We start from the raw sequence: 1007985 nt of genomic DNA, 5'->3' as shown, positions 1-1007985 counted from the left end.
TCTGCCAATTGTTTAGTTATTTTTAAGCAGTTTGCTTGCTCACCACGCACTGAGGTGATGCTGAGTAATCTGAGCAGTTTTGTTGGGTTTTTGGTTGAGTGGCAAATATGTTTTTTTTTCTTCCTGTGACAGATGGATGACTTAGTCTGTAAATAGAGGAAGCTGTCACAGAGGAATTACACATATAGACCTAATTTACATTTTTAAAGTACAAGCTATATAGGTACAATTTATCTTTTCAGCTCTTGGAAGGGGCTTGACTTTTTAGTCTTGACTCAGTTTTTTGCAGAAACTTTTTATGCTCAGCAGCTAAATGAACAATTATCAGAAGCCCCTAAGAAATTGCTCCAGCGTTGACCCCATTGTTTATTACTTTACTGGAAAAGTGTGGACTGCAAGAGCAAGCTGATCCAAGATGCCAGATAAAGATCATCTCCAGGTTGAAACTAAAATTTGATAACAAAAACTTGCACCATCATGAGCCAAGGTCAGTATAATTGTGTTACTCTACTGTTTTAGCAGCTGAAGATTCCACCTGATTAACCTATTTATAGCTTTGTATTAATTCAGTAGCACTTATTCCAGCAGCTCCATGGAATTTCATAAACACAGCCAAGGAGACACCAATCCCAAGTGCATTATGGAATGAGTTGGCTTTCATTAAGTTAACTCCTGATATTGGGCTGATCTGTGTACCTGCAGCTCCCTACCTTGGGCAATGTATTAGCAGAGTCTGAGTTGGATGGGAAACAAATGGGAAACTTCAGAATAGCACAGCAATGCAGCCATGTAACCCTTTTGTGTTGTATTGCCATTGCTACTAACAGGCCACAGATTTTGCAATGAATTTGCAAGGCCTCAGGGCTGAGCTGTGACAGCCCTGCTTGGTCTGAACTTTATTGACCTGCCTGCAGCTTTGTTTTAATTTGAATTATCTGCAACAGCATTTTTTCTTCTGACCAGGTGGTTATGGCTAAATTCTTTTACTTTGCTTGTCGTTGTAATGGTGCTGCTGTAGTTCTACAGTTTAATGACACATCTGGGGCTGGTAGGATGGCTGAGGGCTGGAGAGCATCACAGCAGAGGAATACTGGCATGGGGAAAAGAGATGGGGCACAGGCTTCACACCCACGGTGAGCTCAAGAAACACAGACCTGTAGGTGGACAAAGCTGGGTTTGGGGGTAACAAAGAAATAGTATCTAACAGATTTAAAAGGTGCTGTACATAGAAAATGCAGATAGGATGTGGAGGTGCAGAACAATGAAGGAAGAGGAAAGGTATAAATGTGTTAGCAACCATATTAAAATGAGTAAGACAAAACTATCAACATGAACAACCATAATCTTCCTGGGGAAAGACTCCAGAAACCAATGACCTGCTGCATCACAACCACCACCACCAGAATGACGGCATGGACTACAGACCCTGAGGAGTAGGGGAAGGGACCATCAGGAAACAGAGCAGGACATAGGAGGAGCACTTTTAACAGGTTTATTATTAGCATTGAATGTTTTTGTGCCTAGACAAAGCTGCTTTCTGTAATAATTACATCTGAGCTGATGGTGACTGTTGGAACATACTGCAAGTATAGGAAGTAAGAGGATCAAACACACCAGAAGTTCAGTCTCCTGCTGCCAGGGAGAAGACTCTGACAAAGCAGGGACAGATACTTCTATATTCTGATGGAAAATGTCATCTGTTGTGCTGTTGATTTTGATCCTGATGCCCTCCATGCTGTGGAAAAGCTGCTTGTGGGCTTTTCCTGTATGAGAACAGTGACATTTGATCTGAAATCTGTCTGGAACCGAGACTGGGGATATGCATAAGGCTGTTGGTAAATACCATTCTTCAACATTTAAATGGTGCTGTAGCTCCAATTTGGAGACTTTAGCCGAGTGCAGCCACACCACCCCTATTAAAGAAACAAGGGAACACCTGAGTCCTGCCTCCAACCAAGCATCTTATAACAAAAGCTCTTTTTCTTTCGTTTGAATCTAGACATATCTACTCAAGTCATATTCAACTCTGCTACTGCCTCCAGGTTTAACCAGAATAAAAAATGACTACTGTGACAGTCAGTATGACCAGACTGCTAAAATAGAAACACAGAATTTCATTCGGATGCTCATCATTATTTAATCCAGCAAATATTAAAATTTCATTTTACCAGAACATATTTTGCTTTGGATTGGGTCCCAAATAATTTCATTCTCTGGTTATTGCATTGTTTCAGTGACAACATAACCACAATTATTCTTAGGGGGATCAATGTGCATATGGGAAACAAAGCACTCATCAGTGGGTACCATTCTTAGTATCCATTTGTCTCTTGGTTCCCTGAATCACTGTTATGAAGCATTTCCAGGGAGCTGATACTTATGTTTTAAACCATTATGTTTTCTACCATCTATAAGCATGTCTGAGCCAGAAATCATTCCGTGGCTGTTGCTGCTGCATCCTTCAGGGACAAAATGTTCTAAAGAGCTAATGTTGCTCTTTCATTAAGAAACCTATTCGGAACCACAGAGAGTGATTTTGACAGTGCAATTGGTAGTTGCTCTAGGGCAGGAGCTTGACAGGAGTCCTATTTTAAGCTAAATGAATGTATTCTGTTTATTTAAAGAAGCAGAGTCAGTTATAGATTTTGGTGTGCATGCACAAATATATACCTGTGTATCTTGTGCACTCTGCCTCTCCAGATTGCACAAAATAATTCTGCCTTGATACATAAAAAAAAATAAATTGTTGTTTCTGGACAGCCCTGGCATGGAGAGTAAGAAAGAAATAGGAAAGGAAAAAGGAAAAGAAAATGGAAAAGAGAAAGATGGAAAGAGAAGAGGAGAAAAAGATAAAAATAGAAATTAAAAAGAAAATAAAAGATTCCTACAAACCTCAGATCAGTCATTTTACTCTGTCTTGTGCTTTTCTAGCATAAACATATTTTGCTTTTTCATACAGAATCATAGAATCATTTAGGTTGCAAAGTACCTCTAAGATCATTGAGTCCAACCATTAACCCAAGCCCATCACTAAACCATGTCCCCAAGTCCCACATCTCCATGTCTTTTAAATCCCTTCAGGGATGGTGACTCCAGCACTACCCTGGGCAACCTGTTTCAATGCCAGACCACCCTCTTGGTGAGGAAATTTTTCCTAATATCCAATCTTGAGGCTGTTTCCTCTTGTCACCTGGGAGAAGTGACCAACCCCCACCCATATGTTTTGTTGGGTTTAAGTGTGGGTGCAGGCAGAAGGACATTTAGTGAATAAGGGAAGTTAAAGTGACGGACGTTAAGGTTCAAAGTGACAGAAGAGATTAACTGCTTGCAAAAATGAACAAGGCTATAGTTTCACGTCAGGGTTCTTCTGGTGGCAGAGCTGGTTTCAAAAAATTCCTATCAGCTGCTGGGCATTGTGTTATATAAACAACATTACACTGATCATTGCACCACAGCCCAAAAGTTCAACCAGCACAGCCAAAGGTTATAAACTGCTGCATGAAAGTGGAAACATGAACTGGGGGGGAACGAGCAGCACATTTCTATTTGTCTTCTTGAAGCAGAACTGGAAAGAGCAGCAGTCTCTGAGAAGGAAGGATGCTTGTGTGTCTGAACTGAGGTCTGGGGAGCCGGAAGAAGCTGGTGTCTGTTCCTGACCTCTGTCACTATAGCATGGGAGAAATATTACTGGAAGTATTTTCAGAAGGATGTAATCCTGTCTCATTAATGCAAGTGTAATGGAAGATGGCATAAAAACACAGCATTGTTATCAGTCCCTCTCATCTTTATAAGTGTCACTGCACAGGTAATTGCAGCCTTTCAAAATTTGATCTCCTGGTAGTGCTACCACACACTTACACTTGTGTCTTAGCAAAATGTTCTTTGCAAGGGCTTTGGAGATCAAAGAAAGTCAGTACTTGATTGGAAACCAATTATCTACTGCTCTGTGGACCTTTGAAAAATAACAGGATTTTTATTTCCTTTATCTTTTGATCCCCAAAATGAGCAATATAAAGATAAGGAAAATCAGAACAAAAGAACAGGTGTACCAAGCAAAGAGTGGAAAGGGAAAGCAAGAATGTGTGTATAGGTTAGTTGAATAAATTTAAGAAAAATTCTTAAAAATCAGGTTTCTGGATTAGAAAACCCCAACAAGCTACAGGCATAAGTAATATATCTTTCAACTCAGTATCTTTGTAACTCAGAAAAACATCTAAACATGGAGCTGCAGTATGGATTACCCATGGATATCCATAGGAAAGACATTTTTTTGCTCCATATGCAAATTACAGAATTACTTGTGCAGTTGGTGCTACTCAAAGTACCATTTCTCCAGCAGTACATTGATGTACCTTGGATCTTGTTGCCTAATTTCTTTAGCCTTTCTCCTACTCTTTTCCTTGTTTGGCTTCATTTTCCAGGAAGAATCTAATGCCTAGAAGTGTTTATTACCACTCCCTCTCTACCTTGTCATTTGCAGTGCTGTCTGCAGCCTGTGGGCCAAGGAAAGCAGATGCAGATCCATCCGATCCTGTAGCATTTCACCCACTTCTGTGGCCCTGTTACTTTAATTTTAGTTTTGCTGTCTGGGGTCAGTCCTTGTACAGAGACAATTAACACTGAGCATCTGAAATCTGATAGGGATTTAAAGCAGTGGGTGAGTGGTTGCCACCTGGTGAGCGGAGGAGGAAGGAGGGGGAGGATGAATGAGCTGGCCCTTTTCCTTTCCCATCCGGCGCACATTAGTGGATCAATGACTGAAATGGATGAGGGTGCTGCTGAAGTGTCACGGCAGTGTAATGATGTAGCTGCTATTAATGGCTAGAGCTCCAGCTCGGAAATTATAGATGAAGAAATGGAAAAAAATATTTCTGTGGGCTCTGAATTGGTGATTTGAGGACTGTAATTTAGTGCTTGCTATCATATTTCATAAAATGGCTAGTGTGCACATTTTCAGAAGTTCACTTGTTAGTTAAGGAAGGAATAAAGTCAATAAAGTGTGTTTGATCACAATTCTTCCATTTCCCATCTAAGATACAACACACAATCAGCAATGGTGTCTTTCCTTTAAATCAAGGTTCATGCTTTTCAGCTGATCTGTTTGCAGTGGGGCAATGTACCTTCAGCCCTCTGGCTGTCTGGATTTAGAGCAGATATGCAAAATATGGTAGTTTATATAGCCTGTGAACTCAGCATATTTCAAGGTCAAATTCCTATTTCACTAAAATCACTGGCAAACCCATGGTTATCTTCAGGCAGCCTGGATCTAGACATAGTAAAAAACCCCACAACTGATCAAAGCAACCCAAAAATCCCACAGCATAAGCACCTCGTCTTGCAAAATTGTTGAAAAGGACAAATCTGCTATTCTCAGCTAAGTCTGTGACCCAAGGGAAGCTGTACCCTTCTACCAGCAGTTTGACCAATACCAGGATCCAAAAGGGTTTTATCCATATTGACTTTCTTTGGGCTGCCCTTCTTCTACAGCAATTAGACAGGTCAGAGGGGAGAGAGCATGAAGGGAGGGAGTTCAGCTCCCTCTTCACTGGAAATGATGCAAAGAAACGTCCTCTGCTTCTGAGCCACTAAAAAGTGAATATACAGAATTCTATAAGAAAGATGTTTGTAAGAGCACTCTTTCCACCCACATCTTTCAGGCTAACCTACTTTCTGCTGCTTGCTCTGAGGCTTTTCACTTTGTCCCTGCTGCGGGTGGCTGCTGTAGTTGCTACTGAGGCTGTGGCTGCCCTTTCTGCAAGCAGGGAAGGGGAAAGCATCCAGCATGGATTGGGTGAAACAACTGACCAGATCACTTAGTGGTTAATAGCTGGGACTGAAAAACAGTTCCTACCTAAAATCCACAGCAGTCAGACCCGCTGAGATGGGGGGAACTCTGCCCTTCACATGCTGAGGCACCCTCTGGTCCCCACTCCCAGCCCTTTCTGCCTGACAATTAATTCTCCACAGCTCTCTTAGTGGAAGCTTCAATGTGTGTCAAAAAGGTTTTTCTCTAATTTCAGCCTCCTAACTTTTAATCTGTGCTTCCTAAATAGCTAAGGCTGTCTGACAAGGCAGCCTGGGTTGAGCAAGGAGAGGAGGCCATGAGATAAACAACAACGGGTGATTGGGCATAAATATTTCAGAAAAATGTGTCATCGTAAAAGGCATGGCTGCAGCTATTCCTCCTCGGGGATCAGGTTGCAAAAGCCTGTTCGTCACTCCCCCAGCATCTGCCTCCCTGGCTCCGAGGTGTGGACACATGCAAGTGCGTAATAAATTTCCAGGATGGGCAAAGCAGGAAAGCAAGTATTTACTTTGCGCTGGTAAAACAGTGATTATAATTCTGCCTTGTGGCTGGCTAATTAAAGCTCACACAGCCAGTTCATCTCCAGTCAAAGGCTGCGAGCCCTGATCATCACCGGGCCGTTCTGCCCCCGTCAGACCCATCCCGATGCGTACCCGAGTGTTTCACTGTAACTGAGCCGCTCTGTGTGCGCCGCGTCGCGCTCGGCTGCGCCGGCACCCAGCCCTGGGTGAGAATGGGAATTGGCACATCAGCGTTTGACCCTTTTCTCACAGACTGTTTAATAGAAAACGCTTCGCTGCAACTGGTATTTATCTCAAAATGCGCATTACAGAAGAAAATCTGTAGCACCCTCCCCGAAGGATCCGACACACAGATTCAGTGCACCCTGGGGGTTTCTGCTGCGCTGCTTCAGAAGGCTGCTCTCCCCCCACTGCCCACGGCTTATCTGTCCCCAGAGCAGGGGCAGCAGAAGGGCATGATGCATCTGCTCCTGACCTCCCCTGCTTCCCAGGCCAGCTACTGCCCTAAATACATCTGGTATATCCTGGAGAACTGTAGCACAGCTGTGTTGCGCTGCAGGACAGCCAACCTCAGCTTTCAGCTTTGCTGAGAAGATGGGAACATCTTTCCTCTGCTTCATTTTGGTGGGAGCTGGAATCCGAATCCTCTTATGCAGCCTGTTAGTGCAAAATATCATATATTAAAGACTGATGAAGAACTGGGGAAATTCCTAAAGGCTGTGGGCTGTACCATGCAGTATGTACACCCTGAAAGTCACACTGGGCCCAAATATTATGTCCACAGAAGCGTCTTTAAAAAACTCAAGTTGTGCGAATTAGAGTACATGTCAGCTTGAGAACTCCTTATGGATGGATTCAAGCAGTGGGACTGCTCTGTAAATAAGAAGGTTGTTCACTGTCCAACTTCATCTAACATTTATGTTTTCTTTCCTAGAGGAAAGGAAATGCAGCAACCTCTCGAGTTCTGGGTTCATCTGAGGGCTCACAGGTTCCTCTTGAGCCCTTCAGAGCTCAGCCAGCCTCGGTGCATTGTAGCCCTGCAGTCACAAGGCAAAACATCCTCGCTGTGCTCCCAGAAGGAAAAATGCTGCCAGAGACTTGAGGTTCAAAGGCCTTGCTGGTGGAGTATAGGGCATTTTAGAAAAGCTAGGCGGTAGTCCACTACTACTAATTGGTAGTAGTGTAAGACTTTGGAGATCAGGAAACATCCAGCGGGTGCTGTGACCAAAATTTGAGTCAATATACAATCAACTCAGCAAACTACTGCCCTTCTCTTAAAGAGCTTGGGTTCATTGATTGACCAGCGTCTCCGAGACAGGTCTGATATTGAACACTACTAAGCCCTGTCTCGGGTTACACCATTTTTTTAACCACTGGAAAGCGCTGGTTAGATTGCCTTGCTCATTGATAATTTTTCCTCTGGTTCTCATTATGGAGAATGATACTGCTAAACAGAACATTAGAAAGTCAATCAAATATTGCAAAAGATACAATAAAGGCCTATTATAAAAATATTTCTTTATTTCTAATTTTTTCCTCTGTCTATCTCTGTAAACTCACCTGACTATATTTACGTTCAAGATAGATAATCAACATAATTTTAATCTCCTTTGTGGGAGGGAGATAGTTACTTTATGAACTAGATGTATTTTGAGAAAATACAGCCAGAATGTGGATTTTCCTTGTCAAACCAACTACTTGGAGATAAATGATTCATCTTTGTTTTAACATGTAATTTATTAATTTTTAATTAATAGTACAGACAACACTGGACAATTATTGTTACTTCTTTTGGCCTTTTCCAGTTATCACGGAAACCAGAAAAATAAAGCTTAGCATATTCAAAAAGATTCAACAAAATGTTAGTTCTGACCCTGTGTAACTCTCAGGGTCATTTCACATAGAAAATAAAGTAAATCTAATATGTATTATTTGAAAGTGTAAGGGCAGAAGCACAGAACCAACACAGTGGTCCCAGCTTCTTGTCCTCTAAAGGTCAGCTGTGAGGATGTGACACTGTTAAATTACCAGGGCAAAAGAAGCTGAAATGCAAAAGTATAGAAATACAAAAGAAAGAAAAAGAAGACTTAAATAATTCCAGGTCACTCTATTGTGGTCCTCAGAGCATCCAACTGCTCTGTAAATGCTGCTTAATTAGTTGAGTTTAGATTGACAGCAATATTTAATTCCAATTGCATTAGAACAGAATCACTACCTGATGATGATGATGATGATGATTGTTATTAACTAATTCCAAATACTGCAGCAGAAGCAAACTAGGGGTAGATCTGAATTTACGTCCTGATCAAGAATTTATGGTGCAGGTCCAAAAGCATCAAGTCAAAGGACAATATTAATTTGTTACAAGGTCATACAGACCTCCACCTCCTTGATTCATGTTCTCTGCTCCCAGCTTTACAGAAGACCTGTGTAAAGGTCAGCTGCTTAGTCTGAATGTCTTGAAGAAGAATGAAGCAAATATGGTCATGCCTTCAAGTTTTAGCTTCCTAGAGAAAATCTGGTAGTAAATCAAACAGATATTTATCTTGGATGCATGGGGAGTGCATGCATTTTGGTGCATGGGGCAATGGCTGAATGGGAAACCTGACATGACTACAAAAAATGGACTTATGATCTGTAGCAAATGAAGGTCTGTCAGTCAGACAAAATGTGAGACTCTGCTAAACCAAATGGGCTTGTTTATCACTGTAATTATATAGCCTTACAATGATAAGGTATTACATCTACATGTCTTACTCTGTGCCAGGAACTGTTCTGCAGCAACCCAGTAAATTTAATTACTAGAGGTAGAAAAAAATTCCTTTATTTCATGATCTATCCACCTCTGCAATGATTACTCTAGGGAAATTCTCAGTGAAGCCAAGCAGATGGTTCCTACCTTGTTGTACACCCAGCTTATTTTCTTTTAAGCTATGAAGTGGTTTACAATGCCATTTTTCTCTGGAGCTGCCTTGCATTTGGCAGAGTTCTGACTGTGGATGAATTCCTTTTTATTGTATATGTGAATAAATTGCTTGGTTTCTTTTTTAACCCAGATAACAAATCCCATTTTGGATTTATATAAATAAGGACATGAATCAGACAAGTATCTAGTCCAAACACACTTTAAACAAGATGACTCCCACTGACTTTGTTACAAGGGAGTCAGATTTAATGTCACTGTCTCTGGTGCATTTCCACAAACATCCGAATTGAGCTCTTAAACACTTGTCTGTGGACCAATCTTGTGTATTTCTGCTTCTGACCAATCCCTTGTTCCCATTTTACACAGATATGTACATTTGCAGCAAACCTGAACAGATGTTGGTTTGGTGAGGGAGCTGCCTGCTTTCCTTGTGCTGCTGGTAACCAACATTGATCCTAAGGGCAGGATGAAATATGCCTGTAATACTCTCCAAGGTAAACTTTGTCCTTTTGTCAGAAGTCAGCTCAAGCCCTACACACTGTTCAAGGGATTTACCAAGGACAGAGGTGTGGTATTGAATTGTTCTCAGCAGAAAGGTAAAATTCTGCTATTTCTCCTTTCTTCTTATAACCATTTCAGGCTAGCAGGGCTCTCAGAAGAAATATCATACAGGTTTTGGAAAAGTGATGAACACTGATGATATATCTCAGGAAACTTTTCTTTAAGTCAAATCTTTGTAAAACTAGAACTGCCCAGATTAAAGGCTAAACCCAAATTGGCAGGTGCCTGATTGAGGAATAGTATATACTTTATCTGATTTGAGACTATGTAGCTCCAAGGAATTCTTTAAAGAGAGATAAATCATTAATCCCCACAATCAGTTCAGAGCAGCCAGAATAGAAGATAAAGTTCCCATGTCTTTGTGCCACATATACCTCCAGGCATCTTCTAACAGATTTCTCTGTGGTTTGAATTCAGCTCTCTACTTCAGAGTCAGAGACACAGAGGGAAGCTATGTTTGAAAGCAAAGAAAATAGCTGAAAACTCTCAAGAGATATAATTTAAAATGGATGGGGAGGGGGGGAAATTTATTTGCAAGCATTATGGAATATTTTTCTCTGATACCCATTAAGGGCATACACAATACCTGGATGACTTAACCTGTGACCATTATTTATTGTAACCTACTTTTTCCCCCGAGTGAATGCCTGACTTCGAATCTTCCATTAATCGCTAAGTGCACTTCTGGGAAGGGTAAATACAACAGCAAAGGCCTGGATCCTCAGGCAAGAAGCACACAGCAATCAAAACCAGAAAGTAGAAAAGTGGTTTTAAGTGTCCTCTTTGCTCCCTGAGCCTGGTCAGGCTGTATAAGGCTGGCCCCAATGGAAATGAGAAGACCCTGCAGCTCGCTCATTCTTCTGAGAGTTTGCTTCAATCCTTCCCTTTTTACTGTGGAATAAAGAACCTATTTTCAGGCTTAGGGGAGAAAAACATCCACCCAGGAATGGCTCCAGCACAGTGATTTGTGTGGAGCAGTGATTTGCCACACAGTATCTTTGATGCAGAATTACTGTGATGATCAAAGCAAGTTTAATCAGCTCAGTGGTTTGTAAGTGTTTGCAGCCCCTTCTGCCTGCCTGCAAGTGGCCAGGATGTCTCCTTCACTTTGGACAGCAATGATGCAGGGAAAACCAGTAATAGCTCCGTGGCAAGCCTTCCCTCAGGCATGTTTTCACCCTCATCCTTCAATGGGAGGACAGATGGAAATATGAATTACGAGTGGGAGACATTGCCAACTCTACCCATTGAGGGAACAGCTTCTGAGGGAAGGTCATCCTTTCTATCTGTTCCCTGCCCCATGAAACCTCTCAAACAAGCTCAGAAGGTTTTCAGAAATGTTTGGAAGTGTGTGCCTATGAACTGAAGCTTGGCCTTCCAGCATCATATAAGGCTGTTGTTTCAGCTGTTGACCCCAAGCACAAAGCACAGCTAATTTTGGAGACATGATAGTGATTCTCTGACACACAAACACCTTCCTGGAGCATCTCATCTGGCTTCTCTGTCGTTTTTATGCTGGTCAGACAACATGGAGCTTCCTGGGGAAAAAGCAACTGTACTGTGTTGCTGAATCTCACAAACCCCCTGGTTTTCAGTGTTGAAACAGTTGGACTTTGAAGCTAAATCCGGATGAATGCTTCTGAAGAGGAAAGCAGATCCTTTTAGTGTCTGAACCATTAAGCTGTACTTAAAAGAATGAGGAAAAGGTCTCACAAGTCTTGTTTAATACAAACTGCTATTCTAGGCTTCATTCCTCCCCCAGCTGGTATTTCCTGCTCTGCAAGACATAGGGGAAGGCTAAGGCATTATTTAATGGGATTTCTCTGAAAGAGAAATCTTTAAACTCTGCTATGGCACAAGAAACACAGGTGGTTGGGGGAGCTGCATGGCTGGTACCTGCCCAGGAGCGTGTGCTGTGCAGACAGTCCTGGTGAGTGAAGGGCAGAGAGGCTGCTATTCCACAGATCTGCCTCTGCAATGTCCAAGACAAATCTAATATAAGCTTTATTTTTGAGGATTTAAGTGGGGAAAAGCCTTGTCCTTCTTTCCTGCACAAGAGGTAAGCTCCCAGCAGCTGGAGCTGCTGGCCATGGAGCAGCTACAACAACTGTTCCACTGTTGCTGAAAAGTAACTTATTAATTTGACTGTCAAATCACAGATTTCTTTGAGTCCCTCTCTTCCATTGCCAGTACTGAATGGGCAGGTTCCCATATTAACTTTCTGAGTTGCTGTCATTTGCAGCAATTCATCTATTCCAACTGTTTCCCCCTTAAGCTCTTTTGGACTGGAACAACTGTAAGCTCTTTGCAGTTCATTCATGGGGGCTCTCACTTTGGCAGAGTATCAGACTGAGCCAGGACAGCCACGGCCATGGGATTTTTTTAAGGACATTTAGTTCCTGCCATCTGTCTGTTGGCTCAACTCTAAGAAATTTAGATTCCGCTGCCTTCCCAACGTTTTTTTTCCCCCTTGGCCTGCTGTCAGGATATGCAATCTGTCTCTGTGAGTCTTCCAGTGAGACAGCACTTGAGATGCAATAAAATTCCTCCAACTCTTACATGTGTTACTGTATTTCTTAAGAACAGGTGACGATAAAGACACAGTACCACACACATCACTTGAAAGGCAAAAAGAACAAAGAGGTTCCAAACTTTTAATGTGGACTTCCTGTATTTTAGGAACAGTGTAACAACACTTTCTCTGCTATTTCCTCATTTTGGCCTTTTAGAGCAGGTTGTTTGGTCAAGCTGAGGTGTGAGATGAGTGACTAGTTTTTGTGCTGCCACTAATCCAGTCTGGAGGCAGCCACAGTGGGGCCATTTCATGCAGCAGTGCAGGCATTGAGGAAAAAGTGGGGCTAGTGCACTGCTCCAGGGATCCTCCTGCTTGCACATAACATAGTTACACCCCACCTCATTTTTCATATCTATTTTCCTCTGAGATGTTTTGAAGGAGGTGGTATTTCACTGATGCTCTGGTACCCCTCCCCTTGAGCCTGGGTTTGCCCATGATGTCTGACAGCCCACTAGACCATAATAGCACTGAGAGACCTCAGAGCCAGTGCCCTGAGCACCTGATCCATTTTGATGCTAGGTTTATGTACATAATGCATTGAAGGTTTAAACTTTGAAGTGGTTTATGAATGATTCCCATGAGAACAGAAAGTCTCTAGTAGAAGATGGGATCGGAGGACACAAGTCTCCTTAAGTGAGCTGTTCTGCTTTTGTGAAAGTTGGGATACATATTTTGCAATCGGGTTTTCATATATGACTTCTAAGAATGGGACATTCCCAGTGATAAATCTGAAGGTGTGACAGATTCTGTCTGTTTTGGTAAATATCTTATGAGGCCATCAACATTTACATTATAATTTTAGATTCTGCTTGAGGGACCAGCTAGGCTTAGATTAGACCTTTTACCTTACAAGGTTTATTTATTTTAAAGACACTAAAAATATTACATTGATAGTATGTTTCTGGATCTAACCCATACAAAAGAGACATTTAATTTATAGAATGAAACAATAAAAATCTAAAAATGTGGGAGTGCAGCTGGTTAATATGTGTGTTCTTGTCTAATTGACAGTTTTTAAAAAATACTGTCTTAGCTAGAAAATAAAATCACTGCTTTTAACAAAACACATCTTCACAATCTTACTTGATTGCTGGGCTCACATTTTATATATATAGCTGAGGTCCAACTAAATGATCTTTGTTTTTAGCTGAGTGCAGTGCTTCTGCAGAGAATGATGATAAATCTTCAAGTGACAAAAACTAGATGTTTTCAGTTTCAATAAAAATTAGTTATTTTTTAAAGTGAGAATAATAACAAAGAGGCACAAATTAGACAATGTAGGATTTAGATAAATTTAGGGTTATGACAGCTCGCTTGCCCTCAGCCAGTATAATGAATAATTTAGAGCCAAATTTAGGGGCACTCCAGGACTAAAGTATTACATTATCTAATTTCTGTTGTTACTCTGAAGTGTAAGCAGCAAGCTTATTAAATATGAATGGAGTAATCAGACAAATTCTATGACTCTGTGTGTGAGCTTCTCATTAATGATTCACAGTGAGACATCATGAAAGACTAAACAGACTGCACTGGATTTAAAGGTAATAAACGTACTGCAGAAACAAAGTAATTTAATGACCTTGCTATGAACGACAGGGCTTAAAGCAAAAGGATACTCAAGCAGAGTATCCTTATTGAAGCACTAACTCAAGTAGATCATCTTAGATCATCTGTGGCACATCTCTGGTCACCTCTTGAATATCAGCCTTGCCATGGTACGCCTGTTTAATGCCTCTTTCCACGCTACGTTTATAGCCCGGTAGCCTCAGCCACCACAGCACCAGGATTCCATCACTGCACGGAATGATTACTGGAAACTGGATTCTTAGTAGGACACAGCACGTACCTTCAAGCCAAGTTAGCAATTAGGGCATGATTTTGAGCATCCTTTACCTCTCACTGACTTCAACAGATAGCACTCCTGGGATCAAGCTCTTCAGCTGTGTAAGTGAATACTGCTTCAAAGGGAAATTTTGAGCTAAAAGAAAAAAATACTTTGGCCTTTTTTCAGCTTTCCAGGAAGCAGTTTTCAATATCTAACAGAGAAAAAGATTCCTTAGTTTATTTTTTATGTTTAAGATTGGGTGCACTGATGTTTCTTTCAGCAGTGGAATGTGAATCAGGATATTGAATATGAACAGCAATTCTTTCCCTCATCAAACAGTTGAAACAGAGATTCAAATTAAACAAAAACAGTTTAAATTTACTTTCTAGGTGTTATCAGATTCACAGTTCTAGCTAATAGGGTTTTTTTTCCAAGCAAAAATATTTTAAATAAACTTCTCATTACTATTTCCCCATAGTGATTACTACTAAACCCAAATGTTCTCTTTGTCCAGCTGTCTAGACAATATCCTTACAAATCCTGCAAGATAAAATAGCCAATGAAGGAATGATAAAAATACATGAAAACCTGGAAGAGATGTCAAAAAACTGACAAATACTCAACTCCATTTTACTTTCTCATTTCAAAGAAAAGTACAGGTCTTCAGACATGACAGGAAAAATACAGTCTCAGGGTCACTTGTTGTCCATGATCAAGATATGAGATGGGATAACCCAGACTGAGTGGAATATTGATCTAGGTATATGTGTTGGCCAAAATATTTATTACTTTGTTCACACAGACGTGGTAAATATAGAATGTAATTTTAATGATTGCAACTCAGAATAAAAAATCAGAACTCATCAACTTTTTGATCTCCTTGTTTTTAACAAGGTACCTCTAAAATCAGTCTTTTTTGTCTCTGCAATGTTAAGTCCATCTTCATGAAAACAAAAAGCAGGCATTATTAGCTTAATCTTACAATTGGCAAACAGCATCTTTACAGACTCCAAAAACTAAACAATTAAAAGTTGAATAATTTACGGCAAATGGAACAATTCCTGTCAACAGTATTATAACATGCATTTGAAATATACTTTTCTGCCTGGAGCTGCCTGATGATTGATTCTGGAGTGCTTATTAGTGATGCAGCTGGAGCCCCCGCCCGTGGGCAATGGCTACTTTTGTTTATCTGCACTTCTGAATTAATTGGAACTAATTCACGGTTACTTGAGCTCATTGAGAGTGAGAATGTGCCAATGAAAGAGGATGGAGGAAGTGTGCTACGGTTGTCTTCATGCCAGCAGGTCCTGTTCCAGCCAAAACGTGCCAGAATGGCCACTGACTCCTCTGGCCAGGGAACACAGCAGGCGCTGCCTCAGCTCCAATTTCCTTCTAGGGACAATGGACAGCAAGTTCACAGCTTTGACTTTCTTATCATAGGTAGGTGATGGTGATGTTTACAAGCCTCTCACAGCAAAACAGGTGTTTAGCTGGACAGATATTAGAGAGCAGCTACAAGGGGTGAATGATCAGGTAGAGGAATATGGGGACTGTCTTTCTTTGAAACAGTTAAGAGCCAAAAAGATTGAATATTTCTAGGGAATAAAAGCACCAACAAGGTGGCTTGGAGAAAACTGCCAGGTTAAAATGAGGTTGAGAAAGGCCAGTTTCTGCCAACACGTGGGGGATGTCTCCACTTAGAGGAGAGATTTGTTGATTGAGGTCAGGTCTGGGGAGTAGTCATTTACTTAACGATCCTGCTCTTGGTAGGAAGAATCTGAGATGCTTAACCATCGCCCTTTGTGGGGTTTCTGGACAGATCTTCCCCTTCAGTGTGAGGAGAGATATTTCTTTCTTCTTATGAGCATATGGCAAACCAGAGCTTTTAGGCAATTTTTACATTTTGAGCTGTAACTCCATGACCCTCATGTGGAGTGAACCTTCATCTCTAAGCTTCTTCTAACTGCCTTTTGCAGAAGTGCTTTTCAGCTGGCTCTTCACTTTCCGGTGAGTCACCCAGGGCAGGCCATTCTTGGGAAGGGTGTGAAGGCTTGTCAGACTGGGAGGAAAGACATAAGCAAATAATGACATGTGCTATCCTATGTCTGCAGAGAATTATTCTTTCCCCCAATAACTGGTGTGTTTGTCCCTCTAAAAGCATCCATGCAATGGAAGATGGAGGATGCAGGGAGAAAGAGAACAGCTCTCAGGAGCGAGGCAGCTTCCCTTGCAACACATGAAGTGTCAGTCAGGGAGTGTGGTGAGGGCCTGGGACACCTGCTACCATCTATCCCCTGCTCTGTTAATGATGCTACATAATCTCACAGGTGCAGAAAGAGGCTCTACAGCTGCGCCCAGAAGGTCAAGCTTTGCACCTCATAAAGAGGTCAAAAAAATAAATTGGGTGTTAAGAAGTTTAGGAAGGAACATAAAGCATAACAGAAGGTCTTGTCATGCCGTGCTGTAAAACCAGAGCATGGCCAGATTTTAACTGCTTAGTAAAATACTGGTGATCCCATACCAAGAAGGATGTTGTAAAATCCAAAAATAGATGGAGAGAATAGAATCATAATGATGATTATAAGCCAACAAATAGCCTCTGTCAAAGGAGCTACAAAATAGAGAGCTTCAGAAAGAATTAATAGGATTCTTCACATTGAGAAGAGACAAATAGAGAAGAGCAAGATATGATTTAAGGCCTTTCAAATCATGAGAGAAATGCAGGAAGTAAATGTGTGAATTCTTCATTTTTCATTGTACGGGAATTGAGAAGTACTTAGTGCAAGTCAAGGTAGCTGGGAGTAAAGGACAAAATAAAAAGGACTCCTTCATATAGCCTCCAACTAACTTGAGAAAATCACTGCCACAGATTAAAAGCTGAATGTACATATCGTTTCAAACAATTAGGCAGATTAGACAACAGCCAGAAGATCCATGGATAAGGGGTAAATATAATAGTCTACTTTCCAGCTTTGGCTAAAAATACCTCCAATTGCTGACCACGAGAAGCCGAGAAGAAGGAAACTCCTTGGAGTTTTTATTCTTATGCTTTCCCCAAGGATTTGCTCAGGCTCCCATCAGTGGCCTTGAGACCTGGGCTTTTGGGTTGTTCGTGCAGTTACAGCACATTAAATCTGGAAGTGCAAAAGTGTTTCAGAAGAGGAGCTCACATAAGAAAATTACACAACATTTATTTAACTTTGATATGAGTTTAATGGTAGATGTTGAAGGCAGCTTTTTTCTAGAGGTACAGTCTCTTCCTTCACTTGAATGAACAGCTGAGGAAAAGAGGTCATCTGAGGAGCTCAGGTATGCGCTTTTCTGCACATTCATCATAAACCATTAATCAGTCTATATGTGCGCTCACAAGATGAGAAAGAGTTGCCAAAGGACAGATAATTAACCTGTTTATTTATCTGAGTGCTGAAATTGTACAAAGCCAATTGAGAAAACAGGTATAAATTCGAACTACTAGTGAAGATACAGCTCTATGTATTTCCTTGTCTCCCACTATCTCCAAATCAAGACTGAATGTTTTCCAAGAAACACTCCAGGTCAATCATTGCTGAATTTATTTTCTAGCTGTGGTATTTAGCAGCTTCTCAGATTTAATTGTGTTTAGGTCCTTTTGACCTTATACTCTGAATCTAGAGAGGGGCAGGTTGGACTTAAATTGTCCATATAAACAATCCTTTATGTGATGCTTTCTTCCACATATACATCTAGTGAGTTCTTCATCATTCCTAATTACAATAAAGGTAGTTGGAAAATTACTTCTTTGAAAGAAACTGTAATAAGAAACTGTAAATTTAAGCAAAACCTGAGAATCCCACTGACATTTTCTTAGCAACAAAATCAAAGATTTTCAAAATGTATTTTCTTTTTTTTTTCCCTCAGCATCACTGAATCTTCTGACTGCTTACTATGCTTAGTCCTCTGTCATTATAGACAGACCTGGGCATGTATCAGAGATTAAAAGTTTTTCCAGATCTGTCATCACTAATGCAGTATGTTTATAAAGGGTCCATAAGGAGGAATTGAAATCACATCTGTATCATATTTTTCTGTAGCTCTGCATCTACCAGTGGTGAGGAAAAATTGCTGTGTTCTTGTTTATCTAGCTGCCAAAACTGCATTTCACAGGAAGATGGAATAGCTAAAAACATTTGGATTCTACTGTAGTCTGTCCAACTCAAATTGACACTATAAATGTGCATTAAATCAGCTCACCAAAACCTCCCCTTATCTCAACTATTCGCAATTAAAAAGAATCCCTCTAATATCAAAGAACCCAGAATAAAAATCTAAAGAAAATATTCCTATAAATAAATAAGTCTAGACTTAAAATCCAGATTGGTGTAAACGTTAACTACTGATCCTCTTCTGACCAAAATGCAAAAAATCTGCTCATGAAATACTTGCAGTTTAGACATCTTTTTTCACAGGGAGAATGACTAACAATATTTGCCAAACCTAGATGAGTGTATGCCGTGGGTAGTTCTATCTTTCCCTTGCATGAAGTAACTGATATTCCTTTTTTTCAAAACTGCTGCAGTTCAACAAGATACTGAAGAATTTACCTTTGTTCAGAAGAACCACGCACATGATGAGTTATGTGCTTCATGCCTCTTTGAACGGGACCAAATGAACTAACAAGTTGATGTTATTTATCTACACCTTATTATCCAAACAGATGGAACAATTAGAGGGGAAAAAAAATCTATGTATTTCAGACTTTGATAGTTCCTACTACAGACAAAATCCCTCTTGCTGACAAGGGAGCTGTTTACATGACTGTGACCTGAACTTTCAAACAGCTGCAACTCTTCGTTTTACAGGAAGACCATGAGCTGTGATTGACCTCCTTGCCATTGTTTGCTCTGATTTTGCTACAGATGATAAAGCTGGAATATGAAGTGAGCACAAATACAGGAATGGCCTGTTGCTGCTGAATCTACTTCAAAAGCTGTACTGCAGCACCATTTTCCTCTGCATTGTGGTCTGTGAACATTACCTCATACAAAGCCAGGCTGAAAGCACTCAGAGCAGTGAGCATTTGCTGGAGGAGGTAGAAGAAAGTGTTGCATCTGTTCTGCACAAGCAAGTCAGGGATTTCTCCTCCTCTGCAATAGCACTCATCTGCTGTTTGCATGTACAACAGCTACTATCCATTATCTCTTCTGTATAAAGCGTAATTGCACCAGATCCTTGAGGCATTACTCTCTGTAATTCCAGATACATAAGTGGAGGATTTGGCCTGCCTCTAGTAGACCTGTCATGTTCCATGCATAAAGCAACATTGTCCTTTCAGCCATTTACTGAGCCCCTTTATTAAGGCTGCAAATAAAGTCAGTAACTCTAATCATACTTCTGGTTGTTGTGAATCCTGGCTTGGCTAGGAATCGTTGGAGATAAACATCTCATTTCAAATCAGCCACTGAGCAGATGGTAATGACTTCTAATCACAAGCAACACAAGGAAAATCTGAAATAAAGCCCTTGAGATGAACACTTTTGTGCATCATTCCCACCATTTTGAATGCTGAATACCCTTGTCCCACAAAGAGAGCCATGTGTGATTTATGTACATATACACTTCCAGCTAACTAAAATACTGACAGTCATTAATTGTTTTTCACAATTCTAACTTTGGGCCCTTGTCCAATGCCCACTGAAGTCAAAGCAAACATCTTTCTAAGCCTTCAAAGACTCCATCTGCTGCAAAAACAAAGTGTGTGTTTTAATTGCGGATGCAGAAGTTTGGGGGACCTACAAGAACTTCTTGCTCAATACTAAAAATGAGATTGGGGGCAGTTTCTTTAGACACCTTTCCCCTCCCCCCCCAAAAAAAGAAAAGCAAAGCTTTTTGCCATTTGTGGAAACAGTGCTGGGGGTCAGACACTACCTTTCAGCTCATGGTCTGTGCCTGTGTCAGGTTAATGACGTAATTTTAGACTATTCTTAGCTTAGGTCAGTCCTGACAAGGCAGTACAGGGAGCTTTTTCACAGAACCTGTCTGCCACTGCATTATTTGAAAGTTGAGGTGCTTTTTGTATTAAGGATGATTTTATGCCAAGAGTGAAGCTCTCATTTCTGTATAATCTCCCTCCAATCCTTTGTGATGTGTCCAGAACAGTCTACTAACCCAATGATATTGCTGGTCATGACAGAGTGACAGGTTTGCATTTCAGTCCTTGGGCTGCAATCTTCCTGCTTGGAAGCTCACTAACACTATTTCTTAATAGTCATGTTTGAATAGTTTTGCTTGTTCCCACATACAGAACAATCTGTGTTTAAGCTCTTTTTAGCAGGGAATTGGTGAGAATAGTTTTCAAACAACCTGATTAAACCATGTCTGCAACAAAAATTCCATCACACTTTACAACATGCCTTCCACAACTCTGCTTAAATTCTAACTTCATGTAAATCAGCGGTAATTTTCCTGCTGACCTTTCACCCGAGTGTGGCTTTGCCATTTTATCTTCTGGAGAAGGACTCTGACACCTCACTTCATGTCCTGCAATGACAGCCACATGTACCACTCATCACCACCCTCGCAGTTTATGGTAATAGCCAGATTACAGCCCTGTAGATGAGATCTAAGCAAATAAAGTACCTAGTTAACAATACACACAAGAAGTGTGCAGGGGAGGCTGCTCAGCTTTGCTGGGGGCAGGAAGCCATTTCCCGTCTCATGGATGCAGTGGTGGCAGCTCCAGCTGGAAGCTCCGTGCCCCGTGCAGCTGCTGGGGAAGGTGTGAGCAGGCATGGAGTGAGCCACTGACTCCAGCATGGGCTGAAAACCCACACAGGGACCTTGATCCTGCTCTGCACAGAGATAGCCATTGACTTCAGCAGGAAGATTTGCTTCTCTCAAGCTCTGGGAAGGTCTGGGAATACGCAGAGCCCTTAGCTAGCCATGTATTTTTTTCACTGTAACAGTGTCTCTTCACGATTTCATCTGCAGGCTCTTACAAATGAATAAATCAAATCCATGAATGAAACATCTAAGCTCTCAGTGCCTTGCTGGAGCATAGCTTGCTCAAATGCCTTGGGAATGTTGTCAGAGAAATGAGTCTGTACAAATCAGTCCTGAAGAGGAAATCCCACACACTCTACTTATGTATGGAAGTGAGAGATCCAGAAGAAGCCTTCCCAGCATTCTCTTACATGACACATAAGAAGGCAGGAAGATTAATGGACACAGCAACTAGTCAGCAGATTATCACAGAATCAGCTGTGTTGGAAAAGACCTCTGAGATCATTGAGTCCAACCTATGACCCAGCACCACCATGTCAAGCAGACCATGGCACTAAGTTTCACATCCAGTCTTTCCGAAAACACCTCCAGGGATGGTCACTTCACAACCTCCCTGGGCAGCCCATTCCAATGTCTAAACACTCTTTCTGTGAAGAAATTCTTCCTAATGTCTAACCTGAACCTCTCCTGGTGCAGACTGAGGCTACCTCCTCTTATCCTCTCTAATATAATTCTTTCAAGTTGGGCAATGAATGTACCACGACACACTGGTCAGTGGACTCTCCCCAGCAATACCTGCAATACCCTCTGTGTCTGGTGGAGCCACAGTGGGAAGGATCCCATAGCAGACAGCCCACCAGCCAGCCGCTCTCTCCGGCTGCTGGGCTGTGTTGGGGGAGCTCTCCCTGCCACCCAGCAGATCCCTGTGGTGGCGCCTCTTTCCAACCCCAACATCTCTCCCCAAAGGCCACACATGCTTATTAGGTCTCAGCCTTGACAAACAGCACCTGGGCTAAGCTTCTCTTGAGCTTATCAGAAACGTGGTCTGTTCCCAGGAACTTGTACTGTCTAACGAGCTCCTGTTTTTAATGAACAGCCTTGGAAACTTATTTTTCTTGCCTGAATAACAAGCTAAGTAGAATGATATTTTTGTTATCAAACTTTCAAAGAAAGTTACTGAGCTGAATTGCAGCCAGGATGGAAAATCACTACAACTAAAGCCCAGTCTTTTGTAACCCTATAAACAGCAGTACTAAGAGAGACCCTTTGAGCTCTCCTGGACCACACTGGGCTGTGACCAGCACCTCCCTCTGAGTGGGGCCTCTCAGAGCCCCCATGTGAGTCAGTGAATTCTCACGTTTGCTGTACTTTGAGGACCATCACCAAATGCTGATGGAGCCCGGGCTGATACCCCCATTCCTCGAGGCTCAATCCTTCATCTGTTGAGAAGATGCAAAGGCATCTGACATGAGCACTTTCACAGGTACAATACCTTGTACAGACTCCTTTAGGAGTCTGTATGTGCAAGTGTGAATATGCTATAGCCAATGTACCATGAATGCTGCTCTCTTAGATTGTTAAGTACTTTAGATTTGTAAGTTATGCCTGTGAGTTAATGTAGAGCTTATAATAAATTCTATATGAATTCTTTGTTAAATTGTTTAACTTAAGCTATTGATTACAAGTGCAGTAAGAGCAGTTAAACCTTTAGGGGTAAACTGTTGGTGAATTTCGGGGGCTCAGTTTGTCAAGGGGGTCCACTCTGAACCTTGTCATCAACGGGAGGGTCTCCCTTATTCCTCTTAATCCTTACCCTTTCTTATCCTTACCCTTTCCCCCCCCCCGCCCCTCCAGCCTGCACATGATATTTTTTGGAGTTGATTTCAGTTTCAGATTGATTGACTTTACAGATTTCAGTTCGCTTTTTCTCTGCGTGCATTAACCCCCTAGTAAGCAGCAGCGCGAACCTTGCCCACGAGCAAGGTTCGTGCTTTCGCTTTTGCGTTAAACCCTCTTTTGCCGAGACCTTTGCCGGTGATTCTTTAAAGCGACCTTAAAGGCCGCTGTTCTCGCCGCCCGGACTCCATGTCCCAGCGGGCGCTCCGGGCGCGGCGCCGGGCGCGGGGCGGGCCGAGGGCAGCATGGCCGCCAGGGAGGCGGGCGGCGCGGTGCTGGGCACGGCGGCCGAGAGGCTCTTCTCGCTCAGCGGGCTCTTCGCCGTCTACAAGCCCAAGGGACCCACCTCGGCCGGCGTGCTCAACCTGCTCAAGGAGAGGCTGCTGGCAGGTGAGGGTGAGGAGAGGCGGCCGGGCCGGCAGCGGCACAAGGCGCAGGGATGCCCAGCCCGGCGTGGCTGCGGGGTGGGTGCCATGTGCGTGCGTTCCTTGGGCATGCTGGAATCACAGTCCCTGACAAGCCCCCGCACCCTCTTTCTCTACAGTCTGCAAACCGAAGGAGAACTGGGGTTTGGTTTGGATTTTTGTTGCTGTTGTTGTTTCTTGGGGGGCTTTTTTTTCTTTGTTTGGTGGTAGTTCACAGCCATGGCATGGCCCACTCGGGAATGCATCCCTTCCTGGATGCGTCCTGGCTCGCTGCACCAGGGGAGGTTCAGGTTGGACATTTGGGAGGGATTTCGTCACACAAAGGGTGATTATACATTGGAACGGGCTGCCCAGGGAGGTGGTGGAGTCGCCGTCCCTGGAGGTGCTTTAGGAAAGGCTGTCCCAGCGAGACTCCCTGTGTTGGTCCCACTGCACGCGGAGCCGAGACCACATTCACCGCTCTGTCCTGGGGGCGGGCACCGCTATCGGCTCAGGTACAGCAGGATGTGAACCGTCATTTTGGATGGGGATGAGATCTGCCCCAGCAGAAAGCTGCAGTCCTGCACAGTGCAGGGCATCCCAGCTTGCTTGGAGAGCTGTCCTGAGCCAGGCACAGCGTGTACCTGTCTGCCGGAATGGGTGTCAGCAGCATCTCTGCAGTGCAGTGCTGGCAGAGTGTTCTGCTGCAGTCCCACTGCCTTATTGCCTCTGAAAAAATATCACCAAACGTGTAAAAACCACAGTGTGCCAAGGAGTTTGAAAGTCCTGGACGCAATCTGCAGAAACTGCTTTTTCAGAGTACGGGGAAACCTGGATGTCAGATATTAGGGAATAACATTGCAAAGGTGTGAGAGCCTATGGCCTAGATCTTTTATATAATAAGGGGACTTAATTTATTATGGGGACTTGATCATCTAATCTGGGCTTTTGGGCACTTACTGATGAAGTGAGAGCATACTTTGAGACCAGTGAGTGCTTAGTGATTTACTCTGTAGTGAACTGTAGTGTAGGCACAGACTTCAATCCAGTTTTATATGGAAAAATCTGATTCCCTGAAGTGAAAGGCATAATGGAAAGATAATAGATATAAATAAGGGAGCTTAGGCCATTTTGTCATATTTGTCTGGGACATTGGAGTCCCCAGAATTCCTGGAGTCATCAGCTGCTTAGGAAGTTTGGTGGGTTGAGACACTGACAGCTTGAAAGCAGCAGTGAGCAAGTTCAGTTCACTGCAGAGCTTCCATAGGGCTGCAGGCATGCAAATAAACATGTCCCAGTACAAGGCAGTAAATACATCAAGAATTGCTCAGATTATGTAGCATAAAAATTTTGTATAATAGATGATTTGGGAACTCAGCTGCTGGTTCTTACACTCCTTGTAATGAAATTTCACAGGTTCGCTACGAGTATTTTCTGAACATCTGTTTGTGAGAGTATGTGAGACTTCATTAGAACCTATGTGGAAATAACTTGCAAGTTGTTTGAGGTTGGGAGTAGATATAAATGAATCACTGGTCTTCTGCAGTACAGTAATTTCTGCACTACTAATTAATAGTTTAAATATTTGATTTTTATTTCCTTTAGCAGTCTGAAAATATGTGCTATTTTTTCTGTGTTCTGAGGTTATCCTATAATGCTTCCTTTCAATTTCTATTTGCAGAAGCTGGTGTGCAAACAAATGAGAACAAAAGAAATCAGGTTTTGAAAATTGGACATGGAGGAACTTTGGACAGTGCAGCAGCAGGAGTTCTGGGTAATAAAAAACATAATTACAGTCATCAAAAGATGATTTCAGGAAACATTTTCATGCCTATTAAAATCAGAGGTGGAGGAACATTTTGGGATACACGTGGCAGGTTTTGGGGAAAGGACAAATTACTGTGGAAGAGTGGTCTGGATTAAATTTCCTCTGTATGTACTTTTACATGCATGTAACATGGTTCTTAACAGAAGTCTATATTCTCCCTTCCTGCCTCCCCCTCCCAAATCCTGAAATAACTTGTGGGTTATTACAAGAAAATATAGGCTCTTGTGTAATGAATTGTAAATTATCTCAGAAATTGATGGCTTTTTAAACTTAAGCTGGGGATTTATAGTCAACATAATTTGTTGAAGTATTTTGTCTCAAAGTAATGCTTTCCTGGGATTTTGAGGGAGCCTTTAGGGCTGTAATACTTGCCAAATGAAAGATGTATAAGAGCAATTCAGCTGCTGCTTTCCTTGAGGCTCAGTACAGAAACAGTTTTTGCTTCCTGTCCTGTCTTGCTTCATAAAGAAGAGTCACCAAAGATATTTTCTTTTAATTTTGATATCAATCCCTTTATTGCGTTCCTTTGTTTTATTAAAGAACAGGATGTGTCAATTTGCTGGTGTTTAAAAACTCAGCTGTGGGTGTGTTATTCCCACATCATACTTTGTCACCAACGGTTTTATTGATAAGTAACATGCAAACTACAACTTGCTTAAATCATAGCCTTTTAGCTCTGCTTGGCTTGAAGAAATAACAGCAGTACATTTTTGCTGTTGAAAATCAACAGGTACAGCTCTGAGCATACACTGAAAGTAAATGCACTGAGTTGTGATGTATGATTTCTCCCCAAAACAATTCAGCTTCAAGGAGAGGTTGGTTTGCTGTGATTGTTGCTGGTAGAGGCCTGTAGGCTGGTAATTGTCTCTGTCAGTTGTGAATACTGCAAAATCTAACCTTGTTGGGCTAGAAATCATAGCTTGTTTTGTTCCAATTTCCTATAGTGTGTGGCCACTCACAGGAGAATTCTGTGTGCATTGCTGAAGCAGACATTTTCCTTTTACACAGATGTTGCCTTTGAGCATACTACTTCTTGTTGTGCAAAGTCAACAGCATTGATCCATAGGAAAAGAAAAATCACTTGTGCTTCTTAATTGCTTCTCCTGCTGTTCTCTGATACCCAGTAGTCTCCAAAGCCTGCTTCTGTGGCATGACAAAAAGGGCTTGGGCTTGATGTGCTTGGTAAAGACAAGAGAAAGCATCACCTTAATATGCTACGGATCGATTGAAAAAAGACATAGGATCTTTCATTCCACTGCCATACAAAACATACAGGGAAAATCAATGGTAGCTAGATTGGAAAGGACAAAACGGGAGAGGAGTGGGAAAGGGAATGTGCCCAGATTTCTTGTGGTAAGGTAGTGAGGAGAGAGGGAAGGACACAACGGAAACAAGTCATTGAGAATATGTGTGCTGCTTTTCAGGATGGGCTGGTGGAGCAGAAAGCTTGCTTTCTTCATGGATGGTAGCATAATAGAAGTATTTATTTTCTGAAACCTTTCTTAATCTGTACTGCTGTTTCCCACATTTTATGTTCTGCATGTTTATAACTGTGTTCATGGGAGTTAGTTGATACTTGCTTAGTGTGCCAAGTGTACTCCAATAACTGAGCACTGCTTTTCATCAAAAATATACTTTTATATTTCTTTTCTTACTGACAGCAAATGTAGATGAGGAAGGACCTTGGAGATAGAGGTCAGTGATCTATGATGTGACAGAAAGGCAAGGTCAGGTCTTAGAATGAATATCTCATTCTAGAGCTGTGGTTTCAGTTTGGTGTTTGCTGTTGTACAATGGGAACTGCATTTGACTTGTTTTTGTATGGCAGTAGTGAATTATGCTTCCACAGTAGAAGAAAAAATGAAAAAGTATAAAAAATAAAAATAAAAATTCAGTTAAACCTTGTTACGTTCAGTGCAGTCTGGCAAGTTTAGTTTATGTCACCATTTAATAATACATGTGTTGCTGGTGATTAATGAGAAAAAGTGCATCTTGTTCACAAAAGCATTCAATGTCTCTTTAAAATTATTCTATTGAATGTCTTGACACTCTTCAGCGAACTTCAGCTCAGCTGTTGAAGTGTCAGTGATGTCATTGTGTTGCAAGAGAAGTACTTGGTTATAAAGTTTTATCTGTGTGCTTATCTCCTTTTGTCAGCCTTCTTGCAGCTCTTTCCTATCTGGCAAATGACAGGAATGGGCTGAACTGAAGGTACACAGAAGCACAAGCACAAGGACATGTGTGACTAAAACCCCTCAGGAATAAGAGGAGAAATAATTGAGAATAGAAAGAATCTAATGAGTTTCAGAGTGAAAAGATGGAGAAGCATTAGAGCACAAGTAAAATATTTGGGCTTTAAAAAAAAAAAAAAAGTTAATTTTCAATTTGATGTTTGTGGTCCTGGCCCCTGGCTAACACAAAGCTAATTTCCAGAAAGCTCCCTTAACTCCTGTAATTTTATTAAAATCAAGTATATAAACTGATACCTCTTCCAAGAGTTGTACACAAAATTAATTTCCTTCTAAAATTTTCTTTGTATTGCTGTATGTGGAAAAAATCAATAGGAAAGCATTTTAAACAAAAGCACCTTGTAAAATGCTTTAAAGTAAAATATAAACTAGAGCACTTTTTCTGTCCCTTCCATTTCTGAAAAGCTGACTGCTGTTTTTTAGAATAGTGGTGTAAGATTGAAATGGCAGTAGCCTGTACATGCACAGTTATAGGAAGGTTTGATTATAAAAGATTTTTTGACTGAGGCAGTTGGACCTTTTGATTATTTTCTTGCTGTAAACCTGATAAACAATTTCATTATGCTGTCTTGGCTGTATTACTCTTGGTCACTATCAACCTTTAAAAGGCCTGTTTGCTAGCAGCAAAGGCTACATTCATATTAGTGAACCATAGCCTTCATCAAACCAGAGAGTGTTAATTGCATTATTCATTTCTTTGGTGATTAGAAGATAAATCTAGGGATTGAATTAAAGTATTTTAACAATAGATGAAGGTTATTTATCTCCTGCTTTAGACTTTTTTTCCTTTCACTAGTCCCATGTTGTCAAAAGTGTTGACTCTCTTCATATGCTAACAGAGCATGTTTCTGACCAGCATAATGTTTAGCAGTGAATGGTGTTGAGTAAGGGAACTGCAGGGCTGGTTTTCAAGTAGCATTTCTTTTTCTGCCTTTGCAGTGGTCGGTATTGGAAAAGGAACAAAACTGCTGAGAACTATGCTGGCAGGTTCCAAGGTAAGGAATGCTAAATGACTTGTATTAGTGGGGTTTTTTGTTTGTCAGTTTTTTTTTTTAATTCCAGTGAAGAGCTGAATCAACATACAAATATGTCAGCCATCCTGCACACTTGGTTTAAATGTGTACTTCAGTTCCTTTTTGCATTTAGTTAGAAATTTGATACCAAGACTTTTATGTCCAGATTGGTTATTTAAAAAACTTTACTTGTCTTAGTTTTCTACAAACTGTTAGTAAATACCAAACTCCTATTTTGGAGGAAGATTTCTATACTATTTAGTGTATTTAAAAAAAAAGAAAAAAAAGAGAGAAGAACTGTAATGAAGAAGGCACTGAAAATTATGTTTTTGGGATGTAGTTGTATACGACAGTTCAATTTTTGGTAATTTTCCTTGTATGTAGATAACTTAGTTGTTGTTTAACTTGCAGTGACAGATGGTCTTTGTTTCTTTTCTGTCTTCTTAAATACCATGAGGCCTTAAGAGGCACCTTTTGGAATTAAGAGTGCTTTGCGTTTGTGATAGTAGCTATCGTTGCACATTGCAGCTGCTGCAGATGGGTGGTCCACAAACACATCAATAGGCACGTGTGAGAAGACAAAGGCAGCAAAACCCTGTGGCTGCATGAGATAATCCAGACCAGAGCCTTGACAGATAGAAATCTTGTTCAGTGCTGGTTTTGATTAGTTGTACTGTGTCTTTGGTGAGTGCACTCCAGATAGTAGGTGTAACATACACAAAAAAGTGCAGGTACTCCCAAGAGTAATCTACCAGTGTTGATTCCTTATTCACAAGTTAGATTCTGTGATTTTAGCCATTGTTTTTACATGACAAGTCTAGGTAAGAATGACAGGCACAGAAATCAATTAAGTCTTCCAAATTTCATCCTGTTCTCAGGGCAAGTCAGTAGTGGGCTTGTGTAAATTGACAGCCTTTATAATACATTTTATTCTTCTGTTTTTCCCATTCTCTTCTGGTCTGAACACTTAGGCTCTTTACAGCTGCTGAACTGATAGCTTAAAGGTAGAACTTTATTGACAATCTTCAGTTCAACTCAAAGGCAAAGAATTTGACAGAAGAGAATGCAACAGGGTAAAAGGACATAGCTGTAGAGTCTGATCCAAAACTCACTGTCATCAGTATCAGTCTCTGCACTGACTCTAATGGTTTTGGATTTTGTTTATGTGACCAGTTTTCAGAGGCATCTGTGTTTTGAAACATGCAGGAAGCAGCTGGATTTACAGTGGAAACGTAAGCAGTTACCACCTGACAGTTCCTTTCAAAGAACTTTAAAGTAAAAGAAGTCATAGAGTTACTTCTGCTAAATGAAGTCATCATAGCTAATTGTCTGAAAAATGATGACTCAAAAACACATAAAGCAATTCAAGTATCTCTTAAGCTGATGTTCACAGTGGAAGCAGCTGTGATGGCAGAATTATGCACAGTGTTCCTTGATGACTTCACTATAAAGTCCTGTAGCAAGTAGCAATGTTATCCAGCCAAACCTTGTCCTCAGATTGCTCAGAGTGGTTTAGAGCTGCTGCTGAGGGGCAAGGAAAGAGAAAATGGGCAGGTGGGGCAGTCCAGTGAGCTACACCAGCCAGATCCATCAGCCCTCACCTGGCCTTAGGTTGGTGTGGGCTGTGGGCAGTTGATTCAGTGAGGCAAAGGTACATCCTTACAGAGATCAGCAGCTCTTCCACTGCACTTGTTGGTGTGTTCTGATGTGGCACAGAGTGTGGGGTAGCTGACGTCCATGCCAGGTGGCACAGAGTGGCAAGCATTTATTTGGAGCTTTTCCTGTGTCTACCTTCCTGTTTTCTATTTATGCTTCAATAAATTAGACACTCAATAAATGGGGAGGCTTAAGGAAGTTGAAGGATCTCCTACAGATGTCTGCCTATTTGTTTTTTTGACCACACTGACAACAACATCTCATAATGTATCAAGAGATAATTCCATGACTGTCTAAATAGGTTTGAGTATCTTTTTGCATCCTGTGCCATGTGCTTGGAGTTTAATCTTATTTTTTTTTTTTTACCATTTTGCATGCTAAAGTGTTTGTTGAAATGTGATGTTTTTCTTTTGTTCCTTTTATTACTATGAAGTTCTGATGAACTGTCCGACCCTCTCTGGACAGGATTTACTGTTTGCTTATAGGAATGTGTCTTGTAAAGAAATAATTCAGTCTATCATTGTTGGCAGCAGAGTTATGCTGAGTGGCCAAAACGTATGTTACTGCAGTAAACTCCATATGGTGACTCTGCCAGAGATTGGACTATTTCTCATTTTTTCCCAAACGTTGTGTGAAACTTTCCTGACTCTGTGTGGCAGCTCTGAGCATCATCACTTGATGTGCAGCTCATACACATTCTACAAGGAGTGTTACTTTTTTCAGTGTAAGCCGAGTTCTTCATTGTTTTGACCTCCTTATGCATTAACTCAAACCAAATAGAAATGTGCAGCCAAGGGCAATACCTACTTAGTGTTCTATATCTCTCATTGAATTCTTAATATTTATCCAGAAATAAATATATGTACAATCTGGCTTTGTTTGTTTGTTTGCTTTAATTTGTTTCAAATGTTCCAAGTGAGAGGGAGAAGCTGAATGCTCTTTGGTCTCGAATTTAAATACTGAGCATTTAATACATGTTCCGTAGGAGAATCACTTTTTCTTCTGGTTTGCTGAGACTTGGACTTGGTCTTGCTTGGACTTTTTGCACCGCAATATTTTGAGAGAATTTTTTTTTATCATGTTGGCAAAATAAAGACAGTAGAGTGAGAAAATATTTCCCGCTTCAGCAGTAAAACAAGTACGATGGGAGTGGACCAATTTTTGCTATAATAAAATGTTTCTGAACAACTCAGTCTTATGGATGACTAGTCTGTCTCAAACACAGTGTAGAAGTGTGTTTTTTAGGGGGGAGAATGGGTTCAAAAATGGTACCTTTGGCGCAGTTTCCAAAGTGGTAGTCCTGTTTTAAAACCTCTCATCTACCAGAATGTGCTGCTACATAGAAACAATGAGAGAAATGATCAGGTACTCATCAGAGAAGAAAAAAAAGGAAGAGCAATGAGCCATGAAATTCTGCATTATTCTAGTACTTTCCATAGGGAGGAGATGTCTCCCAAAATGTACAGCCTTTATTTTTAGATGAGATAAAACAGGAGAATTGAAACTTTCAGACTCAAGTTCTGTGCTTAATTTGCATTTTTTTTTCAGTTAGATAAGACCTGGGTTCACCCTAAGAGAATTTTAGTCATACTAGTATAAACAAAGCCAGAACTTGGCCATCCATCAAACTGTTCTTGAAATCACTGCCTCTCAATGAGCAGAAAACATGGTTTTATTGGTTTTATCTGAGCATGCAACTTCTACTTATGGTCCACATACAGTCTGAATGCCGAAGTGCTCAAGTGATGTGAGGGAAATTGCCCGAGTACTTTGCACTGGTTACACAAGCTTGGGCAATGACTAATTAAAATAGAAAATTCCATCTCAAATTTTGTGGCTTTTTCAGAATGGAACTATCAAAAAAACCCCAAACCACTGGATAGAGTAAATCCCAAATTCCAAGTGTTCATAAAGTCTAGAAGGAGAAAAAGAGATTATAGGCGGAATGAAGATGCATCAGTGACTACTTTCGTTTATTATAATAAACTTTCATTTATTATAATTGTTAAAATTTGAGTTCTTATGAATCCTGGATAGAAAATGAGTGCTAGTACAGTGATTAGGTCTAAAATCTTGCCAGTCACACTTGTATTGTAAGAGAAAGGACTTGTCTGAGCAGCATGTGGTTCAACTCACCTTAACAGAATTTCTGAGACATGTGAGTTACTTTTTGCAGTGGGATTCTGGGATTAGAGTTTGTGTATGGCAAAATTGTTTCTCTAGAAGGATGGCATCAGATGCCAACAAAGTGTCCATAAAGAATGTTGTTTCTTTAACTCCCATGATTACCTTACTGTCCTAAAAATTAGGCGTTAATTTGTATCCCTTAACTTCTCAAATATAAAGCTTGCAAGCTTTCTCCATGAATTAATTTTTTTTAATTAAGTCCTTAGGTTCCATCTTTTGGCAATGAGTTCAGTGAATTAATAACGCATTAAAAAGCACATCTAGTGGTTCTATAAGGAGCAAAACTAATGAAGCCTTTACTTGTGACTGTGTTTACAGCTCGTTAGGCACCAAAGCCCCATGTGGACTTTCTGGTATCCAGTAGTTCAGTGGGGCTCCCTCTGGACCCTTCTTAGCAGAAGCTGCAATAGATTTATTTCCTCTATCTGTCTGTTTTCAGGAGGCTTGTAAGAACTCGGCATCTCTGAGACCTCTATTCTTCTGCCAGCATTTGTGTGTTTGCACATTGACATGCACACCATGATGGTGTAAGTGCTATTTCTTTAGAAATCCTAATTTCTTTTTGAAGAGCCTCACCGTGTTGGGTTGTTTGTTTGTTTTTTTTTTTCTCAGTGTGTGTTAAAAGCAGTTTGTGCTTCAGTTCATATATTTGAGTTATGAGTGCAAGAAAATTGAGTTGGCTTTCCTTTTGAACGATCCTCTTGATGGTGTGTGCTCTTACTTTTAATCTTAAAAATTTCTCTAGGGCCGAGCTTCGTAGTGCTTTCTTTTGGAGTTAGTAAAACAAAAGCAATTATAAATACAGTGCACAGCAATGTGTTCTGTTTTCTTTTTCAGATTCTGGTATTTTTAACATTGTCTTGAAAGGGCAAGATTTATGGGCACTTGTAATAATTTTATTAGACTGATAGGTGTAATATGGAAAACCAGGTGTTTGGATATGCAAGCCCTCTCTCAGATCTAAAATAGAAGCTGTGGACTTTAAAACTAAATTTTAGTTTTGTTTAGAGTTTAGTGAAGTAGGTATCTTTTAGACCATTTCTAAAAAAAAAATATTGTTAATGCTTGTGAGTGTGGTATGAACAATGCTGTGAGGGCAAGCAGTTGTATAGGTAATACCCCCAAGACTGTTCCACAAAGATAGGCTACTTTTTATTACCTGCTTTAATAAAATAGGTTCAGAAAGCAGTTTATCTCCTGAATGGGGTAGCAAGAATTTGTGCACAAGGGATCAGCCAAGCTCCCAGGCACAAGGTGAGGGGGACTGTTATTGCTTGTTTGATGATTCTGCAGATCCCATCTTGCTTGTGTTCATCTGTGATTTTAGTTGGGCTTTTCCTTCCGAATTGCAGTGTTATCGTATCCAACTGTCCCTACTTGTCTTGGAGAAATCCAAGTAAAAGTGGTTTGTTTGCTCTTTAGCCTTTTCCCTCGGATATTTTTCATCTGCAGCACCTTCTCATTTTTCACTCCGTGGTTTATGCCCTCTTACATTCTCACATCTCTTTGTTTATGGTATCCCATCCAGCATAACCAAGGGTCAGACCGAATTTCTTTTTGTATTGAGATGGGAGAGCTGAGAAAAAAAAAAGAGTGCAGTATGTGACCTGCCCATTTAAACAAAAGGTGTTGTAGCTACACAAAATGTCATTATTTTGCCTGTGTTCAAGCCCAAAGAAATTATTATTTCCTTACAAGGGAGGTAGAAGGGAAAGGTTATCTCCTAGGGGAAAGAGAGAGCCTGGTAGATTATATGTTGTGGCATGTGAAGGGGTTACTGTGAGGTAACATTATAGCGTGCCAGGAATCCAATATCTCTGTTGAGCCCATGGTTTTTTCAGAACCCAGTGGAGTTATGAATTTTAGTTCCCAGGCTTATTTTGAAAGATGTTTTGTAGGTTTCCCTTGAGGAACAGGACTGGCAGATTGGAGGTGGAGTGATTGTTTTATGGGAGATGTTAACCCATGGGTGGATGGATGTGTTTTAGCCCTTGTAGGCTGGCTGGGTGAATTCTTCCTGACATGTACTGGTTGCTTAATTTCATCCATTTAATTACCATTTTGGGCATTAGATGAAGTATATTATGTTCCTTAAATATAGGTATAGGACTGAGAAGTCTTGACATTTCTGTTACATGGTATTTCCTACATTATTGTGCAAATATTCAAGGAATACTTCTTCGTGTGTTTGCATAATACAGTGCAAAGATGTCTATTAATAAAACTTGTCCTATTTAATGTCTGTAGCCTGCAACAGCTACATCCAGGTGCTGCTATAACAGTTTGGTGGGGGGTTTTTAACCACTACTGGCACCTGAGAAAGTTTTTGCAGAACCAGATTCCTTGACCTCTTCCTAGAGGAGGGGAGATTGGTTTGGAGACCCATTGTTGTGTATGCAAAGTTAGCTCTAGTTTCTATCTTCTGTGTGTTACTTTACAATGAATTTCATGTTCCCTGAATGCCTCAATATATTAACTAGAGATCAGTGTCAGTTTATGAAAGTGTGGTTGTCCTCCTTATTTTGTCACAAGGAAAATGCCTACATGAAAAGAAGGCTGGGAAAATGCATGAATGAGGTTGGTTTTGATGTGTTTTGAGAATGTGTAGAAGGTGTTAGCAAAACTTGAAGTGGTGTCTGTACAAAGCAAGATGCCCTGAGGGGATGTTAAACTCTCACAGTGGAGGATGCGGAAATCGGGAAGGGCTGAAATGTTAAGTGGATGAAATGGCCTTACACACTGTCAACATCTTTAATTACCTGTTACTGCAAAACATAAGATACATTTTTTAACCTGCCTTTTTTTTTGGTAACAAATTGTAACAAGAGAAGAGGCTGATTTGAATATGTGGTCTTTTCTGCCTTGCCTGATATCCCCAAAACAAAGTTGTAGAAGAAGAAGCAGCTGTTCAATAGTATAGATATGTACTGTACTGCAGTGTTACTGTTAGTAAGCTGGCTTAACATACTGTATATTGCTCAAGTTTCTTTTATGCTCACCCCAGAGGCCTAAACTATTAATAGCTCAGCTTCATGCTCTATTAATATTCACACTCTTTTTTTAAATTGTTGGGAATCTTGAAGAGACTGCACCTATTGTGCTGCTCTTCCCTCAAAAATGCCAAATATTTTACGAGCATACTCTAGTGTGATTTTTCTGCTGTTCCATTCAGGAGGTCAGTGGCACTTTCTTCCCTCTTGACCTTTCTATAATTGTGCATATGGCTGTGCTGCATGCACAGTTCTTGCTTGGATTCATTAAAAAATTAAGGCTACAACTTGGCAAGGCTTTTTTCTCATTCTTAATAAAAATAACAGAAAATAAAAAGAATGGTAGCTGATTTTAAACTGGCCATTCTCCATTGTTTTCCCTAGTGTTCATTTCTAGTAATTTGGAGGTGCTCTAAAAGGTGCCTTTTAGAATTTGCTGTATCTTGGCTTTAGCAATGCCTTTGAATTCAGGCTTTCATGCACAGTTGTATCTGTATGTAGCTATCAAGTCTAACCTCTCTGGAAGGACTTATATTTCTGGGCAGAGAATTATGTATTTCCTTAAAACTCTGTTTCCCAGATAGAATTTGGAGGTTGTCTTTGTTTATTTTGTTTCATCTGTGATGTGGGTGCTAGAGGACAGAATAAGGAAACGGGTACTTAAACTGAGGATGAAATTTAAGAGCCAGCCTGAGACATTTTGGTGAGTGAGAGAGGTTTCCACAGAGCACAAGTGCCAGAAGGGTTTGCAGCCACTTTTGCACATTGATCTGCATCCCCTCTTGGATGTTGTGAGCCTTTTGTTTACAAATGACATGTGGCCTGGTGCTACCTCAGGTGATTTAGTGTTCCTGTTACTGTTGGGATTGTTCTCCCACCTGCCCCCTTTCCTGTACTTTCTCTGACACCAGAATTCAAACTTGCTGCAGTTTTTAGCTGACACCTTAAAGTTTCTTTGATCTACAAGTAAAGTATCTTCTGTGGGTTCCCCTATTACAGCTGGTTCTAATCCTTCACATGAAAAATCTGGTCACATGTTTGAACATTGTGCAGAACTTTGTAAGTAAGCTGACATAAGAGGTCAGAAAATCCTGTTTAGTCCACAAGTAAAGATCAGGTAGTTCTTCAGCAATGACAGTACAATTACAGCATCTAGCAGTAAATAAAATGTAGTGCAGGCTTAGCACAAAGTCAGCTTTTTCTTTTAGGAGAAAAAAATTAATGGTAGAGAAGTTGTAATGTTTATGTATATCAAGAGGACATGTTTGGTGTTTGATAATTTTGGATTTGCTCTATCATGAAACATGCGACTCCTCCCTCACCCTGCAGTCTGTATTTTGCCCTCTGTGCAACCTGCTTTTAAGAGATTAGGACTCTGTGCTTTTAATATATTGGAATCTGCTTAGTGAGAGTGCTTTGTTTTGGAAAATAATTGAAACTATGGCAACCCTTGGGTTTTTTCCCAGCTTATTTGTCTACCTCATGTACTTCTCTGTTTTGGTGGATGATTAGCACACTGGAAACCACTGGTAGCTGCTTATGTTATACAAACAGCAAAATAAGTTATGTAAATATTAAATCCAGAACATGTTATTTGTGCTTTAGGAATCATTAAACACAAACTGAACGTCACTGTAAAACTGAGAGTTTAAGGCCTCTTCATTATCTCAGTGGCCTAAGTCTGCAAAGCTGTAAGTGCAGATGGAATGGGTTTGGCAGAGGAGCATCAATTCTGATCAGTGCTTGCCTGCTGTGTGCTCACTCTGATTTCTGTCAAGTTCTCTAGAGCACTTGTTTTTTGTTTGTTTGTTTTATGTTCCCTCAAACTTGTTAGCCACATGCAGACATCAGTTTACATAAATTGACTTTCTTTTTCTATCCAATATGGCTTTTCATTCCCAGCTTTGAGTCTCTAGCACAGGGGACCGTAGCCTTTTTTTATTTATTTTCCTTTTACACTTCTGTGTTCAGTTGCTGCTGTGACTAGAAAATGGGTCATCCTTGGATGAACTCTTATGAACTGCCTCTTCCAGAGAGCTTGCTTGCCTGGGAAATTCTTGTAGTGGGAGCCATCTTAAAATCTTCCTGACAGCTACTAGTGACCTTGTTTCATAATTACTTGTGTTTCTGTCTAGCTCTTCTAAAGTGTTGCTTCTCCATGTTTGAAAAAGCTTTTAAAACATGTTATAATTTAAGATTTCAACTCTCTGGCTTCTTTCCAAATAAAACCTTGATACATTAACAGTTAAAACTGAGAAGCTCTGTTCCATGGTCTGTCTGGCATTTGCACTGATAAGTGGGGCAGACATGCCTGGCAGTCAGCCCAGGGGCTTTAGCCTCCCGGAGGGCCCCCCCCCTTCCCCAGTGGGCTGTGCAGCTAAAAGCTCTGCTGGCTGTACTGCCCTGGAATGGGAGGGGATTCTTCTTCCTTCTCCTCCTCTTCCTCCTTTCACTGTTAAATATGTATACTGATAAAGTCTTACCTTTTTCCTCTCTCTTTTTATGACCATTCTTTTCCTTTCTATGTTAGTCTAAAGATTTTTCTGGATATGAAATAAAAAAACCAAATTATAGCTATTCTCTTACTAAAAAAAATATTGTAAACATATGGTTTATTATTTATGAAAATGTTGACTGTGCCCTGTGGTTGTGACTCTAAAACAGAATTCCTGTTCCCAAGATCTGTGAGATTTATTAGAGTTTTTGTAATTTGTGTCTTATGGGTTCCTGTAATCCTGTTTTTAGTCCAGTGCTGTTTTTTTGTGGCATGTTTCTTCCTGGTCATGGGTATGGTAGCAAATGCACACGGCCCAAGCATTTCATTGTCTGTCTGGTCTTGCTGAGGTTTTATCCAGCACATCCCCCAGGCCGTGTGACAGAGTTTGTGCATTATCATTGACAGAGTGCAGTGGTTTGGCACTGTAAAGTATCTTCTTAAGGCTATCTCCTCCCTAGTGTGAGTAGAGGAGCTGCTTATGCTCAGGGGCTTCTGATCACTTTGCTGCCCTTTGTTTTGGTTGCCATAATGTCAAGAAAATGTTTTTCTGAAGAGCTGAGAGGCACAACCATTCCCTGATGCTGGAGAGTTTTGGGATGGTCTGTACGTGCTCAGGGTGCTGTTGTACAATTGTGAGGCTCTGCTTTGGGACCATGCAGACCACCACAATAAGCTGGAATTAATGCACAATGCTGCAGCACTTGAGAGTTGTGACTGGGAATGCTTGATCTTGGCTTTTAATGTGCTACCCTTGTGGAATCCCATAGTGAAGTTGAGGTGCTGCTTTTAATCTTTAAATGGTTTGGGTCCTGGTCTCTTGAGATGAGTAGAGGGCAAGGATGTAGGGGCTGTTGATTGGCAGAATGTTCTGTGAGGAGCTGCCAGTAGAGGGATGTTTTCTGCACTTGCCAGGCTTTTCCACTCCTGCAACACCTACTACCTTCTTTTTTTGTTTCAGATTGAGTGGGTTGAAGGCAGCGTGGTTGTGAGCAGTTGCTGTCTGTGTTCCTGCAGTGATTTGTAATTTGAGAGTACAGGAAGAATGCTCCTAGATGTATTTTAGAAAACTGGAAGAAATAAATGATTGCCAACAGAGGTGAGAAAAGGTCACCCAAGACTTAAGTGAGTCAGAATCCATTGGGTGCTTCTGAGGACAGTGTGAGTGAGAGTCTAGAGAGAGTCAATGCTGAATTTTGGCACAAAGTAAGAGGAACAATAGATTAAGTCTGGACTCTCATATTATCTTCTACAAGCTCCAGGTCCTGCACTCTAGCAAAGGAAAAGTAAACTTTATTAAGGCTAGTAAGAATTATGATATATAATTGTAGATACCCAAGGGTATTCCAGAGACTGATCATAAACCAACTGTAATTCTTAATTTCCTGACCTGTTGTAGCCTTTTTTGTGGATTATTGCATTGATGTCTTGAGTATTTTGTGACTCTATAAAGGCTCCTCTAAGGAGTGGGAACTTTTAAGGATGTTCTTTTTATAAATTGCATACTCTTTTGCCTTTGTTGCAGAGATTAAGTGATGAGATTTGGATTGTATTGTTCATACAGTTATTATCTCTTTATTGCTGGGAGGTCAGCTATAACATGTTATTGTAACAGACAGCCTGAAGCAAGACAGCCAAGACCAGAATTAAGAGGAAGAAAGTAATTTGAACTGAAGTAGTATGAGTATTTTGATTTGGAAACATCTGAAGATGGAGTGTGAGGTTTTAATTTTTCAGATTTAAAGTTTTACTGAAGTGCTAAGATCATTCATCATGCTGTTATAATGATGATCTGCTCACATGTTTTTATTAACCTCTAGAATAATTGCTGAATAGCGTCTCTTTCTAGCTATGCTATTAAATGTTCAGAACCAGATCATTAAATGTCTTGGAAAGCAGGCAATTTTATGGTCCTGAAAGCACATAATATGCTTGCAAGTTAATTTAAATATTTGTTGTGGAGCAGCCTTCATCCATTCTTCCTTTTGTTTCTTTTTCATGCATTCCAAAAGTGTGTAAACTTCAAGAATTTTATTTTAAAATACCTGCCTTTGCAGAGGTATCAGGGGATTCATACATCTGCAATATTTAGGGAAAAAGTAGCCCTGATGTGGTGTTTAATGTGGTTTAACCTGGCACGCAGCTAAACACCATACAGCTGTTTGCTCACTCCCCTCTGAGTGGGATGGAGGAGACAATCAAAAAAAAGATAAAACCCGTGGGTTGAGTTTAAGGCAGTTCAGTAAGGAATGCAAAGCCATGCACACAAGCAAAGCAAACCAAGGAGTTAATTTCCCACTTCCTTGGGCAAGAAGGTGTTCAGCCATCCCCAGGAAAGCCAGGCTCTGTCAAGTGTATTGGTGCCTTTGGCAGACAAACACTAATCACTCCCGACATACCCCCCTTCCTTCATCTTCCCCCCACTTTATAGTTTAGCATGGCACCATATGGTCTGGAATATCCCTAGGGACATTTGGGGTCAGCTGTCCTGGATGTGTCCCCTCACAACTCCTTGTGCACTCCCAGCCTGCTCACTGGTGGGATGAGGAGCAGAAAAGGCCTTGACTCTGTGTAGGCACGGCTCAGCAGTAACAAAAACATCTCTGTGTTATCAACACTGTTTTCAGCATAAATCCAAAGCATAGTCTCATACTAGATACTTTGAAGAAAATTTTCTCTATCCCAGCCAAAACCAGCACATGAAGTAAGCAAAGAATACAGTTATTTTTATATTAAAGTCTGCACTCTGCTGCCTTTTGTCTGACTGTTTCTGCTGCTGCCATTTTGTGGCAGTTGCTTGAAGAAATACACAGAAGTGGCAGGTTGTCACATGGAACAAAATCAAGGCATGTCTTAGTAGTCCAATATTGTGGGTGTGATTTATATGCCTACACTGTTATTACTTGAGCTTGTTTGTACTTTGCAAGTACATGAAAAAGGATGCATTGCATCAAAGAGTAGAATGTTGGTGCTTATGCTTGTTTGGATGTGTTCCAGTCGAATTTGGTCAACCAGTTTCTGAAAGATACATCCTTTTATGACTTGGTTCAAATTTGTATTAACTCAGCTGGGGGTGAAGTTAATTGAAATGTTACTGGGATGTAGGCGTGTTGAACACTTTGATTTTTTTCTCTGAGGCTTTATTTTGAAGGCCTCTGGATTTAACATAGGAAGCTGAGGGAAATGGAGTGGCATAGGCAGTGGATCAAACCACAGATCTTAATCCCTGATGGTATCTGCAAACTTGACCTAAACTCACGTTAGAGAGTGAGTCTTCAGGTGTTGGTAGCCTTGTGACAAGACATGGAGCAACTGGTTCCTGGGGAGCCTTGTCAGCTCCAGGAGATTGTGCCCTATGCCCACAGCATGGCACTTCTTAGGGTGAAAACATGAAAAAGGGGGGCAGCAGGTGAAATGCAATAAGAACAAGAGCTACTGTCCTGGGAACAGGTCAGTTCCTTCTTGCAAACTACAGACACGTATGCTGAACAGTTTTTTAGAGAAGAACCCTGATAAACCCTGAAACAGAAATATTCAGAGAACTCATGACAAGCAGAGGTGTTGCTGAGTGGCCTTGCACTCCTTGTGCTGGTCACAAGGTCCTTAGCAGATTCCAGGTGATCAAAACTCCAGCTCCAGGCTATTGCATATCACTGCATTTCCTGGCAGAACTGTTGCAATGCTTTGCCTTGGAAATGGTTGTTTTGTTTTCACAAGTAAAGGTCTTTGTATGTTTTTTTTTTAATGTGCAAAGGAACAGAAAAATTGTCTGTGAAAGGTACTCTATGTGCCTTGCTTCAACAATGACATATGACACCCCACAGAGACTTTGATTTTACCATCCTATTATTTTCTTTATGGTATTGATGTATTTATAGTAAAAATTGGATTCCATGTTGCTTCTTGCTTGGGTTTCTAAAACCAAAATCACAGGGCCGTGTAACAGGATTTACTTTCGTTTAGTTCCATGTCTTTCCCTCTTGACTTTTGCTTACCCAAAGTTGCTGGATTGACTACTCAGGTAGTATCCTTCTTGTTCTGATTTGAAGTAATTGGTAGTTGCAGTCTTTATATCAAAAAAAAAGGAAAAAGAAGAGAAGAAACAACCTTGAAGACCTGACTCACTAATCTCTCCATCTCTCTTCTTCCTTCCCAGAAGTACACTGCCATTGGAATGCTGGGCAAAGCTACTGATACATTAGATGCTACAGGAAAAGTAACTGAAGAAAAACCTTATGGTAAGCATAAATTATCTATACACTTGATGTAATTTGAAGGCATAAATGGTCTCTGTCATAGAAAAGCGGAAGAGATGTTTGGGACTCTGAATTAAGTTTAAATGTGAAATTAAACTAAGATTATTTCATCTTCAACTTAAGTGCTCATGTAATTCAAACCAGCTTCATGCAATTATGTCCAACGCAAGTGTTCATTTCTGTTGGAAAAAAAGCAAACCAGGCATTAGATTAGGAGGGAGAAAATAGAATTGGGCAGGACTGTGTCATTTTAAATCTTTGACAGGCTGACAAATGACGTGCTGTGTCCAGTAACATTTTCCTCTCTCCGTGTATAGTCCCATGAGTGCTCTTTTAGTAAAACCCTTCAAGACCAGTGGAGGAATAAAGTACCTGGATCTTCCCTTTAACTACAGACTGCTCAGCACAGAATGAGAATGGCATAAACCACATTCTTCATATGGTCACCTACCAAATCTTGCTCTTGCTTGCAGCCTGTGTTGTAACATCTTTAATAAATGAATTTTTCTGCCCCATAGAGCACAGTGCAAGAGTTTAAGGCTTCAGAACTCATCCTGATTGTGGCTTTGCTGAAGTGGACATTCCACAATACCCAGGGCATTTTAGAAACAATGTAGAACTAACCAGGGACACAGTAAATGTATTTGCCATTACTTCTTTCACAGCCCGGGGGTAAAAAAGAAAAACAAAAAAAGGTAACTGGTTGCTTAGCAACTCTACAGGCTCTACACTGTTTGTGGTACCTGGTAATAGGTACATGAAGTAAATTATCTTTTTTTTTTAATAGCTTGATGAAAAAGGTAGCCTGGATTTCACTTCTCACCCCCAGTCTCCTTTCTTTTGCAGTTTTAATTTTTGTATGAGACAGGCAAGCATGAGTTTCTTGTCCACATTAACATGATGGATCATTCTAAATAGTATTATTTACTAGGTAGTGTTATTCAGAGATGTTGGATCATTTGCTTCTTCTTCAGGATCAAGTTTTAAATCTCTCTGAGCTTCTGAAGAATTGGGCTGAGCATGCACATGGTGTTAAGAGTTGCCAATGCTTCATGATGGTTGGAAAGGACACTTTCTTGGTTCATTCAAGGTGGAACGTTGTGGTTCTGCTGCACTAATTGGTATTCATTGCAGATACTTGCTCATATGTAAGCTGTGAAATACCATTTTAAGTAGATGCAAATCGCATAGTTAAATTAAAAAAAAAAGTGTTTCTTGTGACTCTGGTTTTACTTTTCTTATTTTGTATTGTTTGCTGCAGATAGAATTTAGTGTTGTTTTCAAGTGCATTTCTCTCACTGGCTCTACTGTTACAGTAGTTCCCACCTCTGCACCACCTCCTCTGTTATGGTGGTTTAGCTTTTCTGTTAGACTGTGTGCTTGGAGAACTTACTTGGGTTAAAAATACCCCCTTTTTTGGGTTGCTAATCATTTTAAACTGAGATCAGTTGCATTTGCAGTTCTTCAAGTGGTCTCATGAAGAGCAGTATTTCTCTTCTACTGAGACTGAGAGCAGAAAGAAAACGCTCATGAAATTGGTCTCAGTTGCTTTCCATGTTGGTGTAAATCAGTCAGATTTGATTTCTTCGGAAAGAAAAGGAGGGAACATGCATATTCCTTTTTTGTTTTCCATGGTACCTACATGTTTTGTATTTCCTTCCTTCCTCCCATTCTAATAAGACAGATATTTCTCGTCTTCTCCCAGTCAGCTTGGTTTTCTGCAGGGTACTCTGGGTGGCCCAACATCCCTAATCTCTGACCCTTTACAGGTACTACAAAACCAGATATTTGAGCTGAATTGCAGTTTTCCTTTGATACCTGCAAGGATCTTGGGAGAAGCAGAGCGTCTGCTAGGGAATATAATCCTGCTGTGCCAGGATTGGGCCTTATTGCAGAGAAAGGGCACTAAAACAGTTTCAAGTTATATAAAACTCTTCTTGAATGACTCCATTGGACCACAAGAGGAAAGCGCCTGCAGAAAGGTGCCAGCTATCTTAACTATAAGAAGTGTTACATTTTAGTCCTCAAAGTGTCCCTAGACAGCAGCTGAGGAAGCAAACTGTACAGTTAGTCACAATGAAAGGATGTACTGAAAAGAGTTCCTTGGTTTTAACTCCTCCTGAACTTCTCATAGTTTTTTGATTGTTTCTTACCAGACGAGTTTGCATTTCTGCCTGAAATGGTTTCATACTGCTACCAGGCTACCAGATGCTGGCTTTGGAAGCACCTAGCATTTAGAGTTCTTCTGATGCCTTTTTGAGCACATTAATGTTTGTAGCCCATTTTTAATATTTGTAACTATGCATAGGGATTTGCATTCTGAAACCCACTTCCTCCCAGCTGCCTACAGGCCATATCCAGATATGGAGAACAGAATTAATGAGGATTTTCTGCAGGTCTCTGCTGATTATGCTGAAATATATGTTTAACAGAGCTACCTGAATAATTTGGAAAATGTAGTAATTTCAGCATTCTACTTGTCTGTTTTCAAATAATTTGTACCAGGCCAGGAGGAATTGAGATCATCTGCTGTACTTTTGTTAGACTGTCATGGATAATTCTTGAGTTCTGTTTAGGTGTTGTTTGTTAACAAGCCTTCAGTGGAGGCTTCTTGAGATTGTGGCACCTTATGGTTTGGTAACTATTTTCCTTCCTTTATAGCAGGAAAAAAAATCAACAGTCACCAGTGTTCAGAAGCACACAACTGTTCTTTGGAATTTTTGTTGTTAGAAGCTAATAGCCTTATATTAAATGTTTTTAGAAGCATTGGAGGCCAGAAGTTCTGGGTACTTTGGGGTGCTGGTAGATTCATAAGGAATGATCCACTGGAAGATGTGGAGCCTGTGCAGAAACCATGTAACTACAATGCCAGTCTAAGGGTTTAGGAGGAAATTTAGAAAAGAGTCTTGAATGGAATGTGTTCCAAGTAGTGTCCTCAGAGCAGGTACAGCCTTTTTGCTCTGAGTTAAGGTTTTCATTATTCCTGGTGACTGGATGAAATTATCCCGTGAGCTAAACCTTGAAAGTCCTTACTGAAATCATTGTGAATCAGGGGGGCAGCCTCCACACCCCTCCCTGGAGGGACATAGAGGTGCAGTTTTGAGGCCAGCTTCCAGCTAAGACTCATGGTCTGCAATACAGCAGATTGAGGATATTTGGTATTTGGAATGAGGACCTTGGGAGGAATAGGTTACTCTCTTTAGCAAGGGCAGTGACAGAGGTGTCCTGCAGAAATATCTCTCAACCCTTTACTCTCAGGGAGTGGAGAAGAAAGTCAAATAGCACGTTTTGGGACATTTCATGCTAATTTGCCTTTATGGATGTGTTCATATTCAAATTGATGGAGGGCTGAGTCCAAATGCTGCCCTCAACTTGCTGACCAGACAAGCTGTTAACATAAACCCAAGCCCACAGCTGTGTGAGGAAGACCTGTGGCCAGAGTCCTGAAGGGAAAGAGTTCTGGGCAGCAGGACCATATTCCCCTCTGCCTGTGCTGTGGGTGTAATGACTGGGAGCTGAAAGATGGTTCAGAGAGCCCTGCAGAACCACGGGTCCAAACTGGTGCTTGGAACAAATACAGAGTTTAGACATAGTTAAACTGTTTGGGAGAAGACTAATAAAACATTCTGGAGTGCTGGAAAAAGCTCCACCAGCTTGTATGTTGTTCTAGGAGAGGACAAGAATCCAGTACAATCCATTAACACAAAGGCAGTGTTGCCTGTTTACACGAACAACAAACCACATGGGCTTAGGTTTTCAGAACGTAATACTGGCCAGCTTGTGCCACGATGTATTGCAGAAGACAAATATGATTTATTCTAGATCTTAGCAAACTCATCTGTAAATATTTACTTTGATTACACACCACACAACGTTTGTTTGTTAATGGCTTAATGCATCATTCCTCACGTGGGGATTTTTTGTTTATCTCCTGAGACAGGGGTTGCCTATGTTACGAGTGACTTCCTCAGAGGCTGCATGTAACCTCTCAATTGGGGAATATGAGATCAGAGCCAGAACTGAACTCAGGCCTCTCATTAAATGCCTTTGTCACAAATGCGGTTCATGGGATGAAAATTGGAAAGAGAACCCCCAGGGACACTTATGCTTAGGTCTCAAATACTGAATTCTAACGTGAAGCAACTGGGGGTTCACAAGAAGGAGGCTGACAGGATCATTGTCATAGAAGTGGCTCATGCTAACTTTCCGCTGTGTAGTTTTGTTGTGATATAGAAATTTGCTAAATAGAAACAAAAGATTGAAATAACAATGTAAGAAATTCTTCAGAAGATTCAGACTTACTATACAATTGATTTTGTTGTTCCAAGTCCGTATTCTGATGTAAATTGGTCTTTCTCAGCATCCCTAACTGAATTTTGTGCCTCTTGCCAAGGTCTTCCAACCCTGCTGTTAATAACACTTCTTGGGACAGCTGCTTGGGCCTAGGGACATCCCTTCTCTTGAGGCTGCAAAGTGTGCTTAGCAAGACTGAGGTACCACAATACCATCTCCTAAAGCTGCTGTGAAAAGAAATCTCATCTTACTTACTTACAGCATGAAGTACATCTGTTTTGTAAGGCTTGCAATTAAAGATCTGTTCCAAAATATAATGAAGGCTCAATAAATAAATTTACTTGGTTTCTGTTCCAGAACCCTGTTGACTTAGCAGGGTGACACTAATTGAATATAACTTATAAGAAACAGGACTAGTGAAGCCCTAGACAGTCAAAATGCACTGAAGTGCATTGTGATCACAGATCTTGTGTTTGCACTCTCTAAACAAATTAGGGATGAATGTCATATCTCTTGAATAGAGCTTCAAAGGACCAGTGCAATCAGCTACTTAGGTTATAGCCTTTTAATAAAAGTGGGACAGATGTGTATGTGTACTCTTAAAATGGATTGCCTAAAACAGCTGTCTTTCTTTTACAGGATTTCTTTAGTAAAATTACCTTACTTAGTATGTAACTATACCCTGGTGTGCATTTGCAAGTTTGACAGGGAAATTTGATGTGTTGTTCCAGATACAATCTTCTTCTCTAAAAAAAAACAAAACCACAAACAAACAACCCACAAAACCCAATGGTTTTGTTCTCTAATTATCTGTTGTGTTTTCACCAGCAGTTAGGTACTTTTAAAGAGAAGTTCCCAAGGTTAGATGAGCATTTTATTCTTTTTGGTGCTTTAACAAAAATTAGAATGTGCCAAATGTTGTAGTTTTGGTCTAGTTCCCAAGAAAGATAGATTTGCAGCCTCAGGTGAGGGAAATTGCAAAAGAAAATTGTGTATATGAGAATTTCTGCCCTTCTGAAAGTGTCCAGACTGTCTTAATCACCTTGGACAGTTTGTTCCACTCTTTTTGTGATAATTCACACTCCTACCTACATTCTGTTTTTTCTCTTTTCTTCGGTGTTTTTCACTCAAGCTAAATTCACATGAGAGGGAACTCTGATTTGTATCTGTTTGCGGAACGTGATTGATGCCATTAGTGCCATGTGAATAATCAGTACTAACATACTGACTGTTTTCTTTCTACAGACCAGGTAACAAAAGGAGATCTTGAAAATGTGCTGCAAAAGTTCACGGGGCACATCATGCAAGTCCCTCCACTGTAAGTTCCACAATATTCAGACAATCTTGACAGTTGTGTTCAGCTGTCAGGACTTGCCAACAGAAGTCAGTTCTACCAGAAGTATTGAGACACGTTTTGGCAAGAGGATAGAGACAAGGCAGTCAGGAGTTTAACATTTGCAAGTGCAGGTCATGCTCATTTGAAGATCGAGTGCAAATGGTGACCTGGAGTCTGTGGGTGTTTTGGGTAAATGTCAAGTAGCAAAAGTCTTGAACAGGGCTTGATGGCTTCTGTCTTGCCTTCCAATCTTCCTGACATCTCTGTGGAAGTGCCTTAAATGACTTTGAATTAGTTTTCTGCAACCTTAGAGTGTGAATGAGTGATGAATGACTGAGCAAATTTCTTCTGGTCAGGTGAGCCACAGTAGCTGGCAGTGTGCAAGCACTTGGCTTGTGACAGATGGCTTTTATGGTGATTTCAGCTAACATGCTTTCCTTTGCATTTGCCATATGTCACTTACCGTGGTTCCAATGTAAGCCCTGTAAGGTCTGGAACTCTGTACATGTTCTGCTTCATGTGACCTGTTTCAAATTGCTCTCTATTAATTTGAACAAGACCTTTTTTTGATTTTTCTGTGGTCATCTTGCTGTCATGACCGAAGTTGGGGCTTTGGGTAAAGTTCCATATAATCAGTGAAATCAATTTCTTTGGTTCCGTAATGGTTCCCTAAACACCCTAGAACATGGGTACATAACTTGGCAGTTGCTGTTCAGGAAAGACCCTGGTGTGAGACAAGGAAAGGTGCAATGCAGAACTACAGGAGTTGTCTGAGCGACTCCCAGTGCTCAGCTCAACATAATGCTAGAACAGAGCATGCCCTGCAGACTTCTGAGAGACAGGATGTTAGAGGCAGATGCAAGTGTTGTAACCCTGATAGAAACCCTTTTATTTCATAAAGTGCAAATTGAGTGATGAAACACTTTTAAATCTGTACAGCAAGAGACAAATATAGGACCATCTCCTCTTTTCCAGTTTATAGAGCTGCTGTCAAATGAGATGATTCTGTGTCCAAGAGATTTTGTGGGGTTTTTGTGAGTACTTGGAGAGGAATAAAATACTACTCCAGTCCAATATTAACAGGATCTAGAGAATGGGAAGCTTGTTCTGTTACAACCGTATAACACACATTTTCATGCTCTGTCTGATCAGCTATTCTGCTTTGAAGAAGGATGGAGAAAGGCTTTCAACTCTGATGAAGAGGGGAGAAGCAGTTGAAGCAAAGCCTGCTCGACCAGTGAGAGTGTACAGCCTTTCTCTCCAGCAGTTCCAGCCACCACTGTTCACGCTGGGTAAAGGTCAAAGTTTATTACATAGAGCAATGCTCCCAGCTTGTTAGTGTTTATTTACACTCACAATGGGACTAAGATAGTGAAATGGGTTTCATTTCACTCAACTGCTTATTTTGGTGTCAGCCCGTGTGCAGAGACTTTCACTTTGCATTAAAAGCACCATGTTTTGGGTTTAAGTTAAGCTGATTATATGTAATCTTTCAGTGAGGGAAAATTCTGAGAGACTGGTCAGGGGATTATTTGCATCTGTCCATGATTTTGCAACCTCCAGCTCATTCCTGTCTCAGGTCTGCTTACTCCACTTTGCCCATTCTTTTACACAGATGCCCAGCCCTGCTGGCATCTCTCCCAGGGCGCAGCAGGGACCAGTATCAGTTACTGTCAGACCTCTTTCTTCATTGAGGAGGCAGGATCTCATCCTTCCTTCTGTCATACATCAAGAAACTTGGATAGTACATTAAGAAGCACATTAATAAATAAACCAAAAAGAACTGTTGTAAATGTTTGATGCTCCTGTAAGGTCAAGATAATGTCTTGCATTGATCTGCCTGCCTAGTTGACCTGTGGTCCTCTGGTGGACCAGATGATGGGCAGGTATGAGTGACAGAGCTCAGTGCTGTGTTACTTCAGCTCTTACTTTTTGGTTGAGTGACTAGTAGCTGATCACTGGCAGAGGGGGAAGGGAAGACCCGAGATAGCAGGGAAAGTTAAAGGTGAATTTTAAAATTTTATGCAGCTGCCTGCCTGCAGTATCTTAAAAGCATTGGTAGTCAGTTTAGGCAGTACTTGAAATAACTTGCCTTCATCATTAGAAATGAATCAACCTTCTGAAATGCTTAAAATGAATAGGATTGAAGCATTTGTTCACATACCACAGCAAGTACTTAAATTCCAGTGAGTTAGTTCAGTTGCCATTTTATTTGCTTTCCCTCCTGTCTGGCTTAGCAATCTCACCCGCACATATGTTACAGGATGAATAATTGATGGTGCATCCTATAAATATTTTATCACTGGGTTGTTTGCTTAGCTCATTTTTACATTTGTGGGGGGGCATGGTTTCTATGTAAAGTAGATTTCACATTGCACTGGCAATTTACTATGTCACTTTTAACATTCCAGATGTTGAATGTGGTGGTGGCTTTTATGTCAGGAGCCTGGTCAGTGACATTGGCAAAGGTAGGCATGAAAAAAAACCAGGACAATTTAAGGAGTGAGTGTGTGTTTATGGAAAAATTCTGTCATTTTACCTGTCTCCAGGAACTAGACCTATGTGTTATTTTGCAGAATTGTAGTGCTATCACTTGTTTTTATATACTAAGGTAATTTTCTTGGGAGCATGGGGGGAATGAAGGCTGAATAATTGCCAGGGGACCTTGGGGGCTGGGGGATAAAAGTGGAGCAGGCAATAGCACTCAGCAAGATAATGCAGGGCAAGGTGGGGATGTTTTTTATTTCCTCCTCCATGTGTTAAAGCTAACTCAGATTAAGGATAAGAAGAAGAAAAAAGACACTGTCTTTTTAAACATTTAAACATTATTCATCACATTTTGAAAAGAGATTGAACAGAACATTACCATGCACATAATAAACCCTATCTGCTGGAAAGACTTCTACATTGGTGATGATTTTTCTAGTGTTTTCTTTCTGCTTTGCCTTAACTGTGAATAGTTTTGCTTTCCCACAGGGTTATTTGTTTTGTGCTCTATATCTATCAAACTGCATGATGGAGAATAGATAATCCATTTCCAATTTTTTTTTTAAATTATACATTTGCAGTTCAAGAAGGCAAGTAATGTTGGATAACCCTATGAATTTCAATGTTGTTATTTGTGCTTAGGCAAGTCAAAGTTTCTGTTACTGCCTTCTGATCATACTGGCTTATGTTTAGCCTTTTAATGATAAACCAAGATAAAGTCTGTCTGAAACTGGTTTCTTTTAAAAAATTGAAAATGCAGTGAAAATCTTCCTACATCAGAAAGGATGGGAGAAATTATTTTAGTGTACCTGTGCACTTACAAGTCAGCTCTGGTTGCTGGTATGTTTTGTCCCCCTCGTTATGTAATTATGTCCTGCTGGTATTTATTTAACACAGCAGAGCATTTGTATTATTTTTTTATTTTTCCTTATCTTAGTTTATATTATCCTGATAGGCAGCACAGGATAAAAATGTCAAAAATTATTCTTGAAGGCGAGAAGTGCTAACACCTCAAAATCTGTGGAGAAATAGTTCATGGTCACTTGTGAATGCAGAATCTTCTGTTTACATCTTATGATATTATTTCCTCTCTTTTCATTCTGATCTAAATCTGGGAAAATTTTTGACAACTTTCTGTCAGATTCTGAACTCTTTACTACTCTGGAGATTTACTGAAATCAAGGGACTTCCTGGGCTTGCATTTAAGAAGATATAAATGAGTGATAAATCTTCGTCAACTTCCTCTCAGGCAAAGCAGAATAATGTAGAAGGCTACATATAAAAATACATTTTAAGTGAGCCGCAAATGGTTAAGCTTTTAAAGTTTATCCATGGACTTTTCCCAATTCCTCTTTTTCTTCCTGCAGAGCTCTCTACCTGTGCCACTATGCAGGAGCTGACCCGCACCAAGCAGGGGCCGTTCACGCTGGAGGAACACGCCCTTCACGAAGACAAATGGACAATTGATGAAATTGCCCGGTCCTTAGAGCACTGCACAGCTCTGCTCCCCAGAGAGCCATCTCGTAAAAAATTGAAGACAGAGCATCCTGGTGAAACCGCTGTGATCTGTGAAGATAAGTGATAAGTTGGGTCAAGGAAAAAGACTGAATGATTGAGATATTTTAAGATTGGATTGGTGCTGTCCCGCCTCCTGTGTAAATCTACAAGTCTGTACTGGGAGGGTGACAAACTGCAACACAAGAAAAATGGCTCTTTTGTTTTCTGGGGCTGGAACGTGCACTGAAAATATTCAGTGCTTGCTGTGTCCTGATTGTTTATTTTCCTTTTTGCACAGTGTAAATGGGTCTGCCACTGATGCCAAATCTTCATAAACTTTTAAAGAACTTTCAGGCTGCAAGATACCTGTTATTGCTAATTCCTCAATAAAAAAAATTATAAACATTGTCTGATAAGTGTACTCAAAAAAAAACATAATCTTTTTTTCTTTAATGCTGGTAACCAAATCCTGAAATACCACAATGACAAGACCGTCACTTGAAGGATACAATGATGTGGTGTGACAATTTGCTTTCTTTAAGTCCATTTCAGGATATATCCATTTTAGCTTAGTTTTTCCTTTGCTTGTTCTTTCAGTCAAATGCTTGCAGAATACGGTAAGTGCAGGTGCTAATATTTTAAGTTCAATCTGAAATGTCAGCATAAATGAATAGTTTTAAGTATAAACAATCCCTGAAGATAACTGTTTGCTAACAATGCTCTGAAGTGGGCAGTCATGATTACAGGTGTACATATCTTATTCTAGTCCAATGTCCCAGTTGGTGGCCATCCATAATTTAAAGTACAGTTAACTGTTGTGCCCATCATAGGGCTTATAAAGTTAATTTTTGCCATCTGTATATTGCTTGATGGATTCTACCATGGATTGAGTAGAAGGCTGATGTGCTTCCAGGCTCTGACTGATTTGATCCTGACTAGTTGTGTGGGCAACAGAGGGACCCTTCCATCAAAGATCCTTGTTGAAACCATTTTATTTCACTCGGGGCAGTGGGAGCCTGTTCCACAGTTCATGTGGTCAACAGAACTTCATTGCATGGGTTTTATCACCACTGCTTCCCTTGGGATTTTCAAAATTACTAAAAGGCAGTGGTTTGAGAATGGTATAATGCACCCTACTTTGTTTCCATGACTCTAACTAATCCTGTTATTCCCATACAAGTTAGTAGTGGGTCTGTTTTCCTCTTGTCATAGTGAGGAACATGAGGAGTGGTTGAAACAACTGCTCTTGAAACTGTCACTGCAATGTCACCAAGGAGGAATGGACTGACAGCTGACACCGTTTCGTGCTGCTGGTCACCAGGTCTCTGTTGCTTTGTGCAACTCCTGCACCTTTGGACTTTGGTTCTGGAGTACAGGGGGTTGACTGAGGGACTGAATGCTGTAGAGTCAAGAGTTTGTGCTGATATTAGGGTGTATCTTTTAGCTAGAGACATGAAAATTTGATTTAATGACTCTGTGTTAGTAGTCTTGCTACTTCCCATGGTAAGTTATCTTGGTATCTGATTACCTCTACTGCTTAAAAGAACCTGTGTTTTATTCCTGACTTGAATTCAATCTCCACATGCTGTATTTTATGTCTGTGTCTGCACCTTACTAAAAGGTATTATATGAAAGGGTCGAGTCCCAATCTTACCTTCAACCTAAGAAATTAAATAAATATCCTGAAGTTTCTCATTGCAGGATACCTTTCCAGACATCTGTAGTAATTTTTTTGTTTTCTATGCAATAAGAAATGGAAGTCTGTGCAAGAATAATGAAGATTTTGTTTAGAGGGAAGATAGAGGGTTTTTTATTGTTTTATTGTTCAGTAAACAGACAGTTTTTATTTGTGTATTCTTACAAAGAAATTAAAGAAATGTTGAAAATACCACAAGCAAATGGAAATGTTAGAGCACTGTAGCAGCATATATAATATACACTATGGATGAAGTAACTGATATAAGAAATTTTGATTTCAGAGCTGGGAGAAAAGCTTGTGTTCAGTAAGGGAACAGTGGGAGACTTTAGTTGTGTCTTTTTAGGGTGGGTTTTCTGGTACTTTGAGTAGAAACAGAGAAGAAATAGATTATTTCCTAAAGAAATCAAATAAAGCAGAAAATTTCATTTTCCAGTATACTTATCTTGAATGATCAAAGGCTTTAATTGAAACACAGCTTCTCTTATTGTCCAAATCTGTATTTTCCCAAGAACCTAATTTATGTTATCCCAGTGGTTTTCTAGATTAAGTTCTAATTTTATTTATCTTTCTCATTTTTAAAAAATAGCACAGTAGATATAATTGTATTAGTCTACTTCTTTTGTCTTCAGGGATTTGTTTCTTTAAAAATTAGTGCAATTGAAAAATCTCTGTATTAATAGGGTACATTTGTATGAAGTGTTATAAGTGTCTAACACATTTTTTATCTCATCTGTTTGTTTAATGCTTACCAAGACTTTCTTGCTATTCCATGTAAGAGCCCTTGATATTTTTAATTTCAAAAGGAGAATTCTGTTTTCATCAACTTTTTGGTTAACTTGCAACTAGTCTGTTGTAATTATTGCTAAAAAATCTGTGATCCTGAGAAGACAGAATCTGTTCCATAGTCTAGTCACTCAAGAGAAATGAAGTAGCAATCAAAAGAAAGCCTCTTGTGGACATCAAGTTCTGGTTTAGGCTGCAAGTCCTAATGCATATGGAAAGCATAGGGAGAGAATGCAGTTGTACACAGTCAGGAATCTACATGCAGTGTGTGGATAGTGTTTCTAAAGACTGGAGACGTATCAATTTATGAATGCAACTTCCCTCTATGCTTTTATTCTTCTGTAGCAAGTAGAGAATCATGGAATCATTCAGGCTGGACCATCAAATCTGACCATTAACCCAGCACTGCCAAGTCCAACACTTACTTCACCAGCTTTAGCTAGATCTTTTTTCCTGGAATTCCTCTCATCTTCCCCAGTGCATCAGAAATAAAGTCAGAATTTCTTTATCTCAAATTGATGACAAACTTCTCCCCACGTGGCTTGTGTTGAACTACAGAAGGTTTTTCACTTAGAAGCTGGGTATGTGTGGTTGGAGTTGTAAGTGGCTGGACAGCAAACCCATGGCAGGCAGCACTGGGTGTTCTTAGAAAACAGTGTAAAGAGTGCATAAATAACCACTGATGAGTGTCACTCCATTCCTTTCCTAAACAGTTGAGCTATCTTTTCAAACATTCAAACTCCTCTGCCTACTTCCCAGTGTTTTTCCTACGTCCTTGGCCTCACTAGCATGCTGTTTCCTAAATTCCCCTGTGCTTTAATGGTTCTCTACCCCTTGAGCCATTAGTTCCAACGAACAGTAATTGGGAAGCCACAGAAAAATCTAGGAATAACTTTTTTAGATATGTTTTATTAAGTGTTTAACCCAGTAGCTTGAAACTATCCAGATCTGGAAGTAAGTGGTGGTGTTCCCATGGGAACCTAGGGAAATACTGATTTTAACTTTCATGTTCTTATTAACATACACATCCCAGGGATACCAGGCTTCAGAATTGTGCTGTATCCACAGAAAAACGTATTTTTTTAGAAGAAAATATCCCATGATCTTGGATCTCGATTACTGATGGTCATTGATAGTGCAACAGTAAGTCTATTTAGGGAGAGAGAAGTGTGTATACCATATTTCTGAGAGTAGTAGAAGAGTTAGTACCAAGTTCCCAGCTGAAGCAAATGGTAGTTAATAGGAATTATATGGTAATTTGGCTAGAAAATATGCTTGTCTGTGATTTACCATTTAAAATATACCCTTGACACAGATTGAACATTTTAATGAGCATTGTTCATGGGGAAAGTCCTGGTACATAAGCATGTCCTACTTTTTGGGCTGAATATGGTCTCTCTTGACTTTGGACTTGCTGTCTTTAATCCACAGCAGTGTGGTCCCATAGCCTGGCTCTGACAGCTCCAGTGCTGCTGCTGCTTCAGTGGGGTTGACAAGGGTTTCATAATTTGTCTCCCTCCAGCCTCTGCCTGGCTGGCTCTATTTCTTCGTTATTTAAAGGGTAGTTTTCACTTTATAATATATTTCTCCTGCCAGTGTGTTCAGCACTTTTTAAATGTTTTTTTAAGCAAAATTACTAGGATTTTTTTTAATATTCATCAAGTCTGAGCCATTAGTAAAATATTCTAGGAATGCCTTCATCAATAACTAAGCATTTAGCATCTTACCCTGTGGTTCTGTTTTTGATGTTTATTAGAAGAAAATAAAACTTTGAATAACTGCCCAAATTTTGGGATACCTTAGGATTTTATTTTTTATTGTAATAGATGGTGAATTTACTATTCTGGGCATGAATGGCTCTACAATTTAATGAGTAGGGTCATGGTGTTTGCTTGGCAGAGTCAAGGAGTGAGTTTGCAATAGTATTAATTTTATTAAAAAGGCCTTACAGAAACAAAGCTAAAGTGCCTGTATGTGAGAGTTTGACTACAATGTACAACCAGAGGGAAATCACAGAGACAGTGAATGGATTCAGCCAGCCTGGGCAAAGTTATTGTCTCTATTAAAAAGCAGTCATTGTTTCTAATAGCTATGGGTTTAATTTGCTTCTTTGTGAGACCTGATTAAGTAAATCACCAATAGTTAAAAGCATGTCAAGCAAACAGGTTTATCGTCTGGATGCTGATGTCTGCTCTGGGTGATGAGATGCTGTGTCTTCTCTTGCTGTCTCTGGAATCAATTGCTGAGATCATACAGGTATTAAAACAGGCAAAGCAAGAAGCTGGTAAATGGGGGTGGATGGTTGCAGTGCTCAAGTAAAAAATGGACTATATTGCAAGAAGAAAACTATATTTTTTCCCAGTTCTGTTTCTGTGAAAGTGTTGGAGACATTGCCAAGGCTCAGAGAAAGTCTTAACGTGGCTACCTGAGAAACACCTAACGTTTTTGTTATGGATGTGAGTGTCTGGGACTTTTTTCCTCTTCCCTTCTCACTCCTAGGTTAAAGAAGTGGGTTAAGTCAAAGCTGCAGCCTCTCCCTGACATTTCCATGTCACATTGCTCTGTGTGTTGTGGATGCTGAAACAATCCTGTGCTCAAACTCTGGGCTGTAAGAGGGATTGTGGGTCTTGCCCCAGAAGTTAGGAGTAACAGGATGAGGAGGACAAGAAATGAGGCAATGGAAATTGTAGTATAAGCACAAAGTGGCCGCCTTCTTACAAGGCATGTTCATCTTAGGTTACAGCTCTGTGCCTGGCCTTTCCACTTTGCATGCCATTACCGTATCTACTGTTTGAGACAGTTCGTTTTAAAACTCTCTTAGCCTCTTTCCAGGTTTATGTGAGCCTTGGGATAGTGTGGAGCAAAGATGCTGTGTAGCTTCTGTGAGGACAGGGAAGCTGGTACAAAGTAGAACTGAAAAGGATGAGGAGTGTTTGGTCTGTTTCTTACTGTGACCCTTTCCTGATGAAAACAGAGTTCTGGATGCTTTAGCGCCATTTCTCTGGGACTTTGGATTATTTTAGGTATTTCAGAATTAAGTACTCCAAAGTCAAATCTGCAGCTGAGTGCATGCATTAGAAACAAAATGCATCATTTCACAGATGTCATATTACTCTTAGTGGCTTCAGAACATGATTTTACAGCTTAAATTGGAGGGGGATAGAAAAAGAATGACAAGAGGTAAATACATATTTCGGTTGTTACATTTTTAAAGTAGATAAGCTTATTTTAGGTAATTATGTAGGAAAATGCACCAAGTGTTCTAATGGAGGAAAGGTAAAGAGAAAGAACAAAATTTTTCCTACCTTTTCTGTTTCTTTTAGCAGATAAAACAATTACCTTAAATACACCATTTCAAAGCTTAAGAAGCTTTTATGTGGAAATGCATGAGAGGTTGTTACTGATGTGAAAAAAGGCATCTATTTTTATTTCAAAGTTGAAAAGATAGTCTTCCGTGATGCCCTTCAAAAAGCAGTGTTTTGCTTTGCTTATATTGAATTGCTGTAAATCCTTAGCGTAACTTATTTTGTGAGTGGTGTTGTCATAGTAAATCATTTCCTGCAGCTGGCTGTCCAAGGGATCAACAAAACTATTTCAAGTTCTGCAGGTACACAGTACCTATTCCCAGTGTAAATGGAACATTGTGTACAAACACTAAATGTATTTAGAAAACAAGATTAATTCTCAGTAATCTTTGCTATGCAGATTGCTCTTGCAGTAAAATATTATCCAAGAGGCTGCTGCTTTGCTGCATTGCTTTGTACACAGTTTCTTCTTACTTTATACTCTAATTTGACCGAGAACACTGGCAGACTCTGTTGATTTCTTGTCCAGGTGATTCATTTCACCCAGCTGCTGTGCACACAGAGACATTACTGGTTTTAATCTCTGCATTTACTAGTTATGATTTCCAAGGACTGCACTCTGTGGCACTGGCTGAAGCAATTGTTGTTCACCTCATCTGTCCCAGTCAGAGACTGGAGTGTTTATTTCCTGGTGAAGATAAACTGGACTCTTAGGAGAAGATCATATGTCTCATTCTGTTGCTCTGAAAACCCCCAGCAGAAGGCAGAGGGAGCAACAGAGGTTCCAGTAATCCTCCCTCCAAGTGAGAATTGGTTGGAAATGTTAGCAAGGTGTGTGGGTACAGAGCTAACTTAAAGTGTGTGATTATTTCTTTTGACCTCAGTGACAGGACTCCTGCCCTCTTGTACTAAATTATGTAAGTTATTACTCACTGAATTAAGGCCTTTTGTGTTTCATTTTCACCTATCATGTTTTTGTTCTTTTTTTCTTTCTATTTTAGTAATGTGAACTGATGGTTTGAAAAATTGTATTACTTTTTTACAGGAGAAAAAAAAAGACAGTAAAATAAATATTAATGGTGTGGCACAACACTTAGAGTTGTTCCATGTCTAATGAATATGTAACAGTTCTATTTTCTACTCAAACACACCAAAATTGTCAGAATATAATTAGTGTTATTTTTAAAAAATGTGTTTATCTAGGAAGTTAATTTCTCTGGGGAGCGCTGTTAAAGGCTGTGCAGAGTGGGGTAAACCTACTTGATCTGTTTCTAGACTTAGGAACTTGTAGTTTTTATTGAATTGTATACCATATCCCTGCACAAGTTTTTTCTGTCTTTCTTTGCTGTACAGCAGATATTTATTACTGGAAAGACCGTAGTCATACAATCCAAGCTGGTATTCATCCATTCCTTTCTATCAGTGGAAATAGGGAGCACACATCCCCACTCTGCTCCCCTGCATTAAATCCAAAGCTGGTCTGTCAGAATTTTATAGAAGTGAGCCAGAAGTAAGCCATTGTGCCACAGAGAAGGTGGGGTATGATTAGGTTGTCAGGAGATGAAATTTTTCTGGAAGCAAAGCATGTTTCGTAGTTGCAAAGAAACACGAAGAAAACTCAGCAGGATAGCCTTTTCTGTGAATCTGCAATCTAATCCTGAACATGCCACACCAGAGAGATTTTCCAAGAAGGGCGTCTTTTAGAAGGACATCCAGCTGTTGGATCACAGGAGTAAAGCTCCCACCATTTTTCTGTGCATCAAAATAATTGGTTGAACTCTCCACCTCTCCTTTGCTAAAGGACGTCTCTGAGTCTGTTTCGCTCTCACATTCCAAGGCTGTTTTTCAAGCCCTTCAGTGAGCTCTTGACATTCCCGCAGTTTTCCATGACTGCATACACACCAGATGTGGTTCAGAGAGTATCTCTGACACTCCCTTTTCATTTTCTTAGCTTGTATAAGACAGAATGCCTGGCAGCATCTCCTCTGTTACTGGCATGGACTTTCTGCTTTGTGCCTGTTGTGTGAGGTGAATCTGGCAATAGGAGAGGGCATTCCATGGTTTAATCTCTCCCTGTGTAAGAAAAACACACCTTTCTCCTGTCACTTTTGTAACATGTGCGTGCTTGTTTTTTTGGAGTTGGACAGCTTCTCCCAACTCTTCTGCTCCTTGGTACCCAAGAATCATCTCTCACTGCAACAATCCACTGGTTTCAGAACTGGCCCAAGGCTATAAAGCAAAGTTACAGTCCAGGGATGTTGCTGACTGTGGAATGGAAGAGAGGAAAAAAAATTGGCCAGGAGCAAGTAATTGTTGAGTGGCAGAAACAACTGAGAGCTCTTGGTAAATCAAGAAAAATGGCTGGTGTCTGAAAACAACGGCGTGGTACAAGGCTGGAAAAAAAATGTGCTTCGGCTTTCTAAGGTATTTTTATAGCACTTAGCTTTGTTCTTTCTCGACAATCTAACAATCTCAGAAAAGTGGTTTTATTGGTATCCAGTCAAACATGGTTGCAGGTTTTGGGAAGCTCAGTTGACACAGAATTTGTTTCTTTTCTCTCAAGTTTTTATGTATATGTAAATCCTTAAGTAAAATGTAATAGGTAGTCAGCAAAGCTGAAATTCAAACTTACACATGCACGTTTTCCAGTGCAATTCCCAAGGACCTCAGCTCTGAGAGGACTGAGGACCCTGCGGGTGTTCTGTGGCTCTGTTCTGTGGGGTGCTGAGTAGTTGCTCAGGAGGGCATGGGCATTTTAAGGGAAGAGGGTGGCTGTGAAGAAAATCTTCAGCCTCCATGTTAGTATATTTAATCCTTCAGTTAGAAAAATGGCTTTCAGTGTTTGGAGGTAAGGTCAACCAGTGACTCTTTTATTATATAGAAACCAAGCCACAGACTTTATCTTCCTTTGTGAAGATTTATTTGACTCAGAGAGACCAGTGAGGAACTGTAGCCAAGGGAAGAAAACACTGTTTCTTAAAACTGCTAAAATACCAGATGTGTGCCCACAGTGGAAGAAATTTTAGGCTACAATTACCTGAATTAATTTGCATAAAGGAATAAGAAACTTTCTGACATGTTGACTTACTTCATTTCCCAGGATGTTCTCTCACTATGGGGGATTGCTTTGTTGCAATAATTATAACTTAACCCTATTGCTGTTTGTATCCCAGTGGATGGCTTGGTTCTTGCCTCTCAAATGTACTGTCTGTACTGACTCCAGCATAAGCATCTGACCTGAGGAACTGAATGGTAAATACAGAACTTCAACCAAGCACTGCTACTCTTGTTATTTTGGAAAATATTAGTTATTTTGGTAAATATTAATATCCTGTAAAAGAAAGTGAGTATCAAGAATTTTTGAAAGAGGAAAAAATATTTGCATTTTGAAATATTTTCTTTGGAAAACAAATCTGCCAGTAATCACTCAGGGTTAGGAGGGAACTTTTCCAAAGCATGGATTAATGTCTGTTTAGAGAGGAGAATCCTTAGACAAGCTGTTGAATATTTTGGTCAGTGGGTTCAATGAGCTCTGGGCCTTGGGCCTGACTACCAGCTCAGGGGTTGTTCCTAACGGGGTCCTGATAAGTCACCAGTATTTAATTCAAGTTCATGTTTCTGTCATGCCAGGTTGCTCACAGTGTTGGCTGCTCTGTCAAAGTTACAGCCTGATACATCAAATCTTGAAAGCTGCCACATAGCTGGCTGAGTCCAAGTGATCAAAATTAACTATGTAGGAAAGATGCATCTTATCAAAGAGCACAAGATGGACTAGGCATAGGGTATGCAGGGAAAAAAGTGTGAGGAGAAGGAAACATTTTTTTTTGCTTTAAAAATCTATTTTATTAAAATTTATTTGGCTTTGGTTGTTCAACTTTAACACTGGTCTATGCAGTCTATTGCAGGCTGAAAGTAGAATGAAAAGAAACTGCAAATTCACAGAAATTCTCCAGGTCAAAACTGTTACTGCTAATTGCAGAACTGTCAGTGTCACAAGGTTGCATCATGTAAAGGCACTTTTGAGTATTACTTAATACTTTTATGCTTGTCTTTCACATCTGAAAAATCTTCATCTGCTAAGGTGTGCATCATAAAGGGCAAACCAAGAAAATGAAGATATTATTATGCTTTAATTTTAGAAGCGAATAGTAGAATCAGGACTGTTGAATCCTGGTCACAAGGATGTCAAGCAGGGCTTTAAGGCAATTACTGAGGCTTTTAGTTCTCTTAGAATAGGATCTGGCTTGTGAATGTGAGGCAGCATTAATGTGAAACATTAGTGTTCCTTCCCAGACATTGTGTGTATCACGGCAGACAATGTTTTACCTCTCCATATGTTTCCCAGTTTAAATAGAAAGCCAGGCAAATCATGAGGGGAGGAAATAAACATCCATGTTTATGGATGTGAACTCTTAACAGCAATTAAGCTCAACAGATCTCTTAGTCTGAGATTAGCAGTTACCTGGATCATGACTCTTCTCACCAAACTGAAATTCTGCTCACAATATAATTTACAATTCATATATATATATATGGCTAATGGAAATATGAGCTGGTATATTAGTGCAGGAAATGCATAAAATGTTTAAAACATAAAAAAAAATTAAAATATTTTGGGGAGTAGTTTTATGTGCCTTAAAACCTCCAGCTTGCATGTGATAAAGGCAAATTTGATCAAAACAACATGCTTTTCAGAGTGTGCAACTGGCTATGTTCCCCTCGCTCCTTAACTAATTGTAAAATATCTGCTTGTCCTGTCTCGTAATTGGATCAGTTTTAACCAGGTCTGCCCAAAATTGTCTGTGAAATGGCCAAATATTTCCTTTGACTTTACTGACATTATTCCGAATTTACGTTGGTGTGATGTAGAGCAGAAATATGCCCTGGAGAATGTGGAACCCCAAAGGCATTCACTAAAGCCATTTTTTAATAATAATAATAAAAAAGGTGTTGAATGTCATTTGTCACTGTCTCCCATTTGCTTGTACCAAGAGGAATGCAAGAAAGCTCTCCCATTAGCTGCTAGTTCAAAACTAGTTCAAAAAGAAGGCCCAGTGCCTCCAGGAATTTCTTTCCAGCAGTTGGCTGATCTCTGCAGGTCGCTGTTCACAGTTACTTTAAATCAGTCTGTCCTTTGGCTTTTCTGGTTGCCAGAACTTGTTATCTGCAATCCTGTTTAACTGGCAACTTTAAAATGTATTTGAGGATGTTATTTTCAAAGCACAGTGCTTTCTGAGAAGGGTTTTGCACTTTAACAAGTTGTCTTCTGATGCGGTGAACACTGACCTTCATCCTGTTTTCGGTAAAGGTAAAGCTAACATGGAAAGGCTCTGGCATTCTTTAAATGTTCAGCTAAATATCCTTTTATGTTTCTATGGTCAGAAATGCAGATGACATTTCAAAGTCGGTCTTTTATTGTTTTCTTCAAAGGGATTTGCTAAGGAGCAAATTATTCTCTAAGCAATTCCTTTTTCTCTGCACTTCTAAAGAGGTTCAGACATAAGGGCTGTTCTTTTGTGATGTCACATATTTGTATAGCACCTCTTGGGGATATAAAAATAATTCACAAATGTTAATTAAGGGTTCCACCCCAGTCAAGTGGTAAGGCATAAACACATTTTCTCTGTGAATAAGTGAGTTAGGTGGCAGGTGAGCAGTACAGGGTCCTGGCAATAAGGCAGGTTATCTTTTTACTGACTTAACCTCACCTGACTGCTCTGTGTCTTTGCCCTCCCTTTACCTGCCTCTTTGGTCTGAAGTGATTTATGGCAAAAGTAGCTTCCCAATGTGGACAAAAAAGCCCCTGTTTCATTTTGGAGTTTAGGTACACCGTAACATAAATGGATTTATGCTTGTGGATTCACTGTGGTGTAGCTGCTGGTGGATCTGTGAGAAGCAGCATCTCTTGGGCTGGCAAAGCTCAGGCTGAGCTTTATGTCACATTTACTGTGCAAAGACTGTGGGTGTGATGGTGCTGTGCCTTCCCTCCCTCTCTGCTCTGCTGTGGTGTTAGGTTCCTGTTAGGTTCCTTTGGAGCCTGCACAGCCTTCTTTCCACTTTTGAAGGTGAGCTGTGTGTCAGGCCAGCAGTGAGGACACCTTTGTTGTGAGCAGCTGGGGTGAGGTGCCCTCAGCTCTGCATCTGAGGAGGGTCTTCCTTCAGCTGGCTGCAAACTCCTCAGCCGCAGTCCCACCTCTGGTTTGTGTCCTGGCAAGGTGCTTGGTTGTTATCGTGTCTAATTAGCACTTAAAAATGGCCCACTTACACTGCTCTGTTTTTCAGCAGACTAAGGAAAAGCTTATAATCAGCCCGTAATTAGCCGGTAGTAAATTTTGCTGAGCAATGAGGAAGGATAGTGAAGGACTGTGTTATTTCAAAGAAAGGTCTCTCGTACCTGCACATAGCAGCTCTGCAGCATGGGCTGCCTTAGCAGAGGCTGTAGATGGGGGAAACCCAAAGCTGCAGGTTCCTGAGATGTCAGGATGGGAAGACATTGAGCAGTTCCCATCTCTGAAGAGGAAACAGGGATGAGCTCTGTGACCCAGCCCTTGCTTTTGCTGGCTTGCTACCCTGACAGAGTGGCTTGCCCACAGCCCTGTCATCACTTGCATTGTGTGAAATGTGGAAGAAGACCCATAGGAACTGTGATGCCCTGGAGCATTAGGCTTGGTAAGAAAAGGTTGAGAAATTCTGGAAGTGTGCTGGTGATGAAGGGTGAACCTTAGAGCTGTTCCATCAGCAGCTGCAGCTATCAATCATCAGAACATGAAGCAGAAACTTCATGGCTGGAAACTTGTTCCTTGATCCTGATCCTCCTCATGGATGGTTTCTGCTGGGATTTGACCTGGACACCATGATGACCTTCTCCTGCCTTCTCCCTACCACAGACCTGGAACGCTTGGAACAAGTGCTATGTATTATCCTGGGGGAAAAGCCAAAATTCCTTCTAGGTTCACTGCCAGGTTGCAGGATTGTATCTTCTTTTAGGAAGATTTAATTTAGACTCTACAGATGATATCTGCAAGCAGGGTTTAAAGGTCAGTCTAACTTGGATCTCTCTTAGTTCAGGTCCTAACCTGCGGCTGCCTTGGCCCGCTGTGGAATGCTGGGGCTGGTTGCTGTTGCAAGGTTACCCTTAGTTTTAGACCAGTGCAGGAGGAAGGAGGGAGTCCAATAACCTAGGAATTGCAGAAAATAACACTTGGATTTTTCACATGCTCATGAGCATGGTTCTGATTTTGCAAACATGTGAGTTGTATCATATGATGTTCAGGTGATGAGTCTCAATTTTCTGGAGATAAATTGTTTGGTTTTCATTTTATGCAATATCGGAATACAGATGGGCTGATGGTTTTTGTGCCTCTTCATAGATATTCCGAAAGTGGAGATGCTGACCCATCAATTGTACCTAACAGTACCATTACAGGAAAATCTCTTCTGTCAGTAACTACTATATACTGGCCTAGTTTCCTCCCAGCAGCTGCACAGCATGGCACCAGCAGTGTAATTCAAGTCTAAATTTATGAATGTCTGCTAAAGTGTGAGTTGCACTCCTATGCACTGCTTGTTCTCAAACATGTTAAAGCAGTTAGAAAATAAAGGAGTGAATGGAAGGAAGGCGCAGAACTGTAATAATAATTGTGGAAAGCACATTTTCCCCTTCTAATTGTCTAAGAAAAAAATGTGTTAAAAGATTCTGAAAGAACGCTGAAAGCATGCGGCTGTAGTACAGGGCTCAGAAATTTTAGAGGGGGAATGTTAATCTGTGAAGATGTTGCCTGCTTCTCACTCAGAAGGGCTGGTGGGCTCAGCTACAGCAGCAAAAGATAATAATTTCTGTGCTCCTTCTGTATTTGGAAGTGTAGTTGAAACCATCAATAACGTGGGATACAAAGACAATGAAGGGCTTCAAGTGGTAGAGAACAAAAAGCTTTCTGGATACTTTTGAAAATCACAGACATTAGCATCACAATTCCTTTACTGTCTATTCCCATGCACTAATTATTGCTAACATGCTTTGACAGGAACAATCTTTGACCCTTTCTGGGTGAATTCTGTCCCAGGGATCCCCCTGAACATATTTCCTAGTGACCTCTGTAGTTGCAGTGTTAGTTCCCTAGCTCAGCATTTTCTGTTTATAATGGTTTATGGCTCTCTGGTCTCTCCTTCACCCCACTCTGCTGTTTCTATACACATTCTTTCTTTTTTTTTTTTTTTTTCCTGTCCTTGCTTGGCTCTGTGGCTTGCCTCAGTTTTGGGGTTTTTTGTTGTTGTTTTTACTGCAGTAGGAGCCCAAACAACTGGTTTTCTCCTTTCCTTTATCTCATTGTATTGCCTACTTTTCCTTACACCTTAATGAGCACCACACTCCCTAGATTTTCCTGTACAATGTAGGGTAATCAACAGGGATTCTCCAGTCTTTTCTTAAATTATACTGCCCTTAACTGTACTGCTTACTGCTTTTTCCTTCTCTTTATCATGGGCTCAAAAAACAGAAACAAGACTTCTGTTGTGATAAGCAAATAGAGAGAGATTCTATGTCAAAGAAGCTGAACATTGGCTGATGAAGGATGGGAGGAAAGATGGGGCCCAGAGTGGTGGTGCTTAGGAAATTTCCTTTTAACACCATATGCTGAATCACAGCACTCTAGTCCCCGAGGAGTTACAATAAAAGTAATAATATGTGTTGAGGATGAAAATATATTCTTAGAAGTGTCTTCCAATATACAGTCATGTACCTGGGAAAATGAGAGGATGAAAACAAGGCAATATTCTTTATTCAAAGTGATTTTTTTCCCCCCCTGGTTCTCTACTAATGTCTCTTAGTATTCATTCTTCTCTTTGTCTCACCCTTGCCTATGATCATATAATGGTAAGTGCCCGCTGTAGAAGAAAATGCCAAAGTATTCGATGCTGGATAAGCTCAGACCAAAGGTGCAGTTTCTGCCCCAGAGGACTCACAGGGCCATGCCAACTGCTGGACAATAGGCAGGGGCAGAGGAACAGGATGAGCCTTTGGGATGAGCAGGAGTGGGAAAAGCTCACAGTAGTAAGGTCACAGAAAGGATCTAGATGAGCATGGGAGTACTGTTTCTTAAAAGTATTACTTGTAAAATAACTTGCAATATATGGATGTGGTCTGGGTGACTGTAACACCCACCAAAAGGAGAGCAACTGACTCATGGTCATGAATGGCTACCAGGAAGGCAGTGGTGGGCACTGGGAAGAGGACAGGAACTTGTGGGAAGGGGCTGTGATTGGGAAATGCTGAACTCTGGTTAGTTAGAAGGAATTGCTCGATATCTGTGATGCACTGTTGGGCTGCAATGTTGCTTGAATAAGGGAGACAGATTCCCCTCTCTGGTTTAGACCTGAGTCATCAACAGAAACGGCTGAAGATGACCCAGAGATAAAGCATTGGGGGACATAGGGGGCATCAATAGCATCTCACAGTGACTCTCTTTTCACTTTGCCTCCCTTGCAGGCCTGGAGAGGAAGATGAGCATCCTCCAGAAAATGTGCTGAAGGAGCAATTAAAGAAATACTATTTCTCCTTTTCTCACAGTTTTTTTCATGTCTGTAAATTCTTTTTTTTTCAGTTCTCTCTTGCAAACTTGATACTTTTCAGGTGGTCCTGTTGCCTTGTAAATGCTGTTGTTTCTGAGTTTTTCCTTGTATCTCTTACCTGTTCTCTCTCCAGCATCTACCTCTCTCCAATCTCACTTTTCCATCTTTGAATCACTTCCTGAGAGTTTTATCTGTGTCTTTTCCCCACCTGCAGACTGGGGTAGGTGGAGGCAGTTTTCTTTCAGTGAGAGAAATGTCTGTGAGCATGTACCTTAACTCTCTGAAAAGCAGAAGAAATTGAATTGTCGTTTGTGAGGTTCCTTAGCTCAACTGATGCAAGGCAGTTTGCCATGTAAGGGTGTTACAGAGAGCTGTAGTCTTAGATTTTGAGTTAGAGATGTCAGCAGTGGTTACCAGGGAAACTTCTAAAATTACGCTGGCAATGTCTCTGCTCAAATACTGTATCAGATCTTGGGGAAATGGCATCAAGTGATAGATAGATTGGGGAAGTGTGTAAGACTCAGGGATGCTTTACCTACAAGTCAAAAAAAAATCCTTTAAGCTTCATGATGATGCAGGGTCTCTAATTCTTCAGTCCTGAACCAGGAAAATAGCAGAAATGAAGTAAAAGCTGTGTTTCTGTTAAAATTTCATAGAGACAATAGCTTTAACAGGTTTATATTTGTTAACCTCCATTTTGGGTTTTGTTTTTCAATGTTAGGAAAAGAAGAGTTGCTTCTGACAGGTAATTAATGAAATTTTTAATTTATTACTAGGAATTATCGGGAGAAGATACCCTGCACTCTGCCACCCCTGGACCCCCAAACAAGATAAGAGTATAGACATGTATTCATGAATATTTAAATACATGCAAATCAGAAAGAACATTTGGGATTAAAGTAAATGTCAGAAACCCATAAAAGGCAAAGTTCCAATTGCACTTCAACAGTTCTTTACCCGAATACTGTAATACCTTCTCTGGCTGAGTAGGTCTGAGCCTAAAGCTACTGGAGATTGGGACAATATTTTAATCACTACCTGTTTTCCCTGTCCTGGTTTTCGTTTTTGGTTACTCATTGAAGGATGGTCATTTACTGGGCTCAGTGGTCTTGGGTCTGACCTGACACGGCTGGGCTTATGTCCAAACATCTGTCCTTCCTGGAGCTGTCAGTCCATTGCTCCTTGTTATCCTGTGCTTGTGCACCTACTGGGCTAAGGGGAATTTTTCTGTGGCTGGACTTGAGGTACAAATAGTATTTCCCACATACTAAATGTCTAAGTTGTACACAGTTGATTTTTGTCTTCACGCATATGAGTCTCTGCTTTAAAATATTTCATATTATTATCTAAAATAGATATTTGTGTATATAAGGAAACTTTGTTTTCAAAACACATTGTCTGGTCAGGTAAGCCACCTATTTATTATTTGATAACAAATGTTGTTGGATCACTCTCTTGATTCAGTAACATTTGTGATAAGTACAGTTACATTTCAATACATGTTAAAAATTCCCCTGGTTGTATTCATTCTTCTCTTTGTCTCACCCTTGCCTATATACCATATATAGGTATCATATAATGGCAAGAGCCCACTGTAGAAGAAAATGCCAAAGTATTTGATGCTGGATAAGCTCAGACTAAAGGTGCAGTTTCTGCCCTGGAAGATGCAGGGCCATGCCAACTGCTGGACAATAGGCAGGGGCAGAGGAACAGGATGCAGTGTTGATGTATTAACAGGCTGACTTTTGCCACTTCCATGCAAGTGCTCTAAGAGCAGAACCTAAACACATGAGGAATGTACAGAGGAATATGGTACATACACATCTAGTGACAGATAATAGCCCAGCTTCAGAACTTGGGAACATGCTGCTGTGAGAAGCTGATTGCTATGCTGAATTCAAACCATAATGAGTGCAAGTAATTAATCACCGTATGATTAATCAAAAGCTTATCGTGCTCTGGATGTTATACATGAAACAAAAACTGCCTTAAGTAGCAAATTCTCTTGGGCTTGTAAGGAAGTTATTCTAGCTGCCACAGCATGAAGAGCAGTGGTGCTGCTGCTGAGAAGAGGTGGATGGCTGCCCTGCCTGACAATGCTGCTGTAGGAGAAGGTGGTATTTTTCTTAATGTGGATGCCCTGGTATAGAAGAGTGACTTTTCTTTTAACACTTACCAATATTTGAAGATAATATCCATTTAAAATATTAATAAAAGATCAAGCTCTATTTTAATTTCACCTGCACAAAATTTTTGCATTTTAGGGGTTTTAGCATGCCAGGATTTGCAGGCAGAGAATGTTCATGCAAGTCTGGTCCTGTGGAGCTGGCAGGAGGGCAGCTTTGAAGGTGAATGGTGAGGTACAGTGAAAGCAGCTAGTTGTTGTAGGAGTAACTTCAGAAGTATGTGTTGACCTCCTGATACCATTTCTTTATGCTTCCTATTGTTTCACCAGGAATAAATTTTTTATTCTTGATGTGAGAAGACAGTGTCCTGAAAACTTCAGCATTTTGAGTCACGGCTGCGCTGAAGGGGAGTTACAGCCTTTTTTTTCTTTTTGTAGCAGAAAGCTACTAATGATGCAGCAGCTCCCTTCCTGAGGAGCAGAGCTGACGCACAGATCAGCAATTCTGAGAAGCTGTGGGAACATTTAATGAGATGTACAGCAGCTGAAGCAACTGCAACCTGCCTAGCTGACAGCCTGTGGGGAAGGGGCAGCCCATCGAGCCTCTCGGGGTTGCTGGTGGTTTACTAGGTGGGAGTAGGAAGAGTTGCCCATCACTGTGTGACTTCACTCCATACTTTCTTGGCCCACCATGAAGTCTCCTTGCTTAGGTGTGGAGCAAAGACAGTGAAAGTGAACGGTCCTTTTCCTCTGAGAAGCAAAACTGCACTTCAGAAAGAGAAGAGAAGAGTTTTTTCCAGCTCCCCAAAAACCCCGAAGGAGGCATAGGGGTGTTCAGCATCATGGGCATTTTTTTCTCACTCATAAACTATATTTTAGGTACTCATGACCTACATTTCTGGTATACTTATTTGCAGTACTCTAGCGTAGACAATAAACACACAAAGCTATTTTATGAAACCTTGGAGCTCTTAATTTAAATCCTACTTTCGTTCTTTAATCTCCAGAAAAATATGGAGAAAAGCTGAAAAAAAAAATGTGTGTGAGAATGTTATAAGATATTCCTGTTCCTTTAGGGTGATGCTTAATGATCAGTCAGTGACTGAGTTTACATACATTAAATATTTATTTTTCTTCTGTAGAGCTGAATGGGGAAATGTGCTCACATTCCTGCCAGATCGCTAATTGGGTAACTGCGGCTGCTCAGGGTGTTTCTGAAGCAGCAGTTCTAGCTGTGGTACTTGTCTCATTAAGGGTTTTACTGTTTGTATTCCAGAAGCCATGATTTCTCCAACTGGGGTTGGGGCTTTAATAAATTGTCATTTCGTATGCTTGAGATGTAACTTTATTGTCTCTGAGTAATAAAAATTGTCAGTTTGCATTTTTTTTTAACATTTTTACAGCAAAAATTTCTATTCATTTTCAGTGTTTGCAAAATCTTGATTTAGGTGAAATCAGTGGGTTTCTACCAGTTGATCTGACTGCAGAAACAAGGCTATACACACGTGGGATGTGTGTGATTACTTGCTGCTCCTCTATTTCTTTAATTTCTGTGCTCAGATTTCTGCTGTGAGGCTTTTTTTAGACCTCTGGTTGTTGTACTCAAATCAGGACCACTCTTCTGGCAGGCACAAAGTTGCCTTGGCTTTTCTTCAGGGGAACAACACACAGGTGGGGACTGGCAGCCACGGGAATGAATCCTTTCTACCTCTTGTTCCAGAGGGATCTGATGCCAGCACCAATCCCATTTTATGTCTCACCCATCCCTGATGTATTTCTGGGGAGTCCTTGTCTGTGCTGGGTTGAATTGTGCCCCAGACACCATCTCCTCCACCGCTGAGGGCAGCAGGATCAGCATTTGTTAGGGAAGATGGATTGAGGCTGTAGTAGCTGATCCTATTGAAGCTGTATTTTAGGTCATCCCATGTACTGTCTGGGCTTTGTTTTTTCCCCCCATAGGACAAGGATTCCCTTCCAAGCTACTTCCTTATGTATGCCCTAGGCCCAGTTGTGATGCTGGAAGTTTTATTTGTTTTGCTGTCCCCTGCTTTCCACATTCTCTCATTTATTTTTTGCCAGGAAAGCCCTCCTCAGGAACTCTCTGCTTTGTCAGAGCTGAGCTGCACCATCAGTGTAGCCCAGCAGAAAGGAGCTGAGCTTGCAGGAGGTGTGCAGGGAAGGATCCTGCTGCCCAGGAGGATTTGGGCTCAGCTAATGAGTCACACGTTTCTCTTCTCAGGAGACCCATCTTATCTACTGTTTATTTTATGTTCTGCCTCAGCTACATTTTAAGAGTCTAAAAAATACTTTAACTCTTTCATCAGCTTTCAGTTGGAAAATAATATTCAAGTAGTATATGGGTGCTAAATCTCCCACTTGTTTGCAAAAAGCCCCAAGATACTGAAATATGCACTCTTCAGAGAAGAATATTTATTTATACTCTGTCACCCCTTAAGTTGGCACCATTTGCTGCTCTGAATGTTATTGCCTAGCCTAAATATTACCTTAAAAATGAAGCTAATGTTGACTCTTTAAAATTCCATTAGGGAAAAATCTTTTGAACATAGATAACTGAACACATAACACACAAAGTCTTTTTCTGATTGTTATTGTTGTGGTTTGGTTAATCTTAATTGTTTGCTTAGTTATGACTGGCTTATTCTCCTGTCACATTAACAATATTTATACACAAAGCACCCTAAGGAGGCATCATAGCCAAAATATTTGCTGTTGCAAAGGGTCAAAGCTGAAATTCTAAGAGCTCAGTTTAGAGTTATGTTAATGAAATCCACAGTTGATCATTTCTAAGGTCACATTGTGCAGGTTTATTATCTCTCTGTAGCCATGAGCAGTCTATTTAATGACTGTTGCTTTGGTATGGAAGAAAAAAAAATTCAACACAGTTTCTTTGGCACTTTCATCTTTAAAAATATTTGATATTTATGCTATCAAAGTCAAAACTTCCTTAAGGTAATGACTACTGAAATAATTCACAATATGCCTGCAAGAGGTAAGCTGTCAGACTGGTGGCCTGCTTTGGCATATTGCTTCTCCCTAACCTGCCCATCCCCCTGCTTCTTTCTTGATTTATCTGCCTTGAAGTTTTATCTCATATGAATCTCTCTCCTGCCTGTAAGGTTTTATATAAAATTTTCTTTATGAAACAAACATTGTTTGTAGGCTGGGTTTTTTTGCTGCAGCTAAAAAATTATGATTTATCTGAGCCAATGAAGCACTCCACTGCTATAGTGTCAGCCTTGAGAGCAAGATTTTCCTTTATAACTACATAACTACACAGAAACACTGTAGTGTATGCTCTTCCACTATTGTATTCATTTATGAAATATTGCAATATAGGAGGCTCAAGCCTCTAAATAAAGTAAACAATATGTTGGTGCTTTGATTAGTTCGTTAGATGATTTTCAGTATGTTAAGATCCAAATGAAGGAGATCCAGTCTCAGTGTGTTCCGTTTCAGAATAACCTACTGAATCAATAGTTTCTATAAATAGCTTTAAAGCTAAAGTACACATTCACGGATCTACTGTCATTAGCCAGAGGGTTTCAATGCCTAAATTATGAAATGCATGTCACTTAAAGTGATTTTTTTGAGTAGAGACTGATCTCAATGCAGGTGCCTACAGAAAAGTTGTGAGCTGTTTGTGCAAAGATTTCTTTTTTTTCTCTTCAGATATTAAATACATTCTCTGAGCTTGAGTAGTTGATTTATTTTGGTGGAATCTGGTGATTTTATGCTGATTTCTGTATTTAAATTTAATGTTAACTGATGGAACAGAAAGATTTACCATTGCTTTATACCCATAGATTAATAGATACAGACATGTACAATAAAATGAACAAATAATGGATTAACACAATGTTGCATACTGAAAAATTATACATAAAACCCTGGAAGCCCCAAAACAAAACACTGAAGGGCAGAGATCAAAGTGGTCCTTGTCTCTGCCATGGTGTCCAGGTGCCAACAAGGCCAGTTTTACAGTAGCTAAGACAGTAACACCACTGTAAACCAGTACAAGGTGCAATGAGATTGTTTTTACTGTTTGAATGAATCAGAGAAACACTAGTTTCAATGGGCTTTGTTTTAACTTCTGAATTTTTTTTTGTTTGGTTTTTTTTAGGATTTTCAATCCTTTATTTGATAAAGCCAACGGATATCATGCACAACTTCAGCAGGCATTACAGAAACTGTTTGTCAAGAGAGTGGAGTTAACACAAAATGTGGGTTGTAGCGTGTTTATAAAATCTGGGCAGTAAGTGATATTTCAGCCCCTGTAGCAGCATTGCCAGTAGGGAGAGGTACCATTTATTGAGAGTTTAGACCAGCAGATACAGACATAGAGGAGATCTATGTCTCCTTCCCTCTCTTCCCTGGAAGAAGCCAGTCTTCTTCCCTTTATCAGCTTGACTATCACTCATCTATAAAATTTCACACTGAAGAAAAAGCAAAAACTGCAGAACCCCACCACGTCTTGTATTTGAGCAATGTGCATTTGGACAACAGTTCACAGGAAGTTCTGACAGTTTTGTCAGCCATAAGTAGGTGGTTCCTATGCAGAAGGCTGGAAACCTGAGTGCAGAATGGGGCCCTATCTCTTCAGCAAATTAGGTGTACATGTTAACTAATGCCTGAGAGATAAGATGTACTGATTCTACTCTGCAAAGAGATAATGAAATGTATATTATAAAATCTATGAATTCTGCTATTTCTAGAAAACCCTACATTTTGCCTAGTTCTACCATCATAACCTGCATCCTAAAGCATTCTAAACCTTTCCCAAATGGAATAACTTTCCTTTCTTTTTCCTAGAAATATTTACTACTTAAGATGCTTGTTATTTTGGGGGAAAAGTGTTGTTTTATTGTGCTTGGCTTTCAGAAAAGGTAATACTTACAGTAGATTAAATCCGCTTTTTCCTCCTTTTGTTATTTTAAAGCTTCATCAGGAAATGTTAACGCTTAATGGTTTTGCCTGTTTCTTCAGAGGTCAGAAGGAAATGTATTTCCTTCTGCTCTATTTTTAGAACTTATTTTTGTGTCCCCTGTGTATTATCTCAAATTATGGCATATAATTTTCATTCTGTTTTTGGCTGTAAGCAATGTTCTGTACTGCACGTTGTTCTGTAATCTTCTTAAGTCATCATTTCACTTGTACTGTAAATAGAAATCCATTTCTGTAATTAATGATTTTGTTATTCCAGGAACATTTTTTTCTCTTTAATTGAATTTCTCTTATGCTTAGCTGTCAAACATGCCATCTTTAGCTCAGAGCTATCCAGCATAGTGTGTTTAGGGGCCTGTTCCTTATTGAAGACAAAGTCGAGGCTTTTAGGTAAGAAGCTAGATTTCTGACCTCATAATTATGAGAAAGACAGCTGAGCAACAGTGTTTGCTCAAGTCAATGTCTCTGAACGAGCATGAGCTTCCCAGTCTCATTATGTCCACTTAGGAGTCAATCCCAAATCTAACATATGGACCAGCAATCTATTAAGTCTCTTTTTAAAAGCATAGGAAAGTGTTGAGATGCAAAGCTCACAAAGGAAGGGAAGGGTGCAGAGGGAATCAGTGACTGCCTCGTGAAAGAGAAGATGTGGAAGACACTGCAGGAAACAAACAGTAATGATAGCAGTGATCCCAAAAAGAAGTTGATCTCAAAAAAATAAAATTGATTATGCTGAATGGAAGAACACAACAATGGAAAACTCATACCTTCAGGATATGCTCAAAATTAAGAGAGTATCTCTGAAGGGTTGTTTATATTTGTCTTTCAGTCTTCATGTCAGTCTTCTCCTAGCAAGAGAGTGTTTTTTGCTGCTGACACTGTAGCATCCTCAGTTCTTACTGTGGTGCATGGACTTTCACCAAACATAGAATTTTTGATAGAATAACCTAGCTGCACTGTTTAATAAGAGGAAACAAGCACAGTCTCTACCTCAAGCTTTTTTCTACTTTAGCCATAGCTAAAGCAATCCAGAATATCCCTAAATTAAGGTGGGAAAAGATGAAAGTAATTCCAGCTTTAGTCTAGAACTATTCATTGATAGACTTTCATTTCCAGCAAGATGGGAAAGCTTTTCTTACTCCTTTTTAAACAGGAAAGTGGTTTCAGGAAATACAATTTTGAATTCTCTGCTGGCTGTAAGGAAAACGGATCTGTGGTTTTCTCTTGTGCTGGTCCCAGAACTGATTGAAATGCATGCATTTGTCAGCGCATTGATATTTAATTTCTTTAGAGTCCCCTTACCTGAATTTAATATTTTGTATTAAAAAGGAATTACCCCCAACCCTTCATTATAATGAAAAACCAGAAACTGAGAGATGTCAGACGCTGAGGTAACCATATTCTTTTATGACCCTGTCTTGCCCTTTACAAAAGCCAGCTTAAGATGGTTAGAACTGCCTGTGATTGCTCATCTTTTCTAGTCATTACTTCCTGCATACACATAGCAGAAGAAAAGTCTTATGCCAAAGAAGATTAATGAAAATCTACATTACACTTCATTCAAAGCATCTGCCTGCTTTGGAAGTCATGCACTGGCACACATACTAATTAGAGCAGAACAAAATGTGCCTTTTTTTCTTCTTTTGGGGAAGAAATTGAAAACCAAGAATCTATTTTCTTCCTAATTTTTTTAAATGGTCACACCAGCTGTGCACATTAAATATCTCATATTCAATGTGCATTTTGTAACTGAGACTGCTGCAGGGGTTAAATTAATAATTCCACTTTCTCGGAAAAAGCACAACATAAAATCATCCTTGAAAAGGAAGAAATCTGCTTTTCCACAAATGAAAAAGTCAAAATGTTCACTAAAAATGTATCTGCACCCTGGAATCCACTGATGCTCTTGTGTGTAGTGCTATAATACTGGCTGCTGACTAAGGGGGAAAACAGATGGTATATTATGACTAATTTTTATAGTGGGAATAAAGCACAGGTAATAGTATGCCTATTAACAGAGAGGACTGTTGAGGAATTTCCTGAAATTGTGGAATGAAGTGTGCAGTAATTCGTGCTCATTCTAACCAGATTTTCCTGCCTTGTGGCTGGGAGGCAACATATGAAGAGGAAGGTAGCTGGATCGAGGAGAAAGCAAAGGTGTTCTATCAGTGCAGGAGTTGCACTGGGACAAACATTCCTGGTCCCTTTGCTTGCCTGTTGGTAGCACAGTCATCTCAGAGACAGGGTGAATCCAGTATCTCAACCCTACATGTCTTCCTGGGCATGGCCTTGCCTTTGGCCCTGGGAAATCTTTTGCTAAGGGACCAGGATCCAGGAGGTCCAAGTGAGTTGTTGTAATGGAGCATTCCCAAGGGGAAGTCAGCAGAGTCCCTTTGAATTTAGGATATCACCCAAGTATCCTGTCAGGTAGGAATTGTCAAGGGTCATCAAGGAAAGCATTGCATGTGATAGAGAAGAAAGAGCTGATTCTAGGCAGTCAACATTCAGGAGAAGATTTTGGAAAAAATAATTGACCATCAAATGTATATATTAAAATTAAAAATAAAACTAATAAAAAACCCATCAAAGAAGTAACATTATTTTACTCCCAGATATCAACTTCCAGAAGATGGATGCGTTTGAAAGAAAAAGCTTTACAGATCTCTTCATCTAGCTTGCTACATGACAGAATAACATCCTTCAGTCTGTCAAGTTTTTGCCATCAAAAGGCTATGAAATTCAAAGAAATGTGTTCTTTATACATTATTCAGTGTAGCTTTCCAGTTGCATACTTTGTAAATAGTATTTTTAGGGGTTTTGAAATGACGAGAAGACAGAAACTGGCCAGTTTTCATTTGATTAGCTTACAATTTTTAGCAGAACACAAAATTCTCCAGCACTATAGAAAATAGGATAATGCATGAGGAACACTATCACCCATTTTGCCTAAGTGTTTGGCTATAGAAAAAGACCCTTCTGTCAGTGAAATGTAGTTCGAGTGAAAAATCAGACTACATTAGCTATGTGGCTCCAATTTTGTATGTAAATTGGCTTCCCACACCCTCTCTGTATTAGTGCTTTGGTGACAAGCAAAGAATGTAATTCTGTTTTGAGCTTTTTATCTGATGATAAGTCTCTGTTCTCACTGCTCCCTAACTTGTCACCACTGTGGTGAGATCAATTGCATCTGAAGTGATTCAAGTCATAAGATATTTAACATATTATCATTAAAATTCCTTATTTTCCTCCATTAATATTTTTAAAGTAACTCCCTAAGGTTTTGAGTTCCCCCTTGGTGTTAAAGCTCATTTTCGAGGACTTGTTTCAATAAATTGTTAGAAATATTTGCTTAACATTAATTTTTTTGTCCAAAGGAGACTGCTGCTCTTCTCCAATATTATTGAAATTGCACGCTCAAGGAGATCCAGCAGACAGTGTTACACTGCAGTAAATTGGCCTGCAAGATTTTACATTGAAAAGCTGGAATTGATTCCACCTCAAAAATTTATGACATAGATATCTGTCTTCAGCTTAGAAAACCTGTACCCAGAAAATAAAAACTGGAGAGCTTGGTTTGTCCATCTTAGTGCAGTCAAGTCAGAGAAAAGTTAATATTGATAGCCATGAAGGAACTGTGGGGAAGAGGAGTAAATGCTAGGAATGTCAGAAGGTATTTGAGGTAGAATAAATCATAACAGTGGCTCGAGTGCTGATAAATAGCCACTTGCCTCAAGGATGGAAATTAGGCATTTTTAATGATTAAAACACTTTGCTTTGCAAATGTATTTATAATGGCAGCAGCAAGAGCAAACTATCCTGACAGATGTCAGACTGGTTGATAGTGAATTGACATTGAGAATGTTAGAGCTTTTCTCCTGCAGTTGCAGGCAGCTTAGGCTCAGGGATCCAAGAGCTCTACTTAGTCCTCAGTTTCCAGAAGCTTTGGATCTCATGTAACTGTCAAAAATCAGCTTTGTGCTGGAGGAGGCAGATTCTGAATTTTGGTAGTGTGGTATTTACGGAGTTAAGGTTCTGTCACAGACTGTCTGCTGTCTTACAGAATGAAGGAGAAAAGAAGGAAAAAAGGTTTGTTTGTTTGTAACTGCCAACAAGAATTTTAAAATGATACTAAAATAATTTATAACTTCCTTCAGCATATCTTCATTTCCTCAGCTGCCATTTCCCTCCAATACAAATAAATTGCCCCAATAACCCTGCTGGTAACCAGCACCGTGGCGATGCATGATCAAAATATATTTAAGTGTAAGAAGAGAGACGCCTGACTGGTACCTGTTCAGGTGCAAGTTCAGTGTTTCTTTTAATGGTGCTCAAGCATTTGAAGAAAGAAACTGCACTGAAAGGATGGCTTTACAACAGCATCTTTGACTGCTGTATTGCTTGCATGGGCTTGCAGGCAGCCATTCTCTCAGGATGAAAAATTTTATTTTATTGTGTTTAGAAAGAGACACTTATAAGGCTCTTTAGGGTGAGGTGAGGAATTAACCTCTCTCCTTTCCCCCTAAATGTTGTCATGTCATGAGACACAGTGAAGTTTATGAATAAAGAAGTTCAGTATCAAATTGAAAACCACTGCATAGTCCAAAGAGAGAGCAAAGCAGGAGTTTCTTGATCAGGATCAGTCATGAGGTCTAGGAATCTAAGAATGCATTTTTATCAATGTGCACTATTTATAATTGTAATGAGTAAAGAAGTTCTGGGAATGGGCTGACAAAGAGTCTTCCTTCAGAACTGGAAACCAGCATCCTGTCACAGCAGGTGCAGGATGAGAGTGAGTGTAGCAGGGCTTTGAACACCAATATTGTCTTCTATATTAAACTCTCACGTTGCAGTGGGGAAAGGAACACAAGGAATACCACAGAAGGGCCTGATAGTAAGTGAGCAGAGAAACCATTTAGCAGAACTAAGACTGGCATAGACTGTAGATAATGCTAATAATGTGCATTAGGTTGTGCTCTCATGTCTATCCTCTTTTTATTTTGATCGTTATAAACAAATTCCTAAAATTCCTATCACTTCATTGCCTCTTACACTAAATCTGTTATTAAACTGCTCTCATACACCCTTGATTCTTTCTGATATATTAAGATGGCTTGGCATACTGTTATATTCAAATTTTGAGATACTGGAGATATAAAAAAATTACTTCCTTTCTAAGAGGTGAGGTGGTTTTTTGTCATATTTTTGTTGTTGTTGTTGGTTTTGGTTTTGCTTGTTAGGTGGTTGTTGTTTACTTTTCTCTTTCACTTGCTCGTGGTTCTGGGGATGCGAGCAGCCAGAGGCCAAGCTGTAGGTGCAACAGGACACATTTCTCAATTCATGTTTCAAATTCCATATCAAAGAGCAACTGAGGTGTGGACCCTATGGGTTCCTTAGCATTGCCCAGAATGAGCAGCGTTCAAGCCATGCACTTGATTTCAGAACAGGCTGAAATTACTGCAACAACTCAGAAAACAAGTGCATTTCCTAAAACCTGCTCCAGTGTGTCAGGGAAAGACAGCCTAGAATTAGACAAATCTGAAGAATTTAGGCCTGTAAACCTGCAGGAGGCTGCTTAGGATAACAAGTAAATCCAGATTTAAATATTTAAACTTTTAAGTATCAAAAAATTAATGCATCCTTTTGAAGCCCTGTAAATCTGTTTGTCAGCCTGTGTGTAATGTAAGGTCAGGTAAGTTGTATCATCCCATTTCCTCTGCACTTTCACTGCAGTATTTCACTTCTGTCAAAATCAATTGCTGAACCTTTGTGAAGTGTTTATTTAATTGTCTCAGTTACTGATGAAAATTCATATAAAATTCCTCTCCTCACTAGAAAGGCAATCTGGGAGAAAAGCAAGGGTGCTCTTAGTTTGTACATGTTGATGCACAATGATGATGAAAAGAGAAAAGTCTGTAGGAACTATTAAAAGATATGGTTTTAAACTGTGAAATAACAGGAATATGTCAAACTTGACATCGAAGAAATGCTGGGAGTGTAACTGTGGAAGTATTACCATAGATGTATCTCTGTGTTTCATATATAGACAGTTGTCTTGGGAGAAAACAAGTTCTGATAGAGCTCTTCACTCGAAACACCATGTTTGGATGAATCACTGTATTTTCTGGTGTCCTTTCTTGTAAGGACTTAAATAAAAATGTGCTGATCTGGCTTTGTTTAAGAGCAGGAGAGTGGTCAGAAATGTAATTCTACTCCAGAAATGGACATTGCCCTTCAGCTTCAAGTTTGGCCTCAAATTGTCACATTTATTAGTGTGTGAGTAAGTGGGCAGTGCAGGCTTAAACTATTATTTATCGGTTTATTGGGTTTTTTTGTTTGTTTGTTTTATATAAATAATGGTCTAAATGCTACTGCAAGGCTTAAATCAGAGAAACAATTTGTCACCTCCTAGTGCAGTCAAATAATGCAATGACTGGGAGAGCCTAGTCCCTTTTGATTTAATAAAATAATGCTATATCTGGAAGAAGGTGTAAAATTAGTTCCTATTTATCCACACCCCTGCTGAGACTAAAATTAACCTAAAGAGGTGCTTAATGGCACCCACTAAGCCATCATATTAATTAAACAGCTTTATAACATTTACTTTCTGGGAAAGCACATTTTCTTTTATTTTTCATTAGTTCTTTTATTTGACACTGTAGAAATTATATGTACCAATAACTCTTATGTCACTAGCGACTTTCAACATTTTTTTTGGGAAACAGCTCCCACACTGTTCTTGTCTGTATATATATCTATATATCTATATCTATCTATATATCTATGTATCTTTTCATGAAAGTGGTGCTGGCAAAACATCTCCTGCCATCACAGGCACTGACAGCTGAGGCAGCCTGGAAATGTCAGTTTATTTGGCCATTACAAATTTTATACTAAATTTTGTCTCCTTTTTAGTGGAGTTTCAGGGATAAACTGAAAGAGAGGAAAAGGCTGGCTGGTAGAGGACATGATAAGAGTCTGCTCATAATAAATCAAACATGGAAAAAGAATCCAACAAAATATGGTGATAAAATATGCTGAAGATGATTGGTGGCAGCTAATATTAAGTCTGTGCTTATGTTTTAGGTTCTTTCAGTATGACATTGTCTGAAGATTTCACAGGTACCAAGGAGTACAGCCTCCTTGCAGCCTGAGAGGCAGAGAGGCACCAGAGGAGCAGAGGATAATAACCAAGTCTCTTGCTTCATAGTCCCATATTTGCATTAACAATCTCCTTCTTTTTCTTCTTGTGTGCCATAGTGACACCAGTGCTGCTCTAAATGCATGAGAAAAAATGAGATTTGTGACAGGGAGGTAAAGCTAAGCAGAGGATTGTACCAACATGGAAAGAATCTGCACAGGTACAGGAACATTTTCAGGGATCAGGTTCCACATTTTTAGCATTAGATTTTAAATGGAATGGACAAACTTGGCTGTGTAAATGTTTCAATTTACTTTCTCTCTCTTCATATATATACTTGAAAATTGATGGTTTTTGTCCTGAGTAAAGATGCTATACATATTCATGTTTCCAGATTTTCTGGTACAAATCCCCTTGTGCTTCCTTTGAGCCATTTCAGCAACGCTCACAGTTGTGGATATGCCTTTGACAGAAGCCTGACACCTTTTCCTTACATGGCCACATCTTTCCTAGTAACTTTTATCTTTTTTTCCCTGCTTTACTTCCTACAAGTAATTAAAAAGTAATTTCTTTTTTTTATTTTTTTAACTTTGTTGCTCACAATTAGCCCATTATTTTTTACACTCAGTTCTTAAACCTACCACAATTTTATTTGAAAGTGTAATTTACCTAAGGGATGGACTCCATACTTTCATGCCCCTATGCAATGAAATGGCAGCCTACTCCTATCAAAGGGTGTAAGAGGCTCATGCTGTCAGACTGGATTCAGGGAAAATGTCCAGGTCAGCCTAAGAAACACAGAGCTGGGCAGTGAGAAGGAACGTGGCTGTCCATCCACCAGGGCACAAAGGGATGATTCTGAGTCAGTACATGATTACAAGAGGAAAACTTTACTCAAAACAGTAATCTTCAGGTTCTTGCTAGTGCCAGCACTAGGAATCCCTTTCAGAAACAATTCTATGCATTCCTAGAGGTAGCACAACCATCTGTGTACATTCTTGGAATTCAGTCCCTGGAGTATGGCTGAAGCCTTCTGCATAAAGGAAATAGAAAGTCTGATTTAGGAAAGAAATCAGAAGAAATAGCTACTGATAAGTAGTTATTGAAAGCAAAAGCCAGGATCCCATGCCAGTTGGCATGCTGAATTATTGACCAGATTTTCATCAAAAGGATTTGGATCATTTTGGAAAGCAATGCAGGAACACCTACTTGAGTTGAGTTAACTAATGGTCTAAATCTTTGTATTAAAAAACTACTCAGCTGCAGTTACTGAGTCACTCCTGCCCACCCTAAACCCCTTTCCTTAGCTTGGGTCCCCACAACTGGAGCATTGTAAACTTGGCAAAAAATACCACATCTCTCCATGTATGTTAAAAAAAACCAACAAAACCTACTTTTCAGAAATGATGAATGGTTGAATTCACACTAATTGTCTGTTACATCATAACTTGCATTTACAGATTCCCACTGTGACACAAAAGCTGAAAGTATTTTTCCTTCAGCTGGTTAATGTATTCAGAGTCTTTTAACTATGGCTGAAAGTGATGAAAACATGTCATTTTTCTGACATATATTCTCAACCAAGAACTCTTTACTTGTCTTTTGCAAGTACAATAGACCGTCTATAATAATATCTTAGCTCTAGCTGTGGTATTTTTGAAGCAGATGCTCATGTTAGTCATCAACTCTTGCACATATTAATATGCCTTACATACACCGATATATCATTGAAGGCAATGAGAGTTTTCATGGCATAGGTACACTCAGACATGAGCTACAGCTGCATTATCCAGCCCCTTGTGTTGAGATCTGTGCCCAAGGCAGAATGTAAAATACTACCAGCAAATGTAGCAAAAGGAAATTGCAAAATTTATCTAAAGCATATTTGTAGTAGCATTCATGGTGCATTTGGGACTGACTTCCATATGAACTCCAGTTTCTCCAGACTGGGAAATTCGTTCTGAGGAATTAACATTTTTAATTTTTTTTTTTCTTTTGTGGACAGAAATTAGCTTTTACCTTCTTTTGTTTTGTTTAATTAGAAACAAACAGCAAAAGAAGGACTTAGCAGAAATTGTTATTTTGTGTGTGATTTCAAAACCCTTACATTACAATTTTATATCTATTCATAAGGTCAGCTGGAGCACTTACATATTATAAAATTATGTCTTATTTGGGGCACTGTACTGGCATTGAGAATGAGCAAAATATAAAGATAAATAGCAATGGATTTTTACACTAGCATACAACTTGTATGATGCATAGAAGCAAAACACTTGTAATACCACATCTCCCTCCTTTAAGCTTGACAGCCCACACTTGTGCTCCACTGGGCTGCTCCCACCCTTTACAGATGCTGATGGATTCCAGCTGCCCTGTGACCTTGTTCTTCAAATGCTGCCCAGTGCTCAGTGCTGAGCTCCCTGGGCCACGTCAGCACAATCTTTCATTGAAACTTGGAGCACAACCTCTATGCACCAATTTAAAACCCCCCAGGTACTGGGGGTGCATACTGAGGTGATGTTGGTGTAACACTGGGAATTGCCTCAAAAGAAAGTTTATCATTGCAACAGAGACAATTGCTTTTGGAGCATTTTTCTGGCCCACGTAGCTTCAGGTCAGTTGTGGTTATGGGTGGCCAAACCTGTGTATTTTCAATTCTTTGCCTCAGAAATAGTGCTGCATATGATGTACATGGAAGGGAATTAGTTTAGTCCCTGTACGGTAAAATGATTACTTCAGGTATTGTCTTTTATCTTTCTCCTGTGAGCATGGATTTACATATCTACAGAAAGAGCAGTAGAGAATTATTATTTCTAGAAATGTTCACCTTCGAGCTGAAACCGCAGTGAAATGATTAAATTCATCTTAAAATAGGTTTTTTTCAGAGAGTAAGCTGACAGAATGGAAAGGGTTGACTACAGGGCTACAGAAATGATTCAAGGTTTGGAAAACTTACCATGTATTTAGAGGCTTGATTAGCTTACTCTTCTTTAAGAGAAAATTACCAAGTGATATGATCAGCCTACAAATACTTATTTTGTCATTCCTAGTGACGGCTCCTTTCTCTCTTACACAAAAGCATAACAATATCCAGCCAAACTACTCAATGCTTAAAAATAAGAAACAATATTTCTAATTAGATAAGTAGATGGATAACTGACCATAAGCAGAATGGATACTTGAAATCTTTAATTCAAGACCATTGATTTCCTAGAAGGAGGAATTCGGCTCAACCACAGTTTGATCAGGGCTAAAGGACATTCACCACCAAGGATATCCAAAAGATCAGTCTGCAGGAGGAGGCTTGATGACAACAACTCTCTCTGCCCTTGTAATCTGTGACTGTGTATAAGGGAGATAGATAGGTAGTAGAGAACTGAGCTTATTTGGAATAGACACTATTTTACAGCCTACTGAAGACTTCAAGGCCAAAGTGAATACCATAATAATGGCAATTAAGGTAGAGCTGGCTATCTTTCCAGCTTAGGCTTTTGAGTTAATCATGCAAAGGTCATTATTAATGCCACTCAAGCACAGCAGAAGCTGAAAAACCACCTCTAACCCACCTCTGACAAAAATGGGTTGCAAGTCTTATCTTTCTCCCTAGTCAATTATAAAGGTATTCTATATATCTGGTTTTGTAAGCTGCACAGTTTTTTTTTTTCCAAAGAATGGCTGCTTTAGAAAATAAGACCCATTCCCAGAGATCTAAAATATTTTACTGAAGTTTCAGGTGTACAAATAGAATTTACTTGAAATTGTATCAATTAAAAAAATATGGTATAACAAGTTCATTTAACTTTTACTTCAGAAAAGTAAATAAATACTGAAGTGAGATAAATAAATACAGCCCGAGTAGGCAGGAAGACAGAGAAAGAAAGAGAATAATTTTGGAAGTATATTGCATAGAATGAATAGATAAAACATGAAATATAGCATAAAATATGACTGTTTAAAAAAGGAAGCCAATTATACTTCTGTTTTGAAATACAAATCTTGCAATCTGATTCACAGATTTGCTGCCCTCTGTTCAATGCAGATGCAAATTCTTGATGAAAAGAAATATTTTCTTCATCCCTTATAGAGAAGCTCTTTCTATTCAAATACACAGCAAAAGATCTAATTATTAAACCTTTCTCCTCTTAGTTTGTGCTCCCGTTGCATAATTTTCTGTCCCTCAATAGCCCTTCACCTCTTCTCCATAATTAGGAAGCAGACACTGTTTGAATTTGTTGGCAGAGCAGGACCTGCATTGTCAGGGGTTGAGTCTTTTGCAGAGGATGAGATCTCTGCTGTGCCTCCGCAAGGAACACGCTGCCAATTATTTCTAGAGAAGAGCCAACTTAGAGTAAACATCTTTCTTTTAATTGTGACAGACTTAGTTGGGAGAGTGAAATAATCAATCTTACAGAAAGAGGGAGCTGACCAAATTATTGAAGGAGAAATCATTCCTGCCAGGTGCTAAGAAATTTGGTGACAATGCAAAAATCTCCAAACCCTGGAAGGTTTTATGCATCTCTTGAATACCAGTATTTTGCATTTTTAGAGCATTTCATGTCTTCAAGTTGCAGAACAGATGTTTCTTAATTCTCCTAATGGTTCTGTGAAGCAGGTCAGCATTATCTCAGCTTTACAGATGGGCAGGGAGTACAGAGAGGTTGAATGATTTGTCTCGGTCCAGGGTGTGAATCAATGTCAGAACCAGGAATAGGTTTCAGAAGTGCTTGGGAGTACATGCACATGCTGAAACCACTCAACCACACTGTACTCATCATAAGAAATGGAAATTAAATTTTAATATTCCCGTTTCTAAAGTGAGATTTTGGATTTCAGAAAAATTAAATATTTATTTCATTATGTATGACTTCATAGCCCTATAATTTATACCAGATAGATTTAGTGGCTTTATTTCTCCATGATAATTATATAGTCCTTGTTGATCTAGTGGGTTTGTGATTTTTAGTAATGTATCCATCTGCCCAAAGAAACAGCATTCCTTGCCTCTTATGAACTTAGGAACAGACTTGAGTGATGTGCACATAAAAATCCCACAGAGCTACAATATTAAAACGAAGGGGTTATCCTTCAGGTAAATATATAAAAAAATGTAGGTTAAATATGCTAAATTAATTTGCAACTACTTCAGTTTTCTAAGCAAATTTAATCCTCTCATATTTATCAGGCTGGCAGCATCACAGTCCTCTATTTACTTAAAATATTGAGTATTTAAACTGCTGATATGTAGTAATGACACCAGCAGATTGCAAAGAGTTTGCAAACATTAATCACTTTGCCTTTAGGAAGAAAAAAACCCACCCAATGCCTCTGGCTGGGTGGTCATTCAGACTTATGTGCAGGATAGTGACTGACACTGACTGGGAGAGAGAACACTCAGGACTGACACAACTACTTAAGAAAGGTTTTCCCTTAATCCCAGCAATCTCCTTTTGCTTCAGAACCTCATGAATTACTTTACTGCTGTTACTATGGCTCTGAAACCTCTGCAGCCCTGGCATCACCACAAACATAAGTTTAAAATTCTAGTCCTTCTGCCTGGTGAACCTCAAAATTAATTTCTTTCCATAACTCATGGGTTTTTTTAAATCAAAAGTATCCCTTTCCAGAGCCACATGGCCCCTACTTTCCCTGCGTAGAAACAAGTCTCAGTGTCCTTGCCCAACAAGTCAGAGACTCCTCTTGTTTCATAGGCCAGTCTTGGGCCCTCAACACTTTTTCCCTAGGTGAAAAGCAGATTAAACTGCATCTTTGTCTGTGTGACTAGTATATAGGAAACTGTGAAATCTGTGGCCTTGAACATAGAAAGCCGAAACAGTAGCCTGACCTTTTCCACAAATGAACATTGCATTTTTAGCTGAAGTGAAAAAAAACCAAATTAAGCATTATTATATTTTTCATTCCTGCATTATTATGTTCACGATAAATCTGGGGAATCTTATGGGTGCATTCAGCCAGAAAGTCAAAAAGAGGGTTTTGCTGAGTATTTTTTAATAAATGTGTCCTTTAAAGGTTAAGTATGAAGGAAAGGAGGTAACATTTTTGTTCAATTACACTAATGTTTTAAAGACAGCATTACTGTCTTATGGTTCAAGCCAAATAACATCTTAGGAAAGAGAAGGATGGAGGGAGGGGGAGGAATCTAGACTCTATATAAATATAGGAAAAAAGACAACAGCAGAAAGAGTGAATGGACTAAACTGTGAATGGATTTATTGGTTGTGGTCCTGCTTTTGCTTCTTCTTTCTCTCTCAGTCCCAAATTAGACTTTGTCCATCTGGGAGCACACTCATTCCCCTTCCCTGCTTGCCAAATTTCTGCTTCTCATTGCAAGGATCAGAACTAATTACCGAAGCAAGACATTCTCATCTGTTTTCCTCCCTTGACCTCCCGTTGGTGCTCTGTTCCTCTCCAGACAGCCTAAGCACACACACAAGCAAGGATTTGGCCAGCAATGCTGCCAAAAGGAGAAGAGTTTAAAAGGGAGAAAAGCAATGCAGATGGCTAAGAACCACCTGTCAAGGATTCCCTGGGTGCAAACAGATTAGTGATGCTATTTACGGTTGCAGTAGATGCAACTCTGTTCTCCACAGTGCTCCATGTGAGCAAGATACTGCTCCAGGGGGGAGTGGTAAGAAAGGTAGTTCCCCTTTTCCTTCATCTATTAGATGGCAGATACGGGGAGACATTTGAAGCCAAAAGGCTGGAAAAATCAAGCTCTTTATGAGAGTCAATATTTTAGTCACTTCACATGAACATCTATTTCTCTTATGTTAGATGTAATTATTTCCTTTGTCTTGTAGTATGGATTAAAGACCATCCTATTGTAGCTGTTTTGACAGTCATATCTTTCTTGTTTATAGCACAATTTGACTGACAATAAGCCAGGGAACTGTGATTTGAACTGCTCATTGTAACTGGCCTGACAATAATCTTTTCCTCACTTATAGTGTAGATTGATTGACAATAATTCAGGGGATTGGCAGCTGGTTAGGTTTTTTTTCCTTTGAATTCATATTTCTATCTAAGACAAGACATCTATTCCTAAATAGCTTGGCAGATAATTTGTACAGAATTCTAGAAGGGTGGTATTCCTCAGCATCCTTCTTAAAATAATATTGTTCTTTGGCTTTGTACCAACTTCAATTTTAAGATGATGGTTTTCTTTTTTTCTCCTCTGCCAGTTGTGTCTCTATTTTTCATCAGTGTTACTAAAGCATTGTAGAACTACAGTTTATATGTTAGTAACTGTTATATGTGCTCTTGACAATTTTTCTTCTTAACAAGTACGAGAAAAGCTATTATCTGCTTTGCAAAAACAGCGTACATGTACTATAATTGGGAGATTTGGGGAATTCTTTTCAGTGGTTGCTGCTTGTGTATTGTTAACTGTAGTTTGTCACTTTCAGGGTATTTTCTTTATTTTTATAGAGAAGGAATTCTGACACTCACTGTGTTGTTGATAAGTATCATCTCTAAAGAAATACACTTTCTCTGACACTTGGCACACTACTGCCTTCCACTAGTGAGTCTCAAAGCCAAAGCCAGCACAGTTTGTGGTGATATAATAGCAAAGGGGTAGTTTGCAGTGACCTTCTTCAAAACTTGGCCAGGAATCAATGTCAAAATGGTCCATGAAACATACCCTGTGCAGTAGAATAACAACCTGTCAGGATGCCTAATGCATCTGTACCTTCCCTGCAATGTCCAAAGGCAGAGGAAAGTGAGAGTATGGAAAACATATATACTAAAAAGCATTTTTATTTAGAAAACAAAACAAAACAAAAAACCCAACCCAAACCAACAAATACATATTTGCATATTTCTGCTGCTGTGCAGTTTCAGTCTGATCTTTAGGTGCTCTCAATTGGATATACTTCATGAGAGCAGCCACTGTGGAGGAAGGGCAAGGGAGAGGGTTCATGGGCAGGAAATCAATAGTGGTGCAATTCCCAGGGTGAGGCAGCAGATTCTGCAGCCACTTATAAGTCCATTATTCACATCAGTTTTGGTGTCCGTGGTTATAAAGGACATATTCTTCATACCCCCTACACACCCACACAAGATGTGTTTAATACAACTACAGAGAAAGACTAGTTTATACTTTTGTAGAGCACCCATGAATATTTTAACTGGAGGGATATGATCTTTCATAGTTTAAATGTCCCACTTTCACATGCAAATATTTTGTACACAAATATTGGAAGGATTTTCTCTAGTCACTAGGTAAATATTCTGCTCAGAAATAGTTTCAGAGTTCTTCATAAAGAATCCAGTCAGTTCCTAATTTAAATATGCTTGAGGGACTGAAGATTGAACAAGCAAAAGCATAAATTGCTCTTGAACTACTGGGGAACAAAAAAGTAGAACAGGTATGTTTATGTCTATGCTTGTTACTAAAGGATGAAAGGCTGAAGAAAAACTTTAAATTGGTACTGGAAAGACATTAGATTGCAGCATTCTGATGCAAAAAAATTCAGTAGAACCAGAAGCCTGAAATGAGAGCTAAAGGCATTAAGCCAGAGGATTGAAATGTAAAGTTTGTTCACAGTGGAGAGAAAAATATTTATTCCTTATTTTCTATTCCAAATAAATTTCTTCCTCATGCTGTAATCTCATGCTGCTGTTTATCTCAACCTGTGACTTTGCTTATTCCCTCTTCTCTTCTAAAAATCATGAAGCCAGTCGTGCATTTAATCAGCCTCTTTCCTAGCTGATGCCAAATAGGGAGCATATTCCCATCAAACACTTAAGCTGGTGAATTCCCCCAGTTAAATACCACCATTTTGAACAGGGAAGATTAACACAATAAAAAAATCAAAGGGAACAGAATTAAATTTCAAAGATACTCCAGGCTAAGGTAGCACAGTGCTGAGCTCTGTACTCACACAGAGAGCTGCTGGCCTCGGGCAGGCTAAATGAAACGTGTTTTACATCTGGATCAGAGTTACAAAAATCTTCATACTGCTATCCTTGCTTGGGTTTTTTTTCCTGAACAAATGGCAAAGAATATAGCAGCCACTGTTGCTGTAGTTTGGATTTCATAAAATAGAATGGCTGTGCTTTCTCACTCCTATTCACTTACACAACTATTTGGCATTCAGATAGTGATATTCACTATCATATTCTTCAGTTAGCTACTGGTGGGCTGTTTGGGGCACAATAGTAGCTAGTTATGGGGCAGAAGAAGACAAAGTTATTCCTCTTTCCAGATCCATTAAAAGTGCTTCCTATTCCATCACTAGGGGATAAAACAGCTATTTCTGTGAGCTGAAAAACAGAAGTATCTTTGAACTCTGTCTTTTTTTCTTTCAGGTGGTGCCCTAAGCTATGCTTTCAGTAGTAGGTAAATTTCAAAAATATTGTTAATTATGGATCCCCCCATTAAAAAATGGAAAAATAGACCATTTTGTTCTCTGATGAACTGTAATGGAAGATTGCATTGCAGGCAAGAAAGATACAAGACCAGAATTGGAAGGCCTTAATTTTTGAATGATGAACTCTCTCCAAGGTGACTGTACGAAAAGGGAAAAGAAAAATAACAGCTGTGGACAGGCAGCAAAAGGAAGACATGGAAACCCAGATTCCCTGCTCAGTAGACTATTCCTAGGGAACACTGCTTAAAGTAAATATCCAAAGACATCAGCAAAATTTACTGTTTTTATTGTCACCTCTCTAAGGAACTGCCAAGAAATCAGCTTCTTCTGATTTATTACATTTATTAACATTTAACCATTAAAGAGTATCACAAATAGCAGTTATTTCCCCCCCCATACTTCCAATTATCATATCCTAGTTATATGTTCATAGTTTCAAATAATAAGGAATTTCTTATCTATGTGAAAAGCTTAATCTTGTGTTACCTCAAATACAGGTTCTTGCCTGCTTGTATTTTGTCTCATATAATGCAGCCCAGATAGTACAATCATTGGAAGATGGATTTGTGTGTGTGTGTGTGTGTGTGTTTAATTGGTCACTACCATTTTTTATATTGATTTCACTTTTAAGGAGGAAAAGAATGTAGCTTGGCAGAAGAGAAAATTTTCACTCTTTCCACCACTGCTGGTAAAACATATGTTATATGATTGAGAGAACTGACTTTCAGCTCTGAGAGGTTATAAATAGAAGGCATTGTCATTGTCTAGCAGTTCTCCTGCAAAGGAGAGCTAACTGAGTAGATTAATAAAATATTGGCATTAAAAAACCATTTTCAGTTAAATCTTAAAGTAGCTGATGAAATATTTCTATCGCAGTTCTGTCAGCTCATGCTCGAAGTAGGAACCCCTCCTGCTTGGTTTTATTTTTTATTATTTTTTGTGGGTTTTTTTTGAGTTTTTTGTTGTTGTTGCTTTTGTTTATTATTTTTTGGGGTTTTTTGTTTGTTTGTTTGATTGGTTGGTTTGGTTTTTTTAAGCAAAAAAAAACCTACCCCAAAACCAAAATACCTGAGCCTGGGGAGAGTGTGAGAATGTTCCGTGCTCAGAGTTATAGATTATAGAATGGTTTGGGTTAGAAAGGACCTTTAAAGGCCATCTAGTCCACCCCTCCTGCAATGAGCAGGGACATCTTTAGTAGATCAGGTTGCTCAGAGCTGTATGCAACCTGTCCTTTAATGTTTCCAGGGATGGGGCATCCACCATCTCTCTGGGCAACTTGTGCCAGTGTTTCATCACTCACATCGAAAAAAACCCTAATTTCCTTGTGTCTAGTCTTGAATCTACCTTCTTTTATTTTAAAACCGTTACCCCTTGTCCTGTCCTTACAGGCCCTGCTAGTCTGTCCCCAGAGACTTTTTCAAGTAACCTGAGATGGAGACTTCTCCAGACCTGCCAGGATCTCACAGAGGTCCTGTTGAGCTGCTTTGCTCTTTAGTGTCCATTTGCAGTCTCAGGTACCCAAACACCAGATATGGTATGGAAGCAGCAAGGGAGTGGGCCTGGGAGATGGTTTGTGCAAAATGGTCCAGATCTGTGGCTGTGTTGTAGGTTGAGGCTCCCTGAGGTAGGTGAGCTCACTTCTCTTCTGTGCAGAAAGAGGTGAGTGAAATGTAGGAGTTTGTAAATACCCTTAATGAGGCATTAGCTTTATTTTATATAAAGTGCAACGTGTGTCATATAAGGCCTTGTATTTCAGGGATAGATAATTTAAAATCTAACAGTAATTTACCAGTCTAGCATCAGCCAAACCATCTCTGTTTGGATTTTAATTCTTCTCCAGCTAAGGGATGACAGCAATGAAGATTAAAGATTTTTTTACTTCTCCTTAAGATCTCAGCAAACTGCAGATTTGAAACACAGAAAAGAGATTGACCTTCATATTAACCTGAATTTCTTTTCCTGTTTCTTCTTGAACATATTTTATTCTCTTTATGCACAGTAGGGCTCTTTTTTCATGTGCTTCGCTGTTGAATGAAATGCCAAAAAGATGGAGTGTGCACTTTTACATCAAAGAAATGATGAGACCATAAAAACTCATTTCCCTTGTGACTTCCTAAATTGTTGCTAAGGAATTGAATGAGTCTCTTTGAAACAATGTGTCCCTTTAAATTCTGTTTTCTTATTTGTCTTAAAACAGAATGCCACCATTTAATGTAGATCATGATACAAAGGCCACTAAGGTCAAGAAAAGATCTTTAGTTACTGCAGTAAGTGTTAGGACAGATTTTTCAAGTATTTCATTATGTAAAACACAGGGTAGACAGTTTTAAAAAGAACTAGTTATCTAAGGGGGAAAAAATGCCTGGTGTATTTTGTTTATTCAGCTAGAAAAATTTTGCCTTCACATGGGCAAGGAAGAATTAAGTGAATTCCCTTCTTACTGCACAGAATGGATCTGACAAGGACAAGAAAGGTCAAGTGGTAGTTAAATTCAGAGATCCAAACCAGCAAAAATATTGATTTACTTCAGTTTTTCTCATACATAAAGGTGATGTGAGGTAGAAACAAACAGTAACAAAACCCACAATATAAACTCTACTGGAGGGAAACCTTCTTCAATTCTACATGACAGTTTTGGATAATCCCTCAGTGCTGGGATGAATGATTCGTTACTGCTTCAGTCCAGGAAGTTGCTAGAAATGGTCTTGATTGGAATGAAAAGGTATTGTAAAGCAATTAAGTTCTGACCATTAACAAAGCTCCCACAGGGTGCATTAATTTTTAAAAGTAGACAAAGACTGCATTTAGTAGCTGTATAACTGTGGCTATACTGAAATATGGGAAAATGCTGCAGCAAGTCAACACTGTTGTAAATATTCCTTATCAGTTTCCAGAAAAAGATTGTGAAGTTCTAATTGAGAAAAGCATTTAAGCATATGATGAACTTTCTTTTGTTTTAACTGAATATAAATTAAACAAACAGCTAAGCCCTTTGCTTAATAAGGAGAAATTTAAATGTCTGCTTATAGCCCAGGTTCAGTTTTCATTGAAGTTTCCATTCCTCTGAATTGGAGCCTTAATCCCCTGAATTTTTATATTTTTTTGATCTAGAATCCAGAAAATTCCACTTTTCTCACAGACACAAAGCAACCTTCTTAAAGATATCCATGGTATTCCTTTCCAAAGGTCCAGTCCTCTGCTCTCTTTAATTTACAGTTTATTTCTCATTCCCAAGGCATGTAGTAACTTAAGCAGGCAATTTTACAACTTCTCACAATAGTGATTGCTTACTCTACCACTTAAAAAAATTCCAGTGCTGGAGAAGATACTAAACCTTCTCTGTGCAGGTCTCTGCCTCTGAAGGCGTCCAGCTGCTGACACTCACCCTCTTCCCCTGCTCTGTACTCACACCCAGTTCCTGGTTGGTCAGTCTCTAGAAATGCCTAGGAAGAGACTGTCTCTGTTATGGTTCCGTGCTGGGATAGCACAACAATGGAAAAACATTGCTACCAGTAAAATATGTTTAACTGTTTTCCAAATGCTGGAGCGAGCCAACAGTCCGTATCAAAGCCTTTGCGAAGGCATCGAGCCAGTTTCTCAGATTCCATTGTTTACAATCTCACTTAGGTTATTTCCCAACAACTTGGAAAATGCTGGTTTTGTATCTGAAATGAGTGTGTCCAGTGCCAAAGTGAGAATATGGGATACTTACAAAACAAGGCTATCTAGCATGACTGGCAGTCTTTAGGACTGAGTAACTAAATGGTTCTAGCAATTCCATTACTGAAGATACTTCAACCATCTTGTGATTTACATACTGGGTTTGGTTTAAGTTTTTTGAGTTGGTTTTTTTTTTTTCTTTTTTCTGACAACATGGTTCTGAGCCAAGGGATTGAGCCAGGTTTTGTTCCACACTACTGGTTCCAAACTGTCAATGCAGCAGATGCAGGAATACAGGTTGAGAGAATCACAAAGGGATAAGTGGGCAAATTTCTCAATGCTGCTGGTTGCAGAGTTTCTTGTGCTAAGCAGTTATTCTCTGGTACATAGAAAGGAGAAGCACAACTGTACAGGTAATTTTTTAAAAAGGCTTTCTTGTAAACTACACTGAAAATGGGTATTTTATACTATCACTTAAAAGTCTGAACATCATAACTTTGGTTTCAAATCCAAAGAAAGCAGGTACCCATTTCCAAATCTTACACATAATATGCTGCCATGTTAGATAATGCAGCCCTGATTCTAGAGGATGGAAGGTCACTAGCTTCAGTGTGCTTGGAAACAGAAGAAAAGCAGTTTTTAAAGGAAAAAGAAACCTTCAGAAGATCCAGTATTTATTTTTAAACCAGTAGGTTGCATTTAATATGCTACCTTGGTATTTTTTTTGACATCAGAAACAAGTATGTATATAGCAAGTTCATATCTCTTAGTCTAAGAAAGATTGACAGCCCCTACATTTGGGAAACCTGCTATGCAAACAGCTGAACTGTTCAGATTAATTTCATTATAGGGGTTCTTCTGAGATACTTTTTTGTAATGTGTAATAAAATAATCACTACCATTGGGTTTGCTACCCAGTTTTCATCATGACTAATTTTTGTGGGTGAAATATTTCAATAAATATGGGTTGGGGGTTTTTTTCAGGCTAAAAAATTACTTTGAAGAAGAGGGAAAAGATGGACTTTCTGCACTGATATTGGAAAAAAATTGTTCTCCTATTTGCAGAGTGCACCAATGCCTTTTGATTAAAACTAAGAGTGAAAAATCTGACTCTAGTTTGAGAGCCTTAGGGGTAAAATTCCTTCAGTGAGCCAGGGAATGAAAAGAGAGTCAGGTAGCACTGTGAATTTCCACACAGTCTCAAAAATGTGCTGCTCTGGAAGAAGTTTCCAGCATTTGCCTGCAAACATTCCGTATGCCCTGCCCAGCTACTTAACTGACCTTTTATCTTTTGTGTTCTTTTCCTACAAACTGATGTCCAGCACAAATTACACTGAATTCTAAATTCAGTGGCCAATTAACTAATAACTGCTAAAAATCTGTCTTGAAACTGTACCATGGAACAGAGGTTAACTCTATGTGCAGTTACCAGGCTGACGAGACGATGATAAAAAGCAGAATGAAATGTTGTGCTGTCTTTTTAGAAGGCAGAACCCCTGTTTTCTTTACTTCTGCCCCCAGAATGTCATTGGCTTTTGAAAATATACTAGTAAAGTCCTTCTGTTACTGCTGTGATGCAGTGTGAGGGATTCTCAATGCCTCTGCCTGTACTTTGTTGCACTCTAATATATCTTTGCACTCTAATATATCTTTCTCTTGAGAACGTTTGTACTTGTAAAGAACTGAGTCTGTGGTAATGCAGCAGAGCTAGAAAAGACAAGAATGTTACTGATCTCGACCTAGACTTGCAATAAGCTTGGTGAAGTAATTAATGTTATCACCTTGCCACCTGTTTTCATTCCAAATGAGCGCTAGAATGTGGAGTTGCACAGTTTGTATTTTCAGAACTTGCCTATAAGACAATAAAGGAACAGCACAACTGAGATAATGAGTGATGGTGAGAATGGCAAGACAATAATTAATCATAGCTTTAAACTGAAAAGGGACAGGTTTAGATAAGATATTAGAAAGAAATTGTTCACTGTGAGGGTAGAGAGGCCCTGGAACAATTGCCCAGGGAAGCCATGGATGCCCCAACCAGGCAGTGTCAAGGCCAGGTTGGATGGGACTTTGAGTGACCTGGCCTAGTGGGAGGTGTCCCTGCCCGTGGTAGGGGGGTTGGAAGGAGATGATTTTTAAGGTTCTTTCCAACCCAAACCATTCTATGAATCTCTAACTCCTACTGAGACCTTCAGTAACATTTATTTCTTTCATACCTACTTAGCCATGCAGTTAAAAATAAGACCAATCCTTACTTTGCAGGGCTGAAGATTTTGATATTCACTAAAAAAAAAAAAAGTCTATAGAGTAACTATGTCCTGAATATCTTCATAAAAGGAGTATTTTCAAGAACATTTCAAGATGACATTCTAAAAAATGCAACATCAGAAAGAAGTAGAAAGCATTTGCATAGAAATGATCACAGTCATTCATGGTGGCCTAATTTGTGCCTATGTTTTATTTTTAGACTGTTTATGAAAATTCCAGGGCTGATTACTATATTCATTTCATGAAAATAGTAGAAATGTACTGATTCAGTGCATTACTCTCTTCAACCAGTCATAAGAAAGGATTTATCTCAGTTATCCAGGGTAAAAATTATATTGCTCAATTTCTTCATCTTTAGCGCATGTGATAACACAGAAAAAAACACTTTACAAAGTGCTTTCTATCAAGGGAATTCCAGTCCACATTAAAGGAGGGCACTTTGAAGTAATGAAAAACATCATTTGGGGCTATTCACAAAAGAAACACTTAGTGTGTTTATGAATGTTTAAGTCTGTTATTCAGTTATGTGCTAGTAAATTATGCTGATGTATAAAAAGAGAGCATGCTCAACACTGAGGAAGAAGTTATGACACTAAGGACATGTTATAACTGGAAAAGAATCTTTACCATGGTTGCAATTACCATCAAAGAAATAAAAAAAAAAAAGTAAAGTTAAATAATAAAATTAATTTTGCTTTAGAATCAGTTCCCTTTCAGAATAAAGGAATAACTGTCAAAGGGGCTTTTGGAACAGAGTTGTGAGAGATTTTATAGACCAGTCAGAGGTCTAGGAAATGTGATCTCTGAAGAAAGACTGTGAACTGGGACTCTTTTAGATTAAAAAAGGGAAAGCTAGGGCTAGGTGACCTCCCTTCCAGCTTTACATTTCTATGGAAATAAAAGGAACTGAAGGAGGGTCACTGCATCCAAAGACATAATCCTACCTTTCAGGAGATAAAAATTAGTTCTGTATAAAAGTTGAACTGTCACCTAACCCTTTCAGTCACCTATCCTACAAGACTTATATAAAGACATAAGGGGACATTAGTGTCTTTTTATTTCCAGTATAAGCAGGAAAGCAACTTGCATGGTACAACAAGATTTCATTTATATACAGAAGAGTGGGGTGTTGAATAAATTCTTGCTAGAGTGCTCTTTGTCTATTGTTTCCTTGTTTTGTTAATATTTACTATATAAATATTTAGCTAATAGATCAGATGATACTTGGAACTTTGTTGTATTAACACAATAAATAACTAACTGTTTTTTAACTGTTGGTGGTAAATATGTTTACAAATACCGTCACAAAGAGCACCTGGCCACCTCAGCAGGTCCTGACAACCTAACTTTCTAGCAAGACTGCTCATCAATTATATACATGAAGTATACACCATATGGCCATATGCTTTTCACTGGGATAATGGATGGTGTTTTGGTTTATGAAAATCATCTTTATAAAATGGAAATGACTCTTGCAAACCATCATATAAAAGGTGGACGAAAGTGACCCCATTCAAAACTTGTATAAACTAATTGGGAAATTCTCTATTCACTGTTCTCCAAATAGTCTGTGATAACATTCACAGGTCCTTTGTTTGCTTTGCTTATAGGAGTGTACAGAAATGCCTTTTTTGGGGGGGGGGGGGGTGGCAGGGCGTTTTGCATATTATGTGTGAGAACAGGTAGGCAGAGGTGGGAGAAGATGAGTAGAAGAAAGGGTGCATTGCAAAGGCTGTTTTAAATTTTGAAATTAAAGGCAGATAAATGGAATTCTGTGACCTGACCATATAGAAAATCAGTGGTAGAATCAAGGTGAGGAATCAAATCTGTTGTTTAGTATTTCTGCCATGGTTGTTCAAAACTAATCCTGTTTATCATCCTTGACTGTGCTTGTGTATGTAGGTTGCTACTCTCCCTCTGTGCTTTCAATCTGTCCAATGCAATGAAGAGTTAGCAGTATAGAAGGTTTTAAATAGATGCTTTTTCACATTATGTTTGCTTTTAGCTTATTCTTTTTGATACAGCAAGAACACTGAACATGTGAAATTGTTAATATTTTCAGCTGTTTAGATGAAGAAACATCCCAAATGTTGCAGGTTCTATTTCTGAGAAATTCTAGCAATGTGCTTCATCTTTCAGACAGTTGCTGCAGAGACTTGTATAAATCTGGCATATTTGTTCTTGTATTAGGTTTTTTTTTTTTTTTCATTTCATTCTTGAGATTCTGCCTGGGAAGGAGTTGTTTTAAAAATTCATTATTATTTGATTGCAAGTTGGATGTCAGCCAACTAAATTTTTGGATTTGAAAGAAAATGCAGCATCAGCTTCTCTGGCACTATAATGGAATGAAACCCTCCAAGCACTCATTAAAAGGGCTTCTGCCGTCTAGCAAAATTAGATGAGGTGTAAATCACTGAACTACCATATGTGGTTTGAAATGGAATATTTAATTCTATAGAATCCAAACCCAAGGCTAAAGGGAAATTTAACTACATAAGCACAATATTTTGATGATGGAAGAAGTAATACCATTTTAGAGGTTTTATGTTTGATGTTTGAATTTAAAAAATGTCTATTGAGGGAACCTTCATTGATATCCACATTGTTATCTGGCACATAGGCAAATGCTTGAGGAGTAATAATAAAGTACAGTAATGACTTTCCCCACCAAAGAGTTTCTAAGTGCTGTAAAAATATTACTGGAAAATTTTGATTGTAGAGGCATGATCATAATAATTATTTCTTCCCTTAGCTTCATCTTCATAATTTTGTGCCCTTTCATACAGTTCATATCAGGGTAAGTTTGCTATTGCTCCTCAGTTGCTGAAGGATGGAACTGGTTCCACTCCAGGATGTAGAAGGGATAAGGAGCTATGAAACAGTCCTGCCTTTGATTTTGCTTGTACTCAAAATGAAGATGAAAAGCTATAGCTTTTTTCCAATAACAATAACAGTAGAAACAAAAGTAAATATTTCTATTAATTTTCTATTCATTGACACTTGTTGGGACTGGGGCTTCATTACGTTGATGCCACGAAAGTTTCAAAGAAAAAATGCCTGACCTGAAGTCTTTGTAAACAGACATAAGGAAAGGGATGTGGGTGCATTACCTGAATAAATAAATACACAGCAGAATGTTTCTCACTTTGTTATACATGAAGTAATTTGATTTTGACCCCTTGTGGCTCTATTTGAATTACAGTTTTATGAGATTATATGGGGGTTTTATAAGTTTTTACAGTAATTTAAGTTATCAGGCTTTAAGTTATCAACCTTTAAATCCACTTTTGAGAATAACGGTGAGATGGTGTTGTTTTATCATTACTATTTTCTAAATACCTCTATGAGAGCAGGTAAGGATTAATTTCATGTGCTGCAAAAGTATAACTGCACCAACATGAAAACAAGTTTAAACAGAAAAACACTTTTTATTTCTTGTTTATACTGCACATGGGAATGGAACACTTCTGTAGGAAATGTGCTTCCCTGTTATGGCATGGATGAATAGATTCTAGGAACTATTTCTTTGTCTCTTCAAGCCAGACAAGGTGGGACTCATGAACTGCATTTTAAGAGGAATCACTTTGAAGACAACGGAGAGATCATGTGAGAAAACTGGCATTTGAGGAAATCTTCTGCATAGTTTCAAATTTAAGAATAAAGACATCCTTCAGAAAAGGAATGAGCTTTAAAAGACTCAGAATGCGCAGCACTGTGCTGAGAATAAGCAATAGATTTGGTTCCTTCACATTGTTCTCTGGAGTGGGGAAGCGGAGCAGTGGGAGTGTATTGGGATCAAAGGATGGTTGGTAATTTATTTTGTGTCCTTTTCTACAGCTACTTTGATATCCAGTATAAGCTGAAATGAATAATGTTCATTTCTTGAGGAAAATATGGTGCATTTGAAAACCAGTGTTCAAATGAGCAATAATCCAGTCTGGCTTCCTTTGTGTTATCCAAAGCAGTAGCGTCTTCAGCTTCAGAGATAAGGGTAGGAAGACTGCTTAATTTCAAAGGTTTTCACTTTTATCTTAGACTGGGAAATCTGAATACTTTAATGGGTTTAGGTTTTTAATTTAATTCCAGGTTGCTCATCATTTCACCTTTCAGCTGGGCTACAGAGATAATTCAATCATATTTCCCTTGACAAGTCATCTGAATTATGCTTATATTTCTCTGCAGATGTGAAAATCAGCTGCCATAATAAAGAGTGTGACAGACACTTTTGCCTTCCCTCCCTCTTTCTCCCTTAATTTAGGTACTGTTCTGGTCTTGCTTCATAATGCAGATACAGGCACACAAAAGATAGCCCTTGTATAAAATGTAATGTGGTATTTTTGCATAGACACAATGTCAAAAGTTTTGGCAGGAAGGCCAGAGAGCAGTCATTAGGCAAGAAAAGCATCAAATATGCAAAACAAGCATATTCTGGAGGTTTGGGGAATGTGTGCTCTATTTTTGCCCAGAGTTCAAACACTGTACTCATCTGTTTACATACTTCTTCCCTTCCATAATTGTTTTTCAAAAAGACTCCTCCTAATTTTTTTCCAGGGCTATCCTTGCTATCCAGCATATAATCAGATCTTAACTTCTGATGCAAACACTTGAACATGGAGGAGGGTTCTCTGCTCTGATTCTTGATCCCAAATGGGTGATCAAGACACAAAGACAAGGTAGTAATTTCTTAAATTAATGTTTTTACTCTTAGACTTTACAAAGTAATTTAGTATGTGAAATGTCTTCTCTTGAAGGTACCCCAAACAAGCTCAAGCATTTCACAGATTTGAGTGAATGCATGCTAAAGCCAATGTCACAACATTTCCATGCTCAGGTAAGGTCTGTCTTTTTAACATTCATCTTCTTTTTGAGGTCATTAAATATGAAGATTTTTTTTTATCTCCAACATTGTTTTTGTCACCTCTGTTTTTTATGCTACCTCTGAAGGTCAAGACAGCCCCAGCTGCTCAGCTGTTAAGCAGTGCCACATGGGGCTTTGCTGGATTTAGAACTCCTCAGGTGTGAACTGTCACCATCATTCCTCAGAGGTGTTTCTGCATTCTTTCCCATAGGCAGCTGACTGTACTAACAGCGTTTTCTTCTAGTTAAGAGGCAAACAGGCACATTAAATACTTTTCCCTTGAGGCCCAGACTGTAATTCCTGAGTTTATTCTCTTTAATTGTAGACCATGCAAACTTGTGAAAGCTCAGTGTCTAAACCTACCCTTCAAGTGATGTGCTGTTGTTCTGCAGCTGTAATTTTCTGATACTCTTCAGAGAGAAATGGGCATTCGTTTTTGCCCAAAATACTCACAGGAAACATCCATACTGTCTGCTGTTTATAAAATTGGCATTCATTTTATATTTGGCAGGTGTTCACACACAAACCCGGACATCTAACAGCCTTTTTATTCGAGGCATTATTGGTGCCTTGCTAACAGTAGTCCCTTTCAGCAGGGGAAGTAACACCCAGAACTTTCTACTTCATAAAGGCAGATTCTGGAATAAGGTGTGTATACAGGTGAGGGTATGTGAACTAAAAAAACCCAAAAAAGCCTAGAACAATTACAAAATTTTAGAAGTGTGTTACTGTGTGTGTGTGCGCGCACACATTCATGTTCATGTGTGTGCACATCTATGTTAACACTTGAACATTAGGTTAAAACTTTATAACTTGCCTTACATTATGGTAGCTTTTCAGCCAGTAAATTATATAGACAAAGTTTATTATGAAATATTTCTGCTGGTGTAATTAGACTTTTGAATTATTTAAATGGATGGAAAGAAACTCAGACCAAATTATGATTTTTCTCATTTTGGTTTTTTTTTGGTAAACAACAAAGCAATCCTCCTCTAGGTAGAAAAATGGAGGAAAGGAGAAAAATACAGAAGCACAAAATACAGTAAACTTACTTATACTGCTGTATAAAATACTACTCTGAAATAAGGATATTTTCCAAAAAAATTTTTTCCATGAGATTTTATTACACCTTCCTTTTCTCAGGCTTTCATATAGCCTGAAGCTATTTTTCTTCATGGCATAACAACACTATTTGTAGTTAGAGGCATAACCCATCCAGAGTGTTACCTTTCAGTATGTGGTTCTCCTGATACTGATGCACAGGCAATAATATTTTTTTTAGCAATGATGAAGCCACAGATAAGCTCCATGAGACACAGTTGAAAATCATATTTCCTAATCTTGTTTTGAACATCACTTTAATATTTAATATGACCACGTGCAGCTCTGGCAGAAGTACACTGTGATACATGGAATTAATTTCAGGAGGCCAGATGCACATCTCATCTTGTAATGATAGTGGACAGTCAAAGTCAATGTGACTGGGGAAGGCACCTGAAAAAAATGAAACTCCACCATCTGTCTTTGCTTCAAGCATTTGAAATTGCTTTTAAAGGAGTTCAAGAGGTACAGCATCAGTATGAGATGGAGAATTTGGAGAGGAAAATGGGTCGAAAACAACTGACAAGCCATTGTAATGTGGTGTAATCTTTGTGGAAAACAGCAGTCTTTGATACAAAGAAATATAGAAGCTACTACTATTTCAAGCACAGAACTCTCCCATTTGAACTGAATATGAATATCATCATGCCACTTTTGACCTGTTCTGTGCTTCAGCATTTTCTCATTTTAATCTGGCTTGCTTGGTCTATTTCTTTATATTTATCATAAGATATGTGTCATTTCTTCCCATATTTTATGATTTTTTTTTAGATTTTCAGATTGTTAAAAAATTCCTGATGCAATCGTGTTAATTTTTGATGTAATTCTAATCTTTCCTCCATATTAGGATAATTTGCTGTTCTGTCCTTATCTCTTACATTCCTTTTTTCCTTATCACTTCTCAGATACTTGCATTCCCCAGAGCTACTTGAAGTCCATTACCCTTATTTTGTTAGTCACAATTTAAAAGAAGAATGGAAAACTTATGATTTTTATGATCTTCTTCACTTGAATTAACTTCCAACTTAAGATTCTCAACCACTTCCTCCTAAAGAAAGAAATTCTAGACAAAAGGGGTGATTAGACATTGGAATTGGCTCCCTAGGGAGGTGGTGGAGTCACTGTCCCTGGAAGTGTTCCAGGAAAGACTGGATGTGGCACTCAGTGCCATGGTCTGGTAGACAAGGTGGTGTTCAGTTATAGGTTGGACTCAACAATCTCAGAGGTCTTTTCCAACCCAATTGGTTCCACGATTCTGTTTGTGGATCTGTACTTCAGGTGTTCGATGGCTCACTTTGCATTCTCCCTTCCTTGCAAACTTTCCCATTCTCTCCTCTCTCTCCTCTCCTCCTTGGCTTTGGCCATGCACTTTCTGAACCCGTAACCTGAAAAGAGAGGGTAGTAAAGCCTGCAGATTTTTTTCACCTTTTAAAACTAGTCTGAAGCCCTGCTCATGCAGAGCCATTTGCCAGGCTGGTGAGAAGGTTTTCCTCAGCAGTGAGCCTCACAGACAGCTCTCCTGCATGCCCTCCCGTGCACCACCTGTGCAGCCAGACCTCCCCATGGCACAGCCTGAGCCTTTATCCATGGCTGAGGGCGTGCATAAGGTCAGCTTATCTCTACTTGTAGCTTCTCTAGCCTCATGCCTGCAGAAACACCAGTGCACAAGTGTACAAACAAGAGATGCCACATGCATCCGTTTGCTTTTTGTGGCAATAAACCTTGTCACTTCATAGAAATGAAGTAATCCTTAATAATTATTATTCCTACCATTTTCTGAAAATATGGAAATTAATGTGTTAAGCTAATTAAATAACTGCTTCTGTGCTTGAAAAAGTATTATATTTATACAAGAGAGTTATTTCTTCAAATTACTGAAAATAGTTGCATTGAATGAATACAATATGCCAATTATATTCCTGGCATATAATACCTGTTTCGACATGAATACTGAGGGAAAATTTAATCTACTCAATTCTTTTTTGACATCTAGTAGAGAAGACAGAGATCAATGCATGCATAGCCTCTCATTTTTGCCAATTTTATGCAAATCAAATGGCAAAAAAGAGCATAATTTTATTGCATTATTCCATTATGCCTAGTACAATTATTGCTTTACTATCCTTGTTGCAGTCTATTTGATGTACATGTTTTTCCATTTTTTTGCAAGTATCACTTTCCAAAGTTTAATAGTACAACTACTCAAGTATTAACTGAAAAAAGGAGGAAGTAATTTTAAAAAAAATACATATAAGGAAAACCCAGGAAAATTTAGTAGAAACTGGAAAGGAAAATATGACTTTAGGAAAAGCAAATTATTTCATTACAGTTAAAAAATATTGAAAAAATAAGTATTAAAAGGTTAGCAAGGTAGCCATTATTAAAAGTTCTTTTAAAAGAAAAGTAAAAAATCTGCATGAGGTTATATTGAAGTAGAATCACTAAGACTAGGCAATATCACCCCTAAGGAGCCAAACCACGACATAAAGATAAAAACTGTATTAATCAAAATACTGATTATAGTGCTGATTTAACATTTACCAAACATTTTATTTGATACTCTTTGAAGAAATTGGTGTAGGACTTACAAAGCTCTTGGGTAAAGTATAATGTGTTGAGGAAGAACCAGTAAGCCATCAATAATAAATTCATTCTTCCTAAGCCTTGCAAAGAAAAAATAGTGGATAGGAGAAAATTGGAGCATATGGTTTATTTTTATTTTCAAAATCTTTTAGTAAGGTTTTTTTTCAATATCATTCAGCAAACGAGCCAGAAAAAATGTGGAAGCCTCTGCTAAATTCTGAAGAAGAGATTTAAATCCCAGTAAGGTCAATGGAATTTCATTATCCTATAATAATTTTTTCAGCATTTTGTTGAAACTTATGAATAAAAAGAATAAATACAGAAACCAATGCAAAAGAAGAATCTCAAAGATCATTTCCTGATTTAAAAAAGAATGAGAGAAAATAAAGTAAATGCTTTCTAAGCAAGAAAAAAGTCTAATAATGGTGTCCCTTTGGGTTCATTAAAAGGGTATTGGATAAATTCAGTATACCTACTAATGATGTGTAAGGAAGGTTGAATTGTGAGGCTGAGCTTTGCTGACAAGGCAAAAATGCCCTAGCTTAAGCAAGATTAAGCAGGATTGTGAAAAACTCCAGAAGGAATAGCAGGGAAAATGAAAGGCAGGAGAATGGATGCAGAAAAATATGCAGCAGAAGGGACATTTGCCTTGGGAAATGTCAGTGCAGGATGCATCAAGGTTTCAGCAATGGCATAAAATTACATATCTATTCATTAGAAAGACTTCTAAAAACTTAGTATTCTAAAAATAAAAGATTCATACTAAGAGTCAAGATCAATGTTGGCTGATTTGTTCAATCATAAATGGAAGTGCTCAGATAGGCTACTTAATTTTTAGCATGTGTACAGAAAGTATATAGAAAAACATAGTATGATTTTATTTCCTGGTTTAGTAGACTTTTATTTGAAAGCAAACAGGTGTTTCAAATAATGACAATGTCATTATCAATGCTGGTATTGTCTGATCTCTGTTTTTCTGAAATCTCTTTCACCTTTAAATGGACCTGAAAACAACTTGTAATTTACCACATCATTCTTCACCCACAGTCCACAACTTAAAAATAAGAATGTAAAAATGTCATTATTTTTTTCTTCATGAAAAAATTCTGCAAATGGACAAATATTTCAGTAAAACTCCAGCCTCTTTCTTTGTAGAATAGATTTTACACCTCAGCTTATGCACATGCATAAAAAATACAGAACTGACTGTATTTTCTTCAGATACGGATTTTTGAGAAAATTAAATAAATATTAATTTTCCCCTCCTTTGTTTTGTAGACCTTTCTGAGTTTGGTAAGCTTCCTACAGCACCTACAGTCTTTATTTTATGGCAATTTGCTTCTTGGAGATGATAATTCATGTCGACTTACTGCCATAGCAAAATACATGCAGAGGTGTTAAGAGAGGTAAGACTTTCTATCAAGGTTTCAAGATTTCACTTTAAAAGTATATCAGTGAATTTTCTGAAAAGTTTATGTCTTTCTAAATTTAGAAAAAAAATGAGTAGGCAAGGGAAGGCTTATATTTTTAATCTTATAAAATTCATAGCTCCCAAGAGTTGACTTACTGGATAGGACAATATGAACAGAAAATTGTAACACACATTATTCTGCTAGCATTAGAATCTGATAAATGGGGACACATTTTTTTTTACCTCATGGAAGAGACTGATAGTTCTCATAATATCAGAAAGGGTTTTATGGAATGGCTCAGGTGACTCAATGTTGCTCAATGAAAATTGAGCATGAAATTTACAAAAAAAAAAAAAAAAAAAAGCCTTTTGTTGTCCTTCATACAAAGTGTTGGGTGTATATTTGGAAAGAAAAGGGAAAGCTTACACTCAAGTTATCCTTGTAAGGCTCAGTAAGAAGCCTGTACACTGTTCTGGTGTGCTCAGCTCTTCAATCACTCTGTAGCTGTTCCCTCCATTACAGCCATCTACACATTAGTTTTACCAATGTGTCATAAGGCCAACTCAGATCTATATTTCCCTGTCCAGAAGCAGTGCAGAGCTCGGCCCCTTTTACTTAATGAGTCCAATACTATCTGTCCCAAGGAGAAAGGAAAGGGCATAGAAAACATTTGCTTCTCTCAATATCCTTGCGAAGAGGTCAACCCAAATGATAATCATTTTTCTCCCTCTTCTCTTCAGCTGCTTATATTGTTCTTCTCAACATTACTGCAAAAACACATCTGCACTGGATACTGTAAATAGGATTAAGCATCCTTAAGAGAAGAGGATGTCTGAAGCAAGGCTTCATCGGTATCAGCCTGTAGGGGAGGGCCAGCAGAGCAGGGAGGGGTGCATGTGTGTGTGCATGGGGGCCAGGGAGGAGAGGATGGTTCCTGCTATATTCTTGTCCTCAGAATCTTGCAGAAATTCTGAACAGCTGAAGAAGTCTGTGTTTGAGGGCTGTTTTGCTTTATCTGTTCCGCCCTGTCTCATAACAGCAATCATTGAGAATTTAAATATACTTTAAGCTGTTTTAGTGAATGAACATGAATGTATCGGCATTTTCCCTTGTATATTAGTGCTTAGGTTTTGATAGTAACAGCCTGGAAGCCTTTATATTTGGTTGAGGTTTTTTTGCTTCCCTGCTACAATGGATATATTCTTGGAAGGCTTTGTTCACATCACCTTCTACATCGCTGCTCTAGTTTGTAATCTCGTTATCTATTTTTATCCACTCATTTAAAACTTTTGAGAAGTTGTTCAAATGCTTTTAAGTTCTAAATCTACCCAAGATGGTTCAGTACATTAGTTCTTTAAAAGTGTAAATGATTTCTGTGTCAAGAACTGAAAGGATGAAAGGTGTAAAATGTTACACTTGCAAGAAAAGTGGAACTTACAGATATGCATGTAAAAATGAAAGGATTGACAGATCTGACTGACTCCTCAGAGCCAGATTTGTTAACTTCATCTGACACCAAAAAAATCCCATCAAATCAGCACAGAAGAGAACCAGTATTGGCATTCGTACATCATTCATTTCCTGGAATTATGAAATATCTACTGCATTGCTGTGACATACAGCAGACAAAAGGTTTGCATTCCTTTATTTTCACAGTGTGTTACTTTTTATTCAGGAGACAGCGGTGCGATGTTTCTTCCTTGATGTTCTAAATCTAGAAACCTTTCTAGTTGTGTTTAATTTTTTTTATGATTGTTTATGCAGTAAAAGCACTATCATGCTTTTACTATCTGCACCTCTTATAACCACTCTAGTACTTATCTGTTGGCCTATTTGTGTTGTTTGTTTTTTTTCTCAAGCCTCACACAATTACTAAAAAGCTGTTTAAGTTTGCTCAACATAACTTTGTACTTTTTCTGTTGTTGTTTTGGGTTTGGTTTCGTGCTTTTGAATAGATCTCTTGCCTGGTAAAGGGTTGTTGAAATCCTAGCTTTGCTGTGAGTGATATTTGAATGTTAATTTCAAACATTTTCAAAAATTTGGCTGACTTCTTTAGATCTGAAACAATCAATCTCAGAAAAAGATGGTTCCAGCTTTAGAACTTTTTTGGTTGGTTTAAAGGAATTGAGAAAGTGGAGGAGGAATGTATAACATTACCCTGTCATGGTAAGCAAAACTATGCTTAAAGAATATTTTTGAACTGACATTGTATCTTGGACTGGGATCTCCTTTTAACTGCATTTCTGGTCCCATAATGGTGTTAACAGAGGACAGTTGTTCAGCAGCTTTAATCACATGTGATATTGTATAATTAGCAGACTGTTCAACAAAGGCTTCAGCCTCAGCTTTTTATCATAAAATATAAAGCAGCAACACAATTTCCATTTCCCCTCCTTGCATGAACTCACCAAGTCATTACCAAACACATACAAAGAGATGCCTTATAGCTATTAAATGTGTCTGATGCAGGACAATGAAATGATCTATCTGAGCTGTTAGGAAGACAATGTACAATGTACTCCTGGACTGAGAGCGGCTTTTGGACCTCCTGACATCTTCTGGAAATATTACTTTTCACCTCTGTTTTCCCCACACACTAGCAGGTGTTCCCTCCATCAAGACTGTAAGCTCTGTAAGGCACAGACTCTTTTTCTGTGATGTTTACTGTGTTTGGCTTTGACATCCTGATCTGGGTTGGCCTCTTTTTTTCACACAAAGCACAAATAGATACCCCTTACAGTAGTACTGATTGACTTTGATTTTTTGGGAATTCAGGTTAAGATTTAATGGTGTGCCTAGGAAAACAGGTTAAACCAAACCCCAAACAATTCCTATGTGCCCCAAGGGTAAGAACTTCAGAATCTGGAGAGTGGTCAATTTGGATCTGATTCCAGACACTAAAAGTGGTCACTTTGGACTTACCTATTTTGAGATGGTACCAGGAGATGAAATTAAATACCCTTTCTTCATCTGCTTGGAACAGAGACATCATGTCATAAATTCCCAATTTCAGTGTTAGGAGAAAGTTTCAGAGGGTTTGACTGACTGTAAAATGAAACAGGTTATAGTAAAGTTGGAAGAGATGGACTGTGTATGGAACACGTTTCACGAAAAAAAAGAAAGGGACATTTTAGACAACTTTATTACGAGAACTACTTTTGCACAAGAACTTTTGTGACTGCTCATGTTATAAGCAGGAGGTAAGGTCTTGATCTGAACCGTAAAACGGGAAGATGGAGTAAACCTTAGGAAGGTGAGGTTTCCAAAACAAGCTGTAACATCTCTTCCAGTACTGACCGGGGCGAGTTCAAAGCAAACCGCCTCTGAACTTTGCAGGACCCGAGGAACACACCGGAGCAGCCCGGCCCGGCGAAGAGAAGCCAAGGTAGCGGACCGGGGGACACCAGAACCTTCGGTGGAGCGGGTCGGGGGTCTCCGGGGGCTACCGGGGCCGCTCCCCCGCTCCCGAGCGCCGGGCGGGGCCGCCCCCGCGGGGCCTCCGAGGTGCGGGCGGTGTCCGCACAAAGCCACGGGCGCTTCGCGCCCCGTGGGGCTCCATCTCCCCATCCCCTTGTTTTCCATAGCGTGGGCGGCAGAGTGTGCTGGGAGCGCGGGGGAAGGAGCGGGCGCGGCGTGCGGGAGCGGCCGGTGCGCGGTTCCGGACCCCCCTTCCCACCCAGGGACGGACCCAAGCGGACCGAGGGGCGGGAGGCGGCTCCGAGCGGAGATGACAATTAGCCTTTAAAAATGGCTGCTTGGAAGCTGTCAGCTGGGACGCGGAGGGGCTGTTAACCCTCCTCTCCCCGCCGCACGCCTCCCTTCTCCGCAGGGCTAATAGCGGAGCGGGGGATAAGAGCTCTCCAGCCCTTTCCCCGCCCCGCCGGAGCTCGATGCCGTAGCGGCTCCGGGGCCCGGCCGCCCTCACTTCCCAGCTGGCTGCCTGGCGAAGGGACGGCGTTCCCCGCCTCCCTCCCCGCGCTGCCGCTGCGTGTGAGCCGCGGGCACCGGGACCACAAAGGAGGAGGGGGAGCCGCGGGATACATGGTCCAGGGTGGCGTGTGCGCGCCGGCGGGGGGCATCTCTGGCGAGGAGGAAACACAAGGTCAAGAGGCGGCTCTTCTCCTCCTCCTCCTCCTCCTCCATGGAAGAAGACGGGAGCGATGAGCCCTGAGGAGGACGGCGAAGAGAAGGGGCGGATGGCTGAGCGCTGCCGGGCTTCCCCTCGGGATTGACGCGGGCGCGGAGAGCTGAAGGGGCCGGAGGAGGCAGCGCTGGGGTCGGGAGGGAGGGAGGGAGGAGAGGAAGGCGAGGAGGAAGCGGGGGGTTTGAATCTCCCTGGCTGGATTATCTCCCTTCAGGGGAAGCTGCCATCGCCGCCCGGCCTCGGCCCGCGGCCCCTGCGGCCAAGATGGACCTGGGCAGCGCCGCCCGGAGAGCGGGAGCTGCCCCCGCAACCCCGGCCGCCTGGAGACCTTTCCCCTCCGCCTGCTGCTGCTGCTTCGCCTCGCTCCTGGATGTGAACAGCTGGCTGCTCTTCTACGGCTTCCTCTACCTGGCTCTCTATGCCCAGGTGTCCCAGTCCAAGTCCTGCGACAAAATCTCCTGCTTTTCGGGTCATTGTGTCAACTCCACCTGTGTCTGCGACCAGGGCTGGGTGGGAGACCAGTGCCAACACTGCCAGGGCAGGTTCAAGTAAGTCTCTGCTTATTACCATTTACTTCTTTTCACCTCTACACCCTTTCCCTCTCATTTCACTTGCCTGTTTTTCGTTTTGACTGTGTCTGCTGCGATTCTGTTCATGTGTGGTGGAAGTATATGGCAGAAGTTAAGGCTGAAATAGGCTCCTCCACCTCTTAAGAGCACAGGACACAGTCTTGCGAAGGAAAATAGTACCTGCTGACTTACTGCTGAAAATAGGCTGCTCCACTTCATGGGAACCGAGAGACAGAAATCGACCTGAAGCTGTGTCGCTGCTGTCCCTTCTGGAAGGGTCATGGAAATGACATGTGCACTCATAGGGCTGCCCAGGGAGCAAAAACTAGTAGTGGATTTTAATGACTTTTTCCATCTGAAGAGTGAAAGTGTTTAGCTCATTCCAGCCTTCCTTTCTTTCAGGTGTTCTAGTTAAGTGGGTATTGCTCAGTTCATTCAGCACAACGTGAGTGCAGCTGAGTGAAATGTACATCCCTAAGGACAAGGTTTGCAGGAGAGAGTGGAAAACGTAAACCCCTAACATGTTTTTGCTCAGTAGAGCTCAAACTACCTTCTCATTCTTAAAAGCGAATGTGATACCAAGTCATTGATCAGTATGAAAGAAGCACACCCAGACATTTGCTTTTTTATATGTAGTGGGAAAGAAGACTTAATTTATAGGGCTGTCACTTTCCTCCCGCCCCCTTTGCTATCAGACTGGATGTGAAGAATACTGCTCGCTGTTATTTTGCGATATAATCTTGGGCAGGACATCTCATTTCATTCCCTTGTAAAACACCCCTTAAAAGCAGGAACTCTATTTATTAAGTATGATGACATGTATAGCTAGAAAGTGTTCTAATATCTGATTAATACTGAGACATTGGTGAACTTAAGTCTTAGAGAATTCAAATCCTGGCTTTGAAAAATTACTTTTTATAGGTTAACTATCAATAATTGTTTTTAAAAAATTTAATTTAAAAATTGTTTTTAAGTTCAGTTTTTTCTCTGGAGTACTGAAATTAAGCTATATAATTTACATCTCTTTTAAACGTTTAACACACAGTCACTCATTCTTAAATAAATTAAAAGGTAAATCCACTAACTTGTTAGCTTGGGAAGGAGTAGCTGAAGTCAGACGTGTTGGCTGAAGTAATGTACACACTGCTGAGAAAGTAACAATTCGCTGATAATATTTGGATAATATCCCATCAGTACTATTATAACTCAGGTATAAAGGTAATGCAAGAACAAATATAATACATCTTTTCTGCATATGAATTGATAATAAGGTTTCAAAGCTGGTCATTTGTTGCCTGTATGTACTGGGGGTTTGGGGTTTGTCCTGCTCTTTGCAGTGGAACAATGGGCTAATTGCTGAGGGATTGAGAGTGAGGAGAGGCGGCCCAGGTGAATCTTCTTTGTGTGTGTGGATCTGCAGAGCTATAATTTCCTTGCTTTAAAGAGATTACTTGTATCCTTTGTCTTGGTGCCACTCGCAGCAGACCCTGATAATGCAAGGACCAGAGCAAACTGTAATTTCAGTTTCAAAGCTTGTTATGACTTAGTATATTCTCTGAATTGTTACTGGAGCCTCTATCCTGTCCTTACAGGTATTATCTTGCTTATCTGTTGAAACATTTATATTTCTTGACATTGGTTGTGTTTGTCAAGTGAGGAAGCACGGTGGTTATATTTTCCTTCTGGTAGAAAGTTAATAATCCATCCCCACCTAGAGGAAGTTCTGCCTGAATGTTGGAAGGGCACCTCTTCTGAGCTGAGCTAACAGAGTGGTTAATCGATGTGCTGTTAGAAGTTTTGATTTCTCATTAACTCCTCTGTATTCTTTCATGCTTAGCTTTAGAAGTGATAGTGATACTTGCATTGTGATTTTGATCACGGAAATAAACTGTTGGAGACCTATTTTTTACTGAGGACACTTTCATAGCAGTATCTCTAATAGCTCATCTTTAATCTTTATTCTTGGAAGCAAAGTATACTTTGCAATGAAAATAAGCAGCCTATGATTTAAAGCTTTTCAAGCCCTGTGAGTTGGGGATGGAGTGAAATATGTTAAACGTTTCTTACAATGCAAGCAGCAGCTTGGAGTGGTTGTATTTTGAATCCTGAAAATTCAGATAGGTGTTGAATGGGTGATGAGTCAAGCTCCATGTATTTCCATCTGAAGAGCTGGAAAGAGAACGTTAGTCTGCCTGATGTGTAGGTGATTGAAGACCTTTCTGACCTCTCTGGGAGTTGATGGTTTGCCTTATTGTGGTGGAACATTTGCTTATTGTTTCTGTTTTTCTGTGAAGCTGAGCTTTATCCTTAAATAGCCGTGGTTGAACTTTTGCTGCAGTTTGACAAGTTCTGTTTAATGTACATCACTGCTGCAGCAGTTACTTCTGTTAATAAGAATTATTATGCAGATTGTTTCAGAATGACAAAAATTGCAAAGTGTGTTTGTGTTACGGTTGGCGGGTTGTAGATACGATATACAAATGTTAATAGAACCTTTTTTTATTACTCTAAACATTTACATTGTTTCAAAGTTGCAGCTGTTTGAAGTGCCTGCGTGTGTCTCTGTTACCCAAGATTTTAATTGAACTTTTAATAGCCTAAATTGGACATGTGTAAAACCTGTCTCTACGTTATTTGAAGAAACAGATTTTCAAGGATAGGCTTAAAACAGTTGAAAATAAGTGTCTTTCTTTTTCTTCATCTCAGTGGAGTATGGTTATTTTTGCTCTCTGTAAATGAGTGACTTGCATTAGCAAGCACCTGAAACGTTATTTTAAGAGGAGAAATACTCTGCCTAAGGGTAACTTGGGACCATTAATTCTTTGGTGAGAGATGTGGAGTATTTTTTACTTTGCTTTATTTCTTTTCTTGATTGAGAAATAATAACATAGCAGAGATATATCAGAAATAATTGATCAATCTTTGTAAGCAGGTGTCAATTGACAGTATTATGGTAACCTTGCCTTTTCCCTGTAGGAGAACTACCGAGTAAGTGGACTGCTTATCAAATGTTGCTCTGAGCTGGATGAAAGAAGGATGGATGGGTGATAAAATGAGCAGAAAGATTGTCTAGCACCATTTTACCATTTTCTTACTCTTATTTGCCAACTTTATTTACCCTTTGTATTGTGAAACATGTGGTAACTCATTACAGAAACTGAGATGTTGCTATTCTTACTGCAGTGCATTCACATCTGTGTTACTCACTTTTCAGAATGATCTAGGCCTCATCTCTGGCTGGTGGTAAAGTATTTCACTCTGTCCAGACTGGATATCTGAATGGAATTCTGACTTTGTGATTTCTTAAAACCTTTTTTTTCTTCCATTCCTTCCTCTCTGCTCTAAAAGAATACAAAACCTTTTTTTTTTTTTTTTTTTAACCAAAATAAAAAAGAGAAAATTATTTATGGAAAGAAAGGGAAAAGGAATTCTGCCAGGTGAAAGATAAGAAAACCAGTGGGTGATCAAGTTCTGTTTTTATAGCAGGGAGTTTCAAGAAGTGCAGTTCCCAAGATGTAAACAACCACAAGCATGAAAGGACAGTGCACAACTTTGTTTTGCTAGGTTGATTTATCAAGGAAGCGAAGCATCTGATGCTACATCTGCCACTCATTCTTCCCCTGTCCTATCTATATCTTTGAATTTGTTGGTCATTTGCAGTTTTCATGATGATATGAGTTTTGGCAGAAGGGAGGGGGAAGGGCTGCCTAGTTGTGTTATGAGACTCCAGGAAATTAAGGGACACAAACATTATGAATGGCCAAACTACAGGAAAAGTGCTGTCACAGCTTCTGTGACACTTCTAAATACACTTCTGTGTATTTAGATGTCCAAGTCAAGAGTCTTGAGATGCAGCAGTACAGGAAAACAGGTTTCCTTAGTTTTGCTACTCACAGAATGACTTCTGAGAAGAAAAAACAATCCCCCAGGTCAGAGCAAAAAGTTTCCCTTTCTCTAGCTCTGCTTTGGACACTGGCATGTAGAAGAGCATTAGATAAAAATTTGCTCATGAAATTGTTCTTCCTCCTAAGGTTTTGAGTACCTGAATGACTAAAAACATCCATTCTTCTAAAATTCTGCCTTTGAAAAATTAGGTTGTGTCTTCAGAGGCTTATTGTTGTTTATTTGATAACTGTGAGTCCCAATTGGCAGATGTGATGAAGCAGATTGTACAGGATAGGTGAGCACCTTTAAGGACCTATGCCTCAGTTAATCTGCTTTACCTAGTCCTAGATATCTAGTTGTTATGGAGAGAGTAAGAACAAATGGATCTATGTGATTATTAAACCTTGTCTCCAGATGTCCTTCTTGCAATTTTAAATTACCTTCTGCATATTCTTAATTTCTAGAGCTCCTATAAAAGATTTTGTGTTCTTCAAGGACAAAACAATTTCCAAGTACAATCACACTCACAACTTAAATGTTAGAAGGGTATAAAATTTTGTTATTCCAGGCAAAATCCTTATTTTTATCTAAAACTCTGAATTCTGTTGTCTGCAGAATGACTCATGCAAGGAAAGTGTCCTTAAATTGCAGATTTTAAATGAATGATAATGTTGTGTAAGAAGAGATCTTTAGAAAAAACTTAGCTTTAGCTGCAGCCTGTTGAAGCCAGTTCATGCTACTGTGAAAAGGGGTGACTTTATCCTTTATGCTTCTCTTTGATTACATCTTTCTGCTTCTTGTGTAAGCATTAATATTCCTGCTGAGATTTGAAAAGTATCAACAGGAACATATCTCCCCACCTCCCAGCCAACTTTTTTTTAAGCTAGCTCAGTTTGCTCAAGTTACTTCACTTGCATAAGCCTCCTGCTGATCCAAAGGAGTTGGCAGCATGAGCAGGTGTAGAGAGGAAAAGAAAATTGTTACTTCTAGAACTGGTACAGACTTAGTTTTCCATAACTTTAATGTAAAACAACATCACCATTAAACTGGTGCAACTTTCATTATAGGATGACTCAGGATTTCACCCTGTATAATTTCAAAACTGCCTTTGTCATCGGCATGACCTGTATCTGATCCAAGACATAATTATTCTTATTGACATCAGTGGAATTGCATGTAAGATTTTGCACCTGCAAATTACCTTTTTATAACTCAACGTGTGAATGCTAATAAAATTAAACCAGTGGAAAAACATCAGTGATTATGATTTTATCCTTATAAAACGTGATCTTTATTTTGAGTTGACTTTAGTGGTGATGCTCTGAAAAATCTTTCTTTCAATGTGAGTTACTCTCTCTGTATTAAAATTTTAAACCACAACTACAGTTTGTATAATCAAGAGACTTTGAATTTTTAAAGAATATTTTTTTTATTAAAATCGTGTTTTGAATTGTAGAAGTATAAGCCATATGGCTACACTAAACTCCCCCTACAAACTAAACAATCTGCACTGAAAAGTGTTTTTTGAAAGGAAAGCAGTCTTTTTGCAAATCTTAAATTAATTTTATTATAGTGTATTTTTGTTAACGCTTAATACTTCCTTCATGGAAAAGACCTTTAAAAGCAAATAGTCCAACCACTGTCCTAACGCTACTGAGCCCACCACTAAACCATTTTAATGTTTTTTTTTTTACGGATTTTTGTAAACAAGACCAGAAATTACCTGTTTACCTGTTACTCTATAGCCTGCATAAGGCAAGTGGTAAGAACAGGTAATCAGAGGTAACTCTTAATTCCCGTTTGAGTTGAGCATGTGCTTTAGAAAGCATTTCATCAAGTCTGAAAACACTTCCATCGACTCAAAGCCAATTATAGGCTTTCAAAATTCTTCTGTTAGTTAGTTATCATCAGTGTTTTATGTAACCAGCAACAACAAATGCAGAATCCCCCTAATCCACAAATCTTCCCTACCTAATTTTTTTCTCTTTTAGTTTTCTCAGTTTTCTCATGCTCTGAGTCAGGCCTTTATTGCAGAACCTTTAGTAAGTGAAGTCTGTTCCCTGTGTAGGTGTAGATATGGTCTCCTTTTCCTCACTGAGAATGGAGAGCAATGTTCCTTGAGTCATCTCAACATAAAACAGGCTTTTCCATCCTTGATTGCTCTCTTGGTTTATTGCCTCCCCTATTTTATCAGTGTTCTTGAGCTGTGAGTGCCAGAACTAGATGCTTGTCTTTTGGTAGTGGATGTACTGGCGAAACATAGACACAGAGTGACTTCTCCCCTGCTGCTTGGAGTCCTGCTGTGTGCAGCTGCAGAGAGTGCTGCTCAGCTTAGCACCGTGCTGGCAGCTCACACCATTATTTTCTGCTTCACAAGTCTTCTTGGTGTTGCTGTCTCCTCAGTACCAAGGCCCTGCTTTTCTCAAAGTAGTCTGAGAACTGAACACAGCCTCTCCTCTTTGGGGGGATATTTAATGGTGGAGCTCGCAACATGTATGGGATGTCCTTTTAAAAACACTCCTCTTTCCCCATCAAGCAGTAGATAATTAACAACATACTGTGTCCCTTCCTGTGTGTATCTGAGACTATCTGTAGGAGTGAATCTGAATGCAAGTTAGGCAAAGGGCTGTGGATTCTGGAGTCTGGTTTGTTTGCAGGCTAAGTGGTTTGATACTTGGGCAAATAAGTGTGGGAACAGATGGCTGATGGCCCTGCCAGCCCTTCAGACAGCAGCAAAGGCTGGTTGCCATTGCTTTGGGTGTGTAAAAAGCTCAGTTGTATCCATGTCTGCTTGTCTACCTGTAAATGATACATAAATGCCTGTACAGGTTTAGCATTTAATATTTATCATGTTTTAAATTTATTTGGCAAATAAATAGTCTCGTGCTGTGTTTCTCTTACTTCCTTTAATCAAAAAGAAGGCCTGATGATCATATTTTGGGAGGCATTACCATAGTTCATGTCATCTTTTTAAGATGAGTATGAGTAGTTTTTGAGATATCAGTCTATCACACTGCACTGGAAATTGATTTAATTGTATCAAAATGTGGGCATAAAAGGTAGGAGGTAATATGAGATACTACAGGAATATCCTTGGGATATTCTTGCACATACTTACAAATACTGATGAAAAAAGACCTTACTTTAAAACACTGTTACATAGACAATAAGAATACCTTGGAAAACTCATGCAATATTGAAGAATAATTATCTGTCAGTGTCTACAAAATTTATTAGCTCTACGGTCTAGACTTAGAAAACATGCTGTAAAGTTCATGTAAGGAGGAATAAATAATGATGATGCCTGAAAACATGGGCACTTCAGTGAATGGCAGCTGTTAACAGTAATAAAGGAAAAATAGTGAACTACGGGCAAAGTAGATGTTTTCATGTGAGGTGGATGAGCAGTGGGAATTTTCAAAGTAATATTAGAGGGTGCCATTTATATTCTTAAAAACCTAATGAGTGGACTAAGAGTTGCATTGATTTTAGAGCTACATGTGGATCAAAACCCTATTGAGAAATGATGGAACTAAGCTCAGTATGGTTGGTTACTTAGTGTTCATTCACAAGGTGCAAGAACTGTGTTTGGCTTTAAAGTTTCCTCCGGACAGAAAACCCTAAAGCTTTTAGACCGCTAAAAAGTAATTTAGTCACCAACTATTCCAGGGTAAACATCCTAAATTATCTGTTAATGCAACAGCATTTTTCAAAAAATTAATTCTGCTATAAAACCTCTCCCAAAATTTAGAGCTTATGTTATTCATCTGTAAGAAATGGTTTCTAGGATCTGTTTCAATCAGTATTTTTACATTTCTTAGCTAAGGATGGAAATGTGCTACTACCATGATCTGATGGCAAAATATCTAGTCTGTTCATGCTAGTAATGTTTAGAAACAAGCTAGATGTAGAATATTTCCAAGTTTTAAGCAGCACATATCTGATAACCATGATTGGGGTAGGGAGTTTTGAATCCAGGATATTCTAGGATTACCTGGCAGTGGAACAAGTGCTGAATTACTTAAAGATTGGATGCACACACATAAAATGACACTCAATATCTACATTTCCTTATGGATTTCTTCCATAATTTATGTGCTTCAGTGTCTCATCTGTAAAAAGGACATAATGCTTCCTGTTTAAAGACTTGAGGTGACCTATGACTGTAATCATGAGGCACAACTAATAAGGTAGATCAAATTCTAGAGATTGCATTTCTTCCTAGAAGATGATAAATACTATGGCATGAAGTACTGTTGTCCAAACTATACTGTGTATCTCAAACAGATAAGTAAAATCACTTCCTCATTAGGTCAGATGAACCAAAAGCTTGCAGTCTGTACCAGTGCAGGATAATATTATCTTATTTAAGAGACTCCTTAGAAAAAATTGTGCATTGGCTGTCACTGATTAACATTTTTTTCAGAAGAAAGACCCCTAAAGACCTAACCCTCAAACTTGGATTAAATCCTACAAACAAAATATTGTGATATGTTGTAGTACTTAATGGATATTTTGAAGAGTTACTACTCTGCTTGTGGGAATAGAGTGTTCTATATTAGTCATTAAATTCCTATGCCGGTATCAAAGAATCATGAATTCCTAATTTGTAGGTTGATTGCATTAATATTATTACAGAATTATGAATCTGGATTCATAGTCTTTAAATGTAGATTTTTTTATTTATAAATGTGCACTTTTATGCACAGATTTATGTTTGTTACCATGTGTATGAGTTTTTATCTAGTTCTCTGTTATCTTGAAGGCTAATAACTTGCCTTCAATGAAAAAATGGATCATGTTGAGTATGTTATGAAATGAAGAACAATCAGAAGTGTCCCAAAAGGACAAGTTTTTAGCTATGTATGTTACCAGTTGTGGCAGTAAAATGTGAGCAGCAGTGATTTTGGTCATAAGCCTGGGAGGAGAACTGGGGTTAGTAATATCTTTAAATATTCTGGTGAGCTTTACAGAAACTTTGTTCAAGTAAACCATGAGTGTCTCACTGTGGAACAAGAAGACAAATGGGCTTCATTGATTGCCACCCACAATCCGAGGACAGAGATAAATTGGTCAGAAAAACATCTTGCTAGTCATGCTGCGGTTTGAAATACTTTCCTTTTAGTAATGGACAGAAGCGACTAAAATATGGCAAGCTTACTTTTCTTGTTAAGGCATCTCAGCTTTCAAAACTCAAGAAAACGTTGATAAATTCTGACTTATGCAAATATAGCCAAATACTTTGGTAGTTCCAACTTTATTAGTAAAACTGAAATGCTGATTAATCCAACTGTAGGATCATTTGCACCCTTAGTGTTTGGGTTTTTTTTGTTTTTTTTTTTTAATCTATAGAATAAGAGTGTGCATATGTTGAATATGTATTTCTAATAAGGAAAATCCAAACCAAACACAAAATAGCTCTCAATCGTGTTTGTGTGTGCAAACCCAGTTGATGAAGACCCTTTGGAGGATGCTTGGTAATCAAACTTGTGTGTGGTATACGCAAGTACCAAAGCAGTTATGGGGTAGAGGAAAATGAACTGTGTGCATAGGAAGTGTCACAGAGCTGCTTTAATGAAGCTGCTTTTGTAATTCCCTCGGTATCAGCAGATCTGTTTTGTTTGCTTCCTAAGTCAGCTGAGGCTTTTCCAATAGGTAATTTAAAACTAAACCTTGAACAGGAGCTGGAAGGTGGTCCTGAAAAATGAAAAGTACTGGACAAACAAATGGCTGCTTTTGAAAACACACAGATTTGCACTTGTGTGCACAGCTGTAATATCACGTTAAGACAGTTTTGTTAGAAAATATTTTTGCAGATGTTTTCTAAAATCTAATGCTGATATAAGTATTAAATTCAGAATGTGTGTATTAAAATCCATTCCCGCCATCCCCCAGTATTTGTAGTAGCGTAGCACTTGGTAGGGGCATCTATTTTAAACTAAAAGGGGCACAATTTTTTGAGAGGTTTTAATTTTCAAACAGCTTGTTCTATTTTAACTTTCACAGGGCAAAATACACTCAATCTGTATTCAAGGAAGTACTTACCTCTACTCATCTGTATAGCACTCTGTATCTGGATATCTTATTTAAGCACTAGGTAGCCAGGTGTCACAATGGCCTTGAGAAACACATTTATTTTTTGAACTGTTTTACATGTAGGAAACCTGAAATCGTGTGGTTGTCTAAGGTAACATAACAAATAAGTGACTGAATTGAAATGGAAGCTTGAGAGTAAATACAATGTTCTGTAATTCTGTCTCAGTCCTCATTTTGGAAAGACTGAGCTGTCTTCAATTTGTATGTTCTTTTTCTGCAAATACACAGTATAGTTTGAAGTTCTTTGTTTTCTCAGGTACCTTTACTGTGTCACATAATTGGATGCAGGAGAAGATATGAAGTTAATATGTCTATTATTCAGGTATGGATATATAGCTGGGGAGTTTTGCAATATTTTATACTGACGGTTTGAAACACATTCTGCATGTCATTCAGTGAGTACGTGGGAGACCTCTGTTAATGCAGGTATAAATAGCAATATAGGTTAGAGGTTGATGAATACTTAGAGAATTGATCTTGAAAGGTGGACCCAGCACATGAAAGCTGGACTGAGTTTGTAGTTAATCTATTGTCTGCGTTCGTTTTGTTTTTTGTTTTTTAAGGAGGGTGGGTGTGGTAGTGGAGGCAAGGAACAAGGAAACCACAGCACAGGATATTGAGTTCACAAAAGGTGTTCATTAACAGGAATATTGCTGGATTATTTTATTTTCAATTTTATATTCATCCTTGAAGTGTACCTATAGCATTTGGGGTTTGTATGCATTCAGAAATCTGTTCTCTAACATAGAACTCTGAAGTGACAGACAGCTGAATATTCCTTTGAAGTTAGACTTGGGTTTTCTAATTTAGATTGACTGTGTTTCTAAGTAGCAGTTGGACTGGAAAGCAGAGACAGTGTCTCTTAGCTTCTCTTGGAATGATGAATGCTTGCAATGTTACCCTGAAATGGAATTTGAGAACATCTTACTCTGAATTTTTCCTTTGAGTTGTCTTGGTAGTTTTGAGGTCACACTCAATAAAGATCTTATAAAGACCTATCTGTTATTAATAAAACAACCCTGTGGTGGAAGTTCTTACCTTCTAAGGGGCATTCTTTTTAAAGAGTCTTATCAGTTCTTTTTAACACTTCACCTGTAGCTCTTCAGAGTTGCTGTTTTTTATATCATCCTGATAAATGTGTGTTTTTATTTCCATCTTCTCATGAAAACCAAAGCAGATGAAGGACAACATCAAGACACTTGATCTTAGTCCTTACTTGTAAATACAGGAATTGAGATTTAGTCTGTTTTTTTTCTGTAATGATCAAGGAGGGCATTGTGTGTAATCTAGTTGATGTTGTAACTTTGCAATCTACAGATTTCCTTATTGTCTTAATGTAATTCCCAGGGTACGGTGGTAAATTATTGTGCTTCAAGGCTGGGAGAAACAAAACTAAAATATGCTAATTTTGTTGGATATGGACTTAGTTGCATGTGTTCTTTAATGGAAGAAATATTCTTTTTTGTTCTCATAGTTATGCCGTTGCAGGCTTAGAGTTCAGTGTATCATATCTCTTATTCTCTTATACTTGAAGGCATCCTTTTGAATAAAACAACATTATTTGGTGAAGGAGATTCTCAGGCATCCTATGTTTAGAAATCTACAATTTTTTTTAGGAAGCAGCGCCTTTTGGGTTTTTCATCCCTATTGAGAACTTTTTTCCTTTTCTGTTTGTTTTATTGATTTTGTTGTTAACACACCAGATGTATTTAGGAGGCTGACTGAGTTGATGTCAAACTATAAGATAACAAGTTATGGAAACTTATCCTCAGTATATCATGTTTTTAGCAAGTATATGTCTTCTGATGTAGTTTAAATGTCCTCATTTTGTGTGTTTCTGTTTTTAAGGACACTTGATCACCCTTGTTGAATTCTCCATTCTTTGCATGTTACATTGTTCTTGGTAAGATGTACTTGTCTAATGGTTAAGATTATTGTAGTCTAAAAGATTTTGTCATTGCTTCCATAGAAAAGTGGAAAATGGAAAATGCTGTGAAAAATCTGTAAGGAAATGTCTGTGAGCCTGCAAACTATGGCTCTGAAGGGAATTATGGAACTGAGGTCAGCAGGTTTGTGTATAAGGCTGTTACTGTGCAAAAAAAGCTGCATATTCTGGTCAACACCAGACATTATATGTTTCTTTTTTGTTCATGTGCTCAACAGCATATACTGGTGGTGTTCAAGACATCTCTGTACTAGATTTCAGTGGTAACTTGGGTTCTAGACTACATAAATCTGAGCTTCTTGCTGCTGTGAATCTTAAGGGTGGATTTTTTCATAATAGGGATGAGAATTTTGAAGGATATTCATAGGGTCATAGAACAGTTTGGGTTGGAAGGGACCTTAAGGATCATCCAGCTACAACTCCCTGGCATGGCAGGGACACCTTCCACTAGACCAGGTTACTCAGAGCCCCATCTAGCCTAGTCTTGAACACAGAGATGGGAGGTCACAACCTCTCTGGGCAACAATTGTCTGTGCTTAAGACTATAAGAAGGATTTTTAGTTTTGTTTTTTTTTTCTCCCCAATGTTGAATTGTGTTTAGTCCGGATTTGCTTGTGCAGTTCTTCAGGGGTTTGTGTACGTGTCTTTTTGACTCTTAAATTATTCACTTGAGCAGCAAAGAGAAAATTGCATGCCTGTGTGTGTATGCATGATGTCTGCAGATCGGAAATACTATATGTATTTGCTCATCTAATTAATCATGTTGAGTTTTTGGGAGGGGGAAGTAGACTTCTTCAGAAAGTAATTTTCAGGAGCTGTGTGGATAATGAACTCAGTTCAGAGGTTCCACGTACTTGCAGAAGTATTTGCCTGAGGCAGGGTTTGAAAGAAACTCTCTAAGGAGGTCACTCTGTGCAAGGTAAGGAGTGTTGTAGAAATAGATGAAATTTGAGGACCTCCACAAAATAAGATTCGGGGCTTGTAATTGACTAAGGATGGAAAACATCTCTTGGTTTTGGAGGTGGGTTAACTTTTATGAAGGCATACACCATTGTAGATGTAGCGACAGCTGTAGGATAAAAAATTAATGTAAATATTTTATTAATAACTTAATTATTAATAAAACATTTAACATTAATTTATAAAGAAATAAAATAAAATTTATATGTTTTCTGCTAAATTAGTATTTATGGTATAACAAGGAATAATAAGGCCGTTCGTAATTTTGCACTTGCAAGTAGACTGCAGGCCTATTGCAGACTCTCAGTTGCTACAGTCTTATGATGTTGTAATTAATCTCTTTCACCTAATGAACTGTTGGGACGGTATTTATCTTCCCAGTACTTTTAGAATCAAGCTGTTAAGGTGTTGTCTCATGCTAAGAATGTCTTCATTATACAAATAGTCCTTCAAGCTATGAATTTAATTACATTAGTGTGGCACTTGGAAGGGAAAATAATTATTAACTTTCTGCTTTTAGTTAGGGTTGTGGTTTGAAATATTTTCCTTGAATTAGAGATGTCCAAGGCAATGTTCTCTTTAGGCATGTTTTATGCATGGGAAGAAAGGGAAATGCTTTTGTTCAAGTAGAATTCCCTATCCTCTCTTAAAATATTTTTAACTTATTCTTGTCAGAGGCTTCTTGAGAAAAAGAAGAGTTGTTATTATAAAATCTGTGGGTCTCTGGATGCAGAACAAATTAGAATTTTACTATGGAACAAAATGGGAACTTGAAAAATAAAACAATAAATGGACTAGAGTTTGTGACTATTATTTTGGAGTAGTTAGGTTTTGAATTTGTGCTAAAGATCACAGAAGGAAAAATGTTCAGGATGAATGTTAGTTTTTGATGTACAGTCATGTGCTGAAGGGTAAGAGAAAAGAAATTGAGTAAGTGTGGGGTTTTTTTTGTACAATTAGTATAAAATGTGAATATTTGATTCTGTATCTCTTTAAACCTGTTTCTGTTGCTTCATTGAACTAATGCAGCATTTTATCAATTGTCTTTGTTTTCAGTAAAAACCCAGTGTCCACATTACTCAGTGGTTGTATCTGTGTTTGTCAGGAATGTCTGAAGTTACTGCTCTCATGGGAGACACTTATTTCTCAACTCGTATTTTCTGTTATTGGTACTAGATATAACTCGATGTTCTAGGAATTGAGCAACAGTCTTTTGTAGGTGTTCAAAAATGTTATCAAAGTGCATTTGTCATCTGATTTAGAGATGCCAGGACCATATCTGAAGCAGAATTCTGCTGTTTGTGTCATCTGGACTGAATTGGCAGGATTGTATGGGTAGAAAGACCTTTTGTATTTGATAATTTGGCAAATGCATCTGACCAACAAGTACCAGCAGTTAAAGCATCAAACCAGGAAGTTTTTAATTATACATAGAGGACCATTTCTGGTTGAAATGTGTGGTCACTAAATGTCTTCCAAGGATTTCAAGTTTTTCTGCATTGCGGGGAAAAACAAGAAACAAAGAGGTAGAAAAGTGATGTTTATGAATACCAACAGATTTGATCATCTTTCTTTTTTTTATGTATAAATTTATACTCTGGGTTCTGCTATCTGTACTCTGGAAGTGCCATTTTTAGCAGGAGTCTCCACGGTAAGTGGTCTCATTATGTTGGAAGAATTCCATTGAGGGGGTGTTTCTCTATCCGGCTCAAAGACTGAGGGAAGGTCTTGCAAGAGTCTGTGACTTTCTAGTGCTTCAGTCAGCCTTTCAGAGTGATAGACTTTTCCCGTCTGTGCCCTCAGAAGCAGCTGGACTTTATTTTATTATGAGCAAAAAGCCTCAGGCAGGGCTTTACATATGGTAGTTTTGTATTTTTCCCATATGCAGCTGTATTATACTTTAGACATCATACAGACCAGCTTGCAGTGGATAACACTCAATTGTGAACCTGCATTAAATCCCTGGTCTCAGTTATTATTCTTAGAAGAATAGCTTTTAGTCTGTGTAACCTTCAGGTGATTTACACATAGAGCTTTATTTGCTTGTCTAATGCTCCTGGGGATAAATGCTGAATTTCTCACAAAACCTGAGAAGCTTGCCTGTTTTCAAGTAGCTTTTCGTATAGCTTTTCCTGTTTGTTTGACTGGATGCACAAAGGAATATCAAACTACTGTGAACTGTTAATAGTTGGATTGTATTATAATCAAATTGTTCTAAGTGGAACCTGAGAGAGTGGGGTGATCTGGATGAATTAAATCTCAGTATTTGATGCTACAGTCTGTTTTTGTTTCTTCCTGAGATATCAAATCTTAGGGAAAAGCAATTTTAAAGCAAATAAGTGCCCAACAATCAATAAATATAAGATCGTCATGGAATTTTGAGGGGAAAGAAGTTTTTAAAACAACTGATCAAAAAAATTCTCTTTCAAAATAGTAATCAAATTGTTGTCTTTTTTTTAAAGCTCTGAAGTGAGTATTTAGTGATCGTCCCTATTTAAAAACTTCCATGTGACAGTGAGTTTGAGAACTTCATTTCTATGAAAAATATCTTAGAGGTTTTCTTACTGCCTTTACAATAAATTATATGCTCTCTTTTCCTATATCTTTTACTGCTGTATAAATCAGCAGAGAAGTTATGAATTTGTTTTGTATTGCTGTGTTGCAGATTTGTTGATGAAACAACTTATTATATAATAAATAGATTTAATTGCATAATCTAATGGGAGAGGGGAGGTGGACTGAAGAAGAGGAAGAAACATCAATAACACCAGAAATTAAAAGATAAAAGGAGGCAAAGTTTTTTGTTGCTAAGCCATAGAAGCAATTCAGTTCTTAGGAAATGCAGAAAGAAAGTTTTTTTTATTTTTCCTCTAACTTAAATAGTAATGGTAAATGACAATTTATATGTAAGGAAAAAACCGTATAAATTATAGAAGACTTGGTAGCACCCTTCATAGCATAGCTAAAACTTTACTGATCTTCAAGAGCATTTCTTGGTCCAACTACTGCAGTTTTGTGTTTTGAGATGTCTCCAGTGTGTGTAAGTGCAGAAGTAAAATGCTTTGCTTTGTTTATGACTTATATTTCTATCAACCACTTGTGAATCTCATATGGGGACTCCTGCTCACCTCACTTCTCTCCTAAATGGGAGGAAAAGATACTATGCAGCCTCACATGCATTCTGTTTTAATTTCAGTTCCTCACAATTTAGGAGACTGACAATGTCTACAGGTCTTGTGTGTGTTGGTTGGGATGTTTATTTATTTATTTACTGATTGACTGAATGAATGAAGTTCTGTGATACTGGAATGTGCTCACTCTGGATACAAGTTTACAAGTATGAAACACCAGTGCACTGACGACGGGCTTTCACCACCAGTGCACAGTCATCTGAGCAAAATGATATGTTTAAGCAATGACTGAACTATTACTGTAGGTTTAAGATAAAACTAATTGCTTAAATTATTAATAGGAGAAAATACGTAGGGTTTCTAAAGTATGTTTCCAATTCATAATACTCCATTTTTTAACAAAGTTCTGTTAATTTTTTGTCAAAATTTGTTTTCAAAATTTCTTTTCTTCTCTGGATGAACATTGTAGTTGTCTGAAACTGCTATGAAGTCATAATCTTGAATAATGGGGAAAAGAGGTAACTCTGAGTCTTATGGGGGAGGGAGCAGGGAGTTCTAATTTACCAAAAAAAGAAAAAAAAACAAACCCAAAAACCAACATAGAGAGTGAAAATTAGATACTAGACTGTGAAGTTTGAATGAACATAAATGTTGAAATTTCTTTTATTATTTCTATTATGGTTCAGCCTTCCTAGGACATTATTTGGCATTGTATTAGGAACTGCAAATAGCAATTATTGTCTATTTGTTGTTGGATAAATGAAAATTATTGGGTCTTGTGCTATGTTAATTTATAGTTGTCAGTTGTAGATTTTTGTAATTTTCGGTTATTTAAATGTGAACTTTTAAAATTGCTATGTTCTTTTGCCTCAACTTTTGAATTTTTTAACACGAAACTTCTTGATGGTGTTCCTGAAGTATTGTATATTTTTGTATTTCTTTTTCTTTTTTTCCTTTTCAAGTGCTTTGATTTTTTTTTTTTCTACTGACTTGCCTGCCTGCTTACCATTCTGGCAAATTGGGATTAATTAAGAAGGCAGGCAAGTTGGGATTAATTAAAAAGGCATGCCTGTAAAGCAGCAGGGATTTGTATGAGTTGAAAGGTGAAGCCTTGCATATAAAAGCAAAATATTTCTGAACCAGATAGATCTGTATATGTGTGTGAGTGTATGTATCTACTTGTATATCTATGTATGCATATAAAAATATACTTGAAAATAGAATTTTCTAGAGTGTACAAGGACGTACAGATTCCATGCTGTTGGTCCTTTGACTTGAAGCAGCTACACGAGTACTGGAAACCTTCTCTCTTATCTGGGTTTAGTACCCCTAATCATTGCTGCTGAATGACAGTGGGAATGAGAAGAGTTTCATCATCTTCTTATTTGCTTGTGTTGTCATACCAATTCCCTGCCCAGCATTTCTGTGAGCTGTGTTCCCAGGCTGCCTATCAAGATCTCTGAGGAGTTAGGTGGGGAGATTCATATGTCTGCGCAGACATGACATTTGACTTCATCCAACCAATTGCACCCTTTTATGGATGCCTGGAAGCACAGCTGCTGAAGAGTTCACAGCTGCAATGTGGGAAAAAATAAGATAGCTGTGAAGAATAGCTGTCTGCAGGATTGGACAGCAAGGCTAAGCATTTTGTGTTGCAATTTAGGCTTGAATACTTCTGTCCTACTTCAGTTTACAAGCTGTTCTCATCTTCATTTCCCTTCATTTTTTTGTCTGATGTTACCAACCAGAGTGATTAAAACTGTTGGCTGGTGACATCTCTGCAAGGGGTTTATCTTTCTTATTTTTTTCTTCTCTGTTCCCCAACCCTTGAAGGACTAGTAGTCCATGTATGATATTTTTGGGACAAAGACATAAATTGTTTGCAGGGACCTAAAAAACTGTGTGAAAACATAGTATAATGCTTTTGGGTTTTTTAATTATTGAGTTAAATTAAGTTCTTGGCTACCTATGTGTGGCAAACGCAAGGTTCCCCGTTATTATACTGGGGGACATTCTTATGGGGAGGGGGTATTATGTGTTTAAAAAAAAGAAATGGACAAAATCCCCCCCCAAACCCTTCCAATCACCTCTATCTGAAACTTGAGCATGTATTTATTAAAAGCATATCTTTGTATACAAGATATAAATAAAAGAATATTTATCAGTCTTTATGCCATACTCCCAAACTCTGTGGAGTGAAATGGCAGTATTTTTAACTAAATATGCCATAAACATGTTCAAAGCTTCTTGAATCTTATATTTCTGACTGTCTGAATTTAGACGGTTAGTCTTAATTTTTTCATGCAATCTCTCTGATCCATGTCTATTTTTGTGTGCGTAGTCACTTAGTGAGAGAAGCTGTTTTCCCTCCATTTCCTTTTCCTTTTGTCCTGTTTTTACATACAGAAAGTATGTAAAGTCATATTTTTGCCTTTGACTTCATTATGCAAGGATAAGCAAGTGTTTTCTTACTAGGCTCTTATTCCTTCTGGTCCTTCAAGTAGTGTTCCATGTTCATGTTCCAGTTTAATCTTTCCTATTCTGTTTCCTGGATATGGCTTTGCCTTGTCTCCTGTGCTGTGATACTGTTTCTGCCTCTCTGCTTCTGGAAATCCCACATCTGGATCACTGCCTGATCTCTGGAAATCCCACACTGTAGGATCATTTCTCTCTCTTTCTGCAAGTGTTCCATTGGTGGCATGTAGTCATTCTACAGTCATTCTGGTGCTGTTTTAATTATTATTATCCTTCTCCAGTGGACTAGTTAAAATTATTCCCCTGACTTCTAAGTGCATGACTTTACAGACTAAATTACTAAATTTATTCTCTGTTTTGTTAGTCCAGCATTCACGTCACCTGGTTCTTTGTGTGGGATATGGTAATCTCTAAAAGCATGAACAACTTCATGCCATTATAAATTGCACTAGCACATTTGTGTTATCATTGTTAAGTATATTTTTAAGGGCAATTTTTGACTACATCTACCGTCCGGTTGTATTTCCCATATTGGGTTAGATTTTTTTTTTCTGTTAGACAACCTCTTGGTCCTGTTTCTATCTGACTTTTTTTTCTATCTGACTTCCATTATGGTTCTCATATTAACTTGGTCTCCAGATATTACTAATTGCACAAGTTATTATTGAGCCTTCTTATAATGGGAATTTTCTTTATAGTTGCTTTATCAAAGATAGTGTGTGATGTTAAGAAATTTATGATGCATTTTATTCTGCTTTCCCCTCACATCCATATTTTTATATTAAATTATGAATATGGAATAATGAGAAGCTAAACTAATAGGTTCTATTAATTCTGAGTAATTCTTTCCTTTTTTTTACATTAAATTTCAGTATAATATTTGCTGGAATATGACAAATGCTATAATTTAATATATTTAATAAAGTGCCTATTGCTTAACTTACAAGTTAATGTATTGGTTCTTTTGTTTCCCAGGGCTCTTGTGTAGAGATTCTTTTCTCTGTTCTGGTAGAACAATAAGTTCTTTGAATTTTGTTACTACTAAAAATGTGATATTATCCAATTCTACACACTTCATTCCATGAGCTATCTTACTTTCACTAAGTGATGCTTTACATCATCATCCTGAGTGAAAACCATCAAACATTTTCTTTATTTTGTGTTATCTTTAATTTCTATTGCCTCATGATTCCTGATGTTTTTGTAATTTATTTGACAAGTTTGTAGTCCTATATATATATATATGTATATATATGCACTCATACAAACACACGATCTAACAAATTTCTTTAGCTGAGAACATTATTATTTTCTAAAAATTTGCACATGAACTGGTTGCTCTAGAATTATTAGGGTTTATACATTACAGCTCAGATGTTTTGGTTTTGTGGCTGATTGCCTTGTCATGTATACATTCCTTAAAATTAGAACAAGAGGTAGTACTGACCAAGTTACAGATTATAATCACATTATCTCAATTTTTATTTTGAGTCATAATTAGATATTAAGTAATCTTAGGATTATGTAGAGTTCTTGGTTATTTTAGACTCACTGGGAGTTTGGGCAGTATTTTAATTTTGACTTGTATTTCCTCATAAAGCAAGTTTCATGTTGGCTCTAAGGTAAATAGCACTAGATTCCTCTTCATTGCTTCTTAAAGTTCAACAATTTAGAAAATTAATTCTGCTGAATAGTACTAGAAATGCACATGTTCTATATCGCTTCACTATTTACTTTCTATGAATTATCTTAATTATTAATTGTGTAAACGAAACCATTAAGTATTTTGTAGTTTCTATGATTACTGGGTGTCACTGAGAGAGCACATTCTAACTGGCAATAACAAAGAAATAATATCTCATAACAAGTTTATGATCCCATGGAATGTATTCTGCAAAGTAGTTTGCAAAGATAAATTATTTCGGTGCTTGTCTAGTTATTAAAGGTAACAATTTAATCAATGGCTAATCACTTCAGATTACAGCTGGATTGCTAATGAGTATGTACAGCTGCTTTGGCTTTTCTATTATGTGCATATGGATACTCAAATTGATACTAGTACATAATGCATGGACATAATAGTCTTCCGTCTTCTCTGTTCTTTGTTCCCTGTAGTAGAAATGTAGTAGTCACTGATGAAAAATTTAAATGGAAGTGTCTAAGACTTAAGGATCATACATCCAGGGTTAAAATGTGCTAATTAGCTGCTCTTGCTATTTAAAGTAATTATGCAATTTGCCCAATATAAGAAGCCTTGGTGCTCTTATATGCTCCAGTAATGGCCTTATTGTTAAATACTTAATGCACCTGGTACATCTAATTTAGTATCTCTGGTTGATACAGTGTCAAAATAAGTATATTTACTGGAACTGTGTGGTGGGGAAGAGATTTATAATGAATTATATGACTTTTACCTCCCTGAGCACCAATACTGTTTATACAGGAGAAGGTATTATATTGTATATGTATCCAACAGTACTGTTCACATGTGCCTGATTTTCATGAACATCACTCTCTTGAAAATATATGAATGAAACAAAACCAAACCTGCATAATCCACCCATATCTAATTTTCTTATGGTAAATTCTAAGAAAGTTTTTAAAGAGAGGTTCTTTTGTTTTTACTTACAAATCATTTAAAAAACTCCAACTAAGCAGTGTACCCTGTAATCCAAAGAAAATGGAAGTTTGTCACTGTGCATCTGAAATATAAACTAGCTTATCACTTCTTTTGTGTGTTTCTGTTGGTTTCAATCTTTATTTCTTGGCAAAAGCAGAGAGATGCAATTTACTACAAAAGAAACCCTCCATCTACACTTCTAATAAGGAAATAAATCAGTGTTGGAGGGTTTTTAAAATTTGCTGTTGAGATATTTTACATGCTTATTAACTGTAATGCTAAGATCAGTGGATTAATGGAATTTCATGGCTTTTTTTTTCTTTTGTGAGATTGAGTAAGTTGTGTGTTGTTTAGGGCAGTAAGTAATAGGAAACTTTCTGGATGATGATGACTTGTGTGTGTTTGGTTCACCAGCAATGTCGTTCTGAGTCCTAAGATGTCTGTGATCCTGATATGTTTATCTCGCTTTTAAAGGGGGGGGAAATACCCAAGCAATATAAAGAAGACCAAGATATTGTGGTGTTTGTCTCTTTGTGAAAGTTGACTACTTTTACTGGCTGCATAGGACAGGGAATAAGCTATTCCTGATAAGTATGAAATAAGTACAGCAGCTGGGCATCCTCTGGGAACATAAAATTTTGAGCCTCGACAATTTTTGAATAGAGGGCTGTCTGAAAACAGCTGGATTTATTCTCATCAACTCTCTGATTTGATAAAGTAACACCTCATGATCAGTTTATTGAAATATTAGCATAAAAACATTCTGCCATGATGATTTTTTTTTTTTAATCATTAGTATGTGATTGAAACAACAGTACAGTATTTGCACCTTCTTTGTAATAACAGGTAACTCTTGCAGATTTATACCAAAGCAACCGAGACAAGGCCTAAATCCATTTTTAAGCTTAGTAAAATTTTTAGATCCCTTCAAGTTTTTATGATAGCACAGGGTGTGTATTGAAATTCAAAAAATATGAGTAAATACTTCCTTAAAACTCACTTATCAACTGAAAGCTTTTTAAAGCAGCCCTGTCAGTTTAAATTCCCTAAAAGTATCGTATGTAAAATGATACACATATGCTGTATAATCCTATCGTTAGTAAATGGATTTGCAGCCCAAGAACTTCTATGAATTGGAACACTTGGATCCTTAGGCTTATTCAAGAAAAAGCATTTTAAAATGTAAAGGGATTAAAAAATTGTATTCCTAGTGATTTTGCAGGCAAAGATTTAGCTTATTTTCTAACTAAATGCAAAAGCTGACATTGGGCTGGCAATTCCCAAACTCCAGGCTGAGGAAGCCACCTCAGTCTTGTATATTCAGATGACTTTTAGACTTGAGATTTAAAAAGCAGCTATTTTATTAAGCTAGTTATTTAGGGGTTACATTTCCTAATTGTATAATTTGAGGTGCTTAAAATATGTCTTGGAGTAATTTTTGTCTCTTTGGAATTTCTGTGGCTATTTTTCTTTTTGATAAAGTGCATACAACCATAGAGGTGTGGTTTAGCTTTTTGCAGTTTTGAATAAAAGTTTATTTTTGGGATGATCCAACAAGTCCTTTGGCTCCTTTTAGGCTGATGATAAATAAATTCCTTACTGAAAAGCAAGCCATGCTAGAATTAGTCTGAGTTTTGCTTTAATGATAATATGTTGCAGTTTAATGACCTACTAACAGCCTTGTGCACAATGCTGTCCTCAGAGAGCTGAGGTCAGGAATGATGAAACCCAGATGAGTGATTTAAGAGCACCTTCTGGTGACTAATCAAAGGCCAAAAAAAAATAAGAAGCTTGTTTTGGCTTTGGGGTGAATGTTTAGAAATGTATCCAGAAGTATGTAATGAGATTTGATATGTTTTACAGCTTAATATACTGAAATATTAGCCTTTCTGCTCTTGAACCTTCCCCTCCCCCAGCTCTTAATCTCTTCTGTGTTTTCAAGCATTGCTGAACAGATGCTTATGCTAGATAAGATCTAACAAAAGAGTACCAATAATCAGAAACTCTGTCAGAAACTGAGGTTCAGCTGTGGTTTAGTTAATGTAGATTTTTTTTCCTGAAACAGCATTGAATGTTCTTTTGTCCATAACTCTACTTGAACTTGTTTTGATTTGTAACATCTTTGATTCTGGCGAGACCTTGGTTTGGAAATAGTCACATGTTGAAGGAAGACCGTGTTATATATTGCAACAGTGTTGAAAGCATTTAAGGTCAACTGAAAGTTTAAGGAAAGTTGTTTCCTTCCCTGTGACTTGCTGCTGGTATTAAGCTTTTAAGCTTTGGAATTATTTTCTTCACCAGAGGAATTTTTTTGCATTGATAAGCAAATCAGTTCAATCATCTAATATTGATGCAATGGACACTTTAGTCACAAGTTATCTGAGATAATGGCACAAATACCAAGTTCTAGTCCACAAACCATGAACTGAATAAAGGTGATATTAAGACTTTTTTTGTTGTGAGGGGTTTCTTTTGATCTGATTCTGAACCAGTTTTGGCATTCTTGATGAATACTGCTTTCAGACCATGTCAGTAACACAGAATCTTGCTGATATAGACAGTACTGCTTAAGTCAGTGCATGCCTGTTGTTTGGAATAGTGGACTGGAAAGGTACTAAAGAAACCATCTAGTAGAGCAGTTAAGGTCATGTAGGCAAGGAAAGTAAATTTTATTTAAATTAAATTTGTTTTAATTATCATCCTTGCTGCAATAATAATCTTCTTTCAGCTGAATAAATTCCCTCAGATGTCTAAATCCCTTTCAAGTTGTCTTTCAGATGTGCAAACCAGTGTACGTTTTCTGAATTTACTATGTATTCCTGTTTTGTTTAGGCCAATCATACAAAGCAATAGTTACTCTATATTTGTTGTATCTTCCAAGGGCCTTTTCATAGGAATCCATTGCCAGGAAATTTATTCTGCATTGACTGTTAAATGGCTTGTTGAATGAGGTGATACTTGATGGCATGTTTATAAACTGGCATATTAAACAAGAAAAGTATCTCTTTTGAACAATTCTGTTTTAGTCTACAGTTGCTGAGAGGAGGGGAAGCTTTTCACACAGTAGGACCCATAGATTTCTTTGGCATAGGATTCATGACATTTGGGAGAAGGGGCAGCATCAACCCATCCTTCTCATTCTCCCTAACCATTCAGCTGCGTTGAAACAATTCTCTGCTCTAGTGGATTTAGCTACCTGAGTCATCACTTCTTCTCTAAGCCTTAGGGTCACTGCTTTTTCCTGACCCTATTTCAGAGTGATTGCTTGCCTTCTCATTTCTTTTCCTCTTCTTGTTTTCAGCAGCCTAATTTACTGACTTGAGACTTCAGTGTATGACTTTGTTGATTCCTGCTGGCTGTTGAACACTAAGCTGTGTGTCAGTAGCTCCTCTCTGTGTACAGGTATAATTTGTTTATGCTGTCTTGATGAAGAGTGAATCCTTGTTTCTAATCCATTCTGCTTTGTGTTTGAACTGAGCGGGAATAGATCAGTAGCAGCTCTGAGAGCTTTTTATAGCAGGAGTTAAATGGTCAGCCTCTGACAACCTGTTACCTTAGGAGCAATCATAAGAATTTCTGCTCATGAATGATGGTCCTACACTTTCTATAGCCTCTCATTGATAAGACATGTTGGCTGTGTGTCCCACATGCCTTGCTGTATCACTGTAAGGATAACATGAACAGACCTGTAAGAGTTCTGGTCTTGTAGGTGTGTGTTTTATTGTTGTAATCTGTGAAAGGTAAAGTGGGCATTCCAAGCAACATTTGCCTGACCTCTGTTCTCCTTTCATGGGAGATGAGGGACAACAGTCCCAGGATAAATTTTTGTATATTCTCTTTCCCTGTTCTTAGCTCCATCTATGTCTTTTGAACAACTGGCTGATACTGATGAGTGCCTTGGCAAGATAGAACACAGAAGGGTTTTGGAAATCTCAGCAGAAACTTTTATGTCTTTGTTCAGTGTTCTTATCAAGTCAGGATGTGAAGGAAACAAGTTTTCTGTTGTAATTTTTATGCCTAGCAGAAAGAAATTCTAAAAAGTAATTTTTTTGTTCAATGCCTATGTGGTGAATAAACCCATGCAGTGTTAAATTGACTCTTACTTCAGAGTCATTCCTTTCCGAATTATACTAATATGATGCCTCATTTAAATCCTAAACCCATATAAGCCTCTGTAAATGGAATAACGTGCAGTATCAGATGAGTTTTCTCATTAGAAGTACAGGAATGCAAATACATGTGTCAGCTTGCAGGATGCAACCTCTTAATTTTCCTGAATGTGTCTTTTTTTTGGTGTAAAGCTTTAAAAACGTGTATGCCACTTTCCAAAGATTCCCATTAGTGTTGTGTTGTATATTTATAGTCTCTCACTAGTTTGTGCTTCATTGCAAATAAAAAAAAAGTGAGGTAAGAGAAAATACTGGAAAAATGAAGTTATCACCATTTAAATAGCACGATTAATTTTTGTCTTATAATCTTTTGTGTTTCTGCAGACAGTAAAAACAACACTACATTCTCCTACAACCCCCCCAAAATTGCTCTGCCCTGTGGTGCGGACTAAGACTTACTTCAGAAGGGTCTCAGATCATACAGTTTTGAGGCTGTTAGAATATTTCACAACACCAGCTTTAGAGGTGCAAAATCATTGCATTAGCAGGTCTTCTGTTAATAATTCAGTAAATGGGAAGTTTTGTTTAGCTCAGTAACTGATGGACATAACATACAGCAGTTCTGTGTGTGCTCTGTCTTCTAATATTTCTCATCACTATCTGCAAATTGTTCTTGGTGTTTTATTCCAGTTAAGAGCATATGAGCTCAAAGTTAATATTGCTAAGAAATTCTGTTTTTCATTTTAAACTAGACTTGAGTATTTCCTTGATTCTGGTTGTGCATTTAAATACAAATTACAGGCTAGAGATGCCCTCCCCTTGCCTCCAAACAAAAAAACCTACCCACACAAACAAAAAAACCCCAAACCCCTCTACCAATATATGAAATGTTTGATTCTGTGAAACTGGCAACTGGAATAATTAGTACTCAAAATATTATATTCCTTTGTTCTTATACCTCTTCATCCACTTCTAGAGGCAGCATTGGAAGTTGCCAACAGCGTTATGACTTACCCATGAATTATAAAGTCAAGCAGAAAATGAGTGGCACGACACCTGGCATAGAGTGAAATGTGTTCTAAAATTATGCTTTCTTATTACTAATAGGAATCTCTCATATTCCCAAACAAGAATGCTTTGTAATAAGCTAGAGACATGAATACCATTATTTCATGTCTTTACAGCAAACAAAGGGATGTGCTTTGTATTTAAGGTGAATGTGTAATGTCCTGATAATTGCTATAGCCAGAGGAGTCCGAAGTAAGTGATTATCTCTGTAATCTTCTGAAAGACAGTACTTGAAACCTAGTCAGTAACCAGCCCTTTGAATTTATTAATCAATTACGTTTTTAAAAGCACTATTATCTCTTCTTATCTCAACATTTGTACTGAGGTTGTGTTGAGAGATGGGAGCTTCTTATGAAGCAACATGTGTGCTGATGGGAAGTGTGAGAGAGGAAGAAGGAATTGGTGTTTTTATATATGTATATGTGTGTGTGTGTGTGTGAAATGAAAATACGGAATTTTAAAAAGTGTTGAAAACAAAACAAATCATAAATAATATAAAATAAAAGAAAATTCTGTTATTGTATCCTTAGAGAGGGATGCTAAGAGATAATGATATTTTTGTTTTTCTTTGGAAAGTGTGTGTGTGTCAAAGTTTACTGTGTTTGGATAATTCCAGAACTAATATTGTTAGTGGGAGCTGGTGCTTGCAGCATTCTGGTATGAGGTAGTTTCCTGCCATGGGAATTCTGTCCTTAACAAATGTAAAATCTGATGGTTAGGTAGTAATCAATCTAAATGACTGAAAGACAGGAATAGGTGCTTCTTGGTGAGCATAGGTTTTTATCAGAAATTTGATTTAAATACTCAAGGAGAAATTTAGGAGTAGGTGGCACACTGGATTTAGAGCATTTGGCTGTTACCTCAGGAAGCTTAAGTTAAAGCCCTGAACTAGGTCACAAGTGAAAATGAGATTTATGGTGATGTACAGTGAAAAATTGGCACAGTGCTCCTTGTTGCCAAGCACCTCAGTCTGCATTGTCTGTATACTTAATGCTCCAGATTTTAAGATCCTGTAGCATGTTTGATCAATTACAGAAGTCTTATAAATACTTATATATGGCTTGGAATGTAAATATATACGTGCATATATTTTAAGTATATACAAATATGTAAAAAACTATAATAACTTTATTCTTCACTCGTGTTAACCTTGTGACTAGATCGAAACCTGTAGACAATCTTACTTTAATGTAGAAACTACTTGGTTTGAAATCTATTTAAAGGAAAGGGAAGTAGATAGCACAAGAGACCCCTTTAGCTTAACTGCGAGTGTCTGAATCTGCTGAAAACCAAAAGAGAAGCATCCCAGAGATGGAAAAGCAGACAAATACCTGTTGAGAACTACAAGGGCATTTCCAGGGTGTGCAGAGGTGCAGTTAGAAAAGCAAAAGCTCAGCTTGAATTGAAATTGGCCAGAGGTATCAAAAACCACAAGAAAGAGGTTCTTAAGGTACATAAACAAGCAGAAACAGAACAGAAACAATTGCCTGCTGTTAAACAGGAGAGGTGGATTAGTCACCAACACTGTGGAAAGGCAAAGGATCTCAACACTGTTCAATTCTGTCTTTACTGGCACTGTTGGGCCCCAGTCCCTGGGAACAAAAACTCATGTTTGTGTAAACACAGACCCACTGTCAGCAAAGGAAGAATTGGTACCTGAACTATTACAGAGCTTGGCCCCTACAAATCAATGGGCCCTGGCAGTATCCACCTGAAGGTGTTAAGAGAGCTGGTTGATGTTGTTGTGGGGCCACTCTCCATAATATTTGAGAAGTTGTAGAGATGGGGGACCTTCCAGAAGACTGGAAAAAAGCTAGTGTTAAATAAATCTACAGGAAGGGCTTAAAGGAGGATCCAGGAAGTGAAATTATAGACACATCAGTATTGCTTCTGTCTCTGGGAAAGTCATGGAATGAATTCTCCTGGGGGCTATCCCAAGTAAGATGAAGGACAAAAGTGGGAAAAGGCAGCACAGATTCACCAAGGGCAAATTGTGCTTGACAAACTTGATTGCCTTCTATGGTGAAGTAACCTGCTTGGTTGATGTGGGGTGAATGGTGGACAATGTCCACCTGAATTTCTCCAAGGCTTTCAGTATGGTTTCCCATGCTTACTGGTACAGAATGGGTCTGTTGTGGTCTAGACAAGTGATCTGTGGACTGGCTAAGTGGCTGCATGTGAGCAGCTCCTTTTCAAAGTGATAAGCACAAGTGGTCTCCCCAGGGATCAATACTGGGGACAGCATTTTCTTCAGGAGTGAACTGGAAGATGGGATCAAGTGTACCCTGATGGACTTCAGAGATGAACAAAATAATGTTAGAACATACACTTAACTATGTTACTTTTGGAAATGGAGGGCTGCCTTATAGAAAACAAAGCCTAGAAAAAAGAGCTAGAGCTATTAAAGAAGCCTAAACTATAATTTTTGTTTGTTTGTTTTGAACACAAGGAATAACATCAGGATAATGTGTTACTCTGGGTGATCGTAAAGTAACATAATCTATGAAGGTACAGAACTTTTCTAAATGAAATAATGACAGTATTAATGTGGCAGGAAAAAAGAAAGTAATAGAACCACTTCAGTCTGGTGGAGTATGGTTTATGGAGTATTTTTTTTTTTTTAATTTCTTAATTATCTTTGCAACGTTTGGCCATAAAAATAACTCTTGGCTGAAGCGAGCGATGTAAAATGTTAGAGCAATGGGGTGTCTCCTTGCTTCCTGGCAGATTTTTTGCTAATTCCTATTTGCTTCTAATAGTAGCTATCTGGATGGATACTTGAGAAAACTTTGGGACTATTGTTAATATTTGTGTGAATCAAGACTGAATTGTCAGAATTTTGAATATTTCAAACCTTACTCTTTTTTCTGAGAAAATGAGTAACCATGATGTGAAACCTTGAGTGCAGGAAGTTCAGTCAGTGAATCAGGTAGATGTTTGTATAAGTTTGTAGGGTTTTATACAGCTTTTTGACCTTTTGGATTTTATATCTAAAGTAGCATACTCAAATGAGATACAGGGAAATATGATGTCTTGTGCTTGTATCAAATGCCAAGTTGATTTTCTATCAATTCTCAATTTTAAGTATTGTGGCAGGCCTATTTATAGACAGAATTTTAGATGCCATCTATGAACTAGCCTGGGTATTTCTAATAGAGTACATACTTGTCTCATATGATTTTGTCCAACCATGATATTAAAATAGTAAATATCAAATGTCTGTAGTATTCCAGATAAGAGAGGTGAAGCTACATTTCTTTCACTTCACTTCTTTTCACTAAGTTTTTTCCAGGTCAGTGGAGGATATCATCTACTTGTAGTATCTTTTAAAAGGCACTGATTTCCAAGTTGATTTCCATGGAGAACCATGGCCACCTGGAAAATATTGGCAAGATTTGAACTGTTAATTGGTGTAGCAATTCTCTAGAAAATGTAGAGTTCACTGTTGAACTCTGTAGATTGACTCAACTCCACTCAATTTTATAGAAACTTCTCATAAATATTACATGTAAATCCATCTGTGTAAAACTAGGTAGCATAATTTTTTAGTTGTTGATAACTTCTAAATGTTTGGGGGTGATACAGTACTTAGTAGTTTGGGTTTCTTAAAATGTAACAAAACAGCTCTCCTCCTTCTTCCCAAAAAAGAAGGTTTTTAATTAGGAAGTACTTTTTGGGTTCAGGCTAAACCTCAGGAAAAGAGGTCAACCATTTTTCAGTAAAATATATATACTTGCATACCTGTAGGTCCTTCAAAAAAATGACACCTTGTTGTGAATTGCTTGAATGACTTGAATTATAATACACGAAATTAATGCAACTGTCATGATAGGATCGTATGTGCGCTTGACTTTTAATTTTTACTAACACTGACTTCATGTTAGTGCTTTTTAAGGTGAATGAATAATGAATACGAATAATATTCAGAAACTGTTGACATAGTTGAGTAATAGAAAAGTGGCTGTTAGGGAAAATATGGGAGTTTTTTTGAAGGACTTTATCACAAATACACACAAATGGAATTTCTGCTCTTCTTGTGAAGTTCATTGATTTTTAAGTAGAGTTTCTCACTAGGCAGTGTGGCCAGAAGCTACTGTCTTTTTAAGTGAATGCTTATATCACAAAACAAAAATAGATTTTCCTACTGAAAAAATGATAATAAATGAAACTTTCCATGCAGCAAGTTCCAGCTCATGCAAGCTGCATTGATCCCATATAATACTGCCTGAAAAAAGTCATGCTGACAGAATTGTATTCGAATTTCTACACTTGAGTAGATATAATTAACCTCAGTAGGATGAACCAGAGTAATACCATTTTGTCCTTCTGAGGAAGTCAACAGTCTCAGGGAATTGCAGGTTATATACAAAGCAGCATAAAGGCATCTCTTCTGCTACTTACATTCAGGATATTATGGATATTAAATAATTATTTGGTTGCTATGCTGGTCAGACTACAGCTGGAGTAGTAGGTACCATTCTGAGATGCAGATGAATTGGAAAAGTTCTAGAGAAGGAAAGTCTAGAAAATGACACCTGAGGAATGCTGGATTAAATTGCCTTTTTTCAGAGAAGAAAAGCCTGAAGGTGGATGTTTGTAAAAGATAAGCAGAAAGAGGAAGAATATTACCCAATGTACAGGTCTGTGTTCAGGAAATAACATGGTTAAGTAAGAAAAAAGGGGAGTTTGACATCTAGAAAAACATTCTAATAGTAAGGATAAGTCAGTACTAAAATAGATTGCCTAAGAAGATTGTAGACTTCTTTCATTGGAATTATTAAAATCAGATTAGACAAATAACTGTGAAGAAAGATTTCAGTGTGGTTGGGGTAGGTGTTACAGCACGTTGTAACTGAATGCAATTTAGGGGGTTTTGGATAAAAAAAAGTCAAGCTCCACTTTGTGAGGAGGTAGAAGAAAATCTTCAAGTACTCTCATACAGTTTTTTGACATCTATTTCTACACAGCATCCTTTCAGTTGTTTTGGGGACTTTTAAAAAAATTTGCTATAGAATAACAACCTTTGTCAGAAACAGTAAATGAGGAACATTTACAGCTGTTGGAGCAAACTTTAAATTAATGTTTTGCACCAATCAAATTTTATGTCTCAGATAACTTAGTTTCATTTTTAAAATAAAAGATACATTTGTGCCACACAAGTGTTAACCTTCTTGAAATACAGGATTTATTCTTATGGGAAAAAATGTTTTTGTATTCTAGTCTTCATTTTACTTTTCTGGGATTTTTGAATTGTTTTGGAGCACAGTTTTGTTTAAAATAAATTAGAAGGATGAACTCAATACTTGAATCAGTAGAGACACTTTAGAAAGGAAACTGAATAAAGTCAGACCTATTTCAGAGCATGTCTGTGATTAGTTGGCATGTGAGAAGTTGTCATAAATGTCCTTAATGTGTTTCTAAATATACGTTAATCTATCAATGCAAAGCAGTATGTAACAAGTATAGGAGTGTGATTAGCATATGCAAATATTTTCCTAATGTATTAAATATTTTCTCTTCTTGATTAGTCATTGAAGAAAAATTAGAACTACAGTATGTTCAGTATATTCTGGTTTTGTATGTGAATTTTTGTCAGGTGTTTGTCAATATTTCATACCTGGAAAATAAAAGTCTGCTTTGTGGGGTTTTTCAGAACATGTTTTTCAGAACATGTTTTTCAGATCTTCCTTTGAAAATAATACTAGAAAACCTTCTTAGTCTATCACATAATGGTATGGTATGAGAAATGGCCTCTTGATCAATTCTGCCTTTCTTTCTGATATCACAGGTCTCTTACAACCTGATATCACAGTGCTCACTGAGTCAGGTTTGTGCTGTCAGGTGGTCTAAATTTTTTTTCCTTCTTGCTTAATATGTTCAGCTGCTCACATCTCAGATATGTGCAGTCTCTTTCCCTGCTGTAAATGTTAGGCACAAGAGCTTTAGCTAGAAAGGTTGCCAGTACTTCTATTTAAGAAGAATTCAATCTTATAACTTTGAAGCACAGTTATTGATTTTTATTTTTTTTAATAAAACATATTTTCAAAAAAGATGAAAAACAGATGGAGCAAAATTTTTCAGCGATGGAGAGAATAGCTCTCTGGCACACAAATACTGACATTGAGATGAATCCATATAGCAAAATATGCTCTATATCTTATATTCAGATATATCTGAAGTAGGAATTGCAAAGTAATCCAGCATTTCATAAAATTCTCAGTAGAAATGTGACACTAAGTAATATAGAGATAAGTGAATGTCTTCATAACCCTTTATTTTATTTAATAGTGAATATTTATAATATTATGAATGTGCTTTATGCTTTGTTGCTTTTAATGTACCTCTATTATAAATCACACCTCTGTCCATCTATCAGCAGTTTTGTGGATCTTCATGTTCTGCTGATGACAGAAAATATCCAATGACTTCTTTGGTTTAAATTAGTGCCCCTCTCAGGAAGATTTGATGATACTATTTTTTACAGGAATATGTAGGAGATGACAAGACTGTGTTTTTCACAGATCTATAAATATTACAGGAAGGAAGGGACATTTTAATAATCTACTCTGACATCTTATGTGTTGTGGAGCATAGATTTCATCTGACTACTCCTTCATTTTGGACCAATAATTTCTGACTGAACTAGAACATGCTTTTCTCTTTTCCTGAAATGCATCAGTCTTGATTGAAAGTCTTTGCAGTGGTAAATACAAATGTTCCCATTGTATATTTTAACTCAATTATATTTGCCGTTATTTTATAACAGTGGTAATATTCCAGGGGAATATTGCACTTTTTGTTTGCCCTGTGTTGGCTTTAGCCCTTTCATTTCTGGGATATCTGTCTGCTGTATGAAACACCCTGTAGTGCCATGTGTTTGTCACATAAGCTATTACTGACTGATTAGCTTGGTGAGTAACTGAACTGTCATTGATGCTTCTGGATGCCTTTAACTCTGCTATGCAGCATCCTGACTTTTTCCTGTTATTTGGTAGATCTGTTTTACAGTACACAGAGATGGGAAATGTTCTCTTGGCATGCTCCCTCTAATTCTTTATAGGTTTTGATTATAACCTTGCCAACTAAAAACAATATTGTTGTGTTTATGAAAGCTGGTGTGCAATTTAAAATGACAATATACAACATCAGCTACTCCCTAAGCATTCTGTTTAGAAAGCTGGAGTCTTGGTGTTATAAACTTGTGATGCCTAAGCAGGCCACACAAATTGTTCTGGCTTCCTCTCATCACTAAGGCTTTCTCAGCAGTCAGCAAGGATGGGGGTGCAGCATCCAGGCATCGTTCTGGCTATTCTGCTTCTGTGACTAAAAAGTGTATAGTCATGTTGACTCCTCTGGGTTTTGGGTTATTTGACAGAATCACTGCTAGTCACAGAGGAAAACTCTGCCCACAAATACCTGGCTTTATATGAAAGAGAATATTGACCTTGATTTGGTAAGAGGTTACAGGAAAGTAGTTATGCTTAGCTTTGTTATTTGTGGGATTTGGTATTTGATAACATTTGGAACAAAAAATAACACAGAAAAGTTCTTGATATGACTCGAGAAACTGAAAAGGATTCCCATCTGTCTTGCTATGTATTTATTTTAAATAGAACAACCCCTTATCTTACCATTTTCCACAACCATTATTGCAAACTTGTGCTCTTAGTTATTTACTTTTTCCAGCAAAGTGCAATAGCTGCTTCAAAGGCTATCTGCTCTTCCAAAAGAAACTATTTATCAAAAAATTATCAGCTTAGGAGACAAGGGAAATTGTTTGTACTTTACTGGTGCCAAAGGGCTGATCTAATAGAAACAACTCTTGTAAGTCACCTCCATCGCATTATACAGCTACTAAGAAGGCAATGGTCATGACTGCAAATGAATACTAGTGATATTTCACTCTTCTTCCAGGAAAATAAATGTTCTGTGGCTTGCTAAATAGGACTTTGCTTCTGTATATAAATTATATGCCAGCACTACAATTACTTTTATTGAAATCTTATGCCTTTTATTAAAAAAAAAAGAAAGAAAAAATACTTCAGTCTAGCACACACTTAAACATAGGATCTACTCCTGTGATCAGCTTCCCTAAGGTTCTGCCAGAGGCCAAGCATCAATATAAGCTTGATTTCAAAATCAGTGACCTGAAGCTTAGACCTCCAAAGTATAGGTTGGTGTTAATTTCAGCATTGTCCAAACAATGTCATTATTATGTAAAGAAGCCAGAAATAACTCTGAAAAACCTGTTTGCCATGTGTAGAAGCACTGATGTATACTTTTAGATAAAGTTGATATTTCTCAACAAGAAGAAATGTTATAAACTTAAACTGTGTGTGTCTTTTTGCTTTCTGCAAGCAAAAATGTTCTGTGGCCAGACACTGATTCTAAGGAGAGCACCTGGCAGGAGCGTGGTTAACCTTTCCCTGGCCATCTCTGCAGCTCCTCCAGGCTGCTGGGAGGGAGGAGGGGCAGTTACCAGCCACACCTCGCTAATTCATGCTTTGCCTATGGGCTACACCAGCATTTGTGTAGCACTTACGAGGATACAGTACTTTTGGGAAGTGGTGTGCTGCAGCTTTCAGACCAGCTCCATGTATTGGGTTTTACGGGGGAAATTTTCTCTCAGCTGTCAGCTGACTGGAGTATATGGTGGGTTTTTTGTTTTTATTTTTTTCCCCTCCCAGTCTGTTGCTCATGCTACCAACTGTTTACTTGCTTTTCTTGTTTTGATTCAGAAACATAAACTTTTTTTTTTTATTCAGAAACATACTTTTATGCCTTCAAAATCTTTTGAGTACAGTTATTTGGCCAGTTCCCACATTAGACAGCTTTGTCCCAAAAGGAAAGTGTGTGTAATTCAAACCACCAGTGATGGGAACAATGTGCCCAACAAACTGATGCTGGTTCTTGCAGGAAAGGTGAAGGAACTTGTTTAAAAACGTGAGTTTGCACAGACCATGTCTCATAAATTATTCTTTCTTGCTCCCTTGTTTTAATTTCATTTCCACGTTTATAATTTTATGTTTGGTTCTCTGTTAATAAGTATGCAATTAGTGTTTGATATGAGTTCCAGTGTAAATAATTTGCGGTAGATGTGGTAATGAATATTTTTAAAATTAGTGCATATATAGTAGGATAGCAGATATTGAATTCCTGTTCAGCTAGACTCCTGATGAGAAAATTTAGCTGTGACTTGGTCATCTTGTTCAGCATTGCCTCTGGATTTAGATCTAGTCTATTGATTTATTTAAAGTAGTGAAATAAAACAGAAAAAAACCTCTGGTTTTTTTTATTCAGTGATACTTATTCTTAATGATGATCTTTCAACACTATAGTGAAAAAAATGAGCTTTTTTGAGTATGTATTTATATTCATTATTATTGTTGTAACATTTTAAAAAGTAGGATGGTCAGTTTTCCCAGAGGAGTAAGGCCACTAGAGATGTCAAGACCTGAACTATAGAACATAATCTTAAAGGATGCAGAAAATGAGGTGGATTAGTGAAGTTACAGTGGGCTGAAGATAATAAGCTCTTTCAGAAAGCTTTTATGTTAATAGATTATTGAATTTCATCTGCTATTTTATCACTGCATAGATTAATGCAAAGTAATATATATGAACAGATGAAAAAGGTTCTCTTTCTACATTAAATGAATTCTATATGTGAATATTGAGCTATCTATTATCACTCAGAAAAAAAGTTATAGCAGCTATTCTGTTTAAAATATCAGAATAGTAGTTGTTGAAAGAGCAAATAAAATCTTAAATGGGAATAGAGAATAAAATGGAAATAATATTGCTACTGTACAGATTCATGGTTCACTTGCATCTTGAATACAATATGCTGCTCTTTGTGTTGCAGCTCAGATGGCTCTAGGAAAATAGAAAAGACACATTAAAGGCAGAGAGCAAGGATTTTTTAGGTTGGAAAAGGCTCAGTGGGGGAAAGGAAGGAAACAACACAGACCATTACATTTGGGGTGGGGTCAAGCATGTGAATAGGGTACAATTGTTCATCCCTTCATCCAATACCAGACCTAAGGACATAGATGAAACCAAGAGGTAGGCTCAGGACAAAAACAGTTGAGATGTCTTGTGTATGTGTGGAAATCATTCCTTCAGCATCTTCTAGATGCTGCAAGTTTATGTGAGTTTATGTGTGGTAACTCCTGGGACAAACATGAACCCAAAGGCACAACCTCTGACTAAGAGTGTCCCTGAGATGCAAGTCACTGAGGGTGGTGTAAAGCTGTGTGGAGTATCTGTAGGGATTTAAATTCTTTCCTGCACATCCACTGTAGGCCACTGTGAAGAGACAGGGTACTGACTAGGAATGAGAGAGGAAGAGGCTTACAGATAAACTTATTTAAATTTATGCCTCAATTTTTCTTGATCTAGAACACTTTTCTGATGTCTAATTTCAGAAGTATGTTTCAAGACAATGGCAAAGTAAACAAGCAAGTCAAACCAAAATAATACTTTTAAACAAAACCCCTTTACATTGGCTTGGATACATTTTGTGTGAAGGATAATATAAATTATTTGCTACTGAATTAGAAAAAAATAGAAATCCTGTGATTGCCTGGGGGAAGAAAGCAAATCAATGATATAGAATAGTCAGAATTTAAGTTTTTTTATGAATACAAACAATGTGACAAGAAATGTGAAAATAGACTTTACTGTTTTCCCTACCTCTAATTTTCTTTCCATCCAGAAAGATTCTGTTGGCATGTCTATGATGCATGTTCTGATGTGTTGTCTCCAGTTTATTACAGCACTGTTTTTTCCTCTTGTAGGTTAACAGAACCTTCTGGATATTTAACAGATGGACCCATAAATTATAAATATAAAACTAAATGTACATGGTTAATTGAAGGATAGTAAGTATTTATTTATATAATTTAGATTTTCTGACAATTTGGTACTGTGTATTCTAGAGTTTGAAAGAACTCTTGAAGTAGAAACTGCATGTGGATACAATATAAACAGTTTTGGTCTTTAGTTTGTTTGTTTTGTTCTTGTTTAAATGTTATAAAGAATTAAAAAAAAAAATAAAAGAAGTAGGATTTTCAGGATTCCTCAGAGTTGGCCAAATTCCATTCCCATTCAAATTGCTGGCAAAAGTTAGGCTGACGTTGGAATTTGGCCAGTGCTGCAAGCTCTCAAAGCCCAATGATAAATTTGTTGCATGTTTGATTACCTTTACATAAGTTCTACATGTAGTTACAGAATCCCATTATTTCACTCATTATCTTACTAATCTTATTTAACTCATATCAGTGATAAATCAGGAATGGTCTCAAGTACAGAACGCTTATTCAGTTACATGTTGCTCAAAAGTTAGTGCTTCTATAAAGTATTTTCTTTGGCATTCTAGTATTCCTCATGTACTTAATTTCAAAACAATTTCGTGCCCACAGTTTAGATGTCTCATCTGTTTCTAGTTTTTCAGTTTGTGCAGCACAGAAACACACAGACATGCCCAAAGAAATAATGAGACACATGCATTAGTACGGCTAACTGTTAAAAGCACAAACTGGTTGCATCTCAGTGGGACTCTTCCCCCTCTGGATATGGATCAGGATTTTGCTGACTCTAGTTCTGAGTTCTGCTAACATTCTGGAAGAAAATTAACCTCTTCTGTATTTCTGTGTTGTCATAATCTCAATTACCATAGATATCTGCTCTGTAGCAGATATCTAAGGTAAAAGTAAAGTAAAAAACAAAGGTAAAAGTTCAGTAAAGGTATCAGAAAAGGTAAAAGTATAGTATCTGATCTAATTTTGTTCTGCTCATATGCAGATAATAATTTAAACACAGTGAAGTTATGGATAATTTGCAAAATTATTTAAATAGAAGCTTCAATATCTAGGTGACCAGGCTGTAGCTGAATATCTTTCTGCCCTAGCTAGACTTCTCTTTTTACCCAAGCTGGCTCAGGAATGTTTGCACTGCACTGCACTGTGCTAAAGTGGAAACCTGCCTCAGGAGCACAGGCAAACTCTGCTTTGGAGCTGGTCTTCACTCCGTTCCTCCTCTTCACCAGAGATGGAGTGGGCAGCTGGAGGACACCATGTGTTGCACAATATGTGAGAGAGTAAAGCAACCCAGAACACAGTGCAAAATGTCAACATACAAGGAAGTCACATAAATAAAATACTCCGTCTTAAAAAATGAACAGAGAGTTCTCTCAAAGGACCTGTCACAAAAACCCCACGTTTTCCAAACTGACAAATTGCACTCAAGCCTGTCAGAAGCGGGGAGACATAAAAGAAAATAATCATTATGTTTCATGGAATATGTATCGGTAATTTTGCAATACATGAGAAGTCTCCTTTCAGAAAGTTTACAGATCTGTCTGCATCTCGGCCAAAAATTAGTGAAATTTGACTCCCAGGTGTTGGGAGAGGGTGGGGGCAGGCACTTGCACTAATATTGCTTGCTATTTTAGATTTGTGTTTTAAGATTTTCAATAACTAGTAGAATACTGGAATGAGGATGTGTAGGTGATTTTTTTTTTTCTTGAAAGATTCTTTAAACTTCATAGTCCTGACATTGTAAACTAAAACAAGTATATTAAAATAAGATATTTTGATTGCTCTAAATTTGTGGTTCTGAATACTAATAAAATCTGATAAATTTTAGTCTCTTATTAACTTTAGGGATTATTAGACTTGGACTGAATATGTTATTTTTGTTGTTTTTTTTTTTTTTTTTAAGATAAAGTGAAATATTTGCTTACTTTGACTTTTGTTATTTGACACCTTGAAATGTTTGGTTATTATTATTAATCAAAATGTTTTAATAGAGTTATGCTGGCATGATCAATTTTACTGTAAGTTCTTTATCTTATGAACTCAATAATTCTGTAAATAATGTTTTACATGGATGTTCTATTTTTTTTCAGCCCAAATGCGATACTAAGATTAAGATTTAATCACTTTGCCACAGAATGTAGTTGGGACCACATGTATGTATATGATGGAGATTCGATATATGCACCTTTAATAGCTGTATTTAGGTGAGTGTATTTATGAATCTTTTAGTCCAAGTATGAAGATTTTTAGTTACTGGGGAAAAATAACATTAGAGGCTTTAATATGTTAACTAACTTGCTTTCTTTTATTAATAATATGGGAATATGTATGTAAAGTTATCTTAGGATGAATTCCAAAGCCTTACATCTTTGGTTAGGTGATCAGAGCATAAATCCATTTTGTGACTTGTACTTACTGCTAACATTGGAGAGTTAATGCTTAAACACTGGCATTTTTCCTGGAAACCCCTACCTTACCATGGACAAGTTTTATACACATTTTATGATTTGTTTTTTTAAAAAGAAGTTCTCAAATTATATGTAGGCACCATCTTGCTTATATAGTTAACCACCAGAATAGCTAATTCCCTCCTTCCTTCTTGCCCCCCCCTTCTCTCCCAAGGATTACTTATAAGCATTTTTCCCATTTTCTTTTCCAGTGGTCTAATAGTCCCTGAAGTGCGTGGAAATGAAACTGTTCCTGAAGTAGTTACTACATCTGGCTATGCATTGCTCCACTTTTTTAGTGATGCTGCTTATAACCTAACGGGATTTAACATTTTTTATTCGTAAGTATTTTTTTAATATGTAATGACTTTTGTTTTTTTCAATGGCATAATGGTTATACTTAGTGGTGTGTTCCTAAAACCAGGGAGCCAGGGTTGTAGTAAGTTATTAAGGTACAAGTTAGGGGGAAAAAAATCTCAGAGATAGAGTATATTGTTTTGAGTGAAGCCACATGGCCATTCCAAGAGTATGTTTTTCTTATGCCATATGGAACTAAAATGTATCTCTTCCAGTGTTTATCCAACACATGTAGTTGTCATATGGAATAGAAGGGAGATTATATCTGCTGTCGTGTCAATTCCCTTCTCTTGAACTAGGATCGGGATTTTTCTTGCTGAATATACTTCTGTGGCTTATGAAACCTCTACTGAAATTCTACTTTGGCTTTTGTGCCAGCCACAAAGATTTTATTCCATTTCTTCTCTACTTATCAGGTACTTTCCCTTCCTATTTTCTATCTCAGTTTGCATTCTGCCTTCACAGTTCTTATCTGCTCTGTCTGTCTTTTAGTTCCTCTGATGGCAGAGTCTAATCTGATATAACTGTGCTTTATTCCGGTCTCCTTTTCTGTGTCAGCAGTTCTGAAGATGCATCCAATGGATCTGAGCCTCTTCCTTCTTTATGTACCCGCTGTTGATCTCAATTGCTGTCTCATCTGGGACATGCTTGTGACACATAATGCAACACTCTTCATACTGGATGCTTTAGGTCAAGAGGGGATTGTTTGGTCCTCTTGGACCAAGTGATAGTTCTTTATGTGATAGTTTTTCCATGATTCCATTGATTCCTGTTCCTTTCTCTCAATTCTTTCGGATTCTGAAATACCAGTTACTGGGATGTGGTGGCCAGCACTGCATTTCTTATGTGGAAGTACATGTACTATTTTTTTCATATTCTTTATTAATTTAAAATTCCTATTTGTGCTTCTGACCATAGCTTTGCTCTTGGCAGAGGTACTTAAATTGTCTATGGAAAGATTGTTCCTGTAATTTGCAGCTTGCCTACCTTTGACCAGATAATAAATGGCTATTCAGAGTTTAGGAAACCTCACTAAATATATTGCATTGGAAATGGCAGTCTAGAAGACTGAGTATTTTTAATTTTTGTCTGTTGACATCAGTAAAATGCAATCACCTGGCAGACTTCTCTACTGTAATTAGATACATTTTTCAGTTATCCCTGAAGCTTTTATTGCACTTTTTTTTATTTGTCTTGGGAGCAAATGGCAATATGACATGGCATTCTTAAGGAATGAGAGTATGTGCTCTGCATTCTTTCATTACTTGGTAATGTGGTGCATGCTGCATATCATTGCCTAATTTTTTGGGAAGATTTAAAATAAATGAAAAAACCTGCCAGTTTTTAATTCCATTACATATATAACTCATGAAATTTTATGTACTCTGATCTTGTGTTTCTTCTATTGCAATGGATACTTTTAAAATATATATTTTTTAATAAGCCAACAGTAATGATTTTTATGATAAAGAAGTACCTACAATTACTTTTTATGGCTGCATTAATTTTGTTTCTGTTACTGATCTATTGCACTCTGCTTCTGTTACCCTTTTCCTTCGTTGATTTTCCACTTCATCTTGATGGACTACTCGTATTCCTTTATTTTGGGAAAGACAGAAGCACAAAATCTGTGATTTAAAGTGCCATGCCAGTTGCAAACAACAGTAGTTACTCCAGAACAGCCTGAGTAAATTTTGTGTTCCTTGGAGTCAGGCGTCTTGCTTCCAATTCTGCTGATCCAGTTTTTCTCATTTCATTTGAATCCTTAATGAACCTCTTGGAGTGGGAATTTGTCTACTTTCAGAGTGCTGGAAAAACTGAACTATTCATCTCCCTGCAGAACAGTTTCCCTGTGAAGTGGGGGGAGAGGTTCCTCACAGCTGTAATGTGCAGGAGTTAATGCCATAAATGGCTTTAATGCCACGTGTGTTACCAGGCAAAAGCCCAGGATGTTTGCAGTTCAGATGTGGGATTTTCTATTTTAGAAGTGTAACAGAGTCAGTCTTTTGAGATATGAGTGTCTAGAAAACAAAAACATATCTGCTGACAGTCCTACCACAACTATATTTTGTCAAAGACCAACCTCAAACAATTGTTTGCTAACTTTTCACAGTCCTTTCTTCATTCAGAAAGAGCAAGGAAGGCTATGACCAGTATCCATCTCACATCTACAGGGAGTTCTTTGTGTTATCATCAGCAGTTTTTATGCAATAACAATTTATTCTGAGTTTCAACCCAACCCTTTGCTATGAGTCATCAAAAAAGGTTTCAAATCCTTTTTGGACTTCAGCAGGCACATACCACCTGGGACTCTGTTCATGGAATCTCTTGGACCCACATACTTCCAACATCCTCCATCTCCCCTCATCTCCAAGGAGTTACTTGCATTTCTGGAACTACTTTGCTTAATTTTGCAGTCCGATCGCCTGTGATCTCAGTGTTTGGTAGGGTGTATCACAGAAACACTAATTCCCATAATAGTCACAGACTTCTTTCAGCCTAAGCTTTCTTGGTTTTGCAACTCTGACTGCAGAGTTAAGGAGGCAGAGTTAAGGTGGCTCTATTATTAATGCTTCAAAGCATGAAGTGCAACCTGTAGGTAATTTTGGGATATTAACCTTGCATCTTGTATTTTTCCTTACATTGTTTTTCCTGTTTTATTCCCCTCAGATGTTAGACATCTGTTTTATAGTATGGAACAAAGCTACTCAGAAAAACCCTTTAAATGTAAGCCTGTGGTGGAGAGTTTAAGCTCAGTCACTTTCAGTGGGCTTGTTCCTAGAGATAATAAGCATTTGAAAGGACTGATTAGAGTGCTGATACTGGAACAGAGGAAAAAAATAGGTAGTGATCTGCCCAGGCAGGGCCTGTCTTCCTGCTTAATGTCAATACTTGTTACAGTGCAAGATATTTGTGACCCTGGCTGCATCACAGACTCTGTATGTAAGCCTGGATAAACACTTTTGAACTCATTTGCCTGTAAAATCACCATTAGACTTGTGTTTTATCAGAAAATAGAAATTTTTCATGGTAAAAAGTACTTTATCTAGCAAATGTTGTTGGAGTACTGTCAGATAAAACCACTGTCATCTCGACTTGTCATTCCTTTTATTTTACTTTTTCTTTTTTTCTCCCCAGAATTAATTCCTGTCCTAATAACTGCTCAGAACATGGGAAGTGTACAACCAGTGTGTCTGTACCAAGCCGGGTATACTGTGAGTGTGACAAGTATTGGAAAGGAGAAGCCTGTGATATTCCATACTGTAAAGCCAACTGTGGCAGTCCAGATCATGGGTACTGTGATTTGACAGGAGAGAAACTGTGTGTTTGCAATGATAGCTGGCAAGGTAAGGTTTTCTTATGTGGAATCAAGTCAATCTATTAAAAAAATCTGCTTTTAATGCATCCTACGTAGCATACACATTGGCCTCTCTAAAGAATGAACACAGATGAAATACTAGTTTCTGGAATAAATTTTCGTGTGGATATAGGTATGGGTAATTTAATGCCATAAAAGGCTCACAGCTTTGATATTTTCTGTCTGAAGGTACAGCAGAAATATGTGACCTGGACTTTCTTGCATTGGGCATTTTTCTTTTTGGATCATTAATTTGAAAAAAATAATGACAGTAATTACTGGAGAGTTGTGAGCACTTCTGAAGACTAAATTCCTCCACAGCCTAATTTTCTATTCTGTTTTTAAATGTTTAGATAGGTTTGATTTTATTCCTCCATCTTTTAATGTCATATCATCTCATCACATTTTTAGTGCTTCCTGAAGTGAGTATCCACTGTCTGGTTTTTGGTTGGGTATTATTTGTATGAGTCTCTCAATGAAAAAGGAGGGTAAACTGCTTTTTTATGACAGTACAAGAGTTATGTGTGGACATGTACTGTGGACTAATGGATGTACTTTAAGCATATGCTGTAGTTTACTCCCAGTTCCATAAATAATTTTTTCTCATTACAGATAAATAATTTAAGATCCTAAATGTTTAATTCACTGACTATAATTATGCTAGATGTTTGTGAATTTTGTTTTTATCCTTTACCACTTCTCTTACAAGTCTCAATCGGATTAGCTTCCTATGAATTGAAATTGCCATTCTTCTCTTAACAGAAACACTAAAATACCTCCAGATTACTTATCTGATATGCCTTCTTCCTATGACTTCCTGCCTCTACTTCTGTTTTATTGCTGTTTCTTTTTGCCTGTCAAAGGAAATGACTTTTTTACTACTATTAGCTGTCACACCTATTACTCCAAAGACACGATAAGATTTAATACATTTTTCTTCTTAATAATTAATGAGTTGTTCATTAAAAGGCAGTCAGTGCACCCACAGAAGGGAAGTGGTTTAGCTATATGGTCACTGAATGGAAATAGTGTAGACTTGTTACTGAGTCCTTTAGAACGCACCAGGATTGTAATGCACAGAAAGATCCTGAAAGCTTGATCTCTGTAAGGAAGTTCTGAATAGAATTTGTAGCAAGAATATCATCCTTTTAACTGTGCATGGATTCCTTGCAATTTCAGATCCCTGTGTTCAAAATGGGGAAATGTCACAAATCTTTGAAATTATTTTTAGTCTATGCCTTCAGTTACAGTGCTAAAACTTCCTTAGAAGCTTTGAGCACTAAATAAAATTAAAAGTCTAACTTCCTCTGTTAGTACCTTCCTTTCACTTAGCATTTCTGTACATACTGGCTTCCCAATCTTTCCTACAGTGCACAGGATGATATAATTTCCTTCATTGTTCCTTGGATTTTCACTGAACCTATATAGACTTAAATTATTTTTCTTTTTTATTCTGTCACAGGTGAACCGGCTTGGCTACATAATTGTATTTCCTTACTAAATAAAAAATAATATCAGACTTTCCTTGAGCTCTCTGGGAGACTACTTGCTTCTCAAGTCTATTTCTTTATTTATTTGCATTTACATTTTCTATAGTTTCTACACTGATAGTATCTTCTGTGTAAGTCGTTTGCACTGCTGGAATCATAAATTTCTCTACTTATTTTAATGGTCTTGCTGTCTGACAAGTTTTTCCTTGTTTAGTAATTCAAACTCAGTGACAAGAGGGTCTTGTTGTCTCTGATTTTGAAAACAGTTTTATGTTTTGTTTTTTATTCTCATTTTTTGGTTGAATACGTTTAGTGCCTATATTATATAGCAACAAATCATTGAACTGAATTGATTGGGAAGTATAATAATTAAAATCTATGGTTCAGAACATAAACTGGAATTTCCTTTTACAACATGGGGTTTCTTTCTTTTACAATGGTGACATCTTGTGGATATTGTGGAAGGAGCAGCTCTGAAGAACGTTTCATGTTTAAAACAAGTATTCTGAGAAAAGAAAACACTGTATTTTGGGGGATAGAAAAATTATTTGAGTGAAAAGTAGGATCCTCTGATTATAAGATGAATTTCGTGGAATGTAATACAAGGATCTTGTAGATACTTGCAGCAGTTAGTCATACCAATATAGAATAAAGCCATGACAATAATAACTTTTAGATTTGGAAAGCAAATAATTTATGTAATTTTTTTTTATTTTTATCAGGCATTGCATTTAGCAAAAAATGTACTTGTTAAATGTAGTGGGTCTTTTTAAATGAAAGCAGTTTTTAAATAATACTAGTAATGTTAAATGTTTCTGAGATGTTTGGTCTCATATAGGAAGAAAATTTAATATTTATGTGAAATCTGGTTAATTTAAACTATTCAGGCAATGTAAGGGAGGCTGAAGTTTTTGCTAAAGAGTGATTCCTTTATGATTATTACATCTTATTACACTGTCCCATTACTGGCTAATTTATCTGTATTATATAGCAGAATGTGTTGATGCCTGCAGTTACAGGCTTGGATGTAATTCAGGGAGGAAAAAAACATGCCTTTTAACTGCTCGCTTGATCTCTTTTTCTTTGCTAGGTGCAGGTAAAAGAGAAATGAGGACTCCACTGAGACAAAAGTGGTGGCTCTTGCACTAGTTGACCTATTTAAGAAGTTTATAGAACGATGCTTCTGCTGAATGTATTCACAGCCAGCAAATTCTCTTTGATACTGGGAATGCTGTGTCTTAGATTGTCTAGGCTGTAAAGGAGCACAGAGGTTTCCAAACAGTTAAAACTTCTGTAACAGGTGTAAAAATTTGGAATAACTGAAAGGGTTGTGAACAGTTCCACATTTTTTAGAGAGTTAAATGGACTATCTTTGAACATGCTGAAAATGTTACCAACTACTGGGTGTAAAAAGGAAAGAAAATAGAGTTCAAAGCTCTCTTAAATTTAAGAGAAACTTTCTTGATACTTTGATCACTGAACATCAGTACTGCAAGAAAAAGGGGAGTCTGCTTTGGAGGAGTTACAGGGTGTGTTTACAGAGCATGAGTAGGGTACCTTCAAAGCAAATCTGATCCTTTTTGTGTATTGTGTGTTGGATTGCATTGTGAGATTGCTTGAAAACAGAGGAACTGCCTTCCTTTTAGAAGAAACTGCACCAGAAGACGAGCTCTAGGGTTGCACAGAATGCACACCACCCACAAATGGTCATTCGGCCCTACTGCAAAGTTAAAACACCAATAACAATTCTGGAACACGTATAGTTAGTTGATTCTCCCTACAGATCTGCTCCTAGCAGATAGAGATGTAGCAGACCAGATTCTGAAATTAAACTAATTAACTTTGAAATAAGTCCATTAGCAATTCAGGCAACTTGAGTTTTATAACATCTCTCTGGGGAAAAATGAGCCTTTATGTAAGGAGAAGAGTAAACAATGAAAGTATAAAAGGAGCTATGACTACTGCAGTGTAAAATCAGTATTTTACCTTGCTTTTTACTGTAGCATTTATTCTAACAACATTTGAGTATAGCCGGAATTGCTATGTCAATGTGTGTCAATGTACAACTTAGGTTATCCTGAAAGGACTAACTAGAGTTGTTTGTTCCCCTTGCATCAGTGGAAAACTTTGAAGTCATACTCCCTTGTTTGGCCTGCCTTATTCCTCAATGCCAAGGTTTAGCAAAGCTGTGCTTCTGTGGTGCTGGTTTATCTGATTTATTGAAACCAATGGAGAAGGTTTGAGATGGGAGCTCAGGCAGCTGCAGTTGAAATGTAGCACTGGAAAGAGCTTGTGCCAAATGCTTAGAGGTCTGAAATCTGAGGTTTTGACCTGTTGTACCTGGATATTCTTGACCAGAAAGCAAACAAGTGTCTAGTTTCAGAGAAGAGGACCTATGGTGTAACGTTTGCTTCAGACAGACCTGTTTTTGGAAGGAAAAAGACAGTAGAGGCAGGTGTCTGATAACTGTTCTGCCCCATGGTAATGCCCTCTTTGTCTCAGTTTTACTTTTCAGGATGTCTCTTGGCCAACTACCAATTCAGTGAAGAGAAACTGCAGTTTTACAGTCTGGGAGATACCCTCATATATATGTGCATCTATACTATACATGCATAAAAGCACAAACCCAAGGAGTCCTTTCCTCCCACAATTTTAAGTTAAAATCCAATTTATGCACTCCATATTTGTAGACTTTTTTTATGTTTATCACAGAAATGAGAGTTGTCTAAGGAGATTTTGCATATATAGAACTGGTAGGAAGGAATAGTCTTATAATGCATGATTATTTTGTATGTACTAGAAACGTTCTTCTGTTTTATTTTCATATGGAATTTAACAATTTGTAAAGCATCCTTGAGGACTGTGCAATTTGTAAACAAAATATAGCTATCATAATTAGAAATTTAGTGTCTGAGAATTATGTGTGAGAAAAATCAAGTATCCTTATTGCAAGAGAATGAACGTCACAGGTAAACGAAAAGCTAACTTCAGTTTTAAATACCTTTATGTTGTCATTTGACAATTAGTGAAAGCAAGTTTAGCAGAACTTATCTGTTTCATTTCAATAAATGGCTGCATTAAAGTGGTTGATAATGCTCTGTATGTCTAATTATTCTGAGATTTAGGAAGGGATTCCCCTGCTATTTGTGAGTTTTAATGAAAAATATAATCCATTAAATCTATGAGCTTCTAAATATTTATTTAAAATGCATACACTTAAATGTAGTAAGATAGAACATGCAAACACTTGATTAAATTAATGATTGCATGCAGTACTTTGTTCTGAACACAAGAAGGAGATAGATAGTGCTGATTTCCCTGATAAGGGGCAATACTAAATTTCGTTCATGATCTGTAGCACCTTCATTTAAGACAAGGAAGAAAGTGATTCAGACAGCTAAAAACTTGTAAGCTTGATTTCAGAAGTGTCTAAAGTTCTAGATTATAACTTAAGAAAGGAAACAATTATGCTGTGATTGAATAGTGAAACAGTTGAATTGTGATTTATCAATGTAGTTTATGCTAAAATAGTCTGTAAGTAAAGGGACAAGAAATTGCAATAGATTTTCTGAACCTCAGCATCTGATGACAGGAAATCATTGAAACTGAAGAAGGCATGCAATATATAAGGAAACAGTAAAAGGAACTCAGCTTCTTAATCATGAAATGTGAGTGTGCTGAACAAGTAACTTAGGATGGAAAGATATCAGTACTGCTTAAGATCTGATCTTGGGACTGATATTGTTACATACTTATAAGACTGCTAAAGAAATCTGGTAATACAAAGGTGGAAGTTACTTTAAGTTTGAAGGAGGACCAGAATATCTTATGAAAAAGCTTTGAGTAATGTGTAATTACTTCAGTATAATTGTAAATTAATACATTTAGAGACTAAGAGCATTAAGAAATTGCTTTATAATCTTGGATTGAAGTGTGGAAGGTGACATGGGAGAAAACTTGCCTTTCTATCTCAATTAGAACATGAACTAATGAATATTATTAATTTTATATACTCTACAAACTATAGGCTGTAAAGTGTCAAGTGCACTAGTAGGAAACTTGAGTTAAAGATATGAAAGCATTACTAGTATACTTCGTTTTATTACTACAATTCTATGAATACAAATAGACTTGGAGAACCATTAGGATAGCCAAGGCTATGGAAGGTACTAACAGAGCATACTTTGCTTAAACTAGTAAAATGAAGGCTAGGAGGGAGGAGTGTTGCTGTTTATAAACATTTGTGGGGTGTATAGACAGACCAGCTCTTTGAGTTCAGTGATATCAACACTGGTAGAAGAGAAATTGGGATAAACTAGCCATCAGAACGTAATTGGAAAACTGGAAGGAGGCTTTTGACTTAGAACTCTGAAGTTTTCTAGAAGTTAGCAGAGATATTAGAGCTAGATATCCTGCTACCATTAGCATGGAGTCTCAAAATGTCTAGTCCAATGGGTATTGTCAACTACTGCTAATCTGAAAAGCTCTGCTTCTTTTAGAGAGTAAGAAGCAAAGCACATTTTTGTTTACGATGACAAATCTCATGCAAAGTCTATCAAAGAACATACTTGTTCTCAGTCATGAAAGACCAGGAAAGCTTTCTGTGCAGTGTGCTGTTAGTAAACACTGCCGTGACATCAGGCCTTATTCTTCTGTACCTGCCTTGTTGATCTTGAAGGGCACCCTTGAGCAGTACACACTGGTGGCAGCAGTGCAGCCTCTTTGGCTTGACTGCTCAGACTGACTCTGGATTCCCTGTGGCCAGATCTCTCTTGGATGATCCACCTTCCTGGCTGAGGAAACAAATGGGACTGACTAAGAAACCAGATGGCATTTTAAGAACTGCATCAGCTTGTGAGCATTTGGATTTCTGTTTCATTCATGGAGGAGGCCGAGTCCTGGCACAACTAGCTGGAGACCTAGCCAGGATCTCTCTGCCTACCATTGAGTCTCCTTTGAAACAAGACTATTTGCAGGATGGGATAAATAATTACATCCCGTGTGGATGTTGCGGAGCTATGCAGTGGCAGCATAGAGATACAGAGATACACCTCCCATCAGGATGCCTGTGAGCCATTCCAGAACAACATTTTATTCTCATTTTAAATACTAGCTACATGAAAATACAAAGTTGATACCACTTTTCTTTAAGAAAGGTGATTTACCTGTTGGGGAATTTATCTGGCTCCAGTCACAGCAGTGAGTCTCTGGTGCTGGGAGTGTGACTGACAGTCTTGTAAATGGTCAGACTGGAAAGTTCCCTTAAAATACTGCTTGGTAAAACTTCTTATAATATTTTTATTGAAAGTATATTAATATATATTCTCTTATCTAAAAAAAAGTTTTTTTTTTCATAATCTCAAATTCATTATCATGCAAAGATTTTATTGGGTACTGGAGAAAAGTGGTATTGGGTTTGTATTTGCCGTTGAAAAGTTATGTTGAAGCAATGATTCTCAACTCGTGATCAAACATCAAACAAATACAGAATGAACAACAAATACTTTATTTAATTGCTTTGATTAGATTGTACGAAAAAGAGGACTGTGAAATTTATATTCGACACATCAATGCTTTTGGGATTTTCTTCCTATGATCCTAAAGGAAAAGATTAGGTTTGAAGACAGTAGATGATGTTTAGTCATTAGGTGGAAATTGATCTTATGACTTAAGCTACTGGAATAGATTGTTACTTTGGCTTTTCATGAAACTTCTCAATAAATAGAAATTAGATTCTTTCTCATGCTTTGTGTGGATAAATCACTTTTTTAAACCTATAGAATTTTTTCCTACCTTAGAGGATAACATAATTGACTTCCAATTCAGGTTTATAAAGTTGTTTGCTGTTTTTAAATCTTTTTTTTTTCTCCCAGTGGTTTGACTGACACACTAGGAAGATAAGAAAGAAATTCAATTTTAAGTAAATGGAGAGAAATCATATTTGCATGGAATATAACAAAACATATTTTTCATTATCTTTGTTCTGCAGCTGTAGTGCTCTCTGTTGCTCAAAAAGCACGTATTTAGTGAATGGGATGTTTCTGAAGAGAAAATGTATTTATGCTGAAATAATGGTATATGTATTCAAGTAGGAAAATCTATAAGTGATATTTAAGAGTCCTACATTTACCTTGCTTTTATAAAGCAGTGGCCACACAAAAACATTTACTTTTTAAATGATGTTTTGTTAAAGCCAGTATGATTCTATTGTTTTGCATTTTTGCAACTACATATTCCATTTTTGTACTGATTGATATGTAATAGGGTCGTCTTTGCCTAAGTCAGGGACTTGGAACTAGAGGATCTTTTAAGGTTCCTTCCAACCCAGGCCTTTCTATGATTCTATGATACATAGTTTCTCCTTTCTATCTCACCTTTCCTGTCGTTCAGTGTTGACCAGCAAGGAAGCCCTGAGGTTGGAAGAGAGTTGTCTGTGACATTCTTTCGTCGCTGATCTCGTTCGCAGTGTTGAGATTTTTGCGCGGCTAACTTAGTATAGATAGGTTTTGCTTGTCTTCACTTATTACAGTCAGTGCCATCTCGCTATAATTGGATTTGCCGTACGGATTTTTGCCGCTCCCTGTCTCCAGAAGTGAAAATTCCGGTCGCTTGGCGTGCGAGGAGTTGCGCTGCTTTACTCGTTGTTGGCCACCGGGGGACACTGTTGGCCGCGACATCTCTGTGCGGGGTCGCGATAGCAACAGGCGCGAACGCGGCTTCACTTCCTGACTGGGGGCACCGTTTTCGTCATTTTTAAGCTCTTCCCACATCAAAGAATACTTAATCAATTGTTTATTTTAAAGCTCTTTTAGATTCAAATTAAGTGTTTTCTCCAGTGGTTTACCAAATTGCAGTTTTGCTGAGGTTACAACTCTATTGCAGTATTAATTATTAATGCTTAAGAAATAATATACTGAATTGTTCATACTCTCATTAGACCTCATTCAAATGCCATTAATCTTTTCTGAGTAGAAGGTATAATGAACTGTGGGAATTGAGTGTCTCCATCATTTAGTGAGTGGAAGGTAATTTGGATACAAGTGGACATCATTCTTCTCAGTGAACTAGGAAAAGCTGACAGCTGGTTAGGTACAGATTGGATGCCTGGTTTTTGTGTATAAGTAACTGTAACAAGTTGCCCCAGAAATTATAATAAACATTGGAAAATGTAATCTCCCTTTACTTCCACTCCCACCCCCTCCAAGATAATATGTTTTAGAAATATGAACTTGATGTACATTACTTATTTAGCTTGTTTAGTAAACTTCGGCAGCTCTCTCTTCTAAATGTGTGTCTAGTCTCTCCTTGACACAGTATAAATCTTTGCATTCAGAGCATCCTTTGCCAGGGGAGCATCCTTGCCAAGGAAATCTGATACTTTTTGCATGAAGAACTGTCTCCTCTTCCTTTGTTTTGAACATGGCTTCTTCAAGCTGCATTTGATGAATCTTGGTTCTTTATATTCAGAGAGACTATGGACTCTTCATATCCACCCTCCCTTTGTCACTTATTTTCTTTTTTCTCCAAGTGAAAAAGTCAGTAGTTCGAAGGAATGTGATGACTTCTGTAATTGGAACATCCTTGTTACTCTGCTGTAAACAGTCTCCAGCTCTAATCTCTCTTTCAGTAGGACAGACAGTTTTCTAAGGGTACACAAACCCCAGATTTATGCAGTAAGGTAACAGTATTCTCTATTCCGACACGACTTATTATTTTGGCCCTTGCTGAGTGGTGATGTAACACTTTCATGAACTATCCTAAGATGATCCTGAAATGTAGCTTTCTTAGTTTTCAATTTAACTATGTAGAATTGTTCTGTGGTTCTTCAAAGGCTGATCTGATTCTCTGTGCCCTCCAGTAATTGCCTTTAGCAGCAATTTTTCTTCATTGTTCATTCTCTTTCAGGATCATAAATGTTGTACAACACTAGTATGCCATCACTGATGGCAAAACTCTCAATTCCATGATTGATAATGCATAAAGTAGAGCACACTGGTGTCCTAAAAATTCAGTGTTCCCCATCTAGAAATAAAGCCAAGACAAGAGACAAATAGTGCATGTGTTGCCTTTATTTTTTTTTTCTTTTGGTAGCAAAATTCTGTATATATTCAGGTTTTAAATAACAAGATCTAGAGCATAAACTAATGATGAAAAGATCAGAACAAATAAAAAAAAAACTTTACTCTTAATTATTTTAATTGTCCTGTAACTAAAAACCTACCATACATTTTTCTGGCTTTTCCTTATTTAACAAAAAATGATTGGTTGAAATATATTTGAAAATAACATATAGCTATGTGTTTGGTGGCTTTGTAGAATGATCTATAAAATGTTATAAAATCTAAATATTCAAATACTTCTTTTGATAAAGTGCTTTATAGTGTGTTTTCCACTTGAGAAACAAGGCAGAATGGCATTGGCAAAGGGCAAATTTTTACTTCTGAGATTTAATACAATGTATATTGTAACTTAATTTATTATGTTATTTGCTTTGATATAAGCTTAGTCTGGTTCAAATACAGTATAGTTTTTCTCCAGAGGTAACATACAGTGTATATTGTGCTACAAGTTTTAGACCTCAGTTATAAGTCATCTAAAAATGTGATGTATTGCGCCTTTCTTTCCATTTTTGACTCATACAATATGTTTTCTTAGAAGGGCACAGAAATGGGTTGTTATTATTTGAGCTAATCTAATGCTTTCAAATTGACTGACATCCCATGTTGTCAATTTATTCCTTGAGCATCTGTTAAACATAAAAGTCTATACCATATTTTATCAGAATGAGCAATCCTGACATCTGTAATTAAGCCTCCCCTGTTTCTGCTTTGTTGCCTTTAATGTTCCTGTGTAACAGATTGTACAAATTGCGCATTTGTTTACAAAACAGGTCCAGATTGTTCTCTGAATGTCCCTTCCACTGAGTCCTACTGGATTCTCCCAAACGTGAAGCCATTCAGCCCTTCCGTGGGCCGCGCTTCCCACAAGGCCGTCCTACACGGGAAGTTTATGTGGGTGATTGGTGGATACACTTTCAACTACAGTTCCTTCCAAATGGTGTTGAAGTAAGTGATTTCTCCTTTGTAACATCCTTTCTGATGTGGCTCAGGGAAAACAGATCTTACCAGGGAGACAGCTTCTATCTTGTAATTTAATGGAAAGATTAATATGTTTTTAGATTCTTGTTTAATGGTCTTATTTTCTGCTTGTAGTTTTCTTATGATTAAGGAAAATGAAAATATGGGCAACATCAAACTGTATGTGATACTAATGTGTAATTTCTTCAGTTTTGTGAAAAACTACCAAACATATAAATGTTTGTGGTGGTAGAACAGTGAGAGAAATCCACGTGCTGATGTTTTCAAACAGTACATCTCGAATGTTATCTGCATTATTCAAGTTAATTTATGATTATAGGAGGCCTGTATTTAGTGCATGCACTTAGTCAGTTGATGACATGCTAGTTGGGTTAGGCAGGTCAACTGTATTTCACTTCTTTATATGTATGATAGTTTGTATGTATGTGTATCTGACCCCATTTTGAAAATAAAGTTGAAGCAACTGTAAATATTGTGTAGCTGATTTTCATGGTAACTTGTATACATGTAGAGGCTGTAAATGGGATAAATACAAGTGTTAGGATACGCTCATTGGTATGTTTACTTCTGGTTTTGTCTACCTCTTATTTTCTTCCATACATTTGCAATCGTCTAAAACAAATCCCAACTTCTGTGGTGTTTTTCTTTTCTACTTCTGTCATTTATTTTTTTACCTCTCTTCCATCTTGTTGTGTGTTAGTGCATTAAGGGATTAATTTTAATTGTTAATTAAAATGTAATGGAAATTAACCATATAGCTAAGAGGATGCTCAGCAGTAAATCTTCAAAGTAGTGTGAAAATACATGGCATGAGCAGTTTAGTGGGGTGTGTTTTTTATGCATCTGATATCAGTGGGCTTAGCAGCCCAGTGTCATAGCTTTCTTATAAATCTGGTGATTTTTATTACACTCCCATTTTCTGAGACTATTGATGGGTCCCTTAAAGAGCTACTCCTGTTTTGCTTGATGAACACGTGGTACAATATCACAAGTTAGTGCACTGTTAAAAGTGGTCATGTTACTGCTGCAAACAAACTGCCATGTCAGAGACACAGTGACTGATCAAGTCTGCCAAACAGAAGTTAGTCTGAACATACAAACCCCTCTATTTCTCTGCAGGTGCAAAATGTTTTCTCTTCTATTTCTCTTCTAGCTACAATTTGGAAAGCAGTATATGGAATGTAGTACCTGTATCCAAAGGGCCACTCCAGAGATACGGGCACACTCTTGCTTTGTATCAGGTATGGACTCTTCAGCATTCTATATAATGAATTTCTTTGTGTGTGCTGTCAGTGATCTTAAAATGACTCCCCGTGAATTTTTGAGGACAATTTAATTTCTAGTCCATAAATATTTTGTGTTAGTGTCTTCTTCAGTACTTAGATGTATTGCACTTTTTTTGGACAGAGGTTGTGCAATAGATCTAAGTCACTTGTTTGACCACGATCCTCAGAGCTAAACTGCCAATAAAAAGCAGATGTGTGTGTGTGATATAACTGGAGTTGTGGGCAATGCTCTTGCTGACCAGGCACCATCCCCAGGGTCTGAACCAAGTGCTGGTAACAGGGTCCTTTGGCAGCCCCAAGATGTGGCAAGGGATGACCCGGGTCCAGGAACTCTTCAGTCAGGAGCACAAGGAGACAGGACTGGAGAGAAGGCTACAACATATGCCTGAGGTATCCATCAGGGAGACAAGCTACAGATGATGACAAACTTGTTAACTGTGACAGAGAACTACAGAACTTGTATCACAAACTTTAACTTGTTTGCATAAGACACCTCCAGCAGGGAAGGACAAAAAGGATTGTATCAGGTCAGACCAGAGTGTTCATCTCACCTGGTAACATGTCTTGAACAATGGGTAACAGCAAATGCCTAGGGAAGAATATAAGGACAAATGACAGGATCGTATACAAGCTTCCTCAGAATACTGTCCTATTTTGCACCTGGGATTTCCTAAAATAAGGTAGTATTTTAGTGAAAAAAATATGAATAAATTTATTTTTTTCCAAATGTTTGGACCATATATTTATTTTAGCATTGATATCATCCAGTGCCTAAGAATTCCAGTGTATTTTTTCAAGAAATACCACCTTTTGAGTACTGATACTAGATGGTTTAATTTTGATAATCCCCACTTTTTAATCTCCATTTTATTTTCTCTGTACTACTCATGATTTTCTGTAAGTTCATCACATCCTCTCTCTATCATTTCTTTTTCAAACTGATAATTTCTTGTATTTTTAATAATCTTCTATAGGGAAGATATTTCATGCCTTGGATAACATTGTGTCATTGCCTCTACCTCTTCTAATTCTGTTATATCCCTTCTGAGATAGGAGAAATCACAGTCTTTAGTGTATTCTTACCTCAGAGATTGACATCAATGAATTAGTTAATTTGTTCTGTTAATTCTTTAGGGTATTTTAGCTTTCTGAAAATCTGCTGTTGGCTTTAAACTGGTATTTTCAGAGAACTGTCAGTTATTACCTCAAGATCTCATTCTAGTCAATTCAAAACCCATCCCTGACCCATCCCCTGTAAAGACTTAAAATTGTTTTTTTCACATATGCATATTTTCATGCTTACGTACATGAACATTAATTTACCATTTTTTTTGTTCTTGTGCTGCACATTCAGTATTAGGAGATTCTTCTGCAGTTCCTTGCTTTTGACCATTGCCTCAGCTATTTTGAGTAACACAGTATTGTCAAAAAGCATTGCCATTTTTCCTCTCATACCTCTGCCAACTTGTTTTTCAGTATATTGAACAAATAAATCCCAATTGTAGATCTCTGTGGGACACCACTAATGACCTTTATTCATTTAAGCAGTAACTACTTTTTCCCTCCCAAACTTTATTGACTTATTTAGCCTGGTGTTATCTGCCTTGCTTGTCCCAGGGCATCTTAGTTTCTTTAGGGCATGAGGAATGTTATGAAATTTTAGATAAATGTGTCAAGTAGACCTTTGATTCCTTCAGGAAAAGCCAATGATTTGCAAGATATAGCTTCCCTTTTCAGAAGTTGATAGCATTTTCCTCAATTTGCTTGCTTTATTCACTGAATTCTGGCCTTTCTGCCTCTTCCTTATCAGTCTTCTGGTATGGACCCATTTTTAAGCAGGAATTTACATGCTACAGACAGGGGTCAGCTGTTTCATTCTTAAATTCCTTCAGAACTAATCCTGGTGACTTTTTTGCCATTTTTTCCCCCACTACTTTAACCTTGTGTTTTTGATTTTTGCTATGGAAATACCTGTGAAGTCTGCCATGAAGGACTCACGTGGAAAAGTTAACCTCACTTTATTGCTATGGCTTTATCTTCTCAGAATACTCCTTCAGACTGTCTGTTGGCACCACAAAGTATCTAGTTGGTTGTATTGCTAATGCATTTGAAAAATGATATATTAGTACTTTAGATATAAATTTTGCAGGTAGCTCATTAAGCTGTTTCATGCCTTGCCTTTGTGTGTCTCTGTTTTAGTCTGCTGGAGCTTTGAACCTTTATTTTGAAAAGTCTTTATTTCTTCTAAGTCTCCATTATCCTTCTGCTAAGTTGAGCTTTATTTTGTTATTTGTAATGGGAAATTTTGTGGGTTTTTCTTTAAATAGGAAGCATTCATGTGATCTGAGCAGATGTCCTCGAAATGTCTTCATATTGTCATTAAAGATTTAACCCTTTTAGTTGTACATTTTAGTTTCTTTTTATGTTTGGGTCTTCTTTTTGTATAGTGCTTTCTGTGAAGTCAAGCAGAATAGAAGGCGTGGGTGGATATTTTGTTTTGTTTTCCTGGCATCTGTTGTTCTTCCAGATGTTGAATCTGTACATGGCATGTTTAATATTGTAGAGGTGTTTTCAGTAGCAATATGAACTAGATTTTGTGGATGCCCCAACATCAACTCAAAAATTGCTTTTCTTCTCATCTGTTCCCTGATTCATTACTAATGCATTATCTATTCTTTGAAAGCTCAGATCTTTCTGACTGGTATATTTGGTTATCTACACTTCTTGTAGAATGTGGACCTTTTAGTTCAGAAACATGTGAGTAATGTATCATTTAGCAGATCAGAAGAAAGGCTTAAAATATCATTTCACCTTTTTATTTGACAGGGCTAATATTTTCTTGAGACATTCCAGACTAAAGGGTAACCATTACAGAAATACTTTTACCAGAAAATATTAAATATAATAGACCTGTGTTAATTCAGAAATCTCTTTGGATCTCAGTGAGGAAATGCAACTCTTGTCAATAATAATGAAAGCTACAAGCAAGTGTGTAGCGAAGAAGATGTTGCTTGTTGTTGAAGACAGATGTTAATTAGCAATCAGTATTCACTAATAAAGAACTTATGTGAAATAATTAACTAATATGCTGATTTTAGTGATTATGTCAAATATCAAAACTTACATCGGCCAAAAGAAACTGACCATGCAAGTAGAAGAAATATATCCTCCTGCAAGAAGTTCTTAAATTAGTTTACTAGGATAAACTTTTGATGTTTTTCCTTTTAGATCTTCAGTCTCTTGAAAAAACAGAAAAATAGTTTACAATGAAGAGTAGTAGAACATAATACCTAAAGATGGCAGCTTTGAGCTGTGTTTTGAGCTGCATATTAGTAATTGTGTAATGTTTCCTTTATGGTTGAGAGAAAAAAATATCCACAGAGAAGAATTAGATTAAGTTTTTGACTTGAGCTCCTGAGATTTCAAAGCCTAGTGCTAGACTGGAGTGAGAGTGCAGAGCTAGCATTGCCTGATTGTGGTGCAAGGTAAAAACTGAAACCACGTGATTGACTCTGTGGAGAATGAAATAAGTTCCTGTGCCTATTTCTCTCAGAAAGCTTCTTTAGTTAAAATTGAAGTACCGTTCTTCTTTATTCTGAAGAAAAAAGATCAGAAGACTTCTACTGATGTATAGTTATTAATAAGTGACTAAGACTTTTTATGCATTTGTAGAGGAGAGAGCTTTGAGACCAACTAAACTCAGTATTACCTTCGGTGCCTCTTTAGTCTGGTTATTGGAAAGGTGCTATTTATTTGTTAGCAATTGGTTCTGCTGTATCTCAGAAATTGTATATAGGTCCAGGCATCTTGGTACTGAAAATATCAACGTACTTCAAAATAATTTATGTAAGAAATAGGACTGTAAAGATACTGAAGGAAATGTGAGGTTTTTAAAGTAGGCACATACAGCTTTGCTAAACAGTGACTAGGTAGGGAGTTAGAGAGTAAATTGCAAAATCACTGGAATCGAGTAGAAAGGGAGTTCCCTACAAGGTGTGTATATGGTCACTGCTGGGAATTTACTCAGTAGTGAGTTTGTGGTTTTATCACAGAAGTTGGTCTCGTAATTAAACTTTTCCTAATAGCCCCAAGACAACGGAAGGATGACTGGGCACTGAGATTTGTTTCCTTTGAGACTGGCAATAGAAATGAAGCAGACAGGCTGATGTAGTAGTAATAATAAAGATATTTTACAGTATACAAGCCATTTTATATGTAGTTGAATTAAATTAAACTCATTAGAGTTTGACTGTTACTTCCACTTTTAAAACTTTCTTTAAAAAGGGTATTATTTTGATTCCTTTTCCAAATAATTGGTATTGATGTTGAGTCTATGTATCTTGGGATATTTTTTATTAGTCTTATCAAAAGCTAGCATTAACAAAGCAAAAAAGAGCAAAAACTTTTCCTCCTTTAATATGAGTGAGATAAAATCTTTCACCAATTGTTTTATTGTTATTCTTTTAATGCCTATTTTTGTTGGCTATTGTAGTATAATTTGAGCAGCACTAGGAATTTAAAAGTGTTTTCTGCCTGTTTTATTAGTAGGTATTTGTACCACTGATTTACCTAGTTTTATTGTTTCAATACTTTTAATTACATCTTATGCACAACTTGCTTTCTAGTTCTGATTTGCAGAGCTCAAAAGTATGAGAAATAGGTAAGATGAGCTGTCATACACTTTTGCATGTAGTCTGGACAAAAGCCTATTCAGTGTTCCCTTTGATTAACCAGACCTAATTCATCAAGTGATTGGTTCTTTATGTAGAAGTGCAATATTTTTCATTTGTTGTTTCAAGATTTTATTCCAATTGGTTTGAAAGTGAAATCCAAGTATCATCAGCTCAATTAATACCTTTAAATATATCCAGCAACCATGTGGAAAACTGCAAATAATGAAGACATAATGTGGCAGCATTCTCGATTAAGGTAACGTCCTGACATACAAATTGCTGCAGTATGTACTGTCTTGAACTTGAATTTGGTCCTGCTGGGAACTTAGGTTATAATATGCTTCTCATGTAACTTAATCAGTTTCTTATTCAGCGAAGATATAGTTTCACAATAAGCTAAGAATAATAAATCAGGCTGCAGGAGGAAGAGTTAAGTGAAGACTGTCCTCCAGTCTGTCAGTCCTGATCTAATGGGAGGATTATTGGATTGAGTAGAAATGTAATTAATCTTTTTCTTTTGATATAATGGATAGAATGTTCTTGATATTGTTACTATATTCAAGGAGCTAACAGTTTGGGGAAAGGCAGAGGTATTAGACAGTCCTAACGAGGTGACACATGTTGGATGAAGAAAAGAGGATTGTGATGGATGAATTATTGCCAGATGACATTTTTTGTGACTTATATTTTACTTGGGAAAAAGAATTGAGACATTTCTTAATGATGTAAAGATTTGACTAAACTTTTAGTAATTCCAGGTGAAAGTATAGAGAACAAGTTCTGATGAATTTTAGAGTCCTGTTAATTTGTATAAAATTAGTTTATATAGTAATGCATGGATACAGTCTATGGGAGAAAAAAGATTGATAATTTTGTTTCAAGAAAAGAGAGAATGACTGTTCATGTGGTTTGTGAGTAGCATTTCTTTGGTCAATTCCTCAAGAACAGGTTGGATTTATATAAGAATTACGGCAGAAAACTAATTTCCGTGTAACCATGATACAGTTAAGAAATACAAAATGAAAATGATGTGGTTATTTTAACATGATTGACTTGCTTCCAATTCATTAGAAATGGATTATAAATTACCCTTTTGTTGCATTTTCTTTATACTTTTTTTCTTCCAGTGGTAACTACCAGATAAGGTTCTTTTGGAATGCAGGCAGAATTTGCATAACAGTGTGTAATTCCCAGGTACAGTCAGAGCAGTTGATAAGTATTGTTCTTTTAGGAAAAGTGAAAAATTGTGAAGTCTAAGGAATAAAAATATAAGAAGTTTTAGAAGTCTTGAATTACTGCATTTATATGGAATATAAAATCAATATTAACACTGAAATATGGTGTAGGGAAGACAACCTGCCCAAGGTCAAAGAAAGTAATGATTTTGGCCGTCTGTTCAGGCTTCAGCATGAAGGATATAGAAGAGTTACTGTGGTCTGCTGGATAGTCTGTTGTCTGGGACAGATGAGTGAGTGCTCTTACTTGCTCTTTTGGTGGTCTTTTTGACTATCCTCCTTACCCTGTTTCATTTTTTTTCTGAATGTAAAATGAGAAAAAATATCTCTCAAGGGATTTGAAGACTTGTTAAAGCTATTTTGCAAAAGCTGAGTGATAGTGTTTGGGCATGATTGTTTCAGCAGTTGCAAGTACATGGCCTTAGAAGTCAGGAACGTGAAACATACTGGATCACAGGTCATTTTTGCAAATTTTTAAATTTTTACCTCTATTAAAAATAAATATCCATTTACCTATTTTGTGGAAATTCTGGGGGAGTTACTTTTTCAGTTTTTATGAAATTTCAAATGCAAAAATTGCCATATTAATTAATGGTTACTCATTTAAAGGGAGATTTATTTTTGGATTTGAAAGATCTATTAATTTACAGAAATCAGTGCTTTCATGTAGAACCTCAATTTCTTCATTGCTGTAACTAAGGAGAAATGCACACTGTTAGATTTTTTTTTTTCTCTCCTGGACTTCTAAAAGAGTTTTTCCCTCAAATTATAGAGTTCAGGCTGCTAAACTGATTACCATTTTACCAGATTTACCAGAACTCTATAATTTTTCCTGTGTCATCTGTTTAGTTGCACTAGGTAAGAAACTTTTCAATGTGGGGTTTTGTGGTTTTTTTTGTTTGCTTGGTTGGTGGGTTTGGTTTGTTTTTTTTGTTTTGGGGGTTTTTGTTTGTGGGGTTTTTTGTGTGTTTTGTTATTGGTTGTAACAGAAAATTAAGTAGGGAAGAGGCTTTTTAGAGGTGGACCTGTATTAGAAATTTGTTTTTCACAAACTCACAAGGATTAGTTGAGATTGGAAAGAACCTCTGGAGACCATCTTAACCAACCTCTCTGCTCAAAGCAGGGTCAACTACAGCAGGTTGTTCCAGACATGCTCCAGTTGGGTTTTGAATATCTCCAAGGGCATTCAATTCCACAGGATCTCAGAGCAAGCAGTTCCAATCTTGACCATCCTCACTGAAAAAAAGAGAAATGTTTATTCTTACATGTAAATTGAATTTCTTGTAATCCAAATTGTGCCTATCACCTCTTGTCAGTTTACTGGAAAACACTCTGAAGAGGCTGGCTTCCTCTTTTTTACCTTCTCCCACCAGGCATTTAATTTTATTTTAATTATTTGGTTATTTAACAAAAAAGATAAGGGTATCAGTAAGATGAAGAAGGTAGGAGGAATTTCACTGCTGTAAATTGTATTGATTCCTCCGGCAGGATTCAAATTGTGACAGTTTACTTTTTATCCTGTATTTGAGTTATTCTCTTGGTCTTTGGCTGGTCAAAATGTATATGTCAATCATTACCCTGTAAGAAAAATACTAGATCAAATGAATATTTTCTTCTCTTGGGAAATGTGATTTAACTATTTTGTTGAAATCCTGCCTTTTATCTTATCATTCCTGCCTTCAGCTGCCATCCTCTCTGCCCACAATGCACAGTCAAATATTTACAGATCATATACCTTTTGTCATCTTTCTCTATCACTATAGTTCATCAAAACTTTCCACTGAAGTAGTTTTCTTGGGGGAAAAACATGATTTGAGAAAATGGAAACATTTATTGGAAAATTTTGGTTGCATTGAAGCTGACAGGAGCTACACTGCTGGTTTTGTTGGCTTGCACCTGAACAGTTACCAAGAAACCAACTGAAGTGATCTGTAGGTCGGAATTTCATGATTGAGGGAGGTGTCTGCCTGCTCAGTTTACAGGAAGATATTTGTCATTTTTGCTGGAATTCCCTACTGAGCAGGAACTCTCAACTGTAATTTTGTATACTTTGATTTACATATGGTAAAATTTATATGAGATTTTCATTTTAAACCCACATTGTCTTTAAAGGTTTTTGTCATTTCTTAGATAATTTTATTTATGTGAAGTAATATGTCTAAAATGACCAAGGTTAATTTATTGAGTAAATGCTAAACTTTGCTATCTGCCACTGTGATTGAAGGTGTTGCTTCTGACACATGGTGTCAAAAATTTAAAATATGAATGTGTTGGAGGCCTTGTATCTTCTTGGTGCTTATCTGCCTAGTGTTTTGTTATCTCTTCCTTGGCCAAGTCTGCCTTTTGATCTTCTCTCTCCTCCAGGCTGAGGAGTACAATTTTTAAGACCTTTCCTCTGGACCAGATTCCTCACACTTCTCCTGCACTAATTTCACAAAGACTCTCAATTCTATTTTTGTTCTTGCTTTTATTTTACTTTGTAGTCCTGTTGTGATGTGGTATTTTAATATAAACAAATGTCTACTACACTTAATTAATTTAAAGGTCAGGAGTGTTTGTGTACTAGCACTCTTTAAACTCTGTATCTTGTGAATTGTGTCTTCCTGAAAGCCTCATCTTTATTGTATACCTTGATTTATACCTAGTTTTTATGTAATTTATAAAGATAGTGTAAGTTTATAAGGGAATTTCTTTTCTACCACAATCTTTAGGCCGCTTAGGACCGTTTGCACTTGTATTCTTTCTACCGTTCCTTCTTGATTATGCTTTCCAAATAAACACCTATCTTTATGTGCCTGTGATATTGGGTGTTATCCTGCCTATGCTTGTAACATTTTTTAATTTTACTTCAGTATTTCTTCTATTGACTTCAATCCCTCAGTCTATTTTTTAATGTTCAGCTGATCATCACTAACTTTTAAAGTGTTTTTCTGCAGCATTAGGAGCTTAATTTCATAAATAGCCTTTAGCAAAGCTTAGTTAAATGTTTTTGTGGTTGATAAAGCAGTTGTCTCTTTCACTGTGAATAATGCTGTGTATGGGACCTACTGTCTGACTTACAAAGATTCTCCTCACAGAAGTGTTCTTTTATCTGAACTTTGAATTGTTTAAGCAGAACTGTGAGGAGGAATTTCTTATTGTCAGCAGTCCGAGTAATTGTTTCAAAGTTTATGCAGCTCTTTAGATCACCTTTTTTTTTTTTTTTGGTAAGTGTCTTTCCTCAGTGTCAGAAATACTTTTTTTTTTTCAAATACTATTATACAGTACCAGGAACTCCTTAATTAGCTCCCTCTTTTGGCTGTAGTTAGTTATCTCCGTTTAAAAATAAGTAGTCTATTATTTTAGTAATACTGATTTGAGTTTTGAGATCTATGTGGAAGTGTAATGAATGAGTCGTAGAGGATCCTTTCAGAAGAATATTTGTTCAAGCCATTCCTTTGGATTCCTGTGGAAAATCACATTTTAATTCTATGAATGGTTCCTTAAGAAAACAATATAATAACCTTTCTGTTTAGCTTTTTTCAAAATAGAGTGCTGCAGTTTGAATTAGAAGAGGCATGTAATTAAAGGTTTTCTGGTTGAAGTAATCTGTTTGAGATTCATTTTGGTGTCATTTTCATGACTGGGTTTATTTTTCAGAGAAATGGACTCCTTATCATTGTTGGCTTAGTTTAAATATCATTGTTTGGGATTAGTGTCTGATATCGAGCTGGTTAATGTAAGATTAAATGTGAAGATTTAAATCAGATAGCTCAGTTATGAAATATTGCACAGCACAGGAGTATGCAGTTCAGATGTTATCTTTCTGTAATCCATTATGTGCTTTCTCCTCTCTCCCTTCCAATTTTTACAGGAAGACATCTACATGTATGGAGGCAAAATTGAAACAAATAATGGCAATGTTACTGATGAACTGTGGATTTTCAACATACACAGTCAAACATGGAGCTCCAGAACTCCTGCAGTACTTGTACATGGCCAGCAATATGCTGTGGAAGGTCATTCAGCACACATAGTAGAGCTGGACAGCAGAGATGTGGTTATGATTATAATTTTTGGATATTCTTCCATATATGGTTACACAAGCATTGTGCAAGAATACTACATCAGTAAGTCAAATAATTTTTATCATATACTGATAAAAAAGTACTATTTTTCAAGTCAATATCAGTCCTATTTTCAGAAAGAAAAGTATGTATTTTGCAAAATAAATAAAACCTCATCTTTTTTTCCTTCAAATCATGTAGAGCAGATTTCTTGTTCAGCAATAGCATTTCATACATGTTTGGAGCACCATGACTTTTTCTATGTATTATTGTGTACACGGTCGTGGTACTCCAAAGGGGATAAAAATTGAAACCAGAAATTCCATGCAGTGGTTATTTTTGTGATCTTTTTAAACACAGACTTACTGTTTTTACCCTAGAGTAGCAGAGCAAAACCAACAATAATGTAGTTATTTTGGAGGCTCTTTAAGGTTGCTCTATTTTCATTCTGATTTTTTTTTTTTAAATATCACAACTTAGTTCATCATCGTATAAAGGGTTCTCTCCGAAGTATATACACATTGCTGTTAGAGGAAATAATTGCAAAGGAACACTAGTTTTCTGCAAACCACAAGCTGTTCCTAGGGGTGATTTTAAATGCTAGAATTAAATAAACCAAGAGAAATCTTTTTATCATATATATGATACATCTAATGTATTATTTCAATGGAATAACTTTTCAAGTTATTCAGAATTTCAGAGTAATACTTAAAAACAATTATAATGCTTTAAAATATAGTTGTTTCATTTAACTTTTTTTTTATGTGTGCATATGTATATAGACACTGTTTAAGCAGATTTATAGGTTGACAAAGTCCCTTCAGAACTGATAAGGTTCTTATTCTCCCTGGCATTATTTCTGATGGCAGTGTTGAAATTTTATAACAATGTTGAAAAATGCTAAAAGTGAATGGTAATAAGAGGAAGAGCACCATGATGTGCTTTATCCACACTGAAAAATTTTGATTTAACTGCATAAAAACTACTATAAAACTCTGGTCTTAGAATGATGTTCTCAACAGTATTCTAAGATTTTAAAGACAATTTTTTGAAACTAAAAATAATTAAAAGACCATCAAAGACCATTTTTTGGAAAACCTTAATTTCAGAGAGTTGGTTTTTTAACCTACCAAAGATGTTTTTTTTTTTCCTCTTGAAGAGAACAATGTGTTCTAGTTTTCTGCAAGCTCATACACTGTAATGTCTGTTGGAACTTAAAATTATTTACTTCATCAACTGCTGCTTATTTAGTATGGAGTAGAAGTACCAATTTTATTCTCATTTATTACTGTGGTTAGTTTAACTATGAAGAAGGGAACATGATTTGTAGTATAAAGTTTTCTGCCTGGGTGATTTTATTGATGGCCTTATGGTTGAAATGGACAACTTGTTCCTATTTTAATTTTTTTTAATGTTACAACTCTGTTTGTGGAGGATTTATTAAACAGACAGTAACTAAGCATATATAACACAAAGAATAACCCCCCAAACCTTTCCTACCGTGGTGACAAGCTTTGAGTAAGAGAAAGCACTTCTCTCTGTTATTATGGTTCTCAGTTATTCTCAAATTTTTGTGTCTCCTTTTTGAGATTGTTTTCACCATATACTAGTGAGAAATTTAGTTAGTTAGTGTGATTCACTTACATCAAATATAAAGGGAACTTGTAACAATATAGGGTATTAATGTGGAAACCCATTGATTTCAGTGAATCTACTCATCTGATGAAGGATGGATTATTGGGGCATGCAGGGCTTTGCAGATCACGGTCTGTGTGCTGTAACTGAACCACTTCTGCTGTGGATAATTCTCGTGTTTCATTTTACCTCATTGCATCTTCCTCCTTTCCCTCCTGTCTAAGTTAAATGAATATTTTGGTAAATTTTCCTGAATTCTGTATTGACTGTAGTATTTATCTACAGTTTTGCAGGTGTAGGAATATTTTTAACCATAAAATTCCAGATGGTGGTTTTGAACCAAAACTGACTATTTTCCGGGGAGACTTCAGCAGTTCTGAATCCAAACTTAAAAGACATAAGAAGTGATAGAAGTATTGCTGTGAACTCACCTGAATAGGAAAAAAAAATGATATAAATAAGGGCTTGTGACGTTATAGAAATAAAAATAAGAACCCAATGTTCTCTTTCTCTGCTTGCTTTAAAAACATATGATACCTTAAATTTCAAATTGCAGTGCTCTATTCTTTCTAAATGTTAACAGTTATGGCATTTAGTCCTAATGAAGGCTATTGTCAAGCATTTACCAAATGCCTACTGAAAGAAAGAGTGACACAGAAAGAGGCGTCTTAGCTTTTGGTTCGTATGAACTAAAACCTCTAGTGATCCAGTTCTTTTGATGAACTTGATACATGGAATTTACGTGGAATTCTAGTGCTAAAGCCTACTTTAGTTACTGTGACTCTGACTTTCATGGAGTCTGGGTTAAGAAACATCTAAAGAAGTTGCAAAGTGTTTGTAGATTCCCAGGCTTCTCACGTAGGTACGTTGTTCTTGTTAACAAAACGTGTCAATCGAAGGTGTACATGGTCTGAAAATTTCTCTGACGTTGTCTGATTAGGAAAGAAAGTAATTCCTATCAAAGTGAAGTAAATTCTGGAGTAAACTGGATGTGATTTGTAGCCAGATTTTCACCATGCAAAAGCATGTGAATTTATTTCTGCTCTGAATGTATGGTGGATGCTGCAGGAACAAAAGGGCTTCCTGTTGTCCTTTCTTGCTATACCTGGACTTATGATTTTCGAGAAACCAATAAATCCTGGTATGGCAATTATATGAATGATTTTACTAACTTGAACCATAAAGCTTTTCCGGGTTACTCCCCAGGAGAATTTATTTCCCTTTAGGTTTGCAATACCTCATAAACCTTCTAAGAGTCTCAATGTGAGTCTCAAGGTGAATATAATAACAGTGTTTTGCTTTAGCAGAGATTTATAAAAGCTCCTTATGTATTAAGAAACTTCTGAATAAGTCTTCTGTGATTTTATTTTGTTTCTTTACAAGACAGAGATTTCTTTGGATTAGCAGAATATAACTTTCTTTTTTAGACTGATTTTTTTAATGACTTCAGAAGTAGATTATAGACTGCTTTGGATTATAATTGTTTATTTGAAATAATGTAAAAAAAATGGCCCTGTGATGTAACGTGTCCTCTTTTTTGTAAGTTAGCTTAAATTTCATGGTTGCTTGAAAAAATTTAAAATTTGTCAATGCAATGAAATGAAGATGGCACACTACGGTGCTTCTTGGATATTTTGTGCTTTCTACCTGATCTATTTGAAGATTGTATTGTGGTAAGGACAGATCAGGCCGGTGTATCTACCTTTCCTTGGATTTTTACAGGGTTTATTACTGCATATAATTTTTTTCAACCTTTTTTTTTTAAGAAATAACTTTATCTCAAAATGTGATTTCAGTGTTTCTGTTTTAAATTATAAAATTACTATTGCTCAAATATGGAGCTTCCTTGATTTGGCAATCCTAAACTGTTTCATACAAAGAAATGAATTGGGGGAAAAAAAAAGCCTTTATTTCTTATTTCATTTGTTTTGCATTCTTTGATGATAGAATGGTGTTACACCTTTGGATTTGATTAACTTCTTGCAAGCACAATGTCATTGGAAAATTGGTTATAATTTTAGGGACTAGGCATATTCTACTTCATAGCCCACCTGTATCAGTGACATGTTTTATATTCACTTGTTTAATGTAAGCAGCTCATCTCCCTGGAATTGTCTTTGAATTATATTTATAGATACAAATCCTCCCTTCTGCAAGTCTAATTAAGGCAACCTCATCTATTCCACTGTCATTCTAATAGTTCTCTGTACCTTTTCCACAAGGAGTTCATCTCTCTTGAACATGGATGATTAGAAAAACCTGTGAGATATTCTAGGTGAGATTTTGCTAGTGCCTAATTCTACATTATTAGGAATACCTTAGTTGGTATATAGTAAAATGACATTTGTACTGCATCCTTGAGAAAGTCATTGCTGGCTCATAGACTTTCTCTGATGAAGCAGTGCTCCTACTTATTCTTGTCGGTCATTATCAGTTGATGAGCTTCCAATTTATAGAAGTTCATGTTGCTAATCCCAGTGTGTAATACTTTTAAGATATTGTGGAATTTTGATCCTTCTTTTTCTGGTAGCCAAGATCTTACAGTTCATTCTGCATATTTTTCTGCTACTTCTGTGTATCAATAGAGTCTAAATTTATGCAGTTAGTGCTCCTTAAATTTCTGTCAGTGTCATACAATGCACCAATTCTGTTCCTTAAGAAGTCTGCCTGGTGCTAAGTCTCAGCACTTCCCAACGTAGTTCATTGCTGTTTGTTGTTCAGTGGCCAAATCCCAGATACAGAGAACACCTACCCTTCCTTCTCTTGGTAATTTTTTTAGCTAAAGGTGGTGTAAATGGTTTGGCACATTTACATTGTCCAGTGAAAGTTTCCCACTATTTCAACATTTTTTATTTATCCTTTTAAAAAGCAGAACAAAATCAAACCCTTTGTTCTAAACCTTTGTGTATTATCGAGGTGAGATTAAGGTCTGTAATAGTTTAGATCTTGCCTCTCCTCCCTCTAGTCTTCAGCACTACGATTGCTGTTCTTTGGCAATATCTAACCAGCTTTGTTAAAAATGTTTGCTACTGGGCCAGGAGTTACACTTGCTGTGTCTGTCAGAATTTTGGAACAGTGTCTTACCCCCAGCTTCAGTTCATTCAATCAATGAGTTTACCTTCTCTCTCAGAGCTGCACTTCCTTTTTCTGTTTACATGTTTTTGTAGATGCCTGTTTTCTCTTTTTCTGTCAGTTGATCAGTCTTCTGGAAAGGGTCATGTTAAAGGTGGACTTGAAGTTTGGGATTCTGTTGGACAAAGTGACCAGAGTATTGTAGCCTGTAGCTCTTGTCTAGTGGTTTGGTATCTGAGATCTAATTATCTGAAGTTATCATAGTGATTTTCCTAAGCACTTAAATAGAAACTTTATGTGGTAGAATTCTCTGGAAAATTGCTCAGATATTGATGAAAAATGTCAAATTACAAATGAAAAGGAGAGTCTTGTATTCTATTATGTAGTACTTCTGCATACCCGTATTATTTTTATGATTATTTTAAAAATTAATTTGACCTTATTTTTACACTCTTAGACTTAAAATTTAAATCTGGAAAGAAAAAATAATGGAGTCCTTTGTGATCTCCTCTTTCCTTATTTCTGGCTTATTCATTCATGGAGGTCTTTCTGTGCTTGACTTTTTAAACTGTTGAAATCGCAGTTTCACATGACTGATTTGATCACTCAGGTACTTCTTATGGTATAATGATAGAAAGAGTGGGATGTCTTTGAGTATGATAAGGGCTATGTAAATGCTTTCAATAAAAATTGAATTTTTGTTTATAAAATAAGGTGAAGATTCATATCAATAAGTTTCATAAAAAAAGAGATCATATGCATAATAATGTCTTTAAATAGAGACAGAAGTGTATTTTTGTCTGAATGATGCAATTTTCAAGATGCTGAAGAAGTGTGAAAGATCAAAACTGTAGGTATACATTTCAGCATTTGAAATTCAGGCAACTCAACTAAATTTTAGAATGGGAAATTGAGGGAGAAACTGTAATACTGGTTTTAACTTTTATTTCAGAGAGATGATGCTGAACCTCTTCTCTCAAACTTAGGTAGTTTTTATTTTGCAAGAAGGAACAGCTCTTCATATTTCTGTGCAAGTCATATAAAGTTATGCAATGTGAATATTACTGTTGTAGTGTTCTAAATGCTACATAGAATCATAGACTCATTTAGGATGGAAAAGACCTCTAATATCATCAAGCCTGACCATTACTACATAAACTATAATGCTACATAAATGTACAAAACAGTCAGATATAAATGCAAAATATTTTATTATGCATATTATCAACATCATTGTGTAAATTTATGTGGGGAAATAGTTCTTTTTCCTGAAAAGCATATATGCCAATCTTTAGGACTGATCATTATTTAAATAAATACATTGAGATGGTGTTGGTAATAGAGGGTGTATCTGCAGGTTGACTCCTCACCAACCCTCTTACATAAATTGTATCAAATAAATTTCTTTGTTATCAAAGTAATATGTATGAAAAATACAGTCTTATTGGTACAAATTTAATATTTGTGTTCAGAGTTGCACTTCTTAATAGATTGATAATATCCAGTTCAGAGATTGGAATAAAATACTAGTTACATTATACTACACATAAATATACTGTGTCAGATATAAATAGTGTATTACACAAATATCAGCATTCATACACACAAAAATCAGCACAATTCTTCCATATAATCTATACTTTATAACTTTCTATAAGCATTTGTTACTGAAGAAAATGTAACTTATAGAGGCAGCGCCTGGAAATCGTTTAATGAAAGGACAGTAGCATCAGTAATTGAAAAACATGAGTCTCTTCACTGAACAGAAGAATCCAGAGGAAAAAGAGTTAATGTAAACTACCTACATAATATCAGATAGAAATTGAAATGGAAAACTAACTTTCAGATGCAGCAAGGTGTATGGTGTTGTGTGCTAGCCTTGGATAAATAACTTTATAATGGTGGCCAATATAGGCTAAGAGTTAGGAGACTGCTCAATTTTGGATGTCCTTGTCCATACTTGCTGTTCTTCTGACATAATCTTAAAAGGCTTTAAGTGAATTATTTCTTCCATTTCACATCCATGGAACTTGCTCCTAATCATCATAGACTCTTTTGTATAGGCTGCCTTCTACAGGAAATACTTCCTGGCTTGCTGTTTTTGTGACTTATGTTGTCATATGGGAAGATGAAGGGGGGAAAAAAGGACATTTCTGGGCTACAGGCAGCAAGAACTCACTTAACATCTCTGTCTTTTTTTTGCTAGGGTAAAATATTTTCCAGTTGTGTTTTATTCTTCAGTCATAATAGCTATCGTGTATGGGTTTATTTGGTGTCTCTTTGCAGTTATTAGAGATGTAATGTAAAATGTGGATTTAAATGCCAGTTTAATGAGCTGCTATCAGATTATTCTGTGAGTTATCAGCAACTGAATAGGTATATTTGCAGTTAAATAACTAAGAAACAGTATTTGGGAACTGGATTTTAGCTCAATAACTTTGTAGTTACTACCAAATTGTTTGCCTACCCCCATGCATACTTGGAGCTACCTTATGTTACGTGCTTCTCATGGCTCACAGCAGTTCAGTGCCTGTCAGGCTTCTCCAGATTCCCCATGACTGAGCACAGGTGTTCCGAATGCATCTGAAGTAGCTGGAGCACTGAATTCTCATCAGCCATCTCTGGTGAGAATTAATCATAACTCCTAATTTCATATTTTCAGAAAAGTTCAGGCTTTTTGTTTGTTTTGTGTGAGTGCGGAAGTCGCACGTGAGAGAGTATGAGATACTGCCTGGCAGCTGTAACAACACTGTATTTGTGGTTTAATTAAGAATAGCAGATAGTAGTCATTAACAGCATTATCCAATTGCAGATATTTTGATACATTGGTATAAAATTACTTCTTAAAACAAGTCCCTAGTTATGAATGTATTTTAGAATTATAGTGGAAATTACTTTATATACTTAAAACTCCCAGTATTGTGTGTTAGCAGTAGTAAACCTTAAACCTGTGTTTTTTGTCTATCTGTTTCAGGGTCTAATTCTTGGCTTGTACCAGAAACAAAAGGAGCAATTGTGCAAGGTGGATACGGCCATACAAGTGTCTATGATGAACTGACTAAATCTATTTATGTCCATGGTGGATACAAAGCATTACCTGGCAATAAATATGGATTGGTGGATGACCTTTACAGATATGAAGTTAATACGCGGACATGGTAAGTTGGATTTATAATATAGGAAACTTAAGTTATAGGTTACTGAAAGAGAAAACACAGTCATAGAGCAGGTTAGGGTAAGGTTCTAGTAAAGTCATGTAGGTGCCTCCATATCCTTTGCGTGTTGCAGAACAGCTCATACTCTGCAACAAAGTGGAAGAATTGTGGTAAGGGACTAGACTTTAGTCAATGGATTAATGGAGCGATACATGGAAAGAATGGCAGGGAGGAAGCTTTGTGCATGTTCTACAAAGTGAGAAAAGGTTCTCCTATCCAGACATAACCACTAAGCAGAAACACTACACGAGTACTGTTTTCTTATGGTATGAATAAACTGCTAATGTACGGCTGTTATATAAGTAAATGGAAAACCTTAAGAAGTGTGGAAGGTTATTTTTCACAAAACTACCAGAAATAAGAGAAAGAACTTCCAGTATTGTGTAGGAATCCTTAGTTATTAATGTTCTTGATGCTTCTATTTTTATCAGTTCCTTGTCCCTCAAGTTTATTGTAACTTATGAAGGCTGCTTATATGTTTTGTATAGAAAGGGACCTTAAATGTTTTTTCTTACCCTAGAGGACATTTGAGATCAAGAGCTGTTTCTCAGAACATTTTTTTCTTGCGATTTAATATTTGTGTTGAGCACTAATGGCTTAACTTTAAGCACACAAGGCTTGCTCTCAGATGTTGGAAACATGTGGGTTTGATTTCACTGAGGCTCTTGATTTTGAATATCATTAACTCATGGCACATGGAAACATTATTACAAGAATTTTTTGTGCCTTTTAATGTATTTTTAAATCACTGGAATTTTAATGCTTTCTTATACTCTATTTTTGGAACAAAGTGATATTGTATCCTTTGATGGTCTTTTCAACAATATATTAATAATAATTGGAATATTTTTATGTATTATTCGTGTAAGAACTAATAACAAATGTTTCGATCTACTCTGTCCTAATGTGGCACTCTCTGCAGCTTGTAGAGAACTTAAGTCTTTTATTAGTTTCATGAGCATTACACTGGAAGTGAATTGTACTATGGGATGGAAAACTGACTCAAGAGGATGGGGTAATAATACATAGTAATAAAATCTTTAAGCCTTTGTTTACTGTATCTGTGACATCTTATGATCAGTATTCAAATCCCTCAGAGAGGTAACTGAGACTGAATGTGCCACTGGGGAGGTGCAGTATGAGAAGAGTTGAAACTAAGGCATTCTCATGTCCATGTACATGGAATTTCTCAAACTTGCATTTGCTTGTCCTCACTGTTTTTCTCTTGCACTCATTCTGTTCTCTGGCAGAGGTTCATTTGCTTCACTAAGTTTTGTTATACAGAGCTGTTTTCTTGTTTTATTCAGTGGCACATAGGTTTCCATTTCTTAATATCAATTTAACAAGCTTTATGTTTCTTGGAATGCGAGGTGGCAATATTTTAATTCCGAGTGTGAATTGTGTTTCTAATACATGATGGGGAATTACAGTGTTTCTAATACCTTCATTGCTTTGCATTACTTGCCTGCTGCTGCAGCTGGCAATTGGGGGACAACGTGGACTTAGATAATGGCCTGAAACAGTGGAAGCACCTGCTGGCTCCTGGGTGTTTCCATTACCATTATGGAATCATGCTGGTGTGTGCAACGCTTGGCATTGGCACAGTTAATGTGGACTGATGTTTGCAGATACACGTAGATGTGCATAAATAATGAACTCAGCCTGCTGAGACCTCACAGAATTTGCATGAGGCTGATAGGTGTTGGAGAGTTCTCAAGATTGCCTTCATTAGTGATGCTAATGAATAGTGAAAATCATGGCCAAATTAACAAACTTCCAGTTCTGCTGATTCTGGAGGAAAAGTTGCTGTTACCAAGAGGGATGAAACTTAGCAAACAATATGCAAAAATTAGGAGACATCCTGCCCCACGCACACCTTATGCAATGTAGGGACCAGGACTGGGGCAATGTAGTTGGGTCACACACAGAAAAGCGAGTAGCCCTCGAAAAATCCTATGGAGATTGGTGATATATGCAGTGCAGGGAGGAGAGTCTTCAGTTTTCCCCAGAACAGTCTATGTCTCTTTAGGCCTTTAGTGATCAAAACAACTATTTGTAGACAGCTGCAAGGCAGGATAATCAAGGCAGAGCCTAGTGTATAGCAATTAGTGTAAATTAGTCAATAGGGCTTGTAAAAAACTGGTAAAGCGCAAGACAGAAAGGAATTCTTAATCTGAATGGATAAGGTAACATGTTCTTAGTATATTATAATTCTTTCAAGTTGTAGCAGCAGTATTCCTCCATTACCAGTAGAAAATAACTTAAAAATAATATCTTGTTCTATTTCCTTGTAATTCCAAATATTCTGTGTTACTAACTGATGAGTAGAACCCAAATATCACATATTTGGGTAGGTACCGTAAGTATTCTCTATCAAGCTGATTCCTGGTTAGAAAAACACACTTATGGGGTGCTCTGTTTTCAAAGTATGTTAATCAGAGATACACAAGAAAGATGCAAGTTGTTCAGTAGAACAAAAATAAGAAGGACTAAAACCAGAAGCACATGGGTGAATATGCTAGTGGCTTGAAGGAATTGTCACATTTTTAAGTAATAAGAAAGCTCATTTATTTTCATTTAGTCTTTGACATTTCTTTTGATGTTACTTTCCAGAGCTGGGGGGGGAATTTATTTAAATAACAATATGAGAATTTAGGTTTAATACCTTCTTTTCAACTTGTTCAAACATACAATCTTTTATCACTTAAAAATATTTCAATTTTATTATTATTATTATTTATGTATTATATCAAAACAATGAGGTGTACTTTAAACACTCTCTCCTAAACATGACGATGATGTAAAAATATTGAAAAAATATTATGGATGTGATTCAAGAGGACAGCATTATTTAATCAGAAGGAAAGAGTGTTGAGTCAGTTTGTTACCGGAAACAAATGACAAAACAGTTTAATTGTAGATGTGAGCAGTGTGCAGTAGCATAAATGAAAGTGAGAGTCTAAACTTGAAATCTTAGATTATTGAGACAAGTGAAACGTTATTAGGAGAATGTAAGAAATGTTTTTTACGGGTGATCTAATCAGTTCTTCACAAACATGTCTGCAGCTGGTTTTCTTAACTGGCAGAACCCACAAATGGTTACTTTCTTCCTTGGTAAGATTTATTTGCTGTGATTGAATCAAGTTTATGTTCTGTTCTTTCTACTAACCCCACATCTGCCACTTTTAAACTGTAGCATTGATAGCTCTTGGCTACTGCTGGGACCATGTTATTGCTGTGGCACAAAGCAGACCACACAGACGCAGGCTAAAGTGAATGAAGAGACATCAAAGGCTCAATGTGTGTGGACTACTTTTTTTTCAGTGCAGAAATTTTGTATGTTTGAGTTTACCACCCTGAATAAGTTTGTGAAGCAGTGCAAATGTTTTTTATCATACCTAGAATGACTTCTACCATTTCTTTTCCAGGTCTGAGTGTTCAAATAATTAAAAAAAAGTTTATCTTTTACTATGCTTAGGATAGTCTAAAGATTCCTTTAGCCTTTTAAGGAATTCTTTATTGCAGTTCTTGGGCAAAAGGACAACATGACTAAGGGTATATACGAGTAGGAATTAATAATATGAATGAGTGTTCATTCACTTTTTACTAAAGTTTACCATATCATTAATCATGTCTGAAGAATGTAAACATGATAAAATTTATTTCAGACACATTATTCAAAAACCTGTTTTTTAATTAAAAAAGCAGGACATTTTAAATGAATGATAAATGTATTTGTTGTACCATGAGAAAATTCACAATCCTAGAAAGAGTATGAATAAATTTCATCATGTTTACTGAACAATAGCTTTAGTTCAGTATTTTCCTTGTGTTTTGTATTTTTTTATCTATAAATTTTCTTGATGTTCATGTACAATTTTTCACATGTTAATATGTATTAATTTGTTCTTATATTTTGTAGGACTATTTTGAAAGAGAGTGGTTTTGCAAGATACCTTCATTCAGCTGTCTTAATCAATGGAGCTATGCTCATTTTTGGTGGAAACACTCATAATGATACTTCACTGAGCAATGGTGCGAAGTGTTTTTCTGCTGACTTTCTTGCATATGATATAGGTATGTATTGTATTGTATTCTTCTCATCTGAGTTCTAAATACCACAACGTTTCTTTCAAGTCCAGATAATATGAATTTTTGATCTCAAACACCTTCAAGTTACTTATAAATTATACAGGCTTTTGTTCCGTAATTGTCTAAAGTTTTTGGTTTGTGGGGCAAAGCATAGTAGCTAAAATGATCAATTTTAAAATATGTGCCTAATCCTATTTTATATTATGAATAGCAAATATACTGCTAAATGAATTACAAGGGTTGGTGCATTTTGGTATTACAAAAGTGAGTTGAACACAGACCCTAGCGTTATTACCTCTGAGTGTTTACATATTTTTCATAGATAATATCTACATAGGACTAATAAAATGTGTTGCTGGAATTAAACATAACTAAAAACAACCCTCAAACAAACAAAACCCCTCAAACAAACAACAGCCCCCCCCAAAACCAAAACATTTCCCCACAAGTAACACTTTAGGTTCCTAAAAAGGTCTGGAGTTGATGATGCTTTGGAAAATACACTGCCTCCACAATGAGTCTGAATCGAAAATCAGGGAGTGGAGAAGCCAAGGTAGTTGGAGCTCTGAAAGACTGGGGTAGTCAAATGGTGATGCTCAGGCAACTGCAAAAGGGAGAGTTGCCACAAGCTAAAAAGCAATTTGGAAACACAGGAAGTTCACACCACAGAAGCAGAGTGTCGAGAAACAGCCTCTTGGGAGATGGATTGTGGCAGATTAATACACACAGGTTGGGGCCGTGATAGCTGAGTTGTGTGGATTTTTGCTGGATATCTTCTTCTGACAAGTTGCCCCCCCCCCCCTTCCTGCCTCTTCCTAAGCACTTCCCATCAGAGTATATATTAAAAGCTTCCTGTCTTTGAGACTACATTAATGGTTTGATCAGAATAACTGCATCAGTATTTGCTTGTTTCACGTGGAGAAATACCCTACCCACAGTCTAGCATGAGCAGTCTTGCTGAGTGGGAGGAAAATCCTGGGGGATATAGATCTCTCGTTTAGATTAATTGAATAACTACATTAAATGAATCCTGGCAATAGAAGGATATGGAATACTTCTGCATCGTGTTATGGATAAACTGTGTTTTGATAGACAACAGTGCAGTGAAAATGTCCCAGCTCTTTGTTCTTGGTTTTGTGGGATGGAAGGCAGTCTTAGTGCGATGGTGCTAAAAAAGGTTTACTTCTGAAGCACCAGAACCTGCTAGTATGCAGTGCGAGTGTCAAAATACAAAAATCATTCCCAGTTACCCAAATTCAAAAGTAGAAGCGAGGAGTAACAAAAGAACACCACAAAACTTTGCCAATAACAGGTGGGGAAGAGGCTGGACTGTCATTCGGGAGAATGAGATGATTGGGAATGACAGTTGTCATGAGATAACGTTTAACGGAACAAGGTGCAAGTTCTACACTGAGGAAATGATAGGAATTTTCTCCTTCAAATTGAAGGAAATGACAGTGGTTTGTGTGTGAGTCAGGAGTGACGTGTGGATGTAGAAATGGCTTATACAGTCCTAATGAAAAGAAGGAAGAAACATTGGTGTCATTCTCGAAGCCCTGGATATTTTTGTCGTATTTTGGCAACGCACATTTCAGGAAGACAAACTCAAAGAACACTCTGCATGGCAAGTGGTATTAAGGCTGACTGAAGCCTGAGGAGACTTTTGGAGATAATAAAAGGATGTGGTATATTTAATATCTCAAGAGAGTGACTGAGAGCAGAAAAGATTGTTGTTTATAAATATATGATAAGAATACAGTTTGGAGGTAAAGTGTTTAAGATAAGACAAGATGGGTGTCAACTTTCAGTCTGTAGAATGGTTCCAACCATTTGAGTTGTGCACTTATGGAAAAACCTCCCTATAGGATTGTGAAGGCTATAAATCTAAGGGAATTTAATGAATCCATAGTCTGTTTCTTATCTTGTTTGTTGCTACTGCTGTTTTTACCACAAGTAGTTTTTCCCCTTCCCTGATTTTCACATCCATATTTTATGCATAGGCTTTAAATACAAACATACAGCTCATGTTTGGGCCAAAAAGCACAGTCACTTGTCCTGGGAGCTAAAAAATGGGAAATGGAGCAGTCTGGGAAATGGACTCGTGCATGATCCTGGTGAGAATAGCCTGTGGATATTGCCTGTATCTATTTTTGGCAGGCATTTATCAGCTGCCTACAGTGGTAGAAGAGGCTGAGACATGATCCTTTTTATAGGGTTAGTTAATGGCTCTTTATTGCATTCCATATAGATATCAATGCAATGTGTTTGCTTTAATACAAAAATAATGAGTAAATTAAGTACGTGGAACATATATGGGTTATTTGCTGCAGGTTTCATCGAGTGTATGAATAAAACCTTTGCAGAACAGTTGAATTTTTTTACTCTATCCCTGTATTATGTATTCCATAGCTTCTGGTAGGCATCTGATGATGTGAGCTATTGATTTTGTTCTCACTTCAGTTTACATTTGGTTTTAATTTTTAATGAAACAGAGCTCCCTCCTCATTTTGGAGGATAATATTACTTATTTGTCTACATTTATTTGTAGAATGTGCACTTGCGAATCAAGAGTGTGAGTCTCAGAATCTAAATGTAACTTCCTGACTTTCACATATCACTACTTTTTTATCCTCCTTTTTGAAAGTGTTTTATGCTGGTGTTTTGCTTTTTTTTTTTTAAGTGGAACAATATTTTGATTTGTCCAGTCCATTATGCTGTTTTAATATGGTATTTGTACTTTCTTGCAAGTCACATTCTCTGTGTGTTATCAAATTGATGAAGTACAAAAGAAATGGCTGTAGTAATTACTCTTTGGATGTAGTAATTACTCTTGAAAAAATGAAATCTATGAAGATTGATTTGATTCCAACTTAATCTTCTGTATTATTCATTTCACCAAATTAAAAACACAATTTCACAGACATACTTTTTCAAAAAACATTAAATATTTTACTAAGAATTAAATAATTATGTAATGGGTAGATTTCAGAATTTTATTTATTTTGTATCTTGAGTTTTTGAACAATACTTGGAAGAAAAAATATATGATGCTATCAGCATCATGTTTCCTAGATACCTCTCAAGTGATGGCGTGTTATGCCCTGTCTAGTAAAAAAATGGGTGCTGTCTAGAAACCAGCTGAATCCTGGAGATAGAGTCTGTACTATTTATGTTCAAGTTGGGCTATAGAGTACATTTGATTATCTCTCTTACTATATGACATAGTGTTATGGATAGATTGCTTCAGCTTTTTATTATCCATGAAAACATTGTTTTTCATATTAATGTGAAATAACTTTGAGTAGCTTCATCTCAGTTAAGTTAAACTTTCTAAATTGTTTGTTGCTAATGCAGTTTGGTAATCCACACTCCTCCTCTAGTCAAGGGAGGGAGGAGATAAGTATCTCCCAGAGAGCAATTAATTTTACCAAGCTTAGAAAAGATTTGCCTTCCCCCCCCCCCCTTTTCTGGATCAGTCATTGCTCTCTAAGTTCTGATCTTAGTCTATACATGTAAGTTTTTGACATTTAAGTGTGTCATGAGCCAAGAGCTCAATTCAGTCATTAGAAATCCTTACAGCATATTTGTTAAAGCTGAAGACTCAGAGATGTGGAGATGTTATAAAAACTATTACGATACCATAACTTTCATCATTTAATATTGTTTGATATAGTTACTTAAATATCAGTTAAAATTTGATGAGAAGACTACTGTGTAACTGAGCTTTAGAAATCTGGCTTTGGTATGCTTTTGTCCTCCTATGATATTTAACCACCACAATTTCCCCCCAGTTGCTCTGGCAGCTCCTGAAAGATTCACAAATGGTGATTCTTGTAGAGGTGTGAGGTATTTTCCAGCTGTGCTGTTATTGCTTACATTATTCTGAAATCAGAGCAACCTTGGTAATGAGGACAGGGCTGCCACTGGGACCAGTCTCGAATGCTGTGGTTGACCTTTGGTTTCTAACTGATGTAGGTTTTGGCTTTTCTTTATCCAGCGAACTATTGTCCAACGGAGAGCCATAGTTACACATTTGGTGCATTAAAAAAGCAGCTGAAGGGCCTCAGCTGCTGAGATCCTGCCCCTTACAGAGGTGGCATCAGTGCTCAATCCAGGATGTTTATTCACTTCTTCCATGATAGCATTTTGAAAGGTACTTACAGCAGTTTCCTCATTTAGAAAAGGAATTACCATAGGTATGTATAGAAAAATTATGTCTGCACTGCTTGTGAAAGTCTGTGCTCTGTGATAGCTCTTTGGGACTCAGGAAGTTACACATGCAAGGGACAGTTTGTGTATAGTCATCATACATAGTAATGACAGTTAATACCCACTGGGATATGCATGTCTGGAAATCTGGCTGCATACTTGTAATTAATAATAGGGATTTATTCTTTCAAAATACTATGATATCTTTTTCTTTAGTCTTTGCTGTGTAATTGAGAAACTATTTATTATGACTGGTACCCTGCGTTCTCCCAACTCCTCAGCACTGCTTGGTAATACATAAAAAATGCATACATTTGGGAGACTGAGATTTGGTAAAGTAGAAAAGTAGACGCTCAACACTGACTTCAAATTCTGTTAAGTGCTTAGGTCCCACAGAGGTTAGTTTAAATAAACATGCAGGACTACACAGGACTAGACTGGAAGTGTGAAGTGTCAGAATTGATGTTTTGCTTATCTTTTCTGTTTGGTACAAAGTTAAGTCTGTTTTTCGGGGTTTTTTTTGTTTGTTTGTTTGTTTGTTTTCCGTTACTGTTGGCCTCAAGTTCACCACTGTGTTTTCTGCCTATGTAGTGGCAGAGTGGTTCAACTAGGCCCGTGTGCTGGGGAGTTTTTTCTGAATACTTGGTTAATTTAATTCTATTCATTGTATAAGGAATAGGAAACACTTTGGAGAGATACCATGCTTATCTGTCTACAATACAAAGTTCTAGTCCAACTCCTGCTACAAAGTGCTATTGTTTTGCTGAAATTGGCCTAATGAATAACTGGGCTGAATTCTGTGAAAGGTTTAGGGTAGTGAAATAAACAAAGTAGTTCTTAGTTTTTTTTAAAACACATGTAAACAAGGTAAAATCACTTCATGAAGACATCTCATTCTTTAATCACAAGAAAGGATTATTTGATGCAAGTTAGGAAAATTTGAGAATGCTTTATACATACATTTACATGAATTTGGGCAAAAATAGAACCTGGATCATCTCTCATATGGCTTCCAGTGTAACTGAAATGAATTAAAGAATATTATGGATTCTTCTTGCTGCTATTGTCCTTTTGGTATTGCAGCAGTCATAGTAAGCCCTCCCAGACAAAAGTCTCTGATAATGTCCTGAAAAATAGCAGAAGTTACGCTATGATTATTCAGTCACACTCCATCTATGCTAACAACCAACTTTTTGGAACCAGATTATGTCTTGTAACCAGATTTGGAGAAAGAATCCTATCATCATCTGTTCTCTCCTCTAGTCTTGGGAAGAAAGGAGGGGTTCAGCATTGCAGCTTTATTTCTTCACTTTTGTCCTCAATCTTTCACAGAATCACAGAATACGCTGAGTTGGGAGGGCCGTAGAAGGATCATCAAGTCCAACTCTTAGCCCTGCACAGGACTTTGTATCTGGTGGAAAGGTTGAGAAACCATATCATGTGTCTTTCTTCCTTATCCTGCCCTATAATTAATACTGCAGTGCTGATAAATGTATTGTATAAATCTGATTTATAATTTGTAGGATATTAGCATTATTGGAAAGCTTTTCTCTCTCTAAATGTGTAGATGGGTAGTTGGAAGGCTCTGTCCTCTGTGGGTTTTAATTTTCTGAACAACAGCTCAATTTTCGCACCGGGGATCCTGTTGAAGTAATACTTGAAAATAATTAAACTTCTCCTGAAATCCACCACCACCACACTATATATTTATATAAATATGTTACATGCATACAAATATGTATGCATACACAAATGTTGCTAATGTTGCTTATGTGCATGTAGAAGAACTTGTTTTATGCCATCTTCAGATAAAAATTTTGGAGCTGTACTCTAAACCTTGAGGGATAGGTATGTGAAGTATTAGTTGCTTTGGTTGTTTTTTTTTTTTTAACTGTAGAACTGTGATACAGGAGCCACCATGTGCTTAAAACTTGCATTTCTATTTCAATCAGGGCTTAGAAAAGTAATTTAGGTTATATTTTATGAGTATTCAGATGCAAAATTTGCAAATAAAAATAGATTATTAGAAACACAGAATCAGAGTTTAAAACGGATTCTAACTATTGAAACTAGTATTAAAATATGTATGTATAATCAAATAGATGCTTTTTTTAAAGATTAAGGATATTTATTTTAGTTCCTGGCCAAATGATACTGTTAGTAAGCATATATCTCTATGCCTAAGTTCCTTAAGTTTCAGTTTATGAAGTATTTAGTCTGTCCTTTTGTTCCACATATGCCAATGCTAAGGTATCTGGATACCCTAGAAATGTATAGAGAAATACTGACAGGGAATCTCTATAAAAGCCAAAAACTGAAGTCATTGGAACATGGCAGCTGTTTCTATGTTCTCTCCTAACGGTTGTTGTATTTCAGCATTGTTTGTATCTATGGCAGAAGTGCAATAACACGTATATTTACACCAATAATACACTCCACAATGTTTCTTTTGTAATATGCAAATTCAATTGCTTATGAAAGACAATATTACATGTGAAATATTAAGTTTATTCCAGGGTATTCAAACAAAGCTTAAAAGCATTTTCCTTTTTTGGAAAAAAAATTCAAAATTATCTCAGGAGATTGACTTTAGTTCCACTTGTAATCAAACCTATTGCTTGTATTTTGTAATAAAATGAATTGTTTATTCATAAATTGTTTACTTGTAAAAGAAGTTGTTTCACTTCTAGTCTTTGTCATCGACAAAATGAGCAAGTTTAAACGTCTGTAAATTTATTTTTTTCCAATGTAAACCCATTTATTTTTGCAATTTTCCCTCCTTCTGGAGTTACAAATGGATTGTCAATGTGCCATCACAAAGAAAATGTAAAGCAGCCGCTGTGAAAGATTAAGTTTTATGTGTTCCTGAGCACTTAAGTCATAAATGTAGTTCTGGTGCAGTCTGTAATAGCAATTACCTCCATATCGCTGTGCTATTAGAAGAGCAAAGCCATAATAATGTAATGCACTAATTGCTCCATTTAATAGTAAAGCTTAAGGTTGTTGGTTTCTTTATATTGCTTAGGGAGTCACTGTTCTGTGTGTAGATGCTGTTGTAGATGTTAGTTCTATAGTTTAAATTCAATTCATGCTGTTCTGAACATACTTGTCTTCGTGTTTTCCTAAGAGCAAGGAGATTTTTATTATCTTATTAAAGAAAAATATTTATGCAGTGTGGAAAGAATCAGAAAGTAACTTTTTTGTTAGTAACTAACTTTCATGATGTTTTTAGTTGTTTGTGTTTAGTCTTTAGTTGTCTAGAGTCACGAAAAAGAACTAGACAGAAGTATAATGGTGTCCATACTTTGTGAACCAATATTACTTCTTTTACCAGAGAAAAACTGACTGAGTAATTATTGAAAATACATGAAGAGAAAATAGAAGCATAAGCTGCCACTGGATTCTGTGTAGAACATGAGGCTGCACTGCCAGTGTTACAGATTGTGATTAAGCAGAATAAATACATCGGGATTTCAAATCTATTTAAATTGTTTGTAATTGAGAAATTATTTGATAATGTAAACATAAAGTATGTAGTTTCATATACCTTCCCTTAAAACTTATCTCCAAGTGTAGTAAGAGTTTGTCACTAAATCAGGCTGCCAGTGCAGAAATACCAATTTGATTTTAGAGGTAAAGCATGGAACATTGGTTGCCACTTTTTTAGAGACTTAAGAACTTCCTATTTCTAGCAATATTAATTTTTTCTATATTTTTTTTATCTGTTCAGTGGAACAGCATTAACTTGGAGTAGTGAAAAGTCACCTCACTAGAACAGTGAGGGTACTTTTGCTCAGAGATGAAAACTTTAGGTTTAAATCCCACCAGGTAGGAAATGAACCTTTTTCTCCTACATCTTGGATCATTACTCTAACTACTACTATACTATATAAAGAAAGTCTTTTTCCTTTTATCATGTTTTGGAAGTATGAACTCTTTCCATTATTTAAAGTGTACTGTTAGAGTATCACTTTGAGATGGCCATGGTGCTTCTGTTCAGGCTTGAGTGCAGAATTGGGCATTGTGGGGTGGGGGATGAAGATGAGTTGTAAATAAGCTTCTTTTCAATGCCTACAGTTTTTCAGCTGAGTTTCTATGGTTTTTCCTGCAAGGGGACTTTTTCAGTTCCTTGATTTTTCTCTTATTCTTTAGAAAATATTGTAGATTTGGAAGTGAGTTGTCAAGATTTTCGGGGTTATTCTCATAGTTTCTTTAGTTATTGAAAATAATTAAGATGTCCTTAATGCACTTAATAAATCAGATGAAGAAATGGGAGAGCAATCACCTTTGAAACAGCTTGTAGATATGCAGCTCTCTTAGATTTTTCTCTATAAAAATTTAAATTTGAGATAGTTGGGTACTCATCTTTTATGATTTTCAGAACTGCTTTATTAACTTAATTCAGACATGAATTGAATGGAGCTTTGTTAACTTGATTCTGCACCAGTTCTGCCCTAGTGTTTAAGTAATACATTGTTCAAAATCAGATATGACTGGCAAGCTCAAACTTTAGACTGCCCTCCACTACTAGACAGGTTTTTAATATTATGTTCAGCTGTGTGTCTGAGGAGCAAAAAACATTCATAAAAAGACTCGCACGACTAACCGGATGAGCTAGTATGCTGTATTTGTCCCATTTTTCCTCCAGTCACATCTTGGTAAATTTGGTCTTAGTTAGATTTTTAAAAACAAATCCATGTTTTACTGATATGACAATGTTGATTAGAAATGTGTTAGGTTTTTTGTTTTCCCCCCATAAAATGATAGTGGGAAAGCTTCTAGTAACAAATGTATACTGTTGCAGCACTGAGAGTTTTTCTATGAAATATCTTGGTCCTCTCTGATATCAGTAATGCAATATTGACAGTAGGCTGTACATGAGACGTGTTGAGGCCTGACCTGTTGGAGTGTGGACCCTGGAGTGCATTACCCTGTGCAAAGTTCAGTTGGGGTTTTTCTCTGCCAGCATCAGCTGGATTGCTTTAAATCTAGTGCCTTTCTATGGTGTGTTTCATCACATAACAAATTTGTGTGACTGGCAGCTCACTCTGAGAGCCACTTATGTGTCATCTGGTAACCATTTAATCTACACTGGGGGGCAAAATGAACCTCTGTCTTTTAATGATATAACGTGGTACTGCTTGTTCTTGAAGTAGAAGCCCTAGTAACAGAGAGAAAAACCCCAGTATTTCTCCTTGTACTTTTCAGTGACTAAAAATTCTGCAAATCAGTTTGGAATGAATAGTATCGTTCCTTCATCTGCTTAGTTCTATTAAAAGCAGTATGTGCTTTCATATGCTTTATATTGTACTTGGTTACATACAGAGACAATGGTAAATACAATTAATACCATATCTTCCTTCTCCTTATTATCTGTATAATACCTTAAGAGTGCATAACATTTTATCGAGGAAAGTATTTTATTCTTTGTTCCATAGAGTTAACCATCATTATTAGACTTAATACAAAATGCTGTAATATTGATAAATAATGTTGTAATTCATGCTACATTCACTGTTTGGCACTTTCTTCTTGGAGCAGTCCAGTGAAGTCTGGAAATTTGGGTACTTAGGGATGTTTAAAACAAGTTTGAAGATGATGAACAGGAATGAATTCTGTTTGATTCTTTACCAAAACCTACGAGGAATCCATTGGCTAAATACATTGGTATTTAATATTTCGTATTAATCTGCTTTGTGTTACTAATTCTGATTCTGCAGTTTCTATATGCATGTGCTCTATCCACTTACCCACTTATCCACTTCTCTGTATTAGGAAGAGTATGCTGACCAAATAGGTATTCTTTTTTCTGCATGTCCAAGTTGATAGCTTTGCCACTGGTTTAGAATAAAGTATGTCTCTCTGTATATAAATAAAGCCATGCTTTTATTTGGATTAAATTGGAGAGGTCTCTCTCCCTTTAACTTGTTTTCAGTTTTGGATTTAATCCCTATCTTTGTGCGTATAGCAGATTTTTTTTTTTAATGAAAAAACTGTAGCCCTCTGCCTGATCTGAAAGGTTTCCTGAAAGTTTACCCTCCAAAATCTGTTATGACATATTCTGGAAATGTTTTGCTTGCTCTGTAGAAAAGTACTTTCTTTGCTCCATTTTAAAGATATTTCTTTGAAGTTTCAATCTGCAGGTGCTCCTTATTTCTATTGTTGTGGGATTTGAATTTTTGAAGTCTGTAAAGTTCAAGCAGGAAATAATGAAGAAGGAACTAATTGTTCTAAAGAACTAATATTCCAGTCAGGAAAGAAAGATGAAACTACACCAGAACCATATTTGTAAATGTTCCTACAGCAGTACTAAAAGAAATATGCTTGAATGGTTAATTTGACATGGAAATACAGCATTCATCTCAAATATGTGGTGAAAGGAAAGTAAATACTAGCATCCTTAAACCAAGCTATCCAAAGTAAGACAATAATGTGTTGGGTTGCACAGCTGAAGGTGTGGTAGTTTGTCTTAAAATTCTTATGAAAAGAACTAATTTCACTGTCATAGATGTTCCTTGAAAGTGTATGAATTGAAATCCTGTGGCTGATTTGAGAGTGTGTAAATATTAGGGCACTGTTACTGATCACTTGATAAAAATGATGGCAGTGCTTGTTGCTTTGGATGTTGAAACTGGCTGTGAAGGCAGAGAACTCTGTGTAATAAAGCAACCCTTCCATGAGTGTCCTGTGGCCTTGATAAATGTCAGGATAGATCAGTGTTGCTCACAGGTTCTTGGAGCACCTAGTCAACAAAAGGAGTACATGTCGATTTATTCTTGAGCAATTAAAGTATAGTTTGCATATATTCTGCTGAAAACTTTTCAGATTATTTGATATATGTTTTCATATGTTTTTGTTGTGTCTTTCAGCTTGTGACGAATGGAAGGTTTTACCAAAACCTAATCTGCATCGAGATGTGAACAGATTTGGTCACACTGCTGTTGTCAGTAATGGGTAAATGAAGTGTCTTTTAAATCTTCCTCACCACTTTTCTGAATGAAAAAAAAAACCAAAAACCCCGTAGCAGAAATTAGACTTTTTTGAAGTATGGTTCAATGACATAGAACTGATCTAAGTTATTAAAGGGAAAAGTAGTGCTTGTCAGAGTCTTTACTTGTCTTAGGTAATCAGTCCAGCTAATCATCATCATAAACTGCCATGCTGTGGAATCTGTTTAATGGCATTTTAAGTTAACCTTCTAGTGTACTGAGGCATTTCCTCAGTATTGTGAGCTACAGTGAATTTGATATTTGGTACCAACTACAACCTTCACCTAGTAGTAGTGGGAGAAATGTTTTTTTCTTTGCAGCATGCTATAATTTCTTGTTCTTCTAAAATCATAAAGTAACCATGTAACTAAAATTTGTTTGGAAAAAGGCAATATTTGGATGATACTGATATAGTTATCATCTTTAACCACTTGCAGAAGGAAAAACCTGCCAGCGTCTAGACAATAATAAGTATGTTACTTATCCTCTAGAAAATGTAGCATTCTTTCATGTCATTTCATGTTGAGTAGAGAAGAACAGTAAAGCTTCATCATCTAGAAAAGCAGGTAGAGTGGATCTGGAGTTTTCTGGATTGGGTGGCTGAGCTCTGCTTCTTTTACCCCAATCCCTAAAGTTAAAATTGTAGGACAAATGTCTCCTTTTTTACTGGAAAAGTTGTGGAAAACAGAGTTCAGGTTTAAAGGAATCTGTAGTGGTTCCTTGTGCCAGTTTTACTTTTGCAGGTTGCCAACTGACCTGATATCTGATAGTTGCAGTGCTCTAGGTCATTGTACCTCTTCTACATTATTCATCATACTAATAAACTCAGTATTAAGTATATGTGGGCCACTTAACAGATCCTCTGCCTAGGGATATTGTATAGGTCAGAAATAACAGAAGTAATAAGTAACACTACAAATAAGAGTGTGACTGCATTTAACAAAAATAGCACTAGGTTGTAAGTCTGTACACAGAGCACTTGACATTAATCAATGAACAGATTTATTCATTAAGAGAAAATTGCTTGGAATTAATGAATTCAGCAAGTGATAGTTTTTCATTCTGATTTGTGCCTTTTATGACGTCCCAGCTATGTCTGATACTTCAAGAACTGTCACTCTGAATGAATTATACTCAAGGTGAAAATTCCTTTTTTTTCTTTTTATGTACGAAAAAGTGCAATGCAAGATACTTTCCAAATTTCTGCTATTGGTAACTCTATGATTAATTCTGTTATAAGATTATGTGATACAAGAGACACACAGGTTTTCTATTACTATCTTTTACCCAAGATTGTTTGTAATTTTAAATGAGAAGATTAAGTACTCAAGGTCTTGGTTTTGATGTCAGCAGCTACTACACCAGAAATATTACCAAAAAAAATATCCATCTTGCCAATTTTTGCTGGCTGTCTTTGAAATCTTTGTGAAGAAAAATGTTCTTGTATTTCTTGCTCTGTTCTCATTACTGAGCTGCAAAAATGAAAAGTTTCTTCCAAAGCTCTTCGTTGTTCTTTCCAAAAATTTGGTGTATGCCACTTCTTAATACATACATCACAGTGAGCTTCCAGCAATTTTTTTTGTTATTCTAAACTTCTATGGAGAAATAAATTGAAAAACTAATAATTAAAGGAACCACTGACAGAGTGTTTATTAGCAAAAGATGAAGAAAGTTTTTTATAATATTATGTGGGGTTTTAAATTGTATATCAAGACAGATAAATCAATACAATATGCCTACAGTAACAGTTATATTTAACTGATTTTTCCTAATAGGTCCATGTATATATTTGGGGGTTTTTCAAGTGTTCTATTGAATGACATCCTCGTGTACAAGCCTCCAAACTGTGAGGCATTCAGAGATGAAGAGCTGTGTAAAAATGCTCGTCCAGGAATAAGATGCCTGTGGAATAAAAAACACTGTGAATCTTGGGAATCTGGACATGCTAATAACATCCTTAGAGCAAAATGTCCTAAGAAAACAGGTAAGTGAATTCCAGTCTTTTAGTGTCAGATTTGCACTGTGATGTAGGAGGTGGGGGGTGGGAAGTGGTGGTGGACAACCCCCCAACGACTCCCAAAAAATGTAACCACGTGGAACCAGTGACTGGAATGTTAAGACTGTTCCTCTCTGGAAATACCCAGTGTAAGAGATTTATAGACGATTTTTTTTTTTAAATCATTCAGTTCTGGAATCTTTTTGTATTTTAAATACAGGGAAGTAGGTGCAAAAGAGCACAAGTTTAAGGTGCTGAGGGAAAGCATAACAGCAGTCAGAGCACAAATGGTCACTGCAGGTGATCCCTGGCGTTACAGGCACATGAAACTCTCATACCTGTATGTGTCAATAAGTGAAAAGGAAAGCAAGGCTGCTTCAAATAGATTGTCTATCAAACAGTAGCATTCGTACAGAAGAATATAGCGCAGTCTCAGCTGGAAAAAAACTTGAGACAAACAATCCCTTTGTTGCAGTATGTCAGAATGGGTTCAAGTTTGTCATATGAATTTCTATCCTGTATTGTTTGAAAGAGCAATTTAGTGTTGTGAATAACTGTACAACTTATTCCTAAAGCATTTTGGCTTGTCATAAATAAATTGCTTGTGAAAGTGTTGTTCTTATGCGTCACACGAACAGAATATTTATTGCTGCTACATGAACCTACTACTTTTCTGTGCATCTTTCCTTTCAACACAGTGTAAAATTGCTTTTGGCTGTGTGCTGTATGTACAAACTGCCATACAATTAAACTGACAGTCTATGTTAATGCTTATTGAAGAGTTATTAGCACTGCTATTAATCAACACTTCAAGACAGTTTATTTTCCTGTTAGCTTTTGCTAAGTTAATTTCTGGACTATCTATAAAGTTGCAAACTCATAAAATAAAAGGTGCATGATATAACAAAAATGTTATCCAGGTCAAGTTCTCTGGAAAACTACTTCTGTACATTTTCATAACATTTAAAGATCTAAAGCGTAATGAGTTTCATATATATATAAAAAATAAAAGTCTTGAGGCATTAAATTCAATACAGATGAAAGTGGATCTTATAAAAAGCTGATCATATCAACAGGTGCTTAAAAAACCCTGAAACAAAGCAAGGCACAGACAGAAAGGCTGAAGGAAAATAAAAAAGTTAGAGCAGTTTCTAAAGTACAGCTGCTGCAGTGGCAATAAACTACAACTCAACTTGCAAGACATGAGGTCTGTAGAATTCCGGTTCCAAAGAAGTTGTGTGAACAGCACTGCTTCAATGCTGTCAAATTCTTCTGGTTTCAGGTGGTAATTTTTTGCCAAAAGCCAATTTTTCTTATATTATTTTACATCACTTGGCTCAATTTTTACCTGGTTGAGAATATCATCTGAGAAACTGCTGATGGTCAATATTAAAGGATAAGCAGAAATTTTAGTGAGTTTTCAAAAGATCGATTCTTGGATGGAAAGGCTTGCCTGGCAAGAGAATCTCTTAAACCTGCATGACCCTGAGACTAAAGGAGCCAAACTAAACAGGAGTTAAACACAATAATCAGGGTAGGAAATGGTACAAATTCTCCTATTTTGGGTCATGGTGATGTTTCAGATTTTTATCTCCTTTAAACAGAAGTAACAATTTGTGTCCCAAACTATTTTAAATAATCTGAATTTTAGTCCAAATATTAGGAATTTAACATGAAGTCTTTCTCAAACATGTTTTGTAGAGAAGGATAGAACTCTAACTTACCATAAAATGTCCATGTGTTGCTAATATCTGTCTTAGATTTTTTTTATTTACTATTTTTGTCTTCTTATCTTCTTGCATAGCCATCTAATATTTTTATCAGAAACCTGTGTCTTAAGAGAATCTTTCTTCTGTGTTAAAGAAGTGAAGAAAGAATAGTTGAAAAACTTCTTCCTACTCCTAATTTATGCATTGTGCTACGAGAGCTTGTATGTTGTATATCTGAATATTCCTTCAGTTGATATGAAACTTGTGAGCCTTCAGATAGAGTTGTTACTAAAGGAATTTTTAAAGGAGTAAATCTTATTAACTGAATAGAATTAATTTCCTGCAGTAACTTAAACCTTTAAGAATGGCTAGAATTCAAATGGAGGATGTAATGGGAAAAGCTCTAGGCAAGTGTTTAAAAGGTGGTATTATTCTCCTTTTGTGGGACCTTTCTTTTTGACTGTCACTTGTGTTCCAGCTGCTGCAGACGACAGATGTTACCGGTACGCGGACTGCGCGAGCTGCACTGCCAACACAAACGGGTGCCAATGGTGTGATGACAAGAAGTGCATTTCAGCAAATAGTAACTGCAGCATGGTGAGTCTTTGCAAATCTTTGAGCATCTTATCAGTACTGTTCCTTTTCTAGGTATTGTGGAATAATACTTGCTTGTTTTGAGCACAAGCATCAACATGTTTGTCAGGCTTTTGCAGTAAAAATATTGCAGAAGGCAAAAAAATCTAGGTCAGGGTAAACAAAATTATTCTTTAGGGTTGTGTTTAGCCCATTGTATATTTCTCAGGAAAATATCGTTATCTCCTAATTAATGACATTTGAAAGGTCACAGAGTCCATTATTAACTTGTGTTTTTGCATATGTGGGGTACAGTACACAGGCAGAAACTGTGGAAACCCGTGAAGGGTGGCTGTTTGTTTTTTTCCTTTCATACAGAACTGGGTCAGTCTCATTAGTCTTGGTATTCTGATCATTGGTCATAGTAGAAATTTTTTTCTTTAAGTCATGGACTTACTTGTCATCTCGTTAAAGGAATATGAGCCTCTGTAACCACGAGAGTAACTGGCTTGTGATGATTTGGTGAGATTGTTCTGATGTTTTTTAAGGACAAGCGATCAGATCCCATAGATTCAAGCAAGTTTATAGTTTTCTCTTTTTAATATTGCTTAGTTTTATACTTCATGTTGTTGTTGACCGGCTGCTGCATCTCTTGTGTGTTCATTTGATTTTTGACAAGCTTGTAATAGCATTTTAGCTTTATAAATTTTGCGTCCTTATACTTTTCAGGTAGCTGCAGACACATGGCTGTACTTGAGTTCAAAATCCTTTCTTTACACACTTCCATTAGTAAAAGTAGCTTGCTCTCTGGCTTGAACCTGTTGCAAATCAATCTTGTTCTCCAGACAGACAAATTAGGGTGTGAATTGGATTGACTCTGACGCAAATCTTGCCCATTTAGAGTGAGCACAGCCAGTTCTAATCACTGGCATTTGTAGCTAGTCACTACTAATAAAAGCAATGCAGACACAAATTCATCAGTGGCCACGTTATAAGTCTGTCAGAGGGATTTCACATTCCAGGCACTAATGGTTAGTTTCCTTTGTGATCTTCAAGGGCTCTTCTTTTCCTGACACATTGTACTATATTAGGTACTAATTTTCTAACGGTGGTTTTCAACTCCTGAGCAAGGAACAGTTGCTAAGGAGCAGACCATCTTCGTCCCGTAATAAATATGAAGCACTCGGTATTTTAGCACAAGTTTCTCAGTTCAGTGTCCTTCTCTGACAACCTTTCATGACTAAGATTGTCAGCTTAATTAGCAACTGATGCACTGGTTTTCTCTATATCATTTCCTGTCTTTTATTCAGGCTTTGAAGTGGATAGGAGAGGCTGTTAGTGCAGTTACTGAAGAATGGGATAGTGAAGATTCATCAAAATGGTTTCTTAAAAGAGGCACCCTCACAAATTGGAGGTGGCTGTTGCAAAATTAGTCTATTGGCCATGAGATGATGGAGGAAGGATTTTGCATCTTCGATATACACCCACCAAAATAGCATAAACAGAATGACTCCGTGTGAAGAAACAGAATGGATCAGGCTGATTATCCATTTTCATAGACTGCTACTTCTGCACTAGGCCCACAAAATGAAAATGTTGTGACAGCACTGTGATAATATGGGATAACAAGCTGTAGACTCAGAAATATCACAAGGAGAAAGCCCCATTTTTGCAGCTGTACTAGGGCCTTGATTTATGACTTAGATCATAGAACTCCAGATGAGACAGACAATAACATTTTAGAATCTGCTGCTTTCACCCTGTGGAAACTGGCCAGTGTACTAAAGATATACTGTCAACCAGTTTGGCATTGGCATCATGGTCACAGATTTTTTGAAAAACAATGATTGCTCTGCTGTTTGGAAGGCCTGTAAAATATGAAAATTTCCCTGAAATAATTCTATTTGGACAGATGGACTTCATAAGCAGTGATAATATGCATTGATGATGCACATATACCTGCCTATATTCACCACCTGATGTGAGTCAGAATGTTAACAGGACACTATAGTCCTCTACTGTGCACACTTACGGATCATCGAGGTATATGTCATACTCATATCTGATGTAATTGCTAGCAGAGGCTTGCAATGCCAGGTTGTTCTGGAGGTCTGACTCATTTCAGCACTGGAAAGCTGCTTTGTTTTTCTCTCAGTAAAACTCACAGAAGTGGGATACTTCTGCATACTATGTTGGCCCTGTCATGTCTGATGCAAATGTTGAGGGGTGAATGATCTCTTGCCCCACTGGGAAATAGTTTAAAGAAGCAGAGTGGTTTAAGACAGTACTGAAATTTGAATAGTGAGTAGATTGGAGAGCAACCTAGCAGTAGTGCCTTGTTGGCTGTTTTTGACCATTAATTAGAGGGTTTTTTCTGTTGTAAAAAGGATTTTGAAGATTGCCTTGAGAAATTACACCAGACTGCTTACAGTGGCTTTATATAATACACTGAAGTTAAACCGAGAACAAAAAGTTATTTAATTTTTATCTTTGAGATTGATGGAGCTAAAAATTACCTATTCTCCCTTTTTTCAAAAATGTGCAAATACAGATACTTTTTTGCCATAGGGGCAAAAGCAACTATAATACTGTCATTAATAGTGTCTCTTGCCAAGTACAGTCTTCCTGAAATATCACATACTGATATCTTTATCGTTTCCTCTTTCAAGTTCTCTCAGGGAGCCTCTTGCATCTAACCCAGGGTCATTTTCAGCTTTAAAACATAGAACATTGTAGAAGACTTTGTCACAAAGAAGGAACTGATGATCAGTGTACTTATTCTTTTTCTCCCACTCATTGCCTGTCTATATCAGGAATGGAAATTTAAACAGGAATATTTTGATTGACTTGTAAAACCTAATATTTCTGCACAGGTGTCCCTCTAAGCACTACCCACCACTCTGTCTTCTTCTAAAACTGGGAGAAACAGCTTTCTGTCATGCTCATATCTGCTTTTTTTTCTCAGATTCTTTGTCTCACATCTTCCTTCCTTTTTTTTTTCCTCCAAAATTCTGTGTCCTGCTTGTGATATATTTCTGATTTTTGTGGAGTAGATTATGCTTTTACAAGCAGTTCACTGTCCTTAAGTCTGTTGCATTGATTTTGCATTTTGACACTTTCATTTGTACTCTATAATATCCTAAGTGTCTTCCTGGTCCTCACTAGTTCTGAAGCATTTTGCCTATTTCTTTATATAGACAAAAATCTCCAGATCTGAATCTGCTTAATATGTTTATGAAACTGTATTCACTTTGTATGTCTGCATATGTCTCACATCTTGTGAGAATGATACTCCCTTACTGATTATGTTGTGCAGAAACTTGACTATACTTATAATTTGTAATGGAAATATTCTCAGAAGTCCTTACCAAAAAAATAAAAGAAAAAAAGAAAAAGCTTTGGGGAGAGATCAATTTCATTTTAGATTGCTGCACCTTTACAAGGTGTCATTTTTCTTGAGATAGTAGCATGGAAAAATAAACAAAGAATTGATCTGCTCCTCAGGGAGGAGCTGCCCCATGATAGCAAAATCTTTTTGTACCTTATGAGAAATAAAATGGTAAATGACTGAAGAGGGCTGACCAATTGCAACAAAATGCAAAGTTTCCTTTACTAAGGAAGACCTGAGAAAGCTTGAATATTAGAGTAAAGAATTTGCTTTATCCTTTTTTTTTTTTTTCCTCTTCAGAAATGGAACCAAGTAGTAGTTGATAAAGTGGCAGAGAGCCCCAATATGTTGAGTAGTTTTTTTTTAAGGATAGCAATATATTAAGTCCACATTCTGGCCATAAAGCTGTTTTGTTTTTTTCAGGCATATGTAGGCACTTTTGAAAATTGTGATTGCATTGAAATCCTGAAAGTACAGGAGTGCTTTTTGCATGCCAGCCTTCCTTAAACTGTGCTTATGCAAGAGATGGTGAGCTGGGTTTGGCCGTGTACCATGCCACTTATAGTTCCAATTGGCTCAAGTGCTGATAGACTTATAGGCTGAAAAATGAAAAAATACTTACCTTGTGCACATGTAAGTTGTTACTGGATGATATCTTGACTTCTTTTTGATATTTATGATGTGAAAGAATTTTAAAGGTTTTGTCTTTATTGTCTTTTATTTTACCTTTTTTTTTTTTTTTAATTTCCCTAACCCACTTCTTTGTCTCCTTCCTCACCCTTTTCTTTGGGAAACAACTGGAAATGCTTGCACTAGTTACTAAAAGAAATTGATTTTGATTCTTTATACCCTCAAAATAACTCTTCCTATTTCTACACCAAACTCCAGATGCAAACAGCAATCCTGAGGGGTGCACTTCAGGAACTAATAAAGAATGTCTTCCTTCTCCCATTGTCTTACTCCTCTACAGTAAAAACTGAAGTAATCAGTGGAGATGGGGTAGCTATAACAATGTGCTTCATTGGTTGTCTACATTTTTAGCCTATAATCCTTCAGTTTATAGGAATATTAACTGCCACACTAAAAGATTGCAAATAAAGTAACTTGTCCCCTTAATTACTTAAGGAAAGTATTCTGCAGGCTTGAACTTCAGCAGTAATATAATACTAAACTTTACTTGGAAAGTAGTGTTTTCCTTTCAAAACCATAGAATTGCTTGCAAATAAATTGAAAAACCCCACTTATAAAATTTCAACTCTTATTCTGACTCTTCAAATTAAGCTTGTTATAAAATCTACTCTTTTACTGTCACAAACATAGGGGAGGGCAGAGTAAAAGGAGAACACTTACTCAAATGTGATCAAGAACACTTGGCAATAGCATGTGAACATAATATTTTTTTGGTCAGAGTATGGTCTGTGATGTGTCTTTTCAAGTGAAGTACATGTGATTTTTCCTGTTTGAAGAGACTGTGATGGGAAGAGGCACAGCTGAAGTGTTTCTGCATCCACCCTGTATTACATTTTTGAAAGGGGACATGTTTCTTCTCTGAGACCAACCACACTCTTACCCTCAGTAGCAGTCTCTGAATTTCATTGTCTTGGTCTCCACACATAAACTAAGCATCGTTGAACCCATGAAGGGTATGATAAAGAACATCCTCTTTAGGGATATGGGATCCTGGAGGATGCTTCAAAGAGAACTATAGTCCTACATTGTTAAATGTTTTTATACAGTGCCTTAAAGACAAGAATAATTTTCTTTTTGTAATGCTCACATTGCTTCCAAAAAGTTATTACCCTCTTTCATGATGGGAGTCCTTGGGTGATACACTAATACAAATAATAAAAATTACAGCAATCTGCCGACATTTGAGGAATTCAAAGAATAGTCAAGAGGAGATGTATAAAGTAGTAGAAGGAAATATGAATAGAATCAAATTTATTACTAAGGAGTATCCAGTGGCAAGTTTTGGGAGTAGTTTCAGAGAAATAATACCAATCTACAAGTTAATAATTTACAGTTGGACTAGACAAACTAGACAAGGTGTACTGTTAACCTGAAAAGTCCAGGGGGAGGAAAGGGATACATAATTGAATAGCAATTTCTGAAATTCTAAGATAAACTCCTGTAGTATTTTCATTCTACAGTAAATATTCAGAAAAATCACTGTAGTCCATAAGTCTGTCTATATATCACCGTATCAGGGTCAGTACTTAAAAGATCTAAGTAAATCAGACGTAAGAAGGAAGCTTTATACAGAACATGATTTACTCATATTTTGGTGTGTAAACATTATAAATATCTTAGAGCAATATAGCACTTCTGTAACAGATGGGCTGTCATCTTTTTAAATTTCATTGAGTTTGGTAGCTTAAGTTATAACCTTAATATTGTGTTAATATGAGTTACCTATTGGATTCACATCTACATTGAACTAATGAGATTTTCAGGCAAGCAATGTTTAAATTGGATTTAAGGGAAATAAGTACTGGGAATAAGGGAATACAAGAAGGAACATTATTATAGAATAGTCACTACTACTTTGAATTTTATTTTAAACATTAAATAACCAGCACATAACAAGCTTCATGATTAGAAAGTAAAAGAACAAATATCTTGGTTTAGTTGGAAAATTGTAATCTGTGTGTAATACCACTGAAGAGCATGTAATTTAAAAAAAAATCTGAATGTTAAGGATATGTCAACATGAAGTGTTAAAGGTGAGTATTAGTTGAGATATTGTAGGGGAGCAGATGATGGTTACTTAGGCTCTAAAATTCACTTCAAAGCATCTCTCAGGAGTTTTGTGAGTGTGCTTCACGATGGAGTGGAACTGAGTGTGGGTTTGTACCAAAGGTTTTTGTGCTTTACTGTCTGTATGCATTTATTGGCCTAGATAGACATTCTGTTACTTGATGGCATCGTCTTTGGCTCTGTTTCGTACTGTGGTGTTGATGCTTCCTACTAGAACTGCTTCTCTGGTTCTTTTTGCCTCACAGTAGCCATTTTTATAGGACAAAAAAATAGCGAGTACCTTTTATAATAAGCTTACTGGTGAGCATCTGATCCAATAAAAGCAAAAAATTAAAATACAATAAGGTCCCTAAACAGCAGTGTTCTTCACCAGGAATGAAGCTGGTTCTGTGTGAGATTGAGAATTCATTATAACAATTGCATCATTTCAGGACTTTGAAAAAAAAATAAAAATAAAAGGAGACTTTTTACCTCCCCCCCTTCCCTATCAGTGTCCATATTCCAGTACCAGCAACTGTGTAGCTTACTGTCATACTGTCCCTTAATATGTCATTTAATCATACTCCAGGAGACTATTAGAATGGAAAGCAACCAAAATTTTCAGTAAATCATGCACTTGCAATCCAAGTGCAATCCATTTTTGCTGCTATGCATTAATTTAATCTTTTGTTATTAGAGAGAGACAAGAGTTGTGAGGGTTTGACAAGAAGGACTTGCAGAGGTCCCTTCCAATCTCAACCACTCTGTGGTTCTGTGAGTATAAAGCTGTCTTGCATTAGGACTTACTTCTAATTATTACTGTGAAATTAAGTTGCTAGAGACAGCCTTATGGATGAGCTGATGCACTGGCTGAGATTTAGAGCAGTTCATTAAGTACAATATCAATATCATGTCTTAATTAAAAGTACTATGCACAGGGAAGAAAGATTTGTGTCCAAAATGCTGAACTTGGAAAGGGAGACTTCAGTTTTCAGGAAAAAAAGAAAAAAAACCCACCAAACCCACCAAACCCCTCAAGTAATAATTCCTTCAGTGTTACTGCTTTGCTTGTATACTGAGGTAACAGAGATATAATGTTATCCCTGGTTTTATGTCATGTGTAGAGCATATTCTTGCAGCTTTGGTGAATGATATGTAATTATTTTGTACCTTGTGCATTTTTAAGTTCTGTTTGACTATTATGCTTTCTTTAACCTGCATAGGATGAAATAATTTAGTGAGAGTGTAATTATCTTAGAAACAGAGATTTAGTTTAGTTGTTTAAGCTCTTCCTGGTACGGGGAATTGACCTCTTCAAAGTACTGTTTGACACTCATAGTTGTGTAGAACAGATGGGGTGATTTGTGCTCTAGAGATGCATTTTTTACTTTGAGCAACTGCTAAAGGAATCTGGACAAAGAGCTTAAATTCAGCCTGGCTTTTAGGTGGCCATGATTTTCTGGGAGGGATCCACCTGCTCTGTATTTCAGTTTTGACTTCTGTCTTTTTAATAGTTTTACTTATGCTTGAGATCCTGTTTTGTCCGTTTTGTCTTTATAGTCAGTTAAAAACTACACCAAATGTCACGTGAGAAATGAACAGATCTGCAATAAACTGACCAGCTGCAAGAGCTGCTCCCTGCACCTGAACTGCCAGTGGGACCAGAGGCAGCAGGAGTGCCAGGCACTACCTGGTAAGGGCTGTGGGGTGGCCATGCTGCTTTTCAGAGTTGATTTCAAAACTTGAATAAACCTTGTTTGCTGTTGCCAAAGCATATTGATTCAATGAGTAGACCTGGATATGTTTTATTTGTTCTGACTGACCTTGTCTGTCTGTGCCTGTACAGGTGAACACAGATGTAATTACACCACTGTTTGGGGTATCAATGCTACCTTTAATCTGGTTAGGAGGGATAATAACATTAGCCAAGGCATAATGGCATGTGCCTCTGTAAAAGCCAGTGACAAGCTCCAGCCTGTGGGGACCACTGAGTGCAGAGCTGAATTGCCATACTGAGCATTTTACTGTTACATATGTACTGACATTGTTACTTTTGCTAGCTGGTTTTACTTTATAAATTGTAATTCAATTATACTTCAATTTTCCTGTGCAGATAAGGCCCAAGATCTAGTTTCTTGATTGTCTAATGTTGATACTACTTGAAAGCAGTGAATATTAAAATGCTAATATGCAATATTCTCAGAAGGTGACTGTTAAGATTCTGAAATAATATTTATTCTGTAATTTATATTCATAACTACGTATATGCAGTTAGATGTCAGAACCTTTTCCGTTTGATCATTATGTCCAGATGAAATTAATGAACACGTTTTTTTTACAGAGATTATTCATTAAATAATTTCAATCAGTTTATTCTGTGCAGTTTAAAACTGAATATGTGCATTCTTTGTAAAGGTTGACTATAACAGTTGCTCTGAATTACTTACTTTTCTTTTAATACTTACCTGAGTGTGAATAAAGCTGTAAAATGTTGAAGAGGAAATGTTCTCAAGATATTATCAGAATTTCCTATCATTCTAATTGCATTTAGGCAAATATAAATGCGGAGATAGGATGATAAAGGTGGGGTAAAGTAGTGATCTCTTAATTCTACATAAAACTGAAGTAAAGGGATGGGTTAAAACACTATTATTTATGTACATAATCTAATCTTAATGTTGTGCTCAATTCTGAGCAGGGAAGAAATATTGACAAAAGAATATTGTTATGATGAAACTTAGCGTATATCTTTTAAAAACGTAAAAAATAATTATAAGTTTCTTTCCATAAAAATACACTAATTCGTATGATGCTACTTGGTATTTCAGAATTTATGTGACATGAAAAGGAAAATTGAGTGTGGGATGTATTTGATTTATGATCTTGGGAAGTTAAAATTCAGACTCCCTTGGGTTTTTTAGAAGTTTTTTCAGATCAGCTTTAATCATATGCTTTTTGCACTAGCTCATCTGTGCGGAGAAAGATGGAGTCATATTGGAGATGCCTGCCTCCACATAAATTCTAGTCGTGAAAGCTATGACAATGCTAAGCTGTATTGCTACAACTTAAGTGGAAATCTTGCCTCATTAACAACCTCAAAAGAAGTGGAATTTGTTCTGGATGAAATACAGAAGTATACACTTCAGGTAACTTGAGCAACTGTAATTGATGCTTATGTGAAATAAATTTTCTTGGAGAAATCTGTTTTAGGCTTTTGTCCAAAGACAGGAAAGTTTATGTCTTCAAAGAAGTGTAACATGGTGTTAAAGACTGGTATCAGTGATGTGTAGGTATTAAGCAAATCTCATGTTTAATGCTAATGACACAGCAGTTCTCAAGTGTTTCTCCTTACCTGATTTAAATGTTAAGTTACTGTTTACCTGTGAGAGAATATTTGCTCAAGAGAATGAGTGGATCACTTCGGTGTCCTAGTTTCAACTGTGATAGAGTTAATTTTCTTTTTGGTGGCTGGTACAGTGCTGTGTGTTGGATTTAGTACGAGAATAATGCTGTTCAGGAGAGGTGCTTGAGGACTGAGAAAAGGTGATATTTTCACCTTGGTCTTCAGAAAGGGCAAGAAAGAGAACCCAGGGAACTACCAGTCAGTCAGTCTCACCTTAATCCCTGGAAAGGTGATGGCAATGCTTCGCTCTGGAGGCCATCAATATCTGCATGGATGACAAGTAGGTGATCAGGAGTAGCCAGCATGGATTCAGTAAAGGTAAATCATGGTTGACAAACCTGATTGCCTTGTACGATGGAACAATACCTCGATGGCTGAGGGGAGAGCAGTGGATATTGTCTTCCTGGTCTCCAGCAAGGCTTTTGACACTGTCTCTCACAACATCCCCATGGGCAAACTCAGGAAGTGTTTCGCTGAGGTTTTATCCCTCTCTCATTTTCACTACTATTATTATAATAATATTTTGGTTTAGTTATTAGACAGTTCTTATCTCAACCCATGAGACTTACTTTTTCTTTCCAGTTCTCCTCTGTGACAGAGTTGGGGGAGGTCAGCAAGAGGCTGAGTGGTACTTAGTTACCTGCTGTGGTTTTACCATGAATTGTCGGAAATCCCAGCCCTAAATATACTGTGACAAGAGGAATCAAAATACTCTTCACTAACAGAGAAAACCTGACTTTTCACACCAGTGTCCATAAAAGTGCTCAAAGGATTGGTTTTGGGTGGTGAATAGCTAGGCTGCAAGCCGTCGAGGACAGTGAGGCACTAAAGATGTAAACTTCTCCAGAAAAGCCTAGCTTCCTGCAGAACTGGCATTTGGGATCAAAGGGTCACAGAGAAGCTGTGCTAGTATGTGAAATGTAGAAATTCTCTGCATAGCAGCAGTGGAATTAGCAGGAGCTAATTAACTTTCTCTGATGATGGTGAAGGAGAGAGAGGGCTGAAAACTCTTCCGTGTCTCTGGCAAATACAGCAAGCTACCATCAAAATATTCCTTAGAAAAGTGATCCATATTAATGTTATTAACTGTGGGACAAGAGAAGAGAAGATTAATTACCTGTTCCTGGGTGGTCAGGTTCAGTGTTTTAGCAGTTTAATATTCAAATTCTTATTACCGTTTTTAAACGTAATTGGTGCAAGTATATGAAATATAAGTATGCTCAAAAATGTCAAACCCAGCAGTGTACTCTCAGATGGGATGTCTTAGCAGAGTAAGATTCCATTACAAGCAAATCAGTTTTTCTTAGCAAATGGCATTTTTAGAAGTGTGTATTTTGTTTTGTAAAAGACGCAGCATTTCTTCGTCTGTATAAAAACCTCAGATTTTAAAGCAGCTTAGGATTTTACAGTTACAGGACAATGAAACATAATTGTGAATGATAATTAAAGCTTATATCAAACTGAGGACCCCTGGTGGTCTAGTGGTTAGGGTGCAGCACTCTCACTGCCGTGGCCTGGATTCGATTCCCGGTCAGGGAACTCCCCCGGGCAGATGGAGCTCGTCAGCCCTGTAAGGCCATCCATCTAAGAGAAGGTCACTCTAAAGAAACCTATGTCCTGAGGACCTCGCTGCCACTGTCCAAGCTTGCTCGGCCCCGGCAGATGAACCTCAGGATTAAAGGGTGGGCTCAGCTCAGCGCACACTGTGTCTCACCTAAAAAATCCACTGCGCAGGCTCAAAGGGTAAAGACCTTTCCCAAATCTTTGTTCGCGAAGACTGGCCTTGAGTGAGATGAGGTAGCAAACTAGTATGTGATTTACAAGGTTTTTATGCTGTAGATGAATTGAAGAAGCACATGAAGGAAATAACAATTAAGGGTCGCCTTACTGAATCTGAAAGCAAAGGTTTAGGGACATATATTGTGAAACAAAATATTCTTTAATTATCCTTTTTAGCATTCCATTTTGAAAAGGAGATACAAACATTGGTTAAGTACTTGATGTTTTTACAGAGCAGATTTTTTTTAAATGGAAAGATATTTATTTTTTATTATTTGTTAATAGAGGAGAGAGAGAAAAGTAATTCTATGTCAAAAGTTCTTCCTTGATATTGTACTTAGTGCAGCCCTTGAAACACATTCTGTCTGTCCACTCTTTGATACAAGTTAACATTGAAAATGTAGTTGAAACTAAAGCAACAAAACCTTGTTAGCAACATGATTGCTATAATTATTTAGTTTGCTGCTTTTTTTTTTTTTCTTTTCTCTCCCCGAATTCCTATTAAAATACTGCACAGGACGCCTTCAAATCTAATAATGTGTGATAGATATTTATATGACTGATATTGCCTGGCTGGCTTGAGGTGTAGATGAGAAGTAGCTTTTTTTACTGTTTGGAAGCAAGATTTTTCTTACATTTCAGAGCTTAGAACTTCTACAAGGTGACATCCTACTGAGTGTATCTTTATTTAAATGAAGTATGTCATGAGCCAATGTGGTGATGTAAATTTGAGATACCTCAAATACAGTTTATGCAACTGTAGAGAAATGTATACACTTTAAAAGTATATCTTGGGTTAAACAATCATTTAGCTATCAGAATCTCTAATGAAATGCTACCATGACTTATTCTGGTGTTTTCAGTGGCAGTCAGGAAAAAAACCTCAATTTTTTTCATTCATATCTGTCCACCCAGTTGCATTTGTTCAGTGTGTGACAGCCTAAATGTGTTATCAGGTGTGACAGAGGCTCCCTGAAACTTCTTGATTTTCTTTTGTCTGCCTTTTCCTCTCAAACTGCAATCATAATGATTTAAGGAGTGAGATTTCATTTTAGATGTCTTATTTCTGTAACAGGTGGTGGTGTGGAAGTTCACAAATGTAGTCAGAGCATCTGTAAGGTGAACATCATGTCTTAAATCTCTCTTATCTGTAGTGGAGTTTGACCTGTGTAGTTAATATCAAAGACTTTAAAACCTTTAGCCTGAAAAAAGAAAGGTTTCACAAGTTTTCAGGATTAATGAATTTGTCAGAGCAACATTTGGAAATAAGAATATGATTCTGATTTTATATCTATGTTATTTGGTATTCTTATATTGAGAAAATAAAAGCAACTGTTGTTTATTTAACAAACTGTTAAAATAGTAAATACTCCAGTCTGGAAGGACTTCAGAGTTCTTTATTGTTCATAGAAACAGTGTGTGACTTTGTTTCCTAATACACAAAGTCCTTGTTCTGGCACAAATTTAGGACAATTTCTTTATCATGTTTGGAATAATACATTGATGCTTTGGAAAGATTCAGCAGGAGGAGGCTGCCATTGTCTCCACACCCTGTCCAGACCTCACTGTGTATAAATAATTTCTCCTAATCCCTATACTGAATTGGAAATCCATAGGTTGCCTCCTTTTAAAGCGTAGGGAGAAAGTTCTTTTGGTACTAAAGAAAGGGAAAAGACAAAGATCTTTGTGGTATGAAGTCAAAACACTGTTGATTTTGCAGATGTATTCTGAACCTACCACAGGTAGTTTTAAAGTCTAGTTTGTATTTTTCATTAAAAATAAATTAAATTCTTTAAGAGAACACCAAAGTAAACATAGTGGATAGACTGCAGATTACCACACTAAAGCAAAATGACACTTGATATTTTTTCTTATATGCTTTTTTTGACCTAGTAAGCAAAACATTTTGAAAGAGAAGATTTGAAGTTTTCTGCAAAGTAGATTAAACAGCAATATGAGGTTAATTAACTGTTCCTGCTAATATTCAAATGTTGTATATTCATTTAAAAGTGCAATTAGCACTCTTGGGAGTTTGCTTGCAACTGTGGGATTTAACTAAAAATAATAATTTTCTTATTAGCATGCCATAAATTCTGAGAAGATGTAGTTTTGGTGTAGTAAGCATAAACAAAGAAGAAAACAGTTTTACACAATGCTTTTCATTATGTAAACTGTTTGCAACTTTTCCTTTGACTCACTGCTCACAAGGCTAAGCATCTTTTTATAAATTACACTTGAGTTCAGGTTGCAGTTAATTAGTGAGCTTTGCCTAGCAATGTTATTCCTTGTTAGTTCAAAGTATTCTCAGAGGGCTGTATGTTTTTGTGGTTTTATCATATGTGTGGTTGTGGTGAAGCTGACATCTACTTTTTTTTTTCTGAATTACTCTCTTTATTACAATTTCTAGCAGTCCCACTTTCCTATTGTGGTTTTGGAAGTCTAATAAATTATTTCAGCACTTTATCTCCATATAAGAGTCATTACATTGAGTGTCCATTAGCTCACCACTGTCTTCCTATGTTCAGGAAGAGAAGCTCAACTCACTTTGGATGCCTGAGAAGAGAACCAAAATTTTAAAAAAAAATTGTCCCCTGTAAATAAGAAAACCCAAGAAGAAACCGAAGTTCCACTGGAATATCAGCTATAATCTTTGTAGATGGAAATTGGGAAGTTCTATTTTTTTTCAGTTTGCTAGATTGTACATTTTTTTTTTTTAACCAATGACGCTACAGAACTTTTTAAAAAAAGTAGGAGAGTTAAGTGTTCTCATGACGTAATGTGTGACCACCTACTACTAATTGCATCTGGATTTCATCATATGTGTCTAATAGATACTGAAACCCTTAAAAATCAGGAAATTTGTTCCCACTGCTTAAAATGTGTCATTCACTGGGTAAATATTTACAAGATACGAAAAGTGCCAGAATTGGTGCATAGTTCAAGAATGGGAACCAAGCAATGTGACTGTACATGGGATGCATGGTTTCTCTTTGTATAGTTGCTATTTGCAGGAAGCAGGTTTTTTTGTTCATAATGATGCACAAGAGAGGCAAATTATCTGCGAGCCCTTCTCCAGTCTGTGAATTTTGTGGAAATATCAGTACCAAGAGGCCACTGTATTTTAACAAAGTTGAATTTTGTGTTTCATCCTAGAATAACTATGTAACTAGAAATCAAGGAGTTTGAACAATTCTTGACAAGTTTATTGTGTTAATAATGTGTTGTGAGGCACATAATAGAAAATGAGACAGAATTGTGTCGTTCACTTCCAGGACAATTTAAGATCCAAAATAAAAGGAATTAAAGTAAAGGTGGAGATAAATTTTTGAAAGAGATATGAAATTCCTAAGTAATTTGCATAATTAAGAAACAAAGGAGGTTTTTGAACCTCAGTGGTAATTGGCTATTCAGTAAAGGTAGACTTGCTCACTTCACTCATCTGCAAATTATTCAGCCCTCATTAGATTAGTGCTGAAGCAGCTGTAGTACCTGAAAAAATGTGTCATGACTACAAATGATTCCATTCACTGTAGATCTCAAGGCAACTTAATCTGATTTAAATTCTCTGAGTAAACAGTAGATTTAACATGAAATATCAGCTTTCTAGTAAAGATTACACATTTTTCCTTTCTAACATAGTTCCATAATTACTATTTAAAAGAAAATTACAATTATGTGATTTAGAATAAGAGAAGAGCATATTTTTGAAGTTATTGGTCATCAGTATTTAACCAATTCCTGTGATGACTAAAAGCTGGCCTTATGTTCAGTTCAGTAAGACTGTAGAGGAGAATACAGGATGATGTTCTATTGGTATGCATTGTATGATTGCAATTTTGTTCCTCTGTCAGATGAAAATAAAGCCTTGCCCAAAAATTTTTCTCAGAATTAAATAATTCTGAAATCTTTCTTAATGTAAAGGTTTATTTCTCACTTTAAAAAGTTTTTCACCAACTTGTTATAGATGTTATAAAAAATTGTTTTATGAAAACTGTGACTAGCTGTATTTCAAACACAAATATATAGCTTCCAAGATGGGCTGTGGCTTCTAAAAAATAGCCGAGAAAGATATGGATGGGAGGACAAACATATTCTAGTGATGATTCTGAATTTTAAATAGTGTAGTGGGATAAAGCTATGAAATATGTCTCAAGATATATTTGATTATATTCTCCATTGCAACATTAGTAAGGTGCATTACAACTTTTCCCAAGATGGATTTGATCACCTGCTATGTATTGCATTGCTTTCTTTCACTGTAAAATTTTACTGTAGTAACTTCTCTGTGTTTTCCCTTTGTCCTCTTTTTCTTTCTTTTTGTTTTTTTAATGATAACTTTTTTTTTTGAGTAAGTTTGGTTGTGGTTGTTGTTGCTTTAACATGAATTGTACATTATGTATAAAGGGAGTTTTTATAAATGTACCTAGATAGAAAGAAAGAAAGAAGTCTTCAATCTCTCTGAGGAGTGGCTTTCTTGTTGAGTAAAGATTGTTGAGTAAAGATTGCCTGAACTTCCAGTAAAGCTGGTATACTTGAGAAGAAAAAAATAGGCACATTTGGGGCTGATTTTCTGTCTGCAAGTGTTTTTCTGAAACATTGATTTTTAGTGTACTTTTCACCCACCTGGTTTGATAGCAAATATTTTTCAAGAGGCCTGTGACCTAGAATCCTGCATCAGCAACTTCTGGGTACAGAGAACTGGCAATCTCATTTCCTTCCTGTCTGATCCCCTTCAGAAGCATCTTTGGCAATATATCAAAGTAAAGGAATCAGTTTCCTACATTCATTTTGCATTAAATGAAACAACCACACAGTTCAAGTAAAGGATGTTCAACTCTCATTATTTCTTACTCCTGAAGAAGAAACTGGATTGGCATTCACATTTAACACATTTGAAGTCCCTCAGTTGCTTCAGGTACTTTGAGACTCCCAGCTATTATGACTGAACCTTTCCTCAGTTTGAGAGATAATTTATAGTAGATTGATGCTTTTCTTTTTGGAAGAAATTAGTTTGATAGTCACAGAGCCCTGGCAGCTTCAGGTGTCATATGTGCAACTTCCTGAATTCTCTCTTCACAGTTGGATTTTTCCTGTGTGCTTTTGCACAGTGGAGCAGCAGTCATTTTTGCTGCTACACTTTGATACCAACAATCTCTGCTGTTGCCATCAATCTTCACCTGTGGCCCACCACATCATGGAATTGATGCCACATAATTGAATATGCACATTTGGTACATCATTGGGGCATCTGGGTGGCCTTACTTAGATAATCTATCTTTGGCATTCCCAGAGCAGCATAAGCGAGCCTGCAAGGTCAGAGCTTTGGCATGTATTTGATAGCACACTCATCAGCGTTCAGGTCTGTATTTTGATGTCCTGTACTAACAAAGAGCCAAAGATGGTACATATGGAATTTGAGATGCCTGACATGATGACTATAAGCTGTCCAGGGAGTACAGTTATTAAGAATGATTATGACTATGGTATGTGTTGCTTTGATAGCAATCTTTCATTTCAGGGATGCTGCTTTTATCTCCTGTGGCTGCTTTGGCTTTCATGATTCTCTCTGGGACTTCATCATCATTAAAGGGGTTCCAGGACAATCTCTTACTCAAACAGAAGAATTTATCTCCAATGTCACTGCTGCAGTGTCAGTTTTCATTTTTGGCCTAACATGCTTTTCACCATAGCTGGAATAGGATCTCTTGTTTTTTATATACTGATGCTGAGGCCAAATTATTTGGCAGTGCAACTGAAGCAGTCAGTAATATGTTGAAGGTTCTCTTGGCTGGAATCCCTTGATCCCAAAGTAGGCATGTGTTTGTCAGCAGTTCACCCTGCCTAAGACCCTGACATTTTTTTATACATGCTTAGTGTGCACACTCAGCATTCTACAGAGAGATGTCTAGAGATGTGCACAGATATCTAAAGTTTTCTGAGGCACATGGACTATGTATATGGACAGCAATCTAGGCAACAAATAAGACAACAGATGTATTGTCTACCATTTTCCAGATGCCCAAGTTGCACTTTGACTATTTGCATCATGTTCTTTCTGGTATCCAGAATATGGGAGCTCTTACAGACACCTGGAAAGTTGGTCACCTGGGGTAGCAATCAAGTTACGAAGTAAATACAGAAGACACAAGAATGGGCAGTGGCATATTTGCTGGATGTCCTTGTTGCTGTTCAAGAGAAGAGTGCATCACTGCTTATGGAATGGAACATTTCTTAGTAATTTTCTGATTTATTTAAGTTTTTTTTTCTCTTAGGGTTTTTGTGGCAATTTTTGTTTGATTGTGATCTCAGCTGATAGTACAGAAGAAGAAGAGAGCACAGGGAGTACATTTTAGGAAGGTCAGGAATATTGATTACCTATCTACTGAATTTCTAAAAAGATATTTACACACTAGTATTTTTGAAGCAAAATTAATAATCCTTCACATTTCAATTTGGTCTAACAAGGCAGAGGGGAAAGAAAATCAGAGAAATCAGAGCATTCCTCTGACTGGATGTAGAATTAAGAGTGCTGAAAGATTTTTATTTTTTTTTTCAGACATGGGTTAAACCTGAGTGGCCAAAGAAAGATGTGAGATCAAAGATGAAAGATCAGTCTGACAGAGAATGGCAGTAACTCTTGGTTCACTTGTGAAATAGCACATAGATCTTGAATCCTGGCAGGTCCCCTTTTGGTATATTATAGTGTTTTACTTACCTTGGCCTGTAAATTAAATCAGTGAAGAACCTAATTCACAATCAGATCAATATATCTGCTCTGGAGCTGACAACATCTGTTCTCTGCCTGGTGCAGACAGCTGTGTTTTGGCATTCCGGTATTTACCTGCCACCACATCCCTGTGACAGCCCCATTGTCTCTCCGTATCTCACTTCCCTGTGTTTAAACTGGGGTTAATAAAAACTGCCAGCACAGAGATTACTGGTGGAAACATGTTTGATTTTGGTGTCTTGAGATTTTTACAATGATGGGGGCAAGTAATTTATGTAAATTTGTCCTGGAACAAGCAAAGGTCCTTATTCCTTAAAATCTCTTCTTTGTCTTTGTAATTGTATAAAGATGAAATTATAAAAATTAGTGGAATTTGTGATGTAATTTTACTGATACATCGTAAATATTTTTTTTTTTTAGAATTAATACTTTTAATGTTTTCTAGACTATTTTCTCTAACTTGTAATTTAATAATGAAAGTGTATTCAACGTGTATTTAATGGCACTGGAGTTGTAAATGCACCACTTTCATCTCTGTCTCTGAATTGCCTAATCAGTATTAGCAATATAGACTTTAGAAGATGGAATATTATCTATCCTTTTCCTGAACTTTGATTTTTCAGAGTTGATGTTAACTTATGTGTATTTTATTATCCACATTGGCCTAGCAATTAGTAATCAGTGTAGTTGCCACTGGAAAATAACCAAACAGTTTCATTATGACCATTTGACCCGTATCAAATAATAGTAATCAGAATTTGAAAGAACACAGATTTTTAGTAGAAGAAAAGCATATAGTAGGTGGAGTTTTTGTTGGGGTTGTGTTAGGGGGCGGAGGGAGATGTTCAGCAACATAGAACAATTAAGATAAAAACTGTATGGATGTGATGATAAAGTGAGATAAGAACATGATGAATTCTGAAAATGTGAAGTTGTTGCTGTTGAACTGTTCTTTGAAATGTTTTAAATCAACAAAACAAAAGGCATTTTAAATAATTATCTCTCATTTGTTTCATTCTCATTCATAGAAAATTTCACCTTGGGTAGGTTTACGCAAGATCAACATCTCCTACTGGGGCTGGGATGACATGTCTCCTTTTACAAATACAACCCTGCAGTGGCTTCCTGGAGAGCCAAATGACTCCGGCTTCTGTGCCTATCTGGAGAGAGCAGAGGTGGCAGGTCTCAAAGCAAATCCCTGCACTGCAATGGCAGATGGCCTTGTGTGTGAAAAACCTGTTGGTAAGCAATCTCTTACACCCTGTTGCTGATACTCTCATCAGTAGCAAGCAGTTTGAGGTTTCATTTGTCTAAGAGGGATTTTTGGACAATTTGGATTAAATAATTACTTTTTTTATTTTTTGAAAAATATGGAGCTGTAATCTAGAAAAAAAATAAAGTTCCTAAAGCAGCAAATATTTATTTGTGAATTGGTTTGTATGGCTTATTTTGTGTTCCACCAGAAACCTTATGTTTTGCCTCTAAATCATTAATAGTCAGTGCTAACAATAATTGTAATATGAAAGTGTCTGTGAAGGTGTTAAAAAATTCTGAGTTTTCTTTTCTGCATCTCACTGAATATTAGTAAATATCTTAATAGTCTAAAAGACTGACAAAATCAAAATTCTTGGTTTGATCTTTTAGGTTTGTTTGTGCCTATAGTTCACTGTCACAAATAGTCACTTGACTGTTCAAATTAGCATTTTCATTCTCCAATTGGCCTCTGTTTCTCTTCATAGCTGTGAGGTTGAGCATAAGAAGTTCTTTAAATTTTGCCTTCAGATTTATTTTGTGCGTTGCTGTAGTGGGTTGACCCTGGCTGGATGTCAGGGACCCACTAAAGCTGCTCTCTCATTCCCCCCTGCAACTGGACAGAGGAGAGAAAAAAAACCCCTGAAGGCTTCATGGGTTGAGAGCTGGAAGAGGTCATGTACTGATCACCATCACGGGCAGAACAGACTCAAAGTGGGGATATTACTTGAATTTATTACTGACAGGATCAGAGCAAAAGAGTGAGAAGTAAAATAATCTTAAACCACCTTCCCTCCACCCCTCTTTCCTTCCATGTTTTCCCTCCTCCGCAGGGGACAGGGAATGAGGGTTGTGGTCAGTTGTTTCTGCAGCTGCTCAGAGACAGGAGTCCTTCCCCTGCTCCTGTGGGGTCCCTCCCACTGGAGACAGTCCTGGATGGACCTCTCCAGCGTGAGTCCATCCCTCAGGCAACAGCTCTTTCCAATCTGCTGTCCCGTGGGTCACTCCTCCATGGGGTGCAGTCCTTCAGGAATGAGCTGTATTAATGTGGGTTCCCTACAGGGGCCACAAGTCCTACCTGGGAAAAAAACCTGCTCCAGCGTGGGCTTCCCTCTCCATGGGCTGCAGAGGGGTCTCTGCACCCTGATGGTCCCCCATGGGCTGCAGGGGCACCGCTGCCCCACCCTGCTCTGCACCACAGGCCACAGGGGCCTCAGCTCCAGCACCTGGAGCACCTGCTCCCCCTCCTTCTGCACTGACCTTCGTGTCCACCTTGCTGTTCCCATGTTCTCACTCCGCTCTTCCCTGGCTGGAATTCTGCACAACAATCTGCTGTTCTTAATGTTATCACAGAGGCATTACTGTCACTCCTGATTGGCTCGACCTTGGCCAGCAGCAGGAAGCCCATCCTGGAGCTGGTATTGACTCCATGGGACTCAGCTGGTTATAGATGTCTGAGACGTATTTTATGTCATGTAATGTACGTACAAGTAGCTAAGCTGGTATTTCCAGGCAATGAATATTAAATATTTTGTTTTAATATAGAGATAAAATTGCTGTGAATTTTTTAAATGGCCTTTTAGAACTATAGTGTGACTTATGCTGAGTATTACTTGATATTTTTATAAAATATGATTATATACAGCAGCATAAATTTGGATGAAATTATCTATAGCTAATTAAGGAGGCAGTCACTTCAATAGAGATTCTTCTAATGGAACATATGATTAAAGAAAAGGGGATTGAACTTGTGTTCATAGTTATAAATGTTTGTGGTCCTTTTCCAGTCAGTCCCAACCAGAATGCCAGACCCTGCAAAAAGCCGTGCTCCCTGCGAACAACGTGTTCTAACTGCACAAGCAATGGTATGGAATGTATGTGGTGCAGCAGCACCAAGAGATGTGTTGACTCCAATGCCTATATTATCTCCTTCCCCTATGGACAGTGCCTGGAATGGCAAACTGCCACATGCTCCCGTGAGTATCTAAAGGAATGTCCATCTTATTAATTATACTTGTTATATTTTTTTTCACTCCGAAGTATGAATAGGATTCAGCACATTCACTAAAGATGAAAAGAATTTCAAATGAATGACCTTATATAGCCACTAATGTGAGAAGTCAATACAGAGTATGTGTTTTCTAGATCCAGGTAAAATACTGGCAATTCTTTTATGATAAAATATATTTAGGCTTTTGAAACAGTAAAAGGTATATATTGTTTTCATATAAAGAAAAATTATCATGACTGGTTGCATGACCAGTATTAGTGTGCCAAATAATGGCCATGAGCCATTATTTAACAGCACGCTGTTAAAATTAGGTAAACAATATGTAGAACTTATATTTATACAACATCAATTTATTAAGAAAAGAAAGTGTGCTGAGTCTTAAGGTTCTGATTTTCAGGTTCTGATTTATTTTGTCATAAGGAATACCATTTTCCTAACATGCAAATATAAAAGCAAAATTATAATAATTAGAGTGATAGTCTTGAGAATATTGTAACACAAATGCAAACCAAATGATCTTAGTGTTCCTTAGATTCTTTTCCCTTGGAAATGCTGATTATTAACCCTTGCAGATTGTTTCTCTCTATGGAAGCAGAAGGAATTCTGTTAGGCCATCAGACAGGTAAAGGAGGTACAGAAAACTTTTGTCTTGTGTGATCAGACTGGACCAGGCTGCATTAATATTCAGAGTCGCTCATTTCATCCTTTGGGGATAAAAGGCAAGTGATTTGTTTGTCAAGGAGCAAAGTTATGCCCTGGATATCCCCTTTGGAAGTACATTTCATCAGAAGTTGACACAATGCCTCTCTAGGAGAATTAAAAACCTACTCGATGTACCTTTCAGTGTTTATTTCAGCTGAAGTTACTTCTTCCCAATTCTGTAGTGACTGGACCTCATTAAGTTTGACACCATGCAGTTCCAATGTATATCCATGCCATAATTCCTGTAGGTGCTGGAGCAAGCTGCCTGGTGCCTTAGATTCTTGTCTTAGTTGAGGTTTGTTTAGAACAATTCCTCAGTCACCATCCAGAAGACTGCTTCTTAGTAATTAATCTGTCCTTCAAGATTTGATTAAAATATTTTCTGTCTGTAAAGGACTTCAATCTAGTGTCACCCAAACGTTATATATAGGACTTCTGAAGTGTACCATTGAATTGTCCATATTGCTCTGCTCTGAGAGAGTTTTTCAGTTACTTCTTACTTCCTTTCCCTCTCCATAAGGGTCTTTTGATAACAACCTCTGGAACATGTTATTTCTAGATATCTTGTGACAGAATTGATGATCTTGACAGCAAGAAGCAACTTGCTTTCAGCATCATAATTAGATCATGATTCTGATTGATTATGGATACAAATTAAAAAAAGCCCCAAAACAAAACACAAAAGGCAATTACTTGCTTGCACCTAAGCCTGAGGAAAAATATTAAGTAAGCTCTTGGCGTGTCTGTAATAGGAACCATTGATATATTCTAATCTTAGGAGAGAAAAATGGCAATATGTACCAGGCTGCTACAGGGTGGTTAGGAATATAAGGCATTGGAAAGCTTTTCTTTCAGGCTAAACTGGTCAAGAGCCCATATTCCTCTTAATTGAGATTCCTTCTTCATCCTTAATAATCACAGACTGTCATGAAACAATAGCATGTTGAGCTGTTCTGGTAAACCGTTGGCTTAGTTTGTAAATTTTAGATATTAATCCAGGTTCTAGTGCCCAGGTCTAGTGGGGACTAGTAGTAGGGTTTACATGTTCCTTGGGACCATCAATCAGTCTATGTTTGGGATAGGAATAAACAAATAATAGGAACACTTAATCTCTTGTCCATATATTTGGAATAATAATGCAGTAATTATATAAAGGTTTCTCTCTTGTGACCATTCACTGAATTTTTTTTTTTCCTCTCCTGTAAGGAATCAATTTGTAACCTATAAAATATTGATAATGAGTTGTGGCAGAACATAAAGAGATAGAAAATTTGAAGATAAAATTGACAGAACACCACATGAATGATACTTAGGTTTTTCAACTAACAGATATTATGTCTGCCTGAGCTTTCAATTCAGTTTGTGTGTTTGTGTAGTATTTGCACATCATTCAATCTGTTTGAGGAACACAAAAATATTATTCTTAATTTGATTGTACTTTTTGTCAGATCTGTAGAAGTTTATATTAAATAAGGCAAACAGGATTTGCTATATACCAGTTCATCATTATGTAAAGGCAATTTTGTATAAAAATGTATTTTCTGTTCAACAAATTAGAGAAAAACAAGATTGTGTCTGTAAGCAGTTTTCCCAGAGTTTTCTAGCATCAGACATTTTGCGTTTAAAAAAGAAAATGTATGTCTAAATGAAGCATGATTCAGACATTGTTTTAGTGTAAATGACTTAAAAATTTTGTTAGGTAGGTATATCATTATTGCTGCTAAAGTATTAAGTTCATTCCCTTATCAAGAGCTAGTGTTCCTATTTAACTTGGAGTGGACTGTAACTGTACGTTTTCAAAAAGATCATTCTTGGTTTTAAAATTCTATTATTATTTAAAATGACTAATTTCTGAGCTTTTGGGTGTTTTTCTCTGAATGAAAGAAATTCAGACAAGCATGTGTGATTTAAAATAAAAAAATATAACAACTGAGAACTTCACATTTATTTCCACAGCTTGGGTTTAAAATGCAGAATGCTGTTTTATTGGTGACATTTTGTCATTTTAATACCTCCTTGCCAAAAACTTTCATTTCCACTCTTCTCTACATCTTCCATCCATTATGACTTTTGATTGAATAGCTGACAGTGGAACAATCTTGGACCATCTTTAGAATTTCAAGGAAAATAAAATTTCTGCAATAGCTTCTCAGTTAGCTCTCTTCAGCTAAATGCCACCACAGAGAATATTTGAGGATTTTCACTTTTGATTCTGTTTTATCATCCTGAAGATACTGCAGCTGATACTTCAGAGCTTTATAAATAGCAACATGAGTATAAATAGCAGCACGAGATTTGTTTGGATCATTTACAGTGCATCTCTAAAAGGGCAAGTCAGCTGGTACAGAGTGATGGCCTTTATTTTTCTGCTGATCTTCTAATGTATTCAAACCCCCAAATTTGTATCATTCAGCTTCAGTTCTGATGGTTTAAAACTGATTTGTCATGTGCTTGACAATTTTCAACAACAGCTGAGCTTCTCCTGTCCCGCCTCTTTTCCCATATTTGGGAAAATTGAAACATTTCCTCCTATTTGGATTGTTCCAAGTCTAATGATGCGAGAGCTCATGCTCCAGCTTCCTGCTCTATTAAAGTGCTTTTGAGATTCACTCAGAACCTTAACTGGCTATTTTCTTGATATCTCCATGTATCTTTAGACTACAGAGTATTTTTTCCTCTTGTAGTTTCCACTACTTTTAAACTATTTTAATGGTTGCTGAAGTCAGAGAAGTTAGCTTTATTCTGCTCTCAATTTATTAAATTAGTAATAAATCATTCTGCTTAGTATACCCTTTATAGCATGGATTAAAGTATTCCCTTTGTGGACTAGAGTGGTCCATGTAGCTGAGAATATTAGTTGGATGTACTGGCGCAGCTGAGCCAAATTAAGATGTTACACTCATGTAGAAGCTGTTTGAGTGTCCTGCAAAAAACCTCCATGAACCTTTAAACTACTTTCTTCTTTTTAAGAAGAAACTTAGATAATTTTGGCTTCCTGGCAGGATCTTTCTTACATTCATGTATGCTTTTAAAATTTAATTTTTGAATGCCCATAAAGTTAATGTGAAAAGAGACAGGGACCCATAGTGATCCATGTTCAAATGATTCTGATATTAATTTAATTCAGTGTTAAAGCATTAATTAAAAAAATTAGGATGTAGCAGAAAAAGCTCAAAGAAGCCTGGTAATTTTAATGGTGTTCCTGAAGATACTAAAATGTTAATTTCTTATTAATAAGAAATGACAGTAGCTTCAGCATGGGAATTTTATTTGGTTCTAAACAGATTTAAAATATGAGGAAGACCAGTTAATTATTCTAAAGGAATAGAGTATAAAAGATCTAGAAGGAGATTTGAGTTTAAGCATGCAATTTAAAAAAGGAAACCTGATTAACTGATGAGAATCTTAAGATATAATTCAATTAAAGGGGATTGAGTTATGACTTGTAACTTAAAGTGTGTAGTATGCTAGCTTGTTTCAAAAGTTCTATATAAGGAGACTGAGTCATATTCATAGATGAATACTCAGGTGAGATCCAGAGGTACTTTATATCCAAATAAATTTTTGGTTTGAGTTTGAATTATACTGGTTTCATTTTTTGTTTGTTTGTTTTGGAATAATATTATCACTCTTATTTGGATTACTGACCTTGTATTGAATTCTAGAGTTTTCCTGTTAGAAGGGCTGTTTATGTCAGTAAAATTAGTAATATGTGCATTATATATTAATAATAAGGAAAGGATATATATTTTTTGTGGGATTTAATGAAGATGTGTAATATTATTTTTCTGCTTCATTATCTTCGTTTATTTGTAATCTTTATTGTTGCATTGTGGTGTAAAAAACACCTGCTGTGTATTTTGTGTGGAAGTACAACTTTTAAAGAAAACTGAGATATTCTTACTATTGTTACTGATTTTTTTTTTTAATTTGCACAAGGAAATAGAGGTTGTTGTTTCTTCATCAACTGTTGTAAAATGCTAGCATCTTACTAAAAAATACAAACAAAAACCCCCACCCAAACCCCCAAACAAACAAACCCCATTGCATTAATATTGTATTCCATGTAATAAAGCTCAAAACTGCTCTGGACTGAGGACCTGTGGACAGTGTTTGGAACAGCCTGGGTGTGGATGGTGCAATGATCCCAGTAACACTGGTAAAGGACAATGTTTGGAAGGATCATCACGAGGTCCAATGAAGCCTGTTGGTAATGAAATGGTGCTTGATGCTGGTCTTTGCCCAAAAGAGAAAAATTATGAGTGGTCTTTTATCCAGTGTCCAGGTAAGGTCTGCTTCCATTCTTTCTTATGTATGAAATAAGACACATTTCTCTGTTTAAGCACACCAAAATAACATAGTTGTTTGAAGTAACACAAATAACATTTGCATGAGAGATTTCTTTTTCCAACATATTTTTTAAATTTATGGTTTGTTAGTCTCTGTCTATTGAACACAAATGTGCTTCCTATCATGTAGGTTCACATGTGAAATGTAACACAAGTAGTTTAATCAAAACTGCCATTTATTTGTAAATAAGTTTTCACTCACCTTATCCTTCCAATTTTTAAAATCCAACTATACGAATTTGCTTCAGCTCTTGCTTTCTTTTTGCTTCTATATCCATAAAAGAAGAAGTTATCCATAGGCAACTGCTGATGGGCAGAAGCTTCCCTGCTCCTCATGCCCAAGTACAACTGGCTGTGAGAATGGGGGGCTGCCAAATACCTGAACCTCCAGTCTCACCCTTTGAGACATTTGGAGTAAAAGAACATATGCTTATGTAATCTTAAAGAAAATCTCTACATTTAATCCATATCACTCTGATTACAGAATTTTAATTTTTATGTTAATTGGAAAAGTAAGGAAGGCACTTGGTGCTTTAGGATGGTGGAAGCTGAGCTGGTGCAGCCTCCTGTGTGGAAATACTCCAACCTTGAAAGCAGCAGTGTAGTACTGCAGGCAAATGTAAAGCACACTGTGGAGTTTGACAGTCCTCCAGTAGTAATTTACAATAAATAATACAGCTTAAAAGACAGCTTGGAAACTTTTTTTTGGAATAAATAGTGTACTTGTGCTAAAGGGTTTTTTTCCCAGCAAATGTTCTACTGCTGATAATTTTGGAAACAGGAGCTTCTCAAGCATCAAAACTTTTATGGCTACATGAAACTATGCTTTCCTGGCTGCTTTTTTTATCAGCATGTTCTCTGTGTGTGTGTGCATATATATGTGCATGTTTATAAATAGAGAGAGAGTAAGTTTTTTTTTTTGAAGTTTTAGGATAATGAAATGTAAAACCAAGTGAACACTGTTGAATATTTTGAGTTAAAAGAAAAAAAATCCTTCAAATCATCTAATGCCATTTGCTGAACAAAGAAGCCTTATTTGGAAACAATTTCCATTCTATTGTATGAAAACTTCAATACTTAGTCTGTATGTTAAAATAAGCGTACATTGATAAGTGCACTGTTAGCCTTTCAGTGCAATGCACAGTTTCTACCACTAGTGAAATTATAAGGGTTAAATATGTTGCTTGTCTAAACTCTGAGTTAGAAGATTTCATTACTGTGTTTAATGTTTTATTCTTCATGGATAAAATTTTGTATTCATTGCATATCCTGGTCAAGAATTCACTGAAATTCCAAATGCTTAATTCCAGTATTCTCTAACTAGTGGGTAATTGATATATAATTTTTCTGGTCTTCCTAATGCTTAGTTTTGTATGTCTTAATTTTTGTGTTATTTGAAGGATGATGAAAACAACCTTAACTGTAAATTTTAATTTGCTGCAAGTGATAATATTATCTGGTCATATATGACAGTTCTGAATTCTTACATTTTGTTAAGTCAAAGAAAATGGAAGAGATTTTTAGATCAATTTCAAAAAATTATATGCACAATAAGAACCAATGCAATCCTCAGCTGACATGACACACCATTGAAAAAATGACATTTCATAATTGCTGATTTGCTTAAAAATATGTATCTCATTGAGAAAAGTGAAAAGTCAGAAGAATTGCACAGTTCAATAAATCTTGAAGTTGTTTCAGTGCAATCAAACTTAAGACATCAGTATTAAATATTTAAAATAGTTATTAAAATAATGAGACCCTGTGATGATCATTTAAATAAGAATTAGGAGTTCAGTTTTAAAAAGTTATTTTTTCTTTAAATCCTTTTAATGTGCATCACTGGCAGCAATAAATTCTCCCCACACACAAAATTTGCTTTAGCTGAATCTTCAGTGAGGCTGCCCTGGAGACAAGCAATTTTATGTTTAATTTGCTTTTGACCTCTGTGTTGCAATGGTTGGTGATGCTGACAATTGTTGGTAATTATAATTTTAAGAAAACACTAAAACTAGGAAAATATAGAAAAAGGATGTATGCGTTACAATCTTGATCTAATGTAAAGATACTTCATCTAGTTTTAAACGAACTAGTTAGAATCCATTCACACTGCTTTTCAGAGGAGAAATTTAGACTTTAAAGAGAATCTTGGGCTTGCGTTCTACCTAAACTGCTCTTCTCATGGGAGGAGATGTCAACAATGTTTTTCTTTTCATGTATGGTATTTGCAATTTTATTTATAATAATATTCAGTTAAAATAAGAATGTGATAAAATTCTATTCATATTAAAAAAATACTATGACAGCTTCTTTGAGGACTATTGATTTCAAAGTGACCAGTCACAAAAATAAATATTTTTTTATACTACCTGCTGAATACTAATTTTAAAGATTTGAACAGACAGAAAAGGAGAATGAATTTAAAATATTTATCACCAACACAATTGCCCAGAGGCACTATAAAGAGGATGGATATGGACTACAAGGAAAACTAAATGCATGTATGAATGAACATGAATGGTTTAGCCAACCATTCATCAGTATGGCAGAATAATCTTCAAACTGTAGGATATAAACTATTTATTTTCATCCAAACCACAAACTGTTCAATAGGCTTACACAGACTTAGTCTTTTTTTAATCTTGTTTCAAGTATGGCAAATGATTGTTGTGCTTAGAATAAAATATGTTGGTATAATTCATTACAGACAATATTCTATGGAAATACCAATAAAAATGAAATTTTGCATCAAGTGAAATTTTAATTCTGTGGCTTCTGTAGTATTTTTCCCTTTGCCACATAAAACTAGTGAGTTTCAAACTAAATAAAGCATTTTTTCTAGACTATGATACAGTCTTAATTAGGCAATCTTACTTTAATAGAACAACTATTTAATGTACTCTGGTTTTACTTTTGGTCTTCTGGGCTGTATTTTTTTTTTAACATTTCCTTTAAGTAATTTTATGTGTAAGACATTTACACAAAAGCCAAAATGGAGCTGCAGGTCATGGTACTTTTGTGTAGCATTTCCTGAGAATGGTAACAAACTGCAGAAGGGGAACCCTCCTGGAGGAGAACACCACAAATGTGTTTGAGAATTAAGTCAAAATAGCGAGAAAACTTAATAGTACAGAAACATTTGATACTTGTTTGCAATATTCTCTGAGCACAGTTACAAAGGAAGGAAGAGACTGTCAACTGGGGAGGTTTAATGGTTTATGAGCCAAGCCTGGCAATGACTGTAAATATATTAAGTTACTAAATTATAAAACTGATCTAAAAACTTTTAAATCATGCAGTGAGAATCTTTTTTTTTTCTCCTAGCCAAGACACGAATCATTTTGACATTTAGATTAAAAATCCAAATTTTAAAAAAATACAGTCTTACTGAGATAAGAGTGCTCTGCTGAGTCTTACACCCAGGTTTGCCATGGTCTGACATTTGACAGGCTGCTGTAATTGACAGTTTACTAATCTGCTGAGCATGATGAACTCTGAGGTCCCATTCTATAGAGAGGTCATCCTTCAAAACCTGGCAGCAGGATCAATGATTCTGGCAGGATTCACGTTGTGATTTTGCTGCAATAGTGATCAGTGCTTTCTGAGTTTTCCCAAAACATGAATCTCTGGAGTGGAGCTATGGTGCAAGATCAGTGGTTTATAGTGCTGTTATTTTACAAAAAGCAATTTTATGCTTTCAAGGTCAGGTATAAAAAAAACCCCAAAACATATGTCAATAGAGTCCAGTTTTTTTCCTTTCACTGAAATAAACTGTAGTGAGGAGGGTCTGGAGCTGTTTGATGTGGTCCTGATGTCCTTAAAATTGTTTTGTATGCTAAAGCTAAAGAGGTTCAGAACTGTTAAAAATAAGATGATATTTTGTTACTTTATTTTGAAAGTTCTGTCTCCCCAGTAGATAAAAATTTGGCTGTGAGTTGTTCACGTTCTCCATCACAGTAGCCTTTCAAATGTTTAACTATGGATTATAGGTATTGGGGTTTTCATGTAGTCTCAGTTTGTGACTTACTACCTCTTAAAAGATTTCTTAAGTGACTGGGTAGCATTTTAAAACTATAAGAACTGGATGGCAGAAAAAAATGGCAAAAAACCACTTTCTTACACACTTCAAATTCACATGTGACTAAAAAGTCAGCTTTTGTGGTCTTTTGTGTGGATTGATGTTGCAATGCTATTTTAAAGAGGTTCTGTGTCAAAGTACAAACATATGCTGGTTATTAGTCAGGACTAAACTACTCGGAATTACATTGTACTGCAATTTTGTAATCACATAGGCATGATTTTGTTCCAAAGAGCTATTAAGTAATGTAGCTTTTAAAATGTTATATTCTAGCTTGCCAGTGTAATGGCCACAGCACCTGCATCAACAGCAATGTCTGTGATCAATGTAAAAACCTCACAACAGGAAAACAGTGTGAGACGTGCATGCCAGGATATTATGGGGATCCCACAAATGGTGGACAGTGCACAGGTAAGTCCTTCTCCTGGGAGGAAAGAGAAAAATACCAAAATGATGTTCCTGTTCAATGTTTACTTTTTCCATTGCTGAACTGGAGGATTCTCCTTGAAGTGAAAGAGAGAATGAAGTCCAGTAACCCAGATAGGTTTTGTATATTGCTGTAGGGCTGCTTTTCTGCTTCCATGGATGGTTTTAAAGTTGACAGTAACTCCTTCCCATAGAAATAAATGGCAGAAGTAGGAATATATTCAATATGAAAATTCACTAAGGTAGTTGACTTTGAATCTAGGAGGGTGCTAGAAAGTTTAGTCCCGTTCTCCATTACTGATGTTTCTTTAACAGAACCTTTACTTCTTAAGGTGTATTTATTCATTTAAAGGGTTTGTTTGTTCCTCAGCACTCAGTAGGTAATGCATAAAGCTTCCCATCTGGTAAACTCAGGCACAATATGTAAAAATTGTGTTCAAGGGGATGGAAAGATTAATGTCTACCCCTATTGACAATCGAATGTTTTGCTGGTGCTTTATGATGCTTTAAATAATTCTTAATAGTTCTCTTTTTTTCCTGAAGTTGACAAAATGTTCTTTTGCTGTCTGTATCACCTTTATGGCAAAATGATGTATTCATACAGCTTTTATTCTTCAGGGATACATTAGCTATCAACTGAATAAGCATTCCATCACCTTTAGTGAAATATGCATGGTGCAATAATGACTAAAATCAATTTATAAGACCAGTAACATTATAAATTTTACAACTTATTTTTTCAAACCTAGTCTGTAAGAGCGCATATTTTTATTGGTAGACATGATTTTAACAGGAGCTATTTTGACTAAGGAATGGTTTAAAAAATAAAAATGATAATTATTTTGAGGCTTTATCTGCATGGGTATAATGTATTCTGCAGTATAAAGCCCATAATAAATATGTTTATATCTTCAGGATATTTTGAAAAATCGAGTCATTGTGAACTGTTAGATTTTCTTCAGTATCATGATTACTGTCATAGAGGTGCCCAAATTGTGGGCCAGAGATTTCTGCAGGAAAAAATAGCAGTGATCCATAGATAAGTCACATCAATGTTACTGGAATAGAAGTGGAGTTTGTGAATATAGTTGGGATCGGGCACTGTACAAACATAAAGAAAGAAAGTGATGTTTCTGGTTTGTTCTGCTTTTCCTCCTTTAATCTGGTAATGCTTTTGGTAAGACAGAAAAAAAATTCTGCATGGTTGCAAATTAAAATAGAAGCTTATGGAAAAAAATATAAGTGGAAGAAAGGACAATCCAGCTAGGAGCTGAGCTTATGTGTGACTGAAATAAAGAGAAAATAAGACAGGAAATTATATGAAATAGCCAATCAAAGGACAAAAAAAATCACGAAGCCAGTCATCCTTATTGTTCTACCTTGTGTCACTTTGCTGTTGCCAACTGAGTTTCTGGCTGGACCTTTCTAACTTTTCTTTTATACTAAGACTAAGCCTTCTGTATGGGGTCTGCCTGAGCATGTGGTGCATTTTTTCCTCAGAGCTCCTGAGTAATTTCTGTGCGGATCCATATTGAAAACTTTTTAAAGGAATGACAAGATAATGAGTATAACTCTTAAAGTACATCTCTAATACTGTAATATTCTTCATATATCAAGTTGCTATAGTTACAAGGGCATAACTTGGTTATGAATTGGAGAGCAGTCAAAGCTGGGAAAAGAGGTTGTACTTGATCTCTGCAGTGGAGAGGTAAAGTGGTGTACATTGGGAGAAAAACTAATAATTACTTTCCTAAAATTCTTATGACATAGAATATTCTTTTCAGAGTGTCCTGACAAAAGTAATTATGTATTCAGTGCACATATTATGTTTTCTGCTGTCATGATATATGTACTTATATGTAAAATATGACCTCCAACTTATTGTGACTGTCAGTGATGCAGATTAAATGATTTGCAAGAAAACCTGCCTTTTCTTTTATAGGCTGGATTAGCCTGTGTTGTTCCTTATATCCCTGATGATCTTGAAAGGAAGGAGAAGGAGATGCATAGCAAGCCTTGTAGTCCTTGGAAAACTTTTTTTTCCCCCTTAACTATGTTAATAGTTTCCTAAATCCTTTCTGTTTACAATTGTAGGAGGTCATTCAAAAAACTGTGAAAGAAGCTGACTCTCCACCTCTGAGTGACCAATTCTGTTCTGACCTTTGTCCAGGGACGGAAAAATTCTGTACTAATATAATTTATTTTTTTTTCCTACTTTGGTAATAATGATGGCTTTATAACTGTTGTCAAATAACTGATACATTAGTAGTGGTATTGCATCGTGTTATGCTATCGAATTACTATGGAATGAGTAACAGTTGTTATAGGAGAAAGATATAATTCATGTTTCAAAAGGTTTTGAATAGTTGTGATTAAAGAATGGATAAAAAAATTGACTTTTCTGTATTTTCGCTCACTATAATTGCTGACATTTCAATCGCTTTGAAACAGATTTAAGGACTTGCTTTGCATCCTGATATGATGCAGGCTTAATAAGTGTGACAAACCTCAAAGAAGGAAAAAGAAAAGATGGAGGCAAAATAACAAGCTTCAAATGCATGAAGGGAAGCTGAAAAGGGAGAATGATGATAAGATGCCTTCCCCCCCTTTCCCATTTTGGTTGAGGAGGAAGTAATGGTGTTAGACTGCAACAAGAAAGATTAAGGTGGAATACAAGCAAAATTTTCTGCTGGCTAAACTGTAAAATAGATTGCCTAAAGATGTTAAGAAATCTGCATTATCACATTATATTTTTGAAATTTTCAAACATCTCTACCTTTGGAAATGGGCAGTGGTGTAGCTGATTCCACGTGTCTTTCTCCAGTCCTAATTTTCAATAGGGTTTTGGGAGTCTGAGATCTAGAAAGCAGGGATTTACTGGGTGAAGATAAAGTATTCCAATTATATAAGAAAATGATCTATATGTAGCCAAATGGCTATGGATATTTGCCATACTATGAGTCCTGAATGTTACCAAGATGTTACCAAGTTTCATACTACTTATTTTTAAATCTGTAGCATTTTTGTTATTGTGGAGTTAAAAAACTTTGCATCTAATGAAGGTTTACTCTGTAACTGGCACTCTGGTTTATTTTTGTGTCAGAAGGGTGTATGTTGGTTGCTGATGGGCAATAATTTGACAATGATCATATTTTTTATAAATGATTATTATTCTTTTTCTTCTTAAAATAATCATTCCTAAAACCAGTTACTCATTTAAATTCTGTTAGTTGAAGTCTCTTTTCAATACAGACAATGAGAGTTAGAGTTTGTATTCTGGGTGTAAAAATGAACTTTATATTCAGTAGGCCTAAGATGTGCCTTGCAGTAAAGATGTATGTGCTCCTTCAATTCTTTGACATTTCATTGTACTAATATATAGTTTGAATTATTTTATATTTGATGCATTGCTGTGTTCTATACAAAAATCAGTAATAAATTACAGAAGTGTTTTAGGAAGTTAAAGGAAGTTCTGTGACTATAATTTATTACAGTTTTCTGTTCTTATACTAATTAAAAATGGTTTCAAGTAGTCTGTAATTTCAAAAAGGTAGCCATAATAGAAAACGAATTTAATTTCTTACCCTTAAATTATGAAATAATTTTAGTTGTTCAAAATACCTTGCATTTCTTCTTGGAAATAAATGATAGTGCACAATCATTTGTGGAAGTCCAGACCCTGTACACATGCTTAAGACTTGTAATCTAAGACCCCTGTATGGCAAAGAAAACTGTGAAGCGATAGTACCACACAAAGTTAAAGCATCCTTTTTAGGAGTTACCTAAATGTGCAAGAAAATAAGAGGGAAGGCAGAGGTGAGTTCTGAACATGAGGGAGTGCTCTAGCAAGAGGCAGGTTTGGGGTTCCAGACCAAACAAACCCATGAGCAGCCCTTGGACTTTTAAATGCAGTGCTGTCAGTCTGTGACAGAAATATTTAAGGACTCAAATCCTCCAGTGAGCAGAATAAGGCACATTCACACTCTGTTGTGGTGTAGCTTAGACAAGAGATGCACAGCTCAGCCTTGTGTGTTTCTGAGCAGGAGAAGCTGTTGAGATATGGGACACCTGGGAAGCCTTTTAACTTGAAGTGTTGAAGACTTTGAAGACAGATATTCCAAATCACTTTGATTAATTTTTTTCTAAATTTTGGTCGAGTCCCATTTGAGGTACAGTTTGGAAGGCATGAATATCAAAATTCAGTAATAGAAAATGCATCATTAAATATTAATTTATTTTGGAAACAAACCAGCTTTGACTGTAGATGGGAACAGGTCCTGGCTTGCTGTCCTGGTGGCTTCTCTTAGTGTTTTGTTTTCTTCAAGGTCATATTCTGTTATGTACTGCATGTCCGGGAAATATACAGTTTTTTAATAGAAATTCTATAGAAATTCTGATAGAAAAAAATAGAGTTATATATGTACTACAGACCGCAGTATAAAACAGTTATGGGAAGATTGCTTGGAACAATTTTGTGTCATTTTAGCAACATTTTTTAGCATTGATTTCAAACTTATTAATCATCTACTTGTTGTCAGTGTTAAAAAAAAAATTGCTCTAGCTGCTTATCATCTTGTCATTTTCTTTATGCATGGTATTTTCAAAAAAATTATTCTTAAAATTTATGAGATACCAGGAAAAAATTCTTTACAGTAACTTTTGATACACACAAGGAATGTATAATACATTTAATAATAATATAACATAAGCATTTTGCTGTATTGCCATTTTTTTTCATAAAATGATAGCATCCCAAATAATGTTCAGTTTTCCCATAATTGTACTGCCAGTGCTGTTGCTTTTGCAGTCGGAGGAAAACTGTGAGTACCAGCACAGCAGGAACATTGTGTTTTAACTTGCACTGATTGTTCTCTGAGCAACCTTAAAGGCTCAGTGTCTAAGACAGTGATGACCATCCTGTAAAAGCCTCTGACCAGACAACCTGTTGGGGTGGAGTTTCTTTAAGCAAGTCTGCAGCGTTTCTATTGCCTCCAGAGATCTGTCGCCTTCTCTGCTATCTCACATTGGACATTTCTAATGCTTCCCCCCAAATTTGGTTTGTAATGATCTTGTTTGACAATGTGAAGTTAATTTTTTACTGGAAACATTAAATTTTTTTTACCAGAACTTCAAATTATTGTTAAAAGTGAACCTGTTAGCAGTGAGTATAAACTATGTGTGCATCAGCCAGTAGCACCCACAGCAGCCAGGTGAGAGGTGAGTTTTTTTCCTCCAGTACGTAGAGAGTAGGACAGAATAAATTTGATCTTTTTTTCTTTTAAAGTGTCTATCTCTGTAAAAGCATTTCTTCTGTGGTGTCTTTGTGTAACTTGGTACTTTTCACCTATATTTTTATACATGTGTTCATCTGTATTTTTATGTATTTGTGTACATACATCTATGTCTTCCACATAAACTTTGACATCTACGCATTAGCCATCCAACTTACATATGCCTCAAGAGATTAAAAAGAAATGAGATGGGTATATTTGTTATTTTTGTGTTGCTTAAGAAAATAAAAAAATAACACTTACTAGTGACTTGTTGACACCTAAGTTGTATTTGAAGTAACAGGAGGGTAGTCCATGGTGTTCAAATCTTGCTGCTTAGAAAATGTGATTATTCTGCTGAGTAACTGACAGCTGAGATGTGGGGGTTTGAGAGAAGAGGCCAAGGATGGCACAAGTCATTACTTCTTTTGTCTACAAAAGAGAGATGTGAGAAAGATGTTAAACTCATCATGGCAACAAATTGAAAATGGTCTCCTTGGATTTAGGTTCTGTCTAGCTTTGAAAGATGCCTAATTGGTAACTTTACAGTTTGTTTTCTCTGGCACTATTTCTGTCTACCTATTAAGCTGTAGCAACCTTTATAACATTTTTTTTTTTTTGTCATGATACTCCATGGAGGAGCTGATACTGATTTTCTTCCTTTCTTGTCTCTCCAAAACAAATACTGTTCAAAGACAACAAGAGGAAATGGCCTCAAATTGCACCAGGGGAGGTTTAGATTGGATATTGGGAAAATTATTTTTTATTGAAAGACTTGTCAAGCACTGGAACAGGCTGCCCAGGGAAGTGGTGTGGTCACCATCTCTGTAGGTGTCCAGAAACCACGTGGATATGGCACTTGAGGATACAGATTATTGATGATTGTGGTGGTGGTGTTGGGTTGATGATTGAACTTGATCTTAAAGGTCTTTTCCAACCTTGATGATTGTATTATTCTATGAAAGATTTTAAAAATATAGCTAATTTAACTAGTGTACTCATTTCTTTATTTGAGTTAACATTTTCTGCTTCTACAGAAAGTGATGTTTTTCTAGCCTGTATTAATAGTTGTTTTTAATAGCACAAAAGCAGCTGTTCCCATCTATTAATCTTCAGTGAGCAATGACCTGATGCTTTGTTCATATCACGTATTATTTAGAAACAAAAGATGGATGTTCACAATCCAAATTAATATAACATAATGCATTTCTATGTAAAATGATTATATGAAGAAAACAGAAAAAATAGAATATCTAAATTTTGGCTCTCAAGCAATTAATCTTTCCTCCTACTGAGGCTGGCAGCCATATAAAATTACTCACTGAAGTCAGGTAAATTAAAAACAAGCTGGATTACCACATTTAGTTTTTTTAATAAATAGTGTATGGAGAATAGAAAACCACTAAGATAACTTAAACCCCCACAATTTTCTGCCTTTTTTGAAAGGATTCCTCTCTTGTAAATTTTCAAAAATGGGGAATGATGTATTCAGCTGCATGAATCTGCTGCTACTAGAAGTCTTTAGCACAAGCAGGATGCTATGAGATAGAAAGTTCTGATGGGAATCACCTCCATTACTCAGAAGGCAATTTCCACCCCTGTTTGCAATGATATTTTTCTCTTCAAGATGTTTGTTCCAGTACATTTAATCCAGATTCCACCTGTGCCAGAATGCTCTTCTCCTGTGTTGACCGTAGAGTTCAGCACCCTCACTTCTGTGAAACTAATGAGAAGGACAAAAACCAAACTCTATCACTATGTAGAGTTTTGTTGATTAGTTTTTAACAGAAAATATTAGAGTGGTATTCAGTGCTTAACTTGATATCAGAATAGAGGTAAGTGGATAAATTCTGCTAAGGTTGTAGACAGCAGCAAATTTGGTCTTTTATCTTCTACAATACACTTCTGTTTCAAAAAGGTTTCTGGTCCACAAACCTGTATTGTTGGGCAATGAGTCCTATGTAAGGGTAAGACTAAGAATGAGGACAAAAAGCTTTTAATGTCATCTGCCAGAAAAACTTAACAGAAATGTGGGAACACAATATCCTCAACTACAAGTATAAGTAGCATTTTCTTCTGCATCTTCCTAAAGTAGAATTAGGAATGAGTATGGATTGATGGGAGTTTTGACTCTCTTAGAGAATGAAATGGCAGCTTGGGATAGAGTTTTTATATAGTTTTTCTGTTTAGCTGTTTTAAGGTCTGGCATGTAGAGAATTGCATTTATGGAATTCACCAATGCAGGATCATGCATTTGCCATTCCAGTATTAGATGCCTAAAATTTAAAGGAAATTTTATATTAGGTTAAATATTGTGTTGTGGAAGCCCTCTTTTCACAGTGACTAAGTCTATGTAGTTAAAAAGTCAAAAGCATCTCTTAGTCTCAGCACTTTGTGGTTATTCACAGAACAAAAAGGTTGTTTAGTGGATTGGAGGCCTATGGCACAAACCACAGGAGTCTATGTGAATACAGACATTTTATATAAAAATAGCTAAACGTTTATGATAGGTGAAAAAAAAATAAGAGTATGGTATTTGTACTGTCTTCAGGTACTATAATATGGAACTGAATTAAGAAAAAAAAATCCACTTCTACTGTTTGCTTGTATTTTGGTTTCTAAGAAACAGTGGGTCACAAGTTCATAGCAAAACTGTGATAAGAAACTGTAATTTAAGATTATTCAGACAAATAAAAAGGTCTCATGTGCTAAAATCCAAAAGAAAATGTGATTCTGTTTATGCTATACAAAGTGAACAAAGGTTTACTTTTTTGAATGAGGAGACTGTCAAGAAATCCCATTTTGCAGTGGTAGTGGTGTTTTGTTTTCTTTAATTTTTTTTCTTTTAAGAATTGAATACAGATGACACAATTTTTTGTGGTTTTTTTTTTTTTTTTTATAAAATACCTTATTATAGAATCAAAACACTTACTGTTAACTAAAATGCTGGAATTTTGTTTTAGTAGTAGGTAAGATCATAGCACAGTAAGCTATTCAAGAAAAGCTTCATACTGCTTTTTCAAGAGATTGTTAGAATACTCAGAATAAACACACTTTTAAGAAGACTTTTTCCCCCAAAAGTGATTTGCAAATTTATTTTCCTTTGTTTAATGAACACTGTTTATTGAACAGTGTTCAAAATAGTCTGACCACTGAGTAAATAAAATTTGCCTGTACTTGGGCTTAGGTATGAACTTAGATTAAGTTCACTTGAAATAGAATATATTTGAAATAAGTCCTGTGCTACTAAACCAGAAGTGGATTGCCACAGGAAAAATTTAATTGAGGAACTTGGCAAAAACCATATTTGAAAACATATTTAAAAATTACTGTTCCAGTTATTTTTTGACTGCCAAGCAAGATGTGCTTCTCAATATGCTGTTAATTGTTGTGCATACATATATTTTTTTTTTCTTTTTTTGTAGATTAGACCTGTATTACAAAGGAGGATTTCTAGAACAAGTAACTGTAAATTAAAACAAAAACCTTGAACTAAAATTAGGAACCTTTTTATAGATATATTTGTATTTCATAACCTGCTTATACTCAGAATAATCTTAGGTGAAGGACTCGCAGTTACACTTCAAGGAAAGTGTCAAGTGTCAGTAGACATTTAGATGTCTATAATTTTATGAGAGAAAAAAAAAAGAAGAAACTGTTTAATGTAACATGATTAACCCCCAGAGAGACATTATTTGGGTGGCTGTGGGATTTCATAAGGTTTTGACAGGATATCTGTTCAGCATATTTAACATTTCTGATGTTTTTAAATGACTGCATAGAGAAGACTTTTATAGTAAGTTAAGTTCTACCCAATCTTAAAATTCCTGACCATTAAAACTCTTTTTATCCTTAGCAGTGATTAAAATATATTAGTCAAATTGTCTTTTTTATGAGAGATTTTTTTCTTGCCTAACAAAGTTTTCTTTCCATCCTGCACGACCACTGTGTAGTCAAATCTGTAGTAACCAGTTTTATTAATTGCTGTTTTGTTCCCTAAGCCTCATGGTTACACTATGTTGCTTTGCCTAAGTGTAACTTCACTATCCAGCAAAATTAATCCTAATTTGCTCAAGTGGAGTGAAAGCAAAGTAGCTTTTTTAAAATGAAAGATAAAAAGACAAGGCTTTCTGTGAGGTTTTACAAATGTACAAAGAGTTCTGCATATTTAATAAACTTAATCTAAACTCTTCTTTAGATCTACTATGCAACAAAAATATCTGAACTAGTATAAAGAGTAGGGACAACTTGTGGTATCTTAATCTGTTTAAATAGCAGGCATTTTGTGCTTGTTCAGCATCTTTTCCTGAGAACTTGGAATTCAGGCATCATTTAATTGATCACCTTATTACTTTTACAGATATTGAAGAGAGACAGCACTTTGATTTATACTATATTCCTTTATCTCTGTGCTTATTTTATCTATTTGCAAGGATTAATGACAATTCTGTTGCTTTCACTGATCTTGGTGATCAAGTCCTCCTGCATGCTCCCGTGTAACATAGTTTTTGACAATGATGGAGTTGCTCTGCATTCTTATTTTTGTGAGGTTTTTTCAGGTTCACATGCTATAAATTTATTTTATGGTGTAAGGAATATTTATAAAATTTATTTCTGATGTGCTGTCTGAACTTTATATCAGTATGTTCACCTTCATGATGAAATGTGTAAAACCATTGGTTTCCAAAAGATGTTCCTAGAGAAGATAGGCACAGCATGATTAAGGAACTATCAGCTGTCCAGAAATATACTGATTTTGTCAGGCCCTTATAAACAAACCTATTTCACCTTGTATTGAAAGACATGCCAAGAGTTCGTGTAGCTCCTGTGTCTAGCTCAGAAAACACTAACCTGCAACTGAGGGCAGGCAGGTGTGAGTTGGAGATGACATTTTCTTATATCAGTGTTACTTGATCCTCAGATAAGCATTTGACTACAGCCAGTCTTCTTGTCCCAAATGCAACAGAAAAAGCAGGCATTTTGTTTGTTTGTAATTTCTTCCCTTTGAAATGGTCATCCCTTTTCCTAAAAGGGTCTTGGAAAAAACCCCTTCTGCCTATTGAGAAAAGAGATTTTGAGGCATCATGGAATTCATTTCTCAATTGACTGAAGATTCTCAAAAAAACTTGTAATGGCGTTTCTTTTTGATTGCAGTTGATTCTGTCTTCATTTTCTGAGTGCTAAATGCAAGACATTACAATGCCAGACCACGTTAGTTATTTAAGGAGAAAAAAAGCTTGGCTTGCAGTTGAATACATTAAAAAATCAGTCCCATTTTGTACCTCCTAATGGCTAAGAGAGGGAAATGATTTGATGACTTCTTTACATTTTATGGCTTTTTTGTCTGATAAATTGTGGAAATCATTTCTTTTCTTTGGGCTTTTACTCTGAATGACCAAATAGACACAAATAGTTGCAATCACCAGTTGTTGACTTCAGATGTTTTTCACCTTAGATTGGAATGTTTTTTTTACATTTAAAGCTGCTATGAATAACTTCTGAACGGTTTTAAATTGTTTTGCTTTCCATACTGCCTTATAATAATTTTTTGTTATAATTTAGCAAGTAATATATTCTCCTGGGGGGGGGAGGGGGCAGGAGGGGGAGTAGCATCCTTTTGATGAAAGGAGGTTTTGGGCCAAATTTCCAAGATAGTCAGTAGAGAAACTGCTGTCTTTCTCAAGAAAAATTTAAAAAGACACAGTTGAATTGAAAAAAAAAGTACTAAGCCTTTTAGTGTCTAAAAAAATCTTAAACACTTCTTAGTTTGGATATGCAAAGATGAAGGCATCCAATATCATCATTTTGTGTTTTTGCTTTGAAAATAACTAAACATCAAAACCCACTCTTTTAGTTTTTTTACTAAACCTAATAAAAGATTTAGTCTGTCAGATCTGAAATTACTTATTTTTAATTAATTCTAATTTTCTCTTATGTTTTCATGTGAGAAATCTCTTCATCTGAGAAAACTAAGAGTAATTTAAGGAATAATATTTTACATCTTGTACGCTTGTGAAAGAAAGATCTCTTTAAATGCTTAGATGCTTAAAGAACTATCCTATACATCTGATAAAGAGTTCAGTTTTTGAGTTGGACTCTCAAAATCTGCAGCTTTACCCACTGTAAAATTTGTAGGCTATTTATTTCTTAGTAATGTATTATAGTTAGAAATGAAAAGAATAAATGAATGAAAAGGAAACTGATAAGTATGACACGTTATCTTCTCTCCAAATAAAGTGCTCCTATTAATGTTTTCACTGGAATTTTTTAAATTTAGTTAGTATAGAAGTTTCAGTTTTTCACGCAGATTACATGGAGAAAATGAAATTGGTGCTACTGTATTTCATGAGTTTACATGGAAATACTTTGGTTCAGCATGTTTTTTTGACAGAAAATACTCTCCACTGTGCACATTATTTCTGACTGATTCCAAAAGCAGGCTATAAAAATTCTGTACTATGGTTCAGTATTGGCATGAAAGATTCAGGCACAGCAAGACTCTTGTTAGTTGTTTAAGATTCTACTCAGTTCCTAATGAGAAAAAATATCCTGTCTTTCAGTGTTGATCTTCTGTGTTGCATTTTCATTATCTGCTTGTATAAAACAGAATAATGGTTTTCCAAGCTGTCGCTATGCTGTTAGTTCCTGATGATTAAAGACAGCTTTAGTATGATTGTTTGAGAGGTATTTATTACAAATAAACAAAAAAAAATCAGTTCACTTTTCTGGATGAGTGCTTTAAAGTCAAGGAATAATGAAATACAAGCACTGTAGAGCTATTCTACCACAGTAAAAATGGCTAAAGAACAAATACAAGCCTTTAAATTGTTGAGGTTGCCATAGGATTTGTGTTGGTGTAGCCAAACTAAATTTTGTTTTCTGCATCAGAAAATCAACCTGTTTACTGTTTCCCAGATTTTTTTTTTTTTGAGGGGGGGTGGTTATTAGGATAAATGTCCTACTTCTGGCATGGATGTGTCAATCCAGAAGGCTAAGGAAATGACACTTGGGATTTCCAGGTTGTTTGTCTGTGTGACACGGTGTTGCTTTTCAGGAAAAAGTAACTATCTGATTAGCAGTCACCTGATCTCAGACTTAGTTCACGGTTGAGTGAAATTCTCTGTGTTTTGCTATGACTATAAATTCCAGAAAAAAAGATAAAATCACATTTAGGCTTTGGTGAATTGCTTTTTTTGAATGGGAAGTGGCTGAGAAGAGCATTTCTGTAATACCAGGTTAATGCCTTAGAGGCCAGGTTAAGCCTCTAAAATGCCAAGGAAGAACTGAGGGCAGGCTGTGGTCTGGGACAACTGCTCCAAAAATTGTGTCTAGTTTTACAGAAATGTCTGCCAGGGTGATTTGGCATACCTGTCTTTTCCAGAACAAATTTATATCCAGTATTGGTCTGATAAAATGCTTATCTATCTTGATTTAAATGGTACATACGTGATACAGGCTTATATATGCAATTTAGGTGGTTGGTGGTCGATTCCTGCATATTTTGCCTATGCAAATTTCATATCTTGGTGACATAAATCCTGAAAGTATGTCTTTTCTGTTCACCTTTTTTGTATGTCTCACAGTCCTTAGTACTGTGTTAATACACATGGTTTTTTCTATGGTTTTTTCTTTTCTGTGCTATTACGGTACTATAAAAAATAAATTGGTTTGGAGACCAAAGAAAGATAAATTGTAAGATAAACTAAGAGGGATGAAAATAAAATCAGTGGTACATATATGTGCAAATTGGTCCAATGAGACTGATTTATTATGAAGGTTAATTGTGTTACTATACAATGACAGTTCCATTTTTGCATGTCCTTTCTAATAGCATTTTTTTCCCTTTTTTTTTTTCATACTTTTATTTTTATTGCTCATGGCTTCACAGAAGTTCTTTAGCTTAATTTTAATGCTACTCAATTAGTGATATTGCAAAAGTGTTATTGGGCACATCTGTCTGCTTTTACATTGCCTGTCTCAAAGGTTGAATGTGTGTATTTCCTATAAAAGTAATTGTTGAAAGCTCAAAGTGTATCAGGGGCTTCTAGCTAAATACACATTTCTAGAAAATTAAGTGACTAGACAGTTTTGCAATATTACTAATGTAGAAAATAGTCTCTGTAGGGCAGTTCTCACATGAGTAGACTAATGGATAATATAGGTGAACATTTACAGTGAAATTGAGCATTAAAGTGTTGGATTTAGTATAAGTTTATACTTGGTATTTCTTACTTAGCCTAGTTGCATGAACAAGACTATATCTCTTTTTTTTTTTTGATGGAACTTATGCCTTGCATGTTACCAAAATTAACAAAGTAGTACACCTCAGTATTTAATGCCATTGTTACAGCTTCCTTTTGAAAACATTAGCAAGGTGTCTTAAAGTAATTATCCATGTGCAGCTACTGGTTTAGCAATCTTTCATGTAAGCAAACATATTAAAGTACGATTTGTAGTGAGATCTGTTTGAGAGAAAAATTATGCTTGCAGCTTTTTGTTGGAGACGGGGGCTAAGCAATAAGTATTTTTAAATTCAATTGTTTAAAATGCATGCTTCATGGAAATAGTGGTGGGTATTCTTTTGTTGTCAGCATCAGCAAGAACATTCATATGCTGAGCTAGCATCTCAGAATCAATCATACTGTGGATTTATTATTAAATAAATTCTGTAGTGTTGTGATTTTCGGTATGGATTTACTCCACTGGATTGTATTTTTTCATATAATATTTCTGTTCCACTTAGAATCTGCATGTTGTACAAAAGAGTATCGTAAGCTGCTCTTTCCCTAAAATTAGAGTAGATATTGCCAGGTTGGGTTTTTTCTTGTTGTTTTCAAAGCTCTAATGACATCATTTCATTTAATATGTAAAAAAACCCGCAAAATACATTTAAATTCTATATTTTAGTGATGTTTTTTATTGTAAGCAAAAGAGTATTTATTTATTTAAAATATGTAATTATTGATAACAAGTTTGCATGGTAATTAAGTGTTTAAAATAACTGTTTAAACAAAGGCATGTGTGCATAATACAAACCCATGTTGGAGATGAATGTACACAGTAGTATGAGAAGACTCTTGAAGTTGGGCTGAACTCACTGTTTCTATCCAAAGGTTCAGCACAGAGTATGCGGAATCATGGAATCATTTAGGCTGGAAAAGACCTCTTAAGATGATCGAGTCCACCATTAACCCAGCACTGCCAAACCCTACACTAAACCATGTCCCCAAATGGCACATCTACCCATCTTTTAAATCCCTCCAGGGGTAGTGACTCCATCGCTTCCCTGGGCAGCCTGTTGCAATACTTGAGAACCCTTTCAGTGAAGAAATTGAAGTGTGGGACCTCAAAAAATGTAGAAAATATGAATTGCATCTCTTGTGCTGAGTTCTGCCAGCTGATAGTGATTGGTACAAAATATGCTTTTAAAACTAATTCCAAGACTTGGCATATTTCTACTGGCATTAGGCTGTGAGAGATACTACCTTAGCTACAGTTTTAACTGTTGACTTACAGTACTATCAGAAGATAAACCATTCACTAAGAGTAGTTAAACAGAGAAAACCAAGTAGAAAATATTGAAGAAAATAAATAAAAAGGAGTATGGAAATATCAAAGTAAAGAAAGAATGTAAATCTTTTTTTATTGTGAAATCAAATGCAGCTTTAAGTTAATATTTATTAATTAATAAATATACTTCATATTCAGAACTTTTAATTTCTTTTTTGTTATTCAGAACTAGACCAATGGAAAAAAAACCTGCAGTGAGACAAAAAAGATTAATATTAATATTTTTTCCACTGAATGTACTACAGTATCGTCCTGCTTCTGCTACTGCATTTGTTTGATCACATGTATTCACATTTGCTTCAGTAACAGCAATGATAGTTTATATGTTTGGGGTTTTCTTTGGTTGCTCTCCACATAGAGAGCCACAGATAGGTAGGAATCCATTTTTCATTACAGACTTGTAAGCCTGAGATTAATTAAAATATGCTTTCATTGCTGTGAAACAAAAATTGTCCGGATGAGATTTTAAAAATGTAAGTACAAAGGTGTTGTCCTTTTTCAAGGTGTTATCCAGGGAACAGTTAAATCACTAGGAAATTTCTCAATGAGAGTAATTTATCTTCATCCTTTAATAGAAGAAAATTAGCTGCTGGGCTTGTCAGAGCTAGCTGTTTCATTGACAAAGAATCCAGAAAACAAATATCTGAGACTTCTGAACTCCTCCTTTCTTCTACTCTTCTATCCATACTGACCTTAGCACTAGAGAAACTTCATATGTGTCATGAAAATGCAGGTGAGGTAGAGCAGCCATGTTGGTGTCTTTGGTGATGTGAATCTATCCTTTCAGTGAGAGAGACCAAATTATGCATGTATCTGTTATTTGTGGGGGCTGTAAATACAGACAGGTCAGAATGTAGACAGGGGTCTATGGGAAAATTAATTTTTTCAGATTTTTGTGTTAGGTAATGACACTCCAGAATCCTGGAAATTCCGAAGACAAAGTGTAAAACACGATGCAGTTTAAATGGAAGGAGTCTCCTGGATGGTTCAGCTGTGAATTGCTGTGTGAGTGAGCACATAGAACACTAAAGGGCCCCGTATAGGTGCTGATTTGATTTAGATGTCCCTGGCGACAAGTACTGCTGAAAAGTTTGATTTATCCATCATTTCATGGACTGGGTATACAAGTCATGTCTGAACTGACAAAGGAAGTGGTTTTCCACAAAGTCTCATATAGCTACATCTGTTACTTTTACTGTATAATCCATTTTTACTTCTTTTTTTTTTTTTTTTCCTCAAGAAGGTGATAAAGATGCACGGTGTCCAAACGCTTTTATAGCTTTGAGCTTAAATAATTTTACTAAAAAAGCTACTCAAGTGAAGGAAGTTTCACATTTGTGATTTACTTCCTATTAAGTGAGCAATAATTGTGGGAGTAACCAATTAAGGTTAGGTGGCAATAGCTTCTGTATTTGTCAATATATTGACACTTTTTGGAATATGATTTGGAATTCACCCTATTAGTTCCTTTATAACTTTTGTGCTGTCTTATAATGATCCATTGTCATTAAGAGCAATTAACCATAATCAGAATAAGCTGTTAAGAATATATTCTTTATTTTTCACTGAAAGTGTAGCAAAGATTTACACAATTAAAATTAGCTTTTGTGAAGAGACTTTTCCAGCTTAAAGTGCCTAAATAATCATTCCATAAGTGTAGAGTGGAAAACATGAATGGATTTAGGAAAACATAACTGATTATATAGTAGCAACACTTCAGTGAACACTTACTGTAGATTGTCAAGATGACAGCAAAATTGCAAAATGTAGGACTGTGTGGTAACTGTAGGTATTTCTCAGGAGTGTTGTGTTATGAAAGAGAGAAAAACATCACACATCACTATGTGCTGCGTAGAAATTTCTAGTATGTGTTTCTTGCAGACACTTTGAATACCTAACCCCTCCTTAGTAAGAATTGCTCCTTCAGCTTCAGCTGGCTATTTAATAAGCTCTGAGGGCAGAACAAACCATTGAAGTCCTGACATTGACATATTCTGTCAATACTATCTTACATTTAATTGTGGTTCTATTCTGTCTATTACCTTTTTCTCTAGTTGTCTTAGGCTGTGGCAGACGGGTGAAAGTGTGTATGTGATGGGACACTCACAGAAGGATTCATTGTGTGTTATTCCCTACCAGTAGAATAAGAACATTAAAACTCAATCTCTCTGCTAGCAATTCAATATTAGATTAGAAAGTTGAGAATAAAGTTTTATCTTATACAAGGTCACCACTTAGTATCGTATCTGTTCCCAAGCAGGACCCTATATATTAAATCTTTTATCTTAGTCATAATGAAAACTTCAATGAAAGCATAATATGATCATCAAGGTAGGTTCAGAGTTACTTTGTAATAAAGAAAGACTTTGAGTGTACTGTGAATGTTTGCATTCTGGTATGATGAGGAGATGTACTGACACATTTCCCAGAGAGACATTATTAAGTTTTGAATGCTTGGGTGGGAAAAAAAGATGGCTGCCCAAACAGGGTAATAAATCAAATAAACATGGGAAGAAAAAGCAAAAAGAAAGCTCAAGGACTGGGAGTGTGAAGGTTTGTTTTGAGGTGAGAATCTCTGAGGCAGCAAGAGTGGCAGTGAGCAGACCACTGTGGAGAGAACTACTTCAGCCACTGAGCTTAACATGGAATACAGTAATGATGATGTTCCTGTGATTCTCCTTCTGTTCAAATTTCTGGAGCTTGTAAAGTTGCCTGTTTCTTGCTTCTATGACATTCTTGTTGTAGACTAGTAGTATTAACCCTGTTTAAATGGTTTCAAAGTTCTCTTTTTGTTCACTTTTGTCAAAAGGAAGAATTCAAGTTATATTAGATGTTTTACCAAACATGTGCAATAATACTTTAGGCATTTAAAACTAAATGAATTTCGTCATTGGTTAGGATTTCACCCTGACCAGAAAATACCTATTATTGATAATTTTTTCTCTTGCACATTGAAACAGTAGATTTTAATGGCTATTCTCAGACTGCTGTTATTTATGGTGTGGAGGAGAGCCCTTAATGACACAGGAATAATTGTTAACTCTGCAGAAAATAAACTAAATGATGTGCTAGTGAAATTTCCTGAAAAAACCCTTATAACTGACATAGTAATAGATATATATTTTAAGGCAGCTTGCAGAAAATATGTTTAGGATGAAGTATTAAAATCTATGAAACTTCCTTTAGTTCTAAAGTATGATATGGGTGAAGAAATCTCACTTTTCCATTTTGATTTTACAGCTTGCACATGCAGCGGACATGCAAATATATGTCACATGCAAACAGGAAAATGCTTCTGCACAACTAAGGGAATCAAAGGAGATCAGTGTCAACTGTGAGTACAGTTAAATTTAGCCCAAAGATATTGCAATTCATGACTGGTGTATAATCACTTTTTCCCCTGGTTTTGGTTTTTGTTTTGTTTTGGTTTTATTTTGTGTTTGACCTGACAAATGGTCAAACAGTGGTGAATCTAGTGTTCCTTACATTTCTTAGGAAATTTCAGTATTACTTAGACTTTTGTTAAGAATTACATCACAAATACTGTAATGTTTTGCAGATACTACAGACTTAAAAAAAATAAGTAACGAGAAACTGGATAGCTATCTGTAGTTGTCTTTTTTTTTTTCTTAGGCTTTTAAAAAAATATATTAAGTAAAAAATGTATGTGAAATAGGTAATTATAGTCAGTACATAATAGTCATACACTAAAAGTGTACAGTGTTTCAGACATTTCCCCACATCTTTAAAGCTAGACCAGAGGAATGTGTAGACCTGTCATGGAAAGTACAATTAATATATCTTGTTTTGTACTGGAATAGCTTATTGTGCTTAAAGGAAGAGTTAAAATAGATAAGTAGAGCATAAAACATAGAGTACTAAGAACAATAACGTACTGAAGTGGAGCAACTTGTCAAATAGGAGAAATAACACATTGAAGTTAATTATGAACAGCTTTAAAGATGTTTCTTTCAGTCCATTCTATCCTGTTATTCCATAGGAACCTTATTCCTTTCACAATTGTGGTTATTTTAATAGTATCTGGCAAAAAAGTTATCTTAGCAATGTTGGTTAGAACTGGGGAAAAAGCATATAAATACAACTTATTCCTTTCCAGCAGGGAGAGGGGCCAGAAGGTTGTGTTCTGCCTGCCACAAGGCATCTGCTTTGACCAGATTTGTGAATTTGTCTTTGATACACTTAATGAACTGACTTCAATCCTACCCTTAATGCTTTCCTTGATAAATAGGCAAGAAACAAGAATTTCTGGTGCAGGGGCTGTGTGTATGTTCGTGAGAAAGCTGTCTTGGCAGGTGTACTGTTTCTGTGCCACCTCTGGGACTTTCTGTCCAGACAATTGAAGAGTCTTGGGATGAGACAGGAAATCAAGATTAGGACTAAGCGATGCATTTTTATAATGACAAAAGCTGGAGTGATAATATCTTTAAACTCTGAATTAAGTCTTCACTAAGTTTTTTTTCCCTCTTTTTGTGTCTAAACAGTCAGTTCTAAATGCTAATGAGTGGTTTGATTACCAGCATGCTGTGGACTTATATCAATGCCATTCTACCTCTTTACAAAGAATGGGGAGAAAAAACCTAGCAACTACTCCTCAACCTGAACCATAAAACCCAGTTTGTTTGCTCATAACTCCATTTCTCTATCAACATCCACTTAAGGCATTTTTATAGACCTTTTCCCTAGTCTGTATTTCATGTACCTATGTCTTGCGTCCATTTCATCATTGGTTTTTCCACTCTCATATGGAATTTTGACTCATATGCTTTAGTTGTGCTGCTCAGCTGTATCAGTCTGCTGTCCTGAGTTTGTCTGTTGTACAAAGATTCATTTACTGAACTAGAAAAGGTTTTCCTAGTTATGAATTTTCCTGGTAAGCAATTACAGCAAATCCACAAGACGGAAGAAATGGAAATTTGAATTTTGACTTTTCAAGGGTGAACTTAAAATTGCAATTGCAGACTGAAAATCCCTTGTTATTTTTACACTGAAAATCCCTGGTTTTGTCACATCTGATACAATCCCCTTCTAGATTCATACATAGATAAAAGTCTTATCTGAGGCAAGCTGTGATGTTAAAGCATTTGATATTCCAAATGTTGAGAATGTTGATATGAGGTATTTTTTACTTATTCGTGATGAACCCAGTCTTTGAGTTTTCAGTTTTTTGTTAAACTTTGGTGTGCCGTTTACTCCATTACCTGGGATGTTTCAAGGGGAATTCCAGCAAAATCTGTAGATCTTGGTGGATTTAGCCACTGCCTCTTATGTAACTGCCTGAAAATTTTAGCTTGCTTCTATAAGGACAGGTTACAGCCCTCAGCTAGTTCTCAAAGTGCTGGATCATTAGGTTTTTAAGGAGAACAATAAAATAAAACTCCCACTTCAACATTAAATATATGTTGTAAATGTACTAATTTTCTGCTCTACATGTAGTAGTTATTGCCAGATCTATCAAGGATTTGAGATACTTTTTTTTCTGTAATTCATGTTTCTGGCATCAGTCATTTTTACTTAAATTGCAGCTTTCATTTAAACAATATGTCTAATATCAAAGCTTCAGGACATGACCCAAATGCAGTCTAATGGCTTAAACTCTCAGAAGGCACTTGAAACATTTGAGATCTAAAATTTGAAGAAAAATAAAATGTGGGGGTTGGTAGTATTGTATGTCAATCTCAGCCTTTTTGTTGATTTTTTTTTTCTTTTTTTTTCTTCTTTCTTTTTTTCTGCAGTAGGCTCTCTTTCTCTGCTTTCTCTGCTTTGGTATATTCAGTATATGATATGTAAAGTTCATGAGGCTCTCTGGGATCTTTCAGAGTTGCAGGCTCTCTGTAAATGAAACTACATTTTTTGTAATGATTGTTACTTCCAAACATTACATTTTATTCAGGAAATTGCCCAACTTTGTGAAGATAGAGAAGAACTAGAGTCTAAATGTCCTGTATCATTCCTAGAAGGTAGTGTTCTTAGGAAAGAAAGGAGAATGAGGTAGTGGCTAAGGGAGCAGCTGCAAGCAACTTACAGAGACATTTTGGTACTTTATTGTGGGTCAGTTTTGAACGTGTGAGATCTGGAGGACACTGCAATATTGGTATTGCAATGTAAAACTGGCTATGTTAGCAAGATATCTCTTGCCAGAAGCTGCATTAAAAATGATACCTGTGATTTTCTTAGGTGTTCTGTTCCCATGAAATATGCCTTTTGTCTTTTTGAGTTCAGTACTAATTATCGGGAAAACAGGAAGTGGTTTGGGCATGAGGGTTTGTCTTTCATGAGAATTAAGTAATTTTACTCTTGGTTTCTAACTTAGGATCTTCCATAATTGACTAAATATGTCTTTTGATTTGGCAAGCTCAACAGAACCAGAATTCTCTCAGCACCGGGATTCAGTTTTTTTCTAAGGGTTTTCATAGTTGTTACTTCCTCTTCAGGCTACTTCCAAAAATGCAAAGTGCAGAGCAAAACTGATCATTGTTACAACTTTTCAGACATTCTTGGCTGTAAAATAGGAATGTAAGCAATGTCCCTGTCTCTTCTGCCCAACTGGTTTATGTTATTATGCATGCTGGATATAGATTTAATTAAGTTATATCTGCTTGGTTTCCTATTTGAAAAATATACTGTGCTGGATTTTCTTTCAAAATAAGTGAATCAAAATACCTTGTTTATAAAAATTGTTCCTCCAGTGCCATGGCCATGCCATTCAGTGATTGGCATTTGAATAATTTGTTTTTCTTGGTGCACGTTATATCAGTGAAGCAGTGGAACAGGGCAGGCTGCCCAAGTCTTTTACAAATGACATGCCAGTGAGACCCATTTTGAATTCCACTGCTCAGGATGCATTTGTTATAAAATGCTAGTAATTTTTGGTGCCGAGTGTTGCTATAGTTGCAGTTGTGTAGGGATGTACAGGTAAGGTAATGCTTCTATGTGCTATTTTTATTACAGTAAAGTAACATAGCTGAAAAGAATAGATAAGTTTGCAAGTTTTTAAGGTCTGAAATAGATCCATAAAGATTTGAAGCTAAATATAAGCTACAGACAATCATACTGTCCTCAGTTAGATATTGAGTCTGGACTGAGATGAATTTAGGAGTGGGAGTGATGCTAATGTTTACCTGTACAGGAAAAAGAGAAACAGGCATAGACTGTGTCCCATTGGAGAGTTACTGGGAAGAAGAGAGGAAGGGAGGTCATGACTACCATAAAATTGCTTTATTGTTGAGCCTGATTTTCTGTTATCCAGCAAAGTTATAACCTGAGTTTCTATGCTTGTTTTTAGAAAGAAGGAGGGGACAAAAGACCTTGTTGGTTAGGCTGACTTTACATCTTGCCCAGGGCTACCTTTAAAGCAGAATTGCACGTATCTGCATAGCATAATGTTTTACCATAGTCTCAGACAGTGTCAGAATAGGTTGCAAAGACTTACAGTTTAAGGAATTTCCCCTCACTTCCAGTTTAAGCTGTTGAAAATGATGGGGCTGTGCTGCATTGCATCCTTCAGGATGTGCAGTGAAGACAGCTGGGAATACTCCTCTGTGTCCAGGACTAGAACTGCAGTTAAGAGTTAGTGAGGCTGAGTAATATCAATCACATAAACCAGAAATCAGTATGAACAACTCTTCTTATAAAGCACCAGCCCAATGGGAGAGGTGCTTGCAGTTGCACCATCCCTTGGTATTGCTTGAGAAAATGTAAAGAGACTGGAGAATTTCTTGTAAGATAGTGCTGTTCAAATTCCAGAAAAAACTTCTAGGAGGTTGCTGACAGTGGAGAGCAAGTTCTTTGCAACATATGGTTCTACCAGCCATTTGTCTCTCCTAATCTGCATAAACATAATACCCCCGTAGTCAATTCTTTGTGTCCATATAAAATGCTGGGGTCTCCAAAAATCATGAATACATTTAGTTTGATTATCATTGTCACTAACTTGGCTAACTCTCTTAACCACGGATATAATTATTCTGTTCTTTTCATGCTGCTGGGTTGGATTATAAACTGTTGTTATTCATGGGAGCCATTATTAACCTCACAAATCATAAATTGCCATGTATAGGATAGCATTTGTGAATCACTCTAGCAGAGTACTTTTTACAGTTCCTTATTAATGAACTGCTGTGATAAAACCAGGCCCTGTGTACCTGATCTAACCATTTTACATCTTCAGTATTCACTCTTACTTGCTGTCGGATTCCAGGTATTTTTCAGATAATAACAGCTTGTCCAATTGTTGTCTTGTATGTCTCACACCTGCCCAGTGAATATTCTGATCCAGCCATTTCTGGCCAGAGAAAGTGTTTACACAGTCAGTCCAATAAATGGCTTTGGTCTGTAACTCCCTGGTCATACAAAACACATCTTGGTGACAGTACAAGTGGCTTAGAAGGTCTCCAACAGTGTCGTCCCATGCCACTTAACTGCAACCTGTGTGCTGTATGGGCAGCTCTGGGAGTTGTTCTGGATTTGGGAATTCTGCGTTGAGCAACTGGGCATCAAACAATTTGGTGGTGGATAAACATCACAGCTCCTGTGTCTCTTTGTGGATTTGGTCTCTGATCCACTCAGTTTTGATGCTTTTCTTGTTCCATTGCATCCTCCTCTTAAGGAGACAGTGAAGTCAGAGTCTTCTCCATGGGCAGTTGTCCCTCTTTGAAGTCTGTTAAATCTTTGTTTACAGACTTTACACCATAAAACTAGCTCTTGAAGGTTGGGTTTTTTTTAAGAATTAGAAAGCTTATTTTTTTCCTAAATCTCAAAGGCGACAATACTTAATCCTCCATCACCTCCTAACCCAAACCCCCACTTCAATTTTTGAAAGTTGGAATATTTGCTGCAGGCAGGGGGGAAAAATAACACCTATTTCCAGTGGCGAATGAAGTTAGTTGGCCCTTCCTACTGCTTTTGTTAAAGATAAGTGGTTCTCTTTATAGAATGAAAAGAAAGTAATCAATGGCTTTTCTGGCTACTCATCCTGCTGTCATCAGAAAAAAACCCTTCTGCTGAGTTGTGACTAAAAAACCCAGATGTTTCAGGGACTTCTTTTTAAAAATTCTGCGATGTACTACTCTATTGTAACTGATTAAATTCAGTGTATGCTGTGTTACAGTAACAACCCTCTACCTCACTATTATTATTGCTGACTACAGCTACTGTATTGAGCTTTGGACAATTAACTATGGAACCTTAGGAGGAAAGTGATATTTCCTTTGTGGAAGGGGAATATTTAAAGGATTTAAAAAAAAAATAAGAATAAACACTCCTACAAAACTTTATGGATGACAAAACATATTCAAAGTGAGAAAAAATGTTACTAGTACAGTTTTTCATGGACTCTGTATTAAACCAAAGGATTTGACATATATTATTCTTTTTGCCTTCATGAAACACAAACACAATGTATATGTACACATTTGAGAAATCAGTGGTATCAGAGTGATTTTAATTTTTTGGTCTTCCTAAGGAGATCTTGGCTGCTGTATGATCCATACCATGAGGTATGGATCAACCTTAAAAATGATTATCAAAATGTTAGGTATCATTATTGGTCCTTTGTGCTGGAAAAGGGCAGGGAAAGAAAGCCAAAGAGTTTCCTGACATGGCCCCATCCTTGCTGATCATAGTCTGTATCAGCACCTTAGACAGAGGCAGCTTTTCAGTTCTAGGGACAGGGAAGAAGGGAGAGAAGTGAAAAGTAGTATTGCTGTCTCCTTAATCAAAAATTTTTTCCTTAAATTAGTTTTGGCTATGTAAAACCATCAATTTTCAGTTGTTTCACAAACAAGCAGGTTCTTTTTATTAGTTTTCAGTTTAGGTATGATGAATCAATCAAAATTTTCAAAGTTGTGACTGAAGGCAAATAAGAAGTCAAGCAGGAGACAAGACTGAATGTCCTTCAGATTCCAGGAACCATGCATCCCTTGACTTCCCTGGACTCCCACTTCTGAGGTGTCTTCTGGGTGTATAGCTCCATCCCAAGGTGTCTTGCTGTTGTTGCCTTGTCTTGCTCCCGCCACAAGCCCTCTGGATTAACCAACTGTTTCTTCCCCTGGTGCAGTGCAGCTGCTCATTGCTTAGAAATGAGCACAAAGTGAGATGTTAAGTAGCAGATGCTGATAGAGTATTCTGGTTGCTACACCTGGAGATATATTACTTGTTTATTAACTTCTTTGTACAGCTTCACCTTTCTCCTGTGGCTTTTACCAGGGATGAAATAGATAATATTTTCTGGTAGAAGCACTTAAATATATTCTAGTAAAAATCCTCAATGAAATTCTTTCCCTGAATCATTCATGGTATTACCATATTGAGGACCTAGCAAGATTATTTTACAGTATTTTATTAGAGAGAAAGGAGAACTGGTTCATTTTCCTTAAATGATTATCGGCACAAATGAGGTTTGGTTGGCTGAACTTTAAAGAGAGTAGAGTTCTATTGTAAAGAGCATTATGATTTAGTTACAGACATTGATTTCAACACACTGAAGTGGTATTTCATTATGTACTGTTAGAATGAAATACTCTGTAGTGGAAACTCCAGTTGTAACCAAAACAAGCAAGAATTGTTGTGGGCCACAGATATATTGATACAGGTATTGTGGTTTCTTCTCATTTGAAACTGATCTGTAAAAATGAGATCATTTCAAAGGAGCCCCAGCTGTTTCTGCACAGAGTAAGTTTTGCATGTTCATGTAAATTCTGACCTTTTTTTGATGTTTGTGGCAGTGGACTTCATGGTGAGCTTATTATATTGGATTATTATTGGATGTCCCTCAAAACCCACCAACCCACCTTCTCTATTTTTGTTGGTTTTGCTTTTTTTTTTTTTTTTTTTTTTTTAAATAAGACAGTATCTTCCTGAAATGACAGCATTCACTGAGGCACAAAGCATTGATTCTCAGTAAATGATGAGCAGCACTTGTTAGGACTTTTGCTTTTTAAATGACTGAAAATATTTTTTTCCATTTTAATTTAAAGAAAAATCCATTTAAATTGAAATGACTAAGGGATTATTTGACCTGTTCTATATTTAGTATGTTTTTATATTACTAATAGCCATCATTTTCTGTCTGAGATAGTTGATTAAATATACTCTGAACTTTGTTAAAATGTTTTTTTTTTAAAACTATAAAATTGTATTTAAATCCAGTAGGAAATATATACAGGAATCACTTAAGTAAATTTGTCTCTTGAACTATCAGGGCATTATACAAATAAAATAAAGCATTAGGATATTCCTGTCAAAATAACTATTTCCCTTACTACTTCAGTATGTGGAAAATTCAAAATATGTGCTTAATGGGAGGTGAGTTGGAATTTAACCATCACAACATATATTCCTTTACTAAATGTAACTGATGTAATACACTCCTCTTACACACTCCAAGTTTTCCTTTTTAAACTGGACATAGCAAGTGTTCAATGAGAATTTACAATGAAAGTAATGTTTTTCAATAGAATCTCTTTTAAAGTTGTCATTTAAAAGAAAATCAGATCAAATGATTTGAAGATGATCCTGATTTTATAATTGACAGTTAACTGAAAATATTAGCTGTTATAGAGTGGTTTTCTGTTGAAAACCAGGTTTGTAATACTACAGTAAGTATTTGGTAGCTTTAAAATGGTTGTCTTGCTGATGCTGCTTAATCCAGCCAATTGATCACATAATTTTGACAAGGACTGAGCAAAGGCTGAAGGGACTGTCTTTGTATGTCTGTTGTCAGGACTTGTGCTACCCAAGTCAATACATTTCAGTGGATATACTTTTTATTTCAAGGGAAAACAGTTTTCTAAGGTAGATCCATCCTGAACATCCCCATTTTCCTTATTTTCAGAGCACAAGTTCAATGTGTGTAGTGATCCAAACATTTTATTCTTTTTAATGAAATAAATCATGAATTTGACAACACAGGTTTTGTGTGTCAGGTTCTCAGTAGATCTACAGTGCTTGTGACTTTTCAAAGCTGTTGAAAATTCCTTCATTATTCTCAGATCTTAAGCTGCTGATAAAATAGTATCCATCGTGCAGTGTAGAACAGAGCTTATAGTTTACATCTGATAGACCATTAGTATGGTAATTAGTAATTGGGACAAGAGTTGTTAGAGTTCAAATAGACATCTGGTTTAATCAATTTGTCATTAAGCTAGTGCAAGTATATAGGAAGCAAGGGGAAAAGAAAATACCATTGTGAGAGCTCACAGCTCTCTTACAAGCTATCAACACATAGCTAAGTTTGAAATTGAAATAGTGCCTCTTTATCTTGCTTGATATGGGTTGCTCAGTACTCAACTTTCACAAAATACCATGCCCTGTTTTTATTTTAAAATCTATTTTCAAAACCTTACAAATAAGTAAAACAAATGAAGCTACACTGTGATGAAAACCGTGGTGATAGATATATCTATCAGCTTCAGCTTGTGATATTTATTCATTTTGTATGCTAACAAAGGGAAGAAAAGCAGGTTTTATACAACAATAAGGAAAGGCTAGGTCAGGTGGATACTGCAGACACTACTTGTTAGAAATCTCCTGGTGATGGAAAGATAACTTTTCTTCTCCCCTTATGGTCTCTAATAGAAGTAATATGCATCTCCCTACTGCTGCTTTCATCTTCTGTTGTCTCTTTCAGTCGATTGTATACCTTTACATATAGATGAAAATTTAGCTGCAATAGTTATATTTCTGGTTTTAAAGTTAGAACATTTTGTTTCACATTGTTGGCAGCTATTAGTTTTATATTGCTTCAGTAGTTGCTGAGAGTGTTAAAAGAATGCACATAAAAGATTAAAACTATACATAGACAGAACTAAGAAATGTGTTTTGGTATCAAGGCATGGCAGTGAGAAATGTCTTACTTCTCATTTCTTTTTCCATGAAGTTTCTGATAATTATATAGGCTGAGCACATCAATTATACAGTGTTAAATCCTGCTTAAAGAGCCCGCAATTTGAGGAGCCTGCAAGTTACAACAGACTTGCATTCTACTGCAGTTGTATGTGCAGACATCTAGAAGTCATGCAGGTTGTCTTATGTGTTGAGTCTTCTTTCCATTTGTTTTTTCCATCTCAACTCTATGTCTGCACTTGTTGCAGAAGAGCCCATGTTCTCACACTTACCCTGTCCCGAGTACAGACAGTGCCAGAAAAAAGTTACCTAGAAAATCGTAGATATTTGAATGGTACTTTAACAATTAACATAAGGAAAAATAGGAGGCTATAAAATCTATATTGCTTGAAGTCCTCAGCAACTATGTTGTGGCTGAAGTCCTGTTGTTTAGTTGATCACTGAAATCTAATGTGACTACCCATACTGTTATTCCTCCTTACTGCAGTTTTGTGTATTTAAGAGGGACATTTGTTACATTCTTGTTTAAAAATCTGGAGATAGACAATCTGGGATAATGGATTCTGCAGGCTGAACATATGTAAACATATATGCTTACATAAATGTTCTTTCTTTTCTTCTTTGTCTTCATTCTTAGCCTGCATTATCATGTGAAAGACATAAAATAATCAAAACTTGAAAAGACAGTAAGTTAAAATAAACATTATTACTGAAAATAGTAGTATCTGTAGTATTTTACCTTTTTTAATATAAACTCAAAACCTCTGAAACCAAAAGTAAATTCTGTCTCATATGCAAGGTATTTTCAGGGAATGGTAACTGATAAGGCAACAACAAGTAGCATAAGACCAATTCTATCGGTACTCACCAGATGAAAGATGATAATGTTTAAATATTAGAAATGTTTAAATATTAGAAATGTTTAAATATTAGAAATGTTTAAATATTAGAAATGTTTAAATATTAGAAATGTTTAAATATTAGAAATGTTTAAATATTAGAAATGGTCCCTTACTCTTTTCTTCTTTTGTACCGAACAATCACCATCAGAAAGTATAAAATATAAATTAAGCTGCGTAACCTTTGCATGCTATTTTTTTTTCTTGTGGATGTATTGAAAAGTAAGTGGTATTCTTTATCTAGCTTACTAGATAATGGGGCTGGGGAGCTTGATTACAAGGACATCAATCCAAGAACCCTGATGATATCCTAAACTTCAGCAGTGAAGCCTGACTGCTTTATTAGATTACCACTTCAAAAGGATTGACAGATTTAGTTCTCCATCTCCATCTATTATTTTTATATTACAAGGAAAGAAATTTTTCAGCAATTTAAGAAAAGAACAAAGTACCAGAAGACACAGTAAATACTTAGCTAGGAAAAGTGTTTTAAATAGTGTCAGGAGTCTGATTTAGAATCAAAGCAAACTTATAATGACATCTGAAAATTTGATCTGCCACAACACTTTTCTTTCAGTGTTGCACAGAGCAATGATAAACTTAGGAATACTGAATTACAGCAGAAGGCCAAAGGGAGAGCAGTGGGAATGGCAAAACAACATAAGAAATCTGTCCGAAAGGGCTCGCTGTCCTGGAAGAAAAGACTTTTGGGCTGCTCACAGAGAAGTGATAAGAATTAAAGGGTAAAGGAACAGTCAGATGTGCTGAAAGAGATTTAATAAATCAGATTTCATAAAGAAGGTTTAACTTAAAAAAAAAATATTTGCCCTGGAAATGAGTTCTTACAAGATCTGTAGGGAGATAAGGGCAGCAATTACTTTCTAACAGATGCTGCAAAATGACTTTCTAATCCTGTTCTCCTTTAGGCCATTTTATCCTCTCTTACGTGTAGTGTTGATTTAATCACAGATTTGGGCCCTGATTCAGATAAATATTGTAATACATGATAACACCTTGTTCCTTAAGTTTAAGAGGAAATATTTCCCTGATTTGGTGAGAACTGGGGAACATATGATTTACTTTTACTTTCCCCTGCTCTTGGGAGGCTGGTTGTTAATTGCCGTGTATGGAAGAGCAACAAGAGTTTGACAAAACAAGTTCACAAAGTCCTTTCCACTCCTGATACTTTGCTTCTCTTCATTCATTCATTTTCCTTCTCTTTATTATTTTTTGTTGGTTTTTTGTACTTGGTAAAGATAAGGGTTTTTTTTGAGAAAAGGTCTTGTTGAAGGTGACAAATTATGATTGTAAGAAGAAAAACATAAATCAAGAAAAAAAATATAAATCAATCTTTCATGTTGAACAAAAAGATTGCCTCCTCTGTATTTATGAATAAAAGAAGAGGTAATAGCACATTTGAACAGATGAACAACGTCACTGCAGTTCAGTGCCAACCACGTATAAGTTAAATAACTCTAAGATTCAGAAGTGGGAATTATGTAAATGCAGTATTTGTGATAGATATGCGTTATTTTAATTTTTTTAAAAAAGAAAATGCTTTTATTGTTCAGTTGTACTTTAGTTTTTTTTTCTCCTTTTTTTCTCATGTATTTATGCCACCCTGATGTGTATAAAATCAAATGCATTTTCCAACCCTGCTTTTAGTGTAGAAAAAGGCTAAAACTTCACGACGTTTTTGTTGTCTTAATGCTCTTGTCTTTTTGTCATTGACCTTTATGAAACCTTTCCTGTGCCATTACTTTATTGCTTTTGCTCTTGCGTTTTTGGAAAATAGTTAACTGTGTGATTTAATAAATCATTTCACATTTGCCCTTCAGAAGCTTTGGTTAGAGCTTTCCCTATCCTCAGTTTTTTAGAATTACTTTTTGTTTTTCATTGTCTAGTCAATGTTCTTAAGTATTTCTACATGGTTAAAGTTATGATAATATTACAGGTTGCTTTTAGACTTAATCGTTATGCCACAGGATGTCGATGGCCTTAATTGAAGTATTTGAACCTGTGCATACTCTCTGCCTGTCCTCAACCTTTGACACGTAATTTCTTCAACCCAAGAATCTCTTGATTCTTTTATCTGTTATGTTTGCATCAGATAAACTTTTCTGCAACAGAAGTAATTTAAGTACTGACCTTAAAATAAATAATGATGAATATTCAGCAAACAGTAGTTCTTTCATTGGGAAAAAGAGAATGAAAGAAATTATGACTAATGTCACTTTGTTATAAACATGGTAGAAGTTAAAATTGAATTATTTCGGTTAAATGCAGACCTAGAAGCAAAAAAGAACCATTGAGTAGTACAACCCAAATGTTATTCTGATACATCTTCTTCCTCCATAGTGGATATATTAAACTATACTCCAGATATATCCAGATTTATGTGTTTCTAAATGGTATATTGTACCTGAAATTTTCTTCTGTTATGGCAGTGGGTTTTATGGTGCACATTTTGTTTTTAAAACAGAATATAGTTGTGAGATATTTCTGTCGCTTTGATATTTTGTCTTTTGAATGTGTGCTCATTTTTATTCCTAATATGAATATTAGGAATAAGCAAATCCAAGATTGCTTGTAAAACCTTTTGCCATTCCAAAGTCACTCTTGAAGTAGAGCTTTGAAATTAGAGGGTCATTTCAGTTATATTTTGTTTAAAAATAAAATTTAGAAAGGAAACATAATATAATCATAGAGTGAATTATTTGGATTTTTTTTTCCACTCTGATGTTCCCAAAAGAGCATTTGCCTCAGAGTGCATCTCTCCACTGGGCTCTCAGTTGATTTCTCTCTCTTGTTTACATAAAGTGTAAGAAGTACTTTGTTTTTCTGGCATGAGGGACCATTTCAGTCACCAGAATTGTGTTTCAATTGACATTAAAATATTTTGCATTTCTAAATTATGGATAATGTTACAAATTATAGCGTTGATTCTGCATAAATTAGAAACCCAATCAGAAAACAAGTGAGAAAAAAGACCTTGGGAATGCAAAGACAACTGAGGATATGGTTGTATTTTAAATATTCTTAAAATCATGTATATTACTGACAAATATTGTAACTGAATTTTTCCTCTTAAATACTAACTTTGATATTATCTCTCAGTTAAAAAAACATTTCACAATATTAAAACCATTGACTAAATTATTGGACTGAGGGGGTTTATTATTCTTTGACTTAAGCAAAATGACTTGGGACAGATTTTCATGCTGGCTAGCAGAACAAATTTAATTCAAACTGAGATGAAAGGCGGTTAATGTAATTGTAGCCTATTATCCTATGCAGGCTTGAGTTAAGAAGCAAACCAACAGACAGCCAGAAAATGATGGATAGAAAATAGAAACGCTCAAGGCTGGTGAAATAGAGACTTGTGAGGGGATTATGCCGTAACTGTTCCCACACAATCTCTGCATTGGTAATATCCCACCTCTACCGTATGTCTGGATTACTCAAAAGGATTTTTGTATGCCTCCTGGGTCCTCTTTATTTCTCTCTGACGTCAAAAAAAGGTCCGAGTTTAGTAAATTTCAGTACTTTGTAATCATGATTTTTTTTTTTCCCTTAATCTACCCTCTTCATCAGTCCTAGGGATGCCATAAAGCATTCTGTTTTCTCTTCCTTCTAAACACCTTTTTCTTTGTTATCACACAGAGTGATGGCAAAGTGGTTGGCCACATAAATAGTTAAAGTGTTTGATCCTAAGCTCTTCTTTGGGGCTCACTGCTAGCAAAAAGATATTATTTTTAGCAGAATATTTGGTTAAAAAGTAGTAAATAATAATCAGCTCTCAGGTTTTTCAACTGTAAGAGTGGCTGGTTTTTTTAACCACATCCTTTGGATAGGATATTTCAGATGATCAGATGGCTTTTTTTAGGACTACATTCTGACAGTTTACCTATTTCTTGTTATTCCATTTATTTTTTGTTTGTTGTTTTTTTTTTTTTTTAATATATATCAAATTTTGCACTGCAAGCTTTTAGAAATCAAAAATACATGTCTTGGTCTCCTCAGAATATCTATAGAAAGGCGCTGAATTTTACAGGAATGTTTCAATAGCTTTGTTGCCATTGGCATAGCCAAGGAAGCAGAGAAAGCACATTCTTTCCTGTAAAATAACTGATCATACCTAGTGCAATACATACATCTCAGGAAACTCTAGCAATATCTCATGTGATGCTTATGAAATACAGGAGATCAATTGCTGCTCAGAAGTCCAGCTAAAGCAGCTGTCTCATAGCCTCTTTGTAGAGAGATTGAGTCTTTGAGATATATGGGCTGGAATGATAAAATAGCTTTTAAAGGAGTCTAGGAGTTAGATTTCCCAGTCATTCCCAGCTGGAATGCAAGAATTTTCTCATCCATTGCGAGTTCTATCACCAGAGCTCTTATAGTACCTAAATAATTTATTTTCTTTTTTCCTTCTGACATTGTTTAGGATGAGATTTTGTGCATTTGAAAAATACTTTATTCTGTGAACTGCCCTTTGGGAAGTCGTTGGGATTACTTAAAGGCTCTGTTCTGTGCTGTACTCACACAGGAGCAAGCACTGCTTTCCATGGCAGTACTCTGCAGCTTGCCTATCAAACCCAATATAAACATTGTTTGAACTGATCAAAACTGACAGAGCAAAACTCCTGTTATGAATTATTTTACAGTACCTTGCTGTGAGGATCTAGTGTCATTTTAGCCAACTTTCTTTACCTTTGTTCCAACCATTCCTTTTAAGTTTCTTCTTAAAGGGCAGATAACTTTTCAAAGAGGGTCGGCCAAGACTGGAAGTGTTGACAGATATAGTATTGTTGTTGCAACATAGTAATATTTATTTCCACTTATCTGGCACTTCATAAAGAAGTATCAGTATCATCTCTGCTCCAGGAAATTCATGAGATTATGTGCTATAATGGACTGGTGGAGATTTGGGCTCTTCATAGGAAAGGGGGCAGGGAAAAGTGGATGTTTGTATTTACTTTGATACTTTCTCCAGCCACCCAAACACTTTTCTGTGTTCTATTCTTAATAGATATTTCTGTATCTCTAGGATTGATATCTTTTTTAATAAAGTCAAATAAAAGATGGTGCATGTTAGATGAGGTCGATATCCTAGATATTACAAAGGACTTAAAAAGAGTCCAGACATGCTTGTAATGGAACAGTGGTAGGCAATAAGGCGTAAATTTTAGAGAGTTCACCATGCAGGGGTGGGGTAAAAAAAGTTCCCTCAGCCAGAAGGAGAACTACCAGAACAATATATTGGATAGATTTTATAGATATTGATATGATCTGATGGATGAAAATGTGGTATTAAAGACCAGCAGGACAAGAAGGAAGCTAGGAATCTGGAAAGTGCCATGCCTCCATGTTTGGTTTCCTAATGATGCTCTCCTAGTTCCCTTGTGGTAATTTTTTGGAGGCTCACCATTAATTGTTGTTCAAGAAGGAAGTATGATTCTCTGGCAATTTCTGTCAATGCCATAGGAAACAGGTATGGTTAGTAAATATCCTCGACGTGCTATCTGAATATCTAGTCAGAAACTCTTAAGTCATCTAGGAATATTGAAAGTTACTTGAAAACGTCATGTAAGAGCTAGAGTTTTTGCTTCCTAAAAGAATGATAGCTTGTGACTTGCAGTATATATTGTACTTAAACCTCTGTGATATTTATGCTTTGTGTTTGTATTATAACATGTCATTAGCACTTTAGAAGTTGTTGTTGCAGGTGGAGCAATAATTCAGATAACATGACTATTTTCTAAAATTCCTTAATGCTGTATAGCTGATGTCCTAGAGGAAACCATGACATTTTGATTTATTCATACCTTTGTCTTCATTTTGCATTTAGCATTCTTGAATGTCCACGTATAAACAGTATTTGGCCATTGCTAAGCTGCAATCTCCACTCCAAAATGTGCTTTGCTTCTGAATCGTCATTTTTGTCTTGGCTTAGTCAGAATTTCTCATATTTTTTTAAACATTAATTGCCATATTTTGATAAATTGTAGCCTTAAATTACGAGACAATGATCAAAGTAACCATACATAATTTGAAGTAGAAAGAGGAGTAACTTGCCTGTCTTTGTACTATCTTCTGAAAATTATAGTGTCTGTATGGCATCCTCAAATACATATTTTTGAAATTGCCTTTTCCTTAAATTGCCTCAAAATTATAGCCTTATATAAATAGCGATTTTGTTAAAAAAACACCAATGCATCAAAAACAAACCCCACCCCAGAATCTTGAGAACAAAGTAAAATGAATGCAATGAACATCAAAGGTAAACAGATGAGAGCTCTATAGCACTCTATAATGCTATAGCACTGAACTTTCTCCAAGATTGTAATTGAGTAGTTCTTTGCAATAATTGCCCTCAGAAACTCACCATAGATTAAATTCAACAATAATAAAGTAGTCATATTAAAATGCACATTTTTTAAAAACAAGATATAAACTGTTTAATAGTTAAACATACTTTCTACAAATAGACTTAGTAGTGGTAAAATTTTACGATTCAGTAATGACTAACGAAAGTGCAGTAAACCACTTGGGACTTAGTGTGTGTATATATATTTTTTTTTATCCGGTCTACTTGATGAAACCATTTACAATACATTTACTCTGACTGTCAGGGCCTGTTAAAATATTTAATGTTGCTGAAGTGCTACCTCTCCTGCTCTTTTTGAGAAATGGTTTCTAAATAACAATATTCAAACATCCTTGGAAACTGCCAGAACATCAAGAGCAGTGAATTGCTGATCACAGAATAGCAGAAACTGTCAGGTTGGAAGGGCCCACATTGGGTCACCTGTCCAACCTCCTCAAGGCAGGGTCATCACAGAGCACATGGCCCATGATTGCATCCAGGCTGTTCTGGAATTTCTCCAGTGAGGAAGACTCCACAGCCTCTCTGGGCAGTCTGTTCCAGTGCACAGTGACTCGCATATATTTATTTTGGATGGTCTTTAAGGTCCCTTCCAACCCAAACCATTCTGTGATTCTCTGAGTGCTCTATTGTTGATATCAAGTTAACATTTAACACGTTTCAGCATTATATACCTTTTAAAAGAATGAAATATATAAATTTTGTGAAGTGACTTTTGCAAAGTAAAAACTTAGGAGGAGCTGCATTTCAGTTTAAGCAGTGATAAGTATTCATAAACTGTGGATGGTTAATTTTCTGTTTCTTCTATCTAATTCTTCTTTATAAAGGGAAAGAAATAGTTGAGAAAACTATGCTAATATTTTTTGGAGATGTGATTCTGTTCAGTTTAAACATAGCCTCTTATTTTGAGCTATGGGATATTCTAACATTTACTTTCTAAGGGCTGGAGCAACATCTGAAATGTCTGATATAGGTCAAAATGTGAGAGAAGAAATGTGTGTATTTCTCCTCCCTGTCTTTGAAAGAACAGTGACTGATAAGAGGGAAGTCTGCTTTACCAAGTTCACCTTTTTACATATATAAAAGTTTATACATCATTGCCAAAAATATGGTCATTTGTAGATAAAGGAGAGTGCCAGAGGTAAAGGGTAAAGCCATGGATATGAGATTTTTCTTGTTCAGAGTAAGTGGCATCAAATCATTCATATGTGAAATCCATTGATTCACGTGTCTGATTCATGAAGATTAACAAAGATAACTTTTTGTCCAGCCAGTTCCAAATGATGGCTATAGGTTACTTAATTCTCATGTAGAAGAGATGCAAATAGAATCTAGAGTTTATTAGAAAACTTAACTTTTTTCTCTTAATTATATAATTATGTGATAAGTGACATCTGTTTGAATGCTTATTTTCTCCTACATTGCAATGGATATTGTTATTTGAAACATCATTCATTCAAAGAGTATATAAGAACTCCATAATAGTAATTATTCTGGATCTTTCAGGGAAGAAGGATTTGCAAAGCATGGAGGGGTCTGGAAGTTGAAAGCTTGCTTATGAAGGATATTTTACTTTTTTCTTTTGATGAGATCAGCCTAGATCTAAAAAAAAAAAAAAAAGACATTGCTGGCCTAGGACTTTTTCATGAATTATATGAGGAGGAGACTAATTAATCTGCAGGAAAAACATTGTCTCAAGACATAGTTATATGCACTTACAAGAAAAAACAAATAAATCATTTCCCCACATTATTAAAAAGTCCTAACTGGAAACATAAATCCTAGTACCTTTTACCCATTTAGGTTATCATTATCTTAAAAGGTAGGCTGATAATTCTTTGTATCTGAAGTTACTCATGACTGGAAGGATCTTGGCAGTGTGAGAAGTGGAAATGTCCAATTTTTACTTTAGAACCAAAGATACGTTATTGTAACTCAAAAAACCTGAGAGATCTCTGACTGACTGACATGACAGTGGATAGCATTGGGACAATATAGTACATAGTACAATGTCAATGCAGTTAGGAAGTAGACCCTTAACTATCAGAGGGATATATTTGCATTTATAGATTATTATTTCGTGTATTTCATGTATTTCACTTCAGCAAAATAAATATTATATCACAGGATAAAAATCCAATAATAATTAGCAATTAAACCTATTCTCTGCAAAACACTAATCAGTCATTAACATTGCTGATGTTAAATATGGCATCTGAACTCAATTATTGCATCTGAATCTTAGCACTTCTGTGGAAGAATGATGCTGCTTCTGAATCTTTTAAACATTCTTGAACTCGCAGTATATGGCACAGGCTGATGTAGCTTAACTGCTGGTTGTGAGGTCACTAACTTTCATTGCTGTTGACCATGTCTGTTGTTGAGGGTTAGATGATGTGGTTGTGCTTTGGTAGTTCTGTGTAAAAGGTATTGAAGCCAAGCAGGCCTAAGGCAAGACCTGAGTCTTGACCACACATAAGTGTGAATCAGGGCATCAGGTATTGGTCACTCCTTGTTCTGGACTAGTTACCAACCTCAGCTGTTCTTGGGTTATTGCTTTCATCCATGAGTAACCACTCTTGAGCTGAAAATCTGCAGTTTCTGTGGGATCACTTCCAAAATGTTATGAATTACAGCCAGTTATTGACTGTAGTTAAGCATATACCTCAGCTTATATTCTCATTGCTGGAAAGGTACTTTGAGAATAGGAAATTTTCAAGAAGGGGTAATCAAGAAGCAGCGTAAATACCCATACTAAGCTCAGTGTTACTACATTATTATTAATAAAGGTGCATTAGCTATCTCATAAGTATCTGCAAAAGCTGCAGTCACATCACCATGGGCATGCTTTAATGCTCAGGATGCAGTAATATATAGCAGTATGCAGTAATTCTTCATAGTCCTTTTATGATGTCACAGGCATGTGACAGAGAAGTCTTAGGTTTAGCCTTACAAACACTGTTTGAACCTCAGTTGCAAGGTGCCTCAAATAACCAAATTTTATATGTTAGATAGTATTCCTCTATTCAACCCCACTCCCTTATAACATCATACCACTGCAGTTCTAGGAAAGTATAAGTACTTTCAATAAAGTATAAATAAACCAGAAGCCTGTTGTGCAAGATCAGTAATTGGGGCAAGGAGATCAGAGGCAGAACTCAGTGATGGAGAACAGCAGCAGCAAGACCACTGGTTAGATTGGGAACAGCCTGAGAAGTTAAGGCTGGGACAGAGTTTAGCAGTAGTCCTAGAAGATATTCTTACTCATCTAAAAGCTGGGATAAGTCACCAGTCAGGGGCCACGGATCCTCTGCTAAAGCAGTCCATTGGTCTGAATTTATCAGGAACCTCTTGTAGATAAAACACTGAGAACCTGGGCAAAAATCCCAGGCCTGTTTATGACCACCTATAGATCAGAAAGGTGACAGCTCTTCTCCAGACACTATGAAAGTTGTCTGTTAATTTGCAAGGGCAAAATATGAGGTAAGGGTCATAAATATCTGTATTATCTAATATACTATAACTTTGTATAGTTGACAAACCTTAGTATGGGCCAGAACAAGAGAAAACTGTCTCAGTAGGGAACCAGTTGAATAAAATAATATTGTCTGTTAGAGTGGTCTGACATACATTTTTGCCTTCCCTGAAAGTTTGGCATTAAAAACAAACTCAGTTAGAGGAAAGTCCATCTGTACTTAGGTTACTTTTCCCCATTCCTCTATTTTTGCTTCACTTTTAATTGAAAGGATTTACCAATTAGTGATGGCAGCAGAAATGCAGAAAGTCCTGCCTTCACTGTCAAAGGTTAGATGAATTGTTATAAGAAGGTTTTCACATGTTCAAATCACTCATCTAGAAAGCCATGGATCCAGGCTGGTGTTATACTGACTGTTTTCTTCAGGTGAGAAGCCTGAAGGTATACCCTTCCTTCAGGGACATACTAGTAAGCACAATAAAATTAAAGATATATATGTTCCCCTGCTGCCAGTTCCTTAGCTTTCTTAAGTTTGCGAGATACAGATACAGTGCACAAGATGATACACATTGCTAAGCTTCAACAGAAGTTTATTTGTAAACTCCATCTTACAAAGAGCGTTTCATTCACTAAAAAAATCCAAATCTGGAAATCTTACTGTAAACATGTACTCATTTACTTACATTTATTGTATTGAAAGAGAAAGCAAGAAATTATCACTCACTTGGTTGTAGACATGAGAAAAATTATTTTTTAATGCATTTGTCAATAACTTTTATTTTGAACTTCCAGAAAATGTGGGGAGAAAAAAAGAGAGTGGAAGAAAATGGTTCAGTTTTTAAAGGAAAATTGAGAGAGAGGTTGGGGAATAAGTGTTAATAGCAGGCCATCCAAAGGTCATTGAGCCTGATGAATTGAATACTTTTATATTGGAACAAACCATAGGACTTGTAGGCGATCTAGTAGGAACCTTCCTCCATTTGTCCTTGTAAATGGGAGCTGTGTCTTTGGAGTCATGCCAGAATGGAACTGCTCATTCATTATTACCACTTAAGGCAAATGGTCATAGCCCTGTGGCACATAAAATAATGAGTGTAGCTCCCATTTCCCAGATATGATGCATATATTATGCTTCACATATGGTCAAATGTGTGCTGGTTTTAGGAGAAGGTACAAAAATTACTACAATGAGTAAAGCTCTTAAGGAAGCAATTCAGCGAATAGGAAATTTTGTAATTGGAACCATAATCAGTGACTAATGCAGAGCAATAGGCATGTTAATAAAATAGGATAGAATTAAAAGACAAAACTAAATTTAATCAGAACCCAACATACCTGCTCATGTGAATAGTTTCAGATATATTCTTAATCCTATTAGTTTCATCTTTTCCCTCCACTGAAAACTGAGTGTTTAAATAGTATCTTCCATTTGAATTGAAACAGGCTTCCCTAACTAGTAAGAACTTCACCTCATGTTATTCCTGATATACATTATGAAAGTGTTCTGCATGAAAGGTCTGGCAACAAATGGCATAATAACCAGCTGTTTTAATAAGATGGCATAAAAAGAATACCGATAGCAGGTGAATTTTATGCTGCTTCAGGTACTGTGTGCATGCAGCACTGGATGGACCCAGCATGGATTTTCCACCAGTGTGCTGTACAGATTCTGTCCAGAGAGAGGGGCCTCCTCCCTCCCATATCTCATGATGCCTTTTCTCTTGGGTGCAAACACAGCCATGTATCTTTTCCTGACAAGCTGGAAGGTTCTCTTGGATAACACCAGCACACAGCACAGGCTGGCATCGGGCCTTCCAGGACCAGTAGGTCAGACATACCTTACCCAAGATCACCACCTCCTTGAGTGCTGTTACTTCCATGAGGCTCCCAACACAGAGAATATAATATATATGATAATATATCAAAATAATTTGCTGTGGTTTAATTCACTGTTCTTTTTTATTATGCATATTTTATCATTTCATCATACATTATGCTGAAACAACTGAAATGCCTGACTCTAAAATTACATTGCCATTTTATTTTCAAGATATTTGAAGGTCACTTCTATAATTGTCAGGGAATTAGTAATTATTTGGATTTGAATGAATACTTATGAATACTTGTAGATTACAAAATATTTTGTACCTAGTAATTTTTGTATTAACCATTCTTTTGTGTGTTCTTGTAAATTGTGAAACCTGTGATGCATTAGATGGAATTTACAGATATTTTTATTTTATGTATTCATGCTTGGGGTTTTTTGCTGTGATATAAATAGAAATAAAAATACCAAAAAGGTATATGTGATTTGGGAAATCCCTGGGTTCTGGTGATTATTGATCCACAGCAGGTGGTTTCATCTGATTAGAAGTGCAGCTGAATGGGGAAGGGAAGCTATATGGAAACAGGTGTCTTTTTTTCATAAAGATTTTCAAGATTTAAAAAAAAAAAAAAAAAATCATTTAGTCCCTGGGTCAAATCATCACAGGTGAGCGGTGTAGCTGGCCAAGAGTTCTCGGTGGAATTTATTTAGTTTCTCCCTATGGAAAGTTGTGCAGCTTATTGTTACTGAGAGTTGGGTATTGCTCTTCCATAGATCAGTGCCGTTAGCACTGAGCAGTAGGGTAAGTTTCTTGCCTTCATCCTCAGACTCTAAATGCAGTTATTTTTAATTCATTTTTTTTTTGTCTTCAGGTGTAAAACCCAAACATATTCTGAATTCTGCCTGCATTTAACGTTCTACTTTGCCTCTGAAACAATTCAGAAAAAAATATTCCTCTTACGTTCCTTTCTATCATGTTGTTGTAATTTACTATGTAATATAGTGTCTCATTTATGTGACAATCTTACATACAAGAAAAGGAAATTCTTTTAAGCTCTTCATTCGAAAATGGTCCTTTTCCCTTAGCTGTCTTTCAGAATTCCAAACCTTAAAGACACTTTCAGACATTAAACTATTTTTAGAAACCTAATCTATTTGAGTAGCAAGCTGTTCTCTGAAGAATTTTGTTAGTGTTTTGTGATGTTTAGAAAAAACCTATGTCAAGAAGACCAATATTATTACTTGAGATGATTTTCTCCTTTCCAAGTACATGCAAGAGACTTCCTTTGGGATCAGACCCTCTTCTAAATTCTGTGGAAAGGATTGTAGGGCTGGAGTGTCTTTATGAACAAGACCATAAGTTGTATGCTGCAGTTACACTTGAAGCACAGGGTTGTTTCTATTTCTTGGAGATTTATTATTAAAATAATTATATTCAAAAAGTGTTGTATTTTTTTATAGTTGACCCTGCAAAGAATTCTCATGCTTGTGTGAGATCAGGAGTGGGCAAGGTCAGAATCTAGAACATCTGTTTTTCCACTTTTCCATTTTAGTGCTACTGTTGATTATTTTCTTTATGGCATTGTAACAAAGGGTCTAGGAGATTATGTGCTTATTAATAAAAATCAGCACGTTAAGAATCACCAGTTGGAAGCTATTGAGGAGACCAGCAGAAATGCAAACATTACAGTACATTCTGCAACTTGTTAAATTATATGACATCCAATTTGGAAGGTATTTTTAATATTACTCACAAATAAAATAACGTTAAAAAACCCTTGCAAATTAAGTTTCTTAGAATAAAGTAATGAAAAGGTAGTCCAAGATATTAAATGATTCAGATTTCCTCTGGGAAAATATTTATATGAAATTTAATAGGCAGGGATTAGCTTTCTCTTTGTTTAATGAATCATTCTGTATATTTAATAGAAAACTATAATCTTGCTGGAGACTTCTGTGAAATAGCCAAGAAAACCAAAAGCAGGTTAATCATTTTCTATTGAGATACTTGGTGTTTTTAGAGTAATATTATATGACTGAATTTGACCACTCTGAATTTGTGTAGGATATTTCATCTCTCTGAAAAGATCTATATATCTTATCAATAAGAAACCTATTTCTTCAGCTTTTATTATGTGTACATCTTGTCAGCAGCATCAGTGTATTGTATTCAATTTAAATTTCACCTGGTACCCTGAGTGGTTGATGAAGGGGAGCAATTGTTTCTGAAGTTCATCGAGCTGAGTAGCTGAGACAGTGCTGTACTTGTGTGCCATAGTCCTGGCTACAATTCCTGGCCCCAGAGCCCGGTTCCATGGTCTAGTTACAGTTGCATAATTTAGGAGCAGCCTCTCTAGAAAAGACAGCATAGCTCTGGATCCCCCCAGGTCCTCTGTGGTGCTATGGAAATATATTAAATATTTTATGCTATGGGGATACTTTGGGTTGGTTTGTTGTTGTTGTTTTTTCTCTGTTATTATGGTGTTATTTTTGTTTTTGTTTGAAGAGTTAGTAGTGTATGTTGGAGGGGGACATATTTGGGAACACTTTCTGCAAGTCAGTGATCCTTGTGGTGGATGCTCAGCTGTTATCTTGGGGAGGGCCAGATCAAAACCAGATGAGGGAGGAAACTATCACTGAGGTTACAGGGATAAAGAGATTCAGTGCTTGGATCCAGCTGCCTGGCTCTCCTTTGTTCATACATGCCTGTGCTAGGTTCTACCATAGGCACTGACTTAAGGCATACGACTGGAGTTCCTTATTCAAGAGCCTGGTCACTCTCGTGTCTCCAGGAAGTAGCACATCCTAATTAACAACTATATAAAATAATTTCTATTTGCATGTATTTGTGCTACTAGTAATGAAACCCATGCTATTTGAATAAATATTTTAGGTACGTTTTTATTAAAGTTATACAATGTTTAATGGGAACGTTTGATTTTGTTTTTTTTTCCCCCTGCAGCTGTGACTCTGAAAATAGGTATCTTGGAAATCCACTTAGGGGAACATGCTACTGTGAGTACTTGTATTTTTAATGTTACATACTAAAATGTTGGTTACAAATTGTGTGATAATTTTATTTCGTTGGAAGACCAAAATATTTTTCTTGAGATATTCTGAAGTTGAGCACATTGATATTTTGACTGGAAAATGAAATGCCCCATTTGGCTTCTCTTGCTTTGTCCACAGGAATATAAACTGAAGTCTTCTAAAAGTTGATTCCTTACAGCTGGTTTAGAGGGACTGACCAAGGCATGGGGTTATTCTCTGTATCTCAGCATATGTGAATGAAAGGAATAGAAATTGTGTCCTTGATTAAAAGACAGAATCTGTGGTAGGGAAATGCAAATAGGCTAAACAGCACTATTCCCTGGGGACATTATGAATGGTTTAACCAGTCTGCCTCCCAGGGACAGGATACACAGCTGCTCTCCACAGTATCATAAAATGATACTGTGTGTTGTCTCCATGTTCCTAATGTTGTGGAAAAGGTGCCTCTGGCACATTTACTTTAAAGCATTACAGTTTTGATAGTCATAGGGAAAGACCTGAAGGGATGAGAGTGGTTATTACCCATGTGCAGAAATCCCTTAGTGAGCTGTGCCAATTTTACTGTGCCAATATCAATGTTAAATAGTAATTTTAATCATCATAAAAACAGATGGGATGTTGGAGAACACTATTTTACCTTTTGTGACTTTTGCACATCCCATCTTAATGTCAGAAAATTGGATCCATTTGTCTATTGTTTCTGACATCATTCCTACTTCAAACTTGAATTTATACATAAAGACATATCACTGAACATATTTATAACATCTGTTCTGATTTTTGGCCTTGCTTTTTAACATTTCTTTTTAGAACATGCACAAAAGCTTTTCTTTAGAATATCTCTAAGGCATCATTTACCTAATAAAGTAATGTTTCTTGTCTTGACTAATCTATCTTTCTCACCCTAAATGCTTTGCATCTGCAAGGTACATTTTACAGAATAAAATAGACACATACTATCTTATGGATGCTGACCTATCTCTAGGCCTAAAACATTTATTCCTCTTGCCAGCTATTAAAGAAATTTGGTGTGGGTTGTTTTGATTTTTTTTTTCTCTCAGACAAGTTAAATTCAAATGTAATACTTTTAACTAGAACATGAATTTTAAATGTTGTAGACTAAGTTGAAAATTCTCCCTGGAGCTGTGTCCTAAAGATACTGTTGATCAATAAAATCGGTTCCGTTTGTTGTTTTTTTTTTCTTTTGATAAGAAATGCTTCTTATTTCAAAACAGAAATTTCAGTATTTAGACGAATAAATTTTTGTATTTATATAATATTTTTTCTATGTTTAAAGCAATATAATGAGTACATGAGAAGTTTGTGCTCTGATGATACTGCTGTTTTGGATATGTGTGTCAATGTTTATTTGTCCTTTAAAAATAAATGTTATTAAATTTAAGAGATGGAAAAGAAATGACAGTAATGAGATTTGTAGACCTGAGGCACCTCAATGAAAAACTGTACTTTTTTTGCTATCATGTTTCAGACTGGGTCTATAAATCATGTTGGAGACAAATTGTACTATATTCAAGATGCCCCTTCACCTTTAACTCACTACTAGTATTTGTCTTCTGTCAGATTTCAAAATATTTTAAAGATCTTCTTGTTTTGAAATAATAAATTTTCATTTAATACTTTCAACCACTTAAGTACCACATATAAACAGTTTTCAGAGTGATTTTATCTGGAGGTAATAGGGAGCATGTGCTAATTAATAATAATGGAATTCTACATTTCTTATATTTAGTGAATGGTGCATCATAGTAAGAAATAATCTGTTAATTTATGGATAACTGACTGACCTAAGATCTCAGTGACAATTGCTTAACAGCACGGTCTATTACCTGCTAAATCATATATTAAAAAAATATTTACATCATAAAGAGATGCTCCAATTTCTTATCTATATAAGTATTTTAAAATATGACATTACAGTGTTTCAGTTTTGTACAAGGCAGATGTTTGGATGATATTTTTTCTGTGCTTATTTCACTACTTATTAGAAACTTTTTCTTTAGACACTTATATTGTTTCTTCACTTCTTGAAGTGAAGAATATTCTTATTTTTTACAACACAGGAATAGTTGTTGCTCAAAAGGAAGGAAAATACTGGGGAAAAATAAATTGTATATACTTATGAGCAGCATAAGATTATGAGAATTAAAAATTCTAGGCACTTATGTTTCTACTACTTAGAATCAAAATCAGTGAATTTGATTAGGAATTCAGATAGTGATACTGATTCCAAAATAGGAATACAGATAGTGATTTGCTCTGTGGTTAGGATCTTCTGCAGGAAAGTTTTTAGTCCCATGCTTGAGTTTAGCCATTTTCAAGATGACCAGTTTTAAGCATTTAAATTTTCTTTTTTTTTTTTTTACTTGTGTAAATACTGCCCCAAATTGGAATGGCCTTCTAAGCAAAACCTTAGAATTCCTTACAATCCTGAGTGTATGGATAATTTCTGTGTGATACTGGATGACCTTGATTTCTCTTTAACGGCAGAATGTGGATTGAGTGATGCTTGTTGTCTCAGAGGAACTTGATGCAACTTGTGATACTGTGAATATCCACTGCCCTAGAAAAGTTCAACTGTTTTCGTATCTTCCATCTCTGCCCAGCTTACCTAGTCCTCTCCTCCCTCTTGCCTGTCAGTGCCATCCTCAAGCCTAGGAAGTGGGAACAGACAGATGTTGGTGTAGGTACTGGTGTTGACATCACTGGACTATTTAACATAGTAGATAAAAATACAGTTCACCAGTGGGGGAGCACAGATTGTTTTAGTTTCTTCCTTACTTGTTTCCTTTCATAGTGATGTAGAAGAGTAAGCAGAATATTTGTGCTGTACATGGATTGTGTTGTGATCAAAGAAGTGATCTGAACACGAACAAAAACACAGGAAAATTACAGATGGGTCTAGCATAGTCAGAAAGAATGAGATTTATGTAGGAGGGAACTTGCTGAAACATTGCAGGGACTTAACCTACCATGCCAAAAGGATCTACAGAGAGAGCAGCAACACCATCAAATCCTAGAGATAAGAGGAACAGTTTGATAAACATGAGATTTCATTCTCATATAGCATTTCAAAACATGGCAGAACTGTACACGAGTCATTCTTCTACTTTAAATTATCAAAACCTAATAGAAATAGGGTAGGAAATGCATCATAGGCAGGGCTTGCAGTAGTGCATTATCCAGATTGTGTGAAAATCGTTGTTCATGGCTTCTGTAAAATTGTTTTTATTTCATTCTTCATGACTTCACTGTATTACTGAAAATGCACAACAGAGAGAACAAACTTCTCTGAGAGTAAGAGAATGAGAATGAGCCTCGTAGATACAAAAATTAGAAAAATACTGCATGTATAAGAATATGTGAGCAGCTGCATGATGATCTATAGATTCTAGTACCCTGTTGTCAGAGGTGGCTGAACATGAATGCCAGGGGAAGAGTATAGCAAATGGACAAACATAGTAATTCTCTCTTCACATCCAACAATTTGCAGCTCAGAAACTTTGTGAGAGGAAGGACTTCTTGAGCTAAAAGTGTTCAGTGTGCCATTGTTTAGGAATATCAGAGGAAATCTTATGAAAGCTTTCTTATACATAATAAAAAGAATATGAATGCAAAAGAAAGCTTCGTGATTTAAGAAACTACGGGTTTTTTTGTCCATATAAATATTCTTGCAGGTTGAGTATGTCTGCTTCTGGACTGTATCTCTCTGTATTTCTGGTAGGGAGGCTCTGTATCCGTAGGCCTTTCTGTTGGAAGCCAATCTTGCTGTGAATGGTCGGAAGCTGATTCATTCCATATAAATGAATTCTGAGTGGAGGCCAGAGATGGTTGTGCAGCTGACTTATGCATGTACACAGACCATAAATATACCATTTTGTTGTGATGCATTTGTATTTGCTGCTGTTATTGTTCTTTGGTATCTCAGACACTGTGATGTATGACAGCGACACCGAGATAGCAAAGTGTGCATCCAAATGGCCGGATTAGTTCCTCTCACGTCAGCGTTGGAAATACATTGCTGTCGAAATCAGAGCTCCTGGGTGCAAGGGAACATGCAGCAAAAGCAGATGGTTTTAGACAGATTGGGAGGAATCACTGGGACAAATGCCACTTCTGTGATTTTGACTTGGTTTGTATACCGACACAAAGCTTTAAATCATAAATGGAGATATAGTTAAACCGATGTTCTAGAGAAAATGAGAGTTTAAATTTACAATTCATGATTTCTTGCTATACAGAGGTTGATTTATAAGCTTGCTAACAATCACTTATTTTGAAAGGATATGATACTTCCCACAACAAACTTCTCTTAGATAGCTGTATTTCTAGGGTCAAAAGCTTTCCAAAATGTCTGGTTTGTGTACATTATTTTGAGTGTCACCATTACAACACTACATATCAAACAAGAAGTACAACTGATTCTAGTACTGCTGCATGCAGAACCATAAAAGCTTACGACAAATCAGTCCTATGAGTGTTAATCGTATTGTTTACCTGCATAGATAGATTTTCCATATGAGCTGAGCACTCAAGATTTGCCCATTCTACTAAGAAAATTCCTAGCTAACACAATGAAGTTTAAAAAATGCACATGGATTTACATAACTTAGTTTCTTATTCCCTTTTATCCTTAAAAAAGTGTTTAGAAGCATTTTTTTGCTTATTTCTGAGTACCACCATTAACAGTGAAGAGAGGGAACAAAGAGCTTCTCCATTTGGTCCTGCAGACTGGTTTTTCTTTTAAAATAGGCAGCAGTAGTGAGTTACAGGGCAGCACATTTTTAGGGCTTTCAGGCATTTGAGAAGATTTTCTCAGCAATGCACAGACAGAACGTTTTCAGAATGCAATAAAATTGCAATAAATTAAGAATTTTAATTAATCTAGTGCTCATCTTTGGGCTGGATGGACAGCATAGTGGGACTGGGACTATCTGTGAACTCAAGGAGAAATCAGGTGCCGCTTGTCTTTTGCATTCAGAAGTGCATTATATATCCAGGGTAACACTATAAAGTTTTCCATGCTGCAGTGCAAGCCCAACCCACTCTTAGGGATTAGAACCTGACCTTTGAGAAGGATTTGAGAATCCAGAAATTAATAGAGGTCAGGAGGGATGGGTCATTTGAGAAGAGATTTAAAACAGGCAGGGACTGAATGATTTGTAGCTTTTTATAGAGTTAAAACCTATTTATTGATCATATGCCTCTGATGCAGATATTTGCTGGATTTACAGGCTTTAAAAAAGAGGAGTCTGAATATCTGTACCTAAAAAGGCTGGAAGAATGTACAAATTTTATTGTAATTGTTTTCTTAGTTTCAAGACGTTTCCTTCCACAACTCTTTCTAATTTTTCTCTTAACTCAGTGTTTTATGAAATGTCATTTGTGGATGGCTTCACACAATGATTCATCAGCCACTCTTTCGAATGTTTTTCTGGGATGAAGCAAGCAAAGGGAGAAGATGGAAGGTCTATCTGCAGAAGCTTTAAGGGTCAGGTGTACCACAGCACACAGGCACCACTGAGCTTTTCTAGTCAATCTCATGGACACACAGGGAGGAAATAGAAAGCCAGAGAACACATTTCGAAGCTTAGTTTATATATAAAACTGTCCAACATAATTACTAGTGGGAAAAAATATTCATAAGGTTTTTTTTCAAATTTTCATTGGATAAATTTTAGTAACTGCTCTTCTTCTACTTAAAGGAAACCACAGGAAAAATATGTGTTCTACTAAATATTTTGCAACAACTTTTTGGGATTGACCCGAATAATTGGTTTATGGCTTTACCATGCCATTCTAAACACTGAGCCATAAAATCATATTGCTATCCTGTCTGTATTTATACCAAGGAAAAAAGTAATGGCATTATGAGCTACAAAGAAATTCCCTCAGTATGTCAGCAACTCACAAAGATGAAGAATGATACTTTCATGTGCAAAATTGGTGAAGAAGTATGAAATGTACATTCAGTAAAAACTCTCAAGATAATATCTGGTATCTGTGCAGGAAGCTGGGGATAAAGAAGGAAATTTTGCTTCTGGCTGAAGAGCCTCATAAGGATTCTAGTCCAGTCCTGAAGCTGTATTAGCCCCACTACTGCTGACACACCAGGATTTCAAAAAGAGAAAAGCAAAGGAAACTGCTAGTCCTTATTTATAGTCCTTACCATTTCTTAAAGTAAATTTGTATTGTAATTGAAAACTTTTAAATTATGTTGTTAGGCAATGTATGTGGTGCCTGAAAAAAAAAACACCAAACACTGGTTTCTCTTCTATCTACTTTATTTAAAATTTATCTTCCTTGCTAAAAATTAGGAAAAGAAGTCTAGTTACTTTTTGATATCTGGGCTTTGGACTAAAAGCTGTGTTACTCCTTTAGAGGTGTTATTATTTTTTTATCTTTCTGGCCATTTTTTTTCAGTAGAAGTAACTAAAAGATGATTTGATAGAGGACAGATCATTAAATGATAATTTATGAAAACTTCTAGTGACTTTTTAGAAATATCATCTCAATACTTTCTCAGAGCAAAAGGATCAGATTATGCAGACTTATTTATGTTGTCAAAATACAGTTTAGGCTTAATCTGACCTACTGACATGATCTGATAGTTCATCTCACCAGTTTTCCTTATTATTGGAACTTTTTTTTTCTTTCCTGGGCTTCTTCATAGTCAAAGTTTTAGTATAATCCAATTTTTAGTAGTACTTATGTTACGAATGTTATAATTTACTTAAAAAGGAGAATCAAAACTGTTAAAAGAAATCTCTATAATTACTATGCCAAGTTTTATTTTGTGGTCTAGCTGCCTTGCAATAATCTGGCAAAATGAAGGAGCAGAAATCTTGGTCAGCCTTTTCACAGTAGAGTGGACATAAGCAAACATGAGGAACCTCTGTGAAGGGAACTGTTCTTGGGGCAGATGGGTACTTAAACTGGAATGAATCTTGGCTCTGGTTGCAGTCAGTTTGTGAGTGGCACACTGGGATCTACCATAAATCACTTTTTGGGCTGTTCCAGCCCTACTGCTTGGAAATTTATTTTTGTGAATGGTATCTTTATGCTTCCTTTTCCCCATCATTCTCCAGCTTTTGTGTCCCATGTAGGATACCCTGCTGAAGAGTTGTTGCTCCTGGATCCCAGGCAGGTGATCTCAGCAGCATTTAGCTCAGAGCCCATTCCAAGGTGGAATGTCCTCAGTGCTGTAACAGGACTCCCCACCAAGGAGACTGTTTAGAGCTCCATAGGGTCAAAGCTGCAATGGCTTCCCTAATATTTTTCATACTAAACTGACATGATACGTGTTTGGGGTTTTTTTGCTCTTTAAATAATTTGCAGGTTTTTCCTTTTACAACCTCTGTGAGACTTTCAGATCTTACAGCCGAGGAACAGAGTTACAAGATGATTGTGTGTTAGTCGGGAAGTACAAAAATGGACTAATAACTGTTGAAACATGTAATGCAACCTGTCAGCAAGAAGATACAATGTGATTTTTGAGCATGCTGAGTATGTGTAGGCAAACGTGCATCTGTGTATATGCATTCAAGGACATGAGATATTTCATCAAAAAATGGTAAAAAATTATCCAGTAAAATATGTACTAGAGGTACCATAAAGCACTAGGTGGCAGACTTGTTATACTTAGGGAAAAATGAAACTCAAGAACATTCCAAGGAGAGTGTTTCAGAAGATAAATAGCAAGTAGCACTATAAGTAAAACTGTTAGCAGGGATTTTCCAGATATTTAAAAATTATGTTGAAACTTAAGGGGCATAAACAATAAATCTTATCTATTGAAAGGGTGTTTGTTTTAGCTGAGTTGTGAGATGTGTACCAGCAGTTAGATGCTTCACTACTGATTTGAAGAATTCATGTTTCCTTTTGGGACAGTAGTAATTTAAACTAAATACATATTGTAATTGTAAAACTGTCATGCTTGATTTAAAATAATGAGTTCCACCAATTATATCTAACACTGATTGACTTTGATACAGACTGAAACAGTCTGTGTTATTTATAAATACTGTAGCAATAATGACTCACATTGTCTTTTGACATATGGGCTTATACAAAAAGAAATTATTTAAAAAAGAATTCTTCTTAGTGTTTAAAGAGTCTAGTGGAACAGATTATAGTTTAAATCAGAAAATTCTAGGATGGTTTGAGAAAAGATTAGCCTCAGCAAACCTACCAACTCAGAACTTATAAAGAGCAACAGACAAACAGAGTCTTTGCCCCGAGCTAAAATAACTGCACAAACCAACTGTCGCCTTCCAGAGAATTAAAACAAAAACAACACCAAGAATCTGAAGCTCCTAATAAAGTATTATGCTCTCACCCCAGGCTCTGTGTACTCATTTGCCAAATGCTAGGTTGGCTTGAAGCTTTGTTGGGCAGGCTAAAGAAACAGATTTGCTGCCAATCATTATCAGATTTTACTGGGAATTGGAGAATCTTTCCGTGTATGTATTTACTTCTCTCTCTTTTTTCATATATATATGGGATTTTCTTTGCTTAAAAACCCATACTTTTATTTGGAATGAAGATTATTTGCTTTCTCTGATAGCTTTTGCTCATATATCAGTGAATTTACTGATTGGCATCCCCTTACAGATACTACTTAATACCTTTTGCCAAAGTCGACAGTCAATTCAGTGACTATTTATTTAAATATGCTACCCTGTCTCAAAAGAAGATGGGCACTACCCTAGGCAGACTAGCTTTCTAACTGCTAAAGAAAAAAAATGCATATATTATAATGTATGCGGATAAATGTCTGAATGAGAGACCTGTTTCATAGGTTCCATAATAATTTTTATATTATTCTTTTTCTTGCAAAGTAAAATGTACTATTGCAGTATAATACCTATTAGTATAAAATATGACTATTTATAGAACTACAAATTTTGAAAAAGCTTGATGAGGCAAGAGCGAGAGAGACTCGATGGCTTGGAGACCTCCTCCAGAAGACATACTAGGGGACTCCAGGCCATGTGTGAAGCAGTGTTTTAAATGAGAAGGAAATGATGCAAGTATTTGCATATATACAACATTTTATTTTTGAGCTGGGGTTCATAGGGATGAATACTTTTTGAATCCTCATTCTGTCTATTCAATGTGCTCTGTGTGTGTGGTTCCCAAACATGTCCAAAAAGACAGGACCTGTCACTCCTCAAACACCTGGGAGGCCTTAGAGGTCTCCAAGACTGGAGTTGTGAGAATCAAACAGCATAGGAAAGGATCCATCAGTGTCCCTTTGCCTTCTGACAGTGAAGGGAAAATATTTGTGGTGGTTTTACAGTTGCATTGCTTCCCATGCTGACTTCCCAGGGAAAGACAATTCTTGATCAGTGGGAAACAGCTACAGTGAAATCTTGAACCAACTGAAACAGGGAAAAAACACACTCTGACTTCCATAAGTAAGTGGTTTATGATATGTGGGGGAATTTGTGTTGGTTCCTTGGACTGGGAGTTCTTGGTCAAACTGTTCCATCTCAGCTGGGGTGCTTTTCTCCACTGGCAAATACGAAGCACTTGAGGATAGTTTGGCCACTTGCATTATTACAGGCAGAACACCTGATGCAGAGGTCCAGTTAGTGTCAGACACACTGTTCAGGTGTCTGGTGTCCTGAACCACCTCGCGCTGACACCATATTTGTAAAAGTCAAGAGATAAGTCAGTCATGTTCTCAGCTTTAGAATTAGTGTTGTGGAGCCCTTACAGAGTATTTGAGGGACTCTTGTAGGATCATTTAAATAAATTGAGGGTCATTTCTATCTCAAGATGATGACAAAACCTTGGATTATATAAACTTTAAGAAAACTTATACTAGGTTATATGTGGACATTGTCAAATTCAACTCTCTGACTGGATAACTCAACTTCATTTCAATATATGGTAAAGTAACCTATGAGTCCTTGATATTAATTTATTGTCACTTTTTCTTAGCTTGAATTGTGAATATTGTTTTAAAAGATGTTCCAGAAATATAACCCATTGGCAGCAAAGTGTAGTTTGGTAGTCACTTAATACAAAGGGTAATGCCAACATGAAATGGAAAAGCAAACTGTGTAAGGTCAAAAAGCAGTGGTGTACAAGAGCAAAATAGATACAATAGCAAACTAGACATTAAGGGAAAGTTGAAAAATGCATCTGTCAAAGAGTATGAAGATACACTGGTAAAGAAGTAATATGTATGTATTTGATTTGTCTTTTTATGTTATAGGGAAATAAATATACTTTACTGTGTTAGCCCTTAAGAAAATGCCACGGCCATCAGAATAATTTTGTAAAAATGACAAGCTATGCAAAATGTGGAAAGAAAAGTCTTAAAAGGGCAATAATATCACTTTTTTTTTTCATCAATGAAATGAGTATTTTAGAATTCTACTCTTGTTGAATAGAAATAGGTACTGCTTCTGTAAGTGTTTCTGAAAATATGGCTAGACCGACTTTAAAGTATTAGAGGCTTTCATGGTGATTTCAATGGGTAATGAAAGAGAAGATGGAGAGGTCATTATTAGAATGAACAACAGACTAAATGGAGGAAAGAGAAAAATGAAAATATTCTAAGGAAGACAATGTATGACTACATCACACAAACATGTCACTTCATGTTTATAGGCAAGGATTGCATACCACCATCTATAGCCTGTGAAGGTCAGTTGTAGATGATATGAACAATCAGTGCTTTTGAAATACTAAGAACAAACAGACTGTCAGTATTCACTACTGCTTGCTGTTCCTTTTTACATGCTAATTCAGTTTCTAGAAAAGCTGTGTCAAAACGTTCCTGCCTGATACCTATCAAAAAGTAGTGGCATATCTCAATTAGTCTGTATTAAGCTAATCATCTGGAAAAAAAAAAACCTAACAAACTCAAAACAATAAAAGAGGAATAGATTTATTCTATTTGCACTTTTAAGTTAGCAGTACTTTCTCTACATGGCCAAAAAAGTCATGAATTAATGAAAACACAGCTGTATCTAGTTCCCACTTTAGAGAAAATAGTGCTAGGAAAATATAATATTTCTTTTATTGTCTGGCAGCTGTTTGAGTTGGAAATTGAGTTTTCCAAGTCACTTTCAGAAAGGTGTCAGCGAGCCCTGCTGTAGTGGCCAGTGTGTTCCCTCTCTGAGCCAAATAATAAATCTCTGAAGAATGGGTGACTACACTGGAGTTGAGGAGAACAGCCTTTGAGGCTCCATTTTTCCTTCCTCACTTATTTGCTTATTTTAACCGATCTGCTTATTACTTTATGTGCCTGACTGCCAGTCCTAAGAGCCGAATTCGTAGGAAGTGGGGGAAGGTTTCTTTTTTCTCGTTTGTCACTCTATATTTTATTCCATACTAAGGGTTGAGGTATTTCCTCCTATCTGTTTTAAAGGCTGTAAACTGGATTGGGAAATATTACAGATATGCAATCTCATTTGTGAAAGTTTACAATTTTAATATTCTATCAGTATTTTTTGCTGAATTGGCACTCAGTTCTTAGCCTGATCAATGTAATTAATGAGTGTAAATGTTATTGAAATCAAGAGATTTTACTTTACGCAACCCTGATGGTGTTTGAAAAGACAAAGTGCTTGTATTATATCTTCTTTTCAAAGTTGTAATGCAAAGGTACAGAGATTTAGCATGTTATATTTTTTATAGTACAATTACCAGTTGCAATTTGCAACTTTAAAGTGGAGGATACTGCTCAGTGAAGTATACAACATTATTTCTGTCCAGTATGAAGTGCAATTCTCCTCAAAGGGTTCTGGATTTATTTGCTATAAGAGATTTTAGTTCTCAGAACTAACATGTTAATGTGGTTTGAGAAACAGCAAAAAATATCAGCAAAGTTGAAACATCTCAACTTCAAGTTATATTGTGTAGTTCATACAGGCCACTTGGAGTCAAGCAACATGAGGTATGTTCTGGCATTCGGGCTGCAGATTTAAGGTTTCTTAAACAAAGTTCAGCTAAATAATAAGAAAAAGGGTGGAAGAGAATTTTGAAAATGTTGAAATATTACAGGAGCACCTTATTTGTGTATATTTATAGTCAATTTACAAAGTGAATGTTCTGTCTCCTTTTAAGGCCTGATTAACCAGAAGTCGCTTATTTAATTGTGGATATCTGTGTTCAGTTATTTGAGCATCAGAATAAAAGCTCTGCTAATAATCCACATAGAAGTTATTGTGGGGCTTACTTCTGGCTATTCTGAATTTATAGCAAATACATGGTATTTATACTTTTGCCATGCCCATATTATGGGCATTGATCCATGTATAAATGAAATTTTTTAATAAATTTATTTATGAAAGAGAATGAAGTACATTTTTTTAGGGATTATACAATAAACTGAGCATTATAAGAGCAAGATTTAAAATAACATGAAGATCTGACTGCTCTCATTTACTGTATGACAAGAAACATCTCTTTTTGGCAATAATACATGAACTCAAACAATAATTTAATGTTGTTGTTTCTTAGATGTGCCACTTCTGTTGTCAGAACAAAGAGATCAGAGATCTCTTCAGTGCGTATAGACTATATAAACTAAAGAAAAAATTAGAATCAGGTTAGTGAATATTGATGCTAGTTTATTGAAAAATGATATTGCATGGTAGAGTTGTAATATTAATGAGTGTTATAAAGGTGGTGATGCATTTAGATCACTCTGAAGAAATTTGAATTTCTTCCGTAATAATTTTAATGAGATTTGGTCTTCTTGGTTTTGTTTTGTTTGCATTTTTCTCCCACTTTTCTAACACTTCAAGAATATTACAAGAGTTAAGGTATTACAAAGATTGTCCCTTGTGACAAAAGTACCTTTAATGAGCATTCCTTACTATCAAGTAATAGCAGTTATACTTTTGATGAATAATAGTGGCTGTGCCATGAGTTTTGAAATGCTCCATCATTGGAGACATCTCGACTTTTTCCTAAACTTGATGTTTAAGTTGGTGCACTCACTTTGCTTTGTTGTTGCTTCTTATACAAGTATTTTGCTCATAATATTCCAGTCACTATTTTCCAGACTTTGTTTACAGAGCAGGGTCTTGAGCAGAGCTTGAAAAGGGCCTGTAGCTTTTCAAAGAAACCTCATCAGTTGTTCCAATGTTTTCAGTTAAGAGTTTGATGTAATATCTAGGGGAAAAAAAAGAGAGATCTGGCTGTAGTCTGTGATTTAAAAACTTTAGGAACATCATCTTGAGACCGCATGCTTAAAACACCTCAGGTTATTATATATGTACCTCAGTTTTTAGATCTCAGCAACTAGTCTACCCTTGACTATCATAACATTTTCATACCTACATACTTGCTTCTGTGACAGTTATAGTGAGATACATCCTGCTTAACTAGCTTTTCAACACTTACATGTCCAAACTTAATTAACTTCTATATTCATTAAAGAGAATCAAGAGTTACTCTTCTGAACACAGTGCATACCTGTCTTAGATGTCACTCATCTTCTGAAAATTTTAGTCAATATAGAGTAAAAATAGACAACTAGCAAAATTTAGCTGAATAAAATTCTAGTACAGGTCATATTTTTCTGTATCTGGCCCTCCCTTGGGATCAAAACTGACAACTTATTAGACTTTTCTAAATAGCAGTTGAAAATTTCATAAGATAAAAGATTTCTGTTTAAAATAAAATTTAGTTACCCAATTTGCTGATAATGACACTAATCCCTTTGTCTTTCTGTGGGCTTTTTGGCCTAGTACATTTTTCTAGGGTGCAGTAAAAGAAGCAATGAATTCCTGTTGCTTATGTTTTTAAAGATTTTGAACTTAAGCGAAATTCATTCTCACATGCTCTTTCTTTAAATGGAAAAAAGGCATATAAATAATAAGTACTGGGGTATTTTGAAGCTCATTGAGCTCGGATTACATTTAGAAAAATGAAAGTTTTTAGTAAAGACTTCATAGTAAATGACTTTTTGTTTTATCACAATGAATAAGTAATGTCAGACACCAACATATTCAATATAACAATGGAAATGAGGCAGTGGATACAGAAGACAGGAATGAATCAGACAACTGCTCTGAAAGTTCAAAATAATTATACTGACTCAAAATAGGTCCGATGGTAACCCCCTGACTTTGGTGTAATACAAGCAGAATTTCTTTTGGTCACAAATGAATATGACTTATAGCATTTGATAATGGAGCTTGTTTTCAAAAGCAGCATTTGTTCTGATAGAGAGGAATATGAATAGTTCTGTTCTCAACAGACTCTTGCTGCATATACAGAACAATCACTAGAAAGAGTAGGAGAGAGACAAACTGCCTGTGCAATGAAGAGGTGAGAGTATGAGTTTTAGAATCAGCATGAATAGACAGATCCTTTAATAGAAAACTGTGGGAAGATTGACTGTGATGAGTCTGAAGTTGCAATCATGAGGGAGGTTCTTACAACTTTAAGTGATTTCAAGAAGTAGAAATAGAACAGCACTAGATTTTGAGGTTTCTATTCACAAAATAGATCTTATTAGTTATCAGAAAAAAAAAGTGAAAAAATCCCACTTTAGTCACCGATTGGGTAAAGATCATGTGATTCTCACCTAACATTTATAAAATATGAATATTAGATTGTAACTGGGATTGAGACTATGTCGTGGGTTGTTCTGGTTTCATGCTCTGTTTGTATGGCTGGCTGGCATACATTGCACTACTTTTGACTAAGAATTTTTGCTGAACTTTAAATTTGGAACTAAAATGAATAGATATAGTTCTCAGAAATTCTATGTACGTATGAAAATCTTTTCTCATTTTGTTCAGTTTTAGAAATGTGTTTTAAGAAACTACATGACAGGAGCCATGGGAGAATGGCCAGTGACCAAAGCTAGAAAAGCCATGACTGTGCCCAATTATGTATGTGCTTGCTCTCTTTCTGGGAACCCAGGATCATTCTTCCCTCTTTCTGAGAGATGATGTGAACTGGGATGATTTCTTGGAATGATTTGGTCAAAGGCAAAAGCTAACTCAGAAGTAAAATGGTTCTCTAGAATTTACTCCAGCCTGATTCTTAAATTACTTAATAGACCCCCTTTGTTGAAATATACTATATAGTCAGTGAGTGCAGGAAAGTGGAAGAATTAAGGTTACTGTCACAATAATTTTTTATTTGCTTCTTTACTAGGCCATGATTGTACAGATTTTAATAGCATGGGTGAATACTAGATCCCAAGGAACTTTTCCTCTACAATGCACTGAATGAATTTTTTAGGAAATTAATCAGGGATAATGTAATGGAAAGATGAATGTATGTTCCTTTCCTGTTTGTTGTGGAAAGAATTACAATGAATGATGGAAGGAACTGTAAAATAACAATGTTCATGTGTAGCATTATATAATTCAAAGTAGTAAGAAAAATCAAACTCCAAGTATTTCAAATTGGCTGCTCGTGTTTAATGGATGGTTTTGTCCTTGGTCTCTTTGTTTCATTTTCTGTCCTGTAGATACTAATAATACCTTCTCATCTACAGTAATGTTGTAACAAATTCATTAACTTTTCTGAAGAACTTAGAAAATGATAGTGATGAATACTGTAGAAAACCACATTAGAAATTAATTCCATCTTTGGAAAAGGGCTTGTGTAGCATGTAGTAAATGAGGCATGGACCCAACACTGGGTACTGAACATAGAACAAAATGTTGAATAGCTACCCATTAGGTGAGCACTCACCCAAAAATAATTCAAGGCACCCTTGATTGTAGTGGTTCATTTTACAGTCTTAATACTCCTTGTAACATACCTTTTCATATATAACTTTATTACAAATTTATACTAAGCATATTCAATTTAATTTTTTTTTTTTAATAATTATCAGTGTAATTATATATTCTCACAGAGTTCTAGTGGCACTCAGAAATACTGAAGTGCTTCTTTCTGACCTTTGTTCTTTTGGGAATATTCTGACATTTTTAAAATCACAGTTTTCTTCCAATACAAAAGTTTGAGTATGGGAATCGGTCTGATCCTTGCTGGATGTGAGTATAAAACTTCCACATTAAACCATCTTAACCATATCAAAAGTCATGGACCTTCATTAAAGAAACAGAGTGGTTTCTTGAAAATTAACAGCAATACTAGGGTTAAAGGATTACTTTGAAATTTATTTTCTTTTTTTAATTAATCATCTTTCTTCACCTAATTATTGTTCACATGCCTTCATTACTGGTGTTTTGAATTGATTTTAATGACTCTTTTTGACTGTGAAACCAGTGAAGGGTTTTTAAGAAATCAAAATAGAGATGTGAAAAAACTCAATAACCCTAAGTCCTTGTTATATTTGACCAATGATGATGTCAGGATGGCATTGTGTTCTTATCTTCTGACATTCTTTTTATACTTTACCCAATGATTTCTTAGACAAAATGAAACAACATGCCTGGAAACAGAAATTAAACTGTAAGACACCCCCCTCCTCACTGTAATTTGACTTCCAAGAGTCTCTCTCTCTCTGTGTCAATTGAATCTCTTTTCCCTGCTGCTTCTCCCTTGCCTACACAAAGGTGATGGGGCACACACCCTACCAGGCAAAAGTAGGAGGAGTTGAGTTCATTATTAACAAAAAGAAGGCAGCCTACAATACATTTTCCCAGTGAGAACTCTGAAAAGAAGGCTCTGCTGCAGGGACACGGTGACTGATGTTTGGCAGTGGGAAGGAAAGCTGTTCTGCCTGCTGCAGTCTGTGGAAGGTGAAGCCTTCTGGAGGAGAGGGAGGTGATATTTCCCTGAGAGCTGCTGAATACATGTGGGGGAAGAGTCTCCTAAGATATAGAATGAAACAGATGGGCAGAGTGAGAAAGGATAGTGAGACAGACAGCAGCAGGATCCAATGGGTCTTCTTTACAATCCCTTTTCATTTGTACTCTCACTTTGCATTTCCCCTTAAATTAGTTCTACTAATTTGTGTTCTAATAAAATCTAACTTTAGAGACTTCCAGAAATTTGGGAACTTAAGAATAGGTTCAGACAAATATTTCCTAAAGTTTTGACCAACCAGAACATATCCTGTGTATGAAAGTGAACATTTTCTCCAAGCTATGAAAGTTCTTCAGCATACTTTTGCAGTCCTCAGAAAGATGGGAAGGAATGCTTACTCTGTGTGTTCTTTCATTTGCACCTGACTTAATTTGCACTGTTGAATCACATAACTGCATTGAGGCAGTGCTGTCTGCTTCATTCAAGTCATACACACTTTAGGTATCTTCCCTGAATTAGAATTGTCTATGGAGAGATGTGTTTCTGCTTTGCAGCATCCAGTCTATGGTCAGAGATTTAATGGGTTGTCCTATGGCAGGTCTCTGTGCAATTAAAGGCCATAATTTATGTTTGTTAGTGCTTCTGAATAGTTTAGTGAAGATCTCTTTTCAGTTTTTAGGGCTGGCTTAGTGTAAATTGGGATATTGTGGGTATAAAAGGCTCTAAAAACCCTTACTGTTTTTTCACAATTTACTCTTTCAAGTGTACTGTAGGTAAAAATGCAGTAAAAGAAAAGTGTAAGTATTTTACTTATTTGTTACAGATAGTAAATTTATGAGAGACCGTGTGTGGTTTAACATCTTTTATCAATGTAAGGACTTTTCCTGCATTCCTTGAAAAATAAGTTCATATTTTCTTGGCTGTTATCAAGTAAAACATAAATTTAAAATAATGAGAACAAACAATAACAAAACCCAGAAAAAAAAGATTCCTAATGTTTTAAAAGTAAATGACCAAATTTTTTTAAAACTTGTATGCAAAAGAGCTGTTCATTCATATTACAAGGAGGCAAGAGTCCTATGTCTATTCCGAATTTGGGGTTTTGATGGGACCTTAACTATATATATCTGGTGGTTTTTTGATTGATACTCTGCATCTCTGAGAGGACACAATCTGGGCTTAGAAGGCTTTAGTATATTTAAATGGTAATTTGCCATGTCTTGTGAGAAGATCGTTGATACTTTGTCCAGTAGGCTTGTCTATGCTGCTTCTTGCATCTTGTAGCCCTTAATGTAGCCAGAATTTCTGTAGGAGTGCATTCTATGGTGCTGGTCAACCATACCTTTACAAAAAATCTGCAAAGAATCATGCTAAAGCAGTCATCTGTATTTTGCGAGACTCCAAGCTGACAGCATCAGGAGATTTAGTGTATCTGTACATTATCCCCAGCCTTTTGGCCTTGCTGCTTGTGATTATTAAAGGATTATTAATCCATTAAATAGGGGTCAATTTCTACTTGCCATCTTTTCCTGTCCTGTTACCTTCAAATGTGTTCTGGTGCAATAGTAATCTTATTGTTAAACATGTAGATATGGCACAGTAGAGTCAATGAGACTTATTCATTCAATTTCCACAGCCAGATTTGCATAACTTTTCACCTTTGAAGGTCATGGTAATTCCTTTCATGTAACTCATTTGTGGGTCCCTTCCAACACAAGATATTTTATGATTCTATGAACCTTTATTTTCTACTTTTCCTTCCACACAAAACAAAACAAAAAAACCCAAACCAAACCAAACCCATTTTCTTTAACTATTAAGACAATAGTATGGACTGTGTTTGTGCTTCATTGACCAAAAGGTTTTTTCTCTTTCTATGTCAGCCTTCCCACGAGATACAAGAGTGGGTTTTTTTCAGATGATGTGTTGCTGCAGGAAAGGTGATTGTCAGCAGTAAGGAAACTATTGAGTCCAGCAAAAGGCTGACACAGCTTTTTTTTCTGCTTTGGCTTAATCTTTCACTCTCTTTGTATTTACTGATTTTGTTTTTATGATCACATAGTTTTTCTTTCTAACGTACTGCTTGTGTGGTGGTGGTGACTAGCAGAATGCCATCAAGACAGGGATCAAAACAGAACTTCAAAATGATTCATTAGGATGTAGCATCAAAGATGAATTGCCACACTTTAACCATATTTTAACATGTATAAAATAATAATCTAATCATGTACACTTACAATTCATCTCCTTATTTCCTGTGACAGAGGTTAAAAATAATCTTTTGATCCCTGTAGAACTGTAATGGTCAAAGATTTAGAAGATTTATTCTGTTAGAGCTGAAGATATCTGCCCGTGTAACAGAGCATTCAAGATCCATCCACCACACCCACCTATGATTCACAACTGTTGAACAAGAACCATTTATCTGTTAACACAGTTTGCATCTCTGGGGGTTCTGCTGATTCCCAACTGTCTGACTGTACTGAACATTTGTTACTGGGATTCTACATGGCTCCCTCTATGAATTGCAGCATTTCTTGTGACTGTTTTTTTTACTTACATTATGAAGGTGCTGGAAACCCGATTCATCCTCATGAGTCTGCTTCTACCCCTTCCCCCTGCAGAAAAGTCCCTTTTCCGTCATTCCTTGAGCAATGACCCAAGTAAGGGTTAATCTCGTTCCTCCAGCTTCAGGAACCCAACAGGATAACTCAAAACTCACCTCTTCTGCCTTGTCCCAATGTTTTTTGCTCCTTTCAGGAAGGAGCATGATTTGGACCATCTGAAGATGACTGTTTCTCTCATCTGCACCTATGCAGCTCTAGGGTGTTGTTAGTGTGCAGTGATGGAAACAGAATGCATGGAGCTGCCTGGCAGACTTTGTTCCATTCACAGGTTGAAAGAAAAATGTGTAGAATAAATGCCAGTTGGGAGTCAAATATAGTCTTTTTGAGGAATACTGAACAATCACTTGTTTCTTGTGGATGAAACATTTATATCACTTGCCAGTTACAAAATCTTTTAAAATTTAGAAAGGAAACACTTGATGATCACGTAATTTTTCTTAAAAGTTCCATTGTACCATTAAATTATTAGCAATCCTATTTACTGTAATATCATGCCTTCATGCTATATAATATTAGTGTAGATGCAACTTTTTCCCCCAAATTTTTAAACCTAGTAATTCTAAAGTTGTGTTATAGTGATGGAGCAGTGTAAACTATTTATATAACACAGTAAAGCACATGACTATAATAAAGAAATAAATATTTAAGTGCATTTTGAACAGAATATTTGAATAATTATTTCAGAATAAAATTAAGGAACTAATAACGCTCTAACAACACTTGATACTGTATTTTGGAATAATCACAATGAATGGCTATTTCAAGTTATGCGTAATTTAGTTATTTAGTTATTTTTTCTTGATTTTATTTTTTTGGTTACTGCTTCACTTAATTTTATTTTTTAATTGCTTCAAGACATTATAGTGCAAATACTTAAGCAGTGAAATGTGTGTGAGTAGTTCTGACTTGTAGATTACTCCATGAATTTTAAAATAAATGTAAATGGTAAATTTTATGTGCTTGCATAATATATAATAATATGTATACACTTTATTATTTTTAATTTTTTTTTTCCCCCACAGACAGCCTTTTGATTGACTACCAGTTTACCTTCAGCTTATTACAAGAGGATGACCGCCATCACACTGCCATAAACTTTATAGCAAATCCAGAACAGGTAACAAAATGTTAATAACTTCAATCAAGTTTTGAAGAGTCATGATTGAGATTTCCATTGTATTTGACATTGATTACAGGTTTCCCAAGTGTCTACAAAGCTTTAGAGATAGTTCAAATCTTTTTGAGAACTGAAAAATTATTCATGCATGCACTGAGGAAACTTCTTAAATGGTAGATGTACTTTGGCTCTATCAATACTCTGAAAAATTATCAGTTGGTTTATTTTATTGTTGCTCCCATCAATAAGTTTTAGTATCTTCATGAGATGAAATAAAGGGGTGTATCTTTCAGTTAAGAAATCTTTTTTTAGATGAGAAAAATAATTTTTGGCTTGTGATTAAAATGTAGGCGTTTGCCATCTGGTTTTTTTCTTTCGTTTCATAAAGAAAATGATTGTTATTGTTCGCAAAATCTAAAAAGCTAAGTGGTGTAGTTATATGTTTCCTTGTTCCATGTTCTTATGAAGCAAAAGAGAGAATTGCCTTTGGCAATTACCATTTCTATTTATGTTTAAAATTAAAACCGTAAGATAATTAAAAGGTATATTCAGTTATGTGTAATAGAGCTACATGTGCATAGAATTACATGCAATACATTCTGATAGGTTTTTTAACTTTTTCTCTTTTTTTTTTTAATTTAGTCAAATAAAAATTTGGACATATCAATTAATGCATCAAACAACTTCAACCTCAATATTACATGGTCTATTGGTTCTACAGGTGAGAGTGAGTTTTGGTATGATGTTTTTTTCCCATACGATTTCATGATCCTCTAAGTTATTTTAACGTGATTGTCTCTTTGTTGCTAATTTTGATAATAAAACTTTACCAAATGTGTTCTTTTGCCATTATCATTATGCTGTTATTAATTATATTATTTAAACCTCAGATGATAATTTGCAATCTGAATAAAGCTTCATTAATATGTTGACTTTCTCTCCTATTCAATTAAAATTGCTTTGGTGGGAAAAGCTTGTAGCCTATTTAAATTTTTGGAATGACTGTGTTATGAAATGCTGTGATTTTAATTAAGATAAATTGCTTCCTTAACTACTGCAGAGACTGAGATTTTATTTCTTTGTTTCAGTGTTCAAGCTAAAAATTTAATTATTAACCTTAACATTGATATCCAACAATAAAGTTCTTCTGTGTATGCTGATAAAAGCAGCTGCTTATCTATTTTTTTTCCAACTTTGAACCCCATTACTCTTCTTTGTTTTAAGAAGAGGGAAGAGAAGCTTTATTTAGATGGTTTTTCTGAACTGGTTCTATTGACTTTCTGAAAACACATCCAAGGAGAAGTATGATGCTTAAAATGAAATCAGACAAAAAAAAATCTTGTTAAAGAAGGTTCGGAGTTTGTCTTAAACTCATGAAATTCTTCATCAATGAAATTCTGAAGTATTTTAGCATACCCTGGTTAGTAAATTTTATTTATTCCTTTATTATAATTTAGCAGAATCATCCATGTATTTGCAAAACATGATAAATATTTATTAGTAGTTATGTTATTAACGCTTTCATGAACAATTAAAAACTCTACAGCAACCATGTAAGATGTAGACAAATTCACTTTCAGGTTCTAATGAGCTATGAGTTTTTACTGTAAGAAAAAGTAAATTATAGAGGAAAGCTTATTATCTGTTCGGCTGACTATAACAACTTTCTTCTAAAATTCACGTAACTTCTGCCGCTTTTATGATTCATATATAATCTTTTGAAACCAAAGTAACAATTTCTGTGAATTCGCTGTATGTATATGGAATATACCTAACGTGCCATGTAAACTATAATAAGGGGATGTTAAGTTTTAGAGTGAAGACAACAAAAATAATTAAGAATTGAAGTTTCTTGTACAAATTTACTTTGGCACCTCTAATGATGATTTGTCATAATATCTACATCTGGGTTTTTTAAATATTTTTTTAAGCTGGAACAATATCTGGAGAAGAGATTCCTGTTGTTTCTAAGGCTAATATTAAGGAATACAGAGACAGCTTCTCCTGTGAAAAATTTAACTTTCGAAGCAACCCAAACATCACCTTCTATGTCTATGTCAGCAATTTCTCCTGGCCAATCAAAATACAGGTTAGTGTCTGTTTTGTACTTATAGAGATGTTATTTTAGCTTTACATTGAATTTCAGGCTTTTGCTCATACAGAAGTTATGCAAATAGTATTATTTGCATGCTTTATTTCTGTGTATAAGAGTTATATTGTGATGACAATTATTATCATGATTTTAAAGCCAGGCAGGATGGGGCCTTGAGCAACATGGTCTAGTGGAAGGTGCTGGGCCCATGGCAACGGGGTGGAAACTAGAAGGTCTTTAAGGTCTGTTCCAACTCAAACCATTAAATAATTCTATGCTTTTGTTTTTAGTAGTGAATCAGATTTCAGGCTGTTGCTTTTAAAATCTGAAGTTAAAATTATTGAACATATATGTTTATTTGTAATATAACTTCAGCATAGGGTATACAAATACGTATGTACCTAGATATTTGAATGTAATCTTTTGGTAATGATTAGCTTTCTTAGCCTCTGATTTTTTTAAATGTGGAATGACTGTATCAGATTGCAATACTGCAAACTTCAGTTAAGACTAAGTATGTTTGATTAGAATTTATGTTCTTCTTTGGCTTCACTGAAAGCAATTTCATTCAGTATTTTCTGGAGTACTGAGACACTGTGTAGTGGCAGACTCAAAAAAATCAATGCAATCATGATTCCTCCCTGGCCTCTAAAGCTACAACAATATTTATATTTGCCATTACTAGAGCTGCATTTGTATCCCCTGCATCAATGAAGGAGCTTGTTATGTGGATAAGGAGTTTTTGACTATAACTCCCTTACAGAATTAATTCTTTAAAATTAAATTTTTAAAATGATAATAAAATTTCATAAGTCCTAGTGATCTGCTCAGGAAACCGAAACAAGCTCAAAATACTTGCCAGTTAACCAGAAATACAAATATTCTACAGATTTCCATTTTGGTGGGAAAAAGCACCCCATGTTTTTCGAAAATATGGAACCTGATTTATGTGTATATGTATATATATATTTTTTTATATATATATATATATATGAGATAAAGTCTTGGATTAAAGCAGTCATTTTCTGAGTAATTGTCAGAGAAATGTTATTACTGTGTTAAGCAAAGCTAGAGTTTGCTTAATCATACAATGAATGTTCACTGTGTTACACAGTGTCAAAGGACAAATTTGTGCAGCTTTTTAACATTTATGTATATACTAGTTTATACAAAAAACACCTGAAGGCTAACTCTTTTACTCCTCCTACTAGGGGTATTTTTTACACTCTGTCCCACTTTCTAAGGATAGAACAAGTTCAGTGGTCAAATAGCCTTCTTAAACAAACCCGTGAAGCAATTTAAGCTGTAAATGCATCACACGCTCCTTTCACCTTTACCATTGGAACGTGCCTGTATCCTCACTGTAAGACATTGTTAAGGTGGTGTATTCCTAAGATGTGCAGCTCTTTGTCAGATGTTGGCAGATTGCAGCTCCTAGTGCTGTTTCCACTGCAGCATAACACCTTTATGGTAATATGTTTTAATGCGTGATGAAGGGAATCCCTGATCATTGGTTACATCCTTTCTTTTTTTTTTTTTCCCCTTCCCTGTTCTGCTATTGTTGCACAGATTTTTTTGTATTTCTTTTTGAAGTACATTGAAATTCATCAGTCTAGACAGTTCTGCCTCAGAGGTGGTGGTGCTTGACTATTGCATTCCTTTCCTCTCCTACTAACTTTTCATAAAAAGATTCTTCCATCTAGAAATTAAGTCACTCAAATTTATTCAACAGAAAAGGAATGCTAAGGTCCAAATGGGGAAACTGTTTTAGGATGTTAATATTGTCCTCTGTTTTCCTAAATGGACAAGATTATTATTTAACTCTCAACCTTTTTTATGCTGTTATTTGTTCTTTTCCAAGGAAATATCTGAAGTTCATATTACCCATATATATATTTCTTTTGTTTGGTGCTCTAGCAGTGGATAACATCTTCTAGTGATAAATGGAGTAGGGAGCTTTTCAGAGAAAACAAGTTTCATTTTATGTTAATTTTATGATTCTGCACATAACAGAAATTTTAAAAATATATGGATCTTCCTATGACTTAGGGTTAAGAGAGGGAAGCCATCACAGTCCAGAGGTTGAAGTTTCCAAGGCCAGTACTAAATGGGCTCATGGTTATTTTTTTTATGTTCTTCTACATCTACGTCTTTTAGCATACTAGATTTCACCTTCAAAATATTCAAGTGGTTGATGTTAGTCTATTACTTTCTTAGTATCCATTTAAGGATGATAATACTTAAAAAAATTATCTTAACTGTTATACTGAAGAAAAGATTTTTTGAGAGTCAAGATACTGCTGATGGATTTGAGTTCTGGATTGTAATGGAGAACTATTTTGGATGATCTCTGAGTTAATTTTCAAATTGTTTAGAAAGCAGTTTCCTCAATTAGCCAACTTTGCCTTTTCATGGTGATTAGAGAGTTGGCTGTGTGTTCTGTTGCAGAGTTTTGGATGCCGCAGGAGCTGGCCTATGTGTAAGAGGCCTTAGACACTGAACTATTTGCACTGTAGTCCTTTTCATTAAAATGGTCACAAGCATGAGTCATATCATACTGGGTATAAATGTAGTGATATTTTATATCAACACAGTACTGAAGGCTGTATTTAATCCTGTAGTTTCCGTGAGAGGTATTCTTTTCACTGGAATAAGTAAGATAGCACTATGAAATTTGGCACATGCTTTTTCTCAAAACTTTTGTAGAGAACTAAGTCCTCCAGCACATCTAACGTTTTTCAAATACAGTCTGAGTACTAGTCTTCCATATTTCCATTATTCATCACAACTTGTCGAGAACACATTTTATAAAGAATGAGTTCCTAAGGAAGCAGAAGTAGTGACCTTACTTCCTTTGTAACTGGTGTTTGAAGTTGTCTTATTGATATGCATTTCACCACTCTCCTTTGGTGCCTCCTGTTATGCTGGCACTGGAGCTAAGATTACTTGGGTCTTCCATTGGGAAGGTTTGAGTTTTGGAGTTACTGCTCTTACCATTTCATTTTCTAAAGGAGAAGGAGCAGCCCTCCTCATTATACAAGACAGTTTCATTTTCTGTCAAAGTCACCTATATTATCTCTATTTTAGCATTCATTTCTCATCAAGATTTTCATGACTATGAGGAAAAACTATAAATCCCAGCAGGTGATTGTTTATTTGAATCAATGCCTCACAGTTGCTTCCTCAAGTAGTGTTATTATTCGTGTTACCGATTCAGCAAGCTTGGATTTTTTTTTTCCAAAATGTTGATCCCTGGTGATTCTAACACAAAATATCTTCTTTTGAGATACAATTTCTTGGCTTTGAAAAAAGTGTATGTGGTGATTGTGTCAATAAAAATAGTTCCTTAAGTGTGCTGATCTGTGATAACTCCACTAGCAACAACCCAGTGACCCATTTTATTGTTGTCACTGGTGATCCTAATCACCTCAGAATACAAGTTCTTCAGCACTGGATAGCAGTGAATTACTTGCCAAACATAGAGACTGTGTAGGAAATTCTCAGTTTCACATGTACTGCTTCTCTCTTTATAAAAATGTACTCTAGGTTCCCATTAGTCCACACCCTTGTGTCTGTGATGGCTGCGGGCACACAGCAGGGTGCTCAGGCAGGGAGAGAGCTCTGCAACCCTGGAGGGAAAACACTGCATTTAAATTTCCTGATGCTAAAAGCATTTTATTTAGCTATAAAATATCTTTTTCCTTCAAGAAAGGAGAAGCAGAAATGTGACATAGCTGCATGAGGGGTCGTTAGAAAGATGGTGATATAGGACATCTTCAGCTTAGAGCTGTTTCCACAAATAGACCTGGGTGTAATATGGGCCGGTACCAGTTTTTTCTCAGAAGTATGTAGTAGTTATATATTGGCACACAAAGGTTGGATATTTTCTGTTGAATTACTGGAACAGTTTATACCACACTTTTTCTTCATTTTCTGTAAGTAAGAGTTGACTGGAAAGTAAGGATGGATAAAGACCCTCAAGCTTAACTGGCCAGGCTTTCTTGAGCACCAGTAGTTTATGCATCTTTTCAGAGGAAGTCTGTATAAAGTTCAAATGTCCAAGTAAGATGACATGATTTATCATCCAGACTTACCATCTCTACTGCCTTTGACAGTCCCAACCCTTTAAGTGTACCATGTCTTATATATCGGTTAAAGAAGACTCCATGAGAAAATGCTTTTGCCTTACACAGACCAGATTTCTAAACAGAATATGTGACAAAGCCACATAACTTGTTTCTGCTCATTTTTATTTTATTTTGAGAGTAGATGTAATTCAGATTCCACTGTTAATGGAATTTGAAGGCTGTAACATTTCTTGAAAAGCAATAACAGACTGTAGTAGCCAGCACCTCAATAATGGTCAGTAGTCCCTGAAGTAGTAAGCAGTCATGAAGCTTGGGCTTCTGACAGCTATGCAAATATTACTAACAGCAGTCACAATGTGTTCTTCAGTCTCAGGAAACTAATTTTATGGCAAGGGATTTTTGTCATTGAAGATGGTAACAGATGTATTTTATTTTTTTCCTCATTTGCTCTCATATTCTGAGAAGTACTGACTGAATGTGGAAGAAGTAAATACCTTTAAAAAGCTGTCCTGGCTATTTGGCTGATCACTGTCCCTAAAGACAGCAATAGCATTCCTGCTTCTGGATCAGCTGCTTTTGTGCACCTCTATCTCTTTATAACTGTCAAACTTGTAAAGCTGATCTCAACTTGTGCCTGAGCAGCAAAATTTTCTACCAGTTTTAAAGCTGCATCTGGAGATAATAATAACAACTTTTCTACTAGTTATCTCCTTTCCTCCCTAAAGTGTAAATGGAAGATTCACAAGCGTCTGAATTTTAATTGGGAGGGTCATTTTAAATTATAAGTTCAACCTCAGCAGCAAAGCACTCCCTGGCAAAATTAGGTTTGCATTTAATGAAAAAAAATAAATCTTATTATACATTTTTGAACATAGCATAGTTAATCTAACATGTTTCCACAGCATAGAACAACTATTGTAACAGTGAAGGTAGACATGATGTTACTGTACATGGAGAATCCCCAAATGTGTTGGAAAAAGAAATGTAATATTCTTAAACAAGGCTAGTGCAAGTTTTAGTAGCATATTTTTGAGTCCTATCTTTTTTGCACAGTTGTTTCTGATGAAAACTGTCTTTGGCAGTCTGTATTAGTTTGTATACCAGAACAGAATAATGAATTATGGTGAAGATTTACATTGTATTTGTATGTAGCACAACAAATAATCAAAACTACTTCATATATAAATTTTCAAGTGATTTTTTTTTTAAGCTGAAACTAGTGTTCTTTCAGTTTACTGGCTCCTGTTTCAGAATTGATTTTCTTTCCACCCTTAATAGCCTGCCTGTAGCAACTGAAGAAGGAGTGTAATGTAAATCAAGAAGCATATCTACCCTTGTAATAGAATATACTGTGTAGCATAATTTATTTCAGCTTCTTTTGTTTTGTTTTGGAGTTCATTTGAGTTTTTAACATTCATGAATGACTTATGGGTTGTAAAAGCTCCAAGAAGTAAAACATGTCAGTCACTGCCATTAGAATTTACAACAGTAGCACAGCCTAATTACTAAATTAACAAATGAAGATCAGAGCATTTTTTTTTTTGACTTTTAAGACCTTTCTGTATTTTGCTAAGGTCATGATTCTGGACACTTTTCTTGGAAAATATGTATTTCTCCACATATTGTGTTTGTACAGAACCTCTTCCCACGAGTGATTGCATACCTAAATTTAATCCCTATGATTTATGGTGAACAATTCAATTTCTAAGTGCCTTAATGGCTTTCATAGAGTCTGCTGAGTAACTGCATATAGCAATGTGTGAAGACACTATAATTCCTGAAACACTAAACAGGTACTGATGATGAAGTGGATACATTAACTTCCAAAACAACTTTGATGTTTTCTTACAGTAAATATAAAATCCCTATTTAAAAAAGGTTTGAAAGCATTATACCACGAACAAAGACTGGGGAAATCCATTGAACTACCATTTAGTGACAATTCAGTGAGGAGCATGAAATTCTTTAGGAATAGAAAAATACCAGGAATAGAGGGCAAACTCTATTCAACAGGGTGGGTTCGTTTATAGATGACTGAGGTATAGCCTAAAATGGACATATATACAAAAACAGACCACCTGGCTGCTGATAATACATTTGTGCTTCAATACTTTGTCATAGTGGCTCATCTAATCACTTTTCTGGCACTTTGCTTAGCAAAAAAAAAGAATGGTCTGGAGATTCGGATTTATATCATGCCTAGGATTATTTTTATATACGATTAAAATATGTTAAATAGAATTTTTTCTCTACAGTTATTTCTGGAAAAAAACAACTGCTCTAAGTGAAAAAATTAAAAATTATTTTAAAATTGAAATCAGTAGGACAGCAGCATTGAAAGTAAAGTGTCATTTTTTGTATTGCTAGTTTCTAAAACTAAATTCCATTCTACTCTTCAACACATTAAATACCATTGTTAAAAATTCTTGTCATAGTTACATTATTACAGGTATATCTGTTACATGTATAATTATTGCATTTTATAAAGTAGTTGAAAATTACTACTCAAATGTGGACTGTTACAGTAGTTATGGTTACCTTTTTTCTTTCTGGGGTAATCAAATGTAACACCAGAGACCTACTGGTTCTTGTCTTGGAAAATGGACTATCTGTAATATCTATAATTTATTTTCTTGTAGTTGCAAGGTCAGTTGTATGGAGAATAAATCACAAGACTGTATAATATTCCCAAAAAGCTTGATGTGCCCAAATCCAATATAGCATTTTCCAAAATACTTCTCATGAATCCTAAGGTATTGCTAAAATGAGGAGGTGTTTTCTGATTATTAGATTATACTTCTTTTACTTCAAAAAATAATGGTAGAACAGTTAACATTTGTCTTAAAATATACCAGAATAAGGTGACCAACCATATTGTGCCAATTCTACACCACTCCAATAAATGTAAATGTTAATTTCATTATTCTCCCGGGTACATTTCTTTTTCCAATCACCTTAGAAAAGGTTTAATATGAGCCACCAGAATATCTGTAAATATTTAACATAGTTGATATATTTCTCAGAAAGCAGAAGCCCTGTTAATAGTTCAGCTGATGATTTAAGGGAACCAAAATACCTAATTAAGAGATAATTAGTCCTCAGTGATGCATAGTTTTAATTGGTGTGTAATTTGAATGTCTGAGATAAGAACTCCTTTAACTGATGTGCCAGTTGTATGGAGCTTTCTTTTCCAGGCAGACCAAGGCACCATCTACTAGTAGCTATATAACACAATAGAGATGTATAGATATGGTTATTTGCTAATAAAAATTATCTTTATGATGTTTAGCAAGTAGATATTGAGATTTTTCTTGTAATTTCCATTTTACTTATATACTTAATTAAGTAAAATGTTGTTAGAACATTCAGAATTAAATAAAAAAATGTTACTTAAAGGTAGCTTATATTTATTCAGGACTTATGATTAGCCATAGAAAAATAAATCACTTATTCCTCTTGGGATTTGGGAGGGAACCTATGATGGGATATAGAAACTATTTTTTAATAACAAGAAAAAAAACTTTCAAATATTAAGATTCTCCCTGAAGGAAACATCTATGCCTTGTTAAACTGCAGAAGCCTTTAAAGGTCATACTCAGTGGCTTCAGAATTATTTGAAAGTAAATGTTTGGCTCATAGGGAATCAGAATGGAAATAGGAAGCTGCTAGTGGTAGAGAATAGATATTTTCAACCCATTTATCATGACTGTCAGTTCTAGAAACCTTAGTTGCCCCCTCTGATCAGGAATGTGTAGATAAATGTGGACAACGTGCAGGATTTCTGTTTCTTATATTTTTGTTTAAATTTGGATTTCTGCCAAATCAATGTTTTTCAACATTTCTTAGTAAACAAAATGTCAGCGGCCCCAAATCAGGTTAAAAATTTCTCTGCAGGGTGTTTGTGAAGTAGATGTCTCAAGAACCCCACATCTGCTGAGCAGGGATGACAGTCTTGTTGGCCTTACCAACATGATTGTGGTCCTGAGATGGACAAGAGTTTCAGGGTTAGGAAAAGTACCTTTTGGGTTTCCTAAGCTCCTCTGGGTACAGGTGGTTTTGCTGATCAGGCTGCTCTGAACTGTCACTCAGAGCTACAAGGTGCCTGGACTAACTGAATCCTTGGTCTAAAAACACAAACCAGAGCTCATGTGCATCATGGGATTGCCCTTCAACTTGTGCCATGAACAGAGGGCTCTAAATCTGACCTCTGAGCACTGAACCAACAAGGTATGTCATGCTGAACTGTCTCTGAGACAGTGAAACTGGAAAAAGTGGTTTTTAGCACAAGGTAACCTTGACAGCATAGACTGGAAATAGAGCTCTGGAGTTTTCCTTAGAGCTTCAGAGCTTAATTGCTCAGGCCATGGCAAACTAGCTAAAAACTGGTAGGGGTTCTTACAGCTTAGTTTGCAGGGGTCTCTAAATCCCAGCATTCCAAAAGCACTGAAGCTTCAAAAGTTGAGACTATTTTATCTGCAGGAACGTTCTCAGGAGTGAGCTAAGATGCCATCAGCATCCTTAGAGTAAGGAGTTCTACCTTAGAGTAAGCAGACATTCATGCTTAAGATTGTTTTATTTCAGTGAACCAGTATTTTTAATGGCACTCTAATTTGTAGGAGCTACTGCACTCACAGATGCAAGGAATTTGCTACTAGAAGACAATCCTTGAGAATGAAAAATAGTTGCCATATGTTGGTCTTTAGGATCTCTTTAAGGTATTTTTGATGGGAAAAGATATTTCATGTAGACCTCTTTTTTGAAAAGCTTGGTTAATCTTTTAACCATTCAATCAATATATTAATTTCTGTGACAAAATAACAAAATGAAAGTATTATATTACTCACCGAGAGACTCCAGGATTTAAAAATCCAAAGCCATTCTGTGGTTCTTCGTGGATTAACTAATGCATATATGGTTTGAGCTGAGCTAACCAGTGTGAGGATGTGGGGAAGTCAAAAGTCCACGAATGCCTTTCCTGAGAAACTCAGAAGGAATAGCACAAAGTGGAGTAGAATCACAAGCTTTTTGTTTAGCAAGAAGACAAACTCAGACCTGCAAACTCGACTGTTAGTTGGACAGATAGTGGGGAGCTGCTGTGCTCTTTGTTGGATTATAGCTCACTTCTTTAGGCTGTGGAAAACAATATTAGGGTCATGATTCTGTTTGTATTTGTTATGAAATACAGATTGTTGGTTTTTATTTTGAAATGCTTTAAGGACCTTTAAATTGTGATAATGATGTCATTTTAAAAATCTCTTGAATTCTTTATTATCAAAAAAGCTAATTGAATGTATTTTAAAGAAACCAAAAGAGAACCCATCAACTGCTTAGTCTATATTAGGGAAACATATTCTGTGCCTTCAGGGAGACAATACAAACAATTATCAGACATAGATAGCCAGATAAGCATATTAAGGAAGAGGGTGGAAAGCTTGCAGGTCATCTGCTTTTTTTAAAATCTGACTTTAAGTACATTAGTTACTTGTCATTACTTTTTCATGTAAGCGCTTGATTTCATTGCTACCTAGGTGTTATATCTCATAGATGATAAATCCAGAAGGGGCTGCTTTGGTCACATAATCTGACATGAGACATAAACTAAAGCATAGGCTTTCACAAATTAATTGCTGTTTGAACTAGACCATATATTAAAAAAAAAAATCCACTCTTGGCTTAAATATTTCTAAAAATGGGATGTGCATCTGACTGCTACGAAATGGTTCTGTCAATTGTTGCCACTGTTTAAAAACATTTGATTCATGTAGCTTTCCATGGGCTAGTCTTTAAATATAATTTTATTCTAGAAAGAAGATCTTCCTCTTATAAAGGATGTGATGTTGTTGTAAATAGCATGTTTTCTATCACCTTTTTTTAGCTTTTCTTCAGACTTACTGTCATTCTTCTAGCTTTCCTCTGAACTCTCCAATATTTCAGTATCCCTTGGGAATTGTGGAAGCCAGAACTGGCATACTTTTATGAGTGTGATTGCATCTGTTTTGGATACAAATGTAATGATGTACTTGAGGGGGCAGAAAAAGGGTGCTTTTCAGCAGCATGGGCACACTGTGCTGCCTAAGGAACTGGAGCAACCGTAGCTCCGTCTTTTTTGCTCTTTATTCTTGTGACTCCAATCCATACTTTTTGCAACATTCAATATTTTCCTCTATACACCCAGGAGGAAAATAACTCTTTCATCACAGCATTGGGAATGTAATGACTATCTACCATAGCCCAAATGTTTTTCAATGTCACTAAGTCCAGAATAGCATCCTTGAGAATGATCTTCGTTCTTTGATTCCACATTTATTCTATCAAATGCAGTTTTTACTTCTCTTACCTTCCCATTATCCTCCCATACACTTGGTGAGTGACTATTATTTTCACTTTCTTACCTCAGCATGACAAATAAAAAATATTAATAATGATATTATTTTCTTGCTAGTTATTGACAAAAACTTTAAATAACACTAGAAAACTAAGATCCAAGAATCTTGCTTTGCCTTGCATTAGAAACACATTTGTACAAATACAAATCTCTATTTGCAATTACATTTTGCATTAGTTAAAAATTTAATATGTACCATGTTGAATTTTTATTCTAGTTTATCAAAGTGAGCGTTTTGCCAGAAGGACTAATACAATTTCTTTGCATGTAGAAACAGGAAAATATCCAGAAACAATGTAAGTTCTGTTACTCATATTGCTACGTATGTTGTTGGGAATAGGTTAGGAGATCTAGACGTGGATTGGAGCGTAGTGATCTGTGAAAATGTGTAAGAACTGCTGGTTGTAGAATACTTGTTTTTAACATATTCTTAAAGCTTATAAGATGAATTTTTTGACCAATGTGCTCTACAGATTTTTCTATTCCAGTCCAACATTATTGTTTATCTTACTTGAAGTTTATTCATTGTTCCAGTCTTTCATTGTTAGTCCTTGATTAATATACCTTACATAAACTGGGGGAAGATGAATCTTGTGCCTTTCTTTCCTTCCTCTTCTTTTTGTTTCATGATGTCCTCATTTTACTTTCTTGTCTTTTCCTTTTATTATTATTCCTTACAGTGACAAGAAAAATACACAAGACTGACATTGTTACAGATTGCAGTCTTGTTTAAATTGCCGTATTAACTATCAGGCCAGGTAGTGAAAAACCATTCAAGCTGTTAGATATTCTCAAATGAGTGAAATAAAAGCTGTTTGTATGTGTATAGAATCATCATTACTCCTTTGTCTCCTAATACCATCTTTGTGCAGGCTTTGAATTGTTTTCATTTAAGGTAATTTTAGTTTTGCTTTATTCTCAGTGGTAGTGTCTTAGAAATTGTCTGCTGTGTACATATAAGAGATTTACAAAATGACTAATTTTCACTGATAATGAAGTTTTTCTATTAGTTATCTCTAATGGAAGTGTCAGAAGTTCTGGGTCTGGGAAACAGAGAATAGTTTGTGTGAGACAAACCTCTGAAGGTCTCCAGTCCAATTCCGTGCTCAGATCAGGACCAACTTCAAAGTAAGATCTGATTGATCAGATCCTTGTCTAGTCAGTTTTTCTTTCCTTGTATCTGTTGCAGTTTATGTTCATTGTATCTAATCCTCTTTCTGTACACCTCTGAGAAAACTCTGACTCCATTTTCTCTGCAACCTACTGATTAAGTAGTAGGAGACAGCAGTGAGATCCCTTTTTTTGCCATCTCTTTAAGAAACTCAAAGTTAGTGACTTACTACTATGTGGTAAAATGTGAGTTCAATGAGTTTACAGAGGACATTAAGATCAATATGAAGAATTCAATGCAATTTACTACATTCTCCTTGAAAGTCCCTCCAACCCCAAGGTTTTGAAAATAATGAAACTAGTTAAAATTTGAGGTCATTATTTTAAATAGTAAGTTGTATAATATAAGTACAAGACAGTTTCTTTTGATGTTTATCCAGTTAGGCCTTTTGAACCAAATATTTATATCTGCCTTCATAAGGAACAAAATATTACTTAAATGTTACTTAATAAAATGTTACTTAAATGTTATATCGGAATAGTCTCTCTCCTCCCCCCCGCTTTTGGCATTATTATTTTATATATACATTCCTTTATTGAAAATTTGACAGTGCTTGTGTGTATACACAAGAGATTGGAAAGATCAAGGATGGAGTACATCTCTTAACAGTTTGCCTCAATGATTTTAGAGGTGTTTTCCAACCTAAATGATTCTATGATCCTTTGGTAGCAGCAAGGATGAAAGGGGGGAATAGTGTAAAACTGCATTTAAACTGAAATATAAGGGTGGAAGATTTACAATTTTTTTTATTGTTACTGTTAGACTTTGCAGAGTAGGAGGTGAGATGTCAGTGGAAAAAGGATCCATAAAATGTACATTCAAAAGTTTAACAGTAACTTTTTGGCTCTACTTTCTCGTTGGGGATGTATTATTGGAATACTCCTCAACATAAGCCTTGGTGTAACTCTATCACTGCATTCATCCCAAACACAAGACATTCATGACATTCTGAAGTGCTTATGTCAGCTCTTCACTGAGGATGTAACAAAAGATGTGTATTCTGCCCTAGGTAACACTCTTGTAGTTAAGACCCATATGCACCAGCAAGAATAGACTTTTCCTTAGCTGTTGCCTTATCTTTAGGCATTACAAAAAGTAAAAAGCTATTTAATTCACATCATACCTATATTAGCTACTGTAAGTTTATAATGCTTTTTTTTGTAAAATGATAACACTCTTGGATTGTTTGGGTTTTTTTAAACTAATAACGCCTCTTTTATATTCTATGGGCATTAACCACAGAAGTTGATTTGTTCTGAAAACCTTTTTTAGCTATATTCATCTGTGGTGTAGTGGTAGAAAAAAAAAATCAATTGCAGCTGTGTTATTTGCAGTGTAATCAATTTTCTTCTCCGTTCTAACTAGAAGAGGCATCCTGAGGAGTTGGGAATATTACACTAATCTGGTATATTTTAATCTTGTCTTTGTTTCATTGTAAAGACTGATACTCATCTCCTTACATCCACTTCCTTTGAATTTATTTAGAGTTCATATAAATAAGAGCTACTTGAAAATGTCGTGAATATGGATACAATCACCGTATTCTTTTGACAGTCCTTTGTCTTATATGGTATTATTTTACCTCTTCTTTGGTTCCTCTTCTGTATTAATTATTTGGACCTGAACAATGTCTAAAACTGTGTGTTTAAAGTAATTTCTGGATATGTAACGGGATATGTTACCTGGCAAACGTTTTCATAAGCTCTGTCTTTAAAAGCAGATTCCCTCATGATTTGAACTTAAAATAGTTTCACAATTTCCTTTATCTCCATAAATATAGTCATTCTTTTTAGACATATTTGCTATTGTGCAGCCATTTTCTATGACATCAGTAGCTCTTCATTCTTCCTGGTGTTTATCCCCTTTTTTGTATTTATGCATGGCAATCCTATTCCCTGTCAGCCTTTTACACGCCTAAGCAAGCTCTATTCTTTGCATTTAAGATTCATTTCCTGTTCCCCTCCTGGCCACCCTAATGGTTCTTCACCTTCAGTTTGAATCTTTGAATAGAATAACAGTGCAGTGTACAGTTATTAGTCTGTCAAAACATCATTTTGCAGTTAGAAGATTAAATTGCTCAGTACCATTGTTATCGCTACAATTTCGGTTACTCCATTAAGACGCCTCACATTCCATTTGTATTTTTCTTTATGCTTGGCTGGTGTACTTTGGAGAAGTTGCTTTAGTGCTGCTTATTCTACACCTGTTGTAGCAGCCAGATGGAAGAGGGCAAGGACTTCTGATTAAAAAACAAACAAACACCCTACCCCCCCCAAACAACAATAACAAAAATTCACATAACAATTCAACAGGAAATAAACTGATTTCATTTGAGGTGACAAACTCAAATTCTGTTCTATATAATAGAATTAAATCTGTTAAGGCAACCAGTGAAATCTGTGTGCATAATGGCAATGCATAGCTGCTTTATCATGACAGGACCAATGTGAATTTATACTCCTGATTTTACAAATACTCTGTACGATCATTAAATGGAGTTTCATTTGTGAGATGCTTTCTCATGGTTTATCATTCACAGTGATAAACCGAATGATACCATGGTGTTAAACCATCACCAGGTCCACTTACATGCTGTCTCCATTAGCATGAATACTGACTTACTGGAGTTGCATTCACTTTGTGTAACATACTTTGTGTGTGGGTTTTTATATTTGTGAAATAACCTCCTGCTTAAATGCTTGATCATATTTTTAAAACTGATTTTCATGATGTTTAAATGTTACCTTTGTTTAGCCTCAGTCAGTGTGGTGAAATAAAGGAAATTGTGGAGGAAGGAATTTTTTTATTTCAGTATTTTTAATTTAAACTGATAAATATGGAAGATTCAGTAGCGACAATTTGCTAACAATATGATAGCAGATGTCCTAAGGTTAATTGTGTTTTCTATGAGAAGGGACTTAATGGTAAATGCTGCATCATTACAATAATATTTCTAGGGTTTGTAGAGGGAAAGATTCAATTGTTATTAATTATATATAATACTAATAAGGTTTTTAAAGGCTTTTTAAAGTACAGTGTCACAAAAGCAAGTTGTTATTTAAATGATCATACTAATATTATACTTTAAAATTCTATGGCTAAGCTGGTGCTTCTTGTGTTAATATTGTTCAAACAGTAACTCAGGATACAAAGAGAACAAAATGAAAAGTAATACAAAGACATAAAACAAGATTAGTTGCCTTGAAGAACAGTGTTTTAAATGAGATTTTTAGAGCGGTCCTTTTGCTCTACTTGGGTTTTTTGGTTTCAACATAAGAGTTCAAAGAATAGTAAAAGTTGCAAAGAGGTTTAGAAAAAATGACTTGAGACAATACTGAAATGGGTTCACTTGTTAATCTCATGAAGAAAAGATTTAAAGGGTGATACCACAGCTAAAGTTGTCCGATTGATGGTGGGGGAAGGAGACGGAGAGAGAGAACTAGAAGAAGAAATGGGACTAAATATCAGTAGGAGATATTTAGTTTAGACATGCTGAAAGGAAAGGTGACACAGGCAGTTTCTAAAATCTCTAAAATTAGAGGTTTTAAAAAAGAGGGTACCTAACCATCTATCTGGACAGGTTTAATTCTCCTTTAGGGAAGCAGGTATGTCCCGTCTACTGTAATTGCTGTGCTTTCATTATGTTTTCAGTGATATAATTTTTTTCAGTAATCCATAGGGTTTTTTTCCTTTTTGATGTGAACAATTTGTAGCAACAAAAGTGAGGTGAATCCATTGGTTTCATCTTACTAAATGAATGAAATCATCCTTCTCAGGGTATGACAGGCAGGTGTCCTACTACTCATTCTGTAGAGGGAAAACAGTAGTGAGGATCAGAAGTATTTACAATTGTCTCTGAAGTTGTTATGAAGGAGCAATAATTCATAATTGAAAACAAAAGCTTCATAGAACTAAGGAGTGATTACTAGAAAGCAGTTAATGGGTTTTAGAAGAAGTGGATTAAACTGGTCCATTTTCAGCTTCCTGAGTTTCATGTGAACATTTTAAAAACAAATTAAATTGGTCTTTTACCAATTGGCTCTTCTGTCACTGCCAGTATGTTGACAATTTGAACCCTTTGCTCCACAAGGAGCGATAATACAATTGGTCTAGTACATACTCTTTAATTGAATGGACTGTTTTGCCCTTCTGCTCAGGGAGTTGATAAATTGCTGCAACCTTCTATTCTGAATGTTTGTGGGGTTTTTGTCTTTTATTTTAGGAATAGAAAGAAAGTATGAAAGAATAGCATTCAGAACTGATTAAAGACATCACTGACTTTGTTTTGACTAATTGTATCATTGCAGTCTTAGTTCTGTGAAATATTTTGGAAATTAATTAGTAATTTCTGTTTCTGATTTAATCATATAGATAAAATAAACTTTCATATTCAATATGCAACTAGTGGTAGAATATAACTGAGTTTTTTGAACTTTCAATAGCAAAGTTATTTCTCTGATATGAAAACATTGTTAAGGAGAATCTTTCTCTTAACTACATAATGCAAACATAAATATTGTTTCTGTAAATGGCAATTGACCTGCAGACACAATATAAATGACATTTTATTATCAAGCAGATTAATTGAAATTCTCAAAGTTATTATTTAATCAAGAAAGTATGAAAGGAATCATATTTTTTTCCAACCAAATTGATATTTTTGTTGATAATTACTAGTGTCTTGCCCCCTTCTTTACAAATATATTTACTTCTCAAATTCTGTAAGTTGCAGATCATTACTATGTAGCATTTTTAGGTCATCTGGATGTTTGGATGCTCATTTTCAGAAGAGATTGGGCATCTGGGTACTGTTGATGACTTTTGTGATATCAACCATTATTTATCTTTGATTTTATTTCATATCCTTTTATGAATAGGTTCTTTACAGGTATTAGGAATGGAGAAAATTCATACATTGGGGAAATGCAAAGGGACCACCTTCCTTTGCTTCACAGAATCATCATATGAATTTTGGAGAACTCTGTGAGTCTATGTGTCCTCCGCAGCTGAATCTATGGCTGGGTATGTTGGAGGATTTAGTGTTACACTGTAGTGTAACAAACCTACCTATATGATTTTTTTCTCCACTTCAATCTCGATATGAAATTAATTTTTTGGTTATTAGTCAAAACCCTGTACAAGCATGAAATCAGCATGAAATATGATTTAATAAGTGATGGAAAGAAGTCTTTTTTGAAAGAAGAGAAGCTATGTTATGGTGCTGAAAATTAAGAAATAGCTTTAATTCATTTTCTCAGTTTCTTCTGGTATTCTTAGTTTTGGTAGTGTGGGTTTTTTTTCCCCCCAATTATGATGACTGTGTAAGTAGACTTTAATTAATCTTTGCATGAAATAAACATGTTTTCAGTAAATTTTAAAATAGGTATTTAGTCTAAGGAAAAGAGTTGTCCTGCCCTTGTGCTTTTATAAGGCACCAGATATTTTTGGGAATTACCTACCGAATCTCCCATTGCTGCAAGAGATAATATTTGATTAACCCCTGACCAAAGATAACTCTGTCCATCAGGATATACAGAAGCTGAGTTAAACTATTTCATCATGCCTTGAAAATCTTTGCTGCACTGGGCTACTACTGTACTCTGAGAAGATAAGAATGGTGTTGAAAGTGTTTCAGAACTACATACTAGAGCTCAAAAGAGAAATAAAAACTCTTCAAGGTTAGAGCTAAGAGGTTTCAAGAGGAGAATTGGAGTAGAGTCTCCTTCAGGTCACAGGCTGAGATTGCTGTTGTGCTTGAAGTAACTAATGGAAGAAAAGGAAAGACATGGAAATATATTAAAAGATATTATAAGGGTTGATAGGAAGTATTATGTTTTTATTGATTGCAGTTTATGAATTGAAATATGTTACAAATCAATTTCATTTTAACTATTAAACTGAGATAATGCTGGAATTCAGTTTTGAGGTTAGTAAAAGTGCAGCTATGAAGAAAGTGCTTGATAAGCAAAAGAGCATGGTGTTTCTACCAAATGTGACTTTTAAATAAAATTTTCCTCTTCTTATGTCCTTGTTTACTTTGTTTTTCATGTATGATGACAGTTTTGCTGCCTGACAGTGTAAACTACTGCTCTGTTTCATCCCCCTTTCTCTGAAGATAGCTTATATGAAATGCATATAAAATACGCTGTGAAGAGCCTTGAACTGACCCAGAATTCTTTGAGATCAAGAACATAGATAATACTATTTTTTATATAAATGAGGGTGATACATTAAAAATTTATATTAGGATTTTAAGTCCTAGTAGGGCTGTAATTTTATTTTTGTTTCGGTTTCAGATATTCCAAGTGTAAAACATTTGTACCATTGAGTTCCATCTTGCAAAGTAGTCAGAATGATTTATTCGTACATCACAGTCATCAAGGAAGTTTTCAAAGCAAAGTTTAAGCAATTAAAATTCTATGTTCCAATTCCAGATTTCTGTAATAGTATAGTCCCATATTTCTGTGCACTTTATTTCCCTCAGTGAAGCATTCCATTATTCAGAAACAGAAAAAAACCAAAAGAATTTTCTGTCTTCATCAGTCATCTTGCCTTCCGAAATGAAGGTCTCTTTAATCCTCTGGGTAGGAGGTATAGATGTTTAGTGTAAAAAGTATTCTTTTTGATTATTTTGTTTTCTTTTGAATCATCCCTTGTCTCCACAAACAGAATACTGGTAATTGCTCTGGTTTAAGCATCATTGAGCAGCATGTAGTTACATAGCTACTTTTTCTGATCTGAAGTTATATGCTAAGGTCTTCTGAAGAAAAAAAAAAGTAGTGTTTATGTGTGTGCTAAAGGGTAGGCTTTTTTCTGTTTCTCATGTCTGTGGTCTGAATCTATTTTATCATATAGCATCTGTCTTTTTTGTTTTCCTGCTGTCAAATAAGCCTTTTTCTCTTCCCATTCCGTTGTCTCACTTTCTACCCATTTTCTTTAAAAAATTCCCCTTTCACACAAGCAGAGGGGGTTAAACACGGGCATTTATTAGTATTATTCTGTTGATAAGAATAATTGTGATTTTCTACCTGCCCTGGATCAAAACTGTAAACAGACAAGAAACGGAAATTATTTCCTCATTCTCATCTATCTTCTATGTTAGGAATCCAAAATGCCTTTCACCATCACATCGGCACCATCACTCTTCCTGGTGGTAGGAAGCACCACTGACAGTAGCTGTGCAACAACATCCGCTGTTCTGGCTTCTGCTGAAGTGTCATTGGAACCCCGAGTTTTCTATTTCTCCTCCTTAGCTTTGGAAGATCTATTTTACTTATACTCTTTTAAGCTGTGTAGAAATGCCTTCATTTGAGAAATGTGTAATGGAAACCTTCTAAATGAGTTTTTTTAAAGTGTTGCTGTAAGCTCAGTTTTTGTAGAAAATTTAGTTTTACAATTAGTCAGATTAGGGTAATTTTTTCATGTCTGAGGTTCCTTATTTTCAAACCCCTATCATTAACTCAGTATTCATGTCTCAATGAAAACAAATTCTTCCTGTGGTTGGGGGCTGTGATGAATAGCCTGAATATTGAATGTTGATTGCTCACGAATCGCTTTATATATGAACTCCTTATTTTTGCTTTGTATGCTAGAGAAGATATATTGTCTTTTATAAAGGATTGAGTGTAGTAAATAGAAAACAGGGTATAAGGAATTACTTTCCCTTTTATTCTCGCAGGAAAAAAGGCAGTGTTTTTTAGTGTTTGTTTAATTAGGGAAAGCTAAGCTGTATGGACTTATGAAGCTCATAGGACATTCTGAGACATTTTCAAAAGATACTTTTTTACTGACCTTGTATGAGACGTGTCTGCCAGAAAAGTTAGATTCATATGATATTAAAAGTTAGTTTCAGATTTAAAGCTACTTTTCCTCACCACGCAACCATAGCAGTTTGCTGCAAAGCAGCATCAGTTTTGTGCAATAGAAATATACTAAACCTTCTTTCACCAGAAACAGATTTCATTTAGTTACAGAACAGATTTAAGTATAAGCCTGGAAATTTTCATAAGGACTGCATCAGTATTCAAATAAACTTGTTCAACAATATTAACTCTGTTTTATTTAATACCTTCCCCTTGCCTATTCTATTGTACTAGAAATAAAATATGTCAGGAAATTGGTGATAGGCATAAGAATATAATAAATGGAGAAGAGATAAACTGAATGGGAGATATCTAAATCTGAATGTGGCCTGGTGGGTACATTTTACTGATGCCATTTACTTTTCACTTATATATGTGTGTATATACACACATATATAAAAGAAGTATATATATATGTTCCTTGATGTAATTATTTTCTGTACATTTCCATATTCACTTCCATATACAAGTCAGAATTACTTCAATGTCAGAGCAGTATATTGTTGCAGTTCTATTTGTCCTGAGTTTAAATTAAATCTGTCCATTTGGGTTGTTCTTATGGAACACTTTGTTAGTGAAATCATCATTTGTGGAATAATGTCATGGAGCTCAATATATTCATCTGGACCATGGAGCAGCAAGGCTTTTATTGACACAAAACTGGGAGGAGTGGCTGAAATGCCAGGGGGTTGTGCTGTCATCTAGTAGGACATGGAGAGGCTGGAGAGATGGGCTGACAGGAACCTCATCAGGTTCAACAAAGGGAAGTGCAATGTCCTGCAGCTGGGGAGAAAAAAATCCCACGCACCAGTTCAGGAGAGGAGGCTGCCAGGCTGAAAAGCAGCTTTGCAGAAAAGGCTCCAGGGGTTCTGTCGGGCACAAGCTGCCCATGAACCAGGAACTTGCTCTTGTGACAAAGAAGGTGAATGGTATCCTGAGCGGAATTAGGCAGTGTTGCCAGCAGGTCATGGGAGATGATCCCGGGAGCAAACTGCTTTCAATGTATCTTGAGTGTTATCATGGCAGTTTTCAATTTTTTAGTGACTATTGCAAAATAAAATTTTAACTAAGCTACCAGATTAATTATTTTAATTGTCCTTTATAGCTTTAGCATAAACGCAGCCATGTAATTAGAAAATGACAGTCTGATAGCTTTTTCTTGATTTTTAGCATTCTTTCATTTGTGAAAATGTGTTACATACACATTGTCATAGCTTAGCTTTTTAGTGAACTTCACCTGTCTTGAAGACAGGTAAGTACAACATAGTTTTGGGAAAAAACAGCTAGCATTTTGGCATATGTCTGCACTGTTCTTACAGTGTTCTTTCGTTGTACTTTCACTCAGTAGTACTGGAATACAGAAAGATCACAGAATTCTGTAAGGTCACTGAGTGATAATCACATGATAAAGAAATCTAAATTTCAAACATAAGTATATAGCATTTTTGAGGAGCAGTGGTTGTAGCTGTATCTTTCACATAAGACACTGTCAGCGTGGCCTGTTGTATAAATTATAGAGTGAATTTGTAGCTTGGTTTGGTTGCAAAAGGGGAATTTTTTTCTGCATTCTAGAAAATTATGATGTAGAGTTAATTGGCACAGATTCCAGATCTAATTTTGTTAACATTTGTTTGTATCATTCCTAATACTGTTATAATTATATCTTTGGAAATAAAAATAAAACCAAAAAAAGAGAAATCTACTGTAGCTTAAATAGTAGTAACTTAAGTAACTGAAATACTTATATTCTTATGCAATAGTCTACTAATCAGCATTTATATATCGCAGCTAAAATTGAATTAAATTAGATTGAAATTAAATTACAAGGTCCTGAGTAAATTGGATTTGGTAATTTACTATTGAGTCAATCTGCAACTGATGTCATAATTTAGATTTTCTTCTTATGTGAGAATGATGCCAAGAATTATTCCTCCCTTTGCAGTTTCAATTTGTGAGCATGAAGAGGAATGGTCATGCTTGGAGTACAAAACTAGAAACTGGCCAGATGTTAATAATGAATATGTAAAGGTGCCATTACAGGTCTTTCACTTTGTCTTTTTTTGAACTTGAGAAATAAAGTTGAGACTCAATGACTCTCAAGAATTCTCAAAGTAAGAGGGGTGTTATAGTACATGTATATAAAACAGACAAGATTCAAGATGTAGGAGAAATGTTGCAGATGTCTTATTTAGCTGTATTTATAATCCCTGATTTTATGTGCATTGAATGCTGTCTTGAGAGCTTTAAGGAGTTTTTAGTTTTTGACCACTGACCTGTTTATGGTTTATCACCCTAAATTCTGACAGTTGGCTTACTCCCAGAAAGTGTGGGAAATAATTTTTATAACAGCTATTTGAGGATGAGGTCCATATAAACCTTTTTTTCCATTTTAGTTAGCTTTCAAACTGTATATTTCATTTTTGAATCTTAGAAAGGGCTGATTTGACATGATTTCCTACTCTCAGATATAAATCAGGAGGCTGTTTTATTAGATAATAGTGTGGCTTGCATAAATGCACTCCATTTATGAAACCTCTTACATATTTAGGGAAATTTCATAATATGCCATATTACTGTGAGTTGTTCTTCCCAGCTAGAACAACGGCCTTGGGCATGAAGCCACACAGTTGGGCAAAATAATGGCATCATTTTATAGCTTGATAATGGCACCATTAGCACAAGATATTATCATATCACCTTTTTATGGATACTTATATTTTAAACCAAGCTCTGCTATATGACATAAGTGCAGCATTGGAACAGACTTCAAAAAATAAAGGTGTAATTTTTCTTTCAGCAAGTTAAATATTGTAACATTTATGTAGCTATTATCTTTATTCTTTATAAAACAGTGAGCTTCTCCTTCAGATGCTTGATAGAAAAATGTATATAAACCCAGCAATTTTGCATCTGAAATAGGTACTCAGGTATAAGGTGCTTCTTGACCCATCAAGTGTGACTTTTACTCCCAAACAGATGGATGAAAGCTCTGCTCTTGGCCAAATTGATCTGCTTCTCATTCTTCCAGTCCGATAGAGCTGCTGGTGCTTTGGAGATTACACAAAGGACAGATTCAAAAAGTTAATTTTTGACTATTCTGGAACTCAATTTTTTAATTCTAGCCTCAGTTTGTACTTGCTGATCTGCTTACAGACTTCAGCCTGACCTTTGAACTCAGGTTTTGCTTCTTGTAGCACATCTCCAGTTGCAATTAAAATATGGAAGACCTACTCTCTCAGACAAACAGCTTTTTTATGACTGTCCAATCTACAGTAGCAAAGGTTTCTGAGAGATTTTCGGTTCTTTAGTACATCAGTTTTGTCTGTGAATGCACTACAAATACTTTGATGTCTACAGACAAACATGTGCTTGTACCGTAGAACCTAAGCCCTTGGCTCCCTTTAGCGCTCTAGAAATTTTTTGATAAATCATTTTAGCACCATAGCTTGTCCTTTCTAAGTATGGAATCATGTCTTCTGGTTCTCATCTGCTGAAGCTCCCAGAACATTTCACTCTCATCAAGTTGCCAACAACTCCCTAAACTGTTTGTTTGGGTTTTTTCTGCCTCCTACCTGCTGATTATTCTCTCTCCTGTTGAAAGTGCAGTGAGAATGTAGTAGTTCACTCCCAACTCAGACAACTAATTGGAATTTGGAGGTTCATATAAAGACACAGGTTAACAGCAATTGATCTCAATCTGCACCTGAGTATCAGGTTTTACCAATTCAAAATATAACATAAAATAATATAACATAAGCTCAGTACCCTATTTTAGCAAGGTAGAAATATGAAACTGGGAATGTCACTTAGCACATTAGATAACACATTAGGTTTTGGTTTTTTTAACAGGTGTATTGTGCAATTTTATTACCATTGCTTTGAATAAAATTTAAGATCATCTTCTTATCTGTTCAAAGTTACCTAGCCCAAAGAATAGATTAATTCTTGCTTGAATTATTAGGCGGCTTGAGTTTAAAATAAAGAACATATTTATACTAAATTGTGCTGAAAGAATTATGGGAAATTATTAAGATTTTTCTTTGATTTGAGAGCTCTAATTTTCTTTTCACTTTAATCAGAATTCTTACATTCCAAACCCAACATCTTCAACAGGTGTGTCAGAAGGAATATTGGTGTAATGACTTCACCTAGGAAGAAGATCAAAACCTATCAATGTTCAATAAAGAAGGAGTTGACCTGAAATTGCACTTGAGTTCTGGTATCTTTGATTTCTGTCAGGATTCTAAGTTGTAGCACAACAAATATTTGGAGACCTTGAAGAGTCACTAAAATCTATAGATAGAATTTTAGTAGATAAGTTGCAAAGGGAAATAAGATGGAATTCTTCATTTAATAGGAAAAAGGCATCAGAAATATTTATGGTAGAGATTTGATTGAATATTGAGATATTCATCCCCGACACTAAGATTTTTTTTCACGATAAAGAAAAAGTTAATAAATATGCAAAAATAAACAAGATAAGAACATAAATACTTCAACAGAGGAGCAGTTTGTATTTTATATAATTCTGACTGAAAAGATATACAAAGGTTTTTTGATAATACATCCATTAATCTTCAATTTCAGAACACTTAAAATCTCTCATTTGAGTTTGTTAATTTTGGAAGGATATTAAGCAGATTTGAATAATTATGGGAATTTTTTTAAGACTAAGATTGGAAATGTATCAATTAAGAATGAATAAACTTCTTTTTTTTAAGATCATTTTAAAGCTTTAATGACTGTGGCTATTACTGTATTATCTAAGAATCACTCAGTGTTTGAGGTTGGAAGGGGCCTCTGGAACTCACCTTGTCCAACTCCTGTGCTCAGTCAGGGTCAGCTAGTACAGATTGCCCAGGGCCATGTCCAGATGGATTTTTAATTTCTCCAACGTTATTAATCAGGTGTCTCCCCTCCCTCCATATGTCCCTTTCTCTCCTTTTTGCCTTCCCTCCTTAATTGCTGGGTGTTTTTATTCCCATATAAGATTTTATTTTGAATACTAGCAAATGCATCTTGTATCTGAGCTGCAGCATGAGTCTTCAGTGTTCTGTAGGCCTTGGTAATCTATCCATCATGATGGAATGCCTTTCACTGCAGGGCACAAGATTTTATCACCCTTTCTTGTTCTCCACATTCCTATTTTTCTAAGTCACATAAATTTCAATTTTCTCTGTAGAAAATTCAACCTGCCATAACTTTCACCTAATCAGTGTAAAAAAGGGTTCAAATGGATGCCATCAGATTTGTAGGCTCAATTAATTGTCATAAAATGTGATCAGCTTTCCAGTTTGTCTGTTAGGAAAAACAATTTTAACTCTCTAGGTAATTTAAAATTAAATTAATTGTATTGTACAGAGATTGAGTCATTGAGTAGATATCACTTCACAGCGAAATTCTTTAGACCACCTATAAAAAGGCAGAGAAGTACTCTTCACAAAGTATAAGCATTAGATTGGTGCTTCTGCAACAGTGTGTTGCAGCAAATATATGTATTAAATTACATAATTGTGTTAAGTATTTGTCATCATTACCAGAATAAGGGCATTTCTTTCAGGAACTTTTGATCTAGCAAACTTTGAATGACAGTTTCTGTCAAAATATCACTTGATACTTTTTTTTTCTTGTGATATAACTAGACATTTGCAAGATGTTCCCATATTTTATGCTTTGAATTAACAAAAAGCATAGCTTTCTTTGGTAAATCTATGGGAAAAGTTAAGTTTCATTTGAACTAGATAGTATTTATTGTTTCATGTAAGCACTTTTAATGTGTACATCTCTGCACTTGTCAGTTTTGGAGGAATAGAGAGAAAATTAAAATTCTCAGAAATCTTTTTTCTGTCTTGTCTCTTGTTACTGACACAGTAACATAGTAATTAGTAATAACCTACACTAACAACCTGTGAGAAGGGAAATAATCATGCTTATTCATAGAATCACAGAATTATTGGAGTTGGAAAGGACCACCTGGAGATTGTCTGACCCCTCAAGGCAGGGTCAGCTAAACCAAGTTGTCTGGGGCTTTGTTGAGTCGGGTTTTGAATATCTCCAAGGATATTCACCTGTCTGAGCAGCCTGTTCCAGTCTTCGATCATTCTTGCAGTCAAACAAATTTCTTAGTTTTAAATGAAATTTCCTATATTTCAATTTCATTGAATTTAGGTTCAAGTTTAAAAAGGCAATTGGTATATAAAACACTTTTAACTTACCATTTTAAAGAAAAAAAATATTATTGAGAATGTATTTGTACTGAATGAATTTTGCAATATAGAACATCTCATTTGTGAAAATCCCTTGTAAGCTTTAAATATGATCACGTGGTTTCGTTATACTGTTTCCCAACAGGATAAGTCAAGATTTTAGTAAACAACATAAATCAGCATTAAGCCTTCTACAGATGCATAAAATAATTGCAAAAACCCCTCACTTGCAGCTAGAAACCAATTAAGCGTTTGTTCTCAGAAACAGTAAATATACAAAATCTCTGTTTTCTTATAAGTATGTTCTTGTCTCAGTGAAAACCGTGAGTATTTGGAGTTCTCATTTGGACAAAAGGGTGCAGAGTAAATTGGAATGATCTGTAATTTCTATAATCAATGAGGAAAAAAACCAAACCTTCTTTTTGACCGTAGTCAATGCAGTTGGTGGAAGATATCTTTCTGCTGGATTTTTGTCCCAGAAAACGTATTAAATATCTTTTCTGAAATACTCTGAGGATACTTCTTACATATGACTCTTGGCAAAATAGATACCTTTAAAATCTATACATGAGAAAGTTCACCCTGCAGGGAGTAAACAGTATGTTTATAATTTCTTAACTTCATTTCTTCAACACTTATCTGTGCTTTAAGACAGATAGTCTGTATTAGTCTCTTTGGGGATGGTATTGTTAATATTTGTGTCCTCCTCCATAGCTCTCTTAAAAAAGCCTTCTCAGGGGTGAAATTATTGGAGTTTGTCAAATATGATGATTTTGTGGAAAAATTTTTTGAGAAGATTGTGTTTTTTTTTTTTTTTTAATTTCTGTAACTTTCCAGAAAAATATTTCAGGGTTAAACCAAGTTTTCACTTCATTTTTTTTTTAAAGCCAAACCTTTTTCCATTTGCACACTTTATAAAAGTAGTTTTTCGTTATAAAGGCTCTTTAAAAGTGTTTTATGGTTTTTTTGGGACAGCTCAGCCACTTTTTGAAAGCTAGTTGCTATGGGAGTGACCAGAAACTAGTAGCTGTGGGAGCAAAGAGCAACCTTGAATTTCCTAGGTTTCTGCAGAAAACCCCATACTTTGTGCTGATATTTTGTCTAAAATTAATGTAAATAATTTATGCTTTTATTAGTATTTTCTTCCATTTACTTCTGTGATGTCTGATACCATGCACTTGTGTAAGTATCTTTCCTTCAGCTGGTACATTTAAGGTCATCTCTCTTGTTCTCTCATTAGAAATCTTGTAGGCACTTATTTTTTAAAATCAATCTTTGAGCCCACAGCTGTTCATGGAGGACACACAGAGCTACATTCTGTAGCTTTGATTTTTAAGAAACAAAGCTTCATTGGAGGATTTCCTAGAATTTACCAAATTCCACTTTAGAAGCATTTTCCTAATTAAAAGTAGAAATCATTTTGCTGAGGGATAGAGGAAGGCTAGAAGATACCTAATCTTTATTTGGCTAACTCTTCCAAATAGATGTCTTACTTATTGCCCAACTTTTCTATCACATAGTTTCAGTACAGCATATGAGGTGGTTTAGAACTCTAAAGTAAACGTCTGTGTAACAGAAACGGAATTTTTTATCTTTCTGAATTTTTTTCATGCAGGATCTTTGCCCTGACTCATGTACTTGTTTTGTTGGAAGATGTTATTCACTATTTTGAGATCAAATTTTGCTCTGCAGACACCCTCTCTATTCCTACTCAAATGAAAAGAATCTAGATAGCTGAACAAGTATTCCCAAAAGCAGATCCTACTATTTCTGCCTTTAGCTGGTATGAAGTATTCAACATGAGAAAGAAAAATGCACAGCCTATGTCTCGACAGAGTTCAGGCATTCAGCATTATAATTATGTAGGGCTCTTGAAAAGTATTTTCATTTGCTCTCTGAAAGCATGAAGTGCTCTAGCTGCAAAAATGTGTTTATTTTCTTTAGATTTTGATTCTGTTAAGGCTGTTCAACAGACAAATGATTACTGTTCATTTGCACATGCCTAATTAAACAATTACAACTTCTGGGAATATATTGGGAAATACAGTTTTTAAAAAGTGAAAATAAAAAGTACTCTCTGTGCTGACAAGTTTGAATACTTGTTTTCTTCTGAACAACTAAGGCCTTAAGGAACTAAAATAAATCTGACTTAAGTTCCTTGCTGTTTGTCCATGAGCCCATTCTGAGCTTTGCGAGCCGCCTCCCAGATCACAGTTCTAGGTGATATGTTTCCTATATTACAGTGCCATTTCGATATTTCAGTGATAAAACTTTTGTTACAAACACTGTAGTTCCATGGGAATGACTGTTGCCAGTTCCTGTCCATGTAGTTCATGTGTCATTGCCAAAATGACATGGCTAATCTTGTTTATTGGAGATCAGCTTCAACTGAGCAGGCCTTGCTCTTTGGTTTTGTGTTGTTCTGAGTCTTCCTGAAACCCAGTTACTCATCCACCTTTCCCCACCTAATTTCTTCAATTTTTTTAAAAAATACCATGTCAAAGGTTCCTGCTTGCTACCATTACACATTTCTCTGCATTTTTTACACTTCTCTGAATCTGACAGCATAGCAGTCAATGATATGATATATCAGTGATATATCACCCTGACTCTACAGAATGCATTACAAGGCTGAGTACAGTCTAGAGCTGACAGTTGTCTCTACTTTTTTTCAAATTTATTACAGCTTGCAATATAATGGGAGTTTCAAATGAGGGATAAAAGTTAAATTAAAGAGAGTAAAATTAACATAACAAAATTGAATCACAATGTGTTCTGTTAATCTTTATAATTTAATTTTAATTTTATTTTGTAAAAGTCTCAGTTGTCACTTTCTGGATTTTGATTACCTCTTCAAGGAAGAACATTAAATTCATTTTCTTCTTTACATGTTACATATTCTCTTTCTTGGTATGCTGGGTGTTTTTTTTAGGTTAGTCAACCACTTCCACTTTATTTGAAGCAATTAAGATTTTCACGTTTGTGGGATTTGATGTTCTTTCAGCAGAAATTCTGTTAGAATAGTGCTGTCCCCTGTATAGATAACAGGACATCATTCCTTACATACAAACCTCTATACTGTTCCTTTGGTGGAATAAATATGCAATACAGATAACTTAATCAGTTTGGATTTTTCCTCATATATTTTTATGTTGGATCTTCTAAATTATATAGGTTACTATGTCTCCCCTTTTCTTCACTCTCACATACCCATATAAACGACTCCCATACCCCTCTTCGTGTACCTCAGTTTCTTTTACTACAAGATGTGGATCTTCAGTAAAAGATTGAAATAATAATAAAGCTGATGAACATTTTCTCTGTACAGTTTAATGAGATTTCTATATCTCCCTTTGTCATCATTTCACAATGATGATAAAAAAGTTTCACTTGGGTACACACAGTCTTGAGAAAGCCTACCTGACTTATCTTTTGGCTAGTTAAAGTCTTTCATGAGAGGCAGGAAGGACTAAGCATTTCAATTTCTGTCCTTACCATTCTACTCTGAAATCCTGGTATTTCTGAAGCCAAAAGGAAGCTGGTAGATATTTACCACTAATAGTAAAGGTAGTCATCACTAACCTGTGATGAACAGGTTAGGAGAACCTGTTCTTCAGGTTCTTCTCCCTTAGAAGAAGGGAGACTATCCTTTTAATTTCATGTGTATTCTATGATAGTTATGTTCATAGGATGAACAAAATTCAAGTGTTTGTACTGTGAATGGCTGCTGCAATGCAGATTCCTTCCTCTTTTCAGAAGTTTAATTGCATCAAATACCCTCACAATGACTTCTCTCACTGTAGCAGTGCTATGTACATCAAGGAATTAGAGCCTCTGTGTTTCATGGTCTTATCAAAAGGTGAGGAGGAGAACAAGAAAAATACATCAATGAATTTCTCTGCTGACTGAGAATGCTGCTTTTTGGTTGTTTTACACATTAGAGAGGGGAATCACCAAGCACTGCGCAAAAGATCAGAAACTGTAATTTCTACAAAGTGGTATTATGTACATAAATCTTCTGAAAGACAGATACCTTTGGGATATCACAGGCTATAGACTTCTGTGTAATCCATTACCCATGCTGATATAAACCTTTGATTTGTGGGTTTAAACCTGAGGCGGAGTAACCTCATAAATATGCTAATCCACAGTAATCAAGAAAAGTGCTATTGCAAATACAAAATTTTTATTCTGCAACTCCAACAGCTTTATAGCATGGTCTACATTTATAACAATAAACTTTGGGAAATTACTCTCTTCATGTTTAAGAAAATGCTTTGCCCTTTTCTTGTCATCTCACAATGGGTTTACACACATTATTTTGAATGGCATGATCTTTATGCAAAATTCAGGGCATGTTTTGCCTTTTCTAACCAAGTATTTGATTTCTAAAATGAACACAACATTGCATAAATTTTAAAAATTCAGCTTTTATAACCTTATAAAAATTTTATTATCAGTTTTATTAGGCTGGAGGCCAAGCGGTAGGTTAACTGCTGATTGTCGAGGAACACCAGCTCTACTGTATATGTAAAAAGATAAAGACTAGGAGAATTTTGAAAAACAAATCTTATCCTTTTTAGTAGCACATTTCCCATGTCTATTATGTGTATTTCTACACATGCAAATAGGCATGAATGTTGTGTAATGCTATGACCATCATATGAAATTCTACAGTTATTCAAACAACTGTAATACAAATACAGTGTAAATTTATTTATTTAAGAAACATGAAAAGTATCTTCCATGTAGGAAAGAAAATAGGACATTTTTCCTGTTTATAAACTTCAGAATACAAGACTTCTACTTTTCTTTGGGGGTGCAATTTCTGTGTACTAAAAAAATCCTCCTTGAATGCTATACATGAAAAAACAGTTTTGGTTAAAAATCAATCTTTTCAAGATATAAACAGAAGTTTTCTTCAGTTGATATTTCAGTTTTGCAACAATAATATTTACTTGATAGATTTTAGCTAATCTTATTTCTAATCCTTGTCTAAGAAAAATTGAGTTGCTTTTAAAATGGAGGGAGAAATAACCAGTCAGTTCTGCAATAATTTATTTATTTAGTTCTTATGAAATACTTGTCAAAACTGATTACTTTATAGTTTCTGTGATCAGTAATTATGATTTTATTAGGTACCTGAAAGATTGAAATGTAAACACTGCTAATCTGAGCAATATAGTGTTTTCCAGAGTGTTAGGTTTGTACTTGCCAGATAACTGTGTAATGCAGATGTATATCCTTGCATATATGTCTGATTTTTTTATTAATATAAATTCAGGGTTCATTTTTTTGGTGACCTGACACAAAAACAACTAATTCACTCTTCACAAAATGAGATTATATTTTGGTTTTAGGTTTAAATGTGACATTTTGTAAAAACAAGGCTGCTGTTAGCCTCTTTGAAAACAGGGTGTAGTTCAATACATATTTGCTTTAAAATCCCTCGGATGTTTTAACATGAATCTCAGATATTCTTTTAAGTACATTTGGTTTGGTTCAGTACCACCGATTAGATTTCTGGGCATGCACTTTCCACAGGTTGCTCCTGCCTGACCATAAACATTTCCATTCAAAAAATGTAGATGAATTGCTTTGATGCCAGCTTTCATGGACTGTACAAACTAAGGAACACAGCAGCCTATCTTTGTAGAATTTTGGGTCCTTATGTGGTGCCTGGCAGGACGGTGGTGGGTGCACATGATGCTGCAGAAGGATTCCCTGAGTCAGGGGTGAGTGAAAGGTGGTTCCATGTTGGTGTGTCGAGTGTAGGTGAGGTGGCTCAGTGCAAATCAGGCATTGCAGGGATTTTTTTTTTAGCTGCCCTAACAGGAGCTTCTGTTCAACTTGAGTCAATACAGCTTGGTGGCTTTTTTATCTGTGCCTGCAGTGCTCTGCCCAAGGTTCACTAGAGAGAGCTGAGGTCTTGCAGTGCTGAGTGGTGTGTACTGGAAATTTGTATTTCTGGAATTTCAGAGATTTTGTTTTTAACTCTTCCTGTAGGAAGAGTTCTGAGCCACTCTCTGTACTTTACAATAAGTACTGTGAAGTGACCCTTTTGCCTCAGTGAGATGTTCTCAGATTCATCAGACAACTCTATGAAGTTAAATATGCCCTGTCAAAGTAACATTAACTCTTTGAGTCCAATTTCATCCTCCAGGAAATTTTTTGTTTAATAATCTGTGTGGATTCTTTAAAATATATAATTCAAATACACATCCCATCCCACCAATAATTTTAGAAATGTAACTTAAAAATTGGCTGTTTAGTGGTAATGGCTAGGCATTTTCCTGGATGTAAGAACTCTGGAACAAATCCAATTTGCATAATCAACTGCAACCACAGTTTGACAGAGCAATATGATAGTACTGTGCCAGCACCAGCAGATTTAAACTTGCCCTGCTAATTCAATTTTGACATTTATGAAAACATCATATGGGTCTTTGGAATTTGAGGATGTGTCCTTTAGACTCCAGTTTTTTGTGTCCCAGTTTAGAAAGGGTATTAGAGAAGGTATAGAGAAGCTGAGAGGGTCCAGTAGAAATGCCACAGAGATTTTTAGGGGCCTAAAGCATACAAGCTGGATTGAAGCTGTGGAGTTTGGTCTTGTTTAGTCTGGCAAAGAGACTCCAGTGGTAGGCTACAATTCCTTGTGGAGTAGTTACAGAGGTGGTGAAACCAAGTTCTTCTCACTGTAGTTGCAGGCAGTAGAACAAGGGGGAGTGTAATCTGCACCTTGGGGGATACAGACTGAACATTAGAAAAAATTCATTGTATTAGCAATGCTGCATTGAAGCAAGTTTCCTGGAGTGGCTGTGGAGTATTCGCTCTTGGAGGTTTTCAAAACTTACCTGGAAAAAGACACTGTTGACCTGATCTGATGTTGACAGTAGCCTGGCTTTGAGTGGGAGGTTGAACAACATGAACTTGTGATGCTTCTTCCAGTCCAGAGTTCTGTGACTCTGTGATGATAACATGTAAGAGCACATTCCGTAACAGGTGCAGCTTTCCTAATGCAAAACTCCTTAATTCATCAAGTCGTAATAAGATGTCAGAGGAAGTCATAACAAGAAAGCTGAAACCTGGTGTTGAAAGGAAAATTCAATTCTAGCAAGTGATAGAAATGGCTTTTCCTTAATGTAGTTTGACGAACAAAACCATATCGTCATGCAATGCTTCTCTTTGTAGTAGAATTTAATCATTCAACTCTGCCTGACAAATTCTCTCACTTCACTCCCTTCACTTCTGTATCTTATTTTCCTGCCTGTCCATTTAATCTAGCCAGGCTTTTAAAAACTAGAGTTTTGGAAGATGTTGTCTAGAAATCTGCTATTACATGCAGTTTTAGGAGATCTCAATCCTGGAAAGATTTATGCCTAAAATAACTTCCCAGTACTATAGGTCTTTGTGTCAATTACTTTTAATCTTTTTATTTATTTATTTAATTTTGAAACATGTCATTTCTCTCTCATCTACGGATTTTAATTTTCTTTCATTCTTTCATTGACTTTAATATTCAATATTTTGATTTCTTAATAATGTCCACATTAATCATTATAAAAATGTAAATTTTTTTGCATATTGAATAAAACTTTAAGTTAGATAATGGTTCCCCTCCCCCAGATTTTCTCCTTCCCTTCTTGGAGGTTATTAGCTGAGGATTTCTCTGTGTGGTATGTATTTGTTCGTATGTGTGCGCAAACACAAAATTAAATAAAGAAGTGAAATAGTGGTGTGTGCATATTGAATTTCATAGGCAGAGTGCCTATTAGGTAGGAAAAAAACATCTGCTGTTATAACCTTCCTTAGGAATGTCTTTCATCTCACTTGAATACAAAACTAGATTGTCTTTCAGCCTCTCGTGACTCCGAATAGTGGAAATAATATCCTGTAATTATTACATTGTTTGAGAAATGAAGGGGTGGATATTTGGATAATCTAGTGGATGCCACCATGAGAGACAGGACTTCAGCATGCAGAGATAATTTGTGAAAGCTGTTTATCAAATCTGGATGTGAAGGCTGTGATTCTGAGTCTGACTTTGTTATCTTTCATTTTCTATTTATGTTATCAGTATGAATGTTTTGTTATCACTAAATCTTATCATCTGGGAGGACTGTTTGTCAACATCAAACTAAATTCTTTGCAGGCATCAACACAGTAGAAAGCAGTAGGATTCTGCTAGCAGGCACTTAGCTCCATATTGCTTCTCAGATCATTTAATTCCAATAAGATGAAATGTTTCTTTTTCCTATTTTATCATTATGTTGTTTTACAGAAATACCCAATCAGTACTTTCAAACCATGGGAGAAATTTATTTCACCTAACATTATTTATATTCTAAGTTTGACATTAGGTCTATAGTCTAACCTAATCACAGACTCCCTGTGTTGTTAGCAGAGAGAAATGGCAGCTCCATAGGGTAATTCCTTACAAGTTATGAGAGTCCCACATCTATTTTAGAATCACTTACCTATGAAGTGCCTTCCCATCTCTGATGATTTCTATAAACTAGCTGACTAATTTTGACTAGGGTCATGCATTTGACTAGATTTGACATATTCCACATGAAAAATTTAGATAAATTTTCTTCAAAATTTCTTTTTCAAGTTTTAGGAAAGCTAATATATAAAATAAATGTGTGTCATTTTTAGCCTCCATTTGTTTAATGTCTCCCTTAGTTAGGCAGAGGTCATTTGTTGGTAATTTGTCCTTTTCTTATCATGTTTTCTTGGAATTTCTGTTTCCCAAAGGTAAAGAAATGCATTTTGTGCTTTACCTGTTAAATATTTCTTTTGGGAAACTGACACAGTTTCCTATTATCTATCTTTTCCTCGTACAGGTCACTCTTCATAGTTAAAACCTTATTTGAAAGAAGAGTCAGTACTATTTTTTACTCTCTCTAAAAATACCCTAATATAATAGTATTTATGATTGCACTTATATTTAAACAAAAAATCAGAGTAACTTACCTTTTCCTTTGTAAGTATTGATTATTCAGTAATCATGAATTTAGAGATATCCTTAGGTCCCACCAGGCCCTAACAAATTTATGTAGTACATAATAATGTCTTTAAAATAGCTTATGCTTAGATCTCTGCAGTCATATTTCTAAACTTCACTTCATGCAACAAAAGGTAAGTGTGAAAATTTATTATATATTTAAATTTTCTAACATCCCATTTCCAAATTAGCATAGCATTTGATCTTTAATGTTTTCCTTGTAGAACAGATATACAAAAATTGTTCCCATCTACACAAATATTTTTCCACAAATATTTTCCTCAGCTGATTTCTGTATTTGTTGTCTAATGTGGCCTCAGTCAAAAAGTGTTCCCCAAGAAAATATAAATGATAGACAATAAAATATGTTAGCCTTTATGTTCAGTCAATATCCATTTCTTCTGATTCAGTACATACATAGTACCAGTGTGGGAGTGTATAATAGTTTTATCCAAGAAGAAATTAAATTACGGTTTTGACGATACTGAAGGAAGTAATAATTCTGCAGGGTTTAAGTCTGCATGATCAACACAGTCCAGGCAGTTTAGTTTGGGTTATGTCTGACCTTATTGCATTATGTTTCCAGGTTTAATAATTAGGCCTTCTACTAGAGTTTTACCATGTATTTATTTTAGTTTCTCTTATTTGTTCATTCTTAATTTATTAACAGTGGAAGATGAAAGAATTTTATACGGAAGTATTCATTCATTGTTTGTGAGCCTGAGCAGATAGAACTTCAGTGGGTAATGTCGTGAAATGGAGCATAGATTAAAATTGCTTTTTGTGTACATTGTTTGAATATATAAAACTTTTCCTGGATTAGGTTCCTGTTTCCTGCAAATGTGGAATTTTGATTTAGTGAACTCCACTTGTGCTTAGTTTTCCCTTTCTTTTTCCTTTTGCATGATTGGTTTCGTTAGAATTGCAAACACGGCTTCTTGACAGCTATACTTTTAAACTAAAACACAAAATTCTGAGGGCAGACTTACTATTTCCATATGAAAGATGTCCCTGAGTTAGACTTCCAAGATTATCTCATTTTTGTGGTGGAACAGATCTTGACCTATTGTTCTGTAGGACTCTATTATTGCCACATGTGATAGTCAAGGTGAACGTGAACTGGAGCAATGGTAAAAAGATGAATCTATCCCTGCAGACATTAACTTTTGAAGTTGGAAAAATCTCAGTGTTCAAAAGTTGTTCCTGTTTCAACTGATCTATTCCATCCACCATTATTCAGTATAAAGTGTATTTCCCATGTCATGCACGTAACTAAAACATGAAAAATTAAGGAATAGCATGCATTGAAATATTGGTTGCAATGAATCCTTGTGTGCAGTGCTCTCTGGCATATCCTGCTGGCTGTCTGACTTTTGAATCCTTAACTGGTGTAAAAGATTTGCCAGCAGTCACAGCGCCTTGTCTTCCTATTAGATCACGTCATGTGAAGAATGTTTGTTTGTTTGTTTTTTCAAAAACATACTTTTTGAAGACTTAAACATGACAGAGAAAAAAAGATGGGAATATCTTTTGCTTGTTGGAAAAATCCCTACTGTTCATTTGTCACTCATCAGCTTTTTCTTCATATACCTTTCTATCTCTTAAGACTGTGAGCTGGAACCTATACATAACACATTTGGCTTTGGAATCTTTTCATTCTGTCTCTGAGTTTCTATGACTCTGGCTTTTAGAGTCTATATTTAATCTGTATATTGGTGTTACTTTGATCTGAAGGAATACAAGCATAGTTCACTATAAGACTGTACATGAAAATTAAATTTTAATATTTAATAAAACAACAAAACAACAATAGTAATAGTTCATAATAATTTTCAGATCACCCAGATAAAAATCCAAGCAGAAATGTTGATAGAAAAACCACCACTGACAACACTTCCTAAAAGTTAAAATAGTGAAATGGTTTTTGTAGACTGAAGTTTGTATCTTTTATTAAGGCAGGTGGATACCTGGAAAAGTTAAGCTTTCAGACACACAAGCTCTTCATGTCTGATACAGAAGCATCAGACTTTAAAGCTAAATCCAAGTTGAAAGCAATTGCTCAAAGTTTAATTATAGAGCATTTTTCATAAAACACTGCAGTTCTTACCTCTAGGTAAGAACTAGGCTCTTCACAACTCCTGTACAAGATGAACTTTGAGTCTAAGATACAAAAGTCTTGGCTTTAGCAGAAATATTAGCTCTGTGTCACATTATAATTTCCATGCACATGCTTATCCCTTCATGTTTCACAAGTTATAAACTACCTATCACTCTTTCTTGTTACAACTTGCTTACCTTATCAACTCATCTTCCTCCCTCACCCTTCCACTCTACTTCACACAAGAAAATCACACAAGAAAGATCTGATATATGATCTAATATACTAAAATAAGCAATCATCCCAACTTCTTTTTTGGTCTGAATTCCTCTGTTCCAAGCATAAAAAGAGCTTGCATGCTCAAGAGGTTGGCTGATTCTGATCTTGTGGAAAAAATATTGATGCATGCAACTCATTCTTATTATCATAGATACTCATAGCTGGAGTTTCACCACTGTTAGAATATTCCAAACTACCCCACAAAAATTCCTCTTGTCAGTTGCTCAAGGTAGAGATCCTCAAATCATAGGACAGCTTTCATTCTTGATGAAGGGGACTCACAAATGAAGGAAAAGCTCAAACGACTTCTAGGGTTTTTTCTGTGAACCAGGTGTTGAGATTAGACTTTGCCCTGCTGGAGTACAAAGCTGGAATTTCTAAGTCCTTTGATGTTTTTGTTTCAGCAAATTCACTATAGCCTGATACTCTAATAATCATGCTCTTGTTTTTTTAGCAGCAAGTGACATAACTTGAGGCCAACTATAAATCAACTGGCATTGGTTTTATTCAAGAGACACCCAAATATTGTAACCAATTTATAAGGAAAAGAAAATTAAACCATGTTATGAAATCATACTAAAGGTTTTTTTGCATATCTTGTAGGCTCAGAATATTATTCCTTTTTTTGGGAGATACAGTTTTGGATGACATTATTGTGAAAATTATAACTTCTGATTCACCTTAATATTTATAGTTAATTTATTTTTCTTTGCTTTCAATAGCAGAGTATTTAAGAAAAATAAATATCCATTTTGTAGATTTCTGCAAAACCTGTCATTATTTGTGCTTTAAAACAACAATTTTTCTGTCCCAGTATTGGATCATAAAGTCAATGAAAGCTTTGACCTATAGACAAACAGGGAAAAGAACTTCAACTGTTGTAGTTGATGAGAAGTTTTCTAGTGGTTCCTGTAAAGGTGAGAAAATTGTTTGAAAATATTTATGGTAAATGGCTGTCTATTATCTTGGCTTTGAACAAAAAAAGAGATCGTGGGAGGTTACTGAGATATCTCTGCACCTCTACCCATATCTGTAGCTGCCACATTAATGTCTCTCCTAACTTTTCTTTTAGAGATCTGATGCTAATGAACGAAAGAATTAGAATCTGCACCTGAAACTGTATTTCAAATAATGTTTTACAGTAATATAAGTAATCCTACTTCCATTTTTCAGTGTTAAAGCAGAAATGTTGTTCCTCTTTCTTCAAGAGAAATAGGTTTATGCTGGAAATTCTGTGTTAACTCGTAGGGGTTATCCTTTGCCATAAAAAATTATATTCCACATGGCACTTGATTCTATTCTATAGGAAATGATGGAAAGGATATTTATCTTCATCTTCATTTATAAGAGAAGATAGAGATAATATTTGTGGGATCCACAAGCTTTTTAGATATTTTGAGGAAACTGAAGGCTATTTAGGCATGATAAAAATTAACAAAGGAGATATTTGTCTTCAGTATCTCTTAAGTCCAAAGTGAAAACCTGGAGCTGAAAGAATTTTCCCTGTCTTGTCCCTTATCTATGTAGGCACAAGCAAAAAGACAGTAACATTCATATCTATATGAAAACCTCATGGAAATAAATCTTTTTAATTGTATTCTGTTTCTTTGTATCAGTCTTAAGTTCCTGATATTTGCTTACTTCTTTGTGATCTACTTATAATTAAAATATATATTCTTTTTGTTAATATTCTGTGTTGAAATTAGTCTAAGATGCATGTACCGTTTCTTTAGAAAATGCTGTAGTTCATCTTTTGAACATAAACTGTAATGCATTTATTAGAAGGTGTCTGATTAAAACTGGAAATTACTTCTGGGATGGAACTTTATGTTTAACCATGTTTTTACTTTAAAATAGGAGTACTTTCAAGAAAATCCCATACAACCATACAAACAAGTTTTACAGACAGGTGTTCTTCCATAGGTTTTGCAAACATGAACTCCAGCAAAAGATCATTGCAATTATCTTGAGTAGATGATTAGATTAACAGAAGATGGAAATTGTAAAATCATTCCTTCTGTGTCCATTTTTGTGCAAAAATGATTCATCCCATCTTGAGTTTGGGAATATTCGAATCATTTAATCATTAATAGGTATATAAAATCAATATTTGCTGTGTGTTGAAAAAGGGAAATTAAGGCACTATAGTTTCTTAGAAGAATTTGAGGTAAAACTTTCCTGATATGACTGTGATTGGGTTGCAGGTTTTGATTGCAAACTTTCCCTTGACTGTAGTTGTTTCCAGACTCACAGATGCTGTTATGGAACTCTGACACTTTGAATGAAAATAATCCAAGTAATGCAAAATCTAAATGGTCCTTTTTAAGAGCTTTTTAAGGGGTCACAAAAGGCAAACTCTGTGAACATGGGCATGTTTTTTTCTCCTTGTGTTAGTTCATTATCTGAAGTATGGTACTTTTAAAAAGCATTCTGGAAATACCAGCAGTTAAGTTGAACACCACACAGTATTTGAAGGAAAGCCATCCTGCATTTAAAACAAAAAATTGAATTTGGAAAGCCTTTGTTTTTTATATAAGGTATACTTAAACAATTGCTTATGTATTATATGTGTTTTATATTGGGCCAAAGAAATCTTCTGTTCTTTTCTCAGATGCTATCTTTTCTGCATAAAATAAAAGTTATGTTACCATTAACAAATATTTTGACAATTTTGCTCACTCTGTAATTTCTCTTCAACTTTTTCAGATTTTTACTCCCTAATTTCTCTTCATTTGGTACAGTATGCATCATGAGAGTAACCTAAGTTAAAGTTTCTGAAAATTAAAAATTTCTGCTTATATTGGACAAATATGAAAACATTTGTTGATTTAACTCAAGTACTGAGTCAGATTTTTTTTCTCTCTCCTGCTTAATTCCTAAATGGTACTCAGCTTCTTGTCTTTCCACAGGATCCCAGACCAGAATGCAGATTTTACTCTTATTCAAGCATAGCAATCTACTTAACCTATGTACATCTAGGAACATATCCTCTCTAGAGAGGAGGAAGATGATAGCACTCTAGAAGTTTAATACACTAAATAATATTCTGATTCCTTTATGAAGTGTCTTTCATGATATTTTGGGCTGAGAAATTTGAAATATCCACTTCCTGTACTGCATTCCAGAGCTCCAAAAATTTTTTTCATTGCTTGGAATTGTGGAATTACAAAGAGAAAGGGGAAATTACATTTCAGAGATGTATTTTTGTGATGGTGCTCCCTATGCTTATTTCTGAAATGATGCTGTTTACATACTGTTCCCTCCTTAAGCTTTTAAGTAATCTGATTTATGTTTAACTGTGTTTGGCTGGCACAAGACACTGTAACACCATTATAATACTGAAGTTCACATTTCAGCTTTGCTCTAAAATAAAAAGAGAGAAAAAAAGTAGCTTTTTGAGTATCATGAGGTATCATTTCAGAAGTTCACGTCAGTTGTGAAAGGGAATCAGAGTAATTTGGTGTAATTACTAGTCAAGATCAGATCTTAAATGCACAAAGATCTCTAAAAACAACCATTACTTGAACAGACTGTACAATTCAAAGTAGAAGGTTCTGTATGTCTTCATTTTGATAATTATAGACTGAAAAACTGAGCAAGGCAGGGACTTATGGATATTTGTAGATATTACTTAAATATTAAGTGCTGTTCTTAGTTATAATAGTAATTATAGGCTGTATTGCATGCAAGTGTGAATGTCTGCTTGTATATGCTCTCTTAGAGATAATTCTTAAATCTTCATGAAAAATTACAGCAAGGAGCTGAACTAATGCATGCTCTGGTGAGGCTCTAAGAATGTAGCCCAAAAGAATATTTATTACTTTGTCTTTAAAGTAATTTGCTTTGAAACTGTTTTTTTATGCACCAAATTTATCATTTTTTATAAAGTTAACACATGCATTAATTTTAATATTATGCAATTATTAATTTTAAGCATTATATGTTGTTTGTCTTCTCTAAAACCTTGTTTCAGTGTTGTTATTAAAGTGGAAAATGGTGATAGTCAAAACAGTTGACTAAAAAGAACTCAATTTATAAAAATATGATTTCTTAATATTTTGCATCTTGGTTTTATATGTTTTAATATTCTTTTTATTGTTTATTAAGCAGATATTTCTATTAACTTTACTTCAGTAAAAAAACTATATTCCACTCTTTGCATTTTGACACCAGCAGAGATATAGGGATTAGTTGCTCATCTCACTTTATGATAAATGCAGGTGTGTGCATGCTAGACTGAAATTACACTTGAAACTAATCACCCACAGAGCCATAAAACCCTGGCCTAAAAAGAGCTGTTGAGTCTGAAAATGTTGTAATTTACTTGTATTTTTTTGCAGATTGCCTTCTCACAGCACAATACTATCATGGATCTGGTGCAGTTCTTTGTCACCTTCTTCAGGTAAATTGCTTTTTCTATCTTCTGACTGAAATTGTGATGATTCTTGACCATTGAACCTGTGTCTTAACCAGGCAGCTGCTGGAATCTTTCATGCATTTCATATTCAGTGGTTCAGTCTTCACACTTCATAAAGATTTGTGCTATATATCACAGTGATTAAGAGAAGCCAGCTAAACTCAAACAAGTCATTTATGTGTGTGATTCTTTTATAAACACTTTAAAAGAATTATTGAAAATGATGGCTCTGTTGTTTTTAATAAAGCACACCAAATCACTACTAATGCTGTCATGTGTTAGAGATTAATTGTGAAAGGCAGTAGGTGATGCCTGAGATTTGGTTGTGGCAGCAATGTAGGAATGGGTTTCAACTGCAAATGGACAACTATTCTGGGATCTGAACAAAACTCCACTAAAAGACTTCTTGAAAGTTCCACTGTCTTATAAAATGTCACAAACTTGAATATACATGGATTAGTTACAGTGCTTTGAAATCTTGCTGTGAAGATATTCCCCAATAACCGTGAAGCGTACACGAAGTATGAACAGTGACAAATACATTCATCAGACTTTCTGTATTTCTAGAACCGCCATGCCTTTATTTCACAAGTTCACAGTACACCTTTTCTGTTTACTTCAATCACTGTGCTCTGAGGAACTGTACCTGATGAATCAGACTCTTAAATACTGTGAACAGACCAATCTGTTTATTGCTGTCACCAAAATGCAAACAGAAATGAGCAGAGCCTGAAGTTTTCTGTGCCAAATATATTGGCTAATGGAGAGGGGTTTAGTAGCTGATGTGAAATACCCCATTTTTCCTCAATCACCGAAAACGGAGCAATAAAATGCTCATTGCCTAAAGATCAGTCTAGTAGTGTTTGGGATTTTAAGTGTTTGGTTGTTGGGGTTTTTCGTGTTTGGGGGTTTTTCCTCTTTTTTTTCTGGGAGGCCATCAAGATCTAAAAAATTATGCAAACCTTAAGATTACAAACTCATCTAGAAGAAAGCAAAGTCTGTCCAAGTATGACAGAACAGAGGGACCCAATCACAAATAGCAGAGGTAGACTAAAAGCAGTTTGTTTGTGCTCTATGCCCTAATGCAGCCTTAGAAAAGGTAAACTATAGGCTCTTTGATGGTGAAGCCATCTCTATGGATACAGTGCATTACCTCTCCTGGTGTGATTGTCTGTCTCATGTAGCTTGTTCTGTGTGAATGCAAACTCATCATGATCCTGGTGAAAGAAGAAATCTGTCTGCCTGAACAGTAAGCTAATTGGAAACCAAGGCAAACGTAATCCCCCTTAGAGAGAGAAAGACTGTAGGATAGCTGTCAGCTACCCTACCACTGCCTTTGGCTCACCTTCAGTCTAATTACCTAACCAAGGCTTGCAGCTGGCACTCAGTTCAATAGGGCCTTGCAGTGTAACATTAATAGTCCACCTTTGGAACCTAGTTGCAGAAATATGTAAAGGAATCAGGAAATGCTGTGAGTAGAGCATTGCCATGATCCAAGCAAGGTACAAACCTTAATGACAGGGAACCCTCCAAAAACATACAAATCAGGCTAAGGTTTCATGGTGATAATGAGAAATAGAGTGACCAAAAAAAAAAAAATTAAAATATTGATGTAAGGTTGTATTGTACCCTTCTACATTTGAGTTGGTATGAAGGTGTCTGTAGCGATAGGTAGGATGTCTAGGAACTGGAGCTCTCATACTGTGTTTCTAAAAAAAACATAGAGGCAAAAAGAATAGCACAATTTTCAAAGCAGGACCTGAGAGGGGAAGAGAAGGGAGAGGAGAATTTGAGTTGGTTCTGAATTAAATGACTGCATGAAAAAGTTATTAATTGTGTTGCATTCCCAAGATTAACTCAGGCCTATGGCTTGGCTAACTGGCTCTTTCCAAGACATGAACCAGTACCTTCTGTGTATCTTTCTTTCAGTGTTATGCCCATGGACATGGGGTTTTGACAGGTGTTAAAGTGCATTGATTCTCTTATCACAGAACCAAACCAATCATGGGTAATATCCCAGTGACACTCCCAATGCATAACAACTGTGAGCATGGGATCCTCACTGACAGCAGAGCTAGCAGTCAGTCAGTCCATGTAGATGATCCAAAGAAGCAACTATTGTCACTGGATTATTAGTTGCAATGTGTTGTAAGTAAATGTAGGGAAAGTACTTAGTGTGCCCTTTACAGAAAACCAGAATGAAACGTTTCCAGTCTAGACACCATTAAAACTTTCAGTAGCTATTAAATTGGATGTCATTTCTACAGGATCACCATTCTGAACAACCTGAAGAATATTTATTACTGCAAATCATAGCAATAACTGATTTATATTTTTTTCACACTAGTGGACAAAGTTGTACCCAAAGGACAAACCCGTGGGATTGTCTTTGCTCAGGGACCAGGGTGTACCTGGTGGGTAATGAGGGAAGATGGGGAGACCCGGTGTCTGCCTCAAGGAGATTTTACCTTGGGGGAAAGGTGATCTGTGTTTGGAGTTGTATGTTGCAGGAAGTAAAGTCGCAGGACAATGAAGAGCGAATTTTGCAAGGACCCCATGGGAGCAGGGGAAGGACTCCAACTCCTCTCCCTGAGCAGCTGCAGAAACAACAACTGACCATAACCCCCATTCCTCGTCCCCCTGCACCACTGGGGGGGAGGAGGGAGAACATGGAAGGAAGGAGGGGTGGGGGGGAAGGTGTTTTTAAGACTGTTTTATTTCTCACTCTTTGGTTCTTATCCTGTTAGTAATAAATATAAATACTATCCCCACTTTGAGTCTTGTTTTGCCTGTGAAGGTAATCAGTCACAGATGTCTCCCAGCTCTTATCTCTACTCATGAATTCTTGGCTGGTTTTTTTCTCTCTCCTCTGTCCAGTTGCAGAGGGAGAGTGAGAGAGCAGCTTTAGTGGGTACCTGGTATCTGGCCAGGGTCAACCCACTACATTTCCATATTGGTTGATAGTGTTTGAGCCCTTATCTGAAAATTTTGTTTCAAAGATTTGTAGTCTAAAAGAATTATTTTAATAAGAGTTTGTTTCTTTCTTTCTTTTTTGTGTGTTTTTAGTTTTGTTTGTTTGTGGGAATTTGTTTTCCTTTGTTTACTGAGTAGGAATGTGGTATATTATGACTGTGGCAAATTATGTTGGTAACAGTAATAACCCAGGTCATATTTACTAGGATTATTGATTGAGAAAATAATTGTGTTTAAAGATAATTTGAATGTGGTTGACAACAAAACGTATTTCAACACGCTTTGATAAACGTACATTTGCATTTCTCCCCTCTAATATCGTATTTCTCATGTTTCTGAAGATGTGACATAATGCTATTCACCCTGGCTGCTTAACCAAAGCAGCAAATAGGTTAATTTGACAGGAACAGCTTTTCAATAACCATTCAAAAGTACAGTTTAAAACTGTGTGTTCCAAACTAAAAGAAGAAATGAACATTTTACTGCTTGAATCAGAGACATCAAAATAACAAGCATTTTTAGAACTGTCCTGATGTATCAAGGTGAACTCTTTTAAAACTATTGTTCTGTAAGAACTTTATTTAAAACTATACATAACAGCAAAAACTCTATGATTAGCTCTGCAATTAATGCTTGGTCTACCAAGATACTGATATTCTATACCCTAGAACAAAAAAGTTATAGAAATAAAAGTTATTTTGAAAAAATAAGCAGAATATTTTTGAAGCTGTAGTTCTCCAGACCATGATATGAATAGTTAAAAACCCTACCTTATTTAATTTCATTATCTTTCTCCTGGAAGGTTTCATTGTATCTACTGATTCAATGACCTTTTCTCTAGAGTAAAAATGCAATCAGTTATGTAAGAGTAGGAACAGGTTACTAACTGTCTTAAAGAGAGTTTGGCATCTGTGTTGCTTTACTCAGTGCCTTGAAGACTTTTAGCTGTCACACAAATGGAGAAGTGTCTGACTTTTTTTTCCACTTGCTTTGAAGAAGCACAGATCTCATTAGGAAATTTCACAGGCAGCAAATGTGAATGATTATTCTTCTTACACTGAAGAAATACAGTACCCACAGTTAAAGAAAGTCTGTTCCTGTATTACCCTGACCAGTAAAACACTTAATACGCTAAAGTTTGGAGCTATTTTCCTTAAACTATAAGTGATAAAAACATTTTTAATGTTTTCAAGTCTTACATGAATATATGGTTTTTATATGGTAGGTGCCAGAACACTTTTTGGCATTGCATAATTGTATAAGAAGTAGCTTTATTTTCTGAGAACATTATTTATTTTTTTTTTAGATCATGTTTTATCATGCATAAATATTGACTGTTCAATAATTGTTGTTTTTATTATATATGATTTGAGTAAATCCAGAATTGAGAGCCAATAAACACTTGATTTCTTAATATGCTTTTAAATAAAATTTTAACAGTATAACAGAATTTAAAATAATACTCATGCATTTCTTGGAAAATTATTTGTATTAATAATCTTAAGCAGGAGTTTTGGTAAGAAATGTGTTTTTAGCTCATAATCAGAAACCAGGCAAGCATGAAATCAGTGCAGATAACAAAGGTTAGCTGTTAATATACTTGTGATAGGAAATGATATGCATCTGCTACTGTCATAACTACTTTTTTAAAGCCTGCTTCAAATACATGGTACCAACTACTAACCAATCAGCACTTTCTCTAAGCACACATCCTTATGCTCCCAGAACTATTCCTTCTGTTGTCTCTGGCACTTTGGGTGGAGCTGACAACAGTGGATTTTATATCTGAATGGAGTACTATACTTTAGTCACTTTTATAACATATCTCCTTACTATTATGAATTAAAGAATTTTAAATTTTTAATAAGTAGAGCACTGTTAAATAATATGGATAGTTTGATAGTTTGTTTTCTGTGTGCTTTTAGAAATTCCATAAAAAATTATGGTCATTTAGGATCAGGAGTACATTCTTTCTGATAAATCTTTCTGTAAGCAGTATAAGTGAGAGAAAACAATATTCAAAATATACCTAGTGTTTATTGCAGGAGGAGAAGATGGGCATTAAGGTAAGGACAAGCATGAGCTACAATAGGACTTTCAGCAGATACTGAAGAACCAGGTTTATTAACCCCATGTGTACGACTGTGTGCCAAAATCTCTGAACAGTCCCTTCAGTTGTGCTTCCTGCAGTGGGACTGGTGGCTGCATTTCAGGGGGTTGTGTCAGAGCTCCTGGGAGCTGCAGAGCTTGAATCTGCTGTCCTGGGTGTAAATTTGCAATGGGAGAATTCCTTCTCCCTACCAGCATTCTTTGCTCTGTATGGCTGGCTTCATGTTTTGTTTTTGTTAAAATGAAGGATGATAAATTAGTGCTAGATTTTGGCATGCTTATCTTCATGAGATGACATATTGATCTCCATAAGAAAGACAAAACAGTATGTCAGGATCAGATCTCATCCACCATGGCTGTGCCCTCGGAAAATGTAGAAGCCTTATAAATCTAAATTAGAATATTTTATGGTAACATGAAAATCAAGTCATCTTAGCAAAATGGATTTTACATTTGGGGCTAGAATAAAATTGATTTTTACTCAGTGATGCGTTAAACAGTTTTCACCTCACTTAGAAGCAAATAGTTGTTTGACTTCCACTGGGACAAGCCTGTCTATACTGTGGTAGACAATCTTGAGTTGGGTTTCCTTTTTTTAAATGTTTGTTTTGAAATTTTGACTGTAGATTTATGTCTTCCACTCTCTGAATCGCACTGAATCTTTGTCATTACTGTAGACTTATTTGATAAATTCATATTTCCTGAGAAGGCAGCCACTGTTATTGGCCTGCAGGCAAAGGAGATTCCCCTGTACCACTGGATCAGTTGCTCTTCAAAACAACGGATGAGTAATTTAATCCACCAGTGAACAGAAATGTATTCCATTATTTTGTTCTTTTTCTTCTTTCTATGTTTTTCCTTTGAGTCATTTGGAGGGCATTTGAGTGTACTCAATGCCATATTTTGATTTCAACAGACACTGTTCCTCGAAATAGGAAACAGTTGCTCAGATATCTGAAGGTGGCCTATGTACTTGCTTGATGTAAAACAGGTGTGGCTTTTTCCTTCTTTCAAGTAGGTTTATTGAAATTTTTGAATACTCACTTCCTTTATGTATCAAATACATTAAGTGAGAGCTGTTTGTTGTGCCTCCTGAAGTGCTCAATCCCAATTTCTCCTCAGTTCATAATAACTAAAAATAAGTTCTGGAATTGCTTAAGTGCAGAGTGTAGTTGTAGGGTGAAGTAAAAGGATTTGAAAGAATTTTTTCCCCCTAGTCTTTTTTAGAGAGAGAAAAAAGAGAAAATCTTAAATTGCAATCTTCATCATGTGTGATGCTGTAGCCTAGCACTCCAAAAACCATCTTGTCACCACTTCTTCTTTTATAAAATCTCATTGGAACCAAAGCTGCCACTTCTATGGTAGTATTCACCACAGAGGTCTCTGAAGGTGGCACCTGAAACACACTTCTCAAGACCCTGAAGAAAACATGTATTTTTTTTTAAGACTCAGTGCTTTGTGGACTCTCTTACTCTGAGGCAGCTCTGGCATATTCTCCTTACAAGGATATGTCTTTTTACAACTGCATTATATTTTTTATCCTAAGAAGCATCGTAGATAATTCACGCTGTGTTTGTTTTGGTTTCCTACATTTTGTGCTGTATTTTCTTAAATCCGATTAGTCAATTGTTTTCTTACACTAAAAGAACATTGGTGCTCGCAGCTATTTTTCTTCTAGACTCCTTAATCCTGGTCACATTTTTTTATGAAACTCCAGTCCACCATGCTTTAAACAAAAGAACTAGAACAGGTTTTCATCTGTGATAAATGGGCTTGAAATTTTGCTTTTGTCATTTAAATTCGAAAGAGAAGGAATTCGTTTTTCTTATGACATTTACCAGTTAACTTCAGAAGTTTATTTCCAGATATAAGTATACAGTGAAGTGAGGTGCAAGCTGATGAAGGAAAATAATAACCAAAAATAAAGGAAGTACAAAATATTAGTGTTTTCCTTCAGGCAATAATGTCATTGACCATTACAGCAAGTGACAAGCAGCTTTGTCAAGCACGGTGCCAGCCTGTCTCTGCAGACGTGGTCGGTGTGGCATGTTGTGGAGTGAGTGACATCGAAAAAATGAGCAATCTGTTTATGGCAGTAGAGAAGTATTCAGGGTTCCTGTGTTCACTTGTAATATATCACAGAAAGAGAGAAAAGAGAGCGCTAGACTCTGTGTTATGCTGTGATTTTTATAGGTGCTAAAGTATTACATCTAATTATTAATTTTGAGAAGAGACATCTGAATTCAAAGGAATTAATCTAATAAAATTTATTTACTGAGATACTAATAAAAAACATTCCAGTAAATTTTCCTGGTACCAAATGAAGCACTTCGTGTGGAAGACTTTGTGGATTTTTTTGATTTATCTCTTGGGATTCAAGGTGGGGATGCTATGTCTTGTCAATAAGAAGCAAAATTATGGAAATTCTGCCGTGGACTCCAAAATCTGCACTAAGAATAACACAGTAAAAAGCAATTAGGTAATCTATTTAAGTTTTTAATCTGAATTTAATCTGCATATGTGGCCCAATTGTATTCTATGTCATAGTTGGTTTTCAAAGTTTTCTCTAATTTTTTGTGCTATTTTAGGAAAACGCATGAAAGTTTCTAAATTATATTTCTTTTTTAATATATTTTGAGTTTTTTCAATTGAAATTCTAAATATCAGGTTGAGGAGAATTGGGTTTTGTACTCTTTATCCAGTACGATTACAGAATTTTTAGTGTTCTTGAATGATGCTTCTTTGGCCTGGACACCTAAAAATCTCCATCTGTTCTTCAGAAAAATTCCATGTTAATAGAGCTTTAATAACGAATGTTATGACTTTTTTACACCTACCCCTTCAACTATATTAGCCTCTTTGGAAAAAGTATTGAAAATCTTACATAATGAAGGGAAAAGTTCTTTAGTAATGTGTAAATCTATTGATTATATTTGAGTCTATTATGCTAAACAATGCTGACATGGTGTGTGACTTTCTAAATGCATTTTATGTTTCTGTGATTTATTATCAGAGAATAACAGCTTTACTAGAGAGTGCAGTGAAAGATAAGAATCGGGGAAAACATAAAAAAAACCCCTGAAATAATGTGAATCTTTTGATTTGGAAGGTTGCTGAAATTTGGCATTGGTGACAGTTCTTCTTCCTCAAATTCACTAATTGACAGTAATTAGAATAAAAGAGTAATTTTTCCCCCATTAAGTATTAATTCTGAATTAGTAGAAATCAGCAAAACCATTGCAAAAAAAGCAGAACTGAAAGCACAACCATTTTGAAATAGAAACAATATGTTCAATTTCTAATGGTTCTGGAAACCTACTGCAGAAAATATTGAATTCTATATTTCATGATTTGCCCACAGATTCAATGGTCATAAATTATTTTTATTTTCTTTTTAGATCTGGGTTGTTTTTTTTTACATACAACATCACTTGTTGAGAGAAATATAGAGTATTTCACCCATGAAGGGCAAACCCATAAAATTATATGAAATATGAAAGTCTTTTCCATGAGTAAAAGAAACATAATCACACTTTATGGATGTGATGTTCTATTTATTCTTTGGAGATTAATTTCAGTTTACGTGAGATTAAACCCCTTTGATTGTAAATCTTTTTTATTTGCTTCTTCAAAGAGGTGAAAGGAAGAACTACTGAGAGTTAAAGTTCACATCTAGAGCTTTATTGCCTAATATATTTCAGAGCCCTTTTACATGGTTCACTTTAGTCTGATATTGTATTGGCAGAATTAAATGGGAATATTGGTCTTCTGGATAGCATCTTGATGTATACTGTATCCATTTTCCCTTTTTAGTTGTATACAGGCTGTTTGTATAACTGAACATTCATTCATACTTTAGTAGCTTTTGGTATGGTTTGTGGTATATTTAAGATGAAAACACAAGTTTATGTATATATTACATGAATTATGTATGTAGGAAAATAGAAATATAAAATATGTATGTGTGCATTTCTATAGTTACCTTTTAATAATTATTTTCTTTAATAAGGTTATTTAATATCCCCCTCCATTCTCTACAAGATTTTGGTACATGTACTTAATGGAAAAAGATCAATACTTTTTTTCATAGTAATTTTTCCTGTAAATTACAAGTTCCCCATTCAAACATTTCTTTCTTCCTTACTTTCCAGAGGATGTTTCATTGCACAGGAAAAACCAATAAACTCAGGTTTTACCCAGACAGTTGTCAGAGATGATTTGAAGCTATGATAGGAGTTTATGACTCAGGAGTGGAAGGATTAAGTTGCTTTTCTGGATTCAATATATATTAGTAAATTATTTTTCATGAACATAGTAGCTGTTCTTAGTAATAAACCAGTATGTATTATATTGATATTTCATTGCCACTACGTACTTTAAAACATAATTTATATAAAATGCAGTTGACATCATTGATGCTTCAGTCTCTCTGTTTTCTGTTATGCATTCAGAGCTTAAATTGGGAAGCTTTATTAATACCATTATTGATGTTTTAGTTTATCATTTTATTTAATTTACTCGTATTCCTCTTATGTTTCTAATAGCCATTATAAAGTGCTGCTCTAGAGACTTAGAGCATGCTTTTGGAAGCGTCTTGGTTTTTAAGGCTCATTTCCCTTTCATATATTTCTTTTAACTGATGTATAGCAGTCCATAAGTCCTGGGCTATATCAGCAGCAGTGGTCCTCTGGAAACCAGTCAGAAAGCTCCGTGGCACGGGGGTACTACTTTCCTCTACCCATGACCATCATTCTGTTTCCAGTGCAGTGTTACAGATCTCCACTGCCAAAACCAGTCTCAAAACAGAAAGGCTGCTCCCATCACAAACATTTACCACAGCCCCTGGGGCACTGAAAGGCAACAAGCATCTTTTACTACAATACATCTTCATTACTTCCCAAACAAGTTACACTTCACATGCAAAAGAACTGGAGAACTTCAGCCTGGGGATCTAAACCTTTGTTTACACTTTATTGTATACACAGGCAATGCATTGTGCTGCAAAGTGTGGGTGCTTGGGTGAATCCATGATTGCCTACCATGAATACCCTGCTGCCCCACAGGGTATAGGTGTTTTTGGTACAAGTACTTGAGTAGAGGCAGCTCATAGACTTGTCTTTGATTTTTGTTGTTATTTATTTTACTACTTTTTTAAGTACTAAAATGATCATATTGTAAAAGTCCCGTTCTTCTCCCACAATACATACATTATTTTATTATGTTTTATTTTTATATGTATCAAATGTATACTCACATATATTTCACACAGGTATACTGGAAGTTTTTTTGAGTGGAATCGAAGTGTACATACATAAATGGTCCAGGCTTCAGTGATGCAAACTTCTTGGATATTTTAGAAAATAGTATAATTGGGATAATTCAGACTTACCTTGTGGATGTAATACTGAGCTTGGATCACACGTGTCCTTCCTTACTTTTCGGTTGTTGTTTGGCTGGGCAGTTTTTGATGACCTAATGGTTGGTTAATGAGAATTGCTCAAAAAAGAAAATAGTACAAACTGTGCAACAGAATTCAGCTGCAACAGGTTGATGGTATCATCTCATGATCACAGCCAGGTTAGAGTTGTTCAGGAAGTACCTAAAAGCTAGTGCTACCTTTGTGAAGTTGGAATAAATTGTTTGATTTGGTATTTGAAAAGATATATGAGATGATTTCTTAAAGGGGCTTTACTTTTAATGTTTTATAAAATATAGCTGTAACACAGGTCATACGCTATGAGAAATGATGTTTGGGTCAGATACTGCTGGAGGATATAAAATTCCACACCCTCCGGAGTATTACTGATTCAAAAAATGTTATTGCAAGTTCTGAGATTTAGGCACTATCTATCACTTTTAAAAGACATCCCTTAAGAATTTTTGCTCATGTTTGAGTGTGCCATTCAGTGGCCAGCGTCATGATGCAGCTGTGTGATCTGTAAAGATCAATGGTCTGAGATTTTAGTAGGTTTCTTTACTTTAACATAAGTTAAAACAACCCTATGTTTTCCAGGTAATTTTCTTCATAAGACCAGGAAATGAGCTACTTTCTGAGGAATTCCTGTACAGTCTTCCTGCCATAGTCAATAATAGTCCTCCAAGATAGAAGTAAATTTTCATCTTCATATCCATCTACTGTGTGGAAGATGAAATTCTGTAGAAAGGTCTGTTATGCTGGTCTGCCAAACTGCTTTCCTTCACAAAAACATTTGGTTCTAATGCACAGAAAATCAGGGATTTATTACACAAGAGTAAGGTTCCCCCTAACCCATTGTCTAGGAAAATATTTTATTTTTAAAGCTTGGGATCATCAATGATCAATATCTCATCTGCTGGGGAAAGAGAATGTGTTGTCTTACTTTCTGAACTGAATTTTTACTCAGCAGCCCAAGCAGTCTGTCCGTGGCTCCAACTCAGCCTTTCTTCTTTCTATTTTATTCTGAGAACAGGTACCAGTTACATCTGTTTCCAGACAGAAGTATTCAGTCTGTGTGTGATTCTAAGAGACAGATGCAGTATTTTCCTAAACCAGGAATAGGAAATTCTTTAGCTGTGTCCTCCTGCTCTCCTCAGTTAAAGGAACTGTTCTGATTCTGGGTGGAAATCTTCACAAATGTTTGATGTTTCCTTGGGGTTTAGCAAATTGTCTGTAGTGATGAGATTTGACAGGTGTTAGGCTGGCCTTGAAGAGCACTGTTTTGAAAAGCAGGTATCTAAAATCATTAAAACCTATTCTTTTGCATTTTTTTTTTTAACTAATACAGCCTTTTCTCACCTTAGAATAACTGTATGTTAGTGTTTTCTATAGCTGCAGAGATGTTCATGGCAATTCCTTTGCTGTGTGAACTGCAAAAAAGGGCAAACAGATCAGTTTTGCATATATTAAAGAAAAATGTTTTCAGTTGACTCTCCATATATTAATAGAGAGTTTTAATCCATGAGCTAAGATATTTCCATTACAGTCTTGTAATGTTTGTAAATCTTTAACTTAAAACCTTGGTCAGTAATTTTATGAACTGTGTCTTCGTGCAGATGCTGTTCCTGGTTAATCAACCATGACACAGTAAAACAAACCTAACATGGATATCCTTTTCCTTGCATTCTTACCAAACATAGTGTTCTACTTGAAAGACTAGATTAGTAGAAGGCCATATATTTTTCTTTTTAACTATTAAACTGTTTTTTTATAAGGTTGGTAGTTGTGGACATGTGAGAAGGGGATTTTAAAGGCAGTTGTGTGACTTTCATGAGACACTTCATGCAAGAATTATTTACAGGAATATATGGATTTTCAGGACTGCATCCAAAAATAACATTTTAATCAGTCATCTGGATAAGAAGAATTATCCATGTAATTAGTTTCAAATGAACTTGAAAGGTGTTACTTAACTGGTGTGAATTCCATTTGAGACACAAATAAATAAATACAAATTTGCATTTAAATTATTTTTGGTAATACTTGAAGATTTAAATACCATTGTAGGTAATATACTTCATATTCAGACATTTATTTCAATTTGCAATTTGGAAAGCAAGAGCTGGGTGCTCAAACCCTTTGTATGGCTTTTGGATTATAAGGTTCACATTTGAATTAAATTTCCCTTGGATTCTTTTACCTCATAAAGAAACTGCAGGGGAAAAGTTGAAACTCGAGAACTGTTACTTTGTTAAAACAAGAGAGGCAGGGAAAATCTCAGAATAGAACATAGATCCAGGCTGATGGGAAAAGCCCTGCCATATTTAAGGATGTGCAGCAATGAAATATTTGTAGCTGAAGAGGGAAAGATTGGGGCTGTGAGCTGATCATTCCAGAAAATGGAGTGTGGGAGCCAGTGCATGGAGCTGCTGATGCCAGTAGTATTTCTCCTGATTAGCAAGAATAAGGGAAGGACATTCCTGAATCACCTCAATGGCAATGCTGGCTTAGTCAGCTGTGCCTTTCCCTGGCTGTGCCAGCCAGCCAGAGCTCTCTTAGACCAGGAATTCAGCACTACTGGCTGATATGTCTTGGCTCTGCAGCCAAGATTGGTTTCCCTGACCCCACACAGTGCATTGCCATGAACTGGAAGATGCACTTCCTACTTCTTTGCTAGCCAAGACTACTTTCCTCTAAGTCTTTACACAATTTATAATTATAACACTCAATTCCCAGAATCGTTCGGAATTGCTAATCACTGAAACAGTCCTACTTATAATGATGTTTAAAAAACTTTATGATTTAGAGCAATTTAATCATTAAAAAAATTTTTAAAAATTTGTACTGCTGTCATACGTATCAGACTCCTAATATTATGTTTACAGTGCTTTGTGCTTCAGATAATCCTGTTGAAATCTTTGGAGCTGCTTGCCTTGTGTGTAGTAGTTAACACAAGGATGGTTGAACCCAGCACATCATAATCATAAACACAATGTTCTTGTCAAATTCAATGAGAGAAATCAATTGCTGTGACAATAATTGCTATTTAAAGTCATGGTGTTAGAAAAATAATTGTTCAATTATTTTTATTTTAGCATTGTGCTTGCTTTGTAACGTATCAATTAAAATGTTCTCTATTTGCCAATAAAAAGATAGTAAATAACAGAAAAGCAGTTCTTAGAAAAACAGTTAATGTGATCTGTTAGAAAACTTTTACAGTGTTAGTTTAAAAACATTAACGTAGGTATGAGACTTTTTTCTTTGCATGTGTCTACATTAAAAAGATTTATCATAAGTTTGTTTTATTGAATATAATTAATTGTTGCTCATGTTTAAAAATACCATATTTTAAAGGAGAAACATTAATACAGTGTAGGGCCACTGTTTAGACTGCTGATTAAGGAACTGTACATTTCTGTGCTCTTGTAAAATAAAGTGATGTCAGTGGGCAAGAGGTTTGTGGATCTAGAGGCATATTTAACTATTGTGTCTGCACAGCAAGATTCAAGTAATGAAGCAATAGTTGCCTTGATGACCAAACTCCTGTCTTCATAAAAAGACTCGGAGCTTTTAAAATATGTCTAAATATACACATCTGGGCAGTACATGAGTCTGCTATGCACCTAAATAACTTTTGTGAAAGTACTTTTGGGTGCTTATGTTTCTGTTAGTGAGCAGTGTGGATAAATAGATAACCTGCTGAGTAAAATGGTGCTGAGGACCTGACTCCCACACAGTGCATCGTGTGGGGGTTTTTTGCTTTGGTTTTTTTTGTTGTTGTTGTTTGTTTGTTTGTTTGTTTGTTTTTTGTTGTTTTTTTTTTTTGCATTGAACTACCTCTAGTTTAGCTTCATGGACTGAAAGGCCATGGGTCTGGAGTGCACGTCTTCCACTTGAGCTTCTGCATCATGTCTGCATCACCAAGACAGTCTGACGGGGCAATCAGGGGTTTGTTTAAAAGTCCACTCCAGATCCATGCTAAACCAGCCATGCAGGCACTTCCCTACAAAAGGACATGTCTGTCACACGTTTGAGCACTCTGACAGTTGAACAGCTGGTAGAATAATCTTGACAAACTGTGCTGGCCCAAATGTGCTGCTCCCAGGGTGGGCTTAACCAGGGGTAGCTTAGGGATGCTGCCTCACACTCAGCTGTGTGCTGATGCTGTGTCTTGTCCTCTGTCATGAGATGAGTAAACGTGATGGGTGCTTAAAGTAGAGTCTTTCATAATTTTTTATTTTTGTTTAAAGTATACTAGACTGAGTATACTTTACTCAGAAAAGAGTTTACTTTCATTCAATGTGGAAATTTATATTGAACTATTATGCAAATGAGTGGCTTAAGTAAAATCATAGGAACAACAATCATTCTTACATGAATGTTTACAAACTTTTTTCCCTTAGATTTTAATTTCTCTTTGCGTGTTAAATAATAAAAGAATGAGACAAGAAATAGCAAAGGGTGGCAGATTTTGTTTTGTTCTGTTTACCTCCCGTTTACAATATTGGTCCCTAAAATATTTATATTTAGTTCAGAAAACAGCTCCTTTTACATCACTGCAAAAATACGTAAATTATTTCACTTGAACACAATTGCTATTTTCATACAGTAAGTAACTTATAGGCATTAATATATAATGAAAATATGGAATTCTATAGTGTATTTATAATGCATTCATAGAGCTTAAGGCACAAATGCGTCATTAATTCATCTAGTCTAAACATGCTGACCGTTACATTTCACAGCTTTTCCCCTCTATTTATTCTTGTAATTTGAGTTTCTTTAAAGACCCACAGATTTTATTTAGATTTGCACATACCAAGCAGCAACATATCCTCTAATTTCCTTTACAGTTTTCGGTTTGCCTCCTAAACACACACACAGAAACTCATTTCTCGGCTATGGAAAACACTGTTCTCTCCTCAGCCAGTTCTGTGAACAGCATTAAGTATACCTAAATGTCACTTCTGTAAGTTAAAAACTTACTCTCTATCTTGCAAAAATAGTTATGCAGACAGTAATTATTCCTTGCAGTTTTCTTTTCTGTGTTCTATTAAATCAGCATTTCTCTTTTTGTACTACCTAGAGCCATTCTGGAAAGAGCATCTGCCTAGTCTGGACCTCCCTGCTAGGCCCTGTTGGATTCTTGCAGCCCTTTCTTGACCACTTTCCTCTGCTGTATTGGGCATAAAATATGTTCAAGGCATCTTCCTCTTCAGTTCATCTGTTCTCTAATTGCTTATTGTCTCCAAACTAATAGTAAGATGATAACTTTCATTCAGCCTGTAATACAGGCCACCAGTGATAAGTTTCTCATTTTCAAACATGCTTTTTTAGTGTTTCCTTCTATTTTCTTCCACATGGTCTGAAGGGGGAACTGTGCAAGGCTATGTCATTTTCTTCTGGGGGGTTCATTTCTTTGTTCTAGAGACTACAAAATCCTGATAATGCTTGGGCTGCTGTGATTTTAAGTGTTTCTTAGCATGACAACTCTCTTACTGGGAAGATTTACATTGATAAATGTAGAAAGTCATTCACTCTGTACTCTGGGTCAGCATTTCATAAACCATCTGCATTGCAAAGGCATTTATACATCTCTGGATATCACTGAGAGTCTCCACTAGAGAGTCAGAAATGGTGGACAAAATCTATGACTATTTAAATTTTGTATTCTCTATTTACCATTGATCCATTTTCTATATCTTAAATTATCTAGTCATTGCAGCATAGTAAAGTCTTCTTTTTTTTCAGTATATGTTTACATTATTTTAGGATACAGAAACATTTATGTGCTGCATAAAGGAGAGTCTTGGTATTTTCTCCCCATGGAAACTCATACACACTGTAGGCAATTTGCCACTTGATCTTTTTGAAAAGTGAAACGATTAGGTTTAAGTGCCTGTTAGTAAAAGATTTTCTCCAGCATTTGAATATTTATTGTGATTCTTCTCTTGATTCTCACCATGTTTTCCAATCTCCTTTAAGAAATGCAAATACCAGAACTTTAAGAACAAATCTGATAGTATCTGTTGTGACAATACCTTGTAGAGTGATAAACTCATCTCCCAAGTACTGCTTACTACTGTGCACCTGAGAAAGGTTGTTTTAACCCTTTTTGTTTCAGATCCCAGTAGTAATTCATACTGAGTTGGTCATTCACACTGGTCTCTAAATTGTTTTGGGAATTGCTTCATTCCAAGAGGAAAGTAAATCATTTGCAATGTAAATGAGGCCTGGATTCCTTGTTCTCCTAAGTATAACTTAGCAGTGATTGTATATAAAAAAAAATAAGTAAAAAATTGACCATTGTACAATCTCTTTATCCTCTGTGCCATTAACCATTATTAACCATTTTCTTTTCAGTCTTTGGGTCATGCATAGACCTCTCAGCTCTAATATATTTGTCCTATCAAACTTAGTGCATCTGATACTCTGGGAACCTTGCAAGCACATCTGGAAATTTCCTTTTCTGGTGTTGGTCCCCTTCTAAAAATTCCTATTTTAGCCAATTTTTAATTCATTTATTTTGCACTGCACTTTATTTTATTTTTATCTGTGTCACAAGAAGGAGCTAAGAAATATACTGGAGGGCATCCATCTATACCACTCCTACCATTACATTTTTTGTGATGTTAATGTCTCCATCATGGCTCACTTCAACTCCCTGTTGTTTTAAAGCTGAAAAGAACTTATTTCTACTACCATTTCATTCCCCAACCATGTTGACTGTATTCCTTTATACCTTTTAAGTTAGCTTAGTTTTTTTTGAGATGAGGCAATGGTTGCTTCAAGATACAGACATACTATAGATTTATGCACTGGCATCACAAGGCTTTCTGGTTTGTTCTTTATTCCTTTTCTAATCTCTTTTTACATCCTATTTTCTGTTTTGACTGCCACTAAACATTCAGTTGATATGTTCAAAGAACTATCTGCAATGACTTCAAGACCATTTTCTTGAGTGGTAATTGCTAATTTAGAACCTATCATTGTGTATTTGTAGCTAGTTGTTGATTTTTTTTTTCTTGTGCACATTGCCTTGGCAATTCATTGGCACTGAATTTCATTCTCTTATTTTATTGCCAAGTCACTTGATATTGTGAGATCCTTTGCAGTCAGCTTTAATTTTTATTGCCCTAAATAAACCAATGCTATTATCTCACCACAGCCTGGAATCAGGTTAGTTTGACAAAATCTGTTTTCCATGTCTTTTTTCTCTTCATTAACATGAATTTTGTTTTTTTTTTTTTTCCTTCTGACTATTTATATTTAAAAAAAACCAAACAAAACAAAACCCTTAGAAGAAAGTAAAATATTTACTTGCAGGGAAGAGATTATACAAAAGTCACATTATCAATGCTGTAATTTCCAATGATTCATAGTATTTTATGGTTGTGTCTTTGAGACACTCATCTCTGATTTTGATGTTGCATATAAACTAATTGACGTTTTGACTGATTACAAGAAAATTCAGTGTGTGGCCCAGATCCATTGATGTATAAAGCCCAGAATCAATTTGTCTGAACACTTTCAGCCACAACCATGAATATTTTTTATTCTACTAACTTAAGAGAACTGCAAGAAATTAATAAATGTGTAGGGCAAAATTTTCTGAGGGTAGAGATCCAGTTCCTAGCCATAATAAAGCAGTCACACTGTGCAAGGAACATTTTGTTTCTCCTGTCCAGCTGTCTTGAATGTATTAACCTTTTCCAAAATGCTGGAGCACTGAGTTCATAATTTCAGAGTCGCTGTTGTTTCCCTAGTTAGAGGGTTTTGGAAGGGTGGTGGAGGAGGAGAAGATAAGGTAAAGTGGCCTACCCTTACTTCATGCTGAGAATCCTAGTTTGTAGCATCATGTCAGTATGCTGATGTTGCCCCTAAGCATCTGTTGCAGTAACTACCTAGACAGTACAGTATATAGTACAACTTTCTACAACTTTTCTTTAAAAACGTTTCTGGGAAATAGTATTTGTGAGTAGTACTTGATTTAAAAAGCTTAAAAGATGTTGCTACAGAACTGGATTTGTTCTAGTGGTCAGTGGAGATTTTTTGTTCTGGACACCAAATATAAATTCACAGTCAACTCGTACTTGTTTTCAAAGGGGACTGGAGAGAGGGAGACATTGGTGTTATTTTGCACTTATGCACAGTACTCCTCTGAACTGTACTACTTCAGGAAATCTTGGTGTTTCCCATATTAAAGAGTAAATTTTGAAGCTTTTTGCAGAACAAAAAAGTTGTGGATACCTAGCATAATTCAATAGTTAAAGGGTTGTATTAATTGAAACCAGCATGTACAGCAGAGGTGCCAATATGACTGAAAGTTCTTCATGCAACTATTAAATCCAGATAATTTTATAAAAGAAGCTGTCTAAAATGTTAAAAGATCATCTGAGTGCTTACATTCGGTATCAGCTTTAGAAACCTTTTGTCGGTATCCAGAAATTCACTAAAAGAGCTTGAATTCAATGATCTTTCTACCAAAATACTTCATGGGTTAAATGTTACAATACAAAAACATTGAAGCCAGAGGGAAGGCATATGCTTTGATTGTGAATTGCAGGTGTTTAATAATTTTATTTTTTTTTTTAACTTCTTCTGTTGTGTCTTTGTGGCTGTAATATGGTGATGTCCTTGGAGATGTTTTCCCTGGGGAATTAGCAATAGAAATTCTCACTATAATAAAACAGGCCTATTTTCATGTGCAAACCCAGTTCCTCAAACTAATTATATTCCCTGCGTAGCTATTGTTCCTGCATCTCAGGAAATTATTCAGAATTTACAAAGTGAGAGAAATATAAATCGGTATAATTTTTTAGTATACTTCCTCCTCTTTTCCCATCTACTAAATGTGGAACTTGCATTACATGTTTGTTGAGACTGTTGTGGGTATGTGTTCAGTTGTAATGGAGCTTATACTGTGCTGATGGAGACACTAATAACATTTCCAGGAGACAATTACAGCATTAGAGTTGTGCATTTGCTTTTGACTTTGAACATGAGTGGTTGACTTGTTTGTCATCCTGGTAGAGTTTAGTGTTCCTCTATTTATTTGTTTTGTTACAATTTGTTACAATTATTTTTTTTCTTTTGTAATTGCAGTTGTTTCTTATCCTTACTGCTGGTAGCTGCTGTCGTTTGGAAAATCAAACAAACCTGTTGGGCTTCTCGACGGAGAGAGGTATCAAAAACTTTATTGTAGTAGCTTTATCTTTCAGAATAAATTGAGAACTTTGATGAACTATCACACCTCCACTTTCTCCTGTATATGCAATTTAAATATCCTTTTTATACCCTTGACTTTTTATACTGAAGAAGAAAACTATTTCTTTCATCTGTCAAGAATTAGATAAATTGCAGCACTAGGCTGAAGAAAGCTAAATTTTCTTTATGGTGGCATATTTAGAATGGAATAGAATATTTCAGTTGAAAGGGAACTACAAGGATAATCCAGCCTGACCACTTCAGAGCTGACCAAAGATTAAAGCATGAGCATTGTCCAAATAACAATATCTTTAATACTGACAGGCTTGGGACACTGACCACCTCTCTAAGAAGCCTGTTCCAGTGTTTGACCATTGCTCTGTAAATAGATGTTTCTTAATGTCCAGTCAAATGCAGCTTTGAAGCATTCTCATGCATCCTATCTCTGGATCCCAGGGAGAAGAGATCAGCAGCTCCCTCTCCCTGTCCCCTCATCAGGAAGCTGTAGAGAGCAATGAGATTGCTTCTCAGGCTTCTTTTTTCCAAACTAGACAACTCCAGGTTTCTTAGCAGCTCCTCATAGGACATTCTTTCCAGCCCTGTCTCCAGCTTTGTTGCCCTCCTCTGGATGCACTCGAGTACCTTCACATCCCTCTTAAATTGTTGGGCTGCATACAGCACTCAAGGTGAGGCTGCACCAATGCTGAAACACATTTTTTGACTGGTTGGTTTTGCTGTTCTCTCAATAATCTCAAAATAGTAGTGCAGAAACATTGGCAAGCTGAATGAATAGAGGATCATAGTGTAGCATTTCAGGCTTCCAGTAATTTATTTAATGTTGTGACGCTGTGTTTTTATCAACAGTCATTGGAACACCGAGTAGGAGAAAACTCTCTTGCAAAGAGTTTATACTGTCTTCTTTTTTATTATCTCTTTTTTCTTGTAAAATTTTTTTAATTTCTGAGAAAAATTCTCTCTCTATGAATATCAGTATTTCCGTCACTAAAACTGTGATACAATTGAAGCCCTTCAATAAACACTCATGCATTAAATCACCTTATTCTGTTGTCTAAATTCTTACAGCTGTGTTCAAAAATTTGGATCAAATATTTGTTCTTATCTTTTTAACAAATCATTACACTTAGATGTGATCAAAGTTTGGTTATGTATGCTACTGCATGTATATAGCATGATTTTATACTGATAGTAGTTGTATTTCATTTTGTTCTCATAAATAAGATCTATAATTTTTAGACAGTGATTTTTCACGCCCTTGAAGTTTCTAATCTGGATTTTTGGAAAAAGCACTTGTTTAATGAACTGTAATCTTGATTTTCTTTTTTTTTTTTTTTAAAGGACAATCTTTTGTCTATTTAATTATTTCTTCTTAATATACAGGCACTATGAATGTTTGAATAACATTTTTTTACTGTATATCTACAGTGAATTTGTATATGCTTTAAAAGTGCCAGGTAACTAGCACTTATAATTTTCCTTCACTGAAATTATAGTTACTAACACCAAGAGTTAGCTTAAACTGGTGCTACAAAGAAAAATGTATATTATCAGTACTTATTTCCTTCAGGTATTTTTTTAATTCATATGAATATTGTTAAGCATTTTCAACCTCTAAGGGCAAATGCTCATCTATTTGTTATTACTTGAAAAATACAGATAAAAGTTACTTTAAGCTACAGTATTCTGTTCAACTTATTTCATTCAAATTTGTCTCAATACTTAATAGTTCTGTGCAAAATTGTATTGTGATGGAATGTAGTAATTTATTGATTTAATCTCTCATGTTAATAACATACCCATTTACAGATCTAGGGGGTCTAGTCTGTTTTCTATGGTTGCTTGCCTATATTTCTGAAATATTTTTTTAATGCTGTCTCGAGGCATCATCTGATAAAGAACACATTCTTGTATAAAAATTTCTTGAAGTTTTCCAAGATTTATTCTCTTAATGTCACCAAAAAGCATTTCTAAGATTATATGAAAGTTCATATAAGCTGGTTGATAAATGCAACATTACCATAAATCAGCTTAGTCAGAAGAGCAAAACAGAAAGACATACTTGGCAAGGGGATTAAAAGTCTCAGAAGTTCATGCTTTCCTTGAATATAACTAGAGAAACTTTGTTTTCTCACATAACTAGAGTGTGGTAGCATCATGAATCAATTGTAAATGTTCAAGAAATTCTCTATTTTCATTCTGATGTTGCACATCAACTGCAGTACATGTCAAGTACAAGTTTTTGATAATAGTTTCCTTTAATGTAGCTCAGAAAACTTATTTTTATATGGAGCCATATTTATAAGGTTTTCAATTAAGTGATACAGATAAATTGTATGAATAACATTACAGGAGAGGCAACCTATTGTTGAAAAGATTTCTGAAGTATCTACTTTTAAAGCCCATGACCTGGCAGATGAGCTTTTCGTCTTTTTCATCATTCATGAAACACAGGACTGTTTGACTCTTTAGATGTTATCCTCAATAAGGACAGAAACTACAGTAAGAAGTGAAATATAACAAGAACACAAACCAATATAAAAAAGCATGCTGTTAATAGCTATGCATCCATTTATTGTTCCTCTCAGTCTGTTTTCCCCTAAAGGAGGAGGAACATTACTATCCAGTTCTTGTGATCTTTTGGTAATTCATTTTATCAGGCTGTTGAGGTGAGCCAATAATTTTTTGAAGATTTGTAGAATCATATGTGCAGCTGAAAATTCAGAACCTTGTGCTGTTTTACCCTCTGACTAATGCTTGGCTACATTACTGATTCCAAATTGAATGTAGCATGACCCCAATCCAATACAAAGCAAGAGCAAGTTGTTTGCATTGTGCAGTGGGAATGTCTCAATTTTCCCAGTAATTTAGAAATTTTGTCTCCAGTTTCTTTCCTCATTCATTGTTCATTCAACACATATTTGCAGAGCACTGCCCAAATCTTACTGAGCAATTCTAATTTAGGCTCTATTATATATATGTAAGAAACTGTTATGTGTATATACATATATGTATATGCATATATATATAAATCTCTGAAAATAAATATATAGGTAGAGTCTTCCAAATACTTTAATTGATGTTTATCAATACTGGATTTAACTCCCGTTTCTCCATAGCTATTGGTCTTTTAATTTATTTAATTATAATAATTTTCCCCTAAGTCAAGTCCTTGAGTTTTGGTAATTTTTTTTTTTTTACTCTTAAAAAAATTTTGGTTCTAATTTTTTTCTTGCCTACATTGCTTTCTCTTAAGACATACTTTACTTAAGGCTTTTTGAACCTCTATATTTATACTTTAACTCCTGAATGAGCTTCTCTTCTTCTCTCCTGCCTTCTGAGAGGGCAAGAGACAGCAGATAGACTCTGTCTTACCTTATACCATCAAAGTTATTCACCTTTTACATTGAGGGAAAATGGAAAGTATCATTCTTTTATTTTATACCTCCAAAAAGATCAATGAAACTTTGAGCAGGAGAACATGAGCAGCCTCCTGCCTGCCATCCCTTGACACCTTCCCCCACTCATCCCTCCCATGGGTCTGTGTCATTTTAAAAAAGGTTTTTAAGAAGGGCTGAAGTAAGATAGTGGAATATTGCTCTTTGAGAGAGCTTGATCCTCGAAAGAAATAATACAGAATATGATGATTTCCAAAGCATAATTCTTATGGCACTATCTTTCTTGAGAAAAACAAACAAACAAACGAAAAACAAAACAGAAGAAACTTGGAACATTCATAACAGAGCACGATAAAATTTACAGATAAGCATGGAAATTCATACAGGAGTAGAAAAAGGGCAAGATATATCTGTTTGTCAAAAAAGTTAAAGGAGTTCCTAAGTATTGCAAAGTTTAAGAATAGCAAAACATTTTTCAGTAGAGTCCTACACTATGTTAGAAGATCAGATATGTTCTCTAGGTTATAATCTCCCACCCTTCTTTTTCCTCCAGAGACTCACAAATCTTTCTAGTAGTACGTTTCTCAGTAAAATTTGAGTTATTAGTTCACTGGATGAAAAACCAAGAGCTGTCATCTTCTCCCAAATGATTTGTTAAGCCTCTTGCATTTTATACCCTGAATTCACCCAAGAGCCCATCCATGAAGCTTCAATCTGACTCTGGTTTCCTCCTTTATACAAGAAAAGATATATCACCCAGATTTGCCAAATCAGAAAATTGAAGAGAATATTATTTGTTTTCCCTGCACGTTTCATACCTAAAGTATTCATTCAATATTCTGTTGAGAATGGGTACAAGACAATCTGTTCTTAGATCATTTTCCTGAAAAGCTTGATAGGTTGCTTGCCAGATTTGTAGTGGCTCAAAAGTTTTGTCTCATGAGCTTCTGATTTAAAGATACCACACTGCAGATAAAATTTGCATCCAAATGATTTCTTTTTTGATAGTGTGTTGAGGTTTTTTTTTTGCTGGATTACACTGAGGCCACTAACAAACTCATGGATTATAAACCACACTGCCTCTAGTTCAGGTATTTTTGTAAAGCATTTGTCCTTCAAACAGTTGCTGCTCAGATACCCTTTGTGCTATTCGTTCGAACAGATGTTTTCAAAATACATACATGTGCCAATGTGTTGGGTGTCCTTATATAGAATCTTAGAGCCACGGAATTGTTTCAGTTGAAAGGATCTTTAAAGGCCATCTAGTACAATCCTCCTGCAATGATCAACTTCAACTAGATCAGGTTGCTCAGAGCCCCATCTCACCTAATCATGAATGTTCCCAGGGATGGGGCATCCACTACCTCTCTGGACAACCTATTGCTGTGATTCACCACCCACACTGTAAAAAATATTTTCCTTATATCTGGTCTGAAATATATATTTGTGTATATTGGATCAGTCAATTAGTTAAAACACAGTTTTACTTTTTTTTTTCATTGAAAATAGCTTTTTTACACGTTATTATAGTTACACGCTACAAAAAGATTACATATCAAAAAGGTTACTTAAATTTGTATTTCCTCATATAATAGCTTAGAAGTCTCTTCAGTGATGAGGAGGTAATGCATGATTGCACATTTAGGTAAAAATGTTTGAAAGCATGGTGTTGTGTGTGTAAAGTGCTTGCCTAACTTTAAAGGTTAATATCATTCCTTTATTGGAATTTTCATATTTATATAAAGCATTTCATTGTACAGTCAGCTGTGCACCATTTGCCTGTCTGAAAGAATAGCATATGCAAACATAAAAACATGGAATTATAGCAAATGCTTGCTTTATATAGTGTGTGGGTGCCACGCGACTTATTGCTTCATTTTATTAATTAGGCTTATGTTTGTTTAAAAAAACCCCACTTTTCTAGCCTTAATTTTAATATCAAGGTAGTTTTATTCTTTTAAATATTCAAAGATTCTTAAAATTACACAAATGAAACTGAAGTAGACTACTTCTTAATAGCAGTAACAGTTCATGTAATAGCTTTAAGCTCATTTCTATGGTAACCCTAATAGAACAAGAAAGTTCACTTATGTTGATAGTACTAATGAATGTAGACAATATGTGAATTTCAGCTAGAGCTTTTTTGCTTTCTATTTGAATGGCAATATTTTAAAGTATTCCTTTTAGAAAAGACAATAATGGCTTTTCGCGTATACAATATTGTTTAGGGAATGCAACATATTTACTTCAGCAATATTAATGCACACAGAATATAGTGTATTCTTGAACAACAACCAAAAGGAATACTTTGTTTCATCTGTATGTTTTAGTGTGAGGAAGGAACCAACAACAGCAGGTGCAAGGAAACCAAGAAATATTAATATGTGTAATTAAAGTGCTCCAATTGTAATTTTATTCATGTGTGTAGGATTATACATTTTATGTTTAAAAGTTGTTAACCTCAGAGATAATTTTTCTGTTTTGGTATCTTCTTCTTGTCTGTTGCTTAGCAAATATCTTAAACATCTGTATGTACTTACTCATAGGCTGTGTGAGTAATCCTACTGAAGTCAAAGGAGCTATTCATAGGACCAGAATCTCAACTTGTTATATTGCTCAAGCTCTTCTGAAATCAATAGAGCTATGACTGTGTATTTCAACTGTAGATCTAGTTTTATTGAGGGTAACCAGGGCATTTATTTTAGGCTGACGTTTTCTGCATTTTCTCCAACCTAAAATTTAGGTTCCTCTCTGAATGAACCTTTCAAGCAACATGCCTAGATAGTTGACACTAGATATTGTCTCAGGACTCCCTCTGCAGTCAGTATAAAACACACTTCCAAATGACAGCTTATCCCACCCAGTTTTCACAGTGTTCACTTTGATACTTGTGTTAACGATATAAATAACCCAATGAGTCAAATCACCTATACTGAGAGTTAATCCTTGCTTTAATTTTATAAAATAAAAGTTGTACTTATAATACTGTCACCTTACAAAAAAAAGGATCTGATTAATTCTTATTTTAGTACTGCTTGCATCATCCTTGTTCATTGTAAAGAGAAGTATTAAATGCTGACAGTGACAGACTCAATATTATATTGGAAAAATTTATTTTGGGAGGTGAGTTAAAGCTGATCTAAAGCAAATATCTTAAAACATCATATGGTGTATAGAGGTTTATATGAACAATTATCATAAGAGTAGGGGTATGAGACTGAGGAGCCCATCACCATTATTTATGCCTGTGTATCTCCTGTGAGAGGCATTTATCCTAGGAAGTAATCCTAGCTGTCTTGTTTCAACTCTGTTTATGAATTGGCAGCTTGAGTAGGAATTCGACATGAATTCACCTGACTGAGTAGTTAAACCAAGTTTAACCTGTTCTAAAGCCCTGCATCTTTTGGGGGATTGCATGGCCTGTGGGGGCAGAGATTTGTTGGAATAGTGTAAAGGTAGTATGTAGACTGAAGGAAATTAACTATTCTAAGAAAATCACGTGGAGATGGAGAAAAAGTAGAAGCCAAATTGTACAATAAGTGAAACGATTCCTTTGAAAACCCTACAGGTAGACAATAGAAATCTTGAAGCATGGCATGTATTTGTAATCTGGTTTCCTTTGCAGGCCTTCCCTTCCACAAGTTTAATAGTCACCTTAAAATCATCCTGTCCAAGGGAGAATTGAAGAAGATTATATTATACTATATTTAATCTTGTCTCTTGAAGGTGATCTTCTTTAGAACTCATATAGGTATATAATTTTCTTATATATTGTACTACAATATTCTTTACCAGGATAACCAGCAGAATATTTTTTTTTTTTAATGTTGAAAATTAATCTGTTGGTTGGAAGTAGCGAGTTGACTTTTGACTTTAGCTTTTCTGGTGATCAGTTTCGAAAGAGAAACAAATAAAGTCAAATCAGACATTCAAGGATGTACACCTGAACTAGGAAAATTTGTTCCTACCTCTAGGACTTCTAATCCTTTTTTTTCTTAAATTAAGTACATGTGAACATGTTTTTTGAAACAAGTACATATAAAGCACACTGGAAATCAGTGTGTGTGCATATAAAACACCCAGCTTTGGGCAACACAAGGTATGTGTTAGCTAAGGTATGAAAGTTTGCTAACAGATCTCTTTCTTCATTCCGTGAAAATTCGGAAGGTAAAGAAGAAAATAGATGACAATAGATTTTAAAACAAAAATTATGATCTACTGCTCTTTATTAAAAAAATAAATTAGAGAAAGGAAACTAAGTAGGTGCTTTAATTATATCTACTTATGACCAGAAGAAAAAAATTGTTCACTTTTCTTAACATAATAACCAAAATTCCTTCTTACATTTGCATAGTGCAGTTAGCCTGAAGATTCCCAAAAGGCAATAATCAAAACAAATTAGTTTCATTATATGTGATTCCTGGGATATGTGTAGAAGGAAGCTTGGGTGTAGTTATTACTGCTGATAACAGTATTTTAAAATTAATAGTGGTATTCTGTTCAGTAGAATTTATTATCAAAGTTAAGCTTTCTAAATATTAATATAAAATACTTCTGGAGATAATACTAATGTTATAATGGACTGTATTATTTCCTGCTGTCTGCTTAACTCTGGCAAGTGTACTGGGTTAAGTTTTAAAGCTAAAAGGAAGGTAAAAACAAGGTTATTTAAGAGAAAGAGGGAACTGACCCAAATGAAAAAGGCTGCCTGAGGCAACTGACCACTTGGCAGAGCCTGAGGATGCTTTAAGCTACATGGTTGGAGAGTTTTCCATGAGACTAGTTGTAAAAATAAAAACATTAGGAGCATTTTTAGCTAACTACCTGTCAGCAAAAAGCTGCAGAAAATGAGGAAGGCAATCCTTAGTGGGGCCCTGGGAAGGAGCCAGATAACTTCTTTTGAATTTCTGAGATAAAAAAGTCATTTGGATTTTTTAACGGTGTTAAAGAAATGAGAATGGTGGATGTGTTCTTTGTAAATAAAGAGGATTGCACCAAAATAGATGATTTATTTTTGTCTCTTAACAAAAACAAAAGACCAGGTGTTGAATATTGGCCCAAAGTGGTAATACTCTTTACATTTCTATTTCCTTTGTGTTTGCAGTGTAGTGTCAGTTTTTGTCTGCTATTAAAACACAAAGAAACCACCCTTTCTCAAAGCTCTGGAAGAAAGGAGTGGATTTAGATGCAAACAACACAAATGTTACAAGAACTCTGCTATGAAGGGAGTGTGAAATGTTTGACAGTTTACAGAAAGAGCTCTTTGAGAGAAAAATGCACTTACTCCTCTGGAGATCATCCATAACTTTTCTCAGAGTTTGGAGGGATTTTAGTTGCACTAGGTAGGCAACTTCAGTCCAGATGTGTCACCTGAAACAGGGGAAGCATAAAGGAAACTCAATATGAATTGTCCTTCCTCCAAAGAGCAGGGAAGTAACTCAAAGTCCAAGCCTAAAAGGCACACATAGCTCCTCTCTATTATTCTGCTCTTCCTTTCTACTTAACATTCTGTTTATTTACATTTGAATGCTAATAATGTATTCTAAAAATTATATTAAATCATGCAAACAATCATTTTGATTGCTTATAACATATGGAACATTTGCTATTGCTTCAACAAACATCCAGCATTTTCTTGCAATTATATGAATTTATTTTTTTCCCAGAGCTGGTTTTTAGGTACATTTCTGTAAGTGTGCAACTGATTCACAGTAAGGAGGGATTAATATCATGCCTGAATCTATTTCGAAGTGTTTGCATTTCACTTTACCCATTATGGATAGTATGTACCTTCTAAAATAAGCACATTGACCCTTTTATCTCTTAAAATTAGTGTTGATAATATACAGATTTATTCTTTCTTTAAAAAAAAAATTGAAGATACTGACATTTCTTACATGTGGATGGCTACCTGCTAAAGTCAGAGCTTTAATAATCAATGCAAAGCAAATGCAATGATCAATGCAACTGGAAATTACATAACTTCACCAGCTTGTTTTTTCAGTTCATGCACTATTAATTGGTTTATTCTCTCAGCAGAATGTGTTCAGTGCCATGAATATCAGTATTATTGCTATCAATGAGCTCTGGGGGGAAATTCTTCACTTTCTGTAGATATTAGTATGTCCAGACATTCCTTGGGGTCATCCCTCTGAGCAAACATTCACTGTGAAGTTCCTCTGGGCACCTTCCAGGCTTCTTCTCGTTCTCTGGATAGAAGGAAATAATAGTAGGTTGATGGTGACAAAATTTGCACAGGTATGCTTATTTCTTGGGGAACCTGCCAACACAAAATAGCAGTGGAACCTTAGGTTGGAAAATAAAGCCAACAAAAATTAAAAAACCAAAAATAACTTTAAAAGAAAACATGGTTGTATGACAGTCTACAAAAAGGTAGAGCCGTTATTCTTTCTCAAGGATATAATGATGCAATGTTTATCCTTCCTGGAGCTATATTTTTCTATTGCCCCAGCAGTTCACAAACAATAGTTGAGAGTTAGTGTGACCTGATATAAACTAAGCTCATTACATTAATTTTCAACAGATAATTAATAATTAACATATAACCTTTGGCTTTCCTTTAATCTTCAAGTATTGACAGAAGTTGCATAAAAACATACTATGTGTGGAAAAAATGCTTTGAAATGCAAAATTTAATTAAAATTAATGTAATGTTATTTCAGTACAGTTCTATAGTAGCAAAAGTACCATAGGGAATATGAATATTTGAACAGACCATTATTTTTATCCATGCTGCTCAAAACTTAAACAAATAATTTCTGGAAAACAATATCATTTGATCATTGGGATTTATTGCATTGAGTATACCATGGTGGTTACATTGTGACATCAGTAAATTAGCCTAGACTGCTTTGATGGTCAGTTGACCTATATGTAATTAACAAAACTAAAATTACCATGAATCCTGTGGACTGAGTGTTTTTGGGTTTTGTACTTCACATACATTTTGAAAATCACAGTTAATTAGACTTATTATATCTACATAGCTGTTTTTTCTTAGTTTTTTATATTTGTGCAGCCATGACAAGAAGTACTAAGGCAGGCAGAGAATAGAATATCCCAGTTAGGAGAAGTTTGGGTTTGGAAGACAATAATTTGGTTACTGTTGTTATGGGTGCCCTTCTGCAAATTGCTTCACTGCCTGGGCCATCAGTTCCCCATCTGTAGAATGGAATCAGTTGTACAGGTCATCTTTGTATGCTTTTCATTAGAAATACTGTTGCTGTTATTTGGGGGTGCCTGTTCTGATGACTGCTCTGTTTTATTCCCCAATAGTCCTCCTTGTCTCTAGCCAATTTATTGAGGCAGGAAAGATGAGTGAAATGGACACTGAATTGCTCTCTTAATTTTTTCTATGTGTAGAGATATAAACATATTGTGAAATACGGTTTATTGTTTTAATGTGTTGTATTTTGTATATGTTTCAATATTTGCTAAAACACATTAGGAAGGTATGAATTATCTCATATGCATTTCATTTTTGGGTTAATTAAAACCAATCACCCATTTCTTTGGGTTTTATGCTTTCTGAATATGTTAATGATGTACAATACTGATTCTACACTACTTTTGCCTACCATAATAATTTATGCCTTCACAAAGTTATTTCCAGAATAATAGGAGCATGCATATTACAAAAATACCATACCCATGTGTATGTGACCCACATGCAAGTATCAGACACACCACATTTTGACTTCATACCTTAATATTCTTCATTAGTAATATTCCTGAACTTGTCTACTTCCCCCTTCACGTGGAAAGCGGGTCCACATTGTTAATGTTGTTAATGACTAAATCAACCATGCATGAAATGTCCAAGCTTCACCTCTGATTAGAACATCAAGCGTGCTCTAAGCTCACAGGAAACAATGAACATAAATCATTTTAGTAGAAAGGGAGGAAAAGAGGAGCCAGTGAATTACAGTCAGAAAGTTCCCAAAAACATCAGTCAACAAAAACTAAGCTGTTTGTAAGCACCTGTAAAAAAAAAGATTAAAAGCCCTGATGTTTCTTTCATGAACCTAATCACATGAAAAGAACGCACTTTTCTTCCAAGGTAGGACAAAAATCCTCTTGAATGGAGGGAAAAATATCTGATGCTTCTTCAGTTGGACATTATAAAGGCTGTAAAAAGTCTATCACATGATACTTTATTAGGTAAGGCAAGGAAGCATTATCGTGATTACATAGCTGTGGAGTAGGTACAGAACTGGTCAAAACCCCATTTCATTATCAGTGAAATGAGGTATTAACTATGTGTGCACTGTAGTTACCTGCAGTAGCCTGCATTAGCCTGCATTAGCCACAGGTGAACTCTAAAGTTTTGGCCAAGCTTAGAACCCAACACCGTTTCTATTAATGAGCTAAGTTATGCAGTTGGAGATTACATCTATTAAATCTGCATATTAGGAGCTGGGTAACAAGTGTGTTGCAAGCAGGTTTAGATGTCAAAACGATTCAGAAATTGAAGGCAATATCTGCATTGGTGAATGCAAGTTTTTACATGGTAGAAATCATCATCTTTGCAGAAACAGCATGAGGAAAAAGCTGACTGGGCTGCAATTCTTCAGAACTTATCGATGGCTTAGAAAGGTTTGCAAGCTGCATGTAAGTCAATAGCAATCTAGTTACAAAAAAGAATATATTATTGACTTGCATAGGTGGAAGCAGTAACTCTAAGACATCTAATTCTTGTGTTCTACTGAGTATGGCCTGAACTGGAGTACTGTGGCCAGTTTAGACATTAGAGTTCAAAAAGGGAAATTTGGAAATGTTCAGAGGAAAGAAATTGGCAAGTATGTCTGTTAATAGTTGCATACTGTAAAAGATCATGGAGAAATGTGGTAACAACCTTGAAGATAGGGAATGGGTAATGCATTTATCTGTATCTGTCATAGAAAGGACAAGAAGTGAAGTGCCCGTGTTATGGCAAAGAACATTCAGGTGACACAATGAAAAATAATAAATTACGATGATTAGTAGTGATGTAGTTCTGTAGATTATCTTAGAAATTCCAGGTATGTTGTCATTGAAAGCCTTTGAGAGTGGGGTGGGCCAATATAGGACAGAAATTAAAAGACATGGATATATCTCTGCAGGGTGGTGAATAGTCTTTGTAGGTCTCTTTTAACTGTATGATCTTATGTTTAAAAAAAACAATGGTCAGAGAGAGTATTTTGTACAAACCAGTAGCATTTTTATTTGTCATAGAACCACAAAAGGGTTTGGGTTGGAATGGATGTTTAAAGGTCATCTAGTTCAACTCCTGCTGGGACTCCAGCATGGGCAGGGACACCTTCCACTAAACCAGGTTGCTTAAAGCTCTGTCCAACCTGGCCTTGAGTGTTTTCAGGGATGGGGCATCCACAACTTCTCTTAGACTGACTGCTGCTAGATGATATGACATTACAGCAGCATATATCTGTAACAGTGCTGCTATAGTACCTGCACTTCCTCATTAAAGACTATTTTAAAATCTACATTAATTTGATATTTATTCTTTCATTGCAAAACTATGTCCCAAATGATGAGAAAGGCAAGTAATTATTCAGAAGTTCAGTTGTTTTTTTGCATTAAAAAGGCTTTTAAGTAGCAGCTTTCTTCTTTCTCATATGCATAAATGCAGCCTTTGATGTTACTGATGTCATGTACCGTGGTTAAAACTTACGAATTCTCAGATACTTGAAAATTAGGGTCAAAACTAGCCCCTTACCTTTTATGCCATTTCCATGATGCCCATCCAATGGGCGGATTGAGCTGCTCCGTGATATTTTTGCTTTAACTACTATTTGTATTTTTCGATTTCATTATTTGAGCTGGATTATTAGTTCTGTACCTGACATTGTGTAATTCTGGTGATTTCTGTGTAAGAGTGAGTGGCAAGCAAGGCAAGACAGCTTATTTGAGTTTAAAATTGAAAACCACACGCAAATCAGAAATTGAGCAAGTTTTGTGTGGTTTTGCTTGGCGTTTTTGTTTTTTTTTTCTGTAATATGTATTATTCTGCTTCTCCTTTAACTGAACCAGCCTCACCAGTATTTTAAAACACACATTTTTGCAACAACACTGTTTAGCACATAAATAGAATTCTTATAAGAGGTAGAATGCTTTATCTTTGTGAGTCATTCTTCTTGCTTTCCTCTGTCTTATGGCAGATGATTTACCTATCCTACAGATGGACAATACATTATTTTTTTGCTACTTTCAGAATGACTGTTGTTTTCTGACCTGAAGCTAACATAATTTAAGTATGCTTTTTTCCTTTATATAATTACTAATTTACATATAACCTTTGGCTTTTATCATTGTTGGAAATTGCATAGAATCATGCAATTTGAGCAAAAATTCTCTCAAATGCAAATTGTAATTAAAATTAATATTGTGTTAATTTAGAACATTTGTGTTCTTGAAATATAGCGTCTGGGATATCACCAGTATTTGAATATGCCTTTAGTTTTTCCATGTTGCTTGTTGGTTTGGGGTAAAAAATTAAGATTGAGCACAGTGTGACACAAAAGCTTTATTTAATTGCTTTAAATTGTTTTATCAATTGAAATGCTTGCAAATAAAAAATAAAACACCTAAAATTTGCTTTCTATTTTATTTTTATATCTACTTACAAGACTGTTAGTAATTGGAAATAATGCTATCGTATAAAAGCTATTACCAAACATTTTTTTGGCAAAAATATTTTTCTACAGGTTGAAAATCTCACTTTTAGTGGAAGGTAAGCATCTTCATTTAGATTAATTTTTTTTTTTGATGGGAGAAGCAAGTAAATGTATATTTCTAACATAAAGAAATAAGGTGATTTAGCTGGATTGCAAGCAAAATAGGACATGAAGAAGTATAGTCTATCATCTCAGCAGTTAATAGGTTTTTCTAGTAGTTGATACAGTCAAAATTTCCCTTTCAACCCATATAAAATTCTCATTCATAGCTAAGAGGAGAGTTTATATCCCTCTATTTTGCTCACATTCCGTTCAGGTCAGACTGACATCATGGTTTTGAAAAGTTTCTACTATCTTTGGAAGATCATTCTCTAATCCATGTATTTTGCAGGATGCTATTTCTGTTACCAGTTTGAGCATTGTATTCACTTTTTCATTGCATCCCAATTCTTAAGCTCTGTAAGTGCCCATTTACTGCTCAATCCTACAGCATTCCAGTACAGATATTCATAGTTTATGAGACTTCTCACTCCAAGACAAAGGAAGTATTTTCTATTTGTGAGTTTGGGGTTTTTTTCCATTTGTTTCTTCTCCTCTTTGATTCTTAACAACATGAGCTGCAGGATATATCTGTCTAAAAATACTGGCTTTGTTTTTCTCCCCATAATGGAGGGAGGCCTCAGGCAACCAGCTGTCATGCAGCACTTTCATGCTATTTGACTCAGTGTCCTCCAGGTGGGAAAATAGTGTAAGTGTTTACAAGCGTTCCTCTGATCAAATTCAGCTTCTTCTAGACTTAGTCCCTCAATGGGACTTGGCCCTCTGTTATCAGTTTTGGATGCAGTGAATTCCAAAAGCAGTATTTACTGGGCTGCTATGCACCAGTTGAAGAAGCTACTTCTTCACTGAAGTCTGTCAAAGACATGTTAGTGGTATTTGTAGGAAATCAATTGCTTTTTTATATTTCATATGAAAAACATTGATTTGGTTCACAAATTTGTATCTGTATGAAAAATCTTGCCTAATTTACTCAGGGCAGTGTTTTCCCCAGAGCGAGCTTTACCTACTCATTGGTGCTCACACGACTATCAGAAAAAAAATCAGATACAATAAAGATTTTCAAAATACAGGTAAACAGTCTTCTGAATAAAGTATTAGTTACTACCAGTTAGTCCTGCCTTGTGGGATGAAGGAGCCTGTAATATCACAAACCACAGAGCATATACTTTTCTCTAGTTTACTGTACACCATGGCACTAGTGGGTAACAAGCAAATGAGGGATATACAAGCATAACTCCACCTACATTTGGTGCTTTTTCTACATGTCCTAAGAGGCAGACTAAAATTTTAAACAGATAAAATTGCTAGAAGGGAAATCCTATGGAAGCTATTATTGGATTTCCTATTGATTTAGTAGGGTTAAAGCTTTGCCCTTTAAAATTATTTGATTTGCTCTGATCTAGATAGTTTTATGCTCCATCAGTAAATTGCATATAAGGCTTCTAGCAGCTGAAAAAAGTTGAGAAACACAGGTGACGCAGTGCATGGTGACTTCATATTGAACCCACCTCTGCTGTTACCTCCACATCAGGTGGATTCAATTGCTTTGAAGAATCCAACACAATTTGTAGTTCACACCATTCACAAATATTAATTTTATTTTAAGTAGGGAAAAAAAAACATATTCTAAAAATAATTTTTTTCTTTTTGGAGGGCATAAAGCTATTTTTTTAATCATCATTTTTTATGATTGTCTTTGATTTTCACACCTCAAAGTGTCATAAAATTAGCTTTTGATCTTCATACATTCTTAAAACAATCTAGTAATTAAGTGAACAAAGAGAAAAGGTAAGAAAGTAAAATTGTTTATGAAAGATAGTGAATCAAATGATAAGTAGGTCTTTTTTGTCTGATTAAATTAGAGTAATTTTTTTGGATTAAAAAATTACACTGTGACACCTCCCCACCATACTCAGATAAAAGTTTGTCAAGTGGTGCTTATGTGCTTTTGATTATAATGAACAAAGTTCTGAAGTTCTGGAGAGTTTCATTCTCATTTTAGCTGTTGAGCATATTTATTATGTCTCATTAACGTACTTGTACAGTTTCTTCTTCAAGATAAATGTTTGCTGAATCCTGACTGAAGGTGCCTTTGATGTTGAATGGCTGCTGTGTGTGATAACAAGGGAGTAACTTGTGCAAATTCAAGTACAATCATGTCTTGTGGCAGGTCATTGTTTTGCATGTGTGAGGCCAGCATACTTAGTATGAGTCTCTAAAGAGATAATGTAGCTACAGACATTGGGACCCACTGGAAAAATAAGAACAAATACATTTTCCAGATGTCTTATGGAATTTATAATCATAATTGTATTCAAAATGGAAACTCATCCTTGACAGAGTGGTGTTCTCTTTGTTTTTTCCTCTTTTAATGGGAAGAATATAATACTAAAAAACCCCAGTTTTTAAAAAATGCCAAGTCTTTCCATGATATTGGTATGAAATGTCATTGTCCCAGAAGGAAAAAACTGTGTTACTGGCTTGAAGTTTGTTTGTAAATCTACACCACTTTGTGTGAATAAAAGGATGTGCTGTACTGCTCAGCTGCTGGAAAGCATGGACAGTCTTTGGCATATACAATCTCTCTTGAAACATAAGTGGCAGCATAGAAGGTAAAAAAAGGCTGAGAGGTCGCTCAGAGTTTTGCATGGACAATCAGTCAGATATTAAAGGGAAAAGGGAAAAGGTTAGAGGTATCTGGGGACATTTATTATAGTGTTGGTGATGTTTACACCTGTATGTTATTGTGACACTTTCTGTTCACTGTCCCCCTCAGGAGCAGGGGAGCTGGGGGTGACCCCAGCATGAGCAGTGCCCTCACCCATGTGATACCTTCTCTCAGGGGCAGAGAAGGATGGTGGAAATTGGGTACACCAACAGCCCCAGCAAGGAGCCAAATCCAAGCACCATTCAAGGTGTCCAGACAGGTGAAAAATGGTGCAGGGCCAGATACGGGGCTGGAGACAAAGCTAAGATACGGTCTCCAAATCCATCCAGTTACAAGGGTCATGGCAATTAAGACCTCTTAGTGCCCTCAGAGTCCTGACATTTACCTAACCTTGTTACTATGATTTAGACAAGCAGAATAGTATACATTTTCAACTAGATAGTTTTGTGGTTTTGTTTTGGTTTTCTTTTTTTTTTCCAAAATCACGTTAGCTTTCTCTAGAAATATTGCTTTATTTGTATCATGATGCTGTAAGAATACTACTTTTGTGTTTAGCTGTAATTCAGTTATGCCTGAATATCTGCTATATATCCTGAATATATTATTCAGAGAGCTTTCAGAAGAAAAGATTAGCTATGGCAAAGCTTTTTGACAAGACGTCTCTCTAAGTAAATGACAAACTTGTACAGCTATATCCATTTTCTTATAATGTCAGTCTCTGCCAGAAAATATGGGAAGAGGTTCTAATAAGCATATTTAATTCATCTTGTATCTTTCTTTCCTTGTCCTCCTGGTTTTGATTATATAGCTGTTATCTTTGATTTTCCCCCTGTTCTCATTCCCTCTCCCATCACATACATCTATTTCTCCTTTCTGTTATTCATCGTTAGTTGTCTTTTCTATTTTGCTGGTACTTGAATATGCTCTTATGAAACACATCTCAACTGTGTTGTGTTTTTGTTAAAATTGGCACTTCTAAAAGGTTAGGTCTCTGCCTTTTGGCTGTTACACTTGAACTCAATTGTCAAAATGATTTCTCTAGATTGATGACTCTTTAGAGAAAGCAGTGCTTTTGCCTGAGTGCATTGCTGGTACATAATAATCATTAAAGATTAAACTACTTCTTGACTGTCAAAATCACCATACAAAAAGGTTTAAGAGGACAAAAGGGACAGTGCAACTTGGTGTAATGAAAAAGAGAGGATGCAGAAGTGTAACATTTTCATCCTGTGCTAGGAGAGCACTTGTCTCATTACTCAGGACCAGTGCAGGAAAGGAAAATGGGAAACTAAGGACTCTTGACTTTCCTAAATTTGGACATGAGCATTTAGGGCTCTCATTCTTGACAGGAATCAACCTAAGGTTGAGTATGACCACAAGGAAAGGTATTTCCAAGTTCCATTTATGCTACACAGTTGTACAAACCATGGTTTATTACCCACTCAAAGGGAGACCATAGAAGGAAGTACAAGGAAGTTCCAATAGGAAGAGATTTACACTGGGTATGGCTTAAAAGTATATACTATCAAAAGGCATCAGATACCAATGTAGTACAACCATAAAATATCTGTCAGTATGTTGGTAGGTGCCTTTAATTCTCCAGAAATAGTTTATTTGCTGGAAGTTTTCAAAATAAAAGAAATGACTATTCGAATCCCCAGATGCTTATTTACGTTTGACATTTTTTAAATTCAAAGATATCTACAAGCTGCATTTTATTAATGCTTTTAATTCAAAAAATTGTTTTCTCATTAGTGGTACATATACAGAGTAATGTGAAGCAATGGAGAAACTGAAAAAGAAAACTGTAATACATGGCTTACATAGGAAAAAACAAGTTGCAATTTATTAAAATGAATTTCGGTCGCAACTAGAAAGATTGTTGCTTTCAGTTCAGTGCATTTTGTGGAGGAACACAGGTAAAGAGGAAAATAGAGAAAGCTCTCATCCCATCATTTTGTTTGATGTTAGGGATGAATTTATAGGTTGTTACCAACGTATTTTTCCCACAATTATTTGCTTCTGCAGCTTAAGCCACTTGAATGTATACATGTATCTGCTATTGCTGTCTCAGTGACTGTCCTACACGTAGAAGGTGTGCATTTGCAAAAGTAAAGGGCCAGCTGTGACTGGCAGGAGACTTGCATTCCCCTCTGGAGTAGCATGACTTTGCACTGAGGCCTGAAACTTGATTTAGATACCTAAAAATTACCCTGTATTGTAGAAAGTTTACATAAACTGAGAGCAATATGTGATGCAAGTTTCTCATCATAACTGCTTACCCTTGAATCTCTGTCTATATATACACTTGTATATTTATATATTTTTAATTTATGGGTATTCCATACCTTAAAAGAACACCCAGACAACCCCCCCTCCTCCAAATAAACTCCTCACCTCGCAAAAAGACACCATAGGAGTGGACTGAAGGGCTGAAAAAATACCAGTAAACACTTGTATGACCTTCAACTTGGGTTTCTGTGGGAGAACCTACTGAAGCTTTGATTCTTGGAGAAATTACTTGGCTCTGTTAGACAACATGGTAAATGGGGAACTGCAATGTTCACTCTTTTACACCCTCACCCTTAGAACTTCTCCTGTTCCATAGGCTCATCTGCTCTCCTTGGAAAAGATTATTAATATCTCAACCTAGGTTGTATTTTGAATTTAATATCAAGTTTGATTCCATTTCACTGTATAGTGTATCCAATAAATGTTCAATAGCTTGGGAGAGAGTCAGATCCCCCTTGAAATTAGATTTTCAAGTTGTTATTTGCTACTTTAACTTTATTAATATTTTTTTTAATATTTTGTGTGTTTTCTCATCCTTTTTAAAATGAATTTTGGGAACACAAGTCTGAAACACAACTTTGTGTCAGGGGAGTAAGATCTGTGGCAAGTTCTTCCACTGTTAAAATAATTTCATTCAACAGTATAACTAAAATATCTGAATACTCTTCATAGGTTAATAGTTTCATTTTACAACTGTAACAATATATGCTCTGTATATTTTATTTAATTGGCATGATTCAGTCTTTATATGTTAAATTTCACTGTAGATTACACAAAGAAATGAACACTGATCTTGCTTTAAGTAGAGAACATTTTTGTATCTTTGAGAACTTTTATCTGGTGATGCAGAAGTTCAGAATGTTTCTACAATGAACCTTGGAGATCTATTTTTGTTTTTTCATAGCATGACTATTTTTAAAGAGTGTAGCAGGCATTTTAATACCTGAAGCAATATTTTGTGCTTTTCTGAATTGCTTTTGGCATGTGTTTGCTCTGATTTTAAAACTTTAGAACAGAAATTATGCATATTTGTCAGATATTTTGAAACTTGCAGATAATTTGAGGTACTTAATATTCTATGCTTAGTATTAATTGGTATTTTTCTTTTAGTACAGAGAAATAGACTTAACCAGTGTCACATAATATTTTGGGTTGTATCTCTTAGAAATTAATAGATTTGGATACACAATCTTTAAACATTCAAAAATTGACATTGCTGAAAACTAAACAGTTGTTTACCCTTAAAATGTGATGTATCAAGGGCAGCAGCCACAGTCTCCAGTGAATTTGCTTTGCACTCAGTGTTCATGTCCCTTAGTTCAGTTTCTCTTATCAATTGCCCACAATTGTACCAAGTTTATTTGAGTTTTTTTTTGTAGCACAGAGAATTATGTACAGTACTTTTGGCTCAAAATGATTCGATTCTGGTGATTTCAGGGAGAGTTAAATGCTGCCCGATTATCTGGACTGATGTCATCACCTTCGACATCCATACCACACATACTTTAGGTGGCAACACTGTAAAAACAACACATCAACATAATTGCAAAGACTGTGTTATTCATTGTTAGGCAAGATGATACCTGTTACAGTACTCTACATACCTTTATTGAAGTGGAATGAAATGTCATCATGAGTTTCATAAAACCTACCTTAGTAAGAAGTATATGAATAACAGCAATTCCACCCAACAAATGAGCACTGATATAAAAATAGCTCATGGATTTTGGGGTTGGGATGTGGTGGTGGGGTTTTTTTCGGGTGATTAGAAAGACAAAAGTGCTTTGTGCCCTTGCTACAAAGTTAACAAAGCATTATATTGCCACCTGGCCATCTGTTGGGATAAAATGGTTGTTATTTTCAGTGATGTTATGTCGATATTTTTTTCTCTCCCAACTTGTGATTCACACTGCAAATATTATACAAAGGGGCATTTTTTTCCAATGTACTTTAGTTGAAAAGGTGTTGTTCAGTTTTTTATGCTTGTAGCTAGATAGCCACTTTAACTGTTTGCTGATGGATGGTGACGGATATATTTTATACGCTATTTGAATTCTTATAGAAACAGCTGCCATTTTTTTTTGCTCAGAGTTATGTAAAGCAAACCCACAGAGTTATTTTTTCCCTGAATCAGATTATGTGTGCCTGCAGCCAAGATGCCTTGCCAATTCTTTCAGGTGCACTCTCACCTTTCCTCAGTCCCTCTCCAACTGGCATATGCTCATGTGGCTGTGCCTGCACTGTGCTTTTAGTGGCAGCAGCATAACTCAGGTGACCTTACTTGCACCGGAATGACTCTGCAATTTATTTTTAATTAATATCGCCATAAACATAAATAATTGCTGTTCAGTTATGTATAGCACATTTCACATGTTTTGAGACAGAACAGCTTGCAGTACCTCATGTTTTTAGAGACAGATACGCAGCATAGAGATTTTAGGTAAACATTATGTCAGTTTATCCCTTAATATAATTCCATTGTTTCAGGTCAAGAAAACCCGACGATGAACATATGACTGCACATCTGTATATATTGTGCTGGGTATATTGCTTTTTCTATTTTCTGTAGTTGTGGTGATCAAAAACATGCTTTAAACATACAGAAAGTACAAGATTATGATTAAGATTTTACCGAAGATTATCAAAATTCTGTAAGCAAAGCCAGTGTTTCCTTCTACAACCCACAAAGAGGAAATACTGCAAATGGTCTATGCAAGAATTACATTCACTTTGTTTGCAGATCTGAGCTCCTTTGTTTTTTGAGGATTATACAAAGTGAACATATGTGGAATAGTGCTACCAGCTTGCATTCTTTGATAAATCCAGACAGGCAGAAGAACGCTGGTGGCAGAAAAGTGTGGAATAATGGTGTTTCTTATGGTTAAAATAAAATCTGGAAATCCTAGTCCTTTTGAAGAACAAATGTCAGTGAGATTAGATCACAAATTATTGGATGAATGTGTTAAATATCAAATGTTAATACAAAACATACTTGTCAATAAATTAAAGGTTTCCATTCTGTGATTTCTATAGATCTTCTGTAGTACACACATGTAGCAGAGATAGAAGCAGACAGATTTTCACCGATAATTAGGGCCAAATAGTGGAGGGTTTATCACAAAACATCTGATTTGCATTGAAAGACTTTTATTATGTCAGCAGATTGCTCCAGCTGTGCTGTAGCTTCCTGCAGCACAGCGGTGGCAGGGGTCAGGGTCTGCCAGTTCAGACCTTTGCTGTTCTGCAGACGTGAGCTGGTATCATTACACAGGCTGTCGGTGCCAGTCTCAAACTTCATGGGGTTTCCTGTCACTCTGAGTGACCAGCTCTGGAATATCACTGCTGAGCTGAGAGAGGAGCTATGAGTACTTCAATGAATGTTGTCTAATATATGACTTCAGAGAACATTTCTCAAAAATTTTTGACTAGGGAAATAGAGTGATTTTTCTCTGTCCTCTACATCCTCCCAACACTTTTAATCCACTGATCAGTGTCACAATTACTGCACAAAAAAAAGGCTGAAATAGCAAAGATAATTAACTTCAACAGATGTCAGAAAATAAGTGGATGTTTAGAGGACAGAGACCAATCCCATTCTCTCACTGAGGGAGGGACCAGAACACCTGTGCATGTTTGTTTGTCAGTAACCAACAAACCACTCTGTGCATAGATACAGTAAGTGCATCAGGACTCACGAAGAGAACCCAAGGGAATCTGATACCCTTATGAGTGAAAGAAGATGAAGTGTCAGGAGACAAACCCCACAAATCAAAAGGAATCAAAATTTCATTAAATCTGCTTTAATGGAATTTATGTATTACAGCTCTTATTTTGTCCAAGTAGCAGGATCTTAATCATATGGATATTGTGGCTTTTGATAGAATAGATATTCCTGAAAGTGGAATAACAGACCTTGTTTACAGATTTTTAAGGTCCACCTTACAACATGCATGACAATGACTAAAGTGTTTGTAGGTTTTAATCTTCCAGTAAGTAGGACTTGGAATGGGATAGAATCTTATGGTTTTTAACAGAAGTACTTTCCATTTGTATGAGCAAAAATTTTTGATCTGTTTTTAATGGAAATGCATGCTAATAATTTAATTTTGTCATAATAGAGACATTATAATCTGGTTTACTTTGGGGCTACCCATGCTGTGAATTGGTCCTAGCCTGCATTTCCTTGGTGATCTGGATAGTCCTTTGCTGAAAGGCATTGTCAGCATCAAAGCCATTGCAGATAGTTTGTCTTTCTACTGTGATTTCTTTGCATATATCAAGGTTCTAGGACATCCTCTTGCTTATTCATTTGGGATATCCCTTCTTTCTCTGAAAGATCAGAAGGAATCTGGAATTAAATCAAACTGCTGAGTAAACTGGCATAATATATTTTGGAAACCTTTAAGTTGCTATGTAAATTCATCAGGATCCATTATCAAAATATTGTACAGAACTTGTCATTATTTTCACCTTTTTTCTTACTAGTAATATGATTTAACAGCTTTGTATTTTCTATTAAACTTTTTTGACTATACGTTCTGTAGAATTTTGCTTCCATAAAACATGTTAGCAATGATTCTTTAGATCCATTTTCTTTTCTAGCTGGAACACATTTTAACCTGCACAAGAAAATATTTGAGAGATCTAAAATTATATATAAGCTTTGAAAATAATACGTATTTTTGTAATATGAAGTATGTAAACATAAAATTATGCCACATTCAACTCAATGTTCCCTTCAGGAATAAATACTTCTGGGAAAACATCCAATCTTAACTTACCTAACTTTCCGTGTCACTACCAAAATACCATAGGAAAAACCCCACAGTATTCAAATTTGTATTAGCAAATATTATTTGCTAAAAAGAGAATGGTAACAACCTTCAGCCCAAAGTAGAGCTGAACATCAAAGCATGAGCGTACTCTTGCAATTGTTATCTGACGTCTGCGGCTTAGTGTTGCTGACATCTGGAATATTTCTCAATGTGTTTGTATAATGTGTTTCTCTCTCTATTATTGATCATGCATCCATTTGCCATGCAGTCAGATTTTCCTAAATGTTTGGAGCCTCAGTTTTATTCTCTCTTCCTCTCTCACTGCAGCTATTTTACATTTGTTGAAATTTTCCACAACAAATAGTGGAAAAGGGTGAAAAGTTCAAGAACAGGCAACTACCAAATGGAACTGTTGCACATGGAAAATGTATCCATGGAGGTTCATTTGGATTAAGAGAATTAATTAGTTTGTGTTACTTCTCTCTGACCAGATCTTTAAAATAACAATTGAGCAACATTGGCACAGGTTAACAAATATGCTTCATATCTGCCTATGCAAGTGGGGTAGAAGGTAAAGAAGTTCAGTCCAGTAGAGGCAGACAAAGGAAGAGTAGATATTAAATGAACCATTTCTATCTTTCTGTTGTGTTGGAATATTGACCTCTTTCACTGAGGAATCCTTTGATCGACTTCTATGGTTATAGATTGTCTTGGGTTTCCTTTGAGGTCAGTGTTATGAGAGACACACATCTGCCACTGTTTATTTTTTGTTAAAGAGATTGTGTATCAGTTTAGAAAATTCTATCCCTTTGAAACATTAATGAAAATTTACATTCTATTAACATACTCCTTTAAATTAGTAGCAACATTTACCTGCATATCCTAATTATCTGTATCGTAGTATCCACAATGAGTATACAAAAGAGTGTTTAAACACTTGGAGTAATATAGATTTTTATTTATAGTTTCTTTTATTCCTGTTAGGAAATATTCTCTGTTCTAACAGCAAGTATAATTTACCTTGTATCTTGCAAGCATGCAAAGTAGTCTCCTTAAATAAAAATTTACAAGGTTTTAGTTTGTTTCACTATGATTACTTTTAAGTTTCTTTGAAAGTCTGAGGTAGATTTTGCTAACTCAGCTACTTACTTTCTTTCACATCCTGTTGCTGAAATCTCATGGGCCAGTCTACAAAAGCCCAGCAGCATAGCTACTGTGATAATAAACACTTAGATTCCCTAGTCAGATTTTATTTTAAGTTACTGTGACACTCTCTGCTCTTGAATAAATGTTTTTATTTAAACTGTGTAATTTATACTGAAGTCTTTTATAAATGAATCACTGAATAACCAGAAGACAAGGCCCTGAACTAGCAATAGAAAGGTCAAGAGAACGTGGTCAATAATTATGTGATCATGTTGGGACTTCAGGCAGCAGGCTTTCTGTGTTGCCACAGTTTATCAGGCTTTTTTATGCAATGGGCAGGATTGGAGCTAACAGCCTGTGTGTTAGATCTCTGTCAGGAAACTTTAACAGAGAAACACAATCCAATAATACAAAATATAGCACCTAGGAAGGAGTCAAAACAAATGAGTTCAGTTTGACCATTGTTGGGTTGGAAGTGTGGACTGCAGCAGCCTCAAGAACAGATCTGACTTGCAAAGAGTCTAATTGTTAAAAGATTGCAATTTGCTGCCATAGGCTATAAAAATTAAAAAGGTCTAAGTGTTTCTTTCAGACAGAGATGCAGAGACTAATTTTACATGAATGCATATCCTAACAAGATTAGCTGGCTTATTCAGGCGTATGAATTGCACTTCTGTTCTTTGTGTTAAACAAGCTTGTATCATCAGAGCCACTCGGAACTTATCATGGTCTCAATCAGGCCTGTCCTTTCACTCCATGTTTTCTCTTCATTTCACTATTCTACAACCAGATCTCTGAGGTTATGCCCATTTTCATGCTATTTGTCCTCATTTTCAATTTTTCATTCTGTATCCTTATATTTCTTTATTTTTAACATATTGTTCTCCTAACAATTCTGTGTATGATGCAAAATGATGTCATAGTTCAGAAACACTGTGCTAATGAAAGAATGGAAATGATTGATCTTTAACAGCATTTTCTTTATTGCAGTGCATGGTATATTGCTACAACCTCTGTGGTGCTATTAAGATAGCTGCTGTTTCTGTAGCAACTATGCAAGCAACTAAGAATTCTTTTCCTGTCATGGAATTATAGATTGATTTTATGTGTTAGCTGATGGTGAAACATTAAAAATTACTAGATTATTGCAAATATAAAAAAATCAATTCTTCTGAAATTTCTTCAGCTTCTAGGATCAAACACAATGTGCTTCTTTATGTTTTATGAAACAGTCTGGCTGAAAAAAACATTAAAAGCATTAATACCATGGTAATTTTAGATGGATTAAAAATTCTGTAATATATTATGGATCAATATTTTTTTAAAGGGCCAAACAGAATGTTATTTTGGACAAATCTGGTTTTCTTTTTTCCTCAGTTTTTACTTTTGCAGTTTATACCTCATCTTTCAATTCAGGATTAATACATGGCATGCATCACCTCACTTGCGTTAGAAAGGTCATATTTTTTCATGTATCTTGAAAACACCCATCCATTTAATAAGTCAATTTTTAAAAAAAAACTAGACCAGAAAGTACATGGGTAACTAGCATTTTCGACATTTTTTCTTTGTCACTTTGTATCCTTACTACCTTGCATATACTTAGTTTTAGTAGTAGCAATACGTGTCATGAATGTGAACTTTAATATCTAGAACCTAAGCAAGGTTTCTGTGTAATAGTTGCTTTACACAGGGAATGTAAACCACTTGTGTGAACCTGTGTGTATGGATTTATGTGTGGCCACATGTGCATTTTCTTACTGTTATAATATTGTCTGGCTGCTAAATGATTTCTCATTTCCTTTCCACATTTTTCTAGAAAAATTACAAATAATTTGCTTATGTTATTTGAAATTTTATGGAGTTTAGATACAAAGGGAAGAATAATAAAACTTACTAACCCGCATATTTATAAAAAAGTTCATAGGTGACAAGGTTTTTATGTTACATGTAGATAACAGTTATTAATAATGTTTCTAATATAATATTAATTTTGCATGAGTTTCTTCTGATTGCATTTAATTATATTCCTTTGAATACAAGTTGAATTCTTAAATACCTTGGAAACCTCCTGGTTTTTTGCCCTGTTTTTATTATTACTCTTGATACAGTTCCTCTGTCATTTGGCCAGACTTTGAAAGTTTAAATGTAGATCTTGTGCCTTAAAAGAAACTTAAAGGAAGAAGCAAGCTGACAAGATAGTGCAAGAAAACATATAGAGATAAATAAGTTAGGTAAAAAGTCATACATGAGTATTGAATACAGTATTAAAAATAGTAATAGAAAAGAACACACAACATTGAATCATAAAACTGTTTAGGTTGGAAAGGACCTCTAAGACCAACTCTTAACCTGGCACTTCCAAGTCCACCACTAAACCACAGCACCCAACAGTCAACAGAAAAAAATTGTTTGGTTTTGAGATGAGGTGCTATCTCCATAATAGGTAACAGGTGAGATTAAGTTCACACTTTTGTGCCTTGCTTTATGTTTGTTGTTTGGGTTTTTTTTTAATCCATGATCGACAAAGCATATTTTTTTTACTGACTTTATCACTGAGGTTTTCATATGCAAGTATCAGCATATCCAAGCAATAAAACTTGTCTCTTGTGAAGAGATAGATAGCTAGTAAAACAGACTCAGGAGTAGCTCCAAATCCCCATTAGCCATAGCAGCACTTCAGTCTCAGTATCACAAAGCCACATGCCAGGGCTATGGATGTTTGAACTCAGTTATTCAAATTTCAGACTAGGTAAGAATCCAGGCCCCTTATAATACTCTTGCCTTTAGAAAGGGGAGTAATTTTCTGCATAGTTGAATGGGGCTTCAAATAGGGTTTCAGGGACAAAGTGATTGCAGGAATCTGTTCCTACCTTGACTAGAATGAAGATGCTCTTTGTCCTTGTACTATGGGAGGAGGATTGGAACATGTGGAAGAATAGGTGACAGTGCAAGCCAAATGTTAAGCATATGAAGAAAAATAAATGTAAGGGCAGGTTTAAAACTCTACTTGCCTCAAGTTCCTCTATATTATATTGATTGACATCCTATATACTATTTGTCCTGTGTAAAAGTATATGGGCACATAAGTGACTGAAGATAGAACCTCCAAGGGTCAATCAAAGCCAGCCTGGAATAGCCCTTGGCCATGTTGCTGCAGTTTGATGCACCTGGTGTCAGAGCTTGGGTCAGTTACAATTATTCAAGAGCTGCAAGAACAGAAATACTATCCTAACAGCTCTTAGGATTGTCTTTTTTTCCTTCTTATTGTATGCCTGCTTGCTCCCTGGAAACTTCCTCATCCACTTGGGATTTTCCAAGAGGGAAGGAAAAAAAAAAGTTCTTTATTATTCAGAGCTGGCAGTAAATGAGTTATCATGAAAGCTGGATATCACACAGCTGCAATAATCTTAGGATGGCTTGGGTTGGAAGGGACCTTAATTTAGTTCCAATCCCCCTGCCCTGGCCAGGGATGCCTATCACTAGACCAAGTTGCTTAGAGCTCCATCCAATCTGGTCTTGAACATTTCCAGAGATGAGGCAATAATAGGAGACACATTTTACTAATTTTTTTATAACCCTCTGCTGACAGGAGTCTACTGATTTGAGACTGAACTGTTTTCTTTTCATGAAGTTGCACTGTACTATAAACATGTCTTGCAGAATAAAATATGTTTCTGAATATTTTTCCAGGTTTTAGTAAATGCCTTATTACAACATTTGAAAGAAATTAAACATTTTGTTCCCTTATGTTGCCTGTTGTGACACATTTAGATGGCCATCTGAAAGCCACATTTTCAACAAACGAATATGTTAAAAGGGTACAGAAATATTTAGACATTTTATGAAAGAGGTATCACAAAGAAGGTCTGTTAAGGAGAGTGGTATCCAACTGTATGGATATAATTTTTGTTTAGAAGAACAATAGCATTTGCTAATTAACTGCTGGAAATTCCCTTTACATTCTATTTATTTGCTTTGTAACATAAAGGCAACCATATTCAAAGTTCTGAATAGCCAGCTGGCTGCTTTTCAAATGTACAACCTTTGAGATTGATTTGAAACTCTTTTGTGCAGTAAAACAAATATAAATGGTTGATGTACTGATGACACTGCACAAACTACATTTTTGTGAAAGAGCAGAATCAATTATTTTTCCTTTCACAAAATGAATCACCAGGATGTAAACCTAAGCAGGATCTTTTCTGGCTGAGTAGAAACCTCAGATTAGCCAGTGGTTTTTTCCAGAGGTGACATTTATGATTCACGTCTTCTGAGAGCTGATTCATCTTGTTTCTCATACGTTGAATTATATCAACAATTTAGTGATGGATTTCTAATTCTTATAATTAATGTAGTACACAGTTATCTTGAAGTATATTGCTTGTCTTGAGAAATGCTTGAGAGGATGTTGAACTGTCTCTGTTTTGGAAGCTTTGAATACATGTATGTGCATGATGTGGAAGTTCAGTGAAGTGATTAAGGACTGTCCTCTGTGGCCGGCTAAGACCATGTTTTCTTACTGTTACATGTAGAAAAGTTTTAGCATGAGTTAGTCAGTAGTTCATTAAACTGTTGGACTTTATATAATTATTCTTCTGTCCCGAGGTTATATCATTAGACATGAGCTACCATTTTTCTGGTTCTGACACTAAAAGTTATTAATAAGTTAGAAAATGGGAGTGAAGTCTTCCTTTGTGCAGAGTGTTGTTATAGCCTTGTCTTTTTCTTTTTCCTCTTTAAATCCTGTGCAAAGTAGTTTTGGTATGCTAAGTTAGATGAGTTAATCCAAGTCTTCAAGCTGCAGAGTTGCTACCTCATGATGTTCATTAAGGATAGCTCCAAAATATTTACCTAAATATCAGCTAGCTACTTCAGCTCACTTAGTTTCCATAGTGCTGACCTATAGTGTTATGAAAATCTTGATTAACTTCAAAGCTAACTGAGGTATGTCTGTAGTACTTGGATGAGCTGTACCCTCAGTTATTTCAAGCTATTCTTTAGTGGTTTCATAGGTGATTTACACATCTTCATTTCTAATGTATGTCTAATGAAGTCATGTGTGACGAGGTGTAATACCAGTTTTTATTTATGGGGGTTTTTTCTATATGCATCCCTTTAGGCTTATAGGAAAAGATGAATACTGAGAAGAGCAAAATATTTTCCTTTTAAAAAATTACCTAATGGGCTAGCGAACATGTATTAATAGGACTGTTTGTCACAGGCATGGTATGTTTTTGATGAGTCTTATTTTAAAATTGTGATCTATAAAATGAAATATTTGGAAGATTTAGAAAGCTAAAAAATTTTTTTAGAAATTTACTCTAAACATCTCTAATGTAGAGATCTGTATCTGAGCTAGCAATCAGCTGCTTGACAGAATTCCTGCTGCTTATTGTACCTGTTCAGAGCCATGGGAAGCCTAGGAGTACCTGCTGCCAAGTGAAGGGGTGAGGGTATATGAGGCAACCATCAATACCACCAGATCCTGCTCCAGTGGCAGTAATTTTGAGTCTCTGAGGACACTTTCAGCTCTCCATCCCAGTACAGTGTCTGTCTCTGTCTTTTAAAGGACAGGATAGTGAGAGACTAATTTGACATTGACCTCATCCTTAGAGTGACAAAATGTATTTCTTCTTACCATGCTCAGATTTGGCAACGAGATCATGCAGATGATGTTTTACTTAAACTCAAACCTGTAAAGCTTTTGAACATGCAGCAATATTGTATATGAAATGTGAGGCATCATTTTTAAGGTACCTCCAGCTGACATGTATTACAACCATACTGCCTAATGCAAATGGTGATAGAACAAATTCCCTCCAAGGTGCAGTACATCAGGCAGTCAAACAGATCTTGGCTCTCAGAATCACTGAACTCTCAGCAGTATCACTGTTGGCTTCAGCACTAATACTTTATGGCATGTGAAGGACAGGAATAATCTTTCTCAGTAACTCTAGTGCACGCATAGGCTTTATTAGAACTTCAGCATGCAAATAAAAGTATGGATACGCTTTGGTGGACTGGGAACGCAGAAGAGGAGGAGAAACTGTTTTAGCTCGTTCTGTGTTCTCCTTCAGCTGATTGAAATGAGTTAAGAAAGCCTTGCAGTCCTGGCTGTCACTCAGGTGGGTAAATGAGAAAGAATTCACTTTCTCTCTGACTGCTGGAAATCTGGAGGACACAGAGGAAGATCTTCTGAGAGATCTCCTGATCTTACAGTGCTGTATGTCTTCTTTTGTCTCTCCTCATTTATTTAGACACATTTCTGTCATGTACATCCTAGGAAAAGATATATAGAGCTGAGGAGGCTTGAAGTATTATTTTTGTTAACTATCACTCATAAAAACAGCAGATATCTTGACCTCACTGGACTAGGCCTGATAGTCTCTTATCATGTATAAATACATAGCTGAGAAACACTTTTTGATTCCAAGTGTGTTTAAGGTCAACTTGGAAAGGAAGAAAGGTTGGAAGAGAGAAAGTAGAAGTTTGTTTAGCATAAGCCTCCCGCTATTTATTTACATACCATATGCTTCCTCATGCACATTTGCACCAGATGATTTTATTTGGATAGACAACTGAAACATCAAAAAAGTAACAACAGTTTTTGCACAGTGTGAGGCTTCTATTACAGCAGCTTGCCATCCACTGCGAAGTTCACTTCTCAGCTGAGCAGTTTTGAATGCAATACAAAGAGGGAAAGCTGGCATTTAGTTTCATTGTCACAATATTGAAAATCACCACAATTCATAACCGTGCTCATTTTTCTTCCTTTAAAACAGTTCCATAGCTTCCAATATTACATTTTAGCTTAGTGGACTGAAAAATACACTTGTGCAAATACTCTGTCTGCTGACTGTCAGTAATTGTTTCGGGACCCAGTTGCCTCCTGCAACTACATTACTTAGATATGGTGCCTAAAAGTTCACCATTTCTGCCAAGAGGTAAGAACTTATTCTACCCCATAGAGGAAGGGAGCTCAGATTTGTGAGGGCAAAGCCAAGAGAGCTGAGCATTAACTGTTCTGCACCCTAACCAGCCCTCTGGCTGGGGACACGTATTACCCAAACCATCAGCATCACATGCCACAACCACACACTGCTGCAATGGTGAGGAACACAGGAGGGAGGAGAAGGGGTTATCTGAGGAGTTATTAGAAGTATAGAATGAAGGTGAGAGTTATGTGGGGCCTTTTCTGGGGGGAGGTGGGTAAGGATTTTACAAGGCCTGTGAATTTGAGGAAGGCTTATGAGTGATGAAGCTGTAGGGCTTATGGAATAATTGAGAAAAAAAAAATATTAGTGTATCTTTCCTCTCTCCTGCTTCTGCTTCTGCTTCTCTTTCTCTGTGAACTGCAAGCAAGAGATGTTTTTGTATCTGAGCCTAAGAATGGTGGGACTTTATGATACAGGAATAGAGGCATTTGAACCCAAAACCTTTGTGATGTACCTAAAAGCAATTAGATTTGAATTTGTTATATATTTGTTATTTGACCACCACAATATGTTTATTAAGAAAGAAGTATTTAAAAAGAACTGTAGGTTAGTTGGGGTATTTCTTTGTGTGAAAAAGGACAAGTTAGAGGGATGCAATGAAGTGAAAGGGAAAGAAGCAAAGCTTTATGCAGTAACATAATTAACCATTAACAGATTTTGCTGAGTTCTAAGTGGATAGGTTATTAATTTCATCTTCCTGAAGTGGGACTCAGGTCTTCGAAAGTTGTCAAAGCAGAGCTTTGATACCCATTAAACCTACATAAAGAGATATTGCTTTGCAAATGTTTGCCACTCCAATTTTCAATGCTGCTTGTCAGCTGAAAATTAGCAACATGCACAAAAGCACTTGCTAACTCAGCATCCCTGGGACTTCCTAAATTCACATCTAAGTGAACAACCTGAATTTTATTTTTTCCCCTATATATTAATATGCTTTTCCTTGCATCACGTAGGCTCTGACTAGTACAAAAGAGAACTTTCTGTGCTGTGATCTAAGTGCCTTCAGTTCAATTTTATAAATGAGGAATGTTTGTTCTGAGTGGCTAAATGAATAAAACTTGGAACTGCTGTACTGAAAATTGAGTTTGTAATCCTAGCGTTGCCAGAAGTGAACAATGTGCAACCCGAACTTTCTGCTTTGTAGGGTAAGAGAAATGAGATCTCTTCAACATGAAGGGCTCTGTGTGGACAGAGCAATCAATACCAGTCAGTGGCAATGCTGAGAGGAGAATTCTTGTCCTCCCACTGGAGGACTCCCATCCTCCAAGCCACAGAGATGACAGTATTAGCTACTGTTACTGTTTCCAGAGATGTTGTTCTGGGTCTCCGATGAAAAACCTATTTAGCAGAGGCTTGGAGCATTCTCAGGCTTCAATTCAATGAAATATTGACAAATATATTTTAGACATCATTCTGCAACAAAGCATAAAAAAGGAATCTCTGTGTCCCACTGAAATGTATGTTCAGAGGGCCAGTAACTCTACCACCTTAGGGAGCACCATATTCTATCTGATTCAAATAAACACTCTTTGCAATAACAATAATAATTATGGATACCTTAATTAGCTGATTACATTGGTTGAACTCTACACATGCCATTAATGTGCACATTTGCACTATGTGACTCAAAAGATCAGGATGTTTCATAAGTATATCTTATTGAGACACTTTAAAAATATTATACTTTCCATTACAATATAGAGATTTACAGTAATTTGAGTCAAATTACCTGTTATGCAACAATGCCTGGTTTCATTTCCCAGGACGTTAGAGTGCTTTTGAGACATTTGCATCCATGTGGTAAGATTGGCATTCTGAGAAATGATTTATGAATGATTTAATGGTGGTGATAAAATTAAGGGATTTTTAAATATTTATTTGGGAAGGTTAAGATATTTTTTCTTCTGACAAGAACCAGCAGTATTGATTTATTCTGCTTTCCCATACTGTCCATTCCTACCATGCACAGTTTAGTTTTTTCCAAAAGAGTAGTTGCAGGTAGCTCAGGACACTTGCAGACCCATTGGGATTGTAGCATTTATGGTGCACATAGGAAAGGGTGGTTTCCTCCAAAGATAATTTAGTGCATGAAGACTTCTCTGTGAACACAGCCAAAGGCAGAATGAGGGGATTACAGGGGATTAACTCCAAAACCACACTGCTGTGTTGACCAAAATGCTAATGGAACATCCTGTGGACCCCTCTTTCTGCCTTGCCTTTCTGTCCTGTAGAGTTGTGCAACACTTCCATACAAGATGTTTATTCAGAATTGGACCTACGTTAAAAAGCCTTCGACTTGATCTCTGTGTTCCTTTTGATATAGAAATTATTTATGAGATAAACTCTATTTCTTTTGTGGTTTTCACCGCCGCTGTAACATTTAATTAAACAGTAATAAGAAAGATCAATACATACCAAGTTCTTTGTAGTGAAAATGTTGTTTCTTTTTTTTATTCTGCAGTGTCATTTTTCATATTAAAAATCATTTCACTGTGAAAAAAATTGCTACAGATAGGTGTCAACAAAATTCTTTTCAATCTTTGCTTTTAGATAAGAGCACAAAAGGAAGTCTTTTTTAAAAATCTGTTTTATAGGAGGTTTGAGCATGTGCCTAATAAAATTCTTTCTGGACTGCTCTCTTATGTGCTTAGCTTCCAATTTCAAAGCATTCTGAAGTTATAAACCCTCTGAAACAGGGAAATAAAAGAATGTCTAACAGACCATTAAGTAGGGGTAGTATCAGGCGTAGCTATAATGTCATAGAGATCTCACCTTTTAGAAAGTTTCAGTACACAGTGATGTGAATTCTAAGTGTGGTAGTCAAGTATTTGCAACACATTTATGGTCAGACTTAAACAAAAGAAAAATCTTTTTGTTTTTTTCCACTTATTTTGAGTGAAATACAATTTTAAATGCAAGAAATAGACCTTGAAAATTAGCATTATATATTTAATCAGTGTAAAAGCTAAAAACTGAAATAAAGAAATTATCAGGAAGCTACTGTTAAGTATTTAAATTAAGATGTCAAATTTTTGAGAGACCTCCATAAAAGAATGCTAAATTCATTTAGGATCCATAATCCTCTCTGAAGACCTCTTATGTGGAAGAAGTGCTCAGAAGTAAAAACTAAGAACACCCAATACTAAGTGCAGATTTCCAGTGAACCTCAGATCACTTGTCATCTCTGTCAAACTCCATTTTCCACTGCACTAAAGTGAATAAAAGAAGTGGTCACCATAAAAATGCCTTTAATATGGCAGTTTCAACTATCATTAACCTCTGTTCCATCTGCTTAAAGAGAATGTAGCCATCTAATTGCGAAGAATGTTGTTACACGCCAAGCAGCCAAGCATGTAGATTTATCATATAGTAGAGAGTCTGAAAACAATCAACTCTCACGATGTTCTACTGCTGTTTGTTGAATTTGTATGAATTAACAAGTTTGTAAGTTCCTCATTTACTGTTTAATCCATATAGAGAAGATAAATAAGCAATTGAAAATCAGAGGGTTTAACTATTTGGTATATAGTTCATTGTCTCTTGTTGACTCAGTGATTAACTTTTCTTCAGGAACTTTTAAACCCTAGGACTCAAAGCACTTTGAGCTTAAGGTAGGGAGGTATCATATTTTTTTAAGCAGTAGGTACGTGTCATACTTTTTTACAGATGAAGACAGTAATAAATCATAGATGAAATAACATGAAATACAATAAGTTTGAGTAAAGGCCTGAGTGTTATCTACTTGTTGTTTCCTTGTCTCTGTACACACATTTTTACTTCCTATCCTTCTCCACACTTTTACTGTTCTGTCCTTCACTTCTCTTTCACTTTACCTCTGTTTGTTCAAGTTGATGGATCCCGAACACTTTTGAAAAGCCTTTGTTAGAAATTTTAAGTTTAGCATTAACAACTTAAAGAAAAGGAAAGATCTTGTAAAAGTTTCAAGATTGACTTTGTCAGCTGCCTCTACTGTACACTTGATTTATTTGTCTCTTTGTTACTTTATTATTACCTCCCTCCCTACTCAATTTGCTAAGGAATAAGAAAGGCTTACTGGAAAAAAGGAAAAGGAAGGAAAAATGCATGAAATTAAATGGATGTTCAGGAAACTTGAAATGAAGTGTTCCTAATAAATATGTCTTTAGACATCCCTTTTGCCAAGGACATAAAATGGACTATCCCATTTCTTTTCCTTCATCCAGATCAGAATTTTAAATATTTATAAGTAAAAGTAGCACATGCCCCAAGTAGTATGAAATGTGCTGTCAACATATTCTGGTGTGCTGGCTGGAAATGTTCATAAGTTAATAAAATTGAACTGATTTTCTTCAAATGTGAGATGTTTTGCCATTTTTGGCAAGGTCAGTAAGTCAGATTTGAGTTTGAAATTTTTAGCTTCAAGTTCTTTGAGTAAAGAGAGAGCCAAAAAGCAGAATTAGAACATTCAGGAAATGTATCTCCTTTTAAATACATAAGGAATGACTGAAGCAGTTATAGCCTTGTTCCTTTCCCTCCCTGCTCCCCCCCTTCCACCCCCACATTTCATAAAATATGAGGAAAGCAATCCCAAAAGAATTTTTTTTGAGAAAGTTTCTGAACTGAAAGTTCAGTTTATTAACTGAATTAAGCATCTTTGGCAAAATGTTTAGTATAATATAAATTACAGAAAAACTTTTTAGGTAAGAAGGAAAAGAAGTAATATAATAGAATTAACTGATACTATTAAACCAAGCTGTTTCTGATGCTGCAAAAGTTAGCTAAAACAGAGACATACCCATAATTACTGTAACTTCGGAATAATTTGTTTATAACTGTATCTCCATACAAACAGAAATTATTTTACTGAAAAAAACCCTCTAAAAAGCATAAATAGAAGCCTTTTGAGTGCTCATTTCTCACTTTGTAATGAATAAAAATTTGGTTTGTTCCAGCATGCTAGTTTATTGTACAGCTGCATTAAAAACTTTTTTTTCCTGAATTAAATTGTGGTTTTATAATCCTTTTTAGAAAGAATATTCTTATTTATGAGGGAAAATCTCTATATTTCATCATGCAAGTAAAGCAGCAGCTTTTAAGAGAACATTGAATTCAACACATGTAGGTAGCACATACCTGGTTAGCTGTAAGGAAAGTTATTATGACTGAGATTTTCATGTTTTGGCAAAAGATTAAAATATTTCTTTGGTTACCATGGCTGAACTGTCCTTCTTCTAGACTATAGAAGAGTAGGTATCTGTACATCTCAAAGCATTTATATTTGAACAGGGTGATTGAATTTACAACACAGTATGCTTTGAATTAAATGCACACTCATCAAAATAATTAAAGAGGAATTGTAAGCTGAAGTTAGCACTGGTGAGAAGATGCAGTTCTTCTTTGTGTACTTGTCATTCATCTATATGAGATGCAGCACTTGAATGTAATTTTCTGATTTTGAAATGAATATTTAATTAAATTACTTTAGAAATACTTATGGTTAATGGGAAAATGCAATTTACAGAAAGTGTACCCTTGGAATACTTTTGTGACATTCCAAGCTTGGATCTTCATATGTAAGTATTATGCAAACATTACTGCTTTGGCAAGTGACCTTTACTATGAGTTGTTTTATAACTGATCAAGGTTATTGAAGTCTGTCGATTTTTAGGCTTTTTTTATTTGTTTGTTTTTTTTAGCAGTGGCTTCTGTGACAATGTTATACATAAGACATGAAGACTATATGCTGACAGTAAAAGCATCTGCAATTGTAACTCATGCTTTTCTGCATTTTAAAATGTCAGGAAATGAAACATTTAAAAATCTTTAAAATTTGCTAGTGCTTCCTGAAATATGTTTGCTATGGATGGCAGCTCATCTTTTCCAGTAAATGTGAGAACTGTGATTGTGTCCAGCTTTTCTTTTCCAGCTGTCACTAGCAGAGTGTCATAATATTTAGAGATACACTCTATACCTGTCAGAGTTTGTTACAGTTCAGTGATGCATGATGAAGTGTGAGGGACATAGTCTTCCTACTCTACTAACAGTATAAGTGCAGTGATGATACTTCACAATGACTCCTTGTTCAAGGTCAGTACAAAGAAACTCATCTGTAGTGCTCAGCAACTCACTAATTGTGTTCTAGAATGCAAGGCCAGTTTCTTTAATATGTCTATAATTTTATGGAAAGATTCCTATGTATTTATGAGAAATGCAACAAACTTCTGTAACAAGTGCAATTTTTCCATACAGATTCTTTCAAAATTAACTGATTTAATCATCTGAAATTATTTCCTTGTTCAAATCCTTTGAAATGAAATACGATAGCATTAAGCTTTTGCTATTTTACCTGGGGATTAGTCCTGCTGGTATGTGAAGATATAACTGAAATAGTACCTCTGACTAATACTTATTCTGGTAATTTTTATAACACCTTGGAAAAAAAATTAAAACTTGCTAGCTAAGGGATTATTATAAGCATATAAGAATAATATACACTCAACTCATTAGCCTTATTCTTCTGTTTTGCTAAAATATGCAGTTTTAAGGCTTTAACACCTCAGGTGCTCTTGGCTTATTTTGTGAATGCCATTTAAATGCCTGCTAGTGGGAGTTATTCCATTAGAATATTTGCATGTGCTACTTTTCCAGTTGCTAATTATCCAATAAAAATACTTGCTAATTTACAGATGTTCTGTTATTGCACTATTGTCCTGAAAGCTTTTTTTCTCCTACACTGTTCCCTTGAAATCATAGGGCCATAAAGGAGGAATGACTAATTGCATTATTAATGGCATTTTGAGGTGTTTAGATCCTTTGAAAGGCTTCTTTTTAGTTATTTTTTTCTTCTAAACAAATACATAAAAAAATATTTCAATTTTCTATTAAAGATCTACACTCAGCAAACTTGAGCAACATTTTATTTTTAAAAAAATGTTTTTTAGGAGAAAGTTGTTATTAAAAAATATCTTTAAATGACAATAACTATGAAAAAGCTTTGTGTATTTCCTGTAGAGTATACATCTTCAACAAGCTCTGATGAAATCATCTCAGGGGGTTGTGCCTCCTAATAGAGCAGCAGTAGCAGCATTCACCAAGTTCCTCTGTAACACCTCTCCAAACCTGCAAATGAAGACACCGTGGTGCAGCTGGGGCTGAGATGGATTAGATCCTCTGTGTAGACAGTCTACTATTGTGCATCCTTCTCACTTCCAAGTCTTACTTCCAAGTGTAAAAATTCATAGAATTTCTTGGGGCAGTCAGGGGGTTTGACTCTCCTGATGTCTTTATTCATCATCTGACTTCTGTCTTGTATTGCAGGATTTGAGAGGAAGACATCATTTTTTCTTGCTTTGTTTTGGGGTGGGGGGTTTTTTGTTGGTTTGTGAGTTTTTTTGGTTGGTTGTTGTTGCTTGTTGTTCTTTTTAACTGTACTGAGTATAAAAGAGGAAGAGAAGTGGGGCCACACTGACACAATGTATAGTCTAGTACATCTGCTAGTTTACAAAGGACTTACCTGAGACTCTTAAAGCCAGCAGCCAGCTGGGTCAATTGGTTTCCTGGGCACTCACATGGGACAGGAACAGGGAAATGTGCCCCTACTTGATACAGGTTTTGACTCCTCTTAACTACCAGGGCAAGTAGGAGATCAGAACTTCAACTTCCAATAAAGGCTTCCTTTGCAGATTTGAGTGAAAAAAATAGAACCTATTTCTTGTTTACGTAGCAGAAGGAAGCATGGAGGCCCATTAAGAGCCGAAGAGATAGTGAGACAGAGTGATTTTGGTGTTCTTTTGGTTTGAGGTTAGTTGACCTACACATCAATTAATGTTGACGTCGTAAGTTTCTGAGTAACTTAAAAATATGCTACAGAGATTATAAAAATTAGTTTAAGGTGAAATTTTGCTGAAGAACTAAACTGCTTTAAGCCCTTAAAACTTTACGCTTATCCTCAGCATTTGTCTTGCTTACTGAAAAGCAACCCAATGTCTATTATGTATTTTGCTATTTGACATTAAAAACAGAAAACTCTAAAGAGCCAGTTCATATAAAGGTATGAACTGAAGGTGTGTAAAATTAGGCCTGAAACTTAAAGTCCTAACCCTAAAGCTTACAATAATTTAGAGAATATATCCATAGCACATGTTCTTAAAAATTATTTTTATTATAATCCATTAATCACTTCACCATTTTTTCTCCTTTCCTTAAATATTTATCTGAAATATCTCTGCCTGGATAATTGTAAAGGGATCAACAGAAGAGAGACAAGAATTTGTCTGAGGTTTGGAAAAACGCTTATACAGAGGCTGAAGGTCTCAATGTAGTTGGCAGAATGAAGGTTAAGAGGTGATTTGATTAAAGTTTATCTCCTCTTTAGGGAGAAAATTGCTAGCTTTAAGGTGAGTTCTTTAATTTAGCAGGAAACGATTTAGCAGGATCCTATAAATTGAAATGGAATTTCTCAGAGGTTTCTGGGATTCTATCACTAAATAAATGTTGTATGGTTGATGCATAAACTACTGGGGACAATTCTTTAAAGTATGTTACGGATCAAGTCAGACTAGATCGTCGTTATGGCTCCTTGGTGGGCCATTGGTCTGGTCCTAATGTAGGCATTAGAATGTCACCTTCTTCAAAAGTATGCATCATTCTTCTTTTATGCACATACTGGTCTATTCTTGCATTTTCTTAGTTTATGAGATCTGGTGTGTCTGATCATGAGGTAGGACAGCAGCTGATAGGTCTCTATTATAGTTGTCATAGCTTACGTGAAGATAATTGCGAGTGGCAGATAACTACAATCAGTTTGTATGACTTCTATTATGTTTATAATCAATACCAGCAAGTGTTTTTGCTGGGTTTCTGCCTTATTGTACTGAATTAACACCTATTTTTCTTTAAACATCACAACCTTTTGCAGTCACATAGCTAAGGAAAATATTGGAATATGTTAACAGTAGATTGTCATTAGTTTTAGTTGGTCTCCTTTCATGAGTGAACTATGTATTGGCTGCCAGGTTATGTGTGGAACAATTTCATTTTCACTGGTGTAGCATAAACCCTGTCATGCAATGACAATTACTGAGACCTATATCCCATAAAATGTACTTTAATTTTTTCTCCCTCTGCAGTGTTTAGCAACAACTTGGACCTCTTGTGCACTTGGAGATTTACACTGAAAATATTGCCACCAAATTGTTTTTTTAAGCATAGATTGCAAATCTTTTAAAGCATTTATTTGAATTTATGTCATGTGCTGCAATTAACTTGCCATTACTTGCAGCTGCCCTTTCCACTGAAAAGTTAGGAAGATAGGAATTTATAATCAGGGAACCTCAACACAGCTGTCAGAAAAGACTTGGGATCAGTACAAGTAGTCTCAAGGGACAACTTGAAAGGCAGATTTGAACTGTGAACTTCTATGTCAGAATCTTGATTGCCAAGGACCCTTCTAGGTCACACAACAAGGATAATGAGTGCTACAGACTTAAATGCTCTTGGACAAAAGTTTATTATAACTGCACAGCGAAATAGCCCAAATATGTCACAGTAGATTCATGGTTATTACTGAAACAATGCATTAATGTTGGCAGTCACTTGAAATATGGTATGTATATAATAGTTTCATTTAGTATCACTTAAAGGTCTCTACTGCAAAAAAGGCATGACCTGTCACTGATGTGTGTTGCTATAACAAAATATGAGTTTTCTCTTTCCTTTGAAAAATTTTCAGATCACTCATCTACTATACAAAATGAGAGGAATGTAGGATAAGTTGAAAAGAATTTAATTTGGCACTTTTCTGTGTGTCTCTCATTATAGAAATTCAGGTGATTGGCCTCAAAATAAGGAACATTAGAAGATTAGGTATAGTTTTTATTTTAATTTAAAAAAGGAACCATTTACCTATAATGAAAAGAGAAAGTAGCTTTAAAGCTTCTTGGGTTTTAAATTATTTTTTTTGTGATGACCAAAGGTATTTCATATGAAATAACATTCTCAGATATATATGTAGTTCCTTCTCAGATTCATAATTCTGAAAAGAAATGTTATATGCCAGAATAAACATATAATAAGAAAGCATCTGTATCTGCCATAGAACTGACAAAAACTAAAAGAAATTATTGTTTTTCTGAAGGAAAGTAAAAGTTGTCTTCTCTAGTCTCTGTCTGCTGTTACCTTTGGAAAGAATCAATGTTTATGTTGCTGTCGAGACATTATGATATGGTTTTCAGACTGACTTGCATGTCATGCCATGATGACTGGGAAGACACTGAATGTCGCCAGTTTTCAATACAAATATGGAAAACAAGATTAGTGCCTCACAAATTGCAGTAAATAACTTTGTCATTGCAGCCGATGCTTGGAAGATTGTGAGTTTGTATCTTACCATAAACCCTGATAGCTCTGAAGTGACAGCAATGATTTTAAGATCTCTGTTGCTGCAATTTCTGAATCACTGCAGAAATGAAATAAGGAAAGACTGTGGAAGTTCTTGGAAAAAAACCCAAACCCTACAGCTTTTGTTTTATATTTAAGAGCAGATGCAGTTTATTCTGATAGTGAAATCTATGAAGTTTGAGTTTTTACTACAAAAAAGTGCAGCCCTGTTGAGGAGACCATACTGACTGTTTAATTCAGGATGCAACAAAACAATGAAAGAAGAGTTTAATAAGGTGGAACTGATTGGGTTGGACATTTGTATACCTCTGTGAGTACTGCTTAATTGTCCATGAGATTGGGTTGTTAAATAAGCAGACTAATACAAACTGAGTAACACAAGAAAGTGAACTAATAAGAAATCACAAAATTAATTTTTTTCTAATATATAGTTCTTAATTATAGTGTTCTACACTCAGTGCTGCATGCTTGAAAGCTTACAGTTCATGTCTCTGTTGAAGGAATCAAAATAAATGTTATTTACCAGTACTGAAATTTCTCTCAGGTTCATACAAAACGTGCTTGAATTTTATGACATGGAGGAATTCTGAGATTACTTGAAATGCTGGTTGACACTGTAGGTGTGCCTGGAAGGTGTAATAAAGGAAAATTTAGGTTGCGTTTTTCATCTTAGTTCACAAATATACAGAATGAGTGGCTGACTGACAATTAGATGTCCTCTTTGCAAGCCCAGGTAATTGTGATTGAATTGGGCCAAGAGAGCCCTGGCAATCCATTCAGCACAACTGAGAGCATGGTAACCTCCAGGAGACAGCAATGAGGAGCAGCTGGAGTTAGAAACATGGGATGTCTGCTATAAGAGTGACTTATTTCATGTGAGTTAACACTCACGGGTTTCTTCACAAGTGGTCCTTTGTAGACTGACATACATGATAAGTAATTTGATTTCTGTTAATCATGAAAACAGCTGTTTCATCAAATCATCATATTTTAAGTCTACCAACATTAACAAGCATAATGCAATGAAAATGTTTTCCAAGTAGAAACTCTGCAGGATTCTAAATTAACAGAAAGACATCTATGGTTTGCACCAAGTAGGATCTGATTCGCTCTCATTAGCATTTTACTGATGCACTATAAAAGAGAAATTGATTCTTCATAGTGCTAACAGAGAACGCAAAATGATTTAATGTGTTGGCGCTGATGTTTGTGGGAATCAAGAGTCAGAATGAGATGGATTTAAATATCTGTGGTGCACTAGCTGAACTAATCACATGAGTTTACTTTGAAAAAATGTGAGATGATGGGGAAACATTCTACTATAAGGAGTTAGTTCTGTTTGCCCTTTTTGAGACTGTTGGATATGATGGCCTGTACTGTAACTCACTGAAACCTCAGGATATCTTTGAATTGTATTATATGGCAAAGCTATAAAATCAAATTCATTACATTAAAAATAATTATTTAAAGTACGTTTCAAAAAAAGAAATGTAGAACTTCAAGGACCAACTTTTAGTGTTACTTTTTATATGCCTTTATAACAGGCAAACACAAACAAGCCAAAAATCAGAACTAGTTCTTCATCATAACAGGACTCAAGCAGTGTCACTAGGATTCAGTAAAGTCAAATTAAATGACAGCAGCTCTGCAGCTATTAGAATAAGTTCATTAACTTGTCAAACTCAACCATATGTATTTTGCATAAATCAGATAAAATTGTGAATTCATAAACATTAATATAATTTTTTTTGACAGAAAGGTATTATAGAGTATAAATAATTAGATTCATAATAAAATGTGGTATTTGGGAAAGCCTCAGATGGGACAGATTCTTTTCCCTGCTTTCCAGCCTTAGACACTGTCACAAGTGCTCTAAGCAGGTGTTACAGTACCTGCTCTGAGTTGAGTCTGGCTCTGGCTGCGGAGGGCAAAGTAGTCTGCATACTCCAGGAGAGTGAGTTATAAACTGCACTGAATTTACTCTGCAAGAGAATACTCCCTTTGTATTTTTCTTGCCAACCATTAATAGACACACTTTAAAGTACTGCCAGGGCTCCAGAGGATCCTTGTGTACCAATCTTATCTGAGGGAAACATCCGCTACCCTGGTCTTGATCTTCCTCAAGTATTGTGCACTCCAGAATAGCAAATTTCACTCTGCCTAGTGACATGTAGTTTTAATACAAGCAGAGAAAATCAAAATCTCTTGCTAACAGAATATTAGAGCAATATAGTAAAGTCAACTGGGATATGCATTAAGATTTCTGTAAGATTATATATTATACCGAGTATAGAGATTTGAGTCTTTTGGCACACCTGTCTGGAAAGAAAGTTGTGTGAAAGAGAAAAGAATGTAGTATTTGTAACAGGCAAGCAAAGTAGTCACTATTTGGTTTTGTGAAATAATATCCAATTGGAGAGGAATCATCATGACGTTCAAGACTCACAGCACTCTGCTAAACACAGGGGCTAGAAAGCAAGAGTTTAATATAGACCCATACGTTGTAAGACCTCAAAAGATTCAAAGAACGTTCTTCCAAAGCTAAGAAATCCTGAATGTGGGTTGCTCAAGCTCCTGCATAAATCATGTCCTTTATATTTTTGTTAAAATAATCTTTTTTATCTCATCACAGATTTTGACTTTTTTGCTCGGGAAAAATGCAAAAGTCATAATATTAATACCCACTTTGCCAAATTTCAAGTTTATTTCTGAAGTATTAGAGTACAACATTCACTTTGACTGTAAAAAATAGTCAGATTGTTTCTAATGCATGGGGAAAATGTGTATTTGTAATTCTAAGGAAAAAAGGGTACATTGCATCTGAAATTTATGGACTCTTGAAAAAAAATCACTTTGAAGTGTTAAATGTTGACATTATTTAGCTTAACAGTTAAATTTTGTGAAATTGTGAGGAATATAAATATATTTCCTTGTGGTAAGAAATACTGAGTGATCGTGCATACATGAGAAGCTCAGGAAAAGTAGTTAGGTACTGTTACTGAAAACAGAGATCAGATAAGATTACAGTTCTTTATGTTATATATGAAAATGGGTGAGTGCTTACTTTTTAATTTCTTTTTAACTTTCATTTGTGATTTAACTTACTAAAATTCCACCATTAACTAAATTTTTTTTTACAGAGTTACTTACCTTTACTAACAGTGACTCTCCCCATTACTTTAATCAACTACACCTACAGCTGTTAGTCTTCTTGGTAATTTTTCTACAAAAAATAACAAAAATATCTTGTACTTCCAGTTTATAAAACAATTTTTGTTTATGTGTTATGAGATTAGACAATATCAAATTCTGATGCAGACAAATACTGTAAGAAAGCTGAATTGCATTTGTGGAGGTTGTGATACAATTACTCCATCTTAATACATATAAACTCATACAATTTTAAGGGCTGAACCCTTTTCGGGCTGACACTTGAAAATCAACATAAAGAATTAGAATAATTTCCCAATAGGAAATGAGGGGATGTGGACATGAATTTTGCTCCTACTCTTCTCTCAAAAGTTTCACAAAGGGGATAATGTGAAGACTGAAATTTTAGGGTGGTTTATTGACTTGCAGATTTCTCTCAGTACAGAATTCTTTGTAAACTGCCATACCGTCTATGTACCTTCATTAATGTGAGAAAGCCCATCAGCTCTTCCAGACAGAAGGAATATTCTTGCCAAATTACCTTGCAAAGATCCTGCAGTAGGCTTTCTGGTAATGTGCCAACTATTAATTTTTCTTGCTGAATAGTAATTTTATTTCATTTTTTTTTTCAACACCATATAGAATAACTTACAGAGCACTTTTAAGAAGTTTAGTTTGAACACAAGCATTCTGTTAGGACTCAGAAGTAAAAAGGGCTAAACTCAAGATATTCAAAGATCTCAGGAAACTGGAACTTCATCAAGAATGGATTCCATTCAAGTTAGTGCACTGACAGAGGACATACCAGAGAGGGATCATGGCATCTTCACATGATAACCATGAAAGTGGTTTCTTTGTCTCTTTCTCTTGCTGCTGTTGCTATAGTTTTGGTAGCTACAGTTTTGGTCTCCCTAGGAAAAGACAAAACTAGTGACCATTTGTAAGATTGTGTATGTGTAGGTGTTATCCCAGCTATACTGCTGTGACCAATATTTACCAAATTACATATTCATTTTGAAGTGAAGTCTGTAATGAATGCCTGCCTGTGGCAGAAGAATATATTTCCCTGGTGTCCACAAGGTATGTTCTTGTTAATTGTCAAAGCAGTTAAGTTAATACAGTGTCTGTGGGCAAGGAACATTTTACTGACTGTCACTGAAATAGAGAAGCATAATGTTTCTGGCCAGAAGAATCCTGCACCTTTTGTGAAAACACAAGGCAGTAAGAAGGAGCAGATTCTTCCCTCTGTGATCAAAACCAGTTGTGATGGACTGTATGGCTGTATGAGGGACTACCTGGAATCCCAGCTGACCCTCTAAATTAGGCCACAGTATCTACCTGTTGAAAGCAATGTAGCTCTTGTGGTACTACTTCTAGTAGAATTTTCCTTAGTGTTGACTGTTTGTTGTAAATGTAAAAAGGCATAATATAATTATACAACATTTAGGAATTGTACCCCAGCCAAAGTGGCTTACATTCATTTGAAACTTCATCTGTCTCAGTAATTAGAATACTTACAGTTAACAGGGACCTGGCCCAAGCTATTTGTTTTTGGACCGTATTCTGTTTAAGCATCTGCCCTTGAGTTAACTTTTTAAAATTTCTCAGTATGTTCTAGCTGTGGTCTTCATATTTAATTCCTCTTGGATATTTTTATACCATTAGTGGATGCATGATCATTTCAAACTAAAACAATCTTGATATTTTGTGTGTGCATAGAACATAGAACTATATTATTTTCCATTACGAGCAAGTTTTTTTCGTTTATTTTTTTTCCACAAAATTTGTATTTCTAAAAAAGTTTTAAGACTTTTGGGATGTAAGTGAAAGAATCCCATTTTCACACTGGTGACTTTCTAGGTTTAAAAAAAAAAATCATTAAAAAAGGGAAATTATGTGACACTATGAGCAATAAATATTATGCTAGAGTAGTATGTAATTATATGACTTTTGTTATCTTGAAGTACAACCATTTCAGTTCTGTTACAGTATTTTAAAAGTAAATTTTGGGACTAGTTGGATATATGTGCCTAATGTTATTCTGCGAGTTACTTTACTGATAGTTCCATTTGACTTGTTACTGAAGAAGAGATTCAGAAATCTTGTTTTATAATATTAAAATATTTAAGAACATTGAAATAGTTGTCATTTGAGAGATTTTTCTGGACATCAGTCTCTCAAAATCAAATTAATATGGAATATTAATATAATATTTACAGAATTTTAATTCTGGAAAGTTAAAAAACCAAAATTTTAAATATTAATTAGTAAATGGAGGGAAAAAGTCCAGTACCTTTTGATTTCATTTTGGATTTCCTTTCATTCTTCATGGATAAGAAGGAAAGGGAAAATATGCTTAAAAATAGAGGCTTGTTGATGTAGGTTGAGGAACTCTGACAGAAGCAGTAGAGGCAAAAACTGGGTCAAAAATTGACATAAGACTCTTCATCTTGTACCATATATAATTGTAATGACACCATAGTGTGCATGTCTATATCTATGTGTATATATTTGTCATACAAAATTCTTATCATACAATTGTCTTGTCATACAATTCTTTTTTCCAAAGAAAGTTGTAAGATCATATAGAGATGAAGGAAAATAAGAATTTTGTACTCCTCACTTTTCAATCAAGTATCTCAAACTACTACACAAAAATGAGAACTATCATTCCAGTTACAACTGGAGAAAATTAGGTTTGGGGTGCTAAATACCACACTCCAGTTCACAGGTTGAATCTGGGCAGAGATGGGAGAACGCTGCTTCTCTTACTTCCAAGTTACTGTCAGCTCTGGCAAATGCCATTTAATGTATTCTTGATACCAGATCATTGTTAATGACATCTGAAATGTAGATGTTAAGTGAAAGTGTGAAAAATGCTTAATAGTTGTTTTGTCAGGAAAAAGTTATACATAAAACCACTTTGTACTTTTTATTGAAACAATTCAGCTGTTAAAGCATATTTAACAATTCCAATTTTTTGATGCGTGGTATGCCATAATTACCATCAATTTTTATTATCTTTGGCAAATGACTATTGCTGTACTCTGAATGACTTCACCTAGACAGAATTTTCCATTTCATGCAACACAAAAAGCAGTTTGTTAGCTGCTATAGCAGTGCTTATGTTCAGTCCACCATATTAAGCAATGACCTATTAACAGGATGGTTCAAAAGCTTAGCAATACGTGTGTTAGGATTTAGGTTGACTTCCTCTGTCCTAGAAGTTTAAACTCAGTCATTTACAGCTCCTAGAAATCATCTTGGAACAGTGACTTTAGTTTGCCACTGGTTAGTAAGAAAAAAGTATGTAGAAAATCTGTATAATTGAGTATTCTTGAACCCAACACAGTTACTGTTCCCATACTTAGGAATCCTTAGCCATATCATGTTTTAGTTCCAGTCATCCAGCTTTGGTTTTCCAGTTCATATTCTTCTAACAGAACTGAGTGACTATTGTGAAATGCTTATGTTAACATTTTGACAAACCATCATCTTTTGCATGAGAAACCTTAATTTAAGTATATTTTAATTTTGTTGGTGTCATGTTTGACCACTTCATTCCCTTTGCCTCCCTTATATAGTGATGACAGCAGAGAAAGAAATTTTAGAGTAAATTAGTACACTTCCAGGCTACTTAAAAATGTTATAGTTCATCTTCCTGATCAAACTGAAGATGAAAATTGGTTTCGTAAATTATGCTTGATATTTAGTTGGGACTGTAGTAAGAAATTTTTGTGGTGCCTTTGATTTACATTACATATTCACTGCAATTATATTGACAATACACTGTAAATTGTTTAGTTTTGTGTAGTGTTTCCCTGCTGTGCTATTGTTTTAGAAGTCCATGGTTTCCTATTGGGCTTATTTAATTTCAATAGATGCCAAATTGTCTGTTGTTGATGTAGAGGATTTACTTTCTCATTCATTGAAAAGATAACTCTACAATCTTCCCAGAGTGAGGGATGAGAGGAAATGGCCTCCACTTGTGCCAGGGGAGGTTTAGATCAGGAAAAATTTCTTCACAGAAAGGGTTGTCAGGTGTTGGAACAGACTGCCCAGGGTAGTGTGGAGTCATCAACCCTGGAAGAGTTCAAAAAACATGTGGATGTGGTACTTGAGGACGTGGTTTAGTGGTGAACATGGTGGTGGTGCTGGGTTGATGCTTGGATTTGATGATCATAGAGTTCTTTTCCAACCTTAATGATTCTGTGATTCTAAGGAGTGTTCTGCTGCTCTTAGAAATGTTGTAGAGTCACAAGGAAGTGACTCTACAGTGACTGGAAGTTTTTCTCTAGAACCTTAGTTGTGCTGATATTTGGTGTGAGGTGAGGACATGATTCTACACACTGGTTATCATCTCTTATAGCAATTTTGTTCAATTTTGCTTGTAGAGAATTATGGCTTCATTTGTCTGTGTTTTCTTTGTCTTTTTCAGACATAACCAAATGATGTGTTTACAAAAAATATTTGTTTTGAATATTTTACACGGCTCAAAATTTGATAAGTTTTAGTTGTGCTATAAAAATAAACACACCTCCCTTCCCCAATACAATTATAAAGTTAATATGAGTGGGTTTTTATACTGGTAAGATTCTTTTTTAAGTTTCTGTTTTCATAATTGTGTGTTTTAAAGGAAGAAAGATAAATGTGCAACATACAACTTAGAAGTGTCAATAACTTCTGTTTTGTGAAGGAGAAAAAAGTAGTTTGATGTCATTTTCCCTGTAACTCACATTCATCATCATGAAAACCATAAGTCGTTGACTTAGAGTAGGAAGGAAGAGAAAGAGAAGGAGAAACTGAACATGTAAAATAGTGGCTCTGGAGACTAGAAGATAGAAAAAGAAATCTTAGAAATTTTCTTTCAGTGAAATCTTACAGTTTACTTTGTTTACTTCCAGTGTTGTCTTGATATGTGTGGCCAAAGGTGTTCTGACACAACCCTTTCTTTTGTGAGTCTGAAAATATAAATTACTAATAGTGAAATTTTTTTAATAGGTTTTCTTAGAAAAGTTTCCTAAGGGAACTTTTATTCTGTTCTATTTTTCTGCCTTTTCTTAGCTTTAATTGGAGAGCAGAGCTCTCCAAGCTTTAAGCTGAATCTTCTACAGAACTATTATGCCTGCTAATGATGGATACTCAAGCTGTTTATCTTGTTTAGGCCAGAGAGTTTTGAAAAGCAACTGTAAAAATCTTTATTTCACATAAAACAAAGTACAGTCTTGTTAAACTATCACTTCTAAGGAAATAATATATGCTCTTTTTGTGCCTTTGGCAAATCTCTCTGAAAGAGTCAGAAGCTTCAAGAGGAGTCAGCATTACCCTTTACACATTTCTTCCTAGAAAGGGATCTTTCTACCTCTTTTATTAGGAGAGCCACAAAAATACCAAAACACATTCGCTGAAATCAGAAAAGGCTCTTTTCATCCTTTTACAAATATATTTCGTACAAACATTACTGTATGTTTCATAAAACCTAGTAAGATTTACAGTTGAAATAATGCTATCACAAATTCACCAGAAGCATGCCTTGTGCCTCTGCAATAGTACCTCACATAGAGAGGTTTTTGTTTTTCTTGGTAAGGGGTACATAACAGTTAGGGCCATGCAGACTATCTGATGGAATTCCATTCTCTGTCACATTCCATACTCTCCCCTCAGATAGGTAAGAGTGACATCATTGAGGCACTTCTTGCATTCCTGTCCTCTAAGGCTATCTTCTGGGAAGAGAAGGTTTTTTGAATGTGATATTCTTTTGCAAGTTCTTTGCGAGTCCCCTGCTCCCAGAAGGCTGCAGCATCATATTTTATTACTTTTTGATGCAGAGCAGACTTTGTCAGGTCAGTCCTGTTTAGTGTTTCTGCAGACTGAAATTCCACCATCCACAAAGACAGCTTCAGTAATGTATGTGGAATATGGAAAAGAGGAGGAATGGTTAGATGTCTCTGAAGCAACTGCTATTCAGGATGCAGTGCAGCCACCTGTGTACCATTTTTTTGAGGCATACATGTGTTTGGTGTGCTTGAGTTAGAGCATTTGTTTGCAGAGCTCTTGGGAACTGCTGAGGGGACATTAGCCTTGATTGTTATTGCAGTCTCAGCTAATGGCATTGGAGAATATGGCTGACTCAATTTTCATGTGGTTCTGAAGAAATTAAGTACTGTGGAGGCTACCCAGGAGATGCAAGGACTAAAGACAATGAGAATAATGAAAAAATATTTATTGTTACATTGTGCCATCCTGCATGGTTTTTCTTTTGTTATTTTCAGTTTTTCCTAATGTAACTTCAGCTTTTTGTTGGAAAATAAGTACTTTTCTTTCATAAGCCTATTATCATACTCATAACTCTTCATCTACTCACCCATAGAAAAAACAACACCGCAGCCACCTACCTAAAAATGCAGGGCCAGGAACTAGGAATGGAGCACCAGTCTCTCTCTGTCCTTTGCTTGATCTTGAAACTTGGACTCTTTCAGGTCATTACACAGACTCTCAAACCATCTGCCTTCCTCCATACACTGCAGAATCACAGTGTCTGAAGCATCCTAACTAGAGATGCACTTCTACAGCTATCACGGGGAGGGCATCAGAGAACTCTGGAGATCTCTATGGTAACCAGGTAGTCTCCCTCACAGAGAAATAGCTCCACTTTCTGGATCTGTGTTCCCTGTCTCATTAGAAGCTTGTTCCCAACTCACTAACCTGCAACCGGTTTATGGCTTATGCTGGTATTGAGTCTAAACCTCCTCCTTTTATCTTAAAGTTATTACCATCTGCCCCACGGCCTTTCACCTTTCTTTTGTTCAATAGTAACTTCTACCATCTGTCCCTTAGGTAATGGCAAGCACTGCCTGCCTATCCCCTTTGCATTCTTAGACCCTTCTTTCTCCTGTTTGCCCAAAGAGAGAGCTTTCTTCCTTCCTTTCAGTACTTTTCCTTATAGATGGATATTGTCCAGTTGTGTTTTCTCTCAGCAAAGTTAATTATCAGCTGTTGTTAATTTGTCTCTCTCATATCCCACTGCCATAATATGGCCAGTAAAATAAGGACAACCATTTCTCTATGTGTTTTGGTTTTTTGTACTTTTTTCCATTCTTACAATGTGGGCCCAAGTTTTGCAGTAATTTAATTAATTTTGGACAGCATAACACAGGTTTTACTAGTAACTGACCTCCTAAAATGTGCACTGGTGAACTCACATGATATTTTATCCCATCATAATTTCTCAGTCTAAAAACCAACATCATCTCGTGTTAGCCACATAGCTGTGACCCTAATAAAGTTTTTGGGGCTAAGCTTTCTTTAAGAAAGATAAAAGAGAAAACCTGAAATTCAGTACTTCAGTATCACCATTAGAATGTCACTTAACTCTTTGCACTCTGTGGTGTGAACAACACGCTGTGTTAGGCACAAGTCAATAGTGGAAGCACCAATATATCAGCAAAAATTCATCCAGCTTTCCTTGGCCTTGGATGCTAATGGGGACTCCTGTAGTTCTTTTGTTAGTAATGGATCTTCATAAGTGGATCTGATCTTCAGATTCTCTAAGGATTATTTTATCCCCTGTGCCTGCTTATCCAGATGATGCCTGAGACTTTCAGGAGCTTTGTCATTGTCTGGCTTTTAAGTAAAGGACGTGCTACTGGCTGTGGTCCAAGATAATCCATTCAGTTGCTTGACGTCCTGTAGCCTGGTGACAAAGAGAAGGTGACTCCACCAAATAATGAAGACTCTGGTCTTACTGGCTGGATGGCAATTCTGTACAATAATAAAAATAAAATAATTAATGTATCTTAATTATAGTCCTCTCTAAAATCCTTTGCCTTATCATATTTTTCCAATAATGTGCAACTAAGAGAACAAACTCAGAAAATATACAGATGTACCTTTGTTAATAATTCATACATGTATTTTAAATGCAGCTGGAAAAGGTACAGAAACACAGGAAGTACTGAGTGCTTTTTTTTTTCCTTTTCTTTTGAACAACCTGGTTATATTTTCAAGAACTCTTCTCCTCATCGTATTGGTTTGAGGATCATCACTACATATCTGCAGATTATGTTGAAATATGTTAATTTCTTTAAATTACAACTAACTGAAGATCATCATTAAAAGTAGCAAAGATTTTGAAATATACGAGAAGATATCTTCCCTGAGTTTGTTATGCATATTTCTGTACAGAAGAAATTTTAAGAAGCCTTATTATTTGGCATTTCATTTGATTTCATAGATCAGAAAGCAAGTAATTGTAGACTTCCATTCTTTTTCTTCCAAAACTGAGAAAACTAGTGTAAATGATTTAAAAGCAATTAGTTGCATGCATATTGTCCGGGCAAATCATTCTATTCCTTTCCTATGTAAATTTTGAGGCAAGCATCATTCATCTCTCTCATTGATGTGAAACAGGGGAAAACCAAGGCTGCCATACTAAACTGATGTAGGTTATTTTCCATTTTAATTTTATTGTTATAGAAAAATAAGACAATTTCAAAAGCAGTTTGAGTCAATAACAGAGTAATAGCATCCTAAAATGATATTATTATTTATTCATGCTTAGTAAAATATAACTGTAACATGAAATAAATGATTATCTGTTTTGGGTATAATTTCATAATAAGGCCTTTGAAGGTCATTTGGACTACTGCAGTAATTAATGTTTTATTTCCAGCCTTCCTTAATTATTCTTGCCAGATGGTCCTTTATTTATGTTATTGCTTGGAGTTTCCAGCTGAGGTTGTTTGATTGTTGAAGAAAAATATGTGATGGCACCATAAGATAACTGTAATTGAATTGTTAGGTATGTTAGAACATTCAAGCCTTCTGTCCCTGCTTTAGCCACATCTGGGAAATAAGTTTGTTAACAAAGTGCTTTGGCACCTCATTGAATACTTGATGTGATATATGAAAATGTTTAGAGCAAACTCAATTAGCATAAAAGCCTTTAGAAATAGGACTCTGGTAGCTTCTCATTCATTTATGAATTACGAAATCTTCTGGGTAAAATGCACAAATGGGTAAATTACCAGGTGGTTGGTTTTGTTTAGGCTTTTGTTTGGTGTTGTTTGTTAGCATCTGACTCACTTTTCTCATATCTACACAATATTGCTTTTGGGTTTATAAGAAGGTATCTTTCCGATAGAAAAAATGTGATGAAAGCATAGTAATACTCATAATACTTGGAAATTAGGTAGCTAACTTTGGTAAATAACATCTCAAAAGTGCTTGTTTCTGAAAGGGTTAAGTTCAACACTGGGAGATACCAAATTTGGGACCAAGAATATAAAGGCAGCATTTACAAAAAACTGTTTTGTTTTAATCAATCATCAACATTGTTTGCATTATGCTAGTATATAAGTATCACACTTATTCTTTGAAAGTTCCATCGTATCAGGTTCTCTATAGCAACAAGTAAACATGCATGTTCTAGAAAAGAAGGATAAATAAGTGGAAAAATGGTGTATAGTAGTACACAAATGCATAAGTTTGTTCCAACAGTGTAAATAAAATATTTATCTCTTCTCTCTCCCTTCCAATAGTTTTCAGCCTTTTTCTATAATCATTGCAAGGAGCAGTTTTGGGAAATGGAGATGAGTTTACAGCCCTGAAACCAACAAGGAAAAGACATTGAATGTGTTTTACAGATATGTGTGTCAGGGGTAGCTGGGAAGAAAGAACTCTGATGTTTGTGTAGAAAAGTGGTTAATGGATGCATTATTGACACAAAGGTTCAAGATCAGAAAAAAAACATTGCCCCCTCTGGAAAGTGAAAAGTGAGATGTATCTTTGGCTCATTCATAGCTGTGTACTGCAAGAGACTTAGGTAAAATGTTCCATTAAAAAGAGGTGAATCAACTACAAATCAGAAATTATAAGAAAAAGCTTACCTTAACATAAGAGGTTGTTGAATAAGAACTGGGTTAGAAAAGATTACTTTTCTCTGTTTTCCTTGTGTTTTGTTTTTATTAGAACAATAGAAAATGTTATGGAAGAAAACTATCACTCCAGTTGGGGAAATTAGCTCCCAGTTTTGAAAATATGAGTGTGCTATATAAAGTTTCACCAATCTATCACAGCCTTTAGAAATATTGGTAAATTTTTGTGCTGTCTTTTTCTATTAGAGTACGTGTTTAGCAGGCCAATATATTTCCTTGGCAAATCCTCCTTAATATGCCACATACAATTTTCCTTAGCAGCAGATAGTCTGGGTACTCAGAGAAATACCCTCATCCTCAGCCGGTATCAGAGATGTGGGTTCTTGGCTTGTGAGTGCTCTGAACGTAAAACTCTCTTCAGATGTTATGGAAGATGGGAAGCAGCTGCTGTCTTTCAGAGCACAAATGTAGGGCTTTCAGTGCAGGCTCTGTCTGCCGTGGAGCAGGATGGAGCCCAAACAATGGAGCCCATCACACAGTACAGATGCATCAAATTAAGGCTCTACCCGATTGGTTTTTGCTACTTCCTCTGTAATTCAAGCGTTTTGTGCTTTGTTAACTCGTTCGGCTGTAAAAATGTTATAAATATGCATTTTCTGAATTGCTGCTCTGAAAAATGGGACCCTGGAGTTGGTGGTAACATCTCTACAGCAGTGTGGAATGAGTGGGCACTTCTGTCAGCTGCAGGCGATCTGCCCATTCATATTTAAATCCAGTCCTTGTGCCAAAACAGAAGTGCAGACTGCTCACATGCTCATCTACGGTGTTAAGCATGCATGTCTCTGAACCACCATCTAAAGAAACACGTGAATTTCTTTAACGACCACTTAAACTGCCCAGAAACTGCTTTTAGCTGCTGGTTGCCCAAATAAGCAAAATAGGGAAAAGAAACGAGTACCAAGGGGATTTCACCTTAGTAATTTTAAAACTCTTTTCAGTTTTAGCTTTTTTTTTTTCTTTTTATCATTTCATCACTTCCCTGCCTTCCCCCCCTTACTATACAAACCAAATTTCCCCAACAATACTGCGTGGTAATTTTAAATAAAAGTTTTAAGACTATATTGGAACTTCTTTCACTCCTCTTCCCTCTTTTTATCTAGTGTTGCAAAATAATAAATCAAGGCCAATGTGCCCAACTTCCATCACTGCCTTGTCATTCATGGACTGAATTCTGCAGCTTTATAGACAGTGTCTTTTCCAAAGTCTCACAAGAGGTTCTGATTTTGCTGTTTCCCCTTGGCACAGCAGGAAGGAGGGTGGCCAGCTGGGAAGAGAGACAAACCATAACAGAACTGAGCTGACCTCTGACTTCCATATCTGTGTGAATGGGAGATTGGTCCCAGACAGTCTCTTACTGCAGCAGAATATTCCAGTGTGAAATGCCAGCATGAAATTACTAATTATCATGCTTTTTAACTTCAGGATATGCTGCTAACTGTGTATATTCGTAAAGTCACCATCGTACTACAGAGATAGGTGCACAAAGAGGTATTATCTTGCATTGTGACATTAAATTGTATCAGACTAATTTAACAGTGTTTTGTAACACTTATTTTAATGCCCCTGCCTTTTATAGGGATTTAAAAAAATGCTGTGCAGAAAAAAAAGAGTCCCCGAGCAATTGATTAAGGGTTTTTTTTGACCTTACTGTGTAAACCTCTAAATTCTTTGGCATTACATATGGTTTTTCACAGTGTAGAAGATCAATATTAGTGTTTCTTGCCCACAATGCAAGATGTATTACTCAAGGTACATGACATACTACCTCACCAAAGTACCCACTGAGATTTGTAGGTGGTGTTGGGTTACAACTGTTTTTTCCTGGAGGCTAAAATTGCCTAAATCTTGGCTCTCACTGTGCTGGGTTTTTTCCCTCATTATATATTTAAGAGGGTCAAATCATTCATCATTCTCAATTACTGGGATATAATTCACTGCATGCAATGTGAGCTACAGACCAGATGCCTGGAAATTCCTGCACTGACCAATAATCTTAGGTCCCAGTACACATTCTGTTTTTAATACAACAGTAACATGTTTGTTTCCTATTGAATTATTTGCAGAAGATGCATCCCCAATCAAAGCTTTATCAGGCAGGTGGTTATCAGAATGGGACACAATCAGGGAGACTCAGAGCAATATAAACATTCTGAGCTCTGTTCCTTTTAACAGCCTATAAAATGCCAATAACATTTAAAAGGAATAACTTGATTTTATTAAAGGGCAGGATCTGTCATAGGAACTTGCGGCTGCAAGACGTTTAAATGAATGTCTCTTAGTGGACTAGAAGTCCTGCCCTCTGGTACTGCAGGTACTAGAAAATAAGTTATTTCATTTTCTAAGTGTTTCAGCTTGTCTATATTCTCCTCTACTATTGTTGCATAAAATAATTTATTCTTCATGGTGTCATGCAATAAATTCATTGGGCTAAGGTACAGACATCACACAAAGTTCAAAATAATCTCTGTGTGAACAACATGTTCTAGTTTTGAATGGTTTAATTTGCTGCAGTGTACCAACCTTCATATATTTTGTGTCAATTCTTGAATCACAGCACATGGATTGGCACTTGGGGATGTGGTTTAGGGGTGGTCATGGCAGTGCTGGGTTGACGGATGGACCAGATGATCTTGAAGGTCTCTTCCAACCTTGATGATTCTGTGATGAGACTGTAATGGTGTGGAAATCCATACTCACATTCAGCTCAGCACACCAGTGACTCGGTTTAGCCCAGTTTTCTGCAACTGTAGTGTCAGAGATATATTTTAAGGATTGATGGGAAGGTTTACAGTATTTTTTTGGGTAGCCTAAGGGGTAGTGTAGGGGGAGGTACAAATGGTCTTCTAATTTCAGAAAGCAGCATTACTGATTCAGTACCCATTATGAGAGCACATGAGAAGTGCCAAAGAGGAGAGAATAAATTGCAAGGGGTTTTGAAATCGAAGACAAGTGAAAGGTATTTGATATGGTAGGGAGAGCAAGGAGCCAGTGAAAGGATGTTAAACAAAGGGTGATATGATCAAAGTGATGACAAGATAATGATCTCTCTAGAAATGCTGTGAATAGATGTAAGTGGGCCAGGATTGCATTTGTCAAGGCGAGTGAGAGGCTGCAGTGGTTGAGTTAAAAGCTGATGACCACATTACTGAGAAACAGAATTGTGAAATATGCTCACACAATTCTTTGTTTGCATTTAATCTATTTTGTTGGTATTTGCAAAGCCAGAACTCAAATGAACTAATCCTTCCAGTCCTTTTTAATTACCATTTTGTGAAATACTGAAATTGTCAATTCTGTCGTTGTTCATTGACATTCCTAGAAATGGAGAAGAAATTTATTTGGGTCAGCCCATGTGTTTTGTTTTTTTCTTGGATTCTCACTTTTATATAATATCAGGGGAAATTAAATGCCACTTTTAAGATGACATGTATTTTTAATAAAAGCAAAGAAAACTTGGAAATGAAAAAGAATCTCACACTTCAATGCCATTCACAATCTAGAAGAGGAGTAGTTTTCATTTAAGTTACATGCCTTGTTTAATTTTTAAGACTCTTATGCATGTGTAAGATAGAAAACCACAATTAAAATTATTCCTTTGTCTTATCTGGAGCAGCATGCCCTGACTGCTAAATTAGTCCATTCTGGAGCATCACACCCTCTGAACTTGTCTTATTATCAGTTCTAACTGGGGATAAATATAATTGGATCAAGTAACAGGAAATGATGACTAGTGCCCTCATCAGCAGGCAGAGATGCAAGGTTCCTTTTTTTTTATGCTGAAGAATAATTTAATTATAGATATGAATTTGAATGGCTTAAAGAGGAGAGACAGGGAAATCTCAGGCTAGCCGATATATAAACAAGAAAAAATTTAAAATAGTAACTGGGAAAAGAAGGGGTGATTGTATTAGCAGTTTTCTTTGTGTTGGGTTTTGCTTTTAAATTTTACATTTGGTGATGACCAAGAGGCTCCTCTAGAAGTTCATTCAGAAGGAGCTGGGTTCAGGTGTTTTGGCTTGCCCTGTAGAGAAATTTGCCTTTTTCTGCAGAATACAAAGGAAACAGCATTAGATGTTCAAAGCTACGTGGTACCAGTGCCTACATTTCCCATTCTTACACTGAATCAGCTGTAAGTGGCTCTCCAGTTCTTTCTGCCCTGTTTTGTTCCTGACTTCCTCAAGCACATAATCAATACAAATTTTCTCAACCTGCCTCTTTTACACTGAAACTATACGAGAGAAATGAGCCCAGAATTTCTTACAGAAAATCCCATGTTAACTCAGATGGGTCTTCTTTATTTCTCTGACAGTAATATAGGGCTGACATTTTCCAGGACTGCAGATATTCTCTTAACCAGGATGGTCACTGGGCACCTAAAAACAGTGTTTCAGGATATATGTAAATATAATTACAAAGAAATGGAAATTTTTGTATATTTGAAATACACACATTTTTAAAGAACGTTCTATTTTAAGTTCATGAAATGAATGACCCTGATGTAGTTAGCTGCCATATGTGAGGAAAATTCAATTAAACAGAAATTGAAGAACTTGAGTTACTTTTGAACATGACAGTATGTCATGTGACATTTTGGCTCAATATCTAGTTTCCAGTTGTCACATAAAGATGATTATGTGCAGACAGGCCTTGTTCCCTCTGGCCTGTATCATTTCTGTCACGTGAGTGTGGTGCTTTGACTGTATTTACTTTAAGTAAGCACTGTATGGAACAGCACAGCCTTTCCCCTGTCCTCATGCTGTAGACTCTGCACGTTTTTCTGTCTCACCTAAACTAGAACTTAGTGTCTTTCCAAATATCTACAGGAAATGTGATGATGTAAATGCTATCAGAACTGAATGGTGATGATTTAGGAAAAATGAAGTCATATTCAATTCAAATAATGAAGCATGATATTTAAAAACCCAAACTCTCAGTTTTTGGTTAGTCCCTGCCTTTCCCAACAGTCAGTCTACCTCAGTGACAGATCATGTGGTTTATAAAAAGCATGAATTCTTTTATAGTAGCTGTTTGTGTTCAAGTAGAAATCAAAACCCTGAGATTGCAGTGGGCTTCACTGGGAGATTTACAAGACTAATGATTAATCAAAATAGAATAAGGTCTTCAGGTTTTCTTTGGGAAGTTCATCTGTGGGGTTTTTTTTCTAAATAGCGTATAAGGAAAATCAATCTGGTTTGTGTTAATATCTGTAATACTGAAATGAACTTTGAAGATTATCCTGATGTAATGTTTAGGCAAACTGTTCCATTTAACCCGAGATCTGATTGAGTGAAAAAAGAAGTATTAAAGCAAATGTAAATTCAGTTTCCAAACCTCTCCTAGTCTTCAGCATCAGGGTTTTCTGATTGATCTTAAATGCCAGTGGAAGTGCTGTCCCTTGACTAAAATATCTTCATATCATATATAAAATACTTCTGCACTATTATTTCTAAGTCTTGACAACATGCATTAAGAACACTTGTAAAAATAATTTCCTTTAAAAGAGAATAAGTTTTCCATTTAAACAAGAATGAGGGATGATACAATTACATTTGCAATGAATAAAAAAAGAGTTTTGTTTCTCAATTTGAAAATGAATTATGTAGATTTTAATGTTAGTTATATTTGTTTTAAACCTTATGAGGAAATTTATGATGATAACTCTAATAATGAATAATCACTTTATATAAATATATATATGAAAGTATTGTAATTAAGCATTTAAAGATACACAGTTTTGACTCATCTCCTGTATATCACATAGATAGAGGAATTCATGAATAAGGAACTTGATAATTGAATCATGTGATCCTTATCTGAACCTTTTACATTCTCTTCTTAAAGCAATGAAGTATATACTATTGTGCTGTGAGCCAGCCTTGCCATCCATTTTTTTGAGGCTTAATTTTCACATGATCATTTGTGTGTGGGGGGGTGTGTGTGTATATATATATATATATTTCATCTTTGTTTATGCTGATTCTCTCTCTTTTATTACCCATTCAGGGAGTTTAGTGAGTAGAAGAAAGCACTGTCCTCCTCAAGGGCTACACACTTGTCAGGAACAAATAGGAATTAGATAGGGTGCTTGTGCTGTATTTCATGAACCAATTATGAGTTTCAAATGAGTGTTTTTGGTTTTTCTTTTTTTTAGTCAAGGATTGTGGAGTATTGTAACATAATTATGGCAAAACATAGTCTAATGTTCTGACGTTTACTTGATTCTTGGGTTCAGGTCTGAATATAACCTTATTTATATTTGGTTGAGTATAAGGGTTGTTTTTAGGAACTTAGATGTTGGCAATTTTTTATATTCTTGTCTCTATTGCTTAACTTAGATGTAAAGATGTAAAATGTATTTTCCTTACTATATTAAGTGAACAGTTCATAATATTAAACGGTTCTAACCTCAAAAACCTTTTGCAAATTCTGCTGTATGTGGTTTATTGATGGAAAACTGAGATCTGGGAAGACTAAAGTCCTCAAAAGTGTTTAAGTACTCACCTTCTCCTAAAGTAGGGAGGTGAGTATGTCCTACTGGACCAATGATCAGCTTTAACTTTTCATCTTCTATAACAAGTTGGGATGTGGTTGATATGGAGGAATCAGTAGATATGGAACATATTCTCTTCAGGAAACTTAGAGAAAGCTGAAGGAGACAGCAGCTACATTGCAAAAGAGGATTATAGTCTTGGAAAACTGGAGAAATATATATTGATGCCTAAGTGTAGTGAATATCAAACTGACCATGATTCAAAAGTTAAGTTAGGGGGACACGAAAAACAAGTTCTATATTGACAAATAAGATCTGTAAAAGGCATGAAGCATTTTTTCCACTCTGCTTGATTTGGGCCATATTTCATTGGACTCATGTGTTAACATCTGAGCCCTGCAATTCAGAATGCAGTCTGGCTTTAGAGAATCTAGAGAACAGTATTACATGAAATGTCTTCCACTGTATTTTTTTATCATCCCTGACTGTATATCAGATGTCCTTAGAAAAACAGGGTCATGAATCCAGATCTTGCTGTTCTGAAGCAGTGACCCATACAGGAGACATAACCATAATATTCATTCTTCCTATTATCTAGCCATGGTCCAGACTGGGTTACATTGTTTTCTTTAAATAGACATCCTTACGTTCTCTTTGAGATTTTAAGGGTAATTTTGAAAGGATTTTTTCCAGTCCAAAGATTGATTTTTTTTCCAAGGGTCCAGTGGGAATTATCATACACAAAACATTATGTCACCAGTAGAGAGAGCATACAGTGTAGACTCTACTGTCATCAGTGTGCTGATGACCTGGGGCTCTGTGATTTATTTTCATTAAACTTTATCAGTGAAAGGTCTCCTTTCTCTCCGCCTTCACAGAGTGTCTGTGAAATTGGATTTGGATGTCAATGAACTAGCTGATACTCTAACTAGGAAAAGCAGTCACTACTCATTTGGGAACTTGAGATCCATTCTTATCTGTAGGGAGCTTCACGAAAGATTCAGTTTGTTCACTGAGATCTGGTAGGTTTGGTGGACAAAAATGGAGTTTTGACACACTTTTGGGTATTTGTCTAGAAGTTTTTACACTGAAATTTGTACTTTGCCACACTAATACAACTACTAGTTTATATAACCTAGTAGTTATATAAATATAACCTAGTTTATATAACTACTAGGTGATTACTGTGGTGACCTTACTTGTTTTTCCTGAAGCCAGAGAGAGCACCCTGTTATTGCTGCAAAGGCAAAGTGTAGCTATGTGGCTGTCAGGCAGGTGAAGGGTATTGTTTGACATTGAGTCTTTAGGCAGTCCCTTGGGTTTTCAGGGTTTTTTTTATGCAAATACTGGGGCCACAGTTGATCCTTAACAATCTTACATGATTTTGGTCCTGTTACCTACACAGATCTTTGTAACCTGCTGATCTCACTGGCTGTACTTTAAGTGTCTTTTTTGTGGCAAAGGGAATGTTCTCAGTGTGAGAACGATGATCTTCTAAGACATAAATGATAATCTGTCTCTTCTCTCATGAAGATAAGGCCAGCTCTTTCCCTTTGACTCCTACATAAAAGTATAAGGCTGTTCTTTTTAAAATATTTTGTGTTTATCCCCTCAGGAAAAAGATTTGTAGCAAACCTGGATGTCATGAGTTTTCTGTAGTTAGGTTGTTTTGTTGTGTTTTCTAAAGGGTCTTTTTTGTCTTTTATTTTACTGCAATAATTTTTTTAATAAAGGTTTAAGATACCTTTTTCTTGCTTTGCCTTTTCAGCAGAATAGCTGGGAGGCATCCAGATTTACATCTTGTAGTTCTAGCCAATACCTCATAGAAAGGGCATCCAAAACTATACAGGTGATCTGTGCTATCACTTTTAGTACTGTTCTGAATTTACATGAAATAAACATTTCCCAACTGGAAATCACAACCTTTTTTTTTTTTTCCTGTAAAGCATAATCTGTTTGAAGGAGCAGAATACCTCTAGATATATGCTTTAGTTACAATAGCACCAGGCCCAAATCTGCTCACATAGTAGAGGCCAAATGACTCATTTTACAAAGTCAGCCTTGAGAGCACGTAACTGGGTCATATGATGTTATTTTTTTCTCCAGTTAGTGTCTTGGGCTCTTCCTTTCCATGATCCACCTGAGCTGTAGGTGGCTGGTTGCCACTATTAAGAATATATTTTTTTTAAATTTTATTTTACTTTTAAAGTACAGGTCTCAGTTCAGGATGATGATATCATCAAACACAGAAGATTAAGTTTCAGGCTTACAGTGCATATAACTTAAATTTGCATGGACCTAAAGACTTCAAGTTCTTTCCTGCATTGATGATGTGCTCTACAGCATGGAAGCAAGTTACTATGAGGATAATCATTTGCATTCCCAGTTCCTGCAAACCTGTGGTTACATCATGCACATATGGGGCAAATAGAAAGCAAGAAGACAGTAGACAAGCTATTTATTTTAGCAGCTACCACCCAGTTCCTACCTTCTTTGTATAATATACAGATATTGGAAGAAATATTTGAAGTACCAGTATATGTTGTTTTATTTTAAGGTTATGGAATCTTCAGCTCATGGAATTTGTCAGAAAGGGGAAGATCTGTTTGGCTCCAATCCACACTGTATTAGGCACTATAAAGAATGTATACAAAATATAGATTGATCTGTAGACAAATATTTGTCTTCTTTCACTACGATGAAAGAGACAGCTTTAAGATAGACAAACATAATGTTAAGAAGATCTATGAGTGAACTATCATCCTGTAATTTAATTTAGTGTAGTCAAATATTAACTGTTGAATGAAAACTGACACAGCACAGATTTAGCAGGTCAGGCAGCAAAGTGCATCAAAAATTACTTCTTTGAAGCTAATGGAATTTTCTTCATGTATACTTTTGTAGTAAAGTCTTTAATTTTAAGTAACCTACATTTCTGTACTGGTCTTGCTGTTCAGCCACCTGGTTTGCAAGATATCATTAACATTTTCTTTAGAATTAGTCAATAATTAGTTTTGTCAAAGTAAATATATACAAAATATTTACTTTATAAAAATCAATAAATTTTATTTTCAAATAAATATGCATGATTTTAATATTTATTTTAATGCTTAGTTTTGTAAATTGTTTTGTAGACACGTAACAATATTATTCGATAAAAAGACACAATAGTGCCTTAATATCACTACAACACATCAATATTTGTTCTGCTACTTGCTGGTTTGGCATACTGTGAGATAACATACTTTTAGAAATAAGTTTTAAACTTGTGTTCATGTTAACTACAATTTTTTTTCTGTTTTAGTTTTAAAATCTTTAATGTTGTTTGCAATTATCTCAGGGCCAGCCCTGTAGTACCTTGACTTCTGCCTAAATGAGGCAACATGGCATCACAGATAATGTGCCAACCTCTAACAGCATGATGCCAATTTTCTGAAGTTAGGCACCAAACCTTCTCATGCAACTAATCTGAGAGATTAATATGTGTGCCGCGAGTAGATGAATAGGAAGTAAGATTTAACTGTGATTAGAGGTAGCCAAAAGGGAGTGCTATGCAGAGTTTAATCCTATTACTGCCACACCTGTTTACCAGCCAATTTTATAAGAGTTCTAAAATACAAGCTGCAGTAAAAGTATTTTTAAAATACTATAGAAATAATTTCTTTAATAAACAGAATTATTTTATTCGAAATAATTTCTCCCTAGCAACCATTAATTACAGAAGTCTTTGTGATTTTATACAAATATGGGAATATAGTTTAAAATTAGTCCTTAAAATATCTGATCTGACCTTAAAGTTTCTTTTTTCATTAAAATTACTTCCATTTAAATCATGCCTTTGAGAAATGCCTCTACAAGGTTTCTAGCTTAATGAACTAGTTGAGAAAATATCTGGGTGTTTATTTTGGAAGAGGTAGAATGTGCATTTTTATTTAATCACTCTGCAACTAGGACAAGAAATTATGCAGACGGGCCAAATTTCTGGAATATTACCAGCACGGTACCTACTGATACAAAGACTGAAAGGGAAGTTTCTGTCAGTTTTCACAGCCTGATTTTTAACAAAATCCTACCTTATTTTTTACCCATCAGTGAGGTGTGTTTTGTTTTTGTAAGGCAGTGAAGCTAACAGCCTAATGGCTGATATTACACATTCGTCTGTGAAAAAGAAATTTAACATACACATTCTGCCTATACATAACATAGTATAAAAAGATGATTTTAAAGTGCAAAGATGTAGACAGATATTTTTCTTCACTGTTGTGTATACCCATAAACATGCTAAGTGTTAGTTAGACTTGCTGGTTTAAATTGTTATTCTGTGTATGTGTAAGTCTGGGGACTGATCAGTGGCACTTAGATTCAAGCAAAAAGCAGGAAATTTTGAGTAGAGTAAGAATTCCCTATATACGTACATTTATTGTGTTTTCATAGTCTCTACAATTATCGTACTGTAAGAAAAAGGAGAAGGAATTTCTGCTGAACAACTCCAGATTATACTTTACATATACTTTTTTGCTACACTTTGATGCTTTCGTGACTCAATTCTGGTAACTCTGCCAACCTACCGTCCATTTACCAATTGTAATGTTTGATCCTGTGATATTCACCTGTTTTCTTTGATTTATACCTATTTTGGGAGCTCTTTGAGGCATGACTCGCTTTTTACTTTTGTGTCTGTAAGACACTTAGTGTTGAGGAAAGGAAATTGGGGCTTGTAAATGGTACTTAAAGGTGCTACCATTACCTAGGTGCTGTCATTACAATACTGTGCCTCACTAGGGATATTTTAGTTTGTGAACATTTGATATTCAGAATTGCATTCCAACTGGTCTGTTTCCATTTTTTTTCACTCATAAAATAATTCCTATAATTTTGGCTTGCTAGTCAGACAGTCATAATTTTGTAACAATTGTCCTGAAACACTGCCAAGAAAAACATCATCTGTATATTCATTGGATCACAAGCCCTCATTCTTTTGATTAAACTGGTAGTAATTTTATGTGCTCGTGTTTGAACACCTTTTCTTGATCCTTGATACAACTTTGTTTTTACATTTTCCTCATGTATTCTAAAGCATTCTGTATGGATGTGAGTGTGCTTTGGGTAGGAGTGTTCATTTGTAAATGTGATCAGCTATGTTCCTCGAGAAAAGAAAAATCAAACGAAAAAATTTACAACCATGAGTAGGATGCTGAACCTTAAGGTTCAATACTGCAAAATGCAGAATGTCTGTAATGCACCTGAAGTGAATGACGGTTTTGGAATGGGAGAGTACTACATATTTGAAAATCAGGAATTAGTTGTAGCAAGAGAACATAGAACTGTTGAATACTTTTGTGAAGTAAAAGCTAAATTTGTTCTCTAATTCCCACATACTATAGAGAATTTGATTTCCTAGCTCTTTGTTCATACACCTTTGACTCTGAAAGGCAAAGCATTGTTTGAAATAATTCTAGGATAAAACAACTATAAGTAATTTCTATATTTAATCAAAGTAAATTAACTATCTAGTTTAGGAATGTCCTTAAAATGAGACCTGCTTGATTTTTTTTTATGATTGAAATTTTATTCTTGACTATGAAATGTGAATACCTTTTTATATTTTAATTGAACAGAAGGTGGGACAAAATACTTGAAATAAGTCATCCTGATACTTTTCCTGCAAAAATGTTTGACTGCTGTATATAACCAGATACACATTTGGGTAGTGAATGCAACTGTCAGATATTTTGTGGGAGTTCTGAAAGAATGGGCTATTTCAGTCTTTCTTCTTAACACTATTCACATACAGCAGTGTCATTGGCAGCCATAACATTTTTGTAATTCCATGAACTTGATCTCTTCAGAGAGAATGAGTTAGCCCTAGCACACAGTACTCATTTGTTTTCCTTGTCTTAACTCTACCCAGTGGTCTGACCAGCTAGCTGATGATCAACCGAGACAGTAAAATATTTTGCATTTTTGTATGATCACTCTGTGTATTTCAAAGGAAAGCATCTGGCCCACAATGGTCTTCTACCTCATTCAAGTGAGAAAAGCTACTGCATGTGATTCTTAGTAACTGAGGATAACATAATACTGCCTTGTTCAGGGTAAGAACAAGTAAGCTCATGTAAATGCATAAACCAAACCATGAAAGCTAATTGTTAACAAGACTTAATCATACAGAAAGTATTATATGACTCCAAAATACATCACAGACATTCATCTACATGGCATTTTTCACCTTAACTCATGATTGTCGAATATATATAAAACTGTTTCTTGCTTTCAACAGACTTTCATTTGCTTCAGAAAGAAATATAATAGTCTGCTGTCCCACTGGGGCATGGAAGCCCATACTGTAGCTTCTTCTGAACTTAAGGATGGATTTTCTTAAAATTAATTTATTATAATAAAATATTAGAAAATTATTGTCGGGTACATACAGTTGCAGATGGCAAACAAAACCAAGACACGTGGTAGAAAAGGAAGTTATTAATTGTCAAAAAGACTTTTTTCTTTCATTTTTTTATTCCAGGTGAAGCCTGACAGACAATCAATTCAGAAGTCCATGGAATATTTTCACCAGAGGTCATAGGTTACCTCTGATTATATATCCTTGCACTGTTCTTCTCATCCCATAAATATCTCTTACTGAACAGAATCCAAAGAATTACTGGTTGACTATACATTGTTTTAGAACTAGAACCCTTAAGTTGTGACTAGTGTTGTTTTAAGTAGAAGAGCTGAAGCAAGTTACAAATACTGCTTTTGTAGCTGCATTTCACCTGTTGTCATGTTATATTTTAAAGCTGGGATTTTTAAAAATAATTAGTTTTTTAAATCTACCACATGCCTTTGTTGGAAAAGATACCTTTTTTTCTATGCAGATTTTGGCTTCACGTTGCTGTGAGTCTTCAGATAAGATCATGTAAAAGTTTTGTAATCTGAGGGCTTATAGGAGTACGAATATGATTTAAAAAGTCTTTATGCTAGGGAAGACATTTTACATTTCCTTAATTGAAATATTAGAAAACCTGCAGGGTTTTTATCAATATGGAACTTTTCCAAATCTGTACATGGTAATGAAGAGTCATGACATACCTTTTCAGGGATGTTTTGGATTGTTTTTTGTTAAATAAATTGTAGCATCCCTCAGTATCAGAATTTCATATAGTAATTCAACATATAAGTAAAAATTAATTTTTCTACCACAGAAGTGAAATATTAAAATAATTATATAGATACATGCATGTATGTATTTAATAATGTCTGCCATTTATGATGTTCTATGTCTCGTAAAGTAAATCCTGTGCATAGTTGTGTTTCATTCTTCTTGTAGTTTTATTTCATTCATTTTTCATTAAATCATCAAGGCATTCATGTTTTCCTAAAAGCTGGTTGCTATAGCACTATTTATATAGTCCTGTAGTGTTATTTTAGCTCACTAAATAACTTCCCCTCAGGCAAGTATGATCAAAGTTCTTTGTGCCTTTAGTTATCATCAGTAACCAGGACAGTTGTTATTTGAGTCTTTGGTAAGCTATGATTTATGATGTTTTGCTGGAAGTCACACAGGATATCTTTGTCTCTTGAGACGTGGGGAACTCCCTCATCACTTAAGACAATTTCTAAGTATCACACTTTATTAGCATCTTCATGTATTCACTCTATATCAGTATCTGGAGTTAAGTATCATGATGAAAGCTCTTTGTGATTTTCTATTTTCCCCTAATTGTTTGTTCTAATAAACTAACTTTTGGTGTATAAAATGAACAAGATTCAGAAGTTAATGAGTCTAAAGAAACATCTGTTAGAAGGACCTTCATTACCATACATTTCCAGGGAAATCAGAACATAAGGCAAGACAGAAACTGATGAAGAGCCTGTTTGGCTTAAGCAAATGAATAATGTGGCCCAGGACAGAGGATGAGCTTTTCAGCTAATATGCATTGCATTGTTTTTGGCAGTTAACCCCAGATGTTAATCCAGCATTAACTGCATTGTTCTGCCTTTTTTTCATGCCAGTGTAACGTGTTCATTTTGGCAGGATCCATTTTTCCCATCATTTTTTCAAGGAACTAAACCCAATACATTTTACCCAGTGGGCTTAAAATATACCTGTCCCTCCTTTAGAATGTAAAATGATTGCCAGTCTAAAATTGAATTCTTAAATCAACTTTATACCATGCTGTAGAATCCAGTGAATGAGGGAAGAAACAGTGGTCTCTTCTGTAGTAAAAAAAAGAAATCGCAAGGGGTTTTGCATAATGTATCTTTTTATTTCTCTCTTTTTCCCTTTATGAAACTGTGGTTGTTAAAAATATGTCTTGTACAAGTGGTTCTAGACACACAAAACAAGCTTTCACACAACAGACACTCAGATGAAAAAGCAATTGCAACAATACTTTTCAAACGGTGAAATTTAAAGCACATTTATTAACCACGCTGTCCCAGATTTACTGTTCTGCAGCTAGTACTTTTATTCTGACATGCCAAACAATATATAATGAAATAAAATTATGTCTCTAGACAGTTCTGGTATTTATAATGAAGAGACAAGAGTCACTCCTGAAGTTCTCATTGATGCTAGTTCTCCATTATAGCACTGATTGACTTAAACAACTCTTTATTACCCCAGAGACACTGAGCTTCTGAAAATTGGTGAAGTACTTCTTTTTTATCACAGACTAGATGTTTCATGAGAAGTTTGATTAAACCAATACAAAGAAGTTTAAAACTTGAGTGCTCAGAGGGGAGGTGGTAGTGTATTTTTAAATCAGTCTGACCCTGGGAGAGGTGAGGAGTAATGGTATCTACAAAATTAGAGCTGAGAAATACAAATATTTTTTTTGCCATAGCTTGGACTAAGGAGACACTTGAAACTTTTTCTTGGAAAGTTCATAGGATGTTTTCGAGAACATTAAAATAAAACCTGTGTATGTGTAAATTGACTTTCCATCTTTTGACTAGCTGATTTTATAAGGTGGAAAGTTGACTGGTGGTAGAGAAAAACGTGCTGAAGAAGGGGATACTAGAAAAGATTCATCTGTGTATAGCAACATATTGTTACCTTTAATCACACCTGTGTTTTAGAAAGTGACAGAATACTGATCCTTTCTATATAAACCAAAAGCCTTCAGCGTCTTCTCACATTCCTTGCTGTGTCCCCTAAATCTCAGTTGTCCTGATGTACTCCAACCTTGAATTCCATCCTCGAACAACTTCCCCATATCTTGCTCCTAAGCCTAAATATTCTTTTACTGCTAAACAAGCCTATGTGAGATATTTCTTTTGTTGTTATTTGAAATAATACAATTGTTCCCATTTGTTTTGAAGTTGGTTTAGCATACCCTGACAGGGCTTAGAATTTCTTTATGATCAACCTGATCCATTTTGCTTCATTTTCAGAATTGGATATGTTCCTTAATATTAAAGGCATCAAACTTGCTTTCCAGAGCTGTGCAGAGCAATTAAAATGAGAGTTTTCAGGACAATTATTTCTTGATATTTCTCTTCTCTGCTGAATAATAGACTGAGATGATATCACCCAGTGGTGGTGTTATCACAGCACTCTGCAAGTTCATTTTCACTTACATATAATTATTAAGTCTTAAAGTAATTTTAAAGATGAATCTCAAAGCTATTGCATGCAAATGATGAAAAAATGATTGGTTTATTATTAAAATAATATTTTTTGTATTACATCCAATTCTATCATCCATAGTTTTAAAAGTTGCTATTACTTTTTTAATTTCTGAAGATATGTCTTCCTCTTTTGCTCAAAGGCTTTATTTAATGGGAATAGTGATGACCTAAGCCCTTTACTCATCCTACAATGCATCTTGAGAATACATTTTAATGAGTTTAAAGAAATGTTGCTATTTGTCATGAGGGAGCAGAATCAGACCAGTAACATTTTCATTTAATAGTGGAGTTACTTTTAAAATTCAGATTCAGTTTCAAAAATATTTCATCAATATTTGAAATTTTTACAATCTCACCAGTCACAAGGTTTCTGTAGTGGTTGCAATTCCCCTTCCTGCAGTAGTTATTCGCTTGGGAATCTGATTATTGACTTGTAAGAGAGTTCAATTCTAGTATTATATTTAAAATTAAATATTGATGACTACTTGTTTAGCTATATCATCACAATAAATATCTATCATGTTCTACATTTTAATGTAAGATGTCTTCCTCATGTTTTCAGTGTTTTCAAGAAATTATATAAATGTAGTGTGTCAGGATATAGAACTTGAGATGATGTATTTTACCTGATTATGTGTTTAGTAACTTAATTTATTGTGTTTTGAATTTAGAGATGTCCTTTAAAGGCAGCAAGCAAGAATCTTGGGAGCACAAATGGACATGATTCAGTATTTCTACTCTTAGAAAAGCACAGTAAACACCACCAGATTTCTCTTTTACCAACCTAGAACCTTCAGGGAGACCTTGGGTCCAGAAAATAGCAGTTGAGTAGTAATGGTAATTACTACTTCTGTTTTAGTTTGAAATAAAATTAGTTTTGCAGTTATAGGAAAAAACATTCTTTTAATGGGTGTTAGTAATTTACAGTCTGTCGTCTCCATGTGCGAGTTTTGGTTGGCTCTATTTTTTTTCCTTCTGCCACTTTTTTCTGATAGTGGGTCAAAATTCTCTTATAAATAGGCATTATTCCATTGAGGAATAATTCCATTAGTAGCAGTTTAGGCATTTACACCTGAAGAGAATTTTATCCTCTTTTCTGTCAGTTTATAGCAATGTTCAGTGTATCTGGTAATAGTGTTTTCCGAACACAGACTGAGAATTTTAATAGGAGCTGCATTATGTAGCTAAATGCTTTTTTTTTTAAATGCCTGAACAACTCATTCAGATTATCATCAAAAATTAAAAATTGTAATATAAACTCTCTGGACCATAAACCCCCTCTTTTCTTTGTTTGCACAGCAGCTAATGCAGAGAAGTCCTGGCTCATGGCTTTTAAGCAATATACTGTGTATAAAAATAATAATATAATTAAATTCAACTTTAAAGTGAATAGATTATGTGCAGTCAACATCCGTGACGAGGGACTTTGCCTCTGTTAGCAGACATGTTGGGTGAATTGGTAGTTACTTTCATTTTATTAGAAGAATTGCATTTCTCTTGCCTTCACATGTTGCTTCCCATTCTGCTACTGCTGTTGAGGCAAAGCTAATGAAAAAGAACAAATGATAATATACAGTGGAGATCAACAGAAATTGTAATCATTCGGCTTTGCCAAAATAAAAAGTATTGGACTATTATTGGAGTCTTAGTCTACTCCTTTTTCTGCTGCCTGCCACTGTGTTAGTACTCTAACTTTTCAAAAACAGGAGGCCTTGATGCTGATTTTCATGCTAGTTTCATAAATATTCACTTTTTTTTTATTTGCAAATATGTGAGTGAGGAATGCCTCTGTGAATTGTTAATTGTCCTTTACTGGTTCTGATTTCTTTCGAATTACTGTATTTAACACAAATTACTCTAGAGTCTGCTTAAATAAATACTGATTGTCCCACAAAATGGATGGTACAAGGGCACACCATCCATGTTACTTTTGTTAAAGTTCTTCAAACAACACCATAATGTGAATTTAATTCCACTATTTCTCCCTTTTCAACTTATTCCTCATTAACATGGGGGCATCCACACCTTCTTTGTGCCCGAGTTCATGCACATTCCCAAAGTGAAGGCAGATACAAATTAATCTTTTTCTCAGTCAGGGGTTTAGCCAGTCCCCTGCTTTTGTGTAACACATGCCAAAACAAGGAGGCATGCAATTTGATTGCATCTCTTTTGCCTAGTAATATTTGATGTAGCAGAGTCCCTTGATAAGCACACGTGCACTGAGTTTAATTCTGTGTCTGAAAGCACTGTTGGATATTAGCAGATTCTTATTTCTTTGTTGCATATAAAACCAAAGTCATTTTTCCATCCCTGCAAGCAGTGAATTCTGACATAAAAGCTTTCATTTGTTGTGTTGTTGTAGCAACCTTGGTCTTACTAAAAACATGCAGGATGCTGTTAGAAGGTGGGATCATATACTGAGACCTTTCTCCATTAGGAATTTGCTGGTGATAATGTACAGGATGGAAAAACTCAGATTCTGAATCACTGGCTCAGAGATAATCAGCAGGCATATCAAAAACCTGAAGAATGAACTGGAGAACAGCAGCAGTATTCTGAGCTGTTATCAAAAGCCACAAACCCTGAATAAATGTTTCACAGGATAATGTCAGAGGCAACTATCATGTCACGTTTAAGAACATGTCCCAGTTCGTTTCTGTGTACCATAAGTGCTGGATTTTAAATGCTTGTAGTTTTTTAAAGCATTACACCATAAAAATTGGTGAGTAGATTTTTACTCATCCCATGATATTATGTTTGCCTTTTATTGAACATATGTAGGGAAAATAAGACTAGCTTGTCTTCCTTATTTGCATAGGAATTCTTCTGTGCTTGTGCTAGTTGTAGGCTTGTATCAGTGGCAGTAAATTAATACTTGAAATCCTTGTTCTTTGGCTAAATTGCTTTTTATCCCCTTTTTTGGCTTTACATTTTATGTGCTACTTTAATATAGAGACATCTACCTGTACATATATTTATTGTAGTCTTAATTTATCTCAGCATTATATTAAAATCCACATAGTTTCTGTCCCACAGCTAAGAAGAAACCAGATTAAATTTTCTAAAGCATTATTTTCTTTGGAGAATTACTGCTCTGTGTGTGTATCTGTATGCACTGAGCAATATTTACTGCTGTATGTGGATCCTGGGAAAAGCTTGTCATTCCAGAAATCTCTGTATATTTGCAGTGTATTTATTTTCTATTTGAGCACTATCCATGAAGAGGAAAATATTATTCTGAATTTATTATGGTTTTTATAATTATTTTCTCACAATATTTGTAGTAGAAAAATGGGAAATTTTAGCTTTTCTCTTTTTGCTAGTCAAACCATTCTTATGAAGGTGACTAAATCTCCTATTTTTTGTTTTGTTCTGAGTAAACTACCAGCATGGTCCAACAGGTCCAAGGGGGATCCAACAAAGGATGCTCTTCTTGTTGTCTCTTTTCCTAAGCTGAGGGAATAGTTGCTGAACCAACCCAAATAGTGTACCACCACCAGGTGCACAGATTGATTTCCTTGTACCATCCTTAATGGCATGAAGTTGTTTCAGAGAATGTTTGGGTTGGATATTAGGAAAACATTCTTCACCCAGAGGGTGGTTGGGCACTGAACAGGCTCCCCAGGGCAGTGGTCACAGCCCCAAACCTGCCAGAGCTCGAAAGTTTGGACAATGCTCTCAGGCACATGGTGTGACTCTTGGGGCTGTCCTGTGCAGGGCCAGGAACTGGACTTGATGATCCTTGTGGGTCTCTTCCAACTCAAAGGATATTCTGTGTTTCTGCCTTGTGAGGGTGCCATCAAGGAGGTGGAGGTGTGAAGGAGAGCAGAAAGTGGTGTTCCTACACCTGTTCTTGTCTGTCAAAAACTGGGAGGTCATAGGACAAAGAAAGCCTGCCCTGAGCAGGGTCTGCTGTTTCTGAAGGGAAGAGCAAAACCATCACAAACCTGCCCTTTCTGAGGGCAAGAAGAGAAAGAGAGGGGGCATCATGGCAGAAAAGCAAGGTACTGTTTTATCTGCATATGACAGAGGACAGGAGGGACAGCTTGAGTTCCTGAGGGGATGCGTGGATCAAGGGTTGGACTTGATGATAGAGGTCCTTTCCAACCCAGTTCATTCAATGATTCTATGATTCTATGGCTGCAGCACTGAACTTGGGCTGCACCAGGCTGGAAATGGCTCCTTCCTAGAATCTGCTCTGTAAGGGTGATTAGTTGAGAGCCATGTTGCTACCTAAGAATTCAGTTACATACAATATTAAATACATTTTAAATTGGGTGTAGGAGAACTGGGCAGCTGAGAAAGAATCTTGTAAAAATTTTCTGTTCATTTCTTATTTGTTATTGCTTTTGTTTTGCTGAGACATTCTTGTGTTATAATCTCTGTCTTGGTGGCTGATTTTTTTTTAGTTTTTCTATAATCTTTCTTCTTCATAGCATTCCACAATGATTGTATTTACAGTAGTGTGTTGTGATAAAAAAATGAACAGTCTTGTACAGATCAGTATGTGCTGGTTTTATTGACAATAACAATGAATGAATAATTCTTCTATTACTCTAGCTCCCTAGATTAAAAATAATTTTAAGTATTTTAAGTATGTGTTTTTCTTTTGTATAGATTGTAAATATTTTTAATATAGCATGAAATACTTCCATACCATATTCAGACATTTTCTAGTTTAATATTAAAATGGAAATAATAATAAGCCTCACAGAACCATACAAGAGAACTGAGTTAAATCTCCAAAGTCAGCATGATCAGACAGAAGGGTGAAATACCAGATCTGGTGTAACCCATTTCATTATGCCTCATTTTCACAGTACTCACACAACAGTGGATGATCTTAAACATCATAATTGAATAATTATGACTCAGGATGTTTTGCCTTAGGGCATAGTTTCAGCCTTTCCTGATGTGGCAAATAATGTACCATGTCATTCTGCATTAAGAAACACGGCAGCAAGGCTCTGAATTGTGCACTAGTAGTTTTAGGCTAACAGCACACAAGTGTTTGCAGTATCAAACTAAAACACAGCCCTCCAAAACCACCTCTGTGGAAATCCAGATACTGAAGAAGACTTTCACATATCCTAAGTCTGATTGATGTCTGCAAACCCTTGCACCAGAGCCTTGTGGGTTTTTTAGCAGAAATAGCAATATGCCCACAAATACTGCCCAGTTATTGGAAGAACTTGTGACAACTTGGTATGAAGGTTGCTTTCTTAATGTGGCTAAATAATTGGACATTTTATTAGAAATTGTATGAAACTGTTGAAAAAGCATTCTATATTGAGCCACATATATATATATATATATAGTTCCATCACTGATGGCATTTCTTTTAAACAAGTAAATTTACTTTAACAAATGCAGCTGACACCACAGCTGGCCCACATTAAGGTTAAGGATAGAGATTTACTCTTTGAAAAGTAAATGTAATTTATGTCCAGGTGGTGTTAGAAGTCCTTTTTGCATATAGTAAACTGTAGGTCCAGTCTCTGTTTTTCTTTCATGGCACATCACAGCTTGATTCTTCTGCACTGCTGTTGAATTTGCCAGTGGCAGCTGAGGTGACATTAAATGAGTTTGCTTCTGGAGAAGAGGTGCCCCAGGAGAGGAAAATATGAGATCTGTTTTGTACAGCTGAGTCACAGCTACCAGTCTGCAGTTTGTATGTTAAAGGGCCAAAACATTGTCTGGAAATACAAGATTAGCAAAAAAATCCCAGAGTAAATTCAGTAAACTGGGTGTAATCTCTCATCTTGGCTATGTCTTACTCCACACTGGTCAGTTCTGTTTATTTTTTGCATAACAATTCATGTAATTCTTTGATGCAAATTAGGATCAGAAACATTTCTCAATGACTCCAAACTGTGTATAGAATGAGTAAAATCCTTGAAATAATGGCAGTGATCCCTACACTTAATGTTTCTCATTATTTGTTACTAAAGCTAAATAGAATATTTTTATTTTCAAAAATATTACTTTATCTAAATGTCAGCTTTGAATGAGAAATGACATATATCAGGGAAAATTTCCAATGAGTGGATGAAAAATTGAATTATTTTGGTTTGGGCCAGGTAAACATTGATCTCTGAAATGTTCAGGAGGCTGCTATACCTTCTGAAACTTGTAATTCCAGGCAGCATGAAGTATTGTTCTTTATCATCTGTGTCCAGCTCCAGAGCTGGGTTGCATGTTGGTACAGTATCTTGCTTTGGATCAGATGCCACAGTTCTGTACTGTGTACAGCAAATGTGATTGATTCCCTCCATCCAAAAGAGTGCATTTCTCTCTGTCACACTCTGGCTGACTGGAGAGCTTGGCATTACTGCCCACTGTTATGCACAACATGAGAATGTGTTCTGTGGTTTAGCCTGAGCTTTCCCCCATTTTTGCTCTCCATTGTGTATTTTGACTCTTCTTTTTGCAGAAGAGGAAACTGGCCTACAGGTGTCTTGGGTTGTCTAGCAGACTGTATCCAACATGATTCTTCAGTTGACTTTCTAGCTGTATTACAAAGTCCTGTTCACTCAGCAGTGAAAGCCTAATATGCATTGGAATTAAATAGAATACATGAAATTTTGGACACCTATATCTATGTAAATTGTTTGCATTCATTCTGTGTAAGCCACACTTTGACTTACTGAAAAAGAGTCATGTGGTATATTTTAGGCATAACTCAGTGTTTGAAACAACTGTATACTGTGGGAAAGAATAATGCCAATATCCTGCCATCCTTTCCTACTTGTAGTTGCAGTAAGTGCTGCTATAATGCGTGCTGGTGTGGCCACTAAAACAACTGTATTCAATGTATGTTTTACATTAGATTGAATACATTTTTTAAAAATGTTCTAATTATTCCAAATAAAAACTACCTAGATGCACAATATATGTAGTGGATGAAAACACAATGGCAACATTTTTATTCCATGGGATTTAACTGTGTTTTATGTACTTCTAAACATCTGAGAAAAAGAAATGGGATATTTTTGCAGTTTGTGCTGACTGTTTTCCTTTATTCTGCTTTTCCTCATTAACTCTATTTCTGGTGTACTTGATTCTGGTTTAGCATATCTTGGACCATGTCAGTCTGAGTGACACTAACTCTCACTGTCAGTCTGGTTCCCAGTGTATGTTTTGTGTTTTCTGAAAATTGGGCAGAACCTGATTAGGGAAGGACCTGATCTCTCCTGTGTGCATTCAGAATTCAGGGACTTGAAAAAAATAATAATAATGGAGATACTCAGCTGCAGTAAGCCCTGACTCATTGAATATAAATGAAGAAAAGAGGAGTAAGCAGCTGAAGTATTTAGTGTACATGAATTTGTGCTCCAGCATCTGTGAATTCCAATGACTTTTTTTCCTCTGGACTAATTCAGATACAAACCATTAATTTCTGAGTTGACTACTAAATCATATAAACTGTACTTTTGTAATCAAAGAAGACAGAATTTTTAAAATAAAACCATATTTTTAAATCCATGCCGGAGCATATGTAAGCTGATTGTCAGAAATATGGGGTGCTCAATAAGGGACCTATTTTATTTTCAGGGCAGGAAGAGATGCTACAGATAATAAGACAATTTAAGGTATATATTTTAGAAATTTTTATATTTCTCAGGAAAAAAAAACATGAGGACTCTGATACCAACTGATGTAATATAGAAAAACAGATATACTCTGAAATTGTTTTAATCAGTATAGTCACAGTGTGTCTGTATTGGTACAGTCAAATGAAAGATTATGCGATGTGACTGGTTTCACTTGTGAAGAAAATAATTTTATATACCTGAATTTTAATTTATTTATTTTTATTGGATCCCGGTTTATTGCACTTGCATTTAAAAAACCATGTTTAAAAATTGTTGACATCTTTTGCCTTTAAAGAGTTAGAAAATTAGGTCAAAATTTCCCTCCATCGAAGACTGAGAAACTCAGAAATGACTTTTGCCTCTAGGACAGGAATGAAAGCACGTTATTTTAAAGGCCAGTGAAATATAACTGCAAGCAAATCTTTACTGTTGAAATCATAAGATTCATTCATCAGAATTCAAACGGAAGGGAATCAAAATGCTGATAAATTAGAAAGCAAGGCAAATATTCAAATCCTTTCCCCAAATTATTGGTTTTTCTTTTCTAATAAGGCTGTAGTCTTACAATCCATGGTTTGTAGGAGCAAGGGTATCCCTGTATAGAACCAAATTTACTAGTGTTTTTTGCCCACCTTTCATGTTGGAACATAGACAAAGCAGTAAATGTCAAACAGCCATTTTGGAGTATTTATATAGAGTGGACTTTTGTATTTGAATCATGGATATTTCTAATTATAACTTCATGCTAAATATATATAGTCAGAAAACAAATATTAAAACTTTTCCTACTTTACCTGAGCATTCATAAAATGTTAAAGAAATACCCTGTGGGAATAATATGATTCTTTGCATTTTGAGCCATGTAGCAGTTTGAAAAATTATTGTTATCAATTGCCAAAAATAACCGAATTATTTGTAGGGACCTCTTTAGAACTTCTTACCAGGTAAAAGCAGCTCCTATGAAATGACTCTCAAAAATGGCCATATGGGACATAAAGAACATAATATGATTAGAGTAACCTGTGATTGTGTAGGTTCTTGAAATAATCCATTTTGTGTGACTGTTCAGTCTCCCTTTGCCTGTCAGGAAGGTGTCTTTCTTTGCTGTTAGATTTTCATGTTGCCTTCTCCTAACACAAACTTTAAGGTTGCATATAAGAAAAATCACAGCTAATGCTCATCTTTCAGACCCATAGCCCAGCAATGCCAAGCTGCCTGTCTCTGATAGCAAACTGGGTCGTCCACATTAGTGTGCACTTTGGGCACAAGGAATAGTTATATTGAGCAACCAAAGCAGGACTTCCTACTGGATGAGAAGTTGCAAACCCCTCTTAACGTGATGAGGAAAAATATCTTGCTCTTCTGATGGCATTAGCCGAGTCCATTGGGACCTATTAGCAATGTACTCCATTCCCAGTTTGTCTTAAGCACTGTCAAAAGCATTGGACACTGATGGAGAAAGTTCTCCACCAGTGCAGGGAAACTGCAATGGAGATATTATCCAGAAGTTTTTCCTGTAGTACCTTTAATGACTTCTATAGTCCATCTCTATTTAGGTGTGGCAGAAAAGGATCAGAGAATCCTTTCAGGTCATCACACCCCACCACTGCTCTTGTACTTCACACCTTGTGGTTATTCAGCTCACCTTTACAAATAGGAGTCTGATCTCTGCTTCACACAAAGGAACTGCCGCCTCTGCAGTGTATGGGGCTTACCAGCTGTCATTGAACCTGTTCTAGAGCTAATGCTGAGAGTGATTCTTATCCAGATGAAAATATGGGAAGTTTGCTGGTCCCCAGTTAGATGGGAAAGAGGATGTAAATGTATCCCTGCAGAGGTGAATATCATCTTTAATTCATATGTGTTTTTAAAATGCATCTATTTAAATGACAAAGTTCGTGTAATCAAGAAATATCTTTTTCCATGTTAATAATCAAGCAACCACCACAGCCCCAAGTAAGAAAATCAAAACTTATATTGAAGGGTTTGAGCATTACATTTTAGAATATTTCCCTCAACTCCAAATAAGTAGGGAAAATTAATTAGCCAGATCATAGTTGTCATGCTCTTTTTAAGAAGCCCCGAGGGCAAGTCCTTGCTTTGCATGCACTGTGATAAATATAGGTCTGTTGAAGAAAATCATTGAGATGTGTGGCACCTTTGACTCATAGATAATATCTTTGTTTTCTTTTGTCTCCCAATTAAGGATGTTATTGCATTTTTTCTTGGTAAATAAATTTCAGTTAATGAAATTCCAGCTGTCTCACACATTATAGTGGCATAGATTTGAAAGCATTTAGGAGATGCCCATACAAAAAACCATTAACACATGGCAGGTTCCCTGACATTTTAAACCAATATGTCTCCAGCTGGAACAAATAACAGAAAACAAGTCCACATTCTTGAAAAAATTAGGGCTCTCTCTAATGCAGGTAAAAGATTCCTATGCAGAAAGGGGCATATTTTGTCGAAGAATATTAAAATGTCTAATGTTTTCAGTTTTGCAAGAGGAAAGTCATGAGTACTTTGTGTTGTATTCAATTGCTCTTTATGCAAACTGTATAAGACTGCATATAAAAAGGAGCCAATTAAGATTCCAGGTAAAAGATAATACTGTCTCTAAGTTTTCGCTCGAACTAATCGCTCCTAATATCACGTGAGGGCCTCTAAAAACTCGCAGTCAGGAATTCTGATAATTTACTTGTCCCTAAGCATTTTAATCTGATACAATTATTTTAAGAAAAAACCTTTAAGACTACCATAAAAATCCTATTAGTAGTTCACTACTTTAAATCCTACCAGTAAAGTCAAACTTGTGGAGAAAGTAAAGGAATGGGAAAGATGACCTTGACTTGCCTAAAACTTGCAGTATTTGATTTGGAAACGGGCCATATTAGATGAAAGCGGGTAAAAATGATATGCATGTAATGCAAGTAGGAACAGAAACTTTGATGGAAGAGTATGGAAATATACTTTTGGAAGTCCCTTCTCATTCTGGTGAAGTAATCATTGCAATATGTGTATTTTAAAATTACTATTTTCACTTGCCTGTATTAAAAAAAAATCAAAGGGTTTTATGAGAAGAGGGAAACCGGATGCTCTGTGGAAAACTTTTTATTCTTTTTGTCTCTTTCTTAGTATTTACTGTGGATAGAAACAGTAAAGCTGACTTTTCATCCTTGTGCAAATTCCCCACTATGCAGAAGGCCCAGTTTCCATTTCAATCCATCTAAGCCTCTAAACTGCAATTTAAATGATACACAGTGTGATCACATCCATAGCAAAGGGATGAATTCTTAATATAAAATGTTTTGTAAAGTTATATCTGTGTAAGGTTTTTCAATGCTTTCGTGTGTTTCACTGTGATTTAAGTTATTGCACTGTCAATGTCTTCAAATAACCATAGCAAATTCAAATTTAAATTCTGTCAGTTGGAAGGAAAATTCCAAAAATTTACTGATAGTAATTTTACTTTAAGATAGCTAACCTATGTCCTAACCACATACAGTTACAATAGCATTCTACTAGTGTACTCATCTATTTTAAGGATTTAACTGCAAGGGTAAATCACTGTGTAAGGCAGATATATAGAGAACAGTGTAGAAAGGCAGTAACTGCAGAACTGCTAAAAATATGTTTAGCACATTGCTTCCTTAAATGAAGGTGAGGGTTGTTGGATCAAAGCAAATGAAAGAAACTACAAGTGGCTGGAGTATTTGACCCAGCCAAAGTGGCTGTCCAGAAAAGCCTTCCATTCCTGCCACACAAAAGTGCTGTGCTTCCCTCTGACTGTGTCATTGCCACAATCCTGTACTTGGCTGTCCTTTCTGTTGTAAATTAGAATAGATGAAAGCTGTCGAGCCAAGCCAGTGATGGAGGCTAATTTGATGTGATATAATTGATGAACTCTAAATCGTCCCACTTCTCCCTCTTGAAACAGTCTGACTGGAGCTCAAAATGCCAGAGTACTTTGATTTACACTCTGTCACTTTTCTGTCGAAAGTCTCAGTGTGGCAGCAGTGAGGGATTAACTTCTTCACAGTATTTCTTTCTAATCTGTGGAGTATTCACACACACAGATTGGTGCAACCCCTTGTAGGAACACTACTGGGAAAGTCAGGTTTCCTTGTTTGCAGTAGGTTTGTGCACAAAATTATTATGAAGATGAATAGAATAGCAACCTGACTGCTGCTACTACAGATATTGCCAAGGTAGTCTCTTGGAATTAGTGTTGTGCTTCTTACTTCAGAAGTGAATTTTAAACTGTAGGATTAGGGTATTTAATGCTTGAAAACCCTCTATTTCTGAAATTCTGATGTAGCTTAAATATTTTAGGAGATTAGAATGGTTCTAGTCCCCTCAGTATCTGTAGCTTACTAGGTAGGAATTCAACTCTTAAAATAATTCTCCATTAAAATGTTACAAGCTTCAGACTTTCTTATATCAGCAGTTCCTTGGTTTTCATACTTTCCTGTTCAAGAAATTTTAACTCAGAGCTAACTGTTTTGGTTCCTTGGTTCCTTTCAAAGGTAAGGGATGGACAATGGCCTTGCTTTCTCAGTTCTATAGCAGGAGTGGAAAGCTTTACCATCAACTTATTGTTCAAGAATTCTTGAGCAACCACCACTAAAAGTGTAACATCTCACATCTGCTAAGTCTGTTGTTTCAAACTTAGACACAACATGAACAAAGGAGAGCTGCTTTAGTGCACATTATTACTCTGATCAGACAGCAGAACTGCATCTGTTTCAGAGCCATTCACTCCCCTGCACAAAATGAGCTGTGGCCACATGCCATTCTCACTAGCAGTGTGTGCCAAATTCTTGCTGACCTGAATGGGCTACGTATGGTGAGCAAATCTGTGAAGTTTGGAATATTTTTTTGGACAAGATTTCAGTATCCTAGTTTTATGTTGCTTAACTAAACCCCTTCTTGCTGAAAATGCCGGGATTCGTTACAAAGATTTTCTGTACATTCTGAACGACCAGAGGTTTTTTTTTTCACATTTTCTGATCCTGGCTATGTCTTAAAACTATGTCTTTACTAATGATTCATAATTGCATGGTTGATGTGAAAATTACTGGGTATTAACTCTGCTCCTGGATGTGGCAGTTGAGCTAAAAAAGCTATCAGTGGCAGGATGAGTCTCATTTTTTAATGAAAAGGGTGTTGATAACCTAGTAACACAGAGTCAAATTTTGTAAGGATTGTGAGGAAGACCTTTACTCATCCAACATGGTACTGTGGCATGCCCATTCAGCTTGTAATAGCAAGGCTATTCAGCTCCTTACAGTGAGGATTCATGGGGATTAGGACATTTCCATCCTGAGACAGGCAGGAATACTGGTAAGTGCACCTCTTTTTGGTCCCCTTTGGAAGACAGTGAAAAGGAAGATTATTTTGCTTAATACTCTAAGAATTAAAGCTTGAAAGCATTTAAAGACATCAGTCAGTCATGGTACATCACCAGTTTACCTTCCTTAATGGTAACATCGTTTGTGTTTTAAGTAGGTTCTGAAGGACCACTTTAGAATAGTTGTATAATTGGCAGTGATGCTGCACTTAAAACGTTTCATTTACATTATCACTTCATCAGTGTACCAGTAATAGATAGTTTTAAAGAACTAGAGGTAATAAAAAAAAGCAAACTCCACCTTTGTTGAAGTACAGCCCAGATTTTCTGCTAATTATTATTTATCTTCTTTCGTAATTTTCGTACATGTAAAAATTTAATTTTAAAAAATAGAGAATAAATAAATATATGCCTTGGATTCCAAGTCATCTGAAAAAAGATGTGAAGACTTTGATTGCCTGAAGTCACTATGTGGTCTAGGGTCTAGGTATATTTCAGAAACTTCAGCTTTTTGTAAATTGGCATTGCTTCAATTCAGTCATTATAATTCGTACTGCAAATTTCCACATCAGTTCACATAAAAGACAAATCCGGTGCCTACCCTTTTTGTTGTCTTGTAGGTTAAAAAATGCATTGACATTATTTGCAAACTAAAATGTACTCATCCTGAACTTGAACTTCTCTTTAAAGTAATAGTACATACACCCATTCTTTCTGACTATCTCTGTGCTAGGAAAGAGTCTGTTTTAGAAAGTGCTTTAGTTAAAGCCTCTTTAAAAGTTTGTAACCACCTACAATGAAAAACTGATACAATATCAAGCAGTAAAGTAGAAAGATGGGTAGGAGAGTACTTGCTAAGTATTTTCAAATTGCAAAACCTGATTAAATATATTTTAGAATGTTTGGAGAATTGTCGAAGCACAATGTGATCCCAGAGCTGACAGTTCTGAGACTTCAGGTAGGACAAATGAGGTTCAAGCCAGGGAGGATTTTAATTCCTATCCTAGAAAAGAAGAGATAAAAGGAAGGACTGGGCGATTAGAAATCAGCCAATTTATCCTTAATTCTTAGCGAAGTACTGGGATAAACAATTTTTACATGCTGTATAGGAATGTAGAAAAAAGTGAAGATATGAGAGACATTTAATGTTGGGGTTTTTTTCTAGCACAAATTGTGTCAAGCCAAACTAATTTCTTGATACAACAGACTAGCAGACCCTTTAGATAAATAGGAAGTGAATGTAAAAGTGTATTCTTGGAGTGTTTAGTTTTAAGTTGCTGATTGTGAAAAGGGAAAGGTGCATTAAGTGGGCTTCTGCTGGGATCTGATTCTGATGTTGATTTAAGAGATAGAGGGAAGCACTGAAAATGGGAGGAGGAGTATTGAGGAAACATTTATATACCCACATTTGTTTACAGTTGAGAAGGTTAAAGGAAAACTTCAGATTTATAAAGAGCTCCTGTAAAGGACAAGAGAGTTTTGGTGGAGATTTCTTCTCACTTGTAGACAGAGAATGGTCTCCACTGCAGACAGTACAGGAAGCAATTGGCTTAAACGTCAGCATGGAAATTTAATTTAGATTTTTAAAAGATCTTTCCATCATGGGGATCACCGGGTGCTCTGGACTTCTGGGGTGACTGTGGAACCTCCACCACTGCAGCCTTTTTAAGAAACATACATCTGCTGGAAGAATCATAATCACACTGCAACCTGCCTTTGTGTAGGAACAGCAAACAGAGGTAGACAAGGTGATCTCATGGGGTACCACTTATATCCAGTTTCTTTTATTAGACCATATTTGCTGTCTTTAAAGCAATTTGAATCACTTTAGGAAGAGCTGGGAATTATCATCTTGACACCTGTTGTCTAAGATCTAAGTAACTAAAGCTGGTTTTAAACAGTTGTGATAATAATGGGTAATATTCATGGTGCCTCATATCAAAAGCAGCAGCTTAATAATGTTGATAGGATGGACTGAGATTTTGTCAATATAAGGAACTTTCATGCTGTGTCTATTCTATTTCCCTTTTAAAGGTGGCACTTATGGTTTTAAGACTACACTGTCAGTGTTCATAATTCTTTAGAAGACATTTTGAAAGGATTATTTATGTGGCACCATTGTAAATGACTGAGTTCCAAGGAGTAGTTTGCATAATATGATATTTGAATCACTCTTTCATATTCTAAAATAATTAATTTTTAAGACATATTATATTATATTCACTTATAAATAACTGTCCTTGGGCAAATATGATAGAATGTCTTGTGTGGAAAGATTTCAACATCTATAACTAGTGGATCTGGCTCTCTTTTTCTGTGTACACAGAATGACTTTGCAGAACAAGCATTTTTAGAAATTTTCTGTCAACTGAAAATGTGTCTGCTAGCTTACAGCAAAACATTCAACAATTGGCTGAAAGGATAACCCACTTGATTAGGAATAAGAGTACAATTCTTGGGTTAGCAAGGCCTACAGAGAGACTTAAGTACCTCTTTACAGAACTGTGTAGATGTGCAACATGGATTCACAGTGATCTAAGTGAAAGAGATAATAGGATTTGGTCTTATATAGCGCTTCTTAAATTTTAAAGCAGTGAATTGAATTTTGAGCTTATTATTGATTCTTAGCACCCAAAAAATCCTCCTATGCTAAATTAATCTTTAGGGAAAAATATGAAGGATCAATCACAACTTTAGTGTAACATGACCCCCCGTAAATTACTGGTAAATAAGCATCACCCCCAGGGTACCATTTCCCTTGTAATAACAGCAGCTTGTCATAAGCAGCTTTTCATACTTGGAGTATTAGAGATGGGAATTCTATTCCAGAATCAAAAAGTTCCAAAACCTGAAGTCACCGTAGATTCATATTTTGTTCTTTTCTTGCTAATGTGCAATACATTAAATATCTGTTCCATGGATCTAGCAGCGAAATGACCTTTTCAGGGCTCACCTTTTTTTCTCATTTTTGATTTGTTCAAGGGAAATTGCAGACGACTGGTATTTGGTTTCCAAAAAGGATACATAAAAACTTGACCTTTTGGAACTGTTATTTTTGGGGGGATGTGTACACTATATTTTAAGTATGTCTTAGCTGTTGTTTGCTGGGCTATGTCTAGTTTAAATAACCCTTCATTTTATTCAGTATAAAGCTAGGACAAGAAGTATAACTCCTCTCATTTTTTCCCATGACAGACCTTTGCACATGCCTGAGCGCACTTTTTCTTCAGGCAATTTTCAAAGAAAGTGACATGGAATAGGCCCTGATATCTTAGGAAGTTTCCACAGATTGTTTTGCAGTGCAAATAGCACGTTATACTATGTCCATCATTGTAATATCTCATTGCCTACCTGAATGCACACTTGTGTCGGGGCACTTTCCACTTAACAGAGTGGGAAATGAGGCAGAGGGAAATGATTATTTAGGAAGTTCATGACGGAGAGGATGAATGAGTCCAGATTGTCAGACTACTCTCATAACTATGGCTATTCCTGCTGCTTGGTTTCCTATGCCAACTTTTATTCATCTCTTAAAACCACTGTATCTCCTGCAATCATGGAATGGTGAGCTTATATCACCTAAAATCCATCAAAATAGTTTAATGACTATGATATGCCTTTCCAGTGAAAGCAGCTGATTTGGGAATTAACCAAGTCAAATAGGTTATTCAACATGTAAATGAGAAATTGCTCTCCTTTCCAGCTATGTAAATAGACAATTTAATCTGAAGATATTTGTAACACCAAGAGTTACAGTAAGAAAAGTTACAGAGAAGGCAAGCTTTGTCTTCTGCAAATTAAAGTGAATAATCAGAGCTTCATAGAAATATCACTATGTATAATTGAGTTTGAAAATGAGAATTGAATATTTTTGAAGGGAATTAAATTGTGTTTCTAATTAAAATGCCTGTGATCCACTCAGATCTGTGTAGTCATATAAGCCCATATAAGTTACTTCTGTTGATTTGATATGGCAGTAAGAACCCTCAAGAATATGCAATGAGTGGCTAAATTGCATTTCCTACGGAGGCTCTGGTTTTGCAGGGCTGCCCACTTACATACATTTTTGATTTTTTTAAGTTTTGGAGCTTGTCAAATACAGTGTGATCAGAAATTAGTCAACACCATGAGGTTTTGACATTTTTTCTCATTGCAATACTTTTCCTCTAAAACTCAGATTTAGTGCATGGTGTTGTTAATGCTTCTCTTGTAACCTTTTGATGTTACTCACATCAGCAGGTGACAGCACAGAAACAGGAAAGGAGGAGACCAACTTGCAACTGCAGAAAATTCAGAACTCAGGGATGATTAAGCAGAATAGGAATTTCAAATGAGACATTTGGAAAATCTTTGTCACAAGGAGGGTCATGCAACACTGGACTAGACGGCAGTTTCCAGAGAGATGCAGAATTGCTATCCTTCGTGGTTTTGAATACTCACCTTGACAAATGCATGGATGTGTCCTGGTACATTATTAATAGTGATCTGATCTAGGGAAAAACCAAACATATCTAAGATGGGAAGGAAGAAAAGCTAGGAAACCTAGGCAGTTGTTGCTCTTATTAAAATAACAGGCACCTCTCGACTGCCATATCATTTCTTATTTCTGGGATAATGTATTGAGACTGCCTGGCTCTGAAAAGCCAAAAGGAAAACTCTTCTTTTTGGCAGTCAGAAGTCTCCTGAACATTTTTACTGGTGTTTACCACTTCTTATCCCCACCCTAGTCGTTGAGCTCCCTATGAACTTGGACATACACTCTTGTCTGTGCATCCTTCATGGCACACTTCAGCATGTACCTTGCTTGCCAGTGGGCTAAAGTAGCCCATTAGAGGTGCCAAACAGCAACAGAAAGATCTTTGAAAGGATTTTTCTGTTCGTCCTATTATGGCACTAAAATGGCCTCATCCTTTTCAGCTATCCCAATCTATCAGTCTCTCAAGAATGTCTGTTACTGTATAACAAAGAGAAAGTATACCTGTCTAGTTCCTAATGTCTCTTGCACTTTATTGGATTTTTCCAATTAGGGCTTTTCCAGGGCAGTTCCACTGGAAGGTGAAGAGAATAGCATAGAAAAAGCAGTGCTAGTCAGAAGAACAGTACTGAATTCAATTTGAGAGACCAAGTCTTAAAAAAAAAAAAAAAGAAAGAAAGAAAAGGGAAGAGAAGGAAAGAAAAGGGAAGAGAAGAAAAGGGAAGAGAAGGAAAGGAAAGGGAAGGAGAAGGGGAAGGAGAAGGGAAGGGGAAGAAGAAGAAAAATTCCCAAAATACAAAACATTTGAAACACATCAGCCCAAGATTTCTGGAATATTGTATTCTGTTAATGTTAAATAACTGTAATATATATTTTACATTGAGTGTTTTATTGTATATTAATACAATGCGAGCATTAAAATATTTTGAAAGCAAGTCTGAATGTTATCAACCAAAAGAAACAAAATCGAAACATTTCTACTTAAATAAGAACATTTCCTTATAGAAGCTTATACAAAATACTATGGAACATTTTCATTTACTCCAAATTGCATTGAGGAGTATTATCCCTCATGAGAATATTTTTGATCAATAGTAAAATTGAATTGCATACCTAGGCAAAAACTTTCTTGTGATCTACTTCTAGGTGGGAAAGCAGGTCCTATTTCAAAGGTACTTATTTGACTAGCTCACCAAAACTCAAAATTACCATAATCTAAGATGTCTACATGTGCATAGAGAAACAGGTGAAATATATATTTCCATGATATGGAACTAGTTATGCCAAAATTGTTGGGTTTTAAGAATTTTTCAAGTTATATGGGTGTTGAGTGAGAAATTGACCTAATTTATAGTATCCTAACATCTTACTGTTCTTCACTGATGACAGCTAGAATTCTACACTTTGAAAGAAAAACTCTTTAATAGGATAGAAATTAATACCTTGAAATTGCTGCAAAATAATAGAGATGCTTAAAAAATTAATCTTTTCAATAATCTTCTACTTAATGAGATTTAAAATTATGGTAGAACTTGAAATCAGTTGTCTGCTCACTCAAATAAATGCTTATTTAATTTCTCGGTCCTGGCGCTGTGAAACTCCCTGCACTGAAAAAATAATGTTTATAATTTTCCATACCTTTAAGTGAATATTTAGATGCATGCCTGCATTCTGAATGTTACAAATTAAATTTGGGACAAAATATTCAAATATTATATATTAATAATATCTATCTATATTATGTCTCCAAGCAAATATCCCTAATTCCTGAAAAAGTATGTATTTATTTTTTGTTTGTATGATTTTTAAATGCAGTCATTTTTTTGGACATGAGTGTAGAAGTAACAGCATTATAGTTCCACTTTCCATTTTGGGGTTTTTTTTTATCTCTTTGCTGAAAAGGCAAGGAAGAGCTTTTTCACTCTTTTCATAGTACCCATGTTCAGAGAATTTTCATGTTTCTTGGCCTATGGGTGAATTATAGGAATTCCCCATGACCATATGGGCTACATGAAAACAGCACATAAGTGGAGCACATGATGTCACACCTGAATGACACCCACCATGCAATAATCTGTCTCAGAACGTGTTCTGTAACTGGAATTTGTCTTTTCCCAGTCTTGATATACAGACAGTTGCAGATGGTGGGAGGTAGTGACCTTTTCCAGACACAAAACTGATTTTAAGCATCATAATAGCTTCCTGTATTTCTCTTCATTGCGTCTCAATTTTCCTGTTCTGCACCTTACAGGGAGTTTTAAAATTCTGAACAGAAAGCAGCTTTATTTTGAACAGAGCACTTATCTTTGATGTGAAAGTGCTCAGCTGCCAAACTCAGCAGCGCTTTATGGGCAGCTGAACATTTTAAAGTTTTCATTCTTGTTTACTGAGCTAATTAAGAATCTTTGTGGTACTCTTCTCAAATGACAAAGCATCAAAATTACAGTGACTGTCTTGTGAATGAAAAGGTTTTACTGGATGCCTGACCAGGAGCAGAGTTGAAGAAACCTACTAGCCTTAAAAAACAGCAAACATATCAAATGTACGTATCTTTATGATTCACATTAAGTAAACCTTTTAAATAATGGTTTGCACATTTGGGTCGTAGGTTATTCTGTTCATTTAAGTACTTTCCTCAAGCAATTCTATTTGTTTAAAACAGTGTTTGGTTTCCCATTAAAGAGTAAGCACTTGCCAATAGCTCTGCAGACTTACAATACTCTAATGAGTTCCATGTGACACGACTGCTCTAATAACACTGTTTTCTTTAATTTTTGTTATTTTAGGAAGAAAAGGAGCTAGATATAGTAATTTTAGCATGTAGTGACTCAGTATTTTTTGGGCTGTAAAATCTATTAGTATATTGTATTGATAAAAATCAGTGTTGATGTAAATCCTAGACAGAGACCACCGTTTTCATTTTAAAGTGAAGGGATAAAAACATAATTCTTAACCATCTAGGTATTCATTCTGGGCTTTTATTTATTCCCAATATAAAACATGCAGTTTCACCCACAGACATATTGATTATCCTCTTGGTATGATATACTGGGGGCCCATTTGTGCAGGTGCTTGCTGACAAACACACTACCTGGTTATAAAAACCAGGCCTTAGGAATGTACTGGGTATGCACTGAGAGACCACTGTACTGGTTTGATTTTAACGTTATGAGTGCGTCTTTAGATTACTATAGACAATCTTAAAAAGCAAGTCAGGGCAAAATGCATGAGAAGTATTACAAAACCAGTTTGTTGCTTTGTAACAGGCCTTAAATCAAGGGTGTTTATTAGTAAGCTGCCAGCAAATATTTGCTTGCATATCTTTTATTCTTTCAAAGGCTTTTATGAACAGTATGTCACAGTGATAGTGTCATTTACATTCAAATACCACTTTCTAATGTTTTAAGCTTCCCAGAGATATAAAAGGGAGAAAAACACTAAGAAAATGAAACTTAGATCTTTCCTAATAAAACATTTTTGCAATCATTTTGTCTTTTTAAGATGCTGTGACATCCTGTTCAGCTGAAGGAACACACGACTTGAATTGCACGACTCATTCATCTTAAATATTTAATAATGCTTTTATTAGTTGCACTGAAACAGTGAAGTAAGATCTGTAATATCTAGTGCTGGTCATCATTTTTATACATCGTGCTTTAATAAGCATTATAATTACAGATTGAGGAAGAAATATGAGTTAACTTTGTGGTTTTGCTAGGGAATTCTGTGCGCACTGGTATGATTGGAAGGGATTATACAAGCTCTCTGAGCATAGCTGAGCTTATTCTTAATACACCGATGCAGCCTTCCCAATCCTGACATGTTATTCCTTATATAAAAGTAGCTGCAGAAAAGATACTGTGTGAAATTGAGTCCTGACACTATTAACTCCATCTGGCTTAGTTGTGAAATATGAAAATTTGAAGGCCAAGTGGACTTGTTCTTGGCAGGTGTTCTAATGCTTGCATTATCATTGGAATTAGATTTCAACTATTTTTACCAACCATTTCCCATATTTGCTTGCCACTTGCACGAATAGCAAAGTTGTTTAGAGAGAACAGTCAGTTAGGGAAGCTTTCATTTGGAGATTTTGTCAGAGTTCAAGCTGAAATACCATTTGTAGCCATCATAGCCTTCTGTGCTCCGTTCTCAAGTAAATATAGATGATGATGATGATTTAGTATAACTTCCTCACTTTGATGTTACAAATATGACTATTTGCATGCTATTTCCATTCTTATGTTTTAATGGGAAATATAGTAGGGCAGACTAATATCTGGTGCGTTTTTTAATGTTTTGTTAAAACATCATTTTTTCCTCATCAGCAACTTATGCGGGAGCGACAGCAGATGGCCAGCCGCCCCTTTGCTTCTGTCGATGTAGCACTGGAAGTAGGAGCTGAGCAAACAGACTTTCTACGAGGGCCATTAGAGGTAGGAACAGTGGTGCTGACAAGGGACCATTGTGATTTGCATATTTATATTGCCAGTCTCATCTGCATCTGCTTCTGAAACCAAGCAGCATCTGATTACCTGGAGCTGACAAGTCTCAGCTACGTATGTTATGTCATTTTCAAGGCACAGAGTTTTAATAGCATGACATGAGCTGTAACAAAAGCCACTGGAGAATCTATTAGCCTGGTCTGGAGTGACAGTCAGCTCACCTGGCAGTCCTTTCCTGATGGATGTGAGCTGAAGGAATGCAAGATGCAGGCATTAAGGAGGGAAAAAGTGTCACGCTCAGCCCTTCAAGCACACAGTGCCACCTAGTTAGCATCTATCTTAATTAACAGACATTACAGCAAACAAACAAATAAATAAATAAAGCAGCTGTGAGTTGAATTTCAATGTTGTGTTTTATATGCACAGGTTTAAAGCATACAGAATATACCACATAGTTTTGTTTGTAGGTAATGGCTACATTACTGCAATCTTTTATTGCAATTGCAGTACATTGGAAAAGAAATAATAATATGCAAAGCAATATGATATTGGAATGGTGTAATAATGCATGAAATGGATTCTGGAAGTTTACCTGCAAATAGAGGGAAAATTACAATTTGTGGATAATAATGGATATCTAATCTAGGCTGGGCTTTTGGTAGATCAGAATCCTCTATTCCTTTACTTTTATTTACCAGATTGTGTTTACAGTTATTACTTTACCCCACTTATGGTCGGACCTGGGAATGAGGTGTGATAGCTCTGAAATCTTTCAAGATTGTACTCTTCATTGCTGCCAATTCTTCTTAAATTCAAAGTTTCTCTTGCTTTTCTCAATAGCCTATCTCAGTGGAAGATTAAATACAGTTTATCAAATCTCTAAGGTTCATGGAGAAGAAAGCAATGTGAAAAACAGATTCATACCAGAAAGAAAGAATCAGATCCTGACTACTTGTCAAACTGATATGCTCTGTCCTGCTACTGTGCAGGAAACAATCACAATTGTTCTTACTGTCATAATTTCAATATTTGGAATAGCTAGTGAATAAAAATAACATATCTCTTTGAAGAAGGTTTCTTATTTTCTGACCAAATACTAGAACTCTCACATTCTTCATCAATATGACCATACTTCTCTCTCCTCTTGAAAGAGAAGACCTCTCCAGCTCCCCAGGCTGAGGGCACATTACACAGCAGTTAAAAGTTAACTTTATTAAAATTTGATTTCATTGTTTCTACAAACTAGTATCTGGGAACATTTTCTCTGTTGTCTTTTCAAAGGGAGGCAGTGAGTGGAAGCTGAGGCATCCAAACTCTAATTCTGTACGTACTGATTATTTAATTAAACTTTAGAAGTAAACATCACAATTTAATTGCCATATTTTCTTTCTCATGTCTTTTACTTAGCACTAAAAGAGGTAGATGCTAAAATATTTTAATTATATTTTACAGTTTTTATTAGCTTTTTCTTCCTAGCCTAGCATTTTCCAGTAATTGTTTAGAATTCAGCATCCATAGTGGTTTTTTCCTAATTAATATGTAGTTATACACAGAATGAAGTCCATTCAAAGTTTCCTCAGAATTATAATATACTGATCTATATCCAAACAAAGCATTGTGCTGAGGATTCAGAGTATTGATTGTCCTTTAGTATATATTCTATGAAAAAAAGGAACTATATTAAGCTTCTGGTCCCAGTCTATTGGCAATTTGTGAAAGGACACTAAAAGTTGTAGTTGCCATTCTGTTCTTCATATTCTGCTCTTTTGGACTGAGGGGAATGTAGGTCACACATGTATTTCCAGGATGCAGTGCTTAAGGAATAGAATAGTATCAAATAGCTGTAAACCTCATTTTGTTGTATTAAGTTAAAATAATTTTAATGCTATCATATCTGATACCCTTTGGGAGGTTTAAAGTTAGAGATATTTTGGTAAAAATGAGAATATACAGTAAATCTCTTCAAAATGGTCTGCTGGCATTGCGCAGATCTTGCACTGATATACCAGGGTCTCCAATTTTAGCCATGGTGCATTGCATTCCCTCACCTCACACTTTTATTGACATCATGTGTTACTCACTGGTACTTTGGACAGTGTTGTTATACTTTTATTGACATCGTAATAACTCCAACACTTCCAGTGACATTGTATTGATCCGTGGGTCCTTTAGGCACAGTGTAATGTCATTGAACTCTTCCAGACATTACTGCAAGTCTCCCATTCAGCTGCACAATAAGGCTGCTGTTCATTAATGTCATCTGACTTGCATGATGGCGGTTTTGTACAGCTGGTGTTCTGCATTAATACTGATGTGGTCTGGTACATGGCAGTATTCCTGAGTGGTAATTCCAGTATGCTGTTTGGTTAACTTTTATTTTATATTTTGCATTTATTTGTAAATAGTCATAGCAGCTCTTTCACTGGAGAGATTTAGTTTGCAGTTATAAGGCACTTTTTACCTGTTGTTCAGAAAACATAAAAAAACCCCGAGAGTATGCATACTGTACTTAGAATGGTTGCCTAATTTAGATACTTACAATACAACTGATAATATTTGGGCTATTTCCAGTTAGCAGCAATTTGCAACTGATTAAAATAAAATCCTGAAAACACTACAGAAGAGAATTGAATTTTGGAGTCTCTATCAGCCAGTCTATCTTTCTTAATGTTTTGCCAACAAAATGACAGTATCTTAACACCTTTAAAAAAAACTTTAATCAGCATAATATTGCTCCTGTTTCCTGCTGTCTGAGTAGGATTTTAGGCATTCTCAATAGCCTTTGTTTTACTGATTTAAACAATAACATTCATCAGTCTTTACCTCCTCAGGCCACCTTTCTGACATTAACAAGTCTCATCTTGTCATCCATTCTGTCGTGCTGTCTTTACAACAACTATTAAATGTCTTATTGTCAGTTTAAACTTAACAGAGAAGAAATCAAACTTGGTTCTTCCTTTGCCCACCTTCTCTCCTGGTATCACATCAACCACTACCTTGCCAATGATATTGACACCGTGTTGGTATCTTAATTCTAAATCTACCAAGCAATACCCACTCCCGCTGTGTCATGATATTCATGAGGTTAATCTTGTGCAAATTATCATATTTAACCCATGCTAGCCCTGATTTGCATCTTCATCTGTTTCCAATATGATTGCCATTTCCCAAGTTAGAAGTGATGAAATCCGTGTGAGCTCTTACAATGCAAGGTGAGGCTGGAGTCAGGCCACCCCTCAGTCTTCCTCCTCCCTCTTGGCAAGAATAAGAACAGTCTAAAGATCCTCTGCTGGAGGAGGGTAAGGGAATTCTGGAAGCCAGTGACCCTCTAGATCCCAAGAGGGGAACAGTCAAGCACAGCTATAGTGAAGTTTCCAGTGTCCCAGGGGAAGATAAAAGAGAAAGAATTCCTGAGATTCCCTTGTTAGCAGTTGCACAGAGCATATAGACTGTTAAGGGCAGAACAAGAAAACAGCAGAAACACCCTGTCCAGAGGGTCTGAGAATATTTGCTGTTTTGTAATACCACCATAATTTTTTTCAGTAACAGAATCATAAAAAATCAAAATAGCATCATAGATCAATAGATACTCATTGCTGAGCTTCTTGACCCTCAGTGCTCTCAGTGTTAAAATGTTTTTTATTCCTTCCATTTCTTTTTTCCAGACATCCAAGCCATTTTTCAGACATGGTTGCTTTTTACTTTTCAGTATATACCAAAAGCTAAATCATTTAGGCTATCTTCATATTTTAAGCCTCCTTTAGGCAAAATTTTTTTCTCTTCAAAATGTAAATCACTTTTGAAGAGTTCCTTCTACTGTGCTGCTGACAGTCATTCTAGTTAATCTATATGTTAAGTGAAAAGTAATACAAATGTTTTTTCTGTCCTCTTTGCATAATTTTCTGGGTATTTTTCTGTTCATTCAGAGCCCATGGGCTTTTTTTTTTTTTTAAACAGGGACAGATTATTTCTTTAGGCCTGCAAGATAAGGTAGGCACTGCTGTAAACTCTAATGTATGTCATGCTGAGTCTCTGGACAGCAGCATCTACTGTTCTACATCTGTTGAGTGAAGACGGATGTGTCATTGCCTACATAAGAATGAAGAACCAAATGCAGATTTACTTTATGATGATCATCCATTTGATATCTTTACAGTATTACTTGAATATCTTTTTTTTTTTTTTTACAAATCAATGTTCTTTCATAATTAGTTCTGCAGAAAAGCACACAGTAAATCTTCCAATAATTTTCACATCAAGTTACTGCGTTTCCCCTAGAATTGTTACAGTTATTAGATTTTTCTCTGCTTCTGACAAGGTAAGATGATGTCAAGTTTTTTGAATTTCAAAAAAATCTAGGTTTGTTTCTCTAGCAAGTAATATTCTTTAGTAAGTAATATTTATGATACATTAAATAAGTTTTGAATTTCAGGCACTTTTGATATGTATGAAGCAAAGATCAGCCATTATTTTTCATTTATTTGAGTAAAAAAATTGGAAGCTGTGCATTGACACCAGCAGCTATCATTATACAAAGAATGGCTGTTGGAAATCCGAGTGACTTACCAAAACACATTAAAATCCTGTACTAGAAGTTTGTGGAGTTTAAGTAATTGAAGTATATATTAAACTGTGTTGCTGGCTTCTTCTGCCAATAAAGGGACTTTTTAGCTTGGTTCACAAATAAAACCAGTTAAGGTGGGTTTGTTTTCTTGAATAATTTGAATAAACCGAAGTGAATAATTTTTGAAAATGCAATCTAAGCATACTTCATTATTTTGTGCAAAAAGAAACTATTTATATATTTCATCAGGATTGCACCTGCATTATATTGATGACATAATGTCTCATGTCAAGGAACAGACTCTTTCCAACTCTTTGGTACAGGTCATCAGATTGCCCCATGATATTCTCAGTTCCTAATTTTAGTCTCAGTATCAGAGGATAACTTCTCTCCTCTTGTAAAAAAGTAATAATTTATTTAAGATAATGATGCAATTGTCCCTAGAATGGTCAGCTTGTTTCCAGTGACCATAAAAGCAATATGTATTTATCAATAGGAACAATCAAAGACCATTATACTTTCATGTCTTGCTTACTTAAAAGTCATGCTAGAGCCTTGAGCTATATGCTGTAGCTCAAGAAGGACCAGAGGAGAGAGAATCTAGATGAGAACAATGTGAGCAATCAGACTTAGAAAATAGAACTACAACGAAAAGTCAAGAAAATTGGAGTAGACTATTGAAAGGAGTCAGAATAATAACTCCCAAATATGCAAAAGGTTGGTGGCAATCAGGAGGGCAACAATCTCTTTGGCGTACACTGCAGGCATCAAAGGTGTAATGGACTTAAATTGTAGTAGGGAAGGTTTAGGAAGGTATCAGGGAAAGCTTCTCATACTAAAGCTGAATCACTGAAAGCAATTGCCTGGGGAGGTGATGGAATTTCTTTTATTGGAAGCTTTTTAGAACAGTATGGACAAACATTTCTCAGGTACCATGTACCATAGCTGCATTAGCTATCTCCTTTCAGCTCTGTCTTTATTACTATTCTGATTGCTACCTAGTTCTTCCTTCTTCATATTCTCTGAAAACATTCCATTTCTGTTGTTTGAACACTTTAATTACCTTCATTGCAGTGTTAGTTTTCTGTTATTGAATATTTATGACCCTTCTTTTCACTTTTGCTGTTATATTCGTTGACTTATGTCCTCAGTTTTCTTGCAAGATCAGAAACTGTTAAGTCATCTCTGACCCCAGTCTCTCCCTGACTGTAGGCCTGCCAAACATGATCTCCATCCATTCTGGAATATCTTCAATATTCTTCTTGAAGTCTGTATTAATGATGTAATTATTTTTGTCTTAACCAGTGCATTACCATTTTTATAACCTTTCAAAATCCGTGCATCCTAGACTACTAGATCTCAGAAAATTGTAGTTAGATGATACACCTGACATGAGGAGAAGAATCTATATTGGATCACATTTTCTGCTTTTCTGTATTACTCAAAGATCATGTTAAATTTGCTGTCCACTGCCTCAAGAACTCCATTATCTTGTGCTTCACTTCGACCTTGATGGCTCACTGCCTTCTCTGCCCACTCCTTCAGTCCTGTTCATCTTGAAAACTTTCTCCTAAACTATTGAGTCACTGTATTTTAAATCCTACTTTCAAATAGTCTTTCCAATTGATTGATTCATCTTGGGTATTCTTTTGTGATACCATGTGCAAGGGATGTTATACCGTATTCAAAATTCACATTTGGTGGTTATTCCACTAGGGAAAAACATTTGCCCCAAAGCAGCATTGTTTGGTTTGCATTACCTCCTTCTTTATATGAACTGTTTTTCACGAAATAAGAATTTTAGATTTCATACTATTTCATTCCTCATTCAGTGGTTACTTACAACAGTGTAGCTCTGCCCAGTTAAGCATCTTTACATTTGCATGAGATTTTTGTTGCTTCTCTTTAAATTTATGTCTAGCAATGTGTGAATGTTCTGAGCCTGTGATTCAGAACAAATTCAGAAAAAACACGGAACAAATAACATAGCTGGTCATCCATATGGGTCACAGCTATGATTTTTTATGTGTTGTGTATACTAACTCAATGTAAAGTGTATCGATGTTCAATTCCTTGCACAGAATCACATTAACAGTATTTTAAGATTCCTAAGTAATATTTTTCTTCTCTGGCATATGGGTAATCTAAAAATAGTCTGAGAAATGTTGCCTGGAATAAGCTGCATGTTTTTTTCATATAGACCAATTTTGTGTGTGTGTTATTGCTAAGATATACACTAACACCTTAAAACCTGCTGATGTTTTGCATGAGTCCTTAACTTAAAGAAAGTATTTTAAAATTCTAGATCAGTTCTGGAATATATTCACTCTCTAAATTTGCAGGAAAAATATTTTCAATCCCTGTATTCTCTGGTTTGCTTGTTTATTTCTGTTGAGTCAATCTACCTTCATGGGCAAACAGACATTGTAAGAATACTTGAAACGTGATGTATAGGATATTTGTCTAGATGGAGTTTGATGTCCTAATATTTCATCCTAACAGGAGAGTAAAGCCTTTGCTTATTAGCGTATGAGCAGTAGGATCTGTCTATTCACAATTAGTCTGGAAAACCTGATTTTGTTCAAGTTTTTTGATAAAATCTATCTTTCCAATTCACAAAATTTATTTGGCACATGTATTGCATAATCAGATGACTACAGAAATTGTGTTGAATAAAATTGCCAAGAAATTTCGTGCTCAATTGGAACAATTAGTAGGAATTTTTGCTTGCCAGCTAAGTGTAGGTGTTTCAGTCATATTGGCATGCTGTGAATACAAGTATTAAATTGTTGAATGATGCAGAATTGCAAATTCAAAGTATCAAAATAATTATTCTGATTGTTTTCAAGCAGAAGTGTTTATATATGTCTGTTATAAATAATGACACTCTACCTTTAATAAATTCAATTTTTGAAAGTGTTATTTCATAAAGTAGATGGATACAACATTCAGTGAACACAAAAGCAAAATGTATGTATATAAGTATCTGTAGGATTGTCTTTGAACAAGGCTTGCTCATGGGAATCTTGCCTTTGGATAGCAAATCCATGACAAAGAGGTATTTCCAGAACTATTTAAACTGAACATAACAAAGCATGGAAATAATTGTGCTATCTGTATAACTAAAAAGCACACAGATGGAATTTTTTCTTTGTTTAATTGACTGGACCTTTCTGTTAACCTGATTTGTGCATGCCATTCTCTGACTTGCTGCTCTTTCTAGTTACATATATTTTCTTAGCATTTTTCTTGGGTTTAGATCAGAAGGTTTTTCTCACCTTTAAAGTAGGACATTTCTCTCTTAAAAAGGAAAGGAGAAGAAGTAGATACAGAAAGTATAATATTTCATCAGCTATCTCCCATGTTTCCAGGTGGAAATGGGTACTGTAGAGTGCTGTTTGTATTTAGCCACTTGTAGTCCTTAGCCTTGCTTCAGAGACTTTACATTCATGCTGCTTTCTAGCTCTATAGTCAAGATCTACGTGCTAACAATACATATTGAAACTGCAGTAGACAGAAGTGCACTGCCTTTGCTTTTCTTCACAAAATTTGACAATCTGCATGTACTGTTAGGTAATCATATAGGTTATGCCGATTTTCAATGAAGTTTTATCATTCTATTGCATCTATCAAACTGAATTTGTGTCTGAAGTGAATATCAATTCACTGTGTAGAAGGCAATACCCCTGCCCAGGACAGCAGATGACTAAACCTTCGCCTAAACTTCGGGCAGCCGTCCAATTTCCTTTCTTTGCATGACTATTCAACCGAGCAGGCACTTTCCTACTTGTTCAACAGACTAAGCTTTCAGAGTTATTAGCTAAGCTTTACCTAAGTCCATGGAAAAGACTGAAATATTATCTCTGGTCAGGATTACAGTGAAACTGATTTTGAAGATGGGAACCTTTTACACAATAATATAGTGAGAATAGCATTTGTCCATGAGGTGGGAAAGCACTGAGCCTGAGGGGTACTATACCTGTATAACCCCAGGCATTCTGTGGGAGCACGCTCTTAATTTTACACCTAGAAGGATTAATCAGATGGTGAAAGCAGAACAGATTAGGGGGAGTCTGACTGCCTGGATTACCTGGCCAGTCCTCTAGAAGGGGGCAGATGTAAAATGTTCCCTGTGGGCAGGATCCAGAGCTGCAGAGTATTCTCTTTCCATCTCAGTGCCCAAGTTTGGTTCTGCCTACTGTGCATTAGACATCGTGACTCTTGAATTTCTGTTTGTGTGGTGGTTCAATGTCAAGAAGAAGGATAGAGCTTGTTCCTGTTTAGGTAGAGCATGAACCCCCACTGTTCTGCTGTCTCTCGCTTATGGGCCCTATTAAAAATTTGTCCACATGGTTCTTATAAGCTCTCTTAAAGATCTCTTGAGAGCCATCACTTCTCTAGGCTGAACAACCACAACTCTCTCAGCCTTTCTTCATAGGATAGGTGTGCTGTCTCTCTTATAATTTTTGTGGCCCTTCAGAGGTCCCACTCTAACAGGTCCATGTACTTCCCGTGCTGAGGAAGAGGAGAAGTCCTATTTCTTCCCCTGCACATTGTGAAAGACAGTTTCCAGATTTACACCAATTGTTCAGGAAGGTGTGGGAGTACTTACAGGCAGACTAGATCACTTTGGTGTGAGTAACTCAAATTTTAAAAGACGCTAGGAGGAGGCTGATTATGTAAGTTATGGGGCATGGATTCCATTCACTGACTTTAGCAAAGCAGAGGTAGAAACATTGTGTAAGGTGTTATTTTCAGTAATTATCTCATGAATTTTCATAACAGAAAATAGCAAAATATTAGATTTTGAAAAGTAAGTAGGTTTAATCAGGATTTTAGGCCCAATTGTATGGTTCTTTAATGATCCTGAAAGGAACCTTCTCCTTGTACAATTTCTTTTGGAAATCAAAAGAGTATGAATGGCATACTGCAGTAAACTAGACACTGAAGTAAAGTAGAAGTTAAAAAGCCAGTAAGACTGCAGTGAAATTGGAAAGATCAGTAGGTTTGTATCAGGGCTATCTCCTTTAAAAATTGGGCAGTATTTTTGATATGTGATCTCTTCCAGCTATAAATGTAGTGTACTTTACAAATCTATTAGAGCTTACTATAACAAAGCCTGTAAAACATTATTGTTCATTAGTGTGGAGCAGTAAAGTTTTTAAGAGATACCTAAGAAATAAAACTTTCTTTTTTTTTGTCTTTGGTATATATATTCATCTTATTGGAATTTTATTGAAAGTAGAGTTTTGCCTTTCCAAATGCTATTCTTTGTACTATATCCTTGGCGAGATGACCTTTTTCTTATCTTTATTATCCAGCTTTCAGTAAGAAACTGGGAAGTTTATAGAGACACTTGCTGTCAGCTTCTTGTCTCAACTGTTTAGGCCTTTAAAAAAGATGTATAAGCAAGACAGAGTTAATAAATAAAATTATTCTTTTCTACAAACAACTTAATGGTTATTAAAGGAAAAGTCACTGGGCTATTAGAAAAGTAGGCCAGCAATCTATTTTATATTGAGAATATTTTCAAGTTATAGGAGTCAGAAGGAATCAAATACCCTTCTGAGCACATTTAAATATCATTTTATGAGCAGAAAAGAGCATTATCCAATGACTCACAAACATAATTTATGTTTTGCAACACCAAACACACAAGTGTAGGACACACTTTAAGATCAGCACTAAATATACCAAGAGTCACTGACATGACTTTGGCAATGAAATCCAGTGAGATCATCTCCTTCTGGGCATATGGATGCTGTAAAATGTGTCTTTCTTTTCTATTTATTTTTCATAAAAAATATATATTAAAAAAAGAGAAAATATTAGCATTTTGTTATTAAAAAAGTCAAAAAAACATAAAAAATAATCTCCAGAACTTACTGCCATGTACTTCTATGTACTTTCAGGGATCAGTCATGAATGTTATTTGAATTACATTCTACCATCACTCACTTGTTGAACTCAAGAAAGGTAGAGTTACACCAGGCCCAAATGCAGCACAACATATATTTGCCAATATACCATTAAAATGAGAGTAGTGAAATACCATACTTACTCTGATGGATTTGTTGAGAAACAATGGATGTATGGTTAAATGCAGAGTAATTGCAGAAATATATTTTTTAAAATGAGAAAATATTTTAGTTTTCACATTTCCCAATATAATTAAGTGATAGAAGTACTGCAATCTGAATATTAATTTTTCTTTTTCTCCAGAATAGTTACAGCCTTTGTTTCTATTCTATTAGGACACTTTATTGGACAATATTCAATGAAATGAGAGCAAAGTACAGTGTGTCTTCATCTAGCAACAGTTTATAACCAGTTTGCCACTATTTTGCAAAATAAATAGCTAAAGAAGTATTTAAATAAACTAACCCAGATGTCTGTCTTATTGGTGATTTTTATTCTATGAAAATGTAACGGCTCAAGGTGAAAAGGGAGTAAGAAAAGAACTGGAAGGGGTACTCAAACAGTACAGGGTCCAGAAGGAAAGCCATAATTAGGGTGGGGTAATACAAGAGCATAGTTTAATGCTTTGTGAGCAACAATTATCTGTACATTAAAATGCACAAAACATACACCCATGAAATGACACAAGACTGCTTCTATATCTCTCCCAACATGACCTCTTCGCTAGGTAACATGTTGATAAAATTTAAATGCAACCCAAACCATATTTTCTGAAGCCTTGATATAGTGCTAAAATGTGCGTGTGCATTTCATGTAGCCATTAATATTCACAACTGGAAATGGCATAAAACCAGTGCATTTAGTGTGTGATGTCATGCTTTGGGGTTTTTTGATGTATTCGTTTATGTTTGCATTTATATGAGAGAGGGCAAAGTCAGAGAAACCTGCGTAGGATTTGGGGTAAAGGATAGGGAAGTTTGTGAAAGTATGAAGACCAGGTAATATTTCAGTAACATAAGTGACCTAATCCAAAGGACCTTACATCTCTTGTAATACTTGGAATTGGTTTTGTTCCGAAAAGTTCCATTGTGCAAGATGAGAAAAAAAAAAGAAAAAGAAAAAGAGAAAGGTTTGATTACAGACTTCAGGCAGTGTTTTAGATGTGCCGTCTCAGCCACTGAGTATCTTGAGGATAAGGTCTGAAACCCTGAATTTATATTCTTTAGAAAGCCAGCACAGGAAGCAAAGGGTATAGCCAATGTTTTTACAGCAATTGCTGTAATAGCCTTTGTTGCCGAGGTATACTGTGTTACTCTATTTCAGATACTTTTTCAAAGGGCTTAAAAAGTCCAAATATATCATAAAACTGAAGTCACCCTAAGAGGTGAAAATAGTGCAATGAACTCATTATCTTCCAGAATGTGGGGCAACAATTTTAAATCAACTGGGAAAGGCAGAAAGCATTATTCAGAAATGCTGCTTAATGAGAGCTGGGACTGAAAGAGAAATTCAAAAGCTTTTCTGTACAATGGGTTATAATTGATCATTGCTTGGTACATTTTCTCTGTAATTATAGGGTCTTCCATATGCTTCCCCCTCCTCACCTGTCTCGTCCATTTTTAACTAGCCAGCTTTTCTCTTGTATGCAAATCTTCTCCAAACACCGTTCTGTTCTAAGATTATGATAACTAGGTTTGTTACATGGTGAGCACTTCTGACAAACAAATGGAGCTATTTCTTAGCTGAGTATTTACAGAACTAGAGATCTCATCTTCTCATCAGCTGTTTTAGAGTCTTTACATTAATAGGACCAAGAAACTGATCCTTGTTTGGAGAGTCCATGTTAAGCTGAAATTCAATATTTTCACTTACTGAATTTGAATTAGGTGGTAAATCTAATCTTTCAAAAATAGCATTCATCATGCACAATGGAATCATAGATAATTTAGGTTGGAAGGAAGCTGCTGTAGTCATGCATCAGTCAAGGAGACTGGGGATGAGCCAAATCCCAGAGCAAAGTCAAGCCACCTTTGGTGAGATTGTTTAGGGCCCTGCTTGATGGTGTTTTGAATATTATTAAGGAATATAATTCTGCAAACTCACTGTTCCTGTTCAAATGTTTAACTTCTGTCACTGTGAAAAGCCTTTTCCTAATATTTCATCAGAATCTCCTTTCTTGAAACTTCTTTCTACTGCCCATTGTCTTATCCCTGCCAGAAAAGGATGGCATTATCAGAATCAGCAATAAGATCCCAACTTAGGCTTCTCCTTTTAACACTGAACAAATCCTGTGCTGCCAGACTTTTCTTCTAATGCCTAGGCTACCTATAACTAGCAATAGAAGACTTTGAGAGTCTTGCTGAAGTCAAGATTAACACCATGCACTGCTGACTTGCACTGAGCCTGTCATACCATTACCAAAATTAACTAGGTTAGTGAGGCAAACTTTGTCTTTCATAGATCCATGATGACTATTCCTATTAAAATTCTTGTCCTTTGCCTGCTCAGACAGGGCTTTTAGGGGAATTTCCTTCATAGTCTTTCTGACAATGGTGGGAAGCAGGTTAAGTTGAGCAGTCTGAATTTTCCCAGATCTTCCTTCTTAAAGATATGTGTAACCTTTGCCTTTATATAGAGATCAGGAATATCAGGTGATCACCACAACTAGTCAAAGATGGTAGCATTTTCTCAATTAAATCAGTCATTTCCCAGTATCCCATCTGGTCCTGTGGAGTTGTCTAAATCCAATTGGCTTAAGTGGTTCCCCAACTCATTATCTCTCTCCTGTGGGTACTGTATGTTCTCTCTACTGACTCAACCAGATGTAAAACATAGCAAAAGCCAAAATCTATATTTCTCGGGATTTCAGGCTTTTTTGTATGTTTGGAAAAAACTTGGGTATAAAGTTCTTGCATCAACTAGAAAAGCTTTGATGTTAGTGTAATCAAAGAACTGCTGTAAAGTCACTTCCTTCAGTAGGTTCATGTAAGACTGGTCAGTGTTTTTCTGCTGGTATTTCTTGGTAAGACATATTTTCTGAGCTTTTCTTCTTATGCCACCCCTACATTCCTTTCTTCTTTTCCTGATCTTATATTTTAGTAGTTGCAACGTGTACCTCTGTACACTATCCCCAGTGTTTTTTAAAGGATATCTTTAGATTTTGGCAGTGCATGTGCAGTTACAAAACACCATTATGAGTTTGTGGCTCCTGTATGGTCAGATGAGCTTGGGCTGGGTTTTTAATGTTTTTTGGTCTAGAGGCTTTGTGATAAACTAGACATAGTTCACAGGGTACCGACCCAGAAAGGACTGCTGAAGATCCCACTCACAGGCCCTTATGTATCCTCAGCTGTGGCCAATTATAGAGCTGTAAAAGCTTAGAGCCCTATAAACACCATATTTGCAGGCTCTCCTGAGAAAGGCTGGTACCAGTTTTGCTGGTAGATGCTCCAGGAAGAACTTTGTGTGAACAGCAATAGTTTACCATGGAAAGCAGCCTGGAAATGAGGTGAGCTGTAGGAGGAAAAGTTTCTTTTCTTTCTCTTTTTAATGCAGGATGCCTTGGTTGGAGTTCAATTTAAAGTTAAGAGGAACTATATCAAAGCTGCTTTCTATACTGTGCAAATTGGTAATGCTATTTTAAAGAAAAAACAATAGAGAAAGTAGTGCTTTTAGTAAATGAGAAAGATTTTTTTTTTTTGTCTCTCTATGTCTGATTTTGTTTGCTTGATTTTTCTTTTTTTTTTTTTTTTTTTTTTTTGTAACATGTGAATCATAGTTTTCTTATTTGTGTTTGCCAGCTGCACTGTAAGAGAGCCTACTGTTAAGAATCATCTCTTTTTAGGGCATGTGACTATTTTTTGCTGAAGCCTCTCTGGAATAGGCTAGCCATTCTTCTTTATTTTAATAAAGTTTTACTTAAATAGACGGTACCTCCTTTTTGGAATAGGTGTGTTCATTTGACTAATTAAAGAGTCTCAGCCCCATCACAAAGGCATCATCTTCTTTCAGTGATTTATTGACATATTTCAGTCCTTAAGAATGTAGACTGTGTATTTTAAGTCAACAGGTGTGTTAACAAATATAATTGATACATACAAACATCTGAATAACATAAACTGTATCTTAGTAATGGCTCTGGTTATCAACCAGGCATGATGGAATTGTGTACTCTTAGGTATTGTAAAGTCATTTGAAATACCTTTCTCCTAAGCATGATAGATCACTAAACCATATGAACAAAAGAGTCAGTGTGTTAAAAATAAGCTATAAGTGCTTTCACAACAGAGCTGGTTATAGAGCCTGAGCTCTTTTTTAGTAGTATCCTTCAAATCTGTCTTTTAACTGCCATCTCTTCTTTTTCATCTCTTTCAACAGATAAGCCATATTTAGTGACAATATTTGCTATGTGTTAACTTGTAGCTGTAGATAATGTAATGCATATCCTAATCTTCCGAACATATTCACGTGAAGTCCTGTCCTTTAGAAAATAGTCCATCTGACTTAAAAGAAAGTAGGCAGCTGCGGTTACGGATATGCATTAAATTCAGAAGGAACAATTTTATAGTAGGTTGCACTGTGATAGAATTTACAAACAGAACTACTTGTGTGATTATTGTATCTCTGTCTTGGGAGCAAACTCTTGAGTATATGATATAAAATAGCTTTTGAAATAGAAAAGTGGTTATCTTGGAAAGTGAATCTACAGAGTTGTATACAAAAATATTAAGGAAAAGTAATGATTTAAGGTACAAATTGAGAAACTGTCCTTTGTCTATGACCTGAAGTTACTAATGCAAACACCGATGTGCTTCTATAGATATTTTAATCTGCAATGAATGTGAAAATGAATCTATTTAGTTTTAGTATTGACACCCTTTTCCTTAGTTGGAAATGTCAGTTAAGACAGTGTATTAATAATTATGAGGTACATAGTGAATCTTCTAAAATTTGTATTCAGAAATTCACTGTCACTAATTTAAAGCAATCATAAGCAACTTGAAGTCAATGTGACACGAGAAATGATACTCAAATGTCTCATCTCTAATGAATGACAGTAATTAGCCATATTTCAAGCAAAAGATAATATATCACAGATAAGGAAGTTCATATTTCATAAAGTGCCCATTATCAGAGATGTAGGGCCAAATGAACTCTTATGTTACGCTCCTATATAAGCTCTTCTGTCACAGAATATAGTATGAAAATGATGCTTGTAAAGTAAGTTTTAAGATGGAGGAAACTTCTGAAAATTGATTGCTTTAGTGAACCTTCAGCAGTAGTATTTATAAGGACTAATGGAATATTCATGGAATTAAAGAAAGCCTATGCATCCTTGTTGACTCGTCTTCCCCACTGCTAATAATGGCAGTTTGGTTCACCTCTGGTTGTTTTCTCAGTGATTCAGACAGTACCAGCTTTGTCTTTTTAAAAGGGCTACAAATGAAACCATTGTTCTCAAGTATCTAAAAGTTCTTTGCTGCTTATAAAGCCTTGTATGTATCACTGACCTTGTGATATGTGGGCCTTGGAAATGATCTATGAAATGGGAATGAGGCTTCCCACACTGGGTGGAGACCCAGATCTTTCCCTTCCAAAGTTACAGTGGTCTGAGGTTCATTATCAAACAGCTGATTAATACCAGAAGGTAAATTATCTCAGTCTCTAAAACCAGTGGATATGTGGAGTATCTTGTGAATAAAATTGATTCAATTTACCCACTATAAATAAAAGGGTGGAGAGTTGTAATTAAGAGCTGTGACCTGCAATAAGTGTGATCACAAAATGTATGTAACGCAGGTGAGTGAGAAAGATGTTGCATTTTGGAGGGGGATGGGTCATAGGAAGGCTGTGGAGAAGCTATTGTTACAGTCCTGGGAACCTGCACACAGGTAGGTACAGTATGGATGCAGTCCATTGCTACAAAGGGACATCAGCTTGAAATATGTGAACAGAAACCAGTTTATGCTGCTTTGTGCAGGAGTGAGGCATCCTCTCTGATGTTAAAAGACAGAATGTAGGCATATTATAAGAAAACCATGGTGCAATCCTGTTTAATTTCTTGTGTGAAAAGGTAACTCTCAGTTTATGACTCTGTGTTCAATTTCTAGAAACTCTAGATTAAAACACAGAATTACTGCATACATGGCTATGTTCAGTAGCATCTTAGTGAAAACAGTCAGTTGTGCCTATGATTTTTGAATGTGACTCTTTAACAATTGTTTTCTAGGAATCTCACACTTGAATAGAGTAAAGGGAGAACAATATCAATATTTCTAGCGTTCTGAAATCTCTTAAAATTCATTAGACTTTGTTACTAACTTTGAGGAGAAAACCCAAGTAACTTCTTTTTTTTTTTTTAGTAAAGTATTTTTCAATCTCTTTGCATAAAGATAAATTGTATAGTCCTTTTCAGGATTAAAGATTTTGTATTAAAATAAATGCATGAAATTTAGTAGTTTCCTCATAAATTGCCATACTGTTTAAACAGGTGTATTTGAGAAGACGTAACTTCTCTTCAGCAGTACTTGCAATGGAGTCATAGGTATTTCTACATGTGATGGATTCAGATTAAGAGTAGTGATTTCAAAGGAATAAAAGGTATTCTTTGTAGCAGAACAAATATTCCTGTTGTATGAACATGACCTGAAGTCTCCCATTGCTGTGTTTGCACGTTCAGAGAAAATTAACACTTATATTTCATGTTTCATTCCTTATAATGTGAAGCTGAGTTACTACTGTGCTAATAGTGTGGCTCCAAAGTTTCTGAAATGCTGGCAATGCTCCAGATTATCTTAAGTGTCACAACTAACAAGATGAATTTACTCCAGTATTATCTAAGAGTCATTTTAATAAGTTGAGTTAGTGTTTGGGGTACAGAGTCAGGCTTCCTGAAATGTGAATGTCCTTTTGCTGATTTATAATTTTGCATTATTTAAGTAGCAAAATCTGAGCAATGCAGATGAGAACCCTTGAAGGAAAGCAAATATTATAGTATTTCAATAACCTTGTAGCTATTTGAAACAGTCTATTAGTAAATGGTGCTTATTTTCATGTTTAAATTTAGAAATACTTCTTATATATTAGTAGATATCCATCCCACTCTACACGCAGAAAAACTGACAGAGAAAAATTGGAAGCAAGCCCAGGTTTTTTTGTTCCCCGTCTAGTGACCTACTCATAAATGGATTTATATTGGTCCTTTCCATCTTCAGTCTAGATATGGCTTTCAGCATAACAGAGGTCATAAAATATAACCCAGTAATTACTACAGGTTTTCCTAAAAATACAAGGCTTAACTAGAACTCATTCAGAAATATGTTGTCAATTTAAAAACACAGAATGAAATGTTGGGATAAATTTCTCCCAGAAGATTTTGCTATTGTAGTACCTATTGCTGTAGTAATCCATTTTTAGATGCTTGACTCAGAACTGAATCCAGAGCCGTGTGTGGAGCAAAGCCAACAGGGAATACTGAAAAGGGATGCCTCTTCAAAAGTACCTAAAACAGGCTGCAGAAATCTACTTCTGTCAAGTCAGGATTTACATCTAAAAATGGTCTCCTGAAGTTAGGTGCTTGTGCTTCTGCTCTCAAAGAACAGATAGAGGGTTGCTGTGTTTGTACTTTGTACAGTAGTTCATTGCCTCAAACAGTCACTGAAAATAGAGGAGATGGGTGTTCCAGGCCATCATCAGCCAGCAGTCAGAGAATGATTTCTATGACCTGAATGTAAGACTGTGGGCTGCTCTCGTCATTTGGTGTCATAGCTGTGGCTCTGCTATTGTAGAGAAAAGGTTTCTTGATCTCAACAAATTTGGTGCAAAAATGACCCCATGACCTCAGCTGCTGTCCTGGGAGACAGAAAATGGGGATGGCTTTTCTAATCTCTGCACTGAGTGATGTCCAAGCCTTTAATCCAGTTGTACTGTTGTAATGTGTAGTTCACAAATTGCCCTTCAAGTTAGAATAAAAAATTTTGTCTCTCGCCCTAGAAACATAATAAAAATAGGTTACAAAATTTTACTTTGTTTAGGTGTAATTAGTCCTGAAATTTTCACTGTTCTATAAGAAACTTTAGCAGAAGAATGTTTACTTCTGTATTCATGCACGTATTTATGTAAGACATAAACACTGAAGCCATTAACTCTGTTTAGACTGCAGTAAATTTTGCACGTGTAAAAGTTTCTTGGTGTATCAACAGGAATTTATTTGGTTTTGGACTTAGGTGTCAGTAAAAAGCAGTTATTTGCTGGTTTGTTTTTATTTTTTTGAGGGGGTGGGTGGCTGGGAGAAACAAGTATCAATAGTTTTCTCATTTCTAGACAATTCTCATTTCTAGACTACTTCAGTAACAACTGAACTTTTGGATATGGATCTGGAGTCTTCCAATGGTTAATCCTTTTCACCTAGTCTTATGAATCTGTTAAAAATAATGCATCAACTTGAGCTGTGATAAATTTAAGAGCCACTTAAGGTTGTTTTGTCTTTGTCTATTAAAGTGGTCTCAGAGTCTTGTACTTTTATCAGTACTTGTAGATTTTGATTTATAGTCTTTTAGAAGTTGTTCAGTAAAGCAAATAGAGCTGTCATCACTGCAAAGCATGTTTCCCAGACCACAATTTGTTCTGGAACTCTTCGCTGAATGCAGTGTAGTTCTCCATTTTTTGTCTCCCTTGTGTGGACTAGGACTGGTGCCAAAGGATGAAATCTGAGAGTTGATCAGAAACTGGTGTGCTTTTGTTAATGCTTCATGCTTGGTAGGGTTCTGGTTAAAAATGAACGTAATCTTAAAAATGCTGTATGAAAACATCCCTGCACTCCCTTTCCCAGTTCCCCCTTAAGGATGAATGGCATCCTCTCTTTAGGTAGGACCTTGCATTCAGCTGTGATGAATTGTGATGCATATATCTTCCTTAAAGTTGTCTTGCTACACAGTACCCATCAATGGTAAATAACAATTTCGTATAGATCAATGTTATTTATAATCTGAAAGCTCTATTAGAAAGACTTTATTCCCGTGTAATGATTAAAGTAATGGATTGTATGGACTCAGGTATCAGTTATTATAGGATGCCAATAGAATTACTAGTTGATACTTCATCATAAATACAATTTATTATAACCTGCCTGTATTTTAATGTATACTATTAGTTGGATCAGTCAATTCTGGTGCTGAACTGAAAGTAAGGTCTGCTCATGGGTTTTCGGTCATGTGCTGATGTCTTGCAACCTTGGAATACAACCTTTTTTTGTTCTGATGTAATTGCAAATTCTTGTAGTTCTAATTTTGTGGGAATTTAACTAATGAAGCATGACCATGTTTCTTTACAGAAAATTTCTTCCAAAAAATTTCAAAACTGAAGCATTAAGTGGTTTTTTCTAAGTTCGCTACATACTGAGGAATGGGGGAGTGCATTTTAAGTCTACTAAACTATTATCTTGATTTAGTGAATATAGATAATCTTCCTTTAATGTTTTAAGTGTGGTTATAATAAATATATAAACTCCTAATTTATCCTCCCTCCTAAAAGGAAAATGTCAAGTGCCCTATTTCCCCTTGCCTTTCAGCAATCAAACACTTGCTGACAGGTAGGATTTGATTCCTGACAGCATACCTATAATGTGTGAGGTGTTGGCTTAGGTAATGATATTAAATTAGAAGTTCCCATCTCTGATCACCTCCTCATTTTTGTTAGTGTACTGTGGATCCGTACAGCAAAACACTGAAACAATTTTGTTCAGGAGTAACCCTCCAAGAAAAAGGATTATTTCTTTTCTTACCAAAGGCTCCTTGAACATGGTCAAAATAACTCTGACAGGCTTTTTGAATTGAAGTTTTAGAGGTTTCAGTTGTATGTCTGCAAAGTTAAAGTGATAAGGCACACCTGTCCTGCAATGGTCTGCTTCTGAAATGGGCTGCTGTAATCTGTCCTTGCTCTGCTGTACACTGACAGCAGTGTAGGGTGTTCCAAAGCAGTCATGGAAAGAACAGAGTGGCTCCCTGAAACTGGTTATCCTAAGCTGTTCCTGGAACACTAAGAGCAAGACTATCTCAGAAAATCTATTTAATGTTCTTGGGGAAGGAAATGTGAGTCTTGGAGAAACAAAGAATTTTGAGTTGAGGTAAAATGTTCTGGTATTAGTCTGACTTGAAGCTAAGGCTAAAATACTTCCTCACTTAGGAAGAAGTTTTGAGTGGCATGTAATAAATAGTGATGCTAGTGTAGTGCTGGTTATCTGCTGTTAAATTTTTAACTAGGTTGGCCAACATCTATGTTCAGCCTGCAGCATCTTCCCAGTGGAAGCTCAGTCTGTTAGCTCTAGGATAGGCTTAGTCAATGAATTCCTTTTTGCTAACAGATATGATTTATGAAAGCTCCCATAAGGAGAAAAGTCATGAGGCAAAACCCAGACACCCTTTCATGCTGTAAAAAAGAAGATAGGAAGTAAAAGTCTGACCTATTTTTTTGAGGTGACATTTCAAAGCCTTTGCTGTTGGATTTTCTTTTTTTAATTATTATTATAACAATTCATGTTACTAAAGTTGAAAAGGCTTTCAAAACCTTTTAGTTTATTGCTGCTTGTTTTCAACTATGGTTGATCTTACTTGAAGTCACAGATTACAGGAGAGTATTAATGCTATAGTTATTTTGAAATATAAAGCAACTAACGAGTATCCTACATACTAGCGTGAGGTAGCTGCAGTAAATCAATGGAACTGGCAGTAACCTTTATGCTCACTAGTATTTGACAAGCATGAGTACAATTTGGAGTACTCTGTCAGATACCTGTTGCAAGTGTACTGGAACATTGATTGGTTTCAATGCCTTGTTTGCAAAGTAAAGAAAAAAGGCTGATAGTATATTGATTTCCAGAAAATGTAAACTGCTGCAAGAACATATATGTACAGTTGTAGGCATGGACTGACACGGTTCCTAGATGTAAAGCTTTATGCAAATTAATAAACTCAAATAATTATGCCATCTTAATTTGATTTCATAATGGAACTGCATATTTTGACTTGGGCATTGCTAACTGAAGTTCAGTGACTGTTGGAAATCTGGAAAGGGGGAGGTCTTTCCATAAGAGTATTAAATTGTTTCTAGCTGACTGCTTCCTCGGAGCCTTTAAGAAACTGATGTTTTGCATAATTTTTCAAAGGCTCCAAGTAGACTGGTTTTTTTCTTAACTTTCCTTGCTCTCAATTGCCATCAAGTAACCTAAAAGACTTCAGAAATAGGATGGAGAAAGCATAGGATGAATGGAACCCCTCACTTGCCCCAAACAAGAGGAACTTTTTGTCCATTCACTCTGCTGTGAACCTTCTCTGCATTTTCTTCTTCAGCATCTGGACATCAAATTGTCCAGATATGCTGAAATTAAGTGTATTAAATGCCCCCACATATATCTGCTAACATGCATGACCTAAGTGAACCCATAAAGTGTTTTGGCTGAGTCAGCCAGAAGCAACTTTGGACACTGCATCCATCCTAGTGTTATTGAAAGCACAGACTCAAGTCTAAAACTGCAGCAGTAGGCAAGCACTTGTGATGAAACATGCTGCCAGTGGGAGGAATGGTGGTGTCAGGATGTTGAATACAATTGCTAAATATTTTCTAAGTAATCAATGACAAAACTGAGTTACAGTCTGCTTTAAATTATTTACAGAAGAATTTAAATTTGCAGACTTAGTACAACAAGCTGCTGCTTTTAACAACACTTAAGTTCTTGAAAATTCAATGCTAAAATGAGTTATTACAAGTGAGTTAGCTGTCTGAAATTAAATTAGGTGATAAACAATTCATTTCTCTGTGGTACATTGGCATTCATGACAACTAGTTCTAGTATGTACCTGAACCCATTATTTTTGGCACTTCATAAAGTGGCAATTGATAGCAATTTGTATTGACAGACTCTTATTGAATATAATTCTCAACATAAACTAGCTAATCAATTAATTAATCATAGTGTTACTCAAGTTTGTTTTTATGTTGCTCCATCATTCAGAAAATTAACTGTTAACATTGCTTACAATTAATATAACTTAAACATTTTAGTTTTCATTGGCTGAATTACCAAGCTTAGACTAATTAAGCATTAAAGCTTTCTGAATTACTAGCAAAACTGAAAATTATGTATGCTAAATTGAAAAACACACAACAAAACCCGATTTTATAATACATATCATTTTGCAGTATTTCAAAACAGAATGTTTAGTCTTACATTTCCTCTTAAAAGCTGCTTGAGTGCATGTGGAAAGTCCTAGCTGCTTCTGAAGAGACTTGAGGGAGTGATCATCAGCAGTATTATGATAAAAAGCACCATCAAATCATGTTTTCTAAGGCTATCTAATAAATATTTGCATCTTCCCTGGCATTTAAATAAGGCTTTCTTAAAATTCAGAATTGCAAAGGAGCGACTCTGTCCTCCTGGCAGGTCATTGTGGACAGATGCTCTAAGTACAAGACTGAAGTGGCTGTGCAGAGAATGCCAAGATTCATCAGTCTGGGTCAAAAAGGCTTCCTTGGAGAGCAAGGGTCTGCTTGTCTGCCTCTGACTGCAGGAACAGAGCCTACCTTAAGTACTTTGATTTGTGTTGACAAAAAATTTAATTACATAATATTAAAACCTAAAATTCCATTAAATGAACTCTTGTCTCAGTAAACACGAGTCCTGGCCCAGAGCCCTACTTTGCCCATGTAAACGCAGCATTTCTCTGGCAAATTAGGAGAATGACCTTGATCATCTTTATTTGAATAAATTGTGGGAATGCTGGATGTAGAATATACAAAATGCCAAGTAATCTGTTATATACTGGCAAACTTGTTTGCCAACTCATATACTCAGGAAAATATTTTGAAGTGCATATTTAGATTATATTTTACTTGTACATTGAAAAACTTGTCTTTCATTTTCTAGCGCAACTTGGTAGAATAAAACCAGCTAGTCATTCTGTGTCTTGGATTTTGTTTGCCAAGTGATAGTTTTCATAGAATAAGGATAAATTAACCTTCCATTGATACATTAGTATATCAAGGAAGTATCATTACTGCTTTGAAAAGATATTAAAAGTTTTTTGATTGAGGTCTTTTTCTTTTTTTCTTCAAATAGTTGAGAAAATATTGAATATTATGAGCAAAGACAATCCCTTCATGAGTCTATTCCCAGAGACAGATGTGATAGGAGACCTTTGGCATGGATTGAATCAGTAGCAATGGCCATCTTCTAAAAGAATGAATTCTCTGTTTTCCTCTATGTGCATCTTTTTCTTCGGGATTCTCATTGTCATTGGATATATTTTGGATTACTTTTTTTCCTTGAGGGTTGACCTGAAGCTGAAAATAAGAAATAAGAAATTAATTTCTGAGTCTTCTATGGATCAAAGTCACTAAAATGTAGAAGTGGTTTTTTCTGGGTTCTCAGGAACCCAAAACCAATAATGACAAAAAGCATCAGAAGCAAATTAATCTGAATTGAATGCGTTTTGTCTTCCTTTCTCTGTGTGCCATCTGACTTAAGTTCAGATAGCTTTTTCCTTTTGTCAGGTATCTTAACAATATTAAGGCTATGTGCCTGACCACTACTGTCAAAAGCCCCTCTTTACTAACTGTAAATTTCCAAGACACAAGGCATATCTAAGCATCCCCTCCTGGTAATCTGAACAGCTTTATTAAAAATAACCTCTTAACATGCCCAGGAAAATAATTGGAGATATTAATTAATTGTATCAACACAATAATAAATAATCCAAAGAAAAAGTTTAAAGTAATGGACATTTTCTTTTTTAAAAGGTCACTATAAATATTTTTACAGTGAAAACAAACTAATCTTACAGTTGGAAAACTCATGCAGAAATTAACAGGAGAGAAGGGAAACAGGACTAATGGAGTGGTGGAGTTCAATCCCCTCGTGTTACCCCCTGTTCTAATGACTCAATGGAGCAGAGCATCAAGGAGCCTAGAGGAGTGTGCTGCACTGATGGATTTTGTAGCTGCTGGTGTTTGGTTGGTCCACGGCTGGCAGAGATTCATGGACAAAGCTGGGTGTCAGGCAGGTTACCCTGGGTGTTGCAGTGCAGTAAGCAATGACTTGCCTGAAGTCTGTGGGTTCAGTTGAAATTGTTCTCATTGTTGGGGGGCAGAGTGATAATGAAATTCATGGCAATGTGTCCTCTCAAAGTGGGCCATGATCTAGTTGATATTGACAACTTTTGGGAAGATAAAGGTTATTAACTCTCTGTCAGAAGCAGCTGAATCTGCATGTCCAGTTTCTGTGAATCTTGAGGCAAATAGGCTGTATATAAGGATGTTCTGATCCCCCCCTCCATTTCACATGTTTTTTGGAAGGGAAAGATTTGTGTGTCTCTCTGAAAGAGCCTGAGTCTGAAAGCGTAACAGTGATTGACACTGAAAGCATCTCCTTAATTCTTTGGTAGAATGAATGCTGTGGAACTAATTTTGCACCTCAACATACATTTGCATGGGTAGGCATGGGGTGTTCCCTGTCAGATGACAGATGACTTTGTTTGTGGAACTTACTGTTTCTGAGAGAGCTCTAGGATTAAAAGATAATACTGGGGTTGTCTAGGTGGCAGTCAGGAGGGTTGTATGTTATAATTAGGTCCACGAGTAACATTTGAGTACAATCCTGGTTACCTCTGGTTTTCTTCATCAGTTTGTACTGAGTGTCTGTATTTGAAAGCTTTTTCAAATATTACGATATATGATGTGTGGAGGGTACCTCTTTATTTGGTCACTAAATAACTGAGTACAATACAAGAATGTTAAGTTAAATAAGATAATTTTGGTCTTATGAGTCACAGTTTCAAGGAAGTGTAAGGTACACAGAAGTCATCCAAATGCCTGCTTTTTTCTCATAGAACTGGCTGGAGGAGAAGCTGGAAGGAAGACTGGGGCTCTGGCTATGTGTCTGAGCAAGAGGTGGTGTGGTAGTTGAGCTATCTCAGAAGGAACACCCCAAATACTTTTTTCTTTGTTGCTTCCTTACCTTAAAAACAGTCAAGGATTCTCTCAAAATCACTTCCACTGTCTACTAATTACTATCTACTATCTACTAATTACTGTCTACTAGATAAAGCATCAGAGATGTTGGACATGTCTCACTGATATATTAATATAACATTAAGGTGGAGGTCTTTTACTTTTCTAGTAGATAATATAATTTAAGTTGGAATCTGACCTCTGGGGATAGAGGAGGGCTAACGTGAAATGCTACTACAAAATTTCTGGTGCATACTTTTTTCAGACTTCTTTTAACAGAGGAAAGCTAGGATGTGATAAATCAGTTTAGATACCAAAGAACTTGATTGGGATGCTCAATTTTACTATAATAGCCTAATCTAAAACACTCAGTCCTTTTCAGCTCTTCTATACTCTTTTGAAATTGTTCCCAACAAGAACAATCTCTAAAAATGGGGCATTTGAGACAAGTTAATGATGCTATAGCTACTCAAGATAACCAGTGCCTAAGAGTAGCGTTTGCTGCCTAAGCAAAAGGCTGGGTACACTGAATAGTATCAAAGGTGTTCTCTAGCAACTTGGAGAGACTTGAAAAGAAAGATGTATTTGCTATTTGAAATGCCGTGCAGTTAAAAAAAAAAACCACAGGTTTAAAAAATCCACTACTTCAATGAAAAAAAAAATGCAAAGTGAAAGAGAGGTTAACCCAGTTTTCAAGTTCACTTCTGCTTAGATTTTGTATCAAGTTAAAATCCAGGAATTGGGAGTTTCCTTATTCTGCTTAATTTCACTTTCAACATTAATTCTTTGATATTTTTATCAATGCTTATTCCACTAAGTTTGTTCAAAGACAATCTCATTACATCTCTTCCCTCAATCTCTGTCAAAACTTTTCATGCAATGTAAATGCTTGCCTTTCAGTTACTAACTGTGATGGTATAGTGCTGTATTGAAATATGTATCCTGCATAACTTAACTTGCTGTGAAAGTTTGACTTACCCTGTTGATAAATTATATTTAAGTGCTCAGTGTGACCATTAGCAATCTCTCTGTAATTGTGAAAAGTTAAAACAATATGAGAAAGGAGGCTATTTAGTATTTCAAGAGAGGTTTGTGTGTGAAAGGGAACTGCTGAAAACAAGATTTCTCTATGGAACTGAAAAGGAAAATTAAAATATTTTTCCCCCGGTCCATTTCTGTTCTTTGCTAACACTGTAATCACTTCAATATTTAACTCAATCTTGTATTCTTTTTGGAAGGGAAGAGAAATGTGTCTGCATATGAGACAAACTGGTTGGGTTTTGTTGGTTTGGTTTTTTTTCTTCTTTTTGTTTTTATTGTTGTTTGAGAAGAACAAGACCCCAAACTTTCTAGCCTGAACTTGAGAAGGCAAATGCTGTCAACTTAGACCATTATATTCCTCCTCCAGTAGGTTACCTAACCCAATTCCAGCCTGCCAATGAGAAGGTACATCCCTGAGATGTTCTCTGGCACAATTTTGCCCATCTTTACCCATTGCCAAGTCTAAATTCTACTATGAGAGAGGAAGCAGCAGTATTGGAATATCTTTGCAAGTCTCTTTCATTCTGGCAAAGAGACACAGTTGACTCCATTAGTGATAAACATTAGAACACAGAGTGCTTTTTACTTCAGAAGCTCTTGGCCTTCAAGGTTACATATGTATTTCTAATCAATTTAGAAAAATTGAAAGAATCAGGAAAAACCATATATATTGCATGCAGAGATGACATCATAAGCTATTGTGTCTTTTATTTATTAGGGTATTTGAAATTCTATTTCAAAGCCACAAAACTTGCTGCCGTTTTTCATTCACTAGCAAATTAGTCTGTGCAAATAAAGCAGCTGGGGGAAAGCAACTTGGTGGGCAGGGAAGAATCTAACTAAAAGTGACTTCTTTTGGAAAAAAATACTATTTACTGGTAACAAAGCTGAATTTTTATTTTTTTTTTCTTAATTTTTGGTCAAGATTTGTGAGGCACACAGTCTACTTTCAGAGTGTTGGCACTGGGAGCAGTCAGACTGGTGACTGGGAGGAGGCAATGAATAAAAATAACATTGAGAGCAGTAGATTATCTTAATGAAAACATATGCAGTGATAAGAAAATTTAGGCCTTCTACTTTAAATTATACTACTGCTGGCAAGCTGTTACTGACCCCCTACTAAGTGAAAATGTTGCTGCCTGGTGTTATATACCCCTTCCTGAGCAGACCTGCCTGTTCAGGATGAAAGGATAGGCAGTCACAATAAAGTTTGCAACACCTTCTTTATTTCCATCACCTTGTTTTATTTCATGTTCTTAAGTCCGATCAGAATCTGACCACAATTTTCACGTGATTTGAATGAGGGATGGTTTCCCTCCCACTCCAAGAGTGCTATATAAGCACAAACATTTTCAAGCAGTAATATTATCTATAGTGTAGGACTACCTTCTTCTTCCTTTATATTGCGTGACCTTTCATTGCCATGCCAATTTAATTAATGTTGCATAATTGCATCCCACTACTGATAAAAAGCTGCAGAGCTGCAGTGTTGTTTTCTTTTGTTAGTCAGGGCCAATTATCTGTGAAGTCACCTTTTTTGATTTTCTCCAATCAATCATCACCAATGTACATTTAAAAAAAAAAAAGCTATTTCATCAACATGTGGATTTCCCTCACCCCACAGTTGTGTGCATAAATACAGCAGTGTCCTTTCTGTCATTATTTTTTCCCCTTAAGTAAGCAATGACTGACAAAGACTCGCTGGAGCTGGATATCAAGATTCCTGGATAAACTTTACAAATTAGAAATTTGAAATTTATCATTAGGTTAGTTCCTTCGTATAATTAAGATATTTCTCAATGGGGAAAAGCATGCAAGTAGTGCTTTAGTGCATGGGTTGCATGTGCTGTGCTGCTACCTGAAGGTTAGAAGGGACCCCCTGAAGGTCAGGAGCATGGGGAAAGCTAAGCAATTGCTGGCTACTCACACAAACCTATGGTGACTGCCTGTCCCTGTATGCATGTACTGAGTCTAATTTTTGATGGAAATGTAAATTTCTTCTGAATGTCAAGATGTGACTTTACAGTAATATACATCAAACCTGTCTAATCAAGACACACCTAACACTTTCTATTCTAAAAAGCTTGATGTAATATGAGGAAAAAGTATTTCTTTTTTTGCATACTATTCCTTTTATACCAGAGTCTCTTGTAAACAGTTATTCTTAGCAGATCATCTTGTCTTTCTGAGTTGGTTTCATTTACACTCAATTTAAAAAAAAAAACCAAAATTTTATATATGTTGGTAGATAATTGTAACTCTAATGTTGTTGACATCCTTCCTAACTGTACATCTGTATAAGATTTGGCAGGTTTTTTTCCTTTTAAAACAACATTTCTCTTTAGTCATTTCAGTGTTGTCTGGTTGAAGATAAAGAGCTGAAAAGAAAAAGCTGCAGATAAAGAAAAACTTGGACTTTATAAAAAGTTGGGCATTACTGGAGGTGGATGCTATGTTGTAAGAGGTATTTTAAAAATAATTCTGTATGTGTAGTTTGTGCAGGCCAAAATGTAGAATGCCTTAAAGTACAGCTTCAGAAATGCTAGATCTTGATGAAAGTGCTGGAAAGACTTCTACAGTCACTGTCAGTCAGGCTGTGACCCGCTCAGATTCTAAGCAGAGCAATGATCACAAGTAAGCATTCATCCTTGAGATGAATACAGTAAATTCAGGAGGGAGATGTGATCTAGTGAGGAAATGTGGTGCTTTGCTCTTCTCAAATAAAACTGAGCAATATAATCTGACTATAAGTAAGATCTATACCCCCTAGCAGAAGAGCACATCAAAGCTTTTTATGGCTACTACAGTTAATTGGACTATTCTAAAGATCTGTATATCAATCAACAGGCAAGAGTCTCCTTTAACTATGTAATAAGCAGTGAAAAGCATAAGTTCAGGTATCTAATCCTCTGTAAAACATTTGTAGGCTCCTCAACTAGTGAAAAAATCTTAATAGAGGTTCATTTAACCAACAGAGCACTGGAATGTTTAAATTACTCATCACATGGGAGCAGTAAGAGGACTCCCATTATCAGCCTGGTTGAAAAGCCAGCTTGCATGCTTTCCTTCATTTCCTCTTCCTATACCTTTCTAACACTTGGATTGATATTGCATAGCACGTGCACTTGTGAGTCATGTTATGAGTGCAGAGACCAGAGTAGTGTCTGGCAGTTCAGTAACACAAACTGTGCAAATAATGTCACTTTGTGGTGCTGTGACATCTTGTGAAAGAGTAATCAAAGCCTCTTCCTCCTGCTGCTCTTAAATATGACAATAGGCAAATGTCCCAATGCTGAAAATGCTCGAGTCAAAGCAGGGCCTTATAACAGGTCAATTATTTCAATTATCTGGAATTCATGATGAAAAACAGCAACAGCTTTCAGGAAATATGCACGAGTCTGGCAACTGTTTGATCAGTTATGACACTCACTGCCAAATAACATGTCCCATCAGGTTTTGCAAGGGGAAAGCTTGAAACAGGTGGAATATTTTAGTTACCTATGCTCCATGACAGCCCAGTTCTCAAGAGATCTAACAGGCTGCCAATTGCTTGATTAAGTATGACATCACTGGCAAATATCACAAGGTAGTAACTAACGACAGTATAGGCAGAAAGCAGTACATAGAGCAGATGGATTGCTTCAATTATTTGGGACCCTTGATGAATAAGAACTTCAACTGCCATCAGCAGATCCTGTGGCAGGCGAGTAATAACTGCACTGCTATGACATCACTTTAAAATCTGGTGTGGCTTAAGTGTTTCAACAGCTGGAAAGCTCAGATTTGTCTTAGCACTGGCTTGACCTACAGCTGGCTTTAGTGCTGAGAGGGGAACGCTGAGAAAATTGTTTGTGAGTGCTTCCAAGCACTTCATGGCATTTCACAGTTTGTTTTCACACTGCAAGGAGAACATTGACCCAGCCCCAAGCTTGCTGTTGGCACCTTTGGATTTTTTTTTTTTTTTTTGTACTGCATTTTCCAGGAGTCAGCTGGGGAAAACTGAGAACTACTTACTGTCAGTGCCAGGACAGAAAGCAACAGCTTAGATCTGTTTATAAATAAATTTAGGAAGGCCTCAGCATCCAGAAAATGATCCTTAATTGCGTAATATACTAGGTCTAATATCCGATAGGCCTGAAATTTGTTGGGGGAAAAATGACATAAAAGCATGCACCCTCATTTTGTCTTTGGTCTTCTTCTAGCCTGCTGGTCACACAATTATCTTTAATTTCTCTTTTACACTTGTCTTGATGTTAAAACAAGCTTATGATTTTTGCTTTTACGAGAAGATACACTGTACCTTATATCACTATCCCCTTTCAGATAAAAGTTATTTATTGACTCTGATGCACAGAAAACTAGATTACACATGAAAATCTAAAGAACAAAGGACACTAAAGAATTAATGAACTTGAGACAACTAGAGTTGTTGTTTTCTACAAACCAAATCCCATCAGAGTTTTACCAGATTTAAAATCTGATATCTGCTTTGTTCAGGCCTTGAAGGCAGAATAGAGAGGGAATAGGAAGCTTCTGTTTGAGCTAATACAAATTGTTATCATCTTTCAAAAAGTTAATGTCATAAAGTACTTGATTTCTGAACCTTTCAGTGTCTTTAAATTCACCTCAGCACAGAATTGATAGAGAAGTATTTTTGTAAGTAATTAGCCCAGTTATGTAAACATAGCATAATGGGTATCGTTTATGTTAGAAGATGGATTTCAAAGAATTTATAATCAAAATTTTAATCCTTTCTATTCTTACACTGAAAAAGTAGATAGAACCATAAAAGAAGAATCCTGAGGGCAACTTAACTGTATTAGTTCCGGAACGATATAAAACAAAACAATTAAAGGTTTTGTGGAGGCTGAGGGGGGAAAAAAAAAAAAGAAAAAGCAACTTCTTTTTCTTCCCCCTCATCTTTCTTTGAGATAATTAGTGAGGGGTATTAATTACATTCCATTCAAGGAAAAAGTAATCCTCATTAATATCCTATATCTGACCTGTTCATTTCCCATTGCAGGGGAAATGGTTTCTAATTTGAGATCAAGAAATGACTTTTGATAGGAACAAATATCACAAACTGATGCAGAAATTTGAGCTCTTTCTCCATTTACTACTGGTTTGAAATCTGCAAAGTACCAAACACTTGTCACTGTTGGTCATTTCCATTCAAAATTGAATAAAAGTTATGAGATAATCTTCTTGTCTGCTTTTACAACTTTAGTGTAATGACTGACATTTTAATGGCATTCATGTGGTCACTGCTTGAGATCAGCTTTCGGTTTTTTTTCTTCCTTTCCTTTAATATTCTGACCATACATTATGTACTGTTAACTCAAAATAGTTCAAACTCAGGTATGGATTTAAGTTGTTACACAGTCTGCTCTTCTATTCACATCAGGTTTATGTCTGCCCTGTGAGTCAGAATGCTAATAGTTATACACCTAGCTTAAAAATCAAAGACTTTAAAATATTAGGGTTGAATTATACCCTTTCTCACTTGTGATTCACTTAGCTAAGACAGGAACATGTTTTATGCTTTTCTTGTAACCATCAAAACTTAAAATTTGCTTTAGAGTGAGTTTTTTTAAAGAATGTCCTTCAAATGCTGCAGATATACTAGTAGTAAAATTAATTATTTCAGTTATTGTAATAAAATAATGAAAATTGACAGCACTGCTTTTAAGGAGAAGGGTTTTTTGGGTTTTGTGGTTTAGTTTCATTTGGTTTTTTTAACTCCAATTTAGTCTTTTCATACTATTAAGACAAGACAGAAACAGTTTGTGTTCTAGAAACAGTTTGTGACCCAGTTGTTTGGTAGGGTCTTGCAATAGCAGAAGCTTGGTAACATAAAAAAAAAATAAATTGAAATTACATTTGCTTTGGGTGAAAGAAGAATATGAAGAGAAGAAAAGAATAAAAAAATATTAAAAGCAAAGAACTCAAGGTGATTGTGGGGCAGTAGGCTGAAAAGGGGCAGGAGATCCAGAATGGGTAGAGAGATTCTGGAGGCTAAAACTGTTGTGAATGATGCAGAGGGAGAAAGGCCAAGATGAAAATCATAAAGGTGCTCGTGGAATAAAAAGAAGGGTAGCAGGGAGAGGCTACCTGTAGAGAAAAGCTAAAGAAGATATTTGGACAGAAGGAAGAAAGGAAGAGATTAATAGATGGCTCAGGGAAAATATAAAAAAAGTAAAAAGGAAAGAAAGGATTGGAAAACTTCACATATATTAAAAAAAAAGGAGAGGGAGAAATTTAAGTGAGCTAGATGATGTGTAATAACAATGGACAGGTTAAAGAACGGGATTTCTTTGAAATCCAGATTAGCTGACACATTGGGGGTTTTTAAGGCAATCACAAGTTACAATTGCAGGGTTTTTGTGTTTTGTGTTCTATAGCATTATTGCGCACCATTAAGTAACTGTCTTGTTTCCATACAGAGGAAACTTTGCTTCTCCCTACTCCAGTAAAGCAATTTAAGTGGATACAGAACTCTTCATATTCTAGAGCCTTGTATTCAAAGTACTGTGTAGTAGTGCAATACACAGATAGGATCTTAAATCACAATTTTTATCACTTTAGAAATGTTTTCCCAGGAAAGCTAACAGGCAGTCTTCTAGGCAGCTGTCAGCACAGGAGAAAAATATTGTATTTATATGTGTGGTTTTCCAGAAAGCCTATTTCACCTTGGAAACCTTTATCTATGGAGTTGACCAAAACTAGAACGTCAAAAACTATAGGAAAGCTGTTTCAATGTGCTGTGGTTTTAATTGAAATATCTCTGAATCCATTTTGCACCTTTGACACAATGCTGTCATACAGTGGTCCTAGGGATAAAACCATTGAAGATTGTATTTGAAGGAATGAAGATAGTTTTTATTGGTGTTCTTTTAGGATCGGCCACAAGGACTGAATAATGCTCCCAAAGAAATACGTTTGGATGAAGATGACTGAACATGCAGATCCAAAGGCCTTTTAGGATATGGTGAACCTTTGGCCTTGGATGAAGAATGTTCTTGGATGAAAGAACTCCAGCTGAAAGACTTTGTCTTTGCCTTTTGCCTTGAGAAATGCAAAGATATGAAAGACATAAAGGAAACAAAGATTTGCAGCTGAATTCTTGCAGGGTGCAGTGACAGTGGCTGACACGCAGCCAGCCTGCCTCAGTATTATGGAATGTCACATGCTTGTATGCCTCACCAGTCTCCTATGGCTCCCCAAAAGCCTCACACACATTTTTATGTTTTTCTGCTTTCTATTTGCAAATTAGATTAGCAAATTTTAATTGCATAGTTTCTGCAGTGATGTTAGCACCTCTGGGATTTATGTGTGTCGTGTTCAGTTCAAAAGGTAAATGCAGAAAATACTTATTATGCTTCGTTCATCAGATTACAATACCATGCTGGTACCTGCAGCTGAATAGGCAGCTAAGTAATAATCTTAGCTTTTCTTCGTGGTTAATGATTTGCCTAAGTTTAAAATGGCAAGAGTTCCCTAACTGAGTAAAGGAACTGACATTCACAGTATGGTCAGCCGTGGCTGCCTGGGCATTCAAACATTTCTTACTCAAATGTGTTTAACTATGTTAAGTCAATAGGAGGATATCTAGTGACTTTGTACATTTCCTTACTAAATATTCAAGATACTTGAACCTTGATTATACATTTAATTATTTCACTTCTTGAAGTGTCCTTATTTTCACTTTTAACAAGTCATAGCTCTGCTAGACCAATTATGTTTAATATCTTAGAATGACTTGAACCACAGAGTGCTAAGGTTGACCTTCAAAATGTGTCTGTATACAGACATATCACCTAACCATGTTAGTTACCTGAGTAATTCTGCTAATGTGTTGAAAAACAATTACTACATACAGAGAAATACTGTACCAAAGTTAAAGGGCTTGCTTTGCCTTTGTCTGTCCTTGAATCAATCCACATGGAGAGAGGTTTAGTGATTTTCACTGTCTTGGGTAGAATTATTGATTCTCCTGTTTCCATACCAACTCCCATGCCATAGTACCTTTTGTGCCAACTGGGCTTGCTTAGTAGGTCTGCAAGAATTTACAGTGTCTCTGATCTAAAATGTGACCCCTAGCCTATGTAGTCACCATATGTCTCAAAGGACATCCTCCTCCAGGGTAGCTTAGGTGAGCCAAGATGAGGACATATTAATTTAATTCTCTAAAATGCCCTCTGCAAATTAAAGTCTTTCTTCACCAGCTCTGTTTTTTCTTGCCCTCCCACCTGGTCTAGCTTTACAAATACAGTTCTAGAAGCTGTTTTGAGCCAAGAAGTAGACTTGATAATAGGGACACTGCCTCTTAACAAGCCTTAGCTTTTGACCTGAAGGACTGGGAGACATGAACCTATCATCAATTATTGGTTTTACTTGCTTGTCTTTTGCATCTCTCTGTATCTCTTCCTCTCCCCCTGTTTTCTGGCCTTAACTATTCATAAAAATTGTGCATGACTATTGGAAATGTCAGCTACTGCAGGATCTCTTTTCCAGCCTGATTAATATGAAATAATTCTTATTGAGGTATATATGTGTGTGTTCATGTGTGCAAGTTGTTAATATAAGCTGCTACCAACTTGTAAAAATGCATTGAGACCATTGGAATGTGTGTATACATAAAGCAAACTACAACGTAAGATTTCTAGATGCTGGACAGTTAAACTCCTTTGTTTATCACTGATTCTTAATGTACTGATGCTGTTTTGTTACTGAACTAATAAAAAAAACCTTTACCAATGTTTTGCTATTGAGTAGTGTGTATGGCAAAGAGGTCCAGAGTGTTTCTCAAATAGAACACAAAATACCAGAAGATATGTCTGGCTTGACCAAAGCAACATGTTTTTACAGTAATTATGGCTCAAAACCAGGTAAAGTCAGTTATAGGTTAACTTAAATATCTATATAACTTAACTTTTCCTCTCTATTGGCCACCATTATAATTGAACAGCACTTCTGATGTTACAAATTTCTTCCTTTCAGACAATGTTTTTGTGTGGCTGTGAGCTTCTCCTAAGATTGAGTCTATTTCTGTGCCAGCAGGGGAATATTTACTTCTTTTATGGAGTTATTTTCCATGTGATTGTTCTAAAGAACTTGCTGAAGATAACAAACCAGAAAACTTTGCTGGTTGGATATGTGACTTTCAGTTCACGTTACTGCTTTTTATTTCTGATGCTAGAGCTACCATGTTCTTTACAGATCTGTTGCTGGTCCCGAGAGGTGAATAATAGTCAGATTAGACCACAAGATGTTTCCTTTTTCATATGTTTTCTAGATGTTCCCCTTATCCACTTTTTTTCCACGTTGCTTTAAGCATCAGTAGTATGGTGGTGTGGCAAAATCTGGTGTGCATTCGTCTCCTAAGTCACTTGTGTAGCTTCCTCTCCCTTTGATAGAAGTTCCCATGCTTATTTACCAATACTCTACCTAATTCAAAGCACTATAAATCCATGATATAATTTAAAAGGAACGTTACAGGGAGAATTTTTAAATAATCCTGTGTGTGAGGATTTCTCATATATTACCTGTTTGGGCACATGCTGAGAAGTTCCTTACTTCAATCAACTCTGATAGGTCTATCTTCACATAGAAAGGATATGGGAAAAAAACTTGTATTTGGTGTTCTTCTTGTCTTCTTTCTTTTTCCTTTTCTTTTTCTTTTTTTTCTTTTCTTTTTTTATCTTTTTGTTTCGGGATAATAATCCCTTGTGACTTCCATTGTATCTGAACTTCTGTGTTTGACTCTTGATTAGGAGGTAGAAAAATCCTACTTTGTATGCAAGATGAGACTCAGCTTTTGTTTAGAAACACTGAGCCAACCTTAAGCAAATTTATATGGCGGCTTTCTTTTTGCTCCTGGTTTCTCCTGTTTGCTTTTGTTTGTCAAAGAAAAGCATAAGAGGTGACATATCTACTCCACACAGTGTAGATGCTTGGTATTGGGGATTCATTTATCATGAAGACATAACATAACAAGATCCTGAGGCTGAGCCTGAAAGTCAGAGAATTTGATCAGGAAAGATGATGCACATTTTCAGAAGCCAAAGTATTTTATTATTGGAATGCATCATTCTGGGAATATGATAGATTTTCCATTAGTGGAAGTCTTTGATCAAAACTGCATATCTTTCTAAAAGAGGAGCCATCTCAAGAGCAAGCAGCTAAGTCTGATACAAAAATTACTGAATGAGGGAAGTTTGCCCTTTTCTTTATGCAGGATGAGTCAGATATGAGTACCATAATACCACAGTAGTATTGCAGAACAGTGAGATTTGACTTTTGCTACAGAAGTGGCACTTGAAAATTATTAAAATAGAGCCTAAAGCAACTACATTACATGCTGCTGGCATCAGAGAATGTGTGTGAGAAATGTTATAGTTAACTTTGTTAAGAGTAACCTTGTGTCCATGCAATCTCAGTAATGTCTGATGAGGCAGACAGATGCCTTTGTGTAGGCAGAAGACTTGAAAAAAAAGAATTGTAACTGCTTTTAGCTTCACAGGTCAGAACTATATGTGTACAGGGATGATGTTACTGTGGAATTTCTTCTTTGGTGGCTTACCAAGAAAGACTTGGGGTTTTAGGTCCTTTTCAGTCTGAAATGTTTAACCCTAACTGTCAGAAGAGGGACACAGCTATCATGGAAATAAGTATGTTGTATGGGTTTTATTATTTGGTGGAGTGGATGGTGCTCCTCAGGCTAGTGCCTGTGCAGTGCTTTTTCTGAAGTGACAGCTGAGGCCTAAAGCAGTGACACCCCTGCTCCAAAAAAGGCTAAATTGCCTGGATTTCAATTGGATGTGTCCACAGGATTCCCACTAAGTAGAACTCTGCTATCACATGATGCATGTTATGGTATTAAGTCATAGACTCATCTTTACCACTGCTAGATTACAAACACACTATAACCTTGGCCCTGCATAAGCTTAATGCCTGACAGAAAAACTCCCTTTGGAAATGATGGAGATTTTGTTTTAAATTAGCCAAATTAGACAATTAATTTTGCAAACTGAGGCGTCTTGTGAGTGTTTATGTACTATCATAGTCTTCCCATTATAGTATCTTATTCTTCATAGTTCTTGTTATTGATGTGGTTAATTAAAATCTTTAATAAATAATCTTAATATAAGTAATATTGCCTTTGTCAGAAATTAGGCTATTTTCAAATTTTTATGTTTTTCACAGGCATCCTCATATAATTTCTGGTTGTTTTCCCAATTTCAGAGATATTCTAGAGGTGGTTTTCTTTTTCATTCCTGGACCTCTGTGATGGTCACTCATCTCCCAGATCTTACTGATCTTGCTTTTTTTTTTTTATATGTGTGTCTGATTTGTGCAGAGACTACTGGAACTGGAAAGATTCTGCAATGCTCAATGCAGTTTTGTCTTTCTGGGACAGAAAGCCTTTCAAGGCTTCAGAGGTGAAGTTAGTATGTTATAGGCCTTTCCTTTGCATGGTTTTGACCTCTTTTAATGAATATCTGTGGATTGGTCTTTTAAGCAGTGCTGTTACTTGCCTTTCATCTCTTCGGCTTCACTTTTGCAGCCTTAGTTTTTAGTAGGAGATATCAGAGAAATGACCAGGTGATAACTTTGTTTATGGTAATCTTTTCTCCTACTACACCTCTCTTCCTGGAAAAGTTGGAACTTTTTATTTACCTTGTGTATCATTTTATTGTGGAAGTCTGTTACTGTAAATGTGGTCACATTATTAACTTTTATTGATAAATGTCCAATATTCCTCCTTCTGATAGGAGCCACTCTGCTTTCATGAGATGCTATTGCTACGTGATGTGGGAGGAAGGAGAGAGAGGGAGAGAGCAAAAATAATGTGCAGGGAATAATTTTCCTTTGGGAGTCATGGAATGATTTTCCTTCATTGCAGTAACAGTTTTTTGAGAGCCTGAAAGAGACAATTTGCTCCTAGATACTTTCTGCAGGCAAAGCATGAACCGTAAAACGATCTTGACCCCGGTATGAAATGCAGCAACTCTGCTGGTCTCGTTGTCCCTTTCTTCTGTTGTCCCACATATGCACATCGTGTCACGGGCAGCTTTCAAGACAAAGTCTTTTAGGGTGTATGAGACTAGGCTGCAGTTCTGAAATAAGTCTGTAATTCTTCTTCTTTGTGTGTTGAGCTTTGTAACAAGCCTAGCTACCTCCTTTTTATTAGATATGTCACGTTTTAACATTTCCTCCTTTGTACAAACTTCTGTGTTCTGTTGCTCTTCAACAGTGCTTCAAAAACCTCCAAGGTCTATTCCAACCCCTTAACATTCTATGATAAGTTCTTAACTATGATAAAAAAAGGTGTGTACTTCAGAGCCCAACACCTGAGTTATATCATGTTGCTGCTTCCAAGCAAGAAGGGTAAAATAGAGCTTTTAAAACAGTAGATCTCAGACTTGAATATTGTGATTTATTTTTTTTTGTAAGTACAGTTACTATTATCTGGAAGCTTTGTATGGGGTCTTGGAGGGCACTCTGAAGTTAGTGTACAGATTTGGGGAAAGAATGTGTCCACATAAATTCTATCCCATCTTTTCCATGGAAGTTTCTACCAAATTTTTAGGTATTGCTCTGCCAATTTCGGCATTATTTTTGAATATTCTGAGGTGGGATGGCAGAGGAGGACCTTGTGCCGTTTTATTATTTAGCTTATATCTAGTTCTAGATTTTTATAGATGTGAATATCACAATAAGATATGAAGTGTTTTAATGACCATGAATTAGTAGATTTTTTCCCCTCTCAAGAAAAACATCTTCAAAAATCATTGTTCAGACTGAGATACAAGCACTTTTGTAAACCTTATTTTTTCCTATTTTTGTTCTTTATCCACTCACCCCCACCTCACCTCTCAAGATATCATTGCCTTCTCACAAGAATATTTACTGTGCGAAAAAATATCCACAAGGAGAGAGGCTAGAAGTGGAGTGAAGTGATAGGCTTCATTTTGTACCAAGTCATACACAATTTAGTTTTCAGATAACACAAAAAACCCAAACAAACCCAAAATGCAATATAAGTTGTCAAAAAGCTGACACTCTAAATACCAGAAAATATTAACATCTATTGTCAACAAAAATACAAAGTATGAATCATTCCATCTCCATGACACATTTCTGAACTGCTGTACACAGCACAAACTATAGTGTTTGATGGTATCAGGGATAACAGTACTTGAGTTCCTCTCTGAGCACCTACCATTGATGCTAAAATGGTTCAATTGTCTTGGCTTACACTATAGAGCTGCAGAAAAAAAAATTATTAAGATTCTGAGGTCATCTTTGCTAAAAATGAAAGCTGATAAAGAATTCTTAATAACTTCAATCAAAGGGAGTTTCATATTTTTAATTACATTCTAATTTAAAAAAAAAATTACATCTCTATGTAAAATTTTGATTTATTTTCTTAGTGTCTTGCAGAATATTTCCAGTGTGGCATACCCTTTTTTACCAGTTCAGTTATGCCCTACTCAATCCTGTATTTTAATTCCTTCTGTTGTCAGGTTCCTGATAGGCACATCAGGAATGCTTCCTGTGCTAAGCATCCATGTAGGTCCTAAACAGAGGAGTCAGAAATATGTCAAGAAAGGCTAAAATATAAAAATCTTGCCTGTCTGAAAAGATTATGAGGAATTGTCCTCCTTTAGGAAGACCATCACCTTCTATTTTTCTTCCATTGCCTCTAGCTGGTGGGTCTCCTGTGCTTTGAGGAGAGGGAGGAACAGCTTCAGAGAGAACTGTAGGAGGTGAAAGTCTTTCTCTAAGTTAGCCTCTTGTTTCAGTTCCAGGGAGAGCACTGAGAGATGCTAAGTATCCAGAGTGGTTCCTCATGTATATTCTGGAACAGAACAGTATTATTTGGCAATACTGAAGGAAAAAAAAATTTAATTGTAAAGACTTGTGTGGGGAAATCACTGTCACTTTCAGAGAACAGTATTCAAAAGAGAAACAGGCACAATACTGGAAGATTTTAAACTATACAGGGGTGGGGGGAGGAGATTTGTTTTATTTAACTCATTCAAAAAATAAATCCTCATTTTGGTGAGTGTTCCATGGGATTTTTTATGTGGAGCTTGGTGTTTGTGGTGAGTTTTTCTGTTTTCTTAGTAGGCTTTTGGTGGGTTTTCTTGAGGGGTGGGTAGTTGGGGGTTTTTTTAGAGGAAATAATCGCAATTCACTCTGGGGAAATTCAAACATAGTAGTAGGAAAGGTACTGTGATATTAATCACGTATTTTTTTATTTATTATTAATATATAAGAAAAAAAATTAATTTCTGCTTTGAATGCTGACTTTTACCCTAACTGCAGGTGTACAGTTTCTGCCTCTGTAATGAAAAGTTAGATGGAAAAATCTCTGGGAAGGGTGGTTGCAAAATCCCTGTGGTTACTGAATGTTGAAATGGAGCAGATAGCAAGCAGGAGAAGAGGGTATAGAACATCATAAGGTCTGTTATAAATAGATTAACTTACCTGGAAAGAAAACAAATTAATTGTAAATCAGAAGAGAGAACACTGATACTTACATAGATTGCCTGGCATACGGTGTGCATTCTTTGAGGATGAAAAGGTCATTGTAAAAGCATTTTCAAAATAGAAAGGCATGTTTTGTGTGTCTCTGGGGTTAACTGCAGTATTAAAAAATACAACAAAAAAGTTTTTTTAATTATGTTCTGTTTAGGTTGTCTTCATTATTACGATGTCCCAATTGCCTCCAGCAGTTCATTAAGGAATGCAAATAGTATGCAACTTGTAGTCTGTTCTTTTGACCCTGCACATATAAAGCATCTGAAAAGGATGGCAAGTAGCTGATTCTGTTCAGTTTTGCATTTTCACCAACAGGACTGCATCCCTTTTATCTGATCCCTGGTGCCTATACAGAATTCTAGGAGTCAAGGGACCTCCAAGGGCCATTAGAGACTGAATTACAAAGAGCCCAGCTGAGTGTGCAATTACTACAAAGCCTTTCTTCTTAAACTAGTTAACTGGAAGACATTTGGTGTGGATATAATTAAAGTAGAATGGGAGGCAATACAAATTGTTTGTTTGTTTGTTTTAAAAAGTGAGGTCTGAGGAGAGATTACTTTTGCCCAGTAAGATCTACTTTAGTTCTCTTCCTCTGTGAAAGAACGGAGGATGGTGCTACAATTAAATCCAAAGTCACTGAAAGTGCAAATCACACTTTTTTTAGGAGGAAAGGTGCATATTGGATATGATGGTACAATACAGTAAAATAACTTCCCAACACAATTAATGTAAGTACTGCTGCTGGAAAAAGGTGAATGATGTAGGTTGAAAATTATGGTTAAAAATATGTAGTGTGGAGCAAGACAGTGTTGAAAGAACATTAAAGTGGCCTGTCTATACAGTTTCTACCGTGACTTCATGTTACTTTTAAAACTTCTTTTTGGCATAAAACAAGATTGTGCAAACTGATGGTGATATAAGCAGCATGTTGGATGATACAGCCTGAAAATGAATACACTAAGAAATCTTCAAATCAAATGCAGTTGTGTCCAGGAGGAAACAATTTGCATTAGAAATGTTGCTGTAGCTTGCTGCACAGCCTTGGCAGCCCACACTCCCTCTGCTCTGTGTTATCTCATTAACATTATTATTTGGGAACCAGAATCAAACACTTGTGCTGGGTAATAGTTATGACTACTTGACACAATGTCAGTAAAATGCTTTTTTTTAATACAATTAGAATTTTGACAGGAAAGAGAGGAAGAGGCAGAAAATGAGAAATTAGTTGTTTCCTGTACCTCTGTCATTGCACACATTAAGCTTCACTGGTGCATTTTGCATGATCTCATGGCAGCCTGATCACTGTCAAATTTAAAGGCAGGATGAGCAAAACAAGAGGTGATGAATTAGAAATGTTGCTGGTTAAAGCAGTAGACCATTTAGATTTTCTAAATCACAGGGGGTCTGAGACAGAATACTGTAACTCTGATCCTGCTGGGGATCTGGGTTTATGAAAATAAAAATCTGAATTTTCAGATACAAATTTTTACTCATTAGCCTGGACCCTCTATAGAATGACACTGAAACTTTTTATTATCAAAAGGAAGTCAGTGGAAGTAAATTCTAATGAGGATTTAGGGTCACAATAAAATAAAGTGTTGTTTGCTTTTGGTTTTGGGTTTTTTTCTTTCAGAAAAAAAAGAGGGGTGATTTTTTCACTTAAAAAAAAAAAAAAAAAAAAAACCAAAAACAAAAGAGTCATCCTCAAGGTCTTTAATATGGAGCTCAGATTTCAGAGGTCAATGATCTCTGCATACAGACAGACATCTGCTACCAGACCTCCATCTGGGACAGATACTGGTGAGGCTAATGTCACTAGGATTAAAAAAAAAAGAAAAATCTAGTTTTTCCTGTGTCATTTTAGAAGAAGGCATTCATTAAGAACTGATGTGTCTGCTTATAATAATCACATAATAAATAAGATTTTCAACAAAATGCATTTATTCAGCACTTCTCAGGGCACTATTCAAATCTTCTCCTTTGGTTTTAAAAGTCAGATAAATTTATTTTTTTTCTCTTGCTGCTCTTTCATATCTTTTTGTTGCATAATTTGGTGAACTGTTATGCTTTATTTGGGTTATTATACAATTGTGAAATTAGAATTCCCAATGAATTACATATAGTGCAAGTGTGTGGTAAGACATATTTATTTTATAGTTGAAAAGAATGGGCAAGGAAATGGAAACAGAGAGAGGTGAAGTTACTTAAGGAGGGTCACAGAACAATAAATGTGGCAGAGCAGAGATTTTTTTTCCAGCAAGATTTCCTGAGACTGATCCAATCAGGTGAATTGAACTCAGCAATGTGGAGTTTCTCCCTCTGCTTTAGGTAGAGATCTAAAAAAATAAAATAAGTTTGCACAGAACAAAACACTGATTCATATGAAGTAAATAATAGTGAATTCCCTCTCCTGATTCCTCTGTTCCCTCATTTTTCTTTTTCTTTGTAAGATTCACATATTGCTTCCATACATAAAATTGCTCCATTCATATTTAAAGTTACAAAGCAATTATGGTAGGTTGCTTCTAATTCTTGACTGTCACCTCCTGAAATTTTAAGTAATTAGTTATAGCCTTATGATAGCACTACCACCGTATTTTTCTTTTAAGATGAGTGCAATATAAAAGTATATAAGAAAGTATAAAAATCTACCTTGTTCTTTTCTCCAGTGCTTTTGGAAAAACTCATCCCAAACTACAAGAAATATTATAACGCATTTCTTTGTGTGCTCCTCCTCCAAGATTGACACTGACAAAAAAAAAACCAAAAATAAACACAATTCATTTGTTTATTTCACTGAAAGCTGAAACTGAATTTTGACAGCTAGTAATGTGGTCAATATTGCAGCTTGCTAATGATTTATGGGTTTAAGTGTGTGTTTTGCTCTTCGGGCTAATGCTGCAATCAATATGTGTGAACTTGTCCATTGTCTGTTTGTACTTATTATTCAAACTTAAATGCTGGGTTCTATCAGATAATCTAAACAGAATTCAGTAACTCTGCAGTATTCATTAATCTCCTTTTCTTAACTCATGTCACTCTTTTAATCAGACAGTCTGATTCACCATCTTCCTCTGACATTTCAAATCTCTGACAGCATGCTATGTTTAGACAGTGTCATGGCACTTTCTGCGGATGACGATAGAAACGTGGGGTTTTTGGTGTCTCACGTTAGCAGATGTGTATGGCTAGATAGTGATCAGGTTAATTAAAATGAAGTGAAATAAATCTCAGCTTGAAAGGATCATATCCCGTTGGAACTGCTGCTGTAGCAGATACAGCAGGTGAAGCTTGAGTTGAAAAGTCCCTGTAAACATAGTTGTGCTGCCCAAAAGCATTTCATCTCTCAACTAACAGGAGCCCAGGCTTCAATCTACAAAACCAAACTGCTTTCCTGGTTAGTCATAGCATTTCATACATTGGGAAAAACATAATGATTATGCTTGAAGTGAATCAATGCATACAGTTTTTGGAATTGCCCCTTCCTGTACTAATTTCTCCTAACACATTGATTGGGTCACTCTAAATCCATCAAACCTTAATAAAGTATGAATGTAACTATTCAGGTGATGACTACAGATTTCTCCTAATTAAGAAAGTAATGCAATATTCAAATGACAGTATTCCCTGAATTCTCATACCCTATTCTTCCATAATGATGTTTCAACAAAATGTGGAAAAAAATGAGGTTCAATAAATGTTATGTTTCTTTCCTAAAACTAGCTAAAAATTGTCCTTATCAGAGTCACCTGTTAAAAGATCAAGCCTATACCAATGAAAAAAAATGGGAAAAATAATTCAGTTTTATTTTTTCTATATTCTTGCAAAATTTACCAGTAACATTTATCTTGTTTATTATATTAATTGTGGGAAATATATAGGGAAAGGAATAAAATTAAGAAATTTTCACATTTTAAAAAAGTACAAATAAATAAAATGAACTGGGTTGGATATTTGATGAAACATCAAGCATATGGTGACAATTTCTGCCATTGATTATTCTATAAATAATCAACGTAGAGAACTGTAGAAGAAACTGTAGAGAAGGATCCATTATCACAGCTTTCAAACAGAGGGACTGTGTATATCTTCTGATGCTCTTGTGTTGGAACAGCACTCTCAGAAGGGTCTCATTGGTACTCCTAAAAGTACTCGATGGAAATTTTTTGATAGATTTCACTTTTCGCACCAAGAACCATGGATTTTAGGCAACTGGACTCTCCTGTGGGTGTGAAGGTTATGGAACAATTTTGTGCAATCTCTGTAAGGTGTGAAATATTTATCTATATACACTCTGTTCACATGAGACTGTACTGTGAAAGAAACAGTAGCTAATGCTCAAGTTAATGGCTACTTATTTTTATAGGTGTTGCTTGAGGTAGTTATGTATGTGTGTGGATGGTAAAGCGAAATATATATTGTGGCTGAAAATGACCATCTCCTGCACCACTGTTATCAAGGGATCTGGAAACCTCTCTGATTTCTGTTACAAAGCTCCATCTTTTTTCCTGTGCATTATGTGTTGGGGTTTATGGGGTTTTTTTGTTGTGTTTTTTTGGTTTTGGTTTGTTTTGTTTTTTTTTAATTTAATGCAGTGCTTTTGGTTAGAAAGTGAAGCAAATTAGCAGGTATTTGCACTGTAGGTAGAACAAAGCATCTGCACAGCTCTATGGAAACCCACAAAAAATTACTGAAACTTCATAGCATCGTACTAACATAAGTACATGATCCAACAGACATAACTGACAGCTCTATAATTTTAGTTTCCAACATAGTATTCTTGGAATCTCATAAAAATGCAAAATGAATTCTTGCTAGCAAATCCACAATGTTATATATGCAGTTATATTCTCCTCAGTTACCAATGAGAATTTTTTTTCAAGGAGGATTTAAAAGTGGATGAAAAGAGGGTCAAATAACATTTAGTCTTGATAAATGTCACAAAAAAATAGGAAAATTGTCGTTATAAATTGGATAGATACATTTCAAGTTGTGCTTTGAAAGTCTATTTTTCAGGATCAGTGATATGCAAGTCACTGGAAAATGGGTTGGGGAGTGATTCTTACTCTGATAAAAGTATATTGAAATCTACTAATATTTCATAACAGTGGCACAAGGGGAAATAATTGACTGTATCTTGTCATATGGGAATACCTTATAATCTAACCAGAAATCAAACACAATCCTATTAATCTATATGAGATGTTTATAAGATGGCAGAAATGAAGTCATAGGACAATAATACTAGTTCATAGATCAGTAAATGAGATCAGATAAATAAAATGGTGAGATTTTGTAAGTGTACATGGAGTGCTCTTGTTCTCTTTCTTGGCTTGCATGCTCTTTTTTTTTTTTTTAATCCGCTTTTGGAATTTTTCTCTATTGGCTGAATGTTTAGAAGGAGGAATATATTAAATGTAGAATTTATGAGAGCTTCTGACATTTATGGTATTTTTGATTAACAGTTTTATTAGTCTTGTCTGAAAAATAATTCATTATTTTAGCTTTCTTTTGTAGTTCTCTCAAAAGCTGCCATGATCATCAAATAGATCAGGGCATGTAATAAAAACTGTACTGCCAGTAGTAGAACATACTGTCATATAACCATTAAGACTGTTCTAAGAGCCAAAATGTTGAAACTGAAAGTATTTTTAATGACTTGAAATAGCTTGAAGTGCTTTCTGAGAGCTGAAGGGTGTTGATTTATTTATCTAGTGTACTTACCTAAATTAATTTGGATAGAGCTACTTTGGGTTTAATCCTCTTACAAGTGAAATTTATGGTAGAATTTTTTAAATGGCATATAATATAATGTCTGATGGAAAGAGTTAAATAATACTGGGCTGAGTATTGTCATTAAATAAAAAAAACGTGAACAAACTGGCCAGAAAAGCATTAAGCAGTGCATCTTACCTGGATTATAGTAATAATTTTTAGAAGTGACTTTGCAGGAAATGCTAAATGTCAATACTATCTTCTCTCTATCTACTTTTAATTAGTGTTTTAGCACAGCAACAGTCAGTAACTCAAGTACGTAAGCAGCTGTTTTACTAATTTCGTATCATATCTATATGAATGAATTTATTGTAACATCTTTCTTTTCCTTTAGCACGCTGACAGGAAGATTTTATGATTTCAGAAGCCTCGCGGAAAGTGATATCTTTTCATTTCTGCATTTTCTGTTCTGGCATGTCCCAGGCCAATAAAAACTTTCAGTTATTGTGTCACTCATAAGTGAAGGTTATTATGGCAGGATGTGCCTAATTTATTTTCAAATGTGTCAGCATTATGCAATGATTGCCAAAACAGCAGTACCTGGGAACTGAGTTCTAAATGCAGAAAAGTGAGAATTGCCACAGAGCTCTGGAAGCACATAGTGCTTTCACCTTGCTGTGAGCAAGGAGTGAGAGCAGTTACTTTTACATTCTGGTTTTCTTCACTGGTAAAGTTAAGGGGGTTTTTAGATCAAGGAAGATAAGGAGCTGATATATTAAAAAGCGTCTCCCTGGGAGGGAAGTAGTGGCCATTTTTCCTGCAATAGACCTGATCTTCTAGAAAAAACTGAGACAAGATGGTTAAGAGGTTGAAGATATATATCCTGCTTACATAAAATTTAACTCACCAGCCTGTTAATCACATACTCAGTAGGAAAAGAAAGATTTCCCAGAAAAGCCATATATTTTTTTAAACTAACTAATGTATTTCTGAAATAAAAAACAGGCCTGCTTTCAGGCAAAAGTCTGAAAAAAGCAATTACAGACTTCCAGTCAAATACAGGTTGTAAAAAATTGGACTAAGTTTGATTAGTATAATAACATAAATAGCTGGTTTGAGAGAAACTAGCTCCTGTAAGCAAAGAGACAGGCTAGCTAAAGAATGTGTAGTTTGATGTTCTCGGCTAGTTAGCGGCACTACTGACTCACAATATTTTCAGTCCCTGCATCAAGCCTCTATCATTTGTACCTTTCACATGTACACTTTCACTTGTGCCCCCCAATATGCTTGAACAATGATTCTATGAAATGAATGAAGGAATTATTGTACTCTTAAAAAATACCTCAATTTGTCTTTATTTGTCTGGGTTATTTTTAAGGTAGATCATTGCAGCTGTCCAACTTTCAGGGTACTACTACATGAATAGTTGTGCTGGGAAATCCAGCACAGTGTGCTGTGATGCAGAGATGAGAAAGGTAACACCAATTCCCAACTCAAGAACTGAGCAGTTAGTGCACATGAAATTTTAAAGGAGTTACTGTGATTTAAAACCTGTGTCCTAAATCTGTTTTCTTTCATATGAAATAATTTACAGTAATTTTTACACTGAAGTACCACCAGCAGACATGGGATGACACAGCAGATAGGAATATATCCTTCAGATTTCAAACTAGGATTTCAACACTGTCATTTAAAAGATTTTCAAAAGTATCCAAAGTCCCTTAAGGCCTGAATATGTTTAGCAGGAAAGAAGGTAACTGGAGCTCAGGTGCAGTAGACCAAAAGCATTTGTAAGGTATGAAAAAAATTGAAATTAATTTGGGTTAATGGCCATAGTCCATACTATTTGAGGTAATCAGTGTATCTGCAGCTCAGTATAAGAGCCTTTCCATGGAAGTAAACAAGTTAAAAGGCCTCATAATTGCTGTGTACTCTTTACCATAGGTCCCAATATAAATTATTGTAAGGTTTACAGATGCACAACAAGTTTACATCCATTTGAGCGGAAGAAAAAAAGGAGGCCTAAATCTCCTAATACAAGAAAAGCAACAGCAAATCTGAAAAGCAGTCCTCCAGTACTCATCAGTTTTCATAAACTCACTTGTGTTACATGAAACCAAGGTGATGGAATAAATTTTAAACCTCTACAAAAAACCTGTAATACTTTCTGTTCCTTTAGTTTTATATTTAATGATTTAGAAATTGTTGAGGTTTGCGGTTGGGGTTTTTTTGGTTGTTTTTTCTGTTGGGGTTTTTTTTCCGTTTAATAGTTAACAAAACTTTGATGTTGGCTATTGTGTAACTTCTGTGCTTTATTGATATGAGTGATCTTTAATTCCCCCCTTTTTTGTTTTTTCGTCTTGCTATAAACACTGGTCTGTAAGGCTGGCAGCAGCCCGGGCTGGCAACCAAACACTTTGTTGTTACAGACACTGGCAGATGGAGGTGCTAATTGCCGGAGACAGGGCTGGAGACGGGGTTCTGCTTCCTTCGTACAAAAAGCCCTCAAAGCCCTCTAGCTGAAGATGGGGAGCACAAGCTGGCAGCTCTTTTTGAGCAGGAGAAGTGCCAGCGCTGCCCAGGATGCTCCTGTGCCTTCTGTGGCAAGTGCAGGGGGTTTGCCTCGCATCTGCCTTGCTGTCCCTTGCCAGTAATTCTGTTTCTCTTTGTTCCCAGGAGGAATATATTATAAGCATCTCCCCTTTCCTCTTCCCAAGGTGTAAGCTGTGATAATGAGGGCACAGTTCAGCCTCTGAAGACAGGTCGCAGCAATCACTTACTGTTTAACTTTGAACAAACACAGCAAACTCCTCTCATGACACAAGTATTAGATATGAGAGTAAAATAATCTAATTTACTACTTAATCAAAGGTGAATGCCAGTCCATCTATAATAAGCAATTTCATTTAATCTGTCATAAAATCATGGCTTTTGTGGCATTTCTCTTTCCTTGGCATTGCTTTCCAGTTAGAGGCTCCCATCCATTAGTTTGCCTAAGGGAAGAGGGGACTCAATTCTTCCATGAGATAAATACTGATTTGTTTTGTTTTCAAGTATTCTTTGTAAGATCCATATTCACAGATCAAATTTATCAGTATTTCTTACTTCCACTAGTCTTTATAGCATCAGTTGTTTCCAACCTTAAAACTTGCAATTATTTTTTTATATGTTTAGCTCCATTCAGAATTTAAAAGATATTTGACATAGTTGCTGAACCCGTTATTGTCCTCAATTCTAAAAAATCACTTTAATAATAGTCTGTTCAATTTTAAGAAAAGGTTCACCATTAAGGAATAGACTTGTTATAACCTGAGCTTAAGTGTATTTTTCTCAGCATGCTACCTACTGACTTAACATTCAATACCAAATGCAACTGTAAATTATCCTGTAAGAACTTCAGGTATCAGGAACACTTAAAAGTTTCTCAAATTAGTGAATTTTAAGCTTTAGTAACTACTATATATTGTCAATGAAATCAGAAGTGCACCTTCTTGTTTTATTAATTGCAGGGTAATAATCTGCATATAGGAGTAAAGGAGAATTATATAGCCAGTGGCTCTTACATGACAGTAACATAACTTACTTTGATGGTTCACTATTCATACACAACTCCTTCAAAAGAAATGCTCAGGAGCCCTTTTTTTTTTAACTCTGAGGTTTTGTGAAAAATTTCTTAAAGGAAAGATATAGACCTTAATGCATAAATTTTGTAGAATGACTGACAAAGTTGAAACTTCATTTCAAAAAGCACTGGGCTTTGTTTAACTCTGTATTTTTAGTATCCAGAGTTACTGAACCAGACTTTACTTAATTAATAACTATAGGATGTGAGGCAGTTCCAGTGCTGCTTTTTCTATTAACTTGCAATTTCCTTTAGGAAATTAATAAACTGAGGAGGGGGTAGGGAGGCATGGCTGCTGAGAATAAATGTGGTAGCACTGTACATGGCCAAATTCATTTGAATGAGTTAAAAAAATATGGTTTATAAATTAAGTAACTTTAAATCTGTAACTCATGCAACACATTTTTGTAGGAAGAATGAAATCAGAATTTTTGAGATGAATAAGGACCGAGATTAGAAAAGCCAAGAGATTATTTCCAAATGTTCATTAAAAGGCTATTCTAGTATTAAAATTCACTTGCTAGTTTATCACTATCAAAGCCACGTGTACATACAATGTTGAGACATATTTCAAATATAATTCAGTTTTTTCAGTGTAAACTGTTGTTTGCATTGAATTTGTGTTTTGCCACTGAAAGCAGCATTTGGAATGCTCCAGCCGATAACAATTTTGTGAGGCTTGGACTAGACAAGAGTTACCTTTGTTTGAGACTGAAAATCTACCCTTGAAGTGTAAACGCTGAAGCCTGTGGCTATTTGCTGAAATCTGTGTTAGAGCTAGGAAGACTGCATCTTTCCAAATATTTGCCACATGAGTAAAGAAGAGCAATCCTTATATTTGGTGCTATTTAATGAATAACTTAGTCATAGTTGTACCCGTTAAATTCAGGATACTTATATTTTCAAGCTGTGTTTTAAATGCTCTAGTTTCAGGAGGCTATCACTTATTTATAGGGAGGTTTTGTAGTTAAGTCATTGAATTAATTGTAGAACTCTTAATTGAAATATCTTGTTTTCGATTGTTATCCATTAAGAATATCACTGAAGCAGCAATGTTATGTGTTGGTAGACACACTGTAAAATTTTCTGTTTTCTCAAATTAAATATTGTAGGACATATATTTATTCCCAATATTGATATTTGTAGGTATATTTGAATAGGAAAGAACCCTACATAAATGCCCATTGAATGTATAGAGTGAGTTTTCCACAAATACTACTTATTGTCTATGTTTATAGTGCACATTCAGTAAATATGATTATTGAAACCAAAGGATTTACAGTTAGGGAGCTATCAGAAATAAAACTTAGGAACATACTGATCTCACCTTTGCTGCAGTAGTTAATTGAATGTTAGTGCATTTCTCATCTGAAAAACCCCACCCACATAAGAGTTTTTATTACCTACATGTAAACATAGGGCAATAAGCTCCGAATCCATAGTATCTTCTCTGGGGTAAACTACACAATGAGTCTCAATGTAGTTTGTCATTTAATTTGTGCTCATTAAGGAGTCATCTCTGCTTCACGTTTTGGGTTATTAGACACCTATGGTCACTGCCTGTGTTTATAGTCTTTAATATCATAGATTCATCATTCATGTGGGTACCAGTTTAAAACACTTAATTTTTGTTTAATTTAAGCTGTGTATAAGCACCTAGTCAGGTACCTGAAATTATTCCTTGTTCTTGATTAACATGTGCTCGTGAGTTCATCTGAGTGTGTCTTGTTATTAAGCTTCTTTAATAAAGTCACCTTTTAATTTCCTGAGTTAATTAAAGATTTCTGTTATTTTTGCAATCTCCCTGCTTGTGTGATGGCAAGTGTAGTATGTTGTACTCATTTGGTTTCTTGTAATTTATGATGCTGTCAGCTTGAACTTTTACTTCATATTTAGGTATTAGCAATGAGTGACTGAAACAAATGATGTTATAATAGCTAACATATATTTTTAAATTATATTAAAGTACTATCTCTACTTCATGTGGAACATGGGCATTGAAAGAAAAGCAACATTCTATCATTTTGGTCTTTGTCAAGGATGCAGTATAATAGTGTTGGTTTAAATTTAATTTTGCTTGGTTCTAAAGGCCTAACTGTATTTTTTTACATATACTCTTTGATTTTGTGTTCTGCATTTAATCTGGACTAGTGGAAGAACAACCTTTCCTCCCAAAGTTTTGGGCCATGTAATACAACTTCTTAAAATTTTGGATATTTTAAATTTTTAGAGTAATTGTAGTGACCAACTATAGACAAAGAAAGTCATACAACCTTTTAGCCTTAATTCTTCAAAATTTAGAAAACCTGATCATGTAAAGATCTTCCCCTAATCATTATGTGCTGTGGAGTTGTTGATGGTGAAGGCATTGGATGCCTGTGCATACTGAAAATTGTAGAACCTTGGTACCATCAGGAAAAAGGACATGCTATTAGAAATCCCTCTTATTTATCAAATGCAACCCAGACAGTAAAATGGTTCCTGTTAGATGAAATTATAAACTATAAGAATTTTACCATTTTCTATATTTCAGCACAATCCTGTGGAATGTGCTCTGGGATGACCCTGATTGAGCAGGGAGGTTGGACCAGATGACCCACTGTGGTCCCTTCCAACCTTACCCATTCTGTGATTATGCACTTGAATTAACAGAAACTAAGCCACTGTCTTTAGATCCAGAGATTAAAAAAAACTTGTCTGAGAGGAAAGAGGAAACATTTCACATTTCTAAATTACTTCTTCTTCTAAAATGTATAATGTACTTAGAGTGCGTAATTTTGTGCTGTCAGTTAGTGTTATGTTTTCTTCAGCATGACTTGCATAAGCTGTGACATTCAGGAATAATGTGGCCTTCCTAAAGTGATATTTATTGAATGTTTTCATCTTTTGTATGTGTGTGAGCGAGAGTTTGGGAGGACTGCATTACTCATAAATGAGCAATATATGAGTTATAGATCACACCAAACAACCATCAATAAAAGCTCTGTAGATCACATTCCCATACATTATGCATAAGCCACATGTTTCACAGCAGAAAAAACAGAAATTAAAAACTGTAGTATGGGTTTAGTTCTCATATCGTTAGATTATAGAGGTAATTCCTTCATTTGTATCAGTCTAAATATGAAGACTCAAAGCAGGGGCTGTGTATCTCAGTGGAATGCTGTGAATCTCCCAATTCAGGCTATCCAACCCTTTAATTCCCAGCTCCTCGGATCTTTAGTTAGCAGGCCCAAAAGTGCTCACTGGTGCTCAGTGAAATATCAAGCACGTAGATCATGAGCTTTTAGATAAATTCCAGAAAAGTGCCTTGGCATTTAGATCTAGGAAAAGCTGTTACAAAATGTATTAGGTATTTTTAAAATAAGACTGTCTCCCAAAGAGGTTTTTTTTTGTCTCTTAAGTATGGAACAGGTGAACAGAGGTGTGCAATGTATTATATCTGACACAACAGCTGTGATAATGGTCTGTGTGGGATACAGGAGAACATTCATTTGATAATTTGCATGTACATGGTAATGGGAAGGAAAGACAGTGATAGATGCCATATTGAAGCCCTGGTAACAAGTTTTTAGATGATTTGATGAGTTTACTTTCAGAAGAATCTGGAAAATGCAAAGACAAGATGTCTCATGTTATACAATCTGTTGCAATCAATATGAAATGGATGTGCTGTAACAAAACTGGATCTTGAAGGAAATCACTGAGTCAGAGAAAAGTAGAACTGCAGAAGAAACTTAGATCTCTGATTTGTGACTCTGCTTTCTCCCTTCATAGATTTCTTTTTCAAACTTTGGTGATTAGCAAGTTCATTTTGCGTCTTTATTTTATTTTATTTTATTTTCAACTCCTAATGATCCTGCTCAACTCCTAAAGACTATATAGTAGGATCTAATTACATACAAGTGCTGTCCAGAAAACAGTTCTAACAACTGGAGAACTAAAGACAAAATAAAGTGTTTTGAACATGAGTGACAATGATCCATTGCTGATATACTGGTGGAGAGCATAGAATAGTACCACCAAAATATTAGTACTAAAATCAAAATGAGTATCTGCCTTTAAAATCAGGTTATGTGGATTCTGTCATGCTTTTTGCTCACATGACATGCTATTGAAAAGCAATCACTTCCACATACGTATTTTGTGCAGGTGGTCCAGTATGGTCATCACAGAAAATCTTTTTAGGTGTGGATTAACAGGAATGTAAGTAATACCTGTAATTTTCAATAGTTGTGGTACAGTACTGAACAGAAGAGGGAAGAATGAGAAATAGATATGATGGCAGAACTGGAAGTGCCTCACAGTAGCTGTAATCCCTTCCACGTGATTGAGTGGCACCCTTGATCTGCTTCTCTGTGGTAAAAATGAATAATGCCTACTGACACATGTCAGTAAATTATCTGTTTGTAAGAACAGAGAAGATGGTTTCCTTCTGTGCTAGAAATTGCTCTTAAGCATGGACAATAGCAGTGTCTGTCTCTGTCATGGCTGTGAGCAGCCCATAACAAAAGAGCTAGAGGGTGTACATCAAGTTTTACTGAGCCTACGTGGTCCATAACAGCATGCTGGGAATGGGACACATATATAAATATAGAGTGCCTTAGTATATAATGCCACGTATGCTGTAAAAAAAAGATACCCTTGTTGCATTGGCATGCTGAAATGAGCATTCTCCCCAAGAGGGGGTGAGAGACCAGGTTTATTAGGGAGGTTAGTTACCCTTCCTGAAGCTGTTGAGAAACTCCTGTGGTCACTGTAGAGTGTACAAAGTGCTACAGTATAGAATCAGGTTGTAAACAATGTTAAAGGAAACTAACTAATAAACTTATTGATTAAAAATCAAAAACATGAAAGAATTTTCTAGTGGGAGACCACTGGTGTTCTGGAAGACCAGAATATATGCAAATTCACAAAATAATCTGACTTTTTGGGGGGGGGAGAGGGGGAACTTATCTTTTTTATCTGTGGAAGTTTATTTTTAAAGACTGGCTCTCTATTACTTTCATCATAGGAATGTATGTCTTCACTATCCTTGCTTCATATAGCCATGGAATACACAACTCTTAGTGTTGCTGAAGCACCTGGCACCTCATGGAAGCACCTGCAATTTTTAAAGCTTTCTCATAACAATGACTCGATTAGAGAGAATCCAGTGATCCACAATCTAGACTGTGAGTCACTTTGTCTGATTACTTTCTGTATATTGAGTGAAGTCAAATATTTACAGCAGATCAGAGTGGTAGCATGAGGCCCTTACCAGCCTTTGTTACCTCACAACAAATGCCTGTGACCTGTTACTGAACAAGGGTTTGTTTACAGACGGTTAATTAGGGACCTAACTGAATCTTTTAGAAGGACAGATGCAAATTGATTAATATCTATATCATCTACATGAGTAGCCTTTAATAAGAAGCTCTTACAAGAAAAAATAAAGTGATATATCTAATTAAAATCTCTGGCTTGCTCAGCAGTTCACTGAAAATTAGGAAATTCTAATGATCAAAACCAGGCAAACTACAGGCAAATGACAACTATACAAAGAGGCCTTTAATGTGGACATAAAAAAATTGTAAATAAAAAAAATTTAAATATGTAAAGAAAATGTAAAAATAAACCTCAATGACATAAAGATTAAATGGGTGAAATATTAATGATCCAAAATAAGTTTGTCTTTATGTATGTGTTCAGATCCTTCCTGCAACTGAAGATTACGGAAAGATAAATTTTTTCTTAAATTAAGAGAAATATTCATCCATGTTTTAAGTTACATTACTTATGTTAAATTCATAGAAGTTTGAATAAGGACAAAACCAGTTGGAATGTGAAGGGCAAAGATTGCTTGAGTAAAGAGCGTTAGCTGATAAACAGACCAAAAAAGACAGTGTTTGGAATTGCAAATTTCTACACTAGGTGATTCTGCAAAAACAAGGACTTTATGGCAATCAGAACTGGAAGTCATCCAGAAGTGTCACAGCAGAAGAATCAGGGACAAGGGAACTGGAGAGAGTAGAAACCATTTTGGCAATTTATGATCAAAGAGAACTAAAAGACGTCTATTAAATTCTTAAATATATTGATGGCTCTAGAACCTTTTAGTGCAATTCATTTCAATAGACATTTGGGGAATTATGAGAAATTACTGTGTCTGGGGATGAGGAAGTTTCAAGAAGATTTCTCTTTCAAGATCTTTGATGTAGCTTTTATTATACTTTAATTTTTGCTCCAACATAATATTCCAGAGATTGCTCATAGCGCAATTAGAAACAATGACATGGTTTTTGTGTTTGTAGTCTATCTGCATATATGTATAATTGCATAATTATTTTTCTTTACATTATGTCTTATGATTTTAAGCTCTGCCAGGGGAGGTTTAGGTTAGATATTAGGAAGAAATTCTTTACAGAGAGGGTAATAAGGCATTGGAATGGGCTGCCCAGGGAAGTGGTGGATTCTCCATTCCTGGAGGTTTTTAAGATGAGACTGGATGTGCCATCAGTGCCATGGTCTGGTAACCACGGTGGTAGTGGATCAAGGGTTGGACTTGATGATTTCAGAGGTCCAACCCGACTGATTCTATGATTCTATGTGTCCTCTCTACATGGAATATAGCAAGAAAAAGCTAAGAAAAATTTTTAAAAAACAAACTAAACAAAAAAACATTAGAAAAGCTAAGTTGCAGCTGCTGAAAGTCACCTTAAATCAACGTGGCTTTAAATGGAACTTGTTCAGTTAAACTGGGAAGTAGGAGACAGTTGGATTTCTTACTAGCTGGTGTAATCCCTGGAGTGCCCCCATCCAGTGGATTTGCCATGCTTTGACCAGGTTAGGCCCAGCTATCTGTAACTACTCCTCCATGGAGAAAGCATGACCTACTTCACAGACACACCAAATCTGTTAAGATGTTTTGAGTATCCATAGATACTCAATTTAAATTTTACTCAAAGATAATTTTACTCGTAGATACTCAAATTAATACCTGTGCCATTTAAAACACAGGTTGTGTGTTGTCTGGACCCTTAACTCTCCTGTAACTACTGTGTTTAACCACAGCACTTTCCTCTGGACATTGGTCCACCAGGACATGTGCCATGATTTAATTGCATTCTCTGTATTCAGTCCCACACAATCACTTCCAAATTGTAGCTCTATCTTCATAAAACATACCTGCTTTGTCTGTTACCTTTTTCTAGAATATCTTATGCCACACATTTCTCACACTTAAAATCTTTTATAGATACTTTAAATTTATTATTATATTCAGCATACCATTGCAGAGAGCACAAATCACCACAACTAAAACTTTTAACTGACTCTTTAGTTGCACTCTTTTGCTTAATGCTTTCCTCACTGTGGTGGTATTGTGTGTTATAATAGATGGCAGTGGCACATGCAGTTCCATACTTCTGTATATTCTTATGGAAATCTGATTGTGCTCTGATTACATCGCTGTATTTTGAAACAGATTTGTTTTACAATAATGAAAGGCAGGAATCCTTAATGTTACCTGAGTCGAGGCCAAGTTTTAAATAAAATTGTAAGCCCTGGATGGAACTGGTATTAGGAAAAAATTGTAATTTTCCCACATCCCAAAGATAGCTGAGAAGTTTCTAAAAGATTTGAGAAAAATTGCCCTATTTGAACAGAAAGACAGTATAAAAAGTTAAAGATTATGAGAACATGACAGTAAGTTAAGAATGAAAAGAGCTTTGGAATTTTAATTGTAATAATCAGAAGTTGTGAGCATAGGTGTCTTGAACATAACTATATTTTAAAATATTAGTATAATTTTATCCTTTAGGAGGACTTCTCTATAAACTGAGACAGAAAGCCTCAGACAAAGAATATCTCCAGTAATCACACGGTGCATTCATTCTGTAATAAAATTCCTTCTAATTTCCTTAAATAGCCTTAAATAAAATTTTCTTTTCCATATGTTAAAACAAGCCAGCTGTCACTTGCTTAACTTCTGTTTGAAGTTTTCCCTGTTACCTGTCTATGGGTAGTTTAATTGTAGCAAGAGGGAGGGTTGGTTAAAATCCCAGGCACAGGTTGAGCTAACAGGACTTTACCTGCTCCTTCCCACTGGCACAGACCGTGGTGCTACCCAGTCACCCAGCAGTGATGGCTGTGACCTGCTCCAGCCCTCTGCCCTGGGGGTGCACTCAGGCTCAGGGATCCTGCACTGCTGAAGTCCCATCATCTTCACTGGAACTGGGATTCAAATTTTTACTCTTCTAGTATGATTAACAAAGAAAGCAGCAAGTCTGAAACTTCTGGTTAGGATATGACAGGCCACTGAAAGATGCTTTCTGAGTGACGCATGGGCTTCACAAAGTCTACTAAGAATGAAGAATGGTTTAATTGCTAAAGAGGCTGGGGCTGGCATTTAGTAACCACTGCTGGTTTTGTGCTGATGATCTAACCACAGGAATTAGCGGTGGGTTCCTGTTTTTCACTGTTGCTGAACAGGGAAACACTGATTTGAGTGGCTGCCCACAGGAGGGGGGAAATGAAACAGCCAGGAGTTTAGCGCTGAATGAGTACAGTGTGTGTCATTTTATGGATGGCTGGTACTGTGATACAGTCTCTTCCAAGACCTATAGAAATCCTGCCTTGTAGTTACTATTGAAAGCAAATAACCAGAAAGAAAATGTACACAGTTGATAACTTACCGTGGGAGGCAGTGTTAATGCGGAGCGCTGTAGTTACAGCCCAGGGTAATAAAGAAGTGTTTGTTTGGAATATTTTACAAAGCTTGGTTTCTATAGTAACAATCATCACAAATACTTTCAGCTTCAGAAATAACATCTGCTTGGTGACTGATCTCAAATCTCAACCCTTGTTGAAGTAAATAAGATCCTGCTCCTTCTGCTTATTGTGTCAGTCAGTGGCGCTTGATACAGGGCATTTATTTCCATAGAAAGAGCGCCCCAAGACTGGGAAAGATGTTGGGAAGGGATGGAAAAGGGAAGAGGAATCAGAAAATAATGGTAAAATGTGTTATTTGATGCTTTAGTCTTTAGTCACGAAAATAAATTGGAGTTTACAAATAGTGCAAAAGTAAATGTGTTATACCATTCTGTTGACTGAAGCACAGGACAAACATGACTCTGCTTTAATCTTTATGCATAAAATCAGAGGAAGAGAAATCATTTGGTTAGATATCAAAAATATATGAGATGGAGTAGAAATCTTTATGGAATGCAGGGATTTGAATCAAACTCCAATGAAAAGTTCACAAATCTGTGATTTTCAAGGAAACTTTAAAAAATGCGGTCAGTCTACTGTGAAAATGGTATGTCTCTCAAAAGATGTTAAAAGTGTCATCACTGCTGCTAAATTTTATAATGTAAAATTTAAAGTGAGAACATTTCCTGAAGCAAAATCACAAGTACTTTCATGCAATAAGGATGGGAATTGTAGAATTCAATGTGAATAATGATTTTTGGTGGTGATGACTGAGTACTATCTTACTGAAGAGAATAATAAAAATATGACATAATTAGAAGTTCTGCTATGCCATAGGAAATACATGTGGAACAGAAGTGTAGGCTGAGCTGGACTAGGTTTCTGTACCACTCATTTTTCAGTGAGCAATGCTCAAGAGGCTAAGCAAGCTCATATATATAGTTCTAAAAAAAATAAATAACACTTACTTTCCATGTAAGTGGGGCTCAGCAAATACTTTATTCTGTAGATCTATGCTGATTTAATAAAAATGATGCAGGTTTTGTAATATTTTAAAAGAACAGGGGTTTTCCATTTTTTTTAATTTAAAAACCTGTCTCTAAAACAAAATATTCCATCAGATATGTTTAGCTAACATGAGTAACAAGAATAAATAGTTTCATTCATGCAAGTAATCCTGTTTGCTTTAATGCAAAGTTTCTCCAAGCACTAATTCTCATGTGTCTAATTATTTGTCAGATTAGATCCTGTAACTTCCATTTTTTGTGGATTTTCAGTGATGTTCCTAATATAAGCACTGTTAGTACTAACAGTCTTAATGGGGAGCATCTTAGAAAGCAACATTAAGTGATAATACTTGAGCTTGAGTTTATTTGCGGAATTTTTCAAGGACACTATTAAGAAATTAATAATATAGTGTCAGATTTGGAGCTGGTATAAATCAACATAGTTCTGCTGCTACTCAGGTGCTGATTTAAGCAGATGATATTTAAGATTTGAATTAATTCTTAAGATTCAAGTGAAAAACTGTACTCAATTACGCTTTCAAATTGGTGAATGGGCAGAGTAGGTGATGGAGGTCCTCAAGAGAGTGTGAGGCATGTCTTGCAACACCCAAAAAAGGTCTGGTTTGTGCTTTCACAGGCCTGCCAACCTGCCCTCTCCCTTTCCACCTCGTTGGCAGCAACTGCTGCCAAAACAGTTTAACACATGTTGCTGCTACCACTATATAACACAGCAAAACTAGGTCCCCTTTTGCTGCCGTCTCATACCTTTTCCTTAGGTAAGAGAAGTCTTTTATTATTTCCTCCTGCTACTGGAGCAGCTATGATCTGAGCCACAATACTCACACACTGAGATAAAAACTTCTATATATTTGCAAATCTTAAATGAGGGATCATTTGTTTCAGAATGTTTTTGGCTCTGGTGTACACACTTTACAGCTCTCCTTGGGCCATGGCAAGGACAATGAAAATAAAAGTTATGTCATGCTTTCAGATGCATTTAGTGTCCTCCCTACATTCAGCAGGCTGTGATCTGTCTAAGGTGTCATGATAGAAAGTAATTTGTTATTCTGGTGCCATTAACGTTTTTTCCTGCATTAAGAATATTGCCAAGTTTGCACTTTAATCCCTTCTGCTGACAGCTAGTTTTCACAATGTGTCTTGATTTAGTTCTCTTTTTATTATTACAATTCCAAATATAAATGTTTTAATATATCATTCACTAGCATCTTGCATGTGGCCAAGAGGTTAAAAAAGAACTTGAAAAGGCATTGCTGAAGAAAAGTTCACTAAAAGTGTATTTTGGATGACATATGGTGTACTATATTTTCTTTCCAATTTTGCAAGAAATGCAAAATGCAGCATAATAATTTCAGGACACTTGCCTCTCATAACCCTCAAGTCTGGCATAGATCTCCTAAACGATGAACAAACTTTACCTTTTATGACCCTAGGGTGCTGCAGAGCTACAGGAATGAGATCTTGGGGTCACAAAAGGTAACTGTTAGTGAGAACTTCTGAGTTTCATTGTCGCAATGACAGATTGAAACTGTGTGGTCCACCTCAAGTGAAGGGCAGCCTCATGGAAATTTCAAGTCTGCAGCTGACTCAGTTTGCTTGTGAAAACAAACTGCAGTGAAAACAAACTTACAGTGAAAACAAACTGCACTGTGCACACCCTTACCTCAGCATTACTCTGCCTGCCACCATGGCCACATTGTTAGCTGGTAAGTGAGGCAGGATTTAAACTGTGCCTTGTGCTTCAACTTTTCTAACCCTGGAAAATTAGTAGTGGCTCTGGAGGGACCATGTCCTCTTCTGTCAGGCAGGTGGGGGAAAAGTTAACTTACTGTGATATATGGGAGTGATCATCTGGTCTTAAGTGATCAGCCCAAGCTCAAACTGTGATGGACTGTCAGTCATTTGACCCCAGTGAAATACGAGTTTTCATAGATAAGCCATTACAGTTAAATTGTGAAGGAATAACAGAATTTTCTACTTCTTGTTTCTAAAGCTTGGAGATCCAACAGATATACCCATCTGGGAAAAAAATGCCCATTAGCATCACTTCACTGCACAGCACCACTTTGACTAATAGAATGGTAGTCGGAAGAATTTACAGGAAAGTACCTGGGGATACATGATGCTTGGTAAATGCCACAGACACAGAGTCTCAGGTGCTTTTCCCAACAGGACCTACCTAGCTGCTGCCAAAATAAATTTCCTTTCACAAACTGGACACTGGCATTGCCAGCCTTTAATCAGACTCCTGCAGCTTAATAGGGGAATACTCTGAAGGCTCTAGGGGATATCTCTGGCAGTAATCCAGTACAACTGCTACACACACCGTCCACTGTAAGTTGCGTTCAATATTTTTGCTATTAACCTGAAATTACCCTCATTAGTAAGCAAGAGGTAATAGTAAAGTAAAACCAAGTTTATTTAACAGTATGAAGAGATAGGAAACTGCATACATGGACACACAAAGAAAGAAATGTAATGTGCCTTGCAGCCACCTAATGTTTTGACTTAACTTCAGTGTCTTGTGGTCTGTTCAGCCAATGTGAAAAATCAGGAAAATCAGTGGTTCACACTGATGTCACAGTTCAGAAAAAGCAGCCTCTAGGGAGGAGGATAAAAGCTGAATAGGAAACCTGAATAGGAGTTCCTTCTGGAAACTCCACTGAAAATAAATGCATTTGCAGTTGTTTCTCATAACTTTGTCTTAATAAATCAGTTTTAATCAAAATGTCAATTCATAACCTACTTGCTAATGAAATGCTCTATGACATAGTATTAGGTTTTGAAATGAAGTTGCTTACTAGATTAACTGAGAGTAACTCTGTTGCAAATAAATATAGTTCTTATAGTAAAAATATCACTCTTCTGAGCATAAACACTTTAAGAGTAATACATAAATTTAACATAAGTACAAAACTAACAACCACATTCTACTCAGAAAAGACTGCTAAAAAGAATGCCTCCTATTGTTATAGCTGCTATAGAGAAGCAAGACAATAAATGGAAGGATAACAATGTGGTTTGTGCACTGGGGCCATAATCACAGCTTGGTAATCATAATGTATTCTATTTATTGTTCATTTCCACTGTTTTTCTTATGAAAAATACTGTTCTAATATATTGTAAGATTTTCATTTCCATTTTGAAACAAGGAAATTAATGATTTATATTATGCAAAAACAATGGGGCAGAAGAACAATGGAAAGATAATTCATTGTTAAAAAACTATCTAATAAGAACTGCTAGTATAATTTTGGTCGAGTTGCATTTTATTATCAATAACCCTGTTGATCTCAGCTCAATTAGACATGATAGAAAACTTCCAGGAAAACTTATTCATTGTTAAATAGAGTTGGTAGAGTCCTCCAGGTAAATCGGCACAGCTGGATGTCCTGGTCACAGAAGCAAGGCAGTTACATCAAGTCTCTTTCGGTATAGTTGAAAAATTAAGAGATATGCCTCAATGTTCACCAGCTTTTACTGCTGTAGGTGATGTAGTTGTGTACCTCACACAGGTTAATGGGACCTCATTAACCAAAGTTAGAAATCACTGAGAAATCCTCAGGCAAAAGAAGGTGCAGTATAGAAACCCTGTAGAAACTGCTGAGCACCATTTTTTGCAGGTTTAAATGAGGTGAAGCTTTCCTCTCACTAATTGCAAGAGAGGAACTTTATGGGATGTATTAAATGAAAATCTTCAGTAGATGCTTAGAATTTCAGTAAAACCCTAGGGTCATATGAAGAACTTGTGTTTCCTATGCCAGCCACAAAGCAATGTTCAGTAGTCCAGCCTTGCTTATTTATTCTGTTGCAGTGTTTCCTGTATTGTATTTCTCCTGGCACACAAAAGATGTTTTGAGAAAGGTTTTTTTTTTCATGTTGCAGTCATTAAGACTCATTACTCATTGAATAAATCTATGGAGAAAATTGTCAAAACTTCTGGGTGGGTGGGAAGCTCATACTCAAAAGTATGTTAATGAGCATTAATTCATTAGTTCACCCAACCCTAAGAATAGTAAAGCACCGATAGTCTATGAAAACAGCAGTACTGATGGCAGTCTTTGTTTCTGTCTGAGGCTTTGCCTTAGTTTCAGCACACTGGAAGTTCCAGGTTCTCCTTAGGGCAGCAGCAGGTGCTGGGAAGGGCAGACAGCATTTCTTCTTTCCTCTAATGTTACTGCTGTGTTTGACTCTGTCGGCAAATGACCATGGGAAAAATCTGAAAATGGTCAGAGCAATCACAACATTTGACCCTTCATCTGTAATTAAAGGTCAGAATATTGCACCACAGACACACATTTAGTAAAAGCAGAATAGGACAACAAGGATTTGTCCTCTTACCACAGAGAACAAAGTTAATCTCTGCTTTCAACTGTGTTTTAAAAGAAAGTGGCCACAACTGTATTGTAAAAACCTAATTTGATAAGGATGTTTTGAAAACAACATCCTAACTACCTAGACTGAGCTCTACCTCCGGGGCAGCTGCCAGTGAATCCTGAGTGGATGTAGGAGAGATCAGGATGTGCCTGGCAGATAAAGGAGACCTTCACCTGTTGGGAAGTTTTTAGTACTGATAGTAAGATTAACAAGGTTTTGAGGCTTTTGAGTTTGCATCTGGAGATGCAAGACAGAGGCATCTATATTTGACCAAAATCCAGCTTAGATACTCAAGGTGTGAATACTTGTAATATAACAGTCTAAATTTTATGTTTCCTTCTTTTCTGTATCTCTTACGTCTTCAGAGGCCACAGTCTTGTTTCTTTTCCTTTTTCCTCCCTCTGAAGTGTTGCACATTGAACTCCAGAAAGCAGCTGTTTACATTCTGAGTCTTGTACTAATCCTGGCACAACAACAGATTTGATTGTTTATTTGCCAAGTCATCTAGCTTAGTATATGTGGAATTCATGAGATTAATGCTGTTTTAATAACACAATTAAAAACCAAGTTTAAATAGACATGATTTATTATTAAAACAAAAAAGTATAAGTTGAGCTGTTTTTTTAAGAAGAAGAGATGCAGTTTTATTTATAATGAATTCTTGTAAGTAGTACTAAGACCATTTTAGTTAGGAAACATTACAGTGATTAATGCATAGTTATTTGCATTTTAATACTTGATTTATGTATCAGATCTATATTTGTGCACACTGTCAAACTTTATTCTGTTCCTGTCAAAATACTTATTACTTCTGACAGGTGTAACATGCTCACATTAATCCTTAATTCCTCAATTCAATTTTCTAATTGCTTTTTTGGCATGAGTTTGGAGCCATTGAGTCTTACGTGAACTATTTGTCTTACAGTATAATAATGCACTTTTAAAAATTGGATGCACCTAACTTAGAATGTTGAAAAAAATATATACAGGGATATTACTTAGTACTGAAAATCAGAAGTTTTATAGCACTTCTGAGAGACACTACTTCTTGGAATACAGATAGAGCCAAAACACTTTACACTTTTCATCTTCCCGTATTCACAGTATGAAATATTTTCATAGATACAAATTGATGCTAAAGATTCAGTGCATTTTGCCCAAGGAGATGCTGAACACTTACAGCAGCTCCATGAATATCTCCTGAGTCATTGTTGTGTTCTGCTGCTCTTCTCACCTCTTCAGACCACTGCTTTCTGTTGCCTGTCCTACCTGCCAAGGGCAACAGAATTCTCAGCTTCTTCTTGATCTACACTCTTAAGCTGCTCAATTCTGTTATTTATAAACAGCCAAATACAATAATGCAAGATTTGCTGGGGGTTTATGATACAGGTATGAATGTGGCATACACTGTAATGTGTTTTTATGCCAGTAATGGTAATGTTGTCATCTGTCCTTTGTGTAGGGAAAAAATAGACCAAATTTGTTTCTTATAGACACAGATCCAAAGGATTCTTCCCAAAGCTCAGTATTTCCTCATAAAATCACCTAACTGGGCTTTGTCTGGGTCTTTTCAGGATTTTCAGAAAAAGATTTGAAGAATGTAGAGCCTTTTTGCTAATAAAAATCTAGGACCCCAGGAAGATTACTCCTGACACTTATTTTCTGCAAAGTAATGCATGACTACACACTTAAACTGTGAATAAAACCTATTCTCTTTCTTTTTTAATTATTCTCTGTTTTAATCCCTACCCTCTCCATTTATTTCTTCTTTCTATATCCACTGAGTTACTCTTATTTTCTCACTATCAACACTAATATATGTTCTTTCATCCTTTTATTCCGTCATAGTTTTCTTCCAGTCTTTTTCACCTTCCCAACTGACATACTTCTTTCTGTAAGAAAGGGAATATAAGAATAAAAGTTTGTGATTGTCATTTGAGCTTCTTGGCAAAACACATAAGTCACTTTCTGTACAAGGGGAAAAAAAAGATAATTCTAGCAAGTAAATCATGGTAGCTTAGTGCTTTGGGCAAACAAACTTGTGCCTTATCTCTTCCAAAAAACCCGTGGAAAATGCATGATAAATGGCACATTTCAGAGAACATGTTATGTCACTGTGAAATAACTTTGATTCATGATTATGTATTTATCTTTAAACAACTGACAAACCTCAGGGTATCTAAATTATTATCATGTGCTCTATGCTATTGTGGTTTTCTGCTAGTAAACCTGAATGATGTGAGGTAAGATAAGACATTTGCTTTTTCAGTCATAATGTTCTATAAAGAACAAATAAGCACAATATTGTTACTGTATTTTATAGTTGGATGAAGTCCTCTGAAAAATATTTATCAGAAATCATTTCCTCCAATTGTGTTTTGAAAAGCATTAAAATAAACTTCAAACAGAAAAGGACAGGGCTTGTTAATCAAAGGTTTTATATTACACAGCAAAAGAAAATATCATCATTTGGATTTATAATAAAGTAATTATTCACAAAATTAAAAGGCATAATGGTAAATTTGTTCCTTTCAGTTGTGTGTTTGCATAAATTCTCTTCTGAATTACATTTTAAAATGAAGATTTCATTTTCTCTGCCCTTTCAAATAGAAAGAAATCATGTTATTTGATTTTCTGTTGTGACAAATCAGGAAAGATGACTTAAATGCTCTATTGCTTGCATTAGTAATACCAACTATTTTAATTGTAAATGCTGTATAAGGATTCAGATGTGTATAGTGGAAGAGGGCTTTTCTTTTCCAATAATGCACTGGTACTACTTTCGTGCATGTGAAATCAATGCTGCTAATATTAGTAAGGTTCTTAACCTGTTTCCTCCCATTTCTGCATTGCTTTTAGAATCATATCATCCAGCAGTGCCTGTCTAGATGTTTTGCTGATAATAAGTCTGTGGAAGTCAAAAGATATATATAACAGCTTACACAAGTTCAGAATCTGTTCTCTATGTCTGTTCCTTTGGCTTACATTGAGCCAATAAGTTACAAAAAAAGTTGTCATTAAATGGTACAAATACAGTACACTCAGTTTACAACATATTCCTTATGTTGATTTTTTAAAAACTGGGTTGGGTTTTTTCAGCTGAAGCTTTTGGGGTTTTACTTTTCCATTTCATCATTTGGTAAAGGTCTTAGTGAATGTAAGTTGTCAGTCATTATGTCATGGCAATTCTAAATTAGATGATATTCCTCACCCAAGTTATTTTAATGCTATGACCTCAAATCAATCTATAGAAATGCCTTTTAAATATGACCATGAAGTAAAAAAAATTCATATATTTGTCTATTTTTCCATTTATTCTCTGTTTCCTTATCTTCACTGAGCAGTAATAAATGTTGGTTACTTGGAGGTAGAAAAACAGAAAATGATAATCGCTTTACATGATGGAAGTGTCTTTGTTTTCCTTATATCTAGTACTTTGCAGTGTATTTAGCTTGGCTAAGCTATCATTTTTTTCTTAGAAAACTTGCATCTGTTGACATTTATGTATACATTGCATTTTGTATGTAAATAGAAAGTTTTATGGCTTTGAATTTTGAATCAAAACGTCAAACTCCTATTTTGCCTTGGTGCATGACAGACATTTAAAACATTTACAAACAAAAAAAAGAAAGAAATACTTATACTGATTTTGACGCAATGTTTTTAGAAATATCTTTAGTGCTTGACTAAACATTTAAGCTCTCAAAAGTGAAATGCCTATCTCTTAATGAGCACAAAAGATGGAAGCATGTAAATATGGAAACATTGTAAATGGTCATATTAGAAATTTATTATTCTATAGCTTTGTAGACTGCTTTGTTTCTTTTTCAGTTTCTACTATCCTCAGTCTTGGTAAATGGAGAACAATATGGCAGAACCCATTCAGTTGAAAGCTATCTGCAAATTAAACGATCTATATAGTTAATGAGAGTTGGGAAACAGCACAAACCCCCTGCCAGCAACAGACTACTATCATAGCTTTATATGAGATAAAATAAGGTGATAATCACACAGGCAACATTTTCAGAGAGTTTATATGTAAATATAGTAACACTGCACCTATTTTCTACATATGCAAAAAAAAAACAAAAACAGGAAGGTCCCGCCTTCAAGAAATCATTTCTTTACCGGGACGGGCAGAGAGAAGGCAGAATTACTGGTCTGGGAATCTCAAGAGGTATTGGCTATGTCTAGCTATCAGTATATAACATAGATTTGCTCTCATTTTATAGTTTTGGTATTAGGCAGTAATGGATGCTGTTGAAGCAGAATTCTTTCACATGGATACTTCTTAACAGAACAGGGGAAACTGTGCTCCTCTCAGATATCAAAAGGTTTTGCTGTTTTCTAAACTTTAAGTTGATATTACTACATTTAGCGAACTATAAAAATCAGTATAATTTTGTTGTCTTTATGATCTTTTAATTTTTTTCTGTTTGCTTAGGTCTGCAGCGTGGGCTGTTAAAGCCCATTTTTAAGTCAATTAGCAGGGTTAGGACAATCTGTTTAAATGCAACAAACTAATTGGGAAAAATATCTTCCTACTGTTACAGTGAAACTTAAAATAAATTAAAGATGTACAAGTAAAAATGGAATGGAAATCTCAGATGTTACAGAAGTATGTTCCTTTTTCAGGGTGCTCCTAAACCGATTGCCATTGAGCCATGTTCCGGAAACAGAGCCGCAGTCCTGACGGTGTTTTTGTGTCTTCCCAGAGGACCATCAGGAGTCCCCCCGCCTGGTCAGTCAGGTAAGACTTGTTTGGGTGAGTGTTGTGTCCAAAATAATGGCACAGTGGATGGATACAAGGAGCTACTCAGGCAAGCTGACGTTAAGTGTAGCGCCGATGTTTAAGGTAGGAATTTTGGTTTGGAATTTGTTGTTGCATCGCAATAAAAAGGCCGTTGATTAAACCAGGCTGGTGTACAGTTGAACATCTCATTAGGACTTCAGAAACAAATACCTGTGCATGTCGATATGCTCCAACATTGTCTTTCAGGGCAAAGAAATTTCCTTTGTTGCCCCTTCTATAGCTTCAATTCAAGTTATAAATGAGGTTGTATAGGGAATATCAGTGAGTATTCCCAGTTCAGGCTGATATTTAGTGCAGTCTAGTTTTCACAATGAATCCCAACACTTTGCTGTCGAGGGCACAATTAGAATATTAGTATTTCCCAGAATGCCTGTCAGATAAAACCTGGAATTGTGTGAGTGAATGCTTCATTAGGGAGGTGTTCACTTTGGAAATGATCCCACCTCATTTTAAGGCACCACTTGCATTATCTGAAAGCACTTCTTGTGGTAACTTACGTTATATGATCTATTCTAGATCATTGTACAAAAACATTCTCATAAAATACTTCTCAAACAGAAGGTACCTAAATACACTTTTTAAATCCTTTAAATAACTGCCTGCAAGGACATGATACAAAGCAGCCATGACAAAAAAGTGTAGACAGTGATGTGACACTGCACATGTGACCAGTTTACTATTTCAGAATTCACTGGAGCTGTTGTTGAAATGAACAACTTTGTAAGGAATAGTAAACTGCATGGTATGTGCCCAAAATGCTCCTATAAACCAGAAAATATGCTTTCAGGCTAACTTTTATCATTAAGAGCCAAAAAGATATCCTTTTAACCTTCAAAAATCCATTTAAGAGATTAAAAAGTATTGAGTAATGATGAGGGCAAACTCAGTTGACTTGTGTTGGAAATAAGCTCAGCTGGGTGTTCTTCTTCTTTTGGCCTGATCACTATCTGTTATTTATTTGGGGGGTTTAGTTCATTTTTTTGAGGGGGAAGGGTGTTATATATTTTTTTCCCCTGAGTTCTAAGATGAGGACTTAGTTCTTAAAAGGCTGTTTATGGCTTGGAGTATCATTTTTGGAAGTGCTATGAAAATAAAAGTGTTACTGATGCTTTGTCAAATACATTTCCTGGAAGAAATATATAAATATAAGTGCTCTGAAGAGAGCAATGAGAGAGGGAGGATATTTAGCGTATTCCCTCTTCATGTTTTAAGGAAATGAAGGTGTTTATAGTCTTGCAACAAGAAAAAATGTTATGAAAGGAAATTAAAAGTAATTGTTGAAATTGGAGATTAAAATGGTTTGGGAGGGGTTTTTTTGTTGTTTTCAAATTTACCTATGATGTGCATCTTGGTAGTAAAAATGTATTTATCTGGTTTCTTCATAATCATCTTCTATTTACCATATAAAGGAGTTCTTTAAAAGTGATTGCTATTCTTTGCTGTCTGTAAGTCATTTAAGGAATAGGCTTTTTTAAACAGGACTTTGGTTCAACAACACATCAGATGTGTAATTCTGAATGTTTCTCCATGTATGAAAGAACATACCTATTTTTTACATGTGTTATGTTCTCCTGTTCTGCTCTGTCTTCCATCAGCATTTCAGGCATATGTTTGGAATGCTGTTCCTCCACTTGTTATTATGGTATTTGTCAGCTATTTAGTGTTTAAAAATATATAAATGTTTTAGTGCCACAACTTTCCCTTTGTTCAGGGTCAAAAACAAATAGAAATGCTTGAGGTGTGCAGCCATGCTGATTCAACCATTAGAGTGTATTAGATTATATTGCTATAATCATTTTTATCTGGCAGTAATGAATTTTGGTACTTGTGGACTGCTTTATCTATGTGTAACCATGCGTAGACTAGGCAGAAGCTATTATGCAAGTTTGTTGGCATACCTGTAGCTAATTCACTTCATTCCTGTCCTGCAGCACTACCTGCTGCTTCTTTCCTGGGCTTCCTGGGAGCAGATGCTGTGAACACTGCCAAGTTTTTGGAAATGATGTGGAAACTTTGTGCTGCGCACACGTTTGCTATGCAGTTGGTTTCCCCTACGACCTAAGCTAGATGAAAACAATGATATTTAGGTGGATAAAGTAGTGTGTTCCATAATTATGTTGTGCCAAGTAATATTAGAATCCTCTATTACTTGCATATAACCATTTTCAAGCTCATTGGGATCATTCAAGGATAAAGCTGACAGTGTGTCAAGCATTTTTGTTTAAATGATATGTCAATGGTACTGATTCTCAGTTCACAGTGAGAGACTGTGGATTTCATTTCTTCCATGCAAATCTCTGAAATATAAGAAGGGAATGCCTGTAGTGTTACTGTTTTTCATCCCATTTTTTCCAGAATCAAGGAAGCAAATTCTTTACACAAATAACTAATCTATGCGCCACTGGAGCTGTTAGTTGTATCCCTAATTTTTCAAGTTCTGAATTTGAGTTTTATTTTTCCAAGTTTTATATCAACAAACATTTTGTTAAAAAGCGTCTTTGAATATTAAAAAAGAAAACAACCAAACTAAAAACCCCCAAAGAAAAAAAAACAAACCCTAATGTAAAGGTTGCTCTTTCTGCGGCATATGTTCTATACTTCACCTTTATCAGCAGCTGGAAGAAAAGTTGAAGCTACAGATGGTGGGCTTTGGCCAAAGGCTATGCACAGCAAAAACTTCTCTAGCAGAGACCATATGTCCCAGTGGAAATCTATGTGTTCCCCACTTCCTGCAGAAAATACTCAGAACTTTACAGACTTTCAACAGCATTGTTTAGCTCTAAGTGCTAACTCTGTAAGTATACAAGTAATAGCTTGGTTGACACAGTTAAACTGCTTAAAATTAATCTGTGATTTTAGATAGATTTTATATAGATTGGTCACACAGTTTTAGTCAAAATATTGATAAAAATGAGTTTATTGCAAAAGAGGAAAACTATTCATTGTGACTCATGTTTTTAAAAGGGACTTTTTCAATGAAGGAATGACTTGTAGAATTAAACATCCTGAAAATCTGGAAAGTCATTGTAGTAGGTATTGAACAGCAGACCTTACGTTTTCTTTTAGGTATAAGCTAAGAATTCAGTTATACTTCTCTGGAGTACCAACTGGTTTTAAATGAAATTTTGCTTGGATTAAGGCAAAAATTAGAACCAAAGTATAAATTAGAATGATCAATGAAAAACATTAAGGAAGTTAAATTTCTCAGGTTTGGACCGAGTGATAGAACATGTGATTTCTTCATTCTTCAGTTGTCTCATTGACAGCACGGTACCTTTGTAGTCAGATCAAAAATAAAAGGTTCAAAAACATAGCAATTGTCTGTACAATTCCTGTGTGTATCAATATGAATGCATCAGTGTAGTACACATATGACAAGCTTTATGATACATTTGAAGCTAGAGATCATCATTTATTGCTGTAGTGTCTGACCCCATGCTTTAAATAGCTTATACTCTTCTTAATATCAAAGCAGATCTAATAACGAGAGCAATTGCAACCAGATCTCTAGAAAGAACTAAATTATACATTGCACAGGGTATTGCACAAAGCAGGTTAGACTGAAACAAAACTATAATATATAAAGTAATGCAGAAAAAGGTACCGATGAGCTACCAGCAGTGGAAGGGCCAAGAATAACTCCTTCAAGGTTTTCATAGAGTTTTGGTGATATATTGGGCAATACAGAAAGAATAGTTTGGTAATTTTCTATTAAAAGAACTGTGATCATGTCATCGTTACTACTAAAGCCAACTAAATCCCATGCTTTGAGGTATTGAGTTATTGTACAATAAGTTTACAAAATAACATTTTTATCATTCTTGGATAAGGCCACTAAATGCCATAAAGCACAAACAGAAATGAGAATATTAAAGCCTTTCAAAATAATTCAGAATCAAGGAGTGTAATTTCTGAATTATTTGCAGGTTATGTTACTTTCACACGGCAAGATTTCCTTATCTATAAAGAAGGTAAAAATGGTAGAACACCCAGTAAAGGAGCTTCCCTATTAAAGCAGTGAGCTGAATGGTCTCTGCAGGTCTGCATATGTGTCTCTCTATTAAACCTTAATGGATATCTAACATCTATATGGCCATGACTAGGTGAGGTGAATCTAACTTAATAGGTAAAATAACACTTGGAAATTAAATGGAAATTAAAATAGAAGACTACGTGCAGTATTCTGTTGCTATAAGTATAAATTAAGATGGCAAAATCTAGTGTTCCCCAGGCCTCTCCAACAGTGCTATCTGAAACATCCTGTCTGATATCCTTGACTCAAAATAGAATTTCATGTAATTCTGGCCACACTAACTGTGGCGTTCAATCCTACTTAATCAGCAAGCTACAGTAGGATCACAGAATCAATAAAACTACCATGCCATCTGCCTTCCCTGTGCTCACCATCATAATGAATAACGACTCATTAAGTGTTCTACAAGACAATTAGCTCTGGATGAAAACAGTAACAAGGCCTTCTTGATTCTATTTATAATTTTCTCTGATTAAAATATAGAAAAGCTAATGCATATCTTAAGAGGCACATTAATAAATATGAATTAACTGCTAGTTTTTATAGACTATTTTATTTACTTATATTGCTCAATTTTTATGACCTTTGGAAGTAAAACCATAGGTTATATTTTTCATATGTAGAGTGGGTTCATATGTGTACCTATCTCAGTATGCAGTGAACTGATTGCAGATATACACTGGGGCATGTAAGTCCTATGAATTTCTACCTGCTACAAACACATTCCTCGCTCAGTCCTTTCATACGTGCAAAATAACTTAATAAAATCAGTAGTGTTACAAAGGTGAGTAGAGATTTTGTTCTAGAAAAATATAAGTAAAAGAGATTGATGAAAATATACTGTAATTAAGACATACAGAATGTGGTTGGATCTCTTATGGTCTTTTTTTTCATGTTGGAGAATTACAGAATATTAAAAGTGTGAAAATACAGGAAAAATGTATGAAAAAGTAACAGAATACAAAGTGAATTGTACAGTGTGATATACAGAGTACACATTATTAGGGGGCTGTGTATACATGTTGAGGGTTCTAGCATTTCTCATGTACTCAAAGAAAAAGACAAGGTAAACATCTGAATCTGATTCTGCACTAACAAGTACATCCATATGCAGACTGAAAAGCTCCTGCTTCACAGAAGTCGATGGGATGAAGAGTCAAGGGTGAACTTCAGAGCCTCGAGGTCTTTTCCCACCGGCTTGATTCTATGATACTATGATTTGCTAAGGACCACTCAAAAAAAAAAAATCTCGAAAATCTCAGTTCTGTTAATTTTCTCTGAAGTGCCAACATGTATCTGGAAATAAATCAAACCATATATCACACAAGACCAGTGGGGATGTCTAGTACTTGTGTTAAAATGCAGGGGTGAGTCAGGCATTTTAGTTATTATGCAAAGGTGCACAGTCATATTCATTAGACCAGAAGCTCTACACATAAGGTGGATTATTTTAAAAGACTCAGTGAGGAACAGAAATTTTTGAGTTTACCTTTACTGTTTAGACTGTGTGAAGACTGCGTTTAATCTTTCTCTCTAACCTAAGGCATGACTAGAACATTTTGTATAGAAATGTAATTTTAGTGATTGAGGGATACTCCATATTAGTTACCAACAGGCTGCCAGTTAAATGCTCAAAAAATAGAAAAAGTTAACATCAAAATGGTCTTCGTAAGAGTTTTAATGACTATAACTAAAACTAAATTCCTAATTTGTATATTAAGCAGTAACTTCAACTTATTGACACTGAGAGACTGGCTTGTCAATTGCCATGGTCTCACAAGATGTAAAATCTGGAGTTTTTTTCAGTTAACTTAACAAAATAGCTCTAACACTTGATGTAAACTGAAATAATCTATTCTGAAGATTATTCTGAAGGAGTTGCTTTCTTTTAAGTAGTAAGGTCTATTTTCAGAGTGACTATTTTCTGCTTAATTCCATCCTTCTGCACAGCATCAGATGAGGGAGCAGACTGTGTTTATAGTATTGACTTTGTGAAAAAAACACAGTGGTAAGTGGCAGATGGTGCCAATGATTACTTAAAAAATATTTATGGCAATAGCAAAAACAAAGTAGATAATAGGATCCAGTAGTCACCACTACCCCTTCTCCAACCCAAATCCAAAGCAATTACTTTTGGAACCTGCAGGGTAAAATCTACCTGAAAAGCACTAAGGTTCTTAACACAAGAAACCTTGTAAGTTATGAAGAATGAGGTAGGTATTGATTTTGCCTGGTCTTTTGCACAATTCTAGGTAGTTGTGTAAAGAATTAGTTTTTACATTATTCTAGCCATAGAACCTTGATTTCTTTAAATTCTGAAGAATTTACTTGAGAACAACATAAATGCTTTAATATGAAAAACAGGCAGTATAATATTAGCAATGTGTCTTCCACACAGTTTGGCAAAAGTAGCTTATTGTTTGGACAGTAAACTGCACACTGTGGAGCTATCAGCTAAAAAAAAAAGAAAAAAAAGAGAGCAGGAGACTAGAGGAGGTAGAGATGGTTGATTTACAACTTTATCATTGGACTTCCTGCTGAAGAGGGACTCAATAAAATGAGGCATATTAATAAAAACTGTTAAGCACTGCGAACAGTTCTTTGACAACTAGTTATTCATTAATCAAAACAAAACTGTCACTGTTTCTCCAGAGTATTAGAAATATCTTTTCTTTTTCTTTTGGGGGTTTTTGCAGCTTTAGTTGCATAAAGGGAACTGAAAGAATATCTGAAGAGGGTATTAAATTCTGAACACTGGGAAGTGTAAGTACAATCATGTCTATCTCTTCCACTGTTTGTGGAGGTTGTCTGAGCTATTTTCAGGTTGCATCCCTATGACAGTTTGGTGATTTATTCTCCCCTGTTGTCATGGGGAATAGAGAAGCAGTGATGAATGCTCATGATCCTAAGCTTCTGGACAAGAACAGACACATTAGAACCCAAACTTTCAAATCAAAGGCTCTAACCTGGAAGGAAACACCATCTCTCAACCATACCTGCCTGCTCACCATGAGCTGAAGTACTTGGGGTTATGCTGTTTTCATCCATCATCCGCAATGTTTTAACACAGCAATCATATCTCCTCTCCACCTTCATTTTGCCAAGGCAAATAAGGTCTGCTTTAAACAGACCTTCAGTCTTCTGAGCACCTCTGTAGCATTGTCCCAGTTTCAGCTTCAGTTCATCACTTTTTACCTTGCATGACCAGGTTGTGCTCAGAGTGCCATGTGAAGTCCCATCTGGCATTGCCCTGTGGCGTTAACATTTTGTTGCTTTTAACATTTACTTTTTTAAAACAATTTACTCCCCTTCCAACTTGGTATTTCTGTGGCCAACTTCTTATGTCTCTGCCCTTATTTTCTTCCTCAGGCAGTAAACTTTTAGAGTGTAGGTTTCTACTTGTTCCCAAAATACATGACTTTGAATTTGCTGTTGAATCTGAGTGCAGGTACATTCCTCAAGTTCTTTAGGTCATGCATCTCTTTCTAGATTATATTCTATGCCTTCTCGGTATTGATGATACATAGAAATGTTTGTCAGGATTGAATTTCAGCAGCTTACTCCTACTTTAATACCAAGCTCTTTAATAAAAACAAAAATGACTGGTAAAAACATTCATTCTTGTTTCTGTGCTCTACCTTCAGCAGCCTTCTTTCTCTTCAAAACTACTCTTTGTCTTCTCTCCTTCATGCCATTAGCTATTCTCCATAGCTCCTTTATTAAACTCTCATTTTGATAATTTATCTGTTGGTAATTTCTTACAGTAAAAGATTTCAGAAATCTAGAAAATATTCTCCATGTTCTTACCCAGAAAATCAGTTAATTTATTGTATAAAACTATCGGGTGGTTCTGGCACAAACTTTGATGAAATGTTGGTGCATTTTGATGAAATGTTGGTGCATTTTGACCTGTTTTCCATTTACCTGCCTTTAATTATTCTTTCTTCCAAAGTATCACATAGCTGAGTCTGATTAATAGAGCAGTAAACAACTAAATATTTTTTTCCTTGAATCTACACAATATTTAGTTTGAAATAAACAGCAGTTACTGTTCTCAATTTTTATGCATTTGACATGACAGATTATTAAATTTCCCTGTTACCAGCCTTTGTTTTCTTGTATTCTTACAGAATTAGTGTTCTGATTACCCTAATGTCATTGCATAAAACTTCTGTTTCTTCTGTTTCCATATCCTCATTCCATTATCCATATTGATGGTACAGTCTTTGATAAACATTACGTCCTTCCTTGAAAACCATCAAATAATTCATTCCTGGGACAATCTCTAGAAAATACCTGATCTCTACTTCATTCTTTCTACATAACGACTCTTTCCTTTTTTGGTCTCTTAGTCATATACAGTGAAAATCCTGAGATGCTTGTTTTACTGAACCTTTGAAAAGTCTAACTTATCTTGACTTTTGACAATTCTCACTTGGCTCTTATATTTCTTTGCCTCTAAAACACACCCTCCTTTGTTTCTTGATGCTTTTTAGCCATTTTCATAGGCTTTCTGAATTTAAAAATATGCATAGGCTCCTTTCTTTAGAAGTTCTTTGGCTTCCATATAGCATGGTTATAATGGAATTTTTGGAAGCCAGGGAAGAGTCAAGAATTTTTCTTGATGAATGTACTGCAGAATGTTTATGTTCATCATCATCAACTTGCTGTTGATGTAGAAAGGCATAGATTTCTAGCAGTGATTTGTCCTTTGGAGGGTCTGGGCAAGATTTATGGTAGCCAGGACTTTTTGTTCCCTGCCTTGCCAAATGGCAGGGACAGCCTTAGGATCCTTCAATGGTCTCCCTGTGGAAGGGTGGGGAACTGCTGTTCCTTTATATTTTTGCCTCTTACTACTCAGAGCTCTAGTATCCTCACCATAATCACTTCCTCTAAACAACGTGGTAGTTTACAGAACTTGGTCTTATTTCCTTTCCTAGGTCTTGTATTAGTGGATGTGTTTTTTCTTTTTTTCTTTTTGCCTATTCTATGATAAAGAAGCCAGAGGATTAGTAGGCTTTGGAAAGTCAGAGCAAAATTGATAGGATGTAGAAAAATAATTCATAAATAGGAAGAAGAAAATGTTCTGTAAACTTAGGTCTTCAAATTTCATTGTCTTCCAGGCAGAGCCTTAGGCACTTTGCAAGGCTAAGCTTTCCCTATTTGGAAGAAATCATAGAGTGCTTTTCTTCTTTTGACATGAATGATAGAGATGTCAACAAAGGAAAGAAAAATAAATTAAAAAATTATAAAGGCAACTAACAAACATGAAGTTGTCACTCGAGAGTTTTGCTGAGAATGGTCATACAATACTTATGTTTTTTAATAGAAATCTCATGAAAAAATCTTTCAGTAGTATGATTTATTTTATACAAATGGAAACTTGATGATCAGATAATGCTATAAAGCAGCATTTTGTTCTACTGCTCTTGATATTAACACAAAGACCCAGTGTTTCTTACTGAAAGGCAATAATAGGGCCTGTCTTCTCTGTATTCAGCCCATGTGAATGTACACCTTAACCTAACAGAGCATCTTTTTTAATTTTGTGCTGTTAAACCTTGAGGATTCAACAGATGTCTAGTTAGAGCTGAAAAATTAGGTAAAGTGAACAAATCCCCGTGTAAGTGACACACTGGATGATAAGTGTCCTTCCTATGTGAAAATTGGTGGTCTGGTTTTATATTCAGTCAACACGTACTATGTGGAGCAGATGGCTTACAGCTAAATTAGAATCATAAACCTTTCAAAGTTAAAGTTATATATGATTTAAATCTTTCAGCAAGGGTCCCATCACCTATTTATCCTTCCTCTAACTTTGAATTCCTTGAAAAACATCTTTTTTTCTTTAATCAACAGAAGTCAATCTGAGACTCAAAAGAGTGACGTTGAGATCTGTCCTGGTTTGTAGTCCTGCCATCATGGAAAGTTTCATTCGTTACAGGAACAATGCAATTGCCAATAATCTACCTTCCAGCATTTATTTTAGCAAGCACACTCCTGGGGTAAGGTGCTTGTACTGTCTATTTTTGGGACAAAGCTGCCCAAAATTATACAGAGACCAATCAGATTTATCATTCTGTGGCATTTGATGGCATCCATCTGTTTATTTACAAAACTGCTAAAGACTTATTGAGTTACTAGACTACAGAGAAAATAAATTGAGTTATCATCTATAGTTAAATTCAGTCCTTACATCTGCTGTCTTTCCAGCCTGCATGGTGTTTTCTGAAATTACACTGGCTTGCAGACCCAGGCTTCAGGAATACATTTGCTTCACAGCCTTTTTTTATGCCATTTCAAGTGAATTTCTAATGCATGAGCAATTTGTGGTTCAGGAAAATGTTGACAGAAGGATGTCAGGGCTTTCAGTTGTTAGCAGTTTAAAAGCATGATAGGGACGGTTCTTGCTTAAAAGTAGCTCTTAAAAGTTTGGAGCTGCTCGATTTCTAGAATCATTTGATCTAACCCCTTTCAGTCAATATTGTATAGCTATTGTAGAAGGCTAGGTTTAAAGCTTATGGACACAAATGAACTAATGTTATTAGTAATAAAACACTTTTAAGATGAGGGATGGGAAATGAACTCTCTCTGTGCTCTATATATTCAATTACTGTTGTAAGCAGAAAAGAGAAGACGTAAGGTTTAAAGTTCAAAATTTTCTGTTAGTAAAACTGAATAGCAAACTGAGGAAATATATCTTAATGGGGCACTTTCTTTCTTGTGGTAAGAGTGAATTTGTAACAGTGAACTCAGTTATTGCCTACATCCTTTCTGATTGTGGACTAACTGTCCCATAACAGTGAAATCACTAGAAATGTCCTTCTGAAGAAACTGGTTTGGCCCAGGAAAGATATTAACTCAGGGCACCCACAGATAGCTGAGAAGTCTAGGTTTGTGTTAATTAGGTCATGGTTGTTAGAGAAGGGATGTTGCTTGTTATGATAAATCTTCCTTTACCATGACAAATTCTCAACTTCTCTTATTTGTATGCCTTGTGTAGTTCTACTTCATAATTTTGGAATGAGAGGTATAAGGAATATAGTTCAGAGACATCTCCACGTCAGCTCATGTCCTGTAGGGAAATAGTAGATCCAGGTCAGTACTGTCTGTACAAGACCAGGGCTCAGTTCTGCATCTCTCTGCACTATCCCTTTGCCATCTAGGTCTGACACTACATGTAGGAGCAGCTAAATAGTGCAATCAGATGACTAAGTCTTTGTGGAACATGAAAAGGGGAACAGTGTAGAAACCATCAAATGCTGGTTTTGGAATGAGTTTGAGACTAGCAAGGCTGTCAGAACTTGTACAGCCTAGTGAATCATACCTGACTGCAGAGCTGCTCAAGAATTTCTGCAGGATGCACCACTGTGTTCTACTTGTACTAGAGGGGCAGGTTTCTCTGGTATCAAGGCTACTCCTGCTGGCAATTTCCCAGGTTAAAAAATAATATAACCAAAAAAAAAAAAAAGGTTGGAAGGTGATTTTTATGCTCTTCCTTAAAACATAGAGCAAATATAAAGGTTTGCAGAAACAATGAAAAGGAATAAGTTTAGACAGACAGAAATAGCAGTTTTCATATAACGAAACCTGTTTTAAAAAGTATTTAAAAAAAAATTCCAAACTAAAAATCCAAGAAGTGGTTAAATATATAAAACAATGAAGATAAGGGAAATATAAAATGAGATGAAGCTGGGCTCCTATGAATGTTACTGGACCTGGCAAGTAAGCCACACACTAAACTGCATATATTTTTCATAATGGAGAAGATGAGCTTGAAAATGACAGAGAGGTACTTAATATGGAAAAATGGCAGACAAAATAATACATCCAAAAGAGGGACATTTTAAACTGGTAGCTGTATGTGAATCACTTCTAAAAGAATCCCTTTTTATAAACCTGATCTTTCTAAAATGTTTGGATTTGAGAAATGTTAGTATTAAGTGAATTTTCCAAATTGCTAAGCAGGAAGTATGAACCTGAACAGTAGCCAAAAAAGACCCCTCTTGTCACTTGAAGTTTTTCATTTCAATAAAGTTGTCATGAGTGCTCAAAACATGCTAGGGTGTAAGTGAAAGATTACAAAGAAAATTACAATGACAAACTATATTTAGGGTTAAGAGTGACTCAGCATGACACGAACATGAAAAGTTTAGAATGACAATGTATCTATCCTTTTCACCCATTCTCTGCTTAATCTATACTATTTATATATATATATATTTCTTACTTATAATTCACGATTCAATGATACACAGTCTGAAGTATCTTCTATTAAGTACTCGGTGTCCTCAACTTCTTTTGAATGCATCTGAATGCAAGTGGGACATAAAATATCTGGTGCCTTGCATAGGGAAAACCCTGTAAGGCAGTAGACTGGATTGCAGTGATCAAAGGGTAACCTGCCTTATCCTTGTCCTCTGCCAGTGATATACCAGCATGATACCCATAACTGCTGTTCAAGGCTTTCAAACTTGTCCGTGGTTGTCATTCAGACACTTTTCCAGGAACAGAACTGCTTCAGGCTTGTGTTTTTTCCCTGTCAATCCTTCCCCTTCCTATGCATTTGCAGCTGCATCTGCCTCTCGCTCCTTAGGCTCAAATTCACACAACAGTGGGTTCACCAGTATTTACTCTGTAGTGAAATGGTTTCACTAACTAGAGGTAAGCATGGAAGTTTTAGGTGGCTGATTGTAGTTAATCATATCAGAAAGGAAGAAAATTCTTGCGAGGACTTGCACTTACTGGAATTTGTACCCAGAGTAAATGCTAGCCCTTGCTCTGTTACCAGATCCACATGTGTTTGTGGATGCATGGTGTTTCTCTATGCTCTCTGTAAAACTGAAATGCTACTTTGTGAGGATGTAGCAGGAATAAATGTTTGAGATGTTCTCAGATTCATTGTTGTAAGTGTAATAGAAAAAAAAAGTAATAATTCATAGCATGGTTGAGTGCATAACATCATTCATTAATTTCCAGATCCCTACGTTGCCTCAGCAGAAAAGTTCAAGTCAAGGATAAGGACTCTTCTTCACTATTTGTTGTTGAAATTTCAGATCAGTATCTCAATATATAAGATACGCTGTTGTTCCTTTTTGTTGGCTTTTTTTTTTTTCCCAGAGTGCAGATTAATCTGTTATTCCTCCTGCAGATAAATGATTCCTGTCAAATATACTCATGCAGGAACCTTTGTCCACAATAGAGAAATACTGATTAGTCATCATGAGGGAAAATAGATAAAGAATCTTTGATAGCATATTGCAGCTGGGAGTGCACAATGAAGTTTTTTGTAGAGATATTTTGATTACCTGAAAATGTATCAATATGCAAAAAGCATAACAAGTTACAGTACAAACTATTAGAGCATAACACATTAAATTCAAGAAGAGACTGCATCTTTTCCTGGGGAAGCAGCAAAGGAATGCTGCTCATAAAATACAAAATAACCTAAGTATAAATGTGAACTTCAGATGGAATTTTCTTTACAATTTCTGGAGACTGAAATTGTTAAATTTTAAATGCCAGTACTGAAGAAATAACCTTTGAATAATTTTTATTTGCGTTTTTATGTGTAGAGGATGAAAATAATATGGGGTTGTTTTTAGAAACCAGCAAACCATGGCTGGCAGCACAATGAGCCACATCCTGAGCTGAGTCACAGAATTGTTCAGACTGACACAGGAGAAGAGTTACATGTAGCTTTAAATGATGTCTTAGATTGAAATTAAAATATATCATTTGATTTACTGTTTTCTGATAATTTAAGAGTATTTGCTCGGAAACGTATTTAGAGTAGAGAAAGCTCTAATTTCTGTGAAATGATGCATTACAATCAATTACTCATCCACCTAAGAAACATCAGCCACACATCAGCTTCAATTCAGAACAGAATCTGAGGAATGGGCTGAAAGAGGCATCAGATTTCTTCTGCTTTTTAAAGAGCTTGGCAATGCCAGATACTGAGTGTGACAAATGCAGTTAGGTATAAATTACCACCTTTCTTGCAGCCACTGGAGCTCGAGGTCCCACTTCCTTCCACTGAAAGACACAGTTCCACCTTGGTTTGTACTGGAGGAAATCTGGAATGCCATTACAGAACACTCTGCAAACTCCCATTATTTTCAATAGGAGTGATGCCAAGCTCCTTTCAAAGTTGATTACAGAATCATAAAAAAATAAGGCTGGAAAGGACTTTTAGAGATCATTTACTCCCATCTCCCCTGTTCAAGGCGATATCAGCTGCATGTAAACAATTTCTGGCAGATGTTTGTCTAACCTGTTCATAAAAGCATACAAAAATGGACTTCGTGCTTCTTACCTAGGAAATTTTTTTTCCCCATGCATTGCTGTGATGTTAAAAAATCTTTCCTAATGGTTAACCTAAATTTCCTCTGTTATGGTTTAAGCCCATTACTTTTTATCATGCCCAAAATGAGCATGGAAAAAAGATTATTTCCTTCCCTCCTTTTCTCTGCAGTATTTTATATTTGTCTGTTTACATTCTATCACCTTTCTCTATATCAAAATAATCCCAGTTCCTCCAAGCTAGTCAAGGTCATGTTTTCTATACCTGATTGTTTTGTGTTAGCCCCCTATATGATACCTCCTATGCAAAGACAGGTGCAGCAGGAGCATAGAATACTCAGGAATGGAGGAGTAAAACAAATATTTTAAAATAAATTCTTACTAAAATGATTCCAAGCATTCAGAAGCTTTCCGTTTTGTTTTGTTTTGTTTTGTTTTGTTTTGTGTATACCACTTTATCTTTCAGTCTCTTCTGCAGTGTGCCCTTTATGTGCACAATATCCATCCTTCCTACACTGTTAATTACTAATGTTTGACATAGGTCAAAGGCTGGCATACCTAAAATGAGAGTTATGTGATATGTAGCATTGTAATTCTGAATTTGGGAAATATGCAGGATTTATAGAGTAACAGGAAAATCAAGGCTGTGGTTGATTCATATTTTCTACTTCCAAAATCTTAATTTTACTAAGTGTCTTGACACAGAAACCAGAAAGCTAACTCCATGCTTCTTCCTAAGTTTGGCTATTTTTAGGATTTCCTGCAGAGATCTTGGCCCTGAGGTTTAATTCCTTCTTCCCACACACATGCCCATCTTTTCCCATACACAGTGGAGTCAGTGATTCATGTCTGGTAAAGTCAGCCAGCAGGGATCAGTTATTTCTCCATGCAGGGTTGTGGCACTTTGTAGCAAGGTGCAATAAAAAGTCCATTTAATGAAGAGAAATTTGTCTTAGGAAACAAGTGTGGCTTAGTTCCCAGCAGAAGTGAAGGGTGGCAATTTTAGAACTGTGATGTACATTTTGCTTACAAGGATGCATAATTCATTCACAGGGGAATTTTTAAATTATTCAAGTAATCCTTACCTGTGGGATAAATATTGGCCCCTAAGAATCTAATATAGCTTCATAATCCGATAATTTATTCCATCAGGATAGTATTAAGAAATTCTGTAATAAACTTTCACTGTTTGTTATTGGGCAACTAGAACTTTATTCAAATGCCATTTCCCTGATATTATACTTTCTCTCATTTTTCTCCATTGATCAATAGTGATATGAAAAAAAGATTTTTAGAAAGCACCATTTTTCTGCATTTCTTATCATAAATTACTGAGTTGTTTCTTCAATGGTAGGCACATAAAAACATTCCAGGTAGTCAACTGAACAATCAGAAACCATGTCAAGCATTTAAGATAGTTTTTTTCATTAAATAGAATTTAGTTTTGCCAACTTCAGCATAGATAATATTTCTACACTTATAGGAAGCCACTTTGCACTTCTTCCCTGCTGTGACAGTCCCCTATGAAAAATTCAAGACATGTTGGATTTTGTATCCCAAACCAGACGAATCCCTACGGCAGGACTAGAATGTGAACATTGTAATAATTGACAAACATGACCACAGACACAGGCTGTCCCACCCAGGCAGTATAGCCCAACTATCAAAGAGAGTTTACATCAGCCAATGGCAGGTGAAATCCTGACACTGTGCTGCACAGAGTTCAAGGAAGATGCAGCACCATTCTTTCTACTGGAGCAATTACCCTGTCAAATCTTACTCAACAGCTCTGGGGCTGCTGAACAGCCATTCCCTCATTAGATCCTATCCAAAATGTTCAAACGTGGAAGTGCTAGCAAATGCTAGCATGGAAATGCTAATCTGGAGTGTCTGACTGATGACTACACAAGGCCTGTAGCTGTCACTTGGCCATCAAGTTGGAAACTGATACAAGGACAGGTACAGTCAAGAGAAAGTATTTCACTTCATCAAGTTCCCTGCTCTGTGTCATCATATTGCATGTATTCTACACTTTTATATCCTCAAATATTCCAAGTGCATCTATTTCTATAGATACATATAGATGCCAATAAAACACCACAGTGCAGCAGAGTGAACTTTAAATCCATGAAGGACAGAAATTGCTATCTACCAGTAAAATAATATATTTTACAGAATTCTAGTTCTCAGTCCTGAATTATAGTAATGTGAATCTATCCAAATGAAAAGGGTAGTTTCCATATCAAAGCAATGCTTTCACTGAATGAAAGATATCTAGATACCTGAAAATTATGAAATTAGTTCCCAAGCTCATCTTCTAAACATATTTTATGGGTATACTTGTGAGGGTTTTTTTCTGGCCTATTTCAGGTGTTCTAATGAAAGTTGATGTCCCTCCAGTCATATTTCCTATAGTTAAGAGACAGAACATGGTTATAATTGCACTAAAATTTTTGTTCATTTACACACTCACCAATGATACAAAAATAGCGTAAATGAAAGCTGAGCATGGACACTCCCAATAAATTAACAAAGCAATTAGATTTGAAAATATTAATTCCAATCAAAATGTGTATGTTTGCCAATCTCAGTGCAGCCTGGTGCAAATACACCATATACTGAGATAAATCATTAGATTTCTCCTTCAAAAATAAGATATGCCACTGTGGCCACACTTGTATCTGTGGATACATCTCCATAACCTATTCCACCTGAGGGATTGTATCACTATGGTGATACAAATGCCATTAAACCAGAAAAATCTTAGAGAGGTCACAAGAAACTTCATAAAACAAATAATTTCTGCCTGTTCCTTTTGGTATTTGTTCTTTGTTTTGACTACATCCATTTTAGCCCAGTACCTGGTCTACCTTTTTTAGCTTGTGTGGTGTTGCTTAGTTATTTCTGATAAAAGTAGTTGTTACCTTGTCCTCTTGCAATTTCCCTACCTAATTGCAATAGCTACTGTCTGAATTTTCTTTTGGAAAGCAGAAGTTGAGACACTTTACTTCCCCAAATTATTTTCCTTTTGATATCAAGTTGCATACTTGAATTTTAGTGTTGCATTTCTTGCTCTGGGAGCTGAAACTTTTGTTTATTCAGCTGAGCACTGGCAGCACTGGTGGTTTTCTCAGCAGGGCTCATCAATGTGTCTGCTCCCTTACTTTGAAGGAAACTGTTTCCACTTATTCCTTAATTCTCCTAGAGAAAATGCCAGCAAATATGAAAGTTGGTAGGGGATACTCAGGTTCTTGTAATAATTTTTCTAGTAGAATGAAATGAAAAAAATACCACATTCATGTTAGAGATCACCAAATAATAATCAGATGGTAATAATCTGTAACTGAAGAAGAGGTCCATGTCCAAGTACTTAACTTGCTTTGTATTCATGAGATTGAACTGAGCATAATTTGAATTTATGAGCTCTTAACTGTTGATTGATTTTGTTTGCTTTTTGGTATTATTTATATCTTTTGGATTGTAATACAAAGGGCCTATTGAAAAGTTAGTTATGAATAAGAGACTCAACTTCAAATAAGTAGTTCTAAGCACTCTCCAAAGTATATGAAGAGAAGGAAATATTGGTTTCTTAAGAAATCATCTATTATGAAATGAAAAACTTAAAGAAGTGGGTTGTGTTACCTTATTGGCAGTGCTTCAAAAAGTGCATTCTGTTCTTTGCTTTTGGATGCCACTTATACCATATTCCTACCAAACTGGAATGATGTTCTGCCAGACCTTGAAAAGGAAGCTTTTTTTCTGTTCAAAACATTTGCAGCATTTCAAGCTGAACAATTTATGTAGAGGAATAGATCTCTATTTAAAGAAAAGGGAGCAGACTACTCATTATCTGGAATCTTACTTTAACATGTTCTTTGTTTTGGAAGCAAGGCTATGAATTGTGCTCATTTTATGACCTGACCAGTCATGAATGAAAGAGCTGGCTGATTTTGTCTCCATAGTTATGTACCTTTCTTGTAAACCCTGAGTATGCTGTAATAATATTTTCTTGTCCCAGACTGGTAAGGTTGAAATGTGAAGAAACAAACCTGATTGAACTTGCAGGTCTACTTGTAGTTTGATTCATTCTAGATACAGTTTGAACCAATTTTATGTCCTATTAGTCAAGAATAAAAAAATGATCCAGTATCACATACACTGACTCCACAGACAGATATGCTGTGGTTTGATTTCCTGGATCTCTCCTTGACTCAATGAGAAGGCATTGTTAGACAAGGCTGTAAAGACAAATACCCCTTTTTAAGTTGAAATGCCAAAACAGGATCAAATTAGAGCAGACAACTTTTCTAACTGTGATGTTTCACAATAGTGTAGCAATGCAGTAAAAAGTATTAGGTTGTTCTGGTTTTTTTTCAAATTCAACGTGATGACCATATTGAAAAATATTTAATTGGGAAGAAACTTCTGATGCTGTCCTGCACCCACAGATATCTTTCAAGCTAATGCCTTCTCCTATTTCTTAACAACAAACAGAAGTATAAATGGAAAATTAAGTCAACCCTAGCAATACATACCATTCCTTCATGGGCAAATTTGATTATTCATTGTCTGCATATAGAGTGGTGTGTTGATATCACAACACAAAATATTCTGACATCTTCCAGACTTTTAGGACACTTCACGGTGTGATTATGGAAAGTAACATTCAAGAGATTGAGCAAGTTATGTATGACATATTACTTGAACATGACAAGAAAATGACTACTTTGCTGAGGAGGTAGATGTTGCTGCATGTAAGCATCTCTACGCGGAAGAGAAAATGCAATTTACTACATTTTTCTTGTGGAAGTGATTATTTTTCTTATTTTAATGGAAAGACAAGAGTCTTACAATTTTATTTGGTAATAGTAACTTAGCTCTTCTTTCCACGTATTCAGCTTTCTTTTCCATATACCTGCAATGCATTTTTTGAAGAACATGATAGAAAGTGTGGCCCTAAATATAAAGGATTTCTGTCAAAAAAATGAGTTACAAAGTTCTAAGTGCCTTTCTGCAATTAAAAAATTATTTCCGTAGCATTGTGCCATTCGTTCTATGCATTTTGCCACCACCGAAAATAATTTGAAATAATTTGTAATGTTTTAGAAATGTCGAGACATTTGAGTGTATTTTTAAATCTCTTTCTATGTGCATGTGTGATCATAGATTAAAAAATTGATAAAATTTTATGGGTTTTAGTCAGCTGAATCCTAACATGCCTGGGAACCCTCTCTTTAGAAAGCTCAAATCTGAAGAAGGGGTCCTGTTTAAAAAAGTCTGTGTTTTTCCAACTCTATCAAGTGGTCAATACCATCTGTCTATACAAATCCTACCCCAATGTCATTCAGTGATGTATCACTGTGATGCCTGATTAAATATTGAACATTGATTATGTAACTGCTGCAGTATTTAGTTTTGTTCACTGTACATAGAGACTCGTGAAACTTGGCCATTAAGTTCCTGTGAAGAAAGGACAGAGGCCCTTTGTGATGCTGGTCTTTTAAACAAAAGTTGTGTAGAAATGAAGAAGTTGGAGGTATAGTTTGCAGATCTTGAGAGAGCTGCTGAAAATATGTGATCAGAAGCACCTCAGTTCTCTGAACTTTGCTGATATGAACTAGCTGTGGGAATTAACCCTGTTATTTAAAATATATGATTTTACTTATGTATGCTTAAATTCTGATTCCGTAGACACTAAGCAGACATTTACTACAACTTAAGGTTGTCTGTGTCTGCAGCTAGCTATTTGAAGCAATTAACAAGTTTAAATGCAACTGCTGTCACAGAGGTGCCCATTTCATCATGTTTATAAGCTTGTTTGTGAAGTGTTTGTGTAGTTATATACAAAATATACAAACTTAGGTCTATCTGCTAAGTTTCCCAACATAGTGGAATGAAAGATTTTTGCAGAAAAATATGTTTACTTTCAAAGGAAATTTCTAGCACTTCTGTTGTTCACAGCAGACTTTTAGATGCTACCAGAGCTGCTGTGTCAGCAGAGGCTGCACTGTGAAGTGTTTGAGCTGCTGGAGCAGTGGGGAGAAAGGAGAGGGCACAGTCAAGGCTCTCTGCTCCTCAGCCACACCTCTCCAGACCTGCCATGGAGTTTTATCACTTTGCTGCAACTGGGAGGTCATAGGAAAGGCTATTTTCACCCATGGGGTTATTGTTGACAATTCATATATTTGGTCCTGAACATAAAGCTGAAAAACTGAATGATGCAGCTGATATGTCCAGTATCAAGTACCAGAGCACTGGGGAGAGCATGACAGTTAAGCTAGAAAACTTTTAAAGCCTAATCATTCAGCAAACAGCAAAAGTTGTGGGGAAAAAAATGCTTCAAGGGTTATTTTAAAAAGAAATAAATGAAACTGGAAAGCCAAGTTCTTAGAAGTAACTGTTTGCTAGATTTGGCTGTGCAGCCCTTATTCCCTTCCCCTGGGTGAGTACCTTGTGATACAGCTTTCAATAGTGTAGTATTTGTTCTATGTTTCTGAAGAACACCTGCAACATTTACTGCTTAGATTGGACCATAAGAAAGGACAAAATTATTTTTGTACAAACAGCTGTGATGTTTGAATGTTTGGTGATGCCACTTACATATATCTTAACATATTCTTCTGAATGTGGATGCTGTTGGATGTACATTTAAGGGTGGGGGAATGTGTGTACATACACATGCATGTACACCTGTAATTGAGGAAATGAGGAGCTTTCTTTTGCTGCACAAAAAGAACTATCAATTTCTCAGCAGAAGAATGCTGTAGGGCCAGCTTAAACATTTTAGTGCTGTAGATGTACGACTTTAAGCCCCAGGTAAAAGCCGACTGAATATGTCATAGACATGATTTGTCTTTCAATGATAGCAGCATCTCTCATAAAGCACTCCACTCAATCTGTGGAATGATATTAGTAGTGAATGTGGAGAATGCTCTTTTCCAGTAGCTTGAGGTGTACTTATATGAAGCTAGCTGGTGAGTGACATGGTAAATAAAATCCAGAGGAAAAATGATGTACAGTTAAAGATGTATTTTAGTCACAGGCAGTGTAGCAGCAAAGGCAAACAGAAATAGAGCCCTGTAGTAGGTATGCAAAAATAAGAACAAACAAATGCCTTTAAGAACTAATGGTCCCTTGCATCTTTTGTCTGTTATCCCAAATTAGACTGGGAAAGATCTATTTGATGAAAAAAATTCTACTTCATCTTTTACTAAATCTTGTATTTCCCCTCGGTACTCAAACTTATGAAATGCATATTAGGAATAGAATTGTTCCATTTGGAGAAAAATATATCCCACACATATTAACAGTGTGGAGGTCTGTATGGGTACATTATTTTACCATCTAGATAGTTTAAACCCCATTTTTTCATGTCTTTCTGACACTAATTCTAGCACCAGAATCACATTAGTCCCCACAGTGGATCTCCATTTCTGACAGTAGATTTCTCAGCAAATGAAAAATCATCCAGTCATTTCTCTCTAATTATGTGTGTCTCTAAATACCTAATTATCATTGGGAAGAAATTGCACGCTACAAAGATAATATTATGGAGAGCTGTTAATCTGTTAAGATGCTGCTTTCGAGTTTTGAACGGTTGATGCAGCTGTTAAAACAGAATTTTTGCCACCTGGACATATCATTACCATTTTATTTTAAAATTCAGAAGCAAAGGATGAGAAGCCAGCATACAGGACTTAGCTTCTTTGGGCATTCTGCTTGTCAGATAAAGGAATGTATCCTTATGTCCTTCATAATCTACTCTTTTCCATATTATAACCTACCCTGGCATTCTTAGAAGCTGAGTCTGTGTCAGCAATAACTATTAAATGTTCTTTCAGGGTTATTTGGTTTGTTAATAGTTTGGTTTGCATTGTCCATGTAAACGTGGCAACACAGAATAACACAGCCAAATACAATCTGCATAGAAATTACTTGTTTCTGTAGAATACTTGACAATTATGCTTAGGTGGCTTAACTGTAATTAATGTGTAATGTGCACTTTGGCTAGAAAAGAGAAATTACCAGGTACTTACCTCGTGATTATTTCAGCATGCACTGCACAGTTAAGCTTTGTGGTCATAGTAGTACAGACTGCTGAACATCCTCAGCTTCTATTGAAGTGTATTGGTGCTGAATATGTCCAGAACCTCCTAGATAAGGTCCTGAATCCCTGAGAAATATATAGTGACTGAAAGTAAAGCATAATATACAGCTGAGTCCTGCATACAAGTAATGCCACTGTTTGTTAATCATATCATCAAAAATTTTCAGCTCAAGGACATTCCTGATCACTAGAGTTATAATACTTTATTTGTAGTAAAACCTCCCTTTAGAGCTGAACTTTTGTGTTTCCTTATATTCCTTTTTTTCATAGGAATTCTTCAGGCTAAAAGATTCTAAAGGAGACATGTATGAACTAGTGCGATTCATTTTTAGAGGTAAACACAGGTGTTTACCTCTAAAACACATCTATTTGTATTGATCTGTTAATATGAAACCCATAAAAAGGTGGACTGCTAATAAGTTGAGAGTTCAGTTCTAATTAGCAGTCATCATGCTGCCACCTCTTCTATGTAATCAAATCAGCAAAAATACTGGCAATATGAAGGAGAGGTGCTTGAAGAAATCTAAGTTAGCAATCTCACAGGAATACAGCTAAAATTTATGCCCTATTTTACTTTCATGAAAAAGTTAATTAAAGTAATAAGCACTTTAGGAACCACAAGAGAAATACTGTCCCAAATTCTAGTCATCTGTATACAGACAGTCTTGAAATGGGAATGAGGATATAACTATGCTATGTTCCTTGCCAGAATCTGCAGGGGCCTGTGAGGGCAGCAGTAGGTGCTGTGACCTTCCCCAGTTGTGTGTTCAGTCACAGTGGACTCAGATTCTGCCTCCATGGAGCTTTGGAGATGTTATAGGATTCATCATTTGCTGCATCCAGAGACACATGTGGTGTTTTGTTTTCCTCTGGGGTCTGGTCACACTGGTTTCTTAATCCTTATGTCCTTTCTCAGTAGGGTTTTGACTTGGCTGACTGTGAGTATTCCTTGCACTGTTGTGGGGATCTAGGTGGAACAGCCTGAGGAACTAGGCTTTGGAATCCAAGCTGTCCAGGGGCAGACAGAAACCAACACATGAGCTGGTGAGAGAAGCAACAGAGAGATCAGAACTCTAGGCAAGACTGAGACTCTTCCTTAATCTCTTCTTGAAAAGTGTATGAGTCAAGGCATGGTAAAACACACCAGAAGGCTGTGATGCCTTAAACCAGTGAAGAGTGAACATTTCTTTACATCCAAGTTGGCTTCAGGGCAGCTGGCTTCAAACCCCAACTTTTTCTGGTAAAAAGAGAAAGGGAGACTCTGAGTCTGCATACTTTAGAAAAGCCAAGACATAGGAAGCAGAGCCCTGGTACCTAAAGCCCACAATGCAATACTTTGGCAAGTTTTATTCAGAGAAGACATTATTTAGCTAAAAGCCACAACTGTTAGCTGGATTGAAAAGCAAGAGAGACATGAAGGCTATTTTTCAGTGATGACCAAATGGACCAATATTGCCAAGTAATTTAGTTTTGGTGGAATTTGATTCCTCCATGTTGTGGTGTCTGTGAGGCAGCGTCTGTTTCTGGCACTCCAGCTGGGTTATTTGTGAGAATGTTTGCTTTTTTGTGTTTTTTTTTTTCTAGTTCTGGGAAGCCCTAATCACTGGTCAAGCCTGCATTGTTTTAGGCACTAAATGAACTCGGAACAAAGAGGCAGTTCCGCTGCCATGGAGTTTATAATCTAAGTATGAAACAAGAGACAGCAGATGGGTCTAGACAGACGGGGGACCATAAGGAAACAATGTGACAGTGCTGGGCAGCCAAAAAGTCAGTGTTCAGAGGAGAGCAGCAGGCCAGCTATGAGTTTTCTATAAGCAACATATCAAAGACAGGATCTGAAATGACATAATTAAGAGAGTTTTGCAGACAGCTGTAGGGAACTCCTTCTAAGGATGAGGCAGTTTAATGGGGAAGGGCTTTGGAAGTAAAGCCAAACATCTTGTGTTGTAGGGCATAGAAAGTGGGAAATAATGTAGAAAACACTCAGATAGTGGCAATATCACCACGTTTTTTTAGATAAATGTACTTTTTTTTGCAGTGTCATTCTGTATAGGTTGAAGTAGCTAAAGCTGCATGCCTTTGATCTACTTTGTAAGTGAAGAAGAATGTTAAGAATACTCCTTCTTCTCATCCTCACTGAAGAATTTACTCCTCCATTGTATCAGCAGTCACTTCTTGGTCTCAGAAAGTTTGATGAGATTCACTTTTGAGCATATGAACGACTTTATTTGGCCATAGAAGCTACAGAATACTTTTGTACTCCCAGAATTCAAAGACTACTGAAACAAAAGCCTGGATTTGGAAGTCAGATATATTTTTTTCCTCAAACAGAAAAGGAAAATAATCACAAGACCATGTTTGATCGTATTGGACAGTTGGTAAACAACTTGACAGCAATTTTGCCATACGGTTACATTAGCTATTATTTTATATGGCAGTTGTATTTGGCAAATTACAGTTTCTCTTTGAAAATGATCCTTGGAAAATAATACATGACATTTTAAAGTGCCATAATCCATATATACAAACTAATAAATGCAAGATAACTGCATACAGCTTGATGGTGTTAACTGAGTTGAAAGAGCCTTTACTCTCAGATCTCTCATTTTAGTATTTCTGTGTCCCATTGCTTTATTAATATAGTTTTTTGGTATTTAAACTAAAAATTGCTTGCAAAAATATATAAGCTTTATGTTTGCTTTGAATTTCTGGGATATACATAAAGAAGACAAGAGCATTGAGTATCAACAAAATGAAATCCCTCCATATGGCACCCTTCTCCCATTAAGATCTATAATATGAACTCAAAAAGTATCTTTTAAAATAGTTTTATTGCTGAAATGGGACTTTAGTTTAGCTTAATTTGTGAATTGCCAGAAGCAAGAATTATCTTTAATGCTGTCTGTATAAGGCTTCTCCCACAGCTGTTCTTAAGCAATTCTATATCAAAATAACCAGGAGCTGTCTCACATTCATCCAAAAGTTAGGTTTCTAATCTAAATTAATCTAAGTTTCCTTGATAGTCAACAGAAAGAATGAAGCACTTGGACAGGACATTTTGTCCTATTCTGTTACATGATCTCGAAATAAAATTATCTCACTCTTGAGGTGTCTCTGTTCCTCTGATGTCTACAGAGGGAGCTTAGATGATTAGTTTAGTCTAGTCACCTCACTCTAGGCAGCTGGAGTTGGATGAGATTAAAAACAACCTTTGAAACTCAGCTGAACTGCCTTTTATTTCAGCCTATCAAATCTAGTATGGTGATGCAGTTAGCAGACATGTCTTTCATCAGCAGGTTTTGGAAGAATGAAAGGAGAGTCTGCATAGAGCCAGGACAGAATAGTTGTATCAGTTAACCTGGGAATTTCACATTTTGAAGGCTGGCCAGGCTTAGCAGTGACTAGTAGTTTTAACAATAAATCACCTTGAGAAGCTCTAATGTTTGATGTGATGTAACACCTATGTCACATATTGAGTGCTATGTAGATAATTAATAGTCTCACACACAATGGTTCTTACATTAAGAAGGGGCTTTACTTAAAAAAGCAGTATGTTTTTTCATAACTGGACTGTTCTTGTATCACCCTCATTCCTGCAGCTGTGAGGTCCTCACCTCTCCAAGCACTCAGAACATCTTCTGTGTGCTCAGTTGCTGCTGACACCGTAGTGTGGCAGCTTCTATTGTGCTACAGAGATTGGATCTGTTGAATGCAAATTGAGAACTTGCACGACTCTTTTGTCAGCTGTAACATACTCAGTTCTTTGAGCTATTTACTAGATGCAGATACATTTGACTGAGTGCAGGATTCTGTCTTACCTGCTTTCAACTGAAACCTGTTTTATAACTTCCTGTGTTAAAAGTTCTGGTAGGTTTGCTGTTTGAAGGACTTTTATATAGTTCTCAGAGCCTGTAAAAGAAGCCTTTTCCATAAATCATATTTTTTTTATTTTAAGTGCTGCTCCAAGTGATTTGACATTTTTTCAAAAGTAAGATAAAAGTTTATGTGCTTGGAAATTATGTCCATAAGAAGTATGCGCTTTATATTTTATTTATTTTGATAGCTTATGTTATGATACATTTGATAGATCCTGAAAGACACTGTCAGTTTTAAAGATACAGCCAATAAACTTTTGTTAGTGATGAAAATGCACCCCATAATGATCAGATGCCTCTGTCTATGCAGAGGTTGTATCAGCCTGATGATATTTTCTATTTTCAAACATTTTTGTTGCATGGTTTTGACCTGTGTTGCATAATATATTTGAGAAAAAGAATATTTGACAAACAATGGAAAGAAAGTGAAAAAGCTGAGGAGCACAAATTCTCTGAGATGATAATCCTTTAAAAAAGAGGTAAAAGAGAGTAAGTTTGGTCTTAAAAATTGCAGAAATAAATCAATATATATGTGTATATGTAGTTCTAATACCTACATACTGCAAATAACATCAATTAGGGCTTAAGTAGTTTGCTAGCTAGGCAGAAGGAGAACCAGAACCCCAGCTAGCCAAATTTTCAATTAACCCATTGTCTGTAGTAGAGAGCATCCATTAAAACCAGCTGAAGATATGACACACAGCTCTTCTGAAGGCTTCAACATTATCTTTCATAATAAAATATGTTTCTCATAATGGAGCAAATTTGAAGGGCAGTATGGAAATTCAGTGTGTTGAAAATATGAATTAATCACTAATGCTATTTAGAATAACTTTCCTCACAAAAAACCAACCAACCAACAAAAACAAAACCTCCAAAAACCAACCAACAAAACACAAACCAAACCAAAATAAAAAAAAACCCAAACAAACAAAAAAACCCTCAATGAGATTAAATTTTAAGCTACAAAAAATTGACGTGCAATTACCAGGTGGAAAAGTTTAAACAGATATATTAGCTTCTGGCATCCTTCAACCAGTTTAATTGTGGATTACAAGGTGAGAGCAAGACCAACACAAGTCTTGTGCATGTACTGAGGTGCAGTACAAGTGAAAGTACAGTGTAGAGATAAGAGACTACTTAAACTCCTGCCAAGCAGTTCTTCTGGTTTTGCTCTATTTACACTGATTTGGAGTCAGTGCATGGAAGGATTTTTCTTTGTCTAGCGAAGGACCAATAATTCTGAAATTTCATGAGAGTAATACTGTGGGTTTTACTGAAGAAGGAATCCCCTCAGTGCAGCTTTTGCAGGGAGTCAGAGTACAAGCAGTTGTTACTGTCATTGTTTCACAGAATGATATAAAGTTCTTGTTTGCAGGCATATTTTTAAACTGAGAAGAGATTTGAGTGTTTTATAGCTGTAGAAATGTTTGCAATTCTGCCAGAGTTTGTCTACATGTGCAATGCCTCACTAACATCTCCTTTTCACATCCATTCTGTATCACAAATCTCTCTCCTCCCCTTCCTACCGAATGTCACAAAACATTTACTATGTCTGTACCCACTTTATAATAAAAACAATAGCAAATTTGAGGGGGTTGTCCGGGAATATCGTTTAATTACCTTTAATGGTAATTTTTGGGGGATAAATATTCCTTACAATGGTATTTGATTTTTAACACCTTTTCTAGGAGTCTTACTCTCAAAGAAAGCTTCAAGACCAACCCAGTGGAAAGTTGCTGCCATGTGGATAAGAATTATTGCATTTATTTTTTCTTGAGATGGTGGATAATGTACCATGGTGAATTTATGGTCTACCACAGTGTGCAGTCAAGAAGCATCTCATTTTGATTTTGAAATGAACCATCTACAGATCTGTGAGTTTAAGGCAGGCAATCACAGGAACCTTGTCCTTTGCAAAGACTTCCACTTGGAAACCCCTGTGCCAGAAGACCCACCCTAGTGCAGTCTTGCAGTGAGAGGGAAGTTGCTGATCTCTGCTCAGAGCCCTCCATGGGCAGATACTGTTTTGGAATGACCTAAAGTTTGGACTTCCCTATTACTGCCACAATATAAAGGTTTCTCCCTGGCAACTAATGAATTACTTATTTGCATTTAGCCATACCCATTATATTATACTAATATACTATGATAGAATTCTCTTATTTGTAGAGAGATCCCTACTTTTCCTTCTGTTTTGTTTGGATGTCCTTTTACAGTGATTTGTATTCTAGTTTATTTATGCTCTGAAATAAAGTGTGGCAAAACAGTATACATGAAATTATCTTAACTCTAAAAGCTGAAGTGTTTATAGTTGGCAAACCTAAGTATACTGTATAATTAAAACAATTATTCCATCAAAAGATGCTTTTTAAAATTATTTTGCAATTAGTGCCATTGAAATAATTCTATTGTTTTACGTGCATTTAATTTCTGTTTTGGTCTCTCCAAAGCACATTTTTTGTAGAAGGCAAAACAATTTTATATTTATAATTATAGTTTGAATAGTTAGGGGTATGCATGATCAGATTAAAGACTAAAGTAAACCTTACCATAATGGAACCAAATCACAGAAGAATATATTGTGGTGGATAACTCTGTTTAAGGTTGTGAGCATATGGGTTTGTTTACAATATTTTCCAGTTTCAGGGATATTGTGTCACTGTATATTCCCAGCAAGTTGAAAAAAGGATTTCCCACTGCTGACACATACTTTGCAAGTGTTTGCTAAGTAGCACAGTACTGTTTTATATATTGTAACAGTAATGGATCCCTCGTTATGGGTATGTTTGTAATATTGATTTCCTGTCAGTCCGGTTTTCTAAAGAGCTTCAGATCCTTGTTGTGCATCTCTGATCTAGATGCTACAGGTGTTAGCCTCAGAATGTGAAAGAGATTTGCAAAGAGAATGTTTTGTGGCACAGTTGCAGGGCCATTCTGCAGTTCTGATGTGAAGTGTCCTGAAACCTGCGGGTAGATCTTTTCTTTCCATAAATATTTTTGTGGCAGACAACTGTAGGGAAGGAAAAAAAATCACATGAATCTCCTGAGAGTGTTACTAGATCCTTGCATTAAGGGATATAGAGCCATCCCCATTGACAAGATGGGTGTCTGTAAGGTTCTGGTCAAGACACCTGCGTGGAAGTTTAAGTATGTGGTGGATGCACTGATATGAGGGGAAGCACATGTGTACATAGCTCCAGGAAGAGCTCAACCTTATGAGGAATATTTTATAAATCAAGAGGAACACGTTGTGAGTCAAAGTTCAACAGGAAATCTACGCAGATCTGTCCTCTCCTTCAGCACTGAGAACCCAATTCTGTTCCGTGTTTGATGTGGCAGACAGGGGGGCAGCTGTTGTTCTGGGACAGCACCAGCTCCCCTCAAAGCTGGTGAGCCCAGTATGGAGGTTCTTTGTAACTATCACGTCTCCAAAGGAAGACTAGGAGTGATCTAATAAGGATGAGTGTAAACAGTGGAAGTTGTGCACCGAAGTCCAGCGATCCTTCTGTACCAGAGACAGCAGAACCACAAAGAGAAGGCCTTGTGCATCCATAATTAAACATTCTCTGAAAAGCTTCAAAATGCAATCAAGAGAGATTAGTCATGCAGAAAATGTCTAAAACATAATTTCATTATCTCAGTAAGAACCACAGTGTCCGACTATATGTTTGCTGTCTGGTTCCTGTACAGGGTTTGTACATTCCTGGCATGGAGAACAGGGATTTTTTAAAAGCAGAACACGCAATAAGGTAAAGTATTTCTGAAGGGCTGCAGACCAATTTCTTTTTTCTTTCAAACAAGAATTGCAACTTTTTTTTACATCTTTTGATGCATATAAGCTTTTGTCCATAATTCCAAATCTAGGAAGACCTTTCTGTAGGGCAGTACATTTTCTGCTTCCTTTTGCCCTCTTCATACTTAAGTTTCAAACATTGGGTTTGTTTCTATTAAGGAACAAGGCTCATCAGGCCTAATTGCATACAGCTTTCAGCACATCACTAGGAGTATTAGAAACCATAGTTACAGTGGGAATATGCAACTGAGTTGCTTTGAAGTTTTTGTGACTGAAATGCAAGTAGATGGTGATGTGAAAAAATATGATATTTGCAGCTTAATTTCATATAAGATTTGTGTTCGTTGTTTACAGATTGACAAACCTAAAATGTAATGACAGTTTGATGATTTCAATTTTGTTTTTCTCATCTAGAGGCTTATTTCACTAGTTTGTTTTCATTTGCTAAAATTATTTTATTTACTAGACAGTGAAGAAATCCATATTTTCAAATAATTTGTTTCTTCCTGAAAATACTGAAATATTGTTTCTTCTTCTTTAGTTGCTGATGTTGACAGAATAAATTTTGAGGACTTTATTAGTGAAATATGTTCAATTGGAAAAACTCTGTATGTGTATATATATACTTGTATATATAAACTGATTTTAATAAGGTGTTTTAGCATTTTTGTAGTTACTCCCACCTACGTACGTTCCTTTCAGTGCCTTTCTCTCATGTGGGCCCTTCTGGTGATCTGCCTCCAAGTCTGTTGACCTTCCAGGTTATCTGCTTGATTCCTTTTTTTTAAGAGAGTTTAAATGTGAATCATTGACTTACTTACTCTGATGATTTGTTTATCGAAGTTCCTTTAAGTTCACCTCCTTTAAGCTTCGTGAGTTCAGGGTTTAAACCTGTGTGTTAAATCTGTCTTCCTGAAAGGGTGAAAGAACCTTTGTAGCTTCCAAAATGTAATCAAATCCCTTCCTCTTCCCTGACTTATGAATTGGAGAGCCTTTCTGAAGCCATTGCTCTGGTTTTGGTATATCCCATATTATTGTCCCAGATATGTAACTTTATAATTTTTTGCTACAAATGCCATCCTCACCACTGCTGACTGTTCTGTTGTGCCCACCTCTGTCATTGCCACATTTTCCCACAAAAGGCAAGACTGAAGAGCATGGGACCTGTTTGGGGGCATTGTAAGGAAAAAACCATTCAATAGCAATTCCCGTGACACCTGGTTTTCCAGATATTTTTGTTTGGTTTTCCCTGCTTTAATCTCTTTTATAGTAGTTCCATATAATCCAAAGGTTTCACATCATCTGTGCATACTATTTCAGATGTGTTAGTAATGTGATTGCTTACATTTCTTTCTTAACACTTCTGTCAAAGGGCATTTCAGCCCACCTAGAGTCTTGATTCCTCTTTGGACATGAATCTCTGCTGATTTTTCAAATCTGACAGGATAGCTTCCAGATTTGGATATCTCAGATAAGTGCCTAAAGGCAGATGGGATGAATATGAGATCTTTGTCCCCATTACAAAAACCCAATCTACCTTGATCTGATGGATTTCTCTAATGTAAGCAATCTGTTCCCGCACATGTAATGTACTTCTCTCAATCTTTGCTTCTTAATGTTCTCTCTCTGTCTTTCACAGTTCTGTCTCTGCAATTTATCTCATTTCAGACTATTTCCCAGTTGCCCCATGCTCAGCTTAACTCCACCACTGCCCCTTTTTTCCCTGCCCTATTAGCTTCATCTCTCCCTGCTATGCCCATTTCATCTCTGTTCCCCTGAATATGTTGTTTATCCATTTAGGAGAAAGCATATTCTTTCTGTGTTTTAAACGTCCTGTAAAAACTGATATATCTGTATATATTTTTATAATTATCACGTCACAGTTTCAAATAATATTATGCCTAATTCTCCTATTGTTATTCAGATTATTTCTATTTAACTAATGCTGTAGAGCAGTATGTTGGGCAGAAAGTTTTGTGCTATAATTGGGTAACAAATTATTATTTTCTTCTCATGTGTTCAGTGAACTGGTTTTGCAGATCTTTCATCTCAATTCATTATGATCAAATGGAGAAGCATTTGTTTCAATAAGATTTTAATCTCTAGGACTATCTTTTGCATCAGTGACTTTTCATTGTTAATTGCTTTCTTGTCCCCCATTAAGGTGTTCTTGCAACTACTTCATCCAAACTAAGCTCCTTTTCTACACACACAATTTTAAAAGACTCTTTTTGGGTGAAATAACCAGTGTTGCCTTCTTAATCTATCACTATGGCTTTTGTGTATTACCCTCCCTTGATTTTGACAAAAAGTGTAGAAAATCACCTCTCAGAAGAAATTTTAGAAATGTCCTGAATTTCCCCCCATGTACACCAGAATGTAAAAAATCATTTTATTATTTCATAGCACCAATTAAGATCACCAGGGCACCTAGTCTGTGCTGGATGTTTGTGAGTGAATTACCATTAATATTAATGATGCAGTGACTGGAGTATACCCCTGGTGTCTCATAGTCATTCTACTGAGAATGATTTTTAATTACAACTTCTCTGAACCTGTTGCTATTTTAAACTCCATAAAGGGCATAGAAAGCAAAGACTTCAAACTACAATTTTAAATATGTAAAAAAAAAATTACATGCTGAAATAATGAAATTAGAGATGAGTTCAAGCAGTTCTCTCCCTTTGCAAAAAACAATTAGTTGTGAATTTATTATTTTAACACAGCTGACAGAACATACAGAATGAATTCAGTAATGAAAAGCATTTGGGGGCTTTGACAGGTCTTGGCTGAAATGAAGTCCTTTGAGACCAGCATTTGGAGGCAGAGGTGAAAGTAGAAATTGGTTTACCTGAAGATCTCTGTAAATGGAATCTAAATTTTCAAGGGAGACTGCCTGCCAGCATCAGGGCTTATCTTTTGACACATCCAGCCTGAAATCTATCAAAATCTGGAAACTTCTTTTGGTTGTAATATCTGTACATGTGATTTTCTACACAAAAGTTTGTTTGCGTGTGTCCTAAAAGTTTCCTGGAAAATTTGTGCTAGTTCAAGTAATTGAATTTTGTGACTTATTCATATACTAGTTTTCAGAATAATTTAACCCAGTTCTCTCTCAAAAAAAACCCCAAAGTTGATTAATGCAGTCCTATTGCTTCGTAGATTTATGAAGCATTTATATTGACAGTTTTTGATATAAAACAGTATTTTTGTTGCTTGTGTTAGAACTGCAAGACCAATGTAGATAGGCAGGAGTAAGGTAGATTTTGTTCTTTCTTATACATCATTAATAGAGCTATTCACAAAGGGCTACTTGAAAGTAGCCGTGTAACAGGATGTCAGAAATATCATCTGAAGCCTCTGAACTACACAGTGTAACTGAGAGCCAGTAGTGATTTGCAGAACTTTTATTGCTTGGTAGGCTATTACATAAAAGAAAAGTCCAGCTAAATTTTCATGTTCAGCCTGAATTTAAAAGCCTGTGGGTTAAGGAGGTCTGAAAGTATGTTTCTATTAACATGAACATTTAAGGGAAGTGAAAAGTTGTTTAAAACTCTTTGCTGCAGTGCTCACATATTACACACAACACAGTGGATATTTTATCCCTGATGGGGGCTGATGGAGGTTACAGGGAGATGGCTGAGTAACAGTAATAGCAATTGCACTCCAAAAGAAAATGAAAACCAGTCATGCTATTCTGAAGAGCCATTCTATCCATGCATGCTGTAAGATGTAACATACATAGAATACATTTCTGTGTGATTTTAAATACTATTCTTAAGTGCATCCAACCTAGGAATTGAAATCTGTGCAATAAAATTGGCTGCGCTCTAGGAATTTTTGCTCAGCACTCAGAGCATGCACAGAATTATACCATTTAAAAATAATCCTTTCTGGGGGGTCACGCTCATATATCTTTGGAAATCAGATTACTAGTTATACATTTATTTACACATTCAGTATTTACTGTCTAAAAAAATTCAGCCCTGTGTACTTAGGGCACCAAAGGCAGAGCCAAGCCCTGAAGCTCTCAAAGCTGAGTCACATTAGATGGCACAGTCATGCACCATATTCATCCTGAATTGCCCAGACCAGGAGGTATTGTTTGCATTTGAAAATGTTGGCAACAGAGTATGTTAACTCTCATGTGATCACTGGAAGGCTCTGTGCTAGCCTTTGAAAACATAAAATGTTAGAAAAATATGAAAATATGAAAAAGTCCATAACTCCTATCAGACATTGCAATTGCTTGAGTGTTCATCAGGAGTTAAAGGTGGATAAAAAGTAAATGGTATAATCCACAGCAAGGAGTAGCAGATGAGCTGCATTCAAGACTAATAGATTCTTCATGAAAATGCTGTGACATTTATTTTCTGTATTAAAAATTCAAATGCAACTGTTTAATATGTCTCATACACATCAGCTCTTTCTGTAATTCTGGGACTGGCACAGTTTTGCCCTCAGTCATTTGGGGATTGCTTTTCCATCCACTTTGATCACATTGTGCTTCTGCAATATTCCCAACAGTTATCCTAAGAACTCTGATAACCGAATCTTGTTTCATCTGCCCTAGAAAATAAAATATCGTGAAGGAGACTCTCAAATAAAACTGTGGAAGAGGAATAAACACCAAGCAACACGCCTCCCCCACCCCAAATGCTTATTAGCACCTTTAATACAAACATTGGTATTAATGAGAATTTAACCAAACATCTCAAAAACTTGTGGCATGAATATATGTGTAATGAACAGCCAGTGTCTTTCTTTCCTACACAAAGGAAAGCATTTATCATTGTGGTGACACAAGGGACAGAAAACAATGCCAATTCACAAATAAAATCTCTCATGACTTAATATTGTTGGTGTGTCCCCTGCGATCCTAGAATGATAAATATTTTACCTCCTTTTGTCAGTATCAGAAGCATTTTCATATGTGGAATAAAGGTTCATTCATTATAACTGCTTTTTTTCCAGATTACTTTTTCCAAGCTGGTTCAGTATACATCATGCCAATGATATTGTACCAACTTCCTTGTGGTCATTTCAAAACTCCACTAGTACCTGTGATGCTACCAGTTTGATTTCTATTTATGACTGGAGTTTTTTTATTATTACTTATATTCTCAAGGCTTTCAGAGTCCTCATTATGTCAGAGACTTCATTACACTGAGAGGTGTACAAATATGTACATAACTTAGCCTGTGAGCACTGGAACTGGACATGCCAGTTGAGTGTCCATGGAATGTGATCTTCTGGGAAACCCACAGGCAATGTCTCTTTGGTCTGTCACATTTTTCCTCAAAGGAGGATGGAGGCTGTGGACAGTTCTGGGGAGGGGGCAGAATTTTCCACTAACTCAAGTACTTTCTGTGCTATTTCCCCCTGAGAAGTTGCTGTGAGGGGTCAACGCCCATGAAGTTTATGCAGAACACAGTAGTCGTTCTAGGTGAAATGTCTGTAGCTTCATTCTCATCCACCTGCCCCAAACCAATCCATTCTGGTTTTGCTTAATATTGCAATATTTCAGTAACTCAAAACATACCTTGATTTCAAAATATGTCTTCTGCAAATAATGTCAGTACTCTAAATAGTCTTACATTATTTTCAATGAGGAATACACAAGTGTTAAGCACATTATGTTCTAAGGAGAACTGTCCTGGCTACAGTGTGATGCAAGCCCATCTCTCATTCAATGATGGCATTAGGAAACATAGTCATTGCACTAGACCTAGGCAAACTAGCTAAACACTATATTAGCATGCATTAGTTAATTTGTTTGTAGCAATTTGGAGATAACAAGCTCAGGATTTTAATACAATTTTTGTTCCCTGGACACATCTCTTGTCTTCATATTTAAACCAGTATGAAAAGGTCAGTAAACATTGAATTTGTAAATGAAAGCTCTAAAATAGGACTTGAAAGAGCTAGTCTTTTGAGAGGGGGGGAAAGTGTGAAAAATCAGCTTGTTAAAATCAGACCTTCAATTTTGATCTCTTAACAGGCTCATATATGATTAAGGATTTTTTTCCCACTAAAAAAATCTCATGTCTGGATCTAAATCTCATTTAGTTTAAAACCATTACCCCTTGTCCTATCACTATCTGCCCATGTAAAATGTTGGTCTCCTGTGACTGAAGCCGCATGAAAATGTGAAGACTCCATCATGACTTCATCCCAGGGGAAGCACCTAGTTTTGGGAATTGCTGAGCATATGCAGCTTCGGCGGAGAACAGCACAGACATACCTCACCCTAAAAGCTGTTTGTTCTTGCCAGAGCCTCCTGGCCCTACTTCCCTCCCTTTGAAATCCACCCCAGTGGATGTGGAGAGGACTTAAACCCCACTGCCTCAGCCTCTGTGGACATTAAGCAGCTTCATGCACAGTTTTCACTGTCCCAAAGGATAGCTGTATCCTTGAGGCCATCCCAGTGAGAAAAACACATTTTTGTCCCTTTTGCAGCAGGAGTATTGAAAGCACTGTTAAACACATCAAAGATGAAAAGTTGCATGAAAAATGTGCACTAGTTAGCACACGGCTTTTAAAATCTCAAATGGAAATATTGTTCTTAAGGCACATGTGGGAATCAAATGATGAAATAAAGCTGGCTGTATTTAGATTGTTCACAATCTATTTCATTCCTCTTAAAGAAATAGTTAGGTCATAGTTCAAGTGTTGAACAGTTATTTTTATCTCTCTTTGTAATAGTGGATGTGTGTATTTTTCCTGGAAAAGAATTGCTCACTGAAATGCAAAATCAGGAGAAGGACAAATATATAAATGATTATTAAGATGTTTGCAGCCTTTAAAACCTACCACACCATCATCTTCTCACACTAATACAATCCAAAATGATGAAAGACAGTAGAAGTAGCTTAGTAACTAACATCAGATTCACAAAGAGAATTCCTGATTAATGGAAGTCTATGTACTACGTACTTTATAAAGGCAATTAAATAATGTGGTGGCTGAAGCTTAACAGAAGAAGAAGGAGCAAAAATAAAAATGGAAAATGAAAGGCTATATGGAAGGAAGACATTGGAAAGTAGTGTAGGAAAGAGGCAGGAATCCTATATATTCCACTGTCATTATATTGAATGCTTGTCCAGACAAGATAGAACAAACAAAAATCAACTCACAGTGTCACACATCTGGACACAGGCCTTACAGAGGTTTATATCAATCCCTCTTGTCTCTAATTCTTCCCCTTTTGGGGCATAATACCTTATATTCCTGAACTTTAAGCATTGCCAAGTCCAATTTTTCCCCCTACATTTTAAGATAAATGTCATAAAATGTGGTGTCCCACCTTTCAGAAACGAGGTGTAGTTTGCCACTGTTTTCCTGCTTTTTTCATTTTTTGCACCTAAAATTGCAGCAAGGAACTATGCTTTTCATTATCACATTCTTTTCTATTCTTTATGAAAATCAATGTTTGCTTATGGCAGCTTCAGAGTCTCAAGTGTATGGTGTCTAATGATATTGCTTTAAAGTTTTATATTATATCTTTATAACTTAGGATAATTATTTATAGTTGCAAATCATAATGTAGCAGCATTATAGGAAACAGAATGCTGGATTGCATTTGAAAGGGAGAGCAGATTCAGGGTTTATTATATTATTATATTATTATGCTATTATATTAGAGAAGGCACTTCAGGGGCTACAGAAGAAAGCAACTCAAATTGTAGCAGTTCTCAGAAGCTGGGATAGTACAAAACAGATTTCATTCATAGCACTCTTGTATCATTATCACTGTATATATAGCCATTAAAGTATAATTGAAATATAGAAAATCAGGAAATAAGGGAAGTGAAGCTAAGTTTTTCACATGTGATCAAAAAGCATATGGGAAAAAAATAGGGGGGGTGAAGGCCAGCAGTTAAATAGAAAATAGAAGACTCCATGCAATTTCTGCTTTTAAAAAACAGACAGGAGATTTAGCAAAATTGCAGTGAGGGAGTTCTAATGTCCTACTGAAGGTTTGTTTCTCCTTCATCACGTAATAAAAGCTTTTTGAAAATGCATAAATGAAAACTACCTCCTAATCACATCCTGGAATACAAAGACACTGAGATGCTTTATATGGCACATCAGGTTTTAATGAAAATTTCGGTAAGAACAATGCACAGAATTGCTCTGAATTTTGTCCGTTGTCTCAAAGAACCATCCTGACACTGGGAAACTCCAAGCAATATATATCTCTTAACACATCTTCTCCCTGGTTTCATTCCTGCCATTTCTTACTTGCATGACTGGTGCTGAGGATGCACTGCTGCAGTAACTATTCAGTATCTGATGATGTATTTTCATTGAGTGCCTCTTCAGGGAGCTCACATTGTTGAGAAATGGACTTTGTGAGATTTTCTGGACTGTATCTTTCACTTGATTTCTACCTTTATTTTTCACATCCATTTAGTAGCATGAGTCCTGTTTGACAGGCTATGAGTTAGAGATCTTATTTTGGTGTATTAAGAGGAGATGTGCAAATCAGGCTGAGATTTATGCCAAATTTGATCTCAAGAGAGGAATATTTTGTGGCTCCTGTATCCCTGGTGAATGTTGTTTCTAAAAGGAGAAACACGGAACCTGAATTTGGTGTGTCAGGAGAATCTTTCTCAGGTTTTTCCAGGGGCACTTAGACAAATGTTTTAAATGGCAGAAGTTATAGTTTGGTAATCTTTTTACCAGAATAGAGTTTTTTGTTGGATTGGTTTTGGTTCTGTTTTTTTGGTTTTTGGGGTTTTTTTCAAAAATTTTAATTTATTTAATGGGTGAATGGGACAGTGAGTGCTACTTGTTGATTTTGAGTACACACAGAGCTAGCTAGCAAGCTCTGACTATGTACTGTCAGTTTTCTAATTCTTCCTCTCCAAACTAGGACACATGCTTAAGGCATGTAATATATTTACAGTGATACCAGTCATTGTATTACTATCTCACAGTTTCAGGCATTTGCTCTACCTGCATATGTCACACAAACAGAAATGGTGCTCTTCTGCTATAATTTTGCTGATATTTATCTGTATTGACTGTTCAGGACCAAGTAAGTGTATGTAATCAATTAGGAATAGTCAATGTTTAAAATGGAATCCTATTTCCATACAATTTAACAGGTAAAAGTCTGTCATTGTGCCTGTTATAGTCATAACATAATGTTTTCAGTGTAAAATAGAAGATTCAGTAAAGAATAAATGAGTAGCTGGGTAGTTTACCTGGATTCCCATTCAAAATTATTCTCCTTCAATGCTGACCATAATTCTGGTAGGGCAATTTGTATAAAATCTTTCAGGCTTTAAATGTTTTTTTTATGGTGACAACTTCTCAGCATTTTCCAAGATTTTCTGCTGGAATTAATAAAAATCAATGTTCTGTATAAGCTGATGCTGGCTCTGCTGACAGAGCCACCCTAATATTGACAGCAGGGAATTTGTGTATTTTTCTTTTTTTTTTCTTTTTCCTTTTCTTTTCTTTTTCATTGGTCTCAGACATTAATTGATACTACAAATACCCTTATGTCAGAGATTCTGAGGACCCTAAAGTTGTCACTTTAGTGATATGGTTCAAAATTCTTGGCACGCTTTCTGTCCTGTTGGCTTAATTCTGTGTTACACTCCCAAGATAGTTTGTTTTGTCAGAGTGACTGCTGGCTATGTAGCTGGGGATGTTCTGAATCTCTAATTGTGGAAATCAGCAGCATACTGAAAACTGGCATTTTTATTTGGCAAGAAACAAATTAGCAGCAAAACAGTGGTTAGAGTGACAATATATTGCACCAGTATGGTAAAAGTGGACAAATCAACCTTCAAAAGCAATACTTTTAAATGAGAATTCAATATCATGCCTACTACTGGTTAACCTGCAACCCTACTGAATTTCTGGTGAATAATTTCTTTATATGAACATCTTCAATACTTTCTGGTTTAAAAAAAAATTTTGACAGTGAAAAAAAAAAAAAGCTGGCACCTGCAAATAAAGGTGCAAGAGAGAGAAAAAGGATCTTTGAGGGCTATTGTTCTAATCTTCTTCCTTAAAAGTAAATGATAATGTAAGTAGTCTTCTTTTATCTCCATCATGGGCAGAATTGGCCCCTTTCAGGCCCTTAAACCTATTGTCTTTAAGGTGGTGTGTTTTGTCTTGAGGAGGAGAGTAGTAAAGCTGCAAATCTGTTATCACCCAGATGGAACATCAGGGAGGTATTCATAAAAACTAAATTTCACCTGGTGAGGTTTATCACCCCAGATTTCCTCTACAGACAGAAAGAGGTCTGCTTTAAATCACCCCTTGCAAGTAAGGCCCCTCTGGAGGGAAGCAAACTCCAGTGAAAACTGCTTCCTTTTCTCCTTCTAACTGTTCTCCTGATTGCTCAGTTGTGTTCCAACGTGTTCTCATTTTCCCATATATAGACAGATTTGCACACAAACACACACACACATGTGCAGATATTCTGATTACTTAATTACATGAAATATAGTTCAGCAGTGCAATAATGGTCAATCAGGCTCTGTTTATACAGACGATAAATCTCTGTCCCACAGGTGTTCAACCTACTCATGATGTGTAGTAAGGCTTTAGCTTTCATCACAGTGGTTAAAGCAGCCAATTGCATGAATGGATTTAAATAAAAAGCTTTAAAAATGCTGTAACTCAAGCTCACAAATTTTTTACAGCTTTCATATCTTCATTTTTTCTCTGATTTGCACCCACAGTCCAAATAAAAAGAGATTGAGACAGAGTAAAATAATGTTATACCAGTAACCTCGAGTGGGCCAGGCTGAGTAGACTTCCGCAATCCAAATGTGTCTAATTACTACAGAGAGGTTCATAAACTAACCTCCAATGGGTCACAACTCTGATACTGACTTCTAAACAAAACCCATTAAAATTTTGTTTGTATTAAATCAGGTATTGCTGAAAGTAAGTGAAAATAGAGCTTCTGCACTACTCCAAGTAGGCTTTTTTTCTCTTCTAAAGAAATAGGTTTAGAAGACCAAATTAGATTCTGGCATGATTAATGCATCTCACCAAATTCTTGCAGAGTAGCAAATTAGTTTATAGTGATTTTCTTGAAAACAAATTAAACGGCTGCACAACATCACAAGAATAGAGATGTTCTTCATAACATATGGATAAATGATTCAATTGAAAGGAGATGTAATCAAACTGAAAATGTAATCCAAATGTTTCAAATATTACTGTCCATTATAGAAAAATGTGTAATTACTTGCATTTTAACACATGATGTTTAATCTGCAGTGGCAGAGCAGCGAGGAATTAATCTGCATAAGGTTTGCACATATTCTAATTACAATATTCCTTTTTAAGTGTTTTTAATATCATTCATTCAGTTAAAAACAAAATTCTAATTTTACTAATAACATATATTTTGTGAACTATAGCTGATTCGTCATTCATGCACTTGATTGATGTTTCTGAAAATATTATATAACCTCTAAACTTGCTTTTCCCCCCTCCTAAAAATGTAAACATTTTTACACCTGTTTGAGTCTCCACAACTTATATTCAAAAATGCAGAGTAGAGAAAGTCTCATGGGATGCAATTATTCATACAAAAATCTGCCATTATTTTGTATAAAATTAGATGTGTTGAGAAAGATAATGGAATATTTAGGGGTAATCTCAGATTTCTGTAATGACCACATGTGGTCCAAGGGCCAAAAATTACAGTAATGGAATAAAATAAGAGTTTAACAATAGATCATTTGTAACAAGGTAAATCTTCATAGATAAAAACATGAAATGCTTTAATTCTCTTAGCTCTGCTATTGTGTGAGAAAGCTTATTTCCTGACTAAATGTGATGACTGCTTTATTAATTGAAATTTAGTTCTGACAAGTATTGCAGCTTTAGGAACTCTTACTAAACTAGTCTAACTGTAACCATTTTCCAAGACAATTGTAATATCTAAAGTGAGTCAAATAAGAGCTTTTGAAAAGAAAGTTTTATCTTCAGACTTGGTAGTCAACTACAAATCTCTTTCTTTATTTCTCCTTTTTTAGTCTTTAGTCTGTCATATTATCACTGGACTAGTCTGTGACAAGTTTAACCAGAAAGCCCCAATGTATTTGGGTCCAAGAAATAAATAATATACCTAGTAATGTTGTTTAAGCATTATAGATTAAGGTATTCTTTACTCTTCCAATTTAAAGATTTTTTTTGTCAATGTAAGGTGTCAGAGATCTTGGGAAAGTATCTGCAGTTCAATTTCTCCCTTTATTTATAGAAAGTGCATTGACTTCCTTTCACGTAGAAATCATTTGTCTGTAGTGGAAGTCTTAATAGTGGAATCCATACACCTGGATTTGGGTTACCCTTCACCAACAGGCTAGGTTAAAGACCAGTTTTATGTAGTCATTTTTCATTCCCACAGCATTTTACATTTCTTCCTATTAATTTGTATTCCAGTGTTTTCCCTTGATTCATGACACTACTGCCCCTCCCTGTTCCTCCAGTCTTGCCTAAGTATTCTTTGACTGTCATTCCTTGTGTTCCTCACCACCAAAGTGCATTTTGCTGATTTCCATTGCTGAAGCTTCTCCAAAACACCGTCTTCCCTCTGCATCTCAAAACAAAAGCCCTCGCCCTGCTTCTCTGCAGCTTGCTTTTCCATTACTGCCACGTTGAACTAATACTGTTTTAGTCAGGTTTATTTCATATCTTTCTCTAATTTATTTATTTTTAATCAAGAAATAATTTCTAGTAGGTCCATTGAAACCCTTTTTCCCTTGCCTCAAATATAATCATTCATCATCAAGACCCGCCATGACTTGCTGTTCCCTGCCTATCATCTCTTACGCAGTTTCAGATGAGAGGTCCTCTCCCAATTCGGGTCAGACACGATCTCAATCTTCCTCTACCCCTTCTTAGAGTAAGTGCATTTCTACTTCCATCTGTGCTGCCTTCCCTGGGCAAGGAGCACAGGTTGGATTGGAGTACAGGTCTGACAATTCAGTCCAGCTAAATGCAACAGTCTCACATTAGCTCCTTTTAAAATTAATCAGTGAAGGAGCAGCTGAGGGAACTGGGGGTGTTTAGTCTGGACAAAAGGAAGCTCAGGGGGGACCTTATTGCTCTACAACTAACTGAAAGGAGGGTGTAGCAAGATTGGGTCTTCTCCTAAGTAGCAAACAATATGACAAGAGGAACTGGCCTCGAGTTGCACCAGGGGAGGTTTAGAGTGACTATCAGGAAAAACTTCTTCACCAAAAACGTTGTCAGGATTTGGAAGAGGCTGCACAGGGAAGTGGTGAAATTACCAATCCTGGAGGTATTTAATACTTATTCATATATGTAGCACTTAGGGACATGGTTTATGGTCGACTTGGCAGTGTTAGGCTAATGCTTGGACTCGATGATCTTAAGGATCTTTTCCAATCTAAACAATTTTATTATTCTATGATTTTTGTGTTTCAGGAGGGCTCGAGATGAGAAAAGAGAGTGGGAGAAAAAAATCTTCAGTTAATCAATATTAGATTGCCCCAATCCCACTACCACAGTGTCTCCAGCTCCTCCCTAGGTCCAGTTCATCAGGACTCTATTTGAGGTATCCCAAAGTGCATTGTCAAACCCTGCACATCCATATTCAGACATGCCAAAAAGCTCGTGCTGTCTCTTAACCACTGGCAGGCTGGATAGTTTAAAGGCACCAGATGTTGTACAGACCTGGATTACAGACTAAACTACAGATATCTCACTCTGAAAGGGAAGGAGAACTGCCTAAATGCACACTAAAAAAAATTTGCTACTGGCCCCTTGGAACACAAGTATTTAGCACAAATATGTAGGGCCATTTCCTTTTCAAAATGAGAAAGTTTGGGAAAGGCTGAACTTTCTTAAAAGGCACTTTATTCTATAGTCTGTATTTCCCACAAACTGGCAGCAAGTAATTTATAAGTCTATTCTGGGAATAAGAATTTCTTAGTCCCTTATAAATAGCTCTTATTACTAAATAGCAAAGGTATAATAAAAGGGAGCATGACATCTTCCCTCTACTAGTGTGTGGCTATTTAATTCCACACAATTGTTATTTAGTTTATTGTTGTTATGGTCTAAGCTCTGTCTCATATTTTACTTATTTAATTAAGTTATATGCGTAAGGAAAGAAAAACATACCTCCTGGCCTCTTGGCTGTCTTCCCATCTAGCAAAAATTATCACTGAAAAAAAATGATGGGGTTACTTCCCCAAAGTAATATCCTAGTTAGTTTAGTTTGTTTAATATATCTTTCTTATAGTAAGAGTGGTGTCAACTTAAAATACACATTCATGCACCAAACAGGAAGAGAAGCCCATAAAAAGGCTGTGATTTTGAGGTGCTGTCAGCTTGTCCTTTAAAAATAATCTAATTCAAATACAAAAACATTCAATATGACAGGTTATGAAGATACTTATTCTTCTTGGCAGTTGCTTATGATTATTTTTCTCTGTGACTAAGTCTGCGATCTCTGGATACTGTCTAGGCACACCTGCCAGATCAGGAAACTTGGATACACATGACGGATTTTACTGTTTTCTGACTCTGAAATGAACTTAGATCTGTTGTGTTCCTCTAGCCATGTACAGTCTTGAACTTCAGATGACTCTTAATTTGTCTCCTGGAAAGTAGGCACTTCAGTATCAGGTTTGTACTTGCTTAGCAGGAGGTTTTGTGGATCATGCTTTTGAATACCAAGTTTTACTCTGGTTCCATTTTATGTACCTTTTGGATATCTCCCAACATGACTTGACTATAGCAAAGCAGTATGTAGCACAAATGACATGTTGCCCTTTTCAGTCATGAAAATTAAGCATAAGTTGGTCTGCTTGGAGACAGTTTGGTTGAGAACACAGGAAAAGTACAGGAAGAACCAGAAAATCTTGAAAATATTACCAAACTAAATTGAATAAGATTATTTCTAGCACAATGTCTTATAGAAACTAAGAGAATTTTTTCAGTGCATATTCAGAAACACTTGCCTAGTAACAATCATCTAGAATTTTATGTTCCTCCACTATTATACACATCATAATTAACATATTTAGTTTCTATGAAGAATAAATGTGTGCAGTCCTAGTATGCATTCATAAAAGTTGTGGTGAATGTGATCTACTTCATCAAATTAAGAAATAGATAATACAAAACTTCATTATTAACTGAGGGGGTTGTATACAAAGGTCAGTTGTGCATATATAATACACATTGTGTATTTATAAAACAGTATTTTTATAGACTTGAAATATTGATAAATTATAGAATTCATTAAAATTCCCCGCATAATAACTGGTAGTTTTATTGATGAGCAAGAAATTATCTTCATTGGCTTTACTGTGTGCTATGGTCACCTTCATGAGGCATCACAGACCGTAATTCTTATCACTTAGTATATCTGCAAACAGCTCAGATTCATTTCTACAGATATCCATGGGCATTACATCTTCTACAATGGAAAGATTTTGAATAATAGATCCTTTATGATAAAAGGACTCTGTCCACTGTGAGGTGAGCATGTACAGTAACATGTCTTTAAAGAATAAACAAATGGAAGTAACACAAAGACTTCTGGGCACTGAAGGGTGAAGCCATGACTTTAATAGTGTAGCATTTACCCAGTCTTTTCTGTTTAAGTCTCTGTATGGCAGCTGGCATTTTATTTTCATTGCTTAAAGTCACCTTAAGCAGTGACTATAATTTTGGTTAAAATGTCAAACAAATCTAATTGATCTACCTGACTCATTTTATTGTCTTCAGGTTTCTGAATGTTCTGATTCTGCATAACAATGGCATGTGTAGAAATTTAATCAAATGAAGACATCTATCCAAATGTTATGTCTGAATAATACATATTCAATTGAGAAAAACATTTCTAGTTACCTGCCTAACCATGAATCTGAGGTCATTCTTTGTTCCCTCACTTTTAACAAAGGGGATAGTAAGAACTCAATGCATTTCTCATTAAAATGAACAATAGAGGAGGAAAAAAGGTTTTAAATATGCACACCAGCATGTAAGACTAACTTTTTCAATGTAAGGGGTGGTTTTTTGTAGCTGTATACAATCAGAGGAAAAATGTTTAAACATCCCAGCATGGGTATTTCCATTTAAATCTGATTACAGTGAAATAAAACTGTAGCTATTAAAGGTTTAGAAGAACTACAAATACAAGCAGTAAAAGAAGACAGTTAGTAAATGAGGTAGTAAAACATTTCAGCAGGGCAAACAGTTTATAGCACTCAGCCTTCCTCTAGCAGACTGTGCTATTCACCACAGACCCGTGCACTGCTCCCCGAACTGCACTTAAACCTGCAATTAACCTTTCACGCCTAATGAAGCTGTTTTGCTGCAAAATTAAAATATATAGTGCTGCCTGTTTTTACAGAGACTAGGAGGAGAGGATCTCAAAATGAATGACTTTTTCAGATGTTTTTGTTCAAATGCAGAATTAAAGTGCTGTTTGTATATAAATTGGGAATGCGCTTTTTGAGGTAATCTCATTTGATATGCTGTATTTTATTCCTCTACTTATTAATGGTTCTGCATTATTGTAAAAAAAAAAAGAGAAACAATTCACACACCAGTAATTTTATGATTAGATGCTTCCTGAGAATAAACTGTTACCATTTAACTTCCATTAGGAAAGACAATAGTTCTGCTAAAGATATTGCTTTCTCTGGTATTTTTCTCACTGTGGATGCAATTACCTCTTACAAAAATATACTTTCCACTTATGTATTTGACTGGGATCACTTCTTAATGATCTATGCATATATATCCTTAAAACAAGCTAGAGATAGTTTCATCTGCATAGAACTAGGTCAGGTTATTTCTATAACATTTAGTAGAAAAACAAACTAAATTTAAAAATAGGTCTGGTTCTGCAGCTAGGCTTGGATTTCAAGAAATTAGCCTAGTGAAGGCGACCTGTTGATTTTCCATGTAGGATACATACTGATTCCATTGTTCCTTTCCTCCACATTACTCAAGAGTCAGAAGCAACCAGAGATCATGTACTGATTTGGAAAATACCAGTTTGGATATTAGGTAAGATATTTAAATAGCAGCCCTCAGAGAAGGCAGGTAAATGTAATAACTTTGGAATTGAGGTAACACATATAAATCACTTTGCGATTTACAGTTCCAACTTCAATGACTATAAATGTATTCACATTTGTTATTTAGATAAAAAACCTGTAAAATCAAGGGAATGTTTTGTTTTGTTTTTTTTTCTTTTATTGAATATTAAAGTCACAGCAATTTTTTCTGTTATATTTTGATGTAAATTCTGCTTGCTTGAAGTGTCTTTGCATATGCTTGACTTGGTAAATTCCTTTAGACTGCCACTCTGAAATAATGAATTGTTCCCCCAGTTAATTGTATTGCTTTGATAACAAGGAACTATGCTGGGGTGTAGAGAACATAATAAATTAATTTCATCAGATGATTTGTGTGACATTTGAAAAATTATCTTCTGGAGTGACTCAATTTTAATGGAACTCCATAAACATGCCAGTATATCCCAGTATGTAGTGTTAGATTTGAAAGAAATAGTTCTTCCATTTTGTTAATTGTCATGTCAAGGGAAGTTAGTCTAAAAACTTCAAATATATTCTAAAATATCTTACAAAAGGTAGAAAATCTTTACTAATAATTGTCCTTCTGTTTAGCATGCTCCCTAAGCCTAGATGTTAAAGATGGGATTACACAGAAGCAATCATTAAAACGTTATTTAGGTTTTATCCCTGAATTTGCTAATACCAGATACTGCTAATACTTTAAAGGTGCCTCAATGATTTCAAAAATTTAATTTGTCAAAAGTCCAATTTAAAGCATCACTAGCTCATGCCAGGAAATATCTGTATATGTGAGAAAAAATGACTTGATTAATCTTGGCTCTTACTTATCTAGAAAAGTATCAATGATAATTGTACTTAGCATTTTACAGTGCCATGCATTTTTGAAAAGCTGTATGCACATTAATTAATTCTTGCAACTTTTTTGTGAGTTAAGAAAGGTGGTGTTACAGATGCAATAGCATAGATTTTTTTCAGGATACTGGAAACCTGAACCAAATCTGACTGTATAGCATATACTAAGAAAGAAAACTGTAGCAACACTTGTAAGTGAAAAACAATTTTTGCACAGTTTCTTAGTAGAAAAGTACCGTGACAAGAGACTGCATGAAAAATATTGCAAAATTGGATTCTGTGTAATACATAAATTGAGTTTGATATTGGCTTGAGAATAACAACCTATTAGACATGGTGAAAAATATTTTCAAATATTTCCTTGTAGAGTAGTTGGAAATCGAGATGTATTGGGCAGCATCACCTACATTATGAGTATATGTAGATGTCATGATTTTGTTGCAGTACAACATTTGAATAACATGAATACTCCTAATTCATTTGATTGCAATATCAGCTGCGTGAACTTAAAAACTCAGAACTGCCATGTATTAAGCACGTTCTAATCACAGGATATCTGCAGAAGTCAGTAATTTCTAGAAAGGCTGAAGTAACAAGCAAATGGAAGAATAAATTCTCAACCTACTAATTTCTTAGGTATAAAGGGGAAGCCAAACAAGGAGCAGCTGAGGTCACTTGGTCTGTTCAGTCTGGAGAAGAGACATTGCAGTTACTACTTCCTTGTGAGGAGAAGAGGAGGGGCAGGCATTGATCTGTTCTCTCTGGTGACCAGTTACAGGACCTGAGGGAATGGCCTGAAGTTGTGTCAGGGGCGGTTTAGGTTAGAGATTAGGAAAAGGTTAGGGTGGTTGGGCACTGAAACAGGCTCCCCAAGGAAGTGGTCACAGCACCAAGGATGCCAGAGATCAAGAAGCATCTGGACAACGCACACGGTGTGATTCTTGGGGTTGTCCTGTTCAGGGCCAGGAGTTGGACTTAGTGATCCTCGTGGGTCCCTTTCAACAGGATATTCTATGATTCCTAAGCATGCCTGTCCATGCCCTTGGTAATACCCTATTAGGATAATAAAAGGTCATGACATATCAACAAATTAACCAGAATCTGAAAAAGAAGAGTTTTGGTGAGTTGACAACATATAGAATTTACCCAGGCCAACATCATCATGTTTCACTGCCTTTTCAGTAATCTGTGCTTTCTGGAAAGATATATTCTTTTTCTTTTGTTCATGGTATATACTAACCTCTGAATATTCCCCAATTAGGGAGGCATATATATTGCACAGGCAAATATTCAAGGATACAATTTTGTTCTAACTGCAGTCTCAATTTCTCTCTTACTTTTGGATAGTTTTATCCATTCCTAAATGCAATGCACAAACATTTAGTAAGAGAAAATCTTTGTCAGAGAACCGCTGGTCCATATAACAAAGAAAATGGTGATAAAGAGAGGTCATGCTAAGATCACACAGCAAATCAATAACAGACTGAAATAGAAGTCAGTTCTCCTGATTTCCAGTCTGGTGTCTTAACTGCACTCTTTTCCTTCCACTGTTTCTTCACCAGGTAGCCTTTCAGAAAGTGAGAACTTCTTATCAAACTCTGAAATAAAACTGATCACTTCTGGGAAAGTACAAAAACTTGGCATGAAAGGAACCATCACACTGCTCTGGGATTCTTCTCAGGAAAGCTGAGCATTAAATTTTGTTTTTCCTTTATTTATCTTACAGGTCTTGCAATTGCAAGTGCACTGATAGACATTTCACAACAGAAGCCTGCGGACTGTAAAGATAAGAATTCAGGAGTCAGAAATCGAAAACATCACCTTTCAACACGTCAAGGAACTTGTGTCTGAGATTCAAAAACTACAATTGTATATTCTGTAATGTTTTCTTTTTAAATGGCTTCCATTGAAAGCTCTACTACAGCCTCAGTTTTTTATGGAGGCAAATCTATGAATGAACATATGAGGTACTGTGCTCTGTTCTAGTCACACAGCCTGCTATACCCCAAAGCAGAACAAACTTGTGGAAGGTGTGAGTATGTTTGATGAGCTTTAATAAAAGGAGTGGATCCTGGTATCAACAAAATACTAAATAAAATACCTAGTATTCTTAATCCTGAACATATCAGAGCAGAGAAAATCCTTGAACACAACTACGAAAAACTTTACATTGTTTTGTAATGTAGAAGCAAATTGTATAATTGAAAACTGAGCAAATTCCAGAAAACTAAAGGAAATTTTTGTATAGCTTAATGTAACAATGAGAATTGTACAGTTCCTTCCTTGTAATCAGCATGAAAATTTCTTTCCAGCAAGCAGGAACTAAAAAGGATCATTTGGATTTAGTTGTTCTTTTATCATTGCCTGAAATAGATAGGCAGCTTTTGAACTTAGCATAGGTGTAACCCAAGAACACCACATGTTACTATTTGAAAGATAATTCCATTAAAATAGAATAATTTGAGCATTTCATGATTGTTTTTCTTTACACTGAAAACACCTCATATACATAATCTGTGCTGCAGCAGAGTGATGGGGGGCTTTCATGTCTCTGTACCTAAGGGTTTGTCCTGAATTCAGAATGATATATTTTACAAAGAGGGTCCTTTATGCCAGCTAACTGATTAGCAAAATTAATTGAGCATGGAAAAGCTTTTTCTGCAGTAAAATTTCCTTTTTTTTTTATGAGGCAGTCTCCAAGATTGCAAATCTAAGGAGAGTTGAACTTGCTGTTATTCAACCTGCTTCCATTTCAATATTGAAATTTGCTGGTATCTACATATTGTCCTGACCTCTAAGCAGGAGAAATGAATCCCAGTCAGCACTTTGGCCTTTGTTTTTATAATGTAGTATGGATTTTTTTTCCCCCCAGATGCAGAATTTCATCTCCTTCTCACTTTCATACCCATTACATAAATTAATTAATTAAATAAATACTTAGAAATCCAAGTTGCTTCCAACAGTGGTTCTCAAATCCAACATCCAGTATGGAACCTCACACAGTCAGTACTCAACAACAAGAAGCAGATGAAAGAGTTTCCTTTCCAAAGGACATTAGTCTTTTGGGGGCTCAGTAACCACAACAGATAACCCAGCGAACAGCTTTAATGGCCCTCAGTCTTTTTATTTACTCAAAATTCATGAATATGTATAAAAGAGCAAGAGAATGTTAAGGGGTAAGTAGCAGATGTGTCATATTCTCATTTACACATTACACATTGACAGCAGTATAATATGAAACTAGTAGTTTTGTACAAGGTCGTTGAAAGTATAGTTTCTCAACTCCAAATTTGCCACCATACTAGTACAGGAGAGTGATACAGAGGTATAAATGTCTCATGTCATGATAGACTTTTGGTAAATATGAAAGATATAAAATGATAATTGATGTTTACTATTATATCTGTATTTTTTATGTTCTTTTTATTTCAGGAAGATGATGACATTTTACTGTTTATAGTTGACTACATAGTTACTTGCATGCCATGGTGGTGCAGTAGCAGTAATAAAGCTCTGTTGTGAGTTGTGTTTATTTCCTAAAGCCATTCATACATCAAAGTACTCAGCTTAATTTGGATGAGGACTAAATGTAAAAAGAATTATAAAAAAGGAACGATTGTACAGTATGTAGTTATATCTTATACAGGAATATTAGGTTGCATCTAACCATCTCTATTGTTTTGATAAATTATGCACTGATGAATTATGGTATAATTAATTCTTATACTGGCATGATTGTTTCAGTATTTTCATATCTTAAAATAAGATTATTATCTTAAAATAATGCCATCACAATCTTGTGACTTTTATTGCCTATTCTGACCTCATATAACTTGAAACTTTAAAAATTTCTTTTTAAAACTTCTATTGGGTACTTTCAACAAGTGCTACTTATAATAGGAAAAAAATCATCATTGGAAGACAACTTTCTACCAGTTTTAAAGTTAATCTGTTCAAATGATTATAAACTGATGGAACTGGTTTATATGATGCATACACTTATGAAAAGGAAAGAACCACTTGTCTGGAATATATTACTAACCCTGTATTATCCTCAACCTAAACATTTCACATGAGAAATATACAGTGTGTGTTTTGTGTATATACTGGAAACTCCATCCACAGAAGGACCATATGGTCCTGTAGAACAGTTTTGCCTGTACTCACTCATAAAGGATTACATTCCTCTGTATCTCAACCAGAGTTTAAAATATACTTGAAAAGCAGGTGTGAGTTTTAAAGGGATTGAAATATTTTATTGCAACACTGAAGATGGGTGAATAACGATCAGCCATTTTACTGTGTTTTCAGGTAAAAATGTTATTTTATTGTACAAGAAAAGCATGTTTGTCATGGGATCATTCAGCATTTCCCTTCACTCTGAGAATTTTTTTCTAAAGTATCTTTCTTCTCCCAGGATCCCTGATTGCATGCAAATCAGTAAACTCATATAATAATTAAATAAATAAAAATACTTATATAATGGCCACACTTAAATACAAGAAGTTTGCAAACACATCTCAAACCAAAGTTTCAGAATAACTCTTACAGCCTTCTTTTTGAAAGGTATGAGTAGCCTAAAATGTCTGATAACTACATTTTGTTAGTTGTTGGCAAGTGCAAACTTTTTAGTAATGACCACTGTATGTCAGATGAGATGTTTTATGAACTGTCACATTATGATTACTTCATGAAAAGGCCATTTTTTTAAAACTCTTTTCTCTGATTTAACTTTGGAACCCTTTTCTAGAGTTAGAAAATGTTGAATGGCCTGTTTTAATGTGATTTATATCGGATGAAAAATAAATAAGTGCTGTTCTGGTAAGTAAGCCCCAGTGAAGTTCTGACTGTCAGGATTCAACCTCCACCCCCTCAGTCCATGGATTCTGCTGAGGGAAGTTCAGCAGCTATGAATTACTATTCCAAATATGAGATAGACTGTCCATGGTAGCATAGGTTTACTGCTTCAGTTCCTCACTTTACTTGTATATTTATATAAAATCCTGAAACTACTTAAATCAAATTTGTGCACACATAAATAACACTTTGGAATATTTGCTTCCATTCATTGCATTCCTATGAAATGTAATGAAATGTTTGTTCACCTATTAAAAAAAAGGTTATCCGTACGTTGCCACTCTTAAAATGATTTATTAAAAAAATGTCAAATTCTAGATATGTTAAGGCATGAATATACCATTAATAGGGAGCATTCAGATTCATCTGATTTGAGAATTTTCATAGCTGACTGCTCTCTTTATAGATAGAGTTTCCTCTTATTTTCCAAAATCAAAACCATTTCAAGAAGTTCATATTGGGACATCGAAATTGTTATGTGAAAAATCTGAAGTAATAATTATTTTCTAAATAATCTAATGTAGAGGCTGGAATCCTGATGGTAAGAATTTTAGTTTGGGATCGCTTTAACAGATGTTCAATCTTTATGCATAATAACTTTCATAGTATTCACATAAATTATAAAATCATTATGTACCTAATTTCATTACCAATTTTTTAAAAAGCATCTGGAAATTTTCTTGACAATAAAGGAAAATTCTCTATTAAAGGTAATTAACAATCCCTCTTTTTTATAAACAAAGAGTTCCTCTTAAGAATGCTTGACATTACTGGGGAAAATTAAATAAATTAATGATTTTTTTCAGTCTCTGAAGTGCAGCATTACCTGAAAAACTGTAGTTTGCTGATATTTATTTCAGATTATCTCTAGAATAAAGTATGGAATATCTAAGGCTATTTTAGGTGCTTATAACAAATAATAGCAAGCCCACTTTGTCTGCAGGTGGCCAGAATTTCCCATGTTGTCTTCAGCCGTACTTGCTCATTAAATACTAAATAAGAAGAATAAAGGTGGGACAAACAGGCCTTGCAGAATCTGGACTTGTATAACTCAGGGCCATATGTTATTTCAGCTTTTCCAATTTGATGCTACTTCACTTTCAGAATGAATGATTTTATTTCTATTTGACTGCCTATATGGCCACATGTGGCCATTGCTATGGCTACAGGTATTTCTGATGTAAAAATTCATCATCTCTTATATATAGTTGAAATTCTAGTGATTCTCTGAAATTTCTTGTGAGGCTGAAAGGGGTCTATTATTTCCCTAGGCTTGGTCATGTATGTTGGGGCTCGTTCATGTCTTGGTGCAAATCATCACCTTGCCCCTCTTGATATGTTAATGGGTAGCAATGATGGAAAAACCAAACAACCATTTTTAAAGCACACAGAAGGCACCTGTGTTTATGTGTGTGTGTGTGCGTGTGTGCATATATAAATGTATATATATATGATTATGTAATTGGTTTCACAGCTGATCTAAATTAGAACATTTTCTCAGTTTCCTCACATATTCTCACATGTTATATTGAATAGTATGAAGACTTTAACTGAATCAGTGACTGTTTATGCCTATAATAACAGCCATTTCAACAGAAATAAAATCTTAAATGTATTTGTCCTTCTCAGTGAGGATATAGAATTTTGCTTGAAATACTGTAAAGAAAATGTTATCTATTATCAATTGTTATTATTGATTTGGTATAAGTATTTTCAGCATGACCAAGACTGAGTGTAGGAAGAGAGGCAAGTGTCTCCCATTCTTTTGTATTTTTTCTTTTCTAATATATTTCCCTGTAACAGTTTTTACATGCTATGGCCAGAGTTAATAATATAGAAGGAATATGAATGTTGACAGAACTGCTACTCAACAATAACTGTTTATCTTTTTGTGATATCATCAAAGCAATGCTTGGCTATATTATTTTCCAATTTTACCAAATGCCATTTTCTAAAAGACCTTTCATTAAACAAGAAGCAAGAAAAAGTAAGATGGAGCTCTTCAAGACCTAGAAGATATCACAAGCATCTTATTCTACTGAAGGTCTGAGTCTTTTTAGCATTTATTCTCAGATCAGTAATTATCAAAAGTTATTGTTATTATATGATTTTAGGGATTAACATGAAGCACAACTTATTTTTTCATGCGAAGTCCTGAAGTTCTTTTATGACATTCAGTTATAAAATATACTTTAGAAAAAAGAAACACAACTTTGAACATAATGTTTAAGATAACCAGTATGGATGTTCTTATGAAAGAACTGTACACAAATTGTCTGTGCTGTAATGCTTTCTCTCAGACATGAAATCTGTTAATACTCCTGCAAGTCTCCTCTTCCCCACCTTCCCAAAGCACAAATGGTCAGGGATAAAAATCTTTTAAATGTATTAATACAGGTGATTTTTGTTTTCTGATTCTAAATAGATGGTTAGAATATGGCAAAAAAGTTTTCTAACTGAGTACTTAGGAATGATAAAATTAACCTTACTAATGACATGGGAATATTTAAGATTAATTAATTAATGTTTAGAGAGTACTCAGAGCTCTTTACTGATCTAAAAATAACAGTCACTGTAAGAGTGTGTATTTTAGTTATCAGGTTATTTAGTATCAGATTCATTTCATAGTGCTAGATGTTAGTTTTTTAAACCACAACTTGAGACATAATTAAAAAAAAATATTTTCTGGCAGATATTCATACTCTGTGGCTCTTCACACAATAGCGGTCACAGAATTTGCTCTTGATTTTTCTTATCAGTGTAATTTTCCTATTGTTGGTAAATATTTTACTAATCTGTTCCATTTATTGATATTTTTGATTAATCAGGCTTCTTAGATGTCAGATTTTATATTATTTCTTCTTTGTTTTTCTTCTTCAAATACCCATTTCTGTACAATAACTTCTGCTTCATTCCCAGTTGCTCAGACCATAGGATCCCAAAGGTGCTCCACTATTTTCTTCACTGTAGTCTGAAAATGTCAGTGATTGCATCATTTTAACCATGTCGAAGAATATCAGGGATGATTCATTTCCATGCCTTAATCCCTCATTTGTATTAAATGGGACAGAGATTTTACACCTTCTTCATGCTTTATCTTCTTCATTGCAAATTGTGACTATGCTTGTTAAAAAATGTTTTATGGAGTTATAAGTTCCTCCAGTGTATCTCAAAGGCCACGATACAGCATTGTAAGATTTCTTAGTCTAGAAGTCTGTGTATTCATTCCAATTATAGTATTATATCTCATTAAATATATCATGAAAATATTTAATATTTGGTAGAACTCTTTTCCAGAATCTCCACTGACATTATTGAAATGTTCCTGCTTTATAAAAAATAAACAAATAAAACAAGCAAACTATAAACAAACAAACCCAAGAAAAACCACAAACAAACCAACAACATAAACAACCCCCCCCCCAAAAAATGTAAAGCCTTCTGAGAAAGCTTTCTAGACTTTCAGAAAAAAAGACAGTCACTCACTGTACTGTCTTTTACACTGCATTTTTGAAAATCACCTTCCCTTGCTCTTAAAATTTTTCCTATATCAGAAGTCAACAGAATTACTCTGTACAGCCTTTGGCTTCCTTTACCTCTTTCTGCTTTTAATAATTTAATGGCAACCCTGTCAACACATGGTGCCAATTTCTTCCCGAAGGGTTGTAATTGACTTTTGGATCTCTTCAGAGCTGAGCTCCACAAACAACTCAGATCAATCCCTCTGTAACTTCCTTCTTTAAGAACAAAGTATTTTCATTGTTCAGCAGATTACCAAAGAATTATATTCTTTCCTCCAGGTGAAGATTCTGCTTTCTTCTCAGGCATTAACGTTCCTCCTCTGCCCCATCCTCTCCACTGTGCCCTTTAAATATTGTCTTTTGTAGTGGCTTTCTCTCCTGGCATTTTCTTTTGGTTCAATCTCATCATGATCCCGACCCAGGGTCTGAAGGCACACGCGTCCTTGCCACATGCTGATCCTGAATCCTTTCAGATTCTGTTATCTTTCCTCTTGGAACTATGCTGTTGGTTCCTTCAGCAGTTCTCCTGCGATATATCCAGTCATCTTACACTTAGTATCAGCATCATCTGCACACTTCAAATAGAAATATTCCCAAGGTTCAAACCTGTCCTTAGTTGTTGCTCAGCGTTACTTTATGTCTCAGAATTTATGAGTTTTATTTGTAGCATATATGTTTAATTTGTCTCTGCTGGGACAAGGCTATTTCCTGGACAGGCCTTTAAAGTCTTAACATCCAACCCACTCCCCTGCACAGCATTTTGGCTTCTCTTGTACCATATGCACTCAAAACATTCCATGACCTCAGGATCCACCCTTTCCTTAGACCTCCGTAGTTTTATCTGCTTTCCCAAAATTTATTCAAAGTGTTTTCTAAGAATTTATGCTTCTTTGTGAAGAAAAGGCCTTCAATGTAATATTGCTTCAATATGACCCGACTCCTTTAGCCTGCCCAGGTTTTTACAGTCAGCAGAGCTTTCACAGTTGTGTATCCAAGATATTGTGTTATGTCAAGGTCCAAGAAACTCTAGCTAGAGCTGGGGTGCCAAACCATTGCCTAATTTCTGTGGTGCAGTAGATCTGCGGGTTGTTTTGTGCAATATTTGGAGGGCAAGAGGGAAATGCTTGAGAAATTTAAATATTTTAATTGAATAAATCATATTGCTGTAAAGGTGTTCTTGTTTTACTTAACCAGATTACCATTTCATAGGAGTTGCCTCCCACTGTGCTTCTTCTGGTCCCATCAAAAGGAAAACATTCGGTTCTGTTCTATTCACCACTGAGCCACCGACATTGCTAATGGTAGAATATGTTATCATTTGGTTTGTTCAGTAAACTAATCCTTTTTTTCAAAAGGGGCCCTTAAAATTGTACAGCTCAAAACTGAAACATTCAGAACTTGCCATTTACCCTGTCTTTGTTCAACCTTCTGTTAGAACAAACTGCTTTTGTTATAGAAATTACCAACCCAAAAGGAGTGCTTTGAAGCTTAGTTGGCTTTTGCCTACTTTGCAAAACCTTGCTTTGATGGCAAACAACACAGAATTGCAAAGGTTTCTTTATTTGTGTTCCTGTGACAGTGCAATGTGCAAGCAATAGTTTTGCTGTCTAGGAATATCAACTTGTTCAATTTATAGGCTCTAAAAATGAAGGCCAACAGAAAGGACGTCAGTAGCTATACCCATTAAGATTATGATTTCAACAATGAAACACTGGTTCACTAAATTCTAAATAAGTAAAACTTAAACAAGTGAACAACATTTAGCCTTCTCATTTCTTGCTTCATTGTTAAGAGTGTGATATACAAGTGGAGTTCTGTTTCACAGGAGGAGAGATAAAATAAAGTGCTAATCTAACTCATATTTACTTCTAATGGTACATCTATGCTCACACACACACATAAATATATATACATGGATCTCAACTATAAAAGTACTAGTTTGGCTCAAGGTCAGTGATCTTGCTTGCAAATATATAAGATAACTTTCTGCATAAAGAGTGCAGTGTCTTCTAGATGCTTCAGGAGTTTTCCAACTTTCTAGTTTTACATAGACTAGATAAAAGGCAGTTTTTCTTTATGAGTGGATACCATCCTTACTAATCAGGGAGAAGAATGAGCCCCGATGAAATCTTTGAAATCTTCAGGATTCCAGTTAAACAGACATTCATGGCTATGGACTGAAAAGAGATCAAGCAAGGTGGTTTAACATAAGTGGCTGGATGGGCTGCTCCTGCAGCTCAGGTGCAAGAGTACTAAGGCCAGGATGTGATATTTAGTTCAAGTTCTTTAACAGATCAGAGAATCATCATTCTGAGGTGTGTCAGCAAAAATTCCTTAATGACAGAGTAATGGCACAGGTTTATAGGAACTGGGAGCAAGCCCAAAGCTTTCCTGTGCTGTAGGGACTCTTTTTAAAATTTATTACTGTGGTGTTTATATTTATTGGGATAATCTTGTTATTTCAACTGCAACCATTGTATTACATTGCATCGGGGTTTTGTTTCCCAAGGATTGTAAGGACACACTTATATAGTGTAATCTAGTATGGTGCAAATCTCTCCAGCTAATTCTGGGTGAGTTAGTCTGAGTAGCAGAAGGGCATAGCTGCATCAGCACTGTCCTGCACCCCTGCTAATAGCTTACTGCTCTGCCGAGCTAATTAACTCCATGAGACACCACAGGATATTGGCACTGGGACAAGCCAGCTTGTTCCCAGCGAGCTCAGGTAGCTCTGCACAGCATTTAATTTTGCTGTCCAGTTTTGCAGTTAGTAACACTTGCTGGATTAGCCTGAATGCCAAAGAAATGTAAACAACAGCCCCACTCCAGAAATGCCCTCAGTACTATTGAGTGACATTTTCCCGCAGGATTTATTCTATGAGCTGGTGAAGCAAAAGAAATGTTAAAATATTCATATTAGTAAGTATATTGTGCCCTTAAAAAAGTCAGTTACTCCTCCTGTGAAGGCTGGCACTAGCTGATCTGAGTCATAGCTTGAAAAAAAGTCAGGAGAACTGTGTACCAAAGAACAAGCAACCAAGAAATAGCAAATAATCCTTGGATTCCTTTTGAGCCAGGTTTTATGAAATGTGTTTTGCCTTTCTTCTGCGATTTCAAGGTGCACGGTTACTCTCTCTACCTACGTCTGACATTTTGTTGGGTGCTTCTGAGTAAAACACTCCAGCTCCAAAATTACTTCAATTTGTATCAATAACGAACAGCTTTCATTCTTTCTCAGTCAATGTTGGTATATGCAAAGCAAATTGAAAGCTATGGTCAACATAATAAACTGAAACATCTATCTCTTCCAGTCAGCCATTGCCTTGCCTTTTTTTTTTCACTTTAGATAAACAATCTACAATGTGTTTACTGAGGCTTGTACTGATATCCCTCAACAGTACAGGCAAGTCTACTTTTATTCCAGCAGACACAGAGAATAAACCCACGGTGCACAGTGCGTGCAAACCCCTTTGAAACCCAAGATTATTTGTTCTCTGACTGTTCTAAGGTAATTAAGGAGCATTGCATGTTTCTCAATTAATGATTCCTCATTCAGCTGGGGATCTTTGATGCTAATTTGTTTTAATCAGGACAGAGACTGCTAAAAAACTAAACAATTCAGTGAAGAGGAACTAGGAATTTTTAATCAAGTGGAAAAGATCTACATGCTATGAGGGACACATCCATCATAAGTTTTCACTTCTTGTTCATTTAACTTTGTTCTTTCAGGTCTCATAAAATGTTGCGTTAATCAGTGCAAGAAAGTTTGTTAGGATGAAGAACATGTGGTGGTTTTTCCTCCATCTGATGTGAATATTTGTGCAAAAATGAGAAGCTGGAAAAAGAGCTATGGTATTAAAAAGAATTCACCACTGGTTTTTAGTTATGCACTAAAGTTATAGTTTTGTGTTTTGTCAAATATCATATAGGACGTTGTCAATTATTGTGGTCTTAAAAGGCTGGGGAGTTACTGGAAAAAAATAGTGGTTTTGTGGGGATTGGAAGCTCTCCATTTAAATGTTAATTTTTTAATTATTTTGGTATCACACTACATGCATACATTGGGCAAAATTACCTTCTGCAATCTTCTGTACATGGAATTAGTATTTCAAATGCTGCAAGCCATGCTACATGAAATCACATGGTTTCTGAGTAGACCATGTATATGCTTGATAAACTAATGTTTTATTCCTAAGTACGTTTATTTATAGCCCTGAAGCAAAAGCACTTCACAGTTCTGTCTCTTCCAGCTGCTTTACCACGACAGACTTCATGTCTTCCATCATGCAAATAGTACCAATGTGTATGTTCTACTCCCATAGTTTTAACATTGAGGGGGGTGCTCCCAAGCCTTGACTTCCAGGGATCTTTAGCTGTGTGACAAAGTTAAAGCAATGAAGGACACCTAAGTCTAAAAAGTAAATCTTCCTGAATAAGCAGTAATTTAGCACCTGTTCAATTAAAGGCAAATTGTAGATGATAAGGAATTTCCATATCAGGAGAGGCATTTTATGGCTTTGAGGTTTTTAGTGTTAGGAAACATTTTCAGATGACTAATTCTCATGTGACCTCCAGCACCTTCCCTTTTACTGGTTTTAATGCATGAATCCTGTTTTGGACTTATACCTACAGAAACTACTGTTCTGAATCAGTCCCTGGTGAAGTGCTGTGTACTAAGCTCCAAACAACACCAAAAATATGCAGAGAGCCAAGAAATCTAAATGGCTTCCTGCCACCTTGCCCTTCTTTCTTTATGGTTGTGAACCACTGTGTTTATTTTGGAGTTTGGGAGTCCAAATGATCAGAAAAACCCTGCTGATAAATTCCTAACGACCTACCTTACGGATGAACTTTAAACAGTTTAATACCAACTGGGTTGTGGTTTTGGAAGGTTTTTTTGTTTGGTTTTTTTTTTTAGTTTTTTTTGTAAAAAGCTTAAATAGATTACAGTCAAAAGCAGAATTCTATGTTAAATGCTTCCCATAAAAATGGAAGCACAGCTACCTAAGAGTTTTCTACAGAAGATCGCTTTTTTCACCAAAAGCTGTCCATACACTGTGAAACACTACTCGTATGTTTGAACTTATGCTAATTGAAAGATCAACATTTTTCCTTCCTCAGTGAATACTCTGCTCTTTTAGTCTTCGAGATGGCTCTCCCATGTGCAAAAAATGAGCTGTAATTATGCCCAGCTCAAGGCAATCTCAGGATCTAAAATATCCTGCCAACCAGCGTGTTCTCAATCTGCCTTGTTAGTTCACAAAATTGTGCATGTGCCTTTGCTACAGTCTCAAACCTGATAATGTCACATCATTGGGACAGGAAGCATCCTCTGATTTTATCTGAAGTGACACTTGCAATTTCAAGTTCTAGCTTGATGAGATCACGTTGTCAGGGCTCCACGTAAGTGTGATCTTTCCTGATTTGCAATTGTATCTGTTTTGAACGGTCTTTACACTGTGCAAGCAAAAGCATATGATAATGTATTTTGTCAGATGCAAGGATAATAAAAGGGTGCTTTTGTGTTTCCACTTTTAGGAAATCCAGTTCATGTGACTAAAATCACTTGGTTTTCTTAACAGTTCCACCCCATCTGTCTAATTCTGTTTGCACCTGGAAACTCTAGTACCTGCAAAATGTGAGTATGTCAAGGTAGTTCACTCCCTCCATAAAATAGATGAGACTTATTGCCTTCAAACCTCTACTACTTCCATGAAGCTCTGAGCTATAAAATGGTTCACACATGCTAGAGTTGTTAAAACATATATTATGCCTTTAGCAAAAATATTTAACATAGTAAAATCTTGTAAAGTTGAAGAATATTTAAATACCTACATTGTGTTATTGGCAATAAGAAATTCTGTAATATTTAAAACCAGGAGACTTTCAAGTCACATTTCAAATGTTTTTATTCATTATATTAATTTTCTTTAGATTTACATTATAAGGGAAGGAAAGAGCTGTTACGAATGTTATATTTCCCTTTTTATCGTATAGGTTACTGACTGAATCCTGTAACACCAAGTAAAAATATAAGAGAGGAGAAATATTGCCTATGTCTAATCTATTAAGACTTCAGGACTCCCTGAACAAAACTGTGGTGGTAAGGTACAAAGGCTTAGATCTTCAATCCCCATTTAATATGCATAATGACAGAGTGTATATCAATGCAGATGACTAAGAAAAAGAGCGAGTTTTGACCTCTCTTGTAACAACACCCTGATAGCATATTGATTTGTCTGGATTGTGGCATGTGCATCATAGTAACAAGCAAGACAGACCACAGCTATTTGACTAAATTACTGCAAAGCCAAAAAGTAAAATAGTATTTGTCCGTTTACAGTGGTGAAAATAGAAGGCAATAAGAATCCAGAGTACTTAACTTTTCTTGGATAATAAGACGAGACTGGAGTCTTGGACCTGAAAGATTGGAGAAGTGGAAATAAAGGAATTTCATGGCAAGCAGTTCTGAAATCCATACAAAACCTTTGGCAATTATTTTTTTTCAGCTGGTTATTATTCCTAAACAGTCATGTTCAAGCCAGAGGAAATACAATTTCTAGTTTGTAAGAGTTATTCCCATATTGCAATAATTGTATCCCTCCTACTTCAAGTTTAGATAAATATACAGTTCTGTTGTATATCACGTACTGATTTATGACCCAGATAAATCACTAAAAATTAAACCTAAACTGTTGCATTTGGACTGACTAATCCTAGACAAATACTATTTCTTTAATAATGAAAGCAAGCCCAAAATGCATTGTATTGTATTGTAAGGGAAGTGACAGTTCTGCCAAAACCCTGCATAACTTGCAAGATGCAGGCTCATGTGAGATTACTGCATACTGTGCTGACTAAGAAAAAGAAAGGACAGAATCAGGTTATTGTGATGCTACCATATATGTTAGGCCATTCCTGAGATGAGAGATGCATATGTAGTGCTGCCTCTGTGCATCCCTTCCGGAGTCAAAGCACTCTCCAAGTTTTCCTTGTATTTTGGGGTCAAAGTAGAGAGAGGCCTCTCTCTATACAATGAATAGGATATTGAAAGGTTTTTGACTGAATATTATCATGGCACATTTATCACAAAGCTACTCAAATTAATGCATTTGAAGGAGAAAGCTGTCTTGCATTTTTTCTAAGGGACTGGATTTCTCCTAGTTGCACAATGTGGTTTTGTATTTATTCCCATGATGATGTTTAGACTTTATGGCTGGATAGTCTAAAATATTATTAGATGGCAATAATAGCTTCCAATCTATTGCCTGGTCAGCTAGATTTTTATTGTTTAAAACAGCTTAACCTTTCCCTACCATTTTATAGTGTATATAGAGCTTATTCCAACCATTTTATGTTTTGGCTGAAAGACATATTTAGTAGGTAGATTTCAAAAGCACTGTGATTGAAAATTTGTATCCTATGGAGACATTTGCAGTAATCTGTTCTTAGCCTAATGCTAGTTATTCTTTAGCAATGATCTCAAAGAAAATACAAAATCTCTGCTAGTAAATATTGAAGGTGACATAAAAATTAGTGGAGTGGTAAATAACGACAGGACAGATCATTTCTGTGTTCTGGATTTGCATCACTTCATAAGCTGAGCTCATCTGAGCAATATGCATTTTAATGCAGTCAAATACAAAGTCATATGCCTGGGAACAAAGAATTCCAGTCACATGTACAGAATAGCAGAAAAGTACCCTTGAAATACAGTGATATTGATGAAAATTTAGAGTTTGTGATAAGTAGTGTCTGAATATGAGCTCCCTGTTCAATGTAATGGCCAAGAGAAAAACATTAGCTTTGAATGGGTAAGCAGTGAATGTCAAGCAGGAGGGAGATGAGTTCATTGCATGACTGAGATAATTGCTAGCATTCTTTGTCCAGATCTTGTTTTCAGACATTAAGAAAAAATCTGAAAAAAAAGTTAAAAGGTTCAGAGAGGAACAAAGGAATTATTCTGAACGTGGGGAAGAGGAGTTCCAATAACATATGATTTAAGAAAATTAATCTATCCAATTTATCTAAGGGTAGGTTATTAGGTGAGTTGTTACCAGTCTTCAATATCTACATAAAATATCTGTTTTACAATTCTGAATATCTGTGAGTACAGCATTAAAAAGGGTAACATTATCTAGTGGATGGAAGCTGGAGTTAAACAAAGATGGACTTAAAGAAAACCACGCAGTGGTTTAAAACTGAAGGTAATTGATTACCAGAACAATTTATCCAGTATCAGAATATATTTTCCCCCTCTGAATATCTTTTTGAAAAATGTACTATTGTTTAAACAGAAGTTAATTTAAAATAGATTATCGTAATGATCCCTTTGGTTTTACAATCCATTAAAGAGATATTACAAATCTCCAAATATGACCCAGAATGCAGATTTTTGTTTGAAGAAAATGTTTACAAAATGAAAGACCTATAGGAATATGTGCTTCATTCATTTTAAATCTTCAAGAAAAGTGTTTAAAAGAACTAAGAGACCTCTAGTGATAGCTGCAATGCAAATATTATGTATCAGAATTTAAAAGGGAATCTAGAAGAGCAGTGACAGGAGTTTCTGCTAACTGTCTAAGGTGTCCTAAAATGCTGAAGTAAAATAGCAAACTGGGCAGGCATGGCAGTAAGAACTGAAGGCAGTAGTAGCATAATTATTGGCATATTGCTTATAATAAGTCTTGATTATTGCCCTTTTTAACTTGCCACTGGCTTTCTCTTTTTACCCCTGAATGTAGCCAAGATTGTGAAATAAAACTATAGCCTTTAGATGAAAGAGTTTTGCTGAGACATTTTTTGAAATATTGGTACCACTGCTCTATATTTCTGTGGCTTGTCATGTGAAAGAAATGAAGAAAAATATTAGTGAGCCATTAGAAAATGTTTGACTCTCTAGTGCTGCTCTGTAGTGTCATGCAAAAGAACTGCTTCTGTTGCTGAAGACATACAAGGTAAAAGATATTAGTATGGTAATGACACCAGAAAGGGTCAAAGGATGAAGGAGTAATGAGAACAGACATGTCAGAAGGATGAATAGGTGTGATCATTAATTTCACTTGAAGAGGCAAGATGTAGATTCTGGCAAGATTTAGGGGACAAGTAGAGGCTGAATATGATGCAATAGCTATAGGACAGACAAGAGGTGAACACATTTGGATAAGGCAAGAGACAAGAGAAACACTCTTCCTGCATGTAGCATTTATTCTTTTTTACAGGGTAACACCTCATACTGCTGCAGGGTGAGCTCAGGGACAGAAAAGGAAAGAAGGCTGCCAAAAGGCAGACTGCTTTTGTCTGCCAGGTGTAGCTTTTCAAAAACTGCTCACCTCAGTTGATTCAGGGTAGCTCCTGTTTCAGAGCACACGATGCTAAATGCCATGACTGAACGACTTGTGAAAGAAAGTACCTAAGTACAGAAACTCATGAAAGATAAATTTCCTGGACTCAAGAACAGGAGCAACAACAAGAGAGTGTTCATCATTTCATACCTCTCCTTTGCTTCAGAGCCATTATTAACGCTGCTCGGTAACGAGAATGTGTATAAATCAGGGGCAAGGACCTCAGCAGGGTCCCATCACAACAGCCCTGGAACCCTAGTGAGTGCATATGTTGGTTTTATAGTATTCTTAAGCATGATACCTAATCACTTTCCTTGCTGGCTACCTACAGGAATGGAGTAATCCTAGAAACACAGTGAAGATGAGAGGATATGTATATATGTTTTAGTGGCAAGGTCATGAGCACTGATGTAATAGCAATAATTATCCAAACAACTTTGACATTCTGATCAAAGACGCCCAAAAGCAAAGAGTTCAGTTACTTAGTTTAAGCTCCCGCATTTCAATTAACGTTCAAAGAAATCCTTCCTTCTAGGCTGAACAGAAATGAGTTATTGATGTAATTATACCAGTGAGGAGAAAAAACTTTAAATACTAGTTTTACCAACTGATACTAGGAAACTATTTCTTTTCAATATCCCATTAAATGCTTTTTCTTGTTCTATTTGCCAGGGCCTCAGTTCAGCAAAACACTTAAATGTTTGAGGTAACTTACTCTATTCAATGAAACACAGTTTCATACTTACCCATATGTCCCATTGACATTAAGCACATACTTAAAGTTAAGCACACAATTAAAGGCTTAGCTGAACTGGAGACTAAGCTCTTTATAAAAGAAGTTAGTTCACAAAGAGAAAATGAGCAAGGGCTCATTTCTTCTTACTTGTGTTTTACAGCTAGATCTGTGTTTAAAGAGAACAGTGTCTAGAAAGAAATATTTAATCCTAATTCCTCTCGCAGGAGTCTCCATACAGAGCCAGCTGCAAAGGAAGACTGATTGGAAAATTAGGATTTTAGACTAGCACATTGAGGGACATCTATTCTAGTCACCCCATTACTGCAGACAACAAAGTTGCCTAGCCCTTGTTAGCTTTTCCTTGGGTATAGTGTCCACATAGATACAGAACTGAGGAACCATTGCCAGCTGCCTGCCTAGTTACCTGGACCAAAACTAATATAGAAGCTTGTATTACTGGAAAAGATGTCACACTCTTGTAAAATAAGGAAGGTGAAACAATGCAATATGCATCCCTTCAAATAATCTTTAAATAACAGCCATCTTGTACTGCTCTCTCATTTCTCAGAGTTCTTAGATTTAGATGTGCTACAGACCCATCACCATGATATGACAGTGAAGTTCATAATTTACAGCATTAAGGTCTTGTTGCAGTTCTTCAAAAGTGTTTGAAAGAGATGATAATTTTCCTTTTTGAACTGTCAGGAACTTTTCTCCCAAATTCCCTAAACCATGGATTGATATCTAAGTGTATGCCTGTGTTATCTTTATACCTCACAACCTACTCATAACTATTTCTGATTACTGATATTAATTTTTGTCATATATCACAGTTTGAGTTTCACATCGCCTACAAGTCCTTTTCTTGCAATAAACAACATTACTTACGTATGCTTATCTCATTCGATAAACAAAAGATTCCAAGAGAATCTTTATGCTGCAGTTGGATTCAGATAAATAGTCTTTTCAGCACTGCTATGAGTACAAGTGACATTTTTGAACCAAAACTTAATAGAGAGCGACTGGAATAGCTGACTCCTGATTTTTTGTGAAGATAAAATGAAACTTCAGTCTTCAGACAGTCCTATCATTGATTTTAGTCTTTTATCTCCCATGAAAACATCCCCCTCAAAAATCATTTAGCTGTGGATTTAGCAAAAACAGAAAGCAGATTTTGTCTGTTTTCAAGCTACCCCAGTAATACAGTTATCTGACTTTATTAGGGCATACAGATGCTAGCTGGAGAACAAACCCACTTCTAAGCTGACTTAACCCATTTCTTACCCTGGCAGGAAGAAATATATTTAGAATGTATCCTTGGCAAGTCACATAGAAAGATCTCAGTGCTGGGAAAAAAAAGAGATGGCAAAAAATAATGAATGGAATAATAAGTGGAATAAGGTGTGTGCCAACCTACAGATCAAGGTTCTGCATTCCCAGCAACTCCTTGTGTGTCATCATATCCTTGTGGCTGACTATGTAGTGCAGTTCTTCCCTTCCTCTACCACCCATCCTCCTTGACTGTCATGTTTACTTGAGCATATCTGGTATTGCAAGCTGCAGAGAAGCATTTAATCATCTGTTTTTCACAGCCTGCCAAGCCTCATCAAGTCCTGGGCTAGGCCCGTGTATGGTGGAGATGTGGTCCCACTCCTAGTGCATGGGACCACCTACAACTAGGAAGGAAGAGCCAGGAGGTGAATACTGCAAACTCTCATCAGAAATGCTATTGTGCTCTTTCGCCTGCTGACTATGGCCAAAAGCCCTGTCCTCACCAAGGGCCTGTCAGCGTTTCTCTAGAGATGCTGTGTTTTTCCTGGCACACAGATCTGACTGGCCTGTGTTCCCTGCACCATGACCTCTGGGACCCAGCTATTGTCGTGTCAGACCACTTCACCCACATTCTTGTCCTCTGTGCTGCTCCTCGTGAGTACATTGTTGATAACCCTCAGGCTGTGCACACTTAAGGCAAGGCCACGGAGCAAGACTGTCTATTCTCTGAGTCCAACACCAAGCTCTGCTTGGCAGGACAAGTATAGCAGTGTGTAAGCTACTCATGCTCTCTAGCCCCTACACGTGCTCAAAAGTACCACTTGTGACACTGTGGTCTAGTAGCACACCTTGTCTTTATCACTGTGGACAGTGACTGTGCCTTTGTGAAGCTTGCACCTGACTCTGTGGGTACTCTGTGAGAAGAGCCTGTGCTCTGCTTGTGCCACGGAGTACATGGCTACCATTGTGTGCTTTGACTCTGCAGCCCTTATTAATCAGCCTTGTCAATATATGATAGTAGATACCAGACATGAAAGCCTTGGAGTATGGAACATGCAGATTTCACATGCAATTATCCTGGCCAGGTCATCCTCTTCTCTACCAGGGACACACAGGCCAGAGTGCTTCCCAAAAACCTTCAGAGTACAGTTGAAAAAGAGTATGGAAAGTCAGAGATTTCAGCTGCACAAATGGGAGCACTACAGCAGGATGATGTGCACAATGCCAGGGAGCCTCTGTATTGCTGCATGAACTTGTTGTTCTGCTCCCAAATTCCTCTACCTGCAGTATTGGACCTTCAAGGCTCAGAATTTGCAGGTGCCTTATTTCAGGAATGTGAGGAAATTCAAGCAGTGGAATGAATTTAGGGATGCTCGGCATGATAACAAGGTAACAGGAAAAAACTTCTCTCTAGTTCAAGACAAACACAGAAGGGAAGGAGGGAGGAAACGAAATTTGCTTATGAATGCATAGTGAAGCCTGAAGTAAGTGTACTGGATGAAGAAGCAGAGAATTTATTTGCATTGCTTAGCTGTTTGTGGTTACATTTGTCTAGTAATTGGGCAACTAAAACCTTTGGGATGTCTTTCCCTAAGAGCAAGTTAAATGAAAGGCAGCAGCTACAGATTGAATGTGTGCAGAGGTGTGAAGAGGAGGACAAGGAGGGTAGAGGTTGGGTTTGTCAGTGTTCTGTGGAGTGTTCAGTGTTCTGAGGTGGGAAACTGCTGCTCTTTGTTTAAATGTCTGATCCCACAGTGGAAATTCTTACTGCTATTAAAAATGCAGTAGGGACTGAATTTAATTGCCTAGCTACTGAAGGGGAGAAAATGGTTACTCTATTAGAAACAATGGTAATAAGGTGATAGCTCAGGATCTTTCTTTTCTATGTTAAGGTCCTGATTCTCAAAGCTACTGAGTGCTTAGCCAATTTATACAGCAGGATCCGTATGAAAACAGATTGGAAGAGGTCAAGTATTTCATGGTGACCTTTGCTGTCACCACAATTAGCTGGTGCCTTTGTATCACCCAGTATGTCTCAGTGTGTACATCTCACTCACTGTTTTCCCAGAGCTGCACCAGAGCAAGCAGCTAGAGTTGGCATATTTGCCTGTTTGCTAAAGGTAAAATGTTAAGGAAGCCAACTTTTGCTTTCATTTTGATAAAAGTTTGATTATACATCCTGTGCTAGTTGTAACACTGTTCTTTTGCTGTCTGTCTCTACGCATGCATCTCTTGCAATCCACTGCTTACTGCAATGCTCTTCACAGTCCCTAGCAGCTGGTGCTGTGAACAAAGAGACTTATTGAGCACTACTTGATGCTAGGCACTGTTCTGGTAGCTGGAGCTGAGAGAACCACAAGATGATTCAGTGTTTGTTGGTCCCACACGCACACACCCCCTCCCACAACATGTGCTCGACACTGTCCTGAGCATGAACCCCGGTTTTCAGAGCTGCAGTTCAGCTACCCCATAGAAAGCACCAAGACAACTGCTGGTTGTTCCTTTGAACTGTTACAGCACCATGGGCTCAGGGTAGCAGTCAAAAATAACCCATGTATGATTCCTGTGTCCCCATGGGGACATATATACCCATATTTTTCATCTCTCCCCTTACCTACAGAGTGCGAGGACAGGGACCAGTAAGAGCTGGGAGCACAGCTCCTTCTTCCCTCTTTGCAGAGCACAGGCTCTGCTCTGGTTTCCCCATGCCATTTTGTTTCATTTAGGTTTGTTTTCCCCTCATATAGCCCCTTACAAAAAAGTTATTGAAGAGCTCTAAATCATAGGACAGGCCATCCTTCTCAGTGTTTTGTTGCAGCCCATGTTTACCTGGTGCAGAAAAGTCTGTGTGCAGCCTGAGCTGTGTACAGTACATAACAGATCTCAGAGCTGTACAGTGCTGAGATCATCCTGGAGGTGCAAAAATAACAGTCAGGCAGTGAAGATCTCTGACAGTCAATACATAACACCAAAACTGGTAGAGGGAGAATGTATGTGAAAGAAAATCATATGCAAAATTTAACGTGAGGCACTGTTTGTTTGTGGGATTTTTTTAAGATAGATATGCAGTTTCCATGGACACTCATTTTTATCTTAGAGTATATTTCCTTTTATTAAATATGCATAACCAGACTTGCTCAGGATGTGAAGTCTGGTGTTTTATTTTCTTTACATTGTCTCTAGGGAATCACTAATAGGCAAGCAGATTTCTGAAGACATTTAGGACAGTTTTACTATCCACCTATCAAAGATGTTTTAAGCCTTAGGAAGCCAGCCAGATATAAGGACAAAGAATACAGAGAAGGTAAACTGCTGTATACAGTATGAAAAGCTCATCTCCCCCTGGCATGGCTCATTTTTCTAGTAGATAGATCTTTTCTTTCAACAGTTTTTCCTACTGTCTAGTCCTTCTCTTGTTTTGCCTTTTTTCTTAGCCTTAGTAGCAGCAAATAGTTATTACTGATAAAATCTGATTGTGATGGGACGTGTTGGCCATGTGACTTGAGAACTGCATGGGGAACAGGTGTGTGATGCAAAAAGGCCAAGTGTTTAAGAGGGGAGGAATTGGGAGGGGTTTTTTGTTTGTTTTATTTCACATATATCTTGCTTTAGAAGAAGAACGTTTCAAAAGAGAAAAGGCCTCATCTGCCTTTTAGGACAGCCTGGGAGGCATGGTGGCGTCTTTCTAAGGTGTCATACTTTAGAAAGCCTAAGCACTGAGTTACACTGAACTTAACACAGTGTATAACCAAAGAGAAAAAGTAGGTGTGTAGGGGGGTGGGGTGGATCCTATTTTTTAATTATTTTAAATTTTAGGGCACAACAATTTTTTATGGCTTGCTGATAAGAAGGAATTAGAGGTGACAGATTCTTTTCTGAAGTTTTCCTTCTGTTTCCCACTTAGCACACAGGCTCAGAGTTCATGACCATGTCCTCTTTTTAAAAAAAACAAAACCCAAACCAAACCAAAAGCAGCAGACAACTTCTTTAAATTAATTTATTCTTTCACTTTTAGGAAAAAGAACTGGTGCCAAATTCAGCAAGTGTATTAAAAGCTATTGATACCACATTGTTTTATGTTCAGGTCCCCACCTGGTCATATGGCCCAGGTTCATACCAATTTTTACGTTATTGCAGCCTTCTGGAATCAGGGAACATACATTTCTCTGTCAGGTTAAATGGTGAGAACATTGTCACTGTCTCACTGATGTGCCATTTAGAAAGGAGAAGGTGAAAAATTCAGAATTATTCTATCAACATCACTTCACTTTTTCCATTAAAAAGGTAGAGTGTAGGGCAAGTTCCCCACAAATGTCATCACTTATATCTGCTTATACTGCAGTCTTCTATCTGAAGGCTCTCATAGTGTTTTTATCCATTAGCCTCTTCTTTATCATGTCCATTTTATATTATCTTGGACACTGTATCAAGCAGCAAACTATGAAAACTAAGAGACGAGCAAAGGGCAAGTGGCATAGAGGTTGATGCAGGAGGTGACTCATTTGGCATTTCATCCTGATCAGATTACTGCATTTAATTTGGACATTGGAATCTGACGTCTTCTGACACTTCTCATGGCAGGAGGAAAGGTGGATGGCAGCAGAAAATTTTGTACAAAGATCTGAAATTCAGCGGGGCAAGAAAGATTTGTTGCCATTCTTTTGTATTGTTACACAGTGGCAAATACAAAATAATTGCATTCTAGCACAAGTATAGAATTTCTTGGCTGTGAGTAGGAGGCAGGTTACACTGAGTTTGGTGCATGACCTTTCTGGCAGTGGAGATCAGGCCTGAAAATGCATCTACAGATTGTATAACTCTGTCTTCATGACAGGCATGGACAAAGCGACCGAGTTATATGAGCCCCCAGTGGCCTCAGTTCCTTCTCTCTTATACAGCAAGTACAGGAACCTGGTGAAACTCTGTGGTCCAAACAAGTGTATGACCACATGCCTTCATGTCCTGTTATTAATCACTGTTGCTTTATATCCTGAATGTGAGTCAGGTAGTTCTTCAATAAGGCAGAAATGGATTCTGCCTTGTGAAACCTTGCATTCCTAATCTCAGTGCTGGGATTTCGCAGAATGGGGAAAAAAAATCTAAAAAGGCATAGTTTTTTGCCTTTATCCATGTCTAGGTAAATACACACATCTGTTGCTCACCTGCCTCAGGGAACTCTGTGCATCCTCCTCTTACCATCACTGCCCCGCTGTCTTGCAGCAGGCAGGGAATCACAATTAGCAATTAACATTGTTTCACTGAAGTGCCTTTAGAAGAGATTTTTTTAGCCGAAGCCTCTCAAGTGATAATGATTTCCAGCAGGGCTGACTGCCCAGCAGGGCTGGAGATAAACTGCTTCGATCAGTGCAGCTCGCTGAAGTACATTAAATTTGCACTTAGTGTGGACACAGTTTTGAGTTACTTTTCACACCAATCTCCTTTGGCATGGAAGGGCAGCAGTGAGCTGCATTGCTTAAGGCATACAGACATGATAATACCTGTTTTCATGACAAACAAGGATTTATATCGAAGACCCTACTCTAAGAAGGTGGTCTGTGCTCTACAGCTGCCAGTTCTGAGTGTGATTAGTCAGCCCTGATGCTGAGCTATTAATGTGTTCCTCTTCTCTCATTATATCCCTTCTCCATGAGGCAGTCTATCTCTTGCATCAGTAATGACCAGCTGCAGAGCCTCAGGGTTTTCTCTAGCTACTTTTAACTGATCTAGCACTTCTTATTTTTTCCATGCTCTGCCCTTTCCTTGATTGGTAAATTCCCCAATGTCTTTAATCAAGCTGTGTTGAGCCTAGCAGCTCTGGCAAGTTTTCTTTTGTTTTAATAAAAGGTGAGCTTGTTCCCCAGGCAGGGTCTGCCAGCTCAATTTCAACTATTGCACATTTGTCTTAAAAAAGGGGCCTCCCATCCCACAACCACAGGCAATACAATATCCTAGGTGAACTCCTGCAGCCTGCCCTTTCCCCTTCAGAGGAAAAAGGGACTTTTCCCTCCCACTTCACTGAGGTCAGTGTTTTTGCTGAGTGCATTCTTCGTTCACAGCTTCAGGCTAATGGACACAACGGGTTTAGTTGTGTGACTGCTGTTCAGCCCAGCCTTAGATCTCAGATGGCCATTTGGGCTCTCCAGAAATGTCCTTACTTAATATTCTGACACTGATAATGTTCAAACCTGTAAAGCCAAAGTTAGACATTTTTCGAGATCTCCATGCCTGTCTCGGTTTTCAGTCTCTCCATTTTTTAAGTAATTGATCAAAGCTGGGAGCAATGTTTCAGGTAATCAGACTCTGGAAAATTTCACCTGAAAGGGAGAAATAAACTTCTTATGATTTTGGTCAGTATAGGTGAGTGGAATTGGTTAGCAGAATTGTTTTTTATTATTATTATTTCAAACTCTTCTTGAAATGTTAATTTTGCAGCCCCTCTTAATATTTACAAGCAGGTACACTTGTTATAGAACTGGAGGACAGGTGAGAGGAATCCAAGATAATTCATGAAGACTGAGAAGCCTACAACTTGTCCTGGCATTCCCTCTAAGATGTGATGTTCCTTCTGTCAAGACTCTTGTCAAAACCGTTCTTGGAATTTATATGTGTGGGGGGGTTAAATTTCCAGCCATCAATAAGGCCAAAAAATTCAAAGGGAAGGCTAATTATCAGAATTATTTATTTAGACACTAAAAGCGTGAAAATTGCTATTAAAAGCATCTCTGTAATTCATCTAGCCCTGTATAAATTGAAGTGATAAGTCAAGATGAGTGCAATGTAGGGCTGTTTCAGGCAGAAAAAAATCAAAATTGAAATACTGAACGAAATGATGTGAGTAATCATCAAAATTTACAAAATGCAGTAATTTATTTAGTTCCATGCAACATAAACCAAAATCTGTCACTCTTTAAACACTGATTACAGAAAGCAGGTGATGACTAATTAACAAAGGTAGGAGGGATTTAGAAACCATCCTCCTGTCACTCAGTAGGTAATCAATTAGAATTAGTCACCACAATCAGGAGAACTAGAAGCTACTTTCCCTTCCTGATGGACATAGAAACCACCTCCCCACCTTCCAGGAGGAGAAGCTGCTGGATGCTATGGCGGAGCCTGTCCTGCCTGTGTGAAACATTTCAGCACTCCTCGGAATAGTGAGGAAGGAAGGGTGAGCATGTGAACCCATATAAGGGTTGGTATTTTCAGCTGTGATGTGGAACTGCCTCCCAGGTCTTGCTCCAATTAACATTTGCTCATAGTGTCAGAGGAGAAACTACTGCATGTCCCAAGAGGGATGTATGAACCCTTAAATCCAGGATGGGCTGGATCAGATCCTGTGTAGGTTTCCCTTAGGCATCACTGCAGTTACAGATATGTGGTTCAAACAAGACACCTCAAATTTCTCATTGCTCACCATTCTCTAATGTCTTGCTAGGCAGGAAGGCAGGGAAATGAGGGAACCCTTGCAATGGTCCATCTTGGCTGAAAGTACAACATCCAAATCCTGACAGGGTGGGAGATGGCATATTGCTTTCTGCTGAGATGAAGTGGACCTCAGTAAAAATTAATAGAGTGGGTCTGCATGAAATTCTTGGATCAAAGGCAACAAAACCATCTACCAGCTCTTCTAAGAGTCTTGGCTCAATGTTTTTTTCTCAGATGGAACAATTAGGAAATTTGACCTGAATTCAGGAATAGTTTCTGGACAAGAGAAAATGCGTTTTCTGGTGACTTTATTATTGACTGAAGAAAATATGTTTACTTAGTACCACAGCAATATAAATAGCTTTTTTCTCCATTACAAACAGACCTATTTTATCTATCAATGATGTACTTTAAATCCTGTATTTCCTTTACAAAAAGGTTTGTTTTACCAGTGACTTACTTTAAATCTTATAGTACAGTTCTGCCAACCCTAATTTTCTTTATGACCAGATGCAGAACAAAGAAAAATAGGTGCTATATACTCCACATTCACAATCAGGAAAGCGGTGGGCTCCGCAAGCTTTCCTTCTCTGTTCAGACTTCTGTCTGCACAGAACAGAAGGAGAGGGAGATACTGGGGCAATTGCTGAGGCTCTCTAGCCATGGAGGAGGGAGAACTGAAGTCAGCTGGTTAAGCGGGGAAGCCTTGCAAATAGTGAGTGAGGCAGAGAGGAGCTCATGCCTAAGCCACTGTACAGGGCTCCAACAACTCTGGTGCTTCCTCTGCATTGGCCACCAATTATACAAATGTCATTAGCTTTAGGACTCTGTTTGTCTGCATAAATAAACCTCCCTGGCCCAGATCAGGAAATTATTGTTTTTGCTTTCTGAACAGAACAAAGCTTAGTGTGGTGATGAAGCTACACACTTAGCATTGAAGACGTGAATGTATGAAGTCAATTATAAAAGGAAAGCTCTGTGGTGCGCAAATAATTGGTACAAGTACAGTGGTTTTTCTGCATGGAATATATCCTTGGTGTATTGCTGCAGCCTTCCAACACAGCCAAAGAAAAGTAACAGATTAGAAGGAATAAACTCATCTTAAAAAGTAAGTTTGAATGGAACAAAGATGGGAAGTTAGAGGTTAGCAGTGGGGTACCTATTAATTAATATTTTAAAAGCCCCAACTATGAATTTCCATAATTGGAGATATTTGAGGTTCTTTTAAGTACAACCAGAAGTCAGAATTCTCTGAATCATTAATTGCTGTGGTGATCATTAGTGCTGGGCACCCAGTGAGTGTTAGAAACAAATAAGGACAGTTTATATTCAGAAGTATTTACAATCTGAACTGAAATAGAGCACAGTGAGTGGAAATTATGACTGAATAAAATACAAGAGAGGGGTTGTTAAGTCAGTTTTGGTAGTACTGCAATGCTTCAGTGAGACTATTTTAGGTGTGCAGGTTGCTGTGGTATTGCTGCACCACCCCTCTGAGAGGTGTGCTCTTCACTCAGTTAAAACCTGTCTGGAAGGCCAGGCCCAGAGAGTGGTGGTGACTGGTGCTACACCCAGTTGACAGCCAGTCACTAGGGGTGTTCCCTAGGGCTCAGTATTGGGGCCAGTCCTCTTTAATATCTTTTTAATATCTGGACAAGGGGATCAGTGCACTCTCAATAAGTTCACAGATGATGCTAGATAGGGTGGGAGTGTTGATCTGCTGGAGGGCGGAAAAGCTCTGTGCAGGGATCTGGGCAGGCTGGATCAATGGGCCAAGGCCAGTTGTTATGAGGTTCAACCGGGCCAAGTGCTGGGTCTTGCACTTGGGTCACAACAACCCCATGCAGCACTACACCCTGAGGGATGAGTGGTTGGAAAGCTGAACAGTGGAAAAGGAACAGTGGAAAAGGACCTAGGGGTGCTGGTCAACAGCAGCTGAACATGAGCCAATCTGTGTGCCCAAGTGGCCAAGAAGGCCTGTATCAGAAATAGTATGGCCAGCAGGACTAGGGAAGTGATTCACCCCCTGTACTGGGCACTGGTAAGGCCACACTTTGACTGCTGTGTCCAGTTCTGGGCCTCTCAGTTCAGGGAGGACATTGAGGTCCTGGAGCAAGTCCAGAAAAGGGTCTGGAGTGCAAGTCCTGTGAGGAGAAGCTGATGGAGCTGGGGTTGTTTAGTCTGAAGAAAAAGAGGCTCCGAGGGGATCTTATCACTCTCTACAACTCCCTGACAGGAGGCTGTAGCCAGGTGGGGGTTGGTCTCTTCTCTCAGGCAACCCACGACAGGACAAGAGGACATAGCCTCAAACTGCACTAGAGGAGGTTCAGGCGGGACATCAGGAAGAATTTCTTCACTGGAAGGGTAGGTAAGCATTGGAATGGGCTGCCCAGGGAGGTAGTGGAGTCACCGTCCATGGAAGTTTTTAAGAAATGACTGGACATGGCACTTAGTGCTATGGTTTAGTTGATATGGTGGTGTTTGGCCAAAGGTTAGACTTGACAATCTTGGAGGTTTTTTCCAACTTCGATGATTCTGTGATTCTCTAATTTTATTATTCTATCTCTGCTCCACAACGCAGCTTTGCAAAAAGTAGGATCCAAGATTTCACCTCATAAAATTTCAAGGGTATGAAGTATAGGAAAAGTCACATAAACCATAAGAGCACCATGCCCTGAAATCCTTGAGTTGGCTGATCTAATTTAGGCCACAGTGATATCAGTGATATCACACTCTGTCAGAGGACAAGTTGCTTCAAAAGCTCTTACCAGTTTGATTCACATCAATAACTCTTCTGGCAGCTCAGGGAGTCCAATCCACCCTCTTCATCCTTTCGTATGTCTCTTGAGTGCTTGATTTCCCTCTCATTGGACACCAAGGTAAGAGGGCTGCAGATAAGCAGGTTCTTGAGGGTGCTTCAGATGACTGAAATCTTCCTGGTGGGAATGCCTGGCGGACAGCACCAGAGCTGGCCATGAGAGTGCTCCAGCTCCTCTTGGGAGCCACTGTACTGGATGTGACCCTCTGCAGAATTACCTATGGGCTAAAGAGGAGAAGCCCATATTGCCTCCACTAAACTGGGTGCTCCCCTGGTGTATCATTCATGAGGTTCCACATTTGGAATGGAAGATTTCAATAGCTAGATGAGATTTTGGGGAAATCTCAGTGCTAAACAGAGCAGTGCTTGATCCCAGCTATATCCAGACAGTGTAAGTACTACATCCCATGCCTCATCCGTTATGTGTCACAATAACAGGATAAGTTTAAAACCGTTTAAACCCCAAAAAGACTCACATTAGCTCTTGCTTCAAACAGCAGAGGAACACAAGAAGTAGTTAAACACCATTCATAATCCAGTATTAAACTCAATTTAAATAGGGTTCTTTGTCTAAATGCTAGACAGCCTTTTCCATGGCCATTTAGGATAGGAATGGGGCTAGCTTAATGCAGACAAGAAATTAAGCCAATATTAAAAAAGATTCAAATGACATTTCAAAGAAACTCTAGCTGCACACATAGTCGCTTGCACAGTGGATGCTCCATCTGGCAAGTCATTAGAAGTCTAGAGAAAGAGGGAAATGGGCACTGAATGACAAGATAGTACACATTTTTTAGACATGGTGAATTACCAGTCCGTTACTGGTCCATTATCTGACTGTGTTTCCCTCTCTTTCCCTCCTTGTTTCTAAGATTTATAATTTTGTCCACTGAGGGGAATTTGTGGAGTCTTTGCCACTCTCCTTATTTCATTTAATGATGAAAGGGGGAGTTTCTGTCCTATTTGGGCTAGAAGGAGGTGCTGGAGCTTGAGTGGCTGAAGTGACATGTAATGTGTTGACCACCTCCTTTTGGATGGAGGATGGTGACCATGGAGGAACCCCCAGGTTAGTTGCTATCACAGATGATTATTTCTCTTCAGGAGCAGAACCTGGACAGGCTGTGGGGCTCCGGCAAAGTCTCCTGGCTCACAGGTAGCACAACAGGATTTCGCCCACTTGTGTCTTCCTCTAGTGTTTCTGCTATATAAGAAACACCCTACCCTGAGCTGCCCTGAATTTGTGCAGGTGAGAAGAGGTTACAAACAGAAGTCTTAATTCTCTGCACAGCATGGAAGTAATATTCATCATCTAGTTGCCAAGGAACAAAGTTCCTCCTAAGGAATAATGAACAGTGGAGAAGCCAAAAATACTATTAGAATCTATTTGGCAATATACCATATTTTTACTTTGTCTCAAGCCTTAATCTTATGATTGCCTTGATAGAGGTCTAGAGCACAAACTAAAATGATGGAATAGGCAAGGAGCATATATCATTTTTTTCCTGTTCTATGTCACTGCTTTGCAGAGAGGATGTTCCTGCTAGGGGACATGTACATCATTTTTCAAGTTCTGTGTCAGTCTTCTAAAGAAGATATCTGTTGATCATGCTCAAATTTATCTAGGGAGTATATCTATCTCAGCAGAGAGAAAAATAATTCATTCTTTAGATCTGCCAGTCAGAACAAACATCTGTCCTTACAGTGAGGGGAAATGATAGGATCCATATCCATATCCTCTGTGACAAGCTATTCCCAAGGAAGGCATGAGTGTCACTGTTAACATGATCTGCAGGAGAAACAGTGGTATGCAGCAGCAGCAAGAATCACCTTCCTAAACCAAAGAGTGTTTATCCCTAAAATTTCTGATTTACACTCTGCCTCACTGCTGGGAGAATTTTACACCATTCCCAGAAAACCTTAAACCCTTTTTTGTCTGCATTACTGTTCAGGTTTAAATAAATTGTTTCCCAATGAGAGCTGTCTCACAGACTGCAAGGAGACACTTTATATCTTTGAATTTCAGCCACAGGCTTTGGGCTTTGCAAACTTTTGAAGATGTTTAGGATAACAGAGTGTCTTTAAAAAGTAAAACAGGCCTTGAAGTATGAGAACAAAGCCGATCATGTCAAGTGGCAAAACACAGGGGTAAGGGAATAGAGGCTTAGGGATAGCAGAAGGGGAAAAATAAAATGATCATCAAGTTGTCAGATTTACAGTTTTACGATCTGTACAAGCTTAATAGTGTTTAATAGAGTGGAAAAACCATACCTTTGAAGCTGCTGTTGGAATGCATATTTCCTGATGGGGTTAATTGAGGAAGGGCCAGAATTCTGCCAAATATTAATAGTGCCATTTAAGTGGGTTAAATATGTGTTCATTGTTATGTTGACAAAATAAAACTATTAAAGCAGTAGCTCATGGCTGTACTCACATACTATTTGCTGCATATTATCTTATGGAACTTTAGTGTGTTTTCTTTTCCCTCCCTGTACACTGGTTCTGTCAAACCATGCCCCTTCCACCTTCCTTGTCCCTTTTGTAACTTAGGCACTGTTTTTCTCTCCTTGCCCTTTCTCTACCCTCAGCACTGCATTCTGCTCCCCTCTGCCTTTACCATAGACTGTAGAGTGTGTTAGGTTTTGGAGCCCTGGTTGCAAGACAGTAGAGAGACAAGCAGCAACACTAGCTGTGAAAAGCCCTTTGCAATTGGGATGTCATATTGGATGTCATTGTTGGCTTTGAAAGTTTATACCAACTTGAGAGTGAGCTATTGAGAGCCTTTATTACAGGAGGAAATTTTAAACTTAAGAAACATGGGAACAAGTAGCTGTACTATTTTTGAGAGGACGGAGGAAGGTTTAGTTGCTTTTCTCAGCTGGCGGTTTCAGTTTTGACTTGTTTTCTCTTTACTGGGCCCATTCTGTTAATGCTTCCCTAGGATATACCTGTAAAAATATAGTTCTCAGGGCTCACTAGCTATGTAGTCATATTTAGACTTTTGAAAACAAGCAACACATCCTTAAGGGCTCTTAAGTACACTAGTGATAATGATAACTGAAACAGTGGGTGATCTTTCCTTTCTTGGCAAAAATATTTCTGCAGGACAGTGCCACTGCCTTGGCTACAGTCCACCAGTCTCATCTTCCCTGGCTCACTGTCACGGCTTGCTTGTCTGGAATAAAGCTCTCAGATATGTTGCAAGAAATAAAAAAATCTTATAGAGAAAGGGAGTTAATGACCACAGTCAGAATTATTAACATTAACCAAAGCCGAGTTAAAGGGACATGTGGCAGATCTTTGCACTGGGCTCCCTTTGTGACTCTTTGATCCTGCGCTGCTGCAGAACAATTCAGAATAGTAACACCTGCTGTAAAACAGCTCAGTGACTGTGCTAATTGCTAAACTGAGAGAAAACAGCATTAAATAACACAAGGGTGACCAACCACACTGTTTCTGCCTTCAATCACTCAACAAGAGATCAAACACCAAACTCCGCTGCTGAAACGCAGTGAGAAGGAACAGGAGACCTGGCACTTGTGCTGTACTTAGAGCCTAAGTCTCATCTGATACCCTCAGGGGAAGAAGTTAAACATAACTTTAAAGCATTTTGGGTGTTCAGGGCCATCTTTCCTGTTTTTCTCTCAGTGCAGAATAGGTGCATATTCTGATGAATGTGTTTGAGGGCTGGAAGGTAGCAAGTGTCTGCAAAACCGTAAATGCACATGACTCCACCCCAGGTTTCTTAGGAAGGAGAGTCAGTAAGGAGCCATGAAATCAGCTTTTTACAGATGGGACAGAACTTCTGACCAGAAGGAGTTTTCTGGGTAACAGTTATTGCCCTGCTGTAAGAAGCCTTTTGGCAAAGAGACCTGTAAAGATTTTACTCTGAGAAATGGAAAGGTAGGTGCTGAACTGAACTACATTGAAAAATGTAGTGGACACCTATCATGGATATGGATAGTTATTATTCAAAATACACGGCAATTTTTATTATGAAATTAAGGTAGATTTGATCTATAGGAGTGGGATATTATCTTACGTGCTTTTCCCCCTTGCAATACATGTTGTACTATTTGCTGTTTGCAGATCTGAAGCAGACCTTTGTCAACCTCAGTCACTGGGTGACTGTAAAGTTCTGGGGGATGCAACAAGATGGAGACTAATTTGCCGGTCTTACCTAAAATAGCCCAGTCCACGTATTTTAGAGCATTCCTTCCAGTGTAAGACAGTGATAAATTAGAAATCCCTGCCCCAGTAAAGCTTGTTAGTAAATCTGATACACAGTTAGCTGACAACTCTGATGCATAGAGTTTCAAACCTGCTCTTTGGAAACCCTGCCTTCTGCCCACCTCCCACCTCATTGTGAGAAAATGTATATCCATCAAATTTTCCATGGGATAGCTCATATTGCTATCTGGATGACAGAAGCAACATTTTCTGCATTAGCAACTCCCTATTGATAATGTCTTGAGGATTGAGAAAGGGAGATTAAGTCTGAATAAATATCCTGTGTTATTCATATTTAATCATTTTACTTAGAGACTGTCTAATCAGTCAAAGCAACAACTGTTGCTGACATATAGGTTTCATAAAAATATATACTAAACTGAAGCAATAAGCCTTGTCCCTTTATATTCACCTTGAACCTGTAAGCAGATCCCAGACAGAACAAACTGACTTCAAAATAGAAACTGATGGCTGTAATGAAAGAGCCATGTTACCAAGGAATGAATGACAGAAAGTTTGGACACATCTACACTGCTGGAGGAAGGGGGAAGGAGAAATTGTCCTTTGGACAGCTTGGTCTGGTAAATAGTATACCTTTGTAACCCTATTAACTTCTGTGTTTGGGACAGATTAAAGGTGTGAAATACATGTACCCAAGTATATGTATTTTAATATCACCAGCTTAGAGTCGTTTTCCCCTCTTCATAAATGCCAATAGGATGGGAGGAAAGGAGAAAGCAGCAGGGGAAGAGGGGATGGTTTTAGAGAGACTAAATTGTTTCTGTTTCTCTGAGGACAGACCTATAATACTTGGCAAAAGGCTAGGAAGCAGCATTTGGGGGAAGGAAGAAAGAAACAGTGAAGATGAGCTGAGAGAGGGACAGAGATGGTGATTTAAAAATTTCTGGAAGAGGTGGAGCAGATATATTGCTGATGTGCTGTAAGTAAAGTGCACCATAACCAGTTTGGCTGAGGTGAGCTGGCATATGCTTTCACAATGAAATTTGGCTCCTCCATCACATGAAATATTCCCTGGTTGCTGCCCCATCATTTACCTGCATGGCATTCTACTTAGGACAAAGCAAGCTGTTCTCTACCTTTAGAGACAGTGAGTACGTGTCACTATGTCTTGAATGTTTCCACTGTAGCACAGAATAGAAAGCTTCTCCACTGCAAGCATTAGCAATGCAATTTCATAACTATCTGTTCAGACAGTGCACAGGAGCTTGAAAAACAGCTTGAGACACTTTATTCCCTCCAGGAAATGCCATCCGAGAATATGTTAATCTGACAAATATGCGAAAGGCTGTCCCCTATTGGTGAACCATGAAGAATACCACCTCCTTTTTTTAATGTGCTTGTGAGATTTGCTCTTCCCTGCTGAGAGGGGAGCAGTCCTTACCCTCTCATCAAACCAGACAGCTGAAAAGTATAGAGACATTGTTCTGCCTCCTTTGCCTTACAACATGAATTTGATATTATCTGTACCACCTTTGACAATGCACTTGAAATTAATCAGAGGAGAAATGTCTTATTTGATTATATTTAACCATGAACATTGATCAGTTGCATGCAATTTTAACTTCAGAGCTGCATGTCCAAAGTCCTTTCTAAAAAGGGCAAAATGTTACCCAGAGATATATGGGAGCTTGTATAATCTGAGTCTCTGAAAAGACACACTCGGGGAAAATGAGTGTACGTCTGGGAAATTAAGAATAATTTTCTATGAAACTCTCTGTGAGAGATGGACAGTATTAGAAGAAAGATCCCTAAGACATTAATTCTTGCCCATTCCGTATTTTCACTGCAGTTGTGTTAACCCATCTTACTTTCAGATTCCTGCACTAATTTCTGGCAGACTAGAAATTCAGTCAAGCCTCTGAGGAGACCATAGCAAGACCCACAGTTCCTCAGCATTTCAAGTGGCACAGGAAGCATCTGACTTCCCTGCCTGAAATCTGAAAAAAAGACCCATTGAAACGATGTAGTTCTTTAGTCCTTTTTCAGGCTTCCTCTCTGCTACAGGAGACTTGCTGTGGCCTTGGTTACACTAATAATTTGGCATCCTTAGGGCAGATCAGTCAGAGGATCTATCAAGCAGACTCAGACAGAGGCAGGTAAGCCGAGACCTCTAAACCTACACAGTATGCAACTTGAAGGCTTTGCTTTGGATGTTGTCTGTACAGTTCCCTAAATTGGAATTCCCCACCAGGAATGTTGTTAAAAGCTCTCCAAGGCCAGGTTACTAATGCAAACAGTCACATCCTCATCAGTGATGAGCACACATTTGGTCCACGCCTGGACCAGAGCTTCAGGCTTAGCTGCCTCCAAAAGCTCCCAAGTTTATCATGCATCAAAACTGCTCCACAGGCTGAACCAGCACAGAACTGCCCTGCTTCACTTTGTAAGATGGTACCAGAAAACTTTCCACTTTTTTTTGCTTGTATCTTAAATAGGTAGAGACCATCCCTTGTCAGTTCTGGCCCTTCTTCCCCCCTGTTTCTTGGGGTAGGGTAGATCTCCCAAATTTTGTCTGTTCCATGATGGTCAGATAGTCCAACACTTTTTACCAGTGAAAATAATTTCAGTTAGGGTGAAAAAAAAATAAAGAAAAGCAGAGAAGAGAGACTTATTGTGGTATGTAGTAGGACAGTAGTCTGATGGTCAAAAGATGTCTGCTACAGTTCCTAGTCTAGAGATTGCGATAACTTATACTCCTCAGCTGCACAGAATATGTGAACTCAAACAGGCACACATGCTCAGGCAAGCTCCTCTTCTCCTAAAAGAGAGTTAGGATTGTCATACTTCTCACACCTTTCTCAGAGACAAGGGACTTCAGTGTGCTGAGGTAGATTCACATGTCCTAACAGGACCTTTCTTGACTATCTCTCAGACTCATCATTCCTTCATAAAGGGCAACAACTTTTCCTATCTCTCACCCTGTAGCCTTCCTGCTCTTGAGAAACCCTAAGGGTCTTTGATGGCATTTCATGGAGGGAGTAAAGTGTCTCAAGCTGTTTTTCAATAGTTGAGTTCATTGGGGGTTTTTTGGAACCTGAGAAGGATTTAATATCTCACAAAAGTGACTGGGCGGGTGGAGGAGGAAGCCTGAACACAAAATCCACTTGTTGATTGGGATTCTGGGGTGGAAGGAAAGGAGGAAAGCATTGCAGGGAGTGTTTTCAAGTTCTTAAGAACGTTTTTTTCCAAGTGCTGTTCTTAAGCATAAGACTGCTAATAATAAGAGCACAGTAGGGTAATATACATGACACAAAAGGCACTCCCTCATTGCGAAGCTGAACAGTTTGTGATTTAGTAGATTTTTATGATAAAAGAGACAAAAGGAATAAAAGCTTTTTCCTTCTCAAAAGCTACCATGCTTAGTAACATCCCTTGCTAATACAAAAAACTCAGCCTCCACCCCCTCCTGAGATATGTTCTCACCCAATAAAGTCCTCCTGCAGGTCTGTAGGCCTATTGACAACTTGTTCCATGTCACTAAACTTGGTTTGCTGCCCTGCTACCGAAATAACAATGCAGTGCCTCCTAATGGTCGTAGTGTCAATAAGTGGCAGAAGATATGGAGTTTTGCAGACTGCCAGCATCCTACCTTGAATCTTCATTCTGTCATTTGTCTTTCTCTTTGTTTTCACTTCCATCTTGTTTTCAGCAGCAGGGCTTACATACCTGCAGGAAGAGATTCGGTTTTCTTTTTTATTGTAGCAAAACAACTGTTGTTGTTGTTTGCCTTTTTTCTTTTTGCCAGTTTGCCATCGGCAGGCTGGAGATGAGAAGCTCTGAAGTGAACAAATTTGCCACAAAGTTACACAGAGGATGGTATTTGTGAGCACATGGAGAGGACAAAGAATCTGTGGGAAAGAGTAACCAGTATCCTTTAACACGAAATGGGTGTGTAAAATCTTGATAGAAAAAAGGCAACCTTTTTCTGTGCACAATACTAGGAGCCTGATTCTAGTCCAAATTATGAAATCCTCTCAAAGTAGACCTGTAGATAAGCTGCACAAGCAGTGTTAATGCCAACTATCATTTCAGCTGGAGCCCACCAGCTGGTGCAGTTTGTAAATCTGAGTATGCTGCTGAAAGCAAGGCAGTGTTCTCCCATTAGCAGTTCAGTCACCTTCTCATATGTATGGAATCCAGATAAAACTGACTTCGTGCCTTTTCCGACAGAAAGTGTCACAAGTTCAAAATACTGAATTGTTCAGTTGTGTCCTTCTCAAAAGTTCTCTAGCTGGCAAAATCTAAGGATTAAACCCCACAGCTTTAAGGAGAATATATGAACCTAATCCTACAAGAGGGCTTTGTAGTCATTGCCCATCTCTTACAGACTGTGTGAAAGGCTTGGATGAGTATCTGATACAGTTTCTGTGAGTCACTGAGGTATGTAACTCACTCTGCAGCACGAGAGAAAATACCTAATACAGTATTACCTTGGTCTTTGTTTCATTTTTCTGATTAAAAACAAACCTTTGTCTCCTCCACTGGATGCATTTGTTATCATTAGTTCATTGCCTAGTGCATATACAGATTTTTTTAGCCTCCATTTAAAATGCAGTGAGTTTAAGTATTATGTGTAGAATGCAGCAGGATAAATAAAGACATACTTGAGCAAACATACATTTAGTAATTTATTTTTCTACCAGCAGTTTTAGAGAGCTGTGGGGTTGGTGGTTTTTTTTTTTAAATCTAATCCATTCAGTCAGCGGTCTCAAGAGTAAAAGCCTCTGCCTCAGCTTGGTGTTGATGCTTGGTTGAGTCTTAAAGCTTCATGGTTTTTTGACACTGCACTAAGTCTGAAGCTTTGATGTCTGAGACTGCTGCCCGCACAGAGTAAATCATATTTTAAGGTTTATCAGTACAAAGAATGTGGCTTTTCTCAGACATACACATATGCATTCACACACAGCATCTTTCCACTTATTTTAGCCATACAAGTTTCTGTAGGATTAAATGATTCTTTCACTTACTTTTCCCACATGGATGTTTCCATCTTTAATTGAAAGCTCACAGTATTTGTGGGCTAAGGTACTACACACTTGTGCTTATCAATGCCAATTGAGGGGCAAAAGAGAAATGAAAATGTTTTTCCCACTCCAGTACTGTAGTTGCTGTACCTGGTCAACTTTGGCTATGTATCTCCATGTAAAAGCTGTTGCTGAAACCAGTGGAACTAAAGTGAAGGCCAGATCTGTGCATCTGTAAACCTGCAGCTGTAAAAGAGGCCAACAGTGACTTTTGGTGTGCAGATACAAACCAGACCATCTTCCATGGTCCTCCAAGGAGCTTGCTCCAGGGGTTGGCACAGTGGCTGTGTAGCTCCTTTGGCTGCTTCCCTTTTGGCTGGGTCTGGGGAAATGTGTGAGCCACCTCTCCGAAGCTTAGAGTGCCACTAGTTGTGGAAGTTCAAGTCTGCTTTTTACAGGCTAATGGAGCACACCAGGGCATGGGATTAGCAGGATTAGTGGGATCAGTGTCTGAGTTGTAGCTGTTCAAAACTTTCTTCAGTGTACAGATGACTGCCAGCAGGAAAGGCAAGACACTGACTGAGCAGTCATTTCTGTTGCAACCATTCTCTGTTCCCAAATCTGCTTTACACAAGGAGCAAATACTCTAGTTTGCACGTGTGCCTTTGTGCCAGATGTAAACTTTTTACCAAGTTATTCAAACCAGTGGCACTTGTGATTGCCTTCGTATATCTCCTGGTTTCTGTCCACACAAGTGAGAGCAAGCAAAGAGATTGTGCAAGCTAAAACTCATGCTGAATTTGTTTACACAAAGTTGTAAATCAAAAAGCAGTGCCCACCACAATTCAGTGTATTGAGCACCGAGGGCTAAATATGTTGTTATTCAGTTCAGCATCTTTTGAGGAGACAGTGGAGAGCCAGTAGAATCAGTATCAGAGAGACTACAGAGGAAGGTTGGAAGTGTAATTTTCTGCTGAGAGTACAGTTCAAGTCACAGCAACCCCATGCCTGAGAACCCTTAGAAACATGAGGCCAGGACTCTGAAGAGATGAGAGAACTTAGTTCCCATCACAAGTAAAAAAACCTCTTAGTGTAATAAAAATTTAAACCTAATCCAATATCCCTTGCAGTTATGAAGGATAATGCACAAAATCTGCTGTTCCAGGTGCTAATTGTGGTGTGGCATTTCAGACAAACCTAAGGAATGTAATATTGGTCAGTTGGATTTATGCTCTTAAATCCCATCAGTGCTTTAAAAATAATCCTCATTGACTCCCTAACCATTGTAGTTACCATTGCCAAAGTCTCCTGGAGTGTTTTGCACCTGCTGGGGAATGCCTGGAAGTTCTCAGGGAAAGAAATAAAGCAGAGGGTCTTTCTTCTCCTGTTATTTTTAACAAAACTCTTTATCAGTCATTTTTTAAAGAGCTGGGATACTCTCTCACTCTTCAGCACCTACTGTCTGCAGTTGTCACCCAGAGTAAAAAGCCAAATGTTCAGGCTTTCTCTCTCTTTCTTCAGAGTAGCTGCACCGAGCTCAGGGAGAAGTTTATTGAAATACATTAATAACAGAAAACCTCCTCCACCCACTCTATCATCTTGGTATTTTTTCTCCAGCTTATATTTATCATCTGTGTATAGATTCCCTGCATGAAGAAAATTCTTCAAGAATTCATGATTCAGGCTGTAAGGTAGGAGGTAACTTGGGAGAAGGAAAGAAATGGCAGGTAAAACATAATTAATTGTTCATGCTCTGCTTTCTCTCAGCCATCTATATAGCTCTTTCCTATGGAAGTGGAAATGCCTTGGTATAAAGGTCAAGATATTAATGCACTGGGCAGGATTCAGACAATCTTTGTTCAATTCCTGCTATTGACTCCCTGTATGACCTGAGGTAGGTCCCTCATTTCTCTCTGTCTTAGATCTCTATCTGTAAAATAAGGGTAATTGTATTTCTTCTCCTTTTTCTTGTCTATTTGTCAGCTCTTCAAGCCTTGGTCTTAGATGTGGATGCAAACACACACACAGCTATGCCTCTCAAAGCATAATGACAAGAATGCAAATATGTAAGACTGTACCTGAGCTTCAAAATCAGCAGTTTATCTGGCCCCTGTTACTGATTTTGTTCTTATTTGTATTCTTCGTATCAGTTACAGACCATGATTTTAAAACAGCAAACTAGCTATGAGTCCATCTGTAAAGAGAAAGTATTTGCGATAATCTTAAGCCACCTTCAAACCACTGAAGATGGTAAGAAACTTTCCAGCAAGAGGTTCATTTGTAACTGCATCTTTGGGCTGTAAGGACTTTGTCTACAACAAGGTACTGGACTACAGAGATCACAGGCTGATCCAGCATTTCCTTCCCGGTCGTCCTCAAAGGTACTGTAAGAAAATATAGCAGAAAATGGTATGCTATTTAAACTCACAGCAGTAACAGAAATAAAAGGTTTAAATGTCCCCACGAACCAGCTTCTTAATATCCCGTCAATGCTACTTTGCTCACACCCCTGCTGTAACTGAGAGGAGCAATCAGAGAGACACGAGTTTCAGCAGGAAAGCTGGCCAAAGATATATTTTCCCCCAGCCAAATCCCACCTCCTTCTTGCAGTTCATCACCCCTCAGCTGTGTTGATACAACAGTTCATTATTAACATTATTTTCAGACTGTTCATGTCAGGACTCCAGGTTACGGCTCAGCTCCACAAACAGCCATGATGGCACAGGCGAGGCGTGTCGGATGCAGGGGTCAGGAGGGGACGTGCAGCTGGGGAGCAGCAACTTCTGAGGCCGGGCTTGCTGCTGTGCCAGGATGCAGTGCAATGACCCAGGTCTCCCTGCATGCAGCCTGATGTCATCCTTTTAGCTGCATGGGAATGAGTGCATGTGCTTTCCTAAGAGGTTGGGTGCATACCGAATTCCTAAGGCTATTCGTGGCATAGCATTCCTTGGGAGAATATCTATGCTAATTCAAATGTTCATCTCACGGTATCTAGGAGTTGGAGGCACTGCTAGGAACTATAAAACTTCTGGACACGTGTGACACACTGTGACAAAGAATGAGGGCATTGAACACAGACCATTGAGAAATTATAGTCAGAGGAGTCAAACAAGAAAAGTTATATGAGAGGATTTTTCACGAGTTTTTATTTTTCCTTTTATTCTTCTTTTGAGGGTGAGTGGGGATGGTTGCTAACTTTCCAGCTTGTAAGCTATAATTTTAACTTGTGATCTTACTAAAATATTGTTGAACCTCATTACACCCAAGTTACCAAAACTGACTTCAATTTGCATGCTTGTGCAGAAGCTTATGCTAGGTAGAATCACAACATTTATGGTCTCCAGATGGTAGCTGTTTTGATATACGAAGGTCACATCTTTTTAGATCCATTTGTTCTGTATCCATAGGCAAATTGGTTGAGATTTGGGGCTGCTTTGAATCAGAATGAATGGCTGAATAATGGAACCTCAGTTTCCATGCAGAACAAAAGGGTAATGTCTGTGAGCTACTAAGGATATACCTATTGATCAACAGATTGTCCAACGCCAGCAAGCACTTTTTTAATCAGGAAAAACAAAGCCATACCTGGGGATACATGCTATGAAAATTAGTAGCTGGGAGAGGAAGGAAGTAATTTCAAAAGGAGAATATTGCTAAATTTAATTTTCCCAACAAAAAATGTGGAGATAAACCTCCTGTTTCTGCTGCTATTGGTATTACTTTTCTCTTTCTTAGTTGCAAATTTTAAGAAAGCATTTAATCTCTTACAAATTATATAGTTTTATGTCTATTTGTCTACTTACTTCCATTAGCAAGGGTAGACAGAACTTTTTGTCAGTTATGCCATTAATCCTGGGCTTCCAGGCTTGATTTGACTATTGCGAATAGAGTAACTTCCAGAATCTATTGGACAATGTATGCATCCATGCTTTTCTTGCGCAGAAAAATTCCTCAGCTTTCTGACAAATGCTGTGCATAACAGCCGGCTGCATTCTCGCAGGTGGAACATGGGGACTTGACAAAATCAAAGGCCAAGAGAAAAAACAGGCCTAAGAGAGCAGCACAAAGCTGATTTCTCAAAACGACTAATTATAACAGGTGCCTAGAAGACCTGGCTTTCAGTTAGCTTTGAATGTCTAGCCTCAGAGGATTAGAAGCATTTAAGATGTCTCAAACCTGAGCCAAAATCATCTTCAGTCTGAAGTTTGCTCACTGATTCTTCTCCTCTCTTTGGGCTGATGACTTCATTTGTCCCACAGGTCCTTTAAAAATGCATTTCCATATCATGCCTGTAGTCCTTTCATCTTGCCTCATTTCCTGAGAGTGCTAAACTACTTGGAATTCCTTTCTTTTTCCAAATTGAGAGTTCAAAGAATGGATTTGTAATTAACTATTCCTGATGAGTGGTTTCATTAAAAGAACAGAAGGGAAATTGTTCTAATAACCTTCTGTGTTGAAGAGGAGAGGGATGGTGAATTCAAGATCATATGAATAAAAGGACAGCCTCACACAACACTGAGAACTTCCCAGGATGGCAATGCATTGTTTTCTGCAGAGATAAGTGGATGGTTTGGGCATGCTGCTAGACCTCTGCTTTGTTGAGATCAGGATGAGCTCCACTACTAAAGACAGTGCCTTTCCTTGTTCACAGTAGGGATTATCCCAGTGTGGTAACAATGGTTCACCAGAAATGGGATGATTTCTCCATGAAGATCATATACATAGAGCCAAAATTTTAGTGTATCATAAGCCTCCGGGATCATTAAGAGAATATTTGTACAAGAAAATACAATATTTTCATGTTCTATGACTACCTTTGGTCCATGCATTTTAGTTGTTGAGCATTCAGTACAGAATCTTCCAAGATCACTGAGGGATTGCTGCTCTATGCCAATCTGAACTGTGTCAATAAACACAGTGGGACTTCCTAAAGCTGTTATGGTATCATCCACAGTCTTGATCAAAGACATGTCATCTTCTGAAGATTTTCAAATTATTATTAAGATAGATAGGGTCAGATTTATTCTACTGTATTTAAAAGGTAAGACTAAGCTAGGAGAGTCTATGGTGTATAAAACTTAGAGGAAAGGATAGTACCTACTCTGTCACTGGGACAGACTCTCAGAGAAGTAAAAAAAAAGGGCTGTTAATAATGGATTTTCATGAGTTAACCTTTTATCTTGTCCTTTTCAAAATGCTGTCATATAACATGAGTTATGTGCTACCAGATAATTTTCCTAAAGTGGTTGCAATATGCACCAAAGACAGTTATGCTCTTTGTCTGGACTATCATTTTAGAATACGCTTTAACTGCATCTTCTGTAGGATATAGCCACTCTGGGAATCTTTCAGAGACACAATTCACTGCAGACAATCCATCTCTTATGTGTAGTCACGCAACATGAAATAAAACAATTTAGGAATGAAGGCGTCAGTCGACTTTAAATGTATCCGAATTCTTTCTCCCAAGAGAAAGCAGAAAGGGAGTGGTCCTAATCTTGCTGTAGCTTGTACAGCACTTACAATACTGATTAACACTTGTACATGTTCTGCCTGCCTGATTTCAGTGGAAATTCTGTGTGGTTTCTGTGAATTCTGAAACCCCCAGATGAGGAGTTCATGGAGGGTTACCAGCTACAAGGACAAAACAACTGGCTCAAGAAGCATTGCTTCAGCACAGGAATGCAACATACTCAGCCTGGCTTTGGCTACAGCCCTGTGGTTTGTACATCTCTGAAGGGCACAGTATGAATTTGAACTTTTTTGGGCCAAGCAGAGCCTGATCTCTGCGTTTCCCACATTTTGCAGAGGTCTTTAAGAAACGGAAATTAGGCAATGGAGGCAGTACCAGCACAGCACCCTGTGCCAGCAGTGCTTTCCAGCAAGAACTTGGGCAGAGACGAGATGTTTTCTCATCTGGCCCTGAAGTGTGATACACTTTAGGTGGGAGACAGGTGCCTTTCTACTCCACCCAGGGAGCTTTCCAGCATGCCAAAGTGCTTAATGAGCTCTGGAGCCCAGCATGAATGTGCCCACTGAAGTAAGTCATCTTTTTTTTTTTGTGTAGATAGCAAACACTGTACATCACCCTCTGAGAGGCTGGCTCCTAACTTCAATTTAATCCCTATTTAGTCTGCTTGAACCTTTATGTTATCATTCATAAAATGGATTTAACAGCATTTTTCTGCCTCTCAAGGCAGCTGGGTAAGCACACACAAAGATGTGTGCCTTAGCACTAATGAGCTCTTATAAATACTGTAAATGAGAACTAGATTAAAATGATACAGGGGCTTTTCTTTATTTTGCTGAAAATAACCAAATCTCTAAGGTCACTTATGGGGGTGTTTTCCAGTAGAAACCTTTATATTTTGTGTAGGAAACAGTGGGACCAGAATCCATCAAATGTAAAGATGCATGTATAAATACACATAGAACAGTCCAACATTTTCACCCTGGGGAACTAATTTTATTTTACTTTATATTTTAATTTTTTCCACATCAAGAAGTCTCTATTAGAGTCAGCCGCACTAGGGAGAGACCTGATGCCTCAGATCACTGTCTTTGGGCTCTGGACCTCAAAAGTGATGGAATAATTCCCTAGAAAGAGAAGGTCAAATGAGAGAACAAAAAAAATCCAAATTTCGTACATCAATTTTTTAAATCCGAATCCACAAGTTATTATTCTATGTGCTCACAGACTTTGACTAGTGTGAAACATGGCCACATCTACTTTATGATAGAATGTATTTCTTGTACAGAATAAGGGGCAAGCATGAGTTTGAACTGCATATGTAAGAGCAGACTGCATCTGCTTGCCCAGAGGAGCCATTCCTCTCAAACCTGCTTTGCCTTTTGCCCTTTACTCATATGTCTTTCCCTTCTTGTATCTGTTACTTGTGTCTGGTTGATGCAATAACATCTTCATTTGCGGCAGGGTCAGAAAGCGATAACTCCAAACAAGAGAGGAACATCATGGTGTAAAATGACTTGAACTTTAAATTGTTACTTGGGGCTTGAATTCAATAGACTTTATTGCTTATTATTAGAAATTGAGCGTAGCACTCTCTTACTTTTTTTTCTTTCCCAGGTGTTTTAAATATGATCTTTTGAAGCATCCTCTGCTGTTTGTCACAAAATCGTCTGCAGAGCAGAAACACGTGAGATGTAAAAGGCAAAATGAATAGAAGTTGTCATTCTTTCTGGTTTGTCTCTTCCTGTAGGTTTTCTGAGGTTCCCTTGCAGAGATATCAGTCGTGCGTGATTACAGTGAGTATGTTTATGTCTGTATGCTTAGTACCAATTTCCAAGCTGAAGACTACGATTTTATTGTGTATTATTTATTAAGTTCCTGCTAGGCCTAATGCTTGCTAATCATTGTTGAATATTTGAACTGAACGTGTCTCATTCCACTTAACAACCCACTTTATCAGCACAATAATGCCAAACACACTTCCCAACAGGGGATGTTTTAACTGTTCCATTACTTTATCAGAAGACTGGCCTTCCTTGTTGGTAAATCCCTTCTTATACCTTGGACTAAGTACACCACCTGAGAAGAGGGTCAGAGTTCCCTGCACACAGTTTAATGTTATTTCACAACCAGCATTTCACTCTGGAAACTTTGGACTATTCTCAGTTTTTCAAGTCAGCAACTGGATCATATTTATTTAGAGCTGGCTGTGCAAATATATTGATTTGTAGCCTGTTATTGTTTTGTGCCTTGTATTTATGTGGCTCTAATGGACTGAAAGCGTTTCAAAACTGAAGGAGATTAAAATATAGAGCTTTTTCTCTGAGCAAGTGTAGGGAATATTATAACTTGAAATCTGTTCTAAAATGTGAATTTACAGCTTATATGTACTGTTATTTTAAACCTAGAGATACTCTGACATCCAGTAATTGAGTATGAAGCCATGAAAATAGTAGAAAGAAACTAAGGTACAGAGAGGAAACAATGAAGTTGGCAACACAAACCCTTGTCAAATGTGAGAAATGAGCTTTGAAACAAGCTCTGACTTTGCCCTAGCATCACTTGCTTGGTCAAATAATCTCACCCCCCAGCCAAACGTCACCATATGGCCGGTGACAACTTTCCATTAAAGGCCTATGGTGTTTATCATCTCCTTTTACATATGGATAAAAAGCAGTCCTGTGACCTGCCCGTTGCAGCCAAGAGGTTTATGCTCCTTCTTTAAAAGACGTGTGCCAAGACTCACTGCCATCCTTGGTGCTCTAAGTTTCCAAGCCCAGTTTTAGTGTTTTGAACCCCTGGCAACCGCCAGCTCTGAAAACAGGATTGAGCCTGCATCTTCAGCAGTCCCTAGGTACTGAGGATGGGTTTTGGAGAAGCTTAGAGCTCTTGACAGTGCTGAAAATGTCATTGTGCAGTTAACTCAAGCCTCAGATGTTGGTGCAGCTGCTTTGCTTGCCACTTTTGCAAGGGGCATTTTCAGAGCATGGCTACATAAACATGAATGTTGTGTTGTGCACCTCAACTATCAAGCAAGGAACCTCCTGCATTGTAATAGCACCAGTCACACTTCCTAAGGAGTCCTGGCACCCTTAATGAATGAGGGAAAGATGCTAATGACCCAGTCATCCATTCATTCTTGAGATTGCTTAATCATTATACAACAAATTTGATTACAGGAGTTACTATGTGTTTTAAGTTAACTGGATGTCCTTATATGCACGGCTGGGCTTTCCTAGTAATCCTATACAGTGCATGTATCCAAGGCACCAGTCAGTGGCTTCTTGCAAATCCCTGCAAAGCAATTACTGTCCTTTCTACATATTCAGGAATTGTCAGTTTCAGCTGCAATTAAAGTAAAATTGCTTTCAGTAGATACTTGGCTATGATGACTTTTGCTGGTCATAATTCTCTCTACACTATGTTGTTTCTTCAGATAAAAATTATATTTCTCTTGTGCCCTGGAATCTCAAGCTCATTTTTGACCCAAAGTATCCTCAGAGAGTTGTAAAACTTAGATGTTATAACTGTACATTACCTAGTAATGAACATAGTGAGAATCAGGCCAGGAAGATGAAGACAAGAGGTATGAATTAATGTTTTAATAATCTTCCTGAGATCAGTACAAGTCATACAGGCAGGAATCCCAGTAGCTGCTGGTGAGCAATGCAGCTCCTCCAGTATGGTCTGATATTGCTTTATAACTCTCCAAGGATATGATACTCCAATGTCTGCAAAGACAGATGGTCACTCAGCTGCCAGTAAAGTTTTGACCTTGTCCCAGCAGTGGGTGCAACTGTGTACTTTGAACAGAACTGCTATTTACAGTGCCACAGCTTTTGCTGAAGACATAGGAAGCTGATTATTTCATTTTTCTTCTATTTACTCACTCCTAGGCTATGTGAGAAATTCTTTTGTACCCATCCAGGGCATCCACCATTTTTATAACGGAAAGCAAAGACCTGTTAAATTTCTGATAGACTAACACAGGACTTTAATTGAAATACAGGTGTGAATCGTGCCTCTTGGTTCTACAGGGCTATGACAGGGTACTTGTTGAAGGAGTATCTCTTACTGCACCATGCTAGTGTAATCCTTCTCCAGTACAGTAGCCAACCTGTATGGAACATTTTGCAGACCTGCACAATGCCAGCCTTCCCACACAGGAAGTCTGCTGCCAGTTAAGATCTGTTGTGCTTGCTCCACGCTTGAAATAATCAAAAGAATACCATCTTGTTCTTGCATTTTAGAATACAAAGAATCTTCAAAGGCAGTGCAAAGACTCTATTCTAGCAACAACCCAAACACAACAGAACTATATACTAGAGAAATAGGTTTAATAGATTAAGTGTTCTCTGGCACTGTGCAAGGTGTTGGACTTTACTGAATCATTCTTTGAACACAGCTTTTCTCTGAGGAAAACACCATGTCTGGTTTTAAAGATTTTGTTCAATGGTAGAGAACACAGTACAAATCTTGTTTACTTGTTCCTATGTTTACTTACCTTTTCTGTTAAAAATATGACACTCTTCTATTCTGAACTGGTCTAGATTTAACAGCCAACCAGCCTTGTTAACGCTTTGTCTATGGATGGAAAACTTTCTATTTATTTTCTAATTTCTGTTCCTTGTTAGGTTCCTACAGTCAGTATTCACGACCATACACAGTGGGTTTGTGACGAGATTGCACTGTTAGGGAGGTACTATTAGCCATGCTTTTCGCAGACACTTAGCATCACCCTTTTGGCTCTTCTTGGAACCATCTTCAATTTTTCAGCACCAGTTTGATGAGATTTACTGAAAAGGAACATCACTGACCCAGATGGCTTCCCACCCAGGGCTTTCAAAACTGCCAACACAACTTCGATTCCATGTGTTAAACTATAAATATAGCAACAAACACTGAAAAGGATTTAGTCTTGTATTTTTAAGTACCTGGCTGCTGTGAGATTGGTGCGATGCCACAGAATTAGTGCTCAACAAAGCCAGTGTGCTTCAGTTGACCCTATTCCTCCATTTGGTTGATCCGGAAAATATGGTTCAGTACAGAGGTACATTTGCAGTGACTTTACCAGATATAGTTTTCTCTGTCAGTAAACCAGAAAATTGGGAACAGGGGGAAATCAGTGGAGAAACTGTTACTGCTGCAACCTCCCTTGCTTTCTTTAAAATATCCTCTTGATATGTTCTGTGTTCAGAGTTACTTTCCAGTTTGTCAGTCACCATTAGTCCAGTTCCTGGTTGTTGAGTGTTTTAAAAAGTCAGTTAACCAATAAAAATCTCAGCCAAGCTCCAAACAAGCATCTGGCATTGGTTGTTTGGATGTGTCTTTGAGCAATGCCAAGCTACAGGAAAGCCAAGCCAGTATTCAGACATCACTTTTTGGAAATGGGATTTGCTGTGTTATTTATCTTCTGTATTAACAGAAACGGTCTGGCTTTTGTTTTTTAACCTTGTTGTTTCAATGCCGGAACAGTAGAAATATAACTCAAGTTAAAACAATAGCTTGTAAAAGATGTGATATTTTCTTTCATCTCCTGTTTAGTAAGCAACCTTGGTAGTCCCATTTCATATAAAGAATTGCAAAGTCACAAGGTCTAGAAATACAATAATTCCAGCAATGACAAAAAAAATGACCTGCTTTGTCTTTGTATTGACTATAAATGTGGGGAAAAAGGCCATTCTGCATCCTCAGCCATAACTATTTAATTATTTTCTGTTGTTTTTTTGTCGATGTTTCTAACCAACATTAAGTAAAATGTACATTGTGGAACAAACCATCCATACAGTATATGCCATAATTACTGTTTAGCAATTTCACACTAGCAAAAATTTATTAAAACTTCACGACTCATTAATAGTAAGTGATCATAATCGCTTAATAGAAAAGGAAACTGAGCTAATGATAAAAGTTGCTGATTGATGTTTTTGACCTTAAGACAGGAAGTCAAGTGAAATTAATGCCACTGGGTGTTGAAAGTTAAGTTATTGTCAAGTGTAGACAGATTATAAGAGAAACCCCCTAACTAACAAATTTTGTGTTCTTCAGGAGAAAACTATTTTTTTCCTACAATGCATTGTATTTTTAAAAATCTCACTGCTACATTTCAAGTAACCACAAGATTGACTCGTTTATTACAAAAATCAGTTAAAAAAGAAAGTTATCTAAACATACGTATAGGCTCCTCCTTCAGGAAGATATCTCACAGAAATACTTAATATGCTAGCAACCAAGTGGCATCATATGTAGCTATTTATCTCTTTTTTTTTTTTTTTTTAACAGCATTCCTTTTATGAGCTCAGGTTAAATATTTTTCAAGAGAATAACACAGTACAGCTGACCAGTCAGTCACCTGATCACATATCAGATACTTGGGCACCACTGGACCTGACAGGACAACTATCTTTACAGCCAGCTGTGTGCCTGCAAAGCATCATCCTTAGCTTTGCATCTGGCTGCTTCTGATGCCCAGCTGGGCTGGAGCAAGTGATGGCATTTGAGGCACAGCAGGCACTGGACTGCACCAAAAGGTCTTGTAGCATCAGTGTATACCCCAGTGTGCATGGGTCACAATCTCTGAGGTAACACAGGTAGCAGGCTGTATATGGAAATTATTCCTATTTCGGCAGTAAATGTTTTTTATGTGTGGGTTTTTTTCATTTTTTGAAATGAGACATTACTTGAAACAATAGTCATGGGGGCATGATAGTTCTTAATTATGCCACATCCCTGTGTGGCACATTTAAGGAGGACAAAGGTTATGGACTCTCATAAATTGCTCTAATCCTGTCCCACTCAAGAGGTTAAATGGAGATGGCTCAGCCTTTCACCCAAAAAGGCAAATGTTTTCTAGATGTTAACTCAGGTTTCGAGTACTCCAAAACTCAGTTTGAATAACCTTCTCTGGATTATTCAACAACTCCCATGATGGGCAGAAGGGAGAGACAATTTCTTGCAAAAATGAGCAGAAATACAGAAATGTGTTAGTGAGCTGAATGTTCATTTGACATCAGTCAAAGTCAGAGAGAAGGACAATCCCTTTCTAATAATGTCACTCAATATTTAGCCTACCTACATTTGTATTAATAATAAAGCCCTCAGGCAGGGAGTTATGTGCAGCCACTGCTCTGCTCAAAAGAGCACTGCAGTATTGACACATACTGTTTTGGAGACAAATAAAATCTAAACTGTATTTATATCCACCGGATTCTGACCTCTGACAAACAAGCAAGTATAACTGCACAGCCAGGCTAATGCTACCTTTGAGCCTTCCCAGTCCAGAATGAAGCTAGCAGTGGATTGGTTAATGCAGATTTATTTTAAAATTTTTGGTTTTATACATTTATATCTGTGTGTGTACGTTGTGGGACACTTTCCAACTGCCTCTCTTTAAGATTTTTGTGTTAATGTCTCTTTTAAAATCAAGAGGGATGTGGCATACTTGCAAACCCAGAGATAAATACCATCTGTTTAGTTAACCTCACTGAGAACATTGGTGGAATGTTGTTCTTTTTTTAAAATACATATACAATAGCAATTCAGAGACTTGAATCGCAGGTCCTTCAAAAGCAATTGACTAACAGACTTTATTTTATAATTCTACAAAACATGAATGTGTTTTTTAATTAGAGACTCTGTGAACTAGGCTTTCTACTTCAAAGCAAGAGATTTTCTAGCATCCTCTTTGGGGAGGAAAAAAACCAAACAACAATCAATCCAAAAAACCTACTGCACAATTACTATGGAGCAGCATTTCCCAGTCCCTATTTTGGCTTTTTCCTGGCTATTGCTCTGCAGTTTTCTGTAATTAATATAGATTAAAGAATCTGGCAATGCAGAATTAGGTAGTGTAATTTGTATTCAGAGCCAAAAAAGACATGTGTATCACCAAAACAACTGAGTTTACTGTTACCAAAAAATTGTTTCAGGAAATCTCACTTCTGTCTCTGAATGTAAACCAGAACTCAGCATGAAGCAGACAATAACACAGACAGGGTTTTTTGCCAACGCACAGGAGCCATGCAAGTGTCAGGGCTGGCTGATTGCTTGGGCAGAGGATTTTGGAGAGCTGTAGGAGCATGCTTGGAAAATGGTTAGGATCACCTTTCAAAATCCCTTTCTTATGCAGCTTAGATCCTCTGTTGCTTTAATGGCACAGTGGAAATGCATCTCTAAGAAAACTCCAAACAGGAAGGTGTCAAATTTTCCCCCTCTAACATGTCCACCATAGGCCTGCATTGAAGGTGCCAAACCATTCAGCCGCTTATCAGGGTGCCATTTAAAATGTCTCTGCATAACCCATTTAACTGAAATTATTCTATAAATGCCATTAAAAGCAGATAACTAGACATTACTAACATTATTAATGAAAAGTTAGCCCAAGTGCCAAAGTGTGATGGGCACAGTTTGTTTAACACCTCACATCCAGGACAGTGGAGAGAGAACTTGGTTTCTTCGTGAGGACTCTGGTCCTATCTGTAATGACAAGATATTGATGCTATGAGGCATCATTCTTTATTAATAGCATAATATATACATGTGGAAGAAGGGCAGTGTGACACAGTGACTCACGTTTGTGCACTTTCTAGGCAGACCCCAGCACTAACCTACCAATTGGCCTTTGTCCAGTAAAAGTAGCCCTGTTGCCATTCTCTCTCAACGCAGAGGAAAATTGCCAAAGGAAGACAAAACTACCTCGACTCTAAATCAACAAAACAAAACCTAAGAATCAAACCCACAGATGATGCACACTGAAAAATCCATCTGGTCATCCGTAGCTGGCTGCTTAGCGATGTCAAACACTGTTTGGTTTCATCTGTCCCAGGAGAGGCTGCTCAGCAAGTTTGTCATGGAGCTGTACCTCTTGAATGGAGGCTTCACTGCTGTTCCTCCCCCCCATCCTCCTCTTTCACAGCACTGGCGGTGTGGCAGCACAGAGAAGGGAAAGCAGATAGAAGGAAAGTCCAACACTAACTCATACTGGCAAACATTTTGACTGCTTTTGTGCATCACATACTCCAAACGCATCTTTGAAATGGTTAAACACTTAAGAGATGGCACTGCAAGAGCTGAAGAATCTGCAGCCCTTTATGCACAGGACTGTAATAGCAGCAGAATGACTCCAAGCAACCTCCATAGCTGGCCCAGCAACCCAAGCTGAGCTGTTGGATGCTGCCAAACAGAATCTACTGCCTTCCCTTCCCACCTCCTAAAACACAGATCATCTGAGTAGCAAACGATGCCAGGACAGCTAAACATCTCCTGCGCGCATCACCCCATGCAACTCTAGCCTCTTGTGGAGCTGCCAAAGCACGATGATGATTGAACTGGAAAAGTGTTTTCAGCCCTAAATGAGCAGCCCTTTCACCTTTGATTATGTGCATCTCTACCACTCCCATCTTTCCTTCTTGCATCCTGCCCCCAAACCTTTCTTCCCCTCTCTGAGGCAACAGCAATCGAAACTGTCTGGCCTTAAAATGGTGGGAGGCTCTGCCCCACCCTTTGCTATGCAGTAGTTTTTTCATGGATGAGTGTGATTCCTCTTCACTCATAATATATGCATTGAATATGAGTAAATGTCGAGATAATTTTCCTGGTTTCTAGTCATCAAAATGAGGAAGGGCATCATGAAAGCTTGTTTATCCACCTTCTCCTTCCCCTTGCAGCACACTCTGCATTTCCTGAAATATCCTCCCCCAGACCCTTTTGTCTTCAAAGCCTTAGCAGCTCTTTTGCTCCCTTTGTGTGAAAATAGGAGCGAGCCCTTTCTTTTTGGCCTGGCAGGATGAAGGGGTGGGATGGGTGTGGAGGCGTGTTTGTGTGCCAGAGAGTGAACAAGCATGAATAGGGCCAGCTGGCCACTCTTGTGCCCATCTTTCCATCATTTCCCTCTGATATTGCCTGCTCATTGTAATTTTGCAGGCCACATTCACTAACAGAAAAAGACTACGGAGCAAGCAAATGAACAGATATTTAAAGGGAAAAGCTTTATTTCTTAATTTTCTTAGATCATAGTAGACTGCAAAACAACAGGGAAAAATGAGATCAACCTTGTTTTCCTTTTCCTTGTTTTCCTTTTTCTTTTTTTTTTTTTTTTTTTTTTTTTGCCAGTCAAGCTTCCTTTTTTTCTTTTTCTTTTTTTTTTCTTTTTTTTTTTTTTGGTACAAATCAAAACCAGAAAAAAACCCAGAAGTTGTTCTCACAAAAACATGCTTTTTAATAAAAAAAGAGAATAATGTTTATTGAGAGGGATTGTTTTCTGGATATGTACAATGCAGGAGGATTATGCCAACAGAAAACGCCAAACATCATGAGTCGACTTCCAAGGTGTGGACGGTCCAAAGAGCGATGTCCTCAGAGCAATCTCTAAGTAAGTCAACGGGAACAAGTGGACAGTGGTTTTGGTTTTTGACAACAAATTACCAGCCATTATGATTGAAAACCTGACACATAATAACCTGCAGTGAGATGTACAGAAATCCATAAGATGACATACAATTTACACGAGAAGGTAACTCTTTTTGTAAGAATCTCCTCCAGAAAATGGAAGCATGTTCTAGACAGTTTTTGAAAAAAGAGAAAGAAAAAAAAAAAAGACCAAAAAAAAAAGCAGGAAAATACTAACATTGGATATCCTCAGATCACAGTGAATGCCAGTCTTCCTGGATCCTACTACTACCTGTTACCTTAACTTACATCCTTTCTTCTTACCCTCAATTAATCCTTTTATCACCATGATGTAAGGAAAATTACTTTTAATGTGAGCTTTCCCCTGCTATTTCCTTTTTGCTGCAGCTCTTGTCAACTTGCACTTTGCACAAGAAGTACAAAATTTGACATACCCTCAGGTGAAAGACATATACACCTTCCCAGTCTGAGTAGTACTAATCACAGCTAATCATTTCAGTCCTAATGCTACACATAACATCATACAAACCCTGTTAAGCAAATTCAGTGGCAGTAACTTGAGGGGAAGGGAGAACATGGAGATTAATCATTGCCACCAGTTAAGTTTACCATGTGTTGCAGTCCTTTGAAGAAATTTCTTCCACTGCCTGCCTTTTGGATTTCCTTTTTGTTCTTACCCAGAAACAATGGAGGGTACTGGGAAGAGGTAAAGGATTGATGGTAATGCACCACTTCTACTGTGACCCTCCCAGAGAAGCAGCAATATAAAATTCAAGACCATATTTTTTATTTCAATTTTTACCTCCACTTACTTTTCTGTATAAGGAATGTGTGACTCAGCTCAGTCTGGGCTGTGCACTCCCAACTGCCAGATGCAATCCCTTGTAGGGCTTTATTCCATCTCTAACAATCGCCATGAACACTCTTCCTGAATTAACATTCACTTAAGGGTTAAAGCCCTTGTACCATCCCAAAGCATCCAGAGGACGTCATTACTAATAATCAAGTCTGGGGATGTGAAAGGGAGACCAAGTGCTCCCTGCATTTTGGTTAGCATACTCCCAGAAGAATTCCCTCAGCTCTCAAAAGGGGGAAGAGTTTCCATGGGCCAATTCACAAAGTCAAAGGAAAAGAAGTATGATTTCTCTGTCTTACCCTCAGTGGGACACATATTTCCATGTCTCAGGAGTGTGCTTTCTGCAGTATCTCCTGCTAAAATAAATGGTGGTTCCCTAAACAGTAATTTTTGCATCTTCAGGCTTTCTACTGTTTTTGACAAAAGTTTCCTTCTGTCATATATATCCTATTGCATAAACATTACCAGGAGAGGACGATGATGTTTTCAATTTATTTTGAAAATTACTTCAGAGTTTCAGTGGACTTTCTGGTTTCTGTGCTTAAAGGAGTTTATATCACCCCATGGTTCAGTAAATCCATGGGGTTTAGCTTTTGTAGCATTTAAGCTTTGACCTAAGGACAAGTGCAGTGGTCAAAATCAACATTATTCGGTGCAGACCAGCTGAAAAGCTGGAGCTAGCAAGCCTGGCATGACTTATTTGTCGGCCTGTAGTTCCAACAGGTTTATTAGGGTGTGTACATGAGCTCCACGCCAGCTGGACAGGTCTGGCTGATGGAGACACAAAGGCTTGGTACACACCAGCCAGTGCCGATGTACAGCGTGTTACCAGTGCATCTGTGGTCAGCCAGAAGAATGCTGCTGCCTGTTAGTGCCTGCTGTGATTCTGCTTTCATGCAACTGGCCAGTAAATGTGGGCTGAGATTACTGACCTGAGATGGACTACAGTTACTGAGACTGACACCAAGAGCTGGGTGGCATCAGTCAGCCATTTCCAGCTCTTTGGTGTTTCCAAGTAGATCGAGCAAATGAACTCAGAAAAGGCTGGAGGGGACATCAATTTGCAGAATAAGAAGCTTGAAGAGTCTTGAAAACATACACAGCCTCCTTTACTAGAAGTTGAATCCCCCAAACTCCTGCTCAGTTTGCTAAGAACTGAACATGCTGAGCAGGGGGTATTCAGTGTTTGGAGGATAGGAGTTTGTAAGAAGTCAGTAATTATGGTATTCTGGAAGGAGGAATTTGAAGAAAATTGCCTTTAAATCTATGACTAATTTTCTTCTGGATTCTAGGCAATTCTCCTTTTGACAGATTAAAAAGCAGTGCAAAAGAATTAGTGTGCTGGCATCACTAAAAGCAGGGGAAAGGAGCTAACGTTTGGCTGCTTTAATCTAGGCAGCAATTAGCTCTAATTCTATGCATGGCAACTGCTACTGGCACCTGAACAAGGTAAAACAGCAGAAACTGGTTTAACTCTGGTTAAAAGCGCTCAAAGAACTTTTGGGAGTACTCTAGACAGTACTAATATAGAATACCACTATCTCTACCGATAAGAAATGCTACTGAGAAATTTGTTGACTCTGTGCTCTTTGAAACTTCAGGTAATCTTTAGGCCACATCTTGAATTTGTTGCTCATGCTTTTATGTAAGATAAAAAGAGATGGAACATCTAAGTAGGAGTTTCAGGAGTTAGCTTCCAGCTATTGAGGTGACCATAGCTAATATGTATCTATTAAGTGTAACCATTGCCTGCAGGCAAACACACTCATAAGAGAACATGAAACAAGGGTGTATGAAAGTTGAGATAATATTGAATCAAAAATGGGAATTCACCATCCTCTCTGATTTTACCTTAAAAACAGAGCCATCACAATTTCCAAAGAGACTTCTTACTCTTGAAAAAAATTACTACTTAGTGAGACTTTATCTATTTGACTGAAATTCCAACTGGAAAATACAGTAGAAGTACTTAAATATTTCTAATAGCTTGTGAGAGTTTGAAAGTTTTCAATCCTATTCAGTACCAAACTAAATTTTAAATTCCATCTGGGGAATAGCAACATCATGTTTTCGTTTATTCAAGTCAAATCAGTGCTAAAGAGATAAAACAGGAACTTGCAGTTTCCTCCCCTTTAAAGGTGTTCTTAGTTCCATAGACCAATATTGCTAATCATATTTTTTCTTCTCAAAAGTGAAGGCTGTAATTAAAAAAGAAAACCCACTGAAGCAAATGTATAAAGTGGAATACTGTAGAGTTGGACAAAATGACCTTCCCAAGTTAAAGGAGAAGTTGAAATACTCAATAATTGAAATGTCATAGAAGGAACTAGCTGCTAAGAAAAAGCAAATATTTAAAGATAAGAAATATTTAACAAGTCACTGGATTAATTTCTCTGCCAAGTTCATCAGAAGCAAATATATTTCTATTTGATGTCAGGGACATCAGGTAGACTCTGAGTAACCTTACGGGCATAAAACAACCTTGGAGGCCTCTTTAGCCCAGAACAGTTCTAATACAGAACATGCAGAATGCAGAACAATTTAACACAGAAGAGAGAATGTCAGTGAACATATATTTTTCAGTGAGGTAGATCCACCTTGGTGTTGATGACAAAGAATTACACTTTATGAATGTTATAACTGTTGTATGAATAACTGCTCATGCTTCCATCTTTTACTGCTTGCTCTGAAGGAGCTGCTGTTCTAGCAGGATCCAGCTCTTTTATTATAAGCTAAGTATGGGATACTCCTGTCACTTGACATACACAAGATTTACCTCCCTTCAGGGAGCTGTTCTGAGTTTTGCTCTTCTCCTTCACTGGTTTCTCATCGTCTTTACTCCACGGAAATATCATACTGATTAAGCAACAATTACAAATTTTAATGGGATTGAGATTTCAAGGTGATTCCTGATCTGTTTTCTTCATCTCCAGCCTAATTGCATAGGCTTAGTAAAGGTGTACACTTTTGTATTTTCAGTCTACTAATTAAAACAGGAAAAAATTGTGAACAGCCTCATATTCAAAAGGTTGGGCCTTAGAGGGACACAACTGTATTTAAAAAGAAATAAGCCTGGGAATAGGTCACCCGACAGTCTGTCTATGCAATGCTTTGAAATCATTAACAATTCCACTTCCACCTAATTCATCCTAATGACAAAGTAGGAATGAAGCTGTGCAATGAAAAGTGGCCAGTGCCCTGCAGAAGATAGATGGATGGCTCCTGCTCAGTCCTCAGCAGCACATCTCCATTCTCTTGAAGGATCTCAGGGAGCCAAGTCAGTGAAAGGAGGGCTGCACCCCTCCTTACTGACCAAACCACTGCACGGACAATCCTCAGGACTGCTGCCTGCTGCTGGGTGTCACCACACACACTGGGGCAAGGGAAACCCTCAGCTGCTGTTATTGTTGCTCATATCTAAAAGATTCACCTTCAGTGCCTCTTTCACTGGACTAGCTTGTGGAATTAATAATTATGTTGAATACTGCAAAACTTTAGCCATGTATTTCAGTTCAGTCTGAAATTTACCTTTATAAAATTTTCCTTGTGAGCTACTCTCAAAAAAACCCATAAACATGCTTTTAATAATACTAACGACAATGTCTGTGTCACTATGACATTGATGAAATTAAATGAAAAATATGATTTTGATATGTTTACAGTAGCCCATGATTTACACCCAAGTGAAACTGGTTAGATTTACAACTGAAACAGCAGGTCATCTCTATGTATATCCTGTATTTAGACAGTTCCTGTCTTATTGTTACATGGATAACATTAATCTTTTAAAGGAATATATAAAGCCCGGACTAAGCTTGTTCATTTGAGAACTTAACATATGGCATTGCAGTGACTGAAAGGGGAAAAAAATGAAAAAGTATTTGCATACTTCAGAACAGTAGTAAATGATGAGGTCAGATATGCACAGATGAGGTCACCATGATAAACTGATATCATCCACACCACATCCTCCAATATTTGCATGGTGATGCCTGTAAAAACTTCTGTATGAAGTATCAGACTCCTAAGGGTTTTATTCTCTTTTGCCTGTTTAATAAGATGCTTTTTTTCTTTTTTTTTAAGAATTCAGTATGCTTTTACTTTACAGGAGAAAAAGCTTCAGTGTTCTGTTGGGCTTTTTTTGTGGTAACATGGCTACCCATATAAAACACCATTTTTTTCCCCTACTATATATGAATGGTATTTCCAAAGGTAACTCTGGTTGACTCAGATAGTTAGCAGTTTCTTTTGTAATAAGAAACTAATAAGTTGTTATTTACAGTATAAGTGACCAACAGCATTTATTCTGGATCACACAGTGCCAGAACTCTAATAATTGGTATTAAATATAACAGAGATAATTGCAATCAAACCAAATGTAAAAATCTTCAAAAAATATATACTATACTGGGAGATTATTAAAATTCCCGATACTGCCTAAAATGTTTAATGTGCTGAATACAAACCATATTTTCAAGAAAGCTTTGGGAATCAAAGATGGATTTAGTAATTGTAATGTTTATGAATTTGTTTTGAAAATATTTTTAAATGGATAATGTCAGACTTTTGAATTCTAATACAATGTTCATTAGCATTTCAACAGATTATACTATCAACTTCTTTTGACATAAACGAATTTTATTCATTTTTTAAATCATGAATCTCATAATCTTTTTTCTGCTACCCCTAGTTTTCAATAATTTCATTCTCTTCTACAAGAAGAGCAATGGGAACCACATGGGCTTTGCTGGTAATGATGGGCTATATATCTCTTCTCTGAAAGCAGCTCTGTTCCCTTTGAAAGTAATTTGCAGTTTCTTACCAACACAGAATTAAAGAGTAATATTGTCTAATTTTTTATGTTCAGTGACACAGAGTATCGTAGAATTCTATCCCATACACATTGCTTTGAGATGTATATTACGTGACCATAATCAAAAGTACATAAATGAATTTCAAATTTTATGAAAGTGTTTATTATTAGCTAAGAAAAAAATCTCAAAAGATGAACGTGTCAATAAGTTTAATAATCTCTTAGTAAGATGTGTATTTTGCACACTCCAAAACTTCAGTGCAGTTTATAAAACAGTAATTTGTACTTTATAGTTGCATTGCAAATAAGTGATCTGGACATTTCAGAGCAGGACAGGCCATAACTGTGTAAGTCTCAACGTAAATCCGTACATTCAACATGATGAACTCCTTGCTTGAGAAGTTATCTTCTACTTCCAACAGAAACAAAAACTGATTACTGCTGATCACTTAGACATAACTGCTTGTAACAGTCAACAAGCCATCACAGTAAGGTAGAAAGACAGCCCTTAGGAGAAATGCTGACTATTTCCTGACATTTAAAGCTTTAAAGAATTCCTTCTAGATACTGCAGGAAATCATCATGAGCCAGCACGGGCTGCCAGTGTCACTGAGCAAGAGATTAAACCATGAGATTAAACCATGTATATTGGCAATATTGCCACCCGAACCACCGAATTAATTTATGGGACTGGTCTTGCAAACAGTTCATCATGTCAGCAATGCCAAGGTCTGTAGTAGGAACTACCACAGTGAGAAAATCGTGTCACATGGGTGTGTGTGCATGGCGCTGCCTTGTAACTGGGTCAACCATTTTTTGTGTTGATTTTAGCAGTGTAAGAGATAAACCACAATTTAAATAATATCCTACTTCCTCTTGTCCCTCTACAATGTTTTGATAAGAGAAGTAAGGCATGAAGTTCCTGTAACTTTTTGATCTGACATTATCAAGTATGTATAAACAGATAACGTTTTAGTAGAGCAAATAAATTGTATGTCATTTTTTTATTAAACAAACAGTATAATAACTGGACTATATTATCACAATGGAAGCATAGAAGACCATAGACTGTACAGCTGAAACCCTGTAGCAAAATTGTTCTTCATATTTAAAGAAATGTATCTTTATCAAGCTTTCACAATGGCTGCTTCTTGCTAATTTAAAGAATCTTCACTCTTGTTAAGGCTAGATGATTATAATTAAAAGATAAATGTACTGTTAGAAGGTTCTACGCCACACTCTATTTTTATGAGAATTTAACTGAAAGACATACATTATACCTGTATGTGAATTATAATGGCTTCTCAGCAGGGAACGCAGAATCACTTACAGTACGTAAACATTTAAAGAGGAAAATGCTAACACATTGAAAGAGTTTAACATCAGTAGCGGTTTATCAAATGAAGAAGTTTTATAAAGTCCACTCTCTGGGAGAACATTCACCATTAGACAAAAGCCTGGCATCCTTGATAGCCTGAAGTTCAACCATTTTGAAAACCAAAACCATTCAATGAGATAAACAAGATCTTAAGAAAACTGCCATCTTCCTTCTCAGATAAAAGCCAGAATTAAAATAATAATTATTAAAATAATCCAACCAGGTCGCTTTACAGGCAAATTTACACACTGTCTCTTTAAAACACTGCATGCCCAAAAGCCTTTTGGGTTTGGAATGTAGCACTGCACCAAGTATTTCACAAAGCCTCTAAATATCACAAGAAGCTTTTTTTAGAGAGAAAAAAAAGTAAAATTCCAGCTGACTGAGACTGTTCTAACAGGTGTGCCTCAGCTTAGCTCCCAGACCTGGAATTCCAGATAAACAACAGAGGACAGCAAACAGATTTTTTTTTTTTTTACACGTCCTTTTGTAATGTAATGCAGCTACAAGACGACTGATGAGCTTAGGGACAAACAGAGTGAGAGTGCAAGTGTCATCAGGGTGAGCTGTGTGCTTAGATAGAAGCTTGTAGGAAGAGCGAGTGAATTCTCCGCAGATATGTGACTGGTGGAGACTCCTGCTGTGTTGTCCTTCCCAATAGCATTCTGTAAGACACAATACTTTCCTTGGTCACCATTACACATTTCCACTGCAAAACATTTAAATCTACATCATGAAATTCACCTTTTGTTTGTTCATGTCCCACCCTCCACTGATACCTATATATATCAATGTCACAAATTGAAAGGCACTAAAACAGATGTCAAAATGACAATTTTTTGAAATTTAAAAAAATTACTACTTTAGCAATGCTTCAATGTATAAAATGTATGGTAATTTTTTTGTGAATCTGTGTTTATCATGCTAGTTTATTTTAAAATAGCAGAAGCAAGACCCACAGAGAAACTTCAACCTCTGCACAGTCAACAAAACAACTTTGTTTGACAACAAGTTACTTCTGGATAACAATAAATAAAATCTAATTCATGGGCTCAGAAAAGACTGTTTTCTAGCTTACAAAAATTTTATTTTTCCCCTTAATTGCTGTGTTATTTGCATTCCTTGGCATCTTTGCTACCAATAATTAAACAGTATGCACATGCCAATGCAGATTGGCAGATTATAGTGAACTACTTAAGGAGCAGATGTAGCAGAAATATTTCTCATTGCTATCATCCTCAGCAAAAAAGAAAACCTAACAGTTATAATCACAGAAGTGGAACAATTTAGACTAAAGGGACCTCTAAGATCGTGAAGTCCAACCTATTCCATGTGAAGCGGCTCAGATCCTGTCCACTCAAGATGTGAAAATCCCCAAGGATGCAGCTTCTAAAGAGGGGACAAGCCTCTCCAACCCTGGAGAAGCAATAGGCCATGGTACAAGGGACAAGTACCCAGAAGACCAGATACAAAGAAGGAGTTCAAAGCATCAGTTTCCACAGGAATGACTGTCTACAGAGCCGGGGAGGTATTCATGGATAAATCTCCATGCCATTCCCTCACCTGGGTATCACTTGCTAGGACTGGCTAACTGGAACACCTTGAGATGCAAAGTTTTGGAAGTTGTAGAGGCATTGGGGGATTATCACAATATGCTTTCTTTTACCATCCCTGGGCATCTCCTTTTTGGAAACTGTCAGGGACAGGGTATGGCATGAGATGGACCAGCAGTTCTCATAGTTAGCTACAGTTACTTGAGCTTTCTCATCTAAGGTCTTTTAGCCAGCACAAGATGCCAACAGATGTGTTAACGTTACTGCACTGTTCCTGTACATGTTACTAGGCTTCATTCTAGTACCTACAAGAAATTCTTAATAGAACCTAAAGAATTAGGAATGGGCCATAGAATTTCCATTGTGTAGAAGAACTGGGCAAATTTGGACTGGTGAAGAAGAACCTGAAAGATACTGTCACATCCTTTTGGTGGCTTATGGCTGTACAGCTGGTCTTGTTCCAAAGCCAAGACAATGTGTTTCCACACTGTAAAAATTATGTACATCACTAATTATTAAGCTTCCTGAGAGAATAGGTACAAAGGATACGGACTGACAGACATGGAAACTGATGTAATGCTTATGTCTGAGAGGGGCCTTTGAGGTCAGGCTGAGCAGACTACTCCAACAGCACTGGGAGTTTCATGTCTTGAGTCTGTCAATCTGTTCCCTGGTGTATAAGCATCACATCTCCTGATATGAATATCATTTCATTCCATAAATTGGCCATTTGTTTTAACCACAGAATGATGACCAGTTTGTTTCTGATTATTTGCTAAAACCCATCTGATCTTGCGCTCCTGCAGATGATTTAACAAGTACACTTGCTAGGTGCAATGGTTATTATTATGGGATCTGACTACACGTGCACTATACAGCTATTAAAATATAAAAGTCAGCAGAGGACACTTTGAGCCCAGTTCTGAACTTCTGACTAAGGCTGTTCTTTAATACATTATGGTATCCAAACATAACAAAACTGACAAGACAAATATGAGGTAACCCATGATAATCTTGACAGACTTAGAAATCTCATATTATGGAGAGACGCCTGTGCTGTGAAAAATATAGGATCCACATTCTTACCTCATTAAGACAGAGCTCTGTATCTACAGATTCATTGGATTTTCGCTTCTTCTGTGCCTATGAACAAATGCAGAATTTATTCCCTGTACAATTTATGCATAAAGCAGCACAAAACACTTAGATAAATTTACATGGGTTGTCATACTCCTATAATTTCGACAGTGATTTGCACATGATTAACAAATCAACTCTCCAAATGTAACTGCATGTTTTCCAATAACATTCACATTCTCATTTGAATTTACAGCAAAATTTCAAACAGTCAACTAAGAGTACTTAGTAATGACAATGATGAGTGCCATCAGCTGCAGAGAACATGTTATCTTCTGTGGCCCCTTAAAAATGGTGTTGGATGTTCATGAGAAGAAATGAAATATGACAGTTAATAATTATCATAATACCATTTCATATTAAAAAATAATCTATCATGTGCCTCAGTTTTAGGAAAATATACAACACAGGAGTATTTTATCCTTAATGATTCTTTCCATTTTTCCAAGTATTACTATAAAAATAGAAATATGATTTTAATATATTTCATGGCTGCCAGAGAGCCTCTTCTACATTACAAAAAGAACATTTAGTGCCTTTTAACATATATACCTCTAAGTCAAATTGAACTGTTTGCTTACATTGGGTTTGCTGATTATCATACATAGAATATTAAACTAAGTGCAGGAATATTTTAGATGATCAAGAATTAAAAAATTAATCTGCTATAAATTCAGCCATGTCTTATGATGAACAACCATCTTTTGCTATTACTGTGTGCTCTCCACACTGACTCAAATAAAAAACATTCCAGGTGGCATCATACAAAATGAAAGCAATAATCTGCACTCTGTCTAGTGTCAGAAGCTGTTTAATATTTCCAATATTTCAAGTGAACAGGACTGGGCTGGGTGCTTTCTGCTTTTCTACAGGAGCAAGACTAATCCTTGTGCTGTGGAAGATATTTTCAGTAAATGGTGCTGTGGTTGACTTAAGCACTTCAGTGATTCTCAGTATCAGTTCTTTCTTTGTATATTCCAGAAACATAAACAGCACCCTTTTACAGGAGCTCACGGTGTTCAATGTAAATCAAGTCTTGTAACAGAAGACCTTGGTTTACACACTGAAACTACTGACTGCACTGGACACATCTGATACTTCCACCTGGAAGTTTTGCTGGACTTGCATCTTATTTTCTGCAAGAAATGAAGATCTGAATCTCACTGTGTTGCGTTCATTTTACACTGAAGAATCTCCCTGGTTTTGGCACTGATGGACTGAACTAAAGCTGATGTGAGAAAGTGCTGAGTATTCTGACTTTATCCCCTCAAAAAATTAATTTTCACATACAGATGTTTTATTTTATATCTGAGAGCCACTGGTTCTGCCAGTGAACACAAAATAGTCTTTGACCTAATTACTGATTTTAGAATTCAAATGAAGGAACTGAACTTCTCATAAGGAAACACATTCTCTGGTTTTAATGATACATAAATATATTAGAGACAACTGAAAACGTGAAGCAGCTGGGATTTAAGAGAAAGACAACTTAGCTATAGTAAGAATACACACTGTATATATGTTGATAGTTTTTATACATATGACAAAATAATAGCTCGATTCATTAACACCCTCCATAAAATTTCTTTTTTTCTACTAATTAGTACCATAAAAGTGGTTATGGTAAGCATAAATTTAACGGTCTAAATAGAAGAAGAAACCCCTAGAAGTAAATCCGCAACAAGAGGAAGCATCCCAGTAAAGCCTTCCTGCCATGTTTGTAGTAGTGGTTGCGTTCACAGTGGTTGGGAAACTTCCTTTAAAATCAGCTGGGTAGATTTCAACTCCTACATGGCTGGGTCCAAGGAGAGGGTTAAAGAAGGAGAAATTAGATTTAAATCCTGATTTTCTTATGTCCTGAACACCCTGCCTTGAATTGGAATGTGAGGCTTCCGATAAAGCTTCAGATTCAGAGGCTCAGATCTTGACAGTGTTAACTGTAAGGATCATACAAGCCTCCTGTATCTTGGTTTGTCATTCAGTGCTAAATTTCCAACTCCACACAAGTGTCTGTTCATTGGGAACACTGTGCTTTGCTGCTTACGCCTGCTTTGGATTCATAGCACTGTTTACACATAGTATTTGGTCTCAACACCAAAGTTAGAATTTATATTCCTTTTGTACTGTGTTTATCAAATGAGAAAAGACAGAAATATAATTATTTTGCTTATATGCAGTAAAGTGTTCCTTTACTTCCTTCAGCCGGATAAACAATAGAGTGCAGCAGCTAACACATATTTACCTTTGAGAACACTATTTTAAGGGTAACATCAACAGCTAGAAAAAAAATCACCATAAAAAAAGCTTTTCAATCATTTTGATCAACATTCCCTAGCTTTCATCTGGAAGGTGATACTTCTCTGTATCCATGTACTTATTGTAGACATTGTAACATCAACAACACTTATTCAGTGCATCTTCTATTATAACGACCTCCTCTCTTAGATTTGAAAAGCAATTTTAATAATCAGGCAGGCTTTTCTCTTATCAAAGCAGAAAGGACAATATCTTCTATTTAAAAATACAGCAAAATTGCAACCTTTTTGGGGGGAGAAGGAAAAGGGAAAGAAAAAACTGTCATTCTGAGGCTGAGATGAGACATTATCTGCCAAGTTTCAAATTGGAAGAGTACATTTTTAGTGTTGAGTTATAAACCTGTAAAAATGGGTTATAATGGAAATACTGGCATAGGCTGCACTACTGCAATACAACAGTGCATCACTAAATCACAAGTTATGGGAAAAAAACCCCAAACCCACATGTTGAAGAGAGTGCTGTAGAAAGTGTATGTCCTTTACTTACAACCAAAGGGGAAAATTCTTCCTGCCCCACTCTCAGGCAAAACCAACTCTACACGTAGCGGAACTGCCCTATATGTGCTACACTAAGTGAAAAGTTTATCAGAAGCAAAAAGAAAAAAACATGGTTTAGAGGTTATGCTGACAGCCTTAGGGGAAATACACCCAGACTAGGAGACATGCATCTGAATAACAGAGGATATCCTCGGCTGTTGGATTATTTACTTTATACCATCCTCCATTATCTTAAAAAATTTAAACAATAGAAATGACTCCATCACACACAGCTGCAGACAGTTCTGACAAGGAATATCTACATCACCAATAAATTTGGGAAATGAGTTGTATGCTATGCAAGATGCCAAAGATTCACTGCCAATCCCCATCACAGGTATCCCTACTTGCCTAACAAGCAGGCAAGAATGTACCTTCAAGGTTCTACAAGTACCTAACTCCCCAGGAGTAAAACAGCACACACAAATGGTTAAGTTGTCTGTATTCAAACTTGTATTTTTTTTGGAATTTTCATATAAAGCTGTTATCTGGTGACAAAAAGATCTATGGGGATTCCATCATTAAATAAAAAAAAAAACGAAGAAGTGCTGGGCTCATAATAACAATTAAAAAAAAAACAGTGAAAGAAAATCAGCTTTAAGTGGCTAAGTGTATGGAAGGAGCTATGAGTTCTTTCCTACTGAGGTAAAACAGCATTTCCTAATGACTTATACACTGAGCTGTGACATGCCTCAGACTATAAAACAAAGTTACATAAGATGGGCTGACACTCCAACTTTGCAGGGAAGTATAATTCAGCAGTGTGAGCTACTCTGGTGAAGCTGCTTCCATATTGCCAACAGGCTTGAGCTCACCAAAGCTTTTATATTTTGTAAAAACAAATGCCTGCTTTTCCAGAGAATCTTCTCACTGTACTAGCAGAAGCAACAGATGACATTTAGAGATAACTGTATTCATGCACCTCCTGATGACTTCAGTATCCTGTCTGTTAGTCACACACCAGCCTTGTTTTGGTCTTGCAATCTTTAGGTTTTAATATTAGAACTAAAATATTAAAATATTAATATTTAGCTTTTAATATTAGAACTCAAATATTAAAATATTAGACTTGGTCAAGGGCTGGTGGAGAAACCAACTGCATGTCCAGAAAACAAAAAATCTCTCATGATGACAGGCAAAATTTTACTTATTTCTTTCCTAGAAAGAAAGGTAAATCAGGACCAGCAGAAGAGCTAGTGGTTTTCTGAAAGGAGAAAGGAATATTGCTTATAGAGATGTTTCTCCTTCAGAAGACTCTGTGGACCTCTGTATTTCCTTCTGATCCCAGTGCATCACAGATGAGTTAAATCATATGTCCTTGCTCATACACACCCTAACTAGTCTTCTCCTGCTCTCCACCTAATAACTATCATAGGATCCTCCTAAACCTCGTAACTCTCTGCTTTCCATCCCCCAAATCCCTCTACCTCCATCCTTTGCATCCTATAGCCCTGAATTTATGCCCAGAAATGCTATCTTGTAATTATGCATCCAGCTTCTGCAAATCACAGCACTACATGGTTAATAAATGCATTAAATACTGCAGCAGTATCTCACCAGGAGTCTGTACACACATTTATGTCTTGTCATCCAGCAGTATTTTTATATATCCACTACAGCACGAATTTCTCTGTTACAGCAAGAAAAAGGTCTGACTGGAGATGGCTCCAAACGGAGGTGAGCTTTAATTTGGAGGGAGGGAAGGGAAGGAGAAGGACAACAGAATACATTGGATCTGAATACAAACAGGCACAAGAGAGAGCATCCAAATTCAGAAACCAGTCTCCTTCCTTTGGTACACACTTTGAGTCTTATGTGCTTTATGGGAAGTATTGCTTAGACGTTACAGGGAGAGACAACAGAACCATCATTATGACAGATATGTGCTTTGTAGGTTGTTTTTACAGCTGATTTTAATGAGAGTGCCTTTGTCCTCTCCTGAGATGCCTGGTTAGTTATGCCCATATTAACAAGCCTTTCTGAAGAAAAGGGACAAATCTCCCAGAATACATCCTTCAGATGACCACGTTTCTAAAGTAGCTATAACAAATGAGGGTGATTGTTCTTTTTGTTCTTCTCCTGTGTTGATTAGAGAGATTTACTATGCAACTAACCTGCTTTTCCAACAGGACACAAACAATAACCAGAGAAATACACAGACTGTAAGAATGCAATCCTTTTAACTCTTCTGAACACACTAAGTGGATGGTGCATCTATCACAACTGTCAATAGTATTTTCTTATTAGCACAGTAGTACTATATTGTTACTATATAATTACTCTCAATAGGGAAGATGAGCAAAGTGTGGGTCAGAGGCACAGGCCACTAAAATAAGGATCCAATTAAGCACAGAGTAATTCTGAAACCCATATGATACAGTCAAAGTGGAAAGCTATTTAAGTTTACAAAAAATATCAGCTTTGCACAATCCTGTAACAAAGCAGTGAGATCTTTTTTTTTTGCCTTTTTTTCTCTCTGCTGAATCAACCCTCAAGATACAAGCTCCGGGCATGAAATTATCAATTGCCATTCTGCATAAAAGCCCTACAGCTCTGTCGTGCCACTTTGTAGAGAGAAGAAAGTATCTTCTAGAAACAAAACACTGCTGGCACTATGTTCCAAAGCTACACAGATAACACCCAGCACAGTAAGAAGCAAATCACAAGTTTTTCAGCTGGGAGACATTAAATAAAGCAAATAAAGCATCCCCTTGTGCCCACATACACACTGGGAAAACACATACTGAGCTGTTTTTTTTTACTGTACTCCCTTTATCCTCCAACATTAATCAATTCTTGCTGTATTTGAGCACTTGAGCATGAGAAACAAGAAAGAGAGGGCAACCTTAAAGCAGGGAAGTTTGTTTTCTGATCAGGACAGAGAAAAAGGGGTGGTGGATCTCCAGAGATTACCTTCATGCCTTCCTCCAGATTCAAAAGAAGTCTTCACCCCAGAGCAGTCTAGAGGACTCCTCTGGGAAGAGGGGCTGGAACAAATGTAGGTTCTTGTCTGCTAAAGCCAGCTTTCCAGCTCTTCAGTCAAGGAGGGAGCACTGCCCAGTCTCTCCTGGACAGGGCCAGGTGGGCTGGGAACAGTGCCTCTTCCTCAGATCGAGGAGCACAATGAATCAATGCAGCTCTGATTGTGCCTAACAGACACTGCAGACACTTGGAGCTCCTGACAGATGCAGATGGAAACACACATAGCAGACACTGCTTCAGAAATCTAAGAAATGGGCCTAAGAGTTTGATTAAGTCTGATACGGATAGAGGAAAACTTTCTCCCTTCAACCTCTTTGATTTTCAAATTGTAAGAAAATCTGATTGGAGGGGCAAGAGCTGGGAGTAATCCTCCCAAAGGGAGCAAAAAAAAAGCATGGAAAGAAGGAGAGATGACCTATATGGTATTAATTATTGCTGGACTATTCCCAGATCCTTATCTTAATAAACATGAGACCTCATTAAGCTTTATTTCTCACTGCACTTATATGGCTGGGACAACATGGCACGAAAATTGCCTGACAGCAATCTTGAAGGTTTTATAAAAAACAGATCCTATCAGAAACACCAAACTGATCAAACGGCTTACAAGGACCAGGCACAGAGATGTTCAAATATTTATTTCAAGCAATTAGTCTCCCGGTGAGCACAGCACAAAATATGACACCCAGCCAAGACAAGTGAACTTACTTACCTTTCATGGCAGTATAGTAACTTGCTAACAACTTTGTTTTCATGTTTAGTCATTCATTTAGATGAGTAAAATGAATTTCTGTAGTCCCAGATTTTTGCTTCCTATTTTTAGGGGATATTATGCAATTCTCCTAATATGGTCTTTTTATGGATTTGCCACAAGCAAATATTTTTGCATTTAGAAGGGCAGAGCAGAAAACAGAATACTAAAAAGCACAGACAGAATAAGTTTTATGAGGTTAATATCTCAGTGGCGTGGGCTGTCTAGGTTGTTGAGTTTTTTTCTCTAGTTATAAAACTAAAGAGCCATGTAATCCAAATTCGAGTTGTTTCGGATTTTATTATTAAAACACATTTCCCTAGTGATTCACCACAGCAATCAACCCAGTGCCATACACAGCACTTACAGGTAGCATCTGGCTGCTGCACACTGAACAGCATCTAAAGAAAAGCAGCAGGAACACAAAGCCATCACAGTCCCAGTTAAAAGACATACCCAGATTTTAATTTTGAACAAAGGTAAGTAATTGAAGAACTACAGATCCCACAACACTTCTCCAGGCTGGAGTATGTGCCGCTGCATGTCGGAATACGCAAACAAAGTTGTTCAGTTCGGCAGCAGGCGAAGTACCTGCCTCCGGTATTAGACTGGGCTCTGTGGGGCACTGGAGTGTGGTGTAAACACTGCTGAGCAGCTGTCAGCCACGGCTACTGGGGGACTAAAAGCAGCTCAGCCAGAACAGCACAGGCCTGCATTGTGCTAATGAGCCTTGAAAAGAGGCACTATGGTAATGTGGCTACAGGGCTCCTACACAGCAGCACACACCTCCAGGTGTGCCCTGGCAGGGAGCTGCTGGCTGGAGTGTGACTGCTCCATGCCAGGCAGCATGCACCGTGCCTGTTTCTTGCTGGAAAGCTCTCCTCCATACCCAACAGGACAGTGTGTGGTGGGACTCCGCTAAGGAAAACTAGGGAGGCTCTGAAGCCCAAAGCAGAGTTGCAGGAAGGGAGCTCTGTGGGGATGCTCAGTGCAGTGGTCGGCCTCATGAGACTTCCAGCCCTGAGCTGTCAGAAGGTGGAAGAGATATTAAGTAAATAAGGTCACACATTGCCTCAGCACTCAGGCAGCAGGACCAGGGGTGCTGCTCTCTGGTTCTGCAGCTGGAAGGGAAGATCAGGCAAGCGTGCTTGAACATCAGCCTGCACGGGCCCTTGAGCGCTGAGCACTACAGGAAGCTTCCCTTTGTGCTACTCCAACCTTAAGCAACTGGTATTATTGCTGGTTTTTTGAGCACTGCATTCACTCATAAATTTCAAAAGGGAAGGGAAGAGAATGACCATGAACATCTTCTTTTTATTAAGTGGCTAAAAATGTTCAAGACTTTCTATTAACAGTAGCTGTATGCATCTGTGTTATTGTGAGCACTTGGCATGGTGATGCACAGAAAAACAACACAGAAAGCCTGAGAAGGGTTTTGAAAACACTTCAGATAACAAGTGACTTTGCTGCAATTACAGAGGCAAAAGCAAAGGCTACAGTAAAGGAACCCTGCACAGAAAGGTAGAAGAAACCAGCCACTTAGTGAGCACCCACCACACAGCCATGTCCTCCCTGCCTCAGTTTTGTTTGCACATTTCAAGCCCAGTGTATTAATTTCCATACAACCTCAGTTGTGTGGTGATGTACCCAAGTCCCACTAAATCGCAGCATGATTTATAGACCAGTTCTTTTCTTTCAAAGTAATCCAATTTTGAACAGTTTTGATTTGGATTAATTTATGAATTTTTCATTTTTGGCACAATCTGCTCTCCAGAAGCGCCACTGCAATAAAATTTTAAAGCGTTTTCTCCCTTCTCTAATCCTGTAGCTGAATTTTGCAGGTGCACAGATGTATCCTCAGAACTGGCAGGGCTGAAATTTTACTGAACTTGCTGCAGTACTTGCCTCAGTTCCTTTCTAGCACTGAAAATAAAAATATATAGCACTCAGAATAAAAATCTAGAAAACATTTTTTAAAATAATGTAAACAAATTTACCAAGGTGAGTCTATTAAAAAAAAAAAAAGAATAAAAAACAGGTTATGGTATACTGTGGCTTTGACAGGCAGGTATTCCTCAAGAATTCAGATAGAACCACACACATAACAACAAAATTTTCACCCAAATAATTAATCTTTTGTATTTTTTTTATATGTGAAAGGTAAGACTTCAACTTTAAGCATAGTTGCTAGCAATGTCTATGATAGTTTATTTTTATTTTCATTAGAATATATGCCTTCAAAATTTTCTAGAAAGGTATTCAAATTCAATGCTATCATTCCTGTTTATTAAATTCTGATGGCATTTTAATTTCTAAAAGTGAATTATAATCATACAGTTTGGACTACTGGTATTTTATTTTCTAACACAAGCATATTTTTCAACAGATTTAAGTCATGACAGAAGCAAAATAAACATACAATTGGTTGTGTCCACAGATCTCCATTAGCTAAGCTAGACCTTGGTTTGTCCTGTCAGCTTCCTAAAGATTATTAAAAGGCCCTTGCAGAATGGATCTTAAAACTCAATACTTGTGAGAGACTTTGATGTAGCATCCTACATTCATTCTTCCCCTGCTGAGGTGAGTGAAGGAGAGAAAAATCATCCCCTCTCAGAAATACTAGCAGTGAAACCCTGACACTAATTCTCTTTAATGGGCTGTACTATAGTGGACTATACTTTAATGGATGGTATTGTAGTGGCCTTCCGCATATCCATTATTTACACCTGAAGGATGCTCTCACACACAACGGTTACACTGTAATTAATGAAGCTATTCAAATAAGCAGAGAAACTCTTGCATAAGAGGAGCCTGCAGAATCTTGACCTTATCAGAAAGGTGCCTTATCCTTTACTGCTCTGATCCCACCACATCAATAGGAATTCTTCCACCTGCCAGGCAGCAGCAACCAAAAATCAAAAGTAACTTCCTACTATCGTCTTCATATATGGCTTCAATTTGAACTCAGTAAGAAGTATGGAGAAATTTTTTCCATCACTGAAACAATTTCTTAGACACAAGAAGGTACTTTGAATGTTGCATGTTTAACAATTATAACCCTATTAAAACAAAACTGAGCCTATAATAACCAGATTATGCAAATAATGACCAGATTATGCAAAACTGTATTTGCAGGATATAATCCTGCTTTGTTTCATCCCACAAGTCATTTACAGAAGGACAGAAGGCTTAAATTTATGTTTACATTTAATAAGTCAGAAAATAAAAACAAATGAATGCTAATAATGTCAGTAATGGAGATCAACATCTCTTTGCGTATATTTTGTTACGTTTCCATACTAAACTAGAAGAAGCTTTAGAAGATTTATTTTGACTAGTTTGCCTGTTTTTGAAGTATTATGTTGTGGTAGACAGGATAGTTCAGGGGATTATTAATGGGATATACAGCCTTAAATTCCAAGGTAGCTAGTTTAATCTAGCTCAGGTCAATACTGACAACTATTCTGTAGTATTTTTGAAATGAGGAGGTGGTTCTGAAGCACTTCTTCTCTTAAGAGGACAGGTTCAATGCACAAAAGTGGCACTAATTTGCACCTCAGACAGTGCACTTCATCAAAGAGACTGAGAAATTAATAGGATATAGGTTTATAATGTCGCAAAGCACTCAGGATGTCTCCCTATGCCCTTCACTTTCCTTTCTGCGAGATGAGCTGCTGTGTTAAAAAGTTTTCTTCCATCCCCAGATTTTTCTAAATCTACAGCAAACCCTACAATAAAAATCTTGAAGGTGCCCTATGCTACCAAATTTTAACATCCTTTAGTGGGACTCAAGAGAGAGATTAGAAGGTTTCACCTAAGAAAACCATCTTAAGAGTGCTATCTGAAGAGAATCTTGATTGATGATGGCTGGCACTAAATATTTCCCTGAGTGCATAACTGTTTGATTAATAGTGCTGGACCAAGCTGAAGCAAGTAGAAAACAGACAAAGTGAGGGGTGTTTTTTGTGACCTACCTACTCAGATGCATCTAATACTCACAACCACCAACTTTGTCTTACTAGCAAGTTTCAGTGTCAATACATTGCCATCAAGTATCCAGAGAGGAAGCATTAAAAAAATAAATACATCTGGGTGTGTGTCAACTATAGCAGCAATATGGCTTCTTGTGTTACTCTCACCTACAGTCCAGTGGACCAGTGGGTGGAAAGTCAGAACAAACACAGCATGACTAGAGATGAGGGATGGGTGCAATGCAGACCGTGTCTACTGCATATTAACATATGTTATTGTATATTGACACCAGCACTGATACTGCATTATTGAGCATTACTGACATACTGAGCTGTCCCAGGCAGAAGTGAATTTAATGGGTTTAAGAGATGCCTTGCTCAGTGGCCAAAACGTGCTTAGCCTCTCTAGTGTCTGAGAACAGCATCTTTAAAAGGGATTTAGGATATCACTGGGCTGCTCACATTCGGTGGCCACATGAACAGCATGGGATATCACATTTCTGGTGTGCTGAGCACAGATGAATGTAACAGCACTCCAACAGGCTTTGTACATAACAAAGGGCAGCAGATGATGAATGAGGACTTGCAGAGCACATATGAGCAGATGCGTCTCACTGGCTGGAGATTACGTGGAGCTGCAGCTTTGCCAGTTGCTCTCATTAAATGTCCATGGAACACCAGAGTCCAGTCCCCTGTTACACTGACATAAGCCAGCACAACTTGTATTTTAAGGGCTGTCCCTGTGACATGGACTCAGTTCAGCTCCCAGAGTGCAGAGCTCTCTCTCTCACTGGGGACACTTATAGAAGAGCTGTTTGCTACTAAATATAACAAGAGCCACAAGCCTGAAGGTGAAAAGCCTCTGCCTAATTAATTATTCCTAAGTATCGTCATTAAGCTGTTCTCTGGGTATAGACAGAGTGTGGTTTTGATCTAAACCTGTTTAGCCATGCCTATGACAATCTGAATTTCTGCTCTGCAAATAACCATGGCTGAGTCCTTAGGAATAATCAGGAAATCTTAATCAAAAGTAACAGGGATTAGGCAAACCCTGGATGAGAGTAGGATTCTGCAAACAATTGCAAGAATTTATTAAAGTTCATAATAACGATGAAAAAAGGGACAATTTTTTTCTTCTGAATTTGCATTTGGCTTCTGAAATTGTATACAAGCAGTTAGGTCCCTCCAGAAAAGATGCCTAAATTTGCCCTCAGAACCAGACCATTACGGTGCACATGAGACCAAGGTGGGCACAGTAGCATAACAGCATCAAAATCATTATGCAGCAGTCTTCAAGAATTGAACTTAGATACATGCAACTGTTAATACACTACTTTTCCTAGAGGAGGGCAAGTCAATGTAAAAAACATCCTGTTCATCGCAAAAGATCCGATCAAACCACTTTTCTACATTTGTGCAGATACAAATTCAGGGTTTTCATAGATACTTGTAACTGCTTTGCTTTCATCTGGGCACACCTAATTTATATGCCCATTTATCCAACTCTCTGCACAAATTAGATGCTTAGGACTGCACATAGCTATTTAGAGCCTACCTGGTACATGTCTTACCTGCCACATACATAAAAAAATTTGAATGCATACATTTCAAATCTGAGCATTAATTTTAGGTGCATGTGGTAATGCATATCTAGCCTTGAATCAGAGGCTACTTGAGCCTTCTGAAAATGTCAAACTGGAAAAATATAGCACCATGCAATGCAGTATTTAGTAAATTACCACCCTGAATACCTAATTCTGTTTTAAGAAAGACATGAGGGAGGATAATCCTCTAATTCTTTTAGGAGACCTGCTGAGTGAACCTATGAAAAATAGGTTACACATTGCATTATACACATCAGTCTGTTTACTTGTGACTCAGGAAAAGAGCTAAGCACGCAGGAGGGCTTAACCAGAGGTGGGATTATTAGGCCAAGTCCACTGATTAGAAATAGGATTTGGTATGCAATAGGCTCTCCTCCAAAGTATGGACTAAAACAAACATTTTGAACTCCTATTGATTTGGAAGGCAGGGAACTGAAATGGGTGACAGTGTGTCATGTTCTGGAACTCAAGAGCAAATTGAAAAATGCTGTAGAGAAGGTGGTTTGAGGGCAACATAGAGATCAATTATTCAGGTAAAACAGCTGATTAGGACTCATAGGGATAAAGAGTAAATAGAAAATAAAGGGTGTGATTTATCCACAGTATTTGATTACTAATGTACAGTGAAGACTATAAAATGAGCAGACAGAGTAAAAGAAGCACAAAAATATATTTATGTTCAGCTGTTTTGTTACCATTAATGGGTGGGGTTTTTTAAGAGTACAGATTAGACAATTTGGTTAAAAGATTGAATTGCGTTTTCTGTCCAATAAACTTGGTTTGATTACTTGAAAAACCTATGAATGCTATGGAAAAGGTTCCAAATTTTAGCTCTTCAACAATGTACTATTTGTGCAGCTATGCTGCCTTGTCAGCAATATATGGTTTAGAATGATTACTTATTATTGTATTCTAATTTCCACTGGTTTTTTCTATATTTCATTTGCTGGTAGTAACAAGGAACAAGCTATTCCTAAAAAAACTTCTTTATTATTCCTGAAGTACCCCTGATCATATCTGCCACACAGCAACTGCAATCTGGGTAGTTTATTTTTTAAGAATGTTAGTTTCTGGGTTACACAGAAATATCAAAGAATGATATGCATATATATATGGGGTAATGGATAATTACAATGTACACTTAAAGATAATTGCAATGTACACAACTCTGGAGTTATTCCATTTTTACAAGTCCATAAACAAAAGCAGAATTTGATTAGGCTGTGTGATTGCCTCTTTAAACTCAAATGACTTTACGTGCGTAAACATACTTCAGGTACTTGGGTTTGCTGCTGGCAGAAGAAGGAAGTGTATCCTCTTTAATCAAGGATAAGGAAGCAGGGTTGTTTCAGACATTTTACCCAAACTGAATGCAGACTTACTCCAATCTCAATTGCACTCCAGCCCACTCAGTGGCCACAACCCCCAGCCCCATTTGCCCTTCCTCACTTTAACTTCTAAGGAAGCCAAGCCAGTGATCACATGGTGACTACTCCTGGACCATGCAGGCTCAAGAGCTCTTCAGTTCAGTTTTGTGCAGGCTTTTTTTCCCCCATGAATCTGCATTTAGCCATTAAACCATTAGAGGGAATATAGAAAAAATAATGTAGCTAAGTTTCATAGCCGATTAAGTCTGAGGCAACTGAGTACCCAAAGATTACAGAATGGATCTGCAAGATGAAAGGACAAAAAAAAAAAACAACACAAAACAAACCAAAACAAACACACACACACACACACACACAAAATCCCAACCAAAAAAAACCCACAAACCAACCAAAAAAAACCAAAAAACCAAAAAACCAAACCATTAGAGGGAATATAGAAAAAATAATGTAGCTAAGTTTCATAGCCGATTAAGTCTGAGGCAACTGAGTACCCAAAGATTACAGAATGGATCTGCAAGATGAAAGGACAAAAAAAAAAAACAACACAAAACAAACCAAAACAAACACACACACACACACACACACAAAATCCCAACCAAAAAAAACCCACAAACCAACCAAAAAAAACCAAAAAACCAAAAAACCAAACCACACCAACCAAACAAAAAAACCCCCACCCCCCCCACAAAAAACCCATCCAACAAACAGATGGGAAAAAGATCTAATAAAGACTAATGGGTAACTGGAAGTGAGTTTTCAGAGATGGTATAGGTATTCCAGTAAATTGAGACTAACAGTCCATCAACTCACCTCACATAAATAGGCAGAACTTTCAAAGAGGATCTTTGAAATAGGTTATCACTTTCCAAAGAGGATCTTTCCTCCATGATAAAACAGAGTATCCCTTGAATTATTATTATTTCCAGTAGGAAGGGTTTCCAAGAGTATAGGAAGGTGTTTTAAAAGGATCTTTGTGTTTAGAGCTGCTATCTGTGTACAAGTTTAAGGGAGTCTATCTCTCTAAAAGCAGGGTGATTTCCTTTGCTGGCACTGTGGAGATGTTTAGACCTCCACAGGAAAGGTTGCAGTTCTCTGCCAGGGAAAGTAGTGTTGTCATGAGGCTGAGTGTAAGAGGATGAACAAAACTGCCCCATCCACTTCCACAATGGGCATGTTCTACAAAATGCGTAAAAGAAGAGAATTTGGTAAATGTATTTGAGCCCATTTTCATCCCGTGGGTTGCATCAGGTTATCCTGTCTATTTTTCTGAGGATTGGAGTGCTCAATTCATACACCTTCCTCAAATCCTTTCACTCCACTATGATATTCATAATGATTCAGCTAAAACCAGCAACAAAGCAATCTGATCACTTGAAAAAATTAAGAAATAGACAATTAAACGTGCACAAGGCTCCTAAGGCTTGTAGAGAACTCTACTGGCCTGATAACTGCTCAGGATGTACAACAGGGCAGTAGCTTCCGCCCACTACTCAATTCTTACCTTTTTTAAAATTATTTGGGGCTGAAAATAAATCAGAGCTGTGAGTGTAAGATAGGGAGCTTTAATCAACACTTCTCTGTAGCAAAAGACAAAATACCATCAATACTTGTCCCAAACAACAGCACAGGTTTGCTGTGCTTTAGGAAACAGATAGCTAATCTATGGAAACAACCTGCCCTTCCTTAAGAAGCACAAAGGTGTCCAGTAGTGTCTGCAACAAGCAGACCGCAGGAGCCATCAAGGGTGACAGTAAATGAGAGAATTATAGCACAATGTGAATGCAGTAGTCATCTGTGAGCTCTTCTCTACCCACTCACACACCCAAGGATTCATAAAAATACTAGGGAACAACTGATTCGGGAAAATACCCTGGGGCAGACAGCCCCAAAACCCTACTCCCAGGATCAACGACCATTTCATCAATCTCTGGGTTCAAGGAACACAACTAGAGACGAGGCAAACTTCATGACCCTGCACCAGGACTCTGCAGAACTCATCAGGGTCCCTTCTCTGGCAGCAAGCCTTCTCCTCAACAGAACAAGGAGGTTGTGCTACGCTGCTCCCCTCAATTCTCACCCCCTCTCCCTACAAGATGGAGAAGGCAGGTAATTCATAAAACAGTACGATCTGTGATTAAAATGCTTTACTATCCAGAATTATTTAGTTTCCACACTGTCATTTGTCTTAAACTGTCACAGTACAAAACAAAACCATCAATACTACTTCAATAACAGTGGTTAAACGTACATTTCAATTATAAAAGTCTTATTAAATCCCTCTGCTTGCCTAGCAAATAACAATTCTTTGCAAAGATGGCAGAACTGATAAAGATTTTATTTGTTAAACTTTGATCTCTTCTGGCAACTGCCGAGCTATTTTCATACCTTAGAAAGAAACATCTCTATTGACAACTGGATTCATTATCTGAGATAGCACTAGTCTTTTACTTTGGTATTCCTTGTGTATCTCTGTGGATATACTTTTTTGAGGATAACCTAACGCATTAGCATAGTTTATAATAGTAAAATATTTATTGTTTCTAGAGAACTGAAATACACTATGTGGTTTTTAGAATAAATAAAGGCTATGTGGTGATAGCTCCAGTGAAGCTAACAGCAATTCATCGGGTTTTTAAGGCAAAGGGTACCATTATGAGTCTGTGGAATAGCTAGAATGATGGGATTCCAGTGTATAATAAGGACTTCTTGAAAGCTATTCCAGTTAAGATAAGAAAGTACTTAAGATTTCAAGGATTCTATTTTTGATTTTTGTTCCATTAAAAACCTGATGGCACAACTGATTTTGCCTACACTTGCTTTGCAACAGGGTCAGCCTGCTGACATAACCAGAGCTACTTTCCCTTGTACACGTGCAAATGGAAGCAGAGTCATGACTAAAACCTAATATTTGCTAATAGCAAACAATATGTCTTAAACAAAGCACTTTGTCAGGTCCCATAAATGCACAATATATTATGAACTAAACTTCCAAAGACAATATGATTAAACGTGTACCATTGCAATGCAATGACCTAGAATTTTTATTGGTAGTAGTTATGTCTTAAAACTAATTTATAATACTGTACTCCATTTTATGGTTGTTTTTTGCAGACTATAGTGAGCTATCTGTTTTAAAAGGGAAATACATGATGGACTAGGTATTTGATTGAGAATTAAAGTTGGTTGACATTAGGAATACATTTAATATGATGAAGAACCATATAAAGTAAATACCAAGGGCTATGAATAGTTCAATTTGGCTTATCTGATGTGATCCAATTTTCTGATTCTGGTTTATTCTAGCACTTTGTATTTTTGTGGGTATTCTTATAAGAGGATACTCACGTGAAATGTAGAAACAACTGTGGCTTAGGGGAACACTGAAAATGCTTTTAGCAGCATTAATTTGCAAAATTCTTTCTGAGGATAAGAACTATAATCTGTCCATAGAAAATTAAATTTTCTGTAAAGGTGTGTAGTACATTTTAATAAAGCTATATTTTTGTAAGTCATTAAATTGGTTTTTAGTAACCTCATACTCATTTTCAATTGAACAATTATTAAACTATAAAACAAAATTGCATGATTCCTAATACTGCAGTCTAGAGTTTTACAGTTTGCTATAAAGCGCTGTATTATTATAATACACTTAAGATGCTCAGACTAGTAAATTATTTTTTTTTAAATGAACCATAAAATATTTTATCATTGATGAAATAATTCTAAAGTATTATGCTCTCCAGCAGTATACATGCACAATATTTTGGTCTAATGAAAAGAATTCTAATCAAAAAACCGCAATTTAAACTGTGGTTTTAATATGTAAAATAAACCATTTCACTGTTTTTCAGTAAGAGAAGTTTATTACACCCAACTTCCAACATAAAAAATGTTTCATCCAAGTATCAATCACTACATATGAAGTCCACTCTTACAGAGAGCTCTACATGCCAAAGAGACTGAGGGTTAAGCAGTGCACGTCTGTGTAGCTCTGGTGATAACAATGGAGATACGATGACTTACACTGTTGTAAAGTTTTAGCCTGTATTTTACTCTACAAATCATGACTTATCATGTAAGTGGGCCTGATGTTCAGTTTATAAGTTCAACCAAGTCTGGTAAATGAGAACAATTTTCTACTGACTACTGATGTCAGATGTCTCATAGCAACGCTGACACTAATATGATACATCTGAGCCTATAGGGTATGATACTTGGCTACATTCTCAAACTGTTCCTGTGATGATCAAAAGCGAAGAAAAAGACTCTCCGTACTTAGAAATTAATCAGCTTTATGAATCACATCTTTAACTTCAGCAGGATTTCAACAAGCTTGAAAACAATCTATTGCGTGTGGTCCTGATGTTCATGGGCAAGGATGGTGAAAAACCCAAGCGCAGCCTTGCTTGGAGTGGGAGCATCTACATGATCATACCAGTAATACATATGTATGTAGGTATACATATCTTCACTGCAAACCAGCCTTTTGGCACTGAGATCCACTGTTTCCACAGTAATACAGGTGGACTGCAGCTAAATTTCTGCCTAAGAATACCAAGATTTCCATAACATGTCTCTCACTCATGGTCCCCTCACCTTCTCTGGATCTGCTGGACAGGTGCAAGAGTCATGCAGTAAATGAACACACTTTCAGGGAATTGTATACATCCACACTTTTTGAGGACCCACTCCAGCATGGTGTTGAAGAAAACAAGGATTAACTTCACTGAAATCAGTGTCAATGAAATCAATGGACAAAGCAGTAGCTGTTGTGGAAAAACGGAATTTCATTTAGTGCTCCCCAAATTAGAAGTGTAAGATTAAAGAAGAAACTCCAAATTATCCCTGGCTGTCAGGTTCTAATCTGAACATACAAACACTCAAGATTTCTTTAGGTACAGGAGAATTGCCACTAAAGCAAATTAAAGGCACTGCTTTTTCAGAAGAAAAGCTGTCAATAGGTGTTCTCTAAATCACTTGTACCAGCTGGCTGACCCCATTATGTCAGCTAATCCTGAAAATACAGGAGGTAAATTTAAAGCTTTTCATATGAATTGTTTAGTCGATTTTCGGGTTTTGTTTGTTTTGGCATAGCATTGGAAGTTTTATATTGCTGTCCATCTTTTACCCCAGTCTATAACTTTCTGTGTAGTTGTAATGCCCAGAGGAAGAGGTCCAAGCATGACTTTTCCAACTGACAGAGCAGGCAGGGTATTTGAAAGCATAGTGCTTGTTTATCACAGAAAAGAAAAAGAAAGATCACAGGCTGTGTGAAGGGACGGAGGAAAGACGGTGCCAGGCATATGGGTGACTTAATACTGTAGCTCAGGGGATAAAACAAGTCTCCTTTGTCTCTACTCCAGTGCAGCATCTCAGCAGTTGTACTATTCCCTCATCAACAGCACACCTACATCTGCCTGTGTTTCCTGCTTATGTTCACCCACCACCCAATTACCAGCTCATGAAGATCCATACCTGCTGTGCCTTGATCCTCAAAATGCTACGCTGAAGCTTTAACCCTCTCCAAACACCTACATAATGCTTTATAATAATAATATTTAGCACATGAGAAGGTACATTAAATAATTACAGACGGTACTTAAACCACCAGATTAGCAGATCCTCGCACAGTGCTGAAGATCTGCAACACAGATCTACAAGGGAAAAGCACAGTCATTTTCAGTCTGAGTCATATTTAAGTCCTGCTCTCCTCAGTGGACTGTGAACTCCCTCTCCTGATTTTGTCTTAAGACTCTCCATTATAGATATTTTTTTTTAAATCCCAAGTATTATGTGAATTTGTGGGAAAATAGTTTGCCATATGACCCACATCTGTTATAAACACCCACTAATCTTACATGCAAATAGAAAGAATTGACACATTTAAATATCTAGATTTCTCTTTTCCTTTGTTCCCACAAAATGTTTGAGGTTTTCAATTTATGTCTAATAAGTTTTAAATTTTGTTGCTGAGAGTAAACAAAATTTACACACTGGACTTGATTGAAAGTGCTGGCTTTCAGTCCAAAGGGCCATGTATGTCAATTACATGTGTCCATTGCTGTGGTCTTCAAAAGCACAAACCCCTTAAATTCTCTTTGAATGCTGAACTAACGTTAACTAGAGCAAAGCTTTTATAATAGATGTGGGAAAACAAAGTACGGAGCAAGCTAGCGAGTTGATAGATTTCGATGCATAAACTTACTTAAATGTCCTTAACCATCTTGACTTCTATCATTTCTGTCTTCTGCAAAATGTCCTCTGAAATATTATAGAAAACCCAGTATGGAAGTCTTAGTTTTTTATTTATCCCTGCAATGACCCAGGAATAAAGAGTCCAATCTAGTCTAATCTATCACTTGAGGTTTATTTCATTATCATCATTCAGGTCTATGTATCTCTCCTAAATGCAGAAGCAGCCTTTTTCTTGAAGAATACATGGTGTGAGTACACATCCAACCTCATTCTTTTGTCCCTTTCAAATAATCCAACATGATGGTTCAGGCGGTGGGGGTAGAACAAGAGACTGAAAGACCATAACCATTCTTTGACTGGCATACTGAATGCAAGTTATGACTAAAAATGAGGGATTAACATATATGTCAGTTAAACAGCAAACATCAGAGTGAAGCTATCGGAAAAAATATACTGTTGGCACTTACTTAATAAAATATGCCTGTATAAGGAGCACGCTGTTGGCATTCATCTATACATCATTTTTCTGTAGAGCTGAGGATCCTTTTCAAGATGTCAAGCATCTCAAATATACTTTACTTGAGCATTTTATATAAAACTAACTACTATTTACTCTCTGGGTTTAGCAAACTTTGTTAAAAGTCAGGTTTATAAGAGAGTTAATAGGATGCTTGACAAAATTAAGCATCTTCCTGGCAAAGATGGAGTGTTGATTTAATTTAGGGATAGAAGAAAGAGCATATTACACAATGCAATGTAAACATAAAGTAAGCATATAGCAGAAACAAACATTTTGCTGTATCAATTTGAAATAAGAAAATACTCCATAATAGGAGAACTGCAAATTCTCATAGCAATGGTAAGTTGAAATTATGAACAACTTCTAAACAGCATCACTGAAACAAACATAATTTAAAAGTCCAGATCTTCAAAAGGTATTTGAAATAAATATTGAGTACAGGTAAACAAAGAGAATCTCATATTTTCTTTAAGCATTCACAACCCTTCCAATTCCCAGGTTTGCATTTGCAGAACACGGCACAGCGACAGAATGATCAGTTCACCCTTGCTTTTCATACAACCATTTTGAACAAGTCAGAAAGAAATGTATCAAAAATTGCTCAGTCAGTGACGCTTCTGGCGAACTGGGTTAGTGCCCTGTATTTGAAAACCCTGGGAGATTAGAATCTGTTCATTTCTATGGCATATTTTCTAATCAATCACTTCCTGCTCTTTCTTCCCTCACTGTATTTATTTCAATGGCAATTTATACTAATCAATCACTTCCTGCTCTTTCTTCCTTCACTAAATCGACTAAATAGAATATGCAGCCTTGTAGCATCTCAATGATCATCTCCTTATCCCCTCTTGGCCATTGTCTTTTTGTGTTGAGACTAATGCTTTTAATTTGTCTTTCCACAATGTTCAGGCCATACTGCCTTTTCGAAACCTTTCAGCTAAACTGCTAATTGCATAAAAAAACCCTTCACATTGTTTTTGGTCACACTAGTTCATGTTTTGAAAATACTACAAAGCATATTTTTCATGGGAGGAGAGCCTTGGAATGAATACCCTTCTCTAAATGTCATATGAATGCCTCACTTCTTTTGTAAAATTTGCATTAAGGTTTAAGTCTCACATTCAAAGTGGCACCATACTGTCCAAAAAACACAGGTTTCTTTTTAAAAAATTGTGGGCTTGTTTTGGCTCTATTCGTAAGTTGGTTTTTTGAAAAATACATTAAAATATTAAGAGCTTTGTTCTTTGTGTTTTAGTTCTGACAGAAGGAAATAGTAAGCAGAAGAATGTTGTACTTCACAGGAATAAAACTGCTTGATTCACGTAACTTCCGTGACCTTTTAGTGCAGACTTATCTACAGTTTCTACAAAACAGCAGAGATCGTTTATTTGAAGGAAGCTGTTTTCCCTACAGACCTTTACTTCTCGTGTCAAGTACATCAGGGGTACACTTGAAGTCACAGCACAGCTTTAAACCAGCACTGATAAACTCATGTGGGATGTGACTTCAAAACACCAGAGTAACAGGAGGAAGGACAAGGAAGAATTTAATTCATTTTCAAAACAAAGGAACATCTATTTAGGCTTTAGGAACATTTGCAAATTGAAGTGAATCCAATGGGATTCGAGATGACTTGCCATTTCTTCAGTTCTTTATTTATTATGTGTATTTTGGTAGCATCTGGAGGCCTTGCTCTATAGGGGGTTGTACAAATACTGAAAGAAAACGTGATCTCTCCCATAAAACAACTTTTTAATATAACATGAATTGAGTCAATAATATCCCATCAAGGTCTTGTTCTAAATGCAAGACATTCCAAGTTTCTGGTTTAAAAGGTTACATTTCTTTCAGTATATTCTATTTGGTCAAATAATTATCGCAAATATCAATATATACCTATAACTGTCTCTCTCAACAATAACGTACAAGGCTTAAATCATAATGAACATACAGATATGAAAAACAGAAGGACCTAAATGCAGCACCATCTACCATTAACCCCTTTACTTTGTGACCATGAAATTTCTCTGATGTTGATTCATATACAGTTTTCAATATGAAATAAATGCAGGAACTGAAAAAGGATGAACATGAGAGATGGTGCTGGAAAAATTAAGAAGCAAAACACACTTCCAAAGAATAAAACCTTTTTGTTTCAATGCACATGGAAACTTTGATACAGTTTAATATGAAGAATACAAAATCAATTTTTTATAGGGAAGTGAAAAGTCAACGTTACAAGAGTGGAAAAGTTTAGGAATCCAGAAAATTTATCTTAATATCAGATGAGATCTTAAAACTTGGACACTTACATTTGTGTCACATAGCAATTTTCCTTCTGTAAAGACAAAAATAAACAGGACAAGTTGATCTATCCCTGACCTACTTTTGCATTGAAACCACCAGAAATTTTTATAGCCCCAGATTCTAATCTGACCTAAGGATGTTTTTAGCTTACAATTCCTGCTGTCTCTTTCCTGCCTTGATTTTGCTGTTGTCTCCTGCCCAAGTTCTTCAGACTTTCTAAGAGTTGCATATACTGTCTTCAGCAAGTGATGAAGCTCTTTAAATCCAGAAGCAATGATGCACCATGAACAGGCTACTTTAGGTGTCAAAGAAAATCACTACAGTCATTGGGCAAAATCACATCATGACCTCAATCCCACTTCAGGAGAGTGCCTGATCCAAAACTGTTTCTATCTTTGTCCAGCTTCTTCACCACATATTCTCTAATATCCAGATCTACTCAGCCAAAAAGCCTCTTGAGTTTATTGCCAATAACATAAGAAAGAAGGCAACAGGACATGCAAGCTCATAATAAGGGTTCCCTCTGAATTTGGATTACTCAGGTAATTAATTTATTCTGACATATTCTGGCAGGGTTTGGAGAGTACCGCATTCATATTCAAATCTGTGATAAGAAACGAAATACTACTCCTTTCTGAGTCAGGGAGGCAATAAAGTCCACTTTGAGATATGTGTGTTTCTGATATTGAATAAGAGTATCTGATATTTTAAAATATATACAGGTTGTAACTACAACATGGGAATAAACAAATATTGGAATTTAAGCAGGCATCCACTTAGGCAGTGGGAGACTATAGATATCGATGAAAAACTTTCATTTATGCACTGCAACAAGTACAAAACTCTCTTACCTGCAGGTTTGCACATGCTGGTGAATCATTGTGGGAGGGTATTTCATTGTTGGTGGTCTCTGAACCTGTGTTTTTAAGTCTGGAAGCTGTTGTAGTTGTGGCTGTAGTGGTCTGTACTGGTAAGATTGGCTGCCAGACATTCACATCAGTACCGTTGCCGAAGGCCTGAATTGCATTTTCTGTAAAAATAAATTACAGGCAATTTTCTATTTCTAAAAACAAAAGGCAAAAAGCAGAACTGAGTTGTTTTTTATTATTATTATAATTAGTACATTGAAAATGTGTTTTTAGAGAAACTCAATTTTTATGCTGAAAACTGTGCCTTAATTTTGAACCTATCTGAAACACAAACTCAGAGTCTGGGGTCGTAATTATCTGGTGCAGCCTCTTCTTTGTAATGTTTCCAGTAATTCTTGACAGGCACTCTAGGACTTACCATAATCATATTTGTTACCATCCAAAAGCCTCAAAAATTTACTCTGAGGATTTAAAATACAGTTTGAATGTCATGTCCTAATTCAGGCAGGTGATTTTAGCAAACTGAAAACAGAGAAAAGGCAAAATACTTATTTCTACATCTTCTTGTAGTAAAACTAATATGCCTATAACTACAAAATAGTTTAACTAAGGTAATCTTTTCCTTACAGTTTTCAATCAAAATCTGCATAATTAGGTGAAGGAAACATGCTTAAACTAAAACTTTAGAATATAAAAGTTAAAAAGCTTATCACAGTTTCACGGGATTAAAGAGTGTGTTTATAGCAAGAGTAAATTGGTTGGGGCTTTTATAAAACAAATAGAAAAACAGTTTTTAATCAGGTCTTTGGGGATTCAACATGGATTTGGGCATTTCTTATTCCAAATTCTTTGTACAAGAAACCAAACAATTTCACTGGGGACTAATATGTGGAAGTTATTAATACTTCTTCTCAGTAGTATTCCTTGGCTTATAAAATAATTTACATTTAATTTTCAACTGAAAAATATGTATTTTATTATGATATTAGTTCTCAGAACTCCAACATGCAAAGAGAAGAATTTGTAAAAGGCATCACAATCAGCTGGGTTAATGGAGACAAAGTGGGAAGAGTGAAATTATATGTTTCCTTAGTTTCCCCAGAATGAGGCCATATATAAACCAATATTTTCCTATTATTTCCTAAATTGACAGCAAGTCTTTGTTTCCACTATTACAAGAAAGGTCACAGAAACACGTGCAATCCTTCCAGGTTTTTAAGTAACAAGTGTTCTTTACAATTAGTTTTCTTCAATTATTTCATACACTCATACTCAATGATCCTTATGAGTCTTTTCCAACTTGAAACATTCTATGATTCTTTGACAGAATCACAGAATGATTTAGGTTTGAACCATCCTTTTTTTAAGCACTGAAAGGCCAAAATAAGGTCTTTCCAGAGCCTTCTTTCAAGCTAAACAACGCCAACTCATAGAAGAGGTATCCCACCCCCTCCTCAGATTTTCACAATATTTGAAATATATATACATATATATGAAATATCTATTTTTTACATATAACTTTAATACATATTACAAACATATTTCAAAACCCATAATGACTTCAAGGAGGTGCTTCAAATGTCTAACTGCTCTAGTAAAGGTCCTCCCAATAATTTTCTTTAACTAACTCACAGGCAGGTGTGAACAAATTCTTTGAACAGATGGGTAGATATACTGAATCCCATTCAGATCACTAGGAATTCTAGAAAACGCATTCTATCAATGAATGTCAGAGCATTCACTTTCAGAGTAGTGAAAAAAACTCTCAAGATGGATTTCCAGAATTTATAATTGGCCAAACCTTACCTTGAGAGGCAGAAATTAGGAACACTGCAGTATTGTCAGTAAACTGGCATCTTCCAATAGAGGATAAAAGTAAAAGCAAGGCAATATACAGCCAAAATTTTAGAGAGGAATATATCTTATTTGGATCCTATTAAACTGGAAATTGGGATAATTTCACAGTTTTGATACAAACCCATATTCTGCAGGAAAATGCTGAGATAAAGAAACACTTTAATACAGATAAAGAAAAAAACAACAAAATGCTTGTCTTCATGGGACTAATTACTAAAACAGACTGGAATTTTCACTTGTATTTTCACACCCATCTTTTGAAATCAAAACTTGCACTCTGGTTTCAACTTAACATCTTTTGCAAAAGGCATTTCAAGCCCAGAGTGTAGTTTCTGGAAAAGTGCATGGGGAGGACCAAGAAAGACCAGGATTTCAGGTGTGTATGTGGGACATGGGACACTCAGTTTCATATCCCAGCTCCTCATCAGACACAGTATGAATATGATCCTCAGTCTCCTGCTTTCTAATTTCCCTGGCCCGCAGGGTACAGTCCCAGCTCTTCCATTTTGCATAAGTAACTAAAAGGATTTTTATTTCAGTTAGTTTTTCCCCATCATCATAAATGTCCCAGATAACTAACTTTTCCCACTCTACATAAAAGAAAAACTTCGTATTAAACCAGAAATGTCTGTAATTGCTTCATGAGGAAGACATCTCTTGCAGCTAAAATGACTATAATTTGTCTCACAGTAACCTCTACTGTCTTTGATTTGTCTTCATTAATGCTTTTGTACCAATGGCAAAAGAAAGGACAAGGAATTGCTCTATGTTCTAAAAGGAACCTGTAACATTCTAGAAATTAATACATTCACAAATTAATACAATCTGAGGTATTACAATACATATAAATGGCAACACACATTAGGCTTGAAGAAGGTCTGATGGTATATTGTTAAATTTTATCCCATCATAATTTAAACTCTTTTCTCTTTTTCTTTTGCTAAATGATCTTGAGTAATTGATTAACTCTTCCAAAGCTTAATAAATAGTGTATCACACATAGCAACTCATGTTTTTGTAGGCAAAGCTCCCCATGTCTTCACCACAATGCTGCCTCTTGAGAAGCTGCCAATGGAGATTTTCAGACCCTGCTAAAACACAGACTGAACCCTGCATTAGCTCAGGTCTGTAGGGCTGGACAGAACAGTCTGGATCACTGAGTTCATTTACCATTTTTGAAGAAAGTAATGCTGTATGTATGCTTCTTTGCATAAGCTGATGAAATACGACTTTTAAATCCACTTTTGCCCTCAAAACTCCTGCTGGAAGCCTATTTCATGACTTTAGTGTGATGGTTAAAATTTTTCCAATTTTGAACCTAAATATGTATGGCCAATATCTCCCTTTTCGATCTTATGCCAACATTGTCCTCTAGGTGAAGTAATCCTTTTCCCTCCCTGGGCTTGCCCCTCTAATGCAATTTTTGCGGACAATCACGTATCCTTTCAACTTCTGTTCTGCTGGGCTAGGGAAACCAAGCTCTTTTGGCCTCCTCATTTATCTGAAATTAAAACGCTCATGCACACTCCACCTCATCCAATTATGCTGCTCCAGGCAGACAGGAAATTTGAAAAGAGAACCTGCCAAAATCGACTCTATTGAGCCATTCTGAAATTTATAATACTCCCTAATTTGGAAGTGAGTCTGACAGGAAAAAAAAAATCATTTATTTAACAAAATCTTTACAACAGTTACCATCCAGGCTTGTGTTAAAACCAGGCCTCTGAGATCAAATATCCCAAAAACCCCGAAGTTGGCAATAAATTGCAAGCACAATCCAATTTATACTTACCTACAGCAAATCCTTCATATCATAAACTACATGTCTTTTTAATATGAAGTTCTCAAATAGCACAGAAACCCCCCAGGTGTTGCAAGATTTTGGTAAAGACGCTTCCTGACTGTTAGGGTCCAAATATGATCTGTGATGTAAACATATTTCAATACCATACAACTTTGTTACTCGAATTTTTTTTTTCCAAGAGCTTGTCATGTTTGCAATCTTGGCCATAAACCTCAGTATCAGGCATATTTGCTTGTTCTTTTAATTTTAACACCTATAACAGAACCATGCTTACAAAGTGCAAAGAGATGGCCTTGATGTATCGTAACACACTTAAACAGCAAAAAAACCCTAGAAAACATCCTAAAACACATTAAAGACATCTAATTTTGTACTCACTAAGGCATATGTTGTCCTGGAAGAAATTCAGGAACTTCTCGCATTCCTCTCTGTCATTACCACTGTTGCTGCAGTCGCACCACGGGGCAACACTGAGACTGTTGGAGTCTATGTAGTTTGGTGTCATCACGGTGCCTGTTAACAGAGTGAAGCACAGTACTGTGAGCAACCTTTGTACTGAAATACTCTTTCCATCCTAAGAAGACAGCAAACAGCACCTGGTAAGTCATGTATTCGGGGTTGGATTCACAACACAAACCCACAGCAGGGCTCTGACCTCCACACTTAACAGTTCTGGCTCCTTTTCACCCTGTGACACCCAGCCTTGTGCCATAGTTCACACCCTTGGCTGCCTGAATTGCACTCTAAAAATACGGTTTTTCTTTCTTGCCTGTTTTTTTTCCCCCATTTTAATTCTATCTGCAAAGAAACGGCTGAAACTAGGTATCCAGACCTGTGCTTCCTCATTGAGTCTGCAGCCAGCCTGAAAAAACATTTCTGAAATGCATGAGCAAGGAGAATGCTAGTCATGCTGAGGGGAGCCCTAATACGTCTTGGAGGAGTGTTAACCTCAGGGTGCTCATTAGGAACCTGCCAACAGAGTGGGTTATGGTGATGAACAGAGTAAAACCCAGCGTGCATGAAAAGGTAACAGAAGATTCTTTGCAGGTAATAAATTACTATTAATCTTGCTGTCTCTCTACTTCTTCAGTACAGTGATTATTTCCTAAACATTGTCAGCAACTTCCAGCCACAGGGTCACTTTAACTCTATTACAAGTTGTTGAGTAAATATTCTCACATTTATATGTCAACTCAAGGCTACCAAGAATGAAATGGAGCCAAAAAAGGCATTTTTTGTCCTAAAAGATGTACAGTGACTGTTCATCACTCATCTGGATCGGGAAACTCTTATATGATCAGCAATTGCTCAAGCCAGTGGTCTAGCTGAAGGCATCACCCAGCAGGTCAGATATTTCAAACCTCCCTAAGGATTGCAAAGTTTTAACCTTTATTTTATTTGTCTGATCAAAAAGGAAAAATTAAATACAAAGGGGAAAGTATTCCAGAGCTGCCCTGCTGCTTTTTCAGGGAACATATTCCTCACTTGATAATCTGCAGTTCTAGGACAGGTAATATATCATGAGGAAATGTGATCACATCTCCTCAAAACTGACATCAAAGTAGTCATTAATAAGATGGAATAGACAAAGGACAAATGTTAGAGACACAAAGTGTACTCTAGCAATGAAAATTTGGTCCATAGGTCCCGGGTCCAATAGTCTGCAATAACACACAGGAAAGGGCTATCAAACATCAAGCTAAAAAAAGGAACATTAGAAATAACACGAATCACAGAATGATGCCAAACAGTCACCAATGCAGTGCTGAGAACTGAGCAAATCAACATGCAAACTGCTGCATATCTGATGTGGGAGACAAAGGAGAACAGGCATTAGGGCTGGCCTGAGAAAGGCAGTAATGTACGTGAAAACAAATGCAGTCCCATTGCCAAACACACAAAAAGCATCTTTCTTCTTGTTTTGGGATGTTCTTAAATTAGACTGCAGTCCTACACCTTTGTCTACTTCCAACTTTTAGAAGATAGCTGCACAGTAATAACTGATCAAATTCTACATGAGATTAGCACATGGGTAAATAGCACGGTTCGAAATTTATTAAATCAAGGTAGAGAATTTAGAAAAATAGGCAAATATCATTTGCATCATTAATGAAAACTGGAGAGTGGATAAATAAGAAGAGGAATTATGTTAAATTAAAATAAAACATATTAAAATGTCTGTCCCTTATCCATTTGATGGTTCAGTACACTATTTCAGCCATGCAACATGATCTGAAAAGACGTGAGAGAAAATGAAAAGTGGATTTTGCAAATGGAAAGAAAACAGTAGGCTAAAAAAAATAATTCTAATTAGCCAATGCTTAGTGAAGGGTTAAAAAACCAGAAAGGTATGGAGGAAATTAAAAAGGTCACTGAGGTAAAACTTTCTTATCACAAAGAGGTAATAAGGTAATTAAAATGGGTCAAGACAGGGGTTAAAAGTGTAACAGATACCAAGGTACAATTAGGGTTGATGAATACAGGAAAGACAGGACAAGGAAAGTGTGTACACAGCACACAAATCGTACATCCAGCATAAACAGAGTGGCTGAAAGAGCAGCTAGTAGAAAATCAGTCTGTCATTTAAACCTGGGGGCAGATGTGAACCCAAGCGGATTATATGCTTGGTTTCCTGGGGTGGATTTCTTTTTTCCCTGCAATGTGTGTGCCTTGCCCTACCTCCCTCCCCTTCCCCGCTAGCTGGCATCTTGGAAATTCTGCTGAAGGACACTAACGGATCAGAGAAGCCATGGTGGTTGGCAGTAAAATAGGACATGCTTGGTTTTCTGAGCTCTATGTATCAAATAGTTCTGTGATGGTCTCAGAAGCAAACAGACAGATATTTTCATATTTTCCATATTTTAGACAGAAGCAGAACTGATCCAAACAGCCAAGAGGTTGCTCAAATTAGGGTCTATAAAGAATGAGGAAATGGATGGTGAGTCCAGGAGGAGGAGTAAGGGGCTGAAGTTCCTTTGGCCCAAAGCAACTCCAGCTTATTCACACAAACTCTCATGGAATTTCTGGGGATGACAGAGAAATTAGATGGATTTTACTAAAGACAAGGGAAAATGTGTCAGAAAGTGAATGCTAAAGCAGATCTTGAAGTCAGCAGTTAGAACAAACTTAATTGATGTGGGAGTGCAGACAGGTCCAGATGGCTTAGCTAGGCTGTAACCAAAGCAGTGACTCTCAAACATGGCTATCCACAGCCTCTTTTTACATTTAATACTTTTTTACTATTTTTGTTATTTTTTTAAAAACTATTAACTTATCCCTATACTACAAGGAGCCTAAAGCAACGAATTCAAGTTTTCAAAATTCCTGTAAAATATACATATCTTTAAAATTATGCACATAACACCTTGATGCAAACCTTAAAGCACCCTCTACAGCAAGTTCTCCATTTAATTGATAAAGCACCTCATACAAAAACTGTCTGATACTATTTCCACCTAAGTTATTCATTTTAGGTGAGATTCCTCTAATTTCAGTGAAGTTAACTCTCATTTAAATCCCTGTATATGACAATAGACTCACATTCACTGTACCTTCCATAAAGACTCCTCAGTTTCCTGAACAAACTCTACAGAGGTGCAATTTTTGCTACATTTAATAAAATGGCTAAATGAAATAATATTTTAAGGAAAAATATTTTATCTTAATTAAAAGGAGACTGTGAAGCTCCAGTGAATGAATGGATCTGCAACAGCCTCTTGCCCACAGTCTATCCCTTCTTCCTGTGTATTATATACATTATGAAGACATTTGAAAGATTATTTCTCTCACTTCTATCTCAGGATCTTACAAATTTGATGGTATTGACATAATTTACTCCACTTTCATGTCAGATTGCTATCAGAAGCAAGAATTTACTGCTTCAGCAAAAGAAACATTTGTTTTGGTAATTTTCTTGGTTTAACAGAATCACTACTAAGAAGTAAAAACCCTTGGAACACCAGCCAGTTCCTGTTTTGCATGTCTCCAGGGACTAGCAGGAAGGAAGAAAATGTATATTTTTTCCCTTTGAAAACTAGATCTCCTTTTGATTTCAACCCCTTAGGGATCCATTCCACATTTCTGATGTGTGACAGTGTTTTGCAGCATGGTCACCCACAGGAACACAAAAACACCTGACAACAGGAACTGGGTCATCTTTGGGGTTAAACTGAAAAATGAAACCAACAAAACTGCCAGCAAAATTCACTAGGTCCAGCAAGAACTTCTTGGCAGCTCTTACCCAGAAGTATCTATTAGTAACAGTTACTCCTTGCCAGCAGCCAGACTTCTTAATCTCATTGACTAGATCAGATTTCAAGGCTATTCAATTCTGTTTCAGAGTCAAATGACATTCTGTCATAACTGTTCATATGTTATACCCTTTGCATACTGTCCTAATCTCTTCAGTCATAGAAGCATATCCTTTGAAGCCATCACATCTTAGTTTACCCGTTGCCATGTGGACTTGCCTCACTTGTTAGCTGCTAGAGTAATAAGAATGATAACAATATTAATAACAATAAGCCATTGAATATAGCTTTCAGTCATTTCTCAGCAAACTCGACCTACTTTAGAAATATTTTGGCTTCAATATTATCTCCAGAGACACTTATTTAACAGCAGGATCAACTTCAGGGCCTCAGCTGGCACCTTCATGCCCAACAGAAGGGGATATTACTGCATCACAGCAGGTGCAGCCTGTAAGCTTAAAAACATCTTATCTGGTGGCCTTTAAAATTTTGTTTGTTCCAGAGTTTTGACATTCACTTATTATTTACTGCCCAACTATGGTATTTCTACAACATGTTTGGCTTCCTGACACAATCTCTCTCAAATACTGTGTGTGGCATATGGAATCTGGCTTCCATAAAGGCATCCTTGTGTTGACAGTCAGGAAGGTGGTAACAAATAAAAATAATTATGTGGGGGAGGGAAAAGGATTTCAGAAGATAAATTTAGTCTCAGTTCATCTCACTGACAGGCATCTCAGAAAACATTTAGAGTGGACAGAAGGATATCATGGAAAGAACAGCAGTTGGAAGTGAAACGAGGCTAAACTGATCTACTGTTTCATACCTCAAACTTTCCCTGAAGACCAGGAGGTATTTATCCAACCTTGTGATGCAAAATCAACCAAGTGGCAGTTTCACTTGTTCTTTTTAACTTCCTATCCTCTGTCCTGTCCAAATTCAACCATCTTAATAAGTTCTACTTTTTAATCTTGAATTTATTTCAAATTCAAGCACCTTTCTCTCCTTATCTTCCACCCTTAATTTTCTTGCAATGTACCAATTTACCCCAGGAATCTCTGTAAGGTAAAACAGGGCCAATAGGTGGAGAGCTTGGCCTAGCACCACACTGGAGAAGACGAGGCTTGGGAGAGAACTTTTCGCTCTCTACAACTCCCCGACAGGAGGTTGGAGCCAGGCAGGGGTCGGTCTCTTCTCCCAGGTAAGCAGCAGTAGGACAAAGGGCACAGTCTTAAGCTGTGCCAGGGAGGTTTAGGTTAGACATTAGAAAGAAGTTCTTTACAGAGAGAGAGATCAGACATTGGAACGGGCCACCCAGGGAGGTGGTGGAGTCACCATCCCTGTAGGTATGTAGGAAGAGATTGGATGTGGCACTTAGTGCCATGGTCTAGTAGACAAGGTGGTGCTGGGTCAAAGGTTGGACTCGATGATCTCAGAGGTCTTTTCCAATCTGGTTGATCCTGTGTGTCTGTATAGTACTATATTCCAGTTTTTATTTCATGTGGGCCTTCAAAATGTAGTTTGAGTATTTTTCCCCCACCCCTCCCTGCCTCCTTACCAATAAGCCCCGAGTAAGCGAGCAGGCAGTCAGCATAGTTCTCCTTCAGACAGCTGCTAACAGACCGTGACTCAGGCTGGCAGTTTGTGAAGAAATCTGCAAGGCGAGATCTGCAACATGAAGAAAAATGCGTATCTTTAAAAATCAAGCCTGCAGGCGTTCTTACCTTTTACACTCTCTTTATTTTTGGACAAGGCTTAATATTCTTTAACTCAAATGCATATTGGACACATTTCAGCCGATGAGAGTCGCTTTCCAAAATGCATCTCTTTCCAGAGTCTATTTTTGTAGTCAGAACAAAAAAGTGTAAGAAAACAGTAAAAAGGGACAGAACAACAGGGCAATGCGTGCCCTTTACTAAAAGAAATGTTCTGCATTTTCATGCCAAGAAAAAAATACAAAGAGTGATTTTATCAGTCATTTTGCCTGGATCTGAACTCTAACTGGAGTCTGTTGTCCTAAAGATTCAGAACACAGTTTCTGCTGTCTTACTGATTACACAAAACTATATGTTTGTACTCACAGAGCCCTCTTACTGCAAGAGTGGAAGCAGGACCTGCTTTGGTACTGCCCTGAGTTTCCAGGGAATGGGCTTTCCCCTGCTCTGGACTGGCCTGCAGGACCAGCTGGCTGAACTGGGGTAGCAGGCAGAACCAGCTGGCATGGTCTCCACATCCCCCAGAGCCATGGTACTGAGAATCTATTTGTTCTTGTAAATGTGCTTTTATCCGAAGTCTAGAGTGCTGAGTCCAGGGCTGAGGAAAGGGAATGTGTGCTCTGCATCGAGTTCTGCTGCTGAATGGCCATATTATCCTCAGTTCCCTCAGTGGCCCCATGACTAAGAAGAGAGCACTGCTTACTGACAGGAGGTGCTTTAAGACTAGGAGTGAAGCTGTATTGTCATTAACTGATTATTTCTATGTTGGAAAACAAAATAAAAGGACCAGCAGCCATGATCTCTTCTGGTTATTTGTGCTTTAAAGGCCACATAATGCTCCCATTCAGGTCTGTAAAATTTGTGAGGCATTGAGATGAGGTGGGTCAAGGTCCCACAACCTTACAGTTGCTCTCCTGCCCTGCTCAGGCTTATAAACTTGGATCAGTGACTTTTGTTTATTTATAAAGTATCATTTAGACCTCTATCTCCATGAAAAAAAGATGGAATATCCCTACTTCGATCTTCACTTCTTTGAAATAGGTACAAAAATGTTCTTTTGTTAAAAAACCACAGTAATGTCTCAGGATCTGGTGCTTAATCTTTGCAAAGCTCTCTCCAAATCAGAATTGTATGAATTTTCATCACTGCTCTAGCATTATGCAGATTTGCAATATAAATGTTATTTTTTAGTTTTGCAACAAAACCACAGAAGTTAGCAGAAACAAGTGCTTTACTTTATTTGCTTACATACTCCAGAGACTAATTATCTTTGTTTACTTTATTGTTTTACCTACCCCAGAATGGGATTGGATACACATCATTAATTGGCCTGAAAGTAATGATGGCAAACTTCAAAAGGTTCACAGGCTTAGTCTGAGAAAGCATCCTATAAATAGACTCTGTGCAACCTATACCTGAATGTATCTGAGCTGTTCTCATGGCCTTTATTTAGTTCCCTCTCTCACTAGCTGTACTGACACCAGCAAATCCATGGTTGCCTTCAAGCCACGAGCCAACTCTAAGCTTTTCATTCCCTCTCTTCCCTCATTTAACCACTTAACCTTGAGATGGAAATTTGTACCCAGTTGCCTTTAATAGCCTTAAAAAGTAAAGCTCTCTACCAATCCTTCAAGATGCCCCGGATGTATACCTAAATTCCTAAATTCACATAAAATCCCTACTTTGCTGGTTAATATATACTGTATCTACCAGGAGACAGGCTGAGAAGAAATGGGTCCCAAGGTATGGGAAGGGATAAACAGCAGCACTACGAAGAAAATCTGGGCAAGGAAACCCTATGTCACTGCACTGATTCCTCTCCCAGTCAATAATTAAGAGAGTGGCTCAAATCCAGCCCTTGGATCAGTTGGGAACAAAGACAGTTGACAGTTGCCAAGGATTTCTCTAATTCTGCTACTACCTGTATGAAGTAAGGTTTAGGACAGAATAGAACCTCCTACATCTACCTAGTATGAAAAACCTCTGCAATGGGAGAAAGAGCAAGCCTACTGTATGTGCAGCATTTTTGCACTTCTAAAACAAAATAGCTCCTCACATTTAAATTTCATCATTTATGTGACCACAAATAAATCTTTCTGGAGATGCAATTATACAATCAGCATCTTGATAATCCTGAAAACATGCCTTGCAATCATTTCATCATTCTTAAATGTCCAGTTCTCCCTTAGGTTATTAGGTGCACTGGTACAGAGATCATTTAATACATTCCTCTTCTCTAAACGTTTCTAAGGACTGATAAATATGGAATAACAACAGTCATTTACTACCTGGTCTGCTTAAAGAACTTATTTGTTGTAAGCCCTAAAGGCAGCTAAAAATTGCTCTGCTGATCTCCTTTACATACAGTTTGATTTATGTGTGAATTTATGAAGACTTTTTGTGGTCATAAAAGGTAATGATCTAACAATGTTGCACATTTAAGTTTTCTTAAGTCAAATATAGTTCAGACAGCTCTGGTCCAAGCATTACTGGACATTATCATACACCTCTTCCCTAGTGAGTCATCCAAACTTCATACTATCAAAGCTCTCACTCTCTCCTGAGCTGTTAACTACAGCTGATATTTATGTGGATTCATTTCCACTGGAGATAAAGTTAAGACCAGAAAATAAAAACAGAGACAGATCTATACCTATCATAAAATAATTCCAACACTTTCAGTGAAGATCTACTGATTAACACTCACTGAAGATCTAGCCCCAAACATTTTCAGTAGACTGGCACTGATGAAAGTGTGCTCATCAGTGAACACCAAAACAGTGGTACTGCTATTTATCTAGAGAGAGAGACAAATTAGCTTAATGAGAACCATTAATCCTAAAGTATTGCACATGAATATTAAGAACTGTTTGAGTAAAAGAGACAATCCTTTTAGGGATGCTGAATAAGAGCAATCAGATAATAGCACTCCTATAAAAAAATCTGCATACTGTGTTAACTTAGTGCTCCTTCAGCAGGAAAGAACTTGCAGGTAGTAACTTGTGGTTAAGTGCCTAACCACAACTGAGCAGTTTTGTTATCTAGAGAACAAACAGAGCTTTCAACACGTACCATAAAGTGTGTACAATTTTACATGTGCAATGTACATAGATGTGTCTCACTACTGGATAGAAACAGGCAGTTTTATATTGTACAGAATGTGTAGCAGGACCACATTTAGAAGGAGCTATTTGTTTATTTTTCTGTCAAAAAATCCTCATTATGCACAGCAGCATTAATGGGTATTTTTCCCTTCCATAAAAAAAATCTTCCCTTTGTAGGGCAGAAACCCCACAAATTAAATTAGTCCTATCTTAGACCTGGAAAATCTCATCAAAGTAAACTGCAGATGTTCTGGAAAGCTTACTTTAAATATTTTGTATACTACTAGCTGAAAAAGTAAGAGTAATCCTATTGGCAAATTCAAAGAAAATCAAACAAACAGTCTTTCTGAAAAGAAGACAAAAAAATCCCAAACCTGCTATTCTCCAATGCTTTGTATTAGCACCAGTAAAATAATTTGTAACAGTTAAAAATACAACGGAAACAAAGTTAATTTGCTCTCCTTATGATAGTGGTTCTTCAAATACTCAGCAGGATAAATCAAAACTTTCAAATTTTGCTCCCAAATAAGCTTTGTTAATAGCAGTATTCTGTTTAATCTGCATATAATTGTTGAGGCAATTTTATATTAGCACAGCCTGTTGCATAGACAGTATTGATTAGGTTTTCACTATTTTTTGTTCTCAAGGTTTTGTAAAAGTTCTTTGACATCCTGAAGTTATCTTTGATATTTATCAGTTCTACCTCTTTAAAGCTGGTCAACTCAGCTTCAATACTGGTGCAATATTTAAAAGCATGATATAGATGGTGAGGTTGCAGAAAAAATTTAAAACTGCATTTTTAGTTTGGATCTGGTATAAATCAGAAAGCAATGCTATGAACCAGAGTCCTCCTGAAGAAGTACCCGTATTGCTGGGCTGGTGGATGTGGATTTCCTTTCATTTTTTCTCTCTGTGCAGTTGGTACACAAGGGCTGAGCCTTCCCAGAGAGCAATCTTCTCTCTCAGCCTTGCCTTTGCATTGGTGATATGCAGACCAAGAAATCCAGATCTCCTGCTGACTGCACACATGTATGGAGTGATGTCCAAGTGAGTGGTTACAACTCCTTGCCCTGTTAGGAATGCAGGGACTGACACTGCTGTCCTCTGCACACACCTCAGGGATGTTAGGTGAAGTCTGGACATGCTCACTGCCACCTCTCTTTACACTGCTGCTTGTGTTTAGGTACCTATTTATAGCAGTAACATAAAGAGTAGGTAAATGCCAAAGCTGAGAGACTGGGGTGACTACATTAATTAGTCAAAGCTGCTCCGGCGTCTAGACACCGTTTGGCAGTGCAGTCACGTAAGGGAAGTGCTGCATCAATATTCAAACCAGAAAAGAAGTATAAATCTGACACTGAAAAAACCCAGACTAAGTCAATGAATGTGTGTCATAGTGATAAATGGCACCATTATAGAAAAAACAACAAGTCCAAATACTTGTTCTTCTTTTGTGGGGGTCAACTGCAGTACCCTACTCTGTAGCTACAAATAGCTCCTCTATAGCTGGGGTGGTGCTGCTTCTGCTGGGATGCAATAGTGGCAAGAGGGGTTGATATGTGGCCAAACTAATGGCTTCATTGTTGGAGGAGAATTTAATTTTCTCTTTCTTTCATAAACAGGGCAGTTAGAAAATGAGGCAAAGGCTACATAAGCAGCTCTATCAACCAGTAAGATGAAAAAAGCCTCAGAGCAGCTCCATAACGAAAGATGACCCTCCCAGCACTTATTAACGTAGCTTTGATCCTTTTTGTTTTCATTAAAAGACACTAGAGCTGGGTAATATTAATACATCTCACACCTCCTTAGTTATCTACACACATGATGAGAGAACCTGTGAGCAACTACAAATGTTGACATTTTTCTTTAAGAGGCCACTTTTACCTGTATTTATTAAATAGCAACTCCAGTAAATTTCTTTCAACAAAGAGGTTAGTTTCTCTTTTGTTGCTACCCCCCTTCTCAAACAATGAGTGTCCAGGCTCTGAGGGCACTGATGTTCCTGCCCACCCCAGCAGTCTGTGGCCCAGGACTCCATTCAGCCCCACAAAGCCTCAGTTGCTGCCCCACCAGTGCTGTAGGACTCAGTCTCCAGCCCCCCCCAGCCTGGCCCTACCCAGCCATGGGCCCCACTGAGCCAGGTCTGCCCATGGGTTGATGTCCCAGCCTATTCCCAGGGAGATGCCTGGGACTGCCCTGCTCCCTAGCTGGGGTGGTGGGATGAGCTCAGCCTGAAAGGTTCTGTCCTGCCTGTCCCTGGGGGTCCCCATGGGCCCCAGGGAGCCCCCAGCCCATGCTGCACCCTGACAACCAGCTCAGCATTTGCACCCTTTGGGAAGTGGGAAGGAGAGTAAAAGTAAAGACCTGATGCCAGACCATTTGCTACCCAAGACCTGAATACTGAATGCAGTTTCTCTCACATGAGCTGAGCAAAATCTTTGGCAATACTGGCAGAAACCATTACAGGATTTTGGATCCCAAATACTGGCTACTAACTGGAAGAAGCTGGTTTTTTTATCTGGTTTTGCCTCTGATTTGTTATTTTAAATGACTGGCAGGCTAAACCCAAGCAAATATTTGACTCTGGATTCGATTTATCTCTAAAAACTGTTGTTCATCTGGAAGCAAAATATGGTCAATCCCCAGAGGCAGCCTGTTTGGATTGTGGAATAACTAGATACAGAAACAAACACCACAGACCACAGAAGATTCATTCAGACCCCTTCTAACATCACAAATGCTTGCTCAGAGCATCGAGCACAAACACAACAGCCCAACAAAGCTGGTTCCTCCAGATGAGCACCTGCACTCAACCCAAACTGGCCAGCTCCATGTTCCCCACCATGTTTGCCAGCACTTATGCTACTCATGTTTTTTGTTCATCAGGGACCTTCTGGACACCTAGTACCCCAGAAAATGGAGAGTTAACTCTTATAAATTCAGTCATGCAAAAAGAAAAATATTTCCACCTATGCATATCTGTATTTTTAAAATTAAAAGTACAAACATTTTATTCTTTCTATTCTTCTATTAACAAAATATTTTTTCGGAGTAACAAGTGCTCTAAAATAAACAAAACCCACACCAAAGTACTTTTACTGTATTTTGTGCAAAGCAAAATAAAGTTCTACACCATTTTCTGTTAATATTATCCTTTCCCCTTGTTCGTATCATCTGCTGGAGACCAGTTAGATCCTTTTACACAGTATCTGCTACAGAAAATCGAAAAAACTTAACAAAACACTAATGTCATAGTTTATCAATGTTAATTAAATCCTCTAAGTGACTCAAGATCATGTATGAGAGCAATTTTAATTTAATATATTAAGTCTCCTTTGGGTTTAAGGGAAACCACTAGGCTCAAATGTGATCATACTTTTAAAACAAGTATGATTTGTTTGAAATAGAGTTATATAAATATTTTTATACTACTGACCTTTTGTGTAATAAAACCAATTTCAAAAAATATGGTGAAAATTCTGAGCACAAGGTAATGCAATGAAGAATTAATGCAGTGATTTTCAGATGCTGTGACACAAAACAGAATTTTATCTTTCTGTTTACAAAAAAAAATTACCTCACATCATTTTTTAGAGGTCTGTTTGAGAGAACATCTGGAAAACATTCCACAGGAAATCAAACCTATATTAAATATGTTTTGCAGGGCTCTGTTTCCTCGCATCCACCTTAAGCATTCATAACATGTTTCTGTCTTCTCAGCTGTAAAGAAAACACTTCTCTCAGAGTCTTCTACAGAATGACAGGCTGAACTGTCAGGCTGTGGTTTTATCAGAGAATGCTGGGAAGATTTCTATTTAGTCTACTTGTCTCTGTACCAAAGCTCTCCAATAACATGAACAAATCCACTAGCTGCTTTCCAAATACCATGAATTAGTATACTTTCATTTTATTTCATTTTCTTCATGCTGTTTAATTTGAAGCTTCTAAAGCTAAATGTCTGTCATATTTAAAGATGTCCAAGCCTCAGTGTATCTTGATAGCACGTTACTCAGCAAAGAACTAGTGCATTACGGGCAGAGTTGTTCTCACTTCATTAGCTGGGCTAAGAGAAGAGACTTTGAATTACAGACTGGTAACCTAAGAAAATCATTGCCACTCTTGAAAAGCAAGCCAAGGAAAATTAGTGCCACTGCAAGTCCTTGAGCATGCTACTGGATGCTTCAGTGTTTATTAACAACTGTATTGTCACTGCACACTGAAAGGATGTGGTTCCAAGTACCTGAGAAAGACATCCACAGCAATAACATTCTCTGTAACCACTTGAATAAACTATAATAAACTATTGTTGGCTCAAGCATGAAACTGTTGGGAGTTTGGAGACAGAAAATAATCTTAAAAGTCCGATAAAAGTTGTCTCTTTACCAGAAAAGTTTCTGTTGGTAGATGTACCAGATGTATCAGGTTTCCTAAGGTTATGCAGGGATGCTCTTTGCACAAGAAAATAACTCAGTGGTACGTGTAGTGGCATTCCTGAAGGAAACAACTCTGAGTCCCCTTGTCAGAAAGGCGGCTGAAGGAAAGACAGGGTGCTCAGTGTGTCCTTGCACTCAATCATGCAGGGTCTGTAGGTAGCCAGCATGGCTGAAACCCACGCTGAAATACTCTAAATACTGTTCTGACTTCAGGAGTAAGACAACAAACATAAAACCAGAACTACAGCAGATAAAAGCAGATTAGAATCTCTTTTATGTGAACCCATTTTTTTCCATGCACAAAACAACCCCATAAAACAGCAAGTTGAAAAGTTCTGGCAGTAGCAAACCAAGAGAGCATTGATCTTATTCAGCATGTTTTACTTGCTTTTAGAAGTAATATGGATATATAATGATAGTACAAAAAGCACTGATTTGTAGTATAAGATTGGAAAATAAACCATTTTTACCAGTTAAGGATGATGTGCTGTCTTCAGAGCTTTTTTTTTTCACTCCACTGTCAAAAAAACATGAACACACATGAGGCAGAGGGAAAAACATGAGGCCAAGAGTTGATACATCTGTGATCTACCCAGATGCATATGTTGCTCTGTAATGCACTGTCCATTCTGAAGAATACTTTGCAATGCTGCATGATGGCCTGTTACTGACATGTGTCTACAGCATTTCATAGTCTGGAAAAGGGAGCATCATAACTGAGAGGACAACCATTGTGATTTATGCTTGAATTGGAACAAAAGAAAGTGAACTGAACAATCAAATGATACAGTTTGAATTTAACAGAGGTCTTAGACCTATGTGCTTTAAAGCACAAAAACTTGCCTTAATGGTTTATAGTGTGTGCTTGAACAAATATAATGTAAGCACAAACACGTGAACGTTAGGTCATCTATTAATAATCTTAGACAAGGGTGACAGTCAGCTCACATAGAAAATCTATATTTGACAGTAAACACACATCAGAAAACTGTTTCTGTGTCACTTGTTTTAAAGCCAGCAGATCATTAAAGCATAGAAAACAACCATCACCTCTGCTGAGAAGTCTTGGCAGATACTGGTACATTTACATCTGGCTTCCACCTAACACCAGCTACTCCAGTAACACAGTAGTGCTTATAAAATAATGAAAGCAATGCAATCTCTATTCAGTAAACATAAAAATGCTAGAATCTGAAAATATGCATGTGGCTGTCACTTGCTCTGTTGAGAAACAAAGTTTTATTTTTAGCTCCGGTGCTTACATTTTCTCCCAGCTATTTTAATAGATGAACTGCCACCAGAAATATTCTCTCACTGGGCTCTGATGTAGAATGATATAAATAACCTTTACAAAGTCCAGCATAATGGAATGGTAAAATCAGTTGACATTCTCTTAATTAGCACTGCCTGAAGATTTACCTACACAGAACAGGAACAGCCAAATCCATCCCTGGAATAAATCCACTGAAGTCACTGATGTCAGAGGAAGTACACTGGGAATGGACTTGATAGAATAGCTCTGTTATTCACATTAAACATAGAGCAGCTTCTTGCCTGTAGCATATACATGGCTTGAGGTAAATGAAAAAAACATTTTGATTTATTAAAGAAAATGCTTTTGTGTAATATGTACACCCTTTCTTTGCCCCAGAAACAGCAAGTTAGCCAAATGTGACCAAGTGTACATCACAAGGGATCACAAACCTTCTCTTCACCAGATCTAACAGATCAGTGGGTGGAAACTACTCAAACAAACCAGTGGATACTGAACTCCTCTTTACAGAAATCTCTCAACTACCAATTCAACAAATCAGCAGTAGCAGTACTCTTAGTGGAACCCCATCCAGCAAAGCAATTAAGTGCTTGCTTAACTGTAAGAACATGAGTAGCTCCAAATTTAGATCTCCATTAAAGTTTAGTGCCAAATTTAACTGTCCTGGATTTCAGTATTTTTGACTAAACATGTGTGAAACTGCTTAATTAACATATGTAGTTTAATCTTTCCCCCCTGAAAAATTAACAAAACAAAATGGGTCACATTTGCCCTGCTGTAATCCCTTTCCTGGCTTGTGTTACTTATCTGTAGTCTTCTTATTTCTTAAACTATACCGGCAGGTTTTCTTTCTCACTAACAAAATAAGGCTTTTCAGACAAAATGATACACAGAGAGACCTTAACACTCAGGGAAGAACGCACCGCTCTCTACAACTACCCGAAAGGAGGCTGTAGTGAGGTGGGGGTTGATCTCTTCTCCCAAGTAACAAGTAATGAGACAAGATGAAATGGCCCAATGCCAGGGAAGATTTAGATTGGATATTAGGAAAAATTTCTTCATGGAAAGGGTTGTCAAGCATTGGAACAGCCTGCTCAGGAAGTGGTGGAGTCACCAGCCCTGGAGGTATTTAACAGGCCTGTAGATGTGGCACTCAGGGACACGGTTTAGTGGTGGGTTTGGCAGTGTTAGGTTAATGGCTGGACTTGATCTAAAGGGTTTTTTTCCAACCTAAATGGCTCCATGGTTCTACGAAGGACCACATTTGGATAATACAAATCCCCCCCGGTTCTCGGAGCAAAAGTTTAGTGGTGACAAGTACTTCAGCCCACTGCATTGTTCTGACTACAAAGAGACTGACATGGAAGCAGGGTATCTAAATACAGCCTAAAAACCCTGAATCGCTGGTATTTATTTTATGATTGCTGTATGTTTACACATGCATACTTTATTCCCACTTGCACGTTTTCAACCCTGTAGACAGGTAATAATGAATATTCAGCACTTGTTTTTAACCTTAAAAGTAACCAGAAAGGACTAGCAGGACCTCAGCCATGTCAGGGACACTGCTGAAGCCACACCACATAAGACAGAATCAAACATTTGTCTGACTCAAACAGCTCTGAAAATGCTGACGCATAACTTGTGTTTTACAGATAATGAGCACTAAAGAACTGCACTCCCTTTTCGTGGAGACCAGCTTTCAGGAATCAGCAGAGGTCCTGGACGACTGAAGGGATGCTGCCTGGAGAGTTTCAAGCTTGCCTGACAAGGGACCCCAGCGTAAAGAAACTGTCTAGTTACTGCTTCTTGGAGCATAAACCCCCTGTGAGTGAGGCTCTCTTCATTGTTACAGCACAAAGCAAAGTGAAAGTTGGGTGCAGGAATAAGGCTGAGCCATTCTTCTAATTACAATATCCTTGCATCTTTCCTTCTTTCAGGGAAATGTCAATCACCCAACAAGCTTTTAATCTTCAAGACCCTCTTAAGCAGAACAGAGAGAGTATAAATGAGGGCTAGCCAAGCAGATCTTGGCACTGCAAAATGAGACCCATCTACACTTCAAGAGGGACAAAGCAGGCTTGTTTTACTGGATGTTTGGATTTTTTGATTCCAAAGGGATCTATGGACATATTATAAGGAGGAACTGCTTGATTACTTTTGAGTTTTATTCAGATGGAAGAAATTTTAAATTATCTTTGTTTACGAGCGGGAGGGAAGAGCAATATTCTGTCCATTTACTCTGCTAAAAGAAGACATTGATGTAATGAATCATATAAGGGACTAAAAGGGGAAAAAAATTATATTATATTGCAGCATTTCCTATCTTTACTTTGCCTTTCTTGAAAGGTTTTTGCTTATTTTGCAGAGACTGCATTAATATTTTTTCCCAGGCTAGCAATTTCCCGCACACATACTCCACTACACCATCATGTTTCCTCTGCAGAGCACACCAGCTTGTTGCCCATCATTTTTGAATTTTCTGAACTGTCATCATTCCACAAATGTGGAGATTAGTTCATTAAAATTAATGAATACCTGAGTTTTTTTTACTTAAATAGATATGATACCTCTAGCAATAAAAACATATATGCATGTATTTACATGCTTGTATATACCTATATTTATAAAAATCACTCTTCAAATTCAGGCTATGCTTATAAATGTGATGTGGGCTTTTGGGCATCAGCCAAAAGGTAGATCTACATTTTCTTCTGTCCCACTTGGTATTCTACAGACACAGGAGTTCTCCTGAGTCCAGAGAGCAGGGAGGATCTTCAAGTAGCCTGAGCTCAGGCTACCCTACTACACTGCAAGCATCCTACATCTACTGCAGGGTGAGTCAGGCAGCACACGAGGTTTTTCACCCACTCCCTGACTCAGTCTACAAACATACAATGTAGGCACAGCCTGCACATTGCCAGAAATCAAGAGTGTCCTTTTTCTGAATGTCCTTAACAGCATTACAAAAACTATGATGTTGTCCTGGTTTTGCATAACCACAGCAAACCAGTCATCCCAAGGGGCTGCCAAGAGTACTTTGAATGCCAAACTGATATAAATACCCTGGAGGGGCTCAAATCCAACTCCATTATACAGAACTGGACAATGCTACTGGGTCCTTCATGTAAATGTCCACCAAATGTACTCTTAACACACAAAACTACAGTCAGCCTGAGAGCGAGCAGTCAGGCTTTGTAGCTGGCCAAGTGAATTGTCATCGGTAGGAGGTTCAGAAAGGGAGGCAGCACCCATGTTCTCCCTCTCATTTGCTGAATTACAGATGATCACCAGACCATGGCAGGCTAGTGAGGGATGAAAAGCACAACATGCAGAGATGCAGGTGAGGAGGTGCCATAAGTGGCTGTAATAGATTTCAAACATGTCAGGGAGCCGGTGAAAGTCAAATAATCACTGGAAGATCTGGAAAGAGGAGATGAAAGGAGACTAAGCAAGCGGAAGAGGCAGGAGAAAAAAAAGTAAGGGAAAAAAGTGGGAAAAAATGAAAGTCTAAGGATTAGAAAATTTGAAGAAAAGGGTATAATTCTTCTTCCCCTCTTCTATCTCCTCCCACATGTCCCTCCAGCGCACTCCTCCCTGCTACTTGTTAATGCTGTTAACTGAAGATGTCCCTCCTAACACAAGATGCTGGGCTCCCCCACTCCTACAGAAGGACAAAAAAAGTTGCCTGCATGTTTATAACATCTCATCATAGACTTGTCTATAGTGCTGAACCACGAGGGTGCAGGGTTTGCAGTCAGCAGGGTACTTGTTGCAGGAACAGCCCATAAGTCTTACACAGAAAAGCCACTTTTACAAACAGGTTACAGATACAAAGCACTTGCAGATTTGCACATGCCTTATGAAAAAGGAGCACAGATACAGCGACTCCCTTTCCAAAGGTAAATTATCATTAAAAGTGTTCAAAAGAATATCATGAAGGCAAATTATTTTCTTGTCAGGTTTCTTATGTTTTCAGGAAACATATCAAGCAGTTGAGCATTTGTTCTAACTTTTACAGTGGATGAACTCTTCTATGCACTGACAACAATGTCTGCATATCTCACACAGTGTTCTGATATTGGTAGAAGCAGATATCTTTCATACAGAATTGAATGGGTGGTTGCAACAGATAGGTAACCAGAAACTGGTCAAGAAGTAAGAACACACCAATGAAAGCAGATTTATAAAGATTTAGCTCTCTGGACCCACAATGCTGAAAATACCTTTCACTGTATTTTCAAGGAGATGACCTGTCTATTAAAACCTAATAGGGTATTTCATTATTATGCTTCAGACATCCCAGGAAGAGTTATTTAAATATATTATGCAGCCATTTTATTTTTTTTTTCAGTAGCAAACAGTCAAAGACAGCAACGTGTACTCTTTGAAGAACTAAAGGCAAAACATTAAGAATTGTATTTTTTTCAGAAAGACAACAACAAAAACAAGTCACAAAAAAAACTAAAACAACAAAACAAACAACTGTCTTCTGAAATTAGTTAAGAACTACTTCCTAGCTATTTCAGCTTCAAAAATGAGCCTCAGTGATTTGACCAGACGCTTTGAATATAGTAATTGTGGAGGACAAGAAACATGATATTAACAGTTCCTTTTATTAATAAAAAATGCTGCCCCCCTTCTTTTCTGATCTTTGCAGCACATAACTGGATTGATACTGTTCTTTCAATATATAATGGGTCTGTACCATTACCACTCTGGTCAGTGTCTTCTGAACATATCCAGGAAAGAGAGGAGGTATACAAATTCAAAATACAAAACAAAAAGACCAAATTAGTGACTCACAGTTTCATTACTCAAGCAAAATACTTTTTGAAACACTGTCAAATGTGATAGGGGCAAAAATGAAGCACGCTGCCCTGCATTTAAAACATTTTCAAAACATGTCAGTCAGCTTTCTAAAGTTTAATTGTTGGCTGAAGCGATCAGATCAAGAGGTTCCTCAGAGGTTTGTGCTATTCCAGGACATCACTGGTGTAAGTTATTGACAGCATATTGTTTTTCCTTAGAAGATTTGTTTATGTTCATAACAAAAAGGAACTCTAATGGCTTCTTTTTGTTCTCTGTTATTTTTTTTTCTTTTCTTTTCAGTGAGCATTGACAGACATGCCTGAGAGACTCTGATTGGTTTCAAAGCTGCATATGGACTGGGATACAAGCAGAGGCAGCAGAAAAATGATAATGAAAGTGAACCATTCAGTATTCTGATGAAGCTGAAAAATTAGGACTGTTTACTTAAGTCAAAACTTATTTGCATTTCCTGACATTTCTGGTCTGTTTTTCCCTCTATTAAGAGTTTATGTTATGTAACAGATAGATTAATGAATAAAAAATAAGCAAAGCATCCTGCCATTTCTGTTAGTGGCACCTGCAGCTTGGCCAAATCACCCCTGCTCTTATCTCTGTTTCAAGAACAGATTCAGTTATATATATATATATATATACACACACATATACACATATATATATACACACACACACATGTATTTATACCAGGATAAGGCTTCTAAAGAGCATCCAATATGGAATACTTGTTTGCACAGGCCCAGGTGATATTTTATACAGATTATGGGCAGATTCAAATCTTGCATTTCTTAGGAAGCAGCATTCATAAAACATTTACTATTATATTTCCAGAAAACCTTTAGAACTTTTTACCCCTTGTGTTAATCAGCATTATGAGAAGGCTTTAATACATGTAATAGGCATGCAAATATAATAGTTTCTAAATTATATGGTTTTTCAGTAGGCAGAACGTATTTTCAAATTATTCTGCCTTTTAGATACTCTGATTTCAAAATTAAATACAAGTTATCAGAGTTACAATTACATACCTACTGACTGCTGCTTTTAATTATTCTAAACATATCTGGAATTACTAGGAGGACTGATACTTATCAGTGCCAATACTTTCAATAACAAGGAGGTCATCTCCCATTTCTTTCCTCCCCTGCCTAAGTCTCTGGTTTCCTGCAGGACCAGGGGAACAAATCACACCAACTCCCTTTAAGTGCACAAGAAGTCGCAGAGACAAAATATCTTTCACTGTATTATGGATAGACTGGAATAGCTTTTGGGCCAATTTCTCCTCTCCATGACAGCAGTGAGGAAGGTATTAGATACACCAGCAGTTTAGACAGCCCAGGAGGTAGTAACACCGATGTGACATGACTCTCAGCAACACATCAAGCTTGCTTTACCCTCCACAGGACCTATGGCTGCACACACTAACTGCTCCAGACCCTGCAGGCATTGCCCACCCTTGTACCAGTGCTGCCCCTCACCCTCATAGCCAGGTCTCACCGAGCCTTGGAAGAGCCCAAACTTTTTAATTTCAGCATTTTAAAGCCAAAGCCACAGGAGGAATCTACAAAGAAATCCATTTTCATCCCAGTGCTGGCTGCAACTTCAGTAGAGATTTTACCAAGCTTTCTTCTGCAACATTGCAATGGAGAAAGCACACCAGATTCATTACATTAAACAAAATGCCATTAAAAACTTAGCTGCTGAGACAACATTAGATCAAAGCTGACAAAAGAAAAACACAGTCATGAGAGACATAACGGTATTAATTTAACAAATTAATTCCTGAACACTACAACCTGAATAACCGGGACACATCTCCAATTTCACTGGCATTGTAACACATTGGTAGTTTGGAAGAAAACACAGTAAAGATACTGTAACTCTACTAATTAACAGGGCCTGAGTATAGGGAAAGCAATATATATAAGCAAACATATTAATGGTACAACATGGAAATGGAAAATGGATTGTTCTAGGCTACGTGTATCCAGCTTTCATTAACTGCAACAGCATCAGCTACAAAGGTGCTGAATGCAAGCCACTGGACTGAAATGAGAACTCTTCTCTGAGTTAAATCTGCTCTTATTGCGGTCAGCAGGAAACTGCCTCCAGATTTCCCTGTAGCCATCAAGGGCAGGGCGCTGCTCAACTCTTCACCTCTGAACAACACGTGGGCATATCTGAAGTGCTACAGCTAAAAGCTTAAGACCAGCAGGAGATCTCATAAACAAACTTCAAAGTAAATATTTTACCAGGCACAAGTAAATGCTTATTAAGATTTATATCATATCTTCAGCGTCCTTGACATTTTACAATAGTGTTTATCTCCTTGTTTGCTAATTCACAGAATTGGATAAGCTACAAGAAATTTACACATTACAAATGAGCAGGATTCTTGGGCATGACTTCATAAATATGACATTAGCACAACAACGCTCTAATATAAACATAAACAATACTAAGTAGGACTAAAGCATTTTCTAAGAGCAGAGGAGGTCCTGTATGCCACCGAATAAGTGCTGTGTGACAACCTGCAGGGACTCAATGAGGGCAAAAGGACCCAGTTTGTCCAGTGGAGCAGTGCTCTGCACTGCCTCTCTGTCCTGAACACACAGAGCAAAGGGGCTGGGAATTAGGTCAGTGAATCAATGAGCCCCAGTAGGAACAGCCCAGCACACTTCTCAGGGGAGGGGAGATAAATTTCAAGACTAAAACAGCTCCATGAAGATTCCAGGAGTTCTGTCTATAAATGTGGACTCCTTTTTTTCCAATAAAGAAAAAACCAAGTCTATGCCTTGTGACCATTTATAAATCCAACATGAAGCTTGTATTCCCAGTTATTAGTGCTCACATGCACAATGAAAATAAACCCCATTATAGTGAAAAATTCTATTTTACCTGGTCATTAACGGGACACAGAAATCCGTCTCAGACATCATTTCATAAAAACACCTAATGTTTCCAACAAAAATCTGTAAAAATTAAACTGGGGGTTTAAAGACTTCTCCGTAATGCGAGGGAGTAGCTGTGAACAGTTTTGGAGAAGGCACACACTGTAAGCAAATGCAGGCTTTTGTTACTCTGTTAAGGATGTCAGAGGCATTTGCTTTCTTCCTTGACTCATCCTTTTTCTTAGTGGATACTGTGACCCTTAGTCCTGGCAAATCCATCAGTACCAAAAAGTTCTCTGTGGTACCTCATTAATCACTCCCCTGCCATGTGCTATCTTACCTGCAGATGTAATTCTTCTTGCAGGATTCTTGCAAATTCAGGCAGTTTGGTTTCTCCCTGTCCTCATATGAACACACAGGAACAATAGTCTGCCGTCTCCTTTCTGTACAGGCTACGTCTCGACAGGAGCAGAAGAGCATCCCATAGCTGTGCTTTGGGGGGACTTTGTCAAAAAATAGCCGGAGGGCCTTATGACACTTCCGCTTGTTACAGATTTCATTAGACGTGCTGCTGGTGCAGGGGGTTATGTAAGCAGATCTGAACCTCTTGCAGGTATCATTTAGGTTGCAAGCTTTTGCTGCATCCAAGCAATTGTTCCCCTTTGAAAGTACTGGCTCCACTAGAAAAAACAACACAACAGCAGTGAGAAATGCGTCACATTTATACTGTGCTTTGATGTTTGTGGTTATTTCACTGTTCATGAGATCCTCAATACACATACTTGTTACATACAAAACTTTCAGTGTCAGAAACTGCAACCAGTCCTTATGTTTCTCAGGGTAATGGTTTAAGTGAACAAGAGCACAGGCATGCGTTAAGGTCAGAATGCTGGCAAATAAATGACAAATATTCTGGGCAGGCTGCACTTCATCTTCCTTGTAGCAGACACGCAGGATGAATATTGGGTAAGACTTGGTCTCACTAAACAGCCATTAAAATCTGTGGTAAATTGGAAGGGATACGTTTGGCCCATTGCACAAGAACACAGTGAGAATGTGGGTTTCTAACTCTGGTTTTGTAAAGCTCTGACATTGTAAAGCTCTGACATTTGTAATTTCTCCCTTGAACAAGTTAAATGATGTTCTGTGTCTACCCCAGATAACAACATTTAAATGTAATCTGTGTACTTTGCAGAATGTAAAAGCTATGTGCCCATCATTACAGTTTTTGAGGTATGAGAACAGCTCACCCAGACAGAAAGGAAATCAGGTGCAGCCCCACAACTGGAAGTTCTCTAAAGCCACCCACAAGGCCTGCAAGCTCCATGCTTAGGTAAAAACACTGCTGTAAGGTCTATAGATGCCACCTGAACCCTGGTAAATTTATGAAGTTTACAAGCTTTGAAGAAGCTGACACAGAATTAACAAGTGACCGTGAAAGAAACATTATAAAACAAGGAATGTGTCTCTTTCTCACACACACACATGCACACACTACAAGAAGTTACAGGAAAAATTAAACTCAGATATAATTTAAGGCTATAATTACACATTTAATTTTGCAATACATTACCCAGATATTATAACCCAATAGATCCTTTGCTTGAAAATGAAGGCAACTGGCATTAGATTGCAAAATTCAATTAAGAATAACCATAATGCTGCTTTGGATATTAGGAAAGCCAACATCACAGATCCAAAAAAATACATTAACTTCCCACTGCTACAGAATCTGCAAGCTGAACAAAACAGTTTGCAAATATCTAAAATCTGCTGCAACTTCTTAGGGGGGCTGGCCAAAGATAAAACACTTAAAACATTTTAAAGTCCTAAGTTCCTCTTAAAGTTTTTTCTTCCTAGATCTTCCACCTTTACCCAGAAACTTAGTCCCAGGTCCTTCTACAACTCAGTGCCACTCATCCCCATTCTCCTACCGCTCTGCCTTCCATTTCCAGATCAGGACATCGACCATTTCTCTTTTTCCATGGCAGGAAAAGATGATGCAGCTTGGCTGATGTGCTGCACTGAGGTTCTGCACTTGTTTGAACATACTGTACCCACGATGGGCCTTGGCTGCTCACACACATTTCACATTATACAAATATATCACCTACAACCCATGCATCTCACCTATCCAAAAATAACACAAAGCATAAGTAGCATTAGATTTGTGTTTCACTTCAGCAATGTGCTGTAACTGTGTTCAGGGGGTTGTACATTTAACCTTTGTGCATTTAACATTCACACTCCAAGTCCTTCCCAATCTCAGTTGCTTGCACAATAAACTGCAACTTTTTCCTTATGTTCATAAATTACAGAATTATAAACATGCAACATTTGACTATAAATTAACAGAGCCAAGAATTTTTTATAATAGCAGCCTACAACAGTTTAAGCAACACCGCATGCAGAAGAGATGAGATACCCAAAATAAAACCCTCTCATAAAATTGTAACATTTTTATGTAAAACACTGTACTACATTAGCATACAACTAAAATCTTAACTATGAACTTCCAAAGTTTTTTTAATACAGTATATAGAATTATATGTTTAGTACAAATATAATTACTATGTAATCTGCAGGGCATATAATTAGGCAATATATGAATAGTACATGCTAATTACAATGTGATTGCACAGTAATTACATGGTTATTTGTGCCTCGGAGTCAACTGCTGAATTCCCCTCTTTAAAACAAAATTCTGTGCAAGAGCTCCAGATGGGGTGCTGCAAAATGAACAGACACCAGCTTACCGTATTGATATATGCTGCTACAGAATTAAAAAGCACTCTTGAGTATGAGCACCTCAAAAATCAAAAGGGACAGGTTAATCAATCTTTTTTAAAAGGCAGAACATAAGCCAAATCACTGACAATGCAAGGAGCAGTGAAAGGTATCTTGGATAAAAGTTGAATTAGGTGCAAAGTGTTCAAAAACAATAGTTATGCATATTTGTATCTGTCATCCAATTTATATCTGTCCAAGACCCTCATTCCTCTACGTGTCAACTCTGAACAGAGATCAGTTTTCTGGAGGTTTTGGTTTTTTAAACTAGCCCTGGCCATAACATGCCACTTGCCTTTTCTGTTTGATACACACGTCCCTAGCTATTGTTTCTGGCATATTTGTCATCACATTTTACAAATTATTTTTACCTTTTAAAACCAAGACTAACTTACAACATATAAGAGAGATGCATCAATTGCATTTGAATTAAAACAGACTGTCTAAACCAACTCATTAATATCACCTTCTATTAAACTTTTAAATCATGTTTTAATGAAAAATTTACAATCTAGAATACACTTTATTTTAATTGCAAAAGTGTAACATAACTATTCCTAAGTCCTGTGGTAACTACAAACAGTTAAGAATACTGAGAGTGTTTCTGAGGATTACTTATGCAGCAGTAATATATAAGGTCAAAATTTCATCCAGCTTCTGTACTGCAAAGCTTAAATTATTAAGACAGACAGCAGTTTGGCTCTTAACAGGTACTGCCTACTTTAAAAGCAAACAGATCTAATCCAGAGCTACTTTTCCTGCCAGAATCCTTTGGGAAAGGTTTGTATAAGGAGATCCTTTCTCAGTTCCCCCCTCTCTTGGGGCACTTGGACACGGATTGAGGGCAGTCAGGGCAGCAGACTGGGACAAATAACTATTTCTTCCCACCACCATTTCCCAACCCAGAGCTTCCCCTCTCCCAAGTCTGCTTTGCCTAGGCCAATTCTGCAAATCTCTGCCAAACCATGCAGCTCTCCACTCCTGCCAAATCACTGCAGACTCCAAGGGAAGTTACTTCCAGGCAGGTAGTAAGTGATGCCTCACGGCTGTGTGCAAGGCATTGGTTCTCGTCTGTGGCACAGGGTCCAGGAGAGCTGATGTGGAATTCCCAGGATGGTGCCTCCCAGCAGACACCTCCAGTAGCTGTGAGTAGGGGATGCTGCCCTGATGGGGTGCAGGCAGAGGCACGGCAGAACACTGCCAGAGTCAGGAGCTGCTGCCTTGGTGGGAAAGCAGCAGCTCCCAACAGCCAAAGCATTAGGATGCCTAAACCCACCCTCCTACCAGGCACAACTCTGGAGCAGCAATCACTGGCTTACTGAGTTATTTCTACATTCATCACCAGCTCACAGCCCTTCTGCTGTACATGGAAGACATGCAGGCAAGGTGACATGTTTCACTGATGAAAAAGCAGCCCTTGTACTACAGCACAGGGTGTAACCACTTCAGTGTTTGTTATCTCCTGAATCTCCCCACCCTGGCCCAACATTGCTACAGCTGCAGCACTCCTGGATTCAATCTCCCATATGACCACTAAAAGAAGCCAGCCAAATGCTCCAGTCTTTTATCCAGAGATGTTTCTAAAGTTATAATACAGTTTCCTCTGCCCTATTTGATCTTCCTTATGCTTCACACTCTTTCACAGACTCTTCACCTTAATCTTTCATCTTCCTTGCATCTCCATTTCTATTTCATTTCTTCACCTACTTGTGCCTTTGGCTGTCTCCTCAACTCCAGGTAACCCATGCCATGGTGCACAGGAAGGGATTTCATGGATACTGGGAGTTTCTTATTTCTGCTCCCAGTAGACAGAAGGAGCACAAGGACTATTAGTTGTTCTATAAGATTCTTATTAAGCAGCAAAATGGACACTTAGTTTTCAATTTTCTTACAGCACATTAAAAGCAATTTACTGAGGTTGTCATTAAAATTACCATTACTATTTGCAAGTAATTAGCATTGGTAGGTTTTCTAGTAGATTTAGTGAAGGGAATGTTATAAAAGAGAGCAATAAATGTTAATGTGATGGAAGGCAAAAATACAAAGTGATAGAGGGGACCACATGGGTATGGGCCTACTCCAACACAGGTGCAGAATATGGCCTACAGGAACCAAAAACTGACCAGAATTAAGAGGGGGAGCCATGATCCCACTTTAACAAAAGTGCTGCTATGGGGTTCAACAAAGTACTCTTGCTTTGTAAAAAGAGCAGATTAAAAAACAAGGAAAGCATAAAAAGTATTGTCATCTGCCTTTTAATGCATTAAAATAAATTATCATTTTCCTGGACAAACTATTTCTAATCCCAAATGGTAGAGAAAAATCCCGAGATTGATACACATAGTATTATTCTGAAGTTCTACTTGTCTTCTGCTCAGTATTTACAGAACAGCCAACCTACTTCAAACTTTTTGCATAATCATAATAAGCAGATGCCTTAATTTGTAAATTGAAGCTAATATATTATCAGCTATAACCAGGGCGTTCAGAGTACTACCAAATATGCAAGCTGAAATTAAAGTCAATGGCACCAAGTGACAAGGATGAGCCTGACTCCCGTGTGCCTGTGAAGGGTACAACCAAGGCTGCAGCAACAAAGAGACCTGAAAAACAAAACTGCCTAAACTGAGACTTAAGGTTCCTGAAACCAAAGCTGGAACATTTTACATTCCTGGTGAGTCATAAGTCTTTGATCACACAAATTCCACAGGTCTCTAGAATTCTTTTCTGAATACACCCATAAATTTACTTGAGGAGGCAAATACTGCCTCCTGTCCAAATCATATAGAGATCAAGAACATTTACATTGCTTAGCATGAACCAACAAGCATGATTTGGATGTGTTCATTTACCATGTTGTTTTTGTAAGTGTTTAGCTACCATGTTATGCAAAGTCTTTGGCAACACACCCTGGCCTTTGTTTTTATGAGACTCCACTAGTGAGTCATCAGTTGGGATCTTGCAGACTTTGGGTTCAATGCCTTCCATGACCTGGAGACTCAAAAATGCTGTTCCCATTTCCCAGAAGGGCTCTCAGACCATCTCACTGCAATGTGTTCTCAAGAAGGTGCACAGGAAATGGTATATATTGCAAAACAAAGAGAGAGCAAGATGCTTTAGCCCAAGAATGACAGCTCTCCCTGGGAGGCAGATTGCTGGGTTCTGGCCTGCACCCAGGAAAGAGAGTTACTTCTCTTACAAGAGCAATGACTGGAAACCAGGACTGCCTCCCTGCAGAAGACTCCCTTAACTCTAAGCCTGCAGAGGCATGATCCCACTTGTACTCTCTACTGCTAATCCCTCCTAAAAATACATAACCCTTTCTATACTCCATCTCATGCCTGCCCTTCCAGATCAAGCTACTGCCAAACCAACAGGGTACCTTCCCAGGTTTTCTGATATCCTGCAGAGATGAGCCGAGAGCAAAGACATCTAACTTCCACAGTGACTATTCTGATCACTAACTTAATTACTAGAGCACCATAATATCTTCTGCTAGGTGCCTACTGAAAGAAGAGTGGTTGTCTAATCCCAGAGTGGTTGTCTAATCCCAGGAGCATACACTGACTGCTGCGTGGGCAGGTGCATCTGCTTGAGGCTGTGAACCTGGCTTCTCAGGTCCCAAGTCTTCCAACAAAGCTCAGCTTCTGTATTTCTGCATATCTTTCACCAGACCAGGTAACTTAAGCCCTATCCAATGTGGCCTTGAATACTTCCAGGGATGGGCACCCACAACTTCACTGGGCAACTGTCCCAGTTACTCATGTCCCTTACAATAAAGAATTTGTTTATTTTTTGTTTGTTCGTTTGTTTTTAACACAGTTTTTTCTGTGTATTTTATGAGGATTCAGAGCATCTTGCTCAGGTTTTTAGGTATCACCTGGAAGCAGAGACTCCTGACTTTTAGGTGGATAAATGTATCTCTTGGTCTATTCCTGCAAGTTTAGTTCTACTAATGAGGCCACATGCTCTAAATGCTGCATTTTGCATTGCCCAAGTTCACCGCTGCATCTGAGTTCTAATACTTGGCAGGGCTCTTGCTGCCATTTAGACTTAGATCCTGATACCTTTAGTTGACTATTTCCTATTGCATTTCACTGACATTGCAGATAAAGGTTGCAAGAAATTGCAACTCCTATGCTGGGTATGTTTTGATGAAAAAGGGGAAAAGTTATGTCTTACTATGTCCTTTGATACTTTCATCCTTTTCTGGGGACAAATGAGGAAAGGCTGAGCTCTGTGGGTTGGCTGAGGGACATCAGCTCAACTTGCAGGTTATGTAACAGGAAAGTCTTATAACCCTACAGTGATCTGGTTTAAATTTTTGATCCATGAGAGCAGGGAGGGAGAGGAAACCCTGCTCCCCAGTGTTAACAACATTGTGGTATGCTGCTGAAATTCTGTCTTCACTCACACAAGTCTCCTGATCTATCACCTTTAATTTCTGCTACAAATCTAATGGAAGATTATGCCAGTATCCCTAGTTTTCCACATGGCACTGAAGACAGCAGCTGTACATTATATTCATGCCAGCACAGTTCAATCTATTTTATTCACTGGAGTTATTCTGAATTTTCAATAATCTGTCATGGATTTGACTCTTTAAAGCTACTTTTACTTCTGTCTAAAGTATCTCACTTAGGAAGCAGAAATGCCTTAATAAAATCAGAGACTGCTAAACAAAGAAACTAAAATTGTTACAAACTGATCCAGCCACTGTTTCTCACATTACTGCACCAATTATTTCAGTTCTACCCTAAAGAGTTTTAGGGTGTAAAGATCATTTTAATCTATCTACACTGCACTAGCAGTAGGGATGGATCACACATGACTGGGACCATATACAGCATACATTTTTTTCTGAGGGAGTCAGTCATTCCATATACAATTCATGCTCTGTACTGAGTGAGAGGCTGGGTTTGTGATGTGGAAGGCTAACACCACAGTTTCAGCTGATTTCTTCTAATTAATTTCCCTTTAAAATATTCTAAGTGTAAATGTGTTACTGCACATGCTATCGTGTTATACAGTTCAGTATTTTATTACTAGCTAAATATTAAGTCAACAGAATTAAGAAAGAACCAGCAGACACAGAAACACAGAATAAATCTGTGAAAATATTCAATCCTACACGGTTGCCATGAGAAGAGATTTACTGCACACAAGTTCTCAAGACACAGTGAGAGACTGTTTTGCCAAAGTCATGCCAATTTACAGGGCAACTTTCAGCATTTCTTTTTATTACTACAGAATTGAATTCACAACTTGTTTCCTCTTTTCCTCAGACTTGATTAATTACCATATTAACATAACTACTGTTCTCCTGCTTATAATGGGCTCCCTCTAAAGTGCTGCCCCAGCAAAATAAACCAGGAGAAAGCTTCTAGCTCTTTGCTGTAGCACTGCAATCCTTTCTAATCTCACTATTTTTCAAATTTATGTTCCATTCCAATAAAGCTTGTGTGAATATTATAGCAAATCAGATAATACAAGGTTATGACCCTTGTAATTGATCTTTCAAGGTTCTTTTTTCCTTTTTTTCCAGTTGACGTGGTAAAAATCACATTTAGCTGTGCTTGTTGACACTTGAGAATTCACTTTGTTGGTCATATACACTGTTCCAGAGAGATCACATTACATAATGATGTATTTCTAGTGCTTTATTTCTTCTATACCTACAACCCCATTAAGCTGTAAGCAAACCTCCTGTGGGGTTGTAAGACTACAAGTATCAAGGGGGCAATGCTCCCATCCTGTTCAGAGGGAGCATAGCTGCAGGAAGTATTATGTGAGGATACAGGGTTAAATATTAGCTACTACTTTAAAATATTTTCAAATAAACAAAAGCAGTTTAAATTAAAAAAATTAAATTTCCACTTGTAGAAAAATATACATTTAAATGAATACAGACCATGTATGCCAGCACTAGAAATCAGGTTTCTAGAGCAATAGTTTTCACATGACCACTGGAATAAAGTGATTAATTGGACTGTCTGAGTAAATGCAATCATTACACTTTTAATTAACCTTTTCAACCTCTTACACCTATTCGTTTTGTTATGCATTAGATTTTTACAGTTTTCCAGTTATTATGCTTGACTACACTTAAAACAATGCAGAGTTCTGTTAGAAAGATAAGAAAAACAATTGAAACAGCTCTTACTGTTCTTAACAGGAAAATACCACTGATACTGTCATCATCAGGGTGGTTATAAATCAGGTGGGTGACAGACATTCTGAACTTTGTGGCTGTGTTCCCACCTAATTTTTGTTTTGGCAGCACACTGTTATTTAATGGCTCTGGCTACCAGGAAACTAGCTTTTGAAAATTCTTTCTCAACCTAGTTATAATTACTCCATATAAATCATACAATGATCAATTATAATAATCTTGGCTTCATCCATTATTTAAACTTAGCATTTGAATCTACACAGCAGGAGTGCAGGAAATTCCAAAGTCCCTTCGCTGCTCGCTAACAACTGCTTTACTCCTGAAGCCATGCCAGTTACAGAAAAGAAGGGGCCAGACATGCTCTTAGCTATGACACTGGAACCTGAAATAACCACAGATTTCAGATAAGGAAGGTTTTTTGCCTCTGAATATAGTATTTTTTGTCTAACCACACTACCTTCCAGTTGGTGAAACAAAATTCAACATGAGATTTTGCTCTTTACAAATCAGAGGATTTCTACAACTACATACACCGACAGCACAGTATTATCTTATTTTAAAATGGTCTGAACTTTTCTCTTACAGATGCTTACAAACACATTTGTATACACGTGTATATGTACATAGAATGTTTCAATACTTCAAGTCTCATTTCACAGGATAGCTACTTAGGTATTTATTAATCAGCATGAGAAAAAATCAAAATGTTTTTGACTAACTTAAGTCTGACTCTAAGATATCTGAGCTCAGTGTGATATGAATGATAAGTCTGATGGAAGAAACTTAAATCAACTTTCACAAAGGCTCAAGCAAAATTCCTTCACAACATAAGTCATGTTTTCTAGATATTTAAACTTGCGTTATTTTATTCTCAGATTTGGAAAAAAAATAGAGGTTACAAAAAAAAAACCAAACAAAAACAAAAAACCCAAACCAAACAAAAACAACAAACAAAAAAAAACCAATCAAGCAAACCATTGACCAAGAGTTTCTGTACAAGTTGTACTCAGGAGATTGCTACAGACAGACAAAACCTGTTAATTCAGGAGTTGCTGAAGCATAGCTTACTCCTGCCTCAAGCAATACCAGTGTAGGTAGGGATGGTTTACACGCATTGACTGTCTACTGCAGGAGTATATATTAGCTTATCTTTGACAGCAGCTTGCTCCTGATGGCTATAACCTGCAAAAAAGAGTCAAGGTATATAAAACCTTAGTAGAAAAATTATCCTGCTTATTCTGCAGTATTACTCTTTCAGAAGGAAAATCAAGAGAGGACAGCGAGCTAGAGAAGTGACTGTGAATCGAGTCTGACAAGAGCAGCTGATGGGATAAATCAGGAAACATTTAAAAGCAAAGAGTAGGGAAAGATTCTCCCCAACATAATAAGAGGAAAGCTCTACCTTCTCTAGATGAAATGTCTCAGTATCATGACAAAAGTTCACTAGCACAAGTAAAAGAAGAGGCTAAAACCACAGTAAAGGCAGCAGTCACAAAGACAGAGCTGTCATGGGCAGATGCTCAATTAGTGACAGCAGGAGCAGAGGTGGGGCAGAGGGTGCCATCGTGGCAGTGGAGAGAGCAATAGCATGAGAGAACAGCAAAAGCCACAGCAGCTGTGGAGGCACCAAATCACCCTCCTTTTTCCTGCTGCCAGTGAAAACCATTTGGGGCAATTATCTGGCCTATCGACCAAACAATATGAGCCTCATTCCATTAATCCACCACCAGATGCTCTTCTTTTCTCTATCAGCTGGTCCCAATGAAATCCTGTTGAATACAAATAAATTCACCACAATGTGAAGACGGCAGCTCTGGTAACTCTTGCCTATTCACAGATTTGCTTACGTGAGCATCACTCACTATGTTGCTGCTGCTTTCATCGTAAGTCTCGTTGCTGAGACTTCAAGAGCCAGTGACCAAGAAGATGTGTGCATTGAGGCAGGTGTACTTAATGGATCAAGGGAAAAAAGATACCTTGGAAATAAGTAACTTAAATAATACTGCCTTAGAGATTCAATAATGATTATGATGGTCCCTATCCTACTGTGTACCCAGAGGATAATGCAGTACAAAATGAAGGTGAAGCAGCTGCGTATGATATATATCACTTACCTACAATGCAAGAGGGTTTATTAACTTGAGATAATTATGCTATTTAATAAATTCCACCACACTAATAATTAGACCATTGCCTACTTTACACTCTGAATTACCTTTCACTTTCATTTATACCACATACAACATGTGGTAATAGAAAGCTTTTTTCTGTTTTGTCTTTAGTGTTCTTGGCTTTCCCCTGTTCCCTGCAGATCCCTCTCCCTGAGCTAGTCTGGCCCTGAGCTTATCTGGTTTACCTTTACTCAGCTCTTATAAGTGTCCAATGTTTCTTTTTTCCAAATGTGAAAATGTGGTTCTTCCTGAAAAAAGGCAAGGAGGAAATAAATTATCTTGACTTAATTGTTAACTACATAGCATGTGTGCCTCTTTTTTGAAGTGCTGCCCCCATGCCTCAGCTGTTAAGTGTTCAGTCTGAAGTCCACTGAACACAATATTTTGACTTTCGTTTGCTTTAAAAAGCTCTGAATCCAAGTTTTATGCCCTAATTTATGGGCATAAAATATCCTTAAATCCATTCAAACCAACTAAGCATTTGATTAAGTGCTACAGTGAACTGGGCATCAGCTTACATTCTCCTTGGCTCCATTTTTTAACTCTAAAATATATATAGAATGTATTGGCTTTTATTTTGTGGACACACTTACAATACGTAAATATATTTGACACCTATGACTGCACACGTACATAGGAGAAAACTAAAAGCAACTAAAAGAGAAAACCAGCGTTGCAGCAAAATTAATTATTTCAACACTGAAATACTTAAATAAAATGAATGTCTTCCTAATTAGCGAGGAGTGATCCTTACTAAGTAAAATGAAAACACTATTTACATTTAAATAGTCTATTTTATTCAGAGTCACTTCACACACATGCACACTACTGAATTGCAGCCAGTTCTGGAGTGGAGAATAATAACTATACAGCACCAGTAGCACTGTCCAAGAGGCACTAGAGGGACATGGATAAGAGATAAATCAATAGTGTATAATACTCCTGTAATCAAAACTGTAACATTTATCCAAGTTACTTTTTTTTCATCCTTTTTTCAACGTTCACACTCCTGCCTGATCAGGTAAAAAATGTTACTGCTGCCAGGAATTCATATCACGAGACTGACATCCCAACTCACATCCTGCTAGGATGCTTGTGCAGTATTGACTTAAATGGATGGGTTCGAAATACTAATTCACTAGTGATGTATGGCTTCCAGATAGACAAATTGTGCTTAACATATCCCAGTAAGTGAAGAACCCATTTCAGGACAACACTGATATTAGCACTATTAATCCCATTCCCTCCACTGTGGCTGCAGCCTGTACAGTGTTGCAGAGGCAGCACTTATGCAGTGCACACCAGCTGGGCAGCGTCGTTCCTCTGGCACACACAGCACTGCCTACTGATCACTTTATGATGTGGTGACATGGGGACTACACCTCCTGGACCTCCCCTGCATAAACACATCTCTACTTTGTGACCACAGCTCTGACTTTCTGTGCCACTGAAGCCATGGGGGCAGGACAGGTGCAGAACCTTTGTATTGCTAATTTCTGCCTGCAAATCTTGATGCTTAACCAAACTGAGCAGAAAACTTTGGTAAGCTTCAATTTCCCAGTTTTTCCTACTGTTTTTCTTGAAGAATTGATTCAGTAACACTGTCAGGAAAATCCTGAGAGACAGTTAAAGTACTTAGATCCAGGGCCCCTCACAGACAAGCTGATGGGGACTTTCTTCTCAGTCCCGTTGGAGATAAGAGATCAACACCACCATAGGTATATTTGCTCTTTCTTTGTATTTACTTGCTTCTTCATCCCCATCAAAACCAAGAAAGTTTGCTTTATACCTACTGATTAGTGTCAACAGCAGTATTTTACTCTTGAATATGCTTGGAAATGCATATATTTAGTTTACAATAGGCCTGAGACCTAAGTACAACACATAGAAGCACTGAGGAGAAAATGGAATCTCGAAATTCCTTACACATTGGATGCACACACATTTCTCAATCAGCACCAGCTCTTGCTCTCTAAGGCCCTCCTACAACTGTGAAACTTTCACATGTTCAATTACGTGCACATCCAATACAATATTATAGTTCCCTCTGTAATTCAAGATGATGAGAAAGAATGATTAAGAACACTATTGAAATCAACACCAAAACTTCAAATAAAATGAATCAAATGAAATGAATGTCAAAACTAGAACAATGTAAAAAGGTGAGACATCCACAATACATCAGTGTACGAGTAAATAAATAAAGTACAGAAGTCCCACATATTTGACATTTGAAGAACAAAACTATCCATCAATGTCTTGGCATGGATCGATCAAACAGAATGCTACTGACGAAAATCTAATAGTATGATGGTAATAATGTAGCCATAAAGCCTCTACTCTATAATTGACTGCTTCCACTTCAAGCTAACATGTCTAAAAGAGTGACTAATGTTCACCTAAAGATTTCACTTGCATTGAATGACAATCAGCTACACCTTGCACTATTCTCCACAGATTGCTTATGCTGGGTAATTGCTGAGGGAGAGGAGCCAGAGGGGAAATAGTCTACTTAACTAAGTATATGAAGAATGGTATGATAATCTCAAAGGAAAATACAGTTTCTCATCTGATTTTAAAACATGGTGCAATACTCCAGCCGTAACATTCCTTTCCCACAGCAGAAGCATCAGTGATGACTCCATAAATAGGTCAGAGTAGGTTTTATATTTAAAATGGTTACTTAAACTTTCAGCAATATATAAAAAATACACTATATGCTTCCCAAAATTACAGAACATATTTCTGAGAACTTGCAGATAGATTGTACGCTTTGGTCAGATTTTCCTTTGGCAATTTCACTTAAAATCAATAGAGTTCATTAGCATTATAAAACCAAGCAGAAGAATACACTTCAGTGACATCTTTATAACTTACTTCTGGGATCTTACAGAGCAGACTATCTTAAAAATAGCATGAGTTAGCACACAGTTTATTTAGTTTTAATTCACGAGACTAAGATGAATTTAAGCGTATTTTTGCACTTTCCTAAGTGAAAAGAAAAACTGAAAAGCCAAAGAAACAGTTTTCTGGGGTTTTTTATTTGTTTGAAGCCAGAATTAAAAATTTAAATTTGCTTTGTAAGTTTCACTGCAGATAAAAATATATTTATAATTAAAATGTTTGGAACTCTCTAATGGACATGATTGTTACTCAAATTGCTCTGTCGCCTTTGATATATACTTAAAGGTAATTGGCTAGTCTTAGTGATGTATTTTTAAAGAGCTACCTATTGATTAATAATGTTTCAGTATTAATATAACCACTTTGTACGGATCAAGAAACATCAATAGCAGAAACCCATATTTATCCACAAATTAACTGGATATAGATCTGTTGCTTTAAGCCAAATGGGGTGCATTCACTCATTATTTTACAATGAGATAACTGTAAGAGGAAAGACTAAAGCACAACTTGGTTTTATATTTTAGCTGCATACAATGGATAAAGTTCATGTTTTCATGCTCTTGCAGGATGCATGAAGAAAGGACAAAAAAGCAAAACTCCAAACTACAGGAGTCCATGAAACAGTAGTTTTGTATTTTGGGGGCTTCAGGTCAAATGCTGGACAAAATTAAATGTATAGTACCAACAGAGATGGTTTTTTGTTTTCCTTTTTTGTTTTCTTTTTTTAATCCAGTTAAAAATGGATTAAACCAGTATATGATCTTGTAATCTGATCCATATAACCAGGGCTCTTACAGTGCCATTCATCTCACTGTCACCCAGTAGGCTCTGTAAGGATACAGAGGTTTGCTGATTTATAGAGCTATTTGAAAAGAATGCCCCGGCCTGCATGTGATGAGCTTATCCCAGAAATATAAAAAACCACATCAAGTTAATTTCCACAGGAAATGGCAGAAAAAGAGAGTGCTGTGCCTTCCTACTGCCAACACAAATAAATAAATTAAGGAAAGCCTCACTGTCAACTATTTTACCAAGCAGTTCAAAACTTGTGCATGGAAACGTTAGGAAGAACAGAGAAATTCCAGTCTGGAAGGATAACTGTAATGGCTATCTAGTTCATCCTACTGTGGCAAGCACAAACTCAGCCCGTCCTTTGCAAATTACAAGTCTCTGTCTCCCAGTGGTGGGGATGCTACAGTCTCCACAGTATTACATACAGTGCCTAGTTATTTTTAAAGTTAGATTTCTCTTCTCTAGTGTCTAACCTAAACACCACATACTACAATTCAGTACAATTGACAATTACCCTGTCACACAGGATATTAGACTGCTTTGACATTTGTTCTTAATGAATCCACACTGACCCTCCTTATCACCTTAAATCCCCTAGATGCTTTTAAATCAATTTTTTTTAATACCCTATTCTATCATGCTTCCAAGCACTGAGTTTGGGAACTGGATCATAATTCCCTGGGCCTTTTTCCTAGATCTATTTTATTGATGGTGTGTGTGTGTGTATATACATATATAAATATATATACACACACACATAAAATTTAATGGTTTTTAATAAGGTAGGTACTATGTTAGTCTTTCCCCAACCCCCTTGGGCCTCCTCTTTTTTCCAAGAATTCTCAAAGATAATTGCTAATGGTATAATGACAGCTTCAGTTTGTTTAAGTACTCTAAAATTAATTTAATCAGGCCATCAGAACAAAAAAACCCCTAAAATTTCTTATGTGTTTTTCTTCTTTTCTATTCAAGACACAATTTAACTTGAAATTAAAAAGGATTTTTTTTAATGCCATATCATGTGATAATAAACTGTATGTTACAGGTCAAATAGCTTAAAACTGCCTTCCTAAATTGCTTGCTGAGCTATGTTGAATTGTTTTAGATGAATTTTTATCAGTAAAGAACAGTAGTCCTCAAAGTCAAGAATCTACTTTTTCACCTCCAATACATACAGAATACACAGAGACAGGAGTGAGGCCTAGAGGTATTGGTAGACTCCTAAAGGTTGGTTTTCTTGCTACTCTGGAGAAGGAAAACAAACTTTCACTCCAATTGAGAAGTTAAACCAGATTTCTCGTAACTGTCTCACCACAGTGGCCCAGAGAAGTAGAAGCATTCTAATAAATCAGACTCTGAAGGAGAAATAAGTTGGCCAAAACTTTACTACCGTTTGTTTCATTTATGATCAAACATAGAAATGAAGAAACTTTTTATTCACATTAACAAAAACCACCTATGGCAAAACCAGGATCTTGGAATGTGCACTAACACCTCTAGAGCTTCAAAGCCCTAAGCTATGTGCAGAGTGTCCCTACTGAAGAGTTCACAAAGCCATCAGATTAGAACAACCTACCCACCCCAGCTGTCCCATCACCCTCTTAAACTGGTCTATGGAGGAATAAAATAAGGACCTCTTGCATCTCAAATGCATGAAACTGCTTGCCTTCTTTCCTATTTTCCTGAGCAGGAAGCTGAAATCTCTCTTAATCTCTTCTGGTCAATATATGGGCAAACTATTTGAGCTCGTACAGCAGTGGCTAAGGCTCCTGCTATAGAGAACGCGGTGCAGCTAAAGAAATATAGCAAATCCAGGTGGAGTCTTGACAACAGGAAACAAAATAGCACAAACAAGACCACTCACTGCCCACAGCAAAGAGGGTACCTGAGCCATGATCCCCAGTGCTACAGGGCTGTGGATCCAGCAAGTCAAGGACTTCCAAAATGCACATTTTACAGTTAGATCAGCAAAAGACTTTTTCACAGCATCTGTCCTCAACAATGATGGTTTGTTGAGCCTTACAGATAATAGGGGCCTTTCCATCTGTTTGGGAAAGCAGTGAAAACAAATGGACTAGAGGATCTAATCAGCTCCCCAAAGCCCTATCCCCTCAGAGCTGTCAGTCAGTCAGAGCCTGAGGAACTCCAAACCCATTCTCTTAGCATTTCCTATTCATCTCTAAAATCACAGGAAGCTAGTTAAGGAACAGTGCCAGGAGCAACAGTTTCCATTTCTGAAGGGCTCCTGGAAGAAATGTCAGTCTGCTCAGCATTCAGTCCTTGAGTTTTAGGGAGCTGAAAAGAGATGGGATTAGGGAATACTGCATCAAATCAGATGTAATATGAGGGCCACAGCCATTAAATGATCCCCCAAGTGTGAAACTCTGCAAAACCTGGATATAAACACAGGAGATCTAGTTCCTGGATGAAGAACATGCTTTTCAATGCAAATTAATGTAGAGTAGAGCTCCTACCATGCTAGAATGGCTCCTAGAAGAGTTCCCTTTTCAGTTTGCAGAAGCTTAGAATAAGCTCAATAACAGGGTATCCACTCCACATTATGGTGGAACACGGCCTCCCCATCCCACAGTTCATCACAAGCAACAATTTACTTTGGATCTGGATGTCCTAAGATCGCAGCTACTGGTGAAAAAAGAAAAGGATTACCTGCTTCAACAAACATGCAAGTTGCATAAAATTTCCCTGGTTTATTTGTTTCCTAAGAATAATTCTGCGGTTATTTTTTCCTTTCTGTAAAAAACTAAATAGGCAACTTCTCTAGTTTGTCTTCATCCAAATATTTCTGCAAAACTCATTAATGACTGGACTGCTTCTGAAAGAGTTCAATTTATATGTAAACCTCGCTGCAAAGTAAGTTGTGAAGAAGTAGTATGGCACTACAGCCAACAAAGTTTAACATTTTCCTAATTTCTTTTAACCAATCTCATAGGTGCTCCACATTTTGCTATAATGTTTCTATGCAATGCAGAATCCCAACTCCCAATGACCCACCCAAATTCCCAACAAGTTAACCAGATGCATAAGAAGCAATTCAGAAACAAGCAGTAACTCTTAAGAGAAAAATCCATTAACCATGCAGAGAAAGCTTTTACCAGGGCAAAGGAATAGGTCAAGTTGTGCAAAAAGGAAATATAAGGAGCAGTTTAATGGACTTAAATGCATCAGTAATTTTACAGCATTTGCGCTTTTTTTATAGTGAAAGGATGTACTCAGTATCTAAAAGCTACTATATTTACCTGGAAAAATGAGTGACCACTGTTTACTATTACAAAATCTAGGCCCTAGGTCCATGAAAAAAAAAAATTAGTGTTTACTTCAAATCAACCAGATAAAAGGCTTTCCTGTATTTTAAATATATGTTTTTCTAAAGCTTCATCCAAGATTCCTCATTGTCATTTTTGAGAAACTGCAGCAAATTAATAAGGATCTCTATCCATGATTGAAAATATTTTTTGTATAACAATGAAGTCATTACTCTTTTTATTTCTGTAAATTCCATGAGAGCAAGAAACAGAAGCACAATAAAAAAATCTTTTTCATAACAGTTGATTAGAAAATATGGCCTGCAGAATTCTAGCTCTCTTTGCACTTTTCACATTAAGAATCCAAATACGTTACCAAAGCTGGGATTTTAACCCCCCACAGCTTTAGCACAAAGAAGCACATTAATAAGATACAATTTAGATTTGCATTTTTTAATAAGCAAGGGGATCAAAGAAAATATGAATGCTGAAGGGATGTTAAATCATGTGCAAATTCAAACATCAAGGTATACTACAGAATGAAGACACATTTGCACTAAAGTGACTGTAGTAAGGCTTTCCAAAAGTTCTGGTGAACAAAATTAACTCCTTTTGAACTGTTTGCAGGCACCTAGTATGTCTAGGATTCAGCAGATGCACTGAAATTGCACCAAATACTTTTTGAATTTGCATATATTAATGGTGGATGGCAAATTAGCAGGGAATGTTGGAGGACCAGCAATGAAAGATTAATCTTTCTAATAACTAGTACTGATCTCTATAAAGACTCTGGGCTGTTTCAACATGAATGTATATCTTGAACAAATGTATTTTGATCCAGACATCAGGATGGCATCTCTCATTAAGGTGGCTACACTGCTGTCATCTGCTGGGTTTAACCATCAGTATGGGCATCCCAAGCACCATGGATTGGTACAAAACACTGCTGATGACCTGCCATTAAAAAGGGCTCTGTGTGCACATCTTCACACTTGCAATCAGCAGAATGCAAACCAGGACCAACACTTCTGCCATTTGAACATCTCCAGGACAGCTGACAGGTACATAAAGGGCCATACAGCTGTTGAAAAGGGCACCAAGAAAACAAGGGGGAAATGGCCTTGACAGGATAATGACAAACATTCTTCTCTGTAAAACTGTTTTACATTTTATGAAGAATTGAGTTCAGAAGTTAAAGCTGCCTCCAGGCGTGACCAGTATTTAGTCATCAGATCTCCACAGGCCTCAATGACCTTGGCAGTCTTACAAGGATCATATTTTTACATGGATGAACCGTTCCTGAACCATTTCCTCAAAAAGGATTTCTGTCAATGTCAGGCACACTTCTCTTTTCATTCTACTTGCCTTTCCTTGATTAAACGCATCTATAGTGGACATCAAAGGGAGAAAAAACAAGTATTCACTAACATGCAGATTTAATGAAATTAAATCAATCAGTCACAGAACTCAAATAGTGTTTGCAGTTATCACACTTGTCACTGCTTGCATGCTTGTCCCTCTGCCTACCGTGATTTACTCTGTAAGTCCATCAAGCCTGGGTTTAACTTGTATTCCATGTTTTCATACAGCCTGGTCAAGTGGTGCCTTGTTCCCAAATGGCTCTTGAACGTTATGTTATAAACATGATTCATATGTGGATCATCATCATTCTTACGAACAGTGACGAAGATAATACCTTTTGAAGGAATAGCTTTCAACACTTCAGTGTCAGCATGCAGCTTATTTTAAACCTCCAGCCTAGGAGTTTCCCATGCATTCTGAGGATAAAATGCTGTCATGGTTTGAGATCCCCAAAATCATGTAATTGGTGTATAAAATGAACTATATTCTCTGCTTGCAATTAGACTAAAAAAATCCAGAGTAACTCTGTTGTTCTAGGAGATGTCAAACTCTGTCTCATTCCACAGACTTTTCCTATCTTCAGAAAAAAAAAAAAAAACACAGAACATGAAATTTAATATACAGCTCTTTAAGTATCACATGGAGAAAATGAGGATGGTATTTATTCTTTCTCAGCATAAGAAATGCATAACAGAAATATCTATATTAAATTGAGAAGGAAGTCTGTTCTAGCACCCATGGAGGAGCCTGTACTCAAACACAAATATGGAATTGATAAGCAGAATTCAAGATGTAGTTCTTAATTAGAATTTTCTGTCTTGTCTCCACCTGTACTAAAACCAAATTAATTTGATACCATGTCACATATACGCCCATCTTGCTACAGCGAGTTCAATTGAGAGAAAAAATGTAAAAAATGTCCTGGAAAGCAGGTGTTATAGGTTGTTGTCAGACAGGGATAGATGGACACCTGTTCTGATCACTCCAGAAATCTTTCTATTCCTTAATTCCTAACACATGAATAAATCATAAGAGGCTAAACAGAGCAATTACTCTATATCAAAACGTTTTACTTGTTTTTTTTCCTTTTTAGTGGAAAATAAACTTGGACAAAAACATCACCAGAAAAACTTCTAAACACTTGCCCTAATGATTGCTAATTTCCAGTAATATATTTATTAAGTCATATTTTTAGTCATAGAAATACCATAACAAATGGACAAATCTGCTGCTTTGAAAGTAACAAATGAGTTAAATTTCTCAATTCAACAACAATTCAGCTGGTGCCCTCTGAAAATTTTAGAGCTTGGCTGCCTGACTGTAAGACAGCAAGGGTTCACATGGCACAGTAATCATCCTGGATACATACTGGAATCATGCACTGGGAGAGACCTATCAAGCTTTATTGAGTTGGTAAAAACAAATGGCTGTAAAAATCAACTTGGGTTTATGAACCTGGCTCACAGAAAGTAAGAATGAAACATTTACTCAAATCAGTTTCCAGCATAATAGCTGAAAACAAGCAACAGACAATTAAAAAAACTGGTACTTGATCTAATACTATTAGATACATTTTAAATATTTCATAGTATGCACTGTTATATATGTCTTATTGAAAAACTGCTCCAGTTAGCTGTTGAAGCAATATGGTATATTAATGCCAAATCTTAGCAAAGGCTGTTTTAGCTCAGCCAAAGTGAAAAACAAACAAACAAACAAAAACAAAAAAAACCCCAAACCAAACAAAAAAAACCACAAAAAAACCCAACCCAAAAACAAACAAAACCCCCCACCACAACAACAACAAAACCCAAACAAACAAAAAAAATCAAACATAAAATTGTAACTTTTTTGTACAGCACTATCACTAGATATATAGCATGGATACGGAAGTGTAAACTAACTAGAACAAAAGAATCATCCTTTTAATGAATGTAACTTATCATGACAATGTCAATTTGATTCATGTAATGGGGACGCATTTCAGAAAAAACGAAATTACAGGTTGTTAGGGTAAGTTAAAATTATGTAGCAGATTTGAATGATCTTCTTCACTTTTCTAAGAATTTATCAAATATTTTTCTCACACCATTCTTCTTGCCTCCAACCAGTTTTAACTTGGAAAGTGACAACTGTGAGTCAAAAAGCTTTGCTTGACTATATAACACCTGCATTGATAAGAAAAGTAATAAAAAAAACTCATGAAATCTACTATGAAAAAAAATCCCTTGTTTTTATTAATATAACTATACACACAAGTCCCTTTTTTACCACAGATTCTTAGTAAACGTTTAGTTGGGCAAGTTTTGTGCCTTGGAAATACAAACAAAAAATGACAAGCAAGGCAAGGCACAAGAATTTAGAGGACGAAAATGAAGATTCTGTAGGAAGAGGAGGCAGCTTAGGGAAAGTACAATATAAAAGAATAAAATTAAAAGCAAAATGGAATGATGCAATAACATGGGGAAAGGCAGTTTGGACAGAATGTGTATGTAGGGGAGAGTGAGAGACACTGAGGTAGAGACAAAGAGCTTGAATGTGATCCAGTAAGAGATAAGAAGATCTAAAGGATGCACAAAGTTTACAAAAACAAAGAAACCACCAGCCTGCCAAAATGCACAGTTTCATATGGTTCTACTCGCAGAGTTTTAAAAAATTAACTGGGTGCTAGGAATGAGGTTTTCCTCATTACAGAGGATGGTAGAGAGCATTAATATAAACAGAAAGGAAGCATGGAGCAACTCGGAGCACAGGAGATGCCCCAGAAGGCAGGGATGGATGGAGAAGATGTCTATTCATATGAACCTCTAAAAATGTTTTGGGGGCAGAGACCCTGCCTACTAGTTTGTCTTTGGAAAACACAGGAAGGCATAAAGCAAGACTTCTGGAAATCTGGTCCTCTCAAGTAACACTGTGAAAGAAATGTGTTGGTCAAAACCAATTCAGATCACATCACATTAGTGCACTAAGTATTTGAGTGCTATCCTACACTTGGAGTGCTGTTGCAAAGAGTGGCTGCTTTGCATGTTATACAACCTTTCTGCCCATCCCTCAGAGTTTCAACATGAGGACACAGAGTTTTGTAATCTTCCCATGGGGTTATTTTGTCCCATTATCCACAGCTGTTTTGAAGCAAAATTCAGTCAGGCAAATCATAGATCAACATATCTAAACATAGGGGGTTATATTTTGATGTTTGAGTAATTCTAGTTTTTCTAATAACTGTGTATTTCTTCCTACTTCCATAAATTATTAATGAATTTATGATTTATCCTCCTAATACATCAGAGGGGCAGCATTATAATTCCAATTTATAGCTATGGAATGTAGGCAAGAAGTATTTTTTACTTTGTCAGACCACACATGAAATCAGTGTATTCACAAGGGATTTAAAAGATAACTTGAGCAGAAATATTGGGGCCTCTGATAATTTGTTAACCATAACAGCATACAAAAATGTGATATAAGGTCTTTGTTAACATTGTTAACATTGCAAATAAATGGACCTAGACATTGTCCCAACCAGTATTAAAAGGAGGATTCTTTTTTCTTTAATTGGATCCCCAATTCCAAATTCTAATAAAGCTTTTAAGGTAACTTCATGCACTGTTAAGAAATCTTTTCCATGCATTTTAGGAGAAAAACCAACTAGTCTTGAATGGTGTCCGAACTAGATTTAAAACTTTTATTTTCATCCAGTTAGTAATTCATCAGTCAAAACCATGTCCCCAGTCTGACAGACTTCCCAGTAACATTTACAGAGGAAGCCAAGGTTAATTTTTTTCAAATCTGGACAGTTTAAATGAACTCTTACCCCAGTTAAGTCTTTTCTTCTTAAAATGACCATGACAGTTTTTGAGGAAACAAACTTGAAAAGGCTGAACACTTCACTTGCCAGTGGTAAAACAATGATTCATAAAACATAAACCAATACACAACATTATACAGCATGACAAAGACTACTTTAAGTCTACTTTGCTCTTAGAGTGATAATTCTAAATGGGTTATAAATACATTGTACTATTTTTTTTAAAAAACCACCATATATATACTTTCTTTAAGCCACCATACATTCAGAAATTTCAAAGCAGTATGGAGCACTAGGCATCTAGCCATACATAGATTTATTATATTCTTATGCCTACTGCTTTTAATTACTTATTATTTTAACATGTTCTCTTTGAAAGCAGAGAGGCATATGTCAATAACAACTATGAATGATTAATTCTGTTATAGGATCTTAGTTTACTAAGCCAGTAACCTGAACTTGTCTAAATCGAGTCCTAAGTATATTATAAATGTTAATAGATGGTCAGGTCACCGCCTACATTACTTTAATAAACACAGTGATGTTTTTCATTATTAAAATGTGGTTCCCCGAAGTACAGATTAAAAAAGATGAAAGGACAATAAAAAAAACCCCAGAGATCGATGAGGTTCATCTTTGCATTGCAGTACATAGAAATAATCTCAGTGGAATGTAATCCAGGACTGCTTCTGAAACTGTCTGAATAGATGAAATGTTTGAATACAATAGACCTCCATCCAGGTGTGCATTGAACTGAGAGAACTCAAGGGAGGAAGGAGTCAGGTGAAGGATATCTATAGGCAAGGTGTGTGAAGCCAAAATGCAGCAAAGGTAGATGGCAGAGCCCTGCCAAAAGGTCTGATGGCACCAGGGCTGCTCTGTAGGTCTTTATATATTAGCTCCAGCACCCAGAAAACAGTAAGTGCCCCAATCAACTAGAGACATAGAGTACTGAGTGCCTGGTAAGTGAAATATGGCCTCAATAGTACAAAGATATGCAAAATTCATTATCATCTGGGAAAATTATTTCGGTGCCTTTGGATCGCGTAACAATTCATAAGTTAATCAGATTCCTATTTGTCACTAATATTTTTCAATGGCAACATTATTTAAAAACTCTCTTAGCATGCTCTTTAATATTCCAGTTTGGAATGTTACTTTCAAGGATAGTCTTTCAAACAAACCTATTCTTAAAACTAAGGCAAACCACTTTGTGGCTGAGATATGACGTATTTCCATCCGTGATCAAAACTCATGGTTACACAGCCGTCATTTATTTTTAAGACTGTTCAGTTAAGCCATCCTTGACTGGGAATGAAAAGGAAAAAAAAAAACCCTGACTTTACTGGTAAGAAAAATTGCACATTTTTACCAAAATGACATTTAATGGGTCATGTTCTTATTGCGCATAAATGCCTCAACATTATACCACACGTACAAAATACCACACAGACACATACGGGGTATACAGTGGAACGAGGAACTCAACATACTGCTGTACACTAACATTCTGTAACCAGGATTAGTGCAGTGAGACTTTACACTGTTCAGCTGCTACAGTAAGCAAGCTGATAATGCTGTTCCTCCATTACCTCATGAGAATGTAAGTACCAAACCACAGCAGTCTCTGCTGTAATGTGGAATACAGAGGGAGACTGAGAGACAATGGGAGGGAGAGTGTGAAAAATGGCAGAGGGCACTTAGTAATGAATAAAGAAAAAAAACAACACAGCTAATTTCCCAAGGGGTGGGTATATTTAACTGTCACATCTGGAGCCCATGTTTAAGTATCATTAAGGGAGTTGGTTTTCAAAGAAAGGTTATAAACTGAAGTGTTCTGAAATCACTGTGCAACACTGTTTACATAGTAGAGTGGCTGCAGGTTTTACAGCTGTGTGTTGGATACTGAGAGCCACAGGAACCAGTAACCCCACAGGGATGCTCTCACACTGATGTTCTCCCAGACAAAAAAAACCCCACGATGCTCACAAAAGCAAAGCAGCTTAACACCAGCCTAGGAGTTTGAAAGTCTCAGACACAGTTCTAGAGCTATTAGTACAACAATAGCCTCTCCTGGGCCAAAAAAGCCATGTCAAAGTAGTACTTTATAGATTCTCATCATGATAACTACACTCCAGGCAAGGGAGTGGCTGAAAGAGCCTCAAAGGACAAAAGTAGAGATTTCAGTGATGTGGCATTTGAAATACACTTCACATACAAAAGACTCTTTGTTTTCAGAGGTCTAGCAAAACATAGGCCTCAGTTTGCTCAAGAAAATTTTTGTTCCAAAAAAACATCTAAAGGCATTCAAGGTTACTGGGAACTCTGAATTGGTAAAAGACCTCAAGATTCAACCTCTATTCATCTGTGCATATACATGCCCTTCACACTGAATTCAAAAGCCTCCCAAACAAACAAACAAACAAGCAAACTTCAGTAGTTTTTTTGGAAGGGTCAAAAGGTCTTTGATTACAAACAACACTGGTGAAGTGCTTTGGACTGCTCCTGTAAACATCTTGAGCATTATGGCAAAGATGAAAAGACAGAGAGCGGCAGACAAGGTACAAACAAAGACACTATATTTCCTTTACAAATGCATACGTGAATGCTGCATGTGCTAGTTTGCTTTGAGCTATGTTAGGTCATGCTGTGTGACACACATTTGATTCGGTATAGGATTTAGAAGGACACACCTATCAAAATATGTTTATAAACTGCTTGCAGAATTAAGTCAACTGAATTTTGCCTACATTTGAAGTAGATGTGGGATGTTTATTTGTAGACCCAAAGGCTAACCTCAGTCAATGAATGCTGCTAGATTCATTTTTTTGTAGGAAAAACAACTGGTGTTCGTTCTATTGCCACCGTATTTATCACTGTTTTTCCTGAATGTTGAACTTGGTATTAAGGTATTAGCATAATACAGTGCAACATCTTTGCTTAATTATTCCTTTCAAATTATAACATGTCAAAGAAAATATAAGACAAATTAAAAACCAAAATGAATTGATCTGTTTACATCTGTATGCAAGAACAGCGGAATGAATGACATTGCCATTATAAAACAACATTTACGTTTAGTAAATGATGTGTTACAGTCTATTGGAAGAGTAACTTTATCTTGAAGAGCACTATTTAAAACAGCAGCAGAGTTTGTGTTTATAAAAATTCATATTTTCATTTTCATCTGTTAGTGCATGGATCTGTACCAGCCAGTTTTTACCTGATAGTGTTCCCAAAAAGAATGCCTGTGGGCTTTCATCTGTTTATAGACTTCTTTCTTTTGTATCAATGTCTTCAGAAAGGGGACAAACAGAAAAAAAGTGTACGGATTACGGATTAGAAGGGACTTTTCCTATATAAGGGCAGTTTAACATACACTCTCATCTTCCTTTGGTGTGGTAACCTAGTCTGGATTGTCTACCAAGCACCCCAGGACCCACAAACTCCTTTCCTGGTGGTATTTCTAGAACAATGCACCACACACAGCCACGTCTGAGCTTAAGTTTTCAGTCTGCAAGGAGAAAACATGCTCCATAGGTGATGTCTGATGGGCGAGGATAATCTGTCCAATTTTAATTTAGTTGACATATTAGGTGGGATTTTAATTCTGTGTTTATCTGCAGACAAAAGACTACATTCTTAAAAACATGCCTGAACTGTTCAAGTGAAACAGAGATCGAAATGCTAATTGAGTCTTCTCCCAGAAAGGTTTTGCTTAGATCTGTGAGAATAAAAAAGGCCAGTTAATGGAAATATATGCAGTAAATTTTGTTTATTCAGTTCAAATCATATAGACAGGTTAATTAAAAATTCACAAAGGATTTGTTTTCTCTGTATCAAGCCTGGGGGCTCTCGGTCTTGTATTTAAGCAGGTGCATATAAGAGCAATGAATATGATATGATATGTATCCTGAAAGAGGAATTTAAAAAGAAAATCAATATCCCAGGCAAGAGAATAAATGGAATTTATCATTTGTGCATGCAAATGAGAGGGCAGTTGGGATAAGAGCTAATGGAAATTTCATATTCCTTTTGTAGTCCAGTCCATTGCAAGATTTCAAATTTCAGCAACTATAATGAACTGTTAAAGATACGTATCATGATGTGCTGGGTTTGGCTCTACAACAAGAAGCATGTGAGAGGCAGTGCATCCCTCCCACGGTGCACAGAGGCCACCTTCTTAGGGAGCAGAAGGCAAGGGCCAAGCAGAACTAGATGCTGTCCCTCTCTAGCCCAAAGAGCAAGTAATGCGCTTCCAAGGAAAAGGTAAGTGTGGGTAATTCCCTTTGGAATACATCTGATATAACAGAACAGCCCCAGCTGGAAGTGACCTTGAAGGATCATCTGGTCTAACCTTACCCATCCTCTGGACTGGAGTGAATGTAACAAAGGAATGTGCACTACGGGTCTAACACTGAGACCAGGTCCAACAGAACCTGGTCTTTTCATGTCCTGAAAACATCTTTTCAATGCAAAGAAAGATCCTTCTTATTTGAACTTATAACTATAACTAAATTCCTTTTCTTATGTCCAGATCCAACATATTTAGGCTCCCAAGAAGATGAAAGCATCAGGGCTGGCACAGTAACTCAGCATGCAGGTACTTTGTTTGACCAAGGCCCTGGAGTTTTACCTGATTCCCATGGAAGTCAAGAAGAAAAATTCCATAGATTTTATGGGTAAAAACACTGATTGGTCATTGACTGGTATTTTCTATTTTCCCACTGTTCCATAAAATGCTGTTTAATACTCCTATTGTTTAATCTAAGATGGGAAATACTTCTAGCTGGCAAACTTGAAGGAAACAGCTCTGTCCTCCAGAAAAGGAGAGAAAGATCAGCTTTAACCGCCAGAAGACTGTTTTCCTTCAGAACAATTTGACACAAGGGCCACTGAAAAGACAAATACAGAGAGCAGCACACAGATCAACTACAAACCACCAAAGAGATGCCTACAGTAGCAGACACCCCAAGCAAGGGGCACAACATTACTGTCTAATTGATTCTGTTACAGAAAGAGTCTTTCTGCATCCACACTCCACAATTCTGTATTCCTGACAAAGCAACTTTAAAGAAAAGGAAAGGACGGCCTTAAATGCATGTACAAAGGAGGTAAACTTTGAAGAACGAAGTTTTTTGAGATGGAATAACAGAGGAGAGGTTATGAAAGTAGTATGTGCACGTAGAAAGCATATGTAAACATATACTGACCTAACACAGAAACAAATGAAAATGAACAGGTAACAGATCACTCAACATAAGTAATTTAGAAAAGTATTCATACAATATGCAGAAGCACAGCTTAAAAGATATCTAAAAACATTAAACGATAAGTTTTTACATGAAGTGTGCTGAGCATGAAAATGGGATTTACTAAATATTGACGTAAAAAGTTTTTCGAGCATATTCTCTTTTCTGTTTCTTATGAGTACAAACTTTTACTGTATATTGCCCACTTTTTCTCTGGACACCATTACAATAGCAAAAAGCAAACAAGGACAACTAATATTCCAACAAGCACAGACAAATCTGCTACTACAGGCTGAGCTGGAAGCTCTCTTCGGCAAGAGAGGAATTGCAACCATTAATTCTTTCAGAATATAAACTGTTATGAAAATAAAAAGCACACTGAGAGCAAAATGGTGCACCAGGTTACCTCATGTCATATTTCTCAATAAAAGCAATGTTTTTTCTAGAGGAGCTCATTCTGAGTTAGTGGTAGCTGGGGAAGTATGGCAACTCAGAAAATCACTTTGTTCTGAGTACCTCAAGAGGAACTGAAATGCATATCTTCACATATACAGGCTAGACAAATTTGTCCACTGTTTCCCGGTCCTTATGGTTACAAAGACAACCTTTTCCAAGCAAGTGCACATAAAGCAAATGCAATATTGCCCTGTTAAAGCTGCGTGGAGGTGTTTGACACAAATCAAAGCCCCAACCCAAAAAATAACTGAGGAAAGAACACAACCTCCACCTCTCAGCTGCTGCTTACAGCTTTTAACGCGGAAAAAACCCTAAAATTGACAACACTCCTGTCAAAGCACAGATGCTATTAAGAACTATGCAGGGCTTCTGCAAAGCTTTCAAAGTCATGTCATTTTCATGCTGCTGTAAACTGGGGAATCTGGGAACTGAAGCATGGGTTAGCATGGGTTCACTTTTTTAAGGAAGAAAACACAGTAGAATTGGAGCCACCGGAGTCCACAGTGGCTGAGATCCCTCCTTTCTAAATCCAGAAAATGGAGTAAGACTGAACATTAAACAGCAGAGGGGTTATGATCTTTACCCAGATCAGAAGGACTAAGGAAAATGTAGAAATGTGAAGGCAGAGAAACAACCTGGGAAGGACACTTCACCTTCCATTTCAGGCACGGGTATGCGAATCTGAGAATATGCACAGACAGATGAGAGTGCAAAGCAGCAAAAGAGCAGCCAAAAGAGGTGAAATCTTTTAGAGATTAACGCTTAAAAGTGTGTGTCACATCTAGGCTTAGATGGAGCTCATAAACAAAAGCAGGTGAAAGTTTCGAGCACAAAGAAGGAAAATTACATTCCCTCTGAGGGACTGTAAGAAGGTCAAAATTCTGGCCCTTGGTTTCTTTCTCAACTATAAATGCACTTCTATCTTTGTAACCATCTAGAACCAGTTTTCCAGCAACCTTTCAAACACATCTGTGCTATGCTAAGAACTTAACCCAGAATTATGAAGTTCCAGATCCCTTTCTCAGCTGCTACTAGAGACACAAAGTCCATAAGCATTTTATTTACAGCCCTAGAGTTTTCAAATGTTTGAGGTTAGACCTTAGGACTTCGGTCACGGCCATATTGCCTCTCTCATGTTGCTAAACCATATTCCAAGTTCAATCTCTGCACTTGTCCATAACCTCACTGCTAATAGGCAAAGCAGCTTTCCATTTAGCTGATAACAACATCCCACAAGATCCACAAAGAAAATGTTCTCTCTCCCAGACCTAAAAAGCCTAAAGTCTTTTGGAATTTATTTGAACTTGCTTAATAAACTGTGCAACTGTTAAAATGTGGTCATTTTAGCACAGCGCCAGGACAGAAAATGAGATAGTGACAGTCATCCGATTCAATTACTTCTGTTAAATGCATAAGCAATCCTTGGAGCAGGACTGGAACTGTACTCCACTTCCCCAGGAGAAGGCTGACCACTAGGTTACAGAGTCATTATCACTCCTACATCCTCTCATCTCCTTTTTGTCACAGGGTGTAAGTCCTTATGTGGACATAGGGCCTAATTAATTTTGCAAATCTGACATAATGTAAGTGTCCAAATACATTTATGCAGTTCCAACTATGGGGGGGGGGGAAGAAAAGGAGGATACTTGAAGCTAGCAAAACTACCCTCCCCCTCAAGTTCTTGAACTGTATCCATCACAGCACTGCCTCCACACTTGAGGGCACAGGAAAATCCTGATTAAATGGACAGGGCTTGGAAGTAATCCAAAACATCAAACCTCAAGCTTAGTTAAAAAGTACCTACTATTGTGTAGGACTTATTTTCAGTGCTATGACGATCTTAAACTAAAATAAAGACAGAATTGTAGGCTGCATGTTAAAAAGAAAAGACCTTATTTTTTGAGTACAAATTGTATGTGACTTTAATAGTATGAATTCTGTCAAGTTGTCCATAGAATAAATTTGCACACAGTTCAACATAACATGTGCACATTAAATAGGATTTGGCATTAAAAGACCCAACATTGAATGGAAATCGAAAATAAATGCCCACATTCTCCCCAGAAGACTATTCACCCCAAGGCCTTAGGCATTAATTTAAGTGAATGAGGAAGCCACTAGGGCAGCTGTCGGTAGCTTATTTGATTTGTGAATAAACAATGGCTTCATTTTAAATGCTATTTACTCCTAGTACATACTAATGTAAAAACTGAAAACACAAAAAAGAACAGACTACTCAAAACCACACATTTTTAAGAAAGCTTTTATACTGCAAAGTTTTTCGTTTCAACATGGTAGGAAAATAAAATAAGAACCTCTGTTGAATTGCTAATTTTAACTGCTGCTAATGTTAAGAAGCCCGGAGATTGTATCTTATACTTAATTGATATTGTGCATTTGGCTGTATATTAATGAGAACTTAGGGTATCACAGGTCATTCCAATAAAATCTTTGGGCTTGTCAGCTTGAATTATGTATCTTTACATCTGTAGAAAACAGTGACAACATGGTAATCACAGCAGTTGATACACGTTGTTATAACTTGTTAGTACAATCAGGTACATCATGTCCAAAGTGCAGATGCCAATCCAGCCTGGCATTAATAATCCATCAAATAGATTATTAATTAAGAACAGTTTCTATGCAAAAAGAAGCGTTTATCTGCACAATGAATTTTCAGATTGAAGCACAGTAATTTCTTCTTGATATTATAAAGACTTAATTACGACACAAACCCACCATCTCTTTGGTACTTTAAGATGAAAATGAAGACCTTTACCCTATACATCCATATACAAACTGCTGAACTTTATGTGTAGGTGTGCCTGTGGGTTTTCAGATAATTACATATATAAGCTCATGCAACCATTTAGGTTTTGTCTGAAACACCTTCATATTATCAGGATTTATATTTACATGTAGGTTTTATCTTGGGCAGAGTTCAGAAAGGAACTGCCTAGAAAAATGCAGTTCTATAGCCTCACCTAGCAGAAGATACGTGCTAAACACTTTCTGGTTTCCATGTGACCTGTAATTTAAAAGACAAAGAAGTCCAGCTGCCCCTTCCTACACTCAATTTCTATTTCACATATAGACATCTTGCCGTATGATCAGACTCTTGCTTGACATGTAATAGAGTTAAGGGAGTCTAGAAGAAGATGAAGAATTTACATAAAAGGAACAGTTCCCAACAATAAGCAAATTTTATCTGTTCATGAAAGCAAAATCTGACTATAAAGTAAACTGAGCTCACCAGTTAAATATGCCTTTGTGCAACTGGCACTTAGAAAAGCCGATAACCCGGGATGAAACTGTCCTTGAAAGCACTGCAGCAACAATCTACAGATAAAATTGTTCTTGAGCAATTTCTCCAACATACATTAAACACCAAAAGGCTGTTTTTTAACACATACCATACAAGTTCAGCATTCTTGGTTTTCCTGGTAAACATGAATAATCAGGAGTAAAGAAAAAAAAGAAAAAAAAGTCTCACTGAGCAGCTCCCATGCTGATCTCTGCTTCTAAGATGCAAACCTAGAAAAACTACACTGAGGTGCAAAAGGTGCTCTGAATTTATAGTCTATAATGGTGGGCTCTGCCCTATGTATTCAAATACATTGCCTCCAAAGTCCTTAGCCCCCAGATATACTACATAGGGACAAATATTTCTCCTTATTCATTTAAATTAACCCAGGCTATCCTGCACAAAATACCAGGATTTAGAGAAAGAAAACAAACATGAAGACAAATTTCAGGTACTCCTGTCCACCTGCAGTGAACCAGCTCAACAGCTCAGGACACCACCATGCACAAGTCAACTGTGCAGCACATGTGGAGGGAGGGAATCCAGCACTTCCCAGTGTTTGCTGTGCGTGGCTATACGAGATCTTATGTGCACACCAGTCCCAGCTGGGCTTCCAGATGTCTGAGATTTATGAACATATGGCAGCCTACACGGTAGCATCTAAACTTCTAGGACTTCCACAAAACCCAGACTAATCTGTTAAACTCTTGAAATCTATATGAACAATAACTCTGTGTGCAAAAGGGAATATGGCCAGGAGCATGCAGATGACTGGTGGCCGACATGGATTAATGGCCCAAACAATCTGCAGTCTCATATTCAGTGAGGAGCCATGAACCCCATCATTTTCTTCTTTCTAAGTTATGAAGTGGAGCTCACCAGGTTGCAAAAGGTTATGTTTGATATATTAATAGTGTATTGGCTGTAAGCATGTTTTCTTCCTGAGGTACTGTTCAGGTGGTGCACACTGCCTCCTACATGGGCTGATATTTAGCACGGGAGGTGCAAAGGAGCCCCAGGTGAGCGGGTCAGAGCTGGTGTATTATGGACAATAAATTCTTCCACCTTCAGTAAAGGATAAGAAAAGAAGGTGCAATGAGTTGCTTGAAAGATTTCTCTCTCGCCTGTGGCCTCAGATCCAAGTCTGTGTTACACAACGTTTCAGCACGTTACCTCTGCTGAGCCACAGCCACTGTCTGGGGGCACGCTCTGGGGAGCAGCATCAGGGCAAATTACATCTGTCGTTAACTTTTGAACCACAGCGTTCTGTGCCAGGCTTCAGAGAAACATGGATCACAGCACAGCTGGGGGAGGAGTTTCTGGCAGCTAATGTGACTTACCAGAACAATGCCTCTAAAGCATCTGTGTTTTCATTTCCTATTCTGGTTCAAATGTTTAAGCAAAAGAATTCTGCTTCTGGGTTCTTGGATTCCAAAAATTAAGCACTGAGTCTGTATTTCAGTACCTAAACAGAGCTGGCCTGTTTCTCAATACCATCAAAGCTGTACACTTTCAACCAGTGCTTTTCAAGTTCAACTGTTCTTTCCCACTCTTCAAAAATTATTAATCATTTTCCTTGCATAAAGAATGCTCAGATTAATAAGACAAGGAAGAAATGCTGTTGTAAAAAAGAAAAGAGAGAGACACCACACTCACTTAGGCCCTAACAACAGACCTTTTCATTAATTATCTTCCTAATGATGCATTCTCCAACAATACTGCAAAATTTCCTTCATAAATTGAACTACTGACTGAGGAAAGAGAGTATTTTATCTTGTTCCCTCAAGAACTCTGAAGCCATCTTCCTCATATTTATATTCTAATCTTTCTATGCTCACTTGTAAAAGCTGGTAATTAGGAAAGCCTCTTTGATGGTCAGAAGCTACACACTATTTCTGTGTGCATGGTAACAGCATGAATCACTGGCTGTGCTAATCCTGTAAGAGTGTTAAAGGTCCCAAGTGACAGTTACTGTGAATGCTAAACCTGCCCTATATTATGCTATTTCCCACTAATCCTAAGAAAATTAATGTTAATTTATAATGAAAAAAGGTTAATTATACATTTACTTAAGAATTAGGCACATTAGACCAGACTCACAAATAATACTGGGGGCTTTGGGGTTGGGGTTTTTTTGTTTGTTTCTTTGTTTTGTGATATTTTTTGGTTTTTTTATGCAAGTTTTTCTCTTTTAGCCTGCAATCAGGGACTATATTCCAAAATCATACTGGGCTGGGAGGTAGTGTTGCAGAAGTAGGACAATGACAAGATCCAATGGTAACTCTAATGATCCCTCTGATTCAGTTTGAAAAATCTTTAAAGCAAAACTTGCAACAGTATCTGATTCTTCACTTCTACTAATTGTTTTCAAGTATAGGTTGAATGCCAATTCTGGTTCAGAAAACAGATCCAAGTTATTTAATTACCTTTTCATTGGTTATTAAAGTAATAACTTGTAAAGCTTGTTCCTTTATGAAAGACTTTATTGTAATTAAACCACAGCATTTAACTGAAAATATAAAAACCCCCAAAAACGCCACACGTTTTGAATGATTTATTAATATTAGCCAACCTCAATCCCTAAGTACAATCCTGCAATTTTACCCAAGGTCTTGTAATAGCTGCACTACAAACTATACAAACCAATTTTGAGAGATTGTTCCCTGTTCATGCACCAGAAGCGGGAGTCTCTTGTAACAGGCTGTTTGTGAGGTTGTTCAAAGCCTCACTGACAAAGGAAGAGATAAAGTAATAGAAATATCTTTTGCTGAATGACACCATATATCAATTCCAGTACTGATGGAGTATTGTATCTCTTGGCCAGTTACTCTCCAGAACTACACGTACAATTTCTATGCTGTGGAACACAAGAAGCGTAACTTTTCCAAGTAAAGATATAGTTATATCTTCTATGAGGTACCACAGTTTCCATGACAAGGTGCCAAAAAGAGGCAACTTTTTTTGCCAAGCGTTAACCTAAAATCACATTTCATGTAAAAATGTATTTTTTAAACAAATACTTGTAATAGCCACCACTGCCTAAAAGGACATGCCTTTTTTCACATTATGCTTAAAAGTCACTTGTATCCTGAGAGCATGTCCTAAAAGATTCCCGTCCTCCAAATCTGTGACAAGGTTAATTTATGATCAAATTCACACCCAGTTTTGGCAGGTGCATCTCCACTAACTACATAATCTTGCATTTTTTGTCTGATTTGCCACTCCTCTTAGCTGTTGCAATGAGAAGTGTTGAAAACAATTGTTTTCAGGGCTATTTGCAATACTGTTTAGACAGGCTACCTCAGAGTGAAAACAACAGTCCTCTCTCTTCAAAAGTGCATGAAACAAGACAATAAATATTTGGGATGTGGGGGTTTTGGTTTTTTGGTTTTGTTTGGGTTTGGGTTTTTACGACCAACAAGCAGTTGGTTTAATTATTAGGTTATGTACCTTAATCAACATCCACGTCTTCTGAACATGTTCCATGTAGACAGGTGGGGGTCAGTCTCCTCTCCAAGGGAACAAGTGATAAGACCAGAGAAACTCATCTCAAGTTGCAGCAGGGGAGGTTGGGATTGGGTAATAGGAAAAAAACTCTTCACACAAAGGGTTGTGAAGCACTGGAACAGGCACCCAGGGCAGTGGTAGAGTCACCATCCCTGGAGGGATTTAAAAGCCATGTGGATGTGGCACTTGGGGACATGGTTTAGTGATGGGCTTGGCAGTGCTGGATTAGTGGGTGGACTCAATGAGCTTAGAGAACTTCTTCAACCTAAATGATCCTGTGATCTGCATGTTCCTTAAATTTGGCACCATTTGTGAAATACTGCACAGTATCTGCCAGGAGACAGTACCAGTGGGTCACCTGTAGCTTCCAGATATAAACCAACCAAGAAAAGCAGTAATTTACATCACTAACATTTCTGTTACAGAAGTTAAAACTCAACTGATCATAAATGGAAAAAGTCAAACAGACATAAACTATATAATTTACATATATCTCAGTGTTTTCTCTGGTAAACCCTAACTTCTACTACACCACTATTTATAGTTAAATGCATACTTTTATAACATGATGTGGATTGGGTCCAACTAGTACTACTAAAACAGCATTTACATTTTTGCCTACTTTCGTATTAGATGTGCCATCATAATGTGTGATGAAAAACCATTTCAAATTCAGCTGCTTTTCAGAAAATTTATAACACCCAATTATTAACAGACACCATCTTATCCTATTTCCTGTATCTTCCAATAGCTTTTTGAAACCATTTCTCTGCTTAATATCCTATAAATTTTTGTTAGAAGCATTCTTCAGTGTGATAGGAAAACTGTGCTGAAAATCAATAGTCTCCATACTTCTTTGCCTGCAATGTGTTATATATCATAATCCTGTTTTATAAAAGCTGAAAATGAGCTAAAACAGATTCAATTTTAAGATTCAGAATTCAAACTAAGAGGTTTTAATTTAAGAAAATATCTGTCACTGTGAATAGGCAAACAAATGGATTAGATTCTCTGGTTTTATTCCTTAGGCTATAAGTGTTAATCTCTCAGCAGAACCAACATAACATACCACTAGAGATTATCAAAAGTGACGACTCACTGCCGTGAATTATTCATTTGAAAAGTTATGCACCAGTGATAATATAAATTGTATTTGAAAAATATTCATATAACATTTTAATAAGCTTCAAAAAATTGTTTCTTCCCCAATGTTTAAACTAAAAATAATATTTAGTATCTCAGAAGGAATTACAGATTTGTTGGATGTGTTCAGAAGTCCTGCCATAAGGTATCTGAGACTTAGGGGCAACTGATCATGTAACTGCTCCTCAAGATGTACTTGCTCCATAAATTAAAGATAATACATGTACATTTCTCTCAAAGGTCACTAATCAAATTATTTTCATGTATGTGAAGAGCTGATGACTGTTTACAATTTATGATAAAACCCTGGCGTTCTTGCCTGTGTTGCTGGAAGAAAAGGATCTCAGGGAGAAATTTAACACCCAAGGCAGGCAAGCATATGCCCTTGTGTTCTCATTGCAAGGTAAGGCAAGCTCAGGTTCCATTAGCAGCACCTGAACTCAGGTCAGTGTTGCAGTGACTCTGCCCTGCTCCCTCCATCATAAGCTATGGTTCTTCAGATTTTGAAAGCACAGCGAGAGGTTTTAAAACAGAGCGATTTGGGGTATGTTACACATGGTAAAAAGTGCCTAACAGACACTGACAAAGAAGCCTGATTTTCTCAGTAGCCACCTACAGAAAAGAAGGTCCTGTTGAAATGCATACAAAAGACATTCTAAAATGGAAATCAATAAAGTTTTTATTCAGGTATTTGATTTGTGGATCAGCTATTTAACACTTGGTATTCACTCCTCTTTCCTACCTTAGTTGTCTGCTGCAGGATTTGATAAGTCAACATTTTCTTTTTCTTCCTCTTGCTTCCACTGATCTCCAGTGCAAAATCTCAGCCTGTCCCCCTCCTTCCTACTCCCATCTCAGCAGGTTCACCTGATCTCAGCTTCCAGCACCTTTTCGACACTGATGAATCACCAATCTTCACTCGCATCTTTCATTTCCCCTACGGTGCAGGCTATCTCACTTCTCTGCCTCCTTCTCAAACACACGATTTTGATGTCAAAATCAGATTCCTGAAAATTGAACTTCTTATCTTTTCTTCGAATTCTCACCTCCTTGCCACTACTGTTGACAATACCACCATCTTTCTCAATTCTCTAGATTTCAAATTTCATGGCCCATTCAACTCTTTTCTCCATCACTTGATCACAGCTCAAACTGTCATCATACTTTTCTATGATACCTCCAATATCCACCCTGTCCTTTCCAATCCTTCCACTAAAATACTTGTCCAAGGCTTCACATTGCATCAGTTACAGCAAATTCCTGTTTAAGGTCTTATTCCCCATGCTCCAATACATCTGAAATATAGCTGCCAGAATAATTACCCTCCTTACCCACAGTGGCTGTGTCACAATCATCACCCATTAAAAGAAAATTAACATAAATTTACCCGTTGTTTTCAGTACTAAGCTCAAGATTCTGACTCTTCCAAGGTTTAGTTCATCTCCCCTCTTAGTTAATTTTTCTACATTTCTCTTTTCTGCTCCTGTTTCCTACAAATGCACTTACTCTTCCTTTCTGTTTTTTCTCAAAGCCTCATACATGCCACCACAATGCTGAATATACAAAATATCTTTGTTTCTTCTCTTCCAAAACACAACTCTCTGTTAGGCCTTCTCAGGTATCTCTTCTAAACCTATCCTCTTCCTTCAACCTAAAGTTAACCACTGGAACATAATCCTAGCCTTTATTTTGAAAAAGGAAGTAAGCATTGTAATTGAGCCACTTCTTATTCTGTTCAGAGCAGTTTTGCTGCTCCTGCCTGGAGTTTTTTCTTTTAAATAAGTATAACCAAATCACTGCATGAGAGTGACAACTTCGAAGATTTAAAAACAACACAAGAAAACACAAAAAATACCTCAAAACCTTCTCCGCCTAAACAGAAATAATCAGTTTAATTCACAGTGTATCTCACTGGAAAATCAATGCTTACTAACAACTAAAAAACAATCTTTCTTTAGATAAATCATGAGATGGTAACACGCAAAGCAAAATTTAAATCAATTATGCAAATAGAGGCTACTTTAAAGCCAGGATTTAAATCAGGATTGATTAATTAAATTAATCCACTCCATCCCAATACAATACCATAGCAGGTTACTTCACTTACATAGCAATGCACACATTCAAAGTCCTTTCTATAAAGCTGCAGACACATTTTGTTCTGGAGGAAAGCTGAAGTGATTTTATTCTCATCAATCTGATTGATAAGCTGAGACAGATAGATCAGTCAATAGATCAGTGGCACATCTAAAGCCTTGAACTAAGGTCTGGTGATCAGACAGCTCTGCCTTCCCCAAAGAACAAAGATGATGGTCATCAGCTGAGCCCCCTCGAAGACTGACTTTTGTCTGCACATTTTGATACTGCTACTGAGCCAACAATTAGAAATGTGAAACCTGAACAAAGACTACAGGAACAGGCCAACTTCAAGATGATACAACCATAAATTTCAAATACATTATTTGAGCATGGATATCCCATAGTTCCAGGAACAGCTATATAGTGATTTTGACAGTCACCCACAAGGACATGACCCGACCCCTACAGAAGAGACATTATCATGGATCATGTACCTTTCATATAAAATCACCCTTCAGTAGTAATTCGAAGTGAGCTCCCCAGAAGACTCAGAATCATCCCATGACCCACTACAGAAGCTCAACTATGGGGAAAGGTAACATCAGCAAAGGAGCAGTAAGAGTAATTAAGTGCAGCAGTTTCTTAAGCTTCACCAGCAGTTTTCCCAGGGTCACTAGAGAGATTTCTAGCTACATTTTTGATTGTTGTCACACCTCATTTTCGGAAAAGATTTCCTGGAAAGGAGATGATGTAATTGAGTATTATTATGATCTGTTTTACAAATTTCGCTGTGCTTTATAACAGACAATACTGGAGGCCAGTATTTAGTAGAATAGTACAGCAAGCAAAACATTCTCAAAAATGAGACACTTTCCCAAAAATATTCAACTTCTAGATTTTTCAAGATGATGTAAAATATGCAAAAATAAATGTCAGTACACTGATAAGAAACTGATAAGAAACTGATAAGAAACTGATAAGAAACTGATAAGAAACACTTTTTACATCAAAAATGAAACTAGATAAATAAAATAGTGTACTGTCCTTCAATTAAGTATTTACTATTTCATAGGTACAACCCCGAATTTTAATATTACAAACATTTAATTTGAAGGTTTTTCTGGCTATGAAGACTCTACTGAGCACTAAAGAAAGAAGTAAAACAGATCTAAAATAAAATTGCAATGAAGTGATTATGACGGTTATGAATCAGCCTTCCATTATTGAGCCACTTTAGCAGCATGTAATAGATCCTGATTAAGCTCTTTAAGTTGAATTACAATGCACTATTAGAAGACTACTCAATTAGTATTTTTCAAGGACCAGAAGCTAATTCTGCCAGCATCACTAATTTTTACCAAGGTCTGATCAGACCTTACCACATTCTGCTCAGTGGGAGCAATGAGCCAACTTCAGCTTTACCAGATGTGCTAATAAAAACCTCAGGATAATGTCAAAGCTCAGAGGTCTGTCACTGTCAGGAAGCTTCGCTCCAGGTCACAGGTAGGAATTCTAGGACTCCCCATGGGAAAGTTACAGACATCACATGCTCGTAACAGAGGCAATTCCTGGACTGGATTTTGCCATTTCAGAAGCCCTGCATTGCTGTAAAGCTATTAGATGCCACTGCAAACATTTAGAAGCTGAGACAAGAACAACTCAAATAAGTTTTCAAATCAGTTTATAGGGTGCTCCTGGCAATGGAAAGTGTGATCACAGCATACTGTTGCTCTTTACTGCACAACAGATTTTGAAACACTGCAATCATTCATGTTCCTGTTGTAAGACACAGTATTATCTCCTGTTATTCACCATATAAGCAGGACTATTCACATTTACTAAAAATGGTTAGGGCTGCAAAAAAATGCCACTGCAGCAGCTCCATCTTCATAAACCCTGGATAGGAAATGACTGTGTCTACCTTAGAGACAGCAAACAGCTGTCTCTGACCAATGGGTCATGTTAACATCTGGGGAGAAAGAAGGTTTCTTCTATGAAACTCCTGGGAAGATATCCTACTATAACGTTGTAGCTTAATTCTACCTAATCATTTTCATCCTAGTAAACATTATGAATTCTTAGTGTAGGTACTTCAGTCATAAAACTAAGCACATTTTCTCTGGAATCCTTCAAAAAGCTAGTTGTTGTATTGAGAATCATGTAGCCAAGACACTACAACTTCAGCACTCGAAAAAGGTTTTGTTCCAAGTTCCCAGATGTACTTTTGCAGTCTGGAGTATTTTACATGCCAGTGAGACTACATGGCACCAAAATCCAAATTTCATTAAAATGTTTGCACGCTGAATGCAATGTAGACACAGGCCATCTACACCAAGAGGTCACTCAGTTTAATGTATAAAGCAGTGCACAGTTAGATGCCAGTTGACGTGAGACAGATCATAATATCCCCTCAGCCTTGTAATAAAAGGGGTTCCTCAAGCAGGTTTGTCTACATAGATTACCCACAATCATCTCTGGAAACATAATGAGAAGAGTTTACTTTTCCAATCTGCTAAACTGTCATCCATTTCTGACAATGCTGTAGTTATCCCTTATGATTTCTACTAAGTAGAGCCTTTGGAGTCAGGTTCTTCAAGGGTATGGCTTAACTTTGCCACTATCTTTTTTGCATCTTGTCTCTGAAAAATTTCATTTAAGCTTCTAGTACTTATCAGTAATTGACAAAACATGTTTCAGCTTCTCCTTTGGTTTGCAGCATATTCTTTTCTAGGCTTTTGTTTCACATGGAACAATAAGTAGCAGGTGTATTTTCTTACAGCCCATAAATATTTATGGATTGTGAATAACAAAGAGGACTGGTTTTAAAAAAATCCTCTGTCATATTTTACATATAACAGGAGGAAAAGGAAATTTCCCCTCCAGAGCCCATGTGTGGGAGTGAATGTCTTGGCACTGTGTGTCAAGGAACCACCTGAGACAAAAGGCTATGTCCATATTCTTACAGTCATCCAATTTTTCACATATATATGTATTCATGTAAATCCATGACATCACACACCTTCAGTACATTTCCTATTAATTCAGGCAGCTGGTCTCTGAATAAATTTTGAAATCCCACCAGACTAGAGACAGTAGGAATTTGGAACAGATGAGTATGTTGTCCAGGGAATTTCTCAAGTCCTAGACTATGATTTCATTATTTTAGATTTCCACTAAAAAATAATTGGAAATATTTAGCTTACGCATTAAAAACAAATCTTAGTGTTAGTTTAGTGTCAGCTAAAATTTGTAGAGTCCCCAGATATTTACAGCTAAACAGTGGCTGGGATATACTTTAGGTGATCTGCACTTCTGTAGCACTGTCTGAGGCTGTCTCTCAAGGAGGGCTTTCTGAATTTGTCTGATCACCAGTGAATAGAGAGCCAAACCTTCCTTTGGAGAAATCATGCAATTTACTCCCTGAAGGCGTTACCATTAAGTAACATGAACAGCTGCACTAAAGACTTATCTGTGAGCTTCCAAGTAGCCTTTGGACTTACAGTACATTTTGGTGCACTGCAATATCAAAATGTGGGGTTCATATGGGTATAAATAAATTATTTCATAGACAAATGGCTACAGTGAGCAGACTGAAAAAATAGTGCCACCAAATCCTTTTAAAGGACTATCATTCACAAATCTGAATAGATATCCTAAATCAGATCTGCATTGTCCTCTCCTCAGCATGGAGAGTTTTCCAGGCTTTATGGGTCTTCCAGACCTCCATTTACCTGACTTAGATCTAATTTCCACTTGGGTTTTTATCTTGTCTAGACTTCAGAGAAGCAGGTCTTTGCACCACCATTTTTAGTGGAAGAGCACAGCTTGGAGTCACACACAAAATGTTCAGCACTATCCACTTACACATCTCTGTGAAGGAAAAGGGAAATTCTCCCACCTACTCCAACTGAAGACCACAGGTGGGTCACTAAAACCTTGTATATCACTGTCACAGAGCTGCTGGAATGTTTACAATAGCTCTGATTTCAATCTGCCTATTTTAATAATAGTTTAGTTGAGATTCTTTTCTTTACATAAAAACTATTATAAGGAACAGGATAAGCTTCTAAGCATGAATTAAAATTGTTTCATGCAATGTGCCTGACCCCAAATCTGTATATATGGATGGGATGTACTGTCCTTCCTTTGACTCTCAGTTGAAATGCAACAACAGAGCCAGTGACAAAGGCTACACACAAAGCGCCGCTGCACATAAAACACACGCCTTGGAGAACAGAGGAACTGTGTCCTCATAAAAGGTGCTCTGCAAAAACATAGGTTTGCAAAGACACTCTTTTGATCTGCAAAGAAAAGGATATTGCAACACTGTCATCTAGCAAGACTGCCCATCTTGTTTACAGCCCAGGCTTACAGTGGTTTAATGATTTCTGGCAGTTTTGTTACTGACAGACGTAACTTCTCTGTGCCCATTCCATCTAATGGAGCTCAGAGAAGCCTGCCTGCTAAAAAATCACCAGGAAATGGCTTCCTATTAACCTTCTAAGCAGGTTTAAGTACAAATATTCAATTCAAGTAAGAAAATCTTTGTTTCTAAAATACACATTCCCAAATTGTATGACATCTAATTATATTAAACACTGCAGAGTAGGCTGTTTTGCAGATGTGCTACCTCAAGAGCAACCCTTCCTATATGCCTATAGGATAAAAATACATGCTTTTAATTTTAAGTATAAAGATTCTACACTTCACTTTGTGACATTTTAAAAATTCCATATAGACATCTTGAAGTGTCCAACTATGTTTGTACTCCAGGACAGATGAAATGTGATATTTCCAAACATCAAAATAGCAAGAGGGAGAAAAAGTGTTATTCATATACAGACAGTGACAGTTTCTAATTATTGATGCATCACTAAGCAAGGTTTTGCTAACAGCTAAATGAGCTATTGCACTTACAAAATGAGGGCACGTGGCATATCTGATTAGTTTTACTTATGTCTGTGATATTATGTAATTCTAGAACATTGATATCTCTTTATCTTTTGGAAAAATGTGCCACTTAAAGGAACAGTTCCATTAAATGCCATATTGTTTTCGATCCAATTTCCTTTTGTTTTCAACATGCAAATGGAAAAATGCTGAGTGGTCATTTTAAGTCCTATGTATCATCATAATTAATTGTGAGGTTGGTTCTGCTAGCACTTGTCAGACATAGAGCATAAAAGAAATTAAGTATTCCTGGCAAAAGAAGGTAGAGTATTCCAAGAAATTTGCTTTTTGCAAACTAATGAAACAATTTTTAACAATTTTTATTACAAGCATCTGTGAGCTCCCACCAGGCAGGAGCAACAGAATTGTTTCTGCTTATATTGCTCAGTTCCAAGCTAATGTCCCCTAAAGCTGTTAGGCTGAAAGCCAAGAGAAAATATATCCACAAAGAGACCTGACCCTTACCCCTGCAACTAATAATGTCTCCTGGAAGTTTTAAGTTAATAGTCTATGTGAGATTCTTATTAGTGAAACTTTGCCTTTTTTTCCCCAACCATATTTAGTGAATTATACTCTTCAGGCAGTAGAAATCATAGAATCATAGAATCATTTAGGTTGGAAAAAGCCTCTAAGATCATCAAGTCCAACTGTCAACCCCGTACTGCCAAGTCCACAACTAAACCATGTCCCCAAGCACCACATCTACGTGTCTTTTAAGTCCCTCCAGGGATGGTGTCTCCACCACTTCCTGGGAAGCCTGTTCCAACGCCTGACAAACCAGTAGGAGAAGAAATTTTTCCTAATACCCAGTAGCACCTGCCCTGGTGCAACTTGAGGCTGTTTCCTCTTGTTCTGTCATTTGTTGTTCAGGAGAAGAGGCCGACCCCTACTTGGCTACAAGCTCCTGTCAGGTTTTTGCAGAGAGTGATAAGATCTCCCCAAGTCTCCTCTTCTCCAGGATAAACACCCCCAACTCCTTCAGCTGCTCCTCATCAGACTCATGATGTACAGGAACCAAACACTGACATAAAAAACACAGGCTGATGGGAAATTCTCTAAATACATAACGTTTGAAGTCTCTTAAATAAACAAAGTCTAAACCCACAATTCTCTTTTCTCCTTTCTATTTTTACTAAGTATGGTTTTACTTTTCCACTTATCAGATCTCAGAATGTCATCTCTTGAGAATTTGTGTCTGTGAATGCCGTTCTTAATTTCTTTGTTCCCACACTTTAGGTACATGAGAGAATCTTTCTGAGAGCTACAAGACAGCATAAACTCTGAGCCACTGGAATACCACAGTTGTTCGTGGGTTGTAGTTTCATTTTTTGGGGTTCTTTTCTACCTGTATTGCTTCAAAGATTCCAGCAACAGAGGCCAGTGCTTTGACCCTTATCAAATGCCCTTTTTCTTGAGACAATTTTATGTTTCTACTACTGCAACCACAAAAAATACTGGAAAAAATTGCATCTGTAACCTTAGAAAGTGAACAGACTGATTGAAAATATTTGACTTCGCAGTGGGTAAATTATGTGTAGTTGAGTCTCTGAATGCTGGAAACCAAAGAGGAAATAACACCAAAGAAACCACAGAGGTCAAGACTTCTGGAGAAGAAAACTTCAAATTAGGCCTCCTAGTCCATATTTAAGTAGTTAAGGAAATAGTAGTTGGCTCTTCTACAACACCACTGACCTATAATTAAAATGGTGCTAATTATAAGTTGCTGGTTGTTCAGCTGGTTTACAGCTGAATTCAGAACAGTCTATATGATGACTCTGAAGCCAACACCCTATCTGTAAAAAAGCACTGTCTAACCAGCAACCATTTAATGCATGACTGACAATTCATCTCACAGAGAGAGGCTTAAAAATAAAAATACGAAAAAAAAAAAGAGTAGAAGAAAGAGCTGAAAATATCCGCTGTCTGAGCCAATGTGATATGACAACAATTTCAAGGAGTGGATCAATTTCTAACATAAAGCTTTATTTGTAGGTAAGATTTTTTCCTCTGAAAACTGTCTCCAAGATCTGCAAGAACATAAACTCCTTACCCCAACGGGCAATAAAAAGACAAACCAGCGCAGTCCTCTCTGAAGCCATTATTTGTACCATGGTGTAGTGCAGATTACCTTGCACAGGACAGAGCATGAGGGTATTTTTCAAGAGTTTGGAAATTATGGTTTTTCTGAGTTGTGGGATAATTCAAAACTGCATGTTCAGTACGTAAAAATTAAAATACTTGCAAGTCTATCATCATAGCTTTCAGATGTATGTGATAACACCATGTTGTGCAAATACCTGCTCTTCTCCACCTGTAAATTATTACAGTGTTTACTGATAAAAAAATGCAGATCAAATGGGGAGATTAATTTAATGAGATTTTATTAATTTAACTCCAAAATATATCTTCCAGCTAGTATACAGGGCAAATATACTTCCAGAGATTAACTAGAGTGTACACTTGCTGTTAAAAAATACTTTGTTTGCTGGAATTTTAGGTGTGTAATGGGGCATAGACAATCTGTGAGGCTTTACAGTTGCCAGAGCTAACAATATCTTATTGATTAGTTGATCCTGAGTAAAATCTAGATTCAGGCTTAATTTAAGGGGTCTTAAATTGTTGTTCTATGTTGTTCTAATTGGTGTTCTATGTTTTTGTTGTTTGGTTGTTTTTTTTTTTTTAAAATGCTCTTAACCTCCACTAAAGGATTAACGGATGTATATAAAACAACAATTTTATAGAAGGCAGTTATAATACCACCTGAGCCCCTGCACTAAGGTGTATATGAGTTTTAAAGCAAACCAAACTACCAAAGAGAAAACAGCTTGGATATAATGAAGTACAATTTATTCTTGTAATGATCAGATGCCCACAGTAAACATTCTGAAAGGTACAAATGGCAATTAAGTACCTAAGTCACATGGGAGTTTTCAAATTTCTACTTCATTAAAAAAACTGATACCATCCCAAGAAAAAAAAAAAGATGTTGCTATTTCACTTTTGCTACATCCCCATATGGACAGAAGTACAGAGGAAAAAGATCTGATAAAACAATATCAATGTTAAGGTTTAAAGTTTGTTCTCTTCCCATATAGTAAGAGAGCAAGTGCTTTGTGCAGAACAGTTTGGCATAAATGAAATAATTTCTAGATAGCTGCCAGTGCTAAGGTTAAAATGCAATATTAAAAGGCTTCCATGATGATAGCTTACATCTGTTGAAAATTGCTTTATATATCATTCAGTCAGCAGAAAGGAAAAAAAAAAAGCTTTGCAGTACTAGTTACATTAGAGCTATGTTGACTCTGTATCTATAAATGAAATAAACTGTAAGCTTATAAAGCCCCCATACAGGTGGCAATCAACATAAAAGCCCAGCATTTCTCTCTGTTTCCTTTGTATCACAAAGTTCTATATATTTTCACCCTGTGCTGCTCCAATAAGTGTGTGTAATTATAAAGGAAGCACGATCTAAGATTTAGATTCAAGTTTCAAAAATTAACTTGAAATTATTTTTTTTTTGACAACAGGCAATAAAGTTTTCAACAGTTACACTCCGAACAAGTAGAAGCCTTAAATCTCCCAACATCAAGTAAAACAGCATTTTAACTATGCTCCTTTACTCTGCAGGAAATGACAACTTAGGCAGTGCAAGTACTAAATTGTAGTATTTTAACTGCACAATACATGTCTGCCTTTGAAAGTCCACTAAATACATGAAAGTCTTCTACAATAGAAATAAGAATAAAGAACTAAGCCTCAAATTTTCAAAGAGGTCCATACAGACAGTCATTTGACTCTCATTTAAATTAATGGGATTCAATCAGCTACTTCCCAGAATATTGCTTCAAAAACACGAGGCTGTGTGGTCAGAAGGTTTTTTCAATATGGTTAACAAATTAATATTCATATTCTACAACAGCTTTTATTTTTATGTTATCTGTTACTGACAAAGAGAAATTAGAATTCTGATCTGTGTTTTGGTATTGCTGAGCGATTCAAGAAAATATCATTTGTAGTTTCCCTTTTTAAGAATTAGCCGGATCTTCAAGTGAAACTGGATTTAAAGTGATTCTACCCTGTTATCCATGGGTAAGAGTTTATGTAATGTTACTTCAAATATGGCTCATTTTACAGCTTTTCTTATTTTTCTGGACCAATTCTAAGGCAAAAGCATGTGTTTTTGCAACAAATTCAATAATACTTGTTTACTTATACCCACAACACATGGAAAGCCTCTGTAGTTGTGTGCCACTGCCAGCGACCCTAAGTGTGTGTTGATGCTTTTCGTGGTTTATTGTTTTTTAAATTTACGTCTTACCTCTTTCTCAAAAAACTACTGTTTTTCCCAGAAAAAAAGAGTGTAGACAATCTAATGATGAATTCCTAAATCCACAGAGAATTCATAGCTCTGTCAGTAGCTCCCCTCTTCAAAAGGATTACTTCGAAAGATTCTCTCTGAGACTTGACTACAGTAAAGTGAAACAGTGAAAAGCGTTATCTGGTGTGAATAAAGGATTACTTTATATTAGCTTGATTCATCCTTGTGACAACTGGTAAGTGTTCACTGTAACTCATATAAAGGCAATAGAAAAACTGTTTAGTACTCCAAGCATAAATTGGTCTCTTAAGCCAAATTATATTTATCTATGTCATATTTTAAACAAAGGGGAAAGACAAAAATGGATGTCTGATGCTGGTCTCAATATCTGCTCACATGGTGTAAGAGAATTTCTGTCTCTGTGGTAGCTCATAGTATAAATTTCCCGGTAAGAAGCAGGAACCTCTGATATTGGTTTTATACCACTGGTACAAATTATACTTGGAGATTAAAGCAATGAGTTTTCTTATTACACACTTGTGGAAAACAAATAGCAAAACAGTTCGGCAGAATTATTGCAATTTGAAAATAATTCTTTTTTACAAGACTTTTAGTAATTATGCTCCTATTGGGACCTCACATTGTTACAAATCCATACTTTTTGCATTCATAATTATAAAAAACACCAAAAAAAAGCTTCTGTAATTCCAGAAATGTTGGTATGGGATTATTTTTTAATTCAATTCTTATTCTTTATCAAGTGTTTCTATCTCTAATTAGTTTGTATACCGAAGTCCAAATTCAGCATACTACAAATAGCTAAAAATTCAGTGGTGTTTTATTTACATTTACACAAAGTGATGGTGATCCTAAATTTGACCTCTCCTATCATTCCAATCAGCCAGTGACTGTCAGCCTTTTTTAGTTCCCCAAAAGCCATGAAAAGAACCCAAATGTCACATCTGTGCCACCATCCACAAGCTGACTGGAAATGGATACAGAGATGGAGGCAGAAATGCTACATGATACTGACAAATTAAATCAAAGGGAAAAAAACAACCCTAACATTTTATGTAGAAGAGAAAGCCCTAAAATTAGTTTTGTACAAATAAACTCTGACTTGACAAGAAGTCAGGCAAATCTAGCTATAGTGGGTGACATGCAGCCATGACATTCCAGATAAGAAGTTTATTTGAAGAGAAGTGGAGAGATTTCCTTTCTTCAGTTGAGCATCATACAAATATGAGGTGAGAACAACCTCTTGGGCCTTTGGAACAACCATTCCTATACTCTGTATGGCTTTTCTGCTACTACTAATACAAAAGCCCAAATAAAGTTATTATCTGTACAGCTTTTGAGTTTGTTTGGGTATTTATGTTTTTATTTTAGAAGGTGTACAAAGAAAGAAAAATCAGAAGGAAGGAGACACATAAGTAACGGGCAAAAGTAGGACTGTGGTATCAGGGAGGTGCAAAAATTAAGCAGGGAAACAACTGATACCGCTCATCCTCTTGTCCAAAGTCACATAATTATCAAATGTGACATCAGGACACTGTTAATTTGAAAAAAAAAAAAAAAAAACAAAAACAGAGAGAGAGGCTGCTAGGTCAGAGAGCCCAAAGATCCTCCCCTGAGGAAGCAAAGCTCAATGCAGAGATTAGGTAGGCTTCACTCACCATATGTAATGTCACACAGGGGGTGGAACAGCTGTGGAGCTATGACATATCTATGCCTGCTACGTAGGTGCTGTGCTGGGGCACTGGCCAGTAATTTGTATGCTTGCAGGCTTAGCAACTGCTACTGCCAACCTTCTCAGTATCTTCAACACACCACTGTGGAAAGAGCTGCCCTGGAAGTTACCAGCTCTCTACTGCTTGCATCTATCCCATACATCTAAATACTGCAGCGGTGGCGCTTTTCATGCTTTCAATGCTTGCACTCCGAGGGAAAGAGAGACTGGATTTGGTCCAAAGGATGTTACATCTATAAGCTTTTAGAAAGATGAAATGGGTATCAATTTCACTTTGACCCTTAATATTATAAAAGCTGTCACCAAAAGATATTAAAAACAGCTAAATGTATGGCAACTGGAAATGAGCTTAAAATCCACTGACTGCTGCAAACACAGAGCTCATCTAGTCCTTTCTTCTTTTATGTGATTGTCATGCTGTTGTAGTACAGGAAGCACCTCTGGATGAATATAGACTTTGCTTATGAAACACATGTACACACACGTACAGAGCCCAGCAGCCTCGTCATTTAGGCTATTATATACCTATTATTACACTCCAGAAATCACATCTCTGAATATATTCAACCCTGGTCTAAAACAGGAGATAGGGCAACAGGAAATGGTGTCCAAATGCAACAGCCCTTTCTCAGGGAATGCAAAATGGCACCTCTAACAGATCTAACTCTAAAATTTACGGTCCAGCAGCCCCAGCACTTAAAAACCAATTGCAGGGAGTTTGAGAAGGATATGGATCATGAAAAGATCTCTGTGACAGCTTGGCAGAATTTCTAAACTAGAGAGACATCAGGATGTTATTTATATTCAAGAGTAAAACACACACAAACACACAATTACAAATAAATACTCTACAAGCACAACAGTACTTAACATAAAAATGAAAGTAAATCACGGGTAGGAAAAAAACAGGCATCAGAAATAAAAAGGGAATTCACTTACGTTTTACTAGTAAAATAAATACCAATAAAATAAAGTGAGTTGAGTGAAAAAACCCCCCTTTTCCAGATCCTTGAGGCCTTGTCTCAGCAAGTGCTTTCTCCCCTTGTACCAAGCATACGTAGAGTCCCCTACAATACTGACAGCAGCAGTAAGAGACAAGACAACCCCAAGTGCAGGGACTCCCAGGGAGAAACTCAGGGATCTGCTGTGTTGAAAAAAGAATCCAAAGTAGCCACTGATACTTTCCATGCAGGCTAAGAGCTGCAGCTACAGCTGTAGGTTGAATTTCAATGAAACAACAACAAATATTATTCAACATCTTGCTTCTCCAGCAGCATAAAGCGTAACCATGCCAAATCCATCCTTTTTACAGCAACACAGCAGAAGCTGCTCTGGGGATGAATTCGGCCCAGGCAGGGTTTCTTTGCAGAGTACTCAGGACCAAGTACAGCAGCAAACTCTGCACCAGAGGGTACCAGGTGGTACCAGGCTGCCAGACAGCGAGAGGGAGCACAGATGCCAAGTGTCTCTGCGTGTGTCCTGTCTAGTGGCCGATGGAGAGGCATTTCCAGCAGCCTCACCAACAGCTCATTTCACACACTGGCCAGAGGGCAAGTGCTGGTTACAGCAGCTGGGAAGGAGTGTGTGGAGAATGGAAATAAAAATGGGAAACATGGAAGGCCTCACCAGCCAAAAGAGATAAACACACACACGACACACAAATAATCACTGCAGCTTCACAGCTCGTTGGAAAGCAGCACAAGGCTGTGATTTCTAGATCTTTCTGTCATAGTCGTAATACTCAGAAACGAGTATAATGGAAAAGATTAATTTTAGAGGATTTCTTAAGGTTGCAATATTAACTGGGGCGAGAAGAACGAAAAAGCCCCCACAAAGGACTACTGTAGGACTTATGCAAATATTTCCATCTGGGTTTAGAATAAAAATCAAAGTCCTGAACCAACCAGCAGACAGTTTCATGCACTGCTAATGAAGAGAGAATTCAATTCTCCTGTTTGCTGAAATGAATACTAAACTTGTTTCCTAATGTTTTACAAGACTACGGTATGTGTGTAAAAACAGGAGTTTCACAGACAATTGCAGGAGAACTGGTAGATTCCCTTAATGCTTAAGGGTTGGATCATGGCTTCAGCCTGAGACATGAGTAAAGGACACTGAGTAGCTACGTCCATACCTAATATTTGAATTTCATACTGTAGCCAATAGCCAAGCCCCTACCTTGTAATATTTGAAATTCATAGAGTAGCTGACAAGATAGCAAGGTGCTGGTCTGCCCTTGGCATGGCCCCCCTCCCTACTAAATGGATAAAACATACAGAATGGGATACATTTCACAGCAGCACAAGTTAACCTATATGCTAACACATGCTCTGGCACCTGAACCTGTCAGCTATTTTTCTCAGAAAAAGGATGGGGAAGAAGCTGAGCTGCATGGAGCCCATCCAGCACCTAGGGAGAGTGACAAAGGTCCAGGTTCCCATCACTGGGCAGCAATGGATGAGCACAAGCACGTTGCTCATACAGCAGCCTGGCAGCAGACAGCAAGGGCAGGATTAGAAAAGGAGGGGAAAAATCTGTTGTTTCACAATGGTGACAGAAAAACTGAAAAAAAAATGGTAGGATGATAGATGACTCATAAGTGTCAGACTACTGCCAACAGCAGTAGATCTGGCAGCAATGTAAGATATGCTGCCTCAGGAGAGTTGTGCTTCCGTCCCTCCCTCCCGTGGGGAAGCGAGATGCATGAGCTCCCACCCAGGGCAGATTCCTTCCATCCTGCCACAGGCTCCATTGTACCACCCTGAGTTTGCTCTCTGCAGCATGACAGTGATGTCACTAGCCTGTCTTTTCCTCCTTGATCCCAATCCTGAAATAACACTTCAAGTAAAAATCTGACAGTAAATTAATAAAGGTACTCCGACACTCCTAAGTTTGAAATGGTTTATAAATCCAATGTTTTTCCCCGTGTCACATAATTACAACTCTGCTTTCCTTCCACCCTCCTTCACTAAAATCTTTTGTCATAATTTTTTTCATTTGTGGCATGTGAACTTGGGATGCTTTCCCCCCTCCCAAAACTGTTCAATATAAATCAGACAGGCATTTGGGAAATAAAGGAGATCTGAAAAATGAGGGGAGTTGAACTTTTGGAGATGTGCCAAAAAAAACTCCAGACAAAATTAAGGCCATAAATACATATCGATTACTCAGGGGAAACTTTTTACAACGTTTTATCAAAGGTCACCTGCTCCCAGTGCTTTCTATTCTAAACCCTTATGCTCCCAAACCACAAAACTGCTTCAGCATGTGTCCACTCTTTAAATACAAGACTACAAACTGACTCTCACTCACCATACACAGGCAAACAACTAAACAGACACTGCTTTGCTTCAGATGCACATATGTTAACTGCAAGAGTCACTAACAACTTTCTCAATCCTTCCTTCACCCATAAATGCAAGTTACTGATGTAGCAATACATTAGGAGACCCTGGAATATCAGGTTCTGTATCTGTGAGGTGTTTGGCAAAGGCTGATAACAACAATGTTCATTCATATCAACACACGTTTTACTATCTTTTTGTAACAGGCACTGTTTGGGCCACAGAGCTGCAAAAAATGCAGCAAAAGTCACATTTCCTGCTGGCACTTGAGAGTACAACTTTTTTCAAACAGTCTCTCGAAACACAGTAAGCAAGTGGTGTCCTCCTGTAATTCTGAAGAAGTGCTTTAAGGTAAAAATAGACAGCCAGGGGGGTTGATGATTCTGAATAGGTCTAGTGGTCTGAGGAGGAGACATTCAGAGAGTCAAGGACAAGAGAAGTGTCATGTAGCTTTCAGATTCAGGGAAAGCACAAGCCCATTGAGACTCCTTCACCCACTTGATGAAGGCTGCTGTTGTACAAAAGGTTATTAATAGAAAGTCGACTTTACATATACACTCATGTGGTCTTCCATAGTCTTCTGACAATAGTGTCTAATTGAAGATTTCTTACTGGCATTAGGAACTCCCCTCCGTAGTTTGATTCCTGTCTTACACCAACATTAAAGCAGAAACTGAGTCACCAGCCCAGACAGCTCCGACTTGAATGGCTGGAGTTAGGAAAGCTCAGTCACTGCATGGCCTCTGAAGTAAGAATGAAGTAGCTATTGCAGCTGAAAGTGGCATATGCTCCCCACCTTTAGGCAACAGGAAAATTGATACCACTATTTTGCAGGCTGAAGTCATCTTTTGAGTTGTTAACTTTTTGTTACTTCTATTCGGAGCCAAAGAAAACTCTCGCAGTGACCTTCACACTGTGGGCTTTCTAGCCCTGAAAAGCTACAGTGCAGGTGATGCAGCAAAGCAAACATCCTACAGGCCCAAGTTAAGGGCTGAGCAGGGCTTCTCTCTGTTTAACTTGTACCAAAGGCCATGACAGGAGGGGAGGCAACAATACTGGTAGTATGAAGGACACCCTCATTATCACATCTGAAGTGATTTACGCCTGATTTACATCAGTCAGTGCTCAACACCAGCATCCCATCAGCTGCTCTTGCAGTTCATGTGTACAGTGTGCTCCCATGGGTGTTTCAAGGCCTGCCCAAGCTGTCCCTTCTTTGAAGGTTTCATCCCATCTAAGAGCACTTCTGACACTTTAGGAGAATTTTAGTATTTCCCTGAGAAATTTCAGAACTCTAGATATTTTAACCCATATTTTATCAACCCATTCCTTCCAGAAACTTATCAAAGAAGGAAATAACAAGTATAAAAGGAATTAAAGTAACAAAAAAATATTTACAACAGATTTATGAGACAATTAAGTATTTGGGGAATAAGGGTTACAGAACTTGAGCAATTATATGCAAATTGACAAATAAAGATAATTTTAAAAATTCTTAAGTTTCTCAAAAAACATCTCCTCAGATATTAACCAGTTTTAAATATCCACAAATAATCTAAAAAGGACTCTGTGGCTGTGCACTGAAAACTTCTTCAAAATACCATCTGTTGTGTCCATCATATTTTGACATATGTGCAGGTATATGTGCAGATACAGTATTCAGGTGCCTGGTTATGGTCCTTTCATTAAAACATAAACAACTCTACCACTCTTTCTTGCTTTTTTAATATTTCTTTTCTCGGATGTTCAGAATTAAACTGTCACAAAATATAAAATTCAGATTTTATATGATACTAGTGAACATCCAGCACACAACTGTGTAATGTGTCATTCAGAAAGCAGTTGTATTTATAATTTTTCAATTACACTTGCTGAACTTAACTCCAACTTTATTTTGGTTGTTTTTTCAATATTCTAAGCAAAGACTGAATTAAAATAGCAAGAGCAATAAAACATATATCAAGCCCAGCATCTCTTAACTGCCTTACATCTCAAAACAGAAGAAAACTATAAAGCCAGAATTTCTATGCCTTTATACAGTGACTCCTAAAATACTGCCTTGCAAAGAGCAGAAATTTTTAAATTGTGTTTCTTAATTTAGTGTTTGCAATCTTAGTAACTCCCTCCAAGAGGAATATTCCGATAGGTAAACTGTTCTCTGATAGTTATGTGAGGAAGTAACACTATAACAACTGCTCCAGTGTCTAAAAAAATGCTAGTGAGTTTCCAAGTATGAGAAATTTTCAAAAGATTACACTTAACAGCCTATCATGTTACTGACTGGCAAGTCCTACCACCAGAAAGGCAAATTTTATAAAGTATGGCAAGCTATTTAGTAATAAATCTTAATTTATTCTTTGCACTTCAGTGGTGCTCACAAATTAGGCACTTAGATTTTATCATCATACATGATAAATGTATCTTGTGTTTTGCAAACAGGAAGACTGTTCACAGTATAAATAGATACTGTGGTAACATAAAGAATACAATCTATACTCTTGGTTGTGGTTATTTCTAATTTATAAAACATACTATAGTCAAAAGCTGTCTTAGATGGCTCAAGTCAATTAGAAAGATCCCAAATAGATATGCATTCCCACAACAGATATTTCATTAAAAACCAAGCCTCATCCCCTTTTCAGTTTTGTTTGTTCAACCTCAACTAACTAAAACTTCTAATGCAACTTACAGGATGTTGGGTTATATACATTACACAGAAAAGTCTCTGTAGGTAAAAAAACTTATTACATAGCCTCTGGAAATAAACAATGTATAGCCTACAAACAGTAAGCACCTTCTTTCCCATGCCTTATGATCCCAGCAATCATTAATACATCCTGACATTCAGGAGACAGACAGACAACTGTGTAAATAAACAGACTACTATGAAATGCATTTTGATAGCTATATAAATGAAGAGTGCATTCACTATTTAATTAATCTAATTAACATACCAGCTTCCCAGATCTTTGGGAAAACATCAACATGCCTATAGCTATCCATTCCCAAAGTCTGGTATTTCATTTATTAATCTTAAAAGGATGTCAAAAATGGATGTCACAGATCTGCAACAGATGCCAGGAGATACTGAAATCTTCACCACTTGCTTGGTGGATCAGTTCTCCCCACCACAGCACATACCCTTCACTGAAGGGTCTCTGAAACAAAGTAAATGAGTGACGAGAAACATGAGTCATCCTTCTCTCCACCTCTTGCCCCCAACGTCCTTGGAAAGCACAGTGAAAAACACTCCGGCCCAATATGATTTGATGAAATGTTTTCTGCCCATTGTGCACAGGGACAGTGACTCCATAAAGCAGAAGGCAATAGAGACTATGACTCATGAATTGTGAATGAGAATTCTGAACCTCCCCTCTGTGGATGGCAGAACTTGTGATGACTTTCAGCCATGAAGAACTGGCCTTCCATTACAATCTGTTATTCATACACGGAGTAATGCCACATCACAGCATAATGAGATCTGTATATTACACCCAGATACCATTTAGGAAAAACAGTTTTGCCTTATTTAACAAATGCAATATACAAGTATTCTCAAATATTGTTGATTGTTTGTTCATAAAAATCATAGAATAGTTCAGGTTGGAAGGACTGAAGGGCTCTGCAGAAAGCACTGCTAAAAGCAGAGTCAGCTATAGTATCAGACCAACTTGCCCAGGGCTCACCCAAATGTTTTGAAACTTCCAATGATGGAGAGTGGACTTCAATGTGTATTTTATAATCAGCTTGCAGGGACATCAGCAAATAGATAACCTGTGCAACTGGCTAAGCAAACACTCTATCAGAAGACAGCCAGGAGATATGCTGGACAGAGTTGAGGAGCTGAATTTAGTCCTTTGTCCAGAAGGCCCAGTGCCTTCTTGATGGCCAAGTACATCTTCCACCTCTGGGAGATTCTGCCTTGCCCGCTCTGTGAGCACTAAAGGCTGTCTCAGTCTTCTGTGTAAGTCATCACAATACTTGCTGTGCATTGACACTGACCACCCTTCAAAAACCAAACATTTGTCTTTAAAAATATCAGAGATTTGAGAAAAATCACCACTCATGCTACCAAAGTGCATTTCTGCTTTTACAAAAATATCCCCCTATTTACAAGAATAAGAAAAGGAGCCTTACACAAAAATAATCCAGAATACAGCTTTTTCTCTCAGGATCCTCCTTTAAATGGGCACTGAATTAACTCCAATCCATAAAATTTTCCCCTATGTTCTCATGCAATAATAATACTGAAGAAACTAATAAATCAGGATGAATTTTTTTCCAAAGATCCATTATTATATCAATAAAGCTTTTGGTCTCAAACAAAGAGGGCAATATGAAAGGATGAGCTCAAGGTTTCTGCATGTTGAATAAAGCTTTTGAAAACGTTTTTCTCTAAAACAAATGCTGGCAATATGAAATCTGATGATCTTAGCAGCAAGCAATTGTAGGTAACTCTATATGAAAGATGAATTCGAGGCCAAGGGGTATGGGTCTTTTGAAGACAAAATATCCATTCCTGGAGTTGCTGTAGAGAAGTTGTTTCGAGAATTCTCTCTTTTCATATGTCCTGTGAAGAACAGACAGCTGTATACAACACAGTTGGAAGATTTTTAAGAGTTATGTGAGGTTCTTCTGTTGGTTTTTTTAATGCTTGTTTTTCTTTTCTTTAAAATTTCCTTTGTCTGTTTGAGATATATTTTGTATGCATAAATTTATATGGGACATTCATATCCCTTGTCTCCTCTTTTCAGGGTGTATAATAATTACCCATTTCTGCAAGAACTTTCACCCTCACACCTTCACATTCTGCCTCTAGTAATTGATTTTTCACTGTCACCCAAGATCTATTAATTTCTCTAAGGATCAAGCGTATCCAAGAGAATACCCAAACATTTCAAAATGCTTTATCTAAGAAAACTGAGATTTACCATGACAAAATCTCAGAGATCATTTATATTTGGGAACAGAGATACAGCTCTTAATGAACTACTACGTACTATGACTATCCTATGTCCTACTATAATATTAAAAACCCAACCTGGATCTGCTTTTCTCTGTCCTATACACAAATCGTCACAGTGCAGCTCAGAAGAGAAAACACATATGATCTCAACCAATCTGGTGAGAGAGAAAAGACTCCTCTACAATTTTAAAAAGATTCCAGTAAATTGAGATACACATTTGGACACAAAGTTCTCTGTCTTCAGTTGCAAGATCCAAGAAGCTGGAGTAGCACAGGGAAAGTGTCATGCTGGACAGGAAGCCAGTTCATTTCTGTGTCAGATGAACCTGATCAGATGAACTAGGAGACTTCCTTGCTTAAGAAGTATCTCCTCCTTCCATACTGAAACACTAACTTCTACAATCAAGCAAAGATCAACCTTCTACCCTGTAAGCAAGGGTAAAGTAAAACGGACTAAAGAACAAAACTTTTCCTCCAAACCGAATTGAATCCCATACTAAGCTCTCCCCCTGCACTTAATCATTTCAAGAACTGCCCTATTTTGAGTTTTCACAAATTACACAGTTCCACACACTCTTTTACAGGATCTGTGTGCTTCATACCATGTCTTGTTGCCTCTACCACACAATGACTCTCATTCTCCTTTTATCTAAGTCAGAGTTTAATCACATTTGCCAAGTAAGCAAGCATTAAGCTGTATCCCTGGGCGAGCTTCTAAAGCCAAAAGCATGCAACAAAAGGAGAATCCCACCACTTTATTGATTGTCTCACAGAAAAGCCAAAACCTGATTTAGCATGAATGGAAGCACTTCTTATGTTTAAAGGCTATATCAGAATGAATGCTTACACTGCTTCTGTACATGATCTGGAGAAAAGAGGATCACATTGCTCAAATATATAAAGTTAAACACAATACACATTAAATCCATTTCAAAAGTTCCCCAAAATTGGCTAATGATTTGATTGCAATATGGGAAATCAACTAGAAAGGTACAAAACAGGATGATAATCCCTTTTCTGAAAAAAAACTACATTCATCAGAATATTAATTTAGTCCACTTAAGATGGTAAATCATATCATAAAGTTCAGGGATATAAAAGCTGTAACTTTAGATAAAAAGGACCAAGCAAACCACTTTTCTTAGAATAAACCAAAAGGTATTTCTAAAATAACAGTGTAAGAGCATCAGACTAATGCTTATTTTACACTTGGATGCTTCCTAATATCCAGACAACGAGAGAGTGCAAATTGGTGTACTTCGTAAAACTAATTAAGAAGACAGGATAGAAAATCTAGACATTATAAAGATTTTAGGCAACTGATAAAGCTTCTTCATCTTTTCTTAATAGATGTGTTCAACTATATTTCCACCCACACAATCATTCTGAAGAAAGATTACAAAATGCATTTATAAACAAACTAAAATACAAATATGAAACTCAACAGACAACCACATTTTTGGTTCATTTTAAAAAATAAGATTCAGAAGGAAATAATACAAGATGACACAACAGAAGATCATTACACTATGACTTTATGGGGTTCTTGCCAGAAATTAGTTGTATTAAATGGAATTCATTGGTGGTGATGTAATTTAGGGATGAGAGACAGGCTGTGAACAAGGAGAAGTAATTTCTTTCATGTAGGGGCATGGGTGCTCATGATACTTAACACTACTTCACAAAAAGCTATTAGTATGTTTTATCTGTGATCCAGACATCTGATTCCTGCCTGCCCTGTCCCCTACTACTGCCCAGGCTGAAAAGCACGAAACCAAGCAGCTCAACTGCAAAGATGGTCAGTTCAGACAGATGTGCTCTGAGGCAAAGGGCCTTGCACTGTCACACACCACTGCCTGCACCCTGTTCAGTCTGCAAAGCACAGCTGCCTGTGGCAGTTTATAGATCTATAGGCAGGTATATATGATATAGATCTCAGTGTGGGGCAGAGAGAGGGAGAGGGAGGAGGGGAGAGAGAGAGGGGTAGACAGGGAGGGGAGAGAGACTGAGAAGCTCTGTGTACTGAATATAGCACTTCCCAAAGTGAGAATAAGCTCTTCCCATACACACAGAGCATTACAAACATCCCAGCTTCACTCCAACTCGCAGTTTGAAAGAAGAATCTCTTGTCTTCACTGTATCCTAGAGCTGGGAGACAAAGCTCTGCCGGTCTTCAAAGAAGGCCTAAGTACCTTTGAAAACATTGGTCAGGATCTGTCTTTTGTACAAAAGCAACTAATCAAGTAACTTTATTTCTTCTCATATTTTATTTGGGAGAAAGCACAGAAATTCTAATGTGCTTTATACAAAATATATCTGAATGAAGAAAGGATGAAGTGGGATGTCTCAATGTGGATCAACAAAAAAGAAAAGAATATCAGTGCTCAGTATCAGCTTACAGCATAACTACTGACAAAGCACTCTGCCTGGCATTTGAAGCCCTTACTGACAATATTCAAGCACTGGAGCAGTAAGAGTTCTTCACAAGGACACAATACGTCAGCAGTAAAGTTAGGACAAGTTTGAAGTCTAAAGCTTAGAACACAATTTTTTTCTACTGCAGAATTTAAAAAAAAAAAAAGAGCATTTTTTAAATACATCTAGTCAAAATATCAGACTAATTTGCATTTATTGGCATAAGGAATTCAAGTATTATTAAACTCTCTGGGCTACAAAAATATATTCAACTCCATCCCTGCAGCAGCTACTGATGACTTATCTGAGTCGAGTAAAGCAATACAGATTAATTTTTTTTCCAAATACCTTGGCAAGGTCACTTGTTTGAGAGTTGAAATGTAAATTACTTATATTACAGCAGTATCCTCAAAAGTTCTCATTTTGTGCATTAACTCTCCCTCATTCCATCTGTGCTATTTTAGGATTGTGAAGTCTGAAATGACTGTTTTCATAAAAAGACACGTGAGGGCAGAACTGAGACAACAAGATGGAAAATGAGTTTCCCTTAATGTTACCAGTGTGGCCAGGTCCTCCCACTGCCAATCCTTCCTCACCCTTCTTCACCCTTGCCTTACAGAACTTTATGGAACAGTTCATCTTCCTTTGCTCCCTATGGCCTCTATTCCTCTAATCCCTCAAGGTCATTGCATTTTGGCCCAGCCACATTCCTGACCCATCTGGTTTTGTGTCCCCAAAAAATCTGATCATTGTTGAAAGCGCATCAAAGACATACCCATGAAAGAAGAAGTGAAGCAGCTGTAGATCAGACAGAAAGGCAATAGTTTATAGTCTCTACCATGAAAAGAGCTTCTGTAAATGCACCTATCCAGAAGAGTCAAACACTACTTGAGAATCAGCACAAACTTCACATGTATAACCAATGCAGCACACCAGCATGGACTGTGATGAAATCTGTCCCCAGAAAGGCATGTATTGTGAAAAAGATCTTTCTCAAAGTCAGGTCACTGAAACAGAAACTGAGTGTTTCACTGAATGATAAACGTGATATCCTCTGTGAAGATAAAAACACATGCAAAAAGGTAAACAGATACAAATATGCATTTGAAATATGCATTTGTAAGAAGACCACCTTCTGTAAGCATCCTTTTCTTTGAAACCGATATTCCACTTCTTTCTCCAAAACCACAGGCCAGAGGTAAATACTTCTGCAGTACAACTGATATGTCCTGAGCCAACAATGGACTGAAGTTGCCAAACTTCACAGATCTTTCTTTCTAACTTTCTGAGAAATGTTCTTTCAGCTGTATTTACAAGTCAACTGGTAATTAAATCCCCCATATATTCCCTAAGGAAAATACATGAGGTATTTCAGAGGTCCTATTTGGTGTTCAAACAGCAAGTAAGGTCTGAAACCAAACAGAATGGTGACTGACACTGCACATACTGCGTTACCCTTGCTTAGCATTTATTTCAACATCCTATTTCACAAATAAATCTAGAAGAAAGACAGTAACCATTACAATGTTAAACTGGCAACAAAATATTCTGATATAGTGATTACACAGAGTAATAAGAATCAAGCACGCCATTGACAAGTTTTATTTAGCTTAACGTGGAAGCCAACCTCCTTTGAAACAATGCAAAATATTTGAAAGCTCAATAATATTGGCAAAAAATATAATAAGAATTAAAAGTCGAGGAAGAAAATGCAATTGTCAAGTACCTCAGAGAAAGAACACAGTTGTCCTTATGCTTGGGAAGTTTCATCTCCATCAAGCCTGGAAATAACCAGACACACCAGAGGTGTTGGGGACTGTGCAGTGACAGTCAGCAGATGCTGCAGGTTCACTGGACAGATTGTGAACTACAGGGGAAATACACACAGCACCTCCTCCTTACAATGAATCCACTCACTTCAGGGTTTCCTGAAAAATCCTTATTCCACCTGTGGCACCTCTTCTTCCTCAATGAATTAACCATTGGAATAACATGTCCACTACTACAAGATAATTCCTGCAGTCTGTATACACAATACACTAAAGGAGACACAAAAAATATACATACTAAACCAGTGCTGTGCTGTAGTGAGTTGACTGTGGCCAGATATGAGGTACCCACTAAAGCCACTCTCCCACTCTCCCTCTGCACCTGGACAGAGGAGAGAGCAAAAAAAACCAGCTAAGAATTCATGAGGAGAGATAAGAGCTGGGAGACATCAGTGACTGATTACCTTCACGGGCAAAATAAGACTCAAAGTGGGGATAGTACTTTTATTTGTTACTAACAGGATAAGAGCCAAAGAGTGAGAAATAAAATAGTCTTAAAAAACACTTTTCCCCCACCCCTTCTTCCTTCTGTGTTTTCCCTCCTACCCCCAGCAGCACAAGGGGACAGGGAATGGGGGTTGCACTCAGTTGTTGTTTCTGCAGCTGCTCAGAGACAGGAGTCCTTCCCCTGCTCTCGTGGGGTCCCTCCCACGGGAGAGAGTCCTGGATGGACCTCTCCAGCGTGAGTCCATCCCTCAGGTGGCAGCTCTTCCCAACCTGCTGTCCCATGGGTCACTCCTCCTTGGGGTGCAGTCCTTCAGGAATGAGCTGTACTGACATGGATCCCCCACAGGGGCCACAAGTCCTACCTGGGAAAAACCTGCTCCAGTGTGGGCTTCCCTCTCCAAGGGCTGCAGGTCTCCGGCAGGACCCCGCTCCATCCTGGGCCTCCCACGGGGTCACAGCCTCCTTCATGCATCCCCCTGCTCCAGCAGGGACTCCCCCATGGGCTGCAGGTGGGTCTCTGCACCCTGATGCTCCCCCATGGGCTGCAGGGGCACCGCTGCCCCACCCTGCTCTGCACCACGGGCTGCACCTGAGCTCCAGCACCTGGAGCACCTCCTGCCCCTCCTTCTGCACTGACCTCGGAGTCCACCTTGTTATATGCATGTTCTCACTCCACTCTTCCCTGACTGGAATTTCTTCTGTGAAACAATCTTCTTTTCTCAATTATGTTATCACAGAGGCATTACTATCGCTCCTAATTGGCTCAGCCTTGGCCAGCGGCAGGAGGCCCATCCTGGAGCTGGCTGGCATTGGCTCCATGGAACAGGGGAAGCTTCTGGCAGCTTCTAACAGAAGCCACCCCTGTAGCCACCCCCCAACACACACCAAAACCCAGCCACAGAAACCCACTACATGTGCACATGATACAGTGCATTGTTTTAAACATTTCTTAAACAATTATGGTGCTTCAATTAGATCCCTTAAGTGTCTAAATTTAATTGCTCTCAGCCCCTCTATTAAATACAAGATTTTGGCACAGTAGGGAGTGTCTATATAGTACAAGTATACATTAGATAACTCAAGTTCCAGATAGCTGCATTAGCACTTTGTTTTATTCAAATTAATTAGCCCTACTGAAAAGATGTGCCTTTCCCCACAGCCTGTGATTAAAATCTGACTTCTGATTACAATTTCAGTTATAAAGGAATAAATAATAAATAAGATGCTATATGCCACTAAATCTTTTTTCAACACTATTTTTTATAGAGAATTATTTTATTTAGACTTTAAATGGTAATTAACTTAGGAGTACACTCGGCAGTTGTAAAATTCATGCTGTTCTGCACTTGTAGAGGTACAAAAGGTCCCTTGTTTGCAGTACTACACTGATTGATTCCTATGGCAGAGCTGTTGATTCTCTGCATGAGTTTTCTCAGATACCACGTGGCCTTTTAAATACTGGTGCACAGAGTATTTATAAAGCATATATTTTCTAAAGATAAGCTGGGCAAAGAAAGCTTATTGACTTTGATAATTTTTCAATGTTTGATTAAAACTTTGTAATTTAAATCAAACATTGAAAAATTATCCACATCTTATACAACATATTTTTCAACTACGAAGGCAAGTTTTATAATTACAAGAATGACCAGTATCAGAGAGAAATATATTATAAATGGCATTTATAAACTGGAAATTTGAGATACTTAAAAAACGTATATGTGACAAATACACTCAAATTTGCTTTAGTATAGCAAAAATAGTATTTTTTTCCAACAAATATCTCTGATTTTTGCACTATTGTGGCCAATGAGGCTGCAATACAATACATCATCAGCAGGCAAGCACCTGAACTGCCTGACCCTGGCACCTCCTAAGGTTTATGCCCAGCTTAGTGTATTGCTGCATATAGGACCTCGAATTTCTACTGCTTCTACACAGAGATAGAAGGAGTAGTTACTCTCTCCTTTTTCCTGGAATTCCCATATTTTGTTAGCAGTGTACTTCAACTGACTAGAGCATCTTGAACAACTGAGGCGGCCGTAGGAGAGCTGTCTTAATTTTCCTTTGGGTGCATGCCAGCATAAAGCCAGGCAAGAGTGACTGCTAAGCTGCAGCCTTTTTAGAGTGGTGGCATGAAAAGTGACAACACTATCAATTAAACAAAGATGGGAATACTGCTCTCCCAGTGCATCAGCTCTGGATCTAGCAGCTGCTTACTTTACAAATATGAGCAGCTTGTTCTGTTTGAGAGTCTTCTAACTTTCATAAACTAGACCGTTTTACAAACAGGACAAGATGCTTCCGAGGCTCTGGCAATGAAGGAAAATACAGCTGCTAACTCATTGCTGAGCTATAAACTCAGTTTTTCACATAAATAATCCTCTCCATCTGTAGCATGAAGTGTAGGTGAAAAACATAAGGCTACCAATTCTGCTCTGCAAAATTCTGGCATCGCTATTATGAATGAATTTCATACAATGTCTCAATCCTATTTGTTCCTGCTAGAGAAAGGCATATAGCTTTTACATGAAAACTGTCTAAAGCTTGCTTGCTCTCCTGAAATAAATACCAATTTTAAGACAGATCAGACAATGATCACAGCAGTGCTTAAAATACACACAAGATGCATGACGAGCATCACAAACAGGACATTAAAGTGCTCCACAAAAACCTGTCTTGTCACTAAAAGGGTCTTCAAGATTTGACCAGTATGAGATGGAAGACCATGAAGTAAAGTATTGAGCAGTGACACACACGTTACTATCAGATGAACTTTTATCAGTGTAAGAGTATGGAACATCCTATGCATTGTAAATAACTACAGAACTTTAATTTCAAGACTTGCCTACACGAAAAATCTCCTGTGTTTGGAAGGAATATTCTTGACTCTGCGTGATGCAGTCTCCTTATCAGATTGCTCAAAGCAAAGAAGCAGCAGTCATAATATGAGAATAATTACCAAGAACAAGTCCTGTTTTGTGGAAGAGATCTCTCTAAGATTATCTGTCCTAGGCATCAAGCTACTGCATGAAAGCCTACAAAAAACTTCTAAGAGCTTTTAATCTATATTTTTTATGAATAATGAAAAATAACATTTAGAATTAGACCAACGGCATGAAAAAATATTTTTTAACTGTTATGGAGCTTAGATATGTATCACAGAAGGTAAACACAATTCTCTTTCCTCACATAACTTAAGATAGAAGGTAATGGCTGTGTCCCTGTTACCTGTGAATAGAGCAGGCACAGCACACACATGGAATTTCAAGAGATGCAATTAATCAAAACATCTCAAGGTCACACAGACAAGGTACATTTGCAATCTGGAATACACAAAGCTACATCATCGTTCATAGTGGTTATATCCTGCAGCTTGCTTGGGAAAGCTCCATGTGATCTTCACAAAAAATTTTACCCAAGGAGGAACTAAAAATTTGATCTAGTGAAGCTGATTTTGATTCAGCTCTGATGGAAAACAACTGGAGGCTTGATGGCAGCAGAGGGCCTAGAGGACTCATAACGAGACCCTGATAATAGAATGTAAATGGTATCCTGTGACTAAAAGCAAGAGTTAACTCTGCTGCAGTTAACTATAAAGCATATTTGTCATAATTTAATGCTATGAATATGGGATCTGCAGATTAAAACAAATTCTTTCCAGATGAAGCAGCAAAATAATACAAAATGTATTTTGTTCCAGTGTTCCAACATACATGAACGGAAAAACAACGAGGAGCCAATTTCACAGTGGCTGATACCATCCTCACAAATAAAATAATCTGTAATTAAAAGAAGTAATTGGCATACTACTTAATTACCGCAAAATATATTCTGCAAATAACAATGTGACCTGATGAAATAAACAGGTTTAAGCATGCAAGCATCACTTTTCTCCCTCTGCCAACTATCCTTAAGAACTACTATTTACCTTGCAAAATAGCTGCTGCAATTTGACTGGTGTCCCTACAACCTAATTTCTCTGTAACATATCTCTTAAGTTTCCCATTAGTGGCCAACTGACCACCAGTGGAAACAGCAACAAATAGAAAAATATTTATGCTTCATTACACATTAGGAATGATTGTATAAGAGTATAACATAATACCAGAGTATATCAAATTCTGCAAAAAGTAAATTGGTCATTTCTTTCTCTCCAACACCAAACAGAGGCACTACATGCTCTCCTCCAGGAATAGGTTGCCACCTTTCAAGTTTTGGTACTCAGTGGGGTAGCTTTTTTATATACATGAAAGGAGAGTGAAAGCAATGAGAGGATTTTCTGTTTAAAGATGTCTTTTACACTACCTGAAGCTCTCCAATTTAGAGTCTGACAAACTCTTTAGTTTTATTCACATGTAAAATGTTGCCTTCTTCCCTTCTACTTGTCTGCCTCATTCCAGACGTTACTTCTTTAAAATTATATTTCAATTGATTATTCAACATTTACTTGCCACCAGTGAAGAAACTACCAAAACTCAGGTATTTAAATTCCAAGTACAGCATAAAAACTAATGTTGTATGACAAGTCATCACAGGATACATTCTCTAAACAACAAAAGACAGATTTTCCTTATGAAGCAAATCCAGCTTGGCACTTCCATGTTTGTTTTATTAAGTAAAACTGTGGTATGATTGTCTATCTGAACTACAATTCACTTTATTAACTTTAATAAAATAAATGGCCTCTGAATGCCAGATGTGAGATGGGACTTCTGCATACTTATTTCTTACCCACTACACCCTTAAACTGATTTCACTATGATGCAACAGGTATAGACAGAAGGAAATACACTGGGATATGGGTTACAACAGCAACACACTGCTTCGAGAATATTCAGCCTTACAATGCCTGTGCCTTGAAACACATGCTGACCTAACACCCTATGGTTTGAGGACACCCCCCTGTATTACAAACAGGAAGGTTTGGCTCGTCACAAACTGCACAATGCTGTTCAGCTCTGGGAACAGGTATGTGCACGTATCTCCTGTACAGTGCACAAACTGGTGGCCCTTCTGATGCCACTTGTGAAGGTTTTGAAAACTCCTAACAGGAATGAAAATGCAGTCTCACAGAATGACCCACCTAGATTACAATCAGGAAATGAGGATGACTGAGGGGTTTTTTTCCAAATGGAAAAGAGCTATTTCTGCAGACAGGTCTGGAAGTTTACACAAATGAGCCTCCTAACCTTTCTTAAAGTAAACCTGCTGTTGAATAATTTACAGAAAGAAACTTTCCAGCCAGCCAGGCCCAGAATTAGAGATGTGTTTGTACCTTGACTTTTCCTTTAATACACGTATTAATCAGATTTTAATTACATAAGTAAAGGTGATCTTAGGCACTGCTAGAGCACTGATTCATACCACATACTGGAAAAGGAGTGTTTAAATGTAATTTCAAGCCCGTGTCAGAAAGGAACTGCACAAGAGAGAAAAAGCTAAAGTTGTAAGTTTCCTGACCTCCAAAGTGCTTGTGTCTGCCAAATATACATTAGCTCTGCTTTTATATTTAATATGAAAAAAGCTAGAGTCCTGTCAGCACCTACTCACTCAAGTCTTAAAACAACTAAGGATAAAATAGTCAAGAAAATTAACTCAGCCACATCTTTTTCAAGCCTCACAGCTCCTCATGCGAGTGTTATGTGTGAAGACAAACAACCTGGGCTAACACTTGGGTGTTATCATGTGAAACAGATAAACATTTCATTTCACAATTAAACTTAAAATGATCTTCCACAACAAATACCAATACACCTCCACACACCTTCCAGGGTGAACTCAAATCATTTCAAGTAAATCTGGGGTACTTCAAAGTACACAGAAGAAATGTGAACAGCAGGAGTCCCCCAGTGGTAAAAATACCTCAAAGAAACCTTCTCTTCCTCCAAAATACCTACTATACAGTATTTTGGGCAGATAGCCAAAACCTTGTCTTTAAATAGCTGTAGAGTGATTTACAAACGTATTTTAATACTTCTGCCACTCTTTAAACAGTTCAAAATAATACATTTACTGCAGACTAATAATACACATCTGAGAAGTTATCACCTTTAAAATAACCTTTCTAGCTTTCCTACTGTAGCCTAATAAATCATTCCCAATATGCACAGTAATTTCTAGAATTTTATAAAAATACTGTTCTGCTATTGGATCTTTTCACACAACAGAAAGTCATTACCCAGAATTAGACCACTGCACTCAGCTACAATCTGGGGAAAACACGATTTGTAAAGTAATACTCTGAAATACCAAGGTTTTCTGAGTTTAAACAATTTTCAAATATTAGAAATCCCTTTAAAATTCTGAAAACCAGGAGGAAGGATAATGTTAAGCCTTAATTCTCTATGACATGCTCCTTGAGACTCTGATCTTGTTCAACATGTAGCATTCACGCTCAGGAACATTATGAATTGTCACCCTAATCTGTCAGCAACACTCTTTGCCATAGAAGAAGTACAACCTGCTCAGTAGATAGAAGAGCTATACAAGCACTTGACATGTCTCCCATTCTGATAGCTGCAGTGGGAAGTAGCTCTTCTCATCACAGTCCAGGTCCAGAATCATTTATTATGTTTCTCAGTCTGGCTACAGACAGAAACTAGTCACTTTAAGTATTCTACAAGCTTGAATATTGACTCTTACAGTGCAATCCCTCAATTAGCAGGTATTAGTGCTCAAGGGGAGGAAACTATTGGCTCTATTTTATTCTTTTTGAGACAGAATAATTCATTCTGTAACTTGTAAATTACATTTCTCTTCACAGTCTAAACCAGATATTGCATACTGCCTGCATTACAGAAATCTGGGGCTTTTTTTTCTGAATATCCTAATGAGAACAGCTCTACAGAAAATGTTGCCATTTATGAGATTAATTTCTTTTCCCTCCCATTAGTGTCCTAGGTACAGTTGCTTACTGATTATCTTTTAAGTAGGAATTTAGTTTTATTATGTCTGGTTATGTAGGATTAAATACATATTTAAATCACTGAGTTAATTTAAAATAATAGTTAAAATCAGTATATACAGTTGCAATGCTACAAACACCACTGTTTTCTTAGCCTGACAAAGTATTAATATTGGGAAGATTTTTAGGATGACATTTTCCTCCCTAAAGCAGGACCGAAATTTTGCAACATTTAAATCCCTGACTGACTGCAACAGGAAGGAGATAACTCTCTTTTTAATAATTTGAGGAATTTATAAGTTTATTTGCAATTAGCATAAACGAAAGCTAGTATCAGAATGTATAATTACTGCAGAGCAATGCAGTACCCAAGCCCTAAAGGTGACAGCCTCACAAGTGCACCCAGTCTCTGTCTTGCTAAGTGAATGATTTAAAGGATAAATGATAAAAGAACACTGCAGAGTGGCTGCTTGCAGTGGGTATCACTACAAGTCATCTGTTCTCAGAAGTATCTCAGTAACATCTGGGATACCCAAACACCACCACTTTTGTTAACGAATAAATAAATAAATAAACCCTAACCATCCCAATTACTCCCTGCTTATGGCTGTGGTTATGTCACTGACAATGTCTTTACTACAGTGACAATGTCACCTTTTAGTCACTAATTATAGTCCAAGAGGGTAATGACCGAAGGTATTTATACAGCTAAAAGGTGAACCACACAGAGCAAGCTGAGGGTAAAGGGGAAGGTTAAGGGACAGATAACTGAGCTACAGAAACCTTCAATTATAAGGCACCTTTGTTGGCAGCTTCTGCAAGGAGGGGAAGGAGTGAGCAGAGAACTAAAAAATTAACTACTACATCTCCAGGGCTCCCAGCTCCAGCAGCAGGTGCTCTGCTCAGTTCTGCCAGACTGGACATGTAGGACTGACAATTCCAATTTGCACAAAGCTAAGGCATTTGGTACCATTTTTCTTCAAATAGGCTAATTTTAAATTTATTCTCATTTATGCTTTTGAATCTTCCCACAGCTCCTAGAGAAAGGTCAAGGGCATGTAGATAAGATATTTTTGGCTATGGAGAAAAAAATGTTTTAAAAAACTAAATGGAGCTCCAAGTTAGATCCAAATAATTATTTACCAAATTAAAAACATTGTATGCCTCTCTCCCTAAACATTAACACAGTTACAGTTAATACATTTACTTTCTACTCAACCCCAAAGAAAGCTGTCTAGATTTCTTTAAACTGTGCAAAAAATTAAAAAAAACCCAACACATTACCAAACCCTGTGTTCAACAATTCTCACACCAATTTATAGACAAGATTTAACACACTAACACACCACACATTTCTTTGCAAGTCTCCTTTAATTTTCTATTGCAAAGGTAGGATGTTTGGCAAGGGGAAGAAACATCTCACACATCAGCAGCCTTGGGGAATGTTTGCTTAGAATCACACACAGTTTGACCTCTCAGAAGATCAAAGCAGTTTACTTCATCAGGTCACAAGTGGTATCAACCACTGCAAGTTTGTGTCATTATTTCACTGTTTAGGAGACTAAAATTAAGAAAATAGATTATCAGAGGAAGAACTGACACAATTTCTCAGTCTATATGGGTTGATTTTAAAGCTATAATTTTCATGACTTTTCGAATGAGAATACTATAGGCACTTCTTATCCATGCAATTCTTTAAAGAAATCTGACAAGCAAATTTATCAATTTCTAATAGAATTTCAAATACTGCTGACACCTCGCAATCTTCAATCATGGCTTGTTTCATAACTGTGCATGTGGAGAAAAGTCATGTTTGTCTGGGTCCTAATGGATGTACATTCCCATGGCAATATAAAATGAAATACAATAAAAATTATAATTTACTTTGCTGTCAGGTGCTGATCCTGTGGGTGTGAAGGAAAGCAAGTAAAGCTGCAGGGGCTGGATTTTGATCTGGTATTGTATTTAAATACTCTGTAGTTGAGATCTAATTGCACTTAATCTGCTCAATAAAATCATCTTCACTGCTATTAGTATCCCAGAATTGTGTTATTATATAATCCCAACCTATTTTTTAAAGAGACATTTTAATCTGCTGCTTAAGTGTTCATTAATGCAAAGCCACTGCTGTGCAGAACACATTCCACTCTGTTTGCAAGCAGCAAGTCTGGAGAAGTCAGGGTATATGGACATGAATTCTTTGCAACTACTGTCAAATGTTAGTATTGCCTTTCTTAATCTTCTTTATCACCTCATGATGACAAACATCAGCAAAACTTAATCATTAATCCTAAAAACACTCCATCTGAAGATGACTCTAAAAACACAATGTTATTTGTAAACACAATGTGGTACCATCCGAATAGTCAAATGCAATACATGTGTTCATATATAATAGCTTCTGGATGGGTCCTTTCTTTGTTGTTACATTTGTAAATCTGAATAAACAATCTTCATGCCAACTAACATAAATGCATGAGTTGTCTCTCATTTTGAGAATCCTGAGATGTTCAGTTCTAACACAACTGCCAGCCATCGACTGTACTTAATTGCCTGTATGTTTCAAGTCCACTGCATGTTTGTTTTTATCACTTGCACGACACACTAGATGTTTTATGAGACTAGAATGAGATATGTCACAGTCTAATGCTTAACGATATGGCAGGAATCATATTTGCTTTTTTAATCATGATTTTTCAAGGAAATGTAAGTAAATTGAATATTAGTCTCTGTGTTCTCCACATCCCTGCAGCTCCTAGTGATTTTTTAATCCATAGGACATACTTGAACAAATTTGACAGAGGAATGAATATGAAGTTCTTACAGATTTTAAGAAAAACCACAGTTTTAGACCCAAGAAGACTTGCCTGACACAGCACGTCGCCTCTGGCTCTGAGCCATTCCAAGAGGGAACAGGGGCCCCCCTGCCTGCCACACAGTCCTGCAGCACAAGTGTAACACCCAGCCAGCTGCAGCACACGCTGCCCCACAGACAAGAGACGTGGGACAGAACTAAGGGCCAGAGAAGAGGTAAGGGAGCACATGTAGAGAGGGCACAGAACAGGGAAAGAATACAGGAGCTCTTTTTGTGCAAAGAGTGGGGGCATCCAGGGGATGGAGGACTCTGATAGGATACTGGGCTTTGTCAGTTCCTTCACTCAGGAACAATTCCTTTTATTAGACCACATCTCAAACTCTTTACAACTGTAAATTGAACAACTGCACAGTTGAGAAAAAAAATGGAGAATGTTGGGTAAAAACAAGCCTAATCAAAGTTTGCAAGGAGCACAGAAGGTGGTGTTTCACCAGAAATACTAGACAAGGGAGGACAGGGAGGCATTGGGGCAATGGAGAACAGGAGAGCAGGGCAGGGGCAGAGGCAGACTGCAAAGCAATGACATCAGGCAGGAGAGCAAAGACAAGGCTGTCGTAAAAAGGAATGGGGAAAACTGCAATCAGATTTCTGAGAAGTGAGTAGCTGAGGTGGAAAGCAGAGCCACTCCATGCTGCAGTGACAGAGAGGGAAACCCCTGAAGTCCTACAGCTGGAGGAGTTAGGGTTCAGAGAGAACAAAGCTGACAATCAAAGAAGGGATGGTAGTATATTGAAAAGATATGTCAAGGCAGGAATGAGTCGGGGTATGAGGTCACAGCAGTGGTCAGCACTAGCCTGACTGCAAACCCAAGAAACACCAGCAGTGGGCTGGAGGCTGTAGGACTGGGAAGGAGGGAGAATCTTTGTGCTGTCTCCAGTGGAGGAGGGAGAGAAACAGCTATTTCTGGGTTTGCTGAACTGAGCTTTAGTACTGAATTCAGGGTGCGAACTTTAAAAAGAAGAGCACGGAAGTTTTTAACACTTCTAAACCTCATCAGCTGCATGACAAAACATTAATGGGAAGATGCATTTTATGGACACTAGACAGTGATAAAATAATATAACCACTGAATGCAGAAATTCATCTTTATTTATGGGTTCCTACTCAAACTCTTTGATATCTTCAAGTCTCTTTACAATCCATTATTTCTGCAAATTTCTATGCAGGAAGAGTTATCTCTATGCCATTACACTTTGTGTCATGCCTCTCTCACGTTAAATTTCAAGCTGAGTGCAGATTGTACAGGACAATACCCTGACACTTATAAAAATTGTCAAAGCATCATAGTAACTAAAGAACTACTCCAAAAATAACTTAATGGTGTTAATGCCCACTATACTGACAGCATTGTTGCTGCATTAGTTTCATCCATGAAAAATGCAAGAATTAAAAACCACCACCAAAAATAATATGAAATAAATTACAGAATTACTTTTCATGAACAAAACCAGTCACATTTCTAAAAACAAAAGCTGTGAACACATTCCTAAAGTTAAAACAATATAATGTACATCTTAAAACAAGAAATGTTGGAGACTTATCACAAATAAAGTATCTGCCTTGTAATCCAGAAATTCTTATTTCTTTTCATTATATACAAGCATTTTACTCCTAGCATTTTTAACGTACTGTCAAACTCCTGACAGATACCAGTGGTTTTTCCAAGATTATTATAAAAAAAAAATTTTTAAATATTTTAAACTGTAAAGAGCCAGCATGCAAATCACCTGCTATAAACTGCACCTTGCTGTGCCATCAAGAGACAGAAAGCTGCAGGATGCTGCTCTTATGGTTTCACCAGGGGACACAGATTTCAAACAAGGCATTTCAGAAGCCCTACAAGGAAGACTGCCATAAAAATATGAGTACTCAGTGCAGCCTTGTCTTCTGCACCAGTTGTCACACCACCTTTGTCACAGCAGTACTGCCACCAGTATCCTGTGTGAACCACGGGCTATTTCTCCCACCATGTCATGCCTTTGGTTGCCCCATTGCAGGCTCACTGGATCCAACCACTCACCCCTGTGACACAGCAGTTTGTACACACCTGACAAAACCCAGAACCTGGCAAGTTCTGTGTTTCTGGGGGCCCCAGTAGCCCACACCTGTTCCTGCTCATCACATCCCTGGAACAGTGGTACCTCTACTCATAGGTAGCTGGATTCTGCTTCCTTTCCCAGGGACAACTACCTGATCTCTCCTCATAATCCCACTAATACCACCAATACCACCAGCAGTACCTGTGTGCCTTGCTCCTACTTCAGAGTAACTCAGGTGGCACTTAAGCAAACCACAAAGCTGGCCTGTAACAGGAAACAAGAATATATAATCTGCTGCCCAAAGTACACAGGCATTTTTCATTTAATATATGACCCCCCACACCATAACTGAGGCTTTCCTGCAAAGCACACTGAGGGATGGCAATTCCACTCTCCAAAGGTGCTACTCTAGAAAAGATGTGATCCACTGTACACATCATATATGGTAACAAACTACCTGGCCATGTTTATTCAACAGGTCGTGTCCCAACACTTTCCTTTGAGGTTTCAGGAAAATACTGCTCTCCTTCCAGTTTCCTCCTAACTATTCTCTCTTACTACTCTCAGCATTAATGTAGATGCTGAGTATATATGCTTATATGTCTGTGTTGTATCACCAGATGCTTCCTCCTCCCGTGGAATGGATTTCATCTTGTTTCCCCATGTTTAAACAGGTTGACAAAGCCTGCCTAGACTACTTGGACAAGCAGAAGCTCTACATTTGCTCAAAGCTGTGCATTTTAAACACTTCAGGAACAAAGACCTTTTCTTCTGTTTTACAGCTCTTCAAAAAAATTAGCAAAAAGGTTCCAGTAATCTTACCACTGAAAGCAATGTGCATGAGTGTTTACATATTCCTATTTTTCAAGGCCTGTTCATGATCCTGCTGAAGGTAAAGTGCGTAGGCACTGCCTTTATAGGCCAGTCAATCAGCAAGGTACTTAATTCCCCCCTCATAATCAGATCTAGCTTCAAGAAATGCAGAAAACAGGAAATTCAAAGAGCTCCTGCAAGCCAACAGTAACCAAAGTGATTTTCTTTTGTGTGAAGTCCAATCTGATTATAAAAATGCAGAAGTGGAAATCTGGTATCTATGCACCCTGATAACTTGTTATCTGACTGGAAGCCAGCCTAGTTGTCTCTGCAAAGAAAATCTGCAGACAGAAATGTCAAAGAACACAAACACTGGACACACTCAGATTTATTTTTATCAAACTATTTTCATTTTGTTAAATGCAGCTAAAATAGATGCCTGTGTTGTTTGGTTTTTTCTTGCAACAGGACATAAATTCTCACTGGGAAAAAAAGAGTTAGTCTGGATTTGTGCAAAACCAGTACTACATATTGGTCCAAGGGCTATTATTGCAATATATTACCTTACAAAGCAAAACACAGTTTGCATGTGCATGTGACAATCTAATGTAGGCTAAATTTAAGAAGTTTTTACTTTTCTGTTATCAAAAGGCTTGACCACATATCAGAAAACGAGAATTAGAGCCCTCAAAAAATTATATCAGGAAACAGAATATATCATAATCAAATAAAAAGATTGTGATGTGTTTTGCTTACTTCAGTGGGAACAGAATCAGACTGCAAGATTCCTGTTAACCTAATAAGATCTGGTTTATTTTTCATGAACTTGGGTGTATGTGCAAGGTAACTAACATGAAGTATCTGGTTTTTTTAACTGAACTACTATGATATGGGAGGTCAGACCTAATAAGAGCACTGTAAAGAGTCAAGAGAAATCAACATTTTCAATATTTTGTAAATTAAAACTGCCTCTGCAGAAATGTGGCATCTCAAAAAATCTTAAAGAAATGTCATAAAAAGACACAGTGTTAAATTAGAAAAATATGTGGCACTTGAAATATACACAGATTTCAGAACAGGAACAAGATTAGAGGCCTCAGGCAATGGGAATTGGGAATGTCACACAGTATTAATTCATGGGAGAAGCCACTAATTCACATGCCACTAACCCAAAAAGGAAAAAGCAGTGAATCCCTTGGCTAGGACACAGACTAACTTATCTTTCTGATAAACAATCTAAAAAATGCTATGTATGGCTTCTACAAAAGAAAAGTACTTTACCAAGTAGGAAAAAATAAATAAATAATAATTATAGTATCAGGGACCTGTTATCCAGAACACAGTTCTTATATTAGATCAAGAACAGCAAAAAAAAAAAAAAAAAAAAAAAAAAAAAAAAAAAAAATCAATGGGGAAACGTTCCACTCTTGATTAAAAGAATTTTGGGGTTATGAAAGTTTCAGGGGAATTAATGCACTCCAACACAGCTTGTTCTAATTCTACAACCCCTCTTTACAGAAGTAGCAGAACGAGAAGGTACAAGGAGAAGTACATGAAAAAGGAAGCTCTCTTTCTCTCAAACCTGAGAATTCCAATTGAAAAGCCCCAGCCTTCCTCCCTCACCTGTGATGATGGCAACTTTTCCAAAGGAAAACACTTGCAGTCCATTCTCAGTGAGGTCTCTACCCCATCTCAGAGAAGAAAAAATTACTGGGGAGGGGCCAGGCAGCTGTCATCAATACTCAGAGAAGGTTTTATGCTGGGGAGAGGAAACTATCCCCTTATAAAAGCCTGTCACATGCTTAGGGAAGTGTTTTGCACACTGGATTCATTCTTTCCCACAATCAACTTTCTGATTTGTGAATGCCAACTCTACAGGATGCCTAAAAGACTTTGAAAAATTCAAAGGAAAAAGAAGATGGGAACTAATAACCAACCCACTCTCCCTCTGAGCAGCAGTGGGATCCTAGAGGGAGACATCTTCATACATCCCACAGAGTGTAACAGCCACCAGTACACACAGCTGAGAATTCCTGAGAATTCCAGCACTGCTAACTTGTTATAGTCTCAACTTTTTACATACAGTAAAAGGCCACCTTGTTGACCATAACTGTTTGTCTTACAGCTTATTCAGCATGCAAGTCAAACATGCTAACTTCATGTACTGCATTACCCATGTTCTAACGTGGAATGATACAATCCAGCAAGAAGCCCCATGTGCTGTCTACTGAATTCTTGGTTTTAATTTACAGGTCTGCCATAATAAACATAAAATATACTCTTTTCTAAATAAAAGCTTCAAGGCACTTTCTACAACAGAACATTTTCAGAGTCTTTAGAGTAAACAGCCTCTGAGGAAAACAGCAGAATGAGGAAATACTTCTGACATACAATCGTATGAGCCATTTTCTTTCTCTCATTTGTTAATGATACAAAAGGCACTTCTCAAAAATGGTTTACTACACTAACAAGAAATATTGGCAAAATAATTAATTTCTACCTGTCTTGTGTTTTAGCAACTGGAAACTAGCAGCACGTAACCAACCAATTCTCCACAGACTAACAGCAAACCCTGTGTGTTTCAAGAGCCTGTCCTTTAAGATTATTTCTGAACATAATAGATGAAAAAGAAAAAAGAAAAGATTTGCAAAGCTGAACAATGGGATAATAAGCCTGTGAACAACTAGGCAAATTAAAAGTGAATCCATGGGAGGAGAGCATTATGTCATCCTGAACGCGTTGATCTAAATAGTCAAACCTTTATTACACTCCGGATTTTATTTACACCACTTCACAGATATGGCTTAAGGCATTTTATTCAGATGTAGTGGCTCTCCCTTTTGTGTTGATATAAATGACACATTTCAGAGATATTATTTTGTTAATAATTTCTATGGGTTTTTTGCAGCTACAGTTTTTATGCAGGATATTTTCTTACAACATGCCAGAGATGACCACTATAGTGTATCAGCTGATACCAAAATAGTAATAATATATCTTCCAGTTACATGGCTCAATGTCAGAAACAACACAAATTTAAGAGGCAAACTGCTCTCCAGGTAGTAAAAAGCCATAGATAGCTTTAAGTAGTGACTAATTGCAGCATCTATCTTTAATTTACTGTGAAACGCACCTCTGAAATCCTATCAACAGATTTTGCATTTACTGTAGTTGTGACAGAAGTCAATGACCTTAAAATGTTTTCACCTCTCAGAAGTTGCAAAGGTTCAAGCAAAAAATGTCTGCTTAAGCAAAATCTTTACGTCACAATAACTAACCCAAATCTGTTACCCTCTAGAACACATGCACAAGTTTTCAGTAATTTGAAGAGCTGCCTAACAGCAAGAAATTCACACCCTTGAGGCAGAAGCATCACATCAGACATTGTAGTTATAAAGAAAATTCAAACCTAGATATGCCCAAAACAAAAAACCAAGACAGTCTAGTCCTTCAACTAGGAAGGCTCACAGTCCAGGCTTTGGCCATGTGAGGAGTCACTTTATAGAAGGAGCTAAATTATGAACCTAAAGTGCAGATGGAAAGCAACAAAATATCCCTGAATACTCTCATCATCACAAGGAAATCAAGAACTGACCTCACATTCCTCTTTCAGCCAGTAATTTTTTTTTTAATAAATTACAGTTTCCTTGCAAACTTTAAGTAGTTACTCAAATGCAGAATTCATGCTTATTATTATTAACTAAATACTGATAACCTGTTTTTAACAGCTAAAAGTGCAATAAATAATTTAGTGAGTTACGTATTTCTTCTCTATGCCCTTGGACATTGTTTTAAATTTTATATAGAACGCTTCTCTTTTCCTTCTAGTTCTAGACTAACTACACCACCAGCCCCTCTATAATGCAGACCACTTAAAAATACAGATGCTTCACCTTAGTAACAAGACTGCATCCATTAACATGGATGGAACAGTGGAACATGATTTGTTACATTAACATTACAGGAACTAGGGAGAAAATTGGAACTAACAGGTTTAGCAATATATTTCTGATTTTTGTTTTAAATCAACATATTGATGCTTGAATTAAAGAAAACGTGGCATCCTGTTTCCATAGAAGATGCATTTTTGAACATCTTTCAGTATAAAAATACATCAACTGCAACTAAACTGTCCTTCATTTCTCAGACTTATGTATGCTACAAAAGGCTTATGTCACACAAACAGTCATCTTAGCAATACAGTATCACAAATGGCCTTTGTGATATGAAAGGGTTAATCACTGCTTTCAATTAAACCCAAATAACTTAAATGAGAGGGAATGCTGCAGCAACATCTATAAACACAGTGACCATATTAGCAGAACAACAGTTATGAAACCCCTGCCAACAGTACTTGTACAGGGATTTTTTGTTTGTTTGTTCTAATCAAGATCTAGAAATCTTACCAAGTTCTGCTGCTTGGGGTATTTGCAGAGTGCTGCAAAAAATCTCTAAGACTAGGCAGCTTTAGAGAATGTAACACGCAATAGTAACCATGACGATAAGAAAAATGCTTTTGCTAATCTTTTTCTTTCAGTTGACAATACTTTCAAATACTGGTGTTTTTCCACTGGATTACAACTTTTTTCTATTGCTCCCTGTGAATCCAGACCTCCTATCCTTGTAAACCTGAAACTTCTGATCAATGCATGGCAATTTGGGGTGCACTAGTAACACAGAATGAGACCTGACCAGTCCACTGCCATCTGAAAAGACTGTGATAGGATGGAAATCAATGGCTGGCAACTATGTCTTATTTCACTGTTGCACTGAACAGCTACTGAAAAAAATTATTACATTTTTAAGATAATTACTTTGCAAGTAAACGGGGAATCTAAAAACTAACAAAGGCAGAATGTATGTAGGGTATTTCTATGGAGATCATAAAACTGCTGAGGTAGATTACAATTTGGCCCTAGGCAGCCTGATCATAAATTTTAAGAAAACTGCCTGGAACTCCTCTGCATTGATTTTGTCTTTGTTTTGTATTAAGTTGGAGTTTTAAGCAATAAAAAATAAGAGAAATAAAGATTATTCTGACATTAATCATTGCTCTCTACTATTTCTCCAACAGAATTGCCCCAAAAATCGGGATAATGTTTTAAAAAGATGTATAGAATAAGGATCTGAAGTCACATTTTGAAAAGTGACTAAAGGGGCGATTTTCAAAGGCATTAAGATACCTAAAGATGCATTAAGCACTTAGAATTTTCAGAACTGCCTGGGCATCTAACGCCTTTTTACATCACTTAGTCCTCTCTGAAAATCCCAATGGGCAGTTACCTACATTTTATGTATCTATATGCCTTTGAAAACCTGTACCATTAAATACTTAACAACCTAAGCCCCCGTGGCTTTTAATGGGACTTTGAGTTCTAAAAAGTGTAAGTATATCCAGAAATTGGTCAAGCCACTCTCACTGGTCTTTTCCTTTTTTCTTTTAAAGAGCCATCTCCTACTGCTTATCCATAGCATGTCAGTTAACTACAGCTTCAGCACTGTCCAATTTACACACGTTCAATTTATGTAGCTAAACAAATAAATGTCCCGAGTACGGACTGCATCCTCACAAGACTTCCTGAAACTCCTAAAAAGAAATGCAATTCCAAGCTGTAACCCCAGTGAGTGCCCCCCCCAAAATGGTGTTTTCAATAAATATTATCCAGAATGAGTATAATTTAGGCTGATAAAGAACAAACATCACAGTTAAATCACCAAGCAACATATTCGAAATATGATAAAAAGGTTCTTAGAGACAGCCACACACCAAGGGGGAAAAAAACCAAAACAACAAACACAAAACCAGAAAAAGGAGGAAGTTGTGAATAGGCTCTTTAAACAGGCAGCAGTTCCAGAAAAGAAGACAAACCTTACCTTAACTCTGAATTTTGTTTTAAACAAAACTGTATTAAACTATAAAGCATTCCCTTATGCAAACATTAGAAAGATCTATCTTCTGATCTTCCATAATGTCAATAGCAGGTAACTTGCACTGACCAAATTCCCAAAAAAGAACTGATTTGTAAATTGGGAACACAGGGAATCAGATTGCCACCTACAGGAAAATTTAGCATTTATTGTCAAGAATGACTCAAAAAGAATACAAATTGCCATTCTGCCAAGCATTCTTTCAGTTCTAACTATTATTTCAAAACCGATTAGTCTTTTCTTTTGTGCAACTATATCATGAACTTCCTAAATCCAGGAAGCCATTATCATTTCTTTTTACTTATGAGAGTAGTGCTTTAAAGTTCCATAATTCAATTACAAAATCAAGTATCAGTTAAAGAATGTTAAATCTGCTTACCTGATACAATTGGTGCTAGCCTGAATATGTCTGATAGTCTGCTGTTAACTGGCTCATAAGGGGAATCTTCAAGCAAGTCATTTCCTAAGGACAAAAAAATATTCGGATTTTTTTCTTAGACAAAAAGTCAGGGTAAGATTTGTTTACTTTTACTCTGTAGCAGAAAAACGTACTCCCCTTTAACCTGTTTTAGTGGCTACTTATCTATAAAAACACCTGAAAGAAACTGTCACTAGATCTTTTCTCTCCTTCCTCCTTGGATAAGGTCATAAGTTTCAGAGACAGCCTGTGACATCACAGAGACTGTCCCATCTCATGCCAGCAGGAGAGAAGCAAGGGTGCCCCTCTTCACCATAATAGCAGAGCTCTTTTTTAGAGAAGCCCAGCTAACAGCCAAAAACTAGCATCTTTGGAACAAAACACTCCTAACAAGATGCTAGTGGAAGATAAACTTTTTATGATACAGAAAATATTCATTATTTTAGGTAGCTGAAAAACATATATTGACTTATTAAAACATACGGATAAATGAACAGGAACGCATTATTTCTTGTTCTGCAGAAGCAACTTAGAGCCAAATAGAGCTACAAATGCTAAAAATGCTGTCTCTCAAACGAGGACCTGACTGTTCTCAGTACACTGGGGGAAATTTGCAAGTGATATGAATAACAGAAGCTACAAGTCAACCAGTGTCACATCCCTTCTAACTGGCATATCTAAGTCCTCCAGGAACCATAAACTTGGGGTGTTGTTTCTGCCTCAGCATGCCCAGGGAAATACAGGAAAGGAAAAAATAAACTTTTCCTTAAAACAGTGCTCCTCTTCATATTACATTTAACTTCCAGCAAAAAGCTAAGAAACTAGTCCCAGTGTCCTGTGATCTTGTTAGGTGAGTCCTAACTAATGAGTTCTAATATTATTAGGAAAACGTCTCCAAATGATTGTTTTTGTGGCTCTTGCACATGCTAGTGCCCTCATCTTTCGACTCTGGTTTAGAAAGGTCAGCTGGGTCCCCTGGAGGAAACTCTCATTGTGGATTTCCCAACAACAGGAGACGGAGCAGCAGCTGGCCTTGAGGGGGATGAAAGGTCCTCAGTTCGCAGCTGAAGAGCACAATGTGAGCTGCGGGGTCAGAGCCCGGGTGGGCTCAGTGGCAGCCGCTAAACTGCGGATGTGAGCGGCTGCAAACCCGCACCCTGCACGGGGGAGTGGGGCGGCTCTGTGCTTTGCAACGTACCCTGCAAGCTCTGGTACATGCTCCAGTAAATGCGCAGGCAGTTTTTCTCCTTCTTCATGCCCCTCTTACAGCGACAGTTGTACAGGGATTTCTGCTTGAGAGCTTCCATGGCGCTTCTGCATTCGTCCTTCGCCTCCAGGCCCGTGGCCCGGCTGAAGTTGCTCTCTTTACCGGCTACACACTGCCTCAGTGTCCTGTATTTAGTACTACAGCTCTGCTCCTTCAGACACTGATCGCTGGCTTTCACGCAGTCGAGGCGGTCCCCTCCAGGCAACCCGCTCACTTCTGCACACAAAAGTACATCTACAGAGAGGAGACATAAACCAACAAACACTCCTTGAGGGAGAAGGCGGATTTAACCGGGGCTCCAAAGAAGCATCTGGGAAGCACCGGGCACCTCCTCACGTAGCACATGCAGCCAACCCCACGGGCAGCACTTGGCAAACCTGGCTTCGTGCTACGCCTTAGAAAAAAAGGACACAGGGTTTAGATCCACTTTTTGAGGAAGTCCAAAGAAAAGGTAAGTTTTAACCCCGATGGTTGATTTATGAGGAAACACAAAAAGGAAAGAAAACCCTCAGGGGTTACTGTGCCTGACAAAACAAGCATTCGTTATTCCATAGATCCACTTTGGTGAAACAAATCAGCTTTCCATCCGAGGGTTTAACTGAGGGGTTAAATATTCACTCTCCCTTTCCACAAGAGCTTTGCTGTAATTTCAATTACATCCAGGAACAGCCCGCTCAGAGAGATAAGTATCCTCACTGATTGATATTAGCCTGTCTTGGCGTCACTTTTTAAAGGCTGTACACATTTTTGCTTATTCTATATGTATAAAGGTAGAATTTATTACTCTTCTCCCCCTCTCTACCCCCCATTTCTCTCCACGCATGATGCTTTTGCAGGAGAACAAAGCAAATTACATTAACTCTCTCCTCTCCATCGTGCCCCTGTCATGCTCCCTCAGACACATGCGGATGGAAACGCAAACATCTCCTGTGGAAAGGAAACCAGTTTGGGCTGTAAACCACTAGCACTCGGGCACGCTGCCAGGTGCAGGTGAAGATACAGTCCTTCAGCTGGCTCTTGTCACCCCCCCACCCTCCCCAGGCAGCCTTCTTTTATTTAAATGAAAAGTTTCCCTACAACTTGCGAGAACCCAGTTTAACAAGAGGCTAGACAGGCAAGTATCCAAGTCTGTAACCTCACAAAGCTTTAAATGTGGACCAGGCTAACTGATGTGAGACAGAGCCATAAAAACTACTGGAAACTTCACTATTCTGCCTAAACAATAGACTGACAACCGTCAGGCTCCCGATCCCGTAAACTCTACGCTTTGCTTTAGGAAGCGATGTACAGACCGAAATCAGGCACCAGCAACTTACCCACTAAGGGCAAAGCGAAGTACAAGAGAGCGAGAAACATCTTGCTGTCTTCGGATGGTTTCCCCAAACAACCTGATGTGTCAAAATAAAAAGGATCAGCATGTAGATATTCCAAAACCACCGAGGTCCAAAGGTTCCAAGTTCACATCCATTGAATTCAATGGGGGGGAATAAAAAAAAAAGAAAAAGAAAAAAAAAAATCACACAAGCCCCTCTTCTCTTCACCGCTACCACCACCGGCGGCAGGAGCAGCGACGCAAACGCTGAGCTTTTCCCTCAGATTTCAGGTCTGAGCAACCTGCACGCACCAGCACTGACTCCAGTGCGGAGCCAGAGGCGCACGCACGGGTATATGTGTGTGTGTGTCTGTGTGTGTGCGAGCGAGCGGCAGCGGGGCAGGAGCGCCGGTCGCCTCCTTGGGTGGGCAGCGCCTGTTCCCAGGGAGGGACCGAGAGCACACGGGGGCGGGAGGAGGGGGGGGCACACCCGAGACCCGCAGCGCCCGCCCGGCCCCGCCGGCAGCCCCGCACCCGCGGCTCCCCGAGCCCCCCGGGGCAATTCGCCCCTTCAGCCCCCAGACGGCAACTTTATTGCCTGGCGGGGCCGGGGCGGTGCGCGGGGGCGCGCAGGCTGCGCGGAGCGCTCTCCGCCGGGGCGGGGCGGGGGTGGGCGCGGGTGTCACCGCCGGCAGCGGCGGCGGCGGCCAAAGTTTGGCAGGGAAATGGGTACGGGCGGGAGGCGCGGCCCCTCCGGTTCCGCCGCCCAGAGCGGAGCCCCGGCGGCTCCGGAGCGTTTCCGAGCGGCCGCTGAGCGAGACGGGGGAGAGGCGGCGGCCCCAGGGATGACCCGGTCCCCGCCCGGCCTCCGCGGGGGATCGGCGGCCACAGCCTCCTCCTGCCGGCCCCGCCGCCCGCGGGGGAAGCCCGAGGCGTCCCGCAGCGACCCGGGGGCAGCGGAGGCACCGCCCGTCCCTCCCCTGCGTCCCTGAATGGGGCGGGCGAGCCCCGCGCCCGCCGAGCCGGGACCCGCATCCCTGCGGTGCGCGGTGCGGTCCAGGGGCCGGGGCCGAGCGGAGTGTATCGGCTTCCACTTGGCTCCTGAATAAACAAAGAGAACATATGTCCCATATTCGTGACAGATGGTTCAAACAGAGAACTATTTAGTGGTTTTTCCCCCAGTTGCTACTATGGACCGCTCTCCCGAAACCCAACAAAATGCAATTAGCCTGAAATAGCATCAGTTTCCAGATTTCCTTGTTTTCAAATGTGGGAAATTTGATTCAGGTGTTTTTATGTTCTAGCTGCAACCAAATGTGTTCAGGTGTTTGGGTTGGTCTTATTAATTTTTTTATTTCTTTTTTTTTAAGTCAGCGTATACGTTCCTTGGCAGTTTTGTCAACAAGCTATTTGGCTCATTTGACTTAAGGAATTTGCCTTTCCTTGCAATAAATTTTGCCTAAAGGAGTTTGCCTTGCCTCATGAGATGGGAGATGATCAGGCTGGCCACTTTTGCAGCAAAAACTGGATGGCAGATGGAGCTAAACTGTTGTGAGGTACTTCAGAAACACTTATTTAAAAGCTTAGCATATGCCAGGATATACAGAGAGTGCAACAGTCACAGAAGGGGCTTTTTTTAACCCAAAAAAACCTGCACAGAGTACTGGTTCTTTCGGTGAAGTTGTAATAGTGATGTCAAGTTGCAACTGATTAAGTCACAACTTTTGTGTTTTGGTTGTTTAATAGGAAGAGGCCTGTACTGTTATATAGTCACAAAATCTATTCTCTGCTGTTCCTACAAGGACAGAATTGGAAAAACAAACACAAAGACCAGATTTCTAGAATATTTCAGGATAATTAGAAGGTGCTAAGGTGGTGATAGCATTGACAATTCAAGACAGCTTCACCCTTTCAAGTAGCTGGTATTTAATGAAACAAGTTGGCCTCCCAAACGCTTCAGTACAAATTGAACTGGGTGATACAGAGAGATGATTACTTCTTTGCTAGTAATTTTGACACTATTATGGCACATAATAAGCTTTGTATAGAAGTTATCTGTATATCTAATAGAGAGGTAGCATAATTCTTCTGTTATTTAGAAGTCTAAATCAGAAATAGCTACACCATTCACAGCAGGGTATAGCAACTGAAAATAAGACTGAAATCCACTTTTTACAAAATCATTCATGCTTTAATGTCCTGAATACTTATATACACACAGAAGTTATTTGGCCTATAAAAGCAACACATTGCAAATCTCTGCATTAATAGCTACTTATGCTGTTGTAAAACACAGATTTTGTGGGGTGATTATTATTACAGTAAAACCGAAATCATGTTTTAAGTTTTAAAAGTCAAATAAAATGTCACTGACAGTTCAGAAATAACAAGACAGCTGGAAAACATGCATCCAAAATTCTGAATATTGCCCCTAAACACTCCTCCTGCCAGTATTTTGACTCATCTCTGAACAACTACCACCAAAAATGAAAAAGGGTTAAAATGTTTTAACCAAAACAAAGTTTAAAATGCAAAACCATGTTTGAAAAACAAAATCTGAGAAGAAAGTTCATGCTACATACAGTTGCTCAGAATATCCACCTGCTGCACAGTCTTTAACAGGACCACAGGTGCAAAAAAGCTTCTTCAAAATCACAAGGACATTTGTTCCACAGCAGAAATTACCTTTTTTTAACTATTTTTTAGGTAGACCCTATCCTTTCCATTTATGACTAAACTAATTTCCATGTCCTGGAAATTAGCCCTGAGACAGCACTAGTACTCTACTCTCTCTCTAGAGGATCATTGTGGTTTTGGGTAGCTGAAGTTACTTGGGTGTTGAACTGGTGTCCCATTAACACACAAGCTATGCAGCTTTCCTGAACTGAAGCACCATGTTTTATTAGTATTGTTTATGTATAGTAGTGTGCCACAAATTGTAGCTACAAATCATTATTAGTTTTTTCAAGAATTTAAAAATATACCAGACAAAACACCACAAGCCACTCTGTGGCTGGAGTCATAATGCTTCTGCTCTTTGCACATTGTTTTCCAATTGCCTTTTACCCCCTCTGGGTTAAAATTTAGTCAATGGATGCCTCACTGTTGATTTCAGTCAAACCTAAGTCCATCTTACAATTTGTGTCTGTCAATCACTCCACTCATGAGCTTCTTCAGTCAAATGAAGAATAAAAGAATAAACCATACAGAAGTACCTACAACAAACATTTTAAAGATTTTTAAGCTTTTTTAATACTCTGTTGATAGAGTTTTATTAAAAAAACTTTCAGGACAATTAATATAACATAACATATATAAGGTGCAGCTCGTAAGGAAGCTTTCATTAGAAGCAAGGTGACAACACAATCACCACTGAATTACAGTTTAAAGGCCATCGCAGTATAAATAATTTGGAAGACAGAACTAACTACTCCAAGCTCTTTGCTGCCAGCATTAACTGATGGTACTTCAGTATTTAAGTACTTTTAGTTACTGGGTTCTTTCTAATTGGAAGCTGTTTACAATAGCTGGCATCCTTTTCTTGAAAATTTTTCATGAAGAAAAGACAAAGTAATGAGGATGGTGGGGTTATTTGATACTAAAACTTCAGTAAGAGACAGTGCTTCAAACACTTTTCTCTCCAAGCAGGTTGAGGTAAGTGTAACCCCTAACAGTGGTCACTGTTAAACTCCCTGTCACCTTGCAGCCAGGTCCCAAATGCTCTCATCAAGAAACAGCAACCTGTAATCAGAACCACCTGACCCTGGAGGCCAGGCAGAGAAGGTGTGTGAAGTCAGAACACAAATTTTGCTGCACTCAGTTTTACTGGATGTCCTTCTGCCTCATCCTTTGCATGTCAATTAGAGGTTGACAGCAAACTCTTAAAAGGGCGTCACGTGCAAAGAGACCTGACCCAAACCCAGTGGATGTTGTTTTGCAGCCAGTTCCACTTGCAAAAGCTGCAGTGTTGGAGCTCTGCACTGGGTTGGCCTGGCTGGCAGGAGTTCAGGTGACAACGTACCCAGGAGCTGAAAGCTGAATTAATACCTTGCCTGGCCCACAGTTAGCCTGCAGATTCCCTTTGCCATCTCTGCTGTACACCTCATTTTGAAGACCAGACTCTGCAAGAAAATATTGAAGTTGGAGTCAGTGAGCCCAGGGAACATTACACAGTATTATCTTCAGGGTTGGTAGGTATGTGAAGAGAAAGTATGCTCAGAATAAGAACAGTGCCATGAACTTTAAATGTAATTCTTTGGGGAGTGAATAGGTGAAGAAAAGCTGCAGCTGAACTAATGAGTCAGATCTAGCAGATGGGGGAGAGCAAGCAACTGATGGGAAAAAGTCTGTGTGCCACTGGAGCACAAAAAGTAGTGTTTACACGGGAGGCTTTATTCAATAATGGGAAAGGGAGAATAGAGAAGTTAGAGAATTACAAGGGACTGGGGGAACAATCTGAACTGCATTTTTTTGTCTTACATTTATCTGCTTACCATAAAGTCAAAGTGCCTTTTGGTGGGAATAAGGCAAGAAGGATTTGCTCAAGGCATTAAAGTTTTGTAAAGGGCAGATTAAATAACAGTGCTCCAAAAATCAATTTTGAGGGGCTTATGAAGCCTTGAATGGGCTTTTGCAGCACAAAAGCATGATTGAGTTTTTACTGAACCTGTCATTTATTTGGGTTTAGAGCTTTCAGTAAGCATCAGAGAAAACATAAAACAAAAGCAAAGTAAGCAATGAGCATTCACAGAGCAATCAAATAAAAAACACGTGGAAGTGCAATCCAGATCACAAAGTGACTTAATTGATGCAAAAGTATAAGAAAAGAAATTCATCATCTACAAACTACACCCCCTGCCCCTGCTTTAAGCAGACCTGATAGTGAATTCCCAAAACTGACTATTCTCAGCTGTTCTTGACCAAGAAGTTTTTCCTAAACTCTTGCTTCCCTGTCCTCACCAGAGGTTGGTGTAGTAACAGGCCACCTGGAAGGAAAAAGAAAAAAAAAAAAAGATAAAGAAAAACAAAGCTGCAGAATTCCTCTGTGAATTCATGTAATATATGACCCGAGTATGATTTCAGTAGAAAAGATACACGAACACTAAAACAGTACAATGCAGTTCAGAGTTTGTAGTGAAGAAACACGACATACTGCTTAACCCAAAAAGTGTGAAAATACAGACAGAACTGCAGCCACTTGTGAAGCTCTGTATCTTATAGAAATTATTTCATTTATCTCTAAATATTGATATCAAGGCATAGACACTGATGTTTGCCCAAACTAGTAAGGAAAGAGTTGTTAGGACAGACCGGTCCTTGCATCCCTCGATTGATGGCTTGTTCCTTTAAAAATGGGATAATACCTCCCCCTGGCTGTTGGTGGGGACAATGCAGGCTGACGTGGGAAGGGATTCCTGACTCCTCAGCAAAACAAGGCTCTGAATTCCATGGCACAAGAGGAAACAGCCATCAAAGAGACTCAGTGTGACGCAGCTAGGTAAAAGTATAAAAGATGACCAAAAAATAAAATGTCGTATATTAACTATTATTAATTCAGGTGCCTAGAAAATCTAGAGCAATACCCTTCAGATGCTAGAACATCATCATTTGAAACTTCAGCTTCCAAAAAATATGCCAGCAGCATCAACCTTTAGCATCCCCTGGGTAATAGCGACTCATGTAATTAAACAAAGGCTACAGATTGATTTGTTAACTTGAAACCTTACTATGTAAAATATATTTACATTAGTGAACCTCATCATCTTTGCAGAAAAATTAGAGCTAGAAAATTACTTATTCTAATTGTTCGAATTGCTCTAAGAATATAACATCCACACTGCTTTAAAAACATAACTGTGGAAAGCATAAACACTAAAACATTTCAGAACATTGAAATCAGATTCTTGACCAGGATCTGAGAAAATCCATGTTAAAAATGAGACTGTTGGTATTGTATTTGCATAATGCTTCACTTACATGTAGATTCATTTCCTTCCCATCTTTAATTGAAAGTGATGACAACTCTGTGTGTGGAATGTGTGTAAAAGTGATGAGATTTTCTTTTCAAATGTACACAGCTCTAGCTAGTCATGGGTGTTCAGCTTTCACTGCTCATGCTACACCAGATACACACACATTTACAGAGCAAAGCATATTAAATCATAGAGGAACATTCTGCTTTCACTTACTGTACATGTCTTCTTCTAAGTTGCAGGATCAAATATGCTCTGACTCCTGCCCTGTGTAGGGAAGTCAAAAAAGATGCATGGAGGTTAAATTCATTTTAGAATTTAGTGACCAAAGGCAAAATTATCATCTTGGATTTTCAAAGCTGTATTTTCTATACATTTGCTAGACTAGCCCTGACAAATAAAATAAATTTTTCTCCTGATAGTATCACCAAAGTTGTAATTTTATTGGAAGTTTTTCAAAAGGTTAGCGACTCTGTCAGTGTTAATCTCCACAGTCTCTGTTTGATCGGTCTGCTCAGAGGTGAGAAATTTTGGGTACAAAAAGTCTCAAGATATTTATATCAAGAGGTGAAAGAAGAACAAGGAAAAATGGAAGTGGAAGAAACAAGTGTTGTAAATGCCTTGAGAATTTGTCCTACTGAGGAAACAAAACTGCCTATTTTCAGATATCTGCCATCAGCTGCATATATCAGTCTCTTTACCAAAGGTACAGTTATATTTGGTTTTTTGTTTGCTCTGTGGTTTTTTGGGTCGGAGGGTGTGGGGTTTTGTGGCTTCTTGGGATTTGGGGGTGAGGGTGTGGGCTTTTGTGAGTTTGTTTGGTTGTTTTTTTGAGTTTTTGTTTCTTTGTTTGTTTGTTTGTTTGGCTTATGGTGCAGGTTTTTTTATTTGGGATGGTTGGGGAGAGGTGTTTGTTGGCTTGTTTACACAATTCTCTGAATGCCTGCAAACACTTTGGAAAAAAATTAAGAAGCAGATCAGAATTTGAAATTAGATAAAAGGATATTCAATAAATTCAGGATGAAAAGACTAAATATTTCTTGAGTCAGCAACATCTCCTTAATTAACACATGCTTTTTTTATATATATAGTTTAGGAAAAACCTTATGATGAGATAATTCTCCTGTAATCCAATTGATCATCAGCTGGAAACAGTGTTGAAAATCAAGACCTGTTTACTCTAATAAAATACCACATAATCCCATTACTTGGCTTCTCTGCTACTGCTATAAAATTCTGATGGAGCACTGCACACATCACAGAAGTGAACATGACAGGCCACTCTGGAAGGGGGGTCTGAAAGCCAGAGAAATTCCAGTTTCTTCCCTCCACACTTTTCTGCATCAACTACAGCTCTACCTGTTCAAGTTCTGGTTTATTCATGTGATACACACTTAAATCTACAGCACTTTCTTTGGGTGGATATAGTTACCTGCTGGTCACACCAAAGAAAGCCTTTATGATGGAATGTCTGCATCTGTCCTGCAGTTTTACTGGCAGACATAATTCCTTTGAAAAACAACAATGCCTACTTTTAAATTATGAAGCTGAACTATTCAGACATCCTAGATGCTGTCTAAAGCTGATGACAGTTTAGATGATCTAAACTTTAGGTGATCTAAACTTTAGGTGATCTAAACTTATTGAAAGTCATTTGCATGCAACTGTATTCTGAATATTCCTAAATAAACTATATCATAACTTGGCAGTAAAAGTAATCATATATGAAGGACTCCATGCTCTGTCTGTCCATCTGCGAGGGATATGGATGTGGATTTGCCATTTTCTTTAAGCAGACACACCAAAGCCATACCTAAAAAAGGTTTCTAAAGGCCATCTTTTGAACTCAGCAATAGTTGATGAAAGAAAGGAAGAAAGAAAGGAAGGAAGGAAGAAAGAAAGAAAGAAAGAAGGAAGGAAAGAAAGAAAGAAGGAAGGAAAGAAAGAAAGATAGAAAGAAAAAGAAAGAAAGAAAAAAAGAAAGAAAGAAAGAAAGAAAAGAAAGAAAGAAAGGCTGTAGATGTGAGCAATTGAGCTGTGTAATTTAATTTATAAATGGCCAAAAGACTAGGAATCTTCAGCACCAAGTAAGGAAAAAAAGGAGGTTTCTGATGAAGTCATTTTCGTAGGAATTCCTGAGTTATTAATTTATGAAAGAAGAAACAACTGTTTGCAGACAAAATGTTAAGATAAAATGTAAATACTTTATAGTAAATTTAAAGCTGAAAAAATTACCTATATGCTGACAATGTGTCCCCTCCAAGTTTCTGACTTGTTTAATTATCCAGTAGAACACAATTTATAAGAAAATAATGCGAACTTGTTTAAACATGTATGGGGAGGGCATCTTGCCAGAGTGAAATGTAAGCATGATGTTCCCAGAATTACAAATCTAAAACAATTGAGATTAATATCATTATTTCTGAACTTGATTACGTTCTAATCTTTATGACCAGAGCTAGTCTGAGTTGTTTGTCCTTTTTGATACTTCAAATTCTTAAAATATTTTTGATATGGAAAAAAATATTTTAGGATGATTGTTCTCAATAACTTCACATTCTGTGTCATCACCAAAACAATGCTATTTCCTGTGATATCTTGAATTCATCCTTTTTTTTTCCAGAGCTTCAATGAAGATCCAGTTAATATTGCAAATGTCAAAATTGTACTCCTTCTATAATTTAAAGAAATCATATTCAGCACATTTATGTGCTTTGTGACACTTGTCCATACCCACTTTTAATCTACTGTAAACAGACTGAATTAAAGTGATATGCCAAACTTAAAGTACAAATAGCACAAATTTCAAAGTTATTGATTTCTGACAGTGCTTGCAGGCATTAGGCAATGCTTTTTCAGACATCTGAAATAGCTGACTTGGGCACAGAGACATTGTATTGAAGGAAAGATGAAAATGTGTTGACTGCCCAGTCAATATTAATTTAAGATTGAGGTTTATATCTTTTTTGAAAGTGAAAAAAAATAATTTTTAAAACTCCTTTCATCCCACAGGGGGGAAAAAAAGGGAAAAAAATCCCTGCAGGAGGATATTTCTCCCCCGGAGGCATAACCAAAAGTGTTCTTCCTGCAAGATTTCTATTGATAACCACAAGTGCTCTTTCTATAAGATTTCTACTTTATGTGGATTGTCCCAGTTGATGGACATTGACTAAATATGTTAAAAAGAAGTGTCAAGCACACAGGAGATTCCCTCAGTCTAACTCTGTTGAGTATCTCTATATAATACTTATATATCTCTATAGCCAGGTTACTATACATATATGTGTGCATATATATATATGTATATATATATACACATACATATATATTTTATATATATTATATACAGGGATCACTGAAAAGACTTAGACTTAATCCTTAGTTCTGAATCCTGCTAAGATGTTGGTATCCAAAATCTTGTGGCATACACTTGCAATGCTGGCCCAGACTTGGCCATTAAATTTGGAATATACCCAAGGAAAAATCTTCCAGTGGTTAGGGACAAACAGAGTCCTACACTTGGAGCTTTGTGATAAAGAACTAAGAGTTGTGTTCCTGGTTTGAATAACCATGTCACTGGACTGCCAAAGCTATCTGCACAAGATTTTTTTTTTTAGTATATAAATAGTAAGTCTGTTTGTGAACCAAAAACACAAACAAACAAAAACCTCTCTGAAATAAAACTATTTCTGAAATAATGCACTTGGTTCCTGAATTGAGTTCACTGTATTTTAAAGCCACTCAAGAACATTTTTATTTATCTAATGATTAAAGAAAAGTCACTTTTCCTGGGGAAGTCTAAAATGGATCCACTGGACCCATGCTTTTAAATCTCTCCCCAGTATAACCCATTTCTTAAAAAGATTTGTCATATGGATATGGACCATCTCAGTTCAGCTGTGGTATTACACAAGAAAGACAAGCCTGATCTGTAATGAACTAAGAATTTATTTCAGACTTAACAAGTCAAAGTGGAGGAAGTATTCTGAAGACTCTAGATATGTGTTGCATCAATGTTTGCTTTTCTTACCCCACAGCTCTTGCCTAATTTGCTGTTCAGTGTCCCCATCTGAAAGAGGTGCCTATTCATATGCTAGGAAAGTAAGATTTTAAATTCCTTTCCGTTGTGAGAGAACAGAATCAAAACTTGCCTGTAGAATATAAAGATATTCTACAATATCTCTGCCACAATGTGCTCTGAGAGCTCCTAACACCACATGCCTTTCAGAGAGATCAGCTTTTCTCTTTTCGCTCTTCCTCAACCCAAATCACCATATTCTTAGCACATTCCAAGGTCTCAATCCAACACTTCTTCAGAGAAACACTTGGTAATTAAAATGAACACTGAAACACTGTACTGACTCCTTGTCAATCACACATAGTAGAGTTCACTTTCCATCTTGTGGGTGGACTTATAAATTCAGTCCTGCTCTGGTTTCCAACAGGGACCTTGAAAGGAGATGACTGGACACTTTGCTACTCAGCCTGAGGTGATCTGGGACACATGTACAGCACACAAGCAAAAGGACAAGATAACTAACTTCCTGCCAACAGACACTGGTGTCTCCTTAGAAGCAGGAGTTTTTTTGATCTCAGGAACCTAAAGGCTTGAAAGTACTTATGTGTGTATCAAAGTTTTCCTGTGGAATAAAGGGAAAGCAAGTGTTTGATAACAATAAGTTAGACAACAATAATAAGGGGGCTGGGGTTTGTAGAAAAGCCACCTAAAATGCTAAAATAAAGTTGCCTTCAAAAATCCTCTATTTCTAACTGAAACTTAAAACAAGTAAACTTAAAATAATATCCTAGTTTTGGCAGTGTAGAGTTAGTAGCCAGTACAATACTGAGTTTGGAGTTAGGATGAGAATAATGTTGATAACATTATTCACTTATGTTTAGTTTTTGCTGAGCAGTGTTTTCACCAAGTCAAGGACTTTTTTTTGCTCCTCACCCCACCCACCCCATCTGTGGGTGCACAAGAAGCTTGGAGGGGACACAGCCAGGACCTTAACTGACCAAAGGGATATTCTATACCACAGGTAATCCTGCTCTGCATATACTGTAGGGGAAAGCTGGCCAGGGCCTGCTGCTCAGGAACAGGTTGGACAGCAGTCAATCAGCAGCAAGCAATTGTTTTCATTTGCTTTGCTTGGGGTTTTTTGGGTTTTATTTCTCCCTTTTTGTTATTTTCCTTGTCATTCCAATTTATTATTATTATTTTAATTATTAAACTATTTTTATCTCAACCCATAAGTTTGCTTACTTTTACCCTTCCAATTCTCCCCCGCATCCCACTGGGGCAGGGGCAGTGAGGAAGCAGCTGTGCAGTGCTTAGTCACTGGCTGGGGTTAAACTACAACGATGACTCAACAGAAACTTTTCAGCTTAAGTTTAATCACACAGTTTATTGGGGGAGGGGGGGCAGCTATTTTCAGCTGGATTTATGTATCAAAGATGATAACACAAAGAGCTACATTTTATTGCTGTTCCAGATGGTACTCGAAAGGGACTGAGCAGCGTGAGAGAAACCGTTCCCCGTCTATGAGGATTTAGAGAGTTCCATATGCCAGGCAACTGCCAACTGTTTCTTACAAGATTCCATAGCTTGTAACACTGGTCTCCACAGAGGCAACTATAAGAAGAGCAAAGAAAAACTAATTTGGTGATTTTACTGTTTGCATCACTAGCATTCAGCTAAGCATTTGCTTCAGTCAAAGTAAATGCTACATGGAGGACTGGAAGGTTTAGAGATCCTAATTTTCTATATATGGTCCAGGCCACCTCTTCATTGAAAGATAATTTATCTTTTACTGAAAACATATATCATAATTATATATATATAATATTATATATTTTTATAAAATCATCTATAGTTTATCTTAAAATATAATTTATCAAGATAGGACTCAAAAACCCAGATACAGACTGGAGTTGACCTGACTTATTAATGTGCTATTTTATTTCTTTGACAAAAAATGAAAGGAGAGGGCCAGACTGAGTAGTAGTAGATTGCACTGTCATTTAGTAATCTGTGCTTTTAAAAAAAAAAAACTTTCAAACTTCAGCTTCCTGGATTGCAAGAGATAAACCAGATCTCAGAACTGATACATCGATAAAACTGTATAGGTTATTAAAAGTAAACTGCTCAGTTTCAAAGTACACTTATTCAGAATTCAAGAAGCAAGATGGAGATAAAATGAGTATCTTGGTTTTATTAGTGGCAAGAAAGATGTCAGCACAATCACTACAAGCATAAGTGTGTCGGTAATTCACACTGAATTACCTAGTAGATTTTTAAGACCACTGCATCCTTTGTGTCCTCCAGATTGAGGATCCATATTTATGTAAAAAACAATCTTTAGAACTAACCATTATAAATACAATACATTTACATCCCATCTGATTGTATGCACTTAACTGTGACAGGTGAGTTAGGAACCTAATTGCCATAGACCCCTTATACATTTAAAGAGATGAAGTAGATTTTATAAAGTCTGACAAACCTCAATCATTTGGTAAGAAGATGAGGCATCTATATTAGTGTACTACCTAAGCTAGAAAGCCCTTAGAATCCTAATTAACAAAATATACTTTTTAAGTTCTTTGAGCTAGAATCACCAATTAAAGGACTTTTTCTGCTATAAGGTCTCAGGAATCTCTGATCCACAAAAATGATCATTTTTTTCTTTTTCAAAACTTACAAATACATACAAAGAATCCTTAACTGCCTCTTATTCAGCTCCACACTACTTCAAAAAAAGTAAAATTTTCTTATTCAAGGGAAACTCTTGAAAGGTCAGAAAAAGCAAACATTGAATCAAACATGTAATATACTGGCATAATGTCCTACATTACAGTCACATCCCCTTGTAACTCAGGAGAATAAAAGATTGAAAAATACTAGAGGACAGTAGAAGATATTAGTCATGCAATTTCCTGATCAATCCCATTTTATCAGTCTGCAAAAACAGGTATTTCATGAAGTAAAAACTCACATCCCTTTCCAGATGGTTTTAGAGAGGAATACAATAACCCTCCATAACCCCAACTTATATGATTTAGAGAAAAAATACTTCCTAATCTCACTTAGGTGATTAGTTTAACCCTGAGCATGTAAGCAAGTATGCTCCAGGTGACACCTGACATCCTAAAAAACTGTCCCATTTTTACTTGCTGCCCATCTTACAGTTAAAGAAAGGGCAGTCCCCTTCTCCTATACTATGCACCAAGAAGGAACATAAAAGTCCTGGTACATGTGGAATAGAAGAGTTGGCACAGGGACCAGTTAAAAGCATTTCTTTTTAAGGATTGTGTAAGAAAAGTACACAAGTTTCCCATCAAGCTTGTCTGGCAATGTCAGTAAGTATCCAAAGCTTTATATCACAAACTTTATATTCTGACCCATGATCACTTCACCATGTCACACATACACTTCTATTAATTTATAAATTTCCATCTGGAAGTAGTTCAGGTCCCTGCCTCCATGACCTCGTCTGTAAGCAATTCCAGAGCTTTGCACAGATTGCCAAGAACCTTTCTTTTCAATTTCTCATTTATTCATAATTGTTTGTAAGTATCTGATCTTGAAATAGTGTTATCCTTTAACATAAAAGTCGTCTTGCCTCGCATCTACCCCCACACATACTTATAAAGACATAACCATGTGCCCTTTCAAGCTTTGTTTTGCCAGATAATCTATTTTCGTCTCAGCTGAGAAAATAGGTACTCCTTTACCCTAACCATCCCACTCTGCACCTGCTGTGCATCAATGTGGGTCATGAGAACTGTAAATAATATTCTGAGACTTGTCCTACCAATGCCTTGTAAAGCAGTGTTAACACTTTATTGTCTCCACTGAAAACCCTTCATCTAATATACCCTAAACTGCTCTGAGGCCATGGCATAATGATGGCTCACAGTCACACCACAGCTGATTAATGCATTAAACCTCTTCCCCTCACTATCGACAGCAATTATCAAGGCACTGGGTTATACCAAAAGAACATGATATTAATCCCCAAGCACCAAGCTTTGCTTTCCATACTATTAGGTTTCCATTTTGTCAGCCTATGAGGTCTTTTTTTTTTTTTTATATACCAGTCATTCCAATTCTGTATCATCTCTTAATGCCATACCCATTCTCCTACTCCTACCGAGTTCAAAAATACTAATTAAATCAGCCCCAAGATCAGTGCTAGAGGAATTCTACTATAAAACACCTTTGATTTTGATATGTCCATTTTTAACAGACCCGTCTTTTAATATAACCCTTTACTCAGTTCCTCTTCCACCTTCAATGCTTGCATTCAAGCTCATCTTCTCCACCTTCAATAACTTCCCACAACAAAAAACATACTGACTTATTTCAATCAAGGTAGATTAGGTCTACTGCATTACTCTTCTCTGGGACAATTATCTTATCAAATAAAGATATTAAGTTAGTCAGATATGATCTGTCCTTGATAAAGCCATGTTGTAGTTTTTCCCGCTATCAATTTTCTTCTAGGTCCTTGAGAATTTTTTCCTTCAAAATCTACTCTAAGATCTTGCTTGGTGCTGAGGTCAAACCATCATGCCTGCCTTTTATTTGACCACCTCTTTTCCTTTTCATGAATACAGGGAATAACTTTATTAGTCTTTAGTTGTATCGAGTTAGCCCTGAATTGAACAGATATTGGTAAAATCCCTGCTAATGCATTTGGTGCCAATCAGCATTCTGGGATCCTTTCAGTGCCCCTGAAATGGGCACAGTTTAACCCTCTCCATTTTATGGCAGTGAGGAGGCAATGTTTAGCTGATAGCTCACTTATGGAAACTCCCATTGCTCTGTCTCCATTCCCTTCAGCACCTTTTTTCTGTTCTTAGTCACTACATTATCCCCACTGTACTTAATCTCCATTTCATTCCTAGTATTCTGTTTCCTTACTTTTGTGCTCCCTTTTTACTAATCTGTCTGAAGAAGCATTTCATATTTGATTTAATTGTGCCAGCCAACCCAGCTCAATTTTTGGCCATGCTGGTATTTTTATATCACCCTTGCAAAGATCCATTATGAACTAGGAAAGGGTATGGGGTACGACCCCGAGAAGACTGACACATTTCTGTCCCATATATCCTTCAGGACTTCCCAGAAAAGTGATGCATAATTACACTAACTTCAACAAGGAGTATGGAGTACTGGCTACAACACAGAAATAATTTGCTAAATATTTAGGTGTGTTCACACTGATAGGACCTCATCTTTTTAAAATTACAAATTTGCGAAAATCCTTCAAAGACCTTTCTGGATTGCTAGAGCCTTAAGAATTCACGGAGGACTGAGAATTTCCCAGATAAATATGAGAGGCTGAACTTAGTGTTTGTCTTTATTCACTGGCAGAATTTTACACCAGACAAACTAAGAAAGGTACCAGGATGAATTATTAAACAATTAGACTGCAGATACTTTGAAGAAAAATAGACAGATGTAAAACACAAGTCAGCCTTGGTTTGTCACAAACAAACCATATCACACTTTTTAACTTCCCTCCCTGATACAGCAGCAGGCCATAAGGATCAGGGTGAAGCATTAAATGTGTCTCACCTTGACATTGATGACACTGACAGTAGATTTGCACAATATCCTGTGTCATAGCCTCATAAGTAAACTGTTGGCCAAATCCAAATTGCTGCAAAATAAAAGGTCATACTGGTGGAAGAATAATCTCATACACAGACCATTTTCATGGAGAGGATAGGTATGCCTTCAAACTGATCCAGCATGATCCTGATCTCCCATGTGGTCCACAGTCCTCACCATTATCAGAGTGCATTGCTGATTGAAAACTTGCTCTCTGTGAATAATCTTCAGTTTTCTCTTCAGGACTTCACGGAAGGGATCCCACAGAAGTCTGAGCCAGGCATACTCTGTTCAGGGTTTTTAACATCTTGGAAGGTGGAAGAGAGAGTGTATTTACCAAACATGCACAACTCAGTGTATAGCACTGAGAAGGTGACAGAGGCTGGAGAAGTGGAAGAAAGTGTGCTTTGGAGGAAAAGATCAGAATTCAGAATACCAGGATGAATGGAAGATACTCTGTGGAATATTTACTTGGGGCAAGAGCAACAGGGTACACTTAATGACAATAAATCTAATGCACACACGCAGGATAAGAAATGTCTGGCCAAGAAGCTGCCCAGAAGGAAAAGATCTAAAAACACCAAAGATGGAGAAGATGGAGAAAGAAACAAAGACAAGAGGCTAAGAAAATCTGACTGATGCAGAAAGGCTGGAAGGAATTGGGTATGTTTATTGTAGACAATGAACACAGTATAGGGAGAACCAGGCAGGGCAGCAATCTGAGAAGTTCTGCCCTTGCAGGAGTTCCCTGACCCCAGTGAGGCAGTGCCTGGTGCTCTCCTTCTGTCCTAACTGGACAGTTAAAACACAATCTCTGCTGCGCTTTTCAGCCCTCCCTGCCTATGATTCTTATGTCATCTATTCAGTGTATCCTACTGGATTATTCCTGTAAGTAAAGATTTCAAATCTAAATATGTGTGTGCATCAGGCTCTTCATCACTTCATCAGTAAGCCTTTTGATTAAAGAACTCTTCTTTTCTGTTTGGGTTGTTCTGGGTTTTTTTCAGCACTGGAATACCTATCAGCATTCACAATCAACAACACTTGCTTCTGAACTGGTATTAAAGCTGTGTTTATTCCTTTTAGCAGTGGAAGAGGAAGGTTAAAACCACCATCAACAGTAGCATAGATATGATACAATTTTTTTGAAAAAAATAAAGAGGAATAGGCCAAAACATATCTGAAAACACATACGAAAACACTATGTGTTTTTCACTTTTATAAATTCTGCAGCCTCAGCTATGGATATTAATTTTGCATTCAAAGTACTGACTTAGTGCAGATATTTTAAATATTCTGACTTAATTCTCAAAATGGCAAAAAGTAATTATTTTAAAGGAAGTAACATTTTTGCTATTTATTCTAATTCACTTCTCTTATCTTCTTTCTCAAAAGACAGGGTGTAAAAAGAAAAACCCAGCAGAATTATTTGCACACTTTTCACACAATCTGTGAATAGATGTATTTAAAGCTTCTGAAACAAAGTGACTGTAATACAATGCAAATTATTAATTTATGAATGTGGCACGATTGATAATACAGGCTTACCACAGCTGTGATTTTCTACTCTACTTGAATGTAATGCCTTTATTATCCTGCCTATGTGCTGATTCCTGGCATCTGTATGCAGATGTGTGCCATGAAGCCTTTGAAAATTTCAGGATTAAAGACAGCTGATCTCCCAGAAGCATCAGTGGGAAGGAATATGGAAGGGATAGAAGCCCAACTATATGTTCTCTCTTTTTATGCCACCTTTAAAAAAGATGAAATTACAGTATAACATCTGTATCAATAGGCAGTTAAGTTTATATAGTGTTATTTGTTGTTGTTAAGTCTTCATTAAATATGTTCCTCTGCCCACAAAGGGTTGTACAGAAAGAAGAGGGCAGAGTTTTATAGAGAGTTATTTATTAGATTGGATTTTACAAAGCAGCTTCTAAAACCTGCAGGTAGAACAAACCTTTTCCACAACGTCCTCAAGGAAAGAAGTACTGTGAAAACTATAGAGATTCTTTTGAAGGAGTAGGGATAGTGGCTTGTTTTATGAGTAAATAATTAGAATTTAGAATTTCCTTACATAAGTTTGTCACTAAAAACCCTCATCTGGCCCAGTTTTGGTCAAACTGAGACAGCCTTCCTCAAACAGGCAGTACTTCCTTGGTTTGGGCATTTGCATGGAATGTGGAGTAATTTATACTACTGCCTAATTCAGCCCATGGGCATGTATCCAAATCTTCCAAATGTCTAAGGAAACTGTCATATTTTTAAGAAGGAACACAGATGGAACCATAAAATTAATCTTATGAAAACTATTAGCAGAGAACCCTAACAGTAAAATGGACAACTCTTGGTTTCACAAGAGTTATTCATGATATGCAAAGGAACTCATTTGGCTTCAATGCCTATAGTGAAAGTATAAAAGTTTTCTAACCCAGCACTAAGTAACACTGCTGTTATGAATAAAGACAATAAAGCCATTTCATTTCAGTCATCTACATGTATTATTTTTCCTTCAAGTGCAGCATCAAGTAGAAATAGAGCTTAAACAAACACATTTTAAAATCTCCTGAAATGTTTTAGAAGAAATAATGATAGCAGCTCATCTAATACTATAGCAGGATTATATGGGAACTCCTGAGAATCAATTGAAATGGGAAATTATTACTTTCTGTGTTTCAGTGTCCATTAAGAATCTCTATAATTAAAATAAAATTTATGTGATAAAAAGAGATACACTGGCATACTGGCATTATATGTTTATAGGAAACTTATCTTATTTAATTGATTAAAATGAAGTCTTTTCAACAGACTGTTTCATTTCAATCCAAGATGACATCTTTTGCATGAAAATCCCAATCCTCAAAATATTTCTTTAACAACCTCTTTTTCAGAGGATTTAATGCCACCCATCTTCTTATAAGACATTACAACATAACAGATAATTCATTTACATTTCTGCTAATACAAAATGAAAAAAACCCCTCATGTAAATGGAAGATAAAAACAATTAAAATCTAAAAAGTACTTATTCACTGTTTCTGTTGTAGCTTCCACATGATGCCAACTCAGTGGTAATGAGTATTGATGTCAAGCAAGCTACAATTTCCCAGACAAATAATTAAGAAAATTCACTATAAAAATACAAATTCAAGGTTGTATTTTGTACTGTGATATGCACTCCAGATCTGAAAAATTCTTTCTCCATTAGACAAGTTACTACCCGTGTGCCAAGATAAATAAGAGCTCTGATAGATGTTTCAAATGAGAGTCTCATTTGTCACTTATCCAAATATTACAGAACGGAAGAGTATAAAAGTTTTAGGATAGACTCTTAGATCCAGTAAAAGAAACAGCTGAAATATATTTAAGATTCCAAACCACTACAGGGGAACAATGTGGATACCTGTATAACTGCACAGTTACCAACCAGCAAAGAACGCAGGTGGTGTTTGATTCTGACCAAAGAAAGTGGAAAACTTAGATTTAAAACCATAAAAGAATAATCTTTGCTTTAGTAAGCCAAGGGGATCCAGTGAAGCCTTTCCAGATGGAATTAAACAAAATCTTGGATATAAGACTCAAACAGAGATATCACAATGCAAATAGCAGGCTCTGTCCTTATAAAGAACATCTGTTGTGAAGTTGTTTACATTCCTACCAAAGTGGAAAAGGGTATGCTAATGCTCCATTGCAGCCAGGCAAGTTAAGGGGGAATACAAAGTTACTTCTTAGTGGTATTTAATAAACACACAGAGCTTTTCACTAACTCACTGTTTTGTTACCTGAAAAAACAAATAGGAATTTGGGGCAAAAAGAAACATTCTTATTTCTCTGTATCCATTTCCATAGAAGTTGTGAGGGGTTTATTTCTAAATTTTCAAGTATTTTATATTTTATTATGTGAATTTGTAGTTTATTTCCTTCCTTTTACAAGGAAGAAACAGAGTGTTCATTCAGGACTCCCTTGGTCAGCAGTCTAATAGAAACTGGGAGCTTCCAGCCTGTGGGACAGCAGTTTGCTCTCCCTCTTCCAGAGATTAAAACTAGACTGTTTTCAGCCTGAGTTCCTCAGGAAATTTGAGATAGGTCATAAATTATAGGTTATTCCTGCATCTTAATATTCCCCTTCCCTGTTTTCCTGCTCTAGGTTTCAGTAGTTGAGTTCTGGGTTTGTTATTTTTTTTCTTCCATTTCTTTTATTAATAGGAACTCAAATATACTCAAACAGAAACCACCAAGAGGTTGTTCTGCTGCTCCTGTGCCTCCCCCATTCCACCCATCCCGGGAGACAGGCAATGGAAGAGACAGAATAGCTCCATCCTACCCTGCCATGCAGTGGGTGGACAGCCAGAGCAGGAGAGCCACGACACAAAATGTTCTTGATTTACACTGAAAACGCTTTATTTTATGTTACCAGTTTACACTGCTTGCTGAATTTTAACAGCGAAGTTTTAAATAGTAGAGCTACAGCCTTGATTTTAAAAAGTGACACTATAAAATGAATTTTTAATAAGTCTGTGATTTTTTTATGCATACTTGTGACAAATAATTACTGGGTTTCTACTATTTGTGCTCTCTCTCTGATAGCATTGCTGCTTAGCACTGCATTCCAAGTGGTTAGTGAACTTCCTTTCTTTTTTTTCCTCAATACATGTACACACACAGACACACAGATACGTTATTTCCCGTAAAAGAAACAGCACTTCAGCACTGAACACAAAATGACAGTGGCAAATTTATGCCACGGAATATTTTGGCTTTATTCCTTCATGTAAGGTAGAAAAAAGTTACTGCAAAAATAGATGTCAAATACAAGGGCCACCAACAGGAAAGGGAGATCAGAGAGATGTAGTTTGGTAAGAAGGTTTGCTATAAATAAAGCATTTCAAAATTAAACAGTGTAGTTTGTATATGGAAAAATAATACTAACAACGCTTAAGACCAAAAGAGGACATTTATTTGTAACTATAATCCTACAATTTCTAGCTCTTATTATACATTTTTTATGGTGAAGTCCACATTGCATCATCTGACTTTTACCCTGCTGCTTCTTTACTTTTGCCTCTTTAATTTTTGTCTTTTAGAAAAACAATTTTTGAAACAATCTGAGCACATATGATTTAGAAATAAATTACAGTAATGATTTTTTATACTGACTCGAAATTACAAAGAAAATCTTTCTTTTCTTCTTCCTACACAAACTAGAGAAGAAACTTTTAGAAGAAACTTCACTATTAGCACAGCAGCCTGATTACAAAGGGCAATTACTAATTTTGAAGAACACTAAAAAGACATGACCTGATTACAGCACAGTGATTAAGATACAGATATAGATTAAGATTAGGATGTACTGATATGACCGAGAGAATGAAATTAAAGTCACCTTTCTAACAGCTAGTGATTTAGAAGAGATCTTATACTTGGCAAAAGTTGGAGTTGAGTGAAGGTAATGCACATTTTATTTTCATTCTGAAACATTCAGGTTCATGCCATCTCATCCATTTTCATGGAAGTCAGGCCTTGATCCTAATTCTGAAATCACTTGTATATGTTTCACACATGTGGTTCAATTTATATAATCCTGAGTTGTTATTATTTTGAGTTATTTACCATGTAAAAAATCAAGCACATGGCAAATAGCTGAAGGAGTCAAAAGCTCTGAAGCTAAAGTCAAATACATGTCCCATTTTGAACTTTTTTGGCCTCTGAAGAAAACTCTTACAGAACTGTTAATCTTGCTGAATGGTCATTCTCAGACAGTGAGAAGTACAGTTGGAGTCAGACTCTTCTTTCTAGGGAGAGCAGCTCCTTTGCCATAATTAGAGGCACTGAAGCACCCTCCACAAAACACAGTTGTTCCTTTAATAAGTGAGACTGAACACTATCCCAGCCTACAGCAGCTTTCTCAGTTTGAAACACAAAAGCAGTCAAGTCTCAAAAACTTCAAAGAAAGCTTTTCATTTTATTTTCTCCTTGATCCCCTGATAGAGCAGTTCATTTTCTTGAATTTTGTAAAATGACTTTTTCACTCATCAGACCTGTGTAACAAATCACTGTCTCAATCACCAAATGTTCCTGTTTGACTCATCCGCCTTTCCTTTGGCCTTTGGGTAGGAAGCTTCACTTCTGAAACATTTTCTAAATTCACTTCTGTGAACTCTTCTCCCTCAGTTGCACTTTGTTCCATTTTAAAAAATAATTGCATTTCCTGCAACATAATGTGCTAGTTTCAGGGGGTTAAATTTCATTAGAACCCACATTTTCTTTCCTAGATAGAGCAATGTCTTTCCTTTTAAAAGCACCATTTTATAGCACACTATCAGTTATAGAATAGCATCTTTTAAGCAGTAAATGCTATAGGATAACATTTTTCCAGAATTCTCAGTTTCAGTCTGCTAACTTAGAACAGCTTTTTGATTAATAAGACATTTATACTCTCATGTATATTGTTTTGCTTTTGATGTTCAAAGATTTTCTCTTTCTAATTTCTGAACTTTGCTGCAGCAGTCTATGCTAAGACAGTATCTCCTCTGAGGAAATGTCTATAACAATACAGGAATGTCAATAATCCTAATCTTTTTCAATGTTAAAAAGGCTGGAAATCTATAAAGTTCCATTCCTCCAGGCTTTTTCTGCCTCAAAGCAAATAGGCCAACTTCACTTAGTTATTCCCTGCAGAGAGTGTAGTCAATCCTTTCCAAGATGAAGAAGCAAACCCTGTAATAGGAATTATATTTTCAACCAGGTACTTACATTTCCAAGTATATCGAGTAACATACAAACCAGAGCATTACAGGAGCTCCAAGCAGAGTAAACATACGCTCCAGAAGAGCGTAGAATGGGCTGTGCTGTGATCTTTGCTTGCTGGGACTAACTGGAACAGAAACTCTGCCCATTTTACATTCATGGTGAAATGCAGCCAAGCTGAGTCTGATCCCTGTAAGTTCTATGGAGTCAGATTTACCTTGTTCTTCTGTGTGATAGCAGATTTTAGCCTACTTCCTTAGCTGCTCAGCTTAGACATCAGTCTTCAAAAGATAAGTAAATCTGGGCTGATGCAACTTTTGGAAAGGACAGTGATCACTCCATAGAAAAAGGTAAAGAAGAACAGCTTCTGGACAACAGAAAACCAGAATAAAGCACATGTTCTCAGAGAAATAAAGAAGTCAGAGCTGTTTGATCAAAACTCCCCAGATGCTGAGCCAGAACCAGTTTCACAGATGTGCCCAAGTTTGACATGATTCAGTGTCACCTGGTTTTTCCCTCAACAACTATCTTCCTTCTCCTGCTCCTACTGTAGCTTCCCTGCCTGCTCGTTTCCACTCACTCTTTCCCACGCGGGCTCCCCCAGCCAGTCACCCACATTTTCCTCTGCCCGAGGTTCCCTCTCAGTCCCCTGCTTTCTGCAGCCCTCACCTCCCCTCGTGTCCCCTCTTCCCCCTCAGCCATGTCCCGTCTGCCCTTCTGTTCGCAGCCCCAGGGAGGCGGAGGCCGAGGGCAGAGCGCTGAGGGCAGAGCGCTGAGGGCAGGGCGCTGAGGGCAGGGCTGTGGCCAGACCCAGCCTCACCTTCCTGCGGGCACCGCAGCCCTCACAAAGGCAGCACGGGCTCCACGAGAAGGCAGAAATGAACCTGGACGCTTTGTTCCAGCAAATACAGTTCACAGAGAAGCAGGCGAGGGAGAAGAGGCACTTCATCCAGCAAGGTCGGCCCTGAGGGGCCGGCGGCGGCACCGACCACCCTGAATGGCCTCTCCATTCCCGGGGTGTCCTGAGGGGACTTGTGTCAGGGAAAGCCGGGGGGGCCGCTTCTTGCTAAATGGCATGTTTCTATAAGAATGCAACTTTTACAAACCGAGTAAACAGTCTTACAGGTTTTTGTTTGTTGTTGCAGCTAAATGTGACATAAACAGAAGCTATGAAAAAATTAACCAAATAAAAGAAGAGCTGAGCGCTGCAAAAGTTAACTTAGAAACTAAGGTAAGCAGGCATATTTAGAGTGTACATAATAATGAAATAATACATTATGTTTACAAATATATGACCTTTCAGGAATAGATTCATAAGCACTTTCAAGGAGTGTGCTTCCCTTGCTGAGGAATACAGCATTGAGAAAACTTACACCGCACATTCCTGTAGTGAAAAAAGGGTCTGTCTACATCCTTCCTCTCACAAATCTCACCCTTTGGGCTGGCCCCTGGCTGTGCTCAGGGACTTGCTCGGCTCAAGGTTAGCAACGTTTCCAGATAATGCTTCCAAAATCTGGAAACTCTAGAATCAGGGCATGTGCACAGTCACTCCTTCTCCACAGCCAGAGCTTGGCAGGGAGCACATCACCATGGACAGGTCACTGCATGCACCAGATACGGCCACCAGCTGTGGGCAGGCTGACTGTTGGGGTGTGGTGTGAGATTTCCTGCTTTAACAGTCCTGAAACTTGTTACAGCGTTTCCTTCAGTGCCCAAAAGGCATTTTTTGGTTGCCTTCACTAACAGCCTTCCACGGGAAAAAATATATGGAAACATTCCCTGTGTTTACTTCACAGGAGCTTGAATCATACACTGAAGACCTTTCTGTAAGCCCAGGCTCACAGTTAAGGCTGACAAGACCTAAGGTTTTTTCTAAGGATGCCAAAGACAGAGGAAAGTTTCTAAGTCTATTTAGTGACTTTATTACTCTTTCCATTTAATCAGACTGCAGGTGTATTTTCAGATTAAGCTTCCAGAGCTTTTCACCCATAACACCTGTAGTTGCAAATTATTTGAAAATCTATTTGCTTCTGTCTGAAAAATGAAGTTTAAATACCATCCCTGGTGCTCTTAAGTGTCTGTGCTGACAGAATATGTATTCACAACAGGAAAGGATTTGGAGCCTCCTTTGAAGTCAGAACTGTTGTATCCTATCACTTAAATAAACAGCATCAAGAACATTTGGGGGATTGCCTCACCTAGTTGTGAAAATAAATGTTTGGAGGTTGATTTTCATCCTTCCAAACACAAGCTCTTCTGCCTTTTGTAAAGGATTATGTAGTATATATAATAAATACCAACATTACTGATCAAAATAAAAAAGAACTCATTTACAAATTTTTACTGGCTGTAAATTCAGACTATAATCATGCAAGCAGTTATTCACGTGCTCACATTTATGCATGTAACGATCTCAGAGCCCAAAGGTGCTTTAAGATAGTAACTTATTTAGCCAACACAGATTATATCTGGATATTGCTTGTTAGGTGAAGTCCTCTGTAGTCTTATTCATAAATTTATTTATGAACATTACAATTTTATGTTTATACTACTAATTTGTTGTTGATGCAGTGTGATTTATAATCAAGGTTCGTGTGGTAGGTTATAGAAGGTCCCAAGAGTAGAGCCATTATTGTAAATGACTAATGGGAAGAGCTGAAGAACCATTCCTAATTAAATTTTATGTGCTTTACTGACCAGGATTAATAATATTCTCACTGATGTCCACAAAAATATATTTTACTTGCTTGCTTAGTCTGACATTGATTAATTTATAGATAGGAAATGATACAGAAAAGTAGTGGAATAGGAAAATACATTTCAATCAGACTGTATTTAGGTTTAAAGATTATATAGTTATGGACATTATTTAAAGTAATTTCTTTTTCAGTACAGGAATCAGGTTTACATATGTCTACAATAGTTCATGCAATTCAAATAATATTAAATAATGCTGTTCAGCTAATGCCGTTCAATTTGTCCTGAACAAAATAACTGCAGTTCTTTATAATCAGACATATCCAACCACATGCATGCTCAGCAGCTGATGCTTGGCCAAGCAGATGAGACTGAGTTCAAAGGTTTTTTGACATCTATTTCACAGACACTGCCTGTGGTCAATCAAAGAGTCCTAGGAAGTGCATTTTTTCCCTCTTTTCTGTAAAATCAGGTAGCATGTAATTAGAACCCGAATTATAACATTTTGCAGTTCATAGCTCAATGATTTCTTTAAAAAAATTGGTTGCAAATGCATAGATTAAGTTGGCATCTTACAGATGGAGCAACTACACTGCAGCTAGTTACGTTCAATAATACAAATACAGTGGTATAAGAGCATCTACTCCTTTGAATTGATATGTAAAATAAATTCTCCTGAGGCAAGCACTTCCTGGACACTTAGCATGCTGGGCATATCAGGGATAAGGAAAAACTCTGGTCCTTTCCTTCCCAACTCTCACATTCTGATCTTAGGGCATTTTCATTCCACTCTTCTCCTGTTTTCATCAGATGCACTTGATCTGTGCCCGCTCCAAAATCATCTACATTGTTTAATTTTAAAATCTTTTCACTTTTACCACTTTAATACCACTCTTATTTGGTCTTTTCTGCTTCTACACACACAAACAGTCACGTTATCAGCCTGACTATTCAATTTACTTCCTGATACTTACCCTGTGCCTTTACAGTCTGTGGGCACTTCTGCTAACTTTACTTTCCCTACTCATTGCTGAGTATTACAGTCTGAGTCATTCTCTTGACTCACTTCAAGAGAACTTCATCAGATAAATAGTTTTCATCCTTTAAGACTCTTCAACACTTAACTGTTTTCTATTTATCTGTTATTATAGTTTATTCCACCACGTATCTTAACTTAGGTTAGACGATGTAGCAGATGTGCTGGAAAACTGAGAAGAACTCCTCAGCAAATTTTGAAAATGTAGTGGTTGAACAGCATACTCTTCTATCAGATAAATTAATGGTTATAAGTAATAAAACTCAAAATAAATCTCTATGCAAAATTGAAGTTTGGGGCTTTGGGTGGTTATGGCCAAACTGTCTCTAATCAATGAGCTGATTTCCATTACACTTTTTTGGCTAAAAATTCCAGAAATTGTGCTCAGAAAAATATGAGCTTATCCCTCCTTCCTTCACATATGCCACAGTGGCATTGCAGAGCTGGTGACATGTACAACCAGTCAGTCAAAACTACAGTGTTGGACCACTGTCCCTCTAATATTATTGTCTGATTTGGCAGATGATGAGCTTTACACAGTTAGATGGAGGACACTGTCCTGTGTTGCATAAAAGATCCCATGTGGTCAAGACTTTTCCTGGTTTTAACCTGAAAAAAGATCTCCTGAATCAGGCAGACTTTAAATTGCCATTCTAGATAGACAGACCACCACTAAATGTCTCCTTCAAAGAAAGAAGATTTTGAAAAGCTTAGTGGTATCCTGCAAGATAAGTGGGGGATAAAAGAAAGAGCTGTTATGGTTTTGCTAGCCCAGCAGCTGGGGCAGCTGTGTTTTAACTGTACAATATCAAAGTATATCAAACAATAAAACAATAACCTTACTTCTTAACTTTTTTTTTCTCTTGGAAGGTCCAGCATCTGTCTGAAAAGCAGTTCTACTTAGAAATTCTGAAGAAACGTGAAGATAGCTTAGAAAAACAGAAAGCTGAACTTCTTAATCAAAAAAGCAGTCTTCTTAAAATCCTGGTGTGTTCCCAGCTATGGTGTTCAGAGAGCTCTTTTCTACTCAGCAAGAGCAATCAGCTTTAAAATTTGAAAATCTGGAAGACCTAATATTCTAAATCAGGAAATTTTTTTTTTGCTTTAGCTTATATAGCAATGTAAATGTAGATAAATTATCACTTTTAATTTAAACCACGATCTAAGGTAGTGTATGCTGCAGTTTATCTACAAAGCTGATTTAACCTTCTTGACTTTGTTTTCTAATGTCTGCTGCTGTATGACTGAAGTCCAGTTCTGATAATTATTTACTCTTAAAAGTAAAGTAGGAAAGCCTCACCTTAAGTTGGGTTGGCTCATCCACAATCAAACAGATTGAGAAGGATCTAAGGAAAAACCCAGGGAGGCCCACACCATGTTTTAGCAATCCTGACATGCCACACAATCTCTGATGGCAGACACACCTAACCACCTCTTCAAAGGTAGCTGCTTACAACAGACAAGAAGTTTTTCAGTTCTCTCATATGCCAACCTGAATATTGCCTTCCTCTTACTTCCCTGGGCAGCCTTGGGTCTGTACCAGTGAAGAAATGCCAGAGGAGTCTTTTCTGCATATGTATCTGCACTTTAAATGTTCAGCAGAGCTAAATTTTAAATGGTCAGTCCAAATCACTGATATTAACCCTAAATCTTTAGGCAGATATCTTCTTAATTGAGTAATATTTCTGCAGCACCCAAAATATTCCCAATATATGTGTGAAGTTTCTTTTAATTGGAGCCAGTCAAGTTCAATATATGGGTTATCATTTCTTTCATTTGGGACATTTCATTTCATTTGACTTAGCAATCAATTAAGACTTCTTAAAAGAAATTGAATATAACCTTTCTTGTTTGAATGGGGTTTTTTTCCAGAAAATTAAACAGTAATTTCCTATCAACTATAGCTTTCTTGGTAGTTATTGAGGGAGTTAAAGTAAGTCTGAGTTCTGCAGAGGAATAAACAACACCTTGATTTAAATTAATAACAATCTAAAAAAAAGGAACAGCCATGCTAGGCTACAGACTTTAAACAGAACTTTCTACTAACTTCAGTAAAACAGTTGAACCAAGTAACTGTTGGTGCAATTCTGGAAGATAAGGTAGTGATTTTTAACATGCTTTATTATTAAGAATATATCCTTCATTTTTACAGGGGAAAAAAAAGAAATTTGAAATGACAGACATAATGGTAGAGCTGTAGACCATTTTCATGTTCTTATAAGTCAGGAAATTATTTACTTTTATATTTATTTACTTTTGGTTTTTTATTTATATTATACTACAAATTTAAGGGTAGAAACAACAGTGTGTTTCAGTCTGCCTAGCCTAACAAAGACTTCCTTTTTTTTTTCACCTGAACATTCAATATTCCCTTTCTTTTTTTCAGACAGATGCAAAGAGAAAAATTGCTGAAGAGGAAGATAATTTTACCAGAGAAGTAACAGAGTTTAACAATGAATATGGACTAACAAGTAATAGAGATCTTATGATTAAAAAAAAAGTCAAGGCTGAAATAAAGGATTTAGAGAATGAGGCAGCACTGCTGAAAAATGGTAAGCCTTATATTAAACTAGTGTATCTTGGATTAATACAAATCAGTAAAATATAACTATGCAAACCAGTACTTTTAATTCCATCCCCTTGCAGAAGGGTCTCCTGATGTCTAATGTCAGCCAGCACAGAGGTGCTCTGTCATAGACACTGACTGGTTCTGGTTAGAATCCTCTAGGGATGAGTTCTGTACATGTCCTTAGCTTCAAAGGAATTGCACACACAAATGTCTTGCAGTAGAACTTGATCTTTAAGACCCAGAGTATGAGATCTCTCAGAACACAGGGTCAGACTTAAAAGCAGTCCTTCTGCAAGGAAATAGGGGTCGTCATGGATCACGAGCTGAACATGAGTTAATGACATCAGAATGCCAACACCACACTGAGATGTAAACATAATTCTGATCTCTGAGACATGGAAAATAATTTTTCACTCTATTTGGGGCAGTTAAGCTCTTAGCTGGAGTACTGTGCTTCTTGTTTTGATGTTAAACTCTAAGAAAAGATGTGGACCAGCTGGAGAGAATCCACATGGGACCAGTGAGAGTGATCAGAGTTCTGGAGCACATGAGAAAGAAGAAAATGAAAGAATTGTGACTATTTAACCTATGAAGGAAAAGATTGATGAAATATGAATATCAGTCTTCAAGTTATTAAAGGATCCTGTAAAAAGGAAATTAATATATTCTGCATATCTATAGTGAACTGAATGAAAAGTAACAAATGTAAAACACAATAAGAGGGAGTCTGTCTGACTGTTTAGAAGTCTTTCCAGGAACAATGAACTAAAACACTCTGCCCTAGGAGATTCCATTATCAAAGGAATTAGGGGTGTTCACTATCAAAGGTCTTTAAAAACAGGATAGACAAGCATCTGTCAGAAATGGCAGAGGTACAGCTGATCCTGCCTTCAGGAGAAGGAATGCAGTAGATGACCCCTCAAAGTCCTTTCCAGTCTCATGATTTGTCAAACACCAGCACTTGCAATTCCTAATATCTGCTGTAAAGTTACTGAAACAGGACTATCCATTTGAGCCTGCACTTGGTAGTACTTCTTTCTTATTTCTTGTTGCTATGATTCTAATCTACAACTGAAAAAAAGTCTGTATTTGGTGGCAAGTGCTACTCTTAGCAATTAATTTTTACATATTCAGGCAGATCTGGGCGGTCAAATGATTAGTAGGACCTGAAGGGGGACTAACATTCTTCTCTAGGTTCAGTTGCTGTCTTGATTCCACCCTTTATTTGCACCTTTTTTGAGGTACAGTTTCCTGTCTTTGGTCTGCTCCAGTCCTGAGCACAGTGACAACACTGAAGTGAAAAGTTTAAGTAATTCTTAACATGGAAATTATGCAAGGACCTCCAGTTGTTAGAAAAACAATCACAATTCATTCCAGATGCTGTCAACAGTCAGGCTCAAATATCCATGAGACTAAACAAATTAAGTGGGTTTTTTTCAGTCCTGCTGAGAGGTGTCTGTTCTCCACCTATGCAATGAGTCATCTTCCTTTCTTTATAGCTGCAGTAACTCTAAAGCAAAACATTCTTTTTCTGCCCAGACAACAAAATATGTTGAACATCTTAATAACAATAAACAACATTTTCTTTCATAGGTATGAATGCACTGTATGACCTATAATTTCTTGTGAATTGTGTTTCATATGACTGATTTTAGTTTATTTTTGTTTTATATTCAAGGTTCTTTTTCACTAGCTGAATATTGATAGAAGTAGTTAAGAATATTTAAGATTGTATCATGAATGCTAAAACTGCAATGTATTTTAATTTAAATGTATTTTTTCTTAGAAATGGAGTCAATGGAACACAAAAATGTTCAGTTAAATGCACTCCAGCTGCAGAAGAATGAGTTAAAGCAGGATTTATTTACTCTCCAGAGTGAACTCAAAGGTGTGCCTGATAATTACTTGCTATGATAATTACTTCTGCTTGACAGAGGCTTTTGAAAAATCTTTTCAGTCAAGTTTCTTTTCTCAAGAAAAAGAAATCATAGTAACAAGATTTTAATTAATTTTTACAATATGTAATACATAATTTTTAAACATGGCTATAATAAATATGGATTTCAATGAGATTTATTTTGAATGCCACTGATACTGAGGTCTAGAGATTCGCTGAATCATGAGCTGTAAATATAAAAAAGAAATATTTGTTTTTGCTGGTAAGTCATGTACTTAAATAGAGAATTTGGTGTTTCTAAGTGCACTTAAAATCAATATAAATATTGTTTTAAACCCATTAACCTATAATTAAAGAATGTCACTAAAATTCAAATGTTTTAAAAGCAATGAGAAAGACAGGTTTGTCCTGGGTGCTAAACCTCTGAGTCGTAAATTCAACTGTCTTCTGTTTGCTGACATTTGTGTGTTCTTGTATGGAAGTCTGTGCATCAAAAAGGACATCTAGGAGGGGTGTCAAGTACTCAGCAAACTCTATAAAATGAAAAGCTAAAAAGATACAGAAGGAACCACAAAAAGTTCTGTGTCAAAGGTGATCAGAGCAATAGGAATAATTTTGAGATCTGAATTAAAAATGTAATCTAGAGCCTTTTAGTAACCTTTTTACAAATATATAAGTAACATGTCACAGTAAGAGCTAAGGAAAGCAGTAAATGTGATCAGAAATTGTTTGAGAAAGGGAGTGAAACTTTCCAGATTGCAATATGCAATTGCAATAATAATAAAATAATTCATGTTCTTTATTTAGATGCCTTTTCCCTTCAAACAGTTGCATGAAGAAATATTAGAAAATATAAATTTAGAAAATGTAGAAAGTCTTTGAATATGGATGATTATTATATATTTATAAAGTGATTCTAATTTCATGTTTAGACCTTGAGAAAGTAATCAGGGAGGCTGAAAGAATGACCAAAGATTTAGAAGCAGAAAAAGTCCAAGTAACTGAAAAACCTCAGACTGATCCTGAATGTTTAAGGTAAGAGTCTCGTGTTAATGAGTTCCTAAATTTGATTTTAGACCTGTAGCTGCAGACCAATCCTGGTGGCAATGACTATTTTACCTTTCCTGTACAATATTCCTTTGGAATCAGAAGAACCATTCATTTTTTATTAGAGAAGACAAATTCCTGCTGTTTAGTACAGCATTTCACACTCACATGCATACTCAAAGGAACTAAAAACTGGAAGAGTTTGCAGGGATGTCAGTCAGACTTGGAAGAAGAACAAAAGACTGCTGCTTCCACAGGGTGGAAGACCAATTCTTAAGTTCTTGTAAAACTGGTGGTGGTGCACAAAGTACTGATGGACTGCCCAGTGCTAAAGGCATCTCTGCTGATGGGCTGCACAGAGCCCGACTGCAATGGGATGGGTGGGCCACAGTAACCTCCTGGGCTCAGCTGGGCCCTGGGTTGAAGCTACTAAATGCAGATTTTTCTCTCTGATCTCTATCAGTTCCAGTTTGCAGAAAGCCCCATATCACAGAACTGTCCATCTTTTTTCTGTCTTATGATGTTCCAGATGAAAGTGCCTGTGGATATTTAAAAATATTGAATAGGCAATGCAAAGAAACTCCTTCTGGAAAAGCTGGTCTGAAAGATTCTCTAACAGAAGTTGTTAAGGAAAACATAGCTGTCATTACCATCGTGGGGGGTTTTCCTATATATTGCTAAGCTTTTGACAGAAATAAATAAATATAACATGGGTTTTTTTTTCTGAAAACTTTCAATGGAAAGTTATAACTTTGCAGAGAACCCTGAGCAATTTTCTGAAAGATGATTTGGTAATGGCCCATTTTTTGCTGAATATCGGTTTTTGAAAGAAAATGATATATCAGCCCTATTACTAACTCTCTTCAACCTCTTACATGGTGTTGAGACATGGCCAAAATTCCCTCAGCATAAAAATTAATTAGCTCACAATCCTGCATAGAGCAGCAAAAAATTTGCATTCAACATATACATAGAAGACACAGTGTAAATAATAATAGCAGCAACGATTCTTTAGGACAGCATGTTATAATTCACTTGTTTACATTATTCATTCAATCGTGATATATTAGGGCTTGTGATACATGAGGTTGTCACCTTCCTTCTAAATAACAGACTTCCCTTGGAGTAGTTTACTGCCATGATGCCACTGAATATTGAAATTGGTGTAATTAGTTTTCTGTAACAAGTTTCCTTTGTGTAAGGTACAGAAGTAACAAACATTATGTTACTTTAAGTTCCCAGCTCTGCCACTGAGATCCTGGGGATCAATCAAATCCAGATATGTCTGCCTTTCTATGTAGGGAAAGTAACTCACAGGTCTGCAGAACGGTACTTTGGTTTTATCTGGGTGGAAAACGTGGATAAAACATATTAAATTCTATTAACTGCAAAATCAGCAAGTGCCATTTACAACCAAAGCAAGAAGGAGGATGATATTTTCTTGTTTAATGAAATGCCTTCTTTTGTGGTCAAGATAAGATTACATTATTTGATAATTGCATGTAGTGCAAAATATAAACTGCTGCTGCTGCTATGACTAATATCACAAAATGCAAGAGATTCTTGCAGTGTAATAATATATTGAATACATTTTCTTTACATTGAAATACTTTTTCATTTCAGATACTGGAAAAAATTTAGGACGGATTTGCCTAAATCATACTTTTATCTTGCACTTGCTTTTGATCAGAAGAGCTCAGTGCTTTATAGAGAGAGAGATAGCCCTGAATAAGTTAACTCAAATGCCAGAAGCAACAGAGATATGCTACTGTACTTCCATGTCAGCACTAATAGATTCTGCTTTTCTGTAGAGCTAGTCAGGCAATCCTCATTTGTCTACCTCTCCCTGTCATAGTGCTGTGCTCTTCAGAATCATCCCAAACTCTTATCAGACTCATACAACTCTAGCAATTCTTCTTTTTTTCCTCTTCTTTAACATAACCTACCCATCACTCCTTGATTTGGACTACTGAATTAAGAGAATGAAAGGGGGGCTTTAAAGTATTCCGTGCTATAAATATTGCAGTGTATAAATAGTCCCCCAGGAGGTACCTGCTCCCTTTCCAGTACCTACAAGGACATCATCAAGAAGATGGAGCCAGGACCTGCACAGTGCTGCACAGCAGGACAACAAAAGGCAAAAAGCAGGAGTTGAAACAAGAAGATTTAGAATGAATTTAAGGAAAAACATTTTTATCATGAGGAGAGTGTAAGCAAAGGAAAAGGTTGGCCAGAGAGGTTGCATAGCTTTCATCCTTGAAGGTTCTCCTTGAGATATATGCATATACCAGTGTATATATCTTAACAGGAGTCGATTTTGGCCATGTTAAAATTGATGTGATTGAACCTACTGTGTCAGAGAAACAACCCTTTTTAGCCTAACAAGATTAGGTTTTTTTCCCCATACAAAATTTATTGCAAGAATAGAATTCTAGTTTTTGCTGAAAATCATTTTTATTACATATAAAGATGATAATATTTTGGCACAAGTAATGTGGATCAAAAATACATATTTTTTTCTATGAAATAAGCACAAAATTTGATTCTCTTTTCACAGAGCTGGAAAGCACATTGCTCTTTAAATGGCAAAAATACCAATGTTTTTAATGCTTCCTTAGAACAAATGTGAGAGACAGGCAGCATCAATAACCTGATATATGTAGCTCCCTGATCACCCTGCAAGTCTGTTACTGTATCACATTCCTAGTTCCAGCTTAAAAATCAATATCAAAAGTAGCTGGCAAGGCAAGAATCTTCATTACAATTAAGTATATATCTAAAAGTAAATTGTGTTTCAGTGTAGCCAGCTAATTCAAATTACAGCAATTCATCTTTGATCTGAGAAAAATGTCCTATACCACGTCTGCAGTTTCATAAAATTTCTCTCAAATCCATCAAAGAATTACAAAAGGTCATGAGAAACACACAGGGGTAATTCTCAGAGCTGTTGATGCTGCAGTTAGAGGCTTGTTTTAATACACACCAGATACAGAAAATGGTAACCAAAATTTGCATGTTAAGCACAGATACAGTTATGGGTAAGACACTGTACCCTCTTACTCAAAGCAGGCACTTGGACAATGCCAGTGTCAAGATACAGGCCCATAATTCAGAGAAATATTTAAGAAAAGGCTTTTTTTTTTCCGGAAGAGATCTGCAATTAAGATCAAAAGCTTTATTTTAATCATCTTTTCTGCCAATGCCAACTCCAAACACAAAACAGCAGGAAAGAACTTTGGCATCAGCTCTCCTGAGTCCCATTTCCCTGGCAGGTAGCAAGTAGCATCACTTGAGTGGAACAACTCAGGAGTCAAGCAGAGACTAACTGATACCAGTAAATTCTTAACTATGTCATTTCACTATTATATTAATTGTAATTACTGTATTAATTATTTATCTTCTTTCACATTTTAATTTTAAATTTTTGTGTTGCCTTAAGTAAAGCAGCCTAGAAATAATTTTAATTGAGGCTCATTTAGACTAACAACAGAACATTTCTACCTAAAACTGATATTTTTCACACTATTTAAAAGGTAGACTGAGGATAAAATGTTTCTTTGAAACCTGAATCTCTCTTCTACTTCAGAAAAGAAGTAGCAGAAAGGAAGTGCATGAAATCTGCTTACTTTCTAAGTAGTTCAAGGCTTTGTATACTTGTCTAAATCCAAAAATATAGTATTGCTTCTTAGACTTTATAATACAGAAAAAGAAACTCCATTACCAAAATTAGGAAGGAAAAAGTAATTCTTTCTTTCATACAGGTCATACAGGAAATATATTCATTAGGGCTGAAAAATATTTCATGCTAACAGCAGACTGCCTAAGGCCATGTATGGTTCTAATGGGGTAAAAAAAATTTGCAATTTAATTTTATGTTAAATTTTATAATCTAGAGATATCAGTCTGTGGAGTAATTCTTATGGTTCAAAATTAGTTTTTCAATAGCAATCTCCTCATTGATTTTTTGAGCTTTCCTTTTTAATAGCAGTGCCTAGTGGAACTGTTATAGTTTGAATTATGTTAAAATAAGTTTCCATTATGAGTTGCAGTATGTATTTACAAAAAGTAGATCAAATCTGACTAATGATATCTTTCCTTGATGAGACAAAAAATTGGTTAGGCAAAGAAAATTCAAATGCCATCCATTTAGACATTAATAAAGTATTTGATGTTAACCCACATGGGAAACTACTAGTTAACCTGGGGAAGACATATTTAAAAAATGAAGGAAAGAAATGACTAATACTAACAACAGGAATGGGTCTGAAAATAGAAATTCTGGCACTTGAAGAAGGTAACTACAGTCACTGCTGGTCATGGTTAATGTTTTAAATAATGACTTTGGAATAGAAAGTGTTTTATGACAATTGTGTAAAATAATCAAAAAACTACACCTTGTAGACTGGAATTTGCTGAAAAAGAGGAGGAATATAATTATATACAGTGCAAGTTGATCTATTTGTACACAACTAAGGGCTTCAACAATAAGTACCTGGAAGCAAAGGAGAGGTCTGAGCTTACTGTATGAGCAAAATACAACCATAAACATCAAAAGTAAATATAGCTGTGGACAAGATAAAAGCAAGAGTTATTTCCAACAAAAAGCAAAAGGGTGTAAAAATATTGTGTACAAACCTCTCACCTACTTGTCAAAAAAAGGAGATGCATTCAACCTGGAAGATGAGTAGAGTATGGAGAGCCCATAATGCAGAAGGAAAGAAAGACAATTCTAAATCCTTTTTAGCTCTGAGAAAATTATACACGTGAAGAAATCAGCAGAGACACTGATTTCAGCACTAGGGTAGCAATATTAATATATCCAGATTAGGATCTAATTTTCCCTGTACAATAGAAAAATCAAGATAATTGAATGAGAGGGATCATTGACCCCTATTTACTTTCCCTGCCTCAATAGCAATCTTACTGACCCCTAGAAACACGTTTTATTTTCACATCTCTGATTCTTCTACATTTTTCCTTTCCTGTGTAACTCTTCTTCCAGTTCCTGTGAAAAGTAGTCCATATAGCTTTGGTCTACTCTCTGCACAAAAGCAGATCTCACCCTAATGTGCAGTTTAATTCAGCGTGCCTTAACCTTTTCATGTTTATTCATCTATAATAATATATTCCTCAAAGATGGCTTGTGATGTTTTATGTATTTGGGGAATATAAATTAAAAAAAATACCACCACACTTTTGAAGACCTCTAACTACTCCTATAAATAGTTGCCTGACAGCATTCACAAAATGCAAGCTTTAATCAGTGAAAATTGCATATTTTACATTCAGCATTTGATCCAGGACAGCAAAAGCCAAAACTTTCTTATTTAACCTAAGGTAGCTCTATTTCTTTTAATTTACATTTAATTCCCATTGTTATGTGGTCTAGTACCCTCTTCACTTTCATGTTTAATCTTCTTGCTAGTATTTATTATTACTCCTAGATCACTTTCTTACTTTTTATTCTCTTTCTGCTCCACCAAGCACAGACTTTTATAATTTAATTGTGTAGCTCAAGTACTTGAGTTTATATTTTGAGATACTAAACTACGTTTAGGACTTGTTTTCTCCCTTCCTCAATCAATTGATAATAGTCTGAAATTGATTGACTTCTGCAGCTGTATCAATAGCATTTTCTGTTTAGTAGTGTCAGCAAATTGTAAATACCCAGCAAAATCTTGCTCTCACTAGAGAAACATAGATATTAATTTAGTGCCAGTGCTGAAGTGGGAGTGAATGACCTCAGTGTGTTACCTCTGCTTCAGCTTGAGACAATAAACCAAAGTCTTTGATGTTTTCCTCAATCTCAATAAAGTTTTAAAACCTTGATAAATGCATCTCCTGGAGTTTACAATAAAATTCAGGAAAATCAACATACATACTCGCAAGTTTTATATAAAACTTCCTACACAATTTCATTTTGTACCATGAATTCTATGCCCTGTGTATCAATGTCAAGCGATTCTGTTTTATAACACACCATAATGTTTTCCCTCCAATTTATGTTTAAAAAATAAAATGGTGGTCATAAACAAGGCAAAGACAAGAAGGAGAATACAAAGATGTTTTACCTGTCTCAGCAAAACATTACTAAGAGACAGTCTGCTCCTTCTGCAATGCCAACAACAACTAGTTAGAGTGTTTCATCCCCACTTAGGGGGAAAAAAAGCAGACCAAAAATGCATGTTAACCCTGCCTTCTACATGAATTATTTCTCCTTTGAGAACATAAAATTATTCTTGAAATGCAAGTTTTGGATACTGAAGTCTTCATCCAGTAATTTGAATCCATTGATTTTCGGAGAAACCTGTTTGACAATAACATTATTTTTTCCATAGTTCAATTTATAATACCAGCATGTATTGATTTCACAATTATTTTTCCTATTTTCCTTGTGCATATACAGCTGAAATTCAAGAAGAGTGGATCAACCACAAATGCCAATGACATTTAATAGCTGGGCTCATTTCAAAGCTGCAAAATCGATCATCTTCAGTGGTCTCCTCCTTCTTCATCTCTGTCACTTCTGGCATTCAAAATAATGGAAAATGGGCCATTGATAGTAGAGCTCAGTCTAGGACAAGCTAGCATCCAAAAATGCTGATGTTGTTGTCCCACCTACTTGATTTAAGACTGGGTTTTGCTACTGCAAATCCGGCATTTCCGCTCCAGCTGTTCATAGAGCCTGGGATGCTGTAATTTACCCATGCACTCTTGGTGCAGTGCAGTGACTTATTATAAAGATGTATTTTATTGTCACCAAAGGGAACACAATGGTAAAAATAAAACAAAACCAAAGGACATGGACGGCCAACTGCTAATGTGATTTTTCAGATTATTCTTTATAAGAGATCTGCTTTTTATCATAGTCATAAGCGAGGATATAATTGTCATATTAATCCTTGTTCTGGCAAAAGTTACATCTCTTTCCATTTCCAAAGGTGACAGAAAACCTGCCTTCCATCTAAACAGTATAGTTTCATGAATAATTGGTTTGCACATTTAATCTGATAGTGGAAAGATGAATATGAATATCCTGCTTATCTTAAATGTAAAATGAAAAACCTAAATCTGCTTTCAGGTTAAGCATTTTTTTAATAGTTCCATTGTCTCACATTCCTTCTGGTAAAACTTCATCATTTATTCAGTAACTCAGGCGTTTCCAATGCATTAATTTTGTAGACTGTAACCTAACAGACAGCCCTTATTTTGTGAGTATAATATTCCTGGCACATACTGTAATTATCTAGCTTCTAAATAAGAAAGAAGTAAGACTTGAAAGCAGAATCAATTGATTAATGTAAGAATTAAACACCACATTTGAATGAATGTGTCTTTTATCACCACAACCTGATGCTATATAAGTAATTTTGCTGTCACTACATTTAAAAGTTCTATAAAATATTTGAAATAAAATTTTTAAAATCCATATGCAAAATATGAGTTTCAAAGCACATCGTCAATAGTGATTAATTCACAATCCCAGGACACAGATAAGCAACTCCTACTGCTTATCTTCTGGTTGTTCTATCCTTAATGTACAGCTGCCATGGACTGGTATCATTCTTAGCTGACAGACTATGCATCAGTTTTATAATGTAGAAGACAGTGAGAGAGCATTTTCTCTGAGATCAACAAACTGTGTCTTTTTCTAAGGCAAATTAGGCAAAGTAGGGCTTTTGTTTGTCTTAGGTTTCTAAGTTCTCTGTTCCTCAGAGAACACTGAGGAAAAAATGAATAGACAAGGCAATGAAGTTAGGCTGATTCAATCAAGATCACAAGCTGATCTTAGACCTTGAAATGAACTTCTCTCAATGAAATGGTCTGTAAAGTAACAATATACTGCAGCGCAGTGAATATTTCATTATTTAAAGTCTAGTTCAAAATTTCCTTTTTTTTTGACATTTGTATGTGTTATGAGAAATATTTCTGAAAACAGAGGCATTTACTCCCTTATAATACAAGCACATGCAGCTCATACTTTTTTCATATTGAGGGTAAATATTTGCATCTTCCACAGGAACAGCAAAATTGACTTACAGTGTTGCACAGTGACTAAGTTATTCCTCTCGTATGAAAATATATCTTTTACTTTTAATAAAGCCATTGTCTTGTGTAGAAAACCAACTCTATTGCAGCCAAAGAGGTGCATCATCTGTAGAACAGGGTTAAATAATTTCCTGTCTATTATAGTGTATAAAAGAAAAAATGGTTGCTACCTTCTCTTTCAACTTCAGAAGAAACAACATCTGGCTTTGATGCACCAGTTTAGCTATTTAATGACAAGCAGAATATATACTTTTCCTCCTTTTCTCAGTCTGTTTGTATGTCCCAGAATATTCACATTGTTTCCTGAAACTGTATTAAGGGTAAACAACTTTAGCTTTGTCATTATGCTTTTCTTATGACAGCCATGGAAGGACTCAGTCTAATCTCATCACCTTGTATTTATCAGACTACTGAAAGCTCTGGCACAGATTTCTCTTGGCCAACCAAGTATTAATTTAAACCACTACAGTCACTGATGTGCAAAGTTCAGGTGTCTCCTTTTAGCAGGACTAAAATGATCTTTCGAATGGAGAAATAGCTATATTAAAAATAATTCTTACTGTAGAAAAGTTGGAGAACTCCTGGCTGAGACTATTGGGAAACAGTCAGTAAAGTGATGAAGAATAATGGGAGCAGTGGGGGGAGAACAGCAGCAGCAGCAGTGTCTGTGGAAGGGTGTGGATTGGTGATAGCTCAGGGTCAGGCAGAGGACCCATCTAACCCCCCACTCCATCACTAGCTACAAATAGATACTCAGGAAAAATAAGAACAGTAACATATGGTACTTCCTAAGTATCAGCATTCAAATTCACATGTTTAAATAAGGAAAATGATGACTAATGAGGCCCTAAATCTTTCATGGTTTATAAAAACAACACAGTCCAGAAATTTTTCTAAAAAATTACTTCGTCAAGACATACTTTGAAAAAACCCAAAGTGTTGCTTTCTGGATTTCCTTACCTTGCCATCACAACTATCAGTGCTGAATAAAATCCAAGAGTACTGTGAGAGAGTGGCATGTTGGAGGGCCAATTATAAAACTAGCAAACGTAAATCCTGATCATGAAAAAAGATCAATGAGGCTTTTCTCACACAAGTCAAATGGACAACTGGGACCAAAGCTGGAAAAAGAGCTGCCCAGCAACAGTTCTCTGACCTGAAATTTCTTTTTGTTTTTGGACCCAGACTTAAGAAAGAATTGGAAAAATGCAAAGATGATAGTTGGGAAAGTGTCTGTGAGACTCTTCAAACAGAAATTGAAATTCTGCAAATGGTATGCCATTTTTGTTATGTAATTTAAGCATTTGATAATGTTAGTTTTAAAGGTGTAATTTAGGATGATTAGCAGTGGCAGTAGATAAGCATTTTTTTATACTATGTACACATCTAAACATCCTCACATTATAGGCCCACTCCAATACTCATTTCTTTTGGCTTATTTTCAAATGTTCAATAATATAATTTCTTACAGAAAAAGAAATTTACAGAGAAGAGACAAAGATAAAAAGATACAAAGATTCAGTTTTAGCCCAAAAAAAGGTGTATTTGGGGGACTAATACAAATCATTAGTTTATTGAAAGCTGCATAAGATTATGTATTTTGGAGCTAAACTAATCTTTACTTCCAGCTGCCAGTTAAATGGAAGATGGGAATATAGAGAAATAGGATCCTTTTATACAGTACTTTATTTTGTTCACTCTCAAATTCCCTACAAAAACTTACTAAAATGTGTTTTTCTCTAAATGTCAATTCTAACTTCAGACTTCTTGATTATCAGTCTGTGTAATAATACAAAGAGAAAAAATATTTTGAAATCCCATTTGGGAAACAAAAGGGGTTTAGAGGTTCATCTCAGAGCCCCTGATTGAGCTGTGTGAAGATGCAGCTGCCACTACCATCAATAGCAGAATGACAGTCATGAGAAATTTGTATTTCTCACTTTTATAATCAGTTTCAAGTTTCTGTTGAAGTAATATAACTTGCTTGTACTTTATCTGTTAATTTTATAATTAATTTCTTCAGAAAGAAAGAAAAAAATCTCAATGTTTAAAAATTTCTCTGTGAAAAAAAAATACAGAAGTCATAAGATTTCATTATCTATCATTCAGTTCTTTCTCTTTTCCAGAATTTGTCACAAAAGAAGTCTTCAGGCAAGTGAATAATATGTGACATGTGATATGGAGTGTCACAGAAGCAAGTCTGAGTATTTTGAAACTATTTTATTCAGGGTCTATCAGATTTGCATCTATTTTTTGTTTGTTTGAGTCACAATTTGTATCTGCTTTTACTTTTTATTAAAATTAAGTTTTATTAATTTAAAAGTGATGGGGGGACTGTGTTTTATCCTCAAGTTCAACAGCCATCCATCTTTATCTTCTTGTTTGTGGCCCATGGATCCCAGTGCATGGTCCACTACACACAAAGCTCAGCTCCTGTATTACTGGCTCTGTCCTTTATGTATTATTTTTTCAAATGAATGGTCTTCCATTTCTAAAGGGAATGGTATTACAATCAGAAAATCTTAACAGGAGCTACAACTGTTTAGTTTATGACTCAACAATGCAATTCCACAACGAGCTCTCTGAAACTGCTCAGCTCCAGCAATGCTGCTTGACAGTCCAGAATAGTTCCCAAACTACTGAGCTGTGGATGCCTCCACTGGTGTTAAGCCAGTCCATTTCTTAGTGCTTGCTTTCTGATTACATGAGAAAATCTTCTTTTCTTCCTCTCCCACAACTCACCAAATACTGAGTGCTAAATTCAGCACCTGAGAGCAAAGGTAAAACCTTGTGCTAAATGAAAAGTCCACGTTTCTAGAGAATGGTGAAGAATTTGAATTGAATCAGGATCCCTATTCTTTCAAGCATGTAGGATGTATAACTGCTACAGCAGTTCCCAACCCACAGTAGGAACTGACTTTATCATTCAGATGCTTAGAACCAGACCATGTAAAAACATTCACTCTGCTCAGCCTCAGTCCACTCTGTGGGCATCATCTCCTCCCATCTCCTCTGCATGCAGATATTCTTCAATGTGCTTCTCACCTGAGGGTGGGAAAGGTAGTTGCTCTTCACTAGTTTTTCTACACCCAGAGCTCTTCAAGCTACAGAGGGTCTTTGTCACACATAAAACTGCAAAAGATGTTTTATTAACAATTTAAATATTCATGTTTATTCAAACGTAGAGTTCCAGTTGCAAGTTCAGTTGTGTGTGTGTGTGGTTTTTTTATGTTGTGTGTGTGTGCATGAAAGTCTGTGAAGGTCTGACTTCTTGATTATTGTAGTAGAACTACAGCATAAATATAGCAAAATTTGTAATAACCCAAATGGCTGGAGCTTTCAGAATCAATATAAGAGAAAAAACTCCAAAAATAAGGACCACTAAAAAAAGTGCAACAGAAATCAATACAAATCCTATTGGGCTAAAGAAATCCCTCAACAGCTCTGGAAAAAAGTATAATGCCAGACTAAACCAGCTGTTGCAGGGCGAATGTAAAACATACTAATTTCTCTAAGTATAAAAATACATTTGTTGCCACCATCTTAAAAATAATCTAATTCTGGACGAATATAGTACTTCTATTTTGGAAGACCAAACTAAAAATTAAGCAAAAATTTGTGTTTTGTAGATTTTCTTTCAAATTCTCAAACTGGGGATGAGTAATCTTTTAAATAATGACTGCAAAAGAACCAAATCCTCTGTGATGTTTGATAAATATGTTAAAAAATGTTGCCAGATTACCAAGCAAATACACACAGAGTTATTATGAATAAATGAATTGTTTCATAGATGACATAATAAGAATATATTTTTAAGGTTTTATATTATATACCTTGCATATGAGAATCTAACAGAACCTCAGAGGATGTATTTGTACTGTCTTATGAGAAAAAAAAAAAGATGAATTAGAGCCATAGAAATACTTGAAACAACTAGTGAGAAAGAGGAAGATGGTCCAAGCAAAACATTATTATTCTAGATGGGGGGAAAAAAGGCTTCAGGAAAACCAGCTATGCTTCTGTATTGGACCTGGGAACAGTTTCTTCTTAGGAGCAACAGATAAAACTCCCCTGTGTGTGAAGAGAGATAAATACTTTAGATTACTAAATTTGCCTTTTAAGAGATCTGGCAAGCATCAAGTCCTGTCTCCTTCACAAAAGAACTTGTCGAAGTGCAGTTTTACCTCAGGCTTACATATGACACCACAGCTACCACATTTTCATATTATTTTATTCATTAGTATTAACAGCTGTTTCAAAGACTAACAAGAAAACCACTACAATACCTGACCACAGAATGAAATTACATTAGCTAATGCAACAGTACCAACATGAATTATCTCTAATTGGTTGACATAGATATGACTGAGTTGCTGATAGTGACAAAGTAGGGCCATAAAATGAAAAACAGCAAGAAAAAAGAAGAATAAGTCATTAAAAAAAAAAAAAAGTATCTGTAACTGAATGACAGAGTCAGTGAGAAAAATTTCATGTGTATGACATGGGGCAAATATATCAATTGAGGTCACATATCCTTGTTCAGCTGACCTGGCTTATGGGGTCCTCAGTCTTCAGCTACAGAGCTGGTTGCCTGCAAAGAGCTTGGCAGTTTGGCAGTTGACTAATCTAAAAAAATTAGACACCAAGGGAAAGGGATATTTCTTTTTAAAACCTGTAACTAAATTACATGCATAGGTCAAAATGGATGAGAAAAGTACCTGCAAGGCCAACCCCTGCCACAAAGGTGCAGTGGGGAACCAGAGAGCACAGATCCTAAAAGAAGGGGTAGCAAGGGAGGACCAGAAAGAGAAGGCATGTTTCAGCACTGTCTCCCTAGTTAAAGGTGCCTGACCAGCACCACTGCTTATTTGTAGCAGATCCCCCTTGTCCTTTGACAGAGAAAAGAGCTCTGCTTTTGGATTTTCCATTCACTGCATTTCTGCTGCAGATTCAATCGAATGTGGAGTGTTATGTCTTATTATATCATGACAGTTAAATACATCAGAATTTTGAGGAGCTCTGTGTGTGCATCTGTGTGTACCTGTTTGGCTGCTTTCTGCTGTGATACCATACCAGCCAATCTAAATGAATTTGGATGAAACAATGGGCATCTCTCTATATTGTCATGCTGGTGCAGGTTTAAACTCATCCTAACTCAGTACTCTCGCTCAGGTGGAGAGTGAACCAACTGCCTTAAGACAGTCATCTTCAGTTTGATAGTGGTTTGTGACACAAGAGAGGATTTTCCCACTGACTGAGCAGAAGTAAGAGAGAAGGGCCTGTCCTGAAGCTTATGGTAAGTGAAAAAACCTCCAGGTGATCTCCATGAGAAAGATAGCGGGTTTAGCAGCCAAGGATGACAGTGCAATTAACTGATACTGGGTAAAGAGGACTAGGAAAATAGTTCCAGTTCCCTGCTCTGAACTGAAATGTGGTACTACAGTATGGCAGCTGGGTAAAGGATCACACTCCATGTCTAATGACCTATGTCTCGCTTGTCAATAGAGTACTTGAGCAAGTAGTAGCTCTGCTTCCTTTATTGATTGCAGCTGATGTGTAGTGCTCACATTGCAGTGATAGCCCAACCTTCCAAATTCCCATCATTTCTATTTTTCTGCTTAGGATTTTTCAGCCCCGTATTCAACTGACTTTTGTAATGATTTCGTACTTTAGTTGGTGAATTTTTGGGGCTGATTTTATCAAGTTTTTAGATGCATTTTTTATATTCTACACCAGGCTGCTGTTAGTAGCCCTTTGTGTAGCTAAGCATCTATATACTGGGCTTAAAAAACAATTACATTTAGCAGTACCTTCTTCTGCAGCACAGTTTTCACCTGGCTCACTAATAAACCTCTGAAAGCCTAAACTGTCAAAGACACTTAAAGACTCTGAGTTCCAAGGAGGGGACATGCCAGCTCTGATTCTCTGAAGGGCCAAACTCAAAGCACATCCAGACACTTACAGTCACCTTGCTATGTGTAGGGTCTGAATGCATTTTCAACATGAGATTGTCATCTGCAGGAGGTTTGTATTTCCTTTATTTTTTTTACTAAAATTATATCAGAAAGCCTAATACTTTCAATTTTGAGACACTGGGTGTGTTACACTACAGTACAGACCCTCTGCGTTTCTTCAACCAGACCTATACAGTAATTCCCTGATTTTAGCAGTTTCACCATTCATGTGGTAACTCCCACAAACAGGGCAGCCTGAATAGCTGAGGGTCTTAAAAGATTCGAGGGAAATGTGGAGTGGGAGCTGATTCCTTTCTTCCTACTTAATGCCTTGAGTATTTAAAGGCAGCATCTTGTCTGGAAGAAGTAGCTTTCAAGTTATCAATTTTACCTGTAAATAATTTATTATACAGATGAAATCCTAGAAAAGAGTCTTTATAAATACACAGGGTATTTCTTGGGTTTTACTGAAACAATAATTCCTGCTACTGTGTATTAATGAACTTCCAAGCATTTTTGATGCTATGTCCTACTGAGAGAGGAGCTCATAGCCTCTATTTCACTTTAAAAGAAGGAGTTGCTGTAATTTATTCAACTAAATTTAGTCTAGCAGGAAGATAACAAAGCTTAGCCAGCAATCAAACTATGGATTGGAATGGTGTTCAGTTCCATATTCTAAGGAGCATTTGATATAATTTGGTACTGATTAAGTTCCCTTAAACAAAGTCTCCAAATATTTAAGTGCATAAAGGTAATGAAGATAATCATAAACTACACAATGAAGAGTAGATCGTGTACAGTAAACAGAAAGAAAACCCATCCTGTATAATATCAGAATTTTATGTCCCTTGGATTCTTCATACTCTGGTTCATAAATTCTTTTAGTCTTGATTAAAAATGGATAATCAGGTTGTCGGTCAAAGTGAGAACATTTCTAAGGGGATGTTACAGTGCCATCTAGTGGGGTTTTCATGTTAAGAAAAAAATCTTCCCTCTCGTATGACAATTTTTACTTTATAATCAGAAAACACTTTTTGCTACTGCTACATGCTTCATTTTTCTTCACTTTTATACATAATTATGTTGGATATATTACCATTAAAGTACTAGTGTTGATTTTTCTCTCAGACCATCCTGTGTAAAATAGACTAAATAAATTTTGTCTGTAAAAATATACTAAATATCACACAGTGAGGAAATATACTAAACTACATTGCATACAAGGAGGAAGCACTATTTTCTGAGTCTGAGACCAATAATTTAGCCAGGCAACTCCCCACATGATGGAAAAAACCACAGCTTCAGTTTTAAGATTCCAAGTGTGGAGATGCATCACACCTGTTCAGCTCACTAATTGACATGCTGATCTTTGTCTAGCTGATAGTTTGAATGTGTTGGCTGTGGCTCATAGTCCTTGTTTTTCCTTATATTCTCTTCCCTGAGGTTAAAAAGCCTTTTAATACATGGTATGTTCTCTGTGTGTTAGTACTTCTCTGCTACAATCAAGTTACTTTTCAAACTCTTTTTGATAAGCTTAGCGAATTGCATTCATTCTGTCCTTCACAGTAAGGCTTTTTTTCCAGCATTCAGGTAATCTTTATGGCTTTCTTTTTACACCTTCTTCATTCCTTCCACTGTTAGAAACATTTAACACCTGACTTGTAAGCAGTATTCTAGTACTGGCTTCATCAGTGCTTATATAAACAAAAAATTGCCTTCCTACTCCTACACACTGCCTTTCTGAATAGATTTAAAAATTCTTGTTAATCCAATTTACCTCACACATCACATTAGAAGTGTGTGTTGACTCAGTTGTTCAAGATGATTTATAAGCACTTTTCAAAGTTGCTGTTTTCAAGGATACTGTCCTCCCCTCCATACTTACAAATTTTATTTTTTTTTCAGACATACAGCTCTGCATGTGAATATATTAAAACAGCAGCTAACTGCATGGGTTTGTTCTGTTTACCAAACTACTCTGACTTCAGCATCTTTATCTGTCATGCTGTCAAATCTCTGTGTCCTCTGCATATTTTGTCCATGGTGATTTTATATTTAAATCCAGGTGATGCATAAAACTGGCATCACTTTCCTTTGAGTGCTGCTTTCCTTTGGAAGACACAATTTTAAACAGCCTCACTGGATGATTATTTCTCACCGGCATTATTTTTCTCACCCATCAGTTCCAGACTGTGTGTGCTACAGTGCCAGCTATTTTAAATGAGCAGTAGCATATTGAGCTTGCTGGATGCCTTCTAACAGTTAAAGCATATGACATCTCCACAGTAGGATTACATCTGTAATCTCTCAAGGAGTTAAATCAGGCCTATTTTCCATAAATTAATTGTATTCTTATAATTTAATTCTTTATCACTGAAATCCTTTGCCTTTTTCCACTATTTCACCTGGATCATATCAGGTTAACAGGCCCATTAACTACAAATCCTTTTAAAACACTCCTAAGTTATTCACAGGTTTCATGCTTCTGTAATTTCCTCAGCATTACAAAATTCCTTTCAAAAGGTGGTTAGTGTATGTGAAGTGCCTCAGCCAAACGTATTTTCCTTAAGGACTTTCAGGTGTGAATGATCCCAACTGGGTCATTTGAAAAAAAAAAAAAAATTATCCCAGGCAGGTGGGAGCCATCTGTGTCACTGAGGGGGTGGTGGGTACTTTGTGTGTCCCTGAGAGGCTGTGAGAGTCACTGAGAGGGAGTCGGGTGTCCCGAGTTTCACTGAGGGGGAAGAGAGTGTTCTCTGGGTCCCTGAGGGGGAGGCAGGTTTCCCGCGTGCTGCTGAGGGGGGAGGCGCGTGCCCGGTGTGTCCCGGAGGATCTCTGAGGGCGAAGAGGGTGCCCCGAGGGGTGAGTGTCTCCTGTGTCCATTTAGGGGCTGTGAGGGACACAGGGCAAAAAAGGTGCTCCGAAGGGTCACCGAGGGGCCCTGAGGGTGCCCTGAGGGAGACGAGACGGGGGGGGGGGGGGGGGGGGGGGCAGAGCAAGGGCAGGTTGGTCGCTGCTGCTGCGCTGCTTTTCCCGCCCTCCCCTCAGCCTCGGTGTCCCGCTCCTGCCCCGGTCTGTGGGACGGGAGCAGGTGAAAGGCGCTTTAGAGAAGCTCGACAAAAGGTTGTGGAGTCGCCCTAGAGCAGATTTTGGGCTATTACAGAGGTAATACAGAGTGTTGAGCAAGGGTGTCAGGCGGGCAGCAGGGTGTTTCAGTGGAGTTACTGAGCGAAAAGCTCCTTGGACTCCATCACCCTTTGTGAGGTAACACAGAGGGGACTGAGAGTTTCCCAGACGTAAAGCTGAGGGAACTTGGAAAGCACATGCAGGGGATGTTTTGAGGGAAGATCTCAGGGTAAAGTGTGAGGGACAGACTGAAAATCTTGGAGGGAAAAGTTGAGTCGGGGATATTTTGGGGGTTGAAATATGTGGTGTCCTGAGTGTCACTGAGGGGTTTTGAGGGTCACAAGAGAAGGAGGCTGGTGCCCCCGGTATCACTGAGGGGAAGGAGGATGTGCTATGTGTTACTGAGGGGGAGGCAGGTTTCCCACATGTTGCTGAGGGGGGAGGCGGGTGCCCGGTGTGTCCCTGAGGATCTCTGAGGGGGAAGAGGGTGCCCCGAGGGCTACGCTGGTGTCTCCTGTGTCCTTTTAGGGGCTGTGAGGAACACAGGGCGAAAAGGGTGCTCCGAAGGGTCACCGAGGATCCCTGAGGGTGCCCTGAGGGAGACGAGGCGGGGCGGGTCGGTCGCCGGTGCGCGGCTTTTCCCGCCCTCCCCTCAGCCCCCCTCAGCCCCCCTCAGCCCCCTCAGCCGCAGTGTCCCGGCGCTCCCCCGTCCGTGAGGCGGGCGCGGGTGAAAGGCGCTTTAGCGAAGCTCGATAAAAGTTTGTGGAGTCGCAGTAAGGCAGACTGGGCTGTTAGAGGTAATACAGAGTGTTTCAGAGGAGTTATTGAGGAAAAAGCTTCTTGAACTCCGTCACCCTTGGTGAGGTAACACAGAGGGGACTAAGAGTTTCACAGAGGTAAAGCTGAGGGAACTTGGAAAGCATGTGCAGGGGATGTTTTGAGGGAAGATCTCAGGTAAAGTGTGAGTGAGGTGAAGTGTGATTAAGGTGGTGAATAAGGCACAAACCTTGCCGGTGACAAAATCAAGTGCCAGGGCAGAATTAAGGTTTATTACAAAACAGTTTGGTTTAAATACAGTGCTTAAACATGTCACATGATTTTCCAAACAATGACAATAAAGTATTGATTGAGCATGTGTGAGAACGTGGAAAACTACAACTCCCATAATTCCTTGCCACATCTCCCTTTCTCTGAATAATTAACAAATTGTAAAACAATACATTTTTTAAACATCCTTAATGTAACCAATCTTATCTTAACTGTTTATAAAAACCAGGGCCTATCATCACAAGGCCTTTATTGAGCTGTTTACAACTTTATTGGTTTGTGCAATATTCAAGCAACCTTGAATTACTCAGGGTTTGTAGATGTGTAGAATCTTTTATCTGAGGGTAATTTTGTGTGATTGGGTAAAGGCATCATCTTTATTTGAAAGGGAAATGTGTTGGGTTGTAGATGTTGTGTTTGAGGTAGTGTTGTTGAATGAGTGTTTAAGATATCTTGCTGTAAAGTGTATTTGCTTTCACACACACACATATCTCCACTCAACTTTCTCATTAACATTCCTGTGGCCACTGTTTCATTCTCTCCTCACACATGCATTCTTAAACCCTTTATTGTGTTTGAATCATGGAATTTTGGGTTTGTATTGGTTACTGTTTGTGTGCTTCTTTTGGTTCTGTTTATTTATTGCTTCTTTGTGCTTGTTCCTGTTTTGAAGAAGTGTTAATGTAGATTTACACATATAGAGACCAGACCCATATCTCTTTCCCCCCTTTTTTCTGTTTTTATAGCATGTTTCTCAATGTGTGGCGTGTTCCTTTTACTATTGTTGGTTATGTTTCTTCAAATCCAATTTCTTCACTCATTTTTTCTGGTGATTGTTTCTGTTGTGGGGTAGGGTATATATAAGACCTGACACATTTAAAAGGCATCCTTTGTAATTTGGTACCCTTGGATACACAGGCATATATCCTCCCTCAAGTTCTGAGATCTACTGGTTCTGACCATTGCCTAGATATTAGAATATTAGATTTTTAATCATAACTGGTGCTTTGGAAGATGAAAGTATTTGAGTTTTATGTTGGTATTCATATCTGCTATGGTAGTATCATCACAGTTTAAGAAATTTAGAACATATGATGCTTTCCATAAGCTTTCCTGGGGGCTATATACCAACTCCCTTCTTTTTTGCCTTTGAAGCATTTCTTTGAGTGTGCAGTGTGCTCTTTTTACAATTGTTCTGTGGGTGAGAGCGGCATGTTTGTGGAATGGAATATCTTCTGATTTGGGAGATGTGTTTCAGCTTTTGTTGAATAACATACAGGATCATTGTTTGTGTTTATGGTTTTTGGGAGTTTTGAAATTGCAAAACAAATTAGTATTTGGTAGTATCTTTTGCCTTTTTCTAGTGTGTGTTGTATTATTCTATCTGGAATGTGTGTGAATGGATGTGTTTTATGTAAGAGTTGGATTTTGTGTGATTACCAAGGAATTATGTGGTGTGTATTTTTCTAGGTACATGAGGGTTGGTGAAATCTCGAAGGAAGGAGGCTTCGAGATGTGAAAGTAGCATAGCATGAATCAATTATAACATTCATAGGTTAATTACAAAACAATTTAAATGTCTTGTGTATATGAGTAACTTGTAAAACTTCTATAGAGTCCCCGTCCACGGTTTGTACCTTATTGCTACATTGTCTTCTTTAGTTTGTCCAGATGTAGATGGTCTCAGTGTCCCATTTACTTATTTTTTGTAGTCATTCTTTACTTTTACAAACAATCCTGGCAAACATGTTAATAACAGTTCAGCCTATTTGAGATGAAAAGTGGGCAGGAACAGATGTGAGGATCAGGTGAATGTGTAGTTTTTGAAGCAATAGCAGTGAGTCACTCCATGTTATGGTGTCTTTTGCTTTTCGGCTGAAGGCTTTAAGGATCATCTTTCGTTGTGTGGTTTTCTTTGTATTGGAGATTCCATTGTTGGTCCTGTTAAATTTTGTTTGGGATGTTTTACAGTCCCCATTTCTTAATAATATCAGAGCAACTGGAACCACGTTTAATTCAGTCCCTCAGGTAGTTGTAATTTCCAAGCAGCTATTTTGCACTCTTGTTGACATTAGGTATGTTGTTCTGTGACTGCAAAATGTTTTGAGAATGTTTGAATGTAACAAATATGGGGATGTTTAAGATTCTATACTTATTATTTGAATAACATTGTTATGATAATTGCATGTGTGTGGATGTATTTGAGAATTTAATAACTTCTAATAACTTTTATTTTTAATAATTCAAATAAACCTACTGGGAAATTAATAAAAAAATAGGGAAAAAATTTTTAAAGCTGTAGTGTTCTGGCTTTGTGGAGATAAATGTTTTTGGTTAAAATAAAATTACACCAATTTACATAGTGAAAGGCTTTTAGGCAGCAAAGAGAATTTTTCTCTCTCCTTACACTATAAACAGAAGGTTTCAAATCTTCTTTTTCATCTTGAGTCCAGCAATTGATTGGTAATCAGCATGCAATCTATGCTGACACAACCTGTGGGTAAATTTATTTAATTCAAACTTATCTCCCTAGTAAATTCCTTATATTGCTCCAGTTTTTATAATATGTGTAGCAGTTGTGTTTGCTGATTGATAAAAGGTTTATCTTGCATTCTTTAGCATAGCTAGAAGAATATGAAACTGCTAAACCTAATGAAAGTTTTGTATCAACCAGTTTTATATTTAAAAAATGTGAATTAATGAATATATTGGGCTTTAAAATGGTGAGATGCTAAATTTTATTCCGTGTGTAAATGTTTTTAAACTATTTTCTACCTTTTATCTCTATTGTTAAGAAAACAATTTACAGTACTTTTAAGACAACTGATTTGAAAACAAAAAAGAAAAAACCACAAATGTTAGAAGTAAAGTTTATATTTTCTTGAAAATGTAAAATGCAGTGGTATGAGTGAATAGTTAATAACATTTTAGTTTGCTGTGGTTTGCTTTCTTTTTCCCATATTATGTAAGAAAGGAGATTTTGAGTGAGAGATGAGAGGGGTTTGCTTGTCGTTTTCCTCACCAAAAGGCAAGTCACTTGTTTGTTTAGCCAAAGAGTTAGTAGGAAAGCTTTTATAGGAACAGCAATAGTGGTAGAAGATGACAGAATCTAATTCCACCCAGTTGTTAAGAAGTAAACCATTGTTATTATGTTTGAGGGGCAGCACATTATTTCTTTTTTTGCAAAGGCAATTATGCAAGAAGTGTTTTTTATCCTTTTCTGTAACTAAAAAGTCACTTGTAAAATCTTGGTTTTCAGAAATTCTAATCTTTCTGCACTCTGAGACAGAGGTAGAAAGTATGAAAATCCATCTTTCTCTAGGTTTGAGAGACTGATAGATTAGTGAAAGGGTTTTTGTACGTAGCAAGGCTGTGTTTATATGGTTCTCTATTGTGTTTAAATGCCTCACCTCTGTTTTAAGGAAAGGCCACTGTATCACGGATTTAGGGCTGTTTGTTTCTTGGGCCACTTGTGGGTTTAGCTGCAATGAAACTGCCTTTGGGACAAATCAGCTGTTAATTGACTTCCTCTTTGACTGAGGCAGCCTCTGTTCTACAGAATGAGTGCTTTCAGTGGGGCCAATGAAAACAGGGTTCATGTCTGGGCTGTTGCTGGTTATGATGTCTCTGTTTTGGTTTTGGGGTGCTGGTTTAAGAAAACTTGTTAAACAGGTTTGGATGTTTTTTAAGAGCCATTGTGAGGTTACATGTGTTCTGTTGTTAAAAATGTTTGATATTCCTGTCTTTGCCTCTCATTCTAATTGTTTAATTTGGGTATAGGCCAATTTATGCATGTTTGTGTTTTGAATGGATTTGGAGGTGTGTATTGCTGTATGTTGCAGCCTTGTGGGGCATCTTTGGGCTTGTGTTGTCTGAGGGATTTGTTTGTTTTGCTTTATCAAGGCTTTTGCAGTGACTGTGTGTAAAGCATTACGTGTTTCTGCAGTTGAAATTGTAATTGGTTGTTTCTTTGCTACTTGTTTAGGTTTGGCTTTCCATGTTGTGTATGGCATACTGTCTAACAGCATTTTAAAATAGTGAGAAGTAAATACTCAATTTAGGGCCCCTCCTAGTATTACTATTCTTCCCCCCTGTAACACAAAAGAACATTTTATAATAGTAGATAATTTGTCAATTAGTAAAGTTGTCCTTTTGTGACTTAGTAAGTTAAATATGGTAGCTGATAGCTGTATGTCTCCTGTGTTTTGCAATGTTACCTTTAGATTGTTGGTTGTGTCAGTAGGTGGATTGTGTTGTTCCAGCTGAAATTCCTGCAGCATAAAACCAACAGCTGCTATTGTTAGCAACGTAGCCAATATATATATTATCCATTTTAACATTGGTAGCTTTGACTTCACTCATGGTCTCAGCTTGGGCAGGAATATGTTTTGTGTGCTTTCCCGGTCTGTATTGTCTTCTTCGAGCTGAAGTAGTAGTTGTAGCCATGTTTGCTGTCCTTCCTCTTCTGCAGGATCCAAAACTGCTTGTCTTCTTTTTGGTTCTCTTGTCTTCCTGAGTTCAGTTTGCCACAGCTTGGCTAAGATTTCTAGGTTATCAATTTCTAATTTTCCTCCTCCATCAGGCCGTCTTGGGCGTAGAAGCTGTTCCGAGGCTGGCGAGGGCTGTGGGTTGGTTTCTTGGTAGGAGTGCAACGGTGGTGTTTTAACTGTCGTGCATTTGTTGTCTGTTGGTTGAACTGGTGGTGACAGAAGAGGCACTTTCACTTAGGCCACATGACAGGAGTAAGATGGCTGTGTCCACTGTTCTGCAGAAGTCTCACGGCCGCTGAGCAGCCAAAGAGAGTTACTGGACCCCCATGAGCCAGCAACAGCAGTCCATCCATTGCCCCCCCGTCACAGCCCCTGCAGCTGCTGCTGCTGCCCTAACCCATATGAAGTTTGGAGGGGTTTGTGGAGCTGGGGGGGCCTGTGGGTGGGTAGTGGCTTGGAGATCTCCCTCTGGGGGGGTAGGGACCGGGTTTCCTTCTTGGGGAGGAGCTGGTGTTTCTCAGGCTCAGCTGTGTGCTCCTGCCTTGGCAGAAGCCGTCGGAGAAGAAAGAAGAGACAGCAGTGGAACTTGGAGGCAAGAGCGAAGAAGACAAGCAGCAGCGTCGAGCTCAAGAGGGGGCACGACAGAGACCCTCTGGGCAAAGGCACATCCCTGGCACCCCCTGGGCAGGGATCCGTAAGCATCCGGCGGGCACCTTCAGGCTGCCCCGGCCGGCTTTGCGCTGGGCGACCACCCTGTAAGCAGGGCTGGGTCTTTGCTTTCCTTTGCTTTGCTTTGCTGGCCTTTGGCCATGGCGCTCCTTTGGCTGCCTGGAGAGGGGGGCAACCCTGTAAGGAGGGTGAGAGCCCCCGTCTCCGCACCCGAGGGGAGAAACGGAGCTCTCCCGACCCCCAGCCCGCCCTGTAAGCAGGGCAGGGCTTTTCCCGACCCCCAGCCCGCCCTGTAAGCAGGGCAGGGCTTTTCCCGACCCCCAGCCCGCCCTGTAAGCAGGGCAGGGCTTTTCCCGACCCCCAGCCCGCCCTGTAAGCAGGGCAGGGCTTTTCCCCCTGGCATCTTTGTGCCTGCTTATGGCCCCTGGCCGGAGTTACCCCCTGTAGCTGGGGCGTGTCACGGCCTTGGTCCCTGGGCCAGTTGTGAAGCCCCTCAGTGTGCTGAGGCCCCTCTGGCCTCTGCAGAGCCCGGGGCAGGGCTGAGGCTCTGCTCTCCTGCCCAGAGGGAGGGATGGCTCCCCACGCGTTGGCTGCACAGAGTCTGCTCCCTCTTCTGGGACGTTCCCCCTTTGTGTTTTTGTCTTTGTCGGTGTGAGTGAGCAAGTGAGCCTGTGCAGTGTCCCCCATAGCAAAAACGAGGCTAGTGTAGCTTAGACTTCCCAGGAGGGAAAGAGGGGCTCTGTGCAGCAACCGGGGGGTGCCCTCTGAACCCAGGGGTGGAGACAGGGCCCGGCCTTGCCCCTTCTTCCCCAGGACAGAGCGAAGCCCGTTAGTGGTGGTGCAGGCACCGTGACCCGCCTGTAGCCAGGGCCTGGGCGTGTGCCTGCACTGCGGGGCTGCCTGTCCTGCTGGTGATGTGCCAGCGTGATCCCCCCCCCGGCCTTAGGCCGTCAGGCCACTGTTGGGAGTGCCGGGCCTCGGGGGCGGCCCTGTAAGTGGGGCTTTGTGCGTCCCCCGTGCCCGGCGGGCGGTTGGAGGGACCCCCTGTAACCAGGCGGCTGTCCCGTGGGGTCCCCACCCTTTCACAGGCGTGGGGCTGGGCGTGTGCCCTCCCTGTCCTCGGGGGAAGGCCGAGCTCCGTGACTCCCTGGGTGTGGACCCGCCTGTAAGCAGGGTCCGGGTCTGGGAGCCTTTGTGCTCCCTCAGCTGGCAGCCTGTGCGGGGCGACCGCCCCGTTAGCGGGGAGCGGGTCAGGTGCCCCCGAAGCGGAGAGAAGGAGCCTCCGCGGGCCTTTGGGCCCAGGGCTGCCCTGTAAGTCGGGGCCAGTGCCCTGGAGTCCCGGGCACTTTGCGCTCCAGGCAGCGGCCGGAGCCCCCTGTAAGCAGGGGTGCAGCCTCTTTGGCCACTGCCTTGCATGCCCAGCTGCCTTTGCCCAGAGGGCCCGGCTCCCAGCAGCGGATGGGACTGCGTCGCTCTGGTGAGACCAAGTGAAGTTTGGAGGGGTTTGTGGAGCTGGGGGGGCCTGTGGGTGGGTAGTGGCTTGGAGATCTCCCTCTGGGGGGGTAGGGACCGGGTTTCCTTCTTGGGGAGGAGCTGGTGTTTCTCAGGCTCAGCTGTGTGCTCCTGCCTTGGCAGAAGCCGTCGGAGAAGAAAGAAGAGACAGCAGTGGAACTTGGAGGCAAGAGCGAAGAAGACAAGCAGCAGCGTCGAGCTCAAGAGGGGGCACGACAGAGACCCTCTGGGCAAAGGCACATCCCTGGCACCCCCTGGGCAGGGATCCGTAAGCATCCGGCGGGCACCTTCAGGCTGCCCCGGCCGGCTTTGCGCTGGGCGACCACCCTGTAAGCAGGGCTGGGTCTTTGCTTTCCTTTGCTATGCTTTGCTGGCCTTTGGCCATGGCGCTCCTTTGGCTGCCTGGAGAGGGGGGCAACCCTGTAAGGAGGGTGAGAGCCCCCGTCTCCGCACCCGAGGGGAGAAACGGAGCTCTCCCGACCCCCAGCCCGCCCTGTAAGCAGGGCAGGGCTTTTCCCGACCCCCAGCCCGCCCTGTAAGCAGGGCAGGGCTTTTCCCGACCCCCAGCCCGCCCTGTAAGCAGGGCAGGGCTTTTCCCCCTGGCATCTTTGTGCCTGCTTATGGCCCCTGGCCGGAGTTACCCCCTGTAGCTGGGGCGTGTCACGGCCTTGGTCCCTGGGCCAGTTGTGAAGCCCCTCAGTGTGCCGAGGCCCCTCTGGCCTCTGCAGAGCCCGGGGCAGGGCTGAGGCTCTGCTCTCCTGCCCAGAGGGAGGGATGGCTCCCCACGCGTTGGCTGCACAGAGCCTGCTCCCTCTTCTGGGACGTTCCCCCTTTGTGTTTTTGTCTTTGTCGGTGTGAGTGAGCAAGTGAGCCTGTGCAGTGTCCCCCATAGCAAAAACGAGGCTAGTGTAGCTTAGACTTCCCAGGAGGGAAAGAGGGGCTCTGTGCAGCAACCGGGGGGTGCCCTCTGAACCCAGGGGTGGAGACAGGGCCCGGCCTTGCCCCTTCTTCCCCAGGACAGAGCGAAGCCCGTTAGTGGTGGTGCAGGCACCGTGACCCGCCTGTAGCCAGGGCCTGGGCGTGTGCCTGCACTGCGGGGCTGCCTGTCCTGCTGGTGATGTGCCAGCGTGATCCCCCCCCGGCCTTAGGCCGTCAGGCCACTGTTGGGAGTGCCGGGCCTCGGGGGCGGCCCTGTAAGTGGGGCTTTGTGCGTCCCCCGTGCCCGGCGGGCGGTTGGAGGGACCCCCTGTAACCAGGCGGCTGTCCCGTGGGGTCCCCACCCTTTCACAGGCGTGGGGCTGGGCGTGTGCCCTCCCTGTCCTCGGGGGAAGGCCGAGCTCCGTGGCTCCCTGGGTGTGGACCCGCCTGTAAGCAGGGTCCGGGTCTGGGAGCCTTTGTGCTCCCTCAGCTGGCAGCCTGTGCGGGGCGACCGCCCCGTTAGCGGGGAGCGGGTCAGGTGCCCCCGAAGCGGAGAGAAGGAGCCTCCGCGGGCCTTTGGGCCCAGGGCTGCCCTGTACGTCGGGGCCAGTGCCCTGGAGTCCCGGGCACTTTGCGCTCCAGGCAGCGGCCGGAGCCCCCTGTAAGCAGGGGTGCAGCCTCTTTGGCCACTGCCTTGCATGCCCAGCTGCCTTTGCCCAGAGGGCCCGGCTCCCAGCAGCGGATGGGACTGCGTCGCTCTGGTGAGACCAAGTGAAGTTTGGAGGGGTTTGTGGAGCTGGGGGGGCCTGTGGGTGGGTAGTGGCTTGGAGATCTCCCTCTGGGGGGGTAGGGACCGGGTTTCCTTCTTGGGGAGGAGCTGGTGTTTCTCAGGCTCAGCTGTGTGCTCCTGCCTTGGCAGAAGCCGTCGGAGAAGAAAGAAGAGACAGCAGTGGAACTTGGAGGCAAGAGCGAAGAAGACAAGCAGCAGCGTCGAGCTCAAGAGGGGGCACGACAGAGACCCTCTGGGCAAAGGCACATCCCTGGCACCCCCTGGGCAGGGATCCGTAAGCATCCGGCGGGCACCTTCAGGCTGCCCCGGCCGGCTTTGCGCTGGGCGACCACCCTGTAAGCAGGGCTGGGTCTTTGCTTTCCTTTGCTTTGCTTTGCTGGCCTTTGGCCATGGCGCTCCTTTGGCTGCCTGGAGAGGGGGGCAACCCTGTAAGGAGGGTGAGAGCCCCCGTCTCCGCACCCGAGGGGAGAAACGGAGCTCTCCCGACCCCCAGCCCGCCCTGTAAGCAGGGCAGGGCTTTTCCCGACCCCCAGCCCGCCCTGTAAGCAGGGCAGGGCTTTTCCCGACCCCCAGCCCGCCCTGTAAGCAGGGCAGGGCTTTTCCCCCTGGCATCTTTGTGCCTGCTTATGGCCCCTGGCCGGAGTTACCCCCTGTAGCTGGGGCGTGTCACGGCCTTGGTCCCTGGGCCAGTTGTGAAGCCCCTCAGTGTGCCGAGGCCCCTCTGGCCTCTGCAGAGCCCGGGGCAGGGCTGAGGCTCTGCTCTCCTGCCCAGAGGGAGGGATGGCTCCCCACGCGTTGGCTGCACAGAGCCTGCTCCCTCTTCTGGGACGTTCCCCCTTTGTGTTTTTGTCTTTGTCGGTGTGAGTGAGCAAGTGAGCCTGTGCATTGTCCCCCATAGCAAAAACGAGGCTAGTGTAGCTTAGACTTCCCAGGAGGGAAAGAGGGGCTCTGTGCAGCAACCGGGGGGTGCCCTCTGAACCCACGGGTGGAGACAGGGCCCGGCCTTGCCCCTTCTTCCCCAGGACAGAGCGAAGCCCGTTAGTGGTGGTGCAGGCACCGTGACCCGCCTGTAGCCAGGGCCTGGGCGTGTGCCTGCACTGCGGGGCTGCCTGTCCTGCTGGTGATGTGCCAGCGTGATCCCCCCCCCGGCCTTAGGCCGTCAGGCCACTGTTGGGAGTGCCGGGCCTCGGGGGCGGCCCTGTAAGTGGGGCTTTGTGCGTCCCCCGTGCCCGGCGGGCGGTTGGAGGGACCCCCTGTAACCAGGCGGCTGTCCCGTGGGGTCCCCACCCTTTCACAGGCGTGGGGCTGGGCGTGTGCCCTCCCTGTCCTCGGGGGAAGGCCGAGCTCCGTGGCTCCCTGGGTGTGGACCCGCCTGTAAGCAGGGTCCGGGTCTGGGAGCCTTTGTGCTCCCTCAGCTGGCAGCCTGTGCGGGGCGACTGCCCCGTTAGCGGGGAGCGGGTCAGGTGCCCCCGAAGCGGAGAGAAGGAGCCTCCGCGGGCCTTTGGGCCCAGGGCTGCCCTGTAAGTCGGGGCCAGTGCCCTGGAGTCCCGGGCACTTTGCGCTCCAGGCAGCGGCCGGAGCCCCCTGTAAGCAGGGGTGCAGCCTCTTTGGCCACTGCCTTGCATGCCCAGCTGCCTTTGCCCAGAGGGCCCGGCTCCCAGCAGCGGATGGGACTGCGTCGCTCTGGTGAGACCAAGTGAAGTTTGGAGGGGTTTGTGGAGCTGGGGGGGCCTGTGGGTGGGTAGTGGCTTGGAGATCTCCCTCTGGGGGGGTAGGGACCGGGTTTCCTTCTTGGGGAGGAGCTGGTGTTTCTCAGGCTCAGCTGTGTGCTCCTGCCTTGGCAGAAGCCGTCGGAGAAGAAAGAAGAGACAGCAGTGGAACTTGGAGGCAAGAGCGAAGAAGACAAGCAGCAGCGTCGAGCTCAAGAGGGGGCACGACAGAGACCCTCTGGGCAAAGGCACATCCCTGACACCCCCTGGGCAGGGATCCGTAAGCATCCGGCGGGCACCTTCAGGCTGCCCCGGCCGGCTTTGCGCTGGGCGACCACCCTGTAAGCAGGGCTGGGTCTTTGCTTTCCTTTGCTTTGCTTTGCTGGCCTTTGGCCATGGCGCTCCTTTGGCTGCCTGGAGAGGGGGGCAACCCTGTAAGGAGGGTGAGAGCCCCCGTCTCCGCACCCGAGGGGAGAAACGGAGCTCTCCCGACCCCCAGCCCGCCCTGTAAGCAGGGCAGGGCTTTTCCCGACCCCCAGCCCGCCCTGTAAGCAGGGCAGGGCTTTTCCCGACCCCCAGCCCGCCCTGTAAGCAGGGCAGGGCTTTTCCCCCTGGCATCTTTGTGCCTGCTTATGGCCCCTGGCCGGAGTTACCCCCTGTAGCTGGGGCGTGTCACGGCCTTGGTCCCTGGGCCAGTTGTGAAGCCCCTCAGTGTGCTGAGGCCCCTCTGGCCTCTGCAGAGCCCGGGGCAGGGCTGAGGCTCTGCTCTCCTGCCCAGAGGGAGGGATGGCTCCCCACGCGTTGGCTGCACAGAGCCTGCTCCCTCTTCTGGGACGTTCCCCCTTTGTGTTTTTGTCTTTGTCGGTGTGAGTGAGCAAGTGAGCCTGTGCATTGTCCCCCATAGCAAAAACGAGGCTAGTGTAGCTTAGACTTCCCAGGAGGGAAAGAGGGGCTCTGTGCAGCAACCGGGGGGTGCCCTCTGAACCCACGGGTGGAGACAGGGCCCAGCCTTGCCCCTTCTTCCCCAGGACAGAGCGAAGCCCGTTAGTGGTGGTGCAGGCACCGTGACCCGCCTGTAGCCAGGGCCTGGGCGTGTGCCTGCACTGCGGGGCTGCCTGTCCTGCTGGTGATGTGCCAGCGTGATCCCCCCCCCGGCCTTAGGCCGTCAGGCCACTGTTGGGAGTGCCGGGCCTCGGGGGCGGCCCTGTAAGTGGGGCTTTGTGCGTCCCCCGTGCCCGGCGGGCGGTTGGAGGGACCCCCTGTAACCAGGCGGCTGTCCCGTGGGGTCCCCACCCTTTCACAGGCGTGGGGCTGGGCGTGTGCCCTCCCTGTCCTCGGGGGAAGGCCGAGCTCCGTGGCTCCCTGGGTGTGGACCCGCCTGTAAGCAGGGTCCGGGTCTGGGAGCCTTTGTGCTCCCTCAGCTGGCAGCCTGTGCGGGGCGACCGCCCCGTTAGCGGGGAGCGGGTCAGGTGCCCCCGAAGCGGAGAGAAGGAGCCTCCGCGGGCCTTTGGGCCCAGGGCTGCCCTGTAAGTCGGGGCCAGTGCCCTGGAGTCCCGGGCACTTTGCGCTCCAGGCAGCGGCCGGAGCCCCCTGTAAGCAGGGGTGCAGCCTCTTTGGCCACTGCCTTGCATGCCCAGCTGCCTTTGCCCAGAGGGCCCGGCTCCCAGCAGCGGATGGGACTGCGTCGCTCTGGTGAGACCAAGTGAAGTTTGGAGGGGTTTGTGGAGCTGGGGGGGCCTGTGGGTGGGTAGTGGCTTGGAGATCTCCCTCTGGGGGGGTAGGGACCGGGTTTCCTTCTTGGGGAGGAGCTGGTGTTTCTCAGGCTCAGCTGTGTGCTCCTGCCTTGGCAGAAGCCGTCGGAGAAGAAAGAAGAGACAGCAGTGGAACTTGGAGGCAAGAGCGAAGAAGACAAGCAGCAGCGTCGAGCTCAAGAGGGGGCACGACAGAGACCCTCTGGGCAAAGGCACATCCCTGGCACCCCCTGGGCAGGGATCCGTAAGCATCCGGCGGGCACCTTCAGGCTGCCCCGGCCGGCTTTGCGCTGGGCGACCACCCTGTAAGCAGGGCTGGGTCTTTGCTTTCCTTTGCTTTGCTTTGCTGGCCTTTGGCCATGGCGCTCCTTTGGCTGCCTGGAGAGGGGGGCAACCCTGTAAGGAGGGTGAGAGCCCCCGTCTCCGCACCCGAGGGGAGAAACGGAGCTCTCCCGACCCCCAGCCCGCCCTGTAAGCAGGGCAGGGCTTTTCCCGACCCCCAGCCCGCCCTGTAAGCAGGGCAGGGCTTTTCCCGACCCCCAGCCCGCCCTGTAAGCAGGGCAGGGCTTTTCCCGACCCCCAGCCCGCCCTGTAAGCAGGGCAGGGCTTTTCCCGACCCCCAGCCCGCCCTGTAAGCAGGGCAGGGCTTTTCCCGACCCCCAGCCCGCCCTGTAAGCAGGGCAGGGCTTTTCCCGACCCCCAGCCCGCCCTGTAAGCAGGGCAGGGCTTTTCCCCCTGGCATCTTTGTGCCTGCTTATGGCCCCTGGCCGGAGTTACCCCCTGTAGCTGGGGCGTGTCACGGCCTTGGTCCCTGGGCCAGTTGTGAAGCCCCTCAGTGTGCTGAGGCCCCTCTGGCCTCTGCAGAGCCCGGGGCAGGGCTGAGGCTCTGCTCTCCTGCCCAGAGGGAGGGATGGCTCCCCACGCGTTGGCTGCACAGAGCCTGCTCCCTCTTCTGGGACGTTCCCCCTTTGTGTTTTTGTCTTTGTCGGTGTGAGTGAGCAAGTGAGCCTGTGCAGTGTCCCCCATAGCAAAAACGAGGCTAGTGTAGCTTAGACTTCCCAGGAGGGAAAGAGGGGCTCTGTGCAGCAACTGGGGGGTGCCCTCTGAACCCACGGGTGGAGACAGGGCCCGGCCTTGCCCCTTCTTCCCCAGGACAGAGCGAAGCCTGTTAGTGGTGGTGCAGGCACCGTGACCCGCCTGTAGCCAGGGCCTGGGCGTGTGCCTGCACTGCGGGGCTGCCTGTCCTGCTGGTGATGTGCCAGCGTGATCCCCCCCCGGCCTTAGGCCGCCAGGCCACTGTTGGGAGTGCCGGGCCTCGGGGGCGGCCCTGTAAGTGGGGCTTTGTGCGTCCCCCGTGCCCGGCGGGCGGTTGGAGGGACCCCCTGTAACCAGGCGGCTGTCCCGTGGGGTCCCCACCCTTTCACAGGCGTGGGGCTGGGCGTGTGCCCTCCCTGTCCTCGGGGGAAGGCCGAGCTCCGTGGCTCCCTGGGTGTGGACCCGCCTGTAAGCAGGGTCCGGGTCTGGGAGCCTTTGTGCTCCCTCAGCTGGCAGCCTGTGCGGGGCGACCGCCCCGTTAGCGGGGAGCGGGTCAGGTGCCCCCGAAGCGGAGAGAAGGAGCCTCCGCGGGCCTTTGGGCCCAGGGCTGCCCTGTAAGTCGGGGCCAGTGCCCTGGAGTCCCGGGCACTTTGCGCTCCAGGCAGCGGCCGGAGCCCCCTGTAAGCAGGGGTGCAGCCTCTTTGGCCACTGCCTTGCATGCCCAGCTGCCTTTGCCCAGAGGGCCCGGCTCCCAGCAGCGGATGGGACTGCGTCGCTCTGGTGAGACCAAGTGAAGTTTGGAGGGGTTTGTGGAGCTGGGGGGGCCTGTGGGTGGGTAGTGGCTTGGAGATCTCCCTCTGGGGGGGTAGGGACCGGGTTTCCTTCTTGGGGAGGAGCTGGTGTTTCTCAGGCTCAGCTGTGTGCTCCTGCCTTGGCAGAAGCCGTCGGAGAAGAAAGAAGAGACAGCAGTGGAACTTGGAGGCAAGAGCGAAGAAGACAAGCAGCAGCGTCGAGCTCAAGAGGGGGCACGACAGAGACCCTCTGGGCAAAGGCACATCCCTGGCACCCCCTGGGCAGGGATCCGTAAGCATCCGGCGGGCACCTTCAGGCTGCCCCGGCCGGCTTTGCGCTGGGCGACCACCCTGTAAGCAGGGCTGGGTCTTTGCTTTCCTTTGCTTTGCTTTGCTGGCCTTTGGCCATGGCGCTCCTTTGGCTGCCTGGAGAGGGGGGCAACCCTGTAAGGAGGGTGAGAGCCCCCGTCTCCGCACCCGAGGGGAGAAACGGAGCTCTCCCGACCCCCAGCCCGCCCTGTAAGCAGGGCAGGGCTTTTCCCGACCCCCAGCCCGCCCTGTAAGCAGGGCAGGGCTTTTCCCGACCCCCAGCCCGCCCTGTAAGCAGGGCAGGGCTTTTCCCGACCCCCAGCCCGCCCTGTAAGCAGGGCAGGGCTTTTCCCCCTGGCATCTTTGTGCCTGCTTATGGCCCCTGGCCGGAGTTACCCCCTGTAGCTGGGGCGTGTCACGGCCTTGGTCCCTGGGCCAGTTGTGAAGCCCCTCAGTGTGCTGAGGCCCCTCTGGCCTCTGCAGAGCCCGGGGCAGGGCTGAGGCTCTGCTCTCCTGCCCAGAGGGAGGGATGGCTCCCCACGCGTTGGCTGCACAGAGCCTGCTCCCTCTTCTGGGACGTTCCCCCTTTGTGTTTTTGTCTTTGTCGGTGTGAGTGAGCAAGTGAGCCTGTGCATTGTCCCCCATAGCAAAAACGAGGCTAGTGTAGCTTAGACTTCCCAGGAGGGAAAGAGGGGCTCTGTGCAGCAACCGGGGGGTGCCCTCTGAACCCAGGGGTGGAGACAGGGCCCGGCCTTGCCCCTTCTTCCCCAGGACAGAGCGAAGCCCGTTAGTGGTGGTGCAGGCACCGTGACCCGCCTGTAGCCAGGGCCTGGGCGTGTGCCTGCACTGCGGGGCTGCCTGTCCTGCTGGTGATGTGCCAGCGTGATCCCCCCCCCGGCCTTAGGCCGCCAGGCCACTGTTGGGAGTGCCGGGCCTCGGGGGCGGCCCTGTAAGTGGGGCTTTGTGCGTCCCCCGTGCCCGGCGGGCGGTTGGAGGGACCCCCTGTAACCAGGCGGCTGTCCCGTGGGGTCCCCACCCTTTCACAGGCGTGGGGCTGGGCGTGTGCCCTCCCTGTCCTCGGGGGAAGGCCGAGCTCCGTGGCTCCCTGGGTGTGGACCCGCCTGTAAGCAGGGTCCGGGTCTGGGAGCCTTTGTGCTCCCTCAGCTGGCAGCCTGTGCGGGGCGACCGCCCCGTTAGCGGGGAGCGGGTCAGGTGCCCCCGAAGCGGAGAGAAGGAGCCTCCGCGGGCCTTTGGGCCCAGGGCTGCCCTGTAAGTCGGGGCCAGTGCCCTGGAGTCCCGGGCACTTTGCGCTCCAGGCAGCGGCCGGAGCCCCCTGTAAGCAGGGGTGCAGCCTCTTTGGCCACTGCCTTGCATGCCCAGCTGCCTTTGCCCAGAGGGCCCGGCTCCCAGCAGCGGATGGGACTGCGTCGCTCTGGTGAGACCAAGTGAAGTTTGGAGGGGTTTGTGGAGCTGGGGGGGCCTGTGGGTGGGTAGTGGCTTGGAGATCTCCCTCTGGGGGGGTAGGGACCGGGTTTCCTTCTTGGGGAGGAGCTGGTGTTTCTCAGGCTCAGCTGTGTGCTCCTGCCTTGGCAGAAGCCGTCGGAGAAGAAAGAAGAGACAGCAGTGGAACTTGGAGGCAAGAGCGAAGAAGACAAGCAGCAGCGTCGAGCTCAAGAGGGGGCACGACAGAGACCCTCTGGGCAAAGGCACATCCCTGGCACCCCCTGGGCAGGGATCCGTAAGCATCCGGCGGGCACCTTCAGGCTGCCCCGGCCGGCTTTGCGCTGGGTGACCACCCTGTAAGCAGGGCTGGGTCTTTGCTTTCCTTTGCTTTGCTTTGCTGGCCTTTGGCCATGGCGCTCCTTTGGCTGCCTGGAGAGGGGGGCAACCCTGTAAGGAGGGTGAGAGCCCCCGTCTCCGCACCCGAGGGGAGAAACGGAGCTCTCCCGACCCCCAGCCCGCCCTGTAAGCAGGGCAGGGCTTTTCCCGACCCCCAGCCCGCCCTGTAAGCAGGGCAGGGCTTTTCCCGACCCCCAGCCTGCCCTGTAAGCAGGGCAGGGCTTTTCCCGACCCCCAGCCCGCCCTGTAAGCAGGGCAGGGCTTTTCCCGACCCCCAGCCCGCCCTGTAAGCAGGGCAGGGCTTTTCCCGACCCCCAGCCCGCCCTGTAAGCAGGGCAGGGCTTTTCCCCCTGGCATCTTTGTGCCTGCTTATGGCCCCTGGCCGGAGTTCCCCCCTGTAGCTGGGGCGTGTCACGGCCTTGGTCCCTGGGCCAGTTGTGAAGCCCCTCAGTGTGCTGAGGCCCCTCTGGCCTCTGCAGAGCCCGGGGCAGGGCTGAGGCTCTGCTCTCCTGCCCAGAGGGAGGGATGGCTCCCCACGCGTTGGCTGCACAGAGCCTGCTCCCTCTTCTGGGACGTTCCCCCTTTGTGTTTTTGTCTTTGTCGGTGTGAGTGAGCAAGTGAGCCTGTGCATTGTCCCCCATAGCAAAAACGAGGCTAGTGTAGCTTAGACTTCCCAGGAGGGAAAGAGGGGCTCTGTGCAGCAACCGGGGGGTGCCCTCTGAACCCAGGGGTGGAGACAGGGCCCGGCCTTGCCCCTTCTTCCCCAGGACAGAGCGAAGCCCGTTAGTGGTGGTGCAGGCACCGTGACCCGCCTGTAGCCAGGGCCTGGGCGTGTGCCTGCACTGCGGGGCTGCCTGTCCTGCTGGTGATGTGCCAGCGTGATCCCCCCCCCGGCCTTAGGCCGTCAGGCCACTGTTGGGAGTGCCGGGCCTCGGGGGCGGCCCTGTAAGTGGGGCTTTGTGCGTCCCCCGTGCCCGGCGGGCGGTTGGAGGGACCCCCTGTAACCAGGCGGCTGTCCCGTGGGGTCCCCACCCTTTCACAGGCGTGGGGCTGGGCGTGTGCCCTCCCTGTCCTCGGGGGAAGGCCGAGCTCCGTGGCTCCCTGGGTGTGGACCCGCCTGTAAGCAGGGTCCGGGTCTGGGAGCCTTTGTGCTCCCTCAGCTGGCAGCCTGTGCGGGGCGACCGCCCCGTTAGCGGGGAGCGGGTCAGGTGCCCCCGAAGCGGAGAGAAGGAGCCTCCGCGGGCCTTTGGGCCCAGGGCTGCCCTGTAAGTCGGGGCCAGTGCCCTGGAGTCCCGGGCACTTTGCGCTCCAGGCAGCGGCCGGAGCCCCCTGTAAGCAGGGGTGCAGCCTCTTTGGCCACTGCCTTGCATGCCCAGCTGCCTTTGCCCAGAGGGCCCGGCTCCCAGCAGCGGATGGGACTGCGTCGCTCTGGTGAGACCAAGTGAAGTTTGGAGGGGTTTGTGGAGCTGGGGGGGCCTGTGGGTGGGTAGTGGCTTGGAGATCTCCCTCTGGGGGGGTAGGGACCGGGTTTCCTTCTTGGGGAGGAGCTGGTGTTTCTCAGGCTCAGCTGTGTGCTCCTGCCTTGGCAGAAGCCGTCGGAGAAGAAAGAAGAGACAGCAGTGGAACTTGGAGGCAAGAGCGAAGAAGACAAGCAGCAGCGTCGAGCTCAAGAGGGGGCACGACAGAGACCCTCTGGGCAAAGGCACATCCCTGGCACCCCCTGGGCAGGGATCCGTAAGCATCCGGCGGGCACCTTCAGGCTGCCCCGGCCGGCTTTGCGCTGGGCGACCACCCTGTAAGCAGGGCTGGGTCTTTGCTTTCCTTTGCTTTGCTTTGCTGGCCTTTGGCCATGGCGCTCCTTTGGCTGCCTGGAGAGGGGGGCAACCCTGTAAGGAGGGTGAGAGCCCCCGTCTCCGCACCCGAGGGGAGAAACGGAGCTCTCCCGACCCCCAGCCCGCCCTGTAAGCAGGGCAGGGCTTTTCCCGACCCCCAGCCCGCCCTGTAAGCAGGGCAGGGCTTTTCCCGACCCCCAGCCCGCCCTGTAAGCAGGGCAGGGCTTTTCCCGACCCCCAGCCCGCCCTGTAAGCAGGGCAGGGCTTTTCCCGACCCCCAGCCCGCCCTGTAAGCAGGGCAGGGCTTTTCCCGACCCCCAGCCCGCCCTGTAAGCAGGGCAGGGCTTTTCCCGACCCCCAGCCCGCCCTGTAAGCAGGGCAGGGCTTTTCCCGACCCCCAGCCCGCCCTGTAAGCAGGGCAGGGCTTTTCCCCCTGGCATCTTTGTGCCTGCTTATGGCCCCTGGCCGGAGTTACCCCCTGTAGCTGGGGCGTGTCACGGCCTTGGTCCCTGGGCCAGTTGTGAAGCCCCTCAGTGTGCTGAGGCCCCTCTGGCCTCTGCAGAGCCCGGGGCAGGGCTGAGGCTCTGCTCTCCTGCCCAGAGGGAGGGATGGCTCCCCACGCGTTGGCTGCACAGAGCCTGCTCCCTCTTCTGGGACGTTCCCCCTTTGTGTTTTTGTCTTTGTCGGTGTGAGTGAGCAAGTGAGCCTGTGCATTGTCCCCCATAGCAAAAACGAGGCTAGTGTAGCTTAGACTTCCCAGGAGGGAAAGAGGGGCTCTGTGCAGCAACCGGGGGGTGCCCTCTGAACCCAGGGGTGGAGACAGGGCCCGGCCTTGCCCCTTCTTCCCCAGGACAGAGCGAAGCCCGTTAGTGGTGGTGCAGGCACCGTGACCCGCCTGTAGCCAGGGCCTGGGCGTGTGCCTGCACTGCGGGGCTGCCTGTCCTGCTGGTGATGTGCCAGCGTGATCCCCCCCCCGGCCTTAGGCCGCCAGGCCACTGTTGGGAGTGCCGGGCCTCGGGGGCGGCCCTGTAAGTGGGGCTTTGTGCGTCCCCCGTGCCCGGCGGGCGGTTGGAGGGACCCCCTGTAACCAGGCGGCTGTCCCGTGGGGTCCCCACCCTTTCACAGGCGTGGGGCTGGGCGTGTGCCCTCCCTGTCCTCGGGGGAAGGCCGAGCTCCGTGGCTCCCTGGGTGTGGACCCGCCTGTAAGCAGGGTCCGGGTCTGGGAGCCTTTGTGCTCCCTCAGCTGGCAGCCTGTGCGGGGCGACCGCCCCGTTAGCGGGGAGCGGGTCAGGTGCCCCCGAAGCGGAGAGAAGGAGCCTCCGCGGGCCTTTGGGCCCAGGGCTGCCCTGTAAGTCGGGGCCAGTGCCCTGGAGTCCCGGGCACTTTGCGCTCCAGGCAGCGGCCGGAGCCCCCTGTAAGCAGGGGTGCAGCCTCTTTGGCCACTGCCTTGCATGCCCAGCTGCCTTTGCCCAGAGGGCCCGGCTCCCAGCAGCGGATGGGACTGCGTCGCTCTGGTGAGACCAAGTGAAGTTTGGAGGGGTTTGTGGAGCTGGGGGGGCCTGTGGGTGGGTAGTGGCTTGGAGATCTCCCTCTGGGGGGGTAGGGACCGGGTTTCCTTCTTGGGGAGGAGCTGGTGTTTCTCAGGCTCAGCTGTGTGCTCCTGCCTTGGCAGAAGCCGTCGGAGAAGAAAGAAGAGACAGCAGTGGAACTTGGAGGCAAGAGCGAAGAAGACAAGCAGCAGCGTCGAGCTCAAGAGGGGGCACGACAGAGACCCTCTGGGCAAAGGCACATCCCTGGCACCCCCTGGGCAGGGATCCGTAAGCATCCGGCGGGCACCTTCAGGCTGCCCCGGCCGGCTTTGCGCTGGGCGACCACCCTGTAAGCAGGGCTGGGTCTTTGCTTTCCTTTGCTTTGCTTTGCTGGCCTTTGGCCATGGCGCTCCTTTGGCTGCCTGGAGAGGGGGGCAACCCTGTAAGGAGGGTGAGAGCCCCCGTCTCCGCACCCGAGGGGAGAAACGGAGCTCTCCCGACCCCCAGCCCGCCCTGTAAGCAGGGCAGGGCTTTTCCCGACCCCCAGCCCGCCCTGTAAGCAGGGCAGGGCTTTTCCCGACCCCCAGCCCGCCCTGTAAGCAGGGCAGGGCTTTTCCCCCTGGCATCTTTGTGCCTGCTTATGGCCCCTGGCCGGAGTTCCCCCCTGTAGCTGGGGCGTGTCACGGCCTTGGTCCCTGGGCCAGTTGTGAAGCCCCTCAGTGTGCTGAGGCCCCTCTGGCCTCTGCAGAGCCCGGGGCAGGGCTGAGGCTCTGCTCTCCTGCCCAGAGGGAGGGATGGCTCCCCACGCGTTGGCTGCACAGAGCCTGCTCCCTCTTCTGGGACGTTCCCCCTTTGTGTTTTTGTCTTTGTCGGTGTGAGTGAGCAAGTGAGCCTGTGCATTGTCCCCCATAGCAAAAACGAGGCTAGTGTAGCTTAGACTTCCCAGGAGGGAAAGAGGGGCTCTGTGCAGCAACCGGGGGGTGCCCTCTGAACCCAGGGGTGGAGACAGGGCCCGGCCTTGCCCCTTCTTCCCCAGGACAGAGCGAAGCCCGTTAGTGGTGGTGCAGGCACCGTGACCCGCCTGTAGCCAGGGCCTGGGCGTGTGCCTGCACTGCGGGGCTGCCTGTCCTGCTGGTGATGTGCCAGCGTGATCCCCCCCCCGGCCTTAGGCCGTCAGGCCACTGTTGGGAGTGCCGGGCCTCGGGGGCGGCCCTGTAAGTGGGGCTTTGTGCGTCCCCCGTGCCCGGCGGGCGGTTGGAGGGACCCCCTGTAACCAGGCGGCTGTCCCGTGGGGTCCCCACCCTTTCACAGGCGTGGGGCTGGGCGTGTGCCCTCCCTGTCCTCGGGGGAAGGCCGAGCTCCGTGGCTCCCTGGGTGTGGACCCGCCTGTAAGCAGGGTCCGGGTCTGGGAGCCTTTGTGCTCCCTCAGCTGGCAGCCTGTGCGGGGCGACCGCCCCGTTAGCGGGGAGCGGGTCAGGTGCCCCCGAAGCGGAGAGAAGGAGCCTCCGCGGGCCTTTGGGCCCAGGGCTGCCCTGTAAGTCGGGGCCAGTGCCCTGGAGTCCCGGGCACTTTGCGCTCCAGGCAGCGGCCGGAGCCCCCTGTAAGCAGGGGTGCAGCCTCTTTGGCCACTGCCTTGCATGCCCAGCTGCCTTTGCCCAGAGGGCCCGGCTCCCAGCAGCGGATGGGACTGCGTCGCTCTGGTGAGACCAAGTGAAGTTTGGAGGGGTTTGTGGAGCTGGGGGGGCCTGTGGGTGGGTAGTGGCTTGGAGATCTCCCTCTGGGGGGGTAGGGACCGGGTTTCCTTCTTGGGGAGGAGCTGGTGTTTCTCAGGCTCAGCTGTGTGCTCCTGCCTTGGCAGAAGCCGTCGGAGAAGAAAGAAGAGACAGCAGTGGAACTTGGAGGCAAGAGCGAAGAAGACAAGCAGCAGCGTCGAGCTCAAGAGGGGGCACGACAGAGACCCTCTGGGCAAAGGCACATCCCTGGCACCCCCTGGGCAGGGATCCGTAAGCATCCGGCGGGCACCTTCAGGCTGCCCCGGCCGGCTTTGCGCTGGGCGACCACCCTGTAAGCAGGGCTGGGTCTTTGCTTTCCTTTGCTTTGCTTTGCTGGCCTTTGGCCATGGCGCTCCTTTGGCTGCCTGGAGAGGGGGGCAACCCTGTAAGGAGGGTGAGAGCCCCCGTCTCCGCACCCGAGGGGAGAAACGGAGCTCTCCCGACCCCCAGCCCGCCCTGTAAGCAGGGCAGGGCTTTTCCCGACCCCCAGCCCGCCCTGTAAGCAGGGCAGGGCTTTTCCCGACCCCCAGCCCGCCCTGTAAGCAGGGCAGGGCTTTTCCCCCTGGCATCTTTGTGCCTGCTTATGGCCCCTGGCCGGAGTTACCCCCTGTAGCTGGGGCGTGTCACGGCCTTGGTCCCTGGGCCAGTTGTGAAGCCCCTCAGTGTGCCGAGGCCCCTCTGGCCTCTGCAGAGCCCGGGGCAGGGCTGAGGCTCTGCTCTCCTGCCCAGAGGGAGGGATGGCTCCCCACGCGTTGGCTGCACAGAGCCTGCTCCCTCTTCTGGGACGTTCCCCCTTTGTGTTTTTGTCTTTGTCGGTGTGAGTGAGCAAGTGAGCCTGTGCATTGTCCCCCATAGCAAAAACGAGGCTAGTGTAGCTTAGACTTCCCAGGAGGGAAAGAGGGGCTCTGTGCAGCAACCGGGGGGTGCCCTCTGAACCCACGGGTGGAGACAGGGCCCGGCCTTGCCCCTTCTTCCCCAGGACAGAGCGAAGCCCGTTAGTGGTGGTGCAGGCACCGTGACCCGCCTGTAGCCAGGGCCTGGGCGTGTGCCTGCACTGCGGGGCTGCCTGTCCTGCTGGTGATGTGCCAGCGTGATCCCCCCCCCGGCCTTAGGCCGTCAGGCCACTGTTGGGAGTGCCGGGCCTCGGGGGCGGCCCTGTAAGTGGGGCTTTGTGCGTCCCCCGTGCCCGGCGGGCGGTTGGAGGGACCCCCTGTAACCAGGCGGCTGTCCCGTGGGGTCCCCACCCTTTCACAGGCGTGGGGCTGGGCGTGTGCCCTCCCTGTCCTCGGGGGAAGGCCGAGCTCCGTGGCTCCCTGGGTGTGGACCCGCCTGTAAGCAGGGTCCGGGTCTGGGAGCCTTTGTGCTCCCTCAGCTGGCAGCCTGTGCGGGGCGACCGCCCCGTTAGCGGGGAGCGGGTCAGGTGCCCCCGAAGCGGAGAGAAGGAGCCTCCGCGGGCCTTTGGGCCCAGGGCTGCCCTGTAAGTCGGGGCCAGTGCCCTGGAGTCCCGGGCACTTTGCGCTCCAGGCAGCGGCCGGAGCCCCCTGTAAGCAGGGGTGCAGCCTCTTTGGCCACTGCCTTGCATGCCCAGCTGCCTTTGCCCAGAGGGCCCGGCTCCCAGCAGCGGATGGGACTGCGTCGCTCTGGTGAGACCAAGTGAAGTTTGGAGGGGTTTGTGGAGCTGGGGGGGCCTGTGGGTGGGTAGTGGCTTGGAGATCTCCCTCTGGGGGGGTAGGGACCGGGTTTCCTTCTTGGGGAGGAGCTGGTGTTTCTCAGGCTCAGCTGTGTGCTCCTGCCTTGGCAGAAGCCGTCGGAGAAGAAAGAAGAGACAGCAGTGGAACTTGGAGGCAAGAGCGAAGAAGACAAGCAGCAGCGTCGAGCTCAAGAGGGGGCACGACAGAGACCCTCTGGGCAAAGGCACATCCCTGGCACCCCCTGGGCAGGGATCCGTAAGCATCCGGCGGGCACCTTCAGGCTGCCCCGGCCGGCTTTGCGCTGGGTGACCACCCTGTAAGCAGGGCTGGGTCTTTGCTTTCCTTTGCTTTGCTTTGCTGGCCTTTGGCCATGGCGCTCCTTTGGCTGCCTGGAGAGGGGGGCAACCCTGTAAGGAGGGTGAGAGCCCCCGTCTCCGCACCCGAGGGGAGAAACGGAGCTCTCCCGACCCCCAGCCCGCCCTGTAAGCAGGGCAGGGCTTTTCCCGACCCCCAGCCCGCCCTGTAAGCAGGGCAGGGCTTTTCCCGACCCCCAGCCCGCCCTGTAAGCAGGGCAGGGCTTTTCCCGACCCCCAGCCCGCCCTGTAAGCAGGGCAGGGCTTTTCCCGACCCCCAGCCCGCCCTGTAAGCAGGGCAGGGCTTTTCCCCCTGGCATCTTTGTGCCTGCTTATGGCCCCTGGCCGGAGTTACCCCCTGTAGCTGGGGCGTGTCACGGCCTTGGTCCCTGGGCCAGTTGTGAAGCCCCTCAGTGTGCTGAGGCCCCTCTGGCCTCTGCAGAGCCCGGGGCAGGGCTGAGGCTCTGCTCTCCTGCCCAGAGGGAGGGATGGCTCCCCACGCGTTGGCTGCACAGAGCCTGCTCCCTCTTCTGGGACGTTCCCCCTTTGTGTTTTTGTCTTTGTCGGTGTGAGTGAGCAAGTGAGCCTGTGCAGTGTCCCCCATAGCAAAAACGAGGCTAGTGTAGCTTAGACTTCCCAGGAGGGAAAGAGGGGCTCTGTGCAGCAACTGGGGGGTGCCCTCTGAACCCACGGGTGGAGACAGGGCCCGGCCTTGCCCCTTCTTCCCCAGGACAGAGCGAAGCCTGTTAGTGGTGGTGCAGGCACCGTGACCCGCCTGTAGCCAGGGCCTGGGCGTGTGCCTGCACTGCGGGGCTGCCTGTCCTGCTGGTGATGTGCCAGCGTGATCCCCCCCCCGGCCTTAGGCCGCCAGGCCACTGTTGGGAGTGCCGGGCCTCGGGGGCGGCCCTGTAAGTGGGGCTTTGTGCGTCCCCCGTGCCCGGCGGGCGGTTGGAGGGACCCCCTGTAACCAGGCGGCTGTCCCGTGGGGTCCCCACCCTTTCACAGGCGTGGGGCTGGGCGTGTGCCCTCCCTGTCCTCGGGGGAAGGCCGAGCTCCGTGGCTCCCTGGGTGTGGACCCGCCTGTAAGCAGGGTCCGGGTCTGGGAGCCTTTGTGCTCCCTCAGCTGGCAGCCTGTGCGGGGCGACCGCCCCGTTAGCGGGGAGCGGGTCAGGTGCCCCCGAAGCGGAGAGAAGGAGCCTCCGCGGGCCTTTGGGCCCAGGGCTGCCCTGTAAGTCGGGGCCAGTGCCCTGGAGTCCCGGGCACTTTGCGCTCCAGGCAGCGGCCGGAGCCCCCTGTAAGCAGGGGTGCAGCCTCTTTGGCCACTGCCTTGCATGCCCAGCTGCCTTTGCCCAGAGGGCCCGGCTCCCAGCAGCGGATGGGACTGCGTCGCTCTGGTGAGACCAAGTGAAGTTTGGAGGGGTTTGTGGAGCTGGGGGGGCCTGTGGGTGGGTAGTGGCTTGGAGATCTCCCTCTGGGGGGGTAGGGACCGGGTTTCCTTCTTGGGGAGGAGCTGGTGTTTCTCAGGCTCAGCTGTGTGCTCCTGCCTTGGCAGAAGCCGTCGGAGAAGAAAGAAGAGACAGCAGTGGAACTTGGAGGCAAGAGCGAAGAAGACAAGCAGCAGCGTCGAGCTCAAGAGGGGGCACGACAGAGACCCTCTGGGCAAAGGCACATCCCTGGCACCCCCTGGGCAGGGATCCGTAAGCATCCGGCGGGCACCTTCAGGCTGCCCCGGCCGGCTTTGCGCTGGGCGACCACCCTGTAAGCAGGGCTGGGTCTTTGCTTTCCTTTGCTTTGCTTTGCTGGCCTTTGGCCATGGCGCTCCTTTGGCTGCCTGGAGAGGGGGGCAACCCTGTAAGGAGGGTGAGAGCCCCCGTCTCCGCACCCGAGGGGAGAAACGGAGCTCTCCCGACCCCCAGCCCGCCCTGTAAGCAGGGCAGGGCTTTTCCCGACCCCCAGCCCGCCCTGTAAGCAGGGCAGGGCTTTTCCCGACCCCCAGCCCGCCCTGTAAGCAGGGCAGGGCTTTTCCCCCTGGCATCTTTGTGCCTGCTTATGGCCCCTGGCCGGAGTTACCCCCTGTAGCTGGGGCGTGTCACGGCCTTGGTCCCTGGGCCAGTTGTGAAGCCCCTCAGTGTGCCGAGGCCCCTCTGGCCTCTGCAGAGCCCGGGGCAGGGCTGAGGCTCTGCTCTCCTGCCCAGAGGGAGGGATGGCTCCCCACGCGTTGGCTGCACAGAGCCTGCTCCCTCTTCTGGGACGTTCCCCCTTTGTGTTTTTGTCTTTGTCGGTGTGAGTGAGCAAGTGAGCCTGTGCATTGTCCCCCATAGCAAAAACGAGGCTAGTGTAGCTTAGACTTCCCAGGAGGGAAAGAGGGGCTCTGTGCAGCAACCGGGGGGTGCCCTCTGAACCCACGGGTGGAGACAGGGCCCGGCCTTGCCCCTTCTTCCCCAGGACAGAGCGAAGCCCGTTAGTGGTGGTGCAGGCACCGTGACCCGCCTGTAGCCAGGGCCTGGGCGTGTGCCTGCACTGCGGGGCTGCCTGTCCTGCTGGTGATGTGCCAGCGTGATCCCCCCCCCGGCCTTAGGCCGTCAGGCCACTGTTGGGAGTGCCGGGCCTCGGGGGCGGCCCTGTAAGTGGGGCTTTGTGCGTCCCCCGTGCCCGGCGGGCGGTTGGAGGGACCCCCTGTAACCAGGCGGCTGTCCCGTGGGGTCCCCACCCTTTCACAGGCGTGGGGCTGGGCGTGTGCCCTCCCTGTCCTCGGGGGAAGGCCGAGCTCCGTGGCTCCCTGGGTGTGGACCCGCCTGTAAGCAGGGTCCGGGTCTGGGAGCCTTTGTGCTCCCTCAGCTGGCAGCCTGTGCGGGGCGACCGCCCCGTTAGCGGGGAGCGGGTCAGGTGCCCCCGAAGCGGAGAGAAGGAGCCTCCGCGGGCCTTTGGGCCCAGGGCTGCCCTGTAAGTCGGGGCCAGTGCCCTGGAGTCCCGGGCACTTTGCGCTCCAGGCAGCGGCCGGAGCCCCCTGTAAGCAGGGGTGCAGCCTCTTTGGCCACTGCCTTGCATGCCCAGCTGCCTTTGCCCAGAGGGCCCGGCTCCCAGCAGCGGATGGGACTGCGTCGCTCTGGTGAGACCAAGTGAAGTTTGGAGGGGTTTGTGGAGCTGGGGGGGCCTGTGGGTGGGTAGTGGCTTGGAGATCTCCCTCTGGGGGGGTAGGGACCGGGTTTCCTTCTTGGGGAGGAGCTGGTGTTTCTCAGGCTCAGCTGTGTGCTCCTGCCTTGGCAGAAGCCGTCGGAGAAGAAAGAAGAGACAGCAGTGGAACTTGGAGGCAAGAGCGAAGAAGACAAGCAGCAGCGTCGAGCTCAAGAGGGGGCACGACAGAGACCCTCTGGGCAAAGGCACATCCCTGGCACCCCCTGGGCAGGGATCCGTAAGCATCCGGCGGGCACCTTCAGGCTGCCCCGGCCGGCTTTGCGCTGGGCGACCACCCTGTAAGCAGGGCTGGGTCTTTGCTTTCCTTTGCTTTGCTTTGCTGGCCTTTGGCCATGGCGCTCCTTTGGCTGCCTGGAGAGGGGGGCAACCCTGTAAGGAGGGTGAGAGCCCCCGTCTCCGCACCCGAGGGGAGAAACGGAGCTCTCCCGACCCCCAGCCCGCCCTGTAAGCAGGGCAGGGCTTTTCCCGACCCCCAGCCCGCCCTGTAAGCAGGGCAGGGCTTTTCCCGACCCCCAGCCCGCCCTGTAAGCAGGGCAGGGCTTTTCCCCCTGGCATCTTTGTGCCTGCTTATGGCCCCTGGCCGGAGTTACCCCCTGTAGCTGGGGCGTGTCACGGCCTTGGTCCCTGGGCCAGTTGTGAAGCCCCTCAGTGTGCTGAGGCCCCTCTGGCCTCTGCAGAGCCCGGGGCAGGGCTGAGGCTCTGCTCTCCTGCCCAGAGGGAGGGATGGCTCCCCACGCGTTGGCTGCACAGAGCCTGCTCCCTCTTCTGGGACGTTCCCCCTTTGTGTTTTTGTCTTTGTCGGTGTGAGTGAGCAAGTGAGCCTGTGCAGTGTCCCCCATAGCAAAAACGAGGCTAGTGTAGCTTAGACTTCCCAGGAGGGAAAGAGGGGCTCTGTGCAGCAACTGGGGGGTGCCCTCTGAACCCACGGGTGGAGACAGGGCCCGGCCTTGCCCCTTCTTCCCCAGGACAGAGCGAAGCCTGTTAGTGGTGGTGCAGGCACCGTGACCCGCCTGTAGCCAGGGCCTGGGCGTGTGCCTGCACTGCGGGGCTGCCTGTCCTGCTGGTGATGTGCCAGCGTGATCCCCCCCCGGCCTTAGGCCGCCAGGCCACTGTTGGGAGTGCCGGGCCTCGGGGGCGGCCCTGTAAGTGGGGCTTTGTGCGTCCCCCGTGCCCGGCGGGCGGTTGGAGGGACCCCCTGTAACCAGGCGGCTGTCCCGTGGGGTCCCCACCCTTTCACAGGCGTGGGGCTGGGCGTGTGCCCTCCCTGTCCTCGGGGGAAGGCCGAGCTCCGTGGCTCCCTGGGTGTGGACCCGCCTGTAAGCAGGGTCCGGGTCTGGGAGCCTTTGTGCTCCCTCAGCTGGCAGCCTGTGCGGGGCGACCGCCCCGTTAGCGGGGAGCGGGTCAGGTGCCCCCGAAGCGGAGAGAAGGAGCCTCCGCGGGCCTTTGGGCCCAGGGCTGCCCTGTAAGTCGGGGCCAGTGCCCTGGAGTCCCGGGCACTTTGCGCTCCAGGCAGCGGCCGGAGCCCCCTGTAAGCAGGGGTGCAGCCTCTTTGGCCACTGCCTTGCATGCCCAGCTGCCTTTGCCCAGAGGGCCCGGCTCCCAGCAGCGGATGGGACTGCGTCGCTCTGGTGAGACCAAGTGAAGTTTGGAGGGGTTTGTGGAGCTGGGGGGGCCTGTGGGTGGGTAGTGGCTTGGAGATCTCCCTCTGGGGGGGTAGGGACCGGGTTTCCTTCTTGGGGAGGAGCTGGTGTTTCTCAGGCTCAGCTGTGTGCTCCTGCCTTGGCAGAAGCCGTCGGAGAAGAAAGAAGAGACAGCAGTGGAACTTGGAGGCAAGAGCGAAGAAGACAAGCAGCAGCGTCGAGCTCAAGAGGGGGCACGACAGAGACCCTCTGGGCAAAGGCACATCCCTGGCACCCCCTGGGCAGGGATCCGTAAGCATCCGGCGGGCACCTTCAGGCTGCCCCGGCCGGCTTTGCGCTGGGCGACCACCCTGTAAGCAGGGCTGGGTCTTTGCTTTCCTTTGCTTTGCTTTGCTGGCCTTTGGCCATGGCGCTCCTTTGGCTGCCTGGAGAGGGGGGCAACCCTGTAAGGAGGGTGAGAGCCCCCGTCTCCGCACCCGAGGGGAGAAACGGAGCTCTCCCGACCCCCAGCCCGCCCTGTAAGCAGGGCAGGGCTTTTCCCGACCCCCAGCCCGCCCTGTAAGCAGGGCAGGGCTTTTCCCGACCCCCAGCCCGCCCTGTAAGCAGGGCAGGGCTTTTCCCGACCCCCAGCCCGCCCTGTAAGCAGGGCAGGGCTTTTCCCGACCCCCAGCCCGCCCTGTAAGCAGGGCAGGGCTTTTCCCCCTGGCATCTTTGTGCCTGCTTATGGCCCCTGGCCGGAGTTACCCCCTGTAGCTGGGGCGTGTCACGGCCTTGGTCCCTGGGCCAGTTGTGAAGCCCCTCAGTGTGCTGAGGCCCCTCTGGCCTCTGCAGAGCCCGGGGCAGGGCTGAGGCTCTGCTCTCCTGCCCAGAGGGAGGGATGGCTCCCCACGCGTTGGCTGCACAGAGCCTGCTCCCTCTTCTGGGACGTTCCCCCTTTGTGTTTTTGTCTTTGTCGGTGTGAGTGAGCAAGTGAGCCTGTGCATTGTCCCCCATAGCAAAAACGAGGCTAGTGTAGCTTAGACTTCCCAGGAGGGAAAGAGGGGCTCTGTGCAGCAACCGGGGGGTGCCCTCTGAACCCAGGGGTGGAGACAGGGCCCGGCCTTGCCCCTTCTTCCCCAGGACAGAGCGAAGCCCGTTAGTGGTGGTGCAGGCACCGTGACCCGCCTGTAGCCAGGGCCTGGGCGTGTGCCTGCACTGCGGGGCTGCCTGTCCTGCTGGTGATGTGCCAGCGTGATCCCCCCCCCGGCCTTAGGCCGCCAGGCCACTGTTGGGAGTGCCGGGCCTCGGGGGCGGCCCTGTAAGTGGGGCTTTGTGCGTCCCCCGTGCCCGGCGGGCGGTTGGAGGGACCCCCTGTAACCAGGCGGCTGTCCCGTGGGGTCCCCACCCTTTCACAGGCGTGGGGCTGGGCGTGTGCCCTCCCTGTCCTCGGGGGAAGGCCGAGCTCCGTGGCTCCCTGGGTGTGGACCCGCCTGTAAGCAGGGTCCGGGTCTGGGAGCCTTTGTGCTCCCTCAGCTGGCAGCCTGTGCGGGGCGACCGCCCCGTTAGCGGGGAGCGGGTCAGGTGCCCCCGAAGCGGAGAGAAGGAGCCTCCGCGGGCCTTTGGGCCCAGGGCTGCCCTGTAAGTCGGGGCCAGTGCCCTGGAGTCCCGGGCACTTTGCGCTCCAGGCAGCGGCCGGAGCCCCCTGTAAGCAGGGGTGCAGCCTCTTTGGCCACTGCCTTGCATGCCCAGCTGCCTTTGCCCAGAGGGCCCGGCTCCCAGCAGCGGATGGGACTGCGTCGCTCTGGTGAGACCAAGTGAAGTTTGGAGGGGTTTGTGGAGCTGGGGGGGCCTGTGGGTGGGTAGTGGCTTGGAGATCTCCCTCTGGGGGGGTAGGGACCGGGTTTCCTTCTTGGGGAGGAGCTGGTGTTTCTCAGGCTCAGCTGTGTGCTCCTGCCTTGGCAGAAGCCGTCGGAGAAGAAAGAAGAGACAGCAGTGGAACTTGGAGGCAAGAGCGAAGAAGACAAGCAGCAGCGTCGAGCTCAAGAGGGGGCACGACAGAGACCCTCTGGGCAAAGGCACATCCCTGGCACCCCCTGGGCAGGGATCCGTAAGCATCCGGCGGGCACCTTCAGGCTGCCCCGGCCGGCTTTGCGCTGGGTGACCACCCTGTAAGCAGGGCTGGGTCTTTGCTTTCCTTTGCTTTGCTTTGCTGGCCTTTGGCCATGGCGCTCCTTTGGCTGCCTGGAGAGGGGGGCAACCCTGTAAGGAGGGTGAGAGCCCCCGTCTCCGCACCCGAGGGGAGAAACGGAGCTCTCCCGACCCCCAGCCCGCCCTGTAAGCAGGGCAGGGCTTTTCCCGACCCCCAGCCCGCCCTGTAAGCAGGGCAGGGCTTTTCCCGACCCCCAGCCTGCCCTGTAAGCAGGGCAGGGCTTTTCCCGACCCCCAGCCCGCCCTGTAAGCAGGGCAGGGCTTTTCCCGACCCCCAGCCCGCCCTGTAAGCAGGGCAGGGCTTTTCCCGACCCCCAGCCCGCCCTGTAAGCAGGGCAGGGCTTTTCCCCCTGGCATCTTTGTGCCTGCTTATGGCCCCTGGCCGGAGTTCCCCCCTGTAGCTGGGGCGTGTCACGGCCTTGGTCCCTGGGCCAGTTGTGAAGCCCCTCAGTGTGCTGAGGCCCCTCTGGCCTCTGCAGAGCCCGGGGCAGGGCTGAGGCTCTGCTCTCCTGCCCAGAGGGAGGGATGGCTCCCCACGCGTTGGCTGCACAGAGCCTGCTCCCTCTTCTGGGACGTTCCCCCTTTGTGTTTTTGTCTTTGTCGGTGTGAGTGAGCAAGTGAGCCTGTGCATTGTCCCCCATAGCAAAAACGAGGCTAGTGTAGCTTAGACTTCCCAGGAGGGAAAGAGGGGCTCTGTGCAGCAACCGGGGGGTGCCCTCTGAACCCAGGGGTGGAGACAGGGCCCGGCCTTGCCCCTTCTTCCCCAGGACAGAGCGAAGCCCGTTAGTGGTGGTGCAGGCACCGTGACCCGCCTGTAGCCAGGGCCTGGGCGTGTGCCTGCACTGCGGGGCTGCCTGTCCTGCTGGTGATGTGCCAGCGTGATCCCCCCCCCGGCCTTAGGCCGTCAGGCCACTGTTGGGAGTGCCGGGCCTCGGGGGCGGCCCTGTAAGTGGGGCTTTGTGCGTCCCCCGTGCCCGGCGGGCGGTTGGAGGGACCCCCTGTAACCAGGCGGCTGTCCCGTGGGGTCCCCACCCTTTCACAGGCGTGGGGCTGGGCGTGTGCCCTCCCTGTCCTCGGGGGAAGGCCGAGCTCCGTGGCTCCCTGGGTGTGGACCCGCCTGTAAGCAGGGTCCGGGTCTGGGAGCCTTTGTGCTCCCTCAGCTGGCAGCCTGTGCGGGGCGACCGCCCCGTTAGCGGGGAGCGGGTCAGGTGCCCCCGAAGCGGAGAGAAGGAGCCTCCGCGGGCCTTTGGGCCCAGGGCTGCCCTGTAAGTCGGGGCCAGTGCCCTGGAGTCCCGGGCACTTTGCGCTCCAGGCAGCGGCCGGAGCCCCCTGTAAGCAGGGGTGCAGCCTCTTTGGCCACTGCCTTGCATGCCCAGCTGCCTTTGCCCAGAGGGCCCGGCTCCCAGCAGCGGATGGGACTGCGTCGCTCTGGTGAGACCAAGTGAAGTTTGGAGGGGTTTGTGGAGCTGGGGGGGCCTGTGGGTGGGTAGTGGCTTGGAGATCTCCCTCTGGGGGGGTAGGGACCGGGTTTCCTTCTTGGGGAGGAGCTGGTGTTTCTCAGGCTCAGCTGTGTGCTCCTGCCTTGGCAGAAGCCGTCGGAGAAGAAAGAAGAGACAGCAGTGGAACTTGGAGGCAAGAGCGAAGAAGACAAGCAGCAGCGTCGAGCTCAAGAGGGGGCACGACAGAGACCCTCTGGGCAAAGGCACATCCCTGGCACCCCCTGGGCAGGGATCCGTAAGCATCCGGCGGGCACCTTCAGGCTGCCCCGGCCGGCTTTGCGCTGGGCGACCACCCTGTAAGCAGGGCTGGGTCTTTGCTTTCCTTTGCTTTGCTTTGCTGGCCTTTGGCCATGGCGCTCCTTTGGCTGCCTGGAGAGGGGGGCAACCCTGTAAGGAGGGTGAGAGCCCCCGTCTCCGCACCCGAGGGGAGAAACGGAGCTCTCCCGACCCCCAGCCCGCCCTGTAAGCAGGGCAGGGCTTTTCCCGACCCCCAGCCCGCCCTGTAAGCAGGGCAGGGCTTTTCCCGACCCCCAGCCCGCCCTGTAAGCAGGGCAGGGCTTTTCCCGACCCCCAGCCCGCCCTGTAAGCAGGGCAGGGCTTTTCCCGACCCCCAGCCCGCCCTGTAAGCAGGGCAGGGCTTTTCCCGACCCCCAGCCCGCCCTGTAAGCAGGGCAGGGCTTTTCCCCCTGGCATCTTTGTGCCTGCTTATGGCCCCTGGCCGGAGTTACCCCCTGTAGCTGGGGCGTGTCACGGCCTTGGTCCCTGGGCCAGTTGTGAAGCCCCTCAGTGTGCTGAGGCCCCTCTGGCCTCTGCAGAGCCCGGGGCAGGGCTGAGGCTCTGCTCTCCTGCCCAGAGGGAGGGATGGCTCCCCACGCGTTGGCTGCACAGAGCCTGCTCCCTCTTCTGGGACGTTCCCCCTTTGTGTTTTTGTCTTTGTCGGTGTGAGTGAGCAAGTGAGCCTGTGCATTGTCCCCCATAGCAAAAACGAGGCTAGTGTAGCTTAGACTTCCCAGGAGGGAAAGAGGGGCTCTGTGCAGCAACCGGGGGGTGCCCTCTGAACCCAGGGGTGGAGACAGGGCCCGGCCTTGCCCCTTCTTCCCCAGGACAGAGCGAAGCCCGTTAGTGGTGGTGCAGGCACCGTGACCCGCCTGTAGCCAGGGCCTGGGCGTGTGCCTGCACTGCGGGGCTGCCTGTCCTGCTGGTGATGTGCCAGCGTGATCCCCCCCCCGGCCTTAGGCCGCCAGGCCACTGTTGGGAGTGCCGGGCCTCGGGGGCGGCCCTGTAAGTGGGGCTTTGTGCGTCCCCCGTGCCCGGCGGGCGGTTGGAGGGACCCCCTGTAACCAGGCGGCTGTCCCGTGGGGTCCCCACCCTTTCACAGGCGTGGGGCTGGGCGTGTGCCCTCCCTGTCCTCGGGGGAAGGCCGAGCTCCGTGGCTCCCTGGGTGTGGACCCGCCTGTAAGCAGGGTCCGGGTCTGGGAGCCTTTGTGCTCCCTCAGCTGGCAGCCTGTGCGGGGCGACCGCCCCGTTAGCGGGGAGCGGGTCAGGTGCCCCCGAAGCGGAGAGAAGGAGCCTCCGCGGGCCTTTGGGCCCAGGGCTGCCCTGTAAGTCGGGGCCAGTGCCCTGGAGTCCCGGGCACTTTGCGCTCCAGGCAGCGGCCGGAGCCCCCTGTAAGCAGGGGTGCAGCCTCTTTGGCCACTGCCTTGCATGCCCAGCTGCCTTTGCCCAGAGGGCCCGGCTCCCAGCAGCGGATGGGACTGCGTCGCTCTGGTGAGACCAAGTGAAGTTTGGAGGGGTTTGTGGAGCTGGGGGGGCCTGTGGGTGGGTAGTGGCTTGGAGATCTCCCTCTGGGGGGGTAGGGACCGGGTTTCCTTCTTGGGGAGGAGCTGGTGTTTCTCAGGCTCAGCTGTGTGCTCCTGCCTTGGCAGAAGCCGTCGGAGAAGAAAGAAGAGACAGCAGTGGAACTTGGAGGCAAGAGCGAAGAAGACAAGCAGCAGCGTCGAGCTCAAGAGGGGGCACGACAGAGACCCTCTGGGCAAAGGCACATCCCTGGCACCCCCTGGGCAGGGATCCGTAAGCATCCGGCGGGCACCTTCAGGCTGCCCCGGCCGGCTTTGCGCTGGGCGACCACCCTGTAAGCAGGGCTGGGTCTTTGCTTTCCTTTGCTTTGCTTTGCTGGCCTTTGGCCATGGCGCTCCTTTGGCTGCCTGGAGAGGGGGGCAACCCTGTAAGGAGGGTGAGAGCCCCCGTCTCCGCACCCGAGGGGAGAAACGGAGCTCTCCCGACCCCCAGCCCGCCCTGTAAGCAGGGCAGGGCTTTTCCCGACCCCCAGCCCGCCCTGTAAGCAGGGCAGGGCTTTTCCCGACCCCCAGCCCGCCCTGTAAGCAGGGCAGGGCTTTTCCCGACCCCCAGCCCGCCCTGTAAGCAGGGCAGGGCTTTTCCCGACCCCCAGCCCGCCCTGTAAGCAGGGCAGGGCTTTTCCCCCTGGCATCTTTGTGCCTGCTTATGGCCCCTGGCCGGAGTTACCCCCTGTAGCTGGGGCGTGTCACGGCCTTGGTCCCTGGGCCAGTTGTGAAGCCCCTCAGTGTGCTGAGGCCCCTCTGGCCTCTGCAGAGCCCGGGGCAGGGCTGAGGCTCTGCTCTCCTGCCCAGAGGGAGGGATGGCTCCCCACGCGTTGGCTGCACAGAGCCTGCTCCCTCTTCTGGGACGTTCCCCCTTTGTGTTTTTGTCTTTGTCGGTGTGAGTGAGCAAGTGAGCCTGTGCATTGTCCCCCATAGCAAAAACGAGGCTAGTGTAGCTTAGACTTCCCAGGAGGGAAAGAGGGGCTCTGTGCAGCAACCGGGGGGTGCCCTCTGAACCCAGGGGTGGAGACAGGGCCCGGCCTTGCCCCTTCTTCCCCAGGACAGAGCGAAGCCCGTTAGTGGTGGTGCAGGCACCGTGACCCGCCTGTAGCCAGGGCCTGGGCGTGTGCCTGCACTGCGGGGCTGCCTGTCCTGCTGGTGATGTGCCAGCGTGATCCCCCCCCCGGCCTTAGGCCGCCAGGCCACTGTTGGGAGTGCCGGGCCTCGGGGGCGGCCCTGTAAGTGGGGCTTTGTGCGTCCCCCGTGCCCGGCGGGCGGTTGGAGGGACCCCCTGTAACCAGGCGGCTGTCCCGTGGGGTCCCCACCCTTTCACAGGCGTGGGGCTGGGCGTGTGCCCTCCCTGTCCTCGGGGGAAGGCCGAGCTCCGTGGCTCCCTGGGTGTGGACCCGCCTGTAAGCAGGGTCCGGGTCTGGGAGCCTTTGTGCTCCCTCAGCTGGCAGCCTGTGCGGGGCGACCGCCCCGTTAGCGGGGAGCGGGTCAGGTGCCCCCGAAGCGGAGAGAAGGAGCCTCCGCGGGCCTTTGGGCCCAGGGCTGCCCTGTAAGTCGGGGCCAGTGCCCTGGAGTCCCGGGCACTTTGCGCTCCAGGCAGCGGCCGGAGCCCCCTGTAAGCAGGGGTGCAGCCTCTTTGGCCACTGCCTTGCATGCCCAGCTGCCTTTGCCCAGAGGGCCCGGCTCCCAGCAGCGGATGGGACTGCGTCGCTCTGGTGAGACCAAGTGAAGTTTGGAGGGGTTTGTGGAGCTGGGGGGGCCTGTGGGTGGGTAGTGGCTTGGAGATCTCCCTCTGGGGGCGGTAGGGACCGGGTTTCCTTCTTGGGGAGGAGCTGGTGTTTCTCAGGCTCAGCTGTGTGCTCCTGCCTTGGCAGAAGCCGTCGGAGAAGAAAGAAGAGACAGCAGTGGAACTTGGAGGCAAGAGCGAAGAAGACAAGCAGCAGCGTCGAGCTCAAGAGGGGGCACGACAGAGACCCTCTGGGCAAAGGCCATCCCTGGCACCCCCTGGGCAGGGATCCGTAAGCATCCGGCGGGCACCTTCAGGCTGCCCCGGCCGGCTTTGCGCTGGGCGACCACCCTGTAAGCAGGGCTGGGTCTTTGCTTTCCTTTGCTTTGCTTTGCTGGCCTTTGGCCATGGCGCTCCTTTGGCTGCCTGGAGAGGGGGGCAACCCTGTAAGGAGGGTGAGAGCCCCCGTCTCCGCACCCGAGGGGAGAAACGGAGCTCTCCCGACCCCCAGCCCGCCCTGTAAGCAGGGCAGGGCTTTTCCCGACCCCCAGCCCGCCCTGTAAGCAGGGCAGGGCTTTTCCCGACCCCCAGCCCGCCCTGTAAGCAGGGCAGGGCTTTTCCCCCTGGCATCTTTGTGCCTGCTTATGGCCCCTGGCCGGAGTTCCCCCCTGTAGCTGGGGCGTGTCACGGCCTTGGTCCCTGGGCCAGTTGTGAAGCCCCTCAGTGTGCTGAGGCCCCTCTGGCCTCTGCAGAGCCCGGGGCAGGGCTGAGGCTCTGCTCTCCTGCCCAGAGGGAGGGATGGCTCCCCACGCGTTGGCTGCACAGAGCCTGCTCCCTCTTCTGGGACGTTCCCCCTTTGTGTTTTTGTCTTTGTCGGTGTGAGTGAGCAAGTGAGCCTGTGCATTGTCCCCCATAGCAAAAACGAGGCTAGTGTAGCTTAGACTTCCCAGGAGGGAAAGAGGGGCTCTGTGCAGCAACCGGGGGGTGCCCTCTGAACCCAGGGGTGGAGACAGGGCCCGGCCTTGCCCCTTCTTCCCCAGGACAGAGCGAAGCCCGTTAGTGGTGGTGCAGGCACCGTGACCCGCCTGTAGCCAGGGCCTGGGCGTGTGCCTGCACTGCGGGGCTGCCTGTCCTGCTGGTGATGTGCCAGCGTGATCCCCCCCCCGGCCTTAGGCCGTCAGGCCACTGTTGGGAGTGCCGGGCCTCGGGGGCGGCCCTGTAAGTGGGGCTTTGTGCGTCCCCCGTGCCCGGCGGGCGGTTGGAGGGACCCCCTGTAACCAGGCGGCTGTCCCGTGGGGTCCCCACCCTTTCACAGGCGTGGGGCTGGGCGTGTGCCCTCCCTGTCCTCGGGGGAAGGCCGAGCTCCGTGGCTCCCTGGGTGTGGACCCGCCTGTAAGCAGGGTCCGGGTCTGGGAGCCTTTGTGCTCCCTCAGCTGGCAGCCTGTGCGGGGCGACCGCCCCGTTAGCGGGGAGCGGGTCAGGTGCCCCCGAAGCGGAGAGAAGGAGCCTCCGCGGGCCTTTGGGCCCAGGGCTGCCCTGTAAGTCGGGGCCAGTGCCCTGGAGTCCCGGGCACTTTGCGCTCCAGGCAGCGGCCGGAGCCCCCTGTAAGCAGGGGTGCAGCCTCTTTGGCCACTGCCTTGCATGCCCAGCTGCCTTTGCCCAGAGGGCCCGGCTCCCAGCAGCGGATGGGACTGCGTCGCTCTGGTGAGACCAAGTGAAGTTTGGAGGGGTTTGTGGAGCTGGGGGGGCCTGTGGGTGGGTAGTGGCTTGGAGATCTCCCTCTGGGGGGGTAGGGACCGGGTTTCCTTCTTGGGGAGGAGCTGGTGTTTCTCAGGCTCAGCTGTGTGCTCCTGCCTTGGCAGAAGCCGTCGGAGAAGAAAGAAGAGACAGCAGTGGAACTTGGAGGCAAGAGCGAAGAAGACAAGCAGCAGCGTCGAGCTCAAGAGGGGGCACGACAGAGACCCTCTGGGCAAAGGCACATCCCTGGCACCCCCTGGGCAGGGATCCGTAAGCATCCGGCGGGCACCTTCAGGCTGCCCCGGCCGGCTTTGCGCTGGGCGACCACCCTGTAAGCAGGGCTGGGTCTTTGCTTTCCTTTGCTTTGCTTTGCTGGCCTTTGGCCATGGCGCTCCTTTGGCTGCCTGGAGAGGGGGGCAACCCTGTAAGGAGGGTGAGAGCCCCCGTCTCCGCACCCGAGGGGAGAAACGGAGCTCTCCCGACCCCCAGCCCGCCCTGTAAGCAGGGCAGGGCTTTTCCCGACCCCCAGCCCGCCCTGTAAGCAGGGCAGGGCTTTTCCCGACCCCCAGCCCGCCCTGTAAGCAGGGCAGGGCTTTTCCCCCTGGCATCTTTGTGCCTGCTTATGGCCCCTGGCCGGAGTTACCCCCTGTAGCTGGGGCGTGTCACGGCCTTGGTCCCTGGGCCAGTTGTGAAGCCCCTCAGTGTGCCGAGGCCCCTCTGGCCTCTGCAGAGCCCGGGGCAGGGCTGAGGCTCTGCTCTCCTGCCCAGAGGGAGGGATGGCTCCCCACGCGTTGGCTGCACAGAGCCTGCTCCCTCTTCTGGGACGTTCCCCCTTTGTGTTTTTGTCTTTGTCGGTGTGAGTGAGCAAGTGAGCCTGTGCATTGTCCCCCATAGCAAAAACGAGGCTAGTGTAGCTTAGACTTCCCAGGAGGGAAAGAGGGGCTCTGTGCAGCAACCGGGGGGTGCCCTCTGAACCCACGGGTGGAGACAGGGCCCGGCCTTGCCCCTTCTTCCCCAGGACAGAGCGAAGCCCGTTAGTGGTGGTGCAGGCACCGTGACCCGCCTGTAGCCAGGGCCTGGGCGTGTGCCTGCACTGCGGGGCTGCCTGTCCTGCTGGTGATGTGCCAGCGTGATCCCCCCCCCGGCCTTAGGCCGTCAGGCCACTGTTGGGAGTGCCGGGCCTCGGGGGCGGCCCTGTAAGTGGGGCTTTGTGCGTCCCCCGTGCCCGGCGGGCGGTTGGAGGGACCCCCTGTAACCAGGCGGCTGTCCCGTGGGGTCCCCACCCTTTCACAGGCGTGGGGCTGGGCGTGTGCCCTCCCTGTCCTCGGGGGAAGGCCGAGCTCCGTGGCTCCCTGGGTGTGGACCCGCCTGTAAGCAGGGTCCGGGTCTGGGAGCCTTTGTGCTCCCTCAGCTGGCAGCCTGTGCGGGGCGACCGCCCCGTTAGCGGGGAGCGGGTCAGGTGCCCCCGAAGCGGAGAGAAGGAGCCTCCGCGGGCCTTTGGGCCCAGGGCTGCCCTGTAAGTCGGGGCCAGTGCCCTGGAGTCCCGGGCACTTTGCGCTCCAGGCAGCGGCCGGAGCCCCCTGTAAGCAGGGGTGCAGCCTCTTTGGCCACTGCCTTGCATGCCCAGCTGCCTTTGCCCAGAGGGCCCGGCTCCCAGCAGCGGATGGGACTGCGTCGCTCTGGTGAGACCAAGTGAAGTTTGGAGGGGTTTGTGGAGCTGGGGGGGCCTGTGGGTGGGTAGTGGCTTGGAGATCTCCCTCTGGGGGGGTAGGGACCGGGTTTCCTTCTTGGGGAGGAGCTGGTGTTTCTCAGGCTCAGCTGTGTGCTCCTGCCTTGGCAGAAGCCGTCGGAGAAGAAAGAAGAGACAGCAGTGGAACTTGGAGGCAAGAGCGAAGAAGACAAGCAGCAGCGTCGAGCTCAAGAGGGGGCACGACAGAGACCCTCTGGGCAAAGGCACATCCCTGACACCCCCTGGGCAGGGATCCGTAAGCATCCGGCGGGCACCTTCAGGCTGCCCCGGCCGGCTTTGCGCTGGGCGACCACCCTGTAAGCAGGGCTGGGTCTTTGCTTTCCTTTGCTTTGCTTTGCTGGCCTTTGGCCATGGCGCTCCTTTGGCTGCCTGGAGAGGGGGGCAACCCTGTAAGGAGGGTGAGAGCCCCCGTCTCCGCACCCGAGGGGAGAAACGGAGCTCTCCCGACCCCCAGCCCGCCCTGTAAGCAGGGCAGGGCTTTTCCCGACCCCCAGCCCGCCCTGTAAGCAGGGCAGGGCTTTTCCCGACCCCCAGCCCGCCCTGTAAGCAGGGCAGGGCTTTTCCCGACCCCCAGCCCGCCCTGTAAGCAGGGCAGGGCTTTTCCCGACCCCCAGCCCGCCCTGTAAGCAGGGCAGGGCTTTTCCCCCTGGCATCTTTGTGCCTGCTTATGGCCCCTGGCCGGAGTTACCCCCTGTAGCTGGGGCGTGTCACGGCCTTGGTCCCTGGGCCAGTTGTGAAGCCCCTCAGTGTGCTGAGGCCCCTCTGGCCTCTGCAGAGCCCGGGGCAGGGCTGAGGCTCTGCTCTCCTGCCCAGAGGGAGGGATGGCTCCCCACGCGTTGGCTGCACAGAGCCTGCTCCCTCTTCTGGGACGTTCCCCCTTTGTGTTTTTGTCTTTGTCGGTGTGAGTGAGCAAGTGAGCCTGTGCAGTGTCCCCCATAGCAAAAACGAGGCTAGTGTAGCTTAGACTTCCCAGGAGGGAAAGAGGGGCTCTGTGCAGCAACCGGGGGGTGCCCTCTGAACCCAGGGGTGGAGACAGGGCCCGGCCTTGCCCCTTCTTCCCCAGGACAGAGCGAAGCCTGTTAGTGGTGGTGCAGGCACCGTGACCCGCCTGTAGCCAGGGCCTGGGCGTGTGCCTGCACTGCGGGGCTGCCTGTCCTGCTGGTGATGTGCCAGCGTGATCCCCCCCCCGGCCTTAGGCCGTCAGGCCACTGTTGGGAGTGCCGGGCCTCGGGGGCGGCCCTGTAAGTGGGGCTTTGTGCGTCCCCCGTGCCCGGCGGGCGGTTGGAGGGACCCCCTGTAACCAGGCGGCTGTCCCGTGGGGTCCCCACCCTTTCACAGGCGTGGGGCTGGGCGTGTGCCCTCCCTGTCCTCGGGGGAAGGCCGAGCTCCGTGGCTCCCTGGGTGTGGACCCGCCTGTAAGCAGGGTCCGGGTCTGGGAGCCTTTGTGCTCCCTCAGCTGGCAGCCTGTGCGGGGCGACCGCCCCGTTAGCGGGGAGCGGGTCAGGTGCCCCCGAAGCGGAGAGAAGGAGCCTCCGCGGGCCTTTGGGCCCAGGGCTGCCCTGTAAGTCGGGGCCAGTGCCCTGGAGTCCCGGGCACTTTGCGCTCCAGGCAGCGGCCGGAGCCCCCTGTAAGCAGGGGTGCAGCCTCTTTGGCCACTGCCTTGCATGCCCAGCTGCCTTTGCCCAGAGGGCCCGGCTCCCAGCAGCGGATGGGACTGCGTCGCTCTGGTGAGACCAAGTGAAGTTTGGAGGGGTTTGTGGAGCTGGGGGGGCCTGTGGGTGGGTAGTGGCTTGGAGATCTCCCTCTGGGGGGGTAGGGACCGGGTTTCCTTCTTGGGGAGGAGCTGGTGTTTCTCAGGCTCAGCTGTGTGCTCCTGCCTTGGCAGAAGCCGTCGGAGAAGAAAGAAGAGACAGCAGTGGAACTTGGAGGCAAGAGCGAAGAAGACAAGCAGCAGCGTCGAGCTCAAGAGGGGGCACGACAGAGACCCTCTGGGCAAAGGCACATCCCTGGCACCCCCTGGGCAGGGATCCGTAAGCATCCGGCGGGCACCTTCAGGCTGCCCCGGCCGGCTTTGCGCTGGGTGACCACCCTGTAAGCAGGGCTGGGTCTTTGCTTTCCTTTGCTTTGCTTTGCTGGCCTTTGGCCATGGCGCTCCTTTGGCTGCCTGGAGAGGGGGGCAACCCTGTAAGGAGGGTGAGAGCCCCCGTCTCCGCACCCGAGGGGAGAAACGGAGCTCTCCCGACCCCCAGCCCGCCCTGTAAGCAGGGCAGGGCTTTTCCCGACCCCCAGCCCGCCCTGTAAGCAGGGCAGGGCTTTTCCCGACCCCCAGCCCGCCCTGTAAGCAGGGCAGGGCTTTTCCCGACCCCCAGCCCGCCCTGTAAGCAGGGCAGGGCTTTTCCCGACCCCCAGCCCGCCCTGTAAGCAGGGCAGGGCTTTTCCCCCTGGCATCTTTGTGCCTGCTTATGGCCCCTGGCCGGAGTTACCCCCTGTAGCTGGGGCGTGTCACGGCCTTGGTCCCTGGGCCAGTTGTGAAGCCCCTCAGTGTGCTGAGGCCCCTCTGGCCTCTGCAGAGCCCGGGGCAGGGCTGAGGCTCTGCTCTCCTGCCCAGAGGGAGGGATGGCTCCCCACGCGTTGGCTGCACAGAGCCTGCTCCCTCTTCTGGGACGTTCCCCCTTTGTGTTTTTGTCTTTGTCGGTGTGAGTGAGCAAGTGAGCCTGTGCAGTGTCCCCCATAGCAAAAACGAGGCTAGTGTAGCTTAGACTTCCCAGGAGGGAAAGAGGGGCTCTGTGCAGCAACTGGGGGGTGCCCTCTGAACCCACGGGTGGAGACAGGGCCCGGCCTTGCCCCTTCTTCCCCAGGACAGAGCGAAGCCTGTTAGTGGTGGTGCAGGCACCGTGACCCGCCTGTAGCCAGGGCCTGGGCGTGTGCCTGCACTGCGGGGCTGCCTGTCCTGCTGGTGATGTGCCAGCGTGATCCCCCCCCCGGCCTTAGGCCGCCAGGCCACTGTTGGGAGTGCCGGGCCTCGGGGGCGGCCCTGTAAGTGGGGCTTTGTGCGTCCCCCGTGCCCGGCGGGCGGTTGGAGGGACCCCCTGTAACCAGGCGGCTGTCCCGTGGGGTCCCCACCCTTTCACAGGCGTGGGGCTGGGCGTGTGCCCTCCCTGTCCTCGGGGGAAGGCCGAGCTCCGTGGCTCCCTGGGTGTGGACCCGCCTGTAAGCAGGGTCCGGGTCTGGGAGCCTTTGTGCTCCCTCAGCTGGCAGCCTGTGCGGGGCGACCGCCCCGTTAGCGGGGAGCGGGTCAGGTGCCCCCGAAGCGGAGAGAAGGAGCCTCCGCGGGCCTTTGGGCCCAGGGCTGCCCTGTAAGTCGGGGCCAGTGCCCTGGAGTCCCGGGCACTTTGCGCTCCAGGCAGCGGCCGGAGCCCCCTGTAAGCAGGGGTGCAGCCTCTTTGGCCACTGCCTTGCATGCCCAGCTGCCTTTGCCCAGAGGGCCCGGCTCCCAGCAGCGGATGGGACTGCGTCGCTCTGGTGAGACCAAGTGAAGTTTGGAGGGGTTTGTGGAGCTGGGGGGGCCTGTGGGTGGGTAGTGGCTTGGAGATCTCCCTCTGGGGGGGTAGGGACCGGGTTTCCTTCTTGGGGAGGAGCTGGTGTTTCTCAGGCTCAGCTGTGTGCTCCTGCCTTGGCAGAAGCCGTCGGAGAAGAAAGAAGAGACAGCAGTGGAACTTGGAGGCAAGAGCGAAGAAGACAAGCAGCAGCGTCGAGCTCAAGAGGGGGCACGACAGAGACCCTCTGGGCAAAGGCACATCCCTGGCACCCCCTGGGCAGGGATCCGTAAGCATCCGGCGGGCACCTTCAGGCTGCCCCGGCCGGCTTTGCGCTGGGCGACCACCCTGTAAGCAGGGCTGGGTCTTTGCTTTCCTTTGCTTTGCTTTGCTGGCCTTTGGCCATGGCGCTCCTTTGGCTGCCTGGAGAGGGGGGCAACCCTGTAAGGAGGGTGAGAGCCCCCGTCTCCGCACCCGAGGGGAGAAACGGAGCTCTCCCGACCCCCAGCCCGCCCTGTAAGCAGGGCAGGGCTTTTCCCGACCCCCAGCCCGCCCTGTAAGCAGGGCAGGGCTTTTCCCGACCCCCAGCCCGCCCTGTAAGCAGGGCAGGGCTTTTCCCCCTGGCATCTTTGTGCCTGCTTATGGCCCCTGGCCGGAGTTACCCCCTGTAGCTGGGGCGTGTCACGGCCTTGGTCCCTGGGCCAGTTGTGAAGCCCCTCAGTGTGCCGAGGCCCCTCTGGCCTCTGCAGAGCCCGGGGCAGGGCTGAGGCTCTGCTCTCCTGCCCAGAGGGAGGGATGGCTCCCCACGCGTTGGCTGCACAGAGCCTGCTCCCTCTTCTGGGACGTTCCCCCTTTGTGTTTTTGTCTTTGTCGGTGTGAGTGAGCAAGTGAGCCTGTGCATTGTCCCCCATAGCAAAAACGAGGCTAGTGTAGCTTAGACTTCCCAGGAGGGAAAGAGGGGCTCTGTGCAGCAACCGGGGGGTGCCCTCTGAACCCACGGGTGGAGACAGGGCCCGGCCTTGCCCCTTCTTCCCCAGGACAGAGCGAAGCCCGTTAGTGGTGGTGCAGGCACCGTGACCCGCCTGTAGCCAGGGCCTGGGCGTGTGCCTGCACTGCGGGGCTGCCTGTCCTGCTGGTGATGTGCCAGCGTGATCCCCCCCCCGGCCTTAGGCCGTCAGGCCACTGTTGGGAGTGCCGGGCCTCGGGGGCGGCCCTGTAAGTGGGGCTTTGTGCGTCCCCCGTGCCCGGCGGGCGGTTGGAGGGACCCCCTGTAACCAGGCGGCTGTCCCGTGGGGTCCCCACCCTTTCACAGGCGTGGGGCTGGGCGTGTGCCCTCCCTGTCCTCGGGGGAAGGCCGAGCTCCGTGGCTCCCTGGGTGTGGACCCGCCTGTAAGCAGGGTCCGGGTCTGGGAGCCTTTGTGCTCCCTCAGCTGGCAGCCTGTGCGGGGCGACCGCCCCGTTAGCGGGGAGCGGGTCAGGTGCCCCCGAAGCGGAGAGAAGGAGCCTCCGCGGGCCTTTGGGCCCAGGGCTGCCCTGTAAGTCGGGGCCAGTGCCCTGGAGTCCCGGGCACTTTGCGCTCCAGGCAGCGGCCGGAGCCCCCTGTAAGCAGGGGTGCAGCCTCTTTGGCCACTGCCTTGCATGCCCAGCTGCCTTTGCCCAGAGGGCCCGGCTCCCAGCAGCGGATGGGACTGCGTCGCTCTGGTGAGACCAAGTGAAGTTTGGAGGGGTTTGTGGAGCTGGGGGGGCCTGTGGGTGGGTAGTGGCTTGGAGATCTCCCTCTGGGGGGGTAGGGACCGGGTTTCCTTCTTGGGGAGGAGCTGGTGTTTCTCAGGCTCAGCTGTGTGCTCCTGCCTTGGCAGAAGCCGTCGGAGAAGAAAGAAGAGACAGCAGTGGAACTTGGAGGCAAGAGCGAAGAAGACAAGCAGCAGCGTCGAGCTCAAGAGGGGGCACGACAGAGACCCTCTGGGCAAAGGCACATCCCTGACACCCCCTGGGCAGGGATCCGTAAGCATCCGGCGGGCACCTTCAGGCTGCCCCGGCCGGCTTTGCGCTGGGCGACCACCCTGTAAGCAGGGCTGGGTCTTTGCTTTCCTTTGCTTTGCTTTGCTGGCCTTTGGCCATGGCGCTCCTTTGGCTGCCTGGAGAGGGGGGCAACCCTGTAAGGAGGGTGAGAGCCCCCGTCTCCGCACCCGAGGGGAGAAACGGAGCTCTCCCGACCCCCAGCCCGCCCTGTAAGCAGGGCAGGGCTTTTCCCGACCCCCAGCCCGCCCTGTAAGCAGGGCAGGGCTTTTCCCGACCCCCAGCCCGCCCTGTAAGCAGGGCAGGGCTTTTCCCGACCCCCAGCCCGCCCTGTAAGCAGGGCAGGGCTTTTCCCGACCCCCAGCCCGCCCTGTAAGCAGGGCAGGGCTTTTCCCCCTGGCATCTTTGTGCCTGCTTATGGCCCCTGGCCGGAGTTACCCCCTGTAGCTGGGGCGTGTCACGGCCTTGGTCCCTGGGCCAGTTGTGAAGCCCCTCAGTGTGCTGAGGCCCCTCTGGCCTCTGCAGAGCCCGGGGCAGGGCTGAGGCTCTGCTCTCCTGCCCAGAGGGAGGGATGGCTCCCCACGCGTTGGCTGCACAGAGCCTGCTCCCTCTTCTGGGACGTTCCCCCTTTGTGTTTTTGTCTTTGTCGGTGTGAGTGAGCAAGTGAGCCTGTGCAGTGTCCCCCATAGCAAAAACGAGGCTAGTGTAGCTTAGACTTCCCAGGAGGGAAAGAGGGGCTCTGTGCAGCAACCGGGGGGTGCCCTCTGAACCCAGGGGTGGAGACAGGGCCCGGCCTTGCCCCTTCTTCCCCAGGACAGAGCGAAGCCCGTTAGTGGTGGTGCAGGCACCGTGACCCGCCTGTAGCCAGGGCCTGGGCGTGTGCCTGCACTGCGGGGCTGCCTGTCCTGCTGGTGATGTGCCAGCGTGATCCCCCCCCCCGGCCTTAGGCCGTCAGGCCACTGTTGGGAGTGCCGGGCCTCGGGGGCGGCCCTGTAAGTGGGGCTTTGTGCGTCCCCCGTGCCCGGCGGGCGGTTGGAGGGACCCCCTGTAACCAGGCGGCTGTCCCGTGGGGTCCCCACCCTTTCACAGGCGTGGGGCTGGGCGTGTGCCCTCCCTGTCCTCGGGGGAAGGCCGAGCTCCGTGGCTCCCTGGGTGTGGACCCGCCTGTAAGCAGGGTCCGGGTCTGGGAGCCTTTGTGCTCCCTCAGCTGGCAGCCTGTGCGGGGCGACCGCCCCGTTAGCGGGGAGCGGGTCAGGTGCCCCCGAAGCGGAGAGAAGGAGCCTCCGCGGGCCTTTGGGCCCAGGGCTGCCCTGTAAGTCGGGGCCAGTGCCCTGGAGTCCCGGGCACTTTGCGCTCCAGGCAGCGGCCGGAGCCCCCTGTAAGCAGGGGTGCAGCCTCTTTGGCCACTGCCTTGCATGCCCAGCTGCCTTTGCCCAGAGGGCCCGGCTCCCAGCAGCGGATGGGACTGCGTCGCTCTGGTGAGACCAAGTGAAGTTTGGAGGGGTTTGTGGAGCTGGGGGGGCCTGTGGGTGGGTAGTGGCTTGGAGATCTCCCTCTGGGGGGGTAGGGACCGGGTTTCCTTCTTGGGGAGGAGCTGGTGTTTCTCAGGCTCAGCTGTGTGCTCCTGCCTTGGCAGAAGCCGTCGGAGAAGAAAGAAGAGACAGCAGTGGAACTTGGAGGCAAGAGCGAAGAAGACAAGCAGCAGCGTCGAGCTCAAGAGGGGGCACGACAGAGATCCTCTGGGCAAAGGCACATCCCTGGCACCCCCTGGGCAGGGATCCGTAAGCATCCGGCGGGCACCTTCAGGCTGCCCCGGCCGGCTTTGCGCTGGGTGACCACCCTGTAAGCAGGGCTGGGTCTTTGCTTTCCTTTGCTTTGCTTTGCTGGCCTTTGGCCATGGCGCTCCTTTGGCTGCCTGGAGAGGGGGGCAACCCTGTAAGGAGGGTGAGAGCCCCCGTCTCCGCACCCGAGGGGAGAAACGGAGCTCTCCCGACCCCCAGCCCGCCCTGTAAGCAGGGCAGGGCTTTTCCCGACCCCCAGCCCGCCCTGTAAGCAGGGCAGGGCTTTTCCCGACCCCCAGCCCGCCCTGTAAGCAGGGCAGGGCTTTTCCCGACCCCCAGCCCGCCCTGTAAGCAGGGCAGGGCTTTTCCCGACCCCCAGCCCGCCCTGTAAGCAGGGCAGGGCTTTTCCCGACCCCCAGCCCGCCCTGTAAGCAGGGCAGGGCTTTTCCCGACCCCCAGCCCGCCCTGTAAGCAGGGCAGGGCTTTTCCCCCTGGCATCTTTGTGCCTGCTTATGGCCCCTGGCCGGAGTTACCCCCTGTAGCTGGGGCGTGTCACGGCCTTGGTCCCTGGGCCAGTTGTGAAGCCCCTCAGTGTGCTGAGGCCCCTCTGGCCTCTGCAGAGCCCGGGGCAGGGCTGAGGCTCTGCTCTCCTGCCCAGAGGGAGGGATGGCTCCCCACGCGTTGGCTGCACAGAGCCTGCTCCCTCTTCTGGGACGTTCCCCCTTTGTGTTTTTGTCTTTGTCGGTGTGAGTGAGCAAGTGAGCCTGTGCAGTGTCCCCCATAGCAAAAACGAGGCTAGTGTAGCTTAGACTTCCCAGGAGGGAAAGAGCGGCTCTGTGCAGCAACTGGGGGGTGCCCTCTGAACCCACGGGTGGAGACAGGGCCCGGCCTTGCCCCTTCTTCCCCAGGACAGAGCGAAGCCTGTTAGTGGTGGTGCAGGCACCGTGACCCGCCTGTAGCCAGGGCCTGGGCGTGTGCCTGCACTGCGGGGCTGCCTGTCCTGCTGGTGATGTGCCAGCGTGATCCCCCCCCCGGCCTTAGGCCGCCAGGCCACTGTTGGGAGTGCCGGGCCTCGGGGGCGGCCCTGTAAGTGGGGCTTTGTGCGTCCCCCGTGCCCGGCGGGCGGTTGGAGGGACCCCCTGTAACCAGGCGGCTGTCCCGTGGGGTCCCCACCCTTTCACAGGCGTGGGGCTGGGCGTGTGCCCTCCCTGTCCTCGGGGGAAGGCCGAGCTCCGTGGCTCCCTGGGTGTGGACCCGCCTGTAAGCAGGGTCCGGGTCTGGGAGCCTTTGTGCTCCCTCAGCTGGCAGCCTGTGCGGGGCGACCGCCCCGTTAGCGGGGAGCGGGTCAGGTGCCCCCGAAGCGGAGAGAAGGAGCCTCCGCGGGCCTTTGGGCCCAGGGCTGCCCTGTAAGTCGGGGCCAGTGCCCTGGAGTCCCGGGCACTTTGCGCTCCAGGCAGCGGCCGGAGCCCCCTGTAAGCAGGGGTGCAGCCTCTTTGGCCACTGCCTTGCATGCCCAGCTGCCTTTGCCCAGAGGGCCCGGCTCCCAGCAGCGGATGGGACTGCGTCGCTCTGGTGAGACCAAGTGAAGTTTGGAGGGGTTTGTGGAGCTGGGGGGGCCTGTGGGTGGGTAGTGGCTTGGAGATCTCCCTCTGGGGGGGTAGGGACCGGGTTTCCTTCTTGGGGAGGAGCTGGTGTTTCTCAGGCTCAGCTGTGTGCTCCTGCCTTGGCAGAAGCCGTCGGAGAAGAAAGAAGAGACAGCAGTGGAACTTGGAGGCAAGAGCGAAGAAGACAAGCAGCAGCGTCGAGCTCAAGAGGGGGCACGACAGAGACCCTCTGGGCAAAGGCACATCCCTGGCACCCCCTGGGCAGGGATCCGTAAGCATCCGGCGGGCACCTTCAGGCTGCCCCGGCCGGCTTTGCGCTGGGCGACCACCCTGTAAGCAGGGCTGGGTCTTTGCTTTCCTTTGCTTTGCTTTGCTGGCCTTTGGCCATGGCGCTCCTTTGGCTGCCTGGAGAGGGGGGCAACCCTGTAAGGAGGGTGAGAGCCCCCGTCTCCGCACCCGAGGGGAGAAACGGAGCTCTCCCGACCCCCAGCCCGCCCTGTAAGCAGGGCAGGGCTTTTCCCGACCCCCAGCCCGCCCTGTAAGCAGGGCAGGGCTTTTCCCGACCCCCAGCCCGCCCTGTAAGCAGGGCAGGGCTTTTCCCGACCCCCAGCCCGCCCTGTAAGCAGGGCAGGGCTTTTCCCGACCCCCAGCCCGCCCTGTAAGCAGGGCAGGGCTTTTCCCCCTGGCATCTTTGTGCCTGCTTATGGCCCCTGGCCGGAGTTACCCCCTGTAGCTGGGGCGTGTCACGGCCTTGGTCCCTGGGCCAGTTGTGAAGCCCCTCAGTGTGCTGAGGCCCCTCTGGCCTCTGCAGAGCCCGGGGCAGGGCTGAGGCTCTGCTCTCCTGCCCAGAGGGAGGGATGGCTCCCCACGCGTTGGCTGCACAGAGCCTGCTCCCTCTTCTGGGACGTTCCCCCTTTGTGTTTTTGTCTTTGTCGGTGTGAGTGAGCAAGTGAGCCTGTGCATTGTCCCCCATAGCAAAAACGAGGCTAGTGTAGCTTAGACTTCCCAGGAGGGAAAGAGGGGCTCTGTGCAGCAACCGGGGGGTGCCCTCTGAACCCAGGGGTGGAGACAGGGCCCGGCCTTGCCCCTTCTTCCCCAGGACAGAGCGAAGCCCGTTAGTGGTGGTGCAGGCACCGTGACCCGCCTGTAGCCAGGGCCTGGGCGTGTGCCTGCACTGCGGGGCTGCCTGTCCTGCTGGTGATGTGCCAGCGTGATCCCCCCCCCGGCCTTAGGCCGCCAGGCCACTGTTGGGAGTGCCGGGCCTCGGGGGCGGCCCTGTAAGTGGGGCTTTGTGCGTCCCCCGTGCCCGGCGGGCGGTTGGAGGGACCCCCTGTAACCAGGCGGCTGTCCCGTGGGGTCCCCACCCTTTCACAGGCGTGGGGCTGGGCGTGTGCCCTCCCTGTCCTCGGGGGAAGGCCGAGCTCCGTGGCTCCCTGGGTGTGGACCCGCCTGTAAGCAGGGTCCGGGTCTGGGAGCCTTTGTGCTCCCTCAGCTGGCAGCCTGTGCGGGGCGACCGCCCCGTTAGCGGGGAGCGGGTCAGGTGCCCCCGAAGCGGAGAGAAGGAGCCTCCGCGGGCCTTTGGGCCCAGGGCTGCCCTGTAAGTCGGGGCCAGTGCCCTGGAGTCCCGGGCACTTTGCGCTCCAGGCAGCGGCCGGAGCCCCCTGTAAGCAGGGGTGCAGCCTCTTTGGCCACTGCCTTGCATGCCCAGCTGCCTTTGCCCAGAGGGCCCGGCTCCCAGCAGCGGATGGGACTGCGTCGCTCTGGTGAGACCAAGTGAAGTTTGGAGGGGTTTGTGGAGCTGGGGGGGCCTGTGGGTGGGTAGTGGCTTGGAGATCTCCCTCTGGGGGGGTAGGGACCGGGTTTCCTTCTTGGGGAGGAGCTGGTGTTTCTCAGGCTCAGCTGTGTGCTCCTGCCTTGGCAGAAGCCGTCGGAGAAGAAAGAAGAGACAGCAGTGGAACTTGGAGGCAAGAGCGAAGAAGACAAGCAGCAGCGTCGAGCTCAAGAGGGGGCACGACAGAGACCCTCTGGGCAAAGGCACATCCCTGGCACCCCCTGGGCAGGGATCCGTAAGCATCCGGCGGGCACCTTCAGGCTGCCCCGGCCGGCTTTGCGCTGGGTGACCACCCTGTAAGCAGGGCTGGGTCTTTCCTTTCCTTTGCTTTGCTTTGCTGGCCTTTGGCCATGGCGCTCCTTTGGCTGCCTGGAGAGGGGGGCAACCCTGTAAGGAGGGTGAGAGCCCCCGTCTCCGCACCCGAGGGGAGAAACGGAGCTCTCCCGACCCCCAGCCCGCCCTGTAAGCAGGGCAGGGCTTTTCCCGACCCCCAGCCCGCCCTGTAAGCAGGGCAGGGCTTTTCCCGACCCCCAGCCTGCCCTGTAAGCAGGGCAGGGCTTTTCCCGACCCCCAGCCCGCCCTGTAAGCAGGGCAGGGCTTTTCCCGACCCCCAGCCCGCCCTGTAAGCAGGGCAGGGCTTTTCCCGACCCCCAGCCCGCCCTGTAAGCAGGGCAGGGCTTTTCCCTCTGGCATCTTTGTGCCTGCTTATGGCCCCTGGCCGGAGTTACCCCCTGTAGCTGGGGCGTGTCACGGCCTTGGTCCCTGGGCCAGTTGTGAAGCCCCTCAGTGTGCTGAGGCCCCTCTGGCCTCTGCAGAGCCCGGGGCAGGGCTGAGGCTCTGCTCTCCTGCCCAGAGGGAGGGATGGCTCCCCACGCGTTGGCTGCACAGAGCCTGCTCCCTCTTCTGGGACGTTCCCCCTTTGTGTTTTTGTCTTTGTCGGTGTGAGTGAGCAAGTGAGCCTGTGCATTGTCCCCCATAGCAAAAACGAGGCTAGTGTAGCTTAGACTTCCCAGGAGGGAAAGAGGGGCTCTGTGCAGCAACCGGGGGGTGCCCTCTGAACCCAGGGGTGGAGACAGGGCCCGGCCTTGCCCCTTCTTCCCCAGGACAGAGCGAAGCCCGTTAGTGGTGGTGCAGGCACCGTGACCCGCCTGTAGCCAGGGCCTGGGCGTGTGCCTGCACTGCGGGGCTGCCTGTCCTGCTGGTGATGTGCCAGCGTGATCCCCCCCCCGGCCTTAGGCCGTCAGGCCACTGTTGGGAGTGCCGGGCCTCGGGGGCGGCCCTGTAAGTGGGGCTTTGTGCGTCCCCCGTGCCCGGCGGGCGGTTGGAGGGACCCCCTGTAACCAGGCGGCTGTCCCGTGGGGTCCCCACCCTTTCACAGGCGTGGGGCTGGGCGTGTGCCCTCCCTGTCCTCGGGGGAAGGCCGAGCTCCGTGGCTCCCTGGGTGTGGACCCGCCTGTAAGCAGGGTCCGGGTCTGGGAGCCTTTGTGCTCCCTCAGCTGGCAGCCTGTGCGGGGCGACCGCCCCGTTAGCGGGGAGCGGGTCAGGTGCCCCCGAAGCGGAGAGAAGGAGCCTCCGCGGGCCTTTGGGCCCAGGGCTGCCCTGTAAGTCGGGGCCAGTGCCCTGGAGTCCCGGGCACTTTGCGCTCCAGGCAGCGGCCGGAGCCCCCTGTAAGCAGGGGTGCAGCCTCTTTGGCCACTGCCTTGCATGCCCAGCTGCCTTTGCCCAGAGGGCCCGGCTCCCAGCAGCGGATGGGACTGCGTCGCTCTGGTGAGACCAAGTGAAGTTTGGAGGGGTTTGTGGAGCTGGGGGGGCCTGTGGGTGGGTAGTGGCTTGGAGATCTCCCTCTGGGGGGGTAGGGACCGGGTTTCCTTCTTGGGGAGGAGCTGGTGTTTCTCAGGCTCAGCTGTGTGCTCCTGCCTTGGCAGAAGCCGTCGGAGAAGAAAGAAGAGACAGCAGTGGAACTTGGAGGCAAGAGCGAAGAAGACAAGCAGCAGCGTCGAGCTCAAGAGGGGGCACGACAGAGACCCTCTGGGCAAAGGCACATCCCTGGCACCCCCTGGGCAGGGATCCGTAAGCATCCGGCGGGCACCTTCAGGCTGCCCCGGCCGGCTTTGCGCTGGGCGACCACCCTGTAAGCAGGGCTGGGTCTTTGCTTTCCTTTGCTTTGCTTTGCTGGCCTTTGGCCATGGCGCTCCTTTGGCTGCCTGGAGAGGGGGGCAACCCTGTAAGGAGGGTGAGAGCCCCCGTCTCCGCACCCGAGGGGAGAAACGGAGCTCTCCCGACCCCCAGCCCGCCCTGTAAGCAGGGCAGGGCTTTTCCCGACCCCCAGCCCGCCCTGTAAGCAGGGCAGGGCTTTTCCCGACCCCCAGCCCGCCCTGTAAGCAGGGCAGGGCTTTTCCCGACCCCCAGCCCGCCCTGTAAGCAGGGCAGGGCTTTTCCCGACCCCCAGCCCGCCCTGTAAGCAGGGCAGGGCTTTTCCCCCTGGCATCTTTGTGCCTGCTTATGGCCCCTGGCCGGAGTTACCCCCTGTAGCTGGGGCGTGTCACGGCCTTGGTCCCTGGGACAGTTGTGAAGCCCCTCAGTGTGCTGAGGCCCCTCTGGCCTCTGCAGAGCCCGGGGCAGGGCTGAGGCTCTGCTCTCCTGCCCAGAGGGAGGGATGGCTCCCCACGCGTTGGCTGCACAGAGCCTGCTCCCTCTTCTGGGACGTTCCCCCTTTGTGTTTTTGTCTTTGTCGGTGTGAGTGAGCAAGTGAGCCTGTGCATTGTCCCCCATAGCAAAAACGAGGCTAGTGTAGCTTAGACTTCCCAGGAGGGAAAGAGGGGCTCTGTGCAGCAACCGGGGGGTGCCCTCTGAACCCAGGGGTGGAGACAGGGCCCGGCCTTGCCCCTTCTTCCCCAGGACAGAGCGAAGCCCGTTAGTGGTGGTGCAGGCACCGTGACCCGCCTGTAGCCAGGGCCTGGGCGTGTGCCTGCACTGCGGGGCTGCCTGTCCTGCTGGTGATGTGCCAGCGTGATCCCCCCCCCGGCCTTAGGCCGCCAGGCCACTGTTGGGAGTGCCGGGCCTCGGGGGCGGCCCTGTAAGTGGGGCTTTGTGCGTCCCCCGTGCCCGGCGGGCGGTTGGAGGGACCCCCTGTAACCAGGCGGCTGTCCCGTGGGGTCCCCACCCTTTCACAGGCGTGGGGCTGGGCGTGTGCCCTCCCTGTCCTCGGGGGAAGGCCGAGCTCCGTGGCTCCCTGGGTGTGGACCCGCCTGTAAGCAGGGTCCGGGTCTGGGAGCCTTTGTGCTCCCTCAGCTGGCAGCCTGTGCGGGGCGACCGCCCCGTTAGCGGGGAGCGGGTCAGGTGCCCCCGAAGCGGAGAGAAGGAGCCTCCGCGAGCCTTTGGGCCCAGGGCTGCCCTGTAAGTCGGGGCCAGTGCCCTGGAGTCCCGGGCACTTTGCGCTCCAGGCAGCGGCCGGAGCCCCCTGTAAGCAGGGGTGCAGCCTCTTTGGCCACTGCCTTGCATGCCCAGCTGCCTTTGCCCAGAGGGCCCGGCTCCCAGCAGCGGATGGGACTGCGTCGCTCTGGTGAGACCAAGTGAAGTTTGGAGGGGTTTGTGGAGCTGGGGGGGCCTGTGGGTGGGTAGTGGCTTGGAGATCTCCCTCTGGGGGGGTAGGGACCGGGTTTCCTTCTTGGGGAGGAGCTGGTGTTTCTCAGGCTCAGCTGTGTGCTCCTGCCTTGGCAGAAGCCGTCGGAGAAGAAAGAAGAGACAGCAGTGGAACTTGGAGGCAAGAGCGAAGAAGACAAGCAGCAGCGTCGAGCTCAAGAGGGGGCACGACAGAGACCCTCTGGGCAAAGGCACATCCCTGGCACCCCCTGGGCAGGGATCCGTAAGCATCCGGCGGGCACCTTCAGGCTGCCCCGGCCGGCTTTGCGCTGGGCGACCACCCTGTAAGCAGGGCTGGGTCTTTGCTTTCCTTTGCTTTGCTTTGCTGGCCTTTGGCCATGGCGCTCCTTTGGCTGCCTGGAGAGGGGGGCAACCCTGTAAGGAGGGTGAGAGCCCCCGTCTCCGCACCCGAGGGGAGAAACGGAGCTCTCCCGACCCCCAGCCCGCCCTGTAAGCAGGGCAGGGCTTTTCCCGACCCCCAGCCCGCCCTGTAAGCAGGGCAGGGCTTTTCCCCCTGGCATCTTTGTGCCTGCTTATGGCCCCTGGCCGGAGTTCCCCCCTGTAGCTGGGGCGTGTCACGGCCTTGGTCCCTGGGCCAGTTGTGAAGCCCCTCAGTGTGCTGAGGCCCCTCTGGCCTCTGCAGAGCCCGGGGCAGGGCTGAGGCTCTGCTCTCCTGCCCAGAGGGAGGGATGGCTCCCCACGCGTTGGCTGCACAGAGCCTGCTCCCTCTTCTGGGACGTTCCCCCTTTGTGTTTTTGTCTTTGTCGGTGTGAGTGAGCAAGTGAGCCTGTGCATTGTCCCCCATAGCAAAAACGAGGCTAGTGTAGCTTAGACTTCCCAGGAGGGAAAGAGGGGCTCTGTGCAGCAACCGGGGGGTGCCCTCTGAACCCAGGGGTGGAGACAGGGCCCGGCCTTGCCCCTTCTTCCCCAGGACAGAGCGAAGCCCGTTAGTGGTGGTGCAGGCACCGTGACCCGCCTGTAGCCAGGGCCTGGGCGTGTGCCTGCACTGCGGGGCTGCCTGTCCTGCTGGTGATGTGCCAGCGTGATCCCCCCCCCGGCCTTAGGCCGTCAGGCCACTGTTGGGAGTGCCGGGCCTCGGGGGCGGCCCTGTAAGTGGGGCTTTGTGCGTCCCCCGTGCCCGGCGGGCGGTTGGAGGGACCCCCTGTAACCAGGCGGCTGTCCCGTGGGGTCCCCACCCTTTCACAGGCGTGGGGCTGGGCGTGTGCCCTCCCTGTCCTCGGGGGAAGGCCGAGCTCCGTGGCTCCCTGGGTGTGGACCCGCCTGTAAGCAGGGTCCGGGTCTGGGAGCCTTTGTGCTCCCTCAGCTGGCAGCCTGTGCGGGGCGACCGCCCCGTTAGCGGGGAGCGGGTCAGGTGCCCCCGAAGCGGAGAGAAGGAGCCTCCGCGGGCCTTTGGGCCCAGGGCTGCCCTGTAAGTCGGGGCCAGTGCCCTGGAGTCCCGGGCACTTTGCGCTCCAGGCAGCGGCCGGAGCCCCCTGTAAGCAGGGGTGCAGCCTCTTTGGCCACTGCCTTGCATGCCCAGCTGCCTTTGCCCAGAGGGCCCGGCTCCCAGCAGCGGATGGGACTGCGTCGCTCTGGTGAGACCAAGTGAAGTTTGGAGGGGTTTGTGGAGCTGGGGGGGCCTGTGGGTGGGTAGTGGCTTGGAGATCTCCCTCTGGGGGGGTAGGGACCGGGTTTCCTTCTTGGGGAGGAGCTGGTGTTTCTCAGGCTCAGCTGTGTGCTCCTGCCTTGGCAGAAGCCGTCGGAGAAGAAAGAAGAGACAGCAGTGGAACTTGGAGGCAAGAGCGAAGAAGACAAGCAGCAGCGTCGAGCTCAAGAGGGGGCACGACAGAGACCCTCTGGGCAAAGGCACATCCCTGGCACCCCCTGGGCAGGGATCCGTAAGCATCCGGCGGGCACCTTCAGGCTGCCCCGGCCGGCTTTGCGCTGGGCGACCACCCTGTAAGCAGGGCTGGGTCTTTGCTTTCCTTTGCTTTGCTTTGCTGGCCTTTGGCCATGGCACTCCTTTGGCTGCCTGGAGAGGGGGGCAACCCTGTAAGGAGGGTGAGAGCCCCCGTCTCCGCACCCGAGGGGAGAAACGGAGCTCTCCCGACCCCCAGCCCGCCCTGTAAGCAGGGCAGGGCTTTTCCCGACCCCCAGCCCGCCCTGTAAGCAGGGCAGGGCTTTTCCCGACCCCCAGCCCGCCCTGTAAGCAGGGCAGGGCTTTTCCCGACCCCCAGCCCGCCCTGTAAGCAGGGCAGGGCTTTTCCCGACCCCCAGCCCGCCCTGTAAGCAGGGCAGGGCTTTTCCCCCTGGCATCTTTGTGCCTGCTTATGGCCCCTGGCCGGAGTTACCCCCTGTAGCTGGGGCGTGTCACGGCCTTGGTCCCTGGGCCAGTTGTGAAGCCCCTCAGTGTGCTGAGGCCCCTCTGGCCTCTGCAGAGCCCGGGGCAGGGCTGAGGCTCTGCTCTCCTGCCCAGAGGGAGGGATGGCTCCCCACGCGTTGGCTGCACAGAGCCTGCTCCCTCTTCTGGGACGTTCCCCCTTTGTGTTTTTGTCTTTGTCGGTGTGAGTGAGCAAGTGAGCCTGTGCATTGTCCCCCATAGCAAAAACGAGGCTAGTGTAGCTTAGACTTCCCAGGAGGGAAAGAGGGGCTCTGTGCAGCAACCGGGGGGTGCCCTCTGAACCCAGGGGTGGAGACAGGGCCCGGCCTTGCCCCTTCTTCCCCAGGACAGAGCGAAGCCCGTTAGTGGTGGTGCAGGCACCGTGACCCGCCTGTAGCCAGGGCCTGGGCGTGTGCCTGCACTGCGGGGCTGCCTGTCCTGCTGGTGATGTGCCAGCGTGATCCCCCCCCCGGCCTTAGGCCGCCAGGCCACTGTTGGGAGTGCCGGGCCTCGGGGGCGGCCCTGTAAGTGGGGCTTTGTGCGTCCCCCGTGCCCGGCGGGCGGTTGGAGGGACCCCCTGTAACCAGGCGGCTGTCCCGTGGGGTCCCCACCCTTTCACAGGCGTGGGGCTGGGCGTGTGCCCTCCCTGTCCTCGGGGGAAGGCCGAGCTCCGTGGCTCCCTGGGTGTGGACCCGCCTGTAAGCAGGGTCCGGGTCTGGGAGCCTTTGTGCTCCCTCAGCTGGCAGCCTGTGCGGGGCGACCGCCCCGTTAGCGGGGAGCGGGTCAGGTGCCCCCGAAGCGGAGAGAAGGAGCCTCCGCGGGCCTTTGGGCCCAGGGCTGCCCTGTAAGTCGGGGCCAGTGCCCTGGAGTCCCGGGCACTTTGCGCTCCAGGCAGCGGCCGGAGCCCCCTGTAAGCAGGGGTGCAGCCTCTTTGGCCACTGCCTTGCATGCCCAGCTGCCTTTGCCCAGAGGGCCCGGCTCCCAGCAGCGGATGGGACTGCGTCGCTCTGGTGAGACCAAGTGAAGTTTGGAGGGGTTTGTGGAGCTGGGGGGGCCTGTGGGTGGGTAGTGGCTTGGAGATCTCCCTCTGGGGGGGTAGGGACCGGGTTTCCTTCTTGGGGAGGAGCTGGTGTTTCTCAGGCTCAGCTGTGTGCTCCTGCCTTGGCAGAAGCCGTCGGAGAAGAAAGAAGAGACAGCAGTGGAACTTGGAGGCAAGAGCGAAGAAGACAAGCAGCAGCGTCGAGCTCAAGAGGGGGCACGACAGAGACCCTCTGGGCAAAGGCACATCCCTGGCACCCCCTGGGCAGGGATCCGTAAGCATCCGGCGGGCACCTTCAGGCTGCCCCGGCCGGCTTTGCGCTGGGCGACCACCCTGTAAGCAGGGCTGGGTCTTTGCTTTCCTTTGCTTTGCTTTGCTGGCCTTTGGCCATGGCGCTCCTTTGGCTGCCTGGAGAGGGGGGCAACCCTGTAAGGAGGGTGAGAGCCCCCGTCTCCGCACCCGAGGGGAGAAACGGAGCTCTCCCGACCCCCAGCCCGCCCTGTAAGCAGGGCAGGGCTTTTCCCGACCCCCAGCCCGCCCTGTAAGCAGGGCAGGGCTTTTCCCGACCCCCAGCCCGCCCTGTAAGCAGGGCAGGGCTTTTCCCGACCCCCAGCCCGCCCTGTAAGCAGGGCAGGGCTTTTCCCGACCCCCAGCCCGCCCTGTAAGCAGGGCAGGGCTTTTCCCGACCCCCAGCCCGCCCTGTAAGCAGGGCAGGGCTTTTCCCGACCCCCAGCCCGCCCTGTAAGCAGGGCAGGGCTTTTCCCGACCCCCAGCCCGCCCTGTAAGCAGGGCAGGGCTTTTCCCGACCCCCAGCCCGCCCTGTAAGCAGGGCAGGGCTTTTCCCGACCCCCAGCCCGCCCTGTAAGCAGGGCAGGGCTTTTCCCCCTGGCATCTTTGTGCCTGCTTATGGCCCCTGGCCGGAGTTCCCCCCTGTAGCTGGGGCGTGTCACGGCCTTGGTCCCTGGGCCAGTTGTGAAGCCCCTCAGTGTGCTGAGGCCCCTCTGGCCTCTGCAGAGCCCGGGGCAGGGCTGAGGCTCTGCTCTCCTGCCCAGAGGGAGGGATGGCTCCCCACGCGTTGGCTGCACAGAGCCTGCTCCCTCTTCTGGGACGTTCCCCCTTTGTGTTTTTGTCTTTGTCGGTGTGAGTGAGCAAGTGAGCCTGTGCATTGTCCCCCATAGCAAAAACGAGGCTAGTGTAGCTTAGACTTCCCAGGAGGGAAAGAGGGGCTCTGTGCAGCAACCGGGGGGTGCCCTCTGAACCCACGGGTGGAGACAGGGCCCGGCCTTGCCCCTTCTTCCCCAGGACAGAGCGAAGCCCGTTAGTGGTGGTGCAGGCACCGTGACCCGCCTGTAGCCAAGGCCTGGGCGTGTGCCTGCACTGCGGGGCTGCCTGTCCTGCTGGTGATGTGCCAGCGTGATCCCCCCCCCGGCCTTAGGCCGTCAGGCCACTGTTGGGAGTGCCGGGCCTCGGGGGCGGCCCTGTAAGTGGGGCTTTGTGCGTCCCCCGTGCCCGGCGGGCGGTTGGAGGGACCCCCTGTAACCAGGCGGCTGTCCCGTGGGGTCCCCACCCTTTCACAGGCGTGGGGCTGGGCGTGTGCCCTCCCTGTCCTCGGGGGAAGGCCGAGCTCCGTGGCTCCCTGGGTGTGGACCCGCCTGTAAGCAGGGTCCGGGTCTGGGAGCCTTTGTGCTCCCTCAGCTGGCAGCCTGTGCGGGGCGACCGCCCCGTTAGCGGGGAGCGGGTCAGGTGCCCCCGAAGCGGAGAGAAGGAGCCTCCGCGGGCCTTTGGGCCCAGGGCTGCCCTGTAAGTCGGGGCCAGTGCCCTGGAGTCCCGGGCACTTTGCGCTCCAGGCAGCGGCCGGAGCCCCCTGTAAGCAGGGGTGCAGCCTCTTTGGCCACTGCCTTGCATGCCCAGCTGCCTTTGCCCAGAGGGCCCGGCTCCCAGCAGCGGATGGGACTGCGTCGCTCTGGTGAGACCAAGTGAAGTTTGGAGGGGTTTGTGGAGCTGGGGGGGCCTGTGGGTGGGTAGTGGCTTGGAGATCTCCCTCTGGGGGGGTAGGGACCGGGTTTCCTTCTTGGGGAGGAGCTGGTGTTTCTCAGGCTCAGCTGTGTGCTCCTGCCTTGGCAGAAGCCGTCGGAGAAGAAAGAAGAGACAGCAGTGGAACTTGGAGGCAAGAGCGAAGAAGACAAGCAGCAGCGTCGAGCTCAAGAGGGGGCACGACAGAGACCCTCTGGGCAAAGGCACATCCCTGGCACCCCCTGGGCAGGGATCCGTAAGCATCCGGCGGGCACCTTCAGGCTGCCCCGGCCGGCTTTGCGCTGGGCGACCACCCTGTAAGCAGGGCTGGGTCTTTGCTTTCCTTTGCTTTGCTTTGCTGGCCTTTGGCCATGGCGCTCCTTTGGCTGCCTGGAGAGGGGGGCAACCCTGTAAGGAGGGTGAGAGCCCCCGTCTCCGCACCCGAGGGGAGAAACGGAGCTCTCCCGACCCCCAGCCCGCCCTGTAAGCAGGGCAGGGCTTTTCCCGACCCCCAGCCCGCCCTGTAAGCAGGGCAGGGCTTTTCCCGACCCCCAGCCCGCCCTGTAAGCAGGGCAGGGCTTTTCCCGACCCCCAGCCCGCCCTGTAAGCAGGGCAGGGCTTTTCCCGACCCCCAGCCCGCCCTGTAAGCAGGGCAGGGCTTTTCCCGACCCCCAGCCCGCCCTGTAAGCAGGGCAGGGCTTTTCCCCCTGGCATCTTTGTGCCTGCTTATGGCCCCTGGCCGGAGTTACCCCCTGTAGCTGGGGCGTGTCACGGCCTTGGTCCCTGGGCCAGTTGTGAAGCCCCTCAGTGTGCTGAGGCCCCTCTGGCCTCTGCAGAGCCCGGGGCAGGGCTGAGGCTCTGCTCTCCTGCCCAGAGGGAGGGATGGCTCCCCACGCGTTGGCTGCACAGAGCCTGCTCCCTCTTCTGGGACGTTCCCCCTTTGTGTTTTTGTCTTTGTCGGTGTGAGTGAGCAAGTGAGCCTGTGCATTGTCCCCCATAGCAAAAACGAGGCTAGTGTAGCTTAGACTTCCCAGGAGGGAAAGAGGGGCTCTGTGCAGCAACCGGGGGGTGCCCTCTGAACCCACGGGTGGAGACAGGGCCCGGCCTTGCCCCTTCTTCCCCAGGACAGAGCGAAGCCCGTTAGTGGTGGTGCAGGCACCGTGACCCGCCTGTAGCCAGGGCCTGGGCGTGTGCCTGCACTGCGGGGCTGCCTGTCCTGCTGGTGATGTGCCAGCGTGATCCCCCCCCCGGCCTTAGGCCGTCAGGCCACTGTTGGGAGTGCCGGGCCTCGGGGGCGGCCCTGTAAGTGGGGCTTTGTGCGTCCCCCGTGCCCGGCGGGCGGTTGGAGGGACCCCCTGTAACCAGGCGGCTGTCCCGTGGGGTCCCCACCCTTTCACAGGCGTGGGGCTGGGCGTGTGCCCTCCCTGTCCTCGGGGGAAGGCCGAGCTCCGTGGCTCCCTGGGTGTGGACCCGCCTGTAAGCAGGGTCCGGGTCTGGGAGCCTTTGTGCTCCCTCAGCTGGCAGCCTGTGCGGGGCGACCGCCCCGTTAGCGGGGAGCGGGTCAGGTGCCCCCGAAGCGGAGAGAAGGAGCCTCCGCGGGCCTTTGGGCCCAGGGCTGCCCTGTAAGTCGGGGCCAGTGCCCTGGAGTCCAGGGCAAAAGGAAAATGGTGTCTCCTGTTAGAAAAGGAATGTCCATAAACATAAATTTTGGACCAGTGATGCAGCCACTGAAGGAGGGGAAAAGCTTAGAGAAACTGAGCAGTACTTCTATTATACACAATAATGAAAACCAATAAATGCTAAAATGGACTTTATTGAGCTGCAACACCAGGACCGTCACAGGAGGTAAAGGCGAGAGGAACACCAAAGCAGCACCTGGGGGTCTGGTTGGAGGAACACAATCTTACCAAATTATGAGCCAGCGCATGGCATTTGGGACAACCCTTGCTGACTGGAAAGGATTCAGGCTCCAGGGCTCAGTCTGCAGCTGGCAGTCGATCCATTACCAACCACCTCACCCATTCTGTCCAAAAGGCCACCTTTTTCCCCTCTGTGTTGCCTCCCACCTTCCTACATCAAACAGTTCCTCTGTCCCCTCTAAATTACTCCAGGTTTTCAGCTAAAAGGGTCACCTCTGTCCCCACTAAGTTACCTCCGGTTTTCTGTCCAAAATGCTGCCACAGTCTTGTTTGAATTCCCAGCCTTTCTCTCAGAAAGGCTCCTCTTTTTTCAAGATACCCAGGGATTCACCCCACAATCAAGGTGATTTTGTGTCATCCAAATTACCTTAGCGTTTCTGTGAAAAATGTCACTTCTGCTCCCCCTGCCAATTTGTCTCTGCTTTTCCCTCAGAAGCCTTCCTTCCAACCCGTGTACAGAGCGCAGGTTGGACCCCTAAACCTCCCCTGACTAGCTCAGGTTTTACCCCAAAATTGTCCCTTCCTGTCCTGCTCAGAGAACCTCGATTCCCTGCCCTTCCCCCCGAATGTACCTCACTAAATTGCCTCGGTTTTACCTCAAAATGTTAATTTTATGTCCCCGGGATAGACGGAAGACCCCAGCTCCCCGCTGCCCCGGGAACCTGTCCGCCCGCTCTTTCCCTACTCCGTGCTGCCCGCCCGGCCGCCCCCCGCGGGGCTGCCCCGGGCCCCGCCGGGCCACTGCCCGTTCCCTGCTCCCGTCCCCCACTGCCCGCTCCCCGCTCCCGTCCCCCACTGCCCGCTCCCCGTTCCCGTCCCCCACTCTCGCTCCCTGTTCCCGTCCCCCACTGCCCGCTCCCTGTTCCCGTCCCCCACTGCCCGCTCCCCGTTCCCGTCCCCCACTGCCCGCTCCCCGTTCCCGTCCCCCACTCTCGCTCCCCGTTCCCGTTCCCCACCGCCCGCTCCCCGCTCTCCATCCCTCGGTGCGGCCCCGGCGGGCACCGCGCATGCGCAGGTCCCTTCGCTGCAGGCCCGCTGTTTGATCAGCAGGCGGCACTGGAGAGCCATTCAAGTCCCTGCGCATGCGCACTCAATGTACTGGCACAGTTTGATGCCATCAGATTCTCCATCTCCCGAATCCAGGTTCTCCTTTGCCGTGCGGTTTTTGTCTATCCCACAGTCTGGAGGGACCTCTGGCAGTTGCACTGCCCAAGAGCTGCCGAGGGACTGCTGGGAAACTTCCGACCATCGGGAGGGAGGCAGAAATAAAGTAATTCATGGCAGCACCTCAAAATCCTGGGGGGAAAACCTCATAACATTCCATTGCCTTCCTCTCTAAACAAACACCAAAGTGCTTAAATACAACTACTAAACTGTACCCTACAACTGTTTGGCCTCGACGAGGCCGCCATGTCCTTATGGGAGATGTCAGGGAGTGCTTTGTGGGTGCCTCACAGCCACTGTCTTGTTTGAGGGGGCTTGGGGGGCCAGAGAGGTTTTAGAGGGCGTGGGGAGGGCCTTGGGGGTACTAATGGCATTTTCATGGGTGCTGGGAGGCAGCTGCAGGTGTTAAAGGGTGGGTTACAGTGCGCTAAAATGGATTTGGGGGTGCTGGGGAGGTTTGAGAGTGGTTTGAATGTGCTGGGATGGTTTGGCTGGTTGTATGGGGTGTGTTCCGGTACTTGAGGAGAGATGTGGGGGTGCCTGAGGGGGGTAGAAGGTTCTAAAAGGATTTTGGGGTGTGCTGGGGAGGTTTGAGGGGAGTTTAGGGCTGCTGGATTCTTTTGAGTGGTGCTAGGAGAGGTTTGGGGATGCTCGTTGTGTTTTGAGGATGCTGGGATAGCTTAGAGGGTGTAAAGGGGGCTTGAGGGTGCTAAAAGAGTTTTGAGGTGTGCTGGGGTTTAAAAACAGGTTTGTGCATGGTGGGATGGTTTGAAAGGTGCTAGGAGGTGTCCTGGGGGTGCTAAAGAAGTTTCAGAGGGTGCTGGGATGTTTAGCGGGATTCTAGGAGGGGGTTTTGGGGTGCTAAGCAGGTTTTAGGGGGTGCTGGAGGGGTTTTAGAGTTCCAGAGGGGGTGCTAGAGGTGCTAAAAGGCTTTTGGGATGGCTGGGGTGGTTAGAGAGGGGTTGGGGGTGCTGGGATGGTTTGGAGGGTGCTAGGAGAGGGTTGAGGTGCTGATGTGGTTTTAAGGGGTGCTGGGAGAGATGCCTGGGGAACTTTAGGGGTCACCACAAGCATCTCATGTTTCCCGCCTTTTCCCCCTCACAGTTCCTGTCGTTTTTTACCTCCTGTTTCCCACCCTTTCCCCTTCACAGTTCCCACCCTTTTCTCCCTCGTGTTTCCCACTTTTTCCCCCCTTAATTTAAAGCCTTAAAGTGGTATCAAAGTCGGTTTTCCCCTTGATTTAATCTTTTAAATAATAGAAAAATAGGTTTTCCTCTTGATTTAAAGCCCTTTTCTTCTGAAAACCGCCCTTTTTCCCCCAAATCTCAACCAAAACTCCCATAACCTCCTAACCCCCCAAATCTTCCTCAAAACCCCCTAAATCCCCCCAGATCCCCCACAAAATCACCCAGCCACTCTGACTCCCCACAGCCTCCCCATATCCACCTGAAACACCCCAGAATATCCTCCCAGATCCCCCTCAAACCCCCCTAAACCACTCCAAATCCCCCAGACCCACAGTTTAGCCTCCCCACAATAATCCCCCCAAAATTCTTCCAAACCTTACCCAAAACCTGAAGACCACCCCAAAATCTCTCAGACCCCCCATTTAGCCCCCACAAAATAACCTACAATGCTGCCTAAAACCCCCCAAATCCCCTTCTTTAGCCCCATCAAATCCCTCCAAATACCTCAAACCCCCCCCAGTCCCACCCAAATCCGCCCCAAACCCCTGCCAAGACCACATAAACTGCCCATCCCTCCTTTAGCCCCTCCAAAGGCCACAAAATCCCCCCAAGCCCCCACAACGCCCTCTAAATCCTCCAAGCACCCCAAAACTCAAAACTCCTACTTAACCCCCCCAAAACAACCCAAAATCCTCCTTCTACCTACGCAAAAACCCCAAACTTCTCAGGCTCTCCCAACTCCCCCATAGATCCTCTGCCCCCCCCCAACCACTCCGAAAGCCCCAAATGTATTCTGTGCCTTCCCTTTGCTCCTGATGTGCTGCTAAACCTGTGCTGGTAATGGGGTGTCCACACTGGGTTATACTGGTGTGTACTGGGGCAGATGGGGACACGTGGGGCTCTCTGTGGTTCGTTATGGGGCAACCATGAATTTGCACTGGTCCATACTGGTTTATACTGGTCTGTACTGGGGCAGATGGAGGGAACTTGGAGGTCTCTGTGGGGCACTTGCAGGTCATTATGGGGCAGCCATGACTCCATACTGGTTTATACTGGTCCCAGGTGCTGCCCCTCACCCATGACCAGTTGCAGGTCCCGCTCGAGCAGGTGGGGTGAGACCCCCGACCCCCTCAGGGGTGTCCAGGTGACCGCAGCATCATCCCCCCTAGACCCTCTCACCTTCCCCCCAGGTTACCCCAGGAGTGTCCAGGTGACCCTGAGGGACATCCAGATGTGTCCCAGGTGTTCCCACCCCCCTCAGGTGCCCCCGAGGTGCGTCCACACGTGTGCAGGTGATGCCACCTCCCCCCCGGTGCTATCCCATGATGCCCCAGGGCACTGTGCCTGTCCAGGTGTATCCCAGGTGCCCCCAGGTAAAGGGGGCTCTGCCCCATCCCCATCACTGTTGGGTCCCTGCCCCACTCAGTGGACCTCCAGGTGGGCGTGGCCAGGCTGAGCCCCACCCACCCACCTGCAGGAGGTGCTAGAGGCCCCGCCCCCTCCCCGAGTGACATCACTGGCAGCCAATCAATGCCCAGGACAGGCCAGAAGAAGGCGGGGTTTATTCCGGGCGGGGACGGAGCGAGACAGTGATTGGTCCGTAGGGACGAGGCTGGTCCAGGCGCACCCAATGGGCACCACAGAGCTCTGAGGGGGCGGGGCTTGGGGTTAGGGGGCAGGGCTTAGGGAGAGGGGTTGGGCCAATGGGTGTGGTTTGTGGGAAGGAGGCGGGGCTGGAGCTGTGGGGGAGGGGAGGGCCCTCAGGACAGGGAGGAGTTTGGGACACGGAGGATGTGGCTTGGGAAGGGGGCAGAGCTTGGGGAGATGGGTTAGGGAAAGTGGGCATGGCTTCAAGGAAATGGGGTAGGAAAGGGGGTGTGGCTTGGGGAAGGGGTGGGGCTTGGGGAAAAGGGGCAGGTCTGGAAGGTGAGCAGGTGGGGAAGGGGCGGGGCTTAAAGCAAAAGGTGCTCAGAGCCAGGGCTGGGCGTCTGTAGGAAGGGCGGGGCTTGGGGAAGGAGCCCGGTGTGGAAAGGGGTGGGGTGGGGTTTGTGGGGAAAGGGGCGTGGTTTGGCAAAAGGGGGCACGTCTCTAAACTCACCGAGGCAGAGGGCAAAGATCTTTGCCACGCGAGCGCGGGATGCCCCCGGGGGCAGCATGGCCGTCAGCTCCGATCCCCCCGGGCGCTGGGCGTGCTCCAGGATCAGTCTGGGGACAGTCCGGATCCCACAGATCCCAATCCCCAAATTTTCCCTCTACTCCCCAAATTTCCCCATTTTTGCCCAATGTTCCCAAAATGCTCCCTAATCCCACAGATCCCAATCCCACCCCACAGATCCCAATCCCAACTCACCTCCGAAGGTCAGGAGGAGCTTCCACCAGCTCCGGAAGCTCCGGAAGCTCTGGGACAATGGGTGGGGCCGGAGGCCTGTGGGCAGTACTTAGGGGGTCAGTGTGACCCCACCCACTCCCCCCAACCCACACCTTTCTGCCGTAGCCCTCCCTCCTTCCCCAAACCCTGCCCCATTTCCTCTAGCTCTGCCCCCTTTTCCCCAACCCTGCTCCCTTCCCAAGCCCCGCCCCTTTCTTAGGACACACCCCTTTTCCCCCTGGATGGTGCAAGACTTGCCCCCAAGCGAAAGCCCCGCCCCCAAACCAAGCTCCACCCCCAGTCCTGCGCTGTCCATTAGCTGCACCTGGATTCACTACAACAGACCAATCACCGCCCACCCATAATAAGCCCCGCCCCTTTCCCAGGCCCTGCCGAGCATTAATTGGCTGCTGGTGACCTCCCTGCCCTTTGCCACACCCCTGCCCAGCCACGCCCCACTCACAGTCTCTCCAGCGGCTCCTCCTCGAGGGGCTCCAGGGACACTTCTGGGGAGGGGAAGGGACAAAAGTGATCCCCTGGCCCTGCCCTCAGGGTGCCCCACAGCGAGACAACACCACAGCAACCCCGCAACTGTGCCACCGTGACCCAACCGGCCCAGAGTGACCCCAAACTACCCACAGCGACCCTTAACTGCCCCATAGCGACCCCCAAACTGCCCCACAGCAACTGAAAACTCCCCCATAGTGACCCCCAAACTGCCCAGCAGTGACCTCCAAGTGCCCCACAGCGACCCCACACTGCCCCATAGAGCCCCCCCCGATTCACCTGAGATCAGGGTGGGCAGACTCGGCTCCAGGGCCTCCCGAAGCACCTGGAGAGGGACAGGGGTGTGGGGTAGTGGGTCTATGGGGCAGGATCGGGGTCTATGGGGTAGATCTATGGGGCAGGATTGGGATCTATGGGGCCTCACCTCCAAGTCGCTGGGCAGCTCCGGGGGCGGGGCCGCAGGCCGGGCAGGGCGCTGGGCACAGCGTCCCCACAGCTCCCACAGCTCAGGGGGCAGCCAATCTATGGGGCAGAGCGGGAGGTCACCCACTATGGGGCAGTAACCCCCACTATGGGGCAGGAATCCCCTGCTAGGGGGTGGCTGTGGGGGTCTCACCGTGGGTGGGGGCGTTCAGGAGCTCACTTGGGGGGCGGCGGAACCTGTGGGGCGGCTCCAGCAGCACCTGTGGGGCAGAGACAGGATCTGTGCATTAATGTACAGGGCAGGGGGGCCTCTGGACTAGATCTATGGGGAAGAGGGGTCTATGGGGCAGATCTATGGGGCAGGGAAGGATCTGTGGGCATAGGGCAGATACATGGAGCAGGAGAGATCTCTGGGCCAGAGGGGATCTATGGGGCAATCTACAGGGCAGGGGGATCTGTGGGGCAGGTCTATGGGTCAGAACCCCCACACTCACCAGGGGCTGACAGTGGGCTTGGGGCTGGAGCAGCTGTGCCCGGAACAGCTTGGGGGAGATGTGGGGCACGAGGTCCATGTGGGGCGGGAGGCGACGACGGGGGATGCGGCGACGCACTGGGACCTCCGGAATGGGGGGAGGCAGGGCGGGCTCCTCCGGGGGGGGGGGACCTGCCCCAGAAGTGCTCACAGCCCCATAAGTACCCCACCAACCCCAAGAGTGCCCCCACAGACCCATAAGTGTTCCCACCCTACAAATGCCCCCCAGACCTACAAGTGCCTCCCCATCCCCACAAGTGCTCCCACCCCATAATTGCCCCCAGCCCCAAAAGTGCCCCCCCAGCCCCATTAAGTGCTCCCATCCCATAAGTGCCCCCCAAGTCTCACGGGGGATGGGGGGTGGCGCCGGCAGCTCCTCCAGTTCCTCCACTGTGGGCAGAGATCCTCAAATGACCCTACAGACCCCTAAGGGTCCCCCACCCCCTCTCCTGTCCCTCAAGTGGCCCCCCCAGCCCCACAAGTGCCCACAATCCCCCCCAAGGGACCCCAAATGCCTCACAAGTGCCCATAGCAACCCCTAAGTGTCTCCCAACTCCTCCCAACCACCCCATGACCCCCAACTCCCCCCCTCCTGCTTGCCCCCCGAGTGCCTCCCCTGCCCCCCAAGCCCCCCCCCTGCCCCCAAGTGCCCCCCTCACCCGGGGGCAGCAGCTCCTCGGCCTCAGCCTCGAGCAGCAGCTGCAGCTCTCTGGGGGTCACTTCAGGCAGCTCCTCCTGACCCCAGAGACCCAAAGATTACCTCTGGGCCCCACAAAGACCCCCAGGGACCCCCCAGAGACCCACAGCAATCCCCAAGTGCCCCCCAGGTGCTGCCCAGGGAGCCCCAGGTGACAGCCAGGACCTCCCAGACCCCCAAACTGTGGCACCTCCAGGGGCGGCGGCAGCGGCGGCACTTCAGGTTCCCGCAGGGTGATGATCTCGGGGGACACCGTCACGGGGGGCCCTGGGGGCACAGACCAGTGCAGGGTGAGGAGCACCACAGACGGGCATTCACCCCCCAAAGCTCCTTGCACCCATCAGTACGGAGCAGTGTGGACTAATGGGAATGAGAAGAGATCACTACAGACCAGTATAAACCAGTATAAACCAGTATGGACCACTGACCACCCCTATACAACCTCTGTACCAGTCCTGAACCTCCTGAGCCCACCACCACAATCCAGTATGGACCAGAACAGACCAACAACCACCCCCCTTCCAGCCCTAACCCCACCTACACCCACCAGTACAAACCAGTACAGGCCAGTACAGCCCAGAGCTCACCTCGGGGGAACTCAATCTCAATGGGGGGGGGCAGGAGCTCCTCCACCTGTGGAGGAGGCACAGACCAGTATAAACCAGTATGAACCAATCTAAACCGGCCTGGGGTCACTATGGGGAAATCCGTGAACAATTCTGAGAAATTTGGGCAAAAATGGGGAATTTTGGGGAGAATTTGGGGAACTGGGGGCAAAGATGGGAAAGACTGGAGAGAAATTAGGCAAATTTAGGCAAAAATGAGGAAATTAGAGACAAAACGAGAAAATTACAGGGAAATGGATGAAATCTGAGGAAAACTGAGGCAGAAATGGGGAAATTCGGGGCAAATTCGAGGAATTTTTGGGCCAACTTGTGGAACTGAGGCACATTTGGAGGCATTTTGGGAAACCGGGGCAAAATTGGATAAATTAGAGTGAAAATGAGGAAATCTGGGAAAACTTATGAAATTTGGGGAAAACTGAGGAAAAATGGGGAAATTCTGCAGGGCAAATGGGGAAATTTGAGGCAAACTCAATGAAATTTTGGGCAAGTTCTAGGCAATTGTGGGCAGGAACCTGGCAAGCAGGCCCTGCCCCAGAGCTCCTCCAATCAAACACTATGGCTGTGGGAAGCAGCCACACCCACCCAGGACCAAAATTGGGGAAATTGTGGAAATTTGGGGTAAAGTGGGATAAAAATGGGGAAGTTGAGGGAAAATTGGGCAAATTTGGGGAAGTCTCGGGAAAATTTGAGGAAATTTGGGAAAAATGGGGAAATGTGGGGTCACTAGGGGACTATGGGGGGGGGGCAGTACCTGAGGAAGCTCCACTCCCATCACCCCAAAAAAGGGGTCGGGGGCCAATTCCAGCTGCACCATCAGAGCCTGGGTATCAGGGAGCAGCTGGGTCCTGGGGGGAAAAAGGGGTTCAGGAGGTGCTTGGGGGAATTGGGGGGTCACAGGTGAGACCTCGAGGGAGTACCAGTGAGGCACAGGGGCTGGGGGGGCTTTGGAGGCAGGTTAGGGGCTCCCTGAGGAAGTTTGGGAGGTCCCAGGGGTGTTTAGGGGTCCCAGAGGGGTTTGGAGATGTTCGAGGGTGTCTCTGGGGTATTTCAGGATGGATTTTTGGTGGTTTGTGTTGGTTTTTGAGGTCTGGGGGTGTTTTTTGCGGTGGTTTTTGGGGTAGTTTTGGGGTCTCTAGGTGTGTTTTTGGGGTGTTGTGGGATGTTTTGTTTGTTGGGTATTTTGGGGTGGTTTGGTTGTGCTTGGAGTACTTTTGGACGTTTAGGGGGTGGCTTAGGGCTGTTTGGATCTGTTTTGAGGGCATTTGAGGGTGTTTTCAGGGGTGCTTAGGGCCGTTTTGGGGTGTTTGGGGGTATTTTGGGTTGTTTCGGGGTCTCTGACCGGCGGGAGGGGCTCATGTCGATCTCCACCAGCGGGGGCCGCGCGCGGTGCAGCCGGTCCAGGATCTGCGAGGCATCCTCTGGGCGGGGGAGGAGCTGCGGCTGGAACGGGACCCCCAAACACCCCAAACACCTCCCAGGGTTCCCCAACACCACCACCACCCCCAGGATCCCCCAAACATCCTAACTTTCCCCCCCGGGAGCCCCCCCAAAATCCCCCTGCAGCCCCCCCAGCCCGTACCGAGCAGGTTCCCGCACTGCCGCACGAACACCCGAACCAGCCCGAGCTGCAGCATCGCCGCCAGGTACAGCGAGCACCGGGGGGGCGGAGCTCCGGCCGGCGGGGGCGGGACCTCCCACCCGCTGCGACCATTCACGAACGACAGCACGGAGGCACTGGGCGGGGTTGGAGAACAAGGGCCAATGGGAGCGAGGCGGGCACGGGGGCCAGTGGGCGTTTTTGGAGTATTATGGTGGTGATGGGGGGGGATTGGGAATATTTCGGGATATTTTGGCAGTAGGCTCGGGGCGGTTTGGGTGGGCGAGGGGGCGTCTTGGGGTGTCTCGAAGCTTTGAGGTTTTCCCGCCCGCCGCGACCAATCACGGTTGACATCAGCGCGGCTTTGGGCGGGGCCAGAGAACAGCCGGCCAATGGGAGAGGCGGGGGCGGGGCCAGGGAACAGCCGGCCAATGGGAGAGGCAGGGGCGGGGGCAGAGAACAGCCGGCCAATGGGAGAGGGGAGGGCGGGGCCAAAGAACAGCCGGCCAATGGGAGAGGCGGGGGCGGGGCCAAAGAACAGCCGGCCAATGGGAGAGGCAGGAGCGGGGCAAGAGAACAGCCGGCCAATGGGAGAGGCAGGGGCGGGGCAAGAGAACAGCCGGCCAATGGGAGAGGCGGGGGCGGGGCCAGGCGGGGGCGGGTGAGGTGATTGGCTCCCGGCCCCCCTTACCAGGTGCGCGGCACGTCCACCCCCAGGTACTCCCGGCGCAGCAGCCGCGAGCTGTAGGTGGCGGCCAACCTGTGGGGAACGGCCCGGAACGACCGAAAAAACAGTCGGGACCCACCCGAAACCACCCAAAACCCACCCGAAACCCCCCGAACCCGAGGCAGAACGGTCCGAAGCGCCCCCAAAACCACCCTACCCCCCTACCAGATGGTGCCGAAACACCCCGTGTGACGCCGGAGCACCTCAGGGTAGTAGAACATGGCGGGGGGGGGAAGGAAAACAGCGCTAAAAAAATGCTCAAAAAAAAATAAAACAACCTCCCAAAATCGGATAAAAATAAATTCGAATGGATTAAGGCGGTTTGGTTCAAACGGTGTTAAAAAAGCAGAGGGTAAAAAGGCAGTTTAGGAGATAAAATGCCTCAAAAAACCCACCTCCCAAATCTCTCAGAATTGAAAGAAAGCAGGTTAAAACGCACTAAATTTTAATATTAATAATTTAGGGTGATATTTAAGTTATGTTTTAAAAATGGAGGGTTAAACGGCGATTTGGGCACCTCAATGCCTCAAATCCCCCCCGAAATTAAAACAACCCACCTAAATTTGAATAAAGATAAATATTTAAATTATTTAAAGACGGGGGAGGGTGAAATGACAACCTTTGTTCTAAAATGCCTGAAAAGGCTCCAAAAAGTCCTCAAAACCCTAATGCAATAAAATAAAATTGACTATAATTCACTAGACTTCAGTAATAAAGGAGATATATAAATTATTGAGATATTTAAGAAAGGGTTAAAAAGCGTTTTGGGCACCAAAATGCCTCAGGAAAGACCCAAAATGCTACAAAAACACCTCAAAAAGCCCCAGAAATTTAAATAAAACTGACTAAGATTTAATAAATAGAAATAAATTAAGGAAATATTTAAGTTATGTAAGAAAGGGGAGAATGAAAAGGCGATTTTGCCCTTGAAATACCTCAAAAACGCCTCTGAAAAGTCTCAAATCCCCATAGAAATCCCCCCAAGTTAATGCTGAATTAATATTAATAAATTAAAGCAGTGGTATTAAAAAACTGAGGGGTAAAGGTGCTTTGCGCACTGAAATGCCTCAAGAAAACACCAAAAAGCACCTAAAATGCTTGTTAAATAACTGCACTTTATCTAATTAATAAATATTTAAGTTTGAGGAGAAACAGGGTTTAAAAGTGGTTTTAGCCCTAAGCCCCCTCAGAAAACACCCGAAACTCCTCAAAAAATACCCCAAAGCTCCGCCAAACACCCGCGATTAAAACTAATTAATCGACTAAATAATTAAATTATTCCCTTAGGGGATTAAATTAAGGCAACAAATTAACTTAAATCAATAAATGGGCTCGAATCCGGCCGCAAACCCTTCCGGATTTCCCCGACTAAGCCCCAAAACCGCCTCAAAACCCACCGCGGCGCCAACTAACGCCTTAATTAATCCCTTAGTCAAACCCACGAGCTCCCGTTAATTAAATCTGCTAATTAATTAATTAAGCCGCCACCAAGCCTCTCCCCCGCCGCCGCCAGACTCGCGAAGCGCGCCCCGCGCCGCTCCTTATATGACCCCGGTCGCTCCCCCCTTTTCCGCCCGGCGACCAATCAGCGCGACGCTCGCCTCAGCACACCCCGCCCCCTGCCAGAGCGGCGCCTTCGCGGGCTTTCGCTGCTCAGCCAATCAGCGCGCGGCTCCCCTTAGACACAGGACAGCGCCGGGGGCCGTGGCGGCGCTGACCAATCAACGCCGTCTTTGTGGAGGCGCGCGAAGAGCTAAGCCAATGGAAGCGCCGTTCGCCCCACGCCGGCGGCCAATGAGAGTGCGGCGGCCGGGAAGAAGGAGGGGAGGGAAACAGCGGCAAGTAGGGGCCAGGTGGAGAGATGGAGGGACCCGGGGGGACACCGCGCCATTTTTGGGGGCTCCAAAGCGCTTCAGGAGCTTCTGCGCTGCCTCCTCCCGCCTCCCCGCCGCTTTCCCTCTTCACCAATCAGCGCGCGGCTTCACCACCACGTGACACGCTCGCCATATATGGGCTTTATTTGCATAAGGGGGCGAGACCGCCTCGGCCCCGCCTCCAGCAGGCTTTGTCACGTGGGCTCATTTGCATAAAGAGCGCGGCTCCGCCCCTTCGGCAGGCTGCCCATATATGGAACTGATTTGCATAAAGGAGGGCGGGGTTTATCGGCCCCCACGGGGGTCCCGCAGCGCCCGTCAGTGACCCACCGGGACCCCCACGGACACCCCGCTGCCCCACAGGGACCTTCAGGGGCTCCCCAAGGCCCCAAAACATCCCAGAGACCCATAGGTGCCCCATAGCGACCTCCAAACCGGAGAGCGGGACATGCTGCATCCAGCAGGGAGAACCGGAGAGCGGGATACACTGCGCCCTGCAGGGAGCGCCTCCACTCTGCGGCCAAGGGAACCATTCCTACAGAGCCAGAGCTTCGTTCTAGACAAGCCATCATAGAAGTAGAATTGCTGCCGGAGGAGGGGTTGTGGAAGGTTAAGTTTTATACAAAACCAAAGAAAAATAAACCTTCTGTACAAATAAATAACAAAATTCATGCAGCAGACAATTATGTTATTTATCTACAATAGTCAACAATACAAAGAAATAGATATAAAAGGTTTCTTGGTCAAAAGCTTACTACACATTTGGAACATCTGTCCCCCTGTCTCAAGAGTTATCAAATACACAGAAACTAAGCGTAAAGCTTTCTGGCTTTCAAGAGCTGCCATGATCATAAAACTGAAGAAAAAACCGCTCAAAACCAAAACTATTGAGTCTGTTCTCCAGAACAGATACTTGAATAAAACAAAGACTTATGAAAAAAAAAAATTATGCTCCACCACCAAGCATATTTGCTATAGGGAGCATTGGGACAAAAAAAGAATGCAGCAGATGTTGAAGTCCTTTCTTACGTTACCTGCATGATTTGGAAAAATCTGTCTGTGGGAGGAGTGAGGTCAGTTTGCAGATACTGTTTAAGGAAACTGAAAGGGGGGGGAATCTCATCGATGCGATCATTTTGTATTAACTGTACTGCAAATGACCAAGGACAATGCTCCTGAAGATGAAAGACAAACTCCTTCACCAGAGAGTGTCCTGAAGCCTGGACATCTTCAGGAAATAATTATACCCCTGGGTTTTAACTCCAACCCCAACATTCTCAGTTGGCATTTCTCTGAGGGAGCGGGAGGCTCTCATGAAGATACTTCATGGTCCCATGCTCTGAGAAGTCAGAAACAACATGATTGTCCCCCCTTAGCAACCACTTTGTAGTTAAGAGTCCTTCGATTCCCACTGGTCCACGTGCGTGGATACGAGAAGTACTAATTCCCACTTCAGCACCTGCAGGAAACACCCAAAATAAAAGTAGTTAATCTCCTGATGACGTTCACTTCATACTAAGCAGTTTTACACCTTTATGTCAAAAAGCTGCCTGCCTTTCAGTGACCTGCCATTATCTGCTCCTCTCCAAATGCCAGAAGTTCTGTTTACCCAATATAAAAGTTAGAGGAGGTTAACTATTTCATTATAAATTGTAATGTTTATACTTCTGGCTGCTACAGAGTTACTTTCCAAAAGAAAGATGCAAGAGAGAGAGGTATCTCTTGTTTCCTGAGAGTTTAATCCTTTGAAACAAAAAGACAATAGCTAAATTGGTCAAGATTATGAACTTACATCTTTTTTTATCACACTGAGGAGATATTGCAAGATCTTAACTAAAATTTTTGAATCACATGGAACACTGAATGTTCCAGATAACAGATTAACAGCCTGCAGTGGAGACTTCAGACTTTCTGTCTCAGGAAAGAATGTTTCTCTTGTCTTCTGCAATTCAGAGAAGTGCACCTGTTTATTTAAGCAACTCATCCTCAGTTTGCTTCCTGCCCTTCATTCCTCAACACTGCAGGGCTGGCACACTGGACAGCAGCTCAGTCTGCCCAGCAGGACCGAAACATGTCATTCTTTACAGCATCATTGGGAAGAGAAACAGAAGGAAAACTGTTTACTAGTTTCACATCCTGGGTTGCACTGTTCTATCACCATATGCATGCAGCACACTTTACTCTGATTGAACAGAGCTTCAAAGGATTCAAACCAGCTTTGTGTGTCTAGGCTTCAGCTTTCGTACAGAACCTTTCCTGAAAACCTCTTATTAGACACTAAGATAAGAGACTAATCCTACCTTCCAGGGCTCGTACTGCCACACTTTTCACACACTCCAGCAAATTATGCAGTTGCATCCCAGCAATATTTTCTCTCTTACCAAGTCCAAATCTGTAGCCATCAGAGAATCGGGTACTGGCATTCCAGAAAACACAAGCGCTGTCGACGTGCTGGAGGAAGAACTCTGCTGTCTCCTCTGGGAAAGTGGCAGAGACAAAAAAAAAATCCATTACCTACAGAATGGTCATGCACTCCAATAAATACAACACAAACCAGTGAACAGATGTAACAATACAACTTTCATGTGCAACCTTATCAGACAGTATTTAAACAGCCTGGGCTAAGCCATGCTCATTTATACCTCCTTCCCTGTATGCTTACCAAGTAGACACAACTGCAAATGTTAAAAGAAGCTTGTGAAGACTAGAAGAAAGCAAAAAAAAGTCTAATTCTAAATCATCCAGCCTAGAACTTTCAAAGAGGCATTTAGTTGTACGACTGGGGAGAAAAAACAGCTGCCCCAAACCACGTCTGTCAGTCAAACTGTTAAACTAGAGTCAGGTCTCCATTAGTCTAAAACATGGAATTGTTCTAGATAATGAAAAATCCTAAACTCAATTGCTATTGTAGGTAATATTTGGGAACCACAACGTAGAAATACCACATGCAAGTCTGTGAACTGCAGGTCAGTTGCCCTTAGTGACAAGACAAACATTTAGGATCAGCTCTATTTCCAGTACAGTCCCTACAAATCTCGTGGCAGTGGGTTATATGGTATCAAACACATGCCTTTTAGTGACACTCATTTAAGCTCAGCAGGAGGTTCAGGAACAGAAGCCTGCTTGACTCACACACTGTTCAGATGCAGATCAACGTGACCTTACGCAGCTGATTTTCAGTTCTGGGCTTGGTTTGGTTGGAGAGTCTCAGCACAGCCCTAGTTAGGTTTTGAACTGGCACAGACCCGAGAGAAGAACTACTACAATGTAATTAGTTACACTAAAATCAGGAATTGGCAGTCAAACCAAAACAGCAGCTTAAGGAAGGAGCCTGGTCACTAACCATTCTCTGTGATAATAACATCCGTGTGAGAACTTCCATACTTGTGGATATGTTCAACGGCCTCGTGAACGCTGTCCACCACCTCAATGCAGCACTCCAGGTCCCCGTACTCCGTGCGCAGAGATTTCACTTCTGAAGGGCTGAATGTCAGGTAAGATGCAAACTTTGGGCCAGCGTGAATCTTCACCTGCAATACCAGAAACATTCTGTGCTACTGACCACAACAGAGCCTTCCAGGTGAAAAGTGTAGCTTCTTGTGCTCTGTGTGGGATGGACGGCTACCTTTACTGAAAACCACTGCTCATGGCTAGACAACTCATTAGTATACTGGCCTTTTGATGTTCCTTGGACACACTAGAAGGGAAAATGGATGTGAATAAAGGGTGTGCAAGAGGAAAATTTAAAAAAACCGACATGGATGGAGCAAATTCAGAAAGGATAAAAGCAGGAAGTGAATTCACCTGGGCAAGAAGCTAAAGGAACAGATTTAAGAAGAAGCAGCTTTGCATCCGGGAGGTTAACAACAATTCAGTCAGAATTTGAAAGGGTTGTGTATATATGCTCTTCTAAGGCAGAAGATTATTTTTGCTATATACAATAAGTATTTGTAGCCCAGTAACAGCCTGTAGCTGTCCTGAACAAGCTGCTTTCAGACAATTTCTACAGAAAAACTTGATGTTGTGTGGAGAAGCAAAGTTCTCCCTAAGTTCATTTACGTGTACAAAGACACTTATGGCTACTAAAGTGTTATGCCATCATAAAACTAAACAAGGCTACACCTGTCAAACCAAATGCTTCTAAAGTTGTTAGAAAAAACCAAACCAAAACACAAGTATGAGTGACTAACCTGTTCTACTCTCAACATGTCTATGATCTGATCAAACAACGGGGTTCTCAGCAAGTCGCGATGGATCAGGAGAGTTTCCAGAGCGTTACAGGCAGCAGGATATTCACACTTTGAGTCTCTGACTGAAGTTTAAGAGTAGATAATTGGTTACATAACATTCATGACAAGGATTTTGAACAGCACATGCATAATAAATTACCATAATTACAATGCATACTCCAGACCCGAAGTTGAATTACACGCATGAGGTTTAAGTCACCCTCTCACAGCTTACTTATCCGTGTGACCTTCTCAACGCTGGCATCCGTGTCCACGTACACGTGGCAGATCCCTTCGCTGTGCCCCATCACTGGGATTCCCTTGGCAGCTTTCTGGATATTCCTGACCAGCTGCGATGAACCACGTGGAATGATCAGATCTATCAGCTTATCCAAACGGCAGAGATCTTCTACTTCCTCTCTCGTGTTCACCTGGGGTAGTTGCAATACCGACAGTTTACAATTTGAACTTTCAAGTTTTGCTTACACTTTTTATACATACCATAGCAAAGGAATAGTTGACTGAACTCCAAGCACTTACCAGCTGCACTGCATCTTTGACTCCGTGAATGGAGAGGGCTTCTTGTGTCAGATGATGGAGGATTTGATTGCTGTGTGCTGCCTCTTTCCCTCCTTTAAGTAGTAAGCCATTTCCACTGGCTATGGCCAAAGCAGACACCTGTCAAAAGCATTTATTGAACGGAAAAAAAAAAAGTCCCTAAATGTAATCTGGTTCTTCTGTCAGAATGACACTCACAAAATAAAAACGGGATTTTTAGTGCTGTTGATTTACTCAATATTAATCTCCCAAAAAAACAACAACAAAAAACCCCAGGCCTGATTAACTGAGCACTGCAGAAACAAGTTCTGAAAATATCTCTGCAGAAAAAACAGGGATGCCAACAAAATCAATTGCAGAAGAATCTAAGCAAGAGTCCTTTGAAAGAAGACTTCTTGCAGTCTCTCAGTTGCTCGCCAACAGAAATACCCTTTCTTCCATCACCAAAGAATTCCCAGCAGTGTATTCTGCCCCCCTTACACACCTGTGGAAGACAGTCTGGACGAGACTCAAAGATGACGAGGAGGACCCCGATGGGCACTGTCACCTGCTCCAGGTGCAGGGCCTTTGCTATGCGTGTCCTGCGGAGCACGCGGCCCACGCTGTCCTGCGAGGACACCGCGATCTGGCGCAGCCCGATGGCCAGGCTGTTCAGCTTCGACGTGGACAGGCTCAGGCGCTTCAACAAAGGAAGAGCCAGCCTCCCTAGAAGAAAGAAAAAAGTTGTGCTGGAAATCTGTGCTGGTCTGCCTAGGCTCAAGCAAAAGTGACTTAAGCAAGTGCTGAGCCTCAGGAAAATTCAGGTGTTTCCCACACTGCAGCACGTAACCTCGCTGAGATGGAAAAGGCACAGCATTAAGTTTGGTAGTCACAATAAAACCACTCAAATATGACTGTGATTTCGCCCCCCTATTTTTACTTAATGCAGTTTAAGTGCTTTGTACATGAAGCAACAGCAACATCTACAAAGACAAAGTTTGTCCTATCTCAAGTACTGCCGTATGTCTGAATTTTTTACAGATTTCTAACCCTGCAGTATTTCTGGAAGGTCCAGGCAGTAATTTAATCTGTTTTACAAACAGAAATGCCAGAGCAGAGACATATTCACAGCACTGCTGTGAGACTGGGCAAGAACTTTTTAGTCTGAGCACATTCAGACACTAAGTTAAACCAGCAACGTCTCCTCAAATACTCTGGGAAGTTAGAAATGGTTCCCTGGTATCTTCCACAGATTATTACAATTCATGATGTGCTCTTTTCATCTATTTGCTATGCCAGTGTGTACACGTCTCAATTCCAGCTTCTCAATGAATGCATCCATCTAACACATAAGAATGGGTTTAATCCAAGCCACCTAAAGAGAACCTTCCTCAATTAGAAGGGGATACAGTTCTCTTTGGAGAACATCAATTTAAGTGTAGAGATGACAGCCTTCCCCTCAGGAGCCAAACATTACCTTAACCAGCCTATAAAATATTCACTCTATGCATGACAGTAACAGAGATGATATTTGTTCTTTCTTTTTATAATACATCACTTGGTATTTTGCAGGGCCTCAGTATCTTCTCTGATGAAGGCAACTGTTTCATGTAATGAAGGAAGCTGCAGCTGCTTATACTGACAAGCTCTCAAAGCCCTAGGTTCACTAATTTGTGCCAGCCATAGTACCCAATCCCAGGTAATAGAAGATTCTAGTTCTCTTTTGTCTTGAGGCCGAGAGAGGTTCAAGATGATATTATTACCATAGAAAGATCTGAAATATTACCTTTATTTTCAGCCTCTTCTAAGTCCTTTTTGTTTGCCAAGAGAATTTCTTCTCTCTGGTCAGTTAGTAAGTCAGCAAGACGAAAAATAATCTCCGCTCTCTGAAAGAGAAAACAGTTTCTGAACTGACCTCTCACACGAAGTCTCAGCCATTTGACATCTGGGCCCTGTGCTCCATGACACATCCTCACTGTTAACTCTCCCAGTACTTGGCCAGCTGACTTCTCCAGCCTGCATCATATTGAAAAATAAGGCTGAACACTGCTTCAACCTTTATTTTGCTTGCTATTATCTTGTTTCCATGCCAGGTGTTCTTCACCAAACTCACATATTCTTCCTTTAGGAGCACCTCGTGCCACATCTTGCCTGCCCAGCTGCAGAGCAGTGATTGCCTACAACTCTGCTTTTGCATACATGTTGTATGTTGAACTCCACACAGGAGTGAATGGAACAAGTTGCTCCAGTCAGTCCTTCAGCAGCTCTGACCACAATTCATTTCTCTGTGCTATTTGACACTATCAGGAATTTTATAAACCCCACATGAAAGCATATTTTACTCCACAGCCCCAAGGTACATTATCTTTTTGCTTTTCCCATTTCTGAGCATGCTACAATACAAATGACAGATCTGGTACACAAAGAATAGATTCTTGTCCCAAGGGGCCCATTTCTGTTATAAATCTGTGTTGTAAAACTTGCCACACATGCACAGTCTTAACAAGTAGCTACTATATTGTTCTGTCACCTGCTCAGGCTGTAGAGCTGCCAGGGTCCTGCCACCAGCTCGAGCCATCTCAGCCTGCTGTTCTACTGTCGGGCCTGCAAAAAAACCCAAAACCATGCCACACAGACAAAGTAACAGCATATGCAGAAGTGAACACCAGGCCTTCCATCTTCCCATTCTTTGCTCAGATCAGGAAAGCAGGTAAAGAGTCTTAAACGGAAATTTCAAGAAAACAGTTACGTGCTAAAACAGAAAAATCTGTACCTGACATAAAAGTGCTGCTGTGGTCCCTATGCAAAGTCACCACAGAGATGTGGTGAGTGTGCACCATGTATCAAAAAGACTGGACAAAGGACAAAAGAACAGCAGGATATGTCTCAAGGCATAGCAGGCTTCTGAAAGAAAGGAGCCAAACTTTGAAAAGTTTAAGTATCCAGCTGAGGAATGTATGCACGGGAACATATGAAAAATAATGGGAGCCAAAGCCCAATTCTGTAACAGCTCACAGAAAAACTGCTTTCCCTCTGTCTCTCCTTGTATGCATTTTAGAATAAAGGTGCTCAAAATGATATGAAACAGGTAATTCATGTTTCTGTTTCAAAACAAGTCATCATGTTCAGGCAGCGTTTCCCCCAAGAGTTCACAAGTAACTCATGGATAAAATAAGTTGTTATTTTTAACTCCCCTGAAATCTCCTGTAAACCAGATGACTTGAAGGTGCTAAATACTACCCAACTTCTGTTTTAAGAAGGGTCCCATGGAAATAGCCAGAGTAGGAACTCCAATGTTATGGAACATATAAAGAGGTGTAGTGGCAACTGGAAGAAAAGGACTTGCAGACACATGATTAATTAGACTTACTTAAGACGTGTTGAAACATCTTTTTCAAGTGATATCATACTTTAGAAAGTATCTTTTGGTGTTCTTTGAGAAAACTGATATGTATGTAAGCAGATATAGTTGATTTCTAAAAGTTACTTGAATTTCCAAAGTGTGTTTCTTGGAATATGGAAGACAGAGAGAAGATTGGAGTAAACACCACAACAGTCCACAGGGACTTTTGCTGTTTGCTGTGTTTGTAAGACACTCAGAGTGGGATCACAAGATTAAAAGCTTTACTGCTGATATAAATTTATTATAATGGGACTAACCAAAAAGGCTCTTGACCATAGTGACACAGAGTGGGTTCAAAGGATAATCTGACACATTCATACAAGAAATCCATTAAGGATTACACATGAAGAAATTCACATGGTTTGAAGTGCCAGTCAAAAGTATCACTCCACACTTACCCTATTCTGCAAAGGTCACAAGGGGAACAAAAGCAGGGAATTCAACATTTTCTATCCTTAATCTAGAAAATAGCTTTCAAAATCCATTTTTCATGCAGAGTGTGGTTTCCCAGTTATTGCACGGGTCTAGACAAATTTTAACTCTAACTTTTCAGGAAATCTCTACAACTCTCAATGTACACATTATCTTTGTACTCACCTGCAGGTTTTACCTCTGAAAAAAAAGTTCCAACTTTTTTCCCTTCCACAATATCTGTGATGACATGACCTGAGATCTTTGGGTGGGTTCCATTTGCAATCACTACAGAGGTGCCTCCTTGGAGGGCCCACAGAGCTGCTTTCACCTACAGCAAAGGATAGAGCCAGTTCCAATAAATGCACTTGTGTTATTTGAGTCACCATGCACAACAAGCCTTCTGGGCCCACTCTGACCTCCAGACTGATCACTTGTGCTTTCAAAGAGCATTCAACACACTTTAGGAATTTCCATAACGAAGCACTGAGTGAGATCATGTATTTGCACTTTACCTTCCCTTCCTTAACCAGCTGCCCCTTTATAAGCATACTTCAAATTTTCCTAATAGTTTGCTTTTTTCAAGACTTCTGCAAGGGCCCATTGGTCATATGTTCTTTCTCACCATTACCTTATGCTGAAAGTTCTTATTACTCTTCGAAGAAATCCAATTTTCTTTTTTGAAAATATTCTGTTGCCATTTTTTCTGACGTTGATCAGGTACCATGGATTAGCTTAATCCACTTTAAGTGACCACATGATATTTCTTGCACTGCGGAGCACTGTTCTTGCTCAGGTGCTGGCCATTACTATATAATATTAAAATATTATTCAATACCATTAGCTGTCTGCATTACTCCCTTAATGTCTGATCAGTCTAAGCACTCCTGGCTGCTCTGACCAAGATGCAGAGGTATTGTCATGGCTTATAAACCTCTGGTGAAGCTATGAAGTTTGCTGAAGGGTTACTTGGTTTCCACACAAAGTTTTTACCTACCCTTTTCCTATTCAGCTTCTTATTGGATTTTTTTACTTATTTGATTCAACAAAAACATCCTTCCCAAAAACAAAACAAATGTTCCATATTTCTACCTTGGCTTCCATGCCACCCATTCCCACTCGGGATTTGGTTCCAAATGTTACAGACTGCTGGTCGCCTGGGTAGAATATGTCAATGAGCTTTGCATCATCAGATCCTGGAGGGCTGTTAAAGAGTCCTGAAATAAACAATAAAAATCAGTTATATACACTCATGTCCAAAGCTCAGGCGTGAAAAAATAAAAAAATAAAACAAACCAAGCAACATGGGGCTAAAAAGCTGTATTCCACTTTAAAGGATTGAAAACTTCCACTGAACCCTGCTTTTTGAGCACAAAACACTTCACAGGCAGTCTCAAGTATAGGTTTACTGAAAGCCTAACAAATAAGAAAGGAAAACCCCACATGCTGAACAGCAGCATGCAAGCTGGGACGTAGTGATATTTGGCTGGGGTTAGAGACAGCTTACAGCTTTTATATGTTCAACATCAGGCCTTACATACACAAGCCCCCAACTGAAAAGACAAAGGACAATACTCCTCACCAAAGCCTCAGATGATATTCTTGAATGCTGGGTTGTACAGTGAGAAACTGGGCAATTCAGAAACATGTAAAAAGGGTTCAGAATTCTGCTAAGAAGGAACACAACACTACAGAGACATACTCTACTAATATTTTTAAAAATCAAATAACTTTATGTAACTATGTTTGGAGTGGGATGACACTTTAGTTTACCTAACACATTAAATCTGAAATCTTGAATCACACTTCCCAGAAATTCTATGTGAAAAAATAATGCCATCACAAATTAGAGGGCACAAGTGCAGACTATCTGTGTCCATTCCTGACAGCTCGGGAAGGAGAGGACACATATCTTTCCATAAACAAAATGTCACACTGAATGAATAAGCCTGCAGGGTGGGTGTGCTGAGTGTTAACTTTTTTTACAAGCTGTTTTGACTATTGCTTTTATAAGTTATTCTCAGACGGTCATTTCAACTAGAACCAACCATGAAACCTGGTTGAATCTGCTAAAAAAAACTGTATTTATGGAAAGACACCACCTCCTTCCTCAAGGCCTAAAGTATGTGTTGAAGACCAGGATCCACTGAAAGAAACCCATCTGGAGAAGATGAAAAGGCTGTGACTTGGGTGATGTGGTCTGCACTGATGTGAAACTGCACCCACTACCCTCCTCTGTCTAGAAAACAAAGTTAAGCATCCATAGGTAACAGGCTTATGCCACAAAAGCACAGCTCAGAAGACTTGAGCAGTGTAAGCCAAAAGTCTGGGAGAGAAAAAGCTTGGAAGATCGAAGTATATGGAAAGCAATGACCAGGACTTCTGCTGATAATTCACTGAAACAGTACCTGCTGCCAGAAGAAAAAAACTGTTGTAGAATAGTATTTGGTTTATAATCCTTATTCTAGACACAGCCTTTATCCTGCAGGGTGCTCCTGACTGTCATACAACTCTAGAAGCTGACAGAAGTACCACAGTACGCGTGGTATTCTGGGTTCTGAACAGGTCTCAGGTTCATAGGCATTCTCATCCACCCACATTCAACAGTGTGACCTTTGGCTTACTATTATTATTAAAAGTCTTTGGCTTATTCCACAGCATCAGCAGGGGGTACAGGCCTGAAGGAGTTAAGGAGTATGTTGCAATTGTCCACACAAAAGGGATGAGCTGAAGAGATCAGTAAAACGTGAAAAGAGGTTGGTTTGACAATCCACTGTAAAACTTCATTAAAACTAAAAAGAAATTAAAGAAATTGCTCACAAACCTTCTACGTCTGAGAGAACAATCAGGAGATCAGTTTTCATTTCCACAGCCAGTCGTGCTGCCAGACTGTCGTTGTCCTTCACACTGATCACCTGCAATGCACGTGCACATCAGCAGCACTGGGGAGCAGGAGGAGCTAAGAAATGTTTGGTGGCAACACACAAAAGCAAGTTACCTCAGCACTAACAAGGCCTCCTGGGCTACTCTGTTCACACCCACCGCAACTTCGAAGGTGATCTTTGTGTGGGAGCACATCTGCTTTTGGAATGCAGTACAGCAATACCAAAATGAGTATGCCAAAATGGCATCAGTACCTGCATTCTCTACCTTGGTGCCCAGGGACAGGGCAAGGGGCACTACCTGACCCTGCTTTAAGCAGGGGTGCTGGACTAGATGACCTGCACAAGTCCCCTCCAACTTCAACTATTCTGTAAAAAAACAAATTAGGCATGCTTGGTTTTGTCAGAGCAGACATTATCTGCCCTGCTTTCACCCCACAACAATGTATCACAACAGACACAGACAAGTCAGTACAGTCTTCCAGTGCCCTCTGCCCACACTAATTGTGGATGTGTGTTTCCCTGCTCTAGGCTCCAGAGGTCCCCAGTTATGGCAATAGTCAAGTACACATCAGAGCTGTACCATCTGCAAGCAGGAGCCACCCCCTTGCAATACTTTACCCACATTTACCCCCTGCAGATCACTGTTTGGCTCTGGAGGTGGAACAACAGCATCATTGGTGTTGATTATAGGGACAATATTCATCCTTAAAAGCTCATGTAATGTTCCGTTTAAGTTGCGACGCTTCTGTTCATCATGGAAATCCAGGTTGGTGACCAAAATCTAAGAGGAAGAAAAAAATACTTAGCCTACCACCTTTTCTGAGAACAGAATCATAAGCTTACGTATTAACATGTCATAACAGAGCAGTCATGCCTTTTGGGTCATTAAAGAAACAGGAACTACATTTCAAGGATACAGAATACAAGTGAGAAATATTCTTCCCACAACATTATAGGTTTACATGCCTTAACTTCCACTGGAGCCTACAACAGCCTTTCTCAAGCTGACAGGTCACACACTCCAGGAGCAAATTTGGAAAAATAAAACCATAATCAGAACACAGATGCTGATGGTGACTACTCAGACCTAAACAATTCAATGGACTACTCAAGACATTGCCTTTCCTGATTTTCCTCACAGTTTCGTGTTCCTACCTGCAGCAAGCAGAAGGGATGCTTTATCTCCAGATTTCTCTTCAGCTCACTAGAACTCACTTGCTTTTCTGAAAGAATTTTGTCATTAAAGCCTCCTGCATGCAGATACCATCCCTCTCTTTTTGGTATTTTAAGACCAAAAAAATCTCAATGTCTGCTCTGGAGAGACTGGGTTTTTTATTTTTACTCTGTAATTGGATATTTGAGAACTAAGTAAACAACTCCAGCACACAAATGTTACAATAGCACGTCGAATCCGTGTGTGCCCTGACCTTTTTGGCAGAGACAATGAATTCATTTATATCAAAGGAATGACAGTTGTCTATGGACTTTAACAAGATTCTAATCCAGCACGACCTATAGTGATTTTTAGCTATACGTAAACATTTTAGCCATATCAGCTCTGCCATATTACAGGAAGAACTTCCTCCAAGAACGACTTCATACTAGGTTCCTTAACTCATTAAAAGTGTCTAAACAAGTAAGGCCTTACAGTTAATGCAATTCTGTATTCTCAGAGTATTTAAGATAAGAAAAAAAGCCTGTTTAAGAGTACTTCAAGTGACAGAGTTGCAGCCTTCAGCATAAGACGAGGGAAACATCATCCACAAGCTAGAAAGGTCTGAGGAGCAGATGGGCGGAAAGTTCTGAACTGTGGATATGCACTTCCACCAGCTTTACAGAATGCGTGGCAATTTAACCACTTGTGACTTTTAAACCCTCACTTTGGACCGCCATTGAGCTTTTGTGAAGAGATCTTAACAGACTCTCCCTGCTATTTAAGAGCAGGATGCACCTGAACTTCAGAAGGAAAAAGCATATTTGCTTTTATCTTGACGATGGACAACTCCACGTCAGAAATACTTAGCAAGGCACTCCTTTATAAGGTACCGTTTATATGAAAACAATAAGCCCCAAAAGTAGCATGTCAGTCTAGGAAGGAGGGAATGCCTTACCTGAGCTGCACAGATGCTGTACTGTGTGAACATGGCCTCGTACAGGGCCATGAGCCCACTCTGGCCTGCTGCTGCACAGGCTCGGGCCTCCAACACTGGAATAGCCTACAGAGACAAAGAGCAGCTGTCAGTGACTGGAGCAGGTACCACCCAACATTTAAGGAAAAGCACAAGTGCCACCAGGCTCTCACCATGTCTTTCAGCTGACTCTGGCCTGAATGAAGTGCTTGTCTCACACTCTGAGAAAGCAGGATCTCATGACGCAACCGCTGCTTTCCAAAGGCTACAGCACCACTGGTGACAATCATCATCTCTCGGCCCTGGTTTTGCAGCATTGAGACCTGTAGGTACAGAAAATAAGAAACAGGGCCTGGTGTACCCTCACTGCCAGCATGACAGTCCTGGCTGTTATAGACAACCTTATGCTCACCAGTTCTTGCTGACACAAGTGCTGTGCTTCCTCCATGGATGCACGAAGCAAGGCAAACATCCTTTAAGATATTCCTGCACACCTTCCTACCCACTGAGGAGCTATGCCAAGGACTGTATGCCATCTACAGCTTCTGCTAAACTGTCTTTTCACAGTACCAGTTTTCATGACAGAATCATGCTTGAATCTTCAGAATACATATTACATGCTAACACTTCTACATCCCTCACCTCTCTACCACCATTGCTACAGATAAGGAAAGACATGAAATGTAAAGGAGCAGTTGTATCTTCCACCAATCTTCTTATTCCCCATCCACTCCCAAAGCTACCATTACACAGTAACTTTGAATTCTAGGAGTGAAGAGGCCAACTAAAAAACGCTTTAGATTACTTCTTTCTTACATGTATCTGTCCAGATTCCTTTCAAAACCCTAAAGCTAAATGTCTTACATGAATTTGATTTGTTAACTTTACTTCTCAGAGGAAACATGTCCAATCCTTGCCAAAGTAACTATTTCTTTTTGGAGAACAAATACATGAGTTGATCCCATCAGTTTTTGCTACAAGTAATGAGGTTTCAAGCTTTTCCCTGGAGGAACTCTGCAAATTCTCAGGTAATTAAGAAGGGTTGACTCTTTCTGAAGAGTTCACAAACTTCAGTACCACCTTCCCACCACAGCCAGCTAATGCCCCAGTCATGTCCTACCTATGGCATAAAAATCCCACTGTGCAAACCTCTCACACTACACTGGGTCTGGCCCAGATAGAGTTAACTTTCTTTATAGGGGTTTATGGTGCTGTGTTTTGGATTGCAGTTCTAAAACAGTTTTGCCTGTTGCTAAATAGTGTTGCACGGCATCAAAGCTTTCTCTTGTCCCCACGGTAACCAGCACTTGCACAGCATCAAGGCTTTCCTTTTTCCACTATGTCCCATCCCAGCAGGCAGGCAAGGGGCTGGGCACAAAGTTCAGAGAGGACACATTCAGGAGAGCTGACCTGAACCGGTCAAAGGGATACTTCAAACCACATAATGTCATGCACAGCAATAAAACTGGGGTTGCACAACAGCAAAAGGCAGGGGGTTGTCTTCCAGTGTGGCCACCACTCAAAGACCAGCTGGGCATGGTCTGCTAGTCTGATGTAGTGAGTGATTGCCTCAGAATCACTTGTTTCTTTTCCCCTCTCCTTCACTTATGAAACTGTCTTTATTTCAACCCATGAAATGGGTTACTTTTGCTTTTCCCATTTTTTTCCCAATCCCACTAATGGTGGGGCAGAGGTGTGGGGAGCAAACAAGAATCTGTGTGGATGCTTAGCTGGTGGTCAGGGTCAACCCACCACACCTTCAAACAACCACGTCTTGAGTTACCTGGTTTATGGAACCACAGCACAAGGGATTGAAAAAGAGGGTTTGCTAAAATCTTCTGTACCACTCAGCAATCCCTGAGCATCTGAAGTTAAACCAAACGTTCAGGCTCAGGATTACCTGCTCTACAATCGAAGCCAGCCTTCCAAGGGCCAAGCCACACTCATCCCCTCGGGTCACAACAGCACTACCCAGCTTCACCACGATCCTCTTGGCATGCTTCAGCTCGCTCCGGTGCGCAAAGGGTTTTCCATGGGCACGGCTGAGCGGCACCGTGAGAAACGGAATGTTGCTCCAACAACGGAGGGATTCATTCCTTAACCTTTGGTTACGGTGAGGGAGGTCTGTGCAGAAAGAAAGAAAGAAAAAAGAAAAGCAGTTTTAAGTGTTTTGTTCAGACTTTAGGCCCTTGAAGTCATGCAACATTTCCTCCTTTTCCAAGGCTAAAGCTCACAATACACACTTCCAAGTGACTGGGAAAGAGAAATAGCTTTCAATTCACCAAAACACAGTGAGAACCAGTGCCATCTGAGCAGCACTAACCACCCCTAAGGTACAGAAAGCAATATCCCATGCATCACAGATCTCTGACCCTGGGAATCTAGAAGACCAAACTGAGGGACACTGTAAAAGAGTCCACACAGCTCACATCACAAGGACCAATTTTAAAAACAATCTCCTTTGCCTTGCCTCATTAGATACAGTTATAGAGAGTTTTCCTGTCTGTAGTAGCAAAGAAAGCTTGACAGTTAGGAAAGAAAAGAAATACAGCCTTTACAACACCTCTGAGTCAGGTATTTTTGCACATTGCTTAAGTAGGGGCAGTTGAAGGGGGATGAACATACAAACTCAGTCATGTGGTGGTGTCCAAACCCTGGGACAGGAGACACAGCTGTGCCCCAAGCCTGGCAGGGTTCAGGAAGCCTTTGGACAATGCCCTCAGTAGTGTGCTTCAGCTGAGGCCTGCAGACCTGAGGCATCAGGCAGTGGGACTAGATGACTTACAACTGAACTGTTTTATTCTAGTCAATCCTAACGAATATTTCATCTGAAGATGCAGAGATTTCTTTACAAATCAGTAAAACGAACCCTATGCCATGGTCAGTTACCTGATTTTATTTCATATGTTCACTATCTCTAATTTTGATGCTCTATAATACAAAATGCATTAATTTATAATCTAAACGTGACTGTTCTTGGTGCTGGAGAAAGACAGGAACGAACACCGTGCTACATAAAAGAGAAACTTGTAATTTTAACAATGCTTTAATTAAATAAATCTTTTGTTCACTATACACATAGAAGCAGCTTAAATGATTGATCATAAATGAGGGCTGCATTAACATGTCACACAAATAAAAGCAGGAAACGCAATTTCGAGAGGAGTTTCATTTGCCTCTCATTTTCACCATGGAATACTTGTGAATGTAAATAAGGTCTGTAAAAAACTGGGTGAAGGAGTCCAGTTTAACTCTTCTTTCCAGCATTATACCTTATTATTTAGTATTTGCTTATCCTACACAGTATAACCAGAAAGGAGTAAAATTTATTTCCAATTCTCTCGGCTAGAGATTCAGGATTTAGAAGGTTCCATGAAGGCAGCTGCTGAGGGTTATCCAGGATCTTAAAAGAAACCATTTATTTTTTTCAGAAAAACAAGGGAAAAGACAACAGTTCTAGAACAAGCAGAGAACTTAATTAATCTCTAATAAAGTCCTAACTGCTAATCTTGCTCTACGGCTGCATAAACCTGCCTTTTTTAGTTACTTTACACCGGACTGAGATGTGAAATCAGCTCCCACCTTACAAATGCCAAACACTACTGGTGATGCAAGCCCATTAACTTGCTCTGTATGCAATTAGGAAGGAACTGACAGAGCCAACCAGTCCATGTTTTAGACAAATAGATTTAAAGGCATCCAACTTTTTATATCTTGTACCTTGTCAACAGTTTCACTTCCTTAATAAAGAAGGGGAAACATATGAAACATACTCAAGTATTTGGCACCACAGATCCTTTTATGGAACTTGCATGAGGTTTACTTCTCAGGAGTAAAGAAGCAGAATTTCAAAAAACACCTGGGCTGAACAGAACAGAAGACAACAGTGGAGAATAAACAGAAAACAGTGGAGAACAAAGAAAAAATTGTGATAAATGATCACTCCAGCTTTAAATCACAACTGATGAAGTAACAAGAGTTGCTCCACTGTTGGATACTGTCAATACTTAGGAATAAACTCACAATTAATACTGTGAAAATTACTGACTTTGGAAAATGAGGGATTTTTAGAAATATTACAAATACAGAAGTCAACAGAGCTGTAGATCATAAAGAACAAGTTTAGCATTTTCAAGATTTCCACATTTAATTCATATAATTACTAATAAAAGAGAACTGTTAACACAGAGACCAATGGGAAATTAATCTTGCCTGCAAGGGTAAACAGCTAATCTCTTGATCTGATGGAGTCTGTCTATCTTTGCCTTTTCTATTTCAGACTACTCATGAAACAGACACTAAATGGTTCTCTCAGGTTAGACTTTCAGGGAAGAGATATTTACAGGGCATCTATATATTTACACTCAGGTTTCCTGCAAGCATCTTTCCACTTTTATCTATTCCAAATAAATTTCAGCTTTGTACCTTGCTTTACTCAAGACATCTGTGGGCTGAAAAGACAGATGGGGGAGCAGATATAATCAGATCTTGTTTTCTAGGAATGTATGAGGATGAAATAAAGAACTTTTACAGTAGCAGTACTTTCACTACTGATATTTTTTTTGCTTGAAATGCATGTCAGAATGAAAAAACCCACAAACTCAGACATCCAGATGAATACTACTTAGTTGACGGAGCAAGTAACATTAAGGAAGTAGAGCTTCAACTGCAGTTCACTTCAGAGGTTTTAAGTCTGAATGATGTTGATGAGATGATTTTCTTTCACCACAGCAAAGAGCACAGACGTGCCCAGACACAGTGACCAGCAGTACTACAAAGGTGTGCTGTCTCTCATACATACATGAACGGGGAATGGCTGCCACAGCACGTGGAGACAACACAAAGCACCATCCCGGGGAACGGACAACAGGGCTCAGAGCAGCTTGACACAACATTCTGAGATGCCTTCTGCAAATCAAGGATATCTGCAAGTTAAAAGGGAGGAAGGGGGAAAACTGGTTAAACATCAGTGACTTTCCATCTATATTTCTCTCTTCACCCACTCCCCCACTCCAACTCATCTTTGTCCTGTACAGTCTTAGTACCATTTCCTTGTGTCTCCTCTCCATTTGGCAGAATTTGCTTACAGACTGTGGCACAGAAGAACTGAAGGCCCCTGTTCCCTACCTGCTGCCAGAAGATCATTATAAAGGTAAAGAAAAAAACACGGTTCCCCAAGAAGGGAAAACACTATTACTGAATGTACCTACAATGCATAAAAGTCCTAATTTTGTCCACAGAGAAGCCTGGAAGAAAAAAGAAAAAAAAACACAGAGAGAGGTTGCATCATCCAGACTTCTCTGCACATCCCACAACAGAGCATCTCCTACACTTGTCATGAACCTCAGCCCTATTTAATACAGGAAATATGCTTGTTTGCTTTTCCTTGAGTGCTATCAAATTACAAGATGTTATCCATGATTGCAAGTAAGGACACGAATTTCCAAGGTACCTGACATTAGTCTCCCTTGACTGAAACTGTAAACACTCAGGATTCTTCTAGTTCTAAAATTCACTAGAGCAAGTACACAGCAAACAAGGGATAGAGAGTCAGCAATTTCCTATGACAGCTCCAGTTGAAGTAACACATCTACTATCACAAAGGAACCAAAGAAGATTAACAAGCATCCAGTTCTCCCAGACAATACTGAAGCTGTGAAACCTACCCTTCCCCTTTTGCAAAATTTTGCTTCCTTTACTTGCTTTCAATCCATTTCTCTGCACCATTGGAATAAAGCAAACACCACTGCACAAGCCATGGGACAGAGAAGGTATTGAAAAGAGGGCACAGAGGTCTTATAGTAACTGCACTGGAAGGCTGCTATTACAAATACCAGGACAATTATAGCACTGCCAGTTCTGGCACATGTGTACATGAACATTATCCTGCATCAGCATATTGCCATTATCCCTCATTATAAATAATCCTTACAAAAATCTACAGCTCTACATTAGACAAGGCAGCCACCAGCAGATAATGGTTCTCTAGCCTAGTAAAGCTGACACTGCATGCCATTTTAACAATATTAATCTGCAATGTCCCTCCAGTTCTGCATTTCCAATATAGACCTCTGCCAGGATGAGGCAAAGGACTCTGAGCAGATGATGAAACCAAGCAAGTACTCAGTTTTCTCCTCATAACAGGGAAAAGCTCTTCAAGGAGCCGGGCAACAGTCCTAACTAGACATTCCCCCTCTGAGCCCTTACCAGGCACCTCACGTGTCTGCCTCTGGGGCTGCACAATTCTCACCATCCATAGGTGGTCTGGCTGTTCCAGCCTTCCACCCTGAAGTTCACCTTCACACCTACTATCAGACAACAGGATCTTCCTTGTGTCTCAGAGGGATGCTCAAAGTCCTGACAACCAGAGCTGGCAAACAACGGGTCCTTTATCCAGAACCCCTTCCACCACAAGTATCCTGAGTGGGAGAACCACCACTCCAACTACAGGGCTGCTGGCAACTAAGAGCAACCCTGTCCTGGGAGGCTGTCTCCAGTTTCCCTTTGCCAGAGACACCTTTGCTGAAGGGGAGCGGACAGTGAAGGGTGAGAAGTGTCAGATACATGGATCTTTGGAAGGAAAAAGATTAGGAAAAAAAAGCATGTTTTTGAAACTTGTGAGAAAAGGCAAGGAGAACAAGTTAACAAGAAAACAGAAAGTTTAAAGCAGCAGCAGACAACAAGAAAATGAAAAGAGATATGTGAATGGGAAATGATGCTGCCAGAAAGCACAGACAGAGCACAAGGTATGCTGTAAGCCACAAGCTTTCTTTAAAGGCCAGTCCAACTCCTTTCTCTCCTCTCACTCAATCAAGTTCTTAAAGCTAATTTCAATCTTCATTTTCCATTCCACTCACATTTCCACCATTTTCATACCTGGAATGGTTCTGGTCTTCAGTAACAAACTAAAAAAGTTACATAATTAAAAACAGAATACAAAAAATAATAAAATACTTCTGCTTTACTTAGAGGGAGCAATAGAAAGAAATGCAAAATGCATTATTCAGGTATTTCCCCTAGCATCAGCCTAAATTTTTTTTTTCATCACCAGAAAACCCTACTACTTCCAAACTAGCCTCTGAACATGACCTTTAAAAAATATCATTTTCCCATTATCTCTTTAAATGATGAAAGTTGTCCTCATATTGTTGCTAATAGAAAGCAATACTATTGGCTAGTTTTCATATACTTTTATCTTCATAACAGCTGTTAAATAGCACAGTACATTTATTCTGTTCCAGATCACCGTACATAGACTTAGTCACCTTCCAAAGCAATCAGAGATCTGAAATCCTAAAACTGGTGCCTTAAACACCAACAATCTATAACACTTTTTTCAGTCTGTTGGCCGCAGACCTGTAAGATGTCCATAAGTATCTGCTGTGAGTTGATTAAAATAAACTAAATAAACTTTTCTCACAGTTTTATATATAAAGGCAAACGTCTCAGTGTTAGGACATTCCACAAGTGAAAAAAATCTGGAAACCAAACTGACAGAAAGAGCTATTCTGTGCTATACTTAAGCAACGAAGTAGAGACAAATCAAGTTCCAAGGAAATGCACACAACTGCCAGGTGGTCTTTACCACAATACAAGCAAGTCCTCTGTGACATGCAGAGGCTTTTGCTATTTAAACCGCTTCATCACCTTACCAACTAAAACTTTTGCAAAGGGGAAAAAACCCCAAAACTCATCTGCAGTTCTGCGTGTAAACTTAAACCCCAGAAACCTTCCCAGAGGGTTCTTCTGAACTCTTCCCAGTTCAGAAGAGCCGACTAAAATAAAGGAATCCTTCAAACAAGTGGTGTTTCGAGCAGCTCCGCCGGGTTCTGCAGCAGTTCCACGCACAGGGAAGAGGCGGCTCAGAGCAGCGAGTGCCACGCGGCTCCTCCTGCCCAGAAGGATCCCGGCGGGGCCGCCCCGTGTCCCGGCCCCGGAGCCTTCCCGAGAGCCCCCGGGGAGCTCGGTGCTGCTCCGCTGTGCCAGCCCGGCTCTGTCAACCGGGGCCGGAGCAAAACCGGGACTGTACAGCAGCAGCAGCACCGGCGGCAGAGCCGGGCCCCTCGGCTGCGTCCCTGCCGGGGGGAGGAAACCTCGGGGCCGCGCGGCTCTCCCGGGGCGCTCGGGCCCGCGAACCGCAGCGGCCGAGGACCTCCCGGGGACCTCCCGGGGACCTCCCGGGGACCTCCCGAGGGCCTCCGCGGACCCCCCGCCCCGCCCGCGCCGCGCCCGCTCCGCACCCGCCGCCTCCCGACGCGGCTCTCCCGGAGCGGCGCCCGCGCACGGGCGAGCCGCGCGGCCTCGGGCCCGCCCCTCTGTGCCACCGCAGCCAATCCGCGGGCCCCGCTCACCCGCCGCAGCCAATCCGGAAGCCCCCCTGTGCCAGCACAGCCAATCCGGGAGCCCCGCTGTGCCAGCACAGCCAATCCGCGGGCCCCGCCGTGCCCCCGCCGTGCCGCCGTCCCGCAGATGATGTAACTCCGTTCCACGTTGCAGCACAAAATCCTGGGCTTTACACGTTACAGCGTTAACAGACGGTTTGTCTGGTCCCGGACTAGTCCAGACAGCCCTACCCACGGCACGAGCTGCTGAGCCATCTCCCGCAGCCTCCTTCACCTGGACTCGCCCTGTTCTCACATGTCTGCAGACAGCAGATGAAAGGGCTGTGCAGCCACACTTGTGAGAGTGGCTTTAGCTCCTTAGGCCATTTATATCCTTTCTTTTCTCCACTGTAACACAAACCCCTCCACAAGGGCAAGAGTGCTGGCTTTGGTCTTCACTTTACCTCACATTATCCCCTTTGCATTCACTTCTAAATTAAGATAATCACAGAATCATTTAGAACCCTAGAATCTCCTGAGCTGGAAGGGACCCACAGGGACCATTAGGCCAACTCCTGGCCCTGTCCAGGACACCCCAACAATCCCACCCTGTACCTGAGAGCGTTGTCCAAACGCTCCTTGAGCTCTGGCAGCCTTGGGACCGTGACCACTGCCCTGGGGAGCCTGTTCAGTGCCCGACCACCCTCTGGGGGAAGAACCTTTTCCTGAGATTCAGCGTAAACCTGCCCTGTCACAGCTCCAGCCGTTCCCTCGGGCCCTACCACTGCTCACAGGGAGCAGAGTCGGAGCTGCCCCTTGAGAGGAAGCTGCAGACACCGGTGAGCTCTGCCCTCAGAGCTTTCCTCATATCAAGGCTATTTCATATATACAATCATCTCCATTGCTCTTCCTCCACCTCCCCAATTAGCCCAGAGTACAGCATATAAAATATGCTGTACAGAACTGCACAGAGTACTCAAATTTGGACAAAGCAAGGATTTATATAGTGGCATAATATATTTTTTTATTCTGCATTCATTCCTTAAGTGATAATTTCTACCATTCTATTTGCTTTTTGACTTTCACTACATCTTCAGCTGACTTTTCAGAGTATCATGCACAGTGATCCTCAGGTGTTTTTTTCCTTGGATGCTGCAGAAAAACATAAAAATAGCATTGCTTTCATATTCCTACTAACACAACATGCAACAAGAGCAGCTGAAAAATTACTGAAGCTAAGCCTGAAAGATGCTCACTTTGCTATTGAACATGATTTTTATAACAATCCAGTAGAGAGTAGCTTAGAAGAGCAAGGGAATACAGCAAACACAGAAATCAGTAAAGCTTTTACACAACAAAAAATATTCACTGACACAAATATAGAAAAGGTAATGTAGTTTCTGAAGTCACTAAACATAAAGACTTTACTAGAGAACAGGGAAGAAGAAAACTTTATTTTAACCCTTTGTAATTGCTTCTCTCAGTGTCCTCAAGCAATTCTGGGAAGACAAAGAAGGTAAACACTTTCAAGTATCTGTCAATTTTAGAGTAGAGAGTCAGCTCAGGCATAAGCATTTATGGAAATATTTGAGATATTATTCATTTAAGAAAATAAAACTCTTCCTGACTTCACAGTACAGAGTTGCCAAAGGCTTTTGGTAAACCTTGTAAGCTTTGCTCATTAAGTCTCCTTTATCTACAGTTTTATTACTTTTTTCAGAGGGCTGTCAGGTTACTTAAAAAACCTTCTAATCTGATCCTGTTCTGTCTACTGTGAAGAAACACTGTGTGAAGAACACAGGCTTATCACCAAGTCAGGTCAAAACCTAGGTAGTGACTCTGAGGTGTCAGGCAAGCGTCAGGTGGATTTAAATGTTTTCTTCGGGCATGGAGAAATCTTGTAAGTCCCCACAAGAGACCACCAGCAGGAAAACCTCCAGAACAGCAGCTCTGCTCTCACAGGGCCCCCGGGGGTGGAGGCCCGTGCAGCTCCAACCAGCCCGTCTGGTGCTCGCAGGGGACCGAACCGCGATTTCCCGGGACCGCCGTCAGACCGGACCGCGAGTCCGAGCGGCTCCGGGGAGCCTGCGGGGTCCGGGAGCCCGGCAGCGCCCAGGCTGAGACCCTCCTCCTCTCCTGTCCTCTCATCCCTCGGCCGGGAAGGGGCCCCGCGCGGGAGGGAACGGGCAGCACCGACGGACGGTGGGCACGGCCGAGGCTGCTCGGCCCGGCCCGACTCTGCTCGGCTCTACTCACCGCCCGGTTCTCCCCGGCCCGGCTGGGTTTCACTCGGCCCGGCTCCCCTCAGCCTCAGCCGCCGCCGCCTCACGTCGCTTCCGGCCCCGCCCGCGGGCTCTGTAGCTGCCCCTCCTTTGAAACCCAAAATTGCATCTTCCAGGAATCGATGGTCAGGCTTGGAGAGGGACCTTAAAGATCATCTAGTAGAGATCGTCTTCACTCGGACAGAGTAAAACCAGACCTACTGCCCCAAAAATGGCACGCTGGACAGGTGGCTCCAGATACAGTGCTGGCAGCAGGGACATTCCACAGCGCTGTCCCAGCCCTTCCCATGGAATACAAACACTCCATCCTGTGCATCTGACACACGAGCCTGCCTGGTGTGTGCCACTGACATACCGTGCCTGACACTGGATTGCAAAGGAGGCTACTTAAGATGAGGCAGTGGGGAAAAAACCATGACAAACACTAAAATACACTGTCATAGGAAACTGCAGATTCTAAATGCACATCCATTGCTATGGCATGGCTAGAATTTGTACAGGCCTTAATTCAGGTTAGAACAGGTTATGGGCAAGGCTCCTTCCAGCTCCATTTCTTGCAAAGACAAAATGTCAGAGCAGCCAAACGTAATCTAGAAAATACAACATGTTGGAAGTTGAGGGATGGCAGAGAATTACAGTATAAGGTGATGCATTCTTACTTCATGTATTTGCAGTTCATAGATAAACAGTATCTCTGTAGTCACACTTAACTGATTTATCTCAATAATGCAGAAAATAGGGATGCCAGATCCTTTTCATTCAAGCTATATCCTGACACACTTGGCAATTTGACTTTTGGGAAGTTTCAGTTACTGTCACCTGCAAATTTTCTGGATTCCACAGATCAGAGGCATCAGAGGACACAGGACACACCACAGATGTGTTCCACTAAAAGCTCTGCAAAGGCACAGCTGAGAAGCCACATCTACCTAAAAATCCAAGCTTGTTGCTGTACTGGTACCAGCAGCCCCGTGTAACACTGGAACACAAAGTGTTCAGAGCAGCCTGCACAGCCTGCCCCAGAATCAGAATCCCTGGAAGCAGCAGACACTTGCACGGAATTCTTTCCCAGCTAATAAACCATGCAAACACTCACAAAGGTAAATACATGAAGTTACCCCAAAATCTGCATGTTTGGTTTTGTTTAATTTGTGTTATGTCCCTTGATACCCTGACTAATTACAAGTTTTTCAGTTTATTTTTGCACCCTTTTTTAAAGTTTGTAATGAGGGAGAGCAACAAAGTTGCTACACACAGTATATGTACAAAAGCAACAAATACATTTTATTAACAGTAGGCTCTGATCTTCTTGCCCCCTATTGATTCCACTGGAGTACTTGGCATTGTATGGGGCAGATTTTTCCATCATCCGAAGAATTTAAGATAAAAAATAAATCCTTTGCTAAAAAATATACTTTCATCCAACAACTTCCTGGAACATATTCTGAATGTACCAATTCACTTACTGAACTTTAAGTACAGGCCTTATCTATTTTCAAAAGCAGAGAATACTAGACATTATTAGAATAAACAAAAAATAGCCAGCCAGATCAACTCTGTAACTGCTTTCTAAATTCAGTGCCACCCTGAATGGGAAAAAGATGTCAAATGGGAGTTTCCAGTGCCTTTGGGGCTGGCCCCGGGGTGGTTCTGGCCAGCCTGTCATGTCAGTGAAGGTAACGACAGTCGTCACAGGTACCGTGTGTGCCCTCAGGAACTGCAACGAGAGGGAAAGCACAGTTTAGCAGACAATGCAAAATTTATATGCCCCCTCAATTTTCCAGTGGACACCCACCACAGATGACTGGCAAGCAAGATGTCTTTATAATGGTAGGAGTTAAGTGTCCTAAGTTTTCAGTGGAGTAAACCCTCTTTCCCCAAATTGGTACTTCGCAGGTAAATTGAGGGCACAGGAAAGACCAGTAGCTACTGTGCATCATATGCTACAGATCTCCAAAGTGGCAGCAGTGACTCAAGCTTTGCTAGAGTAAGCCTTCTATTCAGAGGACAGACTTATCAGCTAGTTAGTAATAAGAACAGAAGCAAAGCTAGCTTTATTTTTTATAAAATTATAAACTTCATGTAAGATAAGATCACCTGGCTCTTTGGACAAGTGTTTGCTGCCAGAAACAGACAGAACCACAAGATGAAATCCTTTCAATAAAATGTCAATAAAGTAAAGCAGGGACCCAATAAAACAATAAATTTATTTCAATAAATTTATTTCTCACTTTTTTTTTTCCTTCTTTTTTTCTCTTCTTTTTCTTTTTTTTTTCAGCTGTGTTGAAAGGGACCTCTGAGATCATCAAGTCCAACCCTTGATCCACTACCACTGTGGTTACTAGACCATGGCACTAAGTGTCACATCCAGTCACATCTTAAAAACCTTCAGGGATGGAGAATCCACCACTTCCCTGGGCAGCCCATTCCAATGCCTGATTACCCTCTCTGGAAAGAATTTCTTCCTAATATCTAACCTAAACTTCCCCTGGCAGAGCTTAAAACCATGCCCTCTTGTCTTGCTGAGAAGGGAGCTCTTCAACTAAACCAGGTTGTTCAGAGCTCCATCCAACCTGGCCTTGAGTGCCTCCTTCTGGCTTACAGCCTTCCTCCTTAATTCTTCAAATCTGCTGCCATCAGCATTAGTCTCCTCCTCAGCTACCTGGTGATTTCAGAACCTCTAGAGGAACAGAAATGTCTTCTTACACAGATTATCAGCATGCTGTGGGGTCCGTGAAACATAAATCAACTCAAATTCCGTATCAAGGCTTTAAGAGACAACCAGATAAACACGGAGTAACTGAATCTTTGTAAATACAACTTTATACTGAGCATAAGTTTAAAGTTTGAGTCCTTAAGTGGCAGAAGGTGCTTTGGAGTTGGAAAGAAGGTACCTTTTCCAGTTGTGCAACTGCGTGAGGACAGTACTAAGCAGATCTCAAAACTATTTTTTATCTACGGAGCTGTTAAATAACAACTCTTGCCATTGCAGCCAGACCACTGCTAAAGTTCAATGAATCTCAACTTAGTTTCAAGACCATTCGATTCCTTGGTTCTTAAGCAACCTGAAAATCCCATTTAATTACCTCTGTGTGTGAGGGAGGGGTTTTAATTACATACCTTCAGGGGTTGACACTGGTAAAAGTACCGTGCACCCAGTATTTGAGCTTGTGGGTTGGACAGGAGGCCCACTTTAGCCCACAGTATCTGTATCTCCAGGGTCACAGGAACCATGCAACAGGAAGTGCAATTCACAGCCTGAAAATAAAATATACTCCAATCAACTTAATACAGTATTTTAAAAGTGAAAAAGGACCATTATGGTCCAAGTCTAATATTTTGGATAGCATAGGTCACTTCAGCACTAACTCTCTAACTTCTAGTCAGGTCAACCACCCCTTTTGGAGCTATATCCATCTCACTTTCAAACAGAATTTGTCTCAGCTGTACTATTTGGATTTTGCATTCCATTAGGCCACCTGACAGATTAATAATTATTAATATACAAGCACTTTGGTTGCAAACTTTTAACCTTATTAGGTGATATATAAATATCCCTAGAAAATGGAAAATCAGAAATATCAAATTAATAGCAAGTAACCAGGTGCTATTAGTTCTAGAAGGCTGTCAGAAAACTATGTAATACAACACTGGATTCAGTATTAAACCCTTTTGGCCCACTTAGATAGCAGGAACAGGATTTGGGAAATATGAAATCTGTCAGGGTTTGTTGGGTTTTCTTTTGGTAACTACTCTAACAGTATGAACCACAACTGCTTACAGGTATTAAGACTCCTAAGAGTCAGAGGATCATCATACAAAGAAAGTCCAGATGCCCACGCTTCCCTGAGGCAATACAAAGATATGAAAGGAAAAAATATTCACAGCTGGTCTTCTTGCATTCATATTACCTGCACACTGCAGTTCTGAACCAGAATGGTCGTCCACTCTTCTGTCTGGGTTGAATGAGCACTGCCAGTTATAGCAAGGTCCTCTGCTCTGTTCATCCCCTGAAAAGCCTTGTAAAACTTCTGCTGGATGTAACTACAGTTACTCTCTTCCAGTAATGGGGATAGGCTAGAAATGAGAAAATAACAGCGTGACAAAGTGATTTCCAGGACAAAAATCCCACTATCAACATCCTGCCTTTGTAATGAGTATTTCTTCTGCTCCTGTAATGAGTCAAGAAGTATTGGTATTAAACAGATGCAATCGTCTCTGCAATGAGAAGGGAGAAAAATACGGCAGGGTAATGCATGATAAGGAAAACTGCCAGCTCTTCAGCCATCTTATCACACCAATGGTTCTACACCCACCCTGTCAAAAGAACAATCCAAATCATCAAAACAATCACTTTTAAAGATTCCTTTGTAATTCACTCCTCAAATATAAACTCTAGTCTTGTCCAAGACGTATTGTCAGACTACAGCATCATGATGTCCCAGAAGGCCTTCACAATGTTCAGGTTATTCTAGTGGTCCCCCATCTCTCTGATATCCAAGTTCTCTTAGGAGGATATGAAAGATCTGTAGAGGCCCATTGGTGACCTCAGGAAAGGACCCTGGCTCCACAGCACTGCAGAGTGCTAAGTGAGTCCACACCTTCCAGCTGTGTCAGGAAGGACAACTGCAGAGTGTGTTGTTACCTGAGGTTGCAGCCTGTTCTCATGTTCCTTCCAAATTGTACCGTGTGTCTGAGGAACTGTGAGCAACCTCCATCACTTTCACTCCGTAAAATACTCATCTGACAGACTGCACGTCAAGAAGCCAAATAAAAGCATAAACAGACAGTATTGAACACTCATCTTGTATTTAACAATCCACTCGCCCCACACTCCTCCTTTTCCCTATCAGAGGACTACAAAAGACCAGATGAGGGAGTACCAGAAGTCAAGAAACCCAGTGATAAATAAAAACTGGTAGCAGAAAAAGGATACATGCTGCATGGCACCACTGTTTGCAATCAGCAATGGTGCTCCAGTGATATAGCCAGGGTTTCCACTTCTGGGCAACATATGAGAGAGGGTCTTGGTCTACAAAGATGCAAAGGGAAGAAATAGAAGAAGGGGGAAATATTGGCATCAATGAGATCGATTAATCTCTGAAGATCAAATTCATATTCTCAAAAATATAAATGTAAGCCATTTTTTGAGTGACTGAATATTATGCACTACTAAAACTCCCATTATTTGTTTCCAAAGTCTCTTTCTTACTTGGAAAAGTTCACTTGCAGTCCAGGAGGTAAAAAACTAAGTGTCAGTACCTGAAATGTGGATACTACCAGGAAAGCTCTCAGGACAATGAATTCCTATTGCTCAGCATTTGTGTCTGAGGAAGTGAACAAATCAGTCTGGGCAATTCTACAGATGAACTGCAGAACAAACCCTACCTTGACCCTGATTCTTAGTGGCACATTCCACTTCTAAATTGTTTTATGGTGAGAGCCTCTGGGGCTAACTTCAACAAGGTTGCACTGCACACTTATCAACCCCTGAGGTCATCACTTACCCAACTTTACATTGCCTCTATGGGACAAGATTTATGTGAACTTAACACACATCAGTATTTCCAAGATTTCCACCCCCCCCAAAGTAACTCTCTTTCCTGCTGCACAGGCAAAGTTAAATAAGTACCTGGAATAAATTTAGCAACTTTGCTCACAAACACTGAACACCTCAGATAAAGCAATAGCTTCAACCCTTTCCTTCAAAAGACCATGCTGGTGACTCCACTTCCCTTCCACCCCAAAAAAAAACCCCCAAAACACCCAAACCAAAACAATAGCAAAAATAATCAGATAAGAACAATCAGCCCCTTGAAATTTGTGCAATGCAGGACTGCATGCTTGCACTGAGCCTGAATTTTTCTACTAGCATGGTTTACTTGAGACCAGAAATGCATCCCCTCCTGCCTTCAACTACCATCTGCATCCCAGGGTTCTGTTACTACTCTACCACAGTGACACTGCTCAAATCTTTTCAGATCTCATCTGTATCAAAATGGGTCACAAACAACAGACTACAAGCTTGGTAAAAGCCCAGGGAGGATGGGGGCACTGACCCAGAAGTGCAAAGTGAAGTGCTGCTGCAGAGAGGATCCGAGGTTCCCAGAGATGTTGCTCACTTTGAACTGGACAGAAACACTCTGAATCCCACTGGTGCCACTGTATTCTATCTCATAGATCACCTGAAAGTCCAATTCAGAGGAAAATCAGAGACAGAGAAAGGCATTAACTTTGTGTTAAGCTGGGCAAAGGAAGGGAGATTCACGTACCTCAGAAACCACATTGGTACATGTGTTGTCTCTCATGTGGGGAGCTCCAGGTGGTGCAACTGCAGTGACATTTACCTGGAGACACGAAGCACATGAACAATTATTAATTGTTTAAAAGGAGTGTGCAGTCTTTACTCTTTTCCACTGCTTTTCCATCCAAGCCAGATTTACCTTCTTGCTGTAGCTGAGATCTGTGGGCACACTACCCTGCTCCAGATGCCCAATTTTTTTCCAAGAAAACAAGCTCCTTCCCTGACTTTAGCCCTATCTGTGCCCATTCATTTAAAAGTACATCCTTCCTTATATCCCTGGTTTTTTCTATAATGTCACACTTTTGTCAAAAAAAAAAACAACTTGTCTCAGGCACAGCACATTCCCATTCTCCCAAGTTCCCAACCTCTGGATTCATTAACATGAATGCTTAAGATTTCAAGTATGTTTTATTTCAGAAGTAGAAATTATTTTCATTGGAGACAGAGACTGACCTTCATGGACTGCACAATGGTGCCACTAACTGGGACCTGGGAAAAATAAACAAACCATTATATAACACCAAAAAAACCTCAAGTAAATTTCTGTGTTTGCAAGTGGCTAAAGTCATGAAATCATCACTAAACAGAACCTACATATTATACTGACAAAATTACTTGGTTTATTCCAGATGTGTAAAACTTGTCATCATTTTGTGATCTATAAATCACAGACTTAATCCACAAAATTCATTTTAGAACATCAGAAGACAAATTTAATCTTGGTCTTGCTAATGTCCTGCGAAATGCAGATACTTGGAAGTATCATATCTCTGATCCATTCCTGGAACTCCTTCTTCTGCCATCAAGTAATTACTTCAGCTTCCAGTTAAGGAAAAACTGAATTTTGGCCACAATGACAAAGAAAGCCCTGAAAACATGAGTTAAATCTGATCAATAGAATACTCTCTACTACAGTTATGCTGATTTACATTTCCAATATAAGGGGGAACAGCGTCATCAGCCTTAGTAAGGTGTTCATATTTACAATGTTGTTTTCTCATGGAACACCAGAGAAACTCTAGAAGGCAAGAGGAGATATTTTCATATAAACATTCAGTAAGACCAGCACGATGAATGCAGAATAGTAAATCCATTACTTTGAAATTAAATCAAAATAAATAGTGGAGAAACTGATATGGAATTCAATCTATGACTGTAAACAGAGCTAATATTGATAAGTGGCCTTCCATATGATTTTAGAGGTAACATATTGTGTAAAACAAATCCTCATTCTTTACTGAGTACATGCACTACTTGGTTGATCAAGCTGATGGAACAGAAAGGAATACTTTGAAAAACAGTCTGTTTAAAATGCAAGAGAGTCTATATAAACTATTAAAACTATGAAGTATCGGTGAAGCACCTGTTAAACCCACTAATAATTTGCTAATAACTGAAATTTACTTGAAAGTAGTTTGAAGGATTATCACCAATCACAATAGTTTTAGCAGGTGTCCCAGCAAGAAGGCCTCAACAACTGGGAGATCAGGGATGACACACTAGATGACCTTCAGTTTTCCAGTTAGCTGAAGTTGCAGAGGAAAGCAATGCAAAGTCAAGCAACCACGATTTTGCACAAAAGCAAGACATCTGACATGCACCTTCAGCACAGTGAAATCCCGGTAGTAAGAGGCAGCGTCGAGGGCAGGGTCAGTCATGCAGCTCTTGCTCAAATTGGCAAAAATCCGAGTACAGCTTGTACTTTTACTGTCCAGGAAGCCTGAGTTAAGACATGACAACAGATCAAACAGAACCAAATCACCCTAAGATATTCCTCCCCTTTACTAACCAGCAGGATTTCCATCAACACAAAGTCCACTGGCTCCCATTTTTACTGGCTGTCTAAGCGTGCTCAGTACAGACGATGAATCAAAGTAGATTAGGATTGGATCACCAGCCTGAAAAGACAGTTTGGAGAAATCACAATTACTGTGGAACACAAGGTGATGTCATCATCAGGGCAGAGAGACAAATCTATACCTCTTCTTTGTGTACACTCAGCTTTGTCTAAAAGGTTGTCCAACCTTTTAAATACAAAAAAACTAATCAGGAACTTTCTATACACTAATAAATGAAAAGAACTGAGAAACAAACACTTTAACAGTGTGCTCTGGTAGCCAGGAGGGCCACCTCTGTCTTGGGGTGCATCAGGCTCAGCATCAGCAGCCGGTTGAGAGAGGGAATTGTCCTGCTCTGCTCTGGGGTGGCCTCACCTGGAGCCCTGAGGGCAGTTTTGGGCACCACATCATAAGATCTAAAGCTACTGGAGAGCATCCAAAGGAGGGCAACGAAGACGGTGAAGGGCCTGGAAGGGAAACCATATAAGGAGCAGCTGAGGGCACTTGGTCTGCTCAGCCTGGAGGACACTGAGGTCAGACCTCATCGGAGTCTCCAGCTTCCTCACAAAGAGCAGCAGAAGGGCAGCACCAATCTCTGCTCCCTGTGAGCAGTGACAGGACCCAAAGGAATGGCTGGAGCTGTGCCAGTGGAGGGTCAGGGTGGATCTCAGGAAAAGGCTCTTCCCCCAGAGGGTGGTGGGGCACTGAGCAGGTTCCCCAGGGCAGTGGTCACAGCCCCAAGGCTCCCAGAGCTCAAGGAGCGTTTGGACAACTCTCTCAGGGACAGGGTGGGATTGTTCAGGTGCACTGGGCGGGATCAGGAGTTGGACTGGATGATCCTTGTGGGTCCCTTCCAACTCAGGATACGCTACAATTCTGTGATAATATGGATTACAGGTACAAAAGTAAGACTCTTTCAATCTGTTGTCATTAGATCTCATCAGACAGCTCTAGTAGAAGTGTATGTACAAACTGATTATGATTTCAACTCACGCGGTAAAAAGCAGAGAATGACGGCTGGACTTGTGATGGTGCTGTGAAAGAGTGTCTGCCATACTTCTCTAAGAACTTCATAAAATCAGATTCTTTGATATCCTGGGGCTGTTGGAAATAGTTCAGCTTTGCTAGAGTTTGAAAGGAGAAAAAAAAGAAATCTGCCAATATCAAATTACTAGAAAAGATAAAAGTAAATATTGTGCCAACATTTTTAAAAGGAACAGCTTCAGTATTATAAGCTAGATGGTGCCTTATATTAATTAACCCAACTTAACACTTCCAACAGGCTAATATGGTCTAGGAATAGGATGACATCCTGAGTAGTTTGTACTGTTCATGATTAAGAGATGTTAATACACGAAGTGACTTTCCAGAAAGCATGAAAACTGCTTTACAACTATTCTAACATGTGCTGTCATTTCTGTGAGATACCCCAATTAGACATACATGACATTTTAATTACAAAGCACTACCAATTTATGAGATCATTAAAAGCGACATTAAATGGATTCAAAATAATTAAGGTTGGTAAAACTCAAAAGTAAGTATAAATAGACAATAGGCATCCTAAAAAACAGACTTTTGAATGGTCTTCCACAGTGATTCCCTCTTGACCCAGTGGTATTCAATAGTATGGTTACAATGCTGTAATGTATTAAATTATTGTTGCTAAAACACTGTTATAAAGTGGCAAATTATTAAAGATGTGCTATGCAGACTCATCAATGTGTTTGTTTGAACAACAAACTTTTCAATACATCCAAATAAAATATCTTACAAGGTTCGAGGACCACAGATCCTACCGACAACAGGACAAGTGTCAGTATTCTCAATTACAGTAGTACCAAAAAGAATTTAAGTAATCTAGTAGGTTTGGAGAAAAAAAACATACATTAAAAAAACCACCAAACAAGCTTTCAGTGTAATTCTGCTGTTTAAGGTCAGAGCAGATGCTCAGAGGAACAGTGGAGCAAGCAGAAACATAAGCTTTTGAATACAGCATTAATCAAGCAGTCAAGTAAACCTTTGAAGGAGATAAAAGTCAAAGCAATATTAAGCTCCTCCAAGGTTCACAAAAGTAGGTGCACAGAGTACCTTGCTTAATAATCACTTGAGGGTATAATCATTAAACTGAAAAAGAAAACACTTGTAGTTGTGCTCTGAATGTACCCAAAACATTCAGGCATCTGTAAAGAGCTGAGAAGCAGGACTAGATAGTATGAAACTAACCCTGTTCTGACTAGTTGTTGTACCTGTTAACCTCCTGAGCCCCACCCAACCTAAAATGCTCATGGATTTAGGTCAGAAGTAGCTGGGACTGTGGGTCAAAACTCCCAGAAAATGACTCAAAAGAGAAAACGGTGTGTTCAAATGTGAGACCCTACTGAACAGCAATAGATGCCAGAGTTGGACATCACATCAGTCAAATGAAATACAATGTGGAAAAGAGGAAAACAGTGTTAATGGCATATCCTAAGAGAGTATATGATTACCAGTAAAAAATCATTGCCAGATGAGAAGATGAAAATAAGCACGTATAATAAAGAATACGGAATACAGAAAGAAATCACTTTCTGAAAAGGATAACAGTGGGATATTTCAAACATCCTTACTTGCTGCTCTAAGTGTAGCAAACTGAGTAAAGTATCTCAGATACACAAGCAATTGATAAAGGCTGATTTGTGCTTAGCCAGAACCCCTGCCCTTACATGGAGTGCAATCATCTTTGTGCTTGTCTTTGGTGATCAGACCCCGATTCATTATGCTCCCTCTGGAACAGCCAAAATAATCAGTAACAATTATAACATATCAGTTTAAAAAAAAAAAAAGATTCCCTAAGCAGAGGCAGTCTGTGAACGAATGCTGTTATGAAGAAAGGTTACTTACAGTCATTCAGCTGCACACAGAACAGATCGTGTCCACCAGGGACAGCAATGATGTCTGTAGGATAAGGGGTGTTACTTCTGAAAATGAGTGACTTTTCCACACACACTTGACTCACAGACCTGCAAAGACAAGCCCCCCACACTCAGTAAACTGTTAAATAGGCTATTCTTGCAAGATTTCCTATTTTATATTAATGCCAGCAACAGAACACAGTATTACAGTATTAGATGTGCTGTTGTACAATCTGCACTGATAATCAATTACAGAAAGCCTCTCTTGTCATTGCAGTAACTTTGTGGAGCCTCTCTATTACTATATTCAAAAATCACTCTGAAAGTTCCTGGACGAAAAAGTGGTAAAAAATTTCAGTGTCCATGTATGACAGCTGCTCTCGGTTCTCATCCCAAGTGCAATCTGCGAAGACAGATTTTACTCTGCAATAGCCGAAAGCATCCTCCTCACTGACGGAATCTCGCGGTCTGTACTCGCTGGACTGTCTCCCCATCGTACAATGCTCCTTTTACTACGACCGGACCTCCCCGTTCCCACCGCCAGCGGCCTCATCGCGGAGTAACCGAGCCGCGCTCCTCCTGGGCCGTCGCGGTGCCGGCCCCGGGTGTCCTCTCGCAGCCCCCGGCCCAGCGCTGCGCGGCGCCGGTGCCCCGCGGCCGCGGCCTCAGCGCAGCGAAGCCCGGGCAGCTGAGCCGCAGCTCCCGTCGGGGCCCGGGCCCGGTGTCCCGGGAGGCGCCTCAGCGGCGGGTGCCCGTCCCCTGCCCACCTGCTGCGGCCGGAGCGGCGGGCCGTGCCCGCGGGGGCGCGGACGGGCAGCAGGGCCAGCGGGGCCAGCAGGACCAGCAGCGCCCCGGGCCCGCGCATCGCCCCGCCACGGCCGCGCTGACACACCGCGCATGCGCGGCCGGGCCGGGCCCCACTGCGGGAGGAGCCCCCGCAGCCACTCGGCTTGTCCCAGACGCGGGGCTTTAGGGCAGTAAAAATGAAATACAGGCTGTCACACAGCTCGTTTGAGCGCAACCACGTCTGTCAGCCCACCCTGAAGCATGGATTCATGGCATTACGTTAGTATGCTGCTTGGGAGTGAAGGGAATGTGTGTCTATCTCCACAGTCATACATAAACTCCAGGGTACGTAATGAGATGAGACAGCACCCTCAGTACAGACTGCGAAGTTGGCCCTGAGCTCCCTTACCGCAGAGCCGAAGGAAAGGAGCAACAGACGAGAAAATGCTACGGAAAATCATTTTTGTACTCTCTTACATGTTAAAAAAACACGCCACAGAAAAGCCCTCTGGGAAGGACAAATTTGTAACACATGAAATGTTTGAATCTGCAAGCCATGCACAAAAGAATCAGAAAGTAATTATAATAAAAAAAGGACATGGAGCAAACCAATGGTTCCTTTGACACCTGTACTGTTCTCGTTACAAAAGTTGCCGATGAGAGCATTTCTCAGCGCTGCTTCCATCCCCAGGAAGCCACCAGTCGTTACCGGTGTCACCCACGAGCCCGAGCCCGCGCCCCCCGCGGTGGGTCCGCACCGGCACCGGGTCGGGCCCGGCCTCAGCTTCCCCGCCTGGGGCCGGAGCCGGGGGGGCTGGCGAGGCCAGAGGGGCGGGAGGTGCGCGCCCCTGCTGCGGGAGCGCTGCCGGGATACTCGTGTGTTGTGGGAGCGCTGCCGGGATACTCGTGTGTTGTGGGAGCGCTGCCGGGATACTCGTCTGTGTTCTGTGGGAGCACTGCTGGGATACTCGTGTGTTGTGGGAGCCGGGAGCTGGAGCGGCCAGGGGCGGCCCTCCGGCGGGCACAGCTCACAGGCACAGCTCACAGGCAGTCCCCTCGGCTGCCCGGGCCAGCGCTCGGAAGGGCTCCTCGGAGAGTCCCCGTTCCCCGGGGTGCAGCCTGGGCCGGTTGCGATGGCGGAGCCGGCCGTCAGGGAGCGGCTCCGCGCCGCGGAGCGCGGCCCAGGTGAGCGGGCGGCCGGCGGCTGCCACCTTGTGCCCGTCTTTAAATAAAGGAAACGTCGCGCTTTAAACGCGAAAACGGCTTGGTCCTAACTTGTTTTGTGGTTAAACTGTGTGTGTGGAGAAAGCGTTCTTTCTCCGAATGCTTTAAGCATGCTGCTTGGCTATGCAAAGAAGTGCGTGCTGTAGTGTTTTTTCTGGGAGATCTCGTATTCGTCCAGTCAAGTTCACTCCATAAACAGCTTTAAGGATTTTTGTGCCAGCAGAAATCAAACTGCTGAGTTTATGGAATTGTGAACTAGGGATTCCAAGTAATTCACTTTCTAGTGTGCTAATGTTAGCGATTCTAAATAGCAAAAGACTTATTAGTGCTTCATCTTAGGATCATGTCTGACTTTGAACAACATGTGTTTGATATTATTTTTCTTAAATATTCTTAATTTATTTCTGTGAAGGAAAGACAGGATATCACATAGCTCATTTGAATGCAATCAAGTCAGTCAATCCACCTTGAAGAATAAATTCTTTATTCCTTACATATTGCAGATGTTCAGGCTTTGAAGGATGCTTATGACTTGATCAAATCAGCCAGTGAAGGAAAATCTGCACTTGACTCAGATAACTTCAGCACTGACTTGTATGTTCTATGTGCTGAACAAGCACTTCAGGTTTGTAATTTAGACAATGTATCTGTATTGAACAAAAATATGTATATGACATACTGTATTTACAGTTGTTAAAGCTACTGCCTCAAAAACAATCCCAGAAATGCCTGAGGGAAGTATTATGCTCTTCTGGTTTTGGAGAACAATTGTTTAAACATGCATTTTCCCTTAAAACTCAGCCTCTGAATTATCACTTTTTTATAGTCAGTCATCAAACTGTGGTTTGTGAAGTTTTCAATTAGGCCAAAATATGGCAGGTATACCATAGCATATATAAAATAGTTTGCCATGCCTGTTTTTTCTTGTTATGAAAAACTTGAAGTTAGCAGTTTGGTTATGACTGAAGGAAATGTGTCTGTGAACAGACCCTACCAGCTGAAAGAAGGAAGATTCTACACCATTCTAATTATGAATCTTTTTTTTTTTCCCCAGGCTGCAATCCAATCAAATTCTGTGGTCTGAAAATTGACCTCCATACAAAATCCTGTCAGCTAATATCCATACTTAAAAAAAAATTCTGTTAAGAATTTTGTCTATTAATAATTGTGTTAAAAAAGAGACATTTTTTGAATACTGTAAGCAGTTATGTGACTGAGTGAGGAGTTTTGTTAAATAAGGAAACTATCTTTTCATAAAAAATGACAAAAATATGCCTTCAAATTTTAGTAAATTTTAATGGGCTTGTACCACAGCCGGTACAAGTCTGCATCTTTGTGTAATATTGCTTGCATAATGGTATGCAGCTGAATGTTACCACTTGATTAGGCATGCATTTTTAAAAGCTAACAGTTCTTAATTGTTTGTTGCATTTTTTAAATATTAAAATACTTTTTTTTGGGTCTTAGATGGGATATCCAGAAATGAGCAGTGACTGTCTACAGATGTATTTTAAAGCAAGATTTCCTGTGAACCAGTTTCTTGGCAGAGCCTATTTGTGCCAAGGCCAGTTGCATGCTCTACACTCTACAGATAATTTGGTGAGAAATTGTAAAGGTCACTTTATATTGAGCCAGTTTTTAGAAGTATTTATTCCTAGGTTTTAATGTATTGCTTTCAGCTGTTTTAAATACACAAGGATAATCGGAACTGTGGGAAAAATAAAAGGAAAACATATTGAGTAATTTGTGAGTAAACAAAACCAGCTGAATTAGACTAATATTTCAAATATTTTGGGGAGGGCAATAAAAAGGAATGCTTGCAAAAGTTTTCAAGCAGTTGATTGTTTTGAAGTCAACCTTTTCACTTTTTACGTAAATGTGATGCTTTCAGACTGAATTTAGCTGTAACTCTTAAAGTGATTACCAGTTTTATTCAGGAAGCATTTCACAGGCTTGTGGGAACTGGAGGACTAAAGGAGAGAGGTTGCAGAGTTACTTTCTGTGGCAGTGTGCTTCTAGAACTCATCAGTAGTGTTTCCATGTAGTACTTTGGATGTGGCTTTTTGTAGCAAGAGATGATAGCAACTCAGCAGGATACTTCTGCGTCTGTGTGTTGCTTTCAGGTGATACCATGTCCATAAGTGTTTACCTCCTGCTGATTTTAAAATGGAGTGGGATCTCTTTTTTGTCTTCAGTATTTCGCTTGTCCTTGTACTGTGGTCAGTTAGCTTTGATAATCTGTTAATGGTATCTGACCATTGCAAATGGCCTTAAAGATGTTTAGAATCATGGAATATTTTGAGTGAGAGGGGACCCACAAGGACCATCCAGTCTAACTCCTGGCCCTGCACCGGACACCCCAACAATCCCACCCTGTCCCTGAGAGCATTGTCCAAATGCACCTTGAGCTCTGGCAGTCTTAGGGCCGTGACCATGGCACTGGGGAACCTGTTCAGTGCCCAACCACCTTCTGGGGGAAGAACCTTTTCCTGAAATCCACCCTAACCCTCCCCTGGCACAGCTCCAGCAGTTCCCTGGGTCCTGTAACTGCTCACAGGGAGCAGAGATTGCTGCTGCTCCTCTGCTGCCCTTTGTGAGGAAGCTGCAGACTCCTCATACGGCTTCTCCTCCAGGCCCTTCACCATCTTTGTAGCTCGAAGTTAGTGTTGTATTCACAAGTTTCCCTTACAGATGTTGCAGTAGTTTCTTTGAATAAACTTGAATTAACTTTCGAGCTAGAATCTTTTCCCTGTCATCTATACTTTGTTTCTTCTCAGAGCACATGGGCAGAACAACTGTTCAACTGTCCCTTTGAAACTTCATGCACATTTGAAAAGTGATACACTTTGCATCAGTTGTAAAGTTTTTTCACTGCTATGTTCTAGATAATTTATGAAAACAGGAGTGGTGCAACATCTCCTACTGTATGACTAGTAATCATGATTCACTTAGTGAAGATAAATTTGTCCTTATTTTGGTTTCCAACCCAAGCAATCCTTCTTAGTTGATTAAGATGCTTATGGTCTTAATTATAAGATGTTCTTAAATTTAAGATGTTCTTGCTCTTAGGGGCCAAGTGCAATTTCTCTACTTTGGTATATGTTTCATCTCAGGCTCTTTTTTCTGGTTTTCTCTTTATCTGTGTAGTTTCCATTTATTGGCCAGTACCCCTCTTATGCCATCCCAGAGCCCAGAAAGTCGGTTCCAGCTCTCTTTGAGAGTTTAGCTACTCTCAGACTCTCAGTTCCTCTGCTGTCATCCCCTTCCTGCTCACCCAGTTCCACCTCCGCTTTGCCATTTCCACTGAATCTTTCTCCTAGACTTTCAAAAATCCCTGTTGACTATCTCATCCATCTTCTTTACACCCTCCCTTCAGAATTTGTACATACTGATAAGATCTCTCCTGAGCTGCCTTCTTCAGGCTCAGCAGTCCCAGCTCTCTCAGTCTTTCCCCATAGGAGAGCACCCCGACATAATGTTTCAGGTGTCTTTTTGGAGCTATTTTGAAGAAAATAATACCTCATTTTTTTTAATGGGACAAACCAATATAACATCCCCCCCCGGATCTGCTCTCGCATGTCTCTGGGCTTTCTTTGCTGAAAGCTTAAAAAGTATGCAGCTTTGCAGTTCTGGAAAATTTCAGTCCTGATAATTAGTGTTTGGCAGAAATGAAATAAACTGAAAGTACAGTTTTAAAATTTGAAATCAGGAAAACATAGTAACAGAAAACGCAACCAGTTTCTAGTTATTCTGTTTCTATGGCAGCAAGCTCCTATGACAGTATGTTTTAGCTGAGATTAGTCTGAAAATAAAATTTATGAGATGTGAACATATTAAAATAGGAAAATAATGTTCTGATTTATAAAAACCATATTCAAATTGCATTAGCTTTCATTTTGTTCTGTTCTAGGAGGAGTTTGAAAAGTTTGTACTGTTTTTTATGAAGGCAATAGATTTTGCCAGCCATGACAGAAGGTAGGCCCTACTGATGGGTTAACTCTAAATCCCAGGAAATGTTACTGATTTAGATTTTCAGTTGTTTGTCTCAGGTTTTCAGTAGGTAACCTCGAGCTGTGTTGTTTGGGTTTTTTCTCTAGACTTTTCCTTCCATTTTGTAACTTCTGTAACTGCTGTAACAACACAAGAATACTGAACTCTTAAATGGACAGGATGAATAATGCTGTGTAAGGCTGGTAGACATCTCAGCATTTCTTATGCTTTTGTACTTACTCTCTGTAGAGTGAGAGCACCATGTTAGCTGATTTTTAAGTAGTATTGTTGAGTAGGGCGTAGTTGCAGGAGTTACCATATTCTTGTGCTGTACTTGTCTTCTCAGTTATTGATCAGGATTGGCTCTAATGCAAAGTTCCCATTTTTACTTCTTAGAAGTGTCTTAAAAAGCTGTAATTTTATGTTTATTCAAGTCCACGAAATACTAAATTTTTGATTCTTATTTTTCAGATATTATTTTTTGATATATAATGCCTCAGTTCTTTATTGGCAACTTGTGAGGCCCTTTCTTAAGCCTGGATTCCGCAGTTGCCTTATTCTCAGCCTTTCTCAGATTGTTACAGCATTAAACCAAACTGAAGAGCAAGACAGTGAATGGAGAGCAGAACTGATGATGTAAGTTTAATTATATTTTCTCATGTGGGCATTCTGTAGTCCTCTTAGACATGTGGCTGCCACCTGAGGTGGTCTTTACTAAAGTGTATTTTTTTGGTAATGTTGTAGATACATTTATTGTGGAAAGCTTAATTCATAACTTTTTAAACAAACATGAATGTACTCAACATAAAAAATGCTTCATTTTAATATTTAATTTGAGGTTAAAATTTTAGTGGCAGAGACAGCTTTTCCCTGGATCTGATTTGAAGTAGCACAGTCATTTGGGATGTAGTATTTGAGTCATTCGTAGTAATTGGAAATAAATGGTGTATCACTATCCATGTATTACCATTCTCACATTTCTTGAGCAAAGCTGGAGCATAAACTTTGAGATAACTCTCCTGAGACAGAGAGTTTTATGTGCAAAATGAGGAGTGTCCATGTAATTTTTCAAGGTCCCACAACCTTTTCTCAGTGATGTTTTGGTCTACTATTCTACAGACCATTTCCAGTTCCTCTTACACTTCTACCATAGTTTTTCCCTTTTCCCTTTCTCTTTTTGATCTTTTCTAGTTTTTCATTCTGTGACTTATGGTTTATTGCTGTGCAGCATTTTCTTTATAAGCTGAAACTGGAGGGAAATAAAAAACTGAGTAACAAAAACATTCCAAGGGGTATGCTAAGGACCATGTAGAATACCATGCATGCAGTTTTTTGATACTAAACATACTCTTGCTGAGGTGTTGATAAGAACAAGCAAGTGCACACAATGTGTTTGTGTTATAAAACTAATGGTTGCATTTATTTTTCTTACATTTGTATTTATTTTTTAAATATTTTTATTATGATTATCATTTTTGTTGTTAATGTATTTCATGGAATCAAAGGCTCTTTCTCAGTTAAATCAGATAAAGTATTGAAAATACAGTTCCAGTTTCCAATATGAATAATTTTTTTTGCTAGATGGCTTTGACATACTGGCCTTTCCCATAGTTAAGGGAGAATCTTAGAGAAATTCTCCTACAATTTTAAATAGTTACTCCTTTTAATTTCAGATATCTCGTGGAGAAAAGTTTTCACAAAAAAACCCTTCTTTTCCAAGATTCTTTTTATGATCTGCACTAAATATGTGTTAACAGCTCTATATCTCTGGGAGAAGCAAAAATGTAGAAGTTAGAGAATCTCTTCTATGCTGAGTCAGTGCTAATGGCTTGTACTGCATTTAGGAGTGGTACCTTGAATAGAAAGCGTGTTGAAAAAATATAAATAAGAATTATTTCAGAAAATGTTAAGAAATATTTAATACAACCATTTATGTGATCTACAGAAATTTACTCGAGTGCTTCCTCGATGCTTCAAAACTGGAAGAAGCAAAAGAGTTTTCATCTACTGCAGCAGTCTTTATTAAGGAAAATGTTCCAGAGAAATACTCTCAGATATTTTCTCTAATGGTAATGCTGAAAAATATTTTAAACTCCCAGTAAGCCCCGTCGAGTTGTTTCTCACTTATTAGTCACTTAGTCAATGATTATTCCACTATTGTTGCTTATTTAGTCAATAATCAAATTGTTATTTTATAGGTGTATCACAAACTGATGGATATTTCTGAGGTAGAGAAGGACATACAAGATTCCACCCATTTTTTAGTTATTTATAAAATGCAGATGTTAAAATTGTAAGTATGAAATTGTATCCTTCCGGTTGTTCTTTGATGCTGCATATTATAGAGGCAGGTTCAGGTTCTGGTATCCCACGTGCCAGTAGAAAAACCTACTGCAAAGATTAGTTTCTTAAAAGGAAAATTACAATGACAGTTTGGGTAGTAACTGTCAGGCCTATCTGGAGAACAGCCTCAGCTAAAAAGTGAACTAGTTCTTTGGGGATGTAGGGAGTAGTGTGTTGGACAGATTATCTCAGGAGAAAGAATTCCATTAATATCCAACAGACTTGTCATTCCATACACAAGTCATGTGCAAGAAAGTAAAGATGAAGTGGAGAAATCACACCTGAAATATAATGCATAAATCACAGGACAGGAAGCATAATGCTTTTTGAAGTCTTTACATTTTAAAGGGATAAAACAATTTTGAAAATTAGACTTCATAACAAAATCTCATGTAATTTTTTTTCACTGTCTCAACATTTCCCCTTTTTAGAAGCATTAATTCTTTTCTAACTAACAGTGCATTAATTTATACTGACATTATAAGAAAGGAGTTTTGCACACCAGTTTTTTTTTGTTCTGGAATAAAATTTACAATCTGAAAGATTAATTCTTATACTTGAATGTTCTTAGTGCTTTGTATCTGGCTGTCTCTGAGTTACTTACTTGCCATACTGAAGTAGGTTTTGCTAACTTTTTTTTTTTATATTTCAAAACCCAAGTATCCTACTGATCCCTTGGACTAAGCTATCCATTCTGAAGTTAGAGTTATTTCAAAATTTGAATGCAATAATATTTCTCATGAAAAATTTTGACCCAATTCCTAATATGTTGCAGGCAGTGGGACACAAATAAATTTCCAAGTGATGCCATCGCAGAGCTGAATTCTTTATATGCACTTTTGAAACAATATGAGGTACCTCCAGCATCTGTTCTCAGTGTGAAGTGAGTTTTACTTGTCATAGTCCCATGGAAGTTGGTTACAACAGTTTGTGTTGCTTTAACATGTAGGTCGTTTTAAAAATAGACAAAACCCTATTAGACTTTACTAAAGAACCCAGGATTAAATACCTTCTTCCATACAGCTTTGTGTAATATGATTAAATCTTTCCTTAACAATTTCGTGTTATAAAATGAGATTTTTCAAAGGTCTTAAAATTGACCTTAAAATTGACAAGTGCTTTTCAGACTGTAGTTAATTTTTAGCTTTTCTTGAGGCCCTTCCCAGTTCTTCAGCATGTTTGACATAGAGACCTCTATTCTATGACATCACAGATGTTGCATATGGAAGTAATACTGTATTTTTACTTGTAATGGTAAATCATCTTTGACAAACATTCAGGTATCTTATTATTTCTCCTATCCCAGACAGTTAGAACACAGTCTCTGTCTGTGTGTCTGTGTTCTTAGTTCCTAGATAGCAGACTGATGGATTTTACTGCTTTGTGTGCCAGTTCACTGCATTGTGTTTCCAAAATTACTTGCAATCTTAGTTTGTTCTTTCACCATCTTTGTCGTGCATGCATTTAATTCTATATTTTTTGTCTTCTTCAGGAACTGTTTGTACAAGACTACATAGGAATATGCTAATTAAAAATGTTCATCATAAACAGATGAACTTTTGTATTTTTCATGTAGCCAGCTTTAAACTTTTTCCTTTTTCCTTGTTAACTGTGAGCATTACTAGCGTAGTCACATGTTCTGTAATATTCAGATGACTTCATGGTTTTCAGATGTATTTCACAGTTACTTTCAAGTAGTGTTTTTATAATTCCATGGAGGAGCAATATCAAATTCTCTGAAGTGATGTTTTTTTATTGTTGAAGGGTTCCTTTGATTCTGGAATTAGCTCATTTTTCTTTGAAAGTAAACTGCACTGAGTTGGCATCTCAATGTATCCTCGATTTAAAAAGTGCTGGGATTACTGTAAGTATTAATTACACTGGTTTGGGGATTTTTGATTACATACACACACCCCTTTGATATTTATATTTAGTAAATAGTGCTGATGGTTCTGGGATCTTCTGTCCATCTGTGTATTATTTGTATATTCATTAATATAAATAATTATTTGGCTAAGTGATCTATTCCTAAGCTAGAGAGAAGATGCCAGGTAAGAAGGTAGGATGTAGGTAGACCAGGATGATATGCAGTGCAGTTCATTTTGGCAAATAAATACTAACTGTAGATTTTTGCTTACATTTTTAAAATGTTACCTGCACAAGAGTTTGATTGGAAATTAAATTCAAATTTCTGTTATAATGATCCTACTTTGAGCTACTGGTAAGTTTATCCTCACTGAACTTTTTTTTATTCCAGGTATCTGATTCAGGCCTGTTATTCTGAACATTTCCTGCATGTCTAAAATCACACGCAAATCCATAGCATTCCACTGGAAGATGTGTTTAAATCCTCTAGATGAAAGATTGACAAGGATTTGAGTATTTGTGTAGACAGTAGTAGCAATTATCTGTTGTGTGGCAGCAGTAGAGAAACCTTGCCTCTATTTTAACCTTCTCCCTTGGAGTTGGTGTGCTTTTAAGTGACCACCTTCAGATTGCCCAGCATGGTTTGACAGCAACCCCTTCATAGCAGAGTGAGAGAAATCTGGATCTAAGTTCCAGTTCCTTGGCTTTTGCCAAGCACTGACAAATTTCTCAGCCATGGTATGAATTTGTCACACCATGACTGGGGCAGTTCTGGGTTCATCTCAGTTTTCCACAATCCTGTCTGTTTTGCAATCACAGGGATGTTAAATTAACACAGGTCATGCTGAGTGATTTGATAACATTGTAATGATTGAGGAATGGAGATGCTGTCTGAATTTCCCTACTGCACCCATTCAAACCAAATGAAACTTATCTTAAATGTTTCTATGGTCCATACATATAAATTATATGATTTAAGAGTCAGATCTCTCCTGAGGAGTTGAAAGTCTAGCCTCTTTTTTTGCTTGCATGTTTCACTACCCATCAAGCTGAATCCTTTCTATCTTGACTAGTGCTTGTTTATTCCAAGCATGTACCTTTTTAATAACATTATTAAGCAAATGGTGGAGGGTTTATTTAAATCAGATACTGGGAAGCAATTCTTCCCTGTGAGAGTGGTGAGGCCCTGGCACAGGTTGCTCAGAGAAGCTGTGGCTGCCCCATCCCTGGAAGTGTCCAAGGCCAGGTTGAACAGGGCTTGGGGCAACCTGGGATAGTGGAAGATGTCTCTGCTCATGGCAGGGGGTGGGACCAGATGAGCTTTAAGGTCCTCCCAACTCAAGCAGCTCTGAGATTTGATTTGATTTGATTTGATTTATTTTATTTTAGAACTAAAATCAAATTCCAGTATAGAAAAAAGCAGATATACACTGGTTTTCTTACTGAAAACTCTGACAATGAACCACTTAAAAGTTATTTTGCAGCCTCAGCTTAGTAAAAAAGAACTGCTGTTCAAATAAATTCTGCTTCCTTTGCATTGTTTCAGTTGATTATTTTGTATAGTGGGATTTTCAGTAGGAAAGTACAGGGCTGTGTTAGTGTAATTTCATGGGTTTCATCTTTATCATATTGCCTTTTAATTATTAAAATTAACATTTTGTGTGTTAATACTTTATAGGAGCCAGGGAAACTTATTGAAATAGAATGCCTGGAATATGAATATGAAAGAAGAAAAAATGCCACTAAAATTTTGACTTACACCAAAGGAGCTGTTGAGGTATGTTCTTTAGCAGTAACTTTGAGAGAAAAGTAAAAGTTTTAATTTGTTAAATGTGGAAAATTGCATTTGACTGTGTGTCTTAATTACATTATACTGATCAGAAATTCTTTTAAACTTTATATTCTTTTAGATTGGGCTACCAAGAAAGAGACAGGGAAAAATAAACCCCAGTTGTTTATTCTTCCCTTAACTCTTCTGTCTGGCTACAGAGGTTCATAATATATATAACTTTCCGAGAGCAAAGATGGCAGCACTGAGGCATGGAAGGGCAGCCCTCTCATGTTTTCGTATTTTGCCTTTGTGGGAGATGTTTTCATAGAATATCTTGAGTTGGAAGGGACCACTAAGGATCATCGAGTCCATCTCAGCTGTGATTGCATGTTATGGGCAGTCTCATACAAATTCTTATGTCAGAGGAGTAGAGTATTCCTGATAAATTGTTACACTGGGGGGGGGGGTTCTTAGATTTCTGTGATCAGTTGACTCAGTTATGATTCAGACCATCAAAAGCAGAAACCTAAGTATCAATGTTGTCAGTGGTGTTAGAGAAATGCCTACAATGAGCATCTTAGAATAGCTCTTAGAGTCACCTAAAGTTCCTAAAATGGGAAGTAGGAATATATTTAATGGAAACTGGTAGTGCATGAACTTACTCCTATCTATGGCTGTGCTCATTTTGGAGTTGAAATTCCATTCACCTTTTGAAAAAAAAGAAAAAGTTCAGTAATTCCTCATAATATGAAACATTACTAATGCTAAAATGTAAAATAGGATATTTAGGTATTTCTAAAATTCTGGGCTGTGGTGTCTGCAGTTGGAGAGGTTTTTTTGTTTGATTTTTTTTTTTATTGCATACCTCTAAAAATAACGTAATAAATGGCACATGTCTGTTAATGTAGGTAAGGATTTACTTTTAGATTTAATGAAATTAACCAAATTTAATTGACAATGTGGCAAATCCTGTTCATAATATTACTTTTTTTCCTCTCCTGTGCAAAGTTGGTACCTTAGTATGAAGAAACAAAAAGCTAAGCCTTCTGAATTCACAAATATTCACAATTATCAATTTCTATTTATCATAAGGAAGGGGAATAGCTGGCAGACTTCTACCTGAAATATATAATGGCAGCCTGGAGTACCTAAAAAAAACATTCCTTAGTTATCAATACCTATTTACAAAATAAGCTTTTATTAAAGGAATTATTAAAAAAAAAAAGTTTCCAAAGTCTGCTGGCTGAGGGACTGTTTCCTACTGAAAATAGTCCAAAGGTTAAAATTTGGAGGAACATGTAAGAAGTTGTAGTTGTTAAATGCAGTATATGCTAATTAATTTTTCGTTTATGCCAGGGTCAGCTGGAACTGATAAAAAATCTTGACTTGAGCTTAAAACGTGCAGTTCAGTTGGGAGATCCTAATGTGATTCAGGTGGTTTGTGCAACCCAGTGGAATCTGTGCTTGCCACTGCTGCAGCACAACTTGCACCAGCACGTGCGAAAGCCCTTGATCTCAGTTGCTGATGCCCTTGAAGAGATTGACAGGTAATTTTCTATGCTGTGCACTTTGTTATTTGTTACTTTGGAAGGTCTCAGCATCAAATGCATTTAAAAGCTCAAGTTCTCTGATAATAAGCATCTTTGAGAATTTTCCATTCACTTGTAATAGATGCATGTCTGCATGTTGTATACAATTCCCCATTAATCACTGAAATACAGGTTCCTTTCAGGCAAAATCTCACACTGTTTAATGACCTGCAGCAAATATTGAGATACTTTAGGAACTGAATAATACTCTAGTTAATCAGAATTTTGTGAGAAAACTCCAAAGCTGCAGTATGAGTGCATGTGTTGGACTGTGGTTTAGATTCTTGTATTAACATCACTTTTGTTGGCTAAGAACATAAAATTAAAGAATTAGTTTTAAAAAAAACATCATGGCTTCTGTATTACATATCAAATAAGACACTTCTTGCAAGATACTACTTTTGCATCTTTTGTGGTACTTTTTAATTGAAAAAGCTACTGTATTAAGAAAATCTCATCTTTTTTTCAGGTATGTTCTTCTGTTTGCTACTATGCTGTACTTAACCTTAAGCACCGAAGTATTTTCACTTTTTTTATTGAGTCAAACAAATAGACCTTACTATGTGGTACTTAGTTGAGTTTGGACCTGTGCATAGGCTGACTGCTAAGAGCAGAGATCAGAACTCCTGTAGTGAAGTGAGTTACAATTGACACAATCTGCCACTTGAGCAGGAAGGGAAGTGGTTTCTGATGGAGGTATTGCAGAGGAAGGTGAGGAATCTATTTTCAGTGTTTCTAAAATGCATTTTTTTAGGTGCATAAAGAGGAAATAGAAGCCTGAAGAAGTGGAAACACACTTGTATAAAAGCGGTATTACTGTACTGTACTGTTATTCAAGCATTTTTAGACTTCCCATGTAAAAAGTGCCAGATCAGCATAGGCAACTTTGATATTTATACTCAATGTCAGTAATGACCATTTTTCTCTAAAAGCTTACAGGTTAGGTTTCTTGGGGTCAGAGTTCTGGCCTTTGTTACCTTGTGTATTCGTAGCAATCCAGTTGACTCAACCTCAGCTCTGACGTGGTACTGTACTAGAGACTGAATGAAATCACTTGTCCCTATTAATTTGCCTGTCCTAATTTTCAGTTGGATTGCAGCATTAATTGTAGCTACTTTGGCCCACAGGAGAAGGACCAGACTTGCTCAGTCAGATGGGCTCTGATGTGACCATACATTAGTTCTGTGGCAGATGTTTGATAGGCTTGAAAACCTTTCTCCTTTTCTCTTTCTCATGACATTGCTTTCATTTATCTCATTTTTTTTTCTCCCTGAAAATAATCTAAAGTAGCATGTAGAGCTCTGAGCTGTCATGAACAGCTTCCTGGAGCAGGTGATGGATAGGGAGCCCAGTGTACCTGAGGCTGGGGAATGTGCAGGTTTTGGGGAAAACATGCTGGTTCCATGGAGTGGTGTGAACATGATAGTGAAAATGAAAGAAACAAGTCAGTTATAAAGGGAGCATCAATTTCCATACTATAGTTGCTTTTAATTATTGAGTTTCACCTTTCTGTGAGTTCTGTGTCTAAGAATTTTAGTGTGCCTCATTTTGACGGTTTACACTTGTGTTCCTCAGCACGTTGACGTCGTTGCGTTGCCAAGTTCACATGGAAATAGCTGGTATTGAAGAAGATGGGGATAGACTGGAGGCTGCTGTGGGACATTTGCAGAAAGCTATTGATGTGGACAGCAGTGGGCAGTACCAGGAACATCTGAGACTGACTTTGAACCGCGTCCATTGGTGCACGGTGCTGTACCAGGCACCTGAGCGTCAGGAGGACAGGGCAGGAGTGATGATTGAACAGGTAATCAGGATGAACAAGGGCTGTGGCTGGAACAGATTTGTTTATTGAATTCCAGCAGAGGAGAGCCAGCTGTTCAGCAGAACTGGGTATTGGTAGAGCCAGCATTGGCTTGCATTCAGCAAATTGTCATTGAAGTGGTCATGCTGCTTCACAGCCTGAAGGTTGTGATAGAGGATTTTTTCCCAGATACATTAAAAACTTATTTATTGGGGGAAGGGAGGGAGTTGTTAATTAGCAAAAATATCAGCAAAAAAGAAGCTTATTAGCAATTGTCAGAAATTAGGATTTCATTGCATGAAACAGTGTTTTATTTAATGAGGAGAACAGTGTCCAAATAGCTAAACATCCTGGCTGGCTTCAGGATAAATCAGTATTATGTGACACTTACAAAGGCTGTTACTTTAAAAAAAGCACTTACACCTCCTCTGACTTGGACTCATTCTGAGAAGACCAAGAATTTTTTTATATTTTGTAGCAACTCCTTGTTATTGCACTGTGGATGTGTTACTGTTGATTTGTAAATAAATACTGTTCTTTGTTTAAGAAGGTATAACATAGTGACAGGTTATATACTGAGGAATATACTGTAAGGTTGCATGGGCAGCACGAATGGTACTTCATATTAAATTATCCTTGGTGTACTGAATATCAAAACAGAAGTTCCACAGTCACTTTCAATGACAATAATACTGCAGAATGATATTTAAGATACATGAGGATACACAATTGCTGAAGGTATTTTTTTGGTAGTAGCAAGTTATATGATCTGCATTCTGTTTAGTAAATAAGGTGTAGTTGGAATATAAAATGAGCCTTATAGCAATGAGTTCTTTTCTTTACATAGGCTAAAAGGGGAAAACAAAAGGATGATGTGAGGAAAAAGAGATCCCTTCTGGTAAATGCAGGTCTTGCATTGGCTCCTGATACATTTCGAATAGTCCTTGACAGTGAAAATGAAGCTAAAGGTAAAGTTCATTTCTGTGACTAAAAATTACTGCACCTTGTCTGCTTTGCCCACTCTTAAAGGCTGGACACAGCATCTAATGCAACATAAGAGAGTGTTGCAGTGCAGATGAAGTGACAGTTCTGCTGAATTCTGTGGCACAGTTCCTGTCAATATTATTAGAGATCTAAAAGTTGTACTGTGATACTGGAAAAGGTGGTGTTTTGCCCTCCAGATTTGTCTAAACCTTCCTGTTTGTGCTGTAGCGGGCTGGGAAGTAGTTCTAGTTTATTTTCACTATGAGCAACTCCTGATGTTCTTATTCAAGGTCATTTTTAAGTGGTGTTTTCAGAAGTTTCACCCCATAATACTCTGTGTTAATTACATTGTGTGTTCATTCTATATTATACTTGTCTTTCTATTCTAAAATCTTGCTTTTGAGAGCTCGAGTTCAGTACAGAGATTGAGGCACTAATGCATTATTTACCTTCTAAAACACTGAACACAAATAGGCATGTTCCTTGTGCCTCACACAGCTTTGGTTTGTGACTATACAGCCTGTGGTTGAAGACTTTCCAGGCTGCTTGAAGTGTTTTTTTCTTATCGTTGTAATAAAGCAAGTGTGTGACTAATGTCACTAACTTTGAGTGTACCTGGTGTGATCCCATGGTAGAGACTGTGTAGGAAGTGCTATAGGAGGAATCCTGTAGCTCCCAAAGGAGTCTGTTTATTCCATGGAAGACCTTGCAGTTCTCTCATGCCACCTGCTCAACCAGGCCACAACTTTGACCCTCCACATCCCCATTTCAAACTTGATCAACTGTTCACTTACAAGCCAGAGTCTTATTTACAGATCAACTGTTCCACTCTGTGCAGTCCTTTTTAGTATGTGAAAACGATGCCATTTTCATACATGATTTAAAGAGAAAAAATGCATTTTATTTGTGAAATTAAGAGGATTTTAAGCATGCAAGTCTCCTTGCTTTTAAATTTTCAGTTGACAACTGTAAAATTACTTCTGAAGTTCCTGAGACTACATCTTAGTACACATCAGCCTTCTAAGATGAGTCATTAAAATGAGTGAGATAATTACAACATTAGAACTATCATAGGACTTCATTTGACACAAGACTTTATAAAATGTGAAAAATTTCATTTTTTCGTGAGGCTGTCATCTAAGCAGTGAGTTTTTTGCTTTTTCCATGACACTTAAATTGCAACAAGCTCACACATGTTTATTGAAGGAGTAAGAAAATATATATGCAACTCTATTATTAAAATGCACATAGGACAGGACATCAGATTTGTAGTGGGTTTTTTTCAGTTGCATAAAACCCTTTCATTCTATTTTGACGTATACGATTGGCTAATTTAGTGAGAGCAGTACCCACAGATCCAGAGAACAGTGTCCTTCTTCAATCCATAATTCTTTCCAACCTGATATTATTTCCAGCAGGATATTGCTGTCACTGTGCATTGTACTGGACAGGTTCTGTCAGTGCTCTGTGCATAGCTGGATAGCACAGAGGTAGCACAGAGGTATCACATGCTGGACAGTGCATTGCAAAAGATATTTAGCAAGAACAGTAGGACACTGTGCCTTCCTCTTGTTGCTGTAAGTGAACCTGTTTATATGTGTATTTTAAAGTCAGAAGTACTTTTAATGTACTAGAGCACTATATGACCTGTCAGAAAAGGGGTGTACTTGAAATATGTGGAGTCAAACAAACACAGATCAGTTTTTGGGTGGGACAACTACATGTGAAGATCTAGAAAAAAGCAGAGTAGGTGCTGGTGGGATATGGATCTTTTCCTGTGGGTTGGTTGGTTTGGGGAAAGCTTGAAGGAGTGAGAAAAGGGCCTGATTTTGAATGTTTCACCAAGTAATTATGAATGAAATTGCTTGCCCTTCATGTGGATTTTTTTAATCTCTTTTATTTAAGAACTACTTTAAATTCTTATTTCTTTGCAAAGTTTCCTCAGGTAAAAGTACGAGTCAAATAAGCTTCCTCTGTGCAAAAGCCCAGCATCACACTAAGAGTGTGGGGAAAGTTGATGAGCATTTGAAACACTTGAGAAATGAAAATGTCAGAGAGAGGTAATTACTGCAGGCCATAAGTGTCTCTTTCGTCTTGTGTAGAAGTGTCTGAGGGGAAAGTTTCTGTTGCAGAGGTTCAGTTTCTGGATGGTACCTTGGAAGAGGCTGAGTAATTGAATCAGCCCTGGAAAAGCATTGAAGTGTGTGTTTAATTCCTGACAAGCTCTGTTATGTTCCCATGCTGTGCAGAACTGTGTTCTTTCCCTGTTCCTAATCTGCTCTCACATGCACCTAACTCACTTGGTCTGTTGATAGAAGCTCAGCACAAAGAAGGATGAGTTGAATAAAGCTTGTCCTTGATGCACAGTTGAAACTTGGAACTGTCCCGTCCTTTTAGGTCCTTGTACCACACCATATGATACAACTTTTTTGGTAAAAGATTAAGTTTTCCATTCTGAAAGTCAGATTAACCTGTAGAAAAATGTCAGGTTCCATTTTGACAATTATCATTTTGTCATTCTTTATGTAAAAGGAGGTGTCTCCTTTTTTGCTGCACTAAAAATTCCTGTGATGAAATTTAAAGTCTTTTGTTTTCTAAAATATTCTGAACCCAAACTTGTTTTCGAGACGTATTTTTAAATTCTCAGCATCTGTTTTTAAGTATTTAGTTTGCTTTCTAAGACAGAACATTAGGGTCGTCACACCCATTTGAAATTTCAGTATAGTTACCATCCAAAACAAGAATTTTGTCTCACTCTTGATATGCTGAGGAGATTCTTTTTAATTAATAAATTAATAATGTTATCTTTGCTACTGACAAGAAGACTTACATTTATTAATTTTGAGTAGATTTAATTGTTTTTTCATGATAGCCATCATTATTGACATGATTTTTTTCTCGATCCTGAACTGCAAAAGATAATCTTGCTTATAAATTAATTTTGTGGTTTTTCTTTGGTAGAATTATACTTTGGGCAGATTTGGCAAAAGTTGCACGTAAGCAGGAAGTCTGGGATGTGTGCCGTGCAGCATGTAGATTCTGCCTCTTGTATGAAGATAACTTGTTTAGGAAGATATCAAAGCCTAAAAAAAGTAAGTGAACAATTTATTTTGAATGTTGCAAGAGGAACTTTTTCCTTATTTACTGGAGCTACTTGAAGGAGTCAGACAATTCTGTTTTCTTTCTTCCCATTCCCAAAGTTCCATGAGCACCTTGTCTGTCACTGTCTATTGGCATACATGGAATATTCTTTCTACTTCCAAATCTAGAAATCAGTCAATACATTTTTTATTGCAGCCATACTCTGCCTTCAGAAATGTTTCACCAATGCTGCAGGAAAGCACTTGTATGAAATGTATCTACCTGTATTAAAACAGGTACATTCTCTAATGGTCCTCTAGGTCCATATGATCCGTGCCTGAGGAACTTGAAGAAAAACGGGTTGTCAGTCGCTTTGTATGAGGCTTATGTGGTAATAATTTTTACCTTTTTCCCTTATTCATCGGTTCCCTGAGGTATCCAACATTGTGCCTTATTCCTTGAAGGTCTGCTGGAAACCTGCCACACATGTTAAAAGAGTTCTTGGGCTGGCAAAAGCACTTTTAAATCCCCAGCTGCTTGGTGGCTTTTGCATGTGTCCAGTGAAGTTGATTTTGCCAGGGAGTTCATAAAACTCAACTTTAAGTGCAGATGAAATGCAGCTTTTATCAGTAGCCAGTGTTAATTGAACCTATTCCACCTTTCTTCTCTAGATTGCTTCCAATGTCTGCTTAAAATAGGGCATGAATTTGCCTGTTTTCTTTCACAAGTTTTGCATTTCCAGACTAGCCGTGTTTAATCTTTCAACTCTTTTTCCAAACTAAAGGGAAAAAATAAGTTCTTTCCAGAAACTGAAGGCAACCATGCACCAAAAGCATCATCAAGAGAAACTGGTGTGCTCTTACAAACTCCGTGTTTATATTCAAATAACTGAGTCCTTTCTCTTCATTATTAAAGCAAAATAAAATACTGCTTATTTTCTCTTTACTGATGTGTGAGGTACCAGAAAGCCCAGTCCATGGTTTAAACACACAAAGACTTCAGCCACTACAGAAGGTTCAGTACTCCATTTCCATGAATGCAATAATTAACTAGAGGCCATGGGGTCTATTCACAGGTAACCAGCGTCTCAGCACTGCCTAAGAACAGGCTTTGAATGCAATAAATGGTGCTAATGAGAAAAATTAATTATGTGAAATAATTTTAAGTATTTTCTTACTAACTCTTCCTTGGGGATTTAAGAATGTGTGGGGATTTGTAAATTGTAAATTGAGGGTAATGATTTGCATGAAAATGATAATGGTGTTATTTATTTATTTTTAGCACGGAAGAGCAAAGCTGGTGCAGCTATGATGGTTAATGGTCAAGGTGACACCTCAGGAGAATCATTGCTACCTGCTAATTCCTTCTCTTTAGAAACAGATTCACTCAGAATACTAGCAGAAATAAGATTCATTAATGCAGAGGTAAATAAATTACACAACTGTCATTCATATTTGTTTCATTTAGTTTTGTTTTATGTATAATTTTATGCATACACCTTAAAGTATTTTGTATTTTCTAATTTTTGGAGAGGTAACTTCTATACTGAGTCATAGTCTGTTTTCACAGTGATAACCTCCGTAGATAATTTATTTCTCTGTGTCTTTCCAGGCAACTGTTCATTTGTTAAGATTGCAGGGAATTGAACTGAATGATCGTGCTGTACCTCCAGAAGACACAAACCAGGATCATCCAGGAGATGTTTCATATCTTCTGGAAAATGATCCAGAATGGAAAACATACAGGTGATTTTCCTTAATATGTGTCAAGACCCAGGAACTCTGATAGACCATTATTATCAGACACAGATAATTGCAGAAGCTATTTCTCCTTAGTAAAATTCATTGTCACCATATTCTTTATTTTTGTAGGTTTTCATGGTAAAAGAAAAAGGTTCTAAGAAAATTGAAAAAATTTTTCTTTTGTTTGTTTTCATTCTGGAGTGTGGATTTTCTTTTTCATTTAGCATTTACTTCTCTGAAACTAGAAGTTAGTATTCCAAGCTTAAAAACTATTAGATCTGTCTATATCAACATTTAGATAATTAAATTTTATATTTAAAAATGTTTTCCCAAATCAAAAAACTCTTTGTCTTGCTTTATAGCTCCTGTAACTACAATGATTTCATAGTACTGAATACATACAATTAATTATTTCAGTTTGCAGATCTTGTCTATTCCATCCAATCAACTGAAATGAATCTGGGAGAGTAGAATATAGCAAGTATTGTTTTTCTCTGATCTCACACAATTATTTCTTGCAAAGGAGAAGAGGAGGGAGAATTCTGAGATGACACTTTGACTCTCTGCTGTTCACATTCATGCTGATGCTTGGCTTCTTGTGGCAGTGCTCATGTCCTGAGAGAGCAGGGTGGCAGAGTTGTGTCCCTGGGTCTGTTTGTTCAGTCTGAATATTAAGTAAAGTTTTTCACATTGTCTGCTTGCAGATACTCAGTAAAGCAAGAAAAATTATAAACTGATCAGAGCCAAGGGGCAAAGATGAGAATTCTGTTCCAGAATTTGCTACCAGCTTTTTTTTGAGTTTACCCATTAGATTAAAAACCCATAGGAAAAAAAGCACTTTGTGTCCTGTACCATTGTTGACATAGTAATACCCAGTGTCAGTTTGTGCTTTTGGCTTTGTGACTTTGTAACCATTGCCATTCTGTGTGGTCATTTAAGACTGTATTTTTAATATTGCTTTTTCTAAGTAATGGTACACTTTGATAATTAACTAAATAAAAAGAAAATGAAGTTATTGAAAGAAAGCTATCTCACAGACTGTGAAAAGGGTGTTTGCTCTGTTAAAAATGAATACAGTATTTCAGAGCATCTGAAAATGCCTTTGAGTGCAAGAACACGTGCAGTTTTAAGTACAAAAGATATGTCCTTAGCTCCTGAGTGGAACTTGGAATGTACTTGTATCTATATCCAAGGAGAGCCCTGCCATGGATATTTAATGATTTCTGGCACTGCTGGGGGCAGTGCCATTACATGTGCCACACATACATTTAAAAAAAAACCATGTGCATGAAGCATGAACCATAGACACTGTTTCTGAAGCTAATAACAGTTGAGTGTCAGAGATGATTCATTTTATGTTGTTGCCGGTGTATTTTGGTTCTGAAAAAAATCTCCGGAGCAGTTAATTAGGGGTGAGATAAGAAAGGGTTTATTTGCCAAGGCAATAGGTGATATAGACGCGCGCGCCGGCCGTGCCCAAGAGGTTACATTTTATAGCATTATCCATCCAATCCCAGATGTGTCCACCCTTTGGCCCTTCCTCTGGACCGCCCCGGGTCCTCCCCCTGAGAATTGGGTCTGGGGTCTTTTTGGGACCACCTACTTCATCATCTTCAGCTTCATCAGAGTACAAAGGGTATATTGTCACCTAGTTTTTGACCGTACTCTGTGGTTTAGGCCCTGATACGCTGTTCTCCAAACAGTCTAGGCCTTTACCTTGACAAAAGACTAAACACTGCTACTGGATTCAGGGGTAGGTTGATATAGAAGGCATAGAATGGGGTAAAAGGGTTAGGGAATGTATAAACAAGGGAAAGGAACAAGGGACAGAGGGGTTTCTGCTTTTAAAACCTACCTATAAAATTTACAAGTCTTATAACTATTAGAAAAATAAAAAACCATTAGGGGCTTAAGGCATCAGTTCCCCCCTTAGAGACTGGACAAAACCCAAAGGTCTTTGTCCAATCTCTACTACCTACACTTACAACAACTATAAAATCGGTGTATGCAGTGAGCTATTACACTAACACTAAGTATATACAATACTAAGATAAACAGTTGTTTCATCCATGTCCAGTTCGGTAACCATGAGGTGAGTTTGTTGAGGACGTCTCCTAAACCTAGGGAGACATCATCCAGAGATATCTGATGAAAAATTTCGGTTTGATTTCGAATTGCGGCCAAATCATTATTAATTCTATCAGTCTGATCTATGTAAGAACAGCAGCTGGTATTGATGACTTTACACACACCTCCTTGTGAGGCTAGCAAAAAATTGAGGGCCATTCTATTTTGTATTACCACACGAGACAAGCTTTGGAACTGTTCTTTCAGGGTTTGCCTCTGTAACTGGCTTCCAGGTCCCTGGGAAATTCATCATGGACTTACCGAAGTTTGTCTCGTTTAGTAAAATGCCAATTAGGGGCCACTCACTATTCTCATCGTCAATTGCTGGTACTTGAGTACAAATCCAGCATTCCATTTTTCGGAGAATTTTAGATACGTTTTGGACTAGGGCCACATGCAATTTTTGGTCCCAAACTCGGTTCATGGTTACCGGTTGCATGAACAGAATACACAGAACAAGCAGTCTATTCCACATCCTCGTTGTCGGTGTCTGGTTCTGTCTGGTTGGTTGTCCCAGGAGCTGATGCTTTCTTGACTCTAGAGTAGTGGAACCAGGGTTCTCTGCCAGCAACTTTGACGGAGGTGAGGGAGGTCAGCAGGACTTGGTAAGGTCCTCTCCACCTGGCTCTCAAGGGGTCACTGTTCCACCACTTGACGTAGACCCAGTCTCCTGGCTGGAATGGGTGAGCAGGGGTGTCCAGTCCTATAGGTCTGGATAACTCGATGACCTTCTGCAGCTTCTGCAAAGTAGAGCCTAAAGCAATCAAATATTTCTGTAAATCGGCTCTCCCCCTTAAGTGTACATCCCCTGGTACGTGTGGTGCCTGATATGGTCTTCCATATAATATTTCATAGGGGCTTATGTTATCCCTCCGCCTCGGCTGGATACGAATTCTCAGCAGAGCTAGTGGCAAAGCCTGAACCCAGGACATAGATGTTTCCTGACAAATTTTACTAATTTGCATTTTCAAGGTGCCATTCATTCGTTCAACTTTGCCACTAGCCTGAGGTCTATAGGGGGTATGTAGGTCCCAGACAATTCCCAGGATGCGGCATACTTCTTTTACTACTGTCGCAATAAAATGTGTTCCTCTATCTGATGCCATTCCTAGAGGAACCCCAAACCTTGGAATTATGTGGTTTAATAAAGCTTTTACCACTTCCCTTGCTGCATTAGTGCGACAGGGGTATGCTTCAGGCCATCCACTGAAAGTGTCAACTAGTACAAGGATGTATTTGTACCCCCCCCGTGGTGGTAACTCAGCAAAATCTATTTGCCAGTAATCTCCGGGTTGGTCTCCAGCTTTTGTTACCCCTAGTACCACTCTCTTTGATGTATCTGGATTATTTCGTTTGCAGATCTCACACTTACCTACCGTAGACTGCACAGTTTCGGTCATATTTGTTCCTATTACTGTTTTCTTTAGATGTTTCAGGAGATTTTCCGTTCCCCAATGGGTAGCCTCATGTTCCTGTTGAGCTATTTCCCTAAGGAGCAGTGGTGGGACTACAACCTGCCCGGTAGGGGTAACAGCCCACCCCCCTTCTTTGATTTCAGCTTTCAATGATTTAATTAGCTGATTGTCTCTCTCATCATACTTAGGGGTGTATTTTGTCAAATCAATTTCTTTTTGTGGCACTACTGCCAAGATGCCTTTTTCTGCAGCCCTTTTTGCTGCTTGATCAGCAAACTGATTTCCCAACTCGGGAATTGTTTTCCCCTTCTGGTGGGCCCTACAATGCATAATAGCTACCTCCTCTGGTTTCCAAATACTCTGCAGGAGTGCATGGATTTGGTCTGCATGCTTGACTCCACTGCCTTGGGCTGTCAGTAGTCCTCTCTCCTTCCAGATGGCTCCGTGGGCATGTACAACACTAAATGCATATTTTGAGTCAGTCCAGATATTTACCTTCTTTCCTTCACTCAGTTCCAAGGCTCTTGTCAGTGCAATTAATTCTGCTTTTTGGGATGACACATCTGCTGACAAGGCTTTTGCCTCGATCACTTCGTCTCTGGTTGTTACTGCATACCCTGTGAAGCGTTTACCATCTCGCATGAAGCTGCTTCCGTCTGTATACAGTTCCCAGTCTGCGTTTTCCAGGGGCTCATCCTTCAGGTCTGGTCTGCTGGAGTAAGTCTCCTCTATAGTCTGCAAACAGTCATGCTCGGGGACACTGTCAGTTAGTGCTGAAGACAGAAACATAGCTGGATTTACAATAGATGTTGTTTTTAGGGTAACATCGTCCTGTTCCAGCAACACAACCTGGTACTTAAGCATTCTGCTGGGGGACAGCCAGTGGCCTCCCTTTTGTTCAAGCACAGCTTGAACTGCATGGGGTACATACACAGTGATGTGCTGCCCAAGGGTGAGCTTCCGGGCCTCTTCAATCAGGATAACAGTTGCTGCGACAGCTCGCAGGCACCCCGGCCACCCTTGGCTAACACTGTCCAGCTGTTTGGAGAAATAAGCCACAGCTCTTCGTTGGCTTCCTAGAGTTTGTGATAATACCCCCAGAGCAACATTTAACTGCTCGTGTGTGAACAGTTCAAACGGTTTAGTCAAATCTGGTAGTCCTAATGCTGGAGCTGACATCAAGGACTGTTTCAGTTGCTTAAACACATCTCTGGTCTCATCTGTCCATGTTATAACTCCCTCTTTGGCCGTTTTCAGGGCTTCATACAGAGGTTTGACTAGCAACCCATAGTTAGCTATCCACAGCCGACACCATCCTACCATTCCCAGGAAAGCCTGCATCTCTCGTACAGTGTGGGGCTCTGGGAGACGGCAAATGGCCTCTTTTCGGTCTGTACTGAGTCGCCGATGCCCACGATAGATTTCAAGTCCCAGGTAGATGACTATCTCCTTGGCTATCTGTGCCTTTTCTCTCGAGACCCGATACCCACTTAGCCCCAAAAAGTTCAAGAGACTTACAGTGAGCTCGATGCATTGGTCCCGGTTTTTGGCTGCAATTAAGATGTCGTCAACATACTGCAGGACAACTCCTTCTTGCTGCTGTCTTCTCCAGTCCTCCAGTTCCTTTGCCAACTGATTTCCGAAAAGCGTTGGACTGTTCTTAAAGCCTTGTGGAAGAACTCTCCAGGTTAGTTGCGTTTTTCTCCCTGTCTCAGGATTTTCCCACTCAAAGGCAAAAATCTCCTGGCTATCTTTGTGTACAGGAATGCAGAAAAAGGCATCTTTGAGGTCGAGTACAGTAAACCATCCTAAATCCTCTGTCAATGTGGTTAACAGTGTATAGGGGTTGGCTACCACTGGGTAAATGTCCTCAGTTATTCTATTAATGGCCCTAAGATCTTGGACTAGCCGATAGCTTTTGCCATCAGCCTTTCTCACGGGCAGTATGGGGGTATTAAATCTGGATTCACATTCTACTAGTAAACCAAATTTGAGGAACTTTTCAATTATAGGTGCTAGGCCTTTTCGGCTTTCTAATTTCAAAGGATATTGTTTCTGCCTTACCGGGGCTGCTCCTGGCCTGAGTGCGATGCTTACTGGTTCAGCTTGCTTTGATTTCCCAGGGTACTCGCTGGCCCAGACTAAAGGTATGACAGCATTTTCAACTTCTGCAGGGATTTCTCCATGTTTTTCCTGTATAAAGAAAGCAGCTGCCTCGACATATTTAGTATCTGGGATTATAACCTTTATGTCTCCCCCCTCGGTGAATTTAATTTCAGCTTCTAATTTTTCCAGTAAGTCTCTACCCAGTAGAGGCTTAGGAGAATTTGGCATATAGAGAAATTGATGAGTTACCCAGTGTTTGCCCAATTTGAATTTTAAAGGTTTAAAAAATGGCCTTGTTTCACTTACCCCTGTAGTACCTACCACAGTTACAGTTTCATGGCTCAGTTTCCCTTCCAAAGTATTTAATACAGAGTATGCCGCACCTGTATCAACCAAAAATTCAACATTCTCCCCCCCCAGCTTAGCTGTAACCAGAGGCTCTGCTGGGTAAGAAACCTCCGGTCCCCCTCATACATTCTGACTCACAGTCAGTTGGGGGGCTGGGGGTGGTGGTGGGGGAAGTGCGTTTTCAGTTCCCTTCAGCTCCGGGCAGTCTCTTCTCCAATGTCCCTTCTTCTTACAGTTAGAACATCTGTCATCGGCTATGTCCTGCCGGTGGTTAGACCTCTGATACCTGGGGTTACGTTTATGAGGCTCTTTGTAGCCACCTTCTTGTTCCCTTGTTTTCCTTTTCTGCTCCCTATTTTGATATGCCGTCCAGGCTACATCTAACAGCTCACTAATATTCCTTCTATCACCACCTGCCTTCTGCAGTTTTCTTCTTATATCATCTGTGGACTGCCCTATAAATAAGTATAACAGATTTTTCTTTCCCATCTCTGACTCTAAGTCAATATCCGTATATTTTCTGATAACATCTTTCAATCTATTTAGAAAATCAGTAGGTGACTCATTTATGTCTTGTCTAACCTCGTACATTTTGGACCAGTTCACCGCCTTCAGAACTCCATGCCGAAATCCATAAATTACCCAATCTTGATAACGTTTCAAAGCTCCTAAACCTGCTGCCACATTAGGATCCCATCCAGGATCCGTGAGGGGGAAGATATCTTTGACATCTTCGCCTGGAAACTGCCCAGAGGTTTTTTGTATTTCTATTGCTTTTTGAGCAGCTCTTTTCACCATTTCCTTCTCTGTTTGGTCTAATAAAGTATCCATCATAACCTCTAGATCATTCCAGTCAGGATTCTGAGATTTGATTGCTCTTTGGACATAATTTGCCATCTTTTCCGGATTATCTCTATAAGCCCCCACACAATCTTTCCATTGCTGTAACTCAACCAGTGAGAAAGGAGCCTTTATTAATACCGTGCCTTGATTGGTCACGGCTTGTCTTAAGGGGGCTTCTAACGGTGGCTTGTCTTTTGCCCTTGTTCTACTTGCAACCGGATCGGGGCAAGCTAACACTTCGCGAGCCAATTTTCCTTTCGGTTTTACTACAGGCTGGTCGGCTTCTCCTTCCCCCGAGTTATCACTTAATTCACCCTCTGCTTCCGTGTCCTTATCAAACGGTGGTAACCCTCGCTTCTCCCTTCTCTCTGCAGCTGGAATCGGCTTGCCCTGTCTGTGCGTTTCTGTTCCCTTTTCGTGAGAGGCAGAGATTGGAAACTCCCTCGGTTCTTCTTTTCTTCCCCCTCCCCCAAGGATGGAAGCTTCCCCCTCGGGAGGGGGAGGCGTGGGAAAGGGGGCGGCTCCAGCCCCACCTCCCGAGTCAGTCAGGACAGAGGCTCCGCCTGTTGGCACCGCCCCTGCCCCTCCTGCCACTGCTGCTGTGGCCCCTGCCCCTGTTACTCCCACAGTGCCTGCTCCTGTACTTGTTGCCATGGCAGCAAGTCCTGTACTGATTGTGCCCGGAGCAGCTCCCGCCGCCCCGGAGCCAACTCCCCCGGAGACTCCAACTCCCCCTGGCGCAGCCATGCCCGCGCCAGGGAGTCCCCCCACGGCTCCCGCCTGTCCAGCTGGAGCCGGTCCAGGAGGAGCAACCACTGCCCCGGCAGCTCCAGCCCCCCCCACCGCCGCTGCAGCAGGGAGTCCGATTTGTGGAGCTCCCGGGCTACTTTCTCTCCTGTCAGGTGATATCAACATATCCAAATCATCCTCTCCGGTGTTCTTAAATAGTATTTGTGGGATAGGAGCAGCTTTAACTCGATCTTTCCTTTTCCCTCTTCCTAAAACCATTTCTGCTTTTTCCATCTTTCCTGAACTTTCGTTTTCCTTATCTCCTATACCCAATTCAGGGCGTGTTAACAAAAACAGGAACAACTCTGCATATCGAATTTCCTGCCACCTCTGTTCTACATGAAGAAGCGAGATCAACCGAAACACTGTATCCAGTTCAAACGGACCAAATTTCGGCCATGCTATCCCTCTCATTTGTCCAAACAACGGCCAAGCATTTAGAGACAACCTGCACAGCTCTTCCTTCTTTAAAGGTGTCTCAGAACCAGCTAAAGTTTTCCAGTGCTTTAGAACCAAACTAAGGGGGGATTCTTTAGGGATCTTAACTTTTGAATCCACACAACCCATGCTTGCAAAACAAAAGCAAACCAGTCACACACACTGAGTCTCAAACCGACAACCTTTAGGTCACGAGGCTGTTAACGTAACCTCTCAGCTATTTACCAAGTCGTACTGACTATAGAGCCCCACCGGCTCTCCCACAGCGTCAGAGCACCGGAGGGCGTCCCCTCCAAAACCAGAACAGCCCCTAGGCTGAACACCCGCCCTGACCTGGGTAATTGGCGAACTAACCCGTTCGCCTCCCCCTGAAAATTGACTCTCTAGACTGTTTCGAGGGCCCAAGTCAAAATTTTCAGGAATCCGTGCCCCCTATCCCGGGACACAAAACTTTCCCGCAGCTGCTAACTAACCAGATTCGCTCTTTTCTTATCTCACCTCTATGCTCCGTGCTTGTTTTCGTGGGTTCCGTGGAGCTGGGCTTCTCAGACCGGCGGGAATTTCTCTCAGATAAAAGCCGGCTTGCTGAGGAATATTCCTGCTGATGAAAATTCCAGTCTGAAGAAGTCCCCGGTCCAGTTCTCCCCGTACGGGCCACCACTGTTGCCGGTGTATTTTGGTTCTGAAAAAAATCTCCGGAGCAGTTAATTAGGGGTGAGATAAGAAAGGGTTTATTTGCCAAGGCAATAGGTGATATAGACGCGCGCGCCGGCCGTGCCCAAGAGGTTACATTTTATAGCATTATCCATCCAATCCCAGATGTGTCCACCCTTTGGCCCTTCCTCTGGACCGCCCCGGGTCCTCCCCCTGAGAATTGGGTCTGGGGTCTTTTTGGGACCACCTACTTCATCATCTTCAGCTTCATCAGAGTACAAAGGGTATATTGTCACCTAGTTTTTGACCGTACTCTGTGGTTTAGGCCCTGATACGCTGTTCTCCAAACAGTCTAGGCCTTTACCTTGACAAAAGACTAAACACTGCTACTGGATTCAGGGGTAGGTTGATATAGAAGGCATAGAATGGGGTAAAAGGGTTAGGGAATGTATAAACAAGGGAAAGGAACAAGGGACAGAGGGGTTTCTGCTTTTAAAACCTACCTATAAAATTTACAAGTCTTATAACTATTAGAAAAATAAAAAACCATTAGGGGCTTAAGGCATCAATGTGGATACTATTTCCTTTCCTGAGTCATCATCTCATCCAACTAAAATACCAGTCCGTGGATGAGGACTTAATAAATGCAACTGAAAAGTAATTAAATTTTTGTTCTTGTAGTTGGTTGAGATGTACTACTGCATATTTAACCTTACCATATAATTCCTTCTAGCGTTGAAGGTTTGGAATAACAACTTCTTTATACTAATTTTACAGTTTATGGATAGACTGCTTATCTCAGTATGCTATGGAAAACTTCCAGCGTGCAGCTGAAATAGGAGAACAACTGAATGAAGCCTGGATTGTTCACAATGCTGTGGTGTATATCTTAAATTACAACAGACATCTGATTTCTTCAGGAAGGCAGAGGGAAATCATTGAGTATCTGCAGACTCTCCTTGGAGCCATCAAGACTGTTGGATACAATGGGTAAATTTAGATGTTTGGATATGAACATGCTCTTTTTTTCTAAAACATAGGAAATATTTTTGCAAACAGCATAAGTCACTTTGTGCTGTGAAAGATGTTTCTTGATGGCTTTCATTAGTAGTGGAAGGACTTTGGTGTATATATAGAGTAGCTCAGAAGGTAAATTTAATTTTCTGATGTGAAAATTACATTTGAATCCTTTCTATTTGTTCTGTGTTACTATACACTGTAAGCTGTATTAACTTTAGACCAATCAATATTAATTTCTCTTCATTGTGGAATATGCAAGTAAAAATAGCATTTTGTTAAGCTAGTCAGAAAACTGGGAGAATTTTCTTAGACTATGAGTTTGCAGGACAGCTCAAGATGTGTAGTTTGTTTTCATTTACTCTGAAGTTGAACTATATTGTAAATATATTTACCATATTGTAAATATAATTCATTGTAAATATTTCTAATCATAGCAAGGTGGTTATTACTGGTTCTGAAGTAAGAGAAAATAGAAAATTAAATAAATAAAGGGGATTTGCACATTAATAGACTATGAAAAGAGGAATAGATTCCACAGTGGTTTGGAGAAATCCTGTGCTGTAGTAAATGCAGTGGCAAAATGATTGGCTATTGCAGAGGAGATGCTCCAGTCAAAGTCTGACTGTGGGTCACAGTCCTGAAAATTTTAGCACATTGTTGGCAGTGACCTCAGTACCAGGCAGGGAAAGGACCAGCAGCAAATAAGTCTCTTTTAACAGTACTGGGTAACAAAACCTAAATTGCAGTTCGTGCAGAGGTGAAGACTGGTAATACCTGCTTATTAATTTTGATACTTATGTTAGTTTAGATCTCAGCAATAATCTCTTAATTGTAATTCAGTTCATGTTTTCTCAAAAAAAAAACCCCAAAAACTCCAGCTCAGCAGTGGATTGGCATGATAACCAGAAACAAATGGGTCCATGTGAAGGGTTTGGCTTAGGGTAATTGGTTAGAAAATAGTTATTATTTTCGTGTATAGCAGCCTTACTAATAAAAAGTTATGTTTTAATGTTTTTCTGACATAAATATGAATTTTAGGGTTTTTTTTCTGTGATGAAAGAGAAGCTTCAATTATAAAAAGAGCTTAAAAAATGGATGTAAACTATGACAATTGATTGTGGGTTTTGTAGTTTTAACAATTTTAACTGCTTTTCCAATGGCCAAATTTTTTTGCGACATCTATAATTTTACTTTCTATGAAAAAAATAGATTTTCAACTAATACTTATTACTTGAAAACAGTAAATTTTATTCCTGCCTTTGATCTGATGCAGTTGCACTTCTGATTTTTGTTTTCTTCCACAGAAGTACTGAGATTTTACTGATGTTATGTAACGCTTTGGCTCGGGGCCTAATTATTCCTTGGATTCCAGAGCCAAAACCTGCTGAGGAGAAAGAAGAAGATACAGCAGTAGACAATGGCAGAAAAGCTGCAGGAAAGAAACAGGAAAAGGCAAATGTCACCCAGTCTCTCTTGGTGGATCCTAGTGGACTTTCTGACATCCAAGCAGCCCTAGAGGTACAACCTCCTTATTTTTGTAGTTCCTTTTGTTCTGCTGTCATATATTACAATTCCTATAAATTCAGTAGTAGAATTTTCTGTAAAAAGATACCATCTTTTGCAGTTCTGCCACACAGATCCTCCACTGGAGCTCCTTACCAGCTTGGGGCTCAGGGCTGTAACTTCCATTTGCCTTGTGAACTCACCTAAAGGAGATGTTGTCAGGCTTAGAGATGCGTGTGCAATAATTTTAAAATAACTAATGAATGGCATGTTCTGTACAAGAAACTTTCCACATTTCTCCTGTGTTTCAGGTTTCTGGTTTGTTTTTTTTTTCTTCTGGTGTTTAGATTTGTGAATTTGCCCTAAGTGTGATGACTGGAACCACACCTAAGGGAACCATCCCTGTTGCTGCACAACAACAGGTCATTGCTACCTGGGTGAAAGCAAAGCAGTTAAATCAGCAGCAGATCAATCTTGGCACTCAGGATGAGGTATGATTTCCCTGAAATCCTACATAATAATGAAACTTTCCAAAGAAAAGTTAAACTCATATATTCATTTAATAATGACTGAAATTATCAATGTATAATTTCTTTTGTATGTTTCGATACAATGTGAAAATAAATTTTGGCTGTAGTTCCAACAAATCTTTATGGAACATAGCAAATTTTTCACATTGGCCATAGCAATGGGTCTACATTTCTTAAATCTACCCTCTGTTGTTTGCTGCCATGGTGGTATTTGTTATATGATGCCTGTTGAGCAGAATTGATCTTAAATTCATATGTGTAAAATAATAAAATGGCTACATTAAAAATTTTAAGAAAAGTCATCTATATTTATATCAACATTTACTATGACCTCTTTATGAATAGATTATAGACCTAGTAAGTTGAAAAACAATATTTTATTCCTTTTTTTTTAATAATGTCTATAAAACTGGAATCCCCCAGTGAAATATGAAATCTACCTTCACTGTATTGTTGATGGGGATTTTTAGTGTTGAAACTGTAGTAGTTCAGAGTTCACAATGTTAATTAAAAATATATAAATACATAAAATTCCCCTTTTTAAGGACACAGTAGAGATGAGGACTTGCTTAAAGCAAATTGAGGTTTTCAAGTATTATTATTATTATTATTATTATTATTACCCTGTCATCTCAACTAATGTTCTTAATATTACTGACTTGCAAAAAAAAATCTCAGTGTGAATTTTTTGTTTCTGCTTAGAATAATGATGAAGCACAAAATCCTATGGCAAGAATTCTTATTGGTCTGGAAATGTATTCATGTAATGGCTTGGGTCTCATGGATTTCACTGTTCCTAGCTTATCTGAGGTATTTTTTTTAATTAGTTCTTGAATTTTTAAAACTTGCATATTATAAATGTGATTTCAGTTTCAATTTTCAGTGGAGGCAAAATTAATTTGGAAACTTTTATTGTACCATTATTTCCCTTAAAACTTTCCAAATGGTTGAATATTTGTGACAGGAAGAAGATTTTTGTGACAGAGTATTTTCATTTCTCCAAAGAACAGATTGCATTAGAATTATGTCTATGTTGCTTTAACAGATTGTTTCCATAACCAACAGATGAGCTTTGTGGGTTCAGGTAAATTCTATACAGAACCATACTTCTAACCTTTCATTTTTCTTGTTGAGAAAACTTAGTAGAATCACAGAGTTGTTTAGATTGGAAAAGCCTCCTGAGACCATCGAGTCCAACCATTCCCCCAGCACTGCCAAGGCCACCCCTAACCCATGTCCCTAAGTGCCACAGCCAAATGGCCTTTAAATCCCTCCAGGGATGGGGACTCCACCACTACCCTGGGCAGCTGTGCCAGGGCTGGACAATATTTTCAATGAAAAAATTTCTTCAATATCCAACCTAAACCTCCCCTGGCACAACTTGAGGCCATTTCCTCTTGTCCTGTTCCTTGTTCCCTGGGAGCAAAGCCCAATGCCCACCTGGCTCCACCCTCCTGTCAGGGAGTTACAGGGAGGTTTAGTTCATATTAGAAGTATTCAAAATTTCAACAGGAAACTTCACATAATAGTGAAGTTACTTTTGACAGTTACAAGGTAGAACAACTACACTTGGTTAATATTAAAGAATTAGGTGACTTTTTGATGAGTCTTATACAATATGTATTTTCTTAAAGTGCTTGCTTTTGGTCAGTCTTCTCTAATTACTCACACTGAATAGTGCCACAGTTTTCCTGTGATCCTGTTGGTTACCAGGCTGTTCAAGAGCAATAGAGGTAGTGTAGAAAGCTTTATACCTCATATTTTCAAAACAGGGAGTTGTAGCCTTACCTGTTTGATTACCACAGTTATAATTTCTAACTCTTGTAAAGAGCTTTCTTAACTGAGATGTATTTCCCCATTTAGCTGGGAATCTGGTGGCATTGGCTAACACTTCTGTAGAAGTCCTTCTTTCACAGGACTAGGATTGGGGTCCTTATAAATATATAGGTATCTAATTCTAGTCAGTCTACAGATTTATGCCAAATACTATGAGTTTGCTTTAGCTGTTGCTTCACTGGCTTGGTTTTGTATAACAGTGTTGTATCTTTGTTTGGACCAATTCACTAACAAGCACCGTTATCCTAAAAAGGGGAAACTTTGATACATACAAAAGCAATGAAAACATTTAGATCCTATAATGAAACTAGATATGAAACAACATATAGATAGATAGAAGATAGATAGGTAGATAGATAGATAGATAGATAGATAGATAGATAGATAGATAGATAGATAGATAGATAGATAGATGTTTAGGTTGGAAAAGACCCCTAAGATTATGGAGTCCAAGCTTCCATATATATGACAACATATATAGCAACTATATATTACAACAACTGGTTGTTGTAAAACCACTTCTATCTCTCATTCTTACCTTTGGCTTAACTAAAATGGTCTCTGAATTTTGATAGTCCTGTTCCACTGATTTTTGAAAGAGGACTGAGGACATAGAATAAGTCTTGGCATATACTTCTGGCCAAAGGGCATGCACACTTACAGCTGGATTTGCACACACTGTAGTAATACTTATTACAAGATGAATGATGCCTCTCTACTGTATATTTTGGTTGTAATTGTAGCTCTTTAGTTTTCTAGATGGTTTTATTATGTACTTGTTCCATGTCCAGTTGTTTGTAAGGAAGTCACAGCTGTAAGCATGTAAGTGCTGTAGAACAGAGCATATTAAAACCCTGAAATTTAAACACTTTTTTTCTTCCTTTTTTCCCTTTTTTCTCTTTTTTCTTTATTTTTTCCCTCCTAGTTAGTGAAATTGTCTTTAGAATGCAGTTGGTCGGATTCCTTAGTGGAGCTGCAGACACTGACACGACTGATGTATTTTGCATACGTATCACACGCCTATGAAATAGTGACAACTTGTTCCAAAAGGATCTTGGAATCAGATAGGAGTTCTGTCCACAACAGAGATACTAAGAAATATGATGTGTAAGTACGTGGAATTTTGCATGATACAGTGATGAACTAAGCTTTGAAGAAAGAGTATAGAAGGTAAATGCATCTGATCACATAACCAAAAATGAAAGAATCTTTTTTACAAAAAAGCCACACAGTTAGAGATGAAAGTGAAAGTAAAAGGCAGTGGGAGCTCCAGATTGTGGCACTGGATCCAGTTCAGGAAGACAGATGAAGTTTGTTATCCAAGGAAGTCAGCAGGTCATCCATCCATGTGTTTGGGCATCTTCCCAGGGAACATTGCTTTTCTGAAATGATCTCTGGCAATTTTGACCCTTTTATAATCTCCAGGCAGAAAATAGCTGATTCAAGTTCTTCTGCTGATGCAAATTGCTTCCAGTGCTGACCTGCATCTGGTACACGAAGGGCCTACACAGTTCCTGGGCCAGGATGGCTCTGGGGGTGATGAAAGGTAACAACAGCTCCTGTATTCCAGGCTCTGCTGTCAGGTAGCCTTTGTGGTCTTATTGCCACTATACATATGGGTGCAATAGGAATGTAACTCGTTTCTTTAAAAACCAGTCTCTTACTTAACTGATTATTTAAAACTTTTATTCCAAAGAAAAAAAAACAAAAAAAACCCACAAAAATATTTCATATATAAATGGATCTATTGGTGGAATCCCTTATTATAAAAAGGTGGGATCCTTTGATCCTTCTATTTTTTATATAATTTCCTCCAAAAGCAGGAATTAATTTTATCAGAAGAGGGGAGAGTCAACTCCATTTAGCAGTAATTTTTTGGAATGTAGGAAGTTTGAAATAAACATGTGAAAGAGTTTGGATACAATATATTGTTCCTTTTTTTCCTCTGCAAAATAATTTCTCTATTAAAAACAATGTTGTTTTCTGCCTGGGGAAAAAAAGCCATGTAAAACCAAGTAAGAGATCTTAATATGAAATACATATTTTCAGAACTTTACAGAAATTGGGAGTATACTTGCTGCACATCCAGCAACCTACAAAGTAATGAATGATAAAACATTTGATTTTTTGACAAAGAAATGTAGTCATGCATTGTCAGTGCTGTTTCCAGAAATGGAAGATGGGCTCAGTGTTTCCTGATAAAGCACAGCCTGGGGACAGAGAGGTTGATTTTGAGTGTGTTGCTGAGTTGTGCTGTGGGCACTGGTGCCCTCTCGCGCACACAGACCATGGCTGTCAGTTCTCACACAGGGTAGAACAGAGCAGCTGGAGTGTGCATCTGGTCATGGCTGCATTTGTAACTAAGACCTTAAAAAATCCTGCAAATTGTATTTCTTCTTTTCTTACAAGGTCACTATTAGCCAAAAGTATAAATTTATTTGCTTATTCATTTTTAACTGATTAACTGTAGCATTGAAGCCTACATTGTTTTCTTTTAAATGTAGTAGAATAGGATTCATATCAACTTCTCCAGAACCCTGTGCATAAGTTACCAGACATAAGCATTACAAATTCCAAAAGAAAGTATTAGAAATAGTCTAATTTTCCTGATTTCTGTTTTTAATTGCTTACTGTGTAAGTTCAATTTTGGACTAATATTTTGTTTGATGTATGACACTGAAACATGGGGAGAAAACTAAAAATCTATTTTCTTCCCTTGCTAAATATAGATAATGGTTTTTTTAATCTGATTTCACAGTTATATTCATTAGAGGTGTAAAAAAGATATTTTATTTTTTATTTTCACAAAATGTTCAGTTTTTAAATGTGTCCTGATTTTAAAGGAAAACTCAGTAGAAGCATTTCTAACTTCCAAAGCTAGGGACATCTATATAGTAGAAACTTGAAAAGCTCATTAATAGGAAATGGGATGGTCTTAGACTGGAAGACTTAGCACTTCTTGAAGTATTTGCCTTTATGCAGGCCAGGTAACAGACTGAAACAAGAAATGTTAAGCACTACTACCTGGATGCAAGGACAGAGCATAATGGAAAAATTGTGTGGAAGAAAACACCTGCGTGTAGCAGCATCAATCGCCTTTGCTCAGAGTGCCAGGTATATTTTATTATGAGAGAAGACTAATATAAAACAGATCTAAAATTTGATTACAGATTTGGAGATCAGCATATTTTCTGCCAAGACTGATAAAATGCAAAATAGTTGAGTTGAAGGGTGATCAGATTGCCAGTTTCAAAAAACTGCTTTTTTTTAAATAGTTGAACTATTCAGTTGCTGATTTTATTATACCAATGCATAATTTTTCACTAAATTTCCAAGCTTTTGCTCACTCAGGTGACTACTGTGTTGTATCACTATCTGGAGAATTATTTTATGAATTCAAAGTAACATTTTCATTAAATATGCTCAAAGCTATTTGAATGCAGCTAGAGGCATTTGGGGCATGTTCGTGTGTTGCAGTGGCCCTATGCTTAGCAAAATCCATGGCATGCTAATAATTGTTTTGTTCTATTTTTTAATGGTTCTTAAAATGAGAAATTAACATAACAGGAAGCCAAAAAAGTATATTATTCCAATGACAACATCTTAAGTAGATTTCTACTATTTTTTAATGAATGCTCTTGATCTAAGATTATGCAGAAATACAATAAAGTCACTAATATGATACTTATTGCTACTTCTGAATGTGTGAAGGTGTTTGGTATATAAAAATGGAAAATAGCTTTTGTATGAAGCTCATATGCTAACTCCTCACTGCTGAGATTACGTATGGTGGTGTGCAGATCAGGTAAACCCAAATATTTGTAGAAATAAAATCCTTTATTTTGGCTATAGTGGGATTGTTTTCCCTCATTAAGGTGTACTTCTCTTTCTTCAGGCATGCAGGTGAAGCTGGGAATTATTCCCTGGTAATGTTTGCAGCGAGACACTTTTGGAATGCATGTTTACCTTTGCTGGGCTCTCCACATGACAGAGAACATCTTAAAGAACCTACTGAAATAATTCTTAAGAGTATAATTAAAGCAGAATCTAAAAATAAACAGGTAAGAATTTCTAATAGGTGTTGTAAACTGTGCTTGTGTTTAGTGATTGATGCTGATGGTAAAGAAACTTCAAGATACCTTTCCCAGAAGGGGAAAGGGACTTACTGCCATAAACACATTTGTGGTTTCTTAGCTACATTCACATACCACACGTTACACATACAGGGACTCACATACTGATTTTTCCTCACTCCATATATAAATCACAAATAATCAGAGATGATGACTGGTCTCCTTATTATGGGTGTGTAGAAACTGATGAGTACAATGTGTACTTGGAAGCACAGTGAAGGTTGTAAGCTTAGTGGGACTTTGGCAGTGTTTAGATACATAACAGTAACTGCCCGTAAGCACAGTCCTAAAGTTTCATTTATTTCTAGGGATATATTTAAAACCAATAAAAAGGAATTATGTGTATATAGTTAACTCACCGCCACAGAGTATTTTCAGTGTGAATCCTTAGTAAGTTGTATTAAAAAGCAAAACTTTAATGTAGATAATGAAAGTTTACAGTTATAGGTAGCATAGATCTTTTATGTCTGAAAATGTTAGTAATTCTTAGGAGTTAGAAGTGAGTAACTTCAGATAATAGTTAAGAAAAAATATTTTCTATAAACAGAGTGTTCAATATTTGATTATTTCTGGAGTTACTACATTTTTCAATTTTATAGTAATTTTGTAGTAACCCTTGTAAGAGGCAGGAACTGCTCTCCAGTGATCCTTGATTAGGCTAACTAGGGCAATTTTAAAATGCAGTCACATCTGGAGAAGCATATACCAGCAGATGTCCAGATTTTCATCCACCAATACCCCCAAATCCTTCACTGCAGGTCTGCTCTGATAGTGGGGTTTGCCCTGACACAGGTGCAGGACCTTGTTGAACTTCACCAGGTTCACTTGGGTCCACTGCTGAGGCCTGTCAGGGTCCCTCTGGGTGACATCCCTTCCCTCTAGTCAATGAACCCAGCACTCACCTTGGTGTCACCAGCAGATTTGCTGAGAGTGCTCTCAACCCCCATGACTATGTCAGCGATGAACTGAACAGTATTGGCCCAGTAAGAACCTATGGGGGATACCATTGGGGGAAACCACTGGTTTCCACTTGGACATTGAGCCAGTGACTGGAACTCTTTGGGTGCAGCCACCCAACAACTTCCTTATCCATCTAACAGTCCATCCAGCAAACCTCTGTCTGTTCAATTCAGCAGCAGCAAGGTTGTGGGGCACTGTATCGAAGGTCTTACAGAAATCCAGGTGGATGACACCCATAGTTCTTTCCTTGTCCACTGATGCAGTCACTCCATTGCAGAAGGGCACAAAATCAGTCATACTTTGTGCCTTCATGGAAGTAAATGCTGATTTGATCAAATCTGATAAATCTTTGATGATGCTAATGTAATACTTATCCAAAGGTTGTGGCAGTAGCTCAGTTAACTTATTAGCACCATCCTTTATGTATTCAATAGTCAGCATGTCATATGTGGATCTGTTTTTGAAACAAGATAATGAATTTATCTTTGAAGGTGGAAAACTCTGCTGTAGAGGAGGGCAAAGCAGTTCACAAGTCTCCTCCCTTAGGTTGAGACTTGTGATGGTCAGATTTTCACTGGTAAAGCCTGGAGCAGGGCTGTAGGCTAGAGAGCTCCAGAGAGTCTCTGCCAACCTCAGCTGCTCTGATTCTCTGAGAGTGCTTCAGGTTTTCATGTTATTTAATCAGTGTGAATGATTGAATATTACTGTGTCTGGTTATTGTCTTACTGGGTTTGTATTATAGGACTCAGTCTGGAGAAATACCTGTACCTTTCATGTGCTCAAGCAGCTATTGAAGTTACAGATTACTAGTTGATATTAATGATATGGATTGGTTTACAGATGAAACAGAAGTTCAATAATCCTTAAAGATATAACTGAAAGATTTTTGTTTTCCCCTTTTTTTTATGTCTCTTTAGGAAGAGAAAGCAATGTGGCCTTTGCACCAGTGGATTACAAAGGATTTTCAAAGTATCAGGTTATCAGATGAATGCTTTCCCCCAGGCATGTTCTTCCTTTTTTGGTCTGGTAATAAAAGAAACTCCAGTATTTTGTAATACCATTATTCTAATTCTGCAATATATTAATAAATAATTTGAATATACTTCAAAGGTGCTGAGGAAGATCTGACATTAAGAATCTCCTTATATGGGTTATTATGCCACATATATGCTGATAAAGCTGACTGGGAGACAGCACTAAAAGTCCTGGATGAAGCTAATCAAGTTTTGCCTCAGACAAGACACAAGCTGTAAGTTGGTTGACTTATTTTTATTAAATTAAGCATCTTGATTCTTGAGAAGAATAAAACTCGAGTGCTTTTTTATTTTACATTGGGAAAATATTACTACTTTTTATCAGCCTGTCTCTTTTTACAACAGAAAACAACGTTGTGTCTTTTCAATGAAAAAGACATACACAGGCAGTGCTTCCTGTCATTAATCTGTTCATATTTGTAAATTGATTTTTTTTAAAACTTGTGTATAAGTAGTATCTTACTTTCCAAGGAAATAGGTGCATGAAATGTGGATATATAGCACAAGGTTTAATTTTCCTAACTGCAAACCCCTTTACATTAAATGAAAACTAAATTATCAAGAGTTCTGTTTACATAATCTTATCTGGGTTCAGGGTTTTAGGGCCTTTTATGACAGTTTACAAACTTTGCATCTTTGTACTATACTGATATGAACTAGTATATCTATCTTATTCACAAAGTTACTTGACAGATACGAATGCAAGTCATTTATAACTTGTTGGATCTTTTTCTAGCCTGATTTTCAAGCACATGGCTACAGTGAGAGCAGGATTGGGATGCAGTTTTACGGTGGCCATTCAGAAGATCAGCCGTGAAAGCGAAGAGTGTTTGCCACAGATGTGGCGTCACTTGGTGACAGTCTCCAGAAGCACTGCTGGACAGTTGAGCTGTTTCAGGAATGCCATCAGTGCTTCACAGGTTTGTCACTTCTTGCTGTTTGTTTCGATGCCGATGGAAGGATGTTTCTCAAGTGATTCATGAGATTGCCAGTTGTGTGAGGTATAGGACTAAACTGATAGGGGAGCCAGGTACTTGAGCATTACTTTTTATAGCTTTGAGATAGCTCTTCAGTAGGAAAACTCTGTATGGTTGAGTTTTTGTATCCAGAAAATTTTAGTTGAGTCCTGCAAAGAAAAATCTCTAAGAGTAGCAAGGAGTTTTAATAAAACAAAGAATTAATTGATGGAGTTTTCTGTTACATTCTCTTTATCATAACTCTGATTATGTGATACCAATAAAACTGCTCACTGTCAATTATTATTTTTTGCTTCTGTTCAGATTACATTAAACTTTAGAATATCATTTTGAAGGTTTACATTAACAAATATTAATTGACTCCTCTTTTATTACTTTTCAGAAACAAGAAGATAAGTTGCAGAGTGTTGATTATCTGATGGAATTTGCTGAATGGTTATATTGTAATCAGTTTCCCCTCAACGATGCTGTTAAACCTCTGCACTGGGCAGTGGATCTCCTGCTGCACATGAAATTCCCTATGCAATCCTCACAAGAGGAAGGTATGGAATAGGTGTTTCTCCTCCAGAGGAATTTCTCAGCAGCAAATGCAAGGGACATTTTAAATTTACAGCTTAGTTATCACAAAGAATGGCACTATCTTGCCTGTATTTTCTCTTGCATTCACTGTCTTTAATCAATGCTGCTTCAGTTATCTGTGGGTTCTGTGCTGTGCCACGGAGACCTCCCCTCAGTCTGTTGGTGTAGTAAGATACTGCTCCCATCTGACATGGGTTCCTGAGCTGTGAGATGCTTCCAGAAAGCAGTGCTGGGCAGTCTGTTGCAAATACATCTTCATGGAGGGACAGATGGAACTGCAGGAAACAGTTTCTGTCCCAAGATTTGGGTACCTAAGTTCGTTGCTCTTGACTTGGCTTTGTCAAGAAATTTAGCATTGTTTTTTCAAAACTGACTTTCAAAGGGAAGTGTGCTTTCAGCTGCTCATGTAACAGTCAAAATCCCTTGGTCCTTTTACTTTGTGTCCACTTGTGCTAGTATGGCCTCAGTGACCTGTTTTGATAGAACACCCCATTATTCAATTGGGGAAAAAGGTATCTGATTTCTGGAACACTGTCCTGTGTGGCATTGATGAACATCCTCACTGCTCTTATTTTTGTGTGGATAGATGAAATTCAGAAAAGTACTTCTGGTATTTGCATTGAGAAAGAGAAATGTCTCTAGTATCACACATTTGATTGAAGTCACAGTAGCAATATTCTGTTCATACTTTTCTGTTAGTGGTTTGGTTGGGTTTTTTTTACAGTCCTATGGTCGTTTAAACTTTGTATTCGTTCTGTAATGATCCTCCCATCCAGTTTCACCTGGTTGCTTATGATTACTGGCCTTCTTACACCACTTAAGTTCCAAGAAAGTTTTTACAAAGCTTTTACTGGAAACTGAAATAATATAATAAGGAAAACTAGATTCAGATATAGAACAGCCCAGATTGGAAGGAACCTCAAAAGATCATCTGGTCCAACCTTATGTGCATGTCATTTCTCTCTCAGGCTTACATCATTTAATTAACATAACTTACATTATTGGTTGAAAGCATGATGCAAGTTGCACTCCATCATAATAGTAAGAACATCTTCAGTAGATGGATTTCCATTTTTCTTTTTTTCCCCTTAATATTTTCATTTTCAATTCAGAAATTTTAACTTTTGAGTACATTTTTACAATGCTGCCATTGTGAGCACGTGACTGCTTTTTTTTTTAACAGAAAAAATTGATGTACCGGAATTTACGCCCACAGAAAACACTAAGATGAACAGTGGAGCAAATGATATCATTCCTCAAATTAATTTGGAGGATTTGAGTAATATTAAACAGTTGGAAGCTTTGTTCAGAGCACAGACATTACTGGCTGTAATTTCTGGTCCTGCTTCTCCTTGCCATCAGCAGCACTGTTTGCTGGCGTGTGCCTGTGTCGTCCGGATCTGGCAGGTGAGACCGTGGGAGATCAGACATTGGGTTGGGTTTTAATGTGGCCAGTCTGTTTCAAGTCTTCTCGTGTAATTGTGATACCAGCTACTCTTTTGGTGTTTTAAATATGTCTTTAGAGTTTTCAATTTTATGGTGTCATTAGTGTATTTTCCCAGCTTTTGGAAATAAACCAGAAAATTGTTTATCTTGGGAAAATAAGGAAGAGACAGGAGGGAGAAAAGCAGTGGCCCAATATTTCTCTGGGGTACAGTCATACATTTTGTGCAACAGGTTCTAAAATTGTGTATTTTTAATTTGCTAAAGAATCTTAATAGTGGCAGAATATGTACTGAAGACATTGCTGGCAGTTCTGAAGAACAGTGATTTCAGATGGGCCTTCACAAAATTAAATCAAAAGGGCTGTCATGTGACTGAAAGGATTGTGTTCACTCATTAATTTCTCCAATTACTTTCTCATTGTTACAGCATTTCAAATTAAACAAATCTATTTCATTTCTCATAGATGTGACCAATTGAAATGGCTTTTCAGAATCACAGCAGCACTCATAGGAAAACAATTATACAGTAAATAAAGTAAATCTTTGAAGAGACTAAATGTGTACTTAATAATAGTAACGCAAGAAATCATTATAGAAATTATTTTAGTTGGGACATATCAACTGGATTGGTAAGGTATAGCTTGGGCATAATTTTATTCCAGTTAGATGTAAAAGTCTGCAATATGTTAAGATTTCATTGTGAAATCAGTTTAAGGTGATGGAAGACAGGTATTTGAAAAATAAAAATTGAATATTGATATTTTCGGATTTACACAAGCACAACTTTAAACATACTACACTTGACTGAGTGTCTTACTAGAGAAAAAATGATCTGAAGGGAGTACTACTGTTTGAATAAGCTGTTAAAACTAAAATTGCTGGTGCTGCTGTCAGTGCCAGTCATAGGACAATGACAGTCATTCTAAGAATCATATTTACAGCTGAACAGTATTGTGAGAAAAAGAATAACCATGTGGTATGAAAGGAATTAAAGTACTCCAGGACTCCTTGTTTTGGGAGTACAAAGTGAAGCAGACTTGACTGAAGACGTGTTTCTAAAGCAGGCTCTCTAAAGTGTTAGGACTCCATAAATAACTCAGTAGAAGATCTTAAAATGTCCTCTGAAAACCTGAATAATCGAAGCCAATAATCATCTGCTTCTGACTTTTTAAAAGACATGTTACCTTTAATTTGAAATTTTCATGTTTCATGCATTATCCAGCATTAGTTTTTTATTCATATTTTGTATTTCATTCTTCATTCCTCCAGCAAAACATATACGACTTCTGAAATGAATGTGGGTTTTTGTTTGTTTTTTATTTTAGGTAGGATCAGAGCTGTGCTATTACATGCACAGGGAAATTTTTAATTAATTCATTCTTATGCTTAAATATTTAGAAAATTCTTTTCTATAACATTCATTAGGAGCATTGTAGAAGACTAATCCAGAAGGAGAACAAAATTACTCTTTGCAGTCTTGTAGATTACTTTTATATGAAATCCATTTCTTGTAGAACATGAAGCTATCTAGACTAGCAGTTTAAAACAAAAGAATTGAATTTGCAACCATAGAGGTTAAAAAAGAGTAGCAGTAGGGTTTACCAGAGGGATGATGTCATCTTTGACAATTCTGCTGTTTAATTGCATTGGCATGATCATCCTAAATGCTTGTGCAAATAATACAGCAACCAGAAATCTCTGAAATTGTTGTTTTCTGAAGAAAACTTTTGCAAACGGAGCACGATATGTGACAATGCAGATAGTGATTTGCAGTGGATAATAACTGTTACTAGCAAGTATCATTATTATTGCAAATTGAAAATAATTTGAATTGAAAATAATTATAATTATTTGATTGTCTAGATATCATTGCCAGCATCAGGACTTATTACAAAAGCAACATCAAGGTCTTCACAACCTACAACTACTCAGAAATTGAAGTCAAAATCTCCTCCTAAAAAAGAGAAGGGCAGAAAGACACAAGTAAGACCCATTTTCCTGTGAAATTAAAACAATCCTCTCTTTCTGAGAGATGTTTCCCTGGGCTCATATGGTAAATAGTTCAGATGCTTTCCTGGACAGACTCTCACAACCTGTGAAGAATTTCTGAGTCTGGGTATCATAGGTTCACTCTTGATCACACAGACTTTACAGGTCAGGTATTTACAGATACTTTTTCTTTTGTGTTGATTGTTGCATTGTTCAAGATACTGCTGTTTTGTAAAACCCACAGTGTAGGGATCCAAAAAAAACCCCAAATCCAAGAAACCTTCAAAGGATATTAAACAAATGTGTTCGTTTTTTAGCTGAATATTTAATACCAATAAGATTATTAATTTGACCTTATAAGTGTCCTTGGTTTTTATTATAGTCTGATATTTCTGTTGCAAAAGAGGAGCCTAAAGTTTATAATTTACCAGCAAATGTGGAGGAATGGGCCCTGTACGAATGTCCTAAGGAAATCAGAGATGCTTTTAAACAGAATACAAATATCTATGGTATTAACTGGGAAAATTTCCCCAAACCTGTAAGTATACTCCTCAAAATTCTAGATCATTTGTTATTCAGGGAAAAATGAGTACCAAAAAGCTATGTTGCATTTTAGTTTCTGTCTGTGTATGTTCAGAGATCTGTCCAAAATACTTTTGTATCATAGGAGTCATTAATACTTCAGAAAGTGTTAGTCTGTCCCCTGTGTGAAATGCACTCAACTTACAGAATAAATTCATTGGCTTTCTCTGTACCTCGTCGCTCTTGCAGCTTGAAAGGTTATTTGGATCTTTTTTGGGTTTATTTTGGAACTGAAACTGTAGTCATTAATTTAAAAGTTATTTTCTACGAAATTATGTTTATACTGATTGAACTAAAAAAAATTTCTTTTCAGACTTGCACTTTGTACTTTATGGATCTTTTATCTAAAGAACTACAGAAGATTTTTTGCCCCCACTTGATTCTTCCCATCTTTCAACTAGCTGAAGTTATTGCTAGTGAAGTTGTGGAATGCAGAAGTCTGTCTGATCTCTATCACCTTCGGTTTGTATCTTTTATTTATTTTAAATAGAAGAGAAACTGAATGGAGTGGACCATCCATTAATATTTCACTAAATAGTAACAAGGCTTTCTGTGACTTACTGTTTTATATTTGTGATGGTTTTTTATTTAATTTCTTTTTTAATACATTTTAATAGAAATTTGATGAATCGGTTTGTGGAATTAAAAGCCACTAAGTTTGTCTGTTACTGAACATCATCTCCACTTGGAAAGTGTATGAGAATATGAAACCAGACTACTTCCATGTGAATGATTTTTGAAATGCCTTGTTGTCACCTAACTGAAAAAAACTAAGTCCAAAAGAGTTTCAATAAAAGTATTATCTATTAAGTAGTCAAAAGCAGGCTCTGTTCCTCCAACAAGAATATCTTGTCTGTAGCTGAAGGGCACAAAGTTTCCCTAATAAATGTGTTTCTACAGAGATTTGTTTTGTGACCTAAAGGATGTTATTTTTTATGGATGATCACCCCTAAGAGTTTTAATTTAAAAATATTTAATATGCATGCAATAGAAAACTTTTGCTGTTTTATTTAAAACCCTTTGTTGTGCTTTTTTGAAAGTTATTTAATGTTTGCTTAATAAGTTACAGTTACAAGCAATAATTGTTTATTTTCTGTTTGTTTGCAAAATGCCACTTAATGTATATTTAAAATGCTTGCAACTAAGCCCACAGAGCAGAATAGATAAATATTAATGTATACAAATATGTGTGTTTATCTGTACTGCCAATTTATTACTGAGTTACTGTCTTACAAGACTAAAAGGAATTTACGGATAGGAAACTATTCTCAGCCAAGATTTGCTAGACAGATTTTTTTGTTGACTCCTCAAGATTTGTTTTATTTCCTGGAATTTTATTTATATCTATGACTTGATGTCTCTGTGTGATTAGGTAGGTGTACAGGATTATATTACTCTTTACTCAATACAGAAAGGTAGGTGAGCATGTACACATTGATGGGAGGTTTTGAGTGGTATAGTGAGACCATATTATAAATATTTTCATACTTTTACCCAATATTTTTTACCATTAAGTTGGAGAGGTAGAGGTTTGAAGGACAGACTGGTGCTATTGGTGGCTGCCCCATCCCTGGAAGTGTTCAAGGTCGGGTTGAATGGGACTTGGAACCACCTGGTCTGGTGGAAGGTGTCCCTGTCCATACCTTTAGATGTTTGTAGAGGTCCCTTCCAGCTCAGAACATTCTGTGATTCTATGACCTCTGTCAATGGGTAATTTCAGCTACAGCATTTCCACTGTTTTTATTTTCAGTCTTTGTTATTGCCAGTATTAATCAAGACATGAGAAGGTAGGATTGACACATGTGGAATGTGTACTCTTTATATACAATGTGTTTATATGATGTAATATATGAAGGATTTTGGTTGTTTCTTAAACATTTTTTCTTTTTATTTTTAGAATTGCCCTGATATGTTCGGATTTAAAACTGAGTCAGGCATCTGTGTATCATGAGAGAGCTGCTGGAGAAACACATATTAGTGACTTGGAACAAGCAATGTATGTTTTTTCACTGAAGAGGCTGTATTTAGTTGGGACTTTTTTCCCTGCAGTTGATAAGTGCTGTTGGGGAAAAAATATTTAAAACATGATCTCTGGACACAGCTTTGGTATATTAACTTCTGTGCATGATCGTTGTGTGTCTGTCCACAGACTGAGTGTATGGTGAAGATTCCTAACACACTAATACTTCATTATGAGATGTTTTTAAAATATACTTGAATTTACTTTTTCTTTCTTGTGATTTAGGTGTAGGCAAGAGATTGCACTGAAAAAATCAAAAACTGTACATACAGAAACAGAAGAAAGAAAAACATCTTTTGGAAATGCTGAGCTGAATATTAGTAGGGATGAGAATATCCTTAATTCAAGTGAAAAGGTTTTTATTTCTGCTTCAGTTTCTATGCTAAATTACTCTTCACTTTTTTTAAATGCACTTGCTGGTTTGGTTTTAGGTAATACTTGGGAAATACATGAACACAAAAATCGTGAAAAATGCATGCTACTTAAATTCTACTGGCAGGCATCAGCTGAGGCTGGGCTGGGATTGCCTGGCATATTATTTGTATTGAGGAAGAACAAGAGTGGAATCTCTATTCATACGAAGTAAAATTGCTTTCCTATAAATGGATTTTGGGATTAATGCAAACCAGTGAAAGGACTGAGAAGCAAAAAAGACACTGTATTCACTCTTGGTCTCGTTTTTTCCTCTTCTTTCTCTCTCCCTTACATTACCACATACTGTTTTGCTTCATCTTACATATTGTTTTAAAGGCATGCAAATATTTCAGCTCTGTCTTTACTGTCTCTTCTTTAGGAAGATAATTGCCTTACTGATTTTTTTGAAGCTTACCTACACTTTGCTCTTTGTTATGGCAATTCTGTCCTTACTTTTGTCATATCACATTGCGCTCTTTTTTTTCCCCATTCTTGTGCATGTAAAATACCTTTCTTTTCTAATTACTAATCCCTCTCAAGTCCCCTCTTTTAGCTTTTGTAAATAATTTTTCCCCTTGAGTTTAGTTATTACCAAGAATCAACTTCTTTGTGACAGTAGCATATCTGAAGTAGTTAATCTGTCCTAAAATTAGTTATAATAGTGTATGCTTACTAGTTGAATGCCTTTTGAGGGTTACAGAATCCAAATCTCACAATAAACCTATTTTTCCTGTAATATAACATTGAATTTCAAAGTTAGAAAGTAGAGCTGGACTGTGGGATACAATAGTTAATAACAATTTATATTCCATCTAGATGAGTTTTTGAAATTTATGACAGTGTAATACTTTTGTTGTTTTTCAGGTTTTTGAGTTAAATGCAGCAACAGGAAAAGGACTGAGTGCACTTTCTTTCCCTTCCTTGTGGATTGAAAAAGCTGATGTACTAATTCAGCTTGGCTTGTATCAACCAGCGAGATTGCTGCTTGCAGAGGCCCATGCTGCAACTCAGGTACAATAAAAGCTAAATGGAAGAAGAAACATTAATAAAATATGGAGAAAAAATGTTCATTTTGATGCAGTTATTCCTCATAATAATAATCAAACTAAAAAAATAAACGTTCTCCTCCCACCCCAAACCAATGTCATTTAAAGTTTCTACATGTATAGTACATACATTTAAATATATGGTGTTTGAGTCCAACTTTATGGGAGTTGCCTGAAGGTTATTTAAATTTGTGGAATAGTGTTAGCATCTCTGTCTACTTTGCAGTGGCCTTGAAGGATACAGATATATCCCAACCTTGTTTGTTTGCATAGATGGAGGATGTTCAAGGTTTGCTCAGAAGAGAGAGAGGGTGTTCAGCTCCATCCTCTTGACATTTTGATCGTTTGAAAGTCTCCTTATTTCATTTTGAACTTCATTATGGTTTTACTGCTAACTGTGTTTTGCTAAAACTGAAATTACACTTTAGAATTCTGGCAGATCTGAAATAAGTGTCCATGTGTTCCACCAAACAAACCTGCATCATCTCAATACAGTGAAGGGTTTACATTTCAGATCTTTTCCTTATATCCACCACTCTCCACTATAGCACTGTGCTTCCTTATACAAGTTACTGAAACATAATTATTGCAGCAAATCCTTTACTTTTAAAAAAATGTAGTTATTATCCTGTTATTTTGTATAATAATATTTCTAATGTAAGTAAAAACTGCCTATATATGTTTAGCATAGTCATGAATACTTTGAATAGTATTATATGAATAATATTCAATAATAATACATGCCTCTTTTTAAAGCATTAATTAAGTATTCTGTATACAGAAAAGTTCAAAATACCTTCAGGAGGACAATAATTTTAATGATATAATTTCTTACTAGTAGCCTGTATGTCTGTATGCTAGTATACAAATCTTATACTGTATTTGTCCCTTACATGCTACTGGTTACATAGTGTGTAACTATTGTGAATTCACTGGATCTCTATGGTATCTACATATAAGTTCACAAAAACATCTTTCATCGCCACATTTCTTCATCAGATGCTGACAAACACTAGCAGATTTATACATACTAAACAATAGCAGAAAAATAGCTTATTTGACTCGTGGGGTAGAATATAGGGGAACAAAGAAATGTGAAGTAGATTTGAAGTTCTTCATATAAAGTAGACACTTCATGTTTTTGAAAAAAAGAATTAATATAAGGTGTAACTAAGAAATTCAACAGCCAATTGGGGAAATACCATTCACTTTTTATTTCTGTAAGTTTAAAATACAGACAGACAAAAATGAATAGCAGTAGTGGATTTTGGTATAGAGATGACATATCTTTCTGTGTAGGAATTGAGGGCCCTGTCTGATGTGTCAAGGTGCTTGTACTTACTGGCTGTGTTGGCTAACCTGGAAAGGAACCATAGACAAGCTAAAGCACTCCTGGAGAAAGCACAGCTTCTGGGAGGAAATGAGCAGTTCTGGTACAACAGTACTCTTAGTCTGGTAGAAGCAATTCTAGAGGAAGAGGGGGAAGGAAAACAGAGCATGGTAAGGAGGTTTTTTGGTTTGGGGGTTGCGGTTTGGGTTGTTTTCAGCTATGGTCCCTCTCAGTGAAATATTATAGCCTTTTCATTTCAATAAAAGCAAAATTACGTGTTAAATGCAGTTAATGTTGTTTTCTCTGTGTGTTCAACAAACGTTAATTACACATTCCAAACACATGCAGGCCACTAGGAATGAGATTTTACCCACAAAACTTTAGGATGTTCTTATATCCTAATCTCTCTATATCCTTCTACTGAAATAAGAGCATTTATAATATAGCATGTGTGACCAAATCCCAGAGATTTGATTCTCTTGATTAGAATGCTTTTGTATTCAGACAGTTCTGTTAACACTGGAGTATTTATTTTCCATATTTATTAAAAATTATACCTTTCAATATTATTTCCTAGGATGCTTTTCCTTTTCAAATATTCCAAATACTTTTACAAATACTATTTCTGGATTCTGGAAGATACTACTATAACATATATATGTTTTTAGAAAAACCTTTTCCTATTTGACCTATAACATTAAAATATCCATTTACTGTTCAGCCCTTAACTTTCATGAGTTTCAGCATGAATATAGTCTTGTGTCTGTGATTATCTGCCCTGTATTGATAAGGTGTGCAAGCCTGAGTTGTATGGAGGGATTATTTTTATTTGGGCTGAACTCATATTTACTATTTTTTGCTCTGCACCTCCCAGATCAGTCTGGCTCCATCTTCCCTCCTTGTGTTTATGTGCACCACTCACTTGATCATCAAAATATCTAAGTATGAGCATAACTCAGACTTTCTAGACTTATTTACAGTTATCAAAAGCCAGTTGGGGAATACTGGGGAAAGATAATTAACATGTTCTGTGCAAAATTTAAGCTTTCTAAATGAATGTTTAATATTATACATAGACATATAAAATAGAATTCTGAAAGTTCTGGTGTTGCCTGCAGGCTTGTGAGATTCTGGGACACACTGTAAATGTGCTCCAATCCACGTTACTGAGGAGGCCTGGCAGGCAGGCAGAGCTGGGGTTTATGATTGCATCCCTTGAAACCAGGTACCTATCTCTTCATTCAGATATGCCTAGCTTCTAATATGCACCTACATTGCAAATAAATGTGATTTTTACAATGCTTCCTTGTTTTACTGTGGTACATTCTGTGGATTACCAAATATTTTTTTTCTAAGTGATTTATGTGGTGGTTTGGATTTTTTTTTAAATTTAAATTTCTTTCCCAATTTCTTTGTTCTTGTATGTAACTGCCTGTTAAGCGAGTTGGTAAGTTGGTAAGGGAGTTCAGATACCACAGCCTGTTGTGCATAGTTTGCAGTGTAGGTTACCTGAAGGTGAGAGGTACCTTCTGCCTATGCAGAGGTATCTGTTGGAGCTGGGTACTACAATAATTAGATACATGGAACAAGTGACACCTCATTTCTAATCTCAAAATATGGTATTTTGATTTTTCAAGAACATACTATAATTTGTAAAACACACATTTTAAGAACTATGAAGCTTTTAATAGATTTTTTATAATTTAAAGGAAAGCAGAGAGAAATGTGTCTGTTCTCAAACATAGCCTGTGCTTTCTGACTGCTGTCTTGTAATTAAATTTTTTTCTAGGAAAACACTTATTCAGGTACATTTTGCTCAAGATCATATGACAATTAATGCTGAGTCTGCTCAGTTGCCACATATGCTACAGGAATCTTACAATAAATTGGTTCAAATTGAGAAGGACTTTGTTCATTATGGACATAAAAACTGCAGTGCTGAGATACTGCTGGAATGTGCAAATATCCATAGGTAAGACTGTACCTCTATGGAAAAATTTTATTTAGATTGAACTGGTCCACAAAGTGCATTGTTTATTTTTTGTAGACTAATGAAAGATGGAAAAGAGCAGATAACATTGTTATGTTTTATATATCGGTGTTACATGCCTGTTTGCATTCTTCACGTGTTCTACATTCAGAAAAGTACTGTAGAATCAAAAATTCTTTTCACTCAAGGCAGAGTTAATTTTAGGTGGTACCAGTAATTTTTGTCCTATTTTGAGGTCAAAACAAAGTATCAAGGTCTCTTAAGTCAGTGTTTTGACTTGCCATTTGCAAAGGTCTTTTAGCAGCCACACCAGTCATTCCCAAGTATTTACAGGCTTTTACCATTCTTACTGTTAAAATGTTTCTCTAGAAATTGGTGCAATAGCAAAAGTGCAGAACGTGGTGTGCCTGGAATCCCAGATGCTTCCAAGATACCCCCTTAAAACGACTGGGATATGGTTTGTACCTGGGCCATTTTGTTACTGGGAAAGACATACTCTGGAATATTGTCTGCCTTTCTTCTCTTCTAGTTTTGACATCTCCTTGCACTGCAGCAGGGCAGTTACAGGAGAAGGACCTTGGAAAAACAGCTTGTGAACGTTTGCTTCTCCTGTTTGAACATTTAAAAAAACACCTGTACAATATTTTGTTAATCTTTTTATCTATTAAGTAATCTATTTAATTAATCTAATAGATTCATTGTTTTATTATCTATGTTCAGTAGTACTTATACCATAAAAATAAGCATTTTTTTATGTTAGTTCCTTTGGATTTATGGTGGTGTTTTTTTCAGGTTGATTGCCAAGCAGGAAAGGAACAGAAAAGACAAACACAGTCATTATCTAGATGCTTACAACTTAGCTCAGAGGGCAGTATCCAAAACTGAGGAAGTGTTTCAGAATGTTCAGAGTTTATTTGCATTTAATAAGGTATGGATATTTTTTTCTCCTACTTGTTAAAAAAAATCTAGTTTAGTTGTAATATTCACTCGTTCTTGGGTAATTCCTGGAAGCCCCAAATGAGATTATCTTCTTGCAATGATAAGCATTGTTTGAATATAGAAAGAAATATCGCATGTCAAAAGAATTTACAGTTTAAAAAGGGATGAAGAGAGGATTTGTTTGGCCTTTATAAATTTTATTTAATTCTGAAATTTATCTAATAGCTACAAAAGAAAAAGTATAAACTTGGGGATATTTTTGATTCTCTAAATACCTCAGAGGTTAAAAATTCTTCAACATAAAGTGTTTCTTTCAGGAGAAAAAAAATTTTATCCAGAACTTTACTATAAATAAAGAAAGTCTATCCTCAAAACAGTATATCGGGGGTAATGGAAGCCTGCAGCCTACTTTTCCAGTGTGTACCATTATTATGCTCTGGCATCCAGCTGCATGTACACATGTGTAACTCTTGGAATTGGATATTTGTACCAGGTACTTAAAATGTGAAAAGCAAAAACCCCACTGCTCTTGTTCTATGCAACTACTTTGATTGCTTTGTAGTGTATTTGACATTGAAGTTTATCTTTTAAATTGCTTAAATATCTTCATTGGAATATTTCTGCTCTGTTGAGGTGAGATTGCTAAAATCTTTGCTTCTTTAATTAAAAGAAATACAACATTCTAACTTCTTATCAGGTAAATTTGCAAAAATACATGACATTAGAATTCTACATTGTTTTTTTTGTATTTCAGAGTACAAATATTAGTATTCCATTAATGAGGCAATTAGCTAACAGGAAAATAAATCTTGTAGAAATTCTTTTGGATATATTTCATCTTGTTATTACTGAGAAAAAGCGTAAAGAATTGGGAGAGGTGTCACCTCATGAAATTGTGGAGGCATTCATCATTGAAGAGGATGCATTAGAACAGGTAATACAAAATATTTAGTGCTATGAATTGCATAAAAGGTATAACAAAGTTTCCCAGGGATGTTTTCTTTAGCACAACTTCTTTCACTACTGAGGAAATCAGCCTCCAGACCATTTCTGTATTTTTGCAGCAGGGGAGGCTCAAGTGTGTGATTTTAGTCCTGGGGATGGTTTATTGGGCACCCTCCCCTTATCCCATGCTTTCCTTGGCATTGATTGTACTTTGCTTATGGATCTCACATGGAGCTTTTTTTTATTTAAATCAGTTGTTAATGAATTTGTGTATCTGTTAAAGACAGGTAATTTGTAGTTGAAAGTGTAATCATATTTAACATACATATTGGTATGTGAATAGATATGTGTTACATTTTTTTTAAAAGTATATTTCTATCTGTATGGGTATATATGAGCAGATAAACCTAAATATGTATTTTACCAGGATTGGAAGCATATGGAATGTGCTGTGGGTCACATTACACTGGCTCAGTTAGCAAATGTACAGAATCTATGTAAAGGCTGTCCTGACATCAAATCCAAATGCCTGTATCTGACTGGAAAAACTCTTCATTTCCTTGCCATTGATGTAAATCCTGTATATTCAGAGATTTACTGGAAGCCCAATGTTATGGTATGCATTCTTTTCTGCACTTAAATTAATTCCTGTGTGTACAGTTTATCTGCCCCAATGTTTTTCTATATAAGTTTGTATAAAACTGCTCTTTATTGTTGTAGAAAGAACCCCATGTAAGAAAAGGAAGGTTGATTGAGGCATTATAAATACGGTGATGAATTAAAGCATTCAGAAGAAATTAATGGAGAGTAAATATTAGAAAGTCAAAATCTTAGAGGTTGTATGGGGGGCCTTTTTAGTTTCTGTTGTTCATATTGCCATTGTTACATATTAAGAAATTTTTATGTCTGATGATATTAGTAAATCTCTCACCATCAAGGAGTTAAGGCAGTGATTTCTATTATGATGAACTCCGTTTTCACATAGTCTTTCAGAAAAGAAATGAAGCCAGCCTTACTTAGTGGGATGATTAATTATTCTTTTTTTTTTTTACTGTGATGAGTAGGAAGAAGCTAAATCAGACATCAGAAAATCTTGCCTGTCTTCAGCAGAATGCAGAGAACAGGACAGGACAGACAGTGGTTTACTGACTAATAAATGTCATAATGATAAGGACAGGAGGAAAATACAGGAATTAAAGGTACATTAGCATATGAGCTTCCATTAGAATTTGAGTGCTTCCTTTTTATGGAATAACAGGCAGCATGTCAGTTCTGTTTGAACTGACAATGGAAATGTCTGTAACACAAACTTGAACTTACAAAAGAAAAAAGTCTACAGAACACCTTCCAACAAACAGCTTTCCAACCCTGCCCTGCTGTGTCGCTCTGTCCTACCCCACAGGACGTGGGAGCTCCCAGGAGAGCTCCCCCACTTGCTCCCAGAAAGGAATGATTTATCCCTCTGTGGTTTCCCACTGATGAGCAGGTACCATCCAGTACTAGATGAGCAGGCAGCTTCCTCTCTGCCTCACAGACATGTCTTTCGAAGGGAGTGTAACATTCTGCAGACTGGGAACAAAGAAATTACTTCTGTCACAAAATGTGTAAAATTCAATGAGCTGATCTCTGTTAACTGCTGCAGTTGAAAGCACTCTAGGAATTGGGAATGTACAGTCTGTGATGCCAGTAAAATGAATAAATACCTGAGATAAGAGATTTGTGGGTTTGTTTGGATTAAATGTAGGTAACTGTCACTGGAAACAACTGTATTGGTCTTTGTTTCTGAATGACTCATATTGCCTGGATTTCAGTCTATTCTGCTAAGTACACATTTTATGTTAAAAGAAAGTATTGTATTAAAACATTTATTTTTTAATGTTGTGTAACGGATGTTGTTGTCTGCTAAATACTTAATCTGTATTTGCATATTTTGGTCATGTGTTAAGTAAATGCCTTAAAAAGAAGCAGCATGAAAATTAGTCATAAAAAAGCAATACTTATTTTCTCTAACACACTAGTAACATGTGTACATATAACAAATATTTAATATTAATTTTAATATAAACCTTTTATTTTTATCATCTAGAAGGAACATAAGATGGCTCAGAAGTATCTTTCTCAGTCCAGTGAGGCTTTGCTGCAGTGTATGGGGATTGCATTCACTCAGAACCTGACTGATGTACTGACTTCTGCTAGTTTGGAAATGGCTGAATGCTTTCAACAGTTTGATCCAGTTTCAGCAAGCCAGTTTTTGGCACTTCATCAGGTAAGGCAGCAATGTTTGTGCTGCTTTTCAGTGAGAGAATGTTGGAAGTTGCATAAACAAAACTGTATTTGCACAGCCTGAGAATTGGTCATATGGAACACATGTAGGGTCCTGTGTGAGAGCTGGTGAGTAACACAGGTCATCAAATATAGGATATGTTTGCTGAGTTCAGATCATTTGATTGCTGGCTTTTTAACAATTGTGTTATCTGTTGTGTTTGACCTGATGTTTACATTGATGATTGCACACATGAAAAGATTTTAATAAGAAATTACTATCATTTGATTAGCTAAGACATTACCACAAAATACGGTTTCATTCTTCCCTAAGAAATAATTTTAAAAATGTTTCTCTGGATTTGTTTATTCATTATTTTGAAGTGTGTAAGAAACATTTATATTCAGTTTGTCAGATTGACATGTGCACAGCATGGTCCCATAGATGGCTTGAAGGTGTGTGAATCATTCATGTCAATATGTGCCTCCATCCCAGAGAAGACGCAGAGTAGCTCTGAGGCTTATATTCCCCACATCAGGAAGGAACAGCACATAGTTCCTGCACAATGATCTCTGTTATAGAAATACAGAAAAGCACCTTATACTACTTTCCTTGCTGCCATTAGCAGCACAACTGAAGGAAGTTATGACAAGCAGAAAGCACCTGATTCTCTGTCAACACTTAAATTTGCATTCATGGGTGGAGTGGACTGGGTAGGTCTTCTGATAAATCAGAATCAGCTAATACTGGATTTCATGGTTCAGACTCAGCTTACTTGAAAGGCTGAGTTCAGAACATGATATTTACCATTCCATGTAGACCTTCAATGACTAAATACAGGAACCTAGATGATAAATGTAGACAAAGAAATCAATTCCAGCTATTCATATTTAAGAACTTTTCCTAAATTATTACCAGACTGTTTACATTAGCCTGTAAGCACAAACAGCAGTCTTTTGCTAGTTCATCTCACCGTTAAAGCAAGAAACTGTTTCTTCCACATAGATATATGCTATAACACACATAGTGTATATATGTATTTGTATAATTTTTGTAAGGGAAAATAAATGTAAAAATTTTACAGAGCTGTTCAGTGTCTATGATGATGAAGAGTATTCTCCTAACAGCTACATCCAACACCAGCAGCTCTCAACTGGCAGCATTGCTGCATCTCCAGAATCATTTGAAACAAAACAGGAACACAAGTGATCTTCTAAAACGTGTGGAACAGCAACTGGCTGCTACTTCAGTGGTAACTTTGAGATGAGCTTCTTATTAAGGTTTATATATATTTTATAAACACACACACAGAGAAATCTCTGTGTGTGTATAGGACACGGGACAGTGATGGGTTGGCAGTACTGGGGGAACAGATGGACTCTGCTCTCAGAGGGCTTTTCCAGCCTGAACAATTCTGTGATTCTGTGAGCCACCCCTGCACTTTCTCCTGCTACCAAAACCATGCCACGTAAACCAAAGACAATTGTATGTAGTACTTGTTGGGGAGATGCCTGTTCTTAGCAAGATTGTGAAGGACTTTTACAAACGTTACTATGAATTCATAGAATCATAGAATCATAGAATAGATTGGGTTGGAAAAGACCTCCAAGATCATCAAGTCCAACCCCTGATCCAGCTCCAATTACTATATCATGGCACTAAGGGCCACGTCCAATCTCTTTTTAAAAACCTCCAGGGGTGGTGAATCCACCACCTCTCTGGGTAGGCCGTTCCAATGCCTGATTACCCTCTCTGTAAAGAATTTCTTCCTAATTATCCTAATCCCTTCTTTTGCTAATATTCTGCTAGGATTTGATAGCATTTTAACTTCAAAAATAGTGTAGTTGCCAAAAAAGTCATCTTGTTATGAAGAGTGGACTAAGTTACAGTATTTTTAGTTTGTTTAATATTTTTACATCCCTTTGCACTGCACAAAAATCACACTATCATAGAACAGTTGAGGTTAGAAAAACTCTGAAGGTCGTCTTGTAAAACCCCCCTGCTCAGGCAGGGCCACATAGAGCCAGTTATCCTGGACTGTGTCCAGGTGGCTTCTGAATATCTCCAAGGATGGAGATTCCACAACCTCCCTGGGCAAACTGTACCGGTGCTTACTTCCCTCAAGGGAAGTGTTTCCTGTTCTTTGGACAAAGTCGCTTGTCCTGGCACATCTGCTAAGTGTTTGGGCCTTTTTATTAATATATATATATATATGCATGTGTGTGTGTGTGTTAGAACCTTCTTTCCTAGAATTACTATCAATTTTATGATGAAAGAACTAAGAATTGGTTTTTTTAAATCTATGAAAATAATGCTACTTTTCAACTATTGTACAGGCATGGAGGAACCTCTGTATTCCTGTTGAACATTTTAATATAATGGATGAATTGCCATCCAATTTCTACATAGTTATTCTCCAGCACTCAGAAGACAGGTATGAAATTTCATCATTTTGGTTTAGCATTGTTTGTTACAAATGTCATCTTTTTTTACCTGTAAATAATCACTATTTTGGTTATTTATTGCCTTTCACTTCTAATTTTGCTGGACTTGAATTTTAGCATAGTGAACAAATTAATATATAAATAAAACTTCCTGAAGCTCAAAGCTGGACATTTTCTGTACTTTTGATTTCCCTAATTCTCTCTTAAATCTCCAGAGGTCACTTGAAAAGTTTCAGGCCACTCTTGATATCTTCCTAAATTCTGTTAGTAGTTTCCAGCCCCTATTGCTTATGCTCCTGGAAATGTTAGGAAGGGTCATATTTAGCTTTATAAAGCCACCAGTTATCTGAGGATTGCAGCCTAATCAGCAACCACTCATAAACTGAGTTACAGCAATTGACTGAGTGCATTCACCAGTTCTAAAATATCTTAAATAATTGTCATGGAACAAATGGAGGTCTACCTTATTGGCTATATAGTAATAAAAGAACTTGCCTTACTGCTCTCAGTTTGTTACAGCTAGACTTTGCAGGGATTTGAAGCCAGGGTGGGGGTAGATCCTGCATTTTGAGAGTATTTGTGATCACATTAAATTAGAGGGTAATAATTACTCATCTAATAAATATGAGTCATATAAACAAGGCTGAACAGTCAAATAATCTACTCAGCACTTTCCTTCTTTCCATAGATCAAATCTGTACAGTTCATTGATTGAGATGCCCAAAGTAAGCACTGCACAGCAAAAAGAAAAACTCCCCCAGCTGATGGGTAAGTACTTCTTATATTTATTTGAGATATAAAATCATTGCAGTGATGTTATGAGAATGCTCATAGCTTTCACTGTTGCAGTCAGTAAAATTTCAAAATACCTTTTGAAATAATTTTAACTCTTCCTAATTATCAAGGAAAATAAATTCCTAAATATATGTTTTGTTATCAGGTATAATGTATCTAGTCACAATTTGCAGAATTTTTGTTTATATTTGAAGGCTGAAGTTGTAACAGATAAATAATTGTAGAGGTTTTTTTCACTGTACATTTCTGTATATATTTTATGCTTATATATATGTCTGTATTTAATTTTTAAAAAATACCATGGCTTTAGAAACTGGTGGTCTTTGTACAATCATTTCTTCAAGTACAAATATGTCTCAGAAGTAGTCTTAAGGGGGTGTTATCCTCCTTTTAACAGTGCAGGCCAAACTATCTCGATTTCCTGTGAATCCTGATGCTTTTCGTGTTTTGTTGGAAAAAGTGTGTCTGTACAAGCAGCAAAAAATGAAGAGTCACCTTAAACAAAATGTCATTCAGAACTTGCAAGAGTTTGTCTCCAAAACAGATGTGGTAATGTATTTTATTACCTTAGATTTAAAATAGGGTGAAAAATATATACTAAAAATATTTGCTTCTTTTATGTTCATCGTGCAGTTTCTGTTCACTTCTCAAAGTTGTCCTTGCCCAATTTCTTCTCATTATTTGGTGGAGCACATTGTCTTTTCTTTCTGCTCTACTTTTCTGCCATTCCCCATTGAAATTGCTGAAGTGTATTATTGCTTAAATAGTAAATATTGACATCTTGTACTGATTGCTATGTTGCAAAATGCTGATAGGAAATTTTGAAGTAAAGTAGTTTTGAAACTGACTTTTCATATTTTGCATTTTATGATGTTTCAAATTACTTGATTTAGCCTCTGATTTAACATTTAAAAAATTATATAAATAATGGTATTTAACCAGGATGAAGGGGGAAAGTATTCCAATTTTTGTTTCAATGTGCGTGATAGACTCCAACAGAGAAAACAGATGATAATGGACTTGATTTGACATCAGATTTCTCTGAAATATTAGAAATTATGGAAGAATATCTGAAACCAGTGCTGTCACAGTTTGATTTTTCTGCTATCAGGTAAGACATGTTGACTTGTTCGATTATCATTTGTGAAGAGAGAGCTCTGACTCAAGTCCTGGAATGGTTTTAGCAAGGGTGGCCTGCTGAATGAAGGTTTTACATCCTGAAGGACAGGATATGCAGGATATGCCAGACTAAGAGACTGAGCCACATGATAGACTAATGGCCGTTTCTAAGAAGCACCATTCTCCAGTTTAAGTTACACTTACACTTCAGTATGTAACATTATAATTAAACTATTTAAAGATGGGATTTCCAAAGGACAGGAACTCCAAAGGGAGCACATCCTTTGTGTAAAATTTAATTTTGGAAGCACTGAAGGAGTTTAGTCTTTGTGTTTCCTGTGAAAATTTTTACTTACACCAGTATTAGTACTGGTAATATTTTCACTGAATTCCTCTTCCCAGAGAATCCCAGCGTGTAACAGTTTCAGCAGCTGAATCAGGAAAAAAGAACATAAAAGACAAGGACACTAAACAAGCTGGAATGCAGGGTATGTGCCCCTCAGAGTACAATATGTGTGAGTGTGTGTGTGCATATGTACAGATAGATACGAAGATCCAGGCAGTTTAGTTTTAATTTTATTTAAAGCAGGGAGAAGACAAAGCCTTGGTTTTGTCTGGTTTATTTTCTATATCAAGTCAAGCATTTCAGAGTACTATCAAAGAGAAGATTTATATGCTGGATGGAACTATCCTTCTGCATTTATTTAGAGTTTTCCAAACCATACAGGCTGTAGACGATTAAATGAAATGGCTTTATCACAAATCAGTTTTTTTCAAGAGAAAAGCTAGAATAAAGAGCTTTTTTAAGTAGATCAATTTGTGTTTTGCTCTGCATTTCATGGACTCTCACAGGTTGTTGGCTTCAGTCTAAGGCTAATGCTGTAGCACATCCCTAAACATGTCTTGAGTAGTTCTGCAGAAAGTGGATAAATTGTCTGCCATGCATTTGCTCTTTCTCTGTAGAACAGAAATGTTGTCATAATAATACTTAATACTTTTTTTCCTAAATACCATAAACAAAATTTTTCTAGAGAAGGACACAGTATTAGATAAGGGTTCCTTTACAACTCTGTGCTGTTTAGCCAAACACTGCTATAGCAATTTTACAGTTCCAAACATAATTTTCCTGAATGTGTTGCATATACCTGGACTTGGATGTGAGATTGTTTGTTATTAATATGGGGATATTTCTCCCTCTGAAGAATTGGTGCTCGTAAATGCATAGAAGTTTGAGAACATCTTAGGAGTAATGGTAGCAAAAGAAGTATTTTTGCATAGTGCACTTGATCCACTGTACAATGAAGTTCACATGTCATAGAGCAAATTTAGGTTTTTACATCTAACTGCAGTTATTTATGTACAAACTGAGAACTACTAAATCATGTTCTGTCACATTTCTTTAGAGACATCTATGGATTTAGAATTGTATGTGGTATTGCTAGGAGATACATTACTTATGGAATTGCCTTTGGAAGCTCTGAGTATATTTAAAGAGGAAGGAATAAGTTCTGTATCCAGAGATTTTTCTCTCCAGATTCTCTACAATCGACGACGTTTGGCTGAGTCAGGTACTGTTAGATAAACAGTGTTTATTTATGTAAGATAAATGAAAGATATTCTTTCATTTAGCATAATGATGCAGAAAACAAGATACTTAAAAGTTTAAATAATATGAATGGTGGTGTATATTTTACTGGAGGGCTGACACATACAATATGTTTCCAGTATTTTAGATGGATTATATAGTACAGTAGACTTATTTCAATAATGTACAGGCTGATGATGCAATGGTACCTAATTTATAATGCATTAAAGAATTATGTAAAAGTCAGTGGAATCTAAAATGGCTTGCAAAGTTTCAGGCCAAGTTTACAAGTATGGTCTTAAACCTTTTAAAGCTGTTTTCCACTGAACTGAAAAAAAAAGAATTTACGCTTCTGTTAATATTCTTTAACATTACAGTAGGACTGCTTAAAATAACAAATGAGAAAAGCTTTTAATCTCTGAACTACTTTCTTCTTGGTTTTTGTACTACAAATGTACAAAATCAGATCCCCATAGACTTTATGAACTTCCCTACTGCAGACACTTGAACCCTACAGAAACTCTTCAGTGAAGTGAGTTAAAATGAGGTAGTTGAATGGCTGGTAAACTTGACTTCATGTCATCTTAAAACTCATTTCTTAGATCTAGAAGTGAGTAATAAATGCAGGGACTAAGCAGTTTTTGTATAAATCAAAGATACCTTCTATTACTGAAGTTAAAAATTTGAAGTTGCATTTTGCTCATACATAGGTAATACCACATAAAATTTTTAAAACTATTTTTTAACTTAGTCTGAGTTAAAAAATAGACCAAGTTTAGAAAATCTTACTCTGTACCATGAAAGTATTCTGTTCCAGGGAGGTTCTTGTATAGTGTTTGTATCTGTAATATTTAATAGTAATTAGCCTTCATTTCACCTCTTCTTTCTAAAGGGAAAGAATTGTAAATAACCTGAGATTAGAATATTTTTGGTTTACATACACACTCATACCCTGTTACAAGTCTTTCAGAAATATGAGTTTTATAATGTCAGGTTTTTTCCATTTCTGTTTTTCCCTTTTTTAAAGTGGAACTCTTTATGGTTGCCTGATTTTAGAAGCAGATAAATGAGAGGGAGCAGAGTTGCAAAGTGTCTGTTTATGAGATTGTGGCAGTGGCCACTGAGTGAGTGAACATGAGCTAGAGGAGTGTGAATGTGGATCTCAAACTGCCCCCAGCCTTCAGGGCACTCCAGTGACAATGGCTGAAACGTGTGCTCTGGGTGCTGGTCATATATACAGTGAGAAATAGAAGTCACTTTTCTGTGCTTTTTAAAATTCCCTTGAACAAATAAAAATTCCAATTCAAATATGACACTTTCTTTTTTGTTTTGGTATCTGTGTGTCCCATAGAAGCTTCAGTAATTCCATTAACATCAACAATTAACAAATGTGGCAATAGGCCTAGAAAGTGCTTTGATAATCACTGCTCAACTCTATCCGAAATTGGCAGTGTAACAAAGCATCTTCATGTGCAAGGGATCACATCTCCAGCTTGTTTTCCTCTATAAAGCCAGTATTTTTAGGCAAGAAGGTTTGGGTGATGTCCTTGCCTTGCTGTATTCTGAAAGGAATTTTTATTTTTCCACTTGATCCTGTTGTTGTTATCATTGTTTATTATTGTTGTTGTTGTTACTACAATATATATATGTAAACCTTTGAGGACATTTATTTTCTAAAACTGCCTATTATTATATTAAAAAAAATTTCTTTTCAATTTCACAGAGACAGATGTTGAAATATCTAAAGAAACAAAATCAAAACCACGTCAGAAAAAGAGTGTTCAAATGGTGAACTTTCCACATTTTTAAAATAAGCTTTATAGGAATAACTTTTATTTTTTTGTTAAAAATGTGAGAGAACTTGCATAGAAAAGTGTTCAAGCAGCTTGCATAGAAGCTCATTATGTGTGCTAGAATTCTCAAGTGGAGTAAATGCCACATAAGTCCATAAAAATTTTGCTTACTGTTGATTTTGCAAGGAGTTACTGCTTGGAAGAATTGTACTTTGTAAATGGGACATATTTAATAACCCACCAAGGGAGCTGCTTAAAGTTACTGAAAGATGTCCTGCAACAATATATTTCATATAGTGTATACATATAGTTTTTATAAATGTATATCTGTATTTGCCTACGTGCAGACGTGTTTGTATGTAAAGGGTGTCTGTGCATTTCAGATAATGCAGAATAACTTAGGCTTTTAATTTCCATTGACAATTGAGTATCACCTTCATTAATCCTGCAGTTTTTTGACACATCTTCCTGTTAGTTGTTTGACAGAAAGCATGCAATACTGTTAATATTTGATTGAAACTTTTACATGCAGTAGAATATGTATTCTTTTTAATTGCAGGCAACAGTTAATCGTGATTTACCCTTGAGTGTTGATGCTCGTAATTTTAAATGTATCCTTTCACAAACTATGAGCCAAATGTATCAGATAAACTTTCTTCTTTTGTTGTTTAAATTGTGTTGTTTCTGCTTAACTGTTTATCAGACATTGTGGACCCCTATAATGAAGGAAGTGAAGCAGGTAATATATATTAAATAATAATTTCTTCACCATTTACCCATGGAATTGAGAAAATTTTGTACCAAAAAATGAAGTCATGACATAAAGATGTTGGCAAAAAAGCTTAGCTGTTCATCAGAACAGTAAATGGGGCATCAGTGAAACAATGTAACAGTTAATGGAGGATTTTAATTGAATCACAGAATCCCAGACTATTTGGATTGGGAGGGACCCTAAAGATCATGAGTTCCACCTCCTGCCATGGGCAGGAACACCTTCCACTAGCCCAAGTTGCTCCAAGCCCTGTCCAACCTGGCCTTGGACACTTCCAGGGATGGGGCAGCCACAGCTTCTCTGGGCAACCTGGCCAGGGCCTCACCACCCTCACAGGGAAGAATTTCTTCCCAATATCCCATCTGACCCTGCCCTCTGGCAGTGGGAAGCCATTCCCTGTGTCCTGTCACTCCAGACCCTTATTAACAGTTGCTCTCCATCTGTCTTGTTGGCTCCCTTCAGCTGTTGGAATAGTTTTTAAGTCTGAATGCAACCCAAAAGCAGCTGCTGAACAACCAGTGGCATAGCAGAGGATGGCTTCATGTATTTGCAGTTTCTCCTTCACAGCAGATCGAAATAAAGCACTGTTCATGTGCTCAGTATCTGGCTCTAGTGTCTATTTTTAATTTACACTAGTATGAAATATAGTCAAAAAGAGAAAATTATTTGTCATTAAATGTGCAATGTCCTTGGAGAGCAGAGGTGACATTGGAGTCTTGTTTTCTGAAATCGGGACTCTGGAAATTCAGTTGTTTTATCCACCTGCTTAAGTCCTCTCTGAGCCTCTGGAACAGAACTGTATGTTCTGGTGTTCAATTCTTTACCCTTTCCTCAGGGTATCTACAGTTTTTTCTTTGTGCTTTTAAAGTCTTTAACCTTCTACCAAATAATTCTTGTCCATTATAAGATACACTTTTCAAATGGGAATCACACTTTTACCCTGAAAATGTCACAATTGCTTCAATTTTAAAAGCCAGACTTAGGTTTCAAAAAACATGAAATCTAATGATGACCTGCAAATATTATAGTCTCATTTTAAAATTTTTGAAATTAAGATTTCCCAGTGTAGTTTGTAGCATGTTATGCTCATAAGGATGAAATTCTGTTATTACAGAAGCTTCAAGTCCTTCCCAGAAAATAAAGGAAATCCTAGAAAAATACCGTGACCCGTTCACAGCACAGTGGGAAGGTGTCATTGGCAATGTGCGTGTTCCAAGGTATGTAATATTCTGTCTGCTTTCTTGTTTTATCCATGTTTCTTGTTTAAAATCATGCCTGTTTCCAGAGTCTTTGGTCATAAAAATAGGGTCAAGTTTTCCTGAGCTGGTAAACACATAGCAGACCATTGTTATTGTTTCAAACACAGATTTAGATTTGTAGACAGAATATTTTAGGGATCTGAAATACAGTGCCACAAAGGGATTTAGCCTTGTGGGTTTTGTTAGAGTTGCTGTATATGTAGATAATCTAATTTTGACAGAAAGTCTCCTGGTGCAGTCTTTGATGAATAAACATGCAAGCATAAGTGTAATTTCTGGCTTTGCTTATAACTGTTTTTAAATCCAAGTGTTAAAACCTGTAGCATCTCCCTGTACCCTGAGTCAGCTGTAAGGCTGGAGTACAGATTTCAGAGGCAAAGTAGTCAAGGTGCATCTCAAGAGTTCCCAATTTCAGACTTTGATTATGGAGTTAATACCATTTTATGGAGTATATTCATAAACACACTGTTCTTTCTAGAAGTACTTTACTTTTAAGATCAAAATCATAGAGGGATAAAAGGGATCTCGAGAGGTCAAGCAGTGACCAGTCCTATGAGTCAACATGGCCATCACTGGACATTCCTTCCTAACTGCTGTTTTAGCAATCAGTCCTTTGGAATCTTCCCTAATTAGTTAATGTCACTGAGTAGATTCTTTAGTATTTCTTCCTAGCAATTAGAAGGATGGTTGTTATCAAATTGCAGGTTTTGCTGCCAGCTGGGCTAATTATCCACATCTCTTTTCAAACCCTAATGGCTTTGTGCCCTGGTGGGTGCAATGGGTGCCTATATAAATACTGCCTTTGAATGTTGGACTAAAGACTGGGATTTCAAAGCTGCACAATGCATACAGCAATGATTTTTTTAAAAATTTTTTTCATGGAGAGACTGGTATTCATCTAAAAATACACTATGCCTCTTGCTCACTAAGAGATGTTACTAAACTTAGTATACCCCTGTATTAAAATAGCTGCTATTAATTAGTCCCTATGAGTTACTACATTTTTCATAGAATTCTGCAGTCTGATTTGTCTCCTTGCTTTGCATGCTGACTTCTGTTGTAATTATTTCTGGACTAAATAACACTGAATTGCTTGCTGTGCGTAATTTCTGAAAAAGTATTCTTGTAAATAGTAAGATAAAAGTAACTTCCTTTCTTTGTTCTTCCTTCCTTTCAGCCAAGCTGAGTGGGAGCAGCTGCTGACAAGCTGTAGTGCATTTCTCTTCTATGGGATGGAGAGATTCATGTCTCATGTATTACTGAACAGATTGGTTGCTATGAACATCCCAAGTAAGATAAGCAAATTGAGAAATATTTTTTAATGGCATCACCTATTCCTAGGTGTGTCCTACTGTATCATTATCACAGTATTGATCTTAGTAATTAGGGGCTTTTTTTTGAGATCCAGGATTTTTAATTGAAAACCTTTGTATTACGTAGGTTTTATTCTGCTGTGCAGCTTTCCTGTTATTCCTCACAAATAAGCTTGGTCCTTGTCACTTCCAAATGTTGGAATTTCTTAGGTTCCAGAAACTGAGTCATCATCTAATGGTTTTCCCAGTGAATCCTCTCCTTTACTTTGGAATTAAGTATTTGGTTGCAAGTTATTATTTATTGCTTAGAACAACCTCTGTGGTGCCAATTCTCCAAAATTCTGAAGTCTCCACTGCGGCAAAGCAGAATTGCCCATCAGATCTGGGTTAATGCTGAAAGATTGTTCTGGTGTTATGGAGCATTTGTAGGCTCTGAGAAGGTATTTTCTTCTCTGCTTCTTCACAACAATTCATCTTTTTGTTATAGCCTAAGGTTTAGTTTCAGGACTAGTTTTTCCGATTCACAATCTTCCTTTCTCCTCCTACTCCCCTTGCACATCTGGAAGAAGCTTAACTTTGGAGCTGTGTGGAATTTGTCAGTGTAGCTGAGTTGCTGTATTGTGTTGATGTGTGAAAGTGAGGAGGACAGTGCACATCAGATTGTGAAGCCCTGCAAGGCAACAGGAAGCTTCTTCATGAAGCTTTGATTTAAAAAGTGATTTAAACATTTAGATGTAAATATTATGGGAAATATATAACCTCTGAAGATGAGTTTTCAGATATCCATAGGCCAGATATTTACAGGTATGGCAGCTTTTGGAAAGTTGTTAAACCCTGTCCTGTGTCCTACTCTTAAAATATGCCAGGATTAATTCTGCCTGAGATTTCTGAAAGCTCTAACCTAGATGCAATATTATTAAATATTGAGTTTGCTAATTTACATGATGAAATAAAATATATCACTGCTGAATCTGAGCAGGAGACCAGGCTGAGGAAGAGAATGCAGGGGTTTAGCAAATCCTGAAATGCAAGATCAGAATGCAAGTTAACCTTGCTTTATGCAGGGCATAATTTGGGAAAGCCTAGTAGAATGTCTTATACTTAAGGAAAAATAGTCAGTTAAACATAATACATTAGGGAATGACTGCTTAAGAGGCAGAATTACAGAACAGAGTCGAGATGGATCACAAATTAAACAATGTACTCTTCCTAGGCTTAAAAAGAAACAAGCTCTGTATAGGGATAACTATACAGGAGTGTCATTTGCAAGTTATATGAAATTTTCCACTGTACTTAGTTTTGCAAAGGTCTCAGCTGGAGAAGAATGTTGACAACACAGAGTAAGTCATTGGTGGAGAACAATAAGAGTGGTTAGAAGGCTGTACCATAGTTTGTGTGCTTAGCTTTATTCATAAATATGTATGTGCACTGATAGGTTTATATGCATTTTAAACATACTTTAGGAGGAAAGATCAACATATTGAGAGGAGATCTGCTCAGGTCAGGAGAATAAGTAACAGATTAAAACTCCAGCAAACCAAACAGTGGCAAAGCCTTTTAATTCTGAGAGTATTCGGAGTTATTTTGCTGGAGACCTTTAAGGAAAGTGAGGCATGTTGGAGGTGTAACTTGGTTGTAACTTGTGGAGAGGAACTGCATAGAAAACATTTCCATACCTGCATAGCATAAACTCTTCTGAGAGTTTATAAGTACAGAATTGAGTCATACAGGTCATTGGCTGTAATAAGATGGTATGTGGACTTCATGATCAGTTATACTAATGTGGCACAGCAAAAAAACTGCAAAACACTATGGAAAAGCATAGCAAAATTACATCAAATGATGTTAGGATGACTTTATTAGTTCCTTTACATTATACTTGACAATTTTTGCTGAAATGTATAAGTTTTATATTAGTTGTTTAGACCATGTTCAAGAAAGTAATTAACTTATGAAAGGCTTAATTTACCTATATTTATTATGCTGGACATTATTATTAGTGCAGATACCATTGCTATAATACATATTTTTCCAGAATGCAATTTGATGATTCTTCTGGATCTGGTACGATCACAGCAAAGTTACCAAAGAATTACAAACGCTGATATCCACAAAAGGTAGGACAAACATGATTTCAGTGAAGTCCACAGTAAGGCAGATTATTTCAAAGCAGAGTTAAAATTCTGAGTTACAAATATTCTTGTTTACTTCTGTAAGTAGAAGAGCCTCTTTATAGGGCTAAATAGGATGAAAGCTCTGTTACAAGGCAGTGATAAGATAATCAGACACAGAAACCTTGCTGCATTACTCTTACCTCCCAAACTGAGTTCAAGATTCTCAAAATGTTGTAATTGAGTATATAAAACTTCCCTTTAACAAATAAACTATTAAGAGTCCCTCTGAGGCTTCATACACTGAATGGTTTAACAATGTGACAGATTTTTGTTTAAATAAATTATTATGGCGCGTTAAATGGCCTGTTCAGAGTTTTTAATATTATTAATCACAGGTTTTTTATCCTTAAAAGCATCTCAGTATTTTCCTTGCTTTTAAGTTGACAGGTGGCAGGGTTTGTATTCTTTTACTGTATGTCCATTAAGAATACTTGACAGATGGCATGTGACAAATAAGTATAAAGGTATTAAAAGCAAGAAGAGTAGTCTTAGTGTCCTAATTTTATTCATGAGTTACTTAGTCCATGCTGAATTTTCAAATAACCTAGTTTTGGGGCTCTCTCAAACCTTGACAACTCCTGAGGGCCAGGATACCTTGCAAAGGGGCTTAGGTGGAATGGAGCACTGGGCAATCATCAGAGACATGAAGATTAACACAGACAAATTACAGACTCTGCTCTAGGGACACCAGTATGAACCAGGACAGGGGGGGCTGGAAGGGCCCTGCACAAAGGGTCCTGAGGCTGTGCCTGGGCACCCAGAGGGCAGAGCACATCCTGGGAGCAGAAGTGTCTTTTGACTTTTCTAATTATTCATTCCATGAAGAGGAAATAGAAAGAAAAAATCTCTAAAAATACTGTTTAATCAGTGCAACAATGCATAAGTTAAAATCAGTTTTGTGTAAGATAGGTTATACACAAAACTATATGTGTAAATATGCAGATCTCTGAATATATGACAACCTCCTGGTATTTTTTTATATCCTTTTTCACATCCCCTAAACAGCCATTTCCTAAACCAAACCAAAATGCGATTCCTTAAACTAGTTTTTCCAACTCAGAACTTTCGAAGTTTCGCTGTAATAGACTGGTGAATTTATCAACAGGACTTACATGTTTGAGTCTAAAAGCCTCCTGAAAGTTTAGAATAACATTTGTTTAAAACTGAGTCACATAACTACTTAGACAATCAGAGCATCTCCCCAAAAAATTACTGAAAAATTTAATTATCATCTTTTGATAAAGTTACCATGAAAAGCAGAGCCAAATCAAAACAAAATTCAACCTTCTGTTTACTGCAGTTCCAACCTTACAGATTATCACTCCCATCCCATCACTAAAACAAAAATTAAGCAAAGAGACTTAATTAAATATTCAGCAGTAAAAAATCAAATCCCACATTACAAGTGATTTGCTTTTAGGCCTCCAAATTAACATCATACTTATGACACAGAGCAGGGTTTCAGTTCTTGCAATATTCTGTGTCTAAACATGTATTTTCATGTGATTCCCAACATTTTGACTATGTTATAAAGGATATTCTGCAGTGTTTTGTAAAAGTTAGTGTGTCACTCCTTTCACATTTCCTGAGATGCCCCAAACTACAGTAATAGGACAGAGAGCAATCCTACTGGTAAAATTCCATCATGGAAAGATATAAAGTTACCTAAATACATTGCATGAGATTCAAGGTGCTATATGAATGTCAGAAAGCACTTTATGCTCAGCATACCAGAAAATACCATCTGGCTTCTTTCTCCTTCTTTTAAAAAGCACTGTATATTTAGTTATATTTTTTTAATACATTATGTACATTTTTCTTTTATTAATCTCATACTTTTGGTTTTGTTTAGTTGCCTACATATCACTCTAGAGAGACCAACAGAGACAGCAATGCTGCTGAGCCTCACTGGGGTTGGCTGTGTAGTGGCCACCCAGTGGTACACGAGCCTGCAGGAGAATGCAGAGAGGCTGGAGATCCTGTTCCACAGTGAGTGTTTGCTATTGCTTCAGACACCTGGTGTGTGCATCTCCCTGCCTACTGGCTCCTCTTCCTTTGCTCCTCACCAAACTTTGCCTGGAGTTTCCATAGGAGGTGAACTGTGTGCAGGAGCCACTGTGGTGTCGACAGGTTGATCTTGCAAACAGAACAGTAACCTGCTTAAAACAGTGTTAGTGGGGTGTTTGTTGATGGTCACATGGTAAGAATAGGATTTCTCCAGTGAGAAGCAGTGCCTTAGGACTTGGCAACCTGTAGTTACATCAGCTATGGGGAAAACAAAAACTGGAGTGAACTTAGCCTTCTCAGAAGTACGTAACTGGATCTGTAAAGTATCCTTTTGCATTGAGTTTTAAATCTGAAAGCATCAGGCTCTAGATACTTTGTTGTATTTCAAAACTTTCATTAAAAACTCACAGAAACTAACATTTCTTTCCAGATTTGCTGAGCAACGGTAGAACAACCGGGCAGACAGTCCGTATTCTTCAAAAGAGTGGAATTCACAAGAAAAGGGATTCCATTGAAAGTAAGAATTAAAAGCTTAATACAAGAGACTGACTGTGCAAATTAACTAGAAACTGGTAGATCTATGGGTGGTTCACAGGTAGAAGTGAAACCTTCCAGCTGACCTGTGACAATTTTCTGTGGCAATTCTTAAAAGAATCGAGAGTCAGAAGACCACTGATACAATATCATAATTGGAGTAGCCATTCTTATATAAATAAAATTTTTGGGGATGCTCTGTCATAGTTGACCAAAAGCTAAAGTTTGTACTCCACTAAACTGTTACAAAATGAAGCAGGGGGACTGAAAAGGTACATCAGGAGCATAACATAAGCATAGTCTATAATCTATGGATTATAGACTGCAAGAAGATCAGCAGTTATTTTAGACAGTCTGCATGGTAAAGGGCACACTACCTGGTATCTTGCTGGAGAGGGAGGAATGATTTTCAGTAAAACAACTTTTAATGTACTGTCTATAAAATTGTATTGCTGTTTTTCAATGTATGGGACTTACCTCTTAAAATAAGGGTTAATAAAATAAATTTTAGATATAACTTGCACTGTCATAGAATTGAAGAGAGAAGGAATTCAGACCAGAAATATTCCCTAGTTTTCTGTTTTTTTCAGAAAATGCTTCTTAGATATAGTGGCAAGAACATAAAAGAGTATTAATCAAAGAGAAGATGTGTTAAATTATGGCACTTAAAGCATTCTTCTATTCAGTCATATTCACAAATAAGAATGTTTTTTGCCATATTTTTATAGCAGAAGTGGATTCTCTCAGCTCTTCTGGAGACAGAACAGAAGAACAGACTGCTCACACTTCCTCAGATCTTCCTGCAACTCATCCATCATTTTTCAACTGTGTGCTCTATGGTTTACCCAACGTTGTTTTGGTGTAATTTGTGTCAGTCTTTCTGTGCTGGGAAACCTTCACTGTGCACAGGGAACCTTTGTTTTTTCAAAATTATTATGTGTATGGATTTTGTAATATGCTCTGTTAAACGGCAGTGCGTTTTTAAATTACATGCTTTAAAACTTTTATTTGTAGTAGTAGAAATAGATGTAAAATAATTTAATACTTATGGAAAGTATAAATCTTTGATTGTTATTGCAACTAAAACCATTTTAAGAGTCTTTTTTTTCCCCAGTAAAATGGTGATGTGTTGTTTCCTGTAACAGTTTTTTTGTGTTTGATGCTGATAGAACATTAAAATGGCACTGAAAAGATACTATTCTTGGCTACCTGATGTGTTATAGTTAGAACCTGGTAAGAGCTCTAGGGCTATTTAAACCATAATTACAAAATAATGACATGCAAAATACTTTCTGTATGCACACAGTAGAATATAAATTTCTGCTTTCTTCCCTGTTGCTTTCACAATTTAATTAGATGACCTTATATGAACTGCAGCTGCTCTGTCAAACTGTGTTCCATAAGAAGCACGATTTTTATTCCCTTTTATAACCTAATTTAGACAGGACGTATATTTTTTGTGGCATGTATTTGGGCATTCCATAACAATACCCAGTAAGAGGAGATCATAGACTGTTCTGAAGTTACCCAGTCTGAAAATTAAGGATTCATTGTAAGATATTTTCAAGTCTCTGAACTTGTCATGTTTTGCCACATACTGGCATGAGTCCCTTTCCCAAGTTCTGGCATCTATGTGTTTATTTTTAGGTCTCATGAGGTACTTTTTCATTGTGTCTTTGTGACACAGCTGCTTTTTCAAATCCCATTCACGGTATTTGGGAAGCTCAAGGATTGCTGAGTTTGGAGAAGCAATTTCTCTTGAAGGAAGCAAGTGTTCACACTTGTTCAGTATAGCAAATATCCACTGTATGGTTAATTTCTTATTTATTTCCAATAATAATTTTCACATCATACTTCAACACATTCATTGCTGTGAAACTGTGTTTCCCTGCACTTAATGTGTTGTTCACCTTGAATGCCACCTTTCTAGTGCTGTCTCTTTCTGTGTAACATAAAAGGCTTTGGAAAAAAGTGTATTCAATGGCAATCATGGAGTCTTGGCTGCCTTGCTACAGGACAGTTCTTATGAATTTGTATTAACTTCCACCTTCTTGAAATAAGAAGTTTCATGAATGGTTAAGTGCAGAAAAGTTTCAATGCTTCAGAAATGTCAGTGCTGCTCTTTGAGAATAATCCAAGATAAAAACTTCAAGATTTCAAAGGTTTGAAAAACCACTGATATCCAGGTACAGTGGTCTTATTCAATAATTTACTACTGTGGTTTATTTATGAAACTGATGGAAATAACTTAGCCTACTACTTAATCAGTAATGAAGTGCAGGCATAACCAAACCTCCTGGGGTGGTGGGGGTGTCCTCTGTATTGCTGTGCTAAATTGCAGTCAATAAAATCATCATAGTAGGACTGCATGAGTGGATGATGAACTGTACTTCAGAGTGAATGTGCACTCAGAAGACATCAGTTCATTCCTTCAGGAATTGGTGCCAGAAATAATGTCTTCTTTTCCATTATATGTTTGTAGCAATGTGCGGGCACATGATTATACAAAAGTAAAGAGTCACTTCAGGAGGAGATGGGTAGTAGAAGTGGGAATGATATCAAAAGAAAAAGAGCACAGATACTTAACATCTTTTATATTTCTTTTACATTTACAATGGCAGTTTAACACGGGAGAGGAACCTGCTGCTTATTTATACTGAGGAAGGATTCAGCAGCCCAGCTGGTATAGTCTGAGAGTCCACGATGCTTCTCTGTTAAAGACAGCGAACAAGAATGGAACTGAGCAAGGCAAGGATGAGAAGGAATATTGTAGAAAATTGCTGTTTCAGAACCTGTTTTGGTTAAGGAACTAAAAGCTCAAAATTTTCTGATATTATTCAGACTTTCAAGTGAGGTGCTCTCATAGCAATTATCTGTGCTAATGATAGCAGGTGTTCTCCCCACAGAGGGAGCCAGCAGGTCTGGACAGTGTGAGCAAAGCACTCTGAGTGCAGCACAGAAGGGTTTGTTCATCTGGTAATGTATGAGACCCCCAAGAGGGGGGCCTTCAAATTGGCTTCAGATTATTTGGAGAACTAAACAGTAACATAGGTATAGAAGGTGCTGTACAGAAGGTCTTCATTCTTTAAATTGAATATGAAATGAGTGAACCAAAATTTTCAGCTGTAAATAGAAAAGTAGAATTAAGACTGTTGATTTCTTATAAAAGTTTGTGTAGAAAGAGCACTTGCTAATAACTGCAATGGAAAGAAGGGGGATGAAATGCAGATGGGATTATATTTAACCATTCATTAAGTATGTATGAACAGCAAATTCAGAAAGGCAAGTTCTTTTATCATGGAGTCCCAGACTGGTTTGGACTGGAAGGGACCTTAAAGCTTATTCAGTCCCACCCCCTGCCATAGGCAGGAACACCTTCCACTAGACCAGGTTGCTCCAAGCCCCATCTAACCTGGCCTTGGACACTTCCAGGGATGGGGCAGCCACAGCTTCTCTGGGCAACCTGTGCCAGGGCCTCACCACCCTCACAGGGAAGGGTTTGTTCCCAATATCCCATCTAACCCTGCCTTCTGGCAATGGGAAGCCATTTCCTCTGTCCTGTCCCTCCATCCCTTGTCCCAAGTCCCTCTCCAGCTCTCTTGGAGCCCCTTTAGGCACTGGAAGGGTCTCTCAGGTCTCTCTGGAGCCTTCTCTTCTCCAGGTGAACCCCCCCAGCTCTCCCAGCCTGGCTCCAGAGCAGAGGGGCTCCAGCCCTCAGAGCATCTCCGTGGCCTCCTCTGGCCTCGCTCCAGCAGCTCCATATCTCACACTGGGGACTCCTGGACTGGGTGCAGTGCCCCAGCTGGACTTTCACAATGGTTAGAAATTATTACATTAAGCAATAAATTTTTTTATGAAATAAAAAGATGAAATTAGAATATTGTTAAATACTTCTCTACTTTTTTGAGGAGTATTCTAGAGAATGCCGCCCATTTATTTGACTATGAGCTCTTAATTATTACAATATTATATATTGTTCAGCAACTTGCAGGAAAAAAATCCTACCAACTAATGACCCAGGAATAAATTACAGTAGATACAGCTCAGGACATATGAGCTCTCTCGTTGAACGACATTGGCACAAGCCCAAACAACAAGAATAAAAGCTTCTGAAAATATTTCATCTACGTGGCACCACATCGTTCCCATGCACTGTATCCATTCATACAAGAAATATTAAACAGTTAGTGCTATTCCATGTATCAAGGGCTTTAAAATACCTTTCTGAATTATGTCTCAGCAACATAACAAATCACATTATCAATTAGCTTTTATAACAGAAATGACATTTCATAATATATTTGAGCATGAAAAGAATTGGTCAGCTAAAATTTATGTAATCTGAAAAATGTGAGGAGGAAAAAAATCATGGTGAATTTATTGATAATATTCTAGGACAAGAACATAATTTGAGTAGTAGGTAGCTGTCCAAGAAAAGTGTGTAGTTGTAAATGGTCTGCAGGAAAGAACTGCAGTGAGTTTGCCACAAAATGATAAAAAACAAAAAGAGAAGCTCTGACATTAGTCCCTGGTGTCACCTCTTTAAGATTCTGCTGCCATCAGCAGTCACTGGAGGGTTTCTCATCCCATGTGCTGGGCTTGTCCCCTCAGCAGGGCTCTCTCCTCGCTTTGCACAGGTGGAGCATATCCCAAAACATGGCAGCTGTGGGTGTTTGTGGGCAGGGAAATAACAGCAGATTTGAGGTTGCAGTACAGATCATTCCCATGACTATTTAAGCCCATTCATCTGCGTTTGAACACTAATTTAGTGACTTTACAGCCTGCTAAGCCTTCTGACCCTTGCTTTTACACCCTGTCTGACCTGAAAGTTCTCCGGGAATGGGATATCAAAGGGAAGCCAACTATCCTATGAGTATAAATTATTTCTTCTGTTTAGTTTGGATGAAAGATAAAGCCACCAGGAAAAGCTGCTGAAAGTACCTCTCGGGTGTTAGTTCAGGCCTCAGCTACAGTGTCTCCATGTGGATACAGTGACAGATAGTTACAAACAGAGGTTTTAAGGATGTGGTCAAGATAAATCTGAAGGGATGCTTATGTGCTCTGACATACTGACTAGTCTGTGTAAGACCCAAGTCATTCCTCAGCTGATGAGAGAGTGTTTCTCAGCCACTGAGAGCAGAATGTGTGGGATCTTTCATGAACGTGGTAGGTGCCATTTTCAAAAGCAGTAGTCACAGTAGTCTTTATTTCAGAAGGCAACATATTTAATAAATTGCAGTTTTCCAGATGGTTACCTAAGACTTCTGGTACAAGGAATAATTTTAGATCACTTAATCCCATTTTTATAAAAATGCAGTATGAAATATTAACAATGTTCCCGGTGCATGACATATCAATTATAATATTTTCTGAAATATGAATCTTGAGATCTGTTATTATGTGTATGTATACTGTTAAATATAGTAAAATAAACATTGTAAAGACAGTAGTACAGTATTCTTCCACTGTCAAAAGAGTGTTGTAAGTCCTGAGTTCAATAGAGTTGAAGGCAACAAAATAAAGAGCCCTTTCAGAAGTAAAGGCCAATATCTTGGGCCAGGAAGGTACAAGAAATTAAAAGGGCAATAATCTTCGATAAACATAATCCTTAGTGTTTTGTGTCACCATCAGCAATTGAAGATGTCATTAGTAGACATTATATACATCTGAATAGCTTTGCAAAAATTTCCAAACATAACATCTCCTTCTTTTCACTTGGCTTTTCAGCTTGGTGGCAGTGTCCAAATCTGTGTGAAACATTGAGGGAGATACTTCTTTATGACCGAATGACTCTTGTGATTTATTTTCCCTTTGTTTCATAAAATGCTTCAGCCTGACACATGATGGCAGAAGAGGATGAAAACTGGCAAGATCAAACAGAGTCAGTTCTGAGCTCGAGCACTGCATCCTTTCTGTGACTGAATGTTCATGACCTGTCCCTTTTCTTGATGGCCTCATACTTGACATTTAGCATTTGAAACTGTGAGGACAAACCAGATGCCCACAAAGATGTACAGCTTTTCCAGGAACTAGGGCTGCACTAATTAAGAGTTTGTGTTTTACTTTCTGAACAGGCATCTAAAAATCTTTGTTATAATTATCTGGCCTTTTTCATACTTAATTTGCTTAAAGAATGTTATTGTCACAAGACAAGTTTCTTAGCAAGGTGGGTGGTTCAGACTTCTGGTTCTTATGGGCCCACCGTAACCATATTTAACAATTCA

General features: G+C 39.0%; 8 protein-coding genes across 31 annotated transcripts; 4 read left to right on the top strand and 4 right to left on the bottom strand.

Annotated features, from left to right (window-relative positions):
• The first annotated feature begins 23081 nt into the window (after positions 1 to 23081).
• Positions 23082 to 51978, top strand: TRUB1 (TruB pseudouridine synthase family member 1). The gene is given in 9 exon segments (XM_051801212.1): positions 23082 to 23262; positions 24958 to 25050; positions 28293 to 28348; positions 41850 to 41931; positions 47488 to 47560; positions 48731 to 48870; positions 49990 to 50046; positions 51433 to 51641; positions 51643 to 51978. Coding segments are annotated over 9 exon segments (894 nt in total). The 5' UTR covers positions 23082 to 23117; the 3' UTR covers positions 51682 to 51978.
• A 58182-nt stretch (positions 51979 to 110160) lies between these two features.
• Positions 110161 to 576316, top strand: ATRNL1 (attractin like 1). Of its 6 annotated transcripts, XM_051801055.1 has the most exons (29): positions 110161 to 111110; positions 148220 to 148303; positions 150331 to 150444; positions 150900 to 151028; positions 154183 to 154391; positions 164783 to 164957; positions 166144 to 166231; positions 176038 to 176293; positions 183912 to 184095; positions 188075 to 188229; positions 199323 to 199407; positions 201218 to 201426; positions 203626 to 203744; positions 211405 to 211537; positions 212809 to 212990; positions 222782 to 222995; positions 224792 to 224980; positions 229793 to 230002; positions 234418 to 234555; positions 252651 to 252744; positions 277821 to 277873; positions 298281 to 298375; positions 299018 to 299096; positions 300307 to 300464; positions 341904 to 341965; positions 361584 to 361662; positions 455064 to 455171; positions 524320 to 524434; positions 574258 to 576316. In XM_051801055.1, exons 1-29 carry the CDS (start codon positions 110827 to 110829, stop codon positions 574380 to 574382), a joined length of 4125 nt encoding a protein of 1374 aa, XP_051657015.1. In that variant the 5' UTR covers positions 110161 to 110826; the 3' UTR covers positions 574383 to 576316. The 6 variants fall into 6 exon arrangements, with proteins under 6 accessions (XP_051657015.1, XP_051657016.1, XP_051657017.1 ...); XM_051801056.1 differs by lacking the exon at positions 455064 to 455171; XM_051801057.1 differs by lacking the exons at positions 524320 to 524434; positions 574258 to 576316 and adding an exon at positions 488602 to 489829.
• A 50833-nt stretch (positions 576317 to 627149) lies between these two features.
• GFRA1 (GDNF family receptor alpha 1) lies at positions 627150 to 772318 on the bottom strand. Its single transcript, XM_051801181.1, has 9 exons — positions 771509 to 772318; positions 770124 to 770426; positions 768887 to 768970; positions 687264 to 687603; positions 670239 to 670348; positions 664809 to 664943; positions 660752 to 660930; positions 637280 to 637336; positions 627150 to 635305 (listed from the first exon to the last, which is right to left on the bottom strand). The coding sequence occupies exons 1-9, from the start codon at positions 771546 to 771548 to the stop codon at positions 635144 to 635146; spliced, it is 1410 nt and encodes a 469-aa protein (XP_051657141.1). The 5' UTR covers positions 771549 to 772318; the 3' UTR covers positions 627150 to 635143.
• Positions 772319 to 793907: 21589 nt separating this feature from the next.
• Positions 793908 to 841097, top strand: CCDC172 (coiled-coil domain containing 172). 11 transcript variants are annotated; one of them, XR_007906876.1, is made up of 8 exons: positions 793908 to 794799; positions 794988 to 795073; positions 798446 to 798562; positions 799962 to 800127; positions 801931 to 802032; positions 802974 to 803076; positions 816310 to 816433; positions 840582 to 841097. XR_007906876.1 is itself a non-coding variant. In XM_051801226.1 (8 exons), the coding sequence occupies exons 1-8, from the start codon at positions 794721 to 794723 to the stop codon at positions 813294 to 813296; spliced, it is 774 nt and encodes a 257-aa protein (XP_051657186.1). In that variant the 5' UTR covers positions 793914 to 794720; the 3' UTR covers positions 813297 to 813415. The 11 variants fall into 11 exon arrangements, 2 of the variants coding, with proteins under 2 accessions (XP_051657186.1, XP_051657189.1); XR_007906871.1 differs by lacking the exon at positions 840582 to 841097 and adding an exon at positions 838667 to 838753; XR_007906878.1 differs by lacking the exon at positions 840582 to 841097 and adding an exon at positions 836832 to 837015.
• A 43573-nt stretch (positions 841098 to 884670) lies between these two features.
• Positions 884671 to 892987, bottom strand: REC8 (REC8 meiotic recombination protein). The gene is given in 20 exon segments (XM_051801170.1): positions 884671 to 885750; positions 885752 to 885816; positions 885818 to 885927; positions 885930 to 886013; positions 886016 to 886155; positions 886301 to 886375; positions 886782 to 886824; positions 887105 to 887150; positions 887250 to 887347; positions 887442 to 887508; positions 887743 to 887912; positions 888129 to 888170; positions 888440 to 888515; positions 888668 to 888744; positions 889065 to 889110; positions 889855 to 889948; positions 890443 to 890521; positions 890683 to 890837; positions 891392 to 891460; positions 891593 to 892987. Coding segments are annotated over 20 exon segments (1632 nt in total). The 5' UTR covers positions 891649 to 892987; the 3' UTR covers positions 884671 to 885710.
• A 985-nt stretch (positions 892988 to 893972) lies between these two features.
• Positions 893973 to 917548, bottom strand: ALDH18A1 (aldehyde dehydrogenase 18 family member A1). Of its 6 annotated transcripts, none has more exons than XM_051801101.1 (18): positions 917473 to 917548; positions 911697 to 911820; positions 908796 to 909019; positions 907069 to 907218; positions 906878 to 906982; positions 905389 to 905547; positions 904706 to 904796; positions 902974 to 903098; positions 902068 to 902212; positions 900598 to 900671; positions 899854 to 899953; positions 898573 to 898793; positions 898071 to 898208; positions 897766 to 897961; positions 897492 to 897613; positions 896645 to 896831; positions 895683 to 895778; positions 893973 to 894760 (listed from the first exon to the last, which is right to left on the bottom strand). In XM_051801101.1, exons 2-18 carry the CDS (start codon positions 911788 to 911790, stop codon positions 894579 to 894581), a joined length of 2409 nt encoding a protein of 802 aa, XP_051657061.1. In that variant the 5' UTR covers positions 911791 to 911820; positions 917473 to 917548; the 3' UTR covers positions 893973 to 894578. The 6 variants fall into 6 exon arrangements, with proteins under 6 accessions (XP_051657061.1, XP_051657060.1, XP_051657062.1 ...); XM_051801100.1 differs by lacking the exon at positions 917473 to 917548 and adding an exon at positions 915136 to 915200; XM_051801102.1 differs by lacking the exon at positions 917473 to 917548 and adding an exon at positions 914625 to 915073.
• On the bottom strand, positions 916319 to 929695 carry TCTN3 (tectonic family member 3). Of its 4 annotated transcripts, XM_051801177.1 has the most exons (14): positions 929302 to 929695; positions 928524 to 928642; positions 926634 to 926764; positions 925592 to 925700; positions 925404 to 925522; positions 924256 to 924291; positions 923771 to 923845; positions 923558 to 923683; positions 922435 to 922530; positions 922144 to 922241; positions 921410 to 921575; positions 920619 to 920756; positions 917473 to 919215; positions 916319 to 916368 (listed from the first exon to the last, which is right to left on the bottom strand). In XM_051801177.1, exons 1-13 carry the CDS (start codon positions 929397 to 929399, stop codon positions 918994 to 918996), a joined length of 1533 nt encoding a protein of 510 aa, XP_051657137.1. In that variant the 5' UTR covers positions 929400 to 929695; the 3' UTR covers positions 916319 to 916368; positions 917473 to 918993. The 4 variants fall into 4 exon arrangements, with proteins under 4 accessions (XP_051657137.1, XP_051657138.1, XP_051657139.1 ...); XM_051801178.1 differs by lacking the exon at positions 928524 to 928642 and having other exon boundaries at positions 926634 to 926741; positions 929302 to 929688; XM_051801179.1 differs by lacking the exon at positions 929302 to 929695 and having other exon boundaries at positions 926634 to 926741.
• A 281-nt stretch (positions 929696 to 929976) lies between these two features.
• Positions 929977 to 1004507, top strand: CFAP46 (cilia and flagella associated protein 46). Its single transcript, XM_051801238.1, has 59 exons — positions 929977 to 930505; positions 931048 to 931169; positions 932012 to 932143; positions 934455 to 934519; positions 935006 to 935170; positions 936480 to 936603; positions 936733 to 936827; positions 937653 to 937760; positions 938642 to 938741; positions 940422 to 940520; positions 941871 to 942061; positions 943679 to 943907; positions 944752 to 944872; positions 946825 to 946948; positions 947850 to 947980; positions 949251 to 949393; positions 949581 to 949714; positions 959209 to 959421; positions 960756 to 960969; positions 961302 to 961445; positions 962187 to 962294; positions 964246 to 964427; positions 966303 to 966434; positions 967216 to 967381; positions 969331 to 969415; positions 969524 to 969662; positions 970184 to 970367; positions 970807 to 970966; positions 972187 to 972410; positions 974312 to 974431; positions 974820 to 974975; positions 975333 to 975481; positions 976917 to 977015; positions 977265 to 977394; positions 978318 to 978464; positions 979799 to 979999; positions 980948 to 981054; positions 981619 to 981801; positions 982612 to 982747; positions 983513 to 983692; positions 984131 to 984319; positions 984768 to 984902; positions 985790 to 985969; positions 987051 to 987218; positions 988303 to 988400; positions 989099 to 989178; positions 989603 to 989754; positions 990195 to 990316; positions 990727 to 990812; positions 991728 to 991892; positions 993633 to 993697; positions 994262 to 994313; positions 994406 to 994441; positions 995589 to 995691; positions 996911 to 997023; positions 999082 to 999163; positions 1001073 to 1001209; positions 1001658 to 1001744; positions 1002490 to 1004507. The coding sequence occupies exons 1-59, from the start codon at positions 929977 to 929979 to the stop codon at positions 1002624 to 1002626; spliced, it is 8358 nt and encodes a 2785-aa protein (XP_051657198.1). The 3' UTR covers positions 1002627 to 1004507.
• Positions 1004508 to 1007985: the final 3478 nt, after the last annotated feature.

This window comes from Manacus candei, unplaced genomic scaffold (genome assembly GCF_025592945.1).
Source record: "Manacus candei isolate 608988 ecotype Guabito, Panama unplaced genomic scaffold, ASM2559294v1 h1tg000050l, whole genome shotgun sequence".
NCBI classification, from domain to species: Eukaryota; Metazoa; Chordata; class Aves; order Passeriformes; family Pipridae; genus Manacus; species Manacus candei.
This window is presented reverse-complemented; position numbering and strand designations above follow the sequence as displayed.

Coding starts and splice junctions, on each gene's coding strand:
- ATRNL1 (XM_051801055.1), top strand. CDS start 110,827: ATGGACCTGGGCAGCGCCGCCCGGAGAGCGGGAGCTGCCCCCGCAACC. Junction 184,096..188,074: donor GAAGTTAATACGCGGACATG/GTAAGTTGGATT, acceptor TATATTTTGTAG/GACTATTTTGAAAGAGAGTG. Junction 212,991..222,781: donor TACAGAAGTATACACTTCAG/GTAACTTGAGCA, acceptor TCTCATTCATAG/AAAATTTCACCTTGGGTAGG.
- GFRA1 (XM_051801181.1), bottom strand. CDS start 771,548: ATGTTTCTCGCTCTCTTGTACTTCGCTTTGCCCTTAGTGG. Junction 637,337..660,751: donor CAGCATGTGCAAACCTGCAG/GTAAGAGAGTTT, acceptor ATTTGTTCATAG/GCACAGAAGAAGCGAAAATC. Junction 635,306..637,279: donor CAGAGCTCTGTCTTAATGAG/GTAAGAATGTGG, acceptor TGTGTCTTACAG/AATGCTATTGGGAAGGACAA.
- CCDC172 (XM_051801226.1), top strand. CDS start 794,721: ATGAACCTGGACGCTTTGTTCCAGCAAATACAGTTCACAGAGAAGCAG. Junction 802,033..802,973: donor TCTCCAGAGTGAACTCAAAG/GTGTGCCTGATA, acceptor TTTCATGTTTAG/ACCTTGAGAAAGTAATCAGG. Junction 803,077..812,322: donor ACTGATCCTGAATGTTTAAG/GTAAGAGTCTCG, acceptor TTTTGGACCCAG/ACTTAAGAAAGAATTGGAAA.
- ALDH18A1 (XM_051801097.1), bottom strand. CDS start 911,964: ATGGAGAGGAGACACAAGGAAATGGTACTAAGACTGTACAGGACAAAG. Junction 906,983..907,068: donor AGAGTCAGCTGAAAGACATG/GTGAGAGCCTGG, acceptor TTGTCTCTGTAG/GCTATTCCAGTGTTGGAGGC. Junction 894,761..895,682: donor TGGCTACAGATTTGGACTTG/GTAAGAGAGAAA, acceptor TGTTTCCTGCAG/GTGCTGAAGTGGGAATTAGT.
- TCTN3 (XM_051801177.1), bottom strand. CDS start 929,399: ATGCGCGGGCCCGGGGCGCTGCTGGTCCTGCTGGCCCCGCTGGCCCTG. Junction 925,701..926,633: donor CATTCTCTGCTTTTTACCGC/GTGAGTTGAAAT, acceptor CTGTCTTTTCAG/GCTGGTGATCCAATCCTAAT. Junction 924,292..925,403: donor GGGATTTCACTGTGCTGAAG/GTGCATGTCAGA, acceptor TATTTTTCCCAG/GTCCCAGTTAGTGGCACCAT.
- CFAP46 (XM_051801238.1), top strand. CDS start 929,977: ATGAGAGCATTTCTCAGCGCTGCTTCCATCCCCAGGAAGCCACCAGTC. Junction 938,742..940,421: donor TAAAAAGTGCTGGGATTACT/GTAAGTATTAAT, acceptor AATACTTTATAG/GAGCCAGGGAAACTTATTGA. Junction 988,401..989,098: donor CTCCAGCACTCAGAAGACAG/GTATGAAATTTC, acceptor TTCTTTCCATAG/ATCAAATCTGTACAGTTCAT.